Here is an 850159-nt window from a genome sequence, read left to right as displayed (position 1 = left end):
CCTCACTAAAGCGCTTACACGTGTTTTGGGACGTGCATAGACAAGATATCTAGATACCCAACGTTTTTTACCTCACCCGTCTAGTGCGCCCTCTAGTCTCGTTATTTAACAGCCAAACCTCGTAATATTTTGTAAACCTCTTTTCTTTGTATTGTGTCACGGTTTCAAATTCAGAGTTTCATTTGCATATGCCGCATAATTTTTTCATTGTTGAGTACCCCCGCCATTCCTCAAATTTAAATATTTAGCGAAGGGTAGTTTATTCTGGAAAGTGCGCAGTGGATCTTGAGTATAATCTTTCTTGAATATTCTCAGAATAAAAAAAACTCCAGTGCCTCAAATGTAGCACCCTTCACATAATTATATACAATTGTTCCATTACCGATTTTAAACACTCTTTTATCAAATTCACTTATATATGGGGTGATTCAAAAAAAAGGTGATCCCGTCTCTAGGATAAAAATAGATTTATTGGATGTATCAGCTTCCAAAACAAATTCGTATAAAATTTCATTACAACGTTGCCAGTAGTTACGAAATCGTAAAAATTCTGCATAATTTTTTTTCTTCAACGCCCTTTATCTCGAATAACCCCAATTTTTTTTCAATTTTCTATCTATCCTAGAAACGGGATCACCTTTTGTGAAACACCATGTTTTTTAACTTAATTTTCGTCGTATTAATTTGACCCTATGTCGATGCAATAATTTCATAAATTCGTGCTATTATATTTGCCAGGATAACTAGGATACTATGTAACAGAATCTTATCAGGATCATCAGTTTTAACGATTCCTTTCAGGAGACGCATCTTATGAAATGAATTCTACTATATCGATGCAACGGCGTTAATTAAACAGTAAATTAATAAATATTGACTACCGGACGATGGAGTTTAATCATTTATCCAATTGAAAGTGGTTATTTTGTTGTACATTGATCGTCAACAGGAAACGAAACTATAGGTTAATTAGGATTCATCGTTTATTTAGGTTTTACTGCGGTTTGATACTGGACTAGCTTATGTAGTAGTACTAATTGGATTAAATAGAAATTGAAAATCTCAAAAACAACTAGCAGAGTCCTATATTAGGTTGAAAAATTAGGAGGTAATTCAGAAGAAGGTCTGATATTTCAATTAAATATGATTTAAAAAATAAATTTCAGTTTCAACCAGAAAATCTGTCTAATTAGCTCTATTCCCAAATGCAGAGTAACCTCATATGTATCAGCCCACGCTAAATATCGTTAATGAGAGCTTGGGAGTCACATTTCTATATTAAAATGGATCTTGTTAAGTGATTAAATACTTGCGTTTAGTTCTCTACGCTAATTTACAATGATTTAATACATTAGAAGAATTTGCACCAATTTAAAGGACGAATACAGAAGACCAAGTACGTGAAGCTCCAACAAGTGCTAGCACAAACGAAATTGTTAAGAATATCTATGATACCATATTTCAAGACCAGCGTTGGACTATTATACAAAATAGTTTCATCGTTATAGTCTTCCTCACATGCTGTAGAACTGATTTTAAAAAAATAAGTTGACAGGAATAAAAAAATAATAATAAAAATTTCCGTAATGCTTGATTTCTTCTTCTTTCTTTCATGATAGATCTATCACCAGTTTCTTCTTCGAAATCTTTCTTCATCCTGGTTCTAGGTTGTCACACCACCTCTATCCAATTGATATTCCAGTTATCTCATTTAAGCAAGGTCTTCCTGATGTTAATCCTTGCTGATCGTCTTCTCTTGTTGTGATTTTGTTAGTGATAATTTTTGTATTTAGACAGTTATTAATTTCTGTTGCTAATGAATAATTAAATTCCTCATGTGCTAGGCTTGTATTATAAAAATTGATTAATTTAAATAAAAAATTGATTCTTCTCGGATCAAACACGAATGTTGTTTGTTGTTTCAATCCGTGTACTGTTTTTCCCTTAGTTGCTTGTTTTATTTAATGAGCTCCACGAAAGCAAGCAGCTCGTATGTTTGAAGCAGGAATTGGAAACGAAAGACCCGAAGGCGGCTTACGCCCCCGTCAGGCCATAGCGAATTATATTAAATCGAGATTTGCAAAACAAGAATGTGCTCTTGTAGGTTTTACAAATAGCTTTTGTTTATTCGAGAACGGAATTTTAAATTCTGTTGAATACATCTTGATCAAGGGAAAGTGCACAACAAACATATGTACATAATGAAAGAAAAGTAAATATAATTTATATATCTGTAAACAAGCTTTGCAGCATCCTCTTCATAAAATGTAGTCACCAAATAAGATTTCCAATCCGCTGATGAAAAGTTATAGCTTATCAATTCTAATTAATTGAACTTCCACAATTTTTTAAGCGTATTTTTAGTAAATCATTTTTCGCTTACGACAAATATTCTTTTCATAAATACGAGTTCTGAGTAGTTTAAAAAAGAATTCATAAATACTAAACAGGATTTGTGAGAAATTGTATTCGAAAATAGATCGAAAACTGACAGACCCTAAAACTTACAATGGCTTCTTATAAGGATCAGAAGTTAGACTGTGAATAAATGAATACAAAATTTTTAACATTGGAAAACGGATTTTTGAAACTTTCTGAAATATTTCAATAACAAGTAATTGAATAATAAATTACATCAGCCTGTACATTTTTCCGAAATAGTAAAGAAAAAAAGAGTTTTATTTTAGGTTAATTGTGTAAGTTATACATCTAGTGATGTTACAGAGCATCCAACTCCAGCTTCAATCTTTGAGGCATGCGTTAGGTTTACGCTTAGAGTTCTCTCTCTGGAGATTTATAAGAGGATAGAGGCAAGAAATGAAAGAAATAGTAGAAGTAAACCTTACAAAACCAACTCACAACAGAAGAATCGGAAACACCAGACATAACAACTGATGAAGAAACCAGAATAAGTACAAAGGAAGTGAAGGAAGCTCAAAGAAAACTAAAAAACCGAAAGGCTTTAGGCAGAGATGGAATAGCAAATGAACTTTTAAAAAATTGTGGGAAAACAATGACTGAGCAGTTGGCACTGTTCATTAACAAAATATTGAAACACGAAAAAGTACCTGAAGAATGGAAAACAACTATACTAATTCCACTGTTTAAAAAAAGTGACAAAAAAGATCCGGAAAACTGTAGAGGTAGCAATCTTCTAAACACTACTCTGAACTGAACTCATCTGAGGATGAACAACAAGGTGGGAGATCATGTACAGACGCAGTATTTGTAACTAGACAAATCACAGAGAAAGCTCTGTAATCGACCGGCGTTCATTTGCTTAATTGACTTGACAACAGCCTTTGACAGAGTTAGATTAAAAGACTTTTATACAATAGACAAATACCGTTAGACACCATCAAAACAATCGAAGAGGACAACAAAATACAGGCCAGAATAGACGGACAACTTACAGAAGAAATAAACAAAGGCACGGGAATAAGACAGGAAGATTCCTTAAGCCGCATACTTTTAGGCAGTGAAAAGGAGGAAAGGTTATAAGATGGGAAATAAAGGAATAAAAATTCTCTGCTATGCAGATGATCCTTATAGCAGAAAGTGAAGACGACCTACAAAGATTGTTCAACAAGTTTAACATAGTAGCAAAGAAGCTAAACATGGTTATCTCATCCCAAAAAACCAAAACACTGGTCATTAGCAAAGAACCGATTAGATGTAAGATGGAAATTGACAGTACCAGCATTGAACATTTCATGGAAACTAACTGCTTAGGCATCACACTATCAAGCTATGGAGATACAGAATCAGAAGGAAAAAAACAAACACAGAAAGCCAATAGAGCTGCAGGATGCCTTTATAATACAATATGAAGAAACAAACATATTCGAACGGAAATTAAGACTAGAATTTAGTTGTTATTTGACCAATAATGACATATACAGCAGAAACGCGACCGGACACGTCCAAAACACAAAGAATGCTGGAAACAGCTGAGATGAGAATACTGAGGAGAATCACACTGAGAGATCGAGTACATTAGAACAATATGTAATGTGGAGAAGATTAACGAGTGGTTATTGAATAGGAAAAAAGAATGGAACAACCATATAAGTAGAATAACAGATGATAGGGTAGGAAAGATAGCAAGAGACAAATCGCCAGCCGGGAGGATAAATGTCGGTCGACCCCGGAAAAGATGGAGCGAAACAGGCAGAATTTCCTATAGAAAAGATAGAAGAAGAAGTTAGAGTTCGATCAAATATCCACAAGTATAGTTATACAATAGAGTCTTGGTCATCCGATCTACTGGAGCAACGTCATGTACATAGTAGGCTGTGTACGAAGCAGCCCCTTCCATCACACCCGACTGTACGGGCGCAGCAGTGCCACGCGCGACGCATCCCCTTTCCTTTTCCTGACTGTACTCATTGTATTCTCTTGACAGGCGACAGATCGGTGACCGCTAGCTACCAGACACTAGTACTCACTCTCAGTGCTTACGTAGTTTCGCACAGCGAAGGATACAAAGCTCTAGAAATAGCATTAAAGTATACAGACCAGCTGGAGGAAATATCATCTACGGAGCTTTAACTTCTGAGGAGATTGCGTGATTTGGCGGCCAAAAAATGACAAACAGCGGACAAACAAAAGAATATAATGAACTTTTTTACCAAAACCTAAGTTTGGCTTCATGATTCACATGACTGTACAGTATGTATCTACATTATCTTCATATTGCTATCAATTTTCTGTTAGATGTTTTATTTTGTTTAATTCAACTATGTATTTGAAAAATTTCCAATATTCTAATTTTTAACGTCGTTTTTATCATTTGCGTTGTTATCCGACTATTTCATTTATGCAATTTTGGTGCGGCCGGTTTAGATCAGATAATTGAAACAATACTGTAGTATATTTTCTATTCGAATGCAACCTTTATATTCAATTTATTCTTAAAAAAAAACCTTTTCCATCTATTCAACGACGTGTTGGTAGTTTCATATGAAAATACAGTCAAAATTTGTGTCAATTTGTTAACACTCATAGTTTTTCTGAAGTGACTATGAAGAGAAATATTTTGCATCAAATTGATGGCAAAAGCAACCCAAAGGCGTGCCTATTCCTTAAAAATAATCCTTCTAATGGCACGACACACGCCAAAACAACAAAACAATCAAAAATAATACCCATTTGTATATTGTAAACATATGGGTACAAAATCGTGAAGCAAATCATTTTCTCACATAAATAACTAACCGTTTCGATTTGTTCTAAGGCAATATATTTAATCAGACTACTATATTTTGCAACAACCGTGCAGGTTATTAACAGCTTAAGCAATGAGAATTGGCGAATTGATGAATATGTAACGGTGAAACACCGAAATATGAAGAATGTCGACTTTTGTCGACGCTTACTGAATGTACCATTTACACCGGTAAATGCTGAACAATCACCGTCTACTAATGACGAATGTTCAACATGGTCGAGATTTATACTTTCTTCTCCCTAACTCAGTTGCGATGAATTTTCGCTTTTCTTTCTGAAATGAATGACTAAAAACTTAAAAGTTCACTAATTCGTTCTATTCACTACGACTATTTGCTTAAAACTAACTAACTGCGCTTACACAAATCATTTTTATACCTAAATAAAGTTCTACAACGTTTTAGAACAAAAAGAAACAAAAGAAATAAATAAATAGACTTTCCTAGAAATTATAATAATAAAAGGTTCATCAAAGGCGCGTCCGCCCATAAAAAACAGATTAAAGGCTCCACGCGAATTAACCTAACCTTAAAATTCCATTTTAGCGGCACAGGGCCGGTCTAAGGACCCATTTCGAGAGCTTATTCGTAATTATACTTTGACTGCGCAAGAGCCACTTGCGTCTACAACTGCATTTATTTGAAGAGCATTTCTTTCTTTACAATGACACGGTGCATAGCCTTACCATTGCTCCTCGAATTAGCTAAAGTTGCTTCTTCCAGCGAAATTTCTTAAGAATTATCTCATCTATGAATTATTACGAACTGATTACGTGTATAAAGCTATTTGAGGGTACCATTTTTATTTTTAAGTTTCGCCACTGTCGACATCGTACAGTATTGCCAATTTGAGCAGAAGGGATTTGTTTTTGTGAGGTTTTGCTGCTCCCTTTTTACACGAATTAACTCTATGTGAATAAGTGGTAGATTGCAAATCGTCAACAATATTGTTTCCAATATGACCACCGCTCAATCTTTCTTTTCAAACTGTTCTTCGGTTTCGATATTTGGGATTTGTTCTCTCTAATGCTATTCATGGCTTCATAAGGACTTTAGCGTATTCCTTCGGTATGTAAAGCTCTTAACAAATTGTACTAACCATTTATTTGTATCGCAGAATTAGTGTAAATAATACAATATATTTCAGAGCTTCATTTTTTCAATAAAATTCCAAGCAGTAGGAATATTGAGACCTTGGAATCAGCCAAAAGAGGTGATTCCTTGCCTGAAGCTTAAACTCCAGGTTTCCAACAGAGTTATGAATATAGTATGTAGAAATTTCCAATTTTAATTACATTCGTCAACTTCTAATTTGAATATTAACTATCGAAGTACTTAGCAAATCTACCCCTCTTGAAACCACAAAAGCGCAAAGGCAGTAGTACTGGTGTGTATCCAATAGTTTTAGCTATAATTTTATATAGTTTTTCTCAACATTATTCGTTGTTGATGTCTCCAAAAGATCAAATTATATCATTGAATATCTTTTTTAAAATTTGTTGCGTTTGGTGCTTATGTCCGACATTCTTTAAAGGGTTCTCGCCAATCGTTATTTGGGGCATTTTCATTTCTATACTTTTTATCCCATTATTTCTCTTATGGCTTTCAAATCTGAGAGAAATTTCTTTAAAAAATAAAAAACTGACTGGAACTATTCGACATTATACGATTGATTGTAATTGAAAACGATGCCTTTCAGTAACTTCAATACATTTTCAGTCAATCCGCCTGGCATAACATCTGTGTCACATCTCATTAATTTCCTACGTTTTCCCATGCAGCACAACCCATTAAATTGGTTTGAGAAGCAAAGATGAATGGTTAGTGGACAATCGATGCTCTTTTGTTTGGTCAAGCCTGAAACAATCGAATAGGCTGATAATGGATGTAATCGATTGCTGTTTTGCCAATGATTAATTATAAGGTTGTTTCCCAGAGTCTGTGGAAATTGATTAAGTAAAGGATTCAAGGATAAAGTAAAGAACGATAATGGAAAAATGTGTTTTTAAAAAGTTGAAATCCGAGGGGTCCGCGTGTCTTTTATTTGACAGTGGAAAACAAAAAAAAATTCATCATGCAATAAGACATTAATTAACCTTTTCGAGTTCAAATATTTAGATGTTCGATACGTTTTGTAGGAACTGGCATGCGGAATCAATTTCCTCCTTCCAATCCCTCTCCGGCTTTCGAATTTGTCTTCAATTAACAGTTGCGGGAATTGATATTTCAAAGAGTTCTCGTTATTCGTTAACACGTCTTAGTATATCTTCATTTGTTAGTCTGGATACGCAGGGTACTTTAAGGATTCTGCGATATATCTTCATTAATAAAGATTCTAATTAATCAATTCTATCCTTCTTCAATGTCTAACATTCCATAAAATAGAGAAGTACTGACCACGCGTAACATTCAATGGATCTTAATTGTAGAAGTTTTAAAAATGCGTGACGAGAGTGTTCGATGCGGCAATTTATTTCTTTGTCTGATTTCCAGTCTTCAGAAAGCCATATCCCCAAATACTCAAATTTCTATGAGCGTTAAATTATATACTTAAGACCGTGTTATCACAATATCTGGTATTGATTTATCCATACTACTTCAACCTCAACTCCAATCTCCAGGTCTCCAAGAGCCTCCTAAAAATCCTCCTCCAAATATAAACTAAACTGGAGTGGATACAACATAGATACATACAACGATTTTTTCTTGTGCTGTTTGGTTCTAATATAATTTTTCTATACATCGAATGTCCTTCAAATCTCCGCTGAGTCGTTTGATGAGCTGCATTAGTTTGTGGTGTCGTATACCGTCGAATGCCTTTTCGTAATCAATAAAATATATACAGAACTATTTTCTTTAGTCATGGCAATTTTGTAATAATACTAGCGTGGTGGTTATTGCTTCTCGTCCACCTAATCCTTGTTTATGTCCAAATTGTGAGTCGCTCTTATCCCTATCGCATTTTTCGTAAATTCTCTGGTGTATGATTTTTAGGAATATTGTTAAGTTATAATTTTGTTCCTAAATACTCTCCATTAAGATCAACACCCTTTTGCATGCGTTTAAACCAATTGTCTAATCATTTTTTTCCATTCCGATTGAGGTACCTCCAAGACATGTGATTTGCATGCATTAATTAAGTACTTCAGGTGTAGAAAAACGTTGACTCGTAATTTTGATCTGTGTATGCACGGCGGAGGACCCATCAATTCGATGTTTTGTTTGTTTCCCTGTTTTTCCGCACATTACTGGCGAACAAATGCTGGTGTACCATTCAGAATTGACGTTGCTCTAAAGGAATGGTTGCGACATGTCCAATTACTCCGAAAGAATAGGCGACCATTTGCTTCGAAGTGCTTCGTGCGCGAACAACTAATGTTCCATAATTCGTCACGATCTTATAGATTTTGAAGCACCTCGAGTAAATTTTCTCGGCATTTTTTTGCACTAATCGACACGAGTTTTTTTAACGATTGTCAAATTGCTGTATCCAACGCGTACAAATCTTTTTGACAGCCAATTGATCATGCAATATTGGATGTAGGTGAATGGTACTAATGCTTCTATCTCACGGTATGTTACATGACGTGACAATCTTGCATCGACGATCTGTTTACGCACGGCATCGATGTTTTCTGGCACAACAGCCGATTTGGGACGACGAAATTCATCCTGCGCTACAACGATAGATTTCGGAAAACCACGAAATATCGTGACTCGAGATGGTGATCTATTGCCAATAATCGAAGCGAATTGATCGGCACATTGCTCTTGGTTTAAATCACGTCGAAAGTCATAGAAAAGAATCGCGTGAAAATGTTCGCGATTTGATTCGATGTTTTGACTAAGATGAATGTTTCAAATATCTGTAAACAACTCAAATGGCACTTGTTCTGAGTACGTTAACCATTAAAAATGTCAAACTTTATGTTGGCAATGTCAAAGTCAAACTTTATGTCAAATTTGACATAATCACATCATCAGTGCTGCCATATCTTAAAACCTGCATAGCAACGCTCCTATACGGTGTTGAACACATGTTTTTATGCCCCTTTCGTCAAGAAGTTTTTTTTTTTCAATTGCCTCAATCTCGTCTTTATTTATTATTGGACCGGTTAGTGAGATATTGATATCAACTCTGGGTCTGACATCGTTATATAGTTTGTATTTTTCGCCCGCCGCAAATTGAGCCCAGCCCACGAACAGCACACGCGTAGCTCATGCGTGGATTATTTTGTAGAACGTTGTTTCAAATGGAGCGCATATTGGACCCATCCTACGGTCAGCTTCGACCAAACCTGGTTCGCGTGGTATCGAGTTGTACTTGCAACACAGTTTCGTGGGTAGTTAGTAGCTACTTTTAAATGAACCATCCATTACCAAACAGTTTTTCTTCTGATTCAAAAATGGAAAAATCAATCGAAATTGTGAGATCCTTTACTGTACTCTATGATTCTACTCATGAAGATTATATGAGAGCAAAACGGATATTCACCAGATAACTTGAACTCTCCGTAACTCTTTTTCGCAAATACTCATTTGTTTTACTCTTTTTTTTTGTTGGTAGTTGCAACATAATAAATCTTTTGTCATCCTCAGATTCAGACTCCAGATCGAGAAGAAGCTGCTGGTTCGGTGTCATCTTGTATACTAATGGGGATTTGGGTACAAATCGTGGGCGTGGGCTGCGTTACTATTAAAAAACGTGGACATGGGCCCAGGCGTGTGCTGTGCGTGGGCTTGGCTCAATTTGCGGCGGGCCTTATTATGTTTTTTGCTGACGAGTACTATCCGATTATCAACTATTTTTGTTTTTTCTTTTTATAGGTCTTTTTCAGCTTCTTATGCAGATTGAAATCATCGTGTTGATTTTGCTTTAGTTGTAAACATCCTCGTTTGAACCATTCATTTTTTTCTATCCTTATTTTTGATCTTATGAGACATTACATATTTTTATACATTTTATTAAATTTTTAGTGCACTCTCCTTTCTTCCATTAAAACTGGAATTTATATATTATTGCTTGGATTTATCAGTTTATGTCATTACTCAACATTCTTTTTATTAGAGGGTCTTCCATTTTTTTCTAATGCAAACTCATTACGATCAGTTCAAGCTAAAGTAACTCTGCCACGAATTTTGCTATCAAATGAGAAATGTATGTAAAGAATAGACAATAATTGACCACCACGATTTGTATTACACTCTATATTTCTTAAACTTTGCGTGGTACACGCACTGCACACCTGCTGGGATCAGTCCAGAATAATCTCCACAATACAAGGATGAAAATTAATAATAATAACCTAAAACGTCTCTACAGGACGATTTTATTAAATTTTATACAAACAGAAAATTATTGAACTAACTCAATTCTCTTAAATAGCAATCATTAAATATTAAAAAAAAAATTGAAATCAATACGCGTATCCATTTGTCTGTTGTTTCTATTACAAAAACTATGACGTTAAGTTTATTTTTGTCTTAGTATATTATTCACTACCAAAGAATTCATTTCCATCCTCCACTACCGATTGTATATTATACAGGATGTCCCACGACGAGTTAAAACTATCTGTATATGGCAAAATGCTTAAAGTAAAATCATGAAAATTTCTACGTTTGGATTTTCGGATACGATCTTTTTAACTAAAATATTATCAAAGATGGCCGACTTCCGGTAACTTTGTTATTACATTTTTGAAATCTACGAAAAATTTTAGTATACTTTTGTCTAAAAACTTTTTTCGAAAAATGCATACTTTTGAAGTTATTAATTTTTTTGTAAAAAATTTTACCGTTGCAGACCCTTATAAATTATGTTTTTTCGAGGATACCCTTAAAGATATGAAAATGATTTCTGTTCGGTTGCTTCAAGCAAGGTCAGACGTATTTGAATCTATGTTGAAAAATGGTTAATTTTATACAGGGTGTGTATAAAAAGTGTTCAAAATATAACTTCATAAATATCGAATTTCTTAATTTTTGTAAATAGAAACACCAAGTTTTTTCTATTTTAATGCATTCAGGGGTAAAAAATAAGGCAAATTCATGTAGACTTTCCTATACCTAAACCTCACCGTTATCCAGATATTAAATGTTTTCTGTAAATTTTTAGAGATGCAGGTGTGGTCTAAATTTTATTTTTACCCGTATTTGGAAAACGGTTGGGTTTTGCTATATTGAAGTTTACATGAATTTTCCTTATTTTTACCCCTGAATGCATTAAAATAGAAAACACTGGGTGGTTCTATCTAAAAAAATAAAGAAATTTGATATTTATTAAGTTGAATTTCGAACACTTTTTATACACACCCTATAGAAAATGAAAAATTTTTCAACATAGATTCTAATACGTCTGACTTTGCTGAAAGCAACCGATTAGAAACCATTTTCATATCTTTAAGTGTATCCTCGTAAAAAAATAATTTATAAGGGTCTGCAACGGTTAAATTTTTTACAAAAAAATTAATAACTCAAAAAGTATGTATTTTTCGAAAAAAGTTTTTAGACAAAAGTATGCTAAAATTTTAGATAAGTTTCAAAAATGTTTCAATATACAGGATGCTCCGCTTAAAATAACAAGTTACAGTCGACTTCCGGTGGAACCGAAAACCAAAACGTAGAAATTTTCATGATTTTACTACAAATATTTTGCCATATACGGATAGTTTTAACTCGTCGATTTGTATAATTCTTATTATAAATGGCCAACTCGTTCTAACGAGATAATATGAACTTCTATATATACATTTGCTTTATAAAATCTAAAACACTTAATATTTATCATCGATTGTATTGATAGGAAATTAAGTTGTGAATATTTTCACATTGAAAATAAATTTCATTCTATTCTAATTCCACTGCAGCCATCTGTTATACTTTATTGACAATTTGAAATCGAATTACGCTTATACCTATATACGCCATCTATAGAAGTTATGAAAAACTTGAGAAAAAATATAAAAAAGAAGATACCTATGTGTAGGAAACGGAATTAGTACAATAATTTGACACAAGGGGACACCTGCTATTTCACAAGTAAGAATGTCAAATTCAATTTTAAGCATTACTTATTTACCCAGTAAATTCTGAAAAGGAGAATTAAATATTGTTATGACGACTTGATTTAATTCTACAGTTTATTTCATTAACAATGACTAAATACCAAATTTAAATTTGGGTAGAAACAACAAGTATATTTAGATACTATTCATATATCTCAATAACTGCATCTCTTAATTCAAGTATACACTCGAGCAAAAAAAAGTCACAAGGTCATTTGATTTAGTGCAGGATCGAATTGCTTTTTATGGCTTTCCGTTTGCCGTTGATGTTGGCTGTTACAAAATTAAAAACATTGAAATGCGTAAGACCATTCATAATAATTGCCGTTTGAAGTAGCTGCTTGATGATCGGTCTGCCGTAGGTGACTTTTAACATAAACGAATTTTATCTTTTCCCGTCGGTCGTTCGTAGCAATATAAAAGAGTCAATCGCATCCGTTTGCGTTTGTCACGTTAGTCCCAATGAAAAAGCTTTTCGTCATTTTCTGTAATATTTTCCATAAATAATGGACATAAAAACACAAAAAAACAGTATACACTTCAAAAAAAAATTTTAGGTCAACGGCCACAAGGTCAAGTTTATGAATAGGATTTAGAATTTCCTTCGACGTTTGACATTTGACGTTCCCAGAAAATTATAAATCTGACATTGCTACCTAAACATTTTGTACTTTTGAATATGTGTACTGCTTTTTATTTTTGTGTTTTGTTTGTAATATAGTATTTATGGACGATATTATGGAAAATAACAGATTTTTTTTTATCGGGACAAACGGATTGCGACTGGCTCTTTTCTATTGCTACGAAAGTTGATATGAACGACTGACGGGAAAATATAAAATTCGTTTATGTTGAAAGTCACCTACGACAGATCGATTAGCAAACAGCGACTTCTTATGCATTTCAATATTTTTAATTTTGTAACATCAAATGTCAACGGCAGTACCAACAATAGAGGAAACATATAAAAAGTAATTACTACGAATTTCTTCATCGCATCTTCTTGGTTGATAAACATCTTTTCTCATAATATTCATTTATTGAAAAATTCATATTAGCACATAAAAAAAGAGACCTAAAATTTCAACACTTCTAGGTTATGCTAGTCTTAAGTGCGTCAAAAAAATTAACAAAAAGGAAAAAAAAAATATTTAAAACGTTAATTTGTCGATTTTCTATTTATTTAAAGGACATAACAAAAAATTTAACTCGTTCAAAACTTTTTAAAATAGGTGGAACTTAATATAATAATCCATTCCAAATAGAAGTTACCTCGGGTCGAGATAGGTAACAATAACATTACTAATTTTAACCTCATAACAAATATTTTAATCCGGCCCTGACGCATTTCAAGTAGTAGTTCGCCCAAAGTCGAAGCTTGTACTAGAAACAACAAATTAACTTTAGCCGTGATGCCTAGCTTCTAAAAAATTCCCCACAGACCAAAAATGAATGCAAATGATTCTCAAAACTAATAGTGGGAAGTTTATTTATTGATTCAAAATAACCTTATTGATAGAAACTTTTCTAATACAAATCTCAATTTTCGAAATAGAGGAGATCAAAATTATATTTTTCTGTATATAAAATGTTTATATAAACCGATCCTCAGTATTGCCCTGATGACTATTATTTTTTATATCACCAATTCTGATGAAATAATTTGAAATTATTTGGTACTACGTACAACTAAAGATACAATTAACAGGATTTACCAAAGTATTATTTCCATTGATTGATATGATGATCCATTGATTTCTTAAACATTCATTTGACAACACTGGTAGTATTCAACAACATTGATAAAAAATTATCTATTTAACGCTTGAGGTAGACTTTCAAATTTATAATGTGTTTGTTTGTGTGACGAGTCAACCCGGTCAAATGGTATTAACATAAAAATGGGTATATTTTTCAAACTATCGGCAATAATTATCGCAATCTCGGCTATTCTTATTTTTCTTTTTATCAAACCCATATTTGAACCGGCAAACATTCCGGAACTAAAAGAAAAATGGTGGAAAATACATAAACCTGCGAAAGTAGATACTAGCATCAAACCTTTCAAAATACAAGTTTCAGACGAGGTAACTATTCATCTCAAATGTACTCTTAATATCTGAAAGTGTTAAATGCCCATGCTTGGTTAAGAATATATTATTTTGAATGAACATTCTTCCATGAACGATTTATGAACATCTAAAATTATAATTTGAATTTAAAACTAGCTAGAAGAATAGAATGTATATATAACATTCACTTAACTATTCAATTAACTGGCAGATTTATTTTTGTAAGTATTAATTGAATTTGTTTAGAACTACAAGTACGTAGAAAAACACTAAGATTAGAGGTTAGTTCGCGGTAAATATCACAGAAATGCCGAATAAGATGAATGCACATGCATAGATAAAATACATGCAGCTAACTTAGAATAAAAATAGCGACGAATAAACAACATTAAAAGCAAAGACTCAACAAACACCCAACAGATTCAAAAGAAAAACTTGAAATGAGAATAATTGTCATCTTAGATTATTTGTCACTTGTCACAATCAGCGATCATTCTGATGCAAGATTGAAAGGCTTTGGGATTGAGATTGTCATCTCTTATTGACTAACTGGGGTCAATGTGGTGGGAGAAATTGCGAAGGTCAACATATAAAGTTTCCATGACATGTGCACACGCGCCGTATTGAAAATCCTTACGCAGGTCCGAGGATACATTGAACGTATTCAGGATACTTTCGGAATTAGAAATTAAAATTAGAACTTTAATTCTGAACATGTTTTTCTATTAATTGTCACACTTGTAAATGTTTATGTTCCTATTTTTATTTTTCATAAAGATGTAAATTGTACCACACTTGAAGAGTTAATTATATTTGAAACTGTACACGTTTATAAGTTATCTATTTACTTGTAGATACTGCAAGATCTTAAAGATAGATTAGATCGCACTTTACCGTTCCAAGCACCGTTACAAGGAGTAAATCAAAACTATGGTATAAATACCAATCTTCTTAAAACTGTCGTTGATTATTGGAAAACGAAATATGATTGGAAAAAACGAGAACAACTTCTCAACCAATATCCACAATTTATTACGAACATACAAGGATTAAATATCCATTATATTCACGTTAAACCCGCTCAAACTCAAGGATTAAAAGTATTACCTTTGTTAATGTTGCATGGGTGGCCGGGATCCGTTAGAGAATTTTATGAAATAATTCCACTATTAACTACACCGCAAAAAGGAAGAAACTTCGTTTTTGAATTAATTATTCCCAGCTTACCAGGTAGGAAAATCTAACATTATACTTTTAATTTGTTTCAAAAATACTATGAAATAATTAATAGAGTTTTATATTATCCTTACTTTGTGATTCGCCCTCGTAGTTAACTCAAATTGTATTGTACTTTTAGTTGTCTAACAGTAGGTGACTTTCCTCTCAATAATCACTAAGAGAAAGAACTTTGTATCCTTTTCTAATCTGTCCTTACAACCAATTAATAACGCCCGCGCTTGCGCGTCACATCCGTCACTCCTGTCATGTGGTGTCGCGAATGTAAACAAAACAGACCAGACTTGCATGTACTAGCGTTGTATTTGGATGTATTGTATTGTATATCGAAGAGTTTCAAAGATACGGTTATTCACGTTTCTTAAATGTGAAAATGTTTTGAAAAAGGTCTTCGTGAAGATATCCGGTGGCAAAAATAATACTAATCGTTGAATAAACTTCTATAATTTGAATATATATCCCGATAGAGAATAACATTGTTCCATCATTTGAACAGACCATTATTTCGCGCACTTCTCTTATTGGAGCCGCCATTAATTTCTTAGCTCGAGACCAACCAATCTCGTGAACGATCGCTCGTGTCCAGACTTTCCTATACACGAACTTTATATGTGAAATAGACATTTCTGTAACCGTTTTTATTTGATATAAACCACCTTTATAGTACAACCACCATTTTAATCTAATTATACTCGTAGATTAAATTTTTTTATGGGACTAAATTATTTCTAATATTTATAGGTTATGGTTTTTCTGAAGCCGCCGAAGTTGGCGGTTTAGGCGTACCGGAAGTAGCAGTCATCATGAAAAATTTGATGGAACGTTTGAATTTTAAGACTTACTATGTCCAAGGTGGTGATTGGGGAGCTATGATAAGTACTCTAATGGCAGTATTCTATCCAGAAAAAGTCATAGGTCTTCATTCTAATATGTGTTTAGTAAATTCGCCATTATCTAACTTAAAACTAATGTTGGGCAGTTTCTGGCCTTCGTTAGTTGTTGATGAAGAACATAAAGATTTGGTATATCCAAGATTGGACAAAATAATGTATTTGGTATTAGAAACTGGTTATATGCATTTACAAGCCACAAAACCAGATTCAATTGGTTAGTAATCAATAATATAGAAAGTCTTATCCAGGTTATGAACTCATCACAACAAAAATTAGTCAAAGAACTTCCTAGAAAGGGTATAAGCTATAATGCAACCCTACGTCAAGGATACTTCCCTGGAAGATCGCCCTAAATTATCCTTATCCCTAAAGGGGCTACTAAGAATGGCGGACGCCACGAACCCCTTCACGCTCCGTTTCGAATGTGGCGCGAAAACAAATACCCGATACTCTTTTTGGACACCTTGTACAAAAAAAACCTGTTAATAATTATTATAACTAAATATATTAGACATAACCTGACAACATTGACTAGTTGTAGTTAGTTATTTATAGTGATTTAATATCCAGCTCTTTTTATACTTAAAAGGTTTAATAGATGTCTTTGGAACATGCACAAAGATTAAAAAGAACTAAATTATAGGGCGTTGTTGCCAAACTTTCAAAGTTGGAAATAGAGGAAATTGGTAATGAATTACTATAAGCGTGGAAATACCTTGCCTCTACAATCTGTGAGGAGACTTCCCTACTAACCATTTGTTTTATTCCAGGAGTTGCATTACGCGACAGTCCAGTCGGTCTGGCTGCTTACATTCTGGAAAAGTTCACCGTCTGGACTAATCCAGCTTGGAAGGATTTAGAGGACGGAGGACTTACGAAAAAGTTCACAATGGATCAACTATTAGATAACATCATGGTATATTGGGTAACAAGATCTATTACCACTTCTATGAGATTATATTCTGAGTCCATCAATAAGAGAGTTGTTGGTTTGAATCTGGAAAGGTAAACGTTCTTAATTCATTCAAATCTCTATTAACTACCAATGCTGATTTTTTTTATTTTGTTTTTCAGCATACCTGTTGAAGTACCAAGCGGATGTTCAAGATTCAAATATGAACTAGCGTGGTTCCCTGAATCAATATTGAAAGATAAATATAAGAATTTGGTACATGTTACGAATCATGAAGGGGGACATTTTGCAGCTTTCGAAGTACCAGAAGTTCTGGCCAAAGATATTATTGATTTTACCACCAAAGTTGAAAGTATGAATGTGAAGAAATCTGTATAAGGTTTTATATATGTTATTGTTGTAAATATACACTCTGATGTTAATAATTTTTTTGTATCTTTTGTGAATTCGATACCCAAAAAATTATAGTTAAACTAAGGAAGTTGAGAGACACATTTAGTGATTAAGTTCTTCCAATATCAATTCCTGAAGACAGTTATGCGATGAACAATCAATATTTCATGAATACGCACGGCGTTCTTACCAAATTAAGAAATGAAAAATGTTTATTCCCCGTAGAAAATGCGGAAAACATCTAACAAACCGTCATTCCACGTGGACTCATCATCTCTACTGTTTACCAATCAAAACTTATAACATAAATGCATTTCTATTGGCCGAAGCTGTCGGAAGGCGTATGTACACAATTTTTTTAAATATTTCTGCCAGACAGCCTGCGATAAGCAGTGGCGTCGCTTGGTGCGATTCATATAATTCATAAATTTCTTTAAATAAATAGAAATATGAAGTTCTGCAGACCATGGACATATAAAGATAATGAAATTCCACAGTGTAGTGAGAATAAAGACAGGTATGAATTTAATAATGAAGATTTATATATACAAACCCAGCAAGTTATTTTATATATATTCTAATGTTTAAAATGGTCAAATATTCAGCAATCTGATAATGCAATCGTATGTTTGGGCGGCCTTCAGAGGCCCGTAGTGCCTTTCTTGACATTACCAAAGTCCAATGTCCTTTGAGAGCTGATCAGGTGCTTTGGCTTGAACCCTTTGATGTCGTTAGGCAGGTTATGGGGTTTGCTCAGGTGTTTAAACCGCGATGACGCGGTCTGCAGTTTCGTCCTCCTCCATGCACCAGTGACACTCCGGATCATCCGTGATGCCCATGGTGTGAAGGTGACGTCTTTGATGGCAGTGTCCGGTAACTAGTCTGATTTCGCGCCTATTTAGCTGGAGCAGCACTTTTGACCACACCAAACGAGCTGGATCTTGCAGCCATCACTCACCAAATTTTAAAGGACTCTCTTTTTGGTTACTTGACATATTGGTAACTTTTTTTGACAATTCCCCTAACAACAGAAGTATCGAACGTTGTTATAGTAAAACTCACCCTGTATATGCACACGTCGGTCTGCCTCTCTTACTTGGAGAATAAAATATATTGAAATAAATTTTGAAAGAATTTTCATTCAATATATTATCAATCATGTTTATATTTCTCATTATGAAATCATTTTGAGACTTTATTTCGTATAATTTTTGTATAAAACCTTTCTTTGTGTCTCTAATAACAAAATTAATTTGTGACAAACCTGGTACATATATGGAGAAATAATATAGAGTTTTATGGCTAGTACAAAATGATTCCGAAATAGATCGATGACAAAACACCATTTATTTACTAAACTGGAGTAACTTAGTGGAACGGGTTTTCTTGTCTGAATACCAATGTAGAAAACTACCGATTATGTGATCAAATTCAAAATACCGTACATTAAAAAGAGTATTAACTTTCTCTATGGCGCATCCTCCTCGAACATTGATAAATTTACGATACAGACGGACATTATCAAAAACTATAAACTCTTTCACGAAAAATTCCTTGTGGAAGATTCCTTGATCACAAACCACTCATATTATAGACAGTTCACGCGAATGAATTTAGGATAATTTTATTTTCCGCTTTCGGCACTAGGTGGATCGACCAGTGTAAATATACATCAAGTAGGTAAAAATTACGTAAATGTGAATTTTGTTTCTTCTGAGAATTTATTAGTAATAATTGTGCTGCTCTCGTATTATTTGTGATTTTTCGATAAAGGGTATAAACGTATAATAACATTTTAATTTCGAACCATTGATAAAATTAAAATGCAATTATTATGTAGAAAACTTGTAGTTAAAGTTTAGGATAATTCCCAGGTGGCGCTACAAAATTATACTACAGTGACCATCTAAATATATGTGATCTGTTCCATTATTTATGAATCACTTTTATTAGCACCTGAAAAATTCCGTGTAGATTTTTTATGAACAATAGATGGCGCTACCAAATGCCTAATAGGATTTAAGATATTGTGTTACAAAATTAAAAGAATAAAAATATTATTTTCAACCAAAATCAAAGGTTTTAACGCTGTATGAAAAATAGATTTTCCATATTCAAAATAGAGAAGTTGACATCTTCGTTGACTTTAATATTAAAATACTTTAATAGGTGGCAGCACATGAAAGTAATAGAAATAATTATGAGTATTGAATTTAAATCTCAAAAAATATATATAGATGGTGCAACTAATACTGAGACAATATTTTATATGCATGGTTTCAACAAGTTGGTAACTTCAGGATATTGAATTAGGTAAGTTTTTTTCTATACATATTTTAATTCAATGGCGATACATTATATATCGACTAAGTAATAACTAAACAAAATTCAATGTGTACTAAATTGCCGTAAGTAACACGTAGGTTATGATAATATTAACCTAATAAACTTCCTATAATGTAGGGTTAGAAGACATACACTAAGAAAAGTAACAACCGTGGACTACATATCAACTAATATGCCAAAAAGTGGTCAAATGCTTATTAAATATAATTCTAATATAAGTTACAAGAAGAATGAATATTGAGGAAGATTAATATTAGGTTATGACAGATATTTATTAATTTGAAAATATAAAGCAGTTTTCCATAATATATTGGATTTACATTTATACAGATACATATATAACACTTTTTCGGTTTAACAACATAAATATTTTCAAAATGGATTATTTAACTAATACCTTAATACATAATGTTTCTGTATTTTTTATATAGTTTTACCCATCCGAAATTGTTTACAATCGCAGATAATAACTATTGCGATTACCCCTATATAACTGTCAGATGTCAGTTAGGAGTATTACATTTAAAGACGATTCACTGTGCCTATACGACATTGACATATATCATATATGACCTCTTATCAGTAACCTACATTAATTATTGAATATAAATATTTTTTGATCACATTTATTATATTAAAAATAGTATAGAAAGTATTAACTTCCTCTTTGAATTAAACATATAATTAATGTAAAGAATACTTTATTCTATATACAATCACTCAAGAGCTCTCTTGTATACAACTGTCATCTTAAAAAAATATATAAATATTATATCTTTGTATGGTAAGCTCTCGTCTTATTATCGGTATCATTTGTTTAAAAGACAGTAACGAGCCCCCTAACATAAACATTAGAATTTCCAGTTTCATAAACATACAACATTAAGTAGCAGTTTGATCATCTGACTTCTATATCGCTATATTCTTATAATATCTTCTCGCCCTCCCAAGCATAATCGAATCTCAGAATGTGACCGTTGAAATTTTAATACACGAAATTGAATAAACGATTCTCCACCGTATGTTTTATGTACCTTCAGAATTTACATAACGGCCTAGGTCTACTACAAGTGATTCCGATAAATAAGATGACATAAGGGCTGTTTATAATCGTCGATTCCGTAGTCAGCTCCGCTCCCTCCTCTAGGTACCGAATAACCGGTCGCTTCTCACCCCACTCTTTACAACTCCTTTTTTCCTTCGGTAGTGGCTAAGAGTCGTTTAGTCTAAATAATATTTCACGTGTGTTACTTGTTGATTTCTATATTAAAGGGAATGTTCGATTACATCAAAACAAAGGAAGATATAGATATATTATTCGATATATGTTTTATTTAAATTAATTTTTTTGAAATTCGATGATATTACATTTATAAGATGAATTTGAAATAATTATACAATAAAACTTTCTCACATTGTGTATGGAACTACAGAAAGAACAGTTGATTCTCACAAAGACAAATCTTCAATTGCTTGACTCATTTCTTTCCATAAATGCATATGTGAAAAAAAAACTAATTTAAAGTCCTTGAGAGTAAATATAATACAAGAGAAATATTAATGTTTTACTTTTAATACAACCACATTACTTAAAATGCTTGAACAATAACTCATAGCATGAATTAAATCGTATTTCTATGCTCTAGAATTGTCTTTTGTAATTTATCTATGGCCAGCTATCAATGTTCATAATCAAACTTTTAAAACCTAGTCAAATCTAAACGATTTATTTTTGATTCAAAACTTACGAACCGTATAAAAATGCTGATTATTTCTCAAACCCACTTTATTTGGTATAATAAAACATCAAATTCAATATATATAACATTCTGTTTTAAAGAATTATTTATATTAAATGTGACAATTACTTTGACAAAGTTGTTCTCGTAGCCACTACCCGTTTGTTTACATTCTTAAAAGCACAGTTGTCAATTTAGGTTAACAAAATTTAATGGATTTTAGTACTGATTTCAGAATCGCGTATGACGTGTATTTTAAAAAATTAAATTTACGATATTTTTGGGGGTCCTTAAAGTGGCCGTTGGTCCAGGTAGAAAGGATAATATTCATAGGATCATCTGGAAGTGCATTAAATTGCGCCTGCGTTTCCAATTCGCGCCAATGCCCGGTACAGATGGCAGATGTTTTGTAACCATCGGAGTGTATACGGCAGAGTAAAATTCAGTGGTTTTTATTTAATTTTTTTCGGGTAAACGGCTTATCGAAATTAAGAAAAAACGGTACCACACCAAAGCCCGAAGTTTACACAACATGAAAATCGTATTTTTAACGTTTTTAAGCTAGCCTCGATGTTTATTCAGCTAGTGTTTTCTTACCAACTCTTGCGTTTACTAGCCTGCTTAGTTAGGAAACCATTTTGTTTCCTTCACGGGAATATGTAGTTTTTTTCTTTATGTTTTATTAATATAAATTAACCTCTTATCAAAATTTAGTGCAGTGCATATTTCTAGAATAGGACCAAAATTAAAGGTAAGCCCTGATGAGTATTTCTTTCCTAAATTTAAATGTCTAAATTCTGGAGTGATGGCGGTCAGGGCAGGGTGATATTGTCAGTAAAAGTCTGTATTTTTAACTATTCTTTATTATTTATTACACTATAGCTAACGACAATAGATGCTAATTTGTTTCAATGTTTTAATAGCCGTTAAAAACGATCGCAAGGGTGGTAGATGACGTCTCCCTCCCTTATGACTTTGCAGCATTCCAACGGTTTTTAAACGGAACACAACTTATTTTTATTGTTAGTGCGCCCTTTAATGAAAAGTTTTATTATTGAAAACGTGTAATACGTGTGATTCATATAAACATACTTAAGAATGAGGACAAACTCTGCCCAGAGATTAGGTATCTTAAATATTATTTTATGTAGCTATGTAGTCATTGAGTGTTGTGGAATATTATAATCGATCTACTTGGCTTTATAAATGTGTTTTTACCGGAATATTTTCTCTAGTTATAGTATTGATACGAAGTTTTTTGATACATGTTGAACTGGTTTACATATATTTTACATAATGATTATCGGCGTGCATCCATGTGTCGAGAGGTTATTGTTAAATCTACACGTTGCGATTAAAATTCGGTTACACATGGTTTGGGGCGTTGAAAAATATCATTTCATGTTGTCAGTTTTACTGTTCTTAATAATAAAATAATGACAACGTATAATTTATTAGAAGTTCATATATTTAGTTACGTTTTTCGGTGATTTGACGTTAATTAAAATGAAGTGATGAGCTTCGTTTTTATATCCTCTGTATAATAAACACTAACCTTTTTATATATATCATAATTAACAGAAATTAAATTATTATCAAAAAATGATAGTTTCTTCCAATAAATTTTACATCAGAAGATGCCCACATTTAATAATGTGACAAAAATTATGTCTGTACCAAGAGGTACTTGGCACTCTTCTAACTAAACTTCTCTAAAACGGGTCCATATTATTCGCATAGAAATTATACAGGTTTTTGAAAATATATTCACATATTTAATAAATATTGACTCATATGGAAGGGTTCAGTTTTACTTGACACTGTGTAGGAACCTAGGAATTTTTATTGGGATAAACCTGAAAAATATGCATAATTTGTAAGTCGATGACCTCTGCTGTGCCATTTAAATTACATAATACATATATCTTTTATTGGAAGCAAATATTGTGAATCATAATCCAAATGTGATTAAATTCAAATTCAACTATTTTTTAGTGTTTTCTAATGAATTATTTGAAGTAGAATCAGTATGATTTGGCTAAATCTCATAAAGAACATATTAACTAATAAGATATATATTTATTTATTTAACGATTTATCATCAAAAAGGATGAGAAAATAGTTACATGGTAGACAAATTAAAATTATATGTAAATATTTTTCCACACACTATTTCATATAAATTAAATTTCACATCTTATCCTATATTTTGTAAGAAAATCAGAGCAATTGGAAATCAGTTTTCACGAAATGAAATTTGCATTGAACAAAATCAAAATTTTTAAAAATTAGTTAAATATGTTAAACATGTTTTTGAATTTCATTACAAATTTCTATCAAAGCTTCAGTTAGAAACTTTTCTTTCTCATTCTATAATTGAAATGAAAGTTTATTAAACAAGTTTCTGTCTTTTGCATTTACATGAGTCTTTTATCCCTGAATTTATGTTTAAAACTATATATTCAACTTATAATAACTAAGTAGAGGATTTGATAGCCATTTGACAAAAATTAAAAAGGATATTACTCAAAACATATGGCATATCAAATTTCTTTCTGTTATTAAATTCCTTCCAATGTAGGGGATAAGTCTAGATGTCATTTTGAAATGGAATGTGAACTCTTTACAAATATATCTGTCTTTACAAAATTGTGATTTATAAACAAGAAGGGGAACCTTTGACAGACAATATAGGGATGACAATTTTTAAATATGAAATTGATCATGACAGAGCTACATTTACAATTGAAAACTTTAGATTATTCAAAAAATTAGAAGTTTCTACATATATTTATTTGAAAGTACAATTGAGGTACTGAACATGAAATAATATAGTCAACTCTCAAAATTAATAAATCTCTTAATAAAGTACAGGATATATTTCACTCATCTATTGAGGATTCTTCGTAGACCAATATCTTCAGTAACCATTAACAGAGATTGTTGATTTATTAGAAAAACATGTGCTTATAGCTATAATGTCGTTTCTGTTCGGACTTTTGCAAAATTTTCTTCTTACAGCTCCGAAACAAAGTTTTACAAAGATGCATTAAAGTTATTAGTATGTTAATATGATTTTTGAGGTTATATCCATTACTGACCAATAAAATTCCATTCAGTAATCAAATAAGTGAAAAAGGGAAAGACCATTATTGATAGTGTACAGAATATATTTCACTCATCCATTGAGGATTCTTCTTAGACCAGATATCTTCAGTAACCATTAAAAGAGATTGTTGATTTATCAGAAAAACATGTTCTTATAGCTATAATATAGTTTCTGTTCAGTCTTTTGCAAAATTTACTTCTTACAACTCCAAAACAAAGTTATACAAAGATGCATTAAATTTTTAGTATGTTAAAATGATTTTTGAAATTATATCCATAACTGATCAATAAAATTCTATGGAGAACTCTGTTCATCGGTATCTTCAGTAACCATTAAAAGAGTTTGTTGATTTATCAACAAAAAAGTGTTTAGAGCTGTAATCTCGTTTCTGTTCAGTCTTTTGCAAAATTTTCTAGTTAAAACTTCCGAACAAAGTTATACAGAGATGCCTTAGACTTCATAGTACATGGTCATCAGTATCTTCAGTAACCATTACATTTGATTGTTGATTCACCTGAAAAAATGGTTATTATACAGCTCCAGAACAAGTTATATAGAGTCTTAGAACTACTGTATGAGTCAGAATCTCTTCAATACCCTCTAACAACTCAATTTGAAATCTGCAGTTATTAACAGATGATTACAATTCAATTTGGTAATCAATGTAATGAAAAGACATGGTGAGACTGGGTTTTGAATCTTCAGTATACCATTATTGATAGGAAAATGGAAAACAAAAAGTTGTGTTGTAAAAATGAATATATATTGTCTCAATTTTTTATATTAGTTCTAGTGTTTTCATATTAAAATGATAGTTAAATTTATCTCATATGTTTTCAATAAAAAACTCTGTTTCCAACTTGACGACAAATGCTTAAGTGAAAATGAATACGAGAAAAAATGCCTTTTATCCGTCAGGTTATTTTAAAGCAGCCAGAAATAGGTACAAGTGTCCTTGACGCTAAATTAGAAGTGTATAGAAGAACTCATTATCTAACGCCCAGTAGGCACACTAACAACCTTGACAAAAACTATGCAGAGGAATATTCATTAAATCTTTTCCAACATTTCTGTATTATTTTGTTTTTTGTATTGTAATATTACAATAAATAAAATCAAGTCCATGTGCGAAGAATACCAAGAAAATATGGAAGAATCAAGATGCTAGTACAGAGAGTGATAAAAGTAACAAGAAATAATATGAAAAGCAAAATAATCTGACAACAGAAAATGGTACTAAATTGTCCATTGAATAAGAAAACTCAATTTCTATTTTGTGTATGAACGGACTATAATTATCTAAATTATAAAATTATCAAGTACACTATGAATTTGCATATTATAGGTGCGCAAATATTCTAACTCACAACACGTGTTTTTTTTCGAATTATTTAATTAAACTGTTAAAACTGTATTATCTAGAAAGTTATCTGACTGGCTGAATGTTTTCGATGTTAAGATCGATTTTTGACGTCTCATAACAGAAGACACCAGGTCGTTGTTTCTACATCTTATAACCTCAAATTTGATGTAGGTACAAAATAACATCACATTTTATAACGATGCCCATCCTAAAGTTGCTGAAGGAGAAATAAATTAACAATTGTAAGTAATAAAAATAAGTGTGAATATTTGGTTGATAACAAATATAACGTAAGTAATAGTTTTTGTTTTCGAAATATATTACTCAAAAATAAATTGTTTATTAATATGTAGAGTGTCTTTTTTATGCACATTATAGATAATTAGTTAACATCAGATGGAAATTTTTTTTTATTACTTACAGGGTGAAAAAAATATTTGGATATTATCATATCTATTTAAATACAATAACAGATTATTTTCTATATTATATTTAAATAACAATTTATCAAAGATTAAATAATAGTCACGTATATGGTATATCTTTACTAGACGTATATTTCAATAACAAATTCAGTGATTTAATTTTTCTGTATATGCTTGTTCAAACAGTATAATAGATTTAAATAAATTTGCAACAGATCTTGCACCATCCATTTATATCAACGTAATAATTGTTTAAATAAATTGTATTTTATGCTACTTCAAATAAACGTATTTATTACATACAGGGTCACTTATGATTCAAAAACTCGAGCTTAACAATGCAATTATGTAACTTTTTACATCTGAAAAGTTATTATCAAACCATTCAATCTCGTATTGATTGGAATACTAACGTTTTAAAAATTATTTCAATTTATCTTCAGCCTCTGGATATAAGTACAACATGGATTATTTTCCACGTCAACATAAAAATGCATTATCAGTAATTTGAATGTATATATGAGCATAAGATTCATAATTGCCAATTTTAGAACTTCTTTACCTATTTGTCTGTCAAAATACCCTGCATTTTAGTTTCTACTTCAATTAAGACAAGTTTTAATCTAAAATTGTTTATTCTGTATTTGAAAACTCTCATTCAGGTTTTACTTGTGGATATCTATATACTTAAAATTTTATTTGTTAAATTATCAATGTTTTCCGACTTGATGCCGAAAATTCGGGAGTTTCGGAACACCCCGTATACAATACGTGTCTTAAATTACAGAAATTTTACGAAAATATATGTTAGAAAAACAAATTTTTTGTAGGTTATGTCAGATCAACAGTTCACTGATTCAAATGATTTTTTATTAAATGTTCATATTTGGTTTAATCACATTGTACAGTTACAATTCCGACCACTACTTATGACTCACCCGGCACAATATAATACCCCGGATATCCATTTGTTATAATTTGTCTGTTCATCAGAATTTTGTTGTTGTTAGTACACACTTAACTGTTGCATTCCATTAGGGAAAATAATAGTTTGATAGCATCGCTATTTAGTTTATACAGTGAGGTCTATAAGTAAGGAATAAACTTATGACCACAAAAAAAAATGGAAAACACGATTCCGCGTAATTTAAATGTTCGTGAATAATTTGTTTTAAGATATAGATAAAACTAGTTGAAAAAATTAAGAAAATTGTTTAATTTTAAAAATTATGCAAATATTTGTGTATGATATCCACTTAAAGTCACCTATAGTACATAATCTTTCCTACGTTTACATCCTCCTCTAAAGAGCAGTCTCCATTAGACTCTAATTCAGATGACTAATCACCCACTAGCTCTGAACTAATTGATTATGAAATCAAGGTGTCTAGGAGCCGGGCAAAACCGGGGATTCGACGGGAATTTTCAGTAATTTTGAGTGGGACAACGAAGCACAACAAGCTGGTGTTGGTATAGCTCAAAAACCTTCCAACTGAGCTCGAAACTCGCATCATCCAATCGAAACAACATTAGAACCTCTCTCGTAACTGCACTCTTACTGGCTCACGTATCTATGCTTGCCTAACTTGAGAGCGTTGCTTGAATTCTGTACGATGGCTAGAAAACATACAAGTTTTTAAAAAAATTCAGTCACTATATCCGCATTTGAAAAAATTCACATCTTCTATGCAAAAAACGAATCAGAAGCCATCATGTGGAAGTTTTAAGACCGTAGAGAAGTCTTTGGATAATAAATTACTATTGGCCGAATTAGCATTCTTTCACTCTTTATCCGAAGAACTAGAGCCAATCCTTGAAAATTGTCAAAGTGTTTGGCCCCTAACTCTGATTTTCGTTCTGAATAACTTTATTGAGGCGGTTCGTTGCAGTGCGAAATTTTCTGTCAATAAGAAAATTTTGGTTGAATATTGAAAAGAAGAAACAGTTCTATGCTAAAGATTAATGTGGAATTTTCTACAAAAAATTGGTGAAATAGAAAAAATATATGAATGACACTCTATATGAGGAATGCCTACTCAAGGTGTGTGCAGCCCAATCACAAGATTTGCTGGAAACTAAAAAAAGAAAACGAGAAAAACTGGATACTAAAATTAAAAAAAACCCTTGAAGACTCTCAAAAATAGCTTTCAACAGGGGAGGAAGAAGTGGTTGAATTAAAAAAACAACTTTCTTGTTTTATTATATCTGAATTTTCTAAAATAAATATTTATTATCGTAAAAGTGTAGTAAAATCACGAAATTTCAATCGGGAAAAAGTGAAAACCAACCGGGAGAAAGACGGGCACTTCATTTTCAATTTTTACTAGACTAGAACCCAAATATACAATTGGAAAACTGTAACTTCAATCGATAGTTTCCAATATCTAGTGTCAGTAATATCCATTAATAACGATATTAAACAAGAAGCTATCACGAACTCCTGGAGTACGTGAAAAACCGCTCAATACCTAGATCAACCAAAGAATCCCTCACAAGTCCTCTTACACCCATTTCTGGTTTATGGGTCGGAAAGTTGGATATAGATCAAAAAATTTTTAGCGTTCGATATGAAAAAAAAATATATGAGTCAGTAAAAGAAAATTAGTAGTGAAGAATACGTCATAATCAGGTCATTTTACAAAAACAGAGGTTGTTAAGTATCATAATTGCAAGACTGCGGTAGATCACGTCATGCGGATGGATGATTCCAAAAAGGATCAGTGTTGAACTAACCGGAAAAAAAAAGGTTCGAGGACATATGTTTAGATGACTGGACTGATGTAGAGAAGATTCTTGGAATATACAATTGACAGCTGCCTGCGAAAGAGATCAATAGAAGGAATCATCAGAGGCAGACAGTATCTAGTAATGGATTGTCGTACTGAGAATCATAACGACTAAGTGAAATAAATCGTGTATTTACTTGTTTCGCATATACCGAGAATTTATTTCGTAGCGATTTCGAAAAGAAATTGGTCATATCTTTTTGAACACCCTATCTAATTTGGGGAAACTGCAACATGTAGGTAAGAACGAAAATTATAGTTAGACATCTAAATATGAAATATATAGGGTGTTGTAATATATATTTGATTATTCAATGCTATAGGGTGCGAAATTAATATAAAACTACTAAATTACTAAGTCACCCTGTTAAATATTGCGTAACCACACAATATAGAAACGAGTATCTATAAATTTAAATATACAGGGTGTTTGATTCGAAAAAATAGTTACCTATGTCAATATTAGAGATACAAAAAATGCTAGTTCTAATTTTTTTTTGATGCCGGTGTATTTCCCAAGAATACCACACCCTGTATGAGAATTATGAGAATTAACAGTAGAATACCACTTTAATGAAAGTTCTTGCACTAAGTGAAGATTATATTTACGACATTGAAGCATCTATTATAATAATTCGTGAACATTGACGAATTAACTATTTTGGGTGTTGGGAGATGCAGAAACTAATCAGTCGATACCGTCAATAAGGTGATCAACTAGTTTCTAAAACTTTGATAAAAATATACAATGAAAACAATATCACTAGTTTCGTCATTGTTAAATAATGAGGACAAATGTTATTTCCCGCAGCAATAAAATTACATGAGCGCAGTAGTAGGAATTTTCAATGCGTATACTTTAAATCAAACGTATATTCACACTTCAACTTAAACTAAAAAATGTGAAGATTACATCGGACGATAGAATTTTTTTACATCAGATTCTTGTTGAATCACCTGTAGACTACTTTGGGAATCACGAGGCCTACTTACTTTTAATCAGACACGCTGTAGGATGAGGGACGCCATGACATCTATCAAAATTTTACATAAACTTGTTTTAATATTCATATAAACAAAACTGTTTCCGTTGTTAATTAACTTTGGAAAAAAAAGAATCTTGATTGTTACTTCTACATTATTTTTTACGCTATTAACAATTTAAGAAACTGAGAAAAAATTACCCTAAATGCGATCAGTGCTGTAAAATGATTTGTAAATCGTTATCTGCTATCAAAATCATCATATAAACATATATTATGCTGAACGGGTGTCCAATATTCTATATTAAAGTTTATATATAAAAAGTGATCTGTAAATTGGGTACCGCAACTACTTGTTGCTGATTAAAAGCTCGCTGCTGAAAAATAACGGTTTCATTATATTGAAACTGCGAAATCAGGTTTTCCAAATATGATTTGTGGCATTTTTTTTTTATTCGCTTATGTATATATATTTCAGATTCTATCAAACTCCCGACAAAAACTTCCAAAACACAATGACCAAAAAGTGATACAAAACCAACCACAAAACCAAACCAGAGCACCATGCCTCGTACAATCAGAAATAGCGAGAGTCCTCGAGGGGGTTACAGGACCGTACCCTCGAGCTCTACACCAGACATGACTATCATCAAATCCGAACTGACACCGAGTCCGCATTTGCTGGATCATGGTTACGGAGCTACGCCTATCAATCAGATTATGTCGCCATCGATTCCGACCCAAGCGCCAGCTGTCAAACGGTAGGTTTTGTAATTAATTGTTGCTTGAGAAGAAATATGTAATAAATTTAGCTTTTTAGTAGATGCTGCTTTGTTTTTTGTATTACTCTCTTTTTTTTACTTCCCAATTTTAATCCTAATTTTCTCTGACGGTTGAAAATGCAATTAAAACCGTTAGCTCTACTTTAGCATTTTGTTTTTTACCAAACAAATATACTATCTGCCAAAAGTTTTTGTCCAACCTATATTTTGCGTGATGCATAACAAATAAAAACAATACGGTAATTTTAATGATATTCCTAACAGTAATAATAATAATGCCAATAATATCGAGAAAGGCATTGTTATGAACGGAAATATGCAACTTCCCAACGGTGATGGAAAACGGAGAAACCGACAATTACCTAGGATGTTAAAAGACTAAGTTATTGGCACCACAAGCAGGCAAAAGCTAGGATCCTGGATCAATACACCAAAAGAGTGAAAACACTTATGCAATCCGAATTAAATGCATTCAAATTAATCCAGGCAATCAATCCTGAAGTGGACGAGAACAGAGCTAGAGGGTATTCAGAGGTTGATATAAACAATCATAACGAAGAACAACAACCACCTCCCGGAGTCATCCACCAATCGGAAACCTCAACTCTGGATAAGGATTATTCACCCTTCAACCTCGCATCGCCAGAATATCTGACGTATTGGACACCGAGAAGCTGGAACAATGCTTACGAAAGCACTACACGGTAGACATCAAAAGGACCTCAACCAGCCGCATGTTGACGAAGAAGCTTCAAATAGATGGCTTACTGGCGGAAATCTCTTTCTAGAGAACGAAGGATTCATGGCGGCTATCCAAGATCAAGTTATTAACGCGAATATCTACAAGAAAAATGTTATTAATACCGACTATCTACACCGGCATAACCAAGTGTGCAACATCATCCACCAGAAACTGGTCAACAAGCTCGAACTCAATACTTATAGACCCTATTACAAGTACCAGCCGCAGGGTAACGATTAACAGACTTGACACCGTGGTGGTCGATAGAAGAGTCAATTCAGTCCTTCTTGTCGATGTCGCTATACCGAACACTAATAACGTTTTCAACAAACACCAGGAGAAACTGGCCAAATACGCTGATCTCGCAATTGAGATTAAACAGATGTGGCACAGCGAAAATGTGGAAATAGTCCCAGTTATTATGTCAGCAATCGGCGTCGTGCCTGGGATCCTGCACGACAGCATCGCCAAACTAGGATTTTCAAAAAACACCGAGCCTAATCCTTTTGATACTTTGTATAACGATTATATTGATAAAAATGAGGAATTGGAAGAAATAGTAGATGTTTTTGAAAATTAAGTTGAATCTGAAGAAAATAAGGATAAACAATCCGTAAATTTCAGACAAAGAATCAAAAATAATTGAAATAAACAATTAAATTCGTATAAATAAACGAATCGGAATTAAACCATGATAAAGAAAAAACTATAAATTAGAAAAAGATCTCTGTAGATTATTAGAAGAAGAAGAAAATGAACAGAAATTAGAAATAGAATCATTTGATAAAGGAAAGTTAGACATATAATTGAAGTATACAAGATTAGATGAATTGAAAAGAAAAGAAAATGATACTGAAATTGAAGTAAAAGAAAATGCAAAAATAATGATTCAACAATGGAAGAAAAGGATATAAATAATGTAATAGAAATGGATAATGAAATTATTCAGTTCAAAAAGTTGATTAATTCAATTTTGTAATTTGTAAATGTAATAAATAAAGTTTCGTTATATCATCGATATAACCCCATTTTGCTTTTATTATTTAGGTGCATAAATTTTGCATTCTGTGTAACAATTTCGATAAATAACCGTCCATTCACTTTTCATGATATTCCAAAGATGTAAAGGGGAAGTAGGACATGCTTTCTGACTTCCCTGTCCAATTTGTACCACAACAACTCAATCGGGTTGAGGTCGGGCGACTGTGACGGCTAAATCATTACTTTCAGTGTATTCTTTCTTTCCCCAAATCTTTTACACAGCTTTGAGGAATGCTTGGAATCGTTGTCATGCTGGAAGATAAATTTTTAACCAATCATTTTCCTAATATTATTTTATAGCCTTCTTTCTTCAAAATCTTTTCAATATTTATCAGATCTCCAATCGCATTTTCTCCAAAACATCCCCAAACCATTACCGAACTTCCGTCTTTTTTTACAACAGGTATTACATATAGATCGAAAATTCATTCGTCTTTGGACGTCTTAGACCCAAAAACCACTTCCAACTTTTATGTTTATGCCACTGCAACCTCTTACTTTTATTTTGACGGCTTTATGGTTAACTGCCGAGTTAATTGACATCGTTTGTGTAGCGGTGTGATGTTATTATGAAGAATGATTCCGCTTCTTGATAGTTTCACAAATTTCTCCAATGGTTTCTGGCTTATGAATGGGTGTTGCTGTCTCGCTACGTGACTGGTGATCTCGAAGATCCTCTTCTATATCATCCAGCCATCGTTTGCGCGGTCACCGGCCATCGAGAGGCTTCTGCCGGTGCGCTTCGCGTACTCCCTGTTCCTCAGGCATACGCTCCAAGAAGCCTAGCCGTCTGAGTCTGGCTCTCTTGACTATCACCAGGCTGGGGTCCTCATAGAGTCGGTAGAGCTCGGTGTTTGTTTTAGCTGCGCCACATGCTCTGCTGGCTCACTGGTCCATATATTCATTCATTCATAAGATTTTTTTCTCCAACGTGTTGAGCAGCCTCTCCTCGCGTGACTGGTGATACCAGACGAATAGGTGACCGTTCGCTTCGACGTATATATCTAAATCCAAAAATCGACCAGGAACAGTTACGATATCGTGGGTCTCTTTCCTTCAATTCTTTTATTGTTTTGAATTTCTTCTATCTCTAATTATTCATTTCATCAATTTGATCGACCTACCTCAGTGATTCCTTGAAACGTCTGCATAGCTCCACGTATAAAAAGTGTGTCTTTAATATTAAACAATTCTCACAAGAATTTCTAATTTAAAAGTAGAACTTTATCAATATGATTAGACTTACCTTATCAATTGAATATTTTAGAGATAGACTTTAATGTTATTTATAAATGGTAACGAGATTACGTGGCGATGGTTTACAAGTTTGCAAATTAGTGTAGGCTATTAAAAGTTTTACGTCGACAAAATTTTCATTACCACCTCTGACACAGAATATTTTCCCCTAAAATATATGATAAATCGAAAAACACAAGAAATACTTAGACAGTTATAGTCCATTCGTTTAGAAAGCGAAACATATTACCTGACTGAAAGTAATAACGACAAAGCACCACAAGATGGCCTCTTTGAATTAAATTTACACTTATATACACGCAGTTTTGTGATATTTCAGATTGATCACCTTATATCTTCACCAATACATGGCTTTTTTGATATATTTTTATTAGAATAATGGAATTTTCAATTCCACCAGATTAAAACTTGTCATTCCCTCGAAAATTCAAGTTTAGTTCACTTTCCTTACTGCTCTGCTCAAAGGAGTTCTGTTTTAAGAGCATTCGCCTTATTTTTATTGCATTCGTTCGGGTAAAATTTCTTTACACTCTAAACGAATGGACTATAACATATTTCTTCATATTTCAAAATTTAATTATTTGCTTAATGGCTCTAACTAGTCTTCAATTTTAGTAAAAAAGGAAATTTTTTCTTGCCAACCAAATGGAAAACTAAAATAAAAATAGCGACCCCTTAGAGTTGAACTACATGTCTATGAATTCTTGAACAAAATATAAATACAAAATAATAAAAAAATCTAATATAAATAAAAAAGTTTCTTCGTGTACATTAGCAGATCGTTTTGACGAGCTATAAACAAGATTTAAGATTCCATTATCGGGTGTACTGAGTCCATATTTGTGATCATTAAAATCTCTTTTTAACGAATTTTTGCTTACACTTTTTTATATGAAAAAACACCTGAAATCAAGACAAATCGTTATAAAAAAATTTTTTTTTGAATAAAGAAATGAGAAAACGTTTCAATTTACAAAACATAGGTAACTGAAGACTATGGTGATTTTTAACATTCATTTCTTGAAAAGCTGAACTTAAATCGTGCTCCATAACAAAATAAATTACTTGGAAATTAGTTCACTGAACCAGGAAGTAGTTTATATCGAAGAAAAGAGCAGTTACATCATATTTAAAAAAAAAACAATAAGTAGATCTTATCTTAAAAAATTGAATTTCTTATAAATTACTTTTGCAAATAAATAGTAGATACTAAAATAAAATCTAATATAAGTAAAAATTAAATATGGTTAGGTTAATTTAACATTTTTCTTTTTTTATCTACTATAATTGTGACTGATAGACCCACTTTAGTCCACACATAAACTAACTATCTTAGTAACCTTTTAATCTTGGATGTGTTACCCAAAAACGCGTTAGAATTGTAGGTATATCTTTTTTAGTCGAATAATGTACATCTTCATGTCCAAATATTCATTCGATTAATTTCTAAACTCTCACCTACCTCATTTATTCCCATTTTTATCTCTTTTTATATTTATCTATTATTTTGAACTAGTACCATTACAGCAGAACTATTTTCCTCCCATTTTGCAAAATAATAATTTTATTTAAATTAATTATTTGTAGGAAATTAAATTTGGACTCTCATCACTGTGTAGCACCGTCAGTGGTGCGAATAGATAATGAATTTAAGGCACCACAACCTAAGAAACCAAGAAGGCAACCACCGGCTAAGAAGAATACTAGGTATGACACTTCGTTGAGTTTATTAACAAAGAAATTCTCAGATCTGTTAGAGAGGAGCCCCAATGGTGTAGTAGATTTGAATAGAGCATCTTTAGAACTAAAGGTAAGCTATAATTTTATATTAGGATAAAATAAAACAAAAGTTCAAATGTATAATTGAAAAATAGACAAGTATCTAGTATATAAGCTATTCGTTGGACCGCAATCCTTCAGTTATATGAAAATAACTAAAAATCAGTTAAATAGTGTGGAGCACAACTTTGAGTTATGGTGAAAGATCATAGGCAAGTGAAATAGTTCATATTAGAAAATACAGACAGAAAAACACTCAAAAGTGTTAACAGGTTTGTAAGCTCGAAAGATGTCCAAAATTGATGGGGTTGTTGAGGAGTTCTTGTGTAGTTTCTTCCAATCACAGAATAGCTTAACAAGTGTACAGTTTATGATACTAGACTTACAATATCCACTGACAGAGAACGAACATGAAGGTTTCAGTTTTTAAGTCGTTGGATAAGAAGAATAAAGTTGAAGATTGTAAACCAAATGTAGAGGACTATAATAGATCAGTCACAAATCACCTCAGCAAAAACTATTCATCCTTATTCTTTCTTCCATAATGGGTCTTTCGCCTATTTCTTTTGAAATATCTTTCCTTATCCTGGCTCCAGGTTTATCACTCCACCTCTTTCGTGGTCGACTTCTACTTCGTGTTCCAATTGGATCTTTATCTGAATAGTATGAAAAAACATGGATTATAATGAATAAAACAATATTAAGATGGAAAGAAGATCAAATAATTTGAAAAACAACAAAGGAATAGGGGGAGATATGGAGGATGTAAGAAGAATTCTAAAAACAGAAAAGGTTAAAAGAAGTGATGGTAACAGAATAAAGAAAAGGAAAAGAAAGAGAAGTTTGTTAATCAGCTCAGAACTAAGTCTAATAGAGACAGATGGTTTTAATATTTTAGAATCTTTAAACAAACTTTGTATGAACAAATTAATTCATATGACAATCTATTTTATATTATTATAACACTCAGTATTGGATTTGAAATTTTCTTCTTACCCTTAGATCTCGCGATACAATTCGAGGCCATGATCAGAATTGGCTCCCTGGATCATGTGATTTAACGCAATTAGTTTTCTTTTATGACCTATGACAACAAGCCCACTACCACAAATGCATTAAAGGAGGAAATTCAACGTTCTATCAACTTTATGATTCAGTAAAAAAACTACAATTACAATAATTAAGAGGATTGATGCAAATATTTCAGGAAATGATAAAAGAGGTTTTAATTCCATGTAGACATGCTTACTTGTGTTTGAAATCTTCTGGATTAGAAGATTTTTGTCTATTTTTGCTATATAAGATGTTGACCATACACATGTGAGTCTAGTATGTAATGATTTCTTAAAATAATTGATTAAGCACTGATAATAGCTTGACATAATTGAAAATAACTCTTATTTTGTGAGTTCCTTTGTACTATATATCACACAAGAGCTCTCGAAACTGCAGTACAATAAAACAATAAAAAAATGATGGAAAATGGCCTGCGAATACAATATGAAATTTTTTCAGTGGTGTTCAGTGTTCAACTTGAGTGGATTTTGATCTTTTTTTCTTCTTGTGAGTTTGTAATTTTTTTGTAAATGTAATTTTTTTTTGTTAGGTGCAAAAAAGGAGGATTTATGACATCACAAATGTACTGGAAGGTATCGGTATATTAGAAAAAAAATCAAAAAATAATATCCAATGGAAAGGGGCACATGGACAAAACAGTAAGTATCTGACTTTAACAAAGAAGATACAGAGTCTAGAAGACATGGAAAATAATCTAGATAGGCTGATAGTGTCCGCAGAAAGCGAATTGAGTAAATTAACGAATGACAGGTCAGTTAACAGTCGTTTAATCACATTATAAAATATTTTTTTCGCGATTCATTCAGTCAAGTGTTATATTTGAAGGAAGTAACGATTTTTATATTTATAATATCCACAGGTACGGATATGTAACTTACCAAGATCTCCGATCCATCGACTCCTTCCGAAATAAAACAGTGATGGCGATCAAAGCGCCACCAAGTACACAACTTTCCGTACCTAGAACCGACAGGTACGAAGATAAATACAGTATCCAAATGAAAAGTGAAATCGGTGAAATTGATGTATTTCTTTGTCCGGAGAACATCCCTCCAGTCAAACCTAAACACGTACCACCAATGGATATGTTATTGAGGGATATTAAAATCAGTCCCGGTCTATTTGATATGTCTACTCCGCTAGTGCCTCAGTTGGAAAGCCCAACGCCTAGACCAATATCGTCAGGGGTAAGTATGGCAACTACACTCACATGCAAAAAAATCGACTTACTGTCAAAAGTCGATTTTTTTGCTCACGAGTGTACTTTAAATGGTTGTTTACAGCTGACAGTAGATTTTAACTACTATTGAATCTTCTTAAAGGTTATTATATTTTTTTCTTGTAGATTTGCAGAAATATAACTTTTTCAAAAGACTCCTTCGATCCAGGTCCAAGTTCGCTAGGTAATAATCAAGATGAACATCAAAATCACCTGCAGAATCAATCACATCAACAAAACCAGCAATTGGTGACGCCGCAACACTCCCCCGAACAATTGTTAAAGAGCGAAATGTTTCTACAGGGTGATGGAGAAGGATTTGGTCCTATGGTGGGGCGTTATAACTTTAGTAGTACACAGACTGAAATTAATAGTAATTTAGGTAAAAATTTACGTTATCATTTAAAACTCAATATAACTTTAACCCTACAACACCCAAATTCTATTCTTCGATTGTATTTACGATGTTAATTGATCACGAAGGGTGCAATTTCCTTTTCTATGTTCTACAATAATTATTTTTATTCAGTGTCAGTTTTTAGTTGGAATACTGGTTATTCTGACAGCTTCTCTTCCATGTAATAAAATTAAACAAATTCTGTAAAAATGACAACAACTAGGCAGTGTTATCCCTTGCAATGTATTTTTGGGTGTTTCCCATAGTCCTCTGCTATGATATGTGGCTATATGAGAGTTTGAGGAGTCTTTTGGATTAATGAGAATACCTCGACGATATTCTGACTCTTCTGATATTTTAACTCTATCAAATTTTGTTTCATCAATAGAATCTTTAATATCCTTAATTAGTCTTACTTCTTGAGAAGCATTTTCAAGATAGTGAAAAAGAATTAGTTCATTAAGAATAAAAATTCCTTTGATGAATTTAATCCACCTGCGGCTAGAAGTATCAGAATTGAGATTTTTGAGTTGTAGTAGGAAGAGGTTCCAAGCTTATAATCTTTTAATTTTGTAACAATAGAAAGGTTTATTACAATCTTGGATTTTCTTTCTACAAGAATTGCCTATAGCCTACATTATTTGTTTTTATAATTTGCTTTTAAATTATATGTTTGTCTATACTGACTTCTGTACAAATTACCAACATCTAAACAAGAGATTTTATCGAGAAACGCCTGTTTTCATGAAATAAAGTAATAAATAAAACTTGAAAACAAAAATGCACAGAGTTAACAACTTTTTTTAATTCCTTCTTCCGCAATTTGTAATGTACCCATTTAAACAGTATGACATATTATCATTCAATTGATTTTTAGCTACTTGTGATAAATTAATCATCTATTGATGATGGTTACATCTTCAATAGGCAAATGAGTAAACCTTGGCATATTAGGGTCCTGTTGGAAAATGAGATTTCCTAGCTGCTGAAGATATGGAGGCGCATTGGTTATGTAATTAGCTGGGTTTAGGTTTCCACTCATGATGAAGATGATTTCAAACCATTACATATTGTACTAAATTTCGTTGGATTTCTCCTTGCATCTGTTTCCAACATCTCAATAATGTTGTAATATTTCGGTTATCGGTTGCCTCTTTCATCCTACTAATACTATGATATTGAAAATACGTTTGTTGGAAAAAATGTTCTCAACTTTAGAACAATTTCCAAAATTGGAGGTTAATTACACACTGACTAATTTAATTATTCAAATTTATTTTTTGTTTATTGTAAATGAAAAACTTCAAATGAATTACTGCCTGTACTTTGTTTCATGAAACGAAAATTTAATAAAATCGTTCAACAAATTCTAGTTGTTCCAATTTTTATTGAAGTTAGTATAGATTTAATACTAAAAAAGGAAGTTATTTTACTAACATAAACTTCTTTTGATCATAATTTTTGTTTAATTTGATTTAATTTATTGTAAACGTATCAATATTTCACAGTACTTCCTTTTGTGAGTATTTTGTAAAATAACTTTTTTACTATAATTTCCACTAACAGAAGGGACTAACTCTCCTTTTCAGCACAATCAGTAATTGCGTTCCTGAGCTCTATCTGTGACTTGTGTCACTTTTAAATTCACATCACAGGCAGAGTTCTAGCTACGCGGCTACTAAACACTTCGCTTGGGTTGCTTGGATATCATTAACATTTGTTATTAACAATTTTTCAGGTAACTTACTTGCTTACTTAATCCTGAAGCGGTTCTACCTTTTTCGGGTGGGTCTTTTGTCTTATTTCTTATCGGTATGTCAATATGGGTATGGCTACTTTTTTATATATTTGTTTTTTGTTTGTTTTGATATTTCCTTAATGGCTATAAACTGTGTCTTAATTGTGTTGTATAATATCCCGGCTGTTCTAGTTCCCACGTTTATTTTTTGTTCCAATCTTCTATCTTCTGTTAGTGTCATGATAAGGTATTGAAAGCTTTTGATCTGCTCTATATTTTATTTATCTTCTCCTTTCGGCTTATCATCATCGTCTTGTACTCTTGGTTGTCTCATCTACTGCCATTATTACTATGTCATCTGAGTATAGTATTTCCCGATATTTTAATGTCTCCCATTTTCCAATGCCCGATTTTATACTATTTTATTTGTCTTTTTGTTTTTTTCCTTCATCTAACACTATGGTAAATAATAATGGGCTTAATATACATCCTTGCTTTACTCTTCTTGTTTCGAACCTATTTGCCTAACTCTTGACATAGTTTTTCGTCTGTTAAAGCCTTTACTCCGTTTATTAGTTTTTTTCTATACCTCTGTTATTTAGGATTTTCCATATACCATTCCTATTGACGATTTCAAAATTTTTCTATATAATATAAACATACACCGATTCAATACTACGCTTAATAATAATTATTTGTAACTTGTTATTAATTAATATTGTGCTTTGGGCCACTGCTTTACTCTTATAATGTGCTGCATCCCATGAGGGCTGCTGTAACTAGCGTAGCACCATGGGATTCAGCTCACTATTTGAGCTACCGACATCTAACTCTGCTGTAATTGTTGCTTTATGGTATATTTAGCCTTTTAAGCTTAAAGGGGCTGGGTGTTAATCAAATGATATCACTGTATTATACTATTAACCAAAATCATTTTACAATGAACACATTTTTTTCTACGACTATACCTAGACTCATTATTTTGATAACCAAGGTAAAGTAGACCAATGGTTGCAGAAACTTTATTTTTTAAAACGGGTAAAATCTGGTTGAATCTACATATTCTATGGTAACAATCTACATAAGATGCTACAAGATCGCACCATGAATTAATTTAAACAAATTGGTTTTAATTTTGATTTTGAATCTCGAAACTCCATTTAATTGAAATTGTCCTCAAAAGTGGTTTGGGAATCAGTTGAATACAGTTTAAATTTATTGTATTTTATCGGGGAATTATGTTTATTATCTGGTAGATTGTAATTGAGTTTTTTTTTTAAGTTTTTACATTGATATTTCACTATACTCACACAGTTTACTTTAATTTTTTTTTCTGTTACAGGTATTACGGATCCTCTGTTGAGCAGTGAGTTGGTCTTATTAGAACCACTTATGCAATCCGAGTACAACTTCAGTTTAGACTCAACGGAAGGTTTAGCGGATCTCTTCGATTATGATTTTCTTTGTTGAAAGATTTTTGCTCACCCATGTACAAATTACACTTAAAAAAAATACCACATCATTCGGAAAGATACGATAGTTATATATCTTGAATAATTGTTTGGCTTATTGTTACAAAATCGTCACAAGAAGTGGCCTTAGAAATGTTCCTTGTAGTACTCCAATGTTTAGATGTTTTTTTTTGTTTTGGTTGGATTTTAGTGAGTTTTTTGAAATTTTGGACAATATTTAAACAGGGTAATTGTTTTAGGAGTTGGTAAATGGACGTTGTTAAATTTTACAAGTGTTGTTTGTTCCATTTGAATAATTTTATGACAACAATCAAATAATTTTCGAATTTCGTGGTATAAAATTTTTTCGATAGTTACCAGAAATGTTTATTAAATTTATTTCAGTCTTGTTTGCTTCCTTTTCATTGTTATATGAATATAACTTTCATGTCTTTCTGAAGGGTGTTACAAAATAATTACTTTTAGTAATATCGAATAGGTAAATTCACAGAGTCCACATGTCATTTGATATTTTTTCACATTTTTTGGCATACAATATTTTTCCATCTTGAGGTTTAAAACGTTCAGAACCTTCGAAAAAGAACAGAACATGTTTTTTGTGCAATTTTTAATATTTCATCATGTTCTGTAATGATTTCCATTTGAGGAATGGTTTTACTCATAACATAAACTAATTTCTATTACAAATCTACATATGTTTCATATTTGATGAAGGTAACTTCATTTTATGTAGTTTTGTTTTCAAAATTTCTCAAAATGCTATACAAATTTTTAGCTTTTAAACTTACCTTTAGATTAATTAAAACCTCAAGTAATTTTGACTTACATTTTAATAGTAAATTGATAACTGACCTGACAAAGTGAGGAAAAGCAGTTCATCGATCCTAATTACCAAATTTTAATGTTTTAAATATCAATTTTTGTAATTTTAAAGGGTTTTATTAAATTTCCAAATTTCCAAATAAATTTCAAAGTAACAAAGTAAGTAAAAGTATTTAATTGATTTTGATTGTTAAAAATTTCATTGTTTAAAATAACCCTTCATGAAATTCAATATTATTCCACGTCACGCTAGCGAAAAATTTAGTGCATCATCACTAAGTAGAGTCGGATCAATCATAAATTGTTAAAATAATTTTTTTTATTCTGTATTGATATTTTGGTGTTGTTTTCATACATACAATTTGAAAAAAAATCAGAATTTATGAGGATTATAAATTAATTATAGTATTTTCAAAAACACTAGTTGCGGATTTACAAATTAGCCACCTGTAGACTTTTAATCTTTTGCTGCCTCTACTGATTTTTGAAATTCAATACCTTAGTTCACAATTGTACAAATTGCATTTTTTATAAAAAAATCTCAACTTTATAATTTGAAAATTGACAGTACATGTTAAATCCTTAATTATTTTCAACACAAGGAACTGTTTTTTTAAGAACAATTTTATGAAATAAAAGATAAAAGTAGCTTTGAAAGTGTACGCATTCCTGAACTAATTCCGATACTAAATCATTAGGTACAATTTTTCAAGGAACCTACTTTTTAATGGTAACAACTCAACTCAAACATAAGAAGTGAAAATTTCAAGCAAAATTATTTCTTACATATCTTACCGTCAAGTAACTCTACACAAAATATTTTCACAAATTATTGTCTTCAAAAGTACACTAACCTAATCTATCCTTCTATAACTATAAACCTAAAAAAAATTACTAAAACAAGACGAAAATTAACGCACTGTTAAAATATTCTGAGTTACAGTGCCTAAAATGGTTAAGATATGTAGTAGGATGTTATTTCAAACGTGAAATTGTGTGAAATTATATAGTGGTATGAAAGAAGTTAAAACATTTTTATTTTGCTTGAAGTTTTTCTTGTAACTTTTTCAAACGAATTTTTAGTATTAGTTTTTAAGAATCACTTTAACATATAAATTATTATCTTACTATGTACACATAAACAGTGAGAAAAAGTAGTTTTTTGATTCCGATAGATAAAATATTAATTTTGTCAAGCATCCTTGGAATTATTACCATATTAGTAGTATTACCACGATTTTTAAACTAGTGTATATCAAAAGTTTGGATTTTTTTGAACGTTTTAACCCTTTGACAAATTTCACTAACCAAAAAGTCTTCACGTTCTGTGGTATATATATATTTTCAAATATTTATTTACGATATGTTTTTTGTTAATTTTACTGTTATTTCGCGTATCAATATGCTTAATTTTATGTATATAAACAAAACGGTGCGATTTGTTTTCAACATCTTCTGGCTATAGTTTTAACGGACATTACAGGACTGATTTGGCGTGCCGGTGCGTCACTATTAGTGATGGAAATATTTTCCAGTGATGAGACTTACTTTTTTTTCTAGAGGAAAAAATGGACAATTGTACGAGGTAGTTCGTTTATCTTTTATGAATTGATTGGTGCTACGTCTAAATTTTTTTTCTACGTAAACCTATGAGGGGAAACAAGGATATTTTATAAAATAAACTGGATTGCTAAAATGTCGGAAAAATTCGCCGATTTATAACTACGAATTTGTACAGGGTTATTACTAACTGAAATTACCTACCCGAATTTAAATCTGATAGTTGTAACATCAGAATACGTATTTAATATTTTTTTTTTTCATTTTAACGAATTTATATTGGTTAAAATATTCAATTTATAACATACAGTGAGTGTGTCCAGTAGCATTTATTCGAATAAAATTTAAATCGAAATAACTAAAAATGGTTTCATATTTTGTAGAATTTTTATACTGCAAATATTCTACTTATTTTAGTAATATCAAATTGTCCCCATCTACTTCGATAACCAAATAAAATTATTTCTGAACGACCAGTGGAATATTTCATATGATGATCATTGTATATATTACAGTTGAAAACCATTTTCAGTTAATTTTAGTTTTGACTAGGGAAAATTAGTTCTCATAAACCCTTTCAGTTAAAACTAGTTTTTACTAATCAAACTATAGTTAACTACATCTTTTTATTGGGTAGTGAAAACTAGTGTCAATTTAAATAAAATTTTGGAGTCTTTCTCTTTTCGCAGTGTTACTGAAAAATCATCCACCAGCTCAGGTGACTGGCAAGATTTCGTTAGATGCTTCTGGAAAAAATCTTGTGATTCTAATCTAATTTGTACAAAAAAAATAATATGCCACGAAAGTTTATTTTAAAAATTCTGACTTTTTAGTTTTCTACTAGAATAAAATTTTAAAACAATAAATTTTTCAACTGGAAACATTAGTTGCCATTAGTAGGATTCTTTAATGAAAGCTATTTTCAACTAAAAATTTTATTTCCTAGAGAAAAATGTGAAAAACTAGCTTTAGCGCCTAGGGTAAGGTCAATACTAGTTTTGACTAGTAAAAACAAGTTTAACGGAAACTAATCTTTCTTTGTCAAAACTAGAATTAACTGAAAACGGATTTCAACTGTAATATATATTTTGTATTTGAGTAAAGTCCTGGAATTGTGGACAAACATTTAAATCAATCAAAAATTCATGAATCGTATTGAACACACTGTTTACACTACCACTACACCATACTTTACCACCTTACCAATTGTGCACTACAGTATGGTGTGAGCCTTGGTTCTATTCTTCAACAACGTTCCCCATCGTCTCACATTCATTTTTTGTGAACTTGATCGGTACAATTGACATGGGGTCTGCCTTTTTTTCTGCCACTGTATGTTTTGGTATTCATCATTCTCTTTGACCAATCGAATGATGTTTGTGGATTCTCCAGTCTTTTTCGTTCGTAGCATATTTCCATACTTCTCACATAGATGTTTACCGATTTTTTTGTTCGAGATTTCCTTATTTCTTAGACAGTAGTCAGGGTTTTGTTAAGTGGTGTCTAATAAAGTTATTTCTCTATAGTATGGCCTTATCTCCTTTAATGTATTGGGCAAATTATTTCTTTGTACCACTCATTGACATAACCTCTGTTTTCCACATTTCTTTAATTCGTGTATCGCTGTTTCTTCAAACTCAATTAGTTCTCCCACTATTGCATCTTCTCCATGCGATTTGTTTTTTTTTTAATTTCCACCATACACTACACTAACACTGACAGTACAAGTGTTGGTGTAGTGGTAGTATAAATAGTATGTTCTGTATGAATATAACCAATGGTTCCAGAAATTCCAATTTAGTTATTCATGAATGGTATTTCATAAAATTACATCACCAATTTCCAGTAAAATACAGAATTAACGAATGTTTTAACCAACTTCCATTTCGAAAGGATTTTAGAAGAAATTTAATCCTGTGAAGATCTTTTTTGGGGTTTTCGTGTGAATTCACTGGTTCATCTGATTATAATATGTGAGTAGAGTAGTGTCCAAATGATGTAAAATAAATTTGGTTTTTATAACATATGTAATTGGATTTTTAAAAATCTAAAGCTTTCTTAACTGGTAAAAACCTCATACTATAACTACTACTATCTCCAATATTACTTTTAACTTAGATTTCAATGTGTGACAAGAGATTTGCACAAATTTGTTTATTTTTTCAATAATATTTTAAGAAAAAAATTCCTATATACACTTAAATGTAGGTTATATAATTTTTAGTAACATTTATTCCCGATTTTGGGATCTTAAATTATAAAACACCCCGAATAAGATTTCCATACGAGTAAAATATGGAAATAAACTTGCAATTTCATTGACTTTTGATGCTCTCAGAAAGTCTTCGACAGTTTCACTCCTTTTTTTGAAAATTGCAATCCCATTAAGGGCAAGCCCCTTTTGACACATTGACATTTGATACCTAAAAGCAAACCGGATAATAATTTCTTGTAGTTTGAGTTAAACAAATTACAGTATGAGCTGCAGACCATTTCTCGAAATTTTGAGATCTACTAATAGTAACTTATATTGCTCGATATACTTTTAGTTTGAAATAATTATTAATGTGTTCATTTTATTGCATTAATTTTCGAATTTTATTTATAGTTAGAAAAGTAATGTTTGGAAATTAAAAAAAATATGCTTAAACGACTTCTTCATTTATTATTTTCTTTTCAATATCGATTTCTAAATGCTTTTCGTAACAGGCTTTCGATTTTACTGTTGCTTTTTTTATTGCTCCCACAATTTTTTCTGGAACTCCATCTTCTATATCGATATCTGTTTATCAATAACTTTGTTTCCCACTATTTGCTTCTATTTTTTTATTTGTACACTTATAAAAATTTAAGCTATAAGGACAATTTTTTTCGTATAGGTTTCATTTAATTGACATTTGCTTGAATTTTTCAAACACTGCTTTTTAACTACATAATGCTCTAGATTTCACGTCTTTACTCTTTATAACTAATTTTTGTGCGTATATAAATTTATTTTTTCTTTTTTTCTAGACAAAAAAATTAAATAAAACCAAAATTTTCAATAATATAGAAAAAAAATAATAAAAAACACTTCATTTTTGTGGTTTTACAGAATATATTTTATTAACATCCTTAATATTTACAATTTATTTAACCTTTTCATAACTTAAGCATGTTTAATTTTTATATTCTTGATGATTTTTAATAAACATTTAGTTAACTAAATTTTTTGTGCAATTCTTTTGAAACACACTGTATTTTCCAAAACTTATGTAACTGCCTGAGCATGTATAATATATCAAATGTATTTATTTGTATACCAAAAAATTTGGTGGATTCCTAATTTATTTTTAATTTTTTTTTTTTGGTGAGTAGTAAATCTTATAAAAGCAAAACAGTCTCGATATCGATATTTAAACATTCAAACACATTGTAACTTATTCTCAAATTATTATATATTAATGAAAACTGTCTGTACAAAATCATTTCTAGCAGTATTTTTTATAAATAATCATTTTAATATAAAAGAAGAAATTTGTAAAATGTACCTAAAATTTTTTTGTCAAAATTTGAAGATATTAAATTGAAAAATTTTATTAAAAAATAACGACTTTTATTTATTTCAACAATTTTATTTAAACTTTTATTGTGATCCAGTCTTATCTAATAAAATGTCTTTGGAGGAAAAGGACCAAAAAGAAAATAGTCATCAAGTCCTCGTTACACAAAACTTTCAAATGGGAATTTCTCTAAAAAATAATTTTTCACTTAGACCTCTTTTTATACGTTTTTCTTGATGAATTTTCTCGATTTTAGGCCTCTTCTCATTGACAATTAGTTTTTGGGGAAACATAAAAGAGTAAGTGTACATAATGATGTAAATTGCCCACTAATTTATGATTTGGAGCGTATGCACGGTCGAATGCACAAAATACAAAAACGCCAGGTCATTTATGTATTTTTTATTGAATTATTATCGAACAAGAACTTGTTAATAATACTAATTAAAGAATCTAATTTAAAAATATATTATTGATCAAATTTTATTTACAATATTTGTATGTTTAATCTAATGTATTAATTTCTATGTATTTTTTATAAATCACTTTCTGGAAATTCATTATGGTGAATGTAGGTATTATTTGATAGTAGAAACTTTAAATAAAACACGATAAATGCAAAAAAAATAAACAATTGTTATGGAATTATATAATAAAGTATGTAATAGGAAAAAATAGGAAGTACAAATGTAACAACCAGGAGGGCAACTATTCTAAGCTGTTTTATTTAGAGTTCTCTTCCCTTTTTAGTCAACACCAATTTGTAGTGCTTTTTTGGTATAGAAAACATATATTAAGTCATATCCAATGGCCAGCTAATAACAAATAGTTGATGTTTTTAACAGCCTCAAAGATTTCCTCCTCTATTTTCTGCACCTATCCATTCAAAAGCTAGATAAATTAGTTTTGCTGCCCTATCATGTGTTACCCGACTTCTCATTTTATTGTGAATCCAGTAAAAGCGTTGAAAGTTCTGACAGTGGTAGTAAATGTCACTAGTGCCCTAAAAATTTTTATTGCAACTTCCGCAAATTTACAGGTATCTCTCAATCTTCGCCACCACATGATTATTGCTTCCCCACACAAATTGTGTGGAACAAATTACTTGCTTGTCTCTGGAATCAATCCATTTCACTTGAAGTACATCTGAACACGTGTGATTTTCTGTTTCGCATATGAAGCTTTTTGCTTCAAGCATCTCAACAGGATTTAGTTTACAACCTTGTGCTGATCTATCAAGAAGATTAGCTCGTAACTGACTTGGTACCAAATTCATTTCTACTTCTAAATTTCGTTAAAACTGCCTTCTCTTCTGCAGTTTGCCATGGAGATGATGAAAGATTCTCATTGATAATTGCTTCCAACTTATTGAAATTTGTGATTATTGTATGAATATGAATAATTGTCTTTATCAGTTCTATCATTTTGTCTATTGTTACCCAGAAAATATCAACTTTCAAAGAGTTTCCCATCATTAGATATCATTTTAACATTAGAAAAATTTTTATACATAATGATTGATATAGTTATTTAAAAGCTCAAATACATAATAATGAAAGTGATATCAAAATCAGTTAACATTAAAAATAATTTTTTTTTAAATTTTATAAAAGCCAAAACGTTGGCTTTGGGCAAATTTCCGGGCATTTACCCATTGTATAAATGTCCAGCTCATTGGGTATTTGCCCGGCTTACATCACTTGGTGTACAAAAAAAGCTAATAGAAAATTAACAAAAAAACATGAAAGTTTGAAAATTACACTAATTTAAAACAGCTTAAACTCCAAGAGAACTAGTAATAACACTTCCTTTTCAGAGGTATTAACGAGAAGAATCAAAAAGCAACTAATAAAATATAGTTATTTGGAAAAATAAATTCTTATTGCAGCTAAAATAGAATAATACAAATCTTATTTTCTCAATTGATTTGATACTAACTGAAAACTCAATACTGAAATTAGAACATTCAGTACAAATCTAGCTACACTAGCACTATTTTATTTTGAAAAAGTATTTCAAATGACATTAAAGTTTCGTATATTGATATTCTGATTAATTTTATATGCATTTTAGGAAATAAATGTACAGTTCGAATTCATGTTTTTGAGAAATAAAGAGGGTATTTTATCCTTTAGGAAATAGATTCCCAATTTATTAAAACATTTTACTTCAAAATATTTATCAGCATATTGACATATATAGGGTGTAAAATTGAATTTCTGTTTCCGTTTTTAACTCTGACGAATCTGAGTTATTTGTTTTTGCATTTAATTCATTAAAATACCTATGAAGGTATTCTAAAATGTGTATACACCTCAGGAATAATTTGTTTTTCAATCTCTTGACAAATTATAGTACCATAAAGTATTTACAAATAATTGCAAATACACGTTTAATTTTTGAGAGTTTTAGATTTTTTTGTTAAGAAACTGAAAAAGAAGTGATATGCGTGAAGACTAACCATCATATATTAATTAATTTTAAATTTACTGCAAATACTACTCGTTGGGTCGACTGCGATTACTAACTACTTCTAGTCGATTTCTTTTTTATTAATATAAAAGTTTTACATAATAAATTATGTATGTATATAATATATGTATGTTTATGCTAAATAAAGCTTTAAATACATATATATGATTTTATAAAACATTTTTATTGCAGAATTTCAGAATGTTATGGAAAACGCTTATTGTATATATATATTTTTAGTAATACCAAGTTTTTGGGTAAAATAGGTTTAATATAATTTTTTTAGTTTTTAAATTTTGTTGTATAGGGGATTTTTTCAATAATCTGAAGCCGGAAGTAAGGACAACGCACATTCAAATACGTTTGTATGAATGGATTACGATACCTGAGTTAAATTTATGTTATGTTAATATGCCAAATTATAAAATTGGTATCCATATATAAATTTTGTGATGATTTTTCTTGATTTTAATTATTCTTTAATTGAATTTTTTTTGAAATAGATAAAATCTCGATATTTTTCTTTATTTTCTCATTTCTTAGACCTATTGTTATGTTTATGTTTATAAATGTTCTTGATTTTAGGTGTCTTCTGTTTTAAAATTAGTATTAAATATATTTATATATTTTGATAAAGACTTAGACAAAAGTCGAAACGTCAATTTTTATCTTTCAAAAATTATAAAAAAAAAACTAATTTTAAAACAGAAGAGACCTAAAATCAAGAACATTTAGAAGCATAAATCTTAATATTTCGACATACTTTAGTCTTAACAAAGTAGGTCGGATTTTATCTATTTTTGAAAGAAATTTCATTTAAGGGGGAAACCTAAAATTAAGACAAATCATCATAAAAAATATATAAAAAGGTCAATCATGAAGAAAATTATAGCCATATATTGATCAGACTCTAATTGAAAATGCTGTAAATCTTATGATATCCAAATTATTTTGTTAATAATCTTTTGTATGTTAATAATTCGTCAATATTTTACTAAACCTGTCTAACTATGTAACTTTTACAGTTTACAATCGTAAATGTTGTCATTACTTTCTAGTTGGCTTTCTGTTTGCCTTGCTTGTTTGAAAGAGTGGACTCTGTGTGTCATTTTTTTCATTATTTCTTGTGTGTTTATATTTGTTATAATAACACAAAAAGATTCTAGATTTTTTACGATTTAGTGGATAAAAATGAACATTACAGACCAAAGTGCCTATTTATTTGGTCTTAATATTTTACACCAATTTCGTAAATGTTTTCATATAATTTATTCTGAATCTATTGAATTCAATACATAGTGTCTCTTGAATTACATTTCTTGAACTTATAGAAATTGTTTATGAATCATTCTACACCCAAATAAAAAAAATTAGCTCATTGATGAAATTAGTAGTTATTATTCAATTCTAAGGTTAATAAATAAGATTTTCATTTAATGGTTTTATTGTCACCAATAATTATGTCAAACTAGTTATTTTGAAATGTTTCCAACAAGTTTTGTTGCCAACACTGTTTGCACTAAATGGATAATCAACATTTCTATTGGCAGCTTATCAAATTTGGTATAACAATCCTTAAAAATATGTCAAGAAACGTTTCAATTCTAATTTTCTTTTTTGTGGAAGTTTTGTTTTAATAAAACTGACCAATATTCATCTTGACAACTCTGTTTCATTGACACTAAAGAAAATATCAAGTTTAATAGTCTTTAGCGTTAATTTAAATACATAAATATTGTTCCTAGGATTTTTTACGGATGGGAGATTCATATTTCATACTGTTGCAAATTTTAACTAAAATTTTAACAAATACTAAAAAATCTAGATGCATAATTTTGAAAAATTTTACATTGATAACATATTTCATTCATTTAGGAGACACTCTGTATTAATAATCTAACATATTGAAAATTCAGTTTTTTTTTGGTAAATTCGTAGTCAAAATAATAATTTTTAGTTACACTGTGTATAAAATCATATTTAAATAGAATATTTTATTCTTACTGTTATTTTTAAATTTATATTCATATCAGGTTTTTGCTAAATATATTTCAATCTTGATATTTGAATATTGAAACATACAGTATTTTATTTCCTTTTTTCAAATTTTGTTCGTACGTATACTTACAGCAATTCTGCGTACCTCAGCTACACAATTTATACTTTAGTGGGTGAGATACACTCGTGAGCAAAGAAATCGACTCTAGCAAAAAATCTGTAGCTTCTAATTTTTTCTAATTATATCATCTCAAAGCCATTACTTTTTACTTTACAATAAATGGTCCTTGTTGTTAGTTGTTATAGAATTATTTTTATGGTAAAGAAAAAATACCAACCGTAAAGGAATATTACACAATGAAAAGGGATTTTAAATAACAGTAAAGAAAATATTGCTCCCTCCCCTGGCCCTAATAACAGCTTCCAATCGGTTTTTCATGAATCGATGATATCTCATTTTTTAATGAGCGCCCTATTGAGGTCCGATTTTGTGGCTGATGCAGGATTTCTTGCCGGAACTTTCCTCCCATAAATGCTCGATAGAATTTAAGTCTGGAGTATGCGCCAATCCAATTCGACATCCTGTAAATACTGCCGTTTGTGGACGGGCATTGTCCTGCATTAGGATGAAGTTATCGCTGATGAAACTCGCGTAGAGCACGAGGTTAGCCTCTAAAATTTCTTCTACGTATCGGTTCGTCGTTAATCCTCTCGCTCCATCGCCAGTTTCAATAAAAACCAACTCTGTTTTTGCTTCCATAGTCCAACGTCCGCCCAAACTATCCAGGAACCTCCTTCAAAAGCCATATTATCTTTTATGCAACACTATGCGAATCTTTCTCTAGGTCTTCTTTAGATTCGTCTTCTTCAATCGTTACCATCCATGCACACTTTGCTTTCTCGTCGTCAGTCCAACTAATGCGTTCTCAAATCGTAGACGAGCTAGTGTTAATTTGAGGCTGGTCTTTTTGACTTAAGGTTAAGTTCTTCTTACTCTCCACCCACTTATGACCTCTTTTTGGACTCGAACACCAGTGAGGACCCGATTGATGAGAAAGTATTAACTCTTTGTTACTCTGTTATTAATTTTTTTATAATTTTTCTTCTTTTATTTACGGTAATTAATATTGCAAGCTAAATACAGGGATTGAAGAAACCGTCTTTATACCTGCGCTTAATGCGCCTTCCTATATAATCTGTGAGCTAGAATAACCACCATATATAGTATGTTATCTGTATGTTCCTCATGTTTAGGAAAAATTTTGTAACGAGGTTAGGTACATTATTCTTGTTTCTCTGGTAACTTGGCCTTTGCTTCTATAATTATGCAGTTATCGAATATTCTGAAACGTCCTCAAGTATTCCAAATATTCTTGTCTTGAGAAAACAGTTCATGACTGGGAGGTTAACAAAAGTAATTTAGGAAAACAACAAAACTTCAGAAAAAGTTATAAATCCTTGGTCTCTAGTGAACACACTGTTTTTACTTCAACTATATGAACACTGACAATTTCACAATCCGAAGAGTGTTACGATAATAAATTTATCCACTTCAGAAACAACAAACAGTCTTTTTCTCTGGTGATAAAATAAACTCCTCCAGTATGTTACATAATTTGACTTATTCTGTATACTATTCATTAACTAACAAAATGTTAGTTTTAGTGTTTGTTTTTTAAAATTAAAATCTTGGTGGGTTTACACTATTCCGATGAATGTAATTAAAAGTGGGAAAGGAAGAGGGAGGATTAAAATAAAAAAAAACCACTCGAAACGTATTATTGTTACATTTATTTGTGAATCAATATCGAACAGTCTAGCCCTAGGGATAATAATGACAATCCCAACATTTGCTAATATAAAAAACTAAAGAAAAAAAACGAAAAAAAGCTCTATCTTAAAAAGTGTGTACATAGAGAAAAATTAGAAGAAACAAAAAGAGAACATAAGCGAATATTGAATTATTTATTGATTTATTACTACTGTGGTAAAAAATAATAAAATCGAAATACATTATTATACATATTGGATATTACCATCCTAATAAAAACTAGCATGCATTCTCGACAACTAAATTTACACATTCATTGAAACAGATCGCATAATAAATATAATATACAGCCGTAATTCGCAGAGAGCCATATTGTATTGTGAACTGATACTCTCGAGATGGTGCTTTACAACATTACAATTGCCATAACTTCGTAAAACATCAAAAAACTGTTAAAAACAAATCGCCATTTTGTTACTAAATGGACAGAAATACGTAACTAGGTATCAGTTACATTCATAAAGTAAGCTACGTTTTTTGGTATAATTATTAATATAAATAGAAAATTCAAAATAATTTGCAAAAAAAATGGTAAAACTAGAACTGTTTCTTCAAACTGTGCGACCCTAATTAAATCTTAGCCATATCTGCTTTCGTTATAGTCCAAGTTCATAAAAAAGTGGAAAGCTCAAAAATTATTTAGTAATTTTATAGCTAAGAGATGTAATTTTTTTTCATCTAAAAGCATACAGTGAGTGGTAAAATCGATACAAATTCCAAAAAAAGTCTGGAAGGACAATTGACCTTATTTATTTTGTCAGATTTGATCATTTTTCCGTAATGTTAGGTAAAAAACACGTGTTGCAAAAAGGCCGATTGAAATTTCCCAACAATTATTGTTTGGCATTGTATGATGCAAAGGCTTTAGCTAGCATTAAGTGCCCTAGTCAATGAAGTTGGAGTCGTAAACTATTTCCAAATTTTTTATAAACAAAATCTACTCCATTTATTGCGAATCACCCAAAAAATCAGCATGAACTAGCTAGTCTGTCTCAAAATAGGGAGAAGTTCTTTTCGAGCTGTTTTCTCTGTTATTTCCCTTTTCGAATTTTGATTTGAATTGTTATTTTCAAAATTGTGATATGCCATGACACCATGATTTTTTTGTCACACTTGTTCTCATTATATCACCAAATTGTTAAATTTATTCTGATATCATTAAAACGTGATTTTGGTTTTCGCAAAGTTTTCAAAAGACACCAATAGATGTTTCAGTAACATATAATCAGTACTTTTGCAAGATCAATAGTTTAAAAAATTGTTAAAATTATTAGGGAGATAATTGCAAAAATTTGAGTAACAATCCCTATATGCAACAATGTTACAGTTTATTAACGTTAAAGAAAAATTTTGTTATTGGCAATTGTTTGGTGTTGTTCGGCTTATTTCGTATAGAAACGACTCGAGATAATTGTGATCCCCATCCAGCTACCCTACAAAGCGGGGCGGATTTGCCGTTCGGTAATCCGCCTCTCAAAATTACAATGAAACAGACTGTCCCAAAAATTTTAGAAATACAATAGTTTACAAATTTAATTACATGATACCAGTACGGCTCATATTTTTACACATGTATTATACAGTTTTACAACGTGAAAACCAAAACGGAATTTACACTTTACATCTTTTTGTTTTAGTAATCTTTACATCAGTCTGCCATCTTCAAAGGAAATGGCCATCTTACCCTTTATTCCCCTCCACACTGTTTTATTTTTCTTATAGAACGCAACAGTTTTCGGCAACAGTATCATTAATACCTGGTATGTTTATATATATATAAGAAAATTTGCATATATGTGAAGCATTGCGATTTTTATCAAAAAATATACAACATACTATAGATTGAATCGTTTCAAAGATAGATATGTTTTAAAAATTATCCATTATTCAAGCATGAGAGTTTTTAAACTTTTTTTTTTAAATTTAAACTGTCAACCGAAAACAGCCGTACGCCCTTTAAAGTTATGGTTAAAAATTACAAAATACAAATAATTTCTAAGTACAAAATTGGATATCTTACATTATTACACTATTAAACACTTTTTATGTTTCTATATAAATACATGTGATACAATTTAATAATGATCTCAACACATAAAACATCGTATTTTTATTATAATATATACATATCACTAGGAAAGTGAGGGGGGGATATAAGTAGGTGTCCTTAAAGACCAGATCCCACTGACGAAACCTTTAATTTCAGCTAAGGAAAATTAGAAAAAGATATTTTGATTACGTCAACCATAATACGTAACTTTTCACTGTTTCATTTGAATATCTGTAAGTATCAAGAGAAAAATAAAATTAATAACTTCCAATGTTCTATCGTAGTAATAAATTTGAGCTAAATATAATTATTTTGAGAAAATTGGAATCCCAGAAAAACCTAATAAATCAAATCCAATTATATGTTACAAAACTATTCAACTAAATATTCTATATAGAATTTATTAAAAGTAATTCAGAAAGTTTTTCGAAATAACTATAACAATTTGAAACGACAAAAAACGGAATTTTTCTCCCTGTTTTTAAATATACAACGTGGACCAGAGGTGTATACATCAATTTCAAAATCTGATAATACAATGAAAAATAAAACTTTCGTTTTTCCTAAAACTGTATAACAACACACCAGATTTTCATACTACACCAGAAACTTGAAAAGTACTACGAGTACAATCTTCCACATTTTCATTGATTTTAAGGCGTTATTTGATAGTATTCCAAGACCAGGCCATGAATGAACTACACATACCAAAAACCTTAATTCATTTGACAAAGATAACAATATCAAATGTGGTATGTCATTTAAAAAAAAACATAATGAAATCTCAGACCCATTGCAAACAACAGTAGGCGTGAGGCGTGTCTCCTATTCAACACAGCACTGGAAAAAGTAGTCAAAATCGACAATACAGGTGCTTGCCTACGGAGACAACATAGAGCTGACCTCTAAAACCCTAAGAAATTTTGAGAATTATGCAAAGGATCAATACGAATAAGACAAAGTTTTAAGGCTGCGAAAAAAAGCGCAGGGCTAGAAATGCGATTCAAAATAATACAATTGGAAAATATCGAAATAGTATTTAAGTTCGTTTATTTAGGAGCCTCGATAAACTTGATTAATGAGTTAGTCAGAGGCCAATCGATGTTATTTTGAACTGTCAAAATAATTACTTAAAACGAGTCTCTCAAGAAGACGTAATAACAACAATCCAGATGGGCAGGCTTAGATGGTCAGGACGCATCGATAACAGCGTGCCCACAAAAATAACTTTAAGGTTATACCAATGGACTGACCAGAGGCAGAGGGAGACCAAGGCTAAGATGGAGAGAGAAGATGCTACAAGATTGGTGCAGTTAACTGGATGGTTCTTGTAAGAGACTGGAAAAATGGCGTTGGATGCTAGAGACAGTCGAGGCCCTCCTGAAAGACTGTAGCACTACTGATGATGTATAATAAGAAAGAAACAACCATTTGGATAGGTATATTTCCGAAATATCTACCACAATGTTTATATTTCGGGATTTATTGTATCGTATTAGCTCTAGAATTTAATAAATATAATTCCAGATCAATTTGTATTTAAAAATATTTATTTAAAGAACGTAGGCAACACTGAACTGGAATATTAAAAAAATCTTGTTTAGAGAAGAATATTTGGAATTTGTGAATCGTGAATAAAGACAATTGGGTCACAAAATGGATATAATCATTAAAAACCGTAGAAATGATAATTTTCGAATTTTCGCCTACTGTATGTTCTCACTAATTACTACAAATGCACATTGAAATTGTTAAATTTCACATTAGACAAAACAACAACCAGATTTAGGTTTTTAAATAATCTAGTTTCTTACCAATCTTCAAAAATGGTTGAAATTGAACCGTTTTATTCAAAATATCGAGATCTGGTCCAGATTTTGCCCGTACGGTTATCATTGGTAAGCGTACAAATTACCTAGTTACATTTAAAAATGACGGATGGTTGTTAAATGGTGTTATTTTTTATATATTGGAAATATTACGAACGAAACTATATTACAATATAATACAAAAACTCGGAATCGTGTACACTTACTAAAGATAACCGAAATTATGGTTTTATTTGGATTATCGGTGATATTAAAGATCATGTCTGACAAATGTACAAACGAAAATATATTTTTTTAAGAAACCTCAGTAATTCCTTTTGCAAGAACATATTCAAAGAATTCGGAGCATTACAGAATGGTTTCTGACACACATTAGAGTAGAAACCGAAGATTGATCTACACACTTAATGGTTCTTATGAACAAGCTTTTGGCTAAATAAGTACATCTAATGAGGAGAAAAATTAAATTACACCGCACTCCTTAAAAGAACATGTTCGAACGGTAAAAAATGGAACAATTATTTTACGAATGGTTGAATACCGCAGATATTGTTCCAATAGGATACAATTGTATATAATAGAACAGTCCTCAAAGTTAGCTAATAAAAATTTTCATCAAAAATATAAGCTGACAGGGAATAATTTTCAAATATAGATATACCTAGTTGCTACTTATTTGTAACATTCTTAGATTATTAGTAGAGTTGATAAAGCTGAGAGAAACCTTTGTCAACTGCCCTTTTCACGAAACGACTTATGCGCATAACCGAGATTCAGTTTATATAAAAATTCGTGATTGTGTGTATGTGGTTAGTTTGATTATTTTAGCTACTTACGCCGATGAAAAGCATAAAACATGGATCAAGTTTCATTATACATTTATAATTTAGAAAGTTTTTCAAAAATAGAATTTCAAAAGATACAACTACAAGGCCAAACCTATGAAAGTTTGTAATTTATGATCTGATAAAGCGCAATTAAATTTCAGGTGTCTTTGCACTACAATCCTGCATTTCTCAAAAATTTTCTCTATTCATACTACATTTCAAAATTCTTCAAATTACCGAAGAAATTTATTTGATTGGGCCAATGGACCCAGCCTTTAGCATATGAGCTAAGAAGAGCTGCTTGCGGACGGACATGGCCCACAAAATGTAAAGACAGGATAAGTAATTCCATCAGGACAACGCACCGTATAATGGCCTTGACTAAAATTCACGTATTCACCAGATCTGGTCCCCAGCGATTTTTTCCTGTTTTATAACCTCAAAATTTGATTTCAAAATTTATCGCCTATTTTGATGATAAAACGGCAACTAAGATTTAAAAAGTATTTTAATGGAAAAATAAAAAGGAAACAATTTGAATTTCCTTTGTAGAGGTTGTGTACTGGACGTGTTATTTTCTTCCTGGCTCCTTTTTGAAGGATTTGTTGATATAAATATGTACTCGATTGTTAAATGAAATTTGCCTTCAATTTTTGGTTCTAGTGAAATAATTTAATCGTCGGTCAATGTAAGACATGATCTTTAAATATAAATATTATCTAAATTTATGTTAACAGTGAAAATGTGTACAAATATGGTTATTCCTAAAGGTTAGCTTGGGAAAACAAAGTCATAAATGCAATAAAAGTATATGAGACGTCCCAAAGTACTGATAACTTCTCAATGGAAATAATCGACTACGACAAGTGACATTTAATGATATGAAAACACCGATAAATAAAAAAAAATTAGTGCATACTGAATAGAGATGTTCGCAGAATTGGAACGTCCGTTTAGTGTATCATAGACATTGATAATTGTTGTTAATATTAAAATGGAATCTGAGAAAAATTTACACGATTTAAATTTAAAATTGTAAAAAGAAAATAGTGCCATCAAGTTCTACATTTTTTTTGTAAAATACTTCCTACCATTTAAACAGCTTACATGTGTCTAAGAGGAATTTTTTCCATATACCACAAGACAAATAGAAATATTAATTAGTTAATATGTACTCTGTATATGCTTTAATTAAAACTAAATTTATTACAGTTGCTTTTCGCTATCAAGAATTCAATACATTTAGCAACTGCGTCAAATATGAAATAGGATGGCAATAAACAGAGTACAAGAATTTTTTTCGGCTTTAGCTTTTCATTTATCTAGATTTCTTGGAGTAACAGGATTCCAAACGATCTAGGACGGCCCGCGATGTTTCCTTTCAACTACCGTTAAATCCTTCACAATATGTACAAGAAAAATTACATATTTTTTTTACAAATTATATTTACATCATAGGGATTTTATTATTTTACAAGTCGATAAAAATTTCCTCGAGTCTTTTTTACATAATCAATTTGAATACGATATCAACTCAATAAATATATCTCTGAAATATTAGTTTCTTTTTTTCTATGACAAATTAACATATTTTACAAACGTAATAATAAGAGGTAGAAACAACAAGATTCTTTTTTCGGAAAATGATATTTTAAATATAATAATTATTTACAAAAAAGTTAGTTCCATTCCAATAGTCTCATGTGAATAATAATAAAAAGTTGTTATAAAAAAATACATTTCATTTGAACAGATCAAACTATCGACAACAGCAGTTTCGTCAAAGTTAGGCTAGGCGCAAATTGGGACACGCGTGAGCTCACAAACGTGTCCTGCAGACACAGTTTGTTGTTACACACTTGTGAGTGTCTAGCAAGTCTTTCCTTAATTTTTCTACGAAAAAAGAAATGACAGAATGACGATACAAAAAATGGTGATTATATGAAGACGAAACTAAAGAATCGGATTTGGGGTCTTTGGGGTATTATGTCGAATCATCTTATGTACTTCTGCAACTGGTTTCAATTCATTCGGAAATAATTAGCAAAATCAGTATCACTCATTTTAGTTGTAATTGTGAATTTTCTACTCTTTTTTCTCTTCGATAGAATAAATTTATCAAATCCTTTAAATTTCTTTATCATCAAGAAATAAAACGACATTTCCTCCTCAGCATCATCAACCGATTCTGATTCAGAACTCAAGTTCAATAACAACAATTGTTTAGTTCGATTGTCAAAATGTCAAGATATTATTTGATGCCAGATAGTTTCAAACTGCCAATCAAATCCAAACCTCACAGTTTCTTATTTGAAAACGCGTGTCCAATATGCGGATCACCGCGCAGCATATGTAGCATGCACTAGTCGTGTCACGCTACCTCACACGTGCTATACGTGTCCCAATTTCCACCTGCCTTATTGAACATCCTATTTATTTCATCTTGAATATATGGCCTTGATGTTAGACACGGTCGAAGACTTTGCTGACATCCAAGAAGATGGCTCCAGGGAATTGGTACTTGTTGAATAATTTAGTGAAGTAATCTAGTATCTTAAGAATTTGTTTTTCGGTGTGTACTAGCTTCCTGAATGAATCTTAATTATTCTTAAGACAGCATCCCACAATTGCTTCTGTTTCTTCATTTGAATTCATAATTGAAGGTTATTTGTTTCCTTCTACTCTTTCAACATTCTTCCTTGTTTCCTTCATTTCAATTCATTTTATTATCGACTTTTTCCCAATGTTAGATTGTTTTCAATATCTTCAATTGCTTGATTATTGGTATACCAGTTAGTTAGCGTTGTATGTACAGCAGACTGATAACCCAACGTCAACTGTTCCAATGTAATAAAGTTTATGTTCTTAGTTATTTTGTACTCGCAAAACATAGTGTTTGGAGTTGGAATAATGGAGATTTTCAATATCTTAGCAATTATCAAGGTTTAGGGAATGAAATAGGTGAGATATATACTATGAGTCTAATAAAACATCGGAAAGCTATTCTGAACTTATTGTTCGTTGTAGAGCTTTGTTTGAAATGATTATTTCTGAAATTTGGTTTTTCGAAGGCGAACACCGTTAAACCAAGTAAAATTCATCTACAAATCTACGAGGTTCGAGGTAAAACCGAAATGGACGATTCAATAGTGGTTTTCATGACTATGTCCAACCCATAGAGTTAAAGATAGAGAGAGCGGCATGTAAGTGTAATTATACTATTGGAAGAGAAAGAAAGAGCATCATTTTACCCTCCCTCTACTTGTTTATAATATCTTAACTTGTTATTCTTCTCTTTTGGAGTTCCTACCGGTTGAAACATCGACGTCATTTCGATCCCATCATCAGAATAGAGCAGAGAGAAATAGAGAGTGGTATACCGATGTCGTTTCTCTCTCTATCGGCAGTTGGTAATCTACTCAAGTCCAAGTCGCTATTAATTCTTTACAAAGCTGGATTCAAGAAGTCCGTAACAGGATTTGAAATTAACATTGTTGAGCTCAATTAGACTAAAAGCCGAAAAACTCATTTATTTTATTCATGAAATGAAAGAGCCCTCAAAAATCTGATATCGTTGACGTTCACATGTGGTATATAGTGCCGCCACTGACCTAATGAATCAATAAACAGAAGACGACAAAAAATTGTACCAAACTATGACAAATCTTTGAAGCTACATCAATAAATATGGATTTTTGTTCTATTTGTACTGGTTCTTCATTTATTTCATAATGGAACTTTACAAATATTTATTCCCTAATTTATGTCCATTTTGATACATTTAGGTTGCAATGTTAACAAACTTTGATAAAGAAGAAATTGAAATGATGAAAAAGAGAAAATTTTAGACGGTTGAAACAAACTAGTGTTAAAAAAATAGTTTTTTGATTTATAATTTGTGTTTTTCTTAATTAATTCTAAAATTGCTAAAAAGAAAATGATAAAAAATGATTCTGTCGAGGTTTAATAACTACCCCGTGAATGATAAAAATATTATTGAAAACACTTGTTTCATTGGTATATTATTTTATGATAATTATTATTTTGGAATGATGGAATAACAATAATGAGGAAAAAATATTTTATACATTTTAGCCGTTCAAAAATCTCGTGTCTCTAAATCTTGAAAAAATATTTGTGAAGTTTTTCTCGACAGTTAGCGAAACAAAGCGGCCGACATCTAAGAAACTTTTCTAATATAATGATAAAAACCCTAAGTCCTAATATAAATGCAAACGGCGTGTATGTTAGGTTGATTATAATTTTTAAAGAATCCCAAAAAATTTTATTTAAAAAAACCCCTTTAAAAAATTACGAATAGTGATTATTTGATAGGGGCAATTTTAAAAAGATGTTTTCCATATATTTGTTTTTTGGGAAAATTTTGAAAAAAGAACAAGCGTGTGTTGGATGACGTGCGAATTTTAGAAAACATTTTATTTTGATGAATTCTGATGATGTTCAAGTCTATTTCCTGAGGACCTTATCACATTAATTAACTTACTGTCAGGAGAAATGGGCAATAATTTCTAGAAAGAACAAAAATACTTTTTATTACCAACAAATCTTTTTGGAAAATATTCAGTTTACTTCCTAGAAAAAATCGTTTTATTTACAAAATTGTTTCTTTTCATAGGACGCGAAACAAGAATAATAAATGAGATTCATCTTTTGATTATTTTATTTTTTAGAAAACTTATTCCGTTAGGAGACAAAAATGAACATGCACGTTGCTTCATTTAATTGCTTGTCTTTTGCTTTTATTTCAAATGATCCTAATCGCATCGAAACGATACAGAAAAGAAAATAAAATCAGGACTCACTAAACCTAAAAAATCACTATTACCAGCAATGTGTCGAAAAACAAAAGCCAATCAACGCAATTAATTATTGGAAAAAGAAACATAATAATAATAATAAGTCAAATTACATAAATTACAATTATAATACAAGACAATATGTGTACATGATAAACCTTAACTATTACTAACCTTAAAATGAAAAATAAAGTAGAAAAATTCATGATAAAAAAAATTACGAAAGAAAAAAATATTTAAATGAACTACCTTACATGGCAGTCATTCAAGGAAAAAAAATAAAAGAATCAACTCGAAAAAAAATACTGGAATCAAAATTAAATAAAACATGATTAAAAAGAAATGTTTTACTTCCGAATTAAATGTCCTTAGAGCACACCGTTAGTAGGAGGACCGATGGGGCCGAGCTCCCCTCCGATGGAGCTGAGCGATCCTGGTGCTTTCATGAAATACTTTTCCAATTTGGCAATGATGTGTTTGCCGTATGTATATTTTCGCAATGAATTCAAATGAGGGCGTATCTTGTGCATCAACACCTTGCGCTGTGTAGGTTCGCTAACGTCAATCATTTTCTGCACCACGTAATTAGCGTACTGATCTTTCATCATTACGTGTAGAGCGCTAGTAAAAACAAAAGATTAGTCATCAATAAAACAAATAACAATTCAAAATGTTCATAAGTACCACAAAAAACATTTAAATACATTGTAGACTACGATTAGCTGAATCAACGTGTACAGGTGATATTTTTCTAATAATTGTAAAATTTTCTGAAGATAAAAAAATATTAGTTGTCTACGACAACTAGGTAACAAGAAAATTTTTATTACGATTTAATTTCGCGTCTGAAAGGTCTCAGTTTTCATTTATTCCCTTTTTTTTTCAAAAACTCCTAAAAAACGACCAACGCTTCTTAAATCTTTGGAAATGTTTCAAAAAAAGTTATACTAGGATATTATTGCGACAATCCCTAAAATTGTGCACTTCATTTTTTCGAACACCAGTCGATTTTACTCTAAAAAAGAATGAGTTAATGCTTACAACCCTAAAATAAGAAATAAATAATTTTCTTAAAAACTGTTATTTCTGTGTGATTATTGGAGATATCTGAATTATTATCCGACTTTTTTTGAAAGAATCTGTAGTGACCCGCACAATTAGCAGAATGTAGATCTCAACATACTGCGAAACAAAATCGAAAAAAAACTATAAGGACCTTGACGCGGAAGAACAGTCATTCACAGTGAAAATGTCTTGCTGTCGCTAGGGCTTGCCCGCAGAAACTACAGTTGTCGTTCTTTGCTATGTTTGTAAGTCTTAAAGTGGTATTTGGTCAATCAGAAGACTGACCACTAGCTTAAGACGTTTCTGGACATCTCGAGAACTTCGCCAGATGTCTAAGTTGATATTGTTAATAGTTTGTCTTAGGCCTTGAGTGTTTTTATATCTCATTTTTTAGCATTCAGTTCATTATAGAGGCCACAGTAGGACTTTGGTAAAAACTCGGAGTCGTTGCCTCTTTTTAGGCAAAGCTATCTGCTTCTTCTTTGCCTTATATACCCTGATAGTCACATTAGAATTACTTTGTTTCTGTTATCTAATGCTTTTAGAATTTTTTTGTACTCCTAAGCTAGCTTGGACGTATACTCAACAGCGTTCAGGGCCTTCAAAGCTAACAATATATGCATATACAATATATTCCAATAATATATGCATTCACAGTATTAATAAATAAGCAAGAATCCAAATTTTTCACTGTTGGGCTTTAACTAACTGTAGATGATGTTATATAACCTTACATCTTGATGTTAAGATGACACAAAGATTTCAATCTTCACCTGTTGATGGATATAACAAGTATCTTCAAGTCTTATCCTGACCATTTACAGCTTATTGACCTTGTTATATGTTAACGGTATATTTTTTACTTACTTGTCATTAAATCCGCATACTTCTTCAATGAGTAGAGCCCTTTCTGCTCTAGTGGCATGTGTCACGCATTTTTCCACAACGTTACTAGCAAATTTATGTTGACTCAGTACCAATACCTTTCCTCTAACGCTATTGATCAACTGAGATTTATCTTCCGGTTTTCCATGCTCTAAAAAGTTACATAAATACATAAATTTAGAATTTGTAAGAATGTAGTGCAGGATCAATTTTTAATCAGAAATAACTTTGAGACATCTACAGGACACTAATAAGAAAGATTATTTGAAAAAAAAAATATCAGAAGAATGTTTGGAAGAATTAGAATGAACGAAATAAATTGGAGAATCCGAAATAATACAGAAATCGATGAAATACTAGGTAATGAAAACATCGTCTGATTCAGTAAATCTCAAAAGTTGAGATGGTTCGGCTACATGTAAAGAATGGATGCCTATGAGGATCATGAATGCTAAAACATACAATAGCAGAATCCGGATCAAGTTCATAAACAATCAATGCGAGAGAATGGGGATGGTTAGTGAAGAATATACCAACTTGGAGGTGAAATGCCAAGGCTCACAACGAGCTGTAATGCCAATTGGTATGGTGAAGTAATTTGGATTCAAACAGCAATAATAGACTTTATATCTGCTTACCCAGTACATGTTGGATAACATAATTTCCGAATTGATCTTGAATCAACTGATCAGTATGTTGATGTAGTTCAGCCAAGATAGGCGTTGTCTGATCAGGTGTACAATGTTCTAAGATGCGCTGAATTACTCTACATCCGTATGGATGGGTCGATAAAGTGTATACTTGTCCAGAGAATGATGAAATAATGAACTAAAAACAAAATAAAATAATTAATATTACATAATTCCGAATATTTGTATTTTTTTTTTTTGAATCGTTATTTACCTGCAAAGCATTGGGATCAACACATTCGATACATTTCTGCACCACGTGATTACCGTTTTGGTCTTTAACACATTTCAAAACGTGTCCGTCCAATTCTCTAACGATTTCTTGCTGTTGCTCAGGAGGAATAGATTCTAATGCTTTCTGTATTACACGGCATCCGTACATCTGTAAAGCCAATGGCAATACATGCCCACGAACCTAAAAAAAAGTTTAAGAAGTTATTTAAATTGTTATTTTAGATATCTGGATCATGGAACATATAAATGTATGAAACTTTCCAACCAAGATATTATTGCTGCAAGAAAAAGAGCTTTTCAAACACCAGACAAACTCGTTCAATTCCAAGAAATTGAAAATTTACAGACGTTGCTGTTACTTTCGTTCACTTTTTTACGACATTCCTGGCTAGGGAACTAAGTGGAATTTTGCATGTCGAATGTGAGTGTATAAATGGATCATGTAATCTTACCTTTTGCGCAAGTGTAGTCTTCTGTTCAGGAGTACCGAATTCGAAGAACTTTTGTATGACGTAATTACCAAAAACGTCGGTCATTAGATTGTAAGCAGCTGATAAGATCTCATTGAATACCATTTGTTTTTCTGTAGCAGTCGCGCGTTCCAATTTTTGTTGTATGAATCGCGATCCATGTTGATCTTGTGAAAATTCAACGATGTGGTTAGCCAGATCCCTAAAAAATAATATTTATTTATTATTTCGTTTTTTTGTCTCAACAAAAAATTCAATAATAAGTAAAAACGACCATTTTCAAAGAAGATTTTAGTAAAAAGAAACAATCTAGATGTTTCGATAACATTTCAATTTGAGGATAGAACCTATTAGGTAGGTCACCATCCATACTACATCCTGGCAACCATCCATACATCTTTTGCCCAATGAAATTTTTGACCAAAATCTGGCACGCGCTCAAAAGGCACCATATTTCTGTATAGTGATATTTTCGCAAAAATTTTCCTTGCTTAGATAATAAACTGTTGTAACAGATTCATTATATTGTTTAAGTTAAATAATTGTATTCTATATTTCATAAAATAAATTTACTGTGGTGGTGGATGGAAATGACATCAGGACAGGGAAACGTTCATCCAACCACCTACTCTTCTATTGGAAAACAAAACCATTAAAGAACCCATTATGTTTCTTTCCCCAGGAATGCCCAAGTTGCCGATGTTGTAAATGTGTTCAAAAACCCTGAGGCAATTTCCTAAAGTAGGAGAAAGATTCTTGATCAAAGTACACAGGAAGGACTAAAAAGCTTCAGATGTTAATTATAAGAAGGCAACCCTACCAAAAACAGCTGCACTGCCACAATCAGCAGCTAGAGCTAAACAACTCAGTTTGAAGGTGCAGTAGTAATTATTGGGGGTTGCGAAAAATTCTGAAGATTGGTGATGGAGCCGAGATTCAAATGGCTAGGAACCGATCACCACTCTACAAGCTTTTATTCCTCCCTAACTAATGCGTCTAGCGTCATGCAGATGCGTCAGGACCTGCGCAACAGCATGTAGGTTTAAAAAAAGCTGGCCTCGAATAAGCCAAACTGTGCATCAACTGTGAAGAGTCGTGCAATAACTAACAGACCTCACAAATACGACCGAGAACAAACTATTCGACGCCTTGGTTCCAGACGAACTTAGTTTCACCTCTTCGCCGGTTACTGAGACCATCGAATATTCCGATTAATACCGTTGGTAATTAAAAAATTTCACTTGTTATCAAATGTCATACAAACTCACCTTAATTGTAAGTTGGGATATCTGTTATTTCTGAAATCTTCCAGCAGTCTTGATCGACCTTGAGGACCTTTATCCAGTGTCGTCGGAACGGTAGTCAATGTCGAATTTATCTTAGTAAATAGACTATTAGTCGAACCGAAAATGGCCGTCGTGTTCAGTCCTGCAGCAACGGAATTTCTGTACTTAGCTTCTGCACCTGGCGCAGCGGATAATACGCGAGAATTGACGAGACCGCCAAGTTGTAAAGGAGCAGTAGGTGGTGGTGGTGTCAGACTTCCCGTTAATGGACTCGGACTGTTGCCGATATTGTATGACGTCGGCCATTTCTGTCTGTATTCCAATGATGGCGAAAAAGCAGATGTGTTGCGATCGAAAGAGTCCCTTCGAGCTGTAGAGGTGGTCGTTAGACCTAAGCCCGTCAAATTATCTAAACAGAAAAAAAATCGGCACTATTAGCATGTCTGTACGAGATGTGGCTATGAAGTAACGAGACTAGAGGTGCTACAGAAAAAGTACGCGTGTGCCAAAGACTATTCTTTCGAATGCGATGTCTACCGTGACTGTAGACAAGCTAGCATAGCTCTGGCCTTCGTTTGTATCGAGGGGATTTTTTGTTTTGCCGTAAAAATAATCGAAGTAAATGTAGAGCAACGGATTGTTGAAAACTTTCACATGAAACTTGGAAAAACTGCAACTGAAAATTATAATTTATTGAAAGAGTGTTTGTCGCATCCGTTCGAATCGTTCTTCCACGTCAAAAGCGGATGAAAATATCAAAAAAAGTTGGTAATCTTGTTAGATAAAGACTAGTTAAGTCGAAACGTCAATTTTTATCTTTCTTTTAAAAAATTATTACAAAAAACTGATTTCAAAACAGAAGAGACCTAAAATCAACAACATTTAGGTCTAATAAATAAGAAATTAAAGAAATTTTCAATTTATTTGAACACTAGGAACGTTCTGATAGGGAAAAAAGTTTTCCAACGCATTTCCACCAATCAAAAGATGTTGGACGAATTTTCCACTGATTCGGTTTATCGAGTTACCCCTCCGAAGTTATCGGTGACGTCTATAGATATTTACAACATGGCCCCTAGAAGATGATGAAGATTATTCACGTTCGAGTCGTCCTTCCATGTCAAAAACGGATGAAAATATCAAAAAAGTTGGTAATATTATTAGATCTGACCGGCGGCTAAGTATTCGTGCGATTGCTGAATATATAGGAATTGACAAAGAATGAGTGCGACAAATTTTAACGTGTGCGAAAAGTGTGTGTGAAATTGGTGCCTGAATCCTCACATTTGATTAACAAGAAGCTCGCAAGTACGGCATCCCAGAGTTAGACCACCCACTTTATTCTTACCGAATCTTACACTGTGCAACGTCAACCTCTTTCCTAAGGTTAAATTTGCATTAAAAGGAACAAGATTTGAGTCTGTTGAAGTTGTGAAAGAAGAAACGGTGCGAGTCCTGAAGGAACTGACAGAAAAAGACTGTTTCGAAGAATGGAAGATTCGCATGGAGCGATGTAGGGATAGAGGAGGGGTCTATATTGAAGGTGATAATGAAAAAATATACATAATATCAAAATAAAATATTTTATACCACCAGTCTCGTTATTTAATACGTCTTGCATGTGTCAAAATCCCAATATTTCACTAAGAAATCGAAAGCAGATTTTCTTTTAATATATTTCTGTCGCATTTTAGCTTTATATACAATGCATTTATCAAAGTTACCAAATCTGCTACAAGTATAAGCAAAATGATACAATTTGCGTTTGGAAATTAAAGTATTGCAAATAAGATTATTAAATGAAATGAATGAAAGTTCTCATTCCGAAATTTAATTAAAATAAGTGGTTCAAACTATTGTGGTATACACATAATTACATTATTATACAAGTTTTATGATTTTACCATTTATAATTTTGATACAATTGTTTCCTACCTGTATGCAAAGATGTAGTGGTAGCAGATGATCCGATATTTCCCAATGAAGAGCTACCGAATGGACCAGATGGAGGAGCAGCATGTAATGTTTGAAACAGACCAGAACCCACACCTTGGGCCACACCTAACCCACACACACCGAGATTTGCAAGTTAGTATTACACACTAGCGGTTAAAGTTTTTTAATAAAACCTAATGTGCGTTTCATAGGCTTGAGAAGATTATATTAATGAAAAATAAAATATTTTCATTTTGTTTTTAATACTAAAAATTTAGTAGACCGATATTTTTGAATTTGATAAACCGAAATTATATGATTTTTAAAAATTTTTCTATTTTCAACTCGTATATCAAAAACAATGTGGTTCACCTTTTATTTATTCATGAAAGAACTTGAAGGCCGAGAGATGACACAACTTGATAAAGAGCAGTAGTTACGCCCATATTTCAACATATTTTTATGTTAATTCCGTGAATAACAAGTCTACTAGTAATTCTCTAGCCTATGGGTTAATATTAAACAAAAAAATTGACCAACATAAGAATGATAAAAAAATAAAACGTTGGATAAAATAATATGATTTGGATTTTTTATTTTTGTACATATAAACATTTATAAATAAACTTATCTACCAAAAAGTAAGTACAAATACTACATGTGATTCTATGTCTATCCCCCTTTTACGTTTTTTGTTATAAAATATTCCTTTTTCATTAATTATTGTCGAGCAGTAGTCACTACTGTTGTATAGTCACTTACAATATCTAACAAATTAATTTGTCCATTCTCCACATCAAATACTACACTTGTGAGCAAAAAAATCGACTCATATGACACCCCGGCAATTGCAAAGTCGCTGGCAAAAAAACTGAATACGAAATTCCAAACGTTCTCACGTCCACATTTTTTTTTCTCTAAAAAATTTCCTTGTATTTTGAAACTGTCATCGCGGTATATTTTTAATTTATTAATGCTTTTAAATGTTATTGATTTTAGATCTCTTTTGTTTTGAAATTAGTTTTTTTAATAATTTTGGAGAGAAAGATAAAAATTGACGTTTCGACTTAATAAATATTTTGATAAAGACTGAAGTTGAGCCAAAACGTCAATTTTTATCTTCTTTTCCAAAATTATTAAAAAAGCCGTGAGCAGCAGCTCCATCACGAAAGTCGAATGAAGAATTTAACTAATACACAAACAAATATTTCCATCGTCTTTAAAATGATTGTAACGTGCTCGGCGATCTTGTTTTTTCTTCCAATCTTTACTTGGCATTCTCAATTCACACAATCACTCAATTGATACTGTTTTTAACACGTAACATTTTATTTTTCACTCGTTTTGGATGAAAATTGTCAAAACAATGAATGATTTCTCATAAATCGTTTGACAACTAAGTGTTTGTTGCTTCACAAGCTCCTTGATTAGTTTCTATTCATCAGCAATTTTATAATTGTATCTCGAATGGATTTTCAGAGAGAATAGAAGAGAAAGGAGTTGATAATTATTCTACTGAATACTCGGCGATAGACCCGGTGATCTCGAACCCTCTTGTTCAATTCCAATTGGCAACAAAGAAAAAAAATGGACATAACGACAAGAAATTTCGAAAATGAGAAGTAAAAAAAATCACCCTAGCAACGATCATACTCGTATTATTCATTAAATAGGAGGCGGTCCAGTTCAACAATTACAACGATCAAAATGATTTCGGGCGTTTTGTGCTAGAAGAACTGAAGAATAAAACTTTGAACTTGAGAAAGACAATTCTTCAACATCACTCCTACTTGCATGCGAAGTTCGAACCCTCTAGTTAAACTTTTTCTGGCCAAAAAATAAGAAAATATAACAAAAGTGACCATAAAATGGAGAGGGGTGGAGATGGAAAGTTTCGACCTTAGACAGGAAATCATCTCGCAACTAATTGAACCTACATGTGAAATTTCATTTTTCAGTCGCTTTTCGTTTGACCTGCAGAGGTGAGCAAAGGTCAAAAACAACTTTTTTTGCACTGCGACCCTCGAAATATTCATTTGTTTTCAACCAAACTCTAATAACATCAATCCGCCGCTAAAAAAGCCATGTATGCTAATTTTGAACCAAATCGGACCCATAGCAATTACTCGAGAGACGAAAATAAGAATTGTAGCTTAAACAGATATATATATATATATATATATATATATATATATATATATATATATATATATATATATATATATATATATATAAACTACAGACATTCGAAAAACCATCATAATCGTGTTTAGGAGGTCTCAAAACATGGGAAAAATGATGTGCCCCCCATTTTTCTTCTAGTCATGCCTACCGTAATAGTCTAATTTTTCTTTGAAGAATTCGACTAAAAACTAATTTCAAAACAAAAGAGATCTATGATGGTTTTAAAAATGATTATAACAAAACTAAGTAAGTAACGAAGTGAAAAAGTTAAAATGATGGTCACGGAAAAATCAGCGTGGTCATCATTTTAACCTTATAGACCCGCGAATTTTTATAGAAACGTATCAGAATGAAGCTTTTTTTCGTGTCTCTAAGTCTTACCGTATGAACCAAAATGACCAACCTCCACGGAAAAAAACCGTGGTCTCATTTTAATCCTAGAAACATGGAAATTTTGAAACTAAACTAACCTAATCCAACCTAACCTAATCCAACCTAACCTAATCCAACCTAACCTAACATAAATCATCCGTATTCAACGGATTTACTAAGGTTATTCTTACAATCAAATTATTTATTAATAAATTTGTTGTACAATTCGTTTTAAATGAATGAAAAAAATATATTGGAATTAGAAATGGCATAAATGTCAGATTTCATGCGTAGGTGGTATTTATCCGTGGACAGTATTCATCCGTGGACAGTATTCATCCGTGGTCAGTATTTATCCGTGGACAGTATTCATCCGTGGACAGTATTCATCCGTGGTCAGTATTTATCCGTGGACAGTATTCATCCGTGGACAGTATTCATCCGTGGTCAGTATTTATCCGTGGACAGTATTCATCCGTGGACAGTATTCATCCGTGGTCAGTATTTATCGGTGGTCAGTATTTATCCGTGAGTTAAAGCTTATTATTGTAACATTCCCGGCTGAAATTAGAGACACGGATAAAGCTTTAATTGGCTCATTTCTTTAAAAATGTCCGTGTCTCTCTATGGTTGAAATTAGAGTCACGAATTTTTCCGTGGAGGGTGCCAATAGACACTTTGAAAAATAAAATTAAAAATGTGAATTTTGTTGTGAAAATAAGAATTTGGGATTAAAGTTGATAATTTTGATCGAAATTAATTATGTGAAAATGTTGAAAAAACAAAAATGAGTTTTTTTTTAAATTATTTTGATAAGTATATTTAGAATTTTTCATTTTATAAAAAATTAATGGTTTGGAAGATGGACACACCTACAACACAAATACTAATTTGTTTGTCAAAGGCGTTTGACGTTAACAAGATTAATTAAAAAAACCGGCATTATAAGATGCAAATGCAAAAAAGGATTTTACAATATTCAAATTAGAACTTTTGTAATGCATATTGTACACAAGGCTAAATTACATTTTCTGTAAAGGGAAAAATGGAAATGGTCACGTTAATTTTATATGACGTATTTTTAATGTAATTTATACAATGGTACGCTAAAAATAATATTTCTTTTTCGTTAATATCAACTTTTCTTTACGTTTCATGATTTTTTATTCCTTCAGTATTTACAGAGAATGGCAGCGAAAATAAAGAAAAACGCATGGAACTCTGGCGGAAGCGGACTTACTAGTAGTGTGCAGTTCAAATATGATGTTTTATAGAGGATGTCTCATAATTAAGGCAGGTCTCTAATGTTCAGTTTGTTTATAAACCCATTAATAATCAGAACTATGCAAATTTTTTAAAATGATTAGAATGCTAAAAAAAGATGAATTATGATCTAAAAAAAGTGTAAATCTCTGAATTGTTGTTTATGATTTTGAGCGTGGATCGTTAACAACCCCTTGGGCGGCACTTATGGAAATTTTAGAGAAATTTGGAATTAAATAGTTTAAATGTACCACTTACTTTATCACACACGAGATGGGTACTCGTAAAAGTACTCCACTTCGGCATAAAGATTATTACCTAACGAAAGATATTGCCTAAATCATAAAAAGAATATTTTGGATGAAGCAATTTTTGGATTTTTTTGTGTCATAACAAATCTAAATATAGACACAAAATAACAGTAGGTGGAAATACGTGGTTAGATTAGAGAAATTCCTTTTCATCACCTTGCTAAAAATCATTAATAGTTCTCGACGATCGTAAATGATAAATGATATAAGAATGAAGTTATCGATAAATGTGAGTCTTTTGAAGTTGATTTTCTCGAGATACCTTATCGGGTTGACTAAGAACAAACTCCGGACTAGAATTCTGACTTTATGTTTGATTTGGAGGCTTTGGCACAGACACAATGTAGGATTGGTCTTTACCACTCAAGATAATGTTTTTCCCTTTCCACCTATGGCTCGTTAACTTTAGTTAACTTTAGTTGGGTCATTTAACGATGTCTTTAAGCTTATTATAAAAATCATTCGCAACGAACTGATCACATGCATCCTTTCTAATTTTCTGCAAATGTTTGGGCTTTTTGAATGAGTGTGTAACTATGAAGTCCAAATACCAATTGTCACCAAGAATGTTGTTCTTAAACGGGGTCATCAATGTGATGTATTTTCTTACTAAGCTGCAAAACTCTTTTTCAACGTAGGGCAAACCCATTCTAGCTCGAGCTACAAGACAATTTGCTATATTATTTGGGAGCCAGATCAGGACTGTACAGTGGATCAGGAAGCAACTCGAAGTACAATTCGTTCAATTTAACCATCGTTACCATCGACTTGTGAATCGGTGCATTGCATTTGTGAAACAATTGTTTTTTCTTCGACATATGAGGATGTTTTTCCTTGATTTTTGCATTTAAACGATCCAACAAGTCTATGTAGCATTCGTTATTGATTGTCTTTCCCTTTTGGAGACAGTCGATGAACAATATTCCATGCGCATCCCAATATACTGAAGCCATAACCTTTCCAGCTGACAGTTGTGCCTTGGGACGCTTCGGACGTGGGTCACCGGCTGCAGTCTACTCAGATGATGATCGGTTTGATTCCGGAGTGAAAGGATGGATCTATTTTCCGATTCATTACATGTAAACTTGACGAAACACTGCTCTGGATCATCCACACGTTGTTAATTTTGATCGACTGTGAGTAAACGCGGCACCCACTTTCTCATGGTCAAATGTTCATTCATAATTCACATTGCCTTCTAATATCCTCACGGCCTCCGCTATCTCACGCAATTTCACAATTTACGATTAGATATAACCAATTTGTGGAGTTTTTTTATGTTTTCTGGAGTAACTACCTCAATTTGACGACCAGAACGTTCACCGTCATCGTTTAAATTCGGCAAACCAATAGCAAGTGATTCTTTTCGATGGAGCAGAGTCCAGATTACACTTTTGAAGCTATTTCTGAGCTTGTAGAGTATTTTTTTTCATCAAGAAGCAATGATAAATTAACACACGAAGTTGTTTTGAAACTATTATTTTGAAAATAATAAAAATTGCCTCATTTGAATGACTGTCACTTTTTTCTGACTAATCGAAATGTCATGAAATTTTACACATAGTGTAAAGTTGGCAACGCCATCTATGTGTCAGTCGCACGACTTATCGAGTTTGAATGTTTGAATGAAGCCGTAGGAATTTTCACATATGAAAACCGACATTGTGGGTTTAGATAATTCTATATCAGTTATTATTACAATGATTTTGCTCGATCCTGTATATTAAACATAGAAAACATTATATAACCTCGAAAATTGAAAAGATGTACCAGAAAGAATCCCATATCGACGATAAAGTACCAATAACATCAATCTACCAAATTACAATTATACAGAAAGAGCAAAAAAAACTATAAAATTTGTATTTTACATTATATGACAGATTTCATGTCGGAAATTTTCAAAAATTTTTAATGTACAGCGAAATATGTACAAAACAAAAAATGTTTATATATACAGAAACTCAAATATGTTTAATATTCTATCATTCTTATAACTTTACAAAAAAATCGTTCAAAGTTAATATGATTTTGACGTAAAAACTAAACTCTGTATTTACAATGTCAAGAAGATGTCGTTTAAAGGCATAGAAGCGTGATTTTATTATTTTTTGGCAATGTAATATTACAACAATTGATTTCAAAATATCCCCATACAAATAAATTTAAAAAAGCGGCTTGATTCCAGATGTAAGGAAGCACACATTAAGAAAGCAGATTGCCTGCTTACCAGAAACCGGCGCAGATCATTTTTGTAACTCGTCAATGGTTACGTACAAAGACAAAATTTGACGGAACTTGCAACATGCGTAAAACGGAACCGACGAATTTACCGGAATGAATTTTCAATTCTTGGTCGCTTGTTATCGGCGTCGAACGTGGTCACATTGGATTGTTAAATAATGAAGTATAGTGAAATTTTAGCTAAAATCTCACAGTAATCGAAATGTCATCCTCATGTACTGCCAAAAGCTTCGGCCATCTTGCTTCAAAGTCGAGAAGAGATCATGATGGATGTATTCTGTGTCTGGTTCTTTGTATTCGTAACGACACATTTTTCAGTAGCACAAACTCTTTTGTGTGAGGATAAACTCGACATCATGACTCAAAAAAATCGGTAAACAGCGTCGTTTGTGCTCGCACCAGCAGAAAAACCGGCGCCGGTTTCTAACGCCTACAGTAGGCGCTGGATAATATGCTTTCTTTATGTGTGCGGCCTAAAGGATGACACACATTATCAGACACGCAACGACACGGCAAGGACCGACAAAGACACGACAAATCATTCTTTTTAGATAAATAAATATTGATGTACACACCAACCGACAACGACGCGGTAACGACACGTAAAGGCAGCGACGGAGCGGACCGACATTCTTGGCAAGAATGTTTTTCGTGTCTATGCCTGTACGTGCTGGATAGTGTGAACAGTTTATTTGGATATTTGCGATACTTTATTTAGTAGTATTTTCTTTTTTTATGTCAATAGATATTTCATCTAGCAAATAATAAAATTGATACTTTGACATTCGGAAATATTGGAAATATTCTCCTTCAGTTCTAAGTTTTTGTAACATTTCATGCATCCATAATCGTTTTTGTTTCTTCTTTAAGGCTTCGTCATCTTCATCAAGCAACACAGCCATTATAGCTGGATCTTTATTGGTAAAATTTCTAAACATGACACACTTCTAATTTTGTTTAGCAAAAACTAATTTATCACAAAAAACCCGTCGAGATGTCGAATACCTATCGTATAATGTGAATTTCTGCCGCAACTATCGGGTCTTTGTCGGTCCTTGCCGTATCGTTGCATGTCTTATAATGTGAATCATCCTTAAGGAACTTCAAGTCACGTGAATAGATATCTGGGTGGTCCAATAAGCACCCGGCATGACAGTTATCGTTATCTGATAAAGCTAATATTAAAGCAGAGCTTTATTCTAATCTACGTAAGTATGTTCCTTCATTGACAAAAGTAAAATAGTGGATAGTAGTGTTTAAATGTGGCAGTTAGAGCGAGAAATATTGAGATATTATTATAGGATATTATAGGATATTACTTGAAAATTTGGAGAGCGTGTAAAATGGGCGCCGCGTTTAATCATTTTCGAGAAGAAAATAGTGTTGTAAAGATATTTCGATTCATTTTTGGCGAAGTAGAAATCAAATCAACTTCATACCAATGCCAAAGCAATGTACTGAAAGGAAAAACCGGTCCCAAAGAAGGCGCATCTGAAGATAACTCTATTTCGCAAGTTTTTTCTGATATATGTAGGATAATTTTCTATGTTTGAATCGAGAATTATCCACGACGAGTATTATGCGAATTTATTGCAAAAAAGCAAACAAAACCTGCCGATTTTGGCTAAGAAGGAATATCATTTCATCAAGAATATACTAGCTCAAAAATTCTTTATTACAATGACCAAAATTAGTTATTTGAAGTTTGGATCGCTACCCCATGCACCCTATTCACCAGGTTTAGCCTATTCGGATTATTTTTTTCCCAAATTGGAAAAATGGGTAAATGGTTAATCGAAATTATTAAACATCGCTGAGAAAAGTGAAAAGAACTTAAAAAAAATCGTTTGTAGGGGCACTTCTAGAACCACCCTATTAACAGGCGCGGTTTCAACTTCTTAGTTGGGGGCGTGCACGAATTAAAATTAAGAAAAGAAAGAGAAAGTAAAACTGTGATTAGAACGACGATTAGGCGACTGCTTGGTTGTCGTAGCTTTGATGGATCCCTAAATTTTTTTCTGAAAGTAAGGTGGTTTGTTCAAGTTTTCCCCTTGCAAACCAAGCCTGGCCTGAGCATTCAAATATTACGTAACACAATTTCCGTGGAGGGCGGATCTTGTAAAAATTAGGGAGTTATAATCTTCTGAAATTGGTAACCCTTTTCGTTTATGTTTTATAGGGAATCCCTTGTACGTTACTTTTTTGTTTTCTGAGTTGGCAACACTCTTTTTTACGTTTGGTAGAATCCCTCGACTGTGTGTACGTGATTTTCATTTTATTATCGATTATCGATGTCAATATTCATTAGAGTTTACATAGAAGCACATTGCTGTTGTCAGTGTTGTCGAAATTCTTGAAAAATTGCGTTACGTAATACCCTTAAAAATTCAAATCATTTTTTTTTCGTTTATAAGTTACAAGCGTCTAAATTTACAAAAAATTAAACATATAAAAACTATACATTGGAAAAACGTCCACGTTTTATATTTGATGGTATAAAACAGAGGGACTCATGTTCAGTGATTAACCATTTCATAATTTTAACAGGGACGACCTGTATAATATCTAAATTCCAAAAAGTGTACGGACATTCTAAGGAAAATTTAACATTATCATGAACAATGTTACAGATTTCTTTGAGACACCGTGTACGTGTCGTGTACGATGGTTGTCTGAAAAGTTTCTGACTGACCCCCCAACCTTATAATCGATATAAGTTGTGAAATATATTTGCGCATATCGAGAGAATCTCGCTAGGATTTCAAGTATAGGTGAGTCGTCAAAAGGATTTTTTCGAAAATGGAAAAAATATAGAATACGCTTGCACAAATGAAAGAGGAGTTAGATATTGCGTAAAATTTTGGTCAGCTGAATTGAAACGTTTCTGTATTAGTTTGAATGACGAAGAGCGCCCTTGGCAAACAAAAACTGCAACAACCAGAGATATCATCAAAAAATTGACCAAATGGTACTGGGTATTGAAAAGAACCGGTCCAAAAAAAGATGTGAGTAAATTAATAACAAAATTATCCGAATTGCAGCGCCAATTTATCACCAACTGAGTTGTTTAACTCGATTCCGTAGCTATTATATTCTGATCGATAAACGCGAATCGTTTGCAAAATGTAGAGACCATTAAGAGGGATATTTTGAAAATCAAAATTGATCGAAATTAATTTGATTAACGATATTATAATATCGTATACTAAAACATTTCACTTCTTTTAAACAACAATTTTTGAATAGGAGAAATATGTATCTTCTCCACCTACCTCCAAGTGTGGTCCCGTTGACTGAAGTATTGACACTAGCAGCGCCATAAAGACCTTGAGGCGTACTGGAATATAGAGAAGCGGCGGCGGCATGCGCAGCAGCTGCGGCTTGTGTCTGTCTAGTAGCTGCGGCGGCAGCTGTTTGCGGTTGTACCAAAACAGGCGCTGGCGATACCAAACGCATCGGCGTACCGTTACGCATCGCTGCTGCGCCTTGTGCCATTATGATGGGCGCCGCATTCTGATCGTAGTAGGGAACTATGTAGCCTCCAGGTACTTGCGGCTGGAAAAATTTACACAGTGGATATTTACACATTTTTTTCTTATATTTACACGATTTACAAAAAAAACTTACTACGTGAATATAGACAGGGGTAAGTTATTCATAATTTATTATACAATACAATTGTTTTACTAGCCAGATCTTCGGGGGATGGAATTTTTTGGGGAAAATCTATAGTAGATTGACAAATGCGACGCAAGGGTGAGTGGCGAAAGGACGAAATATATGGAAATGCCACGGTAAAAGAAGAATCAGGAGGAAAACAAATCTTTCAAGACGGAAAATGACGAATATCGTTTTAAAAAAAGTTGAGTATCTAGCGGCGCTGAATACGAATACAGAAAATCGTATAGTGAAAGATAGTGGAATAACGGGGTCGTTGAATGATATTCAAGAGCAATCTTCAAAGTAGCGAAGGTACAAAACGGTAGTTAGGCCGACTGTACCGCACGGTGTGAGTCGTGGGTTCTAACCCAGAAGAGTGCTGAAAAAATGTGTGGAAAGTACTCCGAAAATATTGAGGGTGTGAAAATGAAAAGTCATAGAGCTGAAAGAAATATAAAACGAGCCTGTGTCATGTGATTGGGGGCACGTGTGTCGAATGAATGCAAACAGAATTGCCAAGAAGGCACAAATGGAGAGAGAGAATCAGAAGAAGAGGCAGGACGAAAAATAAATGGATAAGGGAGGTAATATCAGATTTGAGACGAATGGAAATAACTGAATGGAAAGAAAGAATAGAGGAAAGGAACAGATGGAAAAGAATTTTATTCTACAGAGTTCTATTTGTTTTTTGGCTCAAGAAAATTGAAAAACTAACCGACTTCAATGAATTTTTGCCAAATATTTGATTTTACAGCGAAATTATGGGAACAAAGTTTTCATTAACCAATTTATAAATGAATATAATCTTCATCTTCACGAAGTTACAAAAAGTTATCTATCTAACTTTTTTTCAGAATTCATCTAAATAGATTCATTTAGCATTTACTAGGGTCAAATTTTGAATGTACTAGGGTACGTCAGGTTTTCTTGTGACATCAAAAAAATTATATTTAGACATATTATTTCTTCATATAGAATAAATACTTATGACTTTCGTGAATATTTGGCTTCTGGAAGGACTTTTTTCAGTCTCAACAATAATTTTCTAGCACTAACAACACTCGAATTTGTCGAAAACAAACCCGGATGAGTGTTCAACATATCTAACTATAAGGGCATATTACACCCCAAAGCTATTGAGTCTTTCTCTTCTCTTTCCTAAAAAATTTTGGACAACGTTTAAAAAACATTCCCAGGCAAGTTTTTCCTGATTGTTCAGTTTTTCCCCAAAAGTCTTAGACTTCATCAATTGCCGTATTTGTGAACCTCCAATATTCTCTCTTAAATTTTAGTCTTGCCGAGTTTGGGGAATTTCTCTTTCAGATACACGAATCCACTGCCATGTTTAGGTATAGCTTCCACAACAAATTTATCAGACCGAGCTTTATGTGCAAAGGTGGCAAAAGAATCATTTTTAACTCTCTTATGTTCTGGTTTATGATATACGTTTGGGCCACACTTTTTCTGTCACTACTGTTCCATTCTGCAAATGAAACATCATTCATTCACGATGACGAAAATAAAGAATGTTCTTATCAAGAGAAAATAAATTCTAGTCGTTTAATGTAGAACCCCAAAAGCTCAACCTGTTTTTACACAGAGTCGAATCGTTTAAATCACTTTGCGTTAAAAAGTGCGGTGCTTTTGAAGCTGACGATTCTTAACTATCTTCTGACACCTATTTGTGCTGATTTAGAACAAGTTCCTGATTAGAATCCCGACTTTCTGATCGATTTGGAGGATATTTGGCACAAGCAGCTCGACATTATATAAGATGGAGTTGTTGGCTAACAAGTTTAGATACTGATTAGTGTGTTGTGAATTGGTTGATATTGAGCCCAGGATTTATTTTGATTCGTCACAGGAAAGTTAATTCTCCACACATTTTGGTTATATGTTTACTATATAATAAACGTAAATAAGACGTGAGTTATTTGAATGCAATAAGTATACAGTCGCCTAAATTAAGTTATTTATTATTAACAAAATTATTATATGTACGAGGGTGAATTAAATATAAACAAGACTTATTTTTTAAAAAAATATTTTGATTTTAAACGCACAAACAATCATAGTTTATTTTTCTACATAATCTTCTGATTTAGAAACACATTTTTCCCAGCGTATAGGTAATTTTTTAATTCCAGGTAAAAAGAGTCAGGTCGTGTTTGTAGCCAATTGCGCACATATGCTTCAAGCTCATTATCGCTGTGGAATTTTTGCCCTCCCAAAGCTTCCTTGAGAGGACCAAAGACATGGAAGTCGCAGGGAGACAGGTCTGGACTTTATGGAGGGTGTTCCAGTGTCTCCCAACCCAGTTGCTCCAATTTTTGTACTGTCAGTGCTGCCGTATGGGGGCGAGCATTGTCATGGAGGAGAATCACTTTTCTCATTGGAAGGTGTCGTCTTTTGCGGCGATATGCAAGTCTTGCATATCGCAATTGCAATATCCGAAGTTGTTAGACGCCTATCACCTTCAACAAGTTGACGAACACTGTCGATGTTGCCCGCTGTAATGCTGGTGCGGGGTCTGCGGTCATGGCTCTCATTTTCAACACGTTCACGGCCCTCCACGAACTGTTTATGCCAAGCAAACACTCTAGCTCGCGACAGCGTCTTTTCCCCGAACTGTGCAGTCAATCTTCTCAAGATTTCGGCCGGTTTTACACCTTCTGCAACTAAAAACTTTATAACAATACGTTGCGCAATAGAGGGAGGTACCTCCTGCTCGGACATCGTAACGATGGACACTGAGCGAGTCTATGATGATGAGTCACGTGCTTCCCCCACTCCTGACAAACCAACCTAACAGCCAATAACAGCGGAACGTTCTTCCATCACTATTGCGCGCGCATGTCCAAAAGTCTCGTTTATATTTGATTCACCCTCGTATATATGAATAAAAATCATCACAAAGTTCGTGCGATAAAACGGTGTTTACCAGTGTTTGTTGACGAATGACTTGTTTCGGCAATATAATGTCAATTTACGAGGGTTGCTACTAAGTTTTGAGATATGACAACACTGATGTGAATATGTCAAATCTGCCATCATGAAATGTGACATTTTTAATAGTGAACGTACTCAGAACTTGTTGTCACACAACATTTTTGATTTGAATTGATTACGGATACTTAAAACATTCAATTTGGTCAAAAAATGGAATTAAATCGTGGGATCATTTTCTATGGCTTTCGACGTAGATGAAATCGACAACAGTGTGACCATCATGTGGCTTTGAGACTTTGGTGATGGGGCACCATCTCGAGACACCGTGTTTCGCTGAAAAAATTCAATCGCCGTGCTTCAAAAGACATTTATCAGATCGTGACAGGTGACGAATCATGGGTCTATACATATGAATCCGAAATTAAACAAAATTGACTATATGGGTCTTTTAAGATGAGCCAATTCCAACAAAAGTTGATCGCCCTCGAAGCCTCTGAAGCAAATGGTCACCTGTTAATGTGGAATAATTGGACTTGCGACCGTTCTATTATAGTGGTCTCCATCTCGACGAGACAAGCTCTTACACATCAGTTTAAAGCGTTTTCGAACAGTCAAAGTCATCTGCCATATAGTCCTTGTTTAGCACCCAAGGATTTCTGTTTATTCCCGCAGATTAAAAATAAATCTCGAGGTTAACGTCGTTCTGCACCCGAAGAAGCGATTGATGCGACAATATTTTGAAAAATAATAAATCCATATCCAAATATAAATATTAGTTTTTATTTACTAAGTATTCAAAGCAGATTTTTAGATCTGTTTCAAAACGCATTGTAATGAATTGGCAAAATGGTGCATTATAAAAAAAATATGAATGATAGATAGTTTTTTTTTGTATTGTTAGCGTTAAAACGAATAATCACAAGATATGATGTTGGCGATGATATATTAAATGGACAATAAATCAACTTTTACCTTACTATTAACAGAAATTAGTTCAAGGATCAGGACGAAAACGATACGAAAAGGTCAGGAGTGGACGATATATTGAAATCGTGCCAATAAAATCATCCAATCGGTTAACGAGACCGTTCGATATTGCTGAAATTTACTTTGTAGTCAAAATTTGTGCGAAAATGATTTGGCTAGTAAAAATTTGAATATTATCAAAAACGATGATTAGTTTCATAAAATAATTACATTACATATTTTTACAATTACTTTATGTACTGCTTATTTGACATAAATATCCGATTCGCTTGTTTGATACTAACCTGTACTTGCGGTTGGGCCTCAGTCGTGCCGTTAGGAGTGAGAGGTCTCCTGGCTCCATTATTGGCACCCTGTTGTATGAGATTTGCAGGCGGAGCTGGATATACCCACGGTCCCACTCCATAGTACTGAGCTGGTACCCCAGCGGTTATCAGATAAGGCTCTTGTTGTGGATTAACGAGGTAGGGGGGTTGTGGGAATGCGGCAGCTGCTTGTTGTTGTTGCGCCAAGTACTGTTGTTGCTGTTGCTGCAACAGCTGTAATTGCGCAGCCGTCGGCGTTGCCGCTTGCGATTGTTGAGATCGGAAGAGTTGCTGGAAACAAAACAACAAAAATCGTAAATTTGATTGAATCACTAATAAAAATCGAATGGGAACAGTATTTGGTTTAGTTCTATTCTAAAAAGTTTGAAACCAGCAACGAGAATTAATGTTTATACGAGGTTTATCTAAAAGATTCGAGTCTACCATCATACCACCGCGTTAGAGCTTCCAAGCGGACTCTATATTGTTATTTATTGAACGGCGTGGGTTCGTTTAGTTCATTTTTTCCTACGTCATATTTTGTTATGTAAAACAAAAGATTAGATCAAAAAATTCGCATTAAACTTATACAAACTAGCTCAGAAACAAGTGAGATGACGGTAAAGGTATTTATAGAGAATTACATGATTAGAGCGAGGAAAAAAGAGTGGTACATCGAGACAAATAACATCTGAAAATGTAGAGATTGAGTATTTTATGATTGGGTGAGATCGTTGGTTAAATGTACGCGAAGTAAAAAGTGATTTCGAAATACCAAAAAGTATAAATTCGAAAATTTTAACCGAAAAATTGGCATTGGCTATCGTATTTGTAAAATTTATACCAACGACAGATAAGAAGAATGTTCGCTTCAGAATCGGATCAGCTTTGAAACGGTTTCTAATGATAAAAATGTACTCGAGAAGAAGGTAATGAATTTCATTTGAAGAACGTGCTCCCAAGAAAGCAAAATGCGTTTTTTTTTATAAATAAGAAACCTATGGTTTGTTGAAAATCAAGATCGAATTCGTATTAGCAAAGTAGAGCTCGTTAAAATAAATCACATCATTATGTAGCTTTAAGCGTCTTTTTGTTTATTGAAACAGTTATTTTCCTACATTCAACTAATAATGAGAACTCGGTATTGTGTTAAAATTGTGTGAAAATTTCAGTGTTCACAAAAAAATTATAAGTTTTTGTTTGGGCGGTACCCAACAGTAGCGATTGTAGTAGTTCATTTTCTAGTACACATCAAATTCTTACTACAATTGCTATTAAATTGAAATGGAAGACATATTACAGTGTTCTATTGTTTCCATCTGATTGTAAGTTACTGTCTTCTGCATGGGAATTTATTTGAAATCTTGAAGACGGACAAGAATATGGACAAAAATATTGATTTCTAAAATAATCTCTTACCAAAATATAAACGTTTCTGTATATGATCAATGGAAAATATGATATTAAACAAAGGACATTCACCAGAACCCTTTTCTATATCTAGATCGCCCCACGTGAAACAGTGCAGAAAGATTTTTTTCTATAAGTTTCTTAAGGACACGCTCAGTTTCAACTGACTCAAATATGTTGTAGATTTGATCTTAGGAAAGAGGTAGAAGACGCACGGTGCAAGATCCGGAGAATAAGGTGGCTGGGATGTTGTAGCTGGCTAGAGGCCTCTTGACGGACAGTGCGGAATGAGGCACCAGGTTTGCACACTTTTCGTATGTTGAAATTTTCATGTAAAATTTCTTCTTTATTAATTTCTATAGATTCAGCAATCGCACTACCCTGACTTGAATCATTTTCAACATTTTCTCGGTCATCTTTAAAAAACTTAAGCCAGTTAAAATTATGTGAACGCAACAAGTTTCAGTTGCAACTTTTCCAAGTTTTATGTAAAATATCACAACAATCCCTTGGTTCTATTTTCACGTCGTTCATTTTTTCGACAAAACACACACGATTGTTACGGCTACACTGGTTTGTCTACAGAAACACTTTCGAAGTTGTCTCCAAGTAATACGACAAGTTATTATTGTTTGATTTCTAATAAGTAATGAGTAATACTGTATAATATAAGAACAATTTCAAAATATTGTCGATATTTTTTTTGTTAAAGCGGCATTACTTTCGATTGATTAACCTTAATAAAATGACGAATCATTAGTAACACCTATCTGCGATGACAAATCAACATACTACATATTTAAATAAGTAATTATATCAAATAACCTATAATTTGAATGATATCATCGCGAGTCGTGCACATTTTTTTAAGGAATAGATATTCCTACAATCTACTCATGTATCCAATAACGATTTACAGTTATGTATACGGTTCTTCTTGTCCTACTAACGATTGCTCGTGCTTGACCAATAGAATGTCCGCGAATTTTACAAACAATTTAGGACTCAAAGTCAATGCCCCTTACGAGGAGACGAAGAGGAAGTACCTTTTTACGGTCGTAGTACCGTTAGTCAAGAAATTACTCGAATGCACAGAAGACTACTGTGAACAGAATCGATAATCAGCTGATGCCATCTTCCTAATACACTCAGAATCGAGAATTATCAAATATTTGGATGGAAAAATAATTTGGAACTAATTAAAATTTAACAGTGGTGAAATTAATGACACTTTTTAGTGTAAATATATTTCTATATATCTAAATATAAACTATTGATCCCTAAGCATGACCTAGAGATGGCGGTAGTAGCTTGAAAAATACCACTGTAGTAGAAAGTACACAATATATACGGCAAAGTTTGAAGACGCCACCATGTATTTGTTTGGCAACCATCAATAGTGAATTTGTAAGCATTGAAAAAATTGGTCATCGTTTTATGTGATACAATATTTTAATTTGAATGGCCTTAGTCCAACCATTATAAAAGCTGGAATAGATTCTACTCTAGATGAGCCTGCTCCTTCATTATCAACAGTAAAATATTGGATAGCAGAGTTTAAGCGAGGCCTGCGAAGACCAGCATCGCTGTGGTCGACCAAATGAGGCGACGACTCCAGAAATGTTGAAGAAAATCCGAAAAGAGGTACTGGATGGATCGTCCACTGAAAGTGCGCGAGCTAGCAGACATAGTGGGCTTTCAAAAAAGTGTTTAATTGAAAAGTTGGATATTAGAAAGATGTGCGGAAGATGGGTGCCGCGTTTACTCACAATGGATCTATCGAGTGTTTGGCAATGTTTCACATAAACCAATTTATGTGCCGATCCACAACCATGGATCAAACGTGGGTCTATAACCTCACGCCCGAACCAAAAGGACGATAAAAACAATGGACTGAAAAGGAAGAGTCGGCTCCAAAGAAGTCAAAGACCGTTCCATATGTAGGCAAGATCATGGCGTCGGTTTTTTGGGACGCGCGCGGGATAATTTTCATTGACTATCACAAAAAACTATCATGGGCGAGTATTACGAGACCTTATTGAAACGTTTGAGCGAAGAAATCAAGCAAAAACGGCCGCATTTGGCTAAGAGGAAAGTCCTGTTTCATCAAGACAATGCACCAGCTCACAAATCCGTTATTGTAATGGCCAAAATTAATGAATTACAGTTTGAATTGCTACCTCATGCACTCTATTCGCCAGATTTAGACCCATCGGATTATTTTCTCATCCCAGATTTGCAAAAATGAGTCGGTGGTCAAAAATTTTTCAACAAAAGAGTTGTAATCGGCAGTTAATGGCTTTTTCGACAAGCTTGACGATTTTTATTATAAAAAGGGTATCGAACTTATTAGGTATATCGATAGGTATTTTGAACCGCGCATTTTTTTCAAAGAAAATATACAGGCTATGTCATGGAATAGTGGCCTATACAAACTTTCTTATTTTAATTGCAGCCCCCTGTATTCTATTTATTTTTTGGATTCTAGACATAATTTATGTACAATGTCCTACACCCATCTCCAACTGTTTCGGAAATATTAAAGAAGTTAACATTAAAAAAAGAATATGATGTGATTGTTAATGAAATTAATGTTTTATTTTGTGAGTGAAAAAGTTTGTAATTTGGGCAGTTACACAAAAAACATTGTAAGACATTTGTCATTTGTCTAACTGCTCTATTTTGATAATAAAATATGCGAATTTGGAATGACATTGAACATCAAAATGCACTTCAATTTTCAAATAATCCCAACGTTCATAATTCAGTTCACATATTCAGAAAAAAATTATTTTCAAAAACTGAATGCACTTGAAATTCATTTATTTCTTCATATAACAATCATGTTGTAATAAATGTGGTTGCTCCTATATGCAAATGAAGACATTTAAATTAAAGAGGATACGGAAATTTTTTTATATAACTGTTGTCCTAGTGAACTTGAGAGACGAGGCCGTTACGACGGAATGATTTATATCTATATGTTACTTATAACAGAACTGGTTTTTTCTTACGCGAAAATTGATACAACGATCAATATTTTAAATAAAATGTTTTTTTTTAGATTTAGTGCAATTGGTTATTTTGTCTCGTCCAAAAATAGAAGAATCATCATATTTTTATATACGAGGGCAGTTTTACGAACAGAGGTATGTTAAGACTTAAGATTGTATTGTTGTAAATTCTTCCAAGTAAAAGGGAATTGGCAAAACATTTCTTAAAATTAAAGTCAACTATTGAGAAGTTTCGATTCGTTTTCTTAAAGTCTTACTTACTAATCCAAAACTTCGGAAAGTTTCAAACAGCACGTGAAGCTTCAGGAAAACCAAAATTTCGAATGGAAAATTATTTCAAAGAAATATTTCGAAGGAAAGCGAATGTTTTTTTTTTCTTTCCAACAGTAGACACGGTTTGAGTTGATAAAGACTACCCTGAACTGAGTCAAAGCATCCACTTTTAGAAGAAATTCGCTGGAAAAGGCATTCTAGAAAATCTATTCTAATAGAAAGACACGATATTGTAGTACGGAGAAAACATAACCTAAGAACTACAAAAGAAACGAGAAACCAAAGAAGAAATTGTTTTCTTTAGATATAAAATAGATCAATGACAGACATATACCAAATAAATTTTGGCAAGATGAAACTATTACCAAGTCGAAGACAGGTTTTTCCAATAATTTATCTACTGGTATGAATCCACCAAGAGGAAAAGGGAGCGAACTGATAATGGTACACATCGGTAGTTCAAACAGTTTACTGACTTTTGAATCTACTCGTTCTGTTGGCATGAATTCTGATGTTTTTAGAGAATAGTTCGAACAAATGCTTAATCTTCTTCCTCAGAACTATATAATAATGTAAGTTATCACTCGCGAGTACCAAAAAAATTTCCTACAACCAAGTGGTTACGAAAAGATTGACAGAGTTGGCTAAATTCAAAGTTCTATCCCGGTGAAAGAATCTACGAACGCGCAAAAGCTGTGTAGAACCAACAGACTCCACATTCGCTGAATAAATAACCGTCACTACCCCCTTGGTTTTATGTACAAAAAGAAATTTAACATGGAACCTGGTGAAAGAATATGAAAATGATGAATATCATATACATCTCGCCCGGTACGACTTGCATGCAGCTCGAATTCCCGCCACTAGGAACCAACCGGTCGGTGTTTTGGCGCTGCGGTCTTGAGTTGGCTCATACGCAGAACAAAGTCACATGGCCAGTACGCAGACAGCACTGACGCTCTCGTTCCCACGCTGTAGAGCGTGCGGAAAGTCACTAGTTTAAATTGTGTGCGTAGTTATATAGAATAAGAAATGCCTTTTCCGGATGACGAAGAAACAAATATTGAATTTGCTTTAGAGGAGACTCCGATAATGTATAAATCAAAAATTCTAATCGCACCGTGCGAGTTGCATATGTGTGTAACCCGCCTTAATATAGATATGATTCTAATATAGAGCAGTAGGTTTGTTGAAACAATAACTTCTTTCATATCTATCGAGCGCGCGACTTTACTGTGAACACAATTATGAACACTGCGAATATCGAGCCATGAAAAGTTCACGCGCAATTTTCACCGCAATTCGCGCGTGATTGCTGCAGAAAAATTAGCCGAAACTCCGGTTGCTACCAAAACTTGCCGATCTAATTATGTAGAGTTGTTGTTGAAAAATGATTTTTTTTTGTCAGTGAAGTAACTTTTATTATTGAAAAGTCGTTATTGCGTCAAGCCGCCCTCACGGGAGTTGAAATCGTATAGAGTTATGGAAGTGATGAGAGCTTTCAAATTAAACGGAGCCGATTGTGAATAAACATATCTTATTAAACATAAAATTGATCGAAATAATTGTTGCTCAATTATTATTAAACATTTAGGTAACGATATATTTTTAGTAACAATTATTAAAACAAACAAATATCGGAAAATATGAATTTCTAAAAATAATTTTCATAACAACCAATTAACTTTTCTAAAAATTATGTATGCTATATCTAATCGTTTTCGTATAATATGCAAGCAGGTAATTTACAGATTAAAAAAAAACCTCATTAATTTTGACATCAATTATATTTCTTGATCATTAAAATTGGAATAAAACAATAATTATTTCACTAATAATTGAAAAAACAATCAAACCTTTAATGTTAGAAAGCTTACAAAACAAAAATGTTTACCACAAAGTATTTTATGAATCTACACATACCCTTTCCAGGATATTTTTTTAGCAATTTTTTTTAATTTGTACAACCTCCCTATCAAAAAGCAATCGACTAGAAGATCGCGTTTATCACAAAACATTCGCGATTTAGAACCTTCCGGCAAATTCCAATTAAAGAATGGAGAATTCTCCCTATGCGATTACTAGGTTCCACTTTCATTTTGTTGAAAATCCTCTACGGCAGATTCTCATAGCGTGACGTACCTCCCATCACCTGATGGGTGGAAGCCTAAAGGGTGGAGATATAGGAACGGCGCTTTCGATAATTTTATAACCGCTCCCAGACACGTGCTTACACCTAGACGCCGCCTTTTCGGGAAATGACGTTTTCCAGAGTCGGTTTTTTAATTATTTTGTATTTGAATTTTATAAGGTTGTTTGTTAATAGTGATTCCGATTAACAAAGGAGTAGTTGTAAAGGAGAAATTTAGAAATGTACAGAAGTAGAATAAAAGGTGAAGTTCACGCTTTCGTTCAGTTCAGATCAAAGCAACAATCACATAAATACAATCGATTAACCAAATTAACTCAACCAAAGTAAATAAAATTTATTGGAGTTTACACATTAAGAATCGATTTGCATATATAAGGGGCCCGGTATGAGAAAAATGTGAGGAGTAAAATCTATCGATGAATGACCTCGTTACGTTTTTGGTGCGCACCCTATGATGCGCAACTTTCTAATTTGTCAGTGTCAACATACTTATATTGCTGTCATTGTGAAGTTTTAATTTTTATTATTGTGAATTGAAAGTATTTTCAAATAACTATGGCAGAAAGAGGTGTAGATGATATTGCCGGAACATCTAACAAACACGTGGTTACAAAGTACGTTATAATTCATGTATTATATGTATGAGCATATGCAATTTGTATTTATTAAATATTTTAATAATTATCGATGTAGTTCATATAAATATATATTTGAAAACAACACATAAAATTAGATAATCAACCCAATATGAATTATCGAGCGCATCCACATAAAATAGAAAATTTCTAACCTAACCAAAAATTAATTTTTTTGTCGATGTCTATAAATTCTTCCACGTTTTTATGATTTATTTTATAAATAATTTTTAAATATTAACAACTGCAGTCAATAATTCGATAATATTATCAGAAAAATCGACAATATTTTTTAATTATAATAATGTTTTTATATAATTTTCTTTCGAAAAGTTATTTTTCAGCTTATTTAAATAATTTTCATGTATTATTGTATGTAAAAGATTTAGTGACATAATTATCTTTTCATAACCATTTTTGTTAATTATTAAGATAATATTATATTTTAAATAAAAAATTAATTATAATAATTTTAAAAAAATGTTTATAAAAACATTATTATGCATTTATAAATTTTCTAATTTTTTTTTATATTTTTTGACTAGGAAAAAATCTAAACCTCCAAAAACTCCAGCCGAGAGACAGCGAGCTTACAGATTAAAAAAAAATTAATGAAGGAAGCCCAAAATATTCTGGCAATCAACCAATCTTTTTTAAGTTAAATAAACTCTTTTTGCGTCTGGTTAGACTATCGAACTTAACGAGTAAACTCCAGTCGTGCGTCGAAGCTGATACACACAATTTTTTATAATCTCCTTTGAAGTACTGCTTTTGGTTGGAGGGATTCTATCAAAACGGTTTGTAGATATTTTTCCCAATGTTCGACAATGTTTTAAAACGTTTTATTTTTATTTTCGGAAAGAGGACGTTGCTAAATTTGACGAGGAAGCAAATTTGCAAGATTTCAGAAATCGAAAATATGCTAATCAAAGTTTGTAATTATTTATGATTAGTGGTTATTTTCAGTTGGTGAAATTTTGGGAGATTTGTAATCTTAATAGAAAACATGTTCGACAAGCGAGTATCAGTCAGGTTATAAGTTGCTGTCACTTTTGTGAGAGGTTATCCGATTGATGAGTGGCCTTTTCGATTCACCAATATCACAAATTGAATTAACTATGTTAATTTATTAGTTGGCTATTTGCAAATACGTCTATAATTAATAATAATTTCTATCTTTATAATTTTTCATGATATTTCATTGAAAATTGGTTACAGAGTTTTTTTATTATGATTTATGATTACATCTGTCATGGGATTTATGCTACGCGCTAGCACACACAAAAAAATTACTGATGGATCCATTTTTCCCAAGTTACTGTCAACTTTCCAACGCAAGATGAGAAATTTCCTGAAACTCGAGAAAAGCCACAATAACGTATGATCCTGTGAACTGTCATATTTCATCGTAGGTGAAATAGGTTCTTGACATCGAAAATATATTTCCGTCAAGAGGTAACTCGTCAAATTTCATCTTTCGTATTAAAAACTGCAATATAAAAAATGCATTGCAATATTTTTACAGTTATGGGTAAAATATACCCCATGAACATTCATTCAACCATTTCAGTATCAATTACAGGGTGGTTCAACGACGTTAATTGTAAATAAAGTTTTCAGATAGTGTTCGTTGGGAACTATTTTATTACATGAACCAAATAGCGACGATCTTTAGCGTTGTCTTCGGTTTTTGGGGCTCCAGCCCGAACGAGAGTTTGTTATACCACTCTGATGAGACGTATTAAGTCGAAACTAGTCGGTGGTTACAAACCTCTCCTTGTAAATACGCTAATATCGACAAAAAGGTCGATTAACATCACGCTCTTCAGAGAAGATGAAATTCAGCATTCGTCGAGGCATCAGCCAGGCAAGTAGTTGTATTCTCCTTTAAAGAATGACAGAATATATATTAGAAATATAAAATTTCGAACTTATTCCATAGTATGAATAGTAGAAATCATTAATTTTGTTGTGTCTAAACAGCAACTAATAGGAAAAATGGTAAAGTCTTGACGCTTAAAGATTTAAAATAAAATTTATAAAATGTAATCATTAAATACGATAATTATGAAACGGGAATAGAAACATAATTTTATACAAATGATTAATGGAGTTCATTTTACGAGCCAACTCCATTTTTACGAAAGGGCGCAATAAAAATTTTATGAGATAAAATATAGGGTGCTTTAACATTTATAATACCGATCGATATCGTACTAGAATAACCTGAATGATATCATACTCGTTCATTTGCGTGAGACGCTCTAATATATTTAAATACTCAACATAATCAGATTTGATTTGCAAACTTTTTAACGTCGTGAATAAGAGGACACAAAATGAAAAATGTGATACATCATCTAAGGGGTTTACTGCTACGAAAAGTCTAACAAAAAACAAGCTAAAGTTACTTAAAATGTAGTTGGAGCGGGCATTGAGGATGTGGACGCTTGATTTGAGATACATGACTCGAAAACTCACAGCAATTAAAGAGAGAAATATATAGAGAAGAAAAACTATATCTATGGTGAATTGGGACAAGATCAAAAACCAAAAAACAATGCTAACCGAAATGGACTTATGAAGAACGGAGAATGAGATCGATAACAAAACCAAACAACAGACTAACTACCTAAACAGGTCCTAGAACGGATACCACAAAGGAAAAAGTGACGACCACGAAGAAGAATTAATAGAAATATTTTAAAAAGAACAACTTCTACAAACGAATACACTTAAAATTATTGTCGCGTCCACCAAATTCTCCAGATCTGATTAATGGCCCTTTTCAGATTTAAAAAAAATGAAGATTAACTTTCTTTTTTGAAACCAAACTGAGGTTTAACCTTTCTGTTGAATCTTAATAATAATGTTGACGTTTATCAAAATATTTTCATTAGTTACTAATTATCCTACAATTTACAATATACCGTGAGTTGTTACGTAGTTGTAATGAAGTTAACTCAACCTTGCTCAATATACTATTCTTAACTCCTTTGAATCGGGGAGTATCTGAAACATCCTTTGATAAATTTCAATAGCGACGCCGAAACTAACTTGGAACGGTACGAAGGGACCGGCGCTAGGCATAGAAACGAGATAAAAGGGGATGTTCTAACATTAATTTCACGTGAATAATTTGCGCACTTTATTTTGCGATCCCTTATATTCTAACTTTCTCAACAGACTGGCAACGTATTGTGCAAGTATGTGTTTAAAGGTCCTTAATGTGTTTTAATCCGCTCTGAGGGATTCTTGTCTAAACGGAACGGTAAATTAACCGAAAGTTTTCCGAATATAATTGGCGAAATGTTCCATCTCGAAATGTCGTATGTCTTAATCAGCCGAAAACTAATATCCGGATTTGGTTCTATATTAATTGCCCCCAAAGACTAATTAAGAATCTCGTGCACAACACAGTTATATATAAATTAACATATCGTTAAAAAATTATGTGGCTGATGGACTTGCTTCCAAGCCATTCTCTTTCACACACACACACGCACACAAATAAATAGCTCAACAGGCTTTATAAACCTGAGGCTTGTAGTTGTTCTACTGCTTTTCTCCATGAATTATTCATATTCTTTCTAAATCTTCTATCCATTTCTTCCATGGACTGCTTCTTTTCCTTTTCGCTCCCTCTTCCCTTAATAAGAATATTTTCTTCTGATTATATGCCCCATCCAACGGAGGCTTTTTGCTTTGACAGCACATCCCATCCCAGCGTGATCAAACAATCCTCTAATCTCTGCGTTCGTTCCTTTCCTCCACTTGTTTGATCTTGCATTTTTCTGGAAATCCTGCTTAGTGTAGATTATTTTTGTATTGTCTTGTAAATGCGTAACTTGGCGGTTTTTAATAGTCCTCCTAGGGCTCCAAACGTTTTGATTCCTGAAGCCAGTCTTCGCATGTTACTGTCACTTCCAGGTATTCGAATTCCTGGACCTTATCAAATCTATAATCTCTGTAGTTTTGCTCTGTAGTCACTTTTAATTGGTTGAAGTTATTCAGTTCCTGTCCCATCTCCGTATATTTGGTTTTTTGTTTATTTATACGGAGTCCCTATTCTTGTTTTTTATTTTCAAAGAGTTGGAACTTTCAAGCAAAAATATATGCAATTGAAAAATGTGTCCAGTTGAATTTGGAAAAGTATCATCGCCTACAGGAGATTATCACCTTGTCCGATGAACAAGCAGATATTAGAGCTCAGTGTTATGAAATCCGAACTGGTTTGGGAATGGCTGGACTTGCTAAAGTAGATAAACACAAAAATCATCCTCATGAGTAGTATCCATGAGTAATTTTTATTTTATTGTCGTTGAGGATCAAAAAAAACTGGACTACGTACGCAATAGTTAGTTGATAATCATCAAAGTTGACTTTTTTTTGATGGCATGGTTATTTCGAGAAAAAAAAGTACCCACATCAACATTTGGATCTGAGACATGGACACTCACTCAAAAACAAAAAAGTAAAATACAAAGTAAAGAAATGATTAATAAGGAGGATATAAGAAGCACGAACTTACAAAAAAAAGGAAGGAAGACCGAGGAGAAGGAGGAGCTGGACAGAATAATGGAAACTGCTGTGGAAAAAGGAGCCTACTCTCAGCTCTAGCATGCCTCACACCTGAAAAGGTAGAAAGGCTTCAGGATTAAGACTAACTCTAACTGCGAACAATTTTTTATATTTTGAAGCTAATTTTTAATTAAAGTCGAAAGAATTCTTTTTATCTTTAACAATTTAATAGCTCTAACGGATAATAAAACAGTTATTAACCACAAATGAAATTTCATATTTTTAATTGTAGATCAAATACATCAATTAGTATCGTGAAAACTATTCCAATATTTAAATTAGCAGTTTGATTGTGAAGCACTAAAATCAGACTGACATAAACTATATTTTTTTTATTTTATAACCGCATAGAAATCCACTGAATAACCCGGTTAAAGTTCGATAACATCGCATAAACAATGGTAAAACAATTTGTATGTTAGAAATGCTTAATTAGGTACTGCCGAGAATCTGGTAGAACTTATATGGTAAACTGTTTTCTCAAGAAAACTTATAACAATAATTTATTCAATAACATTGAATAACTTATTGAGAAAAAGTGAAATGTTAGTTTCAGACACCGTCCTTCTGGCGTACTTTCACAAAAAATCCATCAAGTTTATGGCGTGAAGTCTTCTGTCTACGTGAACCTTCTTTCGACCGTTGGTCAGGTTACGTTGATTTCGCTCAAATAGTATCTTGTAGATGTTATGATGTCCAAAGATATCTCGATCTCACAGTTGATTTTCAATTAACTGCAAATAACTCTAATATGCCAAAGCCAAAAATATAAATAGAACATTTCTTTTTATCGCTTTGTTTAGTTTATCCCATAGACAAATGGCTTTAGGTCTCGATCGACAGCATTGTGATTATCGACAGTTTATTGTTGTTCTTTGTTTATCACCCTGGGGTCCAAAGTCTTTCTTTGATCAAACAAATTTTAGGGACATTTCGTTCTTATCTAAATTCAATTGTCCCGCCTAGAGAGTCTGTTTAACCCCAGTGTGTGTTTATTGTTAAGTTTTTGTTTATATTTATCAACGTAATGGCGCCCAATTTACCTAAATGATGATAATAGTGATTCCGGCCCCGACTTGAATATGATGATGACCTGAATGGCAGTGAACGTGAAGCGATAGAAGAAAATAAAGACAATGGAGGAGACGGTAGCAATAAAACCAAAACCAAGAAACCCGAAATAGTCCTCTTTTATAACTCTACTAAAGAGGGACCGACATTCAATTAATTGTTCCATGGGTAGTTTCATTCTGCAGAAGAATAAAAGGTTGGCAAGTGTTTTCGCAATATTGGATCAATGTGGAATCAACTCTCTGGTTTTGTACTTTTTGAATGAAGAAATTTCTAAACTCGCCAGCAGGAGGTATTTGCAGATGTTTGTTAAGAATCTAATCAAGCTATGGCTGTATGAACGCTATTCAAAGAGGTATCAAACTGGCAATTAGAGAAATACTGCAGAACGTCCAGTTGCAAGTAATGAAAACTACGCTGTTCTTGGGTGAGAAAAATCATTCAATGGTTTGCAGGGAATGTACCGAGTTGAAAAGAACATACAAGGATGTATTGATATCTAGTTAGCCTAAACCAGTTCCGTGCATAAACAAATATTGTGAAAATCGAAAAATTGGAGTATCGAGCCAAGTACTACCTGTATTTAAAGGGTTAAGAGGTAAGCAGATTTACGAAGATATGCTTAATACCCTTGGTAATCAATGTCTTTCGTATGCTACCGTGAAAAATTAGACTGCAAGCTTCAAAAGAGGTAAATTTTCCATTGAACATGATGACCGATCGGGAAGACTAGTTTCTGTGTCAGTCCTCGAAAATATCGATGCAGTTCATGGCATGATTTTATCAGATCGTCGAATTGGGGCTAAAATGGATATCTGAAGCACTGAATATTTCATACGAACGCGTTCATCATATAGTTCACGTCAATTTGGACATGAGAATGGCGACACTCTGGTTCTTTAAGACCTAAGAAGTTTCGTGTCCAAAAATTTGCTGATTTTTTGGATAAGGATGGAACAATAACTGGATATTACTATTCGACATTACTAACCAATCTACGGTTTGGATAAATCGATGCAAATCAATAATAAATAAATCTATTAAATATCTATTACAATTAAACGGCAGTAGTGCGTGTTGAGGACAGTGTTGAGAGAGACGAAATCGAAATACAAAAGGGAGTTCGCCAAGGCTGCGTTCTTTATCCATAATTATTTGATATATATTCTCCGTTTGTATTTCAGAAAGTGCTGGAGGAGAGACATAAAGGGATAAACATCGAAGGAATATTAATCAACAACTTTAGGTTTTGCCGATGATAATTCTATAATGACTGATAGCGAAGAAGATCTTCAAAACTTATTAGAGAAAATCAAGCGAGAATATGAAATTTTAGGTATATTAATATTAACCCTATACTCACACTGAATGGAAAACAAATAGAATAGGTGCAAAAATACAAGTATCTTGGTTCAGTTATGAACGCTGAAATGAATCCAGACAAAGAAATCCAAATCTCGAGAGGCATTTGTCAAGTACTCCTCAATGTTTGCAAACCTCCACGTCAGAATAGAATTCATGGAATGTTATGTGTGGACAGTGCTGCTGTACGGAGTGGAAACTTGGGCCTGGAAAGCTCAAATGATCAAAAAACTTGAGGCATTTGAGGTGTGGCTCTATAGACGCATCCTGGACTGACAGAATCACCAACGTCGAAGTACTAAGACGCATTGGGCGGAAAAGAAAGCTGTTGACAGTTATTAAGATAAAAAAAACATCTTACAAAGAAAGGGATCAGCAGAAAGAATAAATCCTGGGTCCGTAACATAAGAGAATGGATAAATCTGAGCGTCGGAGAATTGTTGCGAGGAACAGAGACGCATTTAAAAACGTGGTCGCCAATTTTCAATGAGAAGACGGCATGAGAAGAAGAAGAATTATGAATCTTTTCCAAATAAATTTTATGTAAGTACGAGTAAGTATTATACTGGCCAAAAATTATTTCAGCCGGTTTAGATATACCTAAACAAGCTGTAGAATAATTGATTTCAAACATTTTTAAAACCTTATGATAACAAAAAAGAAAATGATAATGGGGGCCACGAGATCCCAGGGTTATATTTCCGTATATTTTAGTTAGGGTTATAAATAAAGGTTAATAATTTTTGATTCTAAACCATCCGCTGATCTAAGGAGATAGTGGCGATGCATTAGTGTAAGTGTATTGGCAACGGTATTATTATTCGAAATTAATGTTACTATAATAACAAATAATAATATAAATAAAAAACTAATTACCAAAACATATGTAAACTACTTCCCAATCAAAAAGTTATGCATGATCCTAAAATCATTGACAAACAAATGTGTTCAAATAAATTAGCTAAATATACGATGATGCTTGCGTCACGCAAAGTTTTTTTTCTTCTAAAATATCCAAAAACTTTTTATTGCGTCGAAAATTGGCATACAAGTAAAAAATATTTTATTTACGTTCTCTTTAAATGGAATTAGTGGATTTTTCGTATGAAAACTTTGTTGAGCGACCTTCGTCTGCTTTTAAAAGACACAGTCGACTGCCATCATTGTCACGCATCACATTTTTTTATATCACGTTTCCATTTCCAGAATGGAAACGGTCTCGATATTATCTGTGAAATTAGAAGATCATTTCAAACTCATACTATTATGGAATGTCTCACGTCTCGAATGTTTGATAAACGAAAAATTCTCAATGTTTCTCAATAATTACAAAAACGCTATAAATTCTGATACGTATAGTTTTTTAACACGGCCGAGATTATAGTGATATTTACATTTTTGAAGATATTTCGCTGTCCTGGTAATACAGAAGTAAGTTGTTTCAAAATACTTATGTTGTTTGCATGTTTTGTTTTGGAAATCCTTAAGAAATGCCGGATACTAAATTTGAATGATTTTTAATAATGTATACCTTAATAGAAATCACATAACAGTTAATAATCAAACATCTAAGGTAAAATTAAACAAACAAACAAAAAACAATTAAGGCGATTATAGTAGATGCTTGAAATAGTATCCGTTGTCCAAAAAAGAAACGCCGTAGAGCTGGAAGTTGCAGAACAGTCAGAGGAAGACTTAAGGCCGCTAAGCTAGAGCCAAAAAGGTTAGCTACTATCCCCAAATTAACCCCAGGACAGCCTACGAGTTGCCAAAGATCAAGTTAATTGGTCTCAAGAACAATTGAGCTACGTTCTCTTCTCAAATGAAAGCAGATTTTGCTTGCATGGACGAGTCTACAGAATTGAGTGGGCATCGTAATGGAAGCAAATACCTAATTGGTTTTTATTGAAAATAACGGTAGAACGGGTAGATTAACGGCGATACCGATACATAGAAGAAATTTTGGGGAATCACAACGTTCCCTACGCTAATTTAAGCACTATGGACTTAAATCCTATCGAGCATTCATGGAATGAACCCAAGAGAAAAGTTCGGACTAGAAATACACTAGTACACTAAATATCGATAGATTAATTTCAAATAAATTATTATTTCGTCGATTTTAAGCTGGTACTTGTTAATTATAACCCTTAATCATTGTTTTAGATTCCTACTCGTTCCGATATATTTCTTTATCAAAAAAAGAACTCAATAATAACACAGATCACTTTATTATAACGCTAAGACTAAGGGCTTTGAGATGCTAAAATCAGGAAAAGAAAGAAAGCTACAGATTTTTTGCTGAAGATTTTTGAACGCGGGAGTACGGCTTGAGTTAATTTTTTGGCTCACCACTGTATTATACCTTCAATAATGTACACAAACTAAGAAGATAACAAAAGCAGTCCTTGTTGAAAGATATTTTCCTCATTTTGTTACAGCTGATTTATATTTTTCTCAGAAAATGTGTGTCCGAGTGATTAATGAAATTGTTTATTCATTCTTCGGGGGCATTACTGGCCTGACTTTCCATTTTAAATATTAGTAAAGCGTTTATGGTAACACAATTTTGTAAATGTTAAATACACATCAGTCTTTAAATAAATTAATCGCGTGAGGAAACTACTATATACACCAGAACTTCATAAATATTATTTATTATCCGAATATCAACAGAGATGCCTTGGACGGATAAAAAATATTTTTTTTTCAATTCATTTTGATGAAATGAGGCTATCCATTCAAAATTAACATAATATTCACTTTATTTTAGGAAAGAAAAATAAGTTACGTCACACCGATGGTGCTTTTTTTCTCCGAAAGGAAAATAAATCATTTGTTCGTGACATATTTTTCTGAAAGCATCTGCAGAGAACTTTAGTTAAATGGGAAAATACTGTATACAACAATTTTATTTTTGTAATTTTCAATATCTTTCGAAAATGAATATGTATTGGATAGTCACGGATCAATATCGTTTTCGTATAAATCATTGTATTACATTTAAATTTTGACCATTTCTTTGTCCGATAAATCTATATATCAGGATATCAAGAGTATTACCTGGAGTTTAGTACCTAATCCACTTTGTAAAGTTGGAAAATACATAAATGAAAACCTAGAATTTTGTGATTCCTTTGAATTGCATTTCAACCGTAGGAATTACTAAATAATATACAATAAAGAAATGAATTTTTTTGAAAATTAAAATAATAAGGTTTCATTTAATAATTGAAATACCGAGCTGCATAATCTTCCGTCACGAGTTGTCTAATCTTCATAACAACCACGATCACGAGTTGTAAGTGTAGAAATGACGAGATGGCGCACGTCTTATCACATGATGTTTGGAGCTCACGGCTTGAACACGGACTCAAAGTTTCAAATTCCGTTTGCGAAATATTTATTTTTTTGATAAATATTTACATTTATACACTCAAAAGTGGCCTAACGTCTTTGTACGACTTACTAATTTCATTTTAGTTAAAGCAATTTTTGTGGATCTATTTTTTCTGGTAATAAAACGACCAAGAGCGCTTGTAGACGTCCGTTTTTTTCACAGGACAACGGTCCGTCAATAAACGGCTATCCTTGTATTCATATATTTTTTTATCGGATGGATGTTAGCTGGGACAACCGTCTTACATGCCCTAGTTAATAGTTTTGAACTGGTAGTCAAAGATTACGCACACAGAAGAAACAAAAAGAAATAGAAAAACGTAAAAGGTCATTGCGGGTGCATCCGATATTATTGGAAAGGGAAGAATATGGTGCATTTCATACTCTTTTTATGCAGTTTGAAGAAGATGAAACTAAATTTTACAATTACTTTCGGATGAAGAAAGAAACCTTTCAACTTTTATTAACAGCGCCAAAACTAGACTAACTATTTTTGAGGTACTCTTGGGTTTTGTTCCATAGTACAAGCCTATTTTTAACTAACCTTATTAACAATTCCATGTCACCATCAGCCATTTTTAAAAGAACGCACGTAGATGGCACTCCATTTGCAGAAAACAGGCAGGGGAAGCGGTGGTGCATCCAGCGTATATCGTTCGCCGGATCGATGTCTGGTGCATGTACACACAACCATTATAAAACATAACCACCGCGAATCCATCAAAAAAACACGGTCCCTTGTCCGGTGAAAAAAAACGGACATCTTTAGCTTCGTATGTGGGATAACCACTATAGGTGTTGGTTATTACCTACCGTACCGATCGTTATCTCATATTTTGATTATGAAATCTCGTGATCTGTCGAATCTGTTTCAAAGTATGCAAAACTGTGTTTCTTTGGTGTTGCTAAAGTAGTTGGCCTTGACTTGCGAAATACAGAGCAATGGGTTTGTCGTTACAATTAACAAACATAATCTTGATGAGTAGTCTAAGTGAGAATATATAATAATATATAACAACTGCAAATAGTTTTTTAAACATTTAAATGAAGTCACATATTGTACAAGTAAATATATACGTATTAATCGAGGAAGTTTCGAGGAGTTTCGGAATTTTTTACCGTATAATATCTGTCACTGTGAGGATGCTAGATCCTAGCTTCCAAAAAACATTCTAGGGCTACCACAGCCACCCTATAAAAAAACGTCGATAATAGAACGCACCTTGAATCGATTGACAAACAATTGTGACGAGGGTTCCAGTGAAAACTGTTCCAAAGCCTGGAAAAATCGCTGTAGTAATGTATTAACGCGGAAGGGAGCATCACTCAATTGTCAGATCTCGTATAACTTATAAAATGTTCGAAAATATCGCATGTCTTTTAATGAATTTAGTCAATATTGACGATAACTCGAAGAAATAGCGAGTGGATGACGTCAAGGAAATATTCTCGACTAAACAAATAAATGGAAAACGAAATGATAATGATAATAAAGAGCAAACAATGCTTCTTAAACGTTAGTTTACATTTAAAAAAAAGGAACGAAGTGCAAAGTAATAAGCATACTGGTCAAAAGTTTTTGCCCATCCCATAATCCATTTTTCAAATATCAAAATAAAACACTTAAACACATTTCTCATTCATATTGTTACGTCCCCCCATTATCCTCTTTACTATTAAGTAATAAACAAAAAAAAAATTAAAATAAAAACAGAAAAAAACAGAAGAAAACAGAAACCAACAAAAAAAATACGAAATATCTCCCTAAACCTGGAAAGAAACCGGGGCTTTCTTTTCTTCTTTGTCAAACTACAATTGAGCGTTTGTTTTCTTTCTTCTTTTTTCAGCCTGAAGCAATCACCACAATCCCAACCTTGTAGAGGAGCAACTCCTACATCAGTGCCAATTCCAACGAACCTCTCTAGAGAAAATTTCATATTGTCAAGTTGAAGCCAAAACGGTGTCTTAAAAACCATAAATAATAGTGTCCATTATTTGTTTACTTGCCCATGTTTATTTTTGTCGATTCTTTAATTGTGAATTAATTCTTCGATGTTTATGATTGTAATTTAGTCCCAGTGAGACGCAAGAACGTGCTGTTACATCTTTTTGTTCACGCAAGTTCAGACTTTTAAAACGGATAAAACCAAGGAACTATCAATTGAAGCTACTGCGTTAATCGCAAGTCTTCATAATCTAGGGAAAAGTAACACAACCGCAGAAGATAGTATATTGATCTGTAGACGTGATCGACGACTCACGGATCCAGAGATAGCAACTCAGATCAATGAATGCTCGAGTACTTTTATAGTGAAAAGAAGATTGAGAAAAGCTTGTCTGTGGAAGTGTGGCAGAAGTGAAGTTACTGTAGGCTAAAAAACACAAAAATTGGACGCAGGAAGAGTGGGAGCGATGAGTCAAAGTTTGGTCTAAGAGAAAAATGTTAGATCTATGAGGAGTCCTGACTATAAAACACGTCGGAGGCTAAGTGATAGTTTGGGGATGTTTTGGAGGAAGTGCAACTAGAGACCTGGTGAAAATTGAAGGGATTTTGTAGAAATAAGTCTATTAAAAATATTAAAGGAACATATAGTTGGACAGGGAATTCAGAAAACAGTCTCCCACTTCCACTTGACATCTTAGTATTTCCTGAAAAACGAATGGAACCAAATAGACGCCGATTATTTGTTGAAATTGTAAAACGAAATAATAAAAGCAAAAGAAGGTTACATCAATGTAGTTTTATTATTATCAAAATCGATCGTATCGCTTTCATTTGTTGGGTATCACGCAAACCATAGGGTGGGCAGAAGGTTTTTACCAGTAGTGTATGTAGCGAAGATGAAGTAGTGGCTGTTGTCGAAGTTTCCGGGAATATTTTCGATGAGAGCCGTTATCAAACAAAATGCTCATACAAAAAAAAGGAACATCGAATATTATTTTGACTTATTTATTTATTTATTTTGAGGGTTATAACTGAAAGAGCCCTTAACATTTGTATTCTATTAGTTCTGCATAGAAAACCGCCTTGATTCACATATTTATTCGTTTGAAAATATGGCAACAATGACATTATCGCACCTTTCATTCCCGTTGATAAACAATAGAACAAAACACGGTTATGACATGTAGCTGTAATATATTTCCCCAGTACACGAAAAGCGTTATTTACTTTGGTAAATAACGCGTTGGAGAAACTACAAAACAAAGGTAATGTTTGAACATTTGAAATGCTGAAGCTACAGTTATTTAGAGTCTAGTGATTTATTTCATTCTCTTCGGACGATAAGTGACTTCAATAATTTGAATAACGAAAACTGACTCGGTAAAATCTATAAAGTCTAAATAAGAAACCATCGTCAAGTCATCTCATGGGTAATGAGCCTCTAGAAATCTGTTTACGTTTTTCTTTTAGTACCTCAACAAACCAAACTCTATTCATCGATAAATCGGTTAATTGTAACTAAAAGGTTGGGGCGCGAGGTACGCACGTGGATCGAGCGTACAGGCACATTTAGAAAACGTTTTGTGCATCTAGCGCACACTACCTGTGTCGGATCCGAAAGATCGATCGACGAGCGCACTAAAAGACATTAAGACAAAACGAAAAACCATCAGCAGCATCTAAGATTTTCCAAAATGAGCAAATGTTCAATATTATATAAAATATTTTATATTTTGTATGATGTACGATTTGTATTTTAAATTTTCTACAAAAAAGCCTTTTAATTTAAGTATGGTTAGGTTAAGTTAGGAAACTACGACTATAATCGCATTGATGAGAAAGTATTTTTGTTACTCTGTTGTTAACTCTTTTTTAATTATTCTTCTTTTATTTGCAGCAAAAAACATTTCAAGCTAACTACAGGGGTTCAAGACACAGTCTTTATATCTGCAAATGTGCGCTCGATGCATCCTCTTATATGATCCGTGCGCTAGAACAACCACCGTGCGCTAGATGCGCGCATTCAACCAAAAGTACTATAAAACTTTCATATTCATTCAATATTGATAAAATACGAAAAATCGTCAAACTTTTCTTTCCATTTCGATTTATTCGTCGACCTATTACCGACAATTCCCTATCGGCTATCTACCGAACGAAACTCAATTTTCACAAAGTTTATTACGCTTTTCCCGCACACTATCGTCCGAAGGAGAAAAACGAAGTATTCCATTTGTAAGAGTGGAATCAAATGTTATTTATGGCTCCAAATTACTTTTCTAAAACAGGGTCTAAATGTTTCCAAGAGATTTTACTCAGTAAAACTGATGGTCGATATTCAAATGGCAATTATGTTTCTGAATCATTTTTTTTTGCATTCCTCATATAATTGAAACTTTTGAAAAAAATCTAAATTATTGGGTATTGAAATTTTGAAATTTATAGTGTTTTTGAGCAGCTTCGAAATTATAAATGCTCTCACAGTCCAAGAAAATGTTATAATCGGTAATCCCCCTTTTTATGTTTGTTTACAATAGTGATAATTAGGGGTAACTAACCCTTATATTATCGTCAATAGATACACGTCTACGTTAATAAAAAAAGAATTCTACCTGAAAATGGACACAATAATTGATAAAGTCTCTCAAGCGGTCACTCTATTGCGACAAGGCCAGAGTCAGCGCGAAGTGGCCAGTGCGCTGAACATTAGTCAGTTTGCCGTTTCCATATTTTACCGTTGCTATCAAAAGACTGGTAACTTCCATTAAAGACGCAACTTTGGAAGAAAAGGGTTCACATCCTAGTGAAATGACCGATTCATTGTAAGCATATCGCTGAAAAATGGGGCCTTCATTGGTATTCAGTGTTTGGACAGTCATAAGAAGACCACCGAGCTACGAATAAGCAGAGTGTGCCTGCATGATAGCGATAGAAGAGGACGAGTCCACAGAAGACCTGGAGAAAGATTTGCGCAGTGTTGCACCTCCGGAGGAGATTCCTGGATAGTTTGGGCGGGCATTTTAATGGAAGCGAAAACATTGTTGGTTCTTATTGAAACTAGAGGATTAACAGCGAACCGATACACAGAAGAATTTTAGGAAATCACGTCGTCCTCTACGGTGACAACTTCATTCTAATGCAGGACAATGCTCGTTCACATACTGCACGTTCTGTACGACAGTATTTACAGTTTGTACTCTTAGGAGTACTCTCTTTATTAGTACACCCTGTAATGAGACTTTATGCAAAGAGAATGAACAAACCAGAAAACTAAATGTTTCCGAAGTTTATCCTAACTATTTTTGATTGCTATCTCACATTTTGATGCTTATTGTTTTCTTTGTTTTTATACAGACTTTTTAATCTGTATTGTAGCTTGTTAATCGATTTCTTTTGCTAGCTAAGTTAACTAGAATTCGAAATTTCCAATTATTTTCATATTTAAACATAATTAATATAAAATCTGTACAAGCATATCTAGGATGTCAAGGCTTCTGCGGCATTTTCAAGTTCATCGACCTCGATGCATTGGCATGGAACCGTGAACCGACGACCTTTTTCATCCTCGCCATCATTTTTCTTCTTTTTAAATTTCTCATTATCCGAACTCGATTTCTTTGTTCAACCATCGATACACGCAGAAACATTATTGTGGGAATTTGTATGTTCAGAATGGAAACAATGACGAATATGAATAATAATAAGAATCAAATTCTCGTTTCATCTAATATATATTTAAAATTCTAGAAACTCCTTTTATTGGAAGATTGTGGTTTCTTTATTTTCAATATTTACTTGTATATAAGTTCAAACTTATATCGATACGGTGAAGAAAATCTTTATCTGGATGTATATGTAGGGTTCAATACAAGTAAATCTCAATAGCAGCGGAATTTGCTGTCAGAATCGGGAAATTATAGTCGCCCTGTCTATAAATTGTTATCGCTGAGAAATTGACAGTTGTTCAACAGGAAGTATAGGAAATATGAAAAAGAGATTCTTCGGTTCGATAACCACAAGTCCATTTCGTCGATCTGTTAAAAGATTATTTTGATATTAAACAATAATTTTGATTATTGTAATAGAAATTAACGATTGTGAAACTTTCCACTAAAATTATAAAGTTTTTGCAAAATATTTCCGCCTACTTTCTTTCTTCTTCTGATATTCTTTATTATTCTCGAATTTTCTTCGACAATTGACAGAATACTTCCAGAATATTTACTATCAGCAAATAATATAGCAAAATGAGAAGTTGGAGGATCTTTCATAATATGAACTGTCCTCCATTCTTTGAGCGTTAAGGTATTGGCTTGTGCTGGAGTGTAAGCAAGACCTAAAAGAACTGATGAGCGATTGCTGCATAATCCAGCTAGTTTGGGTTCCCGATCATTCGACCAACGACGAAGTGACTCGCTTCCCAGGTAAATCCACCAATAGGCCAAGAACCCATTCTTGGTATGGCGTCTCTCAACGTTCTGCTTGCGTAACATGTTCTGCGGAAATGATGGATCTTCTGCCTCTTATCTAACCACTGCTTCACGTAAAAAGGCACGGAATTCAATCGGACACGGTCATACGCACATTGGGCATCACAGATGACCAGATAGTGCATGGGGGAGGAAAAAAATAGAGACCACGTCTTCTGTGAGTGCCCAACACCCACACTTGCGAGGTCCGAACACTTGAGCAAGCCTTACAATTTGTTTAGTGACGTTGTCTGATCGGCTTTACATAGGACACTGGCTTTTGGTAATTTTAATTACGCAGCAACGCCACTTTTCTACAATGCTTTGCCCATATTCATAGAACGATTATAAAACCAGTGGAACCGAGTACAACAACGAAAAAATTTTCTGAAAATATTACGAAAAGAATTCTACAATAGGTATATATAAGACGCAAAAGTAACAAAAATAAATGATGAAGTGGAACTCGAAGAAGAGAAGAAAACCTTTAGAAATGATCAGTTGTACGTTCCAGTGAATCCTATTCTAGCGTAGAAGCCAAGACAGGAAAGTTGCGAAAATAGGAAAGATAACGAGAATAACCAGTTTTTAAAGCAACATGTAAATAAAATAAAGAAAAGGAATGATATCAAAAAATTGAACAAAACCTAATGCATTAGTATTAATCATAATTTGTAAGTATCGACCGACTTAATGATGATGATGATGATGAATCATAAATATTCGACGTAAATTTCAAAATTAGAGACGGAACACTAAATAATTTAAAAGTGTGAATGATATTGAGAAACTTAAATATTAAACTTATATACGAAATAGAAAAAATAAACATTATTCAAATACCTACCTGATATATCGATATTCATAATTATTCAGTCCAGGTCATTTACATTTTATTGTAAATCGATTTCGAAAGGTCAAAAGTGATTATTTTCATATTATTACTAAGAACCAGCAATTGAAATATTTTGTTGTATGTATTATTAGTTTGTTTTCTAAACGAATGGACTATAGTCGACGTATACTTCTATTCAATGTTAATGGATTAATTAACTAATTTATAAGTATACTGAAAGCCGTCTGTCAAGTTCAATGTACCAATTTAATTATCTGTTGTTCATTCTCTGTACGAAGACGTTAACTTTGTAATCACACGCGAAATATATTTTTTTTTTTTACCTTTATAATACGGATAATACACTTAGTATTCTACACCTAATGTTAAAGTAGAGGTCAAACATTTATCAGAATTATAATTATTGAGGAGAATTATGTTTAGTTACAAAAAGTACTAATTTAAGTTTGTTGGGTATGTACCTAGTGGGCCATACCTCGAGAACGGATTAAATAACAGCTTCAGGGAAAAAATTATAACAAAAGCCCCGAGAAACACATGAAAATTATTTTCAGAGTTTCAATTTCTACCATTAAAATACTTCGTATTGCCTGTCGTATTCTAACAATCATATCATCTCTTGTCGTGGGTATTTTGGTGTAAACGAGATCTTTTATTCTGCCCCACAAATCTAAGTAATTCAGTTCTGCAGATTTGAATGGCCAAATAAATAAACTTGAACGTCCTATCCACCTATCAAGGTATGTTTGATCTAAAAAATCCGGAGCATATATGGAATAATGTGCCGGGCACCCATCATGTTATAACGAATGGTTGAGGGTATATTTTCAAATAAGTGCTTCGTAAACAAGTTTAGGAAATATGAAAGAGATGTACAGATTTGTTACATGGTTAGTTCACCAGCCCAAATCGACAAGCGGTTTACGATTTTTTAATGTTTTACTTTCAAAAGACCTATTTTGATGCTTATCAGAAATCACACATAGCTAAATCAAGGAAACAGGGTGGATGTTAAATGACTGATACATTATTTTCTCGAAAAAATTCATCATCATCGCGATGGAACATTAACATATGAGTTTTGATTGACTGGAACCATTTTAAATTTTAAGGAATACTGTGAGTTGATCTTCAAGCTCAATAGCTTCAACTAACTGCGAACATAATTTTTTTAAAGACCTTCTCTTATTGGCATTGTTGGTAAATCTTCTTAAAACCTGGCGGGGTCTCTTTGAAATATATTTCGAAAAATTCATTCCACGTTTCAATGATGAATTGTCTACCTCCTGTATATACACAGAAAGCTTGTTTGTACTGAATAAGACTTGGTGAAAGTAGAATGAAAAAGTTTGCACAACAAGAAAAAATTCTAATGCAACTATTACATATTCAAGATGGTTGTATTGGGGAATTTGTTTTTCAATAACATAAAAAAGTACTTAACACAAAATAATTATTTAAAAAAACAAAGCCTTTCAATTTATGTAATGCAGAAATAACAATTTCCCCTATTCTCCGTCTATTTTATAGACAATATTCGACGTCTTGAACTTCTGCACAATGTACAGTGTAGTTGTAGAAAATTGCAGTAAAAACAAGTCGTTCTATCTATCATTTTTCCGCAGATTTTTCGAAGCTTAAACTGATATACCGGCCATAGATGAAATTAAATAAGATGCAGCTAGCTTTGAGCCCTTGTTACTTTGCTTTTCAAGGCGCTATCGTATTTTGTGAAACTGAAAACAATTAACGTATTGATTTCGGTCCAAGTTGTGTGACTAACCTTTACCGTTTGCTCAACAGCTATTTATCTATGAGATAATAAATTGAAATCTATTTGAAAGAGATTCTCCGTTTTTTACCACTTTGGTTTCAATTGAGCTCTGTGATAAACTCTCTATTCCCTATATGTGCCACGAATTGTTAATTTGAAAAAAAGTTTCATCATCGTATGATTGAAAATTCCAATTGCGAATTGCACAAACAACTTTTGAAGCGAATTTATACTTTCCCACGAATGTAAAAATAATCAATCACATTGGCGTTTCAATCTCTCACTCAATCGCAACAAAAGTTCTTGCGAGCGTTTACTCAATTTCCTTCGGCTACGAACAATGCACTCTCATATTCTTATCTCTTCATTTTATCGTTTCTTCGGTCTACTGTTAGATAATTTATAGTTTTGTACATGCAGTAGTCGCTCGGTTGTAAATCAAAACTTAAAATTCACTAAAAGTCAGTATAAGAATGAAGATTAACTTCCCAACCTGAACAAAGTTAAAATTATTGTTTTGATAAGATCATTTTAAAACGAATGGTTGATTGAAGAAAAATGTATATAGGGTATATATACAGCTAAAAATACTCGTAATTATTCAATACCTTCCACCTTCCTTATACTATAGACGGAATACGAAGGGGATTCGATCTCGTGAAAGATCTCGGAAAAAACTTTGGATAAAGTCATCCATTTACTCTATTTTATACAATATACATCCGACCTATAATCGATTATAGAGCAAGCAACCTACCCTCAATACGATTGCCGGTTCATCTCCACCTCAATTCCGAGCCTTTTAAAAATACCAGCAAGTCTGACACGTAATTCGTACTACCAAACCGAGCAACACTATAAACAAAAAACACATTCTTCAAAACCCAATAGAAAACTTCTTTATTTTCCCCTTCGGTTACTATCAAGAAAATATCTCACGCACTGTACCCGTCCTTTATACCTTCACGCCTAGTTGCTACAGCTCAACTATTGAACAAGAATGAACGTCCCAGCATACGTGCGGAAAATGATGGGCAAGACAGTATCATGTACGACGGTTTACTTCAGCTAAAACTACCAACAACAGTCATATCTGTATCATTCGTTGATGATATCGCTCTTGCAATCTTGCTATCTACAAAACAACTTGAGTGTCTCTTTCGAGAGATATCAAAAGTGCATCAACCGTACTGGTCAGGAGCTAGCAGAGCACAAAACGAAAGCGGTTCTAATAAGTAGCAGAATCAATCCGATATCTGGGTATGACAATTGCCGCTCGCCTTAGTTTTGACCAGCAGATGGAAATCGCTGCCATTAGAGCATCAGCGACTGATGCCTAACCTAGGAGAATCCAAGCAACAACACAGAAGAATGCTCCTAATAACTGTCGTTACTTTGATCCTCACGTATCGCCTAAAGTCCAAGGAAACGCGAAAGAAGCCGACCTCAATATACTGGTTGAGTGCACTGTAAGTGATAAGTGCATTCCGTACGATTTTGAAGGAGACCGTCGAGGTAATTGCAGGAATGTTACCTACTGATCGACTAGCTGAGGAAACGGCCATGAGGATACACATCATATCAAAAATGAGGACTGGCGAGTATAGAACGATTGCAAAGACATGGAAAAGTGGACACAGTGCACGGCAGTATCAACTACTTCCTGACGCAGGTGCTTTCTGGGCATTGGAGTCGAAGAATTTGAATAAGAAGACCTCTAGAGCAGTTATTCGATTTTAATCCTTTAGATTTATCTCTCTAGTAGAATTACGACAACTAATTGTTCAAGAAAGCAGTTTACTGACTTCAGATATGGTCGGAAATATTTGTTAAACGTTTTTACCTATGCAGTTGCTTACGCGGGAATGTAAATTCGGCCAAATTAAATATCTGACCTATGATTTCACAAAGATCGTTTTAAATTAACTGGTAAATTCGGTTAAAAAGCGTCACACACCTGAGTAAAAGAAGCAGGTAAGTATCCGAACCGGAATAGGATGAAGGATTGAAAATACCTAAGTACAGTTGGAACCTAAGGCTAAGATTCTTTGAAAATCGTAATAATCGTTAGAGCTCTTAACACTTAAGTGAGGTTAGGTTAGGCCGAATTTACATGTACATATATTGCACACCAAATATCTCCGGTCGAATTTACTATCAGCCGTTATTTATGGTAAGTAAGAACAAGTGTATTTTTAAATAAAATTTCTAAATATTGTGGATATCAAATACGAAAACATGGGATGAATAATTTTTAACGATCTTTATGCATAGACAACTTACTTGTTTTCAACGAAGAATGAATTTCTGTAGACTTACCTGAAACAAAAAAAAGCAATCAACAAAACAGCTCAATTTTTGAAAAAAAAAATAACAATACAATAACGCAAAAGTCAATATTTTAACATCTCAATTTCTTGAGTATTTTCGTATTAGAAAATATATTCTTTGTATTAAAGTGGAATAAAGAAAAGTCTCTCTAAAATCAAGACGAATATTACAAAAGAGAAATGATACTAATGTATTCGGAAAATTTATTAAAAGATACCCGGGCGAGGAACTCGGTATTAAATGAAACTTGTTTCGATCGCTTGTTTAAATTTTCTTTATTCGTTGTTTGAATATGAAAATTGATAATATTCAAGCATCCCTCAAGAAGGACTCAAATCATCATCCCAAATACCCAACTTACATCGATTGGTACACGCAGGGAGAATAACAATGAAGAAAGAGCAAATTAGCTAATGCCTCCCTCTCGGAGTAACGCCGGAGACAAAAGTGAAGCTGCATACTTCTACCAGCAATGATTGGAACATCAGGCTGGTAGAGTTTTTCCCTCCACCTCGGAACAAAAACCAAATAGCTTTGATAATCATATGCTATTCGGATAGGTTCCGCCTCGTGCCAGTAGGTGGTAGCAGTGATTCGAATTGGACTCGTACTCTTCCCGCTGTCAGCGACCTTCGGTTGATGGTAGAGTTCTTGACGGTGTTAAGCACTGCCGAAATGCGACGTGCACTTCAAAACAAAAAAAGTGGAACGCTTACTGCACGTGTTGGGGTGTTGTTACAGCTTAATTTCGCTCCCAGCGAATTACGCCTCATGAAATTCCCATCCTCCGGTGAATAGTTTAGGAACGACGAAGAGCTAAAGACGTCTGTCACACGCTAGTTCAATTCCTAGTTCTACGACCAAGAGTCGTGAAATATGTTAAATAGTTAAATATCAATGTCAAATATTCCTCGAAGTACTTTGAAAAAATTAAATCGTATGTTAAAGTCAATAGGGTCGCAATTTTTTCTGTAAAAGTTGGGTCAAAAAGCAGAATAATTTTTTGTTGCCCCATGTACAGTTAACATAAATACTTCTTTAGAAACTAATTAACTAGAGTAATAGTTTTACAGTTTCAACACGATCTTTCCGTTTTTTTTTATATTTTTTTTTCTCTCATATCCATGTATTATTTAAGTAGGTTACTCAGCAACCGTCTTACATCTTCTTCACATTTACCGTTAGGTACGAAGCTCACATAATTATATATCAAGCTGGAACGGTACTCTTCAGACAATGCCGACGAACGACAAGTATTCGGTATAGGGGAAACCGGATTAAATTTTGAAATTTTTTAATTACTAGAGTTACTATATCGCAGCAACCGATCTAGTATTTATTGTGTTGTTATCTCCTCAGCAGATCTCGGTACTCGGCTTCTATTTTCACAATTAATAATAACCAAACTATCTTTTAACTGAAATTGTCTTCTCTATGTTTGTGGATGAAACCCAGGCCTTCGATGTATAACGAACTCGAACATAACCTCAAACAAATTCTACCTTTACAACACTTAGCTTACTGCTGAATTTCTATATTAGTTTCGTATTAAAAGCAAGGATCAATATTTAGCATAAGGGCCGATAAAAGCTGGTGTAATATAAGTCCAAAGACTCATTCACAAGAAATAGGACGGTAAACCACATTATTTATTATTGGTTTGTTTATATTTTACTATAAAGCGACATCAAGAGACAATTTCGGTTCGGTAGATGTCCTATTCTTTGTGGAAGAGTCCTTGGTACAAAACAGCGTTCGGGGTCTGCTGCTGTATCTCTTATACAGTTTTTTTATACCAGTAAAAACTGAGCTAGTCCATTTGCAGACCATGCATTGGAGTTTGTTAAATTTGAACAAAAAGCTGATAAAGTACTGCAAGAAACGTTGACGCATCAAAAGAATGTTAATTTCACAAATAAACGTACACACTTGCTAGAATGGAAGGAAGACCTCAAGAAGAAAAGGAAAGAACTAAGTCTCAAATATGAAAAATTATACGGACTATTATGTAGAAACACTGAACTATCGATGAGTTGATGATATAAAAACAGTACTCAACGCTTGGGTGGACATAAGGCATACAATTTTGTAGTTATGCTAGGTCAAGCAATATTGAAGTCATACGGAAATTCCAAAGCAAAGCATTAAGGGGTATTGTTAACACTTCACGGTAAGAAAGCTTCTCAGCCAAGAGAAGGTCTGTTGTTCCACCGTGAAATAGGGATTCCCGAACAAAGGATTGAGAGATATTGTCAATACTCCTTGTTATGTAACAAACAGCGGCCCCCACAGGGACCTAGGAACAGGAAAGGTTGCAAACGAGACAAGATATTTTGCAAGGAAGCTTCACAATCACGAGAAAGGAAACAATCTAGCTGGTGTACAAACGTGGAATAGTGATTCCAAATCAAGGTAGTGAGAGGTATTGTCAATGCTCCTTGGTATGTAACAAACAGCGGCCTCCACAGGGACCTAGAAACCGTAAAGGTTACAAACGAGACAAGATATTTTGCAAGGAAGCTTCACAATCACGAGAAAGGAAACAATCTAGCTGGTGTACAAACGTGGAATAGTGATTCCAAATCAAGGTAGTGAGAGGTATTGTTAACGCTCCTTGCTATGTAACAAACAGCGGCCTCCACAGGGACCTAGGAACCGTAAAGGTTACAAAAGAGACAAGATATTTTGCAAGGAAGCTTCACAATCACGAGAAAGGAAACAATCTAGCTGGTGTACAAACGTGGAATAGTGATTCCAAATCAAGGTAGTGAGAGGTATTGTTAACGCTCCTTGCTATGTAACAAACAGCGGCCTCCACAGGGACCTAGGAACCGTAAAGGTTACAAAAGAGACAAGATATTTTGCAAGGAAGCTTCACAATCACGAGAAAGGAAACAATCTAGCTGGTGTACAAATGTGGAATAGTGATTCCAAATCAAGGTAGTGAGAGGTATTGTCAATGCTCCTTGGTATGTCACAAACAGCGGCCTCCACAGGGACCTAGGAACAGGAAAGGTTGCAAACGAGACAAGATATTTTGCAAGGAAGCTTCACAATCACGAGAAAGGAAACAATCTAGCTGGTGTACAAACGTGGAATAGTGATTCCAAATCAAGGTAGTGAGAGGTATTGTCAATGCTCCTTGGTATGTCACAAACAGCGGCCTCCACAGGGACCTAGGAACAGGAAAGGTTGCAAACGAGACAAGATATTTTGCAAGGAAGCTTCACAATCACGAGAAAGGAAACAATCTAGCTGGTGTACAAACGTGGAATAGTGATTCCAAATCAAGGTAGTGAGAGGTATTGTCAATGCTCCTTGGTATGTCACAAACAGCGGCCTCCACAGGGACCTAGGAACAGGAAAGGTTGCAAACGAGACAAGATATTTTGCAAGGAAGCTTCACAATCACGAGAAAGGAAACAATCTAGCTGGTGTACAAACGTGGAATAGTGATTCCAAATCAAGGTAGTGAGAGGTATTGTCAATGCTCCTTGGTATGTAACAAACAGCGGCCTCCACAGGGACCTAGGAACCGTAAAGGTTACAAACGAGACAAGATATTTTGCAAGGAAGCTTCACAATCACGAGAAAGGAAACAATCTAGTAGGTGTACAAACGTGGATGTAAGAAATAGCAAAAACAAAGCAAAAATGAAATTAGTGAGCTACAAACATCTTAATAGAAGCAAACTAAATTGTTTTAATGAGGCACTTTATTATTATTAACTATTTTCATTTACTTATATTCGAAGTAGTATTATTTAAAATGAAATTAGAATTATACACAAAAACGAGATGAAATGAGTGTATATCTCAAACAAAAAACATTTAAATTTCACCCCGTTTTTTACGTTATCAAACTTTTATTTGTTGTAGAATAGTTCAAACTCAAAATTTAACAATTGATTCAACACAGAACTTGCTGTTTACTAAGCCCCATTGTATAAAACATGGATATCTAGTAATCAAAACAGTGTTACCGTGAAACGTATAGTACGTAATGAGTATTTAAATACCTTGTATAGAAATAAACCTGTTTCGATGCATTGTATTGCGTCGGTCTCCCCTGACAGAAGCACAGCAATGGGTAATACCAATTACCATTTATGTAAGAAATCATTCTTGACTTGAGTGATCGGATGACGAAGGTAGAAAAAGAGGTCGTTGCACTCGAATGACATGAATTCTTGAATACGTTAACGACGTGTCTAGAAATTTCAAGTTCACTACCATAAAAAAACAAATCGGCAATGCCGAAGATAATATTGTTTAGATTATTTTTTATGTGAGCCAAGCGCATAACATCAAATGTTATTATTTTATCATTTGCATTTTTATAAGGAACATCCTATCACAAAAAGAAATTTTTTTTAATGAGTTTATTTAACTTTGAAAGTACAAAGACCTCTAGAGTTTTACTGTTAAAAATTACAGTGACATCTGTTATAAATTTTATTAAATAAAGTAGCAAACGCTGGAGAAAAATTGGGGACAGTTAATGTGTGAGAAATTGCGTCAATTTTAAGCTCTGTATAAAAACAAACATCAAAAACTTTTATAAGATATACAGTTTCTGAAAAACCGTTCTAAATTTATGGAAATATGCCATTGATCATTAAGTCCCAATTGAACTATTATTATGTACCTAACGAAAGTATCAAATTTTGAGATCTTTTCCTCCAAAATTTTATTTCTTAGAAGTTTTCGAAAAATGAAAACATTGTTTTTCGACCGGACAAAAATACTGGCGAGGTTTTGGATTGAAAAGTATCGTGGAGATCCTCTAGGTAAATTAAGTATCTTTAACCAGTGAAGTTTAAACGTAGCTTTGAAAGCATCAATGATGTTCAAAAAAGGCGGAGAGGCACAAATATGATAAGCCACCCCACAACGATCATCATGAAACTATTGATAATACGAGAAATCGATTTATCATATCTATTTTATGCGGAAACTTTAACTTCCGGAGATACTTCACCAAGAAAGATTTTCCACTAAACAACCGAATCAAAATGACAGTCATTCGAGTGGATTGAAGTCTGCAAAAAACTATCTGGGGTGATCAAAAGCCATCTTAAGTTATCACAAACCATCTACAATGATCACTAACCATCGGAAGTAAGCAAAAACCATCTGAAGTGATCATAAATCATCTCAAGTGATCAAAAACCATCTGATGTAAGCAAAAACCAACTGAAGTGATCTGAAGTGATCACAAGCCATCTGAAATGGTCAAAAACACTATGAAGTTATCAAAACCATCTGAAGTAAGTCAAAACCATCTGAAGTGATCAAAAACCATCTAAAGTGATTACTAACCATCGGAAGTAAGCAAAAACCATCTGAAGTGATCATAAACCATCTCAAGTGATCAAAAACCATGTGTTGTAAGCAAAAACCAACTGATGTAAGCAAAAACCATCTGAATTAAGCAAAAACCATCTGAAGTGATCAAAAACCAACTGATGCAAGCAAAAGCCATATGAAGTGATCACAAGACATCTGAAATGGTCAAAAACACTAAGAAGTGATCAAAAACTGTGAGAAAGTGAGTAAAAACTCAACAATTTAAGGAAAAGACTATGTATTTTGGAATTGACACGACATTTTCTTCATCAACCATTTGAAAAAAGAAAAAACAACATTTTTCGACTAATTCAAGGAGGGAATCATAAAGAAACGGCCTCAATTGTGAGGTATTTTTTTCACAAAGCTATGCACCTTGCCCCAAATCAACACAAACTATGATTTCCACGGTTACCGGCTGTTTTAAGGCCTGAAAAAAATTTGTAAAGAAATAGATAAATAAAATAAAAAATAAGTTGCACAAACAGAAACTATCTGAGATAGTTACTACAGAAAACATAAAAAAAGTCCACAAATTGGTTATATCTAATCGTAAATTGAGATAGCTGAGGCCGTAAAGATATCAGAAGGCAATGTGTTTGTTTACCAAGAGAAAGTGGGTGCCGCGTTTACTAACAGTCGATCAAAAACAACAACGTGTTGATGATTCAGAACATTGTTTGGACATTTTCATACGTAACGAATCAGGTTTTTTGCTTGGATATATGACAATTAATGAAACATAGATCTATCACTTAACTTCGGAATCAAAACGATGATCATTTGAGTGGATAGCAGCCGGTGAACTACGTCCGAAGCGTCCAAAGGCTTCAGTATTTTGGGATGCGCGTGGAATATTGTCTATTGACTACATACAAACGGGAGAGACAATCAATGGCTATACAGAGTTTTTGAATCGTTTCAATGCAAAATGAGAGGGAAATCGGCCTCATATGTCGAAGAAAAAACCACTGTTTTACAAAGACAACGCATCGATTCACGATGGTTAAAGCAAACGAATTTCACTTCGAATTGCTTTTTCATCCACCTCATAGGCCAGATTTGACCCCCAGTGCCTACTAGCTATTGGCAGGTCTCAAAATAATGCTCGCCGGTGAGAAATGTAGCTGAAATGATGAAGAAAATGCATCGATGAATAAAATCGATTTTTGGCAAAAAAATATCGACATTAACATCTCTCTACTTCCTACGAAGAGTTTTTACCGTTTTTTGTCCATATATCACAATTAACAGATACTTTGGAGAAAATTTAATTCTGCAACACACTGGGTATTGATAAATTATTTGTTAAAATCAAGATTTATAACTTTCTATTTGGAGTAATGACGTTTTTCTAAGATCATCTATCAATTTCCTTCTCGTCGTCTTTTGCTGCTTTTATATCCCATTCGAAGCCCTATAATATTCACGAAAGTTTTTCAGAAAACCAGAATATTCCATAACTGTGTAAACACATAGACAAAGACCAATTTAAGAAGATAAAACTAACCAATTGATTACTTCTCATTTAGTGATTATATTTTAAGTTATTTGCGAGAGAAAATTGTGAAAATCCAAAGTACGATAGACGTTTAATCATAAATGTACGGAACGTGATACTATCAGATTATAATAAAAATCCATTTATATAATTACTTACACGCTTTATCAATTTAGGACGAAAAGGACGAGCATCATTAATAACTCGTTTATTAGAAAGGTAATTACTCAATCTAACTCATGTAATCCGTAAATTGTCCCTAATTATTGCAAATTTTTGAAATTTGAAAGACAACCTAGACAAAAACAAAAAGTGTTCAATTAGAGGAGACAGATCTCCGAATGAATTGATTACGTTTTATTAAGTGTCAGTGTGTCGGGAGGGTTGTGTTTTTTTTTTAATATTTGATTAAATTCTACGCCGCCAGATAAGAATTCCAAATTCTCCTTTTATGTAGCTTTTTATAGCACACCATTACAAAATACAAAAGCAGAAAGAAACCAATAACATACCTATACATATATCAAAGACTCAATAGCACAAAAAGGCTCGCAAGATTTGAATGGCACAGAAAACGTAAACCAGAAGATAAAAATACATATAATAGGTTAACCACGCAACTTAAAACAACCCTATAAGACTTTTGAAACATATATAACAAAAGGAAAGGAGATCATTCGATTGGAAAGCAACTAAAAAATTCAAAAGACTAAGAAACCACATACATCTGATCAAGCAACATATACAGAACATATAGAAGACATCTATAGAGAATCTGAACAAATTCCAAACGACAACGAGGAAAACGTACTAAACTCCCTCGACACACCATGCCTAATGAGTTTACCAATCAAAGCTTCTTCTCCAAAAGAAGTAAAAACAGATATAAATATGTGTAACGTCTATAAATCACCAGTATTCGATCTCATCACCGGCCAAATATTGAAACAATTGCCAAAAAAAGTATAAAAAACCATAATATATAATAGCATTCTAAGATTAATCTACTTTCCCAAAATTCGCTCAGATAATACTTATCCAAAAACCAAGGGAACCACCTCATTTAACTAGTTCCTATCGGTCCATAAGCCTCTTACCAATTCAACCAAAAATAAATGAAAAGATATTCCTAAAGAGGAAGTGAATAGTATTGAAGAGAAAAAATATATACCTCAGCTCTTCTGAACGTGTCAGAAGCATTTGATCGTGTCTGGCACCGAGGGTTACTTTATAAACTAAAAAAAATCATTCCAACATATCACTATTTAATCCTAAAATCCAAACCTAAGCGGTCGCTACTTCCAAATAAAATTTGATCTCAAAACTTCTGTCATCTACCCCATCAAATCAGGCATGCCACAGGGTCTTATGCCCATTCCAACAATGGACGATACATCCTTCGCTACGTTCGCAATAGACAGCAATCTTCAGCCACAAATAACTTTCAAGAACACCAAAACATCCTGGAAAAATGGTTTACCAACTGGGAAGTAAAGGTCAACTCGAATAAATCTACCCACTTAGCCTTCACAAAGAAGATTTATTGAGCGTCCAGTATTACAATGTATAAAAATCCCGTTTCCCAAAAAAAGTCATGGGAAATCCCATTTATAGTCAAAAAACCCAAATTATTATCAAGATGAAACAAATGCAGTGACTTCTCGGTAAAAGATCCAAGCTCAAATTAGAAAACAAATACATGAACAAGCCAATCTGGACCTATGGTATACAGCCATGGGGCAATTCAAAGCCTTCAAATACAAAAATAATACAACGAATTCAATAAAAATGGTACGTGAGCAATAAAAAACTCCACGATGACTTAATAATACCCACAGTAGAAAAGAAAATACACTCTAGAGTACAAGCTATTATCGAAAACTACCCGGTCATCAAAATGAAGAAGTCAATCGGTTAAAAGAACCATTACCAGTACGCAGAAGACTAAAGAGGAAACAACCATCTGATTTATTAGACCTATAAATATTGAAACAAAAAAAAAAATACGGAGAGTTGTCAGTGGACAACTTCTCCCTCAATCATCTGAAAAGAGCACATTGAAAATGGGCTTTAAGATAAAAAAAAAAACTGCTGGTTTTTGTGTAAGCCACCAGAAAAATACGATGTGCAGATACTTGATGTTTTAGACAATTGTGACATCTGCGAGCTATTTATAACACTCACTTATTTTTTCGGAAATAAAGGGTGTTTATACGAGGGTTGTACCCAAAGTAAGATTTCCACCACGAGAGAAAGTGCTAGACTGATCAAGAACAACGCGTTTTGACGTTGTCCCATTTTCTCGTTAAGTTGGCTGAACCGTTTTCTATTCGTGAGCTGATTTTGACTGTAATTTGTATAGAGTACTGCACTTCGATGGAAAAAAAATATATCGAACCGAGTTTCTCAAATTTTGTAAATAGTTACACGAAAACGCGTTATGAAAAATTCCACGAATGAATTATTTGTTGATATGAGTGTATTTCATTCAGACAGAGATATAATTAATTTTCCGCTTCAAAAACTACGGTCTATACTCTACTACATTCTGAAGACGATTTGATTACTCAAAAAAAAATATTAGGACCATTAGATATCGCTGTTTATTTCTCAAACAGCAGCATCAAGAGATTGAAAACCTTTTAAAATATCCGCCATCAAAATCTGAAATGTAAATTCGAGGAACGCGCTGTTTGAATAATTGATCAACTTCAGAAACAATGCCCAAGCGCCAACAATGAAGAACGAAAAATGAATGAATAAATTTTCAATTTTTAAATGGGAGAACGGCGCATGGAGATAACTAGATTCGAAAGAAAATGATTGTTTGATAATTTTTTTAACGATGATTTTATTAAAGCTAATTCATTCGAGAGAAGAAATGAGGAAAAAAATGAGCAGAATAACTTGAGCTTTAGAACAAATATATCGAGGTCCTGTGAATGTAAAAAAAAAAATGAGAAAGTCTCCAGTCGAGTCGAGTAGAAAGATCTTGAAAGATCTAGATTGAGCCGAACCAATCTGGCTCAAAATTGATGGAGAGGTAGCTTCGAACCAGGGTAATTTTTATTCCGTTTCTTTAGTAAAAACAAAGCGCAATAAACTGAAAAACGAAAGATTTATCGGTGAAAACATCAGTCTGGTCATTCATTTGTTAAAAATGATATAACAAAACGGAATGATAAAACACAAGTCACAGCTAAATGTAATATTATCTATGGTTGAGTCTGATTGAAAATTTGCCAATTAGAAGTCTTGGAGTTGACTAGTTGATGTGTTTATTTCGAGTTTCTATTAGCTTATCGTGCCGTGAACAAGACCAAATTTGCAAAATTGCACAGGAGGAAATTTATGAAGTACTGATTTGAATCGAACAGAGATTCGATTCGATTGCAGTATTGCGTTGTATTGTGGCGCATTGAAGTTTTCCGGAGAAACGCGAGGATTGTCCTGCATTAGTGGAAAAGTGAAATTTCTCCGCCGCAAAATGAACCATTGTATTCATTGCCTCGTGGCGAAACACCCGAATGAAGAAATTTTCTAGCAAACACTTAATAATACAATAATTTGGAGCAGATATTATCGAAGAACGAGGATTCAATTCGACATTCAAAGACTAAAGGTTGGTTCCGCTTCGAAACATAAAACAACTAAAGCTGTGCAACGAAACGAGTTGGTTGGTGATTTATTCAAAGGAAAATTCGAAGGTGAGGAATATCTCAATCCGAGGATACCGATGATCTCAACCGATTTGTCGTTTAAACGACTTCAATTTCCGATCCGTCTTCCATTCGCCATGACCATTAACAAATAATAAGGCCAATCTTTCAAAGTTTGTGGTCTGAATCTATAAAATCCATGTTTTTAAATGGCCAATTCACAGTGCGTTATTTGTTCTTGCGCGTAATCATCACAAGGTGCTTTAGTTAATAGTCACCTGCACCAAAATACATGTCAAAAAAAGAATAATCAAAATACGTTTTTTTTTATTCATCTAGTAGGTTTATCGATAGATTAAATCAAAGCTAAAGGAACAAGGAAACAGACAATATATAACAGTGGAAGAGATAACAAGTGAATAAAAAAATGAGGTATAACTTTCTGACTACCCATATTAGGTTCTATCAATATAAAATATATACATCAAAGGACATCAAGTTTCAGGTATTTCTCCAAATCAACTTTTGTTGTCAGTAATCAATAATTTTTCTGTTCTCTCATCGAATGCTTCAATATTTTCATTTTGTCATATTTTACTACCTTTATGTATCGGTTCTACCAATCTACGTCAAAAAATGTCGTCTTTCTATGCATGAAGTACTTTGTCGATACCAAAAAATCATTTCCCACAAAATTTTTCTCACTTTTTAGTGAGATTACTTCAAAATATAGTGATGAAATATGATCTATGACGAAAAAATTTCTTGGAAAGATCTACCCTTAACATGAATGGATGGTTTAATACATTGAAATTATTATGTATCACTCTCTAAAGAGGTAAATTATTTATGACGGTTTTTTTGACAGAAGCAAACTTTTGAATTAAAATAATATTTCCAAAGTCAACTGTCAAACATGAATCAGTGCTACCAACCGACCACCTACGTTACGGTGTAATTTCCCTAATGTATATAATGTGAATACAAGTCGAAACAGAGAAAATTGCACAAAACACTCGTAACAGAAGACTTTTAATTCCAGCATTAGTTCCTTGTAAGTGTTATTTTAGATTCTGTCGTGTTTTTATTAATTATTTCAGTAATTCCAACTATACTTTACATACTATGTTAGAAGCCTAGTCTAGTACACATAAAATCGTTTCTAGATCGTGATTAACATTGAATAGAAAACGTAAAATAATAAAGAACTTTGGAGGTTATAGCGATACAACCGAAATGTCGAGGTTCATCTATTATTCCAAGCTTACTTTCTTATTCTGATATAATCTGACTATGGAAGTGTTGTCAATAAAATTTTCGTTAAAATTATAAAATATCAAGCAAAAATTAACAATAATAACAATTCAAATTTATAGCTGGTGAATATTAAAAACTACATTAAAATTAGAAATATGCGGATGTTTTAATCATTACGATTTTATATTTTGTAGCATATTTTACCATTTTTAAACAACGTTGTAAACCAATCTCCATTATTGTCCAATAAAATGGAAATAAATAAGTTCCAATATAATTTTCGAGTTAAAAAACGTTCCTTTTTGCATAACCCTTGTATTATTTAAAATATTTCTTTGAAACTGATTCACAGTAACATTCAAACATTACTCTAATACATTATGTACATATATTTATATTTACATAGAAACTTTTAAGGTTTTTTCGTCGTAATGTATCGAGCTAACGAATCCGTACAACATATAAATTGAAAGGTACTGAAAAACCACCAAATCAATCGATGAACTAGACGTTTCTTCTATTTATGGTAAATGGAGAGCACAACACAGGTAGTAGTTAGAAGTATCATATGTCATGATCATTAAGGTAGTAAGGTCCATGAGTTCTTGGCCTCACATAGTAAATAAGGTGCATCAGTGACAAGTTTCAACTTGCTGCTTCAATCAATTTTATTAGATTAGAGTTCGAATGACCAAAATGTCTCAAACAGAGTTTCGCGCTGTTATAAATTTTTGACTAAACAAGGATTAACACCAACACAACTCGAAAACAGAATGGGGATTATCTACGGTGAGTTACGTCTACCATTTTCAATAATAATTAACAATTAGTCTGAGTTGTTTCGCTGAGGACGAGAATCATTAGAAGAAGACCCACGTACGAGAGGTTCTGTAACGATTTCTACTCCAGAAAACATTAAATTAGTGGAAAAAATTGTTCTCCTGAAAACAAGGATCCCGTATGAGCATTCAAATATGACAGGCGGCGTCGAGTAGAATATTGTGAGCGATGGTTAGAGCTTTACCGAGAGGACTAAGAAAGTATAATCCAATCAATTGTAATGGAGTCGCTGTTTTTTTCCATTGTGAGCAAACGCGGCACCCATCTTGAGACCAGCTTTCTCGTGTCCAAATTTTCAGTTAATATGCATTTTTTGAAATGCCCACTATGTCTGCTAGATCGCACTTTCAGTCGACGATCATCCAGTACCGTTTTGTGGATTTTCTTCAATATTTTTGGAGTCGTTTCCTCATTTGGTGGACCACTGCAATCCTGTTCTTAGCAGGTCGTACCTACCGAATATTTTATCCCAAGTGGAATCTGGTTCAGCTTTTATATTAGTTGGACTAATGCCTTTCAAATAAAAGTATTGTATCACATAGCGATGATCAATTTTTTCCACGTTTAAAACTTGGCTGTCAAACAAATACTATGTCCTCAAACTTGAAAGCGGTATTCTACAAGCAACTACCGCCATCTCTAGGTCAGGTGAGGTAATTCTGGAAACTATTAGATTTTTAATATAAAAAGAAAGTAAATGTTTTATTCCATCGATGGAAAAATATACATGGATAACTTTTTTATGGATTCTTTGCAGAATTTTTCGGTCGGTTGATATCGCTAATTGGCATTATAATTAAAAGCTTTTTCAAGTTTTTAAATTGACAGCACTTTAACGTTCCACGGATTATCCTTGAAGGAAAATCGAGAAAGAACAGTTAAAAGTCGTCTTAAGGAAAGTAATTTAATATGGATTATCTCCTGAAAGCGGTTTATATATAAAGACTGTGGTTAATATGTTATTGGATGAACTACTGGTACCGAAAACAATTATTGAAAAGTGATTTAGAGGCAAATAATTAATCTATTTCAGTGTTATCAAATCGTGGAAAATGTGCGAGATTAGGTCGAAATCTTTTGATTATTTTATGGATTTTTCCATACAAAATTCTGTCTCTTATTGTCCTTTGTAACTTGCAGTTTCGTATATTTTTTTACGTTTAATTTGATTCATAATTTTTATTCAAATTCGATATTTGTATTATGTCAAATTTGTTTCCTTTTACAATTATGGAAGTTTTGAGGCAGCATTGAGCGAGAAGAAGAAAAAATATACAATACAGAGTAAGTAATATGGTGGATATGGCAACAGCGCACAATGATTATTTAATCATTTTTGGATCAACTTTTGTGACACATAAATGATTCATGCAAATGTTCACGTGTGATTTGATTATTATAATTATAATTTATTTGTTGATTAATAAAAATCAACTGAGGAAGTCATCTACAGGTTTCCATATCATAACCTAAACGAATAAAATGGAACGAAAGGAAAACGTGACATTCAATATTTTTATTTTTGAATTACAATATAAAATGAATTTAATCAGAATATAGAATGTTTTGTTTTTCAATTCTTAAAACTGTTATAAAATTTTTATAAGGCGAATTTTTCGAAATAAATGAAACTAAACAACCAAATATTAGGGCATAAACAATATGAAGAACCACTTTTAGATGTTACATTATTTATATAATGAAATTATCAGTTTGCTTCGTTATTTACGCCATTCGCCGAAGTATATCATTGGCTACCATTTTTTGCTATAGTGCAAATTCATAAGATTTTTGTTAATATTCTGAAAACAATGATTTAACCCAGTTACTAGTCGATAAACGTCTGGTACCTAACAGAGACTCCTTTAGGGCGTTTTTCCACGGTCCGATCCGGACTAGGGATTTTTATATATTGATGATAAATTGGACGATAAAATTATTTTCGTATGTCTCTAGACTTTTATCCCACATAAAAAGGCGGGAAAGCATAAACTTTTTCGAATCCGATTAAGCGAACCCTCCGGTGTGGCAGCATCTTCGGAGTTTCTGATACACGGAGTTTCGAATGTCGGACGTTCTGAGGATAAACAATGACTTAAAGATCATAGCTGCAACCTCGGTATGTCGAACACAAACAGTCTTACTCTTATTATTTTTTTAATTCCGAAATATCACACCAGTTTCCACTAATCGATCATAACTAGAGGTTTGTCGGAGTGCCATACGAAAAATTAATTTCGATTATTATTTTTCCGGTTAATTCGCAATTTCGTACAAAAATGGTTTTAATATTTTTATAGTTTCAAATAAAACTTCAAGAGAGCAGCAGAGACAATAAAAAATGTATTATATGATATTATTAAATATTCATTAGGATTATAAATATTCAATTATCACTATTCATTTATGTCTAAACATTTATAGCAGGAAGTATTTTATTAGTTTTACAAATGACTCTCCTTTATTTTACCTCCGATGTTGCGTGGAAGCGAAAAATTCTGGGTCAAAGCTGTACGCATAAGAATGATTTGTAATGTAGGAGAGCGAAAACATCCGAAAGAGAATTATATTTAATTATATCTTTTAAGGAAAAATGGGCTTTTAATGTTGCTATTAAATAAAGATAGATAGGTCCTAATTGTAAAGGAAGTGGAAGGAAATCGACAGATGGTTCTATTAAGGGGAATTTTTATTAAAAGCATTGGTAATTATTTAGAATTGGGGCTCCAGGCAAAAATCGTTTTATTATTTTCGACATTACATGGTACAACTTACATACCAAGATGGTATTTATTTAGAATTGGTTAGGTTAGGTTTCATTGATTTATCATATGTAAGTTGTACCATGTAATGTCGAAAATAATGTCTCCCCCGCCTTAAATTTCCTATTTGTACCCTCAGAAACAACCCCAAATGCGCGAAAGTGAAAAATTTTTTGGAACGATTTTTGCCTGTAGCCCCAATTCTAAATAATAACCAAAATATTGAATTCCTTTCCATATCAACAATGGAAAACGATCGTATCCATTTGTAGACTATTATCAACATTTTTAAAGCAAATTTTTATCTATCCAAATTTTTTTTTCAATATTTTCTGTAATATATTCAATAATGCATGTGAAAAAAAATTCTACCATTTTCAATAAAAAAATTAGTAGCAGTAGAAACATAAAGGAAGAGATGAAAGATAAGAAAAAACTCGAAGGGGATGTAAATAAATAAAAAGTGAACAGAGTGAAAACGAAGTAGTTGAAAAAAGAAGGAAATTGATTTAAAAATAACGGAAGAGGAATCGGGAAACTATCAAATTTTAAGAAGGAACAAGTATATGGAAAAAAGAAGAGTGAATCTTCATAACTGATTGTATATTTTTTGGATATTTTATGGTTTATTGATCTTTTAATCTGTTTTCTAAATACTGAATTGTCTGTCCTAAGTAAACAGCGTCGCAATTATTACAAGGTTGATATGTATTGCTACTTCTTGTGTTTCTGGGCGTTTTCGATTTTAGCGGTCTTGAAGAAGGCCCTACAGGAAATAATCACAGGGTTTCAGGTCGCATAACCATTCAACGAATACTCGTCCGCCTATCCATTCTCCAAAATGAACACATAACGCGTAGTGCGGTGAAGCTACATCCTGCATGAAATTACGGATTATCGCAAGTGTTGAATGTTCTCCATTTGCTCAAATCTTCGTGCATTTCTAGATAACACGTAACCCTTGGATCCACGAAACCTTCCGCATGGACACCTGTCCACACATACACCCCAGACAGGTTTAATTCTTCTTCAATGAGAAGTGAAAATTCAGGTTATTCCAGTACACGCAGTACGGAATTTAAATCCTCGTGTAGTGCGTGGAGTAGACGCGGACGGTAAACTCGATAATGCATGCGTTTCAGCATTCGTTGTAAAGAACCATCGGATAATTGAAGTTGTCCCGATAGCCGCACTGCAGATTGGTACGGCTGTTCAACTAACGCCAGTGCCACTGTTTACATACTTTCGTTAGTTGGTCTAGAACGCGGCGCGTCGACAACGGAGCCCTTTTTAAGTATTTCTGGTATGTTGAACGGCGGGTTCGAAGATTGTTGTTGAAACTCGATACGCGTTCGTAACCAAAAAAACTTTTTCTTGAAGCGTGGTCTAAAAACGCGTCTGCTAATAATAAAATTGCAACATTTTGAGTCGGTATACCACCCACCATGATCATCAGATGTGATCATCAGATGTGGCCCTCAGCGATTTTTTTCTTTCTCAACTTTAAAGTTTCACTTTGAGGAGGGAGATATTTTGAAGGCTTACCAAGGTTAGAGTTGACCGAAGTGTAAAGAATTGAAACATAAAAATGATTATGAAAAAAATGTCTCGGTAAGTTGGAAACTTTTCAAACGATCCACGTTTATATCCTCGAACTGGTCTAAAACCTATAATTAATTCGTTTCGAGTTTAACGGAAAACAAAATATAAATTTTCCTCAAAGAAAATGTCTTACCAATTTTTCTTTGATAATTTACTCGAAAAGAAATTTGGCCGACGTTGAAATGCGACTAATCATTTTTCAGAACACTCGAAATGAATAATTTGTTTTTGCTGTCACGCTCAAAGTACTGGTAATAAATTGTGTTCGAAAGGGATAATATAGAAAAAGTATAAATAAACAAAAAATACAGGGGGTTATATTTTCCTTGAATTTCCATTAAATATAATACAATGAATCAGCTGATCAAATTAAATCCAACAGTGGTTGATTAAAGATAGAAATTAAGATCAATTGAGTTAAATTCATTCCTATCTTTTTCCAACATACAGGGTAGTATTCAAACGTAAGTACAATGTTACAGATTATGTTAAACTTGCTTCATTGTATTATGATGGTATGAATTTTACAGTAAAAGTTCGGTATGAACTTCGCCGCATTTAATACCAAAAACATTACCCTACTAGGTAGAGTATCCGTACAAGAAAACACAAAAGAAAATAATATGGATCCATTATACCAAACTGGAAACTGAAAACTTAATAAAGTGAATACTGAAACTCGAGGCTAATCTCCACTTACAACAGAGCCTTTTGAGCTAAAGTTTGATAATTAAACTTGCGCAAATGGTTAAAATCAAGGAAGCTACATGACAATTATTTCTTGGGACGTTTAATGGATTTGCGGATCTAAATCCACGTATTTTTGCATAAAATAATGATGCAATGAAAAAATCATGATATTATCATTAGAATATTAAACAATAGATAGGTTACTGGTTTTTGGCGTAGCAGTGAAAAACAGGTGTTTAGAAAACTAGTTTTAATGGGTTTCAAAATTACCAGATCATTACATTTTTTTCACTCTACATGAAATAGCTTCAATATACGCATTTTGAACGTAAAAAACGTTCAAAATCTTTTACAAACGGCTTGTTTCTGATGTACGAGAACATTGGGTGTTAAATCAGGGCAATACATTGGACGCTACATCAATTCGAGACTCTCGTATATTGAAGACTGATTCGTCTATTCTTTGGCGTTTTCCGAATGACTTTTAGAGAACAAATTGTTATGTATCATTCCGAGTTGGCCATTTTATATTGCCATAACGCGATGGTTGCTACAAATCAAAGATAATAGCAGATAAATAGAAAGCAATAGTCGTCGGATGTCGTATAAGATCCTCATATTAAATGACCTAACAACTCGATCTCTTGTCTAGTTAAAATTGCAATTTATTGAAGCGGTGTGATGTCATGATGAAAACGTTTATTTTTTGTCTATTTCCCAATTTCTCTAGTGAATTATGGCAAACTGGCCGTCTTACGTAACTATTGTCGTAGAAACATATAATGCCAAAGAAATTTACTCGTTTGAACTACTTTTGTTCGATTTGGATCGTCGTGTTTTGAGGTATATGTGTAGATGAATGATTCACCACCTTCAGTGGAATAGGTAATGCTTAGTTTCTCAATCTTGTATGTCATTTTTCTGGATTTATGCTCTTTCGTTCTGTAGCAAATGTTTGTCTCAACATGGGTCAAACATCGCATTTTAACTGCCTTACCAATTGATTTTTTTTTTCAATATATTTTCCTTGTTCCCTTCCTTTCTACAGAACATTCGCGAATTCTTGATAAATAAATTGATTTAAATAAAATTCTCGGTATAAGAATTAATTACCTTAATGTCACTATTATCAAAATGTGGAGCGCTTTGTACGACATGTTTAAATTAACTTTGCGTTCTGTAATCAATAGATCCGAGTCTGATTCCAGTCCGGTGAGTATCCGAATGATTTATTCGATTACTGCAAATTATTCATTGAGTAGTTCCATTATTCTATTCTTCTCCATTTTCTTAACAAATTCGAAATGACTGTTTATTGTAACACGGACAATAGTTTCTCAGTGGGTACGTGTCTCTAGGACAGCTTAACTCGTACCGCTTAACTGTTATATCAGGGTTCGATTCCTTTTCTGGATCGTTCGTTACCGAAAATTACTACCTTGGTAGCTCTTTCCTTTCCTTTACTCTCCATTTCCCTACTTACCTTAGTCGCTCAAAATGGTAATATCGAAATTTAGAACTCGAAGTAACTAGTTATGTTTTTTTAGTTTCATTCCGAAAGATAGAGTTAATTTAAAAATGTCATTAAAAGCTTCCCACATATAACTATTCGAAGATTTCCAGTAAGAAATGACCGTAGGAGTGTATCGATGTTACCTAACCTTTGATTAGAGCGAAATGATGATACCTTTGTTATAGAAATGTAAGAATGCAAGAAAACGGATATAGTTTGAGCTTAACAACTTATGAGATATCTTGCTGCTTGGTTTTTATTACTAGACTTCATTTCACTAAACTTATTGCTCAATTCCTTCGGTTAGTCGCTCACACCCTCATATTCGAGCACCTCAACTTGTAATCTGTATATTGTTGTTTTCTTTTCAAATAGAGCAATTTTGCTAAAATTACCGCATCATCTAGATTTAGATCTCAAAGTTTTTTGACATATCTCTCTCTATGCCGTCGTAGTTTCCTCAAGTTGGCAGACTTGTGGTAGTTTTCCTGCTAGGATTCGAGAAAAAATTTTTGGACCTCATTGAAACAGCAGTTTCCATTTGTTATTTTGTGGAATGAGCGGGAATATGATAAATTGAGACAAGCAGTAAATAATGTTAATCATTGATCAATTTAAATTTGATTAAAAGTAACATGTAGTATTCCATTTTAGAAAAAAATCAATTACGTCGCTTTATTATCTCATAAATACGTGTAGGTATGTTGCAAGGTATATTGTAAATATAAATAATGAAAACATTTAAGCCGTCAACAATAAGAGCGAAAAAAAATTCAAGGTTGTTATGATTTTAATAACATTTAATAAAAAAAAATGTATTTAAACGAGATATTAACTACGGGTAAATTAATTTGATGCGAATATGAGATTAACACATACGTAGACTGAGAGAGGTGGAAATATTTTGGGTCTGAAGTATACTGAAAATAACGACATTATTCTGAAATATTTTCAATTTTAGTTACAGTACAAATTGTTCAATGGATTAATCTGCTATCCAAAATACATTATCAGGTGATAAGTATTCAATTACATACAACTAAATTGCGTTTCTGTATAGAAATAATCAGTCTGCTGCGTTTATTACGCCTTTCGAAGCTTCACGCTTGTATATTCAATAGATCCAAATAAAAAAAGGTTTTTATTGTTGTTTACTATGAACTGAATTCGAATTCATTACTAAGGACCAGAGAATATTTGAATTTACGACATTTTTGGCAGTCAGACATCAGAAAGCTTCTTTTTATGATATTATTTTTCATATTTTTTTCGCAGTCAAAAGAAATTATTATTATTATGACATATATATTGAGTTTCGAAAGTAAAGGGATTAATATTAGGTTTCAAAATTATGTGTGTATTTTTTAATTAATTCTTGTATCTTATTCAAGCTTTTTGGCTGAACGTTAATGAAATTTTACTGGTGACGTCGATATTTTCGAAATTCCCTCGACCTCGCAAAGTCGAAAACCGCGGTCATTTCGTGCGCTGGTTAGTAGGAGCAGAAATATCCGTCAATTTGCTCGTTCATTGTGGTAAATAAAACATTGCAACTTCAAAACATTTTTTGCGGTTTGGTTTTTTTAGTTGAAATTAAAAGGAATACTTTCAAAACTGTAAGTAGTTATTAAATAATCCAATGTTTCGTCAATTGATGATTAGTTTTTCAGACACAGACCCTTCCAAAAAGATGGAACCTTTTTAAAATAGCAACAACTATGCTCAAGCAAAAATTTACAGTCAACCATCAAGAACACTTTGTTAACCTTGAAACAGGGGCTTACACCCAAAATATTAAATCCATCTGGAGGCACATGAGGTCACATCTTTGTGAATTTCTCCGAAGACGGAGAGTCCGGCGAAAAAGTGTGGATCCATTCGATGCAATCATTTTAGATACAAAATTTTTGTATCCTGGAAAGAATGATCGACCTCCAATGGAAGAGGATGATGAAAGTGACTGAATTTTTGTGGAATAAAATTGGTTTTCATTTATTTCTATTGTTTTAATTGCTCTTTCGGTAAAGGGAAATACGTCGACGCTATCGATTCGGTCAGGTCAGGTCAGGTTAGGTTAGGTTAGGTCTGGTGCGTTTACTATCGTATTTCTATTTTTCTTTCCTTTTTCGTGGCACGAATAGGCCTTTTTTGGCCGAATTTTTAATTCACTTAATTCATTATTCGATTGTGACCATTCATTTTTACCTCCAATTCCTCTTGGCGTTTTTTGGAAGTTTGTCCAGCTTTTTTAATAAAAAAATAGGATTAGTACACTTTTGATACTGTTATTATATTGCTGGATTCTGGTATCTTACATAAATTTGACAAATAAATTCGTTTCGATCCTGATATAAGGAGAAGAATTGGTTTTATAGTGATTTAAAGAAAGCGAGAAAAAGTTACGTAAAGATTAATGTGCTCTATTCTACGAAATAATTTGTCTGTGGTTTTCAGCCTTTAAAAGTGGCCATACAAACAGGAATTATGATGAACATCCGGGCCAGTCATTTACCATAACTACTTCAGAACTGTCTAAAGTTGAAACTCAATCTACTTCATGCTAGAAAAAAGCAAAAACAGTTGCTTCGACCGATAAGGTGATTGCCAAAGTGTTATTGGTTGGAATTTTTAAGAAAAACAATAACCGACCAAGCCAAGATTTTAATTTTTGGCACTTTTTTATGCCTATCTTAAGGAAAAACGACTGTTCAGTTCAATAACGACAAGATACGCTTTTCTATTCCCAAATTTAAAAAAAAAATAACCTGGATGGAAAGCGACTACAGACAAATGAAGAGATGATGGCAGAGACCAGCGAGGGAACTTTCGAGAAATTGTGTAGTGCGTATTAAATATATATTTTCTTTTAGAATAAACCACTTTTTCGCTCTTTCATAAAAGCGCCTTCGTACTTTTTATTTGTATATAAATTTTACATGAAAATATTTACACATCTTTTATACCTTTTCCTCTCTTACCATACATTTTTAAATCATATATCATCTCAATGCTTCAATTGTACGATCTTAATTTGTTTACAGTGCTCGGACCAATTTAGCAAATGTTTTCCGTGCGCGGAACCACTGAAGTGATACAGGTGTTAACAGCAGCCTAACCTGATTATTTTCTTAAGAATCAACCAAATTATTTGTACATTATGCAGAATATCTGTTCTGGTTTTATAAATTTTCGATTTAAAGTGCGTCCATCTATAACTAACAGTTCATTGTAGTGAATCGGCTGGGAAATACTATAAATATTTAGCTTATTGCAGTACACGCATCATCAGTCATATAGAAACTATCCCAGTCACCGAACACATCATCGCCAGACGAAATTACTTCACTAAAATCCAATTAACTCCATCAAAAATTTGATCATAAATCGAATAAAACGGCATATACCACATAACAAAGGCGTTCGTTATGAGAGGGATCGGTTTATGGTTTTTTTTGCATTGCCCGACGTCGTATTGGAACTCCGCTAATTTTTTACATGCTTTTCTAACAAGTAGTTTGATTTTTTGCAGAGCTTTCCCCTTAATTCGTTAATTTCCAGTATTATTTCTTACGAAAGAAAATAATACCCTAACAGGTGCTCGATTGCCGAGCATGTTTTTTGTGGAAGTAATTCTATGGAGTATAAGTTTTAGCAACTGATAATCATTATAAAAGAATTGTGTTTCTGGAAATAACATATTCATCTATTATGGTTATTATATGTTGTTTTTTGAAAGAAATAGATTTAAAATTTCGTGAAAAATGGATTATCATTCATAAATAATGCCAGTCATCAAATAGCGAAAATCTTATCTTTACAATAAGAGATGAGAAACTGAATAATAAACAACTTGTCCAGGTCCGCATTACAATCTTTGATTTTCACAATCGGTGAATCATTTAAAAGTATAGATAAACAACAACATTACACAAAAACTTGTTATTTATAAGTACAACGGTTACTTAATCGAATAATACTGAGAAAGTAAACGTGAATAGGGTATTATACATATTTCGAAGTATTTTTTTCTATAATTATTATATAAATACTTTGAGTAGGGTTTCCGTTTCACCATCACTAGTCAATTGTGAGCCGTGTAAGTTTGCGGTGTATTGAAGGTTTTGAGAACCAAAAAGTATGTGGCAACCGTGGCTTCAAAATCAATCATCAACAAGTCGATTTGCAGATTCCTTTTAGTTGTGGAATTGTGGCAAATCAAACAAATCTATTTAATATACATTCCGAGTTTTCGAATCCTTATGTATCCATAATCATCGGGGACTGAAACCCTTTATAAACGTTTTTGCTGTAGGATTGGGGCAGTAAAAACCAAAGTATCTATATATTATATGTATTATTTTGCATGTTTCAAAAGAAAATACTCTACTCTAAAATGTGAGGAGTTTCAATTTAATTACAGTATGATAATGTCTACTGATTACCTTTTAGGAATGTTTTTATGAGGGGAAATCACCTCATGATTGTGTACCTAAACCATAAAATAAACGCACGTCTGTTGTTATAATTAAAAGTATTGCAGTAGAATTTATTAATTCATGAGAACTTTTAGTTTAGTTACTCCCTAAAGACGAAACATAAAACATGAAGAAACTAAGGGAATTGAAATAAATATTAAAAGAGACGTAATTTCTTCTCATTACTCCGCCACTGATTGTCTGTTTTTATTTACTTCCCTTCCCCGATCAATCACGCTAGAAATGACAAAGCAATCTCAGTAATTTAGAAAATAATGGAGATTTTTATAGCCTCACGTTTATAAAGTTAATTGATTTAGTTCAGCACATAACAATGAAAGGTAGATTTAATCAAAAGAGACTTTCTAGAAGGAAAAAATATCGAAAATACATTTGGAAACGTTGCCATTCGTACGCTTTCGCTGTTATTTGAGGCAACGTTGTTAGTTGCCTGTTAATATCCATTTCCACTCCTATAGCAACCTATAGTAATCTGCGATGTCTGGATCAAAGTCTGGATGTGGTAATAATTCAATACCACCAATTTCTTCAATCTTATTCTGCTTGAGTTTCAAAGTATTTGGTATAGTATTGTCTTATTGTGAGCGAAACGTTTTTTAGTCAACTAAATCTGGATATGTCCTCGATAAAGCTTCATACATCCGTATCAGGCCACTGAACTTTCATTATTCCACCAGACATGTAATAAGACTTGAAATGTCCACCCATTGGTTTTTCATTGTCGGGTTGCAAGTATCAATGCGTCTGATATGGCAGCTTTGAACTTTTGTTTCATATTTACTGCACTATAAAGTGAAGCAATTGTATTCTTTCAGAGACTAGTTCAAACAAGTAACGACATATTTCAATTGGAATTTTCACATATATAAAAACCGACGTTACTTATGAAACACCCTCTGTAAAATTTCAACATCGATGTTCTAAATCGATTTAAAATGAAAATAATTTCACTGTGTAAAAATGCCCGAACGTAATTTTATTTTGGTTGAAATTCTTGTTGACAGTGTTCGGTTATCTTCAAGGAAAAATTATTAATTACGCTTCGAAAGTATATGTGTGTATACATTCGCCATCGTGATTTGATTTGATTTATTAGTTTTTTGATTGGTGGTATTACTAAAAATAGAGATCGGATGTTTTTCTATGCACCTTTAAAATTTGCATTGACTGTGAAACGTCGAGGAATTCTAAAAGTTCGATGCTGATTTGTGGAAAGCAAAGTGCTTCACGTTTAATTAGCAATTATTGGAAAAAATCATTAATTTTTTATATAAAACGCTGAAATCATATGATAATAAAATTAAAATTCAATTTAAATGAGAAGATTTACATGGAAAATACTTGAAATTGTCTCTAGTACTTTTTAGCAAAATAATGATAATTAGATCCGTTCCAGAATATTCAATGTAAACAGAAAATGAGCAAAAATTTGTAAAAATTATGTAAAACTTCTTTATATCAACTGAAACCAAAATTCAGGCTGCTCAAAGCAATAAAAATCTGAAATTTATGGTAACAAACACCAACAATTATTTAAAAACTTTTAGAAATAGTCTGAAATTATTGAATTTAAATAAATATTAACCTGGCAATGGCACTTTCCCCACAACCTAGGTTTCCATGAATGCCCTTTTCCTTTAGGGTTGGTGCTACAAGAACTGAGCGGACTAGCTCTTCATCTTGGGATCCATCAATGGGCACAAAGCTCATTGGATAGATGGGCCTTCTCACTCTTTTACCAAACAATTGCTCCACGCCGAAGACATTTAGTTTGCCTAGTGATATCAAAAGATTCAAGTCAAAGTGTCTGATAGGCTCCTCGGCTATATCTTATTATGAAAAATGATTAAAATGTATGAATGTTTTCTTTTTTATGAAAACAATCCACCAAATAACAACGATTTTAATCTAATAAAACCGTAATTTTTTATTAATAACTCCTATTCTATTTATTTCAATTGAAATTTTATTCAGATTTATATTTATTTTTAACGTTCTTGCAATTGGATGAATTGGATAATCACATAAAATCTTAAATAATATACAATTCGAATTCGGTTGTTTTTGATGTCCATTCAATTGTTATTGAAAGATTTATGCGCCGTTTTCTATATTGCAAATCGAAAATTTGAATTAAGCTGATGTTAATTGTGAACAAAACAGCATAAATCAAATATATCGGTGATTCGATTATGAAAATAAGTGAAAAAAATTTATTTATTCTACGTCCGAGATTAGAAAATGGAATATAAATAATAATTAAATTTGAAAAAATGACCTTCAATCACATTGGAAAGTTTATCATGGAAATAAATCGATGTCAGATTAGTTTTAGCGCAGAACGAGTGAAAACCTCGATAATTCTTTTGAAGACAAAATGTTTCTTTACTCAATGGTTGGTTCGGTGGTTTTAAAAGAATATACGAGGTCTGGCTGTTAAATAACGAGAGTTATTTAATAGCCATAATAGCCAAAACAGCTTTCCATACGTTTAGTCAAAGCAATGCTGGAAGTCTTCTTTGGTGAGTGCCGTTTTTTGCTTTACCGCTTCCATCGACTCTAATCGGGTCCCTTTCAAAGCAGATCTTTTTCTAACCTTTCAAGGAAATCTGAGCAGACCCGTTGACGCGAGAGCTTTTGGTCAGGAGTCATATTTTTTGTCACCAACTTCGCACAGACTTTTGTCGTGTGTAATTCCTCGTGTAAAATTTTTGTAACCGACGATCTGCATGCACAATTTGGATGATTTTGGTCACTGTTTCCGGGGTTGAAAGATTTTTTAGAGATATGCTAAAAATACAGAAACAAAAAATAGCACAAACAGACGAACTCGCATAACTAACAATATCTGTATTATTCGGTTTTCGTAAATAGTTGTTTTTTATACAACTGAAGGTATAAAATGTACAAAAACATTTCCAGGCAGTACTAGTTCCAGAAAACTGAAAAAATCTTGAAAATCTGGTTTAAATACTCCAATTTTTCATTCAGATCTATTATAATAACTTTTGAAATCAGGTTTTCAAATTTCCCGCTCATTACCAATACGACGCGGCGGTGCAGTGACGTCAATACATAGTAAACTCATAAACACAGCATATTCATTTATTTTTATATCATAAAATGTCTTTTAAAATTTATGTGGTGTATTGTGGGTCAGTTTAGAAAAATTTCCTTAAAAGATTTTTGCTTCAGTAGAAATCCAATAAAATCAATTTCATTGTAATACTGACGAAACATACCAAAAAATACCGTTTACAGAGAAAAATATGTACGCAAATCATTCACGGATTTTTGAGAAAGTATCAATTAGTTGAATGATAAAAAAGCGGGAGATTTAAAAGGTTATAGAGTTAACCGGTTTCCATATTTTTGGAATATGGCAAAATCGCAAGTTGAAAGTTTTCTGGTGTTTTTTTGGAATCTATTGAGTAATAAGTTTGAACCTTTCTATAAGAAAAATTGACAAACCGATAATTAATAAATGTTACTGCCACTTTAACGTCAAATTAGCATTGTCGTCGATTTTTTGGGATTTGATTGAGTATCAAAAATGTCAACTAATTAGCAACAAAGTTCAACATTGACATATAGTCATGATTAAAAAAATGTCGAGAATTCGTCCATTAAGGTATAAACCTATATTTCAAATTCACACATATTCCGGTTTAAGCTCAATAACGAAAAAAAAAAAAAAGTTTTTTGGCGAAACAATATTTATATTAATAATTGTATATCGGAAAGCGCATGTTTGTCACCAGACATGACAAAGGAGGAAAGTAAACATTGACTATATAGTACATTCACGTGCATTTATAGATACAATAGTCTGTCATTCTGTTTGGTTGAACAAACAATCAGATATTACAGAAATCTACAGGAACGGTCTAGCCCAAACAGTAAATTTGATATTATACATTCTTGGATGATAATATCAATTTTTAGTCTACAATATCGCTTTTTTCCAGCTTACATTTTAATATAGTCTCGGCTTCTATAAAACTATCATTATACGAGGTCAGATCAAAAGATAGAATCAGTTATTTCATTGTAAATAAAGTAAAAATTGTGAAAGTCATGTTGGTGTTAATTGTTTCCGTAATCTCTTCGCAATCACCTTCATCGTTCCCATGGAGATTTTTTATAATCCAAAGGTAATCTCTAGATGTTGCTGACTCGAAAAGGAGGCTCTTCCACTAGGTCAAATCCTATATCCTTTGTTAATAAGATTTTGAAACTTGTAGAGAATTCCACCTAATTCATACGATATTCCGCATCAGCCGCATTTCCTTTATATCTATGATAATAGACTTAGGCCTGTAATTAGCCCTAACGGGGACTTCCCGTCTCCTTAGATTAGTTTTATCGCCCAGTCTGACGAGGTTTACCGCCCCTTTTTAACAACGTTCTTATCCCAGTGAATATATGAATATTATCATTTCTGGAAGACTTCTTTCATGACGGTTTGTGTCTACTCTATCGTTGCTTTTGTAATTGTATCAAAATAATTCTTTTTTATCACTTATTTTTTCATAGTCAGAGCTCGCATAGGCCTGAATCTGGTGAATAAACCAATGTAGATACAAAAAAACCTGTTTAGCGACCTAAAACCCGCGAATAAAGATCGAATTGACGTACGGCGCTTTGTTTTTTGCATATCTTCACTAAGCTAGTTCAATATATTGACGTTTTGTGTTATTTTTTTGCTTCTTAACGGAGTCATTCAACTGTTATAACCAGTCTTGAAAGTTGATGTATTATCTTAACATTTCGTGACCTTCCTAGTAATTTTTCCATTTATGTTTCACAACATATTCCACAAAAATTTCACAATGCGTCTATAGTAGCAGTCGGAACGAGTTAAAACTTGTTACCGCTGGTCTTAACACATGAGACATATTAGTTCAAACAAATGCTGTCAGATGAGAAGTGATAATACAGCTGATAATCAAGGACGCCGAGAAATATTAGAAGTGGTGCAGAACTTTTTCGTTTGGCCGAGGATCGCACAGCTTTTGCCATGGTAATCGCCAACGGATAAGGCACATAATCGAAAGAGATGCTTCCAGTTGCATTTAAATCCGATTCAAATGAATATATTTCTAATTACAATATAATTATAGTACAAAACGTTGTACAATATCGTTAACAACTACCAAAATCCTAAGTTGTCACTAAAACGTCTTCTTGTATTACTGCTATGAAAATTCATTCGCCGTATCTTTTAATTACGTCTCGTAATACAGGAAAAATAAGTTTTTTTGTACACCATGTTCATGGGACTATGATCAACGATGTAGAACAGGAAATATAATTTGTAGGAACTTGTAGAAACGCCTCTGGAAGCTAATTTGTTGTCGTCATGACTAACAATGTAGTTGTCGGTACGAACCTAGTGGGCCAGTAATGTGACAAGGTCTTGGCTTTTCAACGTACACAGGCAGTCAATATTTACCTTTTGATGAGGACCGGGAAAGTTTATCGATTTTATTTGTGCTTGCTACGTTCACATTTTTTTGTACCTCATGTAAATGTTATCTATAGATTTCTAGATATTGTTTGCTCATTCGTCGGTTATTCCAATTAACGATGTTTATTTTGAAAATGTCGATGACACTCGTTTTTTTTTTCAATACTGTTATGTACAGTATTGGATAATTGAAGAAATTCGTTCCTTTTAGCGTACGGATCAATATTTCTCATGAAAATAACGTTAAACTGACAGTTTTCTCATTATCACGTGAATTTCCACGGGAAATTGAGCTGTTAGAGACCTTGTCTATTCATCCAACTGATGTTTTATCAAATATGATGTGATAGGCAGAAAATTAGAATCGAATGACATAAAGATTTTTATAATTTTAATCAAATAAATCATTATGAAATATTTATTTGAAAACAATATTTATCCATAAGTCTTTTAGACTCCAGGTAACACTATATGAGATCAAGGAATATTTTGATTAATTTAAAAAACTTATACGCTATCAACAAGACAGTGCTTCATTTTAACCATACATTTATCAAATTTTTTACCGATATAAACCTAGAGGGTTGCTACTTGAGATTTGGCAACACTGATGTGAATATGTCACTATGAGATCGTGACAGGCGACGAATCATGGATCTATGAACCTAAAATTAAACAACAATCGATTGTAAAGGTCTTATACGTAAAGCCAAATCCAACAAAAGTTGTTCGCACACCAAGGACTTCGAAGCAAATGGTCGCCTGTTTTTTTTGAATAACTAGACATGTCATCCGCCGTACAGTCCTTTTTTGGAACCCAATGATTTCTTCTTATTCGGCAAATCAACAATAAATTTCAATGTTTTTCTACACCTGAAGAAGCGCTAGATGCGTTCAAAAAATGTTTTGGAGGCACCTCAATCGTAATGGAAAAAATACTTCGAAAATTGGTTCAAACCTATGCAGAAGTGTATTGATCTTAATAGAAAATATTTCGAAAAACAATAAATATTCGTATTATGAATATTTGTTTTTATTTTTCTATCTCAAAACTTTAGTAGCAACCCGAGTAGTTTCTAACATCACAGGGTCGAGTTTAAGTAACTTATTGTTTTATTCTTGAACTTACAGTTCAAGATTTCTCACACATTCTCTGATGCGTTTACGCATACTCGCTCATTATCAGGTGATCAGTATCCTTCTGGAGTATCTTATTCCATGGCACCTTTATCGCACGTCCAAGAACCATCATGGTCAATCCATATTCTCGCAAGGCGCCTCTTAGAAGCTCTCGACACAAGTCTTGACGAGCGGAGGAGACAGAAGTGCTAGCCATCCACACTCTCGACTTATTCCATATTCTTAGGTTGTTTGACTTGCACACACAAAACCGACACAATATCGCACTCGCGTTCCCTCTAGTAGCCTCGTGGATAGTCTAGATCGGTCATCAGAGCTAGAGGGAGGGTCTGTAAATCTCTCATCTTTCTACAAATTATATTGCAGAAATGTTCACAAGGAGACAAATCCGGTAATCCTTAGAGACCAAAGTAGGATATAAATTCGAACCTAATGAAAGTAGTACATAGTTTGTTTGGCCATGTTTTGAAGTTTGAGGTAAAACCTACAAAGACCGTACAAACCTCAGACCTAATAACATTAAATTGTCATTGGTTGTCCTGTTCACTCGTCCTGTGCTAATGGCTCTTTAGGTTCGGTTTTCTTGGTGCCATCCAGTATTAAAAATCTTGTTTTATCTACTAGCAAAAAATCGAAACGACAGCTCAGCTTCCCGAAGATTATTAATTCGACTTTTCTTGAAAACTTCCTGAACTCTAATAAAATCTCTAAACTTGAGCAAGATAATTAATAGTTTATTTAATGTTTGCCATGTCTATGCCAAAATGTAAAAGTTATCTTGTATTCTATAAACAAGTTTTCAATGCGTGTTAATAATATCTATAACAGTCAAACTTTGAATTATCTCTTCGTCATTAACCTATGCGTTATGAGCCTAGTTTCTCGTTAATCCTGTTTGCCTATCGGATGATGCCTACCAGCTAATACATACTAATCATTATAGTGAAAGCAACATGACACGAGATTTCACCCAGGAATATTCATGCGGATATCGATCATTATGCACCGAAATCGGAAACTAGATGTATGTTTATGTTATAATCAAAACTGTGAACCGGAATTAACCTGGTGTAGAATAATAATTAGACGTTGCAGTATAGCTGTCAAAAATTGTTATTACGTGGTGGAAACCAAGTTTAAAGAGAAATCATTTCCTACTAAAAGTAAAGTGCTATTGAAAAAAATATCCAACTTATCGTTGTTTGCAGTTCAGTTTTATTGGGAGGAAAAAATTAAATTTGCAAAAGATTACAATTGGCAAGTGATTGTGCATTTTTTTGCATTGTAAAATATTGAGCCTTTAACTAATTCTGAGTGCCGTTCAACGATCTTTCTGAAATTGGAGAATTAGGCAAACGGATTCAAAGATGAATGAATTTTTAATATTTCAAAGAAGTCCCTGCAGTGAACCCTGCAGTTAAGTCCGAGTAAATATCTAGCAGCTTTGTTTTGTAGTTTGAAGATTAGCTCAAATTGAGTCGCACCTCACGTACCCCAGAAGGGAAAGGCATATCGGAGATGCAACTCAATAAGGGGATGATAAACTGTTAAAGAGGTGGATAAGTTCAGTTTTTTTGGAAATTGATCTTAACACAAAACAGGAGGAATTAAATTTTTTAGATAATGCAGCAATATGTAACTCCCATTTTAAGGAATTGTCCTCAAGAAGCCTTAAGAATTTTACAAATTCAACGACGTCAATGTGATATGTATGATGTTATTTAATAAAAAAGACTGCAATGTATTTTATATGATAAAACTTTTGTTTTAGAAACGTTGATTAGGTCAATAGAAGTGCCGTGAGATCTGGGTTGTTCCTAGAGAAGCTAGTGTCGTCTGCAAATAGACATATTTCGTTTATAAACATAAGAAACAAAATGGAGCCTTGGGAAACTCCACATTTTATTGGCTTGCAAGAAGACATCGTTGTATCGATGAGAGGTGTTCTCCTGAAACCGTAGTACTGCAATTTGTCTACTGCAATTTGTTAATGCAAATGCAATGAAGTGATGACTGTTTAGGCTAGAGTAGTTGTTGTGTGGACCTCTTACCTTAAGCGCTGCTACGATTTGGTATAATTTTATTTTATCCCGTTTCCTTTGTAAAAGCAACTCTCAGTAGACTGATCAAAAAGGAAGTACCTACCGAGGAAAGTTGCAAAGGATAAGTAAACGTTCTTTTCCGTTTTAGGTGTGGAAGAAGGTCATTTTTGAAATTTCGCGCTGGCAAATTTCTTGCCACAGAGGTAGCTCCGTCTATATTGTATTTATCATAGAAATTTGGGGAGTGAAAGGCTTAAAAGCAGGTGTTCTCGGGATTTAAAACTCTTGAGTTTTTCGGCAATAGTGGTAGCGGCGGTTTTTCTAATATTTAAAATGAAAGGGTGAAATTCCGCGTGGTTAGTAAAAATTTTCCTACCGTAAGGGTAGTGACCGCTCTTTTTTTATTATTAAAAATCGGGGATGAAATTTCGCGATGTCAAAAAGTGCGGCGTTCTTTGGTTCAAGACTAATGATCGATAAATACAATAAGTATTTAAATGGATGTTAATCCTGTGTGCTAAATGTCCCTCTAAAATGTACTTAATGTTAACATATTAATAAAATTGTGTGGTTATAGTGATACATTGTTTATTATTTTAAAAATAATTTTCTTCGCATAAAACGTAACTTATTACTTACTTTCAATCAGTTTTTTTCTAAATCCGTTGGTTTTGAAGATCTGGTTTTTGTTGTTAATTGTTTCATTTTCGTTGATTTAAACCGCTGCCTCTCTACATTTTTGAGACTAGGTAAATTCGCAGGTAGTTCAGAAAAATGCGGATTAGTAAAAACACTTTTTCTCTTCTGAATTAACTTGATGTTGAGGGGCAATTTCGATAGTTTTTTCCAGATGTGGAATCATTTTCAATAATCATATGAACAGGTAATACTGGCACATGATTCTATATTAATTAATACGGTTACACGTGTGTTGATGGTGTCACGGAATTCCCAATGTGAACCGACTGTCCTTCACATGCAAAGATTGTTTTATTGTTATGTTCTTCAAACAATAAAGTTGCTGACCGCGCAGACGCATATGCAAAGCGAGTAAGGAGGAACGGACCCGTTTGACACTTATCCACTCGTCAATTTAGTGCTATGGATTGAGAAAAATATTTTTTTCCGCCATATAGATCTCAGAAAAAGAGTTATCGATCAGGAAGGTTTCCGAATAGCTACATAGGAGAAACATGGGTGAATTTTTTTCCTTGCCGGTTGCCGCTATGGCCTAACAGGTTAATTTTTTAAATTCCTAAAATTTAAAGAATTAATTTTAGATTCAGAACACATTGAATTTCTTTCAAACTGACTGTATTTTCCCTGCTGCATTAGTATTGGGATTATAAAAAGTGTTTTTTCTTTATTTTTGGAATGTTCCTTACATTTTCACGTCGTCCTAAAACTGTATTTTTATTATTTTCGTTGTTTTATTGTGCGTTATTCTTTAAATTTATCGAATTTCGATCAAATCCGTGCACACAATATTTTTAATAATGTATAATTTAATTTTGACTATCCTCGCCAGGTTGTTTACGTTTATATTATAGAACCCTTTGCCGGGTTTAAGCCCGTTCGGAGTATATACATCGAATTTTCAATCAATTCTCTTCCTTTCTATTTCATAAAGCTCACTTTGATGTCCTCGATAGCTCGTTAGAATTAGTGAGTGTGAACGTTAGACGTACGTTACGGATGGCAGGGTTTATACAACACATCAAAGAACCAGAACGAGCTCGAGTAATATTTATATATATATATCAAAATAAATACGAGCTATTTGTTGTTAAGTATCGTTTTGAAATAAAAAAAAAAAATAGTAATTTTATTTTTACGTGAAAGTCTGTACTTTAATATAAATAGTTTCTACCAATATCAAGGCATTTGGTATGGTAAGGTTTTGAATTCCGTCCTGACTACCACTCGAACCAGATGTCTCTTCTTTTGTGGTAGCTTAGTCAACATTGTTTCCAACCAAATGTTCTTGAGTTCTTCGCAAAAATTAGATGAAGTTGGGCGTAAAGTCGTAAATCTACTTTGATTGGTCTATTCTGTAGTGTTTACAAGACAGCAGATCATTTTTGTAGCACGGCAGTTTCCTCAAAGCGTCACTATATATAATATTTCCCTTATCTTTTATGGTATATGGTAAGTCTAGTGGTGTTTCGAATCCCAAGTCCTAAGTTATTTGGATAATTTCCCAATATATTGGATATATTTTTCACTGTAGACAACGATTACTTCACTAATTGTTGGCACTAATTGTAATTCATCGCAGGGCATCGCATATAACACGTAGCACTTAAGTGTACGGACAAAACGTAGCTCCAACCATCGAAAAATAGTTCACAGGGAAAAATTAACACACGGTATCAGATATGCTTTGGTAACACCAAAGCGCCGACTATTGTTTCAGGCATATACGTGATACTCTGAATCGCGTGCTAGGGTAAAAACGGGGCTTAGGATTTTTTGGACTCTCGTTTTCACTTAACTGGTACAAATTTGCAATTGTCCAAGCCTCAATATGACTATCAGTACGCGTTGGGTAGAGTGAGGGTTTCAGCGTGAATCGACAGTACTATGCTATGGTCTAAAGTCGATGGTCCTCTTCGATTCCGTACCTTTAGATGATTGTGATGTTTGACTCAGACGCAGTTCCCCAAAATTGCAAACTGGTCGAAAGATGTCATTGTATACCAGTAGTTTACAAACTTAGTTGTTTCCGTTTGCAGTTCTCCATGTTAAGACTTACCTAGGTATTTCACACATTCCGTGGTAGGAATTTGCTTATTGTTCAATGAGACGTGAGGTGATCGTCTACGAAACTTTGTAAGTTTTATGCACTTTTATTTTATTTCATTTCTGTTCAGCATATTTCCCAATTGTATATGTCTCATCCTGCAGTTTCGTTGTAGCTTCAATCGGATCTTGGTGTACAGCTAATAAAGCTGTATCATCAGCAAATATTGTAAGCCTCAGTATTTAATTAGTAGGTATATCAGCATGATATATTAAATATTAGATCGGTTCGAACACACTTTCAATCAAGTATGATCTTAGAATGTGGTAACTTAAATCGTTTGTTGATTATTTTCTGTATTTTGGCTCATTTTTTGTTACGTGTATGTTTCTGTCATTGGTTAGTCTGTATTTGATATTTTTTTGTTTGTTTTTGTTAGTCCTATTTCGTGAATGCGTCATGTGTGAATCATAGAGTTACTAAATCTGCATTTTTAAACCAACACGTTGTGCTGATTCATGTCGTGTTATGTTAACGCAAGCGCACAATGTTCCAAACAGTTCCGTGTCGATTCATGGACCGCACAAACACATATTATCCGTGTTTTGTGTATAGCAAAAGTATTTCTGGAAACCCCGTACAGTATAGTATCTCTAATATTAACGTTACGAAACATCTTGAACCTTATTTATTGCCTTCTAAACTCAAAGAGTCCTTTGTCCCACTATAACTGTTTCTTGCTGTTCGATATTGAGCGCAATGTAGCAAATCGAAAACAATCTTCTCTAGTCTTTTGTTCTCTTTATAATTTTGTTCAAGATATTGATTCTCGATTTAAAAGTGTAGCAAGCAAGATAGGAAGTTTTATTTATATTTTTCTTTAATCTCGATTCGGTTGTTTGTGAATTCTTTTGTAGTTTCCTTATAAATCATTTTTCAATTTTATAATTGAACACAAAAATGACCCCCAGAGAAGTAATTTACGTTTTTTTTTTCAACCTCCCTCGGTGCAGAAGCTACGCGGGCAGAAGAAAGCGTGCATGCACTGTAGGCGACTACACACTCTGCCATTGTTGACATTTAGGCGTCAGTTGGCGTTGTGCTACAGCCACGTAAACGTGTCCGCCATTATTGATACCCCCGCCAAGTGTAAAGTTTTCTACATGGCGAAGGCGATAGAACTGCAGGAATTCATCGGAGAATAAGTCGTGTGTATGGGGAAAACTTCAGGTCCGGGAAAATTAACACAATGTCGAGTAGAGAGTTTTGAGTCGACTAAGATTTACCTTCTTCTAAAATCTGCGAGAAATACAACCTAAGAACGCGAAAACTGAAGGAAAATACCAGTTCTTTGATAGGTTAATCTTGTCCACTTCATTTTAAAGCAATTAGAGCGAAAACACATAATAACTATCATTTTTATGAATCCGGCTTACATATCCCCGCTCTCGTTTTAATACTGATCGATTTCGATTCTAATAAGTAGGGTAGAGTGGCAAACCAGTCGAAATCAAACTTATTTCATTCGTTTTTCGATACCGTTTAATTAACAATTGTTCCATCACTCGAATTAAATACAAATGTTGAATAATGAAAACTCTCAATGCAGATATATATTATATAACATCTAAAATTTACCGAGTTTCGGTAACGTTTCGGAAGTTTTATTTGGAATAAATCAAGTTTGAACCCTCTTCAAACATTCAAGCAGAATTTCCAAGAGGATCACAATTATATCTGTTATTTCAGCTGGCTTGCCATTCAATCCTTTCATTTCTGAATGTGTACGAGTTCCCATCAAAGATCTCTACAATATCGATTAGCAGAATGGCAAACCGCTGATTTTGGGTTGATTTCGCTTTGAATGTATCTATTCAGATCGAAACAAGACAGAAATTCGGCAACGATCTTTATCAACAACCACAAAAACAATGTCGGTGTTGTATTTCAACGTTTATACTGAATTTAATTCAATGTTATATAATTATATTAGTTAGAGAAAATATCAATTTTGATTTTTGAGTTAATGGAAACGACCCTTGAACATATTAAGGGTAGTACGCTCTTGGACAACGAAGATATAAGAAAAATAAGAGAAGAAGATAATATTGAATAAGTATTAAATCAGCATAGAATGGACAACGAGAGCAAAAACTATTCATTACTCCATAGAATTTTTGTATAAGTTGAACTGACTAGGTATATAATTATTTGTCGTTTTCACCGTCCTACCCATTACCCAAAATAAGAGACTATGTTAAGTATTCTAAACTAAAGCACTAACACAAATGACGTTTTTGTCGCCCTTTATTGAGAATTGTTTGGAAATTAATTCTTAAAAATATGACTGATCAAATTTTTCTCTTAAAGATTATAACTCATACTATTTGGTTAAGTGATTAAGGAAAACTTTTGAATGGCACCATCTCGGAAATCCCACTAACTTGAAAATAATTTTAACAAATTTCAGTTGCATCAGACAATTACTATAGACGTAAATTGCTTTCTTTTTGGTAAAGAGTTTCTACTGACAAATATCAGTTTGTTTTTGCATCAGACAGTTTCTAAAGACAAAGGACAGTTTGTTTTTGTGAAACGAAAGTTTTTACTGACAATTGTCAGTTTGTTTTTGTATCAGACAGTTTCTAAAGACAAAGGACAGTTTGTTTTTGTGAAAAGAAAGTTTTTACTGACAATTGTCAGTTTGTTTTTGTATCAGACAGTTTCTAAAGACAAAGGACAGTTTGTTTTTGTAAAAAGAAAGTTTTTACTGACAATTGTCAGTTTGTTTTTGTGAAACGAAAGTTTTTACTGACAATTGTCAGTTTGTTTTTGTATCAGACAGTTTCTAAAGACAAAGGACAGTTTGTTTTTGTGAAACGAAAGTTTTTACTGACAATTGTCAGTTTGTTTTTGTACCAGACAGTTTCTAAAGACAAAGGACAGTTTGTTTTTGTAAAAAGAAAGTTTTTACTGACAATTGTCAGTTTGTTTTTGTGAAACGAAAGTTTTTACTGACAATTGTCAGTTTGTTTTTGTATCAGACAGTTTCTAAAGACAAAGGACAGTTTGTTTTTGTAAAAAGAAAGTTTTTACTGACAATTGTCAGTTTGTTTTTGTGAAACGAAAGTTTTTACTGACAATTGTCAGTTTGTTTTTGTATCAGACAGTTTCTAAAGACAAAGGACAGTTTGTTTTTGTGAAACGAAAGTTTTTACTGACAATTGTCAGTTTGTTTTTGTATCAGACAGTTTCTAAAGACAAAGGACAGTTTGTTTTTGTGAAACGAAAGTTTTTACTGACAATTGTCAGTTTGTTTTTGTATCAGACAGTTTCTAAAGACAAAGGACAGTTTGTTTTTGTAAAAAGAAAGTTTTTACTGACAATTGTCAGTTTGTTTTTGTGAAACGAAAGTTTTTACTGACAATTGTCAGTTTGTTTTTGTATCAGACAGTTTCTAAAGACAAAGGACAGTTTGTTTTTGTGAAACGAAAGTTTTTACTGACAATTGTCAGTTTGTTTTTGTATCAGACAGTTTCTAAAGACAAAGGACAGTTTGTTTTTGTGAAACGAAAGTTTTTACTGACAATTGTCAGTTTGTTTTTGTATCAGACAGTTTCTAAAGACAAAGGACAGTTTGTTTTTGTGAAACGAAAGTTTTTACTGACAATTGTCAGTTTGTTTTTGTATCAGACAGTTTCTAAAGACAAAGGACAGTTTGTTTTTGTGAAAAGAAAGTTTTTACTGACAATTGTCAGTTTGTTTTTGTATCAGACAGTTTCTAAAGACAAAGGACAGTTTGTTTTTGTAAAAAGAAAGTTTTTACTGACAATTGTCAGTTTGTTTTTGTGAAACGAAAGTTTTTACTGACAATTGTCAGTTTGTTTTTGTATCAGACAGTTTCTAAAGACAAAGGACAGTTTGTTTTTGTGAAACGAAAGTTTTTACTGACAATTGTCAGTTTGTTTTTGTACCAGACAGTTTCTAAAGACAAAGGACAGTTTGTTTTTGTAAAAAGAAAGTTTTTACTGACAATTGTCAGTTTGTTTTTGTGAAACGAAAGTTTTTACTGACAATTGTCAGTTTGTTTTTGTATCAGACAGTTTCTAAAGACAAAGGACAGTTTGTTTTTGTAAAAAGAAAGTTTTTACTGACAATTGTCAGTTTGTTTTTGTGAAACGAAAGTTTTTACTGACAATTGTCAGTTTGTTTTTGTATCAGACAGTTTCTAAAGACAAAGGACAGTTTGTTTTTGTGAAACGAAAGTTTTTACTGACAATTGTCAGTTTGTTTTTGTATCAGACAGTTTCTAAAGACAAAGGACAGTTTGTTTTTGTGAAACGAAAGTTTTTACTGACAATTGTCAGTTTGTTTTTGTATCAGACAGTTTCTAAAGACAAAGGACAGTTTGTTTTTGTAAAAAGAAAGTTTTTACTGACAATTGTCAGTTTGTTTTTGTGAAACGAAAGTTTTTACTGACAATTGTCAGTTTGTTTTTGTATCAGACAGTTTCTAAAGACAAAGGACAGTTTGTTTTTGTGAAACGAAAGTTTTTACTGACAATTGTCAGTTTGTTTTTGTATCAGACAGTTTCTAAAGACAAAGGACAGTTTGTTTTTGTGAAACGAAAGTTTTTACTGACAATTGTCAGTTTGTTTTTGCATCAGACAGTTTCTAAAGACAAAGGATAGTTTGTTTTTGTGAAATGAAAGTTTTTACTGACAATTGTCAGTTTGTTTTTGTACCAGACAGTTTCTAAAGACAAAGGACAGTTTGTTTTTGTAAAAAGAAAGTTTTTACTGACAATTGTCAGTTTGTTTTTGTGAAAAGAAAGTTTTTACTGACAATTGTCAGTTTGTTTTTGTATCAGACAGTTTCTAAAGACAAAGGACAGTTTGTTTTTGTGAAACGAAAGTTTTTACTGACAATTGTCAGTTTGTTTTTGTACCAGACAGTTTCTAAAGACAAAGGACAGTTTGTTTTTGTAAAAAGAAAGTTTTTACTGACAATTGTCAGTTTGTTTTTGTGAAAAGAAGTTTTTACTGACAATTGTCAGTTTGTTTTTGTATCAGACAGTTTCTAAAGACAAAGGACAGTTTGTTTTTGTGAAACGAAAGTTTTTACTGACAATTGTCAGTTTGTTTTTGTATCAGACAGTTTCTAAAGACAAAGGACAGTTTGTTTTTGTGAAACGAAAGTTTTTACTGACAATTGTCAGTTTGTTTTTGTATCAGACAGTTTCTAAAGACAAAGGACAGTTTGTTTTTGTAAAAAGAAAGTTTTTACTGACAATTGTCAGTTTGTTTTTGTGAAAAGAAAGTTTTTACTGACAATTGTCAGTTTGTTTTTGTATCAGACAGTTTCTAAAGACAAAGGACAGTTTGTTTTTGTGAAAAGAAAGTTTTTACTAACAACTGTCAGTTTGTTTATGTATCAGTTTCTAATGATAGATTAGAGTTTGTTTTTAAGCATAAAGTTTCTGAATATAAATATCGACTGATTTTTGAAAAAAACAGTTTCTACTGACAAATCTCAGTTTATTTTTGTATAAGGCAGTTCGTAATGACAAATGACAGTTTTTTTAATAAAAAAGTTTCTAAATATAAATTTCCATTGGTTTAAGAAAAATACAGTTTTTAAAGATAAGTGTCAGTTTGTTTTTGTAGTTCGTAACTACAGATAACAGTTTTTTTTTATTTAAAAACAGTTTCTAAATATAAATGTCGTTTGGTTTTCGAAAAAGACAGATTTTAATGACCAATGTCTGTTTATGTATCAGACAGTTTCTAATGACAGATGACAGTTATTTTTTGAGAAATTACACTTTATGGATATAAATATCGATTGATTTTTAAAAAAGACAGTTTCTACTGACAAATCTCAGTTGATTTTTGAATAAGTCGGTTTCTAAAGATATATGATGGGTAGTTTTGGGAAAAAACAGTTTCTAAATACAAATGTCGGTTGTTTTTGGAAAGGAGAGTTTCTACTGACAAATTTTAGTTTGTTTTTGCATCGGACAGTTTTTAAAGACAAATGACAGTTTGTTTTTGAAAAAGACAGTTTTTACTAACAAATTTTCTCAAGAAACATGTCGTTTTTTCTGGGAAAAACAGACAAATTACAGTTTTTCAAGAAAGCAGTTTCTAAAGACACATAACGTTTTGTTTTTGAATAAGAAAATTCCTAAGGACAACAGTAGATATATTTTTGAATAAGACAGTTTCCCATAACATATAATATCTACTGTATGCAGAGAAACGACGAAAAAACGAACAAAAGAAAAAATATACGATATTCATTCTTATCTTCCAAATATTTGACTGATTCTCGGAAACAATAGTTAAATACTTTCGTCTGTGTTGGTTTTAAGTATTATTCATATTCTCCGCTATTATCTTTATTTCCGGAAAATATAATCCGTGTAAAGCAGCGTACTTAATTCTGTGTACTACGAAAGCGAACCGAAATTTCAGTTTCAACTTTTATGTCGTCGCGGTTTTAGTTTTTAGTATGAAGTTTCTCTCAAACTGTAAAATATGCACCGACGAGACCGAGCCGAGAAACCACAACAGCACATTTGTCAAATAAATTACTGGCAAACGTCTTTTAAATCATTTATTTGCAATTCACCTGGGCATTTTAATATTCGTTACTTCAAAATTAGTGATATACTGGCCCATATAAAAGAATCATCACGTGCAATTGATGCCAAGAAAAAAAATGGTTAGAAATGTGAGTTTTAATGGATAGAAACACATAAATGAGTTTTTTAAATGAAAACATTGATATTTTGAAATATTTTTTATATTTTTCCTTAATACTAACTATGTTAATTCATTTTTTATAGAAAAATGCTGCAAGGGATATTGTAAAAGATGCTGTCGTGATATTTGTATCCAATATATTCTATCAGAAGTTTTTAATATGAAGAAATGAGTTGATTCAATTATTAGTCTGTCTATTACGACACAACTGCAGCTTCTATTGTTTAGTTTTTATTATATAGATTCAGTTAAAAAAATTAATTTTACTAATCTTACCAATTCAGCCTTACATTTTGACGAATATTGTGAACTTACCTGAAAAGAAAAATACGAATTAAAATCTATTCTAATTTTAATGAAAGTTGTCATGTTTTGATAAAGATCAAAAAGTTAATTTGTACCAGTTTTCCATCACTATCAATAACGGAATTGATAAAATGTTTTTATAATATATGAAGTGAGTTTAGAAACTGCTAGCACTACAACTTTTCGCGTTATTTATAATCTTCGAGTTTAATGACTAATCATTTACGTCCAAAACAAAAAAAAAAGAAAAACAATGTACACTTCATAACGTTGGGATACATAAACAAAAAATACAAAGTTCTGCAAGAAATGGCAGTTAAACAAAAGGATTTTAAATAGAAAAAAATCCCTTAAAAACGCCCATACAATTAGAAATTAGTAAAGGTATATAAAGTGCAAAACAATTATTATACAATGCTATAAATCAGTATCCAGATATGAGTAATTTATAAATATCTGATGAAATACAAGAATGGTTTTAATAGTAGAAAAAAAATATCTAGTAATCAATTGCTTATAGATTGCAACTAGAGGTTTATGATCAAGACAAACATAAACATTCAAATGAACGAAATATTTAGTTCTAATGCAAATCTGCAGTCAAAAATTAATTTTTTGCATGAACGTGGAAAAAATATTGTATGTAACAAAGGCAAAAAGTAAGTTTTTATAACATACGACGTTAAATTGTCTAGCGAGGCCGTTAAGCCGAGTTTGACAACACGTCGAGTGCAATATACACTTTTTGCATTAGTTGCTTACAATATTTTTCTTCATTCATGATTTTTGACTGCAGATTTGCATTAGAACTAAATATTTCGTTCATTTGAATGTTTACGTTGGTCGTGATTATAAACCTCTACACTGTAATGACAGTTGAGTGCAATAAATATTTACTGCACTAGTGTAGGGTTGCCAACCTCAAAAAACCAGGATTTGAAGTTAGAAAAACCAGGATAATTCAGTTTAAAAACAGGACGCATTAATAGAGTTGCAATAGTTAAATAAATATCTAGTGAAAACGGGTGAAATAAAATTCAAGTAATTAAAATAATAACTATTTTTAATAAAATAAAATTATACGAGTTGAAAAATAGTTATTAAAATATAAAACAAACACTTTAATTTGTAACAAATTCGATACTTCTTACTGGATAGCTAGGATCTGTATGTCTAATGCAAGATTTGAGAAGAGGCACGCGAATTTTAAAATTTGAAAGCCCAGGACACTACAAAAACTATTCAGGACGTCCCAGGACACTACAAAAACTAAGACATGTCCTGGGGAAACAGGACGGTTGGCAACCCTACACTAGTGGAACAACGATACACTTTTCCCAGTAAATCTAGTTCAATAAAGTTGTGTTTATGGCATGAACGTAGAAATATTTGGTATATATGGCGAAACAAAATCAGTTATCAGTCTAAAATTTGCCCATACTGTGCAAAAAATAGCTCGTAAAATGATTTACACAGTGCAAGAAAGTCAATACCCAGCGTTAAGCACAAGAAATGACTTTAAGAATGCAAGAAAAAGTTTATATAGTGTACGAAAATCAGTATCAAGTGTAAAATTGCTGATAAAGTGTGAGAAATACCTTTCAGAATACAGGAATGTTTAATACAGTGTGAGAACATTAACATTCAGTGTTAAACGACTTATCAAGTACAAGAAATACCTTGTAGAATGAAAGATATGGTTTAGAACGTGCAACATAACCAGTATTTGGTTAAAAAAGCAAAAATAATTGTTTATAGAGACCTACAATTAAAATTAAATAATGCGAAATCAACAATTCCATTCAAAACTTGATGTTGCCAATTAGATCACTTCACTGACTGATATATTTTATTGACACAGGCGTCAGCATATTATTCTATTCCATTAGCTTCGACTTTAACGGTTCTGTTCCACGAATATTGGTGGATAGGGAGAATGGAAATGAATGGAGAGTGTTCTTTTCAATTTATTAGGAGATTTCTTACGGCGATTTCAATCAGCCTCGAGGCAGGTCGTTCCGCTAGTCTTGCGAGGATGACAAGAACTTTGATGATAGAGATTTCGTAATCGGAAACTGTTGATACACTGATTAATTTTCTACGAAAAATAGTGATAATGAAATTTTTTTATACGTATTTAATTAAAAGCGACTTTGCAGCGATAACCAAGAAAGTGTAACGTGTGATAAAATTATTGCTTTTTACTACGATTCGACATCCAAAACAGATACCATAGAGTGGGTTCGAAAATAATAGCCAGTGATAAGAAAAGCGAAGATCAAAAAAATCGTCAAAAAAAGTGATTTTAAGGAATCAAATATCAAAAAAGGCGCTGCGAAATCAGCCGAAGTGTGCTCTTGATTCATGACAATGCTCCAGTTCACACTGATTCGCTTTCCAAAGCCACTGTTCACGAATGTGACTTCACAGAGTTTGAACACTCTCCATATAACCTTGATCTGGATCTGTTCGACTATTTCATGTTGACAAAAGTTGAAGGTCGAATTAAAAATTAAGAGATTTACCTATCAGCTGGCCAACTCGTTCTCCAGATACAAATCCATGCGATTTGTATTGTTGAAACTATATGAGAAGATTGGTTGACCGTAAAATAATGAATGTAATGGTAGGATAATTTACATTCGAGATCCTTGTAATGTCAAAAAAACATATGACACGAAAAAAGGGGAATTCGTAACCTCCCCAAACAAATATTATTTTCCGATATTCACTGTGTTATGAAGCAAATGTGCTATGAAGTCAATTAGGCAGAACATCGTGGAAAATATTAAAGTTCATTAAATGTCAATCCGACTCGAGGATAACGATATGACGCAACCTTTCAGTTTTAACGGAAGGGTGGCTCTGTTTAATTGGAACGACGAATTTTGTTCCGCAAAGAGGTTCTTACATCCCATCAGCGTCGACAGAAAAAGATACAAAAAGTTATTAAACTTGACATACGAAATACATCAAATTGATCATTAAAAAAAGCTTGATCAAGTGATTTGCCTGTACTGAATCATTACAAATTCGAAGCGCATTCGAACAAACATTTCTCAAGCATTAATGGAAAAATTCATAACCGTAGATGAAACCTGCATCCACCACTACACTCCTGGCACGTAAAAATAGTCAGGACAGTGGATTACAAAGAGCTGAACTGATCCAAAATAGGTAAACACCGTTTCAATGGCCGGAAAAGAGATAGGAACCGTTTTTTAACAGTCTGTGATTGTTTTCATCGAACCACACTTCAATTTGATTGACCAAATCGAGCTCCCAGATACTTCTTGTGTTTCTTAACCTGAAAAACTTCTTGTGATGACCATGAAATTAGTGGTCGGTCTTCTGACAGATCCGTCAAATACCATTTTAAATGATTGGCACGACAGAGGACGACAACTAGAGTCTTGTGCAAAATATCTTCTAGGTATAGGTGCAGAGTGGTCGGAAAGCCAAAACGACTCCCCAAAACAATCTACAACTTCAAAGTATCACTTTATCAGACAAGAAATACAAAATGAAAGGTATATAGAAATAGAAGACGATGAAACCAATAACTGATACAAAAAGAAAGAATTAAACAAGCTGTACAGAAATATCACATTAGAAATACTACAAAATTTGGGAAAAAGGGGTATACAAATGCTAACAAGAATATTTGAACAAATGTGGATAAAAGAAAGAAAAGAAAATAACCAATGATGAAGAAATCACGATGCGGCTTTAGGAAACGAATAACTCCACAAGATAATTACATTAAGACAAAAAATAGAGAAAAAACTGGGAAACATCAAAAAGTTGACGTAGGTTTTATAGACCATTTGAAAGCGTCCGTAGGAACCAAATATTGAATAGTTTACAACAAAGAGAAGTTGGAGGCAGATTGGGAAACAATATCAAAAGTATATATGAAACCCCAAGGAAACAGGTGAGGAAAAATAATGACCAATCCGAGGATTTCATGACTAAGGAAGAATCAATTCGCGGGTGTGCACTGAGTCTACCACTATTCTTGATAATAATGGATAATGTGTTGAAGGAAGTTAAAATAAAATGGGAAAAGATACAAGAAGGATACAGAAATAGTTGGAATTTCTTAATATTTAGTATTGTTCGGTAAAAATGAAGAGGAATTAAAAAAGAAATTATTAATATGGTAACAGGCATCAGAAATGAGAAACATGAATGATATTATAGAGGAGACAAAAATAATGGTAGTGGAGAAACAAGAGGAGGACCACAAAATCGAAATAGATGGAACAACTTTCAAATATTTAGAGTGTACATACAGAGCGATGGAAAGAAGAGTGACAAGGTTAGAGCATCGCTGGGAAAAATTTATAGACTTAAAAGGAGACTATGGTGATTATTGAAATTGATTATTTGTTGGGTCGGAGGCTTTTCAAACAACTCTCTGTCACAGCTCTCATTGTGAACTAATCTTATTAAATTAACATCGTATACTTCTTTCTATTTTTAGCTTGTTAAACATCACGGGAGTTCAACCGGAAGACGTAAACGGAATTAACTGTCACATCATAATACAGCGAGTGAAATGCAAACAAAATTGTTAATAAAAAAGTTGAAAGTACGAAAAATATTGTTCTGTTAAGTTATAAATATTTTATGAAGTTTCATTTTCCATCAAAACTTTTCCCGTTTAAAAAGTGAATTTATATTTTGGAAACTTGTGTGTTAAATTTACAACCCTCTCCATAAAAAATAAATAAACGCCTTTGGCGGTATTAAAACGCTACATGTATGTATATTGATCCACTGTCACTGTTTATTATTTTTATTTTTCGAATACGTTCCACATGAATCAGCTGTTTTGTGAGGAAAAAAAGAATAGAATAAAGGCCTTGTTGCTGTTCTTTAATATAAAAATGTTCATGCCGACCGCAAATTGCATACGAATGGGAAAATCATGTGTTCCACATTTGCTATTCGATCGAGGTGAAAGTTTGATTTGTTGCACTTTTATTTTAAAAATATCTGTACCTATATTATTACTTTTACGTCCATTGAAAATAAGCTAACTATACCATTTGGTTAATAGTATCAGAAATAGAATTTCTGAAAAATTTATTTAATGAAAAATTCCTAGCCTACCATAGAACCAAACAAAATTTTAATGTCAAAATATTTTATAACTCAACATATTCTCTTCTTAATTGGATACATTTATTACAGCAACGTCTCCAGACATTTCAAAAAAAAATGTTTCTTCTTGCTCTACAAACCAGACCTCCACAGCTTTTATTACCTCCTAGTTGGAAGAAAATCTACGACCTTTTAAACTTTTTTTTCAATTGAGGAAAGAGATGATAATCGGACAGAGCGAATCTGGTGAATGATGGGGGGATGTTCTAGTAATTCAAACCCTAAATCACGAATTTTTGCTTGTCAACATGAAATTTGTGTGCAGGGGCAAAAACAAAACACCTTTGGATAACTTTCCGCGTCTTTTCTCTTTAATTTTTTCCCGTAGAGAGGTCAGTAATATCGAATAGTAATCTCCAGTTATTGTTCTACCCTTATCCAAAAACTCAATCATGATTACTCAATGGGAATCCCAAAAAACTAAAACAAGACTTTTCCAGCAGATTTTTTGTCACTAAACTTCTTAGGTCTTGGAGAACCAGATTGTCGCGTTTCCATCGATTATTGCTTTATTTCTGGATTGTAGAAATGTACTAAAGTCTCATCCATAGTAACAATTCGGTTTAAGAATTCTACATCGTTTTCACATCGAGCACAGATCGAATGCGATGCTTCTACCCTTGCACGCTTTTGGTCAACATTCAAACATTTGGGGATCCATTTTGCAGCAATTTGTCTCATGTCCAAATTGACATATCTTCGTAAATCTGCTTACCTCTTAACCCTTTTAAATACACGTACTTGTTGATGGCTCGATACTCCAATTTTTCGATATTCATAATTTCGGTTGCCTAATTCACACATTCACACATATCAAATTCCCTATTGATTGTTCTACCGTTTTAAAGGTAGTAATTGCATTCCAAACAACAGTCACCAAAGCTACATTGGCTGATCAAATCACTTTGTCAATTCACACCGAGAAATCCACAGTTTAGACTACTGTTTGGTCTCAGATGTATTGTGGTGGATTCACGATTACGGAAACTCATCGATATTTTGATAAAAACATACCGTATATGAAGTTTATATATATTATATAAAACTTTATCATACCCTTCAAAATTGAAATTACAGAGCATGCGAAGAGTCGGAAGTAAATATCTCAATTGGATATAGAAGATTTGCTCGTAAGGCCACGCACACACTTTTTTATCATTAAAATTTATTGGTTAGCTTATATAAGATTAGCTTTGATTTTAAAAGGAAATTGAATTAAATAAATATTTAACGATACAGCTTGTTCAAAATTTGGACGGAGTCAAATTACAGATGTTTGTTAAAAGAAGTGAAGTTCAAAAGAAGGCGTCGGACCTTGACGTTGGTGAGGAGGCTCAGCGGCCGCGACTACGTGGATATGAGGATGAGGACCGATGCAAAATCGCCTCATTGTAATGGGCTTATTCCAAGACGGAAATAATAGTGCCGAGGAATTGATGGTATGTGTATCCCGAACAATGCCTGTTGAAAACCTGGTGAAATTTGATAGCAGGGACCAAGATAAATCCCCTCTCCCCATCGGCTCTGAACAGATAGGGACCAGAAAGCTCACTATCATCAAAGCTTCGGTTTCTAGCGATGTCAAAGCCCTTTTGCAGGTAATTTTTACAAGGCCTGAATCAAATGCCACAACATCAGTACGGAGAAAGGAGGAGAAGAGGCAAGGATGCTCAATAGCCCCGGATTCTAAGAGTGCTTCAACCTCCACCTATAGCTTTCATCCCAAAGGTTCTGGTAAAGCTTGTAAAGAGGTCAAGAACCCTTGGTTCTACGTTCATCGGACAACGAGTTGGCTCCAAAAGCCGTAAAACTGCACTGGCAGTAGAGTTGCTAGGATCGAACTTGCAGCTGGCCGTGTGTGGAGCCTATAACTGCTTGACAGAAGAATAGGTACTGGATTTTATTGATGCGATGCCTGAGTAAACGCCGTTTCTCCTTCTTAACCTGATCAGGAATCATATCCTCATTCATCAAAGTGTTTGATCGGCGTTTGGTTATATCAAGAGGAGCACGATGGACCTATGTGCTTAAGGAACTCTATTATAAACTATGAACGGCTCAAAGAACGGTTTAAACTGCTCTCAGAATAACCGGATTGGTTTATATACCAGTTAGTACCTTCCAGATACGATTATGTTATGCATATTATATTTTTTCTACGACTTTTTAAGGATATAATTGTGGTAGTGTTTTAATACATATTCTTAATATTTGGAGTTGGATGAAAGACTTATGAAGTATATTGTTCTTTGAACGACACACATATCGTAAAAGCTCGTTATATTTGAAGTTGAAAACAAAATGGAGTATCTTAATATTATTTTCTAGATCTCTGTGTTCAGATACATCAACACATTACTTTGAAATTACAACGTGTTTACGAGTTGGGTTACAACAAAAAAACAAAACGATAAGAATCGCCAGGTCACGAAATACTCCGCACGCAGCAGACGAACAACAAGAAAAATACCTTAAAAAACCAATAAAATTACAAATTCTTTTTGTCCTTTCCATCGCATGTGTAACAATATATCAGACAGGACAAAAAATACTTTCTATAAATTATAAGGGAATGTGCGCACGAAAAAAGTTACTAAAAGTCATTAAAGTTATAAAACACGAAATTCTGTGAAATTTTTTATTGGAAATAAGGGTATCTCTACACCCTGTTAATATTTCATGTAAATATTAGCATCAGATCATTGCTGCTGATATGACTTCAGGCGATTGATTTTTCGAGCCTATATAAGATTAGTCCGGCGGTGTTCGGAAAACCACAACGTTTTCTTGAATTCTTTAATGAATACCGCCACGCATCACAGATGCTAAGGGCACTGGAAATTTGAGTCTTTCACGATATTTATTTCATACTTGTACACCCTTTTTATTCAAGTGTAATTGAAGCCTCAGTTAACTGTCCACCTCGAAAAAACTAGAAAATATTTTTAATTCAAGTTGTAAAAATTAATTATTTGATTGATATTTTGAAAAATTTCTTTACATTGTTTATCAAACAGCCACGTTTGTTTTGTTGATTGTACTAAGTAACTGGCCTGACGTAGAGATGGCGGTAGTTGCTTTAGAAACATGGGAAAAATTGGTTATCGTGATATAATATTTTGATAAAGACTGAAAGTGGTCGAAACGTCAAAATTTTTATCTATCTTTCAATAATTATAATAAGAGACGATTTAAAACCATTTATAAAAGGTCTAAGAAATGAGAAATTAAAGAAATTTATATGTACCTAACCTAACTACAATTGTTGAATTTCAAATTCAAGTTTTCACATATCCATATAATATCAGTTTGATTTAGTTATTTTTACTATACTTGTCCTCTAAATAAATAAATTATTATATTTTTGACGAATTTTCGCAAAATTAAAGGTTGTGAGAAATACCAAAGTCTCAACTTTAGAGTGTCTTCAGTTTTACTGTGCAAATTTCAGCGGAATTTATGGGAGAATTCAGGAAAATGAGTGAAATGTCTGAAAAAATTGATGTGAAGTCAATTTTCATTTTTCGAATTGATTGTTGAGTTTGGATTTAAAAAATGTTTTAAATTAATAACCGGAATTCGTTGGATGTTTGAACTGATTTCTAGAAAGGTCTTTATTTATTTGTTTTGTTTGTTTATTTTCTAGAAGTTTTGAGAATTTCTTTTTGGGTATATACATGAGGTTGTTTAGCGGAGTTAGTTAGTTTATAATAAATAGTCATAGTGAACAGAACGAAAGAGAAAAGTAATCGAAGAATTTAAATTTATAAATTAGTTAAGCGTTAGTGATAAGTTAATTATTATAAGTGTAGTGTAAAGTGTTGAAATGAATTAAGAGACAGTGTTTATAAATTTAGAAAGTTTAGAAAGAGTGTGAGTAAATAAGAAAAAACTTAACAACATTTTAATGAGAGATATAAGTACCTGAAGCTGAAGAGTGTTCCAGAGAATAATTTTTCAAGACAGGAAGTAAACTTTACACTCCGATGGGCAGTTAAAATTCTATAATTTCTTCTTACAAAGGATTAAAACTAAGATGAGTTTAACGACCGTCGAATTCATGACATTTACTGAAAGAATTTTTAGAACGTAAAAAACAATAATGAATTAATGTTTAACGGCCACAAATAAACATTTTCCAAATATAAAACTGCCACATAATGTGTATAGACTATAAATGTATTTAGATAAAGTAGCAATTTACATTTTTGGTCATTAATGCATGTATATTTTCAAGGATTCATGGCTTTTTACGATACTTTTTGTCAAAACATAATGTGAATATTTCACGAGATTGTTTATTTTTGAAATTTTTAAAACAACAGTTAAACACACCGCAAAAACGATTATGGATTAGAAAATAAACAGAATTTTTTAATCATTTTATAAATACTTAAACGTATAAAATAAGTACCTATCAACAATATTTAATATCTCTCAAGGACTAGTTTAAAATCTTTCAAGACTGCTGGCGATGAGGCTGCATAATATAAAAGCAATCAGCAAGTGTTAACAACAATTTTAATGTATAAAAAAAAGTTTCAAAGAAAAATATCAATAATTTCATTTATTTTACAATTTTACTCATTATTTCTTAACAAGTCTCCTAATAATTGGTTTATGAAATCAAAAATATGATTCATAAATAAAAGTTTTAATTTTGTACGCACTTAATTTTGCCAAAGACTCTATCGATTGTTGTGTTTGCGTTTGTTTTAGTAGCTTCTTTTGAAAATACTATATTGATGTCATTAGTTGCTTTAAACAAATTTTCAAATTCGATGTGTGTTGAAAATATCCATAAACTATGATATTTTCGTGACATAAGAAATTTTTGTGTTGATCTATAGCAAGTTTAGATGCAATCAAATTTGTTGACGGATGGTTGTAAAAATTTTATATGTTAATAATTGCAAAAAGTTATTTCTATTTGGTGACAAATACTACGTATGGTATGGAGAATTGCTGGACACGATCAAACGTAGAAAAACAGCATACCTGGGATGGAGCGAAAATACCATTTACTTCAACTCTTGATAAAGGTAAAGATAGAGGGTTGAAGGGGATTGAGCAGAAAGAGGATCGCAAACATCCATTAATGGACAGCAGAAAGTCCAAGTCCAAGTGTTGAATATGATGATTATCTTCATTTTCAGCAACGATTTTTGTTCCTTGTTTGTTCCTTGTTCTTTTAGTCGATCACAATAAGCATTTTGTATGGGAAAAATCACACTTTGGTTAGTTTGATTAATTTTTTCTTCGATGCCTAAAATTTATTTCGTTTCTGCACATCTACAAGAATTAAACGCAAAAAAACCGAACTCTATAATAATCGGCGAAGATTTTTTGGTTGGTGCAAGCCATCGGAGCAATCGATAAATCGTTGTCGATCGCATTTGCAAAGTTTTATCGTAGTCGGACCATTCAGTTCTTTCGCAAGGCTTGGTGTAGGCGGGCGCGTTCGCACACGTTAAAACATATCGCTAGAAGATTATAGCAGAATCCGTGAGTTTGTTGTTGTTGTTTGTTATCCAGTGCTATAAAAATGAACTTTTCTTGTGGAATGAGAAAAGTAAAGATTATCACGATCGCAACAAGAAAAATGCTGCGTACGATAGGCTAATTACTGAGTATGAACCTATTGATCCTAATGTCAATAGGGAGACGGTGGTAAAGAGAATAAATAATCTGCGGACTTCTTACAAGAAAGAACTCAACGAAGCCAAAAAGTCCTAAAAATTTTGAAGTTAACGATGAAGAAATACCAAGGTACATTTGGAGGATGAAAATACAGACAATCTTTCATGAGGACATGAGGACACGGTATTGCTTTTCATTCTCAAATAATTGTGTCTTTCGGGGAAAATTTCAACTCGTTTAATAAATTTATGAGAAAGTATGACTTTGTTTTAAGAAGCCAATCCTTACACCACACACAACGTGATTTTCTTTTCTTTTTGTACAAAACCAGCCAGGCTATCGTGTTTTTCTTCAGAGTTTCTGCCGGGAACTAACGATCGACCCGGATATCGTACATACGTGGACGCACAACCAACGTTCGAACTGTGCAGTTTGTTTGCGCAGTTTTATCGTTGCCGTGTATACCGTTCATTAGAGATTCGCAAATGCCAACGTTTAGATTCGGCAATTTTGAATTCTCCGACTCTCATGGTTTGGAAACCAACAAAAATGGAGATGAAATAGAAAGGCAGACATTCAAGTTAATCCGTATCAGACAATCGACGAACTGTCTCATATCTTTAACCAACCTTGGTCGACTACCCAAGAACATTCGCAACAGTTAAAAAAAATAAGCAGAGCAGGTGTTTGGGTCCCTCAGGATATGTTCAAGAGAATACAACCGCACGCTACGAAACAGGTGTTTTATTGCTTGATCTCTGGAGACGAAAAATGGGTTCTATGTAATCATCAGTAACACAAAAGGCATTAGCTCTCTTCAAATGAATCATCACGAAGTAATGCGAAGTCGGGTTCACTTAACAAAAAAGGAATTCTATGTGTTTGGTGAAGTGGACTCGGAGTTATGCATTTCAATGTGTTGAAACCTGGACAAACTGTTAATGTCGATCTTTATTAGAAACAATTGGATCGAGCTAACGAGATACAAGCGCGTTATTCTGTTATACAACAATGTGAGATCGCACCATGCAAGACGAATCTTGAAAAAAGTTGTTAAATTGGAGTAGATCGCTACATTTTCTTAGTGGTAAACTTTGAAATTTGGATTATGTCAAAATTGCTAACTAAAAATATTTTACTCGAAATTTTTATCGGTTAGGCACTTAGAACTTTACCGGCACCAAACAGCAACAGTTTAAATCGAAGGGTCCACATCACAAGAGATAGCAATAAGAAGAGAGAAGGATGTGTATTGTCTCCCCTACTGTTTAACCTCTACTCTGAGGAAGTATTCAGCGAAGTTCTTGAGAATACAACTGCAGATGGAAACATTATAAACAATCTTCGTTACGCAGATGATACCGTGGTAGTGGCCAGTAACTTCCTTCAATATCTTATGAACGTTATTGTTGAATATAGTAAGCAATTCTGCCTTTGTATGAATACGTCCAAGACCAAACTATTGGTATTCTCAAAAATGTACAGAAACACCACCCTAACACTTTATGGAGAGATCATTGAGCATCTGTCATCTCTAAGACACCAGGGCACGCCCGTCAACCAGCAACGCGACCCGAAACTCGAAATCAGATCAAGAATTGAGCAAGCTCGGAAAACTCTGAACAACATGAGGTCATTTCTGGCAAACCGCAACCTCAGCTTGGAATTCCGGACCAAAATGCTTCGCTGTTACATCTTTCCTGTTCGTCTGTACGGATGCGAAAGTTGGACCATGGATGCGGCCACAGAGAAAAAATTGAAGCGTTCGAAATGTACAGAATAATGCTGCGGATATCTTGGGCGGAACATAAGACAAATATAGTGGCCTACAGCAAAGGGGTGAACATAAAGATCTTTTCATAACAATCAAAGAGACAAAGTTGCAGTACCTAGAACATATAATGAGAAGCAAGTTTCTCCGCCTGATAATAGAAGGGAAGATCGAAGGAAAACGGTAGGTCGGCCGTAGGCAAAATTCATGGCTGAAAGACGCAAATTTTCAGAGCTTTCTCGTGGGGAGACGGCGTCGTAAGAAGAAGAAACGGGAATTGAAAATTGGCACATCAATTGGCAAACTGTTGATAACGAATGTCATAACGTTATAGATTGAAAATAGAAAAATTATTATTTTGATATTAATTTAATAAAACATCACTCTCCGATCCTCATTTTATGTATTTGCTATATTGTAGGTCAAGGTATTTCATCCGTTCCAACTCGCTACATAGAGGCGGCATTGTGCGATGATGAATACTATTATCTATATAACAGCGAAAGGTCTTGGGACAAAATATATCTTTTGAATTGTATCGGGAAAAGCAGATCAGGACTAAGTATAGGACTCAAACTTGAGGCGTTGTTAATGTTGGGGGTGCCAATTCGTCAGAAAACGACAATTAAAACCGTTAAAATATTATTTCGTACAACACATTGTGTTACATGGGATGAAATTCTATTATGACGAGTATAATAGTGTATTTTCGTAAAAGTCTTGTATCTATCATTTACCACCAAATTCTTTTCTCTGTTTTTTAAATAATATTAAGAATTGGACTTTATCTTTACGTTGCTGATTAGTTATCATTAATGATGTCATTATTTGGATTTGGTCATTCATAAATTAAAATTACTTTGAATAATTATTTATATTTTGTATAAACTTCCTCATTTAATGGTAAAAAAATATTTGAGATAATGATTATGACTTCATACGTTTGGTTAAACTGTTATTAGGTAATATTTCTATTTATTATGACTGTTTAATACTCTTTTTCATACTGTACTGTAAAGTCGACTTTACAGTACTAATTTGAGTCCGAAAATAACACTTAACGGTATCCTTGTACTTTACAGTCCTCTCAAATTCTCCTAATCCAAATTCAATATGTCTGCCTTTGTTTACAATGTTATCTTAGTGACTTTTGTTAATTTTTACTTTTTTTAAATAAGTTGCTTTTTATTTAAAACCGAAAATAGTATAAGAAAACCATATTATCATATACGTCCGTGAAGTTATTATTACGGTACTCGATAAGATATTCTTGACTCGGCTCCTTCGTCGCCTCGTCCATAAACATCTATCTCGTATCGTACTAAATCACTTTTTGGGCTTATAACGTAAATAACTATTAAACGGTTTATACCTGATGAGAATATGTCAAATCTAACATTGCCAGCATGACATTTTTAATGGCGAACGTACTCAGAATGTTTTGTCAAAAAATGGAATTGATTCGCGAAAATTTCCGTGCGATGATTTTCTATGACTTTCAACGCGGATTAAACCAAAAGTTTGTTTCGACTTTTGGTGATGAAGCACTCAATTTAATAGCACTTTGCTACAGGATGAATTTTGTGAAAGTCGTCCAAAATCAAACTGTTGTGCCAGAAAACATGGATGCTGTACGTAAAGTGGAATTGCAAGATCTTCATGTGACATACTGTGAGATTAAGGCATACTTGGGTATTAGTTCCACTCGCATACATTCATTATTGCATGAATATTTGACTGTCAAAAAGTTTTGCTCGCGTTGAATATCGCATAATTTGACAATCGATTGATGCAGAGAAATGTTGAAAAAATTGAATCGAGCTGCTTATAAAGATGCCTTTATGAAATGGTGACAGGAGAAGAATCATGGATCTATGCACATGAACAACAATATCTTTCAGGTCTTTCAAGTCGAGCCAAATTCAACAAAAGTTGTTCACCCACGAAGCACCACCAGAATTTGTTTGCCAAAGTGTTCGAAAAAATCGGGAAAACCAATCGCAGAACACTACGACAAGCGAGCCGACACACATAATCACAAACAAAAACGTCAAAACATCGATTTGATGGGTCATCCGTCGTACAATCCTTGTTTTGCACCCAATGATTTCTTTTTATTCCCGATGATCAAAAAAAGTTCAAAGTTTTTCTACACCTGAAGAAGCGCTTGATGCGTTCAAATCATATGTTTTTGAGGTACCTCAATCGGAATGGAAAAAATTGATCCTTATGTAGAATATTTTGAAAAACAATGAAGCCATATCCAATTATAAATATTTGTTTTTATTTGTCTATCTTAAAACTTAAGTTAAGTACATTTTCAGTTGTGTGAAAATATAAAAAAATGACAATTGCTGTAAATTTGTAACAAACTTTACAGAATAAGTGTACGTTATTAAAAAAAAATACAATTGTAGGGTACTATCCATGACAATCAATTTTAACTTTACTCAATAGCATATTTTTTGTTAAATTATTAAAGAGTAATAGTTGATGATAACTTTAAATTTATGAATCTGTATATTCGATATATACTTTTTCAGTTTTGCCATCAACCCCAATAATTTTTTAGTTTAGATTTTTTTCAAGAAAAACTGATTTTTTTATTCACGTTTCTAATGAGATTCGTCCTACCAATCAAAGGATTGTAAGCCGCGTCCACAAACCATTCAATTATGGAAGCTATTTTACATTTGAAACCCCATTTGGCAAAAAGGTTTTTTATAAATGATATTTTCAAAAAATCGTTATGACATTTGTAAAATCTAGTTAATCTGTTTAAAAATTATGTTCTTAGAACTTTTTATTAGTTTTAAAGGTTAAATTTGACGTGATTTTCTACCTATTCCGGTCTTAATCAAAATATGTAGAAAAAAATTAGTTTCCTAACTTTTCGTTGTTTTTATTTTATGTGCGATGAAGTTCGGAGAAACTGGTACCAATCAAAACATATAATCATAATCAAAAGTAAAAAAGACATAATTTTACAATCTACAGTTAATATTTATGAATAAAAGATTTTCGAGTATATTTGATTTATTTTTTATGTTTAAATTCCTAATAATTAACACTAGTGGTGGAATTGTTCGGATATGTTCTAATTATTAATTGTGCTTCCGAGATACACAGAAAATTACAGTTGCTCAATTGCCCTCATACTGAATAAATTAAACACCCTGTCCATCGCTGCGGGTGTAGGCTATAAAGATAAATTAGAAATGATATTTTATAATTAAGTATAACAGTAATAATATGTAAAATCTTCATTTTGAGAAACACAAATTGTATAAAGTCATAAGGGCAAAAATTTATAATTAACCAAATAATAATAATTTTTCAAAATACACGTTTCCCATATTATGATCCCAAATAAAACAAAATTTCTGTGAAATATCGTAGACAATTTTTACTCGAAGCTATTAGGAGCTGAATATTTAATCGTTTATATTACATAAATCAGTTTGAATTGGATATCAAGAACAGTGATTTATTCGCTTAGAATTGCTGCTTAACAACAAACCCTACAAGAAATGGGGACAAACAGCATGATTTAGTAAGCAATGTACGTAATCTCTACGTAGACCGAGTGTATAGCAGAAGATGTGTAGTGCAAAGAAAAGAAAAAATTGTTGTTGGGAGTCATTCATTTACAGCGCTCCTATGATTGAAGGAAACTGACTTTGTCTTTTTCGAAGCAGATTCGTCATATGCAATCCACTGTCTTGACTGTATCTTCGTGTCAGGAGTGGTAGATCTAGATTTCATCAACAGTTATAAATCGATGCAAGAATCCGACTCTTTTTGCTTAAACTGTATTCTTTTTGATGCCAATGGACTATTTTATCTTTTAAACCTTAATCTTAAGGTCGCTTGACATGATGCAGTACAACGTGCAGTGCAATGCAAGACGCAATATTTCCTGATCAAAAGCGTGCGCAGATGAAGTTACTTCTTTCTTGGTCATTTCCCTTAGCTTTGTTATTTTAAACTGGTTTAAACCGATCACAAAATATTAAATGAAATTTGAGGTTAAAAATTTGTTTAATTTACTTATGGAAGTTTGATTGGTGCAGCCATCATGCAGTGGTAAAAGACTTGTCAAACGACGTCCAATATTAATATATGAATTACTTTAATTTAAAAAAAATGCACGCAATTTCTTGCTCGTTGCCTTGCACCATGTCAAGCTGCCTTTAATCTATGAAATATTTCAATTTTGGAGTTGATTGCATGCAATTTCTTGCTCGTTACCTTGCACCATGTCAACCTTCTTTTAATCTATGAAATATTTCAATTTTGGAGTTGATTGCATGTAATTTCTTGCTCGTTGCCTTGCACCATGTCAAGCTGCCTTTAATCTATGAAATATTTCAATTTTGGAGTTGATTGCATGCAATTTATTGCTCGTTACCTTGCACCATGTCAAGCTGCCTTTAATCTATGAAATATTTCAATTTTGGAGTTAAATGCATGCAATTTCTTGCTCGTTACCTTGCACCATGTCAACCTTCTTTTAATCTATGAAATATTTCAATTTTGGAGTTGATTGCATGCAATTTCTTGCTCGTTGCCTTGCACCATGTCAAGCTGCCTTTAATCTATGAAATATTTCAACTTTGGAGTTAAATGCATGCAATTTATTGCTCGTTGTTTTGCACCATGTCAACCTTCCTTTAATCTATGAAATATTTCAATTTTAGAGTTAAATGCATGCAATTTCTTGCTCGTTGCCTTGCACCATGCCAACCTTCTTTTAATCTATGAAATATTTCAACATTGGAGTTAAATGCATGCAATTTATTGCTCGTTGTTTTGCACCATGTCAACCGTCCTTTAATCTATGAAATATTTCAATTTTGGAGTTGATTGCATGCAATTTCTTGCTCGTTCTCTTGCACCATGTCAACCTTCCTTTAATCTATGAAATATTTCAATTTTAGAGTTGATTGCATGCAATTTCTTGCTCGTTACCTTGCACCATGTCAAGCTGCCTTTAATCTATGAAATATTTTAACTTTGGAGTTGATTGCTTGTAATTTCTTGCTCGTTGCCTTGCACCATGTCAAGCTGCCTTTAATCTATGGAATATTTTGACTTTGGAGTTAATTGCAGGCAATTTTTTGCTCGTTGCCTTGAACTATGTCAAGCTGCTTTTAATCTATGAAATATTTCAATTTTGGAGTTGATTGCTTGTAATTTCTTGTTCGTTGTCTTGTACCATGTCAAGCTGCCTTTACGATCGTTCAGTACCATTTGTTGAATTTTTCCTCTGGTATCGTTGATTGTCGTAGTTTATGGCCGTCATCAGTCAGCTGCCCAAAATTTCTCGGATGTAAATGATGGTGCAGAGTCTCCGAAATCAGAAAATAAGCGTCCAAATAATCATAGCTATTTATTGTACATTATTAAGAATATTTTGTCTAATTGTTAGTGATTTTTGTACTTTTTATACCTGGTACCTGGTATTTCAATTTTTTTCCTTTGATATATTATTGTTTGGTTGCCAAAAGTATCTAGTTGATTGGTGTAATTGAATATCGATAGAATATCAATAGAAAAGACTTTTGTACAAGATATTTCGTGAAATTATTGTTTGAGAAAGTGCTAAAATACATTTTTCATGAGGTGTATATAAAAAATATTTTTTTTCGTGGATTATAATATCAAAAACTATTTGGTGTGGAATAAGTGGTATCGAATTAATGGAACGTGTTATTTTACATACGTAGTTGCTGATAAGGGACTGGATAAGCCACACGGAAGTCGGTATCATGAAAAAACACCGGTAGTGGCGTAAAAGATAAATTAATGGTTTTCCTTAAGAGTACAATAAATAAAATAAAGAGAACCAAATATACAGTAAATATTTGTTATTTGATAAGACTTGGGTTGTTTGTATTTAGTTAAAAATTATAAATAACTGTGTTAATGTCACAGTTTTTCGAGAAAATTGGGACAACCAAAGAAAAAGATGATATTTAGGAATATTACGTTCGTTGCAACAACTATTTATATACCTTTCACATTAATTAACACTACTTTCATTTATAATTTCATAAATTGTTTATATTTCGACGAGGTGCGACCTTGTTGCCTACTTCCGGCGTTTCGTTTGCGATTTTTATACCGCAATGGCCCGACCAGTTTTTCATTACTTTTAGCTTTTTGAAGATTGAAATTTAATCTGCTTTAACTAACTCTGCGTCTATATATACGAGTACAATTCAATCGACAAAATTTCTTAAAAACCATTGGGACATGTAGGAATAGTAACTTTGAAGTTGAGTTATTTCAGTTTCAATTCTGTAGGATGATGATTTGTTTGTATTCCAGCTACTTCCATTTTATCTTATAGAATTGTCCATGTAGCAACAGATGTGAGTATAAAAATATGATATATTTAATTTTTAAATGAGTAAACACTGTAGGAAATAATACTGCAGCATCTGAACGAACAAAATGTCTATATTTAAACTTGAAAAGCATTTACTTTGTACTGGAAGTCTGTTAACGAACACCGGAAACAATTAGCAGTTTTCCAATCATAATTTCGAATATAAATTCAACGATAAACTTTTTAAAAATCCTTTTAATATCGTCACGATTAATGAATTGAAATCACGTTTTTGCTTTATGCTCGGCCAAATCAATTAATTTATATTAACTGCAAATCACTGATAGTCGAATACGTGATTTATGGAAATAAAGTTTGCAAAAATTAAAAATATTTGATAGAAAATAGTTGAAACGTTAATGTATCTTAAATATTTTACCCCTTAGACAATTTTAACCTGGTATTTCAAACTGATTTTAGGTCTCTCTTGATAGACGATTCATCACGACAAAAATATAAATATGATTTGAGCTGGGATTAGAAGTGAGAGAGCAGGTGGCTCTAAGATCCTACATCACTATTTCAAAGTTGACAAGAGGAATATTTATGAATCGACTGTGACTATAACTTTAGTAGTTTAGATAACAGAGATCGATAATCTTGAGGATAACGAAGGGGTAGTTGAATGATAGTAAATTGCCATGAAAATATAAATGAAACACAATTCTCGATAATAGTAAAGGTTTTCATACAATCGTGAAAGCTCCAGATTAAGATTTATAAGGCCCGGGGCTAAAATAATGACGGGGCTCCTTAAGGAATTCGAAAACCCGGAAAAATTCAAAAAAATAACATAAATAAGTTAGATTTGTGGTATCAACACATCAAAAAATATAGAATGTCATGGGCTATAGCCCCTCCAAGCCCCTAGCTCATTTCGGCCCTGCTAGTACACCTTATCAACATAAATAGAGCAATAGAAATCGAAAGTTAATAGGATTGACACATACTATACGGCTAGAATGATCTTGAGTATCCTACAGTTCCAGATATTTGAGGAATATTCTTATTTAAGACGGCTAGAGGTTTCGATCTATGTCAAACCGAATATCCGAGTGCGGATCCCTGCTGCTTTGGTGCATGCATCATGTATTCCGATGTTTCAGAAAACCCGCAGTCGCCGATGTTTGATTTTCATTTTCTTAAGGTACATATTTGAGTAACAATGTAAGAAATCCTGAGAGAATGCATAAAATATTCCTAGTTATTTTCATTAGAGTATCAGAACACGTTCTACAGGAAAGTAATGCTTCAAGGCCTCTATTTAAAAACATATGTCGAGATTCTTCGAAATACAACACTTCTGTCATCGAGATTTCCATGCGATATAGACTTGAATGGGGATGTCCCTCAGCGACCTCCTCGTAACCGATCTAATGTTGTCCGTAATCCCCAAATATTATACATTCAGTGATATCTTGAGCCGTTGGCACAAAAATTGGTCTAGTGGGACATGATCGGCTGGGGTATGAAGCTGATCTCATTTTTTATCAGGTCGTGAGGGAGGCCGAGCAAGCGGGAGTTTCCAAGAATCCTTGATCTCCGGTGTGACGCGGTAAAATTCGTCTAGGATGCAGACATTCTGGGGATTTCCCCTGCCACTTGTATGGCTGAGATCCCCAAATGCCTCCTGAGCTATTGCAAAAGTATCCACTAGCGTTCACCTGAGTCTCACGTAAAACTTTATCGCGTGCTGCAGCTCGTTTTTCAATCTTGACTTCGACCGCGGTCCGAGAGAGAGATATGGACTAATCCAAGCGTCTTGTTGCTCCAGAAGCTTGGAGTTTACTGCAGCCCAGGCAATGTTCCTAAGACCCCATTATACCTAGCCAAAACGAAAGTTGCGACATACAGTCACTTAGAAAAACGTGACATTATTTTCGAGAAATACCCTGCATATCACTGCTACCGTTTATCAAACCTGCGGTGATTGGTAGTAGACATAGGAAAAGCACTGAATCTAGAATCTACACAACAGTTTATCCGAAAAGGTCGTTCTGAGATAACATACTAACCACTTTCCTGAAATCCAAGTATTTGCTATATAAACTGTTCATAATATTATGCCTCTGATTAATTAAATTAATTAAATCGAACGGAGAATCCAAAGATAACTTCTCTTAAATATTTACTTTCTATCGTGCTTCCAATCCGAACTCCTTTAGTATTATCAATAAAATATTAAATGAATTGAGGCCCGGGCATTAATTGGATCGAGGAGAATGTTGGCACATTATTTTAAACATCTGTCTGCCAACTAATCACGATTGTTTTATGGCTTCTTAGAAATAAGTACATAATAAATAGAATGTCCCTATTGTGCGTTGAGTTGTCGTCAAAAGATCTGTATTGAAACGAGAAACAAAATAATTATCATATTCAGAATTTATATATTTATTATTCTTATTATTCAATGTCACTAATATCAGACAACTTTCAGATCAGATCTATACAAATAAATTACAAAAAACTGTTGACCAGATTCACGTACATATTGGAAAATGAAGAATTCAATTACTGGCCTTTTCCTACTAACATACGAGGATGGTCACAGAAGTACCTGGCCTGACCTAGAGATGGAGATAGTTGCTTGAAATATACCACTCTATTAGAAAGTTTGAAGACGCCACGTTGTATTTGTTTCGCAGCCTTTAATCGTAAACGTTTTCAGTGAATTTGTAAACATGGAAAAAATTGGTCATCGTTATGTGAAACAAAACTTTCATTTGAAAGGCATTGGCTCAACCAATATAAAAGCTGAACTAGATTCTATTCTGGGTGATACTGCTTCTTTGTTATCAACAGAGTTTTTACGAAGCTGTACGATTTTTTGGCACTGTTTCACAAAAGTAAAGACCATGGATCGAACGCGGGTCTATCATTTCACACCCGAATCAAAATAATGGACTGACAAGGGAGAACCGGATCCAAAGAAGGCAAAGACCGCTTGATCTGCAGGCAAGGTCGGTTTGCGATACGTGCGGGATAATTTTCAATTACTATGTTGAAAAAGGAAAAACTATCAATGGCGATTATTATGTGAATAACGTTTGAGCGAAGATCTCAAGCAAAAACGGCCGCATTGAACTGAAAAGAAAGTCTTATCCATCAAGACAACGCACCAGCTCACACATCCGTTATTGCTATGGCCAAAATTAATGAATCAACATTTGAATTGCTACCTCATACACCCTATTAGTCAGATTTAGCCCTCTCAGAATATTTTCTGTTCCCAGACTTAAAAAAATGGCTTGGTCATTTCTTATTTCGTATCGTATCTTATCGAAATTATTGAAGATTTCGTTGAAAAATATATTTTGTTCCAACATTGTTGTTTTTTCCTTGTTTTGCCAGGTACTTCTGGGACCAGCACATCGGAATTAGCGATTCGAAGGTGTGCGACAAGCCTTTTAATATATAATGAGGAGGCTCCCCGTTGTTTAAAGGATGCGTAGTGAATACTTGACAATATTTCATTCAAATCCTGTTAAGTTTTTCTGGAGATATTTTGATGAAATTTGATAAATGGCTCGTATTGAAACTATTCATATCTTCTGGATCATACTCATAGTATGTCACTATACTGCGGTTCAATTGGTCAATCCGGTTATATCTTGGATCAGACGAAGAATTGCGCTCTATGAGTGAACCTTTCGGAATGTTCATTCTCTATTCTGAGTTTTTTCTATTTGTTTCAAGTATCTTGGCGCCCAAAAACCGCTTGCATATACGAAGATAGGTAATAGATTATTATACAGGGTCTTATTAAGTTGAGAGATGATATACGCCCCGAGTTTATCATTTCTAAGAGTCGTTCCTTGGTGCAGTTTCAATTTGTGTTCTCGCTCTATTAAATTATTTAAAAATATTCCTTTGAAAGTATTCCAAAGCTCAATAGTGGCTTCTTTATAACTTTGCAAACATATCAAATTAGTACAATTAAATCTGAATCAATTCTAATTGAAAACGAACAGGTTTTAACAAATCCTGCAAAGGTTTCTTTTAAAGATTAAATAAGTTTTTGTTAAGTGCAATCACTGTGTATCAAATTATCAACAAAAAATATTTCCAATCGAATTTTTGTTTTATTTTAGACGGCTTGTTTAATCCGTTGGATTATTTGTTTTTTCTTCTCAGAATTATCGATTAATTCACTGGAACTTTCAACGTTATGAAAATTATACGCAATAATTTTACTTGTAGCGAGTACTAAGAATAATAATATCATACCGTAAATTAATGTAATTGATTTTAATTAAAAGTGAAGATACTTGGGTTAATTAGTTTTTTTTTATACAAATACTTTCTCTGTAAGTGAATTATATTCAAGATTCCATATATTTTTAATCAAGTTGTATGTAGATTTGTGTCATAAAACCTTTCTACTTTTAGTAATAATTTTCTGAATTTGCAAATCGTCTTTTCCCGCTTGGTTACTTTTTCAAACCAATCATATAAATAGATTTTATTAATATTCAATTATAAGGCAGTTTCTATTTTAATCAATTTTATTATAAATTATAATTAGTGAGAATTAAAATGATAATTATCTTAAAATTATCATTTTTTATTCGTTATGAGGGTCTAACATATTCAATAAATTGAAAATAAAAATTCTAACAATAAAAATCGAGATGAATCCAATTTTATTGAAGAAAATATTATTTTAAAAATGCATTAAATTGGGATAAATAAATAAGATATTTACACATATTAGTTCAGTATGTTACAACACGTAGTTATGCCTTACAGACTGCTAAGGGACGTTACAAGGTTCAAACTAAAGTAACCGATCGGTTTTTCCAAGTTTGTCGGCCTTAGTAGCCTCAAAAGGGGCAAAACGGATCATTTAAGAGACCTATGAACTCAAGAGAAAAATGCAACATTAAAACTTAACGATATATCCTGAGATAGAACATAAGCAAGTACAAAAAAGGTGTGAAGAATATCTTGAAGATTACAAATTATCGAGTGAAAACCATGGGAAAAGAAAGATCTCAAAGAAGTTAGATTAACGGAATTAATGGAGGAAATTTGAAGACGGAAGACGTTTAAATTGATAAGTCGTAAATCATTGGACCCTGCTCTCCCAGGAATATATTCATGACAGGACATATCATGTTATTAACTATCATCGCTCGTCGATTTTATGTTGAATTAGATGTCAGGATCTATTTAGCATTAAAGTTTAAACGTGTCTGTTCAATGTCCATCATCTTATCGATCTTTTATTGAATTCGTCACTATCCTCTTGTTTGTTTATATATTCGTTACAAATTTGCCGGCAATTATCACATCCGCTATAACTATCAACAAATCAATTATAGTCTAACGATCGCGGTTCATCGTTAATAAAACTGTAATGTGTTGCTTTCATAATCATGACCATATGTGTCAAAAGAAGAAAAAAAACGTTTCCCAACGCCACATGAGCCCGACTAACCGTATTTTTTATAGCGACAACATTCGCTAGTCTCATCATAATTAATAAGCTTTTTTTATATTTAATTTTGAATGGATATTCCTACTGGATTAACTGTGTGAAAGCTTATATTATTTGGAACAGTGTTTTAGATACCATGTTCTAGTTAGATCAACTTTCCATCTTTATTGTTCGAATAGAGTGTTCAATCGTAGTTGATCCAATGGTTTTTATTCTATTCCTTTGCTACATAAGAAGGTTATCGGCTTGGTTATTTAGGTGCTATTCCTAAATAAACTAGAGTTCTAATAGAGGTGAAAGTCTCTTTTACTGAGGTTTGAAACATACCACGAGGCATTGTATGGTCACTAAATATACCGCATATCTGAATGCCGTAGGTTCAGATTGGTCTCAGTACGCTTTTGTAGAAAAGGAGCTTTCTGAGTTGACTTTTGATTCTTAATTAGAATCTTCCTATATGTTGATGCTAATTGAAGTCTTTTGGACTATGGACTGTACTGTACTTTGTACTGTACATAACCTATAACAATGTCTCCCCCAATTGCAAAATGTATCCGCCTTACTTAACGTCAATATCTTGGTATTGAGCTTTATTTAGATAATTTTCGTTGTTTTTAGATATTTTTGAATATTTCTTTGGAGGGAGTGAAAGCGCTGAAAGAGCTGCTCTTTAGCGAGTTAAAATTTCGGGTTTTTCATTTTTCAGGTTCAGGAATTCCTCCTTCGCATTCGGTTATAGTGTAGTATATGCTTCAGGAATTTGTCCAACCAAATTGACCAAATTGATAAATGTTTTATCCTAATTTCAACTTGTAAGACATTTTAATGCAACTTACTCGTCTAACTAATGTCAAATAAGTAAACATTTTTTGTTTCCATAGCCATTTTGGTATTGTAATATTAGAAACTATTGTTAAACTCCTTTTTGTGCCAAAACTATTACCACTTAAGAATATCTAGGAACAGCGTAGCTCCGGTGAGATCTCGATGTTTAAGATCAGCTCGCTTCGCTGTCCCGAAACATCGTCTCGTGTAAGCGTGTTGGTTTTTCCTAAAACGTGTACCAGGTATATCAAAGTTAATTGCATGCCATTAAGACATTAAGGAAGTTATACAAGAAAATGACTAGGAATTTCAGGGGTCGAAAGATTATCCTTTTATTAAGGAAGTTGTATAGAGAAATAGTGAATGAATTTTGAAGTTTTGACTACGAGGTGCGCTTGTTTTATTGTGTTATTTGTACCCCGAAACCAAATTGAAATGATGGGTAAAAAGTGTGTTCTTTAAATACTTCCATCATTTCAGAAATGCTTTGAAAACGTATAACTTTGGCTTCTTCAAGTATATTTCTGCGTATAAAAATAAACTAGAATGAACATAAGATTCAATATTTTCCTACTCGTGCAAGACGAGTATTTGATAACGTGAAAATTTATATTTTCCTCAAAAATAACGTTACCATAGTGATAAGCTTCCCAAAAAAGGGAAAACTTGAAAGAAAGAAAGTGGAAAGTTTCGAGGGGATTGAAACAGCTTACGAAACAAATACGTCATAATGTATTGAGTCGAATCAAAGAAACTCCTATTCGCGGGTGTAGATATTGAAAACGTCGTTTCACGTCTACTATCTAAAGTAAGTATGTATAAGTCAAATTGATTTTTTAATTTATTAGACGCGTTAATAGAAAAATGACAAGAACTTTGATAAAAATTTGTGTGATGCTATTAATTTCTAGGAACCCCTGTAGAATCATTAAAATTATTAATATTATATATGTATTAAGATCTAACAATGTTAAATTTATTAAACTAAACATTCGAGATGAAATTCTTTATTTCGAAACTTCGCGACATTTTATTATTCTTACTATCAGGTCAAATACCGAATCATGTTAGAACCGATCGCATGCGCACTTTTAAAATGTCGATTGCGGGAGAGTGAAGTCATCGACTCGCGAACGATAATTTGGGAAATGCGCATGCGATCAGTCTTTGAACTGATTCAGAATCAGACCCTCGAACAAAGAGAGACATAAATGCTTTATTGTAGAAAATTGTGACAATTTGTAGACAAAAGCTGGTAAAAACTAAAAAACAAACACAAAAGTAACTAAATAAAGATACATATAATATAAAATTTCAATATACAGAAGAAATCCGCACTGAGTAATAAAATTATAAGTAATAGTAGTAGGTAATAATTAGTATATAAGTCCATAGCAAAATTAAACTAGTATGCATCATGACCGGAATTAAATATCAGAATAGAAGTCGTTTATAGAGTAGAAAGCACTTTCCAAATTATTGAGGAATGCGGGAAACGATGATATCGATTTGATTTCAATTGGCAAGTGATGGTGCATTTTTTGCATTGTAAAATATTGAGCCTTTAACTAATTCTGAACGTGGAGTATGTAGGTAAAGGTCGTGCTCCGCGTTCTGAAATTGGAGAAGCGTGCTTACGAATTAGGCATACGGATTCAAAGATGAATAAGGAAGTAAGAATCAGAATTTTCAAACTTTTAAAGTCCCTGCAGTCAGCCGTGCTGTTTAGTCTAAGTAAATATCTAACAGCTTTCTTTTGTAGTTTGAAGATTCGTTCAAATTGAGTCGCACGACACGTAGTTAGGTAGGAAGGTAAAGGCATATCGTAGATGCGACTCAATTAGAGCATAATAGACTGTTAAGAAGGTGGATAAGTCTTTGGAATCTCAGCGCAAAACAAGAGGAACATACTAATAGAACTTATAGAGCAGGAATATGTAGCTCCCATCTCAGGGAGTTATCCACAACGAGCCCTTAGAATTTTACAGATTCAACGACGTCAATGGTGGTGTTGATGAATAAAAAAGGCTGTAATGTATTTCTATATGATAAAACTTTAGTTTTAGAAATGTTGAGACAGAGAAGGTTAGAAAGCTATATATAATATGACGTCCGGATATGTTGGTGAGACCGAGATTCGTCTGCGATTTTCTGATTTTGTAGTTCTGAAAGAGTATAATATAAAGTATTCATGATTCGTGGAAAACTTCTTCAGTTCCCATTGACATCCTGTGAAAATGAGATATACCAAAATAAAAAATCTTCTGATCCCCGCCTTATTTTTAGAACAATAGTTTATCTACGATTTTATTATAATTTTTTTTGCATCCAAAATAATTAATAAAATATGAATAAACATTCGTAAAAGTCTATTGAATGTATTTACTATAATAATGATTAAATTAATTTAATGCACAATCGACAAATTGCGACACTAAATTCTAATCAGCTCCTGGTCTATTTCTATTATCCTGAATAATAAAAGAACTGGGGTAATGACATCACGTCAATACAATACCGAGACAAAAAACAATGAAAGTTACTAGAAAAACACGATACCACACCAGACAGACATCATAAATTACGCAAGGGAAAATACTTTCGATATGAATCGCTGTTTTTATTTTTTAAATATACAGGGAAGACAATATGTTATTGATTATAAACTACGATGCAATTCAATTATTCCAATCAATTAAAATGATCCAAAAATTCAAGCTAAAATGTTAAGTATCTTATAAAATGACGCGGAGCTCTCTAGTTCTTCGGTTGAGAAAGAATAACCTTTGGAGGATATAAATTACCACTATCCTGTAAGACATACGAGGAAAAATAATTAACTATTAGTTAAAAACGTACTAGATAATCTGTAAAAGGAATTTCGAGGAAAATATAAACATCAACTTTCTTATAAAAGAAATCCATTTTGAAGAAATAAGAAATTTCAATATTCACAGATATCTCGGTAACAAAAAATGGTGCAAACATCCAGACAGTCGTATAGACTAAATACCTTTCAAGTGAAAATTTACGCAATATAAAAGGCTGCCAAAATGCCAAAAGGTGAGTGAGTGAAGAATCCAGCAGAAACACAACAAAATCCAAAGTCGTAATGAACTCTCTATGAAGTGAAAAGGTACTCCGTAAAGGCTTGCAACAAGTGAGACGAGTGAAGAGGAAGTCAAAGAGTACTAAAGGGTGGTGCAAAATGTCGACAGAGTTAGGGCTTCGGTTCTTAAAAGTCCTCGCCGCTCCACAAGGCGGCGCGCTCCAACTCTGAACTTGTCTCGATGCTTGCTGCAGCGCATCCCGAACGATGATTGTGAAAAGTAGGTAATAGAAAACTTCTAAAAAAGACTTTTGATGTGTATCGACGCGGAAGGACGCCATCTGTCTGAAGTAATCTTCTAAAAGTGACCAGTTCACTACAAACAGTGCATATCGATATTCCAATGAACAAAGTCATAAATTGGATAATCTAAACATTGTGAGTCAATTTTGTATGTAATCAAAATAAAGCAAATTATACTATAGACACAGAAACTAAAGTATTAATCATAATATCTAGAGCGATTTGGCCAAGGATCAATAAAGAGAAATAAAAAAGATTTAGGAGACAAGAAGACCATTGGAACGATAACTGGAACTAGACCCCACAATTGGAAAATGATAACAGACAACTTTTGCAAAGAGTTTAACAGAGATGAAGAGATAATAGAGCATCTACTCTGCTGGTGCCCTGGCGTAAAGGAGAAACGACGTATAATACTGGGAGATAACACAGTAGATGGTCTCGATCTAATAGCAGAATTACAAAAATAAAAATTAGTTCATTTTAAGATGTAAATGATGAAAAATAAGCTGGATGGAAATGATGGAAGTCTCCGAGTAAACCACGACCAATATAACTTTTAATCAACACATTAGCGTGCGTAAATCTTGTAAGTAACCGCGCAATCGGAAGCATTATTAAAGAGAAAACTACAGAACAAAAAATAAATAACAAGGTAAGAATTGATAGAAAGCGCAGGACGAGCTGCAAAAGAATTGACATTATTCTATTCTTTTCATCATTCAAATGAGGTATAATTTGATAGGAACAGATAAAAGGTCACCTTCACGACTCCGTAACTTAGTTCGTATTACGTGGAAAAAAAAAATATTAAGTACAAACAGTTCTCTTTATTTATTTATACTTCATTAATTTAATACATTCAAGGTTTTCGTTTTATCCGATAAAATCATTCAAAAAGAGTAAATGTTTTTAGTAAAAACCAATTTCAAGTTTCCAGTACTTTGATGTCACAGAATATATGTATATACATAATTTTAGTTCAAAATATAACAAACTAAAAACGAAATTAACCATCTACATTACGTTATAATAAATTTTGATTTCAATGCCAGGGATCGCTAGTGATTAAGAATACATTTAAATGTGAACCATTAGGACTTGAATCTAAAAAATAGTATGTGACGTTTATAAAATATGATAAATTTCTTACGATGACAAAAATATAATAAATTTGATAGGGCAAACCAGAACTGAACAGAAAAACAAAACATAATTTATTTGAATAAAGACTTGAGACCACGACCTTTTGCAAAAAAAAATCCAAAAATTTATTATTTTAACAGAACATCGTAGAATATAGATAGTCCCAGAAGTACCTGCCCTGACCTAGAGATGACGGTAGTTGCTTGAAGTATACTACTAAAATATTACAAAGTACACAATCTATACAGCATGTGTTCCAAGTTTCAAGACGCCACGTTGTTTAGTATTTGTGATACAATATTTTTATTTGGAAGGCCTTAACTCAACCAATATAAAATACGAACTAGATTCTATTCTGGGCGAGATTGCACGTTCGTTATCAACAGTAAAATATTGGGTGCGAGGCCGTACGACCTGCGAATCATCAGCATCGCAGTGGTCGACCAAATGGGGTCACAACTCAAGAAATGTTGAAGAAAATCCACTGGATGATCATCGATTGAGAATGAGCGAGCTAGCAGACATAGTAGGCATTTCATAAAATGAGATACACCATATATTAACTGAAAATTTGGAAATGTGTGCGGCGTTTTAAAGATGTTTCCATCGAATGTCCATCACTTCACACCCGAAACAAAAGAAAAGGGAGAACCGGTTCCAAAAAAGGCAAAGACCGTTCCATCTGCAGGCAAGATCATGGCATCGGTTTTTTGGGATTTTTTTGGGATACACGTGGGATAAACTCCATTGACTATCTTGTAAAAGGAAAAATCAAGCAAAAACGGCTATGAAGAATGTGTTGTTTCATCAATATAATGCACCAGCTCACACATACGTTATTGCAATGGCCAAAATCAATGAATTAAAGTTTAAATTGATACCTCATGCAATCTATTCGCAAGATTTAACCCCCTCGGATTATTTTCTGTCACAGAGCTCGCTGCTCAAACAACTTTCTAACCATGTCGGCAGTTAATGACTATTTTGAGGAGCTTGACGATTCTTATTATAGAGAAGGTATCGAACAACTTCCTGAACATCGCTGGCAGAAATGTATGGAGCTAAAAAGAGATTACGTTGAAAAATATATTTTTTTCCAAAATTTTCGTGTTTACGTTGTTGGGCTAGATACTTGTTGGACCATCCTCGTAAATATATTATAAAGACAAGGACTCACATCGCTTTGAACCGTGAGTCCTTGCTACAAAGTGTAGAAGATCCTTCTAACCTATTACAGTATCGAAACAATCGTATTCCCATTTTCAAACAGACGAAAATTTGAAATGTAACAATAGCTGCGTGAAATTGATGGATTGATTATTATTAGTTATTATAAATAAAGTTGATTAATACTTTCAAATTATATAAGAATATTATAAATAAAATCCATTGTCACATTGGTTTTTGAGCTCGAATGTTTGTATGCCCCGATAAAGTAGCCGATTCAATTTATTCTTCAATTGTTTAGATTAAAATTAAACTGAACCTTGATTCGGGAAAAAAAGTAGAACTATTTGTACTATAAAAAATATTTTTTTACTCTAAAGAATAACTAATAAGATCACTTAATTTGAATGTAAGACTGCGTATTACTAGCGACCTTATACAATTTAAAGCCCACATACTAAACGGGCCATATTTCAAAATAGACTTACGTTTATGTAGGAAGGTTGTCCTCATTATACTTGCAAATATCTTTGGTAATAGTGAATGAAAGAGAGTTGCGACACAACACTAATAATAACAATGAAATAAACACATGCAAGTGACAAGAGATTCTAAGCACAAAGTTCATGATAATTTTTGTTTCGTATATGAAAATATTTGATAAACAATAATTTTAAACTGTTACCTTTCTGAAAATGGACCTATACGATGATTGCAACACACCCTTTTTTTCCTTCTTTCTGATCTTATGGTGAGAAATACAACAGACAACAATCTTTCTGATTGATTCACAATTATTCCCATGTACTTCGATGTTTCATAGTTATTGATAGTACGAGGGCGGTTCAAATATAAACAAAAATTTTTGAATAAACGCGTCGTTAAAGTAGTTTCACTGGTCTGCTGCGAAGCGTAAATAACAGTAGGAACCGCGTAACCTCGAAAGACGAAGGCGCCCCAATTCAAACGAAGGTTACAGTGTCGGCGGGGAAGGTGTTGTATACCGTATTTTGGGACATGAGACGGTAACTTCATAATAAAATTTCGGTATATATTTAAACCACTTTAGAATTTAAAAAGCCCTTCTAAAGGAATAGTTTTTTGTCTTTAAATTGATTCTAGTTATTCGGAAGTTTATCTTCAAGTAGCTTGGTTTCCACGAAGGATTGTTTTAGAAACTGATTATGAATGATTAAATAGTGAATTAGGTAGAAAAAAGTAAATAGTTAGGAAATGGGAATATCGGGATTTTTATAGAAGACAAATTGAAGGAACAAACACATATTAATTAAGAAACAACAGTTAGCAAACGCCTACTCACAACAGCCGAACGGTTTCTGCAAAAATAAATAAGAAATTTTTCAATATACGTATTTAATAGAATAGTCATGGAAAGAAAAAGTGAAATAGAAAGATTATTTTGAAAGACATAATAAAATACAACGACAAGAAACTAAAGGAACGTCTATCAACAAATGAAGAAGCTATGAGTAAACCCTTGCCGACCATTTTGTTTAATCTATCTTACATAGGCGTAGATACCTCATTTTATAAATTTATCATTTTTATAAATACTTTTAAAAATCTCATGCGAGAAAATATTTGTTAAAAGACAATCGAATTGACGTTGGCGATCAGCATGGCAAAACTCTATCTTGAGCTAGTCTAAATAACTGTCCTGCTTCTCTTATCCCAGTCCATTCTCTAATATTCTACAAACAAGAGGGTTGTTTTCTTCCAATTCCTCTAAGACCTTCAACTTTACCCACCATAATCAACTGGAGGATATTAAACCGGCTACCACGCATTATGTGTCCCAAATAAACTATTTTTCTAATATAGCGCCAAAGTTATTTGAAACTTTGAATCGTTTGTCCGTTTCTCTGTGTGTCGTGGTTTGCTTCCAGCGTGTACTATTATAATGCGTTTCCCTTTAGAACATGGTCCATTCAAACAGCAATTTTTACTATTCGTCGCCCCAAAATTCTAAGTAACGTTAGAAGTTTTAAAATACAGCAGCCCACAAAACTGTAGATATAAGTCAAAAAATGATTATACTCTAATTAGTTTTAGTATTGGAATATTTCATATTGAACTAAAGTAAAAGTTTTCTATAAGTATTCTCGTTGTTTGAAATAAATAATATTTTGTTGAAAACATACAACTTTGAGTTTCTTGTATAGTGTGTTCATATTTTATTAACGTTTCATACACCTTTGAATAGCAACATAAAAAACACTTTACTTATCAAAAAACAAAAGTATTTATTACTTTATCAACGTAAAAAAATAGCTTACGTACGAGTACATTTAGTGTAAATAAGAAAAATCCGAAAACCCTTGTAAAATATTTTCAAAATAAATTTTACTCTTTATTTTTTTAAACGTTCATGTTTTTAAACATAAATGGGGTTCCTATAAGACAATTCATTGAGTAACAACAGAATACTATGAAATTGTTATTTTTTCTTTTTCTCCATTTGCTGTAGCAGTTGAATAAATAATGGTGTTATGATATTGTCTATCCACAGCTGGCATCCATTTTATCATGCTGCGCAAGGTATTTATTTTATTTTTAGCTAGAGATACCTTCGTATTTTTCAATTTTTGTAGTTTTATTGACTCCTCAGGTCTCTGTGTAATTTCTACCTTTTTACGCAAAATATGTCGAACGTGGACAACGGTCTAATCTTGTTGGGTGAAAGAAGTTTTGTATTTTACTATGGCATGATCTATCTATGGTACTAAGCTATGATTCCAGAGGCGTGCACCTGCTTGGAAGTCAAAGAAGTCCACTGGTTGCATCTGCATAACAAGATAAGAAAGTATATTTACTTTCAGTAAACAAAGTACAGGTGAAATTGGAGAAAAATATACCATTTTCTATGCAGGTGTGCACTGCGTCTACTTCTTGTATGCAAGAATTAACGGGGACAGAAAATTTCCTTGTAACTTTTTCCACATTTTTGTATGTTTGTATGAACTGAGCAACTGCTTAACTGATAAAACTGTTATTTCAAGATGATCAGTAAAGAATTTTATAAAATGTCATTTCCAGCTCTTCCTTGTAAAGTCTTCGGCCATACTGCGCAATATACTTTTTTCCCTATTTATAAATGGGCCGTCATATTATAAACGTTTAGTTTACTTTTATAAGAGAAGTTTGTAATATCAGCTTTTGGACACGTGAGGACGTTATGTAGATCAAAAACAAATCAGCTGTTTCTCTTTCTCTATCGTTTTTTTTCCGTTAATTCCTCAAGCTCTCTTTTTCGATTATGTGGAATTCATATTCTTTTCTTTCATATTCAGAAACTGTACTTTCTTCCTCTTTAATTTTCCAATTTCTTCCTCACATCAACACATGAAACGTTTTGACATAACTACCTGAGAGAATATTACATAGTTGTTTTTTGTAACATACACCAAAACAATTTCGTTGAAACTCTATCTTGAGAACTTGAGAGTTGTATGTTCAACATACAACCCTGTTAACCCAATCGTAATGTTTGGAAACATACAACTTTGTAATTTTGTTATTTTAGAGGTTTGTATACGTGCTATCATCTATGTGAGAATAACAGAAGAAAGCTTATGAAACGTAGAACCTTGTAACGTTGATAACTGAATTTTTCATAAAATGTAACATACAACCATGTAATTTTGGGGCGACGTATTGTCAATCCAACAGAAATTTACTAAATCGTGACTGTCGAACCGTGTTTCATCTATATAAATTATGTGTCTATTAGAACTTCGAATGATCCTTGACGAATCGGTTATTCTCATCCGCTTATTCAGTTTTTTGTGTTTAAAACAACAAGCTAACAAAACTTGACGTAATGTTTCTAACCTGGTTCAATTATATTCTGGATAATCTGCTACCTTTTGTATAAATTGTATAAAATCTTGAGTAGCTTTGTAAACTGATTTCAGTTTTTCTTCACATGTTTTTCGGTTCTGTGAATGATCCACAGCAACCCCGTTCGTGACTACCCGATAAATGGAAAATTCATTTACTCTAATTAATTCAGCAATTCTTATCATGATTGCATTATCAGATTGCTGAATACTCGAATATATTTAAAATGATTACTCTGTTTGTGCAATGTCATTGTCTTTATATGTCCATGGTCTGCAGAACTTCATATTTCTATTTATTTAAAGAAATTTATACATTAAATTAATCTCACCAAGTCACGCCACTGCTTATCGCAGACTGTCTCTAGTAGGAATATTTCAAAGAAATTGTGTACATACGCCTTGGATGTTTTCATTGGTAAACAGTAGAGATAATGAGTACACGTGGACTGACGTTTTGTTAGATGTTTGCCGCATTTTATACGGGGAATGAATATTATTTTCCATTTCTTAATTTCGTATGAGTGTCGTGCCTATTTATGAAATATTGATTGTTTCTCACATAACTGTCTTTGCAATTGATTTGACCATGTGCGAATGAATAGTATCGATACATAACAGGTTGTACTCTCAGAGGAACAAAGTCATAAGACAAAATTGCGAAATGGATGATGATGTCAGATAGATCTGAAATAGGAGTAGAGACTGGAAAGATCATGTGGACAGAATGACTGATGATCAGATAGCCAGAGAAGACCTTCAAGCAAACCACCGAAAAGGTTACATCATTTGATTTGGCGTTACGTATTGAATACGAGCAGATTGAGAATTTAATCGTTGACGTCGGAATGAATGTCAGCGTTTCGCTTTTAAATAAAAATAACTGTAATTTCTTTTTACTGTGTAAATGATAAATATTCGAAATTAAACAAAGTACGATATTTACTAATGTAAATGACAATCTAATGGTTTCTGTACTATAAACAAGTTTAAATCTGAAATATGCCGGAATTAGAACGTGAAATATCGTGTTGTGAAGAAAGAGGGAATAATGAAAGCCTGATGGTAGCGATCCTTCATCATTATACTTTTAACCTTGAATGACCTTATTAGGTCGACAAGCGACACACAATACAGCCCATGTGGGTCCGAAAGAATTCCGATGGAAAACGTGGCGGTTCGTTGTATTTAAATATATTCACTTTTATGTGCTTGAATACGTTTTACGTGTGGGTGTTTTAATTTTGAAATTTGAATACGTTTGTAACGTTTTAATTTTACTTTTTCTATCTAAGGTAGATGCAGCGTTTTAATTATTTTTAAATCATACTCTTGAAGTGTCCTTTTTGGTTATTTCTCAACTTTATTTACTTGAACAACCAAGTTATACACCGCTGATAAGGGAAATGAAAAGTAACCACAGACATTTAATTTTTTTTTTTTTTTGAAAAAATGAGATTTTTACGTATTATTATTACGAGCAGGTATTTAATTTGCATGGTAGAGAATTAACATTTAAACGCAAACAATGATGAAATTTTGTACGTTTTATACACGCGGACTCGTTGTTTCCGTTCATATTTTGAGGAACAAGGAGGAAAAAACTAAAAATCATAAAAGCCATGCATACAGTTTGGATTCAGGAGCCTACTTTCCTGAAGAACTAAATGTGGCAAAAACCAAGAAGTCGAAATATTAGCTGGTGAGTTTACCTCATACGAGATGAATGAGAATTGATGGAACCAAATGAAAACCCTGATGGCAGAAGAATGAGAAAGCTATTCTTTTTTTCAATATCCCATAGGCTATAAACAAATTCATATAAAACAATAATTTTCTCACCAAAAGATTAGTAAATTTACTGTTAATTTTCGACATAATCGCCGAAGAGATTGAGACATTTGTCATATCTGTAGACAAGCTTTTCAATACCCTCTTCAAAGAAAGTTGCCGCCGATGAATTCAAGTAGAGCACACAACTTCTGGAAATTCCGAAGACAAAGCAATAATGGTGAATCTGTGGTTTTATTTAACAATTCTGTCAACTCGTTGAACCAGGTTATCTGAAAGGATAGATTTGCGTCCATGGCTCCCTTCATTATGCACATTACGGCCATCTTTAAACTTTCGACACCATTCACGCACAAAACCATCATTCATAAAGTTTTCTCCATACGCACGACTCATTCTTCGATGAATGACTACAGCACTATGGCCTTCAGCATGTAGAAAATGAATCACACTTAGAGCATCAATAATGGCGGACATGTTTACGTGGCTGTAGCACAACGCCGACTGACGCCTGAATGTCAACAATGCGGAGAGTGTAGTGCAAGAGCTTGGCAGTCGCCTACAGATCGTGCCCGCTTTCTTCTGCCCGCGTTTGCACGGAGTGATCGGAGGTTGGAAAAAACGATTCAACACCTTAAGTGGAAAACAATAAAAAATGAGAAAATTTTCGCCACCTTAGACAAAAATTTACTTCTTGTTAATTATCTTAAGTAAAAATGACTGTATCAAAATTGAAAAACTTATCAATTTTTAAACTTTTATCGTTTTTCCTTACAACTGCAAGTGGTTGACTATCTTTTATAAGGAATATCACCAAAATTACGAAGAATAAGTAAATAAATGTATCTTAATTGTAATTTGTTCAAAAGATAAAGTTGAAAACCTTTTTATAAACATCAATCTCCTAATCTAGATTTGATAATTATTTAGAATTGGGGCTCCAGGCAAAAATCGTTCCAAAAAATTTTTCACGCATTTGGGGTTGTTTCTGAGGGTTTCTGAGGGTACAAATAGTAAATTTAAGGCGGGGGAGACATTATTTTCGACATTACATGGTACAACTTACATATGATGAATCAATGAAACCTAACCTAACCTAACCAAGATGGTAATTATTTAGAATTGGTTAGATTTAGAGTTTGGGAGTCACAGAGAGAATATTATAGAGCTACCCCACCGGATATTATTGAGTTAAGTATCGTTACGTTTTACCATTATCAGTTGTAGTATTTTTAATATCAAGTATTGAACTACCTCCGTACGAAAAGTCAACTTTTAATTCTTACAGGTTATAATTGATAATCGTTTCTAAGCCTTCGGACGTTATTTCAAATTTAAGTATAAACGAGCAGTATCTTTTATTTTAATTTTTTAATATTTCACACAACACACAACAAGTAAAAAATAGGAATAAATCCGAAAGAACTATACAAAAACTTATTGCTACAAACATTCCGACCAGAATATAAATTGAATGGAACGTTAAACGTGTTCTGAATATACAAAAACCGTTTGCTTGAGTAAATAACATATTTTTAACGATAGAAGAGATTTTTTATTTTTCGATTCATATAATCGTATTGAGTAATTTGATAAAAAAAATATTTTGAATACGAGGTATATCCACAAAGCTGCCGACGTGCATCATTCTTTATGATGTCATTTAATGAAATTTATCGGAAAATTTTGGATCCTAACAGACAAAATGCTAAGAGTAATTCAATGATTAGAAGATAGGTCAAGCAGTTCAATGAAGAGCGTGATTAGGGGCACTATGAACAGCGATGTAGATATTCGTGTTTGGTTACTGGTTCACGCAATCGAAGAGAAGCTTAAGAAAAACCACAAGTTTACAATTTATTCTCTTGCTATGGGATTTTCGCCAATCACACGATCAGTACTTAATGTCAAGCACTAAAATTTTGAAAACTTTGCTCACGTTGAGTATCCAAAATTCTTACACAAAAAAAATAACAGATTGGCACTGCATTTCAATTTTTGACACGCTACAAAGAAGTTGCAGCGTTGCAAACTTCTGATGACGTCGCATTCTATCGCAATAAAAATTTTTGAAATCGGAAAATGTCGGAGCCAAGTCAAACATTAGTTTAAGGCGGGCGTTTATCACTATAAGTGGGCTAATTTTATAATAATAAAGTTGAGGTTTTAGTATAAAATAAACTGGTAACCATTTTTAAAAATATCAAAGTTGTGAATTAAACGTTGTTTTACTTTAAATGAGCATTAAATTATATCAATTTATACATCTTACTATAGTTTTTCAATACCACCGTTCCATTTGAATGTTTATTTTTTCTTCATTATACAAACACACATTCTTATTTTTTTTTCACTGAAATTTCATTGGGAATGTAATCGATTTAATTGATCCAAGTTTATTGCTCAGGTTTGTTGGATTATATAATCCGTCAATTTTGATCAAATCGCCAGTGTCATAGCTAGAAAATCAACCTCAGACCATAAGCGAGCCACCACATGTTTGAATGTTGGGACTACCCAGTCTAAGATCATCTTTCTTGGGCACTGCGTCGAACGTAAATTCTTCGTTGTTAACCGATTAGCTCAAACTTGGATTCTTCGGCCCGAAGACCATTTTTAAAATCTTCTTCATCCAATCTCGATAGTAAAGGGCCCACTGCATCAGTTTTTTATTGTTTTGTGGTCTTAAGCATCTAGTTTGGCTTGCTGGTAACAACCATGAATTTTTCTCACATGACACAGTACTTCTCGACCTTTCTAAGCATAGGAGATCTTGAAAACTGGATTTGCCTTCATTATGTGAAACAACAATGGCAGAATGCACTTCACTTCACTAATTTGGCGTGCTTTTCCCATTTTAACACTGCGGAAACCACGAGTTCAAACTAATTGAGATTATTTAAGAACAAACCCACATGACTTTAATTATTAACCGATTGGGAACAAAAGTAAAGCAATTAGTTATTAGCACATCGTAAAAATATTGACAACAATCTTTGATCTGAATAATGAAATGAAATGATGAATAAAAACGAAGGTTTCATTAAAAAAAATATGTTTTTTATTCATTTGCCTTTATTAATTCGAACTACAGGTCTAAAAGTCTTTGTTTATTATTATTTGATTACATTAAACAAAATTTGATGACATTTTTTTATCTGTGACTTTGTACTATCGTTTTTTCCAACGACTGACGATGGAAAGAACGCGCGGAATGTGCCAATAGGTAACCCAGTTCTTACAAATACAAGTTCATCGTTGCCACCTTGTTACAAAATTTATTCTAATTTATTTCGAGCCCAACGGGGACGGCTCTGTCTTAAGAAATTTTCCTGATTAATACGTTGAATTATTTATTAAAGTCGCCTTTGTAAGTTGTCTTTATTATAGTACTTGGAGGCTCATTTAGCTCTAAATATTTGAGTGGGTCTTACTTTAGCGAAATATCTGAATGAAGAAGTGACATACTTAATCACAGATGAACATTTTCAAAATTTAACGGTTTTCACCTTACGCCGTAGACTATAAAATTATAATTTCCTCCTAAATATCAGGTTGAAATTATTAACGAGAATTTTAACGAGTTCGCTTTTAAACGGTAATGAACTAAATCGTAATTTCTCTAGCTTTTAGTTTTGATGTTTCTTAAAAACATTAATTATACTAATCTCGCTTTACTCTAATTAAACATGGAAATGATTAAATTTCAAAAGAATTTGAGTCGCAGAAAGTCCGCTGATACAATTTCATTTATGTACAATGATTTAATCCTAAAAAAATTTTACATATGTAGTGCGATCCATGAATTTTTGGCCTAACCAGGCCGGATTAAGCTAGGCGCTTGGGGGGGCTATAGCCCCGGGCCCCAGGTCCAAGAGGGCCCCATCATTTGGAAATCATTATGTATTTTTTGATGTGTTGATGCCACAAATCTAACGTATTGATATTATTTTGTGAATTTTTCCGGGTTTTCGAATTCCTTAAGGGGGCTCCGTCATTATTTTAGCCCCGGGCCTTATAAATCTTAATCCGACCCTGGGCCTAACATAGAAAGAAAGTTGATAAATGAAAAGCTTGTGATTGTTCAGAACGTTTGAATATCGCTTCTATGCCACTAATATAAAATGCATCTTAAGAGTCACCGCCTGTTTAATTTTGTCCTCGCTGTTAAATCTTTTACCCATTAACTTGGCTCCTTTAGCTTTACGAACAAAAAATAGTCGGACGGAGCCGCCAGATCAGGTGTATATGATGGATGTTCAGTCTTTGTGAAGCCTTATTCGTCCACAGAAACCTTGGGAAGTTAACAGCCGAACTGGAGCATTGGATACCATCTCAAAATATTGTACCTATTAGTTTTTTGGTGCTTTTGGTGACCTTTGCATTTTTTTGGCACGAGTTCTCCTTTCTGATACCAATTTTTTGGATGTTGGTTCGTAGTAAAAGACCATAGTTTCACCGGGTACAATTGATCGTTTTATATTATCTTGGTCCTAGCGGCAAATCTCTACTTTTACACCGCCCTGAGATTTCGAGGCATCCACCTTTGCACTAATTTGTGTCATATCCTGTAGGATCCTTAGAAAACTAGAACTAGAATCTGCATTTCTTTTTTTTTTTTATAGGTACCGTTCATTTCGAACCAGTTCTTCCACTAACTAATGTTTTCTGACAAAAAATCAATTTTTAATTTTTGGAAATGATGCCCATATGTGACTATGTAAGAAATTTACAAATTAGATAATTTGGAAAAAGTTTGAACAATTAATAATAACTGAAAGTTGAAATGGTTTGGGCAAAAGAAATGAAAAGAAATGATAGACCCAGAAGGAAACGGAATACAGAAATAACAAGCAACTTGAGGACTGTAAGGGATACAGACCAAGCAGGGAACAAATGAAGAAAGGATACCTATAAATATGGTAGCGATTCCAAATTTTTTTGATCTCCAGAGTGTTATTTTCAGTTCTTAATACAGCCTCAACAAATAAAGAAGGGATACTTATAAATATGGTAGCGATCCACACTTTTTTGATCTTTAGAGTGTGGAATCATACGTGGACATGTTTACGTGACTGTGGCACAACGCCGACTGATGCCTGAATGTCAACAATGGCGGAGTGTGTAGTGCCCGCTTTCTTCTGCTCTCGTAGTTATTGCTTAGTTGTATTATTGCGATATAAAAGGCGAAAGTTGGAAAATATATTTGCGCATGTGTTGAGAGATTTTCAGTGAAATTTGTAGACGCTTAGAATTTGATTAATAATTGCATAAATGTGTCGTATTGATGAAGATTCATAGTTATAGACGGAACCTCGATTCACCACTATACTTTTGAAACGAAAAGAGTTCCAAAATATGCAAATGCGGTTGCACGGGCTGGAAAACTGATGGTGGAGTCATTGGCTATCATCGAAAAAGGTAAAACGATAACAGGAAAATAAGCGATGGTATTTGAAGAAAAAGAAAGTGCTTTTCCATGAGGACACTTTTCTCCGATTCCCGAACATTTCAGAGCTCTCGTATATATTAATATATCAATAAAATGAATCAATAGATTTTATTAGATCGACTTTATTTATGTTTAACTCGAAATGACCTTGAAGCGATAAATACGATACTCACGGCGTGAAATAGATCGATTGGCGACAATATCCCATCAATTGGTTTCGTAATGGAGTCAATTAATTACATCGCCTTGGTCGAATCATTCGTCCCTTCGATAGTCTCTTAAAACGATTATTACACACTAAGACCTGTCAGTGTCGAAAAATAAATCGAAATGTTAATAAAAACAGTATAGGCAGAATAATACAGTTCAAATTTAATCCGGACATGTATAAATCGAATCGGTAACTTTTTTTCCTAAAATGTACACTCATTTATGTTGTTGCGTGTTTTTGATTGCGATGTGAAAAGTTTGTCTGGTGTTATTTACTATGGAAAAAACAAGTTTTCATTTTCCCAACGGAACTACGCCTACGGAATCATTGAAATATTACAGAAGTGTTTTGGGGAGTCCATTTTTTATAGCCAACGCAAGTTTTGATTGGCACGAAACATTCAAGTCAAGTCATTGAAAACTTGTTTCATACGAGTAGCTCATCCACCTCTGTTATTCACGTTAACATCAAAAAAATTAAGGAAATCGTGTAAAAATATGATATCAAAATAGCAAAGTCTCTCAAAATATCTTATGGATCGACTTAACATATTTTGGTAAAAGTTATGGGCCAAATCTTTGCGAGAACAACGAATAACATACCAAAGATGAAAGCAAACCGGAACACCACATCAAAAACGAGTGGATTTGTATGCGGACGATTCATTCTTCACCAAGATAAGGCGCCGTCAAATTCCAGAATGATTGTGACTATTTTTTGGACCAAACACGAAACGGGAATCACCGCTCAGCCACAGATTAAAGCCTGTACAATATAAGAGTTCAATGGGATTATTTTTTTAAAGGTATTACTAGATTTGTAGCTAACGTGGCTTCTTCGGTGATCTCAACATAACCTATACAATATTCAATATTTTTGTTAGTTCTCTTTTCGCAATGCGTGTCAACAAGTCGATTTAAAAGGTTACATTGCTATTTCTTACTGTGATTATTGCAATTGTTTGTAAATGAGTTGTTCATTTTCACTTTTGTATTGAGTTATCATATTTTATATCATTTCATTGGTGAAAGAAGAATCAAAAATGTGCGGGATATATAAAGTCCAGGAAGCGAAAACGTTATTAAAAAGGAGTGTAAAAAATAAGGACATTGTAAAGAATGAGTATGGAAAACGAAGACATTGTGAAAAATTAGCATAGAAAACGAGAACGGTGTAGGAAAACAACAAAAATAGAATACAAAGTGTCTAAAAATTGACAGCGGTATATAAAAAGTATCTAAAAATTGACAGCGGTATATAAAAAGTGTCTAGGAATGGACAGCGGTATATAAAAAGTGTCTAGGAATTAACAGCGGTATATAAAAAGTGTCTAGGAATGGACAGCGGTATATAAAAAGTGTCTAGGAATTAACAGCGGTATATAAAAAGTGTCTAGGAATTGACAGCGGTATATAAAGTGTCTAAAAATTGACAGCGGTATATAAAAAATGTCTAAAAATTGACAGCGGTATATAAAAAGTGTCTAGGAATTGACAGCGGTATATAAAAAGTGTCTAGGAATGGACAGCGGTATATAAAAAGTGTCTAGGAATTAACAGCGGTATATAAAAAGTGTCTAGGAATGGACAGCAGTATATAAAAAGTGTCTAGGAATTAACAGCGGTATATAAAAAGTGTCTAGGAATTAACAGCGGTATATAAAAAGTGTCTAGGAATGGACAGCGGTATATAAAAAGTGTCTAGGAATTAACAGCGGTATATAAAAAGTGTCTAGGAATGGACAGCGGTATATAAAAAGTGTCTAGGAATTAACAGCGGTATATAAAAAGTGTCTAGGAATTGACAGCGGTATATAAAAAATGTCTAAAAATTGACAGCGGTATATAAAAAGTGTCTAGGAATTAACAGCGGTATATAAAAAGTGTCTAGGAATGGACAGCGGTATATAAAAAGTGTCTAGGAAATGACAGCGGTATATAAAAAGTGTCTAGGAATTGACAGCGGTATATAAAAAGTGTCTAGGAATTGACAGCGTTATATAAAAAGTGTCTAAAAATTGACAGCGGTATATAAAAAATGTCTAAAAATTGACAGCGGTATATAAAAAGTGACTAGGAATTGACAGCGGTATATAAAAAGTGTCTAGGAATTAACAGCGGTATATAAAAAGTGTCTAGGAATTGACAGCGGTATATAAAAAGTGTCTAAAAATTGACAGCGGTATATAAAAAATGTCTAAAGATTGACAGCGGTATATAAAAAGTGACTAGGAATTGACAGCGGTATATAAAAAGTGTCTAGGAATTGACAGCGGTATATAAAAAATATCTAGGAATTGACAGCGGTATATAAAAAGTGTCTAGGAATTGACAGCGGTATATAAAAAGTGTCTAGGAATTGACAGCGGTATATAAAAAGTGTCTAAAAATTGACAGCGGTATATAAAAAATGTCTAAAAATTGACAGCGGTATATAAAAAGTGACTAGGAATTGACAGCGGTATATAAAAAGTGTCTAGGAATTGACAGCGGTATATAAAAAATATCTAGGAATTGACAGCGGTATATAAAAAGTGTCTAGGAATTGACAGCGGTACATAAAAAGTGTCTAGGAATTGACAGCGGTATATAAAAAGTGTCTAAAAATTGACAGCGGTATATAAAAAATGTCTAAAAATTGACAGCGGTATATAAAAAGTGACTAGGAATTGACAGCGGTATATAAAAAGTGTCTAGGAATTGACAGCGGTATATAAAAAGTGTCTAGGAATTGACAGCGGTATATAAAAAGTGTCTAGGAATTGACAGCGGTATATAAAAAGTGTCTAGGAATTGACAGCAGTATATAAAAAGTGTCTAGGAATTGACAGCGGTATATAAAAAGTGTCTAGGAATTGACAGCAGTATATAAAAAGTGTCTAGGAATTGACAGCGGTATATAAAAAGTGTCTAATATTAGACAGCGTTATATAAAAAAAGGCTTTAAGATCTATAAGAATGAGAAAGAGAATGAATGTATTCAAAAAATGAAAATATATGAGAAAACAAACCGTGCATTTAATTTTAAGCCGCTAGATAAAATAAACCGGAAAGTAAATAAATTAGAATCAAGAAAAAATGGCAATAAGATTCAAAATCTAAACGAAAAAGTTTTTACTTGACCATTAATTAACAAATAAAGATTCCAATACATACAAACGTTTTCTATTATGTCAGTTTACTTTAATTTGCAAAATAAGTAATATTGTATTTGTATAGTCAGACGATAAAACAAGACTTAATTTTTTCGCGGAAAATGTCTCTTCCTCGTCCGTAATTTATTACAAAGTATTAAACTGCAGACTTTAATATCTTCATTTAAATACAAACTTATTGAACTAAGCCGATTTCTAATCAAAAAAAGCTCAAGACTCCGATTGCGAGCTATACTATATGTTGTTTGTCGTTTTATTGCTGCTAATGTCAATATTCGATACCGAACGGCTCATCTATTAATATTTTTGGTAATAAAAGAAGACCCACTCTCAATAGTGCTGCTTAATCTTGTATTAGAAATGGTCCTGAGAAGTATTGGCTACCTACGCAGATGATGTGGTACTTATAAGTAAAACGAAAAAGGATCTTACTCTTTGAAACGAAAGCAAAAAATATGGATTGCTCATTAATGAACAAAAGACCAAATATATGGAGATTAGAAGGGGTCTGAATATCTGCAACCAACCGAAAGGAGTAAAGATTTGATAAAGTCCATGAGTTCGAACGCCTGGGAGTGACCGTGACAAACCAGGGAAATCGACAAGACTGGCGAGAGAGAACGAAACGTTTCGAGCCCTAGGAGGAGCCGCCAAGTTACGTATTTACTGTTGTACAACCAACGGTGCTGAATGGCAGTGAGTGTTTAATCATGAACAAAAAAGAAGAAAACAGAACAAACATTTGAGATAGAAAGGTACTAAGGAGGAGATCAAAGTACTATATGGTCAAGTTGAGATGGGAAATGTGGTCAAAGCAAAAAGACTCCGTTGGATGGGGCATATAACCAGAATGGACGAAGACAGTTGGGTGGAAAGATCCTTGTTAAGGGGAGAAAGAGCGAAAAGGAAATGAGGGCGTCCACGAAGAAAATGGATAGAAGCCTGTAGAGAAGATTCAGAAAGAATAGGAATAGATAACTGGCGTGAGCAGCCATGAACAAAAGTAGAAGTAGTAGTAGTACAACGACTCCAAGCCTTGTGCCTATAAGGCCGGTTGAGGCCAAGAGTTGTTACTTTTCATATGTCTCATAATAATTGATTTATAAAATGAAAAATGACATGAATTGATTCCTATTGTCATTTGTTGTCACGTCAATTTACCCGACTAGAATTTTTTCCTTGAAACATCACAATGACCTTATTGGGTTGAAACTTATTAGGGCAAACCTGATGAGGTCCAAGCTAGAAGTGCTTTAGAATAAACCCATTAAAAATAAATAAATTTTTCATCGGGTTCAAGATCACCTTATTAAAACAAAAAATATTTATTATCAGGTTATCCTTGTGAGGACCACACTAGGATCACATTAGGTTGAGCGGTTTAAAAGTATCTTATCGGACAAAAAATTCTAGTCGCGTCAAACAGAGACTTTAAGTGTAATTGTAAACAATATAAAATATTTTAAAATAACAAAATTAATTATGAGAATGCAAACTTACGATTTGCGTTTTGAGATCCTTGGCACAAAATGGTGTGAGATATGGATGAATACTGAGATACCTTTTCGGTACCATTTTAAGACGTCTATAATCCAGGTGATCCAAGATGGCTGCTGGAGCATGTATTGGCGAACCCGATTCTTGTAGCACCACCATATTGTTCACGAATATTACACCACAATTTTTTTTCTTCAACACAACACACACACACACACACAAAATCGTTCGTATCAAACGGAAATAATAAATAATTCCATAAATAGACGGGATATGTTAAAATTATAAAGTTATAAAGCTCTTTGTTGATTATTTTCTTTTGGTCCTATATATTGTACTATATATGTTAATTTTAAATGATTATCACACGATTTTTTTTTTATTTTAAAATATTTTTTTATATTATCACGCGTAAAACTATGTCTGTCTCTTTGGTTCTATAAAGTGATTAATATATATAATATATAATTATTTACTTTTAAGTTAAAGGCACTATCGGAGATGCACTGAATCGACAAATAAATTTTTTTAATTCCACTTTTTTCCTATTCTATCACAGACTTGGGGCCTTGGGCAGCCAACATACTAAAAACAAAAATAAATGTTTGTCATAAAAATACGATATACGAGATGTGATCAAATAAATACGGAGAGCAAACTTTTTCGACAATGACAATAAAAGAATTTATTAAATTTGTTTTTTTATCCTGATTAGAATATCTATGGGTACAACGTCCTATAAGGCTCTTTAGAATTGGAACGGAGCTCTAGTTAGGGAAGGCTCAGCCCTCGTCTTCTTATACCTTCAGCGTGTTTACCAGCCCACTCCATTTCTGCGTTTCCATAGCCGTTTCCAAGTTCCAAGTTTCTCATCCTCATTATTTCCACATCCACTTGATACAACCCTATTGACGTTGGTCTTCCCCCTGCAACCACTCTTGACAGAATCATTTATATGTCTTGTACCCTTAGATGAGCAGTGAAAAGTTTGAAAGCTTCATAAAGAGCTTATAATCATAAGGATCCGTTGACAGATCTTGTGCCTGTGAAGAGTGAAAGTAAAACTTTTTTCCAAAACCTTTACACTGATTGAGACGATTTGCATGAAATTGGAAAATAACCTTCATAAATCAGGATTCCATCACCACGATGAATATGAAAGAAAGGTTTAGAGGTCACTGTTTCATTTGATTGTGAAGGCATAAAAAGTTGCAAACAAATGTGCTTAGGAATGTTTGATTGGGAACATCTGTAGAAAGTACATTCACATTCTCTACGAACACCAACAACCTTGACGGTACTAAAGTGTACTTCCAAGCGAGTGTGGGAGTGGAAACAAACTCTTAAGTACTTGCTAACAGTAAAAAAGAAAAGGGTTACTAGGTAGTGAGGAAGCAGACAGCATTGCCAAAAAATGGGCAACGAACTAGAGCCCTACTGTTGCCTATTAACTAAACAGATGGCTGGAGAATCAGATTGAGTCTCACTGGAGAAATACTTCAGATCCAAAATATTCATATCACATCAACTAAGAAGTCTGAGGTGACCAGAAACAACATATAATTGGTAGACGATCTTCTGGCAAGTCAATACCATCTAATTTGCTAATATCCTGCCTATTTCATCAAAATACCTCAAAGAAGTAGTATTAACGGAAACACAAAAAACAGCCCCTTCTGGAGAACAATGGGATGTAGAGTTTTATCCAAAATATCTTCTAGGTATTGGTGTTGTGAAGCTATAAGCTAACGCCGTTCTTCATCACGAAAACGCGTTCTAACACAAGTTTCTTCTTACTTTACATGTTAATTAAATAATTACCCGTATTTTTTTTATCACATCTTGTATTTGACTACCCGCACGATTTTTTCTTTGCGGGTATTTACGTTTCAAGGATCAATTATTCACGTATCCAACAGTACATTAAAGTAAATGAACTTTTCCGTAAAATTTCGTAGTGAAATTATTATTTACGATCACAAGGGTAAAATTCCAATAACAAAAACTTTTTCACATCAAAACGAACAAAAAAAGTTTGAAGACGGTTAGACACTTTAAGGGTGGATTTATTCCCGACATCATTAAATCCCTTTTTTAATAACTTGTCAAAAAGTTTTTTTTTTAATTAAATTAGAGAAATATAACTGGTAGAATGTTCTTAAATGATTATTCTCTGTTTTTAGAACATCTTAACGAAATGACATTTAATATACAGGATGTTTAGTTCATTGATAGTTATAGAGAATTGCCTATTTTAGACAAATATAGAGACTCAATCGAATTTGTTTTCATTGACGTTATTAGTAATGTGTTTTCATCTTTCTTCTATAAACTACAAAGTTTTCTCATTTATTTTTATATACGAGGCATATTATTTAAGTAAGTACCGTTTTGCGATTCCGCCGCCGCAACCCCAAGGTCGCCGTTCCGCACGTGCGCGTTAGTTACCACTTACATCTCTTGTCTACGCACTGACGCCATTACAGTCTGATTCTTCATTGTTTACGTTGTTTACCGAGTGTTTAACACGTCTCCGACCATCGTGAGTCCCGCCGATTGTGAAGTACGGGCTGTTATACGATTTCTTAGTGCCAAAGGCGTAAAACCGATCGATATTCATCGTGAGATGAATGCCCGTCCACATGTGGCTGATCGGACCAAAGATCTCATCAATTCTTTTCAATGGGAAACTCTACATCATCCTCCCTACAGCCCTGATCTGGCGCCCAGCGACTACCATTTGTTCCTGCACTTGAAGGAACACCTGGGCTGGTTTTCAAGACGATAACGAAGTCAAAACAGTTGTGATACAGTGTTTAACTGTTAAGTCAGGAGGCAGAATTTTATGAGGAGAGTATTCAAAAACTGGTGCCTCAATGCTCACGGAAATTATGTAGAAAAGTAGATTGAGGTACAGACTTTCATGTAAAAATAAAATTATTGCGATATCTTCGCACTTCTTTTTTTCATTCCAAAACGATACTTATTTAAAAAATATGCCTCGTAGATAAACACGTAAATTTATATATAAATATCGGTACCAAAATTAGGATTAGAAAGTTTTGAGTTAGGTCGATTTATATACCCATCAATACAGAGCACGACGTATGTTAATTAAGAGTATTCAACCTGCGAACGGTGTTTGACGGTCTAAGAGGTCGAAGGTGAACGGCTAATTGAACGTCAAGTTTACCCTTAAATCAAAATAACTGATTGTCGATGATGGATAAGTATTTTATGTTATGTATAGAAGACTCTATTTTATATAACCACCTAAAACTACGACTAATATTATTACGACAGCATTTAAAGACAAATAAAATGCTGTTCCATAAGGAGAACGCGCCTTCTGTGATCTCCTTTGAAAATTTCCACGAATTCCACTTCAATTTGGTTGACCATCCACCGTAATAATCAGATTTACCTCCCGGGGACTATTTCTTAACCTCAAAGTTTCACTTACAGGACTCAGAATTTAATCAGACGATTACGTCGTTATTGCAAACATTTGGAAAAGCAAAACAACAATTATTGTTTGCTAGAAAAATTCTATAGATAAAAAAAATAATTTGTCTCGTTCATAGGAAACTTTTTCAGATAACCTTCGTATACATATTTAGAATCGATGTGATTCTAATTTCCTTTCAAACTTTCTTCATATTTCATTTGAAAATATTTCGATTCGATCTTTTTCGCAGACTATGTCGTTTCTTGCCATAGATAGTCTACATAAATTTCTAAAGAGAGAAATTCAACATTCTGCAAATATTTTTCCTTCCCACAAACCGAATAAAATTTGATTTGGTTTTCTATTTGCAACTAACGTTACACGAGAAAGCAGCATATGGTCGATATCTTGTATGGATTACGACTAAAATTTATTTAGTATATAATCGTTTTGGGTCATAAAATTTCATGTCGAGGAAACAAATTTGAAAATTGCCAAACTATAATAGAAAATGAAAAATAAAACTTATAAATTTATAAAACTAGACAGCGATTCTTGAATTCGTTTCTCTTACGATTCTGATCGTTTGAAATTAATTCATTTAGAATTTCGATTTAAGATTCTTTGACATCCTCTACATCACCATCTCCTCAATAAAAAAGAAGCAAAGAGCAGTAAAGTGTGATGAATATTGTCTTTAGTCGTGATTTGGGCTTTGGACGTTCCCCATCCCGGATGTTTCCCGGATTCATACTCAAATAACCAGGTCTCATTTGTAGTAAACTTGAGTCATCAATCTTTTATCAACTCCTGCAGCAGGGCGAGCAGAAAACTCATTCTCAAGCCCATCAATCTAGACAGGTAAGCCATGGTGTTGAAAACAGAGGGATAAATCTAGGACATACTCTCGATAGTAACTTTCTTTTGAATAAAAATGATGCCCTGATAGGGTAGGGAAAAATTGGGGCTACCAAGATCCTGATGTGAATGTATCAAAGAAACCAGCTATTGGAACAATCCACAGATGTTGAGACGGAGAAATATACTCTTGAGAAATTATGAAAAAGGAAGATCCGTGGAATGTATCAACCTAGATAAGAACAATCTACGTATATTAACAGGAGAGAAATTGCAACGTGCAGATTTTATTCAGCAGAGGACCAAATCTCTATCCACATTCTCTCGAAGCAGCTCCAGAGCAGTGCATCTTGGAGACTATGAAATAGAAAACATCACACATGATCCACGTGCGCAAACGATTGACATTTGCACCCGTACCAGTGATAAGAGGAGCTTTTTCACGTGGGTCATTTTTTCCACTGATACACGCTTCTCTTTAAAACGCTTCGCGTATTCAATCAAGTATCTTTTTGACTTTATACAATTTGGAAAAAATTTACAAGGTTTTCAATAGTTTTCATTGAATAATCGACACACTTGAAAAAAGTTTCTTTAGAAAAATACACACAAAAAAAACCAAACATGCTATTGAATCTTGAAGTGAAACTGAACGACTGAATTCCTACATCTTATTTGCCACACCTCGTAAAGTCCAAATTAAAATTATTCATGTCGAATATCGAATTACATCTAGATATAATATCCCATTTGTAGGATATAAAAAACTAGTTTCAATTTCTACTTGATAACGATCATTTTTTTGTTACCGATCTTTTATTTTTTTATGAAGTTGTTGACTAAAAAGAAAAATTGGATATTGTCCTGGAAGCGGCGAACCATCCGCGTCTCTCATAATACATATTCATCATCAGAATCTACTTGAACGAGACACAAACATGTTGTCATGTTGACAGAGATGGCGTGCACATGTTGCAATGAGATTGGAATCAAGTTACTTCACTTCTTCCCACTCACAACTCTTCGTAGATACGACATCGAGTAGGGTTACGACGAAATTTCATTCCTTACTCAAGTGTTATTATTCTTAATTAGAATATATGGTTCAAAGTTTAAATATAAAGTAACAATTTTTTTAAACGGTCCATTTTTAGGTTTTACCACAAGCGGATATAATGTTGAGGTTGGTATAGGTCAAGCAAAGCCGGACGGTCTTGAGGGTGCGTAGTTTTTTGAGAGTCGCGTGACAGATCAAAGTCATCTGGAAATGCCCGAAGATTTACGTGGACAACGATCCAACACAGGCGAACATCCGTCATTTCATGCAGGATGGAGCTTCGCTGCAATTGGCAGACGAGAATTCGTTGAGTAACCTGCACGGTCATGTCATCTGACACCCTGTGATTTCCCCCAGGAGGCTTTCTCAAGGATCGCGTTTTTGCAAGACTCTTCGCGGACAGTTTCTCTCCGTTGAGAAACTTTCACGTAAATGAATTGATCAAGATAGGTATCAATTTGAACCCTTCTCCGTATCCCTTTTGTAATTTCTTTTAATAAATTCATTTTTTTTTCTCTCTCAATGCAAATTTGTAGTCTGACTGATGCTGATCTCTGTATTAGAATGTACATTACCAAAAGAAGTAATTAAAGACGTGTGAAAATAATTGATAGAATAAAGAATGAAATGGCTAAATCAGTTTTGATACTATTAGACCCAGAAAGTATTTAGAGCGACATCTCTATAAGGGGCACTACAACCTATATGAGACACCAAATGATATTAAATTTAGTAGAAACTGACGTGGAGGAGAATAGCTCCAGTTCCACTATTGAATCGTCTTCAAAACAATGAGTAAATGTTTGACAATTTCTATAAGCAGATATATAGTTTTTCCAATTTTTTATTATCTTTCAAGATTTTGACTCCGTTCAGCAAATATTAATGATGTTTTGCTCAGATTCTCCTACAAGGAGCTGGTAATTGATTTTGTGAGGAGTCAAATGTTTTGAGCAAAATCTAGCGAGCAATCGTCATTGAGTAGAAATGTCGACAAACTAAAAAAGAGCGAGAATATTTGAAATGTTTTGAGAAATCCAGCCACGTGTTTCACAACGAGGTTCAGCTCGAACCCTAATCTTCATTCTTGTTATGTGTTTACTGCAAACTTGTCAAAGAGTGACACAGATAGTCAAATATTCCTTTTAGAAGCATCAAATGTGATAAAATTTTTCAATGTGAGTGTTAAAAATAAAGTCTTTGATGAACTAGAGCTCACGAACTGAAAGACGAGCTGTATATTTTGAAAATAAATCTTATAGAGGTTACAATAAATATTCCATTACAATTTTAACCCGTAATCTACATTTAAAACAACATACTTCCAATTTGGTAGTACAACTACTAACTTTTCAACGTTTTTTTTTTTGGTTGCATTTTATCTGTCATATGGTGGAATGGTTGAACTTCAAATATTGAAAGTAGGTATTGTTCAAATAAAAAATAATTGATGTTGATTCTCATACAAAGTGTGAAAACATCTGTTCGGAGTCGATAAAAGGAAAACAACACGCTACATGACACTAACGCGATAAAACACCGTCTGTCATCGTAAATTTTACTCTATTATCAGGATCGACTCGACTGATATGATTTCAGGTAAATAATGAATATATTTTCTAACATATTACCACCAAGCGCGGTTTCAGATAGGGTAGTTGTTCTTAAATACTTCTGATATTACAAAATTTTGAATGAAAAACAACTCGATGGTATGTGAAGATGATATAAATCTCACCGATGACTGCGTCAGTGATAATTTACAGCAAGCCAAAAACTACTAGTTACAACAGACTTTTCTTCAGCCAACAACTGCGGAAATCGAACGGTTTGGTTCGAAACGTATGAATTAAATATTGCCTATAAGTTAAACATCATTTTCTAACCTTTTTTTGTAAGTTATGATCATTTTACTTTACTATTCCAACAAATTGTTTGAATTTCTCATAAATATCCACCATATTACTATCAAACAATTACTGAAAATTGACAGGTTTTTGAGAAACTGCTCGGGAAAAACAAAACATTTCACAGATTTCTCACCAAATCATTTTTCATACCGAATGGGTTCTAATCTCCTTGGACGCTCTTGTTTGCTACGTACTGCGATAGATGAAGTTACCCCATTAGCATGGAAATAAATACAGTTTAAAAAATCCAGAAAACACGCTTTTAAAGCACATCAAACTATTTGTTTTCAAATAAGCTTACAACAATAATAAATTGAAAATAGTACTATCGCGAAAAAAGCGTCGGGCGCTTGATGTACCAGAAATATGGAACAAAGCACCCCACTTTTTTTCACAATAAAATTAGTATTTTTCATTCATTATTGTTCCAAGATTATTTTAGGAAAGTATTTTGTTTTTTCGTTTTTTTTAAACTAAATTTTTCATTTTCAGTTTTTCAATTGATACAACCCTTGTATAATGGCTTCGCTGCTTATATACCTACATCTCGTCGAAACTTGTATTGAGTCGTAACGATGTATTTGGTAAGGTTACCAAAATACTAAACTTCAACACGGAAATCGGAGGTTCTAATCCTCTGTATAATGAAATATTTTATTAAATAAACATACAGGTATTGAAAAGCGTTCGAAAAGGAGAAAATCGCTAGTGGGAATTTGATTTTTAATCAACAGATGCAGAGAAATTTTTTATTTCTGTTTTATCGTTGTACATTATGATTTATAGAAAAAAACCAAGAAAAACAGCTTCCATTGGCGCTCGAAGCGATTATGTAGCTGACTAATTTAATCTTCAGACTTTTTCTTTCAACAATCATAGATAGTTTAAGTATACAATAGAATTTATTCGAGCCTATCTTTTAGAACAGTTCTAGGTGCTTATTTCACGATCCGTCATTTGTCTTGTTTAATTGTATAAGTTTATTTAGAAGCAGAAACAAACGATTTGCATGAATTTCCCATTTGCATTCAAAAGTTCGGTTGCTAGAATAATTGACTGCTCCGGGAGGCGTTGCTACTACTACCCACCCACCCGACGAAATTCTACATATTGTTCATTTGAATATTTGAATTACGTTGTGATTAGTTTGAAGTATGTTTCCAAGGTTAATATTATTTAATTAACAGTTTTGATATATCAATTATTAAGTAATCCGAAATTGACGATTATATATTATATATACATATAATAATTAATCTGTGGAGTTTCGCTCCATTTGAAGGGGACAAGTTTCTTAAACCTTCATAACAATACCTTCGGAAACAAAAGGTTTAATCAACCGAACCCTTATTCGGCAAATATTCATTTTCTACGAGCATATCGTTTGTTTCTTCAAATGAAAACAAATTGAGTTCAACCGCGAATATTATCTCGGGAAATAAACGACAACAATGGGTTATACCATTTATGTGGAGATGCTTATTTCAGTTTTGAAGCTTAGATACTTTGTCATGGGTACGTGAATTTGTTCCGTGAAACGTAATAAATTAATTCAATTGTTTTTTCCGTGAAAGAGTTCGTGTTTGTTTAATTCTGATTATTTCCAACAAAATTTTCATCAACAGTATTTATCATTAGACATTTTCACTATTCTGTTAAATCAATTGACTGAAACTACTCAAAAAATACAAATCGTATAATGCCAAGCAAGCACAAACTCTATTAAATTCGAGTAGGTCGAGTGGTGCCTGGTATATGAAGATGTGGATATTGATCTTGAACTTTTCTGTTGTAGTCTTCGGGAAAGGCGTACATTGTTAGTTCGCACTTCTTCAAAGCCTGCAAGTGGACTCGCGAGTTCATGAGTCACGTCTGCCTGTGGAGTAGGTCTTGCAAATACTGCTAGTGGTGATGGATTATGTTGGACAGCTCGGAAGAGTATCTGACTTGGTAATATCGGTAAAACTGACTCAGATCAGCGACCTTTCTTCTTCCTCTTAAGCTGTCCAAATTTCTCTCGAATTGGTCTCTTCTGTATTGAGTTAGTATCTTCATAGTATGCTTGGGAGCCGGGCTCCAAATATGCGAGCAATACTCTCCAAGGATGGACAAATCTGGGCCTTGTAGAGGATTAGAAGATGTTGCTTTTCGTTCTTAAACAGGGCTCCAAGTTTTAGCGATGCTACCTTGGCTAATTCGGCCATGTGACTATGCCAGGCCCAGATAGAACCAAATCCTTGTAAAAATAGCAGCCTGGGCTGCATTAAACTCATTCCAGGATGTTTTTAAGATTGGTTTGATAATGATGATCAGCTGCATACGGATTTGGTTGTTAGCAGAGTTTATTGGGACATTTGATTTGAACGACGTGCTATTGTCGGTGAAGCTATAAATCGGGTTTGAAGTTTTGTTATTGTGCAGTTTTGTTGTTGAGTAGTTGACAAGATGCATCCCTGGGAAACACTAACATCGATTCCAAACCTTTCTAAGATGTGTGATGTGGTTCAGTGTTGCATCATGCAATTTTACGAGAAATTTGTATTTAAAACGTGAAAATATGAATACTGCATAAATTTTCCAATAATAAAATTGTTGAAGAAAACGTGGCTTCAAACAGAAATTTGTTTACCGAAGAGGCCGTTATGAGAAAATGTTGTCAGTTTTTATAAATTCCTATTAAAATTATATATAAAAGAAAATGATTAATTAATCGTTTCGAAAACTTTCTCGTTTTGTTCGTTATTTTGCATGACCAAGTATTACTCTCGACGTCTACTTAAATGTCTTTTTTTTTTTTCTAGACTTGAGATTTGAAAACTTCACAAAACTTAAATAACCTTTCACAACCCTCGGTTTCTTATTTAGTTCTAATTTCTCTCTTGTTCGAAGTTCGCCTCAAGACAATTAACACAAGTTTACTTAATATAACGGGTTTAGTCAAGTTCATAATGTCGTTACAAATAAAGTAATGAACGAGATGTAATCGTCTGCGGGTAAACAACTACAGTACATGGTATAAATAAAATGTAGCTAACATAAGAAAAATATATATAAGTTAAACAAGGGTTGTTAATGTAAGTTGATATATTTTCTCAATAAAATTTCTGTCATTTTGCTTGTTAATCGTTATTTTTGACAATTTCTTGCTAATTGTTTCGATATGGTACTATTTGAAGTATGGTATTCAATCGTTAATTTTCTTATGGTAACCCCGACTCTGTTATCTGCTCTTCTTACCAGTTTTTCCGCTTTTTCTAAGGAGAAATTCTCGATTTCCATCTTTTTGATACCATATCCGGTATTCCATCTTCGCATTCGGCTAAAACACGACGCTAAATTCTTTCGTGACAAATATTTTGATTTTGAAAAAGGCAAATTATGTCAAGCTTAGATACATCCCTGTCCAAGCAAATTATAAATGGTTTTTCTTATTTCTAGCTTATAGAACATAAAAAAATAAGAAATGGCATCAGCGCGATTTGAACCTGGGATCTCCAGCAAATGAGCATCGCACTTTAGTCACTACACTACGGAGACCTTAATAATACGTTTTTGTACGCGTAAGTGATGTTTTGCGCACTCGAAAGTGTGTCTAAAGTACGTACTTTACGTACGTTAGTAGAAAAAATTACTTGTTTAACTAATGTTGAGAAAACCATCTTGCAATTTAGTAATCTTACGTAATGCCTATTTAGACTAATTTAGTGGGAGACTCGTATGAAAAAAGTCTTATTTGATATTTATAAATCATTTTGACAATGTGTCATCAAGATCTTCATTATTAGTTACCAAATTTTGATCGTTTTAATGATAGATATATACAAGGAATTTCTAAATTTATGCGACAAAATTCGGGAGGCGGTTGCTCGTATGAAATGGGTGGGATGGGTCTTTCTTCTAACAAAATTTCCTCAGCCCTCCGATTTTGTTATAGGAAAGACCCATCTGAACTTCATACGAGCAATCGCCTCCTGAACTTTGTCGCATGAATTTAGAAACACCCTGTCTATCTAATAAAATAGAAAACGTATGTAACGGATTCGATATTTTGTTAAAAATGTTTAGATAGCGAGTTTATTAACATAAATTTATGTATAACGAAAACAAATAATATCGTTCACTAACTATAATAAAGTTTTGGTAATGATTGTGTTTATAAAATTATACACCAGCCCATATTTTCCATGTAAATAGCTTGAATCATTTGTGTATTACAGGAATCCATTGCTTCTTAGAAAACGACAATAATTGTTGAATTAATAATCTATTGAACAATAGCTTTATAAACATAACGACTCAATTATTAATAATTTTATTCAAGTTGATAGAAACGTGACTTTAAATTTTAGTATGACAATAAATAGGACAGTTATCGATTTTTATATTACCATCAGCATATTATGATGATTTACTACATATTCCATGCATATTTGGGTTTTTTGTCACTTGAATATTTATAAAAAACGTTCATATATAAGCAAATTCTGAAGAATTCGTGTCGAAATCACTGAATTTATAACTGAACTGCTTAATTCTTAAAAACAGATAGAATATTCCAGGTGGTCAATTAGGGATTTCCGACTACGCTGGTCCACAATACTTTTTTGACACACGAAAACTTATACCAAATTTTGAATGTACTACGGCCACCAAACAATAATATATCAATGGACAAAAATTGACACATCAGGTTCCTTTGTGACCTCAAAACATAATTTTTTTTGAAAAGTACAGAAATCAGAAGCATTTATAAAAAATATTCCTCAATGTACAATAAATAGCTATGATTTTCGTGAATTTTTGGCTTCTGGTAGGTCTCTTTTAAGTCTTCAACAGTGATCTGCTTTTTTTATCTCGATACTGTGATAAACCCCCATCTATAATAAAAAATTCATCAAAGGCGCGTCCACCATTTATAAAAAAATCAGATTAATGGCGCCGCGCGAATTCGCCGAATTTTGAAATTTCATTGTAGCTGGACAGGGCCGGCCCAAGGACCCATTTTGTGAGCTTGTTCGCAACAATACATAATTTAGTTAAATGCGATCAATTTACAATCGCTTAAACTAAGTTATTTAAACAAAAAGACGTAAATGAGGTTAGAAAAGTTCAAAAAACTTGATGTCACTGAAAAAAAAAAATTTTTTTTGAATAAGGGTACATCAAAACATAAATTATCACAAAGTTCGTGCGACAAAAGTATTTACCAGTGCTATTTTTTCAACAGATGCGAGGGTTGATGTTTACAATTTTGATTCATAATTAATTCATTAATCCATCACTTCATCAGTGACAGAATGGATCAATGTGAACGTTAGTTTTTCGGTAAAAGAAAGTTGTTTCTGAGGACTGCAAAATTTGTTTTGCTTATATCGATAGAAAAATATTCTATAAAGCTTGTTGTATATAATATTCAAAATTTAGGCAGTTTGAAAAAATACTCTTATTCTAGGTACCAACTCATCGGACATTTTTGATGTTATAGCATGTCGGGACAAAGTTACACAAATAAAAATGCAAGATTCGTAAAAAAATCAGTTACCTTAAAACTGTAGCCCGTCTTTCATGACTTCATATATGAACAACTAGAATTTATGCTGATTTATCTGATAATTTGTGCAAATATACATCTGAAAAAAGTACAAAATACTCAGGGCCGGATTAAGATTTATAAGGCCCGGGGATAAAATAATGACGGGGCCACCTTAAGGAATTCGAAAACCCGGAAAAATTCACAAAATAATATCAATACGTTAGATTTGTGGTATCAACACATCGAAAAATACAGAATAATTTCCAAATGATGGGGCCCTCTTGGACCTGGGGCCCGGGGTTATGCTATAGCCCCCTTAAGCCGCTAGCTTAATCCGGCCCTGAAAATACTATTTGCAAACGATTTTCGGAGAAATATTTCAATAAAAATGTTCCCGATGGAAGTACATTAAGAGAATATGAGCTTCACATTCACATTTGCTCTGAAAATTTCTTTCGATTTTAAGAAAGATGTCAATTGCTCGGAAAAAAATCATTATACGCGGAAAATTGAGGAAAATCCATGAAAATTGGATATACATTATAATCTATGGTTTTTACAATACGTGGATAAAAAATACTAACTGAAGCAGAAGAAATGCCGAAACTAAAACAATGCAGATATAATAAAAAGACTACAATAAACGTCGAGGAAAAAATGTAAGTTATTTTTTGTAATTAAAATGAAAGCAGGTTGTTAAACTTATGATAGATGATAAAAATTTTTGGATAATAAAAAAAAAATAGTTCAAGAATAAATGGGAATATTTCGTGACAGTATCTAATCATATTTTGATGTACCGTGAGAATGTGCCGTAAAAATAATTTATTATGACAAATATTGTGAAATTATTCCACCTGAAGAGTATGCGAAAATAAACTTTCAGGCAATCAAATTTCAATTGACTATTCGGTTATGACATTCAGGATGCGTCATAACATAGTGATAAGTTGATTAGAATGTAGTGATTCATAAAAATAATGATTAAAAATATTCAGTATTTTCTTCACCTGCATGAAAGTAATTAAATCGAGCGAAAGGGTTTTCCTGAGAACTAAATCGACTAGATCAGCATTTCCTTGAAATATAATTAGAAAAAAAATGTTCTTATTTTCTAATAAGGCATAAAAGTTATATTGTTATCAAAGAGATAAGAAAATTTTCAAAAAAAGCAAATTGATCAGAAATTGATCAGAAAAGCAGAAACTACAGGAATTAGCATTAGGCAATATATATGGGGTAAGCTCGAAAGGGTACAAATACTGAAATTTTCAAAAACCTCCTTAGCAATATTTCCTTATTAGAAAATACTCCAACAAGACACGATATTTCTAAGTCAAAATTCAAGATCATATCACAAATCTGATATACCACAGGAGATTCCACTTGACACGATCCTTTATCTTACACAATTAACGTAATAGATAACATCATTCATAAAATCCAACCCCATTAAAATAAAAGTAGTGCATATTTAAACGAAATAATTATTATTAAACCATACTACAAGTACCAAATGACAAAATAAAACAAATACCAAACAGTAATGAAACGCGAAATAAGGATCTATATAGAGGAAGATATCATAAAGTAAAAACACAGAGGGAATAATATAAGAAGAAATCAATCTAAAAGTATGAATTCTAGAAACCACCTGAGAAGATTGAGAACAGCGAAATAGCAAAAGACGGAGAAGTACTTGGACAAAAAACCTATTTGTGTAAGAAGCATAAAGAAAGAAAAAGAAAATAAGTATTAATGCAATGCGAAGATTTCATCGAAAACGAGCAATATTGTGAAATATTTTAGATTAGATTTCTTTTGATATTTATTACAACATATGAGTATTAACATGAAATCTGTTTCAACAATAGAAAAAATTTGAATCCAAAATACGTAGAGTGGTCCGACAGTCTCCACTTGTTTTACAATTGAACTTGCTGCTACGACCCATTTTATTATAGTAGATTTCGAATGACCACACAGTCAAATTGTTTTGACAAATGTCTCTAATTGTGACCGTGACTATTCCAGAAAATATTAAATTGGTTAACGATATAATTCTAAGTGACCGGCGTCTAAAAACACAGAAAATTACAGCACAGACCTGATTTTCCACAACAAGTGTTCGAAGGGTTCTACATGAGCATTTCAATATGAAAACGGATAATGAAACTAGAATCTTTTACTATAATCCAAATAAGATTCCACGGAGTGGCATCGGAAAGAAGAGCCCGTGCTAAAAAGAGCAAAGCTTACGAAAATCACCAAAAAAGTAATGGTTACAATTTTTTGGAATTGCGGGGGTATCCTTTTGATTGTCTTCAAGGAATCAAATATAACCGTGAACGCGATATATAACTCTGACTTACTAAGGAAGTTGCGTCAAAAAATTATTGAAAAAATGATGGACAACTCTAGGTACATATGTCATATTCAGTTTTTGTGAAAATTTTGCTTATATGAATATCTATCTATCAAATATTTTTTTGTAATCGAGTCTGTTACAAAGATTTTTGAAGCTTTATAATTAAATGTTTCTTGATATTTCATTGATGATTTTTTAATCTAATTCTTAATTATTAAGATGTCTGTCCTATGTCAAAATTACCAATATTATTACAAGAAACTTTTCATGATTTATTTTTTAGTAATTTCTATTTAGAAATACTTTGTTAGCTGACAATAATATTTGTTTATCCTTATTTTGCACATCTTAGTTTTCAGGATAATTATTTTCTTGTAATGCTTTTGAACAGCCGGACATCGGAATTAAGGATTTTGAGAACCATTCTGTTTTTGTGTTAGTGTTGATTTTACTCAGTTAGACATAAACATTATATCGTTCAATCTCGATCATTAAATTAAGTTTATTATGATAAGAATTGAATATCTGATTTATATTTTCAATTTTATTTTTTGGTAGCGGTAAACTTGAGACAGATTTGCTCAAGATTTCCCTGTACGCTACAACACTTTATATGGATGCTCCAATGAAATAACCATCAAATTACTTCGTGTACAAATTTGAAGTACGTTGAGGTGAATGTCACTTAAGGTAACTACATTAGATAAAATTCATTCCTCAAATCGAGATAAAATCGACTTATAGGGGTTCATTGGAATATGATGTGTGATATGAGTGATTTGTATAAAACCGATCTAGGTAAATAATTGAATTATTTCACAATTGGCGAGCTCTAATATCAAAATTCATTCAAATCAAATTTATAATTTATAGCGGGCAATATTGTTAAATTCCCTGAATCGATATTTGATTCCATTAATCTTATTTGAATGTTAATTAAATTATAACATATACACCCACGTTGAAAAAACATATGGGAATACATGAAAATTGTTGAAATTTGATTAAATTCAGATGGGATGTTAATAAAAGCATTCGATAAAATCGAAACCACTGTACTGCCACTGTATAAATTGTTATATTAAAAGTAACAAAAAATAATTTTTAGATTGTGGTACAGCCTTCGGCATAATTTGTAAAAATATACGAGGGCGTGCACAAACTACTGTACTTCGCTGTAGTTTCTTTCAGTGATCCTAACATATGGTAGTCGTAAGATGATAAGTCCAAGAGCGACATATTTGTAGAATTGTACTTTTTAATTTCTATATCTTCTCTGTTCGGTTTGCACCACTCGAAACTTCGACGACACGACAATCTAATCAGTAGAATGAGATAGAAAGTGATATAGCATTGTTCTTTCTTTCCTTATCAGTAGTTAGGTCCACTTAAACAATATCCAATACCTCGCTCTCTATGGGAATATCACACCATCACGACTTTAATCGAAAATGGATCCGTACTATTTCCAATCACACCGAGAATTGAAAGATGTTGGTTAACCTATCAGTTAACTTTTGATTTTTTTACACTCTTTAGTGAAGGAAATGAAACGAAAAATTTTTATTAACAGTGTGAACTAGAACATTGTCATGAAGAAAGTGGACACCTCAGCTGGTTTTGCAGCACCTTTTTGTCGATATTCTGTTGACGCAACTGCTTTAAGTTAGAGTAATTTGTCTAGTTCACGGTTCTATTTGCTTCCTTGTCTTTGGTGCTTTTTGTGACCTTTGCTTTTTTGCCACGGGCTCTCTTTTCCGATGCTACTCCATGGAATCTTTCGGATGTCGGACGAGTTCATACCACGGTTATATAGTGGGTGTCGTCATCTCTATGAAGACACATTCGTGAAGAGCAGCCTTGAGAAGCGAACCAGGTTGGACTGGAACATTGCCATGAAGCAAGCTCACATCTCGGCTAATTTTGCCGCGCCTTTTTCATCTTAATTTTTTAACGCAACTGCATTAGTAACTCGGAGTTATGTATTTCGTTCACGGTTATATTTGATTCTTTGAAGACAATAAAAAAAAACTCCCGCAGTTCCAAAAAATTGACATACTTCAAATTTGTACACGAAGTAATTTGATGGTTATTTCATTGGAGCATCCATATAAAGTGTTGTAGCGTACAGGGAAATCTTGAGCAAATCTGTCTCAAGTTTACCGCTACCAAAAAATAAAATTGAAAATATAAATCAGATATTCAATTCTTATCATAATAAACTTGAATTCATGATCGAGATTGAATGATATAATGTTTATGTCTAACTGTGTAAAATCAACACTGACACAAAAACAGAATGGTTCTCAAAATCCTTAATTCCGATGTCCGGCTGTTCAAAAGCATTGCAAGAAAATAATTATCCTGAAAAATAAGATGTGCAAAATAAGAATGAACAAATATTATTGTCAGCTAACAAAGTATTTCTAAATAGGAATTACTAAAAAATAAATCATGAAAAGTTTCTTGTAATAATAGTGGTAATTTTGACATAGGACAGACATCTTAATATTTAAGAATTAGATTAAAGAATCATCAATGAAATATCAAGAAACATTTGATTATAAAGCTTCAAAAATCTTTGTAACAGACTCGATTACAAAAAAATATTTGATAGATAGATATTCATATAAGCAAAATTTTCACAAAAACTGAATATGACATATGTACCTAGAGTTGTCCATCATTTTTTCAATAATTTTTTGACGCAACTTCCTTAGTAAGTCAGAGTTATATATCGCGTTCACGGTTATATTTGATTCCTTGAAGACAATCAAAAGGATACCCCCGCAATTCCAAAAAATTGTAACCATTACTTTTTTGGTGATTTTCGTAAGCTTTGCTCTTTTTAGCACGGGCTCTTCTTTCCGATGCCACTCCATGGAATCTTATTTGGATTATAGTAAAAGATTCTAGTTTCATTATCCGTTGTCATATTGAAATGCTCATGTAGAACCCTTCGAACACTTGTTGTGGAAAATCAGGTCTGTGCTGTAATTTTCTGTGTTTTTAGACGCCGGTCACTTAGAACAATATCGTTAACCAATTTAATATTTTCTGAAATAGTCACGTTCACAATTTGAGACATTTTTCAAAACAAATTGACTGTGTGGTTATTCGAAATCTACTATAATAAAATGGATCGAAGCAGCAAGTTTATTTTCTCTTTCTTTCCTTATGCTTCTTACCCAAATATATGTGGATTTTTGTCCAAGTACTTCTCCGTCTTTTGCTATTTCGCTGTTCTCCATCTTCCCAGGTGGTTTCTAGAATTCATACTTTTAGATTGATTTCTTCTAATATTGTTTAAATATTATTCCCTCTGTGTTTTTACTTTATGATATCTTTCCTCCTCCATATAGATCCTTATTTAGGGATTCATTACTGTTTGGTATTTGTTTGTTTGAAAATGCCGGTCTGTGCTGCAATTTCTTTTGTTTTTAGGCACCGGTCCACTAAATTAATGTTTTCTGGAGTAGTAGTCATCTCTTGCACGCGAATCTTGTTCTCAGCGATACGACTTAGACCCTTTTTAAATTGTTAAAAATAATAGACGCCAGTCACCGTTCCTTTGGTATTAATCCTTCTTTAGTCAAAATTTTATTACGGCTGGAACCTCGATTTTCAAAACAACCTGACCGAGTAATCGTTCGAGCTCCACTGTAATAAAATGAATCAAAGCAGCAAGTTAAAACTGGCACGTTCTATTTACTATCCGAAGCCAAGAACTCAATTCGATTTATTGAATTATGTTTTAGTCATAAATACATAATCGAAACAATGATAATTGACAATGGCACCATTTCAAATGGATATGTCTAGAATGACGTCAGTATAAATTGCGGGATATAAGGGATTTAAATTAAATGTCGGACCTTATTCATTTACAGTTTACGTGGTGGTTGAATCTAGGATGGAAATCTGTTCGGGATTATAATTCTGACGTGTATCAGGACTGGCATTTTCCTTATTCGTCTTTAAACTCTACGTATTCATATTTTGTACATTCAGCGTTTTATCAAAACTGACGTGATTATATCAACGGATTAAATTTCCTTATATATATATATATATATATATATATATATATATATATATATATATATATATATATATATATATATATATATATATATATATATATATATATAACAGGAGAATGTGAATAATTCTAGTAGCATACTAGAAATATGTTCAGCTGAATAATTAATTCGAATATGGCAGTTTACATTATTCCCAGAAACGTTGCAGATGCAAAATAAGAAATAAACGTATTTACATTGTTACGATTTGATACCATGTAACAGTTTTCTCAAGTTGGTTAATAAAATAAAAAAAAATAAATAGAATTTTATTTGGAATGAATGAATTTACATTTGTTTTCATTTTGTTTTGATTAATTTTATATATTTTATTTTTGTGATCTGAATTATTTACTCATTAAAATGAAAAGTTGAGATCATTATACAAAACTTGTTAATATTTAAAAAAAAAATCTTCATTATAAACATTCGTTTTCATTTACTGGTCACTATTGGTAGAATGTCTGGTCTATTGCTAATTAACCTCTATGCACATCGCGGCTGTCCACATGTTTAATTGAATATAGAGGATGTCTCCAAAAAAACTCGAAAAGAAATTGATATTTTTCTAGATAACGTATAGTTGCGCTCAAAAATTAAATAGAGGTAAAAGTTGATAATTTCGAGTAGATTACTTTCCCAAACAAGGTTTTTTTTAAGTTCTAAGATTATTATGGAACAAGAAGAACTGAATAAACTTTTAAATTATGTCTAAAATTATACACAAACCTGAGTTTTTCGAAAAAATTTTTGGTTGCGAGAACTAACTGTAAAATTATTAAGTAATAATTTCCTTGACAGCTGTCATGTTCAAATGTCATAATTGTCATACATTATTTTCCACACATACATATTTTTATCTAAAATATAGACTGTACATGTTATTTGCTGGTAACATCAATCAAAATTCCAACTGTTGAAATTCGATTTCTAGTTATTTTTCCGTCAATGGCGAATATATGAATGCCCTAGGTGTTAACTTGAGAGAGAGGGGGGGGGAAATGCTTTATTGCCAAAAATTACTTATAATTTGTAGACAAATTATAAGTAAACAAACAAAAAAACTAAATAAAGATAAAAATAAAATAAAATTTCAATATACAGAAGAAATGATGATGATATCGGTTTGATTTCAATTGGCAAGTGATTGTGCATATTTTGCATTGTAAAATATTGAGCCCTTAACTAATTCTGAATGTGGAGTAGGTACGTTAAGGTCGTGCTCCGCGTTCCTAAGTGCATAGGTCTGCAACGATCTTTCTGAAATTGGAGTATCGTTTTTACGAATTAGGCAAAAGGATTCAAAGATGAATAAAAAAGGAAGACTCGGAATTTTTAATCTTTTCAACAAGTTCCCGCAATAAGCCCTGCTTCATTAAAGGCATAATAAACTGTTAAGGACCTGCAGGTACAATTCTTTAGAAATTGATTTCAGCGCTAAGCAGGATGAACTCAATTTTTTAGATAATGCAGCAATATTCAACTCCCATTTCAAGGAATTGTCCACCACAAGCCCTAAGAATTTTACACATTCAACGATGTTAATGTCAATGATGGAGTTATTTAATAAAAAATGCTGCAACGTAAGATTCAGAAGATTAGAATCGCACCATGATTTGAGTGTGTTTAGGTGAAGACCTAAATAGGGCCTAGTACTGAGCCTTGGGGCATTCTATTTGTTTTCAAGAAGAAATCGTTGTATCAACCCTTACAAGCTGACTTCTGTTGGTAAAGTATGACTTAAACCATGCGAGAGGTGTTCCCCGTAGTACTGCAATTTGTTAATTGAAATATTATGATTAAGACAATAGAAAAATCACAAAAAGTTGTTACAGTGGAGTGATGGCTAAATGACTAAAATAGAAAGAATTCTTCGATATCACACTGGATTTAAGGTTGAAAAGGGGAATCATTTCGCGAGGAATATTATTCGCAGCTTTGAATAAATCTTCTTGCTCGTGATTGAGGCCAGAATGGTTAAATATTTTAGTAATACTTTTGTGATAAATTTTAATATGCCCAGCTCCTGTACAAAAGAAACATGGATTATATGATTTTTATCCCATTTTATGATACCTTGCGACTAATAAACCGGATAACTTGACACGTTGAAACCTCATTGCAGTAAGGTTTTGAAGTTTAAAATTTTCGCACCGAATCTCCATAAAATTTTCGAACATAATTCAAACTCTACGGAGATTATCAGTGATAATTATTACAAAGCAATAATTTCCATACATATTTGTCCACAATGTGATTTTCCAGTTTGGTCATCATTATTCAATTCATTCCGAACAATTGTATGAATAATTAGGCCAAAAATTTCAATTTTTATTCCATTTTAAAGGTTTTTTGAAAAAATTTTTATATAAGACTTAAATCGTGAAAATTTACAGTTTTGTATAAAAAAATTAGTTTTTAATCACGTTTCCAAAGAGACTTCACCTACCAACCCATAGGTTGACAAATCATTGAGCTATCGAAGCTAGTTTACATTTGGGAAATTAGAAGGTCAAAGAATTATGTAAAAATTGACCAATTCTCAATGTTGTATTGCCACGAGGGGAATAGTCAATAAATTGATTATAGTTTAGTGAAAATTTTATTAAAAAATGCCATCAAAACAGAGAGATGAATAAACTAGGAAAATACGTTAAATAGTTAATGAAAACAACAAATGATGAACGAATATATTAATAGGAGAAGAATAAAATAACAGGAACAAGTCCGAATCAAATGTATGTCAGAGATGGTACTACAATTTCCATCAGGAAAAAATGAAAGTAGAAGATATAAGAAGTTGGTTGGTGTAAGTAGGAAATTGGGGACGAAAGGCACTACAAAAAAAGATAAACATGATTTGGAACTTACAAAATTTTGAGCGGTAATAGAAATAAATAATGAACGAAAAATGGTATCTAATTTCGACAAATTAGTTAAATATTTACTTTCAATAAAATTTAAGATAATTCCTTAATAACCATAAAAATTTTCTATATTTGACAAGTAATAATTTATAATTTTATCATATTTACAACTATTTATGATCCACGGACGAAAATTTCTGATGTCATTCTCTCAATTACAATTTCCAAAAATCTTAAATAATAATTATGAAAAAAATTGTTCAGTTTAAATGAAGTTTTCAAATCATTCATTTTCTTTCAATCGTTTCAAAATTTAATCAATCATTTCCTGGGTACAAAATTACGATTTATTCAGTACAAACCAAAATCCTTATCGGAATGTTATCCAGACCTCTTCGGTAACGGTCAGAATCAAACTTCGAAAAAAAAATAAAAAACAAAATAACACACCTGATTTTCCCGATTATAATCACCGATTACAATCAAAACAACTGCATACTCATGCTTATTATAATAAACACGAAACAACAACAACAACAACAAAAAAAACACTTCTTTCTTGCGGCGAGTTTGACGACTGTACTCGCCGCTGTTACCACTTGATCGAGTTGGTTGATGGCATGGCCATCCGCGATTTTCCACAAAGAAAAATAGTCGACAGCGACGACGGGATCGACATCGAAGAAAGCGACGGCAACGTGAATGAATTGCGAGCAACGAGATTACAACGACTCGTTCGAAGCGACCTCTTCGTTGGCTTGCGCATTACTGTTAACCGGATCGCGAACGCAGCTAACGGAGAAAATCGGGCCGCCGATTGTGCGAAGATTTGAGCATTCGTTCGAGATCGGGGAGTTCGCGTTCTAAAAGACAAAAGCAGATGACGTTGAAGAGAAAAATTAGGAGAAGGAGGAAGAAAAAGAAGAAGAAAACGTAACAGATGAAAACATAGGTGCGAACCGTGTGTATGTGCGGTCGACGCCCTCTGACGTCTATATGTTTGTACGGTCGGTGATGTACGATTGTACAGAAAACAGCTGAAGTATTTTTTTTATTGAAATTTCCTTCATAATTTGAACGATTTGATCCATATTATGAATTTATATAGAAAAAATTATTGATTATAATAATATTAAAACAAAGATTTACATTAGTAGCAATGCAAGCACGAAAAAATCCATTTCTGGACGTGTAATGAACAATACTTTTTATTAAACTTATCCGAAAGCAACGCAAAAAAGGATAAGAATTGAATTTAGAGTATTTTTGTTCAAAATAATCAAAATACATCGTTATAATACCAAAAATGATCAACATTTATACAGAGTGTTTCAAAAACAGGTGATTTCGTCTCTAGGATAAATAGAAAACTAAAAGTAATAACCGATGCTGGTATAAAGTATTGATAAAGTTATTAATTAGTAAGCATTATTTGAATGGGAAATTTTTCACGAAAATCCAGTTGAAACTGTATATATTTCAAAGTTAAATAAGAATGGACATTGAGCTATTGGAGGACTTGAACAAAAAACATTTTGATGATCGTTTATTGCGGTTCTGGGACTCAAACTGTTGTTTGTTTGAAACTAAGGACCCCAAGACCCCTGAGTACCCATAATTATTTTACTTTAACTACATTTTACACGGCAATAGCATTTGCCATGGAAAGCTTTCATTCATTGATAGTTGTGACGTTGAATAATTACATTTCTGAGACTTAGTTATTTGTTAAATTAGATATTGTTAATCAAATTTTGAATACACTGTTATTAACCTTAGGCGAGTGTTTGAGAAACTCTAGTTTAGCTGTTAAGCGTTATGCAGAAAAGTTTCCTCGAAGAAACTTTCAATTAAGAGCCATTGAACGACTTTGTCGAGAAACTTGGAATGTGAGACCTAAAAAAATAAATTCTGGTATGCCAAGAATAACAAGAACCATTAAAGAAAATATAATTTTATTTTTAGTTCATCAAAATCCAAGAGCAGCGTAAGGAACGTGGCAAAACAAACAAATACGTCTTCTTCAAGTACTTCGTGGATACTTGAAGAGCAACAGCTACATCCTTATCATTACAGAAAAGTCCAAGACGATCTATCGGTTATAGTGGATTTTTGTCTAATATTACAAGAAGGATAGCCCTCAATCCAATTTTTTGAACTTGTTTATTCGTGAAAACAGAGGACATTTGGAACATCTACTTTATCATTACTTCATACAAGGATCGGTTATTACTTCATAGATTTCAAATCAAAATATTCCGAAAACGGTACACGGTATCAAATTTTAGAAAAAATACATTTTTAATATTTAAGTTTATTTGATATTTTGCTCAATAAAACTACATATTTGTATGAAATTTCAACACATTGTTACCAGTAGTTGCGGCAAAATCGTAAAAACTTTTTTAATGATCCAAACCCAACAAAGATGAGAGAAAAATTTTCCGTGTGCTGCTCTGAAAATGCCACGTCTACGTCTTAGTAAAAACAAGTGTCTTCAGATAAGTATATATTAAAAATTATTTTTTTTTCTCCTGTAAATAAGATTTCCGTGGCGCCAGGATTAATAATGTTGGAACATTTTCAGGATACTTCTAAAAAACTGAGATCACCTGGTTTTTTAATAACCAAAAAACCAAAAGACAACAAATTTTTAAAGGATTTGAATCCTATTTTTGCTTGATAAACTAGAAACAGCATATTTCTACATTTAATTATCGATGAAATCTTCAAATGATTGCTAAATATTTTTTCTTATTTTATAAACGGTACTAAACAAAAGATAATTATTTCTAAAAAAGATAAATTATGTAAAAATTGAATAGAAAACCTTCTGTTTGTTAATTTCAAGACTGGTGTTGAATTTAAAATAACAAATAACGAAATATTAAATGTCTTCTATTCTAGAAAGCGAATCTTGAGCTAACATTTTCTTGTGATTTCAAATATCGATATCTCGAAAAAGCAGCGAGATAACGAAAAATTTGATTAATCATTTTCGTTTTGTGAGATTAGGGCGATACGGAAATCGTATTCACCCCAAATTTTTATGTTAATTACCCCTATTACGAATATTTTCATGAGTGAAGTGCTTTTATTTTAATAATTTTTGTATGAAATTTTACATATAGTTTTTGAAAGTTGGTACTTCATAATAAACGCCATATGGATTCAATATCTGTGTGTCAATCACTACTAAAAAAATTCTCAAAAATTGTATCCCAGCATTAGATCGATAAAAGTATGTTGGCATTTTTATATTTATTCTTGTGAAATCCGAGCAGAAAACGTATGTCGTGATATCATAATTCTCCTGTCGAGACTATATACTTTTAAATTGTTTCAGTTCAACCGCCCCCGAAATTTTTTTTATTACTAAGGGATGAAACTGCAACCTTTCTAAATATATAACCAGATATTTAGCGTGGGAAATTTCCATTCTGTTATAATTGAGAAAGGGTCTAAAAAGAAGTTCCTCCGGAGAGATTATGAGCCATTAAGACGATTTCTTTTTATCTGATACTAAAATCCCAGTATATTACGTTCGTTATATCATACGAAAGAATTGAGCTCGCCAGCATTCACATCCATATTTTAGTAATCTATTATTTTATTAGTTATTTTTTAATGTACGAGGCATATTATTTAAGTAAGTACCGTTTTGCGATTCCGCCGCCGCAACCCCAAGGTCGCCGTTCCTCACGTGGGCGCTGGTTACCTACATCTCTTGTATACGCACTGACGCCATTACAGTCTGATTCTTCATTGTGTACGTTGTTTACCGAGTGTTTAAGATGCCTCCGACAATCGTGAGTCCCACCGATTGTGAAGTTAAACGATTTCTTAGTGCCAAAGACGTAAAACCGATCGATATTCATCGTGAATGATCTGTGAAGTTTACGGACAAAACATTATGAGTTATGGAATGGTAAGTAAATGGGTGAGAGCACAAATGTGCATGATGAAGAACGGAGTAGGCGTCCTTCGGTCGTTAATGAAGATTTGGTGCCGAAAGTGGAGAGAAAACAGACGCTTTCCAATTTCATCATCGCGCGACTACTTTCCTCAATATTCTCGTAGTATTTTATATCGCATTGTGACCGAGAACTTGTGTTTACGTTGGATTCCAAAAATGTTGACGGATTTGCACAAAACCCAACGTTTTAGGCAGTGCATTATTGACTTTCCTGGAGCGGGACCACAATGAAGGCGAAGATTTTTTAGACCAAATTGTTACTGGTGACGAAACATGGGTGGCCTACGTCATACCAGAATCGAAACAACAATCCATGGAATGGCGACATTCATCATTACCCAAAAAAGTGAAGTTTAAGCAAACAATTTCTGCCCGTGTGCACAGTTTTTTGGGATAGAAAAGGAGTATTACTAGTGGAGTTTCGGCCTCGTAATTAGACAATCAATGCAGCGTATTATTGTGAAACATTGACCGATCTATGTAATCCAGAACAAAAGACGTGTCAAGTTGAGTAAGGGTATCGTTTTGCTGCATGACAATGCCCGTCCACATGTGGCTAATCGGACCAAAGATCTCATCAATTCTTTTCAATGGAAAACTGTAGTTCATCCTCCCTACAGCCCTGATCTGGCGCCCAGCGACTACCATTTGTTCCTGCACTTGAAGAAACACCTCGGCGGTCAGCGTCTTCAAGTGGTTAACAAGTCAGGCGGCAGAATTTCATGAGGAGGATATTCAAAAACTTGTACCACGTTATGACAAGTGCATCAATAGTTACGGAAATTATGTAGAAAAGTAGATTAAGGTAAAGGCTTTTATGTAAAAATAAAATTATTGCGATATCTTTGCACTTCTTTTTTAGTTTTTAGCATTAGACGTCGTTTCTCCGTCAAGAGAAGATACTTGATAGTTTCTTCTTCTCCGTTACATTAGTTGTCAGTCTTCATATCTGGAGTACAATATGCGGTGATTACATCAATGGTCTTCTAGATTAAGCGTTTCGTGATTCTTATTATCTTTTTTGTATTCTCTTCAATGTTCCTCGTCAATATCGCTCTAGATGTCGTTCGACCATATACATCCTGGTATTTGATTATGAATCCAATAGCATATTTTATAAATTTCATCGATATTAGCTCTATAACTGTCATTGGCATTATCTCCATTCGTCCCACCTGTAGCATGCCTATTTACCATGTAATTCACTCTAAAGTGTCCAGATACCCAGCAGAGGCTTACTCCAGTATCTATTGAAAGTGAAATGATGCATTCCGTTTCTTAGTCAACATAATTTACAATAAGAAAAGGAGAGTGAACGTCAGGGCATTGCTACTGACGAACTAGTTGTTAAAATTGATAAAAACATTTGAAAAAAAACACATTAATGTGTGAAACTAATTAAAACATTTCAGAAACTTTCCTTATTTTTTTATACAATATTGGTAATATCCAGTATTCTCAAATCACAGAATCAAAGTTTGTAATTTTTGTTTTGTTTCTCGATTTAATTACTTATCGAAGGAGATTCGGTACTTCGTTACGGTAGGGTGTACTATTATTTGGTTAACCACCACGTAGAACGGTCAAGAACCGGAGGAAACGATCCGTGTGCAGTTGAGGAAGACGAACACTGACGGTTTCTGAGTCGTCTACAATATCATCATCATTTATTTCCTGGTTTTAAATTTTTATTTAACCGCAAAAGTTGTTCGAAAATTTATTTAATAACAAAATGTCCATACACGAAATGTACTGTTTGTTGAGCTCGTTACAACATTCCAAGTTAAAGATCTAAATTTTCCTTCATTTACTAATAATAATTAATAATCTAGTTTTTTTTCTTTCGGTCTCGGTAAAATAATCAATATATCGTTATTATATAGCCAGCGATTCGTGCGCCTACATATCCCTTTATTGGGGTGGATTACTCCCCTTGATGTTTTGTTGGTCCTAGCTTCGTTTGTCGGCTATCTGCTTTCTTTTGTCTTTTTGGATTCGGCTACTATTCCTAGGATTCTGGTATCTTCTTCAATTTGGTTTCTCCACGTATTTCTTGGTCTGCCTCTGTCTCCTGGCCATTGTGTCATCCTCCTCACCATTTCTGTAGGTTTTCTGTCTTGCCCAATTTAGTTTTTGTGATTTTACGTACCTTATTATCTTATATTTTATAATATATATAAAAAGTAACCAATTAATTCAATTTTTTGCGATATAATAAAATTTACTGATTATTTTTTAATATTTCGTTCTGTTCACTATAACTTTATAAACTGACTATCGCTGTTAAACAAGCACACATTTATACCAGAAAAGAATTTCTAGAAGTCTAGAAAATAAATAATATGATAAATTCCTACAAACTAAATTCTAAATACAACAATATGAACAAATCGCAGCTATGATAAAAAACACCGACGCATTCGCCAAACTTTAGACTCTTCCACAATAACCGAACAGGACCGGCTTCGCAACATTATTAATAATTTATATATAAATTAATAATTAATGTAGAAATATTATTCACTTCTACAAATGTTGAGTAAAATATATATAATTTTGGAAACATTCAATAAATTTGATTTACTTAATTTCATATCTAGATACAAGTGTTAGTTCTAATGTAGAAACTAAAACTCGGAGGCCTACGGAAAAAGATTTAGAAGCTAAAAATATAACTTATATCCTATCCTCTGTAGTGACCTTCAAGGGAACTAACCCCATTCCTCCTCTTAAAGTCCAGTTTCTGAACGGTTTTCCTGGATTTTTCATAGTACAAGGAATGACGAGGATTGCTACTTGAATTTTTAGATATGGCAGCACTGATGTGCTTTTCCAATTCATGAGTATACATCCGCACCCAATTGCATTTAATTATAGCACCCAGGAAGTCAAAAGGGATGACTACAACTCTAAGAAAAAAGACACTAGTTAGTCGAGAAAATTATCTGATTCATTAAGCGCCAATTGTAAAATTTGGATGTGTTCGGTTTGACTAAGGAGATGAGTTCATCTAGTGGCATATGAGTGCATAAGAAGTGCCTGGGCATCACCGTCGAAGAAAAGTTTTCATCTGCCTCGAATAAAAGCCTTAAACAATTTTCCTGCTCTACTTTGTTCGGCGTTAATAATTTATGCCGTATTTAATGTCCAGACATTGCCATTATAAAGTTTGACAATTTTTAATAGTGAACTTACTCAGAACGTGTTATGATACGGGTGCTAGTTGAGTTGTTTACAGACATTATGAATTTCGACATGGATTGAACCAAAAGCGGTGCGCCCATCAACTCTTTTCGACTTTTGGTGATGAAGTACTCAATTTAATCGTGATCGCACTTCGCTACAGGATGAATTTCGTTCAAAATCAGTTGTTGTGTCATAAAACATCGACGCTGTGCATAAACTGATATTGCAAGATCGTCATGTGACATACTGTGGGATTAAGGCATACTTGGGCATCAGTTCCAGTCACTAACATTCAATATTGCAATAACATTTGGGCGTCAAAAAGATTTGTTGGTGTTTGATGCCGCATAATTTGAAAATCACTCGTGTCGATTAAGCTGAATGCTGAAAAAATTCAAACGCGGTTCTTTAAAGATTGTGACAATCATGGATCTATGTATTTGAACTCGAAACTAAACGACATTCGACTTTATGGGTCTTTCAAGACGAAAGAAATCCAACAAAAGTTGTTAGTGCACGAAGCATTTGGAAGCAAATGGTAGCCTGTTTTTCGGAATAACCGGACATGTCGTCATCGTTCCATTATGGAGTAACAATTCTGAATGGTACACCAGCATTTGTTTGCCAAAAGTATCCGCAAAAATTCGACAATGCCATCCCTCACACAGTCCAAACATCGAATTGATGGGTCATCCGTCGTATAGTCCTTGTTTGACACCCAACGATTTCTGTTTATTCCCGCGGATCAAAAATAATTTGCGGGATTAACGTTTTTCTACATTTGAAGAAGCGGTTGATGCGTTCAAATTACATATTTTGGAGTTACCTCAATCGAAATTGGTTCATATGCATGCAAGAGTGTATTGTATGTCTTAACACGTCATACTATTTATTATAAAAAAGTCGTCAATGATCAAAAAGAGGATTAAAAGAAAGTGAAGCAAATGTGGTGTTCATAGAATTAGAGTACAAGTTATGGCATGTTCATGTTACTTTTATGAGACATCCTCTGTATTTCAATAATTTGTTAAATGTACTTCGTCTGTTGAGCGAATGTATTCAAGTATAAATTGTCGATATAAATTGATCAAGATTAGTAATTACAAATAATTTCGATTTCGTCTAAATCTACGATGACCAATAATTATCAAGTTGAAATAAATTTGAAGAATTTGCTATAGAACTCGAACGAATTGTACGAAACGATTATTTCAGTATCGATATTATTTAACCATTTTTTTGTACTTTCGTTTACTATGCAATCAATTCGTTTCAAACTTTCTCGGTTAGGTTGAGTTTTTTCCTTTGAATTTCGAACCTAACAACGATTTTGTAGCAAAAATCTGTATCGAACCGAAAAATAAAAATTTACGTAACATTTTCCAACTATTTCATGAAATAATTCGATTCGATCACTTGTAGATTGGTTGATTTGTGGGAGATTTCAATCTTTCTTTGAGTCATACTAAAAAATTTACTGGGTAATTATCTAAAAATCATTCCCCAAACCCTATCGACTTGGGGTTGTGGGGGGTAATAAAAAAAGTGTACTGAACACAGAAAAACTTCGTAATTATTTATCTCTGTCACCGAAAAAATTAATTTTAGTATTTGAGCGAAGAAAATGTTGGGAAAAGCATTTTGGCTCATTTGACATATGTTATTGTCATTTTGTGATGAGCTTGGTCCTTCAATGTCTTGTTCTAAGGGTTAAGATCAAGTTTTTACCACTGAAAAGTCAGTTGAGTGCCACAACTAGTACTTGGATACTCATTTAGATGATTTCGTGGTTCTCGCCAAATAATCCAAATTTAAAATTAAATCTACAATTTACAAAGACGATTGGAAACTCAAGACTTCTTAGTTTCATCCAAAAGCATCCCATAATACTCAAAATAGGTATTTTTTACCAACTCTGATGTAACTTTTCTACAATCTCTAAACACATATATAGCAAAAATGATCTGGATTGTTTGAGCTACGTCTCTTCGACATTTACTCATGATGCAAAAACTTAACGCACTAAAATACTCCCATTATCGATTAATATATACGTTTGAATGATGAACATCAAAAACAAAGTGAATCGAGCTGATAAAAAAACTTTGGAGGGTAGATTTGATAAAATAAAAGTCATAAATAACATTATCGACCACAAAAATTTTCGGAAACAACTAATTATATTCGTGTTTTGGTATGTTTTATATTTTCTTTCGTTTGGTTTCTATGTATCGAAAAATAATTTCTAAATGCACGTTTAAAATATTTTTGTTAATTTTATTTTCCGTAAATATACTACTTCATTAATTATTAATTAATGTGATGGTATCAAATTAGTGCTAATCGAAACTCAATCCTAACTGTTTTCTTTTTGGTTTTAACCTCTAATTATATAGTGTTTGTATTTAAACTTTGATATCCAATTAAACAGTAGTCTGAAACAAGTTTTTGGTTATAAATCACGACTCGTTGTATAACGGATACATTATTTTGACATACTTAACTCGCCAAATTCATTTTGTACCGCTACAAGTAGAAATTGATATAATCAATATCAGTAGAAAGAAAAAAATTGTGTTCAAATGAACGGATGACTTATTGCGGTTGATCAAACCAAATCGAAAGTATTGAATTTTGTGGCAGCGACTGTCTATTTTGCGTAAAAATTGGAAATATAACGATTCGGATTAATAGCTATTAGATGGAAAGTTGTTACAAGATTTTATTGGTTTACATTATTTCGCATCAGAGTTCACTAAACTTTCAAATATTTTTGTAGACATACGAGGTCTGGCTATTAAATAACGAAATACGCCTAGAGGGCGCCCTAGAACGCGTTTTTTTCTCGTGCCGATTATTTCTCGGTAAATTGAAAAAAAAACTCCGGCTGAGTGCTATAAATTGTTGCAACAGACCTATGGGGACAATTTTCTATCTCGTGTGCATGTTTTTGAGTGGTGTAAGCGCTTTAATGAGGACTGAAGATAACAAGCGCCAAGGTTGCCTTGTAACTGTTTCAACTCCGGTAACAGTGACCAAAATCAACCAAATTGTGGACTCAGATCGTCGAATGAGCATCCGCATGATTGCCGAAGCTGTAAACGCCGATAAAGAAACGGTTAGAAACATTTTACACGAGGAATTACACAAAACAAAAATGTGCGCGAAGTTGGTGCCAAAAAATCTGATTCCTGACCAAAAGCTCAACAGCTCAGATTTACTTAAAAAGTTAAAATGGTAAGAAAAAGATCTGCTTTGAAAGGAACCCGATTTGAGTCGATGGAAGCGGTAAAGCAAAAAACGGCAGAGCTCCTAAAGGCCCTCACTAAAGAGGACTTCCAGTACTACTTTGATCAATGGAAAAAAAGATAAGACCGACAGATATATGAATTTCTTCATGAACTCTTTGTCTAGTTCAAATTTTATATATTCGTGATGTATGAATAAAAATCCACGGGAGATAAATCAGGGCGACTAGTTAATATCTTCCCCTTTAGAAATCATCCTACTACGAAAAATGGTGTTGACGAATTCCATCGAAAGGTTTTCAATATGTGAAGTGATGCTACGCCCTTTAAACCTACTCTTTCTCTGGTACTCTGTAACCAAATAGAAAAGGGCAGCGACGAGACTGATTCGCGTGCTACATTCTTGGGCACCACCAAAAGTGGAGCTATCACATCCCTTGGAAGTCTGTTTGCAAGACATTCTATACTGGATTGGATGAAAGTATATGATATGAGACAAACTAAAGGGCACATATACCTTTTACCTACCTCCCCTTTCAAATTCTTAACTTAAAAGAGTGTAAAATACGACCAGATATGGTCATCTGAGACGCAATTCCCATGTATCATTCTTACTACTGCTTGGAGAAGAAATAATGACAGCAAATGTCATTTAGACCAGGGTCGATAATTTTTGAAACGGAAACAAATTAATAGGGTAATCTGAGGTCAGGAAGGGGAAGGTAGTGAATTTTTAAAGGTAAAAACGATTTATTTCGATTTCCGGCCAAACTACAAGTCTTATGGAAAAAAATTCAACCATCAAAGTTAATAGTGGTAGGTAATAAAAAGATCTACAGCTATTGCATTTAAATTTTTCTTACATAATCTCAAAATTAATGTGAAAAATCAATTTATTTCCAAAATTGTTGTATTTTATTTGTTTAGCCAGGTATTTCTGGGACCATACAAATCTTGATTAAAGTATGATTTAGTAAGGGGTTAATGAAATGTGAAAAGCAATCTAAACATTCTTTTGAAATGAGATTAAATTAAATATCCATAATAATGAAGGAATTCAAGAAATTTCAAATTTATTTAATTAAAGCCAAGTTGTTCGTAATAAGAATAAACACGTGGACAATGACTTCTTCACAAAAAGAAATGAATTTTTAGAAATAATAATTAATGTATTCATTTAGAACAAATGGAGGACATACTCAATTAACGACAAATCTATTATAAACATTCATATTTCATTCAATCAATCACATAAAATTATATTATCAAGTATCTTGACGTGTGAAACGAATTGACAATCGACAAATTGGTGGTACCAAGCCACCCACATTGATTTTTATATAAAGTGTTGAAGGTTAAGTTCAAACTGGTTTCTAACCACGAAATTATTTTTTTACTCACCATATAACGAGAAGGTAATGAAAAAATTCTTGGGCTTACCTGCAATAAAAAAAATTATTAAAACACTAAATCGATTTTTCTTTTCAAATAATTAAACAAATTCTTTATTAAAAATGTAGTTTCATTAATGGCTTTCTAATTAAATCCGTATAGGGTCGTTACACTCGAGCTTGACGAGATAAATCCATTAACTAATTAGTGGATTATTAATATATATGATGAGTTTTATTGTTAGAATTAATAATTAAGCGATGTACCGTACGGCTTCATTTTTTATAAATTTTACATAGGACAAAAAATTAATTTCATGTAAAATCCCATGAAATTATTCAAATTTTTTGAATAAAATTAATTAAAAATAGAAGATGTCACTGAAAAAAGGATGAAATCGACAGATTTTAAGTAATACGACAAATTTTTTATACAGAGGTCAATAAAAAATGAGGGTTTGATAATAAAGACAAAAAAAATTCTAAATACTTTTTGATTTTTTTCGACAATTATAAACGAGAATTAATTGACACATTCTAATGACAACTGACAAGTAATTTGGTATGATTAGTGTAAAAATGTTTTTAATACCTTACTTCTTAGACCTTTTGATATATTTATGTTTCTAAATGTTCTTGATTTTAAGTCTCTTCTGTTTCAAAATTAGTTTTTTTAATAATTTTTGAAAGATAGATAAAACGTTTATACTTTTCTTTAGTCTTTAGTCAAAATATATATTGACATAAAAAAACTTTTATTTTTGAAATTTTTCTGTCCGTTTAGCTTTTTTTTTTTAAATTCCAATCGTTATATCGTCGGATTGAGTCGCAAACCACGTACATCATTTCTGAACGCATCTAACACAAAAACTCCAAAAATTTACATAGAAAACCTTCGCAACTCCAAACCACCATCAAATTGATATCTGGCTAAAATTTCTATTCTTTATTGAAAAAACCAATTAAATCTTCATCCAATATTTCCATCGTTAAGTTTTATGTGTTTACTGTAAAATTTGGCGCTATAGAGTTAAGAAGTTTGGGAATGAAACTGACGATATGCCAGTTGGAGTACGATTTTTGTAGGACAAAATTATTATATGCGTACAGACTTTATTGAACATTTTGTATCAAACTGAAATTAATCAATATGTTGGAAAAATAACCCTAAAATCATAAATACGAGAAAAACTGTAAAAAACCCAGACTTCATTATACTAGTCCCCGTTAAAACTGAGCCAAATTATTTGTATACAAACCAAAAAACCAAACGTCCAACTTTGTATATAAAGGGGCATTGTGAATAACTGTTTATTTTGTATTATATCTATATTATGTTGTAAGATTTGTAAGTGTTTAATATATTGAAGTGTTTATATCAAACAATGATTTTATTTACCCTTGGTAATAAATAAATAATAAGAGTTTATAAAAACAAAGCCTTATTTAAGCGAACGAAGTCTCGGGCCTAGCTAGTTCACAATATTTAGGTATTAATTTAATTTGGAAACGTCGTAATTTTCCAAGTGACATAAAACTTGTCAATAACAATAATGGACAATATTTTCCTTAATAGTGAAAGAAGGATTTGGGGAGAAAAATATCCAGAACTGGAAAGGAAAAAGCAACGGACCGATAGAATAGATGCATATATGTATATTTTTGTTACTTATTGAAGTGAATTAATACAACTCATGTTGTTAGTTTATAAATACCATTATTTGCTCAAAACCAGTTGCAATAATTGATATACGAATTAATAGATATTTCAAGCCTAACATATTCTTTCATTATTATTATACTTATTTATCGATAAAATTTATTGGTTGATTGGATTTTACTTATTTAGTATTTTATGCGGAAATTTATGTTCTTATAAATTATCATAATTTTTGATACATCGTTTATAATTAACGAATAAAGTTGTATATCATTTTATACTATTTGTAACGTAACTTAATAAAATTTAATTTATGTGGGACGAAAATGTTTCGCGTGTTAATTATTACAAACCAATTACCGCTACGACCAGAAGACTACCATCCTTGAACGGGATATTATTTTAACGTCTCAAATAGTCAAAAAACTAATTAAAATAGTTTAAGTATCACACATTGAAATATATACCGGGCGATTCATAGGTAATCAGCCAAATCGTATATACAAATGTAGATACGTGCAGAAAAAATCTGCTACAAATTTTAATATTAACAGTTAATCGTTTTCGAGATATTACAATTTTACTTAGAACAAATTTGAACTAGAATCACTTGTATTAACCATACTGTTAAAACCCTTAAGTATTACCGTTCATAAATAGTGACTTATCTAATACTACTGGGTCAAATAGACCTAATTTTGATTTTTTGTTTAAAAAAGGTGGAAATTTTTTTCAAAAAGTTTTATTGAAAAAAATGCTATTATAATATATGGAAAAACTTATTTTTTAATGACATTAGTTAAATACAATTAGAACACAAATTTCTAGTGCATTGCTTGCATATTGGTAAATGACATGTTTCAACAAGTAGTATTAGGTTTTTCTGTCATTTTTAGACGGACAGATTGCACATCTCTTTCTTTTAGAAGCTAATCCTCTTTGTTGAGGTTCTGGACGTGTAAGATTTGCATTACCCAGTAAGCCCCCCGTTATAACTTTTAAACTGCGAGGCAGTGTTTTACTTGACCTATTTTGGATGTGTGGCACGCATAAATCACGGCCTAATTTTTTGATGAACTCGGATCTTGACATACTTTTCTGAGAGAACTGAAAAACAACTCTACTATTGACTCCTGCTATGTTCAGAATGGCATGAAAAATAGTCATCGGCCAACGTCTTGTTCTACGGTAAGTGGAGTAATTCGCACATTTCTGATCTAAAGAGTCTACTCCCACTTTAGTTCTGTTGTAGAATAAGATTACTTCTGGTTTTTCAATTTTTCAATTTCAATCATCGTACTGTCAATAAAATATCTCCAACTCTCTAGAGGAGTAAATGGTGGATTCTGACGAACATTTCCTTTCAAGGAAGGTAAAACTCGAAGTAAGTTTGGTGCTAAGGTTTTTCCTCTTTTTGGAGCTTCTTTTGACCATTTCGTTTTATCTTTCTTTCCATACCAATAATTTCTCTGTTGATCAGTTCTTTCTCCTTCAATTTCAAGTAATTCAACACAGTGTTCTTTCTGATTCGATACAAGTTCGTTATCACTAGGCACCCAGTCATCCTCACTATCTGTGTTGTGTTCACTTAACAGTTCCACATCTTCTTCCTTGTCACTTTCGTCACCATATTTGTACTTCTTATTTGCTTATTTTATACTGCAACACTCAAACATGCGTCCTCATAGACAGTCAGGAGAATACTAAAGAGCGCATGAATCAGTTGAGAAATGCTTAGTTGCCATGTTTTGATAACTACACAGGGTCAGAATGACCCAATGGTAGTACTTAAGGGTCAAAACAATCAAGTTTTTGGTACCCTTTTTATAATAAGAATCGTCAAACTCTTCAAAACTGCCGACATCATCTTTTCATTGTTGGAAAATCTTTGACCATCGAACCATTTTCTCAAGTCTGTGGACAGAAAATATTCCGAGGAGACTAAATCTGGCGAATAGGATGGAGATAGAGAGAAAATTAACCTTAATTTTTGTGAAACATTGCCAGACACTCGATGGAAACATCTTCACGACGCTGTTTTTATTCCATTATAACCAAACGCGGCAACCATCTTGCGCACAGCTTTCTCATAATCAAATTTTCAGTTATTATGCGATATACTGCACCTTTTGAAATGCTTACCACCTGACGATATTTTACTCTTGATAATGAAGGAGCAGTATCACCCAAAATAGAATCTACTTTAGTTTTTGTATTGGTTGGGCTAAAGTCTTCCGAATAAAAGTATTTTATCACATAAAACGATGACAACTTTTTTCAAAAACAACAACAAACTTGAAAGCGGTATTTTTCAAGCAACTACTGTCATCTCTAGGTCAGGCCAGGTACTTCTGGAACCATCCTCGTACTCAAAATTGTACTATCTGACATCTTGGTTTATCTCCAGTATCTGAAGACGATTACTTGTTTATTGAAAAGCTCTTCTTGTGATTGTTGATAGTTTAGAAGTATTTTCATTACTCATTGACTACTGAAAAATGTTGGACAACCACAAGCTTGTACAAAGGTTGCCCAAAAAACTTTCACTTTGAGATTCACACGTATTAATATAAGACCGTGTGGACGAAGTCAAAAGTATGCTTGATGGTTCAAATAAATTCTCTCTCCAAAAAAAAAACAGGGTTGAACAAAAACAGAAGGATAAACCATTAAATAAAAGTTCCTAAGCTCCTAAAGATACTTGGGACACGAAATTCGCATTGGCAGAGATAACTAGAAGAATAGCTTTGGTAAGCTCAAGCTAATGCAGAAGAATGGAAAGTGCGACGCTAGTATTATCAGTGCCATTATGCAAAAAGACAGATTTGACGGATGCGGTAACAAAATTGAAATGAAACTGGGCCAGAAGAACAGCAATCTATGGACCAAAAGAAGTAGAGTGGGGACCGAAAGAAGATGTCGTTAGAAGTAGAAGATGCTAACCGATATGCTGGTCTGATGATATTAAGAATAAATGTTCTCAGTTAGATGACAATTACTATTGTGCACATTGGAAAATATTAAAGGAGGCCTGCTTCCAGCAGTAGACGCGATTGGCTGTTTGATGATGATAATTATTGCCTTCAAGAAATATTTTTAATGACAGCTCGGCTAAAATTTTAGTGAAACCATCTTAAACCATGCGCACAAATATTTCTCATCTTATATAGACGACATCTTCAGATTGAGGTAGGAAACTTTTCAGAGAACTCTCGTATTATATTCGTGTGTTAACAATTTTGGCGAAATGAATCGTTCTAGTTTCTCATTTGACCGCAGTATATTCGTTTGTTCATTATAGATAAAAACCAATTGAATTATTCCGTTCTATTTCCCAGTTTTAATAAGGTCCTTCGGATAACAACGCTCCAATAACAACAACTTGGAATAGTCAGTCATCATTATTATGATCGATCAAACATCGTACTTTATTACTAATAAAAGCATCTGCCTTCAAACACCTCATTATACCGAAAAGAGAGAAAAATAAAATGAGTTGCTCGATTCACGCCTTGTTTCGTATTTTACTGACATCGTTCAAAGCTGTTACATAAAATAACGGAGGCAATAAGATCATAAAAATGAACTCTTTAAAATTCGAAATTGTTATATTTCTTTTTAGTATATTTATACAAAGTGGTTATTATATTCCTTACACATTATAATTTAGGATTAAAGGAGACCAAAAGCTTTATTATGGCTCTGCAGGATCAAGTTATCAACACTAACAACTACAAAAAGAATGTGATTAAGGATCCGACCAGTTAATTCGACAAAGTGGGACTATTCAACATAGAACATCTGCTTGTTGTGTGTTAGCTAATAGTGACTATCTGCACCGGCTTAATCCAGTGCGTAACATCATCCGTCAGTAACTGGCCAACGAGTTCGGTCTCTCAATACAATTTTAGACTCTAATGAGATAGTATCGCCTTATTGGAATTACCCAAAAACACCGAGCCGAATCCTTTCGATACTTTGTATTTGTATTAGTCTTTGGCATAATAATATTAATGGTTTGATCCCACTTTAAATTATCTTGTTGTTGAGGATCAGTCCCAATGATCCGTCTCTACTTATTTTCCGCCACAACTTTCCTATCTTTTACTGCCAGGTTTTATCAACCATTATCTTCCACTTATTTTAACCGTTTTGTACTGGGACTGCCGCGTCTTTTTCTACCACCGAGATCCCATTGTATACCATATTGTATGCTGTAAATGTTATTCCTCCTCTTCATGTATGACCAAATCACTTGCCTAGCTGAGCTTTCATTTTTTTTAATAAATGAGTTCGTTGGTTATTTATCGGTTCGTTCTTTTCAATTTTTTGACAACATTTCTTTTTAGTTCCATTGCATCAGCTCCTTATACCTTATTATGCTTGTCAAAATGGTTCCTTCTAATTTTAGGTCAAATTTTACAAGCTATTTCAAACTGATATTTTTCTTAGAAAATCTTCACTTTGATTAAGTTTGAAGTTTGACCCGAACTTTCGTTTCTATTTTTATCGGGAGGTAGTTTTTGATCGGTATTAATCAATCGCAGCACACAGCTTTCATACAATATTCCTTCAAAGCGCCCTCGTATATTAATTAAAAAAAAATGTCGATTCGTGTAGAAGTTTTTGATGGATAGGTTCAATATTAGAAGCCTCGCATAAAATATTAAATGATAATGTGACAAATCTAATCTCGTTCCCGTTGATTAAAAAACAAAGGATTTAATTAGAATAATTGTTCCTTATATCAGTTACTGATATATTTTATGGATTTTTATCAGTGTTTATCAATTAGGGGTATGATGTTTATTTTATGTTGTGAGCAGATGGTTAAATCAATTTCCATATTTGTAATAGTAGAGTAGGATCCAGTGCCGAATAACAATTCAAATCGATTCTTAATTCAATACATATCCTCCTTCATTTAATCCCTACACTAACAAAGACATTTAACATTGTTACGAACTCGTCCACGACATGAACCGTGAAACCGGTCTTGTTCGATTATGTTAATGGAATCTAAAATTCGGTTATTAGCGCTTCAGTAAAAATTAAGGGTTTTATCTATAAATATTTGTTAAATTAAGTTTATGATCAGGATCTGTTTAAGATAAGTAATATTGTATTTAGGTCCTAAACTTTCACGTATTTTTCCGAGTTGTAGATTTGTGTGTTTTATTATCAATTAGCAATTGCAGTTGTTACATTTAGGTTCAGGTTCAGCATCGAATATGTAGCTATGGGTCAATCGCGAATGCCCTAAACGGAGACGTATTAGGAAAATTTCATCTTTACGATTTTTCGATAGTATTAATCATGGTTTTACTGAGTCTTTCACTTCACGAAGTTCATGTGTGGACGTTGACCATTTGTTGATGTCTTGTATATATTGCAGTTGCTACTTGATTTTGATTGCTAAGGAATTTGTGGTGTGAATTTTTGGATTGAGCTATGGAAATTTGTGAGTATGAAGTGATTAGGTTCGTTTGATGAAGCGGCGGTGTGCGTAGCTCGATATATTGCATATAAATCATCAATGGAAGTGGATGGGGCCGGAGGAGCTTTTAGCAAATATTTGGAGGTACGTACGTACCACCTTGAGATTTTTATGCGTCTGTGTAAATGTGTACAAAGTTTTTGTACTCATTGAGTATGTTATTAAAGTTTTCTTTCGATTAGCGTATGGTTGGTGTGATGTTTGTCGAATGAGGTAATGAATTTGGTTCTTTTTATTGTCCATGGTGGAGTCTGAGAAGATTCGATAGGAAGGCATTCAGAAAAAGAGAAATTCAATTCGCTTAGATATAATCTAATTCTAGCATAGAAAGGTTTGGGGGTTCTGGGTTTATTTGAAAAAATATTTGGGAATTCCAATTGAAGGGTTGGATTGGAAGGATTGGATTTTAGTTTGGTAGCGGCTCTTTGTTAGTTATTTTGTGATATGTTTTTATAGAGATGATTCTAAGAATACCTGTTTCGTTTGTTTACTAAAAACTAGAAATTTCCAGCAACGAAGATTCTAGAGTGTGATAATAGTGTATGAAACAAGTTTCTAGTAGCGATGGGGTCTCAGTAAAGAATTTGATGTTATAGTGAACACATCGGAATAGAGACAAGTAAACCAAACCAATATTTAAAGAAATCCGCAAATGGCTATACGGAGAGCGAGGAAACGCCTCTACTGGTTTAACACTTAACTAAGCATGCGCTAACGCGTTGTTGTTATGAAATATCCACCAGTTCCCTAACTCCACACACGTGTAATATCAAACCAGGGACCGAACACTCAAATACTCCAATGTATTTTGCTGTGTGCACTTTGCTCAGTAAACCAGATCTCTCGTAATCTTTCACTATTAATGACCTTTCTTTAAACCGTTTTGACAATTCATACAGACACACGAGGAATGGATAAATTTTCCTTTTCGTACACTTCTTTTTCTAAGGGTGACTTCACTTCTAATTTTCTTATAAATTCAATTACAATTACAATATTTTATTAATACGCAATCTCCACAATATTTATACACTATAACTAGTTCATACTTGTACTCTACAGCCGTCGACCGCGTCGGCAATGCCACCAGTACACAATAAGGAGAAGCAAACTTCAACTGAGGGTCCATAACATTATTATTATTATTATTATTATTATTATTATTATTATTATTATTATTGTTATTATTATTATTGTTATTATTATTATTATTGTTATTATTATTATAATAGGTATCATACTTGCTTATTTTTTCGGCAAAAAATACTTAATAGACACACAAAATTATTTCGTCTAAAACGTATCGAAGCAGCTTGTTCCAATATTCAAAAATCGCGTATATCTTTTTTCGATAAAATTTTCAAATATGTCGTATCACGAAAAGAAAATGTCAAATATACTTTTATGAGCAGCGGCAACACTTTCCAATGAACTATGGTTGAAAGGCTTTCACGCTCGAACGGTCATTATTGAAAAGTTTTCGATTGTTGAGTCCCTCTATCATTCCCGTTTTCTCTCTACCTACTACGAAGTTTGATTGTGTGATTATCGATGCTTTGAGTTGGGCAGAGAAAATGTCACGAAACTTCCAAATCGAAACTTCATTGTGTTGGGATCGACCGAAATTATATAGTTATAATGAAAACTAGTTACTTTGCTAGGCTAGCACATAATTCGATGAAAATTTCAGATAAAGCGTAACGGTTTTTTAAGAAACTTGATAACTAGGCAAATGTACGAGGATAGTTCAAATACAAACCGGAATTTTTGATTAAACGCGCGAAAAATTTAGTGTCGTAAAAGTAGCTACATTGGATGTTGGAGAACAGACTAAGATTTATTTTGGGAGATCGACGCAGTATCATACGTGATTTGACTGAAGAATTGGGCGTCAGCGTAAGTAGAATTGAGTAAATTATTCATGATCGGTTCGGTTATCGCAAAATTTCTGTCAGATGAGTGCCAAGACTTCTGAATATTGAGCAGAAATTCAAATGCCGACAAGTTTGCAAGCGTCTTCTGCAGCGGCATGAAGAGGAACCAGTAAATTTATTGCACCTAATAACCACTACAGATTCGCATTTACGAAACCTGTTTACAAGCAAATTGACGCTATATTCCAATCCGCTGCCGCAAGACCGCATACAGCTCGGCTAACGATGGAAATGTGGAACGAATTGAGTTGAGAAATTTGTCGCCATTTGGTCCATTGAAAGAGGTACATGGCGGACTGCGATTCGAAAGGCAGAGGTAGAAATCTTCTTGCGCGAATTGTTACGTGACAAGCCAAGATATGTCTACGAAGAAGGCATTCGGAAGTTTCCGGAGAGGTGTATAAAGGGTATGATGGAGACTTTCTAGAGAAACTGTAAAAAAATTCAGTTCTATAACTCTCTGACGAATTTTCTGCCTCTTTCTCTGTCCTAGTCTATATTTTTTATGCATATTGAACTGCTGGTCTTACAATTGCTTCACACGCTCTGATTTTGACTGCCCTTGAAAGATTTTTTGCTCTCAGTATTACTTATAGTGACCGCACAACGCTGTTATCTTTCAAAGTTGTCTTACCTAGCTCTTTGTCTTCGAAATTACATAATTACACGGTTCAACTTTTTCGAAATTATTTTCCTTTCCACTTGTTATCTGTTTAGTATATACGCTTTCATCTATTCAGCAAATGTGACAGCTGACGGAGGATTAGATTTTTCAATTGATTTCGTTGAAACACAACAAAGTATGAGTTGTTAAATCTTAGAGTATCAGAAGTAATACTCAAACAACCGAGATACAAATTGAGCGCATCGGGTATTCGTTGAAGCAAATTTTATAGCACAAAACAGTTGAAAAGATAAGTTTTCACGATATTACTCGATTGGCTTGTTTTTTAAAGACGTTACTCAATTTTCTTTGATTTTTAACTGAAAATTGATGTGTCATATTCATGTTGTCCATCAAACTTTGTACTATTCCATCTGGAAATATTTGCTTTGAAATACTCAATCTCTGATCGTCTCTGTTCATTATTCTAGAACATCATATATACCGAACCGTTCGATAAAATTGCTGAACTAATATTTATTACTAAATAAACACAATGGAAACTAATTTGACAAGAAAAATCGATGGACGTCTAACAAGCAACGTTGTTTACAACCTTTTATCGAGGAAAATATCGCGTAACAACCCACAGTTCGTTAGACATTAGTCAAATACGAAATATATACCTCCCGTGTCGATTTTCATAAAGAATAACATTTTTCCAATATTCCCAATGTATTTTCTCTCGCCTTTTGGCGAACGTCGCGTGTAGAACCTACATTTTTCCACCGGTATTTATCCACGATATTCACCACAGTTGAATGGCGCGGCGTGTACTGAAAACTTTTCATTTTTCGTTTCCATATTTTTTTTTTCGTATTTTTAAGGGCACATAACAGAATGTACAAGCTCTGCAGGTATATGAAACGTGTCTGTATTGCAGTAGACAAATTTACGTTAATACCGACTTGTTCCAATTTAAAATAACTGCCAGCGTCGTGTTTGAATGACCCAAGTTCGTTTGGAGGTTGTTTCACTATCAAAGGAAAAGCGCTATATTTTCCATGTCATGGAAAAATTGGATATAACGAAAAATTTTGCACACTAGAGCTTCTGGAGTGTAAATGCCGCGATCTCATTACTTAATTAAAATTTATTAAACAGCCATTACGGAATACATTTATCGGAGGACCTCCACCAATTATAAAACCCCGCGCGTCCGCCATTTGTTATAGTCTACTCCAAAATGTTCACTTTATAGAAAGAATATGGGTGTCAAAACATATTTGAAGGAATTTTTAAATTATCGACTTCTGGATTATACGGGGTGTCTCAATTCTTCAGTATCGACAACAAATTTTAAATGAGACATCCTATATTTTATTGCGTTTCTTTGATTTATTGGTAAAAAAAAGTAGCTTTCATGATACCGATCTATTTGATATCCGCACGGTTTAGGAAATATTTGAGGTTATTTAAATTTTTGTTGAAAATATTGAAAAATCCGCAAAATAAAATTGAGGTTAACTAGTATCATTTGCAAAATGAATTTCTAAACACAAAACTTAGGTTTATTGAATTTTCATGATTTTCGAGTCTAGGACCATACTGGGTGTCTTTTTTACAGTACGAGTTTCGAATTTTGTAGATAACAAAATCTCATTTTTTTTAAATGACATACCCTGTATATTATACCTAAGAAAATAAGTATTATTTTGTAAATACATGTTTTATACCTAAGGGTACTATATTTTTATTGCTCTTTGTTTTTGTTAAACATTACCTATTTAGTTTTTTTCAAAAATGCAAGTGTTTAACATTATTTTCATTATAGTATCGGCTAAAAAATGTCAAATAATTCCACAAGCATTATATATAAATAAGCATAGGATATGTATGTATGGAATGAATTTTATTTTTATGCGCGTTCTATTAAAGGTATAATAATATACAGGTTGTGCCATATCAAAAAATAGATTAACAAAATTCGAAAAATTCATACAGTAAAAAAAAGACCCTGTATGATCTTAGACTCGAAAATCATGAAAATTCAATAAACCTATGTTTTGTGTTAGAAAATTCATTTTTCAAATGATGCCAGCATCATTTTTATTTTGCGGAATTTTCCAAATATAATGATTTTTCAATAAAAATTCAAACAACCTTAAATATTTCCTAAACCGGATATCAAATAGGTCGGTCTCATGAAACTCACCTCTTTTACCTCTAAATCAAAAAACGTAATAAAATATAGGGTGTTCCATTTAAAATTCCAAAGTTGATGTCGAAACTGAAGAATTAGAACACCCCGTATAATCCAAAAGTGAATAATCTAAAAATTCCTTTGATTACAAAAAACTTTTGTAATTGAAGTTTGAATTTCTACTGGTTTTGAGAAAAGCGTAGGGTCCCCGCCTCACAGGAGGCGATTTGATGGTCCAGGGGAGCAATTCGGAAATGGACTCGACACGAGTTTAACTCCTCTGCTCTGGGCTATTTAAATGTAATGCTAGATTTTGGTGTCCAGAAATAAATACTATAAATTCGTTTGACGAGACCAAAATATCCACTGGGTTTTTAGCGTCGTCAAGTTAACCTCCCTGCGTCAAACGGCTTGATCCGCGTGAATCCCCGGGCGCATTTGAATCAAAGAACTAATATTTTTGAATTGCTTCACCCGATTCGGAAGCAGTTGAGACAAACAAGTGGCGCTGTAAGTCAGGATCAGTCTCAAACGTCACGGGTCACGATTTAGTCGTAGATTCCGTATTAATTTAGGCTTTTTTAATGTTATAATCATTTTAGAAATTCTGCTTTTAATTTGAATCTTTATTAAAATTATTTCGAATACCAATTTTAGTGTTTTATTATATGTTTTGGAAATTAACTTATTGTTATAATTGAACAATTCAATTCTTTAATATTGATAATTATGTAGATGGCACATAGGGGGGCATAAGAATTTTAGAAGAGCTTGGGTGGGACACAGCATAAAAAAAGTTGGGAAACATAACTCTATAGTATAATAACGAATCAGATATCGAGATTTTTCAGTAACATACGAGGTATTTTGAAAAATATGATCCAAGAAAAGCTCTGAAGATATTTGACTAGTATTAGGAGGGCCAAAATGCTCGTAGGCTGAAGCATAAATGGTGGCAGTACTATTAAATCCTAACCTTCAATAGACAAGTGTATAAATTCGGCAGTTCCAAGGAGGCTGTTACCGACGAAATTGATTGAGATAGCTGAGACCTTAAAGATATCAAAGGAACATGTTGGACATATTTGCGGAAGCTCTGTTCAAAGCAGATTTTGATCGAGCTCACAATCCACCAAAAACTATAACGAATTGATGATTCCGAGTAGTGTTTGTAAGTCTGTAATTTGAAGACAGATTCGAAGAGGTGCAAACTACAAGACCATCAGAAAGCTAAACCATACCGAAGATACGATTCGAATAATAATAAGTAATAAGTTGTTGAAGCAGTACGAGAATCGAGCTGCTTAGTCACAGATTTAATGGCAAAACATCAATACGTAGACCAAGAAACTTGATCTAATTTGAGAAACGTATCAAGCCATTGTTGTGTTTTAGAAAACTCCTCTCTAAGATAAAACTCAGTGTTTAAACAGAGCCTGTTTGCGACAGACCAGGACTTCCTAAGTCTACCAAAAGGAATTAGACATAAATCTGAACCACTGCCAACTGGTAAATCACTCGAAACTTTACCATTAGTTCGTACACCAGTTTTTTTTCTACATTCGGGGTAAAAATAAACCATTTCAAAGAAATACCTCGGGTGTCATAATACTTCAGTTTGTTGATCAGAATTTCATGATTAACACAATAGAAGGCCATAGCAAAAACACGAAAAACCAAAATTATTTCATTAAAAAAAGAAAACATAGCGTCCTTAGTGCATTTATTACGTATTTTTGAGCTTTCAAGATATTACGTTGGAAAAAAAAGGCATTAGACCGTTTTTCATTAGTTTTTCAAATACCTTCGTTAATATTGGTAATAATGCAATAAGACGATAGTTACTAGTGTTACTTTTCTCGCCACCCTTGTGCAGGGGAATAATTATAGCTGTCTTTAGACAGATAGGGAAAAGTCCCTTTTCAAAGGATTCTTTCATTAGGGAACATAAAACGTTAATCAAATTTGAAAATAACTAACACATCGATGCAGCAGGAAGTCTTGTTTTAAATACTGAGTATGGTTTGCTCTAGTTCAAATCTATATACAGGTCAAAGGAAAAGATTGTCAGTGATTCTTTTATAAGGAAAGGGGAAAAAAAGAGCGCCACGACTTGGAGTATAGCTAATTTTCTTACGTTCACAGCATGGTGTAGTACTCGAAGGGAAAACCCATAAACAGTCACAAATTAATGACAACAAAAACAAAATTGTATGAAATGGACTTCGAATTGCTTTCGCATCCATTATATTCTCCTGATATGGCCCCCAGTGCGTTTTACTTGTTTTTAAGCCGTAACATGAATAGGTTATCGCTGAACTGAACCCTATTTTGAAACTAAGACAAATCATATCGAAAAATTGTATGATCGTTATGATCTTTGTATCTTCTATTGCTAGCCTCTGCTAGCGTACGTGCAAAGTGTGCAATAGAAAACTATACAGAATATTTATGAAATTTTGTCCATTATATTTGATATTTATGTCAAGCGCTTGGGGTTTCCGGAATCAAGGGAGTTTACCGTATATAAAACCACAAATTGCACAAATGAAAAAAATTTTTCTCATGTCAATATCTTCATAAATGAACTTCAGACACCACAAGGCCCAAGCTCAGACCCGAAAAGAAAAGGCAGAAGGATAGATCTACATAGCCTCATGATTATCTTGAGCTAAGTCATTTTTGTGACAATAGTTCTTCTCCTCATGGTCTGTTATAGTGAAATTGGGAGAAAAATATTTCAGTTGAAGGTGAATGCACTATTATAAAATCAACTATAAGATATTTCAATTAGACCTGTTGAAGGCTGTACCAAGGTAATTACTATGAAGGAAATAAAAAGAATCTCATCTCTATCCATTTTATTAAAAGCTTAATGCAATCCGATTTTTGAGCTTATCACATTTTTCTCGATTAAAATAATTTTCCCCCTATTCGAGCTCGTTAATTGAGCATGTTGAATATTTTAATTTCGCATTATAACGATGAAATATTGTGTAACATTTTGTTTCGTTAAAGTAACGTTGGTATTTGTAATCTAAATTTCAGATTTGGTAGCCTGGAAAATGGGTTTTTACGGTTAGGAAAACCGCATTCCATGTATACGGCGAAGGGAAATCGACGACAGGGAATTAAATTTGGGAATTTGCAGTACGAAAACGGCTAAATGAGTTTTGTTCTATTATACTTTTGACCTTTCGCAACGTCTGTTCGTGATATTTTACAAAAACGATAAGCCTCTTATTAATATTTCTCATATTTTTCACGCTTGGAAATTGATACGGAAAAACAAACGACGCAGATGTGGTTGTCATAGAATTTCTCAAACATTATCCATCCAAGCCGTCGATGATATTCTTAATGCGACAATGGATGCTCAAAGAATGATTAGTAGGGTTTGCTGACGAAGTTGCGGCATTAACTGTTGCTCGGGATCTGGACCTGGTTCAGTTAAAACTAAATCAGGTGGTCAACTACTAGATGGAAGATCATGGACTTTCATTGGTTCTAAACAAAACCATTCTTACAAAAAAAGAAAATCATTGTTCTCCTTCGAGTTGAGTAACTTGAAATGAAAAGCAGAACCAAGTATCATTGCATAACTATCAATAGTAAGTTGAACTTGTGGGAGTAGAGTCGTTTTGTATATGATAAACGAGAAGATTGTACGTTGGTGTACCGGCGGTTGCTGATGAACCCAGTCCAGTGGAAAGTGTTGTATGACTAGAGGAGTAGACTGAAGCACCAAGAATAGAGAAAATTAGCACAGTTGCGGATAAAAGCTTCAACTTATCGTACGTTTTCGAAGCCAGCCATAATGGTGATTGCGGAAGTAATTTTGGTAAAAATTACTTCTTCGGAAAGAGAAAGTTGGTCGAAGCAATTGATACTACGCGTGAAATCTTGACAATATAATGAATTTGGGTATCATCTCACACGATTTCATTCTGACATAGGTATTTTGCGCGCTACTTGCACATGAGGAACAATTCGCGACAATGATACCCAAAAATGCTTAATTAAAATATAAGACAATGAGACATGAATTTGCAGAATTTCCCCTGAGATCCATCAATCATTTTTATTTTCCATTCAAAGTTTCCATCAAAATATTCAGAAAAACTTTCCTATGATTCATGTATCTTATATATCCAGCGTCTCGAGTGGAAAAATAGGATTTCACTTCGAGATTTTCTTATCGCTATATTGACGTTATAATGAGGACATTTTTCTTTTATACTAGGCCCTGTTATTGAAGTAGTCCAGCTGTCTACACTGATGTAGAGTTATGGTTCCTTTTTCCAAAGAATGTGACGTTTTATTTTTTTCTTTTGACGCTATAAAAAATGTCGACGAAGTGTGAAATGATAATAGAAAATTGAGTTCTTCTTCGTTGCAGTCAAATTTGTCAGGTGTGGTAGTTAGATCACTCATAAAAAAAGGAATTCTTTTGTTATTTGTGTTTTATACGATAGTGTACAAAAAGTTTCACTTGATGTACAAAACTTACATAAAATTGATCGAAATTCATATTTTCCACAATCTGCTTCATACAAACCTACAAATAATCGAATAAATTTTGTGCAATTTCTGTATGAGAAGATTTTATGGTTTGGATTGTATGGTTTCTCTTCGCGGATTGCTAATTTCAAAAATGTTCTATGGTAAGCACCACAACTCCCATTATCAACAATAAAATGAACTGGTAACTTTGATAATACGTTTACCATCACTTGATTTCTATGCACTTGCTCTGTCATGTTTCCATACAATAAAATCAATAATTAATTTATACCCTTGTTAGTTATAGTCTACTTGTTGAAAACAATCCATAACGAGACTCATTTCTGAAGATCGCGTTCCTTTTTTCGTCATTGTTGGTGTTCCAACACCCAAGCTTATCTTAGCATTAAAAACTCTTCTTTCCAGGATTCTACAGGTACTACTAAGATTTCTACGAGTCCTAAATCCCAGTTTCTTGGAACCGATTAGGCATCCTCGAACTGATATTTTGAGATGCATTCAGTCAATAAACCTCTGTGTTGAGACAATCCAATAACCCTGGAGGCCAGGCGAATATCTTCAGATTCATAACAAAATCAAACAAATATGAGCATTGAGATAAAAATTCTGAAGGTAACGGTATTACCAGTTTGAGTTTCGAGTCCATTTGAGGCATTAGTAACCTTGGCAGAGAAAGCACAGTCGAAAAGGCGGCACCTGAACAAGGTACATAAAATATCATCATCATCATCAACTTTATAATTAAAGATAGACTAAGAGAGAGGGATACTGAGCCCTCTATTGCTTATAATAGTTACGGATGTTATAATTAGAGCAACAAAAAGAATATCCCAAACAGTAATAATGGAATATTATGGGTTTAATCAGTGCAATTGTAGAAATGCGCTTTTATCGATGACTGAAGAAAACTACAGAAGAATCATATAAATATTGTTGTTGGAGAGTCAAAAGTAGTGTACATAGGAGAAGAAAATAAACAGATAGTAAAGGGAGAAGTAAGCTGACATCATGAAGAAAGGAACGTTCGAGATGTGGTGCTATCGGAGAATCCTCAAGATTAAAAACAAATATGACGCCTGATCATCCAGAGAAAAGTTAAGGGTAGAAAATGGATAAATCGCGAGAAGCTATCGAGACTACGAAATACTAGCAATTCGACTAAATTGTCATGGAAGTAGCCCACGCTTGAAGACAAACACGGCACACCGAAAGAAGAAATTATAAGAAAGAATTATAAAGTCCACCGAAATTATTTAGGTTTTTTTTACAATTGACAGCTTTTTCGTTCCTATGTATGTGAATCATGTCAAAAAATTGTCTTTTCTGGTATGTTTTTTAATACTGCAAGGTTTATTATGGCAGTTTTATTTTGTTTTATCGTATTGATGACCTTCTAGTCTATTTCCCAAATACTGAGATGTCTGTCCCTATGTAAACATCACTAAAATCACTCATACTAATATGATATTTATTGAAATAGTTTTTGGAAAAGTCTTCGTACATATGGTAAGGAAATGTCTTTTACGTTTTGATGTTTAGTTTCCGTTTTGATCCTTAATGTTTATCGTCTTCTTGAAGATGTTATCTACCATCTAAATTCAAGAACTGATAGTTGGATAGATCTATGAGCTTTGATATAAAACAATATGACAAACATATTTATATTTAACCAAAGTTTAATCAGTTTAACGTGTGTTGTACTTATGTTCGATAAACGTCTAAATGTAATTTATTTTGATACTCATTCCAACTCACAACTAATTTTCTAGCTTAATTACAAGTTATTTTCAAACACAATTTTAATTAAACCTATTACAAGGCTTTTAATGCGAGTGAAACATTTCTGTATCTCATTTTGAGTTCCACGTCACATGTTTTCTATTGGATCTAATACGATATGAAACGTTATTATTGAAAAAACCGACATTTATAAATTGTATCATATTACAACAACCAAACCACATCTAAGTATATGTCGTATACCAAACCTGTGATCAGAAAGGTGAAAGTTAATTTCCCTCATTAAAAAGATCGGTTTTGTGCATAATGATATTTATTTATTGTTGAGGGAAAATTGACAATTGTCGTTTTCGTTTTATGTGATGAATTGTAAGAAAGTGGAAATATTAATGGATGGCGACGTTTTGTGGTATTTCATCACCATCCGAAACGGAAAAACGTGTCGACTTTAACAAGTTTTACGCCAAAGCGGTTATTGATTTTTTTTCGTTGGATAGAGGTATTAATTTTCTATCGTATATATCGGAAAACATCGAGTGTTACGTCAATATATTTGGAGAATTAAATTACGGACTGAAGATATTCTGATAAAAGCCATGGTTGTGCCGAAACTTATATCCATAATGAAAAAAATATGTTCTAATTATAAATATGAAAAAATCTAATCTGGAATCGATTTTTGCATTATTGGATAGTAGAGTTTCTTGAAAACTGTGTGAAAAGTGTAAAATTAGAGAAAAAAATTACTAGAAAATATATTTTCTCATTTGCATAAAAATTTGACGTTTCGACCACTTTCAATCAAAATATGATTTGACATTGTAAATTTGCGTATTTATGTTAATCAATAGATCACCTACATCATAAATACCAAAACAAAATCAAAATAGAAATATTTTTCAAGAAGAAAAATTAATATTTTCTTAGTTTTTACATCTCAAAAAAATATGTGGCAGCCATCAATCAAATTATTGGTAGTTACATTAAAATTTAGAAAATAGAGCTATAAATTTTACATTTTTATCGTTCATAGCTTCTTCGTCCTTATGAATATGAACAATTTCTCAAAATTATCTTTTTCGTGTATTAGATTCCGTTCCAAGAATGTTTGATTCTTTATAATTGATTTTTTTGTCGTATTAGTGATCTTTTAGTCTGTTTTCTAAATACTGTGATGTCTGCCCTATATAGACAGCGTCATATTCAGTACAAGGTACTTTTTTTTGATGTTTTAGTTTTAATTTTTATTGAGCGAAATACTTGGATAATGTATCATGTCCTTTATAACTTCTACCAATATCATATTTATTTGAATAATTATGTTGATGGGAAGGTCCTTGTACATATTGTAAGGAGAAATGTTTTATGCTTTGATGTTTCGTTTTCATTTTGTTTCCTAATTGATTATAGTATCTATTTATTCTTTTCTTGAATATGTTTTTAATCATTTTTTCCTTAAAATTCTATTTTTTGCTTGTTGAATATCTAAGCAATTAAATTCAGGATCTGATTATCGAATAGGTCTATCTGCCAAACTTATTATCACTGATTTTTTTGTCACATGACTGATACGAATTGAAGTTCAAATATCTTGAGATTAATGCGGTCGAATCAATTTTCAAACCACTTTCCCACTCCAACTAACAAATGTGTTTGGGAAATCAACTACAATCTTCCAATTCGACATATTCGCTGTGATGGATCTTTATGGCAGCTAAACACTCGAGACGTGCCGATACCCTTTGACTTGGGTACGAAAAGCGGCAAAATCAGCCGATGGAAATGCTCCAATCCACAATACCACACTTTCCAAGACGAATTTGGTTTTACAGAGATTGAACACCCATCTTATACGTCTGATCTGGCCCCATCAAATTATTTTTCATTTGCACAGATGAAGACCAAGTGGGAGATGTGGAAAGCTGCAGTAACGAATTTAGGAAAGTAAGTAGTGAGAAATTTCTGGATGAGACAAGCAGTTTCAATTTGTCCTATCCTATTTTTTGACAGTTTACATAGAAAAGATCGTAGAAAAATAACTTTTCAAATCCTTCAAATGTCAATTTTCTTTTATAGCAAAAACTATTGTCGGCTTAGCCGGATCATATACCTGTGTAAGCACATGCCACATGCAATACTCTTCCAGAAATGTCAAGATAAGAGGAAAGATGTCTATGCCTTATTCATAGATTACGAGAAAGTCTTCGATCGAGTTAATCATACCGTCCTTCTGACATTGCTATAGAAAAAAGGGTTGGACAAACAAGACATCGAATTTATTAGAAATCTTTATTGGAACCAAGAAGTAATGGTTAGATATGGACAAACGACATCAGTACCGGTGTGTATAGAAAACGGAGTACGACAAGGTTATATTTTCTCACCAATACTGTTTGATATGTACTCTGAGCACATATTTAACCAAGCAATAGGCGATAACGAGGATGGAATAAAAATTAACGGCAGGACATTGAATAATATACTCATACGTTATGCAGACGACACGGTTATCATTGTAGACAATCCAGAAGCTCTTCAACAAAGTTGTAGAAGTGGGAGATCAACTAGGCATGAAAATAAATGCAACAAAAACAAAAGTAATGGCCAAAACAAGATTTCCAAACCCGCAACTGAACATAAACTTCTATGTCACCGCTAAAGACAAAGTTGAAAAATTTAAATATCCTGACGTCGAAGTAAAATCATGTTTAGAGCAAGCTAGAGCCATATTCCTAAACTGGAGATACCGTTTTGTAAAGGCGTACGTGCACTCAGATCTCTTGTATGGAGCAGAAACTCGAGGCTTTTAAAATGTGGATCTTCCGTAGATTACTCAAAATATCATGGACTCAGCATATACCTAACGATGAAGTGCTTAGGAGTATGGGAAAAGAAAGAGAATTATTTACAACAATAATGAGAAGAAAGACCGTAACATCAAGTATCTTATACTGAAATTAATAATAGAAGGAAAAATCGAAGGAAAACGTGGACCTGGTCGCAGATAACATTCATGGTTGGATTAACTGGTATGATCTTTAATTTGCACCATTCAGAACCGAAATAAATAAGCCGAAATTGTCGGCAATCTTCATTAAATATAGAATGGACTTGAAGAAGAAGAAGAAGAAGATAAAATTAAAGCGAAATTATAAATATCGACTGCAGACTATCTGAAACTATTTAAATATGTAGTTTTTATGGCTCCGGTCCTAAAACTTTTCGTATACCCTTTATAATAGTTGCGTCTTGATAATTTTCATTAAAAATGATTCTATAACATATTCGGAGTGTTGGCATGTAGCGTACTTATCTAATTGGTCAAGAATAATGACTCGGATATCCGTGGCCTTGAAGGAGAATTATGAATTGCAAGAAAATTAACAAGGAAACATTGTTCGTTAGTTCGTTCACCTGCCACGCGTTTCAGTTCAACGATTTTATTGTTTGGCTGGTGTACAAAATTTTATAAGAAATTTTTGGTTGCGTCGATAAATGACGGAAAATGAGCGAATCGAGTTTCGCAAACGATTTTATTGCAACACTGATCACTTTATAACTATGTATTGGAAATATATGCCTCGCATAGTTTATTCTTGTATATCCAAAGGGGCTGCACTCTAACTAATTGCGAGGATTCCGCAAATACGGGTGGAGTTTCGTTAATGGATTACTCTACTTCTAAAACTCGAGAGGCATTTTATTACAGAAGAAGATTTCTCCAAAAATACACAGTTTAACAATAGCCAATAAAAGTAACAGCAACAAAAAGTAGAAAAAAAATATGGTATTGAATTAAAAATATGGCTCGGAATCACTATCTAATATATAGAGATCTTTTAGTTTTCTCAAGCTGTGTAAAAGTTTATTTCAGAAATGTATAGAGCAATAAAAACTCATTAGGTGTGCAAAGGGACCACAGAGTGACCCGACGAATATTTAAGCCACTTTCATAGTTTGGCATTGATTTCATTGTAAAAATTTGCCCTGCTATAGAAAACTTTACTCACGTTGGGTACCAAAAATTCCTACTGAACAAAAACAACGTTACGAGGCGGTGATTATTTTTCTTTTTTGTCGTACAGTCGCGGGAGATGAAATTTGATATTACGACATCCAAGAAACTAAATGACAATCAATGGAATGGATCCTGAGCAAATCTTCACACCTTGAAAATTCTTGTACATCGTTTTTAAAGACATTTTTGAAGTGAAACTTCTTTAGCGGCGTTGTAAACTTTTTTTTGTAGTGGGTAAAAAATGTTAATATCTCGTCAGGATACGTGACCTGATCGAAAATTCGTAAGACGGATGGGGAGTAGACACAACGAAATACAAAACTACTATTGATGAGGTTTTTATTAGACATTTAAAGAGGTTCCAATCATAAACCGATCGTATCAGTTTTAGAGACTGGCGATGATGGTTCTGGTAATAATGATGGTAAAAAAAGTCGTCGAAATTATGGATGGAAATTGATTTTTCTATCGGCACTCCCAGAGTGCAATCCGTCGTTTTGTTTCGATTGATTTATTATTGCGTCTACTGCGAGATCATTAAGAAATTGTTATTTTGTCCATGTCCTGTGTTCTACCTCACAGTGCGAACGTGCCAAAAAACTTTGTAGGAATTTAGCTGGGACGTGTTTGATCACCCTTCTGTACAGCCTCATTCCTAACGACTTTCTTCTCTTTTTACACCTAAAATCATTCCTCGGCGGTCAAAACTTAACGATAACGACGAGCTGAAAAAACAAGTTACCACAGCGAGCTAACTTCTATGAAGAAGCCTTACAGGCTACGACAAGTGCTTACAAAATTTCGGACGCTATATATAAAATCAGTTGTGTAGATTGTTGTACAAAAAATATTTCTTCTGTATCTGTAACACCTCTCATATATGGATAAAATAGATTATTTTTTTAATTTCTTATTTATAAGACCTTTTGATATGTTTTTATGTTTCTAAAGTTTCTTGATTTCAGGTCTCTTCTGTTTCAAAATTTTTTTTTTAATAATTTTTAAAAGATTGACGTTTCGACTTTTCTTTAAGTCTTTACCAAAATATAATACCATGAATATCAAAATAAAAATAAAATCAAACTAGAACTTTGTTCTAATAAGAAAAATAATTTTTCCTTAGTCCTCGTATCTTAAAAATATAGCAATAATCAATTAAATTATTTATAGTTTTATTATAATTTACAAAATATAACTATAAATTTTACTTAAATTATTTAATAAGACTTAAAAGTCAATTTTTATTTATGTTTTAGAAATTATTAAAAAAAACTAATTTGAAAACAAAAGACATCTAAAATCAACAACATTTAGAAACATAGAAATGGATTATTTATATATTTTAATTATTTACCACGAAAAAATTTATTTACATCATTAAACAATTGACCTTAAGCGGGGGAATAGGGTCATTAAAAAGGCAAAGTTATACGTAATTAATTAATTTGAAGGGGGATCAAAATATAGTGGGCAACCTGATACTCCTTGCCAAAAATATGAAAATAATAAATTTATGATGGAAAATCTATACAGCATATGTTTCAAAGTTTGAAGGTCCCACGTTGTTTATTTAGTATTTGTTTGGCATCCAACAATAATGGATTTGTGAACATGGAAAAAATTGGTCATCGTTAACCAATATAAAAGCTGAAATAGATTCTACTCTGGGCAAGGCTGTTACTTCCTTATCAAAAGTAAATTTTGAGTAGTTTAAACGAGGCCGTACGTCCTGCGAGGACCAGCATCGCAGTGGTCGACCAAATGAAGTGACGACTCAACAAATGTTCCACTTGGAAAGGGCACAAAATATCGATACATCAAACTATCGATAATTTTTCAAAAATTAATCGATAAATATCGTCGATATTTTTTTATCTTGAAATATCGATATTCGATATTAATTTTTGAGTATCAAGTTCGATATTTTTTTAAAACTTCAAAACTTCATTTTATTTTACTATATACTAACTTGTAATATTTTACCTGTCCTCATATTTAATTGATTAATTATTTACATCAACGCGCAAGCTTTGATATAAGTGCTGCTTCTATGTGTAGCCGTGACAACCATAGTTGTACAGTGAATGTGTAAGTTGTTGTGTCTTTTCGTTGTGTAATTGTTATTTTTTTATTTATAATGTCTGCAGTGTGGAATTTTTTTACTAAAAATGGTATATGGTAACACATACAAAACTTGTGGAAATACGACAAATTTAACGACGCATTCGAATACAAAACATTATAATGCTTTTATACAAATGTCAACAATTTCAATATCATTAAAATCTGGAAATGGAACTAAGGAACTTTTAACGTTTGCATAATTCTTTTATTTTTGAATACTCAACGCTCTGAAATAAAAATATCGATATATCGACATATCGATATTTTTTACGCTGCATACATCGATATTTTGTGAATATATCGATATAATCTTTTCATTTGCCCATTCCTATGTTCCACAAAGACTGAGAGTGTCGCGAAGATGTTACCATTGAGTGTTTGGTAATGTTTCACAGAAATAAAGTCCAATTTTTACGCCGTTTCACAACATGGGTCCATCATTTTGAACCTGAGACAAAATAACAATCGAAACAATGGACTGAAAAGGGAGAACCGGCTACAAATAAGACAAAGACCGTTCCATCAGTAAGCAAAGTCATGGCGTCGGTTTTTGGTATCCGCCTAGGATAATTTTCATTGACCATCTTGAAAAAGGAAAAATAATCAACGGCGAGTATTATGCAAACTTAATGTAAAGTTTGAGGGAAGAAACCAAGCAAAAACGGCCGCATTTGGTTAAGAAGAAGTGTAGTATCATCAATACAACGCACCAGCTTTCACATCCGTTATTGCAATGGCCAAAATTAATGAAATAAAGTTTGAATTTGCCAGATTTAGCCCCATCGAATTATTTTATCTTCCCAAACTTGAGAAAATGGCTCAGTGGTCAAATATTTTCCAAAAATGACAAGTTAATGTCGGCAATTAATGGCTATTTTAAGGAGCTTGACGATTCTTATTATAAAATATGAAGCTAAAACAAGATTTTTTCAAAATTTTCTGTTTTCTTTGTAGGACTAGGTACTTTTAGAATCATCCTTGTATATATCAACTAAATTCTGCAAAATAGATGGGAATTAAAAAGGGAAAATGCTACTTCTGTAAATAAAAACATCTAAGGAGATCTGAATACAAAACACTTGATGAAACGGTTGATTTTAATTAGTAGTTGAAATTGAGAAATTTTTTGATAAAAGTTAGATAAAAAGCACATCAGCATAAATCAGCATCATTTATCCATTCATTCTGAATAACGATAAGGAAGCCTTGTTCTCTTTTAAATGAATCTTCTTACTGGTCGATTCATTTATACGTTTTAAGGAAGAATTTACGGTTTGACTTCATTAAGACTGGTTTGTCACTTCAATGAAATGTGAATTTGCATCACGCAACGTACCAGGTGGTAGCTGTTTCACCAATAACGAAAGAAACTTTAATAAAGAAAAAAATCTTTGCTAATAAAAGTTATCTACGGACAATTAACTATTAAATTTTCAAATAAAAAGTTTTAATAAACATGTATAAAAAGTCTTGTCGTTGACAGGCAATAGGGCCTTACAATAACACCCGCGACACGATCATATCCCAGGTCATTTTAGACGTGCCCTCTTGAAGACCTTCATAGAAAATTGAGCAGTAAAGTGGGCGATAAAGACATAAAAGGAACAGAACATGAAGCCCGGAGACTTGACTGGGCATCTCAGCATTCCAAATAGTCCCAGAGCTGGCTACAAAAAATGGGGTCGATAAGGAGCGCGCTATTTCAGCTTGTAAACTGGCGGCCCCAACTTAGTACATCACCAAACGTCACTTCTTAAGGTCAGCACAGGTCGGATATGAAACTGCCAGCCGGTTTTCCCGAACGAAAAAATTGGCTGAAAAATAACCTCATAACGTACGCGCGTGAAACCTCTGATAACGTGGGGTTTAAACATCAAATAAGAACGGTGTAATAGTGCAAGAAGTTTTGCAGGCCGGAAAACCCTCGTAAGAAGTGATCGAAAGTGCCGGAAAACCTCATAACGTGCGCGTGTAAAACTTTTTTATTAGGTTTTTGGGGAGTTATAGCGCAAGAAGTTTTGCTTATTGGAAAATTATTTCTGATGTCTCCATTCAAAATATCTGTTTGCGCTACCCGAAATAAAAAAAAAATCATCAGGATACGATGAAAACTCGGTGAAATATAATCATTTTTTTATCGCGCGCTTGATTTTATAGCACCTACTCGAGCCGCCGCCAACAACTCAAAAAACGGGCTTCTGATTTTTTTTTTATTCATTTACTGCGCCAATTATCAATTAATATTGATCAAATTTTTCTTAAATTTCTGGGAATAATTATACTTTTTGATAAAGTTGCTCAGTATTGAGTAACAGCTCGTGGTGTCCCAAGAAACTGCTCTTAGTGGAGACCCCAAAAACCTAATAAAAAAGTTTCGCGCGCGCACGTTATGAGGTTTTTCAGCCAATTTTTTCATTCGGGAAAACCGGCTAGCATTTTCATATCCGACCTGTGCTGACCTTAAGAAGTGGCGTTTGGTGATGTACTAAGTTGGGGCCGCCAGTTTACAAGCTGAAATGGCGCGCACCTTATCAACCCTGTTTTTTGTAGCCAGCTCCCCTCTAAAAGGAATATATGGTGTTCATAGATAAGATCACGGATGGTGTGTTTATGGTAACGTTTTTGGTATTCGTTTACACTATTTTTATTCGTGGGGTGAATTAATAAACATTGATTCTTACGTTCTTTATTTATTAACACACTATATAAATCACTTAACTTATAATAATTTACTTATAAATATCATTTAAATAACTTCTGGGATTACTTTCACTAATTCGTTCTTTTCACTACGACTATTTATTTAAAACTAACTTACTGCGCTACATAAACTTATTTATATTCCACAAATTGAATTCTACAAAGTTTGAGAACAAAAAGAAACACAAGAAATAAATAAATACACTTTCTTAGAAATTACTTAGAAGAAATATTGTGATAAACCGACTTCTATTTCAAAGGCGCGTTCGCCATTTATAGAAAACAGATGAAAGGCGTTACGTCAATTCGCCGAATATTAAAATTCCATTTTAGCTAGGCAGGACTGGCTTAAGGACCTAATTTCGCGAGCTTGTACGTAACACTATACTTCACCAAAAACTATGAAAATTCGACGGAAATGGACATTCAGATAATTTGAGAAGTGCGTTTTCATCACGATTTTTAAAGATTTTGAAACAACTTCATCAGGTGTTTTGGGATGGGAATATGTTAGGGGATGACTGTGAAAAAAAGACAATAATGGGTCAACTAGTTAATGTTCTTACAATGTCTAAAACCAGACGTGATTTAACAATTTTATTATTATTTTTGACTAACTATTAGTTAAATAAACAATTATTCACAACTTTCAGATAGGGAATAAAATCTGTGTAAAGTATTTTTATTATTTTAATTGTTCAACTCACCAGTTGTTCGTAATAGTTTTGAAAATACCACTGTTTTTGGTAAAGAATGCCTTATATCAAAAAATTTCCCTTAACTAATTAAAACAATTGATGATACAGTTTATTTGATCATTCGTATACCTAAATGACCCTTAAAGTTATTGTCTGTAAATGGAGGGAGTTGAAACGCTGTATACATTCTGAATAAACGAAATGGAAATATTGAAAATTCAGCTGATATGACTTTCGATTTCCCGTTTGTATTGGAGAAATGGAGAAAAACGAGTAGAAAGACTTTTTAATGAAAAAAAAATCGTTTAAATGAACAGGAATCAACACATAACTGCACGGAAAAACTGTATGTTAAAGGAAAGTGGTTAATCTGAAAATGATTGATCAAAATTTTTAGGATCCAAGAGGTGAACCCTAATTAAACATCATAAATCAGTGTCAAAGAATTTTAAAAATATAATATTTAATTTTTCTCTTAAAATTTTATTCAATTGAATATTCTTTTTGTAAAAACAGTCCACGTAACAGAGGGTTATCTTCAAATTTTTTAGTTGATGATCCGATTAACATCAAATTTTGTTAATTTGATATATTTGAAGGAAAGATTTTCGAATTGTAAAAGTATTTAGTTCAAGCATCGTTAAATTAAAATAAAATCTGTCAAAATATTAGAATTCAACAAATATCATTAAACGAGTGTTAATATAAGTCGCAGTCATGTTTAAACAATCAGTAAAATGAATATGTGGGACTAAATTATGCGGGTTCATTAATTCTTTCTTTTTTTGTTGAAGTACTAACTAGTTAAGATGTATATTTTATTAATGGCATACTTAAGTTTTGACATAGACAAATAAAAATAAATATAATTGGATTTGGATTTATTGTTTTTCAAAATATTCTCAATTGGGATCAATACACTTTGGCATAAGTTTGAACCAATTGTCGAAGTATTTTTTCCATTACGATTGAGGTAACTCCAAAATATGTAATTTGAACGCATCAACCTTTTCTTCAGATGTAGAAAAACGTTGACTTCACAATTTATTGAGAATCTGCGTGAATAAGAAGAAATCATTGGGTGCCAAATATGGACAGTACGGCGGATAACTCATTAACTCGATGTTTGGACTGTTCAAAGAAGTTTTCGTTTGAACTGATGTGTGAGACCTCGCTGGTGTACCATTCAGAATTGACCGTTCTACGTTGCTCCATAATAAAACGATGACGACATGTTCCGTACAGTCGATTCATGATCCATGATTGTTAATATCTTTGAAGCACCGCGTTTGAATTTTTTCGGCATCTCTTCAGACTAATCGACACGAGCGATTGTCAAATTATACGGTATCCAACGTGAATAAATCTTTTTGATAGCCAAATGTTTAGTTATTCATAAAAAGTCCAACGTGCGCAAACAACTTTTATTGGATTTGGTTCATATTAAAAGACCCATACAATCGATTGTTGTTATAGACATCTTTTGAAGAGCCACCATTGAATTTTTCCAGAATTTTTTTGCACAAATCGAAACTAGATGTTTTTTGAGCGGTTGCTCAAAACAAATCTTTTTGACAGCCAAATATTTATGCAAAATTGAATATATGCAAGTGGAATTAAGGCACAAGTATGCCTCAATCTCACGGTAAGTTACGTGAAGACAGCATCGATGATTTCAGGCCCAACAGTCGATTTTGAACGAAACACCAAATTCATCCAGTAGCGAATTGCGACCACGATTGAATTCGGATAACCAGCGATGGCTCGAGATGGTGTAAACGAAAACAGTACAGAATATGATAATGTTTAAGTTCCCTTGAAATTTTCATTATTAAATCTAACGTTAAAATAGTTTCGTTCAATATTAATTGGTACGAATCGCATAACTAGCGCCCTCTATATAAACTTTCATTACAATGTTCCAGTGGTTTTTATGAAATTGTAAAAAAAAGCAAACTCCAATTATTTTCCAGTTTTCCATCTTTCTTAAAACACCCTATATACTCACAACTACTAATATAATTGTCAACGAGCCCTGTATATAAATTACAGTAATTGGCAAATCTTTTCCCATTGCTTTACATTTTCTATGGATGATATTTTCCTTTTTGGAATTGAAGAATTTCGCTGACGTAGAAAAAGATAATTAATAATGTAATTTACTAGTTGATAAAAATATTTATTGTTTCGAAGCACAAAAATAACATCGCTGATTTACTGCGAATTTCGTGGTATTTTCATCGATAACAATTTTCCTGGTAAACACTCCAATTATTTTTACACGTTTGATCGCGAAGATAGACGTGTTTTTATATATAAAATAAAAGTGCACACTCAAGTTCCGATTTAGATCGAATAAACACATGCAAGATGTAGATAGAGCCATTGTCTTGAAATGTTTTCAATTTATACGCCCAAAATAAACTCACGATAGCGAAATCATTAGAGGTGATAGAGCAATGGCAACAATGCACTGATATAATATACGTGTGTGCAATTGGGGCCAATTATGGAGGCATGGGGGTCTATTTGTAATTAATTAATTGATTAATCAACTTTTAAAAATGAAAGTTTATCATTAATTTAATAATAATCAAAAAAGAAGAGGAGCATTAGTAACTATTTAATAAATTAAAAATTGAAATTATAGTGAATCTTTGGAAATGGGATGCAATGTATTCTAATTTATGAAAAATGAAAATTTCAACACTATTTTGGGCAATAAATAAATAACATCAAAAAATACCCTGTCTTAAAAAACATTACTTAAAAATTTTCTCGTAATATCTCGTATTTTTTGCAAAATAAAAAATTTAAATAATATTGAGAGAAAATTAATATTTTCAATAGTTTTTTTCCATTTTATTTATTTTTTTCCTCGCAAAAAAGGTAAAAAAAGAGACCTACGTTTTAAATTAAAATTTCAACTTTTTTTCGTTGAAAAAATTAAAATCATATTACTTTTATTTATACATGAAGCATGAAGAAAGGAAATCCCAACCTAACCTAAAAAATGTTTTATAAATTGTTTAAATTATGATAATCAATTGTTTTTTTTTCGAATTGTTGGTTTTTTTACGTACTTTTCGAAAAAAATTAATTTTTTCCAAAAAAAAAAATTTGAAATACAATATTTCGGAGACAAATCAGGGAATTTATGATTTTTTCTCAAACTTAGATCTACTTTTTACCTCAAATACGCCGAAAAAATAAACAAACTGAAAAAAAAATATTGAAAATATTAATTTTTCGAACTTGGAGAACCCCACTTCCAAATAATAACCAAAATTATTTCTAATTATGTCTAAATCTTGTAGCCGCCCATGTTCAAAGTTGAATTTTGGAGGGCGCACAACAAATTCTGAGTACATCGAATCTACTAGAAAAAAAGTTTGACTAGACTTCCCTATCGGGCCGGTATAGGATCATTATAAAAACACGTAGATTAGCGTTTTCGATGTTGTTAAATCCATTTTTCAAATTTTGGTGAGTCTGCTTTTAGGAGATGCCAGCTTGATTAGAGAGTGAAAAGACGTACACTAAGAAAAAAGTCAAGACTAATTGTTGTTCACGTTTTTATTTATTCAACTTTTATTTACAAAGAAAACTGTCTCTTGATGTTGTTAAGCGGACTGAGGAAAGCATAATTTTTCTGGTAAGGTTAAGTAACTTTCATTTTAATTGGGATATAACTAAGAAAAAATAAATTTTTCTGTAAAATGCGACGTTTTTTGATAAAAAGACTTGATATTCAATTATTAATATAACCGTATAAAGTATTAATTTCCGACATCTAGGAACTCGATAAATGGATTCTGCGACCACAAAAACGCTTAATTAACTAAATCTAAACCGAGCAGATACGGAAATATTGACAATTGGAGATTCATTTATAATATACTAAATACGTGAATAATAAATATAAATTAGTGAATAGTGAATATAAATTAGTGAATAGTGAATATAAATTAATGAATAGTGAATATAAATTAGTGAATAGTGCATTTATAATATATGTATATTAAAATAAGTAGAAGTAATAAAATAGATCGTGCATTTGCAGTGCCGGATTAAGATTTATAAGGCCCGGGGCTAAAATAACAACGGGGCCCCTTAAGGAATTCGTAAACCCGGAAAAATTCACAAAATAATATCAATACGTTAGATTTGTGGTATCAACATATCAAAAAATACAGAATGATGGGGCCCTCTTGGAACTGGGGCTATAGCCCCCCCAGCCTCTAGCTTAATCCGGCCCTGTGTATTTGGATTTTTTTTTGCAATTAAAGAAAAAAAACACCACAATAATTTTACACGATTGTTAGAACCTGTGTTTTATGTAACGACATAATGAAAAGTTAATAAAAAGAAATATAAATCGAAGCATAAAAATAAAAGCTTATTCATAATAATGAGATCATCTTTCCCGGTTGCGTCATCGTCAAACCTCGAACATTAATAGAGAATACAGTGAATGAAAATTGAGAAAAGCGAAAAGAAGCTTTTACATTCAGGGAAGACAAGTTCAATCCGTATCCTTACATTTTGAACTTAATATACATACAAAATGGGAATTTAATATGCGTCTTTCAGACTATACAGACGTTGAACATCTCGATTTACATACGAGTTTACTCATCTCCCGTCAATACCATCATCATCTTATAAGAAATTAAAGTAATAATCTTGATGTAAGAGATGCATTCATGATAATACTATTCGAAGGTCCAAGGGCTGAAAGGTTCCTTAATTTCATAAATTGTTAGTAGAATTAGAGGAAAATATGATTCTAAAAATTTTAAATGAAAATTCGGACTCGTTCTATCGTTGCGAATGCGTCGCGAGCACGCCGCGAGGACGTCGCGAACACCGTTTTCGTCGCGTGTTTGTAGCGCACAATACACTCATTAACCAAATGGTTGAAAGGTGATAAGTACTAGGATTCAGGAAATAAGAGTGAGCACCTACGTACTCTCATATTCGTGTAGTATAAAATGGCGTCCACGCGTCCGCAACGAGTTTGAAGATGCTCGCAATCTGCTAGTATGATAAGGCCCTTAGAGTAGCAGGGCACGGTTATAAACGAGTCATCACTATCAGGTGAACTGAAAATTATGTACGCTAGAATAGAGTTCGCTTTCTAGAGCGATATAACGATTATAGTGGTCTTACAATTTTTCCATAACATTATAATAGTACAAGTTATCTTTAACTTCAAAATAAGTTTCAGTTTCGGCGATAACTTCTTCTTAAGTGCAAAATTTCTATCTAGCGAGCATTCTCTTGAGGTCTGAGAATAGGAAAAAGTCGCTAGAAGAATATGGTAGATACCGAAGCAATTGGAATGGAAATTTTTCAATCGCTTTCATTGACACATTATCTTGATGAAATAGCATTTTCTTATTCTTCAAATGAAGTTGTTTTTCTGCGATTTCGTCCTTAATATGCACCAATAACTCTACATAACAGTTTTTGAGTCAGTTGATGAATATTATAATGTGCGAGGCAAACTGCAGATGCCATAATCTTACCAATCGACCTCTGCGTTTGTCGATGATTAATTCATTCTCACATATTGCAGATAAAAGTTGGGTTATTAGTATTGAACACCTCCAAACATTGGAGGAATTTTAATAGCGTAAAAGACACGAAGAAAGCAATAACCTCAAAATATAATCATATGATTATCGACAGATGTGAAGCTGATCCAGATACCTGGGTAAGTGGAAACAAGCTAAAGCTATCGGAACGACACCAGAAGCTTTTCCAACGATATTGGAAAATTCATCAAGAGATTACTTATTAGAGAGGTGCTAATAGTTTGGCGTTTAATAAGTAAACACCTACATTTTGGGGTGGAAATTATTGAGGTCGCATCATACCTGTCTGCTTACTCATTCAATCAAAGAAATCACAAGTATTTTATTATGAATCAGCTAAATATTATAAAAGATATCCGCAGCTACAGATTCGTACAACATATAGATAGCGCTTTGGATACCAGGAAAGCTCGAAAAGATGAGCTACGAGCTCAAAACGAAGAGTTTCGAAAAGTAGAGAGATGGCAGATTAACCCATAAGTAATTTGAAAAAAATTATGACTGCCTTGACCTTGTTTATCTTGGTAGTATCATTAGAAACGCGTTTTACCAAAAACTACTTCATTCGAACTTTCGAATACGCTAGTTTGAAAACTGTTCAACCAATTGTTTTGAAAATGGGCGCTTATTTTCTTCACAGTATCGCACTCTATATGAACCAGCAAAAAATAAAAATTTCAATCTCGTTTGGTTTCAAATGAAAATGGCGACACAAAATGCTGATTTTCATTGTAACTTTTTGTTTGTTTTCAATAAAATTCCACAAAAATTTTAGAGTATAAACTTGAATATATGTAAAGATATACTCGAAGACTCAATAAATGATACTAGAAAAAAAAATCAATAAAATCATCAGAACGCTGATCCGTTTCGATTTAAAAATTATTAAACAAATTTTTGTCACGATTCACGAGTTCGTTCACTGATATGGACCGTGAAGCTGGACCTCTTCCAATATGTTGTTTTGATTTCGATGGCTATTTGTATTCACATCATGATTGTTTGCTTACAGCAACCCTATAAATTTATTGGAATCGAAAATTCTAAAATGATAGTCTATAAATCGGCCGGAAGGAATCATTCAAAAATTTGATATCATAGCGGAATAAACGGTGTATTTAGAAAAATTAGATGTTAAAAGTTAGTGAATAGTGTAGTGTGTAAGTGTTGGTGTATAAATAAATTACGAAGTAAGATAGACCGTGTTATTATAGAGAACTGCTACTACCAACGCTAGAAAAAAAAATGATTTGTTTGCACGAATTCTCATATATCTTGATATAACACTGAATAATCAATCAGATGTTATAACGGGATAAAAAAATTCAAATTGTTGTTATTAATTAAATTAAAGTAACGAACTGAAATACGAGTAGTTGAAGCTAAAATCCAGCGAAATTGTTACTCACGTCTCAATTAAGATTCAATTTGGAGGAAAATCTCTAATTCTCCAATTATGGAATGTTCGAGTTCGAGGGGTGTTTAGGTTGTAATGGAGTGACAACGTGAATTATTAATCGCTTTAATAAATACCTAATGGTAGGAGTGACGCGATATTCGAGGCGAAAATGTAAGATTCCAATTAGAGTCGAGAAAAATTTACGGTTTAAAGATTTGTTTCTAGAAAAATGAATACAAAATGAAGTAGGAAATTCAATTTGAAAAATCAGTTCGCCCTTCTGACACTTATTCAACTAATTTATGTATTATATCCTCGTTTTCAATTATTTATATATGGGCAACTGGGTTTTTACCTATTTTTCGAATATTTAATTTTTTTATTTCATTTTTTCCTATTCTTATCAATCACTTTTTAATTTTATTAATAACTGTACACATTTTTCAAAATTGCCGTTTCATATATTTGTTTTTATTTTTGAACAATTTACTTTATTTGTTGTTTCTTTTCTTTTTATAAATTTGTTTATTTTTTTGTATTTTAATGTATTTACTTCCAAATTTTTTATGATATATTTTTTCATTGTAATTGTTTCTATTACTGTGTTTTCGTATTTTTTATTTTTCAATATATTCTTTGTGTTAAAAATATTCGCTATGGCATGTGCAAATTCATTTGCTCCTTTTTTTTTGAATTTTTCAAAAATGATTCATAAATCTTTTTACAATGCTCTCTTTCTCTTATCGTTTCCAAATTTTTCATATTTTTTGCTGATTTTTTAAATTCCATCAATTTTATTACTTTTTTTGGAATTTCACATGATTTTTTTAATTGTTTAATTTTCCATTCTTTTCTTTGTATTTCAAATGTTTGCAGTTTTATTTTCAAAGTAATTTACTCCCTTTTTTCAATTTTCCAAAAAGATTTTTATGAATTTTTCTGATTCTTTTAACAAAGCTATTTTCTTTTACGTTTTGTCTTATCAATATTCTATTTTCATTTCCAAATTTCTCATATTTTTTGCCGATTTTTTAAATTCAATCATTTTTATTAATATTTTCGATTATTCATGATTTTCGCAATTTTTCAATTTTCCATTCTATTATTTGTATTCCAAAATTCCATATACTATTTTTTTGAGTTTTCAATATTCTCTTTTCGTTTCCAGATTTTTCAACATTTGCTCATTTCTTCAATTAATTCAATTTTTTCCATTACTCTTTTCGATTTCTACACGTTTTTTTCGTAAAATTTTTATTTTCCACTATTTTATTTCTAAATATTTAATATGTTTTTATAAATTTGTTCCATTCTTTTAACAATGCCATTTTCATATATATTTTTTTATATTCTTAAAATTCACTTTTCCTTTATCAAATTTTTCATAACTTGTTTGCTTTGTTTGTTTCTATTATTTATTGGTTTCCATTAATTTCCTCCAGTTTGAAAATGTTTTTCGTATTTTTTTTATTTCCATTATATTTTTTCAGATCTTCGGTATTTACTTTTGTATTTCCAAATTTTTCATCATTTCTTTAAAATGGTTTTCATTAATTTTTTCGACTGAAACTTCGAGATTTTGTTTTTTTTTTAATTATTTTATATCTTTAATATTTGCTATTTTATTTTCCAATTTATAAGCTGTTATCTTCACTTTTTCAATAGTTTTTTCATAGATTTTTAACGACGATTTTTACTTTGCCATTCTCATGTTATTTTTTTTTTGATTTTCAATATTTACTTTTTCGTCAATTTTATTATTTATTTGCTAAAATTTTTACTCAAAATTGTTTTCGTTAATACTCTCAATTCTTTTCAATCTGTTTTCTTAATTTGAGTTTTTATAATTTTTCATTATTTTCTTGGTATTTCTGATATTTAATTTTTCATCAAACGCATTATTATCTATTTCATGAGTTTTCGTAATTTATATATTTTTATTTTTTACCATTTTTTTTATCTGTAACCACTTTTATTATGAATTTGATGATTTTTTTACCCTTTGGAAATCGTTTTTATGAATTTTTTCGAACTACAGTTTTTTTTTAATTTCTTCATAATTCTCGTTTATTCTTACGACCCTTCACAGTGCTACTTCTCAATACTTATTAATTTTTTAACATTTTCTTTGAACTTTTCCAGTTCATTTCGTTCTCATTAAATTCTTAACGTATACAGGGCGTTTTAAACAAGACTGCATCGCTTCGTAGATAGAAAACTGATCTAAACTCTGTCTACTAAAGTACAAATAAATTATTTTCATAATAATTTTCCATGTAAGTTATCCATCCCAACATTTCAATTTCTCACACAAAGTATTCCCACTTCGGCAACGGTGTCAGTTAACGGAACAGGCGAATCCGAGACACACCCTTCATATTATTTTCGAAGGTGCGGTTGTTGGGTGCAGCTCTCCCGACTATTCGGGAGCACCGAGGGGGTTGAACATTACCCTATCAACCCCATTCTGATGGATGGTTACTAATGCACGCTATATAGCGTGCACCTTCATTTCTGTGATGTTCGTCACTAAAAAGTCTCTCTTCCTAATTAAATTTTTAAATTATTCCGAGAATACGAGTTTGTTTCACTAATTGAAATGATAAAAAAACAAATAAAGGACATTCGGCTCGAATTAAAGTACGGACCTGTTTACGGTTAATAACTTTTTAGGTATTTGTATGATGCGCCGTTTTCCTCATGAATATAGAATTGATTATATGCCAAAATATACAAATTTATTGTATATATTCGAGAGAAAACAGCAACACTCCACTTCGACGTATTCACATATCAATTTATTTTGATTTCATCCTCAAACGCCTACAGGAATCTTAAGTACGTTTACTCATTGTGTACGACAATCCAAATCTCATATTAGTACAGTAAAATAAAAATTTGGGGCGAAGACGCTGAAAATTGATGCACATTTTATTGATAAGATACATTGTGAGATAATAAATTGCTTTCCAGAAAATGGGTGGCAGAAACATTTTGAGTTTAAAATAAGAAAATTAATTTTTTGATTATGCTGAAACGCTTAGAACGAAATTGTTCTTATAGAATGGAAGTTTATTGAATTTCATACAAAAAGATCTGTTACCCTTTGCTCGCAATTTAAAACCAATATCTAATATTGTCTAACGTATGTAACAAAAGTTTTCATTGCCTTCAAATCAATTCCAAAAAGGGGGCGGCCTAAAGCTTTGACTAATGCCCAGTAAATTGGATTGGTGGAATGTGCAAAACACAAATTAGACAACTTTCCCACATGACTAGCACTCCTGAACTGAAGAGAAAAGGAGTTAAACAATAAAGAAAGAAAGAAATGTCAAAATATATTGAATTTGAGCAGCGTAGAAATCCGTTATGCTACCGTGCATCAATAAGACGTCAATTCACAGAAAACAGAGTTGTGATAATGGATGACGAAAAATATCTCACGATACTACATTCAGAAATTAAAGGCAATGATTGATTTTACACGAAAATTGTCAAATTGTCCCAATAACGTGAAATACAAGAAATTTGAAGATAAAGTTTTGGTTTGGTGGGCCACATCCGAACAGGCTTTTCACGTCCTTATGTCGGGCACCTTGAAGGGTGAGGCGTTGGATGCACATATTTATACAGGGAGATATCATCTAAAATTAATTGGTTTTATTCGCCAGAATAACCAGAGACTGGTTAGAGACTCACGACATACCATTTGTACCGAAAGACGATAACCCCCCGAAGAGTTTTGGGCGATATTGAATAGAAAAGTCTATGATGAGGGTTGAGAAGCCGAAAATGAGCAACAGGATATTTTAAAAAATTCCCGAAATTGACAAATCAGCACATGATGCAATGCGTTAAGCAAAAATTAATAAATTAAGCAAAAAAATAGAAAAATCCGGGTGGTTCTAGTTAAAAAAATAAAGATATTTATGAAGTTAAACTTTGAACACTTTTTATACACACCCTGTATAAAATGAAAAATTTTTCAACATCGATCAAATACGTGTGACCTTGCTAAAAGCAACCGAATAGAAACCATTTTCATATCTTTAAGGATATCATCGTAAAAAAATAATTTATAAAGGTCTGCAGCCGTCAAATTTCTTACAAAAAAATTAATAACTCAAAAAGTATGCATTTTTCGAAAAAAGTTTCTAGACCAAAGTAAACTAAAATTTTTCGTAGATTTAAAAAATGTATTAATATATGCTCTTTACAATAACAAAATTACAGGTAGAACCGGAAGTCAGCCATCTTTGAAAATATTTTAGTTAAAAATATCATATCCGAAAACCCAAACAGAAAAATTTTCATGATTTTATTATAAGTATTTTGCCATATACAGATAGTTTTAACTCGTCGTGGGCCACACTGTATACACGAATGGAGACACAAGGGAATACAAAAATTATAGAGACGTCACACTACTAAGCACAGTTAGTAAACTTTACGCAAGGGTAGAGGAAAAAAGATTAAAAAAGTCGATGGAGATACTTTGGAAGACATGTAATACGTAATGTTCTAGTATTTCTTATACACTTGAAAGTAATATGATTTCACAAGGAACAAGAGGTTGTTACACCTCTCTGATGAGGCTTAAAACCGTTGAAACTAGTCAATTATTAAAAACATCTCGTTCAAATTGCGATCCATTAAATATGTTGATATATAAGAAAAAACTAGAAGATAATCAGGAGAGACGCACCTTTGTATCACAGACATAGTTATGGCTTTCGATAAAATAGACAATAACGACATATGGAGAATCTTACAAAAAAAAAGAGAAGTAGAAGAAACAACGATAAACGGAACGAGGACTATATAAGAATAGAAAAAATACTAAAAGCACAAAACACGAATTATCAAAAACATTCAAAACAAGGGAAGAAGTTAAGATAAGGATGTATACTGATGTTGAGAGTAAAAGAGAAGCAGAAAAATAAGTAATACTCTAGGTGGGGTATTGGAATATGGAGAGGTTAAAGTATCGGAAATATCCTAGGCAGATGATTTGGTGCTAAGCGCTAGGAACGAAAGAAGTATGACCAAAAACTTAACAAGATATAATGCAAGTTTTTGAAACAACAACATGACAATAAATGAGAAAAAAAAACAAAAACAATCATCATAAGCAACGATAAAAAAATGTACGACAAGTAAACCTAGGTACAAAAAATAACGGAAGATGGAAGAATTGGAAGAGGAAATAAAGGAGAGGAGAGGTGCAGCAGGAAGTATTAAAAATAAGTTCGTGGCAGAGAGAGAAATGAAAACACAAATTTTTAAAAAAGGTAGTCACACCCATTTTTGGATCAGAAGCATTGACCATAACTCAAAGACAAAGAGATGAGATACAGGGCATGGATATGATATATCCAAGGAAGATATAAAGAAAAACAATAGTGAACGTAAGAAATAACATATATAGGGAAAATCTAGGAATAAAACTTATGGAGACTATAGTAGAGAAAGAGTGAGAAGACCAAATGGTAACAAGATTACGAAGAATTAATATGAAGGATAAAGATAGCTGTAAGTAAGTTGAATAGTACCATTTGGAGAGAGAGAAAGAGCATCGGTTTATCACTCTATATCTCTGTACTCGTCATTCAAATCAAAATTTGTTAATTTCTATTCTTGTCGATTTCACATGTCGAAACTTTGACGTCGAGGAGTTCCAATTAGAATAGAATAAAGAGAGTTAGAGAGTGGTACTTACTTTCTCTCTCTATTTTTAATTATCACTTCTATGGAACATTATACGAAGCAAGAACAGCAATAAAGAAACAAAAAAGAAGATCAAGAAAAACTTGAAGCGAAGAAATTAAAATAGGGATTAAAGAAAGAAATATTGATATATAGAAATGTAATGGAATAAGACGGAAAGTAATGGATAGAAAAGAATGGAAGAAACTTTGGATAAATGTGGATATGTGTTACATTTTAGTAATTTTATGATCTGTATTTTTTTCTAAAATATTTTCTCGTTTTGACAACTGTTTTCCTCCGCTTTTTACCCATTCGCCTATACAATTTATTGATCAAGAAAGTTTGTGGCAATAATTTTCAGCACCTTACAATACTCTGGCTATTTTTTGCATTTTTTTCCTGTATTATATCATTAGACCGTCAATATTCGAAGCAAGCATCAAATTATCGATCTGATTTCTATACGCCGCCATATCCGATAAGTATTTCCAATGAATTTTTCTTTATTTTTAGATCGTCACCATACTCGACCGTTATCGGTATAATATAAACACGGTCCACTTTGTCGTAATAAAAACCAATCGAGTTATCGATCCGAATCGGAATTGTTACCCCAACTGTACGACGCGACGTTTATTTTAGTGGTCGTAGTACGGGAGATAAAATTGGAAATAATCATAGGAACAAAGGCTTTGCCAGCTAGATTATGAGCGTTTCCGAAGTGGGATTGTGGCAAAATCAAACACCAAAGTGTACTAACCCTAACATATTTATATATTCATCCATCATGCCACAATCCCACTAAGAAAACGTTTATAATATAGGAATCTAGATAATATATGTATACAAATATCTGAAGTAAAATACGTTGACAAATCGTGTATTAAATTTTTTTAAGAGAACCAATCAATTGATAATTAAACTAGGCTGACATACACAGTTAGTATCAGTTTCTAAACCAACGTTACCAGCTACGAGGGCTGATTTCTTATCTACCGTTCCTTACCCACTTACCATAAAAAATGCGCATTTCCATATTTCAATATAATATACATCGACGTTAACACATTTTTTCCGTCCATGTTTTAATATTTCTTATGCACTTCGAAGTAATATGATTTTACAAGGAACAAGAGATTGTTACAACTCTCTGATGAGGCTTAAAACCGTTGAAACTAGTCAGTGATTAAAAATTCGCGTTGCAATTGCGATTCATTGATATAGATGGACACCATACTCTTCAGAGGAGTTGTTATTCAATATTCGTCCAAACGTTAGCCAGGAAAGTAGTTGTTTTTTCCATTGAGAACGGAAAACTAAATTTCGCAATAATTTTCAGAGGTGAATAGTAGAAATAAGTTGATATATTGGACACATCTCGTATACCATTCAAAATTTAATCTACATTGTCAGCAACTACGTTTGATTTCTACCCTATTTGACTAGTGGTTAGCAGTTGGATGTGAGGATAGCGTTGTACAGCATTTGCTGGTTAATGTTCAACCACACGGATTAAATAGCAGCGTTGACTGGTGTTGTCCGCAATTCGGATTAGAGACTAGGAACAAGAGGTTGCTACGCCGCTCTGATGAGGTTTAAAACCGTTGAAACTAGTCAGTGATTAAAAACATCTCGTTGCAATTGCGATCTATTAAAGATGTAGATATCGTTGAACATCACACTTTTCAAAGGAGGAAAGACTTAAAAAACGAAAAGATGACGGATCGCTTAAATTTCAGACTTAGATTTGTGAACGAACTAAATTGTAATTCCACATTTATTATAATTTTTTCAAAGAAAATTCTCGTTTAGCGAACAAATGGATATGTTATAGGTTTTTATGAAGAAAACTGTAGTAGAATCGTGGAAGAATATCTGAAGAAGTTTCCTAATCGCGTGGTTACTCACAGAAAAATACTTTCTAATGTTGAAAGACGAGTTCAAGAAAAAGGAAATTTCTTGGTGTTAATCGAGAACGTCCTGATCAAATGTCTTGGTTTAGCGAGGGAAATCCTGTCGATTTATTTTACGTCACAAAGAAAACTTTTCTTCACAGATGAGGCCCTCATGTAAATCCAAATATTTTTTTTAGAATTTTAATTATAGAATTAAATTATTCGTGGAATCAACTTACAGATAAAAATCTTTTGTGAAATTTTAATGCTAGGTCACCCAAAATGGTTCCAACTCTTTCTACTTACAATTACTTATGGCCCTTAAACGGTCCCAAACGGTATACCAAAATTAGTATCTTCAAGTTGAAGAACTGCGAAATTTTGAGCTCTACTTGGTATAGAGGTAAAATTCCCCCCAAGTTATATTTAATATCCCCTATACGCCTCTACTCTGAAGCTTTACAATTCCTCGGGGTTGCAGCTTGGTATAGAGGTGAATTTCCCTCCAATCGTCCCCCATACATACATTTTGTTCTGTATTAAGACATACTAGTGAACGAATAAAAACAGCACACGATAGAAAACAAATAAATTTGACAGTCGATTTTGGAAAAACGTCAAAATTTTCAAAAAATTCCGTTAATGGATAAAATTAGTTGCAATATTTTTCATACAATCGCTCAGACTAAGGTTTTTCTGTTTCGTTATTGTAGGCAGACGTGATGAGATGATGCCTCGGGAAATTGACATCAACATCTCGTCAACCCTTGTTTCATCCACCCCCCGGTATTCATCGTCAATTTTAATGTCATTGTCCGTTTACTGTGTTCAACAACGATCTAATGAAATTTCGTTATGTACTTTTTACCGTTCATTAGTTGGTGTATTAGCCTCGAGGTCACCTTTCATTTTAACGTTTTCACGTCATTGTGGCGCCATCTGTTTTATCCTTTAATTGTTGTCGAGGCTTTATCCACAGTTTATTACTTAAAGATGATGATATAAAAAATAAATTAAATCCGTTTCCGTACAAAATTATCGCTCTTAATGCAGTACATTATTTTTTGACTTACCTGTACATCGAAATTGTGCTGTTGCTGCTGCAAAACTGCACTATCTACCTGGTGCGGCTGATGCGGTTGCGGGTGTTGGGGAGCGTAACCGTGCTGTTGTTGCTCATAAGGATTAGCGCTAGCCTGAAAGGAAATTTTGTATCCTATACAAACTAATACGATTTTCGAAATGAGCAGAAATCCAAGATATTGGTTTTTATTTAACGTATTTGGTCCACGTACAAGGCTGCTAACCAGTACTGCAGTACCTGGGACACAGAAACTAGAAGATCAGGAACCATTGGGCGATTAATCATAGAAGTAGATGGCAAACGCCCAAGAGGCAGATCTCTAACTAGATGGGTAGACCGAACAAAACTCTTAATAAATATGAGACTGCATTAAGCCGAAAAGATTTCACAGGATAGGTAAGCATGGAAACAACTGCTGAATCAAATATGAATTGCGTCACAATAAATAAAAACTCACTTGTTGCTGCTGTTGCTGTTGTTGCTGCTGCTGTTCGGCTGCAAACAGTTCGAATTGTTGATTTACCGATTCGGCTAAAGTGACACCGTGATGGGCGGCCAAATGCGGCGGTAAATGGTGTAAATGATGCGTCTGTAAAGGCTGTTCGTTGGGTTGTTGCTTCAATACCGCCAAAGATGCGGGATCTAGACCCATTCCATTTTTGCTGAGTTCTTCTTCGGCTGGCGATGGTTGCCGGCTACCCGGCGTTCTACTGCAAAGGAAACTGTTCAAATTATTATAGGGTTTATTAAGAAAGACAAAACAATTGTCAAATAAATGGATTCTGTATGCAGAACGTTAAGCATTTTTATAAAATGTGTTCCATCGCTGAATAAGTCGCGTGACTGACACAGATGGCGCTGCCTTATTAAATGGATATGACGTTCGTGAAGTAGCAACTTTAAAAAGACTATGTGTAAAGTTTCATGGCATTTCGATTAGTCAGAAAAAAGGTGAAACTACCTTTGTTATCTTCAAAACATCTTGATAAAAAAAATACTATAAAGTGTTATCCGGACACTGCTCCATCGAAAAAAATAATTTGTTATTGGTTTGCTGAATTTAAACAGACACCGATGATTGTGAACGTTCTGATCGTCAAATTGAGGTGGTTGCTCCAAAAAAAACATCAAAAAACTCCACAAATTGGTTATATCTAATCGTGAATTGTAAAATTGCTTTTCTATTATGTCAGATTAAATGAAAATACCGCCGCTGGTGAAATCAGATCAGTAATTCGTTTTAAACACCAAGTGAAAAACATTATCGGTAAATCTGCTAGGTTTGAGGACAAAACGGTACGTGTAGTTCAATAATAAGAAGATGATTAAGACAATTCAGTGAAGGAAGTGATGAAAAACGTACTGACGCAATTGAAGAGAAGCTTGAGCAAAACCGTAAGTCTTCCATGCATCTTAATGCAAGTCATTACATTTTTACTGAGAAACTAAAATTTCTAAAACATTTGGGTACCGAAAATTCTTATTGAATTCTTCAAAAAACGATGGAGGAGCAGTGCACTTCAGTTTTCGACAAGCTGCAATGAAAACGGTGTTGATTTTCTTTTTCGGATAATAACGGGGATGAAACTACCTTACAACACTTCAAAAACTGCGAGAGAATGATTGTGAAAGAAAATATCTATGAAGCAAGTCCTTGAACGACAGAACGTTTCAATGATTCTACCTGAATATTAATTTCAATATCCTTGATGAAATTTACTGATAGTACGACGGTTATCTATGCCTAAATGGCTAGTGAGGTTTAAAGGTAGGGAGTAATTTTGTACAACAATCGACTGTGATAAATTGTTGGTTTTATGAATGTAGATGCTCAGTAGATTGAGATCAGTATAAGAACTGTCATCGCAGGTACAGGCTGATGATTGTTTGATACCTAGCTTGGCAAGATGGGCGGGGTATCTTCCATAACTAGTCTTAATTGTAAATATACTTGCTGAATAAAATTTCAATGTGGTGTGATTGAAAATGTAATTTGGTAATCCAGAAACTAAACGGCAATCAATGATATGGAGGCACACTTCGTTCCCAACTAAAATTGAGTTTGATTAAATCTTTATACCTGGAAAACTCAGTTTTTTGGACGGATTTTCTGTTTAATTTCTTACCACGAGGTCAGAAAACCAATGCACTTCTTAACTACGCGACCAGAAAATTACTGTATTTTCCACGACAATATCCAATGCGTATGTGACAAACAAACTTCTACAGGAAATTTGGCTGGAAGCTGTATGATTACTTTCCATACAGCTTTGACCTCACTCTGAGCGATTTTCATGTGTCTTTATGCCCATTTGGCCATTTGGTTGAAAACGCAGGCAGTAACCCTCGATGAAGAAGGCATACAAAAACTCTATGACAAGTGCCTTCAAAATTTTGGAAGTTATGTAGAAAATTGGTGTAAACAGTTATATATTTTTGTACGATAAATTTTTTTCCGGTATCTGTACACGTTTTCTTATAAAACGAAATGGAAATTACTTTCTGGTTATACTCTTATCTCTAAATAACAAACTATTTTGGAAATTTTTTCAACTTAAAATATTATATCTATTTATTGTTGGAAAAATCAAAATTTTTGTATATCCCAAGGTCATTGATAATTGTTGGAAAATATCTTATAACAAATTTCGTAGGCTTGTTACTTGGAAACAGAACCACGTCGTGGGAGGAGGTCTGATGCCTAAGCAACAAGCTTGAACAAGTTATAAAATTTTTGAGTATGAATCAATGTTCGAGGGTTGTACAGATAGAAAATTTTTTGATAATTATAGAAATTTCCAATACGCATTCTGTTAATAATTTGATATAATATAATCCATAATTTTTTCATATCTTGCTTTTGTACATCACTGTTGGCCAATCGACTAACCGCTGTCGATCTATCGGAGTGATTAGTAATTTTTTTTACTTGGTATTCAATCCAATCGCTTTGTTGGTAAACGGTAATTTTTGGTATGTTTTGTTCTATAATTTCATTAATATTTTTGAAATTTTGAACTATTAAATATTTTGACACCGCGATAAAGTGAAAACAGCCCATGGGATCTCTTTTCAGTATAATGTTGTACTGATTGATTGTCTTCAAAGTGATTGATTTCATTGGATTTCTACTGGAGCAAAAAATTTTCAAATAAACGAACCTTGTTGAATGAAACGTGTTGTAAAAAAATTAATTATTCCTTCAAACACTTCAAAAGACTTCTGAATAACATTCGAAAGAAACAATTATGGTATCATCTATTGATTTGATGAGCTCATGATTTTTTCGAGATAATGAAATGAACGGTTTGCGTCCGGCTGTTCATGGAGCGTTGATCTATGTTTGAAGTATTTTTTTCCGAAATTTAACAGCAAATTAAAATGAACTTGTACCACCAAATTCAGAAGTTCAATATTGTCGATAGAAGCAACAACTAAATAATTTTATGTATTGATAAAAGACAATTATAGAAGTAATTGAACATACGAGGTGTGATGAGATAATTACTCTTGACTAGTAAAGCGGTTTTTTTAACGTTGAGTCCGTGATTGTCGTGGTGGTTTCTACTTTAGTACATTTCTTAGATAACCTCACTAAAACTGCAATAGACTAATAATCCTGAAAGGATTCGAAACTGTCATTATTTGTCTCAATACATGAGGATATGACACATATGGATGTAGTGACAAATAATCCGTACAAACTGTTATCATTTAATTATTTGCACTTTATCAAACTATTGTTAATACACTTTTAATCGGGATTTCCTAATTTTTGTTTTTAAATGTTGCATTAAACTCCATTCGTCATGTGTAGCTTCCTCCCAACCTTTCGTTTCAAATTTTGCTGAGGCACATTAGCAAAAGAATTATTTAACTCTGCAAAATTTCCCACAACGTCCTTTGCATAATGAGCAGTTGCGATATCTGGCCAAAACACGAAATTTCCTGCAGGATGCTTTTTCTCTAACGCCTCTTGACATGATACAACGTGCAATGCAATGCAAGACGCCATATTTCTTGATCAAAATCGTGCGCAGATGAAATTCAGCCGATCGTTTCATGCAAAATCTCGCACTTGCAACTTTATTGATTTGTTACACTTTTTATTGCGTGTAAGTTGCAATTCTAGGGAGAAGTGTAGTAGCTTTTCGCGTAACAACCAATTTCTCCTTCGGGCTCCAAAAGTGAGACAGTGGCAGATATTATTATTGGCAGTTATTCATTGACCATTTTATTTTTTCTTGTTTATTTCATTTCACTTCGTTATTTTCATTTTTAAACTGCCAACAAAATGTTAAACAAAGTTTGAGGTTAGGAATTTACTTAATTTATTAATGGAATTTTTGTTAGGTGCAGCTATAATGCAGTGGTAAGAGACTGGAATGATTTCAAACGACGTGAAATAATAAACTATTAAATATTTTGGCTTGCATGCGATTTCTTGCGAGTTATCTTGTACTATGTCAAGCGGCTTTTATGAACTGCATTATAATCTATCTCTAACACACAATTTTTCATATATTTTGGTGGATAAAGAATTTCCAGAAGGACAAATGTATGCTGAAGAACCACTACGAGAAGATATCGCCAACCATACCAACACAACGGGTTGAGTTGTACTTTTTGTGTCTTCCAAAATATACTTTCTTTTGAAAAATAATAAGACTTATTATTCACCGTTTCACGCTTGTCATCGAAAATTATTTCCAAATCTTTAGCGGGCGAAAAATCTTTGTCACTGTTGTTAATTTTTAATTTTGTTGCCTCCAGAATATTCGGGTGTCGATTTTTTAGATTTTTGAACTAAATTCTGTTTCTTTACTTGCATATTTCTGATTGATTTTGAATTTTCTGCCAAATTTTCGGTGAGTCGCTTTAACAAAAGCTTCTCTCTTTTTCTTTGATTTTGTTTGATACACTACCAGGTTTGAGGGCCGAGAGAGCACTGAAGATGACCAGCGTCCAATTCACCCCGTGACTGTTTCAACTCCGGAAACTGTGACCAAAATCAACCAAATTGTGCGTGCAGATCTTCGAATGAGCATCCGGATGATTGCCGAGGCTGTAAACGCCGATAAAGAAACGGTTAGAAACATTTTATACGAGGAATTACACATGAAAAAAGTCTGTGCTAAGTTGGTGCCAAAAAATCTGACTCCTGACCAAAAGCTCTGACGTCAACGGATCTGCTCAGATTTCCTTGAAAAATAAGAAAAAGATCTGCTTTGAAAGGAATTCGATTTGAGTCGATGGAAGCGGTAAAGCAAAAAACGGCAGAGCTCCTAAAGGCGCTCACCAAAGAAGACTTCCAGCACTGCTTCGATCAATGGAAAAAAACTTATGGAAAGGTGTGTTGCAAGGGGATGGGAGTATATTGAAGGGGAGCATTCGAATGTAGAATAATTTTTATAATAAAACCCATTTTCGTCACCGGTTATTTAATAGCCAGTCCTCGTAAGCCCCCGCGATGTTCCAACTAATTTAAATAGTCGTCCGTTACGTATTACTCAATTATTAAGCATTATTATACTTTCCAGGAAAAAAACAAATATCGTTTTTTTCCTTAAAATAGAAACGTGTTCCTAGGAAGAAAAAGAGAGAAAATATCGATTCTAACTCAAATTCAAACAAAACGTTGAGATTTAAAAGTATAATCTTAAGATATATTTTATTTCGCGTGTAATTTGATTCCCCTTTTAATTCCATCAACCGACGCGACGGGGAATGAAATTAATTCAACGACACGAACACCACCCCGACCAAAAGTTGACGATTTTTTTACGACTCGCGCGAGGTTAAAAAGTCTCAACAAATTTTTATTTCTGTATAAACGACCAGGTACAAATCTACGAATAAATCAAGATGAATATCAAACAACAGCTTAAAATTAGTTTTTACAACATCGGGAATTTTATTTCGACGTTGATTTTATGACAATTTTTGTCACAAATAAATGATGAAAATATATTCAAATAAAGTAAAAAAAACTAATAATAAAAACTGCCCCCAAAAGTATATACGTAGATCTATGTTATGTGCATATTATAGTAAATAATGATTTGGCTGACACAATCGCCCGACTTTATCCCGATTGAGTTGTTGTGGGACATATAGGACAGGAAAGTCAGAAAGCAGTGTCTTGCACCCCCTTCAAATCTTTAGAATATCTTGAAAAACGAATGAAACTACCAAATAGACGACGATTATTTGTCGGAATTGTTACAGAGAATGCCAAAATTGTGTACCAAAATAATAAAAGGAGAACCAGGTTGTATGGATTTGTGGTCTCGTATATACTGCGACCCAAAGGATCTATTGTGCCCACCTTACTTGCTGCGATACTGGAGAATCCCGTGTTTATAGTTGATCCATCAATCCCACTCCTTTTAGAAAATGTGGAATGGTTCACATTCTATTCATACGCTCCCTCCCAAGTATAGTACTCTGGAGTTCCGTAGTGTTTCACACTTCGAGAGAATGTGGATAGAGGTTTCCTCCTCTGTGTAACAAAATCTACACGCCGCATTATCTGCAAAGTCTAGCGTATTTAGGTGTCTATTGAGATGACATTACACCGATAGGGCTCCCGTTAGTATTCGTAGATTGTTCTTATTGGTTGATACATTCAGCAGATCTTCTTTGGTTACAATTTCCGAGGAAACTCTTTGCCTGTCTCAACCCCTTTAGGTTGTCCCGATAATTGGTTTTGCTCCTAACTACCTTCTTTTGTAATGCTTCCCATAGAGGAAATTTCCAAGGGCCCAAGCTTGGACCAACGATGTAGAACTCTGGGCCAAGCTTGTAAGCCAGGCTAGCTAGGGATATCCAAGCTTTGGTAATCATTGGAATGGCCAAGACTGGGTCAACCAACCTTGGCCCGACCCTGAGTTGACAATAAATGGCCAAGGCTGGGATACCCGGCTTGGTCCTCCTCGCCCTTCGTGAAGCTGCCATCCGGTTTCCTCAGTGCCATGGATGTACTGACTTTGCCCTTCGCCAAAATCTTTTGTTGAAGTCTTGAAGCCGCAGGTATAGAGTCAAAAATCACGCAGAATTTTATGAAGCTTTGTCGCTTTGCTTTTCTAATTTCTGGTGTAGCTCTGCCAGACCCTGTAACACTTTGCTCCGTTGAAGAAGTGCTTAGCTCGGACATATGATCATTCCATGATGTTCCTACCTTTGTTGTATGGGAGTTACATCGATTATTCAAAAATTCAAACATGCAACAATTACAGACTGTAATTTTGTAATGAATGTTCTTTAAAATATAAATATCAAAATCGATCGTATTATTTTTATTTGTTGTGTACCACAAAAATTATAGGGTGGGCCAAAACATACGACCGGTAGTGTATGTAGTTATTTTTTAGAACTATTCATATTAGAATGAACTAATCTCGAAAAGAATTTTTCCAAGAATTTGCGAGAAATATTCCGTACTTGTCTAAAAAATTACTTTAACGAGATAAGGACGAATTAGGGGCGATATCCTTAGAAGGAATGTTGAAAAACTATTATGAGAATTAATTTCATTGTTTTTTTTTATATGTTGTTCGCATGTGACGGCTGGTTTCTACAACAAAATTGAAATTTTCTTTGTACATAACAAATTGAAACAAGTATGTTATATAGTTACAACAATCCGAAGATTCTCTACAAACTTCGAAGCATGAAAGTCATAAATAATCTCTTAGTAAAAAGTTAGTTCACCCAACTCTACAGACGTCTGCGAAACAAACATCTCCCTTTATCACTCGCTTTTAGTTCGTCTTATTGGATTCCAGACAGACACGAAAAGGGGATCGAGAAAATGTCTGGATTAGGAATAAGAAACGGGGGCTATAATATACTGTATCAACTTAAGGCCGGCTAGGGAGAGTAGAACAGAAAACTAACTTTTTATTATTCATGACGTCGATATGTCTCATAACAGCTTGGCAGTTCGTTTCTTATCACATTTATCCATTTTCAAGTTCCATAAACTTATACGAGTAACATTGTCGGTACGATACGCAAACGGGTGTCGTTCTCAGCTACAGCAAAAGTATTCTGACGTATGCCGCAATCCGAAATAACGCTTAATTCTTTATCTACGAGGATGTATTGATATCTAGTTAGCATAGACCAGTTCCATGCATGAACAAAATATTGCGTTACCACAACAACAAACAATAAATTATTAGAAGTGTCAGTGCAAAGTTTGACGTCAAAAAAGTAAAGTAATTAGTAGGAAATCTTTCAAACAACTTTACCACTTTTCGTATCTTTTAAGGATATCATTAAATCTAGGAATCACTTCAGCTTTAGAAAGATAAGAATGAAAAGGGTCAGCTGTTGTAACAGTAACGTAACAGTAACTCCTAGTTGAGAGATAGTGAGAGAGAGGACGTTGATCTATTTGCCAAAAATTACTCGCAACGGTCGTTGCTTTAGTCCCAGCAATTGCCAAGGTCAAGAAGAAAGTCGTTAACCACCAAATCTTGAGATATCTCGAGTCTGCGACTATCAATACGACTTCCGTAACCATAGATCAACCAGGAACCTCCTGGCCTATGTCACCAACGTACGGACTAAAGCTATAGAGAAATTTGAGGAATCTAGAGCAATAGCACTAGACATATAGAAGGAGAAGAAGAATAAATTAAGATCGTGAGGTTTGTCGTCCTCACTTATCGACTGGCTTGGTAACGTTCTCAAAGACCGATGCATCCAGATCCAGATGGACACGTCAGAAAAGCTTGAGGTCAACGTTGGTATTCCCCAGGTATGCATCTTGTCATCTACTCTCTTTCTCCTGTACCTCAACACATTACCACCAACAATATCGATCTTGAAAACATTCTGGAGTGGGGTGGAAGCAATCTGATTGGATTTAATGCAGGAAATACCCACTGAAACTATTGTTTTCACAAAGAAGACTAGCACTGTAGCTCAGAATTTGGTCCTGGACGTAAAATATTACTATCACCAAATGTTGGCTTATTGGGTGTTGAGGTTGAAAGCAATGTGTCCTGACAGAGACACGTGGCCGATCTAGACAAAAACTTGGAGCTCTTTTTAAGGCCATATACTCCGCAACAACCTCTAATCCTCTACAAAGCCCAAATTCGTCCATCTTTGGAATATTGCCCGCGAATTTGGGTCCAAGCATACCCTGAAGATGCTATACTCAATACAGGAGAGACCAGTTCGTCTTTAGGCGACCCAAATCTGACCAAAAACTTGGACAGACTGGAGAATGCTGTTCCGAGCATTACTTTAATGTTAAACGGTTTTATGCTTGCTTTTTACATAATAAAGAACAATCCCTAGATGTTAATAGAGTACAGAAACTAATAGTTTTGACAATATGTAGATATTTGACTTATTTCTAACGTCACCTATATAACAATGTCCGTACATAAATTACTCAGGTGTCAATAATTTTTATTTTAATGTTACTCATCCATTCATCACACCCATCGGCGGTATTGTCATCTCGATGCGGTAATTGAGGTTGAGCGTTTTAGTTCTATGCATTCAAAAAAATGGTTAAGAAAAAAAGAATTGTTGAGGTTATGAAACAATTATTATTTTTATAGCTCCAGGCAAACGTTTAAACATGTATTATACCTTGTAGAAAACAATGTAAGCGAAAATTTAATATTTCGTAGTAACGCTATAAAACACGTCTCTGTATTACAATTGGTTGTTCACGTCATGTCACAATAAAAGAACCTCTATATTATTTTACCCAGAAGATAAGAAATTCCTGGAATTAATATCATAACAAACATTTTAGAAAAAAAAATATATTAAAGAAATTAATCTATTGTTTTCAATAATAATAAATGGAATCTGTATCAGATAACTTCGCGAGAGCTCCGCCAGTTGGCATTACTTACCAGAAGAGAAAATATCTAGAAATAGTTTACTGTAATGCAGTATTTAAACCGTTGTCCGTATATTCTCGGCGATTCGACTACGCACTACCAGGTGCCGCCACCAGTACAAAATCGATATGGCCTAGGCGAACTCTCGCCACATGAAGTGGATGCAACCTTAATTAACAAAGGCGACGTATAAACTAAAAGAAGATGAAGAATGTGCGTAGTGAGAATTCGGCGTTGTCGGATTTACTTCAAATACAAAAATATAATGAATTAAGGAATAGTTAAAACGCCTTGTGGAAATTTGTACATCGAAATTTTGTGACCATTTACAAAGAAGAAATTGCATCGAAATTTCGACGTGTCATTGACAGGAAAAAAATATTAATTAGAAAAAATTTAAATAAATAAAAAATCCAAGGTTCAATTTGTACGAGTGGATTTTACCGAACAAGTTAATCAACTGAATTTTAAAATTAAGTTCAATCAAGAAAAAGAAGAGTAGTTATAAAATAACCCCATGTTACAGTTAATATAGAAGAAATGAACCGGGAGTTCGTGATTTGTAGAAAATATTTTTCTGTAAATTTAATGAAATATTGTAGGATCTGACAACGAAGCTAAAGCGTGAGCGGGTATCCAACAAAATGTTTCACGCACGTGTCATTGACTCGAACCAAGGTAGTTGCGCGAGGCCTTGAACCGAGATAGACCCGGCAAGCCAGAGACGGATTTAGATGTTAGGCACGTCAGTTCCGTCGCAGATAAAAAAGTCATTAGTGTTAAACCGGCAATGATTTGCATTTTACATCAATTTAATTCGTTAATTAGTATACGTGTAGTATTAAAATACATCAAAACGAAATTAAAAGTTACTTCATAAACAATAAGTTTTAAACGTAGAAGGTTAATAACGGTTCAGATAAGTCGCAAAATATTTTAGAGCCACGTGTAATTATTGAGAATAATAACGAATATTGATGCCAATTTTTTTATTTGTTTTGCCCGAAAATAATTAGAAAATATCAGACATTTGACGTTATAATTAAAAAAAAAATTATTTCCGCTTTGGAGATGAGCGTTTTGTGATATAATTATTGTCGTTCGGACTATCAAAAAAAATCTATCAGGTGGAATGGCTAATTTTGTAGTAATATGTTGAATACGTCCTTCAGTCTACAATATACGTATTGTTAATTTCAGTATGGGATAGATGGGTGTAAATTCTCATGTTTACCATAATGGTTTGCATGTTCTGTCTAAATTAACGAAGATGATCGATCAACATGAATACTAGTATTTCCAATATTAGTGTATTTTTATTAGTTTTGCATGCAAATAGGGGTAGTTGAGGTATTCGGCGAGATATTAAATTTCGGTATTCAAACCGAAAATTATCAATTTTACATAAGGAAATAGAAAAATGAATAAATATAGTTTCAAAAACTAAAAAACAAGCTTTTAAAGCACATCAAACTGGAAAGTTGCGGCCCATGCTTATTTTAAAACTTATTTTCAACTTTTTAGTTTAGTTTGATGCGTGTTTTTTAGTAAGGCTCCCGCTGCTTATATACCTACATCTCGTCGAAACTTGTATAGTGCCCTATCCGTCACTTGATTTTAGTTCACAGCTCATAAACTCACATACAAGCGTTTTAATAATAAGACACAAAAACACGTGGAAATTAAACAATTTGTTTATACAGTTTATTAATAAATTTGAGGGATGTGCAAATGAAAAGGTACGAAACGTTTCAACAGTCAAACAGGTTGAAATTTGACTAGGTGATATCGGCATAATGTGGTGGGAGATGTAGGGACACGTTTTATGTTCAATTAACGCAACAGCTCGTGCGAGGAAGTCACAGAAATGTATTGTCAGTTCTAGGGAGGTTCATGTATAAAAATATCGATATATGTTTCGATATATCGCGGTGTACTATCGATACTTATCCATGTATCGTAGAAATGTATCGATATCTTGAATATATCACAAAAAAATGTATTTTTCGTATTTAGATTACTTATAATAATAAATTCTTGACAGGGTTCGGATTGATATAAATAAAAACGACCAAATCATTTGCAATTATTTATAATTTCCAATATATTTTATCAAGATCACGCGTAAACAAAATTTATTCACTCTTTTAGCTTGCAGTCTGCTTTTCTGCTGAATTAGAACCAGTGCGGTTTATGATTTTGTGGTCTACCCACACTTCTAATGTGTTTTCTAATTTTCTTCATATTGAGCTTGTTCGATAATTATAATTGTCAATAATATGAGTCACTCTATATACATTTTTGGCATACTACTATATTTACGACTTTTATTTAATCCCTATACACTGTTAACACTACCACTAGTGTTGGTGTATTGGTAATGTACAGTATGTTCAATATTAATACGAGAGTTGACGACGGAGTTTTTACAAAAAATTGAAAAAGAAACAAAAAGTTCGAAAAATTCACCCTTAATGTCTATAAATTTTTGTATACGCTCAAACCAATTTCGTATACACACTTTGTGACTGATATTGAAGAAACGTGGTTTTGAAAGTCTCATGAGGTGATGAAAACCGCAGTCCGCGCATCTTTTGTTTGACAGATATATATATATAGATTACCCTAAGGTTATTTGAATCAATTTTTTTATATAAATACATTGATTATTTTGGGCAATATATGTCGTTTCTAAAAACAGACGTTATTTGTAAACAAAACTGGCAGAATCATAATTCATAGAATGTTCTTCGTAAAATACATGTGTGGCTAAAGAGCACCTATCGGGATATAATTTGTTATCGCTTTTATGAGAGGTTATCCGATTGGTAAGTGACCTCTTCGACTGACCTTGTAGCAATTTAATTTTGCCACAATCCCACTACGAAAACGCTCAAAAACTACCTTCGTTTCAATTCCTATATTATAAATATAAAAAGAAAGTGTTTGTAAATTATGTTAAAGTTGTATTGTACTGTAAACTGTTGTTATCATGTACGTTTAGTACAATTAATGAACGCAGAAGCGGGAACTCGAATTGGCCGTCTAAAGGAGGTGGTCAGTTTGTGGGTACCACAACTCATCAACGCCACCTATTGTTCCACTGTAAAAACTTTCTGGAATCCGTTTACGAGTCTATTTTAGTCGGTTGCAACAGTCAAATGTTGAAAATCTCGCCCCCGACTATATGGGCAAACACGGAACATTAATTTAGGTATACTAAAATGGGAAAATACGGGAAAGCTTCACTGGTCAGAATATAAGAGGGGGTCGCAGTGAAAAAGTTAAAAGATAACCGTAGTAGCATTAACGTTTCCAGCAATTCCAGTTCCCCTGAATGCAAAGTGTGCAATCCAAAGGATCTATCTTGTCTATCTTTCTTGCTGCGGTACTGGGGACCCCAGTGTTTACAGCTACTCTCAGAAAATTCAGAATGTGGGATAACTGCAGCTTTCAGAGGTCGTCATCTTCTATTTCATATGCTCTCGGGTGTAGTGCTTTGGAATTCCGTAGTGTCTCACACTTCCATAAAATTTGGATAGAGGTTTCGTCCTCTGCGTATCATCTGCACGCTGCATTATCTTCTAAGTCTAGCATCTTCAGGTGTCCATTGAAGCGACGGTGCCCCGATAGGACTCCTGTTAGTATTCATGGATTTGGATTGATACATTCAGCAGATCTTCTCTGGTTATAATTTACCAGGAGAGTCTTCGCCTGTTTCAGCCTCGGATATAGGGTGAATAGTTTTTTATTAAATGAACTACTAAAATTAATGATGGGAACATTACAGTGTAGCTCGAACTCTACCGTCTCTTATCGGCTAAAATATAAAGTTATGTTTGTCTAAAAATCGACAAGTGATGATTTTCCCGAACATCCTATATAAGAAAAAGCGGGTTAATAATATTTGGTCGCGGCAGTCTGAGATGCAAAATGTTCGTCACGTGTAGTAATCGATTAACTAACTGAAACCTGGTAGTGTCAGAAAGTATTGATTTTCGGGGACGTGAAAATTTCATTCTCTCGATGCGTGTTTGTTTATACAACCAACAACAAAACAAAAAATAATATTGACAGCCTATCGATATATGGAATGAAAAACAATTTAATTAACTTTCGGGACGATTTTAATCGTGTTATATTTAGCAACTGAAGTGCGTTTATCTATGAACTAGATCGGATCAAATGTATTCAATTCAATCAGAATAAATAGCAACAGCAAATAGAAGTTTACAGAGTGTCTAATCTTTTGGATATTCACCTAAAATATCTATAATCTATTCGTATTTTTCAGCACTATTTTTAGTTTGTTGTCTATCAATAAAATTAACTGTAAAGTTTGAACAACCAGTAACTTGAGATTGCCGATGTACTAATTATAGAACTGTATATTTTATTTACATTATATATTCTTTTCCAAATCATTGAATCCTTCAGCAACGGTAATTGATCGCTAATTGAAATGAGGTTGATCAACATATTGATCAAGAAATTTCAATAAAAAAATATACCACGAAACGTCGATGTTTTTTCCCAATACATTTGTCGATGACCTTTCTTCGGTTTCCCCAACACGTTACAGGCAAAAAAAAAACAGGAAATTGTAGTGATAAAACTGTTCAAACGTTCACTCTATTGCGACAAGACGAGAGTCAATGAGAAATAACCAGCGCGCTGAGGATGAGACAGTCTCCAGTTCCCAGAGATTAGTGATTTTCATCGAAGAGACGCTGTTCCGAAAGAGATGACCCAATACATAGTCAGCACATCACATGAGACATCGGGCCTTCATTGATTTTAAAGTGCAACAAGAGCTCGCAGGACGAGTCTACAGAAAACCTGGAGAAACATCCGCGCAATGTTGCATAAAGGAAGCTTTTGAAGGAGGTTCCAGGATGGTTTGGGCGGGCTTTTCAATGGAAGCAAAAACAGCCTGTTTCATAGGTAAAAACTTCATCCTAATACAGGTTTTACAGGATGTCGAAACTGCCGCTATGGCAAGAGCGTAGCCCAGATTTAAATCCTATCGGACAAGATCAAGTAAACTTATTTGATCCATGAAAAAGGGATTAGATCCTGTTATTAGGGCCAGGAGAAGGAACTCTAAATATTGATATGTTTGATGGCTTTGGGATGCTAAAATCAGGAAAAGAATGGATAATACAGATTTTTTGCGTGCGAATTGAGTCGATGTTTCGCTCACGAGGTGGAAAATATCTTCATTATCAATCATTTTTTCTTCGACCTTTGTATGATCATTACAAAAAATTTTCTCAATATGTAAAACGAAACGGCTTTGTTAGACAGAGTCTGCGACATGAGACGAGCTAAAGCAGACTTAGATGGGCCTCCTTTGTCTCTTATCAAACAACTACTCCACTAAAATAGGCGCGAACTTCAACTAGTATCTAGAATTCTAGAATCTAGAAAAGAAAGAATATGCAGACCTTTGCAGACATTTGGATAAGCCTCATAGTTTATATTGTACCATCAAATGGTTCAAGTTAAAGCGCCTGATCGGCTTGTGGGAACTATCAGAAGGGCTATGTGGTTAACGCTTCTTGACCACTCACTATTCCACTATGAACGGCTAAGTTCTGATAATGTGTAAATTATTTCTATCACAGTGTGTTCAATATTACCGTTAGTATTTAATTTGGATTTTTTTGATACATTGAACAAATATTGAATTTAAAATCAATTCAAAATAAAATCGAGAAAAGAAACTTAGATGATTTAGCAACGTCATAAGAATGGAAAATAATATGTAACACTAACTTATAAAATAGCGGAAGGAAGACAGAGGAACTGGACAGAAGGAATGAGGAATAAGATGTCAGGAAAGGAAACAAAAGACACAGGAGAGAATAGAAGCAGCGTCACGAGAACGAAAAAAGATATGAAACACGAACTTACGAAAAGGAAGACAGAGGAGGAACTGGATAGAAGAAATACAAATGGCAGGAGAAAAACCAGGAATAAGATGCCAGGAAAGGAAACAAAAGACACAGGAAGGAATAGAAACAAGAGCCAACGCAATCATTCAACTTCATAAAGGCATTCCTGGAAAGCTTCTTGCTAAGTCGTTACCTTTCCAAAGATACAAACGAGTTGAAACGTTTCTTGTTTGAGAAATTTCCCATTTACGGGAAAACCATCCTCGACGTCAATGTTACAGATTCTATTACGCAAATCCAGCGTCGCATTTTTTTCTTCCTTCATAATTCGAAATGACGATGAATGAACCGTCGGCGTCGCGTTAGCTTTTCTTAGATTAAATTTAATTACTTCATTAATTTTATTATTATTGATTGCGTACGAAGAGAAAGAGGAAACTTGCAAACAAATCATTGCCGCGTCATCGAAACTCCCAATTAGATTCAAGTGACGCGTTCAGTTTTTTTTTTATTATTTTTCAAATCAATTTGTCACAACGTTTCGGTACGTCAAGGAACTAGAACGATCGAAGATAAATAAAAGTTATTACACAACTAAATAATTAAAGCGACAGCTAGATTTTTGCAAATAAATTGTCTGAAAAAACACTCTATCGGGTCTGCCTCTTTTCTTAACAATATCATTTCACTAAAAAAGGTTTAATCCTTGCTATTCCTGCGATATAAAGGAGCTGAATAACCTCAATATTCGTATTGTTACCGAAAAGTTCACGATATGAGCTGGGAAGCCGGTCCTGTCCGGTTATAATGGCATTCTAAAATTTAGCGAAATCGCGACCCGGTTGATATACAGCGAAATTCGTTTGTTGTTTGTTTTTATGTATGTTTTTATCATAGCGGTTTTCTAGAATTTTAGAAATATCGTTTCTGCTATATATATCGACCATGTTTAGCGGAGTTAGTTCAGTTTATAATAAATAATAGCAGTGAACGGTATTAGTATTAGTGATTAAGTAGCTTTGCTAAAGTTTGTTTAATAGTATGCATGACTAGATATTTATAGAGGCTACTATTTTTAATATTTGACTAGCACAACCCTATAGTCGAATACTATACGACTGGATGGGCTTGAGGGTACGTTTATAATGCATAAGCTTGTTATATACGGGCAGGGTGGAATTTTTTCTAATTTTTATATTCAATTCAAGTCTCCCTTTAATATAAAATTTCCAGCAAAACATAGCAAAGCATTTATACCTCAGTATTTTGTGAATGGAATCCGTTTTTCATTCATATTTATAAATATATGAAAAAAATTACGTATACGAGGGACGCTACTAAAGTTTTGAGATATGGTAACACTGATGTTAATGTCAAAGCAAACTTTACATGGCATCATTTTTAATGGTGAACGTGTTGTCGTACGAGTGCACTTTCGAGTTGTTTACAGTTACATGAAACATTTATTTTGGTAAAAAAATCGAATTAAACCGCGAAAATTTTCGTGTGATAATTTTCTATGACTTCCGACGTGCTGGGCGTAAGTTGATTCTGCAAGATCGTCATGTGACATACCGTGAGATTGAGGTATACTTTGGCATTATCTCCACTCGCATACATTCAATATTGCATGAGCATTTGGTTGTCAAAAATATTTGTTGTTGTTTGATACCGCATAACTTGACAGATCGCTCAAAAAAGCTCTTGTCGATTGGTGCGAAAAAATGCTGAAAAAATTTAATAGCGGTGCTTCAAAAGACGTCTTTAAGATCGTGACAAGTGATAAATCATGGAGCTATGGATAAGAACGTAAAAATAAATGGTCGCCTGTCTTATCGGGATGAACTGGACATGTCTCCACCGTTCCATTAGAGCAACGTAGAACGGTCAATTCTGAATGGTACACCAGCAAAAATCAGGAAAAACAATCGTTCTCCAAGGCATTTGTATGCCAGAAGATGATTTATACTTTATATTTTTATACTTTCGCGGTTCCCTCGTTTTATGGCTCTAGAAAATCGAAAAATCATCCAATTTCGATGAGTTTTTTTTAAATCTCTATTATTATGGCGGATTTACGAAAAAAAATATGGGAATAAAAAGAATGAAAACTTTTATTGGATTCAGTGCTTAAATGTTCATGAAAATGCATTAAATCACGTATAATTGTTGCTAACTTTTTTCCAAATAATTAAATGAAGATGTTATACATTTTTTTTCATAAACTACACAAAAAAAACGAACAAATTGAAGAAAAAATGTATATAAAAATGTTGATTTATCATGTTTTTACAATTGAAAATAATAATTTCTTTTAAAATGGACCTTTTTTCAAATATAATCGTTTTTTTCCTTTTTTATCAAGTAATCATTGAAGTTCTATATTATTTCTCACTATAATAATCACTTATTATAATCAAGTGTACAATATTGAAAGTTAACTTTGAAAAATTGAAAATTTTCACCATTAAAAAAATGGTATCTTCCTAAAGTTGACTGACTTCTCAATTTTTTTCTTCTGAAAAGTTCGTTTTTTTGTGTAAATTAACAAAAAAAATACATGCACTGCGTTTAAAGTCATAAAATTATATGAAATCTCCAGGTGACATATTTCCAATATTTTTTTTTCAAAAATCCGCTTTAAAAACGATTTTAAAAAAAATTATCGAAATCGGATGATTTTTCGACTTTCTAGAACCAAAAAACGAGGGGATCTCGAAAGTTAAAATTACCGAATCTTTCTTCACCACGGCAATGCGAGCTCTCACAAATTAGTTCAAAAAAAAAAACAGTAAAAACATCGAATTAATAGGTCATCATATTCTTGGAGGTACCTCTATGGTATTGATCTTAATGAACGATACTTTCAAAAACAATTAAGTCATATCCAATAATAAATAGATAGCCACCCTCGTATAGACTTGAATTAATTTATTCTAATCCTCCAATTTTCTGCCCAAGTGTTTATAATTTTTCTATCACTTCTTCACGACTATTTCCTGTTGCTAGTATGGCAATTTTGTCTGCAAAAGTTGCTAAAATATAATTTTCTTATTAGGACTTTTCATTCGTGTACAAGAGGTATAGGAAACATCCCTAGACGTTGACCTGTGGCACTTCTCCATTAATTTATTGTCTAATTTCCAAAAAAAAAGTTTTACATCGAAATGTAGTAGTATTGGTTTGACACAACTTCTTTCCATTGCTCCTTATCTATATCGATCCGATGGCGAAATCTTCACGATCTAACGTCGACCGATAATTAAATTTCTTTATTTTAGTCGAAAATTTGTTTAATGGAAACAAACTCTGCCTTCCACATTCCACTGTAAACGGAATAAAACGATGAATCCCAGATCACGTCGAGTTCTCTTGTACCACCACACGAAGGGAATATTTATAGACCACGGGGACGTTCGCTAATGTCCGTTCCAAAGGTTCGGATTAATTTCAATTAGGGCGGCGAAGAAAAACGGAAGTGAACACAAATACCGAAACGGATGTGACTCTACCGCGCGGTATACTACAGGATTTTAACGAAACGAGAGAGAAAATACAGTAAACGACTTTCTATTTTCGAGATGTTGAAAAGATAATATCAATTTTGGTATCGTTTTATTCAAATTTGTTAATTTGGTCTTAGAAGTCCATTCAATAACGCTCAAAATATCGTACCTATGTAGAAACAAAGCAATAACAATAAATCAAATACCGATTGTGTAGCATCTTTCTTTTTTATGTGAATTCCCCTTCGTATGAAAGATATCACCTCATCATTCTTTTATCGTTCGAGAAAAAGGACCGATTTATGGGTTTGTCTTGACACCAAGTCTGACTCTATATTTTTCTTTGTCTTTTACGGGTGAAGAAATAACTTGTTGTATACAATTGGGGTTACATTTAAAATGGAAAAGTGCGCATTTAAAAATACGAATCGACGTTTTTCCCAACAAGTCCTCATTTATTTATTTTGGCCGCTTGACATAATGCGAGACAACGTGCAAGACATTGCATACAATATAACAACACATCTTATATAATAAAAAAATTGATGATTTCCATTCCGAGTCCGTTCAGGCGTTCTACCCAACCGATTTGCTTAATTTTTTTTTTTTCAATGAAAGGTATTGATACACAGATCAGCCATCAACCATCGGATTTCATCTGATTTTCACCATTCTCAAGTTATACTCAAATGTGATTTCCCCCTGTACATTACTTATGGGAGTTTTTCACATACACACGTTCTATCCTCAATATCTCAGGTTCTATTCAAGATAGACACTTCGTTTTGGTTTAAGAACACTCGCTGAAACACCTTCTTTCTTTTGAGTTTTTCAACACTTAAATCGGTTGAGTTGGAGAGGAGCTAGGCGCGGACATTCAATGTGGAGTTATGGATTTTTGTAGGTTTTTGGCAATTTTTCTACATTCAAAGATCTATATCTCAGATTCTAATATAGCTACAGAGTTCGTTCTTTTCTTTATAATGATTTCTGATACTTATTTAATGGATTCGATGCGAGCGAAGCCGCGGGCAAAAACTAGTTACATATGAAAAAAAAAACGTATAAAACCAGCCAAAACTTTAGATAATGATTCTCTTCAACTTATCACTCAAATTTATTCGTTTATGACTTAGAATCCGTTAAATTAATTCCTCGAATGTTCTCTAATAAATATCCTGCATACATTCCATAAAATTTGATAAAATTTATAAAACAAATGAAAAAACTTACTTGAAACCGCCTTTTTCTTCATCTTGTCCAACTTGTCCGTTTTGGACGACGACGACTTGTTGTCCGTTGCATTCTTCTTTAGGACTTTGCGGTTTGTCTTTATCTTTATCGCAATCTTGTAGTACCAAAGCGCGCATACGTGGTTCTAGACCGCCCGGGCCACCAGGTACGCCTACCATTGTATTGTCTTTACCGGTAGGCGACGTACCCAATACGTATTCCACCATTTTTACGCCCAAACCGCCGTTATCGGAACCGCGAGGTGATAAGATACTACCGCCACCACCTGTGTCGCCGCCTCCCCCGCCCGCGAATCCGCCCCCCGCCCGTCTGCTCATTGCTAAAGAAGCCGACACTGCATGCTCTGAAACAAACAATAAAATTGTACAATTCCTCGATGATACAAAGTTCGAAAACAAAATCTTATCACAGATTTTCTCACTTTGTAAAATCGTAATCGGCTCAGAAACGTAGACAAGGAATCCATTATTAACAATTATACAAAATATAATTTCAGTAAAATTAATAGATGAATTTATTGCTTCCCACTATTATTCCATTTATAACCGTTGTACTTAGGAATTCCAAGTTTTTGGTGTAATGTTGTTTATCTATACTTTTAAATGATTCACTGATTCTGAAAATTAAATATTGTAATGCGGACTTGGTTAGGTCTAACTACATCAGAAAATGTTAAAAGGGTTAGGAAAGCGGTGGTAAGAATACCAGAACGGTCAGCTAGACGTCATGTTAATGAGCTGAAAATAAATCTCGATTCTTTTAGATGAATTTAGCATGAAGAATTGAAATTCCACGGAACTCTCATTGTCTTGGCAACTGATTATTCTGTATGCGATGACTTTGCTTAGAAAATGCAAGTGATTTTAACATCGAATTAAATATAATTATATTGATCGGCGATTAAGCTAATTTCCATCTTATTGAGATCATGAATAAGCAAGTAGTTAAAACATGCATTAACCGCAAGTCTTCATAGTCTATGTATAAATATGTAACATCCAAAAGATTTAGCGACAGAGAAATTGTTCAGAGCTGCCTGGAATAACCAAAACCGCTGAAGATAAACGTTTTGTATTGAACTGTAAGCTTGATCGACAACTCAGATCAATGGACCTAGGGATCTGCCTACTTTTATAGAATGAAGAGTCAAAGTATAAAAAACGGTGAAGGCTCGCTTATGGCCTGGGGATATTTTGGAAGTAGGACGTCTAAAGACCTGATACAAAAAGAGATTTTGAAAAGGTAAGGCTTCCTGCATGACGTCTATCTCAAGCATTCCTCGAGGCCGCGTAAAGAATATTTGAAGGAATTGGTAAGAAAGAATGTACTGAAAGTAATAATCTGGCCTTCACAATCGCTCGACCTCAACCCAATTGAGTTGTGGGGCAAACTGGACAGAAAGTACTTCAGTTACTTCCACTCCACATCTTTGGAATATCCTGAAAAACGAAAGGAACCAAATCGACAACGATTATTTTATCGAAATTGATACAGAATATGCCAAAATTCACACCGAAATAATAAAATAAAAAAGGGGCCTTATATATATGGAATATTGACAAGACTGGATACATTTGTACGCTTAAAACCATAGCTAAGAAGACGACGTGTGTGGTTCCAGCTGGATGGAATAATATCACACTTCAATGACACCTTAAATCAACAATTTTTTTCGTTTTTGCACCTAGGATATTACAGAATATATTAAAATATTGATCATCACATAAGACATTTTCAACCCTCGACGTTTTGACGTTTGTAATTTCAATGAAAATTCATTTTCTTATTTCTAAAGCATACAATCGTTTCCTTCAATATGAATATTTTAACTTGGAGGGTTTGTGTGCCTTTTACACCACCACGGAATTAAAAAGGAAGGTCCGAAAATTCTAAAAGAGGGCTGACAACAACATTTATACCTTCCCTTTAATTCAACGCCTACATCAAGCGATATTATAATTTTTAATGATTAATGAATGTTGTAAGAGGGAGTGTCATGTAAATTTATACGATTACCATTTAGAGGATTACTATTTATTCATCACATTTTCTTTGGATTGAATAAATTACAGTGTGACCCATTGTAGTAGCGTGCACAAGGGAAAATAAACACGTCAAAATTAATAAAAAAAAATAATTGCTACTAGTATCCAATAAAAAATCCTTGTAAATGGGACTAGTGTTGTTTCACCAGTTTTTGGGGCCGTTTTCATCTTTGTAGAGATTATGCCTTCATGCTTACCCCTTACTACCACAACCAAATCATCCCCATACCTTGTTCTTTTGGTCAGTGCTAGCGTGAAGATTAATTTCTTCAGAGTTTTTGAAAAGCGGGATTTAGCCGGCCTAAAGGAGCCTTCCGCCGATTTCAAAAATTCTGGAATATAACCTAGTTTTGGTCCTTTATTGGGGTTTAAAACTTAGACGACCTTGATTTGGATTTAACGTCAAACTTTGACTCGTCGAACTACCTAGTCCGGGACAATTAACTGAATGAAATTCTTTAATTCCTAACCGTATTCCACGGATGTGGTCCTGTTTGTATTCTCCATATAAGTAGGAAGCCTTATGTGTTGCTAAAGGTCAGATCCACTCATATTAGTTTTTTTGTTGTAAAATTTACTTCATTATTTTCTATAAATGTAATGTTTTTTAACCTAGGTTTTAATGTAATTTCAAATTTCAAATGTAGATCATTGTATTTTTTATTTACAGCTTTATTCCTAAAGATACCTCAACCTATTGGTATACCTTTCTCTGTCTCATATTAATACAAGGGTTGCTACTAAATTTTGAGATAGATATATAAAAACTAATATTTATGTATATGGCTTTAATGTTTTTCAAAATATCCTCCATTGACATCAATACTATTTGAATCAACGTTTGAACCAATTGTCTTTTCACTTTATTTTCTTGTTTAACAGTTTAGATACCTTGCATTTATTAAAAAATATATTTGAATCTTTTTTAGAAATTGTACGGACATGAAAGTCAACAAGACGACAATCTCTTCTCCTGTCATATGCTGTATCTTCCAATCGTTCTAATCCTGTCCATTCGCTACTTACCACCACTTCCGTACCTACTAACTCACGAACTAACTCGCACCTCTACTCCAAAATACCAACCTCTCTTTGACCTTTCCACTTTCTTTGCCTTCTTTTCCCCCTTGGATAAAAATAATCCCATGGTAGATACCTCACTAACCATCTACAATAAACACGAATCCCCTAGTGTCCTTGTAGAGAAAGCATACTTGGAAATTCTGCAGCATAAAAAATCCTTCGATCTAATTCTCTATACGGATGCCTCCAAAGCTGAATCCGGTGTGGTTTGCGCAGTCACTACAAACCACGACGTGTAGTGGTGAACCATACAGTATCCTTCAAGCTTCCAATTTTATCTATCCTCCCCATAAACATATCGCCATATGTACTGACTCTCTTTCATCCATACAGTCAATATCACAACCATATTTACCGACCATCCAATAGTCCAAAACATTCACAACAAACCTACCAAACTCTCATTGCTCTTGATACAACAGTCTCTCTCGTCTGGCTTCCATCGCACACTGGTATTGCTGGAAACGAATGTGCCGATCGCCACGCCAAAGAAGCCACAAAGAATCATCCCGAAATCCCAATTCAGCTTGCCAATGATCTGAAGACTAACTTCAAAAACCTCATTAAAAAATCTTGACACGATACATGGAGCAAGAGTACTACAGCACTACATCAAATCCACCCATCTACTTTTCACTTTTCCCTAAACTTTTCGAATAGGAGAGAAGCTGGGAACAATAAGAAGACTTCGCATCAACCACGCGAAACTTACGGCTATTTGATGTCGTCAGAAAGTCGTCCTGTCTGCCGAACTTGTCAAGTTCCTGTGACTGTTAAGCACATCCTCACCGACTGCAGAGAATATTCTACCGCATATCAACAGTTTGATATGAAAACCAACCTCAAGAAGACACTTAACTGCCCGACGGAAATAAGGAAAATCGTGCAGTTTCTTAAAGCCACCAAGCTGTATAAGAAAATATAATTTAATTTATGCATTGTAATAGATTTTGTAACTATGATTGTTTTGTGTGCAAAATGACCAGCGCTGTCGAGGCACGTTAAACTGAAATAAAAAAAATAAAAAATCGAAAGTGAAACAAATATAAATCGTCAAGCAATTTATATATTTCGACATAGTACAGCGAAGGGCGTTAGAAAATACTCGAGCAGACGTCATCACTGCCTTTTTCGAGAAAGATTGATTCCGTTCAATAGGGATCTGTTGTGGCCGTTGTAGAGGAAAAAGTCAACAATTTTTATTTATTTGGTTCTATTTATTGATGACCCACACACCAAAGTCTTTCAACCAGGACGCGATTTATCAATTTGAAATATTTATCACGAAAGGGTCTGTATTGTTATAAAAACCTACACTGCCCGTAGACCAAAGACCAAACTAACAATTTGAGAATGCAATGTTTTTCCTCCTCATCAATTCCACAGCAAAAGATTTCCAAAATTACCGAATTCTAGAGCCCCGTCACATTTCAATTGGCCCACTTAGAAAAATTCAAAAATTATTGAACTTTATTTTAAAATGCCAAAAAGTAGCTGTTAGTAAAATGTTTTAAACTTTTAGTTTCACGTCTAAAATAGGTTTTGGATGAATATTGTCAAATATTTTGAATGATATTTAATATGATGGAAACAGATAGGTCTTGTTGATAATTGTTTCCAAAATTGTGTTCAAAGTTTCATTAGGTCTAAAATACGCAAATAATAAAGTAAAAAATGTTTTTTTTTTAAGTGACAGATAGATTTTTGAAGTAATAAGATCAGTATAATTTTTAAAATGTGTAGAGGAAAAGTTATTGATGATAAAATTCGATTGATCATAATAAACTTATTCAAACATGGGAAAAAGAGCTCAGAAACTCAGAACTATGGTCAACTAAGTGTACTTTGGAGTAATGCAGTGGGTAGGCGGGTTTCAAGATCCACATGTTACAGAGAGGTTCAAATTAGGATTTCGGACATACAAGGTGAATTTTGTAGCACCTTAGTTTAATGCATATTTTTCTAAATTTAAATTTTCTTTACATAGGCCAAGTAAAAAGCCATTATTGACTCAAATCCAAAAGAAAAATAGACTTAAAAGGACCAAAAAGCATAAAAATTGGAATTTTGAACAGTGGAGCTGTATACATTGGAGTGATGAGTCTCGTTTTGAAGTTTGCGTGGGTGACGATCGAAGTAGCTTTTCATCTAGATTGTTTGATGGTGTGGGGCTCGATATCTGCAAGAGGAGTGGGAAAACTGCATTTCATAAACGGAATTGTCAATACTGAAAAGTACCTGGATATTTTAGAATAAACATTGTTGCCAACAAGAGAAGTAAGTTTAACCGCTGGGAAAGCCTTTATTTTTTAGCAAGATGGAGCAGCATAAGTCAAAAAAGGCCTTAAACTGGTTCCCACTTTTAGAGTGGGTTTCAAGTAGTCCAGATTTATCACCAATAGAAACATTCTGGCATGAAATGAAAAAGCAGTTGCGTGCAAATCCAGCTAGAACTGCCATGGAATTAAAAGAAAGACTACAAGAAATTTGGGATGATTTTTCTCCCGAATACTGCCAGAATTTAATAAACACCATGCCTCAAAGAATTACGGCTAATATTAAAAATAAAGGGGATGTTACGCAATGGTAACTTTTAAAAGTATGTTTAGTATTTAAGCTTTTCTGATTATATTTGTTTTTTTTTTTGGTTTGTAATTATGTTAAGACTTGTAACTCCTGTAAAAGTATCTAAAAGTTTCATAGAAAATATAAAGTGCTCAAAACGATTTGCCGGTTGTTTTTATTACTACCGAATTAGTTTTTAGAGCGTTGTTAGGAGTAGTGTAATCTGTTATCATAAGTTTGTGACCTGGAATTTAAAAATACTCAACACAAGTAGAATCGAATTCAACCTGCAATGTGTGTACGTCTCTGAAAACGGCGCAGCTTCGCTCAGATCTCGGCTTCGCGGTCTCGAGGCAGAGTGAATTTCTCCAGGATTCCACACGCCTCGGCTAGGTTCGTGTAAGTATGGAACACAGAGCAGGTAGAAGGTTTTGGTTTTTTTCAAATTCGGGTATTTTGGGAAGGATTAATTTAATTGCGTACTATTTGGATGCTACAAAAAAAAACTTGTCTGAGGTGGACGGATTATCTTTTTATTGATGGAATTGCTTCGGATAAATGTCTACCTATATTAAAATTGAGGGACATGATTATTGCTACCTATGGAGAAGACTAAAACAAAAAAAATATCTCTAAATCGAAATACAGTTGAAACGAGAAATATTCAGACTTAATTCAGAATTAATGCGGCATAGAAACTTTATCTTGCGAAATTGTCTGGATAAACAGAAATATTTTGACCTGTTAACTAAAGCTGATTACTTACAAACTCACTCAAAAGCAAAATTCAAGTAACTGGAATGAAATACTTACAAGAGATAGAATAAGAAACAAAAGAATAAGAGAAGACTCGAATGTAGAACCTGTGATCAAAACAATTGCTTAGATTGTTCGAAAACCTTTGTAAAATAGAGAGCAATAGACCGACAAGGAAGATTTGTTAAGCTAAAGACATGGAAAAGGGAAAAGAGGACGCCTACGGAAACTATGAAAAAAAACTAGAAATAGAAACGAGTGGCAAAAATATATGCATGAATAAAAACACACACCACATACCCGCAAAGGTAACACGCGATTTTATGATTATATCATTATATTGTTCGAACCCGTCCACTGACGTAGATCGTGAAGCCGGTTCCATTCTATTACGTAATTGAATCTAAAGTTTGCCGGATGCGGCCGGTGCAATTATCAGAAAAACCACTTATATCATGTTTTTACATACGGCGGCAATTTATTCATATTTTTACAATATGTTGTCGCCGTTTTTACAGAATCAATTTCTAAGAAGGTCTTTTTATTTGTTTACGACAGGATATTTCAATCAGGATATTATTAAAGTGTATATAAACGAGTCTTTAACAGCCCTAGTAGTTTGTAAATAAGTTTCAATTATTTTATAGGTTCCTTTTTAGATTGGCGATTTGATACGGCAGATTTTTCTTGTAACCTCGTTCAATAAACTCAATAATAAGCTGATACTTTGATTGCGATACATTTATCTTGTGTTGTAAGTATAAGACTGATGATTGGAAGCATTACCTAGATGAATTAGCGCCAATTGAAGAAGATTATGATCTTTTAACCATTTTTTATCTTCAGGCACGAGCACCACTTGATGAATATCTTTCTATGGGTCTAGAAATTTGTGTTTTCCCAGATACATAGCTGCTTCCACTTCATGTGTTCAACTTGTCTGACTCATTGATAGAAATAAAATTAAGTCGTCGCGTCGTTCTTTTTGATGTTTCAAAGTGTGTATAGGATGGATATTAAGAGATTACCATTTTCGCTTCTTGGTTTGCATAAAAGGTTCACGTCATACTGAAAGAATATGCGTCATAGACAATCCTTGGCATTATGTCGTAAACCATAGATAGATTTTATCTATGGTGATAATGTAGTACTATATTTATAAGTAGAAATGAGGCGAGACGTCTTTCGATCTTAATAACAAATGAAAATGTGCAAAAAGTTCAAACTGGCGATTCGGGAGTGAAGAACTTTAGACTTTATATTGAGCCGTGCTTTTTTTTATGTAAAAAGGACTAGAATCTTGCCTACAGTATTGAGATGTCTGTGTTGAACTTCTGAGAGTTGTAGTGTTCGAGGAAAAGACGTGCATTGGACAATTTTGCACTTCTCCAAAAAGTGTTCCGATAATAAGACATTCTGGGTGTTTGCATGTGAACTTAGTGTTCTTGAACAAGTCAGTTAGCGGCTTTTCTTCTATGTTCTAAGCTGCCTAAGTTTCTAATCAACTCTGGATCGAACTGATCTCTTCTTTATTGAATCGAGCATTTTCAGGGAATGGTTGAGAGCTGAGCTCTAAATGTGCGTGCTATATTCCAAGGATAAACGAATCTAGGCCTCGTAGAGCATTAGAAGAAATTGCGATGAAGGTGATACTTTATGTTCAGAGATAAATAAAAAGAAAATAGCATCTATTCAACGTATGTCTGTCTCAGAATTCAAGTATCAACTTTATGTACCCAAATGTGAAATTATAAACCACTTTATAGTTTTTTTTGGTCTTTTTAAAGTATATATTGAAAGTTCCAACATAAATAACGATATGGCAAGGCCGCATCGGGAACCGCCAGCAATCCAGCTGTCCACCGACGCATGCAAGAGATGGGCGTGCCGGGCATCGGCACCGTCTCCATGGGCACGGCGTTCCCTGGCGTCTGTTGCCCGGGTAACTCCGGTCTGTGACGCAACTCCGATAGTAGAGGACGGCTTACAAACTTTCTTCCCTAGAGCGTAATAGGAATAATACTAATGAAGATATGATCTAATCCAATGAGAACAAGTTAACGACAATATTTCGAAAATAAAGAAGCATTTTTAACAGATCTACTTTGTTTTTTGTAACTTTATAGTTTTTGATCAAATTTTTTGCTTGTATCTAATATCTAGCTACTAATTAAAAAACTATTGGAAAACTGTTTATTGTAACATGAAAAATTTTGCTTTATCATTACGTTCTACTTACTGGTTTCACTTTATTTTGAACAAAAAAAAAATCAACTTGCAAATACGGCACAAGAAAATGTGTATACATTAACAGATACAGCAACAAAACAAATGAATTAATAAAAATATGTCGATCGTCTCAATAGTTTTCGAAAAAGAACAGTTGTTTTGTTTCAGTTTGTTTCAGTTGTTTACGAAATAATTGATTAATATTATTTAGTTTCATCGATGTCGAGAAATTGAGTCGCGGTGCTTCAAAAGATGATTCTTTGCATATAGACCCAAAACTAGGGTCTTTCAAGACCAGCCAAATCCAACAAAAGTTGTTAGCGCATGAGGCACAATGTTTTTTTAAGTAACTAGACATGTCGCCACCATTTCATAAGAGCAACGTAGAACGGTTAATTCTGAATAATACACCTGCATTTGTTTGTCGGAATATCATGGAAACCAATACCAGAAGACATTCACATTCACAGTTGAAGCAAAAACATTTTTGAACAGTAAAAACATCGAATGAAGAACTTTTTAATTATGTCGGTTAGTTTTTAAAGAGTCTCTAACGACCAATGACGGTTGCTTCTTGTAAAAAAGCGAATTCTAAAGACCAATGACGTTTTTTTTTTAAAGAAATTGTTGCTGATGACAATTCACGGTTTGTTTTTTGTAGAGGACAGACTTTAAAGACAACTGACGGATTGTTCTGATAAAATAGTCAAAACTAAAGACAAATGACGCTTTGGTTTTGAAATGACAGTTATAAAAGACAAATGACGCTTTGGTTTTGAAATAGACAGTCTATAAGGACAAATCTCGATTTGTTTTTATACAAGATCATTCTGTAATGACAATTCACGGTTTGTTTTTGAAGAGGACAGACTTTAAAGACAACTGACAGATTCTTCTTATAAAAAGGTCAAAACTAAAGACAAACAACATTTTGGTTTTGAAATGACAGTTTTAAAAGACAAATGACGCTGTGGTTTTGAAATGACAGTTTTAAACGACAAATGACGCTTTGGTTTTGAAATAGACAGTCTATAAGGACAAATCTCGATTTGTTTTTATACAAGATCATTCTGTAATGACAATTCACGGTTTGTTTTTGAAGAGGACAGACTTTAAAGACAACTGACAGATTCTTCTTATAAAAAGGTCAAAACTAAAGACAAACAACATTTTGGTTTTGAAATGACAGTTTTAAAAGACAAATGACGCTGTGGTTTTGAAATGACAGTTTTAAACGACAAATGACGCTTTGGTTTTGAAATAGACAGTCTATAAGGACAAATCTCGATTTGTTTTTATACAAGATCATTCTATAATGACAATTCACGGTTTGTTTTTGAAGAGGACAGACTTTAAAGACAACTGACAGATTCTTCTTATAAAAAGGTCAAAACTAAAGACAAACAACGCTTTGGTTTTGAAATGACAGTTTTAAAAGACAAATGACGCTGTGGTTTTGAAATGACAGTTTTAAACGACAAATGACGCTTTGGTTTTGAAATAGACAGTCTATAAGGACAAATCTCGATTTGTTTTTATACAAGATCATTCTATAATGACAATTCACGGTTTGTTTTTGAAGAGGACAGACTTTAAAGACAACTGACAGATTCTTCTTATAAAAAGGTCAAAACTAAAGACAAACAACGCTTTGGTTTTGAAATGACAGTTTTAAAAGACAAATGACGCTTTGGTTTTTAAATGACAGTTGTAGAAGACAACTGGCGCTTTGGTTTTGAAATGACAGTTTTAAAAGACAACTGACGGTTTGTTTTTGAAATTTAGAGTTTCTAAAGACACTTCATAATTTTTTTATGAAAGATTGTTTCTAATGACAAATACGGTTTCATTTTGAAGAATTGTTCTTAGAAGGCGAATCCTAAAGAAGATTGACACTAGTTTTTAAAGTAAACTGAGTTTGTCTTTGACATAGACAGTCTCTAATTACATATCACAATTCGTTTTTCAGAAAAAAAACAGTCTTTTAAGACCTATAATATTCCGTTTTTTCCTTGAAACCTCCAAATTTTATGGAGCTTATTTGATATTTTTCTTTTTAAAATGATTTCGCTCACAATCTGTTGAAACCAAAATCTGGTTACAATATTTTTGGTAAAGCTTTACATATTCAAGAGAAAAAAAATATACGTGTTTAATCTCTTGATTATATAATCCAATTTAACCCATCTCAAAACGTAGCCTCGGTTCGTTGGAATCCGGACGGAAAAGGGGAACATCCTAATCCCCGAAAATAGAAAGGAAGAATTTAAAAAGATAGGAAAATGTTTAGATGTGAAAAGAGACCAGAAGATGGAGATTTTGTAACCGAAATCAAGGACAGAATTAAACCGTAATAAAACCGAAACGATTCCTTCAAGAAAATATGAATTTAAATACGATTGTGAACTCAAAATATAAAAATGAGTCATCGGTACGACATTACGACGCTCGAGATTAAAAAAAAACGCATTTGATAAATGAAATTTTCCAGAAAAGGACGACTGAACAAATATATTTTAAAGGAAAACTTCGGTATATACGAGCCCCTGGGGTCCATCTCGTCATATGGCAACAAAAACGCGATGCTTAACCACTTCGTCATTAACATTTCATCATCTATTTTTGGAACTTTATACATTTATTCTGTTAACGTGTTTTGTCGGGTGGTTAAGGGTAACGTGGAACTCTTTCGAATAATTTATCATAACATACTGAACGCCGTTAATTATGTAAACATTTTTGGTTGACAATCTCTTAAAAAAGGTACGTTAACTGTCAATTATTTTGGAAAACAAAATGTTTTTCACAGTTACGAAGAAACTGAATAAGCACATTACTCAAGATAGAACATATGAAAATAAAAATTGGGTTGTAGAAATATACAAAATACAAATATATTAAGAGCAAATTATAGGTTATAGGCATTTAAATTGGCATTGGTTAACAATTCGTAACTTTTACAGGGACAACCTGTACAATCTGAAGATAGCAAAAATGATTTTTTCAATCGATTATTCAACAAAAAGGTACTCTTTGTTTAAATCGATAAAATTTATGGTTTTTATGGATTTATGGATTTTTAGGAAACTTTAACGACCTCTAACTCAGAAACGAGGTGTCGTATGAGAAATTTTTTTATGTCACAGCATTATCTACTCACTCTCGAATTTTTTGCATCAAGTTTCTTCCGAAACATAAATTTTAAAGATTACAAAGATATATGTTCCGTGGTATAAGCGGATGAGAAGCCAATTTTTTTGATTTTAAACAAGAGTCCGTAAGACCCCAAAACTTCTCAAATGCCTTTCAAATACGTACAAATTTCGTCGAAATTTATCAGCAGAACATACAAGCAGGATACAATTTCAGATGCATATGAAACACTTAGAAACGTTATCGAAAAATGTTGTGGCAAGCATCAACAAAAACCCGGGCATGTAAAGGGCCGTATCTACTGTTTTTAAATAGTAATTAAGAACAGAGATTTATGTATAGGCTACCAGCTTGATATTTTGTTTCTAGTTTCACAGTATATCTGGATAAGAAATAACTTTGGTGGATCAGATCAGATCCCGTAGACAATTTTACATTATTTCATAGTTTTACTTTTAGATACATTCATTTTTTTTTCAAGATTTGATGATTAGAAAATAAACATAAGCATAATATTATAATTATTATATCTGAAAGGACTTTTTCAAAGTTTCTTGTAAGTTGCAAGGTATTAATTTTCTGTACGTCATCTTCTGCAAATGGATGTGAAACTTTTATAAATCAAAATTGCCCAAATTTTCTCGTAAGAATATTGCAAATTAATCCTTTTCTCTTCCGTGTGGTTTCTAGAATGCACATCCTCCAAAAGTAAATAAATGTACTTGCAACAGTTTATAGAGAAAACTCTAGTTGAGATGAATAAATAGAAGAAATGAAAGTGCAATCAGATCGTTGTAAAACGAAACAAAGTTCGCATTAGGTACGGTAGAAATAACGAAAATGGTAAATTTTTAGAATGAAAATACCCCCGAACGGCTGCAACGGAAATTCTATCACAAACCGCGGTAGATTTAGCTTGGCGAGGTGGTGATGACTTGACTGACTTTTTTTGCATCGAATCAAATGGTTCTGTAAGGCCCCTTTCACACCAAACGAATCAACCAGCTGAATCAACTTGAATCTATAATCTTTAACTTTTAAAATTAATAACTCCACGACCATCTCGTATGGTTGTTGATTCAAGACTGACCGGACGAGGAATCTGACAGGTTGAATCAAGTGCGACCTCGAATCAAACCCGATTGAACCAGATTCGTCCGGTCTGAAGGCGGGAATCTTGGTCAATCAGATTCAACTTGATTCGTAGTGATTCTGATTGATTCGGATTCGTTTGGTGTGAAAGGGGCCCTAAGAAAACGAGTTAAATATAACTCTGTATTCAGCAAAACTTACAAATATGATTCAAGAATTTGTACTACAGTCATGTCAAAATACTTGGTTCAAATATTAAGATCAACAGTTCATTCCTAAGAATAAATCATTACTGGTATGATAATATGTCAATTGAAAGAAATATCATTCGAAATTGGACAAAATCGCATAAGAAAGCGATGGGTTTGAATACCAAGGAAAAAAAATTACTAATCAGTCCAATAGATCGACCACGGTTAGTCGATTGGACTAAAGTGGCAAGAGCTTGTAAAAATTACGGGTCACAACAATACCAACTCAATAAAACCCTCCTTAAATGTTGATAATTTGATAGTTTTTGCTCTGTATTTTTTTTACAATTAGCAAATACTTTTCCAAGCAACAAACTTCCGGAATCGAACAATCCTTGGATGAATATGTTACGAACTGATTTCTACACTGCAAGATTGCACTTTTATGAAATATTAACAAAAATATTCAACATTACATTATTAAAATTGATTTTCTGCCGCGATTCAGAGTAAAATTTCACAATTTCGAATGTCGTATACTAATATTAGCGTTACTATGAAAACCCTACAAAATCGAGAAACCTTTCAATGTGAAAATAAGAGCTTGTTGAAAAACCAATTAAGTTTTATGTCAGTTAAGGGCGCTTCATTATCCCATCAACAAAACCGTGTAACTAAGAACCGAAGAACACAAATCCAAAAAAAAATATATAAAAAGAGAAAAAAAGCGGAGAATCAGAAACAATAGCATTGGAAAACTCGCAATGTGTTTTCAACAAAGGAATGACGTGTTTTTTTGCGAGCGGGAAACTATATAAAATAACGCCATATAAAAATAAGATATATAAAGATTAGATATATCACTTGAATAAAGTAAAATTTGCTTTTACTTTTTATTCTTTTTTCTACAATCGCCTGGAATTTGTTTCAATTTTCTCGTAAAGTTTAATGAATAATGTGTAGAATACAACGCGACACGATAGAGAATATGCAAGTTTTTATTTATATTTTTAATCCACTCTTTAGGTAGCTATAATTCAATAATAGTTATTTATACAACAAGTGAGTAGAATTGTTTGACCGGCAATTTCTACAAGTGAAACAAAGTTCCTTTACTCACGAGTTTCATACAAAAATTTTTCTACGTCCGTAAACTTGAGGAAAACTTAAACAAAACTTTTATCAATGTTTATTTTGTGATAATAATATTAAAAGTACAACTGTATGTATTATTAATTTAAAGTGTAGAAGAATTTACATTACTATTAGTACTTGAATTGACAGCATTTAACGAGTTCAATAAAATAACATCGTCTATAGTACTTTGTATTAGTACTTATTGGATTGTTGGTAGGATCGCGAACATTTACAATGTTGCTTAAAGTCGAAATAGTTGTTTCTGTTAAAATTTTCACTGCGAAATCCTTTTTGTTTTTTATTGAGTCGTCTACGTAACCCTCCACAAATGTGTTGGATTTCCACCCACCGTGCTTCTTTGGTTTAATTTGTATCACCACCGGAATCAACTAAAAAGTGTCTAAATATCTGCCCAGTGTAGTTTTTTTGGATTAGGTAAATTCAAATATGTTGCGATAAGCGAGGGAATTTTTAAAAAGGTTTTGATACCTACATTTTGGGTTTTGCATTTTCTATTTCTATACTGCAAAAAGAAATGATCTGTTTTGACATTTGTGGGTCGTTGGTTTTTATATTTCTTATAAATTAAGTTTAATCTATAGTCAAATATTTCACCAATAACAGTAAATCGATGTTAAACATGAGTTTTTGTACCAGGTACTGTAATAATTAAAACATTTCCGGTATTATTAATATCGTTACACTTCATTATATATAATTCCAGAGCTCCTGCGATTCCGAATATTAAAGCAACTTGAGAAAGATGTTACAAATGACATCCAAAACTTTTTGCTGTCATACCTTATGCACGAGATAATGATTGTCTACAGCTTGCAACAGAAACCTATTAATTTCCTCACGGGCAAATGTTTTAGATTTTTTGGGTCTATAACCAACTGATTTATTCTACAAAAATTAGTTTCGAGTATGTCTACGTCGTTATTTACCATTAGGGTGCCTTTCAGTTTTGAATAAGTCGACCAAAGCTGTTTATGCCTTTTTAGTACGCCACTCCATAAAAGAATTATATTTTTTCAAATACAGTTCCCTGGATTTCTCACGGAGAAGATTTTTAGTCGCTGAAGTTGCCGATTCAACAACATCTTCTGGTATGCAGTTTAAACTTTTTTCACTAGAATTCTACATCGTTCGAAAGAAACCGTTCACAGTCCACTATTTTGATAAAACAATTTTATAATTGCGTTAAAAAATGACACGTTACGGCCCTTTTTTTTTAAGCAAAAGCGTGAAAAAAATGAACCGTTACGCTACTTTTCGACCGATTCAGAAATTACATTTTTTATGAATTCAAATTAATGAAAAAAAAAACGTGAATATTACGTAGACGTAGAAAAAAACTATATATTTTGCCAAAAAAGTCAAAATTTCGGTTAAATTATGCCTTTAGTTTTCGCGGGCTTCGGATTAAGTCAATACCCACGTCCAGTATTTATTTACTTCAAAAGTAAATTATTTTATAGGTTATAATATGGATAGAAGCCATGAAAAAAGTTGAAAAATCGTGTGAAAACTCGAAGAGAACCCGATAAAGTTTAGAGACATGAGAAAACAAGAATGAAATGTTTGTATGGCTAAACAGATCATTTTAATACTGAAATCTTGGTTAGATGAAAAATATGCAATTATCGTGATGCCAGAAGAATAATCAGAACCTAAACACTTCTGGAAGACAGGATTTTTGTACCAAACTATATAGTACTACTCCTTTATGGACAGTTTCTATAAGCGGAAGCTGTTTCGACTAAGGAAGACAGAATGGCAACGATTTTTCTAACCTACGAGCTTCCAGCTCGGTTCTGCTCATTCTCAAGCATGCGCGGTATAGATAAAGTGTCTCGGACGAGAAAGAAAATGAATATTGTCGGCACTGTAACGTAGGGACATTTTTACCAACTGATGAATCAGAGGAGATTTTAATGTCTCCTGATGACAGTTTCGATACAGATGATGTTTTTCCTCGTCTGGTATCAGAAAATATAACATGGATAACCGGTGATTTTGGAGAAAAATTTTTCCTGAATCTCAATGTGCAAATTTAAGATGAAGAAAGAGGAAATGAAATGAAATGCGCGATTGCAATTCTAATTGTTGCAGGCTATAATGAGTTGCCAGGACGAGATCCAGGATTCCGAAGGGGATATGGTCAGTAATTCCATGAGAAGAGACAGATTTCGTCAGATTATAAAATAAATTTACTGTGCAAATAACTTAAAGATAAATTGTGGAAGCTACCGCCGCTTATGGATGTGCTAAGAGCCAAGTTTATAAATAATTTGATTCTCGAACAAGAACTGGTTTATTTTGCACTCTTCAATAATCATTTTATACAATTGAGAACAACTTGAATGAGGAAATAATGATTTTATGATAATATTGGAACTGTAATGTCTCTGGGAAAAATAATCAAGTGAATTTGAACTACATACATATTTCCTGTTATTTATATATAAACAGTAGTACCACATCAACTGAGGACAAGTATTTATTTTTTTATCATATCTAAATTTTAATCATATTTTATGTAGGTCAAATTATCAACACAATAACCCAGACGGTGTACGGCATTGACATTGTTTCAAATTTTAAAATTGACTCATCCAACGCAACACTATAAAAAAATATAAAATATATTTTCAATATTTTTCTTTTGTGGTAAATGGAATTGAACATTTTTGTTCAATGGAACCATTCTCAACTATGTTGGAAAATTGTATCGGTTCTTTCGATTAAATATTTCTCAATAAGAATTTTTCTCGGTTAGTTTTTTCGTCAACTAGCAAACTTGTTTTTTATTATTTTTTCATTTGACGATGCCACTTTTTATTTTTGTCAAGTTTATCAGAAACAAGATAATTAGAGTAACATTATTAGTGCAGGCAAATTAGGCGATTTAGAGATAAAACCTTTAAATTAAATTGGGCGCTGAGGTTTTGGTATAATAAGGTCTAGCAACTCTTAACAAAATTACACACAAGAATTATCGAAATTTTGGAACTTGAAACTCAAAAAAAATTTTGAAACGCGAATAACTCGAAAACTAAGAGGAATTCGAAAAAAACTGCCGCAACAAAAAATGTAGAGTTCTCTAAAAAAGGTGTTTTTTTCTATTTTTTCACCGTAAAATGGGTTCGTGTACTCAAAAACATTTTGAATCTAGAATAATTTGAAAACTTCGAGGAATTCAAAAAAAAAATACTGGAGCAAAAAATGCACAGCACAGCACAACAATACATCTTGGTCTTCAAGCATTTTTTCTAACCTCATGTACTCAAAAACATTTTGAATTGCGGATAACTCGAAAACTGCGAGGATTCAGACACAAACTGCCGGGATAAAAAATGTGGAGTACAACATTCTGTACAAAAAAGTTTTCAACTTTTTCCTAGCCTCAAAATTTCCGTTATAAAATGGGTTTGAACGCTCAAAAATTGTGAATAACTCGAAAACTACGTAGAATTCTAGAAGTCAAAGACGTAGAGCACAAAATGAATAATCAAATTTTTATGAAAGAGCAACTATTAAGGAGTTTGTTAATATTGAAATAATATTCAACCGAGAACGAAGATAGTGTTCAAGATGGCGTTTTTTAAAAGTTAGTTCATTTAAAAGCATGAAGTAGTTCATGTGTGTATGAAAATATTGATAATAACACGAACGACAAATCTCTCGTTGGATTTGCTTGTTTATACGGCGAGTGATGAAATATATCCATTGAAACTTCATCTCGCAAGATTTTGGAAAATTTCCCAACTCGAAAATTTGCTATCATCTCCGAATGGAATATAGAGATCTTAACCATCATGATGCATTTTGATTTTTTGAAAACGAAGTAATTTTCCAAGGGTTAGAGCAGTTTCCATGTGCGCTTGGAACGTAAATTGACTGGAATTTACACTGGAGGGAATTCGGGGTTGAGAATAATTTACTCAGAAATATTCGAATTCCTTTCAATTTTCGTGTTATTCGCTTTTCAAAATTTTGTTTGAGTTATAAGTTCCAAAATTTCGAAAACCCGTACCCGTAATTTTGTTAAGAACTGCTTGGCTTATTCAGTAACCGAAAACCTCCGAGAATCTAAAAAATCAGAAGAGCCCAATTTAATTTCGGGTCTAATCACAATTTACCTGTACTATATCACGTAACCTCTAAATCGACTCTTAGAAAACAACACCGATCAAGTCGAAAATTGGCAGTTTTCACATTTGATGGAGCTAGTCACATGATGTAGTTTCCAGCCAATCAGACGATGTAATTCGAAAAGTAGTAACACCGCGTAAGTCGATGGGCCTCTTCAACACCGCAAAAGACGTTGGTCTATTATACTTTGGGAAAGGGAAAAGATACTGACGAAAATATTGCTCAGTCCTGAGCTTGTTACGAATTCACACAGGATGTTGAATCAATTTAGCAGCTAGGTAATGTGTTATTGGTTCTCGATGAGTCAAATGGCACGCTGGTAGCTTCTGTTTTTGCTTATTGTTTAGTATACCATCTAGAGACAATTTTGATTTAAAATTTCCTCTGATTTTATATTCCGATGTCTCTCGCAACGCAATCTTGAGCAATGCTCTATTATAGCGATGGAAAGAAAAATATTGTTATCATTCAAAAATCCCCGAGGAAAGATCACACCCACATGGAATGTGATTCCGTAAACAGTGCAATAGAATGTAAACTGAATGGCAAAGTAATATAGACCAGATGGTACAATTTGGTATAAAATTGATTTTGATGACAAGCCTCAATCGTTACCACAACAAATTAATTGCCGACAGAAATTGTATACAGCTACAATACCAATTACAAAACGGAAGTATGGAGATATTTTCGTTAAATTGTACCAGAAATGCTTGTTATTTAAGGAAAATTTCCGATTTGACATAACTCCATAGGAAAAAACCCATAGGTGTTATATCTAGATTGCATTGAGGTCAATTTATATCTCCTCTCTTAGAGATCCATTTGGAAAAATTTCAACTCGACTCAAGGTCTTGGCAGAGATTATTGGACATGTGTGGGTCGCTCCGCTCTGCTGGAACAATTTTCTTCGGTTATAACCATAAAATTTCACAGTTAGATAGATACGAAGAAGATATCTGTATAACGCTCAGAATTCACTGTATCTGGCGTTACCTTGCACCTTCCAAAAAGTAAAGACTTCGCTGGCATTGCAGTCCATACCGTCACTTTAGGCCAGTGGTGGACAAAGTGCGGCTCTTCGGCTCCTTAAATGAGGCGGCGAAGCAACTTTAGTATTTGTCAAAAATTTTGTAAATGCTACAATAATCGAGTTGAAATTTTCTCCTTTTGAAATTGACATTGGTAGCTTCGAAATACAATTGGTGGATTTTGAAACAAGGAGATATTTAAATAGGAACGTCTTTGCGTAAAATTTGGAATACACAAGTGGTTTGCTTTGAATGACTTGGAGAAGGAAGACATGACTATGTTCAACGCTTGGAATAGAGTCTTACGATCAGCTAAAAAAGCTCCCTTTTTGGTTCTACATATATATATATGCGAACTATCTTTTTCAAGCATGAAAATTGAGACTGAGAAGTCTCTGTTCATATTTTGGCTCTTTGGCTAATACGTTAGCCGACCAGTGCTTTAGGCGAACGTAGAGGTTTCTGATGTTTGCCTTTTGGATTGATTGCACTCCAGTAATTTTGCTTGTTGACGTATCCATTAAGATGAAAATGAACTTCATCGAACACAAGATGTCAATACGTGCAAAATTGCTATTTTGTGAAAGTTAATGCAGAATTTTTGATCATTTGAATAAAACAATCTCGAAAATTTTGAGGATACGTCATAAATATAACCTAAAAAACCGGAAATAAATAATTTTCATTCCATTTTTTCAATATAATTGGAAGAGTTTTCATTCCTATAATTAGACAAAGTTTAAATATCGAATAATGGATCGAGAATCGGGGTCTCTCGAGAAATGTATATATATTTAGTCTAGAGTCGACTATTCCCACTTAGCCGGAACATTATACAGATCATACCGAACCAATTAAAACTTTTTAATTATCCTGTGTATTTTAGTCGCTTTAAATTGTGTTTAGCCGCATAAAATATGGCTGATTAGATGTTTTAAATATTAATATGTTCAAATAATAGAAAACTACTCAGAAATAGGATTGAAAAACAAACTCAAGGAAAAATAAGGGAACAATAGATAAGATTTACAGCAGGAAGGTCGACAATAGATCACCTCTACATCATTCAACAACTCTTAGTACAAAAAAATTCAAAAAACACAAATTGTACATCAAGCATTTATCGACCCAAACTTAAACTTCAGACTCAGTGCCAAGAAACGAAATATGGAGAGCCAGAATATCATACAAGCAACGAGGAATCTAAATTAGCAAAAATATTTACTCAGCCGACACCCCTGCATTTTGTGTACTGTATTTTTTAGCAAAATCTTAAATCTAATGGCATTAGATATAAAATATTGCTCTCACAGTCCAACAATATATTGTGATCGGTACCACTCTTTTTGGAACGAATTGATTGCCAGCATTTGCTTACGAGCGTTTTCGTGGTGGGATTGTGACAAAATTCAACACCAAAATAAACGAACTCTAATATATTTCCGAGCTTTCGAATAATTATAAATTCATCGTCTGGGAATTGCGGTTTGTTAACTTTTGTAACAAAACATTAGGTTCATCAACATTCAAAATTTAATATTAAAACTGACGCTTAGTAGAAATATTAAGCGTATTGAATCAGAATCAATACACAGAGCAATTTTTAATCAATTAATTCCCAGACGATGAATACAATTACAGGTATTCGAAAGCTCGAAAGTATAGTGGAGTTAGTAAACTATGGTGTTTAATTTTGCCACAATCCCACTACTTAAACTCTTTTGAGCACGTTTTCGGTTCCTTATTATTCATTATCAGCATCAATTCGTTGAACTATAATTAACCATCGTGTTCATGACAGAAAACTAGAAAGCTACTCAATAGTTCAACATTTTTTTATTCTAACCAGGTCAATGATTCTCTACTGACACGTATTTGTACGGTATTCTGTGGTCCATTGTTGACTACCATTGTTCTTCAACCATTGAATTAAATATTCTCCAAAGAAATCGAGGTAGTCTCTACTATTCATTCCTGTTGATGGATACGCTAAGGACCCAACCCAAACCTTCAAACTACCAACCCCAAAATTTCTTTTTACGTGTTGTTAAATATTTATATAGATCGTATAACTTACCGGGTGCTGCCCAAGTCGGGTCTCTCCATACTCCTTCATGATTTAAATGGTTCAAATTCAGTTTGCTGGAGCCATCTTTCGATTCAAGACCCCACAATTTTTTTGCTGCTGGTGCGATCTGCGACAAAAAAAAGATTAATTAATGAAGGAATAAATTTTTCTATTTACAAAATAGAGCTTGATATAAATTGGCGAATCCGAAGAATATTTATTGTTTCAAAGTATCATTTTACAAAGACATTTCGTGATAGATTATTTGTTATATGAAATTTGTTACTTGTAATAAAGAGTATTTTAAGAATGAGATTTTCAAAATCCTTGATAAAGAATGTCTGAAAAGAGTATCGGATTTTTGCGCTAGCTTTGGAAGTATGTAAAGTCCAAAGGCAGTTATAGTAACCGCCATGACTGGTAAAAGTATAATCGGTCCTTATTCTCTTGAAAATTGATAAAACGAGACCATTAATAATATCATTTTGGGTAGAAGTAACCTCCCAGAAACCCCGATCTAACCCGCTTCACTATTTCGTTTCAGATTAGAAGAATACCAGGAACTTAATGAGTTTTACGACACCAACAACCGGTTATTATTTTTAGACGCCCTATATAAGACACTGTATAGGAATCGGTCCACTGCAAACTTTTGACTTCGACTATAATTTTTTTCAAATTATTCATCAGATCAAAAAAAGAAATAAGCTGTTTGGAAGACAGCTCCGTGAGGTGCGAGGAGTGACTATTGGTCAGTGGACAGTAAAACGAAGAATGCAGGAAAATAACCTGACATTTGAAACATCTGCGATTGGTCCAAAACTAACTCCAGCTCATCGGCAAGCACGCTTACGTTTTACACAGGATCATCTGAATTGGACGTTGAAACAACGGGGATTTGTTTTATTCCCAAATGAGACCAGAATATGCTTCCATGGTAGCGACCTAAGAAGGAAAGTACCGAAGACCAAAAGAGCGATTTGCAGTTTGTTGCTTTGAAGAGCCAAGTGCTTACGGTGGTTCCTGTATGATCTGGGGTGCAGGAACGGGAATCGCTGAATATTCGTAGGGACAAACTTGTTTACAGTACAGTTTCATGTGGTACCTTACATTGGAGACGACTTGCAAGGACACAATCATTGAGAATCGTGCAAGATTACATTGCAGAAACCGACCTGACCTAAATCCGATTCGAGCTAGACTTCCTCACCCAAATTCTATCTCAGAGCTCATAGTTGCAATAGAAGAAGAGTAGCTTAACATTCCACAAGACATAAGTTGATTAGATCTACGCCTTATCGTAAGAGAGATGTCATTAGGGTAAGAGGAGGTCATAACCAGTATTAAAAAATTAATTCTATGCACAAACAATTAAATATTTTAAATCGTGAATCAGTTTTATTTGAATATTCCTTCAAGTCGCGGTAATTATTTATAGGAAACCCTGTATAAATTTGACGTAGGTCAGTGATAAAAAATTTAATTCACTTATCTAGTGATGACTTCAACATTATCAGTTGAATAAATAATTTTGAATAATAACATGAGAAATTTTATCATAAATATTTACGTAACGAGTTAAAATTTTTAGAAAAATATCTTATCAGATTTTTTTTTGTAATCTGAACATTGAAAATGTTGAACCAAATATTTCGTGAAGGTTATTCATTTTTTTTGGACATTTTTTTTAATTTTCGTTATCGCATTTGCTTTTTTGAAATCAACGTATTGATAGTTGTGAATTTACAGTGTTCAATGTTATTGACACGATTAATTAGTCTCACTAGTACTTATGACAAACAGCAATACAATAATTCCATAAATTGGTACTATTAACCATGCTAGGACATCGGGACATCATGTAAAGGTATATACGAGGTGTGGTTATTGAATAACGAGACTAGTGATATAAAACGTTTTATTCCGATATTATATATTTATTTCATTCTTTTTCTTCAGCTACTTATCCACTATTATCCATTTCCTTTTGTTCCTCAGCCAAGCCACTTGCTTTCTCCCGACTCCCCGTTTACTATCTATCCTACCCTCAATTATAAAATCGATAATTCATTATATCACTTTACTAAGCGAAAAAAATCGATTAAAAATAACCAAACAACTACATCATGTCTATAACGCATAGATTAATCGCAAAAAATTAACATATCGAGCGGTCGAGAGAGCCATAAAAGTATTTAGCTGCTGCCGCATTTTTGAACTTTGCGTTATAGACATGTGATTGTTTGGTGATTTTTAATCGATTTTTTTCGCTTAGTGCAGTGATATAACTCACGTGCGAAACAACCTATATAACCCTCCCCTATTCATACATCGCTCCAGGCGGATCTTTTCTTAGAAACAGTGCAGGAAGTCTTTTTTTTCAGGACGAGCGCCGATTTCTTTTTCACAGCCTCAACAGCCTAAAATCTTGTTCTTTTAATGCAGATTGGATGTTAGTAAAGAGGTAGAAATCGCACGGTGCAAAATCCCGCTAATAAAGTGGATGGTCTAACGGACATAGGACGGACAGTGTAAAAATTGTCGCACAGAATATTTGTCAATTTTCATAGATCCAGCAATCGCACGAATTTTAACCGACGGTCAAATCGAACAAAATAACCGACTTTTTAAATATTTTCATCCGGTTTTGACATATAAGGGCGACCCGAACGGGAATCATATTCTCGGGCATTTTGAAAACGCTTAAACGACTGAAAAGCACGTGGTCATTACAAACATTCATTGCCATAGAGTTATTTCTATAAATTATTGGTTCCAGTTGCAGTTTTTCATATGAAATTTCACAACAATCTGTTGCTCTATATTACGGCAAAACAAAAAAACATCCCCTATACAAACTAAAGCCGCAGCTACACTGGTTTGTCTACAGACACATAGACGTCGCCTTCGGAAGAATAGGCTTCAGATTAAACAGCTAGCAGTCGCTAATGGGATGAAAATTTCAATACAATGTATTTGAAAAAACTTGTAAAACGTGAAAATCTGGAAAAAAATCTACATATTTTTTGGAAAAATGCTTTCTTTACGAGATAATGTGTTAAAATTGGTGAAATCAGATCCACGCGCCAACAACTCTGAATACTAAAGGACTTGTTGCGACTCTCGACTAAAATATTGCTTCTTTTTGGGTGAAAAGTCCCATAATAAAAAGGATTTTGAACGAAAATCCTTCAGAAATTGACATATATAGTGCCGTCAAAAGTACTTTCTATTTGTTATTCAAAGCTGAAATAATTTTCTTTAATAAATAAACAAACAAGAAACAAACTTTTGTCGAGCAAAGTTTGTTCCAAGATTCGTTAGGTCAAAACTGAACAAATTAAATATAACATTCATGCCCACCTTGTCTTTGACCAAATTGAAACATATTTTTCTAAACCTTTTGTTTTTTATTTTGCTCATTTTTTTTTCTGGTCGATGTCTTTGCGATTGACGTGAAAATATCAAAATGCAGATTCCTGAAATAGGCCACTTGTCATCCAAAACAAGACTCAGCACTTTCAGGATATGCGTCTAAAAACGTGTGATAAGAAAGTTTTCATCCATTTTTTTTTACATTTTCCAAGAGGCATGGAAATTCTTCTGATAAGGCTAGTAAGTCTAAATTATTGACTATAGTTTCATCAATGTGAAAATTCGCATTTCAGAAGCTGCTCATCATTTTTTTCTTAGGTAATCTCAGGCCAGTTTTATTTTGAAATCCCAAGCGACGATTTCTCGCACTATGATGATGATAATGTTGATATTTGAATTATTAAATAAAAATGATGTACTCCGGGTGATTACTTACCATCATTTAATAAATTACCACATCCTCATTAATTCTGGTTTGTACAAGTAATTCCAGTTCGAAAATCCTAATTTCTCGTAAACGTTACTCGGTCTACGTAATTTCATTTTTTCTTCGACTTTTAAGAAATTTATTTCAACTGATGGATGTGGAACTATAGATAATGAAAGATTATGTTGCAATTTTTTGAAATACTGTCATAAATAATCAATCAACTTTATAATTATTATCTGATTTCAGTCTAATCAAATTACGAATCCACCCAATTAATTTGAGTATGCGCGTCATAACTCTAGCATCAGGAGTTCATTACTGAAAAACAAAAATTCAGTGCTACGTATCTCCAAAATGGACTATTTATCGAAAACAACATGTAGGTACCTTTCTTGTGAAAATTTTCACGCTCTAAATACAAGTTTCTATACATTGTATCAAAATTTTTCAATCCGTTTCACGTTATTCACGAAATACCAATTTTTAGAGTTTTTCCGGTGGTTTTCCCCCAATTTCCATAGCCTCCATAGCATGCAGAACAAGTTTTTTACTTGAAGTACTTTTCAAGAACCAAAAATCATTATTATTGGTTTTAATGTCAGGTTTTATTAAAATTTTGGATGCAGCGCCTGGACTACAAGTATTTTTCTTCAAAGGGGGTAAAGAATAATCTTAGAAATTGATAAGAGGACATAGAACTTTCATCAGACACATACAATACACGAAATATAAATATAGAAGGTGCTGAGATAAGGAATTTACGAAACAAAGAAGAATATGAAACAAACGAAAAAAATTAAAGTCACATATTATACACGAAATATCTCGGGACAGAAAAAAGACATCGACTTACGGATTTTGCTATTTTGTTGTTTACTTTTTAAAGATTTACGTAAACTTTTATGCTTCTGTTTCAATTTGATTTCAAGAGAAATATCGGAAAGATATGAATTTAATTGCTTAGAATTTATATATTTTGTATTGCTGGACAAAAAAATTCTTTCAAACAACATCAAGTTTATAAAAATCTGCTAAGCAGAAGAACTTACCGCCATTTTTTCATAATAAGGTTTCCACTCTTCCCCAACTCTTATTTGAAGAAATAGACTAGAACTTGAGTAAAAAAAATACGCAGAATTTGGCGAGGAACTCGATTATTGTATAAAAACTACCAATTAATAGAGTAAATTCTAAAATATTTTGCTTTTTTAAATTTCATATTTTCGAATATAAGAGATTTGTCCGACGCCGTTCTTAATTGCCCACCCGGTACATACCATAGATAAAAAGAAAAGTACAAATATGTAAAAACCGTCTCCCATATTTCTATCGCAGATATCTAATATTTAACCCGGATCTTTTATCTTCTCAAGTTACCGAGACTTCGGTTCAAGTAGAAAATGTTAACGAATTTAAATTGAAGGGGTGGACGAAAAGGGGAAAAGGAATAGCGGAAAATCGTCGAAAATGAGCCTCTTGTATAACAATGTTTTTCGACGACCTCAATTATTTACGCGCACATTATTCCTCCGCGTATTTCACTTTCATACTCTGCTCATGTTTGTTGACAAGTACTGAACTTAATGTGGAAGTTGCCGAGTTTATCTCTAATTGTCAGTCAAGGGGGTGTAAAACTACGAGTAGACAAAAACGAGTATATTTGACACATATTTCAACAGTAAAACACATCACGTTATCACGCTATGGACAAAAAACTTGAATACAAAATTAATGACTGAAATACAACCCGATTCAAAAACTATCTCTTAACAAACAAAAATGAAAATATTGAATAACGTCTGAATAAAAATTTCCTGCTGAAAATCCCAAAAAAAAATGAAATGATAATGGATGTTTAAACCTCAATCTTTACAGATGACTCGGTAACAAAATATGGAACAGGAGCCAGTACGATTTATAAGGAACTGAATATCCAAAAGTCGTATAGACTAAAAACTATATTCAAAATCCTTCCAGGAAAAACCACGCAATACAGAAGGCTGCCAGACTGATAAGTGAAAACCCGTGTTATCCACGGATTTCTACCATCAATATTTTTTTTTCAAACTAAACAACTTTTACGAAAAAATGTTCATAGTGGAAGCATATACCGACCTTATAATAGGCTGCATATTTTACTAACAAAAATTGAAGATAAAAACTTTCTAAACACGCGTTTTTGTATATATTTCACGATTCTGAACCGCAGACCCAAAAAAACAAATTATTTAATTTTTCCAAATTTCGCCTGATTAAAGTCTATTCATCGAAGAAAAATAGTAAACCAAAACAATGATCAGTGCGCGATCAGCACGTGAATATCTCGGGCGAAACGCGATGCGGCATCTTTATTGGTACACATTAGTGTCTGTTGAGACACATGACATTAGCTATACTCCTCCTAAAAGGAGAACTGTGAATATTTATAAAAATGAAATGCATGAAAGTTATGACGAGACTGTTGATGATGTTATTTCCAAAATATAACAATTAAATTTTTCACTTGATAAGTGGAAAAAGTGTGTCACTGATGTGTAAGTTGATCCCCTAATTGCCAATGTTGACGACAGTGGAAACTCATTGCCATTTGATGGAGAATAAGAAAATGTGTTTGAAGATTTTATCTTAATGTTTGAGTACACATATTTTCTTTCGATTTCTGTTTTCAGTGTTAGCAATAAGATGCTATATATAAGTATATAAACTCCTGGACAAAGTTAACAAACAACTTTAATTCATCTAAATATTTACAGTATAAACACAAGATAAAACAAAGTTACATTGAAATAATAATGAACACTTACAAATTAGTTTTTTCATAAAACTTTATATCTCGAAATTGGAAAAACAAATAAGTGAAAGGGAATAAATGCTTATGGGTCAACCCTAATACTCCGTAAGCCCTCCTGCATTCATTCGAATCCTCTTTTTGATATAGTCCCATAGATGTTCTATGGGATTCATATCCGGACTGTTAGATGGTCATTCTAATATATTGACATCATGTAAGTAGCCAATAACCTGTCTAGCCACGTGTGGACGACCGTTGTCCGGCATGAATAAAAAATTAGACCCATCAAACAGACCAAAAGGCATTACATGTTCGACAATAATTTTTGTCGAAGTAATATTGAGGAATTCATATACATATAGGGACCAATTCCGTACGAGCATAGAAGCAAATTCCTCCCCAAAACATTTTAGAGCAACCACTAAAAGGCACTTTAGGAGAGATATTACAGCTGGCAAATCTTTCTCTTTGCCTTCGCCAGACACGTTTACGTCCATCTGGAGCCTCAATGCTAACTCTAGTTTCATCGGAGAATAGAACCTGTTTCCAATCATCGATGGTTCAATTCTGATGTAGTAGTTAGAAAGTTTTATATCTGAACTTTATGTTCTCTGGTTTTTTGGCTGGTTTTCTGTTGCTTAACCCTGCTTCATGTAAACGTGTTCTAACCGTTCGAGACGATATATCCGTATTTCGAACATCTGATAATTCATTGTTTAGCAGATTGCTTGTGACTTTTCTGGTTCTGAGAACACGTTGTCTCAAAAAAACGATCATAAATTTTATTAATGCAACGTTTCCGTTCTTGTTCTGGTCTCCGATGGTACGAACCCGTTTCACTATGCGACTGATGCCGGAATTATGTCTTCCTAACAAACCAGTAACATATCGCATTGAATATCCTTCATTCAGGAGAGTTGATGGTCGCACTGCCTCCTCAATTTCTTTGACGGTTCATTTTTTACTTGATATTCTCCCAAATTTAACTTCCAAATACACACGTAATAAAAATAATTACAATCAACAGCTTACTTTAACCGAAACTTTGCTTTAATCAGCTCTTTTTAAGAAACACAATTTTAGTCCAGAACGAGGTTTAATACGAATTACTGTCAAAACAAGATTATGTACGATAGAAAAAATATGAGTGGTGCGTGAATTTGGTCTAGGGGTTTATAAGTAAAAATTCGAATATCATTAATACCTGATTTTTGAATGAATGTTTTCCACATTTTGACCTTTCACTTTATATCTATTCCAAACTTTACGTTTACATTGTAATAATAATTGTGCATAATTAGTTATAATTTATACTACGGTCTTGTTACATGCCCGGCTTTAGTCGCAAAATGGTTCCTTAGGCCGGCCCTGTCGAGCTACAATGAAATTGTAAAAGTTCGGCGAATTTACGCAGCGCCTTTCACATTTTTATCAACTGCGGAAGCGCCTTTGATGTTTCCTTAGAGCTTTTTATTGTAGCGAGCGGTTTATTCACAGTATTTCTTTTAAATAATTTGTAATAAAGTCTATGTATTCATTTCCTTTGTTCTAGAACTTTTTTGAATATTATTTATGTATATAAATGATATGTTTAAACGCATTTAGTTTTAAATAGTCTTATTATAAGTAAATGTATTATATAGTGTGTAAATAAATTAAGAGATGTTTGTTTACTAATTCACCCCACGAATAGAAAGAGTGTAAATAAATATGAAAAACGTTACAATATGGACTTTAGAAAACAATTAACCAGAAATTGTCAGTATTTTTTATAACGCCAGAAAAAATTTATATTTTTTTAAATTTTCTCCAGCTATTATGAAGAATACGTATTAACTCCCTTTAAAAGTACCCCGACGGAACGGCTATGTTGTAAAATAACAAAGATACTAGTTATGTGTGAGGCCACGGGGTACAAGAATTTTACAAAAAACGGATGGAAGTTTTATGATTCACAAACAATTATTGTGATTTAGGCTTTCTCTGTGTTTGGACATGTTAATTTTTAGGATATAACTATGATTTTTTTCGGATTTGCGTTTTTATTGCAAACGTCGGATAAATCTACGCGTTTCACAAAATAGTTTCGTGAAAATTTCGTTTTTTATGAGCTATTGAGACATATTTTGTTTTTTTACTGTAAATTTTTGGGTTTTTAGTGCTAATAAAAGAAAATAAGTGTTTAGTGGAGTGAAAATGAATAAGAGTAGTGTGGCGAAAACCGAAAACTGTATGTGAGTATCAAGTTTCGATTCTTTTTTATTCTTTCTCTACTTTTCGTTCATTTTTATTTTGACTATTGATTTCACTGAAGCGAATCATATACAAAGTACAATAACGTTTTAAAAGTACGATTTTCGTATCGCCGTAATTTGATAATGATTTGAACTTAATTAGCCGAGATAAAATGAATAATAAACTTTTTCGATATCTGCTTTCGTTTTCGAGATACTGATACTTGAAATCACAGTCAAACTTTAGTACGAGATTCGTTTTCTGGAACACTTCAGTTGTAATGGAAGATTTTTCGTTTTAACTTCTACACAAATCTTGTAAGTTAACAAACAAATATTTCAATCATATGTATAAAAAAACAAAATGGGCAGTAACGAATCAGAAACACCTGGCCCAACAAAGAAAACACAAAAATTTTGGAAAAAAATGTATATATTTTTCAACGTAATCTCTATTTAGCTCAATACACTTTTCCCGGCGATACCCTTTTTATAATAAGCATTACCTTTTCATTGTTGGAAAAACTTTGACCGCCGAGCCATTTTTTTCAAGTCTGGGAACAGAAAATAATCCGAGGGGGCAAAATCTGGAGAATCGGGTACATGGGGTAGCAATTCAAACTTTAAGCCATTAATTTTGGCCATTCCAATAAAGGATGTTTAAACTGGTGCCTTTTCTTAATGAAAAACATTTTATTCTTAGCCAAATGCGGCAGTTTTTGCTTGATTTCTTTCCTCAAACGTTGCAATAAGTTCGCACAATACTCGCCGTTGAGGGTTTTTCTTTTTTGAAGATAGCCAATGAAAATTATCCCACACGCAACCCAAAAAAACGACAGGTGATCTTGCTTGCAAATGGAACGGTCTTTGCCTTCTTTGTGGCTAGTTTTTCCTTATCAGTCCATTGTTTTGTTTCTTCTTGTGTTTCGGGTATGAAGTGATGGATCCCCGTTTCATCCATAGTTCTGAAACGGCGCCAAAACTCGGTTTCATTTCTGTTTTGTTCAATTGTGAGCAAACAAGGCACCCATCTTGCGCACAGCTTCACACGTTCACTATTGATGTATGCCAAACAAATACTTAGCAACGTGGCGACTTCAAACTTGGAAACATATGCTGTATACACTGTTTACTTTCTACTACAGTGGTATTTTTCAAGCAACTACCGCAATCTCTTAGTCAGGCCATGTATTTCTGGAACCATCTTCGTATATACGACTTTTATCACTCCGTGATAAATATGGGAAAACTTCAACCTTTTTTTTAGAAACATTTGCCTATTTTTTACTATCATTTAGAAAATAAGAAAAATATTGAGCAATAATTTGAAGATTTTATCGATAATTAAATGTAAATATATGCTGTTTTGAGCTTATCGAGCTGTAAGTACGCATTGAATGCTTTCAAACGCGAAACCCCGATGGGGATAGAAGTTTTTTCGACATCAAGTATTGATATCTTTAAAACGAAGATATATATCGAAAAATCTTCATTTTCTAATTAATTTGGGTTGATTTACAAAATGTCCTCGCCTAATCTTGGCGCCAAGAAAACCGTAAGCGTGCCACGTTTGCTGGTTCAAAGTAGAGTAACTGGTTTTGTTTTTTCATCAACGTATACATCATTTCAGAACAAAAAAAAAATGGTAAAAATTGACCTTTTGATCCATTTTGGTCTTTGTCAAAATATGACTTGACATTGACAACTTGCATAACTATATTAATTGATAGATCGCTTTCGCATTCCTTGTATTTGTTTCCCTTTCACGAATTTTTGAATTTTCACATTTGGAAGCATATTTCTCGATATTTTGTTTTATTTTTTCATCTTATTAATGACCTTTTAATCTGTTTTCTAAATACTGATAAGTAAAAAGTTTGGAGAAATTAATCATACATTAATATAGATATTCTATAATAGACTATTAATATTTATTCGGTCCTTTTGTAGTAGTTTCAATTTTATGTTTCAAATTACTGCGATTTCAAATTACATCAAATACACTCGTTCACGTTCTACATAATTCCCCAGACACATACACGAAGCTGGTAGTAAAACAAAAGCCCCACATCCTACGTGTATACAGAGACAGAGAGCTGTTAAAATTTTTAATATTCACGCTTTATGTTCTATCCCATCATCAGATTTGAGTACCTACACAACGAAATGGCGAAACGGTTCGAATAATACCGATATGGTTTAACAGCTTTTACCGTTCTTTCTAACTCTCTGATCTACTTTTACTCTAAACGACGGTAATTAGAAATGTTGATGCCCTTTATATCAGTACAGAAATGTTGATGCCCTTTATATCAGTACAGAAATGTTGATGCCCTTTATATCAGTATAGAAATTTTGTTGCATTTTACATGAGTTTAGAAATGTTGTAAATCAAATGTTGTTGCACTTTACGTCAGTTTAGAAATGTTGTAAATCAAATGTTGTTGCACTTTACATCAGTTTAGAAATGTTGTAAATCAAATGTTGTTGCATTTTACATGAGTTTAGAAAAGTTGTATATCAAATGTTGTTCCATTTTACATGAGTTTAGAAATGTTGTAATTCAAATGTTGTTGCACTTTACATCAGTTTAGAAATGTTGTAAATCAAATGTTGATGCATTTTACACGAGTTTAGAAATGTAGTAATTCAAATGCTGTTGCACTTTACATAAGTATAGAAATGTTGTAAATCAAATGTTGATGCACTTTACATCAGTTTAGGAATGTTGTAAATCGAATAAAAAGTATTAATTTTTGACCTTCACGCAAAGAAATTACCACCCTTCCGGAAAAAATCTGTTAGGCTAGGTACCAGCCGATTTCTCATAGAATTTCGATAATCAAGGTAGATTTTCTTGAAAATTGGTATTTATAATCTTCATCAAAATCTACCCTGTTCCGAAGGGTGCTTATACCCTGATGGTGAAGGGAAATTAATGAAATTTTTGGAAAAACTCAAGAGATATTTTTCAAAGTACATAGAAAAACTTCAAAATGAGCACTGTCAAAAGTCTTTTGCATATGACCGATTTATAACAAAATTAAGGTTTCTTTTTTTTTCTTTATTGAAAAAATGTAATAATTATACCCTCGCCATAACCACCCTAATTGAAATTAATCTTAATCTGCTTCCAATTAACTTCATATATTATGTAGATATGATTGATACGATTTGAATGCTTATTTAAAAAAAAATAATAGAATTGAACATTGCACATTTCCGTAATCTTGAAATAAAAAAATAATTTTTCTCAAATAAACCAAAAACTATTGATTTTATTAAAAAAATGTTACAAATTTATAAAGGTAGGGTTTTTCATTCCAAACATTTTGAACTATTTTAAATCTATTTTTCATAAAAATTGAAGGAGATATATAAGTACCAAATGTGGCATATACAAACCCTTTTAGCTGCACCCTTTTCGAAACCGGGGGTCGAGAAACGTTTTAATTGATATGATGTTGAAGTATTTGAAATCCCCTACAAAATGCTTTTTTAAAACAGTTGATGGCTTAAAAATTGATCGAGTTATTGTCGAAAAACTAACTGCTTTTTTTTTTCGAAATGTCGGAGCACGAACTTTGGAGCATTGGAAAAAAAAAAGAAACGAAGAAGATATTAGTGATGATGAAATATAATTATTCAAAATTGTTGTTTTTTAAATTATTTATTTTCATACGATTATGGGATGATTTGGAGGGTTTGCATGAATCTGGCTGATCATAAACGTGTTTGAGAATGTCGACAGATTTACCAATAATTAATTCAAACTTTTATTTTACTCAAACACATGCTAAAATCGAAGTTTTTTTAAATTTTTTACGATAAGAGGTAGTTTTCACCACTAAAAAAATGAAAATCGCCCTTCAGCACGATTAAGGGGTTAAGTAAAGCTTAAATTCAAATTTTCATAAAAATCGTCGTTGATCAATAAAATTCCAGAGTTTTTTCCATTCCGATTAAGATACCTCCAGAACACCTGATTTGAACGCATCAACCGTTTCTTCACGTGTAGAAAAACGTTGAACTCGCAATTTATTTTTGATACACGGGAAAAAGATGAAATCATTGGGTATCAAACAAGGACTATACGATGGCGGATGACCCATCAATTTGATGTTTTGACGTTTTTGTTTGAAATGATGTGTGAGAGCTCGCATTGTCGTGGTGGATAATGATTCGTCTCCAGCGATTGGTTTCCCTGATTTTTTCAAACACTTCTGCCAAACAAATGCTGGTATACTATTCAGAATTGACAGTTCTACTCGGTTCTAATGGACCATTTTCTTCCAAGTTCTTCGTGCTCGAACAGCTTTTGTTGGAAGATCCATATAGACAATTGTTTTTTTTTTTAGTTTCAAATTCATATGCATAGATCCATAATTCTTCGCCTAACACGATCTTATAGACGTGATTTGAAGCACCGCGATTAAAAATTGCATAAATCGACACACATTCCATTTTTTCGAGCGATATTGGCGATACGGTATATCAAATGACGATCTTGCAATATCAGTTTAAGCACAGCATTGATGTTTCTGGTACAACAATCGATTTCGGACGACCTTCAAGAAATTTATCTTGTAGCGAAGGGCGACCATGACTGAATTCAAAAAAATCAACAAAACACAGTGACTCGAGATGGTGCTTCATAACCTAAAGTCGAAGCGAGTTGATTTAATCAACGTCGCAAGTCATAGAAAAGCATCGCACGGAAATGTTCACGATTGAATTCCATTTTGATTCGTATGACACGTACTGCAATTAAAAATGTCAAAAGTTTTGATATATTTCAAAGCTTAAGTAGCAACCCTCGTAATGTGATATTCAGCAAATTAATTTTACCATTTTTTTTTTCGATTTCAATTGCTAATTTAAAGTTTTTATTTAAAGTTTTTTATTATAAGAATTGAATGTTTAATATCTGATTCCAATTTCATTTTTTCAGAAACTGCGTCTAAGGAAGTTTCAAATTTTAAATTTTTCCTTTGAAATCTCACGTGTTTTTGGTATAAATTTTTTTACAATATATTTTCCAATTAGACAATCGGATATGAGGTGTTTGAATATTTGATATAATTTCTCGAAGAGTTATGTCAGGTTTGCACTTTTGGCAGACCTAAAATCAAGACGAATTCACAACAAAAAAAATATCCGATAATTCGAATTCCTCGTTAATTCGAACTTTTGCGTCGGTCCCTTGACATTCCTATACTAACACATGTAAAAACACATGAACTTTCGAATTATCAAAAAAATTCGTATTTTCTGTGTTAAAATTACCGAAAAATTCGAATTTTTGGCGTTTAAATAATTGAAAAGATCGAATTTTTGATGTTCGAATAATTGAAAAATTCGAATTTTTCTTGTATAAATTATGTATGTACGTATGTATTAAAAAATTCGAACTGTTAGTGTTGAAAAAAATTGAAAAATTCGAATCTTCAGATTCTAGGTAAGACGACGATATTTTGTCGAATCACTCGATTTGCTTCAAAGGAAAAAATCGTCAGCATGAAGCAATCTAGCATAGCTGATTTCTTTACAAAAAAATAAATATATGTATTTTTTTTTAATTTTAAATAAATAAATAAATAAATAAACATGTTATATACCCATAACATATTTATTTATTTATAAAATGGAAAGATGCATCGAAATGCATACATATATGTATGTAAATGTGCACAACTCCGATAATTCGAACTTTTGCTACGGTCCCTTGCAGTTCGAATTATTGGAGTTCGACTGTATAAGATTTAGCCCCTTCGCACAAAGGATAAGCGATACAATCGACGATGAGAAAGAAGAGAAAAGCATTAATACAAAGATATTTAAAGATAGTTAACTTTAAATTTTATTTATACTTATTAGTCAAATTTTTCAAGGAAAAATTAGACTATTACGGTAGGCATGACTAGAAGAAAAATGGGGGGCACATCATTTTTCCCATGTTTTGAGACCTCCTGAACACGATTATGATGGTTTTTCGAATGTCTGTAGTTTATATATATATATATATATATATATATATATATATATATATATATATATTTAAGCTACAATTCTTATTTTCGTCTCTCGGGCAATTGCTATGGGTCCGATTTGGTTCAAAATTAGCATACATGGCTTTTTTGGCGGCGGATTGATGTTATTAGAGTTTGGTTGAAAACAAATGAATATTTCGAGGGGTCGCAGTGCAAAAAAGTGGTTTTTGACCTTTGCTCACCTCTGCAGGTCAAACGAAAAATGAAATTTCACATGTAGGTTCAATTAGTTGCGAGATGATTTCCTGTCTAAGGTCGAAACTTTCCATCTCCACCCCTCTCCATTTTATGGTCACTTTTGTTATATTTTCTTATTTTTTGACAAGAAAAAGTTTAACTAGAGGTTTCGAACTTCGCATGCAAGTAGGGGTGATGTTGAAGAATTGTCTTTCTCAAGTTCAAAGTTTTCTTCTTCAGTTCTTCTAGCACAAAACGCCCGAAATCATTTTGATCGTTGCTAGGGTGATTTTTTTTACTTCTCATTTTCGAAATTTCTTGTTATTATGACAATTTTTTCTTTGTTGTCAATTGGAATTGAACAAGAGGGTTCGAGACCACCGGGTCTATTGAAATTATGAATTTTCGTTCGAGATAGAGAGAGTTAACTTGTGAAATGAAAAGTTATAGAGGAATAGCAAATTTTCCATATAAAGAAATAAGATTGAGAATTGATATTTCCAAGAAATTCATTTTATGGAAAGATTTGTTTGTGTATTAGTTAAATTCTTCATTCGACGAAAAATTCAACTTTCGTGATGGAGCTTTGCTGCTCACGGCTTTTATTTATAAATTACCACAGAAAAGTGGCTGAAGATTAGTTAGTTATAAAATTCATCATGAAACGGGATGAAAATTCCTCTCCAATAAAATAGAACAATTAATTGGCATCAAAGTAAAACACATGATTAAATTCGTTCTTATATTGTCTGCAAGAAGACAAAGTAATCGCCATCTATCGGTTAAAATCACGTTATTGTTTCTATTTTATTTTCTTATTAGTTTAATGATGAATTTTTACGAAGTTTCAATCACTCTTATTGTTAAACAATAAAAAAAATTGCTGCGAAAGAAAGCGACGGTTTACGTAATTAAGAAAGCTTGTAAAATTAACAAACTACTAACCAAATTCATTGTCAACTCTGTTGCTTTCCAAAACACGATGGAAAATTACCAACAACACAAAAACATCACACACTATTTTTACTTTTCGATAGTCACACACACCTCATTTATGATAATTGATAATTTAAGAAACCGCTGTACAAATGAGTATGTACAGAAAATAAACAAAAAGAAATCTACAATTTATCTTACAATATGTACAAGAGCTTTCGGGCTCTTACCGTTGTATGGGCGAAACTAAAATGGCGTCACAGATGGGAACAGGCCTAAAAGAAGCACCCCACCACCAGCCGACGTACACCCCTTACATCTTTTTTGAAACATAACTGCATACACAAAGGCAGTGGCTTAGAGAGAATGTTTTTCATTAGGAACAGTTTTTATTTATTTCATATGATTTTTTTTAATTATATCAAGTTTTCAAGAGGAATTTCTATTTAAATTTATTGGGAGAAGGAATACAGTACAGTAATAAAAGTAATAAAACGTGTTGAAATTTTGGTTTTTAAACTCATTTTTATCTTGAATGCTCCGAAGGAATTAACAAAATTAAAATATAAATTTTTCATGCCCCAACTCTATTTTGATTTGAGTCTGATGACTATCAGAAAAGTACGATAATAAATAATAAAAAACTAAACGAAATATTCGATAAAGTAGAAACTAGTGGCTATGGGTCCATCAACGTACCAAAAAATCTGGTTTAAGAGATCGTTCAATTCATTGATTCATTTCGTAATCTTATGGAACAGAAACAGCTTCTAATCCTCTACAAGACCCAGAATCGTCCATCTTTTGAATTTTGCTCGCACATTTGAAGCTCGGCTCCCAAATATACTCTGAGGTTACTCGATTCAATACAGAAGAGAGCAATTCGACTTATAGGCGACCCAGAGTTGACCAGAAACTTGGACGGCTTAGATCATAAAAGAAAGATCGCTGATATGACTCTATTTTACCACAGCAGATGGTCTTCCGAGCCTATGTAGCCAACGCTACAGTTTAAATTGTACCTCTACGTTAGCGCCATCTATTATACTGTTCCCTATTGTTAAACAAAAGATGCGCAGAGACCGAATTTAATCACCTCAAGAATCTGTTGAAGACTTTCAATACCATGTTTCCACGACATCATTTTCAGAGTAGAAAAAATGATCTTAATGCAATAAAACTCTTTGTTGTGAACTCGGTCATATCTGTTTAACATTCAGTCATGATCTTAAGACAGAAACTTAATTTCAAGGATGTCAAGGGTCACGTCGGGCCTCATGGCTGCCGACAATAAACTATGAAGTATGCCAAGAGGTGGTAATGATTTTTCTTCAATTCATCAACGAGTTCTCTTATCATTTTTTTTCATTGATATTTTTTCATTTTGTGTTGTTTTACTAGGATATATTGAAAAATTTTTAGCCTACTAAAGGACCAAACAAAATTTCAATGTCAAAATATTTTATTACTCAACATATTCTCCTCTTAATTCAGTGCTTCAGATATCTGTTTTAGCCCAATTCGACGATCTGATAAAATCATGTCATGAACTGGCCTTCCCGATCGGTCATTATCTTCAATGGAAAATTTACCTCTTTTGAAGCTTGCAGTTCAATTTTTCTCGGTCGCATACGAAGGACATTGATCACCAAGGGTATTAAGGATATCTTCGTAAATCTGCTTACCTCTTAACCCTTTAAATACAGGTACTTGACGATGGCTCGATACTCCAACTCTGGTTTAATTTTTTGACGTCTAACTTTACACTTACACTTCTAATAATTTATTGTTCGTTACTATGGTAACGCAATATTTTGTTTATGCACGGAACTGCTCTAGGCTAACTAGATATCCATACATCCTCGTACAGTTGAAAAGTGACATTCCAAATAAATCCGAATATAAATTGAGCTATTAGTGATATAAATTCTTTACGCAAACAAAATCTTATATAGATTTTATGTAGTACGCTCCAAACATGATAAACCATCGCCAAATCTCGTACAGGCCGAGTTTCTCGAAACATGACATAAAGCAGTTTTCCCCCTCAAGTACAGACTAATAATGCTTTCGAGGTTGATTTATCGTCGAGATATATCCCCAGTGTCCGTTCATCTTTTTTTTTTTCTTCCGTTACTTCCAAAGTGCTTCTCGAAGATATGATATATGTGTATACGACCGGTACGTTGATGATGATAATAAAAAAAGAACACGAACACGGGATATCACAAACTATAATATGAATATATTGAAATCATAAAACTAATCTAAATTAGACAATTGTCAGAGAAAAAGAAATAGGCGAAGAAACTTAGGTAATGAACAAAAAGAACACAAAATAGTAACAGCACATATCAAACAACTAAGGAAAGTCGAAGGGAAAACGAGAATGGATAGGATAAGAAATTAAGAAAATCTCAAAAAGGAACCAATATGAACAAAATAGATATTCAACACATTGAGCCCCAACCAAACTTGATAAGCTTTGGCCTGGGTACTCTATATCGGATGAGGATCTAAGGAAAAATGTAGTAAAAATTCCTATGGACCGTATAATTTTTGACTCGAAATAGATATTTTTATTTCTTTGAAGTTTAGGTTAGGTATGCAGTATGGCAAAACAAAATTTTGTTTGCTTGTTTATCCTTTGAAAAGATGATTTATGCTTTTATGTGAAATGCACCGAGATTTGAGACGTGTTTTAAGAAATATTATATGAGACCAAAGTATAACGTACAGGTGACATAAAAGAAAAATTTTACTCAAATATTATTCGAATTATGTTGAAGAAAACAACATGAAGAGTGATTGTCTTACAATGGAGTCGAAGAACATGCAAAAATATTAAATATACCAAGTGTAGGGTAATGTTTCAAGAACCAAGGACGGTCCAACCAAACTGTAAAACACATTTAAATATGGTGTCTTGAGCCATGGAGGTTTGAAATAAGATAGTGCAATCCATTGGACCGCTTTGGGCTGTGGGTTAAGTCCATTTGTGGTCCTATGGACTGAAAAAACTAAAATTCCAATGCTCTGATGCTGAAAAGCGTTCTAGAAAAGAATATGAAATCATAAAACAGGTTACTGCTAAAAAACGACTTTCATTATGAATGAAGGTATAAATAAAAGTGAAAAAATTATTTTAAAATCCGAATTTTATTCATTTATATATACGTTTATTTGTACATTAAACGTCACGCAATAAACCAAACCCGTCCCTTCAATAACGCATTCCGAGAAGGGTTTCCTAGCAGTCGCTAACCTTATTCTATGGAGCCATCAGTTTTCTTTGCTGATCCCTCTTCTTACTATTCTTATGAGTTCAGTGGCAGTCTCCTTGTCTACGTAGTCCCTCAGCTTCCCCAGCTGGATGTTGGCGATGTCGTTTATTAATCAACTCCAACTCTAAGTAGATCTACTGAATGTTGATGCCTCTGGCTGATGTTCAGCTTAGCGTGAAGCTTCTTACGATGGCTCTTGACAATGTATTCTCAAGTTGTATAACAGCTCTTTTGGTCTTCAATTCCAGTTTTGATGATCATGTTTCCGTCCGAATCGTACTTTCACTTCTTTCCTCTTGTCCACTAGATAGTCTTTATTGATCTTTGATGACAAGCAGGTGTTCAGCGATTCACGTTGTTTCTTCTTTCCCTATGTCTATGTTGTCTTCTGGTATATCAAAGCTTGGGTCTTCTCTACGGTGTTCACCAGTCATCGAATAGGTTCGTAGTACTATCGCTGGTTGGATGCTCTTGGAGGTGATTAAATAGTTTTAGAGTGTAGGAGACTAGCGGTTGAGCATCTATTTATGTAACAAAACGCCTAGAAACGATTTTTTACCGATTTCAAATGATCATGATGAATTACGAACGAAAATACTCGAGGTATAACTTGGAAAAATATTTTATCTGTATAGGAAAAAAAGTGATACGCCTATTGATTACTAATGCTTAATTATTTTAATACTCTGTCAAGTCGTTCATAAACAATATATTGTAATCATTCTCATGAATATTTGAGGAACATTTTTTTAGTTTCAACTACAGAAATTTTCGTAAAAACAAAAAAAACGAATATTTTAAGAAATTTTCATATTTACGTTTATTTCGGATTTAGTGAAAATACGAATAATTCATCTTCTAACATTTGTCAAGAAAAGTCAACCGAATCCTCTACCGCGTATTGAATTTGAACGTGACAAATGCGTTTACCAGTGACCAACCAGCTCGTAGCAGCAGCGACTCCTAGTTAGGGTCATGAACTGCAGGTCTTTGGCCTAGACCTCTCGTTCCCGATGCGAATTTAGTTCGCTGCGCGGAGATTTTGGTCGATATTCAATTTTCTATGATTTATTAATAACATCAAGATCGTAATTTCATGTTTGTACGCAATTCATTATGGAAATTACAATAATGGTTTGCAAAAAAGGGCGATGAAAAGCAAAACATTCGTTTTGTAAGTAATTTTTTTACAGGACCCTGTTGAGAGGTCGGGATTGCTTAATCACGTCAATATTTTTATAAATCTTTTCGTTTTCATGCCTCAGATATAATTCCAAACTTATTTTCATCATTGATTGATTGATTTGAATCCGAGATTTTCAAAATGGTCCAAGTGGACCACCAGAAATTCACGGGAGATTAGACGAGGGGGTCCATGAAAATTTATTTCTTTTCGATAGTGAAGAACTGAAATCTTGACTTATATCAATGCAGGATAAAAATTTAAGAAGCTCGGCAACTGTTACTTATAAAAACTTGCATATTTCATATTCGGTACGACGCGTCCTGCCAGCAATGCTTGTTCAAAAGTACAAATACGACTTGTGGTGTATGTGCTTGCATGAACTTGTTCGATTCTGCCCCAAAATTAATACTTTTCACCATTCCGAATGGGAGTTTTTGTAAATAAAATTTGTGAGAATTGATTGGTTCTTGTGCAGATTTTAAAAAAGTAAAGATGGAGTCACTTTTTCGATTGGCCAACTTTGTTTTCATGATATCCACTCATACCCCAATCAATTAAAATTTAATTGATCAAACAATTAGCCTTATCAAGCAATCAATTCCAACTTTTTTCGAAAACTGTTAATTCGTCTTTGAAACTCAGTCAAAACTCAAGTTTCATTCAGATAGAATAGCTGCAGGGGTTCCATCAGATCCAGTAACATTTCGAAAGTGGTCTATGAAACAAAAACGTTTGGGAACCAATTATTTAAACTTTCTTTTGTTAAGTGGGCTAAATCCTTGTTTAATATGTAACCTGGACGACTGAAGGATTTCAAATTTTATTGTCAGCAATTCCAAATAATTTTGGTTATTAATTTTCAAAGAATAGAATCTCGTAGAACGTCGAAAGATCGATATTTTTAATTGTATCAAAACCTATTCTTATTAAATTTTTATTAGTTTCATCTGTATGTTTGTAACAGACTTTTCAGTCTCGATTTTGCTTTGCAATAATTCGAAAAAAAATATATGATTATCCTGATCAGATTCAGTCCTGAATTTTCATCCTTTGCATAAAAGTAAGAGAGAGTTAGTAGGCGAACTAAGTAAGCGCGCAGTCCCAGACTTATAAAATCCAGATGCAACCATAAACACAATGTACCGAGTGGGCAACTAAAAACAAATCTCAGGAATGTATTATATTATTAAATTATCACAAAAGTGAACCCGAGAAACACGTGGAATTTGTTTTCAGAATTTTGGATCTGCCACTAGAGGGAGTATTTGAAAATATAAAATAAGAAACGTTGAATTTTCTAAAATTTACTCAATTAAGTGACATTTTATATACGAAAATCGTATTCATTAACAAATTCTGTTAATTTTTTATTCACAAGTTTTAGCCTATCCCTTCAAATAAGAGGTAGGGGAGAGTTGGAACTTTGGCAAAATATGGTATTTTAATTAGCAACGTTAGAGGGCGGGAAAAGAATGTTCTACTCACTAAATAAAAAAATAATTCGACAGTTCCTCGACTGATACTTTTTACTTTTTAGTTTGATTATTGTTAGACGCGAGTTTTTTTAACTATAATTCATTCAATCAGACAACAACTTCTGAAACACCCTGTTTATTGCACAGAGCATCCTCAAACCTTCCCTTATTTCCTTTCCTACCTAATATTCTAGAATATGTGTGTCTTTAAGAGTAACAGCCTTATTTTTTAGAAAAATATTTTCATCTTCTGAATGGGAATTTTTGAAAGTGATGTTGATATTTCTATTCTACACAAAAATTGCTAATGGCCTTAAAACACCAACAAAACAACTCTGCTTGTGCTTTCGAGCCTTCCATAAGTTCATATTCGGCTCGAAGGACCAAATAATGTAAATGCGAGTTTTAATGTAATGGTAGTAGCTCAATGGAGGTATAGCTGAATAATAGAGGTTCTTATTTGCACTTTGAGAAACAATCCTGTATAGAAAATTATTTCTAATTTACAAGGACAACAACCATCAATCACATTGATTATTAATCGAATTGCTAATTATTATACAGTGCTTCTCAGATAAAAGTATCCACCTTTAATAACTTTTGTAATACTGGTATTTAGAAAAAATCCAAAAACACGTCAATTTATGTTGGAAGGGGCAAGCATTATGGCTTATTTAAACTTATTGGAAAAGCCACCCCGTCACCCCTAGCAGCATCCCCTTTATTTTTTTAAATTACTTTTCATATTTTTTATGTAAAATTTGGATACTCCTCTTTGAGCTGATTTTAAAAATGTATAATACTTGTAGGTTAAAGTGGTTAGTTTATGAGATAAACAATTTTTCTTTTAAGAGCACAAATTTTACTTATTATTTACTTTCACCTTATTTGCCTGTACTAAAATGGGTTGTACAACAGTTCAAACTCTTTAACTGTGCTATTTATTCTACTTAAAAAATCCAAACAACAAAAAACTCTACTTTTTATTAAAGTTTGACATTGTCAACTAGAATTTGTAGTCACTATTGATAGTGTAATTTGATACATTATTTATTTTGTTTCTCTGAAATGGTTTACTTTTTGCAAGAAAGAATTGAAATTGTAGGTTTATACTACCAAAATAATAATTGTGCAAGAGCTGCTGCTAGAATATTTAACGAATTACATGACGGAAGACATGCAACTCATAAGTATGTAATTCAACTGATGGAGAAATTTACCACAACAGGGTCTGTTTGCAATAAAGTGCATAAGCGAGAGGGACTCGTAAATAACGAAGCAATCCAAGTGGCAATTTTAGGGCAAGTCAGCTTAGAGGCTCAACAACCCCAATCGTTGTCAACAATAAGTAGAGCGATCGGTGTTTCATCTTCTACAGTTTTCCGAGTTCTACATAAATTCAAGTACCACCCATACAAAGTTAAGTTGGTGCACGAGTTGAATGAAGATGATTTTGATCGTCGTCTAGAGTTTTGCGAATCAATGACGCAAATTATCAATAACAATCCACAATTGTTAAACAATATTTGCTTTTCTGATGAATTCTCATGGTCATTAAATGGCTTAGTAAGTAGGCATAATTGTAGATATTGGGCTGAAAGTGATCCACATATTATGCGTGAATTCCATACACAACATCCCCAAAAGTTAAACGTTTGGTGTGGTATCCTAGGTGACCACATTGTCGGACCTTCCTCCATCAACGGAAATTTAAATGGTGAATCATATCTTGAGTTACTCAGGGAAGGGGTTGACCTACGTATTACAACAATAATAGAAAATGATGATAACCTTTCCGAAGATTTACTGGTATTTCAACAAGACGGAGCTCCCCCACACTATGCTATGCCTGTCCGACAATTTTTAAACGAAACATTCCCCGCTCGTTGGATAGGTAGAAGGGGGCAGATGATTGAGTGGCCACCTAGGTTACAGGATTTAACACCCCTAGGCTTTCTTTTATTGGGGTATTTAAAAACAAAAGTTTATGCTACCCAACCAGAATCTCTGGATGATTTACGAGAGAGGATAGAAAATGAATGTCGACAATGAAATCCAGCCGTATTAAGCAATGTCAGAGAGGCATTTCAAAATATATTATACCATTGTATGGAAGTGAATGGTACTCATTTTGAACACTTATTGTAACTTCATAATAAATAGCACAGTTAAAAAGATTAAAGAGTTTGAACTGTTGTACAACCCATTTTAGTACAGGCAAATAAGGTGAAAGTAAATAATAAGTAAAATTTGTGCTCTTAAAAGAAAAATTGTTTATCTCATAAACTAACCACTTTAACCTACAAGTATTATACATTTTTGAAATCAGCTCAAAGAGGAGTATCCAAATTTTACATAAAAAATATGAAAAGTAATTTAAAAAAATAAAGGGGATGCTGCTAGGGGTGAGGGGGTGGCTTTTCCAGTAAGTTTAAATAAGCCATAATGCTCGCCCCTTCCAACATAAATTGACGCGTTTTTGGATTTTTTCTAAATACCAGTATTACAAAAGTTATTAAAGGTGGATACTTTTATCTGAAAAGCACTGTATATCAATTTTAACATGTCAGATTGCATGTCAGAAATAACAGTTAAATACGAAAAGCTTTGCCTTTCCACAGCGCACATTGGCGTTTTACCACAACTTCAACCGCCTCTTATACGAGAAGCGAGAGCGGCGGCGCTATTACGTCGGAGTCCCGGCTATTTGAACGCATTAGCGCTCTTTTCCAGTCACCTGCATCCTGCATTACGACATCCCAAGTCAACCATACGTCACACCGCAACTATGCGACTTTTTTTTTGTATAAAATGAACATTTCAGCTATTTCCAACCGTTTCTTGGATGAAGATTATTTTAGATAATAAAATAACGTATATTTCTTTTTTAATTGAGAAATGTATGGTAAATATTATAATTCCAAGCCACAAAAATAAAATAAAATTTTAGATTTTCCATGACGCGTAGTTGATAATGATATAAAGTCAATAATCTAGTCAATCCGATTATTCTGAACTAATTACCTCTACTACTGTATGTAACCAACAATTCTAGTCCGAACACGAATAATTTGTCTTCGAACTGGTGTCTCCGTCAAATTAGTATCAATCTATATGTCATAATTGCAGAGCTTTCGCGAGAGATTGCTATATACCATGTAATTCCTCCATTGAGTGAATTCCTAACAAGTTTGGTAGAATAGGTGACATATGACTCTGAACACGGGCTCAGAAACGGAATTTATACATAATACAGAATTTGTAACAAACTTTGACGGAACGTTAAGAGAAGAATATAGAACTTACGACATTTAGGAAACTTCTGTATTCATGTATCAAGGTTAACTCTAGTTGCTTTATGAAATAATTGTATACGAATGAGTTACGTATAATTAGAGTTGCAATGGCGTGCCTTTCAATGTTGTTATACAAGATAAAGTTTTTTCCCACCCCATGAATGATCCGTTCATCAAATTTCAAATTTTTCTTTCATATTTTCATCCAAAGATTGAAGTTACAAACCCAAAGTTAAAAAAGTACCAACTATGAATTATTTCTTTGGTGTTTATGATTGTAGTTTAGTCCCAATTAGCCCTGGGAGACGCACGAACGATCTTGTTGGACCATTTTTTTGTTCGTATACGAATTGTTTTCACACTCACAAATGTACGTTTGAAAATTGAGAAATTAGAAATACCTCGACGTACCGTGGACTACAACGTGAAAAAGATGCATCTACCAGGAGCGTAGGTTCAGGACGGCCTCAAAAAACCACAATCACTGAATACTAACGTATTGTTTTGATCAGTAAACGTGATCGACGACTCACACAACAGAGTTAGTAGCTCAGATTAATAAATCTAGCGATCTACCATTGAGAACTACGAAGATGTATTGAAAAATTCTTAGCCTACTATAGAACCAAACAAAATTTCTGTGTCAAAATATTTTATCTTTCTTCTTGCTCTGCAAATCAGACCTCCACAGCTTTTATTACCTCCTCGTTGGAAGAAAATTTACGACCTTTTAAACTTTTTTTCACTTGACGAGATGATGATAGTCGAACGGAGCCAAATCTGTTGAAAAAGGGGGGTGTTCTAGTAATTCAAACCCCAAATCACGAATTTTTTGCATGGCAACATGAGATTTGTATGCAGGGGCGTTGTCCTGCAAAAACAAAACATTTGGATAGCTTTTCGCGTCTTTTCTTTTTAATATTTTCCCGTAGAGTGGTCAGTAATGTCGAATAGTAATCTCCAGTTATTGTTCTACCCTTATCCAAAAAATCAATCATGATTACTCCATGGCAATTCAAAAAAACTGAAGCAAGAACTTTTCCAATAGATCTTTGGACACGAAACTTGGTCTTGGTCTTGGGAGAACCATTTGGTTAATTATATAATGAACGTGTTCGTATGAAATGTTCAGTGCATGGTCTAGGCTAACTAGATATCAATACATCCTCCTATAGTGAAAAGGAGGTTGAGAGAAGCTGGTCTTTTCGTAAGGGTGGCAGTGGAGAACACTAATGTCAAATTCGTTCCATTGAGTCTTCTAAAATGTCTGGTCGGTTAACGTACATCCGACTTAGTAAATGTCCCATCGGAAAAAATCAAGGAAGGTAGGATCAAGTAACCTAGGTGGTTACTCCACGTCATTCAATCCACCAAAGTGGTAATTAATCCACAAAACCTTCGAACACTGAGTGTACCATATTGTTGGTACCAAATGCTGGGATTCTGAAATGACGCTTTTAGAACTTCCATACGAAGAGCCTCCAAATATCTCTCAGTTATTAAATTCACGCGGAAGAATTGAGGATCAATAAATCTTCCACTGACGATTCCTAGCCAACCATTAATTTTTTGTGAGCGCTGGGTGTGTTTTATTTGGTGGAGCCCGGTAGAGACAATTGTGTATATTTACTGTCCGAATTATCTCTTGAGAGTTTGTGAATATGTTGAACTTTGTATGGTTGTAGTTTTTCTTTATTATTGAAGTTAGGGTTGTCTTCTAATGACTTCAGCGTTGTTTAATTCTGATCTTCTAGACTTTGGAGCTTCTTTTACGTTTACTGTCTCATTAAATTTTGCAAAAATACTGCTTATAGTACTTCTAGTGATTGGAAGTGTTTTTTTGATTTCCGAGCTTAGTCTCTGTAAAGTTCGCTCAACTTCCCAAAACATTTTATGTTTACATGGTCTTTATAACATGGTTGGTTAGATGTAGGAGACAACTCAAGTTCGATGATCTATTTGTGGAACAAAAAATAATTATTGATGCTAAGAAACCAATTTTTTATTGTTAAACCCACATAACGAGTGCTTCGCCACGTTTATTACGTAAAGTTTCATTAAAATTATTCATTTTATTTGTTAACTGAAATAATTTTCAACTTTTCTTTCAATAATCAATTATACGAGATAGAATCTTCCTTTCGAAAAATGTCAGTAACAAAGAATTATCGAAATTTCTGATCTTCAACTTTCACAACACGATTTTACTAATCGACTACAACCAATAATTTGTTCGAATTGACAAGTCGCAAATGTTGACATATTAATTTATTTGAAAAAATTTAAATCCGATGTCGACATCATTAAACATTCAATGTACGAGGGTAGTATGTGAAATACGGCCGTACCATCCTTTTCTCGAAAAAGTTCAGGCCATTTTCGACCCCCCATTATTTCGTTTTAGATTAAACTAGAAGCCTTTATTTCTAGTAACCAAGTAAGAATTGTATAAACAAACTATATTCCAAATTTCATTCGATTTGAACCAATAGTCTAAGATTAAGAATTATAAATAGTCAAACTTTCTAATTTTGTCAATTACTGACTGACCGATCATCAAAACTCCACTTCTAGTAGACGTAGAAACTTCAAGTTTTGAATACAATTAGTTTTAAGTGTACAAATCACGGAAAAACTAAAATATTTTGCAATTTCGGCCTAGTAGATGTAATAGGCCGAATATAGGTATAGGGAAATCAATGAGTGTTTTGTCACAACTACTCAGTCCATTTTTCCAGATACACCAACTGTATAAATAACTTTGAATCCCATATGTTAAAGCATACACCATATAAATAGCATTTGCCATAATTATACACAAAAGTAGGGACTAAATCTCAATATTGCGCTGATGGATATCGGTTCTGCAGTATTCACATCCGGTGGCACTTTCGAGAGTTGCAAGTCTGGGCGGGTTACGTCTAATTAATGTCGATTTTGGAAATAATAAAGCGCAGGAATCCTCAATTTGTGAATACAATAGACTAAAAAGCATTTACCGTCAAGACTTGTCAAAAATTATTACATCAAAGTCACCGAGAAAAAACCATAGAGATAGGGAGTGGACTTTGAAAAAAACTGTAACTGAAGCTCAAGAAGTCGTACCGGAAAAGAAAAGAGGAAGACTACCTTACAAAAATAAGGAAAGCTCGTAACACTTCAAGAAAATTCGTTGTTGGTATTTATGGAAAGGTACTGGAAAGGAAAAAAAACGGAGGTCTATCTACAGAAAGGAATGAGATGCCGTCAAAAATAGAAGTTGTAAAAGATAAACGACTCGCAACTCAGTTCTTCTATCGTAAAAAGTTGTGAGATCCTCATAATAACAAGTCGGTTGATTTATTCAGTCCGTACTTAGAGACCTTTTGTCTCAATTTTACGTAATTAGCCAAACTAACAACATCTTATGGTGACCACATTAATATTAAAAATCTTTTATGTTTAAATAAAAGCAATTGACTTGGCCGTAGCATGAAAAGACAATGTAACTCACCAGCAATACTTATTATAGTAAACAAGTTTTGTGTTTGATGAATTATTTTTTTCTGTGATTTCTCCGAATTTAAGCTGCGGCGATTCGAGTGTGAGTGGATGCGTTGTTTGAAAGCACCTTTTTCCTTATCAAGCAACGAAACCTTCTTTAAGATAGTATCCCAAATAAGAATCGGCATCACTTTCCAACTTAATTTAAAATCTTTGCCTTTCAGAGCGGATTCGTCCTTTGAAATCCACTGCATTAACCGTTTTTTTCGTTCCAGGAGTTAAGAATCGGATCCAGGTTTAATGTACAGTTATGAATCGATGCAAAAAATTTGCCTCATTTTGCTTAAAACCCCTCGATAAGGCTTGGGAAATGTTTATTCAAATGCTAATCACTATAAGGCAAATATATCATGAGAATTTCCAACTTATGACGGTCGCCCTGTACCATTTGGTGAAATTTGTCGATGATGTCGCAGTTTTTGATGATGCCTTTTCTATTCCCATCGTATGTTACATCAAGTACTTCATTGCAGTAGCAAAAAAGAGAACTGCTACCCCGTTAGCAGACAGAAACTCCACTAAACATCGATGGAAAAATTATTATTGCCGACGTGTATAATGTTTTCTGGGTTTTCCGAACCTTTCGACAACACATATGACACAGAGGTAACTCGAATGCTGAAGCCTTGATAAAGATCACATAACGAATCGAAACGGTGGGATTTTGGAAAGAAACTTTTAGACAGTTTTATTTTGATTCCTCAACCGAATTAGAAATTTCATACTAAGAAGCCCAATAATATCAAGAATTAAACCATATAAATTTAAAATATTATGACTGGGCGTATGGACAATGGATTGAATAGTACCTAGTCTGGCCATAAAAACTTTGTTCGAAAACGGGTCAAGCAGATTATTTTTGCGGTTGAGGAGTAGGGTACAAAAGTCCGAAGAACGTGATGTCATCGACATTGGCATCCCTAATGACTCGCAATTACAAGGAGAGGATCGTAGCCAGTGACTAGTTTCGACGTTGTTGCGTCTCTTCAGAAAGACGTAACGATTGAAAACACAGCCTGCCGGCGCTGCTACTTGATTCATGTAGTTAAACATTCCTCAGTAGACGTCTTCTGGCGACATCTTCACTTTCAACTGTGAACCATTAATCAAATAGATCTCTGCCGGGTCATTGAGGGTCTTCCTCGTCTTCTTTTATTCTATGGTTGATACATCAACTATTTCTTCGGCCACTTGTCCTGCTCCATCATATCTCTGTACCAGAGCAATTGTTTAGTGTAAATTCTCTTTGAAGTCGTCCTATATCTTCATTTCGTATATGCTCTGTTCTGGATCTGTTCTCCTATCTGTCAGTTACCAGCACTAGCATCCATACGTTAAAATGGGCTCCACTATAACTTTGTATATTTTTGCGTTTAGTTCAATTTTTTCTGACCAAATCAAAGAAATCAATTTACGACGTCGAATAATAGAGTTTCTTCTGGGTCACTCTGAACATCAAATTCAAAATTTGAATAGAGAAAACGATTCCTCGTTAAAAAATAATGGCGGTTTACTTTTTTACTGTTCCATAACCGTATTTTTAATTAACAAACTTTTTGTTGTTGGTACGAATACTTCTAAGAGCCCTCTCGTAATAATTAATAATAATTTGTTTATTCGTCACTTTTGTATGAATATCACGTGTATTGGTAGGTATCTCGTTTAAATATCAAAATTATAAATACCTGTTGCCGTCCTCGAACAAGACTTAATACGCCGTCACTGACAAATCCGCACTGTAATTGGTCGAAACCTTGACTCACCTGAAATAGATTAGATAAAATTATTTAAAGTATTCGTTTCCCAATGCGTTGTTTCAATGTTATTATGATTTATTTGTTTAATTACACTATCAACAATATTTTAAAATAATCATAAAATAGAAAGAACTATGTTTAAATAATTCATATAATGCCCGCCGGGCTCTACATTTATTTTTATAATAATTTGATTATTGTAATTATAGTAGCAGTACAGGCTTTTAAAAATTCATAATTTCTATAGTTGTAACAAAGACGGTGTCATTCCGACAGCCTTAGAATGTTGTGTGGAATTTCTTGACAATAAATTATCAAGAAACGGTTAAGACAAATCTTTCCGAGAATCCACCGAGAATCCGTTAGGTTGTTAAATAGATGACAAATTCGGATACAATACAAGGTCTGGCTATTAAATAACGAAACTGCGCGCCTAGAGGGCGCTCTATACGGGAGTTATGAAGAACGAGTAGTGCGTTGGGTATCTAGATATTTGTCTATGCACGTCCCAAAACACATTTCCGTCACTATCATAGTATTTGTGCAGTAGCGGTTTGAAAGTAACGGACATTAACGGTATCGTGATGACTGAATGGATTCCAGAAGGTCAGACTGTCAATCAGACTTACTATTTGCCAGTTTTGGCAATACTGAGTGAACGAGTTCGTAAAAAACTGTCCGATTTGGCCAGTAAGCGCACTCCAGTGCTCGAACACCCGCCGTACTAACCAGATTTGGCACCGCGCGACTTTTTTTGTTCCCGAAGATAAAATCTGCTTCGAAAGGGACCCGATTTGAATTGTTGGAAGCGGGAAAGCAAAAATAGAGCTCCTAAAGGCACTCACCAAAGAAGACTTCCAGCATTGCTTCGATCAATGGAAAAAACGTATGGAAAGGTGTGTGGCGAGGGGAAGGGGAAGGGATATTTAAGGGTAGCATGAGAATGTAGAATAATTTTCCCTCTTTTTCGTAACCAGTCTAGTTATTTAATAACCAGACCTCGTATCAGATATTCCATCTATCGAATACAATATTTTTCCTTTTATTATCACTAATTTGGAAAACATAACACAAGGAAGCAATAATAAATCTCAAAATGTAACTAAAGCCAAAGAATTTATCGAACGAAATAAACATTACGAAATTTTGTAAACAGATAAATATAATAAAACTGTTAAATATAAAATCAGAAGATTATAATAATAAAATGATGAAATGATAAGACAACTTACAAACAAATTGAACAGAACCCTTCGAATTCATGTTAAAAAATGAAGTAATACTCCCATTCGAGCTTGGGAAAAACTACTTTCCATTTCATCATCGGATACAAAGAAATTGAAAAATCATAATGTAATTTATGGTCTAGCAAAACTGTACAAATCTCTTCCAACATTTATTTCAAGTATTCAAACTCATCTTAACCCATTATCTAATTATTTGAAAAATATTTGGAAATAAATTTCATACCAAAACAAATATATCAAAAAAAAAAAATGAAAGTATACCTGACGAATAGGAATTTATTTCGTTAAATGTAAGGTGTTTACATACAAATGTTTTATAATTGATATATACACTACTGGCCAAAAGTTTTTGCCCACCCCTTAATCCATTCATTAAATTTCGAAATACTAGATTTTAATAAATTCCTCTTTAATATTGCCAAACTAAAGTCGAAACGGTGTCTTACAGGCCGTTATTTGTTTACTTTATACGAGCGCATGTTTATAGTTTTTGTCGGTGAATGCGACAAGTTAAAACTTGTAAGTGTCTGCTGATTTCTAACCGTGAATTATTTCTTCGGTGTTTATTATTGTAGTTCACTTCCAAGTAGCGTTATGAGATGCAAGAACGTGCTGTGATTTATACTTTTTGGACAAAGACATTTTTTGTGAAGTTCGTTCACGAATTGTTTTCGTTCACGCAAATTCAGACTTGTAAGTTTTATAATGGGTGAAACCGATAAACTATCGGTTGAAACTAGTCATGGTACCATTGCTAACGAATTGAAAATCGACATACCGTGGACGACAATGTGAAAAAAACGGTATTGTATCAATCAGTAAACGTGATCGAGGACTCACGAGCCCATAGATAGCAGCTCAGGTCAATGAATCTAGGAATCTTCCTTTGAATCCTTCTACAATGAAGGGGAGATTGGGAGATGCTTGACTCTTTGGATGGACGTTAAAATATAATTATGAGGTTTCAGTGTACCAAAGAAGATAAAAATTGGATGAATGAAGAGCGTGAGAGAGTTTCATAGAATGATGAGACAAAGTTTGGTTATATCAAAGAAAGAACGGAGGTAAGATCCGTGTGTAATCTCGAGCGGAAACTCAGTGATGGTTTGGTGATGTTTTAGAGAAAGGTCGATTGGAGATCTTGGAGAAATTTAAGGGATTTTGAAGAAAGGAGAGTAAAAAAATGTAGTTCGTTCTGGTCAGCGCCTGATCTGCAGATAATTTAATCTTCCGGCATGTCAACGATTCCAAGCATTCCTCGAAGCTGTACGAAGAGGAAGTATGGAAGTTATGATTTTGCCGTTACAAACCTTTTGGGTTGTTTTGGGATAAATTGGACAAGGGAGTCAGGAAGCAATGTCCTACTTCTACTCCATATCTTTGGAACATCCCGAAAAACTAATTGAACCAAGCGAGAGCCAGAGAATTTTCTTTATTCTAACGATAATATTTGATACTGTGAAAGATGAAAATATTTTCCTTTCAACAAAGAATTTAAGTGATTTTAACTATAGACATATACCTTGAAAACCATCCTTCTGGCGTCATGGTTAACATACACGAGACCATCCGCAAAATGTTTAAAATGAAGAAGAAGAAGAAGAAGAAGAAGAAGAAGAAGATGAAGAAGATAACGGTTATAAATTTTTGGTGTCAAGATCAGTGATTAAGAATCCGAACACAAGAACCAGAAAATTGCCAGGCATACAGGTATCAAGCCAATGTAGATTTTCTCGTATTCTTACATAGAAAATTTCGAAATAGATATACAGAAAGGCGATACGCGTGCAGTTGATAAACTATATCCTTAAATCTATATTTTGATGCATTTCTTATTCATGAGAAATATGCCAACAACTACTTCTGATGGTATAAACTGGAAATAAGTTTTTCACAGTTACAACTGACATTTCAGTAGATGTTGAGCTTCTGTATTGCAGAAGATGGTGCAGAATTCGATCAACTGTTTAATTGTACAATTTAAATAAAAAATTCTCGTAGTTCCACAAACAGACGCGCGACTCCGATCCAGTATTGGAGTTCCAGGGCACTGCCATAAAAAGCAGAAAAGCCGTTTTCAACGCTACAGGGTTTCCCAGAGAATTTACTTACTAATTTTCAGAAAAATCAGTTTCCACTCTTAATTTCAACAACCCAAATTTCAATTTTTATAAAATATTATAAAGATTTAGTTTACCTACTTTAATTGTTATTCAATTCTCTAAATTATTTTACGAAATATGATTATTAATAGGCAAATAATAGACAAACTGTATAATAAACAATTCTATTAAGCTTCGAGATAATCATATGCTACTCGACTTATTATTATTTAAAAATAAATTCAAGTAAACTTGTTCAGACTAAAGAATATAAACATGAGACAGTGTTTGTTTGTCTCTGAAATATCTTAAAGATGGATTAGCATAAATTTGAATGCGTTTTATTTGCTTTCAAGCTGATTATTCAACTATTAGCCACTGCATATAAATCGGATGACGTAAATAAGTTACAAATATGTCGAACTGTATAACAAAGAGAGAAAAGAAACAATTATAATAGATAAAGTTCTGAAAAGGTTATTTTGCCGAAATTTTTGCCTCAGATTTCTCAAAATTCTTAATAATATTTACAATTCGTCGTAAAGAAAGATAATTGAACGCGGCGCGTCGACAACAGAGCCCGTTTTTAAGAATTTCTGGTCTTTAACACTGTTGTACGATTTGATAGCGGCGAGTCCAAAAATTGTTGTTGAAATTCGGTAAACATAGTTTCGTAATCCGCGCCTCAGCTAATTTCATATATAACACTCTGTTCCAAATTGGGTAGTATATTGGGCAGACTAAGAGACCCGTTTGTGACCGGATAAAACAGCACATAGCTCATTTAAAATATGACAAAGGGCCTATTCCTTGCAGCCCACTCTATGGTTTACTACTTGAGGAATAAATGTGAAGATTTCCAATAAGAAGGTTTTCCCGTTGAAATTAATATTCCCGAGAAAATGTTTGTTGATGGGAAAATTCAGTATAAAAGAGATAAGACAAAGTTAATAAGTTTTTGTTGACATTCAGTCTCTGAAGACGATAACTTGGTTATCGAAACACGCTTCAGACAGTGTAATTGTTAGTGTTGGTGTAGTGATGGTGTAAACAGTGTGTTCAGTCCAATGATAAATGACTTAAAAAGAGGCTAGCGGCAAACGAAGCTTTGTCTAACCAAGGGCAAGCTTTGACATAAATTAAGAGTAAAATCGGGTTCATGTTTTCGGAACTACACCCACTATACATTTTTTATTGCAACAAAATGAAAACAAAGATAGATAGAAACATTTTTGAAGATCTCTTTAAATAACAAACTCAGTTTAAGCAAAACATTATGTTTGCTTTGGAATTATAACTCTAATTTCCTCCAGACAATTAAATTATTTTGCTCCAATTTGCATGAAGCACCACATTAAGCTCGACCAAATCATTTGGTCGAATTCTTCTTCCCAGAGTGTTCAATAAATGTCAATTGTATTTAAGTCCGAACTGGAAGTTGACCAATTCATAAGGCAATAATTACCTCTTCTAAATATGCATTGACGCTTCTAAAGACGCAAAAACATGGTTATGTACCACGATCCCTTAATAAAACCTGTATCGACCAAAACCAAGTACGGGTCTTGGATCTTACATCAGCCCAAACCATAATTAAGCTTCCTCCGTTTGTACCACATGCTTTCATAATTGAGCCTCATCGATAGCTTATTCTTTCAGTAATTTTGCAGCAATAGTTGTGGTTGTCATCTCCAAATTCTTTCGCGATCGTCTGATGTGGATAATGGATGCAGTCGTCGACAAAGTCCCCATTTATTTTCCCCCACATTTTTCTCTTACTTGCCAGCTCAACTAAAGTTAGACCTTAAACATGATCGTTTTGGTTGATGTTAAATATGCCGCTAATAAACCAAAAGATGGCGCTGAAACGAGAACTCGAGTTAGCTATCTAAAGGATGTGGTTGATCTGGGCTTTGCGCTTCTGGTACATAACAATAGCCACCAACAAATTGCATCATTCATTAGGGTTGAAAGTTATTTTAAGGAAATTCCGATTTAATATCAATTTGGTCTAGATGTCGGTATAATTCTATACACTGAGAACTAAGCTGAGCTTTTAGAATTGAACACTCTGTGAATATTCCATACAATTTTAGAAAATCGTTTCCATCGCATTAGTCGTCGATGTCGGGCTTCGACAATTTATTTACAATCACGTCCAAAGCCATCACCACAACAACAGACGTTTCGAGCTCGTCCTTCGTTTGCTGGGTAAAGGAAAATCTATTACCGTTACGTGATCCCGAACCATAAATTCATATATATGTAGTGTACCTATATATCCGAAAAAGCCCCAGGGAAAATGAAGTATGTCGGTTGGACTACTTGTTTTTTTTCCATTACACTAAACGACAAAACGCTATAAAGAGTCTAGTTTTTTTTTTACCAAATTAATTTTAAGGAATGAGGAAGTTCTGCAACTAATGGAGATAGAATGGTGAGCTTACGGGTTTAACGTGAATAAAGTCTGGTTTTTAGAGGAAGCTTTGTGAGTTATGAATGCATAAAGCAACTACTAAAAAATACTCATTTTCTGAAAAAACCTTCACGATTATCAAACAGAATATAAACATCGAAATGGTAGAAATTTTAGTGAGGATCGCTCAACGTATTTCTTCAGGTAGAAACTTTTCAGATACCGCTCGTATATCTTCTAGCTAAAACGATTGATTTGAAATTGATTCCAGTGTAATTGGAATTAAATAAAACTTTTAAAATAATTTATTAATTGTTTCAATAACAAATAAATATCGGAAAGTTCAAACTTCAATTTCTTATCAAATTGATCAACTGACTTTATTTATTTACTTGTGAATAACGTTCTGTTTCTGATAAAATTAACTATAATTCTGAATTTATTTATAAAATATATCAACAAAACTGTAGTAAGAGAATTGCTTCACTTTCCATGTAAGCGATACGAAATCTTTTGTTTACAAAATATTGACGCTGCAAAAACTACTGCCAACTAATGAACTAAATTAAAAATAACGCGACTCGCACAATAACAAATTAGAAACGTTGAGGAAATAGCGAATATACAAAAATTTAATTTCTTCTCTTTACTTTGTTAATATTTCCAGTATTACACGACCGAATTTGGTTCACTCTTATTTAGAGACCTATAACGAAGTTCTTTATGGACCCAATTTCTTCCTTCACAACTAGAAAACTTTCCTTTCCTTCGATATTTTACTGCCGAATACACAGCAACAAAGACCGAGTAAATGGAAAACTTTTTCCAACTTTTTATTGAATATTGTCGAGCGCAGATTTTCCAAAAGATTAATGAAATTTCACGAAATATTTTATTCACTTTCAACGTCTATACTAATTGTATATTAATTTGGAAAATTTCATTATTCTCTCTTATTCTACACGTTGATTAATGCTTTTCGTCCTCTTCCGATTTCCACCCACCATTTCTCATAGATTTCCAAACCCTCTCATCCAATAGCCAGTCTTACGGAGTATGAACTGCATCTACTTTCTATTTTGATTTTCTGGAGTCTGTTACGGTTGGCTTACTAAAAGTTTCTGTTTGCAATTTGTTCTCTTCGGCATCAGGAAGTGGAGATGGTGTGGTGATATCATCGACTGGACGTTTTGATGCATTCTGAGAGCCAGGAATTACTCCCATAGAACCTTAAGATACTTACTTTTTCCGTAAGTTTCTGTATGTAATTTTTTTACACTTCATTTAGATGTACTATTCAACATTAATTATTAACGGTTGTTTATTTATCCCACCTACTGATTGGCCCTTGAGCTGTAGGGTGGTGTAAGTAACTAAATAAACAAGGTCGCGTATTTATTGAACCGACCTCGTAACTATTAAAACGCTAATATTTTTCCGACTTATTAACCGATTAATATTGATTCCTGCTTTGTTGTATTGTTCAAATTAAAAATTTGTCTTTCTCTTTTCTCTGCAGACTTCATCCCATAAAAAACGCCACCCCGCATGCAGACACGCATTCTAAACAATTCGTATTGGCTTAAAGCCAAAAAGAGACGTATTGCATTTGTGATTTGTGAATATACAAAAATAGTTGCTTGACATTGAAGTTTACGAGGAATACCAAGAATTGTTTTTGTCAAATGTTTTATCAAAATACTTGACGTTTTCTATATTAATAGATTCAAAAAAGGGGGTCTTAGTCATTGTGTAATATTGTGGGAAATTTTTTAAATCGTATTTATTTAATTTCCATGTCCCTTTTAAACTTGCATTGAAATCAAAATATAAGGAACAGTTTCAACTCTCTTAGACCACGTCAGTATAAAACCGTCCTGTGAGAAATATAAACCAAACGAAGTACTTGTTTTCATGTTATTGAATTAATTAACTACTTTTATTCAAAACAGTTCATTATTTATAGAAATAGTAATAATAGACTATTATTATTAGGTTAAGACAATTTGGTAAGTCAATCAAACCTTTTACGAGGGTTGCTACTTAATTTTTGAAATATGGCAACACTGGTGTGAATATGTCAAATCTGACATTGCCATCATAAACTTTGAAATTATTAACTCAGAACGTACTGTTTGAGTTGTTTACAGATACTTAAAACAATTATTTTTGTCAAAAAATGGAATTTGCAACGTAGAACGGTCTATTCTAAATGGTACACCAGCAAAAATCAGGAAAAACAATCGTTCTCCAAGGCGACAATGCGAGCCTCACACATCAGTTCAAACAAAAATTTTTTTGAACAGTCAAAACATCGAATTGATGTTTGCCACCCAATGTATTCGTATTCCCGCAGATCAAAAATTAATTGAGTTGTCAACTTTTCTGTACATCTGAAGAAAAGGTTGATGCGTTCAAATCAAGTGTTTCGGAGGAACCTTGAATCGGAATGGAAAAATGCTTCGCAATTGGTTCCACCGCATTCGAAAATATGTTGATCTTAATGGAGAACATTTTGGAAAACCAAAAAGCCATAAAAAATGACCCGATTTTTGGCAGACAGGAGACGGATTCTTCCACCATGACAATACTCCTACAAACAATCAACTCATTTCAACAATTTTTTGATAAAAATAACACGCGTCTCACTCACCTGAAGTGGTTCGTGTGACTTTTATTATCATGTATTAGATGTACGAGAATATGCTGAAAATTCTTAGCCTACTATAGAACCAAACAAAATTTCAATATCAAAATATTTTATTACTCAATATATTCTCCTCTTAATTGGATACATTTATTACAGCGAACCTGCAACGTCTCTAAACCTTTCAAAAAAAATGTTTCTTCTTGCTATGCAAATCAGACCTCCGCAGCTTTTATTACCTCCTCGTTGGAAGAAAACTTACAATCTTTTAAACTTTGTTTTAGTTGAGGGAACAGATGATAGTCGGACGGAGCCAAATCTGGTGAATAAGGAGGGCGTTCTAGTAATCCAAATCCTAAATCACTCATTTGTGTGCAGGGGCGTTGTCCTGCAAAAACGAAACACCTTTGGATAGCTTTCGCTTTAATTTTTTCCCGTAGAGTTGTCAATAATGTCGAATAGCAATCTCCAGTTATTGTTCTACCATTATCCAAAAAATCAATCTTGATTTCTACATGGCAATTCCAAAAAACTGAAACAAGATTTTTAGATACGAAACTTCTTAGGTCTTGGAGAACCAGAGTGTAGTCATTCCATCGATTGTTGCTTTGTTTCTGGATCGTAGAAATGTACCCAAGTCTCATCCATGCACGATCTTGGCCAACATTCAAATATTTGAGGATCCATTTTGCAGCAATGTTTCTCATGTCCAAATTGACGTGAACTATGTGATGAACTTCAGATATCCGTTTTAGTCCAATTCGATGGTCTGATAGAATCATGTCATGAACTGCATCGATATTTTCGGAGACTGACACAGAAACTGGCCTTCCCGATCGGTCATCAACTTCAATGGAAAATTCACTTCTTTTGAAGCTTGCAGTCCAATTTTTCACGGTCGCATACGAAGGACATTGATCACCAAGGGTATTAAGCATATCTTCGTAAATCTGCTTACCTCTAAATCCTTTTAAATACAGGTAGTACTTGATCATGGCTCATACTCCAATTTTTCGATTTTCACATCTTTTTTCTTTCAATTTATTGCGTAACTCTGCTTTAATTTTTTAGTCGTCAAAATTTACACTGACACATCTACTAAGTTATTATTCGTTGTTATGGTAACGGAATATTTTGTTTATGCATGGAACTGGTCTATGCTAACTAGATATCAATACATCCTTGTAATGTAAAGAGGATAACTTTCATATTATATTTGGGTCCTCCCTCGTATAATAGTGGACATTTTTAGCCTATTTTAACTCAAATATTAACGAGAATATTTAAAAAAAAAAAATACTACGACATCGATGAAGATAACGGTTAACAATTACAAGAATTTGTTAAGAATAGAAATAATTGCATCGACGTAATGGCGGGATACGAGTAACTAACCTTGAATACAACGGACATCAAAAGTGATATTAAGCGTCAAAAAAGTTTCGACGACGAACAACAAACGAGACAAGAGTTCAGTAAACCAAATTCATGGTCAACTAGTTGGCAAGATACGAAGAGAACGAACGGCAAGGGAATCATTATTTGTATATTATCTTACCTGTCTATGTTCTGGTACTCATGGTTTATTGTTAATGATAACTTGAGCATAAATCCGTTGCTTGTTAAGATACGTAAATTATTATACGGTAAATTTGATCCAAATATTATAGTCTATTTTTGTACCTCGCGATAGTAATAAAACTTAATTACTAATGCAAAACTTAGTACGGTCAAATTTAATATTATTACAGAATAATCTAAATATTTTTGTAATTCGTCTCAAATTACACTAAAAGAGACTCGAAAATTAAACATGTGATACATATACGACTATATTTTCGTCTCTAACTCAAAATAAGCAAGATACATTCGAACTACCACAACGTATTCCTACATTATATGAAATAAAGAATGTACAATGTACATTTGAACTACCACAATATAATTCGTCTCTTGAAAACCAAAGTAAATTTGAATTACAATATATTCGTACGTTACAGGAAATAAAAAAAGAACATTTGAACAAACCCTAGGTATGATATAATCTTTCGTTATTGGAAATAAACAAGGTATATTTGAACTACCACTATATAATCATCACTCATTGAAAATGAGCAAGATACATTCGAACTACCCCAATCTATTCCTTCGTTATTGGATATAAAGGTTCGCTTGAACTATTACAGTGTACATTTGATCTACCATCCGTTATTTGAAATAAAAAAGATCCTTTTGCACTACTACACAATATAATCATTCCTTATTGGAAATAAGCAAGGTACTTTTGAATTACCACAATATATTCGTTTGTTATCGAAAATAAGCAATATTCATTTGATCTACCATCCGTTATTTGAAAGAAAAAAGATCCTTTTGCACTACTACACAATATAATCATTCCTTATTGGAAATAAGCAAGGTACTTTTGAAATACCACAATATATTCGTTTGTTATCGAAAATAAGCAATATTCATTTGATCTACCATCCGTTATTTGAAATAAAAAAGATTCTTTTGCACTACTACACAATATAACCATTCCTTATTGGAAATAAGCAAGGTACATTTCAAATACAACAAATATAATCGTCCCTCATTGGAAATAAGCAAGGTACTTTTGAACTACCACAATATATGTTACTGAAAATAAGCGATATTCACCGTCATTTGAAAGAAAAAAGATTCTTTTGAACTACTACACAATATAATTGTCCCTTATTGGAAATAAGCAGGATACATTTCAACTACAACAAATAAAAATGGTCTCTCATTAGAAATAAGCAAGGTACTTTTGAACTACCACGATATAATCTTACATTATTAGAAATAAACAAGATACGTTTGAACTACCGCCGTTACTGATAATATGTAATACACATACATAGCTAAAATTCCAAAATTAGAGCTGATAAAAATCATCTAATTATATTTTTGAAAACATCAACAGCTAAAATGTCTTCAGCAAACTATTCGACAGAAGTTTATCGCCCAGTATGTTAAATTTATAGATTATTCTTCAGGAATGGGTTAAAGCTTCATCGTACCCTATAAATTTTAAACAGCTTGCATGACAACCTCTTTGAATATTTGACCTGGATACAATTCGAGTTGAGGATAAGTTTGTTCGGTTGAAAGGTCGACCACCTTTTTAAAAAAAAATCGATCAAATGTTTATCTAACAAATGGGAAATACAAACAAACTATACCAATAGGACTTAAAGCATCGAATAACCCGCTGTGAATTTTTATCGTAAATAATATTGTTTAACGGAAGGAAATTTTTTCAAATGAATTTATTTTGATAAAAAACCAACAGGGTTCAAGTACTTTATATAAAGAGTTGGGGCAATTTTGGGTACTTGAGGCTTATAGTATTTTAGATTATCTAAGGAAGTGCCTCTACCGTAAGCCCAAAAGTCGTAAATTTATGGCTTATTATTGGGAGGGCATTGTGCAGGGCTGTACTATTATATTATAATACCTGAAATTTTCCTTATAGCTTAAAAAGAAATTCAGAATTTCAAAAAATTTATTTGATTTTAGTACAGGGTATATTTGATTTACATTGTTGGATTTTTATATGATGGGATTGTGGAATTTCAATCTTAAATCTACTAAATGATACACATATTAATGCATAAATACATATATTACATTTTACTTAGTTAGATAAGTTTTTTTTACAGGGTCTAAGCTATTTATATGTGTGTGAATACATCTATATGAGTTCTCAATTTTTTTTCACGTGTTGCACACAGTTTCTCCAGTTTTCAGCGGTTACATTTTTAACTTTTCGTCTTAATCAACACGATCATACTAATATTTAAAGTAAGTGTATTATTGTGGACTATTAGATTTTAATTTATCCCATATCAACTCGATCGTATTGAAAATACAATAATATGGTGGAAGCCGAATAACATCGTGACCTGATTCGTTTGCAATTTTGTCACAAACTTATTCTTTTGAAAAATTTAAACTTTTCACAGTTTCTAACAATTGTTGAACATTATAACTTTCGTAGAAATGGATAATCCCCATGAAATCTTGAAATTACCTATCAATAAATTAATTAAAAATGTTTAAATTAATTTATCTTTATTTGCTCTGAAATTTTTACTAGTTACGTTACTAGTAGTTATTGTGGTCCCCATAATAGATGAGTTTTTTTATTTTTCATGAAATCGTATGATTTATTTTTTAAATATATTTAAAATTCGATTAGATTACATTAACTCACAAATTATGAAGTAAAACTAATATCGCAGTTTGAACATGTCTGAAAGAATACTTTCTCTTATCGTAGTAGTAATCACTCTGAGTGGGATTCTTGAACAAAGCTCAGAAAATTATAACCTATAATATACGATAGATCTCAAGAATCAAGAGTCGATCTAGTCTGAAAGTCATTACATCATCCCCTCACTTTATTCACAATGAGGAAATGACGGTGAGGGAAAGACAAAACAAATCATAACCTAAAAAAATCTCGCCTCTAAAAAAACCTCTGAAAACATACTTAACTACGTCATCAAAATTGATGCCGTGCACCCAGAAAAATCAAAGAATAAATCCCAAATTTTGGCCGCTACAAAAAATCCTTTGTAAAATAAAAAGTTACGTGATTCAATTATTATTATAAAATGACAACAATTCAAAATAAAACATTATATTCTACATAAAAATAAATAAATTCATGCAATTTTATTAAGAAATTTTTTCATTTAATGATGTACTATCCAAAAAAAAGACGAACTAGAGGAAATTTCAAGTCAACAATAGAATCAATGAAATTTGATTAGAAAATTCCATCTAAACCCGTGATTTCCAAATTAGTCCAGGAGGACCAACAGGGATCCAAGAGAAACTCGAAGGATGCCTACGTTGGACGTAACAAAAATAGGTGTACACAATCGTAAGCAAGGGTCGAAGAAAATTTATTTTATTTCGATAGTGAAGTACTAAAATGTTGGTTTAGCTTCTCTCATCAAAATAGATAATATTTTAAGAAGCTCAGCGACTGTTTCTTGTAAAAACTTGCATACTCCATATTTAGTACAACACGTCGTTGCCGCGCCGGCCGTCGTCCCGTCCACAACGCTTGTGGTAAATGTGCTTGTAAGCTTTAATGAACTTTTAAATAAAGTAAAATTGGATAGAGTCACTTTTTTATATTCAGTCACAGCGCAATTAATTAAGTTTTAATCGAAAATTTGTTTAGTTGACTTTAATTTAACTCTATCAAGCAATCAATTTTAACGTTTTTTTTTTCGAAAACTGTTTTGTTTATCGTTGAAACTAAGCCACAACGTAAGTTTCCATAGATAGATCTAATCTTCACTTTTTTCGAAATTTAGAAATTAGTAGTAATGTAACTACAAGTACAGATCAGGTAAAATTTTATGGTTTATGATTCAAACAAACTAATTGAGTAAATTGAACAAGTATGGTTAAAATAATCATATTTAATATACTCATAAGGGGGGAATGGTGTTTGGAAACAGATCATTCCAATTTATCTAAATCTAATTATATTAAATTATTACATTAAACAGGAGTACCGATAGATTCATCATTTTAACCTTGAAATTTGTTTGAATCACTTTAGTCGCCGGACGAGTTTAAAAAAAAATCACCAATGCCAATATCGAAATGATATCGTTGGGTAATTGTGAAAATGAGGACGTTCTGAAGCAACGTTGTACTATTGCTTCAATTACCCGCAAAATATACTTACGAATGACCTTTGCCTGATTATTCTATTAACGCAATACCATACGAGGTTCGTACAAAAATTATGATATATAAATATAAATATTCACATGTTGAATAATAATTAATTTTGAATATAAAATAGAGAATGTGCCAACTCGTGATCTTGGTTGCCATGAAGATTAGACAACTCGTGACGGAAAATTATGCAGCTCGAGATTCTAATTTTGAAATGAACCAAACCTAACCAACTTACATACATCGGTATTGCATTTTGCATTATGTCTTTCTATTTGGTAACACCAAAGATTTGATATCCTGTCACACATATTTGATGTAAGACAAGGGCGTGATCGTGGTTACCACGAAGATTAGACAACTCGTGACGGAAGATCATGCAACTGGAGATTTTAATCATAAAATGAACCTAACCTAACTAATGTATATCGGTATGACACTTTGCTTTATGTCCTACTGAGAGACACCAAAGAATTTTGCCCCTTTTTTGTATCTATGTTTTTTAAAATTAAAATTATTATTTACGAGCAATTTGATACAGCATAAAATTTACTACTAATGCCATTTTCAACTTGTTACAAACACCCACACCACGTATGAAGAATTTATTATTTTATTTTGACAAAGAGTGGTGGCAATATTACGTCCTTGGACTACCTTTTCGTTTACCTGAAATATTCCCGAGTTGGTGCATTCGTGCCGCATTAGTTATGAAATTTTTGCTCCGTATAAAAAAAATTAGTAGTTGTGTTTCAAAAGGGGGACGAATTTCACTCAATTCGACTTTGATCACTAAATGGAAATAAATTACAACTAATCTATTAATCATCGGCCTTGAATATATCGCGAAATAACTACTTTTAACTGCAACCGCAACGGTTCAAGTTTAATTATGAAAATTTATGCTGGTTCATAGTAAACGCGTACACGGAAAATTCAATTGATCCGTTGCGAACTGATAAATCGCTTTATCACGATAAGAGCCTGTCATAAAAATTCATGTTTCATTGTTACTATTTTTTCAAGTCAAAATCATCATAATTACCCACGATTGTTGTATAACGTACCCATTTTACATTAACGTTCAAAAGTTTTCGTCCATTCCATAATCCATTTATTAAATTTCAAAATAATACAATTCAACAAAATTCTTGCTCATATTGTTTTCATTCGTTATATATCACGTAAACTATAGGATGGACTAAAACTTTTGACCGGTAGTGTACGTCTGTTGCCTGACGTTTCCTTATTTTACCTATAATATTATATCGTATTGGTTTTAAAAATTTTATCATATAAATCATTGAATATTTTTAATTCAGCTCTGTACACATGAAAAAAAAATTTGAAAAGTGAATTTTCCTAGATCAGATTCGAACCCGGGACCCGAGGTTGGGAGGCACGGAGCGTCTCTTAGGTAAAATAGTTTCTGAAACAAAGTATATTTGACTCAAACCAGTCAACATTATTTTTTGTTTGCGTGAATTTCCCGGTGTGTTGATATTTTGTGTTAGATTGAATTGAGAAAACTATTAAATATCGATTTTGAAAGATGACATTTCACACCACCGGAAATTAGGGAGATTCTAAAGTTACCTTATCGCTGGAAAATCGAGGAAAATATTATATAACACAGCTATCGTTTAGGGCCATGCTCTCCCTGTCCATTTTGTGCGGGAAATTGGATTTAATCTCAGTATTTGTGATTTTTAGCATTGAGAGAAACTTTATTCAATAAAAACAATAGAAAGCATGCTCAAAGCTTATCGAATCTTTTCCTAAATCATCCTCACACATTTGATTTTCGAAAAAAAATAGATTCACAATAAGAATGTTTCAGAATAATTATTCCTCGAAATATAAGTGATGATTGAAGTTTATTGATCCTTTTTCTCAATAATCGTAGACAATCATTGTTGAAAAAAATTAGATCCCTCAGTACAGGGGTTGTTTTAGAATAATTATTATCTGCTTAGTGAAGATCGCTTCATGTTTCTGTTCTTGTTTTCATAATTTTTACGATCATGACTTGATGGCTTTTTGAGAAATTTATAAAAGGTTGTTAATTTATAATCATAAATTTCTATTAAGGTAAAATCTCGACTCATTTTATTGGAACGATTTTATGAGCTTTTATTATATTTATTCATTTCAATTGGTAATAAAAACAAATTAGATTGATACCGAAACCTTTTTAAATACTTTCAATTTCAATAATCTCTAATCTACTCTAACAAAATGATCTAAAAGACTTTCCTTTTTACCTTATTTATATATATATTTAAATCGATAGTCATAAAACGGCGGATAATGTTTAAGCGTTTCCGCTTTCCAGTAATGGAATATCATCAAATCAAAAGATTGTAACTACTCTTGAAATGAATCTGGTTTAACAATCAATTAATAATTAAGAGTGAAAGTATTTTTTTATGTATCATCAAGAGGATAAATGCAGCAACCAAGTGAATTTATTAAAAGAGGATTTCGATTAAGGGTTCAAATTGACGCCCATCTTCATCAAAGTATCTCAACGGAGAGGCAGTTCCGGCGAAGCATGTCGCAAAGAATTACAAATTATTCTTCAATTGCAAAAAAGCGGTTACACGGGAAAAAATCACAGGGTGTCAGGTCATATGATCGTGCGGGCCACTCAACGAATTCTCAAATGTCTATCCATTCTCCATTCTGCATGAAATGATGGATGTTTGCTAGAGTTGGATCGTTATCCATTTGCCCACGTAAATCATCGAGAATTTCCTAACTTTGGCCAATCACGTGACTCTCAAAAAAAATACGAGACCTCCCGTGTGGATACATGCTTCCAAACACACCCAATGCATGTTTACTTCTTCTTCAATGAAGATGTTAGGATACTGGACGTTTCAGTACACGCAGTTATGACGATTGACTGTACTGTTCAGCTTGAGGTATCGCTCTCAAAATTTCAATCTGCGATCGAATTTATCCTCGTGAAGTGTGAGGAGAAGTCGCGGACGGTAAACGATCGGATATTTGAAGTTTTCCCGATAGCCGCACTGCAGATTGGTTCGGCTGCTGGACTAACGCAAGCGTCACTGTTTCTATATTTTCTTTAATTGTCGCAGATACCCGGAGCCGCGGCGCGTCGACAACAGAGCCTGTTTTCAAGAATTTCTGGTCTCTAACACTATTGAACGATTTGGTAACAGCGAGTTCTCAAACTGTTGTTGAAATTCGGTAAACATAGTTTCGAAATCCGCGTTCGTACGCAAGATACGACGTAATAAAAAAAAAACTATTTCTTGAAGCTTGAACTTGTATCGGTTATTCATTCTGAAAACGCGTCTACTCGACGTGCACGTATTATCATGACGACACAACTATCTGAAGCACGAATATGCTTCTTTTTAAACTTTTTTGACAGAGTTGCCGGACATATGTCAACCTCTGTAGGATAAAATCTCAAAAAGTCCAAGAAAGAGAGCTCAAACAAATACAACTCCTGTGCAGTAAGACGGATCAAGCAACTACGGGAATTCGATTCGGGAGAACCTCGAAAAATTTTGTGAATTTTACTACTTGGGGATATTCGATTTCGCTGAACACGAATATCATGACTGAAAAGGTCGACGAGGCACCTGGTGCCAGGGATGGCCGTCATCTACGTCGTTTACGAGGACACTGAGTAACTAGCTCATTTTAATTATGAAAATTCATTCAATTTTTCAAAAAAATAGTGAAACAATATGTCAATGTCTATTTTTTTATTGTATTATATTTCTGTTTCTTTATTTTCGTCGCCTCTAATTACATTTTCTTTGTTTGCAATTCCCGTGACAGGATATTTTTAAATATTTGATAATAATTGATGCCTGAACAACTTTTGCAAGCGACACTGCAGTATAAATCATTCTTCCTGCACACACATACATTTCCGTTATATCAGTTTGGCACCCGCATATTCATGATGCTCAGTGGACCAGCCAATTGCGTCATTTGCTGATCTTTTAGTTATCTTCGATCAGTGGGATTCACGCCGCACCGACCATCGTCAAGCCACATTTGCACATATCGGTACCTAGCAGGTCAACGACGTCGTGATATTCGTTCAGCGACCACAAAAATCCCCAAGATATATTTATTCGGCAAAGTTTAAAAGGAATTTCCACGGGACTACAGTAGATGTAGATGTGTGCCGCCGTGGGCACCTATTAAGGTCTCTGACAAGCTCAATAACTGCCGTTTTTCAATAACTAAAACTAATCACATAGATAATTACAGCTTGGTTTGCCGTTCAAGAAAATATAATTGCCGATATCGGAGCACGTCTCGGCATCCAGGGACAAAACCGTTTCTACGTATGAAGGCTACAATGATTTCATACTACAAAATGGCTTTTTTCGTTTTACAAAAAAAAAATAATTATCTATGATTGCAGTTTGAATATCCGTAGAAAGGAAAGCAATATTCCAGGGAGTGACCAGCTAACTATGTATGTTTTTTCTCGTTGTCCGACGAACTCCAATTGTATTTTCTTGTACGGCAAATCAAGCGGTAATTATGTTTGCAATTACGACAATAAACGGTAGTTTTTGAGGTGTGAGAATTTTTTTTTTTATTAGCCCGTTAACTCGACCAGTTACCTCATAGACCCATTCTGAGTATTTCAATTTCTACCAATCGAGAAGCACTTTTTAAAATTCATTTCCTCCTGTACAAATTCAATTTTCGTTTTTTTTTCATAATTTTCGTTCAAAAAGTTGTACTATGTACTTTGATGCATCTGTCTGATTCTTCTTCTTCTTCTTCATCATCGTGTTTGCATCAATGGTTGCCTAACTGCTGCTGGGATGATGAAGACCTGCTTTCATACCATCTTGTAGGTGGTCGGTATTTCTTCCTTTGCAATCTTTGCCAACCTGATATTCAGTCCCAATGGTCTCTCTCCATTCCCTTCGCAGATTTCTCGCCCATCTCACTACATCCTGATTTAATCATTTCTCTTGTGGTCAAATAATGTGTGTCTCGCTATTGATATCAGCGTTAGCATTTCAGTAGTTCTGAAAAGCCGCTTAGTTATGATGTTCTCGGCTCTGGTGTCTATCGCGTCTGGTCTCATCCAGGTCTTACATCTTCTCGGTTCTCTGGATACCGTAAAAGATTTGGTTTTCTTCAAGGATATTTGCATGTTAAAAGCTTTCGTTATTTGTTAAAACCTATACAGTAGCCTTTGTAAGTTATCTGAGATTATCACTGCCTTATCAGCATAACGTAGTATTTTTATTTCTTTGTTTACCATCCGATATCCTCTTCCAGATTGCTTTGATCTTTGCTTTGCTAGTCTGATACTAGCCGTCACAGGTGTTCTACTGTTCAGTTTATTTTCAATTCTGATATATGTGTAATTATCGGTGTTCAGGTCTTCGATTCCTTTTTTATGTAGGGGTGAATCTTCCTTCTCTTCAATAGAGTTATTACATCCCTTAATCGTAGCCTATCAAATGCTTGGGTGAGATCGATGATGCACATATGAACTGTCTTATTCTGATCCTTCTTAATGCTCAGAAATGTCTAGGTTTTGTCCTTTTTTGTACTTCATTTCTTCGACTAGAAGTAATAGATTTTATATGCTACGTAATTATGAAAACAAAATCCACCTCAATTACATCCAGAATATCGATAACATTTCATTCTAAGGCAGTAATTTACCAACTCATACGTATATAATTAAACTCAATTTTTTTTTGAACGCAAATTCTCGTTATCCGCTGTACGTGTTTTATCGTTAAAAGTGACACATACTGTGTCAACAGTTTTCCCGTATTTTATTGATTCCCTAGCAGATAAACAGTTACAAACATTTGATAACGAAACACTATTACTAATTTTAGTTTTGACGAATCAAAAATCGAAATATAAAAAATCGTTGTCGCTGCAAATATTTATACATCAAAACATTCAAAAAATAATACGAGAAATGTCTTTAAAAAGTTCCGAGTTGACAGAAAAATAGTTTCCATCACTGGGAAGTAATGTTTTTACAATCGAAAAAATTTTCTATACAAATGGGAGAAGATGAAACTTAAACATTCAATTTTACAAGACATTCCTCGCAGCAACCCCTAATATACTTCTTACACAACCAACTTTTACAATTTTTTGCATTTTCTTTTTTTGGGTATCCTGAACGTCTTCTTCAGCGACACCAGCAAGCCGCATAGCTGAGGCACGTACTACTCTTGAGATACGTTTACCGAGCGCTTTTCGCTTTAGGTTGTCCTGCAGTAATTCTAGCGTCCAAGTCTTTCTGGAATTGTCATCGACATTTAGCGAACCCCCCATTGGGATTGTTCCCTCTGTAGATGACAAATGCATTGCTTGCAGCCAAATTCAATCGATTACAAACTATAACCAACGCTTGGTATTTCTTGCAACATTGTAATGATCTCAGGTTTTCTCATATCACCAGTCTCAACATCAATATCATCGTCTCGGTGCAAAGAGGAAACAGAGAAGACAATTGTCATATCTGCATTGGATGCTAATGATGAAGAGTTTATTTGCCTGTTGATCTTCTGCGTAACTTAGGGGGAGAGGTTCACTGAACAACGCTTTGACGTTGTAAATTACGTCTGGGGCAAATGTTGCAACCTTGGGTATATTTTCTGTAAGGAACATATTCGTACGAGTGCGGGTGAAGACAACCAGGGCAAAATATTTATTAATTTACTAATCGATATTGCACATTACCATTTCAAGAGTTTTAATGAGTCTCAGAGGTACTGTAAATATGAAAATTGAAAAAAAAAAATTATGTAAGAATTTTATGGACTTGTGGACAGCGCCCGTGGAAAGGAGAGTTAACCTTGAAATGTCTAAAATTTTCAACTCCAAATTGAAATTTTTCTTTAACGAGCCGTAAATATCGCTGCTAATAAATTTCTTCGCTAACTTCCACTTCGTTTTTCAGTTAATATTAAAAAAAGGTTAAAAAACATGCAAAACATTTATTATATTAAAAATTTTTCGCTAAAAAATGACTCATTTATCGATGCCTAAGACTATTTTGTATTTATTAATTTCCATTCCCGAGAAGGATATTCCGTGTTGTCCAGAAGAATTGCTAATTAAAAATCACTGGTGACTGGTTTATGATTAATTCTATATTTTTGGAGAAACTCCTATTATCAGCTCATCAAGGTAGAAGTGTCAAATTAACAAAAATCAATAAAAAAATATGCAAAATTTGTAGCTATTTAGTTGTCAAAACTGCGATTTTGTTGCTTAAGCCGTTCGCGAAAAATCGCAATTATTGCTAAATTCATATAAATCTAGCATAAAATTTCGATAAATCAATAAATATCGAGTCTAGTGAACTAGTGAACCAAAATTTGTTGCTGCAAGTAAGTACAACCGAAAATTAGAAAAAAAAAGACGAATTTTTTATACTAGCAGTAATTTTCTTGACACATGCTAGTTTGAACTAGCTGAAGCTTATTCTTCAGGCTCATTTGAACATTGTTCAATGTGTAACAAGTGGAATACAGTGGAATGTACTCGAAAAATTGTTGCTGATCGGAAAGATCGGCCGATTATTAGTTTCCATTTTGTTGCACACTCTTTAAACTCATTTAAACTTTGTTCAATGTAGCAAATCAATTTCCTCAGCACCTTTAATTCAACAAGTCATGTTCTAATAGCATGTACTCGAAAAATTGTTGCTGATCGGAAAGATCGGCCGATTATTAGTTTCCATTTTGTTGCACACTCTTTAAACTCATTTAAACTTTGATCAATGTAGCAAATCAATTTCCTCAGCACCTTTAATTCAACAAGTCACGTTCTAGCTAGCATGTACTCGAAAAATTGTTGTTGATCGGAAAGATCGGCCGATTATTAGTTTCCATTTTGTTGGACACTCTTTAGACTCATTTGAACTTTGTTCAATGCAGCAAATCAATTTCCTCAGCACCTTTAATTCAACAAGTCATGTTCTAGCTAGCATGTACTCGAAAAATTGTTGCTGATCGGAAAGATCGGCCGATTATTAATTTCCATTTTGTTGCACACTCTTTAGACTCATTTGAACTTTGTTCAATGTAGCAAATCAATTTCCTCAGCACCTTTAATTCAACAAGTCATGTTCTAGCTAGTATGTACTCGAAAAATTGTTGCTGATCGGAAAGATCGGCCGATTATTAGTTTCCATTTTGTTGCACACTCTTTATACTCATTTGAACTTTGTTCAATGTAGCAAATCAATTTCCTCAGCACCTTTAATTCAACAAGTCATGTTCTAGCTAGCATGTACTCGAAAAATTGTTGCTGATCGGAAAGATCGGCCGATTATTAATTTCCATTTTGTTGCACACTCTTTAGACTCATTTGAACTTTGTTCAATGTAGCAAATCAATTTCCTCAGCACCTTTAATTCAACAAGTCATGTTCTAGCTAGCATGTACTCGAAAAATTGTTGCTGATCGGAAAGATCGGCCGATTATTAATTTCCATTTTGTTGCACACTCTTTAGACTCATTTGAACTTTGTTCAATGTAGCAAATCAATTTCCTCAGCACCTTTAATTCAACAAGTCACGTTCTAGCTAGCATGTACTCGAAAAATTGTTGCTGATCGGAAAGATCGGCCGATTATTAATTTCCATTTTGTTGCACACTCTTTAAACTCATTTAAACTTTGTTCAATGTAGCAAATCAATTTCCTCAGCACCTTTAATTCAACAAGTCACGTTCTAGCTAGCATGTACTCGAAAAATTGTTGCTGATCGGAAAGATCGGCCGATTATTAATTTCCATTTTGTTGCACACTCTTTAGACTCATTTGAACTTTGTTCAATGTAGCAAATCAATTTCCTCAGCACCTTTAATTCAACAAGTCACGTTCTAGCTAGCATGTACTCGAAAAATTGTTGCTGATCGGAAAGATCGGCCGATTATTAGTTTCCATTTTGTTGCACACTCTTTAGACTCATTTGAACTTTATTCAATGTAGCAAATCAATTTCCTCAGCACCTTTAATTCAACAAGTCACGTTCTAGCTAGCATGTACTCGAAAAATTGTTGCTGATCGGAAAGATCGGCCGATTATTAGTTTCCATTTTGTTGCACACTCTTTAAACTCATTTGAACTTTGTTCAATGTAGCAAATCAATTTCCTCAGCACCTTTAATTCAACAAGTCATGTTCTAGCTAGCATGTACTCGAAAAATTGTTGCTGATCGGAAAGATCGGCCGATTATTAATTTCCATTTTGTTGCACACTCTTTAGACTCATTTGAACTTTGTTCAATGTAGCAAATCAATTTCCTCAGCACCTTTAATTCAACAAGTCATGTTCTAGCTAGCATGTACTCGAAAAATTGTTGCTGATCGGAAAGATCGGCCGATTATTAATTTCCATTTTGTTGCACACTCTTTAGACTCATTTGAACTTTGTTCAATGTAGCAAATCAATTTCCTCAGCACCTTTAATTCAACAAGTCATGTTCTAGCTAGCATGTACTCGAAAAATTGTTGCTGATCGGAAAGATCGGCCGATTATTAATTTCCATTTTGTTGCACACTCTTTAGACTCATTTGAACTTTGTTCAATGTAGGAACTAAATCTTCTCTCCATTTTCCGTGTTGTAACTCGATTTGTAAATCTAGTAAATCGAGTTCAAGCTAGCATGTGCCAAGAAAATTACTGCTAGTATAAAAAATTCATCCGGTCTTTTTTCCCTCTAATTTTCGGTAGTACTTACTTGCAGCAACAAATTTTGGTTCCCTAGTTGACTTGATATTTATAAATTTATCGAAATTTTATGCTAGCTTTATATGAATTTAGCAGTAATTGCGATTTTTGGCTTAAGCAACAAAATCGCGGTTTCAGCAACTGAATAGCAACAAATTTAGCATATTGTTTTGTTGATTTTTGCTAAATTGACGCTGCTACCTTGATAGAGCTCCTCTAGTCTTATTATGTACGTTATAAAAATCTATCGCTATCAAAATTCCCCATACATTCAACCCCGCAACACCGACATATTCAACATATAATAAATACCATCTTAAAATAGTCGGCCGTAGCAAAACGGGCCTCGAATTTCCTTCCCAACGCACATAAACTACGGTTCCACCATCCGGGCGAGAAGAAAAGAAAAACAAAAACTATACAGGGGCAACAACATCGGTTCATAACGATGGCGGCAACAGCGCAACGAAACGCCACAAATACCGACGTTTGCAGATATGGGAGAAGGATGAGTTGAGGAGTAGCAACACCATAATTTTATATCTATTTCGATAATTTCTATGTGCTTCTATTAAAAATAAACGGTACTTTTTACCAAGAAAAATGAGAAATTAATGATGAAACGTTATTTGTAATCAAGTAAAAAATAATTGATCCCCAATTTTATCTTCGAAAAAAAAAAATACAAAATAGTATCAAAAGTTTCTTCATTGTTTAAACGTAGTTCTTGTAACAACACATCACCCAATAAGTCATACGACTAAGAAAAACACATTTTTTGTCAAAAATCGATTTCATTCGATTAACAATCATTTAAACGCTTGTCGAACTTCTCGAAGCCGTATTTGTAGGAGGATTTGTCTTTTGCCTCAAAATAGACTTCAGTTTCAGCAATTGCTCCTCCATTTGAGTTGAACGAACATTATTTTAAGATCAGCGAATAGCCAGTAGTCACTAGAGACCATATCAGGGCTATACGGTGGATAAGGAAGCAATTCGGAGTGTAATTCGTTCAATTTAACTATCGACCGTGAATCGGTGATTTGTTTTGGTGAAACGGTGTTTTTTTCTTCGACATATGAGGCCGTTTTTCCTTAATTTTTGCCTTCAAATGATTCAACAAGCCTATGTAGCATTCGTTATTGATTGTTTCTTCCATTTGGAGGTGGACGATGAAGAATATTCCCTGCGCGCCCCAAAATACTGAAGCCATAACCTTCGCAGCTGACTGTTGTGTCTTTGGACGTGGTTCACCGGCTGCAGTCTACTCAGATGATGATCGTTTCGATTCCGGAATGAAGTGATGGATCCATGTTTCATCCATTGCCACATATCGACGCAAAAAACGTGATTTGTTACGTATGAAAATGTTCTGAATCATCAACACGTTGTTGTTTTTGATCGACTGTGAGTAAACGCGGCACCCACTTTGAAAAAAGCTTTCTCGTGTCTGCACCCACTGCCTTCTAATATCTTTACGGCCTCAACTATCGCACACAAACTCAATTTCAATGGATTTTTTAAATGTTTTCTGGGGTAATAACATCAATTCGACGACCAAAACGTTTCTCATCATCGGTACCACGTTTAAATTCAGTAAACCAATAAGAAATGGTTCTTTTCGATTGAGAAGAGTCCGGATAACACTTTTGAAGCAATTGCTGAGTTTGCACAGATTTTTCTTTATCCAGAAGCAATGATAAATTAACATACAAAATTGTTTTGAATCTATTATTTTGAAAATAACAAAAGTAGCTTTACTTAAATGGCGGTCATTTTTTTCCGACTAATCGAAATGTCATCTTGACAGTTGGTACTTCATAAACGTCATAAAGATTTGACAAGGGCAGCGCCATCTGTGTGTCAGTCACACGACTTATTGAATGATGTTATATGTGAAATGCAGTATATATAGTAAACATTGAAACTACTACTGATTTCAACAATTAACAAGAAAATAAGAAATGGCGGTGTTTAGGATAATTGAATGAAATTGTTAACACACACCAATTACTCAATTTCAAGTTATGTTTTTGTTATGGTGGAGAAAAAATTATATCATCTCAATGTCGACGAAGAATAGAATTTTTAATCGCGGTTTACGCAAAACACAATTGTTCATTAAAATTAGAATAATCATCGAATAATTGCGTTTAAAAAACGTCAGATCGTTATCAAAACACAAGGTCGTTCGACTGCTATTTCGGTCTGTGGTTGAGGTAATATTTTTCGCAACAGGAAGTTTGAAAGATAAAATTAACGGCGGGACACCTCAAGTTATTATTTTTAATTTGGCAAAACTTTAGTCAGTCATTCAAAATCGAGTAGATTCTGTAAAACAAAAATGATTTAGGGAACGGGAACATGAAAGACGCCATAATAAAAAGATTCTAGGAAACGATGGCGCGTTCACAGAAAGAAAGTCTAGGAAGGGAATTTGCCGAGTAGAGTTTAGAAACTGAGAAATCAATGACCAATCACAAAAATTTGAATGAATGAAATATGAAGAGAAATTAAAAAACTTGGAATGAGGAATAATCATTAAAAAGGAGTTCTTCGAAATAAGAACGCAATAATATAAAATAAAACCAAAAAACAATAAAGAAAGGGAGGAAAAAAGACACTAGATATAAAAAGTTGATAAAAAAAGAGGAAGTCATAGAAAAATATATGAAAGGAAGAAGAGGAAGGAAGAGAAAGGAATTTCAGGAAAAGGGAAAACAATTATGAAAAATCTGAGAAGCAAAGATATAATAGTAATTGAGAAAAGAGTCTAAAAAACGCGACAGCGGAGTCTAAGTGATGAAGGAGCAGTCATAGAAAAGGTATCTAGGAAAGAAAGAAACAATTAAAGAAAGGGAAAATTGTCTTTAGAAAATTTGCGAAAGGAGGACACAATAATAATTAAAAAAAGATAACAGAGTCGAGGTTATGGGGGAGCCGTCATATAAAGAGTGTCTAGAAAGAGGAAGCCAGAAAAAAGTCTAGAAAAGAAGGAAGCATTTCAGGACAGAATCATGGAAAAGTGTCTAGGAAGGACACAGAGTCCGGGAAAGGATGATGTAATAATATAAACACAACACAGGGCACAATAACATGAAGAGTCTAGTAGTAAACGAGGCAGCAGTAATAGAAAAAATCATAGAAAAAAAAAGAGTTTTGGAAGGAGCAGTCATAGGAAACAGTCTAAGGAAAGAGTACTTGTAGAAAGGGAAGGCACGTCGTATAAAGAGTTTAGAAAGAGAAAAAACAGCTGTAGAAAGGATGATCAGGGCAGTCTTTGGAAGAGTATAAGAAGGAAAGGTGTTATGTCAGAAAACGAGGTTAGGAAGGTAAAGAGCAGTCTTAGAAACTAGGAATCTAGGAAAGGTAGATACAATTATAGGAAGGAAGCTAAAGAAATGGTGAAAAGAATCATAAAAAGTATGCGAAAGGAGGATACCTACAATAATAATAGTCTAGAAAACGAGACAGCAGAGTCAAAGTGATTGATGAGAAAAAGGAATCTAGGAAAGGAAGGACCAATTATAGAAAGGAGCTTTAGGAAGGGAGAAAACAACCACAAAAAAATCTGGGAAATGAGGACATAATAATAATTGAGAAAAGAATATAAGAAACGACAGTTGCAAAGTTTAGTTAATGAGGGAGAAAGAGTGTAAAAAAGTATAGAAAAGAAGGAATCACTCATAAAAGCATTTTAGGAAAAAGTGTCTAAGAAGGACACGGTGTCAGGGAAAGGAACAATCTAGTAAATCAAACAGCAATCAAATAAAAAATCATCGAAATAAAGAGTATTGGAAGGAATAGTCATAAAAACAGTCTATGGAAAAGGGCACCTGTAGAAAGAGTCTAAGAAGAGAAGGGTTAGTCGTGGAAAAAGTCTAGGAAGGGAGAGGACACTTGTAGAAAGGGTCTCAGAAGGGCAGACTCAAGAAGAGCCTAAGAAGGAGAAGATCAGTCTTAGAAACTGAATCTGGAAAAGAACGATGAAATGAATGAACAGGAGGACACGATAATATAAAGAATCTAGAGGGAATAGCATCAATAGAAAAAAATACCACAGAAAAAGTCTGAGATTCCAGAAAAGTAGGGGCAGTCTTAAAAAGAGTCTGAGAGGGAAAGGGGTTATCTTAGAATGAGATTCTAAGAAAAACTGTTATGGAGGGAAACTGAGTCTGGAAAAAAACGAAGAAATAATTAAAACTGAAAGGCCCAACAGACAAGGAGTCTAAAAACGGAGTTAGCAGTCACATATAGAATTTAGGAGGGAAACTCTAGGAAAGAAGTGTATAAAGGAGGCAGTCACAGAAAAAACCTGGGAAATAAGCACACAATAATGTCAAGAATGTAGTAATCAAATGCGCAGTCGTACAAATAGTCTGGAAAGGAAAGACGCAGTTATCGAAAATTATGAAAAACGGTGATAAAATTATTTAAAAAATAATTACGGAAACGCGGAGTTATAATAATAAAATCTAGAGCAAGCCTGACTAAAAGAGGACGCAATAAGAAGTTTATGAAATTTATTCTGACCAAGAAACATGTGTATAAATTTGAGATTATATCCCAATGGACGCGAACAGAAAAATACCAAATTTGAGTTCCCATTCCAATTTCCTTCATAACGATTCTGTCAGTGGTCAATATTCTGTTCATAATTCCTATACATCGCAAGGAAATTTTGTTTTAATAAAAAAAAAAACAGTCTCAGAAAATTTTAAATACAATAAAACGTAAAAGTATCGACCACCATCGCATGTGAATTTATTATACAATTAATTATACCCAACATGAATTATTCCGCAAATACGACACTGCACTATTAAACGAAGAGAAAAATTTTACTAGAATGTGTAGCTCAAGATAGCGACGAGACGTCTCGTTCCGAGGTAAACAACACACGAGACGAATACAAAAAAAAAAAAAAAAAAAGAATAAAACCAAACCAATACGGACAGACGGTCGTGCCTCGTACCCACCTTGAGAATAAACTCTACCTGTCAAAGAAACGAACGCCAAACCTGTTGCACCAATTATTATAAAATGAAATAAAATTTTAGAACCCGTAGGTAGGAAAATCACAAATTATTTCTTATTCATATTGCAATTATCTAGAAAAAAAAACGGTCTACGCAATCAGACAAAATTCAACATTATGCTTTATCTTTCAGGTGCATAGAACACACCCCTTTTCGGTACATAAACAAACAACCAAAGGTATCATCATATATATATATATATATTGTTTACCATGTCGGGTCCCATTTCTTTCATATCCTATTAAAATGACATTATTCCTTTAATGCACTTTGTCACAAATTTATTTTATTTTCTTTGTATATTATCGGCACTGGCGAATGATGCACCACAAAAACAAAAACACAACCGGCGTCTTCCCCGGTTCACTATTATCCGCTGTTAGAGGTGCGGCATTCAGCGTCAGACTGAACTTAACAAAGAACCAACGATATTGACGCGCCTGCGCGACGCTGCAATGCGAGAGTGTATTTGACCGGCTCTCGCAGCAGGCGACGGGTTTTCGCTTCTTCGAGAGCTCGTATATTGAGGATAGAGGTGCGTAACAGCGTTGCCATATTCAACAAATAATTCTTCTCGATATTATTACTTGGAAGTAATTGATGTTATAACTTTTGTTTTCTTTAACCGTTTCTATCTAGTGGCGGGTTACAACATTTTTAATAGTTTCATAAGATAACAGTAGGCTCAAAGTTAATAGAGCCAAATCCGCTGCGCATTTCATTGGTAGCGCCTCAAAAGTTACAGAAAAATAAGTTTTTGTCATTCATGTCTAAAATCATATTGATCTTGAACTTCTGTAGGTTCTAGTGCATTGGTAGATGATTTCATTAACTTGCACTTCTCCAAAGAAATGAGTCCCGATAAATGGGGGTCTGCAGGCTAGCTCGGTGTTCATGAGCCACGTCTGCCTGTCGCGTAAATCTTGCAAATACTGTTCGTGGTGGTGGATTACGCTGGACAGCTCGGAAGAGCATCAATCGTGATAGTATCGGTAAAAAAGAGTCAGATCGGAGACCTTTCTTCTATGCTCTAAGCTGTCCAAGTGTCTGGTCAACTCTGGATTACCTATAGGTCGAACTGCTTTCTCCTAGAACATCTTCAAGGTACGCTTGGGAGTCGAGATCTAAATATGTGAGCAATATGCTAAAGTTGGACGAGTCTTGCCTTGTAGAGGATTATAAGGTGTTATGGGGTATATAGCTTCTTGGTTTTAGAGGTTTTTTGAAATTGCCTTGGCAAAATCGCCACGTGTCTCTGTCAGAACATATTGCTTTCAACTGCAACACCCAACAAGCGAATTTACGGTGAAGGTGATATTTTATGTCCAGGCAGGACCGAATCCTGAGCAGCACTGCCAGATTTCTTTATATAAAATGGCAGATTGCTTCCACCCCATTCCAGAATGTTTTCAAGATCGGTATTGATGATGGTGATAGTTTTGATAAGTAGATCGTTGATGTACAGGGAAGATGCATCCCTGGGGAACGCCAGCGTTGACCTCTGAGCTGTGTACATCTATAGCGAACCGGATGGATCAGTCTTTGAGAAAGCTACTAAACTAAGTGGAGACGACAAACCGTACGATATTCATGTATTCAGAAAGTTGTAATGCCAAACCCTGTCAAAAGCTTTCGATATGTCAAGTGCGATTGCTCTGGATTCTCCATATTTCTCTATACCTCCAGTTTCTACGTTAGTAACATAAGCCAGCAGGTCCCTGGTTGATCTACCCTGATTAAGTAGCTCAAAGTTATCAATTATTTTCGCCAAGTCACCTTTGGAAGTTAACTGACAGTTGAATCGCCGAATCACGCAAATGTGTTAATTCTCCCGAATTATTTTGTTATATACTTCTAAAAGTCAACACATTTATTTAAGAAGTGTTATCGTGCAAATTTCAACCTGGATATTCGCAAAAACGATAAATGTGCCGCACATCTGCTACACCTTATGTCACAAAAATTAGACTTGTTGGTTTAATGGACTATATTCCGCAATGCCTTTTGGTAAACCAGTGATATGCGACTGTTATTTTTGCTTGACTTATATCAAAGACTCCTCGAAGAAATCGAACCATACGGTAAAATATCAGGAGATGTCTTCTGTAATAAAAACAATCCCCCATTCGGAAGAAGTTTCTGTACCTTCTCCAGTTTATGGTGTTGAAGAAAGTTCGAGCAGTTGTGAATACGAAGAAATGGAAACAGAATGCACAGCTCCTGTTAGTCCTCAAGCATCGCATTTGATTAATCAATTAGAGCTTGATGATTTGGATTTGTCTAAAGAAAAAGTTGAAGTGTTAAGTTCAAGACTGAAACATTGAAATCTGTTCAAGACGGGAGTTAAAGTTACCGTGTACCGTAAACGTCACAGCTCATATGTTGATTTGTTTCCTAGAGGACTTAGTATACTGTAATGATATTGAGGACTTGATGTTAAAACTGGGTTATGAACATAGGTCAGAGGAATGGAGAATTGATTCCTCAAAGTCTTTTAGCTTAAAAGAAACATCCATTATAATAGTGTTAAAAAAGATAGAATACAGCAAACACCAATGGTTTAGCTGTTCAGTTTTGGAAAATGTTGCATTGGGCTTAGGCTACAAACTGGCTACACGAAATATTGTTGCTTCTAACGCAAGTGGAAGAGCCAATAGATAAATTAACAAGAACTGTTTACGTTCCTGGGCAAAAAAATGTAAAAAATGAATGGTTGGCGCACCAAATTAAGGTTAATCAGGAATTTTGTAAAAGCCATGGACAAAAGCAGAACTAGTTTCAAATTTTTAAAACAAAAACTTCCTTCTTTGAGGGCAGCTACCTACCACAAAAACAACCACCAGTTTGGATTGTCTTAGTCTTGGAGTGTTTCTGCAGTAAGACTCCATCTGTTTCTTTTGCCGTTCGTTATCGATGTGGCATCTCGTGAAGCCACAGAAGGGTTCCGGTCCAAGGTATGGAGTCGCTGCCCCTCTATCCGCTTCCTCATTTCCTGGTTTACCACATTACTTTGTTAGCAAGTACTTTTAGAAAATGTTTACACTCCCACGCCAGTTTGTATGTGCACTTAAAAGCTTTCGGGCCGCTTGGCTATTTGAGAGAATGTAGATGTGCTTTTTAAAGCAGTTTCTATCCAAACACTCATAGTACATTTGTTGATTGCTACCAACTCTACCTAGAAAATGGCGAATTATATTTCTAGAGGTATGTATGGCTTGCATTTTGGTCCAGAAATGTCCAGTCCGCTAGCCTCGAAACGTCTGTGTACTAAAGAGATACAGTTTAAGCTTGCGGAAGATTTTTATCGATCCATGATTGGCTACCGTTAGTTATCAGTTCGAAGAAGTATCTTTATCCAACATCCCAATCTTGCACCTAGTTATTATAGCAACACGGCGTTTTCAAAACAACGAAAAGCTAATATAAACATGCATTTCCTTCTCCAGTAATTGCTACTTGTACAAATAAACCCTCTCCCTAAAACTACAACGCATAATAGGTCCATAAACACAAAAAATATTTTGATAAAGCACCTAGAACAATATGTAAAGAGTATTTGGCAACATCGCCACCTAAACTACTTGACAGTCAGAGTAAAAGCTCTACCAAAGACACGTACAAGAGCCGACTACCGACTTTTATTAGTGAAGACAGCAGAAAGTTTAATAGGTATAGATAGACATATCACTTTTTTCCTTGTCTTGCTTCTGTACCATTATAATTTCTCTCCATCCGGTGAGGACTCGAAATGGTCAAACGTTTAAATGAATCGTCGCCAGCGCGTTCTATACGGAGTGAATCAAAATCATAACTGAATAACAGAATATGATGTCTAAGCGGTTGTTTATGCGTTCCAAGAAACGATAAAATAAAAATCGATAATTACGTATTGGATAATTTCTGTGTCGGAGATTTGAGTGGAAAATCGTTAGCGTCTAATGGGAGCCTCCTTGAAGAAACAATTATTTGACGCGACGACTGCCAATTAGAAATAAATAAGGAAATCGATGGAATATTGAAATGTTCTCGTAACGGATTGAAATCCCATAATTACTTCTACTTATTCGATTAGATTAACAAATGAGTTATCGATGTATACAGAGTGATCAAAAAATAGACAAAAAATAGTGAGCAGATTTGAACTGCACATTATAAAGGTCTAGGAAGAACTCAGGCAGTCTTCAGAAGAATAAAAGAAGGAAAGGTGTTATCATAGAAAGAGTTTAGAAAGGAAAAGAACTGTTATTAAAAGTGTATAGGAAATGAAAGTAGTTATACAAAGAAACAGAAAAAGTCTTAGGGAGGACAGAAAGGGGACAGACGTAGAAAGGGCCTTTGATTGGGAAAGTCTCTAAAAAAATGTAAGAAAAATATAGAAAAAGTGTTTATGAATGAAACGAAATCTAATGAACGAGGCAGCACCCATAGGAAAAATGAGTATTAGAAGGGACAGCCATGAAAACAAGTCTTGAAAGAGGGCAGACATAAAAACAGGCCTTGAAAGGGCAGACAAAATGAGTTTAAAAAAGTACAAAACGTTCGTAGAAAGGGTCCTTGATTGAAAAAGTCTTTAAGAAAAGTGAAGCACAGTCATAGAAAAAGTATTTATGGATTAAACGAAATCTAATAAACGAGTCAGCACCCATAGAAAAAAGAAAAACTATTAGAAGGGACAAACAGGTCTTGAAAGAGGGCAGGCATGGAAAGAGTCTTAAAAGATAAGAACCGCTCTTAAAAATGAGCTATGATTGAAGAAGACTGACTCTAGGAAGAGAGAGAGCAGACATAGAAAAAATCTTCAAGGTAAGAAACGTTCGTAGATAAGGGCTATAATTGGAAAAACTCTAGGAAGAGAAGGGATGGAAAAAATCGGAATCTAGTTAACGAGCCAGCAGTCATAGAAAAAAAAAGTCTTAGAAGAGATAGTTAAAGAAAAAGTGATTTGAAAGTGAACAGATATAGAAAGAGTCTTAAAAGGTAAGAAATCTTGAAACGTACAGGAAAAAATGAGTCTTGGAAAGGGGCAAACATAAAAAAAATAATAACAGATTGGTTTGCTATAATTACTTCTGCTTATTCGGCTGAATTAAATGAATTATTGATGTATACAAGGTGATTAACTACCCGTTATTTGCAAATATAATAAACAGATTTGAACTGCACCATAAGGTACTCTGCGCGGTCTTTCGATGACCTACGATATAATCCCGGCGGTATAGGATGAGTTAAACGAAGTTGGTTCGCTACATTCAATCTAGAACAACGCATAATATAACGTGAGTTAGGTCTCAATCAAAAAGCTTGTTTTCGCGACTCTACGAAATGTCTGGGTCTTTAGGACGATTAGAAATAAATAACAATATACTATAATATGTAATTTCGTGCGGTATGAAAGTTTTTTTCAACTAAAACGTAGACCATTACTATATTATATAAATTTACTCAAGATAGTGATGCCAAAAATGATTAGATTTGTGGTTATAAACAAAAAAATGCATTAAATTGTTTTGGAGCTTGGAAGGAAATAGGAAACTTCGATTTAAAGCACAATTGTCAGCACGAAGATTCGAGAATGACGCCAAAACTTTCACAACTTTTTATTTTTTCATATTCATTTCAACTTTTTCTAAGTACTAGACCTTTAATTGAAAATATTGAAAGGTTTCGTATATGATGAAAGGATAAATATTTTCAATACAATATGAAACCGGAAGAAATTTCATGGAATGATACAAAGCGACGTAAATTCAAATTAGTTGGGATCTATCATCGTAGATCAGTTTATTCAAATACGACGAGTGACCGAAAAGACTATATGAAGAAAAATAGAGCGTACCCAATAGAAAAAAATACAGAGTAGTTAATTTAGAGCAATCGGGAGAAAAACAACCTACAATGGAGAATGGAGCGACGGGGTTTCGCCCCTTTTGCGCCCCCTTTCACGATTTATCGATTAAACGTCACCGCTGCCAAACGATATTTTGTTGTTCACGGTTAACTGGCTTTCATTTTGATATTAAACAGTTCGCGAATTCGATTAGAAACATGGGCGGAACTTTTAAACTTTTAACAGCAATTAATATTATCTTATATGGTGCTTTTTTCTTCAAATCACCTTTTTGGAAGATAATGATGCTTCAAATATCAATAACTTATAGACTTTGTAGCTTTCTCTGTCTAATAGAATATTTCGATTGTTCAAATTTTTTTAGAACGCGCCCGTTTTTTCTCAAAATAGAACCTTCGAAACAGACTAGTATATAAGACGTCTGAAAATCGGGAAAATAGTTTTTATATAATATAGGTTGCAGTTTATCACCGACATGTATATGTAGGTATATAGAAATTTGGGGTCTCGTATACACTGCGACGCAAAGGATCTATTGTGTCCGCCTTACTTGCTGCGATACTGGAGAACCCAGTGTTTACAGCTGATCCATCAATCCTACTCCTTTTGAAAAGTCTAGAATGTGGAATGGCTATAATTGTAGTATAGGTCTCTGGAGTTTCTTAGTGTTTAACACTCCGAGAGAATGTGGATTGAAGTTTCTTTCTGTGTGCAACAAAACCTTCACGCTGCATTATCTTCTAAGTCTATCCATCTTAAAGTGTCCATTGAAGCGACAGATAGGACTCCTGTAAGTATTCGTAGATTGTCTTGCCTGTCTCAGCCCCTGTAGGTTGCTTCTATCTACCTTCTTTTCCAATGCTTTTTCCATTATTCCGTAGCTGATACTACAGAAGGGCTTGTCTGCCTCCGTTTTAGCGAGCTTATCAGCTATTTCATTCCCCTTAGATTCGGTGTGACCCGGAATCCATCGTACGGTAATTTTATTTTTCTTGGCAATCCCAAATGAGTTTCGATTTTATGATATTGGAGCTTAGATCTCGAATGGCTGCTTGACTATCGGACAGGATGATGAACTCCTGTTTGGGATAGTTCCTCTCTAGATTGAACTGAATACATTTTTCAATTGCATAGATTTCTGCTTGAAAAAAGTGTTTGGTTCTGGATCCGTACACTCCTATTGCAGTTCCGACTGCTGTTTTTGATCCTTATACCATTTAATGGTATTTCTGCTCATTTCTTGTATGGTGTTTTGCTAAACTTGCAACGTCCTGAGGCATGTCTCAGGGTTGGTCATTATTTAGGGATGGTTTTTCTTTGATGATTCCGTCTCTGAACATTCTAAGTGATGTTTTCTCTGCCACGCTTTCCATTACTATGTGGAGAGGTAGGAGACTACTTGAGAAGATCGTGTAGGATATCCAGATTAGCGCATATACGAAATGAAGATATAGGACGGAGTATAAGGAATCAGGCGGCCGAAAAAAGCATTGATGTATCAAGTGCAGAATAGACTAAGGCGAGGAAGACCTTCAAGGACCTGGAAGGGATGGATTGAACAGACCATGAGAGACAGAGCTATCCAGGAAAACGAGTGGATAGATAGAAAACTGTGATTTACGAAATGCGGAAAAGAAACTGTAGGGGATCTCAATAAAAACTAACGATTACTCACAAATCACGAGTATTAAATATAAATTAATTATATAGTGTATTTACAATATTTAGAGAAGCATTTTTATGAATTAGATTGTTTAAATTCATCCCATCCATTAGGATAAATTAGATATAAAAATAACATTAAACGAATATATATGAATCGATAAAAATTAGCAAAAACTTTTGTACGAAAGAATTGGAGCTCAAAGAAAACTTCCGTACCCACGCCTATGGTATTCGATGTTAAAGAGAGACAAGTCTAATGTGGAAAATGGAAAATGTATGGAAATAAGATGCCAGACGTTGATGACAACTATGTCAACATTGAGGCTTATATATTAATTGAAATGTTGTTGAAAATCAATTTTGAATTTCTTGATGACTTGGGAAGTTCACGGAAATTGAGGAATCTTTGGTAATTTCTTTATTTAATTTTCGAAAAAACGTTTATCGCTCGACAATGGACTTTGAATCAAGAAAAGTAAACTAACTGAATTCGAAAAGATATAGATGAACCTTCTGTCTTACTAATCAATCGCTTCACATTTAAGACACCATCTACATACTACAGGCATGATCTGGAGTGCCCCTTTTGGATGGAGGAGGAATAAATAGCAGACTACAACATCGGTGAAAGTCCAACACTTTTAAGTGAGGGGTTCAAACATTTGAGCAAGCCTTACAGTGACATTAAAAGTCTCAAGTCAAGGTACCTCCAAAAGATATTGGCCTTTGGTAGTTTTGATTGGTCTATCATAAGGCATCACTAACCCAACTATGAATTATGAGGTCCCAAAATGTCGACGATAAAATGTAAGTTTAAAAAAAGTCATCTTGGTCACTATTGAGAACCAACACCAACAGAAGAATGATCAAAGAAAACACACATTCAGCAACAAAGTTGTGCACGTAGGAAGGAACATCACGTAATCAACATTTATTAAATCAATGAAAAGTTCATCTGTTCAACTCGATATACTTTTATTGTAACCTTTAGCAAGAATCGAATCTTCCTAGATTATTCCTCACAATATTTTTTCTATAAAAAACAAGGTGTCAGGGGGCTCTGGAAATCTTTCCAATCGGGATAAGACAGAACGTAAAGAGGACCAATTGTGCACGGAAAGTCTTTGGACTTTGCATCTCCATAAACTGGCCACCAAGAGAACTAGATACTCCCAATACGATTGGGGAGTGTGTGATTTCGATCGTATCTTTCTTATGATGACCCTGTTGAAACTGAATCTATCTGATCTAGATCGGGAAGTCTTCTCCTAATCCAAGTTGGAAGATATCATGGCGATAGATGAAGCATGAAGCAGGGTGATTCCCCAAGGGCACCGCGTCGCACCCCACTGTATGCAAACCTTATTCCAGCAAGCGGGGCTCTGCTGGAGTGGACCAACTCTTCTCTAGCCTTCAATAGCTGCTCGTGGGAACAACCATGGAGAAAAAAAAGAAAAGAAAAAAAAACAGCTATAACAAACTACGAAAACTGAGAAACCATACACCTTTCAAATAAGAATACCTCATGAGTAAGGGAAACAGGGAGAAAAGGGATCGCCTTCTACAAAAAACATGTTAGAACCGGGACAACCAGTAGGCAGAGGCGTGGACTCAGTTGAGCAGGATGCCCTCAGCGAAAGGCTTGCACGAGAGAAAGCAAGAACCAAAGCTTTGAAGCATAAACGTAAGGGTAGTGAAACAATAAAACTACCCTCAGCTTCAAAGAGAAAAAGTGGGCGAAAACACCCCTTCAAACTCTTAGAAGGGCACATATGCAGCTGCTGTCAATAATCAGAAAAGATCTGCTAAATGTATCAACCCAAATCTACGAATACTGTCGATTCAATGGATACCTAAAGATGCTAGAAGTTGCAGATAATGTGGAGTGCAATACAGAACTCCAGAGCACTACACTTGGGAGCATATGAAATAGAAGAAGAAGATCTTTGGCACTACAGCCATCCCACTTTCTGGACTTTTGAAGTAGTGGGTTTAACAGATCAGCTGTAAACACTGGATTCCCAAGTATCGAAACAAGAAAGAAGGACACAATAGATCCTTTGGATCGCAGTGTTTATGATAACCTAATATCTACATACATATATATACAAGATGTCAATTTGTAAATGTACTAGCATCTACAATTTTGCCCCTTTTAGAAACTTCCAAAATATCCCTAGCCACTTGACACTTATTTTGAAATGTGTTTGATTTTATGTCAATTCTCAATCCTTTTCCTTGTAAAACTAAACATAACTTTATGTAGTTCCTATCAATCGCAATTTCCAAGAGATTGCATCAATGACAATATTGGATAACACTCATCTAAAGCATGTCGAAGACCAAAAAGACCCTGGTTTTATGGTATTGTAATATATACCTATAATTAGAGGCCCTCACCTAGTATGAGCTCTTAATATCAATTTTAAATACGTACAATTTAAATTTAAAGTTTTACCATTTAAAATGAATGTAAAAAAAATTTCTTTTTCCAAATTTCTAATGCTTACTTTATACAATGATGCAAATCAGTTTAATAGGGAATTTTATGTTCTTTGAATTCACTTTAGAGTTTTTTTGTATAACTCATACTGGTTCACCAATAGGAGTCTGTGAAGCACAGCTTTTGGAAAAAAATTTTTCTCCTATTAATGAACAGATTTTGGAGAGCATAAAATATCCCACAAGGTTCATCAAGTGAGCATTAGAAATTTGAAAAAAAAAATTAATATTTTATGCTCAAACTTGGCGAGATTTTTTTTGTTGTAAGAGCAAAACTGAAATGGGAGGCTCAGAAAAAAGGCAAATTCTCTTTAGTATGTAATACAGAAAGCACAAGCCTCTCATAAATCCTAAGAATAATATCTTATTGAGGACAAATTATTCTCGGAAAATTCCTGGGTTTTTTATACTTTAAAACAATGGTAACCATTATGTTTCAAAATATTCCGAGCTGTTCTATCAGTTACATCAAAACGTATAGAAATTTTTGACAACTTTTGAATAGAACAACATTTTCAATATTTTTGACTAAACAATATGTTAAGACTTACCTGATGTCTCATCTGTTGGTGCAACTGCTGCGTCAAACTTTGAGGAGGCAAATAAGGTGGATGATGTAGAGGTGGAGGTGGCGGCAACTGATTTGACATATAAATGAATTGTTGTTCGTGGAGACCTTTGTTGATATTTTGCCCACCCATATCGTAAAGGGGGGGCATCGCAGCCGCGGCGGCAGCCCCGGCACTGCCCATATATGAAATGCTGTTAGGAGGAGTAGCCACTTTGTTATTCACTACAGTAGGGTATTTCCATTTCTGGTCATGTTGGTTCTAAACCAAAAAATATATCATGTAATTAGAGTTCCGATCTATTTATTCATATTAATTCAAATTTGATACAGTAGAACCTCTATGACTCTTTCCATGTAGTCCCCCAACCTCTCAAGATGCAATTTTACTCAATAATTATAAAGAAATACTTAATAATTATAATAATCTCTTATATTCAATAAAATGTTATGAAATTTCTTCCAAAATATGTAATATACATGCTCTATAAATCAGAAGAGATTAAATTTTGTATTACAATCAAATTATTGAAGCCCCACTGTACCTGACATTATGATATGTGCTTATTTTATATTATGATTACTTACATCAACAATTCCTTCGTCTCCAGCCCATCGTTGCTGCTTTGGACTGAATGAAGGAAATTCCGGATCTGGTGGTCTTTGAAAAATGTAACCAACTGCAGCATCATCTTGTGTACGATGCAGCCCTCGATCCATTTCAGCTTTTATTATGCCATCACCTTCTCCGCCCCCCAACCACTTCATTGGTGTCTCTAAAACAATATATTTTCAGTTTATCACATAAATAAACATTTTATATACATTACAACTGAATTCACTTTAAGACAACTAACAGAAAAAGTGAGATTTGTGTTGCAGCAGTTGATTTACAGAAAGCCTTGGATAGTATAAACAGGGAAAATTTATGGAAAATAATGAGGAATCGAAAAGTTAATAAACAATTTATAAACATACTTAATAATATAAGTATATAAGAAAGCAGACAATATGGCATGAGTTAGTGGGAAGACAACAAGTAGTTTTATAACTTACTGAGGATTGAGACAAGAAGCCCATTAGTCATGAACAAAGAAGCTAAAGAAGGAAAAAAACACACATCGGATACAACAGAGTGAGACCTACTAATATTTGCTAACACAAAAGAAGAGTTACAAATCAGAAGTTACAGAAGCGGAGTCATAAAATTAAGCAATATTGGCTTTTGGTAAACATACCTATGCAAAAACAGGAACTGGAAACAAAGAGCATTAACAGGTCAAAGTATCTAAGGACAATCATAAGACAGAGTATTCTTCATAAAAAAAGAGGCAACAAAAAATACAAAAACAAGGATCTCTATATCAGTACTACTACCAAAAATCAAACAATAGTTGAAATGGTTTGAACACATAGTGAGAATGAAGAAGGACAAAACAGTTAAAGTGATATGAGAAAACAAAACAAACAAAAAGAAGACTCAGTCCCAGAAATGAAATGGAGAAATAGCAAAAAAACTGGAAAAAGAGATACTGTTTACACTACCACCACACCAATACTCACATTACACTGTAATTATGAGTTTTGGTGTAGTGATAATGTAAACAGTGTATTTATTATGAATATCAACAATGGTTCCAAAAAGGAAGCGAAAGATAGAAATGGAGAAGAAATATCACCTCTACACCTATGGCAGAAGAGGTTATGGATAATGAGTATAAGCAAATAGAAATTATCACTATTGTATTAATGCAAAGCAATATTGTCTACTTATTCTCAAGTTTATAAATGTGACATTCTAAACATAACCTACAAAAATTTAGTAGTATTTACTTATTTTGGTTTCAACTTTATATATTTAAAAAAACAATTTTATGATGTTACAGAAATATATTTTTATTTAAACAAATCAACAAATTGATTTATAATACCATTATTTATATTTACCACATCACTAAATACATATTTTTGTAGACACTTTCATTTTCAACTATGTAAATGAATTATTTGATTATCATTAATACATAGTTTAATCAAACTAATAAATGGGTGGTATTGACAAAGGTGCTATTTAAGAATCAATTAAAATGTATTTACATTCAATTTTTTTGTTTAGAAAGCAATCAATTTTATTAAACTGTAAATATTTCAAAATATTCTGCTGTCAAAACGATATATTAGGATAACATATATTGTATACAAATATAACTTGTATGTACGCCTTTACAAGAGGCTGACTGCTACAAAAGATAACAGTTAAGATAGTTTCAAATATACCAACAACTTGACAATTCTCTTTCTCTCCTGACATTCCTTGTACATGAGTTTTATTTATAATATTTATAATATATTTATAATATATAATATTTGTAATATTTTTTTTAATAAAATGGAAAATCGATATTTTTATAAATAATGAAATAGGCTAGACCATGAAGTAAAAAACATTATCGCCATCTGTCAAATCCCCTTAAGATTTTCGAAAGTTTGCAGTAATGATTACATCAAACTTACATATGTATTTAAAAACGTTTATTTAAACTAGCATTATAGAACTAATTTAACTCAAGTTTGAATAATCTGAATTTGTTTACGATTTGACATTTTGTTATTCCCGGTCCTAAACAAAATAATGGCGTTTTGACAACTACCAATAACACAAAGAATATTGTTGTTAATCTTTAACTGCCACTCGAAACTAACCAATTTCCAGCAAACATAAACTTACCTATTGCTGATCAGGAGGCACAACTTATATCAACTAATTGTATTTCTCGAAATTTTCTACGATCTTCGGCGTCGGCTTTGTTAAGATATTTTCCACTGTACACAAACACTATTGGAATTCACAATTTGTACACTATTTTTTCAATTCACGACACAAAATATTATCACTAACTATACAATAAACTATATACAATTTACAATAACTACAAGATTCGCGATTTACGCCATTTATACAGGATGAATTTTAAGGATTTAAAAATGACAGCAATTTATGAGCTCTCTCGCCATCTTGTAATTATGCGCACGCATCATGAAACTGCTGTTCTTTAAACAAAACTTTAAAGCAACCACGAATACACAATATTCTCAAGCAACAACTGATTATAGATAACCACCAATACGAGAAAAGTTCCATATCCTTTTCAACTTTTTTTTACTTTTCAAACAAACTATAAATGAGAGCAGATCATAATTAATAATAAAACGATGCTATCCTTTTTAAATATCGTTTACGTTTTATTTGAAATGACCTTAAGCAGAGTTTTTGTCAATATAGCAACTTTTAATAACTAAAAATCGCTTCTATTTATAAATACATATTTTGAACCTGTTTCTGGTTCTAAATATGTAAATTAAAGAAGTAGATACAAATAAAAAAGCTAGTAAGGTACGTTTCGGGGTTTGGCGAATTGACACCAGAAAGATTATAGTATAAACCATTAACCATTGGGTAGAATATATTGTTAGTTATTCAAGTAAAAGTTTTGAAATAGTTTTTTGTCCTTCTATCACGCTACTTTCTCCCTTTAAAATTACCAATTTTTACAAATTCTGTTGAATTATGTGTACTTACCACGACATAATAGCAATATCGAAGGTAGTAATTTAATTTAGCCCACGATTGATAAATATAAGTTTGTAAAGGACAACCATACAATGTTTGTAAATGGGTTACAATAAAAACTATGTCATTGAAACCAATATTCGTTTGCTGTATAATTTGTTGTACCAATCATTGAGAAGATATGTTTTTAAATGCGATCATTTGATTGGTGAAATCATGGAAGGTCAGTAAATAATTAATTGTTATTGTTGTTGTAGGGTATAGTTATATATAGGTATGTAGGGTATTTTAAACGATTTTGCTATCTGAAAATAATTGAGATATAAATTATTGAATTGTATATTTAAAATAAATTACATTGATATATAAGTAAATAATAACTATATAGATTTCTACATCGTTATAATAATGTCTAAGTACGTCGTTAATTTGATAATACCTTAACAGATGGTAGGACGAGTCATTGTCAAACTAGATGTTAACGAATCGTGAAAACAATTTATAATTGTACTTTACGTGTTTCTTTATGAAAATATCACTTGAGACTATGCGTGTATGTTTATATATAATATCCATTATTTACCTCTAACATTATGGAATTCTCCTGTTTTCGTATCAGAATACGTAATTTCCAACAAATTCTTAAAATTCTCATGTAATGTGTAAAGTTTGCAAACGTTTATGAACTAGACATTTTATGAACATACGAGTACATGTAGTTAGCAATGAATAGGAAAAGTTTTAGTACCATTCCCTCACAGAAATACATTTGTTTGGATTAAGCATTTAAAAATCATATTGGTAAAAGTGAGGTTATTCGCAGCGGATATAGAATATTTATAAATGATAAAAAAACAAGTTATTTTATCGAAGAGACTATATTATACAGAACTGAAAAAACTTTGAGCATAACAGGCGATTCATAAACTCTCCATTTGCCGTTGTCGATCGTGGGTGACATTTGCCTTTTGACATTCTACATTATTCATGAAATTGACGTTACTGCCGTTAACCTATAAATTTTGTTATTCCTTTTGACGTGTGTACTGCTTCCTGTTTTCGTGATATTTTTGTTTGTATTCCGGTATTTTGGACGATATTATGGAAAATAACGGTACGTTTTGTTTATAGGAAGCATTAGGCTTTATCGTGTGTAGAAATGAGACCAATAAACAAGTAAAAAATTTAACGCTCTAACGTCATACGTCAAAATCATGTGACAAACGCAAACTGGATGTGATTGGCTCTTTTGTCTTGCTACGAATGGCCGACAGGAAACGATAAAATGCGTTTAATTTGAAAGTCACCAACGACAGACGGCGACATCAAACGGGAACTATGAATGGTCTTATGGATTTCGATGTTTTTAATTTTGTAACAGCAAAGGTAAACGGAAAATCGACTTTATGAATCGACCTTAACAACTAAGCTAAAAGTGCTCAAATATGTTTAAATTTTGCATTTTGAAGTTACGTTCGCAATGTTACAGGATGTCCTACATGTTTTCGTTCGTAAGAAAGACTTTAATAAGTGTATTTTCATTTTTTGTGACAACTTTAGATTGTAAAATTTGATCAAGCTGATATTCAATCGTTTAAAATCGCCAGAAATGGCGATTTATACAAAAACTAATTTTTTTCTATGAAAGCCTAGCTAGTCAATCGGCCCTTTTAAACAGTCCGCGTAAATGCTATATTACAGTCGTCTAGGCATATCTTCAATGGTATCGGGATGTTTTTCTTTCTCCTTCTTGAATATGATGTTCCTTATCATCGTTTTCACTACCTCCCAGTTTTTTTGCACCACAGTATCTATTTTTTTGGCAATCCATGCAATTTTCTTTGTCGGAACGTTTTTCCATCTTTCTTGTCACTTTCTAAAAGTTATTTCTATGGTCTTGCTATTCCTTCGATAATCATTAGGTCTATTGGTGTTATGTCTGTTATTACTTGCAGTGCCACTCCCGAAGTTTTTCTGAAGGTTAACGCTACCCGCAAAAGTATGGATCGACTCAATATTATCTTGGTTCTTTTAGTGACGACAGCATTTTTCCTCACTCGTGCCCTTTTGCAGCTGTTTGGTTCACCCACGTTCGGAAGAATTCTTTTTGATATGGATATCTTCTCCGCCTCGTATGCTTTATAATTTTTGGAATTGGGCTTAAAGTATAACAGAACATCACGATGCTTTACTGGGTTGAAAGTCTACCAAAATGAAATTGTGAAGGAAACAAAAAAATGAAAGCACATAGTGGCATCAAACACATAACCTAGAAACTCGAAATTATCCACTAGGTTAGTTTCTTATAAGCTTATGCCAAATATAAAAGTACTAAAGCACAGTAAAAGAACTATGCTGACGTTGCCAGTTACCTATGGTCTCTAAAATTTATCCTGCTATACATCCTGAGAGTTAACAGCCTCAAAGTTATGTTACCCATTGAAGTGCTAGTGGAAGGAAGGTCTTTACCGACTGAGACGATCTGAGCTAGGCGAAACTGTGGAGAAATGACTGGAAAAAACGTATAAAGCAGTATAAAGCAAAACTTCCTCCACGAAAAGCTGAACTACTACCTGATCCAGATGCTCTTTTGGTATGATTTGTTGTACTTGGGAAACCACACTTTTAGGAGGGATAACGTGGAATTCTGTGGCGTTCTAATCAGAATAATAATGCGCAATAAGTGCTCGGAAGAAAAAAAAAGAGGCCGAAAACATTAAAGGAAAGCTTACATAGCTGGATCATTCAATAATGCGCGTGGAGAGGGGTCTGAGCTGTTCTATCTTCTTGGAAATTTAGTCACAACGTTATTGAGAGAAAATGATTTAATTTCAAGAAATATAATATTTCCCCCTTTCACAGAAAAGGGCAAGTCAACAAACAAACTTGAGGACTTTGAAACACCTCAATTGAAACACTAGTGACGGTTTGGCCGGCAATATCTTTAAAGCATAATTGACTGGTACTTTTTTGAAAATGCACTAGGCGATTTATTTAATGTTGACTCAGTAGAAACGTATCTTATCGCACCTCCAGAGAAACAATGACTTAAGTCTAATTTTAATAGTTATTTTTAACTTCAAAAAGGTTTAAAACATTTAAACTCTCTGGAGTTACAGAGACAGAACTCTATTTCGAAAACTTTCCGCTGGATGGCGTTTATGTCTTTGTAGAAATGGCGCGAACGATGTTTGATTTTAGAGTAATATCTGATTAGTCAGTTGGGCGCGATACTTCGCGGATTTTTAAATATTATTTTGAAGCAACAAAGATTTGAATGTATTTCATGTCATTATTATTGTATCAATTACACATTGTCTTAACTGAAAGAAAAAATGCGAAGTTCTAGGGCTATAATGACACAATTGATGGGGTAGTACCCTCTGTCAAGCCCAGACCTATTACGGGGTTTTCTTAAAAGTGGTGTCTCCGTGAATACACTATGAAAAATACTAAAATTAACGAAGGTTATTCGTCTAAAATGGATAACTTAACATAACCCGGCGTTATGTATTCCAAAATGTGAGATTTTAGAAATGCTAGCAGCGAGATTGAACGATGTTTACAAAATAATTTTTCATTTTATATTTTTTATTTTAAATAAACATTTATTTGAATACAATGTGTTTTCTGTTTACCACGGCAAGTTCAAGTGCAAAAATTAATGGCCCAACCTGCATAAAAGATGATTTGTTCAAGGATATTTCAAATATGTAAGTTCATAATTACGAAAAAATTCAATTTATCCTTCACGTTAGTACCTCGCAGTATAATAAATTGTAATACTTAAAATCGAGCACTCTGTATTGTATTTTATTTTAACAAATAAATCATATTAACGACTAGATTTCCAAATAAATGAAATTTCTTCCAAACGCACACCTAATCAATTTGTTGTTAGCCCCATTCATCCTCCAGTTGAAATCTGCAATTCAGTTTCGTTCGAACTTCCAATCCATTCGCACATCAGTAGCGGTACGCCGCGGACACAAATTCCCCCTTAGTCGAACAAAAATGTCTTTTATAAACGAAAGAAGAAAAATTAACGAAAATTTTATAAAAACAACCGACAAATATTCAAAATATTTCCAAAAATTCAGCTATCAAATCGGTAAAAGTTGCTGGAAAAACGGATATTCGTGGATGATGTGGTTTTTGTTGTTTTTATGTTGTTTTCCGGTAGGTTTAGGATTAGTGCATAATCGGAGGGTGGTACAGGGTGCTCCTTGGGTGGGACAAGATTTTCACACGTATCCTCATCCAGGACAAGTGCCTATTATGGCCAGAGACGTAATGGTAGATGTTGTAAATAACTTAGGAATGAAGCTACTGGCAGTAAGAAACTTTTTTCTCATATTTTATTAAGTTTCTTTTTGAAAATTAATTTTCAAATGTTATTTCTCAATTCACCTGGGAGTAAAAAGAATCCTAAATATTTGTTAATTTAATTTGAAACTGTGTCGCGAGATTGAAGATTAGAATTATTGTTTTTTGTACAATTTCAGATGAATTATTTGTTGAAAATACTAGAATCAGTTTTTTTTTTAATAAAAAATGATATAAGGATCTACGAGGTGTGGCTTAGAAAAACATTAGAACAAATTTTATAATCAGAATTTTCGGAACGTCCTGTAGTTTCAAAAACTGATAAAAATCATTCGAAAATTGAGAATATCGCTTGTTTAAATAGTGATTGAGGTACTGGGACGTTGATGAAACTATATGCGAACAAAAACACCTGCCAGAATGGGCCGACATCTTTCTTCTGAATCATATCAACATTCTAGACTATAAAAGTCTTAAACGATCTCTATAAAGCAAAAAATTCGTGATTTAGGGTTTGAATTATTAGAACACCCCCCTCATTCACCAGATTTCGCTCCGTCCGACTTTAATCTGTTTCCTTAACTGAAAAAAAGTTTCTTCCAACGAAAAGATAATAAAAGCTGTGGAGGTCTGGTTTGCAGAGCAAGGTCTAGAGACGTTGCAGATTCGCTGTAATAAATGTATCCAATTAACGGGAGTAATAAAATTTTGTTTGGTTCTATAGTAGGCTAAGAATTTTTCAATATATCCTCGTAAAATAGAGATTCGTAGGTATTAATTTATCTATTGATACAATAATGTGATAATTTGGTTGTATCCAATTAAATAGTCACATGAATTGACTGAACAGGAAACAATCCGTATTATCTCTTACAAATTATATAATGATTTTTTTATCTATTCTATTCCTATTAATTAATACAGTCCGGTTAATTAGATTATTTAGTCGTTTTGCCTTCACAGCTGCTTTTCACCCATACCTAAAAAGTTTTTTTGTCATAACTCTGCATCCAATGTACCTCCAAAATACGTAGACTTCTCTAGAAGGAGGGTTTTTTCATTGTACATCCTAAGATGTATTAGAACTACTCGAGGTACTTTCAGTGTTGTGACATTTTATGGAACCACTATTGGGCTCTGTTCAAAGTCGTTGCCAACTTTTGACAAGATTCTCTGTGTCTTTATTACCTAGTAGCCACATTAGGGTTACTAGCTTCTGTTAGCTGGTGGCTCTAGAGTTTGTTTACACTCCTTCTCCTCTTGGACGTGCATCCAATAGCCTTTTGGACCTTCAATGTCACTTGGATATCGGAGAGAATGTAAATATACTTCTTATTCACTTCTAAGCACATATGTTCATTACCAGCAACTCTGAATGAAAATTGTGAGGGTTTTTCCTACAGGTATGGTCCAGCAATACCCAATCCAGCTCTTTGTGCTAACTACGAACCATTGTATGACTCTTGATTGACTGTCATTGATCTTGCTATGTAATCGGTGCATTATTTATCACTGATTTTAGAATCCTGCCAGATTCTCTGACTACAATTTTTCTATCTGGAGTCGTCAGAAAGCTTCGCGTATAAGTTTGCAGCTTACAACATCGACATCTTCAAAAGATATCTCGGTTGATGGAATTGCGAGGATATGTGGGGTTTTCACCCACAAACAACACCCCTCTCTGCTTCTCAACACGCAGTATAACAGAAGGTATTACTTCATCATACTGCTTGGACTATCTACTAGATCGTTTTGATTTTGATTTATTATTATTGTCAGTATATTAGGTATGGACCTGTCGAGTTATCACGACCCAGTGAAGGACCTAAAAAGCCAGATCAACAAAGCGACTGCCATATAGGGCTGCTTAAAGCAGATATTAGGCCAATCATGACATACGGAATAGAAACCAGAGAGGAAACCAACAAAACTAAAAGCGTGCTTCGGGTAGCCGAAATGAAAACGCTCAGAACTATAGTGGGAAAAACAAGAGTAGCTCGAATAAGGAACACTGACATGAGGGAACAATGTGGGGTGCAAGATATCGTAAGATGGGAGAGACAAAGAAAAAGATATTGGTACTTGAAGGATGGCCCGGACGACCACCTAAGAGATGGATGGACAGCTGGCAGTCCACCTCCCAGGAACTGATACAGAGGAACCTGCGAAACTAACAGATCATCTGATCTTAAAAATGAAGAAGAAGATATTAGATGCGGTTTTCCAGACTTCCTTGTTAGCTATCAGTTTATTTTTTGATGATAGTAAGCTCCCGATTTGTTGTATGGTTACTCTACGTTACTCCTGCCATCTTTGTAATGCAAAAAAGGTATGCTCTGCAGTATCTTACAATTCAGCACAGTAAAAACGGTAAAAATTAGACATAAATCATTCTTCTCCTGTGAGTAGCTGTATCAGGTGATAATTTCTATATTCGTGTTTTCAATTGATCCAAATTTTAATATTAGGAAATGATTGTTTTGTTTATCTACCGCCTACTATACTGTCCCATCTTCTTTGGTAGATTTCTCTTTCTCTTTCTCTTTAGTTATATTATTTTCACCAAATGTCAAGGTTCTTTCCCTTACCAGTAAGTAAGCATGTTGCTGTTCTTTTGGAATATGCATGAGATAAACACGGAGTTGCATATAATATAATTGAGTCAGAAATTTTCGCTTTACGGGACCATTGAGATTTGGCAGTAATATGTCCAAAGCCATCGCAGATTCCTCAGCTTTTTTTGCAGGTGTTCAAATTGTGTCTTTTCATGTAATTTACCTGGTCTACGCAGATTCCAAAGTACGTTATTTCTGGTTTAGTTTCGACAAGTTTGCTTCCTCGCTACCAACTATAAAAAGCTAGTTCTCTATATACCAAACTATAGTTGAAAGCTTGTTAGATTACCAATAAAAGTATGTTATGCTAGTCACGTGTCTGGAACGAAATATATAGAGATATCCTATATACAGAGTTGTTTTTTTATATCTATTTATTCAAACACACTATCAGTGAAATACTAGATTATAAATTGAAATTATGTTTTACAAAATATATTAGAAGTTGAATGTAATAATATTTTTTTAATGTGTTAGTTGACCTAGACACTAAAAAGTTGTAAATAACAATAGTCTAACTAACATCCTGAATATATACCGTACTTATCAACATTATAGTACACAGAAATTAATATAATAGATAGAAAATACGGGTGGTCCAAAGGTAAACAACAGGGTAGCAAATATCTACATTTAGTTCTACTAATACCAGTTTTTACTTATTTTTGAATGATCAAACGAAATAAGTGAAAAAAGCGATGTTGGCTTTTTTTGAAAATTCAAGATTCAAAATTAATATTTTTCCAAAAGAGATAGATTAAATTTTTTGTAGTAACTTTCTTTCCTTTGTCCCATTTCTTTTATTTTCCGTCTTGAAAAAAAATATTATTGAAATTTTATTTTATATATATTTCAAAATGTTTGGCAGCAATACTTTCTGTGTTTCCGGTGAACATAGGAGTGAGAAATTTGAAGAGATTCGAAAAATATTTTTATAGAACAACTTAATCGAACGTCGTCCTTGCCAAATAGTAGTGCGGTCAATTTAGACATTCGAACTTTCAGAAATTCCCATGAAGCTGAAAATCAGTAAAAAGTGTATTTTGTTGTTGCCACAATCCCATAGAAATAACATTTATGACCTATAGCTTGATCAAATTAGACCAAAAAATAAGATTGAAGCTACGTAACTTCCCACCAAGCTGAAAATCAGTGAAAACTGTATTTTGTTGTTGCCACAATCCCATAGAAATAACATTTATTACCTATAGTTTGATCAAATTAGATCAAAAAATAAGATTGAAGCTACGTAACTTCCCACCAAGCTGAAAATCAGAAAAAGTGCAATTTGTTGTTGCCACAATCCCATAGAAATAACATTTATTACCTATAGTTTGATCAAATTAAACCAAAAAATAAGATTGAAGCTACGTAACTTCCCACCAAGCTGAAAATCAGTGAAAACTGTATTTTGTTGTTGCCACAATCCCACAGAAATAACATTTATAACTTATAGTTTGATCAAATTAGACCAAAAAATAAGATTGAAGCTACGTAACTTTCCACCAAGCAGAAAATCAGTGAAAAGTGTATTTTGTTGTTGCCACAATCCCATAGAAATAACATTTATTACCTATAGTTTGATCAAATTAGATCAAAAAATAAGATTGAAGCTACGTAACTTCCCACCAAGCAGAAAATGAGTGAAAAGTGTATTTTGTTGTTGCCACAATCCCACAGAAATAACATTTATAACCTATAGTTTGATCAAATTAGACCAAAAAATAAGATTGAAGCTACGTAACTTCCCACCAAGCTGAAAATCAGTGAAAACTGTATTTTGTTGTTGCCACAATCCCATAGAAATAACATTTATTACCTATAGTTTGATCAAATTAGATCAAAAAATAAGATTGAAGCTACGTAACTTCCCACCAAGCTGAAAATCAGAAAAAGTGCAATTTGTTGTTGCCACAATCCCATAGAAATAACATTTATTACCTATAGTTTGATCAAATTAAACCAAAAAATAAGATTGAAGCTACGTAACTTCCCACCAAGCTGAAAATCAGTGAAAACTGTATTTTGTTGTTGCCACAATCCCACAGAAATAACATTTATAACTTATAGTTTGATCAAATTAGACCAAAAAATAAGATTGAAGCTACGTAACTTTCCACCAAGCAGAAAATCAGTGAAAAGTGTATTTTGTTGTTGCCACAATCCCATAGAAATAACATTTATTACCTATAGTTTGATCAAATTAGATCAAAAAATAAGATTGAAGCTACGTAACTTCCCACCAAGCAGAAAATGAGTGAAAAGTGTATTTTGTTGTTGCCACAATCCCACAGAAATAACATTTATAACCTATAGTTTGATCAAATTAGACCAAAAAATAAGATTGAAGCTACGTAACTTCCCACCAAGCAGAAAATCAGTGAAAAGTGTATTTTGTTGTTGCCACAATCCCATAGAAATAACATTTATAACCTATAGTTTGATCAAATTAGACCAAAAAATAAGATTGAAGCTACGTAACTTTCCATCAAGCTGAAAATCAAATTGTTTAAAATATAATTAAAAATAAAATTTGAAAGTTCCCCATCATCCCCGTGTATGAAAAAATTTTAATCCAGGTCGTAGGTCAAAAAAATGAGTTTTTTTCAATTTTCAGGAAAACGGTGAGTTTTATCATAAAAATACTACAGACAAAAATTGTAGATCATAAAATTATCTACAAAAAATGTACCCATATTTTTTTTTCTACGAGCCACTGTTTCTGAGATATAATGATTCAAAGAATTGATTCAACATTAGAGTAGCAAAAAATTGTGTTCAGCCGTTTTTCATCATATTGCTTGGTAAACAAGGCAAATACCCAACGGACGTGCCATATTACCGTCCAATAAACCTTCTACCTACAATGTCCAAACTCCTTGAAAACTTACTCCTACATAGAATAACTGAAATATTAACCTGAAGTTAGTTGATTACAAAATTTGTACTATACAAATACTTGAGTTGAATAAAGTGTGTTACAAACTGAAAGAGAATAAATCCAGAGTGCCTTAAGAAATCTCAGATAGTCTTTAATTGAACAAAAAGATTGGACGTTCCAATACAACTCTGAACAATCCCAATATCTGTTATCGTTATCAAGTTTGAATCCTTGAGAATTTATATGACAAAAGTTCTATCTACTGACTTTGTGAAATGGTTTTCGTGTTGTAACATGAAAATAAGCACGTTTTTTTATTGATATTTTCTTATCGCTGTTTTTGTTTTGTCTTTTTCTATATTTTTAATTGCGAAATAGAGATTGCGAATCAAAAAAGAATGTTTAATTTTCGAATGCAGATGGGATTACAAGAAGCAGTCGATAAACTTATTTTATCACTAACAAATTAGACTATGAATCACGGTTACTGTCTGATTAACGAGTGAAGATAAGTTTGTTCAATAATAAGAAATAGCTGTTCAAAAATAACAATTCCAAGTATAACATTTACATATCAAATTCAAAAAGCATCATAGAAAACCAAAATAGAAAAGTTCACAAGTAAGAGCAATTGAAGAAGTATTGAAAGTTAATATTAAATCTACTCAGAAAACAAACCAGGAATATACTAAGAGAAAATTATGAAAGAAGGTTTAAAGTCCAATGATATTTAAAATAATAATTGATAATGTCTTAAAAGAAGTAAAAACTCATATGAAAAAATACTGGTCAAAAGTTTTTTCCTACCCTATAATCCATCCATTAAATTTCAAAATAATACACTGCTATGCAAATACCTGCCGATTTGTTCTATATTATTTACCTGTGAATTATTTCTTCGGTGTTTATGATTATAGTTTAGTCCCAGTGAGTCCTCTAAGACGCAAGAACTTGCTTGTAAGTTTTAAAATGGGTAAAACTATTGCACTGGCGCCGAATTAGAAATACCTCGACGTATCGTGAACCACAACGTGAACAAATATGCATCCACCAGGAGCTTTGGCGATAGAAAACGTACAAGGAGGCCTCGAAAACCACAATCGCTGAAAATAAACGCATTGAATTGATCAGTGAACGGGATCGACGACTTACGGGCCCAAAGATAGCAACTCAGATCAATGAATATAAGGATCTGCTTTTTAGTATTTCTATAGTGAAAAAGGGACTGTGAGAAGCTGACCTTTTTGTAAGGGTGACAGTGAAGAAAATCCTATAAAGACGTCAAAGGCAGAACGAATGTTAGATCTATGTGTAAACCCGACTGTATAACATGGCGGAGTATCGGTGATGGTTTGGTGATGTTTTGGAGGAAAAACCGACTGGAGACCTTGTAAAAATTGAAGGCATTTTGTAAAAAGAAGGCTATAAATAAATATAAAATAAAAATAATACCAGTAGGAGATCGAAATACAATGGAGATAAACGAATAGTTCTAAATATTTAAGTATACCTCAGATCATACAGTTAGATGTACTGGTGTCTTTCCTAATCTCGCCAGTACAAAGCAAACAGTTACTAGTACTAACGATAACAACAAATTAATTATCTCGCCATTTTTAAATGAATGGAAATAATTTCTGATTCTTTTAAAACATTCAAAACTGTTTTAATTTCTTGTGAAAGAATCGTAAATCGAATCACGCATAATTATTGATTTCTTTGGAATCATTAAAAGCAGACAAAGGAATATAGAATCGTTTAGACGTTAGTTCTTTTACATATTTCACCACTTTTTCTGACAAATTAGCAGACCGTGTAATGTACAGTCCAAAATGTCTACACAAACGTAGCACTGGAAATCAAGGAGAAGAAGTTAATGAAAGAATTAACTCAGCAGTTAAATTTGAAGAGCTGGTCCATATATATGGTAGTAGGGATCTGTAAATGGATGGGTCCCATCTAAATGTGAATGTTTGGAAGTTAAAAGAATCATATTTAGTGTCATTCAGAAACTGAACATGGATATGACAGTATCAATGGGTAAATACCTGCTGTGCTTTTTGTTTATGGATATTTATGAACTCTAATGCTTGATTGACAGATTACTAAGGTTTGTGGTAATTGTATTTTCAGGCTTCTTACATCCCCTTTCGCTAAATATCTCCATCCAAAACACATTCCTCTATCAGTTGCCTTTTTGCATTCCCGGACGCCGTCATCCCAAAGTCTTTAAGACGTCACTCTTTCCAATGTATTTTTTGGTCTCCACTGAAATATTTTCTTTGATCATCCATTCTGATGAAGTGCCCAAACTATTCAAACGATTTTCTTCCTAATCATGTCTACTATGGTATCAGTTGGGCTCTAATATCTTAAAGATTCATTCTTGGTATTTCCATATTCTTTATTAGGTATGCCTCTCTGACCATATGGGACTGGAGCCACCAATTAATCTTCTTAAAGTTAGAATCAGAAGTTTTATTGTTTTTCCTCTATATTCGAAGGTCTCAATTTGTTTTAGGACTATATTTTATCTTTAATCCCTAGGTTCACTATGTTCGATATAATGCAACTGGTCTATAGGTCATATAAATCTCTTGCGAGTACCACTAAGTCATCTGCAACCAAGATAAAGTTTGTGCTTTCAGTTCCATATATATAAAATGAAAGTGACGATAGACTTCACCCTTATCTCAATTTTTTTGTTGTTACAATTATTTATATAGGTACAACGTATAAACTGGATGATCCATATAATCGTTTGGGCACAATCATAGTCAATAATCTTCTGGTGTTACCGACATACCGATAAATCTTTCTCGTTCATACTCGAGTAGGGACAATTATGCCCTACATACGGTCGTAATTGGGGATTGGACGATTATGTAGAGAGGAATTAGTAATTAGTCTAATATATAAGCGATAAGCATCTTCCACAGGTGGTAGAAATTGAAAATAAAATCAAAAACTCGACCAAGCTACACGGTGCGGCCTCAAATTAAGAAATAAAACTGAATTTAAAAAAATCTCGTCAATATTTACGTCAAAAACTTTTCAAACAACCCCTGTATGATTAAAAAATCCGATGAAGCGAGTCGTTTCGACTAGTTCTAATTATTCTGAACACATAATATTTCCCATAACTATTATAGAAGTCGAAATTGATTGATAGTCATGTTACTGACAAAAAAAATCTTTTGTGGTTTTAAACTTGAAGAAATATCAATTTAATATTTCATGCGAGTTCATTACATGCTTGTGTTGGATGGATAATTAAGTTATGCCATACCGAAGCGATGATTTGTTCGCCATAGATAAACAAAGAAGATTTTCAATAACGTACGCCGCATATTCTTGAGATGAATACGCAAACGTGTTTTTCAAACCAGAAAATGTCAATAAACTTTTTTATAGATACCAAAACGGAATAAGAAGGTTGTAAGTCAAGTTAAAATAATCAAAAATACTGTTCGTCTAAAAGCCGCGTCCCCGCTGGAAAACATTTGTCGAAAATTTCGACAAACTTTTTTGTTTGACAAACAATGTTCGCCGGTGTTTTTGGTATGGACGTTATCCCGACAAACATTTCTCTACCACCCGTTTGAGTTGTTTTAGTGTATTTTGAAGTGTTTTTCCGGCGTAATTTTTGAATATAAATATTATTATTTGTATTTTTTCATTGAAAATATTCAATGGAAAAGTGTGTGTGTGGTTTTTCCGCAAAACGAGTTTTGGAGCCAGGAGAATTTGATAAGGTTAATTAACGTTTACGATGGGGACCCTAATAATGACGATTATGAAAACAAAATCAAAAGAAAAAATGCATTAGATGACATTGCAAAAGATTTGGGTGTAAATAATGTCGCCGAGATTAAAAGAAAGATTGAAACTCTTCTAGTGCAATATAGACGGGAGAAAAAGTACTTACCATCAACCACCAGAAGCCAAAAACCTGAATGTTATAGCCAGACGATCTTGAACGCTGATTACTTGGCGAAAATTAGTATTTTGTTTATTTATCACTGGTCCTATCATCGATATTAACAATTCAAAAACTCCCGGCTGTCAAATCATTTCGGAAATCATCACCACTATATTCATAACGCCGTAAAAACAATTGTCTCTGCCACCAAGAGGTTCTTCCATTAAAATATAAGCTGCTGCAATGCAGACCAGGCGACGGCGGCGGTTTAAATCACTCATTCTTCGACAAAACCTAACTGACTAATGTTTCATGTCGAATCGCAATTGTTTGGTAAAAATGTTTGTCAAACAATTGTTTGTTAAAACTGCACTTTAATCAACTTTTTTTTGTTCAATGGAGACGCACCTTACCGTCTAATTCAAAACTGCAACCATTTTGGAAAGCTATTCTTCTTCATCTGCTCTATGGTGGCCTTTCTATCGTGAGGAATTGTGTCAATCGTTTTTCCTTCCTCATCAGTACGTTTTTCATATTCGGAATGAAACAGAAGTCACTTGGTGCTAAATCTGGCGAATAAGAGAGATACGCGCACAGCTGAAACTATTTTAACACATAAGACATAAGTACTGCAAAGAAATCCCAACAAGGAGTATAACTAATACCTTAGAAGAGGAAAATTTAGAAGAATTAGGTGTAGACAAAACTAAACATATAAGAAAAAGGATAAAACGAAATTGCGGACAGAAGAAGCTATAAAGGATTGAAACTTAAGAAGAGATTTATGAGAAAGAAACAGTTTTACGCTAAGTAATTAAATTTCTCTACCTTTCAGTTGTTTCCTTAATTCAGTTCAGTTCAATTAGAAACGTTTGATTGTGTTTTAAAACCTCCTGTAAGTATTTTCAATGAATAATTACAATTTGTGGTAATTTTCTTCAGAATGTCTCTTTATGGCGAGCGGTTTCCTTGGTACGTACAACGATTTACATATCTCCTAAGCCATAAATTTTTGCTATCTTTAGATTATACAGGTTGTCCTTGTGAAAGTTACGGATTGTTAACCAATGAGCAGGAACCTGGCCGCTGGCCTTCAGACGGTAGAAAATAGTAATCATCCATTAGAAATTCATAATATTCGAAAGTATAATTTAGAAAATATACTTAAATATAATTTCTGGTTTTGCAACTTTAGCCTATAAGGCTGAATGAGAAATTTTTTTATGTCACAGCTTTATTTTCACGTCATCTACTCCCAAATTTTTTGCATCCCCTTGTATACGATTTTTGGTACCCACTTAGTATTTAATCTATCAGATTACATTCCAGCGAATACTAAATAATAATTATTACTTTAAAACCTACAAGTAATAATTGATGGTCATTATTTTTTTGTTTCCTTTTAGCTTAAGTCCAATACCCTCCGTGAGAAAATAAGTGACTTCATCTACTTTGCATTTTTATGCTTCTATGAACCGTTTAATTGTCCACTTGCTAATACGTAGGATACGTAGGTTTTAAAACAATCTGAGAAAGGTAGTTTTGGTTGTAAAAATTTCTCAAATACGAGTTTGGTCCCCGAAGTACCTGGTCTGACTTTGATGTGGCGGTAGTTGCTTGAAACTGCTGTATTACAAAGTACACAATCTAAACAGCATAAGTTTCAAGTTTGAAGACGCCAAGTTGCTTAGTATTTTTTCGGCAGGCATCAATAGTGAATTTGTAAACATGTAAAAAGTTGGTCATCGTTATGTGATACATAACTTTTTTTGAAAAGCCCAGCCCAACCAATATAAAACTAGATTTTACTCTGGGTGAGGCTGCTCCTTCGGAAAAATTATCGTCGGCGAGTATTGTGCGAACTTATTACAAAGTTTGAGGGAAGAAATCAAGCAAAAATTACCGCATTTAGCTAATTTTCATCAAAACAATGCACCAGCTCACCCATCCGTTATTGCGATGGCCAAAATTAATGAATTAAAGTTCAAATTGATACTTCATGCAACTTATTCGCAAGATTTGACCCACTCGGATTATTTTCTGTTCCCAGACTTGAAAAAATAGCTCAGTATTCAAAGATTTTCCAAAATTCAAAAGGTGATGTCGACAGTTTTGAGGAGCATGACGATTCTAATTTTAAAAAGGATATCGAACTTAACGAGAAAGAAAAAATCAAAGCAAATAAAGAAATAATGTTAACAGAGGAAGAACATGAAGAAATAAGAAAACTGCGGAATGACAAAGCCCCGGGAGAAGATGGAATAGAACCGGAACTTGTTTAATATGGTGGAGAAAAAGTAAAGATATCCATCAACTAATGGAGCAGATTTGGAAACAAAACAAAATCCCAGACGCGTAGAGCACAGGCATAATCACACCAAATTTATAAAAGTTAATAAAGAAGTATGTAAGAACTATAGAGCCATCGCCCTGCTAAATATCGCCTACAAAATACAAAAGCTTGGAGGAATTAACAGAGAGAGAACTAGGGGATTATCAAAACGGCTCTAGACCAGGAAGATCAACTATATACGCAATCCACACTATAGATCAAATGATAGAAAAGACAGCGGAATATAAAAGAGGAATACATAATTTTTATTGATTTCTAAAGTCCTTTCGACGCAATAAAAAGAGAAAGACAAGGTTATCCAAAAAAAAATTGTGAGAAAATCAGGATTACAGAATAAAAACCTTATAACAGATGCAATACAGATAGTACCTAGCATACGCAGAGGGAATTAATAAAATCGATCAAAAAATTAGAAGAAGCAAGAAATTACGGACTGGAACTAAATGCAGAAACAACAAAATATATAAAAATAGGAGGAAAACCAGAACACAGAGCAAACCAACTGAACACTAACAAATACGATTTTGAAACAGTATGGACCTTAAACTATCCAGGAATAACTTTGGGACAAACAACCAGAGAGAGGATAAAGGATAGGTTACAAAAAGGCTATCAAGCCTATGGAAGAAACAAAAACGTAACCAAACTAAACAAAATAAAAATGTACAAAACTCTAATAAGACCAGTAATCAGGTATGCGATGGAAACAACAGTAATAAACAAAAGAGAAGAAGAAGAACTTAAAAGAACCGAAAGAAAGATGATGAGAAACATAACAGGACCAAACATAACACAGGAAGGAGAAAGAGAAGCAAAGAAACACGAAGAAATAAAGAGAGAGAACTGGGGAAGGAGAATAACCCATGGTGGCCAAGGAGGAGGAGCAGGCCGAGAAAAACTTGGAGAAACGAAATAGAGGAGGGCATAAGAGCACTTAATATAGAAAACTGGAGAGCAAAATGCCGGAGCCGAAAAGAATGGAAAATAATAACTAAAGCAGCCAAAACAAACGACAAACTATAAAGAAAATAAAAATTAGAAAACGAGGGGTAATCCACCTCAAATAAAAAAAGATTTAAAGCGCCAATAGCGATAGCCATAATCCACATGGGATTGAAAGGCTCGATGATGATGATCGAACTTATTGACCATCGCTTTCGATGTAGTGATCTACAATTAGTTTATTTAATGTTTCTAATATGCTTTGTCAAACTTTTACATAAATCTGACAGATAGATTACTTATATTACTCCACTAAATAATTAGTAAGTGTTTGTAGAAGTGTCCGTATTAACAAAGATGACGCTAAATTGAACGAGATATTTTCTATGGAACGTTGCATATGAGAAGGTGTCACGATTGCTTAATGTCAATGAAATATTCGATTGCCCCTCGTAAGTTTCATTAAAACCATCAAATCGGAGAGAAAAAGATTCAAGAACCTTTGTAATAAACAAACCGTATCGGGCAATTCTGAAGACATTAAAGTTATTTAGACTACAATGGATTGTATTATCTATGTCAGATGAGTAATTTACACCGAATGGGTGTAAATGTTTATTCATTATAACCACACTTTTATTTCAAAATTAACGTAAGAAGAAACAAATAGAAAACACAGTTTTTATAGTCTTTTTTTTATTGAATCGTAGAGTACATAGGATACTTTAATATCGTGTCGTTAAGAGCTTGTCGACGTAGGCCTCATAAAAATAAATCTAATGGTGTTAAATCACACCATCTACGAGTCCAATTCTGATCACCAAAACGGGAGCGTACACGCCCTGAAAATGTCTCATATTTGAATTATTTCATGTCTGTAGGGTATGCGATACCGTCTTGTTGAAATCACATATTGGTCTCATCAGTATCATTCAATTTCGGCAAAAAGAACTGTGATATCGAGTGCCAGTAACAGTCACTGCTTGACCAGCCTCATTTTAAAACCAAACAGTGTGAATACATTTGTTTTTCGACAATCACATATGGTTTCTCGGAGCTCCCAAAGCGAAAATTTTGACTATTAACAGCATCTATTTGTTGATGCTCTATTCGCTGTGCATGGTTCAGTTGTGTTAATTGAATTTTTTAAGCATGGAGACGCAGATCTTTAGTGTGAAGGTTGACTTGCTTTTGGGCGAGCATTTTGTTCGGCATCTCTAATGGATCCTATCTCCCGGAATTGTTGAATTAACATCTTCACAATTGACGAAGTTAAAACCCAATTACTTTCCTACCACCTGAAGAAAACTGCTACTAGGGCCCGAATCAATTTTAACTATTTATTTATCTTATAGTACCTACAGCTTGTCTTCTGGTGATTATACATTTTCTCATTTGAGTATCTATTCCAATTATGTCATCTCTTATTAAGTCTGACAGCTCGAAAAAACTTTCGAAAGTAATTAAAAAACTTGTCTTACGAATATTCATCTTTTATTTTGACATATTCACCAAACGTTCTCGTCTATATTTCTTTGAAAGGTAGTGATTGTTTTGCTTTGTTCGAAAGCCAACTGGTTGCTCGACTGATTGTGCAACTTCCTAGTATAATAAAGCCCTTCGCACACGGGTCGACTCATTTGCAATTTGACTGCGCAACGCGCAATCGGAGTTGTACAGCCTGTATGCAACTTCAGTCCGCAACTCTCGGCTGATAGTCGGTTTCAGTTGGCAACAGAGGTCTGACGAGTGAGATTATATTTCTATAATTTTACTTTATGTAATGCTATTTTTTGAAAATGCATTCTAGCAGTTGTGAGTCGGAGGAAATAATGTTTTTTTATGAATAACCAGGAAGGTGGTAGTTGTACAACATTTCATGCTTCTCCACCTCTTTAACAAAAGAAATATTAATTGATTGATCACTCATTTTCAATAATATAAGGCCTTCCGCACCTGTGGTCTTTCCACAAGGTTGCGCGCGACTCCAGTTGACAACTCGAATTGCAAATGAGTCGATCCGTGTGCGGAGGGCCTAAGGGTTCATAGTTACGGGAAAATCAGAAGAAATTTTTGTGAAGATGAAATTTAACTTGATGCCAAGACGTAGGGAATTGATAAGAGCTACTAATTTTAATTTTTTTAAAATCACGAACTAAATTATTTTCTGTGATTTTAATTTATATATATATATATATATACGAGTATATAATATATAATAATATTTTTTCTACTAATCGAATGATATACATTATACGTAATCATCCATTGAAAATTCATAATGTTCGAATGTATACATGGTGTTTCAAAAAAAGGTGATCCCGTCTCTAGAATAGATTTGGGGTTTGCTCAGTAAAAAAATTTACACATTTTTTACGATTTTCCTGCAACTACCGGCAACATTGTACTGAAATTTCATAAGAATATGTTTTGGAAGCTGATACAACCAATGAATTTGTTTTTATGCCTGACTCTCATAGGGGCCGGTAGTTACACGGTTCGTACCAAGCAAAATTTCAAATGAACTTAAACATCATTTAATTTTATACGATCTTATTTTTTATTGGGGGCTTAAGTATGAAACAAACAATAGTTTGAGGCCCAGTCATCTGCCCACTTCCGAATTTTCCGTGTTCCGGGAACGAATAATCTAAAATTCGTTTTAATTAATTATAAATTTAGTTTATATTGTGCAAAATAAAGGACGCGTTCATTCGATTAGAAATCAATAAAAATCGAGATTTTATCACTCTATGAGTTAAGTACCGTATTAACAGTATCCATTGCATTTTTTTTTTCACCTAATTTCGTTTTGTTTTCCTTTTTTGTATACCATTAAGAGTAACGCTAAAAATAATTGATGCATATCGCTATTATTCACGCATTTCATGTTGTCATATTGTATTGATAAACAAAAGTGCATGCCACAAATCAGAAAACATTGTACAACATGGTTTTCGCAAAAAATTACTGGTAAATGTACACGTGGAGGTATAATCTATTCGCAAAAATTACGAAATGGACGACATCTATTAAATTTCTTTCAAAACTTTTATAGAGCTGAACAACGAAACCAGAAAACCAACAAATTTTGTTGTTTTATAAACAATAGAAAAGTGTTATTTGAAATAATATGTTTAAAGTGCTTTTCTGAGATAAAAACAACCACACATCCATAAGGTACACTCCGAAAACAATAAAAACGTAGTATTCACATGTACCAGCTGTTAAAATCGTATTGTAGTAACCAATAAACTCTTGTGCAATGTTTGTAGTTACTTGTGGATATTCAAGTCTCTTCCTCCCGTACTTACACGAAGAAATGCATTTCCATTCAGATTTTCGTTCATATTTATACTCTAGGTTCTCTAAATCCTTAATATTCTAATATTGTAAGGTCTACCATCCTTTCTAGTGTCGGAGGATCTAAATTATTTTCCATTCGAGAAATATTACTGGTGATGACAGTACCTTCTTGTTTGAGTTGTATATCTACAGTCTTTTGATTAAATTGCTTTTCAAATAACGTTGTTACTGGATGATCTATAGTCGCTGGTACATTTGAACTACTTATTCTACTTATTTTTAAAGGATAGTTACCCCGAAATCTTTCAGTGACACAACAACGGAAATTTGCAGAATACTGATTTAACGTGTAATTCCCAGAGTCTATTTTTATCAAAACAACGATACGGAACGATCTTTCAGAATATTCCGTTATTAATTTCAGGTCCACAACGAAAACAACGAAGATAACATTGCCATATCGCCCTACGGGGCTCTAAGTATCTTAGTAGCTCTAGGAGAAGGTATCCAAGGTGAAGCAGTACGAGAACTTCAAAAATCAGCTCATATCCCAAACGATATTTCAGTTATTAGAATCGGTTTAAGAGATATCCACCGTCACCTTAAGGTAGGTCAACTTTTTAAATTGATATCGATAAGAATTATTTCATTTTCAGAGTTATTTCATACCTCCAGAAGGATTTTTAGCTGGTTTAACACTTAATCACGAAAATGTTACTTTAAAACCGGAATACGAAGACATTTTACACTTTTACGGATTCGATATTATGTCTTTCAACAACGCCCTCTATCCTAATCCACCTACAACTCAAAAACCGATTGCGAGTACTACAGATGATGGAATTACCAAATCTACAGATGCAACGGATCAATCTACAACTTCTCCAACCACTTTAGATTCATCTACTATCACAACACCAATAAGTACTACAGCAGAACTTCCTATGAACGATATTATCCCAAATATTCCGGAAATTACCACTACCAGCATAAAAAGTACAACCATTGAAGATATTTTATCTAATACCGATAGTTCGGTACTTACTACAGAAAGTATAAGTACGACAAAAAATACTTTGACATCAACTAAACTCACAACTAACGAAGGAAGTACGATAATAAATGAACCTACTACAATAAGTACTACAGAAGATATTACTAATAGTGAGTATATATTTATATTACAGTAATTTGATTACATCAATATTCAATCATTATTTCAGGTCCAACAACAGCTGGTATAACCACAACACCTACACAAATTGGCGAAGCAACCACTTCCACAAATCCTACTATATCACAACCATCAACAGATACAACAGAAATATTGTTTTCTGAAACAGAAAACCCCGATAAAACTACTACAAAAGCACCAGCTGCAGATTCAACAATACCTACAACGGAAATACCAATTACAGAAATAAAATATACAGAATCAACTGGAAATACAGACGTAAAGACTACAGAATCAACTGTAACTACAGAAGTAAAGTATACAGAATCAGCTGTAACTACACAATCAATTGTTGATGAAATGCCTACTACAGAAGTGAAATATACAGAATCGGCTACAGAAATAGCGACTACAGAATCAATTGTTAATGAAACGCCTACAACAGGATCAGTTTTAACTACGGACGTAGAGACTACAGAATCAATTGTTAGTGAAATGCCTACAACAGAATCAGCTTCAACTACGGACGTAGAGACTACAGAATCAATTGTTAGTGAAATGCCTACAACAGGATCAGCTTCAACTACGGACGTAGAGACTACAGAATCAATTGTTAGTGAAATGCCTACTACAGAATCAGCTTCAACTACGGACGTAGAGACTACAGAATCAATTGTTAATGAAATGCCTACTACAGAATCAGCTTCAACTACGGACGTAGAGACTACAGAATCAATTGTTAGTGAAATGCCTACTACAGAATCAGCTTCAATTACGGACGTAGAGACTACAGAATCAATTGTTAGTGAAATGCCTACTACAGAATCAGCTTTAACTACGGACGTAGAGACTACAGAATCAATTGTTAGTGAAATGCCTACTACAGAATCAGCTTCAACTACGGACGTAGAGACTACAGAATCAATTGTTAGTGAAATGCCTACTACAGAATCAGCTTTAACTACGAACGTAGAGACTACAGAATCAATTTTGATCGCTACAGTAATTATAACCACAGAATCAAGTGAAACTACGGATTCACAATCTACAGATCTAGTTGTAACTGATGTAATTATTAGAGATGCCCCGACAGAATCTCTAACAAGCACAAAAGATACGATTTTAGAATCATCTTCAACTGAAGTACCTGCTGATTCTGTAAGAGGACCAGAAGTTATGACAGAAATAAACGAGGCTGTTAAAAGAAATACTAGATCTAAGGATATGATGATAAAATTGAATAGTCCTAATAGAAAACCGGACGCGACGAAGCCGCTTTCTTTAGCTAACAATAAAAGTAGACGAAGAAGATCTAAACGTGCTTATAATATTAAATCGAATAACAGAAAATCGAGATCTGTAGTAGATTACATGATAGCCAAATACTATGACAGCTACCGTCCACTACATACTACGCATCGAGTACCTTATATACCCCAAACCCAACCAAGTTTTTTGGTTCAAGGGAAGTATAGGGAATATCAGGTTCAATTCATGAAATACGATACATGGTTGCCGTTTTTCTACGTTTCGCATTTGAAAGCTCTAGCTTTGAGTTTCCCACTAGACAGTCCCCGATATTATTTATTATTGTTACTGCCAGTCCAAGTGAACGGTGTAGATCAGCTCATTTACGAATTGAGGTTGAACGGAAGCTTCAAGTATATTATAGATAATTTGAGATACAGACATGTCACCGCCGTTATACCTAGTTTCCTATTAAAAGGATACGTCAATTTGACACCTACGTTTCAAAAGGTAATGATTATTGTATTGAGGAAGTGTGTATGTAGTTTTTATGATATATTTTTTACGTTTCCAGCTGGGAATAAGAAAAGTATTTGAACCAGGACAAGCCGATTTTTCACCTATGACGGATTTTAAAGGAGTATACATTACAAACATAGAACAGGCTATAACAGTGAATATAAAACATTATATGGATCCAGGCATCTTCGGAAACAACAGTAAGTTTATTTTATTTAATTAATCAACTAGTTTTGAGTAAATAAAAGCGGCGGGGGCGGCGCGCGGTTCAATATTTCGAGGATACACTACGAGGGTGCCACCACACCAAACCTTTTAGAAAATTTTTGATTTGTTTTGTCACCAATAATGAATACAAGTATTGAAAACAATAAGATAGATACTGCAAATAAAATATACTTTGCATTTATTGTTAAAGTCGTAGATAAACTATAGTATTCAACTTACAGCTCGTGCTACAAACATTACCGCTCATTAAAGAATATACTATTTTCTACAGTAGATGTTTTTAATGAATGGAATCGCGACTTGTCGAAATAACTACCGTCTCTAACTACCAAATCTCTAGAAATTTAATTCTTCGAAAAAATGTTAATCATTGGTAGGCAACGTTTGAAAAAGTGGAGATATCCATTATTTAAGGAGGTTAAAGGTCAGAATAATATATGGAATATGAATTAATCTACGTGAGAATCACATAATTTTCATAATATTAAATTTATATCAAAAAACTTGGCAACGCTGTACTCTATCAATAGTAAATGTTGTTATTTGTTACACAGCAGTGTTGATTAAAATCAATCTAGGTCTTTATATAAATTTTATTTACATCTTCATATATATATACATCATCTATCACTTATATCTTACAAAACCAACCATGTGCTAAAAACCCGGTAAAACCATATATTAACTTAACCTTACTTTTTTCAATAATAATCAACTACTAAAACAAAAACTATGTACATAGAACATTAAACTACTATTTCTACAAATCAAGCGCCATCTCTATAAGAAAGCATTAACTTCTAACTCCTAAAGATTTCTATTATAACAATAAACAAGACAATTTCTACTCTGTCAGGTTTTTAACTACAAATTTCTTTAATTTACTTCGAACAATAATATATAATTGATTATTAAAACAATAATTAACAGGAAATAGGAACATTCAAATAAACAATCAATCGATAATTAGTCTCATTTAATTATTATCTAGCTTTTTAAAAAAAATAGAATGTTCAGTTGATAAGAAAGTAACCACTATAGATACGAAAAACGTGTATTCAATTCCATTAAACAGTTATGTAGTGATATCAGTGAAATCCCATCTCTATATTTACATGCAACTCAGAAGGACTTTTCGATAACTATAACTCGGGCTCGGGTAGATTACTTATCAGCTGATTGAGGATCATAACCCAGAACGAGATTTTGATCTCGTTGAATTTTCGGTGGAAATTTCAAATTTGAAACATGATATACACCTACAAACGTACAAGAACTTTTGATTTTGATAACTTTTTTGTGCGTTAATTCTTCCCATGATATATAATATAGATTCTAGGTGTTTAATATATTGTTATTAAGCAGTTATCAAAGATTTATGCCAACCAACATCTATGCCCAATTGTATAAGTGGAGCTTAAACTTCAAACGTCGGTTTAAAATACATGTTTTTAGGATGGCGTTTACTGACAAAACGTTATCGGCCTTCTGGGGGTAGTTTAAGCTTCAGTTTAACGTGAAACGGAGAATCTTAACCTAACTTTTTGAAATTTTTTGAATTTTCACAATATTATAAAAGGCTTAGGTAGAATAATATTTGATGAACTCGACGATAATGATGAAAAAATTCATCAACATTGTCGATGCGCTGAGTAAACAAAAAGTTATTCGTTCTATTTTTTAAATTTATTGTAGTTCTATCGAAAATATTTTCATTATTAAATTCCTTTGCTAAACTCCTTCAATTTTTTATTATTTTCTTTTTAAAGTTATTGTATCACCTTTTTGGATTCGACTGTTTCTTTTGTATTTCTTCTGTACGATTTTTTTTGTTCTTTGTTCGTACAACATTCTTTAACAATTTAACTTTAAAAAAAAATATGGGAAAAATATTGGACAAATACTGAACGGTGTGACGTTTGACACTTTCATGACGCACATGTTTTGGCCACGCCCTGGATGCGTAATTCAGTGACGCATGCTTCAAGGTGCTGATTGGCTCCTTCCATACCTCAGTATAGTGACATAGACAGACAAATTATTCAGCTGGCCTACCAGGGTAGAAAGTATCATATCATATGACTACGACACGATTAACACGATCAGTGAACGTGATCCGGGTTAGTTAACGATCATGATCATAGTTTCCGAAAAGTCCTAAAAGTTATTTTAACAGATGGAAGAAATTACCTCAATGGAAGAAACAATATAACTTCAAATATTATTAGAATATAACAGTTACGTAGTTACTCAATATATCACTCTGTTACCTTGAAAGCGATCGTGGGATACCTTTTTGAGCATTATTTGTGGCGAATAAACGTTACCTAAACCTTAATTAGATATTTTGCAATTCGATAAACTCACTTGATATCACTGGTTTTAATAAAACAAACGGTCATTATTGTAGTTAAGTAGCGATAACAATCTATTTAAGCATTTAGCAACGCAGAATTAGATTCGACATGATACTTTCTTTAATTTTCGGTCCAAGAATATTACGTACGAATAATCATAAGATAAAACTTTAACCAAATGTTATATAAGAAGTAAGACAATATTATGGAATGGTACCTAGCATGATGTAAAGACTACAAGGTGTGTTCTTACCGAAGATCAATTTACCTCTACTGCGCAGTCCTACTTTCCGCCATATTGGCTGTCACCAGCTGACTGATTTATATTTATTTACATTGAGTATATAGAGTAGTTATTGAAATTAAAATGCTTTCTTGTCCTGTACCTTCGTGCACAAATAACAAAGAGAGGTAAAGATATTAATTTCCATAGATTTCCTACTTAAGATATTAAATTACTTAACGGATGGAAAAAAGTTTGTGGATAGACAACTTAACTTCCAGCACGGTAAGTGTTTACAAGAGAAACAAATATCTATGTGTTATCCAAAGATGCAGTGCCAACTGAGAATCTATCTACCAGTGAAAATTCAACGTGAATGTAAAAAAAATTAGCAAAAATATCAGTATAAAATATTTGTAAGTAGCTCCCTAATACAAGCAGTGGCGGATTTACGAATTTGCCGCCTACGGGCCAGACCTGATTTGCCTCCCTGCCCAATACCATGTAATGAGGGGGTGACTTGTGAGTAAGTGGAGGGGAGGGGCGGTGCGATGTTTTCAAGGTTGGCAAAGTTGGAAGCTAGTAAAATTTCTTGCATGACCATTTATCAATTGTTTACTTCAAAGTTTAAAAACTTTTTCCTTATTTTTCAATATTGCCACTCTGGGCCATGGCCCATCCGGCCTTCCTGTAAATACGGAATACAAGTATGAGTAAAAACTGCTGATATCTAATAATGAAAGATACACTCTTATAGTGATGACAAGTATGTTGATTCTCACAAGAGAAATCGAAAAAACAATAACAAATTATTGAATCCAAATTAATTTGAGAATTGTTTTTATTGAAATAACTTTTAACAAAGCTTAATTTAACATATGCCAAGTCATTTTCATAGATTTGTAACACATTCGGTTCTCAATGTTTTGTTCATAACAATCTTAAAACGAAAAGATTCAAATTCCCGCATTGAATTGATTGGCCAGATGAACAACATGGCCGATAGTGGGAAAGGCCTCTCATTGGCTGTGGCTAACCGGCCGCACAAGAACACACATTTTAGTCTTTATATCAAGGTACCTAGTAACTACAGTGTCAAAATATAGCTCTGAAATATTCCTCTCAGATTTGAAAAGATCCATTTTATGAAATTTTTCGGCAACTATTTCATATTAAAGATCTTTTTTGATTGTAGGACAGTATCGCCAAGAAGTCCCTATTGAATTTCGAGCTGATCATCCATTCCTCTACTTCGTCGTAGACGCTGAACTTCACGTTCTTTTGATGGCAGGAAAAGTAGTGAACCCACTCAACACAAGAATTACATAGTTATCAATAAATGCTTATTATTATTTTAACGTAAACATTATGTAAATAATTATGATTCCCAAACATCAAGCTTTTTATTTAAAAACAATAAATCATAATATCGTAGACCCCTTTTGTTCCAGTGGCGTAGCCAAATACATGTTTGTTCAATCATTTCTCAGTTCGATAGCGACGATCTTCGTCAGAGAATTGAACGAAGGCTATCAGCTAAGGAAGTATGCGATATTATGGTTGAGCAGTTTGCTGGGACATCTGGTCAAAATTCATCGTCATTTGTTACCCAATTGTTACTTTTTCTTGTGGAAGAGATGATAATCTCTGGATGCTAAGACTGGGCAGAGCAGTTCACCTAAATATCTTCAAAAATTACTTTGGTTGTCATGGGCTCAAGCAATAAAGGACTATTTCCTTATTCAGACGTCAATGTCTTCGAATACCGAAACATAGTCACCATAACCTTTCCTGCAGACTGCGTTTGTTTGAATTTCTTTGGTGGTCGTGAACCAGAGTGTCTGAAGAACGCCATATTTCTATTTATTTAAAGAAATTTGTGGATTAAATGAATTTCACCAAGCGACGCCACTGCGTATCGCAGACTGTCGCTTCAGGAAAGGAAAGCCCCTGGTCGGCTGAAACACTATTGACTTCCCACTTTGCTGAAGTTCTTTTAACAGAAAATGAGTCCAAGACTTTCAATGGAGGTAGGTATCCAGTCAAAATGGAAGCGAAAGAAATAATCGTGCGGACTAGTTATGAAAAATTGTGCCCAAAAATCCGGCAGTGACTATGAAGATACTTGCTGTGCTGGAAGTAATTCGATCATTGTCAATACCGGCTGGTTCTACGATAGTTTTGATGTCTCGACTGCGTTCTTATACGGTGACGTCGAAGAGGAAATCTTCCTGAAAGAACCTGAGAGGTATGCGGATGGAACAGCAGTGTTTGCCATATCAAACGAAGTTTATATGGTCTAAAATAGGTTCAGTGTTAATAGAATAAAACTTTTGATGGCCCAATGACCGGTTTGGGTTTCCAGTTAAATCGCGAGGATCCTTGTCAGTATATTATGCAGATGAGTTGGTAGCTTCAACATACCAATCAATATAGGACAAATATGCTATCAATTTGATATTGTTACAAAATAAATTGCCTTATCTCTTTTGTTTGAAATTACCAATGGCAAAATTATGGTCAAACAAACCAGTCATGTGTCAGGGAAAGCTATTGATTCTCAAGATGGACTCTACTCTACTTGACTAGTGGTACTCGTGTGAGTGTCCTGTCAAGTCGATGAAGACCTGTGCGTTCAATGAGTGATAATAAAATTTGCAGGTACAGTTATTTCTTGATGATCTTGATTAAAAATCTAGATTGAAGGAAAAATCAGGTAAAAGACAAGTTAGTTCCATTGTATTTATTTGACAGTCTGACTGAACAAAACAGCAAATAAAAATCTCATATTAGAGATAAAAAGTTTTAGTCAAAAAGACCGAAACCCATATCGTCATCCTCGCTCTCAGATTCTTCTTTCTTTTCTTCCTTCTTGGCTTCAACGGGAGCAGCAGCTGGTGCAGCGGCTACTGGAGCTGCAACGGTGAATTTGCTTGGATCCTGACAAACAAAAAGAATAATGTAAAAAACAGAAATACAAAAAAAATAGTGTTCATTCAAATAAATATATCAACTAATCAGAAAAGGTTTTCAACATATAACTCTCAGGTACTAGTGGGTTCAACTATTGCTAGCTCTAGTACCAGACGAGAGCCATTTAGGAAAAGATATCATCATGTACAAACATTAAGTCACAATTTTCTGTTGCTAAATTCTGACATCAATCGGAAAGTATTAGCTAATTACACCAAGAATTGGTAATATGTAAATGGAAAATCTGACTTGGATAAAATTATATAATGTGGAATTATTGAAAAATTGGATAATTTGTACATATTTGCAAAATTTTTAATGAGCATAAAGATATCAATGTCAAATTTTCAACTAACTGAATTAGTTTACCAGTGAAGTTTCATTAGAATATGAGTAAGGATTTACCTCAGGTTTGCTGTTGTTTTTACTAGATTTGCACTATTTGCTCAGAAATTGTAATTTAAAAAAACATAAAATATGAGACAATACAGGTAATTATTTTGGTATGTTGGAACCAACCAATGAACTTCAGCAAAAAAAGAAATATGAAAGCTTGTACAGAGTCTTTTTCAACAGGGATAAAAAAATGTACAAAACGAGTATTACTACTACTATCATGCTGATGTATGGGAATCCTGGGCGTTAACCAACAAAATGAAGTAGAAAATAACGTGTAAAATGTAAATAGTGAGAAAAATAGCGGGGATGAAGATACAGCACAAAAAAATCGAGACGGTTTGTACATATAGTGAGAATGAAGGGGAACATAACAGTTGAGGTGATATGGGAAACCGAAAAAGAAATGGACTACAAAAATAGCAAACAACCTAGAAAAGAGACAACTGAACTGGAGAAATATTAAACAGGAAGCAAATTATAGAACCAAATGAAGAAGAAATGTTACCTCTACAATACAAGACGTTGTGAATAAGTAAAGGAAATGATTTTACCACTGCCGAAACTCTTGATTTAAAATACAAACAACTCTGAAAACATTTAGGGCAAATACACAAGAATTTTGTGAAAATTAAACTAAAATTTTTGTAAATATATATGACAAAACCAAGTCAACTATAAGATATTAGTCTTAAATAATTTTTTAAAAAAATTAACTTTGGAGAATTGCGGGACTTCTAAAATATTACCATGTTAATATTTTGTCTAACTTCATATCTCAACTTTGTACGTTGACCATTTATTAGTAACTACTAAACTAATTCAAGATAAGCTACTGTGATTTAAAGAAGATAATAAAAAGCGGAAAAATACGATTTGGGAAAAGACAAAGCTGTTTTCAACAAGAAATTAATAAATACAAGACTTTGCACAGAACAAATGGAAGGATTGTCATAAATAGTAACGATAATGAGAAAGATATAATACTAGGCATTTTTAAGGGAAAAAAGCTAAAATACATGGTCTGATAAACAAAATAAACAGGTTCTGGACAAAAGGAATAAAACCACACAAAAATTATTATTGGATAATAATGAAGAAGTTAATTTTTCATATAATTTTCAATGATCAACTTTACTTCTAAGCCATTTTGACAAAAAGACAGCAATTATTTATGACATACCTTATCATCAATTATCTTATTGTAAAGTTATTTTAATTATAACCCCTTTATACCCCATTTTATTTCAAACCTAATCATTAGAGAGATGACTTACCTTGATGTATTCCTTGATAGTTGCGGCCTCTTTAAAGTCAATATCTGTAACAGCGGCAATAGCCAACAAGTTCTTGAGTCCATTGGCAATGCTGTGTGGTGCAGAAGCAATAGTTGGATAACCTATGCTCAAACATACAGCAGCCAAATTGGCAACTCCAGCCAAGAAAGTTTCCCTCAAATCTTCAGGTTTGATGTCCAATATCACAGGAGCAAAAACAGTACCTGAATCATAAACTTGTTCTACTTGGAGACCGTACGAAAAAGGAGAAATATTCAACATGTTAAGTAGAGTTGCTTCAGAAGCTCCTACTTTATCACCAGGTTTCAAGATGTGGACATCATTGATAATTTCGATGGTTCCTAAAGAAAATTGAATAAATGTTGAAATATATTACATCCTATTGATTTGTTTGATTGATTCACCTTTAGAAATTTTAGTTGGAATACTCAAAGCCTGGAAGAAAGATGTTTTTTCGGGTCCCAATCCAGTGTTTTGTGCGGGAATCACTACAGGCAAAGGAGCAATAGCACCAGCTCTAGCAGGAGCTTTTACCTTATTTTCCAATAGTTTGTCTCTGATTTCAACCAAGTCATTTCTAGTGAAAACAAAACCAACATTTCCTTTGATGTGAGGCAGGATCTTTTCTAAGGCAGAGTTGCGATCCAGATGACCTTTGATGGCTTTACGCATCATGGTATTTTTTCCCATAAGGACCACTGCACTACCTGAGAAGATAAAATATAAAGTAGATACCAATACTGTTTACAAAATAATCAACATACCTCGGAGAGATATACGGATTTGCTGCATTTGCTTCGAGCCGACATTGTCAGCGCCCACAATGAAACACTTTGGGTAATCTTCCAACAATTGCTAAACAACAATCCTTACATTAGTTGTACACGATATAAAGCAAAGTTAGAAATGAAAAAGTACATCAGAATAAAGTTATCAACATGCGTTTTCCACATACTAGTGGGTTCAACTATTTCTAGCTCTAGTATGAGACGAAAACCATTCTATAAACATGCTTTCATCACGAAAAAAATAATTTAATTATATTAATACAATAAAAAAAGCTTACGATAAGTTTAGTGAAGTAGTTTGACTTCCAAGTAGCCTTGTCCTCCCTACCCATCTTTGTTGTGGTTAGGGACTCGTTTTTTCGAATTTAAGAACTAAAAATACAAGTACGTGTTAATACTTAACCTAACTAAAAGTAATATTGTAATTATTGAATTTTGGCTTTCATACATAAAAAATACCAATTATATATATAATAGTATCCATTTTTAAAAACTCTTATATAATTTGAAAGATTCAAATCCAAAAGATTACTGAAATATTTTAAAAATATTGTTGTAAACTTTTACTTACCTCGGCAATAAACACAGGCGCAATGAAAGAGAAGATGCCTCTTTTGTTAGTTCCATTTTAAATCTGTCAAACATAGAGGCGCTGTAAACAGGAACGTTCTTTTGTCTGTTTCTAGCAGTTAGAGAATATGTGTAGTTTGATGGTCGAACATAGTTTATATAGTAATACATATTTACTCTAATCTTAAAATATTGATGTTGGAATAAAACTAATCAGATCCTTTATTGGTACGATTTTTATATTAAAAAAGATGTGTTAATAACTTTATTCGCTATAGAGATCCCAAACATGTTCTGTCAGTTTGAAATTGTGCGTTCGTGGTATGAATAAAGGTTGTTCGGGACTTCAAATTCTGTAATAGTGGAACTCAGATAACTTTCGAATGTGTTCTGAGCACGTCCAATGTATCCTCGTACTTGGATAAGAATATTTAATACGGCCCGTGCGTTTTTGTTCTACTTGCCATAGTTTAAATGTCAAACTCTACATTCGTTCGTGGAGGAATGCATGTTGAGAAAATATTCTGAACATAGCATGCGTTCAGAAGGTATTCAGAATTTATACGGAATCTGTTCAAATTAACTGCGAATCTACTTTCGAATCAGTTTAAGAACCGATAGCTTACGCACTTTGAAAATAGTCAATCACGTATCAGTTAGTTCTGAATTTTTAGTAACAGGTTCGCGTTAGCGGGTCACATCTATTTCATTAATCAAAGCGATAAATCAACTTGGGTTCGTAATCAAATATGCGTAGTAAAGCGATTCTAAATTAGTTACCTACTGATTGGGAATCGATTCTAAATTAACCCACGAACAATGCTACTCCGAACGGTTTCGTAAACAAACATGTACATGACACGATCCTAAATTGGTTACCAACTGATTCCGAATCGATTCTAAACTGAGCCTCGAACAAAGCTTTTTACTGGAGGTTTGAATTACAATAAAAGTTCTAAAACTTTTAGAATCCACTTCAAATATAACGATAAGAAGGGTGAAAATTGAAGTACAATTATATTCTTAGTTTTATAATAATAAAACGATAGTTAAATTGAATTATTTAAAAAAAATGAAGCATATTTTTTCTTTGAGAAATAAACAAATAATTATAAGGAAAAGGTGAGTCAATACATTCAAAATAACTTTGCGACTTACTTTATTATTTTTTCAACCATTTATTTGTACAACTTATGTTTACTCTTTACAAAAAATACAGTAATTGTTAACTTATAACTGCTCATTAAAATAATAATGCAGACAGTATACTACAAGGAGTTTTTATCTAAAAGCATAATTGAGATTAGCATATACGGATCGGAGCATTAATGAACTCCTCAACTTACTTCCAAGTTAATCACGAGTTTGAGAAAGTTTGATTTCTACAGAAAATTGAATCAAAATCCTTCCAGGAGTGAGGTAAAATATAGAATCTTATCTTGAAGTACTATTTTGTAAAAATATAATAATGGTGTGGGTAGTGATATTAGAAGTATTTTTCAGGTTGGTACTTTCACCATTGTTTTTGAAGAACAACTTTGTTTATTCGACGACTGATGAATGTTAAACTAATATCTTTTTCTTCTCTATATGCTGGTACTTTGCTGTTTGAAGTTATCATACTTCAACCGAAACGTATATGCTTATATAGAAAAGGATCTTTTAAGTTACTTCTTCATAAATTTTAGATAAAAATTACATTTATTAAAAGCTTATTTAGAGGTACTACTTATGTATTACAAATCATTTTAATTAGCAAACAAAAATATAATATCTCCTTTAACATTAAGAAAAGCATAAATCTACAATAATTTTTACATAGTTTAGATAAAATAGAACAGGGCTAATAATGGATAGCAAAAATTATAAACCGCCAGCAGTTTTTCAATTATTTTTGCTTCACCCTCCGTCAAAAAAAGCGCTTTAAACATATCTTGTATAAAGACTTTTCGGAAAATATTACCCAGGTTCAGATACATCACCGTAACCTGATTGCGGCAGTTATTAAAGATTTACCCCCTCTCGCGGATTTGTACTAAAGCTTATAATTAATAAGCTATCATATCAATAAGCCTCGGTAACCTATCAATGACGCAATAAATAACTTTTAAAGTTCAAAAACTATAGACAAATAAAACAATCCTTCAGCTGATCGTATTTACCGACCAGTCTACCAGGTTAGAAAAAATCATAATTTATGATACGACCCGATTAAAATCGATCAGGTGATTCGGGTTAGTTTCCCAATATACAGAACATGATCGGGTTAATCCGGAAACTGATCGGTTCAATCGGGTCGTATCATATGTTATGCTGCTGAAGAACTGTTTTATTTGTCTATGGTCTTTTCAACTGTAAATATTATTCATTCCTCTTAAATGGCTGTCTACTATTAATTTTCATAAGCAGCGTCATTGATAGGTGACTAAGGTTTACAGTGTTTGTATTTTCGGTATTTCAGCATGAAAATAGCTTATTAGTTTGAAACTTTAGTATAAGAGATGGTATAAATCTTTGATAACTGCTTAATAACAATATATTAAACATCTAGAATCTATTATACAACTAATTATATATCATGGGAAGAATTAACGCACAAAAAGTGATAAAAATCAAAAGTTCTTGTAAATCAATTTGAAATTTCCACCGAAAATTAAACGTGACGTTCGGAAACCGTGATCAAAATCTTGTTCTGGGTTATAATCATCAATCAGCTGATAGGTGATCTACCTGAACCGGGCTCTATTTTCCGAAAAGTCCCATAGCGTCTTAAGAATATATTTTAACAATAGCTTTTGTTTCGCAAAATATAAATATATCATGTATACAAAATATAAATCTATTTAAATTTTCTGTCCAAAAAAATCAACTTGAAGAAACAGTAAAATACGAATTGGCACCTAAAGGAAACTAATAGTGCGTTGAACTTGAGTGGGAAACGTAAACATACTCTACGAGGGTCAGTGAAAACGTTCTTATTTAAAATATGTATAAAAAAGTGTTTGTGTACTGGAAATTGTATTAAGTAAATGTTCAAATCATTAAATTGATAGATTTGTGATAATTTGAAGTATTTTTATTTTATGTACTTATAATTGGCTCACGATTGTAGGGGATTGTCATTTCCTCTTATACATATTGGATATTCTCTGTAGCTCGTAACTGTCTTTTTGCTAGTTATATCTTTAGATCCCTATTTTCATGGCATCTTACGGTATTAGTACGTTCGCGCACGTTGACGGTTATTCTCCCTTCCATATCTTTGACTAAAACCTGTCTATTTACATCCCCCTTGCAGCATGTTTGCTCCAGATTTTCTCAAGGCACCTCCTAGAGGGTATCGATACAAGTCTTGCAGAACGGGGGCTGCTAAGTACTAGTCATCGATATTTTACTTTTATTCACTTGCCTTCTACGTCTACTACGAAATAGACGTTTTATTGATGTATGGCCTCAAAGACACAAAGTGTTGCTTATTTTAATAGTCACGTTTAAAGCGTATTTTCAAATTTGCCGCTGAAGGTAAGATCAAAATGGCAGCTTACGTCATTAGTATGCTCGAGAAAATCATTTCTGTCTTGGAGAATGCATTGAGATCGAAAAATTTCTAAGCAAATTGTGTTATTGTATAGTGAAAATTTGAATTTATTTTGTTAATAATGGATGTGTCTCAACGTTTAACAAGACATGTGACGAATGAAGGAGCCGCTAGAATCATCATGCTCATACAAGATGGCCGCAGTCGAAGATACGTCGCCGGGGTAATTGGAGTTCAACAATGCACCATATCCAGAGTTGTTATTCGCTACCAAGAAACTGCTAACCAGAAGACGGCGTTAAGAATTAGGCATACCACCTAATTGCAGTCACGAAGGCAGCAAACGGATCTGTTGGCTGCTCGTAATGTCCGAATAAGCCTACAAACAGTTCGAAATGGCTGAGAGAAGAAGGTATACGTGCCAGAGTGCCAGCTAGAGGTCCACGTCTTGCCAGAGAACATCGAGTAGCAAGATTGGAATTTGCTCGAGAACACGCAAATTGGAATATTCAAGATTGGTCCAATATTTTATTCACGGATGAATCAAGATTTTGTCTGTATTCATTAGATAGACGTGTACCAGTAGATAGGCGACGTGGTGGAAGGCACGATCAGGTTAATTTTTGTCAAACTGAAAGCTTTGGTAGTGGCTCTATCATGGTTTTGGGAGGAATTTCTTTCGAGGGTCGCACGGAGCTAGTACCAGTGAATGCTGACAGGTACATAACTAATATCCTAGAACCCATGTAGAGCCCTATATGCCTCATATCAGTGACAACTCTGTGCTAATGCTCGTCCACAAGATGCTAGAGTGGTTCGGCAGTAGTTGGAAGAGGTCGAGATACCCACACTGAATTGGCCTGCACGTAGCCCGGACCTCAACCCAATAGATCATGTCTGGGAGCATCTAGGATGGTAAATTCAACAACATCCGGCACCAATAAGAACACTAGATGATCTTCAAAATGTTCTTTTTAACTTCTGGGAAAACATGCCGCAAGGATACGTCCAGAACCTGTTTAGAAACCTTCCAAGACGAATTGAAGCTGTAATTGAAGCGAGGGGCGGCAACACAAGCTATTAGAAATGGCTGGTTTTAGTTTTAGCACCGTTTTTTATTGTATAGATGTTTTGTACAATTTTTTTGATATTTTCTATCAAACTTTTTGTCCTCTGTAGATTAAACTGATATAAAATAAATATCGCAAAAGGCGTACCTATTGGTGTTTTAATTCGTAATAATAATAAAATCCAAAAAACAGACAACGCATTTAAAATATTCAAAAAATAATGATTGATGTTATAATTTTTGTGGAGTGTATACTTTCTGAAAGCCACGTTGCAAATTTTATTAACTTATCCCTAAAATTGAAATTTAAAGATTTTTTTTATAAAAGAAGTAACAATTTCCGAAAAAAAATTTTATTGCAATTTTTTGATGTTAACTAATTGAAAAAACAATTTGATTATGAAGAGGATGTTCTAATCTTTGTATTCCCGCAAGATTTGAATCGATACATTAAAAAGAACGCAATTAACATCTGTTTTTATGCGTCGGGTCATTTTGACCCCATTTTGACCTAACCTAACCTAACCGATACGTTATTTTTAGGAGGTGTGACCCCTACGGGTTAATCCTAGCACGAAGTCGAATTGTTCACCAGAAAGACGAAAAAATTGGGAAAATTTTATGCTATCTTCACGCAGATGGATAGTGATCAATTTTTTATAGTCCCTCTTCATTTTTGAGCTCAAACAGACGGTGTTTTTTGGCTTTCGTCATCCCACATCCACACGTACGAAGTATTTCGTCGTCTTGCATCTCCTCAATCAAAAGGCATTTAAGTAACGATCTTTTACGTCTACTTAACTTAAACTCATTCTGTTTAACTTTGAACACAATATTTCTCTGTTAAGGTCGGAACACACTTGTCATACACCAATCCGGTCCGATTTTGCTCCAAAGAACGGATCGGTGCGGGATCGGAAGAGGTGAGCACATACGAGTTCTTTCCGAACTCCAGCTCCAGCTGGAGACATTCGCCAGTTTCGATTCAATTAAAATCGCTGAAAGGTTCTGTGCGTAAAATTTTAGCAACCGAAAACCGAGGAAAACGCAGATTTTGAGTACATTCTGTTGGGAAAAGAAGATCCGTAGAAGGAAAATATACTAAATGTCGACGTCTTCTTCTTAGGTGATGGCTGGCGCCGCATTTGGTATTGGTGCAACATGATTTGGAAAATGTGGAGGCTCAAGATATCTGCATACGATTTTCTTCTTGGTTGGTAGCAGGTGTTAAAACAGAGGATATATGGACTGATATTGATAGGTTATTGTAGTTACTTGTTGATTATTCGATTGATGCTGCTGTAATTCATTTTTTCTAGATCATGTCTTTGTAATTGGCGTTTGGGTATTGCTCGTTTGTCTTGTCATACAGTACTGGATACCTCTTCCGGTTTTATATCAGATAATATCGCCAATTTAATTGGAAAAACACTGTAAAACCTCGGAAATATTATTACAGATTCCAACCGACACGCGTCCTGCAGCCTTTAAACGAATCAGATGCATGATCGGAGTCGTGTAAGTCGGAAAGTTGTCATTCGTCCGACTGAATGATCGGAAGGATACATGAAAAGTGTGTACCGGCCTTTAGTTCTAACCCGATTATTGTTAAGCGATCTTTCTGACAGTTGTACCGATCAAAACGTTTTTATCTTTTTACTCGTTAGCTCAATCTCAACGTTTTGAATTGAAATCAAATCAATACAAAACTAATAATAAAAAGTTTCCTACGCCTTTGGAATTTTTACGATGTCGACAATAAGAAACTGATGGGTCAATGGACGCAGTTTTTTGAAAAGGTCAAGTGCCAAGTTAGGAAGGTCGAGTTATATCAATTGATTATATCTATAAGTGCAAGTACCACAACATCTGTACTTTGGGAAATAACTTTCGTGTCCCGTTGACACTAATGAAGTTGACAAAATATTTTACCTAACATTTTTTCGTATTATCTTTAAATAGTTGAGTAATTTAGAACGAAATTTATATTCAGGCATTTTGTCTAAAAACTTTTGTTCCTCGATTTTATTTTTGGACAGAAAAACATGTTTCTAATAAACCTTTTAGTGCCTTTAATAAAATGGATAAACATATTAAAACTGATTGATAAAAAGCACCATTTTCATAAATCGTTTCAATTAGAGCTCTTTACACATCGTTGAAGAATCCATGGCGTGTTTGGAAAAATCCTCGTTTGCCCAAGTTCATCAGCATCTGTCTGTTACGAGTGGCACCCTCTTTCGCCTTCTTCCGCGCTATTTCCAGTAATAATCGATTGCGCAATACATCGAGGGAATTAACGATTGATAAAGAACCGCCAGTTTCACCAATTCGACCGCCTGCTCGTTTCATCCTTATTTCAGGGTCAGTTATCTGGAACAATTTGAAATGTTTCCAAATATTTACAACTACTAAAACATATATACGGCTTAATCAATCCAAAATAAATTCATTAACTATTTGAAATAACATTTTTTTTCAACGGAATCCCTGTCCCAACAAAGAAAACACAAAAATTTTGGAAAAAAATATTTATTTTCCAACGTAAACTGCTTTTTGTAATAAGAATCGTCAAGCTGCTCAAAATAGTCATTAACTGCCGACATCACCTCTTCAATGTTGGAAAATCTTTGATCACTCATCCATTCATCAATTCGAACTTTAATTTATTAATTTTTACCAGTGCGATAACTGATGTTTGAGCTTGTACATTGTATTGATGAAACAACATTTTCCATTTAGCCAATTGCGACCGTTCATGCTTGATTTCATCGCTCAAACTATGCAATAAGTTCTCATAATACTTGCCGTTAATAGTTTTTTCTTTTTCAATAGAAATTCTCCCAAAAAAACCGACGTCATTACCTTGCCTACAGATGGAACAGTCTTTGTCTTCTCTAGAGCCGGTTCTCCCTGGACTAATATTGATTCTATATCATAAACTCTTCTTAACAGATAAGAAAATTCAATTCAGATCTTCGTTGGAACATTGGACAATCAATAACTTGATCCATTTCTTGTTGGATCTCGATACTATTTCTAAAACACCTGTATTTAGATTCTCAATGCTGGCCACAGACCACCCATATCTAGATAGACCATGACAACGTTATTTGTTACAACCAAATTGACATCGACTGGTGGTCTAAACCTGAACTACCACTAATATGACATCCTTCCTATAATCATTTGAATAATATCAACGGCGCGTTATTGAAAGTCATTTCGAAAACTTTGAAACTTTGGTTTATATTATAGGTTTATTAAACCCAAGACTCAATTGAGTATAGGACGGTTTACTTAACCAAACCTGTCATACTGTCTTCTGACGTCACAAATTACACGATATAACCTCACTTCATAATGTAAACCAACAACATAATAATGAATAATTTGGTCTATTTTACGTCAATTTTACATTATAAGGTGAATAAAATGTGAGTAGCTTCTTATATTTGAAAAAAATTATAAGCACAAGATGGGAAACGGACCCAAAAAATTACATTTTTACATTTATATTGTTATCGGTGCTGCCCCATTCAAACTGGCGATGTGCGTTTGCGTCGTCGCCAATGATGAAGCATCAGTTAATGTTGAGACCTTAAATATGGCCTCTATTCACCCATAGCTCTTGTATGAGTCCAATACTTATTTGGATGCACCTCAGCTCTGAGGTGTTTTACTAATTGTTTATTGGGAGCCCCCCATTTCACTAGTTGTGCCCTGTCTTTTCCTCTAGCTGCAGGTCCTTTTTGCCTTTAGCAGTTCCCTCGTTTGGTGCCTTTTGCACTAGCGATTTGGACTGTTGTTCAGTTCCATTTCACACCTTTGGTTGCTTCTTTGCTTCGAGGCTTTTTTGTGGCCTTCATCCTTCAGCCCCTTGGCGCTCCAATTTGAAACATTCACGCCTTGTAACTTTTATATATTACATTTTTATATTGACTCAAAAGATTGAAGAAATATTACATGACTTGATATTACTATTAACCTTGTCAATATTTCATAGAAAGGCTACATATTTGCTGTAATTTCTGACGTCACAAAATTGGATTGTGTGAGTTTAATGAAAATAGACCGTTCGATTCTTTAGGAAAAGTCTTTTGGTGAAACGCGTACGAATTAAGTGGAACGTACCCCATATCAACGGAAACGGATCTATTATACGAAGCTTTGTGTCATGTGTCACCTGTCATTAACATTTCTGTGATATCTTGATGTCGAAAATCGGTTGTTTCAAATCGTACGTGAATTTGAGTTTAAAATTTTGTTAAGTAAAAGGAGATGTTAGAAGAAATAACACAAAGTACACTGCTTCAAGGTAATGTATTTATTATAGCAACAAATTTTTACATATGAACAAAATGACATGTAAAAAGGTCAATATTAATAAAAATACTAATAAAATGAAGTCATTATAGCGAGTTAAAATCATTTTTAATAAAAAAAAAAACAATAATATAAAGTTTATTTGTAAATTAATCATAAATAAGATTGATTTTTAATCATCTAAATATGCCCTTTTATACGAGAGGTTCTAAAAGAGTGATGAAACTTTTTATAGACTTAAATCATTTATAAAACAATTAAGGCCGATTCATAAACTTGACTTTCCGTTTGCCATTGACGTTTGTTGTTACAAAATTAAAAACATTGACGTTTGACGTCGCCATGTGACAATATAAATGAATTTTATCTTTTCCCGTTGGCCAATCACATCCGATTGAGTTTGTCACATTTGTTCCAATAACAAAACTATTCGTTATTTTCCACAATATCTTTAATAAATACCGGATTACAAACAAAACAACAGAAATATCATGAAAACCAAACTGCAGTACACACGTCAACATTTTTAGGTTAACGGCAGCAACGTCATGTTTATGGATAGGGTCAATAGACGTCAAACGTCACCCGCGAACAGCAACGGCAAGTCTATAAATTGGCCTTTATTCTTCTGTTTGAAAGCTGTCACTCTTTTCAGGACACTCTTTATAATAAGTCTCGTTTAGAAAGTAGTGTAACTCATCAATGTTGAAAAAATGGGGTCAGAATCTGCGAAATTAATATTACAAATAGTTTAGTTGATCTTTTTACATATTTATAAATATCTACTTTCCAAATAGACCATAGGAAAATTTGAGTTAGAGGTAATATTTAATACTGTCGAGATATACTGTATAAACTTATAAATAAAATAAATAAATAAATAAGTGACTAGATTTCTTGGAATATTCTAAAAAATGATAAATGAGATTTATAATTAACTTAAATTATAAATTATTTGCTTATATTGAATAGAAATATTTATTATTTTCTTGGGAACATTTTAAAACTGAAATTTTTAATAATAAAATGTCTGAATTTCGAAAAATTCGTTTAGTACTTATTAGTTTTGATCGACCTTGAGGTAATCAACAACTTTTTTGATCTAAATACTGCGAATTTAGAAAAAAAATCTTAATATTGGCGTGAAGTGGTTTGTCCTTTTCAAATATTCCAAAGTTAACAATAAATTCGATTTGAAATGTACACCATAAAAAATACAGAAGAAACAATCAAATACAGCAATAATGTTGAAAATCTCATGTTTAAAAAATTCCAATGTATAATTATCCTTTTTCTATATAGTAACGATCTAATAAATGGTTTTGTTGACTAATTTTTTGTCTACATTTGAATTACTGTAAATCGTTCAGATTTTTTAGGAATTCCCTGTTTGCTCTGACTCGTTCTCGTAACCTTTCGATAGCATAAGCTTTCCTCAATGTTTGAATAGGAGCATTGATCGATAGGGAAGGAGCATCGTCCAAATCGTAGTATCTGGTCTGTCTCTGAGGATTTACCTCGATGTTGAAACGTTTGTTGCGGATTTTCTTGTTCAGTCTTTCCTAAAAATAAACAACATATGGTTAACTTAACTAATATACGCAAAACGAAATAGATTTCATACTAGCTAACTAACTAACATAACACATCACTCAATAAATCTTGTGACTGATACACAGATGGCGCTGCCATTGTTAAATCCATATGATGTTCATGAAGTACCAACTATGTGTCAAAATTTCATGACATTTCGATAAGTCAGAAAAAAAGTGACAACCATTCAAGTACAGATACTTTTGTTATTTTCAAAACATTGGATGTACAAGCTGAGCAATGACTTCAAAAATGTTTGTTCCATCAAAAAAAACCATTTGTTATTGGTTTGTTGCATTTAAACACGCAATAAATCAATTTTTTGCGTAAATATTTAACAATGGATGAAACATGAATCCATCACTTCATTCCGGAATCGAAACGATCATCATCTGAGTGGACTGCATCCGGTGAACCACATCTGAAGCGTCCAAAGGCACAACAGTCATCTGGTAAGGTTATGTATGCGAAGGTTAAGTATTATGTATGTTTATATGCAAAAATTTCAAAGAAAAATCTACTGTTTCAAACAAGATAATCCACAGATTCATAAATCGATGGCAACGATGGTTAAATTGAACGAATTACATTTCGAATTGCTTCTTCAACCATCCTATAGTCCAGATCTGGCCCCCAGTGACTACTGGTTATTCGCTTTTTTCAAAAAAATGCTCGCCGGTAAGAAATGCAGCTCAAATGAAGGAGCAATCGCTGAATCTGAAGCCTATTTTGAATTAAAAGACAAATCCTTCTACAAGTACGACATCGAAAACTTAGAGAAGCGTTGGAATGGTCGTAATGCTCTTGAAGGAGATTATATTGATGAATAAAATCGATTTTTGACAAAAAAATGTGTTTTTCTTAGTTATTCACACGACTTATTAGAGTGATGTGTTATACAATTCTTTAATAAAGGTTTATCGAAAGATAACCTTAACCAGACTAAGGTACGGAAAAATTATCGTGTCTAGGGGCGCCAAAATTCTAAATCCTGCACTGAGTATAAGCAAAATGTAACATTTTATGTTCAACTGACAACACAAGAACATCATAAGATGAAGACCTTTTAGTTGAGTTTACTTTTCTTAAGTTAACTGTAAAATTGGAGAGATTTCAAATTATCGTCGATTAACATTTTGAAAACTTGTCTTGTCTAGTATGTGTCTATTTTTTTTGATCAAAGAAACAAACACCAGAAGGTAAACCCTATTACACTAGAGTGGGGCCTGCCGTGTGAAGATGCCTGTGGATATTGATATTGAATTTCTTTAGGTTGTGTTGGTAGCTGATTACACTGACTTGCACTTCTCCAAAGAAAAGAGTCCCGATAAATTGGCGTTTGGATGCGAACTCCTATTTGTAGAGTAGGTTTTGCAAATATTACTTTAGATGGGATTATGTTGGGCAGCTCGAAACAGCACCTACCGATACTTCGGTAAAACAGACTCAGGTCTGTACTCGAAGTGTCTAGTCAACTCTGGATCGCCTATAAATAGAATTGATCTCTTCTGTATTGAGTCCATCATCCTCAGGGTACGCTTGAGAGTGCGAGCAATACTCCAAAGATGGACAAATCTAAGCTTTGTAGAGGATTAGAAGCCGATGCGGAGTTTATAGTTTTTTGGTCTGGAACAAAATTTTTGTGACGCTCTCTAAGCTAATTCGGTCACGAGACTAAGGGGAATTTAATGGTGATACTTTATGTCCAGTTAGGACCAAATCCTGAACCAACCTTCTTTATGAAAACAGTAGTTTTAGTGGATCTTTGTTGATTTGAATGACGACACCAAGATGCTACAGCGAAGGTATGGATCGAGTTTGAAGTTGTGTCTCATAAACTGTATAATTTTAAAACAATTCCTGAACATTGTTAGTATTATAAAAAGAAAGTGAGATTATGTGTAAGCAAGTCCTTCGCCCCTTCATTATTCAATCCGATTGTTAACTATACATAGAAGAAACAGAAGAATACGAGGGGGTACCCAAAAGTAACCGGAATAGCATTGCCATGGGTGGAGCTTTTGTAGTACTGATTTCTGCCGCTAGTGCCTGCCTAGCACAATTCGTCGCTAGTTAAGTGGAAAATTTAAAAACGCTGCTGAAACTATTTTAATGTTGAAAACTGCTTTCAAAGATGATGCTATGGGGAAAACTCAAGTGTATGAGTGGTTTTTTTCGATTTAAAAATGGCGACATGTCGATTGATGACAAACCTCGCTCTGGACGTCCATCGACTGCCCGAATCGATGAAAATGTTGAAAGAATTCGAGAGCTTTTGCGCACAGACCGTCGACAAACAATTGATCAACTGTCTGAAATCAGTGGAATATCTTGGAGCTCGGTTCAGCAAACAGGTGACTGGTTTTTCCATCATGATAACGCATCTGCACACTCAGCCATCATTGTTAGCCAGTTTTTGGTTAAACTTTTTCTTGTTACCACGCATGAAAAGGGGCATGAAAGGACGGCGATTTGAAAACATTGAAGACATCAAGAAAATAACGAGACTGGAGCTTGCAACCATCTCTATCGAGTGGATGGAAACACCGCTGGGACAAATGTATTACTTGTAATGGAGAGTATAAGGTTGTTTTTTGTGTACCCCCTCGTAAGTATTTTTTTATTTATCACGAGTATATTGCATTATTTTTCAAATCTAATGGGATTGTGTAATTAATGCAGTGTAAAGTGTTAGAAATATTAGTGTGTGTGAAAAACAAACATGCTGTATATTGTTGTGCATGCTGTAAGGAATTATACACTTAAATAATTATCACTTTGTACTTACAGCTTTTTGATACATCACTTTTGTAAATACACAAACTAATATTTCCTGAACTTATCAAGAAAAATTCATGTGAACATGTGTGTGGAATGGACACTCACTATAATTTTATGGCTTTTTTTTGGTTTTTTGTCTTAGACAACGTGGAGCATGACGTCACGGCAACCATAGTGTTATAGTTCACTTTCCAAACAAAGTTTTTGAGGTTAGGTAGTTCTTCAAAAGTGTAAGTTATTTAAAAAGTGTACTGTTGTATAATATGGTAATATTTTTTGTGTCATAAGGGATTTATTCGTAAAATTTATCAAAGAAAATACGTAAAAATCAGAAATCACTTAACACATATCGTCAACGCAGTGATGGATTCACTCTTAGGCCCGCGAGACCCGGCTGTATGATTTGAGAGCTGACAAAATTTTTGAAATACTAAAATTTCAGAAACGGGAAAAAGTAAAATCAATTCAGATCAATTTTCTTAAAGAATTTTCCATAACTATATCCACCCATCGTTGGGAAATCTTGGTGTAGCGTACAAATTTAAAAGTTAAGAGTTTTTCAAACTCGTTGGTCTGCTCGACATGATGCCTTTTAAGCGTTAGAAAAAGAACGATCTGTAATAATTGATGCACTAGAATTTATTGATGTAACCAGAGATAAGAAACCGACTACACGATGTGAAGCTTCGGGAATGCGGCGTAAGGTGCAGCGTTTAGAAACAGCAATTCTAGTATTTGTTTGGAATGTAATTTTAGTTCGATTCAATGCTGTTAGTAAGAAGCTTCAATAACATCAAGCTGATTTATCATCCGTTGTGCAGATCTATTATTCTCTGGCTCTATTTCTTCTGCACAAGAAAATTTCCGCATAAATGTTATTTTAGATAACTGAGTATGCAATTCAAGCGTAAAAGTGAAAATTTTAATTTCTTCAACAATGGCGGTGTGTGACGTCAACATTCCTGTAGCCTATTAATATGTTTATAAACTTTATATGTTAACCTTCGCAATTTCTCCTACCACATTGACCCCAGTCAGTTAATAAAGAGATAATAGTCTAACTCAATCCCAAAGCCTTTCAATCACTTGCGTCAGGATAATCGCTGATTGTGACAAGTGACAGATTTTCTCATTTCAAGTTTTTATTGGCAGTTATTGGCTGCTTTCTCATACTTTTAAAATTCTCTTTGCTAATTTCTAAGAGTTATCCTCATTATTGTCGTTATTAAGCTATAATACAAACCAAACTTCCGTTTCCGTAAATACAAGAAAAATGGCAAGAATCACGAGAAAAACTACCAAAAGTTCAAAGTTCAAATAACACATTAATAAAAAAGAAGAAGACGATGTGACAAGTGGCGGGAGTTTCCGCGTGCATTATAAACTTTAAGGTTAGAATATATGAGTTTCATGTCCTTTTGTATTAAATACTTTTATATAATTAAGACTTCCGCAGTACAATAAGTATATTGTCGGTGAATTGTTGAAAAAAAAAACAAGCTAAGTAAGGTTAAAGAACGAAGGAAGTTATTTATATTAATATTATTACATAAATTAAATAAATAAAAATGGACCTACTGTGATAAATACCGAAATAAATCGAAACGTCAATTTTTATCTGTTATATTAACCTGATTTTCTATCAAAAAAGTCCTAAAATTATGACGAAAACCATATAAAAAGTTTGAAGAAGTGAAAAGAAAAATAATTACATAACAACTATTAAAAAACACAAAAATTTTAAATAGAATTAACTTCAAAAAGACATTTGACAGTTAAACGATTATACCAAAGAAATAAAAAAATAGTTGTCAGCATTGCTTATATCTAATGCTACGAGAAGAAGAATTTTTTCCAGTATTTTTCACCGTTAACAATATATAAATTATGAATGAAATATCTATAAACATTCTCATTTTAGAATTTGATAAACCGTAACACTGGTTGCCTACAATTTAATTAATATTCGCGAAATAACCATAGATAAATTATAATAGATGATAGGGAAGTTAGAAATATCGTTGTAATAATGTGATCAGGTATGTTCCAACCTGCTAATCTGGAACGGTTGTTGAAAGCGCTTTTTGATATTTTCTGCGCAATCTCCGTGTATGCACTTGCTATTTGCTATCAACCCGGTTGGAATACGTAATTTATATTGCGCAGAATCGACACCGTACCAAAGACGGTTTTTTGATGGGTTGGAACGAACCTATTGAGTAATTCAGTGTATTGTTGTTTGCCTACTCATTTGGATATTAAAATTTACTATTAAAAGAAATCGTTAATTTCAATTATATAGAGATATAAAGAATTTTCTTACTCTTTATCGAATAAATATCAGTTCACGTTTCATTTACCAATTAAAATCAATTTATTTTGTTTGGCTACATAAATATTTATCATTTTTGCGGACATTGAATGTAATCAAATTATTCCGAGTACGTGATCTATAATTTTTATAATAAGCACGTGCCATAAAGCAATTCACGTTTTTTTTTGTCTCTTAGTTACAAGGTGACACAAACTTATAATTGATTAAACATAAAATATGTGAGGAAAAAATTATTATGGAATGAAATTTATATTTTTGGCCAATAAAAAAAGACAGTTTGAATACTTCCGGTGTTTTTGTTAGGTTAGGGGGAAAATACATATAAGATAGGATTTTTTTCCAATGTACAGACATTATTTACCTGATTTTCGAGCTCGTTGGATTCCATTTCAGTAAGCAAGTAAAATCTGGGATCGGTCACACCCGTCCACTCGTTACTGGGGCGGTATTTTGCTGTTAATTTGGGCAACAGATAACTTATTGTTTCTTGATCGGCGGCCATATTAATTGGTTCGATTTGTTCCCTATTGAAATAACCTGCATTCCCTGTCGTGTCTTCGCTATGGATGCTCACCACTAATGTGGCACACACTAAGTAGAACGGAGCACGCATTTCGATTCGCTGAAATACAAAATAATGAAAATTAAAAAATGCACAAAAGTCCAAGAGATTTATAAACGTAATACAATCAAAACTGATTCTCTATTGTATGAAGAACGAGACCCCGACGAGAAACGGCGATTAAGAATCACTTTTTACACTTATAGTCCAGTCAATTTAGTCCAAAAAAAGATGAATTTTCACATGGACGTTAAGAATATCATTATAATTAAACTGTGAAAAGTTTAACTTTTCAAATCGATAAAACTGTGAAGTATTTCAGTCACCAACTAATCAAAGAAACGATTCTACAAGAGATTAATCCCAAAAAAACACCAGGATATGATTTCATAACTTGCAGAATTCTCCAGAAGCTAACAGGAAAAGGAATGAAAGCAATTCAACGAATATTCATTTTTCCCAGTTGCTGAGACAATAATGCTCCCGAAGCATATCAAAAATACAACAAATATAATTCAAATTATTGGAAAAATCTTATATTAAAACAAATTGAACCTATACTATATCATCATCAATTTGAGTTTAGTAAACAGCACTTCATAGTGAAGTCGCCTTTATATATATCAGTCAAGCCTTTGACAAAGTTGACAACAACGTCTGTTAGATTTTTTCTAGTCAAGTTACGATGAAAAGATATCAATGCCCTTCAGTCACACTGAGTAACTGCCAGCTCACACAAGTAGAGAGCGTAAAATACTTAAGCGTATATCTAGACAAAATAATAACGTCGAAAACACGCAGATTCAATAAAAGAAAGCAACTGTCGCAGCTGTTGTTACAAAATAAAATTCTAGCATATAAAACTATTATAAAGCCCATTTGGACGTACGGAAAACAGCTGTGGGGATCTGATTCTCAGTCTAATCTAGAAATCATGATAAAGTTCTGATAATTTTAGTTAACGATTCATGATACGCGCTCAACTCAACTCAACAAAACGTCCCTACGTTACGGTACCGACAATATTCATTTTCTCTCTCGTTCGAGACACTTTATCTACACTGCGCGTGCTCGAGAATGCGTAGAACCGAGCTGGAACCTCGGAGGATAGAGAAATCGTTGCCAATATGTCTTCCTTAGTCGGAACAGCTTCCACTTATAGAAACTGTCCATATAGGAGTAGTACATATATGAGAGATATGTAGATAGGATTAAATTCCAACCAAATATGCGCGCAAGTGAGTTATTAATCAAGACAGGTGAAGTTCACAGCATAAAACGTTTTTTGTAGTCAAAATATCTAGTCATACTATTTACGTATTGTTTATGTAATAAACAGTTTATAAATTCCATGTGGTTAAATAAAAAAACTGCAATGTGCGCAGAAAATAATTTTTCTTTTGGAATTTTGAAATAAATGATTATTTTATGATAGTTTTTCAAACCACGGTGGTGCTAGTAATTTAACAAGCTAGTACCCTGACTTCGAGTGACTACAGAACTAGTATTTACTTTTTTTAGTGTAGTAATCAATCTATTGTTTTGTTTTTTTGAGGCATTAGCACCCTCCACTAGTTATTTAACTATCTTAGCTAAGATATTAGCTTCATGTTACCAGCAAAGCTAGTAACCAGGTATTAAGTACCAATATGGAGTTTACGTAATCAAACTACGAGAAGGAATGTCTGTGGAAATCTATATTACTTAGTAATGTAAAAAATATGTATTTTGTTGATAATGGATATACAAATGAACTGGTTTCATATAAATAGCACTAGCATTTCAAGCTATAAGAAGAATACCACCTGGAACAACAATTTTACTTTTTGTCGCTAGCTTTTTAAAAGATAATAAAAAAGTTGTGTAAAAAAGCCCAAGAATATCCAACTTCTTTGGAGAATTGGAAAAATAAAGTCAGAGATTGGGTGAATTGTAGCTGTGTAATAAAGAAGACCAAGATCCTCCTTAGACTACAAAACCGAAGAATAATTTGTATACTACCATACGCTATATCCGGTTTTCAAACTGAGAGAACTGATTTGAATCTAGGTTGGTAATTCTGTAGATTCCTGATTGGTCAAATCGGCACTTTTGACGTATATTATGATTGACACTTGTATAAATTGTGAACGAATAGTGTCCATTTTGTTGTTCCTTGCGTTCTTGTTATTGTTTTATCAAAATACGAAAACAGTTCTTGTCAGGACTAATTTGAAAATGGACTCAGATAATATTCAATATCCAAAAAAGTGGCTCTGTAATTTTACATTTGATCAGAAACGACTCAGATCTTATCATTGTTTTAAAATAAAAACAGATTTTTCAAAAAAGTCACCGATCTTGAATTTCTTCATAGCTTTAATTTTACAATTCGTTGTTTTTCTTGTTGTTTTCATTGATATGCATTCGCTATTTTACCGTGTGTTTATCAAGTTTTCATTATTCACGAGGATGGTCCCAGATGTACCTGACCCAACACAAAAATTTTGGAAAAAAATTGTTTCAAAAATGAAGTTTTATACCCACGTTATGAAATGGCACAAACATTGGCAAGCACTCGATGGAAACATCTTCAGGATGCTGTTTTTGTTCCATTGTAAGCAAACGGGGCATCCATCTTGTGCACAGCTTTCTCATGTTCAAATTTTCAGTTAATATGCGATGTACCGCACTTTTTGAAATGCCTAACATCTCTGCTAGCTCGCGCATTTTCAGTCGACGATCTAGGACATTCTGGACAAAGAAGTCCTTCAGTTTTAACTCCTCGAGATGACCGTATTTTGCAATTAAATTCGTTAAGAAATCGGTCAATGACAAATGTCGAGCTGATAGATCAATAAGACGACAACTTCAGAATGCTGGTCTACACTGCAGTTGAGCTCTCCAGGCATCTTTGGTAAACTAAGATTTGCAAGGCAACATTTAGATTGGAATTTATAAAATTGGTGCCAAGTTTTATTTACTGATGAGACAAGAATCAGTCTAAGAATTCCAGATGAACGTAATCAAATTGGAAGACGGCGAGGAGAAAGATTTGCGCAGTCTTGTATCATTCCCAGGGAGCCGTTCCAAGGAGGATCTATCATGTTTTGGGAATGAATTTGTTTTCGTCATTCCGTATGCGCTATTTACATTTTACATACGCATCTTCAAGATTGGGCCAATTTTCATCTAGAACAGTGTTACCACTTTTATCTTCTGCAATACAAAATCGTTTAAACTGCTCGACTTATTGTTAGGTCAAGCAACAAGAAATTTGTTCTAGAGGGTAGCCACATAAGGTTATGTCTTGAAACCATTAATAGTACTACTAAAATGACTAATATGCAACAAATCAATATTTTATATTTTACAGATAAGTTCAAAAGCCTACGGACTGTGTCTACAAGGTTCAATACTGTTGTTTATGTGGTGATAGATCGATCTTCGAGACCTTTAGCAGTCTTCTTCATTTCTTCTTTGATTGTTTTTCTATGGAATATATCTTTATTGCGGACATATCACGGGCCATTAATTATTATATTATGTCCCATAATTGTGAACCATTAAACTGGTGGGAGTGTCAAGTTGTGAGCTTCTCCCTAATAATCAATATAGTTTTTTTTATATAGAGTTTCAGTTCCTCCGCTCTTCATTTGATATGTTCACCGTTTCGCCGTGGTCATCGCAGATCGTACGGCTACGTTTAAACTCTGCAACTCAATAATTTACCATTGATTATGAAGGAGCAGTCTCACCCAGAGTAGTACCTAGTTCGGGTTTTATATTGGTTGATTTTTTTCAAGCAACTTCCGCGATCTCTAAGTCAGGTACTTCTGGAACCATCCTCGTAGTTCGCTCCCAATCTAGTTTAAAAACATGGGATAGTGGTAATAAAAAATGCGAATATATGGATCCATAGATAATTCACAATTTCACGTGAAAAATTTAGTTTCTTGAGAATTTATGTAAACTTAAATGTCTATTTTGTCCTTATTATTTTATCTTAAATAGCTACTATTGTATTTAAATTGAATTTATCTCTTAAACTTGTCGTTTCAACATAAATTGAGGTATTGAATAGTAGAGAGACCTGTGAATGCAACGTTGATTTTCATCAAAAATAAACGCGAAGAAATTAACGTCTTAGAAATATTCTAGAGAAATTTACAAGCTTCCCAATTAAAGTTATATCAAAATGTGTATAATTTCGTTTTCAAATAATATTTAACTCGAGTTTAAATAGAAATATACTTCCTACGAACCAATGTTTATAAAACGAGGTAACGAATGCTTCCAAAAACAAATTTATCATGAATATAACAAAGCGGCAACACTGTTTAAAACTTGACATTTCTCTGTAATGTATTAATAGGAATGGGGATCAAGTTTTACCAGTAAATAGGATTATTTTGCATTTTTTAGATTAAAATACCAATAAACACGAGGAAAATATTGAAAATGAGTACTTAGCTATTCGTTCCTCTCTTATAGCAGTTATATTTCGGCCCTTTTCCATTTTAACTTATTATATGATTAACTATCAACGCTTTTGGCTAAGAAATAAAATTGTACCAGGACCAAGCAAAAATCTACACATATGCAGTTTTCATCGTAAAAATAAATGAATGAGGCTACGAATTGCTTAATAATTCACCCTATTATCCGGATTTAGTACTGAGTGATCATTTTTTATTTCAAAATTCAAAAAAATGAAAGATATTCGACTCCAACGATAGGATAATCTCACAAACAATACCATTTCGATTAACAAGAGTAGCCTTATTTTTTTGGAAGGGATAGACGAAAGTTACATAAAGTATACAGAAGCTACGTTAAAAAAATTATTTATTATAAAAAAAAACTTTCATTTTATTCAAAAAATCACGGACTTATTGACCTGCCCTCGTACTATGAATACTACAACAATGATTTTCAATGTTGATAACCAAGAATTTACCAAAAAAACAAAGCTCAAGTAATAAAACGGCGACTAAAATTTATCTATAATAAAGACACTTATTTTTCTTTGTCAAATGTTTATTAAAAATTAAAAAGGTATATAAATTTTTATTTCATAAAGTTTTTAATGTTTATACCAAATTTTTTTATCCAATTCCTATTAAAAATAAACTGAAAAATTCATGAAATCAACTTACATTTCTCACAAAAGTCGAATTTGAAGAAAAATGCCAAAACGGGTTAAACGGAAATTTTAAAAATAAACGCACAATCTTAAGAATTATTTGTCACCTAACACGCAACATATTGATACGTTCACACAGTCCCAACTGACGAAATTATGTATATTATTTTAAAATTTCACAACAATATGAAATTCTCACTACAGATAAAACATATTTATACAAAACCTTTACGTTTATAACCATAAACCTAGTCGCGTTTTGTACACGGTGGTGTTACTTAAAAATTATTCAATCCCATTTGAATTTGAGTAACATTCAAAATATGTGCAGGAACGAATAATAAGTACCTTTATTAAGTACCTGCATATTACGTAAAATAACGCAGATGATTTTTTTGTAATTTTTCCACAGGGCGATAATCCTACCGTCTTATATTTGACAGAAAACTTTATAAAAACAAACAAACAATGACGTTTGAAACACAACGCCATATTGTATTGGAGAGGAACATGTGATGTAAGACCATAGACAAACTTTATATACTATTCGCCGGGTGAATTTTTGGAATTTACTCCAAATAATTTTCTTACCAAGCAACAAATCGTTAAAATTGATAAAATTCATTTATGTGATAACTAATATCACCATTCGTTTGGAATCTTTAGAATTTAAAAGTTAGAAACAAACGCGATTTAATAATACAATCTTTAATAGCTATCGAACGATGTCAAATTTAAGTGTCCTATTATATCTAGAAAGATTAGTATCCAATATGTAAATGCAATTTATTTTGTTTTTGAATTGAAATTGAAATTGAAATAAGTGAAGTAAAATAGCAGAAAAGAATGTAAACAAAAAAGATTTTTGTTATTATTCCCTGTATATATCTGTTGTTAGTACAAAGTTATACCAATTGAAAGAACTTTTTATGTATATTATAGAGTCACCTTCTATAATCGTGCCGTAATATTTAATATGAAATCTAATCCGTCGGTGTGAATTTCCATAATTTTATAGGTTATCATTAAAATGATTTTACAAGTCTACAAGTAAACTACTATAAGAAAAATGCAGATAAACTAAAAATATCGAATAAGGAAAATAAAAATTCCACAAGTACGATAAAAATAGCTGGGTAATGATATAAATAAATTGATATATTTTTATAATTATCATTTATATACGGTGTCAAAGGATATTGTTCTTTACTGAGATACATCAGAGGGATTCGTCGATTATATTCATTGGAAGCATTCAATTGAAAACGTGTTTATGATATTTCTAAAACTAGACGTGGCAATATCTCAACTTCCAACATTGTTATTAAACATAGAAATATAAAGAAGGTATTATGAATGTTTAATTAATGTTTCATAGTCTTAAATTATTTGAATAATGATATTGTAGAAGACAAAAATGTACAACAAACAAAATTTAATCTCAATTATTGAAACCATGACATTTAGTTTTATTTTTAACATATTACAATGTCAAAACCATTAAAAGATGTAAAAATAAATGTTTAGTTTTGACCATTACTATTACATGGAGAGGGGGAGCGGTTATGACAAATTTTCTTATTGAAATAACGTCCCAAATACTACAAACTCAATTTAAATATATTTAAGTATTTTACAGCGAGATTTTCTTTTATTGTAGGTGACTAATACATTTTCATTATCATGTACTAATTATAACACTGCATATTTGTTTTACTTAGGAGCTTTTCAGGAATATAAAAAGATTAATGTATCCGGAAACAGTAAAAATATCTGAACTTGCAACATTGCATTTCTAGTTATTCGCTCTAATGTCAGCAATTCCAATAAATCTTTGTGGTTATTGTAGAATAGATTAAAAATAGAAAAGATTTACTCTTTGATGCGATAATGCCGAATAAAACGACTAAAATTGAATAAATTATTTTAAAAATTTGCCAAGAAAACCTCAAGGTCGATCGTATGAAACCATAGATAAATTCTTAAAATAGAGGTTTCTTAAGATTATTCAATTCGGTTGAATTAACTAAACGTGGAAAAAAGTGAAGATGAATCGGTGAGGGATAGAAATAATAAATTGGATATCTACTAAAAATGTTTACTTAATACGAACACAATAATTTCCAAAGTTCAAAATCAAATGTTATGTGAGCATAGTTGAAATAACTTTTCTTATTAATATGGACTGAATAATTGCTTTATGCAAAGTTTCATACGTGCCATTGCGATGACTGAATAAACTTCTCATTGTTCAAGTTGCTTACTAAACCATCTCGCTCGTTAATTATTCTCCAATTGGGATAATAATATGAACGACAATTCAATCGCAATTATGTGATAATTTATATCGGTGTCAATTTAGTATTAAAATAATTGATTGTATCCATATTTGACGCACATACTAGTCAGAATTGCCAGATATATGCAGAGCTTTTTAATAAGTTTAATTACATAGAAAAAGTTTTGCACGCCTAGTTGACTGTTAATCCACTATAAGCTTCGATATAAATAAAAATGAACGAGTTTATAGGAGAAATCCAATAATCATTACAGTTTATTTTCATGTAAATAATATAAAATGCGCATGTTCTGTTTATACGATCGATGAAAACCTTTCGACCGCTCCCTGGCTTTATATTTTATCCAGAATAGACGAACTGAACACGTACTAAATGAAAGACCACACTTACTATTGGCCAAACTGTGTGTCATCAAAGTCAAAATTCATCCGTCTAAATTAGCGTGTCACTTTGTCAGCAATTGTTTGTTGTTGTTCTGGAAATGTTATATGTTTCGCCTTTAATAACTGAACACCGTATTTAAATATTTTATAACATAAAAATGTCGACAATCCGTCGTTCAGCAATCTGGAATGTGTTTACCGAAACCCATAAATCCGATTTTATAGCCACTTGTAATTTGTGTTCTCAAGAATTCTCTTACAGATCAACAACTACTAATTTAATGAAACATCTACAAAGAAAACATCCAGGTGTTGATATTAACTCTCCTATGCAGGAGCAGAAAACAGAGTGAGTTTGTAATTCATCTAAATCCTGTTTAACCTATTGTAATAGTAAAAACTGACGTTTTAGAATTTTTGATAACTAATCTTACAATTGAAGCATAGTTACTCATTCCGGACGTATAGTTTAGTGAAGTGCTTATTTATAGTGTTTAATAAATACGCAACTAGTTGTTTGCTTTTTTAATTAAACTAAAAAGTTTGCATTACTATTTGTATGTTTGTCATTTTATTTTACAGTTCTGTTTTCTTATTTTAGTACATTGCCCAAAGAAGTTGAAATTGTGATTGAAAGACAATTGGAAAATGCTTGTGAAGTTAAATCGTTTAAAGTAGAAGTTCAACCAGTTCCAGAAGATTGCAATTATATAGTGTTGGATGCAGCTAAACCGGTACCACAGCTATGGGATTATTTTACGAAAATATCACCTTCAGATTGTATTGCTTCTTGTATTGTATGCCATGAAGAGTTTTCTTACAAGACAACTACCTGGAATCTTAAGAATCATCTAGATAGGAATCATCCAGAATTACAAGCAGTAAGTGATGATACGAATTCTACTTTTATAGCATATAATTCTGATGAAGCTTGATCTAATAGCAATGAAAATGATTTAGTAACAAATTCTTGTAAAAATTCGTCCCCTTTGCGGGAATTTTTTAAAAATTTTTATTCCATAGCAATGTGTAATTTTTGCAAAAAGAATATATCCTACAAATCAACCATAAGTAATCTCCAAAAACATAAATAGGTAAACGATATTTATAATTCTGTATTTCACAAAATACCATTATCTGATTGTATTGCGTCTTGTAATTTGTGTAAAAATAAATTTTCATATAAATCTACCATGGGTAATCTCAAAAAACATTAATAGACAACATTTTAAAGAATTATTAGAAATTGATGATACAAGTAATGATCCTGAATGAAAGATGAAGTAAATTTTGATAATGGAATTACCCAGTGATCTTCAGGTAAGAGGGAATCATGTGTGTGAGAATTTTTTACAAAAATTGAAGATTCTAATACTAAAGGCTTCCTGTAATTTTTGCAAAAAAAAATTTCAAAGAAGTAGTACTGGTTATCTCCGTAAACACTTAAACAGGAAGCATTAGAATAAGTCAGATGTCATTAATGTTGAAAATAAATGTGAAACAGACCAAGATACGAAAGAAATTGTGGACAATTCTATTGGAAAACAATATAATGAAGTAGCTTATGCATCTATAAAAAATTTCAAGGATTTGTGATTTCTTTTCTAAAGAACAGGATACTGCAACAATTGCTAATTGTAATTTTTTGTAAGATATTTCTTGTAAATCAACGACGAACAATCTTCAAAAACATATAATCATGAAGCATCCCAAAAAAATTGTATTAAGTTGTAAACAGAATGTAAATTAGATCAGAAAACTACCAGACAATCATGGAAAACTTTCTAATTTAGATAAAAGTGGAAATAACATCTGGGAATTTTTCACTAAAATTCCTGTTTCTGATTCTATGGCTTTTTGTAATATTTGTAAAAAGGAGTTTTCTTATAAGACAATTACTGGTAAGCTTACAAAGCATATTTATAGGAAGCATAAATAACTACTGGTAAGTGAAGGAACAAGAGAAAAATTAATTTCTATAAATATTGTGGAAGCAACAACTTTTTATTAAAAAAGTGACAAAATTGGATGTTTTTGTGTATTTTCACAAACAGGATAAACTTATAATCAAGTGATAGATTTACGTGAGGCTCATAAATTGAGTGATTCATAAATAAGGTTCGTGTGTATAGTTCATCAAAATTTTGAGTAAATTGGTTGAAATATGACTATGTATAATTATTGGAAGTGTAGGAGAAGTCAAGTTGTTTTCCAAGTATTTCTATTTGTTGTAGCTTTAGAAAAAAGTTCACAATGATAATATAACTCCCTTTTGAGGATAGCTGACTATATCCATTCTCTAAAAAAATCATGTGCTTCTTTTATATAATTATCTAATAATGAACATCTTACAGTGTTTGATTTTTTCAATTTTAAAGATTACTTTTTAGGATGTGTCTGTTGAACAAGATCAAGTATATCAAGAATCAAATGAAGAACTTGATCAAAACAAAAATATAGATGGAAATAAGGAAGACAAAGGACAATACCAAAATCAAACAGAACAAGTTTTGTTAGACGAAACTAAGGTGTTTCAAAATATTGACAATGATGCAAACGATCAAAATCAGCAAGTAGATAGTAATGACGATCTACACAACGATTTTTGGAATCTAGATCAATCCGATGACGACGATCCCGATTTTAGACCATCACCGACGTTCGATGAAGAAGCTGACGTGAAAAATATATCTTCTAATAAAAAACGATCGCAGATTTGGAATGTGTTTACCGAAAAACCAAATTCTGATTCTGTAGCCATCTGCAATGTTTGTAATCAAGAATTTTGTTACAGAAGCACAACAAATAATCTTAAAAAACATTTTCAGAGGAAGCACCCAAATGTTACTTTTGATATCAAAATAGAACCAGTTAAAGAGGTAAAAAATCTATTCATTTGTAATTTTAAGATAATTATAATTCATTTGCTCCTGTTAGGAAAATAATTCTTCTTTTGATTCAACTTTACGTACTGTCAAATCTGAAGGAGATGAGGACGACAGAGATTCTTCAGATGGAAATACGAAAAGGAAACGTTCACAAATCTGGAAATATTTTACGAGAAAAAAACCAGGAGAGTATATAGCGACTTGCAATATTTGCAAGAAAGAATTGGGTTTTAGATCAACTACATCGAATTTGAAAAAACATTTAGATAGAAAACATCCTAACGTTAAGATGAAAAATGAGGATGATGAAGAAAAAAAGGTAAGCAAACAATTATTAATATCTGTTGGTGTGGTCCATTCAAACATATGGTGGTATGGGGAGTTTAAGGTGTGAAATTGAAATAAACCCTCAGTTTACTTAGAATTTGAAATTTTTATTTTCCTTTATTGTCCTGAGATATTTGTCATACATTTCACTTTTTTTATATTGTTATGCTCCTTTACTTATTTTTTATTTCTTTCCATAGTTCCGTACCAAGTCTCTTATAGTCTCCTTTTTATTATTAATCATTATTAGTACATTCTCTTATTGTTACTGATAGTTTTCTGTTTCCCATTTATTATTTTTGTGTGTTTATTTTCTTCTAATATGTGATCAGTAAATATATTAAAAAAGATAGAGCTTAGACCTCTAATGGCAAATTTGAAAGTTGTAATTCTCATTGTCATTTTTAGAATACTCCAGAGGTCCGTGTAAAAACGTGCTTGGTTTGTTTACAAAACGATCAAACGGAACCTAGAGAATTTTTACAAATCAATAATACAAATTCCGAAGAAGAAAAGAGTTACATGACAAAAATTCAAGAAATCATGAATCAATCTGTGGTAATAGATGAATCGCATGTAATTTGTTTACCGTGTGTCGATGATTTGGAAAAAGTGATTCAATTTAAAGAAAAAGTATCAAAAGCATTCGAATTTTGGAGTAAATTAGAGTTGGAACCTGAACCTGAAACTGATGATAATGATGCAGATAACGTTAACCATTCAGGTAAAATGTCTTATATTAATTTAATTCTATTGCATTTATATTTGAATTCTTGGTATAGTTTTTCCTTCCACTATCATTTAAAATTTTTTTCAATATTTTAAAATTACTGTCGTCATTGAACTAATCCATTTTCTTCTTATTGAAAAAGGTTCTCTTGGTTTTCTTCTGCATTAACTCGATTTCTCGTCGATTTTGTTTTTTTATATGTCATTTAATTTTCTTTAATTTCTAGCACTTCCATATGTTTGTCCTTTCTCACCTTCCTATGCCTGTTAATTTTTTTATTATTATATGTTCTATCTATGTTATGAACTTTATCTTCAAATTCATTTTTTTCTATAGTTTTTTGTTGATCATTACTGTATTTTCTCCCATATTATCTACTATCTTCTCCAGGTCTTCCTCAGTCTTTCCTTTCCTTTTGTCCATTTTTTTGTCAGTTTATAGACTCAACTTAGCGTTAAATTATTTCTATTGAAGATCCTACGTTGTTTTCTTCTTTTTTCTTTTAACTAATTTTTCTTTATAGTTTCTCATTGATCTTCCTTATATTTTTAAAATTATTTTTCAAATCGCCTTCTTTCTTATCCAGAACTTGCTCCTCTCTTTCTTATTATGTTTGTTGATCCAATTAGGTGTTTAACCCACTCGATTATTATTTAGTTCTTATTTTGAGTCTCTGGTTTAGTTGCAAGAAGTTATTTGGAATTTTTTTAATATTATACGATATTTTGTGTGCACAGATTATAGTGATTTGGAAGAAGGAGAAACTTTGGCGAAATTTACTTGTAGCAAATGTAACAAAGTGTTTCATTCTCCATCGGTCATGTTGAAACATAACTGCAGCCAACAATCTAAAAGAGAAAAATCGTCTATGAAGAAGGAAACTTCTCAGGAGACTTTTTACTGCGAATTCTGCGGAAAAGCCTTTAACATTCGATGGAAATTGAATAAACATTTAAAAATGTAAGTACAATAAGTTTATAATCAGTTTAAATAATTTTTTCTTCAGTTATTTTACACATTTATATACATAGTTATGTATTTTTTATTTTTTTTTAGATGCCAATCTAATTCTAGTAAGCAATTCGGATGTAATTTGTGTAATAGGATATTTAAAAAGGCGTACCATCTTCGAGAACACATGGCGTCCCATACGGGCGAACGAAACTACAGTTGCAATTTGTGCGGAAAAACTTTCCAAAGGTCGTCGTCGAAACACAAACATATGCGCAGTCATAACGCTAAACCGGGCGAAAAGTCGAAAAAAACACCTTTCCTATGTACTATATGTGGTAAAAGTTTCCCTTACAGTAATGGTGCTTCGAGGCACATGAGGGTACATCTAGGCGAAAGAAGACATCAGTGTCACATATGTATGAAGAAATTTAGTCAGACTACTCATCTAAAGGTATTTACTTCTTTGATATAAATTAAAAAAATATCGTACACTAATTTTTATCTGTTTATGGCATTTTTTTAAGAGAAACAATGATCTTTCTTTTGTATTTCATTCTTGAAAACAAAAAGCATCAATTTTCCTACTTGTATTAATTGTTCAGAATGTTATAGTGTAACGAGCGGTTACATTGGTTGCCACTCTCAGTAAAAGGAAAATTTATTAGGGCTAAAACCTCAACCAACATCCAGAAAGTATTAAATTATGCTGAATTATACTGTATAATTCAATATTTGGGATAAGGAAAACAAAATATAGCAAAGAATTTTTGAGTGGAATATTTTGTGGAAAAGTAAAATGAAAACTTACATTAATATAAATAATTCTACTTTCTCAGCTGTCGGAAGCAGGTTCTGGTTGTACCTATTTCTCCCACTGTGTTTATCTGGTTGTACCTTATTCCCCAATACCTCTAAGTTGTTCACCTTTTTGTCCCTACTTCTTTTATTTGTACTTGGCTTCCCTTTTCGTTTTTATGGTGTTTCCCATCATCGATTGTCTCCATGCCAATTCAGCGATTTTTTTTATTTATTTTTCTATTTTTTGATTCTTTTTCTGTTTATTTTCACTTCTAGATCATTATTTTTTATTCCAGTACTGTTTTATTTAATATGTAGTTCAATTTTTTTTTGCTATTTCTGCATCTATTTTCTTTCAGTATACTTTCTAAATATTGATATGTCCCAGTCCTTATATTTTATTTCTTCACAGTATCAGCCCTTTTTATCTTCGTTTGTTACTATGGTTTTATTTATATTAATTTATATTAACTTTTAGATTTTATTTATACCACATCATCAAAATATAAATCAAGCTACCCATTTTTACAGATTCCATATTCTAATCGATTATTTATATATTTTGTGTACAATTCTTATACTCAACTGTATTTATATCGTTCTTATCGCAATTCAATTACTGAAATTTTTTTTTTTTAATTTCAGGTCCATCTTCGTACACATTCAGGTGAAAGGCCATATGGATGTATAATTTGCGGACGAACATTTTCCTTAAACGCCAGTCTTCGAAAACATATGCGACTCCATGTTGGTTCAGGTGATTTCGTGAAATTAGTAAAAAATCTCGACACCAGTTTTCCGTCTACGGATATGGTAACGGAAGATGGATTACAAATTCTAACAGCTGTGGCTCACGCACCTCAAGAAATCGATATAGATGGAAACCAGTGTATCGGTTAACGATTTTAATATAATAATTTAATTAATTTGCAATTTATAATGTTTATTTGAAACTTAGTTTGTTTATATAGTGTAATAAAGTTGCTTTATTTCTTAATATGTCTTTTAATCAAAAACTCCTTTCAAACGGACGATTTACTTCTATATTAAAAATTTGTTTGTTAGAAATGAAATATTCAGAACTGACCAATGAACCCATTGGTAATTCAACATTTTTAGATATTCAAATACATGAACAAAAACTGATAGAGACACCTGGCATGAGACAAGCTCAGGCACACATAGATAGGCCTTCTGCTTGTCTTAACCAAACAACTGCTCTTGACTCTCAACTGGACTAAGATGTCATTTCCACATTAAGGGCATCACTGATGATCCAAGGTGCCACTGGTGCATGGAAGAGGATGAAACTGCAGACCTCGTCATCTGTAAGAGCCCAGCAATCAATCGAGCGCAGTTTAAACACTTGGGCAAGCTTCACCGCTTGGCTAATGATAAATACCAAAGCGCCATATCGGCTTCTCAAAGGAGATCGGTTTGGTAATGTAATGTGGGGTATAACGAGCCTATTAAATAGCTTATGTGTTTAACGACTCACTATTCTATTTTGAACTATGAAGTTATTTTACGCAACTTTTTGAGGTACTATAAAATTATGATTATAGTATCACCCTGTATACTAAATATACAAACTTATCTATATAAATTATGTTAATATAATAGTTCATTAGTTGTTTATAAAATAAATTAATGCTCGATTTTAAATACGACCCGAAGTTTTCAAAAGATCGCAGAAAACGTTCACTTGACAGATGTTCAATTAGAATAAAAAGTAGACATTTTGCGCATGAAGCGATGTATCGATCTCTAATAACAGTGTTCACCACAGTTATCACTGGTATTCTCGATTTGCAAAATTCAGTTCTGTGCTTACGCGCAAACGATTGGGTTGTCAGTTCTGTCATACAAGTCATTATGACAAATTGTTAATATTTGAAAACCAAGTTGGGTCCCTCAAGTTTCGTATTTTATAATTGTTGTTCGTTAAATTATTTAACACATAATCCTGTGAACAGAAAAATGTCGTCTATTCAAAGGTCAGCAGTTTGGAATGTATTTACAGAATCTAACGAATCCAAAGGTTCAGCCATTTGTAATATTTGCTCTCAAGAATTGTCTTTTAAAACAAGTACCACTATTTTATTAGAACATGTACAGAAAAAGCATCCGGAAATTAATATTATATTGAATTCTTCCACTAGTATTCAAAACCAAAACGGCATGTAAGTTTTAATTCATAAATTTCAATGTAAAATTATGTATGTATTGAATTTTCAGAGAATTACCTGAGTTATTACCAAAAGATATTGAAATTATTGTTGATGATGAATATGATAGTGATCCACATCGAGAAGAAATTGAGTCTTATACTGAAGATAACTGTGATTCAACTCGAAATAATTCGTATAGAAATGAGTTGAATTTGTGGGCTCATTTTACAAAATTACCGTCGTCAACTAATCCTACGGTTGTTTGTAACATTTGCGATGAACAAATTTCTTATAATACTACATTGAATGCTATAAAACATTTAGAAAAAGAACATCCCGAGAAGTTATTAAAAAGTGATGATTCCAAAGAAAAATCAGATCTTTATTCATCTGTAAAATGCAGTTTTTGTTTACATAGTGTTACATCTGAAGCTGATCTTCAAAATCATTTACAAAAATATCATTCTGAACAGTTGGGAAACAATATCAGAAGAAAAAAACATTATTTGTGGAAGTATTTTACGAAAAATCTATATTCTAATGAAACAGCTGAATGCAAGTTTTGTCAAAGTGAAGTTTCTTACAAATCTGATATTTCCATCCTTAAAAATCATTTAATTGATAATCATCAATTCAACCATCATGATTCTGAAAGTACTTCTGAATCTGAAGAAAAGTTTTCTGTTAATAAAGATGAGCTGATAGATTTTACTAAAGAATTAAATTCCGATAAAAAAAATTCTACATCTCGAATGTGGGAGTTTTTTACAAAAATACCAGGTTCTAATTTCGAAGCTTGCTGCAATATTTGTCAGAACCAGTTATCATACAAAAGCACTACATTTAATCTAAAAAGACATCTTGAAAGAAAACATCCTGAGCTGTTAACTGTAAGTTTATTTTTTTATTATCAAATTATTGATTTAACTAAATAGGTTATTGCTAATTTTATCTTCAGTAGTTGTATGTATGTAGTTATTGGAGTTTCATATACACTGTGACCCAAAGGATCTGTTGTGTCTCCCTTTCTTTCTGCCATACTGAAGAACTTAGTGTTTATAAATGATCTGTGAATCCCACTCCAGAATGTGGGATAGCTGTAACTGCCAGAAATCTTTGTCTTCCATTTCAAACGCTCCTAGTTGTAGTGCTCTAGAGTTCTGTATCCAAACGAATTTGGATTTTATAAAATTGGAGATTAAAGCTCTAATGGCTGCAGGATGATGATCTCCTGTTTGCTGTAGTTCCTCTCTAGATTGAACTGGACTCATGTTTCAATTGCATAAATCTCTGTTTGAAAAATGCTTGGTGTGTTACCCAAACTTTCAGAGTATTTAGTTTTGGTACCAAACATTCCTATTCCAGCTCTGTCTGCTGCTTTAGATCAGTCTGTTTACTATTTAATGATATATATGTTCATTTCTCCTATGATATTTTGACTCTACTTACTTCTACAGCCTAGAATTGAGATAAATTCTTTCTTAAATTGGTTTTTCTTTAGTGATTCCGTCTCTGAACATTCTAAGTGATGTTTGTTCTATCATGCTTTCTAGTACTATGTAAAGAGGTGAAATATTTAGAATCATATCCAGTGCAGTTGTTGGGCATGATTTCATGGCCCTGGTTACACATATGCAAGCCAATATTTATACCTTTGAGAGATTGTTCCTTGTGGTACTCATACTAGTTCTAGATCAGTAGCTTACTGCATCAACTTTGTAAATGAAACTGAGGAAACATAAAGTTTTTTCTGTTGCAACTTAGAAACTTATTTTTATTCAAATTAAATTGAAAAGTCAATTTTTGATAAAGTTATATGATAATTTCTTAACCAAAGTATTGCACTTTCGCTCAAATAGTGTCACAAGTCAAAAAAAAATCTATCATAATAAGTGTTTGAAACTAATTCTACCTTCCTTTTTCACTTTTTGGGTGATAACTCAAGAACTTACAAAGTTACAGTAATAGTAACTATTTACATGACATTATTTGAGATCAAAGTTTTCTGGCCACAAAGAAATTTTTTGACTTATGACACTATTTGAGTGGAGGTGTGATAGTGTGTGACAGTGTAACTGTGAGTGTTGGTAGTAAATTGTGTGTTCAGTATAAAACTGTTGCAACTGAAGACACGGTAACCAATTTTCCACCGTAACTAACTGTTTACAAGTTTCATGCATCAACATATTGGTAATAATTAAGGAGGGATTTGTTTAATACATTTTAGAGTATAAAACAAGATATAGAACAGATTCTTTTAATTAAAGAAGAATTCGATGACATTAAAATGGATGATTCGGATCCTGATAAACGTAACTTTGATAATGATATGAATAATAAGAGATCTCAAATTTGGAATGTTTTTACCATAAAATCAGCGGAGGAATCTATAGCTACCTGTAATGTTTGCAATCAACAATTCTCATATAAGAGCACAACAAATGATTTGAAAAAGCATTTTCAGAGGAAACATCCAAATATATCAATAGAAAGTAGAATAGAAAAAGTTTTGGTAAGTTGTAAGACATTCTTATTAAATATTAAGGGAAGATTTTTTCTTGTAAGGGTTTTCTGTACCAGGTTAGTTCGAAATTATCTTGAATTAGTGTTTTTTTGGTTTTTTTGGTGTTGAAATTGTCCATTTTAGATTAAAACTGATCCCAATAAAAGTGATACGGGTCTAGATTCAAGTAACAGTGATTACGAAAGTGAAGATCAAGAATATTTTAGTAAAAAGCCCAGAAAGCATTCAATACTATGGAAATATTTTACTAAAAGTAAACACGAAGAATATATAGCGAGTTGTAATATTTGTAAAAAAAAATTAGGCTATAAAACCACCACGACCAATCTCAGAAAACATCTAAATAACAAACATCCACATATTGAAATAAACTTGAGGAGTATTCCTGATCAAAATCAGGTTATTATAATTTTTTAATAAATTGTATTCAAAATTAACTGATGTAAGTTATTATTGTAGGTTTTGAAATTGGAAATTAAAAGTTCTACTACTGATAACAACTTGTATGGTTCAAAAAAAGTTAAATACTACTCAGCAATATGGAATTATTTTACTAGAAACAATCCATATGACTATATGGCAACTTGTAACATTTGCGGAAGAGAATTATGTTACAGAACTTCAATTACTAACCTCAAGAAACATATCAGTAATATGCACATCGATATCAAATTGCATATGGGAGAAGAACTATCACAAAACCAAGTTAGTATACATTATCTTTTTGATTATGTGATATATCATCATGTATTGGTCCTTCATTTCAACCCATTGACGTCTATCAGTGCTTAGTCGGGTCCAATTTGTTCCTGTCAGCTTCTTTATATCATAGTCCCGTCTTGGATTAGGTCTTCCTCTGGGATTTTTGATATCTAATGGGTACCATGCTGTAATTATTGTGGTTCATCTATTATCGGTCAAGTGTTCTGTTGCCATTTGAGGCATTTGATCCTGTGACATTTATTACCTGGGTATTTTGCCTTACCCAATCTATTCTCTTACGATCCCTTTTTTATACCTAACATGTTGCTTTCCATTGATTTTTGTGTTGATAGTAATTTGGTCTTGAATGTTCAATTCTTGTATCCTTATGTCATGACTGGTAATATGCTTTGGTCAAAGATGAAGTTTTTCCCATAAGCACTCCATACCAATATTTCTCAGATTTTTTTCCTCTTTGTTCCATCTGTATTTTCTTAATTTAATTGAATTAAAATTACAAAAAGATCAAAATTAACAAAAAACATCCAGAATTATTGAAAAAAGAACAAGTAATAGCAGTAATATTTTGGACAGTTATATTTTACATAACGCCTTTTTTGTTGTTACTGTGTTTTAAGTTAGTTGCTTTTTGTATTTAGTGATTGAAAAATATTCCTTTTTCCTTTTAGGTATCTAAAAAATCAACTGATCAATACTCGAATCAAAATAAGGAAAATAACTGTGTAGATGGTCACTTATATACTTGTGAGGATACAAAATCAAATCAGCCTACTATAAAAAGGGAGAGGAGGCATTATTCGAAACTTTGGAATCATTTTACAAGAAAGAAATCCAAGGCTTGTGTAGCATCATGTAATATTTGTGATAAAGAAATAGGATACAGAACCTCGACATCAAATCTGAAGAAGCATTTAATTAATATCCATCCAGGCATCGATTTTCAATTGGAGACTGAGATACCTCAAAACCAAGTAAATTATAAAATCTGAGATATTAAAGTGGTAGTAAATAGGGGTATAAGCATCTTTTTTTTTAGATAAATTTAGGTTCGGTTAAAACTTGTTTGATTTGCTTACAAAATAACAGAGAATTACCAAGAATATTCTTTCAAATTAGTAATAACGATAACGAAGAAAAAAGTTATGTAACAAAAATTGGGGAGATCCTAAACGAAGATATTGTGAGTATTAGCTCTATGAAGTAGTCTTAAGTTTGTTTATTTTTAGTATCGTAGTAGGGAAACTTTTGTACTTGATTTTTGTTAGATTTTAATCGTATCTGTTCCTACCCTTATTTATTTTTCAAAGGCATCGTCACTTCCATGTTTGACTTATAATTTATATACAATACAGGGAGTTATGTCTAACTGTGGTCTAAAATGTTTTGTAATTTTCTATTTTTTTCGTTGATGCAGAGGAAATTGAATTGAGTCATAATTATTTATCAAAGGTTGTCACACTTTTGTAAACATTTTTTTTTCACTTTTATTCACTTCTTTACGTAAAAACCCTAGTACTAAAAAATCGAAATTACTAATTGTTTGTAAAGAAAAGTATCCTAACTAGTTCAAACCTGATGAATTGTTTACAGGATTAGAAAGTATAGAGGTGATTGTAGAAAAAAAAAATGTTACAATTTTAGTCTTAGTTGAAAAAATTGGAAAACATTGAGTCACAATGTAAAACTGTTTGAAATTCTTCAAAATTATTAGAAACATTATATAGCAAGGACCACATTGAACAGATTTTATTTCCAAATGGGTCACATTGTTGGTTAATGTTTTGATTTAGCTTACCATGTATTTGGTTTGGGGTTGATAGTTGTGATTCTACTTGCTTGTACTTGATTTTTTCAATTCATTGTATTTTTGGTCTTTTTTATTTGCTTTTTCATTGTTCCATTTTTTCCATAAATGTTTTTACCCAGCAAGTATTTCCATTTCCTCCAACGTTTTCATTCTATATTTGCTCTATTTCCTCTACCTAATCAATTCATTTTCTTCTTCGTCTTTCTCTTTGCCTTTTCCTCATTCAAACTACTTCCACAGCCATTCTTTTTCTTCTTTAATCTCATTAAACATGTAGTTAACTGTTTCTTGTTTTTTTATTGAGTTTTGATCATTTCTTTTATGGTTTATATCTGATTTTGTTCTAGTTTGTTTTTTTTTTCAATTGTGATTCTTCTTGTAGTTAATTTTTTAGTCACAGCTCTATCTAGTAATATATATTCTCCTGTCATACCTTTTCTGGCAACAAATTGAGACTCAATGCTCCATTTTTTCCATACTTGTTTTTGCCTGGCTGGTATTTCCATTTCCTCTAAAATTTTCACTCTATATTTGCTCTATTTTCTCTACTCGAACAATTAATTGTCTTTTCATTCTTTCTCATTGTCCTTTTCTTATTTGAACTACCACCACAGCCATTCTTTTTCACTCTATTGTTCTATTTCCTCTATTTGACCAATCCAATTTCTTCCTGGGTATTTCTATTTACCTTTTCCTTGTATTACCTACTTCCACGGTCATTCTTTTGCTAACTCGTTCTTATTAAATGTAAATTTCAATGTTTCTTCTTTGATTTATTGATTTTGCGATGTTAGATTTATTGTTTCCTTATTTTGTCCCATTTTGACTTTTTTTCCAAATGCTCCATTATTATATATACTTTTCGATGTCAATATTTATTTGTTTGTGTTTGTTAATTCAGTGTCTATTATTTTGTATCTCGATATTCATATACCGATACTCTTCCTAAAGTGTTTTCTTTACATTTAATTTGATTTTCTTTTGGTAATCTTTTTCCACCTGTATGTTCCATTTATATTCCAATTTATCCATTTTATTTTTTCAATTTATACTTAGTAGTATAATACAAATTAACGAATCTAAATTCTACCTGATGGAGTAGTTCTATATATTAAATAATTGATTTATTTCAGGTTATAGATGAGTCTCACGTAATTTGTCAAAGTTGTATTGATGATATAGAGAAAGTTTATAGTTTTAAACAAAAGATATCGAGAGCTTTCGATTTTTGGACTAAATTAGAATCCGAAACCGAAACTGAACATTTCGATCAAGATAACAAAGCTGAAAATCACCATGGTAATATATACTCTATTAAGAATATCCTTTTATTTACTTTCTTCTATCAATTAATAAATTTATTTAATCAAATCTGTTATTCCAGATTCAATCGAAATGAAAAACAATTTGTGCAAATTTACTTGTGAAAAATGCCATCAAGATTTCGAGTCTGCAGTTCTAATGTTGAATCACACCTGTACCCATAAGGATCAAGACGAAGTTTTATCAACACAAAACGGTTACAATTGTAAATTTTGCGGCACATGTTTCCAAAAACAATGGAAGAGGGATAAACACATGAGATTGTTAGTGAATTTTATTACTTAATAATATACTTGATTCAATTTTATTTCAGGTGTCGGAATCCCGTGAAAAAATACGATTGTACCATATGCGGAAAAACGTACAAATCCGCTTTTTTACTTCGGGAACATACGACCGTCCATACGGGCGAACGCAATTACATGTGTCACTTATGCGGTAAAACGTTCCATAGAGCGTCCGTCAGACATAAACATTTACAAGCTCATAATCGTAAACCGGGCGAAAAGATCAAACAAAAACCGTTTTTATGTTTCATTTGCGGTAAAACTTTTCCTACGAACGTAGCTTCGAGACACATGAGAGTACATTCGGGTATCAAAAGAAAAGAATGCCATATCTGTTACAAGAGGTTCGATCAACTAGCACATTTGAAGGTACGTAACTATGGATTAAATCCTTTATCACTGTTTCGATTTTTCTCGAAACTCTGCCGCGACTTCGGACATTTAAATCGAATATGATCAGCGTTACTTCACTATCCGGCCGCTAAAGTAAATTCCATAGCTGTTTTCAATCATCTTTCTCATAATTTCGTTTCTCCAGATTTACTGAGATATCTGTAGTCTTCAATCTAGAATGTAACTATATTTTATCAACTGTATATATTAAAACTTCTTTCCTAGAAGCTCGAAGTAACAAAAATAAGAATAACCTCCAATCAAATAATCTATTCAGCTGCATTACACTGTTCCCTATTTAAAATGATTCCTCGTGGGTTTGTGTACATTACAGATAGGATTACGAAGACTTGTTTAACTCATTCATAATTTCCATCAGATGATAATGGGTACTCTTTGAAAGATCTCTTTAGTTGCATCTTGCAGGCGAACTCCCAATCTATTGTAGCCTCATAGTATTACCGAACAAAACCGTTTTTTGGTGCATGGTATAAAGATAATCCTTTCAGCGGTATCTTCTTTGTTTTTGTAAACCCTATATAAATCCAGTGTAGCATCTAATTGCCAAACTAAAAATTATCAGATGTGTGATATAAAATGTGCATCTTTGAAAAGATTTTGCAGTCCAAATACATCGTGGCCTCATTTTATTAATGAGCAAAACCTTCTTGGGGTTCAGATATCTAGTAGCATTTTAGTAATATTGTAGCCAAATCTATCTAACTTTGTTATAATTCATTTCAGAGTTCGACTAATCTTGATCTATGATAATTTTTTTCTGTAATTCCTGTTACTGTCTTAACCGGGTTACTTATTTCTGATAGTATGATCGAATTTGACTAGACTATACAGGAATAAAAATGAGCAGATGTTTTAAAAGTGAAAATCGTTAGTTGCCGATATAAAATTCAATAAATCACGAAATTTTTCAATCAATTCATTTGACCCTTATCTTCTGAACGTCCTTCACATATTTGCCCTGGTCATAAAGCGGAATTTATTGCACACGTTCGACGTGGATTATTATTATTTATGACGAAAGTAAACAAAACATATATGATTGATTTGTACTCTTGAAATAACATGAATTTTTTTTATTCTAGATACATCTTCGTACCCATTCCGGAGAAAGACCCTACGAATGCGAAATCTGCGAAAGAAGATTTTCTCTACCTTCTACTCTTCGAATACACATGCGTCGTCACGATCGGAGTGATTATTGATAAAATTAAGTTGATAAAGAGTTGAAATATTTTATTTTGTTTTTGTTTAACAATTCCCTAGATTTAAATTTATATTAAACTTTCAAAATGATTTCTACGATTTATATCGAGAAGTAAAGGAAAACAGGAGGTCAATATACTTGTCAATAATGAATGGACCTAACCAATGCATAGTTACGGAATACCTTGTGATTACAAGCCAAGGTTAAGTTGTAATTTTTGGAACTAAATACACTAGCACTAAACTAACAATTACACTGTCCAACGCTCGTTTCAATGAACAAGCTATAATCTTCAAAAACTGAAGGTAAAAGCTGTTGAGGAGAAATTTGTGAAAGCAAAGAAACGATCTTCCTGAAACCAGCTCAGATACTAGAGCTCACAATGATTCTGGAACTGAAAGGAGATATGTAAATGATGATGGTTGACACAATAGTCCTTGAAGTCACTGTGTAATGATACCCTCTTGTACACTTCTGTTCATATTATATTCTGATGTTGTTCAGCTTTTACGCCCATATTTAGTCAGATATAAGTTGCCTTGCATGAGATACCTCAAGAACAACAGAATAAGATTCTATACAAATTCTCTTCCCGGCTTAAGGGATGTTTCCAGGCGTTGTAGCCAGAATTGTCTCGTTGCGTTCCTTCTACTAAGTTCTTGGTTTTCAGGATCAGTAAAAAGTCGCATAGATCCGGCGAAAAGAGTGGTTGTGGTAACACTGAAATCTTACTGGAAAGTAAAAACTGGATTTCAGTCAACGCGCATTGTCGTGAAGCAGCACACAATTATTTACGATATCTAAACGTAATCTTTTGACTTTTTTCCGAAATCTATCAAGTACACTTCTGTTCATTAATTGGACAGATTTTTCCACTTTTTTAACTGCGTAAATTCACTTGCCATTTGTTGCCATGTTGATAAAAAAATTTTTTCATTATAGGCTTGTTCTTGGTAGTTGCATTGGCAGAACTAGTTTAGGAAGTGTAAACTAAATCATTCCTTGTAGCAGAATCAGCGCTAGTGTAGCAGTGCAAGAGAACTAGTTCACTAAGCTCACTGTACTGCTTGCATTGGTCTGAAACGAGGTCTAAATCACATCAAATAACCTCAAATATAATAATCTGCACTATATAGTTCTTTGTATCCGATCGAATTAATTCTATATACTCATGAACTGTCCTGAACTGTTTTAGTTCCAGTGCAGCTACCCAGAACAAAACTTATGCCATATTTATTAACTTTTTCAGTTCAGCCGGCTCAGGATAATCCAAAACGTTCCATTCTATTTGTTGGTTTCGAGGTATGCTTTACTCACTAATACTAAAAAATCTTTTTGCGAATGGATCTAGAAGAGCTTGAGTTGATATTAATTTTTTATTTATTATTTAAATAATAATTATAAATCGATTTAAAAATGGAGCCTTCATAGAAGAATCAATGAAGATAAATCGAAATTCATCAATAAGACAACACCACAAAGGAAACGAGCAATCAGAAGTTTGTCTATACAACTGAACGAAGAAAAGACAATAAACTTAGAACAAGTACAAAGTTTGTATATCTTGGGGTGGTTATTAAGGGTCATTGGGTCATCCTCGTACTTGTCTAATTTTTTTACTCTTTTATACATTTTCATGATAATAAACAAATGAAAATATTTAAATTTCCGTAATAATTATATTCTACATCAAATTTCATCACAAAAAATGGGAAATAGGTAATATTAAAGATAGAGAAAGAGAGGTATGGGTGCTTGTTCAAGTGGAACTGCCAATAGAAAGAGAAAGATCATCGGTATACCACTCTCTATGTCTCTTCACTCTATTCTGATTGGATCTACTTTACGTCGAAATTTCGAGAGATGGGAACGTCAAAAGAGGAGTTTTCATTTGAATGGTAAGTAGAGAGAGATAGAAAATGGTAAACCGATGCTTTTTTCTTCTCTTTCAATAGTACAACGCCACTTACACGCCGCTCTCTCCTATATTTAATATCAACTCTGCGCAAATAGACGTATAAAAGTAAAATGTGATCCAAAGATATAGTTTTCAGTGGTTTTCCTGTAACCAGGTAAACTGATTCACCAGCCAAATGCAGCCGCAGCTGTATCCGTCCCTAATAAACAAAAAAATTAAAATGAAACAAAAAACAAACGAAAAAATACCAAAAGAAAATACAAACAAGAATTTTAAAAAAATACTAAAACTGGAAGGAGCCGTTTGTTTTTTAGATTGGAGCTTTTCTTCTTCTTCGAGCCACGTTTTGTCGTCCGTTTTTTGCTTTGCAGCGCAATCACAAATCTATCACCACAATCCCGGTCATGCAGAAGAACAACTCCTATATCAGGAAAAACTCCAAATAATCCTACCTCTCAATAAAAAATATAAAAACCCCATTCTATCCAAATATACGTAATGATTCTCTCTTTCTTAAAACATATAGTTATGAACATAACCTAGAAATGAAAAATTTGTAAAAATTGATCGTTTTTGGATTAGTTGAGTCTCGTTGAAACTGTCCGTCCTCGGTATAAATAGGTTATGTATGCCTCATTCCACAAAGGGCGACCTGTGCGTCATTCGGTATAATATTACCAGTGAATACAAATAGTGGTACTATATAGATACAGTATCTCACACCGAATGCAATAATCTCGGAAATGCAACAATAGTAGCTTCGCATTGTCATTAAATGCCACGCGGCTTTACTTATAGTCAATAAACGCCAGTCTTTGATCTAGGTACCTCTCGCTATTTATACCAAACAGGGAATTGAACTCAAAAGATTATTAAGCGGATTCCGGAAACGGATCTAATTTGAAGCTGACGATTAACAATTTATTATATTCCTACAACGAATTGCGTAACCAACCAAGTTGAATTTCGATATTAAGCTGGATCGGGATATCGTATTGAGAGATTTTTGATATCATTAGGGAATCGATTATTACTTCACAAGAGATTGAGTATTGTTGTATAGGATATTGCAAATAATAAACAACTTCGAGTTAAATCTCGTTAGGTGAAGATCCATAAATGGATTAATTAATTTATATTTGTCGCAGGTATATTTCCAAAGCCGTGACATTACGATTTCGCTGGTAATATCACAATTAATCCCCTTCAAGGAGCCTCGTCGATTGTGAGGGGGCTCAGCGGCCACCCTCCTTCGGCACGTCTACGTGGGCACTACGAGGGGTGCTGGTGAAAAGGACGGCTCATTTCTATGGGCTTAATCGCCTTACTTTATTATGCTACTCGTGGGAGTACTATGGACAATTTCACGTCAAGGACCCCAAGAGATCACGGACCCCGATAAATCCTTCTCTTCCCATCGGGAGCTCTAACCAAACAGGTATCACCTCTAATGCTTCGGTTTCTACCGGAGTCGAAAATCTAACCGATGTTTTTGATAAGTTAAAACGTCAGGGAAGGTCAGGCTTAACATCCGCGTCTCCTAGAGATGCGTTCACCTTCAAAACTTCCCCAATAAGGGCTTCCACTCCAAAGGCACAAGCAAAATTTATCAAGAGGTCAAGAACCCTCGGTTATACGCCCTTTGATCAGCGTCAAAAGGTCTAAAACTTCACCTAAAGTGGGGCCCGGTTCTGTTTACACGAAACTCGGAAGGTTGATCGATCTGCCACTAGCCTTCAGTCGAGGGGTCTTCACGGAAGACCAGCTTTCATCGACGCGGTGACTTGGGTCATCATGCTATCCCCATCCGGTATCAGAGTTCCAACTAGTTTGGGTTCCCGGTCACTCGGGCAACAAGCGGTATCACTCGCCAGACTGGGCCCAGAACCCACTCTTGGTATAGTCAAAAGTGTTGCTATCGCGTCTCTCAACGGTCTACTTGCAAGGCGGCCTCGGCGGAGATCGATAGAGACACCGGGCATGAGAGAAACCGTCACCAAACAACTGCTCCAGGTATGAAACTCGATTAGTGACTGTCATTTTAACCGGACACGGTTATTTAAGACGTCATCTATATATCATGGGCATCATGGACGATCCGGAGTGTAGCTGGAGGATGAAAACTCAGTCACTTAAGCAATCTTCACGGCTTGACTAATGACATCAAAAGGTTCAAGGCAAAGCTCCTGATCGGCTTATCAAATGACATCGGTATTTGGTAATGTCAAGTGGAGTACGACGGGCATATGAAAAGATCTATGTGCTTACGGCACTTGGCCTTCCACTACGCTACTACGAACTACTAATTATCATAATTAAACAGTCGATTATTATTCGACTTCTTACAATTTAGTGTCATCCACAAATCCAGTTATGAGTGAAGTTGGCAGTAAGAGGTGTCGAGTGCTCTGATTAGGTTATGATGAACCATTTTAGAAAGACGTCATTGACAGTCGGCCATCTTTGCTTTGTGGCACACAATCTCATTCTTATTTAAAGTTGGCGAGTTTTTCAATTCCATATCCTTAATCTAAGGCAAATTTATTCACAAATGTTTTATTATTGTTGTGTTTTGATTTGTCTATCGCTTGGTGAGCGAAAAAGCTTGCAATTTTTCCAATTTGCCGCTGTTTTAACAAACAGAGGGAAGCGTTTAAATGCACTGTTAGAAGCCAGATGATTTTGCGGAACAATAATGCAAAAAGTTTATGTAAGATGGTAGAGTTAGTCCCTACAATTGTAGTTTCTCTTGGTTTGATACTAATTTTATTCGGAATCGAAAATATGGGACACAAAAGCCTTTGAAAGTTCGACTTGATTTATAAAAACATTTTTTACCCGACACAAATCGAAATATAAGCAAGTAACTTTACTTTATGAACACGAATTTGATGCGGAACGGCTTTAAAAAGTATTCAAAGGGCTGTAAGCTCAATCAACACGGTACAGTACAGTATTTAATTACCTTTTAGCGTTTAAATCGAATTTTAAGCACGAGAAAATTTAATCCGGCAACGTCGAATTTTATATAGATGAGATCAAAACACCGGAGCGTTGATGAAAGTTTTGCAAAGCCATTCAAATGAGGGTAATACTTCAGTCGTGAGAGCTGTTTTGGATTGCTTGAAAAAATAAATTCTTTTTTTTGTATTGAAAAGGTCTCTTTTTATTCATTCGAAAAAAAAACAGACTGAAATCTGTTTTGTTACGGTATTTGGTGTGAAAATTAATTTCCGAACTTACTTACGAATTTATATAAGTTGTTAAACATACAGTCGTTTCAAAATTCGAGGTTATATGCTCAATGGCATGGAACTTTGAGCGCCCAGTAAAAATTCCGAATCTTGTCATCCGTTCATAACTAGTTCGCGTAAATAAGCTTATTGAAGCTTCTACCACAAAAAGAGGCCTTAAAATGTTTGAATATACAGCAGTCATCAATCTCGAGATTTTGTTCAAGGAATTTAGGGCCAACAAAGAAAATGGAGGCAACAATAAGGGAGTAAAAGCTATAAGTACCTCGAAAAAAGCTTGATGATCTTGAATGAAACGAGATTAAGGAAACTGAATAAACTTTGATTCAGAATATTAATTTAATGTGAGCTGCCACCTTTGAAATTTACTTCAAGTTTGCTTAATACTTTATTAGAATACATGATGCACCTTTTGAGAACGATTGGAGAGTCATTGGAAAATTAATTACCCAAGATCAATAAAAAACGTGTAATTTTAGTCAATTAATCAACACGTTTCGTTAGAAGCGCGATACTAATATAAATAATAGAACCTTGTAACTGAAAATTCGATTAAGTGATGTCATGATACTTCATAGGTTGTGTATATAACTAAATCAATAAAATAGATATCGAATCAATTGTTATTACACTTACGCATACGTCTACTACGGTCACCGACATGTTGACAGTGGTCAGGTAGAAACTAATAGTCGTTTAATTAATGTCCAAATCAAAATGTACCAGTGATTTTTGAAGTTATGGTTTTATTACGTTCCCACGGACTGGAGGACCCACTTTTAATCCTTAGATGGCGTTTCTGTCATGGTATATCTGCGTGACCATTTTTACATCGATGAAGCTCACCATCAGAAAAGATTTTTTTTTAAAATGGACCCGATCGCAAGCTTTCCTCCGGATCTTTTAGCATTCAACCATTTTTAGACACAAATTTAAGAAACTATTTATTTTATGTTTTATAATATTACAGAAATAATATTGAATCACTCCAAAAACTTGTTTCTATTCCCACCATTATTTCATACGTCTTATAACTTCGAGTTTTTACTGAATAGCAAGAGTAACATGCAACCAAACACTATATGAACAACTCATACCTCAACTAACCTCAAATATTAACTGACAGTGACTTAGGCAGACCCTAGACTCACGCGAAATGATGGACTCGAGACGGGTGCCCCCGTCACAGCCTTTGCGTCAGATACGATACGATCCTTCCCCGTTGAGCCAAAACCTTTCAAAGCGTTCTTCCGAACCTGCATTTAGTGATGGACTATTGGAAATGCGCAATCAGGCAATGCCTGATTGGTGGGGGCTTACTGTAGTTTAGTACTTAGTGCGGCAAGCGATAAATCGTATCGCCTGAATTGAATATAAATTAGTGGTAGTGAATAGTGCATTTAAAATATAAATTAGTGAAGTATAGTGGAGAAAATACGTCGTTTGTTTGAAATAATATAATATAAAAATGTAAATTATAAATAAATTATTATTTTCACTTTAGTTTTAATTAATTTTTTCCAATTTACCCGCAGTGCGATTTCTTTTTCGTGTATTTTTGTACGACTGTCCGTCTACATACGGGTATTCTCGAAATGTTAATATTGTGGGGAATTCGGTAATTGCAAGCTGTAAAACAATCAACATGCAAGCTGTAAAAATGTACTCATCTGTTAGATAGGGTGAATTGAGGGTATGGTATTATTTATACTTATTAAAACCAGCGGAACAACTTTTAATCTCCATTCTCCTTGGGGACTTGGCAGACACTTCATATTTAATTTTCACGCAGATTTTTTTAATCTATGAAAAGTCCAGATACTTTTTTACATACCGTAAATTATTCGAAACTCTCGGGAGAATATAAAAAAAAGGATTAATTAAGCTTTCACTTTTTAAAAAGAAAGTTTTAATCAGTAATTAATTAATTTGAACATTTTAATTTCGGTTTTATGTAGTCTGTGATTGAGGCGCAAAGAACAAAATCAAACAGAAGAGGATTAGGTTGTGAATTATTATGAACTCTTTGTGTTCTAATTAACTAAAGACAGATCTAAGTAAATTGCAATTTACACACGAAACTAAAAGTCACTGTGTACACAATGTATCGTTTAAACCTTCAAATAAAAAACAATATTAGTATCCGGTCGTAGAAATGCGATTGTTCTACAATCGTGTAAGATCCAGCTGGTGAAGAAGCCTCAAGATCATCGAGTACGTCGAATTTTTGCGCAAAAAAATGTCTCTTGATTAACGATATTTCTTATTATGAATCAAGATTAAAAAACATACAGATCCTCAACATGATTAGATCAAGAAATCCTTCCGACTCAAACAGCATGTTTGGCTAGAGGAAGTTACAAAAACTTTTAAAATAAAAAAGGGAGAACACAGAGCTTAAAGGGATAAAATAAAAAAGGACAAATAAAGAGAAGGAGCTAATAAAAAACAAAAATCATAAAAAAATATAGTTCTATTACGGTCTAAGAATGAAAACTAGATATAAGGAGATTTATAAGTGCAGAAGGTGAACCAGAATTATCGCCTGATGAGGATTTTAAACATGTGAATGCAACTAAAGAAGGATTAACACCAAAACAAATCAAAAACAGAATGGAAGCTGCTTACGGAGACTTGTTGACGCCGTTTCGCCTCGGGCGAGGATCATTAGGGGATGACCTCGGTGCGGGAGGTGCTATAATGAAGACTACTCCACAAAACATTGAATTCGTGGAAGAAATTGTTCTCGGCGTCTAAAAACAAAAGAAATTGTAGCACATATTGGCATTTCTAAAGCAAGTCCTCTAGGCTACCTATATGAGCATTTTTTTTTCAACCTCCGATCGCTCCGTGCAGAAAGCGGGCATGCACTGTGGTCTTTTAGTATGATCCGATATCCAGAGGAAATTTCATGGAAAGTAGGGGGACTAAAAAAAAACAAAGGTCACGAAAAACACCAAAGAAGTGAAGGATTGACCTCAAGGATCAAATACGACAGTGAACGCGACATTTTAATCTGACTTACTAAGGAAGTTGCGTCAAAAAATTATCGAAAAAAGGCGCGGCAAACTCAAGCAAGATTTGCTCTTGCTTTATGATAATGCTCCAGTTCATACTGCTTCATTTTCAAGGCTACTGTAGACGAATGTGGTTCCACAGAAAACCCACCATATAGCCCTGATCTTGACCCGACTAACTATTTTTTGTTCGCAAAACTGACGACCGAGTTAAGGAGTAAAATATTGAACAGTGACTGTAAGGTGTTTGGAAATAAAGGGAGAATAATAAAAATAATTACAGATCGAAGAACACACAATGTATTACACATCTTGCCTGAAACCCACTACTGGGAGTAGAGCAATTTTTAGATGAATTGGTAAATACTACGAAGAATTAAATATTTGAATTTCTAGAATAGCCATGATTGCTATTTACATTTGATGAACTGAATAATATTGAGTCAATATCATTAATAATCAAGAAAAAAACATTTAATATAACTTTTTCGAGATTCAAAATGGCGATATCTTAGTAATGGGGTCTTAGCCTAAAAAGTTCTCAATACAACGTACTAAAACCTCAAAGAAATTTTGACCTTCGACTTTTTTAAGATAAATTGAATGGATGGGATTATTTTGGAAACTTATTTCTAGTGGTAAGCCCAATGGTTTCTCGGCTTTATGGGAATTTTTGTTATTAGAAATGTAAATTTCAAGCGAATTTAATATTAATTTGAAATTAATCAATATATTATTCATAGTCTACAATATATCAATAATATGAAATGTATAAATAAATTTTGAATAGGGAGTTTTTATTTGTTCTTTCAGATGCAGTTTGCTGAAAGAAGAAAGAAAATAAAATGTTCGAGCATTCGTCCACCCTGTATAATAAATAAAAAATAATCACTTAATCGAATTATTTATTCTTTAACGTACTACATCACTTAATATGTCATGTGACTGACACACAGATGGCGCTGTCATTGTCAAACCTATATGACGTTTATGAAGTATCAACTGTCAAAAGACATGACATTTCGATTAGTCAGAAAAAAGTGACAGCAAATTTCGTTATTTTCAAAACAATGGATTCAAAAAAATTTCGTGTGTTACTCGTAATTTATCATTGCTTCTGGAAGAAAAAAAAATACTGTACCAGCTCAGCAATGGCTTCGAAAGTGTTAATCGGACTCTGTTCCATGGAATAGAATAATTTGTTAGTAGTTTGATGAATTTAAACGTTGTCGTGCAGACACCGATGATGGTGAACGTTTTAGTCGTCCAATTGTTGTTATTACTCCAGAAAACATCAAAAACGTTCACAAATTGGTTATAACTAATAGTAAAGATATCAGAAGGCGGTGTGTACAAACTATGAATGAACATTTCACCATGAGAAAACTTTTTTCAAAGTGGGTGCCACGTTTACTCACAGAGCAGTGTTTGGCCATAATCAAGTGATAAATCAGATGGCGCTGTCATTGTCAAATCTATATGACGTTTATGAAGTACCAACTGTCAAAAGACATGACATTTCGATTAGTCAAAAAAAAGTGACAGCAAATTTCGTTATTTTCAAAACAATGGATTCAAAAAAATTTCGTAATTTATCATTGCTTCTGGAAGAAAAAAAATACTGTACCAGCTCAGCAATGGCTTCGAAAGTGTTAATCGGACTCTGTTCCATGGAATAGAATAATTTGTTAGTAGTTTGATGAATTTAAACGTTGTCGTGCAGACACCGATGATGGTGAACGTTTTAGTCGTCCAATTGTTGTTATTACTCCAGAAAACATCAAAAACGTTCACAAATTGGTTATAACTAATAGTAAAGATATCAGAAGGCGGTGTGTACAAACTATGAATGAACATTTCACCATGAGAAAACTTTTTTCAAAGTGGGTGCCACGTTTACTCACAGAGCAGTGTTTGGCCATAATCAAGTGATAAATCAGATGGCGCTGTCATTGTCAAATCTATATGACGTTTATGAAGTACCAACTGTCAAAAGACATGACATTTCGATTAGTCAAAAAAAAGTGACAGCAAATTTCGTTATTTTCAAAACAATGGATTCAAAAAAATTTCGTAATTTATCATTGCTTCTGGAAGAAAAAAAATACTGTACCAGCTCAGCAATGGCTTCGAAAGTGTTAATCGGACTCTGTTCCATGGAATAGAATAATTTGTTAGTAGTTTGATGAATTTAAACGTTGTCGTGCAGACACCGATGATGGTGAACGTTTTAGTCGTCCAATTGTTGTTATTACTCCAGAAAACATCAAAAACGTTCACAAATTGGTTATAACTAATAGTAAAGATATCAGAAGGCGGTGTGTACAAACTATGAATGAACATTTCACCATGAGAAAACTTTTTTCAAAGTGGGTGCCACGTTTACTCACAGAGCAGTGTTTGGCCATAATCAAGTGATAAATCAGATGGCGCTGTCATTGTCAAATCTATATGACGTTTATGAAGTATCAACTGTCAAAAGACATGACATTTCGATTAGTCAGAAAAAAGTGACAGCAAATTTCGTTATTTTCAAAACAATGGATTCAAAAAAATTTCGTGTGTTACTCGTAATTTATCATTGCTTCTGGAAGAAAAAAAAATACTGTACCAGCTCAGCAATGGCTTCGAAAGTGTTAATCGGACTCTGTTCCATGGAATAGAATAATTTGTTAGTAGTTTGATGAATTTAAACGTTGTCGTGCAGACACCGATGATGGTGAACGTTTTAGTCGTCCAATTGTTGTTATTACTCCAGAAAACATCAAAAACGTTCACAAATTGGTTATAACTAATAGTAAAGATATCAGAAGGCGGTGTGTACACAACTATGAATGAACATTTCACCATGAGAAAACTTTTTTCAAAGTGGGTGCCACGTTTACTCACAGAGCAGTGTTTGGCCATAATCAAGTGATAAATCAGATGGCGCTGTCATTGTCAAATCTATATGACGTTTATGAAGTACCAACTGTCAAAAGACATGACATTTCGATTAGTCAAAAAAAAGTGACAGCAAATTTCGTTATTTTCAAAACAATGGATTCAAAAAAATTTCGTAATTTATCATTGCTTCTGGAAGAAAAAAAATACTGTACCAGCTCAGCAATGGCTTCGAAAGTGTTAATCGGACTCTGTTCCATGGAATAGAATAATTTGTTAATAGTTTGATGAATTTAAGCGTTGTCGTACAGACACCGATGATGGTGAACGTTTCAGTCGTCCAATTGTTGTTATTACTCCAGAAAACATCAAAAACGTTCACAAATTGGTTATAACTAATAGTAAAGATATCAGAAGGCGGTGTGTACAAACTATGAATGAACATTTCACCATGAGAAAACTTTTTTCAAAGTGGGTGCCACGTTTACTCACAGAGCAGTGTTTGGCCATAATCAAGTGATAAATCAGATGGCGCTGTCATTGTCAAATCTATATGACGTTTATGAAGTACCAACTGTCAAAAGACATGACATTTCGATTAGTCAAAAAAAAGTGACAGCAAATTTCGTTATTTTCAAAACAATGGATTCAAAAAAATTTCGTAATTTATCATTGCTTCTGGAAGAAAAAAATACTGTACCAGCTCAGCAATGGCTTCGAAAGTGTTAATCGGACTCTGTTCCATGGAATAGAATAATTTGTTAGTAGTTTGATGAATTTAAACGTTGTCGTACAGACACCGATGATGGTGAACGTTTCAGTCGTCCAATTGTTGTTATTACTCCAGAAAACATCAAAAACGTTCACAAATTGGTTATAACTAATAGTAAAGATATCAGAAGGCGGTGTGTACACAACTATGAATGAACATTTCACCATGAGAAAACTTTTTTCAAAGTGGGTGCCACGTTTACTCACAGAGCAGTGTTTGGCCATAATCAAGTGATAAATCAGATGGCGCTGTCATTGTCAAATCTATATGACGTTTATGAAGTACCAACTGTCAAAAGACATGACATTTCGATTAGTCAAAAAAAAGTGACAGCAAATTTCGTTATTTTCAAAACAATGGATTCAAAAAAATTTCGTAATTTATCATTGCTTCTGGAAGAAAAAAAATACTGTACCAGCTCAGCAATGGCTTCGAAAGTATTAATCGGACTCTGTTCCATGGAATAGAATAATTTGTTAGTAGTTTGATGAATTTAAACGTTGTCGTACAGACACCGATGATGGTGAACGTTTCAGTCGTCCAATTGTTGTTATTACTCCAGAAAACATCAAAAACGTACACAAATTGGTTATAACTAATAGTAAAGATATCACAACTATGAATGAACATTTCACCACGAGAAAACTTTTTTCAAAGTGGATGCCACGTTTACTCACAGAGCAGTGTTTGGCCATAATCAAGTGATAAATCAGATTTTTTGCGTCAATATCATAATCTCAGTGGACTGTATATAGTTAACCAGGTCCGAAGTGTCCAAAGGCACAACAGTTAGCTGGGAAGGTTATGGCTTCCACTGTTTCACCAAGATAATGCACCGATTGTCGATGGCAGCGATGGTTAAATTGAACGATTGACCCTTCGAATGAATCGCTTCCTCATCCATCGTATAGTCCAGATCTGGCCCCCAGTGACTACTAGCTATTAGCTGATCTCAATCGCTGAGAAATTCCGCTCAAATGAAGAAGCAATTGCTGAATCTGAAGCTTATTTTGAGGCAAAAGACAAATCCTCCTACAAGTACGGCATCGAGAAGTTAGAGAAACATTGCAATGATTGTAATGATGAATAAAATCGATATTTGGCAAAAAATGTGTTTTTCTTAGTTATTCTAATCTTTTTTTACGCTATAAATATTCTCGTTACGTATCTAATCCGACTCTGCATCCATCACGCTCGAAATCCCAAATCATTTGCCTACGTTTGCGAACGTTTGGTTTCAATTGATCCTTCCAGCTTCGAAAAGAACGATGTAAAATATCACTTTCTAAGCTTAACTGACTACTAAAACTTTGGAACAATTTCAGAGGGAATTAAATAATTAGTTAATCAAGTTAGTCAGTGAATTACCTCTTGATTTCGCAGAAACGTAAAATGGGCAGAATTAAGTTCGAAAGCAGGTATTAGATAAAACAGGATAAGTTTTATTTAGGATACACCTAATAGAATTCGATACAAAGTTATTTTTAAAGATTTCTGTTACTCATTCATATGTTAATTGAGATGATTGATGATGATCAACAGATATAGTTACGAGTTATTGAAGAAGAGTAAATAGATGTTACGATTACAGAGAGAAAATGGAGATGAATAGATTATGGAGTTCAAAAACCAACAAGAATCAAGCAATAAAATACAACAGACGAAAGAAAAAGAGAGAGACCTGTACAAACTTGGAGAAGAGCTACTTAGAGATAACTCATAAGATAAATGTGGAAAGAGGCTATAGAAATAGTTAAAAACAGAAGGATCGAACATACAAAACAACCTATCTACCTAAATGTTTTGTTTGTTTTTGTTAATGGTTTTTTTTGTGATTTTGTTAAGGCCTTCGATTGTATTGATCCTGAAATTATGATTAACAAACTAGAATATTATGGCATACGTGATGTTCCTTTGAAATGGTTTGTATCTTACCTTGAATGTAGGAAACAACTGGTACAATCTAATGGTGAAGTTTCTAGTAATTTACCAATTGTTAGTGGTGTATTTCAGTGTTCAGTTTTAGGTAGAATCCTTTTTTAGGTGTTCATTAATGATGTCACAGACTTACGAATTGATGGTAAATTTAATTTATTTGCGGATGACACTTCTGTAACCTAGATTGGTCCAGACATACAAGCTTTACATTCTACCATGTGCAAAGATTTCATTACTGACGCGAACCGTATCTGTTTAAACCTATAAAGGAGCTTTACCAGTTTCTTGGTCTACATATTGACGTTGCCCTTCAATGGTTTGTACATTCTCGTACTGCTTCAATAACTTACTACTCGTTGTTCGAACCGCATCTATGATTTGCCTTTCTGGGAGTCCTGTAGTTTGCAACTCTTCGAATATATCGTCAAATTACAAAAAAGAGCTATTCGTTACATTAATGGTTTGAGGAATAGAACGCATTTTGAATTTTATTTTAAATAATACTCTTCCCGCTCTCTTCATTTTAGAATCCGTTTGTTGGCAAACACATTCACGACTCAACTGAGAGCACCCATTCATAGTTACCCTACTAGAAGAAGGGACATTTACTTTATATTACCCACTTGTGATCTGGTAAAAGATCCCATCATCTTCAATGCTAAAAAATTATTCAATCGGCTACCTTTAAAATATCAATCTTCCGTTTTACCACAGCTACTGAAACGTGGCCGAGCCGTGCCCCGAGCTGTGCCGGGGTGCATGGTACCCGGGCGGCACTAACACGGGGCGGAAAAAGGCAAAATGTCTTTAAAAAAAATAACAGAGTCCCATTATGCAAACCATATTTAGTCGCAAAGCGCAAAGTGCCTTTCTTTCATAGCGGCATTTCTTTTCTTTGATAGCCAAATATTTTTAACATTATTCCGGAAATATATGTCTTTTTTCGGCCTCAACTCGATCGGAGAGTCGAATTGATGCTGTCAAAACCCTTAGATTTGAATTAGATAAAGTGTATGATGCTTTGTTTGTCCTATATAGTGATGATTCTAGAGATAATGACACAAAAAATCTTTCTTAGTTGTCTGGTACAATATATTGGCAAAAATAAACGTTGTAAGTAAGATAATGCAAAAGTCTAGGGTTATTTTGCCAAAAGCTCTGCGAATGTTGAAGGAAATTGAAATATTTTTAAACGAAATTAGATCTGAAAATGATTTTATAGACATGCTTAATGAGGCCAAAAAAATAGCCGAAGAAATAGACTCCGAAATTTGTTTCCCTGCTGTTCATTTAGTTAAACTTAGAAAAAAAAGATTTTTTTTAATATGAACATGAAGATGAACCCACTCAATATCCAGAGCTAAATTTCAAAGTGAATTTTTATTTTTTTATTCTCGATATTGCAATTTCAAAATTGGATGAAAGATTGTAGGTAAGTAATTTAGGTACAATAACTAAAAATGAAATAATGGGATATTGTGAGAACTTACAAATTAAATTAACTGATTCAGAAACAGGAAGTGTAATTGATCCAGAAGATAGTATTGGTAAATTGTAATCACTCAATTGAATAATTTATTCTTAATGAACGAATTCTTTTTCGTTGTATAGAGAAAGCTCCTCAAAAATGCATAATAAAAAATTACTCTAATAAGGTAAATTAAAGACCTAATTGATGAAACAATATTTCGTAGAGTAAAAATATCAGGATAAGATTCCTATTAAACCTAAGAAATGTGGTGGAAAGAATGTTAAGTGTACTCCAATAAATATAATAAAAAATTGAATTTTTAAATGAAAATTATGCAACGAAATTGATGATACTCTACCGTATATAAAAAGGGGGACAGAGAAAATTGCGACAACTACCGGGGACTTACAGTGCTGTGTACAATATCCAGAATTTATGGAAAAATCATAAAAAATAAAATCGAACAGGAATATTGCAACATGGAGGCAGAAGAACAGGCAGGCTTTAGAGCGGGGAGGTCGACTATTGATCATTTATTTACGATTTCGCAAATAATTGATAAGAAAACCGCCAAAAATCAAGAACTCCACCTTTTGTATGTTGACCTTAAAAAAGCATATGACAGCGTACCTCAAACAAAACTATAGGATGCCTTGGAAAGAACAAATATAAATGCGGCCCTAATAAAAGCAGTACAAAAGCTTTATGAAAACAGTAAATCACAAGTAAAAATAGGAAACAAGGTCTAAAAAGGATTCTCCATCAATAAGGGGTTAAAACAAGGATGCTGTCTGTCGCCCACACTCTTCAAGATATACCTGGAACACGTACTAGCACACTAGAAAAGGAAATGTAAGAACATGGGCATTCCACTAATCGATTCCACACTATATACCCTGTGTTTTGCAGATGACCAAATAATCTTGGCACAGGACTACGAAGACTTAGAATATATGACGTAGTAGAGGAATACAGGAAATGGGGTCTAGAAGTAAATTTTAGTAAAACGGAATATATGTGTATTGGAGGAGAACAACAAAATTTAATACTTGAAGAAACACAACAAAAAATAAGTCATTGTACAAAATACAAATACCTAGGCATGATCATCACTAATGATGGAAGATTAGATGAAGCAATAGCACAAAGAAATAACCAAGGAAGACAAGCAATAAGACAACTAAATAGTGTATTGTGGGATAAACAAATATCCAAGGAAAATAAACATCGAATATACAATAGCATAATAAAAAGTATAACAACATATAGTAGCGAAGTCTGGCCTCTAAAAGAAAAAACAGTCAAAATGCTTGAAGCCACAGAAATGGATTATTGGAGATGTGCGGCAGGAATATCAAGACTGGAAAAAATAAGAAACGACAGAATCAGGGAGATCATGAAGGTGCAGCACACGATTACGGAAGACATTAGGGTGAATCAGTTAAGATGGTACGGACATGTCCAAAGAATGCCTGAAGACCGCATATCCAAACAAATTTTAAATTGGGCACCACAAGGAAGAAGAAAGAGAGGAAGACCAAGATTAAGTTGGAGAGAAGGTATCGAGAAGGATATTCGAGAGAGAGGATTGGAAGAAGATCTTTGGGAAGATCGAGAAAAATGGAAACTGGGAATCGAAAGACGGCGAAGAACGTTTTAACCCGATTAATAAAAAAAAATTGATGATACACTGTCAATTCATATTATTCAAAAAAGTATTGACGATTTAAAAGGAATATTCCCTAATTTATTTGTAGCCTTACGAATATTTTTAACCATGCCGGTGACTGTGGCATATGGGGAGCGATCATTTTCGAAACTAAAACTTATTAAAACCTACTTAAGATCAAGCATTAGTTAGTATCGAGAAAGATATTGTTCCGGTATAGATGTTACAGATTTAATTAAAAAATTTCTTTCAAAGAAGCCAAGAAAGATAGATTTTAACATTTAAACCCATCTAAGAATATGTTTTTGTTATTTTTTCGTTTTGTTTTGGTTTTTTCTTAACTTTTACTACCTTAAGAATGTAAATTTTATTTTCATTACGTTTTTATATATCTCCAATAAGATATAGACACATTTGCGATAGATAGAGACGATTTTTACTAATTAATATTTTCCCGGCGTAGGTAGATACTTTTTTATCCGACAGGGCTAGAAATTTAACTCATATCCCGCCTCATTAATCGAATTTCGACTGGGTACGCTAATAGGGCGGTTTATTTTGTTCTTGCACCCGGGCGGCGGATACCCTAGGCTCGATCCTGTACTGAAACACCGACTAGTGCCTTTTCCTCAACTGGGATCTAGGTCAGTACTTTTTTTAGGGTCACGTGTTGGGCCAAAGTTATCTGGAAATGGAGTTTTCATGCAATCCGTTTTATGTGTTCATTTTGGAGAATGGATAGGCAGACGAAGATTGGTTGAGTGACCTGCGCGGTCATGTGATTTCCTCCAGGGGGTCTTCTCAAGGACCGCGCTTTTGCAAGAGGACCACGCAAGTTTCCTGACCTCCGAACTGCAATTGAAGAAGAATTTGAAACTCTTCTGCTTCTCCATTGAGAATCGTTGCCGTAAATGCATTTATCAAGATGGGCATCAATTTAAATACTTACAGCAATCATTTTTCTAATCCCTTTTGTCATTTCTTTTGATTAATTCATCTTGATTCTGCAATTTTTCTCTTAATGCAAATTTGTTGCTTGAGTTATGCCGGTAAATTCTCGATCTCTAATTTTTTTACAGAAAACAAACACCTAGACAATTATTCATGGGTCAACTTGTTTATAAAGTATCGGTTAATGGGTGATTCAGAATTATTACATTCGTAGATAATTTTGAATAAAAATTAAAAAACTGGCAACATCGAAATTTCGCCTTTAGATTTTTAGGAAGATTTTGCATATGGGATTTATTGCTTTCAAACTTTCTAAATAAACGATGAATGACACCACTAAAATTGATCAAAATACCAATCGGATATTGATGTATGTACATAGTGAATACCAAACCCTTCTTAAATTTTCATTTCCATCTTCTTTTCGCTTGTTAAATTCACTATATACGTTGGTTACACCGACTTAGCCACCTTTCGTATCTTTACTTCCCTTTTTCCGAATAAACGAGATTATGTAAAACAGACAGGTCTGAATTTCGAAACAAGATTAGGACAGTATCACGTAACGAAATTCCTCTCAAGGTTTTCAGCCCAAAAACAATTTATACAACAAAATATGTTAAAGAAAAAAATTCAATTCAATCAAATTGGCATAACAAGACTTCTTAAAAACCATTGGGACGTGTAAGAATAATCTTATTATTATATATAAGTTATTATAACGTTGCCAAACTTTGACATTTGTAGGATATCGTAGGAATGTTGAAAATGAGGTTATGTTGATGTTTAATATCATAAAAGTAATTTATAGTTGATTCTAGATTTGGATATTAAATACAATCAAGGTTTACATAATCCTTATTGCTTTTAAATTCAGTTCGCCGTGGATCTGAATATATTTACATAGCTATTTATAAGTAAGGAATAGGACATATCATGAAACGTCATTATAGAAAATATATATATTTCTTCGAACCTGCAACGAATATAAATACAATTGAATAATGAATATACGTTAATAAAACCTGATTGTACTCGAAGCTCCCTCTTCAATACGAAGAAGCTCCATAACAAAAGTAAAACCACAACAATACCTTTTAATACAAGAGAGAGAACGGCCAATAGTCACAATTATCCCGACGATGTCCATTTCACAATTTGCCGTTGAAATTTGTAAGCCGCGTGACTGTCTGCTAATGTATACCGAGTACATTCTATAAATCAAAATATCTCGAAGCTTAGAAAATGGTTAAACGATTAAGATGATTAATTTAATAATTACAACCCTCCAATCTCTAAATATTGTTCATATTCATATTGTTTACTTATTGCGGCTCAGTAAAGACTTCTCTTTTATGATCACGTTAAATTTTTGGACTCAATTTGAACAAATTCTTAGTGTCAATTCTAAAACGTCCTCTATCTACAACACCTGGGGCCATTAAATCTTGTATAGAAGTGATTCTAAATCTCCCACCTCTCCACATAGTTCTGGAAAGCGTGGCAGAGAAAACGTCACTTAGAATGTTCAGAGACGGAGCTCCAACTCCTTAGCACTACACCTGGAAGCGCTTGAAATAGAAGACGAAGATCACTGGCAATTAAAGCTATCCCAAGGATTGATGGGTTCTGCAGTATCGCAGCGAGAAAGATTTGGATCGAGAGCTCAAATCCATACAAACATACCTAACAAAGGTAAAACTTCCCGAGGAAGAAAAGTAAGGAATTTATTGAAAAAACTATTTACCATATATTAGAAAACTTTGCTTGGAAATTTATTTTTCGAAAATAACTTTGTCCAAATGTAAACTTGATGGCTTTTCTTTTAATTGTACCAGAGAAGTCGATTGTTACCAAAACTTTAGATTTGAAAAATGGTGTTAAATCGGGATCGCGTGGAGGTCAACTTATGTCGCCTCTGCGTTCCAGTAGCAGCAATTTTGCTTATCGACGTGTCCATCAAGATTAAAATGAGCTTCATCCGAAAATAAGATGTTGGTAAACGTTGGAAATCGCTCAAACGAATTCAAGTCCCGAGACTTCAATTTTTGCACCAACTGAATTTTGTAAGGGTGCAGCTCCAAATCTAACATTGTCTATGTAATCTAATCTAATCTAAAAGACCTTGGACGCCTGGATGTTAGTATTGATACATTGGTACATCTGGTACATCCACCTGGGGCCATGAAATCTTGTATATAAGTGATTCTAAATCTCCCGCCTCTCCACATAGTTCTGGAAAGCGTGGCAGAGAAAACGTCACTTAGAATGTTGAGAGACAGAGCTCCAACTCCTTAGCAATACACCTGGAAGCGCTTGAAATAGAAGACGAAGATCTCTGGCAATTAAAGCTATCCCAAGGATTGATGGGTTCTGCAGTATCGCAGAGAGAAAGATTTGGATCGAGAGCTCAAATCCATACAAACATACCTAACAAAGGTAAAACTTCCTGAGGAAGACTCTACAGCTAGGGAAGTTAAGGATAAAAATTGGAGACTAAAGTGAATCTGAGGTGATTCAAGACGCAAAGCATCTCAATAAAACAATTTTAAGAAAAGTAAGGAATTTATTGAAAAAACTATTTGCCATATATTAGAAAACTTTGCTTGGAAATTTATTTTTCGAAAGTAACATCGTCCAAATGTAAACTTGATGGCTTTTCTTTTAATTGTACCAGAGAAGTCGATTGTTACTCTAAAGTTAGATTTGAAAAGTGGTGTTAAATCGGGATCGCATGGAGGTCAACTTATGTCGCCTCTGCGTTCCAGTAGCAGCAATTTTGCTTATCGACGTGTGTATCAAGATTAAAATGAGCTTGGAAAGCGCTCAAACGAATTCAAGTCCTGAGACTTCAATTCTTGCACCAACTGAATTTTGTAAGGGTGCAGCCCCAAATCTAACATTGTCTATGTAATCTAATCTAATCTAAAAGACCTTGGACGTCTTTTCAAACTTCCCAACTCATTTTCCAATCAGCTCAGCGTCTGGTACATCATTCAAGTGACGAATATTGCGGAATTTTCTAAGGGCTGCATTCGCCGGATCACCGTTTTTGTTAAACTCATGCACGGTCTTCTCTGTGAACTAAAAGAAGCGCAAAAATTGGAGTAGGTAAAAGGAGAAGAGGATGAAGAAAAAGTGGTTGGGTGCAAAGTTGGAAGATGCTAGAGAGGTAAATCGAATTGGAGTACGAAAGTCCTTAATCCCAGCCCGTCGGAAAGAATTCTAAAAGAAAGATGGACCTTTTGGGCCTATATGTCTGAAAATGAATGTGGGGTTGTGTCTATGTATTCCAAGCTTTCGAATAACTATATAAACATCAATCGAGAATCATGGTATCACAAATTTCTTGTAATTCAAAAACCAACCTTCAAAAATATAAATATAAATATTTATGACTCTTAAGAATGAACATGGTCTGAATTAGGGAGCAGGAATTTCATTGTATTTTTATTAATAAAACAAAATGACTTATAGTATTTTTGGCAGGACTCCCGTAATTGGGTATTTTGTAAATAATCCTTTCAGCGTCTCAGAGATTTCGACCGTCTCCATTTACATTTTCATTGTTTGAGTATGTAAATTATATACCGCAGTTAACAGTTAGTTTAGGGGTAAATGCGACTATGAATAGCTAAGATTTTGTCTAGTTAACCCGACAACTGCCTCATTACATTGAATCGTAACGTTTTCATTGCAGACGAATAGAAGTACAAAAAGGGTTTCGTTAATCGGCATATTGTTCATGGGGCTCCAAATATTTATACGAGAAGATTGATGTACATCATAAGTCGTGTTTGAACAGTATTGCCAAAATTTTTATGTTGAGCGTACAGCTTTTATTAAAATTCATTCCAACCCAAGCATATTTTTCAAAAAACTCTTCTAACACAAGCTATATTTGTTTTATATTGTTATTGTTGTTTGTTGAGTTTTCTATATAATTACGCGGATCTTAATTACTACAGAGAAAATCAACATTTATTCGGAGATTCATAAATAACTTACTTTTATTGTAAAAACAACATTTTATATTTCAATATTTCATGTTTTGATTCAAAGATCGATTAAAAAATTGGAGGAAAACAGAATAGTGATCTGTTATTATAACTCTTCATTTAACACGTCAACTGCCATATGTATTTATCATATATGGTGTTTAAAAGCCTTTCTATGTCCACTTTCGATGAAAACATTTACCTACTAAGTTATGTCTTCAAGCGCGCGACCATATTTAGCGATGGAAAGGGAACACTTAATTTAGAAGAAGAAGAAGAACTAGAAATCCAAAATGAAAGACATCTAGAACTAGAAAACGATTTAAATCAATAACTAATACAAATAGGAAAAGCTGAATGAGGTGAAGTAGCGAGAAGAAGAAGAGCTAGCCTAGAAAAAGATGTAAATCAATAACCAATACAAATAGGAGAAGCTGAATGAGGTGAAGTAGTAAGAAGAACAACTAGAAATCCAAAATGAAAGACATTTAGAACTAGAAAACGACCTAAATCATTAACTAATACAAATAGGAAAAGCTGAATGAGGTGAAGTAGCGAGAAGAAGAAGAGCTAGTCTAGAAAACGATCTAAATCAATAACTAATACAAATAGGAAAAGCTGAATGAGGTGAAGTAGCGAGAAGAAGAAGAGCTAGCCTAGAAAAAGATGTAAATCAATAACCAATACAAATAGGAGAAGCTGAATGAGGTGAAGTAGTAAGAAGAAGAACTATAAATCCAAAATGAAAGACATCTAGAACTAGAAAACGATCTAAATTAATAACTAATACAAATAGGAGAAGCTGAATGAGATGAAGTAGCGAGAAGAAGAAGAGCTAGTCTAGAAAAAGATGTAAATCAATAACTAATACAAATAGGAGAAGCTGAATGAGGTGAAGTAGTAAGAAGAACAACTAGAAATCCAAAATGAAAGACATTTAGAACTAGAAAACGACCTAAATCATTAACTAATACAAATAGGAAAAGCTGAATGAGGTGAAGTAGCGAGAAGAAGAAGAGCTAGTCTAGAAAACGATCTAAATCAATAACTAATACAAATAGGAAAAGCTGAATGAGGTGAAGTAGCGAGAAGAAGAAGAGCTAGCCTAGAAAAAGATGTAAATCAATAACCAATACAAATAGGAGAAGCTGAATGAGGTGAAGTAGTAAGAAGAACAACTAGAAATCCAAAATGAAAGACATCTAGAACTAGAAAACGATCTAAATCAATAACTAATACAAATAGGAGAAGCTGAATGAGATGAAGTAGCGAGAAGAAGAAGAGCTAGTCTAGAAAAAGATGTAAATCAATAACTAATACAAATAGGAGAAGCTGAATGAGGTGAAGTAGTAAGAAGAACAACTAGAAATCCAAAATGAAAGACATTTAGAACTAGAAAACGACCTAAATCATTAACTAATACAAATAGGAAAAGCTGAATGAGGTGAAGTAGCGAGAAGAAGAAGAGCTAGTCTAGAAAAAGATGTAAATCAATAACTAATACAAATAGGAGAAGCTGAATGAGGTGAAGTAGTAAGAAGAACAACTAGAAATCCAAAATGAAAGACATCTAGAACTAGAAAACGATCTAAATCAATAACTAATACAAATAGGAGAAGCTGAATGAGATGAAGTAGCGAGAAGAAGAAGAGCTAGTCTAGAAAAAGATGTAAATCAATAACTAATACAAATAGGAGAAGCTGAATGAGGTGAAGTAGTAAGAAGAACAACTAGAAATCCAAAATGAAAGACATTTAGAACTAGAAAACGACCTAAATCATTAACTAATACAAATAGGAAAAGCTGAATGAGGTGAAGTAGCGAGAAGAAGAAGAGCTAGTCTAGAAAAAGATCTAAATCAATAACTAATACAAATAGGAGAAGCTGAATGAGGTGAAGTAGTAAGAAGAAGAACTATAAATCCAAAATGAAAGACATTTAGAACTAGAAAACGACCTAAATCATTAACTAATACAAATAGGAAAAGCTGAATGAGGTGAAGTAGCGAGAAGAAGAAGAGCTAGTCTAGAAAACGATCTAAATCAATAACCAATACAAATAGGAGAAGCTGAATGAGGTGAAGTAGTAAGAAGAAGAACTATAAATCCAAAATGAAAGACATCTAGAACTAGAAAACGATCTAAATTAATAACTAATACAAATAGGAGAAGCTGAATGAGATGAAGTAGCGAGAAGAAGAAGAGCTAGTCTAGAAAAAGATGTAAATCAATAACTAATACAAATAGGAGAAGCTGAATGAGGTGAAGTAGTAAGAAGAACAACTAGAAATCCAAAATGAAAGACATTTAGAACTAGAAAACGACCTAAATCATTAACTAATACAAATAGGAAAAGCTGAATGAGGTGAAGTAGCGAGAAGAAGAAGAGCTAGTCTAGAAAACGATCTAAATCAATAACTAATACAAATAGGAAAAGCTGAATGAGGTGAAGTAGCGAGAAGAAGAAGAGCTAGCCTAGAAAAAGATGTAAATCAATAACCAATACAAATAGGAGAAGCTGAATGAGGTGAAGTAGTAAGAAGAAGAACTATAAATCCAAAATGAAAGACATCTAGAACTAGAAAACGATCTAAATCAATAACTAATACAAATAGGAGAAGCTGAATGAGATGAAGTAGCGAGAAGAAGAAGAGCTAGTCTAGAAAAAGATGTAAATCAATAACTAATACAAATAGGAGAAGCTGAATGAGGTGAAGTAGTAAGAAGAACAACTAGAAATCCAAAATGAAAGACATTTAGAACTAGAAAACGACCTAAATCATTAACTAATACAAATAGGAAAAGCTGAATGAGGTGAAGTAGCGAGAAGAAGAAGAGCTAGTCTAGAAAACGATCTAAATCAATAACTAATACAAATAGGAGAAGCTGAATGAGATGAAGTAGCGAGAAGAAGAAGAGCTAGCCTAGAAAAAGATGTAAATCAATAACCAATACAAATAGGAGAAGCTGAATGAGGTGAAGTAGCGAGAAGAAGAAGAGCTAGCCTAGAAAAAGATGTAAATCAATAACTAATACAAATAGGAGAAGCTGAATGAGATGAAGTAGCGAGAAGAAGAAGAGCTAGCCTAGAAAAAGATGTAAATCAATAACCAATACAAATAGGAGATGCTGAATGAGGTGAAGTAGCGAGAAGAAGAAGAGCTAGCCTAGAAAAAGATGTAAATCAATAACCAATACAAATAGGAGAAGCTGAATGAGGTGAAGTAGCAAGAAGAAGAACTATAAATCCAAAATGAAAGACATTTAGAACTAGAAAACGACCTAAATCATTAACTAATACAAATAGGAAAAGCTGAATGAGGTGAAGTAGCGAGAAGAAGAAGAGCTAGTCTAGAAAACGATCTAAATCAATAACTAATACAAATAGGAGAAGCTGAATGAGATGAAATAGCGAGAAGAAGAAGAGCTAGTCTAGAAAACGATCTAAATCAATAACTAATACAAATAGGAGAAACTGAATGAGGTGAAGTAGCAAGAAGAAGAACTATAAATCCAAAATGAAAGACATCTAGAACTAGAAAACGATCTAAATCAATAACTAATACAAATAGGAGAAGCTGAATGAGATGAAGTAGCGAGAAGAAGAAGAGCTAGCCTAAAAAAAGATGTAAATCAATAACCAATACAAATAGGAGAAGCTGAATGAGATGAAATAGCGAGAAGAAGAAGAGCTAGCCTAGAAAAAGATGTAAATCAATAACTAATACAAATAGGAGAAGCTGAATGAGATGAAATAGCGAGAAGAAGAAGAGCTAGTCTAGAAAAAGATGTAAATCAATAACCAATACAAATAGGAGATGCTGAATGAGGTGAAGTAGCGAGAAGAAGAAGAGCTAGCCTAGAAAAAGATGTAAATCAATAACCAATACAAATAGGAGAAGCTGAATGAGATGAAATAGCGAGAAGAAGAAGAGCTAGTCTAGAAAAAGATGTAAATCAATAACTAATACAAATAGGAGAAGCTGAATGAGGTGAAGTAGTAAGAAGAACAACTAGAAATCCAAAATGAAGGACATTTAGAACTAGAAAACGACCTAAATCATTAACTAATACAAATAGGAAAAGCTGAATGAGGTGAAGTAGCGAGAAGAAGAAGAGCTAGTCTAGAAAACGATCTAAATTAATAACTAATACAAATAGGAAAAGCTGAATGAGGTGAAGTAGCGAGAAGAAGAAGAGCTAGCCTAGAAAAAGATGTAAATCAATAACCAATACAAATAGGAGAAGCTGAATGAGATGAAGTAGCGAGAAGAAGAAGAGCTAGTCTAGAAAAAGATGTAAATCAATAACTAATACAAATAGGAGAAGCTGAATGAGGTGAAGTAGTAAGAAGAACAACTAGAAATCCAAAATGAAGGACATTTAGAACTAGAAAACGACCTAAATCATTAACTAATACAAATAGGAAAAGCTGAATGAGGTGAAGTAGCGAGAAGAAGAAGAGCTAGTCTAGAAAACGATCTAAATTAATAACTAATATAAATAGGAGAAGCTAATGAGGTGAAGTAGCGAACTACTACAATAAAACGTCAGAAATGGTACAAAGTTGTTAGAACGAATATAGATAGAAAAAAATTTCGATGCATTGGCTGGAAAATATATACAGAGTATTCAAGAGAATAGATTAAGAAATATAGGAAAAAATATGAAGCAATATGGAACCAGGTGAAGAAAAATAATGAACAATCCGATAATTAAACTATAATGGGAAGATTAAGACAGAGGGGAGTAATGAGTAAGGCGCTATTCATGATTAATGAAAGAACAAAGGAACAAATACCAATGGGATGCAGGAATATGGAGATGGTTGGAATCTCTGAATGCGTTTTTGCCGACGATTTAGCATTGTTCGCTAACATTAACATTAACATTAAGCAGGCATTAAAATGAAGGAACGTGATTATCAATACGAAGAAGACAAAATTAGTTGAGAAAAGGAATCATCGAAGCAATCAAACTTTATTATATCGACCAGTCTTTATACATTGTAGATGGTTATTTAGGATCTAACTCCGAAGCAAAATTCAAAATTCCAGCAGCGGGAATGAAGGATTTGAAGTCATAAGAAACGAAACAATAAGAGAAGGTTTGATATAGAGCCTGTACTTCAAACAACCCTCGTAGAATGGAGATGGAAATCTCGGGAAAATATTTTCACCTGCATCCTTTGAATGTTTCTTTATTTGATCGGTGGGTCTGTATACTTCTGGAGAATCTAACGCGATTAACCGAACACATTTAACGTAGGATTTTTCCTACGTTAAGCTTCTTTCTGTACATCAGTACGTTTTGTAGATAACAAAAGTATGTTTATTTTTCAAGTCGTTCATAAAAATAATTTTGTTATGGTTCTGCTTTTCAAGAATTTCTTTTTAGTTTAGCTTCCATTGCAGTTGTTAAGGCACTTTGCAATGATGCGGATCTGAGGTGAATCAGTGAAGACACCAGGTATCTCAAAACTTTAGATTTGAAATAACCCCAAGTGGTGTTAAATCGGGACCGCGTGGAGGTCATATTACGTCACCTCTTCTGGAAATCAATTTGCCAAGAAACATTTCACGAACTCGTCGCAGAGATCTATTGGAAGTGTTTGAAGCCATGTTCTTTGGTTATAACCATAAAAGTTTTGCAGTTCGGGATTGGTTGCATTCCAGTAGCGGCAATTTTGCTTATCGACGTGTCCATTAAGATTAAAATGAGCTTCATCCGAAAACAAGATGTTGGTAAACGTTGGAAAGCGCTCAAACGAATTCAAGTCCTGAGACTTCAATTCTTGCACCAACTGAATTTTGTAAGGGTGCAGCTCCAAAGTTGTATGATTTGACTTGAACTTGAACATCGTTTTTAAAATTATTTTGTAGTATAAGCACTTTTCCGACTAAGGCTCTATTTCATCTATAGGGAATTCAAATAAGTTATTATTGTAGAAGGTTAGAATGTAGAAGTTTTTCTACGTCGAGCTTCTTTCTGTACATGTTTATTTTGTCATATCATTCTTAACAACTTTTTTGTTTTGGTTCTGTTTTTCAAGGATTTCCCCTTTTTGAGTTTTGCATCCATTACAGTTGTTTAGGTAGCTTGAAATTGTGTAAGACAACGTGCGAGAAATTCCATACTATTTTTTCTAGAGTAAAAATATTTTATAGATGAATATTGCTTGACACTGCATCATGTCAGCCAGTAACAAGAAAAAATAGGTTAGTGAATGACTGGCAATAAAGGTATCAGCTGGTGCCTTGCTTTTGGAGCTTGATGGACAGGTTGGTTGTTACAAACAATCAACTGAACTTCATCTGCGAATGTTTTTGATAAAGGAATACAAGAAATGTTGCGTCTTGTATTGCATTGCATTATGTCTAATACTAGTTATCAAAAAGCGTTGTCGTTTCTGTGAGATTTTGGTGTACCTCAACTGAAAGCTGCTTCCCTTACAACAAGACTGAAATACAACATAATTTTGACATTTAACTTGAGATTATTTGCAGGCTAGACCATGATACAGATAATCTTGTTTTTTAGCATGGTTTGTGATTTAGTTTTTTGTGATTCCAGTGCGATCTTGTAGCCAGAGACATCGCGAGACAAAAGATTTTGGTACTTGTCATGAATGTTTCGCACTATTGTTTAGGGAATTCTTGGAATAGTAAAGTACTCAATAGATTAGGTTGAATGTAAAATGTCAAATAATCTTATATATACCCATTTAACAGTCATTCTTATCGATAATTTAAACCAAATTTGTGTTGTTTCTGTTTAAAGTGCATGGAAATTTCATCAAATGGACTTGACGTTCATCTAAAAATGTGTTGTATTAACCAAACGAAAATTTCCAGGTTATTTAATTTGTAATCTGCATTTCCATTTAAACGAAATCTCTAGAACATTTTCTAATTTTCGTTTCGTATTATTTTGAACCTATCTTTAACATTCATTTTAATTAGAAGGTTGAAATATTACGAAACGAAACAGAAAATTGATTGTTTTCACTGTTTTTATTTATTTTTATATAATACTGATATCAAAAATATCACAAAATTTTCTTATCACCTGTACCTACTTTTCCAAATGTAGTTTCGATTCTACTTTCCCATACTAGCCAAAAATAAAGAAATAAGTATATACGAGGGCCATGAGAGATGTCTCGAATATATATGTTATTATATTACTCTAAAATTATAGAGGAAAAATTTAAGAAAATGGCATATTTGAATCACTATAAGATGGAAATTGATCATTTAAATAAATTATTCTCCTAAAAAGACTTGTATATCATAATATATAGGGTTTTAATATATTTTATAATAATTTTCTGCATTACTTTATTATAGCTCTGTATAGAGTAACTTACGTATTTGGTTAATTTCAGTCTATATGAGATATTGTAAGAAAACATCTGATGTACGTCAAAATGGCGGCCGTAGGGTAAACAATCGATTTTCTTATATGTATTCGTGTTAGCTTTTACCCCGGTAGTGGGAGTTGCTTTGCATTGCTTTTTTGTTTTATGGTGTTAATTATCCATAGATACTTTTTCGACCTGGTTTAGTGGAACTAATACAGCTAAAACTGAATATTTTCGCAGTTTTTTAGTATGTCTGTAAGCAAGCTTTCAAGTAATTAACACTTTATTTTGTGTTGATTTATCGGATTTTATCAAACATGAGTGAGTAATTCTTAAAGTTGCAAAGTTGTAACCTAGTGACAGCTGACAAGTATAAGGACAAACTTCAAGCTGTAGGCGGCGTTAATCCCTAAAACTAAAAAGTCGAAAAAAAAACCTTTCCGGAGAGAAATTTCGTACTTCTTCATAAAGCAACTTTTTAAGAAGTCATTTCACAATAGAATTACTAATAATAAGGTCCAAAATTACGAACGAATTACTTTACTAACCATACAGAATCTTACGACATAAGTTTACCCGACCGCGTCCATTTTTAAAATTGGCATCAGCTGATTTTGACAATTCGTTAGATTACTCGATATGAACTATTGAATATTCAATCCGTCAGAATAATTTTATATTTTATGGCAATTCTACAAGTAAAGTTTAAACCTCAAACGTCATTTCAAACCATAGATATCGATATTTCCACGTTTTAAAGATGGCGTTTACCGACAAACTTCGGTTTAAGCGTTACCGATGATCTGGGGGTAGCTTAAACGCTAGACAAATATGAAACTGAGAATTCCAACCTCACTTTTTCAAATTGTTAACCTTGAGTAAATGTTTTCGGTTTTGCTACAATGACTATTTGATAAATGTGGGTTTAACCATGACCTGCGAAATAGTGCGTTGTTTATTCTTGATTTAAACTAAAGTTTAATCCATAATTCAAACTCTAGAATACCGTAAGTTGTAAAATTGCACCTTAGTGGCATTTATGATCTTAATTGCCTATATAGTCACAATCAGCTGATACCCATTATAAAATGGCCGTCGACGGGTAAACAAATGATTTTGCCTCAAGTTTACGTGTGGTTTGTAGAGTTAATTGTTGGATTGACACATTATTTTTATCAATTTGCTTACAAAATGATTTTTTAAAAGGTGGCAACTCAAAAAAGTGCGAAATTTCCTATCGGAAACGTAGCTTAGTTGTTTTCTTTTCGACTATACAGTGTTGTGCTTAGTGTAGGTAAGCTATAAGTACATTTTTCAAAGTAGGTATATCGGGAGTATCTATGAAGTCATCTTAACATCGTAAAAGAAAAAACAATACAAAACAACCGAATTACCGGAGAAAAAAACGCCGAGTATATACTAGAAAGTCGTTTGTTTACCCCACGGTCGTCATTTTGACTGTTTTTCTAGAACTCCTAATTGTATTTCTATGATGCCAAAGAGAAGTTTTTAGAATAAGAATGAAGTGAAGGTAGCGTTCATATTTTCGTAAAAATAAATATAAAATATTAAATAAATCAGTTTATTCGAATTATAATCATTAATTTTCATACATAAAACAAAGTGAAAACTATTCTCAATGGAAAGGACACGGTTTCTGTCGACAAAATTGTTTACTACATTGTAAAACTCAACAGGACCACCTTCTGAATTTATATCTACAATCAATCACTGTCTGATGCAATTGTGCACACAACAGTTCAGAGATTAGTTTTCTAACGTAATGTACTAGTAATCCACAATTTTACGATGGACAAATCCGACGCAATAGTGAAGCTTTAAAATCAGCGCAGCCATAGCAATTTTATTTTACAGAAAATTTGTCTGAGAACAAAATGAAACTATTTTATTTGTAACAGTATATTGTATATAAGTGAAATGAACGGTTCTACGTGACGATAAAAGAGATTTCAAGTTTCCCTCTTCTTTTTTTATTGAACTTTTAGTTTCATAAGCTGAAATACTATAATTTAGAAGAAGGCGCAATAGAACGTTCATATTTAAACAAATAGATTGAAAAATAATTACAAAAGATATATTCAACGTAAAATTGAAGAAATCTAAAATGATACCTATAAATTATTTTTCGAAAATAACTTCTCTAACCGCCTACGGAAATTATTGAAAACATTCTTCAGTAATGTTGATGTATTTGGTACAATACCACACGGATATTCTCCTTGAACACATCGATATTTATTTGATTATTATTGTCGACTTTCTATTTGAAGTATCCCCACAAAAAAAGTCATCTAATTCACAACCACCGTGGATTCATTTGACGTGTGGCTGGTAGCTTCGTCATCTTGAAACCAAGTCCTGGAATTCACTATATTTGAAAAGTTTTGGATCCAAAAAACCTCCCAGCATTGTAACATTTTCCCCCGGCGCATTTTCACAGAAAAAAGGACCAATTATTTGTCTGCACGAGATTGTCACTTTAGAACTATGCAGTGATTTTTTATTGGGATCCTTACTGTTCCAAAAAAAATTAAATTCCTCCTGTGTTTTACTGAGATCAGTTTCCAAATAACTGAACTTATCCACCTCCTTAACAGTCCATTATGTCCTTATTGAGACGCATCTCCGATATGCCCTCCCCTTCTCAATTTGAGCGATTCTTCAAGCTACAAAAGATATTTACTCAGATTAAACAGCACGGTTGACTGCAGGGACTTTGAAAGATTAAAAAATCTGATTCTTACTTCCTTATTCATCTTTGAATCGACCTTTACCTACCCCACGTTCAGAATTAGTTAAAGGCTCGATATTTTACAATGCAAAAAATGCACAATCACTTGCCAATTGAAATAAAATCGATATAATCTTCTCCTGTATTATGGATATTAAAATTTTATTTTATTTGAATCTTTATTTAGTTATTTTTATGGTTTTTTTTTAGTTTTTACCAACTTTTGTCTACAAATTGTAACAATTATTTGACACTAACGCATTTTTCTCTCTCTTTGAAAATTATTTTCGGTCCTGGTTGCTCTAGAATGAACTTTTGCTTGTGTTTTAAACGTTGAATCAAGCTCTCCAAAACGCTTAATTGGAACTTTACCAAATAACGACGCTTCACGTACTTAACGTACATACTCAATAGAAAACTCACAGTTTTATGTTTGCTAATAAAAATATTTATAATCGCTTTCAAAACATGCTTTTTCCAAGAGAATCCAAGCATGTCAATGTCAATTTAGTTTTCTATACACTTGTTAAAAGCATTTGTTGGTATGGTCTCCAGCACTTTAAGTTATGAGAGTTGAGAAATGTCACAGGTAACCAAATCTCGCGAATATGGTGGCTTTCCTTTCGTATTTATCTAATAAATCAGTCACAGTTATACTGGAATGTGACGGCGTATATTCGTGATGAAAAATCTGCCTACAAATCCAGTGCTTTATGACTTCGCTTCACATAGTCGCCTCAAAATATCCTCCTTAATGAATTACACCAAGGTATTCGAGGAAAACACCTTCATTTTCGACCTAATTTGATTTGGTTTTTTTTGTTCCAACTCGTTTTTGAAGATTTTTTAAACATATTCATAAACTCCCATTTCTTTTGCGACTTTAACTCGACGTTGTTTTTGATCTTTTGCTACATGTCTAGCAAATATACTCAAAATATTGACGAGAATAAGTTGAGTCGATATATAAGAGACGTTGAGAGCCTCTGCTATCACTTGGATGCCCAAACGACAATTTTAGAATATTATTTCTTTCCTCAACTTTCTTGATGTTAACATCGTTAACAGATTGGATTGGAGACTCCCATGAGGCAAATTGTCCACGATTAGTTGAATTCTTATGTTCACGATAAAGTGGACAATTTTTTTTTCATTAGAAACAAAAAATTTCAAGCAAACTCGCTGCTCAAATTTGTTTTCTATAGTCAGAATCTTCAGAGAAACTTTTCGCGTCGTAAACAAATAGCTGGCAAACACACAACCGCTGTAAGCGAAATTTTTAGGTTAAGAAATCGGAAAAAGTCACTGGGGATTAATTCTGAAGTATATAAACCATGATCAACCACTTCACAGTGTAATTCGTGGACGTAATATCGAAATAGGCATGTTGGTTAATTTTGCTCCTATTTTGAACGTTTCGTTTATTACCATTTATTGTTTTTCTATAAATTACTTTCCTTTATTTTGCTTTAAATACTTTTCTGAACATTTCTTTAAACATCATCATCAATCTGATTGTAATGCGTATTGAAGCTTGATTTTTTTTCTAAAAACAAGTAATTTTTGATCAGATCAAAAATATGGAATGTACACAACCACCAAACATCGACGATATTGATGTGATTCAAACTAGATACCCACGGGAGGTTTCAATTACTGCCATAATTCATTTATCGAAAACCAGCCAGCGTCCATGTTACGCTAGATTCTGTAATGCAATTCACCAAGTCAATAACCAAAGGCACATTTCTTAACTCAACTGTTTATTATGTACGGTTCCATCCAAAAAATTATACTAAATAAATTTATTCTATCTTATTACGGTAGAATTTATTAGGTTTAGATTTACGTGTACTGTGTGATGTGATTCGTAATAATTCATCTTTGATTTAAGAGAATGGGAATGCAAAATACATTCCCAAATGATTTACAGCAGAGCAACGTTGTTGATTACTCAAAAAATCTGAATCGATCTGAATTTGAACATAAATAAAATCATTAAGACTTCATAGAAACAACAATTTATCAATTTCTGTGGGATTCGTTGGAATAATTCGTGGTTTTTAAACATTATGTGCAAATTATAATATTTATCTTCTTGCATAACAGCGATCCCAAGCATTGCAAAGAGTATTTGAAAGGAAGAACATACTGATTTGGCCACCACAGTTGCCCGACCTAATCTATACTGAAAAACGAGTAGAATCAAATAGACGACGTTTATAAATATCGAAATTGATCGTATTGGTGGGCAACAACTTTTGGCCGGTAGTATATATGCTAAAATTAATTTGTATTCAACAATGCAAGGTAGAGTTTTGTATATTCAAAAAATAAAATTTCCATAACCACGGTAAACTGTATATTATTTTCAGATTAACATATTTTATTTTAAAAATTTGCATTGTATATTCCAAACAGAAAAATCCAATTTAATTGACCATCGAAAGCCATCAATGGAAAGCACTTTTCATGCCCCTGTAATTTCCCAAGCGCTCGTAAACACATTTTATTGTCAAAATATCAACTTCAACATTTATAGGAAATAGGAATTTCAAGCACCTAATGGAGTGTGTTGGTTTTATTTCATCATTTATAAATAATAATTTTTATGAAATCTAAAATTTATGGGAAAATATTAAATATTTCTATAAATAAACCTCTTATAGATTGTATTCAGTTCCGTTTAAGGTACACAGGAAAAGTAACGAAACGCGTGGGGACAATTTCCCAAATTTATGATTATCAGAATTTCTGAACTAATATTCTGAAATTTTTTGTTAAATTTAGACAATCCACAGAAGGGGTTTTCCAATAAAGACTTGACAACTTTCTTTCAAAATAAAATGAAAACCGTTTGAGATATTTCAAAAACTTTATTATCGGTATGAAGTACATTCATGGATGAAGAAGCAACGCAGTCTGGAAATAATGTTGAAGAGGAAGAAGGTGATAGTCATGAAGATGAAGAATCTAACGATGAAGAAATGTCATCAAAATTTCCTTTTTTAAATTTGTAAATTAATGAAATAGATATATGAAATATAAATATGAAAAACTAAAATTATCAACAACTTACTGTTATTATTTTCAAGTTTGCAAAAGTTTTAATACCATTACCAACCAGACAGTTGATTGGTAATGGGTTCAAAATTTCCCTTTCATTCGCATTAAACGAGACAATGTTTTAGTACTTTCTCGATTATCTAAATTAAACAGACAAAATAAACAAATTGAACATATGTTACTACATTTTATATTTATTCAATATTAGTTTAAATTTGATAGAAGTAGAATAGGCACGTACATAAACGACAATATTTACTGCGGTGATAGAATGCATGTGTTATCTTTATCTTTATGGTAGTTGATAAATTTGATTATTAACCGAAATATGACCGCATAGAGATAAATTTATTTTCGTTATAATTCAGAAACTGTAATATCTCTTTCTCAATACCTTCGCTATACTGTTAGAAAGTAAAAATAAGATAAAATCTATTCCGTAACTTTGTAAAAAAAATATAAACCATTTGACGTGGTTGCTCGGTCGCCGATATTCTCACATTCTATAGCGATTAACCACCCAAATGAAAATGCCTCCATCATCATATTCCACATTTTCGTTCACCCTCTAGCTTTGGATGAACTTTAAAACTCAACACTTTCTTTGTGACCTTCATGCAAAGTCATTTAAATAGGATTTCATACATAAACAGATAGATGTTTCGACCAGCACGTCTAGTGGATTATTGCGGACTACTGTTGAAACTTTGGCATCATCATTGGACACACAACATGATGATTTTCCTTTAGAGTCTGAATCATTAAACTGCTTACACCAACTTCTTATGCTCTGGCCTAGGGGAGAATTAACATCAAAGTTTTACAAAATTCAAGGACTTGCATCTAGTAAAGCATTTTCTAATGTGTAGAAGCCATTTCGACAACTACTGACTTGGGCGGTGACAGAAGCGGACTAATGCCATCTAGCAACAACCACGTAAACTCCAAGGATTACTTTCTTTAGCAGTATATTGTTCGATCACATCGGATTCGTGAATGAACATGTTCTAAATATAGTTATAGGGGCAATCCTGATTCTAATCAATCTAATCAAGCAATCAGCCATTTTGTAACCGTCATCTTATCATTATTCGATTTAGTTTCAACAAGTACAAGCCATTTACATTACCAGCTCCTTTTCTAATCAATTTTCTCTAACATATTGGCGATGAGGATGGGTGCCAATTCCTTGCAGTTCAAATGATACACAGCTTGATGAAATAAACGTCAATCGTCCACCTCCAATTGTGTTTGACATTCCTGAAGGTCGTTTTCACAGCTGTGCTCCTGAGAGTCATGGTCCAGACAATTGCCGTTCCAGCAGTAGCCAGCAACACAAGAAGAACATTCTCACAAAGAGCAGCAGTTGCCTACGACGCAGGAACCACAAGATACTCCTACGCGTCGTCCCATTCGCACCAAATAAAGCTCAGGCTACTTCTGAGGCTATATCCAATGAAGATTTTTCGTTCTACCTTCATATTAGTGGGGGAGATCTTTTGTATTTACAGTTATTGAGAGGTATTCCTGATTCTAATCAAGCAATCATTCATTTTGTAACCGTCATTTTATCATTATTCGATTTAGTTTCAACAAGTACAAGCCTTTTACATTACCAGCCCCTTTTCTAATCAATTTTCTCTAACGTATTGGCGATGAGGATGTGTGCCAATTCCTTGCAGTTCAAATGATACACAACTTGATGAAATAAACGTCAATCGTCCACCTCCAATTGTGTTTGACATTCCTAAAGGTCGTTTTCCCAGCTCTACTCCTGAGAGTCATGGTCCAGTTCAATTACCGTTCCAGCAGTAGCCAGCAACCCAAGAAGAACATTCTCAAGAAGAGCAGCAGTTGCCTACGACGCAGAAACCACAAGATACTCCTACGCGTCGTCCCATTCGCACCAAATAAAGCTCAGGCTACTTCTGAGGCTATATCCAATGAAGATTTTTCGTTCTACCTTCATATTAGTGGGGGAGATCTTTTGTATTTACAGTTATTGAGAGGTATTCCTGATTCTAATCAAGCAATCATTCATTTTGTAACCGTCATTTTATCATTATTCGATTTAGTTCCAACAAGTACAAGCCTTTTACATTACCAGCCCCTTTTCTAATCAATTTTCTCTAACGTATTGGCGATGAGGATGTGTGCCAATTCCTTGCAGTTCAAATGATACACAACTTGATGAAATAAACGTCAATCGTCCACCTCCAATTGTGTTTGACATTCCTGAAGGTCGTTTTCCCAGCTCTACTCCTGAGAGTCATGGTCCAGTTCAATTACCGTTCCAGCAGTAGCCAGCAACCCAAGAAGAACATTCTCAAGAAGAGCAGCAGTTGCCTACGACGCAGGAACCACAAGATACTCCTACGCGTCGTCCCATTCGCACCAAATAAAGCTCAGGCTACTTCTGAGGCTATATCCAATGAAGATTTTTCGTTCTACCTTCATATTAGTGGGGGAGATCTTTTGTATTTACAGTTATTGAGAGGTATTCCTGATTCTAATCAAGCAATCATTCATTTTGTAACCGTCATCTTATCATTATTCGATTTAGTTTCAACAAGTACAAGCCTTTTACATTACCAGTTCCTTTTCTAATCAATTTTCTCTAACGTATTGGCGATGAGGATGGGTGCCAATTCCTTGCAGTTCAAATGATACACAGCTTGATGAAATAAACGTCAATCGTCCACCTCCAATTGTGTTTGACATTCCTGAAGGTCGTTTTCCCAGCTCTACTCCTGAGAGTCATGGTCCAGTTCAATTACCGTTCCAGCAGTAGCCAGCAACCCAAGAAGAACATTCTCAAGGAGAGCAGCAATTGCCTACGACGCAGAAACCACAAGATACTCCTACGCGTTGTTCCATTTGCATAAAATAAAGCTCAGGCTACTTCAGAGACTATATATAATGAAGATTTTTCGTTCAACCTTCGTATTAGTGGGGGAGATCTGTTGTATCTACAGTTATTGAGGTATTCCTGATTCTAATCAATCTAATCAAGCAATCATTCATTTTGTCAATGTCTTCTTATCATTATTCGATTTAGTTTCAACAAGTACAAGCCATTTACATTACCAGCTCCTTTTCTAATCAATTTTCTCTAACATGTTGGCGATGAGGATGGGTGCCAATTCCTTGCAGTTCAAATGATACACAGCTTGATGAAATAAACGTCAATCGTCCACCTCCAATTGTGTTTGACATTCCTGAAGGTCGTTTTCACAGCTGTGCTCCCGAGAGTCATGGTCCAGACAATTTCCGTTCCAGCAGTAGCCAGCAACCCAAGAAGAACATTCTCAAGGAGAGCAGCAATTGCCTACGACGCAGAAACCACAAGATACTCCTACGCGTCGTTCCATTCGCACCAAATAAAGCTCAGGCTACTTCTGAGGCTATATCCAATGAAGATTTTTCGTTCTACCTTCATATTAGTGGGGGAGATCTTTTGTATTTACAGTTGTTGAGAGGTATTCCTGATTCTAATCAAGCAATCATTCATTTTGGAAGTTTGTTTTTTGAGCTGCTGTGTGAGCGTGTGATAACTGATCATAAGCGCGTTGGGATCATTTGATTTAAAGGTTTCTATTGAGGAACTGGGGGATGAAATCGAGCTGAAACACGTTTCAAGTCATCATCAACTTCTCAGCTAATAGGAAATCTATTGGAGTCTTGTGTTTGGGAAGAGGTGTGGAGTACCTCGTACTTGGTCTGTAACTTTTTTTGACATTGACGTTTTATCAATTATATATAGTAGACGGTTTTCAATTACATTGTCAAAAGCTCTAGTTCTTTTTTGTTTTGAATTTAACCCAAAAGTATCTACAGTTATTGTGGTACTCCTGATTCCATTCAAGCTAATCAAGCAAGTCTTTAACAATTAATTTGCTGTAACAGAACAGTTTCTTTTCAAAATACCTCGTAATAATCTTATATATGGAAACCATAACATTGTGTTTCCCAACTGTTATATTTTTTTTAAAAACTAGACTTTGTTGATACAATGATTATGTTTTGCTGAGCTATTATATCATCGGATAAACATGTAACTTTTGTTGACGTATATATACCAAGTATTCAAGTTATTTGAACTGTCTCCAAATAAATTAATGGATACATTCTAATAAGAAAAATTTAATGAAAAATCAAATTAATAATATGGTGGAGAAAACATGAACGTTTATAATTTGGAGAAATTGCTGAAAATGAGGACCTAACGTAACATTAAAATTACACAGAATTTTTTAACTTTATTGGCGTTATGTCCATCTGTCTATCTGTAACAGCATTTACTTCTTATATAATTGTGGATGGTCCAAAATGAAAGAAATTTAGGGCATTATAGAAAATAATGAATCAAATCGATTAAAATGTAGTCCCATTGGGTAAATGACCTCAAGATGATGGATTGACGTGCATCGATATCAATCGACGTCTATGGAAATCATAAGACATCGTCAATTGGCCTCAATGGACGTCAATTTATGTCAATTGAGTGCGACAACTTCTTTACTTGTTTATCTGTCAATTGACTTCAAAAAAGCTGAGTTTTTTCGAAATTTTTGGCCCTATCGTCTTATTTGGACTCCCCTATACGCCTCATCAAATAGTTTGATCATTTTAGGAATGACAAATCGAAATTTTATACTAAATACAATTTTTGTACAAGCATGAATGTATTCAAATCCTCGATGGTTCTGGGACAACGAGGCTGTGTTTAATAAAATAACACACTTTTGTATGTTCAATGAAATCCGATTATCCATTTGCTGCGGTCCATTTAATTGTAAATCTAATGGTAAGAATACGTTTAACAATAATGAATAATGTGTTCTATTATTGCTCCAGGGAAATGAAATAGGGTAGATATAAATATATTGTATGGGAAATGTGATAAAAAGCAGTCTTCGTCAATATTCTACTTCACACGATGGAAAAGAGAATCGATAACATGACTGACTGTGTTTTAGAAATAATTCTCACACGATCTCATTTTCGACAATGTAAATATTAAAACAAAAATCTATTAATTGATATTATAGACCTAGAGTCGGAGGAAAAAAAATAGGTTCATACTGCAAAGTTCTACACAACTTGAAACTTTTTATTAGAAACTTTTGTTTTGTATAACGCATAGGTTTCTAATTATAGCGCTTCAAACTTTTTAAAATAGGTTTTTAGCTAAATATATAGTTAATTGAATATTGTAAAACGTTTGGAGCGTTATAATTAAAAACCTATGCGTTATACAAAAAAAAGTTTCAAACAAAAAATATGACGAAAATTATTATCTATAAAAATCATCCCAACTATTTTTGTCGTACGTGCGCGGTTCGCGAGATTTTCGATAAAAAGTGTTTTTCAAGATGCGGGTAGCCCCCATGATGCCCACTTGGATTTACAGCATATTACCAAGCATGTTTATGCCTTAAAGCATGTCAATTACATACTTGTCTTGGAAAAGCTACACAAATAAAGGTACTGATACAAACTGGGAAATCATCATACTGGTTCACGGATCATAAGAAAATTCATAAATACGAGGATGGTTCCAGAAGTACCTGGACCAACAAAGAAAATACAAAGCTTTAAGTCCATACACATTTTTTATAATAAGAATCGTCAAGCTCCTCAAAATATCCATTAACTGGCTATTCATTATAGGAAAATCTTAGACCGTCGAGAAATTTGTTCAAGTCTGGGAACAGGAAATAATCCGAGAGGGCTAAATCTGGCGAATAATGTGATTGAGGTAGCAATTTAAACTTTAAATCACTAATTTTTTGCCATTGCAATAACGGATGTGTAATCTGGTGCATTATCTTAGTCAAATACGGCCGTTTTTTAATTGATTTCTTCGCTCGAAGGTCGCAATAAGTTCGCATAACTCTCGCCGTTGATAGTTTTTCGTTTTTCAAGATAGTCAATGAAAATTATCCCACGCGCATTCCGGAAAACCGACGCCGTAACCTTGCCACCAGGTGGAACGGTCTTTGTCTCCTTTGGATCCGATTTTCTCTTTTCAATCCATTATTTTGATTGTTGTTTTGTTTTGGATGTGAAGTAATGGACCCACGTTTAATCCATGGTTATGAAACGGTGCAATAATCCGGCTCTTTTTTTGGGAAACAGCCAAAAACTCGATGGAAAGATTTTCACGACGCTGTTGTTGTTCCATTGGGAAAAAACGCGGCACCTAACAAATTGTAAACAATTTTTTGACCATAAAATATTCCCCCCCCCTCTCCCTCTCTGTCAAAATACAACTTAAAGAAAGTCTTCTGTATTCATCATAACCAAAGAAGAAGTAGAACTGCTTTTTGAAAAATTCAACAATCGATATTCACGCAAAAAAGAAAATGATTACCTAAAAGAAACGAGGGATTGAAAACTAAGACAGCAAAGGCACTAATTGAAAAAAAAACCAAAAGATAGTACCCAGCAATTACAAAGATAAACTAAACAAATAACGACAAGAGTGACTACTCGCTTTGGAAAGCGACCAAATGATTCTGCAATCCATTGGACAAGAATTAATGCAGGAAAAGCTAGTAGATTTGCTGAACATTTGAAAAAACCATTTATGCCTAACGAAGGGGACAAAATTATAGAAAATGGCACGGAAGTAAATACAGAAAAAGGTTTTGGGACCTTATTACGTCTTATATATTTACTTCCTGTAATCTGGAAACTGTATGAAACAGTATTATTCAAAAAGCTAAAGAAACATGACACAAATTTTTCTAGTCTTTAAATTTCTTCACGTGACAGTTTTACGGAAACATAATTCAGCTTCTCCGACCGATACAGTGACATGTTATGGTTTTAAAAACTTATTTCGAGTTCGTAATACTTTGAAAACATGTCTGTGGTTTTCAGTTTGAAATTCACTGACATGAAATATCCGATAAATGGAAAGATGTCCAGTCGCATTTCCAGTTTTTTGCTTTGAAGAATCACATTTCATCCGATTATTATTGTATATTATATTAATATACAGAGCGCGTTTAAATTGCGGAATCAAAGCATTATTTTACCAATAATTTATTTTTAAAAAATGCATTTGTATCATTCGGTCAATATATAGAATAGAATAGACAGAATCATTTCTACTGCAATTTGACAAATTTCTTGATATAATCGGTATATTAAATCATCAATTTTAGTTTCTTCATGTAGTAATCCATATTTTGACAGCTCTACAAAATAAATAATCAAATGGAATCAGATCCTGTGACTATAATGGCCATTAAGTATCCATACTGTTACAATTCCCATAAGCTATGAATATTATGAGAGAATTTAGTATTAGTATTGAATCTAGTATTAAAGAATTATGTCTCATTCAATACTATTGCATACCAAAGTAGAATAGTACGAGGAAAAAGTTCAAACGCTTACCTTGAGCTATAAGTTCGTGTCCAAATAGGTCACCAAGTGATACACAACTGATTAACACATGAAGCCAATTACAGAATACTCAAGAAATCTATGTAAAAATGAGAGTATCAAAAAATGGAGAAATGAATCCATCTTTAATAATAAATTATATAAAAGAGGTCTCTTCTCTGCAGAATGTTTTAGTCCCAGCATTAGGAAAGGTTATGGAGAAGCCGTTACCCAGCAAATCTTGAGATATTTTGAGTTTACTGGTGTCATTAACGACCATCAATACGGGTTTCGTAAACATAGATCAAACGGGCCATCTCCTACGTATTGACCGAAGCTAAAGAAAAATTTGGAGAATCCTTAACCATCGCACTGAACATATCGAAGGCTTTTGACTGGGTTTGGCATGCAAAACCTTCTAAATAAGTTGAAATCATACGCTTTGTCGTTCTCACTCATCAACTGCCTCAGAAGATTTCTTAAAGACTTATCCATCGAAGTCGCAATCGATGGACACACCTCCCCCATGGATGCATCATTCTGGAGTGGGGTATAATCCATCTGATATGATCTGATATGAGTTTAAAGCAGTAAAGACCATGACTGTTGTTTTTACGAAGAAGGCTGGCTAGACAGCTCAGATAGAAAAATTTGGAGAATCCATAGGAATCGCACTGGACATATCGAAGGCTTTTGACTGGGATTGGCATGCAAAATCTTCTAAATAAGTTCAGATCGTACGGTTTGTCGTTCTTACTCATCAACTGCCTCAGAAGATTTCTTAAAGACTTATCCATCGAAGTCGCAATCGATGGACACACCTCCCCCATGGATGCACCATTCTGAAGTGGGGTATAAACAATCTGTTTTGATCTGATATGAGTTTAACGCAGTAAAGACCCTGACTGTTGTTTTTACGAAGAAGGTTGGCTAGACAGCTCAGATAGAAATATTTGGAGTATCCTTAGGAATCGCACTGGACATATCGAAGGCTTTTGACTGGGTTTGGCATGCAAAACCTTCTAAATGAGTTGAAATCATACGCTTTGTCGTTCTCACTCATCAACTGCCTCAGAAGATTTCTCAAAGACTTATCCATCGAAGTCGCAATCGATGGACACACCTCCCCCATGGATGCATCATTCTGGAGTGGGGTATAATCCATCTGATATGATCTGATATGAGTTTAAAGCAGTAAAGACCATGACTGTTGTTTTTACGAAGAAGGCTGGCTAGACAGCTCAGATAGAAAAATTTGGAGAATCCATAGGAATCGCACTGGACATATCGAAGGCTTTTGACTGGGATTGGCATGCAAAATCTTCTAAATAAGTTCAGATCGTACGGTTTGTCGTTCTTACTCATCAACTGCCTCAGAAGATTTCTTAAAGACTTATCCATCGAAGTCGCAATCGATGGACACACCTCCCCCATGGATGCACCATTCTGAAGTGGGGTATAAACAATCTGTTTTGATCTGATATGAGTTTAACGCAGTAAAGACCCTGACTGTTGTTTTTACGAAGAAGGTTGGCTAGACAGCTCAGATAGAAAAATTTGGAGAATCCATAGGAATCGCACTGGACATATCGAAGGCTTTTGACTGGGATTGGCATGCAAAATCTTCTAAATAAGTTCAGATCGTACGGTTTGTCGTTCTTACTCATCAACTGCCTCAGAAGATTTCTTAAAGACTTATCCATCGAAGTCGCAATCGATGGACACACCTCCCCCATGGATGCACCATTCTGAAGTGGGGTATAAACAATCTGTTTTGATCTGATATGAGTTTAACGCAGTAAAGACCCTGACTGTTGTTTTTACGAAGAAGGTTGGCTAGACAGCTCAGATAGAAATATTTGGAGTATCCTTAGGAATCGCACTGGACATATCGAAGGCTTTTGACTGGGTTTGGTGTGCAAAACCTTCTAAATAAGTTGAGATCGTACGGTTTGTCGTTTTCACTCATCAACTGCCTCAGAAGATTTCTTAAAGACTTATCCATCGAAGTCGCAATCGATGGACACACCTCCCCCATGGATGCACCATTCTGAAGTGGGGTATAAACAATCTGTTTTGATCTGATATGAGTTTAACGCAGTAAAGACCCTGACTGTTGTTTTTACGAAGAAGGTTGGCTAGACAGCTCAGATAGAAATATTTGGAGTATCCTTAGGAATCGCACTGGACATATCGAAGGCTTTTGACTGGGTTTGGTGTGCAAAACCTTCTAAATAAGTTGAGATCGTACGGTTTGTCGTTTTCACTCATCAACTGCCTCAGAAGATTTCTTAAAGACTTATCCATCGAAGTCGCAATCGATGGACACACCTCCCCCATGGATGCACCATTCTGAAGTGGGGTATAAACAATCTGTTTTGATCTGATATGAGTTTAACGCAGTAAAGACCATGACTGTTGTTTTTACGAAGAAGGCTGGCTAGACAGCTCAGATAGAAATATTTGGAGTATCCTTAGGAATCGCACTGGACATATCGAAGGCTTTTGACTGGGTTTGGCATGCAAAACCTTCTAAATGAGTTGAAATCATACGCTTTGTCGTTCTCACTCATCAACTGCCTCAGAAGATTTCTCAAAGACTTATCCATCGAAGTCCCAATCGATGGACACACCTCCCCCATGGATGCATTATTATTCTGAAGCGTCAGGATTTGGACATTAAATATCAATATCACTGCAGCTTTTTGGATGTTGGCATAGTCATGTGGCCTCACAAAAACTTGGAGGTCTCTTTAAAACCAAAAAACTATATACCCCTCAACAATATGAAAAGTTTTTATAGAAATACTTTTAACTATGGACCTTGAGAGAAATATAATAAAGGCTGGGTTCCTTTTCAGGGAGAAAATACTTCAGGTAGCCATTTTAAGTAGACGCAAAGGATGTTTTTGTAGAAGAAACTAATAAACCTAATTTATATCTACTGTAAATTGAGGATTCCACTGAGTTTTTGGACGAATAAGTCTCTGCATAAGTGTCTTTTTAAATGAAAGTCATTTCTATGAATTATAAATCAATTTAGCTTAGTTGTTAAAATTTTAAATCTATATCAGGGGTTCAATAATGCTTCCTTTATTCCCCATACTGTTTATTTCCAAAGTATAAATTACCGTTATTTATTTTCTTCTTTTTCGTTAAATATAAAATGTTACCAACTGGATATTTTCCCGATCAACACGTATACTTCGAATTCTATTGAACATAAATTCAAATAAGTCTTGTTAACCAAACAAAATCCGTATCACAATGAGAATATAAGAAAAAAGGAAGATATAAAAAATATCCACCCCTTTGGTTATTCGTAGAATTTCTCCCTCGTTTCCAACGAACTTTTGTTTTACTTAGATTTTTCGTTTGGTAATCTAGGATCAACCGGAAAATTAAGGAACAATATCACGCCTGGGAAACGCCTCGAAAGTAATATTTGAAATTGAGAATTATTTCACTTTCTTTAATGATTTGTTGAGGGGATGATGTATATGATTATTGTTATTTACATAAATCACTGATCAATAATTTTATTTTCTATGAATTCTATCTATCGAATCCTTGATAATAAGTGGATGGACTTTCGAGGATTGATCACAATCTGTCCTTTCTTTCCATTCCCATGTTCAAACCTCAATTATCTCTTAGTCTGCTGCCTTTAGATTTAGTTACTGCCTTGATTTTCACACTTTTCTCATCTGCGAGGTGAGAGTTTTTGAAAAGGCATAGGAAATTCGATATAAGTTTGCTACGTGACGCTTGGTTTTCATCTACGAGTCTTCGAGTAAATGGAATTCCTAAGGAAAACGTCGAAGACTTTGGAAAGCGAAATATATAAAAAATGCTTTTCTTCTATGGTTACGATCTGGAAAAGCCTTCTAATCGAAGCTTTTCTGTAACGAATGGTTGTAGGAAAAGCTAATACCGATTTTACTATCGGTTAAAAGTGGATAACTGAACTTAAAGGATTGAACGAGACTGCTCTATATTTCCAAGCATTTTCCGAACATACACTTTCAGAAACGGTTCAATAGTTTAATAATTAGTGATATTATTCTTCTTCTTCAACGTATTGTAGGCCTTAGACCTGTAGTTTCCAGCTTGTCATCCATGAATCCATCCATCTTTTTGGAGGTCGTCGTGTACTTGGTTTACCGTCTCGTGCGATCTTTGTTAATCTTTCTCTGGTCATCCTGTCCACGTGTTCGTTCCAAGCTATTCTACGTTTACGTTCCCATCTGACTATGTCTTCCACTTCACATTCCTGTCGATATTATTGAAATTGAATAAGATAACAATCTCTTAAAGAATAGGGGCCTAATAGACTGGCAGACCAACACCAAAATCAACAATTCACACCACTTCGTTTGCAGAATTTGCAGAATTGTGACAGAATGCCGATTACTGACCCTGTATTTCAAAATACTAGGAAAACATTTTTAAAATAAGTGGTGTTATTGTATGGGGGTCAAAGGGTATGTCACTAAAGCTGTTTAAAAAAATAGGGGTTAATACAAGAGTGTCTTATTCTTAGGTATGAGTTTTTTAGGAAAATTCGTCACTTTTCAATAGAATTAAACTTTTCCTAAGTATTCTGGGGTGGTCGAGGTTTTCTTTAGATATAATATACGAGTATGGTCTAAGAAATACCTGGTCAAACGCAGAGATGGCGTTAGATGCTTGAAAAATACCACCACAGCATTTGTTTCAAGTTTGAAGACGCCACGTTGCTTAGTAATTGTTTGGCAGCCATCAATAGTGAACGTTTCCAGAGAATTTGTAAACGTGGTCATCGTTATATGATACAATACTTTCATTTGAAGGGCCTTAGTCCAACCAAAATAGAAGCTGAACTAGATACTACTCTGAGTAAGACTGTTCCTTCATTATCAACAGTAAGACAAGCATCGCGAGCTAGTAGACATAGTAGGCATTTCAAAACGAGCGGTTCATCGCATATTAAATGAAAATTTGGACATGATAAAGCTGTGCGCAAGATGGGTGCCGCGTTTACTCACAGTGGACTAAAATCGGCGTCGTGATGACGTTTCCATCGAGTGTTTCACAGAATTAAAGCCGAATTTTTGCGCCATTTATGAAAACTCCATCCAAACGTCCAAACCAACCATCACTTCATACCCGAAACAAAAAAAAATCAAAACAATGGACTGTAAAGAGAGAACCGGCTCCAAAGAAGGCAAAGACCGTTCCATCTGCTCGCAAGATCATGGCGTCGGTTTTTTGGGATGCGCGTGGGATAATTTTCATTGACTTTCTTGCAAAAGAAAAACCAAAGTCAAATTTAGCACCCGGATTATTTTCTATTCTCAGACTTCAACAAATGGCTCAGTGGTCAAAGATTCTCCAGTAATGAAGAGGTAATTTCGGTAGTTAAAGGCTATTTTGAGGAGTTTTTTCCAAAATTTTCGCGTTTTATATCCTCCTAGAATTGTTTTGAAGTCTCACAAAGTGAACTTCCTAATCAAAACCCTTTGGCAGATATCATTGTAATTTAATCTACGTGATGGGAGTATTTACTGAGTCTACGACTATTGAAAACTGGTTTTTTATACAAACAAACAAATAAAAATGCCTTCTTAGAAACGTTTCTATAAAAAGAGGCTACAAGAGATGTGAACAGCTTATAAAAACAACACAAAGACTTTTTACCGCCGCTTTTTACGAATTGTACCCGGCGGATCCGTCAAACTTTACATTCTATCAACATAATCGAATAGGACAGGCTTCACGGTCTATGTCAGTGTATGAGTCCGTAGTATTAAAAAAATTAGGGTTATAAATTCGATTACTTTAAATTGAAAATATATATATATATATATATATATATATATATATATATATATATATATAATTATATTTGTTTTTAAATCTACAAACTCCTCGGGGAATTAACACGCATAATTCAAATTCATTTCGAATATCTCCTCGAATTTGTTTGCTCCTTATTGTTCGCTTGAATACTCAATAAATTTTCACAGATTTTCGCTTCTCACGTTTGTTGATGGATAAGCTTTGAAAATTCTTTTTAATAATAAAAGATATAAATGGCTGCGTCGAATATAAACATTTATTTTACCTTTATAATATATAACACGAATTGAGTAATGGAAAGTAATTTATCACTAGTTTTAACCAGATTTTTTTATCAGCTTTATTCACCGTCAATCCTTCAATGACGGTGCAAGGTACTGATTCATGAATAGAAAGATACTGCATCAAAAGTTAACGAGAATATTCGTGCTTCCAAGTTAGAAGATTTTTATAAGCTTTACCTTCTCATATATGAGAGAAAGAGAGAGAAATGCAGAAAATTGTTACAATTTGTAGACAAAAACGTATAAAAACTAAAAACCCAACATGAAAATAACTAAATAAAAATTCAAATAAAATATAATTTCAATATCCTTAATACAGAAGATGATATCGATTTGATTTCAATTGTCAAGTGATTGTGCATTTTTTTTAATTGTAAAATATTGCCCTTAACTAATTCTGAGCGTGGAGTAAGTAAAGGTCGTGCTCCGCGTTCCTAAGTGGATAGCCGTATAACGATCTTTCTGAGCAAACGGATTCAAAGATGAATAGGAAAGGAAGAACTTCCAGCAGTGAGCCCTAGCACCTCTCTTTTGTAGTTTGAAGATTCACTCATATTGAGTTGCACCAGTTAAGGAGGTGGATAAGTTCAGTTCTTTGGAAACTGATCTCAACGTGAAACTTTCCTAGCAATAATTTGTTCTTCTAAACGTTTCATAGTTGCAAATGGTTCGAGAATTCTGGTTTCAGTTTTTATTCTATCAACAATAAAATGAAGATATACAGCGCTTTCGAGTGATCAAATGTTTCTCATTGATCTTGGTCCAAATCTTCTAGAACCAGCAGCTGTTCCAACATTTGAACAATTTTTTCATGAGCTAGACCTAATGACATCACCTAGTTGGTACCTTTTTGACCAGCTCTTGGCTTTGGCTTCTTCCACGAACTCTTTCAAACTTTCCTTCTTAATGGGAGATTGTTGAAAGTGATTTCGATTCAGTTGTAAAGCATCAATTCTTCTGTGGACAAGCGAATGGAAATCGGGACTGTAAAAGGGAAAACCGAGGTTTTGACTTATAAATTTTCTGTTTGTTGCATTCTGTTATACCGCGTTTTATGTCAAATCCCACGGAAACAGGATAATAAGTATCCTATATCTTCTTCTCCTGGTTATAAGCTACCTCATCACCAATTTGTAGCCAAATCAGTTCAGCCGTGCTTGAGTTATTTATATATAGTTTATTCATATATAGATGGTGGACTATATTTATTTTCAATGACCAGTTTCTACTCTCCCTGGTGCTCTTGTTGAAATCTGTACTGTCCCAAAGACATATAAAACAAGGAATTTTAGTTGAACTTTTTTGAGCGGGTTTTAATGCATATAAATTGTATTTTATTTCTAATACTAGCGGAATGTTTCAATATTCTTTTTAAACTTTCTAATATTTCCTGTCTATTTATTTATTTTTAGTGTTTAGTATTTAGTATTTACTAAAATATCGCTAATATACACATTTTTTTATATTCCAAAATAAATGTTTATAAATATGTTAATGTTCATAAATCGTCCTGATTGTGATTTAAAATTAGTTTTTTTTTTAAAACAGGTAACAACGAATTTTTAAATTTTCAAACATGTACAAATAATTTGATTGATGGCCGTTACATATTTTTGAAGTGTAAAAACTAAGGAAAAATAATTTTTTTTATGTTAAAACAGATCTCCAATTTGATTTTATTCTCAATTGATATTCATAGTTATCTTTTGATTAATATAAATACGCAAATTGTCAGTGTTAAAACATAATTTGATACAGATCGCAAAAGGTCGAAACGTCGGTTATTACTAGATAATTTTCAAATCAAAATATTCCGAAAACGGTACACACTATAGAGTTTTATCAAAGTTCCTTTTAAATGTAAAATTAAATGTTCTTTTAGTTCACTTGAAATTTTTTTTAAATAAATCTAATATTGAAAAAATTATGCTCAACACTTCTTGGTACGAACCGTGTAACTAGCGCCCTCTATAAGAGTCAGACATGAATTAATTAGATGTATGAGGTCCAAAACATATTCTATCTATCCTAGAGACGGGATCACCTTTTTTGAAACACCCTGTATACGTGTAAATGATGAAAATCAAAAATCGAGTAACTCATTTTGATACGACAAGGTATAAGTAAACATTTTCTTATAAAAACCAGTTATTCGGTAAACGAGAAACGCCCAATTTTTTTGAAATATTCAGTTTCATTCCCAGAGCGAGAAACTTTTGTTTATTTTTACGTATATTGAAAGCCACCAAAATAAAATTGTTTTTCATTTCTGTTCCAATGGAATTAAAAACGAAGAGAAAAACATTTTTAAGTTTGAATTTACCAAAGGAATACGTTTAATTAATATTCATAAGAAAATTGGGGTATTAAGTCTTTTCAGAAAATACATTAGTTGACGATGACTGATGTAATCACAGAGATGAATTTTGGGAGTAAATGATGAATCAAAATAATAATGTATTGTAGATTACTCGATGAGTCTAGCACACAGATGGGATCGCCAGTGCCGTACCGCTTATTTTTACCATACGTACTTAGTTATTTTTTTATTTATATGATGATTATCAAAGGGTTACTTTTTACTATGAATTCGGGATCCATTTCGTCTCGAGATATTTCTGTTTTTTTCCAAATGAAGAAAATCAACTACACACAAACTTATTGCGTTAATTCCATTTATTAGAGAGACACAATCAAAGATAGAGCTTCGTTAGAAAGAAATCCTGGTGGAATTTTTGTAAATTATATCAACTTTTGGTTTCATCCCTATTCCCAGATTTCCTAAACTTACTTTGAGTAGCGAAACAAACACATTCAAGGGATGATCATCAATTATATCTTTTATTTTTGTTTTTTTCTAAAATTCGACTTGAGATTTCAATTTATTGGATCTTCACCCCGACAAAGGGTTACTTTTTACTATGAATTCGGAGTCCATATGATCTCGAGCTGTTTCTGTCTTTTTGCAAATGAAGAAAGTCAACTACACACAAACTTATTGTGCTAATTCTATTTATTAGAGGGACACAAAGATAGAGCTTCGTTAGGAACAAATCCTGGTGGACTTTCTGTAAATTATATAAATTTTTTATTTCTTCCCTATTCCCAGATTTCCTAAACTTACTTTGAGTAGCGAAACAAACTCATTAAAGGGATAATCATCAATTATATCTTTTATTTTCCTTTTTTCTAGAATTCGACTTGAGATTTCAAGTTATTAAGTCTTCCCCACGACAAAGGGTTACTTTTTACTATGGATTCGGGGTCCATATTATCTCGAACTGTTTCTGTCTTTTTGCAAATGAAGAAAATCAACTACACACAAACTTATTGCGTTAATTCCATTTATTAGAGAGACACAATCAAAGATAGAGCTTCGTTAGAAAGAAATCCTGGTGGAATTTTTGTAAATTATATCAACTTTTGGTTTCATCCCTATTTCCAGATTTCCTAAACTTACTTTGAGTAGCGAAACAAACACATTCAAGGGATGATCATCAATTATATCTTTTATTTTTGTTTTTTTCTAAAATTCGACTTGAGATTTCAATTTATTGGATCTTCACCCCGACAAAGGGTTACTTTTTACTATGAATTCGGAGTCCATATGATCTCGAGCTGTTTCTGTCTTTTTGCAAATGAAGAAAGTCAACTACACACAAACTTATTGTGCTAATTCTATTTATTAGAGGGACACAAAGATAGAGCTTCGTTAGGAACAAATCCTGGTGGACTTTCTGTAAATTATATAAATTTTTTATTTCTTCCCTATTCCCAGATTTCCTAAACTTACTTTGAGTAGCGAAACAAACTCATTAAAGGGATAATCATCAATTATATCTTTTATTTTCCTTTTTTCTAGAATTCGACTTGAGATTTCAAGTTATTAAGTCTTCCCCACGACAAAGGGTTACTTTTTACTATGGATTCGGGGTCCATATTATCTCGAACTGTTTCTGTCTTTTTGCAAATGAAGAAAGTCAACTACACACAAACTTATTGTGCTAATTCTATTTATTAGAGGGACACAAAGATAGAGCTTCGTTAGGAACAAATCCTGGTGGACTTTCTGTAAATTATATAAATTTTTTATTTCTTCCCTATTCCCAGATTTCCTAAACTTACTTTGAGTAGCGAAACAAACTCATTCAAGGGATAATCATCAATTATATCTTTTTTTATCTTTTTTTCTAGAATTCGACTTGAGATTTCAAGTTATTAAGTCTTCACCCCGACAAAGGGTTACTTTTTACTATGAATTCGGGGTCCATGCCATCTTGAGATGTTTCTGTCTTTTTGCAAATGAACAAAGTCAATTACACACAAACTTATTGTGCTAATTCCATTTATTTATTAGAGAGACACAATTAAAGATAGAGCTTCGTTAGAAAGAAATCCTGGTGGAATTTTTGTAAATTATATCAACTTTTGGTTTCATCCCTATTCCCAGATTTCCTTAGCTTATTTTGAGAATCAAACAAACTCATTCAAGGGATAATCATCAATTATATCTTTTATTTTTGTTTTTTTCTAAAATTCGACTTGAGATTTCAAGTTATTAAGTCTTCACCCCGACAAAGGGTTACTTTTTACTATGAATTCGGGGTCCATGCCATCTTGAGATGTTTCTGTCTTTTTGCAAATGAACAAAGTCAACTACACACAAACTTATTGTGCTAATTCCATTTATTTATTAGAGAGACACAATTAAAGATAGAGCTTCGTTAGAAAGAAATCCTGGTGGAATTTTTGTAAATTATATCAACTTTTGGTTTCATCCCTATTCCCAGATTTCCTTAGCTTATTTTGAGAATCAAACAAACTCATTCAAGGAATGATCATCAATTATATGTTTCATTTTTCTAGAATTCCACTCGAGATTTCAATTTATTAAGTCTTCCCCACGACAAAGGTTACTTTTTACTATGAATTCGGGATCCATGTCATCTCGAGCTGTTTCTGTCTTTTTGCAAATGAAGAAAATCGACTACACACAAACTTACTGTGCTAATTCTATTTATTAGAGGGACACAAAGATAGAGCTTCGTTAGGAACAAATCCTGGTGGACTTTCTGTAAATTATATAAATTTTTTATTTCTTCCCTATTCCCAGATTTCCTAAACTTACTTTGAGTAGCGAAACAAACTCATTAAAGGGATAATCATCAATTATATCTTTTATTTTCCTTTTTTCTAGAATTCGACTTGAGATTTCAAGTTATTAAGTCTTCCCCACGACAAAGGGTTACTTTTTACTATGGATTCGGGGTCCATATTATCTCGAACTGTTTCTGTCTTTTTGTAAATAAACAAAGTTGACTACACACAAACTTTTGTGCTAATTTTTAATAAAAGATTTTAGCTCTCTTTTGAATTTAGTATTTACCTTCGCGTTTGACCAGAAATTTTCTGAACACTTTGTATATTAGATTTTTATATCGAAGTAGTAATGAAAATAAGTTAGATACACTTTTGACCTAATAAGGGACAATAAGGGAAAATAGAAAATGATTTTACGTCTATTAATATATTTAATTCTCCCTTATTGGAATTGATATACCGATACATTACCAATAGAGTGTGAAGAAGTCCTTTGAAAAGCAAATATTGACTACAATTTGCCCGTTCGATAACTTTATGTATATATACGTATAATATCACGTGACACATTTTTTGTTATGTGTCAAAGGGATTAGACAGTGCTTTCGATGAAAGCTCGTAGGCAGTTTGATTTTTCTCGATACTGTCAATAAGTATCAACATATTTTCATTAATTCATTTAAAAACTAAAAAAATTATATGTCTAAACCTTTCTTATGAATTAATTTTTTTTAAGACAACTCCATGACAATCTCTGATCGTTTTGATGCAACCCCGCGGCAAATTGAATTTGCCGCGAAAAGCAGAAAGGAAACTGTTGTTTCCTTGCAACTTAGTACAGAGATGGCGCAGAAGCGGGAACTCGAGCTGGCTATCTAAAGAAGTTTACACTGTATTGTTTTCTCCCATCTATAAAATAATTATACCTACACCAATCGAGTTATTTTGATTCCAAAATTATATATTTTCATTTATTACAGAGCTAACATTTGAAAAGGATATCTTGATAATAAACATTCTGAAAATACCTTCTGCACCTCGTTATCTTTGTATACGCGACAAGGAACTTCCAGTTGCGATGAAAATTCGAAAATGAAAGACGAGCCTTTGCGATGAAGGCATGCTTGGTAGTTGTTTATACTCCTTTGAGTAAATGCTTTGTTGGGAGTTTCGTTACAAAACAAAGGCTAAAGATTTCGTTGTGTTTGTTGGGTCGTTTATTTGTTTAAAATTTACTGACGATACCGCAAGGATTTCACCTGTGGATACTAATTCTACAAAGTATTTCCTCATCACGATTTGATAACAGGGATGCATATTTTATTGTGAAAAGTACATATTATCATAACTCTAATATTTAGTATTAAAAACGTTATTCATACCCAATGATGACAAGAATTTAGTCAGTAGGCCCTCGATGGACTTATCTTCGATCCGATTCCGTTATTTTATAACATTTGGATCCATAGATTTATGAATAGAAAGACTTGGCGATCAATAATTCAACTAACCGGCAACCCATCGGTGACAGATATCAACGATACTAATTACACTTATTGAGCTGAGTAAGATATTTATACAAAATATAAATGTTATGAATCACATGGTGACAGATATAAGGTTTCGTTTCTGACAGTACTTGTTCGTTAATCGACTCGAATTACATGTTTTTGATTTATCTTAGAATTAATGCGAAAAAACAGACACAAAAATCTTGTTCTCTGCAAAACCGGTAGTCGATTATATTATCGCAATATGTTCATTATCTTTGCTTATTTAATTTAGTTTTCCTAACTTATATTCCATATTCCATGACCACTTTCGACTTGATTATGAACTCTTATAGCTGCTATAATGTATAATGAAACTCTTCAAGCCATGTTTTATTCTTCTTCGTCAACTATCTTCAATATACCTCTCCATTCGTTTCGGTCCTCTGATTTTTCTCTCCACTCAATTATTCCCATTCTTCTCAAATCTGATGTCATTATCCATTGCTTGTCTTATCTCTTCTTCTCCTGATTATCTCTCCTTCCATTTGTGCGTTCTTGGCAATTCATTCTACACGCATGCCCCAACCACCAGACTCTTTAGGTTCGTTATATTTTCAGCCCTTTCCCAGTATTTTACGGAGTACTTTCCACTCTCTATTTTCTCTTGGGTTAGTACCCAGAACTCACCCGGCTTAATCATCGTTTTGTGCAATCTTATCTTTGGTGCTTTGAAGATTCCTTTGGCTTTCAGAATATTATTTAACAATTTTTATTGTTCTATATCTCTTTGCTATCCGATTTTTTAGCTTTTTCGTCTCATAATCAGCACTTCTAGATAGTCAAAGGACTCGTTTTCTGGCCTGAAAGATCCGTTTTCCCTCTGCCATTGTATTTTCATATATTTAGTCTTTTCGCCATTTACCTTCGGTGAAACTTTTTGATTCCTTTTCCAATTTACAATATCGTCTGCATATGCCAAAATTTGATGCTTTCGGTGGTAGATTAACACTGTTTCCTTGAAAATTTTCTGATAGCTTTCCTTCAGGCAACACTTTGATCTCAGTTCTATCCAGAGTGTAGTTCTAAATTTTGCTCTTTATTATTGCTCTGTATTCATTTCCAAGTAAAGATTTGGGTTTGGTTCGTCGTGCTTCGTCGTGCCTCTACAAAACCCCTTGAATATGAATTGGTGCCAGTTTATTTCGTATTATTCTTACCAAGTCTTTGTAAGGTGTTAGGCTCCTGTAGCTCTCGTGGACGGTCTTGTCATCTTTCTTATAATTAGGGCATACTACAGCGCTGCTCCAAACATCTTATTTTTTACCCATAAGTCTGCAGATCCTTTTATCCAGGCTTTTATAATATAAAGATTTCTTTATCTCTTTTCCGATAGTTTAATTATGAACGCTTTCCAACAGCAAGAAATTTCGACTGTTGGTGGTTAGATATTTGTCCAAAGTATTTGATTTGCAATAAGATAACCGATGGACAAAAAGGATTCGAGATTGGAGACCGAGAACAGACAGACGAAATTCAGGAAGACCTACTGGAGATGAACTGACGATATTAAAAGAATTGGGTAGCAACCGCTCAGAGCACAGAAAACTGGAAGCATTTGGAGGAGGCCTAAGTCCAGCGGTGGACGAGATAAGGCAGAATGATGATGATAATGATTAAGATCGGTTCGTCGTTAATCCATCACCAGTTCCAATCCAACCTTCTTCATAATGTTGCAAGGATACAAGATAACCGATGGACAGAAATAATTCTAGATTGGAGACCGAGAACAGACAGACGAAATCCAGGAAGACCTACTGGAGATGAACTGACGATATTAAAAGAATTGGGTAGCAACCGCTCAGAGCACAGAAAACTGGAAGCATTTGGAGGAGGCCTAAGTCCAGCGGTGGACGAGATAAGGCAGAATGAGGATGATGATGATTAAGATCGGTTCGTCGTTAATCCATCACCAGTTCCAATCCAACCTTCTTCATAATGTTGCAAGGATACAAGATAACCGATGGACAGAAATAATTCTAGATTGGAGACCGAGAACAGACAGACGAAATCCAGGAAGACCTACTGGAGATGAACTGACGATATTAAAAGAATTGGGTAGCAACCGCTCAGAGCACAGAAAACTGGAAGCATTTGGAGGAGGCCTAAGTCCAGCGGTGGACGAGATAAGGCAGAATGATGATGATAATGATTAAGATCGGTTCGTCGTTAATCCATCACCAGTTCCAATCCAACCTTCTTCATAATGTTGCAAGGATACAAGATAACCGATGGACAGAAATAATTCTAGATTGAAGACCGAGAACAGACAGACGAAATCCAGGAAAACCCCCTACGAGACTATATTAAAAGAATTGGGTAACAACCGCTCAGAGCAGAGAAAACTGGAAGCATTTGGAGGAGGCCTATGACCAGCAGTAGACGAGATAAGGCAGAATGATGATGATGATGATTAAGATCGGTTCGTCGTTAATCCATCACCAGTTCCAATCCAACCTTCTTCATAATGTTGCAAGGATACAAGATAACCGATGGACAGAAATAATTCTAGATTGGAGACCGAGAACAGACAGACGAAATCCAGGAAGACCTACTGGAGATGAACTGACGATATTAAAAGAATTGGGTAGCAACCGCTCAGAGCACAGAAAACTGGAAGCATTTGGAGGAGGCCTATGTCCAGCGGTGGACGAGATAAGGCAGAATGAGGATGATGATGATTAAGATCGGTTCGTCTTTAATCCATCACCAGTTCCAATCCAAACTTCTCCAAAATATTGCAAGGATACAAGATAACCGATGGACAGAAAGAATTCTAGATTGGAGACCGAGAACAGACAGACGAAATCCAGGAAGACCTACTGGAGATGAACTGACGATATTAAAAGAATTGGGTAGCAACCGCTCAGAGCACAGAAAACTGGAAGCATTTGGAGGAGACCTATGTCTAGCGGTGGACGAGATAAGGCAGAATGAGGATGATGATGATTAAGATCGGTTCGTCTTTAATCCATCACCAGTTCCAATCCAAACTTCTCCAAAATATTGCAAGGATACAAGATAACCGATGGACAGAAAGAATTCTAGATTGGAGACCGAGAACAGACAGACGAAATCCAGGAAGACCTACTGGAGATGAACTGACGATATTAAAAGAATTGGGTAGCAACCGCTCAGAGCACAGAAAACTGGAAGCATTTGGAGGAGACCTATGTCTAGCGGTGGACGAGATAAGGCAGAATGAGGATGATGATGATTAAGATCGGTTCGTATTTAATCCATCACCAGTTCCAATCCAAACTTCTCCAAAATATTGCAAGGATACAAGATAACCGATGGACAGAAAGAATTCTAGATTGGAGACCGAGAACAGACAGACGAAATCCAGGAAGACCTACTGGAGATGAACTGACGATATTAAAAGAATTGGGTAGCAACCGCTCAGAGCACAGAAAACTGGAAGCATTTGGAGGAGGCCTATGTCCAGCGGTGGACGAGATAAGGCAGAATGAGGATGATGATGATTAAGATCGGTTCGTATTTAATCCATCACCAGTTCCAATCCAAACTTCTCCAAAATATTGCAAGGATACAAGATAACCGATGGACAGAAAGAATTCTAGATTGGAGACCGAGAACAGACAGACGAAATCCAGGAAGACCTACTGGAGATGAACTGACGATATTAAAAGAATTGGGTAGCAACCGCTCAGAGCACAGAAAACTGGAAGCATTTGGAGGAGACCTATGTCTAGCGGTGGACGAGATAAGGCAGAATGAGGATGATGATGATTAAGATCGGTTCGTATTTAATCCATCACCAGTTCCAATCCAAACTTCTCCAAAATATTGCAAGGATACAAGATAACCGATGGACAGAAAGAATTCTAGATTGGAGACCGAGAACAGACAGACGAAATCCAGGAAGACCTACTGGAGATGAACTGACGATATTAAAAGAATTGGGTAGCAACCGCTCAGAGCACAGAAAACTGGAAGCATTTGGAGGAGGCCTATGTCCAGCGGTGGACGAGATAAGGCAGAATGAGGATGATGATGATTAAGATCGGTTCGTCTTTAATCCATCACCAGTTCCAATCCAAACTTCTCCAAAATATTGCAAGGATACAAGATAACCGATGGACAGAAAGAATTCTAGATTGGAGACCGAGAACAGACAGACGAAATCCAGGAAGACCTACTGGAGATGAACTGACGATATTAAAAGAATTGGGTAGCAACCGCTCAGAGCACAGAAAACTGGAAGCATTTGGAGGAGACCTATGTCTAGCGGTGGACGAGATAAGGCAGAATGAGGATGATGATGATTAAGATCGGTTCGTATTTAATCCATCACCAGTTCCAATCCAAACTTCTCCAAAATATTGCAAGGATACAAGATAACCGATGGACAGAAAGAATTCTAGATTGGAGACCGAGAACAGACAGACGAAATCCAGGAAGACCTACTGGAGATGAACTGACGATATTAAAAGAATTGGGTAGCAACCGCTCAGAGCACAGAAAACTGGAAGCATTTGGAGGAGGCCTATGTCCAGCGGTGGACGAGATAAGGCAGAATGAGGATGATGATGATTAAGATCGGTTCGTATTTAATCCATCACCAGTTCCAATCCAACCTTCTTCATAATGTTGCAAGGATACAAGATAACCGATGGACAGAAATAATTCTAGATTGGAGACCGAGAACAGACAGACGAAATCCAGGAAGACCTACTGGAGATGAACTGACGATATTAAAAGAATTGGGTAGCAACCGCTCAGAGCACAGAAAACTGGAAGCATTTGGAGGAGACCTATGTCTAGCGGTGGACGAGATAAGGCAGAATGAGGATGATGATGATTAAGATCGGTTCGTCGTTAATCCATCACCAGTTCCAATCCAACCTTCTTCATAATGTTGCAAGGATACAAGATAACCGATGGACAGAAATAATTCTAGATTGGAGACCGAGAACAGACAGACGAAATCCAGGAAGACCTACTGGAGATGAACTGACGATATTAAAAGAATTGGGTAGCAACCGCTCAGAGCACAGAAAACTGGAAGCATTTGGAGGAGGCCTATGTCCAGCGGTGGACGAGATAAGGCAGAATGAGGATGATGATGATTAAGATCGGTTCGTCTTTAATCCATCACCAGTTCCAATCCAAACTTCTCCAAAATATTGCAAGGATACAAGATAACCGATGGACAGAAAGAATTCTAGATTGGAGACCGAGAACAGACAGACGAAATCCAGGAAGACCTACTGGAGATGAACTGACGATATTAAAAGAATTGGGTAGCAACCGCTCAGAGCACAGAAAACTGGAAGCATTTGGAGGAGGCCTATGTCCAGCGGTGGACGAGATAAGGCAGAATGAGGATGATGATGATTAAGATCGGTTCGTATTTAATCCATCACCAGTTCCAATCCAAACTTCTCCAAAATATTGCAAGGATACAAGATAACCGATGGACAGAAAGAATTCTAGATTGGAGACCGAGAACAGACAGACGAAATCCAGGAAGACCTACTGGAGATGAACTGACGATATTAAAAGAATTGGGTAGCAACCGCTCAGAGCACAGAAAACTGGAAGCATTTGGAGGAGACCTATGTCTAGCGGTGGACGAGATAAGGCAGAATGAGGATGATGATGATTAAGATCGGTTCGTATTTAATCCATCACCAGTTCCAATCCAAACTTCTCCAAAATATTGCAAGGATACAAGATAACCGATGGACAGAAAGAATTCTAGATTGGAGACCGAGAACAGACAGACGAAATCCAGGAAGACCTACTGGAGATGAACTGACGATATTAAAAGAATTGGGTAGCAACCGCTCAGAGCACAGAAAACTGGAAGCATTTGGAGGAGGCCTATGTCCAGCGGTGGACGAGATAAGGCAGAATGAGGATGATGATGATTAAGATCGGTTCGTATTTAATCCATCACCAGTTCCAATCCAAACTTCTCCAAAATATTGCAAGGATACAAGATAACCGATGGACAGAAAGAATTCTAGATTGGAGACCGAGAACAGACAGACGAAATCCAGGAAGACCTACTGGAGATGAACTGACGATATTAAAAGAATTGGGTAGCAACCGCTCAGAGCACAGAAAACTGGAAGCATTTGGAGGAGACCTATGTCTAGCGGTGGACGAGATAAGGCAGAATGAGGATGATGATGATTAAGATCGGTTCGTATTTAATCCATCACCAGTTCCAATCCAAACTTCTCCAAAATATTGCAAGGATACAAGATAACCGATGGACAGAAAGAATTCTAGATTGGAGACCGAGAACAGACAGACGAAATCCAGGAAGACCTACTGGAGATGAACTGACGATATTAAAAGAATTGGGTAGCAACCGCTCAGAGCACAGAAAACTGGAAGCATTTGGAGGAGACCTATGTCTAGCGGTGGACGAGATAAGGCAGAATGAGGATGATGATGATTAAGATCGGTTCGTATTTAATCCATCACCAGTTCCAATCCAAACTTCTCCAAAATATTGCAAGGATACAAGATAACCGATGGACAGAAAGAATTCTAGATTGGAGACCGAGAACAGACAGACGAAATCCAGGAAGACCTACTGGAGATGAACTGACGATATTAAAAGAATTGGGTAGCAACCGCTCAGAGCACAGAAAACTGGAAGCATTTGGAGGAGGCCTATGTCCAGCGGTGGACGAGATAAGGCAGAATGAGGATGATGATGATTAAGATCGGTTCGTATTTAATCCATCACCAGTTCCAATCCAAACTTCTCCAAAATATTGCAAGGATACAAGATAACCGATGGACAGAAAGAATTCTAGATTGGAGACCGAGAACAGACAGACGAAATCCAGGAAGACCTACTGGAGATGAACTGACGATATTAAAAGAATTGGGTAGCAACCGCTCAGAGCACAGAAAACTGGAAGCATTTGGAGGAGACCTATGTCTAGCGGTGGACGAGATAAGGCAGAATGAGGATGATGATGATTAAGATCGGTTCGTATTTAATCCATCACCAGTTCCAATCCAAACTTCTCCAAAATATTGCAAGGATACAAGATAACCGATGGACAGAAAGAATTCTAGATTGGAGACCGAGAACAGACAGACGAAATCCAGGAAGACCTACTGGAGATGAACTGACGATATTAAAAGAATTGGGTAGCAACCGCTCAGAGCACAGAAAACTGGAAGCATTTGGAGGAGGCCTATGTCCAGCGGTGGACGAGATAAGGCAGAATGAGGATGATGATGATTAAGATCGGTTCGTCTTTAATCCATCACCAGTTCCAATCCAAACTTCTCCAAAATATTGCAAGGATACAAGATAACCGATGGACAGAAAGAATTCTAGATTGGAGACCGAGAACAGACAGACGAAATCCAGGAAGACCTACTGGAGATGAACTGACGATATTAAAAGAATTGGGTAGCAACCGCTCAGAGCACAGAAAACTGGAAGCATTTGGAGGAGACCTATGTCTAGCGGTGGACGAGATAAGGCAGAATGAGGATGATGATGATTAAGATCGGTTCGTATTTAATCCATCACCAGTTCCAATCCAAACTTCTCCAAAATATTGCAAGGATACAAGATAACCGATGGACAGAAAGAATTCTAGATTGGAGACCGAGAACAGACAGACGAAATCCAGGAAGACCTACTGGAGATGAACTGACGATATTAAAAGAATTGGGTAGCAACCGCTCAGAGCACAGAAAACTGGAAGCATTTGGAGGAGGCCTATGTCCAGCGGTGGACGAGATAAGGCAGAATGAGGATGATGATGATTAAGATCGGTTCGTATTTAATCCATCACCAGTTCCAATCCAACCTTCTTCATAATGTTGCAAGGATACAAGATAACCGATGGACAGAAATAATTCTAGATTGGAGACCGAGAACAGACAGACGAAATCCAGGAAGACCTACTGGAGATGAACTGACGATATTAAAAGAATTGGGTAGCAACCGCTCAGAGCACAGAAAACTGGAAGCATTTGGAGGAGACCTATGTCTAGCGGTGGACGAGATAAGGCAGAATGAGGATGATGATGATTAAGATCGGTTCGTCGTTAATCCATCACCAGTTCCAATCCAACCTTCTTCATAATGTTGCAAGGATACAAGATAACCGATGGACAGAAATAATTCTAGATTGGAGACCGAGAACAGACAGACGAAATCCAGGAAGACCTACTGGAGATGAACTGACGATATTAAAAGAATTGGGTAGCAACCGCTCAGAGCACAGAAAACTGGAAGCATTTGGAGGAGACCTATGTCTAGCGGTGGACGAGATAAGGCAGAATGAGGATGATGATGATTAAGATCGGTTCGTATTTAATCCATCACCAGTTCCAATCCAACCTTCTTCATAATGTTGCAAGGATACAAGATAACCGATGGACAGAAATAATTCTAGATTGGAGACCGAGAACAGACAGACGAAATCCAGGAAGACCTACTGGAGATGAACTGACGATATTAAAAGAATTGGGTAGCAACCGCTCAGAGCACAGAAAACTGGAAGCATTTGGAGGAGGCCTATGTCCAGCGGTGGACGAGATAAGGCAGAATGAGGATGATGATGATTAAGATCGGTTCGTCTTTAATCCATCACCAGTTCCAATCCAAACTTCTCCAAAATATTGCAAGGATACAAGATAACCGATGGACAGAAAGAATTCTAGATTGGAGACCGAGAACTGACAGACGAAATCCAGGAAGACCTACTGGAGATGAACTGACGATATTAAAAGAATTGGGTAGCAACCGCTCAGAGCACAGAAAACTGGAAGCATTTGGAGGAGACCTATGTCTAGCGGTGGACGAGATAAGGCAGAATGAGGATGATGATGATTAAGATCGGTTCGTATTTAATCCATCACCAGTTCCAATCCAACCTTCTTCATAATGTTGCAAGGATACAAGATAACCGATGGACAGAAATAATTCTAGATTGGAGACCGAGAACAGACAGACGAAATCCAGGAAGACCTACTGGAGATGAACTGACGATATTAAAAGAATTGGGTAGCAACCGCTCAGAGCACAGAAAACTGGAAGCATTTGGAGGAGACCTATGTCTAGCGGTGGACGAGATAAGGCAGAATGAGGATGATGATGATTAAGATCGGTTCGTATTTAATCCATCACCAGTTCCAATCCAAACTTCTCCAAAATATTGCAAGGATACAAGATAACCGATGGACAGAAAGAATTCTAGATTGGAGACCGAGAACAGACAGACGAAATCCAGGAAAACCCCCTACGAGATGGACTGACTATATTAAAAGAATTGGGTAACAACCGCTAAGAGCAGAGAAAACTGGAAGCATTTGGAGGAGGCCTAAGTCCAGCAGTGGACGAGATAAGGCTGAATGATGATGATGATTTGATTTGCGGTTTCGGATGTAATGTATGATTTCTTATTGACCGAAATACGTCGTCTTCAAATTATTTTTGTCGTTTTCTAAGTTTTCTGTTGACTATGGTGTGCTTTAGAGTTTAGAGCTGAGGTCATAAACCATAAAAGTTATTCAACTACAGGTATCTTTTTGCGAGAAATAGAAAATGTGAATACGTTGATTTTAAAGTACATTATTGGATTAATTACAAGTTTATTTCGAAATATCAGAAAATTCACCGCAAATCTCCGTTAAAATGTTCAATATGAGAGAAAACTAACACTTGAGTTGTTTTTCTTTGGTTTTTTTACCATCTCCACAACGAAAAAAAAAGTAAAACGTAGTAATTTAATTGGAGAGAGAATTGCTTTTAGTCTAATGGGAAGCATTGATGAAATACATTCACAAATTGTGCTTTTAATAGGGATTAGATTCATTTGTGCAAATACCTGATTTTTGTAGACGTTGATGTCTTTAATATGATGAATATTTTTCTATGACCACGGAACAATATTTATACGAGGACAGTTTAACTAAAAAACGACTTACTACAAGAGTATAGATTTAAATTAATACTTTGCTACACGATCTCTTTATAAGATAATATTTTTATCTTATATGTTAATATAGGAAAAAGCGGTTGAATGATATTTTCTGCGTAATACATAACGGCCGAGACACTTAACGGAATCCTAACACCTGTTCTACACGCGTCCGAGTTCTTTTGAATTCCAGCTCTGGCTCGATACGTTCGCCACTCTCGCCAGTCTCGATCCAATCAAAATCGCGAAAGGTTCTGTGCGCAAAATGTTCAAAAATTTTAGCAACTGCGATTTAGACATGGTGGCACCTTTGACATCTAATTCCTTCTCAACTTTTTTCCAGATCATGTCTTTGTAGTCGGCGCTTCGTTCCTGCTCCTTTGTTTGGTTATACAGTACTGGATACTTCCGATCTTCTTCAATAAGCTCTTCCCGTTTTATACCCGACATTATTTAGTAACAAAAAACAAACATTGCGAAAACTCAAAAAGTATTGACTACACGATTGGAACACGATTTGATGCATGATCGGAGTCGTGTAGGACTGGGATCGGACACGTGTCGGAAAGGTGTGAACTACGCTGTACAAACTCTAATATCTTTTCCCTCTCAGGCACCCGTTCGACTGTACGATCGTAGTCGGATCGGAAGGATGCGTGATAGGTGTGTCCCGGCCTTCAGGGACGGTTTTTTGATGGATTGGAACGAACCTCATTACTAGCGTCTCCCGTCGCGGTTTCGTCCGCGATATGTACCGGTTCAATTCAATATTATCAGATTATTTGTAACGTTTTTTAATCTGAACCTGTTAACAATTTATACATAACACGAAACGTTCAAATAATGAATTTATCATGTCATGTTAATCAGCAAACTGAATCTCACATTTTATCCAATCAAATTGAACCGCTATTGACAGTGGCGCCATCTATCGAAATATGGCGTACCCATCATTCTTCTTCGAAACATAAATCCACCACTCAGAAACCTTCGTAGGTTCATGCCCAACAACTTTACTTAATATCATCTCATGATCAAATGTATAGTTCACGATTTTATAAAGCACGTAATACTTCTTCGTTTTCTGTCAGTCAGGTTATTAAATCTCGATTATTTCGATGGTTTTTTGTATAAAAATATATATCTGTGATTTTTATTCATATAATGTCGTTGTTAATGTCAATGAAATGGAAACGCTCGAAGAGCAGTTCATCGATGTTGAAAATCTTACAATTCGAATTGAAAGTGCAGAAAATAAGAAGGATCATTTGACAGACAAATTATCTGTATTAAATCGAAGAATTCAGATAATAATCAATCGGAAATTACGAGTAAATGTCGAAATCATTTGGTAAGAATTAAATTGGATTGAAAATTACTGAAATTACTTTGAAAATGAAAGAAATTTATTATAAAATGGCGCAATTGTCATTCCATAGAATTTCATATGTTGCCGTGACAGTTCATGCTGATTTGAATTGAAACGAAAACTGGGAACGAATTTACATTGAAAATTTGCGTACCCATCATTCTTCTAAACATAAATGCATCACTCAAAAACCTTGGTAGGCTCATGCACAACAACTTTTCTCAAGATCATCACATGATCAAATCAGATTTACTTGGCTCACTTCTTTTTCTGTCAATCTTATGATTATAGACGTTCTGAAGGTTATTAATTCTCGATTATTTCGATGGTTTTTTGTATAAAGATATATATCTGTGATCGTGATATTGTTGTTTATATAACATAGTTGTTAATATCGATGGTTTTGAAGCGCTATTCAATGAAATGGAAACTATCTAACAGCAGTTCATCGATGTTGAAAATCTTACAATTCGAACAATAAGTAAATAAAAAATAAATGTCCAATTTTACCATGTAATATGATAGCTAATTTTACATTAATAGACTTTTCCATCAATTTTGCGGACTTTTTTTGTTAAAAATTGCGGAAGAAAAACTCGGAACAGCAAATTTAATACAAGATGGGTACCAAAATTGCTTACAGACCAGTATAGAGGTTAGCGTACTCGTTAATTTGTTAAATAAGAAGTTTTTCCTCACTCAAAATCTGTCATAGATATTAAACCTATTAGTTTTCACATTTTTTTAATAAAAACTGCGGAAAATTTGCGGAAATGTAAGAAAATTATTTCTTGCGCGTTTTCAGGAATGAATATAAATAATTTGTTCGCGTTGGATGCCGCATAATTTGACAATCGCTCAACAAAAAGCTCGTGTCGATTTGTGCAAGGGAATGTTGAAAAAAATCGATCGCGGTGCTTCTAAAGTCGTCTAAAAGATCGTGACAACCCGAATCTAAACATCAATCGACTGTATGGGTCTTTCGAAACGAGTCAAAACCCAAAGAAGTTTGATTTCTTCTTATTCCCGCAGATCAAAACTAATACGCGAGCTCAACATTTTTCTAGTATTGAACTTAATATTTTGAAAAACTCTAAAGCTCTTCTGTTTTAAAATTAGTTTTTTTTTTAAAGCAGAAGAGACCAAAAATTTAGATGGATTAATATATCAAAAGGTCTAAGAAATAAGAAATTAAAGAAATTTATTTGTTTTTATTGAGTAACAACCCTCGTATCCTTATAGTAAAATAAAAAAGTATGTAGAGAAAGAAAGAGTTAGATAACATTTGATTTGAAACCGATTTATGTATACTTCATCTCTGTATATTTATTTATTTATGAAGCTTAATGCGGATCCCCATAAATTAGGATTTCTAACCATTGATTTCTATAGCGCACTATCCGTGTAATCGGACGCCATAATTCCTAAATGACTGACCACGATTTAATCTAGCTCCACCCCACATCAAAGTTGGGATCCCATCATCTACAGACGTGTTATTTCTAAGTCTTAGGCTCTTAATCTCTAACTTAAGCTGCCGAATAGAAATGTAGTAAGATTTGATATGGAATTTTAGAAAAAAAAACGAATTGTAGTAGAAAATTATTTAGTAGAGAATGTGATGCATTATGTCACAGGAAACACTGGTCGGATTATCTAGCCTCTTTGGATGGCAGTCTTTTAAGATGACGAAACAAAATTAACAAGTTGCAGTGGCCTGAAGAACAGAAAAATTCGACGCATGAAGAGTGGGAGTTTCAGGGGATGATGATGAATCAAAGTTTGAGGTTTTTGAGTCTAAGAAAGTCAAAGGAAGAACGGAAGATATATCCATGGGTAATCTTGACTGTGAAACACGGCGGATCCTCGGTGATGGCTTGGGTATGTTTTAGAGAAAGAACGACTAGAGACCCGGTGAAAATTAAAGAGGTTTCTAAGATAAAAAAATTGTAGTACATTCTGGTCAGCGCTTGATTGGCAAAAAATTTATCTTCCATCATGATAACGATCGCAAGCATTCCTCGAAGCTGTGAAAAGAGTATTTGAAGAAAGGAAGAATGTGATGGAAGTAATCATTTCACCTTCACAGTCCAGCGAGCTCAACCTGATTGAATTGTTGTGGGTCAAATTAGACTGGGAAGTCAGAAAACAGTGTCTTACTTCCACTTCACATCTTCGGAATATCCTGATGGAACCAAATAGACGACGATTATTTGTCGAAATTGTTAAATAGAATTCCACAATTGTGCCAAAGCTTTTGACCGATTTTCTATGTGTTATAGCTTGCATCGTTCTACTACTCATATATTTTTGACATGGATTTGATATAACAATATTTGTCATTGATTCATTCATTGTTACTAATTTATTCAAAGAAACCTACAGTTCAAACTGTTGTTAGTTCTCTGATTTGCTAACGTTATTCCACATTTTATCCAGAGCTACAAATCGACATTAAGGCTCATCTATGTCTATCTAAAACCTTTTGTACTTCTAGTTCTGATCGAAAAACACCATATTGTGGAAAATTTATCGATAATCTTGGACCCTTAGACCTCTAAGTGGTGTGCTTATCGTGTGGGGTCTTCTGCGCTTGTACGACCTCAACCATACCCATAAATCACTTTTTCACCATTGAAATTAATGGTGCAATGCCTCTATTGTTTATATCAAGCTCAGTTTGAGTGTTTTCCTTGAAAATAACTCTTTAAAGGACGTTACCCTATGGGGTAACACCATAATGTGAACATTTTGTCGATTTTCTTAGGTCTACAGACCTCTAAGTGGTGTGCTTATCTTGTGGTGTCTTCCGCGCTTGTACGACCTCAACCATACCCATAAATCACTTTTTCACCATTGAAATTAATGGTGCAATGCCTCTATTGTTTATATCAAGCTCAGTTTGAGTGTTTTCCGAGAAAATAACTCTTTAAAGGACGTTACCCTATGGGGTAACACCATAATGTGAACATTTTGTCGATTTTCTTAGGTCTACAGACCTCTAAGTGGTGTGCTTATCTTGTGGTGTCTTCCGCGCTTGTACGACCTCAACCATACCCATAAATCACTTTTTCACCATTGAAATTAATGGTGCAATGCCTCTATTGTTTATATCAAGCTCAGTTTGAGTGTTTTCCTTGAAAATAACTCTTTAAAGGGCATTACCCCATGTGGTAACACCATAATGTGAAAATTTTGTCGATTTTCTTAGGTCTACAGACCTCTAAGTGGTGTGCTTATCTTGTGGTGTCTTTCGCGCTTGTACAACCTCAACCATACCCATAAATCACTTTTCACCATTGAAATTAATGGTGCAATGCCTCCTATTGTTTGTATTAAGCTCAGTTTGAGTGTTTTCCTTAAAACTAACTCTTTAAAGGACGTTACCCCATGTGGTAACACCATAATGTGAAAATTTTGTCGATTTTCTTAGGTCTACAGACCTCTAAGTGGTGTGCTTATCTTGTGGTGTCTTCCGCGCTTGTACGACCTCAACCATACCCATAAATCACTTTTTCACCATTGAAATTAATGGTGCAATGCCTCTATTGTTTATATCAAGCTCAGTTTGAGTGTTTTCCTTGAAAATAACTCTTTAAAGGACGTTACCCTATGGGGTAACACCATAATGTGAACATTTTGTCGATTTTCTTAGGTCTACAGACCTCTAAGTGGTGTGCTTATCTTGTGGTGTCTTTCGCGCTTGTACGACCTCAACCATACCCATAAATCACTTTTCACCATTGAAATTAATGGTGCAATGCCTCCTATTGTTTGTATTAAGCTCAGTTTGAGTGTTTTCCTTAAAACTAACTCTTTAAAGGACGTTACCCCATGTGGTAACACCATAATGTGAAAATTTTGTCGATTTTCTTAGGTCTACAGACCTCTAAGTGGTGTGCTTATCTTGTGGTGTCTTCCGCGCTTGTACGACCTCAACCATACCCATAAATCACTTTTTCACCATTGAAATTAATGGTGCAATGCCTCTATTGTTTATATCAAGCTCAGTTTGAGTGTTTTCCTTGAAAATAACTCTTTAAAGGACGTTACCCTATGGGGTAACACCATAATGTGAACATTTTGTCGATTTTCTTAGGTATACAGACCTCTAAGTGGTGTGCTTATCTTGTGGTGTCTTTCGCGCTTGTACGACCTCAACCATACCCATAAATCACTTTTCACCATTGAAATTAATGGTGCAATGCCTCTATTGTTTATATCAAGCTCAGTTTGAGTGTTTTCCGAGAAAATAACTCTTTAAAGGACGTTACCCTATGGGGTAACACCATAATGTGAACATTTTGTCGATTTTCTTAGGTCTACAGACCTCTAAGTGGTGTGCTTATCTTGTGGTGTCTTCCGCGCTTGTACGACCTCAACCATACCCATAAATCACTTTTTCACCATTGAAATTAATGGTGCAATGCCTCTATTGTTTATATCAAGCTCAGTTTGAGTGTTTTCCGAGAAAATAACTCTTTAAAGGACGTTACCCTATGGGGTAACACCATAATGTGAACATTTTGTCGATTTTCTTAGGTCTACAGACCTCTAAGTGGTGTGCTTATCTTGTGGTGTCTTCCGCGCTTGTACGACCTCAACCATATCCATAAATCACTTTTTCACCATTGAAATTAATGGTGCAATGCCTCTATTGTTTATATCAAGCTCAGTTTGAGTGTTTTCCTTGAAAATAACTCTTTAAAGGACGTTACCCCATGTGGTAACACCATAATGTGAAAATTTTGTCGATTTTCTTAGGTCTACAGACCTCTAAGTGGTGTGCTTATCTTGTGGTGTCTTCCGCGCTTGTACGACCTTAACTATATCCATAAATCACTTTTTCACCATTGAAATTAATGGTGCAATGCCTCTATTGTTTATATCAAGCTCAGTTTGAGTGTTTTCCTTGAAAATAACTCTTTAAAGGACGTTACCCCATGTGGTAACACCATAATGTGAAAATTTTGTCGATTTTCTTAGGTCTACAGACCTCTAAGTGGTGTGCTTATCTTGTGGTGTCTTCCGCGCTTGTACGACCTTAACTATATCCATAAATCACTTTTTCACCATTGAAATTAATGGTGCAATGCCTCTATTGTTTATATCAAGCTCAGTTTGAGTGTTTTCCTTGAAAATAACTCTTTAAAGGACGTTACCCTATGGGGTAACACCATAATGTGAACATTTTGTCGATTTTCTTAGGTCTACAGACCTCTAAGTGGTGTGCTTATCTTGTGGTGTCTTCCGCGCTTGTACGACCTCAACCATACCCATAAATCACTTTTCACCATTGAAATTAATGGTGCAATGCCTCCTATTGTTTGTATTAAGCTCAGTTTGAGTGTTTTCCTTAAAACTAACTCTTTAAAGGACGTTACCCCATGTGGTAACACCATAATGTGAAAATTTTGTCGATTTTCTTAGGTCTACAGACCTCTAAGTGGTGTGCTTATCTTGTGGTGTCTTCCGCGCTTGTACGACCTCAACCATACCCATAAATCACTTTTTCACCATTGAAATTAATGGTGCAATGCCTCCTATTGTATTAAGCTCAGTTTGAGTGTTTACTGTAAAAATAACTCAACAATAACTCTGATAAAGCAAGTACTTTCTCTCATTTTCTATTTGAACCTGGATGATAGCTCTAACACACAAATTAAACGTCTCAGCTTCTTCATAATTTATGAGCAGTCAAAAAACTCTTGCCCTTTTGGTTAAGAGACGAAAAATTCAAGACTATCACCCGCGTATATTAGATATCATTTATTCAATTTTAATTCTAAACCTTCAAGCTCCAACAGTTGTATGAACGTCGTTAACGAAGCTTTTCTCAGTATATAAATAGAGCAAAGGGAATATTTTACGGTTTCTTTGATTGATTTTTCGATTGTTAAAGTTGTTGATATAATTTGTTCGATTTTGTTTTGCTCGGAAAACTTTACACCTAAGAAAAAGCGGAATAAATTGATTTTAATGAGTAAACATTTGTTGTGGATAAATATGAGAAAATTGTTTCGTCAGTACGAATCCGCGGCGGCATATTGCATCGTTTTTTCTCTTCAGAAAAGATTATATTATAAATATCGTTAATATTTCATTCGTAAATTCATACCAAGCATCATTACTTGCTATGCTATTTTTTTTTGTAGCCGCAGGATAAGCAATAACGAATTTTGCTTTATGCTGATTCTCGCTGAATTTTCTCTCTGTTTGAAACATGCAGATTAAATATGCCTGCACATACAGGCTCGTTCATATCAGAGTTTAACTAATTGTTCTCGATATTAAGTATTAGATGATAGTTAGAATTTTTTTATATCGTGATGACATCGTCGAGCTATTTCGAATGATTTTGTTACATAGACAAATGACACGTCAACGAAATGATTTATGATAAACTTAACTTTTAATAGACTTTATGGAGTGTAGCACTCAACTTAATAACCTTTTATTACGTCTATACAGTATGTCCTATGAGTAATACAGTAAATTTCTTATAGAAAAGTTATAATGAAATTTGGGAGCTTGAAATTTATAACCTACAATATATAATTGCTTTGTATCGTATTGTTTTTTAGTATTATACCAAACTACGTGCGAATTGCTCATAAATAGATCGTTTTATTTATTACTATATCGCTTTAGTAAACAATAGTGTCTAGAAATACTTGTAACAATTCTCAACGGAAAATCTTTCCGTATTTCTCGTTAACTTTCAATTATATCCTTTCCTCGATAGACATTTTTTAATTCAGGAGCTGGATTACGTGAAACTACACAGAAAAATTTATCATAAGACAATAAAAACAGCCAAAGATTTTTATTATAATAGGAGAGTCGCTAATTACTTCGTGAATTTAGCCAAAAATTTATCAAATTCTATAACTCCCCATGATGCGCTTTCATATCTACCTGATGTTAATGCTAATTTACACAGTTTCTTCTTTATGTCCGTTGTTTTAGCAGTACAATTGATGACATCAAAACTAAATACTTATCTGCAACTGATGGACTTATATTAAAAATGTTTTCGTGTCTGCCCGATTGGATATTAAATCACCTAACCACTTTAAAGGTCGTTTTAAAGGTCTCTGTAAACAGATTCCTAACCTCAAAGTTTATGTAATATTTTGTACCTAGTTTAACAATGAAAATAACAAAGTTTTACGAAAGTCAGTTGATCTGTTAAGCCAAAAGTAACTAGATTTGCAATCTGGCACGTAATAAAAATGGCACAAAACCGATAATGTCAAGATCTTGCATGAAATAATCATCTGTGCATGATTTTGATCAAGAAATATTGCATCTTGCATTGCATTGCACGTTGTATTGCATCAGGCGAAGCGGCCTTAATTAACGTTTTATTTCGAATTAGTACTTTTCCCAATTGCCTTAAAACTGCTGTAAAGGAGGAGATAAAAATCAAGCGGATTATCGCCCAATTGCACTTCTTCCCACGTTACCTAAGATCATAGAAAAATTGGTCAAAAAGAGGCTTTTATCATTTCTGTTTATTTATAAAATACTTATTACCCATCAATTTGGATTTTTAAGCAAAAAATGCACAAATTATGCTATATTCTCCATCCTAAATAATGTCCACTCTAACCAAAACAGCCATCACTCCACTGCAACAACTTTTGTGATTTTTCCAAGGCTTTCGAAAGTGTTAATCATAATATCTAAATCAACAAACTGCAGTACTACGGTTTCAGAGGAACACTTCTCGTAGGGTTTAAGTCATACCTAACCAACAGAAGTCATCAATAGATGACCCCAAAGATCAGTACTGTTCGATGGGTGTTCCGCAGGGCTCAGTCCTTGGACCAGTTCTGTGGAATGTAATGTATAACGGCATCCTAGAGTTGGACTACGGCCCAATGGTTTCTACCATAGCATACGCGGACGACCTCATATATTATATCGAGGGAAACAAAGAAAATGAGGTCGGAAACAGAGCAGAGAATACTGTGGCTCTGGCGATCCGTTGGATTACGGCAAATTGGTCCGCAAAAAACGGAGACACTAGTAGTGAAAGGACCCCGAATAACAAACGGTCCTTTCAAGATGGTTGTGGAGAGACAGAGAGTCGTTGCCAAGACAAAAATAAAGTATCTAGGAGTGGTCATAACCAAAAAACTTTGTTGCCGAACGTAGGGAGGCCAGGCTATTGCAAGCGCAGGGTGCTGTGTCAGGTGACGCACAGTGTTCTCCTGTACGCGGCCCCAGTCCGTACAGGACCGTATCGGCTGATGCAGTCCAGGTTATAGCAGGATTTTGATCTCATGATAGCTAAAAGATACTTCCTGTATAAAATAGGAGGCAGGTTAGCCGGCAATAGACGGATGGCAAGAGGAAAAACATACAAAAAGTGGCAGGAGAGGTGGGATAGTCTGGAGACAAAGGACATGGATCGTTCGGTTCCTTCACTAAGAGAATCCGCAAGACCGTGGATGACACATGTGGAGACGAAGGTCCAGTGGACGAAAACTCTAGTAAGAGACATAAGAAGCTGGGTCATGTGCAAACATAGAACCACTTCTTACTACGTAACGCAGATTCTGACGGAACATGGATCGTTCGGTTCCTTCACTAAGAAGATCCTTAAGACACATGTACATCATGTGGGCAAAGGGACGACCCGGCCCATGTCCTTTATAAGTGTGTACGATGGGGTGAGGAGAGAGGTAGACTGAAGGAACAATTAGGCGGAGACTTGCCACCGGCAACCGAGACCATAGGTGAAATGCTTAAGGAAGGCGATGACGACGTACATGACCGAAGTAATGACCAAAAAGGAGAAAGAGGATAGGAACACCCAAGGATAAAAACTTAGGAAAAAGGAAATAGGGGAGGTACGCCGATGTAATGACAACTTGATGTCCTCCCAACGTACGCTCCCAAGGATTCAGGAAGGAGGAGTGGGTGGGAGTCCCATACAAGCTCACAGCATTGCACCCGCTCGATGTGAGGACGGCATTAGCTTCCACCCCACCTCAGAGTCAAAAAAAAGGATCAGCACTAGGCCCTATTTTGTTTCTTCTGTTTATAAACGACATCTAGACATCAGTGGTAAAATATGTCTATTTGCAGATGACACTTGTTTCTCTTGGAGCAACCCTGTTCTCACAGCACTTCATAGGTCCATATCCAGTGACCTAATCACCCTTAAATCATGGTGCGATTCTAATCTTGTCTGTCTCAACATTTCTAAAATTCCTTGAAATGGGAATTACATATTGCCACATTATCTAAAAAAGAGAGCTGTTAGGGCTCACTGCTGGGAGTTCTTCCTTTCCTATTCATCTTTGAATCCGTTTGCCTAAATAGTAAACACTCTTCCTCAATTTCAGAAAGATCGTTGCAGGGCTATGCACTTAGGAACGCGCAGCACGACTTTTATCTATCTACTCCACGTTATGAATCAGTTAAGGGCTCAATATTTTACGATGCAAAAAAATGCACAATCACTTGCCAATTGAAATCAAATTGATATCATTTTTCCCACATTTCGCAATAATTTGATGCCATATTACTCCAATAATAATAATAATGCTTAGTGGTTCAAATTTAGCTATAAACTCATATACTAATTATTACTTATCACTATTACTTATAATTAATTTACTCATTATGGTTTTATTCTGTATTTGAAATTTTATTTTATTTGTTTTATCTTTATTTAGTTATTTTTATGCTTGTTTTTTAGTTTTTACAAACTTTTGTCTACAAATTGTAACAAAAATTAAATACAACTTATTTTTACAAAAATAATGATGTTTATTTCAAGTCGACAGGATTACAAAGCTTAGAAGTGTGTATACATATTTTATACCGCCTGAGAACCGTTTCCAAATAGGGATTACGTCATCAGCGCCGATTGTGTAGGAGAGCGACTGTCCATTTTGACAAAATGCTACTGGTTAGAGTAACTTGTCGCTATTTTAACGACGAGAGTTGATTTGTTGATAAAAACGAAGCAAGGGTTTGTCCGTGGTTTACCAGACAACTTCTCCCAAATAGATTATTTTGAATTGTTTAGTTATGTTGCTATCCGCGGCATAAAAGCATCTACGTAATAAGTTCAAATGGAATTTCTCCTTTTATTGGACAAAATGATGATACAACAAATGTGGTATTATCAGTTTGCACTTGTTTAGATCGACAGAAGCCTCTTCTTCTCACTTATATTTCTTATGACTCATACGATCATTGTAGGAAGCAAAACTAGGTCCGTCATCTGAGAGGTCGAGTGGATCGTCTTCAGTAGCACCACTACCACCACTACAATACTTCCTTGTTCAATGATCTTGTCGGCAGATGGAACAGCTTTTGCCATCTCTGGAGCCGTTTCTTCCTTTTCAGTCCATTTAACCTCATTGTATCAACTATTGCACTGTATTTCACTTTTCAAAATAATCTGAAAAAGTAACTTTTCCTTCTTTCAATTCAATTTTTACTACAAGACCTTAATTAAGTAACTTGACTCGAAATGATCTACATAACAAGTTTTATAATATGTATTCGAAAGAACTTTGTTTATTTTATTGTCTTCAATTTCAACCACTGCTTCAGTATTTTCTCTCCGTACGCAATGAATACTTTATTTGGTGCAGTTATTAACGTATTTGTATATTTTGACACAAATCAATACTCATATTGAACATTTTGACCTTTAAAAAAACATATAACAGCATATAAGGTGTAATAGACTGTGAAACTGATTCTCTAGTCAGGTTATCGGCGCTGATGACGTAGCTTATCGGCCGAGTCTCTACAAGAAAGACGAGTGGAGCGATGTATTTAATCTAATTTTGATAATTAATTGTGAAGTAACTATAAATATTAGAAACACCAAATAATAATCCAAATGTCGTTTCCAAGTTCAATGAAAGAATAGTGACATAAAGAGAAAATACTGGAAAGTTACATTAAAGAATATAGATATCAAGGTGAGTATTTTTTATACCTTAAAAACGGTTTTGTCAAATAAAATGTACTGGAAAGTAATCAGCGCATCGCCTATTTATATTAATATCTGCGACGCGTAGTTGGAGCTTTTTTAATCTAGTCTGTGAATAAAAGAGGTTGCTTTAAATAAAATACGAAGGAAAATTATTTGTCGGATTCGACATTCGAAAAAAGTGATGTGTATTTGACAAATTTTTCGGATATATCAAGAGACACGTTTCCAAGAATAAATTATATTAAGAAACTTTCGTTATTTCGCAAAATATTCCACGTCATATCCTTATAAAAACTAATCAAGAAGTCTCAAACAAAAGGAATTAGATGAAAATACGAAACTATAATTACTATTAAACAAATTCAATTCACGGAAAGAAGAATAAAATGATAATATCCTTTCTGACATTATTAACAATTGAGTTAGTTCAAAGTAACATACTGTTACGAACTCCTCCACGATTTATTAGCTGCCAGCAGATATTCCAGGTGAGATAGAAATTGATCTCGATGGGTCTGATTTTGAAGACGATGGTGGACTGCCACTGACGGAACTTCAAAATGTGCAACCAACTAATTCAAGAGAAAATTTGGATAGTATGCCACTGTTAGAGAGATGGCATATTCTTAAGGGGAATCCTAATTGGACGCAAGTACCTACAGTATTAGAGATAGACAGCACAGATGGAGCCGAAGTTAGAACAACTTCGACAAGATCTAAGAGGACTGAATGCTGTACAGATTTTCGAAAAACTATTTGATGAGGAAGTGGTCCAACATATTGTCGACCAAACCAACATTTATGCGGCATCTAAGAACAATCATAATTTTGTAACAACCAAAGAAGAGTTAACAATTTTCGTTGGTGTTCTACTCTTTTCTGGGTACCATAAATTACCTCGTGAGTGCCTTTATCCATTGCTTTTCCGGCCTGCCTCTACTAATTCCTCTCCCCCCATTTATGCTTTCTTTGCACTGCCATAACATCAATTTGGTATCTTTTCATCGTATCCGTCAGATTCTTTAGAGCCCTTTCTTCGTACGTTTCTTTGACATTCCATGTTCCTACTTTCACTTTTTCCTTTCTCCCGGTATTCCATAATCTAATTTCCGTCTTGTCTTTATCTTTATTATCCGTCCCTTCATTCATAGTATTTTACTTTTTCTGAAATATTTCCTTTTATCCAACCATTGCTACGATCTCTTAATTGGAATTTACGACCTTTTAAACTTTTTTTTTCAATTGAGGAAAGAGATGATAGTCAGACGGAGCCAAATCTGGTGAATAAGGGGGGTTTTCTAGTAATTCAAATCCTAAATCACGAATTTTTTGCATGGCAACATGATTTTTGTGGATGGGAGTTTTCCTGCAGAAACAAAACACCTTTGAATAGATTTCCGCGTCTTTTCTCTTTAATTTTTTCCCGTAGAGTGGTCGGTAACGTCGAAAAGTTATTGTTCTACCCTTATCCAAAAAATCAATCATGATTACTCCATGGCAATCCCAAAAAACTGAACTTTTCCAGCAGATTTTTGGATACGAAACTTCTTAGGTCTTGGAGAACCAGAGTGTCGCCATTCCATCGATTGTTGCTTTGTTTCTGGATCGTAGAAATGTACCCAAGTCTTATCCATAGTAACAATTCGGTTTAAAAAGTCTACATTGTTTTCAAATCGAGCACAGATCGAACGCTTTTGGTCAACATTCAAACATTTGAGGATCCATTTTGCAGGAATTTTTCTCATGTCCAAATTGACGTAAACTATATGATGAACGCGTTCGTATGAAATATTCAGTGCTTCAGAAATCCGTTTTAGCTCAAATCGACGATCTGATAAAATCATGTCATGAACTGCATCGATACTTTCGGGGACTTACACAGAAACTGGCCTTCCCGATCGGTCATCATCTTCAATGGAAAATTTACCTCTTTTGAAGCTTGCAGTCCAATTTTTCACGGTAACATACGAAGGACATTGATTACCAAGGGTATTAAGTATATCTTCGTAAATTTGCTTACCTCTTTACATATTTTTCTTGTAATTTATTACTTAACTCTGGTTTACTTTTTTAACGTCAAACTTTACACTGACACTTCTACTAAGTTATTGTGCGTTGCTATGGTAACGCAATATTTTGTTTATGCGTGGAACTGGTCTAGGCGTTTGAATTTTTCTCTTGAAATGCCTCCTCTGTCTAGGTTATAGTTTCGGTACACTCCCCAAAGACTCAAGTAGAAATTCTGGAGTAAAAGTCGTTGACTCCAAGAATTTTTTCGTCTTTGACAGCCAACCAAATGGATTGCACGTGACTAACAGATTCTAAAGTGCTGTAAGACGCAAAAGTCACGGTTATGGCATTAATATTTCGTGATACACATGGTATAATATTCATCGACTATTACGTATCGTTTCTGAAACATTTAAAGAATGAAATTGCGGAAAAACGGCCTTTTTTGAAGAAATCGACGAAGGAGCATAAAAAATTTTTGATTTGTGCTTAAAGGAATTGAGTACGAGGTCTAAGCTAACTAGATATCAATACATCCTCGTACATTTCCAAACTTTCTCCCTCTCGTCTTTTTTCATTCTCTTCTCTCTTCCCTCTAACGCTTCTTATTCATCTCTTGCATTTCTTTATCTTTTGTAGTTATCATTGTCTTCATTTTATCCTCAACATAAATATTCTGTTTCTATCAAATATGTTTTTATTCCAACTTCTTTCTCTGCTCTTAACACTATATTTAATCCAATTTCCTTGCTTATAAAATCCATCGTTTCAGCTTCTTACTATTTTCTGTCCGGTTACTATTAAATTATGTCTTTTATTCTGTTTTTCTAGGAAATCGACATTCTCCGATAGCTTTTTCATTTTAATGTTTTCTTTCTGTAATTTTTCCATATGTTTCATAATCAGATACTCTATACCTTTCACTTCCTCTATGTCTGCTATTTCTTCTTCTACTATCGGTCATTCCGGTGTTTCATTGGTAGTTTTACTTTTTGTTAAAAGGTGTCCGGACTTTATTTGTTTCTTTCACAGCAAAGGTTTTTCAATATCTTCATCATATTGATACAATTTTTCAAAAAAAAGTTTTCGTTGGCCACAAATATCTCTGACGTACAATAAATTCGCGTTTTTCATTCAAGTTAGTGGTTAAATAGCTTTCAAATAAGCAAAATCGTTTTATTTCTTTTCAAAAGTTTTTGTATGCAAAACAGAAATAATTCTCCCCTCGCCACACACCTTTCTATATGTTATTTCCATTGATCGAAGCAGTGCTGGAAGTCTTCTTTAGGAGCTCTGCTTTACCGCTTCCATAGACGCAAATCGAGTCCCTTTCAAAGCAGATCTTTTTCTAACCTTTCAAGGAAATCTGAGCAGACCCGTTGACGCAAGAGCTTTTGGTCAGGAGTCAGATTCTGGGCACCAACTTTGCATAGACTTTTGTCATGTGTAAAATTTTTCTAATCGTTTCTTTATCGGCGTTTACAACCTCGGCAATCATCCGGATGCTTATTCGACGATATGCATGCACAATTTGGTTGATTTTGGTCACTGTTTCCGAAGTTGAAACAGTCACAGGGCGACCTGGGCGCTTGTCATCTTCAGTGCACCCTCGGTCTTCACCAAAGCTCTTCCAAAACTCAAAAACATACGCACGAGATAGAGAATTGTCCCCATAGGTCTGTTGCAATAATTTATAGCACTCAGTCGGAGTTTTTTTGTCAATTTAACGAGAAATTTGAGATTGATATGTTGCTCCTAATTTAAAATACTATAATATTGATGGAAACGTGTTTTGGGACGTGCATAGACAAGATATCTAGATACCTCCCTCGTCTAGGACGCCCTCTAGGCGCGCAGTCTCGTTATTTAATAGCCAGACCTCGTATGTATTATGTACGTGCGTTATCGCTCTAAGAACGAGTTATTTCTCTTATAAAATTCTTGTATCGTAAACAACTATCACCAATTCACTCTCTTTATAAAGTTTCGACTGGATAATTAAAGTAAAACATAAATATCGTAAAACAAAGTGAAACTTATAAACACTTTCTCTAACTTATCCATCCAAATACGCTCTACTTAATTCAGTTCACCTTTACTCTTAAAATTAATTTAAGTTTAATTGAGAGAATGTGAAATAAACGTTAATTTTATATCGTTGAAGAGTATTTATTCATTTGATTCAAACTAAATCGTTAGCTTACAATAATTAGAGAATAAATCGTATTAAGTTTTAACAATCGAATCGTTAACCAAATAATTGAGAGAAGTTCTCGCGAAGTTTAATGATATTACAATAACGAGCTTCGTCTAGAAATTTTATAAATTCAAAGATATTTCATTTTTTAAGTAATAAAGTTCTTTTTTCTAAGATATTACGTTTAACCACATTATAAAGTACATGTCTACAAGCCTCATCAACCCAGATCCCAATAAAAGTTACAATTTACATTTATCTACTATACAGGGCGTTTTAAAAAAGAAGTGATCCCGTCTCAGTCATTACTTCAAAATTTTCAAATCAAAATATTCCGAAAACGGTAGACAGTATCGGGTTTTATCAAGAGTACCTTTTTGGTTTAAAATTAAATGATGTTTAAGTTCACTTGAAATTCAGCTCAATAAATATAATATTAAAAACGTTATATTCAAAAGTATTTGATACGAACCGTGTAACTAGCGCCCTCTATGAGATACAGACATAAAAACAAATTCATTGAATGTATCAACTCTCAAAACATAATCGTTTGAAATTTCAATACAACGTTGCCAGTAGTTGCGGCAAAATCGTAAAAAATGTGTGTGTAAATTTTTAATTCGGCAAACCCCAAATGATTCACAGTTTTCTATTAAATACCTTGTTATTTTTGTATGTCAGTACACATAGTACACATAGTACATAGTACACATTCGTCTATTATCAGCAATTTCGTCCCAAATCAATATGGACTACCTCTAACCATTTCTTCTCCGATCTACTCTGTTGCCTTTTATCTTTCCTTTATTTTTATAGTTCCAGAAGCTTCTAAAAATGATGTTAAGAAAAATATTGACTCACTAAAGGGGATCTTTTAGAGAAAAGATGAAAAAAAAGTCAAGACACCACACAAATCCGGAACAAGATATTGTAATGTTGCCGTAAGACGTTCATGACAGGATATGGACTGCCGAAGGTGTGAATTTGGCTTTTGTATCAAAGGTATGACACGGTTTAACAATCTTAATATATAAAAACTAGCAATACCCGTCGCGGCTTCGCCCGCGGTTTATTGAACCTCGCGTAATATAAGGAATTAAATGAATGGTTTATTATTAAAGTAACAATGGTTACAAAAACGCAAAACAAAATATTGTATCATCAAAAGGAGAAATTAGTTTTTAGATATTCATACGGGACCCATTTCTAAAATAGAATCGCTTTGATATGTCATTTCGTCATGAAGAATTGCTAAATATTTGGTTCCGTATTAAAAATTTTTGTTCAACTCTTTGAACCCTTTCCAAGTCGAATTTTGAAAATCGCAGAAATTGGTTTTTAGGTATTTGTACGGAGAATGTTTTAGTGTAAAAACGATATCGATATCTCAATAAGCGGTCGAGAAAAAAGAAAAAATCGAATTTGCAAACATACCCCGTTTTACCTCTTGAAAATCAAATTTTCGCAAAATCCTGAATAGCCTTGAATAGCCTTGGATGGGAGTTGATGAGTGAATGAATCAGTCGATCAGGAGTCCGGACATCCTCTTTTATAGATATAGAATAGAAAGAATGGAATTATCCCTTTACAATCGAAATTTACCCCTTTGGAATCGAAATTTCGCAAAATCCTTTCTTAGCCCACCTCTACACACCGATACAAACATACCCCCAAAATTTCATGTCTCTATCTTTAATAGCCTTGGCTGGGCGTTGATGGTGAATGAATCAGTCAGTCAGGACATCCTCTTTTATAGATATAGAATAGAAAGAATGGAATTATCCCTTTACAATCGAAATTTACCCCTTTGGAATCGAAATTTCGCAAAATCCTTTCTTAGCCCACCTCTACACACCGATACAAACATACCCCCAAAATTTCATGTCTCTTTCTTTAATAGCCTTGGCTGGGCGTTGATGGTGAATGAATCAGTCAGTCAGGACATCCTCTTTTGTAGATATAGAATAGAAAGAATGGAATTATCCCTTTACAATCGAAATTTACCCCTTTGGAATCGAAATTTCGCAAAATCCTTTCTTAGCCCACCTCTACACACCGATACAAACATACCCCCAAAATTTCATGTCTCTTTCTTTAATAGCCTTGGCTGGGCGTTGATGGTGAATGAATCAGTCAGTCAGGACATCCTCTTTTATAGATATAGAATAGAAAGAATGGAATTATCCCTTTAAAATCGAAATTTACCCCTTTGAAATCGAAATTTCGCAAAATTTTTTCTTAGCGCACCTCTAGACACCGATACAAACAAAATTTCATGTCTCTATCTTCTTTAGCCTTGGCTGGGCGTTGATGAGTGAATGAATCAGTCAGTCAGTCAGTCAGGAGTCCGGACATCCTCTTTTATAGATATAGAATAGAAAGAATGGAATTATCCCTTTAATATCGAAATTTACCCCTTTGGATTCGAAATTTCGCAAAATCCTTTCTTAGCCCACCTCTACACACCGATACAAACATACCCCCAAAATTTCATGTCTCTTTCTTTAATAGCCTTGGCTGGGCGTTGATGGTGAATGAATCAGTCAGTCAGTCAGTCCGGACATCCTCTTTTATAGATATAGAATAGAAAGAATGGAATTATCCCTTTAAAATTGAAATTTACCCCTTTGAAATCGAAATTTCGCAAAATTTTTTCTTAGCGCACCTCTAGACACCGATACAAAGAAAATTTCATGTCTCTATCTTCTTTAGCCTTGGCTGGGCGTTGATGAGTGAATGAATCAGTCAGTCAGTCAGTCAGGAGTCCGGACATCCTCTTTTATAGATATAGAATAGAAAGAATGGAATTATCCCTTTACAATCGAAATTTACCCCTTTGGAATCGAAATTTCGCAAAATCCTTTCTTAGCCCACCTCTACACACCGATACAAACATACCCCCAAAATTTCATGTCTCTTTCTTTAATAGCCTTGGCTGGGCGTTGATGGTGAATGAATCAGTCAGTCAGTCAATCAGGAGTCCGGACATCCTCTTTTGTAGATATAGAATAGAAAGAATGGAATTATCCCTTTACAATCGAAATTTACCCCTTTGGAATCGAAATTTCGCAAAATCCTTTCTTAGCCCACCTCTACACACCGATACAAACATACCCCCAAAATTTCATGTCTCTTTCTTTAATAGCCTTGGCTGGGCGTTGATGGTTGATGGTGAATGAATCAGTCAGTCAGGACATCCTCTTTTATAGATATAGAATAGAAAGAATGGAATTATCCCTTTAAAATCGAAATTTACCCCTTTGGAATCGAAATTTCGCAAAATCCTTTCTTAGCCCACCTCTACACACCGATACAAACATACCCCCAAAATTTCATGTCTCTTTCTTTAATAGCCTTGGCTGGGCGTTGATGGTGAATGAATCAGTCAGTCAGGACATCCTCTTTTGTAGATATAGAATAGAAAGAATGGAATTATCCCTTTACAATCGAAATTTACCCCTTTGGAATCGAAATTTCGCAAAATCCTTTCTTAGCCCACCTCTACACACCGATACAAACATACCCCCAAAATTTCATGTCTCTTTCTTTAATAGCCTTGGCTGGGCGTTGATGGTTGATGGTGAATGAATCAGTCAGTCAGGACATCCTCTTTTATAGATATAGAATAGAAAGAATGGAATTATCCCTTTAAAATCGAAATTTACCCCTTTGAAATCGAAATTTCGCAAAATTTTTTCTTAGCGCACCTCTAGACACCGATACAAACAAAATTTCATGTCTCTATCTTCTTTAGCCTTGGCTGGGCGTTGATGAGTGAATGAATCAGTCAGTCAGTCAGTCAGGAGTCCGGACATCCTCTTTTATAGATATAGAATAGAAAGAATGGAATTATCCCTTTACAATCGAAATTTACCCCTTTGGAATCGAAATTTCGCAAAATCCTTTCTTAGCCCACCTCTACACACCGATACAAACATACCCCCAAAATTTCATGTCTCTTTCTTTAATAGCCTTGGCTGGGCGTTGATGGTGAATGAATCAGTCAGTCAGGACATCCTCTTTTGTAGATATAGAATAGAAAGAATGGAATTATCCCTTTACAATCGAAATTTACCCCTTTGGAATCGAAATTTCGCAAAATCCTTTCTTAGCCCACCTCTACACACCGATACAAACATACCCCCAAAATTTCATGTCTCTTTCTTTAATAGCCTTGGCTGGGCGTTGATGGTTGATGGTGAATGAATCAGTCAGTCAGGACATCCTCTTTTATAGATATAGAATAGAAAGAATGGAATTATCCCTTTAAAATCGAAATTTACCCCTTTGAAATCGAAATTTCGCAAAATTTTTTCTTAGCGCACCTCTAGACACCGATACAAACAAAATTTCATGTCTCTATCTTCTTTAGCCTTGGCTGGGCGTTGATGAGTGAATGAATCAGTCAGTCAGTCAGTCAGGAGTCCGGACATCCTCTTTTATATATATAGAATAGAAAGAATGGAATTATCCCTTTAATATCGAAATTTACCCCTTTGGAATCGAAATTTCGCAAAATCCTTTCTTAGCCCACCTCTACACACCGATACAAACATACCCCCAAAATTTCATGTCTCTTTCTTTAATAGCCTTGGCTGGGCGTTGATGGTGAATAAATCAGTCAGTCCGGACATCCTCTTTTATAGATATAGAATAGAAAGAATGGAATTATCCCTTTAAAATCGAAATTTACCCCTTTGGAATCGAAATTTCGCAAAATCCTTTCTTAGCCCACCTCTACACACCGATACAAACATACCCCTAAAATTTCATGTCTCTTTCTTTAATAGCCTTGGCTGGGCGTTGATGGTGAATGAATCAGTCAGTCAGGACATCCTCTTTTATAGATATAGAATAGAAAGAATGGAATTATCCCTTTAAAATCGAAATTTACCCCTTTGGAATCGAAATTTCGCAAAATCCTTTCTTAGCCCACCTCTACACACCGATACAAACATACCCCCAAAATTTCATGTCTCTTTCTTTAATAGCCTTGGCTGGGCGTTGATGGTGAATGAATCAGTCAGTCAGGACATCCTCTTTTATAGATATAGAATAGAAAGAATGGAATTATCCCTTTAAAATCGAAATTTACCCCTTTGAAATCGAAATTTCGCAAAATTTTTTCTTAGCGCACCTCTAGACACCGATACAAACAAAATTTCATGTCTCTATCTTCTTTAGCCTTGGCTGGGCGTTGATGAGTGAATGAATCAGTCAGTCAGTCAGTCAGGAGTCCGGACATCCTCTTTTATAGATATAGAATAGAAAGAATGGAATTATCCCTTTAATATCGAAATTTACCCCTTTGGAATCGAAATTTCGCAAAATCCTTTCTTAGCCCACCTCTACACACCGATACAAACATACCCCCAAAATTTCATGTCTCTATCTTTAATAGCCTTGGCTGGGCGTTGATGGTGAATGAATCAGTCAGTCAGGACATCCTCTTTTATAGATATAGAATAGAAAGAATGGAATTATCCCTTTACAATCGAAATTTACCCCTTTGGAATCGAAATTTCGCAAAATCCTTTCTTAGCCCACCTCTACACACCGATACAAACATACCCCTAAAATTTCATGTCTCTATCTTTAATAACCTTGGCTGGGCGTTGATGGTGAATGAATCAGTCAGTCAGGACATCCTCTTTTATAGATATAGAATAGAAAGAATGGAATTATCCCTTTACAATCGAAATTTACCCCTTTGGAATCGAAATTTCACAAAATCCTTTCTTAGCCCACCTCTACACACCGATACAAACATACCCCCAAAATTTCATGTCTCTATCTTTAATAGCCTTGGCTGGGCGTTGATGGTGAATGAATCAGTCAGTCAGGACATCCTCTTTTGTAGATATAGAATAGAAAGAATGGAATTATCCCTTTACAATCGAAATTTACCCCTTTGGAATCGAAATTTCGCAAAATCCTTTCTTAGCGCACCTCTAGACACCGATACAAACAAAATTTCATGTCTCTATCTTCTTTAGCCTTGGCTGGGCGTTGATGAGTGAATGAATCAGTCAGTCAGTCAGTCAGGAGTCCGGACATCCTCTTTTATATATATAGAATAGAAAGAATGGAATTATCCCTTTAATATCGAAATTTACCCCTTTGGAATCGAAATTTCGCAAAATCCTTTCTTAGCCCACCTCTACACACCGATACAAACATACCCCCAAAATTTCATGTCTCTTTCTTTAATAGCCTTGGCTGGGCGTTGATGGTGAATAAATCAGTCAGTCCGGACATCCTCTTTTATAGATATAGAATAGAAAGAATGGAATTATCCCTTTACAATCGAAATTTACCCCTTTGGAATCGAAATTTCGCAAAATCCTTTCTTAGCCCACCTCTACACACCGATACAAACATACCCCCAAAATTTCATGTCTCTTTCTTTAATAGCCTTGGCTGGGCGTTGATGGTGAATGAATCAGTCAGTCAGGACATCCTCTTTTATAGATATAGAATAGAAAGAATGGAATTATCCCTTTAAAATCGAAATTTACCCCTTTGAAATCGAAATTTCGCAAAATTTTTTCTTAGCGCACCTCTAGACACCGATACAAACAAAATTTCATGTCTCTATCTTCTTTAGCCTTGGCTGGGCGTTGATGAGTGAATGAATCAGTCAGTCAGTCAGTCAGGAGTCCGGACATCCTCTTTTATAGATATAGAATAGAAAGAATGGAATTATCCCTTTAATATCGAAATTTACCCCTTTGGAATCGAAATTTCGCAAAATCCTTTCTTAGCCCACCTCTACACACCGATACAAACATACCCCCAAAATTTCATGTCTCTATCTTTAATAGCCTTGGCTGGGCGTTGATGGTGAATGAATCAGTCAGTCAGGACATCCTCTTTTATAGATATAGAATAGAAAGAATGGAATTATCCCTTTACAATCGAAATTTACCCCTTTGGAATCGAAATTTCGCAAAATCCTTTCTTAGCCCACCTCTACACACCGATACAAACATACCCCTAAAATTTCATGTCTCTATCTTTAATAACCTTGGCTGGGCGTTGATGGTGAATGAATCAGTCAGTCAGGACATCCTCTTTTATAGATATAGAATAGAAAGAATGGAATTATCCCTTTACAATCGAAATTTACCCCTTTGGAATCGAAATTTCACAAAATCCTTTCTTAGCCCACCTCTACACACCGATACAAACATACCCCCAAAATTTCATGTCTCTATCTTTAATAGCCTTGGCTGGGCGTTGATGGTGAATGAATCAGTCAGTCAGGACATCCTCTTTTGTAGATATAGAATAGAAAGAATGGAATTATCCCTTTACAATCGAAATTTACCCCTTTGGAATCGAAATTTCGCAAAATCCTTTCTTAGCGCACCTCTAGACACCGATACAAACAAAATTTCATGTCTCTATCTTCTTTAGCCTTGGCTGGGCGTTGATGAGTGAATGAATCAGTCAGTCAGTCAGTCAGGAGTCCGGACATCCTCTTTTATATATATAGAATAGAAAGAATGGAATTATCCCTTTAATATCGAAATTTACCCCTTTGGAATCGAAATTTCGCAAAATCCTTTCTTAGCCCACCTCTACACACCGATACAAACATACCCCCAAAATTTCATGTCTCTTTCTTTAATAGCCTTGGCTGGGCGTTGATGGTGAATAAATCAGTCAGTCCGGACATCCTCTTTTATAGATATAGAATAGAAAGAATGGAATTATCCCTTTACAATCGAAATTTACCCCTTTGGAATCGAAATTTCACAAAATCCTTTCTTAGCCCACCTCTACACACCGATACAAACATACCCCCAAAATTTCATGTCTCTATCTTTAATAGCCTTGGCTGGGCGTTGATGGTGAATGAATCAGTCAGTCAGGACATCCTCTTTTGTAGATATAGAATAGAAAGAATGGAATTATCCCTTTACAATCGAAATTTACCCCTTTGGAATCGAAATTTCGCAAAATCCTTTCTTAGCGCACCTCTAGACACCGATACAAACAAAATTTCATGTCTCTATCTTCTTTAGCCTTGGCTGGGCGTTGATGAGTGAATGAATCAGTCAGTCAGTCAGTCAGGAGTCCGGACATCCTCTTTTATATATATAGAATAGAAAGAATGGAATTATCCCTTTAATATCGAAATTTACCCCTTTGGAATCGAAATTTCGCAAAATCCTTTCTTAGCCCACCTCTACACACCGATACAAACATACCCCCAAAATTTCATGTCTCTTTCTTTAATAGCCTTGGCTGGGCGTTGATGGTGAATAAATCAGTCAGTCCGGACATCCTCTTTTATAGATATAGAATAGAAAGAATGGAATTATCCCTTTAAAATCGAAATTTACCCCTTTGGAATCGAAATTTCGCAAAATCCTTTCTTAGCCCACCTCTACACACCGATACAAACATACCCCCAAAATTTCATGTCTCTTTCTTTAATAGCCTTGGCTGGGCGTTGATGGTGAATGAATCAGTCAGTCAGTCAATCAGGAGTCCGGACATCCTCTTTTGTAGATATAGAATAGAAAGAATGGAATTATCCCTTTACAATCGAAATTTACCCCTTTGGAATCGAAATTTCGCAAAATCCTTTCTTAGCCCACCTCTACACACCGATACAAACATACCCCCAAAATTTCATGTCTCTTTCTTTAATAGCCTTGGCTGGGCGTTGATGGTTGATGGTGAATGAATCAGTCAGTCAGGACATCCTCTTTTATAGATATAGAATAGAAAGAATGGAATTATCCCTTTAAAATCGAAATTTACCTCTTTGAAATCGAAATTTCGCAAAATTTTTTCTTAGCGCACCTCTAGACACCGATACAAACAAAATTTCATGTCTCTATCTTCTTTAGCCTTGGCTGGGCGTTGATGAGTGAATGAATCAGTCAGTCAGTCAGTCAGGAGTCCGGACATCCTCTTTTATAGATATAGAATAGAAAGAATGGAATTATCCCTTTACAATCGAAATTTACCCCTTTGGAATCGAAATTTCGCAAAATCCTTTCTTAGCCCACCTCTACACACCGATACAAACATACCCCCAAAATTTCATGTCTCTTTCTTTAATAGCCTTGGCTGGGCGTTGATGGTGAATGAATCAGTCAGTCAGTCAATCAGGAGTCCGGACATCCTCTTTTATGGATAGATATTGAATTCAACTATAGAGTCCACTGATATTCATGAAAGTTGGCATATATATGTAATTTGGTCCAACTTAAATGATGCTGATGATCAACGTTGATTGTTGTTATTAATCGTAGTTTTCATAAGTCTGGAACAGATGGCGCCTTAAGCGAATTTTTTTACAGAGAACGTTCTTTTCCAACAATGTATGTATGTTTAAAAGCGACAATTTTGCACATACAATTTCAACTGTTCGGTTGAGATTTTCGTGTTCGCCCGTAATGTATGGGGGCCTTAATATTTTCCAAATTACGCGTTTACGTACAACGTTTTATCTAATTCCGCGCTTCTATAATACCGGTTTGTTTATAATTTTTGATTAAATGAAAGAAAATCGATCTTATATTGAAAAATGTTTTAATTAATGTTGGCAAGTATGTTTGGAATACAATATCAGATAAATGTCCGCCTCTGTTAGCCCTTTTGAATACATTTTTCATTATATTTTCACACATTTCACGCGGTATTTCAATAATTTCATCACGAATATTTTGTTTGAGTGGCTCCGGCCGGCGTTTGTGATCCCCACAAAAAGAAGTCCGGAGCAGTCAAATCTGGCGAACGTGGAGGCCAATCAACTCACCATTTCTTGAAATAACTTGTTGTGGAAAGAGGTCTCGCAGTAATTCCATTGTAATCCAGGCTGTATGCGATGTGGCACCGTCTTGTTGATACTACATGTTTATCAAGCCCAAAGCATGCTTTTTTCATGAAAATCGGGGTTGTCATGGACGAGCTGTAACCATCTGGAAGAAGCTCTTGTGTCAACTGAATCTTAAATGGTAACAAATGCAAATCCTTGTACAAAATGGTGGCCAAAGTTGTTGAAGACCAAGCTCCTGAGCACGGCGTAGATTTGAGGTTGATGGATTGTTTTAAACACTTTCTTGAGCAGCAGTAATGTAGTCAGCTGACCAGTTGTGGTCCATGCTTGGGCCTATCAGCTACAGTCCCTCTTTCTACCAAATCATTTATCACACGATAAATAGTGCGTCTTATTGGCACGTTGTTTCTCCCAAAAATTTCTCATCGTCATAGTAATCGATGATTGATTTTGATAAAATGTTTTAACGATTAAAACACGTTGGTTTATCAAATATTTTTCTATAATAAATTTGCCACGTCTCTACTACACGACTACCAAATGTGAACTGTCAACACTAATGTTTAACAAAATGGCGGCAAAACAAAGTAGTATACCTTCCCGGTGGACCCCCGGTATTCAATAGAATCTTCAACTACAATACAATACAATACAATTCCAAATTAAGTGGAAACAAGGCAGAATTAATAATTTGAAATGTCTTTAGATCGCAAATCAGAAATTCCATTTGAAGAAAGAGTACCTGCAAATGCTTCAATGGGTATTTGGTCATCTCTTAAACTAGCTCCCAAATAATTGCAGTTAATTAGGGGGGAATCACAAGCTTTTTACATCATTACTACAATCAATACTAATATATTTAGCTAAATTTTGAAACATTATACTGCAAAATAAAATAGAAATATTAAAGAATGTCACATTAACACGTTACTTTCATAAATCGTTGATGGACACGGAGATAAAACGTGTTAAAAATTACAGCCTTTTAACGCTCTACGCTTCCATGTCTTGTTCAATTCGAATGCTAAAAACCAGAAAAATGACAAACAAAAAAGACAATAGTTAAGTGGGTTTTCAAATTGTTGCTCATTGGATGTAAAGTACAACAGAATATTTAAAGAGAATTTGATACACAGAGAAAAATAAAACCCCATATAATGTTTGGGGAAACAAAAATTCGAGACCTGATCTAGATATGGCGGTAGTTGCTTGAAAAATACCGCTGTATTAGAAAGTACACAATTTATACAACATACGATTCAAGTTTAAAGACGCCACGTTGTTTGGTAGCCATCAATAGTGAACGTTTTTAGTGAATTTGTAATCAGGCAACTGGATAAGGTTATGGAGTCCATGTTATAGGATATCCAAGGCACATTTTCCATAAAACATTTGTAATAAATGCTATAAACAGCTGGACAAGGCAAATTTTCCAAGTAATATTTGGAATAAATGCTATAATTAGCTGACTAAGGCTATGGAGTCCGTACTTTAAGATATACACTATACATTTTTCATGGAACATTCGGTATAAACGCCATAATGAGCTATCTAAGGCTATGGAGTCCGTGTTGTGGGAAATACAAGGCATATTTCCATGAAACATTTGGTATAAACGATATAACTAGCTGAATAAGGCTATGGAGTTCATGTTATAGGATATCCAAGGCACATTTTCCATAAAACATTTGTAATAAATGCTATAAACAGCTGGATAAGGCTATTATAGGATATACAAGGCAAATTTTCCAAGTAATATTTGGAATAAATGCTATAATTAGCTGACTAAGGCTATGGAGTCCGTATTTTAAGATATACACTATACATTTTTCATGGAACATTCGGTATAAACGCCATAATGAGCTATCTAAGGCTATGGAGTCCGTGTTGTGGGAAATACAAGGCATTTTTTCATGAAACATTTGGTATAAACGATATAACTAGCTGAATAAGGCTATGGAGTTCATGTTATAGGATATCCAAGGCACATTTTCCATAAAACATTTGTAATAAATGCTATAAACAGCTGGATAAGGCTATTATAGGATATACAAGGCAAATTTTCCAAGTAATATTTGGAATAAATGCTATAATTAGCTGACTAAGGCTATGGAGTCCGTATTTTAAGATATACACTATACATTTTTCATGGAACATTCGGTATAAACGCCATAATGAGCTATCTAAGGCTATGGAGTCCGTGTTGTGGGAAATACAAGGCATATTTCCATGAAACATTTGGTATAAACGATATAACTAGCTGAATAAGGCTATGGAGTTCATGTTATAGGATATCCAAGGCACATTTTCCATAAAACATTTGTAATAAATGCTATAAACAGCTGGATAAGGCTATTATAGGATATACAAGGCAAATTTTCCAAGTAATATTTGGAATAAATGCTATAATTAGCTGACTAAGGCTATGGAGTCCGTATTTTAAGATATACACTATACATTTTTCATGGAACATTCGGTATAAACGCCATAATGAGCTATCTAAGGCTATGGAGTCCGTGTTGTGGGAAATACAAGGCATATTTCCATGAAACATTTGGTATAAACGATATAACTAGCTGAATAAGGCTATGGAATTCATGTTATAGGATATCCAAGGCACATTTTCCATAAAACATTTGTAATAAATGCTATAAACAGCTGGATAAGGCTATTATAGGATATACAAGGCAAATTTTCCAAGTAATATTTGGAATAAATGCTATAATTAGCTGACTAAGGCTATGGAGTCCGTATTTTAAGATATACACTATACATTTTTCATGGAACATTCGGTATAAACGCCATAATGAGCTATCTAAGGCTATGGAGTCCGTGTTGTGGGAAATACAAGGCATTTTTTCATGAAACATTTGGTATAAACGATATAACTAGCTGAATAAGGCTATGGAGTTCATGTTATAGGATATCCAAGGCACATTTTCCATAAAACATTTGGAATAAATGCTATAAACAGCTGGATAAGCCTATTATAGGATATACAAGGAAAATTTTCCAAGTAATATTTGGAATAAATGCTATAATTAGCTGACTAAGGCTATGGAGTCCGTATTTTAAGATATACACTATACATTTTTCATGGAACATTCGGTATAAACGCCATAATGAGCTATCTAAGGCTATGGAGTCCGTGTTGTGGGAAATACAAGGCATTTTTTCATGAAACATTTGGTATAAACGATATAACTAGCTGAATAAGGCTATGGAGTTCATGTTATAGGATATCCAAGGCACATTTTCCATAAAACATTTGGAATAAATGCTATAAACAGCTGGATAAGCCTATTATAGGATATACAAGGAAAATTTTCCAAGTAATATTTGGAATAAATGCTATAATTAGCTGACTAAGGCTATGGAGTCCGTGTTGTGGGAAATACAAGGCATATTTTCATGAAACATTTGGTATAAACTTTATAACTAACTGAATAAGGCTATAAAGTCCATGTTATAGGATATCCAAGGCACATTTTCCATAGAACATTTGGAATAAACGCTATAATCAGCTAATTATGGCTATTGAATATGTATTTAAGGTTATACAAGGTATATTTTTCATGAAACATTTGGACTAAATGCTATAAACAGGTAAATGTCGCCTTTATAGGATATACAAGGCAAATTTTCCAAGTAATATTTGGAATAATGCTATAATTAGCTGACTAAGACTATGGGGTCCGTGTTGTAATATATACAAGGCACATTTTCCATAGAGCAATTGGAATAAACCATGAGATCCGTATATAAAGGTATATAAAGTATATTGCTACGAACAAGCTCGCGAAATGGGTCCTTATGCCGGCCCTGTCCAGCTACAATGGGATTTTAAAAAACGGCGAATTCGTGCGGTGCCTTTAATATGTTTTATATAAATGGTGGATGCGCCTTTGATGAACTTTTTATTGTAGAAAACTGTTTATAATGTCGTAGTGAAAATAATGAATTAGTAAAAGTAATGGCAGAAAGTTATAAGTAAATTATTAGAAGTTAAGTGATTGTATAGTGTGTAAATAAATTGAGAGACAGCGTTTGTTTATTAATTCACCCCACGAATAGAAAGAGTGTAAATAAATACGAAAAACGCTAACTTAGGCTATGGATTCCGTGTTTTAGGATACACAAGGCTTATTGAAATAAGGAAAAACAATTGATTACGATTATCACTGTCATTATCGTAGATTATTGGACTGATGAAGAAAAAAATCACGAAGCGCAACTACAGATACAAAACTTCAATGAAAGAAATATCAATCAAATGATAATTTTGTCGCTAATATTAGATCAATAACTTATTGAACGATGATAATATATTCTACAAATGTTATTACCAACTTTTCTCTCAGTGTATCCATTTGTCCCAATCCTACCTAAAAATTTTGCGAACCAGTGAACTGTCGCTTCTCTAGTTAGAATTTCTCTGGTTAAAATCTAATGGGATCCAATGAGAATTAATAAGGGTTTTAAGTAAAGAGGGATGAGAGGGTGAGAATACGGGTGGTTGAATTTGATGCGCTTCATTCGATTATCTAAATAAACACGTTTTTATGTTAATTACAAGTGAACCTCGAATAAATTGCCAATTAGCTCAATTTTCGAAAATTTTTCACAAAATTTTAGAATTTTATCTCATTCTAACTCTGCGGTTGTTTAGAAAACAGTAAATTCGAAATAATTATCGTTATAATCTGAAGGAAATTATTTAAATTTGAGTTTGAGCAATACTTTGGATTGGACAAAGTCGTGGGTTACAGAAAAATTTGAACCGAAACAACAACACAAGAATGCGACTTATTTAACAACATTTAAAACTTCTTATGAAGAATAAAATAATGATGAAATGAATTAAAACAATACAAAAACAAACACCAAAACAAAAAAAGTACATAGAGACATATTTTTGTAGTTTTTTTTTATTTATGAGAGAAGCTCTCACGATTAACCGACATTTTACATTTAAGCTAAGTACTGTACTGTCCTGAGTAAGTATTCCTTGCGTACTTCACCATCATAGTTACTAAGTATTGAACTAGGTTTAACTATCACTTCTCAAACAACTTCGAAAGGCTTGGATCATTTTATTAGCTTACGAAATGAGTCTTGATTATAAAAAGGTTCTCAAAATCTAAAACACCCAAAGTAATATTGGGTATTAACTACCTTGAAATGATTTTTACTTTTTTGGGTTCAAAAATATTCCAAAGATGGGTCTTGTAGAAGATCAGAAGCTGTTACGGAGTTTAAAGTTTTTTAGTCTTAAAGAGGGCTCCAAGTTTTTGTGAAGCTGCTTTGGCTAAATGTTTACATAGGGCAGACATCTCAGTATTTATAAAATAGATTAATAGATCATCAATACGACAAAAAAAAATAAAACTGTATTAATAAAGCATGAAACATCCAATAGATTCAGAAGCTCTTGAAACGGAATAAAGTATAATGTAACCGAGACACAGATGGCGCTCCCATTGTCAAATCCATATGACGTTTATGAAATACCAGGTTTCAAAAGACTGTGTGTAAAATTTCACGACAATACCATTAGTCGGAAAAAATTGACAGCCATTTAAGTGAAGCTAATTTCGTTATTCTTAAAAACAATTGCTTGTGTTAATTTATCATTACTTCTCGATAAAAAAAAATGCTGTATACGCTAAGCAATGGCTTTGAAAGTGTTATTCGTTCTCTGTTCCATCGAAATCAACCATTTTTTGTTTGTTTTACGTGGTCGTACAGACACCGATGATGGTGAACGTTCTGGTCGTCCAATCGAGATGGTTACTCCAAAAAACATTAAAAAAGTCCAAAAATTGGTTATATCTAATCGTAAATTGTGAAATTGCGTGAGTTAGCTGAAGCCGTAAGCCAGAAGGCAAATTGTATTTTATAATTTTTACTTTAATATGACAATTGTCAATGTCAATTGTCAAGGTCAGTTCATATTTCGATAGAAACCAAAATAGGTCGAAACAAAACAAAAGTTAGGTTAAGTAACGAAAACAACAGCCGTCATGAACAGAATTTTTCAAGTGAAAGGAAAACATGACAACCATGTAATTTTTCATCATATGACATCGTAGTCTTAACGTTAAAATTTTACTTAAATTGAGTCCTGTTATTGAGTCCTGAATATCTTCACTAAACGAAATAAATATCAATTATTTTCGCTGGTATTTTTCAAAATATTAATGTATGGATGCACCAAGTAGGAGAAATAATTAAAATGAATGGGAAATGGACGTTGCAATAACGTTATTTGCAGATACCGATAGCTGCGGAACGTGAATTTCGTAAAACGCGGTAATATATGTTGCAGTAAAACCTTTTTATCTTAACGTATCACTAGATATATACCAAATTATAAATATATTCGCTAGCATGTTCGTAACTGGAAACTGGATTTTCATTTTGAACTTCAAATACTTTGACTTTTATAGCGATAAATCTAAAGTTTCTCTCTAAACTTGAACGATAAACTCGTAGCCGCAAATCTCTTTCATCTTTTCCACTTTTCAAAAATTAATTCATACAAATGGAGTCGATAAAATAAACGATCCCAATCGACAGTATCCAGTAAATAAAGCATTTCAATGTTTTTATCGTTCAAGGTATCATCAAATTCGTAGAATTGGTGCTCGATAGACCAAGGGAAAGTTTTTTTTGTGGTAAATCGTGTGGTCAGTGAAGTGAGTAGAATATTTGGAGAGGCTGTCAGAAATAAATAAAATTCGAATCTCGTGGTGGCTCAGGATTTGTTTTAAAAGTCGGAAGGATTCCGATTCAATCTGCAAAGTGGTGCAGAGCTACAAAGATTTTGGATTCAGCTTGCAGATCATAAGGAGCTCGGGGCTCTTCCAAGAAAATTGTATCAGTTTTGTAGGCGATTTTTGCAGCAAATCCTCAGGTTTGTGCCTCGATTGACTTTGCGAGACTGAGAAATGTACTATGATTTCAAAGAGTTCGGTTTGGGTTCAATTTTACAAAGAAAATTCATCCGCTAAACAATTTTCAAGTGTTGAGGATTCTGCTAGATAACTTCAGAGATATATATTTCTGATTTAGATTCCTGAAAGTGAGTTTTTGGAAGGAAGATTACAAAGAGGATTTTTGGGGAGTGATTTGAGGTTTTCTGGGAGACTAAGTACGAATTTTCTGAGCCAAGGGGAATGTAATTATGATTGGAGACCAAGGAGGTATTTTTGAAGATTTTCGGTTTATATTTTCAATGAAATATATGTCTATTTAGGGTTTTTGTTTCGCCCGAGACTCTTTATTTTTATTTCCTCTAAATAAGTGTTAAACAAGACTTCTTATATGTATGGGTGAACGTACTATGTTTGGAGTTGGAGGAATAGAAGGTGCTGAAAGTTATTTTCATATTAGTTCAAAATAATAACAAAAAAACATCATTTTTTCATTATAAAATCAAAGTTATGGTTTCCTAATATTTATATATTAGTAATTTTCAAATTTCTAAGTAGTTTGCACTAATACACATTTTTCTATTTTGTAAAATAACTGATGATAGTGCAAACCTACAACTTTTGAACCAATTTGTAAATTTTGAAACAATTTTAGAGCGAATTCAAATGAATATATTGTATTACCCTTTACTTTCAGGTTTCTGTAACTATTTCTAGGGGGATTGTTTGAACAAATTTACGTTTTAGTGAAAAATAGAATAAGAAAAAACATTATTAACCCGTTTGTGACTAACTGCAACTAAAGTTGCATGATACAATTTTCTAGTGATAAAAAATTTTCAGTTTTTAGAGAAACATTCAGTGTTAAAAATGAACAGACGATTTAGTTGACAATATCATGTGACTCATAGTGGAAAGGAAAGTTATATGCTTGACTTCATTGTGGAAAAACAAAAATTCTGCTCAAATTTTGATGCAACTGAAATTACTGCTTTTTCTCAGGAAAAACTGAAAAACTTTTTTGCTATATCTTGTTGTCAATCGAGTGCTATTTGAATTGTTTACAGGTACTTGAAACATTCATCTTATATATTAAAAAAAATGATGATTTCCATTCCGGGTCCGTTCAGGCGTTCTACCCAACCGATTTGTTTCATTTTTTTTTTTTTTCATTACTTATGGGGAGTTTTTCACATACACACGTTCTATCCTCAATATCTCAGGTTTTATTCAAGATAGAGACTTCGTTTTGGTTTAAGAACACTCGCTTAAACACCTTCTTTCTTTTGAGTTTTTGAACACTTAAATCGGTTGAGTTGGAGAGGAGCTAGACGCGGACATTCAATGTGGAGTTATGGATTTTTGTAGGTTTTTGGCAGTTTTTCTACATTCAAAGATCTATATCTCAGGTTTTAATATAGCTACAGAGTTCGTTTTGGTTTAAAAACACTCGCTGAAATACCTTCTTTCTTTTGAGTTTTTGAACACTTAAATCGGTTGAGTTGGAGAGGAGATAGGCGCGGACATTCAATGTGGAGTTATGGATTTTTGTAGGTTTTTGGCAATTTTTCTACATTCAAAGATCTATATCTCAGGTTCTAATATAGCTACAGAGTTCGTTTTAGTTTAATAACACTCGCTGAAGCACCTTCTTTCTTTTGAGTTTTTGAACACTTAAATCGGTTGAGTTGGAGAGGGGCTAGGCGCGGACATTCAATGTGGAGTTATGGATTTTTGTAGGTTTTTGGCAATTTTTCTACATTCAAAGATCTATATCTCAGGTTTTATTCAAGATAGAGACTTTGTTTGGATTTAAGAACACTCGCTGAAACACCTTCTTTCTTTTGAGTTTTTGAGCACTTAAATCGGTTGAGTTAAAGAGGAGCTAGGCGCGGACATTCAATGTGGAGTTATGGATTTTTGTAGGTTTTTGGCAATTTTTCTACATTCAAAGATATATATCTCAGGTTTTAATATAGCTACAGAGTTCGTTTTGGTTTAAAAACACTCGCTGAAATACCTTCTTTCTTTTAAGTTTTTGAACACTTAAATCGGTTGAGTTGGAGAGGAGCTAGGCGCGGACATTCAATGTGGAGTTATGGATTTTTGTAGGTTTTTGGCAATTTTTCTACAATCAAAGATCTATATCTCAGGTTCTAATATAGCTACAGAGTTGGTTTTGATTTGGAACACTCGCTAAAACATTCTCTTTCTTTTGAGCTATTTACCATTTAAATCGGTTAAGTTGAAGAGGAGCTAAGCGCGGACATTCAATGTGGAGTTATGGATTTTTGTAGGTTTTTGGCAATTTTTCTACATTCAAAGATCTATATCTCAGGTTTTAATATAGCTACAGAGTTCGTTTTGGTTTAAAAACACTCGCTGAAATACCTTCTTTCTTTTAAGTTTTTGAACACTTAAATCGGTTGAGTTGGAGAGGAGCTAGGCGCGGATATTCAATGTGGAGTTATGGATTTTTGTAGGTTTTTGGCAATTTTTCTACAATCAAAGATCTATATCTCAGGTTCTAATATAGCTACAGAGTTGGTTTTGATTTGGAACACTCGCTAAAACATTCTCTTTCTTTTGAGCTATTTACCATTTAAATCGGTTAAGTTGAAGAGGAGCTAGGCGCGGACATTCAATGTGGAGTTATGGATTTTTGTAGGTTTTTGGCAATTTTTCTACATTCAAAGATATATATCTCAGGTTCTAATATAGCTACAGACTTCGTTTTAGTTTAATAACACTCGCTGAAGCACCTTCTTAAATTTTTGAACACTTAAATCGGTTAAGATGGAGAGGATCTAGCCGCGGACATTCGGCTGTTGTACCAGAAAACATAGAAATTGTTCTTGAATTTATATTGCAAGATCTTCATGTGACATACTGTGAGATTGAGGCATTCCTGGGCATTAGTTTCACTCGCATACATTCAATATTGCATTAACATTTGGCTGTCAAAATGATGTGTTCACTTTGGGTACCGTATAATTTGACAATCACTCAAAAAAGGCTCGTGTCGATTGGTACAAAGAAATGCTGAAAAAATTCAATGATGGACGCATATGAACCCAAAACGAATCGACTGTATGGGTCTCTCAAGACGATATATGGGCATGTTCTTTAGAGCAACGTAGAATGGTCAATTCTGAATGGTACAACAGCATTTATTTGCCAAAAGTGTTCGAAAAAATCAGGCAAACCGATCGCGTGGTCTCACACATCAGTTCGAACAAAAACATTTTTGAACAGTCAAAAAATCGAATGATTTGATATGTTCAAATCACTTGTTTGGAGATAACTCAATCAGAGTGGGAAAATTGCCTTGAAAATTGGTTCAAAGCAAACAAAAAAACAATAAACCCTATAAATATTTGTTTTTATTTATTTATCTCAAAACTTAAGTGGCAATCCTTGTATTTGATTTGGTACAAATTACACAGAAGCAACTTTAGTTGCTTGGGCCTAGCTCCATTGATGATTATTCATTTTTTCAAAGTCATTTTGAAATTGTATAAATTAAAAAAACACTTTTGGACATTAATATGTTAACATCCACTAGTATTTTCATTTTTCAGTCATTAATATTTTTAAATAAGCTAAAACTAACTTTGCATGTGTAAGACTTTTAAAATTTTTCTCGTTAAACTAATTTTCATAATTACCATAAATTTAAGGCATACAATTTCAAACTTTTCACTACTGAACTAAATTTTCAAATTTTTGATTAGTGGATTAGTCATTTGGAGCAAATAATTATATTTCTTATACAGGGTGTTCGTAACTTTCAATCTCTGTTCAATTTTTTTTAAATAATCTGCGTAGCTATAAATGCAGTATTTCCCTATTTATTAAATTAGAAATTTAAGATCGAAAGCTGTCAAAATGAAATAAACTTGAAGTCATTTCCGAAAAATTTGTTATCTAATTCAATAAACGAATTATTTGATTGCTACAACGGAAAAAAGTCACTCACCAAAGTTTTCTAGAATACACCTTCGCCGCTTCGATCAACAGGTTGTCCCCGGCAAACGTGGCGGAATTGTCAACAGACAACTTTCCCTGCTCTTTGAACGATACGAATTTCGAACAGTAAATCGAGAAAAACTGGTGATATGGCGACGAAACTTTCGATAATTCAAAATTCGATTTTGATTTTTTTCGCGCTATTATTTCGTACCGCTTTTGACTAGTTGCGTCGATGTGAAAGCCCCACAGTGCGAACGTCGGGACGTCGAAGAGCCTCTTTATAAGGCTCCGGACCTGCGCCAGTGATCTGACGACGCGATGCTGGATGGACAAAAGGATATTTCTTCGGATGGTGATGGTTTGCTAAATGTGGGCGGGGCGGTGTGTTTTAGCGAAACAAAAAATAACAAGGGTGAATTATTTATTGCAGGATTTGGCAAGATGTTTATTAATGTGTCTGGCTTTCGTCGAATTTGAATTATAATTTATCCGCGGACGAATTTACAGTTTTCTAGATTCGAAAAAAATATTGAAGTATAAAAAAGCTGGGTTATAAGTTTAAATTAACACAAATGTCACTAAAACGTAGTGCGATCTTAGCCGAACATAGAAAAAAAGAAAACCATGATTATATTTCAATTCATTTCCACGCACTCTTTAGTTGGTGTTTAATTTCTTCGTCGCTATTGAATCTTATTAAAAAAATAGTCTGACAGGGCCATTTCAGGGCTACACGGTGGATTTACAATCTACGTGGAGCCATATTTGTGTAGAAGTAGCCTTAGAAAGCAAATCAGTGTGGATTGGAGCATTGTTATGAAGCAAATGCACAGCTAGGCTGATTTACTGCGTTTTTTCCGATAATTTTTCGATATAACTGCTTTAGCAAGTCAGAGTAATGTCACGGTTGTATTTGATTCCTTGAAATCAATCAAGGATACCCTCGTGGTCCCAAAGTAATGTGGCCATTACTTGGTTGGTGTTTTCCTTTCGAATGCCACTCCACGGAATATGTTTGGAATGTCTGACCATAGTTTCATCACTTGTTACCATTGGCCTTGGCAGCAAAGTTCTACTGGGCACCTTGCACTAATTTTTTTCATATTTAAATTCTCATGTAGGATCCTTAGAACACTTGTTTTGGATTTTATGGTCCATGCTACAATTTCTTTTGTTTTCAGGTGCCGGTCACTCAGAACATTCTGTTTTTCATTGTTGTTGGTATTACTCCTTCTTAAGTCAAAAATTTTACTCAATTTGAGACATTAAGTTGAAATTTCTATTTATTATGTTAGTTATTTGTGATTGACAACTGGATTTCTTAATTAATTTTCAAAAAAAGCTTGAATTCCATTTGAATATCAATTATCAACCATTTCGTTTGAAGGTGATTGTAATAAATCATTTTCCACATCCTTCTCCGCTATGTTGCCTAGAAGTCATCTTTGTCTTTCAACTGTACCGATTCGAATCTGCAGAGGTGGGAAACTCTGGTCATAATAACTTCAAAAATGACATATGACAATAAATTTAACCAAAAAGAAGAAGAAAACGAAGTTTTCGGTCATTATAACTACAGAGGTGACTTATGACAATAAATCCAACAATAAAAGAAGTAGAAAACAAAGTTTCCGGTAATTATTACCCCAGAGGGGACCTATAACAATAAATCTAACAATAAAAGAAGAAGAGAACAAAGCTGCCCGCCATGATAACTGCAGAAGTGACTTATGACAATAAAAGAAGAAGACAACGAAGTTTCCGTTCATTATGACTCCAGAGGTGACTTACGACAATAAATCTAACTATAAAAGAAGAAAATAACAAAATTTCCCGTCATTATAACTATAGAGGTGACTTATGACAATAAATCTGACAATAAACGAAGAAGACAACGAAGTTTCCGTTCATTATGACTCCAGAGGTGATTTATGACAATAAAAGAAGAAAATGACAAAATTTCCCGTCATTATAACTACAGAGGTGACTTATGACAATAAATCTAACTATAAAAGAAGAAAATAACAAAATTTCCCGTCATTATAACTATAGAGGTGACTTATGACAATAAATCTGACAATAAACGAAGAAGACAACGAAGTTTCCGTTCATTATGACTCCAGAGGTGATTTATGACAATAAATCTAACTATAAAAGAAGAAAATAACAAAGCTGCCCGCCGTTATATTTGCAGAGGTTACTTATGACAATAAAAGAAGAAGCCAACGAAGTTTCCTTTCATTATGACTCCAGAGGTGACTTATGACAATAAATCTAACAACAAAAGAAGAAGATAACAAAATTTCCCTTAATGGTAACTGCAGGGGTTATCTACGACAATAAATCTAATCAAAAAAGAAGAAAACGAAATTTCCGGTCATTATTGCTTTAGAGATGACCTATGACAATAAATCTAAGAAAAAAAGAAGAAAAAAACTGAGTTGGCCGTAATTATAACTCGACGTTAGTCTTCAGATTCTGACAGATCAAAAAAGTTCGAAGGAAGAGGTGGACAATGTTTGCTATTAAAAAAAATAATAAATGTCAATGTCGATGTAATAAATGCAATTTATAATTATAAATATACATTCTCACCAAACGTTTCTATTGAGTAGTTCCATATTTGTCCTGTATATTCGATTTCCGACACGATTAGTAATAACAATCCGGGCTACTTCATTAGCTATTATTTCATTCATATTTTTATATATTTTTCACTGACGAATTCAACGAGAAAGAAAACAGAATAAATTCATTATTTTTAACAACGCTCATTACCTTTTGTCGCATGTACTTGGCAAACCAAAAAAACGAGGAAGTTTATCTATAACTACAATGACATTTCAAAATTAAAGCTTTTTAAATATAAACTAAAACAACATAACCTAGAAAATAATCTGTTTCTACGGATATTATGAAATAAATATCCGCTATTATAGTCAAAAATAATTTCTCATGTCAAATTTGAACGGCATTAGCTTTCACTATCGACTCGGGCCATGAAAAACATTCCATAACGACGCGACCAAGACACAATTACTGTTGCTGTCAATTTTTAAACTCGTAGAATTTATAAATTTATACAAGCATTAATACTATCAACAATCACCGAAAATCTTAATTATTCCCTTGACGATGAATACATAAGTATTCGAAAGCTCGGAAAATATATTAAAGTTAGTCCACTTTGGTGTTTCGTTGTCACGTTTCCAATAAGAAACCGCTCATAATGTAACTGGCAAAGACTTCTTTACAATTTACATATATATATATATATATATATATATATATATATATATATATATATTCGAGCTTGTTTAGCAGTTAAAGTTAGTTTGTAGTCATAGTCATAGTGAAGGAACGTAAAAAAGTAACCGGTAAATTAATTAGAAAAGTAGTTATAGAAGTAGTGAATAGTTTTTAGTTAGCTATTAAAAGAGAAATAAATTTTCCAATCAATTTTTTAGTTATTTTATTATTAAAAGCTAATTCTAGCTGAAACAAGTGATACAACAACTTATGATCGAAATTGCCATATTTTTAGTTTTCTCAAAACCGAAAATTTAACAAGCATACCCTATATTAGAGTCTTTTTTCTTTATTTACGTCATTTACTATTTGGATAGATGTATGGTGTGATAATAAATAACAATTTGCTTGAACAAACTAAATTTACAAGTAAATCATTGGAAAATTATCGGAACTTTTTCCACTCTTCGAGCCTTTTATTGACGTCTAGCGTCGTTAAATTCGTCTTCGTGATATACTCAATGTGAATATGGGAAACGAAAATTAGGTATGTGAGTTTATAGAGGTTTATTGAACTACATATAAATTATTTGAACCATAATTGTCACTACGCATATTCGTCACAATAATAATTAATGTTTTTTCAATGCTTATTATTGAACTTTCCACGCTAAGATGCCTAAACTTATCCGCGTTGAGAACAACTGCCTATTTCATACATAGATATCGAACCCAAAATTCCTTACAGTATTCCGTCAGTATGGAAAAACAATTTGGTGACTACACAAAACAAGATGAGAATTCACAAAACATGCGTAGATAATAATTCTAAGAAGCAGATGAACAAAACGGGCAAAAAAAACAGAAAACGAACACGTGGAAACCACTAGGAAGACTAGGAACGATGATACAAGAGTTGGAGGCCGCGGAAAAGGCTCAGTAGGAGGCTAAATATGATACTAACTCAAATTATAGTACACATTGTGTTCCAGGACTTAATGCAAAAAATGACTTGAAAATAATGCAGCGACAACTTTTACAGGGACAACCTGTACAATCTGAAGATAGCAAAAATGAATTTTTCAATCGTTTTTTTAACAAAAAGGTATTTTGTGTTTAACTCGATAAAATGTATGGTTTAGGAGATATGTAGATGTTTAGATCGTTGTATACACCAAGAAAACCGTTCGCCATAAAGAAACATTCTTAAGAAAATTATCATAAATTGTAATTATTTGTTGAAAATCGAAATACCTAGTTATAAAGTCGTTTAAACCTTTTCATTTGACATCCTAAACTCCTCTCAAAACTCACATATAATCCCATATGAGCAACTTTAAAAATCGGGGGTCAAAAGTCAAAAAAATCGATTTTTTACAAATTTTTTGCAAATAACTCGTTTCCTATGAGTTTTACGCTATTTGTATTGATTATCAATATTGTAGAGCGTTAAATTCTCTACAACTTTGGCTCAAACATTTTTTCATACAGTGAATCGTTTCTGAGATAGAGGGCAGAGCGCGCGCGGTTGGAATCCCATTTGAAATCAACTGGTGGTCCCGATCAAAATGATGAACTTGCAGCAGCATTTAAAAAAGAAAACTGTCCAGTTCAGCGGGAATACGACGACGACGATGAAGAAGAAGAAAATTAAAATTAGAAATCATTTGATTTGTTTTTTTCATAATAATAATAAACATTAATTACATTTTTATTTCTTTCTAAGATTATGAAACTACACGGGCAATTTATATTTGATTGGAAATAAATAATTAAGCAAAAAATATTTAAATATAATGTAATTGTTGATAAAAAATGCAAATTATTTATAATTATATACTTAGCAATAATTTCTAAGAGATTATTTTGATCGGAACTACGGATTTCAAACGGGATTCTAACCGCGCCTGCTCTGCCCTCTATCTCAGAAACGATTCACCGTATGAAAAAATTATTGAAATAAAAGTTGTGGAGAATTTGATGCTCTACAATATTGATAATAGATACAAATACCGTAAAACCAATAGGAAACGAGTTATTTGCAAAAAATATGCAAAAAATCGATTTTTTCCATTTTTGGAAAAAATCGAATTATATGTGAGTTTTGAAAGGAGTTTTAGGATGTCAAATGAACAAGTTTAAACGACTTTATAACAAGGTATCTCGATTTTTCGAAATTCTTGCCTAAATTTACATAAAATAACTGGACTACCATTAAAACATTTCTAATTGAACTGCGTACTGTCTAACATCGTGTCATTTACATAAGGAAAAAATTGAAATATAGAAAAACTTGGTTAGCCTAGAACTTATCAAATTAAAACAAAAAAAAAAACTATAAAAAATGTTCGAAGTGAACACCTTGTACTTCTACACACTTCCGGTGTCTACGGAGGATATTTCTTTGAACGTGAATCCATTATATTTAAATCAGGAGAACTTGGTGGCCATGCAACTATTATTAAGATGATTTTTTACATCATTTAGGAAGTGGAAAGAAACTCCATCGAATGTTTAGAGGAATATCACATAACATGCTTGGAAAATATTTTATTTTTGATGAAATTTGTTGGGAAGAGATTCTTGGAATTAAAGTGGAACAAAATTTTCTTTTCATTCCTTTTGCTCTAATGCCAAATGGGTACTTATAGATATTATGATACGGCTTTGTAATCTTTAATACATAGGGGGCTTTTGAGCAATCCAAACCTGTTTCTATTGTTCTGTACAGCCTATGGTTATAATAAACTAATTAACGACCGAAAACGTTTATAAAAATTTTTGGAAATATTCGGGGTATTCTGTGATAATACTTAAAATGCCTGCAAGTTTTGTATTAGGAATTAATTTTATTACTCTCTCGTACATAAAAATAAGTAGAATGTAGGAAGATATTAACCGTTAGATAGGTATTGAATTTGACGTGGTTAAATTCGATGTTACTAATAGTGACATAAAATTGTATATTAATAGAATGTGTATATTGTTAATCAGTCAATAATTAATTGAAGTAACTTTTTTATTTTCCAGTCTGTTGGTGCGTGATATTAAACTTTCCCGAATAAACGCAAATAACACTTGATTACAGTAGTGTCAAACATTAATTTAGTTAGATGTTACCCCAAATAGGGGGTGTGTAGAATCTAAGAATTTCGATTAAAAAGTTATTAAGAAAATACTTTGTATCAGATTCTATATCAATGAAGATTTCCTTCCAAGTGCTCTCGGGGGCTAAACTTAAAACCACCCACCCCTGATTCTGATCACATACAAAATGCAAAGACCAAATTTGACTCTTCCTTCAATGGTAGAAATGGAGGTACGAATTTGAAATCTTTTACTGAAAAAAGAAGAAGAGAAGAGAAGAAATTCGAAATTACAAACCTAACCTAATCTTTTTTAATCGTCTAATACTGTGGGACTCTCATTTTACTCAACCATCCTCCTCATTTTATGGGGGAAAGAAGTTTTATCTTCGTACATCGACTTTTCCGTTGTTTGGAAATGCAATAAAAGAAAAAAACCAAAAGAGGCAGGTAGAATCGTGGAAAAGAGTCCAGACAAACAAAGTGCAACAGATAGTCGTCCCTTGGTGCACGAGAAACTATTTAGATCCCAAGCTAAGTCCTTATTATTGCTTATCTAGGTTGATCATAGTCCTTTTTCGATTGCCTTGACAGGGTGCTCAAGTCCTGCGTCAGCTACGTAGCTTTTCGAAGCACGGAACCTAACCTAACTCGACCTAACCTAATCTAACGTAACCAAAAATTCCAGACGAAATACAATAAAAGAAAAAAAAACAAAAGAGGCAGATAGGATGGTGAAAAAGAGTCCATACAAACAAATTAAAACAGATAGACAGAAAGTCTTCCCTTAGAGCATGAGCAACTATTTAGATCCCAAGCTGAGTCCTTATTATTGCTTATCTAGGTTGATCATAGTCTTTTTACGATTGCCTTGACAGATCATGGTCTCCTGGAGTTACCTCTTCAAGTCCTGCATCTGCTACGTAGCTTTTCGGAGCACGGAACCTAACCTAACTCGACATAACCTAATATAATCAAACCTAACCTAATCTAACGTAACCAAAGATTCGAGACGAAAAACAATAAAAGAAAAAAAAACAAAAGAGGCAGGTAGAATCGTGGAAAAGAGTCCATACAATCAAATTAAAACAGATAGACAGAAAGTCTTCCCTTAGAGCATGAGCAACTATTTAGATCCCAAGCTGAGTCCTTATTATTGCTTATCTAGGTTGATCATAGTCTTTTTACGATTGCCTTGACAGATCATGGTCTCCTGGAGTTACCTCTTCAAGTCCTGCATCTGCTACGTAGCTTTTCGGAGCACGGAACCTAACCTAACTCGACATAACCTAATATAATCAAACCTTACCTAATCTAACGTAACCAAAGATTCGAGACGAAATACAATAAAAGAAAAAAAACAAAAGAGGCAGATAGGATGGTGAAAAAGAGTCCATACAAACAAATTAAAACAGATAGACAGAAAGTCTTCCCTTGGAGCATGAGCAACTATTTAGATCCCAAGCTGAGTCCTTATTATTGCTTATCTAGGTTGATCATAATCCTTTTACGATTACCTTGACAGATAATGGTCACCTGGAGTTACCTCTTCAAGTCCAGCATCTGCTACGTAGCTTTTCGGAGCACGGAACCTAACCTAATATAATCAAACCTTACCTAATCTAACGTAACCAAAGATTCGAGACGAAATACAATAAAAGAAAAAAAACAAAAGAGGCAGATAGGATGGTGAAAAAGAGTCCATACAAACAAATTAAAACAGATAGACAGAAAGTCTTCCCTTGGAGCATGAGCAACTATTTAGATCCCAAGCTGAGTCATTATTGCTTATCTAGGTTGATCATAGTCCTTTTACGATTGCCTTGACAGGCCTGGAGTTACCTCCTCAAGTCCTGCATCTGCTACGTAGCTTTTCGGAGCACGGAACCTAACCTAATATAATCAAACCTTACCTAATCTAACGTAACCAAAGATTCGAGACGAAATACAATAAAAGAAAAAAAACAAAAGAGGCAGATAGGATGGTGAAAAAGAGTCCATACAAACAAATTAAAACAGATAGACAGAAAGTCTTCCCTTGGAGCATGAGCAACTATTTAGATCCCAAGCTGAGTCATTATTGCTTATCTAGGTTGATCATAGTCCTTTTACGATTGCCTTGACAGGCCTGGAGTTACCTCCTCAAGTCCTGCATCTGCTACGTAGCTTTTCGGAGCACGGAACCTAACCTAATATAATCAAACCTTACCTAATCTAACGTAACCAAAGATTCGAGACGAAATACAATAAAAGAAAAAAAACAAAAGAGGCAGATAGGATGGTGAAAAAGAGTCCATACAAACAAATTAAAACAGATAGACAGAAAGTCTTCCCTTGGAGCATGAGCAACTATTTAGATCCCAAGCTGAGTCATTATTGCTTATCTAGGTTGATCATAGTCCTTTTACGATTGCCTTGACAGGCCTGGAGTTACCTCCTCAAGTCCTGCATCTGCTACGTAGCTTTTCGGAGCACGGAACCTAACCTAACTCGACCTAACCTAATATAATCAAACCTAACCTTAACCCGAAAATAACCTAGAAAAAAATGACGTTGAAGGGCTAACCACGGCCCCCATAGATGTAAATTATGACTGACCGAATGAAGCTCAAATAAGTTCCCTATATTAACGTTATTTGCAGTTACCTCAGAATCAAACTCGATCAATAACACACAAAAACTATGCCTTATATATACGAAATTTGATCAAGATTCGAGGTGGGTGCTAAATTGAAGCCTTCTTGGGGCTCGTACCATCAAATTTGGTTTGATTTGCGAAGTGAGGTTTTAATTTGAGGTCGAGAGTTCCGAATGGGGGACAGTTCATCAATTTCAGCAACAAATTTTTCATCTTCATCGTCGCGTTAACACCGTTATGGATCTCTTGTTTTATTTTCGTGTTTATTGACAAATATGGAATCCTCTACACGCTAATAGAAAGAAAAAAACCTCTAATCGATTTGGAGGATTATGTCCAGACCAATAATCAAAGGAATGATATGCATAAACTAACAAAATTTACAAAAGATCCTTTCAAGATCAAGATCTTTGTTTAAATCCTTCGACAACGTTTGTTTTTCTTGATTCGCGCCAAAAGTATTTATAGTAAAATTTGAATTGAATTTATGAATGGGTATCTTCAAGCGACACTAAATCCCAAACTACCAAACCTTATATATAATAATACAATTGCTGATGATACGGCCATTCTGGTCGTAGGATAAGATCACGGAGCTAATATGAAATTACAAACATCCTGATTACCCGGACTAATAGATACCGTATCAAGTCGTACGTCGTACGAAAACAATAAACAATTCTTAGAATCTTTCTACTAACAATGCAAATTCGGGGATGATACTTGACGCTAGACATCGCTGGAAAGTCCACGTCAAAAAGAAACGCGAAGAAATATTGTTTATATTGAGGATGTTGATTTTGGGTCGCTTCTCCTCGTGGCGTCGATGTCAAAACTTTGAGTTTAAACATCTTTGGCCAAGATGGCGACATCATCAATAAGATGTTGATGAACTTCAAGTTTCAATGATTGCAGACTTTATCAAAATTTTGATGATTCGTTAATTTGAAAGTATCAATATTGGATAAGATGATATTTTTTTTAATAGCCTCCTGTTTAATATTCTAATTACCTTTCACAAACATGTGCTCCGATTCAACATATATAAATTCCATTAAAATATGAAAGCAAATTTTGATGAAATTTCCAAAATTAATTTGAAGTCATCGTAATTATGTAAATAATGTTTTATTCCGCGCCACATATAATCAAAATGATTAATGCGAGTTTGATTAAAAGAGAAGAAAAGTGGAAAAATCGGGAAATGGATCGTCATACGATCAATTACTGATATTCGTAAACCATTGAACGTCTCCACACGAGAAAACTTGTACTATTATCCAATTAAGAATGAAGTTTTTCAAACGCGTTCGCCATTTTTAAACGGATGTCAACAAATGTAGATTCAGATATTCTAGAGACACCGACGTCAAAATGGCGGCCGTGGGGTAAACAATCGATTTTTGTTGTTTTGTTTTATAGTGCCAGAAGGATTTCATAGATACTTTTTAGGTTTGTTTCAGTGAAACTTATACAGCTGAATTTAATAATAATATAAGATCTTAAATACAACAAATAACTTCACAAACCTCACAAAAACTCACAGAATTTGTTTGCCACACGGCGCCCATGTTTAATTAGACATCAGCCGATTTTGACGTGTCAACATGACGTATCAAACGTGTGCATTGCAAAATTTTTTTTATAAATAGAAACTTTAAGCTATGCACACAATGAACGCGAATATGACGCTGGTTTGCTAGTGAACATAACCTTAAAGTGCACGTCATCATATACTTATTTTACAAATCGTCATTGGACACGGCGTAAGTGGATGAGACCCCTCAATTTGAAAAGAAATATCTACAATTAATTTACTACAACATACTTCTTGAAATGGAATTTTCTAAACATACATGAATGAGTCGCAATTTATGTGACCAATTTTACATTCAGTAAGAAAACAATTTCACAAAAAGACTTCTTGGTCCGGAAAAAACGTTGTTAGGGCTAGGGCATAGCCGGTACTTGCAAATTTACAATTTAATTTGTCAGATTTGGAAAACGCCAGAAATCATGGAGAAAAGTCTTTATATTACCCATTTACAAGAAGGGAGACAAAACCCTGTGTGAAAATTATAGAGAAATAACCTTACTAGACATCAATTTTGAAAAAAAGATTGAAAATATACGCAAAAAATTGTTAAGATAGTACCAAGAACAGTTTAGAAAATGTAGAGGATCATCTGATCAAATTTTTGTTATGAATATGAGATACCAACACAGATCCTTTTAGTTTGTTGATTTCAAAAGAGCTTATGGTAGTGTGAACAGAAAAAAGTTGATCTAAATATTACGAAAATTAGAAATCCCAAACAAACTAATTCCACCAGTAAAAATGACATTAGAGAATAGAAATAATGACATAAATAATGATTAAACAAAATTTACGGAAATAAAGAATGAATGACAAGCCAAAAAACAATTTCAAAGTACATAAACATGGTGGAAAGTAGAAAATTTCAATGTATTTGGGGGTACTACTAGATAATAGATGCCAAGAAAAAAAGGAAATCGAACTAAAATCTGCGAAAATACGAATTTATAAAACAGTTTTGAGACCCAACCTGACTCACTCCTTGGAAACCTGGATAATGACGAATAAAACTAAACAGAAATTGGAAATCTGGGAGGGAAGAAGAATTTTTGGAGGAAAGCAGAGCTAGGATGGGAGAAAAGAACAAACCATGAAATTTATATACTTTTCAATGAGTCACCAATAAAGACAAGAAGATTACAATCACCAGGTCACTTAGAACGAATGGACGAAGACGGACTCTTGAAACGAGTTGCTTGGAAGATACCAGAGGGCAAGAGCAAAAGAAGTAGACTAAAAAAACGGTAGAGAGAAGCGGTGGAAGAAGATCCATCCATCCAAATATTATTTTTAGTTGGTAAGACACCGTTTCGACCTTCGTTTGACAATATGAAAGAGGAATTTGATGAATGGATCATAGGGTGAGAAAAAACTGTTGACCAGTAGTGTAGTTACACCTGCAATTCTTAATATTGAGAACCTCGAACCCTCTCTCTGTCATGATATTCGTATTCAAGGACCTCTAAACCCCCAGGATGTATATATTTGGCCCATTTTATAACGGTGCTCCAGGATACGACGTAGATATCGGTGAACTTTGGCACCAGGTACCTCGAAGACCTTTTTTGCAAATCTTAATATTGAAAACCTCGAACTCTCTCTCTGTCATGATATTCGTATTCAAGGACCTCTAAACCCCCAGGATGTATATATTTGGCCCATTTTATAACGGTGCTCCAGGAGACGACGTAGATATCGGTGAACTTTGGCACCAGGTACCTCGAAGACCTTTTTTGCAAATCTTAATATTGAAAACCTCGAACTCTCTCTCTGTCATGATATTCGTATTCAAGGACCTCTAAACCCCCATGATGTATATATTTGGCCCATTTTATAACGGTGCTCCAGGAGACCACGTAGATATCGGTGAACTTTGGCACCAGGTACCTCGAAGACCTTTTTGCAAATCTTAATATTGAGAACGTCGAACTCTCTCTCTGTCATGATATTCGTATTCAAGGACCTCTAAACCCCCAGGATGTATATATTTGGCCCATTTTATAACGGTGCTCCAGGAGACGACGTAGATATCGGTGAACTTTGGCACCAGGTACCTCGAAGACCTTTTTTGCAAATCTTAATATTGAAAACCTTGAACTCTCTCTCTGTCATGATATTCGTATTCAAGGACCTCTAAACCCCCAGGATGTATATATTTGGCCCATTTTATAACGGTGCTCCAGGATACGACGTAGATATCGGTGAACTTTGGCACCAGGTACCTCGAAGACCTTTTTTGCAAATCTTAATATTGAAAACCTCGAACTCTCTCTCTGTCATGATATTCGTATTCAAGGACCTCTAAACCCCCAGGATGTATATATTTGGCCCATTTTATAACGGTGCTCCAGGATACGACGTAGATATCGGTGAACTTTGGCACCAGGTACCTCGAAGACCTTTTTTGCAAATCTTAATATTGAAAACCTCGAACTCTCTCTCTGTCATGATATTCGTATTCAAGGACCTCTAAACCCCCAGGATGTATATATTTGGCCCATTTTATAACGGTGCTCCAGGATACGACGTAGATATCGGTGAACTTTGGCACCAGGTACCTCGAAGACCTTTTTTGCAAATCTTAATATTGAAAACCTCGAACTCTCTCTCTGTCATGATATTCGTATTCAAGGACCTCTAAACCCCCAGGATGTATATATTTGGCCCATTTTATAACGGTGCTCCAGGATACGACGTAGATATCGGTGAACTTTGGCACCAGGTACCTCGAAGACCTTTTTGCAAATCTTAATATTGAGAACCTCGAACTCTCTCTCTGTCATGATATTCGTATTCAAGGACCTCTAAACCCCCAGGATGTATATATTTGGCCCATTTTATAACGGTGCTCCAGGAGACGACGTAGATATCGGTGAACTTTGGCACCAGGTACCTCGAAGACCTTTTTTGCAAATCTTAATATTGAAAACCTCGAACTCTCTCTCTGTCATGATATTCGTATTCAAGGACCTCTAAACCCCCAGGATGTATATATTTGGCCCATTTTATAACGGTGCTCCAGGATACGACGTAGATATCGGTGAACTTTGGCACCAGGTACCTCGAAGACCTTTTTGCAAATCTTAATATTGAGAACCTCGAACTCTCTCTCTGTCATGATATTCGTATTCAAGGACCTCTAAACCCCCAGGATGTATATATTTGGCCCATTTTATAACGGTGCTCCAGGAGACGACGTAGATATCGGTGAACTTTGGCACCAGGTACCTCGAAGACCTTTTTTGCAAATCTTAATATTGAAAACCTCGAACTCTCTCTCTGTCATGATATTCGTATTCAAGGACCTCTAAACCCCCAGGATGTATATATTTGGCCCATTTTATAACGGTGCTCCAGGATACGACGTGGATATCGGTGAACTTTGGCACCAGGTACCTCGAAGACCTTTTTGCAAATCTTAATATTGAGAACCTCGAACTCTCTCTCTGTCATGATATTCGTATTCAAGGACCTCTAAACCCCCAGGATGTATATATTTGGCCCATTTTATAACGGTGCTCCAGGAGACGACGTAGATATCGGTGAACTTTGGCACCAGGTACCTCGAAGACCTTTTTTGCAAATCTTAATATTGAGAACCTCGAACTCTCTCTCTGTCATGATATTCGTATTCAAGGACCTCTAAACCCCCAGGATGTATATATTTGGCCCATTTTATAACGGTGCTCCAGGAGACGACGTAGATATCGGTGAACTTTGGCACCAGGTACCTCGAAGACCTTTTTTGTCATGATATTTGTGTTTACCGACTTCTAAAATCGCCGAGCAGTCAAATTGAGTTCAAATATTTTAAGCTTTTAATCATTTAAGATGCCATTTTTGAAATTCATTTTTTTCCTGCAAAAATGCAAATTTTCATTCTGGTAAATTTACTTTATATGTATATACCGACTAATCTTTCACTATATAGCATGTAAATAACCAGGTAACCAACAACTATTTGAGAAATTTCATAATATTTATTGAGAAACTTTCCAGAAAGTCGATCAAAGCAAACAGAAAGTTTCTTACTTTCATACTTTGAAGACGCGGTTGTAAAACATGTTGTAAACTAAAATTTTGAAGAAGATATAGCAAATTATAATTATCGTTTGTGTTTTACAACAAGAATATTAAGAAAGTTGAAGTTTCTTGTTTTCTGTTTTGGCAAAAAATGAACAAGAAAACTAATAAACAATTTAAACAAACATATAAAACAACAAAATTATTGTAAACTGTCAATATTTCTTAGAATAAACTCGCTACTTTATTTTTTTAATTATTAGTTTGGTGGAAAAGGTTTTATGATTCTATATAGTAATTCCATTAACATTCTGAATTATATTGAAAATTAGCAAATTAATGAAAAGTCTTTTTGAATCAGTCAGCGGTGAATTTTGCGTGTTTTGTTTTGAAGTTCTTTTATTTAAAAGGAATCTCAAAGAAACGCGGAGTGATTTGCAGATAACAATATTTTGGTTTCAGGACATGAGCGTCGACAAAGGACATTGTGACTATAATATTAATAATCTTAAAAACATTTTTCAAATCTTCTCAAAAGAGCATTTCGCATTGATATCATTTATCCACAAATTTCGAACTTTACAGGAGACACAAAAAACTTATTTAAATGTTTATTTCTCACTTATAAGCAGATTTGTTTTTATTTAAATTTATTCAATTGAAATATGGAATAGCCGATTGATATTCAGTTAAGAAATACTTGAAAATAAATAATTGCATGCACTTTTCTTTTCAATATTGTGTTCTCTACCATGACAAGGAAACAAAACAAAATTTGGTAGTCGATAGATTTCGGAACTTTGTATAATTTCATAAAAAATTTTTTTAATATCAAATACAAAGCAACAGAACATGGAACATAACTTCATTAACATTATAAACAAATTGAAAAGCTAAAGTGGAAAGCATGGGAAAGAGAAACTATCCACTCTGAAAGCATATTAATGCGGGATAGTATCGTAAAAAGCATGACAATCAGATGTTAATACGCTTTTTAAACTCTGCAAATGCTTGAACTTCTTTTCTGAAAACGGTAACTTGTTTGAATTGAGACTTTGTTATAGGGGCAACTATTTTCGCTCGAATCGGCAAAGATGACCATCTTCAAACCAAGTTTTCACTTCAATTGTACCGTTAGGAGTATATTTTATTTGTTTTAAATCCGGTCTGATTGATGAGTATCGCAGAAATTTACTTTTAGAAATATCTTTGAAGAAAGTATGATCAACCAATAAAGCTTCATACTTTGGCTTTCTTCGTACTTCTAGTGTCGCTTTCAGGTAATCACTGGGTAACTGAATGATTCGGTTTTTCAATTTTCTCTCGATACAACTATGAACGGAGTCACACTCCATCTGATTGTGACCCCGTAACATCGAGTTACGTACGTCTGTCCGAAAATATTACAATTGGTAATTTTCTTTGCAAGCAGTGAAGTTCTAAGTAGTCTAACAAGCAAGAAACGAAGATTGAGGCACACAATGAAGAATCAATTTCAGTGAACCAGTAGCGCGTTGCGTCGCTGGTGCCACAATCAAAGATGGTAAAGTTACGGCAGCAAAGTTTCGTTTTAAAATAGCTAGATTGCTAGCATTAAGGTAAGGTGCAACCTTCACTGCCTGCAAGTCCATTGTGAGCAGAATAAGTTCGTTATTCTGGGTTTTTTGTTTGTTTCTAGCTTTTTCGTCCCTTGCTTAATCTTTGTTCAAAATGTGTTTTTTCCAAACCCTTTCTTCTACATTTTGGACTTTATGTTCGCGACAAATCTTTTTTGGGGCGAAATAGCGCCAAGTTCTCTTGATGAAAGTTTCTTTGGAATATTTTTTCGCATGAAATAGGCAATCCTTTTTCCGTACAATAGTTCTTGTAAATTTCATAAAGATTTGATAACGATTTCATTTCCTCATCCAAAAAAAGCTTTGTGGAGTCCCTGCGTACATAGTGTGAAGGTACTTTTGCCAACTGATGAAGATTTTCGGACACTATAGCTATTTGCTCAATTTTTCCTTTCCGGTATGCATTGCTAGCACTGAATTCTTAACCCAACTCTGGACTGTGAAAGGTTTTAGACCAAGTGTATTCAGAAACATTTCTCTGTATACAGTCCAGGTGTTCTCACCAACATTTAGAGTATATACGAAAATTCAAGTTTCTGTGTAAGATTGAAGTCAAAAATGATGGGCACAGATTCTATATCCAGTGAGTCTAAATCTATCAAATGATGTTGATGCACAACTACTCCAGCTTCTGGTTCATTCACCATTTCAATTTCAGTAACGGTGTTGTCGATTTTTTTTCATTGTTATGTACTTTTGCAGCTAATTCTAATAGTTTCTGTGTTCTATTAGACATTATTCAAAATTCTGCAATCAAAAAAACTAAATTACACATTACGAAAAACCAAAAATGGAGATTTTAATTGTTACTTCTTAGTATAATAACATATATCTTCAAGTAACAAAACAGAAGTTACCCGAACTGATTGAAAGAAACATCATCTATCTGAACGACAATTAATTTAAGTGCTTATTGCAGTGATTACATTAGATGGCATAGGAGAAGTTCAGGACGATTTCCAGCGCCATCTATATTACCGGCTCACATCTAAAAGCTTACTTTTTGGTGTTATATTTTTGAATGTTTGTCAAAACCAAAAATGGAGATTTTAATTGTTACTTCTTAGTATAATAACATATATCTTCAAGTAACAAAACAGAAGTTGCCCGAACTGATTGAAAGAAATATCACCTATCTGAACGACAATTAATTTAAGTGCTTATTGCAGTGATTACAGTAGATGGCATAGGAGAAGTTCAGGACGATTTCCAGCGCCATCTATATTACCGGCTCACATCTAAAAGCTTACTTTTTGGTGTTATATTTTTGAATGTTTGTCAAAACCAAAAATGGAGATTTTAATTGTTACTTCTTAGTGTAATAACATATATCTTCAAGTAACAAAACAGAAGTTGCCCGAACTGATTGAAAGAAATATCATCTATCTGAACGACAATTAATTTAAGTGCTTTTCGCAGTGATTACATTAGATGGCGTCTCAAAAACTTCACAAAAAGCAGACTATAATGTTACAGTTAATAGCTAAGGAGCATATTTTAACCCCCAGGCCTTAACTCCAGGCCAATAACCAATTAAGTCCAAGAAGTCATTTTGTTGGTACTTACCTTAGCAGAAACAGTCACATCAAACTCTAGTTTGATAGGAGGTATTAGAATACAAAGATTATGTACATTTTTGAATTTTCTAGCAATTCGGCGCTATTTCTATTCGATCCGCAAGGAAATTTTACAGGTTATGGTATATTTACGTACGTCTATGCATTCTGCTTTTCCTTGCAGTTAATACGCAATCCCTAATTAAAACCCTTCAGTAATGCCAATGCTCAAAGTTCTATCATGAAAGTACATTGCTTCTCTAACCGGAAAACAAGAATATAAAAGAACAATGAGGAAACTTAAAAAACGTTTAATACTTCTTCGGTGCTTATCAGAATAGTATGTAATGTTTAATGATTAAAACTTTGATAGTTTCAAAACTAATTGTAGTTGTTAACTTTATCTAAATTCAGAGGATGAATTCTAGAGAGAATGTTACGTAATTATAAATCAGGGCCTCTGCACTGGAATAGGAGAAGTTCGGGACGATTTTCAACGCCATCTATATTACCGGCTCACATCTAAAAGCTTACTTTTTGGTGTTTTATTTTTGAATGTTTGTCAATCTGGATTCTGAAACTAAGTTGCAATCATGCATCGAGAAACAACCAAGATTATTGAATGAACAACGTCCATCTTGCAAAGGTGTATAAAATCTGGTGTCAAAGGTGTTTGATATTGTTTGTTTATTAGCTATTTGCATTTTTGTGCATTTAAAATTGTTGCGAATTGTGCTGTCGTGTTTACTTACTCAATATGAGTAAACGAGTAAAGGTCTGCTGTGTACCAGGATGCACGAATACTTAAATTGAAATCAAGTTCATATCTAAAGGGTTTTCCAATAAAAGGTGTTATTTTGAACAGCCCGCTATTTCGGTAAATGTCACATTTGAAGCTGTCACTTTTTGACATTTGACAAGTAGAAACAACGCCATTAATGAAAATGGAACGATACACGCTTAAACAACGCATTGAAATTATTAAAATTCACTATAAAAATGGTGAAAGTTTGGCAGAGACGGTTCGTAAAACTAAAACATTTTTAGGTCGACGTGAAGCACCTTCTCGGACCGCAATACAGAAATTGGCGGAAAAATTTGAGCTGTTGGGACAAGTTAGTGATGTGAAGAATAAAACCCGTGCACGTCGCTCAAGAACAACTGAGAATATTGCTGCTGTAGCCCAAGAAAACCCAGGTTTGTCCATTCCTCGTCGTTCTTTGGAATTAGCCATTCCACAAACGTCATTACACCGTATTTTGCATAAAGACTTGGGTCTTAAGGCCTATAAAGTTCAGTTAACACAAGAACTCAAGCCGGCCGATCATCAACAACGTCGTGTCTTTGCTGATTGGGTCCTTGAAATGCATGAAAATGATCCGGAATTTCATCGAAAAATCATCTTAACTGATGAGGCCCATTTCCACCTTGGCGGTTACGTCAATAAACAAAATTGTCGAATCTGGGGCTCGGAAAACCCAAGAGTTATTGTTGAAAATCCTCTCCATCCTCAACGCGTGACTGTTTGGTGCGGTTTACGGTCTGGCGGTGTCATTGGACCTTACTTTTTCGAAAATGAGGCTGGAGCAACAGTTACAGTAAATGGATTGCGCTATCGAGAGATGATTAATGATTTTTTTATCTACAAATAAATATGACTTTTAGAGTTCAGTTCTTTGCTTTATTTCAAGCACCTACCTACTATAAAAAAAAGATAATTCAAAGTGCCTTAATGCACACAAGCGCCAGTAGCCCTTACGGGGGCCATGACTGAGAGTGTACGAGCTAGCAGACATAGTAGGCATTTCAAAAAGTTAATCTATTGACCCTTATCCGAAAAATTCGATTCACTGCCTGTCGAGGTGGAACGAACTCTATATGGGTTCGTTTCAAGCCTCATAATTTGATTATCAGATCAGTTTTTGAGCGTACCTTTGAAGTTCCATGTATAATAAAAGTGTTGTAATGAATTCAATAATATTGGGTGTTCTGTTGTTTTTTATATCACTCAGTATATTTACTAACTTCCTATCAATACAATTATTCTTCAATATTTAAACAAAATTTAACCCATTTTATGAATTACACGAATATCAAATACCAATAAATCTATCGATCGTAGTTTATAAAGCACATTCATCGTTGCTTTTCCTATATGACTGGCACTTGAATTCGATTAATTTTAAGTATCGATATGGTAGCTGACTAATTTCATTTTTAGTTTGTTAGACTTTATCTACTGTAACAAAATTACTGGCAATTAAATCATGACGCATCTCTAAACCACTTATTCTCTTTCATGAACGAAAATTTAAAAACTTTTAGTTCATTTTTTATAGATGAGAATATTAACAAATTATTTAACCCAATAAAACTTGTGGCCGTTATACATACAAATTAGGGTCCGCCAGATTAAATCCGTCAGCTGTCTAATAAAAAATGTTGTCACGTCAAAATTCCAATCTCGAAGATGCTTTCATATTATTAAATTAACGCCTAGTCAATGTTTTTACCAAACTTCTTGAGCTTCATACTTACTTCTTGAATAAATAACTCCTTTAATATCTTTTTTGTACATCACAATTAAAATTTCAAGACAACAGAAGTGCGTTCTTAGACTTACAATAAGGTTAGTTCGAATCTTTATTGCTTATATATGTTGTTAACAAAACTTGTATAATACACGTTTACAGCCGACCAAATTTAATTTATTATGAATTTCATGTATTTATCCACAATTTTTTTTTGATTTGTTACTAAAATAAAATATTTATATTAATTGATAAACGTTTCCATAGATAAATCAACAGTAGTTTATCTATGTCTCCAGCTTGTGGCTAGTAACAAACGTAGCTTAGGCCTGCCGTAAAAAGAAGAGAATAACCTCAATATAAAATCAACATACTATTTAAATTTTATCGTAATGTTATCATTACAATCTGCCTGAACTATGAACATTTTGATTAATTTGCCTTGACCTTTTAGTTATAAAAACATTTAATATCTAAAAAAATGTAGACACAAGCAATTAATAGTATAACAATGATATTAAAGAAATTCATGAACTTATACAGCAGATTATTGAAAAATAATCTCATACTTGTACAATCTATACAATCGGGAGTTTTTTGTGGAACAGGAGACGTTATCGCACAAGTAATTGCTGAAAAGAAATCTTTTAGTGAGATAGATGTTAGACGGACTGGTTGTTTTATATTATTAGGATCAGGCTATGTAGTAAGTTTATAAAAATAAATAAATTGTATATGAATTAATATTTTATATTCTATTTTCAGGGGCCTATATTATCCATTTGGTACAAATTTCTTTCAAGGAAACTGGGCGACAAAGGTAAATTTGTAGTTTTAAAAAAAGTGGCAGCCGATCAACTTTTATTCGCCCCACCTTTTCAAATAGGATTGATTACAGTAATCAACAGTCTACAAGGAAGAGATTTTGATTTTATCAAAAATCAAATACGTCAAAAGTATACGGATATTTTGTTAACAGGATATAAACTTTGGCCTGCAGTACAGATAATAAATTTCTATTTTGTACCTGTAAGTTATCAAGTTTTGGTAGTACAATCTGTGGCTCTATTTTGGAATGCTTATATCTCATGGAAAACACAATATGGCGTAGCAAAGATGCATGATTCATTAAAATTTGAAGAAAAAACTGAAACACAGCAAGACACTGACAATGCCATGACAAACATTTAAGTATTCAGGTAAATATATTACTTCTTCGATTTCATTTTCTCATTTGATAAATTCACTAGTTTCCAATGGGATACCATATGGGTATTTAGGGTGTTTTACTCAAACAGATTAAGGTTGGATTCTTTGTATTCTTTATAAAAAAAATCATGAGTATGTGACGCCCTTCAAAATATGTAGTAAAATTTTTCAATCCTGAAGCAGAAACAATAGATGTTTCTATCTAGTAATCTATATGTGTATTTTTTTTAATTGAATTAATTTTCTGCTAGAATCAGGACTAAAAACAAATGTGTTCAATGAAAATGAGTTTAGTTTCAACTGAGAGACAGCCCACTTTGAAGTTACAGAAATGTTTAAGGTCATTTTACTTTGTATCAAAACAGCAGAGAATGAAACTTTTAGAGAAAGTTGAAAAAAACTGGTACTTACCACATTTTCAAGGTATCTGTATTCTAGATTTATTTCAAAATATAAATTTTCCAAAAATTAATGGAAAAATTAATTTTTAATCTGGCACTACATTCTCGAGCAATCCTGATTATAATAGTTGTTCTGAGTTTTGTAAAGTTTGTTATCAATTGTGCTGAAAGCTTATTTTTGGAAAAAATTTTTTTAGGAATTTTTAAAATATTGTTTATTCAAAGTAAATTGATTAAATTATTCAATTAATATCCCAATTACTCCTCAATTTTAATAAATTTCATTATATGATTTTTTCTGAGCTGTTGTAGTTTTTTTTCCAGATTTTTGCGGTTTTTCTAGGTTTGTTCTACTTTATTTTGGATCAGCGTAGGGCTAAGAACGAAACCTTTAGGTAGAATTGAAAATAAATTTTTGAACTGAAACATTTTTTTTTTCAAATGGGCTGTTGAAAAAATGTATAACAACCACCAAAGCTGAGATGTCTTAAAAATGCAGTAACATCTCGAAATTGAATTATCTGCAAACTTCTTAAAAATAAATGTCTCTTAAACAAGCTACTGTCTAAGAAGGTAGAGAAGCCTCGAAAAATCTAGCTAGAACTGTTCCAGAACAAAGTGAAACAAACTTAGAACAAATATAAAACTCTCGGAACAATCAATATAATAACGATTCCTCGAAATTGAACTGGCAGTGGGATATTAGTTTAATAATTTGATTAATTTTTTCTTAAAATTATTTTTTTTTCAAAAATATTATGGAACCGTATAGCACAGACTTAAAATAACTGCAAAAATCGTTTGTTTTGCACAATTTTCTCTGACAGTTTCATTTTCAGCCCTTTGCCATTTTAGAGCAAAATTTCTGTAACTCCAAAGTGCAGTGCCAACTTCTAGGGGGTAAAATTCATTTAATCTGTCAATTATTTCTAAGTAGTCCAACATATCGTTCTATTCAGAACGAGTCCATTTTTGAAGCTAGGTATACAAACTTCTATTATTCTCTATATCCTGAACTAAATTATCATATAAAAATTTGCTGAGTTGACAAAAACTTATCAAAACCTCTGTATATGTAAATGGCATTATATTATTTTCCATTCAGAAGGAATTTTGACAAATAACTATGAAACATCACTATCATCCTCTTCATCTTTATTTTCATCACTGTCTATGAAATCATCAAAGTCTTCATCATCTTCATCGTTCATTTTTAAAGAATTCAATTTATTTAACAAATCTTTCCTATCATCTTCTGCTGTAGTATCTTTAGAAGATTTCTCTTCGATTTTTTCCTCTTTTTCTTTTCCTTTTTTGTCCAAATATCTTAAAAACGTCCTTCTTTTTCTTTCCGGAAGTGACTGTAGCAATGCCTTAAGTTCATTATCTAACTTCAGCTAAAAAAAGATTAATTCAAACATTTACTGATAATCAAAAAATATTGCAACCTAATACCTGCTCTTTTTCTGGAGGTTCGGCAACAATAACTTCTTTACTTTGACAACACTTTGTACAAACTCCCAATTGTCTCCCACATTCTGTGCACATTACATGATAAGCTTTCTTAACATTTTTCAACCCACATTTGGTACATGTTTTTGGTTGAGTCAGTGGTTTGTATTTCTTATATTTTATTTTCCATTCTATTATATCTTTACATCGAACACATACTTCACTAACTTGTATTGAATTGATCATTTTCGTTCTGTGGTTCGTATCATGAAGACTGTTTTTGAAAGCTGTACGGTTTTTATGTTTTTGAGGACGAGTTCGAGATGTATTGCCCTTTTGTGTACTCATATTTAGTCAAGTGACCTAGAACAAAATTTATTCACTATATATGGTTTCTGAATTGCAACAAAGTGTTAAAGTAGCAATTCGAAAAAAGTTGAGGAGAGCCAAAAATGTTTACTCTTCCATTAAATAACACTAATTTAATTTTTAGAAAATTACTTAGTATTTTATGTACCTAAGGAAAAGTTTTCTTGGATTATTTTATATTTTTAAACAAAAAAAAAATTGTTTTATTTTATATTTTTTGTAATCAAAATATCCGATAAAAAAAAGGGACAAGTGGTTTCTTTGTTCAACCCAATTTTTGCACTTTCCTTCGTTTAGACATAAATATTGGCACTTCTTGCAATTCAAAGATAATATACTTTTTAGATTATGGAAAAAAATTATTTCAGATAACATACAAAGAAGAAAGATCATAAAAATACAAATACCAAAGAAATATTGTTACCTTCTTTCAATTACCAACAATCTACTAAATAAACAAGTGTGAATATACTTATTGCAGTATTTTGAACAATAAAAATTTTTTTACCATCTATTAAAAAATAATAAAGTAATTGGAGTTTTATTTCTTAGTACTTGAAGCGTAGTTGGGTCTAATGAGACACCAAATTTGTTGATCTACTTCTTTAATGAACATGTAGATAGTAGAAAACTGAGTAAAACAACTTCCAGAAAAATTGTTTTGTATTTTAAATAAAAAAATAACATCTAAGCATCTGCTTCCGTAACTTCATTGATAATAGATTCTGTTAGCAATTTTAGGAGCTCTTTTTCAATTTTCTTATTTTGATCCACTTCTTTCTGTATAAATTCCTGTATTTCCACAAATTGACCAAAAATATTATTAGTAGCTACTGTAACGCTAGACCGATCTCTAGCTAAAGAATCAAGAATATTAATCATTTTACGGTATTCTGTTAATTCGTTAAGTAATTCACTAGCCAAAGCACGATATTGAGGTAATTCATCCCATTTCTCTGAAAGCGGTCCTCCTTCTGTAGCTCTTTGTATAATTTCTATTTGTTTTAAAAGACATTTTCTATATTCTTCGCTAACAACTATGACAAAATCTTTCAATTGATTCATCAGTTTAATTATTGCTGCATCCCCTTCTTGTAAAGCTGTACTAATATCTTCTTCTAGATTAATTGTTTCAAGTTTTTTATCCATTACAGTTGTAGCCATACAACAAATTTGAACTCCTGTTAATAGATTTAGTTTTGTGAGTTTTTTTAACTTGTATGCTGTTGCTTTCGGTACGCACTGACGATACAGTCGAAATGTTCGGTGAAATAATCTGTACTGACGTAAACATGGGTACCCAAGCATTTTAATATATCTACAAAAAATAGTTTACATGACAACTCCTATTGATCAAACATGTTAATTACTTCAAACACACGTCAAAAAAATAACATTCTATACCAACTTAACAGTATAATTGTTATATTTCAAAATAGTTGTATTCTAACCTACAAAATTAACATTGTTTAATTAATACGTTAAAAGCAATGGGAGTGACATGGGAAGAATTACATTTTTTTTTAAATGCTTAGAAATTACCTGGCATTGATTCAAACATAGCGAATAGATGTCTTATCCTTAAAGAAGACATAATAGCTCAAAACACAACTCAGTGAATTAAACTTTAGAACCTTAAAATTAGGTTTTTTACATATATTTTTTGTAGCGTGTACTCACCTGTAAAATGTTTATTAACTTATATGTTAATTGTTAAATAAATTAATGTTAGAGGTGCATGTATCACAACATGGTTAAATTTTTTGGCAACCAGCGTTACACGAAGCACTCAACTTATTAAGGTACAGTCCCATGTGAAGATATTTGGAATAGGCCAGTGTAACAGTAACAGCCAATCACCGTTATTCTCCAAAACTACTCTATGCTACCAGAAAAGCAGTATTCGTATCTGTGTAATAAGTATTTGTCTTATACTACCGATATTGTATGAAATTGTGAATATATATTTAATTCATTTATAGTGGTGACACAGCTTTCTGAATTTATGTCTGTTGACTTTTTATGTCAGTCTAAGACCTTCTACACACGAAGCTATTCATTCAAAACTAATTACTGACGCGAATCACTAACTAATCCTCTAGTTTGTAACTAGTAGCGCCGCCTGTTATGTACCATTAAATAACATTGGTACTTAGTGAACAGGGACTAGTTAGTAATTTTCGTCAGTAATTGATTTTAAATGAGTAGCTTCGAGTGTATTTATTGTATTTGTATTTCGTGCCTTGCATTACACATGCGCACTAGGTAGAAGTCATATTTCGCAATTTGATTGGCGGTTCAATAAAACTTAACCTCAAATACAAAAAATATGGTGCAAATGCCCATATTCAAGCACGATTCGCAAAGTTCATTATAAATGGATCAATTTCACATCGAAATGCGTACTAATTCGCACTTCGTCCGCGAATTTTATTAGAAATGTGCCTTAGGATGTCAAAGAATCAACTGATAGCAATTTTGACAAGTGACATTGACAGATTCATATCTTAATTCAAACATTTGACATTCGAACTTTATTTTTCATTTTGATAGGAAATTGTTTATATTTCAAAACGATTAAAACAGCCTCAATAGATAGATATTAAAAATGAGTGGAGGAAAAGAAGCTATGGAAATAGAAGTGGAAACTGTACCAACTGCAGAGAGCTCAAAATCATCTATGGACACCTCTACCGATGTAACCAAAAATGTGATGGCATCAGGAGCCGTAGGATCCATAACTTGTTCGCTGCATCCCCTTGTAATTATGAATGTTTCTGAACATTGGACAAGAGAACGAGCACAGGAAGGCTCTGTACAACAAGGTATTCTTGTTGGCTGTTTAGTTTTTTAGTTGAATGTAAGGAATATAATTGTTTTAGTAATCGGAGCGTTGATTGGTAAACAGAAAGGTAGAAATATTGAAATAATGAATTCTTTTGAACTAGTATTCAGAGTTATAGCAGGTGATATTGTTGTGGATAAAGATTATTATAACATGAAAGAGGAACAATGTGAGTATTATAGTGAAGTGTCAAGTAAAACAGTTTTCCATTCCAAAGTTAATCCTTAATAAAAATTTTACTTTTGTATCTTTTCCACAGTTAAACAAGTGTTCAGTGATTTAGATTTTATTGGTTGGTATACGACAGGTGATGCTCCAAATAGTATGGATATTAAAATACATAAACAAATATGTGAAATTAACGAATCACCTATCATGATGAAGCTTAATCCTTATGATAAAAATATAGAAGTAAGTAATCAATGAGATGTTCATTTTAATTGTTGATTTCGACTTTTTTCTTGCAGCATCTCCCAGTAAACCTTTATGAATCTGTGATAGATTTAATAAATGGTGAAGCTACAATGTTGTTTGTTTCTTTGACATATACTCTAGCTACTGAAGAAGCAGAACGTATTGGTGTTGATCATGTAGCTAGAATGTCTGCCACTGACTCTGGTGAAAGTTCTTTAGTAGCTGAACATCTCACTGCACAGCATAGTGCCATTAAAATGTTACATTCGAGAGTTCGTTTGGTTTTAGAGTATATGAAAGCTGTACAAAATGGTCAGTTGCCAAGAAATCATGAAATACTTAGAGAAGCTTATTCTTTATGTAACAGGTTACCTGTTATCGATGGAGCTAGATTTAGACAAGATTTCTATAATGTAAGTATTGATTATTGTAGAAAAATCAATTTTGGTTCATTTTGTTTCTTGAAAAAAGTTTCCCTACTATTAGTTGTTTGTAGTCTTATTCTTAATTTCTAGAATTAGACTAGAAACAACACTTTTCACTCATTAATTATGTTTAATAACAATTGTGTAATAACTGGAAGAAACAGCACATGTAAAACAAATTATTTGTGGATTTACCATAAATCAGTTGAATATTTTACCTTTTACTATGTTTTTTATTCAATACCATGATTCATAATTATCAAGTTAAATAAGAAAACAAGTTAGGGAACTTTGTCAATGAAAAGCTGTCAATATTTAGCAAATGCACACAATGTTGTGATAATGGTTAGAAAAAAGAATATAAAAAACTGGTAAGGAAGCAGAAGAAAGAAAAAGAACATTAAAAAAATTAATAATAGAAGCATAAACTATGGTCTTGAACTGAAACAAAACGAAAAGTTGAAATATGTCCTAATCCCAGCAGGTTTTGACGAAAAGGAAAATAAGAATACACAAAATATTGTGTTATACAGAAACAAAACCTGGGCTCTGGATAAGATGCAACAAACTAAATTGGAGATGAAAGAAAGGGACATTTTGTAGAGGAATAAAGATAGATGAAGTATTGGTGAGACATACAAGTTACAAAATATATGTTGAAGGAACAAAAAATAATATACAAAATCCAAGAGGTTACACTGGATGGTAAATAGCAGGGACGTAAAGTAGAATAGTGAGAGACTGAAAAGAAAAGTAGAAAACCAAGAAGAAAATTGATTGATGGCAAAAAACTAATTAGAAATTGTAAAAAGCTACTGGAATGGATGGCAGATAACAGGGACGTACAGTAAAAAAGAAGACTGTGAAGGAAGCAGTATTGCAAACAAACAGCTTAGAAAATAGAAAAGGCAATAGACATATTGAAATGGGAAAAGACTGTAGCACCTGTAATAACCTTTTTAATGAAACTCTAAAAACAATTTTTGTATTTGTAATTTAGAGTATACAAAATATTTTCAAAATAAATAATAAAACAAAACCTGGGTTCTGAATTGGTGGAACATGCAAGTAACAAAATCTATGTTGTTAAATGAATAAATAATATGAGAAATCCAAGAGGTTACAATGGCTTACAATGAAGACTGAGAATAAAAGCAGTGTCTCTGATTGAAGATTCTTCATCAAGAGTTGATGAAAGAGCCTTATGTTTGCTCCACCACCTCGTGTATAATTTGTAATGAGCGGAAACATTAATCAAAATAACTTTTTCTGTAAATTATATGTGGGACAATATTTTGATTTCATATCTGATTATCAATTTTATCTTCAGCAATGCAATGATGTTGGATTAATGACGTACTTAGGAACACTTACGAAAGGCTGCAATGATTTGAATCAGTTTGTGAATAAATTCAATATCCTTTATGACAGGCAAGGAGTAGGACGTAGAATGAGAGGTATTTTCTTTTAATAATCATAGTGATAATAAAAAAAACATTCAGAGTTGTATTATTTATTAAAATTTTGTAATAAACAATCCTATAAGTACATTCTTCTTTCTTAAATGTGAGTCATAAGTAACTGAATAGCAAGTGAAGTAACGATTTAAAATTGGAGCAAATGAACAGTTTCCATTATAAAAAGTTTACTTTCATTATTTATTCACTTTTAAACCAGATGTAAATATTCAAAAAAAGTTTGTATAAAAGTAGGAAGACCGTGCGCTTTCTGTATAGGCACTGGTTTTTACAAAACACAACCTCTAAAACATTATCGTTTATATTAATAATAAATATCCAATTAGAAAAACTATTTGTGTTACCACAGTTGGTGAGTGTGTTTTTTCTTACAGAAAATCCTTTTTTTTTACCTATTTTTAACTATTCTCAACATATTTGACTCTAAATCCCTTTTATTTTACAAATAAGTAGAATATATCTCATATATTCAATTCTTGGGGCTGTATAAAAATTAATAGCGAAAAAATATTCTTTTACTCTCAAGAAAGTGATATCGTATAGGTTTCTTTTTGTTCTAATTATTACCCATACCGATAAGTTCTTCAAACAAAGTCCCGCTCAATTCCTTTCCTTGTATAACCCTGTTGGAATATCTCAATGTAGCCTCAGCTAAATCCCTAACCGACCATTTTCTGTCTATGAGTATCCTACAAACCGTATCCAACTTGGCTAACTGTTGATGTCCATATGTACGGTAAATAAGTGCTGGTACACCTGCAACGCTCGCTGCCATCCATTGGATGACTACTTTTAGTTGAACGTCTCCTTTATGGGATGATCCGCAACCCCAATTGCCCGTAGAAACGGCTTTGAGGCCGTTCTTAGGTTTGTCAGAAAGTTGAGAGAGCTGAAATTGAAATGATTAGAAAACAATATTTTTAAAAACTGTTTATGTTATATACAAAATGTAATATTTGAGAAAAGTTAATTTTGAAAATTCTTACTAATTGGAATGCACTATATTTAAGAATTTAGAAATTTTTTTTTCTTCTTTTGTAACCCATTAGTGACATGACATTTCAGAATATCCTGTTAATAAAAACTTTTCAGCTTTTGGACAAACTTCTAATGTTTAGGTGAATGTAATAACAGTTGGTTTAGTTGATAATATCATGTGACACATAGTGAAGGGAGTAACCCTCTTTTTTGCCCGTTACCTACTTGACTTCATTGTGGAAAACAGAGATTTATTTTCTTTTTATTATTTTTTTATTATGTGTTAATCATTTCTTTTACTGGTCAAAAAATAATGTTCCAAGTTTTGATGCAACCAACGATGCTGCTTTTTCATAAAATTTTAACTCCAGCCGAAATGTTTTTTTTTTGGTATCATCAACCATAAAATATAAATTTTTGACGTTTAGAGAAAAAATTGAAGAAATATATTCGACTATAGATTAATAAATTTATAATAACTTTTTTAATTGATAAAAATAATTTGATGTCATTATCCTAATTTAAATCCTGAATTGCTTAGTAAAAATCACTCCTTAAGTGATCGGCATCAACTTTAGTTGCTTGTTAGTAGCTCCATTGTGGATTATTTATTTATTTAAGGCTATTTTGGAGAGAAAGGTTTGTTGGGGTTGGCCCAGATATAGGAGTCGCTCCTCTGCAAGACTGGGGTTGTGCTGTCCTGACTGAAAAGGAGGGAAAACGGACTAATAGCCAAAAGAAGACGAAAAGAAGGCTCTAATTTAAGTAAAAACGATTCTTTTTAGTTTTGGGATATATTTTGTTTCTCTATTTGTTTTTTTTTTGTTGTGCTGGTACAGCTGATAAACTGGTTCACGAAGTGTGAGTGTTTCATCTTATTGATATGGAAGAGTTGTCTAGGAAGTTAAGGTAGAGGTCTTCATATGCTGTTATTAGTAGCCAAAAGGGCGGGAGTTTCCTCTTGGGCGAGGGGTCGTATATTAGCGAGCCAGGGGGAAGAAGGGTTTCTTTGACAGTGGAGTTATTCAATTGTACCAATCACATGGGATGTTTAGAGGTCATTTAGACGGATTGAGTTGGGAGTTGTTGATATTGGCATAAACGTTGTTGTGGGGGTTGAATCTATACTTATATTGGCAGTACCTGGGAATACTATTTTGGAACAAAATTACTAAAGAATATTTAAAAAAAATGGGCTTTAATGAGTTAGAATCGAGGAAAATGCAGTAATGTTTCAAATAATTTCTATAACTAAATGTTTTCTAGGGAAAATTTGAGAAAAATGGAATTTAGTGGCTTATATATTACTAAAAATTATTGGATAAATTATTAATGATAATTAAATATGAATTTCTCTGTTATTTTCAAGAAAAAATCAAGAATTATTCATTTTTCACAAATAATGTTGATATAGACAAAGTCTGGCAAAAGGCTTGTTTTACTGAGGACCCTGTATATATTTTCGATTTATATTATTTTTCAATAGTTCTTTTTGTTATTAAATAAAAGTATCCCGAAAAATTTTTAAAAGTTTATACGAAATGAAAATATACAAGATCCCTTTTTATTCAAGATCCATTGCACAGACTTTAGGGTTTATTTTAACTTGTAACAAAAAAAAATGGATTGATAGTGGATAAATCTTTATTTACTAGTGGAATAGGTAACCAAATTCAATAAAATATTATACGGGTTGGTTCATTAAATTGGAATCTGTGAATACAATAATAATTTATATTATAAAAAATGTTTCATATTTTTTAATATACCTCGTATAGATTGAAAAATTTTATTGTATTATGGCTGAAATATAAGTTTTCCTACGACCACTTATGAAAATGATAGATTGCACACTCATTTTTACCTAAGAAAGTAACTTATTTCACACATGTACTAAAAAATAACAAAACATACATGTATTGAAATGTTTCTTTTTCTAATGTTATATATGGTCTCGAACGATAGAGGGAATACGCGAATACAATATGAATCTGGCTGGTTGCCGAAACGCAAAAGGCCAAATTTAAGAAGACTGAAGAAGTAGGCAATATGATTTTTTAAGGTTATATTAGAGTTTGCAATAAAAATTGAAAGTTTGTTGTGATTTCTGTTCAAATACGTATTAATGTCTGCAAGATAATTTAAATGTTAAAAATAAGTATTACTATTACTAGATAATGTATAAAGTAGTTGATTGAAAATTTATTTTCCATAGTGAAGGAAAACATTCTTCATGATTGTCTTGATTTTACTAATAGGTACGTTAAAAGTTTAAAGATTATTTGTTCTATTGGTTCTTTTTCTGTTCTTTAGTTACAAAATATTTTGTAGGATTTTTCAACTTTTCAGCATATGTTCATATACTTTTTTGAAAAGAATTTCAACACATGTGTGATATTGTTTAATCGACTGTCTTATTTAAAAAATAGATTTTTTAAGAATTTGTTACATGGCCGTAGGAAAAATAGTCTACACAACTCGTTGGAAAGTGTATTTCGCACTCGTTACGTTTCAGCAACTAGTGTGAAAGGTATCAGTTTCCAATCTCGTTATGTAATATATATGATTTGCAACATGTTGGAAAGTTTCACAAAAAATACTTTTTTTGTAATACCACTAGAAATAGTACAAAATATGTTAATATCATCATCAAATAAACAAACCTATACCAGTGGTAGATTATAATTTATTTGGTTATTATCACTTTTTCTAGTAATTTTTTATATGTATATATATATATAAATAATTATTTTGTTAGTAAGCAATTTTACCTCATTTTGTGGCAAATTAACATTAACGGAAATATCTTCTAAAGTCTGTACAATTGCTTCAGTAACACAAGTAATAAACCAAGTTTTAGTTTTTGTTAAACTACAAGCTGAATCTTCATTCTCAAAATTTGTTATTGCTACATTCTCATTTTCGTAATCTGGATATAAATCAGCACTCTGTTAAAAAAAATACACAAATATACCATTTATACCAAAGTTTCATATTCGAACGGCTTATAACTTTTAAAATTGTTTCCAAGGGATGTTGACTTTGTACAAAAATCTAATTATTCCTCATAAATTAAATAAAATCATTTTCCATTATGATCTATGATAGTTGAAATGTAATAGCAGGGGGTCCACCATAGCCACTAATCATTTCAAACTGTTCTGCGAGGAAAAAGAATTGAGAACCTCTGTTTATACATGGTCTATTTACAAAATAGAAGCAGTTTCAATAATAAGTCAACATCCCTTTTAAAGAATTTTCATTAGTAACTCTTCTTCGTATTATATACACCCAAAATTGATGTAAACCATTGTTCGGTTTGGAACAAACACTTGAAATAGTATTAAAACTAGAAGAAGAATTATATCAACAGAACAATAACTATTAATATTCCGAGAATCAATTTTTATAAATCTTTTCACTCTAGACCTGACTCAGGCTAAATTATGGCACTAAAATATTTTACGAAGGTATTAAGCAAGTCACAGCTGACCAACCGGATTTTTTAGCAATATTTATAACGTGGATACATACCAATTGAGCAGCTAAACGGTGTTTCTGTCGAGCTAATTCTAAACTAAGACTCTTAGCATTAAGTACTAATTTATTTTTCTTCGTAGAATATTCGTCGTTTGGACCTGAGTTTGTATCACATGTTTCTGTCATAGGAACTTGTACGCCAACAAAAGATTCGCTCAAAGTTCTTTTTAAAATTGAACCTAAAATAGAAAAAAAAATTTAGTTGCAGATATATATATATATATATATATATATATATATATATATATATATATATATATATATATATATAATAATAGCTTTGATATACCTGCGAATCTTACAACGGCAAGCTCTCTTGCATCTAGTTCTTTCTTGGTACCTTTTTCAATTTCTAAAAGCGGACATTCCAACCACCTTGAAAATTGTTCGTATACTTCTTCCAATTCCGAACTGGAAAACAAATTTTGATAACTAACCCCTCCGAAATAAAATATTTTAATGAATGTTGATTTTCGTATTACCTGTATTCTGTACTAAAACTATATTCTGATGATTTATTGGATTCCTTTTTGTTCATAACTGATGATTGTTTATTTCTAAATTTATCTATCCATTCTTTTTCTTTGTTCAAGGAATTTTCTAAAAAATTATCTTCCAGAGAATCTTCTTTCAAAGCGAACCCAGTAGAACCTCCCCTCCTAACTCTAACGAAAATCATAAAAAAATTTAGTTAAGGATTTTCATACTGACCAGCATCTTATAAATATTTAATTTTAAAATGTTGGTTATCCTGCTTATCAGAATCAATTTAAAAAGAAAATTAGGTGCATTTGTGGACAGGTGTTATTGGAAGACATCTAATGAGGCCCTATTTTCTAAAACCTACTTCAAATGGCAAAAATTACTTGAGTTTTTACAAATTAATCTCCCTACACCAATTCTAGAGCATAACTGATAATATATTCTTCAGAAAAATGATCATCTTGCTGATTATAGTCAAATTTTGAGAAAATATCTTCCTTAATAGTTGAATTGATAGGTCCAGACCTCAATATCATTAATTTTAGGAACACGCTAAATAGTTTGGTTCATAAATATCATAAAAACATCTCATTTAAATTATACGGGCAGTATTCAAGCAAATAATACCAGAAAGTAGAATTAATTGCTGAAATTTCTCATTATAAAAATAAATTTGATTATGATTCACCAAATACTCTGTATAATGGTCTCTACCTTATATCCCCATCATGCAAATTGGATCCAGTTACTGATATCCCTACAGCATAACTAGATTCTTCACTGGTAGACGGTGTACTTGTCGACACTTCTTTCCGTAGAGCATCCCTTAATCGTTGAGCAAATAAATTTCTTCTTTCAGACGTTTCTAGATCTATACTATAACGTTTATGGAAATTTTCGTCCTCACTACCTGCAAGAAAACGACTTTAAGAGGTATACAAACATTCATCTGGGTTCGGTCATTTGAACTACTGACTAACAATAAGATATATCAAAAGTTTATGCCCACCATCATCTACACTAGTTTTGGCACTAAGAAATTCTCCTTCAGAGGATTCGCAGCTGTCGTATGTACTTCTGCTATCATCTTCTACCACCGGATGCCTTGTAATAGGTAAACATTCTCCTGATGAACCCAAAACAATAAATCTAAAATATATTTACCTAATAAATAAAGCAGAAATTATGATTTTCTATGAATAGGAATAGAAATAATTGTGTACGGACCTTCCTCTTCTTCCTTGTACTATTGAATCGTTTGGTTTATTTCTCTTTTGTAAATTTCTCTCCATTTCTAATTGAACACAAAGTCTATCATTTATCAAATTATTATTGTCGGGTAATGACGATAGAGACCCGCTATGAGTCGTGCTACATGATTGCTGTGTTATTAGAGGTATATTTAGGCAGTCTGACTGATTGGAACCTGTAAAATTTATCTATATATCTATCTATCTATAAAAAAGATAAGCGACTATTCTAATTTCTATTTTCCTAAAAAATTTGAAATTTTACTTTCTGACATTGTTTCATATCAAGAACTTTTAAAATAAACAAAAAAAAGAAATATTTTCTAAAAAATTAAAGATCGTTTGACGTCACGACTATAATGTTTATGAGAAAAAATAATCAATCGAATTTATACCACATGCATATTATCTATTCTCCACTTCTTCTCCCTTTCCATCAGCAAACAACACCACTTGATGCAATTGAATTTTTTCACAGTAATAGTGTGTTAATTAACTATTATAACCCAACTAAATTTGTTTTCTTAAATTACCTCAAATTCTTAAAATTAAGCTTATTCCGACAACCTTCTTCCTTTTCAAATGAGACGTAATGGCGTTGAAACTAGTCAGTAGTTACAACTTCTTGCAATTGCGAGTCATAGGAGATGTTAATATTGACAAAAGGGTCGATTGAAATCACACTCTTTAGAGGAGTTGTAATTCAATATTCGTCGAGGCTTATAATGAAATATTCATGCAGTAAATTATGTAGAACTTACCCGTTGATTCCCCTATAGGCGATAGTCGCCTACGGTTGTGATATGGAGTTTCTTTTTCCGTTTTAATTAATTCTTTTTGTTGAAATCCTAATAGGCACTTATTCAATTCCCTCAAAATATTATCTTCTTCGTATTGTCCTATTGGTAACTTGGTGTAATCTTCGGCGTCTATACAACATACCGTCATCTGAAACATTTACGATCAATTCCTTTTGGAACTTCATTTAAAGCAGATTATTGTGTTGTATTTACTTACTTTTTGGGGTTTATCAAATTTTTCTAAATAGGCTCGATGTTTGGGGTCTACAATTCGCGAAATGTGCCTTACACCTTCCACAGTAACAACTTCGTTATCTTCTAAGGCTTCAACATTCAAAAGAAGCGTTAGAAGTTCCGGAGCTGTCACTAAATTAATACATTCCTACAAATTATATAAAGGAGATAAAATATATATTTAATTTTGTTATTATCTCATTCCTTTTTTTTTTTGGTTATATTCAACAGAAAAATACATTTCTGTACTAAATTTAAATTTCAAAACGCACAATTGAATTCAAAGCTGTAATATCTTAGCTAAATATATCAAATCATTGAAATCACACCGAAAAGCTATATACTTATAATCTTCTACAATTTGGAGCTCGATTCCTAAGCATACCTTGAGGATACTCTACCCAATACTGAACAGAGCAATTCGGCCCAGAGTTGACTATAAACTTGGACAACTTAGAGCTTAGAAGACGCCGATCTGACTCTGTTCAACCGATACTACTACCACAGATGCTTTTCCGCACTGTCCGATATAATCGCACCTAGAGCACTATTTGCAAAACCTACTCTATAGGAAGAAACGGTTCATGAATACCAAGTTCGCTTGCAGACGTCCAGCACGTCAAGTTATCTCTTTGAAGAAGTGCAGCCCTGTGGAATCAGCTACCAAGGACTTCTTTCCCGAGCACTAAAACCTACAGAAGCTCAAGACTAATATCCACAGGCATATCCGCATGGCAGGCACCACTTGAGTGTCCAACTGTATTTGCGATGGAGTGGATATGAATCTCTGTTTCAAAATTGCTACTAAAATGACTTAAAAAATGAGTATTTTGGTTTTTACACCGATATACTTCATTTTAGTATATGGAAAAGAGGGAGATTACGATTTTTCCCATATTCCCAGGGTGGAATGAACAAATTTAAGGACCACAGAAATTGTAATTGTGTATGAAAAACGGTTTTTTTTTTGTTAACATATTTGAGGGAATTAATTATTATTATCATCAATTGATGACTAAGCTACGAGTGCTCAATTTTCAAAACATTTCAAAAATGAACCTAATTTTTCTATTCATAAATAAAATATAAACGAAACGATTAGTAGACGTACTGAAGTCGTAGGTTAATTGATTTTAATTTATTTAAATACATTTTACCTGAGTAAATCCGTTACTAAGAACATTCCCTCCGATTTTGGCACTTGAAAAACAAATTTGTAAACATTCTTCTTCTGGTCTGTCTAATTTGCCATCGTGTCGTATTTTTAATGAACACAAAGGTAAGTTACATTCTAACCAATCTTCTATTGTCAGCCATTCTTTGCTGCTCATAACCTATAAATATTAATATTTCATATCAGTTTGATAAATGTCTCAAAATTAATTGATTATTGATCAATTTATACACGACTAAAAATAAAAAATAAAAGTATGGAATGGGAGGATTACATTTATATTAAAATGCTTACAAACATTCAAATATTGAGATGAAAACTTGAAAATTTCATAGTAATTTGAGCTATTTCCACGATAATCTTCGAAGTTAATAGCCAACAGGAGGAACATTAAAGAAATGGAATGTCAATATAAGGTGAAGTATATCGAGCAGATATTTTTAAACAAATTTAAATGAGGGACTCACCTGTCTCAATATTTTTATTCTACCGCAACAGTTTTCGTTATTTGCGAGCCATTCGAAATAATAGAGTATACTTTTCAATTTTGATTTTTGTGCGTTATTATTAAGGCATTTAAAAAAATCGGCGAAATTGAAATTCTGTAAAGTGGGATGAGTCCTTTCAGTTCGTTTTGGAAATGTCGAAAAAAAAGCATTTGCGATCAACGATGAAACTAATGAGTATTCCAGCTCGGTACTGTCAGCTAAAAAAATACTAATTATGATTTTGATAAAAAATAATTAATGAAGCTATAGTAGAAGTGACCATCGGATTAATGATTAGAGGAAGATTTTATTTAATCTAAACAATTTAATTTCTTTATTTGTATATTGATAGAAAGTCTGTCGAGGTTTTCAAAAAGTCCTGGAATGAATCCATTCAAACAATTCAAGAAAAGAAACTGAAAATTTTATTTATGAAAACATGGTGTAAAAATTTCTCACAGAATGATTTTATCAGAGCATTAAATTGGCCTTATTTTGAAGGTAATTAACGAATAAATACATATCCAAAACTTATTTCTTGCTAAAAAATACTAATTATGGTTTTGATAAAGAAAAATTGATGAAGCTATAGTTGAAGTATTCATTGGATTTATGATTAGTCAAAAATTTTATTTAATCTAAACAATTTAATTTCTTTATTTGTCTATTGATAGAAAGTCTGTCGAGGTTTTCAAAAAGTCCTGGAATGAATCCATTCAAACAATTCAAGAAAAGAAACTGAAAATTTTATTTATGAAAACATGGTGTAAAAATTTCTCACAGAATGATTTTATCAGGGCATTAAGTTGGCCTTATTTTGAAGGTAATTAACGAATAAATACATATCCAAAATCCAAAACTTATTTCTTGCTAAAAAATACTAATTATGGTTTTGATAAAGAAAAATTGATGAAGCTATAGTTGAAGTATTCATTGGATTAATGATTAGTCAAAGATTTTATTTAATCTAAACAATTTAATTTCTTTATTTGTCTATTGATAGAAAGTCTGTCGAGGTTTTCAAAAAGTCCTGGAATGAATCCATTCAAACAATTCAAGAAAAGAAACTGAAAATTTTATTTATGAAAACATGGTGTAAAAATTTCTCACAGAATGATTTTATCAGGGCATTAAGTTGGCCTTATTTTGAAGGTAATTAACGAATAAATACATATCCAAAATCCAAAACTTATTTCTTGCAATAAATCAAAACCTCATTAATTAATTTTGAAAATCATCTATTGTTTGTTGAAGATTCATAATCCGTGATCTATTTTCCTTCCACCACTTGACAATGTCTTCCCAAAATTTTCACTTGTTCAAAGTGTATTTCTCTGCCCTGGAAGTTTTGAAAAATCATCTATATACAAACCTTGTTGCTGCAAGCTGAAATGTAAGCCATTTTTTGGTCTGCATTCTTTAATTTTCAAAGCTCTTGCCGCAAGATTCGGTAGAGTTTTCGAAAAAAATACACTCCTCTCTTCATTTGTTAAATCATTATCCAAAAAATTCATAAAACCAGCGAATTGTTGTGGATCAACTTTTTCTTCGTCTGGCTCTAAACTTACACTAAAAAAGATATAGTAAATTAAAAAACTAACATACATATTATGATGAGATTAACATACTTGCACATTTCATATATTTTTTGCATTTTCTCTGTAAGATCTGTGGAGTTTTTTGTATCTGCTATTTTTTTAAGTAATCTTTTCACTGAATCCCACCATGGTAGGTCACTGGGCAGCATAACAAGAGCCATTTTCTAAAAGAAATCAAAATAAATGAAATGAAACATTTTTTTTAGAAATTCTAATCCATTAGATTGTAATTACGTTACCCCAGTCTTACAATTATTCCAACTGTAAAATACAATTATTAACAATATATAATTAGAACCATGCCGTTTAAATTGTTTCAAAAATAAAATGGTACTTGTTCAATTAAGTGGAAGCACCGGAAACGAAATAATTAATACACAATAAAAGGTTCCTGAACCTACCGAAATAGCTAAATACGATTAACTCACCCGTATAAATTCTAGATCATATTTTTGACAAATATCAACAACTCCACCTTTTTATAGGCGTTGATCGGATATTTTTTCGACAATTTTCATTAGTTCCCATCACTTAGAGACGATATGTTGAATAATAATAATTTATTATAATGGGGTTATCTCCACTTGCTACTCTAAAAATACACAAACGTCTATTGCTCACCTCCGTCAACAGTTTTTGACGTCGCGACGCCTATCATGCATATTTAGATAACCAGTAATACACATATATGAAGACTATTGATTTCACTTACACGAAATCCAAAGCTTTCGTATTCGTGGAAAATGGCCTAACACATCCTACCGGAAACGTCACACTTTGACATCAGTCACAAAATGGCATTTGTAGAATATTATAATTGATAGTAATAATCTGAATATTCCATTTAATGTTAATTAGTTGATATCAATATTTAAACTAAAATCAGTATCTTGTGTAATTTACAATTTTGACCTATTGAAAGACTAAATTTATAAAATAATAAAAAATGGGTAGGTCCAGATCGCGTAGTCGTTCACCAAGAAAACATCATAAAAGTAAGCATCATAAAAGAAGTAAATCTAGGGAAAAAAGCTCTAGTAATTATAAAAATGATCGATTGGAGAAAGACAAAGTGAAAGATAGGAGCCTTAAATCACGGTAATGATTTCTATTAGTTTTTAATTTTATATCTCAAACTTCAATTGCAATTTTTAATTCACATTAATTCAATCTAACTAGTAATTTGTTTAACTTTAAATCTACAATTGTTTAATAATAGTGAATTTCATTTTAGTAAACGTTCAGATTCCATTTCATCTACCTCCAGTAGTGACCTTTCAGATGAAGTAACTAGAATTGACAGATACTCAAGCAAAAAGCACAAGTTACGTAAAATGGATGAAGTGGAAAGATTAGCAGAAATGGAACGACAACGAAGACAAAGAGAGGCAGAACAGAGGTTAATTGAAGAAGAAACTGCTAAAAGAATAGAAGAATTAGTGAAAAAAAGAGTAGAAGAAGAATTAGATAAAAGGAAAGATGAGATTGAGAGAGAAGTAACCAAAAGAGTAGAAGAAGCAAAACGAATAATGGAAAAAGAAATGATGGAGGATTTGGAGAAGAGACGAGAGAAATTGAAAGAAGAAGAGAAACGACGGGAGGTAAGAGTTTCATTTATCCTACAGTATTTTTATTGAAGTGAAAGAAATTATATCTATGTAAAAAATTTTGTCGGATTGTTTTAATTACAAATAGATAATTTAATTTTTATTTTAAATGTGTTTTATATTTGGAGTTTCTCTTTTATTGCCTTTTTTTGTAAAACAGCTTACAGGAACCCTGATCCTCTCCCTATATATTTAATCATTAAATTCTTATAGGGTATGGAGATATCTTTGTAAAAATAAAAAGACTGGTCTAATGTAATTTTTATAGATATAATGAATAGTACCTCGTATTATTATTTTTGGTACTTTTTCAATAAATAACATTGTTTTATTTAACTTTAACAGAAACAGCTCATACAATGTTATAGTACCAGTCTGGAAATAGTAAAATGGTGAATTACCAAATGTTCACTAAAAATTAGACCAAACACTAGTTTAATGACTTTCTGCACATTTCGAGAAGTTTCTAAGACTTGGTTGAGAATTTTTGGGATTTTATTTTGCCTATGTTTATCCAGAAACACTATCTACTACTTTAGTCATCCAGTCAGTTTGTTGTTGATGTGACATCTTATGAGGTCATAATAGGGCTCCATCCCAAATTATAGAGTAGATGCTCCTTTTTGAAAAGACTGTCTACTGTCTGCTTCCTGCCTGGTATACCCTACTGGGTTGGTAACCATATTAGGATTATTTTTATTGCTAGTAACTCTGCCTAAAAATAGGAGTGCTTTTCCTAGTGGTAAGGAGAGCTTCCTGGCTAGCTTTGAAACATCTGTATAACAGAAAGATGCATTTCAAGCGTGCAGAAGATCTTTATTGACCCAACAATGACGATCATTCATTATTACTTTGAATGGGATGTCTATGACCATCATGCTATGCATTTGGTTCTTTGGTTAGTTACTGCTTACTAGCTTTATCCATTCGAGAATCTTTAAATGACATGTCGGAGTCACTGACTTTGGTTTTTCTGTTAAGCTCATTGTTTGGGTGCTGCTTAAAGCCTTTTTTTCTCATTATGAGCCAAGGGAAAACTGCATTAAGACATTTTGCTTGGGATTTCTTCAAGTTTTGTTCAGTTTTGGATCAAAGATTTATTAACTGTTTGGTATAGTCAGTATACCATCTTAGGTTCACTTGTTGAGTCAAGGAATATATTTCTTAATTTCATGATTTGAGTAGAAATAAGACCAGTCTTTTTATAGTTTCCATTAAAAACATTTGTATGGGTTTTTGAAATGACCATTTCAAATAAATAAGATGAGTTAGGGTTTACGTGAGCTGCATCTTTTTAGAATTTGTTTTATACCATTTTTTTGTACTGTCTTTTCAAGAAAAGTTCATAAAAAGAATAGAACTCCTGAAAAATTGAAGAAACGGTAAGAGCAATTCTAATTTTGAAAAATTTAATATTATAAAATAGGAATTCAAAAATGGAATTTAAATTTTTAAATGGAAAAAATGTCTTCTTTCCATTAATAAATTTATTGCAAGTCCAAACTTGTTCAGTGAAGGATTGCAAAAAAAGTGTAAACTGTGTATTTATCCCATACAGCACCGATTTGTATGAAAATTTGGATTTAGGTTCTACTTATCCTCTATTTCAAAATGTAACATATGCCGAGTGTTGCTTTGTCTTTTCGGGGGTAAAAATCACCCCTATTTGAAAAAAATTTTAAACTTTAGATTGGAAAATGTCATTGTCATTGAATGTCAATTGACAATTTTTAATATAATTAAAAAATAATAATAAGTTATTAAGCAGCTATTTAACTGATTAAACATTATCGATTTACATTTAAATTTTGATTTAGGTTCTATTTACCTTCTACTTTAAAGTTGAGCTTATGCAACGGTTGATTTTTATTTATTAGCGGTGAAAACTATCCCCATTCGAAAAAGTTCATAGAATACTAGTTTCGAGCGGGATAAATGTCAATAAACAATTTATGGCCTATTAAATAGTTCTGACCCCTAAAACCACCCTTGAAATAGTTATTATTCAAAAATTATATCGTAATTGTTATTAAGTATCTGGGAAATCCAATTGTATGAAAATTTTGATTTAGGCTCTACTTTAAAGGTACATCTATACTCGGGGTTGCTTTTGATCTTTTAATGGTGAAAACTACCCCAACTACCGTTTTGTCTTAAATTACGAAAATGGTTTTCTCACTTTAAGCTCGATTTTTTTTTAAATAAGCACATCAAACTGTTTAAATACTCAGAATAAAGTGAATTGTGAAGTGTCAACGATTTTTCTTTCAAATAGAGGGAGATTCCAACGAAAAAATAGGAATAGATATTATTCTCTTCATAAATCGCTTAGTTTTGATGCTAGAATCTTCTGTAAGAAATAAAAATGAAGGTTTTTTAAAGTACTTCAAAAAAGTTTTGATGGGTGTTTCACGAAAAGTGCATTGGTTTTTGGTTATTGCACGTAGAAACTTTTTATTTTGGCTTGAAAATACAAATCAACGTTTAACAAGCAATAATTCCGTTTGTGTTTGGTCTGCAAATATCATAACAGATTTTATGATTAAATGCGTTATTTGAAAACGTGTTTTTTTTGCCTGAAAATCGAAAATTTCGAGGCTTTCAGATAAAAAAACTTCCTAGAACAAATGTTGCAGTTGATTGAGTCACGCACTTATATACAATTAAAAATTTTACACCCCTGAGAAGAGGTGGTATCCACCCACGGGGGAAAATCGACCCTCGGCATAGGGTACTTTATGAAATAGAGGGTAATTAGAACCTAAATTAAAATGCTTTATGGGATAAAGACACGAGAAAATCGGACTATGACTTGGCAAAATTCGATAAAAGGATTCTTACATATTTTCTGTTTACTGAATTATTTTTATGTTCAAAAATGTAATATTTTTGTTTAATTTAAATAATTCAACAACCTTTATGAATGTTAGCAAAGCTCCATACCCCAATTATTACAAAACTTTCTAATTAAACAAATAAAAACTGCATTTATACAACCAAAATCAAGAAATAAAACGCTGATAGAATGTAGATGAGTATCTACATATTAGTCTTGAAAAATTATGTCATTTAATATATGCCAATAGCTTGTAAGCTAAAGGGTGGTCAACACAGTGCTTGAAACAATGAAGCGCAATGGCAGAAATTTGGCAGCTCTCGATGATGGACCACTACGCGGCCTCGCGGCTCAGGTATTATCAAAACTTTTTTATACACCAATCGAAAGTATATAGAAACATCACTCTTATTACGTTTCACAACAAAAAGGATCTGTGAATAAACGTATAATAGTCCCGAATTTTTTAAACTTTGATCTTAAATATTTCAAACTTGTTCAATTTAGTCCGGTCAACATAGACATTTAAAATATTAATCGAGAGCTGGGGTTTACCATTTATATTTCAAAAATCCCCGTCGATTCTACGTGTAATACAAAAGTTATTCGATGTCGAAGGTTTTTTTTTCGAAAACCAAAGCTGTTGATCTTAAAATTCTCTACAAAAATCGTCTTTATGCTTTTTTTTCTAACAGTTACCATTCCTGAGATATCGCGATTCTAAGAGTCACATGATGTGGACACATTAAGTGGTTAGGTGGTTTCCCTTGTAGGTCCACTCCATTAACTGCCGTGGCAATTTTTGGGAACAATACCCGTCAAGTTCTAGATATAACCTTAACTATTGTTTTGATTGGTCTACATCAACAGTCACGTCTTCTTCGATTTCTTCCTCTTGCTGGACGTTCGTGAATAGTTCAAATGTAGCCGAATCGTTGGTCTCTTCATTAAAATCACAGGAATCTTCCTCTATTGTACTCAACTGGACATTTGCAATTTGTACACGTTAGAGAACACCCGCAACCCGATTTGTTAACAACCACATTTGGCACTACAACCTTTTTGCAATTGCATAGTTTTGGGGAGTTTTTTTGTAGCAGGTGGTAGTGAAGTTTTAATCGTTTCCAGAGTATTATCTATCAATTTCCAACCACATTCTTCTGGGTTCAGTCGATTACCCAGTGTTGTACTTGTTTCGCGTATTTTTTGAGCTCCATAAACCGCAAAAAAAGAGAATTCCTTCCGTAATTGTTGTTTGAGATGTTGAATCAATTTCTGTAAAAACGCAGTCGGTGAAATGTTTTTTTTTTTTTCGAATTATCTAAATACTGACGTTTTGGCATTTGGGATAAGCAGATGAACTTTTTGAAGATTATATTTCTGTTCGTTGTTGAGCCCTAAATAATTTTATCCATTGCAATAAGTAGTACTAACAATTGTTGTGTTATGAGATCATTTTGAACTTATTTTGGGACACAAATAAGATTTTAATACTTGTCTTAAGTGCCCTGATATGTGCATACCATGTATAATGCGATTCTTAAAATCGCGATATCTCAGGAATGGTAACTTGTAGGAAAAAAATCGTAGGAGCCATTTTTGTAGAGAATTTTAAAACTCACAACTTTGGTTTGAGGATTTTTTTTAATAAAACTTACAGTTTTCGAGAAAAATCTAAAAAAAACCTCGAACTTTGACCTTCAACCCCGAATTATTTTACACTTAGTATCGAAGGGGATTTTTAAAACTTTATTTGTAATGGTAAACCCCGGCTCTCCACCAAAATTTGACCACTATTTTTATGTCTAAATTGACCGGACTAATTGTCATTATATGCTAAAAATGTTATTTGGACATATATTCCTCAATAAAATATCTTTGTGGAGTTTTTTCTGTACTGTCACTGTACATCATTCGTGACGATGTATTTGAATCAAAAAAGGTTTGAAAAAAAAATCAATAATAAACTCACAGCAAAAATCATTAGGTTTTTTATCAATTGAATCACCTTCTAGAACTCCGATTGAAAATAAAAATATATACAAATGTAGTGTACATTTATTTATAGGGTGATTCACGAAAAACTTTACATACTTCTACCATATGTAGAAGCTTTCAAGGAGGTTATAATATGACTATTAAAAAGTGTCAATTTCCATTCTTTATTTACTTTCGGAAAGATTTGTGAAATTGACCATACATTTTAATTGTCTATAGTGTTTATACAGATTTTTTTCAAAATTTTTTCTGGTTTAAGCTGAACTCTGAAATACCAAGATATTCGTAGTGAATGTTACACCCTCTACAATATTTTTTCCGTTCCAGGCGCCCCGCCACTTTTTTGATTACATTGAAATAATCAAATAGAACCGGCTTCACGGTTCATTTTGTGGACGAGTTCGTAACAACTATATGAGTACAGATGATTTTTTATAAGATTACTCACGTTTGATTGAGTAACATTAAGTTCTCGACTTAGCGTTTCTTGTATTTATTGTATGGTTTATAGTAACGGCGTCAATAATGTCATCTTCTTGCGGTCCGCCTACGTGTCATTCTGTTTTTCCACTATTAAAAGTGCCATTTTTTCATAAATAATTGAAAACTTACTCAAATATTGAATGACCGAGATACGACGATCAGGAAAAGTTCTACCAGAAGGTCTACCATAAAGAAAAATTTGTCGACATATTCTGTAGTAATGAAAATTGATGTGGCATGTACCAAAGCTAACATAATAGTATTCATGTACACATAAATAACGTTTGATAATGATAATACGAGGGTTTTCCAAGAAGATACCCTTTTTATGATAAGAATCGTCAAGCTCCTCAAAATAGCCATTAACTGCCGACATCACATCTTCATTGTTGGCAAATCTTGAACCTCAGAGCCATTCTATCAAGTTTGGGAACAGAAAATAATCCGAGGGGGCTCAATCTTGCGAATAAGTTGCATGAAGTATCAATTTAAACTTTAATTCATCAATTTTGGCCATTGCAATAACGGATGTGTAAACTGGTGATTGTTTTTGATGAAAAAACACTTTGTTCGCAGCCAAATGTGGCAGTTTTTGTTTGATATTTTCCTTTTTCAACACGGTCAATCCAAAAAGACCGACACCATTACCTTGCCTGCAGATTGAACGGTCTCGCCTTCTTTGGAGCCGGTTTTCCCTTTTCAGTCCATTGTTTCGATTGTTCTTTTGTTTCGGATGTAAAGTGATGAACCTGTGATTCAACTATGGTTATGCAACGACTCAAAAATTCGGCTTTATCATTGTCAAACACGATGGAAACATCGCAAAGTTTTCTCACATCCAAATTTTCAGTTAAAATGCGATGTACCGCACTTTTTGAAATGTCTGCTAGCTCGCACACTTTCAGTCGACGATCATCCCGTGGATTTTCTTCAACATTTCTGGAATCGTCACCTCATTCGGTCGACCACTGCGGTGCTTGTCTTCTCAGGTTTTACGGCCTCGTTTAAACTCTGCTACTCAATATTTTACTGTTGTGGTATTTTGAAAGCAACTACCGCCATCTATAGGTCAAGTCAGGTACTTCTGGGACCATACTCGTCGAACGGTTAACGCCAATCTTGATTTAAAACTTTTTAGAGTTGCTCGTTATCTATATTTCAATTTTTACAATCAACACACACTTTTCAATCAATTTGATTTATTATTTATCGAATTTTGTCTAAAAATTCGAAAATCGAAAATAATTGTGATAGTGAAGATGTACCTGAATAGTTTGAATTAAAGTGCGACAACTTTTGTAGCCTATACCGTTTCCATTGATATATTATACAGGGTGTAATATTCAATATGACTCCTTGGATTGATTTTTCCAAAGCCGGTCCTGGAATTTCCAAATTCAGCTTGATAGTAGTACAATGCATCAAGAAAAAATTTGAAAAGTCAAATTATCTGTATAAACCAATTGAAATTTATGGTCAATTTCTCAAATAATCCTGTGAATTAATAAAGAAAAGGTAAAAGTATGTTTCTCATGAATCGCCCTGTATAAAATAATATTTTATTCAAAAACTACGTACTATTTTGTTAACAAACAGTGAGATTATCAGGAAAAAGACAATTTAAATACCCAGTATTTCAATCAACATTATTATTTTATTAAGGAACGTTTTATATTTATTAATCACCTCGTATATTAAAAGAAAACTACTAATTAGGTATTAGTTTTACATATTAGTGATGTTTCTAATTTAACTTTGGAGAGTGTAACTTTTTTTTTATCATAAACCTCCACACAGGACATGTATTTGTATTTACCTCTAAAGTCCATACCCAGCAATGATGGATCGGCGTGCATTTAGATATTTTTAATAATTTTCTACGTTTTCTTTTTATTTGTGCCGAATTAAACCAAAATATCAATAAAAAAATAACGAGTTTTAATGCCCTAAATGCATTTGGTAATACGTTTTATCATCGTAAAGCCTCAAATTATGGTTGAGAATAAAATGTCTTTTTCTAATAACTGAACTGTCATTTTATTTTATTATAATGAAATTTTTTGTAGTTTCTAAAACTCATTATTTTTGTTTATTATGGCACTGATTGGATTGTATGTTTCTGGTGACTTTGAACCAAATTTTGTGATTTTTTTTATGAGTTTAATTTCAATCATGGAATTTGGTGTCAAAATCTCGAATGACAGGAAGCTGGGTCAGGACATCATTTTAATCATGACGGTTATTGATTGTTATTTAATGTTTTATAGGAAGAAGAAAGGAAAAAGCAAGAAATGGTCGAGAAGATTCTTGAAGAGAATCAAAGAAAAATCGAAGAAGCTCAGAAAAAATTGGTAAGTGTACTTCTGATCGATTTAACTGAATCGTAAAAATATGAATCGAATTTTATTTGATGTAGTAGATATAGGATTCTCAAAATTTCTCAGACAAAAAACTTTTTTCTAAAATCAATTGAAAATTTTTAAACCCAACCTTTACTATCTCAGTTACATTCAAATCAACCCTCGTAACATGTTTAAAATCATCAAGATGGCGGTGTATAACTCGCCCTAGCTTCGTCAACATTGTTACTCTCGAATTAACCCTCGTAAAATGTGTAAAATCGTCAAGATGGCGGTTTAAAACTCGCCCTAGCTTCGTCAACATTGTTACTCTCGAATTAACCCTCGTAAAAATTGTAAAATCGACAAGATGGTGGCGTTAAACTCGTCCTAGCTTGGTCAACATTGTTACTCTCGAATTAACCCTCGTAACATGTATAAAATCATCAAGATGGCGGTGTAAAACTCGCCCTAGCTTCGTCAGCCTTGTTACTCTCGAATTAACCCTCGTAAAATGTGTAAAATCGACAAGATGGTGGCGTTAAATCGCCCTAGTTTGGTCAGCATTGTTATTGTTGAATTAAACCTCGTAAAATGTGTAAAATTATCAAGATGGCGGTTTAAAATTCGCCCTAGCTTTATCAACATTGTTACTTTCGAATTAACCCTCGTAAAATGTGTAAAATCGTCAAGATGGCGGTTTAAAACTTGGCCTAGCTTCGTCAACATTGTTACTCTCGAATTAACCCTCGTAAAATGTGTAAAATCGACAAGATGGCGGTGTAAAACTCGCCCTAGCTTCGTCAGCCTTGTTACTCTCGAATTAAACCTCGTAAAATGTGTAAAATCGACAAGATGGTGGCGTTAAATCGCCCTAGTTTGGTCAGCATTGTTATTGTTGAATTAAACCTCGTAAAATGTGTAAAATTATCAAGATGGCGGTTTAAAATTCGCCCTAGCTTTATCAACATTGTTACTTTCGAATTAACCCTCGTAAAATGTGTAAAATCGTCAAGATGGCGGTTTAAAACTTGGCCTAGCTTCGTCAACATTGTTACTCTCGAATTAACCCTCGTAAAATGTGTAAAATCGACAAGATGGTGGCGTTTAACTCGCCCTAGCTTGGTCAGCATTGTTATTTTTGAATTAAACCTCGTAAAATGTGTAAAATCGTCAAGATGGCGGTGTAAAACTCGCCCTAGCTTCGTCAGCCTTGTTACTCTCGAATTAAACCTCGTAAAATGTGTAAAATCGACAAGATGGTGGCGTTAAATCGCCCTAGTTTGGTCAGCATTGTTATTGTTGAATTAAACCTCGTAAAATGTGTAAAATTATCAAGATGGCGGTTTAAAATTCGCCCTAGCTTTATCAACATTGTTACTTTCGAATTAACCCTCGTAAAATGTGTAAAATCGTCAAGATGGCGGTTTAAAACTTGGCCTAGCTTCGTCAACATTGTTACTCTCGAATTAACCCTCGTAAAATGTGTAAAATCGACAAGATGGTGGCGTTTAACTCGCCCTAGCTTGGTCAGCATTGTTATTTTTGAATTAAACCTCGTAAAATGTGTAAAATCGTCAAGATGGCGGTGTAAAACTCGCCCTAGCTTCGTCAGCCTTGTTACTCTCGAATTAAACCTCGTAAAATGTGTAAAATCGACAAGATGGTGGCGTTAAATCGCCCTAGTTTGGTCAGCATTGTTATTGTTGAATTAAACCTCGTAAAATGTGTAAAATTATCAAGATGGCGGTTTAAAATTCGCCCCAGCTTTATCAACATTGTTACTTTCGATTTAATCCTCGTAAAATGTGTAAAATCGACAAGATGGTGGCGTTAAACTCTCCCTTTGCTCCGCCAGGCTTTCTACTTTTAAAACAACCCTGGTAAAATGTTTGAATCCGTAGAACAACAAATATTCTACTGTTTTAGGATACCCCGTATATATGATTATATATTCGTTAGTTTTTTATCTAAGTTCCTCATTTAGACTGATGGTGATTTACTCTTTTTGCATCATCACGATTAGAATCTAAAATATGGTTCAATTTTTACTTGAGCTCTTCATCTGTTGCTGATGGTGATTTAGTCTCCTTGCATTATCCTATTGGCCTCTTCCATGACTGTAATTTTTTTTATATCGATCACTGTAAAACTGTGAAAATCCGAGATGTAGACAAAGTACTTCCGGTTGTTTTTGTTGCTTTATGTATTTCAAGTATTTCATTCATTGCAGGCCGAAGAGAGGTTAGCGATGGTTGAAGAACAACGTAAAATCGACGAAGAGAGACAGAGACTAAGGAAGGAACAAGAAAAAAGGACGAAAGAAGAACAGAAAAAAATCTTGGGAAAGAATAATTCCAGACCGAAGTTGTCTTTTTCCTTAAAACCGGTTTTATAGCCAGTGATATAGGTACGTGTGAAATGTACATAAAATTTAAACTTTTTTTGTAATTTGTAAGCTATCCAATAATAATGGTCTATTGAAAATAAAATAAAATTTTTTTTATCATAAAAAAATATGTAATTGAATATTTATTGTTTCCATGAAACATATAAAAATTTTACAAGATTTTGTATTGTACTTTTTTTATTTTTCCTCATCAGAAGCTGGATTATAAATTTTAGGAAAAAAAACACTGTTTTAAAGTACATTTTATTAGTTTAATTGCCTTCAAAAAATTTTGGGGAGATTAGTTTCGAAAAGAGAATTTGGTGCATAATTGAATTAAAAAAATATATATGGAAAAGGTAACAGAAGAACGTGCCAAGTATTCTGCAAAAAAATTTAAAAAAAAATTTGATATTTTGACATTTTTCTAAAATCTTTTGACACACTGTGGACTTCCCCTCATCGTATGCTACTTTTCTAGCTAATACGATGCCATATTTCTGTGAATTCTTCAGAACAATTATTTTGAAAGACTAATGACTCTCCAGGATGGTCTGTAACCGTATAATCATAAAGGCAGAGGCCAAGTTACAGGAGAAAGAAGAATCTAGCGTCTAATTAAGTTTGTAAGACCACGTGATTCAATATGGCGTTTGTGGGAAAGCAGTTTCGAGTTGGTTATTAAGATTATAGATGTTTTTGATCATATTTCGAGTTAATATGAAGTATTTTTAATTTGATTGGATTTAATTACGTTAAAAAGATTTTTAGAAATGCGTAGTGAATAAATATAGACATTTATTTACACAAAAATCGAGGTTCATTACTTTCTACGTTTTTTAAAATCTTTTTATTCACTGTGGACTTCCCCTCATCGTATACTTTTATAACCTAACCAATACGACGCCATATTTTTGTGAATTTGTGAACAGAACATTTATTTTGAAAGATTTATGACACTCCAGAAAGATCTGTAACCGCATAATCATATTGGCAGAGGCAAGTTACAGGGGAAATAAGAATAACCTATCTAGCATTCGACATTCTATAGTTGCTTTCCTTTTGCATGAAATCTCAAATAATTTAAACTCATTTAAGTGTAGCTCATTTAATTTCACTCAAATCTTCCCTTACCGATGCAGCAACAATTTTTGTTTTACGGAAATAACTCAATTCAGTTATTTGACGAATGATTGAAAATTTTGAGGTTAGAATTACTTGTTTTTTGGAAAAAAATCAGATCATTTGCAAAAGGACAGCGTGATTCAATATGGAGTTTGTGGGCAAACAATTTTTAAACGTCCATCAATATTGTGGATGTTTTCGTGTATATCTTGAGTTGATTAAATATTTATTATGTTAAAATACATTTCGAGATGAAGCGGAATTAAACTAGAGTATAAAAAAATTTTAACCGGAAACGTCCAAGATCAAAATTTAAAAAGTTAACCTCATATATCAGGTAGGGTGAGTGAAACAATTTTACTTCCACCATTTATTTGAAAATATAAAATTGAAAAATGAAAATTTTCCCAATTAAATGGCACTCAATTTCACAAGTTTTATTCTATCCCTTCAAATAAGAGATGGGGGCGAATGGGAACTTTATTATTAAACAATGATTGTAAGTCCGGTTCTGCATGACCGATTTTCATAAACTTGAAGTTGTTTGAAAGGTTTTTGTCATTTTGTCAAAAGATCTACTCAAACTACTATGATTCTATTTAAATTTGTCGAAAAAAATCACAATATATGGAACAACGCCCTCTAGCGTTCACTGTGCTAACTAAATTGCTTGGAATTTATATATTTTTCAATGCTGGACAAAAATTCTTTCAAACAACATCAAGTTTATAAAAATCTGCTAAACAGAACCGGACTTAGAGGCATTTTTTCATAACAAAGTTCCCACTCTCCCCCACCTCTTAATTAAAGAGATAGACTAAAACTTGTGAAATGAAAAATTCGCAAAATTTGTTAAAAAATTCGATTATCCTATATAAAGTGCCACTTGATTGGGTGAATTTTCCACTTTTATTGTAATTTGTTTTTCTCTGTAATACAATCCGTTCCTGAAATATGACCGATGGTCGGTTTTAATTGTCCACCCGGTTTATATATTTCCATATTCAGTTGATTCATTTCATACTCCAAGCATGTGGGAGTTCAAACTATCAACATCAGAAAACGAATCATCATTTTATCATAAATTATTAATGGTCAGCTAAAAATGAAGATAATGTGTTTCAATCCTCACTGTACTGCCTTTGTGTGATGATTATTTCTACATAAATAAAAATGAGACACTGTTTGAGGTGAGTACTCTAATTATTGTTATCTTAAAACTCAACGTTTGTCAACCTGTAAATGCTATTAAAAAATTAATTCACACTAGGAGTTTATCAAAGAAATATTTTAGTTTAAACTTAAAAAAAATTATTTTTTCTCATAATAATCACATAACTGTGTAAATTCAAAAGTTTAATCTACTGCAACAACAAATTAAGTTTGAAAATATATAATTTTTCGTTTAAATTTTTAAAATCGAGCGCGCTTTTGATCAGCATTAAACAATCGCAATACCTACCTTGCAGAGAGCCTTTTCTTATGTAATTTTACTTGGCAAAATATTGGATATCAGGTTCGGTTGTGAAGATTTACTTCATTATCTACGTCATCTATTTTTATTCGACGGTAACAAAGTACTAGACGATGGATTATATCAACCAGATCTAGGATAGTAACGATGGTTTCGTATGAAGTTAATTCGTGTTCGTATGTCCATTTTTAAAAGCAGAAAATCGCTTATAAATCATTCGATGGGATGAAGCAGTACCATTGGACGTTGTTAGGTGAATTAACACCTAAAGAACATGGGGGAAACTAACGACAGCTCTGTTGTCGTTAATGCACACATTTCGTTGTAATTGTGCACTATTTCTGAACAGAATATTTCCATGAAGGAAGAAGGGGAACAGTGAAATCGTCCCCTATATTACCTGATATAAGTCCATTAGACATCTTTTTATTTCCGTACTAAAACTACATGTTATACAAGAAGTTCAAAGCGCAACATCTATGTTAGATAAGAATGCAATTCTGTCATTGTCTGGGTCAATGGAGAACAATTCGAACATTATTGTAAATTTTTTTTGGCAGAACATTGTATTAATGGAAAAACCGATTCAAATAACAAATTTCGTTTGTTTGTGGCAGCACATGTTTTTTACGAAGATCATTCTATGGATTATGAATCTGCGAAAGTTTAAACAACGGAAAATAACTCGATAAAATGCCTGTTTTCACAAACAACATGTATTACTCAAAAAGATCATTGTATTAATGGAAAAACCGATTCAAATAACAAATTTCGTTTGTTTATGGCAGCACATATTTTTTACGAAGATCATTCTATGGATTATGAATCTGCGAAAGTTTAAACAACGGAAAATAACTCGATAAAATGCCTGTTTTCACAAACAACATGTATTACTCAAAAGGATCATTGTATTAATGGAAAAACCGATTCAAATAACAAATTTCGTTTGTTTATGGCAGCACATGTTTTTTACGAAGGTCATTCTATGGATTATGAATCTGCGAAAGTTCAAACAACGGAAAATAACTCGATAAAATGCCTGTTTTTACAAACAACATGTATTACTCAAAAGGATCATTGTATTAATGGAAAAACCGATTCAAATAACAAATTTCGTTTGTTTGTGGCAGCACATGTTTTTTACGAAGATCATTCTATGGATTATGAATCTGCGAAAGTTCAAACAACGGAAAATAACTCGATAAAATGCCTGTTTTCACAAACAACATGTATTACTCAAAAGGATCATTGTATTAATGGAAAAACCGATTCAAATAACAAATTTCGTTTGTTTATGGCAGCACATATTTTTTACGAAGATCATTCTATGGATTATGAATCTGCGAAAGTTTAAACAACGGAAAATAACTCGATAAAATGCCTGTTTTCACAAACAACATGTATTACTCAAAAGGATCATTGTATTAATGGAAAAACCGATTCAAATAACAAATTTCGTTTGTTTATGGCAGCACATGTTTTTTACGAAGATCATTCTATAGATTATGAATCTGTGAAAGTTTAAACAACGGAAAATAACTCGATAAAATGCCTGTTTTTACAAACAACATGTATTACTCAAAAGGATCATTGTATTAATGGAAAAACTGATTCAAATAACCTTCTATATCCTATGCACATCTGTAAGATTTTGATAAAACTTAATTCCATAAAAACCCAACGACATAACCTATAAAAATTTAACATCATTCCTAACATTTTAAACTAATTTGAATAAATTTTATTATTATTTTTATCAAACAAAAAAGTGTTGAGATTTGTTTTTTTAAGAGTCTCAAATTTGTAAAAAAATGAAAAAAATGGCAAATAAAATATTGAAAATGTCAATTTTTTGATTTTCTGTCAATTTAGAGAAAATGTTTAAAATTTTGATACTAAATTGTTTTCTTTTTCAAATTTCACGTTTCTGTATCTAATTTCCGAAAAAAAAATAATTTTAAGTAGTTTTTCAATTTTTTATGACCAAAATTATTCATATTTACCTACTTTTTCGCCCTCTTATATAGTTAGGTTAAAATACCTAGGTCCATGTAAACAAATGTGTAATAGTTAATCGTATAATCCTCATATTTCACAATTTAAATTCATCAAAAAAAAATATAAAAAACGTCCAATTTTTTTTCATATATTCTTTCAAAAACGAATCATATCTATAAAATATATAGTTTGAATAAGCATTTACAAACTTATTGTTGAAACCCTTTATACAAATTTTTCATGCTATAAAACTTTAATTTCAGTTATTTATATTTCGTCATGACGATAATATGTATGCGGATTGATGTTACATCAACAGATTGTTCGTTAGAAAAAAGAGAAGAATATGATACAATTTCAAACGATTACTATTATTCCAGAAAAGTAATAGCCATTCACGCAACGTACACATGTCAATGTGTCGAATTCCCATTCAATAAACCTTTGCCATGGAACAATGAGTGGAAGAAGTCTGTAATAATCGAATATTCCAATTTGACAGTTATCGATTCTGCGGAATTTTTAGATATTTCTGATGTTATGCATCTAACTTTATCCGGCAATCACATCAAAGCTATATTACCAGGAGCTTTTACAGGACTAACATCGTTAAAAACATTACAATTGGATAATAACAAATTAACGGATTTACCACAAAATATTTTCAATTCTTTAATCGATTTGTCAAGTTTAGACGTTTCTAATAACGATATCAAACAAATTCATCCCCACTTTTTAATCGGTATATTGAACTTGAGCTCTTTAAATCTATCTCATAATTCTTTAAGGTACTTCAACTATACATTTCTGAGCCAAAATTATAATTTAAATGAAATTAATTTAAGCCATAACAATATATCAGACTTGATTTTAAATAAAACCGATTTAAGTATAAGTAAATTAGATGTGTCTTATAATAATTTGTCTGTTATTAATTTATGTGTACCTGGTGTGAATAAACTAGACGCTAGCTTCAACAAGATTCGATTTATACTGTCAGACTGTTCGAATTCACTTACGAAACTGGATCTCAGTTACAACTTGTTAACCGAGACAAATATTAATAATATTTCCGAATTAACGTCGTTGAATTATTTAAATCTCGCTGGAAATAATATAACTTTCGTTTCGTCTAGTGTATTTGCTAATTTAATTAAGTTGGCACGTTTAAATTTATCTCACAATAAATTGAGAACTTTAAGTTACGGAATGTTCGATAATATGAGATATTTGGAGCACCTGGATATTTCTTACAATAATTTAACGTCGTTGAAACGGTATTTACACTCTCTTGTGACATTAAAAACTTTAGATGTGAGTAATAACAATTTGAAAAGTATCGATAGCAAGCAAATGTTGGTTGAAATGCCTATGTTGGAAAGCATAAATTTAGATCGTAATAATTTCGCTTGTAATGTATTGATTGAGATATTTCACGATTTAAACGGAAAAGTGTTGAAGAGTAATAATAACATAGGGTCAAATATTCGCGGTATTTCTTGCGATGAATACGAATTTGACGTGAAAGATGACGGTTCTAAATTGAAAGGCGTAATTACGTTTTTGGAAGACGCGATTTCTTCGAAATTAGAAAAATACGAGGGACGCGAGTTCGAACGTAGCTTCATGTATAATTATTTCAATAAAGATTTCAAGGAAAGTAATTTTTATAAGTATTTGGAAAGTCTTAATTTGAGTAATTTAAATGATACTGCTTTGGTGAAATTTTTTAACGACGATTTTCCCAATAGTCAATTTTATAAATTTTTGGAAAACTTGGAGAAAAGTGAAAATTTCACGTTGGAATTTAATAGAAGTATTTATAATTATTTCAATAGAAACTTCAGTGATACTAATTTGGTGAAATATTTAGAAAAATATAAGGATTTCATCGGGAACGATATTGAAAATACGGGCATGTTCAATTTCTTTAACGAAGGTTTTAAAAACACTACTTTTTATCGGTACATGGAAAATTCGAAATTAAACTTCGACACCAAGCAACAAAATGTGAATAGTGAATATTTTCAAAAACCCGAAGAAAAAACAACAAATTATTTTTTAATTCTATCAGTAATTGTCGTATTATTAATTATATCAGTTACAATTAAAGTAATAAACTTTTATAAAAATTTTAAACAACACATGATTATAGAAAGGGAACAAGTCGAACTTGTCGGCAATAATGTCTAATAAAATATAAATTTAAACTATTATTCCTGCCTATTTGGGCGAAATCTTGACCTTAATTCGTCAATAAACACCAACTTTCATTATTGGCATCTAAAGGTCGATTCACACATATCTGTGCCGTCACGTACCGTACCGTGACCTTCAGTGGAAAAAAATGTCCTTGCAGTGGTCGGTAATTTGGGTATTTAACGGTTACTAACGGTTGTGACGTAGAAAGTAAGTAAATACTGAAACGTGAACGCCGCGTGTCGCCTTTCAAACGTCATTCTGTTGTTGTGACTGGAAATAATTGTTTGTGCGTTCAGTACTCTTGAAAATAATCCACCAGAGAATATATCGAAAATGTAAAGAACAACTAGATGAAACGCAGTTTGGATTTGGAGAAGGATTATTCGCTATTACAACAGAAATGCAGAGAATACAACAAAAATGTATATGTCTGTTTCATTGATTTCCAGAAGGTTTTCGATAAAGTCCAACGCGATAAACTTATAGAGAATTTAACAATTATTAACTTAAATCCAAACGATATACGATTAATCAAAAATATCTATTACAATCGAAAGAAAGACAACAACTTTAGGTTTTGCCGATGATACTGCTATAATGACCGATAGCGAAGAAGATATTCAATTCTTTTTAGAGATAATCAACCGAGAATGGGAAAATTTAGGGGTTCAGTTATAAACGAAATGCATTTGTCAAGTACTCCTCAATGTTTGCAGAATAGGATTCATGGAATGTTATGTGTGGTCAGTGCTGCTGTACGGAGTGGAAACTTCGACCTGGAAAGCTCAAAATACTTGAGGTATTGAGATGTGGCTCTATAGACGCATCCTCCCATACAGGAAACCCCACAGTTGACAAAGGGGCCAGTCCTGGGAAGGCTAGCTACGGCGTACCTGTATTGGCCCGTGCGTGGGTCAGTGGGCCAGACTACAGACTACTTAATTCAGCTTCGGCCATACGAATGATTACCCAGGCTTGGCACAAGATTTTTACAGCAGTAGTAATAATAATTTAGAAAGTAATAGCAGTAAAGATAAAGAAGACAAAGTTATGTAATGAATAAGTCTTGGTATCTAACTTTGGCCCGGTCCTATCAGTTAAGGTTGGCTAAGTCTTGGCGACCAAGCTTGGCCCATCGTTATCACTCCAGAGTTTGACCAAGACTGGACCAAGCCTGGCTTATAAGCTTGGCCCAGAATTCTACATAGTTGTGCCAAGCTTGGGCCCTTGAAACTTTCCTCTATGAGCTGAAGATACCCTGGACTGATAGAATCACCAACGACGAAGTACTAAGACTCATTGATCGCAAAAGAAAGCTGTTGACAATTATTAAGATAAGAAAACATCTTACAAAGGACACATCTTACACAACTACAAATACCTACTGCTACAGAACATAATGCAGGGCACAGTAGAGGGAAAAAAAGGCATCGGCAGGAAGAATGAATCCTGGCTGCGTAACATAAAAGAATGGACAAATTTCGGTGTTGGAGAATTGTTTCGTGGTGCGATGGACAGAGACGCATTTAAAAACGTGGTCACCAACCTTCAATGAGAAGACGCCATGAGAAGAAAAAGAAGAATCGTTCTCTAGCTTTTCATTACTAAATATGTTCTGAAATAACTTTGATGGAATTGGAAATTGATCCCTTCATTGAGAAAATGGCATGAAAAGAATTACGATTTGTGTTTAAAATGTAGATTATAACTTTAGAGGTTATGTTTTGATTAAAGCTTTCAATGTTAACAACATTTGTATTATCTTTCAGTGCTGGTCGAAGTTATACGATTATTTTTGTCTTTTTAATGCCAACGGACGAGGTGCTTCACGAAATACCCTTTTTCGGTCTTTCTGGCAATCGAATTTGGTTGTAACAGCAATTTTTTTGCATTGTGTTAGTTTCTACCACACCAATAGATAAAACTTACATTAAAATGGTCTTCACAAACATATACTGAGCTATCAGGTTTGACGCTAGCATAATCCCTTCTTATAGCTTGAAACCATTGTTTTCGTCGCTTTTCCTCTCGAGGGATTCGCACGAAAAATTTATTTGGTGTTTTTGTGCCAGTGTTTGTACATTCTGGTACATTGCGCCAACGATACGTCATCTTGTATTCTACAAAATTGAATACTCACAGACTGTGTGAGTAGTTTTTTTTAAAGAATCTAAACAACTCTGTTTAAACTGTATTTACTTCTAACCTCACTTAAGTCTGTTTACTTACTTTCTACGTCACACACGTCACGTAACAACAAATGCGTTTTGACGAGTCATTCATCAAATATCTTCGACACTATCAGTGCCCTTCCGGTATCCACCGTGAAAATAAGAAATACGTCTTGGGCGATTTTTTTAGTTTAATTTCCACCTGTATTTTATTAAGAATTTCGCCAGCCAAAATTTTTTTTCCACTGAAGGTCACGGTACGGTACATCACGCGGCACGGATATATGTGAATCGACCTTAATACAGTTTTTGTGTTATCGATCTGAATTTAATCTTGTTGCATGATTGCCACGTGCTAGACATAGAACTCTTATGCCCCAACGACACCTTGGTTATTTGTAATGAACATCGCTAGTGACAAACAAAGCTCCAAATCACAATTAGCGAACGTTCCCGATCGGCAAACATGGCGGACGACGAGCTTGTGGCAGCTCTTACTTTCAAGTCAACATATTTTTATTACAAATTCAAGCAAAATGGAATAAAAAGAAAAAGAAAAAAGCGAAAACGATGGTGGATAACCAAACACCGAATACTGCCGAACGCCAACAGGCAAACAACGATAAACACCCATCGATACTTTCGTGGTCGCTGTTTGCTGATTGACAAGCGTGTGAATGGGGCTTTAGTGATTTTGTGTAACATGATACTTTAATGTTGTAAGTTTGTACTTTTATACAGCACCACCTTGTAACATTCGAGCGCCCATTAAAATTAATTTTTCTTTTCAATGATATTATTTTTGTGTGAGATACTCATAACCAAAAATATTGTGTAATATTTATTGATATATGCCTAGTTCATGTTCGTGCTGTGTTTTAAATTTGCAATATTGACAATTGAACTGACAAAGACAGTCATTGAACAAAATCTACACAAAGTGTAAGTGAAATCATTGCTCGCGAATTAAGGAAAATTACATTCTAAGCGCAGGCAGCCATGTTGCATCAACCTACGGTGTTGTAAGATCTACTGTTATCAAAATGAGGTAATCGTGTCAGATTTTTCCTTTTTTTATTTGTATTTTTTATAACTTCAAAATAAATACGGCCGTTAAAATTTATTTTCAATTTATTGAATTGAATGTAACCATATTTTATATCATAAGGTAGAAAAAAACATCACAATATGGCAACTTTGTAAAACATTTGTCGTATTATTTTTATACAGGGTGATTATCAATATTATTAGTACTACTAGTAAATATAAAAATAGAAAGAAAAACGTGATTACGTTGATTAACACCTTCTTTTTACAAACAAAACGAATTTTTTTGAGAAATAAATGAACATTTATTGCTATTATATGTACATATGTTTATATACTTTCTAACCAATAGGACAACGTCGAATAATTTTCGATGAATAGTAATTTTTGGCTTCAATTTTTTTCCTGTTTATAATTTGAACAATTATGTTAGTTATATATGTATCGTTTATATTTAATAGTATTTTTATAAAAAATTGTAACAATCATAATATAAATAAAATTTTATCAATCTAACCAATCAGATCTTTTTTGAACATTTCACGTTATTGATATTGAGGTGCTTTTCTTTTCCCTAACCCGCCATATTGTGAGTACAGTGCTCAAAATGTGCGTTCCACCTAAAACTTTCACCTGCAACACCCACGTTTATAAAATGAACAAATTAACAGACGGATCGTACCCCTAAATACCACACTGTACACTTCCACGTGAATGAACTAATTTATTATACATCCGACGCCACGTATACGTATCAACAAATAAATTAAACTTTTGATAAATAAAAAACGAATTTATTTCAAACAGTCCTTTATTTTATAAATACTGTTTTATGATTGAATCGCCACTTCCGACATTTCCGGTGCTGACGTCATTGATTTGGTATCTATTTCGTACGTCTGAATTTCGCTGTCGAGTTTCACTGCATTGACGCTGCGATTTAAAAGTTTCTCTTCCCGTCGCTGTTTTTCTTTTTGAATGAGATCAAGTAAACCTTCCAAAGTCTTTTTCATACCTAAGTTAATATTATTAGATTATTTGAAACTAAATTCATTTCAAAGTGGGACTCTGAATCTAGTAGAAGTGACGCAAACAATCGTTATCATGACAATTATAATTGTTTTTTAATACAATCTCACTAAGTACTAATACAAATGATGTCAAGCATAATTATTATAAACAAATAAATACATAATAATAGAGGTAGTACTTCGATTATAATAATACGAGTAATAGTAAGACGCATGCGTGATAGATAAAAGTAAAGCCAAGCAGAGATTTACACAAAATACAACGTCAGTTACCGACCCTGCATGATCTTGTTAAATATTGTATTGTAAAAAAACGTATCTATATTTAATATAAGAATTTATGTTTGTTTTTTTTATTGGGTATTATTGTTTTGATAATATATCCATAAGTAATTTTTATAAACAAGTAAACGTAAAAGTTGGCTACACTGCTCTAACGGAAGTAAAAAAAAAATGGCGATATATGTAAAATGTGTTTTTGTTATTCCACATTCAACAGTTCTAGTTGTAATAATTTTTATGTGAATAATTTTGTTAAATTAAATAGTGTAATATTTTATTAAAACCATCCACGTAAAACTCAAAGAAATCACTGAGTCAACTCACAAAAAAAAGTTATTTGAATATCTTATCGTCTAGGAGTCATATAGGAGTACAATTCACGTTCAAACGCTCTTCTAGTAAGCATTTTAAAAACGTCTGGTTCCGATTTGTACATGCGTAGAGTGAAGCTATATTGGACGAGCGTCAATTCAATTTATAGTACAGTCAAATTTTTATTTAGTTTTATAGTCAGTTAATTATTTAGTGAGAGTAGCTGAACTTTCATCATATGGGAAGGTTATAAGTGAATTTTTTACACACAAGTAAGTAATTTAATTAATTAGTTAAATTGTTTTACTACTTTATCATATTCTTCAAGTAATTAAACTTTTTCAAAATAATTTTGACTCGCTACATACAAAAATTATAATAATCTCTCGAAATTAGTGAAAAGAAAAAATTTTACAGAAGAGTAATTGTAGCAAAAATGCAATTTCTTGATATCTTTTTCTCTAAAATCTATTCACATCCATTTTACAAAACTAAAATATAATATACACTTTTAAAGAACTCATACTACCTAACCTCACAAACTTTGTTTGGAAAGTGAACTATAACAATATAACGGCCGTGAGGTTAATTTAAAAAGGAAAAACAAAGTATTAAACGAGATTTATTTAAAAAAAACACAAGAAAAATTGCTCGATTGAAAATCATAGTAAATATACATTCTATATATTATTTCTTATGGTAAACAAAAATATTCAAGAAACTAGTACTAGTAGTTAACTAGAAACGTAAGACAACAAAATATTTCAATAATAGTAACAAAGAAAATGATCCGCCACTGGCGATAAACAATTTTATTTTCGTGGCATAAAACATAACCACACTTACCCGAGAATAGTTAAATCTCGAAATAAATGATCCACAAATTACATAACCACGAACATAATTGTTTTAATTTGAAGTTTTTTTTAAGAAAAATAATTATAAATGCGCAGTTTATGGAAGGTAACGCCGCAAAAAATAAACTCTTCCACCACCTAGCGTAAAATTTTAAACGGTGTTGTCATGTTTCATTTTAATATAGAGATCTGACACGAATAATTCATAGAATGAAATTTTGCTACACTGTGGCTACAATTGTTATAGCATAGAAAGTGGAAGGATGAATACAGACTCGTTGTAGAAATTTAAACAATTTGGTCTCTTGTGTTATTAGGTCTTAATTTCTCCTACACCAATTTTCAATCTAACAAGTGTAACTTTGACTGGACTATCACAGTTCCACTGGCATTAGACAGTTGGAGAATCAACCGTTAGAGTCCGAAGTGACCGGAAATAGGACACGAAACTCACCGATTTCGATATATTATTAGTGATTATAATATTATGTAAAAAAAAACGTCGTTTGAAAATAAAATAAATATCTAAATTCTCTTCATACAAAAAATAGTTTTTAAAGTACTTACCCGAACCTAATTGTGAACATGTTTCGGTATCGTTCCAAGACAATACTTTTTTCACAATATTACTTTCTATACATTTGATTTGATCATCTTCATTACATTTTTGTATTTTGATATTTTTACCGTCAACTGAGAATTGTTGTTGTTGACATTTTGTGTCTATTCCTTTATATAAAAGCTCAAATCCGCCAGTACTAGCGTTCTTATTCCTTCCGTGATCCACAACAACTGAAATTTATGTTATTTTTCAATAATGACCTTGAAATACAGGGTAACTCAAGAATAGAATACCTCTGTATATATGAAAAAAGTTCGTCGAAATATACTGAATAAGATGGCGGCAAATTAGTATTAAGGAAAATTTCTTTTAGGTTATATTTAATACATTATTTTATCGTCGTTGACATTTTAAATAATGAACTGTTTGAATCAAAACTTATATTAAAATATTTTAACTAGACATACTTCAATTCATCTACATTTGCTACCAGCGCCGTACTGGAAGGTTTTTGAAATATTATTTATCATATACAGTTATACACTTTTGCAACTTTTTTCCCATACTCCTCCTTCTTCTTCTTTAACCGGCGCTTCTCAACAATCGACTCCATCTTGTGTGTGTATATGTTGCATGCTCTATGATCCCAACTGTCATATGTTCTATGGTGTCATCTGTCAAGTGCGTCAACCATTTTGTGTATCGTCCATCATTTATGTCAACCTTCTATATTCAACTTGATCCGCAATGTGGGTCATCTATCTTGAAGATGTTGTTGCAAGCGTCACTTATTAAAATAAATTAAGAAATTCTTTTGACTACTTGGAGATTCGAACCTCGGACCTATATGTTGGAAAGCTATCAAAAATGATAACGTACCTTTTATAACATCTTCCAAAACCCTCGGACACAATCTGGCGGTAATCGGCGTGGAAGCGTACAGGGCCGGATTTGAATTTATTTCCAACAACCAAGGTTTGAAATCTTCGGTAAGTATAAAATCGGCCCCGTATAATTCGAAAGTATTACTTCTAGCCTCCATATTTTCGTAATGCGTTAAAACAGCCGCCGTTATACATTCTTTCATACCGGGATAAATTATTTCTTTATATACTTTAGGATAACCTATATCTGAAATAGGACAAAGTTTAGCTACAAACCAACTGCGAAGCCGCCCCTGTCTAACCGAATATTATTGAATGATGGAATTTTGACGAAAACAAACATTAAATACCTGATAAATAATTCATAAATTGAGAAGAATCCCACATATTGAAACTCGGCAAATTGAAATCTTTCGTATGATTTTGGTATTTAGATTGCACCGAATTGTTCGTCAGGTGTATCGATTCGTGCAGTTTTCTCAAAGTATACGTTTGCGAACTAAATCTCAAATAACATTGCCTGAAAAATATTTCTTATTTTTGTTTGTTCGCGCGTTGTTAATTATTACAAATAAAATTTTCGTAACTAAATTTTCATCATATTCGAATTCGTTATTCAACATTTCTAGGTCAATTTATTACATACGTTTTTTGTCACCCTATATATATAAAATATAATAACTGTTTAGGATGAATGAATACCTGTAAATCCATATAGTAAGGGGACAACAACTGCTAATTAAAAACCATTGCCTTATGTCGAATTTTGTGCAGTAAATCAACAGTGGTCGTTCTGAAATATTAAAACATTCTTTTATGGATTTACCAACATTGTTTAACGGGTGCTTTGATAACCTAAATCTCTACCATCTTTTATAAATGATTTTATATCAATCCCTTTGTTTTCCCTCAACATACTCAGCAATTTCGAATGATCAGCTCACGTACTCGACCCTGGTACGGCTCCGACATTTTTTCAATCTAAGTCAGTACAATTTAGTCCAGTCAAATAAGAATCAACCTCGGAATGAAAGATACCAACACGAAAGTTCGTATAAATCTTTAATTTGACAATCTTTGAGTTAAAACACTTTCGAAAAGAATAAGAAGAGTGGCGGTACATGTAAATGTCTTTAGTGGCTTTCTTGTTTTTCAAAATATTCTCCATTAAGATCGATATACTTTTGCATGCATTTGACTCAATTGTCCGTTCCGATTGAGGTACCTCCAGAACATCTAATTTGAATTTATCAGGTGTAGAAAAATGTTGACCTCACAATTTATTTTTGATCTGCAGAAATAAGAAGAAATCATTGGGTAACAAACAAGGACTGTACGGCGGATGACCCATTAATTCGATGTTTTGACTGTTTAAAAACGTTGACTCAATATGGTGTTTCATCACCAAAAGTGAGGTGACTTGATCGGCACCAATCATCGCACCAAGAGATGAGTACATTCACCATTAAAAATGTCAAACTTTATGATGGTAAAGTCAGTAGTAGCTTCCCTCGTACACGTCTTTTTAATGCGAACTCAGTATTGATAATAGTCTTTACTGTCCTTTTCAATCTTTCCTGATGATTGGAATAGTAACCACTGCTAATAAGATTATGAAGTTAGCAACGGCGATTGACAAGAATGACAGAGTATGGCCGATGCTGAATTATTCAAACAAATTTTAGAAAACATTACAATCAGTTCAAGAGTTGTATTTATAAATAAGAAACTATGTGAATAATAGCAGGTACGATGAAAAATACGATGGATTATGTTATTCAAATCAAAAGAAAAACAACTATGCATAAGAACAGTCATTAGCGCTCATTCAGCTCTCGAAGAGTCAATTAACGAACAAATTTATTAATTTTTCCCACATTTTCATTTGTTTTTGGTATAGAAGAACTTTCCGACAGTTTTTAGTTCTTAACTGATTCGTTTTTATATTGCTGATACCAGTTGTGGAATAAGGAATATGTTGAGAAAAACGATTTGGTCACCATTCATCTTGATGAGACGCAGATTCAATGAGAAAGATTTGATTACGCCAAAATGAAGGTCTATACGAGTTTCTAGCACATCATTCGTCACTAATTCGCTCGATAATTTGATTTTTTCTTATAAGAGTATTCTGATTTTTGCAGTATCAAATATACAATATAAATATTTAATATAATTTACAAAAGATCTACTCATGTACCATCACCATTGTAACCATACCACTTCAACTACACCTTCATACATACACCTTTGAAGATCTTAATTATCCAATTTTACTTCAACAAACAATTTTTCTCTCACCGTTAACAATATAAATTCGAATTATGAAATGTACCTCAATGTCTAAAAAAATGTAAGCTACAAATAGGTAAATTATACTCACCAACGTACTTCTGAATAATGTATCTCCTTTGTGGATTCGCTTTTATGGTTTCCAGGACATAATTGATTGTCCTGCACATGTGGATACCAAGTCCTCTGCAACTGTTCGTCGGTTTTAGGATCCAAATGTTCATTAAACCATCCATTTCTAGGTAGGGCCAATGATCTTTCAGCTTCTCCAAAACGAAAGACGCCCTTCTTACTAGATCTAACTCTAATCGAGTTTGATATTTTAACGGTTTAGACTAATAGACAAGATGAGCAGTATTGTGGACAATATTAACTCGATTATATAATAATTCGGTATTCTATCATTGACAAAGATTCAGCAATAACATTTTTGGAGAAAATAGTAGTTCATTAATTAAAAAAAAAATTATTTTAAGTGATAAAATTAGCTTACATACTTCTAGTATATTTATTCGATGATTCCTATTGGTTTTTAAATGATATGGTTGAAATTGCTTCTATTTTAATCTTTTTCAAACATATAACGCATATTTAATATAAAATAAACAACACAACAGCATATGAGAACGTATTCGTTACATTTTCTAAAAATTATTATGGAAGCGCCCTCGAATATACATAATCATGTACAGTTTTAAATGTGATCGGGCGTGACACGAATAGCCTCTGAGATTGATTTCGTTTCCCAAAACAGTTTCGAATGAAATAGAAAATGTTTTGCAGCAAGGTGAAGTGAAAACAGAATTTAATTTCGTTAAATATATCAATTTGTTTTACATCTAATTACTTTAGTAATTGGTATTTTGTTTTTATTAAAACGCTACAAATTTGTCCTTTCCAATCTTTCCTGATGATTGGAATAGTAGCCACTGCTAATAAGATTATGAAGTTAGCAGCGTCGATTGACAAGAATGACAGAGTATGGCCGATGTTGAATTATTCAAACAAATTTTAGAAAACATTACAATCTGTTCAAGAGTTGTATTTATAAATAAGAAACTATGTGAATAATAGCAGGTACGATGAAAAATACGATGGATTATGTTATTCAAATCAAAGGAAAAACAATTATGAATAAGGACAGTCATTAGCGCTCATTCAACTCTCGAATAGTCAATTAACGAACAAGTTTATTAATTTTTCCCACATTTTCATTTGTTTTTGGTATAGAAGAACTTTCCGACAGTTTTTAGTTCTTAATTGATTCGTTTTTATACTGCTGATACCAGTTGTAGACCGTTTTTGGCACTTAATTCATTCTTTACTTGCTGTTAATAAGAAAATTACCGAATCTAAATTAATTTGTAATAAAAAATGTGTCTGATATCAAATAGTTTCAAAAATTTCTTATATTTTGTTACAAATATTGTCGTGATGTTTTTGTTAAGATTGACCACATCTATTTTACCGCTTATCTCTTTACAGCATCTCAAAATACTTCTCCTTCCCTTACTTATTATAAATAATCAAAATATTTATTTCAAATTATATTTACTAGGAAATTTTATCACAAAATACAAAATTTTAGTTATATGATTATTTTTAAGTAAATTTTAAAACAAGGATATCATTATATTCTCTATTTTGTGATATTTGAACATAGCTACACCTATAAAACCCATTAGGATTTATTCAGCTTACCTGTCACATCATTTTCTTGCTTAAAATGATTTCCAACATGAACTATTTTATAAAAATAATCCAAAAATTCATTCCAATCTTGTGATGGTGCTTCCATTATTTCATGATCAATGTCTGAAATTAATTTTATCTTTCAACAATATCTCATACATACTATCGTCGATAATGTAATGTTGCCGGCCAAACCCGTTTTCTGGATAAACTAGTTTTGCCTAGGCGAAACTAGTTATTCGTATACGCGATAGGATTAACGTGTGCTTATTTATATCGGGATCAAGTAGTTTTGCCTATACATATATAGGCTACTAGGTAAAACTAATATATAATTAATAAATTCTGAAATAATTTCAAATTTTTCCAATGAAAATAACAATATTCTTATCCAACAACTGCTACTCTTCAAAAACTGACACTTGACAGTGCAATGTTGCCGCCAGAAATTATTTTTGTTGAAAATCAACTTCAATGCGCATTTATCGATAATTATTTTTCCGCATAAACAAAATTGTAGTATCTGCTTTTGTTCATACGTTAATTTAATCTTACTTAATCAGATTTACAATGAACAAATATTGCTTTTACTCAATTTTCTCAACGGCTATGACTCGGCGCGTCGACCATCTTCTGCTAAGCTTTTTAAAAACATCCGCATCCGATTCTAACAAGTGTTATACAAAGTCGTAGTACAGTCAAATTATGTTAGGTTTTTACATAAGTTTAAAATGAAAAAATAATTTATTTGTTCAACAATCGTAATAATTTTATTATGGCTTATTTAATTTTATTAGGTATTTATTTATTTATTTATTTATTTATTTACTTACTAAAAGATATCAATTTATTCAATATATATTTATATCAAATAAATATTCCACCTAACGTATGTAAAATTTAACTGAACTATTACATTTCTGTTAATCGAACATCAATTGTACCAATGTTGCCAATTTTCACTTTCTAATTTTGGATGTTCTTGTCATGCGCAAGTGATAGACGGTGAAAAAATCTTCTATATGACAACGACGTTGCCAGACCTAGCTATTAGTATAAAAATTGAGATAATTAAGAACACGTAGATTTTATTGCTATTTAAATAAACAAATTACCTTGGTGCACAGCTTTTTTGATGAATTTATAACATTCGTTGATGGCAAAATCAAAATATGTTAGTGGTATTTTACCGGACGTGCTCATTATGCGACATTGTTTGGTATCGTTCGCCGTTTTGATCCATTTCAATAAAGACATAGCCGCGGTTAGATTAAAATCTTTAATAAACTCTTCGGCGTCGCCTTCTTGAACGAGTCTGTAACTCCGTGGATGATTCAAATTCGCCACGCCTGGTATGTGATACCAGACGGCTTTCTTAGAAGCGGCGCTCAAAGCTGAAAGAAAAATATATAATACGAGGATCGTCAAAGATGAATTTTATTAAAAATGCAGTGTTAGTTGTTGAACTTGCCTTGTTTGCTAGTGTAAGAAGAAGAAATCCATCGAATTTTGTTGATAAGAGTCAATTTATTTTTATTTAAACACACTTTAAATCCATCGCGATTGTATCCCCAATATAAATCAACCTAATATTCAAAAAAGGGTTATACATTTAAAAAAACGTAATCATTGATAAATACCTGATGATTTATCAACAATCTCGATCGTATCAACCTTTTACACAGTTCTGCCGATTCGTGTCTTTGACGAATTAGATCTAAAAGCTCCACTATTGGCTTATGCGCCAAAGTTCTCATTTCATCAGTGCCCAAATCTCTGTAGGATGTTCCTATTTTTTCTATCCAACCTCTTCGAATGAGTGCCCTTCTAATTGCATTGAACAAACCTGAAGAATATAAACATAAAAAACATCCAGTTAACTATTGCTTTTCGTCCCCTTGTTATTGATTTCAATTTCAATACTTCTTATTAAAATTGTTTTGTTTTGATCCTAGAGCCTGACCTGTACTAACTTTCTACACTATACTAATGTAGCATCTCCCTCTCTCTCCAATTCATCAGTTTTCGTTCCTATTTCTCATAAAAGTTGAAATAAGAATTTTACTTGACACAGAGTGCTAATAACAAAATCGTACGGGAAGGGTTGAAGTAAATTGGACTGATATTTTTAGAATTAATTGTTTACAGATAATAATAAAGTTGAAAAAATTTCATTCGAAATAAACTCTTGAAGGCTTGTGATTACTAAATATTAATAGGATTAAGTTATTTCGAATTTACATGTTTTTGTGTATTCGAAATTATTAAGATTCATTTTAAACGCAATTGTTAAATAAAATATTGAGTTCAATTCCAAAAATCTTATTGAAATTTGATTTGTTTGGATCCTAGAGCCTGACCTGTACTAACTTTTTAAGTCAAACGTAGCATCTCTCCCTCAAATTATATTCCATCAGTTTTCGTTCCTATTTCTCATACAGGTTGAAATAAGAATTTTACTTGACGCAGACTGCTAACAATAACAAAAAGCGTAGGGGAAGGGGTAAATTAAACTGATATTTATAGGATTAATTGTTCATAGATAATAATGTTTGTTTAAAGTTGAAAAAATTTCATTCGAAGTAAACTATCTTCAGGACTCGTGATTACTGAACATTAATAGGATCAAGTTATTTTGAATCTACATGTTTTCGGCTTATTATAAGTGTATTCGAAATTATTAATACACATTTTAAACGCGATTGTTTAATAAAATATTGATTTCAATTTCAATACTTCTTATTAAAATTGTTTTGTTTTGATCCTAGAGCCTGACCTGTACTAACTTTCTGCGTCATCCTAATGTAGCATCTCTCTCTAATTACTTCATAAGTTTTTGTTTCTATGTCTCATACAGGTTAAAATAAGAATTTTAATTGACACAGAGTGCTAACAACAGCATACGGGAAGGGATAAAGTAAATTGGACTCATCTTTATAGAATTCATTGTTCACAAATAATTTTAAACTTACCTTTAACAATAAAGGTTTTTCTGTCTTTAATAGCTGCATCTACTTCTTCTTTATATTGTGCTAAAGGATTATATACGTTTCTGTTGATGTTACATACCAACCTTTTGCTAAAATTTCAGAATAATCAGAATGAATTTCGACTGATGTTTGATTATTGCTAACCGTTGGATATTTGTTGATTTGGGTATAAACAAACTCTCTTTGAATCCGTTGGAGTAATTTCTGATCAGAGATCCCGGTCTTATAGCTGCCAAGGAAGAATTACTTTTACCAGGACAATTAATCAATGGAGATTGCGTGATATTTTTATTTCCTCTTGTAGAACTTGAAACATTTCGACGGGTTTCGCAACTACCAACACATTTAATAACAATTGTATATTTTTAGGTAAATTTTGTGCTATCGAAATATGTTTTCATAAGCTGTGTAGAATGGGCACGCGATAAGCAGGTGCTGAATGCATGTGATAAATTTTAACATACGTATAAAATTTCAAAGTCGAGGTAATCCAAAATGTTTGATAGAAAAAAATATAAAAGTTCAAATTATTGAGTAATAGTCATTATTATTTATTAACTGTTAATTTTTTTTAACAAAATCCAGAAGTTGGAGGTACAAAGATGAGTAGTAGGAAAAAAGCAAATGAGGATCATGTGGGCTGTAATATGTTATGGTAGTAGATCACCCTAGACTTTATTTTATTAGCTGTGGATACAAAAATTTGAAAATTTCTCACGTGTTTTTAGTTCCTCCATTGCTAGTTGGTGTTGAACATCTACTGTTATCGCTGACGGTTGTTTTAGTTTCTTTGCATTTGTTAATTGGTGTTTTAATTTGGTTTAAATTGTTAGATTTGTTGTTATTTCTCATTATTGGATTGGGTTTATTGGTTTTAGATTCCATGATAATTTTTTTAGAATTTTTCGTGCTCAATTTATTGCAACTTTTCGCATTCGTATTTTTATTTGTGTTGCTTATTATGTTTTTGCTTTCGGATTTGTTATTAGTTTGATTGGATTTTTTATTAATATTGTCGGTTTTTTTTCTCGCTTTTTGTTCATCTTGAGGGGTGGTTACTACATCTTGCGATTCTTCATTTGCTTGAACATACATTTGAACACCGTCATTTTCGAATTTTAAAAATTCTGAACTTTCTTCGTATCTCACCATATGTTCTTTTATCATGTTTTCTAAAGCGGGAATCACATCTGAATAGGAATCTTGTGTAAGATTTTTTTTAACGCCATCGAGCACATACCGCATATCATGGGCTATCTGATAAAGAATACAAAAAAAATTCAGTTTCTTCTTTATCCAAAATCTGTATTTTACGTACATCATAAAAATTGTTGCATTCGTCAATAACGTATGCAACCTGAAATTCGATGAAATAAGTTCATAAAAGACACGTGAGTAATGTAAAAAAATTTATAATTAAAATTAACGACTAAGTATTTTTGTTATATTAAATAGCAATGTTTCCATACTAATATCAAAGCTTGGCAACGTTGCTGTCATAAATGCATCAATTTCATAGAACTCAAAACATCGAAACTTTAATAATCCAGTCAAATTTAGACTAGGTAATGGGTAAAACATGAAGATAAAATAAATATATAATAAAATATAACAAACTTTTAAAAATTTGCTGTTGAGTCTAAATATTCCATCTCCCCAAATAAAGTTCATATGACTACTTCACCAAACGACGAATCAATAAAATAAAATTTGATAAGTTTAAGTTGAAACTTAATTTGACTGCACTATTGCTTGTTACGAATGTTTTTAAGTTGTTAGTAGAAGACGGTCCAACGTAAATTGGTCTTCTGTGCTTTTTTAAGCCATTGTCGGTAGGAAAATAATATGCGTATAGCTCGTTCCAAGACCGACAATAATTTCCGAAAATTGTAAATTGCAAATAATATACAGTAACCATAATTAGTACAGAATTTATTTCGTCTTATTTACAGTTATAAAGATATATTACATACATTGTAATTGTAAAAAAAATGATCCTGTATTATTTACAAATATATTTTTTGATAATTATTTCAGCATCACGGTCTTCTTTTTGTTTAACTTATCATCTACATATTGATGAATTATTACAGCTGTGTACATATTGAAGTCTACGAAATAACTTGGAACGAACTATATGTGTAATGTAAATTCCAACCAGTGTTGCCAGTTGTAAATATATAAATAATGAAAGTCGTATAAATGTTGAATATTGTGTTATAAACAGCTTAAAAGAAACTTACCTTGTCCAAAGTACTGTTCGAATCGGCATCGGCTAAGACTTGATTAATTTTTTTAGTTTCATCTTCAAGAAAATCATTTTGTGTTCTATTATTGGATACCATTTCTTCTTCCATCTCGTCTTGCCTGTTTAACCAGACTTCTGCTGTTGTTAATACATTTCCAATAATTATGTGTTTTAAAATTATAACTAACACAATGTCTTATAATATTTTATATTAATATATTAGAGTAGTTTCAGATTAATTTGGTTGTAGTATAAACTATAATCCACAAAATGAAGCAGCAACGTTATTTTTAAATTTAATAAAAATTTTACTATTCCAATACTATACAAAATATTAGTCCTGATTATTTATTTTTACATACCTACTGTAACTTACCTGATATCTACGTTTCACGTATAAATTTTGCTTCATTTAAAGGCGCCATTTGAAATGGGTTTAGGTGCCGGCTCTCAATCTTTTGACATTAAATTTTGACAAACGTCAATATCAATATGGAAGAAGAAAGGTATAACGTATCAAAATTATAGTTTTTTAATTACTCTAATTAAGGTAAAAGTTAACTATAGTGGCAACACCGCTAAAACCGGGCAGACTAAAAGTTCTTGGAAGCAGACGCCGTAAAAGGAACACACATAATTTCTGTAATGAATTTATTGATACAATTTTACGGTCCATTTACATGTTTTAATGTTAATACACAAGTCACTTTAGTAATTCTTTATTTTATTGAAGTCTAAATAGATTTAGAATTATCAACAAATAATATTAATTAGAACGTTATCGATAAATATATCAATTTGGCAACGTTTTATAAATATGTAAATAAAATGCACGTTAATATTTAACGGAACAACCAATGCTATTAATACGTAATAAAATAAATATGCCTACAGATTTTTATATAAAAAATCATTTGATTGATAAAAAATAGAATAATAATTTTGAGTTTAACGACCAGGGCACTGTTGTTATTAAGTCGCCACTGATCATCGACTTTCCTTCGCTTTGTGCGGGTTATGGGAAATCAAATACCAACCGACAAGGCAGGTAATACACAATGTTGCCACACATTATATCAAAATAAACTTCATTAATATACAATATCTATATTTTTTTACATTGTTAAATATAATTTGTAATGTCTAAAACATATTTACTGGAATAATATACAAAAGAACTGATCCGTTTTGTTCGAGATTATACAAAACGAACGGGCGACTGTAATATTAAAGCGGATATGTTCGTAGCGTGTTCCATGTCATTTTCAGATTTGATCGTTTGGTAAGCAGGGACGGTCTATGGTATAAAAAGAGGAACTAATTAATTTTTTTTATTGATTATTTTATTATAATTATTATTTTTATTATAATTATTTTATTTTATTCCATTAATTAAATTTGACTAGTTGTGTACTAATTAACTTGGTGTCTGCACTGGGAATGGAGCTTCTTTTCAATTTTATTTGAACTAGGTTTTTAAATGAAAAACTAAGAGTTATTTTCTTCAACTTTAATTATTTTCACATCATTGTATATGCGCAATAAAATAAATATTTAATTTTTTCAAGATGTAATGACCTAATTTAAGATATAATTAGACAAGTTAACCATATTAATCATATCAATATTCACGTACCAATTGATTTAAAGACAAATATATTGAAAATAACTGAGAACAACCGGAAAGTCGGAAACGGAAGTCAAAATTAATAACAGTAACTGAAGATGGAGTTAATTAATTTCCGTTTTCACCTATAGCTCCTGAATTGTTATTAAACACGTTGTATATATGAATTTTACGGCTTGAAATAAGAAAATTTCATTTTTATAATATTAATCCCATTTTATTTTTTTGATAACTTTTGTTGTTAAAATTAGACATTTGGTTTCAAATTACTCCTAAATGTGTAATCTTCCCGTATAGGCAATAGTTTCAATAATTTCAAACGCGCTTATTAGTTTCCTCTATTCCTAAATAAATTAGTAGTTAATATTTTTCTAATCTTTATTTAGACATTTTGTTCCTGATACCGACCCTGTCTAGTTTATTATTTGTCGCTAGCTGTTTTCAACATGATGATGTCATATTGAAGCATCCAAAAGAACGTATGTCGTTACTTACTAGATATGTATGTGTTTCTACTGTCAGATAGAAAAAGATGAAGTTTGTTTATCGATTTTAATTAACTATCGATATGATTTTCGAATGAAAGTTTTGCAATCGAATACAGACTATTTCTCGATATTTTTAAGCATCTCATTTAGATCGAACACATTAATATTCAGACTTTTATAAGAATTTTTATTGAAGTCATCAAAAACGTTTTTATTTTTAATTAAATGATTGGTCCCCTTTAATAGACTGGCAGTATCTTCTAATGTTAGTTTGAGGTTGGTCCAATTACTTGTATTATTACAGGATCGTATTATCTCTCTACTGCTTTCTTTTACGTTTCGATTTGCTCTGTAACAGAAGATTTTTTAGTAGATTTGTTTTTATTATTTCAGATACGGATAGTTCCCATATCAAAAATTACAAAATCCTCTAATTTTACAATTAACAAAAGTTTTTTGTCAGTGAACGATAAATTAACAAAAAGAAATATTTATATTCATAAAATGGAACAGGGTTGGTTTCGACCCATATGCTATTGAATAACAAATTTATGTTTTAGTGTTTTTTATGAAATAACAAAATCTAACTCTGTCGATGTTGTTTGATTATTTTCAAAATGGTCTGTAAAAATCGTTGTACGAAAAGAACTGAATGTTTACATAGATTTACGATGTTTTTTTTTTGAAGTTTGGAGGTTATTAATAAATATTTTTATCTCCACTAGTAGTTTATATAGTCCAGGGAAATTAGGAAAACCGCATTAAATTTTTCGGAAATTGGATTTTTTCCTAAACGAAAATTACATCGACCGTTGATTTTTTGAATTATTTAATGAATTCTGTAGAAGTTTGCAACAACTGATTACGGCAATTGGAATTAGAGTCTTTTACTTTGATATCCTTGTCATTTAAGCTCGTACAAAAAAAATCGTTGATACAAAAATTGTAGAAAATTTCATATTTAAAACTAGATTTTCAAATTTTTCTCGACCTTTTACTGAAAAAATTCTGATTAAAGGTTTTTTTCATTCTAAAGAATTTTCTATTCTACAAAAAATGCAACCACTTCGCTCGGAACGAAAAAAAAAATAACACAAAAATCGTTAAAATTTCCGATTTTTCATGTTATTTCTGCGTACCTCACTTCGTTATACACTTGCAGTTAATTTTCCATAGAATAGAAAACTCTTTACTCAAAATTTTCGATATTCTCATGATTTTCCATGATATTTTCTTAATTTTTTAGTCGAATTTTTCAAAGGCATGGTATTATTATTATTATTATGGTAGGCATGACTAAAGGAAAAATGGGGGGCACATCATTTTTCCCATATTTTGAGACCTCCTGAACACGATATCTATATATCTGTTTAAACTACAATTCTTATTTTCGTCTCTCGAGCAATTGCTATAGGTCCGATTTGGTTCAAAATTAGTATACATGGCTTTTTTGGCGGCGAATTGATTTTATTAGAGTTTGGTTGAAAACAAACGAATATTTCGAGGGGTCGCAGTGCAAAAAAAGTGATTTTTGACCTTTGCTCACCTCTGCAGGTCAAACTAAAAGCGACTGAAAAATGAAATTTCACATGTAGGTTCAATTAGTTGCGAGATGATTTCCTGTCTAAGGTCGAAACTTTCCATCTCCACTCCGCTCCATTTTATGGTCATTTTTGTTATATTTTCTTATTTTTTGGCCATTTGGCCAGAAAAAGTTTAACTAGAGGGTTCGAACTTTGCATGCAAGTAGGGGTGATGTTGAAGAATTGTCTTTCTCAAGTTCAAAGTTATCTTCTTCGGTTCTTCTAGCACAAAACGCCCGAAATCATTTTGATCGTTGTAATTGTTGAACTGGATCGCCTCCTATTTAATGAATAATACGAGTATGATCGTTGCTAGGGTGATTTTTTTTACTTCCCATTTTCGAAATTTCTTGTCATTATGACAATTTTTTCTTTGTTGTCAATTGGAATTGAACAAGAGGGTTCGAGACCACCGGGTCTATCGCCGAGTATTCAGTAGAAAAAATTTGACTTTCGCGATGGAGCTCTGCTGATCACGGCTTTTTATGTTTTTGCTGCTATCAACTGAACATTTGGACATGAGAAAGATGTGTGCCGCGTTTGCTCAAAATGGAACATAAATAGTGTCGCCAAGATGTTTCCATCGAGTGTTTGACAATGTTTGCACCGTTTCTTAACCATGGATGAAACGTGGATCCATAACTTCACACCCAAAACAAAATAATGGACTGACAAGGGTGAAGCGGCTCCAAAGAAAGCAAAGACTGTTCCATCTGAAGGCAAGGTCACGGCTTCGGTTTTTTGGGATGCCCGTCGGATTGTTTCCATTGAATATCTCCAAAAAGGGAAAAACATTCCACGGCGAGTATTATTCGAACTTATTGAAACGTTCTACCGAAGAAATCAAGCAAAAACAGCTAAGAGGAAAATGTTGTTCCATCAAGATAATGCACCAGCCGACACATCCGTTATTGCAATGCCCAAAATTGATGAAATAAAGTTTGAATTGCTACCTAATCCACCCTATTGCCAGACTTGAAAAAATGGCTTGATGGTAAAAGATTTTCCAACAATGAAAAAGTGTTGTCGGCAGTTAATGGCTATTTTTAGGAATTTGACGATTCTTATTATAAAAATGGAAATAGTGTACGAAGCTTAAAGGATATTACGGTTAAAAATAAATACACTTTTGGGATATTTCCTCGTAGAATCCTTTTCATTACAAGTATTATTAGTTTTTTATTCGTAAATAATATGAAATTATCCAATCAAACCAAATATTATGATAGTCATCGACTTAGTATTGAGAAGTTTGAGGATTTTGTAATAATTGAAATAAGAACAGCCCTACCGGGCTTTTCCCGTTGTTTTTTGTTGTTTAGTCGTGCAACATCGCAATACCCTCGTATTTATTTTCCCGAAATCGTATTTCTTCTTATTCGATTCGGTTCTTACGATCGGTATAAAATCGACGCCGGTTTCTATGGCGTTCGACGATTTTTGCAAATCTTCTATAAAATCCGCAATCACCGGTCCTTTATAAACATTTATCGGCAGAGTTTTCGGTATCGGAAGCATCTTTCTTATTTGGCTATCCCTGAATCGAACAAAAAAACAAAAAAAAAAAAAGACATTCAAACAATATTGATTAACGAGATCTCGAATTTTCACCTGATGAATTCGGTTTTCACGAAATCTTGTTTTCTCAAACGCATCAACGTTTTTTCTTTTTCGATTTTTTCTTTGTCTTTTATTTTAGATCGACTCCGGAAAATTTTTCTACCTCTCACCGAGAGATTCATACCCAAATAGGGGGGCGTTCTCGGAAAATTTTGTTTGTAAATCAAATCGAATAATCCCGTATCGGCGTTCGGATCTTTCCGTCTGTCGATTACAACTGTAAAAGATAATTTTTAAAATTAATTTGTACTCGTTGTGCAGCCTCCAATATCCAATTTATTTATAGTATATTTAAACGTTCTTCCGTCCTACTTGATAAATCAACTTGCAGCAGTACTGACAACTTACATAAAAAAGGTTTTTAAACAACATTAGGTATTAGAGTTATAAAATGCATGTGACACGGTCGCAGATTGAAATAGCGGACGCTGGAAGTTGGCTACCAGGTAAATCATCACGAAAAACATATAATAAGGTTTAAGAAATAAATTTGCCTTAATACGTTTGGACACAATTTTCGTATTGTCGCATTCAGCTGCGTTCGCTGTCAAAACCTCTTTGTTTATGACAGATATATTTTGAAAACGTGGCGACCGCTCCAGAACGTGTCGAGTTTGTAGCGAACGATTCCGCTAGGTTTGTACGATAGTTGCAAAACGGTTTCCGGTGTTCCCAACTGTCAAAAATTCATTTCCCCGAAGCCCTAGTAAAAAAACCCCTACTAGGGATTCCCATTTAAAAATTCCATTATTTATAAAAAAAGTTATCAAATATTTTTAAGGGAGACTTCGTCCTTGAGATTTTAAAGAAATCATTCAATTTGTTTTGATTACGGATTGTTAATCGACATGTAGGTAGATATAAATCTGTCGAAGCGTTTCCCGGAGTTCGAACGTTTACGATATTTTAAACGCGTTTGAAGTTGAAGCGGGATCTGCCCGTCTCAGCGGGGCGCCCGGCTAGTTTGGGTTCCTGTAAGTCTTAAAGCGTCTGACGCAGGTATACAGAGCCTTTAATACGTAGAAACCGTCCCTACTTCGTAAATAATACAAAAAAATCCAATCAATGAATAATTCCTCCCGGCAACATAATTTTTTTAAAATTCTTATAGAAAACATCAAGTAACAAATCATTTTCTTCAAATATGATATTTTAAAATTATAGATATTCACATTAAATGATTTCCCTATACTATTACACCTTTATTTTGCTGGATTTCAAATGAAAAATTAAAATTTGAGGTTATAAAGATTCCCTTAAAAATATAAAATCCCTAAAAATATCCCATTCCATATGTTTTCCACTAAATTCGGAGGGGAAACCACTAAGTTGGGAACCCTGATGGTTTCGTTCGCCGAATGCGACTATTGGCAAACATGTTTGTCATATCGGTGATTTTAGTGAAATGACATTCAATATAAGAACAAAAAACGAGAAACTAACTTCACAGAATTGAAGGACAATAAAAGACGCGTATTAAGACAAGCACGAATGGACAAGAAAAACGTTGTATGCGATGCGGAATTTTTTTCCAACTTTGCCAAGTGAAGACAAGTAATCAAAAATGTATTAATAATTTAATTAGATTTAGGATTTCCTGTTAGGTTTTAAAAAAATATGTATAATAATAAATCATTTACGAACTTACGAAATTGTGACTTTAACAAAAAAAAAATAGAAAAAACGTGTCCTAAAAAAGGTTAATGTGTTGCTTACACCGTGATTCGAGGGAAGTCTTCAATTATCATGTGATATATTGTTTTATACTTTATTCAGCATACCTGAATTCAATCAATTATATTTAGGAGAAAATAAAAAAAGGGATCAACTCGCCATTATGATTATCAACGTCAGGTGGGCCTGACAGGGCACAATAAGAAAAACAAACAACTTTTTAAAGAGAAATTTTCAATTTTCCATGATATTTTCGACATTTTTTGTAAAATATATAATTATTTACCCAGAAATTTTGATATTTTCATTATTTTTGAGGTTATGCGGCGTTCTTTACGATTTTTCAAGCTATTTCTGCGAGACGACAAAACATTTCTGAAAAAATTGTTTTCTATCTTATCAAAAATGAAATCTGCGTGCCGAGCGAAGCGAGGTACGCGGCAATAACATGAAAAATGATGAAAATATCAAAAATTTCTGATTAAACAATTTTCCATTTTACAAAAAATGGATACGATTCGCTCGGCTCAGAAATTTAGACAATTTTTCAAGTTATATCTGCGTGGTAAACGAAGCGGCAAAAAATTGGGAAAATTACCAAAGAAAGTGTTTTCTATCTTATCCAAAAATGAAGATTGCGTGCCGAGTGAAGCGATGAAAATGGTGAAAATATGAAAAATGTCTGATTGAAGACACGTGGAGTTGATTTTCCATCGAACAGAAAACTCTTTAATAAGAATTTTCCGATATTTTCATGGTTTTTCATAATTTCGTCACTTTTCACGTTCTAGAAAACTCCCTACTTAGAAATTTTACACGATTTTTCAAGTTATATCTGCGTGGTAAACGAAGCGACAAGAAATCGGGAAAATTTCTGAAGAAAGTGTTTTCTATCTTACCAAAAACGAAGGCAATAACGTGGAAAATGGTGAAATATGAAAAATGTTTGATCAAATACACGTGGAGTTCATTTTCCACCGAATAGAAAACAGAATTTTTCAATTTGCTCATGACTTCCATGTTTGTTGTTATTGCCGCGTACCTCGCTTCGCTCGGCACGCAGATTTCATTTTTTTTAGAATAGAAAACTCAAAAAATTGCCGAAAATTTCGATTAAAGGTTTTTACATCCTCTTGAAAATGAAATCTGCGTGCCGAGCGAAGCGAGGTACGCGGCAATAACAAGAAAAATGATAAAATATCGAAAAATTTCTGAGTAAGCAATTTTCTATTTTACAAAAAATGGAATCGATTCGCTCGGCTCAGAAATTTAGACAATTTTTCAAGTTATATCTGCGTGGTAAACGAAGCGGCAAAAAATTGGGAAAATTACCAAAGAAAGTGTTTTCTATCTTATCCAAAAATGAAGATTGCGTGCCGAGTGAAGCGAGGAAAATGGTGAAAATATGAAAAATGTCTGATTGAAGACACGTGGAGTTGATTTTCCATCGAACAGAAAACTCTTTAATAAGAATTTTCCGATATTTTCATGGTTTTTCATAATTTCGTCACTTTTCACGTTCTAGAAAACTCCCTACTCAGAAATTTTACACGATTTTTCAAGTTATATCTGCGTGGTAAACGAAGCGGCAAAAAATTGGGAAAATTACCAAAGAAAGTGTTTTCTATCTTATCCAAAAATGAAGATTGCGTGCCGAGTGAAGCGAGGAAAATGGTGAAAATATGAAAAATGTCTGATTGAAGACACGTGGAGTTGATTTTCCATCGAACAGAAAACTCTTTAATAAGAATTTTCCGATATTTTCATGGTTTTTCATAATTTCGTCACTTTTCATGTTGTAGGAAACTTTCTACTTAGAAATTTTACACGATTTTTCAAGTTATATCTGCGTGGTAAACGAAGCGACAAGAAATCGGGAAAATTTCTGAAGAAAATGTTTTCTATCTTACCAAAAACGAAGACAATAACGTGGAAAATGATGAAATATGAAAAATGTTTGATCAAATACACGTGGAGTTCATTTTCCACCGAATAGAAAACAGAATTTTTCAATTTGCTCATGACTTCCATGTTTGTTGTTATTGCCGCGTACCTCGCTTCGCTCGGCACGCAGATTTCATTTTTTTTAGAATAGAAAACTCAAAAAATTGCCGAAAATTTCGATTAAAGGTTTTTACATCCTCTTGAAAATGAAATCTGCGTGCCGAGCGAAGCGAGGTACGCGGCAATAACAAGAAAAATGATAAAATATCGAAAAATTTCTGAGTAAGCAATTTTCTATTTTACAAAAAATGGAATCGATTGGCAGGGCGCGTTAATTTTCCATAGAACAGAAAACTCTTTAATAAGAATTTTCCGATATTTTCATGGTTTTTCATAATTTCGTCACTTTTCATGTTGTAGGAAACTTTCTACTTAGAAATTTTACACGATTTTTCAAGTTATATCTGCGTGGTAAACGAAGCGACAAGAAATCGGGAAAATTTCTGAAGAAAGTGTTTTCTATCTTACCAAAAACGAAGACAATAACGTGGAAAATGATGAAATATGAAAAATGTTTGATCAAATACACGTGGAGTTCATTTTCCACCGAATAGAAAACAGAATTTTTCAATTTGCTCATGACTTCCATGTTTGTTGTTATTGCCGCGTACCTCGCTTCGCTCGGCACGCAGATTTCATTTTTTTTAGAATAGAAAACTCAAAAAATTGCCGAAAATTTCGATTAAAGGTTTTTACATCCTATTGAAAATGAAATCTGCGTGCCGAGCGAAGCGAGGTACGCGGCAATAACAAGAAAAATGATAAAATATCGAAAAATTTCTGAGTAAGCAATTTTCTATTTTACAAAAAATGGAATCGATTCGCTCGGCTCAGAAATTTAGACAATTTTTCAAGTTATATCTGCGTGGTAAACGAAGCGGCAAAAAATTGGGAAAATTACCAAAGAAAGTGTTTTCTATCTTATCCAAAAATGAAGATTGCGTGCCGAGTGAAGCGAGGAAAATGGTGAAAATATGAAAAATGTCTGATTGAAGACACGTGGAGTTGATTTTCCATCGAACAGAAAACTCTTTAATAAGAATTTTCCGATATTTTCATGGTTTTTCATAATTTCGTCACTTTTCACGTTCTAGAAAACTCCCTACTTAGAAATTTTACACGATTTTTCAAGTTATATCTGCGTGGTAAACGAAGCGACAAGAAATCGGGAAAATTTCTGAAGAAAGTGTTTTCTATCTTACCAAAAACGAAGGCAATAACGTGGAAAATGGTGAAATATGAAAAATGTTTGATCAAATACACGTGGAGTTCATTTTCCACCGAATAGAAAACAGAATTTTTCAATTTGCTCATGACTTCCATGTTTGTTGTTATTGCCGCGTACCTCGCTTCGCTCGGCACGCAGATTTCATTTTTTTTAGAATAGAAAACTCAAAAAATTGTCAAAAAATCTGATTAAAGGGTTTTTTTAACCTATTGGAAATGAAATCTGTGGCAATAGCATGAAAATTTATGAAAATATCAAAAATTCTTTATTCTACGAAAAATTCAGTAAGAATTTTTCGCTATTTTTCATATTTTCCCATGTTATCGCCGCATACCGCGCTTTATCTGGCACGCAACTTCTACAATTCGAAATAAACAAATTAATGTTCTATCACCAACATGTATAGTCACCAAATTTAAAATGAAATCTTTTTAAAAAAAATATTTTTTTATTTTTAAAATCAATTCGCATTATGCAGAAAAGATTCCTACAAGAAATTTACCAATCAAAAAGTACATTTATACCTATTAAACGAAACTGTTGACAAACTGGAAACGTGAGATAAAAAAAAAAACAATTCTAGTAGACCAACAACAACTACAAACATTTATAAACAAAATATCATTCCAAATTTACCAATAATTAGTTAAATACTTGGAGGATGCTTACAGACAAGTCCGAGAACTCTCGCCAGACGATCTACCGGTTAGACTTCACCTAACCATCTTCCAGTTCGCTCTATTCAATTCGAATCACGTGCATTTTATGTAAGTAGCTCTCACTATATAAAATACGCGGCATAGAGAAGAACCCTATTACTAACCTTTAATTATATCTTCCATAACTTGAGGACATAGCTTGCTGGTGACACTGGTAGAAAAAGAAAGATCCGGACTACAATTCAGTTCCAATAACCAAGGCGTGAAATCTTCGGATAACATAAAATCCGCCCCGTACATTTCGAACGTGTTCTGTCTTCTATCCATCGTATCTTGACTGGCCAACATCGCGCAAGTTATACTTTCCTGCATTCCTAATAAAAACTCGAAATAACTACTACAACAAATCTTCAAAATTAAAAGACAAGTTGATCCAAAACACCTTCACTATAAACTAAAACCGATCCATCAGAGTGTATCTTCAACTCGAAGAACTGCAACGTAAACTGTTGATTCAACTCAAACTCGACCGAACACGGTGAACCGTGACGTGTATGACGGCCATTAGACAGTGTAAATGTGCGGCCAGACCGAGTGCGCGGTGACTGGGACTTGTGGTAATTTACCTTGAGATGTTGAAGGAGTCATCTTCGTCACCTGCACCAATTTTATCGGATTCTCGGTAGATCGGCAGGGTTCTGATGAACCAAAGTGCCTTGGGTTGTTATTTAGCCGGACTTGGAACTCCTTAGGGGTATTTGCGGCAGTGTATCCCCACGAATTGATGGCAAACTGTATAATAAGGCTTGGTCTTCAAGTACAACTTGGGTAGTCCTGCGATGAATCCTGCTACTCGTTCTCCTGCCTTTCAAGTCTCGTCCACTAGGTAATCGGCGTAGTCCTCGGATCTCAGTCCTTGGTTCAGGATATATCCCAAGTATTTGGCCTTGATAGTACTCTTGTAGCATTTTCCTCTTGTTTTTTAGAGGATATAACTTTAGTATTAGGTGGTCGACACGGCTCTTGAATACCACCTTGGTATAGGATGACTTCCAAGTATTTGGCCTTAATAATCCAGGAGATTCCTTCTCTCGCGATGTCTTGTGTTATTTTCCTCTTCTTTTTGAAGGATACAAGTTCAAGTATCCCTCCACGTTGAGGCTCATCTTCTATCCAGAGATAGAAGTCTGTGTTTGTATGTATGGAATACTTACCTGGGTAGATTATTTCGTTCCATTTCTGCGCGCATCCGATCTGTTTTAAATAAGCCTTGAAAGTATGACTGTCCCACATATTATCTACGGGTAAGGCTTTGTCTCTTTGTTCCATGTTCGTGTACTTGCACTGTACCGCGTGGTTCGTTAAATGGAGCGATTCGTGGAAATTATCTAGACTGAAAGTTTGTCCGCTAAACCGTAAATAGCAGTCTCTAAAAATTTATAAATCATAATATTTGTTCTTATATATCAAACGATTTCAAAAGCAGACAAAAAATCACAAAGTTCCCCGATAAACTAAACATCTGACAACAATGTGGATACTACCAGAACATCGGCAGTGTTATAAATGAAGATGAAGATATATCAACGGGTATGAGTGAGTTGGATCACATGGTAGGGGACTCCTTTGGTCCAGGTCGATGGACACACCTCAGAAAGGTTTGAATTCAACGTTGGTTGTCCCTGGCATAGTCACGTGGTCGATTTAGCTAAGGCAGCTTCACAAAATCTTTAATAACTATAAACTTCATACTCCTCAACTGCTTCTAATCCTCTACAGGGTCCAGATTCGTCCATTGCTTGCTTATTTGGAGCTCGGCTCTCAAACATACACTGAAGATGCTGGACTCAATACAGAAGGGAGCAGATCGACTTATAGGCGATGCAGGGTTATCTCGGACAGCTTAGAGCTTAGAAGACGCCTATTTGACTCTGTTTTACCGATACTTGCACGACAAATGCTCTTCCAAGATGTCCAACATAATCGCACCTAGAGCAGTATTTGCAGACGTCCAGCACGTCATATTATCGGGACTCCTTCCTTCAAGGAAAGTTCAAGCCTTTGTAATCAGTTACCAAGGCACGTCTTTCTCGAACACTAGCACCTGGAGATGTTTAAAATCAATATCCACAGGTATCTCCTGTGCTATGCCGATGACGTCATGATATGAGCCCAAAATGAAGATGATCTTCATAGATTATTGAATACCTTTAATCTCACAGGTAAACAGAATGATATGAAGATAATATCGAAAGATATAATATTGAGAATTGAGACATAACCAGTTATGGAAAGACGAGACAAGAGGACAAGTAACCAGAGCAAATGAGGTCTTCATAACATAGTACGGCATCACAAATACCTGAGACAAGAAACAGAAAGGCAACAATTGGACCTTTAATGACCTATACATCAGAAACAAGGCCAGAAACAAACGTTGGGGACCACAGTAATGAATATCCTCAGGCGGATCTCGGGAAAACACTGCAGGAGTAGAGGTCGACCACGAATGAGGTGATAATCTAGAACAATGATGAGGAAAGGTTCCGAAGAAGAAACAGGTGATAGATCCATTAGTGAAGAAAGAACAAGAAGAATAATAATGTAAAACGCATTATATAAAACGTTGCAGATTAAATATTGTAGATAAAAACGATATAGAAATTGATGTTTTATTGTTAATTTTCATTTTTTCATTAATTAGTTTTCGAAAATTTGATTTTAAATAACGAAAATATAACTGGCGCAGTCAGTAGGATCGCACAATAGTCCTTTTAGTCATTTTTAACCGTTGATTGATTGATTAGCACAAAATTGCTCGTCGCCCTTTTTTACGTCAGATCCCTTTGAGTGATGGATGAATCCAAAGTTTCTTTCCGAGCATTTGACTCAGTTCTCTTTATTATTTCGAGATATTTGTTTAAAAATATAAAAGTGTAGTCTCCTTTGGGTCATCAAGTCTTGAAATATTCTTCTGGAGATTTTTTTCTTCTTTTGGTCCAATTTTCGGTACATCTGCTGGGTCCTGATGTACCAAGGGGTGGTCACTGCTTGCAGGTTGATGTTTTGTCGGGCTAAGAGCTCTTTATGAAGAGTTAAGTCAAGGTATTGGTCTCTTCAAGTCCATCTTGGATACTAGTCGTTATAACTTTTCGTATTTTTTCATTACATTTCACGTTTTGAAAATGAGTGACTCGCCAATATAAAAGGATTCGTAATTATCTTACCTGTACATCCAAATCGTGAGAGGTTGCGTACACGTGACCAAAAACCATTGTCGTATGTCGAATTTCGTCTTATATATAATCAACGGCCGTTCTAAAAATTACTGACGATTTTTTTTAATTTGAAAACGTTAAGGAAATATAATCGCTCACCTATATATTTCTGTACGACGTATTTCATTTTTAAATTCATCACTTTATCAACGTCGGTGATAGTTTTAACCAAATAGATACCTCTACCTCTACATTTATTGCCGGGTTTCAAAATCCAAATGTTTTTCTGTCCGTCGATGCCGTATTGAGGCCAGTGTTGTCGCATTTCTTTCAGCGTCGATTTTACGTTAGCTGAAACGTTCTCTAGTAAACATCGCGGCAACAACGCTGTCGCAACTACAACTCGACCATCCTTGTACGGATAAGCGCGGAAACAAAACGAAAAAAGCGACAAGAAATATAAGTTTTTGTTGTTTTTTCAATTTAGCTCGTTTTGCAATCGAAACGCAATGGAATAGTAGCGAGTTGCGCTATCTAACGGTGGAAATACGTACCAAGACAAGAGTACGTTCCTGTGCTATTTAAAAAAATCCGGATACGTGGTAATATAAATTTTAATAGAGGTGTTTATAGTCGAACAGAAAGTTGGATCTAAACGTATGTAAAAGAGTGATTTACTACAAAAGTAAATAAACATCAAATGAGCTGTCGATAGTTTACCCAGCAATTATCGAGTTATAAACAATTACGTGTCAATATGTATCCAAAACCGGCAACACTGTCGTTGCCAAGTGAAATCGAGCATATTTAAAACGATTCCGTTAGAAAACACACTTAAATTAACTGAAATTAACTCCTTGGCATCTGTCAACTGTCAATTGTCATCCACTTTCTGTTTTACTTCGCTCAACTGTCAATTATTTTGCTATCAAATTAAAGGACTCCTGTCATCTACCATCTTTTTTTTCTTCACAGAGACAAACTTCACTTCACTTCGTGTTTTTTCACCTCGGTCAACTGTAGACTATTGTTGGGTTTTGCGACCGAGTTAAAGGACTCGAAATAAAACGAATTTCAACACTAATCGGCTCACTTCAGTTTGTCATCCACCATCTACTTTTTCTCCACTTCGCTCCGTGCTGCTTCAACTCGGTCGACTATTGATTCAGTTAGAATTTGTGGAACCGTTGGTGATATTCACACTGAACGCACTACTACTACACCAAAACTCAAAATTACTCTGTCTGACACACGTTTCGATAACCAAGTCGTAGTCTTCAAAGTCAAAAGTCCAGCAGAGTAAGTGTGTGTTGGTGGTGTGGTGGTTTTCTAAACAGTGTGATTGTTGATCGATTGTTGTCGGGTTTTGCGATCCAGTTGAAGGACTCGAAGTGAGACGAAGTTTTAACAGTATTCGCTTCTGTTTGTCATCAACCTTCTTCTATTTTCCTTATAGACACTTCGTTTTGTGCTTCTTCGCCTCTGTCAACTGTCAATTGTCCTCCACTTTCTTTTTTCCACATATAGACAAACCCCATTTAACTTCGTGCTTCTTCGTATCGTTCAGCTGTCGATTGTCATCCACTTTCTGTTTTCCTCCACAAACTTCGTGCTTCTTCGCCTCGGTCAACTATTGATTGTTGTCCGATTTTGAGGCAGAGTTAAGAAACTCGAAGTGAGACGAAGTTTTAACAATAATCACTTCAGTTCGTCATCAACCTTCTTATTTTCCTTATAGAGACGAACTTCACTTCGCTTCGGGCTTCTTCGTCTCTGTCAACTGTCAATTGTCTTCCACTTTCTTCTTTCCACATATAAACAAACCCCATTTAACTTCGTGCTTTTTCGTATCGTTCAGCTGTCGATTGTCATCCACTTTCTGTTTTCCTCCACAAACTTCACTTCACTTCGTGTTTCTTCGCCTCGGTCAACTATTGATTGTTGTCCGATTTTGAGGCAGAGTTAAGAAACTCGAAGTGAGACGAAGTTTTAACAATAATCACTTCAGTTCGTCATCAACCTTCTTCTTATTTTCCTTATAGAGGCGAACTTCACTTCGCTTCGAACTTCTTCGTCTCTGTCAACTGTCAATTGTCTTCCACTTTCTTTTTTCCACATATAGACAAACCCCATTTAACTTCGTGCTTCTTCGTATCGTTCAGCTGTCGATTGTCATCCACTTTCTGTTTTCCTCCACAAACTTCACTTCACTTCGTGTTTCTTCGCCTCGGTCAACTATTGATTGTTGTTCGATTTTGAGGCAGAGTTAAGAAACTCGAAGTGAGACGAAGTTTTAACAATAATCACTTCAGTTCGTCATCAACCTTCTTCTTATTTTCCTTATAGAGACGAACTTCACTTCGCTTCGGGCTTCTTCGTCTCTGTCAACTGTCAATTGTCTTCCACTTTCTTTTTTCCACATATAGACAAACCCCATTTAACTTCGTGCTTCTTCGTATCGTTCAGCTGTCGATTGTCATCCACTTTCTGTTTTCCTCCACAAACTTCGTGCTTCTTCGCCTCGGTCAACTATTGATTGTTGTCCGATTTTGAGGCAGAGTTAAGAAACTCGAAGTGAGACGAAGTTTTAACAATAATCACTTCAGTTCGTCATCAACCTTCTTCTTATTTTCCTTATAGAGGCGAACTTCACTTCGCTTCGGGCTTCTTCGTCTCTGTCAACTGTCAATTGTCTTCCACTTTCTTTTTTCCACATATAGACAAACCCCATTTAACTTCGTGCTTCTTCGTATCGTTCAGCTGTCGATTGTCATCCACTTTCTGTTTTCCTCCACAAACTTCGTGCTTCTTCGCCTCGGTCAACTATTGATTGTTGTCCGATTTTGAGGCAGAGTTAAGAAACTCGAAGTGAGACGAAGTTTTAACAATAATCACTTCAGTTCGTCATCAACCTTCTTCTTATTTTCCTTATAGAGGCGAACTTCACTTCGCTTCGAACTTCTTCGTCTCTGTCAACTGTCAATTGTCTTCCACTTTCTTCTTTCCACATATAGACAAACCCCATTTAACTTCGTGCTTCTTCGTATCGTTCAGCTGTCGATTGTCATCCACTTTCTGTTTTCCTCCACAAACTTCACTTCACTTCGTGCTTCTTCGCCTCGGTCAACTATTGATTGTTGTCCGATTTTGAGGCAGAGTTAAGAAACTCGAAGTGAGACCAAGTTTTAACAATAATCACTTCAGTTTGTCGTTCGAAATCTTCTTTTTTCCGCAATTATGTGTGCACGACGAATGTTTTCGAGCCACGAAAAAGTCTCCGCTGGTTTTTGTCGTAAGTTATTCCTTCAACTCACTAATGTGTCAGTTCTGTATCTGCATTCAACCAGTTTGATTGCATTCTAATAACATAGTCTGACCATCTCGTTCATGGACCTCCCCCTGCCAACGCAAAATCTTTTATGCGCAGTTCAAATCGTTCAACTCATTCCCCGTTGCCAAGTCCCCAAAAAAATGAGTTCCTAGCGTGATTGCGTGGATATGCGCTTTGAACTTGAGTTAATTTCGTCGAAGCGTCAGGGAGAATAGTCTAATGGAGTGCAAGACGGTGTTGCTGGTATCAAAATATCGGTTTTTGTTTGTTACTTACCGTAAGCGTTCGTTAAAGATTCGGAAAAATCTATGAAATATCCACCTTGATGTACGATGTTATAATAATTCGATAAAAATTGTTCCCATTCGTGATCCCAAATTTGAGGCAAATCTTTATCTATATCTAAATGTTTTTGCTTGGCTATATAATCGTTACACCTGGAAAAATTTTAATAAATATCGATCGTTAATACGAGGATGGCTCAAACATGAACCGGAGTTTTGCTATAAAAAAGTTACAGAGGCGATATTTTTTCTTGATAGCCTCCGGAAGCTTTCGGATGTCTTCTTCGTGAAAATCTTTCAGTTTATCACGTAACCATTCGGGTACCAAGGATACTGTATCCGCATTGTTTTCGAATCGCAGTCCGCCAAGTGCCCCTTTCGATGCAACAAATAAATAATAGGGATTATAAGAAGGGCGATCCAGTTCCAACCCAATTTCCATCGTGATGTCTGGTAGCAATATCGCGTCGGAAAGCGATCTTTGACCAAAAAACGAATGATGATGTTCCCGGCTGTTCTCTACGCTTCTTAACATCCAGTGCAGCCACGTTTACGACTTTAAATTGTTCGCTGGTTCATTTGAACCACCCTCGTATATTTCGACATATCATAAAAGTTTCTTTAGGTTAGGTAATAAATAGAAATCACATATAACCAAATAAGGCGAATAGTGTGGATTTTATATCGTTTGCAATTACAATTCCATATTTCTGGAATTGTGTGCTAGCAGTACAACGTCCAGTGATCACCCCATGGACTTCTGGATTGAGTGTTCTGCGATCTCCATTGATCTTGGTCCAAACCGTTTTAAATATCGTGAAATCGCTTCCGTTTAAGAACATATCCTGTTGTTTGGATACGTTTCTTGTTCCAATAGCATCTTTTACCAATTCCATAGTTAGTAGCACTAGTATTCCCTTTCCTCGTCCCACCTTTGATGTAAGTAAGCTGGGGAATATTTTCCTTCTCTGTTTACTATCCAAAAAACGTGTTCTAATTTATATTTTCGTAACCTGTAGAATAATTTTTGAAACTGTGAACAATGTTACGGGTTTTATGTCAATTCTTTTCGGTACGTTTGAATTTCCTTCGAGTTTTCCTTCGATATTGTTGAAGACGTTCCGTTTCCTTACAGGAAAAAGGTCATTGTTCGCTGTTGCGCATTTTCAGGTTATAAATTTATTCCGAAACGTTGGATGTACAAAACAAAACGAACTCGGAAATTTCTCGATCGGAAAAAATTGCGAAAATTACCTGTCAATTGCGAATTGTAAAGTTGCATAAGGAACTTTTCCTTCTGCCGATTGAATATCGTGTTTGTCGCCGTTTTCGTAAGTTTCCTCGAACCATTTCAGAAGACCCAAACAAGCTGTCATTCTGAAATCGTCTACGAAAAAATTGTAATGGTCTGGAAAACCTACGAAAACAAGAAAATTGCTTGTTTATTACACGGTCGTAAGAAAATACGACGAGAACTGACACTAAACGGACCGCGCGGATAAAACTTAACGGTATCCACGAAACAAAGACCCAGAAGAATACCTTAAATCGTGACATTAGAAAATTAGGGCCCGACCAATCAACAAAACAACGAATCTCTCTCTTTCTCTCTTTCCACTCTTCCCTCTCTATGCTCTCTCTTCCCTATCTCTCTCTTTTCCTCTTCTTTCTCTTTTCTCTGTCCTCTCTCTCTGTTATTCTCTTTCCTCTCCCTTCCCACTCTATTCTCTCTCTTCCCTCTATATTATCTCTATTCTCTCTCTTCCCTATCTCTCTCTTTTTCTCTTTTCTCTGTCCTCTCACTCTCTTTTTCTCTTTCCTCTCTTCCCTATCTCTCTCTTTTTCTCTTCTTTCTCATTTCTCTGTCCTCTCTCTCTCTTTTTCTCTTCCCTCTCTTCCCTCTCTTCCCTATCTCTCTCTTTTTCTCTTCTTTCTCTTTTCTCTGTCCTCTCTCTCTTTTTCTCTTTCCTCTCTCTATTCCCTCTCTTCCCCATCTCTCTTATTTCTCTTTTCTCTGTCCTCTCTCTCTGTTATTCTCTTTCCTCTCCTTTCCCTCTCTATTCTCTCTCTTCCCTCTATATTCTCTCTCTTCTCTATCTCCCTTTTTCTCTTTTCTCTGTCCTCTCTCTCTGTTATTCTCTTTCCTCTCCCTTCCCTCTCTTCTCTATCTCTCTCTTTTTCCCTTCTTTCTCTTTTCTATGTCCTCTCTCTCTCTTTTTCTCTTTCCTCTCTCTTCCCTCTCTTTTTTTCTTTCCTATCTAGTCGCTCTCTTCCCTATCTCTCTTCTATTCTCTGTCCTCTCTCTCTCTTTTTCTCTTTCCTCTCTCTATTCTCTCTATCTCTCTCTTTTTCTCTGTCCTCTCTCCCCCTTTTTCTCTTTCCTCTCTATCTCTCTCTTTTTCTCTTCTTTCTCTTTTCTCTGTCTTCTCTCTCTCTCTCTCTTTTTCTTTTCTCTCTCTCTCTTCGTCTCTTTATCTTTCTCCTTTTCTATATATCTTTCTCTCTTCTCTATTGATCTTTCTCCTTCTCTATCTTTCTCTCTTTCTCTTGCATCCAGAATCAGTAAATAATTTGATGTCGGGATAGTAAAAAGTATTTAAATAAATTAGTGCGTTAAGTATTAGTAAATAGTAAACCATGTTGAGTGGTTAGTGTACAAATAAATTACTTACAAGTAAAATATACCGTTTTGTGATCAAAACTGTACAATTTGAATTTGTTAATATAGATTAAAAATCGTTTAGCCAAAACTTACCTAATACGTAAGTTCTCGGGAAATTAATACTGGCAACGCCGCTTTCGTTGTACCAATACGATTGTTGTAACAAAAGAGCCAGTCCTTCTTTAGAGGCGTAGAGCGATCTGCTGAATCTATTGAGTAATTTAAAAGAGTTCGCCCTGTGTTGTAAATCGCATTGATCTTTTCTCATACTCCAATAAAAATCGACGTCGTAATTTTGTAGCATTCTCGATATGATCTAAATAAAAAATTGAATTTTTCAACAACAACATTCGACAATCATTTAATTTACACAGTGGCGGACAGAGAAGTCTACGAAAATTTAATTGCCAACATCTAATAAAATTCGAAAAATTTATTGAAATAGGAAGTTATCTGAGTAAAAATGTGATTTAGAAGAAGAACCGACTAAGAGCAGAGACTGGAGCCCAAAATAAAACGAGTGCACGTAATTTAACTATACAGGCTGTCCCACGAAGAATTAAAAGTATCTGTATATGGTAAAATACTTATAGTAAAATCATGAAAATTTCTACTTTTGGGTTTTAGGATACGATCTTTTTAACTAAAATATTTTCAAATAAGGCCGACTTCCGGTAGAACCGGAAGTCGACTGTAACTTTGTTGTTTTGAATAGAACACCCTGTATATTAATACATTTTTGAAATTTACGTAAAATTTTAGTATACTTATGTCTAAAAACTTTTTTCGAAAAATTCATACTTTTTGAGTTATTAATTTTTTTGTAACAAATTTGACCGTTGCAGACCCTTATAAATTATTTTTTTACGAGAAAACCCTTAAATATATGAAAATGATTTCTGTTCGGTTGCTTTTAACAAGGTCAGACGTATATGGATCGATGTTTAAAAGTTTTTCATTCTATACAGGGTGTGTATAAAAAGTGTTCAAAGTTTAATTTCATAAATATCAAAATTTCTTTATTTTTTTAAATAGAGCCACCCGGTTTTTTCTATTTTAATGCATTCAGGGGTAAAAAATAAAGCAAATTCATGTAAACCTTACCGTTATCCAGATATTAAATGTTTTCTGTAAATTTTTAGAGATGCAGGTGCGGTGTAAATTTTATTTTGACCCGTTGATACAAGCACTAAAAAATGAAAAAGTATTTTTCTTTATCTTGTCAAGATATGTGACAAAAAATCAAATCAAATTGTATTTACTAATACTATTCCAACTTTCAGTCGTTTCCGAGGTATTTGAGGTTATAAATTATCATTGTATTTTTTATCAAGTTTTAATTTTTCATATATACTTTTAGTAGGCTTTGTTGTAATAAGTGACACTCATTTAACTGTCATTAGTCAATTATCAATACTTTCGAAAATCGTTAAATCGGCTCATTCTCAATTTAATAACGAATAAATTAAATTTAGACCACACCTGCATCTCTAAAAATTTACAGAATTTAATATCTGGATAACGATAAGGTTTAGGTATAAGTATACAAAAATTTGCCTTATTTTTTAACCCCGAATGTATAAAAATAGAAAAAACCGGGTGGTTCTATTTGAAAAAATAAAGAAATTTTGATATTTATGAAGTTAAACTTTGAACACTTTTTATACACACCCTGTATAGAATGAAAAACTTTTCAACATCGATCCATCGAATTTTCCTAATTTTTTACCCCTGAATGCATTAAAATAGAAAAAATTGGGTGGTTCTATCTAAAAAAATAAAGAAATTTGATATTTATTAAGTTGAATTTTGAGCACTTTTTATACACACCCTGTAGAAAATTAAAAATTTTTCAACATAGATTTAAATACGTCTGATCTTGCTAAAAGCAACTGAATACATTCCATTTTCATATCTTTGAGGGTATCTTCTTAAAAAAATAATTTATAAGGTCAAAACAAAAGTACACTAAAATTTCACGTAGATTTCAAAACTGTATTAATATACAGGGTGTTCTATTTAAAATAACAAAGTTACAGTCATATTTACATTACATTACACATATTTGAAAATACTTTAGTTAAAAAGATCGTATCCGAAAACCCAAACGTAGAAATTTTCATGATTTTACTATAAGTATTTTACCATATATACAGATAGTTTTAACTCGTCGTGGGACACTCTGTATACCAAGTTGCATCTCTGACCCTAAGTTCTCGAGGTAAAAAAAAAATGAATTTCTGTTAAGGACATTAAGTAACGGTAAATACAAGACCCGGGGGATGAGTAATTAGGGGTGACGTTCCGTCTGCTCTGTTTTATGGAATTGAGTCTTGGACTTTGAACTTTGAAGACAAGAGCAAACATTTGAAGTATTCGAATTGTGGCTTCATAGACGGAATACTCAAGAAACCCCGGTAAGAAACGAAGATCTCAGAGGAATAGAAAAAGAACAAGAAGTAACGATAACCATAAAGTATTTCGGCTACAAGGAACTAATCCAGATACGCATTGCTCCGAGCCAAAAAATATTTGAAAAAAGAGGTCCAGGAAGAAGACGAACATCCTGGCTTAAGAATTTTAGACCCGGGCTGAATGGAAAATGAAGATTGCCATGTTGAACAAGAAGAAAAAAACTTTTTGTATGTTCAAGTTCGGAATGCGTTGTTGTCGATTTGTATCAAAAGTCTGGTACCGTATTATTAGTACAATTGACTTTATTCAGTATTTTTGATTCCCTATTGACGATTTTACTAATTGTTTGGCGATTTTTGGCTTTCTTGTCATCGTCCGTTAAAGTATTCCAAGCTGGGTCCTGATAATACTTATAAAATTACTTCAACAACGTCTATAAGCTGTCCAAATAGAAATGCGACTGTTTTTATGTGCGAAAAAACCGATATTAAGATAGGTGATGGTTATCTTGACCTAAATGTAGAAAAAGAAACCAACATATATTGAAATTATATTTACGAACCGTTTTTTCGCATTTTTCCTCGTACGATTGGGTCGATTCCCAATCCTGTTTAGCTGGTAAATTACTAGTGACGTCGTCTATAGCAGAAAATTTTTGTTTCACGGCCGGTTCGACTTTTTCCAACCAATTTCTCTTCAACAATTCTCTTCTAATCACAGGCCAACCACCTACAAATTGGCGTCCAGTGACAGTTCATTTGAAAAAAAAATCATTGGTAATGTTTATCGGAAATCTTAAAGATTTACCTCTAATTGAGAAAACTTTGTGATCTCTGGTGGCCATTTCCATGGTTTTCCTGAGCTTTAGGAGCCTTTCTGATGTAATTACCATTCGATATTTACCTTCCACATAGCTATTAGATTTGTTATTATTACTGAGACTATTTGGGTGATCTTCTTTATGTTTTATTTGATTGTCAGCTGATGTGACTCTAAATAAATAAATTTTCAAAAATAAGGAGCTCGAAAATGATCGAAAAAATATATTACTGTGTCGTTATCAATAATTTTACAAATATTGGAATTAATACAGTGGAATGGTCGACAGTTGTATACAGATCTCATCCTTTGTCGAATAATATGGGTGGATGGTTGTCCACAAATAAAAATATAACAGAAATACCCTAAAAAAATCTTCAATAATGCACCAAATTCATACCAAATCAAAAAAATCATTGACGTACTCAATAAGTCATCTGACTAAGTAAGAAAAACACATTTTTTTGATAAAAATCGATTTTATTCATCATTGTAATCTCCTTCAAGAGCAATACAATCATTCCAACGCTTCTCTAACTTCTCTATACCGTGTGTGTAGAAGGATTTGTCTTTGGCCTCAGTTTCAGCAATTGCTTCTCATTTGAGTTGAATTTCCTACCTGCTAGCATTATTTTGAGATCAGCGAATAGCCAGTAGTCACTGGGGACCAGATCTGGAATATACGAAGTAATTCGAAGTGTAATTCATTCAATTTAACCATCATTGCGATCGACTTGTGAATCGGTGCATTGTCTTGGTGAAACAGTGTTTTTTTTTCTTGATTTTTGCATTCAAACGATCCATGTAGTATTCGCTGTTGATTATCTCTTCATTTTGGAGATAGTCGATGAACAGTATTCCATACGCACCCCAAAATATTGAAGCTACAACATTCCCAGCTGACTATTGCACCTTTAGACATTTCGGACGTGATTTACCGGCTGCATGATGATAGTTTTGGTTTAGGAGTGAAGTGATGGATCCATGTTTCATCGATTGTCTAATATCGACGTAAAAAATCTGTTTTATCACGTATGAAAATGTCCAAACACTGTTCTGAATCATCTACACATTGTTGCTTTTGATCGACTGTGAGTAAACGCGGCACCCATTTTGAAAAAAGCTTTCTCAGCTTTACGGCCTCAGCTATCCCACGCAATTTCAATTTACTATTAAATATAACCAATTCGTGGACTTTTTTGATGTTTTTTGGAGTAACCACCTCAATTGGACGACCAGAACGTTCACCGTCGACGTTTAAATTCAGCAAACCAACAACAAGTGGTTCGTTTCGATGGAGAAAAGACCGAATAACACTTTTGAAGCCATTGCTGAGCATGTTCAGTATTTTTTTCATCAATAAGCAATGATAAATTAACACAAGAAATTGTTGTTAATCCATAGATTTGAAAATAACGAAAGTAGCTTCACTTAAATGGCTGTCACTTTTTTCTAACTAATTGAAATTTTACACATAGTCTTTCGAAAGTTGGTACTTCATAAAAGTCACATGAATTTGACAGTTGCAGCTCCATATGTGTGTCATTCACACGACTTATTGAGTGATATATTATAACACTTAAATGAAGAGGCCAATTATTAGGTCTACTTTTGTGATCCCCCATTAAAACTGCTTAGGAGTAAAACATTTTACACGCATATTACTATTTTATTGATGAAAAAAGCTATTTTCAAATATACAAAGTTTACAAAAATCAATTAAGTAGAAACGTAATTTAATATAAAACGTTCCCACTCTCCCCCACGACGTAAATGAGTAGATAGGCTAAGTATGTAATGTCAAATATGTGTACGCGAAATCAAATTCAATACTGTCTTCTGATACTTCTGATTTAAAAACTATTTCCAATTTTTTTAGACTACAGTTGTTATGTTTTTTTCTCATATATTATTATAAACGGTTTTTTATATAGAATTAGTTTTATTAAAGTCGTAAAAAGTGTTATTTTCAGTAAACCATCCACTGGTTTTACCCCGCCATTACGCGGTTTGTCGTAAAAGTTTGCTAATGGAAATTATGGCAGTACTGTCATCCGCCATAAATATCTTATAAATTAAGAATAATAGACAATATCATAAATGACTTCATTAAAAATAGAACGTATATGATTTCATTGACCTTATAAAATATAGAAAGAAACATCTTATGAAACGTTTTTCAAATATTAATAAAAAAAATATTGTAATTAAATTCTATAGGTGTCGCCATCTTTTCTCTATATGATATAATTAAGTTTCAAAAACAAAATCAACGTTGGAATTCCGTTTCAACAAATAGGTATTGACTTTATTTATCCACTTAATGTTATTTATCACACATTTTACTTATTAAAATTTGTGTTTAAGTTTAGTAGTTACCTCAAATTAACATTACGTGGTAAACGAATTCATACAATTAATTCATCATTAATGTTTATAAATCTAAGTGAACAATCAATGTATGGAAAAATAAAATAAATATTAACGTACCTGTGCACTGGTGAAGATGATTTCATGGGATCTTTAGGAGTACTAGGAATAGTTGCAGATTTATTTTGTGTTCCCCCTCCATCTGCGGCCGCCATATTTTCTTTTTTTCCGGCTAATTCTGTTCCCATTTTGTGACGTTTGTGAGTGACGTTGAAGTGTGACAAAGATTTAGATTTTCTAGGCAACAGATGACCGCTTCGGCTACTGTTGCCTAGCGACATGGTGATCAGTTTATCTTCATTTTAATAGAAGATTTGACGCGGGATATTTCGTATCTTTGTAGCATTAGCTATCAAATACCGTAGTTGAGGTAACGTGATTCGAATGTAACAATTTCTTTTGTAATTATATAAAATGACTTCAATCAAATTAATTTATGTAAATGAATGTGCAAATCACAGACAAAAATTCAATAACCAAGTTACTCACTTAATTACACAAAATTTAACATTCATTAAAATCAATTGAAACCATTCGCGTTTGAATGCTTTTGTTCCACTACAATGTAAAATGTGAGACTGTAGAAATGCATGTGTTGATAAGAGCTTCACGTTTGATGGTTTTTCGATCTGATTTTCCCTTAGAAGTTTACTCGTTAACCCAATTCTCGTAGCGGTATTCAGGTTATAGTGCCCCGCACGTTTCGACACCAAGGATTCGGCACTACGCTATACAGTGTGGAAACAAAATTTTGGTTCCAAACAAGCCATTTCTTTTTAATAGGTTTCCCCGATTGTTCTAACCGAATTATGATCTTATAACATACTGATTGATTACATAAAAACAAATGCTCAAAATGTAAAGTCTCAAATAAAAATCTTTTATAACATTATTGCAATAATATAATTCCTTTTTTGTAGCCATTCTTCCTTTAGATGCAATTTGTGACTAACAAATATTAATTACTCCTTCTGATCTTGGGATTCTACACATTTCAATATTTAATCTTCAACAATTCTTGGTTGTACTTATATTTTGACCCCCCCTGTATTACTGTGGCATTGATGGAGCTCAAGGTCGGACCGCTAAGAGAATTTTTGTTAGGTTAGGCCAAGTTAAAAAGTAAGAGCCGGGTACATGGTGGTATAAAAGTTTCTAAAACGGAAATAGGAAGTTTGTATAGAATTTGGTATTATTCGAATCTAATTAATATCGATTTTGTTATTTATAGTTTGCAGTAAACTATATTTAGCACACCGAAATTGCTCGTGAATTGTTATGTTAATTTGAATGAGATATCAATTTAGATAACACTTGTTAATTTGGATATCTATTTCTCTGAAATGTTCTATTAATTATAGTAAACGTTGATAAGGAAGTGCGAAACGGGCATCGAAAAAAAGTAATATTAATATATATAATGTGTTTAAAAAATTACTTTTAACTCTTCTCCCACTACCAAGCGCGTATACGTCATCGGTAGATATGTCACTATTAATAAGTTCGTAGAATGCCAATTTGAGTTATTGAGGAATTTAATATACCAATGTTTATTTAACAGTTTAAAACATTTTTATATATAAATACATTTATAAACAGATTTTGTATACCCAAAGCCTTTTTTAAAAGTGCTCAATGATAAATCCTCATTATAAAACTCATAGTAGTGTCATCTACCTTGGTGATTTAGAGTCAATATTTGATACAGATTTCGTTAGTTTTATATAAAAATCAAATAGTAATCAATGTTGTGATTACAGAATTATTGATTATGAATAAACTTTCTATCGCAATTAATAATTAATTATTTAGAGTATTTTATTCTTATTCTAATTTTAAGTGCTAAACTAAAATACATTCACAAAAATTTTATTTAATGGAAATTTGATCTGATGGGAAAGTTATTAGCTAAGACAAACGTTCCGATGATCGCTATTTAAAAGCTATTTTGAAAAATTTTTATTTTTCAAAATGTATGTTGGTAACACTTGCCTAGTGATTTGTTCCGATGAAAACATCATAAAATGCCGTTAATAAAAAACACTGGCTGTTTGGTTTGGTATGTATCCGCTTTAGTTGGATGATTAGCCATTTTGCTTTTTGCTAAGAAGCCGGTCACCTGAAACCCCGCATCTACCTCTACTCCAGTGTCTTCATAGTTTAAAAACAACATTTTAGAAGTTTTTTCGAATAGAATTTACGATTTTGAAGTAAGAAGAAATACGGAAAGTACGTGAAGTTTGCACTGTGAACGTTGTTTTCAACGCTTAACCTTTTTCTTTGTATAGAAATTATACGATGTCTACATCTGTGAAAAGGAAGAGAGCCCCTTCTAAGAAGGCAGGTGGTAAGAAAAATAAAAAAAACTTAGATATGGATTCCGATTTAAGTGATGGTAGTGGTAACGAAAATAACGTTCAACCCGATGAAGTTCTTATTGCTGGACATGGAGACGTAGATGAAACTCCTTTACCCAAGGAATTATTAAACACTATAATTAAACCCGCTGGTCAATTAGTTTTCTTTGGCAATATTAATTGGGATACCATGGGTAAAAGAGAAGTTAAAGGTCAGAAAGTGTTACCTATGCTATATTGGCCCCACAGGTTTACTGATCTAAGGGTAAGTGATCATATTTATATTAAAATTTCATATTTATATTGCTTGTTACGTTAAAAATGAAATCTAATGTTAGATGTAATGAAACATATTGAATATTTATGAAAAACTGATTACAATAATATGAGAATAGAACATCCACCTGTTGTACAGTTAGAAATATTGTTGTCAAAAATTCAAATGTTTGCATTTCCAAGATTGCCATGTGGTTAGTTTTTTTGTTATTCTGATAGTTTATATGTGAAACATTCTATTTAAAAGTTAATCTTAAGCACTACAGCTGTTTATATACATGATATATTTGCTTAAGTTGGAAAAACTTCCATTCAAAATTTATTCATTCAGACCATTTTCGCAACAATGATACACAGCTCAAATTATCAAGGTCATTAATTGACTTACTCAAATCACATCCCATTTCAAACATTTTTCTCATGTTTTTTTAATTTGTTAATTTTTTGTGTAACCCAACCATTTTAAGTATTGTTAAAGGTAACAAAAACATGGTTTAATTCATCAAATATCACAAAAGACCCTGCTAAATCCATATAGAAAATGATAATTTGAAGTTGATTAATAGTCTCAAAGGGTAAAAAACCTTAAAGCCCTCACATCCCCATCATAGTCCTGAAAAGTCCAAGAGTACCATAAGAGGTTGAGTTTCCCCCTTTTTTTCTGAAATTTGTAACAATGATAGTTCAAAGCAAGCTAATTAAAAGTCTCAATGAGTACAAAATCTACCCAACTCTGTCAAAACTACCCCCAAATTATCCGAAGGTACTATTGGCACTAATATAAAACTGAAAAAAGAAACCCCTCTTCTTAAGGGGGTACCCCTTGCACTCTTCAGAGGTAGTTGTGGGATTTCGGGCTCTTTAAGCTGGCTGTAAACTGTCATTGTGCCAAATTTCAGAGCAATTGGCCAAAATCAAGTCCCTTCCTTCCAGGGTGCATTTGGACACTTTGTGGGTAGTTTTGACGAAGTTGGGGGGTTTTGTGCCCATCAAGACTTCTTATCAGCTTGCTTTGAACTGTCATTATGCCCAATTTCAGAACAATCTGCCAAAACTAATTCCCTTCCAGAATACCTTCTGACACTTTGCTGGTAGTTTTAACGGGGATAGGGGTTTTGTACTTATTGAAACTTTTAATTAGCTTGTGCCAAGTTTCAGAAAAACTGGCAGAAACCTCTCCTCTTATGGTACCCTTTGATTTCAAAGAGTAGTTTCTGAGGGTTTGGGGTTTCTTGCCCATTGAGACTTATAAACAGCTTACTTCAAACTATCATTGTGCAAAATTTCAGAAAATATGTCCGAAACCCAATTTCCATAAGGATTGAGAGGTCTTTTAGTAGTATTGTGATAACTATGGCTGAATTACTATTTATGTTTCTAGTAGATCAAAGTACAAATATGCAGATTCAATAGTGAGGTGATAAATTTTTAGATTCGATTAGTAGTAAGTGGTTGTGTAGCTGGACACTCTGTCCTGGTTACAGAGGAAGGTAAGGCAATGACGTTTGGGAGGAACCCTCATGGTCAATTAGGATTGGATGATACCAACACAAGAACGACACCTACAATGGTACCTAGTTTGGAGAACATGAATATCATTGGTAATTATTAAAATTGTCGTAGTTATTATGTTTCAAGATGAAATAAAACTTTCTATTACAACATATAAAATAATAGTTACATAATTTGGAAGCAGTATTTTGAGGAACCACTGAAATTAGAACGAGGTAAGTATAAAGGTGTTGAATTAAACAAGGTGATAATTCAACGAACATAAAGAATGTAGTTTAACAAAACTATCTAGTGTTGGTTAATGTGGTTGGATTTTAACAATTTTATATTCAAAACTCATTATTCATTGACTGTCTATATTGAATATTCAACTTTTTGTCAGGGGCTGCATGTGGAAGACACCACACATTATTTTTAACAGACGGAGGGACAGTATATGCTTGTGGGGACAATAGATCAGGGCAGTGTGGTATAGGAAACTTACAGCCTCAGGTATTGGTACCTACAAGAATCAATTACAGAGGACCTCCAATTATTAAGGTATATATTTGATATTTGGATCGAAAATTTACTATATCCTTTCATTTTCCTTTATTTAGGTAGGTGCTGGCGCTGATTTTTCTGTAATTCTTGACATAAAAGGTGGTCTCCATTCATTTGGTCTACCTGAATATGGTCAATTAGGCCACAATACTGATGGTAAATACTTCAAAACTAGCACAAAATTGTGTTTTAATTATCAAACGAGTCCTAAAAGAATTGTCCTTTATATTGAGAAAAGTAAAGATGGACACGTTTCTCCTGTAGATGTGACCGAAATTGTGGATTTTTCTTGTGGACAAAATCATACTGTGGCTATCGATAGTAAAAAAAGAGCATTTTCGTGGGGCTTCGGTGGTTTTGGTAGATTGGGACATGCTGAACAAAAAGATGAAATGGTATGTACAATTTTGATAAAATACCTTCCATTTTATTTTATCTATTACATCTTAGGTTCCTCGTCTTATAAAATACTTTGATAGCCAATCTAGAGGTGTACGTTCAGTGCATTGTGGCTCGACTTATTCTCTAGCAGTGACTGAGTACAATGGACTCTTCATGTTTGGTCAAACTAAAAAAACTGGTGAGGCAAATATGTACCCAAAACCCATACAAGATCTTGCTGGATGGAATATCAAACACATCGGTACTGGACAGACATCAATAATTGTCGCCGCTGATGAGACAGTTATAGCTTGGGGAGCATCTCCTTGTTATGGTGAATTAGGATTGGGAGATATGCAGAAAACTAGTACTACACCAAAAGAGGTATCTATAAATATTTTATTTTTTATCCAGAACCATTTTTGTACAGTATTAATATATTAATATTTATTTTTTAGGTAAACAAATTATCGGGTGTGAAGGTGACGAGTTTAACTATGGGTCTGTGTTTTACTCTTTTGGTAGCGACCGATGAAACTCCCGAACAGAAACAAAAATTGGAAACCCTGAAAGAATACACACCCTAGATATTTAACAATAAGAGTAACATCTAAATTTTAAGCTATTTCCATGTATTTATGTCACAAATAATATGAAATTAGAGGATATGACAGCTTTCAATGCACCTTTAGCCTGTTATTTGAAGTGAGAAAAAATGCGATGCATTAACAGATTATTCAAATGAGTAAATAACAAAGTTAGTGATGCCAGATTATTATTTATAGAAAATATTTCTTGTTATATTTTTATTAATTTGGTTCTTGGGGGGTTTATTATCGTTGTAATATAATTTTTGATGAATAAGTGAATCAAGTGTGAGTTTTTCTCACTTCGATTATATTTTGGAGCTGTCAGAAAATGTTTTCAGAATATATGTATCAGAAAATTGTTTTTTTAGGAAGTAAAATTTTCGATTTCATCCTAAATATTTTCCTTAGTAATCTGGTAGGTTTTGTTTGGTGCAAAAAATTATACAAATTGTCTGTTCGATACTTAAACAAAGTTCTAGATATTTTGTATAAATTGAAAAATAAAGAAATTTGCCACCAGGCATTAAATCTATCTCGTATACGAACTTTGAATCACTTTTTTTGTAATTAAGATAAATATTTTAATTTCAGTATTTTTTATACTATATTTTTATACATTCGATTTTGTTTATAGGGAGGAGATCTCAATTATTCTATTATGTTTACTAGAAACAATGCATACTTTTTTGTAGTTAATTTTTTATTTATTATATATATTCTTTTATTCTTTTCTTAGTCTGAAAACTGCTTTTTAGTGATTAAATTTTGCTTATTGGTGTAATTTGATAATGAAGTTTCTAATGATTTTGTTATTCTACACAGTTTTAGCCTCCATAAAAATATTTATTGAAATTGTCAAATAAACATTTTTCTGTGAAAAAATGCAATTTCTATTCATTAAAATACTTTTTATGTCACTTTCTGTAGTACCACTAATTGAAACTTAAAAGTCTGGTCCCACAGTTTCAGTCTTTGTGGTTATTTCAGTATACCTGATATTTGTTGTAATACATTTATTATGATCTATAATTCAACTTTCGAAGGTCTTCATGCTTTATAAAGACAAAAATGTAAAAGAAACACTTTTCTATGGAAAATTGCGTCTACATTTGTCATAATTTTTTAATTGGTTTTATATATGATCACTTATGGTTATATTGGTTGAATAATGGCTCTATAAATGTTTTTTTTTTTATTAAAAAAATCCAAATAATATTTGTTGTAATATTTTTTATATGGATTTTGTTGTGATAAACTGAAAAGCTTAGTACTACAGTTTTATTATACTCATAGTAGTTTAATAATAGCTTTATAAACACCAAAACTGTACTTATTGTCAAAAAGACCGTGTTTGTTGTAGTAAACTTTTATCTTTTTTGTATCACTAAGTATAAATAAAAGACCCGGCTCAATATTTGCGCTCATATCATCAATTTGCAATTGTAACTCGTAATGATCTTTTATTCCATCACTGTACTCAACTTTTCCCCAATTTCTTATACCCATATAGGTTTAATAATGGGTATATTAAGGCCAATATTGAGTCAATACGTCAAAAACATGTTTCTGTGAAAAACTGCATCCGTTATTTTTCATGGTATCTTATAAATGTCAAAAATTCTACTGAAATGCAGAAAAAAATTGGATAACTAAAGCGATTCTAATTCTCGTAAGATTTTATTCCATTATTGAGCTCAACTTAATGTCCTAGTCCACAGTTTTAATTCTTAGCCCCCATATCGGTAATGAAGGCCTAAATTGTTTGGAAATTACAAAATAATGTTTCCATACTAAAGAGCATCTGATATTTGTAGTATTATATTTTGTTTGGTTTTAATATTCCCAGTCCCACAGATTCGATTCATATTCCTCATATCGTTTAATAACAGCTTTATAAAGGGTTAAATTGTTCCGAAATGACAAAATCATGTTTCTATACAAAAGGGAATCCGATATTTGTCATAATATCTCTTATTTGGTTGTTTTAAATGATCAACTTAAAGCCTCGGTGCTACAGTTTGAATTCTTTGCCCCCATATCGTTGATTAATGACTTTATGAAAGGCTAAATTCTTCTGAAATGACAAAACCATGTTTCTGTATAAAAGAACATCTGATATTTGTCATATCTTTTAATTGGTTGTTTTCTATGATCAATTTGAAGCTCCAATGCCACAGTTTCAATTCTTAGCCCCCATATCGTTTATTAACGGCTTTAAGGGCTAAATTGTTCAGAAATGGCAAAAATATGTTTGTAAACAAAAGGGCGTGTGATAATTTTCATTTGGTTTTTTATGTCATCAAAGACACAGTCCTCCAGTTTTTATTCTTGGTCCCATATCGTTGATTAAAGGCTTATGAAGTCCACATATTGTTTGCTAATGGTTTGGTAAAGGCCAAAATTACCAAAGACGAAGGACAACAGAATGTGAAAAAAAAAACATTTTATTTATCGTAATATGGTTTATTTGGTTCTTTGCGTGATAATTAACTTTGACAACCAAAATTATATATAGTTTTATAAATTTTTGTTAGATTTCTTCCTATTGACTATTACAGCACTTTTCCTTACTTTCTTTTTGATTATATATTTTTTGTATGTAATTTTACTGCCAAAAGCCTAATACATAATTTTTATTGATTGTGATATCCTCTTGTTCGATATACATACTTATATATATATTTTGTTTCGTGTAATTTAAAATAATTTTTATTAAATTGGTAATAGGTTTTTAGATCTACATCTATCGAATGTATTATTTATATTTAACATACTTTTTTGTATTTGTTCAATTGTACCTACTTCAAAGTAAACATTTTATAATATTGCAGTAGTTTTTTGTCCAGTAAGGAAAAGGGAGAATTGCCCTTTAATATAACAGAGTTCCAAAAGTACTTATTACCCAAAAATGAGTTGGTGGTGTTTAGAAGGAAGATGGTGATCATTTCTGAGGAAAAATCTACAATACAGAAAGGGGTAGAAGAATCTTTTGAGTTTTAATTTAATTTTTAAACAATTTTTTAAAAACTGGAACATGAATATAACAACACATGGTTAATTTGAACAATATTGAAAAAAATTGAGGTAAAACCATGATTTTTTTCTTTTCTTCTCTTATTCTTTGTTTTACTGTTTATTATACCTTTCCTTTCAATCTTTTTGCATATGATCATAACTCGTATTGGAAATGTGGGAATTTTACCAAATTTTCAATATACTTAGCTACTGCTAATAACATCGGTTCGCTTAGATTTCGTCCCATTAATTGAAGACTTAGTGGTAAAACGTTTTTGGACAATTTTATTGGTATCGAAACTGCTGGTACACCTATAAATATAAATTCAAATTTTTGGACGTACGTAGAACCTCAAACTACAAACAGAAAAAAAATACAAAAATCTATATAGATTCAAAATAGTTGAAAAGGGATCTGGCAGACTAAGAAGTGTCAAAACAGGGGGTTAAACAACGTGATCATAGAAAAATATAAAGATATGGAAAGCTAGGGAAGAAACTGGGAAACGAGTAACAGTATTATGCCGCAAACAAAAAACTGCATATAAAAAAAATAAATATTGAACCAAAGTTAAAAATGTATAAAAATATTTGTTGACCTGCATTAATTTGGGAATGTGAATCCTGAATACTCATAAAATGCAAAGGAACAAGAATTCATGGAGCATAAATTAAATACATCAGAAAAGGGGGAATTACTAAATAAAAATGGAAAAATAAGGTAATTAATGATTTATTGAAGAAAAATTAAGCTGGGTGCTAGTATAAGGTGTTTTAATTAGATATGTTCAAAAACTGGCTAATTAACGTCACTTTTAAATAATATCAGTTTCCTTAGAAGGAACTTTCAGAAAAAGGTATAGTAGGTCAAATGGACTCAAAATCACATCTGGTAGTCATAGTTTCTGTACATAAAAGTAAATAATTCTTTTAACAGATGACTGCAATGTTCAAAATAATATCTAACAGAAAAAAAAAACATTTTTTCACAAATAAGGGCTAGTAGAAGTCAAAGAATTATAGAATATTAATTAGGGAAAAGACATATTATTACTCAAAACATAAAAAAAGGACCAAATTTCAAGTTCTTTGGTTAGAATTAGCTCAAAAAACTGACCAAACAACATCATCTTTAAATAATATCAATTTCCTGACAAGGAACTTTCAGAAAAAATTGTAGGTCAAATGAACTCAAAATCACATCTGGTAGTCATAGTTTTTATACATCCTGTATTTAATAATGAATAATTATTTATTCTTAGTTAAAAACAAAAATTAACATAAAGAACCTCTTTTTCAAAAATAAGGACTAGCAGGATTCAACATAAATTAATTAGGAAAAAGTCACGGAATGGTGCTGTTAAAAGAATTATAGAATATTAATTAGAAAAAAAAGCCTTTTCTAGCTTAATATAAAAAATGTACCAAGTCTCAACTTTTTCAGGCTAAAGAAACTAACCAGAGAGAAATGGGAGAGGTTTATTGTTGTTTATTCATGTGTAATTTATTAGGTTTTGTCCTGAAATAGGAAATACTCATCTGTAAGGCTTAGCTGACTAAACATCATCATCTTCAAATAACATCAGTTTCCTTAGAAGGAAAAAAGATGTGACTTTATGTCAGATAGACATGAAGTTGCATCTAGTATTTGTAGTTTAAAAGAATAAGAATATTGATTTGAGAAAATATCACTTAAAAAGAGGGCTAAGTAGTATGAAATGAAAAAAAATGAAGGTTTACCTGCCATATTTGCACACTGCGTGCAAAAATCTTCGAAAGCGTTTTTGTATGGGTCATAATTTTCTATATAACTTTTATACGATGGGGCTTCTGACAAAGTTGTTGGCGTCAACAATAAAGAAACATCATTCCATACATTATGGAAATCGTTCGCAATCAATCTTCGAATTTTAAGAGCTTGTGTAAAATATTTATCATAATTTCTAAAATAATATATCCAAAAGTAATTAACTATATATATGACTATTAATTAACTGAAAAAAATATTACCTGGTTAATAAAAAGTAGTTTCCACATAGTATCCTATTTTTAACAACATCATTAAAACCCAATTTACGACTAGCAGCATATAATTTTTCCGTAGATAATTCTTCATTAGCTCTGAAACCGTATTCGATACCATCATATCGAGCCATGTTGCTAGCCACCTCACACTGATTTAAAATAGAATAACAAACGATACTGTATTCAGTGTGAGGCATAGATACCTAGAACTAAAGATTATTAAGATGCTTTGGTTAAAAGAAACACCATACTTTTAATAGTCATTTATGTCTACCTTTTTTATTACTGCTCCGTGAGACTGTAATAGAGCTGCAATTTCATTCCAAGTATCTAAAACTTCTTCGCTAACATGTTCAGAGTTATATTCGATAGGAATACCGATTTTGAGGCCCTTGATGCTCATTTTTGTAGCTGGGGGCAGTCTAAAATCATTTTAAATGTATATAAATACACCGTATTCATTAAAATGAAATTTTATTTATGGGAAAATTGTGTTGTCAATAGCTCATTATAGAATGAATTAAAAAGTTATTACTTATGGAAATTAGAGTAATTAATAATTATAAAGGATATTTAATAAAAAAATATTTAACAAAAATATAAAATTTTCTTTTTTGCTATTGGAACAATTTATTGAAGCCACATTTTAAAAGCACATATCTCCCAAAAAATTATTTCTTTTTGAAAATCTTCTATCTCCAGAGGTTTCATTAGTCCATGAGGTGTGTTTGTGAAAAGCAGCAGGTGGTTTTGTTTTGCTTTATTTAAAAATTGATAATAAAAAGTTTGTAGGAAAACATTTCTTGATACCTATGATTCGAAATAGAAGTTCCCAAACTTTTTTTCCTCGTAAACAATTTTCAAAATACAAAGTACTCATCTCCATACAACCTTATGGTAAAACAACTTTATTTACCCAGTAATACAACTCAGAATTTTTCTTTAAATAGTTGTTAAAAGTATTAAATTACTTATACTAAGTTCAGCAAAATAGTGTATGCAATATTAAAATTGAAAAATGGTTTCTTATGTCTTCTATATATATAATTTGGAAAAAGTAATTTTATAATTAGGTCGCAAATATAAAAAAAAATGAGACCTAAGATTAACAGAAGAACATGAACTCACCTAATTTTATTGTAAGGTTTTGTAAGTGATGTGGAATCTTTGTTATCGAAACCTGCAATAACATTAAGTACAGATACTACATCATCGACTGTTCTTGCCAAAATACCAGGTACATCCATTGAATTTACCAATGGAATTAAGCCCCAACGAGAAACTAACCCATAAGTAGGTTTTAATCCTACAACTCCACAATATGAAGCAGGATTTCTTGTTGAACCACCTGTATCTGAACCTATAGCTCTAAAAAATATATAATCCTATTTTCAGACATATTTTAATGAATAATGTGTTGTTTTATATAATGACGTATAAGAAGAAAAAATTAATCTATTACTATTATAATAAAAATACGACATTACTACTAGTTTAATTTTCTTTATAATGAAATATTTTACATTTGATTTTAAGGCTGCGTTTTAGTTCATTATTGAAAATTATTTTACTAAATCCTTAACATAAAATCTAAATATTTGGATATAAACCAAATTTATGTAATACATACGCAAAACATACACCAGAAGCAACAGCTACAGCACTTCCTCCACTACTACCTCCTGAAAGAAAAAAATTCTCACTTTTATACCTCCAAATATTTTTCGTTGGTCCGTATATTGAGTCAGTTGTAGCACTTCCCATTGCAAATTCATCTAAGTTTGTTTTTCCTATTAAAACCGCACCTGCATCAAAAAGTCTTTGACACACTGTAGCATTGTAAGTTGGCACAAAATTTTCCAACATTTTCGAGGCACATGTTGTCTTGATATTTTGTGTACAAAAATTATCTTTGACTGCTATTGTAACACCATCTAATTCTGAAATTGGTTTTCTATCGGTAAAACGCTTTTCCGATTTTTCTCCTTGCGTCTTAGCTTGGTTTGATGTTATAGATATAAATGAATTTAAATGTTTGATATCTTCTGCTTTTTTTAACGCCAAGTTTGTTAGTTCCGTAGGTTTTATAGTACCATCGAAAAGTAATCTTGAAATCTAAAAAATGTTCAAATTAAAAAATCGCTGTCATTTTATTAGATTACCTTACTGTTTTTATATTAGTATGAAGTAGTTTTTCCATTTTTATTATATTTCTGATTCTTTATTTCATAAAAACGGATAAAAGAATAAGATTTTCCATTTTAGTTAATATAAAAAAAATAGTGTTAACCTTATTTATTTGGAAAATGTTTCCATTGTTGCCACTGTCTTATCGATGTATCACCATATGACTACTGTAGATGGCACTGACCTTAAAAATTTTTTTCGTTTAAAAAATCTTGCAATTTAAATTAATTTAAATTGTATAATTTCACAAAATGTACAAGAAAATATAATTCAGTATTCATATATTCGAGTAGACTATAGTATGAATACTGATATTGAGTGAATATATTTTTTCCTGATAAATTGATAGGTCGATATTGTTTTATTGTCAATATTAATAAATTGGAGTTTTAAGCATACTTATGAAATTTTGTTATGATAAAATCTACATAGAATTATAGATAATTTTTCCATTAAAAATATTGTTTATATTAATTGAAAATAATATTACTGAAATAATTTCAGAAAATATAAAAAAATTATTTAGCCACTATAATTTTAAATAATGGCGCTTGAAAGGTTATTGCCTTTGTCCGAGTCTGCGCACAACTAAATTTTAGCACTTAGACGTTGCTTGTTGCTTTCTCCATCGACATTCTCATTCTCAATCCTGATGTACTCTTGATCGGTAGTGAAGTTACACTTTAATAGTTCAAGTTGTAACGAAATGGAAGTCGAAAACTCTGTTACTGAAGGAGAATCGAGTCCGGTGAGTACATATTTAAACTTAATTTTTCATTTGTAACACTCGTACCTTCACGAAAAATCCATTTTATCTAATTAAAAGGTACTTTATAAGTAACTTCAGAGCGTGATGCAAAAATTTTCTAAGTCCGAAAATGGCGTCAGAAACTAAGTCCCACGTATTGACTTGTGTGAAAGCGTGCATACTGTTTGAGTATAACCATGTTTTTTTCTATCAGTAAATATGATTTTCGTACATTTTAGTGAAATATTTCGTAATATTTTGTAGATTTAATTTTCAAATAATTATTTAAATTATATTGGTACAGGCAAACAAAGAGCAAAACGGTGATTCAAGCCATGTGAATGGCCTAAACGGATACTCGGAGAAGCACAAGAGTCATAAATCAGAACACAAAGATAAATATAGAGATAGGGATAGGGACAAAGATAAAAGTAGGAGTAAGGACCATAAAAGTTCCAGTAGGGATAAAGAAAAAGATAAGGACAGACATCACAGTTCCAAGGAAAAAGACCGTCACAGCAGCTCCCATAAATCTTCAAGCAAAGATAAAGATCGGGATAAAGAAAGAAGTGAAAAGGACAAACGTGATAAAGATAAAAGTAAAGATAAATATAGAGACGATAAAAAGTATTCATCCAAAGATAAAGAGAAGGAACATAAAAGTTCTCATGATAAGGAGCACAAGAGCAGTTCTAGAGACAAAGATCGAGAAAAGAGAGACAAGGATAAAGAAAGGGATAGAGATAAGGATAAGCAGAAACACAGAGATAAAGATAAGGAAAAAGATCGACATGGTAGTTCAAAGGATAAACATAGGGATAAGGAACGTGAGAAAGACAGACATCATTCCAGTTCAAAGGATAAGGATAGGAAGGATAAAGAAAAGAAATATGAAAAAGACAAAAATTTAGGTGAGTTTAACAAATTTGTAATGCTTTTGTAACTGTTTAGTAAAATATGTAAGTGTTATTGTAAGTTCAAGTGTTGAGACAATTAGAGAAAGGCATTTAATAAATTAATTATTTAAAATTATTCCTTAATAACTTTAATTATTTCCTTTTGCTCTTTAAACAAATATCTAAGTTATTATAATTCTTATTTAGTTTTTTTATGCATTTTCTTACACGATCTTATAATTAAATTCCCATAGCTTGTTGATTCTACACTTTCTCACTTCCTATTAAACCCAGTAACTTTGTTGTTTTCATGTTGAAACAGTTCAATCTGATATGATATGTGCCAGAGGGCATTTCACTATCACACTTTCTATGGAGCTAACTGAAACTGCATTAGATGATAACTTGATACAAAATATATATTTTTATGTTTCAGACTTCAATTTTAAGTGTTCTTTTTATTATTTCATGTTTTAATGCAGTTATTAATTATTTTAGACCTATTTGTTCAATTGAGGCTCCACTGAGGGATTTATTGCTGTTCAGATTAAAATTGCCCATAACAAATTTACCTAATTTTCAGTAGAAATTGTTGCTGTTTGTTTACCTGGACCACATTGTTGGGTACATTGTGAGTGAAATTTCTTGGATAGCTTTGGTATATATGTTGATATAAATAATACAAATTTGAAAAAAATTAATTTTACTAGTCTTTAAGCATCGATAGCTTATGGAGATTGAATAACATTAACATTTTGGTGAAGATGTTGCTAGATGATTTTTGACATACAACTTCTTAAAAGAAAAGGAAATCATATGTTCTTCGAGTCCTAATTTATTTATGTCTCATTATTTTTCTGGTATGTAAGTTATTATAATTTTTCTTTAGTTTTTTTATGCATTTTCTTACAGGATCTTATATTCAAATTTCTATTGCTTGTTGATTCTACTGATTGCTGATTTCTTTCGATAAAACCCAGTAACTTTGTTGTTTTTATGTTGGAATATTGGAAACAATTCGATCTGTCCGGTTTGATATTGACAACAAATGTCACATTTTGAAAATTCTACTTCTCTATCTCTTTTTTTGACAACATTTGAAATTCTTAGTATCTCAACAAAATGATTTATACAATACTAGAACAGTATTTAATAGGTAGGTATGTACTTTCTACAACATTAATTCCTTTTTAGAATGTAAGTGATTTTGCACATTTCTTTCCAAAAGAATTTAAACTTCTATTATTCTGAATAACAACCAAATTCGATAAACATTTTGTGATAAACTGTTTTTGATTGCAAATATTTAAACAATAGCTCATAACCATTATTCTTTGCAATGCGTTTTTTCAATATAGTTGTGTATGAAACGATTTTTCAGATTATTATGAACACTAATTATATATTAATTATTCTGTTATAATTTTAATTATATGTACAAGTTACTGAATAAATTTGTATGGAAATCAACATTTTTTTATTATTATATGATGTTATTTTGATATTCTTGTACCAAGTATAACTAAATAGAAACGTAAAAAGCTGCAATTACCAAATATTATCGATATCTTCAATACGATTCAAACCAAGCATCAAAATAATGGAATATATAAGAAATATTAAGTATAATTTCGAAATATTAAATAAACCAAGCAAACTGATTTAAATATTGTTTTAAAAGATTTTGTACCATCTCAGAAATTCAAATATGTTGATGTAAACTTTGTGGTATCATAATTTTGGTTCTATAATTTATTTTTTATTCGTATATCCCTCAGTATAAACAGTTTCATTGGGTATTTCAGAAGAAAACAACCGCAAGATCAAAGAGGAGGTTGAAGAAATCAAACAGTTGAAAGAAGAGCCAGAAGATGAGTCAATGACTGCAAAAGAAGAAGCTAATTTCAGTACTGACGATGATGAAGACAAATTAGTCATAAAGGATGATCCCGTGAGCAGTCAAGATGAAGCCGACGATGGTAGCCAAGCTGATTATTCTCAGGCTAGTAGTTGTGACTACAACTTGTCACATTTTAAGAAAGAAGAATCAAGTTTCTCCGGTGAGGATGGTTGTGAAGATAGCCAAGATGAGAAATCGGAGAATATTAAGAATGAAATTAAAGAAGAAGCTGAGGATGACAGTGACGAAGATATGCCATTGGTAAGTAACATTAAAACATATAAATAATAAATTCATTTTTATAGATTTTGAATGATTCCAGTGTCAGTTCAGTCTATTTTGTAAAATAAGGCCCACACTGAACTACTCATTTGAAACTAATCATTAGTTTCGAATGATTAGCTTCGTGTTTAGAAGGCCTGAATATGAAAAATGATTTTTAATTGAGTATTTTTCTAATATTTACAGAGCCGCAGAAGTCAAATGGTATGTTTATTTGCTATTAATGGTTAAATTCTACTATGTATCTTTATTGACAACCAGTGTAGTCTTTGTTAAAAAGAAACTAGATACATCCTATAAAATAACCATTTATAGTTTTTATTCCATTTATATGTTTTTTCTACTAGTTTAACTAAGATTATACCACCAGGCAGGCAGGCATCCCTTTCCTTCACATAAGGGTAGTGTCAGTAGTATGCTTCAAACCGTAACCCTATCTCTATTAACCCTATTAATTATGTTGTTTCTCTCAAGTCTGCCCGTATGAATAGCAAGAAAAGGAAAATAGAAGACGAAGAAGATGATGACGATGACGTGCCGTTAACGGCTAGAAAGAGGCCAAAAAAAGAAGTGAAAGAGGAGAAGCCCAAAAAGAAAAAGAAAAGAGGTTATGACGACGACGATGAGGAGTATGATGACGATGAAGAAAATGATTACAAACCCGCGAAAAAAGCCGCAAAGAAAAAAGAGAAGAAGGTGAAAAAAGAGAGCGTCAAAGCTGAGATAAAGATGGAGAATGCAGATGGGGATAGTCCTAAAAAGGGCAAGAAAAAGAAGGAAGAGGAACAAGAAGTTTGGAAATGGTGAGCTAGATTTTTATGTATTACATTGCTTTACTATTTAAAAATATTTTTGCCTTATAAACTGTATTTGTAAAATATTAACTTGTTTTCAAATTTTACCCAAATCACCCCTAATATTCAATAGTAAATACTTTTAATGCTTAGTTGCCAAACTTGCAAAAAATTTATATATTTTTCTACTTTATATTTTGTTTTTTACATAATAATTTGAATATTAAAATTAAATTGAATATTTTTCTGATGTCAATTATAATTTTTTTTATTAATTTTATAATTTTTTTAATTCTTGGTTGGTGCATAAACGAAAATATAAATTATTCGAAAATCCTTATATTGAGGATCCGCGTGAGGAAGTGGCAACAACGGATTATTAACGTCAACGTTCATCTACGACCTCGGGCCACGTCGAAATTGTTGATAAAATTGATTGATATAAAATCCATTTTTTTTTTGTTATTGTTATGCTCAAAATAGTGTACTTCCAACATAGAAATCAACAGTTATTGAAAAATTTGTTCAGGTGTTTACATGTATTCGAAATTAAAAATAACGTTTTTTATAAAGTGAGGTTAAAAGCAACGCGGTCCGAACCAAATAAAAGTGAAAATTTTATTTATGGTGATTTAAAAAATGTTCCTATTAAGGTGGATGATCTAAATAAAACTATAGCTGTCTTGAAGAGGTGAATTTCATTGTTTATAACAATTATGTTTCATAGGCTATGTCACTAGGAGAAAGTAGATCTTCTATCTAATCTTAATAATGGTACTTAAAAATATTTATAAACTAATCTACATTTGAACTACTGAAAAAATTGTGTTATGAATTTTATAAAAATAATGAAGCGTTCTAAACAAAATTTGTTTCTAGGACTTAACTGGTATGGTTATGAATCTTTTGGACTGTCAATCTGTTAAGGTGTAATTGTGAGTGTTGGTGTAGTGGTAGCTGTAAATAGTGTATTAATTACAACATCACCAACGGACCCAGAAATTCCCACTGCTTCGATTAGCTATGATTAATTTATTATGAAACTTAATTTTAACTCGAAAGTCTTGGAAGTGTGGATAAATGTTCCTAGATAAAGAGCCTTTGCAATGAAAACAAAGTCTATTAAAAATCATCCAATGAGAATCAGAAACAGATTCTTCGGGGAAATAGAAGGAACACAAAAAATATTCAAAGAAAACATTTGTAGAAACGAAGATCTATCCTCAATGAAGCCATCAAATATATTGGACTTTGTTAAAATAATTAAACCAGAAAATGAGTTTTAGTCTGATAAAATAAGTTTACTATTCATTCGAGCAAAAATAGCAGATTGACACTAGGAAGTAAAGATACTGATAGAAGATTATGTGATTCTAGGATGGAAATACTGGAAAATTGAAGTGGGAGTCTGAGAGGATGGAAATCTGGGGATTTAGGATTCTATTTAAGACTGCTTTGAAAATGGATGTCTGTAGATTAGATTGTTTAGGTTGTCGTTTTGACTTTCCAACCAAAAATTATATATTGTGCTTGACTCTTCATTTCATTGTTCTGCATCAAAAATACAAACTACACTCAAAGGAGGTTATTTTTCTTGTAGTTTTTTGTTCTAATTTCTAAAGACAAAACAGTGACATGTCATAAGATCAATAACCAGTTTAATGTCGGTTCTGGACATCTCTAGAAACTTCTCAGGCTTCTTTCAGATTGTCCATCTGTTCAATTCGTTTTTGATGTGTCATCTCATGAGGTCACAGCAGGACTCGGTTCAAAATATGGTGTCATTGCCCCCATTTTTATCAAGGTTATCTGGTATACTCTGTTAGCCACATACTTTGCTTCTATTAGTTAGAATTATTATTATTATTAGAGTTTGTGTGTGTCTCAATTAACAAATTTCGTATAGAATATCCAAATTAGGAGTGAATATTTACAGGTGGGAAGAAGAAAAGAAAGACGATGGCGTTAAATGGACTTTCTTGGAACATAAAGGTCCTGTATTCGCACCACCGTATGAGCCACTTCCAAAAGATGTCAAATTTTTGTATGATGGAAAAGAAGTTCGTTTATCTGAACCTGCTGAGGAGGTAGCAGGTTTCTATGCTAAAATGTTAGACCACGATTATACCACCAAAGAGATATTTAATAAGAATTTTTTTAAAGACTGGAGGAAGGTATGTATATGATTATTATTTATTTATAAGAATATATTTATTTATATTTTTTTAGGTGATGAATGATGAAGAACGAGCTCTAATAACTGATTTGAAAAAATGCGATTTTAAAAAAATGCACGCATATTTTTTGGATGTAGCAGAAAAGAATAGAAATCGAAGTAAAGAAGAGAAAAAAGCTTTGAAAGAAAAAAACGAAGCATTAATAAAAGAATACGGTTTTTGTACAATAGATGGTCATAAAGAAAAAATTGGTAATTTTAAACTGGAACCTCCCGGTCTATTCAGAGGTATATATTATCTTGATTCTAAAATTCAATTCTGTCAATTTTATTGTTTTATAAGGTCGAGGTGAACATCCTAAGATGGGTAAACTAAAGAAACGTCTAGAAGCAGAAGATATCATCATAAATTGTAGCAAAGATTCGAAGATTCCAGTAGCTCCTCCAGGTCACAAATGGAAAGAAGTGCGTCATGTTAATACAGTCACATGGTTGGTATCGTGGACTGAAAATGTTCAAAATCAAGTGAAATACATCATGTTGAATCCCAGTTCCAAACTTAAGGGCGAAAAAGATTGGCAAAAGTATGAAACTGCTAGGAAACTTCACAAATGTATCGATAAGATAAGAAATCAATACATACAAGTAAGTATCAAGTGATAAGAGAAAAGGAAGAAGGGGTCGTTGATGAATTTTTTTTGTTATAGGACTGGAAATCTAAAGAAATGAAAGTTAGGCAAAGGGCTGTGGCTCTCTACTTTATTGATAGATTAGCTCTGAGAGCTGGTAATGAGAAGGATGAAGATCAAGCAGATACTGTAGGTTGTTGTTCTCTTAGAGTTGAACACATAGAATTACACGAGAAAAAAGATGACAAAGAATTTGTGGTAGTCTTTGATTTTCTCGGAAAAGATTCCATTAGGTAAGTTGAAATTTACTTTTAACTTATTTATAGATAGATGAAGTACAACCCCCAAAGAAGAAAAATACAAGTTACAATAAAATAAAAATATGGACTGATGAAACAAATGTTAGTTGAGGGATTAAACTGATTGTTGGAACTGAAGAAGACAGTGGTAATTGTGTGTTTGTGTAGTGGTATCACCAAGGGTTCCAGAAATTTTCAAAAATTAATTTTTTCCATTGGATGTCAATTGCTGTGACTCAATTATTAAGGTGCTTGATTTTCTTGTGAAAGTCTGGGAAGCGAGGATAAATGAACAATGAAGATAAAAGTTTGTTAAGAAGCATCTAAAAAGATACAAAATAATTGGTGAAATCATTTGTAGAAGCTATAGATAGTTACTAAAGCAGCTTTGAGAAGGAGGTACAATAGATCTTGAAGTTTAAGTGTTAAAAAACCAGCATTCCATTTGAGATTACATTGAGGATACCATTAAAAGATTGTGACTTGAGCATGGACATCCAGAAAAATTGAAGTCTGAAGTTGGAGAATCAAGATACTGTATTGAGGTCCAAATGAGTTTATGGTTCTTACTGTTTTTAGTTCCAATCCTAAAGTGTTGGCCAGGGCATTTCCAGAGTAGATAATCTGCCACGTTTATCATTTCAAAGGCGGAGTTTTAATGTTGGAATCATTAAAACTACTTAAGGACCTCTTTATATCAAGAAGCGGCTGCAAAAATTGAATCATTATAGTTTACCATTAGACCACTGTAATGTTGATTCTCAAAGTGGCAAGGTTTCTATCCCAACGCTTCTTCAGATTTCTTTTTTATACCTGCACTTTACCAGGAAATCCAGCAACAAAACAATTGTTATGGTGTAAAGCAACACTTGCTGCACTTTGAAATTACAGTTAACTACTCTGCCAGTTCTTGATGTTGGGTCTTGGAATATCCCATTTTTTCCTTTCTAGGCGTATTATATTTTAGCTCTTGGAATTCTTTTATCCTGGCGGGATAAGGTTGCGATAATTAAAACTATTTGAGGAGCTCTTTGCATCACTTATATTACTTCCTACAAACAATCAATTGAGAAAATAATCAATATATGAATTATTTGAATAATCATGTTTTAAAGGTTAATGTAACAGTGTTAACAAATATATTGTTTGCTTCTTGTTACATTTAATAGTTTGATTAACTGTTACAAGGCAGTGACCTTTCAGAAGACTGACAACCAGTTTAATTTAGTTTCTCACCTCTAGAAGCTTCTTAGACATTTTTGTCCATTTGTTCAGATCATTTGATGTCACATCTCGTGAAATCACAGTAGGACTCGATACAAAATATGCTGTCATTGCCCCTTTTATAGGCCCATCTGCTTCCTCATTACCTGGTATACCCCGTAGCCACATAATGGTGGATTTATTTCCATTACTTAGTGTTTTTAGAGTTTGTTTAGGGTTTTTAGGCTACTTGGCTATCAAAGAGATTATAAATGTGTTTTCTAGCGAGGTTCTATTCTCTAATGAGAACATATATTCATTGCTAGCAACGGTGTCTGAAAAATAATGAGTGCTTTTTTTTAGTTGTATGTAAATTTTGCATTTTGATCCAAAAATATCAAACCTAGCTTCTTGTGTTAGCATTCAACCATCTGAATACCAGAGAGATGCTTTATTGACCTATGATGATTGATTACCAATTCAAATGGGATGTCTTGCCCATCATTTTAAACATTGTGTCCATTTATTTTTCATTGTTTTCCGGCCCTATCAATTCTAGTATCTTTATCCATAGATGACTTGAGTAGACTTAATTAGAAACTGTTGGGAAAATATTGACAATACTAATATCACTGTTATTATTCTAGTAAGCTTTAGGATATACTTTTTAGGTATTATAACGAAGTACCAGTTGAAAAACGAGTGTTCAAAAATCTTGGATTATTTATGGAAAATAAAAAGGAAGGTGATGATCTATTCGACAGGCTTAACACCCAAATTATGAACAAACATCTCAATGAATTAATGGAAGGTCTTACTGCCAAGGTAATAAAGTGATATTCTAGTGATAGTAAAACGTATTATGGATACCCATTTATTTTTTTAAAGGTTTTCCGTACTTACAATGCTTCGTTTACACTACAACAACAATTAGATTTATTAACGAATGAGAATGATACGGAAGCCGAAAAAATTTTGGCATATAATAGAGCGAATAGAGCAGTAGCTATATTGTGTAACCATCAACGTTCTGTACCCAAAGGGCATGAAAAATCCATGGAAAAATTGAAAGAAAAGATAGCCTCTAAAAAAGAAGCAATTAAAGACGCAGAACGACAGGTATTATGAATTATATGTTAAATAAAATTCATTTATATATAAGAAAATGTGTTTAGGTGAAAGATGCGGTACGGGAAGCAAAACATGGTAGCGTCAAAGAGAAGATAGTTGCCGATAAGAAGAAGAAGATGCTGCAACGTCTCAAAGAACAATTGACCAAACTTGAAATCCAAGAGACCGATAGAGACGAGAATAAGACCATAGCTCTCGGTACTTCGAAATTAAATTATTTAGATCCGAGAATAAGCGTCGCGTGGTGTAAGAAATATAACGTTTCCATCGAAAAAATTTATAACAAAACGCAAAGAGACAAATTTAGATGGGCTATAGATATGGCAGGACCGGACTACAGGTTTTAAGTTTGGTTCTATCTTTATTTAGATACTGGTTTAGTGTGTAATATAAAAAGGATGCTCGGAAAATGTAAGTTAATAAGTTGAATCATTTTATAATTGACGTGGTGATTAATAATTTTTATTTTGCGGAAATAAATTCGCGCATGGATCATGTTATTAGTAATTTGTCGTTATCAACTAAGTCAATTCAGATTGTTGTAAAGTTATGAAACAATAAAAAAAAATTCTGTCTGTGTATTTAATATGTTCGTAGTGAAAGTTAATTATTTTTCAAATTATCCTTTGCTTGAATGTAGGGATCCTAAAGGGATCAGATTTTGGGATTATTACTGTGTGTATATCTTTGATTGAATTTGGAAAATGTTTGATTGATCAATTTTTAATATTTAAATTGTTAAACTTGATATATAAATTTTTATGATTTTTCAAAACTTTTAAATTGTTCAGTTTATAGTCAGACTTGAGTATTTGTTTAAAAATCATTATTTCGTTAATCGATATTTTGAAATTTAAACGTTTTATTAATTTTCCAAGAATTTTATAGCAAAAAACTAGAAAACTTGAAAATCTTTATTGTTTTTTGAATTCCTATAAACGGTGCATGAGTATTTGTTCAAAAGTGATTATTTTAGTGGTTAATTTTCTTATAATCGAACTTTTCATAAGTTTTTTAATAATTAAATGATAAAAAAATTGAAAATATTCATTATTACTTCAATTTTTAGAAACAGGCCATGGACCTTCAAAATCTGAAAATCTTTCAATGTTTATTCAGTTTTTAGGAACAAGGCATGAGTATTTGTTTTAAAATGATTATTTCAATAATTAATTCTTTAAAAATTTTAACGTTTTATATTTTTTTCAAAATTTAAATGGCAAAAAACCTAAAAATCTTCATTATTTGCTTAACTTTGAGTAACAGGGCCAGGAGATTTCTTTAACAATCATTACCCCCAGTTAATTTTTTTCAAATTTCAACATTTTATGAATTTTTCAAAAATTTAATACAAACTTGAAAACCTGAAAATCTTGAATTTTCAGTTATTTGCAAAAATATAAGTTTTCAGTATGAACATAAGATTTTCAAGAAGTAGAAAAGTTCATCACATTCTTTTTAAATAACAAAACAATTTTATTAATAAAATGACGATTTCCAAACATATACCAGTGCTATCTGACATAATAATCTTTTTTTCACCTTTAAACTGTGTATTATTCAAATTTTATCAATGATATACATATTATAGGCATTTTCACACTAGTCAAATTACAAACTACTTTATATTGTGCGATATATTGAAAAAATTGCACGTGTAAATGATTCAGTATTGTCGAATGTAGCTTTAAGACAAAAAAATACCGATTTATAGGATGAATTTTTAAATAATTGTGACTGATTGAAATGTATAAGAAAAACTATTTAAAAATAAATGCTCAAAATTATATATTTATAATATACGTGTGCAATATGTTCATCTTCGCTCGAAGACAAATTTTATCGAGTCCAGATTTTACACATTCCATTCGAAGTGCATAAAACACTCTGTATATTTGAATATCTTATATCTGCTATGGTACATTGTTTACATCTAATTTAATTACTTAAGTGATTTATGGTTAAGTCGAAATGTCTTCCATAACTTACATTCATTTATCATTTTACAATATTCAAATCTTTTGGATAAATTTTTGAACTTCTCGGACTATCATTGAACAATAAGCCCCCCAAAAAAATCAATTACAACGTGGTTAGATTTAAGATCTGGTAACTATTCTTTTAATATACTCTCTAATGCTTAAATGTTCATTTTCTAATAGTTGATCACAAACTAACTCATTTAGAAACAATCTTTATTGGAAAGTTCTCTCGTAAACTACTTTCATTGAAATCTTTTACTTGATAAAAACTGGAGAATTTGTTAAATGACTAGATCTTTCTTTTAGCAAGTTGTTTGACAATTTTCTGTTCTTTTTTCACAATCTTCTTATAATAAACTCAATCGCTTTGTGAATCATTAACCATTCTTTTGATGATTTAATTCTTCAACTCTCTATTGCATAAATGTACATTTTGTAATAGTTTATTATAACTTCATAGATTCATTTGTTTGGGATCTAACTCAACTAAAAGTCCATTGAAAATTTCTTCCAAAAACTCCTTTAGTTGTCATATTTTATTTGGGAAATAACAGGAAATTTGGTTATTGATTGCCATTTTCTATACTTTCAATGTTTTGTGAGTTAGGAAACATTCTTTTGAAGAATGCATAAATATTTGGCGTTTTCTAATAGTTAATTCGTTTAAAAATAAACAATTTAAATTTGGCAGTCTGTTCTTTCCCAAAATAACTATTGTCAGTGAGAGTTTGTTCTGGAACTAAAATAACTGAATCAAATCTGTTTATTAAAAAGTTATTTGATAATTAATCCTACAGTTGTCTATTCTTTTGCAATTCTATTGATTTAGCAAAAGTAATTATTTAGGATTATTTTTAGTTCCAAAAGTTTATCCCTAGTATAGATGTAAACAAATTACGTGTTGACCAAAAAAAATCTGTTAACTGATTTTTTCCGAGTAGTCTGGTAACAGTGGAAGATTTTTTTATTCTTTCCAGCCAATCAGTGTGAAGGACTTTAGTTACAAATAAATAAATTTAGATCGTCTTAAACTTGAGATAGTTTCTAGATGATCCATTCAATTATATTTTTTAAGGTTAAATTATTAAATAGTGACTTTTTAAATTTTACTTAGTGAATTTCTTCTATTTATGGAAGTATTAAATATCTATGTGTACAGATATTATATCTTTTTTTTTTAATATGAGTCGTATAGTCGCCAATTTTTATTAATTAACAAAATTTTGTTCATTTGAACTACCGATAACGAAATTTTGTTAATTTGAACTTCCGATGACATAATTGATGTATTTTCTACATCATCGCAGTAATTGGTGATTAAAATTTGGCGACAATACTTGAGAGACTTAAGCAATTCTTTTTATTTCTGTCTTCCGTTATTGTGCTTATTTGGAATGAATTATTGAATTGACAACTCATTGTACCAAATTTACAATTTTCCCCTTATATTTGTCATCTGTAAAGGAGCGACAAGTTGTAGCAATTCTGTCTGTATATTACAGATTTTATTAATAAAAAGACATAGATCAAAAAATTTTTAATTTCACTACCAGCATATCCTACAGGGAGAACCAAAAATGTCCCAAAAAACGAACATCGTATACAACATCAGAACTTTCAAATCACAACGCTCCAATCTCGTGATTCCCAAAGTGTTCCACGGGAGACTCGACGGAGGTCTACGTTGAGCGTGACAAAAAATGAGGGTCCACAATCGTAAGTGTGGGTCCATGGAAATTTATTTGGTTTCCTTAGTGTAGAGCTAAATGATTTAGCAAGTTAGATTGATCCATGGTAACCAATGCTCCAATCCCATAAGAAATCAGAAACTCAATGGATAAAGTTCCTACAAGGCCATAATGAGACTCACTATTTAAAGATATTCAACGAAGTTTTGAGTTGAAATTGCAATTTTTAAGAAAATGTCCCACCCCAAAAAGAGAATTTGATGAGTTGCAGTTCAAATTTGTTGATAAAAAAATTGGAATCGTGGAACAAAATCACGGAAATAACGTAGAAGAGGAAGAGAATGTGAAGTGGTAGATTGGTAGCAAAAGGTCATTTAAGAAGGGAGAGATCAAAGAAAAAATAATTGGATGCAGTTTTGAAGGGCACTAGAGAGTTAGAACCGAATTGGAGCGAAAAAGAACAGAAATGACATATGGAGAAGAATTGTGCCATCAGTTGAAGATAGATTAGAAAAAGGAAATAATTCGTAATAATGCTTGGTAGTACTGTAAATATATAATTTGGTCAAATATCACATAAAAATGAAATACGAACATTTGAAATTTATTTAATTAGAAAAGTACAGATACTATTTGAAAAAATCAACTTGTTTATATTCTGGAGGCATAAAAAGAAATTCGGCGCCTTTTTGAAGTTTACTATAACCTGCAAATAAAGAAAAATTTTATTAAAAATATAAACAAAAGTAGAAAAATCTTCCCCCATTCGTACTATCTTTTTGAATTACAAATTTTGATTGAAAGCGAATAAAACATTTCGCACAAATCAAGTGCGAAATACTTTAAGATAGAAGTTCCCAACTTTTATCAACTCTCTATTGAGTATCCTTTGAACTCCAAGGAGATCATATGAACTACTCTGGGACCTTTCATCTAGTATCTATCTGGTAGCGAATGTTGAGTATAAAATGGATTGAATTCATAAAATATTCTAGGATACATGTTTTTGAATGATTTTTTAAAAGTTAAAGGATCATGTATGGTGTCATATCAACAACGAACTTTATTTACGGCTTAAAGATCACACTCCAGGACTAAGATAATCCAAGCAATTTATAACCATTTCTGTTAATAAGTTTGAGGAATTTCGACATGTCAAATACTACCTCAAGATGATAGGCATGGTAGAGAATGACAACAGCAGATTATGCAAGCAAACCATAGAGACAGCATCCACTATAGGAATATCCCGCCCATATCGGCAAAAGGTTTAAACACCTTTGGAAATGAAACAAAAAAAAGAGTCTTCTTTATCAGAATATATGGAGGAATTATAACAAACAAAACATAGTGGAGAATCAGAAATAATAGAGAAATCAATGAAATACTAGGCAATGAAAACACCATCCGATTCATTAAAGCCCATAGGTTGAGTTGATTTGACCACACAGGTGGACAAAGAGGATCATGAATGGTAAAATTTACACCACCAGGAAAAGAATCTGACTCCGTATCAGACGGACTGGTTAAGTTCACGAAAACTTAAAAACCATGAATGTGAGAGGATGATTGGTACTTTCCATTAGTTTTGTACTTACCTAGCTCCTTCATAAGTTTCGTAGGTGCATTTCTAATATGCATAGGTACAGCTGGTTGAGGACCTTTGTGATCTGTAATTAAAGCTTTCGCTCTAGCCAATGCAGTATCAGCTTCCCTCGATTTAGGAGCGCGAGCTAAATAAATGGCACATTGAGCTAGCAGTACATCTGCTTCGGGCATACCAAGGAGTTGACAGCCTTGCATAGTTGATACGGCTAACTGTAATGCGTTTGGATCAGCGTTTCCTGAAATTTTTAAAATTAACAAACATTCATTGGGCATAAAAGATTTTTTGAAAAATTGAAATATGGTTAACATTGGTGTTTACCTATATCTTCACTAGCGGCTCTAACAAGTCTTCGAGCAATAAATCTGGGATCCTCTCCGCTCACAATCATTCTAGTAGTCCAATATAAAGCCGCGTTTTCATCTGAACCTCTTATTGATTTGTGCATTGCTGATATTAGATTGTAATGCTCTTCTCCTTTACGATCATACAACATATGGGATTTCTACAAAAGAAATTCCAGATTTTTAATTAGATAAAACGAAATTCATTTATAAGGTACGTATTAATTGGTAAGTAATCATTCATGAAATAATTATACTGTTTTAATACAGAAAGAAAATTTAAACTTTTTATAAGTAGTTTTAAGAAGTTTAAGACAATCTGGCAGCGACGCCATGAATTAGATCATTGATTAATATTGATACTTCATATAGAAAAAAAATTGTTATTAATTATCAGATAATTAATTTTGATATAAAAACATAGTATGATCGTACACTATTGAAAATACAAAGTTTATATTAGTGTGAGATTTCGTGATATACTGTTACATGAAAAGTACTATACAATTCTATGCTCGGTGAAATAACATTTAAATTTTATTCTGTACACTTTAAGAAGAAAATGAAAAAAAGAGAAATTATTTGAAAAAATTAAAAAAAAAATAGCAAAAAGATGAGAAAATAATGTATAAACTATCAACATTTATCATATAATTAAAGTAAACAAAATATCAGCAACACACATTGAAATTTCGATCTGTAATAATTAATTTATAGAAATTAAAAATATTTATACCTTAACACTTTATTCATAATATACCTAGATGTTGACAACTTCTCTTAAAAAAAACGTGTAGCTAAATTTTTTTCCAACAATGTTTAATTCAAATATTTAAATCTAGCGTTGAAGTATTTAATTGGTTAATTTATATAATTAATAAAAAAAAATTTACCTTCATTCCTTCTTTGATATCATCAATATTTATCACGTCACCGCCATCTTTGTTGTGTTGTATGACTAATTGTAAATTATTAAGGGCTATTCTCGCATCTCCATCGCTAACGTCTGCCAGCCATTTTAAAGCTTCGTTTTCTATTGAAAGACTAAAAGTCACAATAATAGTTTACTTATATCAAATAATCAATGAAAATCATGGGTCTAAATTTCAAAAACTCTGAACGGTTTTTCTATTTTTGACAAGTTTTTAAAGAAAATGGACGCTATTCAATTGTTTCACGAAATTTTGACAGATATATATTCATCTAGTTACCTATGCCAATGGTTTAGTATAAGTGGAATGTAATAGTCAAGATAGTTACTTTATAATTTTCAAAGTGGAATCATCTTAAACTGTCTCTTCGATTTTTATTAATAAGTATTAGTAAACACAATTAATAATGTACTTGTGAAGGTTATCAATTACAATTTCGCGATAATAATTTTTTTAATGTTATAATAAACAAAAGTACCCATTATCTGTGATACAAATGCATTCAGTGTTAAGAATATTTTTATATTATGATAAAAAATTAACTAAGTCAGTGAAACGACCTGACGTGACATCTGAATCGTAAGTGTAAATTATTTTTTTATTCATTTATAAAACTTTGGATTTTAATATTTCTGATTTAAGTAATAAAATAAGTATTGAAGATTTTATCACAGTTTTTCATACTTCCCTATTCTCACATTTTAGCAAATTCAAAATGCAATCATTACTTGAAAAAAAATAATCTTTCAACTGGAAACTAGAGGGCGTTATATAAAACTTTTTAATGAAAAATTTCAAATATAAATTTTACTAGTTTAGGGAAAGGTAAATGATACTTCTTACTGAATGATAATAATTAGAATTATTATCTCAAGTTGTTCTACAAATAATGGATTTTTCTTTCAATATTGCAAATTGACTTGAAAGTTTTATAAGCTGTTGGATTGAGGGCCATATTTTTTTTCCATGCCTTCCTATCTTTGATCTGATCATTTATTCCCTCTCATTTTATAACCCTTTATTTCATCAGCTTCGTTCATATTTTAAATCCATGTTTTTCTTGGTTTTTGTTTACCTGCTATTTTGGATTTGAACGTATTCTGTTCTCAATTGTTTTTCGTATATCTAATCTGGTTTTATCTTTGATATTTCTCTGTTTCATTTCTTATTCTAAATTTTTGCTATTCTCTATTTTCCTGAGGAATCTCATTTCAATTACATTTATAGTCTGAAGGATGCTTGAGGTCATTGTTGACTAAAATCCCACCCTGAACTCTCGCACTTTGCAATGGTATCCACTCTCCCATTGCTTCGTCACAAAAACTGTCTTTCATTAAGCCTAGTTCCAACTAGGTTTCTCTTCGGTCTTTAGGTATTGCTTCATAAGTGTACTTCCAGGACTCCTCTGATCCTAACAAGCATTCGAACACGTTGGCAATATTGAAACGTCTTCCATGTATCTGGATAAACAATTTCTCACTTCTTTACATCTGAAGCAGTGGAAGCTTATTCAAGATCTTTTAGAAGCTTTCTCATCAAATAATATAATCTTTATTATTTTTCCTTACTTAGTAAGCATTTCTAAGGCATTGATCTAACTTGTATTGAGAGAGTTTTCTTTTATAGTTTTTCCAAAAAAGCTCTTCTTTCGATATCATTCAGTTATAATGATTAAGAATTAACCGCTGAATAATATTTTCAGTCTTTACTTCTGTATCTGATTCGCAGTGTTTCATTTTTCAGAAAATTTTAAATTTTTTTTCAGTTTTTTACCATTCCCACTATTTGAAAATTTGGCAAAAAATTTGCAATCCCTTGGTTGTACCCTCTTTATGGAAACTTTATGTGACAATGACAACTTTATTATAAGCTAGCTTTGTCTTTTTTTAAATAGCTGCAGCAACACAATTTTGTTTTAACAAATTTTTAAATTTTCTAAATTTGATTTCTCTACGTTAACAATGAAAGTTAAAAGTTAGCATATTTCATACAAATTGAGAAAAAGCGAAGAAAAATCAAAGTTTTGTAAATAATGTTCATAATTCTTATAATTTTACTATTATTTATATACTAATTCCTTGTTAATTTGATGTTGGTGATGAAATGAAAATAAATCCTATGTTTCTAGTAAAAACTTGATGAATATAGGGTGGTTTTTCAAGTAAATATACAATATAGGAAGAACAAAAAATATTTTAAATTCTAATTTTATTATCTTATATTAAAACTTACCAAGATTGGCCACTTAACTTTCCACTATTAACTTTTTTGATAACTTTAAGATTAAATTTAATGGCGGCTTGTTTGAGGATTTCGTACAGAGTATCACTGTCTAATTTGTCTAATACTATTACCCTACAACGACTCAATAACGCCGAATTAATTGAAAAAGACGGATTCTCCGTAGTAGCTCCTACTAAAATAATTTCACCTTTTTCCACACTTAGTAGCATTGTATCCTGTTGTCTTTTATTAAAAGCATGTATTTCGTCCATGAATAAAACAGTCTTTCTTCCAAATTTCATTTCATTTTGGGATACGGTGATGATATTTTGGACATCTTTTACGCCAGCACTTGCAGCGCACAGGGAAGCGAATCTGAGTTTTTTAGGATTCGATTTACATATTTCACTTATTATACCTGATAATGATGTTTTTCCACAACCTGGTGGACCCCATAGAATCATATTTGGTATTTCCGCCTTTTCCAATAAGTCTCTTAGAACAGAGTCCTTACCTAGAATTTGATTTTGTCCTAAAAACTCATTTAAACTTTTCGGTTGTACTTGTTTGGCTAAAGGAACTATAAATGACAAATTCGGTTTGAAGGTTACTTCAGAATTACTCGAACAAGATACAGTTTCCAAAAGATTTTCTGTACGTTCAATAAATTTTCCACTAGAATGTCTGGGTGATTTATGTAGAAGCGACGTTTTTGCTTGTGAAACTTGAAATATAGGACTTGGAGAACGTTTACGTTTCTGGGGATCCTCATCAGGACAGTTTAAAAATATGCAACGATTAGCATGATTTTCAATATCTTCAATCGGAAAGTCCTTATTGCATATCGGACAGGACGTTCTTTTCGTAAGCTCACTCATTATTCTTTTACCGGTTTTACATATACCTAACCTCAAAAAAAAAATATTTTTTAATTACACTTCTAACAAAATATTATGTCGACATTGCACTTGACTGGTATTTAAATAAACCTTGATTTTTTCTACCATCCAAATAAAATTCTTAATAATACCAAGGTTGGTTCTAATTCTCTTTAGTGATCGCATAGCTTTGTAAAGAATCGATTCATATTTGATTACGAAATGTTCCCTTTCGTTTAAACTTTGAACAAAACATAATCAAATGATTTAATCATAATTTCATGTTTGTAAATACTTGGTTCAATGTCAAAATTAAAATATTTGATTATAAATAGAACTATAAAAAGAATTTTTTACGTAATCGTTAGATAATCGATTGTTAAGTATATTAATAAAGTTATGTCTAAATTGCGGATGGAAACAAGATCACAATCAGTGAAATTCGGCTTGAATTAGTTTATTTTATCATTATAACACATACACACACCTGCTTTCGATTCATAAATTGTCTTATGTGTAAATTAAAGCAAAGTTTATGGTAATCAGTTTTTATAAATTGGATTTTTCCTGTTAACGAAACTAATTTTTAAATATCAATTCCCTGTACTATTTAGTGGTAATGTATATAAAAGTTTGTGTAAATTTCCATTGCTTAAAAAAATATATTAATATATTCGACGTCGGAATTTTAGTCACAATTACAGTGTCAAATTTCTCTTCGATACATTATCGTTTGCACTTGATTCGAGTTTTTCAATCAATTTTCCACCTCCACAAATTAATATTCAGCTGTACTGAACACCCAGACTTTTTTTTAGCTGGTTCAAACTATGTTTGGCTTGTTTTTTGTATAGATTTTATGGTATTGGTCAAGGTTAAAGATTTTGAGAGTTCACATCGATTGTGCCGAAAAATTATTTCTCATTCTCTTTGTAACGTTGTGTTTGTTAGTGTGTTTGTTATATTCAGTCCGAAATTATTTTTAGGTAAGTCTTCTATTATCTAGTAGGTAATGAACTAATTCCAATGATAATTCGATAAGTACAAAGATAATAATTAAAATTTTGTTATTTGCGGTGCTATTGAATTAAAATTGTGTCATGTTTTTTTATAGTTTTTTCGACTATTGATTTTTTATTAAAAATAATTATTTGTATTGAAATAGTTCGCATAATGTGATAGAAATCTGTAGTATTGTTACACGGCTTTTTCAATTTATTAAGAAAGTATTTATTTATGGGCGTATCTCGATTGATTTAAATAAATAGGAGCGCATGCGTCTATATAGCCAAATTTCGTTAACAAGCATAAAGGTAAACTAAATATTGAAATGGACAAATATAAAAGAACATAAAAAAGCAACAATAAGTTTTTTAATTGAAAAAAAATTATAATCATTTATCTGTAAAAATACGAAACGCCATTTTGGTATGTTAACTACTCATATCACTAAGTATACGTTAATAATATAAAGGCTCTACATGTGTTGACAAGAAATTATAATTGATTAGTAGAATAATCAATCATTACTTAATTTCTTTGTAGTATTCACAGCTAATCTCTTAAAGAACTCACTTTTTGAGGTTTAATAAACGCCCACATTTTCAATGATTCATAGTAATTATGCGCTTATTCTAAATTGTTGACAAATAGGTACAGTATCTTCTTAAATTTGTTTTCAGGATGAATTTGTGGGGATAAGTTTACTGTTATTGTACAAAATAGTACGAATCTTTTAAATTACCATTTTTTTAACATGGCGGCTGCGCTTGCAAGAATGAAAAATAAATGGTTTTTTATGGTAAAAGACATTTCTAACTTTGCTAATAAAAAGTTGACCTTGAAAGTTGCAGACAGCAGACAAAATGTAGGTTAGGGATACCTCAGCGATAAATGAAAGTTCCTAGAATTAAAATTTTATTTTTTTCAAAATAAACACACTTTTTTTGTATTTTCGAAGATGAATTTTAATTTCGCGGGCTATTTTACCTCTTCATTCCATCAGCTGGTTATGTGCTTATTGGTGGCACGTTTTTCAATGAATCAATTTAATAACTTCAATAAAACAATGCTTATTACTAATTTATGCTTACTAACCTTTAAATAATTGAATTATAATTTTTTCATTCACTTCTGATTGTTGAGTTTATTCTATTTTAGGTAAAATAGAAGTAATATAGTGTTGATGATATTTAATACTATAAAAATTGTACAAAATGTAAGGTGATTGTGATTAATAGTGAATCTGATAAACTGTGATTAATAGGGAATGTGATAAACTGTGATTAAGAGTGATTTATCTCAACATGGCAAAATTTGATCCACAAAAAAACAAGTTCTGCTTTTCTTAATGTAGTAAGTGATCTTTAAGATGTAATTAATGGTCCAACAAAAAACTATTATCTTTTTTAAAAGCTCGGTAATAATTTATTTTCGAAAATTGTTTCATAAGGAAATTTTTTATTTTCGTTTTAGTTTTTTCTTCTTTTCATAATAGACACATGCAGATTTTATGAAAAAACTTCTTTTCGAGATTTTCAGTTATTAATTTTATTACCAAAAATCAAAATTCAAAGAATTGAAATTGACAATTGAAGATTATCAGCTATTGAATTCATTACGAAGATTGACAAAAATTAAAATTCAAAGATTAAAAATTATTTTTTGGAAAAAATAAATTCTAAATGGTTTATATAAGATATAGGTAGATGGAATATTGAAACACAGGATGATTATTATAATTTTTATTTTGTTTTTGACATTTTATAACTATATCCACAAACAAAAATTTTTACTTTACACTTTAGCAGGCTAGGACTGTCAACAGTGAGATGTTGGCGTGTTTAAAAAATGTTTCTGTTTGTACATGGTACATACAATGGTATATAAAAAACTGATTTTATAACCATGAATAATCAGTGCTTACCGTTGTCTTTCTTGCAGCTTTCCTTATATTTAACGTATGCCATATTCATCACAACATCATAGTCTTTATTTTGTTGATCTTTGCCCTTCAAAATTTTATTAATTATACCTATGTAATGGAAGATCTGTATGTTAAAACTAATATTTACAAATATATTTACATAATCCTTATGATCTGAACAAAATATTGAGGAAATGTCTGTCAAATCCTCCAAACGAAATATTTGTTTCTTTATGCCTATCGAATTGTTTAACTGGGACGATCTTCCGAAAATTTTATCAGAAAAACTTTTAAAAATATCACGGAATTTTGCTGAAGGCGCACATAAAACATTTTTTCTTATATTCCCTAAAATATATTAATGAATTTGCCTTAATTAATTCGTTTGACTATATTATATTTTTACCCAAGTGGCATTTGAGACTTTTAAATAATTTTTTCGCTACTAAACCTGCCACATAAGGAGTGACAAGATCTACCCTGTATATTTTAGGCTTCTATTGATTGGTTTATAAATTGGGACATTGACTATCGAAGGAAACATCAATTCTTTTCTTCTACATAACTTTTCACTAGGATTCATAAGAGGTTTATTGTCCAAGTAAATATAAGTACTTACCAGGTAAATGTAGAGTTGCCAGTGGAAGTTTTTTTAACCTGCCATCAGGGTTTCTACAAATTGGTTCAAAATGAATATCCCATATTCTATGTGATGATAATACTGTATCTGCAAGCATTAACTTTATTCTTTGTAACCAAATTCTGCAAACGTAGGAATGGAATGTCTATAAAAAAGTAAAATAAGGATAAAATCATTATAGATATGAACTTGATTGCTATTTAAGTATTCGTGCATCCTGGTACACAGCAGACCTTTACTCGTTTACTCATATTGAGTAAGTAAACACGACAGCACAATTCGCAACAATTTCAAATGCACAAAAATGCAAATAGCTAATAAACAAACAATATCAAACACCTTTGCAAAATGGACGTTGTTCATTCAATAATCTTGGTTGTTTCTCGATGCATGATTGCAACTTAGTTTCAAAATCCAGATTGACCAACACTCAAAAATAAAACACCAAAAAGTAAGCTTTTAGATGTGAGCCAGTAACAGAGATGGCGTTGAAAATCGAGGCACGAGGCGCGTTTGTATTGCAGAGCGAACGAGACACTAAATGTGTTTGTATGTACCTAACATCGTTAGTAAAACATCGATCATGAAGAACGATGTAACATCGATGTTGAAACATCCATAATTATGAACGATATATCGATGTTTTTCAAACATCGATATATCGTTTGCATCCCTACACTTGATATTCCACAAAGATGGTAATTACCTGTCCAATTGGATACATTCGACGATAAACTCTCTTTTTTTTAACTTTTTCATTCTTTTTTCCGCCATTATGCACGTAGTATTCGTCAAGACATAACACAGACTAAAAAATATAGTGCAATAAAAACTCATTCAAACTTTCGTTCAATCATTGTGCAATAAAATTGATTGTCTAAGGGCCGCCTTAGAAAAAATACGTTTTAAAGGTTATTTTTTTAACCCTATATTTCTTTAGTTCTATGAAAATTTTCCCCCTCTTGCTTTTCGGGTATTGGGGGGTAGATTGTCCCGTATTTAGCAACCGTGGATCTGGCAACCCTGTTTCGTTTGCTGTCTGCTACTTTTAGGGTCATAATAATTAAACACGTTTTTGAGAAACGAACAAATATAGAAAAAAATGTTTTCCAGTGATGATTTTTCTTGATTTAAGATCTTTTTTCATTGGTTCAATATAACACAACTGACAAGTCAAATTTTTACCCATTATTTTAAACTAATTTATTATGAAAAGAGAACTAGAATCAACTTATTTTAACGTATCTTTACTTTCCAAGAAAGGTATCAAATGTTGCTTTTTATGGAAATGTTCAATTAAATGTTTTTACCATCGGAGATATTGATTCAAAAAAATCTAAATGTGACCTTGAAAAATTATATTTTATTATAGTTTTCAATTGTTTAAATATGTGTTATCACAATGGTATTACCAATAAGTGCTCAACTTTTATTAAGAAATTATCAGTTTTGTGAAACATGTTATTTCGTTTAGGTACTGTATTTCATCATATTTTTTTATTAATTTTCATTTTCACATTGAATTTATTCGTATTTCAATCATAATTATTTCTCTAATACTAGAATGATGTGGGGTATGTTTTTCTTTTTCTAACCGCTTTCTTTCAATATTTTCCTTTGGTGTTCTTTCCCATTCATATCTTCTTACTTCCCATTTACCACTTTCCACAAGAAATTGATTAATAAAAATCTGAATTGGGACATTTTTACTTTATGTTGATGCCAAAATTTCATCAGCTGGATTATATGTTTAGAGAATTACAAAACCTTGTCCAATTTTTTACAATCTAATTACACTTGGCACCAAAACCTCCAAATCTTTTGGATAAAGACTATCGATGCGTGGTTAGAAAAATTTGCTTGATGCTGTGATTTCTGCTCTAGATTGACTTTAAAGAATATTTATTGTAGACAGTAAATAATTTCAATATTTTGATTTACTGAAGGCTCTTAACACAAAAGAGACAGACCCATACGAACTATTGAGAAAGAATATGGAATGAGGCTATAACAATATCCAAAAACAGAAGGAAATGGAGAGTCTGCGTCGATAAAGTTGGATGGAACCCATAAAACGTGGCATGAGTATCATTACCGGGCGTCAGTATAAAGCCAAACATAGCTAGGTTTTTGATCAACTGCAAAACCTTAAAAGTTTCCTGAACAAAAACTGTTCCCACACAAGAAATGTGTAACATATGTTAAATCGATGAGTAGTCAAGACTACATTGCAGAATTCCTTGTCATTATTAACTTTGCGATCCCAGCACATATAACGTTCTTCCATGAGGAATGGCTTTGCCGGAGTAGGCTTTTGCGGAAGACACCCCAAAATAAGCGGATCTCATTCGCTTGGGAACACGCTACCGCCTTCCAAGCCGAGGTATTCGCCGCAGTAATCTCAATCCGCTCAGCCAGCAGATCTGACAAAATCTGTTGAGCGATGGCCGTAAGCTCACCGATGGACCCAGAACCCATCCATCCAGAGATGGATAGAGGTACCTGGCATGAGACAAACAAAGTCATACATAGATAAACATTGCACCAAACAACTGCTCCAACTAAATAGGTGCGAAATCCGACTAGTCACTGGACTTTTAAGCGGACATTATCATCTAAGACGTTTTTGTCATTCTTCGGATTTTGTAGTCGCATTTAGAGCATATGCGTCGTTTTTCCTCTTGTGTTTCTACTGCAGGTGCTACCCGAGGAACTGCAGTTGTAGGTCCAATTGCTGCGTCAGTCCTTGACACATTTTTGGGTAGATAAATGCTTTTCAGAGCACCACTTGAAATGAGTAAGCTAAATAGAGCATTTAGCACTTCAAGGCACGTTTCTTTTACCATCAACGTGAAACGAAGAACTACTTCCATAAATGAATCGATAAAAAATAGTTTCAGACACTCCAGGATGTCGTCACTGTATCCATTTTGAGGGGTAGGGTCTTGTCTTATGTGGACAACATCAATACTCCGCGTTTTTCCATATATCACCAAGCTAGACGTCTTCCATTTCTTTCCTTTTTTACACTCTAATTCTTCAAGACCTGGTTGATATATTTACTTGAACTTCTCTTTTGTACTTCCGAGCAGCTCTTATCTTCATCATGTTATTGAAGACTTTCGCTTTCTCTTCTTTCCAGAATCTTGTTTTTTTTCCTCTCCGATTTCAATTTCCTCGATTAGTTCAGCGACTTCCTGAGTTTCAAGCCAATCTGTTCGTCGAAATGACGAACACATTTTACTTGTAATACTAAAGCTTCGTCGAACAGACGATGTAAGTTTTATTTAGACCTCCCTGGTTAAAATCCTTACTTGGTTCAAAGTTCTACTTGGTTCAAAGGGCACTGAGCTGGGGAAACCCACAAAGGTTATACCATAAATTAGTATTCCGGGGTTAAAAGACATCGGCATGGGGCACGACGGATATATCTGAAGGCTTATGTGCTATGGTCGCCCATAATTTAACTATGAATGTTGTTATATTCTTTCTAATGGTACGTGCGTTTTGATTGAGTCGATATGCACGTTTATTGATTTATTGTGGCCTATAGTTAACCTCACTGTTTTTAATAGTTTTTTTTTTTGGTTATCGAGGCTTGTTTTGTTTCAGGTTTTTTTCATCTACTTATACTCACTCAATCAACAGCCATGTCTTCTGATGATAATAATCTTAGTGCCGTCCTTCAAGGAAATGCACTATTTACAAGAAACGCTTATCAAATTTTTGCCGAAGAAAAAGGCAAAAACATATTTTTTTCGCCAATAAGTATACATTCGATTTTATCCCTGGCCGCTCAGGGGGCCAAAGGTGATTCTCAAAAAGCTTTTATTAAGGCTCTTCAAGTTTCCGATATCCAAACATTAGCATCCGGTTACCAAACTGCTATGAAAAAGTTGAATTCTATCGAAGATGTAACTTTATTAATGGCCAATAAGGTGTACGTTAAACAGAGTTACTTGCTTCAAGATGAATTTAAAAGTAAAGCCGTGGATTATTTCCTCTCCGAGGTCCAGAACATAGACTTTACAAAAAATATAGACGCAGCTAAAACCATTAACAATTGGGTAGAAGGAAAAACTAACAGCAAAATCAAGGATTTAATACAACCCGATGATCTAGATGATTACACTCGTTTGATTTTGATAAACGCTATTTACTTCAAAGGCAAATGGGCAGAACCTTTCGATCCTGAATCGACAAAAACCGAAAAATTCTATTTAAGTAAAACCGATACCATCGATGTTCAGATGATGCACACTAAAAAGAAATTCTACTTCAAAAATGACGAGGCTTTAGATGCTAAGGTATTGGAATTACCGTATACCAATAGGGACTTGAGCATGATCGTTATTTTGCCCAACCAAATCGATGGTATCGATGATTTGGAAGCTAAATTAGCTAAAACGGACCTGACCAAGATAACCGAGAACATGTATAGACCGGATGTAATCGTAGCTCTGCCTAAATTTAAAATTGAAACCACCATAGATCTGGAGGAACCTTTAATAAAGGTAAGGCATTATGTGTCGATCCAAAATTAGAAATTGTTGTTTTTTTTTTTCATTTTTTTATTGTGTATTGTTAATTTTGAGGTTACGAGGGTTGCTAGGTAAGTTTTGAGATATGTCAAATTTAACATTCCCATTATTTTCAATGGTGAATGTACTTAGAACGTGTTGTCATGCGAGAGCTATTCGAGTTGTCCACAGATATTTGAAACATTCATCTTGTCAATCGAAATTGGAGTAAATCGCGAACATTCTCGATTTTCTATGACTGCAGACCGCGTTATCTGAGAGTGCCTTGCACTCACCTGAGCAAACCCCAAAACCTGCTTAACAGCATCAAAGAGTTCAAACCGAAGCGCCTGGTCGCCTCCTCAAAGGACATCGGACGTTGGTAACGTCAAGTGGGCTCAACGGCAGCCCAAACCTACGAACTATGAGCTTCGACGTAGATTAAACTAACAGCAGTGTGCTAATGAACTCGCTTGGACTTTTGTTGATGAAGCACAATCTCGAGTCACCCTGTTTCGTCGGTTTTCCGAATTCAATCGTGGTCGCACTTCGCTACAGGATCGATGTTGGGCTGGAATTGATATTGCAAGATCGTTATGTGACATACCGTGAGATTCGGGTATACTTCGGCATTAATTCCATTCGCATACATTAAATATTGCATGAACATTCGACAATCGTTAACAATCGTGTCGATTGGTGTAAAAAAATACTGGAAAAATTCAATCGCTGTGCTTCAAAAGACGTCTAAAGATCGTGACTGGCGATGAATCATGCATTCGTTTGCCATAAGTGTTCGAAAAAATCAGGAAAACCAATCGCAGAAGACGAAACATTATCCACTACGACGAAACGTTTTTAAACAATCAAAACATCGAATCGATGGGTAATCTCAATCCTCAATCGGAACGGACTAGTACACTATCGGCGCTGATGACGTAATCCCTATTTGGAAACGGATCTCGAGCGATATAAAATATGTATACACACTTCTAAACTTTGTAATCCTATCGACTTGAAATAAACACCATTACGAGGTCTGGCTATTGAATATTAAAAAACGGGTTGTGCGTTGGGTATCTAGATATCTTGTCTATGCACGTCCCAAAACACGTTTCCGAAACTATCATAGTATTTGTGCAGTAGCGGTTTGAAACGTATCGGTTTCAAATTTTTCGTTAAATTCAAAAAAAAACTCCGACTAAGTGCCTTAAATTGTTGCAAGAGGTGTATGGGGACTATTCTCTATCTCGTGCGCTTTAGTGAGGGCCGACAAAGCGATATTAACGGTATCGTGATGACTGAATGGGTCAGACTGTGAACCAGGCTTACTATTTGTCAGTTTTGGCAACATTGCGATAACGAGTGCGTAAAAATCCAGTAAGCGCACTCCAGTGCTCGAACACCCGCCGTACTCACATCTGCTTCGAAAGGGACCCGATTTCACCAAAGAGGACTTCCAGCAGTGCTTCGATCAATGGAATAAACGTATGGAAAGGCGTGTGGCGAGGGGATGGGAGTATATTGAAGGGGAGCAATCGAATGTAGAATAATTTTTATAATAAAACCCTGTTTCGTATTCTCGTAGAAGTTATTTTCGTTGAAAAAGACTTTTCCAAGTCTATTTAATAGAAACTATTTTGAAAAACTATATTATAAATATTTGTTTTCATTTGTATATCTCAAAGCTTAAGTACCAACCTTATACTAAATCATTTTTTTACTTAAAACTTAGACCGACCTCCCACGATGCCCTATTTTGTAACAAAGATTGCAAATCAGTTGATCTTGCAACAGCTTTGCCATCAATATAAAACTTTCGAGCGCACACTGATACCACTCGTATTAAATCAGTTGGTGCAACGTAATTTTTCAATGTATTCAGACTCAGATAACGCAGGGTACAGAGAAAATGTTGGATCCGTCAAAACGTGAACTCCAGACTGTTCGTAGGAACACAAGAACTGTCTCAGACAGATAGAACGCTTCTCCCACAAATTCGTGGTTTAGTTCTTGATCAATCATATCGAAACAAATAGAAGAAACGTGATAATCAAATGAAACAACAACTGCGACCGCGGAATCACGGACACGTACAACCGATTGCAAATTGGTTTCATTCGAATCATCTCGTGTGCTGCTTCCCGCTGTTATACGTTTCCGGGGGCTGCCAAACCGTTCCAACGCTCCGGAACGTCGTTCCGGTACTTCCTTTTTGGACAGGAACGCGTTCCGGAACTAAAGATGATGAACGAACCGGCTTGTTTTTCCGAACCGTGAACCGGAGTCCGGAACGTTTTTTTTTTCTGCTGAACCGAACCGAAACAAATACGTGAACCGGTTTTTGAACCCAGGATCGGCCCCGTCTATATAATTTATATACGCGTTCCGATAAAAAAAAATTAGCACAACACCGCTGTTTTTACCCCTTTATGTATCAATTTATTTAGCTCATAGCCCATTCCAATAAACGTGTATCATACTCCTGATGCTTTATTTTCAAATTTTTCACATAAATTCTTGTTTGTAATAAAAAAATTTCTTTCCAAGATGGGTCTTGATGTCGTCTTCACCGATAATGCCGATTTCAGCGGCATGCTTAAGAGCCCCGAACCATTATGTATCAGCAAAGTTATACACAAAGCTTTTATTGAGGTTAACGAAGAAGGAGCCGAAGCTGCCGCAGCTACTGGTAAGTCGGTTCTTTCGTATAAACGGTAGCTCTGAAATATCATTCATTCGTATCATATTTTCTGTTTTTACCTAATTTCTTATTTTCTACGGTGTCGTTTACATTTTATAAACAGGGTGTTTCTAAATTCACGCGACAAAATTCAGGAGGTGGTTGCTCTTATAAACCAGGGTCGATAATTTTTGAAACCAAAACAAATAATAGTAGGAATCTATTGGAAAAGGAAGAGAATATTAAAAAAAGATAAAATTTACGAGCGATTTGAGGTCGGGAATGGAAAAAGTGATTTTTTAAGGGTAAAAAACGGTTTATTTCGATTTCTGGTAAAACTGCAAATGTTATGGAAAATAGTAAAGTAGTAAAGTTGTAGGTAATAAGATAATCTACAACTTTTGTATTAAACTTTTTTTAACATAACCTCAAAATTTATGTGAAAAATTCAAAAAATCGAGTTTTTCGTTTTTTATTTTTATCTTTTACAACAAATATTTTGTTTTGTGAAAAGCTACCTTTTCATGTTCCATATATATATATATATATATATATATTATTTTTTCACGTTGTTTCGTAATGAAACACTCTTATTTTTAATCCAAAATTCTCCCGTCAAAAAATCAGCTTTTTTGAAAAAGTCGCTGAGTTTTTTGTTAGTTGAAATCTCAACTTCCTGATGGTGTAACAAATATTACCCATCACAATGGTAAATTTTCTCGAAAAAGGCAAAAAACTCGCATCCGAAATTTTTTTTAAATAATTATATGCAATGTAACATGGAATCTCACATTTTTCGTGAAATTAGAGTGGAAAAATTAGATTAATCTCTGGAAATTGTACATAATGATTCGTTTTTCGTCTTATTTTTCGCCTTTTTCGAGAAAATTTACCGTGGTGATGGTGATATTTTTTACACCATCAGGAAGTTGAGATTTCAACTAACAAAAATCTCAGCGACTTTTTCAAAAAAAGCTGATATTTTGACGGGAGAATTTTCGTTTGAAAATATGGGTGCTTTATTACGAAATAACGTGAAAAAATAAATATTTCAAATCAAATAAATTACAGTATATATGGGACATGAAAAGGTAGCTTTTCACAAAATTTCGTGAAAAAAAATGTTTGTTTTAAAAGATAAAGACAAAAAACCAAAAACTTTCGAATTTTTTGCATAAATTTTGAGGTTATGTGAAAAAAACTTGTAGATTATCTTATTACCCACAAATTTACTACTTGACTATTTTCCATAACACTTGTAGTTTGGCCAGAAATCGAAATAAACCATTTTTTATTTATAAAAACTCACCCCAGACCGCCCATAAGTTATTTTTCCGTCCATTTTTATTATATTTTCCTCCTTTTCCAATGGGTTTCATCCTCCTATTAATTTTTTTAAATTAAGAAATTAAGATGGGTTTTCTATAAAAAAATCTCCTCAGTCCAACCCTTAAAACGTAGTGACTAAAATTGAGGTTTTATTTTTTTTTATTTATAAAATTTCAGTAATGTTAGAAAATTTTGGAATTTCCGTGCACTCGCAAAGAACTAACAAAGGGTAGTTTATCAGTATTCTTGTTAGTTTATACAGGGGTGAATCGCATTACATTTTACGTAAAACTGTATGTTAATTTGACACTATTAGTTCCAAATTTGCTCCGGTTTCCCCTACTTAGCGAACGAAAATTATTTTTATAAAAAATCAAATTTTTACCCTTCAAGTATATGAAAATATAAAAAATATTTGGTTCTGTTCGAAATAGTCACCATATTTTGAATATTATGAAATGTTAAGTATTTCATATAAACATATTTAACGCGCTGTTGTCACATTTTCAAAGTACAGGATAAATACAATTTTTTTCATTTCTGCTTCTCTAAAAAAAAATGAATGTATTAATTTCAGAGCTACTAAATTTTTTTTGCTTTATTGCTTTGTGCTTTTGTTTTCCCTTTTTCTGTTGCTACTTTTTTATTAACATTTTCCGTTTATTAATCACTAGCTTCGATATTTTTATGATTATATTAGAAATATAAAAAAAAAAATAAAATTTGAAATCAAATGTCCTTTTTCGTCAATATTTTGACAACACTCCCGTATCTACCTGGCTTAAGATCAAATTCAAAACACGTTAATTTAGCGTTTTCGAGTAAAATCCATTTATCTATGTCTCGGATGTCGAAAATACCAATAATTAAATTATTTCGGCTTTTTTAACTAAATTTATTAATTAAACGGCAAATTTTATTTTGGGGGCCTACTTTTAGGACTTGGGGGCTAGGTTAAAGAGAAGAATGATGTACAATAATTGTTGGTCACGTTTGTATTAACTCTTATTTAAATTTTAATTTTGGGAAGTGTCTTTTGATGTTCTTAAACAGAGTGATGAATACATCCATTTTCTTGTGAGGTTATGTTTACTTTAGCCCCGATTCGGTTATGTTTACTTTAGCTTCGATAATGTTATGTTTACTTTAGCTCCGATTCGATTGAGTTTACTTTAGCTTCGATTAGAATGTATTTACTTTAGTACCGATTCGATTGTGTTTACTTTAGCTCGGATTCGATTGAGTTTCCTTTAGCTTCGATTAGAACATATTTACTTTAGTTCCGATTCGGTTATGTTTACTTTAGCTCCGATTCGATTGAATTTACTTTAGCTTCGATTAGAATGTATTTACTTTAGTTCCGATTCGATTGTGTTTACTTTAGCCCCGATTCGATTGAGTTTACTTTAGCTTCGATTAGAATATATTTACTTTAGTTCCGATTCGATTGTGTTTACTTCAGCCCCGATTCGATTGAGTTTACTTTAGCTTCGATTAGAATATATTTACTTTAGTTCCGATTCGGTTGTGTTTACTTCAGCCCCGATTCGATTGAATTAACTTTAGCTTCGATTAGAATATATTTACTTTAGTTCCGATTCGGTTGTGTTTACTTTAGCCCCGATTCGATTGAGTTTACTTTAGCTTCCGATTGAGTTTACTTTAGTTCCGATTCGATTGTGTTTACTTTAGCTCGGATTCGATTGAGTTTCCTTTAGCTTCGATTAGAATATATTTACTTTAGTTCCGATTCGGTTGTGTTTACTTCAGCCCCGATTCGATTGAATTAACTTTAGCTTCGATTAGAATATATTTACTTTAGTTCCGATTCGGTTGTGTTTACTTTAGCCCCGATTCGGTTGAGTTTACTTTAGCTTCGATTAGAATGTATTTACTTTAGTTCCGATTCGATTGTGTTTACTTTAGCTCGGATTCGATTGAGTTTCCTTTAGCTTCGATTAGAATATATTTACTTTAGTTCCGATTCGGTTGTGTTTACTTTAGCTTCGATTAGGTTATGTTTACTTTAGCTTCGATTCGATTGAGTTTACTTTAGCTTCCGATTGAGTTTACTTTAGTTCCGATTCGGTTATGTTTACCTTAGCTTTGATTTGGTTATGTTTACTTTAGGTTTGATTAGGTTATCTTAAATGGTAGTAATCTCGGGAAAAATATATTTTCGTATAAAATATGATATGTTTTCATAATCAAGAAAAATTGCCGTTTCGTATAATTTATAAATCCAGTTCAACATGACGAACCGGAAATAAACCAACCGGAAGTATTAATTCACGCCATCTCTGAGACCTCGATAAATTTATTATACTCCAGATTGGCGTGTTTTTAATATTATACCGGGCAGATATGGAAGTATTTTCACTATTTTTTTTTTGATATAAAAATATTTGTTTTTGCTATGTAAAATTATGAATCCGTTTCCGTTTTAACTTAATTGGATCCTTGCTGCAAGAATTATCTATTCTTTTTGATGATCCATTTTCCAATATTATTTTTATTCACATTGATAATATTTATTGTTACTACATAGTATCATCAATTAAATAGTTAAAATACGTCTTCAGTTTTAACTCTCGTTTATATCAGTATCGATTTTATCTTTTGTCCAGATTACGAGCCTTTCTTGTTGTCGATTTCAACTGAAATTAAAAAAGATACGGCAACCTCGCACTGCAAGGAAGCCGGTGACGTGTCTTTTTAACAGTGTGTTAATGAGACTCTAAAAGGTACTTTATATATTATAAAAGCTGTTAAAATTAACCAAGTTAATTAAAATTTCATATTTCACATCGGTTTTTAGTGATTACTCATTTATGGTTAGGATATTTTTGAGGATTCCAATAGGTGAACGTCACTATGCCATTACGAATTTTTCGCATTGTTAACCTAACTTTCTTATTTGATAAAGTTCTAGTTTTCTGGTCGGTTTCTTTTAGTTTTTTTCATTATTTTTATGCATAATTAATGTAATGTGCGCGTAACGACGAAGTTTCTATTTTTACTTTTGTGTAAATCCACTTCTCTCGTTAATTCTACCATTTTTATGTTAACGGTGGTTATTTGTTTGGAAATGTGTTTGAATTGTGTGGTAAGGTAAGTCGATTAAGAAAGTTCCAATACATTTGTTGATATTATAACTTGCGGTTATAGATACATTTTTCATTCTATTTTTTTTAGTCAAATAAAAAGAGTATAAGATCAAAATTTAATCAATCAAGTTCATTACTAATTATAACGGTTATTATTGATTATTTTATCAAATAATTAAGTTTATCTAAACAATTTATAGTCGATAACTAAATTATATTCATAATCTGGGATATAATATGAGAAATATCTTTCATGACTATTTTAGAACATAACCTCAAAAAGTGTTTGTAGTGCAATTTTGTTAATTTATAAGAGAACTTTTGAGGTGTTTGTTTGTGTGTTGAACTTGTAATGTATGTGCGTAAAGCATAGTTTCAAGTCTCCAAAATATTAATACTTTTCTTGCAAAAAATATACCTTGTGAACAATATACATACATATAAGAATCAATCTAGTGGACAAATTTGAACATTATTTGTTATTTAGTGTGGGGTATATATACCAGCAAATAACGGTATTTGAAAGCTTTTGAGTACTTTTAGGGAAGATTATTGGAATATTCCAAAAAGTTTTTAAAAAATTTCAGAAAAAGTGAATTACTGAAATTTGCCATAAAATTATCTAATATAATTTAAGAAAATGACAGAAATTTTGATGGTTTCCGAATAATATGGAAAAACGGTGAATGACTGGAATTTTCCAGCAAATTATGGAAAAATAGTGAAATAAATAATTGAATTTTAAAGAAAATGATAGTTTCCGAAAAATATTCAAACTTTAAGAACAATATGGAAAAATAGTGCGAAAAAACATTTTTCCAAAAACTATTAGAATATACCAAAAACTGGAATATATACCAAAAAATTACTGGAATTTTTCAGAAAATTAACGAAAAATTTATAGAATATCTTCTAAAAAATTATGGAAAAACAGTTGATTACTAGAAAATTTCTGAAAAGTTTTTCAAAAATCATTAGATTCGTCAGAAAATGATCGAAAAATTATTAGAATATCTCAAAAAATTATGGAGAAACAATGAATTACAGGAAACTTACGAAAAGTTTCTCAAAAATCATTTAAATTTTTCAGAAAAGGATCGAAAAATTATTAGAATATTCCAAAACTTATGGGAAAACTGTGAATTACAGGAAATTTACGAAAAGTTTTTCAAAAATCATTAGATTCGTCAGAAAATGATCGAAAAATTATTAGAAAATCTCAAAAAATTATGGAGAAACAATGGATTACAGGAAACTTACGAAAAGTTTCTCAAAAATCATTTAAATTTTTCAGAAAAGGATCGAAAAATTATTAGAATATTCCAAAACTTATGGGAAAACTGTGAATTACAGGAAATTTACGAAAAGTTTTTCAAAAATCATTAGATTCGTCAGAAAATGATCGAAAAATTATTAGAAAATCTCAAAAAATTATGGAGAAACAATGGATTACAGGAAACTTACGAAAAGTTTCTCAAAAATCATTTAAATTTTTCAGAAAAGGATCGAAAAATTATTAGAATATTCCAAAACTTATGGGAAAACTGTGAATTACAGGAAATTTACGAAAAGTTTTTCAAAAATCATTAGATTCGTCAGAAAATGATCGAAAAATTATTAGAAAATCTCAAAAAATTATGGAGAAACAATGGATTACAGGAAACTTACGAAAAGTTTCTCAAAAATCATTTAAATTTTTCAGAAAAGGATCGAAAAATTATTAGAATATTCCAAAACTTATGGGAAAACTGTGAATTACAGGAAATTTACGAAAAGTTTTTCAAAAATCATTAGATTCGTCAGAAAATGATCGAAAAATTATTAGAAAATCTCAAAAAATTATGGAGAAACAATGGATTACAGGAAACTTACGAAAAGTTTCTCAAAAATCATTTAAATTTTTCAGAAAAGGATCGAAAAATTATTAGAATATTCCAAAACTTATGGGAAAACTGTGAATTACAGGAAATTTACGAAAAGTTTTTCAAAAATCATTAGATTCGTCAGAAAATGATCGAAAAATTATTAGAAAATCTCAAAAAATTATGGAGAAACAATGGATTACAGGAAACTTACGAAAAGTTTCTCAAAAATCATTTAAATTTTTCAGAAAAGGATCGAAAAATTATTAGAATATTCCAAAACTTATGGGAAAACTGTGAATTACAGGAAATTTACGAAAAGTTTTTCAAAAATCATTTAAATTTTTTAGAAAAGGATCATGAAATTATTAGAATATTCCAATATTTCAAAATAAATAATTGAATTTTATAGAAAATGATAGAGAGATGATAGTTTCTGAAAAATATTCAAATTTTCAGAAAAATATGGAAAAATAGTGTGATAAAAAATTTTTCCAAAAACTATCAGAATATTCCAAAAAATAATCGCAAAAATTATTAGAATATACCAAAAACCTATGGAAAAACAGTGAATTACTGGAATTTTTCAGAAAATTAATGAAAAATTTTTAGAATATCTTCTAAGAAATTATGGAAAAACAGTTGATTGCTGGAAATTTCTGAAAAGTTTTTCAAAAATCATTAGATTCGTCAGAAAATGATCGAAAAATTATTAGAATATCTCAAAAAATTATGGAAAAACGGTGGATTACTGGAAATTTCCGAAAGTTTTCCAAAAATCATGAGATTCGTCAGAAAATGATCGAAAAATTATTAGAATATCTCAAAAAATTATGGGAAAACGGTGGATTACTGGAAATTTCCGAAAGTTTTCCAAAAATCATGAGATTCGTCAGAAAATGATCGAAAAATTATTAGAATATCTAAAAAAATTATGGAAAAACAATGGATTACAGGAAACTTACGAAAAGTTTTTCAAAAGTCATTTAAATTTTTCAGAAAAGGATCGAAAAATTATTAGAATATTCCAAAACTTAAGGGAAAACTGTGAATTACTGGAATTTTTTAGAAAATTAACGAAAACTAATGAACTTTCGAGATAGATAATTGAATTTTTAAGAAAACGACAGAAAATTTGATAGTTTCAAAGCTATGGAAAATGGTGATTTTTCCCGAAAATTATTAGAATATCCCAAAAAATTATGAATATAATAATTACTGGAATTTTCCGAAAAGATTTATAAAAATCATTCGAATTTTTCAGAAAATCATCGAAAAATAGAAAACTTACTGAAATGTCAGAGAAATTTATCAGTTTTCAAAAAATTGTTTTGAAAAAAACTTTTCCAGAAAGATACGAAGAGGCGATTTTTTGAAATATTTTAGAAATATGTTCGATTTTACCAGAAAATTATGGGAAACTTTCGAGATATTTGATAAACTTCTTTAGAAAATGTCAAAAATTCCAGAAATTTTTGTAAGATTAATCAAATTTTTTAAAAAGTTTTTGCAAAATATCGAACTTTCCACAAATTATTGGATCTTTTCAGAAAAAGTCAAAAAGATGATCAGAGATAAGAAAATAACGAATTGAATTAAATTCTTCAAAAATCGCTCAAATTTCCAAAAGAGATACACAACGTAATTAAGCTTTGAAAAAGTTTGACTTGTCTAATCAGGTACACAAATTAATTGATGCCCAAATAATTTATAAAGAAAAACTTGTCAAATCATCACAAAAATGAAATTTGAAATGGTCATTTATTTGAATTTTCACAATCGAATGCTTGACTTAGAAATAATGCCAATAATTTGAAATCAAGGTTCGAATTTTGATAAAACGTTTCATTTTTTTGCACCCGTAAAATATTTTTTCCATTAGTTTAATCCATCCGCAAGCTTTTCTATACTAATCACACGCAACCATCATCTTCAACCCTCAAATTTTACCGAAGAAATTTCTTTTTAGCGGCGAGAGTTCTTATGAAACGTTCACTGCCACCGCCGCCTAAGGAATTCACAGCCGATCACCCATTTTTGGTTTTGCTTAACGTAAAAGAAAAAAATGTTTTAAATGTGTTATTTTATGGAAAAATTAACGTACCCTCCCCTAAAAATGAGATAGTACGTAACGAATTATAGACTAACAAAACTGTAGAAGATTCATCGATAGTTTTAATTTTTTTTGTTTGACGCACATACTCAGTCGAATTAACCTCCATTTTGACGCCATACCTAACAAACCTACGATATTATTTAGCTACTGTTACTTCGTCGAGTGTAGTCCAAATAGGGATAAAAATCTAAAATCCTGGGGTGGATACATTACATTATCGCTGTTTGAAACTAAGATTGGTTTTAAGGCGTTTTCTCAGCTGAGTTCTGTTAAGGCCGCTTGAGAAGACAAGAAATAGCATGCAAGGTCAAAATATTGCGTAGATGAATATTGCACGTCGCTTCATATTATGCAAGTCTCTTTCCATTACATTATAGCTGCCACTAACAAAAATTCCATTAGTAAAAACAAATTCCTAACCTCAATTATACCTGGTGCTGTCTTACTTTTGGAGCCTGATGGACTTGTTGGTTGTTACGCGAAAAGTAACTAGATTTTCCACTAGAATTGCAGATTGCTTTTCATCAAGAAATATTGCAATACAACTGTTAATTTAATAATAAAAATCGACCTGTTTAAGTTTTTTTTTTCACATTTTACATAATAACGCTAAAATTGAATTTATTCCATACATATGGACCGCATTGGAGTATCATATACACTGCGACCCAAAAGATCTATTGTTTCTCATTTCTTTCAACCCATTCAATACGGAGAACGTGCTAGCCCGCTCCTTACCCAGTGACGGTGCGCGCGCCGGCACGCTGTACTTTTCCTTCATCAATGACGGAGAGCGTGCCGGCGCGCTCGTTTCCCTTCACTTTACAACTCGACCCCAAACTATCCGTTACAACCAAAGGACTCAGCTTTGTACTCTAGTCTAGAATGTGGGATAGCTGTACTCGCCAGATATCTTCGATTGACCCATTAATTCGAGGTTTTGATTGTTCAAAAACGGTTTTGTTTTAACTGATATGTGAGAGCTCTCATTGTCGTGATTAGGAATGATTCGTCTTCTGTCATTGCAACAGTTTGCTTTGTTGCGCGAACATTTTTTGTTGGATTTGACTCGTCTTGAAAGTGTGCCTCAGTTTACGTACGTCATCGATGTTTTCTGGCACAACAGTCTATTTTCAACGACCACGATTGGAATTCGGAAAACCAGCGAAAATGTTGGCGATTGATTTTCATTTTTTGACCAAGACGATTGTTTATAATAAACGGTAAACAACTGAAATATGTCAAATTTGACATATGCACAATCAGTGTTGTCACATCTCAAAACTTAAGTAGCAACCCTCGTATTCTCTGGGGATGTTCATTGTCATGAGGTTGTGATTAATATAAAGATTGTCATCACGCATATTTTATACCGCATCACGTATGGGAAAATAATATTATCAGTGTTTAATGCTTATGGGAAATTATAATTAAATCTTCTTTTATAATTGAGTACCGTGGTTTTAATCTGTAGGTATAATAATGGCGAGAAATGCTGCTTTAACTTTACAGGAAGTATTCTATGCTGACCACCAATTTGTAATAAAAATTATAAGAAAAGAAATGTCAAAATTCAACGTTTTATTTACCGGAAGAATTGTAAAACCTGCAACTTGAGTAGGTATGTTTATCAAAAATAACAAATAAATTTATATTTCATTCTATATATCGTTTTAATTAGCATAGTCGTTGAAAAAATATTGTATATAGCTCGTAGCGAATTTGATTAGTAACAAAGATTATCGGAAAACTACGTTCATGAATTTTTATGAGGAATAATACAATAAAAATTTGTTTTACGGGGGCTATTTGATCGAAGATTGATTTACGATATTTGAAATCGTAATTTTTTCAGAACAGAAATCACATGTAAATAGGACGGAGTATAATATTTACGTAACTTTTCATCGGTTTCTTTGAGTGTGTTTCCACGTAAAAAAATTAATACTCAACAACAAATAAAACATTTTTTTAAATGGATATTAAAACTTATCAATTTGACAGATTTATCTAGAATTTTGTCAGATAACGGAAAAGTAACAAAATTGTTGTAATTTTTTGTCACTCTTCTGTAGATGTACACTTTGATGCCTTTGTTTAAAAAGTGCCTATAAATTTGAATATTTTAACTGGCAGGTATCGAAATAGAACCTAGATGCGAATACCCCGCGCAAGATTTTCTGGCGAATCATCCATTGCTTCTAGCTTTAGTCAGTAGAAGCAATCAACACGGACAAGGGTTAGATTGTATATTATTTACGGGGAAAATAGATTATCCCCAATATTAAGGTAACTTGAGAGCATGTGTGACGGAAAAAAGTGCATGATAAATAGAATTGACTTGATTTGATTGACACGTATCACGTTCACCGCTAGGAGGTCGTTACGTAGTGTGCTCCTTGAGTATTTGTCCTCATGTAGTCAATAGAATGCGTTTGCGTCAATGATAAATCACTACAAGCTCGACACAAAGTTTCAATTTGGCTTCTTCGAACCGTAGTAGAGCTCGAACGACCGCTCAAGTTGCTCTAAAAAATGTCTCTTATACAATTTTTGATTGAAGAAGGATAAACACCAATACAAATCAAAAACAGAATGAAAGCTGTTTACGGGGACTTTTGTCCATCATTTTCAACCATTAAAAAGTCGTTTCGCTATGGATGAAAATCATTAGAAGATAACCTACGTGCGGGAGATCTCTTGACGGTGATTACTCCAGAAAAAAGAAATTGTTCTAAGTGAGGCGTTGGTGCTCAACATAAGCAAACTTCTCTCGTGTTACCAACTACCTAAGATCAAAGTCACAGGGCGAAATGGAAGTAGAGTACCTTGGTTAGTCCAATTTTTCTCATTCCCAATACCAATTGGGAATAATACTAACCAATTGACTGATTTCGCAGCCCATGCTGTGCTATTCCCAACTATTACAGAGCCATCTGTTGTTCTGCAGAACTTCCACATGACGCATATGCGTTTGTTAATTCAATCACTCATCATCGAGGGTATATTATGGATAATTGGGTATTTGGTGAGATGTAAACTGGCGATGATATCTGACTTCGTCCGTATGATATTGGTGCTGCATCTTGCCACTGCGCTTTGACCATAACGTAATTTTTAGCTTCCACAGACCCCTTTTTCGCTGGATCTATCTTTCTGTTCACCAAAATCAACAACGCCTTCAAAGGAAAGCGTTTTAAATCGATAGAAAACATCGAATAAATTTTACTAGGGAGTTGTCACAAAATCCAGTCAAGTATTTCCAGAATTGCTACGTCTGGAACAATCTCTGGAGGCGGTGTATTAGTGTATTCTTACCATTGGTCTCATTATTTATAATCGCATTATCTATATTATGGTAGATGTTTTTGCATGAAACCGTTAATTTCAGTACAAGGGTTGCCCGAGAAGTTTCCTACCTAACAAAAGAACAAGATATCTTTTTCCACATAGTCTCTTTTAAGTCAACACACTTTTTTCAGGGATACTTCAACTTTTGTCTTCAAAATAGGCGTTTCCGTATGCGATAACGTCCTTGTCATATAAAAATCCCTCTCTTGCTAGCGGGAATGTAAAGCTAGAAACCAGGAAAAAGTCGCCGGGGATAAGATCTAGTGAATACGATGGGTGGTGCGTTGTTCTGAAGGAAAATCACTGTCTTTGTACTCAAGTTAGTTTTTTTGCATCATAAATGGATGAGCACCATTCCATGGCTAGCACTTTTCCAATCGACGAAAACCTCTTCTAAGCAAGTTCTTCCTTTGTTCAACTGTCTTGACGGATCGAAGAATTCCTCGGTCAACTCAGATTATTTGCGCATTATCATTTTGAATTTTCCACCTCAGAGGGCTTCTTTCAGTGGTCCAAACATGTGGTAATCACTGGGTGATAAGTCCGGTCTATAGGAGGATGTTCTAGTATTTCTTTACCGTACCCCTCTGTTTCGAGCGATAAGTGGGTTTCACGTGATAGTCAACGTACAGCACTCCCAGTCGGTCTCACATTACAGTACACATACCCGCGGACCTTCGCTTTAACTGGCGCCCCTTCTTCTCGCTTCCCCCACTCTTAAGACGACACTTTACCTTCGAAAGTGTTCTAGTGTACAGTGAAATGACTCGAGTTGAAGCGGTATTCGTGGATGATGGACGTTACAGTACCAACGCCGAGTACAGTCGACATTTTTCGAACAATCATCCTTCAGTACCCCAAAATAAGTTGCTTTACGCGGCGACAGTGATGCTGGTTCGCGCTCGACGATCATGCAACTCATTCCCGGCAGTTTCGCGGCCATATTTGAACAATTTGGTTCCGTTGAATACAGTAGATCTACTCGGGCATTGACTAACGAAATTATTTCGAAAACGCCGAAGAATTTGTGTTTTTAATAACTTCTCACAGAAAAAAACGATTGAAAATACGTTGCGCGACATTCAGCACTTCACTCATGGTCTTGGCACGCGTGTGAAACGAGCGTTCGCGACGAACAACATGTCGCACTGTTAGTAAAGGACCCTGTTAACCCGTAATCAACCTTCCTTGAAAATAAGCATTCAAAATGACGGGATTTTTAATGAGAATATCTCATTTCTCCTCAAATTTTATTTTGACATGTTCAAGTTGAAGTCGGAAACTTTTTGGACAACTCACGGACACATGTTTTAGCTTGTTCCTCTACACATCATTCACAGCTCACTATTCATGGATTGATGCAGCAATTTTTGGAAATAAACAGAATCATAATCTCGTTGTAGTATTGATGTGCAAAGTAGATACATTATTTTGGGAATGTGGTCTATGTTTTCGTTTCCTCTTTCAGATATGGAGTTGAGAAAAAAATGCTGTGTTCGTCGGGTCGATTTCATAGCCGATCGCCCATTTATTATATTTTTACGGGCGAGCATAGAAGAAAATCGCACAATCAACTTGTTCAAAGGGCGAATATACAATCCTGTTGTAGTTAATTAGTTCACCAGTATGTTTGGTGTTAAATGTTGAAAGATTTAGAATGTATACGTTTGCTAAATAAGGTTAAAAATATTTTTGATAGATACCTATGGTTTAAATCAATATACCTTCCTCTAATAATTACGAGGTCTGCTTTTTTTTCAACCTCCGATCGCTCCTTGCAGACCCTCCGGGGGCAGAAGAAAGCGGGTATGCTTTCGCACTACACACTCCGTCGTTATTGACATTCAGGTGTCAGTCGGCGTTGTGCTACAACCACGTAAACATGTCCGCCATTATTGTTACTCCCGCCAAGTGTAAGTTGCGAAGTGTGATTCGTGATCGGAGAATGAGTCGTGATTATGGGGAAAACTCACATGAGTGATGGTGTAGTGCGTGATTGGTGTCGAAAGTTTAAAGATGGCCGTAATGATGTGCATGATGAAGGGGGCGCAAAGAGGAAAATCTGTCGTTTCAGATGACCTGGTTCAACGAGTTGACAAAATGGTTAAAGAATTCACCATTGCTGCTTCGTCTACGGAATTTCCAAAAGTTTCAAGGTCTGTTTGGTACTCTATTGTTACTAAACGGTTAGGCTACATTGGCGGCAACTTTTTTTGAAGAGGGTGTGGAAAAGCTTGTCCACAGATATCACAAATGTCTTAAACTCTTCGGTGACTATGTCGAAAAGTAACCGGAATCTTTTGGTAATAAAATTATTGTTTTATATGAACTTGTCTTTTATTTATAGTCTATCGGAGGTTGAAAAAAAAACGGCCCTCATATTAATAATTAATACGATCTAGTCACGTTTTTATCTGCAATTTGTAGCTTAAGAACTGTGTATCTGATATTGAATATGCTTTTATTCTAATGATTTTTTACATATCTTACATTTTGAACAAAGTTATTATATCTGGCAACGAAGACGTTGCAGATTATGACGAATATGCAATTTGTGAATGTTAATAACATAATAGCACACAATGAGACCCCAAACTGGGGTTGGACTACGTAGACAATTCGCATACATAAGAAGCATAATTTCGGAAGATGGAACAACAATAGACAATATAAGAAATAGAGTCCAACAAGGGAGAAAATTCTGATCTCATTGTTGTGGTCAGGAAAAATTAACCCAAACACAAAAAATGGATGCGAGAGCTAGCAGGAGATGGACTCCTTGAGAAGATCGTGTAGGATATCCATCACAGAGCATATACGACGAAGGGTATTCACGACTTTAGAGACTACAGATTAAGCAACTGCTCTGGTACGAACATGTGATGAAGATGGAGCTGAACTTGTGGCTGAAGAAAGCGTTGATGCATCAACTACAGAATAGAAAAAGAAGAGAAAGACCCTTAAGGACCTGGAAGGGAAGGAATTGAACAGAATGTGAAAGACAAGAACTGACAATCATCAGCTCAATAGTAATGAGAACCAGCGAATAAAAAGTAAAAGAAAAGAAAATTTTAGTGCAAATAGGCGTGATTTGCATTAATAATAAAAAATTTTTATATTCTTCTATAATTTATTAATATAACTGATAACCCAAATTAAAAACAGCTAAACTAATTTGCTTGTATTTTTGATACTTTAACTGTGTTTTGTTTTGTTTTTTTGGCTTCAACTAATCATTTTAAGAATGTTCTTAAACTTACTACGGGTTCAGCAATGAAACGGGAAGATCTCGTAAATAATTTTATTGTTGAAAAAACTATTTTTTTTTAAATCATTTTTTGAAAACTACATCTGCCAAATGTCCTCAGTTGACACCTATGCATTCATGGAGTCGAACCCAAAAGTTCTGCATAACTCTTCGCAGCATTCTTGTCACGAGGTTGTCGTGGTTTGAGGGCCGGGATTTTCCTGGGTGGATCAGTTCCAAACTCTTTAGTTTTTACATAAACCCATAAAAAGAAGTCGCAGACAGTAAGGTCGGGAGACCGAAGGGGCCAAGCGATATCCTCGTTTCGAGAAACGATAAGCCTTGAGAACATAGCGTTCGCCGCATTCATAGAAATTCCTGCAGCGTGGCTTGTTGCACCGTCCTGTAGGCAGTCCATCAAAGAAGTGGTACGGGAGCAGGAGTTCAGCTTCTCAGGAAGATCCAAAGGCAGTCACCCTCAGGGACCGAATAAGGAGTGATGACTTAAGAGAAGAATTGGGCGTACATGATGTGGTAAGATGGATCAAAAAGATTCACGTAGCAAGAATGCCAGAAGACAGATGGGCTAAAACTCAGAGACCGAACACACACGGACCATCAAAGAAGTGTGGTACGGGAGCTGGAGTTCAGCTTTTCAGGAAGATCCAAAAAGAGAGTCAAACGTAAAATACGGACCGATGATTCCATTCGCCGACATTGCACACACCATAATGTCACTTTCTGAGCATGAAGAGGTGTTTCATGAAGCAAACGATTGTTTTCCTCCGCTCAGTAACTGAAAGTTTGTTTACAAAACCGGAGAGATGAAAGTGTGCCTCATCACTCATCTACAAGTTGTTAATTTGGGCATAATTTTCTTGGCAACCTGGCAAGCATAACCTCTGAGACGCTTTTGATAACCACCCGAGTGTAGAGATTGAACAACATGTATTTCCTTCGGGTGATATCGAAGATCTTGATGGAGTATCCTTCTCACCGATCTGTCAATTATTCGAAGGCGTTTGGCGTGACGGACGGTTGATCGACGTGGACTTCTTAATCCTGCCCGTCGAACACGTGCGATACTTCAGGGGTTCGAATCGTCGTTCTGGCACTGCCACCTCTTTTTCACATTTAAAACGCATGGACTGACGTAACCGCGTTGCTCACACGTCCAACGCTCCATTGTAGACTAAATGGCAAGTCACTCGGGTCCCGAATGTGCCCTTGAATTATCCGTTGACATTATCTCCATCAACAGAAGAATCTCCTATAAAATGGAAAGTTTTCGAACTTCAAAGGAGTTCGCTTAGCGACAATCTTGAAGAGGCGCTCCGCGATCCAAAAGGGGTCAGTCTCACAGCCCTAAATAGAGTCGCCCGCGCGTTTTTGCGAAATGCGTGGCGAGGTAAACGAAGACATCGAAACTAGGGAAGTGTTTTGTGTGTCATCATCAATTTTTTTCTTCGTCATCCAAGAGTCAATTAATCTTTCTATGCGATGAATGGTTCAGATTAATTTATATTTATAAAATTTTCATACTTTCCAATTGAAGTAAGTATAAGAACAGACTTAACAAATCATATAAATAAAATTGGTCGCATTGTTTCTTTTTTTAAATTTTAGGAAAGAAGATGATACTTAAAAAAAAGGGCGCACCCACAAAGTCGTTTATAGCAGATCGCACGTTTATAACGATACTTGCTAAAAATGAAGAAGACGCCGATAAAACACCTTTATTCAAAGGGCGTGTATTTAGGCCCATGATATAGTTTTATTCGAAGGGCGCATTAACGAATCTTGATTATAACAATGATTTAAAGCAAATTTGATCGTTTTATTATATACAAATTGTCTTCAAACCAATAATTTTGAAGTAACGGAGAATGTTAAATCCTCTTTTATATGTTTTAATTGTATATTCTCCTCATATCACCGTGAAATCTTCTAGAAATTGGGTTAGGATCAATTTATTTGAACGCAAGTATTTTATCACCGCGCATTGTTCGATACGATCCATTTTGATACTTCTCGAATTACAATAACATCGCTTTAACAACGTTTGGTATTTTAAAATATGAAATGAAGCATCCGTAATCCAAAGGTATCGTTCTTGTTAGAAACCCCTTTATCTGTGCCTAAACCAGTTCAATCAGGTTATTGCAATTTCTTGAATTTCTCATTGTGAAGGGAGGGAACTTAATATTCTTTGAATTTATCTCTTTCCGTAAATCTTTCATGTAGTGATTGCAACGAGTATATTCAAAAGTCAATAAACAAACTTTAGAAAAGGCTTTGACGCTTCGAACGTGGTTCACCGGTTGTAATCCACTCAGATGATGATCGTTTCGATTCCAGACTGAAGTGATGGATCCACTGTCTCATATCTGATCTATAAATCTGATTTATAACGTTTAAACTTTGCTCTGAATCATCAACACGTTGTTGTTTTTGTTCGACTGTGAGTAAACGCGGCACCCATTTTGAAAAAAACTTTCACGTCGTCAAATGTTCGTGCATAATTGTAAAAACACTGCCTTCTTATATCTTTTCGGCTTTAGCTATCTCACGCAATTTCAATTTACGATTAGATGTAACCAATTTGTGGAAATTTTTGATATTTTCTGGGGTAACCGCCTCAGTTCTGAGTAATCCTCATTATATCGGACAGTGGTAAGAACTTTGTCTACTGTCTATAGAAAATTCTTCTAAAGAAGACCAACAAAAACCCGAAAGCTTGTATTAGCCTAGATAAATCTATGAAATTATATTGTAATATGTGACTTCTTGATAAATATTTATAAGTAGTGCAAAAAGATGATTTTTACACATAGTAGTAATTAGTATTAGTACTAGTATTATTTTAAAATCGTTCTCTAAACCAATAAAATTAATTTGGTTTTATAGGTTTTCTAATTCGTCGAAAATATGCAGCTTGGAAATCTCAAGACGAAGAATTCCAAGCAGATCATCCATTCATATTAATGTTTAAAATGAAAATGGAAAAAAAGCTGAATATTTTGTTCCACAGTCGTATAATCAACCCTTTAAAATAAACATTAGAACCATAGTAGGTACACTGAAAAAAATAAATTGTTGTCTTGCTGTATACGTCACTTGTAACGATTGATTTATTAATTTTTGTTTTAACAGCTTGTTTAAATCATGATTTAACGTAAAAATTACTATATCCCAAACCATTTTTTCCAGTTTTACCTACAGACATTTATTTTCAAAAATTACCGTGAGCAAAAGTTGAAAATAAAATCGAAGTAATCGATCTTCAAATGTGGCCGTTTCTCTCTTATTTTTTGTTTGTTTTGAATCACTGTATGCTTAAAAACCAAGCCGTGGAGCATTTTTCCTTCACAAAAATATTAGCAGAAAATCGATTTTAGAATAAAAAAAAGTATCAATTTAAACACGTCATTATTTCTTCTACAAAAAAATTCAAAATACAAAAAGCCATGTCACACTTATTTTTAGCTGATTTTCAATTGAATCACATTGACTAAATCCTTGAAATGGGAAAGGAGTTGATTGATTCCGTATTTTCCAGATCGCCTTTCCAAAAATAGTACATCTTTTTTTGGTTAGGTACAAAAACAAAATTTTCATATAAGTAGTACGGTCCATGGTTTCTCAACCTGGCATAGAAAGAAAGTTCATTTCTTTCCGCACAGAAAGTTTGATGCATCTGTAGGGTCAAAATTCCATCGTGGCTATTAAATTTTTTACCTCTCAACTGGGCCTTCAGTTTTTCGAATAAAAAATACTCGGACGAAGCCAGATCAGGGCTATATGATGGGCGTGAAGCCACAATCGTGTACAATAACTCCTGGAAAGCGAATAAGTTCGGAACGGCGCATTGTCATTGTCATTTTGTGACCTAATCCCAAAATATTGTAATCGTTACTTTTTTGGTGTCTACCTTAGTGTGTAGAGCAGACACCGTCACGAGATCTCCCGCACGTGGGTCATCTTCTAATTATTCTCATCCATAGCGAAAGTATTTTTATTTCGGCATTAAGGATGAGAAAAATTGAACCATCCAACGTACTCTATTTCCATTTCTCCCTGTGACTCCTTAATAATATTAAGGAACCACTACGAAATAGGTTGGTAACGGCGAAAGGACATGGTTTATGTTGAGAACCAACAGATGAGGTTGATAGTATTCAGCGTCTCTCTTAGAACAATTTCTTCCTCTCATTTAACGTTTTCTGGAGTAGTCACCGTCACGAGACCTCCCGCACGTGGGTCATCTTCTAATTATTCTCGTCCCCAGCGAAAAAAATTTAATTTGTTGGAAATGATGGGCACAAATCACCGTAAACAGTTTCCATTCTGTTTGTGATTTGTATTGGTATTAATCCTTCTTTAGTCAAAGGTTTCAACACAAATTGACTGAGTGGTTGTTCGAGCTCTACTATAATAAAAATGATCGAAGATCGAATCGAAGGGAACGGATACTAGCCAATGTATACGCGCGTTCCAAGTGAATTGAACTCGCCGTTTTGTCTATTTTGTCGCACCTAACAACACTTTGTTTGATTAAATTCTTACTCACTCGGCAACAGACAGCAAGCACCTACACAAGCCCAAAAAACCGTCTCAAACCTAGTCCTGCAAAAGACAATATTTCTATATCATGGACAACCCTGAAACGATCCTTTCTGGCGCTGAAATTAATATAAGGATAAACTTCTGCACTAACAACAACAACAACTGGAAGTGAACACAAATTTCCATCCATCTTTATCCTCAAAATGTATCTACAAGGTGTCCAGATAGAGTATCGGGTATTTGTAAGTTCAAGTAAACAAAAAATATTTATAAGCAATAAAAACTTTTATTGTTTTTTTTTTGGTACCATATGAATTGGAAAATTATTTGGAAAAGATGATGACCGTTACGTTGCTGGTACTCTTCTAATCGGGAACGAAGATTGGCAACAACACGTCGACACAAAGCTCTTGATATTGCTGCCATTTCTGACCTGATGTTTTCCTTCAATTGTGTTAGGTTCGTTGGATTATTTTGCTAAACCTTACTTTTAAGGTATCCCCATACAAAATAGTCAAGCGGGCTAAAGTCGGGGCTTCAGGGAGGTCAGTTGATGTTACCCCTTCGCAAAGTGACTTTATTAGGGAATAATTCGTTCACAACTTCTATCGAGGTATTCCATCTTGCTGGAACCACGTTCTTGAGTTGAAACCTGCAAACTCGTGCAACTCTGGGACCAAAAAATTTCGCAACATATCGCAGTAACGGTCAATATTCACATTGATTGCTCAGCCTCGTTGATCTTCATGAAAATAAATACCAATAATTCCTTTGGCAGACATAGCGGCCCAAACAACGACCTTTGGGCTGTGCAGGGGTCGTTCATGCTTTCGTCTCGGATTTTCGACTGCCCAGTACCGACAATTCTGCTTATTAACATGATCATTCAAGTGAAAATTTGCTTCGTCGCTGAACAGTATGTTTTCAAAGTTGTTAAATCGTTGCATCATTTCGTTCGCAAAATTCGGTCGATTAGTATAGTCCGTATCCTTCAATTCTTGAACCAATTGAATTTTATAGGCTTTTAAATGCAAATCTTCCTTTAAAATCAAATGTAAGGGCGATTTTTTGATGTTTACCGCTTTGCTTCGCTTTCGGATTTCGACGAACCGACGCCTCAACTTTTTCAATTGTTTCTTCATCGCGAACTGAATGATGATGGCGATCAGAGTTTTGAATTTTAACTGTCGCACCTGTATTCTCGAACATCCTGATCCATTTCCTAATGTTATCGTCGCGTGGCGTGGCGTGTACGATAATACGCTCTACGCAAAATGCGCGATGCGTCCCCGAATACTGTTCCATCGTGATTAAAACTCCACAAAATGGCGGAGGCCACGAACCCCTCCCCTCTCCGTTTCGAATGTGGCGCGAAAACAAATACCCGATACTCTTTTTGGACACCTTGTAACTACTAAGATTTGACAGATCTACCGAGAGTTGGACCAAAGGAACTAGATCACGGCCAGCAGAAAAAAAAATCTGCTGATCCCAAGAATAGTTTAGGAGGATATCGAGCAGGAATAACTTTGATATAGTGTTAGACTGCTTCTTTTGGAACCTACGAAAACCACAAAACAACACATCCAATGAGAACATTACGTAACGTCGCAGTGCCAATCAATTTTATTCCCACCGACGCTAAACCAACATCGGTCCACTCGGTTTAAATTTAAAAATAGTTTTCTCGGGAAACCCATGAAGGATTTTTCGATCTTCCGATCTGCCTCTAACTTTTAAATAAAATCGTACGCATTGGTTTTGATTTGCGACGGACCGATCATGATTTTTGGATGATTTGAATCTCTTAAAAACCAAAAATTTCGATTTACAGAAGTTTTTCATATGGTTTCAACATTGTTCGCTGCTATTATTTTTGTCACAATAACGCCGTTTTAAATCAGCATGTGCTTTTGTTTTGTTTCTTTAAACGTTTGTCTCCGTCCAACAAAATCACTCGGTATAGTGTTTGTGGCAAAATTATGAACTAAAACTGAAATACTGCTTTGTTTTAGCGGTGATAATGAAAGCTCGATGCATGTCTATAAACATGGAATTGGTGACATTTACAGCAAATCACCCGTTTGTAGTTTTATTAAAATTTGAACGGAGAGGCAAAAAAGGACAAATTTTATTTAATGGCCGTATATATAAACCTTAAAGAAATTAATAAAATATAAAGTACACTGTCGAGTTTTTGATTATTTCGATATTTTGATGTTTATAAAAAAAACATATCAAAGGCGCCGCCGCTTTTGTAAAATTTTAGAATTCTATTATAACCGAAAGGACCGGCTCCATGGTCCGTGTCGTGAACGATTTCGTAACAATATTTTATAATGACAAACTATGAAAGTCACATCGTGGAAATAGAAAACGTAGGCAACAAGTATAGGTGAGCTTATAGGCGTGTGCAAGTGAAGACTGAAGTGCAGTAAGGTGTATCAACGTCTCCCTAATATCGAAGAATATAAAATCGTAACAATAATAAGGTGAACTGTACATTTATTGGGGTATGTGCTCATCTAATAATTTGTGAAAAAATTGTTTGTAATCGTATAAGCATCTAGACATTGTGAATCTTCTAATATTTATACAAGGTGTCGCATAAGAGGCGACACAGAGCAAAGGCGTATAGGGGAGCCCAAAATATGCTGATTGGGACCAATTTACCTCTATACCAAGTTAAATCTCTAGGGGCGTCAAAATAGGGCCCAAAATATCGAAAAAAAAATCTGTGCAACATTAAGTAATGAAAAGTAAAATCCGATCGAGCCATTCGGGTTATCACATTCATTGTGGTCCGGTGATAAGCGGGGAGGCAAATCTTGAGAACAATTATTTCGTCGTCCAATCCGCTTTTTTGGATATTGGCGATTTAAAATGTATAAACCAACGTTTCAATCTCAATCATAATAGGAAATCCTCAAATAAATCCTGAAAAGTATTTAGAGAAACTCTAAATCCATTTTTCCGAAGTTAAGGGCCTTGTTTTGAGACTCTAAACTACTCAGGGATCCAATTTTGTATACAGGTAAAAAACCGCATCTGCTCTGTGCCGGTTCGTATTTGGGACACCGTGTATTTATGTTTTTTTTTAAATTGGTTTGATTTGCAATAAAATATAATTTAATATCTACATATTTTTTAGAAGTAGCTATTATATATTTGTATCAGGAAAGTTATCTAATTGATGAATTTTCACAGTAGAATAAATACGAGGGCGTCTCAAATATGATTAATACAAACACATGTCCCTCACTAAATACATATTTTTGCTACTTCCTCGGAAACTTTTTTATGCCGATATCGGGTAATTCCGACAGCCATGTGCGCTCAAATTTTTGATCCAAGGGCTTCTTTTAGTGCTTCAAACATGAGGTAGTCACTGGGTGATAAGTCCGGTCTTTAGGAGGATGATCTTGTATCACCCGTCATAGTTCTGATATTGTATCGTGCGTAAGACGCACGATACGAGGGTGTCCGTTATTCTGGATAAGAATCGCACTTGGCGCTGGAACGATCCTCCGTTCAAAGCGATAAGTGGGTTTCAAAGAAGTTAGAGCAGTATCCGTAGGTCCCGGAATATTGAGAAAGAGAGATTCGTTGGATAGAATTTAGTGGAATAAGGAAAATCTTAATAGAAAGATAGTTTGCTAGAGTGGGGCCTGATATAGGAATTTTTCCTCTGCAGGGTCACAGAATACGGTACACTGGTTGTCTTTGCTCTGACTGGCGCCCCTTCCGGCTTCTTTCTCACATTAAAAAACCGCGAATTTTGTCTGGAGAGATGCTGGTACGCGGTAGTCGATTATACGGCTCATTCTTGACGATTTCGCGGCCATCTTTGAACAATTTGGTTCCGTTGAATACAGCAGACCTACCGATACACTTGCTACCAAATTGATTTCGTAAACGTCGTGTTTGTAATACATTCACGCACCAAAAAACGAATGACTAGACTTTGCGCAACGGTGGTCGGTTATTGACATTCACTAATGGTCGTAGCATGCGCGTGAAACGTAATTTCGCAACGAAAACTATGCCACACTGTTAGGAAAGGATCCAACTAACACATAATTAAGCTACGATTCCCAAAATATACAAGCGCGTCATCTACAGCGTTTGTCTTGATCATATTTGAACCGCCCTCGTATCGACAAGTACAAAATCTTTTGATATTTTTTCTCCACATAAATTAAAGTGATAGTAACACTATCAGAGGGAAGAAACTACCCCTATCTTTGATCTATATTAAAAAATAGGTTGAGTTGATTACATTGACGATGTTAGAATTAGAAAGGAATTTATTCGAATTATTTTTGTTATTTTTTTCATCTGATTTAAACTGACAATTGAAACTTTTTAATGGTTCTTACTAACTTACTGCTATTTAATTATAGCTATGGAATGCTCGTTACGTTGTGCGCCTCCACCTCCAGAAGAATTTATCGCAAACCATCCGTTTATAATATTTATGGGAAGCAGTATCACTTTTGCAGGGAAAATCACAAATCCTACACAATAATATTATGAATATTTTAATCTACCGTTTTGTACGCTTCATTTAAACATAAACATATAAAAATAAATGTTTTGTAAACAAATTAGCAATTATTTCCCGTTTCAAAAATTTTTTAAAAACTGATAGGCAGGTGACACTGCGAAGATAAAATTTCGGCAAAACAAATTTAGTTCTGTCACTTGAAAATCGTGGAGTTAGTGTAATGAAAATGTGTCATTACTGTCAATGTCATATGTCAAGATATATAAATATTTTTTCAATTTCCCAAACGTTTTCCTGATGTGTGCTCTAACTGAAAGGCAGGTGACACCACGAAAATCAACTTGTTTGTACATTTCGGCAACACAAATTTCGTTCTATCACTTACGAATCGTGGAGTTAGTGTAATAAAAGTGTGATAAATAACTGTCAATGTCATTTTTTAAGATGTATAACATTCTTTTGAATTTCCCAAACGTTTTCCTGATGTGTGCTCTAACTGAAAGGCAGGTGACACCACGAAAATCAACTTGTTTGTACATTTCGGCAACACAAATTTCGTTCTATCACTTACGAATCGTGGAGTTAGTGTAATAAAAGTGTGATAAATAACTGTCAATGTCATTTTTTAAGATGTATAACATTCTTTTGAATTTCCCAAACGTTTTCCTGATGTGTGCTCTAACTGAAAGGCAGGTGACACCACGAAAATCAACTTGTTTGTACATTTCGGCAACACAAATTTCGTTCTATCACTTACGAATCGTGGAGTTAGTGTAATAAAAGTGTGATAAATAACTGTCAATGTCATTTTTTAAGATGTATAACATTCTTTTGAATTTCCCAAACGTTTTCCTGATGTGTGCTCTAACTGAAAGGCAGGTGACACCACGAAAATCAACTTGTTTGTACATTTCGGCAACACAAATTTCGTTCTATCACTTACGAATCGTGGAGTTAGTGTAATAAAAGTGTGATAAATAACTGTCAATGTCATTTTTTAAGATGTATAACATTCTTTTGAATTTCCCAAACGTTTTCCTGATGTGTGCTCTAACTGAAAGGCAGGTGACACCACGAAAATCAACTTGTTTGTACATTTCGGCAACACAAATTTCGTTCTATCACTTACGAATCGTGGAGTTAGTGTAATAAAAGTGTGATAAATAACTGTCAATGTCATTTTTTAAGATGTATAACATTCTTTTGAATTTCCCAAACGTTTTCCTGATGTGTGCTCTAACTGAAAGGCAGGTGACACCACGAAAATCAACTTGTTTGTACATTTCGGCAACACAAATTTAGTTCTGTCACTTACGAATCGTGGAGTTAGTGTAATAAAAGTGTGATAAATAACTGTCAATGTCATTTTTTAAGATGTATAACATTCTTTTGAATTTCCCAAACGTTTTCCTGATGTGTGCTCTAACTGAAAGGCAGGTGACACCACGAAAATCAACTTGTTTGTACATTTCGGCAACACAAATTTCGTTCTATCACTTACGAATCGTGGAGTTAGTGTAATAAAAGTGTGATAAATAACTGTCAATGTCATTTTTTAAGATGTATAACATTCTTTTGAATTTCCCAAACGTTTTCCTGATGTGTGCTCTAACTGAAAGGCAGGTGACACCACGAAAATCAACTTGTTTGTACATTTCGGCAACACAAATTTCGTTCTATCACTTACGAATCGTGGAGTTAGTGTAATAAAAGTGTGATAAATAACTGTCAATGTCATTTTTTAAGATGTATAACATTCTTTTGAATTTCCCAAACGTTTTCCTGATGTGTGCTCTAACTGAAAGGCAGGTGACACCACGAAAATCAACTTGTTTGTACATTTCGGCAACACAAATTTCGTTCTATCACTTACGAATCGTGGAGTTAGTGTAATAAAAGTGTGATAAATAACTGTCAATGTCATTTTTTAAGATGTATAACATTCTTTTGAATTTCCCAAACGTTTTCCTGATGTGTGCTCTAACTGAAAGGCAGGTGACACCACGAAAATCAACTTGTTTGTACATTTCGGCAACACAAATTTCGTTCTATCACTTACGAATCGTGGAGTTAGTGTAATAAAAGTGTGATAAATAACTGTCAATGTCATTTTTTAAGATGTATAACATTCTTTTGAATTTCCCAAACGTTTTCCTGATGTGTGCTCTAACTGAAAGGCAGGTGACACCACGAAAATCAACTTGTTTGTACATTTCGGCAACACAAATTTCGTTCTATCACTTACGAATCGTGGAGTTAGTGTAATAAAAGTGTGATAAATAACTGTCAATGTCATTTTTTAAGATGTATAACATTCTTTTGAATTTCCCAAACGTTTTCCTGATGTGTGCTCTAACTGAAAGGCAGGTGACACCACGAAAATCAACTTGTTTGTACATTTCGGCAACACAAATTTCGTTCTATCACTTACGAATCGTGGAGTTAGTGTAATAAAAGTGTGATAAATAACTGTCAATGTCATTTTTTAAGATGTATAACATTCTTTTGAATTTCCCAAACGTTTTCCTGATGTGTGCTCTAACTGAAAGGCAGGTGACACCACGAAAATCAACTTGTTTGTACATTTCGGCAACACAAATTTCGTTCTATCACTTACGAATCGTGGAGTTAGTGTAATAAAAGTGTGATAAATAACTGTCAATGTCATTTTTTAAGATGTATAACATTCTTTTGAATTTCCCAAACGTTTTCCTGATGTGTGCTCTAACTGAAAGGCAGGTGACACCACGAAAATCAACTTGTTTGTACATTTCGGCAACACAAATTTAGTTCTGTCACTTACGAATCGTGGAGTTAGTGTAATAAAAGTGTGATATAACTGTCAATGTCATTTTTTAAGATGTATAACATTCTTTTGAATTTCCCAAACGTTTTCCTGATGTGTGTTCTAACTGAAAGGCAGGTGACACCACGAAAATCAACTTGTTTGTACATTTCGGCAACACAAATTTAGTTCTGTCACTTACGAATCGTAGAGTTAGTGTAATAAAAGTGTGATATAACTGTCAATGTCATTTTTTAAGATGTATAACATTCTTTTCAATTTCCCAAACGTTTTCCTGATGTGTGCTCTAACTGAAAGGCAGGTGACACCACGAAAATCAACTTGTTTGTACATTTCGGCAATACAAATTTAGTTCTTTCACTTACGAATCGTGGAGTTAGTGTAATAAAAGTGTGATAAATAACTGTCAATGCCATTTTTTAAGATGTATAACATTCTTTTGAATTTCCCAAACGTTTTCCTGATGTGTGCTCTAACTGAAAGGCAGGTGACACCACGAAAATCAACTTGTTTGTACATTTCGGCAACACAAATTTAGTTCTGTCACTTACGAATCGTGGAGTTAGTGTAATAAAAGTGTGATAAATAACTGTCAATGTCATTTTTTAAGATGTATAACATTCTTTTCAATTTCCCAAACGTTTTCTTGATGTATGTTCTAAGTAGGATGAATTTTGTAAAACTCAATGTTTAGCATCAAATTATAGCCTGTGTGAAAATCATTTTCCGGAAAGGGATTTAACAAAATTAACATCTATTTCTACCTCTAATCTGCTTTATGAAGATCACGGTTATACCAAAGTTCATGACTGTATAGTGAACCAAAAACATGCTGCTGAGCACCAAGTTGATAATTCGATAGCCTTAACATCTGGCAATTTACCTATAGAAGAGCCTTTGGAGTTTTGACCAAGCAAAAAAATTTTTTGGCTGTAGTTGGAACTAGCAAGAAAAATTTAACAATACATCAAATTCATCGGAATACAATAGCCGAAATATCAAAATTGAAAAACAGTTTTTTAAGAATATCACCAACGGTTCCATAAATTCCAACTTTCGAGGACATACCGAAGCGTTGCTAGTGATTATTGTTTGATTAAGTATGATTTTTTTAAAGGCATTTAGTAAAAAATTGACTCATGACCGTGAGCGATAACAGAAAGTTCAGGAGTGTGGTTGTCACCGTTTGAGCTGCGTTAAGAAGATAAGGATCAATGGCCGAATTAGACAGACAGGAGTCCCTAATTTTTGCACGAACTCTACGACCAAAGAATCTATGAAGAATCAGAAGAGTTTAAAAGCTCACAATTTTCTCACCTCTAACTTGAATTTCCTTTTCGTGTGAAAGTGCTGCCGGGGGAACGTGTGATAGTGTTTGGAAAGGATTGTATCACTTGTTGTGTATGCGGCACCAGGTTCTTATTTGCTCTTGTTCGTCTGGAATCAGGATTTAGCTTTTATCACATTTTGTCTTAATGTCCGAATAACTTTTCTTTTCACTTTCATTTCTTTCAATTCTCCTAAATAATTTTATGTGTATCCCCATATCGATGAAACAATATACATCTGAAAATCAATTTCTCTGCTGAAATTCATGTTTTTCAGTCCCTAAAAGTAACTGAGATTCTTTTCAGATATTTGGATATCAAACTAATAAATTCAGAGTCTCAGATCATCTTCGACATTTCCACTCTTTTACAGAGTCTTGTTCAGTATCCTTATTTCCTGTGCGAGGAACCCAAAACTTTATTATATTTATGTTTCCATCGAGAATAAGGATTTATGATCCGTGTAGATGTGGGTGATTAGTCCTTGGTACTATCCTTCACACTTCTATTAACGAAAAACGCATAAACAACATGGCCGACGCCCAGTTGTCGTATCTGAAAGCTAGATGGCGCGAAATTATTTCCATTTTCACACACGTGTTCACTCTGAAAGGCAGCGTATTAAAAAGTTTGGGCGTTAAGGTGTCGGCGTCAGTTGGGAAATATATTGGCGCAAGCGTTAAGAGATTCTCTCTAAAATATCATTCGTAGTTTTTGTTTGAAAATCATATAAATGAGTCGCGTTTGAAGAAAAAAAAATGCTTTTTCATCGGTTTGACCCAAGCTATTAATTGCATTTCGATTTTGGTTTATCACCCACCGTATTTATCAGATCTTGTCCCCAGCGACTTTGTCCTGTTTCTTAACCTCAAAGTTTCATTTGCGGGGGAGAGATTTTCAAGATTCAAGCACGTAAACGCCGATTGTTATATGAAAGACATCGCATGTTATTTGGAAGGACTTGAAGAAGGCTATTTACTCCTGTATTTACCCTCTTCTGAAAATTAATTTTTTGTCGTGGATTCTTAATATTTCTAACTTCAGTTTCGTCATTTAAATGTTTAGATCCAGTTATTTCTGGAATGAATGGACTATAGTCTATTTTTATGAATGAGAGAGTAATAAAATGATGAAGCATTCGTAATCCATAGGCCTATTTATTTTTTCTAGTTTATACTAACGCTTGAAACGCTTTAACGACTTATCATTTTACTTAAGGAGTATTCTTATTTTAATTATAGCTGTGGAATCAGTGATGTCCCGATGTATGCCCCCGCCTCCAGAAGAATTTATTGCAAACCATCCGTTTATAATATTTATGGGAAGCAGTATCACTTTTGCAGGGAAAATCACAAATCCTACACAATAATATTCGAAATATTTTGTACTCTGAATTTAAACTTGAGTGTTGAAAAATAAAGGATCTTTTTTTTTTTTTTTAAAAAAAAGTATCATTTATTTCCCTTAATTCGACAATTGGGTTGTCTGAAAAATTTCCGACGTCACCCTGAAGATTTCTGTACTTACCAATATAAGTTTCTCATCAATATTTGAAAATTTGAAAAAGAAGAAGAGAAACTTGATATTCTGCGGCAGAAGATGATGAAGAAAAAGGTGGAGTAGAAGAAGAAGATGAAATTAGAACTTGTTCCTTGAAATTTTTATTAATTTTGACAATAATAAATCTATAAACCTTAATACTACGAGTTTTTGATCGAGACTACCAGTTGATCTCAGATAATTCTCTGACCGCGCGCTCTACGCCCTCTATCTTGAAAACTTTGAAGGATAAAGGTGGGAAGAGACGACGCAGTTGTTATCTTCAATGGTTTTTTATTGAATAATCACTTGTTCATATTTATAAAAATGCTACAAAAATTAAATTTAGAGTCACAAAAAACTTTTGCTCGTATCATATTCTTTCTGAATATACCATCTTCACATTCAAGGTTCATTTTATAAATATACGACCTTCTAAAAAGGCTTTCGCCGTCAGTAATATCACCCTCATTGTTTTGACTGTCATCTAAATCTAAATATTGTTCAATGTCATTGGAGATTTCGTGCAGACTATGTGGTTCTGTCAATTCATCATCAAGTTTGTCAAATCCTGCATGTACGAAACTTTTACAATCGTTGTTGTGGGACATCCAGTAGTAATTTACTTCTACACACCCTAATGATGCCTTCATCTAAAGGCTGAAGCTCCGATGTTGAAATCACCATTGAAACAAATCAGGAATTTTTTTTTCTAACCACTTACTTCTTCGAGGTCAATACCTGCAGCCTCCCCACAAAGAACCTCATTACTTGCTTGAAATTTTGTGTTAGTATGTATAACATTTCAATTTATGGTTGTTGACGTATCAACTCAAAATATTCCAAGCAGTTACTTATTAATTTCATCATCTATTTGCTTGCTTGCAGTCTTTTCAGCAGCAACATAAACATTTATTTTTTTGTGTATATAGTTTGAACTCATTCCGAATGTATTCTGAATATCTTCAGAACGTGTCAAATGCGCATGTTTTGTTCAGAATGTGTTCTGAACCTACACATTCCTCCACGAACGATTTATTAATTTGAGTTTTAAACTAGCTAGGAGGTTTATTCTTAATATAATACGATTACGTAGGGGTTATTTTGTGGTAAATGTCACAAAAAAGATAAATGCACAAGCCCCAGATTGAAAATCTTTACCATTGTCCGAGAATACATTGGAACGTATTCGGAACGCGTCCGGAATTGGCAAACTGCGTATGAATCTGGTGACGGAACATGTTCAGGATATCTACCGCGAACAAACTATTTCGCGTATATTAGAATATCTCAGTGCACCAATTACTTTTCAGCCTTACATTTATAGATTATGGAAATTCATAATACCAGTGTTGGATTAAGAACTAGTGGGGCCCACTTAGAAATCGAAATCAGTTCGAATCGAAAATAAATTAATTATTTCACTAACCATTTAATTTTAATTGAATATTGCTTATAAAATAATTGATCTAAATAGTAATTTTGCGGAGCCTCTACCTACTCGGGGCCTTCAGACCCCCCTAGACCCTCCTTAAATCCGATGTTGCCAATATTTACTTACTTATTTCAACGCTGTAACTGGTTTCCGCTTCATAGTAGCAAGTTTGACAATTAATTTATTTTAATACTAATAATTTGTAGTTTTCTAGAATCGCTTTTAGTTAATTAGTACTATTCCTTTAATTATAGCTATGGAATTTATGCTATGTTGTATGCCTCCGCCTCCAGAAGAATTTACCGCAAACCATCCATTCCTAGTAATTCTTCAAGGAAAAAAAGAAGACAGCGATCTATTATTTTTTGGAAAAATCACAAATCCTACATCTTAATTTCAATATTTATATGATTTTATAAAAAAAAAATAGCAAATTATTGTTCTAAACTTGATACAAAAATAATTAACAGGACCGTATTTTATAATGTAATGAAAGGCAAATCGGCGATATTCAACGTAAAAACAAATTCCAATCCTGTAAAACGTACGTCGACTGCAGGTGAATGGCGTTTTAAACTTTTACGACAAATAAAATAAAATTTGCGTCTTCTCTATTTTGAAAATAAATAATATGCACAATGACTCTTGAAAAAATATTATTTTCACAAATTATATATCTAGTGTATACTTTTTAAGTTACGAAAACAAAAATCAAAGCAAAACCTGATTTAATAAACCTCGTTAAATCTGTAGATGTTATCCTTGATATCCCCAATCCAAAATAACTGTTTTTATGCTTTTTTTTAATCTTCAAATTGTTACTAATCACATTTATCATTTTAAAAAGAAAATTATCTACTTTTTGTTATCATTACAAATAAAATATATTTTCAACATGCTGCAATAAATATATGATAATATTTCTGCTAGATCTTTATTTCTGCCTGCAAATTCTGCTTTAATATTACCTGGTTCAGAAAGCGCGAAATCGCCGCGGCCATTTGAATGCGATATCTGCGTGTATACTACCGGTCAAAAGTTTTTGCACGCCCTATAGCTTGCGCGATACACAACAAATTCCCATTTGCACATTTTTTTAATCAATTTAGGTACAAAGTCCCGTCACACTCACTGCACCAATATCTTGCTTCTTTTCGGATTTTTTTTTACCCGTGCTATCTTTTCTTGAACAACATACTGCACAATTTCTACAAGGTACAGCCTTTTTTTTTCAGTTGGAGGTATAAAGTCAGGAAAATGTTCCGTTAGGCCCCTTTCACACCAAACGAATCCGAATCAATCTGGATCACTCCAAATCAAGTTGAATCTGATTCGTCATCTCCACTCTTTCACACCAGCTGATTCAACCTGAATCTATAATCTTTAACTTCTAAAATTAATAACTCCACGTCCATCTCGTATGGTTGTTGATTCAAGACTGACCGGACGAGGAATCTGACAGGTTGAATCAAGTGCGACCTCGAATCAAACCTGATTGAACCAGATTCGTCCGGTCTGAAGGCGGGAAAAGAGTCCCTTCACATTTAAACGGAGCGCTCGAAGCCGAATCTTGGTGGTTAATCAAATTCAACTTGATTCGGAGTGATTCTGATTGATTCGGATTCGTTTGGTGTGAAAGGGCCCTTAGTCGTAATGGTCCCATATGTCTTTGTCGCTTCCAAGTGATATTTTTCTATCATTTCCTGTATCAGTTTTGTTCTGTATTTCAAATTGTCCATCGCACCTTCATACTTTTTGTACAAAATAAAAGAGTCGAAAATAGCAAAATCAAATATGTAAGCGTTGATCTAATCTATCGACGCCTCCCATGGTGTTATTGTATAGTCCACAACTAGTTTAGGTTTCTTTATGGGATTACCTTCTTCATCTTTCTTCGCAGTTAGGACATTTTCGGGATTGTGAATTGTCGACAATAGACAAATTTCTTTCTTGTCATGCCACTTCATTACCATGACTTTTTTCTTTGGATTGTTGTGGGGACGTGTAATAATTGTCGGTCGTTACACAATATCCCATACCTAGTAGAGAGTCTGCTAACGACATAGCATAGGCATGTCTTGAGATATTATATTTCTATATTAACCGTGACCTATACGGAGCTGTAATGTCACGGAGGTGTGCATTAAGCGGTTTCTATGTAACCCCTTTTTGTTTTTATTATTTCGGTGTACAATTTTGACATTTTCTGTAACAATGTAGACAAATAATCATCGTCTATTTGGTGCAAGATATTCCAAAGATGTCTGACACTATTTACTAACTTCCCTGTTCAATTTGTCCCACAACAACTCAGTCGGTCAGCGTTCCTGCCACTGTGACGACCAAATCACTACTTTCAGTACATTGTTCCTTTCCAAGTTTTACAAATACACTTTGTACAGCTTCAAGAGATCGTTGTCATATGGGAACATGAATTGTCTGCCGATCAGAACGTATTATATTTTTTATAGCCTTGTTTCGTCTAATTTTCCAGTTTCCAGTCGCCGAACCTCCGCCGGGTTTTGTAGTCGGAATTACCCATGGATCCAACATACGTTTCTCCTTTGAGCTGCGCACAAACACTTTTATCTTAGATCCAAATGACTCAAACTTTGCCTATTGCATAAAACTCTTCACGCGAACAATTTTCATGTTCTTTGGCTCCTTTTTAGTTTATTTTATTACCTCAAAAAATGTTTCTTTACGTCCACCCTTTCAAAAAGGTCTTCTCTCAATCTCCCTTTTAATGTAGAAGCTACTCAAAGATCACTAGATTCATTGATCTGCTATTTTTGGTCCGTGAGTGGTCAATCACGTTCACTGATCAATACAATACGTTTATCTTCAGCGATTGTGGCTGTTTTCTATCACAAAATCTCCTCGTGGATGCGTATTTTTCGCGTTGTAGTCCACGATAGGTGAAGGTATTTTTAATTCGGCGAAAATGGCACGGGCTTGCGATTAATGTACGAATTTCAACTTAATTTTGCGAGAACGAAACCAATTCGTATACTGCCACTATTATTTTTGGTCAATAAGACACCGTTTCGATCTTCGTTTGAATATAAAATAGAAATTTGTTAAAAGTGTATTTCTCTCAATCTCCCTTTTAATGTAGAAGCTACTCAAAGATCACTAGATTCATTGATCTGCTATTTTTGGTCCGTGAGTGGTCAATCACGTTCACTGATCAATACAATACGTTTATCTTCAGCGATTGTGGCTGTTTTCTATCACAAAATCTCCTCGTGGATGCGTATTTTTCGCGTTGTAGTCCACGGTAGGTGAAGGTATTTTTAATTCGGTGAAAATGGCACGGACTTGCGATTAATGTACGAATTTCAACTTAATTTTGCGAGAACGAAACCAATTCGTATACTGCCACTATTATTTTTGGTCAATAAGACACCGTTTCGATCTAGAAATTTGTTAAAAGTGTATTATTTTGAAATTTAATGAAGTAGGTAAAAACTTTTGACAAATAGTATAAATATAAACGCAACGCGTGTATTTTCGAAAATCTGGGGCAGAAATTTCGCTTCTTCTGAATTAGGTATTTTTTCACCATAAAACTTCTCGCTTTTTTTTTAAATTCCAGCAATTATTACTATGGTTGGAATGTGCTTGCGTTTTCCCGAAGAATTTATTGTCGATCATCCTTTTGTTATAATTTTACAACACCGCAACACCGAAACGAACCAAAACAATATCCTTTTCAAAGGAAGAATAATTCACGAATTGGGGAATGAAATTAACTAATATTATACGTTTTATTAAAATTTTCAACTAAAAAAACAATATTTTGTATTAATTTTCATATTAATAACATGCTTTCAGCTGTTTCGATGGTTTACCTTTGTGCTTTCATCGAAACTTCCGATCCTGAAAAATTTGTTGTCGACAGACCATTTATGGTACTTCTAACCACTGCCGATGAAAAAACTCGTTACGTGTTGTTTGCAGGAAAAATAACAAATCCAGTGAACCTCGATTATTGATATCAGCAATTTGTTATTAAAATACGAGGTGACGCCACTAAATAACGTGACACGCGCTGTCAAACGTTTTATTCTTATTCATTTCAATATACACCCTCTACAGTATTCTCTACACGAGTTTACACGTATCTACATCAGATCTACCAATTCTCGACTTCCGTGGGGTCATCAATTTTCTCTGCTGCTTACCTTCTTACCATTGGTTTAGAGTAAACGTTCAACTTTCCTCTTCTTCGCTTCAGGATAGTGCCACGAACTTTGCTCCTTTTTTGTTCGATTCTAGCGTCGAATGGAGCCGAAGGACCAATTCCTTAAAACCCACTCTACAATTTAATAGTCATGGAATAATGGTGTAGATTTTCCCGCTGGAATTAAGTTTCCTGCGAGAAGATAATTCCAGCGGGAAAATCTTCATAACCACGGTGGGTTTTAAGGAATTAGTCCTTCGTCCCCATCCGACGCTAGAACCGAAGAAAAAGGAGCAAAGTTTCCTGCGAGATTTATTGGTGGGAAAGTTTAGTATAAAGCAGGTAAGTCAAGTCATTAGGTTTTAAATTACCCTCAGTCTCTGAAGACGTTTAATTTGGTTATCGACAGTATGAATATCACCAACTGTTCCAGAAATTCCAACATAGTTAAATGCTAAATCCACTAGAGATCCTTCTGATCCTCAGATTGACAGGATCTCTAATAGGTGGTTCCTCTTCTTTCTTTCTCCAGCTGGATTTTCGGTTTTGTATGCCTGGCGTAATCCTTTCTGGTGTAGACTATCAGCTGGATAGTGGGTTGGATCCTCCACTCTTGAAATGTGTTCAGTCAGTCTCCTCCAAGAATTTTTCCTCCCTCAGTAGATCTGCTGGGTCCTGATGTACCAATTGACATTCGCTGCTTGCCTCAAGCTGATATTTCGCAGCTTCTTTCGAATAACTCTTAGCCTTGTATCCCCGCGTTTACATATATAAAGTATGAGGATAAGGAAGGTCCTGATTAGATGGAATTTGGTTCTCATGATACAACTGATTTTACTGAATGTTATGTTGTTTAGTAGTCAACCTCGTATATTTGGAGAAAAATTTTAAATATATTTATGATTATTAACATTAATTATATTATACCTAACGAAATAATAGAAAATAAAAAGTTGGAAATTCCAATTGCGTGTCTGTTTGTTCACCTTATATACAAAATTTTTCAGGGTAGATATTGAGTTAATAAGTTCCAAATTTTTTAAAAAAGCAGATTAAAATGAGTACCGAAAAGTCGATAATGCCGTCGTTAAGTATTGGCAATACTGTTCGTCGAATTCTTCTTCTTCTTAGCTTATAAAGTAAATTACTGAGTCATTGATGCTCAGTCTGTGCGTCGCCTTTGGGAAATCATAAACTAGCTTATGTAAACCCTCCAAAAGTATAGTTTTCCTTTATGCAATAATGCGCGAATCTTCCTCCAAGTCTTCTGTAGATTCGTCGTCTTCTATTGGCACCATACAGGCACACGGAGCTCCATTGTTCGTCAGTTCAATTAACGTTGTCTTTGGGAAATCATAAACGGGCTGCTCGATGAGCTGGAGTTAATTTGAGGCCAATGGCTGGCTGTTTTGACTTAAGGTTAGATGCATTAAGTCTTTTTTTTGACTGTCCAGCTACTCCTCATGTTTCTCAGAGGTCTCAATGGATTTGAACACCAGTGACAATGAATCGGTCATCTGTCTCGGGTGTGTACTTTCTTCATTTGGAACCGCGTTTTTGATTAAAGTTACTAGCCTCTTGGAAACGACGGTAAACTCTGGAAACACCAGTGCACTCACCACTTTTCGCTGACTTAGCCTTGTCGAAATAGGGTGAAGGCTTCAGCAGCTTTATCATTGTGTCCATTTTCGAGTAGAATTCTTGTTTTTTTGGTAGGGAAGATGTGTATTAGTTGATTTTTGGTGATCAACTGTTAGTGGTGGGTCAGATGATAACTTTTTATAAGGCTCAATTATCCCCAATTAGCACCACTGTAAATAAGTAGTAAACTTGTAGTACTGCGAGAGCAAGAAACATTACAATATTTTGAAGCTAATACCAGAAACTTTTAATGAGAAATGTACAATTTCTTGGTCGCCTGAGTTTGATTCTATAAAACCCTGGACAAACATATCAAAATCGTTCTAACCTCACATTTTTTCTGAACGTTTAAAAACGTATACATAAACAATCAAAGCAGTTTCTTTATATCATAATAACTTCACACTGTTGCAATGCTTTTGCTTTTCATATGTACTAATAAGACGTGCCATGTATCTTCAAGGTTAATATGTCTATTATTTTCAGTCGTCAGAGTGGCTCTTAAATGTTCCTTAACCTTCAAACCTCCTGCTGAAAAATTCATTGCGGAGCATCCCTTCGTTATAATCCTTGTAAGAAGAAATCCAGGGAATGAACAAAACCATATTCTTTTCACAGGAAGAATTCGTGATCCCAAACATTAAGAAGCTTCTTTCTATAATCTAGTAGACTAAAATCAGGTGATCTTGTTGACTATTCTTTATATTTTCCTTTCCCTTTAAGTAAATCGATTATGCTTAATCCTGCATGCCTTATTAAAAACTCAATCCTCTTTTAGTTTTATATCTTTAAATTCGTGTTTATTATACTAGGTGTGTCTAAAAAGTGTATTAGAGAAGAAACAAAACAAATAAATTAACTTTATTATGCCCGTTTTTGAATCTATCGTAGAACGGTTGCCACACGTTCTTGGGCAGCCGACACATACACAAAACGTGCCTCTTGTAAAATTCCCATTATTTAACACTTCCACACTGTATATACTGATTTTTCTAAAACAATTTCTGTTTAATTAAAACTAATTAAAATTTTATTTTGTACAAAATGTAAATTGTTTGTTCTGCCTTAAATTTGACATTTGCGAAAAACAGGAATACGGCTGAGAACAAATCAAGAGAAAATAAGTAGATTTAATGATCTGGGTAAAAAGGAGCTTAGAACTCGATATATTATTTGAAAATAATCAAAACGAAACTATTGACATGTTATATCACCTTTTTCGACTGGTTTTTGTCATGAATGTTCCTCAGAACTTCAAAATGTTTAAATTTCAGTGCAACTAATGCTATACTAGTTTATTTGTATTATTAAGAAAAATGGTACAAAATCAGATAACATATTGGTAATTTTCAGATATTACAATAATGTTTGACTGTTTGTCTCCAGAAGAAGAATTCAAAGTTGATAGTCCGTTCATGATAATCCTTAATAGAAGAAACCCAGAAAATCAACAAAACTATATTCTATTTAAAGGAAAAATTCATAATACTAATTATTAATTTTTTTTCGAACACGAAATTTCTATTTTACAGCCAGGCCGTCCCTGTGTTTAATCATACTTCATAACCTTTTTCCTAGTCTAAGATAATAACAATATTCATAACCTAAAAATTTTAATTATTATTTCTTAAGGGTGCTGCGGAGTTGTGAAAAAAGTTATTACGTTTTTTTTCCAAATTTTAAGTTGAATTAAAGGCGATATCTGGGTAACTAATTTTTTTTTCGACCTACAACAATGTCCAAATCGAAAACAATAATAGCAAAAACGCGGACTGTTTAATTTAATAAATCAATTCACCTCGAATAACTAAGAACTTTCATATTTACTTATTGCGTTGATTTTTGGTTAGTGAAATTTATATTTTAAATAAATAATACAACATAAGCAACAATCAGTAGTCCATCTTTGGATGCCGAGAACGTTACCGCATTTCTTCGCGCAGGTAGCCATTCCGGAGGAGAATTATTCTTTTATGCTATACGTATGGTATACAAATTATATTTATGCCTATAATCTGTATGTGCTTTATTTTGAAAATATGTAATATAATAATAAAAAAAATTGGGTTATTTTTCATATGAACCTTTTCCTATAACAAAAGAATTATGAAGAATGACAGTCAACAAAACTACTTTATTTTCTATAGATTATTAAAACTTCTGATATCTCAGGTCTCATTCTAAAAAAATCGTTATTACATTGTCATAAATCGACTCAAATATATTTTTTCCACTTTGTATATGTGTGAAGAACGGCTCTGTCGACTCCAGTAGATAAAAAACTTTTTTTTATTAATCGTGAATGTAGTAGAAACCAATCGAAGTGCATCTGTCTGTGATATAAGTGGATGTGGAGTTGAAAATGTCAGTTTATTGGTAAGTAGAAAGTATATTTATAATTTTCAATCAATTTCAGTTTAAGAATAAAATATATTGTATAAAACTAATTTGAACAAAAAGCTACTTTTTTATAGCATCTAGATTCTAGAGAATTAATATTTGACAAATAAAAGTTAGAGCGAAGAAAAAAATTAATATTCAAGTGTTTGCAAACAAACAAAACAGTTTTTTTTCTAATTTATGGCCAATTATAATTAAATCAAATGATACAATATTAAAATTTATAGATACAAATTTATTTAGACATAACCTAAAATTTTCGAACATTATTTAGTATTAAACTTATACAATCTGATACAATTCCATGATGTTATTGTATACATTGTTAAAGTAGTTGATTCATTGATTTTGAGTATTCAAACAATCTTTTTCATCAGGAGAAAAAAGTTGAAGCTTTTTTTTAACTTGAACAAAAAATTCAGATAATTTTTTATGTAAATAACTTTTGGTTGATAAATTAAATCAAGTGAAGGGTTTTTTTTTCAATTTTTAATGTAATTAGAAGATAAGAGATAGTAAATGTAACTCAATACTATGTGTACATTTCAAATATTATTATTTATCTTGTAAAATAAACATGAGATCCCGAAAATAAACCATTAAAAATTCAACATTACTAAACTAATACAAACAGTACATTTTTTTCTATATGAACGTTTATTTTTAAAAAAAACACGTTTTGTCAAATGGCAACGTTAGGTAAAATAAGTACAGAAATCCAAAAATTTTAATAAAAATAAAAACTTTGCTTTCCCTTTGAAAATAAGGGTTGCATTCCTACAGTCCTACATTGCACTTTTACACATTGTCCTCATTATAGAAGAGCATCCTTCTCCTGCATATATTTTCTATATTTTATTAGGTCTCCCGGGAAATTTAGGGAAAGTTCCATACCTGGTTAAATATATTTGCACCAATTCCTAAACTAACCATTTTTTCGAACGAATACTCACTCTGTTTCGATTGATATTCTCGCCCATCAAATTGGTACCCCTCATGACTTTATTCAGCTTTTGAGTATCTTTCTATTATCAAGGACAAGAAGACTGACTGAAGATTATTTATCAATCATCTCAAAACTAAACTTAATTGTCGGATAGATCACTTAAAGACACCGAATAAAAATTGGGTCTTTGATAGTTTTAAGTGGGGGTACTATCCAAAAGACATATCTGAGCAACGGGTCCTCACTAACTTAATTATGAACTAAATGAACCCAGATTTTTATTTAAACTTAAATTTCTCTGTCTAACGATTCTTATAAATGAACCCCCGAGATTCTGAATGTAGTTTCTATTATTGCAATTTAAATAAACTTTTTTTGAGCAAGCACAGAGAGCTGGAAATAGTTTCCGAAACCATTTCTAATAATACTTCTCACATATATTTGATATGCAAACTTAATTCAATACATTCCTTGTATATATTTGATAATATTTTTTTTATTGAAGAAATGATTAGGTGATTCTCCTTTTTTTATTATCAAATTTTCATTTGGTTATAAATGAAACACAGACAGTGGAAAACACTCTGTTCAAACGCATTTTTATTCTCGAGGAAGTCTATGTACAAATCAATCATAAAATATTGTAAAAGTTTCATAAAAAACATTTTCACAATATTTATTAATACAACATATTTTCTGACTAGACTGCAGTAACTCAAAATATTTTAGTTCTTATTAATAGCTTAAAAAAAGTACAATATATCTAGAAAAATTTTATTCTAAATCGTAATGAGCTACTGCCTGTCTCTATACATAACAAATCAAAAGATAATTTAACATCATTTGATAATCCTGTAGAGTCAGTAGTAGAATATCTTCAAATATTAGTAATTTTAAGTATTAACTTAATTTTTAAAAATTACAAACAAAACTTGCTGGATAATTTTTTATTGGTTCTTGGTAATATTGGTTGGTCAATGTAATGAAATTTTCATATATGAAATTTACAGAAATTTAAATACAGTACCTAAATTATATAGATTTATATAGAATAAATATGACAAAAACAAAAACGTGAAAAAATTCTAATAAAAATAAAAGTGAATAGGATAAAGAAGCGTATAAAACTATCAGAAAGAAATTAAAAAATAAAAAATAGAAACAATTCGTGAGAAGAATTAGCAAATTACCATAAACACAATAACAGAGATTTTTGGAACAAAATCATTGCGATTGGAGTAGGAAAAAGAAAGGAAATAAAAATAATAAGCATATAAAAATAGACACGAGAGATATTGGATGAATTTTTTAAATAAGGGATAAATTGGAAGATAAAGGTGGATTATACTACAATAGAAAGACAAGACTCATTGTATGGTAAAATTTCTATAGGATTCATCAACACCCAGCCTACTTTTAACGCAAGAGGATATTGTGGGCAAGTGCATGTAATTGCTAGTATAGACTAGGATGCAAAATAATAGCAACATTTGCAAACACTGTTGAGAAAAGTATCACATGGTATCGAAGAGATTTGTTGCTTGTAACCTTGTGGTCCAAATGGAAAATATCGCTCAATTTGCACGACAAACATCTACTGAACATTATCTGAATTATGCAACTCAAATTTCGGGTACAATACATGAGACTAGTTAATGAGTCTCAGTAGCTCAAACGGCAAATTATCCCCATGGATAGTTCCTTGTTTCTAAATACAACTTCTTCTTTTTTCTTTCCTCAGCATTTCCACCAATAATGATGAATGCAGCACAATCTCCCGCATAAACTATTTCCTCTACTTTTCGAAACAACACTGATCTTGATTTGAACCGATAATTATGACACATGCACCAGCAGGAAGTCTCCTCCATTTTTTGAACATCACTGATCTTGGTGTAAATGTCTAACTAACATTGTTGATAATATGTTAAAAAATATTTTTGTATTCTGGTCTGTACTAGCCTGAAGGAGTGTGTCGTTGGTACTACAGTTTAGTCGACTATTTATTAGAGGCTGGGAATGTTATTAAAGTGAATATTTTTTTTTTTTCGAAACAACTGTGTTTTTTATGAACTGTGATTTCAGTGTGGGTTCTACGCAGGCACAAATTACACTGTTTTGAAAAATGACGTTAATAGAAGGATTCGGCAAATTAAAAGGACAAGAACGGATTCAGAATAGATTTGCTTGAGGATTTTGGAATGAGAAAAGTTTGTAAATTATTTCCTGTTATTTTCTTGTAAAATAACGTTCGTTATCGATGGCAGTTATTAAAAATATGTCACTAAAGTTTAAAATATAAAGTGGGAAGTGCGTTTGAAAATATCAATTTGTGAAAACTAAACTATTTTATATTGAAAAATTTAAAAAAAAATTATCCAGATTTTCTTAAAAATTCCTCTATTTCAATCTCACATTCTAATAAAAAAAATCAACCAATTTGAAAGAAAAACTTATAATTTTATATAAAACTTATTTGCTGGGAATTTAAATTTAAAAAAAATTAAATACTCTGGGGGATGAAAATGAGTATCATTCATACTACTACCCTACCAGAAGATAACAAATTTTTCACCAATAACAAGAAATAAATGACGATACCATTTTAATTAAAAACACAGATAGACCCGGGAAGAATCGGAAAAACGAAAATATTAGCTAAAATAACATGAATAAAAAGTATCCAAATATAAAATATATAGTACATAAATACATTAATTGAATTATACAATAATGCGCAGAAACTGCCGATCATACAAAAAAATTACCAACCATTTTGATATCAAAATATAACAAAAGATTATTTATCGAAAAAAAAATGTATATATTAAGTTTTTAGTGATTTCCAAACCAATCATTCCAAGTTAGTAGTTTTTTCAGTTAACGATGAAATGAAAAAGGGCATTTAGGAATTTGTGAAAATTAATTTCTCAAATAGAAAAAAAATAGTAATTCGAATATTAATTTTATTTAATTCCAACAAAGTTTCATATTTATAGTGGGAGGCTGAAGGAGCATTGAGTACATAGGTCTCAGATAGGCTCGTCGTGCCTCATTGGACGATACCACTTTGAAAAAGTTTCACATTAACATCTGTTAAAATTCCACAGCTAATTTTCGAATGAACATTAATCCATTTAGTCCAATTTCATTAAAACAATTTTAAATTATGATAAAAAAGTAAATTTCCTTAAATAGTCTAGAGAACTGTTAGTAGTTTATTACTTGACTGATTGTGAATGCTGTGATTTTCTAATTGACAAATGCAATGTTCAATCATCTGTAGAAATTATACTAATTAATTACCACTCAGTAAGAAATAATAAAACGGCAAATTAGAACTAACAATAATATTTTAAAACGACCCTGTACGTCAAAGTTTTGTTTCACAAACATGTTTGTCAAATAATGTGAATGTCTCACATGAATTTTGATGTCAAATAAGAATTTAGTTATCACCATAAATCCATGGGAAATACAAGACATTTTTTAAAAATAATCTCTTTAAATGGTGAATGTTGATGTTTTCTGTATTTGGTACCGATAGAACTGTTTGTATCTCGGTTAGTTCTTAGCAAGGAGAAAACCGAAATATGGGAAAGTTCTAGAAATTTATTTAATCTATTGGTTTGGTGATGCCTTTTTTTTCAAGAAAACATGAAGACAAAATTGATCCTGTAAGTATTTTTCAAAACAAACTCTATAGTATGAGGTATAATAGTCAATTTGTATCATATCTGCCAATATCTACGAATTCCATTATCGATTCCTTCAAAATCTACTCATAAATTGCATGAACGAAGTTCTGTCATTGGTCTCATTTGAAATTCTATTGTTGACAGAAAATATTTAGCTTCTGTTACATTGAGTCAACAGTGTGCACTTACCTTTATATTTATTCAAATCTTGTACAAACCCCATAAAAGTTGTGTAAACTTTTGTAAATATTTGATTAACTGAAAATATAAAGATTGGACCCACATTTCAGCAGCAGATTTTGTCACTCCTCATGTGGCAGGTTCAGTAGCGAAGAAATTATTTAAAAGTCTCAAATGCCACTTGTGTTAATTAATGCAAATTCATTAATATATTCTAGGGAACATAAAAAAATGTTTTATATGCGCCTTCAACAAAATTCTGTGATATTTTTAAAAGTTTTTCTGATAAAATTTTCGGAAGATCGCACCAGTTAATCAATTCGTTAAGCATAAAGAAACAAATATTTCGTTTGGAGGATTAGACAGACATTTCCTCAATATTTTAATAAATAATAATAATAAATCCTTTTTATTTTGCTCTTCTAGTGTAAAAATCCTGTTTCCTAATTACCTTATTTACGTTGGGCTTCTCGTGAGACCAAATAAGACATTAAATTAGAATAAGGTGCTTTATTATAATCTTAGCAATTAATTACTTTCAATTTTTACTGATAGAGAGCCATGCTGTCGATTTGGTAGAATTACAAAGGTATTGTGTTTTTTGAACCACTTCCAAGGAACCAAACGATTAATTTTGATGTTTACAGTCAACAATTTATGAAACTGGAAGAAGCAATCAAAGAAAAACTCGTGGGAAACTATTGGAGCTTGGCTGGGAAGTGATGTCACATCCCCCATACAGGCCTGATCTGGCACAATCAGATTACCATTTATTTCGAAGTTTGAGAATTCTTTGAATGGTCAAACTTTCACAAATGACGATGACCTTCAATCGCACCCGGTTTATTTTTTTGCTGATAAGGACCAAAATTTTATGAGCGCGGAATCATAAAGTTAAAAGAACTATTGCAAAATGGAAAATATATAATTGATTAAAAACTATTCTTTGTTTTATTTTATACTACAAAACCGAAATTACTTTGTCGCCAACCCAATATAATTTGGTAAAATACTAAATATGGTTCGGGTAATTAAGAAAAAAAAAACGTTGGGTACTTTCTATTATGAATTAAAATATTTTTTTCTAAATTTGTAACATTTTGGATATTTCACTTTCCAATTCCAATTTTCAAATTGAAATATCTACAATGATTGATGGAATTCTTTAGTTAAATGTATGAAAAATTATATCATTTTTCTCATTTTCCAAATAAAATATTCAACTTCGGATGATACCAATTATAATTTAATAATCGTATCATCCGTATGTTTTGAAATTTTTTTAACCTCACCCAATCGGCAATAACTGCGATTATAAACACTAGTAGAGTAAAAAAAACTGCCGCGTTTTACCGAACCCGTTATCCATCTTTTTCTCGGCATTTCTCTCGATTTCCTCTTGAAAATATTTTCACGGGCGTTCACAGAGTCTATGCTTAAATTTAAAATTTTTTTTGTCCTTTTAACATTTAAATTTTTTTTCAATATTCGGAGGGCACTTTTTCTTAACATTTCCCGCACTTACTTTCAACTTACAACTGTTTTTTTAATAGTATATAATTAAATATATGTATAATATATATATGTATAGTATAAACAATTGTATAAATTTTTTTATAAGAGTTTTTACTTTAGACTCACTCACTGAGTTTCTCTTAATTAGTTATTTATTTATTTATACTCATTAATTTATTATTGTCTTTATACAGTTGTATGCTGCAATCACCAGCACTTTAGTTTCTATTTACACAATCACTAAAATCCCTCCCTAATCTTCCGTATAGGGATCAGATCCTGACGATTCGTCGTCGTCATCATTTTCTTTCAACTGGCAAAAGAAAGACGTCAGCTGCTTCAGGGCCACTCCTGCAAACAAAAACAGTCTTCCATCAAAGTACAAAATATGAAAGATAATAAATAATAAATAAAAATAAGAGTTTAGATCCTATGAAGGGTTTGTCTGTCCCTACTAGAGCGAGTCTGTCGGTTATTGTATTTCTCTCTTCACTCCCCATGTGTGATGATTGATATCATGATTGCCGTGTACATACACAGTAGGATCTTTGGGTGTAATTTATTGGAAGTTTTTACAAGGATGACAAATTATGGAAGATTAGGAAAAGCTTGAGAGATTTGATTCTGCCTATGACGAAAATATGAAATTAAATTCAAAGTTAAACTACGAATATCAACAATTCGTTTATATGCAAAATTTCATTTAACAAAATATAATCTTACCTTTGCCTTCTTGTTCTGCAGGATCCTGACTTTGTTCCCAAGCTATGAAGCTTTCTTGGGAAAATGTGCCTAGCTCATACAGTTTATCGCAAATTTGAAGCAGAAGTCCTATAATAAGAAAAATATGTCAATTATCTATTTAATTTAAAAAAATATATAGTTGCTTACCTCGGGGATGCTCCATCTTATGGATAAGCGCTTGGAGTGCGTAAAGGCATTCTAGTTCAAATCCAGGCTTATTATCAACATATTTCAATAATAAATGATTGTGCTGGTCTATTTTGTCAGGTATAAATTTGTTGTTTTTATTGATAGCGTCTTCAAAAAACGCAGTCGCCAACGCTCTTATGAATTTGTTTTCTTTAGCGCCCTTTTCTCCTAAGTTCGCCTGCAAAAAATGCTTGTCAGGAATTGTTATTTTCATGTTTAGTTTTGGAATAAAATTTAGTTCAGCTGTTATATTTTACTTATTTTCATTAAATCAAACTTACCATTACCCAATCGTGAATTTCATCTATATTTCTACCAGTTGCCAAGAACTGTGATAATTTTGTTTTTATTTCCTCGAACGATAATTGGTTGTGATCAACCTGTACTGTACCACCACCTAATAAGAATTCCAATTGCTGAAATAAAATTTTAGGATTAATAAAATAACTGCTTTGTCACATGTTCAGATCATTTTTAATAAGCAATATTTTCGTTTTTGCTCTCCTAAAAAATTTTATTCTGTTATTTAATGACTTGATAATGCAGTTCCATTTTTTAATCATATTGATTAAAAAAATAGGACTGCATTAACGAACATATATTGATAAAGACTTAAAGAAAAGTCGAAACGTCAAAATTTATCTTTCTTTTAAAAACTATTAAAAAAAACTAAAGATTCTTCTTTTAATCTATTTGAGTGCATCTCGAAAGAATAACATCGAAAACGAAACTACTCTAAAAACTGTCTTGTACAACTCACATTGTCCCTAATGAAAGATTCTATACTCGAGTTATCCATAAAGTCACTCAGTTGTAGGTTGGACGCCTGCCATTGATTATGAAGAAAATGCGATCCTTTATTGCTAATAACTAATTTAAATAGCGGCGCCAACAACAGATCCGCTTTTCCTTGTTTAATGAGCACATCAAAAGTTTTGTGTAGCCTCTTTAGAGGTACGGCGTCCTCTATAATTGAATCAACTGAAATGATAAAATCATAATAATGTAAAGCCCGCCTGATAAGTGAAGAAATTTAGTGGACTTACCCAACATTTCAGCTACATAATCCCAAAATTTTGGAATATCAATCGTGAGATCGTCAGCTAGTGATAATATGTCCGCCAATCCTGAGCAGTAAACATCTAAAGGTATCTTACCCTGAACAACTAATTTAGCGAAAAGTTCTCCAGCCTTTAATCTCATTTGTTGCGACTTTTCTAATACATGTAAATAACTATCGGTAACCATAGTTCGGAAGTACCACACCGGCACGCAACTACTTATATCCATAAAATATTCATTCAAACTGGAATTTCCACTAACATATTCATCCAAACTGTTGATCATCCGCCTCGAATACTGTTCTTCTGTAAAAGCGGTAGCGGGGGTCGCTTGTGGAGTGGTCGTTGCCGTCGACTGTTGCGGTTGAGATCGGGAAACTGCCGCTTGTGGAGGTAACGAAACAGGAGCAGGAGTTCCTCGTTGTGAAGATGATGCAGAACTATCGTTCGAACGATGTTGCGAACCAGAACGTGAACCGCTCCGACTATCGTATTTATAATTACCGCGTTCGAGGCTTGTACCTTTCGAAATATAAATTTCCTTTTGTCCTTGACGAGAACCTGAGACAAAATGCACTAAATTAATTCACTGCAATATTTAATATACTATAAACTTACTGGTACGTCGATCGCCATCTATATTTTCTAATGCAGCATATATATTGACTTGATTTGAAGGTGTTTTTACATTGGTACCGGCACCCATATGCCACTTGTTGTACATAATAGCAGCACCAAGTGGTTCATCAGCCGTAGGCTGAAACATAACAATTATTACTAATTTTGTTGTATTGTAATTGTAATATTGTATCATGAAAGTGTATGCAGAAGACTCAAAATTTTATTTATATGAAAAGACTTATTCAATTCTTATTTACAAAAAAAGTTTGGAAGACAGAATAAACATTTTTGTCAAATAATTTACATCAGGAGTTTCCAAACTACCGGCCCGCGATAGCTTAAGACTAATGTCATCAATCTGGCCAGCGAGAGCCAATGTTTTACTTCAGTTATTATTGCTATGTTAAGTTGAATGAAAGAGAATGAAAACAAAATGATAGTTACTCAGTTTTTTACTTTTCTCTGTAATGGAATAATGAGCCTAAATTGTGAATTCAGATCCTTGGAATTCAAAATGACTAATTAAAAATAACTCACCGCAGTTCTCGCTCCCCTCAATAAATCACTCTTAATACAGAAAGAGTTGTTTTTCCCCCTGTTAGGCATTGTCCAACCATCATCAGCTGTAACATTTCTAGATCTACCTCCCTTCGAACCTCCTGGTCCTCCCGAATTTCCCATGCCACCTCTGTCGTCTTTTCTAGATGGCAACGGAGCTGAATTCATCATTTGGATATTTAATTGTTCTTGTTCGGCTTCTTTTTGGATTTGATCGATTTTCTTTGGATTTAAATCTTGTCTTCTGGGTACCCATTTTGAGGCACGAAGATCTATCACATCCTGAAATAGGAAATTTATATCTGTGTCCCTGATGGTTTAAAAAAAGTTGTTATTGTATTCGGAGTTTCTTTAGAAGACGTCGTTGAAAATTCGACTTCTATTGCATCTCAGAAATATTATGTACTTCCCAAACACACCATTAATAAAAATTATTTTTTATTAAGGTACTTGGAGGAAGATAATGATGGTATAAATATGAAAAATCTTACCTGTAACATAAATCTAATTCTACTACTGATCTTGTTAGTTGAATCCTTTTTATTCGCAATATTCTTCATCTGTGTAAATATTGAATCAAGAGAAATAGATTGGTTGGCGTCTAACTCTTTACCTATTGTTGTCAATAATTTACACAGGCACTCGTAACTCTCTTCGTCTTTGTTTTCTAATAAATTTTCCAAACATCTCATCATTATTTTTACAGTGAGCATGTTCTGTTTAAATAATTCCCCTAAAAAGAAGGAAAAAATCACATGAATAACTAAGACTCAGAAAATTACGAATAAAAAAAACATACCTATAAATCTAATATTGCCAACTGATTTCATCCTCAGTCTTCTATCGTACTCTTCCAAATCAAAAGCTAGATCTTTTTTCTTTTCGGGATCCGTACATTCTTCTATTTCTTTTATTTTACTATTTCGTATACTTTCATCTAGAGATTGTTTTTCAAATTCTACTTGACATCTAGTAATAAGAAGTTTTCGGAAATTGACGTATTCTTGTTTATCGCCTGTGTGTACCGGCACCTAAAAATAGTTTAACAATTTTAAGGAAGAAATCAAACTTGACAAAATTGTTTTGGAACTGCCATAAAAAAATCAGTTACAAAAAGTGACCACATTTTTATTCAGTCCACTACTTTCTTAAAAGCATCATGTCATTTTTGTTTTCATTCATAAATCGAATTTAAGTTAAAGTGAAACAGGCTTCAGTGAATTCATGGTGAGAGTTACTGAATTCGAATTAAACTAAAAATCTATCCTCTCTCACTGGTATCTATATATGATAATTCAGGACACAAAAATAAAAAAAGGCTCTGATCCATATATATTTCCATGTATTTGACCAGCTGGATCCATTTATGGAGTCAGAATTGCTCCATCACATTCAATTTTTTTTAAATCACATGAATTAGATTTATTTTGAATAGCTGAATTCGAATCTACTCTTGATGTAGCAAAAACAGAGTTTTTAATTGCCGTTTCCAATCGGCAGTATTTACAGGATGTCGAAATTGCTACTATAGATCAGCTAGCGCGAAGCCCGGACTTAAATAATCCTATCAAAGTAATGGCATACATTCGAACAAGATCAAGTAAATAAACTCATTCGATCTATTGAAAAATGATTGGATTAATTGTTTAATTTCATAAAAAATATTATTTTGATCTACAATTGTTTAATTTCAAAAAAAAATTATTTTGACGTATTCAAGCTTTACTATTAATTATAACCCTTTTTCGTTGTTTAAGATTCCGTTTCGTTTAGAATATTTTCTTTACTATAAACAAACAGACTAATGGTTTCTGAATGCTAAAATCTGAAAAACAATGGAAGCAGATTTTTTGTTTGAGTCGTTTTTTTTGCTCACTAGTATACATATGTGCTATAAATATCTGTGCATTGAAAATACAGCAAAAATTCAAAATAATTTCTCGATTAATGATAAAAAGGACGAAACTTACTTGCAGAAGGGCTAATTGTCCACACATGCTGGCGTACGCAACGGAAAAATTCGGCTCATCGACGGCCTTTTCGAAAACTAAATCTATAACACCTTGCAAACGTTCGGTCGTATCAATAGAAAGGTTTTTAATTTGTTGTAATAAGGTTTCGAATTTTTGAGGAGTTAATTTGTTGAGTATTCCTCTTACTTTCCTAAAATTTGATCAAACGTTAATTTTACACCTTTCTTCCATTATATCTTTTTTTTATTGGAATTATTTGTTCCCTCAGCTCTCATAATCTTGCGCACACAGGGCCACACAATTTCACTACAGAAATACAACCATGTAAGATTGTACTGGCTACCACCGTCAGCAGTAAAATCACCCCCTAGCGATTTAGTTCACATCATTGGAAACACTTTAAGGATAGATTTTAGATGGAAATTATAACCGAAACCAACCTGTACAATTCTTCGGTTTTCTTATCATCTTCTGTCTGGAATTCTCCCTTGCTAAACCTGGCAGGTCGCCAAGCGTTCTCAGATTCATGCAATTTAACCTCTTCTCTTACAGAAATGGAAACTTTCATTGGAGGTTTTACCAAACTTCCACCCTTGTTACCTTTACCCCTATCCATTTTACTACCGCTTAATCTATTGGTCAACGTCTGAAAACAAAAATATAACAATTAGGAAAAAATAATAACCTAAAATGTCATTATCGACAATTTGAATGCTATTCAGTCCCACTATCAAAGCCTACATAGAAGATTTAGGTAACAAGTTCCAAAACTGTCATCATTATGAAATTCTTTCAAAATTGTATAAATAATAATAATAATAATAATAAAACCATATACTTACTCCTTTTTGAGAACTATTTCTGCCATAGTTATTAAATGAAGGATTGAAATCAGTTCTACCTCCACCCATTGATAGTCTGCCATCACTCAATCGCTAAAAACAAAAATCCACCTTACTAATTTGAACTTTTTTTAGTAATTTAAGAAATATTTGTGGCCCCTAGCAAAGTGAACACATAATTCAAATTATTTGTCTCAAAAATTACTACATGAACAAAGTAGAAAAGGACCTATATACAGCATGTATTTCCTCCTTAGACAATTACAGGTTGAAATCATCCAGGCACACTTCTGATTTCATTATAAATGAGTCCTATAATAGCTCATGTAAATTACATCCCAAAGAATCTATTGAAAATTGAGGAAAGGGCTGGGGGGTCAGAGCAAACCATATCATTGCCTGAATGTCGATTTTGAATGAAAAGGTGAGAAAGGTATGAGTGGTGGTTCTAATATGTCAACAATGTACTTGCAAGACTACCTGTCTCAATAACCGCCTTATCAGTATGGCCCCTCATACTAATGCTACCAAACCCACCAGGAGAGCTTATTTTTTTTTGTATGCCACATTGTACAAACTTTTTACTCGTCTGTCTGTATACTGGGACATTGTCGAATAAGAATAATCTATACTCATCTGAGAAGATTACATTTGACCAATAATTCAAATTATATCCAGCAAATCATTTGAATTGTTGTAGTTAACAGATGTTCAGTTGCAGGGATTTTATGCCTAGATTTAAACTGTCTTCTCCTAAACGTAAGATAAACAATGATCTTTAGTGGGTTTTCATTCTTCTTTTATCCTTTTATTCATTCCACTCTTTCCGATCCATTGCTACTTCATTCATATGCTGTTTTATTTTCCCCCGTCTTCTAGATTTTTCATTATTCAAGTCCACTTTTTTGATTTATCTTTTGCATTCTATTCTATTTTATTAAATGTATCTACTATCGTTTGCATATACTATTTCTTTAGCCAATTATTGTCTCCAGTTTATAGTTCTTCTCTTTTATTATCCTATCCATAACAAGTATAAATAGGAGAAGACTAAGACTATCTCCACATTTTACTCCCATCTTCATCCTGAACTCTGTCGATCATAATTTTTAACAGTGCTGGACAAAATCAATAAATAAAATCAAATAACAAATTACGTGATAATTTTAGAAAATATCAACTACTTACTCCTTTTTCATCTGCCAAAACAGAATCTGGGATGTTATCGGGAATTATCTTACTGGCAGGTAGATCTTTAGCTGCCAGTAGAAAATCTCTATTATATTTTTTCACTCCTGATTGGTTGGCAGGAGACCATTGGCCTAAAAGATAATATTATGTCAATAAATTAGAATTTAAAAAAATGAGAGCACAAAAATTATTGAATAAAGTGTGTCTGCTGGTATAATTATGCCAATTATTGTACTATATTAGATAATAAAGTTCAACAGATTTTCTTTTACAGTAACTGAACGCCTCCTAACTTAATGTACAGTTACAAGGAGCTGGGACTGTGTACGAATCGTTCTATTTATTGTACCTTGTTTCAATAACTATTTTCCAAGTCTTTCAACAATATAAACACTAAGAGGTTTGAGAAAATTCTGGACGAAAGCCACAAAAAGATGTTTTGAATCTAAGCTATGACCAAATATACTAATAAATTTGACTACTATTAAAATAATTCTGATACTCGACAAAAAGTGGCTCATGAACACCAAGTTCACCCCTAGACACCTAAAATGTCAATTTCTTTGGAGTCAGCTATCAAGGCGTTGTCTCTCAAACACTACAACCTACCGATGTTCATTTGAACTACTAGAGAATTTAACTTCTTGTATTTGCTTTTTATATATTGAATATGTACTTACCTTCAGTATAAGGTAATTTAGTTTCTATCCTACTAATCTCACTTGTTTTAGAATTCACATCGTTCTTAGCTTGAACCATTTTTTCATTCGATTGCGATATTGCAGCCCTATCAGTTTCGTCGTTTCCATCTTTCGTACTATTACTATTATAAGGTTTAATATTTTTAGGCTTTTCCCTAACAATATCGGTAATATCAATCTGGAATTAAAAAATAACAAAATTCGAATTATTCGATCGAACTGAATAATGTAAAACTTGTATCTGCATCTATAATTACATCAATTAATAAAACAATTGAGTAACAAAGTTATGCAGAATGTATAATCTTACAGTACTAAACGCCTTCTTAACTTAAAAATACAGTTAAGAGGAGCTGGGACTGTGTTAAAATGAATTTACAAAATATGAATTGAATACTAACCTTATTTTTAAGAGGTTTGGTAACTGTTTCAGGAGGTTTGATTGTCGACTCATTTTTATTGTTCGTTTCAACGTTTACGTTAACGTCTCTAACTAAGGGAGGTTGTGTCGGGATAACATTAACATTGGCATTATTAGTTTGGGGTAAAGTATTGGCATTCAATAAATCTTTTACAGTCTGGTTAGGAATCACGTTAGAGTTCACTTCCTGGAAATTAAAAAGAAAAACGTTTACTAAAATTTTAACAACAATCTTTGGTTTGATGAATTGGAGAACCAAAGATCATATATTCCTGCCATGTGGTTTGTAATAAGATATGTTGTACAATGTTTAATATTTTTTGTATTTAAATTACTAGAAAATAAATGTTTGGACTTCTGTCATGTATTATAGCTATAAACATATAAAAATATAAACAATAATATGAGTTATGATTTTCTTATATTCAGTTTATTGCAACAAACAGATCTGGGTTGTACCTTTAACAAATCTTATGTATTTATACTAGACTGGGCCGAAAATATCAACTATTTTTTTTAAAGTATCTCGAAAATATTATTTGGGGTAACATAAAAAAAAGTTGTGAGAATTTGAGCCCTTAATATTTATAAGAGGTCTATCATTGCAACTTTTGATATTTTTCCAATATTTGTGACTCGTAACTCGTGAACTATCGAGATAAATGAAATTGATTTCAGGTCTTATTTAAGGGAATTTATAGTCTACAAAGACTGAATGATCTTCGGAAAATTGCATTTTTAAGCTATGAAAATGCAAAATAACTTTTTAATTCTAATAAATCAAAATATATATATTAGGATTTTTTTTAAATTTTTTCATATTATTATCAATAAAATGAAAATTGTTATCTATAAAAAGAGAACAGTTTTCAATGGGCCTCAAGAAATTGAATATATAACGAAGAAAACCATTTTCACTTCAACTTTTGAAGTGAATTTAGCTAAAATGTTAAGAAAGTTTTTTGTAGTAAATTAAATTACCTCAAGAATCTTTATTGCAGTTTTTCCAGATACTTATTTTTAAGCTTAGAAACTAAATTTTGAAATCGTACCAATTTTCAAAGCGTAGTTTTGAGAAAACAGTTCATTAAACAAAAAATTTAAATCAATTCAAGTCTTTTTTGTAGACTATTAAATTTTCTTGAAAAAATGTCTCAAAGTCAATTTCAGTTACCTCGATGGTAAAAAAAAACATTTTTTGTCATCCCAAATAATATTTTTTATATACTTTGAAAAAAATGGTTTATTTTTTTGGCCCAGTCTAATTTTTGCGTTTAATTATTCCTTAATCAAATTAAAAATTATTATTTTTTCCAGGATATTTTATTATTATTGATTAATATTAATTGGAAAATGGGTTTGATAGTGTAATATACAAAACGGGGGACAGCAAGGACTGTAATAATTATTGAGGAATATCCCTGTTAGGTACACCGCTAAAGCTGAAGAAAAGACATTATGAGATAAAATAGAAGAAACAGAGAAATTCTTAGATATGGCTATATATCTTGGGTATTGACAGAGAGCGGCAACAAAGATGAAATAGAATAGTGAAAGTAGTAGTGATAGAGTAGTGCGGGTTAAGAAAATTTGGGAAATTTAAATGCCAGGAATAAAGGGAAGACAACGAGAAATATGGGACAACATACTAGAAAAAATCTTAAAAAAGGGAAGATCGTGGATGGAAGCGAAAAATTTGGCACAAGACAGAAAGGACGGGAAACTTTTTTATAAGAAATTAGTTAAATAGTTGAATTAACACCTTATATGTAATAATTTTTCGATCAATTGAACATAAAACATGGCAAGCAAACTTGAAAGAAAGAGATTTTCTCAACTTACTCCTGTTGGTATGTTGTCATTGAAGGCATCCATATCGGTGCCTTCTTTATTGGCGCCCTTCAAGTTAAGTTCATTTTTCTTATTTGATTTGCTGGCAGCTTTAGCCGGTTGTGGTTGAGGTACAGATACCTGAGCTTGTGCAACCGATTTTTGGTTATTATTTTGTCCACCAGTTCCCTGTTTAGAGGCCGATCGTTGAGCATTTTTAGATTTAGCTGTAACAAAAATTGAATATTTAAAAAAACATCACATAAAAGGCTTGAACTTTGCCCCTTGGAAATTGAGAACATAAAAAATATTCAATTATTCATAATAGATCAATCACTGGAGACATTATTTTGGAATAATATTTTCCATTTCCAAATTTATCTAATTTTTTTATCATAATATCTTCTGGGAATTACCCTTATCAATATTTCATTTAAATTTCTTACTTTTTATATTTATTTTTTTTTTAAATAAACTTCATTTCAAGTCTAGTTCATTTAATTCGAGGGTTATCAGTAATAGTTGGTTTATGTAACTTTTATGTCAATTTTTTCAAGTTAATAGCCTATAGAATATTTTATAGTTTAGAGAAAACGTGCTGGCATAACGAATTTCAATTTAATGTGGTTATAAAGGTGATATTAATGTTATAAACCGCAATTTTGACATACATTATACATTAAAGTTCTTTGTTTAAAACATGCATTTAATTAACAGCACATTTAACAAATTTTAGTGGTAGTAAACTGATCAATATTGTAAATAACAACATTTTTAAGAAGTATTTTTAACCTATAAGATTTTTCTCAATATTCAAAAAATATAATGAAAAAATTCCATTTTATCAAACGTGTACAGATGATGTAGATTCATAAACAGACAGAAACAACAATGTGACATTTGACCTACTAATCGTTCACAAAACTGGCTATTTATCAGGTGGTATGGAAGGGAACCAATGCAGCCGGGAGGATGGAAACCAGACATGTAAGAATGCCATAAAATAGACCAAACTCTGAGAAAAATGGGCAAGTGGAAGAGGATATCAGAAAGTAAGTGGCTAAAGCTACTACATGAGCTTGTCCATCCATAAACAGAACAAAGGAGGTGGAAAATAGAAAGGAATTAGAATGAATAGTTAACAAGACAAACAGGTAAAAATGTGGTTTGATCCACAACGGAAAGTAGATTAAATAATAATTATGGAAATTTTTACTATATTTGCGCTTGCTTTAATATATCTTATGTATAAATAAAATTTCTATCTCTAATAAATAAATTCAAACATACCAGAACTAGAGACATGTTTTTCATCATAAGTTATTTAAAAAAAACTTACTAGTTTGTACAAATTAGATAATTAGTCTAGTCACTATAATTACAAACGGCAATTTCCGATTGAAAAATAGCGAGAGGATGATATGCATAAATTATATAATGAATGCTGGTATTTCTCTTCAATATGACATCAATTGCAGTACATGAAAAAAAAAACTGTTATTTTATGAAAATTAATTTTGTTTTTTTATAAAAATAAATAACTTTGAAACGGAATCAAAATAAAAGAAAATTTATTCGGTGTTCTTGGTGTAGACACGTTTCCATTTACGGCAAATAATTTAAATGCATACCTAAGAACTTGTAATAACTCTAGATGTAGGTTAGGATAAATCAAACTTCGTCTCTTTTGTGGAACAAGGTTGATATCGAAAATCGGAATTCTTAAATCGTTATTTGGGTTGGGCCCATTAATCGAAATCGAATCCGTAATTAAAATAAAGTTTATTCATATACTAGGTGAGCAGATAAATAAAAATTCGTATAAATCCCAGCAATCTATTACAATGTACACAACAAGTGAAAAGTTTTTGCACACCCTTTAGTTTGCATAAACAAATAAAAACAATACATATTTAAATTTTTTATTTATCGATGCAACCCTTTTTTGTTTTTATTATTTCGGTGCACAATAGGTGTGAAGTGGAAGTAGGATACTGCTTTCCGACTCTCCTGTCCAATTGAGTCCCACAACTCAATCGGGTTGAGGTCGGGCGATTGTGCCGGCCAAATCATCACTTCTTCCTTTGTAATTCCTTCAAATACTTTTTGCACAACTTCGTCGAATGCTTGTGATCGTTATCAAACTTAAAGATCTGCTGATCAGAACGTACTACATTTTCCTTCTAATTTTTTTATCTTCGATTTTTATCAGGTCTCCAGTGGCTTATCCTCCAAAACATCCCCAAACCAACACCAAGTTCTGCCTCTTCTCTTAGAACCAAATCCCAAACTTTGACTCACCACTCTACATAAAACTCTCTCCCACTTTTTATGCATGATGCATTCTTTAGCCACTTTTCTAAATAGGTCAGCTTCTTTCGATATCCTTTTCACTGTAAAAGTACTCAAAGACAGATCCCTAGATTTATCGACTTGAACTGGTATCCCGTAAGTCGTCGATCGCGTATACAGATCAATACAATACGTTTATCTTCAGAGATTGTGCTTATTCCAGGCAGCTCTGAACGATTTCTAGTGCTAAATCTCTCGGAGGATGTATATTTATATTTTTTCACGTTGTAATCCACGGTATGCCGAGGTATTTTTGTTTCAACCAATAATTGTTTGGTTTTATCCATTTTTAATCTTACTAGTCTTGATTTACGGGAACGAAAACGATATATCGTATACTAACTGGATAAAAAATGTCTTGGTCCAAAAAGAACGTTCTTGCGTCTCACTGGGACTAAACTACAATCATAAGCACCGAAGAAATAATTCGCAGTGAAATAATAATAAACAATTTGCAACAAACAAACAAGCTTTCTTTAAATATAAAATGGACACTATTATTTTTGGTATGTAAGACGTTTCGACTTTGGTTTGACAATTTGAAGGAGTAATTTGAAGTGTATTACAAGTAAAAACTGATAATTATTAGAGAGTGGTATAGACACAAGTTAGATGAACAATTTTACCAATGGAAGAACGTTCAATATAAAAAAAAGCTGCAGTGCCATATTTATATATCAGACAAGATATCCTGGTTAGTGGTGTACCTAGTCGATTTGATTAGTGAACTTGGTTTCCTGTTTTTCTTTATAATAAACCACAAAAAAACTATCATTCCGATAACATTTACAAGTTTATTCTGCTATAAAATATAAACATCATGGATCTGTGATGGAAACTGGGAATCATTCATATAACATTGAAATATATCAATTTAAAATAAAATTACGTACCGTAAATCATTTTATCTCAGTTTTATAATATTCTCAAGGTTTTTTAAAGATAATTTTCAAATTTTTAACAATAAAAATCGTTTATATATTACAATTAGATCATGCTAATAAGATTTAGTGACAAAGCAAACATATATCAGAAATATTTTACAAATTTACCGTGGTAGGGTGATTAATTTCCAAAAAAAAAAAAATTTTCTCGGTGCTCATGCAAAAGATTAATCTACTCTCACCAATTTTGAGATTTTAATATCAACTTAGTAGTACTTACAATTTAAATATAAAATTTCACAATTTGAAATGCACGCAAATTTTTTTATCAAATTTCTAATACTTTTTACAATAATGCAAATTAATTTGATGGACCTTGTGGATAATTTTTTACGAAGTCGTTTCAAAGTTTTTTTGTATAACTCGCACAGTTTTTCTCCTATTGGTGAACCAGTGCCAGTTCGAAGAGCATAAAATTGCCCACAAGATCCATCAAACTCATTTCGAATCACCCCAAACCATGGCTCTAAGGGCCCTTTCACACCAAACGAATCCGAATCAATCAGAATCACTCCGAATCAAGTTGAATCTGATTCGGCTTCGAGCGCTCCGTTTAAATGTGAAGGGACTCTTTTCCCGCCTTCAGACCGGACGAATCTGGTTCAATCAGGTTTGATTCGAGGTCGTACTTGATTCAACCTGTCAGATTCCTCGTCCGGTTAGTCTTGAATCAACAACCATACGAGATGGACGCGGAGTTATTAATTTTAAAAATTAAAGAAAATAGAGCGATTTATGACGCCAGTGATAAAAATCACAGCAACAGAAATCTCATATCTTCTGCGTGGAGGAAAATTGGCGAAGAATTAAACATTCCAGGTAATAATTATTCAGGTTGATTCAGCTGGTGTGAAAGAGTGGAGATGACGAATCAGATTCAACTTGATTCGGAGTAATCCAGATTGATTCGGATTCGTTTGGTGTGAAAGGGGCCTAAGCCCCCTATATCAGAAGGCGGAACACCAACAAATCAAAAAAAAATCTGGAAATTCATAATGGAAAACTGAATGACGATATCATATGGAAGTAATCATTTTTATGAAAAAGCTTTTAATCAGTAAACATATTCAAAGCTAACAACATTCAAGTATATAAAACAAGCAAAACGACAAATTATTGATTGGTAAGGTTATGGTTTCCATATTTTGGGCATATGGTTATACTAAATGGAAAAACTAGCAGTGAATGCGAGTGTATGTTATTGCAAACCCATCACAGTCTCCAGATCTGGACTTCTAGCCTTTTTTGAGACCTGTACAATATGCTTTAAGGAAAAAAATATCAAACAAATGTTATATCCGCAATAAGAAGCCAAAGAATGGCTTTAAAACTCTAATAGAGAGATATTTTTCATCGCCAGTCATTTATTAGTGCATGTAGAGGTCAAGAATGAAGTAATTTGCTTCAAATACTAAATAACGATTAGGCAAAGGTAATGGTTAGATAAATTGGCCAATTAATAAATATGATATCAGTCTAGAAACAAAGAAAACTTCAATAATTTATTGTAGTAAAGAAAATTTGGTATTTTCTATATTTTAATTTGACTAAAGCATCATCTTGTAATGGAATTTGTCGTAATGCGATAAACTTATTATTATGTAATTAATTAAGTAGAGCTCCATCATACACGGAGGCCGGTCTAAAATTCTTCGCATGGTAGCTGATGTGTCCAGTCTAACCCTAAATAAAGACGTCAGTTTTGTCGAAGATATCATCAAAGAACGAAGCGCGTAACATCATAAACCATGAAAACACGTTATCCCATCCACTTATAAAACCCCAGGACGTTAGAAGACTAAAAAAAATTGGCTAGCAAACCTACAAAAGGAATAAATGGGACATGTCGCTGGAGAAGACCTCTTCACGCCATAGATGAGGAGGTTATATACGCGAGATTCCCAAAGTGATCCAAGTGGAGCACCTGGGGTACGCGGGACACTTGACGGAGGTCTACGTTGGGCGTAATAAAAATTGAGTGGTTCACAATCGTAAGCCTTGAAAATGTATTGTTAATTCGTCGTTGAAATCATCATACAGCAAAATTTGAAAGAGAAGATTGTTTTACAAAATATTCTACATCCATATTTTTAAATACTTTTGAACAAAATCCGATTGAGGTACCTCCAAATTCAAATGTGATAAAATCGTTGATCGCGCAATTTATTTTTGATCTGCGGGAATAAAAGATGAAATCATTGGGTGCCAAACAAGGACTAAACGGCAGATGACCCTTCAATTCGATATTTTGATGGTTCAAAAACGTTTTGTATTTGAACTGACTTGTCGAGGTGGAAAATGATTAGTCTTCTTCGATTAGTTTCTCTGTATGCACTTCTGGCATACAAATGCTGGTATACCATTAAGAATTGACCGTTCCACTTGGCTATAATGGAACGGTGGAGACATGTCCAGTTAATCCCGAATAAACAGGCGATTATTTGCATCGAAGTGCTTCGTGCGCGAACAACTTTTATTGGATTTGGCTCGTCGTGAAAGACCCTTACAATCAGTTATTTAGTTTCGGGTTCATGATTCGTCACCTATCATAAACTTTTAGTACGGCGAATGAATTCTTTTCGGCATTTCTTTGCATCAACAGGTACGAGCTTTTTTGAACGATTGTCAAATTATGCGATATCCGATGTGAACAAATCTTTTTGACAGTCAAATTTACATGTAATATCGAATGTATGCGAGGGAACTAATGCCCAAGTATGCCTCAATCTCACGGTATGTGCAGTATCAGAAATTTCAGAAAACCAGCGAAACACGATGGTTCGAGATGGTGCTTAATCACCAAAAGTCGAAGCGAGTTGAGTTGCTGTTGTTTTAATCCACGTCGAAAGTCGTAGAAAATCATTGATGTGTTTTAAACAACTCAAATAGCACTCGTAGTATACTTAAGTAGCAACCCTCGTATTTTGAATATATGAAGATTGATTTACTTCAATCCGAAAAGTTTGCCCAACAAATTATGAGCATTTGCGAAAAATACAATAAAGCAAATTGTCCAAATGTCCAGGGGGTGGATTTGCTATCACTTTTTATGTGTATCGATTGTACTAATTGAAAATCAGAGGAACTATTAAAAATAATGAACTAGAAACAAAAGAAAAGGAACTTTGTGATTGATTGAATACAAAAAATACCCTAATGACGCTAGTAACAGTTTTTTTACACGAAATACCTTGATTTGTTGTTATTTGGGGATTTTCCTCGTCGAACTGATTGCAAAATTGATTCAAATTGATACAGAAAATTAAATCTTTCAAATTTGGCAGCAAAGCGGATCTTACATTCTGCATAAGTTGCCTGTTTTCATAGTTCTTTCTCTTTATGTAGACTTTTTATTTAAATAACCAAATAAAAAGAAATAAACCTATATTAGAATTTTTTGTACTATTATTATAAATTTGTGCGCCACTGTGTATATCTAAGAGAAAGATTCGGTACTAAAAATGGAATTTTAAGAATCAAATTCCTAATATTGTTTATAATTTCACAACTATGAGTAATAGTAATAACCTACTCCACCTAATAATATAATGAACATTAGAATTAAGGCGGACATTTATATTACATCTATAAATCATTAATAAAACTCCCACGCTAATTCAAAGTCGTCAAAAATAACTTTTAAACAATGTATACATATATATTTAATCGAAAACACAAATTTATTTAATAACGACCATTTAGACACGCCAGACTGAAATAATTTGTGCCACACGAACAAAAGTACCACGCCTTTATCACCGTATATATTATAACTTATGGTGCTCGCAAACGTTCATCGCTAAAAAATTTCTGGAAATCCTACACCATCATTTATTTCAGTAGTAACTACATTGGATATTGGCCAAAAAAAAAACATCGAAAGTTACATTTGAATACGTCTTCAGGTAGTAGCACCATCTGGCGACATTGTAAAAGTTAATTAACATCTGGCCTCGTTTTAAGAAAAAAATTATCTGTTCTATCATTCCCTAGGTCAGTGAACACACCGTTTTAATTCGTCATTCATAAAATGTGACGTCATTAGAGGAAAATTTTTGTGGACATCTGACCCGCCGGTCCCCATATTTGCAACTTATCACTCCATATATGCGATAAAGTGAGAGGATCCGCTATATTTCATTAAATTTATTCAAAAAATAATTTTATAGATTAACTGCATACTATAGAAAGGAAAAAAAAATCGACCGGTAAATTCGAGAGGCCTCTTTTGCATACCAAATGGAACAGAAAAAATATGCACGAAGGTCGCAGTCGGGCGAACTAGACTTACTACTTTCTAAAGGCGCTGTATGAAACGGTATAAGGCTATGTTACACTTGAACGAATGTGCTAATTACAATATAAAATGTTTTCGAATTTATTTACCCTTAGTGACAGTAGTCCAGTCGTCTTCCATAATGGTAGATTCTATTCTTGGATCTGACGGTGAACCGCGGGTACATATGTGTGGGTGCACGTGGAAAAAGTCTTTCACTGTATAAATTCTTAACAAATAAAATCACAACTGATCACAAATATTTTTCACTTACACAGTCTTAATTCTTCACACTATTTTATTAAAAAGTGATTTAGTAATTCGATAAAAAGCAAAATTCGAGCCGCTATATATCGTATGGTGGGCAAGGTCAGATTAAAAAAAAATATATATATATATAAATTAAATAAATATAGAACACTTAAAACACATTAATGTCAATTTTGAAAACACTTGGTGGTACTAACGAGATTTTTTGGTTGCTTTTTTCCGGAAATTAGTATTTTCTTGAAGAGTTAACCACGTTGCGTCCGACCCATGTGGTCGACGCTTAATAAAAGGCAGTCTGCCATCTTATGTAAGATCGGTATTCTTCGAGCATGCTCGTTGGACGACCGAGGGGCGATCGTTTGCCCGTGTTGGACGAAACGGTGGAAGTATAGCGGGGGCAAAAGTGTAATTTTGGCAATGACACGATAGTACAACGAGGCGCCGCCGCCTCACGTACACCTCCAGCGCTACGTTGCCAGCGTCGACTTCATATTACAGTATAACCGCTATTAACATATATATAGTATAATCGTCCATTAGATCTTAATTGAAGTAATCGATAACTTTTTTATAATATACGAGGTTATACGTTTTTTTATTTACATTTTTGTAAAAATAAATTTATGGCGACTGTTCATTTAAAATAGTTATGTATGGATTTATCACTATGGACGAAAGAAACATGGATTTACCAAGACACAGTGAATGAAAATGGCGATCATTTTAGTGGACTGGACATATGCGAAGCGAGTAAATAATCGGCTATCGAGGTTATGACCTGATATAGACACAGCATATTGTTTTTCGACTATTTAGTAAAAAACTATCAATATAGAGACACAACAAAAATTGTCGTATAAAAATGGCGTGGAAAGGATGGAAAAGGGCTAAACTTGTTTAGAATTTGGATGTTTATGTTTTTATGGCAAATAGTCCATGAGGAGATAAATAGAAGAACGTTTTGGGCGCCATTTTGTATTGTGACATGTATAGCGTGTCCAATATCGCAATTAATCATCATTTAGGGGTCGGAATGTGTCTTATTTAACGAAATTTTCTCAAGAATCCATCATTGGTTCTATTTAGCTCGAAATTTTGACACACGAGTTGGTAACACTATGACGTGGAATTTTCAGTCACCGTTTGTTCGCCTTACTGTTGAGAAAGTTAGGTTAAGTGACATTTTTTAGTAAACACAGAATATGAGGCATATAGAAATGACTCACCTGTCCTAGGAAAAAATTTAAAGGAAAACAATCTGATTTATAATAGAATGTAAACAAAGTTTTTTCGTTAAGTATTTACTTAGTGAACGTCAGGCTACCAGCGATGCAGGGTCAATTGTCCTTGTATCTGATCCTTACCGTACGAGGCATATTTTTTAAGTAAGTACCGTTTTGGAATTAAAAAAAAAAGAAGTGCGAAGATATCGCAATAAAGCCTGTACCTTAATCTACTTTTCTACATAATTTCCGTGACTATTGAGGCACTTGTCATAACGTGTCACCAGTTTTTGAATACCCTCCTCATAAAATTCTTCTGCCTGACTTGTTAACCACTGTATCACAACTGTTTTGACTTCGTTATCGTCTTGAAGACGCTGACCACCCAGGTGTTTCTTCAAGTGCAGGAACAAATAGTAGTCGCCGGGCGCCAGATCAGGGCTGTAGGGAGGATGATCTAGAGTTTCCCAATGAATAGATTTGATGAGATGTTTGGTCCGATTAGCCACATGTGGACGGGTATTGTCATGCAGCAAAACCTTACTCAACTTGCCACGTCTTTTGTTCTAGATTGCACGACGCAGATTGTTCAATATCTCACAATAAGACGCTGCATTAATTGTCTCATTACGAGGCCGAAACTCCACTAACAATACTCCCTTTTTCTGTCCCAAAAAACTGTGCACATGATTTTCCGGGCAAAAATTGTTTGCTTACACTTACATATTGCCATTCCATGGATTGTTGTTTTGATTCTGGTATGACGTAGGCCACCAATGTTTCGTCATCAGTAACAATTTGGTCTAAAAAATCTTCACCTTCATTGTGGTACCGCTCCAGGAAAGTCAATACACTGCCTAAACGTTGGGTTTTGTGCAAATCCATCAACATATTTGGAAACCAACGTAAACACAAGTTCTCGGTCACAATGCGATACAAAACACTACGAGAATATTGAGGAAAGTAGTCGCACAATGATGAAATTGTAAAGCGTCTGTTTTATCTCCACTGTCTGCACCAAATCTTCATTAACGACCGAAGGACGCCCACTCCGTTCTTCATCAAGTACATTTGTGAGGCCATCTTTAAGATCTCACGATGAATATCGATCGGTTTTACGTCTTTGGCACTAAGAAATCGTTTAACTTCACAATCGTCGGTACTCACGATTGTCGGAGGCATCTTAAACACTCGGTAAACAACGTACACAATGAAGAATCAGACTGTAATGGCGTCAGTGCGTATACAAGAGATGTAGGTAACCAGCGCGCACGTGCGGAACGCCGACCTTGGGGTTGCGGCGGCGGAATCGCAAAACGGTACTTACTTAAAAAATATGCCTCGTACATTATAACCAGCAGATACAAATAATTCAGAATAACTAGTCACATAATACGATATATTAGTAGGAGAAGCACTAAGAAATAATTTTTCAAATAAAATTCACGTTTCCAAGGTTGGTGGATATCATGTGAGTTTTTCCATTGGAGTTAGTAAGTCAGAGTAGTGATAATGACAAACACAAACGAAAAAAATTGGAAAAAAAGAATGATTATACTTAAAAATAAATAGAAAACATTAGGTGGACAGAAAAGTTCGTAGACTGACACATAGATAGCGCTACAAGTATTAAATCCATACGATTTCCGTTATATCCTGGATATCGATGATGGAAGAAGAAGAAGAAAAGAAAACAATACTCAGAATGATATAAAACAACAGTTATAGCAATAAGAAAGAAAATCAGAGCGGACAAAGAGACAGAAGCAACAGGGAGGGAACGTGAGGAGATTGAAGCTTCGCAAAAGAAAGATCACAATGTACGTAGAAAAATCAAAAAGTTTACTGGCGTATTTCAAATAAATGATTAAAGAGAAGACAATATCAGACATCGGGAAGCATACGATAAAGACCAAAGTATCCTACAACAAAAAGTCCAAGGAGCAACTAAAATATTGCAAAGCAACAGACCCCGATAACGTACAAGCAGAATTCCTCAAACCGATTGATACCAAAGATTTGTTTAATAGACTGTGAAAAGGCATTCGATCGAATTAAGCATGGGAAAATGATTAGGTACTTAAAAAACAGAAATTAACACTGTGGAACTAACAATAATTGGACACACCTACAGGCTAAACAGATATGCAAAAGACACCTGAAAATATAAAAAATTTACTGATGGATAGTATCGTCCATCTTAGACAGCAATAAGGCCCAAATATCAATGCTAAAAAGACAAAATCCATGATTATAAGTAAATATGTAACATTCAAGTTCCACTAGTAAGATGGCTCAAGAACCTGGTTCAATAAAACCTCCCCTCAACTATTGCTCATCGATGCTAACTAAAATTGTCATGATTATCGCCAAAATTAGTCCGGAAAGGCACCAGAAAAAGACGAAGAAGCATTTTAAATGAACCAAGTGTTAATAAATCAATATTTTTGACAAAACTTGGTTTGTTAAACATTATTTGGACTTTATCCCAGTTAGACATATCTGGGTCGTAATAAACCTGATTTCTTGCGACGATATGTGACAGTGGATTGAACAAGGTTCTGTAATTTTACACGACAGTTGCCTGAGCGTGATGAACCAACTCCAAAGCATAAAAAAAAAACGAAAAAATCGGCTAGCAAGGTTATGGCATCAGTGACGTGGTATAATATTAAACGACTATCTTAAACAGGGAAAAACCATAAACCTCGACTATCAAGTAGACGTTTGAAGAACGTGTTACAAATCAATAAAAACGATGTACACGATTTGAGCCGTGAAGCCGGCCCTGTCCCGTTATAATGGAACTAAAAAATTTGGCGAATTCCCATCTAGTCTGATATTTGTTTTTATTGTTTTTTTAGAACTAATTTCAAGGAAGTTCTTTCTATTTATTTATTTATTTTGTTTGGTTTATTTTCTAGAATTTTTGAGAAATTCGTTTGGGGTATATAAACGATTTGTTTAGCGAAGTTAGTTTAGAATAAAAAAGACTGACTGACAGCCGAACTGGAGAATCGCGAGTTGGAAACGTCCGGTAAGAAGAGTGAACTAGTAGAAAGACCCAAAGTGGCACTGGCAAGATACTGACTTGATCCAGAAACTTATCTATCCAAAGATCAGTCATTTACCTTGTTCTCGTCAGAGAAGATTTCGATACTGAGAAAAGATATTTCTCTCAATATGTATGACAAGATTTCGACTACGAAGAGAGACATTTCTGTCGAAATTTTATCGTTAAAAACTGACAAAATCGGAGATCGAGAACCAAAACGATAACGATGGATGGAAAAATCAAACATTACAGATGGTAAAATTGCACGAATTTAGTTTCGCATCCTCCCTATTCTCCTGATCTGACCCCCAGTCACTTTTTTCTGTTATTAGACATTAAGAAATGCTCAGCGGACAAAAATTTTCCCTGTTACAAATCATAAGTTGAAAAAATCAACTGTATTATGTTAGATATGAGCAAACAATTTTAGAAATAAGCAAAACGCAACTCTCTTAATGGTAAATTGTAATATATATGAAAGGCCGATGTTATCTAATCTTATTATCACTTATTTCGACCAAAAATAAAATAATGAACCGGAAAACAATGAAAAATGGAAATATGAAAACACTATTACACACAAAAAGATTCATAATTATATAGTTTTTGAATTCTACGGCCATTTTTCAATAGTGGAATATTCCTAAAATAAAAATCGATACGAAAGTTACTTACCTGTTTGTCTGAAATTTCTACCTCACTCAATTATAGGCGTATACATTTATATATTATAAGGAATACGAAATTCCACATAGACCTAACCTTAAAATATATACACACAAACCTATTTGTATCTCAAATCAAGAAATCACGTAGTCTACAAATGCATTTATAAAAATAAATACTGCACCGTCTAAAAATAATCAACTTTAACCTCGCAGAGCGACATACGAAATAAAGTAAATAAGAAAAAAAAACAACAAGAACTTACTCTTTTTGCGACCCATTTTGTGTATGAAAAACTACCACGTTTTGCACATATTTCAATTTAGTTTCAAAGACAATTTTCAACTGTTATAATTAACGAGTCACGTGCTATATCGGCAATTTATAAGTTTTAAAGTAATAGTTGGAGACAATTTTTTCGACCATCGTCCAATTTTAGTTACCGACCATACTTTTTCGTTGTTTGCGCACAATGAGCTAAATGCAGGTAATCCGCTTAACATCTGCACATACCGACCGGCGTAGAAGGACTAAATACCGAATGCCATTATTGCCGTTTCATTGTGACTCTGTAGCAAAACTATGCGCCGTGTTGCCACATCGCGAATGTCTCGAAAAATCGGAAGGAAGATTTTTCAACATTTTTTTAGTTAGTGAATTTGACGTTTTATACCAGATATTGCAACTTTACTCTTTTGGTGCCATTTGGTGCAATTCTAGGGAGAAATTTAATTTTTCATCGGTATTTATTCAATTTTTAATTTGGAGGGTTGGCAGTCACGAAAAAGAAATTAAGGTTAGTTCTGACTGGTGGCAGCCATGATGAAATAGTAAATATTACAAATACCAATTTTTTTGAAAATAGACTAAAATGGAAGTTTGAAAGATAAAACTATCGTCGGGTAATTAGAAATAAATAATAATTTTCCTTTTAAATTCTTCTTTCAATAATCTGACAACAGCGCAATATATGTTCGATAAGAATCTTTCATTTGGATTGAAATACTTTTTATTTCCGAAAAAAATATATAAATTTCCAAGTTATAAACAGCTACAAAGATGAAAGTATAATTGTTGGTTAAACTACAAGGTGGTCCAGAATTATGTACATTAATTTCAACAACTTATATAAGAAATAAAAAGGGAGATAAAACACTTTGAAAGGGTAAATTTTTAACTTTATGTATCTGAAAAATGATATTTATTCCGGAATTTATATTTTGGGAAAAGTTATGGGGTGCTTAATAAATATAAATAGATATTTAAAAAAATACGGGGTAGTTTTGATATTTTAACGATAAAAGTATAAATCAATTAAATTGAAAACTGTGGTTAAAGTACAAGGTGGGAGCGTTTAATTAATTTTATGTCACGACCTACCCTATCCCATATAAATAAGGGGTAGTTTATCTATTGAAAAATGGCAAGAGCTCATTTTTAAGTGTACGGAAACAATTTTCAACATAGTTTCTGAAACTAGTTGTAATATCAAAATTATAAATGCTAGTTTAGTTTAGAAGAAGTGAGGATTAAGAGCTGGAAAGTCCTGTACAGACAACGTATTTTCTTTAAAGCAATTGATAGAGAAAATAGAGAGAAATAAATAGGAAAATCTGATATTTATAGATTTACAAAAGTTTTACGATAACATACCAATATCAAAATTATGGTAAGCACTTGAAAATGCCCCTACAAAGACCATCCGAAACTTGTATAAAGGTATGAAGTTTTTTATTAATAATACAAGAAAAACGGACCTGAAGTTACAAAATTCAATTTCCCAATGTTAAAAATTTGAAATATTTTCGTTATATTTGTGATTTTATTCCTTAAATTTGTCTTGTTCTTTTAGTCCAGTGAATGAAGACTGTAACCTAGTAAAAACCTTTTACAGAAGATAATTTTCATCAGATTTAGTTTGTTTTTTAAATTTCATGTTTCAAGTAAGAAAAATTGACCATAATTTCCAAAAATCAGTTTCCCGATGCTTTAAAATTGAAATAGGATACCGCTTCTTCCAAACACTTTTCAAAATATGTTTCAAAAGCTTTAACGACTTGGAAGATGGAATACAAAGGAATGGGGATCCAAAACGACACCTTGTTATCGCCCTTTAGTTCATAAATGATAAAATAATACGTGCAAACGACAGAGTTGACTGGAATACAAACTAAAGGAAGAATACGTATTATAGGGACTGCATATGAACGTAGAAAAGACATGTGACAACTATACTTATCTAGGAATTATTTTTGAGAAAGAAAGATGATGATAAATCACCGAACCACGAAAACTGAAGATCTATGATGGAATGATTAAGTTGTACATTGGTATAGGGATCGGAAACATGGAGAATAACACAACAACTGAAGAAAGAAATAGAAGCCGCGGAAATGGACGCCTTAAGAAGAGCAAATAGAATATCAACTATGAGGTCAAAAATAATACAATAAAAGAGCAAAATAAATTAGTTAAGTGTTAGTTATAAATTATTATAAGTTAGTTAAGTGTAGTGTAGTGTATTTAAATAAATTAAGAACGTAAAGACACAGTGTTTATTAATTAACCCCATAAATAGAAATCTTATAAATAAATAAGAAAAACATTACATTATTTCCATATTTTGAAGTTAGGTCAATGTTTGAGGAATAGGGACCAAAGAAGTATTAGAAAAAAAACGAATTGGGTATATACAGTTACAAGGATTGTAAACATAGCCATAGCCATAGTTATCTTCAACTTAGATAAAATTAAGCACTAATAAAAAATATTAGATCGTTGAAAAATTTTTATTCCCAATTGTATTTCATATTAAAATAATTAACAATAAGAACAATGGGATATTTTCGAATGGAATCACCTTTAACTTGGTTGTTAGAATAGAAAAACAGTCAATTATACATATTTTTACATAATGGCGTTTATACTTCTAATAAAATTCTAAACTAATGGCGATTGTGCTATACGAGGGCGATTATAGAAAGTAACCTTTGAGTTCAGATACCATATGGTTCGAATTTATAGGTATAAATGAAAAAAAAAAAATTAGTTACTATAATATAATTTAAAAAATCTAAATTTTAGTGAGTGGTTTGTCAGAATTGACCTCAATAACACGTTTCAGCACCAACTCCACTATTTTAAAGATTATATTCTTGGTTTCGTCATAATGGAACCAAACTTTTCATAATTTTGTATTTTAGAGTAAAATAGTAGTACCAAGACAATCAAGTATTTTTAATTTGTGTTCGGAGAGAAGTTTGGACCAATTTGTGACAACTGTCACCATGGTCGCATACATACGGAAATCCTGGTGATAAAGGGACCTAGAAAAACTAACGGTCCTTTCAGGATAGTGGTCGAAGGGAAAAGGGTCGACGAAAAGAATAAAATCAAGCATGTAGGAGTTCTGATAATCAAAAATTACAATTCTATCTATCAGGAATTTATTGAAACGATAGTCCAGCTTTGGATTTCATATTCGCAGTTCAATGATTGTAACAAGAAAATAATTGGAAGAAAAATTAGAATGTTCAGTAATTTAAACTACACAAAATAAGTTATTAAATGGTAGGCAGAAGGAATAGGAGGTTGAAAAAAGAAGAGAGGTCCATTAAGATAACAAAAACGCAAAATTAAAATAAAATATACAGATAAAAATGGCAAAAATACAAAATCAGAAAATATTTCTGCATAAAATGAATAAGAGCTATTGAGAAAATAAAAAATGGTAAGATACAACGTAACAGTTAAATGGAAAGTTGGAAAATAGATGATAAAGAAAAAAGAGGAAAAGAAAATTATACACATATATGCTTTATCGATTTGAAAAAGCATTCTCTTTGCAGAAATTATTTTAGAACTAAAAAACAAACTAGAGACTTCAACAATATAAATAATAAGAAGAGAATAACTTACAGTTCTCCTGGGAAATATTCTGGATACTACCGACTGACGATGCACTATCCTGTCTTTCCAAAACAGTTTTTGCTGGAGCTTCCTTCACATCTTTTCTAGTATGCTGGAAACAAAAATTACAATTAAAATATTTGGTGTACGACATATGTACTCAAAACATTCAATTCAAGACATTAACCTTGCAGAACTCAAAGGTAGGTGAAATTGTTAAAAGCTCAAATTTCACAGCACTGAGGAAACTATATATTTTTTCTTTATTTGCAAAACAATCTACTTTTATTGAGTAATAAGTAAATGGATGCGGGTGTCTTGTGGTAGATCATCTTCTGGCCGTCATAACAGTGAGGAGTTGAACAGAATGTAGAATAGTTGGTTGGTATTGTTTGCAAAAATCCAAAGTCTCAAGTGTTCAGGAATGATACAAAATTTGAATTTATGCAAAAGGTATGTTGAGTCTGTAATGGGGTGCAATAAAATATGTCTAAAACGTCGACTTTTTCCATTTTTAGTCACTTGAATGCACTCATCAGACGTTTGTTCTTGCAATATAAAACTAAAGAAAATTTTGAACTATTTCTTTGTGTTTTGGATATAATTTACAAAAGGGATTTTGGGTTTGTCAAGGTGCAATAAAATATGCCTAAAACGTCGACTTTTTCCATTTTTATAAACATTTTCTGATGCTTAAGCTGAATTTTTATCGATGAAAATTGCCATCTCTTCTCTAAGCGCTGCTGGAAGTGGACAGTATATCTGTTGTGAATAAAAGATACAAGAATGGTCCCAGAACCCTACCCTGGGCTACACCTGAATTATTTCATGATGGTCTGATAGTTATTCTTCGAATCTAAATCTAAAATGTCTATCTTCTAGGAATATTTTCTAAGATTATGATATACTTAATAGTGTTTCTTTTAATTTTGTACAAAATTCCTACATAATTGTTTTATATCCTGCTGTGCATATTTCCTTCTCTTCTAGACACTGATTTTGTTCACAATTCTGTGACCTTTCTAAAACCAAATTTATCTGATACAAGTTCTTCGATAGGAGTCACCTCATCTATTCTGTCCAATAGTAATCGTTCGATGTTATGTGAAGGATTATTGTTCTGTAAGAGCGGAGGTTTTCCTTAATATGTGTGCTAATTTCCAATGGATCCGATAGCGGAATAACATACTCCTAACCAAAGTGAATTTTTTATTACAATAAAATATAGTACCTGTTGATTCTGTTGTGGTCTTTGTTGCTGCTGTATCTTATCACTGGTTATTTCTTTGGGTGCAACATTTTCTTTAACGGCAGTAGATACCTGAGTAGGATTCGTTGATTGCATGGGTAAAGACGAGGGAACATCTTGCACCGATTTTACCTGTAACAAACATCCAACATTTATTATTGGAAATAAAGATGATTCTCCATTTCACAAAAATCAATTATTTGTTTTAATGGAAAAAAAACTATACAAACAACATAATGTTTTTCTATTCTGACTTTGGTCAGTTAAAAATGGTTTAGTACAAAAAATCTGAATTCTTATTTAATTCCAATTCATGGCAAATTGAAGTTTTGAATGAAAATTTATCTATGAGAAGAATTCAAAGTGACAGTTCACAATGTCTCCAAAACATGTTTGTACTGCCTTTAAGTTTTGATTGGTTCTAATAACACACTTAACCATTGAAACTGTACAATTCCATAACAACTGAAACACCTGGGAAAATTATTATCTTCATCTTGAGAAGTGTATGGAATATGGAACAAAACTAAGTGAATTGCAATTTGAGTTCTTTTCCCAACATCATTGAGTACATTGAGCCTGAAAAGAGCTCCAAGAACAGAAGTTTGAAATTAAATGAAGGAGTGATAAAGTTGATGATCATTTCATCTCAATGTCTCACAATTTTTCACTCACCTCGTCTTTTAGAATGGAAGAATCTTGATCACAAATAGTCTCTTTGTTGGAAGGTACAGAAACTGGCAACGTTTTTTCGATAGCTGCTTCTTTAACAATATGTTCACCTGTCCTAGCTGATTGTTCCCTCTGTTTGCGACCTTTGGCCGGACTCTCTTTTTCTTTTGGTAACTTATTCGGTAACGTAACTTCAACGGCATCTATGTTGGCAGATACTATTGGAGTTTCTTTGAGAACTGTTGGAGGCAATATGAATTCCTTCGCATCGGCCTATAACAATAAACTTATTATTATAGTAAAGACTATTTTCAAGTTATATTACATTTTTGAGAGAAAATGCAATTGTTGCTTATCTTCACATCATTGTAAATGCAATTGTAAGAAAATAATTATTTGCCAATGATCGCCAAGGATTTTTCAAAATTTTCATGTTTTCTTTAAGCAAAATGATCCTGTGGTAATTGTAGAATCTTAAATTTTCAAAGAGGGTGCCATTTAAGTGTTTCTAATGAAGGTAATGAAGTACTACCAACATTTAGTAGCGCAATTCAAATTTTGAAACCCTTGGGCTATAAAATCAATTGAAATGACGTGTCCAGTCAATTGACAGGGAAAACCTTCTGAATTGAGACTACAGTTTCCCTAAGATAAGTGAAGAAATATAAGTAACAAAAATGAAAAAGTTTCCCCCCAAAATTTCATTGTTGATATGTAATATATAGATTATGCTATTTAGAGAGCTACATTGATACGTTCGATAAATACTCCAGAACACTAATCCGACAATGCTCATTAGCAGAATGACAAATTTAATTGTCAAATTGACATAACAAATTATAAAAAATGGCCGATGAACAAGCTCCAGTTCCAGAAGAGCAATCTGCTGAAGCTCCTACTGAAGCATCACCAGAAGTGGCTTTAGAGCAATCAGAAGCCGTTCAAGAAGGTGCAGAATCTGAAGAGCCTAAAATCGAAGAAGAAGGTCCTACAGAAAAAGATGCAGCACCTGAACAGCAGCCCAAAATCGAAGCAGAAGGCTCAGTAGATAAAGGTACTAATTATTAAATGCCTATCAACATTTTTCAAACACTTTGTTTTTAATTAAGGGGCAAATGAAACATCAATTAGTGAACAAGGTCAAGCGCCTGATGAATCAGATGAACCTCCGAAAATTGTTGTAACAGAAGCGGAAGAAACGGCTCCAGAATACATCGAAGAAGATGAAGAACAATTTGACGAACCAGAAAATTACGAGGATGACATGATGAAAGCATTAGGAGTTGAACAGGATTCCCTTGATGCTCTGGTTAAGTCATCTTCCATGCAGATAGCTAAACAACGATCCATGGGATCAAATCTGGATAGCAGTATGATGGTAGCAGAAAAAATGGATAAATATGCCGCTAGAACCAAAGACGTATTGGGTAAGGAGTATTTTTTTACTAGATATTTTTTAAAGTATTTATGTGAATTCATGATTTAGGTGAAGTGATAGATATAAGAAGGGGGAGTATGACAGGAGAAGCTGGCGATAGACGAATAGCTCGTTTTATGAATACTTATAAACTTGATTCTGATAATCCATTCAACAGTGAAAAAGTAGACAAAATACTTAAATCAGTCATGGAAGAAACATTTAATGAGCTTAAGTAAGTTGCCATAAAGATAAATCCAGATTTTATTAATTTATTTTGGTTTTTGTAGATATGATCCAGAAAAATGTGGCAAAGAAGCTAAATGGGCTTCGAACACCATTAAAGCGAAAGTTAAGCAATTGGAATTCGAAAGATATAAGATTATCAGTTTGGTTTCCATTGGAGAAAAGCACAATCAAGATGTGCTGTGTACTTGCAGATTCCTGTGGGACGCAGAAAGGGATAACTATTCCTGTTATACTTTAGAAAATCCTTATATTTTTGGAATCGCACTCTGTTTTGGTTTATACTATGAATAATTTTGATTTTTTTTAATAACGAAAACTTTTATTTATATTTTTTAGTGCTATTACATATATAACTTATAAAAGAGACTTTTAGAGCAATTTCTTAGTAATTACGAGTCTCATCATTTTGTGATCACAAATTGGAAGTTATCGGGACATACTTTGAATTTTATTTTGGTCGTATCGAGGATAATTTAACAAAAAATAGGGACAAACAAAAATTAAGGAAAATCTGACTGTCACCGATAAGACAAAGTTGAATCCAATAACTTTAGTTAGTTAACAATCATAAAAATAATTGAATTCAGAATTACTACAGGAACTTAACCGCAACAGAAGCAATTATTAATTCTTATGGAAAACAACGAAAAAACCAAATAGACTCCAACTAACAAATCCTCCTATCAGCACTCCTGAAGGTCAATGAGCAAAAAACAGTCAGACAAAGCCAATGTGTTTAGAACAAGTCATCAAGCCCAACCCCTTAGAGAACAACTTCAACATTGAGGCCAAAGTCAAAGATTTTCTGGAATCTCCATATCAACTAGAGCTTCCCCTAGAAAAGTTTACCGTAAACCAGATCAAACAATCAATACAGAAGTTAAAACCTATGACCTAATTAGTGCCAAAATCCTAAAGGAACTATCAAATAAGTGGTTGAAGTATCTGAATATCAATGCTTTGTCAAAAGATCTAGAAAAATTAATGATAGAGGAAATAGAACAGATTCTAAAAAACGTCAATTTGGATTTAGGGAGCAAAATGCCCCCACCAAACAAATCCCAAAGTATATAAATCTTTTGAAGATATAGAATACAGTTCGGTTGCCTTTTTATATATATCCAAGTACTCATCTTAGTACTTCAGGTGATATTCAACTCTGTAAATATCCACTGGGTGAGAGTAGTCAAAACACTTTACTGGGTATCGAGGGTCATAAGGGCACCAAAAAAGCAGACAACATACCCTGTCAATGCCATTTATGGCTCCAGAACATTTTTTTAACGATTCAAAATCAATAATCAAAGGAAAATTAGTCTCGTACAAATACATACACCACACCTAAATTCAAAAATTTGGAAACAACAAATTTACCTGCAATTTACTGGACTGTAATACGTGATCCATTTTCAGCTGATGCTGTTGTTGTGGAACTTGTGGAACAGGACCAGCTCCCTGTCTTTGCGAACCGATGCTATCGTGTTCTATCACTACTTGGTTGGTTTGTTGTCCATCAGATATATGATCAGAATGATGTTGTTCCTCCTGGGGGTGAGTAGGGACGTGGAGTTGATGTACTGGAGGAGGAGGTTGATTTTCTACACGAGTATCCTTTTCAATGGCTTCAATCACTAGTTTGGCAAATGTAGCTTGTACTTCTTTAGTATGACTTTGATTATTGGCCGGTTGGGGAGTTTGTCTAGCAGATGTATCCCCCGAAGGAGGATGGGGATTCTCTTCATACATCTCTTGAAGACGATCGGCCCCTAAAAAATAAAATTTGTTCATTAATTTATTCATGGTTATGTATTTGAAAAATATTTACCCGTAACAGGATCTATAACAGGAATAGCATTCTGCCTTTTATTCCTTGGCTGCCGAAATTGATGGTGATTTGTTGGTAGGGGATTTACAGGAGGTATGGGATTCTGTGTATTATTTGAATTCGCAACTGTTACTGGAGTCATAGAAGCTGTCCTTGGCATCATTTGTGGAAAATAGCCATCTGAAATACACAATAAAAAAGGGGCAAGTTTAGAATAAGGCAAAATGTACAGTTTAGAAAACCTGTTTTGATACTTACATGAAACTGGGGGCGTTTGACTTTGCGAAGGATAAGAATACAGATGTGGGTAGACTGGCAGTGTTTGTACATAACTAGCTGCAGCCGGTCTCTGAGTACCATATGCGTAAGGAACGGAATTCGTCGATGCAAGATACACTTGCGGTGTCGCCGCTACGTGCATGAATTGCGGCGCTTGAGATGATGTGTACAATTGGCCCTGTTGAGGCTGTGAATAAAATAGTATATATCAATCAACTGTAACAAAGATAAAGTAAATTTATCAGTGTTGGTACATAGACAAGGCCAACTCAAGATATCTAATTCTTAGTTGTATATAGTGAAAAGTAGGTGCTAATTATATAAAATGACGTTACCTAGGATTTTAGGAAAGTATTACAGTTTTCGAAAGAGTTGAAAGAGAGATAGATACTGTAACACCTCTTAATTGATACAAAAAGTGATATTTTTGGCCTTGGTGTTTTCCACCACTAAACTTTAGATTATTGAACATATCGTCAACCACAAAATTTTGTCATTTAAGTTCTATTAATATATACTAAAAAATGAAATTAACTTCTGTGTAATTATATAACCTGCAGAGATTCTATATCTCTATAAAAATATTTCCTTCAGGATAAAATCCGTGTGCTATAACTGGAACAGCTTCTAATTTATAAGAGAAGTATATGGAATGTTAGTTTTGATTGAAGTTGATTATTATCATAAAGTACATTAGTATCAAACTAAAAAAACTTAACGTTTGCTAAGAAAAAGGTTTGTGTTGATTGGTGCATTGGAATGTTTAAAAAATTAGCTAAGAGTGCATCAAAGGATGCACAGGATTCGTATCGTGAATTTATGCATGTGGTTCCAAAAACACAACAACAATGAATTGCATAGAACAAATTCAACAAAAGTTAAAAGGAGAAGAAGGTCATACGACAACAATAAAAGAAACTCCAAATGGTATTTCTTTCACCACAATACATTGAGGAAACTCGGCAAACGTTAAAAGGGAAAACAATTCTAATCATGGCAGATGCTTAAACAATAATTAATCAGTTAGATGATCGTTCAGCATACAGCTATCATTCATAAACCAATGGTACCTTTTTATTCTCGCATGGTTTTAAAAACCCTTGAGTGATTGCCATTATCTTCTCCAACAGGAAAGCAGTTAGGGAATGCCGGGAGAAGTTGAATGAGCTAGAGAAAAAGAATAAAGTCACCATCCAATGGGTTTATGGAAGGTAATGAAACAACAGACAGACTTGATAAAATAGGTAAACCCTTTGTAGGATCTAACCTTTCTGTGGAATCGTTTATAAGATAATAATGAAACACTATAAAACAAAAAAGATAGGAAAAGTGCTAAGACAAACAAAAATACTCGTGGAAACTTATATGAATATTAATAAAACCTGAAGACAGTAGGTTTAGCAGGGGATGCAATGTGTAGAAACCTTTCTCGAAATAGGAGAAACTACGAAACTACAGAGCATTACACCTGGGGGCACATAAAATAGAAAACAAAGATCTTTGACAGCTAGGGATCTATCATAACCTGATCTGTCTGAAAAGAAAGGAATTGATATATCAGCTACAGCAAGGAATATATCCTTCGGGTCAGAGTATATCCTGAATTATACAAACATAATAGTGGAAATAGTGCTTCATAAATTGATGGAGGCAAATTGTATTAATCTTAATGGAAAATGTATGAAGCACATTTTACAGCTTGTCAAGTAGATAAAAACTTACCCTGTTATTATGGCTCGTCATTCTTTGTGGTTGACTAGGAGGACCACTTGGTCTAGGATAAAAGTTAGCCGCTGGAGGTCGAACGTTTGGAGCAACAAACTAGAAACCATTAGAAAACAATTATTTACTGTTTTATATATAAACGTTCTGATACTGATAATTTAATACAAAATTTTGTAAAAACGGTACAACTTTAAACTGAATGCTGTGGATAATATTTTTTTAACTATGGATATAACAACTTCGAAATTTGTCAAATCCAAAAAAAATGATACTAGCTTTCAAACAAAATATTTATATAAAAATCCCTTTACTTAATAATGGTATTTTTATTAAGGTTTCAATGCACGTGATTTTAAATTATCTATATAAGATTGAAGATATAAAATTTTTTAAAACGTTATCCAAATTATTTTATATTATTTACTATTTATATGTATACCACGTCTACAATTTCGAAACATCTGTTCTAATAATAATTATGGCTTGAAATAAATATATCTATCGAGGTAAAATTCAATTAAAACTCTGATAAAAAATAATGAGGTATTTTTCTAATTATGAACATATAATTTTACAGCAACATACTTTATAAAAAAAAAACGCAATAAATAAAAGTAATGTAGTGTTGGACACTACATAATCACCATCTGGGAACACTTCAAACCAGACAACTGTACCACAATGTGGACCCCCTACCACAATGTCATAAGATAAATGTACTGATAAGGAGTTTGAATTAATTCAGAGATAAGGACAATTTTGTTTAAAAACGACTGATTGAATTGTATATACCGTGTGTAAAAATGCGTCATATTAAAATTGAAAAATTAAATGACCGTGAACAAATAATTTAAATTTGGCATATTTTGAGATTTTTGTTAAATATTCAACTAACAACAATAACGAAATTTGGTTTTTACGCCCTATATGATTTTGTTAATTTGATAAGGATCTACTGCACTGTCAAATGATATAAATATTATTAAAAAAAAACTGTTGTTGGCGAAAAAATTATACAGGGTATGATATATGTTAGAAAATGACATACACACATCCAAATTTATATTTAATTACCAAAGTAACACATTTTATAGATAAAAAAGATCTGGGTTTCGATATACTCCTCCAATGAGTATTATATTTTTTTCGGTTCGTTTTTAACGAAATTACACTTTTCTAACTTCATCTGTTTGGAAGTTATAAGATGATACGCCTATGAATTACGAATGTTTCATCATTTTATTACTCACTCATACATAAAAATAGACTATAGAAAGAGAGATAACGAAATCGAAGTCCGCTAGGTACTCTACAGTATACTATTCTCATGGTTGCAACATCTGTCGATTTAGTTTTGAAAATTCATCATCAAATTTTGAGTGACGTTCTCGCCGCGACCACAACGATCGTAGTGGAAATCCCAAAAGAGTATTTCAAGCGCGATGTATACGATTTGTATACATCAACTTTTTACGAATCAACTGAAAACAAATCTTTAGATGTTTTTATCCTATTAAAAGACTATCCACACTTGAGTACTAGACAAATATCCAGGGAACTTGATATTTCCGATATGAAAATTTTGTTTCAAGAGTTGTCATATAACGATTTTGATACAAGTGAAGAATTTGCGGACCTAATGATGGAAAAATGTTATGTTTTGCAATGAGGCCACTTTTTGTATTAATGGAAACGTAAATCGGCATAATCGTAGATACTGGTCACGTAACAATCCTCGTTGGATGCGTGAATACCACACCCAATATCCTAGACCTTGTTACGAGATTTGTATTAGGACATAAATTATTAAATAATATTCAAATTAAATGAATTTATTCCATCGTATAGAAATAAACAAAATATATAAGGCGATCCATTTGAAATAAGAAAAAAATACGCGATTTTTACGAGATACGAAAATGATAAAATGGCCCCCTTATTAATATTTAAAAATAAACGTTTAAACGTGCAAAAATAGAAATATGATTTAGGTTTTCAGGTAATTTCCTACGATAATTTTTTTGTGCATAGATAATTGCTTATCAAATATCCTTGTATGTTAATTGCATTAATTTGATAAAAGTATTATTAAAAAATGTAAAATTACGCAACACAATGATTTAATGTGTCAGTCGACTTTCTACTTCGCTTTAAATCGCGATTCAGAATCAACTTTTTGTTGTATCGTTTCGTTATCTTCAATATCATCATTGTTGTCTTCAAATTACCACATTTCTATGATAGATGTCACTACTTTTATCTTCAACTTTGTTTTCTCTCGACTTTTTTCTACATTTCTGTACATAGAACTTCGAAGTAGTTGACACCGTTGAATACGATAAACAATAAACAAAAAAATGACACAAAGAATGATGAGATAAAAGATTAATGTCATAATGCCGAGCAATAGGATGAGAAAAGCTACCAAATTACAAACTACACGTCAAAGGGGGCAATAATTTTCGACATAATCACCGAAGAGATGGAGACATTTATCATATCTGTGGGCAAGCTTTTCAATATCCTCTTCAAAGAAAGTTACTTCAGCCTGTAGAAAACGAATCACACTTGGCAGAAGCATCATTAATGCTGGACATGTTTACGTGGTTGCAGCACAACGCCGACTGACGCCTGAATGTCAACAATGGCGGGGTGTGTAGTGTGAGAGTACGCAGTAGCCTGCGTAGCGTCTGCACGAAAAAAAAAAACGGTCCTCGTAAATAAAATTTAAGAATGGTACAGACACATCTAAAGATACGACAGATACTTGGAAAATTCTATGACTTTCGACATGAATTAAACCAACAGCAGTTTACCGATCAATTTGCTTCGACTTTTGGTGATAAAGCACCATCTCGAGCCGCCGTGTTTCCTTGGTTTTCGGAATTTAATCGCGATGATTCAAAAGATCTAACAAGTGAAGAATCATGGATCTATGTATATGAATCCGAAACTAAATAACTGATTGTATGGGCCAAATCCAACAAATACCTGGACATGTAGCCTCGATTCCATTAGATCAACGTAAAACGGTCAATTCTGAATGGTTTACCAGCATTTGTTTGCCAGAAGTGTCCGAAAGAATCAGAAAAACCAATCTTAAAATACGAATCATTCTCCAGCACGACAATACGAGCTCTCGCACATAAGTTCGAACAAAAACGTTTTTGAACAGTCGAACCATCGAAATGATGTTTGGCACCCAATGATTTCTTCATATTACAGCAGACCAAAAATAAATTGCGAAGTCGACACCCGAAGAAGCGGTTGATGCGTTTAAATCACATGTTTTGGAGGTACCTCAATCGGAATGGACAAAAGTGTATTGATCTTAATTACTAGTAACAATCCTCGTATTATTTGAATCATTCTCAAAGTCCAATTGCACCAAGTTGAGCAATTCTGATTTATCTATATACTTGTCTTATTCTCGTACCAAATTCTTCTCGATTCCTGGACCTAAATGATCCGTTTGCAATTCCTTTAGACGCCATCGTCCTTGCACATTGAGCCTTCCCAAATTTGGATAACCTTCTGGGCGTTACTGACTCTTCCAACTAGGTCATATACCTGGTTATTCCTCCTTGTGGAACACAACATAACGAGTACTACTTCTGGTGTTGACACATGTGGTACTTTGAACCTTGTCTGGGTAACAGAAACGTAGAAGAAGAATGTGTCCTTCAATCCCTTTGCAATTGTACACTTCTACTCCAACCTCAAACTCCAACCAGAATGGGTTGATCTATTTTTGCTCCGATTCCTCCATCCTCAAATTTCCGTTTAGTATAACTACAAAGTATAAGTACAAAGGGCTGTTTCTACCCATGGAAATTATGATCCAACTTTTCTTAGATTATGTCGTTAACACCATCACAAGATGTGCACGTATTCGATCAGGTTGAACATTATGATGAAATTTAATAGCGCTACCAGCTGTTTTTTAATGAGGAATAAGATCACGTTGAAGTTGTCTCAATTTAAACTTGTATTAAATACAAATTAAAGAGAAAAATTTCGAGATTATATCAAAATAAAAATGAGTACAATGGGTATGAAGTATCTTAATAAATGCCATAAAATATGGTACTTTACCATAGGATTTAGAGAAGGTTGTTGAGTTAAAGTAGACACTTTTATATCGGCATTCGGAGGCGTCGACGATTGGTTTGGCGGTACAGAAGGACCCCTCAACGTAGGACCCTGGTTCCCTCCCTGATTGGGCGGCGGTTGCACATACGTTCCCGGTGGAGCTGATACAGGATACCCTTCAGGTCCTGAAATACAACAAATAATGAGATTTCAAGTCATCCCTCACAACGAGAGTTGCCTGAAAAGTTTCCTACATAAGAAAGAAACAAGATATATATTTTTTTTCTATAATCATTTTTATTTTCCAACATGGACTCGTGCATAATTCTTCAATCAAATCAATACATGGCAAAAATGTTCGTTTATTATACCGACAGCTTCTTCTATCTTTAAACTTAATCAAACAGTCATCCAGTACCTCTTTTTATTGAACCATTAATACGAAGGTCGGCATAAGTCAGGCGACACTCTCGAAAAATCGGCATAAGTCAGGCGACACTCGCGAAAAATCGGCATAAGTCAGGCGACACTCGCGAAAAATTGGCATAACTCAGGCGACACTCTCGAAAAATCGGCATAACTAAGGTGACACTCTCGAAAAATCGGCAAAAGTCAGGAGAGCACTCGCGAAAAATCGGCATAAGTCGGGAGAGCAGTCGCGAAAAATCGGCATAAGTCAGGCGACACTCTCGAAAAATCGGCATAAGTCAGGCAACGCTCTCAAAAACTCGGGCATCAATTTGAACACTTACAGTAACCCTTTTTCGAAAACCTCTTTTAATAAATTCATTTAGACGCTGCATTTTTTTCTGTTAATGCAAATTCTTGCCCGACTTATGCCGATTTCTGTATCATTGATAATTTTCAATGATATCGTTGGTTTTTGCAGTTTTTAGTCGTCAAGATGACCCGGCCACGTTTGAATTCAGTTTCAGAGATTGGGCGATAATTTTTGGGCACAAAAAAAATATCCCAAATATTCGTGTTTGGAACATTTTTTTAGTAAAAAATACGTAATTTGTAGGGCGTTCAACGTAATGCGTATTGGCTGTGATATCGATTTTTGGGACTGTATAACATGATATTTTGGCCATTATTTCCACAGGTTAAAATTAGATTTGGTGAATATAACGATTGCCGATTGATATAGACCGTAATTTCTAAGAAAACCTTTTGTTTATTTACGGAAGATTTCCAAGAATCGAAAGTTCTAGAATTTTATTTTAATATATAAAGCGGAAGACTAGCAGCCGTAAGTCAATCAACAAGTGAAATCATAGTGAAAACATCGGGACAGTGGGAAGTAACTAAACTAAACGGTGTATTTAAATAAATTAAAGCGCGTATATAATTATTAGTGAATAGTTAGTGTATAAATTCATCTCACCTGTTTTAGGATAAAAAACTGTTTATATAAATAAAAAGAACATTACAATACATGTACAGTTCTACTTATTGAAATCACTATTGTTGTATTCCAAAATGCGATCTCTCATATTTACGACAGCACGAACCAGAAATTTCCGGTTTGTTATAAGACTAAAATAGGATTGCGAGAGTATCCTTTTGATTGATCTTAAGGAACCAAATACAACCGTGGCTTATAACTATGACTTAATAAGACAGTTGCGTCAAAAAATTATGAAAATAAGTCAAAATTAGTCGAGATGACCGCTTGCTTCATGACAATGTGGCTTTGCAGAGATTGAACACCCACCATATAGCGTTGATATGGCTCCGTCTGACTATTTTTGATTCGCCAAGCTGAAGACCGAATTAAGGGATGAAATTAAACGGGCGGTGTATGAAAATTTTGACTTTAAAGATGGTTAATATTACTATAGTGGCATAGAATTTTCGGTGTGTGGAAATAAACGAACAATACATTGAAAAATATTTTTTTTTTGCAAATCATGACCTTCCTTTCCATGTTAGACTAAGAACTTATGGACCAAAATAAGAGTCAGATCTTCTGGGGACTTGAAGCTAACAAAAATTGAAATATTCACACATATATTAGTGTATAGTAAATTGAAAATATATCAGGTAATTCCCAAAATGATAAATATTTTTTTAAGTATGCGTCTAATTTCTAATTTTCGTTTACCCGAGATCTAATTTAAAAATAAAAACGATTTGTTATCGATTGAATTTTTGGTTAAAGAAGAATCAAAAATAAAAATTAAATGATACGTACTGTAATAATAATCATACTCGTGGCCAATTGCTGTCGGGATAGGCTGATACCTAAAATCGTCCATTAAGGAAAATTTTGTAATTACACTGATAAACTTTAACACCGAAGTGACCCATTTGCATGGTGCTATTCTATATACCGGCGCCCTACCATAAACGAGGGGTTTAAAATTATTTACAAAACCAGGTAAAAAAAAAAGTTTTAAATTTTTAGGAAGTATTTGTCCATATGGTATTAACAATATCAACAGTGGTCAATATTTATAAATATTTATACAAGAAAACGTACAACTAGGTATAATTATAGACATTAAACTAATTATTGAATGAAAACTCATTAGTTAAATATAGATTGTTTGCTATAATAATAAAATTGAATGTTCTAATTCAACAAAAGCAAATTTAAATAAATAATTATTTCACTACGCACGAAATTATCATTATTATTATTATCATTATTTGGAACAATATATTGTCCCTGAGGTAAACTAAACTATTAGAGGGGCCGGAAAGTAAATTTTCTTTCTATAAATATCGATATTTGATTGTCATTTATCAGCTTATTATATACCGGATGGGCAACTAAGAACGGTCGCCGCAATAGAATAACATCTAACAAACCATCAGTCCACGTGGACTCATCATCTCCACTGTTTACCAATGAAAACATCGAATCGTAAACATAAACGCATTTTTATTGGCCGAAGCTGTTGTTTGTACACAATTTCTTCGAAATATTCCCGCCAGAGACAGTCTGCGATAAGCAGTGGCGTCACTTGGTGAGATTCATTTATTTCAAAAATTTCTTTAAATTAATAGAAAAATGGCGTTCTTTACACCATGGGCGAATGAAGATTTAGATATATAAACATCAGTTGACAAAGCTACTAAAGATTTTAGACGTACGAAAATTTATAGTTTATATAAGGAGAACAGCGTTGAGACATTAGAAGTAATGCAGCAAAACATAGCAAATTTTCCAGAATACAATTATAACAGTTTAAAAGCATTTCGTCAAGGATAGTTCGATGGCGACAAGATTATTTACGTCAGATAAGAGACTACCGAAATTCTAATAGACGAATGGGGTACAAAACGGGTTCAGTCCACGCCTGGTACCCTGTTTAAACCAAACTTCCTTACAGGCAGGTACATTTTACTCGCCTATTTTAAATTTTATAATTTAATATTCAGTTTTAGCAAGTTAAGGTATGATAATGATTTTTTTCTAAGTTCTAAGTAGGACTACACCGCAAAGCAGAACAACGAGCGACAGGAAGATGCCTGCAGAACGATTGAGCCTATATTTTTTCTAAAATTTTTTTGTTTTCTTTGTTGGGCCAGATACTTCTGGGACCATCCTCGTATATGAAGTAAGCAACTTCAAGGAACAAATAAAACACTTGCCGAAGTAAGTTAATCGCAAAACAGTTTTATTCATATTCTTATCATCTGAAATATACGTAGTCGTTTGTAAACACAAAAATATTATTCAACAAATCGTAGTAAACAAATTAGATTCGTAAATAACTTCATATTATAAAGAAAACGTAAAACCATTATGATCCATAAACAACAGATACATATAGTGTAATCAAGTAAAACAGAAATTAATCAGCAGCTATTCATGTACGACAATATTTTGATATTTATATTTATTTTGTTGAAAAAATAATAGTTTTTATTTAAATGCTGACCACCCGGTTTTTGAGACGCCAGTGACAATTTATTATCATTAATTTGTACCACTAAAAAGATCCCCTACTGCCAAAGTTATCCCTCTTAAAAAATCTAATATCTATTAGTGATAACTGCCCGTCATATACTCGTGTTAGCATATTGGTTGTCTTTGGTACACATAATAAATCATTTTATTCTAATCCTGTGCCAGGTTATTTTGTCGTACTCAAACGGTTCTTTAAGCAAATTCGATTTATACAAAAAAAAAGCATCATACGCGAATTCTACCGACATACTTTTGTTTTATACGTCGTTCTGAGACCATTACACTTTTCTAAAGACAAACATACTATTATTCGCGTTAAAAAGCTACTAATTGGAAGGCTAGGGGTCATTAAAGACTGCTAAGATCACTTGAAATCAAATAAATAAAGTATTCAAAACATATGATAGGTTCCCAAGATCGGAATATATATTAAAAGGAGTACACTTTGGTTTTTCATTTGCCATATTCCCACAAAGAAAACATTTATAATAAAATATATTCATCAGTTTTCATGATAGTATGTTTTCGTCACACCCCGTATTTAGATGACCTATAAACCCGTTGTATCAGATCACTGATCATAATACCCAACTCCCATATCGAATATTTCGTTCATGGATTAAAATTAATTACCGCTCCCTGTATGTTAAAAGGAAGTTCGCGCCCATACAAAAATTATTTCTTTTAGTAATTTCGCAAAAGAGGAGACAACAACGGAAATCATCCGTCAGCGCAATGACACCGTGTAGACAAAAGCCGCCGAAACTTTATTAGTAGGAGGCGCGGGTAGGTGATTCTCTCGACTGGTCAAGGTCCTCTGGAAGCGATCGTCGGATCGGGAACGTCCGATCTATGACCTCGACATCTTGTAATGATAGAGAAATATAGAGACGTCGGAACGGTAATTTTTGCGGAACTGGAAGTCACATTTTCGTTGATAAATTTCAATATAAATTCTCTTTTTGATCTAGCAAATGATAAAACCTCAACAAACATTGAAACATTCGATTGTTGAGTTTACGAAACTGTTATTTTTTAACCGAGCACGATTTTCCATCTCTACGTGCACGAGAGGTGCATTCTGCACACAGGCTTCGGCGGTTCAAGGGAGGGATGAATTTATCCCGACGATGATGACGCCCGTTGAAGGACGACGTACCCTATTGATTTTTTAATAAGCACACGCTCCTTATAGTCCGGTCATTCAACGTTATTCACAATTATTCATCATTTCGAGTACAGTGTTTAATAAAATAAGTTTTAAACAAACAACTGTATTTCGACGTTGCCAAACATAATATTCCAAGAGTTCGAAATATTGCCATCAAAATTTTAACTTAGACGTGTGAATAACAATTTCTAATAATTACAAGAGATCATGGGATGAAATAATTATAGAAAATGTATATACCTTAATTATTTTATAAAATTAACGTTTAAAAATGTTATGCAACGTAATAATAGTTTTATTAAACAATCACCTTGACTTTTGGTTTATGTAATGTGTCAATACTGCAAGATTCAATTAAAATTCAATTCAGCACCTTTACAAATTGATATTATCTTGTGAATAATATATGAAAAAAGTGCGTTTAAATACATGGGAGGATCTAAGATTGTTTAGAAATGCTTATAGCAACTTTCAAGCAAAAAAAAACTCAAATTGGTCCATAAAAAATTTGGAAATGTCTCAAATATTGTATTGGTTGTTTCAAAATATTAAAATCTAATACATAATGATTTGAATCGAAACTTATGCAACTGACGATGGCAGTGTTGGCAGATGAGTTGTAAACAAATAAATGCATAAAATTGATTGAAGTCACATTTAAAATGGTTAGGTTTTATAAAAAAAAAACCACACTATGAAACACAGACTATAGGTATTAATAAATAGATCTTATATAAAAACTTTCACATCTTGTAATCGTTCCAAGTAATAATGAAGAACAATGTTTAATGAATTTATTTTATTAGACACTTTCTAATTAAAATATTCATTAGAATTATGAAAAGTTTCCAAAAAAAACTGACACAATTGATATTTTATCATCTACAGTTGGCCTAAAACTATGGCCGTTGCACACGTGCGTCTTAATGGCCACCGACTAAACCTTGATGTTTCTAAATACATATTTATTTAAAAAAAAAAGACTTACTTGGTTGCATCACCCTATAAGGATGCAGCGGTAGCGGGCACATGCCATCCTGTTTAACGTTGACAGTGCCGTTAGATATGTACCTCGAAACCATGTTCATTGAACAATTAAAACAAGGAATTTAGAATATGCTGTTAGTCAATAAAACTTAATTCCTCGACGAAAACATATCATGCAGTATATATTTATTTGAAACGACATTATTAAATAATTCTGAATGTATTTTAGATATAATTTCTATAAAATTACGTTGTGACATGTTGTGAATCATCACTGGATTTTGCAACCACTAGCGATGGATACATTAAACACTAAAAATTAACCACAAAACTCAATGTCACTCACGATAAAAAGCGTTGTTTTTTAATGGATCACAATGAACACAATACGGTGATTATAAAAACAGTTTGATCGTATTAAATAAAAAATAGCGAAACTCGAACATGCTAGCACGTCGCGCTGCACCCAACAGCAAAAATCAATAAGGGCGTTTTACAAATAATTTCCCTAGTTAAAAACTATCACATGGCCATGGGTACATAATTTGGCTTACAACTATTTTTAAGTTACAGTTAACAAAAACCTGTTTAACTTGTGTATATTAGCGATAAATAATTTAAAAAATCAAACGATTTGCTTATTCAAGTCAATATAGGTTTTCGGCGACACACGCCATTATATTGACTATGACAGTAGAGTAGTTCGTAAATCTGCCACTAGGAACCGATAGGGCATGCGCCATCATTTTCTAAACTAAATACTAGCTTACGACGTTGCCAAACGTTAAAAATTTTCCGTGCTTCGAAATAATTTTACGAGTTTTATAGAAAATTTTGTAATTTAAAAAAAAAAAAAATTTCTCTCTTCTTTTCTTAGCAAAATTTATTTTGAACGTAATCAAAAGGAAATCTCATTTGAAAAATATATTTATACTTACAGAGTGATTCAAATGTGATAAAATTCATATTGTAAATCGGTATTTATCATTGAAATATCAAATAAACAAAAATGGTGGTCAAAATGGTTACAAATAAATTCTAGAAGGAACAAAAATTGAAGAAACGTTGGAAATAAGGCCACAAAAGAAACAAAAAGCTAATAATCAAACGCTGGAAATCAATGCAAACCAGTACATCAAAATTACAGACACACAGCAGTGCTTGGGAACAATGATTTGAATACAAAAAAGGGTTTTCATAGACGGAGGACCAGAAGAGATCGTCAATCAGACGTTAAAATAAGGGGGAAAGAACTACTGAATAGACTATAGTCAGTAGAGCTACTCTGGAAAGATAAATGGAATAGTGGCTCATATTCTAAAAAGGAAAATCAAAAATGGGCTCTAATTACAGACCTGTCATCCTACTAAAACGGTCTACAAGATTTTGAGTTCCATCGTTAATACGAGGTGTAAAAAGTATATAAAGACTCATCTTGCAACAAATCAATATGGATTTAGACCCGGGAGATGCTATCCATTTTATAAATCAAATGTTACGATCAAGATTTGAATATCCACTTTCTATTTATAGATTTGCTCACAATGAAACAAAAACAGCGTCGTGAAGATATTTCCATCGAGTATTATCCAATGTTCCACAGAAAGAAAGCCGAATTTTAGCCCATGGATGAAACATGGGTCCATCACTTCACACCCGAAACAATCAAAACAGTGGATTGAAAAGATAGAACCAGCATCGAAGAAAGCAAAGACCCTTCTGGCTGCAGGCATAGGTTTTTCTGGGATTGGTGTGGGATAATTTTCTTTGACTATCTTGAAAAAGGAAAAAAGTTAATCACTAGAGTTGAGGAGCTTGACGAAAAGCATGAAGACCTAAAGAAGACATTCTTTAAGAAAGAGCAGGAAGCTGGTAGAAGGGGCCTACAACTAAATTATGGGAAGACTAAGTAGAAGAAAAGTGAAAAGAAAAACTATCTTTTCCCAACCAGATGACGTTTTTTGAGTTTGAGGATCTTTATGTGTTAAAATTAATATTTGTTTTAATTTTTGAAGAAAACAAAATTAAAACCTCCCCCCTTATTCGATATATTACTGATGTTTGCTTGAAAATAAGAGGCTTAGTGGTGTTAACTTTCTTATACATATAAAAATTAAATTATATGAACCAAAAAAATTAGGCGACGGACAATATAAACCCTTCGTGAACGCTGAAATTAAAAAAATGTTAAATGGAAGATTATCACCAGATTTATAGAATCACAGCAAATACGATGGCGAGGACACATAAAACGAATGAAAAATAAAGGTGAATTTGAAAAAATAACAGAATGGAAGCCATTAAAGAACCGGCTAAGAGGAAGACCAAAAAGCCAATGGGGAAGTCAAGTAACAAGTGACCTGTACAATGGACAGGAAAAAATGGAGAAAAATAGAAGAAAAAGTCAAAACCTGCAATGAACTTAAGTTTAAAATAGAAAAATAGTTGAAAAGTGGATTTATTCACCACAAGAAATGTGTCAAAGAGCTCTTGATTCAGCAGTTACTATTTCTATTAGAATGTACATTTTTCCAAATGTTGATCTACTAAAATTACAATTTTCACAGGCAATTAAAACTTAATAACAACAAAACTCGATGTTAATTTTTTGTTGAGAGAAGGAATTCTCCTAAATTTGATAAAACTAATTAAAAGTGTTAAAAGAATAAGAGTAGAACTATTAATAAGGAAGATATATGATACAAAAAAAAAGAAAACTAGACCTGGACGAAAAAAAATAAGGTGGCAGAGGAAAATCGAGGATTAAAAGTGCAAGAAATAAAGCAAAAGTCACAAAGTATTGATCTATTGATTAGAATATTTTGAAATAAGCTTGGGAAAAATTTAGTAATCAGCATCAATGCAAAGACAAATCAATCACATGGACGAAACAATTTTACAGCCATGATACTCTTCGTAAAGCCTGGACAAATTATAATTGGAAATGTGAAACCAAAGCACCCCATTCTGAAATATCTAATATCAGCACTATATACAAACAATGTGATTGGGTTAGATAACGCATCATATCATTGGAGACAAATTCGTAAATTTCCAACTAAACATTCTTCCTAAGCAGACAGGAGTTTCTACTTGAACAATATCCATATTTCTATTAGCATTATACAAAGGAGGTGGTTTTAGGAACAAAAATAGTTGCCAAAGACTATACTATAGACGAAATGATTACACTCCCTACTTGAGAAAACTCGAATATTAGCACCGAGAATTGAAGAAATGCCATAAATCACATAAAAAGAATTAAAAACCAATATAATAAACAACATGTACCTCAAATAGACTTGTAATTAATTTAAACAACAGTAATTTGGAGGAAGATGAATATGTAGAATTTCAGAATTTGACACGAACTTGTCATAGCTACGAAACTAAAAAGTTATTCACCATTATGGTTTTACTGTTATAGAAAATTCACGGTAGAAAGAAAGAAGCATAAACGAAAAATGGTCTTAACAACTTTTTCTGCCACAAAATTTTCAGTTCTATAAGTAACTTTCATCTTATGTAACTTTTGATTTGGTTTTCAAGTTATAAATAAAAATTAGAAGCAACGAATTCATCTTTGTATTTGCTTGTTATATTAAGTATAACTCTGAAAAATTCTCAATAGGTTTGTTCCAACCGAGCACATAAAGTTATATGAACGATTCTGTTTTGAGTTCCAACAGACTTTCCAGGACTGTCTATTTCATACTTGATTGATAGAAAGTACTAATACAAGAACAGTGAATAGCCAGAGATTCGGTAAAAAATATCATTTAAACGCTTCCAATAACTTTTCCCAGAAGGGTCCGGACTAGCAAGTTGGAACAAACTTAATGGTGAGTTCCTTATCAACTTTGTATGCCGATTATTGTTTTACAAAGTGGGAAAATGTTCGCTATTTAATGAGTATTTAAACATTTGGTAATAATAAACTGTCATTATATAGTTATTAATGCCGAAATTGGAAAAAAACAAATATTTTAGTATCAGCACCAGTACTATTTTTTTCCATTATCTTATATAAATTCCACAGTCCAATTTAAGATAAAAACATTCCTTTGTGATTATACAATTAAAATTTCATTTAAAAATAATATTCCCACGACATTTCAATGTACCATATTTTAAGCGAAGTCAACGTGGCAACGCTGTATGGGAACTTACAAATTTCACAATGATTCTACAATGGGAGCAACATGTGCATTAAGCATATTACTTGGTTAGAATTTCCAATTATAAAAAAAATAAAATGGTCGAATTTTATAAAAAAATATAAAATCGAGATTTTTTTTAAACTTTCAAGAATTTTGAATATTTTTTTTGTTAAATAGATCAGTTTTTACGTAAATTTCGACGTGGCATAAAAAAGTAATCTCTTCACATATCTACTGATAGGATGCTTATGTAACTTTATACAAAACATTATTTATATTCATCCACTTACAGCAATTATTGTTATTAAACATTTTCCATTGCATGATGTAATACATTCAAGTGAAAAACACGTCACTATAATTATAATTTTCCTAATGAAATTTTGAAAAAATAATCACAAACAAATGGCTTGTTTTACTTTTTACAAAATACCGTCAATATTCTACCATATGGGTTATTAAACTAAGCAACACAGTTTAAGCAAGTGAATGTAGACAGACCTACCTGATTCTGGTCAATACCTATTGAGTAATGAAAGCTACAAGCCACCATTTGGCACACCAAAATCAGGAAATGCATTAATGTCTAGCTGCATACATATTTTTAAAAGATGCAAAACAAAATATAACACATATGATTAAGATTAAGAGTAAATTTTAAGGAATTGTAAATATAGTGCACTCAACAAAGGAAGAAATTGAAAGTTTTATATTTAATTTCAAGGTAAATCAGAAATATTCGAATAAGTCTACAATTATCAACATGCAGAAACCTCGTTTGACATTTTGATTTTGGTGTGACAGATGGGTGTAACTAGGACTAGGTTATTTAAAAAGGATACGGAGAAGATGTATATCTTTGAGTTTGCGGCCCGCCTGCCGCCGTCTGTTTCTGATTACTGCTCATTTCAGCCTTGGAGGGCGCAAAGTCCCTTACAGCAGCCGTGGCAGACCGATTCTAGGTAAAATCTGCATATGTTCAACATTGACGCATTACTGGAACTCTATAAAAGTACATATTCTATTTGTTGGTATTTTCACTATCATTGTACTTACTTACGCACCAAATAATACGGAATTTAAAAAAAATAACACTACTTAAACTGTCTGAACTATGGAAGAAGGTTAAGAAATTTCAAAATGGCGGAATATTAAACTAAAAACATATTTTCACAGGATGTCCTTGTTCATTTCACCTTAAATTTTCTTAAGGGGAAGAAGCGGGAACACTGAAAGTTTATTTTTCAAATACACATATAAAATGTCACTTTAAATAATACAAAGTAAATTAAGAAGTTTTTCACTTTATCGAAAATGACACGCGGCTTTCACGTTTTTGCATAAGCACATCTAACGGAATTTTGTCAAACTAAGCTAACCAATCAAAATCGTATTTCACTTGATCAAAGACAAACTTTTAACTGTACCTTTCATTCTATTAAAATACAGTTAAAATAGTCTGGTTATTCAATAATATAATAAATACCTGTATATATCTTTTCAAAAAGCATTTTTCTCCACTATCATATAAAAAATATGACAATGTTTACCGGCGAAAGAAAGTTGAGTGTAAGAATATAGAAAAATACTTGAAAAATATTAGAAGAACTAATGGAATAAGATATAGGCGAAATAAAAGTCTAAACATTAAAATATTAAGTATTCTATGCTATAGAAACAGGAACCAGAACCAGTTCCATAATCTACGGTAATCTGGTAGAAAACTAAGAAATTAAAAAAAAGTAATCGAAACATAATTAATAGATTTACTCCAATAAATGGATATTCTGAAATTACGTCGTATAAAATTTCAATAACAACTGGACTATAAATGACATGATTCGTTGATTATTTCGTTATGATAAGAATTGTCCAGTATGTCAAAATAAACAAACCCCGGTCTACTAACCTCAAAATTGAAAAAAAAATGTCAAGAATTTAGGCCTATATCTTATAAATATGACTTCTCACGGAAAAGCGGAAACGGAAAAATTAAAGCAAAATCTGGAAAACCAATTAGACAGATTAGTAGAACAATTAAAAGATTTAGAAAATTGCAAGTAAGCTCATTTTTTATCAATTATTCACAATATGTTAAGATGAAATTATAATCCCAAAACTTATATAATATACCGAATATTCTTGTTCTGGGAAATTTAAATATTGTTAAATTATTTGTTGAAGAGATGATTTAGACAAAGAAGAATATGAAGAAACCAAAAATGAAACTATGGAACAACTCAAAGAACTAAATGATAGTTTGAAAAAACTAGTAAAAGGGGATATTTCCCTTATAAGTACCTTAAGTGCTGTGCAATTGGTAAGTATAAACAAATTCGAAAAAATCTTTTTTTTTTTATATTTTCTATAGGCTACACAAGCTGCTATATCCAAAGCGTTCAAAACTCCTGAGGTAATTAGGCTTTTTGGTAAAAAAGAACCAAATCGATTAAGGGAAAGATTATCAGTAATAGATGAAGAAGTCAAACTCAACAAGCTCAGTATGGAAGCAAGAGATAGACAAAAGGTATGTTAATTATTTGTATTTAAAGTGAGTAAAAAGGAGTATGATACTATGCAATCAGTGTTGAATTTACCACTAGGCCACAAGCAAAAAGGGGCCGTAAGTAAAAAGTAAAATAAACATGTATTAAGAAGATGACTGCCAATTATGGAGTAACTTGTTTTGTTAATTAAGTCAACCATGAAATAATTCCTTGAACTTTCTTAAACAAGAAAGCCTACATTTTCTATGTTTTTTGTTGATAACTTTTCATTTAGATCATGGTTTTTTATGATATAATACAATTTAATGAAATTCTGAAACTTGTCTTGGCAGTCAACTTGTTAATATGCAATGTGCTTTGTGTGTTAATTCCATTATTGTGAAGTTGAAGGATATGATATAATTTTTAGTATTCATCAATGTTTAACTTTGAGATATTCCCAACCATTTGTTTTGTTGTGAGATTAAAATAAGGTAAACCAATTTTTCATCTGAAGAGCGGCCGGGGCGGGGGCCACTTGGCATAATTTGGCCGCAAGTACCCTAAACCTTGCACTATATGTAGTTAATTTTTTCAGGCTGAAATTTTGACTGCTCTTCGACAATTGAATGAACAACTAACAACAGAAGAACTCAGGTTTTTGGAGAAGCACAATCACATAACCAAAGCATTTTTAGAATTTAATTTTGTAGAAATGCCAGATGATGAATAAATATTTTTTTAATGCTTCTTTTTGACGATTTTTATAATATTAGGTGTTGTTTTTATAATTCTCATATAAATGAATTATTTTATACTGTTTTTCATAAATATATATGCTTGAAGATAATGATTAAATGTTGAAGCAAACATAATTCGTTTAATATTGTCAAAACATCGAACAGTACTGCTCTTTTTCGCTTTTTTATTGGTTTTTCAAGATGATAAACTGGTTCTCAAAATGTGAGTAATCGTGGGCAGCGGTACATAGTGTATTCACTAGGAATTGGTCATTGAAAGGCAAATACTGCATTATTTGTCTAAATAATAAAATCTAACTACAGTAGAAACTTGAATTAATTGAACTAATAGTCACCATTGACCATTTGGACAATCGGATGATCTGGTCATGTATCTACAAATATGGTATGGGTAATTGTTAGAAACAAATCAAACTTACTGTTAACAATACATATTAACTAAGAAACCTAATTACCCTTTTTGGGTACTTTTTGACTAAATTTCCCCAGTTTTTGCCCAATATCTCAGAAATGAAGCGGTTTTTAAACAAGCCCATCTTATACAAACTTTTCTCTGATAATCCTAACCTATATATTTCTCCACGTGGTTCAATCAAGTTTCTACCTAGACTTGAAAGAGCCAGAAATCTTAGGGTAAAAAATAATCTCACTTTATCTTATAACTGTCCCATTCATAGTAGCTCCCTTGGGTAAATATACACATGTGGAGTTGTTCTCAACCTTTCTAGCACAACTGGTTAGTAACAGTCTGAAATTAATTCCTGTCAAGACACATTTCAATTAAAGAAAAGTCTTAAAGGACTAAAATTAGGTGAATACTAGAAGGAATAACTAGGAGTTTTTGAGGATTAAGTCACATCGATAAAAATGGCTATTGTCATGATAAAGTGTCCACTTAACTGTGATGTCTGATTTCACGTGAACTACTTTTCCTGGGTCTTTCAGGGACAGTTTGTACTTGTAGAAGAAATCGGCATGGTCTTTGATTCCCCAATTTTTTCTATTGAGGAATGAAGGAGTGTGCAATGTGGACCATGATATCCCAGACCACAAAATTGAAGATTTAAGATTAAACAACAGGTTTCTTCAGTTATCCTTCTATTCTTTTGTAAGGTTTTTTAACAAAATTTTGGGATAAACCTGCACTAAATACTGATGTTAATTTCACTCATTGCATCTCGGAAATTAATGTATAAGCTGTACAGAATGGTAACTCGAAGGAAGAAAGGGAGAGGTTAAAAAACTTGATCCAGCACAGTTAGTATACACTTCGTTGCCATTCATTGAAGGAGCCATTGAACCTTGACATTTTTATGGGCTTAATCCTAGACAAGAGCAAATTGTGTCTGAGGGTGAATGGCACCTGAGCCCTAATCTGGTGTCGCGAACAATGCCTGCGGAGATCTGGTAAAATTTTAAAGGTCCTGCAAGAGTAAATCCTCCTCATCATCCCGAGGGCTCTGAGCAACCAGGAACCACGGAATTCACTACCTCCAAAGAATCAGTTTCAATCGATATCGAAGTTCTGTCCAGTGGTTTTGACAAGCCCCGGCTTAAACACCACAATATCAGTGGAGAAGAAAAGCCAAGACTACCGAGACGACTCAGGGCTTAAAGGCACCAGATTCTAAGGTTGCCTCGACCTCAAACCCTTCTCCATCCGGTGCTTTCATCCCGGAGGTCAGGTGAAGCCTATTAAGACGCCAAGAAACTCCATAGAACAATGAGTTGGCTCCAAACGTCGTAAAACTGTACCTGCAGTAGGTAACTTGCCACGCAAAATCGGAGAGATGATCTAATCTGCAGCTGGTCGTGAGTCGAGCGGGACAACTCGATACCAGCTTCACGGAAGAACAGGTGCTAGATTTCATTGATGCTGTGACTGAGACAATCGTTTGGTTCTCATCTGGCAGCGAAACCAAGCTAAAGCAAATTCTTGTTCTTCAGCTGGTTAGGACTTATATTCTAATTCGATAAAAGGTTCAAGCTCTCTATAGACGTTTGGTAGTTTCTATTGGACCACAACGGCCCTTGGCCGGTCACTATTCTACTATGAACTACGTTGTCAAATCGACCAAGGTGCTGTTATCTCATATATTGGTTCAAGAACGATTCATATTCTTGTTAAATGCAGAAAAGAAACTGAAAATATTCAAATAAAACACAAACAATACAATTTCGTGATTATAATTACAAGTAATCAGTAGCAATAATAATAAAATAAACAAAACTATTTTTTTTCTTTTTTAAACAATCTTAATTAAAAAAACGTACATTGTACATGTATTTTTGCCTATAGAATCATTAAAATAAAATAAAAAATTCGATCATTTTACTTTAGTAGAGGTACGTACCTACATTTTCAGTTCGAATACCAAAAAATGAATAGAGTATGTGATATAAAAGAAATATATATAATAGATATGTCGTATCTATTCGAAAAAACAAAAATAACCCATGAAACTTGATACCGGTCCAAAAAAGCAGAACCAATGTTCCATTGCCCATTTAACAGCTTCGATCATTTATAACAGAAAGAAACCAACAGTTTTCGATCTAAAATAGTGAAAATTGTCCAATTTTTATAATATGAATGATTAAAAAGAAATTGTGTTGTATATCTTTCAACATGTTAGACTATTAATATTAAATTTTCTTAATAAAATCAAATTATCAATTTTTTTCAGTTTCGAGTTAAGATAGCAGCCATTTTTGGGATGGAATTTTCAAAAAAAAGTGGTCGAACTTGTTAAAAAATAAATCAGTTAGTTTTTCTAAAACTATGCCAGGTTCGTAGTGTTCTAACGTTTACGTCTGCACACTTTTTTATGTTCCGCTTGCCAATGTTGCTGTTGGCACGTCTGGGAACAATAAGCTGTATTCCAACAACAGTGATAGATAGCGTCTTGTTCACAATTGTAGCACTAAAAAAAAAACAAACGTGTATGTAACTTACTACAAACCTTGTATCTTATCTAAACACTAATTAGTTTTTATCCACAATCAGTTTCAACTATGGAGAACCTCAATTGAATAGGAAATTATAAATTTTGGTACGGTATACAGAAGAAAGTGACCAAATCAACATAAAGTAGTAATTAGTATTAAAAAAATTAAACTAAAACTAAAAAAGTGCAATTTATAGAATACATGAATAAGGCTATACTCAAAGGCTTTGACCTTTGAAAAAATAGTTGGAGGAAGTTAGTGAGGGATTGTTGAAATGGAGCAAAAAACAGAAGAAAAAAATTAAGGAAAGTGAGTGTTGTAGTAGTAACTTACCCACTGTTTCTTTTTAGTTTCTGATATTTGTTGATTGTGCGATTCAAACAGTCTTTTTAAATGTTCATTATGATCGTTGGTTATTTTATCGATTTCAATTTGCATACAATCCATTGCGCATTTGATAATTTCCTTTTTATTAGGAAGGCATTCCAATTTTCTTCTCATCTAAAAATTATAATAGAAACATTTCAATTTACCAATAACGTCAACTTATTTATATCAAATTTTGAAAAAAAAAAAGAATAAAATACAAACATTTCTTCTTTTGTTGTTGCTTTATGGATATTAAGTATCCGATCACTTCGACCTCTTGTGAAAACCCCATTCTACAGATACATGGACAAGCAGTAATCAAAAAACTTGAAGAATACTGATATACTTGCTAGAAAAGTAACATCAACGCCTTTCATTGACCTAAATACTTTCCGTATCGTTGAAAAATGCTTTTATAAGAAAAAAGAGAAAGTGTTTTAACCTTTCCAGACTGGATTTAACCAAATACAAGTTAAACCTTTTTGTTGGGTTCCTTACAACCTCAAAAAACACTTCTGGGAAACAAAGCTTTTTATCAGTACCATTACAGGGCATTGTCTTAACATTACAATCTGATAATAAGATCAATAAGCAATTTACAACTAATTGAGTAATTAGCTCAGGTCTTACCCAATAACGTACGCCCCAATACGCTTTTAACTAAATCACTTCACCAACTCGAATTTAGTCTTTTCTCTATTTCTTTATTGTTAAAAGACTGAAGTACCTCCACATTGGTGTGGTTATGGAGTCATAGTTCATGACTCGTACCAAATTTCAGTATAATTTAATCAATATTCTGATCCTTGTGGAGGCCTCAAAGGTGCATGTTCTTTGGTACCTTATTCTGAAATCTTTGAATTGTTTGTAGACCACTTTGGTTGGCAATAGCTCCGTAGTTGAGTTCCCAAACTTTTTTTTTTCTTGTAAACCACTTTCAACAATACTTATTAATAGTTTTATTTGATACATTTACACCATATTACCAATTCGTCAAAAAATCAGATCTAACTATGCAAATTCAAGTACACTGCTGTTGTAGAGCTTCTCGTGGACCCCTGGGGCTGCACCTGGACCACTTTGGAAATCACTATTTCTTTTAATGATAAACGGGATCAAACCCTGGAACTTTTCTGGCATTTATGTTTACTTTAAACTTTTTATAATTTCTTTATGAGATGTTAGTTCAATATCTGCTTTTTGTGCCGTTCCTTGGTCGATACTATCAGCTCCTTCATTTACTTAAAAAGTATCCTGTAGATGTTCGAAGAAAATGTCGAGTTATTTCTCATGTCTCAATAGACAAATACTTTACCTTTTCCACCGAATCACTATAGGGCTGATCTAGTGGCTGCATTCCGGATTCACTTTTAGGCGATAACATTTTTCCAAAATTTTCTGTTGAACTTGTTACTTGTTCGAATGATTCGTCTAGACTGAAACGAAAATAATGTATTTTAATGTTGCTACAAGAAATAGCCAATTTTGGTATCATCATTCGTTATATGAATAGCTAAGAAAACAAGAATGGGGAGTTTTGTAGGGGCTTAATTATCTCAATAGACACTAAATTTAGCAGATATTGCAAGATCCCGCTAGGTAGAAATCTGATTTCACATTATTTTGCAATATGAGACACCTAGGAGCGTATGAAATAGAAGATGAAGATCTTTAGCAGCTAGAGCCATCCTACATCTTGAAGTTTCTGAAAGGAGTGATATATCAGCTCTAAACACTGAGCATACCCAAGAAAAGGAGACAAAATATTAAAACGTTGAGTACAAAGAACCCAGAAAAGATCAATATTCGTAATAAAATCAATAGACTAAGGTAAAAAACGACTGGTAACCAATTTTTCCTCTTCTTTTCTAGAACTCTTTATGCGCTTTCGAGGGTCAGAGTATTGGGATTTTAGTTTTCACTCTCTTTTTAGTCACTTTTTTTAATTAAGATTAAATATTAACCGACCTCATTGTACCAGAACTGCAAAAAAAGCAATTCTATTAGCTAACAGTCACATTTACTTGCCAATGTTTTCACTAAAACATTCACAGATATTTATGTGCCTTGATATGACAATAGCTGTTACCAGAATACCACTTGGTACAATACCTAACTTCAAAGAAGCTATCGGGGAAGAAATTTTCTTTGCAATTATACATAAATATTTGAAAGTTGTATGAATTTTGTTCAAAAACATCTCACTTTCCAAACGGATTGAAACATGGGATCTTAATTACAATCCCAAACCCTTAAACAAGATGTTGAAAATTACCTTCCGGTAATTTTCTTGTTTGTTCTAGAAAAAATGTGATAAACTGATTACAGCAGGAAATAATTAGAGCTCTAATGACTAAGAGTGTTAACACTAGCTCAACAGTTATATTACTTCCTGCTTCGATACCCACATGGCAATCATGTTGCAGAGCAAATGAGGTAATAAGGAGTCCTTTAGCACTCTTTGTTGTTGTTCCATAAATAAGAGTTTGATGTCAGGATTGCTCGTGGTTTGTAGAGCACTTTACAATGAAACTAAACATATTTCTTTCTGTAATAAATTTTTGCTAGAACAAATGATTTGCTAATAATTTTCAACACTAGAATGACATGTATTGCTCTCCAGGATTATGAGTCAAGGTTCTCCGCTTTTCCATTCAAGTGGAAAACGAAACGAAAACAATTTATCTTACCTAAAAGATTCCGCGGAATTATTGTGCCTATAGGAATATTCTTCGCAGTCTTCTATCTCTCCATCTGAAATATCTATCACATTGTTTCCGCTAAATGTAGAATTTGCTTCTACATCTGAAGATACTTTACGTTTCCTTTCTTCAATACCTTCTACATCTAGAAAACAAACAAATTGTAGGAACAATTATTATTTCAAGAAGATAAAGAACTATTCTAATATACAAGGGTGTAGCTGAAGAGTTTTGATCAAGTATGCCGAATCCTCTATCAAAATAGTACTTTATTTCAGATCAAGTATATTTTGATATATTGTACAATATCCACTAGCTTTGGTTTAGGTAAATGTTCCTACCCTTTCCAATATGCTCTAACATGTAGAGTCCTAAGTTCCAACCATCTCCTTTTACCAGTTTAAGTTTCTTGATGTGAAAATTGAGAAAGAATTGCTCTTCTAGTCATATTCCTACTATGTTGTCTCAATAGTTAAATCTTCTTTCACAAAAGGGAACTGTAGAATGTCTATGCTAGCTTATCTGCTATTTTTGCTAGTTCTTCAAATATATACACTTCCTTCTACCGCAGTGTGCTTTCTTAACCAGGTTATTCACGTCTAGATCATTAAATGTGTTTAAACATTTGCATAAACGAAATGTGCTTGGTGGGCTTTTATAATGTTTTTACCAAAGGATTTCCTCTTTACTCAATTTATGTTTCATTTCACTTTCTACCACTACACCTAGTGGTGTGGGGTTCAGGATTACTTCCATAGATGTTGTAGGACATATTTTTATTGCTTATGTTATACCTAAACCTAAGATTCGTGTTTTCACTTGATACTTTAAATTATTTGGAATTTTCTAAAATGACACACTTACGAATAAAATCACTCTCTTTTTCGCGACGTTTTCTTTTATGCGATCCATGACTCAAACCCAATTTGGAAACTTGTGTAGAAGTATCCAAAGATTTTTTTGACGTAGTAGGTTTGGAATTCTTCGTCTACAATAAAACAAACAAATAAAATCAATAATAAACAAAATTATAGTATGCCCATGTCTGTTTTGTCTCTAAAAATCTAAAATGGACAGAAATGGTCTTAAAAAGTCAACTAGTTCTATTATTTCATAAGTTCTAGTACCCCAAATCACTGTCCCAAATGTACAAAGCTCGAATTTCCTAAAACAATTTTATACAAACTTCATTTTAGCTACCCCTTAAATTAATATCTATTCAACGGATCAATTGACTTTTATTATTTTTGATTTTTTTATGAGTATAATGGGTAATCAAATATTCTGAAATTGTTCAAAATGGGCATTATATTGATTATCAAAGTAGCTCATGACAGGAAATGTTAATTAAAAATTTATAAACCTGATTTATGAACTATGAATTAGACCCCTGTGTGTTACAATAATAATTACTTAAAATACAAAAAGGAACAAAATAAATTCACCTGTTTACTATTGACCGATGTTTTTATAGTTTTTGATTTTTTAGGAACCTGTGTTTTAGGTGTAATTGATTTCGGTTTATACAACAACTTGCGTTTCGGTTTAGACTCTGCTAATAATCTTTCCAATTCCACTGGATCACGCAATAATCTTTGATGATACCTCAGTTCATTGAAAGCTTTATTGAAAGCATTCGATTCTTTGATCTGAAGCAGAAAATCGAATAATATAATCATACTATACTAATTAAGCAAAGTAGTTCAAATGTACCTTACACAACTTACCATTAAATTGTCTTTAGGAACATCTATTGGTTTTATTAAAGATTTTGTAAGCAGGGCTCTTTCGTATTTCCCACCAAAAAACCTCACATCATAATTATTATCATTAATTCTCATAACCTAGAAAATATACATGGTACAATAAAAAATTCTACTTCTAAGAGCAGATTAGTTTATATAATTTGTAATGGTGGCATATAAAGAACTAATACAAATCATTTTATTCAACTATGATGAAGTTAACTTACTTTTGCTGGCCAATAAGGGTAACCTTTTTGTTTCGCCCAAACTAATTTATGGGGTACTCTGCAGGGTAGACAGAACCATTTCGCACAACATTTTTCATTACTGTGCTTATAACAATCGAAACAGTTCCTCATTTCGGCAAGATCGTATAAGGTATCTCTAAGCATTAGCTCTGCAGCACCAAATTCTTGTGATTTCGCTAAAAAAAGTAAGAATAGGTATATTTGCACTGGGCACTAGTCAAGTAGCTTTCAAGTTAAAAAACATGAAAAACTACTGATAAAAACAGTGATTAAGAAAAATTTCTTGATATATTTGAAAACAAAAACATTTTCACAATGTTGCTGTGGATGATTTTAAAAAGGTGGTGATAAATATTCGATTTAAAAACTTACTTCCATGAAATATTGTTACATTATGGTAAATTGTTAATACGTCTCCCAGAAAATCGGCAAGTTTAGTATAAGTTTCTGTATTTAATTTAACTTCAATCACAGACATATCTGTATGTTCACAAAACAGTTGATTAGCTCTCCATGTCAACTCACTATCTGACAACCAATCGGGATGGTCTTCAGCTGCTATCGTTCGAGTTATAGTATTCGGAAGCTAAAATTAATACAGATATCAATAATAATAATAATAATAATAATAATAATTGATGATTATATTTCTTACCCAAGCTCTAATCCTGTGCAATACAAATTTCAATAGATAATTAATCTCACTTTTACCCATTGAAGATGTTGTATCAATTCTTTGTAAGTTACATATTGAACATAATTTACTATCAAATGCCAATTTACTTTTATCTACAACATTTGAAGTACCTTTTCTTGGTTCTTCTTCGTCAATGATTGTAACTGCCCTAGAGGACGATCCAGAAGGTTCTGTGGCTTCGGTTGCAAATCGGGTTATATTCTGAAAAATATTAATTTAATTAAAAGATTTTTACATCAGAAGAATATTATATTGATAACTAAAATATATTATTGAACTTTTTACTTCTGACCACTTTGTCATGAGAATTTTTTCTTAAAGTTATAGGACATTCAGTTTCCTTTACTCTTCTATGTATATATTGGGGTATCATATACACTTTGACGCAAAGGATCTATTGTGTGCCTCTTCATTGATACGATACTCAGTGTTTAGAGCTGATCTTTTAATCAAATTTCTCTTAGAAAGAATATGGTATGGCTGTAGCTACCAGATATCTTCATCTTCTATTTCATACTCTCCTAGATGTGGTCATATGTTCCTTAGTATCTTAAACTTCAACAGAATGTGGATAGAGGTTTGTCCTCTGCATGCTGCATACTCTACTAAAAGTCTAGAGTTTTCATATGGACTCCAGTTAGTAATCGCAGGTAGTTCTTACTCAAGCTGACACATTCAGCAGATCTCTGGTTATAGTTTCCCAGAAAAGTCTTTGCCTCTGTATACAGTATGATTGTTGGACTTACCTGAACTGAAAAGTCTGTACATGTCCTTTGCTCTTCAAATCTTTTCATTCCGGAAGTGATACATTTTTGATGAAATACCCGAAAGCAGTTTGTACATTCAATAACGTCGCCTGCTAAATGGCACTCAAAGCAATACCAGTCCTTACCATCAAATGTAATCTGAAACTAATATGAAATAAAAAAAATTCTTGTTTATATTGGAAATAAACTTACCGATTCATCTTGTATGGGAATTTTGTATATTTGATGAGGACTAGATGGATCAATTTTTTTAACAGGCCTACAAAAAACCTGTTAGTTATTATACATTAATATATTATTCCATAGGTACACTTACGCAATCAATTTATCACTAAGAATTTGCTTTATATATAATTCTACTTGTTCAGGTGTATAATCATCTATACTTTGCAAATATTTTGTAATTTTCCCAACATCCGCAGATACCCTGTTGTAGTTTGCTGTTCTGATTGCATTCCATACATTTTTAACGTGAATCGGATCGGTTTGTCTCCTGATAACCATCTCTAAAATTATTGACAAAAACTCTATAATCAAATATAACTTATGGCAAAGAGTATTGTCATGCTTTTGGGTCATTTCCAGGTCTTTTTTTTTTTAATAATCGAAGAAAACAATAACATTGACTAATTTCCATTTTATGAGCTTTTTAATACTTTTTTCACTTGAAAAAGTAATTAATGAGTTGTTCAATGCCTTTCAATCCCAAATACGATTTCATAAATGTAACAGACTGAGAAGCTGTAACGGACAAAAACTTAACAAATGAGGGACTCAGTTGAATTGCATTCCCCATATTTTTTATCACACCTCATATTGCTTTATGACTATTAACTTGAAATATATCTGAAGTAATAATGTCAGTATGTCTCTCAACCGTTCATATCAATATAACAGGATGTACAAATTTCTCTTTCCAGAATGTTCATACATACCATAAAAGAAAATCAGGTCAAATGTGTACATTTGAATATTAACCTGTATAATTACAATAGCTGTAAAGGTACTGTTATATTTATCACACCCCCATTACCTTAGAAAATATGAGGGTACATAACCGAATAGATATTACAACAAGTGTTTTAAAACCTTGCGGTAAGTCATTCAATAGTCAGTTGTACATAACAATGTTAGAAACATATGCTGTTATTGGTTCTGCTCTAGTTTTATCGGGTATAGTTTATGTATACATATTTATTAGATACTTATTACAAGATATAAGAACTAGTGAAGTTATAATAGCTGTGTCTGAAGCATTAGTTACACTTGCTATTGGATCATTTTATATTTATTCTGTTTTTGTAATTGGAAATTATCCTAAAAATCCTACAACAAATTTCACTAACACGATAGATGATATACTAGTAAGAAACGAAACCTTTGAATATGTTTTTACTACTGCAAAACCTGAGGAAGTATATGGATATGAAGAAAATAATGAAGAAGCTGAGTTTATTGAAGCAATGGAAGAGAATGGTATAAAAGATCAATATACCGAAGAAACAATATATTCCGAAGTAACTACAAAAAGAACACCAGGACCAAAAATGAATAAAACTGAACAGTTCATAAAAAATTATCAGAACTTCCTTAGAGAAATTATTAAACAAAAATTGTCTAACTCATCTATTTTTAATCAAACTATCACAAATATGAAGTACGGTCCAGGGAATATTAAAACAAGCAGAAATATCAAAATTGAACCTGAAGAAGACAGATGTTTTTATGATTTCTTCATAGAAAATGCTTTGCTTATGTATTCATTCATACATTGTTTATTAACAATGATAAAAAATACTGTGCAATGTAAAACTTGTATTAAAACTGGAATCATAAAGGAATCTAAAGATAATAACCCATATGATGGCAATCAAGAGAATAGTGAAAGGCTTGATACTAGTGGTAGTGAAAAAAATGATCTTTCAGTACCAGTAGGTCCAATATTTGGTGATAGTGTTAACAGTGGAAATTTAAATATACCGCCAAATTTGGAATTATTTCAAGTTAAAGGTACTCAATCGACAACCACCACAGAAGTTTTAGAGAAAAACCCAGGAAACTTACAAAAGTATAAACTATCTTTTCAATTAATATTCATGTGGTTGCTTCCGATTTTAAGTCTTATTATCCTATATTTTTCAACCAAAACTGATTTAGATGTGTTCGATTATGAACAAAACATCATAGCAAAAGCTAACTTTACAGTAAGTCCTTCAAATCAAAATTTAGTAGATCAAATTGAAACTCCCATCAATATAACCTCAGAAGTAGAACGAGTTGTAAGCAAAATTTATAATATAGTTAATGAAGTAAAAGAAAATGTTGGTAAAAAAACAACACATTTTACACCAATGATGGCAAAAGTTATATATTTTACACCACAAAATCCAAGAGTTCATAAAAACTTTACAGCTTGTTCTCAAATAAGTCCTTTTGTAAAAATCTATTATTTTCTTATATTCATAATAGGTTACTTTGTTGTCATACTATTTGCAAAAATAACAGAAACAACAGCAAAAAACCAAGATCCAGTTAAAGCTAAGCAGCAAAATATTTGTTTATTAACATTCTCAATGCTATGGTTACCAAGTATTCTGGACTTATTCAGCAGAACGTTTATATCCCAACAAGGAAATTCTACAGTGATATCGGATATTTTTTTGGCTTTAGGTAACTCCAACAGGATTCAAACTATGTTTGCAGATCATATATTTATTAAGAAACATACTAAACCGAATTTTGTCAATCCAATCTAAGTGTTTAATTATAGTTAGTACGAATATTGTAATGATTTTAAAAATTTATTTTCTATCAATAAAAGTAAAAATAGTTAGTTCTTACTATTTTACTATCCTATTTGAGAACTGTCAAAATATCGGTTGTACAGCTAACATAAAAGTTAAAATTATAGGTTATCACTTATATCAACAAGCTCTTAAGATTGCACATTTTTAGTTTATAAACACTGGCATAAAAGATGAGATAGGGCATTAAATATAAATCTTCAATCACTACAGAACACCGTAAATAGCATTAGGGTACAAATTGGTAACACTGTTTCTTTAAATGTCAACTTCATAAAATTAAGGTAGGTTTCCATGTGACTATTTTTCATAACACTAGTCGTAATTAGAAATTTTAATTGGATAATAAGAGCCTGAATGTATGTGTAAATAAAGCTCAATATATCCTTTTACATAATATGGCAAAATTTGTTAAATATTGTGATATAACCTACTAGTTTACAAATAAACAAGAGAGATTAATGAAATTAATATAACAATACGACCGGTACTTTAATATAATGACCGCTACATATAGACAATGTGCGAAAAAATGCCTGAAAAATCATTTAATGTTAAATTATCACAAATAATTAACCTTTTTATTTCTTATGCACCCTTGGTTATAATACAAAGAACAGATAAATACATAAAAAAATCTAAATAAATACTACCAAAAAAATAAGATTGGATTTAGCACAAGTTAAATAGCTTTACAAAAGTGCTACAATCATCAGATCAGCTGATCTGACATTTGGTTGATTTACAAAAAAAAATAACTACATTTTCCCCTAGAATTGCAGGTAGTACAAATTGCACCAAACTAATTAAGTTGCAATTGCAAGGTATTGCAGGAATTGATCCTTTCTCTACACGAAGTTTTATTTAAAACGTGACAATATTGATTAAAAATTACAATAAGTATACAGATTTTCAAGGATTTTTAGATTAATTTTAGTAACATTCATCTTAATAATAAATATTAATTATAAATGTAATTTTACCATTGATTATTACCAAAAAAATTGTTTGCAAGGTTAAATATACATGAAGCGAAGTGAAAATGCACCTACGCACGTTGAAATAAAATGAGATACTTAATTTATTTATTTTTTAAATTAGGTTTAAGAAATTTGTTGACAACTTTCTCGGTTATACACAGGATATGAATATAAAGAATAATGGAATAAACATATCTATAATGAAGAGCTGTACATTTAGCAGGGATTTGAGAAAAATTCATTTATAATTTCAATTTATCTATTGTGTAACTTCCACTTTCATTCTAAGTGTATTAGTTAAATGTCTGCTTACAAATATTTGACCTATTGCTATTAGGTACTTGTAATCATTGTTTACACTACAAAAACTTTCTAATTAATTTAACTCGTTCACTTTTACCTATTGATCAGGAGTTAGATAAGTATATTATTATCTTTATTTCGTAGAAATGTATTTAGCTTTTTAAATAAACATAAAATGTGATCATCTTTTCAATTATTTTTTCTGCTGTCAACCCGTTTTTTAATCGTCCCTATAAACCCAGTTTAGTTATTTTATGGAAAAAATATGTATTGCTAGTCAATTGTTCATAAATTATTGTGATATTCTATAGAATTTTATTATATGTATTTTTAAGAACCGGTCCTGTTCGTGATTTTTAAAAACAATTTGTAACTAACCAATTACACAATCTTTAATGGCCCGTTACGATTTGCGATTGGCGTATATGTATATATAATTAACGTTGGGATGATTTATTTCAGAATAAATTTCCATAATATCTTACTTATATAAGAACAGTTATAAGTAGAATACAGCTTATAAAAATTGATCGATTTCATCAGTGATATATTCGTTTTTAAACTTTTGTACTATAATCTTCCATTGGTTTCGTATAACCTTGTACAGATACGTTGCCCATAGTTTATTTCATCATTCAAATCAATATTTTATTACTTATTATAAATTATATATTATTAATTAAATAATATTACCCATATCATATTTAAATATTATACACAGTTCAATTTTTATTATTTATTTTTAACTAAGTTAACCTAAGTGAATATCTATGAGCGTCATTTGGCAATTGACATTTAAATTGCGACGTTGTCAGAACTTGTTGAAATCTATAATGTAGACAAAATGTGTAAATACACATATTAAAATAAAAGCAAGATAAATGGAAAAATGTGAGCTTCTATTATTTAGATATATAATCTTTTGTGATATTAACTGAAGTTAGAATTAACGAGAAAATTAACATTACTTCATACTTATTTTAAAGTATGGCAACGTTGTTCAAATATGTCATGAGTTCAATAGAATAATACGTTATTTTTTGAAAATAACATTACAAAATTTTTTGGATACTATAGAGTAGAACAAAAGTGTTGCTTATTTTGTAGTTAAATAAAATATAATATCCATTATATATAGTGATGGGTCAATGTTTTTTAGCAAGGTCAACAAACTTTCACTAGACAGACCAGCATCGGACTAAACTAATAAATTTTAATCATGTACGTTAGTTACTCACCTTCAAAACTCATCTTCCATTTAAATATGTTGTGAAAAAAAAATCTTAAAAATAAAAACACAACTAATTACATTTATTCATGTTGTTTTGAAACCTTGGATAGACATGGGTTGGTTGTAAATCTGTTTGTTCAATTAGGTTATGTTTTCTAATGTTTGAGGTCTGTTTGTATATATATATATAATTAAAATTCACGACTTCTAGTCCTAATGTAGAAATAAATCTTGTTTACAAGAATGCAGTTCGTAGAATGAATGTTCAAATTCTAATGCGTTATAACTAGAATCTTATCATTTACCCTCTTTGTAACACAAACATCCCTTTTTAGAAATAACCGATAAGAGTGTTTACCAGTCTTCCAGTCCTCGTTTTTATTTTTGAAAGTATGCCAAAATTTCGGGGATTTTGAGAGATGCGTTAATAGATTAATAGATTTTTTAATAATTACTGAAGAGATTTTGAAGAATATTTCAGAATTTTAGAGATTTCATGGCATTTTACAGTATCCAAATACCATTAATGGCATTTTCCATGATGGAATGGAACCAATTTAGAGGATTTTCAAAAACCTTCATTGAATTTTTGATTTTTGAAATTTACAATTATTTTATTTTGAAATTCATAGAAAAACTAAGAATTTTACGAGAAATTTCATAGAATCTCAAAAAATTTTACTGTAACTTTCAGGATTCAACTATTTTTCCTAATCATACAAAAATTTTAAAAACTTTTGGCAGGTATTTTACATTTTTTTTTAAATAATTCCCAGTCCTAGAGAATTGTACAGATTGTTTACAGTATTTACACAATTTTATAAAAATTTCCCACCATTTTGTATTATTTTCCAGTATATTTTGATATGGTTCGTGGCTGCATTGTTTGTTGCCTACCTGGTAGGTTAGGGTATGATGATGAAAAAATTGGATGACAGGTGACAGAGATCAATAATAACATGCATTAGCGTGGTCCTAAAGAACGTTTTCTCTTTTATTTTATTTTTTTTAAATAAATTATATTTTTATAACAAAGGTCCACAACTATCATTTGCCTGAACGGTTTGAAAAAATACAACACAACATTTTGCGGGAATTCAAACTATTTTCAATTTAACTGAATTTTTTTATATAAAACGAAGATTTACTTTGAAATAAACGTCTGAATTAGTTAGTCCCTCCCTGTGTTTTTGAATATCACCATCGTAAATCTTCCAGATGTTTTCAATTGCGAATTGATTTTTTAGCCAAGATTTAGATGAAAATCGTGTTTCACCTTGAGTGTGTAACACTGAATGAAATGATACCTGTGTTGAGAATTCAAATTAAAAGTATTTCAAAATCAAGTGTCGAAATACTTTTTTACGATATTCATACTGAAACATTTACTATTTACCTATTGTATAATACACATACGATATTGAAAAAATTAAGTTTTTGAGAACGCCCTACATCACAGTGTTGCCAAATATTTATATTATTTCCACTGAGTTGAAAAACTTAAATTCAATTGTTATTTCCAACAAAAAATTAGTTTGATACTATAATTGAAGATCTATGATCCTCAACTGACAGTTGACAGCACGGAAATAGAAATGGTTGACCAAGGTTGATTGAGGATACGTTGACCAGTAACTGGTCCTATTCATGTTTATGAACTGATCTTTTTGATTCCATAAAATTCTCCAAGATTTTTTTGCAGTATGCCACAATTATCCTTTTTATAGCTTCATATGGATGCAAAACGAATTGAATGAATTTTATTATAGACAGAAATTTTATTATCAAAACAAACTTTACATTTCTCTAATTTTCGAATTACTTTCAACATGTGGCAACGTCGCTCAAATTCAATTTTTTCGCTTGATTGAGTGCGTAAATTTTTGAAATGCAATACGTAAAAATACAATTCGAATAAGATAAATAAATTAATAAACATGGAATAACAATTACTGAAGGACTATTTTTATATCTGGTTTTTATTAAGATAAAAAACGTACTTTTTCTGAATTTCAACATTTATTAGAAATGCCCCGGCGCTACTGAGCTTCGGAATATTAAATTTTAATTTTAAATCAACAACAGTACCCCAAAACCGGCGCTACTGACTAAGATGAACATCTAGAACTCCATCTTGTAAACATAAAATTAATGCATTCATTTGTTGAATAAATAAATTATATCTGTTATCTCTTTTTAATGATGTAGTAGAAAGAGAGATGTATATTAAAATCGTTTATAGCTTTTTTCAATTTCAATAGTTAAATTATTGTACCTACGTTAAGATGTGTAAAATTTATAATTACACCGATTGACTATTCTGTAATTTTTCCATCTAATTACTTATTACATGGATAATAAATGCAAAATAAACAGTGCAAAGTGCACAAAATATTTTCTGTAGGCAAGGTATTTTAATTTATTTGAAGTTTTAATTAACATTTATTATCGCCATTGCTGAATAATTTATATTAACAGCGCCACCTATGTGATATACACAAACTACACTCGTCTCTTCCGATGTAAGTTTCATTCAATTTAACCTTGACATTTGTATAATTATCTTAGGGATAATTGTAATTTTTCTGCAATAAAGACATAAATACTTTTTTTCTCAAGTGATTTCCACGTTAATTTATAATGTAAATACATTCTAATTAGTTTTAAATATACCACTCGTAACTTGAAGCATTGGTGTGATATTAGAAATTTATATTTATTTATAGCTCAGATTCTACCTATTACGATATAAACTAATAAATAATATATTTCTTAACAACAGAAAGTAATTTATAGAGTGCTACATACTTTATTTTGTTTTTTATAAAGAAGAGAATTATTTCAATCTCACTTATTTCTTTATATGATACTTACGTTGCGTAACTTTAAAGATGCTATTTAGAAAATATCTTTTACGTGAGAAAATGTTAGAATAACTACACATCAATTATATAAACACAAGGTGCTTCTGTGATTGCTTACCAAATTACCGGGAGTTATATGCCCGCCAGACGGTTTAAATCTAGAATTTACATATGATTAGGTTAAGTTTATTACGCCCTAACCTCAATCTCGTGGTAATTATTTTTTTTTTAATAATAGTAATTGTAGGAATAGTTCTATTTTATATTATACTTAACAGATTTTCTTGAACGTTAGTAAAAGTGAACCGTATTTGATGTTTATCGAAATTTTTAAAAGTATATAATAACATTACGTATATACTTCAGGTGTATAGACAGGGCCGGATTATTATTTATATGGCCCGTGGCTAAAATAATGACGGGCCCCCTTAAGGGATTCGGAAACCCGGAAAAATTAAAAAAGTAATATCAATACGTTATTGTGGTAACAAAAAATACAGAATGTTTTCAAAATGTACCTGGGCCAGCAAAGAAAACAGAAAAATTTTGGAAATATGTAAATATATTTATTTTTCAACGTAATTTCCTTTTAGCTCCAAACACTTTTGCCAGCGAGGTTCAATAAGTTCGACACCCTTTTTATGAAGAGAATCGTCAAGCACCTCAAAATAGTCATCAACTGGTAATCTGGTTAATGAGGTGGGTCCATCTCTTCACACCCGAAACAAAAGAGCAATCAAAACAATGGACTGGAAAGGGAGAATTGGCTTCAAAGAAGGCAAAGACCGTTCTATGTGCAGGCAAGGTCACGGCATCGGTTTTTTGGGAAAATTTTTATTGACAATCAACGGCAAGTACTATGCAAACTTATTGGAAAGTTTGAGCGAAGAAATCAAGCCAAAACAGACGAATTTGGCTAAGAAGAAAGTGTTGTTTCATCAAGAAGTTGCACCAGCTCACACATCCTCTATTACAATGGCCAAAATTAATGAATTAAAGTTTGAATTGGTACTTCGTGAACCATATTCGCCAGATTTAACCTCCTCGGATTATTTTTTATTCCCAGGCTTGAAAAATGGCTCGGCGGCCAAAGATTTTCCAACAATTAAGGTGTGATATCGGTAGTTAATGGCTGTTTTGGAGATTTTTTCAAAATTTCTTGTGTTTTCTTTGTTGCGCCAGATATTTCCGAGACCATCCTCGTATATACTATTCGTATACTCATTTATTGTCGCAATAACGCAGTTTTAATTTCATACAACTTAGCCTAGTAAAGTTGCCGATCTAATTCACTTCTGATATTACATATTTTCAGAAGGCGAATGAACACGATTTTTATTATCTTTCAAATTAAACGTTCGTATCTTTACTTTCTAGTATAAAATTATGACATAATATTATCTATACTCAAAATCTCGTTACCAAGTTGAATCAGGTGGCGAGAAATTTTTTTATGTGTAAATCTTCTACATACAGGGCGATACAAAAGATGAAAATCGTTGTGATTGTAGGTTATATTGACTAATTGAAATTAAAACAATCAAAAAAGATCATAGAACTCTATTCAACTCATAAGAGGACGCCCCCCGACACGGTATCTCTGTAATTCATAATCAAGTGGTGAGTTATACATCGTGGGCAGCTGTAAAGAAGAGGAAGGACAACTCGGATTAGATATTCTTGTCGAAGCGGGTTAAAAAGGGTTTATTACCACCGAAGCTAACTCTTAACAAGACGAGAATACTTCTCTGAATCTCCCTTAGAACTAGGCGACGCGAAACACCTGTTAAGCATCCGTTTGTGGACTTTTGAACAGTTAGATATAACATACTGAGAATATAGTTTCTATCTCTAGTAGTGGACAAAAATATTTTATAGATTGATAAAGAACGATACGTGATCTAAAATATGTTGCGCACAGCTTTCTCTAATCCAAATTTCCAATTAATTTGAAATGCCTACTTTGCATCTATCAGTCGACGATCACCCAGTGGATTTTTCTTTAATATTTATCGAGTCGTCGCCTTATTAAGTCAGCAGCATGAGATTTGTGTGCAGGGGCGTTGTCCTACAAAAACAAAACACCTTTGGATAGCTTTCCGCGTCTTTTTTCTCTAATTTTTTCCCGTCAGCAATGTCGAATAGTAATCTCCAGTTATTTGTCTACCCTTATCGAAAAAATTAATCATGATTACTCCATGGCAATCCCAAAAAACTGAAGCAAGAACTTTTCCAGTAGATTTTTGGACACTTGGAAACTTCTTAGGTCTTGGAGAACCAGAGTGTCGTCATTCCATCGATTGTTGCTTTGTTTCTGGATCGTAGAAATGTACATAAGTCACATCCATAGTAACAATTCGATTTAAGAAGTCTGCATCGTTTTCAAATTGCAAGCCTTTGGTCAACATTCAAACATTTGGGCATCGATATTTTCGAGGAATGACACAGAAACTGATCTTCCCGATCGGTCAACATCTTCAATGGAAAATTTACCTCTTTTGAAGCTTGCAGTCCAATTTTTCACGGTAGGGTATTAAGCATATCTTCGTAAATCTTTACACTTTACACTTACACTTCTAATAAGTTATTGTTCGTTGCTATGGTAACGCAATATTTTGTTTATGAATGGAACTGGTCTAGGCTAATTAGATATCAATACATCCTCGTATACTATTGAGAACGAAAGAGTAGAATCTACTACTACCGTCATATCTAGGTTAGTTCAAGTACATATGGGACCAAATTCGTACTCAAAGTGGCCATACACGAAGAAATTCTTTTAGCGAACAGAAAACTCAAATAATACTACATAAAACGAAGTTCTAGCAGCCGTAGGAGTAAACAATTTAAATAAATTAAATGTTAAGTGTTAGTGCGTGAATAAATTACTGTGTGAGTAAACTCGTTCCAACCGTTTTGTCATATAAAAACTGTTTAAACAAATAAGAAGTAGACTATTAGAGTATATTCTCGCTTCTTTTTCCAAATATCTAATAGCCTTTTAAATAGTTAAAAATATTTTCTACGGTTGTCTCAAATTCCGCCGTGTTTTTCGGGCACTTTACATACGATACGAAAAAGTAAAGTATTTTTATTGAAATAAAAAATGATACCGATAAAAAAGGGAGCGAAAGGGTGTTATAGAATATGCCGTAGCTATACACGAAGTAAATCCTTTTTAGAAAATCAAAATTTTTTGTGAGTTTCCCAAAACCTTGTTTGGAATACATACCGCCAAAAAGGCATTGAAACAACGGTGAAAAATCATTTAAACACTTGCTTCAAGTGAAGTAAATGTGATTTGTGGGCGAAGCGTGCAAAATATAATGATTTTTGTTTGGGGTTATTTATATCGATATTATTATCATCTTTGGCTTGATTATATTGATGGTCGGCTTTACGGGTTTCTTTCTTCTTGGGTTCTTGATTCCAAATACAAAGTTTACTTGTACATGGTACATTTTGTTTAGCAGTTTCTTTACATTGCACCAATAAAATATGCAGAAGGGCAGCAACATGTGCAGCACAACGTCCTAAACTTGATCCTTTACATTCACAAGTCCCACGTAAAATTTTACCACTTTCAGAATTTATCATAACCTGGACAGAGTAGCTAGTTTTTGTGCGTTTATTTGACTTTCCAAACAATAAATATTTCGAGACGTGATGGAATCAAAAATATCTGTGACATGATTTGCTGTACTGTAATCTAAAATGTTTGAATCATTTTCTTCATCGTCATCACAAGAATTATAATTTTCTTTCTCTACTATGAAAGATGGAATAAAGATAAAGAAGAAAAAGTTACGTAAAGAATAAGTCTTGATATTTAGCCTTAGTCCGGTTCTGGCAGTTAAGGTTGACCCAGCCCTGGCATTTTAGTACGGCCCAATCTTGGTCCATCTTTATTACTCCAGAGTATTACCAAGACTGGGCCAAGCCTGGCTTACAAGCTTGGCCCAGAGTTCTACATAGTTGGGCCAAGTCTGGGCAAAGCTTGTGCCCAGGCTTGGTAACCCCGTAATTGCAAGTTATTTGGATTGTGTTCGGTTGTTTACTAAATGTTCGCTTAAATAAAAGTGTCTGTTCAAACACAATAAATTTTAAGCGAGTGTTCCTTCCTCTGATAGTAATAACAGCTTGAAAACGACGAAGCATGCTTTGGATCAAATTTCGGATCACATTCTGACTAAGACTGTCTCATTTCCGCATCCACGATGTCCCGATGTCTACGACCCCCCATCTCATTCGAAATGTGGTCAATGGGAGTTAAATCTGGACGGCGAGCAGGCCAAAATTTTGCGCGATTTGAACTTATTCAAGGTAACTATCCACCAAGCAGTGTGTATGTCTGCTAGCTTCTCCAACATTTCCAGAGCCCTAGTTCAGCTTTTATGTTGGTTGGGATAAGGTATTTCGAATAAAAATATATAACGATGACCAATTTTTTCCAAATGTTTACAAATCCACTGAAAACGTTCACTATTGATGGCTGCCGAACAAATACTAAACAACATGGCGTCTTCAAACTTGAAATTGTAGTGCAAACCTCGTATATATATATATATATATATATATATATATATATATATATATAAACTTTTAATTATTCAATATTAGAGTCAATATTTCATCACTAGAGACTTAATTGGTTTCGGTGATTCGAATGTGATTTTCAACATGTGAATTAACGAAATCGAAAAAGATTTGAGGAAATAATCACATTGCACTGCACCTTTTATAATTCAACGTTTTGTAACAATTTTTCAATATCAATTTTTGTGATTCTTTTTCCACAGAAAAAACTATCGCACAAAAACTTGGCAACATCGCTCCGTTACGTTACAAGATAAGCCATAATCGATGCTTCTGTTTGCGTTCTATCATTTCCGGTTAGTTTCGGCAAAATGGCCATGTCAAATTTTGTGCGTTGTACCGTATTTTTATAAATGATATTTACGTACATTTATGCAAAACTATGATTATACTTTTACTTAGACGTAAACGAGTATTAGAAGCATGGATAAGTTTACAAATTTCTTTATGTTTACCGTTTATCAAACCATAGAATTCGTGTATGCTAAGAGTTCACTACTGATGGCTGCCGAACAAATACTAAACAACATGGCGTCTTCAAACTTGAAATTGTAGTACAAACCTCGTATATATATAAACTTTTAATTATTCAATATTAGAGTACAACCGAAAACAATATTTCATTATAGAGACTTAATTAACTATCGATTTTTTACGAAAAATTGGTTTCGGTGATTCGAATGTGATTTTCCACATGTGAATTAACGAAATCGAAAAAGATTTGAGGAAATAATCACATTAATGATCGAAAGTACTAACAAACAAAATAAATGTTACAATAATTATTTCCCATTAACCAATAATAAAAAATTAATTAATATATATTTAGAAAACGTCCGGTTTGTAACATGTCATTGTTTATAAAATTAATTAATATACGATTTATCACAGTAGATTGTTATTATATAATAAAGACGACAGGGCCACTCTCTTTTTATTTAGACATTCTTTCGCCTTCTTTCAAAGTATCATTAATCATTACGAAGCTAATAAAAATCTTTCAGTATATCAAAAATATCATGCGCGATCATAATACATTTTTAAATATTACTGTAATTACATAAACCAATAAATTTTAATTGATTAATTTACATAAATAAATTTTAAATATGTAATAAACGACATAGAAACTGTGCCTTGCAATAAACATGTTCACTATACTTGAAAAATTCAATAGATTAGTTCCTTTCATTCCACTTCTTCGATTCCACCAGGAAAACTGACATGTGGGATTCCCATAGCCTACCCGCTAAACCGCCATCTTCTGTCATATCCATCAAACCAGGAACTGTGCTGATATTGAGTCCGGAGGTCAGCAGAACCGTCTAGAATGGGCAAAAAGCTGAGAAAGCGGTTCTGCAGCAAGTGGAAACGATATGAATTCGGGAATTTTCGAATCGATTGAGATTTCAAATAATTTACTATCCAGCTCTAATTTCCGGCGCCGTTTTCGCTACTAAAGCGTCACTTTAATATGCTGAGATGCTTCTCCACATACTACTTCCATGAATCTCTTTGTAAATGTCTGTTCTGCATCATCTGTATCTTTTTTATGGTACGTACATTCCCTAATTAGCATCAACAGTGGTATACCTTATACCAGAGCTGTTACGTGAATACCACCGGTGTTTTATTAACTTTGAAAAGTAACTAAATGGTTTCAAATCATTCAAGTGGAAGTTAGAGGGACAGAAAAGTTATTTTGACTTGATCCCATCAGTTACCACAGATACCACTAGATTATAACTGCAAAGAAACTACTTCAAAGTGGATATATTTGGAAGCAATGATATTTATACAAAAAAATGACGTCGCCTTTATATCAAGCCACCTTCTGAAACGTTCGGCATCATACTTGATACGTGGATATGATCCTAAAACGTGATTTGAACGTGGTAACCACCCATTTCTGTGGCTATTCCGATGGTTGCCTATTTCCGAGCAGTTTCTTTGTATCTTATTACGCCCGAAAGGTAACGGGGATCCACCAGCTTTCTTTAGTACTTCCGCTTCATTAGATATTAATCCTTTCTATTTATTCAACATATCTGTCTTCTATATTGCAATGGATCTTATTACCGACTTATTCGTTCTAATTTTAGTCTTTCTTTTTAATATTTTATGATGGTTCTTATACCAATCTGAAGATATCGTTTTAATTTGTCTTCAATATCTAATTTTCCTGGTTTTTTTCACTTTCTACTTTTATTTTGAAACGAGGGTCAAAGTAAAACGATCTTGCAATGTCAGTTCGAGCACCACATCGATGTTTTCTGGTACAACAGCCGATTTTGGACGAACTTCAACCTGTAGCGAAATGCGAATTTCCAAAAGTCGAAGCGAGTTGATTGGCGCATCCCCGTTGATTTAATCAACGTCGCAAGTTATGAAAAAGCATCGCGTTCCATTTTTTTGACAAAGACGAATATTTCAGATATTTGTAAACTGCTTACAGAGCACTCGTATGACATTGAGTACGTTCACCATTAAAAGTGTCAAACTTCATGATGACAATGTCAGATTTGACATATTCACTTCAGTGTTGCCATACCTCAAAAACTAAGTAGCAACCATGTTATTATTAGTTTCAATACCAACCTGTAGCGATATGCGAATTTCCAAAAGTCGAAGCGAGTTGATTGGCGCATCGCCGTTGATTTAATCAACGTCGCAAGTTATGAAAAAGCATCACGTTCCATTTTTTTGACAAAGACGAATATTTCAGATATTTGTAAACTGCTTACAGAGCACTCGTATGACATTGAGTACGTTCACCATTAAAAGTGTCAAATTTCATGATGACATTGTCAGATTTGACATATTCACTTCAGTGTTGCCATACCTCAAAAACTAAGTAGCAACCATGTTATTATTAGTTTCAATACCAACCTGTAGCGATATGCGAATTTCCAAAAGTCGAAGCGAGTTGATTGGCGCATCGCCGTTGATTTAATCAACGTCGCAAATTATGAAAAAGCATCGCGTTCCATTTTTTTGACAAAGACGAATATTTCAGATATTTGTAAACTGCTTACAGAGCACTCGTATGACATTGAGTACGTTCACCATTAAAAGTGTCAAATTTCATGATGACATTGTCAGATTTGACATATTCACTTCAGTGTTGCCATACCTCAAAAACTAAGTAGCAACCATGTTATTATTAGTTTCAATACCAACCTGTAGCGATATGCGAATTTCCAAAAGTCGAAGCGAGTTGATTGGCGCATCGCCGTTGATTTAATCAACGTCGCAAGTTATGAAAAAGCATCGCGTTCCATTTTTTTGACAAAGACGAATATTTCAGGTATTTGTAAACTGCTTACAGAGCACTCGTATGACATTGAGTACGTTCACCATTAAAAGTGTCAAACTTCATGATGACATTGTCAGATTTGACATATTCACTTCAGTGTTGCCATACCTCAAAAACTAAGTAGCAACCATGTTATTATTAGTTTCAATACCAACCTGTAGCGATATGCGAATTTCCAAAAGTCGAAGCGAGTTGATTGGCGCATCGCCGTTGATTTAATCAACGTCGCAAATTATGAAAAAGCATCGCGTTCCATTTTTTTGACAAAGACGAATATTTCAGATATTTGTAAACTGCTTACAGAGCACTCGTATGACATTGAGTACGTTCACCATTAAAAGTGTCAAATTTCATGATGACATTGTCAGATTTGACATATTCACTTCAGTGTTGCCATACCTCAAAAACTAAGTAGCAACCATGTTATTATTAGTTTCAATACCAACCTGTAGCGATATGCGAATTTCCAAAAGTCGAAGCGAGTTGATTGGCGCATCGCCGTTGATTTAATCAACGTCGCAAATTATGAAAAAGCATCGCGTTCCATTTTTTTGACAAAGACGAATATTTCAGATATTTGTAAACTGCTTACAGAGCACTCGTATGACATTGAGTACGTTCACCATTAAAAGTGTCAAACTTCATGATGACAATGTCAGATTTGACATATTCACTTCAGTGTTGCCATACCTCAAAAACTAAGTAGCAACCATGTTATTATTAGTTTCAATACCAACCTGTAGCGATATGCGAATTTCCAAAAGTCGAAGCGAGTTGATTGGCGCATCGCCGTTGATTTAATCAACGTCGCAAGTTATGAAAAAGCATCGCGTTCCATTTTTTTGACAAAGACGAATATTTCAGATATTTGTAAACTGCTTACAGAGCACTCGTATGACATTGAGTACGTTCACCATTAAAAGTGTCAAATTTCATGATGACATTGTCAGATTTGACATATTCACTTCAGTGTTGCCATACCTCAAAAACTAAGTAGCAACCATGTTATTATTAGTTTCAATACCAACCTGTAGCGATATGCGAATTTCCAAAAGTCGAAGCGAGTTGATTGGCGCATCGCCGTTGATTTAATCAACGTCGCAAGTTATGAAAAAGCATCGCGTTCCATTTTTTTGACAAAGACGAATATTTCAGGTATTTGTAAACAACTTACAGAGCACTCGTATGACATTGAATACGTTCACCATTAAAAGTGTCAAACTTCATGATGACATTGTCAGATTTGACATATTCACTTCAGTGTTGCCATACCTTTCAATACCCATACAAAGAGGCCTTTTTTCTCCCGATTTTATAAATATAGTTTTGACTTCCAATATACCGCAAATTATTTTTCATATAGTAATAAATTAAAGTCATGTAATTTAATAAAAAAATATTTGTAAGGTCATTTATAACATCTTATAAATACGGAAGAAATCAAGGAGAGTTTATGATTAACGTCTATTAATTCTGTTTAAGGACTTTGTAACTGTTTAATAGGTATTTTGATCACAAATACTTTATAAATAAAAGGGTATTTCATCATTTGTAATTTTCTATAATGATCAATTCATTCTAAACGGATCTGTGCCTGTGGCAAATCATTTTACTTCAAGTTTTTTCCTGTTGTTCATTATTTGAACGAAAATAAAACAAAACTGGAATTTTATCTAGTTATAAACTTACGCATGATCGTTTTTATGGGCTTTATTTCAAGATTAGAATTGATTGTATGCACTTTATAATATTAATTCAACTAAATATTGAAATTATACAATTTTTGATTAAAATCTACCCTTTTAACTACATAAGTCAATCTAAATGTATAATTCTTCAACAATTTCATTTCGCAAATTCTAAATTATCACTCCAAATAAGACATGGGGAATCTTGTAATTAAAAAATGTCTGTAAGTCCGGTTCTGCTCAACCGATTTTCATAAACTTTATGTTGTTTGAAAGGCCTTTTGTCCAGCAATACAAATTATGTAATTTAATTAGCAACGTGAATGAATTTTACAAGTAAACTAACATTAGAAGAATGAAAACCGCATGTCAATATCTTTTTTCTGGACCGAGAAATTTCTTACGCCAAAATCTGAATGTTCCAGATTTTGTTAACAAGTTAGATAATTGCAACTGTCTAGTAATAGTCGAGTAGTCGAACTAAAATTCTTAAAATAATTTCCACGTGTATCTCGCGGCAGTTATTACTTGCCCGCCAGGTATATTTCTAGTAAAACCACTCTCTACAGTCCGAAAAAGTCAGATCTGGTATATTCGTATATTTACTTATTAATTTATATTTTGTTTTGTTGGTGTAACTTAAATTACGAAGAGTAACCTGAACCTACACCATCTTCGACAGATCTCCCCTAGTGTGAAAGTACACTTTCCATCGTATATCGATGAACTTATGTCAATAGAAAATAAATTCATTTAAAGGTTTTTCAAGATTCTCCCATTTATATTATTATGTACAAAAAATTTATTATCGATTATTTATAACTAGAAAGTTGTATGCAATAAACAAATAAAAATTTTTATTTAAACATGTTTAGGAAGATAATTTCGATAAATTAATGATAAATGGAAACAATAATATTAAACAATTGTTAATTTACTACTGCACCTTTTATAATTCAGCGTTTTGTAACAATTTTTCAACATCAATTTTTACGATTCTTTTTCCACAGAAAAAACTATCTCGCAAAAACTTGGCAACATCGCTCCGTTACGTTACAAGATAAGCCATAATCGATGCTTGTGATTGCGCTCTATCATTTCCCGTTAGTTTTAGCAAAATGGCCATGTCAAATTTTGTGCGCTGTACCATATTTTTATAAATGATATTTACGTACATTTAGGCAAAACTATGATTATACTTTTACATAGACGTAAACGAGTATTAGAAACATGGATAAGTTTACAAATTTCTTTATGTTTGACGTTTATCAAACCATAGAATTCGTGTATGCTAAGAGTGTCAAATATTCGCCGTGTATGCAATAACAGTATCAATAACTACTTAACATTCAATAACTTTTTGCTTCTTAGAGCTTTTTATATGTTTCGTTTTGATTTAAGAACCTTTTTGATAAAATATTTGTTTTAAAAAACTGGTAAAAAAATCAAGTTGATTTATCGGGAGTAACTACATAACCACAGAATTTAAGCAGCGTTCAGAACATTTCTAGTAACACACAAATCATCTAACCTAACCTAACCATACAATTTGTGTATATTTCATTGACACAATGTCTAAATATTATTACGAAGGCATATCGGTATCTAAAATCTATTTCAAAAATATTTAATTACAATTTAATGTATTTGAATAGATTTCGTAACATCGGATTGTATTAAGTCTTGATCTGCATTAACGTAATTAATTAAATCAAGATGCGTGATGAACAACAAATTTCTTAACAGTGTTACAAGAAAGGGAAGAAAACTAATATTGAAATAATATCGGATGTGAAGATCGAAGATTTCAGCAATCGTTACACAGGCTAATTGCGGTAACAGCAAAAAGTGGTTTACAATACGTTCTCTTCCCACTAAGATCTTTAACACAAACGCCAGGACCGGATTCAGAACGAACTTTCAATATTTCTTGAATATTGTATAATTTTTTGAATTACTATTTCATTTCGATACAAAATAATAATAATAAAAAATAATTAAAATTAATCATTATATAGAAAGATATTTACGATTTTGTTTTCTTTTTAAAGTTTTGTTAATACAACTAATACTAAGATTAGGTTATGTGATCAAAAAATGCTAGGGAACCTAACACTGGAAGGTAAATGCTATTCATTGACTTTAAATAAGCATTCGACAGAGTGAAAAGAACAATTATAAAGGGCATGAGACAACTAAAAGTGTTAAAAATATTGGTGAAAAAGCGAACATAGATTCTAGAGGGAACAGAAATAAAGAAATAGCCCTTCAATAAATGTTTGGAGGAGGAAACAACCCCAAAATTATGGAACAATGCAACTATTGGGCATTAGTATTCGTCGACTATGAAAAGGCAATTGAATTGTGAGATAATTGATGGACGGACGATTTAAAAATGATTAGAATAAGAAGTTGTAGCATATGCTGATGATTTAAGTGAGAAATCGAAAAAAAGTTGAGGAAATATTAAAAAAAATGTGTGAAAAGTAATAAGTCAGAGTAGCAAAATGAAAATATTGCAGCGAATTATTCAGAGTATTCCTCTTAGTGTAAGTGATCAACATAAATATTAGGATTCATATTTGAAATGTAGATTCCTTATATTTTTGGTAACTAGACGACTCAAGAAAGGTAGAAGTGATAAGTTTTAATGTCCCCGTAAGGATACAGGACTGAAAAAAGAGAAAACACAAATTTCGTAACTGGAAAATTTAAATAATTAATCGAAATAGTGTTGTGGCTGTTTTATACAATTTTTCAGAAATTCGTTCACTTTTTTCCAAAAATTTTTTGACATTCCTTGAAAACGCAGGTAATTTTTCTCTACGTACTATAAATTTTTCGAAAATTTACGAAAAAAAGGATTTTTCGACAATGTTTCTACAACCTTATTGGACGAATTAAAAAATTAATATGAAAAAATGAAAAATTCCACGTGTTGAAAACTTCACGAGACCACGTAACTTTCAACAAACTACTAATTATGTCTTAAGCTGAATACGTCTATGTAAGAGGGATCCACAGAAGAGATTGTAATAATTTACCGCAATTAACTTTAAATTTGATAGATGGGGGGATGGAAATGAACTAATGTTTGAGGGCTAGTGGAAAGGGAGGGGATCAAGGCTCGACTGTTTCGAATATATATATGTCCATAAAGCCAATTGGGAATCATACCAAGTTAGTTCCATTTTTTGGACTAAACATGAAGGTAAATAAATAAAAAAAAAACATAAGTGATTATCAGTTAATTAAATATTATTTTCGATTCTAGGCTTTTGTTTGTTTGTTGGTGATAGCTGCTGCGGCCAGCTACGTGCAAGGTTAGTAGAAATAAAAATTTTTTTAACAATCTTTTCGAATATTTATATATATTTTTGTGTTACACATATTTCAATTGAATAGAAAACAACAATTAGAATAATTAATAATAAACGTAAAATTATTTACATTTTTTTGACTCGTTTTATTTTATTTCTTATTTCAAAAACGGGGAATTGATTTGGATTCGCTTTATTATTCATTTATTAACGAAGATATTTAGATTATAATGTGCTTCAGTACAAAATTCAAATAAAAAAATTTTGAACAAAAATAATTTTCGTCAATTCAAACATATATCTGTCAAATTTATCGGTTTTACACAGTAATATCTATCAAACACACGTTGATTATTGAATAGGAGTGTATTTATTTCCTAAAAACTCTTCCGCATTAGTATAATACTATATTTTGTCCACGACACATGTACTAGAAAAATTTTAGAAATTAGTACATAAATAATCATACACAAATTCGATTTTTATCATTATTATATGAATTTTTCTTTTAATATATTCCAATTGATTCAATATATGTACGTTGTATGTAAAAAAATCAGTCAGAACGCCTGGTGCAATCCAAACCCGAAAAAATTCGACAAAACCTGAATTTTTAGAACTTAGAATTTAAATATTCATAGACAAATTTGAATTATATCATTTTCTATGGAATTTTTCTTTTAATATATTCCAATTGATTCAATATTTGTACGATGTATGTCAAAAAATCAGTCAGAACGCCTGGTGCAACCCTAAATAATTCGAATTCCAAAAAATGCCACATAAACTGAATTTTTTGAACTTGGTATATAAATCTTCCTAGATAAATTTGAATTATATTATTTTCTATGGAATTTTTCTTTTAATACATTCCAATTGATTCAATATATGTACGATGTATGTCAAAAAATCAGTCAGTATGTAGGGTGCAACCCCAACCCGAAAAAATTCGACAAAACCTGAATTTTTAGAACTTAGTATTTAAATATTAAATATAAAACTCTGCCTTAGATGTATGGATGAACCATTATTTGTTTACTTTTATATTTCCATTGTTATTTCTTTTTAAATTTCATATCGTTACCGTTTTTGTTGATAGACACTTTTTCACTAACCTACTGACTATTTCATTCTAAATAATACTCTAGACAACAAAAGCCCTACAATAATGAGTCGATAATGTTTCTAGCTGCTAGTTTAAATGGTACAAAATAACAAATCAGTATGAAAATGACAAGAAGAAACTATTATTTCGAAAATTATGCTCATGAGAAAAAAAGAGGCTACAAAGACTAATTTTATAACATACAAATGTTCAAAATTTCAATTTAGCCTATTAGTTTTAATACAAGAACTGAGTACGAAGAAGCTGATCCCATTTTTAAATATTTCAGAAAATATTTACGACAACGTAAATAAATACTAGAAAAAAAATAGTCAATAAAGATTAGAATTAGTATATATAAAAAATAAATGATAATTGAAAGGTTTGAGATGAATTATATGATATTTTCACTACATCTTAGATGTTATACGTCTCCGGATCATTGATGACATTTTTATAACACAGTTATGTACCATCCTTTTGACTGCTAGTATTATTTTATCTATAATCCATAAGAAAGCGTTTATGTACACCCTCCTACATCAACAATAGTTCCATAATTTGCTGTTGCTCTCCTAATAGCATTAATGCAATTTTATTACAATAAGATACTTTTTCAATTCCAATACAGCCATGCTATTTATTAATATAAAATATTACGTAATGTACTTTTACTATTAGGCAATATTTAATATTAGTTTAATGGAGATTTTAATCTATTACAACTTTTTTACTTTCTATTAGGATTCTACAATGAAACCATACGAAAATGAAAACAACATAGCCTCATAATATAATTTGTTTGTTTTATCTTCCACATATTCAACGAAAACATCAGAGTCAAAATTTAAGATATATAATCGTAGATTTATGAAAATATGTGAGTTATAACCAATAGTTGAATACTAAACGATTTTAATTAATTCTGATAGTTGTTCATCAATAAAATTAACTGTAAAGTTTGAACAGGTAGTAAACTAAAAATGTCGGATTGAATAGGAGTTAAACGTTTATATTTGACATTACCTACAATTTTCAACTCCATAAATAAGTTTGTCCTCATACCTTTTAGCTATCAGTTGGTTATGAGTTATGACTGCAACCTTAACACGCTCATGTTTGATACATTTAATTGGAAAAAGTGAAAATTATTGTCAAAGAACTTCCGTAATTTGACCATAAAATAGACACAAATAAACTTATTTTCAGTTGTATTAGTTTATTAGTAACAATACGTAACAACTATAACACAAAAAAACAATTAAAACTAACCGGGTATAATATGAGAACATTGATTGTTTACCTAACGGCCGCCATTTTAACGTAGATCAGCTGTCAATAAATGTCATTGAAATAGTGAGTACGTTCCACTCAACAATTTTGGTATTGAAACCATAGATATAGTAATTACTATGTCTATGATTGAAACAAATTTAAGCAGTGGAACGAAACGAACATAAATATAAGTTTCATATCTATGGTTCCAAAGGAAGTAGTCGATTTTATCACAAACTCACAAACGCAAATATGAACATCTCCCAAGGTATCAGATCTGAACTATTTATTTCTGATATCTCCAATTTCTTTCCTATACATAATAGTAGTTTGTATTTTCATTCAAATATTTCAAACAGCTTTTTCAGTAACTGTCATTTGTGTCTTATTCTTCATAATTATGTTACCGGGGAGTGTCAAATGTTACTGAAGACACACACCCAATCCAAACTCGAGCTTCCTTTAACTCTATGCAAATTTTCCAATGGGATCATTGCTTTCCTTTTTACTTTCATGGGTTTTGTGAAAGTATCCGGCTATTCTAGTCGTTTCTTGGAATACTACCATAAAATTTACTATTTTTTTTTAGTTCTGATTGTCCCTTTTGTATTATTTGTCTTTAATGCTTGTCGTAGTCCAACTGTTTTTTCTGCCTTCTGTAATCTTCCTTGGTTTATAGTGCGTCAGCTTTCTAAATTGGATATTGAAGCTCCTCAACTGTAAAATCTTCAAGAATATTCACGATTTATTTTATATAATTAATTTCAGGTGGCTTCCTTAGCGGAGGAGGCGGCGGTTGGTCCGGCGGTGGCGGTGGTAGCGGAGGCTGGTCCAGCGGCGGTGGCGGCGGCGGCTGGAAATCTGGCGGCGGTGGCGGCGGCTGGTCCAGCGGCGGAGGAGGAGGTGGTTACGGAGGCGGTGGTGGTTATGGAGGCGGCGGTGGCGGAAGCACCGTAAAGATCATTAAAATCTTAGTCCCAAGCGGCGGCGGCGGCGGCGGCGGAGGATACGGCGGTGGTGGAAGCGGATGGAAATCTGGTGGTGGATGGTCCAGCGGAGGCGGTAATGGTGGATGGTCTAGCGGCGGCGGCGGCGGTGGATGGCAAAGCGGAGGAGGTGGTTGGTCTAGCGGAGGAGGTGGAAGCGGATGGAAATCAGGTAAAATGACGTTTTGAATAATTATTTATACAAATGTTGGAATTATTTTTTATGTTTTTCAGGAGGAGGTGGAGGTGGTGGTTGGTGGTAAACCGTCTAAATTTACCTAAAATATTACCAGCAACCTTGCAATTCACCGATTTAGAGATAAAATAATGAATACAAATGTGATCACTGCCGAAATAAATTCATATCACCATTTTTGTACATAAATGCTGTAAATGATTGTAAATTTTCTTTTAAGTATTTTCTTAATAAATTGAAGAAAAAAATTAATTTTTTTTATTATATTCTGTATTCTATAAACCAGAGGAGGATGCAAAAAATTAGTGACTCCTTAGGAAGGAAGTGAGGTTAGGTTATAACCGAAAGGTAAACCTTTAAAGGAATAAAAACAAATTAAGAACTTGGAGGAAAATAACTAACCAAGAACTGAAGATCTATATAAATACCCATAAGTAACAAGATTCATAAGAGGACAATCATTTAAATGGTTGGAGTATATTAAAAGAAGTGAAAAAATAAGAGAAAGGCAAAAGATCAGACGGATATTAGAGATGCAAAATGGAATTTGAGTAGTGCGATAGTTCATATTCACAACAGATAATATGGAAGTTTTAATTGATGACCGAGTCGTATTTATATAGTACAAGGCCCAGATTCGTCCATCTTTGGAATATCGCTCGCATATTTGGTGTTCGATTCAATACAGAAGACTTGTAGGCGACCCAGAGTTGACCAAAAACTTGGAGCATACAAGAAATGACACTGTTTTACCTCGGCAGATGCTCTATCGAGCTGTCCAGCATAATTCCACCTAGAGCAGTATCTGCAAGACCTACTCGATTGATAGACATTGGTTCATGAACGCAGAGTTCGCTTGTAGTCTGAGAACCTCGATTTTTTGGGTCTCCTTTTTGTATTTCCCGAACACTACGACCTACAGCAGTTCAGGATCAATATCCACAGGCATCTCCACACTGCAGGTACCACTAGAACTGCTTGAATGTAGAAGGATTTAACAAAATGAAATGGTGACTGTCTTTGTACGAGGATTGATCCTTTTGCTGCGCCATTTACCATTTCGTCTGGAAAGACGAAGTTTTTGATGATGATTTTATTGTAAGCCGACAAAGGCCAGACAAACAAACACCATGTACAGTACCAAAGAATCTCAAAATAAAATTTGTTTACTTGGGAAATTCCAAAGTTTCATTCTTAAGGTTCGTTCCAGCCAATCGAAAAACCGTATTTGGTACGGTGAAGATTACGTGTTCCGTCCGACTTAGGTATAGTTTGTGAACCGTTTCCGGAACGATCTTTCCGATACGAGCAAGTGTTATCCGTGCGTATCCGGATATTGCCTAGAAAATATCATTTGAACGCTTCCGATAACCGTTTCAAGAACGGTCCAGATTAGCAGATCGAAACAAAACCGTGCACCACGATATAAAATGATCGAAGAAGGCGATGAATGTGCGGAATACGCAGTGCGAGGTAGCAGATCGGTCGAGGCGAGCACGAACAACAAACGTACGACGTGTAAGCGCCTTAATGCACGTCGAAACTCGCTCGAGCGAACAACTCAAATGGCACCAAGATATCGCATTATGATCCCAATGTCAGATTTGACATATTCACAACAGGATTGCCAAGTATCGATCCTCGTAGTAGCAGATGAAACGAATATTAACCGCTAAACTTAAGTTTAACTTAAGATTTCGCGACGAGAAGATTCTATACAAAAAATGGTTTCCACCACCGTGTTTCAAGTGTATAGAAATCGCGTGTGTCGTAAAAGAAACGAATTTTGAATGGATTGAGGATATCCAAATACAATTGCTGGAATACTTGGAAAAGACTAATGATTTTCATTTATAAATACGTCAGGGTCGAGGTAGAATGATCAGTTTTCGTATTACTCAAAATTTATAAGAGATTGGGTATTTAGAAAAACGTATTTTACTTACTTTCATATCAAAAAAACAAGTACGAGGTCTGGCTATTAAATAACGAGACTGGTTACGAAAAAGGGTTTTATTATTAAAATTATTCTACATTCGAATGCTACCTTTCATTTTTTTTTCATTGTTTGAAACAGTCTTCTTTGGTGAGGGTCGTTTTTTGCTTTACAGCTTCCATCGACTCAAATCGGGTCTCTTTCAAAGCAGATCTTCCAAGGAAATCTGAGCAGACCCGTTGACGCAAGCACAGACTTTTGTCATGTCTAAAATTTTTCTAACCGTTTCTTTATCGGCGTTTACAGCCTTGGCAATCATCCGGATGCTCATTCGAAGATCTGCACGCACAATTTGGTTGATTTTGGTCACTGTTTCCGGAGCTGGGGCGACCTGAGCGCTGGTCATTTTCAGTGCGTCACTAAATCGCTTACATCACTCAAAAACACGCGCACGAGATAAAGAATCGTCCCCATAGACCTCTTACAACCTCGTATAAATTATTTTGGACTATTCAATGTTTTGTTATTAGAAATCTGACTACATAAGCGGCAAACAATTAATCACATTAATTTATTAAATTACGTAAAATTATTTTACACATTTAAGGAGTATAGATACCGCTACGTTTCCCCCAAATCACTAATACGAAATATAGAAATTAGCGATGGTATTTTGTGTCTATAGTAAAAGCGCATTTCTGCACGAATGTAAATTGTTGCCCAAGGCGTTAGGCCGAGGCCAACAAGCATCGAAGTCCGATAATATTCTTACTACGAGATACACAGATAAAAATAATTTTCTAATAATATAATAGTAATAGATTATTTGATGTTACTATAAACATCGTAAAAATTCCAGACGCGTAATCAGTTTTCTTTTGCTACAGGGTGTCGTTTCATATCTTTTAGACTTTAGGGAGTAGTTCAAATGTACAAAACCAAAACCGCTTCAATACTTAAGAAAAGCAGCAAGATCTGATGATCTACCGTCAGAAATTATCGAATTCATAATTGACGATAATTTTTCTTTGTTAGAAAAAGTTACATCGAGAGTAAGTTTCCCTTAGCCTGGCTAATATCCACTTTCAGTCGAAACATAGTAAAACTAACATCAGAAACATTCATTTCGGCTTTAGGAATGGAATAGGGACAAAAGAAACTCTATTCAGTATCCGTGTGCTGGTTCAGAACTACCGAGACGTACAAAAGGATGTCTTTCTCTGGTTTATTGCTCACGAAAAATCCTTTAACAAGGTTCAACATCACAAATCGATCAAAGTAATATGAAAAATGGATGTAGACGAAGGCGATACAAAATGTATGCAAAATTTCTACTGGTACCAAACCGCCCACGTGACAATAGATGAAAAGATTTTCTCCTGAATATAAATACCAGGAAAACAGCCTATTCAATTGGTTCAAACGTATTGATCTCGATAGAAATATTTTGAAACACACTAAAGCCATAACCAATTAGACATATTTTTTTTTATTTGTCTATCTCGAAACTTGCAACCCTCGTATAATCCTGAGATATGGTCTACGGCCGTTATTAGTTGCTCACCCCGTACATTAAATAATCGATAATTATGGTTCTTATGATGGTTTATATTTCTTTTGAAAAACATTTACACCATTTACACATTTTCCCTTCATTCTCCATTCCATTTACTCTTGTTTTATTTCGTTGATTTATAATAAGTTTTCTAACCTAACATAATCATTTTCATTTTTCAAAATAGTCTTATTATAAGTACATATATATATATATATATATATATATATATATATATATATATATATATATATATATATATATATATATATATTTAATGTGTTTATATTGATAAGTGCTGACATCTTCAGTTTGAGGTCGGAAACTTTTCAGACAATCCTCGTACATATCTGTAGATTTTGCCGTACTTTAGTGCTTTTATATCCTCTATCACCATTGTGACGTTATTATTCTTGCCATTTTGTCTCTTGTTCTAATTATTTTTGTACATTTCTCAATTGAAAAGCCTATTCTAATATTTTAGTTGAAACTTTTCACTGTATTTATGATTGAGGTTAGATAATCTTCGTTTTTATCGTCCATATACATATAAGACCACCTGGAATCTTTTACCCTGAAGTCTCTAGTTTTAAGGATTTGTCTCTTCAAGACTCTTAGATGTTAAAAATGTTCTACTTGAAATGAGTCTTATTGGAAATACCATTTTAGCCTGGCGATTTATTATTATCATAATTATTATAAAAACATAGTTATGTT

General features: G+C 33.1%; 25 protein-coding genes across 64 annotated transcripts; 14 read left to right on the top strand and 11 right to left on the bottom strand.

The window, feature by feature from the left end:
- The first annotated feature begins 14080 nt into the window (after positions 1–14080).
- On the top strand, positions 14081–17834 carry LOC130452350 (juvenile hormone epoxide hydrolase 1-like). Its single transcript, XM_056791559.1, has 5 exons — positions 14081–14382; positions 15222–15597; positions 16345–16710; positions 17267–17501; positions 17571–17834. The coding sequence occupies exons 1-5, from the start codon at positions 14197–14199 to the stop codon at positions 17785–17787; spliced, it is 1380 nt and encodes a 459-aa protein (XP_056647537.1). The 5' UTR covers positions 14081–14196; the 3' UTR covers positions 17788–17834.
- A 4267-nt stretch (positions 17835–22101) lies between these two features.
- On the top strand, positions 22102–52606 carry LOC130444946 (transcription factor E2F1-like). Of its 2 annotated transcripts, none has more exons than XM_056780352.1 (7): positions 22102–22638; positions 31032–31314; positions 35963–36185; positions 37761–37981; positions 38091–38418; positions 38577–38832; positions 41928–52606. In XM_056780352.1, the coding sequence occupies exons 2-7, from the start codon at positions 31118–31120 to the stop codon at positions 42053–42055; spliced, it is 1353 nt and encodes a 450-aa protein (XP_056636330.1). In that variant the 5' UTR covers positions 22102–22638; positions 31032–31117; the 3' UTR covers positions 42056–52606. The 2 variants fall into 2 exon arrangements, with proteins under 2 accessions (XP_056636330.1, XP_056636321.1); XM_056780343.1 differs by lacking the exon at positions 22102–22638 and adding an exon at positions 26499–26601.
- A 1617-nt stretch (positions 52607–54223) lies between these two features.
- LOC130452518 (maternal protein pumilio-like) lies at positions 54224–395328 on the bottom strand. 4 transcript variants are annotated; one of them, XM_056791846.1, is made up of 17 exons: positions 395033–395309; positions 392893–393080; positions 392288–392566; positions 352740–352817; positions 322287–322404; positions 300749–301112; positions 280695–280959; positions 280227–280349; positions 84624–84935; positions 80016–80298; positions 70370–70495; positions 68417–68843; positions 67131–67350; positions 66659–66859; positions 66394–66583; positions 65738–65906; positions 54224–64426 (listed from the first exon to the last, which is right to left on the bottom strand). In XM_056791846.1, the coding sequence occupies exons 2-17, from the start codon at positions 393070–393072 to the stop codon at positions 64174–64176; spliced, it is 3588 nt and encodes a 1195-aa protein (XP_056647824.1). In that variant the 5' UTR covers positions 393073–393080; positions 395033–395309; the 3' UTR covers positions 54224–64173. The 4 variants fall into 4 exon arrangements, with proteins under 4 accessions (XP_056647824.1, XP_056647825.1, XP_056647826.1 ...); XM_056791847.1 differs by lacking the exon at positions 352740–352817 and having other exon boundaries at positions 395033–395328; XM_056791848.1 differs by lacking the exon at positions 70370–70495.
- A 4487-nt stretch (positions 395329–399815) lies between these two features.
- Positions 399816–423363, top strand: LOC130444273 (mucin-4-like). Its single transcript, XM_056779345.1, has 6 exons — positions 399816–400210; positions 416645–416827; positions 416877–417384; positions 417444–419152; positions 419217–419361; positions 423165–423363. Exons 1-6 carry the CDS (start codon positions 399890–399892, stop codon positions 423296–423298), a joined length of 3000 nt encoding a protein of 999 aa, XP_056635323.1. The 5' UTR covers positions 399816–399889; the 3' UTR covers positions 423299–423363.
- Positions 423364–424697: 1334 nt separating this feature from the next.
- Positions 424698–428069, bottom strand: LOC130444280 (60S acidic ribosomal protein P0). Its single transcript, XM_056779355.1, has 6 exons — positions 427996–428069; positions 427703–427796; positions 427401–427491; positions 427041–427343; positions 426616–426977; positions 424698–424909 (listed from the first exon to the last, which is right to left on the bottom strand). Exons 2-6 carry the CDS (start codon positions 427754–427756, stop codon positions 424775–424777), a joined length of 945 nt encoding a protein of 314 aa, XP_056635333.1. The 5' UTR covers positions 427757–427796; positions 427996–428069; the 3' UTR covers positions 424698–424774.
- An 8836-nt stretch (positions 428070–436905) lies between these two features.
- LOC130447469 (uncharacterized) lies at positions 436906–570873 on the bottom strand. Of its 2 annotated transcripts, none has more exons than XM_056784346.1 (3): positions 570577–570873; positions 443998–444258; positions 436906–438489 (listed from the first exon to the last, which is right to left on the bottom strand). In XM_056784346.1, exons 2-3 carry the CDS (start codon positions 444247–444249, stop codon positions 438280–438282), a joined length of 462 nt encoding a protein of 153 aa, XP_056640324.1. In that variant the 5' UTR covers positions 444250–444258; positions 570577–570873; the 3' UTR covers positions 436906–438279. The 2 variants fall into 2 exon arrangements, with proteins under 2 accessions (XP_056640324.1, XP_056640403.1); XM_056784425.1 differs by lacking the exon at positions 570577–570873 and adding an exon at positions 449337–449511.
- Positions 451965–458700, top strand: LOC130447389 (zinc finger protein 23-like). The gene is made up of 8 exons (XM_056784224.1): positions 451965–452355; positions 452608–452887; positions 454397–454885; positions 454944–455213; positions 455630–455945; positions 456689–456911; positions 457008–457356; positions 458349–458700. The coding sequence occupies exons 1-8, from the start codon at positions 452165–452167 to the stop codon at positions 458601–458603; spliced, it is 2373 nt and encodes a 790-aa protein (XP_056640202.1). The 5' UTR covers positions 451965–452164; the 3' UTR covers positions 458604–458700.
- On the top strand, positions 459524–468188 carry LOC130447312 (zinc finger protein 658B-like). The gene is made up of 11 exons (XM_056784102.1): positions 459524–459886; positions 459942–460764; positions 462102–462386; positions 462522–462797; positions 462858–463103; positions 463790–464092; positions 464158–464301; positions 466062–466227; positions 466313–466514; positions 466565–466907; positions 468035–468188. The coding sequence occupies exons 1-11, from the start codon at positions 459684–459686 to the stop codon at positions 468152–468154; spliced, it is 3111 nt and encodes a 1036-aa protein (XP_056640080.1). The 5' UTR covers positions 459524–459683; the 3' UTR covers positions 468155–468188.
- A 19884-nt stretch (positions 570874–590757) lies between the features above and the next one.
- LOC130448251 (protein Mpv17-like) lies at positions 590758–594829 on the top strand. Of its 2 annotated transcripts, none has more exons than XM_056785541.1 (3): positions 590758–591571; positions 591631–592064; positions 594642–594829. In XM_056785541.1, the coding sequence occupies exons 1-2, from the start codon at positions 591377–591379 to the stop codon at positions 592054–592056; spliced, it is 621 nt and encodes a 206-aa protein (XP_056641519.1). In that variant the 5' UTR covers positions 590758–591376; the 3' UTR covers positions 592057–592064; positions 594642–594829. The 2 variants fall into 2 exon arrangements, with proteins under 2 accessions (XP_056641519.1, XP_056641513.1); XM_056785535.1 differs by having other exon boundaries at positions 590762–591571; positions 594665–594826.
- Positions 592165–596441, bottom strand: LOC130448264 (uncharacterized protein C9orf85 homolog). 3 transcript variants are annotated; one of them, XM_056785556.1, is made up of 3 exons: positions 595977–596419; positions 593931–594290; positions 592165–593872 (listed from the first exon to the last, which is right to left on the bottom strand). In XM_056785556.1, the coding sequence occupies exons 2-3, from the start codon at positions 594273–594275 to the stop codon at positions 593600–593602; spliced, it is 618 nt and encodes a 205-aa protein (XP_056641534.1). In that variant the 5' UTR covers positions 594276–594290; positions 595977–596419; the 3' UTR covers positions 592165–593599. The 3 variants fall into 3 exon arrangements, with proteins under 3 accessions (XP_056641534.1, XP_056641538.1, XP_056641527.1); XM_056785560.1 differs by lacking the exon at positions 595977–596419 and having other exon boundaries at positions 593931–594643; XM_056785549.1 differs by lacking the exons at positions 592165–593872; positions 593931–594290 and adding an exon at positions 594942–595614 and having other exon boundaries at positions 595977–596441.
- A 135-nt stretch (positions 596442–596576) lies between these two features.
- On the top strand, positions 596577–599917 carry LOC130445405 (COP9 signalosome complex subunit 6). Its single transcript, XM_056781008.1, has 5 exons — positions 596577–597121; positions 597179–597310; positions 597401–597552; positions 597609–597968; positions 599311–599917. Exons 1-5 carry the CDS (start codon positions 596905–596907, stop codon positions 599449–599451), a joined length of 1002 nt encoding a protein of 333 aa, XP_056636986.1. The 5' UTR covers positions 596577–596904; the 3' UTR covers positions 599452–599917.
- On the bottom strand, positions 599478–610618 carry LOC130445384 (uncharacterized). Of its 3 annotated transcripts, XM_056780981.1 has the most exons (15): positions 610432–610611; positions 610034–610167; positions 609778–609974; positions 608385–608623; positions 607901–608077; positions 606727–606891; positions 606471–606657; positions 605687–605885; positions 605469–605608; positions 605174–605369; positions 604459–604641; positions 604266–604387; positions 603971–604155; positions 603208–603384; positions 599478–600347 (listed from the first exon to the last, which is right to left on the bottom strand). In XM_056780981.1, the coding sequence occupies exons 2-15, from the start codon at positions 610162–610164 to the stop codon at positions 600015–600017; spliced, it is 2631 nt and encodes an 876-aa protein (XP_056636959.1). In that variant the 5' UTR covers positions 610165–610167; positions 610432–610611; the 3' UTR covers positions 599478–600014. The 3 variants fall into 3 exon arrangements, with proteins under 3 accessions (XP_056636959.1, XP_056636968.1, XP_056636976.1); XM_056780990.1 differs by lacking the exon at positions 603208–603384 and having other exon boundaries at positions 610432–610618; XM_056780998.1 differs by lacking the exons at positions 610034–610167; positions 610432–610611 and having other exon boundaries at positions 608385–608634; positions 609778–609959.
- Positions 610619–610769: 151 nt separating this feature from the next.
- Positions 610770–621836, top strand: LOC130447444 (UPF0430 protein CG31712). Its single transcript, XM_056784261.1, has 4 exons — positions 610770–611101; positions 611238–611604; positions 619195–619278; positions 621500–621836. Exons 1-4 carry the CDS (start codon positions 610950–610952, stop codon positions 621662–621664), a joined length of 768 nt encoding a protein of 255 aa, XP_056640239.1. The 5' UTR covers positions 610770–610949; the 3' UTR covers positions 621665–621836.
- Positions 621837–626531: 4695 nt separating this feature from the next.
- Positions 626532–632179, top strand: LOC130450840 (leucine-rich repeat-containing protein 15-like). The gene has a single exon (XM_056789509.1). The coding sequence runs from the start codon at positions 626532–626534 to the stop codon at positions 628443–628445; it is 1914 nt and encodes a 637-aa protein (XP_056645487.1). The 3' UTR covers positions 628446–632179.
- Positions 632180–632502: 323 nt separating this feature from the next.
- On the bottom strand, positions 632503–644931 carry LOC130450838 (tubulin glycylase 3B-like). The gene is made up of 14 exons (XM_056789496.1): positions 644818–644931; positions 643293–643831; positions 642719–642907; positions 642557–642663; positions 641225–641430; positions 641056–641170; positions 640700–640978; positions 639594–639707; positions 637984–638196; positions 636303–636393; positions 635951–636120; positions 635596–635847; positions 634722–634946; positions 632503–632687 (listed from the first exon to the last, which is right to left on the bottom strand). Exons 1-14 carry the CDS (start codon positions 644929–644931, stop codon positions 632503–632505), a joined length of 2799 nt encoding a protein of 932 aa, XP_056645474.1.
- Positions 644932–646320: 1389 nt separating this feature from the next.
- On the bottom strand, positions 646321–671495 carry LOC130442854 (tubulin glycylase 3A-like). Its single transcript, XM_056777237.1, has 13 exons — positions 670925–671495; positions 668423–668607; positions 668178–668344; positions 665294–665516; positions 663793–663955; positions 662531–662691; positions 659083–659274; positions 658933–659023; positions 656920–657134; positions 655870–656079; positions 650132–650357; positions 649812–650057; positions 646321–647286 (listed from the first exon to the last, which is right to left on the bottom strand). The coding sequence occupies exons 1-13, from the start codon at positions 671143–671145 to the stop codon at positions 647055–647057; spliced, it is 2532 nt and encodes an 843-aa protein (XP_056633215.1). The 5' UTR covers positions 671146–671495; the 3' UTR covers positions 646321–647054.
- A 1378-nt stretch (positions 671496–672873) lies between these two features.
- On the top strand, positions 672874–676740 carry LOC130440450 (protein RCC2 homolog). Of its 2 annotated transcripts, XM_056773606.1 has the most exons (7): positions 672874–673093; positions 673153–673486; positions 674930–675098; positions 675392–675549; positions 675609–675947; positions 676003–676317; positions 676392–676740. In XM_056773606.1, exons 2-7 carry the CDS (start codon positions 673163–673165, stop codon positions 676518–676520), a joined length of 1434 nt encoding a protein of 477 aa, XP_056629584.1. In that variant the 5' UTR covers positions 672874–673093; positions 673153–673162; the 3' UTR covers positions 676521–676740. The 2 variants fall into 2 exon arrangements, with proteins under 2 accessions (XP_056629584.1, XP_056629575.1); XM_056773597.1 differs by having other exon boundaries at positions 672885–673486.
- A 2225-nt stretch (positions 676741–678965) lies between these two features.
- On the bottom strand, positions 678966–683931 carry LOC130440436 (glutamyl-tRNA(Gln) amidotransferase subunit A, mitochondrial). 3 transcript variants are annotated; one of them, XM_056773585.1, is made up of 8 exons: positions 683731–683912; positions 683369–683678; positions 683194–683245; positions 682692–682931; positions 681838–681985; positions 681549–681766; positions 681279–681481; positions 678966–679850 (listed from the first exon to the last, which is right to left on the bottom strand). In XM_056773585.1, the coding sequence occupies exons 1-8, from the start codon at positions 683761–683763 to the stop codon at positions 679693–679695; spliced, it is 1362 nt and encodes a 453-aa protein (XP_056629563.1). In that variant the 5' UTR covers positions 683764–683912; the 3' UTR covers positions 678966–679692. The 3 variants fall into 3 exon arrangements, with proteins under 3 accessions (XP_056629563.1, XP_056629545.1, XP_056629555.1); XM_056773567.1 differs by having other exon boundaries at positions 683194–683678; positions 683731–683931; XM_056773577.1 differs by lacking the exon at positions 683194–683245 and having other exon boundaries at positions 683275–683678; positions 683731–683916.
- Positions 683932–684332: 401 nt separating this feature from the next.
- Positions 684333–698030, top strand: LOC130453361 (DNA topoisomerase 1). 3 transcript variants are annotated; one of them, XM_056793065.1, is made up of 12 exons: positions 684333–684498; positions 684803–685409; positions 687200–687555; positions 687763–687780; positions 688051–688379; positions 690307–690544; positions 690600–690834; positions 690890–691191; positions 691254–691468; positions 693349–693502; positions 693566–693796; positions 693853–697340. In XM_056793065.1, exons 1-12 carry the CDS (start codon positions 684457–684459, stop codon positions 694153–694155), a joined length of 3030 nt encoding a protein of 1009 aa, XP_056649043.1. In that variant the 5' UTR covers positions 684333–684456; the 3' UTR covers positions 694156–697340. The 3 variants fall into 3 exon arrangements, with proteins under 3 accessions (XP_056649043.1, XP_056649052.1, XP_056649058.1); XM_056793074.1 differs by lacking the exon at positions 687763–687780 and having other exon boundaries at positions 684349–684498; XM_056793080.1 differs by lacking the exons at positions 684333–684498; positions 684803–685409; positions 687200–687555; positions 687763–687780; positions 688051–688379 and adding an exon at positions 688716–689061 and having other exon boundaries at positions 693853–698030.
- A 40-nt stretch (positions 698031–698070) lies between these two features.
- On the bottom strand, positions 698071–704220 carry LOC130440431 (ATPase WRNIP1-like). Its single transcript, XM_056773552.1, has 6 exons — positions 703949–704220; positions 702593–703487; positions 700322–700472; positions 699406–699589; positions 699077–699322; positions 698071–698184 (listed from the first exon to the last, which is right to left on the bottom strand). The coding sequence occupies exons 2-6, from the start codon at positions 703459–703461 to the stop codon at positions 698108–698110; spliced, it is 1527 nt and encodes a 508-aa protein (XP_056629530.1). The 5' UTR covers positions 703462–703487; positions 703949–704220; the 3' UTR covers positions 698071–698107.
- LOC130453380 (antichymotrypsin-2-like) lies at positions 700812–753307 on the top strand. 20 transcript variants are annotated; one of them, XM_056793208.1, is made up of 5 exons: positions 700812–700939; positions 710640–711541; positions 714098–714239; positions 722498–722652; positions 738212–738404. In XM_056793208.1, exons 2-5 carry the CDS (start codon positions 710678–710680, stop codon positions 738278–738280), a joined length of 1230 nt encoding a protein of 409 aa, XP_056649186.1. In that variant the 5' UTR covers positions 700812–700939; positions 710640–710677; the 3' UTR covers positions 738281–738404. The 20 variants fall into 20 exon arrangements, with proteins under 20 accessions (XP_056649186.1, XP_056649151.1, XP_056649069.1 ...); XM_056793091.1 differs by lacking the exon at positions 700812–700939 and adding an exon at positions 704318–704447 and having other exon boundaries at positions 738212–738410; XM_056793164.1 differs by lacking the exons at positions 700812–700939; positions 722498–722652; positions 738212–738404 and adding exons at positions 704318–704447; positions 724119–724265; positions 732150–732164.
- Positions 753308–755178: 1871 nt separating this feature from the next.
- LOC130453344 (eukaryotic translation initiation factor 4 gamma 1-like) lies at positions 755179–809934 on the bottom strand. 4 transcript variants are annotated; one of them, XM_056793039.1, is made up of 28 exons: positions 809620–809934; positions 809406–809567; positions 800521–800570; positions 798327–798508; positions 794229–794327; positions 792486–792693; positions 792228–792407; positions 791777–792168; positions 788740–789009; positions 788047–788196; positions 786825–786927; positions 770133–770347; positions 768271–768477; positions 767849–768047; positions 767166–767299; positions 765978–766070; positions 765576–765781; positions 765133–765325; positions 763962–764193; positions 763654–763895; positions 763142–763444; positions 762602–762740; positions 761969–762544; positions 761683–761903; positions 761204–761338; positions 760881–761100; positions 760713–760820; positions 755179–760340 (listed from the first exon to the last, which is right to left on the bottom strand). In XM_056793039.1, the coding sequence occupies exons 2-28, from the start codon at positions 809468–809470 to the stop codon at positions 760243–760245; spliced, it is 5220 nt and encodes a 1739-aa protein (XP_056649017.1). In that variant the 5' UTR covers positions 809471–809567; positions 809620–809934; the 3' UTR covers positions 755179–760242. The 4 variants fall into 4 exon arrangements, with proteins under 4 accessions (XP_056649017.1, XP_056649026.1, XP_056649007.1 ...); XM_056793048.1 differs by having other exon boundaries at positions 809628–809934; XM_056793029.1 differs by having other exon boundaries at positions 809624–809915.
- Positions 809935–810433: 499 nt separating this feature from the next.
- Positions 810434–811924, top strand: LOC130442226 (protein LZIC-like). Its single transcript, XM_056776343.1, has 4 exons — positions 810434–810623; positions 810748–810883; positions 810935–811090; positions 811648–811924. The coding sequence occupies exons 1-4, from the start codon at positions 810523–810525 to the stop codon at positions 811780–811782; spliced, it is 528 nt and encodes a 175-aa protein (XP_056632321.1). The 5' UTR covers positions 810434–810522; the 3' UTR covers positions 811783–811924.
- A 2057-nt stretch (positions 811925–813981) lies between these two features.
- Positions 813982–826127, bottom strand: LOC130442201 (zinc finger MYND domain-containing protein 11). Of its 3 annotated transcripts, none has more exons than XM_056776329.1 (14): positions 826068–826127; positions 821604–821793; positions 821480–821546; positions 821267–821431; positions 820479–820721; positions 820196–820409; positions 819803–819999; positions 819558–819674; positions 819276–819479; positions 818695–818818; positions 817819–817975; positions 816444–816564; positions 815093–815260; positions 813982–814734 (listed from the first exon to the last, which is right to left on the bottom strand). In XM_056776329.1, exons 1-14 carry the CDS (start codon positions 826069–826071, stop codon positions 814612–814614), a joined length of 2094 nt encoding a protein of 697 aa, XP_056632307.1. In that variant the 5' UTR covers positions 826072–826127; the 3' UTR covers positions 813982–814611. The 3 variants fall into 3 exon arrangements, with proteins under 3 accessions (XP_056632307.1, XP_056632319.1, XP_056632316.1); XM_056776341.1 differs by having other exon boundaries at positions 821267–821425; XM_056776338.1 differs by lacking the exon at positions 826068–826127 and adding an exon at positions 824129–824310.
- Positions 826128–840622: 14495 nt separating this feature from the next.
- Positions 840623–846018, top strand: LOC130450817 (loricrin-like). The gene is made up of 4 exons (XM_056789462.1): positions 840623–842280; positions 842344–842392; positions 845538–845927; positions 845990–846018. The coding sequence occupies exons 1-4, from the start codon at positions 842218–842220 to the stop codon at positions 846016–846018; spliced, it is 531 nt and encodes a 176-aa protein (XP_056645440.1). The 5' UTR covers positions 840623–842217.
- Positions 846019–850159: the final 4141 nt, after the last annotated feature.

The sequence above is a fragment of the Diorhabda sublineata genome, chromosome 1, assembly GCF_026230105.1.
Source record: "Diorhabda sublineata isolate icDioSubl1.1 chromosome 1, icDioSubl1.1, whole genome shotgun sequence".
In the NCBI taxonomy this organism is placed as follows: domain Eukaryota; kingdom Metazoa; phylum Arthropoda; class Insecta; order Coleoptera; family Chrysomelidae; genus Diorhabda; species Diorhabda sublineata.
The sequence above is the reverse complement of the archived record's forward strand: the minus strand, read 5'-3'. Positions and strand labels throughout refer to the sequence as shown.

Coding starts and splice junctions, on each gene's coding strand:
- LOC130452350 (XM_056791559.1), top strand. CDS start 14,197: ATGGGTATATTTTTCAAACTATCGGCAATAATTATCGCAATCTCGGCT. Junction 15,598..16,344: donor AATTATTCCCAGCTTACCAG/GTAGGAAAATCT, acceptor TAATATTTATAG/GTTATGGTTTTTCTGAAGCC. Junction 17,502..17,570: donor GTTGGTTTGAATCTGGAAAG/GTAAACGTTCTT, acceptor TTTGTTTTTCAG/CATACCTGTTGAAGTACCAA.
- LOC130444946 (XM_056780352.1), top strand. CDS start 31,118: ATGCCTCGTACAATCAGAAATAGCGAGAGTCCTCGAGGGGGTTACAGG. Junction 38,419..38,576: donor CTAGACCAATATCGTCAGGG/GTAAGTATGGCA, acceptor TTTTTCTTGTAG/ATTTGCAGAAATATAACTTT. Junction 38,833..41,927: donor TGAAATTAATAGTAATTTAG/GTAAAAATTTAC, acceptor TTTCTGTTACAG/GTATTACGGATCCTCTGTTG.
- LOC130452518 (XM_056791846.1), bottom strand. CDS start 393,072: ATGAAGTGGTTGGGGGGCGGAGAAGGTGATGGCATAATAAAAGCTGAA. Junction 352,818..392,287: donor ACCAACAGATGAGACATCAG/GTAAGTCTTAAC, acceptor AATCTATTTCAG/GTGAGTCAAGGTTTCGACCA. Junction 80,299..84,623: donor AGGCCCAACCGCAAGTACAG/GTTAGTATCAAA, acceptor AAATTTTTCCAG/CCGCAAGTACCTGGAGGCTA.
- LOC130444273 (XM_056779345.1), top strand. CDS start 399,890: ATGTCTTTTATAAACGAAAGAAGAAAAATTAACGAAAATTTTATAAAA. Junction 400,211..416,644: donor TAGGAATGAAGCTACTGGCA/GTAAGAAACTTT, acceptor TATTAATTTCAG/GTCCACAACGAAAACAACGA. Junction 419,362..423,164: donor AGGCATCTTCGGAAACAACA/GTAAGTTTATTT, acceptor TTTTGATTGTAG/GACAGTATCGCCAAGAAGTC.
- LOC130444280 (XM_056779355.1), bottom strand. CDS start 427,756: ATGGGTAGGGAGGACAAGGCTACTTGGAAGTCAAACTACTTCACTAAA. Junction 427,344..427,400: donor AATCCGTATATCTCTCCGAG/GTATGTTGATTA, acceptor TTATCTTCTCAG/GTAGTGCAGTGGTCCTTATG. Junction 424,910..426,615: donor CTATCAAGGAATACATCAAG/GTAAGTCATCTC, acceptor TTTGTTTGTCAG/GATCCAAGCAAATTCACCGT.
- LOC130447469 (XM_056784346.1), bottom strand. CDS start 444,249: ATGCGTGCTCCGTTCTACTTAGTGTGTGCCACATTAGTGGTGAGCATC. Junction 438,490..443,997: donor CCAACGAGCTCGAAAATCAG/GTAAATAATGTC, acceptor GTTTATTTTTAG/GAAAGACTGAACAAGAAAAT.
- LOC130447389 (XM_056784224.1), top strand. CDS start 452,165: ATGTCGACAATCCGTCGTTCAGCAATCTGGAATGTGTTTACCGAAACC. Junction 452,356..452,607: donor ATGCAGGAGCAGAAAACAGA/GTGAGTTTGTAA, acceptor TTCTTATTTTAG/TACATTGCCCAAAGAAGTTG. Junction 457,357..458,348: donor GTCAGACTACTCATCTAAAG/GTATTTACTTCT, acceptor TTTTAATTTCAG/GTCCATCTTCGTACACATTC.
- LOC130447312 (XM_056784102.1), top strand. CDS start 459,684: ATGTCGTCTATTCAAAGGTCAGCAGTTTGGAATGTATTTACAGAATCT. Junction 463,104..463,789: donor AAGAACTATCACAAAACCAA/GTTAGTATACAT, acceptor TTTTCCTTTTAG/GTATCTAAAAAATCAACTGA. Junction 464,302..466,061: donor AGATCCTAAACGAAGATATT/GTGAGTATTAGC, acceptor GATTTATTTCAG/GTTATAGATGAGTCTCACGT.
- LOC130448251 (XM_056785541.1), top strand. CDS start 591,377: ATGATATTAAAGAAATTCATGAACTTATACAGCAGATTATTGAAAAAT. Junction 591,572..591,630: donor TATTAGGATCAGGCTATGTA/GTAAGTTTATAA, acceptor TTCTATTTTCAG/GGGCCTATATTATCCATTTG.
- LOC130448264 (XM_056785549.1), bottom strand. CDS start 595,604: ATGCTTGGGTACCCATGTTTACGTCAGTACAGATTATTTCACCGAACA.
- LOC130445405 (XM_056781008.1), top strand. CDS start 596,905: ATGAGTGGAGGAAAAGAAGCTATGGAAATAGAAGTGGAAACTGTACCA. Junction 597,311..597,400: donor TAACATGAAAGAGGAACAAT/GTGAGTATTATA, acceptor TCTTTTCCACAG/TTAAACAAGTGTTCAGTGAT. Junction 597,553..597,608: donor CTTATGATAAAAATATAGAA/GTAAGTAATCAA, acceptor TTTTTCTTGCAG/CATCTCCCAGTAAACCTTTA.
- LOC130445384 (XM_056780981.1), bottom strand. CDS start 610,164: ATGGCTCTTGTTATGCTGCCCAGTGACCTACCATGGTGGGATTCAGTG. Junction 606,658..606,726: donor AATTTGATAAACCCCAAAAA/GTAAGTAAATAC, acceptor TAAATGTTTCAG/ATGACGGTATGTTGTATAGA. Junction 604,642..605,173: donor TTGCATGATGGGGATATAAG/GTAGAGACCATT, acceptor GATTTTCGTTAG/AGTTAGGAGGGGAGGTTCTA.
- LOC130447444 (XM_056784261.1), top strand. CDS start 610,950: ATGGGTAGGTCCAGATCGCGTAGTCGTTCACCAAGAAAACATCATAAA. Junction 611,102..611,237: donor GATAGGAGCCTTAAATCACG/GTAATGATTTCT, acceptor ATTTCATTTTAG/TAAACGTTCAGATTCCATTT. Junction 611,605..619,194: donor AAGAAGAGAAACGACGGGAG/GTAAGAGTTTCA, acceptor AATGTTTTATAG/GAAGAAGAAAGGAAAAAGCA.
- LOC130450840 (XM_056789509.1), top strand. CDS start 626,532: ATGACGATAATATGTATGCGGATTGATGTTACATCAACAGATTGTTCG.
- LOC130450838 (XM_056789496.1), bottom strand. CDS start 644,931: ATGGAAGAAGAAATGGTATCCAATAATAGAACACAAAATGATTTTCTT. Junction 642,664..642,718: donor AAATCAACAAATATCCAACG/GTTAGCAATAAT, acceptor CTGAAATTTTAG/CAAAAGGTTGGTATGTAACA. Junction 641,431..642,556: donor AAAAACCTTTATTGTTAAAG/GTAAGTTTAAAA, acceptor TATATTCTTCAG/GTTTGTTCAATGCAATTAGA.
- LOC130442854 (XM_056777237.1), bottom strand. CDS start 671,145: ATGTCGCTAGGCAACAGTAGCCGAAGCGGTCATCTGTTGCCTAGAAAA. Junction 668,608..670,924: donor TCATCTTCACCAGTGCACAG/GTACGTTAATAT, acceptor TTATTTATTTAG/AGTCACATCAGCTGACAATC. Junction 659,024..659,082: donor CGTCGTACAGAAATATATAG/GTGAGCGATTAT, acceptor AGTAATTTTTAG/AACGGCCGTTGATTATATAT.
- LOC130440450 (XM_056773606.1), top strand. CDS start 673,163: ATGTCTACATCTGTGAAAAGGAAGAGAGCCCCTTCTAAGAAGGCAGGT. Junction 675,099..675,391: donor GGAGAACATGAATATCATTG/GTAATTATTAAA, acceptor ACTTTTTGTCAG/GGGCTGCATGTGGAAGACAC. Junction 676,318..676,391: donor CTAGTACTACACCAAAAGAG/GTATCTATAAAT, acceptor TTTATTTTTTAG/GTAAACAAATTATCGGGTGT.
- LOC130440436 (XM_056773567.1), bottom strand. CDS start 683,763: ATGGAAAAACTACTTCATACTAATATAAAAACA. Junction 681,986..682,691: donor AAACCTTACAATAAAATTAG/GTGAGTTCATGT, acceptor AAATGATTTTAG/ACTGCCCCCAGCTACAAAAA. Junction 679,851..681,278: donor GCAGTGTGCAAATATGGCAG/GTAAACCTTCAT, acceptor TTATATTTATAG/GTGTACCAGCAGTTTCGATA.
- LOC130453361 (XM_056793065.1), top strand. CDS start 684,457: ATGGAAGTCGAAAACTCTGTTACTGAAGGAGAATCGAGTCCG. Junction 685,410..687,199: donor TGAAAAAGACAAAAATTTAG/GTGAGTTTAACA, acceptor TGGGTATTTCAG/AAGAAAACAACCGCAAGATC. Junction 693,503..693,565: donor TGGAAGGTCTTACTGCCAAG/GTAATAAAGTGA, acceptor ATTTTTTTAAAG/GTTTTCCGTACTTACAATGC.
- LOC130440431 (XM_056773552.1), bottom strand. CDS start 703,461: ATGAGTGAGCTTACGAAAAGAACGTCCTGTCCGATATGCAATAAGGAC. Junction 699,590..700,321: donor ATATCAAAGAAGGAATGAAG/GTAAATTTTTTT, acceptor TTTCTTTTGTAG/AAATCCCATATGTTGTATGA. Junction 698,185..699,076: donor GAAACTTATGAAGGAGCTAG/GTAAGTACAAAA, acceptor CTTTATTTGCAG/GTTATAGTAAACTTCAAAAA.
- LOC130453380 (XM_056793173.1), top strand. CDS start 704,081: ATGTATATAAAAGTTTGTGTAAATTTCCATTGCTTAAAAAAATATATT. Junction 711,542..714,097: donor TGGAGGAACCTTTAATAAAG/GTAAGGCATTAT, acceptor TTTCTTTCCAAG/ATGGGTCTTGATGTCGTCTT. Junction 714,240..745,677: donor CGAAGCTGCCGCAGCTACTG/GTAAGTCGGTTC, acceptor CTTTAATTATAG/CTATGGAATTTATGCTATGT.
- LOC130453344 (XM_056793039.1), bottom strand. CDS start 809,470: ATGAGCAGTAATCAGAAACAGACGGCGGCAGGCGGGCCGCAAACTCAA. Junction 788,197..788,739: donor CTTCCATTCTAAAAGACGAG/GTGAGTGAAAAA, acceptor TGTTTGTTACAG/GTAAAATCGGTGCAAGATGT. Junction 766,071..767,165: donor TTTTGGCAGATGAAAAAGGA/GTAAGTAGTTGA, acceptor TTTTGTTTTTAG/CGATTGAGTGATGGCAGACT.
- LOC130442226 (XM_056776343.1), top strand. CDS start 810,523: ATGACTTCTCACGGAAAAGCGGAAACGGAAAAATTAAAGCAAAATCTG. Junction 810,884..810,934: donor CCTTAAGTGCTGTGCAATTG/GTAAGTATAAAC, acceptor TATTTTCTATAG/GCTACACAAGCTGCTATATC. Junction 811,091..811,647: donor AAGCAAGAGATAGACAAAAG/GTATGTTAATTA, acceptor TAATTTTTTCAG/GCTGAAATTTTGACTGCTCT.
- LOC130442201 (XM_056776329.1), bottom strand. Junction 820,722..821,266: donor GTACAGACTTTTCAGTTCAG/GTAAGTCCAACA, acceptor AATATTTTTCAG/AATATAACCCGATTTGCAAC. Junction 820,410..820,478: donor TGCACAGGATTAGAGCTTGG/GTAAGAAATATA, acceptor TATTAATTTTAG/CTTCCGAATACTATAACTCG.
- LOC130450817 (XM_056789462.1), top strand. CDS start 842,218: ATGTCCATAAAGCCAATTGGGAATCATACCAAGTTAGTTCCATTTTTT. Junction 842,281..842,343: donor TTTTTGGACTAAACATGAAG/GTAAATAAATAA, acceptor TTTCGATTCTAG/GCTTTTGTTTGTTTGTTGGT. Junction 842,393..845,537: donor TGCGGCCAGCTACGTGCAAG/GTTAGTAGAAAT, acceptor AATTAATTTCAG/GTGGCTTCCTTAGCGGAGGA.